The sequence below is a fragment of the Solea senegalensis genome, linkage group LG16 (assembly GCF_019176455.1).
Source record: "Solea senegalensis isolate Sse05_10M linkage group LG16, IFAPA_SoseM_1, whole genome shotgun sequence".
Lineage (NCBI taxonomy): Eukaryota > Metazoa > Chordata > Actinopteri > Pleuronectiformes > Soleidae > Solea > Solea senegalensis.
This window is the reverse complement of record NC_058036.1, coordinates 4,483,526-5,567,154: the sequence shown is the minus strand read 5'-3', so window position 1 is coordinate 5,567,154 and position 1,083,629 is coordinate 4,483,526. Positions and strand designations below refer to the sequence as shown.

At 42.1% G+C, this 1,083,629-nt stretch overlaps 63 protein-coding genes and 8 long non-coding RNA genes across 117 annotated transcripts in view; 36 read left to right on the top strand and 35 right to left on the bottom strand.

The window, feature by feature from the left end:
- Positions 1–20,148, bottom strand: part of tmem260 (transmembrane protein 260) — a 27,587-nt gene extending 7,439 nt beyond the window's left edge. Inside the window, exons 1-8 of one of the 2 annotated variants that reach the window (XM_044048031.1) lie at positions 19,717–20,148; positions 12,799–12,830; positions 11,221–11,372; positions 3,061–3,238; positions 2,849–2,962; positions 2,266–2,445; positions 2,116–2,156; positions 732–818 (exon numbers count right to left, since the gene is read on the bottom strand). In XM_044048031.1, coding sequence (XP_043903966.1) covers positions 732–818; positions 2,116–2,156; positions 2,266–2,445; positions 2,849–2,962; positions 3,061–3,238; positions 11,221–11,321 — 701 coding nt within the window. In that variant the 5' untranslated portion in view covers positions 11,322–11,372; positions 12,799–12,830; positions 19,717–20,148. Of the gene's footprint in view, positions 1–731; positions 819–2,115; positions 2,157–2,265; positions 2,446–2,848; positions 2,963–3,060; positions 3,239–11,220; positions 11,373–12,798; positions 12,831–16,601; positions 17,330–19,716 lie in introns of those variants that run through there. The other variant, XM_044048030.1, reaches the window with a different exon arrangement.
- Positions 20,149–25,736: 5,588 nt separating this feature from the next.
- Positions 25,737–36,976, bottom strand: peli2 (pellino E3 ubiquitin protein ligase family member 2). The gene is made up of 6 exons (XM_044047994.1): positions 36,647–36,976; positions 31,683–31,812; positions 28,988–29,089; positions 28,363–28,560; positions 28,070–28,258; positions 25,737–27,394 (listed from the first exon to the last, which is right to left on the bottom strand). Exons 1-6 carry the CDS (start codon positions 36,721–36,723, stop codon positions 26,816–26,818), a joined length of 1,275 nt encoding a protein of 424 aa, XP_043903929.1. The 5' UTR covers positions 36,724–36,976; the 3' UTR covers positions 25,737–26,815.
- Positions 36,977–40,058: 3,082 nt separating this feature from the next.
- ktn1 (kinectin 1) lies at positions 40,059–57,829 on the bottom strand. 3 transcript variants are annotated; one of them, XM_044047362.1, is made up of 36 exons: positions 57,679–57,828; positions 52,592–53,301; positions 52,228–52,386; positions 52,006–52,122; positions 51,758–51,888; positions 51,548–51,652; positions 51,278–51,418; positions 51,038–51,144; positions 50,686–50,830; positions 49,905–50,001; positions 49,617–49,801; positions 49,407–49,496; positions 49,279–49,316; positions 49,095–49,185; positions 48,718–48,786; positions 48,580–48,617; positions 48,377–48,467; positions 48,157–48,225; positions 48,034–48,071; positions 47,051–47,141; positions 46,829–46,941; positions 46,646–46,742; positions 46,481–46,521; positions 46,305–46,395; positions 45,524–45,610; positions 44,003–44,092; positions 43,818–43,895; positions 43,638–43,727; positions 43,454–43,546; positions 43,293–43,367; positions 43,121–43,204; positions 42,657–42,740; positions 41,620–41,703; positions 41,429–41,524; positions 41,211–41,321; positions 40,059–41,085 (listed from the first exon to the last, which is right to left on the bottom strand). In XM_044047362.1, the coding sequence occupies exons 2-36, from the start codon at positions 53,298–53,300 to the stop codon at positions 41,056–41,058; spliced, it is 3,855 nt and encodes a 1,284-aa protein (XP_043903297.1). In that variant the 5' UTR covers position 53,301; positions 57,679–57,828; the 3' UTR covers positions 40,059–41,055. The 3 variants fall into 3 exon arrangements, with proteins under 3 accessions (XP_043903297.1, XP_043903298.1, XP_043903299.1); XM_044047363.1 differs by lacking the exon at positions 42,657–42,740 and having other exon boundaries at positions 57,679–57,829; XM_044047364.1 differs by lacking the exon at positions 45,524–45,610.
- A 368-nt stretch (positions 57,830–58,197) lies between these two features.
- msh4 (mutS homolog 4) lies at positions 58,198–65,036 on the bottom strand. Its single transcript, XM_044047752.1, has 20 exons — positions 64,765–65,036; positions 64,366–64,539; positions 64,119–64,282; positions 63,917–64,027; positions 63,658–63,773; positions 63,396–63,569; positions 63,137–63,309; positions 62,962–63,029; positions 62,736–62,810; positions 62,578–62,642; positions 62,325–62,494; positions 62,062–62,198; positions 61,791–61,894; positions 61,177–61,301; positions 60,230–60,430; positions 60,030–60,148; positions 59,819–59,947; positions 58,981–59,155; positions 58,802–58,890; positions 58,198–58,656 (listed from the first exon to the last, which is right to left on the bottom strand). Exons 1-20 carry the CDS (start codon positions 64,973–64,975, stop codon positions 58,462–58,464), a joined length of 2,775 nt encoding a protein of 924 aa, XP_043903687.1. The 5' UTR covers positions 64,976–65,036; the 3' UTR covers positions 58,198–58,461.
- A 1,547-nt stretch (positions 65,037–66,583) lies between these two features.
- vcpkmt (valosin containing protein lysine (K) methyltransferase) lies at positions 66,584–68,002 on the top strand. 2 transcript variants are annotated; one of them, XM_044047777.1, is made up of 5 exons: positions 66,584–66,860; positions 67,172–67,285; positions 67,383–67,455; positions 67,552–67,671; positions 67,771–68,002. In XM_044047777.1, the coding sequence occupies exons 1-5, from the start codon at positions 66,604–66,606 to the stop codon at positions 67,861–67,863; spliced, it is 657 nt and encodes a 218-aa protein (XP_043903712.1). In that variant the 5' UTR covers positions 66,584–66,603; the 3' UTR covers positions 67,864–68,002. The 2 variants fall into 2 exon arrangements, with proteins under 2 accessions (XP_043903712.1, XP_043903711.1); XM_044047776.1 differs by having other exon boundaries at positions 67,759–68,002.
- A 7,619-nt stretch (positions 68,003–75,621) lies between these two features.
- Positions 75,622–78,280, bottom strand: LOC122782658 (ADP-ribosylation factor 6). The gene is made up of 2 exons (XM_044047093.1): positions 78,117–78,280; positions 75,622–77,875 (listed from the first exon to the last, which is right to left on the bottom strand). Exon 2 carries the CDS (start codon positions 77,190–77,192, stop codon positions 76,665–76,667), a length of 528 nt encoding a protein of 175 aa, XP_043903028.1. The 5' UTR covers positions 77,193–77,875; positions 78,117–78,280; the 3' UTR covers positions 75,622–76,664.
- Positions 78,281–78,813: 533 nt separating this feature from the next.
- LOC122782659 lies at positions 78,814–79,544 on the bottom strand. The gene is made up of 2 exons (XR_006361944.1): positions 79,480–79,544; positions 78,814–79,024 (listed from the first exon to the last, which is right to left on the bottom strand). It is a non-coding gene; the product is annotated as an uncharacterized LOC122782659 (long non-coding RNA).
- On the top strand, positions 79,426–96,253 carry aspg (asparaginase homolog (S. cerevisiae)). 4 transcript variants are annotated; one of them, XM_044047089.1, is made up of 18 exons: positions 79,426–79,983; positions 82,046–82,172; positions 86,020–86,131; positions 86,239–86,364; positions 86,441–86,524; positions 86,857–86,983; positions 87,071–87,183; positions 89,234–89,419; positions 89,516–89,629; positions 89,983–90,102; positions 90,248–90,343; positions 90,856–91,019; positions 92,807–92,893; positions 93,304–93,403; positions 93,502–93,567; positions 93,728–93,775; positions 94,210–94,265; positions 95,141–96,253. In XM_044047089.1, the coding sequence occupies exons 1-18, from the start codon at positions 79,737–79,739 to the stop codon at positions 95,151–95,153; spliced, it is 1,986 nt and encodes a 661-aa protein (XP_043903024.1). In that variant the 5' UTR covers positions 79,426–79,736; the 3' UTR covers positions 95,154–96,253. The 4 variants fall into 4 exon arrangements, with proteins under 4 accessions (XP_043903024.1, XP_043903026.1, XP_043903025.1 ...); XM_044047091.1 differs by lacking the exon at positions 93,728–93,775; XM_044047090.1 differs by lacking the exon at positions 94,210–94,265.
- Positions 96,254–96,828: 575 nt separating this feature from the next.
- Positions 96,829–97,525, top strand: LOC122783284. The gene is made up of 2 exons (XR_006362022.1): positions 96,829–96,883; positions 97,077–97,525. It is a non-coding gene; the product is annotated as an uncharacterized LOC122783284 (long non-coding RNA).
- A 4,538-nt stretch (positions 97,526–102,063) lies between these two features.
- Positions 102,064–170,778, top strand: kif26ab (kinesin family member 26Ab). Of its 4 annotated transcripts, none has more exons than XM_044047543.1 (16): positions 102,064–102,477; positions 104,237–104,455; positions 130,705–131,181; positions 137,318–137,526; positions 154,207–154,390; positions 157,078–157,290; positions 158,169–158,262; positions 158,884–159,146; positions 159,977–160,160; positions 160,680–160,839; positions 161,902–162,064; positions 162,912–166,164; positions 166,853–167,046; positions 168,422–168,445; positions 168,545–168,695; positions 168,776–170,778. In XM_044047543.1, the coding sequence occupies exons 1-16, from the start codon at positions 102,343–102,345 to the stop codon at positions 168,955–168,957; spliced, it is 6,105 nt and encodes a 2,034-aa protein (XP_043903478.1). In that variant the 5' UTR covers positions 102,064–102,342; the 3' UTR covers positions 168,958–170,778. The 4 variants fall into 4 exon arrangements, with proteins under 4 accessions (XP_043903478.1, XP_043903479.1, XP_043903480.1 ...); XM_044047544.1 differs by lacking the exon at positions 102,064–102,477 and adding an exon at positions 103,688–103,996; XM_044047545.1 differs by lacking the exons at positions 102,064–102,477; positions 104,237–104,455 and adding an exon at positions 118,139–118,156.
- Positions 170,779–199,856: 29,078 nt separating this feature from the next.
- On the top strand, positions 199,857–294,328 carry lg16h14orf180 (linkage group 16 C14orf180 homolog). Of its 3 annotated transcripts, XM_044047637.1 has the most exons (15): positions 199,857–200,253; positions 200,459–200,524; positions 201,253–201,370; positions 274,487–274,573; positions 279,956–280,086; positions 282,376–282,951; positions 283,641–283,671; positions 286,835–286,921; positions 288,528–288,648; positions 290,226–290,256; positions 290,355–290,463; positions 292,093–292,256; positions 292,387–292,519; positions 293,058–293,084; positions 293,432–294,328. In XM_044047637.1, the coding sequence occupies exons 6-15, from the start codon at positions 282,799–282,801 to the stop codon at positions 293,635–293,637; spliced, it is 1,062 nt and encodes a 353-aa protein (XP_043903572.1). In that variant the 5' UTR covers positions 199,857–200,253; positions 200,459–200,524; positions 201,253–201,370; positions 274,487–274,573; positions 279,956–280,086; positions 282,376–282,798; the 3' UTR covers positions 293,638–294,328. The 3 variants fall into 3 exon arrangements, with proteins under 3 accessions (XP_043903572.1, XP_043903574.1, XP_043903573.1); XM_044047639.1 differs by lacking the exon at positions 293,058–293,084 and having other exon boundaries at positions 199,931–200,253; XM_044047638.1 differs by lacking the exons at positions 199,857–200,253; positions 200,459–200,524; positions 201,253–201,370; positions 274,487–274,573 and adding an exon at positions 277,601–277,629.
- Positions 294,329–295,472: 1,144 nt separating this feature from the next.
- Positions 295,473–297,105, bottom strand: LOC122783009 (transmembrane protein 179). The gene is made up of 4 exons (XM_044047640.1): positions 296,724–297,105; positions 296,264–296,401; positions 296,078–296,156; positions 295,473–295,994 (listed from the first exon to the last, which is right to left on the bottom strand). The coding sequence occupies exons 1-4, from the start codon at positions 297,023–297,025 to the stop codon at positions 295,821–295,823; spliced, it is 693 nt and encodes a 230-aa protein (XP_043903575.1). The 5' UTR covers positions 297,026–297,105; the 3' UTR covers positions 295,473–295,820.
- A 5,714-nt stretch (positions 297,106–302,819) lies between these two features.
- On the top strand, positions 302,820–308,449 carry LOC122782514 (photoreceptor outer segment membrane glycoprotein 2-like). Its single transcript, XM_044046857.1, has 4 exons — positions 302,820–304,692; positions 304,952–305,768; positions 306,278–306,524; positions 307,087–308,449. Exons 2-4 carry the CDS (start codon positions 305,188–305,190, stop codon positions 307,357–307,359), a joined length of 1,101 nt encoding a protein of 366 aa, XP_043902792.1. The 5' UTR covers positions 302,820–304,692; positions 304,952–305,187; the 3' UTR covers positions 307,360–308,449.
- A 54-nt stretch (positions 308,450–308,503) lies between these two features.
- ubr1 (ubiquitin protein ligase E3 component n-recognin 1) lies at positions 308,504–324,329 on the bottom strand. Of its 2 annotated transcripts, none has more exons than XM_044046848.1 (47): positions 324,277–324,329; positions 321,676–321,935; positions 320,815–320,893; positions 320,347–320,457; positions 319,232–319,359; positions 319,002–319,140; positions 318,842–318,913; positions 318,631–318,754; positions 318,422–318,523; positions 318,242–318,330; positions 318,059–318,157; positions 317,816–317,973; positions 317,628–317,727; positions 317,406–317,534; positions 316,921–317,101; positions 316,765–316,817; positions 316,569–316,679; positions 316,397–316,462; positions 316,206–316,307; positions 316,051–316,114; positions 315,838–315,962; positions 315,667–315,719; positions 315,325–315,427; positions 315,195–315,243; positions 314,947–315,101; positions 314,767–314,866; positions 314,573–314,676; positions 314,382–314,462; positions 313,976–314,160; positions 313,684–313,892; positions 313,486–313,585; positions 313,228–313,380; positions 313,059–313,159; positions 312,862–312,946; positions 312,616–312,764; positions 312,483–312,538; positions 312,302–312,398; positions 312,102–312,169; positions 311,878–312,025; positions 311,679–311,766; positions 311,463–311,599; positions 311,256–311,364; positions 311,120–311,176; positions 310,816–310,893; positions 310,543–310,713; positions 310,361–310,462; positions 308,504–309,700 (listed from the first exon to the last, which is right to left on the bottom strand). In XM_044046848.1, exons 1-47 carry the CDS (start codon positions 324,319–324,321, stop codon positions 309,559–309,561), a joined length of 5,217 nt encoding a protein of 1,738 aa, XP_043902783.1. In that variant the 5' UTR covers positions 324,322–324,329; the 3' UTR covers positions 308,504–309,558. The 2 variants fall into 2 exon arrangements, with proteins under 2 accessions (XP_043902783.1, XP_043902784.1); XM_044046849.1 differs by having other exon boundaries at positions 318,851–318,913.
- A 21-nt stretch (positions 324,330–324,350) lies between these two features.
- Positions 324,351–331,122, top strand: atxn3 (ataxin 3). Its single transcript, XM_044046858.1, has 11 exons — positions 324,351–325,855; positions 327,346–327,510; positions 327,595–327,639; positions 327,735–327,820; positions 327,930–327,996; positions 328,081–328,168; positions 328,248–328,377; positions 328,519–328,682; positions 328,852–328,996; positions 329,090–329,154; positions 329,260–331,122. The coding sequence occupies exons 1-11, from the start codon at positions 325,832–325,834 to the stop codon at positions 329,310–329,312; spliced, it is 1,032 nt and encodes a 343-aa protein (XP_043902793.1). The 5' UTR covers positions 324,351–325,831; the 3' UTR covers positions 329,313–331,122.
- A 269-nt stretch (positions 331,123–331,391) lies between these two features.
- Positions 331,392–333,490, top strand: serpina10b (serpin peptidase inhibitor, clade A (alpha-1 antiproteinase, antitrypsin), member 10b). Its single transcript, XM_044046854.1, has 5 exons — positions 331,392–331,455; positions 331,640–332,262; positions 332,334–332,607; positions 332,764–332,911; positions 332,999–333,490. The coding sequence occupies exons 2-5, from the start codon at positions 331,662–331,664 to the stop codon at positions 333,188–333,190; spliced, it is 1,215 nt and encodes a 404-aa protein (XP_043902789.1). The 5' UTR covers positions 331,392–331,455; positions 331,640–331,661; the 3' UTR covers positions 333,191–333,490.
- A 318-nt stretch (positions 333,491–333,808) lies between these two features.
- On the top strand, positions 333,809–338,276 carry ddx24 (DEAD (Asp-Glu-Ala-Asp) box helicase 24). The gene is made up of 9 exons (XM_044047751.1): positions 333,809–333,911; positions 334,111–334,976; positions 335,099–335,551; positions 335,642–335,795; positions 336,427–336,939; positions 337,147–337,222; positions 337,471–337,659; positions 337,750–337,879; positions 337,990–338,276. Exons 2-9 carry the CDS (start codon positions 334,115–334,117, stop codon positions 338,274–338,276), a joined length of 2,664 nt encoding a protein of 887 aa, XP_043903686.1. The 5' UTR covers positions 333,809–333,911; positions 334,111–334,114.
- A 175-nt stretch (positions 338,277–338,451) lies between these two features.
- Positions 338,452–340,974, bottom strand: LOC122782517 (ubiquitin thioesterase OTUB2-like). The gene is made up of 6 exons (XM_044046860.1): positions 340,293–340,974; positions 340,137–340,217; positions 339,938–340,056; positions 339,526–339,610; positions 338,847–339,038; positions 338,452–338,728 (listed from the first exon to the last, which is right to left on the bottom strand). The coding sequence occupies exons 2-6, from the start codon at positions 340,215–340,217 to the stop codon at positions 338,522–338,524; spliced, it is 684 nt and encodes a 227-aa protein (XP_043902795.1). The 5' UTR covers positions 340,293–340,974; the 3' UTR covers positions 338,452–338,521.
- A 28-nt stretch (positions 340,975–341,002) lies between these two features.
- Positions 341,003–344,646, bottom strand: si:ch1073-416d2.4 (coiled-coil domain-containing protein 42 homolog). Its single transcript, XM_044046856.1, has 9 exons — positions 344,334–344,646; positions 344,176–344,221; positions 343,319–343,495; positions 343,070–343,227; positions 342,850–342,932; positions 342,607–342,779; positions 342,405–342,515; positions 341,616–341,732; positions 341,003–341,533 (listed from the first exon to the last, which is right to left on the bottom strand). The coding sequence occupies exons 1-9, from the start codon at positions 344,438–344,440 to the stop codon at positions 341,348–341,350; spliced, it is 1,158 nt and encodes a 385-aa protein (XP_043902791.1). The 5' UTR covers positions 344,441–344,646; the 3' UTR covers positions 341,003–341,347.
- LOC122782511 (ankyrin repeat and SOCS box protein 2-like) lies at positions 341,510–361,105 on the top strand. 4 transcript variants are annotated; one of them, XM_044046852.1, is made up of 11 exons: positions 341,510–341,567; positions 345,495–345,582; positions 345,947–346,069; positions 346,887–347,130; positions 349,687–349,856; positions 350,452–350,607; positions 350,698–350,943; positions 351,020–351,191; positions 351,272–351,857; positions 351,943–352,096; positions 352,216–352,617. In XM_044046852.1, the coding sequence occupies exons 4-11, from the start codon at positions 347,018–347,020 to the stop codon at positions 352,344–352,346; spliced, it is 1,728 nt and encodes a 575-aa protein (XP_043902787.1). In that variant the 5' UTR covers positions 341,510–341,567; positions 345,495–345,582; positions 345,947–346,069; positions 346,887–347,017; the 3' UTR covers positions 352,347–352,617. The 4 variants fall into 4 exon arrangements, with proteins under 4 accessions (XP_043902787.1, XP_043902786.1, XP_043902785.1 ...); XM_044046851.1 differs by lacking the exons at positions 341,510–341,567; positions 345,495–345,582; positions 345,947–346,069; positions 346,887–347,130 and adding exons at positions 349,100–349,510; positions 361,046–361,105 and having other exon boundaries at positions 352,216–352,353; XM_044046850.1 differs by lacking the exons at positions 341,510–341,567; positions 345,495–345,582; positions 345,947–346,069; positions 346,887–347,130 and adding an exon at positions 349,101–349,510.
- On the bottom strand, positions 352,566–354,055 carry LOC122782516 (protein FAM181A-like). Its single transcript, XM_044046859.1, has 2 exons — positions 353,987–354,055; positions 352,566–353,864 (listed from the first exon to the last, which is right to left on the bottom strand). The coding sequence occupies exon 2, from the start codon at positions 353,806–353,808 to the stop codon at positions 353,026–353,028; it is 783 nt and encodes a 260-aa protein (XP_043902794.1). The 5' UTR covers positions 353,809–353,864; positions 353,987–354,055; the 3' UTR covers positions 352,566–353,025.
- On the top strand, positions 358,403–368,635 carry prima1 (proline rich membrane anchor 1). Its single transcript, XM_044047750.1, has 5 exons — positions 358,403–358,417; positions 359,477–359,545; positions 361,046–361,187; positions 363,350–363,482; positions 368,536–368,635. Exons 1-5 carry the CDS (start codon positions 358,403–358,405, stop codon positions 368,633–368,635), a joined length of 459 nt encoding a protein of 152 aa, XP_043903685.1.
- A 6,887-nt stretch (positions 368,636–375,522) lies between these two features.
- Positions 375,523–407,752, bottom strand: LOC122782766 (protein unc-79 homolog). 7 transcript variants are annotated; one of them, XM_044047273.1, is made up of 51 exons: positions 407,501–407,752; positions 405,153–405,273; positions 401,682–401,995; positions 400,773–400,943; positions 400,415–400,510; positions 400,260–400,315; positions 399,023–399,152; positions 398,827–398,891; positions 397,737–397,825; positions 397,030–397,070; positions 396,798–396,826; positions 395,373–395,602; positions 395,064–395,235; positions 394,709–394,939; positions 394,270–394,460; positions 393,916–394,039; positions 392,941–393,081; positions 391,427–391,642; positions 391,017–391,244; positions 390,719–390,860; positions 390,491–390,570; positions 390,257–390,405; positions 390,003–390,160; positions 388,287–388,468; positions 387,474–387,675; positions 387,196–387,378; positions 386,689–386,757; positions 386,065–386,402; positions 385,799–385,981; positions 385,554–385,716; positions 385,058–385,207; positions 383,685–384,956; positions 383,010–383,111; positions 382,522–382,638; positions 382,278–382,380; positions 381,878–382,018; positions 381,700–381,738; positions 381,456–381,568; positions 381,254–381,339; positions 380,686–380,859; positions 380,395–380,463; positions 380,191–380,301; positions 377,809–377,913; positions 377,635–377,712; positions 377,420–377,509; positions 377,165–377,340; positions 376,796–376,979; positions 376,508–376,711; positions 376,354–376,431; positions 376,221–376,262; positions 375,523–376,117 (listed from the first exon to the last, which is right to left on the bottom strand). In XM_044047273.1, the coding sequence occupies exons 1-51, from the start codon at positions 407,520–407,522 to the stop codon at positions 375,929–375,931; spliced, it is 8,139 nt and encodes a 2,712-aa protein (XP_043903208.1). In that variant the 5' UTR covers positions 407,523–407,752; the 3' UTR covers positions 375,523–375,928. The 7 variants fall into 7 exon arrangements, with proteins under 7 accessions (XP_043903208.1, XP_043903210.1, XP_043903209.1 ...); XM_044047275.1 differs by having other exon boundaries at positions 386,065–386,354; XM_044047274.1 differs by having other exon boundaries at positions 396,798–396,823.
- Positions 391,176–392,752, top strand: LOC122782768. Its single transcript, XR_006361971.1, has 2 exons — positions 391,176–391,344; positions 392,698–392,752. It is a non-coding gene; the product is annotated as an uncharacterized LOC122782768 (long non-coding RNA).
- Positions 407,753–413,551: 5,799 nt separating the features above from the next.
- On the top strand, positions 413,552–435,250 carry btbd7 (BTB (POZ) domain containing 7). Of its 3 annotated transcripts, XM_044047125.1 has the most exons (12): positions 413,552–413,790; positions 413,946–414,042; positions 419,684–419,911; positions 422,281–423,423; positions 428,092–428,300; positions 428,669–428,744; positions 429,186–429,346; positions 429,453–429,596; positions 430,066–430,255; positions 430,453–430,631; positions 430,873–431,277; positions 431,411–435,250. In XM_044047125.1, the coding sequence occupies exons 3-12, from the start codon at positions 419,830–419,832 to the stop codon at positions 432,185–432,187; spliced, it is 3,366 nt and encodes a 1,121-aa protein (XP_043903060.1). In that variant the 5' UTR covers positions 413,552–413,790; positions 413,946–414,042; positions 419,684–419,829; the 3' UTR covers positions 432,188–435,250. The 3 variants fall into 3 exon arrangements, with proteins under 3 accessions (XP_043903060.1, XP_043903058.1, XP_043903059.1); XM_044047123.1 differs by lacking the exon at positions 413,946–414,042 and having other exon boundaries at positions 413,552–413,914; XM_044047124.1 differs by lacking the exon at positions 413,552–413,790 and having other exon boundaries at positions 413,923–414,042.
- Positions 435,251–435,267: 17 nt separating this feature from the next.
- Positions 435,268–442,900, bottom strand: LOC122782679 (putative E3 ubiquitin-protein ligase UBR7). 3 transcript variants are annotated; one of them, XM_044047128.1, is made up of 13 exons: positions 442,827–442,866; positions 440,328–441,127; positions 439,461–439,581; positions 438,657–438,790; positions 438,509–438,569; positions 438,307–438,402; positions 438,160–438,213; positions 437,952–438,057; positions 437,533–437,669; positions 436,447–436,656; positions 436,168–436,324; positions 435,976–436,037; positions 435,268–435,880 (listed from the first exon to the last, which is right to left on the bottom strand). In XM_044047128.1, exons 3-13 carry the CDS (start codon positions 439,578–439,580, stop codon positions 435,797–435,799), a joined length of 1,221 nt encoding a protein of 406 aa, XP_043903063.1. In that variant the 5' UTR covers position 439,581; positions 440,328–441,127; positions 442,827–442,866; the 3' UTR covers positions 435,268–435,796. The 3 variants fall into 3 exon arrangements, with proteins under 3 accessions (XP_043903063.1, XP_043903061.1, XP_043903062.1); XM_044047126.1 differs by lacking the exon at positions 440,328–441,127 and having other exon boundaries at positions 442,827–442,900; XM_044047127.1 differs by lacking the exon at positions 442,827–442,866 and having other exon boundaries at positions 440,328–441,349.
- An 11,710-nt stretch (positions 442,901–454,610) lies between these two features.
- On the top strand, positions 454,611–455,501 carry LOC122783318. Its single transcript, XR_006362031.1, has 2 exons — positions 454,611–454,686; positions 455,223–455,501. It is a non-coding gene; the product is annotated as an uncharacterized LOC122783318 (long non-coding RNA).
- Positions 455,502–456,930: 1,429 nt separating this feature from the next.
- itpk1b (inositol-tetrakisphosphate 1-kinase b) lies at positions 456,931–482,832 on the top strand. Its single transcript, XM_044047095.1, has 11 exons — positions 456,931–457,172; positions 457,621–457,772; positions 462,338–462,362; positions 468,645–468,770; positions 472,710–472,827; positions 477,363–477,461; positions 477,893–477,933; positions 478,204–478,369; positions 479,336–479,403; positions 479,479–479,641; positions 480,470–482,832. Exons 2-11 carry the CDS (start codon positions 457,678–457,680, stop codon positions 480,790–480,792), a joined length of 1,224 nt encoding a protein of 407 aa, XP_043903030.1. The 5' UTR covers positions 456,931–457,172; positions 457,621–457,677; the 3' UTR covers positions 480,793–482,832.
- A 386-nt stretch (positions 482,833–483,218) lies between these two features.
- plk4 (polo-like kinase 4 (Drosophila)) lies at positions 483,219–489,642 on the bottom strand. Its single transcript, XM_044047094.1, has 15 exons — positions 489,442–489,642; positions 488,046–488,141; positions 487,654–487,749; positions 487,269–487,383; positions 486,189–487,158; positions 486,032–486,096; positions 485,570–485,886; positions 485,371–485,475; positions 484,984–485,086; positions 484,740–484,889; positions 484,420–484,648; positions 484,225–484,327; positions 483,979–484,116; positions 483,777–483,883; positions 483,219–483,633 (listed from the first exon to the last, which is right to left on the bottom strand). The coding sequence occupies exons 1-15, from the start codon at positions 489,469–489,471 to the stop codon at positions 483,522–483,524; spliced, it is 2,736 nt and encodes a 911-aa protein (XP_043903029.1). The 5' UTR covers positions 489,472–489,642; the 3' UTR covers positions 483,219–483,521.
- Positions 489,643–490,208: 566 nt separating this feature from the next.
- Positions 490,209–497,580, bottom strand: hspa4l (heat shock protein 4 like). Its single transcript, XM_044047985.1, has 19 exons — positions 497,147–497,580; positions 495,719–495,776; positions 495,489–495,629; positions 495,296–495,418; positions 495,112–495,211; positions 494,885–495,018; positions 494,561–494,805; positions 494,408–494,484; positions 494,002–494,153; positions 493,785–493,894; positions 493,494–493,627; positions 492,862–493,058; positions 492,637–492,711; positions 492,401–492,544; positions 491,937–492,062; positions 491,736–491,843; positions 491,473–491,592; positions 491,209–491,370; positions 490,209–491,123 (listed from the first exon to the last, which is right to left on the bottom strand). Exons 1-19 carry the CDS (start codon positions 497,251–497,253, stop codon positions 490,947–490,949), a joined length of 2,490 nt encoding a protein of 829 aa, XP_043903920.1. The 5' UTR covers positions 497,254–497,580; the 3' UTR covers positions 490,209–490,946.
- Positions 497,581–499,125: 1,545 nt separating this feature from the next.
- chmp3 (charged multivesicular body protein 3) lies at positions 499,126–502,720 on the top strand. Its single transcript, XM_044047263.1, has 6 exons — positions 499,126–499,280; positions 500,902–500,962; positions 501,175–501,354; positions 501,472–501,593; positions 501,676–501,790; positions 501,937–502,720. Exons 1-6 carry the CDS (start codon positions 499,236–499,238, stop codon positions 502,074–502,076), a joined length of 663 nt encoding a protein of 220 aa, XP_043903198.1. The 5' UTR covers positions 499,126–499,235; the 3' UTR covers positions 502,077–502,720.
- Positions 502,721–504,421: 1,701 nt separating this feature from the next.
- Positions 504,422–514,355, top strand: reep1 (receptor accessory protein 1). Of its 4 annotated transcripts, none has more exons than XM_044047259.1 (8): positions 504,422–504,640; positions 505,215–505,328; positions 507,076–507,148; positions 507,243–507,319; positions 507,405–507,525; positions 507,854–507,967; positions 508,406–508,598; positions 510,892–512,074. In XM_044047259.1, exons 2-8 carry the CDS (start codon positions 505,297–505,299, stop codon positions 511,212–511,214), a joined length of 933 nt encoding a protein of 310 aa, XP_043903194.1. In that variant the 5' UTR covers positions 504,422–504,640; positions 505,215–505,296; the 3' UTR covers positions 511,215–512,074. The 4 variants fall into 4 exon arrangements, with proteins under 4 accessions (XP_043903194.1, XP_043903193.1, XP_043903196.1 ...); XM_044047258.1 differs by having other exon boundaries at positions 505,123–505,328; XM_044047261.1 differs by adding an exon at positions 512,081–514,355 and having other exon boundaries at positions 504,424–505,328; positions 510,892–511,148.
- Positions 514,356–514,541: 186 nt separating this feature from the next.
- mrpl35 (mitochondrial ribosomal protein L35) lies at positions 514,542–516,829 on the bottom strand. The gene is made up of 4 exons (XM_044047262.1): positions 516,746–516,829; positions 516,393–516,564; positions 514,909–515,053; positions 514,542–514,808 (listed from the first exon to the last, which is right to left on the bottom strand). Exons 1-4 carry the CDS (start codon positions 516,774–516,776, stop codon positions 514,620–514,622), a joined length of 537 nt encoding a protein of 178 aa, XP_043903197.1. The 5' UTR covers positions 516,777–516,829; the 3' UTR covers positions 514,542–514,619.
- Positions 516,830–518,881: 2,052 nt separating this feature from the next.
- si:dkey-21a6.5 (laminin subunit gamma-3) lies at positions 518,882–526,001 on the bottom strand. The gene is made up of 9 exons (XM_044046936.1): positions 525,810–526,001; positions 523,456–523,632; positions 521,569–521,707; positions 521,404–521,492; positions 521,246–521,309; positions 520,672–520,760; positions 520,434–520,546; positions 520,195–520,351; positions 518,882–519,543 (listed from the first exon to the last, which is right to left on the bottom strand). The coding sequence occupies exons 1-9, from the start codon at positions 525,868–525,870 to the stop codon at positions 519,386–519,388; spliced, it is 1,047 nt and encodes a 348-aa protein (XP_043902871.1). The 5' UTR covers positions 525,871–526,001; the 3' UTR covers positions 518,882–519,385.
- Positions 526,002–526,866: 865 nt separating this feature from the next.
- cfap99 (cilia and flagella associated protein 99) lies at positions 526,867–533,094 on the bottom strand. Its single transcript, XM_044046735.1, has 15 exons — positions 532,387–533,094; positions 531,876–532,020; positions 531,687–531,781; positions 531,490–531,596; positions 531,236–531,413; positions 531,057–531,137; positions 530,557–530,625; positions 530,389–530,472; positions 530,216–530,304; positions 529,296–529,500; positions 529,014–529,155; positions 528,381–528,532; positions 528,097–528,302; positions 527,823–528,003; positions 526,867–527,313 (listed from the first exon to the last, which is right to left on the bottom strand). The coding sequence occupies exons 1-15, from the start codon at positions 532,582–532,584 to the stop codon at positions 527,245–527,247; spliced, it is 2,001 nt and encodes a 666-aa protein (XP_043902670.1). The 5' UTR covers positions 532,585–533,094; the 3' UTR covers positions 526,867–527,244.
- Positions 533,095–533,877: 783 nt separating this feature from the next.
- On the top strand, positions 533,878–557,123 carry zfyve28 (zinc finger, FYVE domain containing 28). 2 transcript variants are annotated; one of them, XM_044047732.1, is made up of 14 exons: positions 533,878–534,269; positions 546,206–546,346; positions 549,304–549,441; positions 549,627–549,829; positions 549,977–550,066; positions 550,186–550,275; positions 550,362–550,463; positions 550,553–552,091; positions 552,325–552,420; positions 552,879–553,036; positions 553,586–553,702; positions 554,144–554,245; positions 554,353–554,456; positions 555,304–557,123. In XM_044047732.1, exons 1-14 carry the CDS (start codon positions 534,234–534,236, stop codon positions 555,433–555,435), a joined length of 3,048 nt encoding a protein of 1,015 aa, XP_043903667.1. In that variant the 5' UTR covers positions 533,878–534,233; the 3' UTR covers positions 555,436–557,123. The 2 variants fall into 2 exon arrangements, with proteins under 2 accessions (XP_043903667.1, XP_043903668.1); XM_044047733.1 differs by lacking the exon at positions 552,325–552,420.
- A 1,259-nt stretch (positions 557,124–558,382) lies between these two features.
- On the top strand, positions 558,383–586,933 carry LOC122783076 (fibroblast growth factor receptor-like 1). Its single transcript, XM_044047723.1, has 7 exons — positions 558,383–559,396; positions 560,874–560,969; positions 576,803–577,075; positions 582,379–582,453; positions 582,759–583,043; positions 584,097–584,450; positions 585,514–586,933. The coding sequence occupies exons 2-7, from the start codon at positions 560,885–560,887 to the stop codon at positions 585,963–585,965; spliced, it is 1,524 nt and encodes a 507-aa protein (XP_043903658.1). The 5' UTR covers positions 558,383–559,396; positions 560,874–560,884; the 3' UTR covers positions 585,966–586,933.
- Positions 586,934–587,736: 803 nt separating this feature from the next.
- On the bottom strand, positions 587,737–593,195 carry tacc3 (transforming, acidic coiled-coil containing protein 3). The gene is made up of 15 exons (XM_044047722.1): positions 593,088–593,195; positions 591,760–591,925; positions 591,502–591,652; positions 590,428–591,412; positions 590,194–590,336; positions 589,702–589,760; positions 589,496–589,626; positions 589,309–589,393; positions 589,098–589,223; positions 588,806–588,873; positions 588,687–588,730; positions 588,430–588,590; positions 588,227–588,333; positions 588,027–588,147; positions 587,737–587,930 (listed from the first exon to the last, which is right to left on the bottom strand). Exons 2-15 carry the CDS (start codon positions 591,922–591,924, stop codon positions 587,865–587,867), a joined length of 2,412 nt encoding a protein of 803 aa, XP_043903657.1. The 5' UTR covers position 591,925; positions 593,088–593,195; the 3' UTR covers positions 587,737–587,864.
- Positions 593,196–593,794: 599 nt separating this feature from the next.
- On the top strand, positions 593,795–603,910 carry kif15 (kinesin family member 15). The gene is made up of 35 exons (XM_044048216.1): positions 593,795–593,919; positions 594,062–594,092; positions 594,889–595,075; positions 595,202–595,278; positions 595,393–595,430; positions 595,538–595,635; positions 595,738–595,917; positions 596,070–596,279; positions 596,376–596,501; positions 596,906–597,028; positions 597,132–597,279; positions 597,377–597,468; positions 597,559–597,768; positions 597,935–598,112; positions 598,197–598,338; positions 598,769–598,910; positions 599,008–599,175; positions 599,250–599,378; positions 599,470–599,575; positions 599,660–599,825; positions 599,911–600,061; positions 600,214–600,299; positions 600,397–600,475; positions 600,558–600,644; positions 600,732–600,827; positions 600,941–601,063; positions 601,145–601,291; positions 601,374–601,469; positions 601,561–601,725; positions 601,929–602,029; positions 602,135–602,201; positions 602,294–602,331; positions 602,426–602,558; positions 603,217–603,348; positions 603,440–603,910. The coding sequence occupies exons 1-35, from the start codon at positions 593,901–593,903 to the stop codon at positions 603,512–603,514; spliced, it is 4,146 nt and encodes a 1,381-aa protein (XP_043904151.1). The 5' UTR covers positions 593,795–593,900; the 3' UTR covers positions 603,515–603,910.
- A 190-nt stretch (positions 603,911–604,100) lies between these two features.
- Positions 604,101–622,056, top strand: tdrd9 (tudor domain containing 9). Its single transcript, XM_044048217.1, has 35 exons — positions 604,101–604,365; positions 608,134–608,216; positions 608,621–608,688; positions 609,074–609,295; positions 609,788–609,910; positions 610,143–610,223; positions 610,299–610,463; positions 611,073–611,176; positions 611,572–611,691; positions 611,763–611,847; positions 611,926–611,983; positions 612,094–612,198; positions 612,277–612,374; positions 612,477–612,608; positions 612,802–612,964; positions 613,106–613,169; positions 613,454–613,517; positions 613,604–613,648; positions 614,016–614,069; positions 614,325–614,441; positions 615,215–615,322; positions 615,439–615,539; positions 615,646–615,816; positions 616,486–616,594; positions 616,660–616,875; positions 617,317–617,406; positions 617,490–617,747; positions 617,843–618,010; positions 618,096–618,169; positions 618,610–618,719; positions 619,419–619,515; positions 619,620–619,758; positions 620,228–620,346; positions 620,828–620,900; positions 621,303–622,056. Exons 1-35 carry the CDS (start codon positions 604,241–604,243, stop codon positions 621,399–621,401), a joined length of 4,008 nt encoding a protein of 1,335 aa, XP_043904152.1. The 5' UTR covers positions 604,101–604,240; the 3' UTR covers positions 621,402–622,056.
- Positions 604,943–607,526, bottom strand: rd3l (RD3 like). 3 transcript variants are annotated; one of them, XM_044048221.1, is made up of 4 exons: positions 607,212–607,526; positions 606,255–606,595; positions 605,422–605,691; positions 604,943–605,102 (listed from the first exon to the last, which is right to left on the bottom strand). In XM_044048221.1, the coding sequence occupies exons 2-4, from the start codon at positions 606,566–606,568 to the stop codon at positions 605,003–605,005; spliced, it is 684 nt and encodes a 227-aa protein (XP_043904156.1). In that variant the 5' UTR covers positions 606,569–606,595; positions 607,212–607,526; the 3' UTR covers positions 604,943–605,002. The 3 variants fall into 3 exon arrangements, with proteins under 3 accessions (XP_043904156.1, XP_043904158.1, XP_043904157.1); XM_044048223.1 differs by having other exon boundaries at positions 604,943–605,691; XM_044048222.1 differs by lacking the exon at positions 607,212–607,526 and having other exon boundaries at positions 606,255–606,897.
- A 250-nt stretch (positions 622,057–622,306) lies between the features above and the next one.
- rtn1a (reticulon 1a) lies at positions 622,307–645,705 on the bottom strand. Of its 3 annotated transcripts, XM_044048218.1 has the most exons (9): positions 645,182–645,705; positions 633,827–634,561; positions 632,997–633,680; positions 625,174–625,381; positions 624,949–625,087; positions 624,787–624,856; positions 624,456–624,502; positions 624,293–624,351; positions 622,307–623,182 (listed from the first exon to the last, which is right to left on the bottom strand). In XM_044048218.1, the coding sequence occupies exons 1-9, from the start codon at positions 645,405–645,407 to the stop codon at positions 623,140–623,142; spliced, it is 2,211 nt and encodes a 736-aa protein (XP_043904153.1). In that variant the 5' UTR covers positions 645,408–645,705; the 3' UTR covers positions 622,307–623,139. The 3 variants fall into 3 exon arrangements, with proteins under 3 accessions (XP_043904153.1, XP_043904154.1, XP_043904155.1); XM_044048219.1 differs by lacking the exons at positions 632,997–633,680; positions 633,827–634,561; positions 645,182–645,705 and adding an exon at positions 629,469–629,778; XM_044048220.1 differs by lacking the exons at positions 632,997–633,680; positions 633,827–634,561; positions 645,182–645,705 and adding an exon at positions 626,987–627,048.
- Positions 645,706–646,636: 931 nt separating this feature from the next.
- Positions 646,637–667,555, top strand: lrrc9 (leucine rich repeat containing 9). 2 transcript variants are annotated; one of them, XM_044046844.1, is made up of 33 exons: positions 646,637–646,779; positions 646,921–647,054; positions 647,146–647,364; positions 648,190–648,330; positions 648,450–648,513; positions 648,609–648,679; positions 649,887–650,069; positions 650,491–650,646; positions 650,719–650,921; positions 651,000–651,131; positions 652,165–652,341; positions 652,422–652,539; positions 652,677–652,812; positions 652,896–653,036; positions 653,109–653,227; positions 654,129–654,299; positions 654,385–654,504; positions 654,606–654,797; positions 654,915–655,037; positions 655,662–655,802; positions 655,986–656,163; positions 656,259–656,482; positions 656,604–656,726; positions 656,815–656,945; positions 657,293–657,401; positions 657,902–658,041; positions 659,247–659,383; positions 659,840–660,057; positions 661,295–661,363; positions 662,170–662,295; positions 665,339–665,525; positions 665,605–665,767; positions 665,866–667,555. In XM_044046844.1, the coding sequence occupies exons 2-33, from the start codon at positions 646,989–646,991 to the stop codon at positions 665,897–665,899; spliced, it is 4,512 nt and encodes a 1,503-aa protein (XP_043902779.1). In that variant the 5' UTR covers positions 646,637–646,779; positions 646,921–646,988; the 3' UTR covers positions 665,900–667,555. The 2 variants fall into 2 exon arrangements, with proteins under 2 accessions (XP_043902779.1, XP_043902778.1); XM_044046843.1 differs by having other exon boundaries at positions 652,419–652,539.
- Positions 667,556–670,247: 2,692 nt separating this feature from the next.
- pcnx4 (pecanex 4) lies at positions 670,248–679,676 on the top strand. The gene is made up of 11 exons (XM_044047995.1): positions 670,248–670,423; positions 671,781–672,555; positions 672,666–672,845; positions 673,285–673,838; positions 673,933–674,033; positions 674,237–674,359; positions 674,876–675,236; positions 676,431–676,534; positions 676,616–677,721; positions 677,829–678,015; positions 678,727–679,676. The coding sequence occupies exons 2-11, from the start codon at positions 671,858–671,860 to the stop codon at positions 678,976–678,978; spliced, it is 3,666 nt and encodes a 1,221-aa protein (XP_043903930.1). The 5' UTR covers positions 670,248–670,423; positions 671,781–671,857; the 3' UTR covers positions 678,979–679,676.
- Positions 679,677–679,801: 125 nt separating this feature from the next.
- dhrs7 (dehydrogenase/reductase (SDR family) member 7) lies at positions 679,802–683,194 on the bottom strand. The gene is made up of 7 exons (XM_044048000.1): positions 682,956–683,194; positions 682,338–682,490; positions 682,042–682,148; positions 681,413–681,652; positions 681,191–681,313; positions 680,893–681,108; positions 679,802–679,912 (listed from the first exon to the last, which is right to left on the bottom strand). Exons 1-7 carry the CDS (start codon positions 683,083–683,085, stop codon positions 679,871–679,873), a joined length of 1,011 nt encoding a protein of 336 aa, XP_043903935.1. The 5' UTR covers positions 683,086–683,194; the 3' UTR covers positions 679,802–679,870.
- A 939-nt stretch (positions 683,195–684,133) lies between these two features.
- ppm1aa (protein phosphatase, Mg2+/Mn2+ dependent, 1Aa) lies at positions 684,134–702,901 on the top strand. 3 transcript variants are annotated; one of them, XM_044047996.1, is made up of 6 exons: positions 684,134–684,519; positions 685,431–686,284; positions 686,388–686,505; positions 687,023–687,134; positions 687,255–687,312; positions 701,570–702,901. In XM_044047996.1, the coding sequence occupies exons 2-6, from the start codon at positions 685,448–685,450 to the stop codon at positions 701,603–701,605; spliced, it is 1,161 nt and encodes a 386-aa protein (XP_043903931.1). In that variant the 5' UTR covers positions 684,134–684,519; positions 685,431–685,447; the 3' UTR covers positions 701,606–702,901. The 3 variants fall into 3 exon arrangements, with proteins under 3 accessions (XP_043903931.1, XP_043903934.1, XP_043903933.1); XM_044047999.1 differs by lacking the exon at positions 701,570–702,901 and adding an exon at positions 688,806–690,727; XM_044047998.1 differs by lacking the exon at positions 701,570–702,901 and adding an exon at positions 690,734–692,466 and having other exon boundaries at positions 684,135–684,519.
- LOC122783281 lies at positions 686,655–689,971 on the bottom strand. Its single transcript, XR_006362021.1, has 3 exons — positions 689,925–689,971; positions 686,833–686,915; positions 686,655–686,718 (listed from the first exon to the last, which is right to left on the bottom strand). It is a non-coding gene; the product is annotated as an uncharacterized LOC122783281 (long non-coding RNA).
- Positions 702,902–725,378: 22,477 nt separating the features above from the next.
- Positions 725,379–727,779, top strand: LOC122783485 (homeobox protein SIX6). Its single transcript, XM_044048319.1, has 2 exons — positions 725,379–726,010; positions 726,919–727,779. The coding sequence occupies exons 1-2, from the start codon at positions 725,439–725,441 to the stop codon at positions 727,082–727,084; spliced, it is 738 nt and encodes a 245-aa protein (XP_043904254.1). The 5' UTR covers positions 725,379–725,438; the 3' UTR covers positions 727,085–727,779.
- A 21,061-nt stretch (positions 727,780–748,840) lies between these two features.
- On the bottom strand, positions 748,841–751,209 carry LOC122782409 (homeobox protein six1b). Its single transcript, XM_044046722.1, has 2 exons — positions 750,352–751,209; positions 748,841–749,709 (listed from the first exon to the last, which is right to left on the bottom strand). Exons 1-2 carry the CDS (start codon positions 750,909–750,911, stop codon positions 749,415–749,417), a joined length of 855 nt encoding a protein of 284 aa, XP_043902657.1. The 5' UTR covers positions 750,912–751,209; the 3' UTR covers positions 748,841–749,414.
- Positions 751,210–757,848: 6,639 nt separating this feature from the next.
- six4a (SIX homeobox 4a) lies at positions 757,849–762,542 on the bottom strand. The gene is made up of 3 exons (XM_044046815.1): positions 761,692–762,542; positions 759,468–760,153; positions 757,849–758,564 (listed from the first exon to the last, which is right to left on the bottom strand). The coding sequence occupies exons 1-3, from the start codon at positions 762,423–762,425 to the stop codon at positions 757,957–757,959; spliced, it is 2,028 nt and encodes a 675-aa protein (XP_043902750.1). The 5' UTR covers positions 762,426–762,542; the 3' UTR covers positions 757,849–757,956.
- Position 762,543: 1 nt separating this feature from the next.
- mnat1 (MNAT1 component of CDK activating kinase) lies at positions 762,544–794,181 on the top strand. The gene is made up of 9 exons (XM_044046818.1): positions 762,544–762,725; positions 764,867–764,957; positions 770,865–771,017; positions 771,410–771,483; positions 772,070–772,173; positions 772,253–772,393; positions 773,729–773,860; positions 781,031–781,152; positions 793,895–794,181. Exons 2-9 carry the CDS (start codon positions 764,869–764,871, stop codon positions 794,013–794,015), a joined length of 936 nt encoding a protein of 311 aa, XP_043902753.1. The 5' UTR covers positions 762,544–762,725; positions 764,867–764,868; the 3' UTR covers positions 794,016–794,181.
- Positions 794,182–797,278, bottom strand: trmt5 (tRNA methyltransferase 5). The gene is made up of 5 exons (XM_044046816.1): positions 797,208–797,278; positions 796,475–797,064; positions 795,303–795,427; positions 794,532–795,177; positions 794,182–794,426 (listed from the first exon to the last, which is right to left on the bottom strand). The coding sequence occupies exons 1-5, from the start codon at positions 797,213–797,215 to the stop codon at positions 794,365–794,367; spliced, it is 1,431 nt and encodes a 476-aa protein (XP_043902751.1). The 5' UTR covers positions 797,216–797,278; the 3' UTR covers positions 794,182–794,364.
- A 37-nt stretch (positions 797,279–797,315) lies between these two features.
- Positions 797,316–808,353, top strand: slc38a6 (solute carrier family 38 member 6). The gene is made up of 16 exons (XM_044046817.1): positions 797,316–797,620; positions 799,776–799,906; positions 800,025–800,098; positions 800,758–800,810; positions 800,899–800,938; positions 802,859–802,937; positions 804,619–804,704; positions 804,789–804,847; positions 804,953–805,024; positions 805,399–805,455; positions 805,739–805,818; positions 805,908–806,008; positions 806,098–806,222; positions 806,423–806,567; positions 806,736–806,830; positions 806,923–808,353. The coding sequence occupies exons 1-16, from the start codon at positions 797,528–797,530 to the stop codon at positions 806,995–806,997; spliced, it is 1,365 nt and encodes a 454-aa protein (XP_043902752.1). The 5' UTR covers positions 797,316–797,527; the 3' UTR covers positions 806,998–808,353.
- A 7,891-nt stretch (positions 808,354–816,244) lies between these two features.
- Positions 816,245–842,004, top strand: prkcha (protein kinase C, eta, a). The gene is made up of 14 exons (XM_044047641.1): positions 816,245–817,070; positions 823,301–823,364; positions 825,284–825,437; positions 825,526–825,560; positions 825,646–825,734; positions 827,553–827,682; positions 827,772–827,905; positions 827,995–828,120; positions 828,758–828,931; positions 831,679–831,833; positions 836,765–836,903; positions 838,333–838,521; positions 841,267–841,413; positions 841,495–842,004. The coding sequence occupies exons 1-14, from the start codon at positions 816,723–816,725 to the stop codon at positions 841,642–841,644; spliced, it is 2,034 nt and encodes a 677-aa protein (XP_043903576.1). The 5' UTR covers positions 816,245–816,722; the 3' UTR covers positions 841,645–842,004.
- Positions 842,005–846,732: 4,728 nt separating this feature from the next.
- Positions 846,733–860,303, top strand: hif1aa (hypoxia inducible factor 1 subunit alpha a). 2 transcript variants are annotated; one of them, XM_044047097.1, is made up of 15 exons: positions 846,733–847,030; positions 852,618–852,808; positions 853,132–853,283; positions 854,327–854,411; positions 855,179–855,288; positions 856,022–856,221; positions 856,423–856,529; positions 856,639–856,786; positions 856,898–857,250; positions 857,347–857,546; positions 857,627–857,749; positions 857,846–858,075; positions 858,165–858,264; positions 858,361–858,469; positions 859,104–860,303. In XM_044047097.1, the coding sequence occupies exons 1-15, from the start codon at positions 846,999–847,001 to the stop codon at positions 859,265–859,267; spliced, it is 2,304 nt and encodes a 767-aa protein (XP_043903032.1). In that variant the 5' UTR covers positions 846,733–846,998; the 3' UTR covers positions 859,268–860,303. The 2 variants fall into 2 exon arrangements, with proteins under 2 accessions (XP_043903032.1, XP_043903031.1); XM_044047096.1 differs by having other exon boundaries at positions 846,734–847,030; positions 857,843–858,075.
- Positions 860,304–860,450: 147 nt separating this feature from the next.
- On the bottom strand, positions 860,451–863,825 carry LOC122782664 (serine protease HTRA2, mitochondrial-like). The gene is made up of 8 exons (XM_044047098.1): positions 863,101–863,825; positions 862,201–862,405; positions 861,826–862,020; positions 861,645–861,677; positions 861,260–861,368; positions 861,087–861,156; positions 860,883–860,978; positions 860,451–860,791 (listed from the first exon to the last, which is right to left on the bottom strand). Exons 1-8 carry the CDS (start codon positions 863,562–863,564, stop codon positions 860,626–860,628), a joined length of 1,338 nt encoding a protein of 445 aa, XP_043903033.1. The 5' UTR covers positions 863,565–863,825; the 3' UTR covers positions 860,451–860,625.
- Positions 863,826–864,683: 858 nt separating this feature from the next.
- mis18bp1 (MIS18 binding protein 1) lies at positions 864,684–872,182 on the top strand. The gene is made up of 17 exons (XM_044046734.1): positions 864,684–865,617; positions 866,337–866,483; positions 866,581–866,879; positions 867,416–867,489; positions 867,586–867,707; positions 867,814–867,904; positions 867,999–868,117; positions 868,217–868,377; positions 868,460–868,529; positions 868,613–869,113; positions 869,304–869,610; positions 869,707–869,885; positions 870,008–870,147; positions 870,423–870,562; positions 870,642–870,729; positions 871,431–871,485; positions 871,680–872,182. Exons 1-17 carry the CDS (start codon positions 864,816–864,818, stop codon positions 871,778–871,780), a joined length of 3,396 nt encoding a protein of 1,131 aa, XP_043902669.1. The 5' UTR covers positions 864,684–864,815; the 3' UTR covers positions 871,781–872,182.
- Positions 872,183–872,550: 368 nt separating this feature from the next.
- On the top strand, positions 872,551–881,371 carry tpp1 (tripeptidyl peptidase I). The gene is made up of 13 exons (XM_044046742.1): positions 872,551–872,638; positions 872,983–873,060; positions 874,072–874,211; positions 874,300–874,450; positions 875,921–876,042; positions 876,488–876,657; positions 876,749–876,947; positions 877,934–878,122; positions 878,921–878,990; positions 879,488–879,608; positions 879,747–879,908; positions 880,829–880,954; positions 881,050–881,371. The coding sequence occupies exons 1-13, from the start codon at positions 872,628–872,630 to the stop codon at positions 881,188–881,190; spliced, it is 1,680 nt and encodes a 559-aa protein (XP_043902677.1). The 5' UTR covers positions 872,551–872,627; the 3' UTR covers positions 881,191–881,371.
- A 2,627-nt stretch (positions 881,372–883,998) lies between these two features.
- Positions 883,999–887,302, bottom strand: yy1a (YY1 transcription factor a). Its single transcript, XM_044047892.1, has 5 exons — positions 886,675–887,302; positions 885,680–885,830; positions 885,246–885,306; positions 884,932–885,090; positions 883,999–884,827 (listed from the first exon to the last, which is right to left on the bottom strand). Exons 1-5 carry the CDS (start codon positions 887,171–887,173, stop codon positions 884,645–884,647), a joined length of 1,053 nt encoding a protein of 350 aa, XP_043903827.1. The 5' UTR covers positions 887,174–887,302; the 3' UTR covers positions 883,999–884,644.
- A 33,923-nt stretch (positions 887,303–921,225) lies between these two features.
- LOC122783068 lies at positions 921,226–921,781 on the bottom strand. Its single transcript, XR_006362000.1, has 2 exons — positions 921,706–921,781; positions 921,226–921,618 (listed from the first exon to the last, which is right to left on the bottom strand). It is a non-coding gene; the product is annotated as an uncharacterized LOC122783068 (long non-coding RNA).
- Positions 921,782–933,987: 12,206 nt separating this feature from the next.
- On the top strand, positions 933,988–944,356 carry degs2 (delta(4)-desaturase, sphingolipid 2). Its single transcript, XM_044047716.1, has 5 exons — positions 933,988–934,017; positions 934,121–934,731; positions 936,801–936,998; positions 941,438–942,180; positions 943,289–944,356. Exons 3-5 carry the CDS (start codon positions 936,917–936,919, stop codon positions 943,430–943,432), a joined length of 969 nt encoding a protein of 322 aa, XP_043903651.1. The 5' UTR covers positions 933,988–934,017; positions 934,121–934,731; positions 936,801–936,916; the 3' UTR covers positions 943,433–944,356.
- A 1,489-nt stretch (positions 944,357–945,845) lies between these two features.
- On the bottom strand, positions 945,846–972,586 carry evla (Enah/Vasp-like a). Its single transcript, XM_044047715.1, is given in 17 exon segments — positions 945,846–946,498; positions 946,588–946,645; positions 946,723–946,780; positions 947,948–948,008; positions 948,092–948,131; positions 948,230–948,257; positions 948,470–948,585; positions 949,262–949,515; positions 950,019–950,388; positions 950,391–950,481; positions 950,483–950,829; positions 950,832–950,953; positions 951,778–951,839; positions 952,554–952,611; positions 959,626–959,806; positions 960,494–960,662; positions 972,231–972,586. Coding segments are annotated over 17 exon segments (2,142 nt in total). The 5' UTR covers positions 972,320–972,586; the 3' UTR covers positions 945,846–946,460.
- On the top strand, positions 954,788–955,543 carry LOC122783069. Its single transcript, XR_006362001.1, has 2 exons — positions 954,788–954,870; positions 955,034–955,543. It is a non-coding gene; the product is annotated as an uncharacterized LOC122783069 (long non-coding RNA).
- Positions 972,587–983,822: 11,236 nt separating the features above from the next.
- eml1 (EMAP like 1) lies at positions 983,823–1,024,412 on the bottom strand. 5 transcript variants are annotated; one of them, XM_044047235.1, is made up of 23 exons: positions 1,024,323–1,024,412; positions 1,002,439–1,002,621; positions 1,001,443–1,001,581; positions 999,413–999,541; positions 999,228–999,259; positions 997,103–997,129; positions 994,342–994,471; positions 993,496–993,645; positions 992,721–992,790; positions 992,436–992,546; positions 992,247–992,342; positions 991,449–991,583; positions 991,202–991,301; positions 990,598–990,749; positions 989,482–989,607; positions 988,215–988,346; positions 987,710–987,777; positions 987,498–987,586; positions 987,211–987,308; positions 986,907–986,994; positions 986,308–986,403; positions 986,086–986,216; positions 983,823–985,484 (listed from the first exon to the last, which is right to left on the bottom strand). In XM_044047235.1, the coding sequence occupies exons 1-23, from the start codon at positions 1,024,348–1,024,350 to the stop codon at positions 985,359–985,361; spliced, it is 2,436 nt and encodes an 811-aa protein (XP_043903170.1). In that variant the 5' UTR covers positions 1,024,351–1,024,412; the 3' UTR covers positions 983,823–985,358. The 5 variants fall into 5 exon arrangements, with proteins under 5 accessions (XP_043903170.1, XP_043903165.1, XP_043903166.1 ...); XM_044047230.1 differs by lacking the exon at positions 1,024,323–1,024,412 and adding an exon at positions 1,014,403–1,015,054; XM_044047231.1 differs by lacking the exon at positions 1,024,323–1,024,412 and adding an exon at positions 1,014,403–1,015,054 and having other exon boundaries at positions 999,228–999,256.
- Positions 1,024,413–1,036,476: 12,064 nt separating this feature from the next.
- Positions 1,036,477–1,046,558, bottom strand: pkdccb (protein kinase domain containing, cytoplasmic b). Its single transcript, XM_044046736.1, has 7 exons — positions 1,045,789–1,046,558; positions 1,044,691–1,044,822; positions 1,042,380–1,042,651; positions 1,042,024–1,042,103; positions 1,041,632–1,041,739; positions 1,037,485–1,037,661; positions 1,036,477–1,037,089 (listed from the first exon to the last, which is right to left on the bottom strand). The coding sequence occupies exons 1-7, from the start codon at positions 1,046,416–1,046,418 to the stop codon at positions 1,036,983–1,036,985; spliced, it is 1,506 nt and encodes a 501-aa protein (XP_043902671.1). The 5' UTR covers positions 1,046,419–1,046,558; the 3' UTR covers positions 1,036,477–1,036,982.
- A 4,959-nt stretch (positions 1,046,559–1,051,517) lies between these two features.
- disp2 (dispatched homolog 2 (Drosophila)) lies at positions 1,051,518–1,063,261 on the top strand. Of its 2 annotated transcripts, none has more exons than XM_044047572.1 (10): positions 1,051,518–1,051,753; positions 1,055,208–1,055,313; positions 1,055,438–1,055,694; positions 1,055,792–1,055,821; positions 1,055,898–1,056,021; positions 1,056,428–1,056,543; positions 1,057,966–1,058,072; positions 1,058,646–1,058,743; positions 1,058,924–1,059,082; positions 1,059,336–1,063,261. In XM_044047572.1, the coding sequence occupies exons 1-10, from the start codon at positions 1,051,656–1,051,658 to the stop codon at positions 1,062,663–1,062,665; spliced, it is 4,425 nt and encodes a 1,474-aa protein (XP_043903507.1). In that variant the 5' UTR covers positions 1,051,518–1,051,655; the 3' UTR covers positions 1,062,666–1,063,261. The 2 variants fall into 2 exon arrangements, with proteins under 2 accessions (XP_043903507.1, XP_043903506.1); XM_044047571.1 differs by having other exon boundaries at positions 1,055,172–1,055,313.
- LOC122782962 lies at positions 1,055,286–1,059,378 on the bottom strand. Its single transcript, XR_006361992.1, has 4 exons — positions 1,059,321–1,059,378; positions 1,057,955–1,058,102; positions 1,055,431–1,056,481; positions 1,055,286–1,055,353 (listed from the first exon to the last, which is right to left on the bottom strand). It is a non-coding gene; the product is annotated as an uncharacterized LOC122782962 (long non-coding RNA).
- On the bottom strand, positions 1,062,710–1,066,824 carry rpusd2 (RNA pseudouridine synthase domain containing 2). Its single transcript, XM_044047573.1, has 3 exons — positions 1,066,117–1,066,824; positions 1,065,072–1,065,368; positions 1,062,710–1,064,978 (listed from the first exon to the last, which is right to left on the bottom strand). Exons 1-3 carry the CDS (start codon positions 1,066,735–1,066,737, stop codon positions 1,064,160–1,064,162), a joined length of 1,737 nt encoding a protein of 578 aa, XP_043903508.1. The 5' UTR covers positions 1,066,738–1,066,824; the 3' UTR covers positions 1,062,710–1,064,159.
- Positions 1,066,825–1,067,805: 981 nt separating this feature from the next.
- Positions 1,067,806–1,071,257, bottom strand: pcmtl (l-isoaspartyl protein carboxyl methyltransferase, like). Of its 2 annotated transcripts, none has more exons than XM_044046827.1 (9): positions 1,071,160–1,071,257; positions 1,070,814–1,070,952; positions 1,069,730–1,069,834; positions 1,069,546–1,069,577; positions 1,069,325–1,069,429; positions 1,069,118–1,069,238; positions 1,068,941–1,069,026; positions 1,068,639–1,068,808; positions 1,067,806–1,068,463 (listed from the first exon to the last, which is right to left on the bottom strand). In XM_044046827.1, exons 2-9 carry the CDS (start codon positions 1,070,929–1,070,931, stop codon positions 1,068,427–1,068,429), a joined length of 774 nt encoding a protein of 257 aa, XP_043902762.1. In that variant the 5' UTR covers positions 1,070,932–1,070,952; positions 1,071,160–1,071,257; the 3' UTR covers positions 1,067,806–1,068,426. The 2 variants fall into 2 exon arrangements, with proteins under 2 accessions (XP_043902762.1, XP_043902763.1); XM_044046828.1 differs by having other exon boundaries at positions 1,068,279–1,068,499.
- A 682-nt stretch (positions 1,071,258–1,071,939) lies between these two features.
- ccdc32 (coiled-coil domain containing 32) lies at positions 1,071,940–1,074,183 on the top strand. 3 transcript variants are annotated; one of them, XM_044046836.1, is made up of 4 exons: positions 1,071,940–1,072,060; positions 1,072,349–1,072,587; positions 1,073,164–1,073,317; positions 1,073,409–1,074,183. In XM_044046836.1, exons 2-4 carry the CDS (start codon positions 1,072,350–1,072,352, stop codon positions 1,073,596–1,073,598), a joined length of 582 nt encoding a protein of 193 aa, XP_043902771.1. In that variant the 5' UTR covers positions 1,071,940–1,072,060; position 1,072,349; the 3' UTR covers positions 1,073,599–1,074,183. The 3 variants fall into 3 exon arrangements, with proteins under 3 accessions (XP_043902771.1, XP_043902770.1, XP_043902769.1); XM_044046835.1 differs by having other exon boundaries at positions 1,072,346–1,072,587; XM_044046834.1 differs by having other exon boundaries at positions 1,072,230–1,072,587.
- A 1,068-nt stretch (positions 1,074,184–1,075,251) lies between these two features.
- Positions 1,075,252–1,078,953, top strand: prlh2r (prolactin releasing hormone 2 receptor). The gene is made up of 3 exons (XM_044047920.1): positions 1,075,252–1,075,407; positions 1,076,526–1,077,442; positions 1,078,454–1,078,953. Exons 1-3 carry the CDS (start codon positions 1,075,254–1,075,256, stop codon positions 1,078,772–1,078,774), a joined length of 1,392 nt encoding a protein of 463 aa, XP_043903855.1. The 5' UTR covers positions 1,075,252–1,075,253; the 3' UTR covers positions 1,078,775–1,078,953.
- The last annotated feature ends 4,676 nt before the right edge of the window (positions 1,078,954–1,083,629 follow it).

The window sequence follows — 1,083,629 nt, the reverse complement described above, 5'->3', positions numbered from 1 at the left end:
GAAAACACATTATCCTCATGGTAAATAAAAAAAAAAAATAATAATAATAATTTTGTCAAGCCAGAGAAAATGTAATTTCCTGCCCACATTGATTTGATGCTTTTAATTGGCTGATCACAGATATACACTATCAAGCTTCCCATTTTATTTATTATTACAACAAAACGAGGGCACAAATATTTCAAAATGCAATATTTACTAAACAAGAATTTTGCATATTTCCTTTTTGCCATCCTATAAAATAAAAATGTGCATGAAGCCAAGTTTATCAACGTACACCCCAGGAGAGGGGGAGATGGGAAAATGGTCCGTGCCCTACAGAGCCTCAGGCCCCTTCACTCGACTTTTATCAGCTCCACCCAACAAACCCCAGCAACTACTGAAACAAATTACTGGATCACTTTGCCTCTCTGTTTTTAAACAGATACACACAAGCAGCAATTTATTTGTGTACACTAATATGTTTTTGAAAAATTCAAAATACAGATCAATCCCTCTTGATATGAATGCAGGGCTCAAGACAGCTTGACAGTTAGACTCTTTGCGGGTTTTTTTATTCCTTTTTACTAAAATCAGCATTTTGTCAATGGTTTTGTTCCCGTCTTTCACTCCAGGGGATTAGACTTCGAGTTGAAGTGGCTGCTGAGATGTGCGTGACAGAGTTTGGTGTTTTGCATGTTGATGTCTCTCTCTCTCTCTCTCGCGCTCTCTCTCTCTCTCTCTCATCCTACCTGTCCCACGTGGCGAGGAGAAGGCCTATTACTGCCAGCACCAAAACAGGAATGGACAAGTCCGCCAGGCAGTGGTTCATCTGGGCCCTTCACACACAAACACACATACGTCGTTTGATGGACACCAAAGAAAGGCTCAATTACCCTCCCTGCTACTAGAGTCAAGGACACCAATTATTACATGCCCTTCATCGCCTATCAAAATAAACTCCTTGGACTGCTTGTTACTCCTTTCAATCGAATTGACAGATACGAACGACTGTGTCATCCACCCCCCACTGCCCCTTCGCCTCGTCACAGCGCCTGTCAGTCACAGAGCGCCTGCTCAGAGAAGGGAGATAGTTTCCTCCCTCTTCCTTAATACCCATCTCTATTTGACAGCTTATTGAGTCTTTATATCTCCTGATGTACACTATGTGTGAATGTGCTCATGGGTGTCTATTTGTGAGTGTGTGTCAGCTTCCTCACTGGGTTTACGTCTCCAGTGCGATATGCCTGTCATGTTCGCCTCTCTTCACCATCTTGAAGGTGTGCTTGTCCATCAAGCAGCAGGGGTGATGGGAAGAAGTGGGTGTCTGACAGGGGCTGGTAACGGGGTCTTAAGACACGCGCGTGCACCCCCATCCCGTCAGCTGTAAAAAGATACCGGGAGCGGGATGTCTACATTGCTAGTGGTAGGGATGGAGGAAGTGGGGAGCAGGAGAGGGAATCGAATGGAGGAGGTTGAGGGTGGAGGGGGAGCTGGAGTAGAAAAATACAATTTCTCCAGCTCTATTGCAGTGTCTGTCATCACAGCTTGTCACGCTTAAAGACCAGAGCTGAGTGATCATTTCAAACTGCTGGAGAAACAGAACACAGCGATTTGGCCCTCTAAGCAGGTTCAGTTCTGCTTTGATGGGAGAGAGAGAGTTAAATGGGAAGAACAAAAGCTGCTGAGAAAAGAGAGAGAGACAGAGAGAGAGAGCGATGGGTTGCAGAAATGAGTAAGGCCTCTCTGAAGAATAATGTCTGTGTGTAAATCAATGTACATCACCAGAAGCAATGCAAAATGCGGCTTGGACCTCCATTTCTAGACTAGAAATATGTGAAAACTTTATGTGCCATAGATCAAATACACACATTGTGTACCGTCTCTTTCAGACTTTTTAATTGGGATAAATAAAAAAAATAAAAACACAACAAAGATTGAAAGGTGCCCTGATTTTGGTCAGATAGAGTGAGCACAAATGAATCATAAATAGTAAAAGTATCAGTCAAGAGTTGTGATTAATTAAGCATATACAGTATAGACTGAATAAGAGCAGTCAACCATTTATATTTACTGTATTTAACTGTTTCAAATTTGGTACAATAGCACTGTAAAAAAGCAGCCAAATCAACTTACTGTAGCATTATGGTCAAGTTCACAGAGCTGTCAGTCTTGGCCTGCGAACACAACAACACATACGCACGGAAAAGTTAAGCCAAACATTGGGACTCAAATAAACAAGAACACATACAGAGGCTATGTTTTAAGGCAGTAAGCAGCAAGTACCAGACTGAAGGTGCCATATTCAGCCCTCAGCAGGTGGGTCAGTAGTCCTGACAATGTGGTCTGATCTCCCCAGCTCCAGCGGGCTGTGTTGAGGTTGGAGGAGATGGGCAGGTAGATGTACGGCAGAAAGCCGGCAAGAAAACACACTCCAAGAGACACAAGGACACGAAAAGACAGCTCCTGTCAAGATCACATGGAACACAAGTTCTCAAACGTCTTAATTGTCTAGAAAATTCATTTTGATTTATGGTTGCATGAAGTATGATATTCGTCTGGACTGTAGATGTGTAGAACAAGTAAATAACTGGTTTGTTGTGGGCCTGCTCTCAACCCCCACACCCCCGCACAGGAAAAGTAGTTCTGTAACCACAGCTTGATCAATAAAGAAACTCCGAGAGGTTAAATAATGTTTTAATAATTTCCACTTACCAATACCTCTCTGCTGTTCTTTACTAGAATTTCTACTTCATTTGAAAAGCCAAAACAAATATGGTTTATAAATGTTATATCTATATACAAATCTTGAATTTTTAATTTTTAGAAAGTTTGTGTGAAATTTGGTTCTCGAGTCACTACATCTTACCTCGTGAGAGTAGAGTCGTTGAAAGACCCATGGAATGATGACAAGTACGTACACCACCAAGGTGTGCTGGTTACAGAGCCCCAACCCACAGCACAGCGCCCCCCAATGTGCAATCTGTCAAATGCAAGCAGACTTCAAGCTGAAACGGCCACCAAGACGTCAAATATTAGAGAAAGACGCGACTTCAGCGGGGCAGAGTTGTGTCGTGTTACCTTCTTCCTTTGCTCAGCGTTTTGGGCGCAGTGCAAACTGGCAATTAAGAAGAAGAGCAGACCAACAAAAAGGTTGTTGAGTGTAAAGACCTCTGCCACCATCGACCACTGCCAGCTCAGCCTGGACACAGCAAACAACCCTCCTGCCAGCACTGCTCCAGGGCCGGGACCTGCCAACCTGACAGAGAGGGAGGAGGAATTCAATTTTCATATGCAAGGAGTGTGCTTGCTTTTCCAAACAAACCTAGAAGTATCTGGAGCATCACATACTGTAAGCAAATTGAAGAATCAGACAGGGCTAGACACTGTCTGGTCAGCTTAAACGCCACCATCAAATGTTAACAGACAATATAAAAATACAAAAAATCTACCAAACCTGTAGAGGTAACATAACTCAAAGTGGGAATCTTTTTTTGTTGCTTATTATTAAAATAAAATTCAAACTTCACTCAGACTAATTTGAAGATGCATTATAATCTCTCTATGACCCAAGTTTGCTTCTCAGACAAGACCTTGAAAAAACATCCCAAGTAATTTGGAGAAATTCATGAATAATGAGAACTCTGGTTGATCTTGAGCAGAGCGGCACTGAAACCACCCTGGTAGAGATAGCATTTTATCCTCCGCTTCTTAAATATAATGTGTGCACAAAAGTTTTCCCTCTTCTGCTCTCCTGTACTGACTCCATCTCCTCTGCGGTAATTGAAGCAAACTTGGTATAATCTGTCATGCACTAAGACCCACCACTTACAAAATAGGAGACAGAGGAGGGGAGTGAGAGTGAGAGAGAGAGAGAGAGAGAGAGAGAGAGAGAGAGATAGAGAGAGAAGGGGGGGGTGACAAATGATGGTAGAAAAGGAAAAAGCAAAATAGTGTGAGAGTGTGTTACAGGGGTGAGACAGTGTGCGGGATGTATGAAATATAGAAAAAGGAAGAAAAAAGTTCAAGAGGAGAGAGGGTAAAAAAGAGAAAAGGGAAAAAAAAGGCAGCCCAGTCCCCAGCATGCTGGCTCTGAAATATGAGCAGCCTCGACAATTAGGGAAGTCAGGCAGTATGGCCCTTTGCACCATTGTGTGGAGTGGCTTAGAGTCCTCATCAGCCTATCAGCTAACTGACAGGCAGAGAGCTGCTCTATTCAGCACTGCAGATACAAGCTGCAGGCCAAACGGCTGCCAGGTCCCTTATGACCCCACAATCCCTTGCCGGTGACAGCTTCAAGCTCCATAGCAAATTAGGCGCTCTCACATTACAATCGCAGAAGACAGATTCCATTAACGGTATCTGAAATTGAGTAGAGAGCAGGCCTGTTATCAGACCTGACTCATAAGCACCGCCATTAATCACAAGGCATGATACCATTTATACATTTCCAGCTCTCTGCCTGCCGCTGTGATAGTCAGCCACAAAAGGCCTGATGAGACTTAGGCTAGGGGAACAATGGAGCTTTCTGAGGAAAGCGCGGTAAATCAGGAGAAAAAGGAGAGGGAGAGCGAAAGAAGGGTAGGGAGAAAAAAACTCTTGCTTGCTGACTACTTCCCCTTTTTTTCTTGGGTTTCTCTCTCCTGCTCCACTATTTTCCCTCTGTCTTCATTCAAAGGCAAGCTTGGAAGATGAGGATGTGCATGCGTGTGTGCGTGCGTGTGTGTGCGCACTTGGGGAGAGGGGCAAACTGTGTTGATGGGGAGTCTAAGAGTGGGTCTTAATAAGAGATAGCAGTGCCTTTCTCACTTCACCGCTCCAGGAATTAGTAATAACTTGAAGGAAGGATGAAGAAGGGTGCAGCAAGGAGGGGGGGGGGACTTTTGTTGAGGTGCAGAGACCCTCCACAACCTTAATTTTACCTCCCTGCATGACAATTAACCATAGCTCATGGACCTAGCAGGGGGGCTGGTTTAGGGGGAGCATAGGGTTCAGAACAGTCATGGGGGTCTGTCGTTAGGTTATTACACCAAGTCTGTTCCTGCCTTTGAAAGCCCCATCTGACAGCCAGGCAGCAGTCATCACATATTCAGACACTCACACACTACTGCTCTCCGACTTCTTTATTCTCCCTGAGTGTCTGACAAATCTCTCTGTTAGAGCTTGTGAGTCTGTAAGAGCCCAGTGGTGTGTACAGTACAGGCTCTAAATGACCTGTCGGTCTGCGCAGGACCACCTGAGTCCCAGTCAGCCGCTCAGCCTCTCCACAGCTCATTCTCCAAGCTGGCCGCTCCCCGGGCGCAGAGATAAAGCAGGGTACATTCAGACACCAGTGAAGCCATGTTCCCTGTTATCACTTCTCAATGCGGTGCAGGATGCTGCTATGTTGAAATGTTGTGGCTCAATGACAATGGCCCTGGTTAAGACATGGCAGGAGAATAACACCGCTGACAAGGAGTCTATTCGACTCTCAGCTGATCCATGCTGCCAAAATGTCTGCGTCATCACTTGGGTAATTAACTCAGTGACAAGCATTACTCATTAAATCTGGACCGAAGCATGCGTTTGAAAAAGTTATAATATACAATGATGATATAGAAAATTCTGAGCTCAGGGAAAGATCAAAAGGTAAAAAAATAAATAATTAAAAGACACGGATACTGGCTCTGGTGAGCGATGTCCCCTTCAAGGACACAACAAAAGCCGTGTATAATGAGTGAGTCAAAATGGGACCTGCCTCAATTACTCTCTCAGTTCTACAGAATGGGCCAGTGACGTGCCAGCAGTAGTCGCCTGTGCGACATAGCGGCACACAAAAATCCTACACTAGCACTTTGCACTGAATGATGCCTCACAATGGAGACGGCCAAGGGGGCCGCTGTCATACACCACCCAGGGGCACAGACAATACCACAGCTGTGCCATTGCAGATCATCGCCGCACTGTTCTCCGACTGAGTGGTGGTTTGGGGAAGCAGAGCTGGAAAAGAATCACACATTCCTAAAGAGGGTAGAGAGCCCAAGAGAGGAGGTGGCCTGCTCTGGCTGAGGCTTCAGTTTCCAGTTGGCCTCCACTGGTACCCCAGGGTTATCCTTTGGCCAAGACACCAGGCAGGGCACTTAGTAGCTATTATATGACAGTAGTCAGTGTTAAGTGATATCGAATATTCCACAAAAATAAGTGTAAAAAGCTAGTTAGCGTACAGATAGGGGCTGAGCAGCATTTTAGTATCGTTTATGGCGTTTCAGGGTCATGACAAGATCATACCATCGGGTTATAGTTTTTCAAAGCGGACACATCACCAAATGTACTCATTAAGTTCAGTTTATGTGAGGAACTATTGAGCCTGTGAGAATTAAAGGCTGTTTGAATGTAATGGAAAACCGACCCTGACAACACTATCATTGTGTGCTTGTATTTGGGGATGAAACATTTTAAGCCTGTGTAACAAAATGGAGGCACTAAGTAAGAGTTATTAAGCAGAGTGTTCAATGAAAGACACTACCGAAGTGTTTTAGAGTAAATGTAGGATTAAATATTATAAGGCCTTGAACCAAAACAGCAAACGAAAAGTCATGCTATCTTGGCATCTCCTGATTTCATTTTGTCTATCATTGTTTACCTTCTCCTGCAAGTGCTTTTCAATTACTCCCTTTAAAAGGAACTCGTAATTATGACCAACAAAACAATAGTAAATCATTTTTTATTTTATGTGTAGGAAGCACAACAGTGGAGCATAATTACTTGTACCCATTAATGTTTATATGTTATTTAGCATTTGCAATATTGTGAAGAATTTTATAATACTTATATTGCTTCTATATTATACAGCCATTTTATTACTGCAGATACACATATGTATATGTATATATATATATATATATATATATATATATATATATATATATATATATATATATACACACACACACACACACACACATATGTGTATATATATATATATACATATATATATATATATACACACATATACATATACACACACACAGCAAATTTCTTAGTTGTTAGTTAATGATTCATGTCATGAAATTATCTTCCAAAAGAATTAATGTCATCCCATCATGAATACTGAAGTAAGGAAAGTCGAAAATTTTGTTTTTGCAGGATTGACTGGGGCTAATCCTTTTTTCTAACCGACTTAAAAAAAGCGAGCTATACAGGCACTTCTCTCTTCTCTTTCCTGCCTCGTGCAGTAATGTTGAGGAGACTGTTTGCGCAGAGGGTAAATAAGAGACCCAGCTCTGCTGCTAAGACTCCCCTCCTCCAGGAGAGAGCTCCAGTGCTCCAAGTGCGTGTAAAATTAATCACCACAATTCTGCTCAAACAATGCAGCCACTGACATGACAATTTCTCCCAGAATGCCATCTTAATCTCCACCCAACACAAAAAAAAATTACAGGAAAAGAAAAAACTATTTTCAGAAATCCTGTGTTTATGCAATTCTCTGAATGCCATTTTTTTTTTATTGCTTCTTTTTCCAACAAATTCATTAGGCACACACCACTGATATATAAATGTTGCTGTATAGATTCCATTAACTAATTCTGGGTGAATTGTAATTGCCGAGTCTGATCTCTTCGTGCCTGGTGCCTTATTAAGACTGCCTGTGGTGGGAGAGGAATGTAATATTGACGTCCGAAGCAGACACAATCTTAGGCCCAGGGGCGGAAGGAATATTAAACCACTACTGTATTCTGCTGTCTTTCTAACTCCCCTCCTCCCTCCTCCTCTCTATCCCTATCCCGTAGCCAGTAATGAGGAAATAACATCTTCATTAAACATCTGTTTAACTGTATTAAAAGACAAGTCCTGAGGGAAACATTGGTCATGCTGAGGAAGGGGGGAGTAAAGGAGGTCTGTTGGACTACAAAGTGAAGGACGAGATACTGCAAAATTGGAACAAAAGGTCCAGAGATTGAGGCCTTTTAAAGAGACAAACCTAAAATTGTCTTCTGTGTTTGCAGAGGAAAACAGGAATAGGTGTGTTCAGTGTTGCCACTTGGAATAAAGATTATATCCCACCAGGGCAGTTTTGCCGCCTTCAGGGAAAAGTAAGAACATTATCCGACAAAACAACTCTATTCAGCTGCTTCGACAATAACACAATTCATATTCAAGATGACCAATAAAAGAAAACTCCCCCCCGCAGTCATACTCATGATCCCAACAAGATACACGCAACTCCATTCCTGTGGAAAAACAAACCACCTGATCAAGGAGGGAAAGTGCCATCAGTACCATATGGTGGAGGTCCTTATAAGGAGATGAAGACACAGCACAAGGCAGGGGATGGCATCACGCCCACTCCTCGGTCCACTGAGGTATCAGCTGTGCCACATGAGCCAGTTCTCAGTGTTAGGGGAGGCTCTCGCAGGTGTGCATTTGCTTTCAGTGGTCGCCAGACACATTTAAAGTGCTTGACAGACACGTGTGTAACAAAAAGTGCTGATGACTGAGGGATGCTGACGCGGTCTACTCTGATAGACATTAACGCGTCTGTTCCTGAATTCTCAGGATAAGAGCGGCAACGGAAGAGATATTCCTCTCAGGTAGCAGAGATTTCAGAACAGCTTTAGCAGATAAACTGTGAAATAAGAGAGAGCAGAATACCAAGCAGTCTGGATTATCCAGCTATGAAGGGTGCATTCCTCAACAGACTCTTGGCTGAGGCCTTCAGCATTCCATGGGCCAAATATTTCCTTTCTGTGAACATCCAAGTGCAAATCGATAGAAATTATCATTACGACCACCATCCTCAAAGGCCCGTCAGGCCGCGGTGTGGAAACATAATAAGACATGCAATTTGGCCATCAAACTGTATGATCAAACCAAGAGAAGTGTAATTGACAAATCAAAGGGAGGCTAAGTGCTACATTTAAACTTGCACAAGAGAGAGGTGGCTTCCAAGCCTATCAACTTACATTCCCCCACATTAAACACAGCAATCTGGCCGACTAATTTAAATTGAAACATCAAAGGCTTCCCATGTTGGGTGTATTCCAGATGAATTTCAAGGTCTACAATTTACTATTTGGAAGAAAACTGCCTTCAAGTACCCCTATTTTACTACATTTTGCTATCTGAATATAATTACACAAAGTGATGATTTGTTTGGGGGGGGGAGGGGGCGCTTCTGCTCAGCTGACACAAACCCAAAAATAAGTACTGTTAAAGTTTATGAGGGCCTCAAAAAGACAAAAACGAGACATTTAAGAATTAAAGTTTGTTGGGAAAACATAAAGCAAACTTGTGTAAAGCAAGGGTAGAGCAGGTGAGACTGGTTGTCAACTGGTCAGGTTTGGCATTTCATCTGACGGAAAGGCCTGGCCACAGAGTCCCTGCAGGTTTGTGGCAAAACATCCATGCCAATCTTCTCTGTATGGTCAAAGCACCCAATGCCCTCAGTGCCAGAAGTGAGAGGGAGGTCTTGACCATCCGGAACCCCACCCCCGACCTGTTTCCGTCTCCAGTAACCCCTCACCACTCAAAGTCTGCCAGCTGATCCGCAGCCACAAGCTCATCCCAAACTAGGTCCTAAACAGATAATGATTAAAGCATTTGATGCTTATTTTTTTATTTTATTTTTTAAAATTGAAAGCATAGCTTATATGACCATACTTAAAAGCTTATGTGGTATGACTGATGGGTAGTGAGGACTTCAGCCAGACCTCAACCTTTTGGGCTGAGTTGGAGGTCCTCATAATGACTTTTCACTTGAACATAATCCAAAATTAGATCTAAATCCCCAGAGATTACAAAAAAAATGCTACAGTTAACATGCACACCAGGAGCCTAATATCACCCAGACAGCATGAACCATTTTGGCCTCAAAATAAATGTCTGTATATGTCTGGCCAAGTGCTAAGTCCAATTCCCCATTGCAATGCAAACTTATCAAATGTATGAAGACTAGGAGGCAGTAGCCCAAAAATCCCCAATAAATTGCACCTTTGGTTCCTTTATTTTTATATTCTTACTCTTTTCCTCTTACCCATCTTGTCCGGGGCAGAATGGTTGCATCCAGCAGGACTTGTGTCACCTCTGACGAGAAGTAAGTCAGTAGAGCGTCCAAGACTGATGCAGTCTGGGCTTATTGCCAGTCCCGTGGGGAGTACTTCCTCCTCAGCCCCTGCCCTTCTCCATCACGGCTGACCCTGTACCCTAACCTACTCCGGACCACCTGCCACCAAGCACTGGCCAACACACAGGAAATAGGCTCAGGAATGAGCACAACTCCATTTTCATTAGCTTTTCCCTCATCATCACTTTTATCTTCCCCTTCCTCTTGCCTGTCCTGGTGTACAGACAGTGGAAATTACATCACAACAATTCCTACTCTGAAAGAGTAAATTAGACGTATATGACATGCTTGGAAATGCCCCAGTATGCATAAACACTGACAAAGAGGAAAAATGTTGACACTAAGCTGCCACCAACAATGCAATGTGGAAAATCACTACGATCAGCAAGTGGGTGATGTAAGGTAGTCCGACCAACCATGAAAGATAAACACATACACAAACTGGGAAAGGCTAAAATACTCCTTACATGATGGGGTCAGCAGCAGGCAAAACTGCAGAGTGGTAGGTGGCAATAAAGAGACTGAAAACTGTGTTTATAAGTGGACAGGGGAGATATGGTAAAGAGAGGGGATAGGGAGGAGTTAGTGATCCAGTTCCTCTAAGACCCAGGAGGCAAGAAGGGGGAGATTAGAAACCGTGCCGTGTCAGGATTGAGAGCATGCTGGGCAGTGGGGAAACAGGAGAACAGGGATATTGGGGTGGGTGCTGGAGGGTACAATAATTGTGATATACATACACACACACACGCATGCTCACACCGGGTGGCTGATGGGTAAACAGGCAGGGCAGGGTGGTAGAGGAGAGGAGGGCGGCTGGACCCTGCTCCTGAATACTGAACAGCGGATCAACTGCTAGGAAGTCAGGACCTAAAAATGCCTCTCTCTATCCCAGACAGCATCAAGATGCAGAAAGTCATTAAAGGGATGTTTAAAGACCCACCCCCAACCCTTAGATACACCCCTCAAATATGTATTGTACAGACAGATGTGTGCATTAGTGTGAGTTTGAGACATGAATCACGAATAAATGTTGTCTTAGAGAATGAATTTGTTCTTCATACATTCAGTCAAAAGGCTGGAAAGAAGCTCACAAATGCGAAAGTGTGTGTGTGTGTATTCTTATGTATTAATGGGCCTACCTGCAGACTGTAATGCAGAGGGTACCACAAGCCGCAGCCCCCAGTAAACTCCCCATCAGGTTGACACTGTGAGCTGGAGAGAGTGACGGCAGAAAAAACATGGCCAGGCGAGCTAATAGGGTAAAGAGAGGGTATCCTGGAGGATGAGCCACCTACAAACAGCGGACAAAAGGACATAAAGCAGGTAATGTTTCATTGAAGATGTACTTAAGTGGGCAGCAGACTTAAATGGTGAGGGTGCACATTGTCTTTGATAGCAGAATACAGAGCTGGGAAAGAATATTGAAGACTACTACTGAGCAAGACTGAAGCAAATTCTGATGGAAAGCTGTAAATATATGAGCTCTTCTGCCTCCTATAGATGCCAATAGTGATGCGCTGTAGAGCCACAGTAACAGAGACGACTGATACACGCATCCCGTCTTGCCTGACTGCGGTAATACCGGAGCACTCCTCTCACTCTCTTTCTCCCACTTCTTACTTCTTTCCTCTGGCCTCTTCCCAAGGACAGCGCAGCTCCCTAGAGTCCATGATAGAGCACGTGGTGCTCGCCAGCTCCAGCCCCCAAACCACCTCTGAGCTGCAGTCATCCTCGCCGGGGGGATCTCGGCAATCACAGCAATTAGCTGCTAAGTCTCCTCCACCCAGATAAGGGCTCAGTCATTAAACACAGACTCATTCCATGGCTCTGATAACACGAGCCATGCGGGCAGGGAAAAGGGACAGTTCTTCAAACGAACATGGAGCTGAACAGGTGAGAGGGCAACTACCACATCAGTCGCCCCGGATGCAGCAAGGCTCATCAGCTCGTTTGTTAGTTTGTTGGACAGTTCAGACACAGCATCACCAGAGTCTGACACAGGCACCGAGGGATTGAGATTGCAAAAAGACGACGTGGAGACCTAGCAGACAGTTTGGTGAATTAAGGCAACTCTACTAGAGGAACACAGGCATGTTGATGAGGGACTGTGTGGTCGACAGGAGTGGACAGATATGCAGTTGCAGTTGTAGGACAGCTGGGGGACAAACGCCACAGGAGGAAGGGGAAGCAGAACTCTTGGGATCAGAAGGGGGAACCGGCAGGCTGGGGCCTTGGGATGGCCTGCAAGGCCCTAGGGAAGCCTAAACGGCAGACAGATGGGCCACACGGACTGTAGCACTAACAGCAGGATTACTGGCATAGTGACACCGACACAGCCTCCCTAAAAGGATCACAGCGGCGTAATAAACTTTATTAAATAATAAAACTTATTATAACTGTTAACCCGATTTAGTTCATTCTTCGCGGCTTACACACACACAAAAAAGAGGGGTGGATATAATAAGCCTTGTACCATACATAAGGCAAAGCCTACAAAGCCATCGCCTTACCATTGACTTTAATTGGATTTGAAAAACGGGTTGCAAATTATAGCATTCTCTATTTGCAACTTAGTAAAATAAGTGCATAGAAAAGAAGGGGAAAAACCTGTGGACTGAAAGTAAATTAATCTGCTTTCTGCTCATGCTTAATTAAACTTCCTTAATGCTTATAAAAGTTAATGAGTGAATTGATTAAACAATACAGCTAATACTTACCCCCAGCTCACAAGCAGCGGTGATCAGCTCTCCTGTGGAAGAGAATAGAGGAGGAAATTAATGTAAACCCAATAATTATTATTAAGAGACAAGTCTGCTCCCAAAGTTTTCCCAAATCAAATACTTGCACTGGGGTTTTGCATTAATTTGCCAGGATCAAAACCTGCAAATCTTCCCAGTGTGACATTTCCTAAGCGGCACGCTCATTCTCCTCATCTCTCCCTTCTCCCCTGATGCCTCCCTCCCCTTTTCTAGCACACACACACACACACACACACACACACACACACATATACAAACACAGAGTCATACACACACACAAACCACTACATTCCCTCTCCAATGCTCTGTCACAAAAGACACGCATATGCTGAACTGAGAATAAGGCTTCCAGTCCCATCGTCCCCATGCATTGGGGTCCTTTCCCTTGCTCTTTCTTCTAGTGCTCTACATGCCCCTCTCCTGCTCCCACACTCCCAGTGTCTCAGTGTCTTGTTTAGTCCACTGGGCACAAACAGAACAGTGGTGGTGATGACACAGTCACAGAATGAGGTAAGCTGCAAAAATAAGAAGCCAGCTGCACAATTTCTTGACAAGCTCTGTGTGAGGCACGGCACAAAGTGAAACGACAAAACCCCGAAAAAGCTATTTTAGGAGGCTTTAATATATTTGGGAACAAACCCATTTGTGCCAGAGTATATCCAGAGCGTTTCAAATTACTCTGATTTCTCACCCAATGTTTTCCATCTCCCACTCATGAAAATTGAAATCTGGTTCAGATTAAATGGCAGTGATAAATCTTTAGATTCAAGAAAGCTCCCTCTACTGGTACTAGACGAACAATCTCCTCCTTCATCTCGAGCAACCAATGAAATTGTGGCTCACTCTATTACTATGGTGAGCAGCATATAAACTATGAAGTAGCTGGGGAAACTACACATAATCTGAGAAAAAGCTACATTTCTTCTTCTTTCTTCCTTTTTTTTATGAACTGATAAATAAATTGATTTTTTTTAACTGGCTCACAACTTATCAGACACTATCAACATTGGCTACATAATATTACAGGTTATTTCAAATCCAAGCAACTGTCAAGAGTTCTCCATATTCAAAATAAATTAAACATACATTTTGAGGAGTAAGAACTTGGGAGAGGCAGTAACAACTGTAAAAAGAACAATGGCTGGATTTCAGATGGCACTGGCTGCGTCATATAGTTTGCAACCTTGCAGATACAGTGATTTAGCATGGCTACATTTCCACTACACGGGGAGCACTAACTCTTATCAGTCTAATGGACCATGAAGTCAGAACTCCTCCACCTGCACAGCTTTAATGTTTTTTCACAGCTCCATTTCACCTGGCATGAGCCACCAGCTACCTGCCATCATTTTAAATCACACTCCCTCATCCTACATCAGTTTCTCAATTCCACTCTTTTTCCCCTCACTAGTGGCACAATTTCACTGCATTCAATGCTGAAACTCAAACTAAAATGGAGCCAAAACATCCATCTCAGAGCCACAGAGATGAAGTTCTGCAGCTCCTGTACTAAAAAAGCTAAATATTGACTCAACGGGGTAGCAGCACGGGTGCCAAGAGTCTTTGTGATAGTGGAGCATGGGCACCCACACCAGTCTTGCCATAATCCCCATCATTTCCACACTCCACATTCCTAGACAACAGCGTACCCGTGGGGCTGTGCTCAAGCCTCTCCAGGGCACATCACACCTAAAGAGATTAGGACACAGAGACGGAGACCTGGAGAATTCTGAAAGGTGTTCAGCTGGCACTATCAGAGCGGGCATCCTGCACCGTCCCTAAACACTGTGGAGAAGGGGCTGGCCATTTTTTCAAAGGCCCCACTCGCTAGACAGCAGCACAACCGGCAGAGCGACTCAGCGCTCCAATTGCTTGCTTGCTCCTCATTTCTGCTCACCCATATCTGGCCGAGCCTTTCATATGCTTTCATTCTGCAAATTTTGCATTCCCTTCCGCGGCATCTTGTGTGCCAGAGCAGTGCAAACCTAACAAGCACAGCCTTCATGCCCTCAAGTCCACATTTACAAGTTTGTAACCTTGCTATCACTTCTAAACAGTCTGTAATTGTGCATTGCCTTACTTCATAAAGTGCATTACAAGAATGTTGGGAAACACGTTGGCCTACCACACAGAAAGGTACTTTGAGCGAAATGCATTTGTGTCCACTGTGAAGCCTTGTTACATTATTTTGAAATAATAACAAGCTCAATAATTGTGTAAGTCAGGGACTTTGGTGTAGCCAGTAAAAAATAATTCCTATGTTCTTCCACTTATTAAAGAAGTAAAACAAAAGAACGTTTCAAGTAGATCTAGTATGTCTCTGATTTGGGTCAGTAAAATTACTCTCACATAATTACTAGTGCCTCAGAAGGTCATAGCCAGCTCTTATCTCCCATTTCCAGAACAAAAAGTAAGGAGTATTTAATATGCTATAGTCCACCCCTTGATGCTGAGTAGTAAGCTGTAGGTACCATTTTTCACATCTTTGGTAACCTTCCACTTCAGAGGCATCCACTCTTAAATAATCTGTAAAACTATATTCTTTTCCTAACAGAAACATCTGGTTTACATAAATTATATAAAATATATTATAGACCTCTTAGTTCCGACCTTGTGCAAGCAAAAACATAATAATTATTATTCACACTGTCTGTCTGACTGACTGTCGGGTGCCATCAACCTACATTGTTATGCCTGGTTCACACTGGATGCGTGGAGCGTGCATTGCTGCTGCCTTCCTTCATATTCTGTCTATTTTTAAGTTTTGGCATCTTGCCTGCTTTTACACACATTACGCATGCGGTTCCAAGCAAAAATAGACAGAGAAAATATCTGTTGAGAATGATCTTGACAATCTACCAGCAATATTCCATAAAGCACAGCAGCGACGCACACACCATGTACCCAGTGTGAACCAGAAAGACATTTTTCCAGAAATAATTTTCAAAATAAAATATGGATAGTCAGTGTGACATCAGCAAGGGAGTTGGTGGCAGTGAGTGGGCAAAGTTGAGATACTTAATATGAGCATGATGACTTATAATGCATCGTGAACACACAAAAAATATAGCCTGATACTTTAGCAGATCTGAAAGCTCATTATGAAGTTACTAGAGACCATCTAGTGAAAGCAGCAAACCTTGGAGGATTGCGCTGATTAACTGCCAGAACAACAAACAAAGAACAAAAGCAACTCTAAAACAGTTGTTGTTTTTTTCTCTGGTTGCACCATGATTGGAATCATTCAAACAAATGTACTTGAATCAAAGTAGTGGATATAACCTGTGTAGTGAGCATATAACTTTAAATGATAATATTAAATAATAATAATATTCTACCTTTATATAACCTCCTAAACTTTGAGAATTCTAAAAAAATTAAAACTGCCTCCCTAATGTATATAATCCTGTATATTGTTATTTCATTTGTCTCCATTAACTATAATAACCTTGCTGCCAGGGGACTGCAGATGGAAACTAGCTTTGTTTTTTGTTTTTTTGACTTAACAGACACATTCTAATCAGTAGAAGTTTTTCAGCTATATTCTATTTTTGTATATTTTTATTTATTCTATGTATATTGTGTGTCTTGCTGCTGATAGAATCTAATTTATCAGTTTGGGATAAATAAAGTAAAGTAAATCTATTCTATTCTATTCTTTGACATGATTGGCTGCTCGGTAACACAACAAAACCATGTGACCAGAGGTGAAGCAATGAGCATGTGAGCTAGTTAGCATGCTGTCTAGCAGTAGCACCAACCTGAGTCTCCACCGGGGACTGTCCTCTGGACGCAGGGCACATACAGAGCGGTGACACATGCCACTGTAGCGCCCGTCAGTATCCAGCTGGTCGTGTGCTCCGCGGACATTTTTTTTATTTACGAGTAAAACAAAAACAACTGCTACCTCACGTTGACGAACTAGCAAGCTAACGTTGCTAGCTTTCAAACAGTGTGGGCTTCAGACATTAGCCGGGGTTTAGAAACGAGATAGCAGCACAAAACGACGCCAGACTGTAGATTAAACTGGCTTAACGCGACAGTAAATGAAGACTATATTGCAATTTCACTGGTTCAGGCTTGACAGTAAGCTAAACTAACGCGCTCATTTCCGGTTAAATAGTAGCGAGATTCGCGCCAACAAGCTAATATCGCGATACTACCGAGAGCGCTGTTTCTCAAAGTTACATGGGAGTACTGCTGTCCCTCTTATTAAAATATACATTTACGCGATTTATAGCCAGTGAACGGCGACTGTTTTTAATCCTCTGACGACTTTTACTCCCACGAAAAACGTGCAGCCGCGGTGACTTCCATGTCCAGTTAGTGAGGAGTGAGCAGTTGCCACCCGCGGTAGAACGAAAAGAAGAGGAGCGAGTTGTTGTGATTTCATCACTTATGTTCTCATGACAGACTCCAGACACCTGATGTCAGGACACAACTGCTACTCTTTGAGTGAAATCAACGATAAATAAAATATATATATTTGTTTACACATTGTGTCTTTCGTTTTTTTTAAACAATATGGCCATGAAAATAATGATGTACCAAAATCTAGCATCAAAAACTATGATTATTATTATTATTATTATCATTATTATTATTATTATTATTATTATTATTATTATTATTATTATTATTATTATTAATAAAATACAAGTGCTGTTGTTTTGGTATGGAATGACGTATACTTAATAATTAAAACGTGTATGATGCAAAATGAATCTATTAATCGCAAAAAAAAAACAGAAATAATATATAAATAATAATGTGGACAACTGTAATTAAAACACCTAACAAGCTTATATATAAATATATATGTATATATATATATATATATATACATATATATATATATATACATGTATATAGAGTACATATATTTATATATATGTATATAATGTGATAATATCTAATTAATACTATTATAAAACATATTGCTAGCAAATATATTTAGTATAATATTCTGTCTATATTCCATCACTTCACTGGCAACTGTGCCTCCCCACAGTGCCGTGTTTAACCCTTTAATACCTAAGTCCGTCTGGACTTTTTTTTGTACCAGAGAATGTCCTGTAACTAAGTGCTTTTGGCCATTTTTACAGTATAACCTCCAATATCTGGCAGTTGCTTACGAATTTACTGCATGTTAAAATACTGTTTTAACAGTTTAAATGAAGAAAAACAAAAAGGTTTATTTAGAAAAGAACTGCAGGTGTACACGAATAACAGATTTTGCATGTTGAATACAGTGTATAGCATATTTACAATAGTCTCTCAATGTTTCGTTGTCTCTCAATGTGCAAAAACAGGCCAAAAAATGGAAAACTATGTACAGGTGTTCTTCCCACTCTCTCCTCTCTGGCAACAAAGACCCTGATTCACCGGGTCCCTGAAACAGAGCAAGTGAAATCTCCGTAATAACCACATGTTGACTCAGTTTTAAAGGGTAAAACAAAGAGGAGGTCAGTGGTGGGGCCACATGTATTGGGGGCACCAGTTTGACACCTCTCAAATACAGAAAGCAGTCAGCAAGCACAGACTAATGCAGCTGAATCATTTCCTTTGAGCAACAACCAACTTCCACAGAAAACATAATCAAAATTGTTGAGTTATGCTGCTCACAAATGCCGGCGAAAACGGAGCATCCTTGTGTCCTATACTCACCCGATAGATTACAAGTGAAACACAAGATACACGCGCTCATAAATGCGTCACACGTGTCCATATTTCACGGGTTGAAGGGTGACTGTAATAAAGAAATGGCCCTATTGAGCTGATAATAATCCCAGCCCACCATAAATGAGTCTGATCCCTCAGTAAATTGAGCCCTTGGTGAGGTGGAGTGGTGTCAGCACCTAGCCAACTCTCAGATGGCTCTCTAATCCTTGCTTCCCGCTCACCACCACCCTCACTGTCTAATCAGTCTTGAACACACACACACACACACACACACACACACACAAAGTGCACAAGTTTCCTCACATTCAGGCTCAGCCATCTCTTCAGTGTGATGTCACTGCTAATCCATGCTGGGTTATCCGCTGGGCTTCAATGCTGGCATATAGGGATGTGGGGTGGAGATGTAGTGGAATTTTTCAAAAGGTGGGGGTAATCAGGCACGTCATAAAGTATTCCCTCCCCAAAACTACCCCTACCATTATCCATTTTCCCGCCTCGCCACACAGAAACTCTTGCTCTCATACCAAACTGCTACAGCATGTGCTGGACTGTGAACAGGAACACATCCTCCAGCTCTGATAAGACAGATAAAAACACAGCTGAAGTCTTATTCACAGAGACCCGTGGCTCCTGTTTGAGGCACAGGGATCATTAGCGAAATCTGCTGGATTAAGCCACATCCTCCCAGGCTTCCCCTCTCTATCCCATGCATCCATTTTTTTATTGACAGCTTGTCCAAAAAGAGGAATTACCCACATGGCTGAGGCCCTCGTTCCATATGGCACCGGGCTATTAACAAACATTAGTTGACTGTAACAGCAGTGGTATTAAATTCATTATCTTTTCAGATTATGTGTGAGTTAGGTGTGTGTGTGTGTGTGTGTACTCACAATATGTGCCATTGTGTGTGTGATTAGAGAGTTCTAATGTTCCAGCTCTGGGGATTTGTAGCCTGTGATAAGAAAGGGCATTAACGGTTTTTGTGACGGTCCAACAGTACAGTTCCCCCTTTTTCCTCCCCCCCGACGTGAACAATGTACGTATTGTTTCACATTATTTGCTGATTTCCTGTTCAGAAACACAAACATATCCGTGCGTGATGTACAAGTGGCTTATGCGACCGAGTGAAATTCAATCTATTTGATTTTGTATTTTTTCCCCCTCTCTTATACCACATATCTGTTTTAATCTTACCTTAAGCATCCTTGAAATGAGGTGTAATCCACTTAAGCTCTTTTGAATCTGCTTCACAGCCATATTACGCCCGTTCATCTTTACCAAAAACATTTTTTTTCTCCCACTAAACAGTTGCCCGCCAACAGCGTCCACGAGCTGAAACTCACTATCTGTAAATGCTAAGAGATAAACGGTCTATTTTTATTTGTGAAGCGGTGATTGGTTGAATTGTAGTGGCATTAATTAGGGTTTAAACAACAAGTACTGTAATATGTAAATACGCAAGGCTGCATGTGTACGATACAGTAGACCAGGGGTGTCACACATAAGGCCCGCGGTCCAGAATTGGCCCATCAGAGGGTCCGATCCGACCTGCAGGATGAATTTGTTCAAATTTCGCATTAGATACCTTGGACTAGATGTTTGTGCCTTTATAGTTTGTAATGCACATGTGTAAATGGTAAATTAGGGCAAAATATTGTTAAATTTGCACTTATTTTTCTCAAGAAATTTTATGTTACTTCATACATTGAATGTAGAACAAAAGAATTCAGCGTTCTTGTTGTTTTTAGGTTATTATGCTATTATTTTACTAGTCCCGCCCACATGATCATAACATTGTAACCTATATAATATAATTTGACCCTTCATGATTAGGTCACTACTTTATATTGTGCAGAAATGCCACTTTGTCTTCGTACTGTAAAAAATATGAGGGATGGGAATCGGTATTGGTCCAATATCGGTCAAAATCACCAGATTGGATATTGGACAGAAAAAAATGTAAATTACAATCCAATCCAAAAAATCATATATGTCGCAAGCTTCACTATGCACAGACTGGAAACATGTAGATCTTTGAAATGACAAACATCTAAACTGGCGGCCCGGGGGCCACATGTGGCCCTCCAATCGATTACATGCGGCCCGCCCACCACATCTGCCACTGAGGTGATGTAATATATACAGAATATAAGACTATATGTATTTGCTTGCAATATTATTATTATTATTATTATAGTAATAAGACATTTGGTTGTAATCATTGCTTTATTAAATGTACTACACTCAACATAATTTACATATATTTAAGATGTTTTAATTACAGTTATCCTCATCATTATTTGCCAAGTTTTCTATTTATTTCTCCGTTTCTGTGCATCATAAATCTGTCTTTATTGTGAAGTATACATCATTTTATAACAAAACCAGCACTTTTTACTTTAATTCTGTCTAATGAACATTATAATGAATATCGTAAATTGCCCACCCACTACCAAATAGTTGTTTCTTTGCACTTTTTTTCTCTAGACCGGCCCCCTCTTGACCTGACTAGATGCTCATTGGCCCCCAGGTCATTTGAGTTTGACACCCCTGATCTACAGGGTAAAAAAAATAAATAAAAAAATAAAGCGAGGTTCATTAAAGATCAACAAAACAAGCCAATGTTCTAGTCTCTTCAATTAAATGTGCATGTGGTGAGGCTTTGGACCAGTGAGATTAATTCTCCTCTGTGAGCCTGTTCTCATTATGGGACTCAAACACACACAATAACAAGGCTGACTGATGTTCCTTTTGTAACATGTGACTATCTAAATGATTCCAAATAAGATAGATAAAGGCAAGGATAAAGCAAATCATAATCAGCCCCCTTATTTCTGCACAATGGAACAAAATGGTCTGTCGAGAACAAGGGACAACACACACACACACACATACACAGTGAGAGGCCTTGCTTTCCATCGCCTGCAGCCGCACACACCTCGTCGAGAGCAATTAAAACGAGAGGATTCAATTTTGTCAAACACCAGGAACCTGAGATAAATCTTCTATCTCATCATCCAGTGGAGGACGGCCCTTCGCCGCAGTGCTGTCATCTTTGTTGTGGCGTGTTTAAGGAGCAGCATGGCTGCGGACGACACCCTTCCTCCAAATGATGCTAATCCCCGTCATTTCAGCGTGAGAGCGGACGGGTGAGAGGGGTGAGTAAAATGTAGCCCGAGCAGGAGGAGGGAGAGGAAGACTGCACATCGCTGCATGGTCTCCATGTGGGAACAATCCACTTACTCAAACTGATAAAGATTTAATTAACACAAGACTGCAATTACTCCATAATTAAAGTAATTTGTCCCCTTGTTTGGATGAGTAGGCAACACGCCACATGTGCCCTCCATAAGAGAAGATGAGAGAACGAGGGCGTGACGGGTTCAAAGGGTTCAACTCTGCTCCACTTTGGTGTTTGAATTTAACGCTTTAAACTTATTTTCCCCGCCCTCATACATACCGCACGCTCTAATAATAATAAAATATTTGTATCCGCTCCTCTTCAGCCTGTGTTTTACTTGCCAACTCATTTGTTATTCATTCAGAAAGTAATAAACTGGAGTTTATGAAACTATAAATAGCCCTGATATAATCATAAGCCTCTTCAAACCGCATTGAATGTGTGATGTTGTAAACTGAGGAGCCACACGGTTGGTGCAGTGGTTAGCACTCTTGCCTGTGAAGCAGGAAAACATCGGGTTTGAGACCTGGTTTAGAACAAGGGTTTCCACCCACATTTGAAAAACACGCAGATTATGGGATTAGGTCAATTGGACATTGGACGGTTGTTTTGTCTCTATATGTGTCCCTGTGATGGACTGGCGATCTGTACCCCGCCTATCGCCCTATGTCAGCTGAGATTGGCACAGTGCAGGATAAAGCAGTAGAAATGGATGGCCGAGGTGTTTGACCTCCGACCTGTATAAAGTAAGGCGGAGCCAACGCGAGGCTGAATATTAGGCGGCGTGGATAATTAAAACAGCCGTGTCCAAACTGTGTCCCGATCGTGTGAGCTGTTGACGAGCAGAGCACTATCTGCCACTTACAGATGACGATGTGCATAATAATTTGCCTCAGTTGCACAACGTTGGATAATTGGGGTAAATATCACCTTGCCAGCCTGGGATAGCTTGGCGTGTGGCCCACAGCCACCTGTGGTACTTCACCAGGACGAACCAGTTAAATGCAGCCGCGTGTAGGTAGCGTTCACTATGTGGCAGCTGGGTCACAGTCAACTCCTGCACATTAGGGTCCAATATAATGGTTCCGCGATGCAACTGTATCCGTGTTTGTTTCATTCGGCAGACTGAAGCCAACAGTAGCTGAGTAAATATTGGATCACACAGCAACACAGCTTTTACGCTGTTGTTCTGCAGATAATTCTGGATTATTATTACACCCTTACAATTATGCAGATAACAGAAAATCTATGCTGGTAATTATTGAAAGTCTCACTCTCACCCAGGGTAAACAACAGTGTAATGGAGTTGCATTATGGGATGTAGTTTGTTTGTTTTTTTTGACTCAGGCCCTAAATTGAGGTATTTCTGCATCTGTGGAATTAAGTTTTGTGGCTTTGAAATACATGTTGTTTTTGGCTCACATGAGTGTAGCCCTATGAATGTTACTTTCTACACTGGTTCAAGATGGAGGGAAAAAAAAAGAAGAAGTATCATTGCACTTTATTTGCAAACCCTGCCATGCTTAAGGCAGGGGAGCCACTGAGCGAACTGGAAATTAGCATGCTGTCACCTTCAGTGTCTTTTCTGTCATTCAGAAAAACAGGCAAGTGTGCAGACACATGAACCCCATCTCACATCTACTGCAGAAATGTTAATTAGGAAGCGCGGCGTCCCACAGCTCCATTCCTCTCCAACGCCTAACTGACATGTTATGTATTTAAATCCCTTTCATGTGTCCTGATTATAGAGGAGATGAAGTCACGTGCGAGCCATGGAAAAAAAAAAGGCATCATCGTATACATTCTTATGCACGCGCGGGGGGGAGAAAAAATAAAAGCTAAAAACATTGCTCACAACTGTGCACATCTTTCAGGATTTAAATCTGAAATAATTCTTGGAACAGAGTAATTAATTTGACAAAAAAGGAAGTAGCTTAAAGAGTAAACATCCAATCTAAAATATATAGCCCACATACATTCCCTGATGAGCTAATTGCACATTTCCAGGCACATACACACAGAGATGTGCCAACTTACATCGCTCAACGTATGTTGATTAAAATTTATTTATTTATATTTGGGCCCTTTTTATGAATAAAAAGCCAACTTTAAATTTCTTTGCCCTGTGTTTCAGCTATTGGGTGCCTGCAGGCTCTGTGGTTTAGTTGCCATGGTGCCAACATCTGCATTGATGAGGAAGTAGTGCCCTCCTGTGGCTTTACATGGGAACTACGTCCAGCCCAGAAAACCAGGAACTGTGTTACCTCATGCAATCACTTCCTCTGGTAAATATGAAGAGGAAGTTGATAAGATTTCAGCATTTCAAATGTGAAGAAAGTGAACTTGAAGAAAATGATTTGTCCTTATCGCGAGAGAGATATTGTTTGATGGTGATGATCGACATTCGGAGATAGCAGGGGGCAGCGCTGAGCACGGAGAGTGATGAAACACGCGTGTAACTGTGTCTCAGCATAATATGCCGTGTTCTGTGAGAACCACAGCCATCTGCACTTCAAAAGGCAGAAGACTCACAGCAAATGCTCACAAGTGATGGATCGGAATCAAGAGACGACAACTCACTCGACCACATTTTTAAAAAATATTTTAATTCTTTGCACAGAAAAAAAAAAAAAAGGAGGCATATGGAGCATCAGTGCGTTCTATGGCTTGTGTACAGAGTTCCTGTCGGAGAATAAATCATAGAACAAGCCCTTGGGTGAACTGAGGGCCCCACCCATGTTTACCAAGGAGGAATGTTTGAGGCAGCTACTCTGCAGCTGTTACAGAACACAGTCTTAAGCAACGACGGGCACAGTGTTGGAGCTGGAAGTCTTAAAAAGGAATGCTACTGTACAGTAACGTGGCTTCGTACGTGACATCAAGCAACTTTGGAAATGTTCCGTGTCGTGAGTGAAGCAAAATGCGGCCGATACTATATTTAAGAATGCCGAGTTTGTTCCTCTTGGGGGAGAAACCAGAAAAAAAAACAATCCTTCAGTCCACTACTGCAGCTGAGATGTCGAGCCTTTAATCATGGTGGACTCTGTCCCTCAGCGATACCTCCAACGAAGAACACTGTAATGCTATAATAAGAAACGTGACAGTACTCAAAACTCAGACCTATTGCATTTGATAAACTAGAGTCAGGACTGACGCCTTTGACGATATATACGAGACATATGGGCACAGTGTGAAAAGCTTATGTCGCAGGATAATGCATAGATTTGTCCTCGAATTCTTTACGTCCAATTTATCTGCTACTTTGTTTTTTTTTGACAACTGGACTCATTCGTACACAAAGACGTGTATGATAATAATATCATTATTTCCATGGTGCGCGTAGGCCTCGACGGGAACACAGAACTGCCGACACTCGTGAACCGGAGCAGCAATTTGGGTTTAACGTCTTGCATGTGGAGAGAAAACAGGCTCTCCTTATATTTGGTATAATCTGTGAATGCTGCTGAGGCTGTGTTCAGGGTTTTAAGGGTGTTACAGGTCATTGGATCACACCTAGCATGAGATAAAGCTAAAGACAGTGATGTCTGACCTAGAGCTGAAACCATGAATCGATTATTAATCAACAACTATTTTGATAATGGATTCATCGCTTTAAAGCTGTATCATGATTAAATCAATATTTCTGATTGTTTAAGCTTCTTAAATGTGAATATTTTCTTCATTTCTTTGCTCCGGATAACAAAGAAATCATTAAATATCATTTTGGACATTTGAGAACATCATCATATCCAGGTTTGACGAACACACGATTTTCTGATATTTTATGGATCGATTTATCGAGAAAATAATCGACAGACTCGTCGATTATGAAAACAAGCGTTAGTTGCAGCTCTAGTCTGAACAAAGTACGTGTGGGGCGAGTACATAGCAAGCAAGCAGCCTTGCAAGCAGGCGTGATTATGTCCACTGGATGTTGCCAAACAGGCCTCACCTGTACTTTAAACAGTGCAGCCATTAAGAAAGCAAGTTGTATGACTGAAGCAGCACCAGTGAGGCGAGCCGACGTGTTTCAGTACATTCATTGTCAAACACTACTAGCTTGGTTTAATTCCTGTGTTCTCTCTCTTTTGAGTGGTGGGCAAGATCATAGAGACGGGATTGGGGGACGATTCAGATCATTTCAAATAAAAAGCTTGCGGGCACCCACATGGTCCACCCCACACACACATACACACAGTCACACATTCACTCAAACATTCTCGCAAATATTATTTACGCAGGAGAAAAATATATTAACATTTGCATTATGAAACAGTACAAGGGCCTCAGTGTAGTAAAATAGCTCTTCTGTCAAGATAAAAATGTGGCGAAGAATCCGGGCTGACGTTTCTTTACGTCCTCTGTGTGTGAAATTGCCTCCGTCTTTGTCTTCAACAAAATAGCTCTTATTCATGAAAAAATATGTCCACTGTTAAGAAAAATACCCCCTCTGACAGATTGTTCAGCAAACGGAAGCCACTCTTGGGGAGCTGCATGGTCTAGATTAAGGGTTAAGGCTGGGGGGGGGCGGTCATAGGGCAGCACTTAACATGTTTTTCCATTAAAATTAGACTCCAGATTTGTTCTGGTCTTGCATTCAGCCAACAGTCCAGCTGTCAGGCTTTGTAAAAACTTTGTCTCAGACCCTTCAGGAAGTAAACCCTTCCCCCGTTTTCTCTGTCAACTGGCCCATCTACCTCTGCTCGCTATGATCAGGTTCACTCACATTCAGGACAGTTAATTCCACCCTATTCCTGCTGCACACTGGTGGAAAACCTATTGTAGTTTCAAGAGCCCAGTGCTCGGGCCATTTTAAAAGCAGTCGTTTGGAAGGACAGCTGAAAACAGTATTTCAGTCCAGGGATCTGTGGTCCGACTTGCACCACATCTATGTATCCCACGGTGGCCACTGGCCACCCACAAGAGGCCATGAACAATGTGTAATGGCTCTGTGTTGTGCAGAATCCATAATATATTACCAGAGGTTTAGAAGACTTACTCCTTTCCACCGCTGGCTGACACGAACAAAAGAAAGCACAAAAGAATCGGAACAGTTTCACAGCATGGTGACATTCCCAATGTCATCGTCTCTGCTGAAGCAGCACCTTCAGCTCAGTCCACCGGGCCCTGGAAGATTAGCTTGGAGCAGCCCTGAGTGAGGCTGAGCTGTGAGGCGCAGAAGGGGCAGGCGGCGTGGAAAGCGTGGGTGCCGTGTGGCAGAGGGATGTCCGCCCAGTACTTCACAGATTTCTCTGAACACACGTGTCCACATGGCACAAACGCGTGCGTGGGTGCACCCGCGTCCACGTAGAAGGCCGGCTCACAGCCCAGCCACAGTGGCACATAGGGCCCCACCATGCGGCACATGGGACACTCTCGCTCCGGGTTGGCCTCCTGCTCTGAACGGTGGCCCCAGTTGTGGTACCCGTGCACGTGGCCACATGCCAAGTAGACCCAAGGCTGTTTTTCCTCCAGGGAGGAGAGGGCACGGGTGCGCTGCATGCTGGGGAAAGCCAGAGTGTTGAGACCGACCGGGCACTGGGGCCGTGCAGCGTTGATCTCCTGCCTGAGAGCCTCCAGGTGCTTTTGGGTGGGAGTGTGGAACAGGCCCTCTGCCGTACGCCACAGCAAAGTAGCTCCACAAAGATCCACCAGGGAGCCATCCTGCAGTATATTACTCTCATTGTCCACCTGCAGAGGGTGATGTAGCGGACACATTTAGTCTAGTTAATAAAAAATATTATTAATCGATAACTAAATTAATCAACAAATATTTGGATAATCGAATAATCGGTTTGAAGACTTTTTCTTGTGAATGTGAATATTTTCTTCATTACTTTGCTCTGGATAACAAAGAAATCATTAAAAGTCAATCATTTTGGTTTGTGGACAAAACAAGACATTTGAGAACGTCATCATTTCCAGGTTTGACAAACACCAATCCACATTTTTTAGGGTTTTCTGATATATCTGTCATGAAAATAATCATTAGTTGCACCTCTAATTGTGTCGTGAATGACTACGGTATGGCATCAGACATTAAGAAAACTGATAACAGGAGTAAAGCCGGTATATTCACTATTTAAATTTACAAAAACTTAAAAAAACTTTTAAAAAAGTGCGTAGAAATATGTGCAAGAACACAACATAACACAGACTACAAGTACAGCGACGTGTTTCCTTCTTTTGGTAACTATCTGGCAACCCATGAGTCTGGGGAGGATGGAGCAACACACAGCAGGACCCATGATAAACAGTAACATAATTACATATCTTAGATATAGCCCCTTTTACGGTATTTATACTAAATCACAGTGACACTTAAATCAGCTGTTTATGCGAGTGTGTACAATTGAAGACACTGACCAGTTTCCCTGGGGTCTGTGCAGAGCGGGTCTCTCTCAGTGTGTAAACATCTCCACAAACGGAGATCTCTCTCCATACGCCGGGCTTGGACTCTTCTGTGAATCCACCCCGGGGGTGCATGACCAGGACTCCATTTGTCGTCAGGCCGTCCATGTGACCATCTGGGTTTTTCCATTTCGCAGCTTTTTCCTGTAGGAAAAGCAGAAGGCGGTGACGCAAGCGGACGCAACTTGTGTTATCTGCATACAAGACAGAAAACAGCGGCGCACATACAGATTCTAACCAGTAATTACCCCAAGAAAGATGTTTTTTGAGGAGTCAAATCCAGCTGCATAGATGCGCGCGGTGAACGGGGGGTTACGCTCACAGACAACTCGGCAGGCGAAGCGGGAGATGGTGCTCTGCGTGATGGGAGTCTCCTCTCCCTCGTGGCCTCCTGCTACGGTGTCGGTCACCACAAAGTCTATGGGACTCTCTGTGGAACGCCCAATCTAAACACAAAACATCTATCATTATTATCAGTTATGTGGTTTCTCATGAACACTTGTCAATATTCTAGTATGAATGTGGACGCTTTAATTCCCTGCACATTGACCTCTAACCGGAGTATGCTAACAGGCAGTTAAAGCCTTAGGACATTTGAAAGAAGCTACAATGGAGGCCGTGTGTGTTGATTAATGACAAACACTGGGGTGCATACAAAGCTCTGTACAGCAACATGTTATAATATCAGTACATCTCTGAGGGGGAAATAAGTTTAATCTCATATTGACTGAAAGTCATACTTTTTTTATGTAATTCACATGTAACTGTGTATTGTTTATATTTCTAAGTGTTATGGGAAATGTGTGTGCCTATATTTGACAGGAATAGATAAAAAAAAAATAAAAAAAAAATGCAAATGCAGGGAGACCTTACCTGAAACATGTCTGTATCTTTATCATGGCTGTACTCCACCACGACCGTCTGGTTCCTGGACAGTGTGTAGGAGATGCTGTGTTGGCCTTTACAGTTCACAGCCTTCAAAAGAACAAACATACATATTACACACACAAACACACACACACCAAATGCATATCATTTCCACGACTCAAGTATTAGCGCACTCCTCTGGAGTGTTTTCTTGTTCTGCGTCATGGTGGAGTCAGGAGAAAACCTTTTGATGTCTTGGTGTGCGACTTTGACAAGCGGATGTGTCACAGGTTCAGAAACAGAAAACAGAAACTACTCAACCCAATGGGCCTTATGCAATCGCTGCATCACTGCCGACATTAAAGCAAAGATCAGGGAAAATCCAACTCGACTAAAGTGCGTGACACTCATTTGATGAGTCATCAACAACTCACAGTCATCCTAAGAGTCAACAATCTATATTAAGATATCTGTCTATATTTAATCATGTTAATCTTAAATTGTGCAAGAACAGCTAAGTTATACAACACAATATATAAGAACAGAACTATATTGTCACTGAACAGCTGTACAGTGAGACTCCTCTCAGTGGTACAAACCGAGAAATAGCAGGTAAAGAAGAAGTTGAAACTGTTTTCTGTTTTCTACAGCATAAGCAAAAACACCTCCTGTGACTTATTATGTTGTCTCTTAAAGAATATCATCTAAAGACAAACACTTTCTGGTAGAGTAAAGAAATTGTGTTAAGCCACACTCCCGTGCCAGTGACAATGAACAGCCCACTGGCCTCAGTTTACTCGAGTTCCTCTGCCACTTGAGCTGCACCAGCCACAGTTGTAAGAAAGTGTGGGTTAAAGCCACCAGGCCCGGCTCCTGTCACCACTTTTCCACATGTCACCCTCATCCCACTGTAATCTGGAAATTCCATTTCCAAAACACCAGCTGCCCCCTCCATCCTTTTGTCACGTGCGGAGGGAACGAGTGACAGAGAAAGTGGGTCACCGGCACTGCCACATTCTGCTGTAGCATCACAGACAGACAGTGACAAATGTCATCAGCACATCAGCACATCGTCTCAGCTGCACTGCAACATAACAAATGGTGCACGGTGCTGCACCTGTTCCAACAGCCAAAAGGAGCTGGTACACACGCTACCCACAGAACGATGCGTGTTTATGGGCTCCACGCCCCCCACAATGTCATACACACTCTCACTGAGCTGGAGAAGTAAAAATAAAATCACAACCATGAACCCACCATCCCCCAAAACAAAGCCAGTACAAAGAAAAATAAATCACATCCATAATTTGAGTAATTAAGATCAAGTGGGCAGATGAGAAAGCGGGGACGGGACTTGAAAAGGAAGTTGGCAGCGGCAACGTGGGAGCTCCTCATTATCAGCCATGAACACTAGGGTGTGCACAGACATGTGAGATTTCCCTCTCAGCTTCTTAGCCACAGAGTATTCACAATGAAGTTGTATAAGACTGCTCCAACGGGAGAATGTTTGGAGAGACTGCCGTAGAATGGGATATAAAAAGAAGGCTCTCCTCTCAAGGAATGGCTATTTTTGACCATGTGTACGGCTGGGAGAGGAACGCTAGCATACTGCTACCACGTCCTCCTCAGTTCACCCTCATAATCCCAGGCAGCAGCGTGACAGTTGAGGAAGAGAGGTGAAAAGAGAAGACGGTTACGGTGGTTAGCATCTTTGAACAACAGTCTGTTATTAACTGTGCAATGTTTACGCTTCAGCAGAGTTGTAATAAAGTGTCTGGACAAATAACCTGTAAAAGCCATGGGGACATTCCATTCTAACTATAATGAAGCAATGTAATGTAAAAAAAAAACAATCTCCAAGCAAATATCAGGAGTCAAGTTCCACAAGGTGAGAGTAACCTGAACCACAGGGCCTTGGCCAGCAAGCTAAACTCTCAACCGGTGCCTGAAACACTGGCCTCCTGGAGGTGCAGAGGTAAGCAAATCCTAATGCTTGTTTTGCAGTTTTGCATGAGAACCAAAGGCAGGAATGCATGAAGGCAGACATGTTGTACTGGATAGGGCAGTTTTAGCCAGGCACTGTGGTGCAAAGAAAGAGCAATGGGGCCCAGCTGGGATCTACAGTTATTGTACTGAAAATGTCAACATTAAGGTCTGCCAACAGCAATGCAAAGAGCCTTACTGCATTTTCCATACGCTCATGACATTATTACAAAGAATACATCATGGTGCTGTTTTGTTTTTCAAGATGTAAAACCAGACAGATAGTTTTTAATTCACATAGTTATCAAGATTACAAATTGCTCTCCATGTAAGGTCCAGTGTATAAGAGAAGTAGTGATTTTTAATGAGACTGCAGACTCTCATTAAGAGAGGACCCTTCATTTTCTAAGAAATTTGTTATAGGCTGCTGCAGAAACGCAGCCCAAGATGGTGGTTACCGTAAAGCAAAGCCCTTGACTTGACTATAAATAACTGGCGTGGGCTAAGGCTACAATAAACAAACTTTTTTTTAAGTGATTATACACTTATACCAACCCTTTTGTGGGTATATTCCTTTTTTCTTTCTTTCTTGGACCATTGAGAGTACTTATATTTATATAAAATATACTTTACATTAAAGAAAAAGAGAAATCTGTTAAATTCCCTCAATGAGAGTCTCTTCATTATATCAGACATTCAGTTTTGATCTGTTGCGTACCTTGCTGGCCTGGGGTGTGTTGAGGATGTGCACAGTGCTCGGCTTAACACCATTGGCTTTGGTCCTCCTGTATAGCGCAAATCTGCTTTTCCGTCTACCCCGATCTCCATTGGGCAGAGAGCCATTGTACCTGTCACAGAAGGGGGGGTGGGGAGGAAAGAAAGGACCACAAATCCACAGTTAACTTTATTTTTTAAGGAAAATGAAGACGGTTATCTTAAAAGATGCGTCGAAGGAGATTTACAGGTAAATGCCTTGTAATCATAAAATCAGTCAACACAGGGAATTCTAAACATTACTGCATTTTGAAAAGGAGCTTTGCCACACATTACATCACTGGCAGTCTAACGCACCCTATTAGCAATTTAAGTGTTACCTTGTGTAATGTCTCTAGTTACATAATGCGCTCTGGTGCTTATGATTTCGGTGAGCCAGCTTTGTGTAAACTGCAGCTGTTCTGCTGCTCTTTGTCCCGGGCAGGAACAGATTTTAAGATGCACATCGGGTCCCCCATCACTTTGGTTATGCATAGTCCGTGTGGAGAACTGTCTCACGGAGCGAACAGCACATTCTCCCTTAAATTATTTTTTTATGCCAATCCAGAAAGCTCCAAGATATCCTTTTCAAAGGCTCGGCACAATCAGAGAAGCATCTATGAATTGTTTACCCGGCTCCCTGCTAGATTCTAGTTTTTCCCCTTCAGTCTGCTGAGAGGCACCAAGCCTAGTCTGGTCCTTGTGAATGAAGCCGCCCCTTCCGGTAGAACTGGCCCTCTCCCCTTCCACCGGCTGGTTCCTCCAGCTGGGACGCCCCATGCTCTACTCTTATCCAACACACAGACCTTCTGTCATACACTAACATGAAACCACAGTGTGCTAAACAGACACTTAACGCAGCAGGAATAACTCTTTTGAAAGCCTGAACTTCTCATTGCAGTGCATTTCATGATGGGAATCGGCTATACTAACCTCTACTCGATCTGGTATTTCTATTCCTTGTTGTTACACAAATGGAACAAGAGTCTCCTCCTGCTCCTCCCTACATCCCTCCCAAGCTCGTCCACCTGTCCCATGTCTCCACACGGCTGGCCAGGCATCAAAACACATGGTCCCAGTCAGCACAGTGCAAAGCTGGCCTGTAGGACAAGCCACCCGCAGGGAGATGGAGAAGCTCTAGATGATACGCTGGACAGAACTCCAAATAATATACTGACAGCAGGAGGGAGGAAGATAACTTTTGCGTTGTTTTCTTTTAATGCAGATTATTGCCTTGTTGGAGAAAAAATAACTGTGGACCTCTAAGCAATGCAACCAGTATTCATTATTACTTTAAGGCTCACTATTCAGTCATCAAAGAAATTCTTGGACTGCTTGGACAGGGTCTTTAATCTGTAATGCTGCACTCCAAATAACTGACCACTTTCCATTTTTGACCTCCTGTACCAGAAAGACAGCAGATTTCCTCCAAATACTTAGGAGCAAGGCTCATTAAATTATGAAGCCAAGAGCACCTTCCATTTCTTATGCTAAGCTAACATGAGTGAGGAAGAGATATATGAAGTTGTTGCAATGCTCATTAGCATTATGTAAAGGGGAGAGTAGACTTCAATGGTCACAGAGGACGGTGAAGATCAAATTTGACTTAGATTTAAGCTACCACAGCCCCATCTATCTATCTGGCCTATTTTGACCTTGTGATACACAATTTAAACTCTCTTCTCTTGGGTGATGGCAAGAATAAAAGAGGCAACACATCTCAAAAACCAGTGCCAGCTTGTACTAAACGTTTCAAAGTTCCTTCCAAAGTTGATTTGTAAACTTCCTTTACTGAGTGTTTCTTGAGGGAGACGATCAATATCAATAGGCCCAGTCTCCCAGCTACAATGGACAGAGAAAGCTTAAGAGAGGCAAGGGCTGGATCCTGATCAATCCATCCTTTCATTTCCAAGATACCCACACAGACATCCCCCATCCCCCCACCCCCCTTCACTGCCCAGCACCAAACCAATCCATCCAGGCAGACAGACATGGGGGCAGCACATTACATACATATATTTTTCTTGTTCATGCAAGTCATTGGATTTAATTATTTTCATCACTATTTGTTAATGATGTTTGAGATGTGTAAATGAATGATGTCAGTTTGGTTATGCTCAATTAAAAAAAAAGAAAGAGAGAGAGAGTGAGATGGGGGCAGCCATGCAAGTAATAAGAGCCACCTCGGTCATGGCAACAAACCACTGAGGAAACTGCTGCTCAAACAAGCTTTGTTCCAAGCTGTTAGCTATCTTGTCTCCCATCAGTTTTATCAATGGGATGTGATGACATGGCAGCGATTATACACCCATCACATCTGATTCAAATATGTGCTTTAATGCCGAGAGAGAGAGAACACAAAAGCATCAGCTTTAAACATGCCACATGTTCAGCCCGGGGTAATGAGTAGTCAGCACTTTTCTGTCTTTCATAATAAGCAGTGAGTGTACGAGGATGGTTGGAGGGCAAGGGACAAAACCACATACTACTATGGTCTATGTATGATCTTCATAAGCATCCCGTTTCAAATGCATTCAACAAACACGAAAAAAAATTTCATCTGAAGATCTCATAACTTTCAAAGGAGTTTCAATTTCAACTGCAATCACTGATGACACGGCAGGTGTTTTTAATGATGTGTTGCAGCTGCTGCCTTTGACAGTTTATCAATAAAAACATGATGGTTTACAATAATAACTGGCAACGGTTTATTGAGCAGAAGGAGAAAACCACAATAGTGGGGAATTTTGGGAATAATTCTGAGTCTGACATAAACAAAGAAAAGGCCACACCGTGTTTACTTACAGGGTGAGACATGTAATGTCAATACATGTAGACTGCATTTTTGCTTTTTGTGTGCCGTTTGGTTGAAAGTGCCAATGGCCAAACTGCTGAAACCCTGCTGTAAATTCTAAAGTATATAAAACGTCCTGTACAGACTTAAGAGGTCAGTCTTAAGTCTAAAGAAGCCATGGAAACAAAAAATGTAACAACAGAGAATGATCAATTATGAATATGATTTTCTTTTGTGGTTAAAAACTCTTAGCCCTCACAACAAGCGATATGAAGTCATCGTTCTGACAAAAACTACAGTCAGTTTTTTTCTGATAGAAACAAGGACATCCAGAGATAAAAGAAACCCCACAAATAAATTATCCATAAGTGTCAGTTGAAACAGAAATCTCACCCACAAAGAGCTTTCTGTTGTATAGTGCCATCACTACTGCCAGACAATAAACAATATGTAATAAGTGAGAGCACAGACATCACAAAGTACTTGATGGGGGAAATTTTACATTAAACATTATATACAACGTCAAAAATAACTTCTAAGCAAACGTGTACTGTGCTGCAGGATTGATTTGACAGTCTTTATCAAACAATTTATAATGTAACTTATTACATTTGGTCTATAAACATATGATCACCGTGTTATGGGATGAATTTAAACGTTTGGTTTAACTTAATTAGCCAATAACTAGGGATGGGACGAGACCACTTTTTTGTGTCCAATACTCAAGTATTTCTACCTACTGTTATTAGTTTGATACAGTCATTTTAGACTGTATGCGACTGTATATGAACACATTTTGTGCTGAGTCATTTCAAAGACACAATTCTCCAACTGTGTAATGAATATTGTTCCTGCAAAAAGAGGAAATAAACAGCCCAAACATGACTCAAATAAAATGCTTTTCCAGATTTATTACATTTTTACAGCCTGTGCATGGTGAAGCATGTAGGTGCTTTGACATATAGGCTTTTGAATTGTATCGGATTTAACTTTTTTATATGTCCGATATTCAATCCAGTGATTTTGACCAGTATCGGACCAATACTGGCCAATATCGATCCCCATCCCTACCAATAACAGATTGACTGATTAAGAACAGGGACATTACACAATAATAAGCATTATCATCATCAAGAATTTTGACAATGGCTAATTTACACCTGTTGTCCTGAAGCAGGTTGATGGTACAGAATACAGAGGACAACCATGAAGAACAGGACAAACAGATAGAGGTTAACAAACCAGGAAATACGGACCATGGGTTTCAAAAGTCTTACGGTACCAAATTATTAAAGTGACTGGTGCTAGAGATAGATTTGTAAAATAGTCAAATTAATACTTTCATATAGTTTCAATAATTGTTATAGAATATTTAGTGTATCACATCATAAAAACATAATTTAAATGGATTTTTTTTTTTCCCAACACATCCCAAACACAGTAAGAGTCCATGTGACCAGCAGATTTAAGAAATCAGCTTTTTCATTTGGCAAAACAAAGACTGTGATTTCACCACAACATAGGTTATAGTTGTCATGGTGTGCAGATGTAAAGTCGCGTGTGCTGAGCTACAGGTAGTGTTAAAAAAGAATGGGAAGAAGCCGGGGGCTGGGGGAGGGGACCCTCACCACTTCCGAATTCCTCAAACTCCACCAATCCAACTTTCATGTGGGAGGTAGCGCCCCGGTCAGAGTTTGTGTTGAGTTATGAGGTTCATTTCAACCCATTTCACAAAGTTATCCTAAATGTTAAAATGGACAAATCTGTGTGCGTCGTAGCCACAGTGAGACTGTTGTTGGTAGGTCACGAAGCATCGCCATCAACTCGACAACACGAAAAAGTACGTAGTCCCGGAATGAGCCACGTGCATGCTTTGTGGAGTAACGTGAGCGAATTTCACACAACGTATATCTACTTAATAAAGCGGTGCGACGTTCTCTTTATATACGTGTACATTTTTGAATTCAGAAGTCGCAGTGGCGTGGCTAAGTTAGCTACGCGAGAGCCTTGTTGAGAAACTTCCTCACGATTCACACTTCGCTTTCCCGTCCACTGTGGATGGGGTGTCCACACGGTAAAAGCAAATACCCCCCCTGACAAAAAAAAAAACGCAATACCACAACGGTTGTACTTACCCCAACACCACGAGCTCCCCGTATTTCACTGGGTCTTTGGACGGGGCGCAGTGCTCCTCCTGGCTTGACGAAAACATGAGGCTTCGCTGTGTAACGTTAGCTTTACAGTGATAATAACAGCGGCTCAAAAAAGTCACAAGGAATTCCCTTCGAAAACACAACACGCTCTCATTTCAGAGCGCATATCCAACGACATTTGAATCTACGTCCTGGTTTAAAGAAACAAATGCCACTATTCTACTCGTAAACTGTGCTTCAACTCCTCAGTTATGACATGGCAAAACGTAACTTACTTGGCGGTTAACTCCGCTCTGAAGCACATACGAAAACAGCAAGGAGCAGGGCTGGAATGTACCATGTGCCCGTTCTTTACTTTCTGCGGGGGGTGCAGTGTCTTTCCGAGTCGAACATTAACATCCGTGTTTTGGACTAAATTGTTTTTTAATAGTCACATTAAGTCATTCTTAGTCATTTACGTTCTATATTGTGTGGGTGCTTTATTACTTAGTAAAGAAAACTAGCCGAAGTGCGAGTACAACTTTGCCTCCGCCTCACCTCTCGCAGTACATGGATCGCGCCTTGTGTTATGTAAACAAAGAGTACAATCTGGGAATTCTTAAAGGAATCATGCGTTTCCTGAAATGTTTTCAAAGCTTCCATTTACCAAATAATGGAACAATAACAACATTTGACAGTGGCATTCTCCCCAAAAACATACACGTACAAGGTAAAATCTCTGCTTCAGAAAATAGAAAAGCACACTTTTGTAAAGTTACACAGAAGGTGTGGCAGTAATGGTGGGAAACACATGGTGAAAATAACCACCCTTGTACATTTCCTGGCTGAGATAATTTGATGAGAGAAAGTATGGGGGAAAATGAGATTTGCTTATTTTGTTGGTGACTCCCTGAGCCCTTTTAAATGTTTTATTTGATTATGACTTCACTGCAGTTGCTCATGTTTTTCTTCTTTCCTTTTAGGATCAAGTTGTTTACATTATTTTATCGTTCATATGGTAGCATTACAATGTGAGAGAAAAACAATAGTATAATAAATACTATTAGTAATATATACTAATAGATAGTAATTATCTAACTGTTTCCTCTTGGAGTGACTTTCTAATGAAACCAAATGTCCACACCTTCTTAACTCCAAGTATCCCACATGTGCAGTTGTTCTCACGCCTTTCTGGTAAATGTGCCACTTCTCTGCTTTTGTCTGGCAGTCTCATCAACACTTTATTGCCTCTGTCTTGTTTTCACAGGAGTCTACATAGCTGGAGGTGCCCTCACCGACTCTGGCCCCTTCAGTGGTCCCGCTGCCTCTGCAATTACGGCCCTCTGTTTGAACTGGTGTTCAGTTTCAAAGTGCAATAAGACCTGACATAAAAACAAAAGGTGGTAGAGTCGCTGGGGCCCAGGGATGGACCGGCCTCCGTACTCATGTGTACCATAATGTAAACTCTGCAGGGCAATAAGTGGAAACACTGCTGATTTTTTCCCCTCCAAATAGCAACCAATATCACTCAGATTAATCCATGGCATTTGTTGGTCCTGCTCATAGATAGCGGCACATACTTGTCCATTAATAGTACAGAGGAATGAACTACAGCATCTTCAGCAGTTATGTAGACGGATTAAGCTGCATTAGGCCTTTAACTGCAGGCCCAGGGGCTGCCCTTAAAGGTGTGGGTATAATGAATATTTACGACTCTTTTGTGTCATTGTCCCTTTCCGCTTTGCTTTCATCCACTGGGCATTGTTTGTGGAAGTACTGCAGTCTTTTCTGTCTGTTTAACTCACCCTTCTGTATGCACATACATACACACACACACACACACACAGTGGAGTTGGGGGTGGGGATCAAAGACTTTCTAGCACATACCACACTGATGGAGAGCAGATGCAGGGAGTCGGCAGCTCTGTTGAAGTTGCGCTGAATCTAGTGTCAAGTCAGTTTTATTATATAAATTGCCAAATCAGAACTCACGTTATCTCAAGGCAGAGGTCTGTTTATCATATTATCTTCAGAGACCCAACACAGGAAAACGTTTGGCGACAGTGGCAAGAACAAAAACCCTCTTTTTAACAGGAAGAACCTTGAGCAGAACCAGCCTTTCACCAGTGGAGTTGCAAAATCAAGGAAAACATAGCACAGAACTAGTTCCTGTCACACAGAAATGTAACGTTATCATATGCTAGTAGTGATGGTAATATTAATGTAATTGTATTTGTAGTAATATTAACAATAACAATGTAATAGTATGAGTAACACATCTTAGTTTAGGTACCAAATGTCATGAGGGAAAAAGCCTGCAGAGTAAAACTATTGCAACAAGTTGAATTGTGCAGTTGAGGCACATGGTGTGAGCAATGGGGAAATAGGAAAGACAAAGCCTCCATTTACTTCCTCACTGCTCTTTGGTGAACTGAACACATCACACTATCTATGAAAGTCATGAGACTGTCCAGAAGTGTCTGACCAAGTGTAATGTCATGTCTTTGAAGATCCTCCTGCAACGAGTTGTTTGTAAACTGCTAGTTCATTACAGTTTGACTGTATATTAGTAATCAATCCCTTCACAGGAGGACATGTGTACATGCAGTACAACAGCCTCTGGCAGGCTGTGAAAGGCGCTCCCTGTGTGACCCAATGACAAATATGTCACAGACGCAGTGGCACCTGTTTTGTCGAGAGCTTTCCATGGAGGCAAAAGCTAGATCGCCAATCAGCTGACTGTAGCATGACAGTGTGGGAGAATGTGAAGAATGTGCTGATCCCATGTTGCTCGTGCCCCTGACCTGACACCCCCACCACCCCACATCCCCAACCAGCACAACAGTCCTGTTGTTTTTAAGACCTTTTAACATGCAAAAGATGAGAGCAAAAGCAAGTTAGTTTAATACTTGGTTTCAAGTGCCCACGTCAGACTGCTGTTCCCCCAAACATAACCAAGGAAGATGTTGCCCTTGATAAAATAAGCTTTGGATCACTCCAGTGATCAGTCGTTTTCACATTTGCTTTGTAATACTTTGTAAAACCTTAAATGGGAGTAGAGAACAGAGCATATTCTGGGTAATTAAACAAAGTCATAGTATTGTGGGACACTAGACATACCAAAAATACTCCATGATTTAAGGCAGTAGAGTGTGTTTCTTTATAGTCAAAATTATTTAAATGATGCCACGGCATGATCATCATATTTATATGTACAGGGAACAAATAAAATGTGCTGTGAACAACAATAAACCTGCCAGGAAAAGCTACACGAGCAGAAGCTTAGTCATTTCTCTGTGCACACTCTGGCATGAATCACATCAGTTTAATATTTTGGAATAAATCTGTGTGCTGCCCCACAGTGGTAGGAAAAAAGAAGTGCAGTGGAAGAAAAAGTCAACGCAGGACCATGGGAGATTTACCAAGCATCCCTTTTATTAACATCACCTGTTACAAAAAGAACAAAATCTTCAGTGTTAATGCACATAGTAATAACATAGTGAGTGTCGATTACAGATGATATGGGATGCATATTATAGTAGTTGAAGTCGGATTTAAAAACCTCTACACTGTTGCGCTGGACTTCTCTTTCCACAGCCAGGGCCCCACACTACAGTCATTATAGAACTGCAGTACAGATTGGACTACAGTTTGTCCATGCATCTCCACAGTTACAGTCATGTAGTGACCCATCTGATATGCCGAGACACCTACTGTTCTCCCACCCAATACTGAGCCAAACTATGCATGGAGCGATGGATTTATGAATGCATGATGATGCACAGGTTTTGAAGGTTTTTGATCAGTAGGCAAACAGATCAACAACTACATGTATTTCAGCAGGTCCTAACGGAACATTTTAACAAGACATATCTTTAAGTTAAAAAAAAAAAAAAGAAAAAAAGAAAAGAACTGAAAACCAAAGTTTAAGTCAAGCTGGAAATTTGTATCACTGTCGTCTTGAGACAAACAAAAACTACTGCAGGATTCAACAACGATTTCATTGAAAAATACAGGTTTTTTAAACAGGAATGATTGCCAAGCAGTCTTAATTATGCAGGATGTCATTTTAAGTTTAGAATAAAAATTAACTGGCTATGGTGCTGAAGAAGAGGAATGTGGTGGGAGAGGAGTAGTATGCGTTTTGGTACAGTGCCTGGAGTGTTTGGAAATAATCGTAAACTCTGCCTGCTCCCTTTCAGCCAACAGTAAGTCTGGGACCGGTTTGCCGTCCGCACTTCGACCAGAGACTGTTGAAGGCTGCCTACAGTACAGATGAATTGACAGAGGTTGGTTGGAGGAGGTGGCTGGGTGTGATCGTAGGGTGTAATGGTGGTAGTGATATGACCAAAGGTCAAAGGTGGTCGTTGAAGTGCAGTCAGAGTGGCTGCATGGAGTCTCTCCTCCTCTCACTATACCTTGGGTAGATCTTTGTCAGCCTTCTGGAATAAATCACAAATTGCAATGTTCATATTCCAAACTTGGACACAGGAGGTCAAATAACCTTTTGATACTATGATGTTGACTTATTGAGCAGTAAAGGCAGTAGGATGCTTTATGCTTTTACCCCTTCCTGTCCCTTGGCGAGTTTCTGGCTGACACCCTGTAGCAGCTGCTGCAGTTCTCTGACTGTTTGGTTCAGACCTGCAGTCATCTTCTCCTTCCTGTCAGTCTCCTCCTGTCAGACACATCATGGCTGTGTTAGAGCTCATTTCAAACACTTAATAATTATACATGTGAAGACAAAGCCACCACTACAGAACCCAAACTGCCCCAGATTCTCACACTCTGTGATGACAGGCTGCTATTCTCAATCAGGTCAGCAGTATTGTCCGTCACATTTGAGAGTTCCCCCTGAATCAGGTCAAGAGACTGTTGGGCCTGAGTAAAGAAACAGAACCATCCACTTATGAACAATTTCCCCTCGAGTTGGACCTATATCTGAAATTAAATCAAACAGAAATGATCTATCTTACCTTGTACAAATCGCCAGCCACGTTTTGCCTCTCGTGCTCGTCTGCCTCCAGCTTGGACAGAGTTGCACTGAGCTGGGTTTTCAGCTGGAATTAAAGCAGAAGGCTCAGCACAGGTTCTACAGTACATTATAGCTTCTTCACGACACTCATTCATCTTTGAGCCAATACTGCCTGCATTGAAAGTACAGATTCAATAGTTTTTCTTAGTCCCGTTTAGAACATTATCAAACCACATGTAGCACTGTGTAAAAGAGTGCAGGGGGCTGCATTGGTGTGGGCATGTTGCAACGGGTAACGGTGAGAAGATGATCATCCAGGAAGTCCAGTTTCAGTTGCACATTCATTTGTTTGACATTTTCAAAAGCCCTTAGGCATCGCATATGGTTCATGATATTTTAAAACAAGATTTTACAAGTCAATAAGTTCATCAATTATTGCAAGACAAACTATGTGGCCAAGTTACTCACCTAACAAATTAACCTACCGGGAATATACACGCGTGTACTTTGGCCAGTGACTCATAGCTGAACAATTGTTGAAGGTAACAATGAAATGAATGAGGAAAACTGACAGTGCTATTGTGGGCTCTGAATGCAGGCAAACATTGACAAATAATGACAACACAAAGACAGTGTCATGACAGCAAGACAAAGTCAATGAATGAGACAAATTACACCAACAAAGTACATGAGACAGCAGGAGGAAATAACAGCGTGGAGTATGTATGAGGAAGCAACAGGTGACTGATAAGCCATTTTGTTTGATGGCAGTGAGATAAAGCAGAGGGCCAGTGCAGAGCGAGAAGAGTTAGTCTTAGTATCAGTAAGGGTGAAGGTGAGTCATCATTCATAACTTCTGATGTTTGCGCCTTTAAAATGTCACGTTATTGGCTTCTCCAAGTGACTCAATGTTTACAGAGGATATAGATGATGACCCACAGAGAAGCCCATCCTGGGGCAGTCAGTGCAGAGCCACTGCTGAGTGAAATAAGGACAGGTCTAAAAGGAGCTCTCGCTCTAAAGGGAAACACGTCTTACCAAATCCAGCTCCTCATTCTGTCTCATAGCCTCTGTATATGAGCCATCAAGTCTGGTCTGCAATTCAGTCAACAGATCTTTGAGCTGAAATTAAGTTTAAGATGTGAGAGTCTGTGGGTGACACTGCTAATTCAAGTGTTTGAAGTAATCAGATCTGTTCAGGCCATGTGGCATCTCCTCAAAGTGAATTCTGTCAATACTCGGGAGAGCTGTGAAGTGACAAACTGCATCCCCAAATAAGTGGAGTAACCAAGTTATTATTAGAGCTCACTATGAAGCATACATTCTGTTCCTTCAATTCAACCATACTTAATGTTTGCGTTTTTGTGAACTGCATGAAACCCAAATAAAAACAAAAACACATGAATATGCAACCGACACATGACACCGCTCATGTGAATGAATGCTGTGACATGACTAAGGATAACAGGCCACAGAGTTGAACCAGTAAAGGTTTTGCTTACCTCTCTGACCTCTGTCACATAGGTGGCGCTCTCACGCTCTGCTCTCTCCAACTCGGACTCCAAATGCTGCTTTTCTCGTCTCAACTAAAGAGGAAAAACAAGGTCATTAAGCCAGAATGTACATCATACATTATAAATGTAATAAATGTACGAGAGGTTCAAGAAGACAAACATTTTCCAACTCTGCTCCATCACTTTCATTTAGTCTCTCAATCTCCTGCTCCAGAGCTGTGACTTTCTGGCTCATCTATTCAGAGGGAAAGAAGAATGACGACGCAGTGAAAAATGGCAATTACACATCACTTCAGTGCTGCTAAACCAGGAATTACGTACGTCTTTGAGCTCTCCCTGTGCCACCTCCAGCTTCACTCTCCAGCGAGACTCCTCCTGCTCCACACTGTTCTGCAGACGCTGCAGGATGCCCTCCTGTGGATGCAGCAGGAATGACAGCTCAGTATTGGCAAGCAACAGATACCACAGTGCAACCACGAGTGCAACACAAAAACCCTCAACTCACCGTCTCTGCCAAAACCTTCTTGTACGTCTCACAGTCTTTCTGTAAGATCTTTTGCGTTTCTTCGGCTTCTTTTAGCTTCTCAGCCAGTCCCTGGTAAGAGGATAGTATTTTGTTGATCCTCTTGAGTTTTAAAAACTTTTATGTTTATTATGCTCAAATTTATATTTGTTATTCAATTACCTCAGAGTCCCCTGATGCAGGGGTGGAGGGGTTCTCAGCTACTGCCCTTTCAAACCTGTGGAGCCACTCCTGGTGGTTCTACGAGGACATGAGAAGTAGAGACACGTCACCACAAAGCTAAAGCAGCGTGACGTGATTCAATAACTACTTGGGTGGAGTAGTTAATTATCTAATTCTATGCAAACCTGTTCAGTGGGCAGAGGCACGTGGGGCAGAAGTCTGTGCAGAACATCTCGACACTCAGCCTGAGTCACTGCCAGTGCTGCCTGGTTCTCCTGCAAGTCGACGGGAGGGGGAAAAAGGAGGATGCTCATAAAATACATATACATACAGATGGAGGGGATGGAACATTCGAATGGTCACATCAGTGCTTCTAAGACGAGGTACAGTTATGTGAGCAGATGTAACCACAACCTTGCCCTGCTTTGTAATAGACATCTTCTTCTGATTCTAATCTAAATAATCCGATCATTATTAGTTCATCCATCATGCTGCTCCAGTCAGTGTCACAGGAGAGATTAAGTTAGCTTTTTAATGTATAACTGCAGGGCACTGGGATAAACCCTGTCTTACTCCCTCATCCAATTAGCCAAAGCAAGCATCAGCATCTTTAGATAGGCCACACCTACACACAGAGTCTGCAAACGTCAGATTCAGAGAAAATCATGTCCAACAAGTGCAACAATCTGCTTTTCATGAAGCGGTACAAAGTAACTTAAAACCCTTCAATAAATAAAAGAGTAGCTATCACTTCTGCCACAATAGACCAACATCATGCACTGTCACTCTGAGGCCTGCAGGGAGAAGGTATGCCAGGCACTAGCCAGCTGGCACTCGCACCACTATTCACATTAACGTGCTGAGTCACAAGGCAGCTCAGGGAAGAGTGTGGAGCTGAATACAACCATGCAGCATGCACTGACAGTACACACACTGCCAAAGAAAACCCAGACTAAGCTCTGAGAAGATGATTTCTACTGTACTCAGGTGGCATTAGAGGTTCAGCATGTACCCTTCACTAATGTAGGGGGATGACAGCAAACATATACACACATAATTGCAACTATTAATAGAAGAGCTATCTAGCAACCTACACTGAGGGACCTGCAGATAAATGAAATGCACTAAGCGTTTGTTTGACATTTGGTTTCAGTTGTGAATACAGAGCATTGAGAAACGGAGGCGTTTGAAATTTGAAATGAAATCAAAAAGAAATTCACTACTTTCATTGAGTAATCAACTGGTGATTTTGACGAAATGAATGTCACAAAGCAGAATGGTTGCATCATGCTAGAGATGAGTCACATGACAGAAAGACAGGAAGCTGTAAAATGAATCTAATGAAATAATTTCAAGGTGACTGCACACTCATTTCCAAGCCATCCGCCTGTTCTCTGAGTAAGGACAAATCTTTTGTATATATATATAAAAAAAAAAAAAGTACCGTCTCAGATTCCCAATGGGATTCAGTTACTCACCACAAAGCCAATTAAAACTTTGAGGACAAAACAAAAAACTGGGGAGCGTATGGAGAGTGTGGTAAATGAGTATGCAGCTTTGCTATGGGTACACATAATGGTGGAAAATAAATTTCACGCAATCAATTATGACAAAAAAACAGTATTTAGGGGGGGGTGCGTCGGTTTGGAGCTAGAGTGAAGTGGACTGGGGGCAGGGGGGTGGGGTGGGGTGGGGTGGGGTCAGACCTTGACAGCTTTGCTGAGTTTTCCTTGTAGCATGGACTCGGTGGCTGACAGAGCTTCCATTGCACTCCAGTTTTTCTCCCGAAGCTCCTGTTTTGGTCAGTTCCAGAGAGATACTACTTTCAGTTCAGCCTCAGGGGAAAATGCATTCAGTGAGACTGGTAGAATAACAAAACAAATTGAATGCATTTCTCACAAAATGACTATATTTGGTTTTTCACCTGCACTCCAAACGCTATAAATAAGTGTGAGCAAATCACATCAAGAGTCCCAGTCTCACGCCTCATGCAAGGTACCCCTGACATGTATATTACCATGTTCTGTGAGCAGTTTCTCTTGGAATTAGGCTAAATCTGCCCACATAAAAGGTTTGCTAATATGCCCATCTCACAATTAAGGCAAGTTTCTAATGCTCTGAATCACCCACAAGCAAAGACGAGCTTGCTGAAACAGTCATGGCCAACGGCAAGTGTAACAGGAGTAGGCTGGAAGCCCTGTTACGCAACGCTCAGCCTTAAACAAACCAAATCAAAATAGACATTTGCACTGATGTGTGCAATCGTGTTGCGAAGAAATCATTCCATTTTGTATTAATGTCTGCTTTAAAAGAACATAAAGCCAAGGAAGTGAGACTAAGTGGTGGTGGACAACAACAGGGGGAGTATGGATGCAGGATACAGTGTATCGTGTTTTGGGGTACCACACAAGGGAGTGATGTCTTGAGGGCTAGACCAGTGCGATCATTAGTCTCATTCAGTTCAGGTGATCGCTGTACAAAACATACATTATTCTTTTTCCTATGGAGCTCCACGGAGTCCCTCAGCTCAGCCACCTCAGCTCGTAGATCCACCACCTGCTTCTCCTTCTCAGACAGCCTAAGAGGCAACATAGATATGTTATTAGGAGGCTTCTAAAAAACTGTTAACTGTTAATTACTATGATATATGGCATATTACTTACGCTGCAAGAAACTCTGGGTTTGGAACCACTGTGTGCGATTGCTTATTGAAGGAGGAGGAAATATATAAAAAAATTAAAATCAAATGTTCCATCTTAAAGATACAAATCCATTGGGGGGCAAATCTAATTTAAATAAACCCATGAAATGTGTCACTCTTCCCTAACCTGTTGTAGCACCTGCTCCATTTTCTCAGTCAACTCCTTAGTCCGTGCCTCCAACTCAGCCTGCAGCGTCTGGATCCCCTGGTCCTTCTCTGCAAGTCTGTAGGTGAAATTAGTTAATCAGAAGTCATCACTTGTAAGAGCTACACAGAAGCACTGCACGGGCGACCCGTTGTGTGCACTCACTGAGCCTGGAGTTCTTGAAGGCGAGAAGCAGAGCCGCTCAGCTCTTCTGACATCTCCTTCTGTCTCAGCTGCTCCACGTTCGCCTGCAGGGCGGCCAACTGCTGCTCCAGAGCCTGTGAGATAAACACGGCTTCAGACAAGAGACAACGCCAACAACTGAATGCCTGGTATGTGTGGTTTCCTGATATACTGTATTTTAACAAAAAAAAAAAAAGTCCACACCCCAACTGTCTCTTCTCTGGCAGAGATGCTGCCTTGTGCCGTCTGTAGACTCTCCTCCATTGACTTTAGCTTGACGTCTTTCTCCTGAATCCTACAATGAACCGAGAGACATTGATTCATTATACAGAACTGCCCAATCAGCTTATTTGCAATCATAATGATGGGACATGCATGGCTCATTGTGTATCCTCACTGTTAGATGGACACAGACTTCCCTCAATTACTAGACACTTGTGCAATTCCAGTGCCTGTTCTTTATCTGAACAACATACAGGTCAGCACTTAAAAGTGGTGCGTTTAATGGTCAAACAGACGGACAGCTCTTGCATTTCCTATCCAAACTAATGTGTGTCATTTACTACGATGGTTGCTGTGATAACCCACATACAGATCAGAGGACGGTCTCCATTTATTTGTTATATTTGGCTGTGTTTGGACGAGAAAAGCGAGCGATACCGGTAGAACCATTGGATTCAATTATGTGATTAACAGACAGGCATCACTTAATAATTGCGAGATTACTGTCATGAGTGTGTTTGGGGAGTCTTTCAGTGCCAAGAGGAATTAGTCTTGATTTGTTCACAATGTGGCTTCAAAACATGTAATTATGACTTGAATTAGGCACTTTTAATCCTGGCTGGTTGGCAAACCTGCTTCCACAGAAAGATTTTTCACTAGAAACTACACTGATAGTTATACACGTCTCTTTGTGTGTTATGGACAGTGACAGGTCAGAACAAACTGCAATAAAGCAACATTATGTCTAAATACGCTCATTCACCCACGAAGTTTTGAAACCTCTAATCCAAGAAGCTTCTTCAGTTTCCCAGCTTTCACAACTAAGGACACCTTTTGATGAAAGCTGAAACGTCTTCAAGAAATCTTGCTACGGACTTCTATGACCTTTGGACAATGTCATGATCCCCATATTGTATATATGTGATGTGTGTACATACAGTAATTGCCACCTTAAATGATCTTACTTGCTCTGGAGTTCCTCCACTATTGTCTGTGATGATGCCTGCAATCCGGGAAAATACAATTATACACAAATGAATACAGAATAAGGTGCAACACTCAGTATAATCCACTCTAATACAACTCACCTGTTCTGCCATCTTTCTCTTAAGTTCCTCTACTTCTTGTTTTATTGCCTCATTCTCTTGTCTTACAACCTGCATCAGGGAAATGATGACATTCGGCCATTAGGGATTGAGATTACAAGACAGGCGGCAAAATGCAGGGTCAAATGTATGCGAGGCAGCAGGTTTTCAGGATCTAGTATGAATCACTTGTCACATTTTGTAGCCAAGAGACAACAGATACCTTGAGCTCTTCCTCCTTGTTGGCCACTTCAATCAGCCCCTTCTCCAACAGGCCCTCTACAGTTTTCATGTTCTCTTCCTTTTCCCGCACACTGGATAGGAAGCATTGGTGTCATTATTTTTAACGAACATTTGAGTAACAAGCCTAACCAGTTGGTGTGTTTAAAACAAACAAAAAAAATCTATTTCAGATTTCACACACACCTCTTTTGGAACTGATCCAAAGCCAGCTGAGAGGCAGTCTGTAAGGGGAGTGTCAAAGTCAGAGAAAGAAGGTGTGTCAAAGAGAAGAACACGCAGGCAGCTTTTCAGAAAAAAAGAAACTTACGGTGCACTACTAACCTGATCTGAAATCTGTGCCTGCAGATTCTGAATCTCTGCCTTTAGTGACATGTTGTCATTGTGCAAAGCCTGCAGAGCAGAGAACACAGAGGGTCAACGTTTTTTTTTTAGGATATTGACAACACCAGAACTGATGAACTACACTCAATTCTGTCCAACATTTATAAAAGCACTGAACGAGTTGTATAAATTGTAAGATTGTAAGATGGCAGCTGTAAATGTTAATGAAAGCGTGTTTTTGTTTTGAAGGGCAGTGCAAATGGTTTCAATGCATATACCCTCACTGCACATGGAACGTTCACCAAATTCCTGCAGACAAATGTACCTAAGCAATGTTGACATTTGAAACTCTAGAACAAGCAATTTCATGACTATACCTGCATGTCAGATTCTCTACTGGCCCCACTGCTCCTCTCTGCATTCAGGGAATCCTCCAAACTTTTCCTCTGCAACTCCTTCTCAGATAATCTGGTTAGTGCAGGAAAGAGTAGAGAAAGCACATGAAAAAAATACAGTCGCTACATCTAAAAAAAAAAAAAAAGAAACACTTTTTCCTCTTACAGCTTCTGTAGCTCCTCAATATGGGAGACATGGGTGGCCTAAATGAGAAGGAAAGAAAAGATATTTCATGAGCCGACAAAAACTTTGTATTTCGACTTAAGATGGGTAAATGAGGTTGACCCACACACCTGTGAAGAGACTTGGGCTTGCATACTCTCATTCTGGACTTTGAGCGTCTCGTTGTGGACCTGAAGACCTTTGTTTTCATTCACAAGTTCCTTTAAAAATAAATGTTGTTGAATACAAGAAGTGAGTGTTGTACGAAAATGCACTTTAAGAATGTCAGTTTAAAATAGTTAGTGGCTGTATACAGTGTATACAGTGTTTTGGTGACTCACCTGAACCTGAACCTGCAGTGACTCGTCTGGCCGACTGTGCTGTGACATCTCCATCAGCTCCATCACTCTCTGCTCCAGTCGTTCCTTGGAGACCATGGCTTCTGTTAGGCTGCTGTGGAGGGTCTGCAACTCCTTGTTCTTGTTGTTCATCTCTGTCTCAGCTGCCAGAAGCTGGCTGTGGAGCTCTGCACCCATGGACATCAAGAAGCTGAATGAACCCCGATCCTTTATATAATTGAATTTGAATTCTTACGATAGAATTTCAAATGTCATCAAATGTTATAACACCTTGTTTAGAGGCCTGAAGCTTCTCTCTCTCAGCATTGACACTGTGGAGGAAGTTCTGCAGTTCTTCCCAGCGTCGCTTTGCATCCTGCAGTTGGGCCTTGGGGTTGAGATTAATATTCAATTTAATGACAGCTCTCACAACAGCACACAAGTGCCTATGACGTTTATGATTTGAAGGCAATTTAAACTGTAACCCTGAGGGATCTGAACCCACATTGGACTTGTTGAACTACTAAGATAAACAATGACACTATTCCGTTGTCTTCCCTTTCACTAGAAGCAATGTCAGGTGAATGATGGAATGGTGGAATCATCAGATCTCTACATCTTAATAATAATAATGATAATAATGATAATAATAATAATAATAATAATGTCATTCTATCTTCTATCAACATCTTCTGGACTTTGATTCTTCTCTTAGAATCTGATGATCTTTGCAGAGACCTGTCAATGTTGCAACTTCTATCATGGTTGTGAAAGGCAAGAAAGCCTGATCTGGGTGTCTAACAGGAAAGTGTTGTTTACCCACAGCACAAAGCCTCAAACATTCCTGCTTCCAAAGCCAACAGAATCTTCCAAGGTTCCATTTCCCATAACCCTCCCCAGGATTTCCACTATACCCTCCGCCCATTTCCCTGGTAAAACTGCCCCACCCACCAATCATACATAATGCTGTGCCATACACTCGGGTTTTAGTTCAGCTTGGTTCATTGTCGTCCGGACTGGGGAAACTGAAGCAGAGGCTAAACAAACACACAGTACATCTGGATTAGCGTACCTCCAGCTGGGACACATTCTGCTTGTAGCTGACCTCCAGTGACTTCCTCTGGTGCTCCTCTTGCTGCAGCTTGCTGTTGCCATCTGCCAACTCTTTCATCAGACCGGTGTATTCGGAACGTAGCTTGTTCAACTCAGCTGAATTCCTAACATGCAACACACACAAACACACAAATATTATAATAGAAACTATTGTGACAACATTTGATGGGGCTTTGTAGAGAGACGCTGTTGATGAATTAAAATACAATTAGGGTTTGTGATGTTACACTAGGAAGTCTGAAATAAAATACAAAGACAATGAGCTTAAATTGTAATGGACCACACAGTGAGACCAGTAGAGTTGCACTGACTTGCTTTCCATCTGGTTGGTGGCAGAGCTGACCGCGTCCCTCAGGATGCCGTTCTCCTGCTGCAGTCGATTGAGCTGGCTTTCCATCTGCTCCCTCATCTGCTGGAACTGCACAAACCATAGGATTAAGTCTCCATGCAGTCTTGAAGCAAACACCAAAGGGCCTGCTTAATCCGTTGATATGCAAAAAAGGCAAACAAACAAATTAGTCATAAATAAATAACTGAAATCAAACCCTCACCTTCATCTGCATGGCCTGGAGCTCCTGGTAGCTGCCCTGTGCCTTGCCCTGCATGCTCCCCAGTTCCTTCTCCATGGCTGCACGTTGCTCCCTCATCATGGCCTCCACCCTGCCCGTCTTTTGCTTCTCCACCTGAAGCTCCTGCAGCACAAAAGGTGTAAGACATACAACATGTTGCTTTAAACAAGAGAATGATCTTGAAGAAATAGCTTAAAAAAAAATTTTTTTAATGCAGCATCATTTTTTGTGGTAGAGCATGGGAATGTAGACCTGGCTGAGCTGTTTCACTTTGTCCTTGGCAATAGAGGCCTCCTCCTGAAGAGTTGTAAAGAGACGTTCTCTTTCCTGGGCAGCAGGATCAGGCCTGGCAGCAGACTGGTGATGAAAGGAAAAAAAATAAATAAGTGGCCATGATTCATTCAACTACAATTATCCTGTCTCCTGTCAAATGCAAATAGTGCTATTTCCTTAATCTCTCACCTTGTGCCAGGCATCCAACGCACTGGGACTCTTCTCTCGCAGGAGGGTCATCACACTGACAGCCTCAGCTTCCGTCAGAGCCAGGCTGGACAGACTAGACAGCAGTCCCTTCAGCTTCACCTCCGTGTTCTCTGTCAAACCACAAAAGCCAACAAGAGAGAGTTGAGCAGATTACTATGCAGCTGAACAGCAGGTATGCATGTTATAGTAAGAAGAGCCAAGTATCTGATCAGTTCTTTTCCTCTTACCCTTGTCAGTCACATTCTTCTGCTTCTTGCCAGACCCTTTAGCTGGTACATTGTCGTTCTGAGTAGCCTGGTGGTTGGCTGAGGCTGCTGTGTCAGCCACAACACGAGCTTCCTCTACTGCATTTGAGAAAAAAGTGACAAGTTGAGCAGTTGGTAAATATGCACATATTTTACAGAAACATACACAGAATTCAGAATGTGGGACCATTGTCTCATCATTACCAGGCTCTGTCTTTTGCTTTTTGGCAGAGTTCTTTTTCTTGCCAGCAGTAACACTTGGTGTTACACCATCCAAAACTTTGGTTTCAGTCACAACAGGAGCATCCTTTTTGACTGGTGCTGGAGCCTGCTCTACTTTCACTTCTGGCTGCCGGTCATCCACTGGAAAAGTGACAAGCAAGTGTGAGTGTACAGTCAGTGTGAGCCTGTTTGTCCCAAAACTATTCAGCATAAATCAAAACTATTGGGCTAAACCTATAAACCAGATTTTTCACCAGGCTAAACTCCCTCACAAATATTCACTGAATGTGACATCTCTTTCAAAAAATATGAATGTTTTCCAAATAAACACAGCATTCCGACTTACCAGTTTCTGCTTTTTGCTTCTTCTTGTCCTTTTTCTTCCCAGAGGTCTGGGGAGGTGTCTGAGCCTGAACAGGCGCTTGGGCAGGTTGGATCTGGACCTCAATTTGGGGAGAGGGTGGGCCTGACTGTTTGCTTGCAGCCAGAGGAGGCTCTGCTTTGCAGCTAACCAGCTTGGAGCCATTTACCTCTGGCTCCTCTGAGGGAGGAGCTGTAGCTGCAGCAGTGGCTGTAGCTGTGGCTGTAGCTGTAGCTGCGGCTGCTGCTGCAAGGCGGGCAGCCTTTTTATCCTTCTTCTTTCTCTCCCTCAGACCAGCAGGAGGCTCAGTTGACACCAGAACAGGCATATGAGTAGGTGTTGGTGGAGCAGGCTCTGGTATAATCACAGGTGCCGGTTCCTCCTCTACTTCTGGAGTGGAACTGTTGGCTCCATCAACAATATCAAAGTCCCGCAGATCCTCTTCTGACTCTCCTCCACCACCTCCACTGCCTCCACCACTGGTACTCTCCTTCTTCTTGCTCTTCTTCTTGTCATTCTTCTTACGGGTGTCTGGCTTGGACGGTGGTAGCTTGAGGTCGCGCTTCTGCCTTGCCAGAACCTCATCGTAGGATGTCTCCTTCATGAAGAGCCAGAAGAAGAGGAACATGAGGGCGATGACCAGAGAAGGGGCTAGAATGAGCAGGTACTGAGAGTCATAGATATCCACCGCCATTCTGAATAAAAGGAGGGGAAAAACAGCCATTTAACACACAGTCAATGCCAATAATAACTACTAGATCTAGATCTGACAAATGGTGTTTGCACATGAGAGAGAAGACTCTCATTTGACACCATGTCCTCATAGTGATATAAAAGAAAAAAATAACTGTAAAAGCTATGGACTTCACTCACTTAGCTTGAAGGGAACAAATTAGGTCAAAAACATCAGCAGGACACAACTAGGCTAAAAAGAACATGGCATACAGCCCCATATAGTCACTTTCCTCCTTTAGCCCAACAACGACGGCACTGTGGTATTCTAAAGTCATATCAGGATGATCTGCACAAGGTAAAAATACACCCACATGCAAGTGTCAACCACTGAGGGCCAACGCAGCTGCAATTCGGCCTGTGTCTACTTCAAGCTAAGGGGGTAAAAGAGGTTTTTCCACTATCTACAAAAATGTACAGTCAAAAAAAGAGGTCCAGAGAGTTTATCAATTTAGCACCTTGTATAAGATAGTTCATGTTCTTGTATCTTTGACCCATAACCAAGCAATTGTTTCAGAGTGAGAATGAACTGTGGGGAAAATCACTGCCAAAAAGTAGAAACAATTTAGCTCTAAATATGTCTTTCAGTTCACTGGTTGCCAATATAATTCCATACAAACCGTTAGCTTTATAAATCTGGAATGATTTCCATTTTACTTGGTACAAACAAGGCGGAACAAAATACCTACTATATAGTTTTTAAAATTTCGTGGCCAAGTAATCTGGTAGGGCAAACTAAATATTTTTTGCAGAATCAAAAATAGTTCACCAGGAAAGAATTTATTGCACATCTGTGCAAAAGCACACACATAAATAAACAAAATAAAATCACTGCCTTGTGAAATGGGGACAATTTAAACAGTGGATGATGAAAACAGCATTGTGTTGTTAACGGTACAGACTGGCAGCAGCAGCGAGTGCTGCACAGTCCAATCTAATACCCAAGAAACATGCCAATAGCAAAGGAGTCACTGTCGTAAAGCAGGCCTCTTTACTCATTTGTGTTAAGGAGATTACCCATGATAATACATTTAAGAATAACTTTCTATTGCAGGCTTCCTGAAGACTGAGTCTATTCTACTCCCACACACATTTTCCAGAAGACACAAACAATTTAATCAGCTAATTATAACATTCAATATTTGGCTTATTTTAAAGTCAAATATTGTTGTATTGTTATGTTTTAGTCTGAGCATAAACCAAAAGGTCAGACTTAGAACATTTTTGAAACAACTCTTTCTAGATAACATTTTCTGAGGAGCTTTGACCCTCGATAAAATACAGTACAGTGTAGAAGGAGAAATCTATGCCTCATACATTATGAACATGATGTTCTCGGGTGCATTCCTTGCATTCCTTTACACTCGATTGGCTGCAAATTATTCAGAAACAATGATAATTATATGAACTGTGAACACATAACTAGCCATTGCTTTCAGACACATGGTGAAAACATTATTTTTACTGTGACCTCATTAGAAGATGAGTCTTTCATATTATACAGCTTAATAAAACTCATTAACACATGCCTTTTCCCATTTTTCCAGAATAACTCTAAATATCTGGCAGTTAGTTACAATATACTGCATGTTTAAATAGTGTATTATCAATGTATTTTTAGTTGTGTAGTTGTACACGGACACCAGATTTAGCATGTTAAATTAGAACAGTATCAAACAACATTTGTTTTAGTCTTTGTCTCAATGTCCAAAAAACTATGTACAGTCGTTTCTCCAACACTCTCCGCTCTGGTGACAAAGATGCTGATATGCTTCCTGAAACAGTGCGAGTAACAGCACCGTGATAAATCACATGCTGTCTTTGACTGCAACTTCTCAGCTTCAAGAAACAGTTTTTTCCAAAAGCACAAACCATCGTGTAATTGCAGTAACGCAAAGTATGCTTGTACAAACATGTTGTCTGTGATATGCTTGCTGGTGAAGGGTTAAAATATCTAAGACCGTGAATGGGGCTTATGATGACTAGCAGGTAGAATGCACAAATTGCACAGGATGAAGACTTTTCTAACTTGCAGCGAACTTACGGAAATTCTTGTTACAGTTGGGGTGTTTTCAAGGAAAAGTCAACGTCAGACAATATGAAGCTGTGAAAAAACTCCTAAAGCAACGAGTGACTCTTGGCAAACAAGTATGGGTGGAGTGTCATAAATTGAAGCCTGCTTGCGTTCTTTCACTCTCTGTCCTCAGAGTTGAAGGTGTGCACGTTTCATTATGCAGTCTGACTGAGCCTTGTCCCAGCAGCAAAATGAGCCCAGAGGACAAAGATCTCTCGGGCTGTTGGCTCCCAAGAATCTCTAGACACTTGGCTCATCAGCCCTCCTGATTTGGCAGACGTGGACAAAGGGAACTCCTGATAATTATCAGACATAAAAATCTGCACATAACAGCACTTGAAAACTAGGCCAGGACATAAACGTTCACATCAAAAACAATGCATACAACATGTATGACAGCGACAGGCGTGTACCTGCAACAATTATTGAATTAATCGATTAGTCATCTATAATTTATACTATAATTATACTATATACTTTTATTATCTTCTCTCCGGGTTCTCTGGCTTCCTCCCACAGTCCAAAAACATGCAATGTGGGGATTAGGTAAATTGGACACTCTAAATTGACCATAGGAGTGAGTGTGAGAGTGAATGGTTGTTTGTCTCTAGTTGTGTGTGGCCCTGCGATGGACTGGCGAACTGTCCAGGGTGTACCCCGCCTATCGCCCGATGTAGCTGAGATTGGCACAGCACCCCCCGCGACCCTCTGGTGGAGGATAAAGCGGTTAGATGATGACTGACTGACTTTTATTATCTTTGTAAAAAGTAAACTATTCTGATATCTTCTCTCCTTCGACAGTTGATACGTTTGATTGTTTTTCTTCTGTGGTGTTATACAGCAGTTGGCATCTATAATGTTGCAGAATTTAAGTCACTTCAATTAAGACAACCTCTCCAGCAGCACCTTTTATCCCAGCGTTTAATGATGAACAACATTTATCAACTTAAGAATGAACAGTGAAACTCTTTTAATAAGATGATGCCTCAACCTTATCAACATGTGGGTAATAAACTAAGCAGATGATGGCAAAGTGCACAGCAGGGTTCAGGAAAGCTGGCACAAGAACATGAACATACTAAATCAAGTACAATCAGTACACTAGATAAGCACATATCTACATGTAAAATTCGAGGAAATGAGCAACAACAACAAGACTGATGGGGTGGACAATATGGCCAGCCCTTTCAAACGAGTCCACGTTGAGGATCGTTTTCATAAATGTTGAGATGATTGATGAAGACAGATTTTTTTTGTCTCGAGTGAAAGTTAAATAAACCACTAAATTGTACTTTTAAACATTTCACGGACATAAAAACAACATCATTCATTACAAGGAGTTATGGAGTAAATATCTCAACACAAGTAAAAGTAATCGCGATAAGAACTTTCAAACGAGTCCATAACAATGATAGTCTCCATACATGTTGGACAATTAAGAACAGAATGTTCCTCTTCAGTGAAAGTTATATAAACCTCCTTATTGTACTTTTCAACCTTTAAGACGCATTAAATACAAACAGCACAAATCTGAGATGTTGTATGTAGTTATCATTCAGCAACATATTGGTTATGTCAGATATTAGGCCTAGTAAAGACGACCAAACTCCTCAGCAGCTGGTCGCTTGCTTGTGGATACGGCATATGAAAGGAAAAGCTGATGTTCCTAGCTAGTAGCCTAGCTCCGGATTGACACGTTACAACCAAATCAACCACGAAAGAGGAGAGTCGCACGTCGACAGGGAGCTCGACTGGCAGAAAAACGTTTAGCCGTGGGGTCTCAATACTGCCGTGTGCATGTCCACGTGTAGTTTCTACCATAAAACGAGACAGGAAAATACTTTTAAGTTCTCAGCAGCTACTGCCACAGCACTATGAATGAGCTAGCTAACAGTACGGCTAGCTGAATAACGTGAGCCGGTGAATCCAAGTATTAATAGTGCAGAGTACGTCTTCAGTGGTTAAAGTGACAAGACAAATTTGTTCACTGCTACACCCGAGTTTGCTACTCTGCCACGAACTCCTAGGCCGTCGGGAGGCGTGGACATCTGATCTGCCCCCACGGGCCTCGTTTCGCTGGTGACCCAGCCTCCCTCTCTCCTAAAATCTCTGACCTGCTCCGCGGCTCCGTTCTTCTGTGTCAGTTCTGAGGGCCGTTCCCAGGCCTGGTTAACAAGCTTAGCTACGCTATGACCTGGACTGGCAGCTGTTGAATGAGGAACAAATACAATGTCGACGATATTCGTATCTAGGAAGCGAAATGTACCTGTATTTCAGAGTGTTGTTCCCGTGGCCAGTGGTGGTGAAATGACGATGTTCTGTGTGGACAGTGCCGGCAGCCTGACTGACTTCACGGGGCAGCTCCTGCCTGGCTTTCTTCTGAGCTACTCCTCGGTATCTGCCGTTTCTGGTTTGCGGGGGCGGGTCAACGGTAGACGGCCAGGGAACACTTGTTTTGTAGCTCGAGACACACCGAGCGGAGCCGTGCTGAATGATACAAGGTAATCCCGCCCCTTCGAGACGCCCTCGATGTATAAATCCCATAACAGACAAAACCAAGCGGAGGAGTGGTCGTTGCACTTCCCCAAAGTACTTACACACGTGAACAAGTAGAGATTTAATATTTCAATGAGGACATCAGTATCTGCGGTGTTATGAGCTAACTGCACCAATGTCTTTATATAGTTATATTGGTTAATAACAAACTGCTTATATTAGAATCACGAAATTAATCACTAATATCGCTCAAAAAGTATAACGGCAGTCGAAATATATATTCTCTTAAGAAAACCATGAATTACAAGATAGTAATAGTTATAAAATAAAACAATTGTAGATTATTATTTTTTGTGTAGATAATTTCTCTATCCCAGTTTTTGAACCATTACAATCTCCCTTGTTTTATTGAAATCCTGGGGAAAGATTTTAAAGAATTCCATTTAATATCGAATCAAGCCAGACCGTAAGCAGTGTGCTGAGTAATGGTAACCACGCAAGGATATTTAAGTGTATGTTTTTGTTTTTTTCTGTTTCGCACTGTGGGACTGAGTCAGTCAGTGGTGTCCATGGAGGCTGGCTGTCCTGCAGCCTGTAGCTCTGCCTCATACTGCTTCTTCAGGCCTTTCAGATACATACGCAGACTGTCTGGGTCTAGTTTGGAGTTCCTGGCAGCCTGCAGCAGGCGGGTAGCCAGGTGGTACACAGCTCTCTGCCTCTGGGTTTCAGGATCACTGCGATGTTTGGCCTGAAAGATTAATAAAAACACAACTCACACCATGTCCCTGATAAAATAGTATTATTTATTCTTTTAAATTAAAGCTTGTTTTACTGATGTGCAAAATGAATGTAAATAAAGGTGAACTGAAAAGAGTCATTTTTAAGAAGCACACCAAAAGCTGCTGGATAACATGAGATGCAATTATCTTTGCCTCTTGGATTAAACCTGAAGGAAGAGCGGTCATTTCTGCTGCTCTCAAACCTGAAAGGAAAACAAATTATATTAATTTCAACAGAATTGCAATAACAGAATTTACTGCAGGATTGCCCTTTGATTTCATCAACTCTGTACCATAGTGTCTCTCCTCAGAGCATCCTCTAGTGAGCAAGTATGTGTACACCACACATTCAGCACCAGTGCCACTACTGCGTGTGTGCTGCACCTCCATGTGCTGGTTCTCCACATTGGGATAAAGAGACTCCAATTGACACAGCTCCAGAAAGTGTGTGGCAAACAGGGTGAATGCCTACAAACAGCAACAAAACGGCACAAATCTTAAAGGTTAATTCATCATTACATGCACCATTCCTGTGTTTCTACTTCACTGTGGATTTAAGGTGGTATACCACACCAAATATCCATCCATCCATCCATTGTTTACCACTTTATTCTCCACCTGAGTGACTGTTTTTTTTAATTGAACCTTTATTTATACAGGTTATCGCATTGAGACACAGGGTCTCATTTTTGCAAGTAGTCTTCAGGTTTGCCAGCTAAACCAGAAGTAAAACTATATTAAATGACCACCAGGGGGCTATTTAGAAATTGGTAGGGGAAAGACTCAACTTCTCACTTGATTTGCAACATCAGTAAACTATTTCCTGAGAAGTGAATGCTTCAACACCTAGCTGCAGGTATTGTTCAGCAGAACATGGTGAGCGTTCCTGTTTAAAGGGAGATGGATGACAAAGCATGACAAATGTGAGTGAACTGACTGACAGCTGGTATTGTACAATGGGAGCCTAGTTCCAGTGAACTTTGGTTTTCAAAATGTCATGGCCCTGGCAACATTGTGCATCTCAATGCTTCAATGAGGGAATTCAGATTCTAATGGGTGATGTCACTTGATTATTCTGTAGTTTTAAACGGAGTAGTGGCTGCAAATTAATTCTAAGTGCATATACTGTACCTTGAGGCCGAGGAGGAACTCACAGACTGAGTGGCAGATACCAATACCCTCCTCAGCACTTGTACCACGACCCAGCTCATCTATGATGATCAGGGATCTGTCACTGACATTGTGGATTATGTAAGAGATCTTGAGAAAAGAAGTGTATCGTCAAAGTTAAGTTAATGTTTTAGCTCTTCAAGAATACAATTAAAGACGTAAACCATCATACCTCCTTCATTTCCAACATGAACGTGGAAGAGTTAGTTTCAAAGTCATCATCCACACCAATCCTGGTGAAAATCTGGTCAGCAACACGAAAGGAGGCGTAGTCAGCGGGGACAAAAGAGCCTGGAATGATGGTGTAAGGAGTTTTTACTTACACCTTTAATCATCATTGCATATCATGAAGCTGACAGGTTTGCTGCTGACCTATCTGAGCCATGATCTGACACAGTGCCACCTGTTTGAGGTAGGTGGATTTCCCACTCATGTTGGGTCCAGTGACGATGACAAAGTTGCTGCCCTCGGAGATGTAGCTGTTGTTCGATACAGGCTGCTGACCAGCAATTCGCTCAAGTATGGGGTGACGGCCCTGCTTGATTGCCAGTGTGTCTGTGAACTCTGGACGTACTGGCACACAGAAGCAAAATAGATTGATTTGTTAGGGTTTCTTTTCCATTCATTGGATTTCAGTGAAATAAATCTAGTGTACAGCTCAGACAATACACACTAAAAGTACAATACCTGATTTCACTTACTCATTCACTCATCTTCATCCGCTTTATCCTCCACATGAGGGTCGCGGGAGGGGCTTTCAGTTACATAATTAATTTGATTAATTGGCTGCCATTGACCGCTATAGACATCAATTCGGCCACTCCTCTGAAAATGGCTGGTAGCCAATGAGTTAACAGCAGCTGGTAGGTTTACTGAAAGTTGGGTCACAATACAATAGACATTTCTGAGATGAGTGTGCTGTGTTTCAATGGCGCAAACTCCTCTGCTAGGAAGATTTGTCTCAGTGAATGCAGTGCACACTTATGCAACAAGGGTAATCTGAGTACAAGCTGGCAGGGATGGAAAGGGGCAGGCATTCAGCACGCGTCTATGGAGAGATGCTTTCAGACAGCTGAGGGCCAGCACTCCCCACCCTCTTGGCTGATCGGCCTGATGCTGCCCACGGCCCACAAACACGTACACACAAGCAACCAGCAGAGCTGTCAGATCTGTAAAGCTCAATCTAGCTGTCAAGACGTATGATGTTTGTTGGGTGCTGCCTAATGTCCACACAGCACTCCCTCAACAGATCACACCTCAGGGTGAATTTGACACTTTGAGCGACCTGTTGACGGACAGAAACAGAGCGCGAGCCTTACCGTAGTCTGAGATGGTGCATGCGTTTGCAAGTGACAGCAACATGTCCAGCATGGACACAGCATCAGAGAGCTTGTAAAGGCAGTGGATGTGCTCATGGATGGTGCTCAGCAGTTGACATATCACCCTGCATGGAGAAGGATTACATGCTGCAGGTGATATACACTGGAGTGAAACGATAGCTGGCATAGAGCACCCTCTTGTGGATAAAAAAAGTGGAATTATTAAATAAATAAATAATATTTAAATTAATCTGAATCACTTTTCAATATGAGAATTGTAATATTTTCACAAGTGAGTTTATGATTCGATTCTCAGGATTTTTGTTAACCAACAAAATCATTGCGTTTTAATTAAGAAAAATGTTACTACAGTGAAATGGTAATCACAGCATTACATTCACATATGCTTTGAAAATGAATAGTCATATCCTTGGGAAAGGAGGTGGGAAATAATACCTCGCAAATAATTTATCAGACTAAACCAACGGATCAATTATTTAAAGAAACTCTGTTTTTCAAGCAGATAGGAAAATCTCTGGTGGAGCAGCAGTGTAATAAATTGCAAATAATTCATGACTGCGTGTTTGTAAGTCAGAGAATCATTATTTCCTCACACATAGGATATGTGAAAGATCTCCCTCAGTGCCTCATTGCAGCGATCGTTCATCTTCATCAGGTCAGCTGTGATGAAGCCATAGTTGTTCTTGTGCTTGGTTACCTGGGGTAGGAATTCAAACAGTGTTCATTACATAAAACAAAGTCTGTCATACCCTTGGATATTTACCTTTATTCTGTTTAAAGCTGATTTTTGAAATGTTGTATCTCTACTTATCTAAGACTTAAGATCAAATTCAGTCTTTCTGCATTAATCTGTGTGGAGCATACCTTGATGAACTCTGAGGGAAGTTTCCCTTCAGGCAAAACAAGGCCTTCAAGCTTCATCTGGATGAAGAAACCTCGGGCTGTGCTGAAGCTGGTTCGCATTGGAAAGCCATATTTCTCCCCCATTTGGTTGACCAGCCCTGTGCAATAATATGCCTTATAGCCTTGATAAGCCTTATATAAGCCTTTTTTTCTTTTTTCTTTTTATAAACACTGAAACACATTCATTAGATATCTCTCTATTAATTAATAACCAGACCAAACACCTGCAATGTCATCCACTATCTCGGTGTAAGCTCTGCGGGCAATGTCAAGGAACTCGTTAACATTAGGGCGCACAGCATAACACTTCTGGATGCGCATGTTCAGACTCCCCTTCAGGTAGGTCGTATCATCATTAATTATGGTCTTGATCTGCTCAAGGATCAGATCAAACCTGAAGTGGACACAAATAAACACTGTGAGGGCAAGAAGTCTATAGACATTTCAAAATATCTCATTAGGCTGAAGGCATAGTACCTGTTGTCTTCCAATGAGGTGCTGTAAGCTTTCAGTAGAGCTGTGCTGCAGTTCTTCAACACCACCTGTTCATCCGGTGTAATGCAATAGTTACTATTTTCATTATAACTGATGGATTAATGTTATGTACAGTATACACAGTATCCACAGACACAGACCCGTAACCTTGGCACCAGATCCAGAGTGTGTTTGAGCTGAATGACATGTGTGATCTTTGCTTCAGCCACCTGAACCTGTACAAATCCAGAAGCAATACTGAGCAATGCTCAGAAAAGAGAAAAACATGCGTGCACTTTGTGGCTGTTAGTTCAAACATTTAAAATACACATAGGAATTCACTTGTTCATGTTAGGACATTCAACTGCAAGTGTTTACTGTACATACTGTTTCCTGCTTTTGGACTTGGACGAGCACAGAGAGCAGCTGGTCAATGTCAAGGAAATGACCTATGGCTAAGGCACGCAAAAGAACAGATATTCAAAACATTTAGTCATGTGTTTATCACCAGTGTGCACGATAATTTAGATGTGAATGAAAACTGTTTGTACTTGTTCCTGACCATTTCTTAAACCAAAGAAGAGCTCTTCATCTTGCAATAACTCTTGCACAGCGTCAAGACGTATGTTAATGGTGTCCACGTCAACCAGAGGCTCCAGAATATTGGAGCGCAATCTTCTAGCACCACCAGGGGTTTTTGTGTGGTTAAGTACCCCTAAAAGAGAGTGGTCACTCCTGCAAACAAGCAGAGACAAGACAGAGGAAGAGTGAATGCATTTTTTTTTCTATACAGGCATTATAGAAAAAAATTACCTTTTTACCTGTGGTCTCTATTATTGACCACCAACTCTAAGTTAGTGGCGGATGCTGAGTCAATCATGGTCGTCTGTTCACTCCCTTTAAAGCTCACTTTTAAAGACTTGGCAGCATAGACAGAGTTCTGGATGAACTCCAAGTATTTTAGCAAAGCCGCTGCAGCTGCTAGGCAGTAATATCTGGGAAAAGTCATGACACAAGACCATTAAAAAAACGTATAATTCTACATTATACCATTTATATGCATTACTGTACTCAGTGGCATACTTTGCTTGCACTTCCATGAGGACAGTGCCAAATTCTGGTGCACACAGCTGCCGAATATACTCCAGTCCCTTTCTCTCATTAAAATACTTCCTTTGGATTGCAGTGAAAGCGACAGCCTGCCAAGAGAAAACAGGACATGCAAATATGACCTCACACTAACATTTAACATCGTCATATTACAGTATGTCAACACATAGGACACACGCAAACAGTAATTGCATGATGTGTTTTACTAATGACACTAATTCTGGAATGGTACCGGAAGGTTCTCAGTGATAAGGTTGAACAGTTTGGTCCCTTTTCCTTTTTCACTAGCTGTGTCTGGCATCAGTATTTCTAGTGGCACCAAGATGTGAAGCTTGGTTATGACCTTTAAGAGACACAAATGACTCTGGCATGAGTTTCCTATTATTTCGGAGTCATCTCTGGTTGCTGAGTGATTTATGTTAGCCATGGGTTACCTTGGCATAGGTCCCAGTGTCTGCAAACTGACAGAGCACAAGGTCTGGGCATTTCAGGTTGAGACTGGCCATGCCAATCTCTCCTCTGGCCAAACCACGGCCTTCAACTACTGCCACTATCACGGAGGCAGCCGAGGTTGCATTTGCAGAGGAGCTGCTTGTCACTGTGAATAATATAGAGTGAAATCTGAATAGGAAATTCTGTCACAGTCATTTTTACACAACACTGAATATATAATTTAAGTACCAGTGTGATCAGTCAGTGGTGTGTGTGCATAATGTATGCCTGTGGCCCCAGCAGACACTGGGGTCCTCCTGAATCTGGGTGTCCCTCCATGGCTGTGGAAGGAGGAGCTATCTGAAGTAGTTGTAAGGAGTATTGGATTCGTTCTCCCCGTCGTGATGCTGTGATGAAATTGACCTATGTCATCACAATATAAGGAGAGGGTCTCTGTCATTTATCATACTGTGCCCCACTGTGCCCAGAGTCAAGGTTTAGTCTCACAAATGTGTCCACATCATTGATTTATGAACCAGTAAAACAAATACAGATATTTAAGAGACATTTTAATGGCATTTTACTGTCTCTGACCTCTATGTGCATAGACTATAAGGTTAGAGTACAGGACACTGTTAGCTACCTCACCTGAGGTCATGCGGGGTAATGCGGGGCCATGGCCGGAGTTCGTACTGCTTTCGTCTGCACTTTGGTGGCAAAAATCTGAGGAGGTTGAGGGGGGACCGTACGAAGTAGTTTCGTTGAGTCCACTTCTGTCCACCGGGGAAGTCGCCAAAGTGTGTCCACATTTCGAGTAGTTTCCGCCGGTTGACACCTCCTCTGTGCTGCTATGAAACATTTAAAAAGACGATATAATGGAGGTACTTCACCACCACTCCTTCGTACATGTGTGGAACTCAGTGAACACGCAGTTTACGGACAGCTAGCTAGCTGGCAAAAACTGTCACCGGTGCCACTACGTTATAGGAACCGCGCGTGCGCACACAACTAACGGCTGACCATAGGTTCATTTGTGATACTAGTAGGGATGGGATGATACCACTTTTTTGTGTGTCCGATACCGATATCACAAACTTCAATATCTACCAATACCGATATTCAGATACAATCATTTCATACCATTTATGAACTATGAAGCTGTTCACAACACATTTATGCTGAGTCATTTCAAAGACATAATTCTCCAACTGCGTAACAAATATTTTTGTAATAAACACGATTCAGTTCAAATGCTTTTGCTGATTTGTATTTACATGTTTACAGTCTGTGTGTCGTGAAGCTTGCGGCATATATGATTTTTGGATTGTATGGGATTTTTACATTTTTCTCTGTCCATTGATTTATGGAGTATTCTAGTTCATGTAGAATTCGCTACCCTAAAGAAAGGTATTTTATGTTCCAATCTCCTCTGTTACTCTAAATTGAAATTACAATTTACACTTATTACAATTGGGGCCACACGGTGGTTTAGTGGTTAGCACTCTCGCCTTGCAGCGAGAAGACCCGGGTTCGAGCCCCGATTGGAACAAGGGCCTTTCTGCATGGAGTTTGCATGTTCTCCCCGTGTGTGTGTGTGGGTTCTCTCCGGGTTCTCCGGCTTCCTCCCACAGTCCAAAAACATGCAATGTGGGGATTAGGTAAATTGGACACTCTAAATTGACCGTAGGAGTGAGTGTGAGAGTGAATGGTTGTTTGTCTCTAGTTGTGTGTGGCCCCCTGCGATGGACTGGCGAACTGTCCAGGGTGTACCCCGCCTATCACCCGATGTAGCTGAGATTGGCACAGCACCCCCCGCGACCCTCTGGTGGAGGATAAAGCGGTTAGATGATGACTGACTGACTTATTACAATTAGTAAAATAAATATTAAGTCATGTAATGTCAGGCTTGAAGAAACAATGGCCTTCCTGTTTCTATCCCATTTAAACCTAGGTAACATTTTGAAATTCAGATTTACCAACATGACACAGAATACATTTTCATGATACTATACACAATACTATAAGCATACTGCATTACTCACTTATGCTTCCATGCTATGGAAGCTACCATGGGCTACCTCTATGGGCTACCTCATAAAAAATAAACTTAATCATTCTTAAAGGTACAGTGTGTAAACTGTATCAGCATTTATTGGTGAAGTTCCATGTTACAGCTGAATACTCATATCATAATCATAATCATCTCACCTCACTCTTCGTGATTTCTGCCAAATTAAAATAGTTTCATTTCAATTTTACACTCGGCAGCCTGGACTTTTGTAAAAAATAAAATATAATAATAATAATAACAATAATACAAAGGTATTTACAATTCAAACGTTGTATCACCATTTCTCTTGTGAAATTTTGTGTGTAATGTTTGTTTAATAAGTGCACCAACTTTCTTTTGTGATATGTAAGGCTCATGCTTTTATTCTGACAAACTCAAACCGGAAATGGTGTTATTTTGTTCCTGTCGCGACCAACATGGCGGCTGATATAGACAAGTGTAAATATTTCACAAGGGAAATCGAGAAAAACGACGGCTGTGCCTTAAAACTAAAGCAGTGCTACTTGGGAGACGTTGGCTGTGTGGTTTGGGACGCAGCTATCGTCCTGGCCAAATATTTAGAGACGAGACAATTTTATGATCCGCAAAGAGGTGTCAACGTCTGGGCCGGAAAGAGTGTGGTGGAGTTCGGAGCTGGGACAGGAGTTGTTGGTCTAATGGCAGCAACACTGGGGTGAGACTACGTGCTGTTTAAACTACATATTTACATCACCATCATGTTTCACTTTGGAGCGTTAGTCCCCCGCTTTGAATGTATTCTTGTACTGGTTAAGCGTAAGACAGAAATATCAAAAACAATACACTAATTTCCGTCTATTACAACGAGAAAGTAGTTTAAATGACCTTTATTCATTTTGAAACATTCATTCACCATGGCTACACGCCTGACTGTATTGAGTTGCTATCTTGTGACTGGCGTAGATATTTGCATCGGCAAGCGGTTCAACAGGTGTACCTAATATACCGGTGTCTTCATTCTCACAGAGCTCATGTAACTGTGACAGACCTGGAGGATTTGCAGCCCCTCCTGAGAATAAACATCCACGAAAACCAGGCACTTATCAGCAGTGGATCCATAACTGCCAAGGTACTGAAATGGTTTGTACTTGTGTTTCCTATTCCAAACTTCATGTTTGTCATCGCACTGTATGATGCACTCTAATGCTAACTGTTTTTATTTCATCCCTTCTTTAAGGGGTGAAGATGTGTCTGGGTTCTTGCCTCCCCCACGTTATATTCTTATGGCAGATTGCATCTATTATGAGCAGGTATTTCACTGGAGCTCCCATTATCCTGATCATAGTAAAGCAACAAAAAACAGAGTGTTGTGTTGTTATTGTGACTCATCTCTTCTTTCCTCTCAGTCAATTGTTCCCCTGGTGGAGAGCTTGAAGCTGCTCTCTGGACCAGAGACCTGTATTCTCTGCTGCTACGAGCAGCGCACTGAGGGTGTCAACCCAAAAGTGGAACAGCAGTTTTTTGAGGTGTGTGTTCTGTACTTGGAAACTTAAAAATTGTGGCATATTCAGCTTTGCCTTTTTGTAATTTTGGTCCGTTGTGTTAAATTCCAGTTGCTGCAACAGCACTTCAGCTGCAAGGAGATCCCGTCCATCGAACAAGACCCAGAATTCAGCAGTCCAGACATCCACATTCTGCACATACAAAAAAAAGGCTAAGTCTGTCTGGGGAAATTTGTGCAAACAGTAATTATTGCTCAGATGGTGAAAGAGAAAATGCATCTGTAACTGGATGGGTAGAATGTCTTGTCTATCTTTTTAAAATTAATAAATGTGTTTTGATATTTTGGTAAACAAAGACCTGGTTTGATTGTGATTGTGTATTGAGAAGGTACAGTACGTACCTTCTGGCACAGATATGACAGACTGTCATTTAATGATAGAGTGGTCACAGACAAATAGAAGAGTCAGAGCTGGTGTTTCTTAGTGTTTATGTGAATGTTTATGCTCAAAGATCAAGCCAGACTTTACACCTCCATACTTACAACCATCCATTTTCTACTTTAGGAGGAGCTGGAGTCAATAGAGTTGTCACAGGGTCAAAGGTGGGGTAGACCCTGAACAGGTCGCCTGTCCATCGCAGGGCTAACATATCGAGATGCAGAACCATTCACTCTCACATTCACAGTGTACTATTAACCTAAACCCTGATCCCCACACAGAAACAGGGATCCGAACTGGTAACCTTTATGCAGTGAGGCAATAGTGATAGCTACTGCATCACTGTGTCGCCCAAATGTAGTTATTATTTAGGTTATTACTTTAGTATAATATGTATAACAAATTTGAACATCTTTTGAGACGCCCTCAGACTCCTGTAGATTTCTGTCTGGGTGCTTTTCACAGGATTTTGTCTAATTGTGACATTGCCCATTTGAGGCAGTAGGGGGCAGTAGGTGATTAAAATAAAAAATAATAGAATTTATTTACTAATGTCTGTCCAAAAATAAAACTGCAGTTAGATTATTACTATGAGGGTCAGGCTGATTATTATTTTATATATAATTATTGGCCCATTAAACTTCACGTATTTGAGAGAAATGGAAGAATAAATTACGACTCCTATTCTCAATCCACATGTCCACACGTGTATCTTACTTATTAAAATCAAAGCTCACATTGTGTATGCCACCGTCGGTCCTCCATACGAGGGGAAATCCAACCCAAGCTCTTGGAAGATTAGCTGGAAGATTCTGGGTCTTTTTCAAGCATAAACCATGAAGTACGCCCCATACTCCCACAGGCATGCAGGGGCCCCTCACAGTCTTTCATGCTGCTCTCTGTTTACAGAATGGAGCTTGGGTATAATGAGCAGTGTGGCCTCCAATGCTCAGACCAAACAAAAATGTTAATATGCTGAAGCTGGTGAGGTGGGTGTAACACTGGAGGTGCCAGTGAAAATACTTGTTTAGAACAATAATGAAAACCAGGTTTTAATCATGCCTTTCACATAATAATACAACTGTCTCTCTGCAGGGATCCCTGAGTGCTAAGATAACTCTGGAACAACTTTGTTGATATAGTGCCTTGGATTTATGATTATCTGGTTTTTAATTCAACAGAAATCTGCATGTCTTTATCTGGTTTTCATATAACGTCAATGAACACGACATCCTTCATGCAGCAGCACGTCGGTGCTTTCCTGAACTGTTAACTCTCGTGAAAACGCAGCACTTCCTGCATCAATTAATAGTTTCAGCATTAACCAGTGTTCCATAAGTGGCTGAGAAATGTTGGATGGAGAAAGATTAAAGTGTGGCTCAGCTGAATCAGACTTCCGATGCTTGAATCCTTGTAGAGCTTGGTCAGTGATAATGTCTCCCACAAGAAGAGCAGAGTGAGATGAATTGGTGTTTTTAACAGACACTATAAATGCCGACAGCGGGTCATTTAAGATAATCGCTCCCTGTAGCCATACTGTGCCCTCTAAAGCCTGCCTGGGGCAGCTGGATGGTTAAGTTCCCCTTTTGCTTTGAGCAGAATATGTAGAGCTAATTAATTTGCCTCACAGCTGGTTTTAAGTCCAAGTCCCCCAGTAGGTGGGGCCAGGACCCAGAGGGGTTTAAGATTAGAGGGGTCGAGGTTGTCTCAACTATACTCCATATTTACATTCTATCCCCTTACAGCTCCACCAGCCAAATCCTCTGCAATCTATTTTCCAAGTCTCTGTGGTATTTTCTCCTCCTTAAACATTAACTGAAAATAATTGAAGTTTTGTAGTTATAGTCCTGTGGTTGTCTAATTAGGCTGGCACTACAGGGGAATACAGGGAGGCTCACAGCAAATGAGGACGGCCCACAGTGAAGCAGTGGCGTCGCCGCACTGTTTCAATACACATTATCCTGGATTCTGATGAGTTTAAACATTCACGACTTAACATATGTTGCACATTGACAACAGATGGTGTAATTAGTGAGAAAAAAGTCTTACCTGTGTGATAATAGGAGGTTTTCTCTGGGTTCTCTGGTTTCCTCCCACAGTTCAGAAGCATGCAGATTTGGGCATTAGGCAAACTGGACACTCTAAATCAGGCACTTTTATGTTTGACATTCTATTAAATCTTGTAACGAAAAACCATTATTGCGATATAATTGTGGAATATTGTGATGTCATTTTAAGCTTAGTTTTCGTCCACACAGATGGCCCCCAGGTCGTTTGAGTTTGAATTGACCGTATATGCGTGAGTGTGAGAGTGAATGTGGCCCATGTGATGGACTGGTGACCTGTCATAGGACATAGGGGGTGAAAGGGACCCTGTTGTGGAGGATAAAGCAGTAGAGGACAGATGGACGGTGATAATAGGAATGAAAAAAGTTCAGAAAGTAACACGACCTGGCCATTATTGTACGGATGGTTGACGGTTTATAAGAACACGAAACATAGTATAGTGAAAACCGTCTTTTCTTTTTTTTAATTTAACCTTTATTTAACCAGGGAAACTCCCATTGAGATTAAGAGCCTCTTTTTCAAGGGAGTCCCGGCCAAGAAATGCTCAAGCACATTATGAAAAACAAGTGCATGCAAGAACTCCCAGTTTGGATTTGAAAGCGTTCAATGACACTGACTCAGTTACTTTCCAGTCTTTCTGCAACATATTCCATGCAAAATGTGCAGAATGGACAAAAGCCATTTTACCCAGTTCAGTACGGGCATATGGAACAGAAAGAGTACAGAGCAGCACCTTAAGGTACAAATGTAGGTAGGCAGGTGTCCGAGTGTTGAGTATATATGAAAGCATACCAATGACTGATCCTTAGGGTGGCCAGAGCAGGCCATCCCACCCACAACTCGTAATAAACCTCAGGGATGCTTGGTAAACAATGTCAACCAGAAGCACTCATATATAAAAGATCTCCATAATCCCCCCCCAGATGAGCGGAGGAGTGTGTGACTCCAGTGTCCACTGCATCACAACCCAATGACACAGGCGATCCTTTGTGTCATCACCATCATCACGCCGCCTGGAGCCAAACGACACTGCACCAGATTGGAGCACTAATTTTCTCACTATTCGGGAGAGGCTCGAGAATAGGCCTCAAACTGGGCCAATTAAATTTAGAAAGAGTTGCGTGATCCTGCAAAAATGGCCCCACCCTCCCTCCAACACACACACACACCACATCCTCTTTCCACATACATGACAAACTGAGTGTACCACGTCAGGGACACAGAGGTGCATTCCAAAACAGCATGTGATTCATGTTTTTCATTTCTCTACTGCCGCTCACACTTAGCACACTAACAACATTGTGTTAATTGTACAGTCATTCTTAAGGTGTTACCTGGACTGTACTACGTGGTATTACTGTAATAGTATCTCCTCATTACTACACTATGACCATATTGTTAATGCTAATAAATGGCGGCACTCTTGTTCAGTGGACTTGATAGCAGGAGGTGGAGCCAAGCCTGACTTGACTGGATCCACTCTTATTCTCCCACTCACAGTGACCTCCCCACCCGCAGGGGGAACAGGAGGAGGGCGGGGATGCTATTAAGACAGCTGTGCTGCAGTAACGAGGGACACACACACACACATACCCAGCGCTGTGAGGAGATTGAGTGAACTTGCCCCCTTCTTCGATTACCCTTTATGAAATGACACGTTTCAGTGCGTGTGCTGAAGTCATTCATTAAGTAAGTAATAACATATGAGAATAAAACAACCCAGTGTGCGTGTCTAGGCTTATGGTCAGTGTGCCAGTCAGTGAGGGATCGTGGATTCATTTCCCCTGTGACACTGCAGTATTCCAGAGACCGGGTCAGGATCACAGATGGGTCGCTGGGGATTTTCCTGGAGTTGCCCAATAAGTTTGCAGAATTGTTTCCAGTTATGATTTATGTGTGCTGTGCTTAAAGTTCAGCTGTGAATCACTTACCAAATGCATCTCCTGGAAATGTCTGGTTAGCTGATTGAAAATAATATTAGGCGTTAGCACTGATTACGATATTATGCTCACATTTGCTTTTGTCATGATTTATAGTGAGAATAGTGAGAAGAGTGTATGAGTACAGCTTTTTCCTTAGTCATTATCTCTCAGTAGTCTAAATCTGGACTCTCTCTCTCTGTATGTGTGTGTGTGTGTGAGTGTACAGCACTTGACATGCAGCTGAGATTTCCTCCCAAGCCCAAGCCTAATCCAGACGCACACTGTGACTCCAAACACTGACTGTTCACTAATTACAGTGATCTCGTCAGATACCTGGATGGAGTCCATGAGGCCACTGATCTGTGTCCTGTATGAACAAGCCTCGGGCAAATCCAGTTGATTTTGTTTGGCTTCGGGAACAGATGCACTGATTCCCGTTCCTTTTGCAGCCAAGAGACTCGAGCTGCAGCATCAGCAATAACACCAGCCCCTCCCCTTTCCTTTCCTTTCCTTCACTGTACTTTTACTTACGTCTGATGCTGAGATGGTTATTATTACTCAGCCATGATGCTCTTTACACTGTGAGTTACAGCTGGGAAAACACATGGCATGTGAGACCTGGGTCACACGTTCACACTCGCACGGTTGTGTTAAACATCCTGCAATTCTCAAGTGGATCCATGTGGACAAGTATCAGGTTTTCATGTATATGGATATAGAAATCCTTTGACCTGAAGAAGCAAATGTGATCAACAGCCACTAAAACTTGCATGAGCACTTTGTACTGTATGTCCATTAAAACGTGCTGTAAACGTCTCACACTTCAATAATACGTCTGTGGTTCTTTGAATGTGTAACTCCACCACAGCAAGTGGCCTTCTGTTGCAGATATGAATGGAATGGAATTTGGACCAGTGCCCAGAGTGCACCTTCTGGACTTTGCAGCCTGCTCCACACTGCAGTGAAGCCAGTGTTAAAACAACTGCGGGCAAAACAAACTCCAGTCCCACCTTCGGTTTAGACAGACAAAAAAAGTGCACCTGTGCTTTTTTTACTGTGGCTTTTAAGGGACATAAATCTCAGCAGGAAACCTGAAACAACTTACAGCCACTTCCGTATCCATTTTGAGCTGAGCTCTGCGGGAGTTCATCATTAACAGATCACACGAGGAGGCCACTGAAGGTGCACATAACTTTACCAGAGGAAACAGACCACCACAGACAGGCAGACAGACCGGTTTCATAACCGTAACCAGGACTGTAAGCAGCCACTGTGCTGAGCCACTTGCTCAGAGTAGGTGTCGCTTCCTGACATCTAATAGACAAATAAACTCCTTTCACAACGGTGTTTGCCTACATGCACCTAAGTATCTGTGTCTACATACTGTACATCACAAATCCCACAGCAATTATCAAGCTGGGTGTGGCTGCCGAAGTGCAGGCCAACACTGGGCCACAGCGGTGACTGTATTTACAGCCCACAACGAGAAGTGCGTATTATACCTGCGCAAAATGTAACTGTGAAACTGCAGTGAAGAGGAAACGAAGACGAAGCGAGGAAGGCAAACCACACCCCTGAAAACCACCACGTTTGTAGGCATGTCAGGAGTGCAGCTGTAACTCACCCCAGTTAATCCTGAGCTGCTTCAAAGGTACAATTCTAAAAAGGCCCATTTTGAAATAATGTAAATATGCACAAAATGAAGTATAATTATGTTATTGTTTTATTTCTGCCAAATGAGGATAAGTCCATTTAAATTGTGCACACTGAAAATTTAAAATCTCACCCCCCCAGGCCTCAGTTTTAACATCACATGAGTAACAAATTAGAGGGTCTTTTTACTCAGCTTTCTCTCTATGACACAAAAACCTGTCTTGACCTCTCTCCTCAGGAAGTGTAAAGGATTCCAGGCGAACACAGAGGGAGTTGACAGGAGAGCAAGAGGGTCTCATCTTCACAGGCGAGAGGTCATGCTTACAGTTTCTGTCCTTGCCCCAGGGGGCTCGCTGTTACCAATTAAGCTGTGACGATCATATGGTTGTAATGGACTGCTGGGATCCGAAGCGGCCATTACAGGCCAATTAAACTACCATCAGTGTCAAACTGAGACCCTTGACCAAGCTCTCGCTTAGTGTGATGATTTACAAACACGCTGTGAAGCTTGGATACCCTCTCCAGTTGCAGCGTCCCTGGCAAGGTCGTTTTTCACTAAACGTCTCTCTTCTATCAGGAATGCATGAGGTGTGTGTGGGTTGTGAGAAACGTCGTGAAGCCGTGGAGTCCCATCCGTCGATGTCACCTGACCTGTCTGACGGAAACCTCTGCGGTGCTATAGAGCAAACAACCTGAGGCCTCTGCAGCAAACGCGCTCAGGCACCAGACTTTTTCCAACACACCAAATGCCACCGTGACTAAACGGCCCAAACATCTGTGGATGCGGCCACATTCATGCACAGCACAAGGATACAGTGTCTGGTTGCCAGTGCGCGCTGCAAATGATCTGCTGGCATGCTCCAGAGAGACAGGAAGTGCATGTCATTCTCGTAAAAAAAAAAAGAAAAAAGGGTTGAAGAGCTTTTTTCTGTTGGGGTGTAACACAGTGCGGTTCAGAATGCTCAATGGTAAAATACTACAACAACTGTGTAATAGTACTAACCTTTTGTAGCTCTAAACGCAGCAGTGGGGCCCCTTGTCACCATCACTTGTGTCTTTCTTAAAAGTGAAAACATTTGTTAATCAGGAAACGAAACACTGTATTCAGGTCAAACATATTTTACTATATTGAATAATAAGGCCCTCTAGAACCTTCCTTTTGTAACCCAAATGTGGTTGTAACAACTCACAAGAAATAGCTCTTCAGCCAATGAAAAAAGAAAAAAAGGTAACAAGGCAACACCCAAAGACATCACCCTCTATTTTGAGAAACAGCTGTTACTACACAAATATGACCGATACGTACTGTATATAACACATCTCTTCTGCATATTATCATGGATTTGACTTGTTTAAAACATGTGGGGATGTAAATCCAAATGCAATTGATAATTGATTCATTTTTACTGAACATAGAGGCTTCTTTATCTATATAAATCTCTCCTCACCAGCCCTGCAGTTGTCAAATTGAAAAGAACTGAGGGTTGTTTTTTAATGCCAATCACAATTAAAAGCAAACTCAGGAAGTAACAGCCAGCAGCTCAGCATCAGCGCAGCTATACAACCAACATGCAACATTCAATAAGAATTCTCAATTCAGCTGTATACATCTCTCCACTGCCCGTCAAAGTCTCATGCAAACTATGCCGCCCTGTTGTTGTTTCAGAAAGCCCAGCAGATGTACTTCCTGTTTTGTACATTTTCCTATTTACAGTCAAGGGAACCGAGAGAGGACATACACCCTTGACAAAGAATGTGTCCAACGGTAACTACGACCATGAAGAACTATAGTTCAATATTGCATCCCCTCCCATATATTAAGCTAAGCTACTTCCAAACAATACAACTTTCACCCAGAAAACTAAACCCTGGAAGAAACAAGAGACGTAACAAATTTAAAATCACTTTTTTAATAAGACATTACAATGACATTGTTCTGTACATGGTTCCCCCAGTCAAAATAGGAGTAAGAGCTGCAAACACAAGGTGTCTTTCAACATTTCACCAGCAAACAGCTCCCTCTGACTGCATAACAGATGGACTCTGATGTGGGGTGACTGTACTTTCGTACTCATGCTACAGATATAGGCTATCATATAATGTCCCCAATACTGAGACTAATCAACTGTGGTATCAGATTGAGAGAACTCAGAGCTGTATGACATTCCTTTGGAAAGACTGGGTCGACTTGACATGTGACCCAAAATTAAAAATGCATCGCAACAAGCATGTTTATGAGTTACTGGAGGCCTATTTGTTGAATATTCAGCACAATTAGGATTCAAGACATGACACAAAAGGTCAATCAGTTAACTATATAGCCCACATGAGGGGATTGGGAGTGGTAACAAAAGATGTCTGAAGTCATTTGCATTGGTAATAAGACTGGTGATAATGAAATCTAAGCAATGGTGTGGGTTTTTTTTTCCCTTGCTGCTGTCAATACCATTGAGAAGAAAGACTTTTCATCACATTACTGTATCCAAGTCTTTCCAAGGAGGCTACATGACATGAAAGATCGCACCTTGGAAGAAACATAAGATCCAAGTTCAACTACGACAGAGACTGAAGAACCTTGAAATAAGCTGTAGTTCAAGAAAGATAAAAACTTCAGCTTTGTTAGAAAAAATATACAAAACAGGAAAAAGGAATTAGGCAAAGGCGGTGAACTCTGTGGCTTTAGCATTTGAACCAATTTCTTTAGATATTCATCAAGCAAGCCCCAAACATAATGAATGTGATTTAAGCTTGCTACAAGAGTACAAGCAAAATTGAAGCCAGAAAACCCAGTTAAAGATAAATTAGTCACAGGGTAAAGGTATTAAAAATAAATGGGAAATGATCAACTTTTTTTTCTTAACCATACTCATTTTGAGAAGTTATTTGTTACTTGCAACTTTATTATAGTTTTGACCTAAAACAGTCAGCACTCAATCATTAAGATTTGTAGTTTGAGGTTAGCCATGTGAGGCCCTCATACAGTCCATCACCTGTAGTCGCACAGGAGGGCTGAACATACCAATTCCTATCTCTGATGCGGGTCAATCCCAGCTTCTCCTGGATCTCATGCGGCTTCATGGCATCAGGGAGGTCTTGCTTATTGGCGAATATCAAGATGATGGCATCCCTCATTTCCCGGTCATTAATGATGCGGTGAAGCTCCTGTCTCGCCTCGTCGATACGATCCCTGTCCGCGCAGTCGACCACGAAAATTAACCCTTGGGTGCCCGTGTAATAGTGTCGCCACAGAGGACGAATCTTATCCTGGCCCCCCACATCCCACACGTTGAACTTGACGTTTTTATAGGTGACAGTCTCCACGTTGAAGCCGACTGTGGGGATTGTGGTGACAGACTGTCCCAGTTTCAGTTTGTAAAGGATAGTTGTTTTCCCCGCAGCATCAAGTCCCAGCATTAATATTCTCATCTCCTTGTTCCCAAATATTTTTGAGAGCACTTTCCCCATTTTGAACCCTTGTGCATAAATATGTTTGCTCCTCAAGAGAAAAAAAAAGTGTCAGATATCGTGTCGATTGTTCACTGTAACTCTTGCTTCAGATTGGCAAATAGCCTTACTTGTGAGAACATAACTTGAGAGCAGGGCATATGTGTGTGGGGGGAAAAGTCAAAACTGCACACTCATGATTAAAACTGAACACTGGTCGACTTTAACGAGTAGAGAACCTGTGTGGGGGTGCAGTGACCTTTATGTTCAGAGTACTACAATGTTTTCAGAGCCAACACACAACATGGCAGTGTTAAACTAGGAGCATGGCAGCAGCTGTTGACTGCCTTTCATTGTGTTCGGTCAGATCCAGATGAAGCTGCGTTGACAAAACACCGGCCGTGCCGATTTCAAAAACTGCAGATAGCTACAGACACGCCGTTACACACACAGGGCCCGGAAAAAAGCCTCGCTGCTTGTAAAGTCCGTCTGCGTTTTTTTTGTGACTGGCGGTCCTCCTCACCGGGTGCGCCCTTGTTCTCCTCACCACCACCCGAGCAGAAAAGCAGCTGTCAGCGGTTATTCCGTTAAACGTCCCGCCGGTTAACTCCTGCCGCACTAGAGGAGACTACTTCAAGACCGACGAAAATCCTCAGTGACTCAGCAACACCTGTATCCAAACACGAAGTCCACTTCTTGTCCCCCTGAAAAGAGATTTTAGAGGGAGGGTCAGACATGCCAAATTAGCAAGCTACAGCTCATGGCTGCTAAAGACGGTTAGCGGGCTAACACGAGCTAGCTAGTTGCCTCAGAACGCTAGCTGGTAACACAGCTAGCGGTAGTTAGCGAATCATATGGAAACGTGAACATATAAGCGGCTATAGCTCAATGCTTATCTCACACACTCGCGAATTAGCAGCTTAGTGGAAATACAAGGGGGTTTACCTCCTATCTCCCCCTCCTGCCTCGACAAATGCACCAGCTCTCGTCTTTTCTCCTTTAAGTCGAGCTGGTCGCAGAGCTGCTACACCGGAAAGGTGTGGAGCTGCATTAATCGCCACTTCCTCCCGTCGACTTTATTCAGCCGCCGCCGCCGCTGCCGAGCACAACTCATTCACTGCTCTCTGCTCGCTCGGTGCTTATACTACACAAGTAAAAAAATCCACTCTTATTAAATACATGTCCATTTACAAGGTATATCTCATTTTAGTTCATCGTTGTGCACAACAGTAACTAGTATTGCTGTGTTAACAAATGCGTTATTATTACAAACTACACCCATTAACTTGTCCAGCAGGCTGTTTTTGATTTTTTAGCGATGGCATTTTAAGATTAGATATAAATATGCCTTTGCTATTATAACGCAATGTACGGGTTATGTTTCAGTATCTATTCTTGTCATCTGATAAGGCTAACGATTGGAGTGCTTATAAAGGGTAACATCGCCCTCTTGTGGCAGCTACCAGTTACTGAAACGCCATGATTCCCATTGATTTTTTTTCCATACCTTTTGTCCTTTTGTCTACTCCACAACATAATGTCTATGAGAAACTATTGCCTCTGTGAATTTATGAGCGTACACACATATAAATTGTAATCAATATATTTTCTTGTATTCTGGTAAAACCACTAAACGACACCATTCCTCAAAACTTATCTATTTGATTATTATATTATTACCTAAAAAAATATGACTCAGAAGGAAGTTGAATGCAAAGGAAAATGCAGAATGGAACAACATTGCCAGCCAGTCATGAGAAGCACTTACCAAAGGGGAACAGACAGTTCAGCCTGGGCAGGCAGACTGGAGCTTGTTGTCTCAGAGAGGGTTCTTCTACTTCCAGACCTCCATTCTTTGAGGTGAGGGACAAATATGCACATCATTTATTTCAGTAAAAGCTCCATGCCAGCATTTAATAGGGATGTTGGAAAGTCCCACAGTGACTTTTTGTGGTAAGACTGTTAATTGCATCTAAATGTGAAGTTGCGTTGGGCTGAGATAAACAGGCAATTCATCGTGCACTACATAATTAAAACCAAACAGATATCTATCTACCATGGGAAACATACATTTACATTGCCAAAGCGAGTGTAAATATAAAACTAATTTGTGTCATGGCAAAATGAAAACAATTACAATAAAATAATATATATAAAACGCTGTTGTTTTCAAGAGAAAATATAAATAAAGACCATGTACACAAGTACTATTTAAGGCCCCGCCCCACATAAGTGACGTTGAGGTGGTCGACGTCACAGTGGACACACACACGCACACACAGTGTCCATCAGCGTTTCAAGGACAAACCTGCTGTGAGAATGAGATGAGTCATATCAAAGTACAGCTTCGGCAACATGAAATCATAATAACAGGGTGGTTCCACCCCTCGTCTGCTCTCACTTCGTGATTACAATGGAAGCTGCTTCCCTGCACTTAAATCCGGAGAAAGAGCACCGTGTGTCAGGCAGCTGCTGCTGACGACGACAGCACCGGGGGAACGGCGCCATTCAATCCAACACTCAAGACGAATTAAGCGTCTTATTAGCGGCTAACTTCACTTCATCATGGCGGAGTCCAGTTTCAACAACCTGACTTCCCTTGCTCGGGCTTTGTCACAGCCCAAGCTGGAGCTCCCTGAACTCAATGAGGTGTCTCCTACGCGTCCAGGTGTCCAGGTGCACCGGAGGAGACTGCTCTCGAGCTGCAACTCGGTCGAGTCCACCAATGAGCCGCTGGTTTCACCGTCCGAAGAGGCGCGAGTCCTGGTCATCAACACCGGAGGAACCATCGGGATGACGATACATGATAACGGTAACTCTATGTCAGGGTGTGTGCGTGTGTCCTCTGTGGTCAGGTAAGGTGCTAGCCAGCACAGCGATATCAGGTTTCGTGTGTGTGTGTGTAAATAAGAAGTGTGTCACAACAACACGTGTGTGCTTCTTAAAATATCACGAGCTTATTCTGGTCCTACCGGCTGACGCTAGCAGGGTGACAACAATTAGCATGCTAATCGACAACACGTGTGTGTGTGTGTGTGTGTGTGTGTGTTTGTGAGAGTGGGCGCGCGTGTGTGTTTGCGTGAGATTGAACGGACTACAATGTAAACATGTCAGTAAAAATTAGAAAGCGCAGTATTAGCCCTGTTGTTCCACTTGCATATGTAAGTAGTAAAACAACATGATGCAATGTGCAGCAAGAATAAATAACTCCATGTTGACACGAGCCGGCTGTTGAGCAACATCTGCAGCATCCGTGCAAAAACAACATTCAAGGGTCCAGCGTCAGGTGCAGTTCAAGCGGGGACTCAAAAGCACATACATACATACAGGTTTCTGTGACGTCAGAGGACATTGCATTGACTTGCATTCATTCCCCGGAGACTTACCAAACTTTTTTTTTAACGAGGGCCAGGTTTGATCATGTGAGGCATGTGATCTGTATGTCACAGGTGGGTTTCAAACCTGAAACTCTGGTTTCAAATCACAACTCCTGACCAGAGGAGCTAACGTGGGTGAATACGTTATAAATCCAAAGTTGTGGGCTGTATAAAATCTGTCTGAGGGCCGTGATTGGACTTTGGACATGCCTGCTCTAACCTTAACCATAATTACTACTGGTCTAATCCTAAACCCTGACATTAACCTAACCCTGACCTCGGGCTAACATTTCTTTATCTTAAAATGTAGTCTTGACTCAAACAACCTGGGGGCCACTGAGTGTTTAGTTTGGTCAGTAGGGTCAGCCGGTCACTGAGGATGAATAACATAATAGTGAAAATATTGGCAGAGTAGTGCAGAGGCATGGGCTTCCGGGCCCCCTGTGTGCTTGGGCCCTGTGCAGTAATCTATCCTTAGCTGGTGAAGTCGGGGAAAAAAAAAGGTCAAACTTTTTGAGAAAAGGACATGGAAATAATATTTAATATGATATTTCACATAATTTCAAAATAAAAGTGCCTTGTTTTGATATGGAATGATAACTAGTTCACGGTGTAAACTTATTTAATATGCAAAAATGAATCCAGTAATAAAACACACACAGAAAAAATACACATACATAGTCCATGTATTGAATGACTACGTTGATTAATTTTTGCATAATAAATAAGTTTACACTGTGAACTATTTATCATCAAGAAAAACATTTCAAACATATAGCAAACTGTAAACTGAAGAGTTGTCAGCTGTCAACCTCAAATGTCACTTGCATTTGACTGTATTTGTCCTGATTCATACAAATAAATCCCCATGATCTTACTTTAAAATCTTGATTATACTCCTAAATGACTTGAGGCTGACACACACTCTTCATTTGTGTCTTAATTTGGTAACCTAAATTTGATCTGCTGGCCTGTTTGGACACGTCAGAGTGTCTCACACTGTTACAATAGTCAGATATTTCACACTCGGTGATAACTGAATGTCGTGAAATTGGGATTTTCCAAGGTCATACCTCGGCTATGTCACACATTTCATCAGTTGAGGGAGTCTCCGTGGATCGGCGTTTACATTGTGTGTAATAGCCTTGTGATTTCCTGCCCATTTCCCCATGTTGCTCTTGACAACACATGCCTACAATTCTCCCTTCTGTCTGTCAGGATATCTGGAGGCAGCTTCCCCCCGCTGTCTTCAATGCTCACACACGTGGTTGTCAGCTGCCACGAGTGAATGTCTACAGTAATAGTGAAATTCACGGTTTAAGAATGCTGTAACATGCCGTTTCTTACATGTACCACCAGGGGTCAGTATTAGACTGTTGTGTGGCGGTGTTATCATGGCCCCCTGTTTTTGCTGCGCTGTTCTGTTCTAAGTCGTTGAATTGTGACACAAATATCAACATAAACCCCCTTTTTTAATTGTTTTTTTTTTATTTTCAGTGCTCGCACCAAAAGCCAACGCGTTTGTGAAGAGTTTGCGGAAGCTGCCCATTCTCCACGATGAGGCATATGCTCAGCAGACCTGCCTGTATGACTACTATTCGTCTGAGAGCACGCTGGTCCTGCCGTAAGTCTATCACTCACAGTGCGCTCTTGTATGGTACGGTGTAAGGCATCATGTTTTAACTGTGTTGATTCTATTATAAATGCTTTAAAGCCCTTTGTTCTTAATTAAAGGCCTTTTTTTCCGTTTATTTACAAACATTCAAACCTAACCTGTCATATTTCCCATTTGCAATCGATTGATGCTGTCTATTAATACATCAACTGAAGTTATGTAGCCGCAAGGTCGTTACGTGATCACTGCTTATCGCGGTGGCGTATATCAAGTATTACTGGTTGCACCGATTAAACGGCAACGTTACTTGTCAGTGACGTTTTTAACTGCTATTCAATTGTGTGTTTTTATTATTTTTCTTCTTTATTGATAAAAAACAAATTATTGAGAAAGCCTAGGACGTTGACTGTGTATTATTTCAGGACTTAAAATGTAACCTTCATTGTAATGTTATTGTCACTGACAACTAATCCTTATTTTCAGAGGAGTTTAACAGATCATAGTCCTGCTGATACACTGTAGTGACTGAATGTGCAGACCACTGTAAATTGAATTAAATTACACACTTGTGTGTCGGTGGTGGAGATGAAATCTTATTAGAATTGACAGAGACCACAAATGATCGTCCTGATTATTGCTTTATACCCAAGAGTACAATCGATGTTGTGTGTGAGATTTCAGAGTGAAAGATCGACTTCGCTCACATGTCTGTGAACTGCTTTTATTGCTTTACAGGAAGTTGACGTCCGTTTCTGAACTTCAGTTCAATAGGTGCTGCTGCCATTGCACTGTGCTTGAGAATGGTTTGTGTGTCTGTTGTCCCCTTTTTTTTTTTAGTAGTGAATGTATGGGTGTGCTTGCATGACAGAAAATATGTGCGTTTTGGTAATAGGAGAAAATAGCAGGAAGGATAGAGGAGCACAGAGCTGAGAAGGAGGGGAGGGGGTAAATCAGCCGGGATAACCATGTGATTTTAGGGAAGTTTAGCTGGTAAAGAAAAAGCTGTATCTGCTGGTAAAGCGAGGTGGATCCGCTCTGTTGCATGTTTGATTTCACGTTGGCTTATTGTCTGGCCCATGTGCCGTGGAGCACTGAGAGTAGAGAGCCCCGTGACTGAGCTCCCAGCTGATCAACAGCCTCTGTGGAGTCTTCATTAGTGATAGTGGGGGGGGGGCGACTCTGTCTGAGACATACGCTCACTCACAAATTTCAGTACCCTCATCATGCAGACTGCTGCTGTGAACGGCGGCTGAGCAGCGGGGTGCCCCGGTTGTGTGGCGACGATAAGGAAAGCCATACAGCAGCTGTGTTAGTAGAATGGTTTCCCAGAACCTGGAAGTTGAGGTTTTTGCGAGCAGTTTGTGATGAGTAGAGAGAGTAGAGCTGGACACTTAAAGGGCTGTTTTACCCATTTTTTTTTCAAATCAAATGAAAAATACACTTCAAATCATTATGAGGCTGCTGGGTTTGTTTAATTCACATTCTATTACAGAGTTGGATTCAATTTATTCAGATCGATTGAAGGAAGTGACTTTGACGTCGACTTTTTGTCAATTTTATTATTTTTTTTCAATCCCAAATTCCTCTGTTGTTGTGGGAATGAGACGTGTATAGTATAGAATAGAATAGAATAGAATAGAATAGCATATTATTTATTTAAAATGATTAGTTGTTTGGTTCATAAAATGTTGAACCTTGAAATTCTGTCTTAACCAAGATTACATTTAAGAAGCTGCTTACAACCACAAACCAATTAACTCATTATCACAAGAGCTCTTGATTAATTTAGTAATTGACTAATGGATTCATTGTTTGCGACCCTAGTATTTATTTTAATAATGCTATCGATGCACTATATTGGACCTTTTTGCCAATATGCTGCTATATCAATATATCAAGAGTGCTTGGACTGATACCCGATACCGATCTATATATATGTGTATGTATAAGGAACATGGCAAGTACATAATTTAAGCTTATTCCAGGGCTACAAAAACCTAATATTTTTGCATTATAAACTTACATTAACATACGAAATGTAACACACTGGACGTTTTTCCTAACTAACAGAGTGTGGCTGCTTTCGTGCTCACACAACTGACTAATATTAAAGATGAACTAATCTGTTTTCATATGACGACGTAAGCCTGTTTTTAATGATGACTATTTTTTTGTTTTTGTTTTTAGACGTTCAGCACGTGTTGCTATTCACTCACCCTTTGTGTTTAGACAGTGTTAATAATATCAACTGGTATCATGTGCAAGTCTAATGGGCGTACTGTTGATGATATGCATTTGCCTATGTTGAATACTTCTAGGGAATGGGTTTATTGATTTATTGAAAAGCTTTATTCATGTGATGCGAAGAGGGAACGCCACAAGGTCGTTTGCCCCCTTCCTCCACGTCTTCCTCCGCGTCTTGAGTCCCTCTTCTACACTCACACACTCCATAATTATTCTTATTCTGTGATGCATCTTAGCACATACTATATAAATCTATACACCTTAGGGTACACTGCCGGATATATATGATTGGTCATTTGAATGGTGTTTTCTTGGGGGCACGTTAGCTTCAATAAAATCAACAGCATATGTTCTTGGGTTGTGTGTGGACGTAAAGCTAATTAGGAGCGCGTCTGTAGTAGAACCCCTAGTCGGGAGGACTGGTGTTTGCCTGCTCTTCCTTCTCCCTGCTGGTTCCAGGCTGCCGTATGGTAATGTGTGTGTGTGTGCGGGGGGTTGTTCCACCCTATTTCTTTAAAAGGGAGATTAAAAAAGAAAATCTTTCCATGGTTGTTAAGCCAGTCACACTGCTTCATTCAGGGTTGGCCAGCCCGAAGTGAACTCCTGTTAGAGGCCACATACTAAATATTAATATGACAGAGGCTCACTTCCTTGTGACTGGAAGCAAACTAACCTGAAATGACTCACCGAGTAAACCTCAACGCACATTAAATGGACTCTCTTGTGTCTGTTAACTTTACCTGTACACACGTTTATAAAGTGTCCATGTCTTATCTTATCTGTCTTATCATCTCAAATGTCCCTTTCGAACCAACACAAATTGTGGTGGTTTAAAATAGTAAAACAAAATTATAGCTTACGAAGTGCAGGTATAAAGTCGATGTTATATTTTAAGCCCAGGTTTGTACTGAGTCTTTTTCATAGTTTTATAATTTGTTTGATTGTGATGTTACTATTTGCAGCTCGGCCTGTGTCACAATTATTGTTCTAACTGCGACTACTTTGCATAATTGTGTTCATTAAACTTCATGTAAGCAGCTGGGTGAAGCAGAAATGCTGTATTTCCTTTTTTAAAATGCTCAATGATGTGTTGCTCATAATAAAATGACGGCATAAAATGAGATGAACATGAGACGGAAGCCAAATTGCGTCTTGCAATGTTTTGGGTTGCAATTAGCACACGGTTTCCAATTTGGTTGCGTTTTGTCGATTATTTGCATTTCTCTGAAATTGTAATCAGGGCCTGTGTAATGCCCCTCCCTTCTACACTCCCAAAAATGCCTGTGTGTGTGTGTGTGTGTGAGTGTGAGAGTGTGTGTATGAAACAGGTTTTGACACCCTGCTGCTGAGACACAAGGCCGGGCTTCATAGACACTTGTGTCACTTCATAAACTTAGCTTGTTACACCATTTCCCCTCTTTTAATCCTACTTCGTAGACTTAACCTGAACCAATTATTATTATTAACTCTTAACAGTGTCGCTGATAATACTTTGTTTAACCACATGTCCTGTGTGTGAACTGCATGTAGTTGCAATGACTAACATTACTAATATTTGTTTTGTTCTTTTACACAATAACCATACTCCTAAATAAACATCTCTCTTTTCCAGAATGTGTAAAGACTGTAAGAGAATAATCTACACTGTCTTAGAGTACAGCCCTTTGCTGGACTCCTCCAATATGACCCCAGATGACTGGGGTAGGATCGGGAAGGACATTGAGGTATTTTTGCTGCTGGACATTGATTGATAAACACTTGTGTCACACACACACACACACGGTGGAATAAAACAAAGCAACGTGGCGTTTGTGTCCTTGTCCGACTCCAGAAAAACTACCAAAACTATGACGGTTTCGTGATCCTTCACGGCACCGACACGATGGCGTACACGGCCTCCGCCCTGTCCTTCATGTGCGAGCATCTGGGCAAACCGATCGTCCTCACCGGCTCACAGGTAAAAAGAAAGTGTCTGCGGACTTTTGAGGAGGTGTACTGTCTTGTGTGAGATGACATACTTCATACGTCTTCAGGTGCCAATCTATGAGATGAGGAATGACGGCAGAGGCAACCTGTTGGGGGCGCTGCTGATTGCCGGACAGTTTGTCATACCTGAGGTGAGGGAATGGTTTAAGCACTCTTGTTTTCAAACACGCATGACACAAAGTTAAGATTTGGAAATGTGAGAGAGAGAATAAATGTGCTTTACTTTATTATTTTTTTAATCATTTCTTCACAATGAGATGAATTATTCATGATTACATTATTGAGGAAAAGGAGGAAATCTTGTGTTCTGAATTAAGGAAATGTAACACAGTGAGCCAATTTCCTTTGCATGCAAAGATGACAAAAGCCTCTAAAGGACGCGACTGTAGTGTTATCCACTATGTCTATAAGTGTTGATTAAGTGTGCGTCATCCTCAGAGAAGTCTATGTCTTTCCCCTTCAGGTGTGCCTGTATTTCTACAACAAACTCTACAGAGGCAATCGTGTGACCAAAGTGGACGCTGGGAGTTTTAATGCATTCTCCTCGCCTAACCTGCAACCGCTGGCCACTGCGGAAGTGGACATCACCAGTAAGACACGGCTGCACTGATCGTGTCTTCACGTTTCTCCATGGGTTTGTTTTTTTTTTGACGTGGTTTTCTCCGTCTCCGCCGCAGTCAACTGGGATACGGTGTGGCGGTCGAACACCACGGCGAAGTTTCAAGTCAGCACGGAGCTGAACCGGAATGTGGGCCTGATCAGGCTGTTCCCAGGAATAACTGCTGCCACCGTAAGTGTCAAGTAGGCATGTCCCGATACAACCTTTTCACTTCCGATACGGTATCGATATTGCAGCCTTGAGTATTGGCCGATATCGATCCGATACGATATCAGCACGGATCATACATACTTTAATTACTTATTTTGTAGGGTGGAGTGTTAGAATAGGCTTGATCAAGTGATATTACTTGATCCAGTAGGTTTGAGAAAAACCGACCCATTTATTATTAACCAATGGTTACATGTATTTTAACATTCAACATAAGAATATTTGATTTTTTTGCCATGTTAATTTCATTATTCGCTACTGGATAGAAGTGCTAGAGCGGAATGGACCGCTTGTGTCAGAGTGCTTCTACCGGAGATTTTAGGGGCAGTCTGACATAATCCGATACTCGTTTTTTGGCTGATAGCGGACTGATATCTGATATCAATATCAAACAAACATAAAATACCCACACCAACAACACACAAAAACACACCTTGTTTCTCAATATTGAACACATCATTCAATCATTTACTAGGTTGGTGAAAACCTACCCAGAGTCATGAGTTGGCAAACATGGAGTCAACAAGAAGCTGGTCGGAAGTGGGGCTCAATTTGACTTGACACTCAAAAAAATAACATCAGAATAACATCTGCCGGTCAGGTTTTGACAAAGGTTTTGTCCATAAATGAGGATTTTGTTGTTTCTCTCCATAAGAGCCAAAGCAGAATGATCAGATTGATTTAATATAGAATGAATCAAATAAATGTTGCCTCGTGGTACGCATGTCGACTCACACTCGATGGAGCCTGCAAATAAAAAACATACACAAATGACAAAGAGAAACACAGATTGACACAGTTTTTACACCATTTTCTGCATTTCATGGACCAAACATCTACTTGATCAAAAGAGATGAATCACTTACTCAAAGAAATATCATTTAGTTGCAGTCCTAGTGTGTGTGTGTGTGTGGAGAATGTTTTTAGTGGATGCTGCTTGTGAAAGAGATTTGAGGTTACTGTTGATTTTCCATGGGTGTGTTATTACACTAAACAGATGAACAGAACAGAAGATGAAGAAGTCTAAATTTGCCATTCAATTGTCTTTTATGTGTAAAGAGTACAGTTCAGCACCAAATGATATTAAGTCAACAAAGATAGACATAAATTAAAACTGCAATTATTTCAGCTTTGCATATTGTAATGACCTCGTTTTCCTCCTCAGCGTATTAAAACGTAATAAAGGAAATGTTCTTCAAAGGTAGCAGCCTGCTCAAAACTGCAATAAAACATAGTTAACTTTAATTTAATTGTGCTATTACCCATCTTCTGTTACTTTGCCAGTCATGTAAACCGCCATCAAAGCTCAGCCCAGAGAAAGATGAGACCGAGTTATGGGCCATGACCAATCACCCTGTAAAGAGGGAGGACTGGCACGGGTACTGTAACATTTATCTGCACCTCCCCCCCCCTGCAGCGGCTGCCAGGAGAAGGACTTTACTGTCTCAATCTGCTCCCGCTGCCCAGCTCGGCGATCAAGACTTCCTCGCAGCTTTTAACTGCCTTCGCGAGGCACTGTTTTGATTAGGCACCAGACTCTCGTGTCCCCACACGTCTCCCGTGTAGGAACGCTTCACTGGTAATCTGCGGCAACCACTTCTTGTCAAACTGCTTATCACATCAAAAAATACCGACTGAACCCGGCACTTTTAATGTCACCTTCCCCTCACATTTTATGGTAACTGCCGTGGTCTTGCCAAGTGACTTTATGCTTGCTAACACCTTCAGATTAATTGCTCTCCTTCCTGCCATCTCAGTCATCTGCCATGGCTAATGATGTGGTATAGGGCCTCCCCATTGCCAGCCAACCAGTGGCGAGGATACTGGTTGCGTAGATTGCGCCAGATGGGCTTTTTGGGAGCGTGGTCGGTTGCGTGCATTGGAGTGGAAGGAAAAAATAACATGGAATACTAATTTCTCAACTTGATTCTCCACCGCTAAAGCAGCAAGTTTAGCTTGCGATAAATTGTGGGCGTTTAAAACCTCAAACCTCAAAGTCATCCGCTTCCAGGTGAGGGCTTTCCTGCAGCCGCCCATGGAGGGCGTGGTCCTGGAGACCTACGGCAGCGGAAATGCCCCCGATAACCGCCCGGACCTGCTGGAGGAGCTGAAGAAGGCGACCGACTCCGGTGTCATCATCGTCAACTGCACGCAGTGTCTGCGGGGCACCGTGTGCACGAGTTACGCCACTGGCAAGGTAGCTCCTGTCGAACGTAGAGTCAAAAATGGAGAAGGCTGGCCCAGAAAATGAATAAAGTACTGACATCAGTCGCTCATTCCCATGACTTCTCAGGTGTTGATAGAGGCCGGGCTGGTAGCTGGTGGTGATATGACTCCAGAGGCCGCCCTGTCAAAGCTGTCCTACGTCTTGGCCAAGAAGGAGCTTGATCTGGAGGCCAAGAAGAAGGTCGGTGCCTTGTTTTACATCTAAGCATTTAGAAGACGCTTTTATCCAACGCGGCTGACATTAGAGGAATAAACTACAGGAATAAGAACAGTGCTGACAGAGGGTGAGAGTGCAGGGGAGGGGTAAGGTTCTTCTGGGTCTTCAAGAGCTTCTTGAAGATAGACAGGGACGCCCCTGTTCCTTGTAGCAGTTCATATCAGTCATATTCATATAATGATTATATTACAGGAATTAGGTCAGTCAATGTTTCATAAGTGTTTATTCTTCCTTGTTGTCATCTACTCGGTACATAGTTCAAACAAATATGTGGTACCTTTTTAGTAATTAAAAATGTGTGTGTGTGTTTTTTTAAGCTGATGAGTCAGAACCTGCGCGGCGAAATGAACGTCGACTTGGCAGGAGCCAAACTGTGTCTGAGCAACAGCCGCTTCATCCAGGTCATCGCCAAGTCTCTGAGCGTCAGCTGCAAGGAGGTGAGCGCAGCAGCAGCAGCTTTACGCTTAACTGCCGATAAAGCACCTAGCTTGTATTCAAATCCTGTAATCTTCATACATGTTAGACTGTTTTTGTTTAAATGCAGTTCAGCCTTTAAATGATTAAACTGTGCGTTGTCTACAGGAGCTTCAAGCCATTCGCGATGCTCTGACTCCTCCACTGGCATGTGCTGCTGCCAAGATTGGAGATGTAGAGGCTTTAGAGGCACTAAGAGAAATGGTGAGAAACACTGCAGTCCCACACACACACCTGTGCATGTTCTCGTCAAAAACTGAAATCAACACTGGCTTGAATAACACGTTCTCTTGTGCGTCACATTAATACGTTTCCACGGTCAGTCTCTCCAAAACTACATGGGTGTAAGGAAGCACACAGGTGCACAACCAAAAACATGAGGCCTGACTGGTAAGGCAGGCCCTGTCGCATGTGGTTGAACTGGTATTCTAAACACGGATGTAAACATTTTGTCTTTGAGGTTCTTTAACGCTTAGTTAGAATCCTGACAATAAAATGAAGCTTCTGTTGCATCTTGTCAATCAGTGTCAAGTGTGTGAAGTGTGGTGTAGAATGGTTTATTGTAAACTACACTGCGTGTGTGTGTGTGTGTGTTTATTGAACTAAAGGAACAGATTGTTGAAGCCAAAACTATCAGGTACTTTATTTAAATGTTGTTTTTTTTGCACTTGCTGTTAAAAACACACTCTAAAAGTTCGGTTTCTCTTTCTTTCCAGGGCACTAACTTGTGTCTCGGTGACTACGATGGACGCACGCCCCTTCACGTCGCGGCCTGCGAGGGCCACCTGAAGGTGGTGCAGTACCTTCTGCGTCACGGAGCCACAGTGTACGCTAAAGATCGCTTTGGGGATACGCCCCTATGCAATGCCGTACGCTTCAGGTAAACCTCGCCACATTCGAAACGATGAGGGCTGATGCCGCTCTTCTGGTTTTATCCGTCTACGGCGGCAGTAACGTCGTTTACGAGCTGCAAATGAGACATTTAAAAGAAGGGGGAGGGGGACAAAAAAAAAAATCCCTTTTTTGCCGTCAGCAACCATTGTTATTCTTCATAGTCCTTTTGAGTGTTTCTTGCAAAACATGGTGTTAATAGCTGCAATAGAGGACACTTCATTAAATGAGCTGCAAGGTAGAGAATCTGGCTCTACTGAAATGACGGGGAGGGAGCAGCAGCAGCTGCGGGGGGAGGGGGAGGCGGGGTGAAACCGGGAAAGCAACTCATAATGGAGTTTACAGGCCAGGCAACAAAGTAATTAGACTAATTATCATGTTACAATTTAGACGGTGTTTATTTATTTATTTTTTTTAGCAAAGTACATTTGAACAAAAAGCCATGTTTCTGCTATAGTGCCATGTGGAGCCCCGGGGTGAAAGCGTTGTAAGAGTTGTGCCGAATAGCTGTTTGTCCTATTTGAGCAGTCGGCTTAACTGCAAGTGTGGACTTGTTTCCCTTTGTGATGGAAGAGGGACGTCCTTCAGGAAACAGTTCACATACCTTCATATATATATATATATGTACATTATTTTAATTTCATACATAATTAATGAAATTAAAACCGAGTGAGAGAACTCGATGTTTGAGTCACTTCGAGGATGTTGGCATTTCTGGCACACCTTGAATGCCACCTACAACTCACTGACGACTGTCTGAGGTCCATATAAGGAGTGGCAGAGAGCAGCAGAGGGAAAAGAAGGGTTTAAAGAACAAATGAGGGGAGTGTCGTCTGAACCAGTCCTACCAGCCTGCTCCCAGTTTCACAGATGAGAGATACTGGCTTTTTAACTTATTTATTTTAATAGGTCTCTTTGACTGTAACTCTGCATGCCAACAAAGCGTCAGATTGACCTGTTGGTTTACTTTTTTATCGCAGAGCAAGCTCAGCTCTGATTTATAAACTCAGCACCTCAGTGGTCAGCACTTTGGGGCCCTTTGATTGTGTATTCCTGTCACCATGCACAAATGTCACTGCAGGTGACTCCTGTGTGGGGGCGGATCATTGTGGACGATAAGGAACTTGTTCCTACTTGCCAAACTCACCACTGAGTGTCAATTAAAGTGAAAACAACATCTTAGATATACTGTGTGTATATATATGTGTCTATCTTATACAGCATGTGTGTGTAATGCTCACCCAGGTATTGAATAACCCTGGCGTAATAGACGTAACATGAAATAGCAGGGTTCCACTCCAGGTTTAACAAAGCCAGTGTTGTGTTATTGTTCAAGTGTAAGGGAACGCTATACCCTGTGCAGTAGAACTCAGCGGTGTCAAAGTCATTGTAAGTCAGGGGCCACATACAGAGCAAGATGTCAAGAGGGCTGGACAAGTAAAATCACAGCATAATTAACATCTATATATATGTATATGTATATATGTGTGTGTGTGTATATGTATATGTATGTATATATATATATATATATATATATATATATATATATATATATATATATATATATATATATACACACATATATATCTATTATGGAATGGAGCTCAGCCATCATTCATTTGGTCATTTACACCTTTGCTTTTCCTACTCTGACATTTTTATCTTCTTAATCCCTCGTATCATGTGTCAGGAGCTGCCGCGACAGACGCTTGTCTATTGCCCGTCCGTTTCCGTGCTGCGATAATTAACATATAGCTGTGTGATAACTCAACGCAGGCACAAAGAAGTTGTGAAGCTGCTGCGACAGACCGGGGCCCACTTCTCCAGAGACAAGCTGGAGGAAGCAGGAACAGAGCTGTGCAGGTGAAACACACAAGAGGACACGTCTCGCAACGGCACACAAATACAGTTCCAAATATCTCGTTTGACCCATCCTACATAGCTGACAAAAGGGGTTCAACCAGTTGCCCCGCTTGTTGCACAAACTGTAGGAATGTTCCCAGGCAGCATAGTTTTGGGTTCTGCTCTGCATCTCCTGTGTCGCCAGTCGTACAACGACGCTGGCTGGCACACTTTTATTTATCTGCCTGAACCGTTCCAATTAACAGTTTCAGGAACACGCCTTATTTAAGGTACGAGCAGTACCACAATTACAATACAATCATCAGTCAATCTATAAAAGCTGTCCTTCACACAGTGTCTCTTTAATTTCAAAATTAAAAAAAAAAACACAAGCCTTCGCTGTCGTAACCCAGTCGTTCCCTGTGTGTCAGTCTTGCAGCCAGCAGTGACCTGGAGGGCCTGGAGATCTGGAGCCTTGCCGGTGCCGACCTGTATAAACCCGGCTACGACGGACAGACGGCAATCCAAGTGGTGTGTGCTATGGGGACGACGTGTTCCACATGAATAACCGCTTGAACTCGTTCATAATTAAAAAAAAACACTTATTGCTCGTGTACCTTCTGTTACAGGCTCAGGATTCTGGCAAAAAGGAAGTAGTGGCTTTTTTAGTTCAGATCATGAGCAGTAATTACAAGGTAACCGACCCCATTTCCTGACACTGTTGAGAGTAGTACGGTGTGTCTTCTTTGTCACATTTTCCTGCTCCTCACTAATATGCATGGACGTATTTCTCTCAGATTTTCTTCTCCGTCGTCGGTTGCCCCTCAGTAACATGTTTGTCTTGTTCAATTTCAGACAGTATTTGGGGAATTTAATTCATGTGATGATGATGATGATGATGAGGTAAACGAGATGCTGTGTGTTTGCATGCCCCCACCCCCCGGTTAGTGTTTGTCACGTAGTGAGCCCGTCCTCATGCACAGCGTGGTTCCCGTGGCTCGTCCTCCTCCGTCTTTGTGCACATCACCTGTTACCTTTGATCCATCCAACCCTATTCTGTGTAAACTGCCTGTTACGGTCTTTATTGTGTGTGTGCATCCAAGCATGAACTGCACACTGAATCGTCTTGAATCGTCATCCAGTTCATAATCAATACCCAGTAAAAAAAAATGCTTTAAAGGTGCAGTGTGTCAAATTTAGGGGAAATTGTTTTTAATTTGGGGAAATTGAAATAATTCAATTTTTTCTTTTTTAATATTATTGCACAATCACCTGATTGGATGAATTGTGTTTGCTCCAGAATTATATCTAGGATTTTACCATGTTTTTTATAATAGCCCACGACGGACAGTCTAGCATCGCCTCTTCAACAAACTTGGAAGAGACGAGTGAGGTGAGGGAAACTCGGCCACAACACTCAACGTCACCAGTAAATGTTGCCAACTTTTACACGCTGTACCTTTTTAAATGATACATTCTTCTTCATTTGTGTGTTTTTTTTGACCAAATGTCCTGTTGTGGAAGCTTTATACCGGGAACAGAGAGGTCGTTTACACAGATCGAGGACTTTGTCCCCCCCGTGTTTGCTCTACAAACGCAGGAAGACGAATCACAACCGATGACCAAGAGTTGTTTGTGTGTACACGTCATGTGAGGTTTTACTGAGATACAAGCCTAGTTTTCCCAAGTAAAACCTAATTTGTACTCACAAAGAGCTCTTGGTTGGAGCTTTTTAAGTTCTTACCGTTTTGTTTTAACCTCGGTACATTTAAGATTGATTCTAAGAGACTTTTAAATCATCTGTTAATCTCAAATGTCCTTTGTTTCAAAGCTTCATACACTGAAAGCTACATGGCTTTATTTTTGTACTGTTTTTAGAGTCAAAAAAAGGAAAGCGATTGATATTTGCATCCTTTGTTTTGTGAAGCAGACGATAGACGGATTGATAACCACTGTAAATGTAAAAGTACCTTCTGTATTTCTGTTTTTCATCAGATAGAATCTCATCACACATTTCATGCCTGCCCAAAAATGCTTATCGATGCTGAAGCAGCTGACCGTAGTCTGGGATGATGTAGAGGCTGCATGTGTATGCATTTGTCATAAGCTTGTCTTGTGGAGGGGGGTGGGTGTCTTCAATTGGGAAGATGCTTGTTTTGGGGGGGGACAGTGATTCAGCTTGCTCCTAGATGAGTTGTGGTCTCAAACAGAGCATCTCTCCAGTGCTGCTTCTTAATCAACAAAGGTTTCCTTTTGTGTCTGTGGCAGAACGGCGGAGTGATCGAGTTCACCGCCTCCCCATCGGGACCCTGAGCTGACGCCGTCTCAACCCGACAGCAGCCGTCCTCTGTTGGCGTCCACGTCCTCCCGCTGTCCTGCTGAACGTTAAAGAGATTCTTTTTATTTTTTAGAGTCTGCACAATTGTCTTCTAAAGAGCTGTCACGATTTAGTCTTTCCCTGAAAAACCCCCCAGCACTTTGAGTGCACATTGTCCAGGAAAGATAAAAAAAAAAGGAGAAAGTTTTGAGTGTGCGTTTGAATGTTTCATGTATAGACTTAATCAAACTCTTTATTACTATGTATGTATTGTTATTGCAGTGTTCTGCCAGGAAATAATAGTTAAGAGTCACTCGAGTTGTTTTGTCACAAAGACTGTAACGTCCCATTAGTTCTTCAAAGGAGAACTATGATCACGAAGTAGTTTTTTAATCAAAAAAACAAAATAAGGTTGAACAGAGTATGTTTATTTATTTACAGCAACATGTCCGCGACATCTGGAAGTACAGGGTTCACTCTCAGATTTTATTTTTGTGCTTATTTTTATAGCGATCGGATGCTGGAAATTGTCTAATGAGAATTAGGTTTCGACTTTTATCGTCAGGAATGTTATCCGACTGTGGCGTATTTACTCGAAAGTGTTCCTCTGCCCCTGAAGCACACATTTCCATTCTCTTCTGCTCAAGCAGGTTTTACGAAAACCTGCGATTGCCATACAGACTCATCCGGCCTGTTCCTCGTGCCGATTGTCGAGCTGGAGGAGTCTCGTCTCACTTTGAAATCTGAACGGAAAAAATTCAGTCTGTGGGAAGAAGAAACCGGCCAATATCTGTGTTCTGTTGTGTATTTTGTCTTCCAACATTTTGTAAACTTTGTGTGAAACAAGGCTGTGAAGCCAATCCACGTATTTCTTTTTGTGTCCATGCTTTAACTTTAATCTGAAAAGTGTTAACGTGTGACTTTCCGGTCCAAATACAATCACGATCACTTGAAATGTGATGTTTTCACCACTTTTTACTGTTTCACCTCTGTGTAAAAATTAAAGTGTGAGAAGGGTGTGTGCAGGTGTTTTTCCAACAGAAATAAATCTTTTTTTCTTTCGATTCAGTGTCACTTTTGACTCCTACTTTTACATGAAATCATCACAAAACACCATATTCCTTAATATGAATTGTTGCACGTCCACGTAATTGTTTAAATGATTTAAGAAGTAACCACTCATTGTGACTGGTTACAATTTGTGTTCTTAATAGTGTGTTTAACTGTGTGAATCTACTGCTGGCTATACAATAAAGTTCCCATTTAGGATTTTTCAAAAAGACTTTGAAAGGTGTTCCGATTTAATAATTAGATTCATCTTTGCTGCACTTTAAAAGACCTAAACTGCAGCCTGTGTGAGATTCTTCTGTCTTGACTGTGAGATAAACATAAGATTAAACCAGAAATTAAGAGAAATGGCAAAACATCTTTTGTCCACGTGACTTATCATCCAGCACAGGCAGGTATTTGCTGTCTCTGTCTTGAGGGCGGCTGCCCCATCGCTCTCCTCGCTGGAGGAACCCAGCTCGTCCGGTTAGACCAGCATGGGTCTCATTCCTGCCTGAATGAAAGGCTTGTATGAACCAAGCCCCGAAACACTATATAAAGAGCCGTGACAGCTACACTCAGTCAGTGTGAGCAGGGATGACACCGGGGAAACACTATGGAATGGAAAATGAAGTCACCTTCTCCAGGTGAGCACTCGGACGCAGGCCATCGTGGCTGTGGCCTCTGCTTGGTTTTTTTTCTGGACTCTAGATTCTGTTGCAAGTAAGATGTGCTGTGTTGTTGAAACCTGTAGAAATGATGTGTATGCGTACATGTGTCATGATCTCAGAATCTAATCCCAGCTTCTTCTGTTTTTTTCTCTCTGATTGATGGAAACAGCACTTTTAAAACGACAGACTTTTACCCCCGAAGATGAGTGTAGTCTCTCTGATTAAGTGGTTCTCAACAGTTCAACAGTTCTTAGAGAAAATTGTGAAATGTTTAGGACCACTTGACCAGCCAGACAAATGCTGCGGTTGGAAAATACGTCCTCGGAAGGCCGGACCTGGGGTGATCTTTACTACAACTGTGTGTGATTTCCTCTGCTATTCTTCTTCCTCTCTCACTGTGCCCCCTTGTGTTACACTGACAACTGCATTCCAGGCACCAGTGAGGTTGTAAAAATCACCAGGCTCCAGTAATTTCATTCTGCTGGCACACACAGAGATTTTTAACAGCCTCACTGATGCCGTAATGCCGTCTTTTTTTCATTCTTTCTTTTTTTTTCCCTCCACAGTTTTACTGTTGCTGCTATTCAGAGGTACTGATTAAAACAAGTCAATAAAGAACCATTTGTCTCTGTTGAGTCTGTGTGGGCTTTGGGGACGTCGAGTGTACGGGGATGGTTGCTGCTCAGAGGACTGAAAACATTTAACGTCCAGACCTTTAAACCAGTGGAGACCGGTGTGTAAATGATAACTAATCAAACACGGGTCGCCTATCGTTGCTTTTAACTTGATTTATGACAAATATTGGTGTCTTCTGTTGTCTGTAACATCAATTAAACCACTTACAAATCTAAATGTAGATACAGTTCAACTTAACCCTTAGTGTGAATAACACACAACTCCTTATATGGACATCCTGGGGGTGTGTGTTTATAGGTCACATAGTCAGGCTTTAAAAAAATGTGTTCTTGCGTGTTGCTGAGACAAAGTTATGATTCATTTTATAACGCATTTTTAGTAGTAGTGATATAACGTAGCAATAATTGTGCAGAAGTCACAAAATTAGACCGTTTTCCTTTTTATTTGTGTTCATAAAAACGAGCCATGTGAACACACAATTAAATCAGATTTTGAGTACTTTTTGCTCGGGTGTGTTTATATAGTTGGTGAAAATGACATAGAAAGTGAATCAGAAAAGGATATAAGACACTCTATACTGCGCATTCTTATAACCTCTGTATATGTAACGGAGTTAAGAAGTAGTGTGATTCCACTGGCCATAAAAAGACAAAACTCATCTCACAACACGGAAACTTGTTTGTCCTATGGTAATTAAATGCAGCACCCCTGTGGATTAGGGTCGTGCACCCCGGGGGGTAACGTCAGTCGGACTTCGCTGTTTCCCTGGTAGGTGAATGAACTATGAACTCCGCCATTGTTTCATATTAATTACGTTAATTTTAATACTAAGGCGTGGTTTAAGTTGTATTTTTTTTAAGCATATAGCTCCCGAACAGTCATAAGAAGTTGACAGTGTTTTCTTTTATTGTTGTTTACAATATGACTAGTGCTACATGTTGTTAGCTAACCTGCACTTAATTTTAATTTGACATTTTTCAGGCATGTATGTGTGTGTGAGAGAGGAACCGAGGACTGACTGTATTATTGACTGTACGATTAGTATGACAGGGAAGCTAAAGACTAAAGACTCAGTGCGGGACAACTAAAAAAAAGTGTCTTTTTTTCCCAAGGAATAGACTACTTTATATTGCATAAATGATTCATGAAAGCACTGAGGACCCATTATCCCCCCTCTCCCTTTTAGTCAGCCCCCTCCTCCCTTTCCCCCTTTGATCTCTATAATGTGCCAAGAACTATCAATATTTGCTAAACGTCTCCTCACAAAGCTCCGTCCATGCACGGGGACAGGCTGCCAAGGTCTCACAAGCATGGGATAAGACATAAGAGGAGCGTTAATGAGACGCCCTGAGCGATGTCCCTGTACGCGTACAAGGGCAGCAGATGTAGCAGCACGCTTGGTCCCAGGAGGATCGACGTCCTCCGAATTTCATCAGCGGCTGCAGGGGGAGACTCAACCCAGAACCTCCTCCAGTGGGGAGTGTTAGGTGACGTGGTAAATCATCTTTACTATGGATTGCAATCATTGGTCCACTGACAACCCCGGGCCTCCACCCTCCACCCTGTCTCAAAAAAAAAAGGTCTATCAAGTGTCTATCCTTCGGTGTATGAGTGAGATGGGAGGAGTGATTTGTGTGCTCCGTGAGGTGTTTGTGGGATTAGAAATAATTAATTCATGCTCAGAATATTTATCCCCTCTCTCTGCTCAGCCACCAGAACGCCATTGTTGCGTGAGAGCGTCGAAATCCCTGTGTTGTTTTCACCTCCGACGAGATAAACAAAAACATAACTTATCGCTGTGTTCCAAAGGCGAGTGATGTCTGACTGAACATGAATGTGACTCCAGATGAGTTGTTTTGACAGCCATCTGGAAGTGAAGCAGTGGACTAAAACAGCACTGCCACACGAGTGAAATGAAAATCAACCCTTTTACGTTGAATCTTCTCCACTCTTTGTTCAGCCAGAGGGCCATTTTATTGATTTCACCGACGGTCAGCTCGCTCCTCATTAACAGGAGCTACAGGTCAGTCTGTGGAAAACAGTTGTCTGCTGTGGATTTGGTGACAGAGTGACATGACTAACGTGTTTTCAGCTATTTAAACTTGACACTTATCATTTTTAAAGGGGCATCTGGCAAATATGTGTATCTTTATGAGGCAGGAAGCTTGACCCCTAGGAACTAATGGTCATAATAATTCATACTAGCTGCTGCTTAGATTTTGGTCATATAGTCGAGAGAGTATTTTTGGAGTATTTAACCCATAAGAGTTCTTTCTATCTATCTATCTATCTATCTATCTATCTATCCATCTTACTTACTTTTTTGCACCGTTCAAAGTCATTTGGATCTTTGTTTTGTGGTCACTGCGCTCCATGTTCGTTGGGTCACTTTTCAGTCACCGCTTGGGTGTTAGCAAGTTAGCAACATTGGTGTGTGTGTTCATTGGTTGACAACAGTGACAATTGTTTGTGTTATGGTTGATGCAGTCCACGTTGTATGTCAGTCACTCGTGAGTTACTGCTGTATTGTATGTATTGTGTGTAGTCTCTTCACAGATGAGTGGATTGGGTGCATTTCAGTAACTTTGTTGGATGGCTGGTGTCCATTTTGTGCTGTGGTAGTAGCAGTTCCCTTTTGTTGGCTTTTGTGAGTTACTATGGCGGCAACTTTGGTTTAACCCATTTGGTTTGGGACTGGTTTGTGAATCCACTTTGTGTGGGACTCTTGTTGAATCTCAAAATACTACATTTGACTTTGATTCATAGTGTTTTGGGTTACACTGTCTCATGGATATTGTTTCCAAAACGTGTCCACATCTGACATCATCACAAAACACTCAGCTGCTCAGCTTCATGAGAAACTGGTCCAGACTCATAAATTAAAAAAACTCAGCTGACAAAACACTGCTTCACACTAACGCTCCCACTGAAACACAGCAGCGCTCACATGTGTCTTCTGTTCTGTCCAGTCAGCTTATACATCAAACCATTAATGATTCCCTCAACCACAAACCACCACCCTCCTATAGGTCTCAACCAATCAATCTGTGGGATAATTAGCCTCCGCCTGCTCGAAATGCTGAACGCTCAATGAGTGGGAATTAGCACTCATGAGATGTTACTGAATCTCACTCATTTGCATCATTCTGCAGCAGCTACGCCGTACACTATCCAGTTGCTCATTTTGATATATCCTGCAATAAAGTATAATGAAATCAATCAAAATGACATCAGGTTTAATTCAATTTGAAAGGCCTGCTCATCAACAGAGTGAAAGTTAATGAAACATGGTGTCTCCCAGTGGCCAGTGTTTCCCTTTTTCAGAAGGGACCAGTGGCTGTGGAGGTAAAATTATATAGGGGAAAGGTCAAAGGCCAGGGAACCAGCAAGTTTTGATATAACTTGGGGACCGGAAACAACCACAACCCAATGTGTACACACTTTCTTGCCTGTTGTATGCATACAAATTAACCAAAGGCAGCAATATTCACACCTCTCTCCACTCTTCAGGTTCTTTCATTTGGAGGGTCAAATAATTCTGCTGCATCCTCAAAACATGAGCGCTCGCTTCATAAAAATAAGAGAGCGAAAAAACTCTCCCACTTTGATTTACGATGCCGTTCGTGACTCTCACACCCTTTGCCAAATCCCAAAAAGGCATTTTAGGGAGCAGGATCTCATATTTATGAATTTAAAAAAGTAACGTTACATTAGCAAATCTTGTACTTACTTACACATGTATTTATTTCAATGCACTCATGCAGATGTTTACTAATTACAAAATTTTTGCACACACACTAATTAGGAATACAGGTGCAGTGCGCAGCACCTACTGTATATGCACCCAGGGATTAGGTGCCCTTGCTCAGGGGCACCCCAACCCTTGGCCTGTCCCTGGATTGAACCAGCAACCTTCCAATTAAGAACCCACATAAAAAAAGACAGAAATAAATAAATATTTTTTTTTTTTAAAGATGACACACTCTTATGATCCATTTCACAAAAACACATTGTGACTGGAACACATTTGTGCAAAATACAGCATTTCTCACCAGTTTCCCCCGTCACAGTGAATTGTATTTCAAAAAATGTAAATAAACTGTTTCCATGTGATAAATGTTTCATTTTACGCATGATACAATATGTCATTTAAAACACGTACAAAGACACCTTAGCTGTGATGAGGTCATTACTGTGCACACTCCACGTGGGTGATAATGGTACATTGCAGGGGAAGCGGTAGTTACAGGGGTTATTGTTGTCATTGTGGTTTGTGTTGCGCTGTCTTCGTGTGGGGGCTGGCTGTCAAAGGTGCGCCAGCAAATCGGGTGGGAGTGCAGGTCATCACTGTCTGAAGGAGGGAGTGAGTGAGTGAGGGAGGCTGCGAGGGAGAGAGAGCGAGAGAGAGAGAAGAAGGCTGGAGAACAGAGAGCAGCAGATGCACAAGGTGCGCCTTCGGTCCCAGACCTGCAGCGGCAGCAGCAGCAGCAACGCTCACAGAGCAGGCATGACCTGGCCCAGGATGGTTTTAGAAAGTGTTTAAGAGGATGTAAAGCTCTTTACATGACGGACGGTGGATTGTATTTTTGCTTGATTGTCTCTTTGACTGCGCACGGAAACCTGAGAGGTCCTTTACGCACACGCGCCAGCCCCTGACCGTGCGCCACTGGATGTCCGGATTAAAAAACAGTGTGGATCTTTTCGGAGGGCATGAGAAATGTGAAATAGATGGATATACAAATCAAGTAGTTTTTTTTCTTGTGGCGTGGAATATTTTCTAAGCTACACTTCCAGCCCTCATGGCTTTGCCAAACTCACCGGGGTCTCCCGGAGCTGGAAAGCCCAATCCCGGCGTGATAGACCTGGGGACAATCATCGTTGACTCAGACATCATATTTGGATTTACAAGTCACCTACTGAAGAGAAAAACAAGGGTAAGGGTCGAGATTATTAAAGCACGTGTTATCACAAGAACCATAAATGGTCGCGCATCACTGTTGCGTCTTAAGTAAGCGGGAAAAAGCAATGTGCCAAATGGACACGACGCGCGTTTGTCGGCTCCTGTCCGGTGTAACGTGCAGAGACCTGATCAGCAGCAACATGTCCCTCTGTGATTATCTAAAACTTCACTTATCATCACTGCGTCTAATTCAACACGTCTGCTGCAGAAATCTCTTAACTTTTTAACATTTTATTTATTGTGCTGAGTTTTGATTTAAATTGAAAATCATTTTCTATTCACTCTTGCCAGTACAACTCCGTGGGTTTCTGCTGAATGTGTCATTTGAGGACAACAAATTAACAGCCCAATTGTGATGTATAGAACAACAACACATGTGTTCACTGTCGCTGACATCACCCGCATCAAATATTTAAAGTTTACCAATGAAATATTTAACCCGAGTGAAAACCCCCCACTCAGCCACTCTGACGGATGCTGCTCTGCGTTTGCGCCAGAGGATGGCGCCAGACTTCCATTGACAACACAGACGCAGCCCCTGTGAGAGGAGGAGCGGTAACATTTGCTGATGCGCTCTTTGCAACAAGAAACAACAGATATTTTGTGAAGATGATCCCTTAAAGATATGTAAAAAACAACAACATTGTGATTAACTCAAATATCATCCCAGTTGTCGGAGAATGTATATTGTTCTGAAATTGGTTTGGTCTTTATTGAGTTGTCTTATGGTCCTTTCTGATGGTGATGGTCACCCAAAGGTCTGTTCACCTTTTAACCCCAATGTAACCTCAGGTTTTGCAGCCAAACTTAAGAACTTTTACACCAGATTTAAATATTTTTACTTTTTTATTAATGTTAATGGAATTGTTCCAGCTATGATAACATTTGAGCCTTGGTTTTAATATAATTTATCTTCGTTTAAGCATCGTTTTGCCAAAGGGCATCAATGTTACATGTTATACAATGTCACTTTATGTACAGTATATGTTAATTTTTTGTCAAATAGTGTGGAATGAGATGATTTCTGTTGGAAGTGGGGATTTGTAGGATAAGGTATATTTTAAAACCCTTAAAAAATATTTTTATGTGCTATTAAACACTGATTCATTGCACAATAGAAGCTCTGAACCCTCATATAGTCAGGGACAGCTGTCCTCCCAGTCCCTTTAGTAACACCGCCTCCTCCTGCGCACCGCGCACTCCTCTCCTCCTGTAACCAGAACTCCTCCTGCGCACCGCGTAAACTTGGGGACAAACTCCGCAGTTGCCCTCGGTCATCAGGCACGGGTCGAACACAGTGTAACAGATGACTGGTAAGCTCCAGTCAAGGCTTCAGTCTAGCCGATGGCTCTACCTCACGTTTTCCACAAATTTTGAGTGCGGTGTTTCACGAAGACGTGCGCCTGGAGGTGCGACCTTAATCCGGGAGAATGAGCTCGTTCGGGCGCAATTCAGCTCCTGGTGGAAGGGACACTAGGAACCGCATGTTCACTGTAAGTTTCTTAACTACACATGGTTAAGTGTAAAAAGCCTGAATTGTTTCTACTCATGCTGCTTTTTCAACGTTGCCACTTACAAAATAAGCCGCAGTGTCTGCGGTGCGCGCTTGGGCAGGTGATCTGCGTTTAAACGGATCGTCAATTGGCACAAATAACACTTGTAGCACACTAACACGGTCATGTTCTTAAAAAAGCAACTTAATAACCAGACTTTTTTCTTTCGTTCTGCTGAAGGTGGAGGGATGTCCGAGTGGAGAATCTCCAGTAACCCCCAGGAAAAGGCTTCATTCTGTGGAGGACGCGCGCTGCAGCAACCGGCCTGCTCCCGAGGGCGCCGGGTCTGTCTCCATCTCCGAGTCGGAGGAGAAGGGAGGCTTTTGCCAACAATGTCACGAGAAAGTGTCCCAACTGAGGAAGCAAGCGCTGAAACTGGCTGACCAAAACTCACTGAAGGTTGGTGATGAGATTATTTTATCACTCTTTTACTTTCTAAAACAAATTCGTTTACAAGTGAATAAGTCACAGTCTCTGCTGTGAAGAGAAACTGCTGGAACATGTGCACCTGTCCTGTTCATCTGAAGTCCATCCACCTGATGGTTTCTCACCATTCAAGCTCTCATCATGCGCATGTTAAGTTCTTTATTGTTACAGTTGACCTCAAATAATGCCCTTGAATATGAAAATGGAAGCTTTTGAGACTTTGAAAGTGGCCCATTGTTTGTCCCAACAATGCTTATCTTTTTATTTTGCTGTTGGGTGGGTGTGTGTGTGTGTGTTGGGGAGGAGGAGGGATTGAGGGTTTTGTAGTGAGCAAGCTGTTCATGTTGGAGACTGATGAGGAAGTCAAGTCCCAGTCGACCTTCGCTGGGCATTGAAAGTGTTCCTGTACGGCTGCTCCCACAATTCCCACCGCTGTTAAATATAGGCCCATGCAGAGAGCACTGTTGTGGTGGGCTGGTTTTTTTTTTGCCCTCGGGTCGTTTTCTCCTTTGTTGTTGTTTTAAAGAGCCTCGATGTCAGATTGGATTACAGCTCTTCAAGGTTCACCCTAAATCCCACAGCACCTGACATTCATATACGGACAGGTATACAAGGGACACGCACCTGGTGTCTCTCTGTGTAGGACATCTGTATGTGTGGTCTAATGTCTGTCCTCAGCATATCAGATCTATATTCAGGTATCATGTAAGTCCATACCGTAAAAACACATTAAGCCTCCCATTAACTGCTATTATCTGCTATGGGAACTGACCTCCCCTTTTTAGTGTAGGACCCTCCAGCAGTTCTTTGTGGCCTTCTCCAGGTGCTCAGAGTTATAGAAAGAGATGAGTGCTGCCCCCCCCTCTATTTTGTACTTGTTGATGGCTAAATTGGGCTTTAATTTTGGGGTGACAAACAGTGATGGCAGGGTGCTGTTATTGTACCAGGGTTATGGTATGGGCTACTTCAGCTGAAGGACAATATACCCATTGTCTTTGCGAGTTTCAGCTGCTCACCTTTTGGGCTTCATATAGGATGCACGCCGTTATGGATGATTGTTTCCAAATTGCTTCCTTCCAGTAGGGGGGACTGAGGTCAACAGGGCGACTCAGGTGGCCAGCTGGTGTGTCTGGGACCACACTACCTGCAAGGGTTCAGTCAGTGTTGTGTCTGCAGTTGTCATGGGAAAAAATGAGAGCGAAGACTGTTTACCCGTGGCTGCACTCCCCTTTTTTTAGAGGAAGTCGGCTTGGCCTGCTTGGTCCCCAGACATCCCTCTCCCCCCCTCAACCAGCCAGTCGACTTATTGTTTGAATACTGTAGTAGTAGCGAGTCGATAAAATTCAAGGAAGGCCTTTTGAGTGTGCTTTCAGATGTGAAGCCTAATAGAGGGAAAGTTCACTGGCTACACAGTGGAGTCTCCCAGACAGCTTTTGTGTTTTCCTGTTTGGGTCTAAAGGAACCTACTTACACGATGTCCTGTTGTAGATTTAACCCACCACAGTGTGGCTCAGTACAGCTCTGTGTTCATTACATTACATTACATTAAATCCGAAGGACATTACAGTAAATCCGAAGGACTTCAATTGTTCAATCAACTTCAAATGTTCAGGACTTCAATTGAGAAATTATTTGGTTAAAATTCAATTTTCTTTTTTGTATGCATCCACATTCACTGGCAGTAATTAAAAAATGTTCATGCTTTCTCTCTTTTGTGTCTGCCTCACTTTAAGAGCAACATTGGAGTTTGACATTTGAAATCCCCACAAAGTATGTTGCCCTTCCCTCTCATGGTTTTCTAATTATAAATATTTTATGACATTTTTTTGAAGGATCAGCCGCAAAATAACTTTCCAATGAAACTATGTCCTTGAGCCTAACGTCACTAACTTTCAGCTGCTGAGGCGCAGTCATTCAGAGAGCAGGTCATTAAAATGCACTCTGCACTCTTGGTGTAATCAAGGGAATTTACATACTGAATTTGCATAGTTTAAAACTGTACAGTAGGAAATTGCTTTAGCGGTGAATAGCAGACCGTCTGGGCTCAATAACTGCAGACTGTGCTTATAGTGGCTGGACACAGTGGCGATGAGTTTTGATAAGGCATCTTCAAAGTAACCAGTTAGCGCCCAGCTGTAATCGGATCCTTTGTCAACACAGACGGACAGGGCATCACCTGGATTACATTCACACTCTCATCCCCTTTTTCACACCTCTGTAGAGTTCGGATTTCGGCCATTATGTGCTGATGAGATGAAAACAGTGTTGTTTGTGCTTCATGAAAAGATTATCACAGTGTCACTGACAAAAGTAGGTTACTAGGTTTGTAGAGAAAATGGCCTCATTGTTTTGTGACTTGGGCAAGGGCTGTAATTTGTCATCAGTGGCCAGACTGGAGCACTTTAGTGTTCATTTAGTCACTGTCTAGCAGGTGATGTTAATTGCATTTCAGTCAGACAACTCACGTTTGAATGTGAGACTGTTTATTGCACCAGAATACAAATGGTTGTGTTTGGTGTCCAGGAACAAACATCTTAAACCCCCCCGTGGAGCCTGCAGGTGGATGCTGGGGCTTAATGCATGACCACTGACACAGGGCAGCAGCAGCCGCTCTGATGAGCAGAGGGAGAGATAGTGAAATGTTGCAGCTTAACCCTCTTATGACCATCATGATAATCAGGCCGCCTGGATATATTTTGATTTTATGGCTGTAGAATTGTCAAAAAGTCTACAATTAGATAATGTTCACTTTCGATATCTGGCAGTTATTCAAGCGCCATCTAGGGTTGCGAACCGCTCCGTAAAATAAGGATCTGTTCCGTATTTGTAAGATAAAAGAAGTGTTCTGTATTGAATAGATTGCAAAAATATAATACAATTATTATGCTGTTTTTTAAACTCATATTTGGTTCATAGAAAGTCAAACAAAACAATGAAACTGCATCTTTTACTGTGAAAATGAAAGTGTGTAGTGCAGTGTATCAGGTACATTATTCCCTGAACCACGAAGGAGGTAACATTTCGTGGGAATGGCACCCAAAAAGACTGGATTATGTTAATGAAATATTCACGGAGGCCCATTGTTTTAGGTAAATACATTAGTTCAATGTCGTGATGAAAATTAAATGAGAGAATTGATATCACTTTTACCTCTTTACAGCAAATATGTAGCCGAGCTTTAACAGTGGATGAGGAAAACAGCTAGCATGCTAGGTAGCTATGGAAAAAAAAGTATTTTTAGCCTCAATTTAATTTCTATCAAAGGTAGTATAGCCTGTTTCAAAGAGCTATTGTCTTTTGTCAAGTGTAACACTGGCTCGTGCAAGCTGTATCTTTGTTTTATGCTACGTTAAGATAAGCTAGGCTAATGAACTACTCTCTTCTTGATTAGCATACTTAGCATTGTGTAAATCTGGACAAGGAAATGAAAACCTGTTCTTTCAGAATGACAGTGTTGCTTTCAAAAGGCGTAACTGCAAAGCTACGTTAGAACTTGGAAAGGTTTTAAAATGTCCTCAGTTTTTAAAGCTCTTGGTGATCTAGGGTTTGGTGTATTACAGAGTCTGCATGGTCAATGGTAAAGTCAGCCGTGTTAACACCTGCTCATAAAAGCTGAGGCTCATGAATACAAAAGCAGTGTTAGTCCTTGTGAGCACTATAGCACACTGACTGATTAACAGAGAATGTCCTGCAGGGCTGTGAGGGCCTGAAAATGTGGATTAAGTTGAGCTGTTGCAGCCAGATCTCACCTTTCTGATGACCTTTGCCCCTGGGAAATGGGAAAACTGGTCGCCACGGCGTTCAGGTAAAGTTACATCTCAGTTTTTTTTGTAGTATGTGAGCAAACTAATCATGAAAGCTAATCATGAAAACAGTGCACTGCTGATACACACGTGCACAATGTGTCCAAGCTTATTATGGATGATGTGAATGCGTGTGACTGTGAATGTGGCTGCGGGAATTAGTTTGTTGTACCATCAGGCCTTTTGCCAGTTTTTCGTGCTGAATACATAAATCAAAGGAGCAGTAATTTTCTCAAATGCTGCATTTGGATGCGTGTTTGATTTGTTTTTCTGCTTTGTTCCTCATTTGACCCTCGCTGCATTTGTCACTGCCTGTGTTTAAAGTAGTGTTTTATTTCACAAAGCCCCAAAGAAAGGAAATTAATCAACCCTAGATCAGGCAATTTATACTTCTAGGCTGAGTTTTTTTGTTTGTTTGTGTTGTTCTGTATGAAACAACACTAATATTTATAACAACTTATTTGTTACAGAAGAAACGGGGGAAAGGTTTTGGTTGTCATGGTCTTTTACCCAGCAGGAAAATGGCTTTGATGAATGATAACGGCACCATCCATGGATGAGTGTGTGCTTACATATCATTACATATCATTGGAGGACAAAATGGTCAAGCAGAGATGGGGAAGAAGTGGGTGCTTGTCAGTGCAAATCTACCTGGCTACTGTTTCTCGGGCCATTCGGAGGGTGTCCTACCTCTCCTTTGTTAACTGACCTCTAACCTTTCTGTCAGTTCTCCTTGCCTTGATGGTGGGTTAGGGTTTCATGGGGCCGACCTGGGCAGGAACAGGTGTACGCTGCCAGGTTCGCTGCAGGAGGGTGGACGACAGGACAGAGTGACGGGCAGGCGAATGAAGGGAAGCACAGAAAAGAGACTGTGTAAAAGAACCCTCTGGTTGTGAAACTTGAGCTGACGTAAAGTTAAAACAGTCCATGACCATATTATTCTATTCACCTCTAAGCACCTGAGCCCCTGAGGCTTTGTGTGATATGTGTGTGTTGCATGCCTGTGTGTCTGCTCAGCAGCGCGTGCACTCCAGAGAGGCTGGGAGGAGATGAGAGACGAGACGGGAGAATACAGGGAGACTCCAGGCTGAGCCGTCCCCTCGTCTCCTCCCTGCATGCAGTGTGACTTTTGCTTTATGGCATGTGGCTGTATTAAACCACGGAGCAATAATCTGGTGTCAAGTGGTGCAGAGACCACAGACATCAGTCATAGTGCTACCGCGCTGTACTGTATCTGCGAGCCTCAGCAGCGTGCAGCTGCTCACTGCCACTTTACCTCTTCGAGTCTTCACAGCTTCATTCAGTCACTCTTTCAGCAGCTGTCAGGCACATTTTGACGTGCCAAATTTATTTTGTATTTGCATCTCATTATGTTCTTTTACTATCAGATCTGGGTATTGAATTTCAAGTTTTTTTACATTAAGTCTTTGCTCCATGTAGCAAAGATTATTGAAAATAAAGCTGGCACTAAATGACATATTGAATTATAATCTTTTTTTTATTAAAGAGCTGGACATTTAGATCTCTTTTAGACTGATTGTGTTTAAATAACATGTCACATTTGAGACTTTTAGCAGTGTTTGTTAAATAAAAATGGGATTATAATAAAACATGGTCATATGTCTTGAAGGAACACATGCAAAAATATGTTGATATTGCCAAACTCGGATATCATACGGGCACTCATATGGCACACAGAAATCACTGGTGGATCGTTTTACTCTTCAAATTTGACTTGGAATAAGAGATTTTTTCCCTAATTTTCTTCAATGTCATTTCCAGCCTTTATATCCTTCTGTGAGCCGCACAGTGTAGCTACAGTCCTTTATATGCTGTCCTTGGAACAACAGCGTCAGCAGTTACAGTGTAAATAGTTTCTCACTCACTCACTACCGCCTCCAGGTTTTCACAGCTGGTCCTGCATTTCACGAAAGTTTCACTGGCCAAAAGACTTTTTTTCCCCCTCTAACCTTTTACAGGCGACTCTGTAACAATGGCCACATCTTCACAATGCTTGCTCCTGTTTAATTTTACATCTTTAATTTGGTGAGCTGCAAGTGAATTGACCCCAATTGCTGCCGCTCAGTCCGCTATTTATCGTAACTGTGAGGGTAAATTGCTATGAGACAGAGTGCAGGAAATGGGTTCAGGGTGCGCAGACGCGAGGGGCTGATAGAAACTGAGCTGCGAGAAGACCGATGCCCATGCATTTGTTGGCTTCCATTTTTTAAGGAGTGTGAGGAAAGACTGCAATTCCTTGCGTCCGCACTGCTCTTACGGCTGCACAGAGGCACGGACCCACAGTGGGCAAGATTAAACAGGAGCTCTCGGGCAAATGCAAGCACACACACCCCTGTGCATAAACAGGCACGTGCATACAGGTGAACTCATGCTTCACCCCGAACACATCCACACTTACACCTGAATGTGTCCTATTCTGGCCATCTGGTGCAGCTATGCACAACTGAAGTATAATGTACGTCTACAGAGAGCCACCCAGATGTTCCCTCAATTATCTGTCGTGTTGAGCCGAGCTTCTCAGAGCCGCTGAAACCTGGGTATTTATTCTGCCTCTGTCGTTCAAAGAGGTCTAATATACAAATCAGCCCACTGTCCATAATAACAGTGATTGAGTTGAGGTGTTCAGTCAAACAGTTAGACACCTTTGAGACCAAAGGCATCATTATGTTATACTGAGCTGATGTGAAAGTGAAGCTTTGGCCACACGTCACACTGAGTGTCTTTGTGGGCCTGAAGAAGCCACAACATTAGGATTTTAAAAAATGTAGACCTTTCATGAACAGTAATCACATCTTTATTTCCTCAAGCTTTTGGAAATATTCCACATTCAAGAGAAAGACGAGAAGATTGATACCAGACTGAGAAGTCTAAATGTGGAGTTGGAACTACAGTCAGCTCCTGACATGGATATGGAATTTCCATATCACTTATCTCAAACCAGGTTTGAGATGTTTTGAACACTTGTGATGGTTTATTATTGGTCTCATTTTAGTTAAGGGTCTCAATATGTGTGCAAAGTGTCCTAAGCTAACATTTTTCCTACCATAGTGGTGCTGCTGATACTCTCATCTACACCAACTCTTGGCAGGAGAGATCACTGATTTATTTCCCATGGCAGCTAGCATTGCATTGAGTTGAGTGTGAGTCATTATGAACTATAGTGAAATAGCATTGCCTGTTAAATCTCTCAAAACTGATGGTGTGGTTTTGTTAGATTAGAGGGCACTTTGTCAGAGCTCTTTGAAATATAGCACCAGGTAATGCTGAGATTTGGACAACACCTGTGTTCTTTAGCTGTTTTACCGCTTTTGTGTTTGAAGAGTGATTGCCATGCATGTCTGAATGGGTTTGCTGCTGTTTGGCGAAGGATCACGGGTTACAATGAGCCAGACTGAAATGAAACAATGGATCTGCGGTTCGAGGCTGACAGGACCATGTGTTACGGCACAGCACAGGTCTGCAGAGCATGAGAACCGCACAACAAAGGCAGAAATGTCAGCATGCAAACAACATTAATACAACAAGAAATGCAACCAGAGCAAATGAATCAGTTTGACTTGTTAATTTAGACTGAGCTCTCTTTCTCTGGGCTTGGCTCCGTATGTCATTGTGAAGTGAGATGTGCATGATCCGAGCAGACTGCAGTTCATTATTGAATCTGATTCAGGGTGTTGGGGGGGAAAAACGTAATTGTTGAGATAAATTTTTCAAGATGCTAGGGGACGTCGCTGAGTTGGAGGTAATCTCCGACTGGCTTCATAAAACGTGTTCAATTGACAGCAGGCCTTGTGGTAGCAGACAAATCACCCGGCTTATAGCAATGTGCTGAAAGAGAATGCCAGCGCTGTGTATCTTTGCCAAGATGGATATGCAGACAGCAAACTCCGGGCTGTTTGGGCGTGGCTCCCTTGCTCATAGCAAACAGCAGATATGTAGAGTTCAGCTTGGACTTGACATTGTCTTGTTTGTTTTCCTTTTTGGCAGATGTAAACGGAGCTCGTACCTCTCACCTGCCACTTCTGAACACTGCCAGTGTTTGGCTTCTTTGGCAATATTTACCCTCAGAGAGTGCATTCAGCTGGGCCCATATGTTAGACGAGCCTGTATATAAAATCTTTTATATTTACTATGAATAACTATTGTCACATTGCGAGGCGCTTTTGAGATTATGAGGTAAGGCTGAAATTCATGTTTCTTAATATAAGCAAGATGTTTCTGTACGTTGTGAAGTAATTCAATTTAATAGGTTAATGATTTATTGTTGTTTCACAAATAAATCTTCAAATCACTCTCACTCTTTTTATAGGACTGTAAATGCTGTCCACACGCTCTGACCAGACGTATATTTATACACGAGTGGCTAAATATGCTCTCCACTAGCTAATTGTTTATTCTGTCCATGTGTTGTTTGGTGCAGCTGGTCAGGGAGCGTACAGCGCGTATTAAAGCCATTTGTATTTCCTAAAATGTGTAACATTTGCAATATTGAACGAAGGGCAGGACACCAAGTCAAGGGTGAGTGCAGGTAAAAAAAAAATCCAACTGAAATGTAGCAGTGCAGGTTCAGAAAACAAAGGAATATATATAATAGAATATAAAAGAAACAAGGAACAGGTGTGTCTGATACAACACATGTGACGGCAATTGAACAAACAAGAAACTTCAGGAAGTTTAGGAGATCAAACACAAGACTGCGTTACAGTAAGTCCAAGAAAATACATAATACACAGGGATGGAATCACAAAATATGAGACCAATAAATGTAACTGAGACAAAAACAAAATCCAAACAATATCAAAACGTCACTTAGAAATTCTCTGTATATGCACAAGCAACTCTTTAAATGAAACAGTATTCAGTTGTAGTCTTTAATTCACTAAAATAAGACAAGTGATAGATACTTAATTAACAGTATTCCACTGTCGCAAGTGGTGAGAACTACTAAAACAGGTGTTACTGTCTTTTCTGCAATTACAAATTTATTATTTTCTTAAAACTGAAATCTGTCTGTTAGTCCCAGAGGAGTCTCTCGCGGGCCAACAGTCGTAAAACTGTGGTTGCGGTGCACAGCTGCTGTGCGAGTGCACTGCTGCTGTGCGAGTGCACTGCTGTGCTTTCATGTCATATTTCTATATATGTGTCTCTGGGTGACAGTATGCGTGCATCTCTGTGTGATTCTATTTGTGTTTGTGTTCTAGTATATGGATTGTGATGGGTTGTGTTGTGATTGGTAGATGGGTTGCGTTAACTCGTCTTACTGGGGCTCCCCAGCTGTGTGTTGGGCTATTTTTTATCGTCAGGAGCTCATTCAGATACGTATATAGTGCTCCATAAATCTTGGTGCAGTGAGAAAATGCCAGTCAAAGTTCACGCCGCTCATGTTCATTTCATGCTTGAGTGTCCAGCTCGGCGAGCGAGGATGAGTGTGTGTGTATTGATGATGTGTGAATGTGCGTGTAAGTACTGTAGGAAAAGAAAGAGATGAAGCACATTCCGAGTCCCTCCATCCTTTCTACTTTGCCGTAGAAGTCATCCATCTTTCTGAACTTAACTGCTACCAATTTATGATTGCATTATTATAGTCAGTGTTTTATCTTCATTCCAGCACACAGGCCTAGTGGTGGTCTGGTTAATGGAGAAGGTGATGGAGAAGGTGACTGGCCAGTGCCATTACTATGGTGGGCTGTGCTTGAGGGTGAATATAATGAAAATACAAGATCTCTTTAGCTCCGATTGTAGCCCTGCTGACATGTCATGTGCTCATATAAGGATCCAACGTGTCTGATTACACTACTAAACTACACTTCCTGTACAGTATACCGAAAAGTAAATACAGTATGTGAAATGTGCTCCTGCTGACACGGGGAGCTCAAGGAAAGAAGAGGAGAGTGTGTTTTTGTGCCCACCTTCCTTTGATTATTGAGTGATTTCACTTAGCAATTTGCCTGCTGACATTTCAAAGGAAATAGCAGCGCAATGCATTCTACAAAACTGCTGCGAAGTTGCTTTTATTACCATGGAAAAGTGTGTATCTGAATTTCTCTATAAGCGCAACACTGGAAAGGTCAACCTCAGCTGTATGGATTTTCATGATGGATTTTCAGCAGAAAAAGTCAATCACAACACGAGCAGCAGTGGTGCTTATCTATGACTGTTTTTTCCCCCCTCAACAAACTGGATTACTCTTATAACTTTTGTAATTTTTGGGCAAATGTTTGGTTAGCTTCCATAGCTTGTTTATTTTTCACTTTCCTATTGACTTCTGTGAAAACTTGGATGTGTTTCAATCCTATCTTCGCTGGAAAAGCTTATAAACCCTGACAGCTTCCCTTTTTATTTTTGTTACATCCCAGGATTTTTGTAGATTAGCAGATACGAGTGGGAGAGATGAAAACAGAACAGGCAGCGTAACCGCTTCAACTCACTTCCTGTGAAGAGTTGATAAAAATGGGTCTTGAACTTATACGGACAGCATGAAAATCCACCGTTATTTGAACAAATTGACATTAATGTCCACATCTGCACGCTTGCATTAAACACACATATGTTGGAGGTCACACAGGTGCTCATAATGACATTTATATTCAGATCAGCAGAAATTTGAAATTTGGACTTGTCATTACTCCCAGTGGACGAGGTAAACCTTCCCCTGTTTCTCGCTCATGAACCGTCTCCCATTAATAGATCCGTCCTTTATGCTTCCCCACTTGTTACTGCCGCTCTTTTTTATGATGTCACCCTCTCTTGCTGAAGAGCTCTGGGCTGTTTTATCTCCTTCATGTGTGTCGGGCACTTAAACTTAAACCTCTCTGTTTATGAGTCCCAAACTGCCTCTCCATCCTCTGCGTTTGCTCCTCCGTATCAGCTCAGCGTCGCCCTATAAAAGCTGAACCAACCTCGCTGTTCCGGGGGAACTTACTGTTGGGCCTCACAGTGCAGACCCCCAGCTAAGCGCCCGACTCCCATGCTGTGTGCGAGAAAGCCTGTGGGAGAGCGAGCGAGCGTGTGTGTGTGTATGTCTCGTTTGTGTCTTTGCTGCATTATCACTGAGGCTTTTTAGTTTTCTGTAATGTCAACACCAGTCTCTCTCACTCTAATTGCTACTGTCTGGCATAATTAACTGTGGTTAGATTGCCTTGACATTTCACTTTCATTTAGAGCAACTTTCAGTTTGTTGTTTTCTCAGGAATTGTCATCATGAGCGTAGTATGTTGTAGCGATCCGACTGCTCGGTGTTTGCCGCGGGCCGCTTGGCAGCAGTCCACGGGTGCTTCTCGCAGATTGTGGTCTTTGTTGTTTACTGCTCTAAATTTATGCATCAAACAAAAACATTGCTGGAATGCCTGTGAACGTGTCTGTGCAACACGACAACACAAAACAGCCTCAGATGCCCGCTGAGAAGGAGGGAAGCTCTCGGAGAGCACACCTGTGTCTTTGGCCTTGGTGAATTCCTGCATAGCTTTAGTGGATGCAACTGCTGTGTTCAGTCCTGTGGCCCTCTGCTATGTCCAGCTCACCCCCCTCCCAACGTCCCCTTAAGAACTCATACTTCAACAGCTATTGCAAGTCCAGACAGCCGCCAGCTGTAAAACAATTTTGTAATCAAGCTTAAATGTGTGGGTTTTATTTACGCACAATGTTTTATTGGTGATGACAGCTTTGGTTTGACGTTGGAGCAACACATTGGGTTCCAGGGGCGGCCGTAGACCTCTAGATGGAGTTCAGTTGTGCAGAAATAATTCACAGGATCAGGATACAGCCATACTGCTCTGTTTTAGTTTAAAAATGTTTAAACTTTGCTCGGGGTACGCCTGTCGTCCATAAAACAGAGAAGTTTGAAAACTTGATTTTGTTTGAAAAGCTCCTGAGCCTGGTATTGATTGGGCAAAAAACGTTTGGAAACGATGACGCAGGTTTACCCGTTTTCACTTCCTGATTGGTGGCTTTGAGCTGTCAGTTGATTGTCAGTTGTGAGAGATGAAAAAAACTCAGTTGAAACGCTTAATTTCTGTTTCAATTTTACCTCGTCTGAATGGTCATGTGGTATAAATTTTAGGTAGGGCTGAACGATTTTGAATAAATATCTAATTTCGATCATTTTGACAGGAATTGCAATTGTGATATGATTCACGATTCATTTCTCATTTTTATTCAAAAAACCTATTTAAAATGATTAGTGTGTTATATTTATGCTACATTCATTCTGTGGAATAAGATGTGTACAGGTCAAGACAATAATTAAGCTAAAATTATATTTTGACACGATTTGAAAATTGCAGTAGGCTGTATTGCAATTTTGACAAAATTGTTCAGCCCTATTTTTTGGCACATCAGAATGAATGTGAGATCCTTTTTTATCGGAAAATGCTGTTTTAAAATGAAAATGGACTAAAAATGAATGTCTCTCGATGTCCCTGACACCTCTTTCTGACCCAAAACACATTTCTGTAAAGGATTTCTTTCTTGCTATCCATGTCTTTATATGAGCATATCTGCACAATAATGTTTTCACCCCGCTCAACAGTCATGTCCACGTCCATGTAGCGAGACATTGACCCCTCCTCACCATTCTGTCCATCCGCTGACCTCTGAGCCTCCTATCGGGCCCACGCTGGGTGTTGATGCTTTCATCTCTTTGTGAGCGAGAGGCTGTTTTGGCTGCTGTGTCAAACGGAGGGGAGAAACTGGGGCACACTTGAACTCCCACAGAAGCACATTTGAACTGGATTTGAACTGTCCGACTTTATAGATGATTTATTTGAGTGTTTGTCCGTGTCTTTTTGTGCATTTTTTTCTCTGCCTCTTAAACACAGTCTCAGAAATGCTTGCAAATACATACAGGCGGCGTTGTTTTCAGTTTCTGTCTGATGTTGTTACCCTCACTAGAAGGCAATTCTCAAAGCGACTCTTGCTTGAGTTGTGGCGTTACAGAGGGTGCTGTAAAAAGCCCTACAGTAGCCTCCCTTCATCCCATGCTGGGTGTTTATGCTTTCATCTCTTTGTGTGAGAGAGGCTGTTTTGAACTGTAGTGTCCAATAGAGGGGTGAAATTGGGGCACACTTGAAAACCCAAAGAAGCACATTTGAACTAGATGACTGCTGTGTGTCTGATTTCTGTGTCTCTCCATCTCTTCTATTGCTTTTCTCTGCCTCCGAAACCCACTTATAAGCGTGTTTACTCACAACAAACCTGGCGTCTGTTTTTGCCTGAGCTTTGTTGCCACACCAGAGTGCAGTGAAGTGTTTCCTGCTCAAGTTGTTGAGTTATAGTGGGTGCTGTAAAAAAAACAAAACTCTACAGTAGCCATTGAAAGTCATGGTGGCGCTGTGGGGATGGAGAGCTTGAGGCTCGAACAATGCTTAATTAGCTCATAAACAAAGGCCAGTGGGGGAATCACAGAGGGCAATCAAAGTGTCCCATTCCTTTGAGCTTCTCTCACCATCAACAAAGCCTCTCTAATAGCCCCCGTCACTCCACTTGTTGTGTCTCACCGCAGTGTGCTTCCTGACGACATAAAAGGCTCACATTCCAAAAAAAGGGCCTCGAACGAGAGACTCTACCCCGTCCACACCTCCCTTGGCCTTCAAAGTGACCCCTCCTCCCTCAAAATAGATATTGACATTGCTCCTCCGTTCACCTCCACCATCTCTGTTTGGGTCCCCATGGTGACCACCGCTGCTTTCATCTCTTCCCATTTAGCCTTGTGTCCGTGACTTTCATGGTCTATTTTATTGCACTCCTTTGTGTGGCGCTGTGCTGGCACGCTGCTGGGAGCCTGTGAGGATATGCTCGTCACACAGAAGACGGTGCCAGGAGCTGGAGATGTTGTTCAAGTCTGGCACGAAGACAGGTGTGTATGCAACGCTGTATGCGAGAGTGTGTCAGGTGGTACACAGAGTGTATGCCAGCGTGACACCGTGGCCTGATGTGTGTGTTTGTACTGGACAGTTGGTGTGTTTTTTTTTTTAAAACGTTTGGACATGAGGCCCTCTAAAGAAAACAGACATCCTTTGCCACATGAAGGCAGCCCGGCAACAGGTCGGAGGCAATCTCTGCTTGTTTGCACGACTGTGTTATCATCTCCTGTTTCCTGTCAAAACAGGAAAAGACAGGGGCGAAAATGGAGGCTAGGAAAGTGCTGCCTTCATGTGTGTTGGCTGGAGGTCCAGCTCCGCCTGATAGGGACCCTCCCAGCCAGGAAAAACAGGGCCGTTTAGGGCGTAACCCACAGCGGGATTCTGCATGGTGTTATTTTTATCACTTTCACAAAGCACAGCAAGGGATGCTTTTCCCAGCTGTTGACACAGCTCTGGGTCATTTTTGTCTCCAAAACAGTGCAGCAGAAGAGAGTGGGAGACGTTCCATCTGCTTGCATCCCATTGGCTGGCAGCGTCACATGACTGTAGTCTCTGTTTAGGAAGGGAAATCCTTTTGACATTTTGTTAATCATGAAAGTGAGACACTTCTTTTCTTTGGATGATCTCTCGACCTCCATCACAATACCTTTTCCGTCAGGCTGGAGTTGTCATGTGCTTTTATCTATCCATCACACTTAGTTAATTCACACACACACACACACACACACACACACACACACACACACACACACAGACAGACAGACATGGTAAATGCTCTTTTATGGTGGTGCAATTTGTGAGTACATTCCAGACAGTAGTCAGCTATCAGCGTGGTTCAGGTGGTGGATTCCTGCTGATGGCACGGCAGGTAAAAGCCCCAGCATCTGCTGTGATATGGCTAAATGAGAGGGCACGGAGAGGCACGCTGCACAAACAGCTGATTACTGAGTCAGCTAATTGTTGACTGGGTGAAAAATGTCTGGTCAGGCTCAGTGAGTTACTCTATAAAACTGAGCGTTGCTTCTGTGGAATTCCAGGAGTTTGATAGGCACTCGCACAAGGAAGATATTGTGTTACGATTGTGCCAAGCGCAGAAGCAGCCATTCAGTGAACACTGTAACGTTTACTTAAACTGAGATTTGATTATCACTGAACATAAGAGCAGAGACAGGTAAATATCAGCAATAGCCCTGCCAGCACGTAACGCTGAACTGGCAGCAGTGGCTCATTCCTTTATCCGTGACCCAGATTAAGATGTAGCGCGTGGGGGCGATGTCATCAGAGGAGAGGTCAGAGTTCATTTGTCTTTTCTGACAGAATTTCAGGTGGTGTTCCAGTGCTGTGGCAGAAGGCCACACTGATGCTGACCTCCATGAGTTGCGCAATTAGTTACCCTTTGACCCCGCGGTCCCACAATCAACATTGAGCGTGGTACGGGGCATGCTTCTGCATCCCCAGACCCTCTTAGATATCGTTCTATGTATGTATGCGTGTGTGTGTGGGGCTTGAAAAAAACACCCACATCTTGGTTCAGATGAGCACAACAAAGACAACTGGAGCATGCATGTAAATGTACACTCCCCAGCTTAACGATGGCGTATATGTGACTGCTTCCCATTGTGCACTCATAAATATATAAAAGATCCATTTATTCTGCATCAGTCTGCTGTAGACTGCACAGCTCTTGACTCCTTTAGTGAATATTGCTGTTTAACTGCTCTTTAATGTGTGTTTCTCATGCTCTTAAGTGCAGCTGAAGCACATCGCTGACGGATTAAGCAGACATACAGAGTCAGATGAATGCAATCATATCCTTGAGCCAAAAGTGAAAACACCCAATCAAGCGTTTTAGTTTCACTTTATTTGACACGTTCTGTCTTTGCCTTGGCTCCGACAATGGAATTCAGCTGTGAAATGTGCGGCTTCCTTCACTTTCCCTCACGAAATGCACGCCTCTCTCCGACTCAGCGCTGCCGGAGCTCTGCCATGTTGTGGCATTTCATACGAGCAGACTGTGGGACCGAGTCAAATGTGGGATGACGTACCCTTGTAAAGAACCCCAGACAGACACGGATCCTCAGCTGAGTATATTGATTGTTGATTACACAACTGCAGCATGGTCTGATCACTCTATGTTTCGAGGTGGTCGAGGTGGACTGCCCAAAGACCTAAATATGTAAAAGCTTTCACACCTCTCTCTATTGATGTCTTGTGTACAAATCACTGGAAGTGGTTGAAAACAAAGCGAAAATAAATAATGTTTAGGTGCAAAGCTCTATGCACACATTATACATTAATATAGAGCTGGGAATTGAGATTTGATTGCACGTAGTTAATTAAGATGTATTTCATGGAGCCAATAACTTGTGACTGGATCACATATAAGTCAGTGGTTTGCTACAGCTGTTGTCTCCATGACCAGATTTTATAATGACACACGATAATACCTGTCACTATTGTAGCAGGTGAAAAGACAATATACTGTATACACGCAGTAAAAGTGAATTTTATTTTGGTCAAAACAATCAAGCTTTTTAGCTCAACCTGTGTTTATCACTTCATTCAAATATTAAGTGAAATTGTTGGAGGAGCTTTGTGTCGAGTGCCCCGAGGCCACCGCGCCATTGTTCCTGAAAGACAAAGTGGTGAAATGTGCATGTGAGAAAATGTTGATAAGCATAAGCATTTTCCAGGACAGTGAATGAAAATCCTCAGACTCAGTAAGTGGATTATCATGCGCTATTCTCCACCAAGACAGAAGTTCAGCTTCCTTCCTTATCTGACTGAGATTCAACTGAATGTGTCTAGACATTTCAATTAGCAAGAAAAAAAAAATAACCAACATATTGTGGATACTGGTTATCTCTGTGTGATTGTCTTTCAGTAGGCTCATCTGCTTTCAATGTGTACTTCTCATAAACAGACAACTGTTTTCCATTAATGCAACGCTCCCTTGCTAAAAGCCCTAGGTTGATGTTTAAATGTCTATTATTAGTGATAATTGTGTTCTCTGAGAAGTCATTGGCATGGTAATGACATTTTTCATGATAAATTAGTACCACCCCCCCTTCCCCACTCTTTTCTCTCTGCTGTACCTACACGAGGCTGCTGCACCGGCCTGATTCCTCCACTCGCAACTCTGCCGCTCCATTGTTCTGTCGACACGCAGCAGCTTTGTGCGACACAAAGCGTGTCACTCTCGGAGATAATGCTCTGCAGACTGGGAAGTGGATGGGACAGGCAGACTCCGCTCAGCTCACATCTGCTCGGGATGATTTGTGCTGCAGCCTGTGAACATACTATGGAAGTCAAAATGGGGGGGGGAGCTAACCTTTAGCTTGCTCTATAGTCCCTGAAGTTTTGTGATGCTAATCATGTAGCCTGTTGCTCACATATCCACCATGGCACCTGATATGTGACATCTGCCGAATGCAAAAGTGCCGTGCTCAATAACCACTTACTGTGTCTCATTATGCACCTTCTCCTCACTCGCACTCTAAACCTATAGAGTCACTGCAGAAAAAGAGAAAGAGAGAGACTCCAGCTGCAACAAAAAAAACCCAGAAAACTTGAATATTTATCTATATGGCAGCTCGCCAGTATAATTACTGCACTGTTCATTTGAAGGGAAAAGTGGAGAGAATAATTGCTGTAGGATACTTGATATTTCCTCTTGTCATCACTTTCCTACCACTTTATTTTTTATGACTGGGAGTCTTTTTTGCACTAGCACGTGTCCAGCATGAACTATTGACCGACAATCACAAAATGAGGCAAATATGGTCCTTGTAGGGCCATATATTAAAGGTCAAGTGTGTCATAATGTGGGAGGGTGTTTGGCATATGTGTTTGTATATGTGTAATTGCTTTAAAATAAAATGTATTTTGCAGCCTCAGAATAAGACCTTTTTATGTGCCTTGGCGAAGGGCTGAGCTTAATGGAGTTTCTCCAGCAGCCCGTATAGACGAACCAGTCACAGTGTGGCTTTTGTGTTTTGAAGTGGAAGCCTGCTACACAAACTGAGAAGAATGACACCCTTTTTGGTATGTGATTGCCACTGTAGTTCCCTAACATGCTTGGGAAAAGGGAGGGAGGGGAAAGCAAAGGAGTCCTTTGTTTGTTCCAATCTGCAATATTACCATTAGGTGTCACACACTGGACTTTATAAAGCTGCAGCGCAGCAGCAATGCATCACAAACAGTTTACGCGCTGATCTAAAAATGATGATTTCTAATCATGTTGTAGATGTATAGACTGAGATTATTTTCCTACTCGTTGATCTAGGGGATGGTGATGCCACATGCAATTACCTCTGTTTGAGCTTGAGTAACTTCCTCTTTGTTAATTAAAAAAACATGTGTACACATGCATGTCACACTTTGCCTTCCATGTAGGCTGAGGGAGTCCTGCGATGGAGAATAGCTGCAGCAGTTTGTTTTCTCTGTAAATAAAGTGCAGGGAACATGGAGTCTCTCAGTCAAAAGGGGAAAAAAAATCCTCCCTCAGAATTAAGTACACTGAATGCAGTGCTCTCAGTGTGACAGTTCAGACAGAAGAGAAGCAGGTGGCTGAAATCACTGAGCATAGGCCAAAAAAAGGGTTTGAATACCAGTAAAGTAGTGACTATTGTATCAGGAGTTGCTGCTCTGCTGTGAGTGTTTAAAGTGGGCTCTTGGACAAAAATAGATCTCTCAACAAGCTTCAGTGGATAGTCAGAGATACCGAATACTGTTCAACTTCACTTTAATGAGGACTGCAAATGGATGGAACAGAGTGGACATTTTAATTCTGACCTCACATGCCTAGTTTTAGCGTCCACGTGTACATGATTATATTATTATTTTTTTGCAAATTAACAGATTCAGATAAAATGACCTAATAGTCTCTTTTCATTGGGTCTCTCCTCCTTCCACTCAACCTTTTCTTCCCACCTTCTGTCCTTGTTTCCACCTGCACTTTAACAGCAATACCTACCTGCCTCCTGCCTCTCCATCTTGCCTGTTGAATTTTTCATTATGCACTCACTTTTGGTTTGTTTCCACAGTGAAGTTTGGGGAAGAGAAACTACCTTGAGAGCATCCCACAGCCAGAAATCAGCCTTTCTAATTAGGAGGTGCACAGTCGCTGGCACAAGTGTACATAAACTGCATCCCTAGTGAGGACAGCATAGCATGCAGCCCCACTGCTGCCTGACTTGCTCCGAAACAGCCATAGGCAGAGAAGTGGAAAATATTTTAAGAGCAGGAAAATAAGTTCCGTCCCTTGAGTTTATCCAGCACTGAACATGACTTCTAACTAATGAGAAAACTTTGGAGGGATGGCGCATTGTTTCATCTCTCAAGTTGGTGACCTATTGAGATAAAGCAATGATTAGTCTCCACCTGATTCTTAATGAAGATGTATCTCTGGCATTAAGAGCTGAAATCTCTCAGTATCTTACTGGTCAGTCCAGCCTGGACCTCCGATGAAAGCCGATGAAAGATTGACTAATCTGGGACTGAGAGTGTGAGAGACTGCTTTTGGTCCACACAGGAGAGCGAGAGAGAGAGAGATGTTGGAAAGAAGGGGCTAGAGGGATAGTAAAGTCTGTCCTAACAGTTTGAATTTGGCTTGTTTTCTTTATGTGTGTGAGTGAACAGGAAAAGGTAATTAACTGGCCAACTGGTGAAAAGCTGGAGTGATGGATGGGTGGGGTGTAAAGAGACATCCACACACGCACACACGTCTGTGCAGCTATTCTTCTCTGGCCACTGCATTGACTTCCATTATTTGGACAACCTAAACAAACCGATATCCTATACCTTCCACAATTCAAATCTTAGCCCTACACTTAACCAGTTCCCTAGAAATGAGGTTTTGCCTCTTTAGGACCAGGTTTTGGTCTCCACTGGTTTGTTAAATTTTTTTGTTAAAACGTAACACTTGTGTCTCTGTGCCTGTAGTAAGAGAAGCACTCGTACACACATGAATGGGGGAGGACCATACGGAGTGGTGACACATCATTATGTGAGGTCATTAATGCTTTCAGGTCTGACAGAGACTCACGAGTGGTAACATCTGACTGTCTGTCTGTTTAACCCGAGGGTCAGCAAGATCTATGGCCTTTTTTTTAAACTTTTAATGGACAGTGACATCTGTTTTTATGGATGACACGAGAAGCTGTAGGCTGCAGCGTTGCCTGCAGTGAGTTACAAGTGTCACAGTGCTTGTGAGCTCAAAACAGAGATGTGCCACAGCAGATGTTATCATGAAAAGTGTCAGAATTGTATTTTGAAGTAAATCCTGATTGCAGGTCTGTTGCTCCCTGTAATCTTTCATCAGTGGATGTGTCACGGTGATATTCCGGACAGGTGGTGCTGTCATGTGTTGAGAGGTAAGGCCTATTTGCACTTTCTGTCTGCGGTTCACAGAGGAAAGGGCTAAATCACACAAGGGCAGACACATGGACATCTGTCTCTGCGAGCTCCTTGTTACCAGATGCTTGATGCAAGGAGACTGGGCTGCTCACATAAGGGAATACTGATGCACTACTTTCAACAAGGTAATCGTCTGTTTGATCAAAATACAGGGAAGTTTGTTTGCAGCGATGTACTGTTGACATTGTAAGTAAGCAATTTATCTACAAGATAGTTACAGGAGTCATAATGTTGTCTTATCTCTCTGGGGAACAATGTTGATTTTCCAAGTCAATTAAATAGAAGGGCCAGGTTTAATTGGTCATTTTTTTGGTGATGCCCTAATTTTTGAGGTGGTGGTCGGCTGAAAATATAAGAAATCATAGGAGAGTCAGCGACTGAGGAGCAGTGAAACAGCAGCCCAGGAAAATCAGGAGCAGAATTTATTTTGTAACTGCGTCTCTCTCTCAAAGTTTAAACTCCGATAATTGTACAAGAGTCTATATGTAGACGAAATGTCAGACAAAAAGCAAAAATTTCACATTAGTACTTCTGGAGAAAGCACAGCACGAACTCTCGCCATTAGTCAAAGCGCGACAGATGAAAATGAAAAGCCATGTTTTTTTCACACACCCAAAGGAAAATAAATGAATTCATTACTGTAGCGGTGTGTGCTTTGAGTCAGTGAACATATTATCCGCTAGGTAATGACAGTGTGCATGTGTGTTACTGCAGATACTGTTGCTTTGTTTGCTGAAAGTCCTTCGTAAGGGTTTGTTTAATCTTGTCAAGTCAGTAGACTGGGGCAGACATCTGTTTGATGTAATTTGGTGCGCTGTCCTGTTATGTGTTCTACCAAATTTGTTCCCACAGAGTTAAACAGCATGCTCGTGTGACATCCTGAGTCTTTGTCTTGTGCGCCTCAGAGCAGGCAGTGGTTAAATTTAATGGTCTGTATCCAAGATCTGCTGCAGCACTAAAAGCTCCACCTGATATCTAATCAGAGCCACAGGCCTTCCGGCTCTTCGCTCCTTCAGGGGATCTGAGTCTGCTGTCTCTGACTCACTCTCCATGTCAGCGAGGTGGAGTTGGTGGGAGTTGTAGAGAAGGAGCAGGAGGCAGAGGGGGGGATTACACTGCTGGGTGTGTTGCTTTTATCCTGGGAATGTAATGTGCCTTAATGCCCTGTGCTCACCCAGGGAAAGGCCAGCAGCTGTGCTCGCTTTTCTCTAACTTGGCTGTCAAAGTGTGTCGGGGCTACCTGTGGGAAAGCAGGCCTGCTGGAAGCTCTCGTCCTCACCCCGGGATCTGGACTGGGCTCCTGTGGTTTAATGGGGGGCCAATCCCCTTGAGACTTAAGAAGACGGTGTGTGGTTAGGGTCAACACTGTCTCAGGCCAAGTAAACATAGATGGCTCCTTAAAGTGAAGCAGAGGAAGGTTGGAAGGTCAGTTGAAAGGAGTTAAAAGGGCATTGGGTTTAGCATCTGCTGTGTGGTCTTCAATTTTTACAAGAAACACGGTCATAGGAAGTACTCAAGAGTGGTCTATGTGTAAACAGGACTGTCGCTGGTGTGAACAAAGTTTAGAGAGGACAGATATGAAGCAGCGTGGTGGTGTGCTGGCTCATTTTGAGGAATGTTTCCATGCTGGTAGAATAATAAAAGAAAAACCCTGCGAGAGGAAGGCAAGGAAGGAAGACTGACTGAGGAAATTAATCTTAAAGTCAACTTTCAGGAGTTCAACTGGCTTGTGCTTCAATTTACTGAGCAGTTAGGCTGAACGGAGAGCATTGAGGAATAGTCAAGGTTTTATTGCGGCAATGCCATGTGTGGACTGATTCTGGGCAAATTGCACAATGACGGATGTTAGAAATAAGAGAGTGCAGGAGAATGCCACGGAGGACTGGCAGCTGTAAAACAGTTCAGATATGTAGCTAAAAAGCTGCAGGCTACAACTTTTTCATTTTATTTCTGCTCATCATGGATGCACATTGATACAACGTTGCTTCATTCCTCTTTCTGCCACAGCTGCAGTGGGTCATGTGGAGCTTTTATGTCTGGGAAATATCAGTTGGGCTGAGCGTGAATAGAAAATATGGTTTCCCAGAGTATTTTACTTTCAATGGAGCGTGCCTAAAAGTCTCTCGGCTATAGCGAGGGGCCTCATGCATTTCAAATCACAATGACCTTACCCTGATTTATATCCAGCCTGCTGCTCCAGATCAGAGGTGCACCAGAAGCTGAATGTGGAAATATTCAGATGGTAGTTTCACTTTGTATGGATAGAGAGGCGGATTATTGACGAGATGAGATGAATGACATATGATTTGCAGGGAAAATCCAATGTACGATTTTGCCCGCTTCGGTTTACACCCAAGGATTCATGGGGGAGAAATCATGCTCAGCTTCCTCCCTGTCCCCTCATCCATAAGTGGTTACGGCTGAGCTTGTTTCCATCAGCCTCTGGGCATGTGCTGTCTGTGATGACACTCTCCATCAAGCCAAAGAGACAGTCCGTTAGCTGGGTGACTCTCTCCTGCTGCTGCTGCCCTGGTTTTCATCACAGTTAGTGCGAGGGACATAGACAAACTTAGGTCTCTGAGGGCAGAGAAGGGCTCATTCCACAGGCTTTCTCTCCCCAGTGTGCTGGCAGTGCAGACCTCCTTTCCATAATAAGGGCACAGCACCTGACTACATTTTGTCCCTAGAGTTTAATAAAGATCACCGCTGACAGGCAGTAAACCAATTCCACCACCCACCAGCCGGCAGGCAAGGGCCGCAACCCCGGCCAACCTCCTCCCACCTCTCTCTTTCTCTCTCTATCTGTCCTCTTATCCTCCCTTGTGCAGTTTGATTTCCTCTATAAAAGAAGAGACCTCAGGTTGAAAACCAAAACCATCTCCCACTTGTTCAGAACAATAGTCGAGCAGTCAGAGCCATGAAGTAGCTCCTTGCCACCTCTCGGCCAATGGGGATGCTTTGAGCATTTCAATTGTGTCGATGCCCCGGATTGCATTCTTCTCTGCAGCAGTCCGACTCTTCACACCCACTTGCACCCGTCAGTAGTAGATCATACGGATAATAAAAGAAACAATATGGCTTCCAGGCTGGGTGCACTCAAGCATCATATGTTTCATGTTTTTTTTCCACTCTGTGCTTATGCACAAGCTCTCAAACAGTTAGTTCACACGTGATGGCGCCGACGTAAGCGAGTTAGCCGTTTAATGGCGACTTTTCGGCTTTATTGTGCCAAATGTATTCATTTTATATCCAAACCTGCACTCTCCGAGCGATGTGCGAAATGTCTACTAATCCTAATGTCCCCCTTTTGCTTCTCCAACTTTTATGTACTGATGTATTCTGTGGCCTTTCATTTCATCCTATCTCCATCACTCTCCCTTCCCAAGCGCAACACTGCCATCATCCTCATCATCACTTCTATCATCTTCATAATCCCAGTGGCCGTGGACCTTTATTCCCTCCACTGGGCGTAAAGCTTACAGACAGTTTTACAGGAGAAGCCCGCTCCCTAACCTCCAGAATGCTAACTGAATAGCAGATGGGCTCAGCTTTGTGTGTCTTTTTATTAGCTCTCCTAAATCAACACCTAACAATGCATGCAGAGAGAGAAGGGAATTGATTTCCTCCGTCTACCAGTGCCCTGAGGTGGGTAAGAGATGGTCAGAGGGTAAAGGGTGATGGGTGATGGAAGGGCAGAGTTGACTGGTTATGACTTTGCTTTAATTTCCTGTCTAGGAAGCGTGCACATGAATCCAGACCAGACAGTATACATAAAATATCAGCCAGCTGTGTTTTTCTCCAGCTCTCCCCATTTCACGGCAATTTGTCATAGACTGTTTCGTCTTATTTCAGCGGAACTGTCCCATCTTGTGCATAAATATCCTGCTGCTGAATAACTGGAGAGACAGTTCTCATGTCAGGCTCAAGCGGGATTAGATATTATTCTTAAAAGCTCTATCATATTTCCATTTTAAGCTTCTTACATTTCAATTCTGATTCGGATAAATACTCCAGCATCAACATACACTTGATGCTGTGCTGCTCCTGAGCTACCATTAGCTCAGTCATCAGTCCATTACAGTTCTCATTCCCAGTGAGATTTATGGGATTTTCGAGGGTCTCAGTTGTGCCTGCATCCTGTCTGTGCCTGACCATGTGTAAAGTAAGTAGCCAGGGCTGTAAAACATTTACCAGAACCACTCAGTTAACATCAGACCAGGGCAGTCACACTCCAATGCATGATTGTCCTTTACGTAAAGTGAGGATATGGAGATTATGCATATCCCTCAGGGGAACATTGAGTGTAATTCAGTAGATGCAGCTTTTGTCCATTAATGGGAATAACAAAGAAGTACAGCACTGACCATCTCCATTTCTCACGCTTCCTTTGTCCTCCAGTTAAGTAAAAGTAGTTAATCAAATCAAAATCTCTTTCTCCTCAAATATATCAACAACGTCATCACATCCGTCCGACGCAAAGAAAAAGAAGGAAGGACTCGAACCTTCTGCTGGAGCATGAGTTTAAGAATCCCATGCAGCGTCAAAAGACGAGGTATAAATCAAGCTTTAGAGTCCCTCGACCTGCCTCTAAGCTCTCTGGGTTTAGCTGTATTAAGTGGCGTTGCATTAGTGCAGTGGGTTGTTGTTTCCCCGCCGCTTCACTCCTGATCACCTCAGAGGTTCTACAGAGCAAAGGCCTCATAAACATTTATGTATGGACTGTGGGCGCCCGTCTTAGGCCACAACTCCACTGGGCAGGAGCCCAGCGCCCCTTAATGCCTCTTAAGTGACTGTCTTGTCTGAGAGTTTGTGTGTGTTTGATTGTTTGTTTGTTTCCCCAAAAAACAGACGGATGTGTTTTACTCTTGCTTCGGATTTAAATCAGAAAACTTCACTGATAGCTACGAGTCCGCATGGATTCCTATGGTTATTTTTCCATTTGATGGCTCGTGATATGTTTTCATGCTGAGACACTTATCTTATGTAAATTGTATAGCTGTAGGCACCAGAGCCCCCTCAGCTGTTGTTTTCTCCAGCCCCTTTCTCCCAAGCAGTGATGGACACCCCAGGGGGTCTTCTATGAGACGAAGTAAAAGGACAAAACTCTACTGGACGTCGTCTTGAAAAGCAGCAACTAGCTGGTCTTTTTTATTCCTAAAGCTTCACAGAATAAATGAAATACACATTTTCTTTGTTATTCTGTGAAGAATGCCTCTGTGGGATCTTCAACTAATCCCTCGGAGCCATATTTCTGAGTTGTCTCCTCACATTTTGGCTTGTTTGTTGCCCAGTAGATGCTGTGAAATGAGCACATGCCTAATTAACCCGGATCGACAGTCTTAAGTTGCATGCAGGCAAAGCATGTTGGTCTAAACAAACAACCACCCTGAAAAAGGGAAGTGGTTAAGTCGGAGTGTGAGGGTCCCAGAGGACTGCCAGAGACCACACTGGTAGCGGGCCACTGACGCACATGGAAAATGTGAACAACACACAGGAAATCATTTCAAAAGAACAGACACTGAGGTATGCTTGGGAGATGAACATGGTACACATGTTACGTGCGTGTGTGGTAGGGCTGTCAATTTTCCAGAAATCAGGTTTGAACAAATATCATGTTATTCCTATTCTTATGTTTGGATATTCCCCACCACCTGCCAGCACACACGCAAACGTGATATTTATTATTTCACTTGGCGTTAGTCACCGCGGGTTAATCACGTGTTGCACTGCCTGTCTGTGGAGCCTCTTCTACCGCTTCACTCAGGTGGGGGCTAAACAGCTAACTCAAACTTCTTCCACATGTTGCTTTTTAGATGCTTTGGTGTCAGACAGATGTGTTTGCTTGTGTCCCCGGTTCTGAGAACAATATCCATTCTTATGTTTCTGATGGATTCAAAGAGGATCTAAGACCAAGTTGCCCTCACTGTACCCTCTGCTGGACCAAGTGTTACTGCCTTCACTACAGGCTTCTAAGCTGTATATTTTGAACTGGAATGGGTTTTCAAGGTTTTCAGTTTGAACCCCCACCTCCCACATCTACATTTCTAATAAAAAGTGATGGTCCTAGTGTGTGGCAATAATGTATATGGAGTTTAATGCTCTCTCTTTTTTTGTTTCTCTGCAGGACCCGGCATATGCAACTTTTTTATTTGAGCAGCTTCAGACACCCGGGAGCCATGAAGCTGGTGTCAGCTGTTGCCAAGTGTGTTCTACGCCTCTGAACCAACTGAGGCAGGAGGCCTTGCAGACGCTCCATGCGCCCGTCCTCGCCTTCAGCTCAGACATGGCAGCACAGCCCACGAGATCCTTGCTACCGCAGCCGTCCAGATTTTCCGCGTCATCCTCGGCCGTCCATGCAAAACAACTGTCCAAAGGCCAAAGCATCACCCATGGTGTCCTGCCCTTGGGTGAGCGACACAGGGTGCCAGGTTGGTCACAAAGCCCCGCAATCTCTTCAGTGCCCAAGACCAGTGTCCAGGTGACGGTGGCAGGAGGGCAGCTCACTGGATCCCTGAACTCTGTCACCATCCAGGCACAGCAGTACCTCGAGGGCATGTGGAGCATCTCCAGGGTCAACAACTTCATCCCTCAGCCCAAACCGGTAACTTTGATGTGTCCATTTTCAGTTGCACGTGTATTACATTTTTACTCGCACACAAAGGAACAGCAACAAATCTCCACCGTTCAAATGGCAGGTTTGTCTTCATCTCCAGAATTATCAATCGGACGTTGATTAAATTCTCGACTGCTTATGCGCCAAATTCAGACGAACCCTCAAATATGTCAAGATATGATATTGCTTTTCAGTGAAGACTGTAAAGTCTGTGCAGGAATAGGAGAGGACTTCAATTGTACTCTTCTAACACCTATTCTATTTTAGATAAATCTAATCAGACTAAAAGACTCTGCTCCAAATCTTCAAACCATCTCCAAACATCCTTCAGGGGCTGATGTGATATTGGCGTAAATTTATTCAGGAAATCAAAGACTATACTTTTTAGTTTCATAAATCATACTCCCAAATATATATATATTTTTATTCTTTCAAAATATATGCACATGATAAAAGACTGTAGAATCCATCCAATTATTCTCTCTGACCAATTTTAAATCGAGGTGTTGGATATCTCTTTACTTAAGGAAGAAGATATAATAAAAGGAATGGAAATCATATAAAATGAAATAAGCATCCTCTCATAGATTCCAGTACCACCTGGTAAGCTGCAAACGCTACTTTAAGAGGATTAGTTATTTGAGATGAATAATTACAAGGACAAAGAGAAGAATTTGAGAGAGAACTGGAAGTAATGCGAAATGCTCAGTGACCTCATTCAGACCTGGTATGACCGTTCGTCCTCAGTGAACCCAGTCAAGGCCAGATCACGCTAAGTTCAGGTCTGAACTGTCCCAATGTGTCCTGAATGTGTCCTCAGATTCGATCACAGAAAGCGTCACATTCCTGAGCGTCATGAACAGAGACTCAGTTGACAACTGTCATCAGCGCTCGTACGTAATGTTGGAGGACCGACGTTAAATCCAGGTCAGAACGGGGCCAATACTCATTTGACAGTAGCTGGAGCTTGCGCTTACATTTCCACAGGATTTGGTTAATATTTGGTTGAAGAAGAAGAAGAAGAGTGAATCAGCATAAATCAGCTTGAAGTGAGGGCATAGCATCTTTTTTGGACAGACCGTGTTTGCAGTTCTTATCAGGTCAACTCTTGTCACTACAAATGTTACATTTTTAGACCTTTAGAAAAGCTGAAGCCCTGCAGAGAGTTTTTGAGTCAGAACTCTGCAGGAGTGCTGACCCCTCATTCCTCAGTAGTCAAGGAGCCTGAGTGATTTGAGGTCAGAGGTCATCGCAACACTAATCTGGTGACCTCCTCCTCAAGGGCATTTCAAATGACCACCCCACAGCACCACCATAACTCTTCTCTCATGTTGGATAAGCATTAGTTTGTGTGCTTTGTTTGATGTCGAAGAGACCTGGAGAGGTCCCAAGTTTTGCCCTTGGTGTCATGTGAGCTAATGATTAGTCATGCTGTACTTTATTTATGACTTTGGACAGTTTAATTGCACATTTATGCAGTGTTTTTTTTTTTAACAGTAAATGTTTGACAGTCATTTTATTTTTAGAGTTGGGCAATAATTCAATAACAGAATATATTGCAATCATTTTCTTCAATATTATTATATTATAACAGAACTTCATTATATATTGATATCATGCTTTGTGCAAACACATTTATGAAACATAACACATAATTGCTATGAATGTTTTGTCCTCAGGTGTTTGCCCATTCTATCGCAGTAATTATTGATACTTATTGACACTTTCTTTCCCCCAGTCCTGTCTCAGATTGTACAGAAAAACATTGGAAAACCAAGGCACTCTTGTTAAAAAAAGCCTTTATAATGCATGGCAACATTTAAAAACAATGTTGTGCCAAACTTAGGTCTTTATAAGGCTGAGAAAGCAGAAGTGAGGTGCAAACAGGATCTGTATAGACCAAAGACGGGAAGTGACTCATAACAAAGGGCAATTTAAAAGAACACATGTTGTTAATGATGAAACACAACCAAGCGACAAGCCAATAAATTTTTTTTTTTGATATTGAGTAACAAGAATTTCCCCCAAAATACAAAATGAAATCACAAAAATGTCTTCCTTTAACCCTGTGGTGTCTTTCTACAGTGATGTGAATATCTGGTTTCAGACCTGCCTGACAGACAGACAGACAGACAGACAGACAGACAGACAGACAGACAGACACAGTGTTGAGACTAAACAGCCTGCGTTAACATCATCCAGTTCTTGCACTGTAATATTTCCCATCCGTTGCATTAGCTGTACATTTTGTCACCGCTGTTCTAACAGTGTTGATCCCTGCAGTCTGCTGTGTTTGTCCGTCCTTTCTCTGTGAAAATTGAAGACAGATTTTTACTCCTCCCTTTAATGTCAACAACTGCCTGTAGAGATGGTTTATGGGAGGCCATCAAAAGCTTTTAACTGCGTGTACGCAATCTAGGGCAAATCAAACAGCCTGGCACAGAAGGGAGCGGCTGACTTGTGTTCTCCATCTATGTGTCTAAAAGCAATTAGTGGCCCTTGGAGCTGGGATGAGTTGCTCAATGGCACACAGCTGAGGCGAGGGCCCGCCTTGGCCAGTGAGAAATGTCCCTTCAGGACACGGATCTACAAACACAGTAGAGACTGACTTTATTTTCTCAGGCTTATGTCTTTCATTAAAACCGTATCATTCCAAATGACAAAAGCCGAGCCCAGCTCGTGAGGACAGGGAGTCGCTCTGTGCCAAAAGGCACACGTTTTAATTCATGTATCCCTCATGGTTTCTTTGTGGGGAAAAGCATGCAGTGTTGTTCAGAAAGATAAGCTTTGAACTCTCTGTGTAAACTAGAAATCCGTCAGAGTGTGTCAACCAGGCAGCCTGCAGCGCTCCCACACGCAGCCCCATTATATAGGGCACCTTGAATCTACCATTTGGGAAAAGGCTCTGGGTAACATCTGGAATGATGTTTGTGGTCACTGGAATTGAAAATCCCTCTCTGTAATTGGCCAACACTATTTAACAAAAGTCTCAGAAACCTGATGGGGAAGTCCAGCTTTTATAAACTGCTGTTTTTTTTTTTATATTCTCACTATTAAAAAAAAAAAAAGGCAGCCTGTGGCCAAGTGGAAAGGGAACTTGGCTTGTAACTGGAAGATTAATAAAGTTTTAGATTTAGATTAAAGACCTTGAAACATGTTATAGTGAGTGTTCTTCTGCTATTCAAAACATAAAATTGATCCACCCAAATTTGTAGCTTTCGCTCCATGAAGTCCCCAACTGCATTAACCATTAATCTACAAAGACCAAGTGCCGTTAACACATGAGAGTTTCCGTTATTGGCCGGCTCATTTCAGGCTACTGTGCTCCGCTCCTTTGCCACCAAAGGGAAGCCCAGCAGATGATTTTGGCTGCTGATGCTTTGATGCAGCTGGCCTTGTGTGGCTGCCGGCCACACAATGTGACGATGATCAGAGAATAAAACACTGCAGGAAGGAAAGGGAAGGACAATGCTCACTCGTGCCAAATTTGGAAACAATTAAGAAAAAGTGCAATTATGTCTTACATTCGCTGAAAGAAAGCGGATGACTTTCTGTCAAGAGAGCTTAACACGAACACACATCACGTTAGATTTGAGTACAATTTGAAGTCTCTCCTCACCTCACTTGGTTTCTGTTGGCTACAGAGGCCAGTCAAGCCTGACAGGCAGATTAACACTAGGCCTATTTCACCTCAGCAGTAATCGACTGTTGACCACGGGGATCAAAGGTCACCAGGGAATCCTGGAGGGGGTGGGGTTAAGGGGGGTCAACTGATAAGATGGTCACCCACTCTGTTCTCTTCAGACTTCACAGGAGCAGGAATAACTATCCCAATCTCTTTCTCTCCTTCCACTTTTTGCTCAGATCGCTCTCTCCTGCCTTTTCTTTATGGTGCTGAACCAAGGCGAAGGGATCAGGGAGTACTGGGGTTAAAGGATGGATGGCAAGCTCATTACTGGCTCTCAGTGCAAATGGCTGAGCACACATGGCTCCACTGACACGGCCTAATTACCTGACCGGGGGATAGATTGTACATTTCAGCCAGAATCAGGGCCAGTGCAGGTCCAAGGCTGCAGAGAGCAGCTTGGCTAAGGGGCTTGAATCCCCTGTCTTAATAGCAAGGGAATACACTTTGATAGGCACTGTGATGAGCTCAAGTGTGTGTGTGTGTGTGTGTTTATGGGCTTGTCTGAGAGTCTGTAGTTGAATCATCCTGAGAATAAAAAGCAGCCCCACCTGTGACCAGCTGTCCCTTTACCCCCAGAAAATCTGCTGCCACTCCAATTTAAAACACTCCACATGCTCAGTGACAGATCTGATGAGTGGTATGCGTCAACTTTCTGTACAACAGTGTGTCGGGTGCACTCGTCTCTCATGCCAGAGTGTAATGGCTCCACTTTCCTGGCATGTGCCACTTTCCTAACCTGTCACCCACACCTGCATGGTGTGAGGCTTTCTGCTCTGGCAGCTGCATGAAGGTCTGTACTTGGCTCGTTTCATTTTGCAGCCACGTTTGCCACGGTGTTCTTCTAAAGTCATAACTTCACACACAACGGCCTGACATCTGACTTAGCCTCCATGATGAAGTCTCTGGAGAGCAAAACCAGACCTCTGAAGCAAGAATGTCGATTCCTAACTCTGATAACAAGCTCAAAAGGGTAAAAAAGAAAAAATTCATGACATGCGCTCACAGTGCCGGGTCGTCTGTTTGACAAAAGGTCAGTGAAGCCTTTTCTGGGGAAAAACTTAAATTACAGTGCCTAAAATTGAACATAGCAACACACTGTTACTACAAGTAAAGCTAACAGTGCACTGCAGCGTGCCGCAGAGCTATAGCCTAGTCTCTCATGTGAATGTCAGAATGTAAGTGTGCTCTCACATCCTGATATATAGCATTGGCATGACAGGCTCAGCGTATAAATAGTCCAGCTGTCAGCCTGTGTGGACAAATGGCAGATAGTAGAAGATGGTAAGAGGGTAAAGGATGTTATTTTAGTTACCGTACATGAATCTGGGGCAAACACTGAGGTGGTAAATATGCAGAAGACCCGCGCTGCCTTTATAATGCAAATAATACACGAGTCAAATGGAAGTGAGTCTGCAACGCTGTGTGCTCAATCCAAGAATGTTGCTGATTGTACAACGTTTCAGTGTTATGAATGTTTTTTTTTTTTAGAAAACCCCCTCTGACCTTTATTTATTTATGAAGCTGAAAACCCACAGTGCTGGTTCTTGTCAGCTGCTATTGATCACTGTCCTGCAGGATAAACCGGCGGCTCCGGTGGGGATTAACCTTTTGTCGATGTGGTGACTCCAGCTAAAGTGTAGTCTCAGAGTTGGCTTTTGGCTCAGATAATTAGTGTTCTGCACTGCCCGTGCTGGACTATAAACAATCGGTAATGCACTGCAGCCTCCTTGGCTCCACCTCAGCTCTGATACTCAGTGTCCAGCAAGCTCATCAGGAACAGAGCGTTTAATATAGTGTGTGAATGTCCTTGAATGTTTTTCTGGATGGTGCATGCTCAAAAACTGTCATTATCACATGCACATAACTGTGTCACCTGCATTTAACAAAAGTGGTTTACCCAGCTTTGCTGTGACATTTTAATTACCAAGCATCCAGATCAGGGTGTACCCATACAATCACAACACAGATACCTCATAAACATTTTAGCTATGCAACAAATCTCTTTCATATGATTGTTGTTTGTCTGTTCTCCCTTTGGTCGCGTGATAGTTAGATATTGTGACACTCATTCCTTATGAGTAAACTGCCAAATTAGCCATGGAGGTATATGTATAATCGAGAGCAGAGTGAAGTCAATGGCTACAGATTTAATTGCTAATTAAATGTGGGTTATCACTTAATTACAGTAGGCCATAACCAGATCAAGCTCAAGAGTGTTGCCAGAATCAATAAATGGTGCAGCAATCCTCACTGTTCTGCTGGGAGCTCTCTGCTGTGGATATTGCTGACTCCCACTAACAGGAGCTGGCTGCAGCAGCTGCCCGTCCATCTGTGGCAGTGGGGAAGTAAATGGAGTGGAAGGAAGGTGGGTCGGAGTGATAAAACCTGTAAGTGTTGGCTGTGGTTGGTCTTATCTCTGTATCTGTGTGTCAACAGGCCCAGGGTTTGATGGGGGATGCGGACAGGCTCATCACAGCCTCAGAGGCCCCATTCACCACCATGACCACCAGGACCAGCATCAGCAGCAGCACCCTGACGCCCTGCCGACTGGGGAGCGCCATCCAAGCGGGACTCCCGGTACCCGTCACCTGTACCTCCACCTCCCCCACTCCCACCTCATCTGCAGCAGCCTCCTTTTTCATTAGGTAAGCAAGTCACACCACATCGCCAAAGCTGTTGTGCTGTTAAATGAAGTGTTTGTGTGTGAGCTTGCGTGCACACACACCTGCATGCTTTCACTTGAGTACAGCACACGCAGATACCTGGAGAGGAGATATGTACAGACACGCCTTCAAATGTCTGCTCAAGGTTCACGGTGTTAACATCCATGTGGGACACTTATACCATGGAGGTGTTGTTCTTACCATGGTTGAATTATACTGTAGCATGCCTTGCGATACACATTATCATAGGACTAAATGAACCTTTAGTTACAGGCACCAGTGCCCATGAATGGAAAATAAAAGTACATAACACAATGAGAGTCTCATAAGGGGTTTAGGTTAAAGCAGAGGTATTTCATGTTGTAGTTATTTTGCCCTTGTTTTGCTTCTTTAACTTCAAACGCCAGCCTCCGACAGCTGCGTATTTGCTGCTCCTGCAGCTGCAGTGTAGGTGAAACCATTTTGTCCTGGTGTTTTGTGTTTCTCAGGACGAGGGAGGCTTTTTCAGCACTGCGTGGTGTTGTTGTTGCCCTGGAGAATACTTCAGCCTCTCCAGGCGGGTGGATGGCTGGTGCAATGAGCTATATTGTCATTGATAGATTCCCTGGCAGGCTGGACAGTGCATACATTCCCTGTCTCTTCTCTCCAAGGAGTGCTATGCCATAATGAATGTTGGCGAAAGAGGAGATGACTGAGAATGATGCATGGGGCCATTGAATCTCTGCACCACAGGAGGTGAAAGAACTTGTGGAGTGTGACAGGCAACCCATGGTGGATCAGTGTGGAGCTTAGGGTTTTTTTTTCTCCAAGCACCCCCCAAATGGAGTTGGTCCTGCCAGCTTTTCACAAGGTCAGAATATATGACTGGGACGTCTCCTTTGGCTTCGGGGACTTTTCACTAAGTATGCAACATCCTGTGCATCTTGCTTCCTGTCGCAAGAGCAGCAATCTGCTAGACAGGGTTTTAGTCCTGACTCTGATTTATTCATTCTCATGTTTTCTTTGGACCTGAGCTTGAAATGAGTCAGTCAGTGTGGGCTAATCCAGGGGAAAAACAGGGAGGTGAACTTGTTTTTTCCCTTGAAGCAGGTCCTGGTGGGGCAGAGGGTGTGTACGTGGAAGTACAATAAAGCGTTCCACCTTTAAATTCATCCTAAAGATTTTTTTGCGGCCAAGAATGTGGTGTTTTGCTTGGCCCGGAGAAACGCAAAGAGGACGAGCCAGCTTCACGCACTATTTGCAGATACGGAATGAGGTGGATGGTGGTGGTGGACGATTGATTTAAAGACACACCCAATCCCTAACTCTCTGCAGCTGTTGCCTGCAACAGAAATATCATGAGCCTCATCATTGCTTATCCTCCTCATCATCCTCATCCTCATACTGTTGTGTTGTTTGTTTCATTATTTTGTGTCTCACTGCTGATTGAAATATAATCCCCCCACAAATCAAAAAGAACCGAATCAATCAACAACATTTCCTTGTTTTCTTTCTGCTCCAGTTGAAAAGAGGAAATGATGAAATTAGTGCCCTTCATGTCTGATACTTGATTGAAAACTCTTATCTGATTAGTATTCCTTTTTGTTCTCGAAAGATACAATTAGTGGGATGCATGTATGAATCCTGAGAGCCCAGGATGTAGGAGCAGAATAACCAAATAGCAGTTTCTACCCCAGTGGAGTGGAGTAGGCTCCTTTGACACTTGTCTGACATTCACTTACACTGTTTCACTCTGAGATGAAATTTTACTTAGAATGCAATTAGCTTGAGTCTAGCTGCTCTTGCTAGTTTGCTGTAACGAATAGTGCCTCTCACAAAAGATCTGTTTTTTCATTGGAAAAATAAGTCAACCATTCAACCGGTGAGAGAGGCATTCAATTTTGTTTCATTTAAGATGTGTAGTGAGTTGTAAAGTAATCTTTATACAAATGTCGATTTGCGTACATAAGGTCGAAATCACACTTGTGAAGATTAAACCAGTGACTCTCTAAACTAATAATTATATGTTTAAAAGTTTTAATGATTTTTAAATCACTATTTTTACCCTCAGATTTGAGCATTCATTGAATACATTAATGTCTGTATGGTTTAAAAGAGCCAGTGTTTGGTAGCTCGAGGTGTGGTTTCAGATTGCAACCAACTGAATGTCTCTTCTCTCACCCCTCCCTCGTCAAAGAGACAGTATCCTCAAGTAATGATGCAAAAGACCCACTAACAAAACATGTCAGAATGTTAGACACATTCGGTCAGCAGCTCTGATCAACCTCGAAATCTGACCTCGAAATTTCGTTGTGCAATATCGGTCGTATCATGACAATAAAGATCATTTCACTATAGTGCCATTGTTTTGTTGTCAGCTCTGGGATAAGAAGGAACATGGAGGTGTAACATGGGATTGATGGTTTTAAAGTTTTAATACATTTGACATCTTTGCAACTTCAAATATGATGCTGATGTAATTTGTGTGGACTCATAATTAGTAGGAGCAAATGAGTCATTTGAGGGTGGTAGTTATTAATTTAAGTGAACAAATTATGTTGTATGAAGCAAATTAATATTTGGTTTTCCCAGAATCAGAATTGTTAATTTTGATAGCTGGTAGGCTGTGTGGATTAACGTTTTGAAAATTGCTTTTCATCTCTGAGTTGTTGCCTGTGGGAAGATTTTTCCCTCGGCTATCTTGGAAACTGTGAATTTCTTGTGATGTTCTCAGAAATTAGAGAATATCTTTCTTTCTTTTTCTTGTCTCCAGCTTCCTGTCTGTGGTAATTGTGGGAAGAAGGCTGAAACAAAGATGACCCCTGGGGTCAATCATGACTCATTGATAATTAGAGTGACTATACAGTCACAAGGAGACAGGAAGAGTCAAGGGTCACACTCTGGACTGGATGTTGTGTGTGAGGGTGTGTGCATGCATGTGTGCAGGTCATTAAGTGTGTATGTGTACGCCAGTGTATTACTGTGGGTGGGGCTAATGACTTTAGAGCCATGTGTTCAGCTGACTGGCACGTTAAGCACTGATTGCCTTGTGACCGAGCATATGATTAGTGTATTGACAGAGCGTTGTGTAATGAAACCAGACGAAGATCACAGCAGGGGCTGGACGCTGCGGCTAACTGCGGACCCCTCTGCCCATCTTTCTGTTCCATTAACACCCGCTGATTGTGATGGTGTGTTTATTACCTACCGGTACTGTAGGATTCGCGAGGAGTTGACTGCTCACTCTGCAGTCTTATTTTCTCAGTGTGCTCATTTCTGCACCAAAGCATAAGACATTTTCTATGGGCCAATTGTTGGTCCCTGATCTGTGGTTGTTTACAGCAGAGCGAGTCCATTTGTCGCTTTGCAGACTCACACATTAATATTGCTCAACAGACGGTTGAATTGCCCACTCACTCTACTGTACATGTGTGCAGAAGACCGTGGAGGCGCAAGAAGTTAGTCGAAAGCTTCTGGCACATTATGAACTTCAGAGGTGGCACGCAGGCTGGCAGACAGTCTGTTGCAGCGGGTAGGACGGACAGCTGTTTGCTGGAATGCGGCCCTGAAGGAGCATTAGGAGGAAGTGGTTTTATGGTCATTCATCGTCCGCTCTGCAGCTGCTGCCCAGGTGAGTGTAATGACTGTGATTGTGCAAAAGGAATCCTCCTGTAATTGTGGAAACGGGGCCCATTCAGCACAGGTCCTCCTGCAAAGTCCCTGCCTTTGTGTCAGCAACACTCACTCTGCCCTTTTTTTCCTCAGGCTGCACTGAGTAACCATAGAAACAAGTCATTAGCGTGTGGAAATTAAATGTGACTGATTTTTCTTTAAAACGTGGTGACTGGAAAACAGGATGTTGAAATAACCCTCTCTGGTCCACTGGACTATAATTTAGTCAGCGGCACTGACAAGCGTCTATCAATACTGAGTTGACTGTGTTGCAAAGTGGAAGCGCCACAGGATCACACGCAGCTGTGAGTAACATGTTGGAGCGCTCGCTGGAGTCCATTGTCAAAACGTGTGTACAGAACTGTGTGATTTGTTATGAAGTTTCCATGAGGAACTAATTCCATCATATTTGTTTGTCGAGGATGAGGATATGCCAGCATGTTGCTCCTGCATGGGGGAGGCACTGATCTGTTCTTTCATGATGGGGTGGTCTCTCCATGAAGAAAGAGAGAGAGAGAGAGAGAGAGAGAGAGAGAGAGAGAGAGAGAGACTGCAGGCAGCAGGACAGTGCTGTGTTTGGTTGACTGTGCTGTGATTGACAGAAGAGAGCCTTGCCACTGGCAAATAGGCAGGAGCAGTGGGGTCGACTGAGCACAGTGAATCTGGCCCACATGGCAGGGGGATGAAGATACAGAGAGGGACGTTTGCTGCCTGGGTCGAATGTGCTTGTAAATGTTGCCATTCAGACTGCGGTGTTTGTGCTGATGCTCACTTCTGACAGTGTCAGGAGCAGGAGGTCTGTGCCTGTGCACAACAATATTGGATTCACTGCCATGGGAGTCAGGTAATGCACATCTGATATTTGAGCTGCGGTGCGGATTGTAATTCATTTCTCTCGTTTCCTCTCTATCTTAGCTTCTGTCACTCTCTTTTTTTTCCCCACTACACTGTGTGGAATGTGCAGTTTTTGCTTAGTTGGAGTTGGGCCGTCTGCTCCCTGGAGGTGAGAGGGTAATGGTTTTGTTGTGAAGCCTCAGTGAGATGGATTCCTCCAACCAGGAGTATGAGGAGAATATATAGTACGGCGGGGAAACACTGCAGAAATTCTGGCTTCATTTTCAGGAAACGACCAAAGGGGAGCTGAAATGTTAATGCTGCCTGTATCTCCAAAGCCTGACAAGTCAGAGTGATTCATATCAATCTGTTGAATCCCCAGTAAACACATGCTCAGGGCAGCAACTGGTTCATCAGAAGCATTGAGTGGGTGGTAGTCAGGATGGTTGAGCTGCTCTGTGGTATTTGTCTTTGTTTACTGTTGGATTAAACACCAGCTGCTATTTCGCTGCCATAATCAGACTGATGGGACTAATGGCTGCCTCTGTGCAGTGGGGAACTCATGCAGCAGCCCCAGCTGAGGCCATGGAGGCAACACAGTCTGTAGATAAGCCCAGGTGTGATATCTATGCAAGGCCTGTCAGGCACCGTCAAGGCTGAGATGTTGATGGAGATCTGACCTGTCCTTGCAGCCTCAGGGATCCACAGCAGATAGATGCATTCCACTACCCTCCTGTACCTTTGCATCCACCCTGAGACAGCAATAGGCTGCCTTTCTTTGACTCATAATTCTATCTGAAAGACTGATTTAGTCTTTGCTGTATCAGAAATTGGCACAAAGCGGCAATGCTTAGACAGCAAGCAGTACAGTATGCTTCTAATATGCATGGAAAAGCTCTTTTTAGATGTGTTCAGCAGAATTTGCTGCTACTTATCTCACTGTGGTAAATTTAGTCTCTTTCTGGGTGTTGTGCCCACAGTACCACTAGGGGTGATGAGCCCTGTTGAGTTTAGAGTAACTTGAGCCTGTCGTAATGAATGACAAACAGCTCCAGTGACAAGGAAAAGACAAGCAGGGGGGTTTGACACTTCCTACATAATGTATAACCCATTCTCCTCTTCCCCCATTCCCCCAAATTAATCCCTGAGTCAGGAAGTCTGTCTGGCCCACTCACGTAGCCTACAGGGGGGCAGTGGAGAGTCGTCTGACAAACAAAGAGCTAAAGTGCTGACTCAAGCTTGTGTGCTCACCCTGGGTCCACGTTTGTTAAGCCCTGAGGGGAGAGGGGAAGGCTAGACTTCCCAGTCCTGACATATTCCTTTCACGCATGGAGAAATGAGAGGATGTGGATCACAGACCTCTCTCCTGTAGACTTGTTCCCTAACACAGTGCGGCCTTTTTTTCTTTTGCTATGCTGGCAGGAATGATCAGAAGAAGCCAAGTCTGAGTTGTACTGTTGCGTGTGGGCAGGAGAGGTTATAACCTCAGCATCAATCCCTTTCTAACTCTGTTTGGCTGCCCACGTTGCGCATTCCCCATTCGACAGTATAACGACTCGGAGTTCCCCACGGGGGCTCCATGATCAGTGCATTAATGTTTAGATATCATTCCAGACGCTGCAAATCCTCTCACCCCTAGCCTGTTGAATGGAATGGATGTTATACATCATGCCTGTGGGGGCCGAGGGATGCTATCTAAACCTCTTTAGTGCCCTTCATTGAAAGTCATGCAAATGGACTCCATTATCTTTATCATTACAACCATAGTGACTTCTGCTCTGTGGTTGTGGTGAAATATGAGTGAATTTGCAAATGGCTGGTGGCAGGGAATATGTGCTGAGGAATTTTATAGGCTATTGTGTGTGCACGTGCAGAATGGAGCCTGTGGCCTCTGCTCCCATGAGCTTTTATATCGAACAATTCAGGGAAACAAAGGTGGCTCCTGCTGGAGCTTCTCAGGCATCGCTGCTCCTCAGCCGTGGCCCTCTGTTCAACATGAATAACTAATAGCTGCCTAATCAGTGCTAGAAGGTTGATTTCCCCAAACACTATTGCTTTACTCTTTTTTTATTCTTAGAAACACTCACATAGATCATATTCCATATTCTGTTTATGAGTGCAGAGGGCCACGCTTTGTGCAAATTAAGTTCTGATTACCACTGAGGGTAAAGCCTTTGTCAGCAGGTGGTTCAATGTGCAGCTCATCACCCATAGCCCCGATATAGCTTATCACATCTCATCTTCTTTAGGAGTGATAAGATTGATGAAACAGGAAGTGATTCCATCAGCCTGTTTTAATCTGCATTAGCACATTTGCTGATGTTTGAACCAAATTCTACATCTAAGTGGAGTGTTAGGAAAGATTAAGAGAGTTTATGTGCAGGATATTGTGCCCTTGACTTCTTCTTGTCCAACTCCATATGAAACAAGCCAGCGCCCTGTGCAGGACACGTGAAAAACCGCTGTACCAAACTAAAAGGAGGATTTATCCTCTCTGTGTTTCTGCTTTCCCGCATGCACATTATTCTGAATAGAGCGGATTATAGTCTGTAATCGGTTCACGACCCAGCACGTGAAAGCCAGCTGCAGTGTGCTAAAAAATCCCATTATCCCCACACGCTTTATGTGGCCTTCGCGAGTGTTGCCGTGTGTGTTTCTGTGGTTGACTTTGTTTGTGTGTGATACAGGATAAACTGCTTAGCCTGAATAATGCCGTTAAAGTCACCAACATCTTAGTGGCTTGTTCCCAGGCTCATATTTCCCCATTAGTTTGGATCAGTATACGCTTTCTGTATACTACACATCCACAATGCTTTTATTGATTTGCCCGATCTAATTGATCACTACGTCCACTGCTCCTACATCTGCTATCGTGACCACCTCGTTGACGGTACAGCTCATTTCACCTGAATTGGACCCCCTGTAGATTGTGTCAGGTTGCCTATTGACTCAAATATAGATGAAAGATTATGAAACACGTGTTGGAACTCCCCTCCCCTCCTCGGTTCTGTCTCACTGGATGGCCGACTGATTAATCACACCCAAATGTTCCCACCAGCCTGCGGGCCTGCGTGTTGTGATAGCCTCTGTGTGAAGAAGTGCAAATAAATAATCGCTAGGTGTCTTAACATGGCAGCAAATGATTAATGAAGGATAGAAGTGGAGCAGAAGTATGTTGGCTGTCTTTCCCGCTGTCTGTCTATCCCTCCCACACTCTCAAGTTAGTCCTCATTCTCATTGGGTGTTGATTATATCTGATCAAGGATATAATGGCCCTTGTTTGTCTCTTGTATATCTAATAATCTGCCTCCACTGTGTGCTGAATCAATTTATGAGACAGGAAATGTCACTCAGCTGGCAATGAGTTGATGTAAAATGCCAAGACTTTTTCTTCTCAGAGCAGCCTGGGTGAGGTCTTGTGGGTGAAGCGGAGTTCAACATGTGTATCAAGAGTGTGAAGCTATTCCAGGTTCTCTGCAGCCTTGGAGAGGAAGCAAAGCAGAATACCTCGAGCAGTGTCTGCGGAGCCAAAGTGAAAATACACCAGAAGAGATGAAAGCAGCTGTTAATCTTTGTCAGCAATGCCAGAGGTGGGGAGGCTGCAGTCCGCAGAGGAGGGGAAAAACATGTCTTCATTATCATCTGTCACCCATCAGCTGAAAAAAGCAAATTTTCTTCCCATAGTTTTACTTGCTTACTTTTTGCTGTCTGAACCAATTTTGATGCAATAGCTGAGCATTTTCCCCACTCGCAGTAGTTTTCTGGAAACCCCTTGTTTACCACTTCAACTAAATTGCTCGAGATTTTCCCCATGATTTCCAATGCAGGTATTTTTCAGCTCTTTCCTCCAAGGGTCTTAAATTGGACCCTTCATCTCATTTACTGACAAATAGGTCCTGCAGAGCTGGAGCCCTGAGCTTTGTTTGTCCTAATGTTGGAGCTAGTTAGGGCCATATTAGCAAGAAGTGATCATGAATACTAAGAAGAACAATAAAGTCAACTGTAAATAGAACTATAGCCCCCAACTTTTACCCCAAATGCCCCTCCTTTTGTTTTCTTAAGCCCCTAAATTCCTTAAGCCCCTAACTTGGCAGGATTTCTTTGTGGTCTTTCACTGTGGGTGCGGGGAAGTCGCTGCGACTCAGACGATGTGTGTAGGGCGTCTGGAGCCGCAAAGCTTTATGGGTAGGGCCTTAAAACACAAAAACACCGGAAGGTGATTTAGCCACAAGAAGGGTTTGTCACACACTCTGTGGGTCGTTAGTGTTCCAGAAATATTCCCCCCCATCATTACGGTGGTTAACCTTGGCATAGACACAGAGCATCATATTTTCTTAAAGTCGGTCGGGAAGTGAGAAGTTTGTTGGCGTAAGTCTGTTCCTCCAAAGACACAATAGACAAAATCTGTTTAATATACAGCAGTTTCCTTGTTCAGCAGAGAAAAATAACCACAGGAGCTGCTTTTACCTCTGTTGATTAAAGCCAGGGCTTAAATCTACTGTTACTTACACTTACACTGCTTTAACAAAACAGGTTTTCTTGAATATTGATGAGATTTTCTTCCTTTTTTGCACTGCACCAACTGTTCCATTTATTTTTGGTCGACTGGGGATTCCCATCTTTGGGAATAAAGTAACTCCGAGCTTGCTGTGACAGAGCGCCAATGATCATTTTTTCCCCCTGTTTCTTTCTCAGGCAGAAAATGATTTACCTCCTCATGGACATTGCCTCTCTGGCTCTGAGCCAGAACCACTGATCGAAGCGACGGCTCAGCTGCACACCCTGCTGCTCCCTCTCTCACTGCCTCTTTCTCTTTATATCACCTGCACCTTCTTCACACCAAAATTTAGATTTTTTTTTTCCCTCCTATTCCATCTCAGTAATCTCAAATTTTTTTCTTTTATCACCATTCTCACCTCTACATTGCTTCCTCTTTGTTCCTCCTCTTTTTGATGATCCCCTGTTATTTCAGTGCCCAAATTGCTCATTTTCCACCTGAGAAGAGTCCTGAGGAGGAGTTAGTATGCATTTACAGAAAGCTGCATGTTTCTCTCTTGCGCTGACACATGACCTGTTGGAATCTACATTTTATGACATAAAAAGGGCATGTAACACCATTTTTGCCTGGAATATTCGCTTTTCCATGATTCACGCCATTTTCACAGGTGTTACATATATGCATGGAGCTACCTAATTTTCCAGGGATTGGTGCAGAGACGATGTGTGTGCAGCCTTGGGCTGTCAGCAGTCAGCGCACAAATGATGCCCCATTTGGTATTCTGTGTGTCCAAGGCCAGACACCTCCGGAACAAAAGGCTTGTTGAACACCTTGTTGGAACAAAGAGCTTTTATAAAAAAGGCCTTGGTTCAATGTGTTTGGAACGTGCCAAGGAAGATATTGCTCAGCTAACTGGACATCACATTCATTGCGGTCTGTTTCGCCGGGATCCGTTGATCTATTTCGGAGGAGTTATGGAAAGTGCACAAAGCCGAGCCTGGAGGTGTTTGGCCACTTCCTGCAAACTGCTGCTGTGTAAACTGACACGAGAGAGGAAGTCTACCTTCAGACTATCATTAAAACAGCCAAGCAGGGGGAAGCCGGCTGGCAACAAGTCGAAAGCTTCAGAGCTTTGAATTGATAAGATTCAGCTGACAGCTAGATAAGCCTCTTAGTTCTCACATCTTGTGGTGCACAAGGAGAAAAAGGAAAGATCTTCTGAAATAACTGAGATTTGGGATTTTGTTGAGGCGATAACTAGACAGCACCAAGGGAGAATGTCTGATGCTCCAGGTGGGAACTTATTAGTTTCCTTTGTGAAGTAAAAGTGCACATTTTTTGTTCCGATAAACATTTGTTGAACCACATTCCCATAGTCAGGATGTTTTGGCCTTGGGCATTAGGTGTTTTGAGTGATTTAGAATAAAGGAAAGGAAGGGAGAAAAACGAAATGGATGTTTATGCCAGTGGTCCCTTGATTGCAGGGAGACTTTGGAACGGAGACAGACTCATTACCTGACTAATCCTCAGCGCCACACAGGAGGCTTGGATCATCTTTGTCATGCATTTGACAGCATGTTCCTCTGTTATAGTCCCCATGTGACTAATACTGAGTCTCAGTCAGGTAACCTGAATCTAGTTATTCCATTGGTTATTTTAAGAGCTCACCCTCTGTGACCCCGTCAGCTTTTAGTGTTGGGGTAATGCATATATTTACACATGGAAGGCCATACATCTGGAGGATGCTGACACCCACAGCAAACAGTCTTCTCCGACCCACTGAGATACAGCCACAGCAGTTGCTTCTGAGAAGAAGGGTTTTATGGTGAGCAGGCGTTTGTCTCATACTTAATGATCAGCATCCTGACCTCGCCAGTAAATCTTGTTTGGGTGGGGCTTCTGGCTGCCAGGGCTGGTTGGCAGAGTATGATGACATCATCTCCTCCGCTCTATGAGTGTATGTGTTCACAGGCTGATGTCATGGGTGCTGAATCACCACTGAAGCTCAGCGGTGGCTGGGTCAGAACGTGAGCGACCTGGGAACACAGCCATCAGCACCGAAATGGAGATTTGTTTCAATTTGGCAAAGAGAAAATGAGGCAGTTATGTTGGAAACTGACCATTAGCCTGGTTCTCTGGCTTGAACCGATCTAAGTCTGTATTTCTGCCACATCATAGCTCAGTTAGAAGATTTATGTTATTCCCCCCCCACACCTTTGGGGCAGAGGGCTGTTTGATCGTGTCAAGGGCAGCCCATCAATAAGACACTGTGTACTGATTTTAACTCTGGGGAGGTTTCATATTGATTAGGTTTTGACTCAAAAACATAGCACCACACCTGATAGATCAACACACATTCAGCGAGATCAATCACATTCATCTGCTTCTATACCACTTTTTTGGCTCGACATTGTCTCCGGCGCACAAAATCCACGGCAACATCACAGTTTCATGCTCACACGTCCCCAGTAAGAAAAAATCACTCGGATGCTTTCACTTCTGAGCTCAGGGTGAATTCAGGATGTCTCCAGCGGCGAGCGCGCCTGACTCTTTGTGCAGAAGTCATTATCACTGCATGGTGTTGAGGACAGTCAGAGACCAGAATTCCCATCCTCATTCATGAAGAGCTATGCTGCCCTGCTAATCAGCAACAGTGTGAGTGTAGAACCACTGGGGGGGACAAAGCAGTCTGATATCAGACACAGTGATCTGACCCCTGTGTGAATGGACAGAGCACCTATATCTTGTCTACAGTGATAAAAAAAAAAAAAAAAGGAAATGTCAAAAGTAGTAAATGTGGCCAACGTGGTAATTATTCACAGGACGTGTCTACTTAAAAAGCTATATAGCTGGCCAAAAGAACAAAGATAAATGGTGACAAATAAGCTAATTGGTGAACCACCTAATGATTCTCTGGGGCAGAGGGGATTTATTTTCCTCTTCTTTTGTTAATTTTTACAAAGCTTGAAAAGAAGAGCCACACTGATAATTGACAATCAGGCTCATGTGAAGACCTGGAAGCATCCACCCTCACTGTCACCCCATCCATAGGTGAGGTTGAATTTCAGATGTCCTTTCTGGAAACAAAGACACCAGGAAACCTTTAATTTCTAACGGTCTTTGATTTTCCATCTGTCTTGCTTTGGCTCATTCATATATATTACAGTCATTATCTGTCTCTGAGGTCTGTTCATAAGTAGACAGTGATGGAGCTGAAAGGCTATCAGGACGCTGCCAACTGTGGCTGTTCCCCATTGTTGTGTCGTTTTGAAATAGACCACTTGAAACCATACTGAGGGAGGCAACAGTAGGCATAAGACTAATGATTGGCTGCGCCGTTAGGGTGACCAATGTCCACATTAGTATTGTCTCCGTCTCGCTGGCTATTGCCAGTCATGATTCAGATGGATTCTGTGTCAGAGAAACATGCAGTAAAGCCTCAGGAGATGGATCTTGCTCCTGAAAATAAGCTCACCTCAGGCGAATTAATTTAGACACACTGCAGAAAAGGTAAGCCTGGTGTGGCAATGAGGAAGATAAAGGTTATGTGATATATCAGACTGCTTTGTTACTATACTCTGCAGATAGATAGGCAGAGGTGGCTTTTATTTTTCTTTTATTTATTTTTATTTTTTTTACTCCAAATGAAATTCAGCAGAGTTCAGAGAACGTTCACTATGTCAGAAGGAGAGAGGCAAAGAGAGCATGGTGAGTGTGTGTGTGTGTGCTGAATGTACTTTCATCTGGCATGTCTCACACCGTCTATGTCTGCCGATATGTTGTAGGAGGCACTCTGCAGCCAAAACCGAAGCCTTTCAAACAACACTGGCTGGTCGGGGGCTGAGAGGGCTTACTGGTAAATTGGCAGTCCTGGGAATACAGGCTACTCTCACCCCAGTGTTCGCCCACTCACATGCTTTCATTCCCCTTTTTACCCTTGACCATTGACTGAGTGCACTCTGTCTCACTAGCCAGCATCAATCTGCCTTTCTGAGATGTCATTTGTTTATCGTCCACCCTCTGCCTCTCGCTCACTGTCTTTTACTTATTTATATATACATATATATATTTTTTTTTTCTTAATCTTTATTTGCTTTCTAACTAGCATCTCTCATTCAGGCAATCCATCTTTCTGCTCTTAAGTATATCTTCCCTTATCTGCACTTCACGCCTTATGATTAATAACGCTGTCGTTCATCTAGCTAATTACATCCTTCAACAAAGGCATAAAACACAAATGTGCCCAAGTGTGCACTCACTATCCAGACTAACGCAGCGGCTCACACATGCATGCACTGTAGGCATACTAACTAAATCTGTTTGAAGTGTGGGACCCTAAAAGAAGAGAGGGCTCCTGTATGCATTAAGTATTCATGTGACGTGTGGTGGGGTACCAATGTGTGTGTGCTGGGGTTTGTGTGTGTGTGTGTGTGCATTGAGAGAGAAAGAGAATACTTGCGAATTGCGCCGCGAGCAGCCAGCAATCGAGCGCCGACACCTCGTCTGGCAGGGAAAAGGGGCTGGGCTGAGGGAGGAAAGAAAGAGAGAGAGGCAGAGGAGGGAGTGTGTGTGAGAGACAGTGTATGTGTGCGTGTGTGAGGGAGGGAGAGAGAGTCAAGGAGAGAGAGAGAGTGAGAGAGAGAAACGCAGCAGGACAGCTGCCAGCATTTCACAGATAGCAGGAGAGGGACAGAGAGGCGGAACCAGAGTAGGAATTCACCTCATTCTCAGCCACCCAAGGAAAATTCTCCAGGCTAGCGAGGTGTGCTGATTCTCTCCCCCTCCTTCTGGCTGTGAGTAGTGGAGTGGACTCAGAGAAGGACCGGAGCATCAGGACCTGACACACCACAGTGGATTAACTGAGAGAGGGAAATCTGCGCGAGGTTTGGATGTGACAAACTCAGTTGGAGAGGAAGCTGTTGCTTGTTGATTTTTTTTTGCATCTCTGAGCTGATGATGAACTTTTGCTGGTGAAGAGACATGGGAAGAGTTAGGGGTGCTTCAGTGGCGCACGAACAGAGGAGGTTCCGTTTCTCATTCTGACCGCCTCACCTCCCAGCTCTCTGGACTACCTGAACCCCCCCCTCCCCTCAACTGTGATCCTACTGCTTTTCCTGCAGGATACTCACCTTCTCTGCCCACCTCCACCCTGCCCCACCTGGTGCTAGTTCCATTCGGTTACTATGACTCCCACTCCCCCTCCTCCCTGTCCTCCCTCCACCCCTCCTGCTTCTTACAAATCTCTGTGAAATCAAGTGGAACCTCAATGATTGTGATTGCGGCAAAAAGGACTCCAGTGCCCCAACAAGTGAGCAGCCCCGCCTCGCTGGGTTTTCGGGCAACTGTGCCGGTGCGTCTAATGGGCAAGTAATGGAGAACAGTGACAACACAGACATGGACCGCAAAGTTGAACTCCATCAGTTGTCTCTTTTTTGACTATGACCAGAAACTAGATAATGGATTGGAAAGAGCTGTAAGTACACCATTGCAGCATTTTCTTACTGGTGCATGTTCAGTCAAAAATGTGCTTTCAGTTTGTAAAATCATTACACGGAGCAAAAAGCAGAAAATGAGTATTTGTGCATACACGTAGACCAGATCCTCCTGAGCATTTAGACTAAATTGTGCAGGTAAACAGCTTCATTAGCATGAAGAAAGGGGTGTAAACAGGTGGACAAGCTGTTGTTGGAGAAATCCGAGCTTCTCCTCGCCGCCTATTTTCCCTTGACTGATCACATATTTGGGAGACACAGAGACAGACGAGAGGGTGGGTGGGAGGGAGGGAGGGAGGGAGAGAGAGAGAGAGAGTGACAAGCAATTAATTTCCCTGTGTACATGTGGTTGTGTTGAAAAAGCAATACCATCTTTCTTTTTTTTTCAACCTCACCTTCTGAAGAACACATGTGCACCATTGTGCAGCAAGAATTAAATCTCAAGGTTACAAGCACAGTTTTGGATGGTGAGCACTCCTTACTGGCCGAGACTAGTATAAATCACTACAGTAGTGCCTTGTGTCTCTGTTTGGTGTCTTATGGGGACTTCTGATCGGTCTAATTTATCTCTTTGTTGTAAAAAGGTACAGAGATGGAATGAGGTGAGAGAGTGGGAGTGAGAGACAGAGACAGGATACATCTATCTTACGTAAATGTGCCGTGGATACTGCTCATAAATGTACATACACACACATGGCTGCTCTCAGCCACGTGTGGTTTCCCCCTTTCTTTCCTCTCCATCTCACATTCAGCTCTTCCATCTAATTTTTCTCCCGTCACACGATCCGTCTCACATGCTATCACACATAGGCGGCTCCCTGGGGAGACCCTTCTCCTGTAGCCTTCTTGGATGCAATAATTATTCCATCAGTTGGCAGTGTGTTCCCTGATTGTGCTCTTGGGCTGTCGCTGCAGGGGGGGGCGTATGGCGGAGAGGGGACTGCTGAGGAGAGGAGGGGTTCAGGTTGTCACTCCAGGAAGCAGGGATGGGAGAGAAGGAGGAGGTGGAGGAGGTGGAGTTTTGGGTTGTAGCCCACCCATTCCTGTCCAGAGGAACCCAGTGCAGGACTAATGAGCTTGAACTGGCCTCTCAGGAAACTGCTAACCAGGACACAGATGGATCTGCTTTTGCTCTCTCTCTCTTTTTTACATGCTCTACTTATTTCCCATTTCCTTAAATTCCTTGCTCTGCAAATTTCAGATCTTTTAATCTCACACTCCAATTTTCTTTTACTATATACAGTATGTCCCCTTTTACCTTCATGTTGGCAGTCACCTCTGTGCCTTTCCTGCATTTCTCTGAAATCACACTGCTGGAGTGAATAATAAAAAAAGAAACTGAATGTCCTTGTAGTATTACTTTCTACCTCTGACCTTGAATTTCCAGCTGAGGTGCAGTGTTGGCTGATCCGGGGCGATGCCATACCTGGAGCCACTCTGCCTCTGGCTAGATTCCCTGCAGGCTGGGCAGACATATTGGTTCTGCCCTTTCAGTGGCAGGGGTTCAGACAGAAGGGAGTGTCTGTCTGACTCCATCGGTTCTGTGGCCAATCTCTGTATTCTCTGTGTTGTCACTTTTTAGATGTGAGGCTGGGCTGGCAGTGGATTGTAATTAGTATGCTGGATTCAGTTACAACAGAGGGATCTGTTAGAAGATACCATTAAATTAGAAGAAAGAGGTGGGTTTTCCAGCGTACCTCTTATCTGTCGGTGCTGACTCATGTGAAAGGTCAAACCTCCACACACATAGTGGATGCTTTGCTGTTACTAAACATGAGTGCATCCCAGAAGGCAGTGTTTCAGCAGCCTAAAGCATAAATGATATCCATGGCAGTCCTCTTTCTTCTTCAGTTTATGGATTTAAAAAGGTATGAGTAAGGAATGAATTGGGAGTTGGAAGAAAAAGCAAAATTAAAGTGCAAAATGTAGGGAGTGGTGGCATATTTTAGCTCTCCTGCTCTCATTGTTTGCTTTGGCTGACTAAAAAGAGCTCTATGACCTTTAGGTTGTCTTTTCAGTGTGTGTTCTGAAGGTGTTGCAGTGCACCCTTAAAAAGTCAAAGTACACAATTAAAACCAATGAGCTTTTCGGTCAAGGAAAATACAACCTGCTTGTATATGAACTGTCTGACTCGGTGGTTTTCAGAGTCTGACGTCAACCTCCTGTGTTTTTTTTTTTGTCTTCCAGGGCAGCTCAGAAGCTTAACCTGTCCTCAAAGCGGAAGAAGCACCAGCCCTCACTGCTTCACTCACAGGAGCCCTCCATCTACCCGACCAACTTCAGCGGCATCCTGCAGGTCTCCCCACCCCCCGCCCCGCCATGCCTGCTTCGAGCCGTGTCCAAAGTGAAAGAGAATCCAGGGATGGGAAAGGTGAGAGCAGACACGTGGCAGCACATATAATAACTGCCACTAAAGTACAGATAATGCATAGTAGATAATATACAGTCAGCTCCGTCTCCCCCCCCCACACAGACAGATATGAACAGACCCGTATTTGTAGGGGAGAATGCAGAGTGGCGGCACACTGGCCCAGAGGCAGCGTGTCGTCTGGTACAGGCTGCACAGATGCAGTCAGATAAGCCTGGTGGAATGTCATGAATTCACTTGATTTGTGAGACTCGCTTCCTCCGACTGAATCCAGAAAGATGTTAAAAAAACTATAGTTCTTCAAAACGCCGGTCACCGTAATGAGGCGGGATTTTTTAAATTCCATTTAAGGTAGCATGTGTGAAAGTCGGGCCGACCGCAATAGGGCAGTCATTTAACAAAGCTGTATTATACACAACACTCTTCCTTTGTGGTTTATTGGGTATTGTTTGTCGGAGCGGTCATCCTGTATTTATAAAGCAGAAGTCCCCTAACAAGATTAGAACCCACCTGGATAGGAAGTGCTTGGTTCTGTTGCCAGGTATCCAGACGGTTGAGATTTTCCGACATGCTGTTAATCTCCCATTGACTTCATTAAAAAAAATGGTTGTTAACAACCCTCCTCAAGCCCACACCTGCTAGTTACTTTGTAGCTTGTGTAAATCTGGATTTATAGTTGTCTTTCAAGCCAGAGTTTCAGGTTTTCTTTATTTTAAAGCAAAAACATCAGAGCGCTTTCTCGACTTTTCTTGCCCCCCGTCTCTCTCCCTTATGGAATTAAATTTGCAGTCATATCTCAGTAGCCTGCACGCGTTTAGCTTTTCCTGTGTCTGTTTCATATTAAGTCGTGTTATTAAATTCTATGCAACTTGGGTTAGTGTCTTGTTTCCATCAACTCATATGTGGGTCACTCTCACCTCTCCACGTTTGACCTAGAGCGAGTTCTCCAGGCGTGCTGTTGAGCGGAGGGAGGAATGCTAAGCCACGCTAATGGATTTTGTGGAGGGATCACGGGGACAGGAACACAGAGGCCATTAGCGCACAGTCTGAAGTGTGAAAAATACTGTAGCCAGTCTGCCACAGCCTCCAGTATCTGATCTCTGCCAGCATAAATAAAACTGAGACATATAGTAGTTTGCGTGGTAGCCTTTGTCTGGTACACACAGTCTCTGCAAATGTGGAAGCCCAGTTTAAATATCACAGCAAATGTAATTTACTCAGCATATGCACATGTCAGTCAGGATAACAGCCCCCCTGTGGAGTACAAAGAGAGTTTGCACTTGGCCTTAGGAATCCAAGATAAATTCATCCACTGAAAGAAAAGAATTTCCCGTGACATGTCTCAGAGTGTGGGGGGGTTGAGATCTGTAGCAATATTTATATACTAGTCAGAGGAAGAATAGACTTTTTGTGTTGGGGTTAAGACAGTAGACGGTCCCCAGCTGAACAAAACAGTCATCTGTCAAAAAGAGAAGGGAGTTAGCTGTATTTTAAGGTTTTCATTTCAATGCCCAAGGGGCATCGTAGGTACTTTTTCATAAGGCATTGAAATAGTTCAGGATTGAGTTCCCTATCACATACACGGTAGGATATAGAACCTGTTCTGTTTATCCAATGCTCGGTGTAACACTAAACACTTGGGGAGTTGACAGGAACTCTAAACACTGCTATACATATCCCATGAGCCCATTATGTCGACAGTCAGTTGCAGTTACAGTTTCCACTGTCAGGGCACTTGTGTACATATATCTGACCATCATATTGTAAAGTAATATAGAATTTTCAAGACATTCAAAATAAGGTCATTGTGAAAGGAAGTGTCATATAGACATAACCACAACCACACCTACACAAGCGCACACAGTGCTGCTGTTTGTGCGGGGATGCCATCACACTGTACACAACCGGCAGGCTGACTTCACTCCTGCAAACGCAGCAATGATTTCAGACATGAGCAGGCCTGTCAGAGATGTGCCCAATCAACACCTGGAGATATAAGCTGTTATCCTATTTGGGGCACCGCAATGCGGGCACGGTGTACTGAACCATGGCCTGCGGAATGTGTTAAGACTGCAAGCTCGCTGTTTGAATGTTAAGTTCCAGAATTCAACGGGGTAGGTTTAGGTAGTTGTAGTAAGAAGGAGGAAGAGTGAATACGTAGGATAAGACAAGGGAGCCATATGCTCCTGCGCTCCCATGCTGATGAGCTGCACCTGGTCCAAAGAAACAACCCACTGGAGGTATAATCCCGCAGCATGGTGCTTCCAACACTTTAATGTTCACCTATTTTCTACGATGACTCTCACTTTGCACTTAGCTGCCTCTCTGACATTGTTCGACAATGTGTTGACCCACTGAGTTCACCAGTTTCCATGGAAACCTACAATGTCCATCAACTCTGACACCGTGGACGTGATGCTAATGCATAATGCTGAGCCTTGCTCTCAGTTTGGATCCTAACCTATATTCAGTATACCCATGGTGCATTCCTCCTCTCTCCTCTGTTAGTGTTCTGAGGCGACAAGTGCAGAATGTTAATGCTTTTCCCCTCTGTGCTACACCTGAGCGTTTCTATTTCTACTCTTTTTTTTTTTTTTTGCTCACACTCCGTTTTCCACATTCATGATATGTTTTTTCCTCACCCTGCCGTTTTTAAACCTCCTGTTTATCCTGTGACTTTTAAAATCCAGGTGAAGGTGATGATGCGCATCTGTCCATCTCTGGAGGCCGTGGACTCCTCAGAGTCGCAGTCCTTTTTGAAAGTGGACAGTCGGAAGAAGCAGCTGACCCTGTACGACCCTGCATCCAGCCCACACTCCAGTTCCGGACACAGGAGGTCCGCCACTGTGGCCGTCCCAAAGATATTCGCCTTTGATGCCGTTTTCACCCAGGATGCCTCACAAGTAAGGGCCAGCATGTGTGTGTTTTGTGTGCTTGTTGTTTGTGAGTTCAGTCTCTCAAGGACAAACAGACATGTTTATGCTGGCAGGGGCGTGGCCAGAGGCTTAGAGAAAAATGCCTGTCTTAGGTCAGAGGGCATTTGTACCAGTGTGGGCCTAACAGCTGGGCTCTTTAAAGCCCCTGGGGAATGATTTGAATTTACTCCAGTTATATCTAACCTCTCCTTTCATAGAGCAGCTATATGTAACCTCAGCTCTCTGCAGCACACAGCAGGCATCAAAGGTCAGATATATGTTTATGTGGTGACTTAGTTGTGTCCTCACCACCGCTTTGAACAAACAGCATATTTTTGAAAATTTGGCAGACACTGCAAAATTCCTGTGCATTTCCCCATGGTGCAGTCATCAAGGGTGGAGAAGATGTTTCATCACTATGTGGTACAGTGTTTCTGAGGCTCTCAGATCTTCTATCATGCCACCTACTTGGAGCAAGCGTTTCCCTCTGTAATCTGCTGATGGCTTAAGGTGGAATGTTGCCGCTGCAGAGCTGAGGCCGCGGCTGCTAGATTGTACCGCTGGGACAGCACTGTTGGTGGCTAACAGTAACAGCAAGCTGCTCTGCTGTTAGAGGCCTTGTTTGCGGCATGATGTATGGGCGAGGGCCTCTCCTGCAGAAACCGCGCCCCAGAGGACCCATGCTGGAACTCACTGCAACACACACAAACATGCACAAACACACACAATCCAAGGTGATGAAAAAAAACGGAGAGCGTTAATGGGATTCCGTGTAACCAATTTTATAATCGCTCAATGCACCTGTTGTACATTATTCCTCGGACGAGGCTGTAAATTCGACTCTTGTCTCTGTGTGTTTTCCACAGGCTGAGGTGTGCTCGGGGACAGTCGCTGAGATCCTCCAGTCGGTGGTGAACGGTGCAGACGGCTGCATCTTCTGCTTTGGCCAAGTGAAGCTCGGTAAGCTCATCCACTGGCAAGAGATTAGAGGAGAGCCTTTGTTAGCCGGGGACAACTCACATCGCTCTTTGTTAGCTACACTTGATTTCCACAATTGGCTTAGCGGTGCACTTGGGTAAGTCAAGGAATGGGATATTGCAGTGGAGCAATGGGTAGTGATGTGGGAGTGAGGGATAAAGTGCTGCATCCAGGCTTCAGGGCTCAGTGTATAATTAAAATCCTAGTAATTGGCTTGACCAGTGTTCTTGGGCTGAAGGGCCTGCTCTCTTCATGCTGCAGTGTCCACGTGCTATAATTCTGCACAAAATGACTGCTCCTGGAAAGGGTCCTTTTATAAACGTTTGACATTTATTTGGCACGTACTTGATATTACCTCCAAACCACATCAGCCGTTATTAATTTTTTTTCCATCAGCAGTTGTTAAACACAATAACCCTTCACTGGGAAATATCCAATTTCAGCATCTATGCCTTTGTCAACATCCCGCCTCTTCCAAGCCACTTGATGAAAGAAGTAATTATTGTCTGAACGCCCTGTATAGTGTAGCCAGCATTAGCCGGCTCCCAGATTAAAAAGCAGTACTTCCATTTTCATCCCTTTCTATTTTTCACACATCCTCAGGCAAGACATACACCATGATTGGCAAAGACAGCTCCACTCAGAACCTCGGCATTGTGCCCTGTGCCATTTCCTGGCTCTTCAAGCTCATCAATGAGCGCAAGGAGAAGACGGGGACGCGCTTCTCTGTTCGAGTGTCTGCGGTGGAAATCTTCGGGAAAGACGAGGAGCTGAAAGACTTGCTGTCTGACGTGTCAACTGGCAGCCTGCAGGAGGGCCAGTCCCCGGGTATTCACCTGAGAGAGGATCCCATCTGTGGCACTCAGGTTAGAAGCATTCCACGTCTCCTTTATTCACTGATCCTATCACTGTCCCCCTGCAGGTTATAAAGTATTAGGCTGTCTCAGTATTGATTGTTCCTGTATATGATCTCCCACTTACTCTCCCAAAGATGTTTGACTTTGTCTTGTGTGTGTGCATGTGTGTTATTTTTCTCCCTGGACTCTCACTCTATCTTGCCTGCCTCTAAAATCCCTTCTTTATATTTCCATCAAAGCCATCTGAGGTATTGATGGCTTTTTTTCTTCCCTTCGTATTGACTCTCCTGTCCGCATCTATTACCAGTGTGTTAGTGCGAGTCCTCCACAGCACAATAGAAATATTGGGGGATGGTGGAAGACTGAAGGTTGGAAGGGACTCACACAGGTGTTGCTGACAGATGTTGTTTTGGGGAATCTTCACTATATGGACTCTGACTTCAAAGGCTCTGCTCTTCAGAGAAGCTCCTTCATGTACTTCCTCTCAGCAGCCATGCGTGGGCTTCCTTCATGATGTCTCCCGCCGTCTTTTTTTTTTTGCACCCCCTCCTCTCATTCTGTATCTCACCATCACCATCATCACATCCACGTTGAAGCAAGTGCCCTTGCCTCCTGCTGCACAATTACCTTACCTAATCCTCCTCCCTGTGTGCGCATATCTGCAGTTTTAATTGCCCCCGAGACCCAATCTAATGGGCAAGAAATGTGTGCTGAGGTCCAATTAGCTGGATCCCTTCTCATTCTCGTACCTTTTCACATCTAGCCTTTTTCTCAAGCCCTGTGTGGTCCCCTTTGCTCACCCTAACCCTGTCTTACTGTCTCTCCCCCCCCCTCTCCAGCTCCAGAATCAGAGTGAGCTGCGTGCCCCGACAGCAGAGAAGGCTGCCTTCTACCTGGATGCAGCCATCACCGCACGCAGCACCAGCAGGCCAAATGCAGACGAGGAAGACCGGCGCAACTCCCACATGCTGTTCACGCTGCACATTTACCAATATCGCATGGAGAAGAGTGGCAAGGGCGGAAGTTAGTAGTTGCATTACCATATCTACAACTCTCATCTAAGATTGCAATCACATATATAGTGTGAAGCACTATTATATTTCCCCTTTTCTATTATAGTTATGTAAAGTGAGCTGTCCTTCTTACTGATTGTGGCTTTTTGTGAGCTGGAGGACAAATAATTTCGTCGTAAGCGGTCCCTTATTTGCAATGTTTATGGATGACAACTCACTCTAACTGCTCTGTATTCATAAGTTGGTGGCGGTTACTATGTGGCTTCAGTGGAGCTTCCTTGTTAGCATGTCCTTGTTGCACACCTGGTGGGAGTTCATCACTCTGGCTGCAATTGAAATAGTTTCACTGTGGAAAGTTTACGCTCATAAATCAGACGGCTCTGACAGTCACCCGTCTTGTAGGCTTGAGCCGTGCCACTCCTGTCATTATGTCATCTTTGTGTGCCGTGCAAGGAACTGACTTCAAACAGGGAGTGTCTGTTCTTGTCTGCACTGTTCTCATCTGGTTCCTCTGCTGTTTTTGGCCCAGTGTCAGGCGGACGGAGCAGGCTGCATCTCATCGACCTGGGAAGTTGTGAAAAGGTTCTGAGTAAAAGCAGAGACGGAGGGGGAGGCTTGTGTCTATCTCTGAATGCACTGGGAAATGTTATCATGGCTTTAACAAATGGAGCAAAACACGTACCTTACAGGCAAGTAAACCATTTAACATTCTCTTTTCATTTTAGCTTCTGTGAAATAATTATTGTTCTCTTGTTCTTTGAGGGTTGCTGGTCTGATTTTATTGAGTTAGCCCCATATATAATACCTTTAACTGGTGTTTTTTATAGATTCTATATAGATTATCAGAAGACTTATATTTATGTAATTATAAAATTATATTGTAAACCCTCAGGTATGGAACGATTAATGACGTGTTGTGACGTTACATGTGCACATGTAATGCTGGACTCAACAATGCTGTGTTTAGGTCTGTTGCTTCTAGAGCTGAAAGGATTAATCGATTATTAATCGATTACTAAATGAATCGACAACTATTTTGATAATCGATTAATTGGTTTGAAGCTTTTTTCATGATTAAAACAAGATTTCCGATTGTTTAAGCTTCTTTAAATGTAAATATTTTCTTAAATTCTTTGCTCTGGATAAGAAATCAATAAAAGTCAACCATTTTGGTTCGTGGACAAAACATGACATTTGAGAACATCATCATGTCCAAGTTTGAGGAACACTGATCAACATTTTTTAAGGTTTTCTAATATTCTGAACACCAAATGATTAATTGAGAAAATTATCGACAGATTAATCGTTAGTTGCAGCTCTAGTTGCGTCGCATTTCTTGAATTCTGTGCAACAGAAATTGAAAAAAAAAAAGCTAAACTTTCCAAGTGGCAGTGCAAGCGCAGGTCAATCAAAATGCATTATGCAAACATGCCAACACAGGTGCCAGTCAGTTAAATCATGTTAAACTGTGTGGCTCGACCACTACACGGCTCAAATTGAGCATTTGGACAGGTTCTTCTCCCCATTGTGACAATTTTGTGTCAGACAAAGTGCACCCATCAATAGCTGCCTTCAGTGTCAGACCAACCCACCGTCAAAGCATTGATGCCACACATTTGTGTGAGTCCAGCTTGATTATCAGTTCAGACAATTCAAAAATGTCTCCCCCTGGACTCATATCAGCTACCTTTGTTGTCATTTTCAATTTGCATTGTGCTGTTTGCTAATGACGGTATGAATGCGTTCTTTAGGGACAGCAAACTGACAATGCTGTTGAGGGAATCCCTTGGCAACATAAACTGCAGAACCACCATGATCGCCCACATTTCTGACTCCCCTGCCAACTACACTGACTCGCTCACCACAATCCAGCTGGCGTCTCGAATCCACCGCATGAGAAAGAAGAAATCTAAGGTACGCCGATGAACCGAATGAGCTCTGATAAAAACACGTGCAGCTATAAACCCGACAAAAGAATAATGCACGGAAATAAAGTGAGGGTGCAAAGGTCGTTGATGCAGATGGTTAATTTCTGTAATTTACCATAGTGTTCAGTTACATGTTTGAATTTAAAGACCTCTAAATAATGGCTCATGCAAGAAGAACTGTGCTGCGTCTTACATTATGATAAAGATGATATGATAATGCAGTGAAACTGATGCCTAACATTATTTTTTAACGGTTGCTGTTATAGCATTTCCATTTCTAATATGCATGTGCAAGTTTTATTACATTCATCTTATTTCATGCAGTGACTGAACGCCTTTATATTTTTCCTGCTCCCATCGAGCAAATTAATCTGTGAATGCTTTTGCAGATGAAAGATTATTCGTGTGCTAACTCACGTTCTTCTCAGCTCTTCAACACATAATCATGTAATCAATACTAATGCCTAAGGAAGTGTGTAATGCATTCCCTCGGATTAGGGAAATATATGCTCCACATAATTAGCCAGAAGGACAGCATGTATTTTCTTCAGTATTGGTCCCTGGCATGATTACAATGCAGTCCACATATAGCAATTCATATGACAGACATTAATATCTGTCTGATTATCGATGTGCACTTTTAACCTTAAGATAAATATCGACTGGTCATTTCACGGCTCTATAACTCGTTTTAAAAAATGAAATTGTTAAGAAAAAATGTCCCTGTAAATTATAGCGGTTAACATTTGAATGGATTATTATATTAGTATTTTTAGCGGATAGAATCATCATCACTTAATGAGACTGAGGCCTTCTTTGACTATGCGTTGCAGTATGCATCCAGTTCATCCGGAGGGGAGAGTTCCTGTGAGGAAGGGAGGATCCGCCGGCCGCCACACCTCAGACCCTTCCATCCTCGGACAGTAGCGCTGGACCCTGAGCTGCCCTCCCTGCTAAGTGACCCAGACTACTCCTCCAGTAGTGAACAGTCCTGTGATACTGTCATTTATGTTGGGCCTGGTGGAACTGCAATCTCAGACAGAGAGCTCAGTGACAACGAAGGCCCGCCTGCCTTTGTACCCATCATCCCCTCTCTGAATAAGAAGAGGTCGGTAAGGGAAGGCCCTCTGGACAGAGACCAGTTTTTCAAATGCAACACATTTGCTGAGCTGCAGGAGAGGTTAGAGTGTATAGATGGCAGTGAAGAGCCCACTGCTTTTGTTGGAGAGGGCAAGCGAGGTCAGGCTAGTCCCAAGAGTGACAAATCAAAGGAGATCCAAGGCTGTGTTTCACCAAAAACTGTAGCAAATATGTCTTGCAGCCAAGAGGGCACCTCACCCAAGCAATCTCCAAAATCTGTCACCACGCCACCGTCCTGCAGTCCCAGCACTAAGTCTAAACTGGACAATGCCAAGATACAATGCATACTTGAAGAAAGCGCAACACCAGAGAGTGTCCAAAATGTATGCAGGACCAGTGCTGATGGTGAGAAGGCCTTGGCTCCTGAGAGCCAGGTTAGTACAAATACATTAGCAAACCCTTCAGTATCAAACTCTGAGCCCGTGGTACGGGAGAAGGTTTACTTCAACAAGAAAGCCCTGCCAAAGCCGGCCCCTCCGCCTTCGCAGCATGTAGATAATGAGGAAAGATCCAGCACCAGAATGCCACCTGTGGGAATGAGTCACCAAGCTGTGAAAAGAAGGGATCCCTGCACTTCCCCCTTGTTCAGAGTTCCAATGGAGGTGTGTCAGGTGCGCTCTACGTTGAGGGAGAGGTGTCTGGATCGGGACATCCTTAGAGCTACGGTTACCTTGCAGCAGCCCGTGGAGCTAAATGGAGAGGATGAACTGGTGTTCACCGTGGTGGAGGAGCTGTCTATTGACAGCCTCGTCGATACGGGCCGCCCCTCCAGCATTATCAGCTTCAACAGTGACTGCTCCCTTCAGGCTCTGGCCTCCGGCTCCCGACCTGTCAGCATCATTAGCAGCATTAATGATGAATTTGATGCCTACACATCAGCTGTAGGAGGAATGGAGGGGAACGTTGCCGTGGTCACACCCCACCAGGACGGAATGAAGGATTGTGTGGACAGCAGAGGTTCATCTATTAGCTCTTGGCTGAGCGAAGTTAGTGTCTGCACGTTGGAGAATGAAGGGGCTCATTCTAATGATGTCTTCCTTCCTCAGTCCAAACAGACGGGATCCGCGGCCACATTTTGCTTTGATTCCTTGGATATGTTCCATTGTGTATCTTCCCCTAGAGATGCCAAGAACTCCTTAAATGACAGTGGGTTTAGTTTTTCGGAACAAGACAGTGATAGTGCTGCCTCAAGCAAACTATCACTGACAAAGTGTCCCCCATCTCCGGAATCAGCCAAAGGCTCCCTCAAATTCACATCCAAAATAACAAAAACTCATTCCCTTAGTTCCTCACAACTTCCACAGACCCCCAACATAGTCAATTCCAGTCTTCCCAGGAAGATTAAACCTACCTCATCCATCTCTCATAGTAGTAGCAGTAGCAGCAGCAGCAGTAGGGAGCCTCCAAGACAAGAGACTAAACAGGAGGATCCATGGCAGCGCACTGACAACCACTCAGAACCTCAGTTTTCTGAATCCAGCAACACCAGCAGATTTGCCAGAAATCCCCCCAGTGGCATACCTTACAGCAAAACATCCAACAGCAGCAACAGTGTACCCCGTCCACCAAAGGTGCAGGGGTCTACCTCATCCCAGAGGGTGGTCGACGGCTGCGAGAAATCAGCCAGTAAGAATCCTCCCAGCAGAATGCCTCAGCTCAGACGAGGTGCCACCACCCTGGGAACAGTGCCGGTCATCCATTCCACCATAGACTACAAGGGGAGCCAAGATAGTATGACATCTACCACAAGCCTTAAATTCTCATCTCTGGGGAAAAACAACAAGGCCAACTCACAGAAAGCAAGTAACATCCCAAGACCTGGTTGCACCTCGCCTCCCCTCCCTCCAGTGAGAAAGTCCAGTCTTGATCATAAGACTAAGACCCTTTTGCCCCAAAGTGCCTTAAAGTCAGCATATGGGGAGACAGGAAGGGCCTCTGGGGTAAGGGCAGCCGTATCAGAGGAAGAGCTTGATGTGCGTCACATAGTCGACTCTGTCGGTAACAAAACCTCCAGCCTCAACATAGCCAAAGTTACCTCCAGTCTAAAGGCTAGAGGGCCGAGAGGAGAGGCTGGCCACCATTATGGCAGTCAGATGTCACTGGAAAGGTGTGAAAGTCTGTCCCTATCGGGTTCCAGGACTGCGCTCAGTCGGGAGAACAGTGGGACAAGTTTAGGTAGTAACAAATCCAACAAGTCCATTCCAAGATTTGGTGTTCCTAATTCATCCAGCTCTCCTATAGCCACCTGTTTGTCATCCCCAGGTGGAGGAAATACAAGCAAATCTGGACAGGTGAAAGCTTCCGTAAATCCCAGAGCAGTCGGAACAGTCAGCGGTAGTAAGGCACGTTCACTGTCAGCCAACAACGCAAAGGGCCTAAGCTCTTCCAACAAATCTTTGTCCGCTCCCATGACCAGAAACACCAACGCCAACCTCCCTCCGTCAGGACGGACATCGGCTCCTCGGACCCCTGCTGCGGTCAGTAATAAGCCAGGGAGAGGAACTATCATGGGCACAAAGCAGGCCATGAGGGCTGCCAACAGCCGCGTGAGCGAACTGGCAACGGGCAACGTATCAGGCAAACACCTGAGAGGTTCGGGCGATTCAGATAGCGGCAATGACAGCGGGGTGAACGCGAGTGACGACAAACCTCCCACAGCCATGCTGCCCTCCCCGTACAGCAAAATCACGGCACCCAGACGGCCTCAGCGCTACAGCAGCGGCCACGGCAGCGACAACAGCAGTGTCTTGAGCGGGGAGCTGCCGCCAGCGATGGGCCGCACGGCTCTCTTCTACCACAGCGGTGGCAGCAGTGGGTATGAAAGCATGATCCGTGACAGCGAAGCCACAGGAAGCGCTTCCTCCGCCCACGACTCCATGAGCGAGAGCGGCATGTCGTCTTCGGGCAGAATAAGAAGCTCCAAGTATCCCAAGAAGAGAGCAAATGGTAAGAGTGTACTATGGGTTTTGTGATTTTATAAACTGCAGTGCAGGTATAAATGCTATGCTCAAATATTAGGAATAGATCCCCCTGATAATAACAGGATATGCTGATGACTAGGAGATAAAGCTTCTTGTGAAACTATGCACATTGAGATTGTATTCGCAATCAATGAATGCTGTCTCCTAGGAAACTATCCATGCTGGGTTTCTTACTTCTATTCTTATTACATTCATGAATTTGTGTTTCATTGGGTTTTCTCTGTCCCTGAATCAGCAGTATAAATTATTCATACATATTTTATACGGGGAAAATAACAATGAATGTTTCAGACGAGACGACTTTGAACAGCGGTGATCAACTAAGATGAATTGAACATGAGCGGCAGTGGCTAGGTTAAGGTTGTTGGGTTTTTTTTTTTAAACTGTACGGCGTATATAACCATTTGAATTCATGTGTGTTCAACAGAACTTTTTGAATTTATTTGTGCAGTGAACATACAGAATGTTTACTCATGAATCCTTATAAATATGCAATTGCAAGTCTGTGTAAAGCCGTGCATTACTTTACATCTCAGAGTGAGACTCATACATATTTACTCAGAGAACCTGAGAAATAAATCGCGCCACTGTATGTCACGGAACGTAATTGGTGCCTTTTATGAATGTGTGCATCGTATGCGCGGCTTTTGTAGGTTTCCAGAGAAGACGGCTGATCCCGGCGCCGCTGCCTGACACCTCTTCCCTGGGGAAGAAGGCTGGCACAGCAGGTCAGTGGGTGGACCTGCCCCCTATGTCTGGACCACTGAAGGAGCCCTTTGAGATCAAGGTGTATGAGATCGATGACGTGGAAAGGCTTCAGAGGCGGCGTCATGAGGAAACCGCAGAGGTGAGCAGTAGGGATGAGCCGATACAATACTATATGGATCAAGATCACTGGCTTTAATATTGGACTGATAAAAATTCTATAAAAACTATGCACAGACTGTAAAAACATAAATAAGTCTTTGAAATAGCTGAAATTGCACAAGTCTAAAACGGGGGTCTCAAACTTGCGGCCCCCCAACCAATTTTTTGTGGCCCACCACTTTACAGTGAGATATTTCTGTATGTTTTTATTTATTGATAGATTAATTTTGTATCATAAATACGTTTATATTGTGAACTATTTATCGTTCCATATCAAAACAGACACTTTTATTTTGAAATTATGTGAAATATCATCATAAATATTACTATTGTGATGTCTTTTTCACAAAAAGTTTGACTTTTTTCCACTTGACCGGCCCCCTGCTGACCAAACTAGACACTCCGTGGCCCCTAGGTTGTTTGGGTTTGAGACCCCTGGTCTAAAATGACTGCATCAGACTGATATCGATGTCTGCAGATACTCGAGTGTGTGATATCAGAAGCTTGTATCGTGCTATCCCGCGTGACTTGTTTTACATGAGCTAATGTCTGGCCCGAGATTCTGTCAATCACGCCTGCCAGGTCGGCGCACTCGGTGTGTTTACACGTGTGACATTTGTGTCTTACACACGCTCAAGGCGTGCCACATTGACTTGTGTTGTGGGAACGTCTGAGCTCGTTCCTTCCCACTTTCTTTTTAAAGAACAAGACAGGAATAATACGTCTCAGATGTGTGACCCGCTGTCGCCTAAGAGGCAAATCCCAGAGTTAAAATGTCTGTATCTAATTCCCGGCGCTGGGTATTTTGACAGCGCTCCGCGGGAATGTCAATAGTTCGGGAGGCAATTACTGACGAGGGTTAATTAGTTTGGGTATGAGTGATGACTCGACTTACTGCTGCCGAGCGTGATGGTGATGTTGGGGGAGAGAGAGGAAGAATAAAAAAAGGAAGACGTATGAAAAAGACTGGTCAGGGAATGTGCGATAGATTCAGCGGCGCCCAGCACCCTCCCAAATCAACTCATCGCTGGCGCTCATTCCCAAATGCCTGATCGCTTTTTATAGCTGGCTCCTCTTCTGTGGATCATTAACTGCTCCCACAAGTTCAGTGCAGGCAGACAGGGATTTGTTAAGAGAAGATATTAAATCAACTGCATGGTGGTTAGATTAACTTTCAATTAGGGGAAGAAAGATCAGGCATCGATGCCTGAACACAAGTTAATTTATTGTCTCTGACTTTCTCAAAACTTTGAGAAATGCAGTTGGAATCTCATACTGAGAATATCTGCTGCTCATATAATAATCTGTCTTGTTTAACATTCTGACGTGTTTCTCTTCTCTATTCTTGTATTTAGCAATCATTCCAAGATGTTGACAAGGTGAGCCAATAGTTCTCTTTGAGAAATGGATTTTATTACACTTGTTGAATGACAACAATGGAAAGTGGCTGAAAGTGTTTGTCTTTCCTTGTCTGTCAGGGCCTGCTGTATTTCAACAGTAAGCTGAAAATACTGGAGAGAAGGCAACAGCAAGTGAGAGAACTGAGAGCAAAGCATGAGATGTTGATGGAGGAGCTGGAAGACACAAAGGCCAGGTTGATGATGGACCCCAGCAAGTGGAACGGAGAGTGTAAGTAATCCGTGACCTAAAATCCCGAATGTGTTTTGTGCCAAGTCATCTAACCACACTCTAATTTGACTCTATGACAGTTGAGGTGGACCAGAATTTGGATAAAGAATCTCTGGAGTACCTGGAGGCCCTGGCACAGGCCACAGAAGAGCTGGAATTCTGTGTCAACCTATGCAAGTCCCACGTCATGATGGTGACCTGCTTCGACATCAGCATGTCGACACCCGGCATACAGGAGGGCCTGCGTGAAGTGGAAGTCTGAGGACAAAAGGAAGTTGAGGCAGAGCTACGAGGAAGTGGGAAGGACGGTAAACAAGCGACGCTGTCGGCTAAGAGTTATCACTGGAGTGAAGAACAAACGGAGATGAGACGAGAGTGGATCCTGGCGTGAGAACAGAGAACATCTTTACCACCTACTACAGTGCCTCGTTATCCAGGACATAGTTTTAAAGACAAAGGAATAAAACGTGAGCACAAATGTTGTTGCCCTCATGGCAAGGCAGAGGCCATCACTTACTCAAGAGTCAGCAACATGTGGAAGTGCCTTTTTTATTGTTTTCTTTTGAGTCTTTATTTTTCATATGGTGCAGGTATCGTGAGCATACCCAAGCAAACCCTGAACATATTGCTTTTATGAAAAATATTTTATATTGCATTGTATAGTGTATTTATATGATTATGTGGTATGTACAAATATCTTTTTTGAGAGAAAAAAAAAAAAATAAAGATAAAAAAAAGGAACAAGCAATAAGCTAATGTTATTGCGCTCCCAGACTTTGCCTTTTCTCTTGTTTCAAACCTCAGTCAGCATTTTATCCATCTTCATTCAGCCTCTTGCGCCTTATGTTAAAAATCTCTGGTTCTGTAATTTTCTAGATTTTTCACACTGGACTATGTTATCTCAACCAACGACTGCATTTACTGTTGTCACTCATCACCTGCCTGCTGGTCTCTAAAAAAGCTTGCAGAGCTGAGTGAATGTTCTTTCACTCCAGTTGCCTTGATCAAAGTGGGTCTCAGTGCATGCTCTAAGGTAGAGCACCGGTTCCGCTGGCAGACAGAGGAAGATAGAAGGCTTATTCAAGCTGCGCCTGCCCGTGTTTATCTCACCGAAAATGAAAGATTAAGCCAAAACATATCAATCAAAGGGCCACTGTGATGGATAGTGAGCGATTATTCTTAGCTCAGCCATTCTCTCTGGTGCCTCACTATGTGGTGACGCAAGCCCGGGGCGCGGGGGGGGCGGGGCGCCCTCAGTCTTCTCGCGTAATGAATGGCTACGCTGATGCCAGTGCTCATCAGCGAGCGTCGTCACTGCAAGACAAAGGGGCACAGATGAGATAGCACAGGTCTACTGCTGCCAATCCTTGGCTCTATGCATTCCAGTACATTTACTGCAACTTACTCTTACAACCTCAATACTGACTGAAGGGAAACGACAACAACACAGTTTCAGTCACGTATGGCCCTAAGCAGAAGTTGAACAGTGTCCAAAACAATGACTGCATCATTTTTTATTGTCCAGTGAAATAAGAGCAAATGAGTGTGACACTGTTGATCAATCAATCACAATACAATGTGCTTGTTGCAAGTCAAACGGCTGATAAATAGAGAGCAAAGGTGATTGGTGAAATGATTGTCAAGAAAAAAACATACCGGCTTTGTTGTATTTTGGCGTGTTTGATTTCTATATCGATGAGAAAATTACGTTGTTTCCTTCTTTTCCAAGATGTACTCTCTCAGGCCCTCTCTGAAGATGCTGCATGAGATTTTGTAATCATTTTAAAGAATGATTTCTACTCCATTTTTACCATTATAGTTTTTTTTTTTAACAATAACTTTCAATGATGTGGGTTTAGGCTCATAATTTAAATAACTGTTACCAAACCAAGACCTTTTTTTCCACAAAAAGAAGAAGAAAAAAAACAATATGTAAGGTCATATTTCATATCAAAACCCATATTTTTGAATTGCTTTGCTTTTCTATGGGACTTTCAGACCCTATGTATAAATGTATGATAAGGCAGCTTGTGTTTTACTTTTTTTTTTTATTACCTGTGAATAAAATGGTTCTACAAACTGACGATTCTGTAGAGCTGAATGTTTTTTTTTCCCATTTACCTTTGTTTGTCTGTATGTTTGTGAGCAGCATAAACCAATTAACCTTCAGAGAGAAGCACAACATATGTATGTATAATAGTTATAGCGTAGCAATATATGTGAAATACAAGCACATTTTTAATTGGTAAATTAATTGCTGAGCTGTACCACTGCCACTTGATGTGCCAACTGTCTCATTTCACAATCTGTAGGTAGATGTTGAGGAAATAGCAGATGTAAATGTTGACTAATGCAGCTGCATACTAATTATAATGTATTTAAAATGTTTAGAATTTACATACAGTAGGTTGAATGGAAAAGTGGCAGAAACCTACGGAATGAGGCGAAATGGTTCGATCCTGTAATGAGCGTGACTGTTGCAGCAGGTGTCCCTAATCAACTATCAACGAATTTCCAAACAGAAAACGAAAAGTAGAGAGAAAAACGTCGACGGAATTTCGCCTAAAACTTCACAACAAACGGTAGGAATAGTCTGCAAAGAGTGGAAATGAACCTAGTCCATACTATATTGGCGTAGGGAACGTTTGCTCCCTCAACAGTGGTCTTTTAATGGTGGCGAAAGCAGTTTTGTGCGTGATATTTGAACTCGGCAAACCGAATACGTTCACTTTTAAGTAAAGGTTTATACAATTATACATGTTGCTAAAACAGATAACATAAGCAGAAAAAGATGTGTTAGCAAATCACATTGAGTGCTATTTAACAGCTACGTTGAATTTATGTGTCAAGATAGTGTAATGTCCCTGCTAAAAACAATCAAAATGGCTGCTAAATGAAACTCAACCATCATTAATTTTGTCTAACTTTTAAGTTGATTTATCTATTTATTACCGACCATGTTAACATCACATTAACAATATATCTTGTCAAATTACAAAGTAAATCGAATGTACGTGGGGAAAGTAGTTTAAATGTATAAAATCAGACACACACCTATGACACCTAAGTGCCTTGTTTTCCTTTAACAGAGCCAGACTCTTATTGCATTTTTATTCTAGCATCAAGGCAACTGGCAGGCTGCAAGGAAATATTCACATAATCTGACTAAATGAGTCCTTGGTTTGAATTGAAAATAAAGTCATTCAGTTTGGTAAAATAAAAAATAATTGTCAGTTGAAGACAATTCCACCAGTCTTATTAACCTTAGAGTTACTGCGGTATAAATTCAAAGCATCCCAAAAATTTAATTTTTAGGTCAGGGCTAATATTCAATTCCTTGAACCATGTCTGACAAGACATGAGTTTACTAAGTCTTTTTATTAAACTTTCAAAGCACAGATTTGGGACATGCTCATCGACGCATGTCTCTTGACATGTGAATCAACAATAGTAGTTATTAAATTGGCAGTTTTGTACATTTTTGTTCTGGCCTTCATTGGAAATTAGGGAAATGAGGAGGAGGATATGGGGGGGTGGAGGGGGGTCCAGGGTAATTACTCTCTCTGTCAGGAGGGCTCTGTGGTCAGTGTGATACATGAAATCCTGCTGAGAATTATACTGTATGTGTTTGGATTTGTTCAGCTAGAAAGCGAAACCTGCTGTGCAATAGCATCTTGCCTCCCTGCTAATTCTGTTTTGATCAAAAGCATAAGAGGTTAATTTGGCTGACTGCTAAGAGCAGCTGGTCACTGTGCATCAAATCAAATTCTCTGGGTGATTTTTGCTCAATGGCTCAGTGGTTTTTAGCATTCGCCGTATGGACAGTCCAGTGTACAGAAGTCAAATCTGCGGTGCTACTATGAATGTTAATATATGTATGTATAATCATATGATATGTCAAATTTAAAACAATGTGATTGTCTGTTGAAATAGGATGTATTGATTTGATGCAGCGAAAGTCTTCTGACAAATCTCTCTAAAGCCCTGTGCTCTCAGGAAGCTGCTGTGTGAGTGGAAACAGTTGGTCAGAGCTGCCGCAGACGTCTGATGGCTGCTCAACAGTCGGCCACATGCATCCCAGCCCACTCTGCCTCGGGGCTCTCATCATTAGTGGGGTCCTGGGTGTTGTGTGAGAATAGCAATGAGTTCACTGAAAAGTCAGGAGCTGCCGCCCCTCCCCTCCTTCACTCCAACCCATCGCTGACCCTCTGCGGAAATTCTCTTTATTCCTCTCAGGGAGACATTTCCTGTCCTTGTCACGTCTCTCGTGTTAGTGCCGTTCAAAGTGCATTCTCTCGTCAAACTGCAGTATAGTGTCGTTGGACACTGTTGGAGAAAGCCTCTCAAAAACCTTACAAACACTGCATCTGTTTTGTTTCTCTCTGGTAGTTTGTTACTTCAGTTGACCTTGCGTCCTCCAATTAGGCTGAATGTTGACCATGTTCAAAGGAAAAGAAGGCTGCATGAACCCTCCCTCCACCTCTGTTAGGCGGCGTGCATCTGCCCTGGGGCATTGTTAGTGGTAGCAGTTGCTCAGTTTTGGATTTACAACCCTACAGGCCAACAGCTTGGCTCGTCTTAACCATGCTTGCACTTTGAAGAAGACCTATAAACCTGACCAAATGCTGCCACTTATTCTAAGTAATTAAAACAAGCTGGCGTGCAGAAAAAGTCCTTAAATTATTAGAGACCGAGCGAGATGTAAGCCTCGCACTCGGACTGTGGTTGTGCTTCAAGGGGGTCATAACTATTGACATCCCCATCCCCAAAACAGATTGCTTGTGTGTGGGGAGGGTCCGCCAAGACGGAGCCGTCTTCAGTGCTTTCACCCGTATGTACTGTACTGCAAATTCCATACGGTTCCAACAATATGCCACAAAGCAGAGATAATGAAGTAACTACAGGCAATAAATCAAAATAAAGCAATCCATAATGTGAAGGAGAATGAATTAGCCTTTTAGAGAGACCTTTTAAAGGAGATCTGTCATTGAAGATTTAACCCTGTTTACGGTGGGTTATGTAGCAATGCATCATGGGCAAGAGAGCGTTGCCATTACGCGTTGAAATGATGTAGAGAGGATATAGGGCGCCGTTGTATTGCTGATTATTTACTGATGAGGTGCAGGACGTGGGTCAACAGTCTGTTGTGTGTTGATGTGTGAGCTGGCAAGGAAAGAAACACATCAGCGATGAAGATGATGCAGACTCCCACACAGTCTCTGATGGTGTCTGACAGTGAGTTGGCACCAGTGTCATCCTCTTAATTATGTAGTCTGAGAATGTAATGGTAAGCAGCACTGGTACAGGTCACAGCAGAGGTGGATGTTTCATACTTTTTATGTCATTTTCTCCATCATTGACCCCAGTTTATGATTCTGAATGCTACTTCCTGATGCAGTCATTGTTTAATAGTGTTTGTTGAGTACATGATGCACTGACCTTGTCAACGACTACCTTTCTTGACTGCTTGCGCTGACCTTGCGCTATCTGTGGTCTTGTAGTCCCGTGGTCCCCACTGCTTGTCGACAACCCCCGATTTGCATAAAGGCCTTGTTTAGATGCACTGGTTTAATATGCTCGTAGAATGCTGATGTAAAGAGTTAATGTGCAATGAATATTCATGAGTTTAAAAAAGGTTTGACACATTTGAGCAGAAAAAATATTTCGTCCTTAATGGCATCAAATGTTGCTGCACACTGTAGAGCCATTAATAACTTGGTTTTCAAATCTGTTGGTCTTTGGCTTTTTTAATGTGTGTTTTTAAGAGCTACACAATGCACTTAAAGAGGTCATTGGTCATAAAAAGAAATCTAAATAGTAACTCAATTTAATTTCAGAAAATCTCCTTGCTCATGTATTGCTGTTAATTGCACAGTGACACTGAACAACCAGCCATCCCATCAGGTTTGGCTCTTAAAGCAGATGGATGTGTGTGTGTGTGTGTGTGTGTTAAAGACATTTTTAAATGACTCTGTCTAAAGGCATTTCTTTATTGACACAGCCCTTTCCAACGCGGAAGTTTCAGTGGCCGTCAGACAAGCTCTTCGCTGGCTCCCGGCAGCAACCATCTGGTGGACAGCAGAACCGGACGACAGGGTGGCTCCTCACTCCACTGAGCCGACACATAGCCCAAGGACACAGGTGAAATCGTTATGTTGACAGGTCTTTCCTCTATTTACTTGAGATTGTTGTGCTCTGTGGGCATCAGGGGTCAAACTAGTGAAATACTTCTTAAGATATGTATTGTTAGAGGGGTGGCACTGTAACACCTAAATGCAAGTCAATGTGATGGCATCAAGTGTTTGGCATATCATTCTTGTTGTAATTACATTTAAATTTAATCTTTTCAGCATGGAGAAGACTCGTACTAAGTGATATTCCCCCTTTGGATGCTTTCCAAATGGTTTTTCAGACACCATTTAATTATAAAAGCGTGTACTTTGTGTAGCTTGACTGAAAATTTTGTTTGAATTCATGTGTGAGACACTTGCATCAGTAGATTGCAGGATATATATATAATACAAGATGATTCTTAAGCCCGGATGATCTCATTTTCATGTTCAACTTATGTACTTTCCATCCTCCTTTTTATGTAGGTAGATCAGTGTGTCTGAATTAAAGAACATTGCACTCCACATCCTTTCCTGTATTAAATGCAATTCATGAACTGCAAAGGCTGATGGGGTTTCAGGGCTACTGATAAGATGAATTGAATTTCCCTTCCATCGTGGATAGAGGAATTGTGCGGTTTCCTTCTTTTAACTAGGGAGAATCATTTGTTGCATCTTGGCTGAAGAGCATTTGATTTTCTTCAAAGCCTCCATTGCTTTCTCAGAAACCTTATACACGGGATGAAGAGGCGTGCCTCTCTGTGCAGAGTGACTTTTCAACTGTGCAAAACAGTGTTGTCTGAGGGTCTAATCTAATAATTTACCAGTATTTATTGTATTTTGACCCATTCTGTTTATAGTATTTACATGAGCTTAGTCCATTGCATTAGCAGTTTGTTTTTTATTCAGTTTGCGTGTTTTGTTTACCCCGTGTAGTAAATTATAATCAAACTGTCATACAGTCCTGTTCTAACCGTCAAGCTTTCATCTGATCCTCACTCACACCTTTTGATAATGTGTTGTTTTCATTTACACGTGGAGATGATGATGATTATAATAGTAAGGATTATTCTGCACACATCTTCAGTGCAGCAGTAAGGGGGCCTCTTCTTTGTCAACATTTTTGTTCCATTGTGTTGTCTCCTCAGACACATGGAGATGCGCTACAGTGCTGATGGCCGTGATGCCGTTTTTGTATTCCTTTTCTAGTCTCAGATTAGAGCTGAATTTGTGCAGGTTGCTGACAGGAGGCTGTCACGTGTGCTGTCTAAAGTGGAATATGCGAGTCAAGAGGTTAATTGCACACATTGCAGACCGTTCTTCCTTACTTCGCCATTCATACTGTAGCCAATCACATCGGAGACACCCGCTAATCAAACGTGCGCTGGCAGCTTTGTGCTGTAGCAACAGTTGCCGTGATGGCGGCTTGTCTGGCAGGGAGCGCACGTCCTGCTGTTTGCCTATTTGAGTTGCTTGGCAGGCTGGTGCAATCCCTCTCTTTTTGCTGCTTTTCATTCATAGCCAAAAATAAGGGGCAGAATAAATGTCCTCTGAATTACTGAAGGGCTGGATCATCCTTTGTGCTTCATTAAAGCCGGTAATCAGAAAACCATTTCTCAATGATACAAATAAACAATAGGGCAGTACACTTATTAAAGAGTATTTAGTTTTTCTAATACCTCAGAAAAAGCTGTGTATGGTGTATTAGTGTTAAAGCAGGGCAGATTATTATGTCATTAGATTAATTCTTAGAGATCGCATCCATAATGCATCCAGTGTGAACTGATTAATCATTATCAAAATGGATGGTGATTAATTTAGTAGTCAATTAATAACTGCTAAATCGATTATTCGTGGAAGCCCTACATGAAGTATCTCACTATTTAACGTCAGGTTGAGCAGGTGCCAGGAGAACAATGTTATCTATGAGCAAATTGTAAATGAATCACCTTGGAAAAAAAGCATCTGCAGAAACACTCACGATACACAACACAAAAAAAAAACATCAACAGACACCATTTTTTAAAAGCCCCTTTTACAAGAAGTTGCACATTTTGGAAAATGTCTTTAAAAATATTTTAAAAAATCGTCTTTACCTTGTACCTACAGCTACTGCACTAAAGGTAGAGACGTTAAATTGATCACACTGCGTTTGAGTGACAAACTTTGAAGTTGTGGTCTGCCTCCTCTCATGTGCTGACACTTCACAACACGGGCGCCCACGTTTGAAGCTCAAAATGTGTGGCTGCCACCAGTCGCTCCATGTCAGTCTTGTCGTCACTCTGTTGCCTGAACCCACAACTCAAGCTTTCATCTAGCTCACTTAGAAGTATGACCTATTCGACCTGTCGTAGACACGCGCATTTATTCATGTCACACCCTCACTGTAGGACCTCTCACCACTGTAGTAATGAGCACGGCTGCCGAAACCCTGTATGGACTGGATTTGGGTGACGGGGACCGGGATTATGAGCCAAGTCCATATCTCTCTGAAGTACCACACTGGAATCTTGTTCTAATGTGATGAATTACCTATTAGATGCATATGTGTATGGGAACGTCTTTGGATATCAGATGATTCATAGATGGCTCTTATTCTACAGGAGGGTTGTGCTAATTATGTTCCGTTTTATGACTATATTTCTCTGAGGAGCTGCATATGAAATATGGTTATGCGGATTCCCAAAGGTATTAAAATCCGAGACCTGTAATTACTCCCTTTTTATTATTGGTATCATTCTGTTTGGTAATCTGTCCAATAGCAAAAATGAAGCTTCAAATGCAAATTTCTTTGGGTTTTGTACAAGAAAGTAACTCGTCTTTTGTCGTAGTTGAAACTGAATAGGAATCCCACAAAGGATGGAACCAAACAAAATGTTCTGACGATGCTCAAACTCTTTTTGTTTCCTGATGAAGCAACAACACATTGTTCAGAAAAAAAACCCAGCAGTGAGATTATTTTTGGTGCCAATTTCCCCAAGGTAATGTTCATTGTGATTTTTAGTACGTTGTTCCATAGCAACCGTGATGAAATTGTTTTATTGATTTGCTCAGGAGGAAATTAGGCCCTCACCCAGAAGAATCCATGCATTTCATTCTGCGCTGCCTTTGCTGCCCAAGAACAACCTTCAGCAGATATTTCTTCCTCCTCTTTAATTACCTCTGGTTACCTGAATGGCGTGGCACATGGAGAGCTGCCCCCTTAATTAGCTGTCAGCTGTTTTAAGGCACAGCTCATTGATTAGGTCATGATCGCTAATAGGACATGAAATTGCTGCCTTCTCTATTGATATTGACGACAATGAATGGAGGTTTTAAATCTGTGCCAGTAAGTACCTGAATAGGCAAATGCATAATTAGTGTTTTATAGACATGGAGTTATGAACATTTTTACTGGACATCTTTTTTTCCCCCAATACCTTGTCCGAACAACTTTACAACTGCCTGTTCTGTAATGTATAAAATGTGTGATTCTAAGTAATTCATTTCTGTAAATTAAAACAATGTGGTGATAGGGGAATATCTGATTTGTTATCCCGTGCTGTTTTTAGTCTGGGATAATACACTTAATTCCTTTTTGGCCGGTCTGTTAGCATGAAATGCAGGTGGGTGATATCCTCCTAATTGGCTCAGTTGGCAGAGAAGATCATTCAGGCTTGATATCATGTCTTGTTTTCCAAAAGCAGTTACTCTAACTGCAGTGTTGCATATTTTAATCTGGCTTTGCATTTTGGAGAGACGTGCAGTGACTAAATTAAGAGAATGTTTGTAAGGCGTTTCTGCACATCGCCACTTCACTGCAGCATTCTGCCTGTGCCACAGTCTGTCTGTGTAATCCCATGTTGTGCTGCCTATCATCTCCGGAAAATAGATGATTAAAAGCCCCTCCATCCGTTTTTCTTTATGATATAAGAACACAAGGCACCCCAGTGTACACTTAACAAGATTGTCTGCACACAAAAATGTAATAAATATGCACGAGAAGGCAGTCCATCGTAATGATATTATAAAATTGAATGAATTTTCTTTGTTTTAACCTACTTTAGATTTTTTTTAAAATACCATTTCATGCCCATAGTCAATCGGTGGCCACTATGTGAGATTAGAGTTGGCTGTGGCACATTTAATATGCAAATCTCTGCATGTAGTATCTTTGTTTATTTGTAGTCATTGATCTTCTCTCTGGGAATGAGGACACGTCTGAACAGGTGGGTCCTTGCCTAAAGGTATTTCAAAGCAGGGCCTCTGCAGTTCCGTCATCCAGACTTTGTGCTCGAGACTTTTGGCGGACGTGTTGCGGTCCCTCCTCCTCCTCCTCCTCCTCGTCCTCCCTCCATCTCCACAGTTCCCCAAACACAGTTGTTCATGAATATGGATAGCAGGCAAGGCTCCCTGGCATCATTAACATGCCACAAGCCCATATAAATCACATCACCATAAAACCTCCAAATGCTCTGATAAAGTAGGTAACACGATAACTGGCAGGAGTCAAGAAGACAAACATTCTTGAGAAGAGAGACACTGTGGATTGTTAATTAATTCCACGTACTGGACCTTGATTGGGTCTTGTGCAGTTGCGTTAACACCCGCAGACGTCTCATGTGACAGCGCTGTATGCAGTTACACACAGACGCGGTTTATCTTGGCCGAAATGTTGACAGGCACTCCTGCACAGCTGCAGCAGACGCAAACCCTCAGAAGACTACAGCACGGTGGGGGGCTGTGACATCCTTTTACTTTGAAAAATGAGTGCACGTACCACTTTTTGGATGGCAGAGTTTGCAGCAACATTAATATAATGATCAGAAATAATAACCGGATTTAATGAAAATATAAAAGGAGGACGACGACAGTTGTTTGGCTTGCATGGATAGTTTCTAAATTTGATTTCCAAATAAATGATTGGATATAGTATATTTTTTTAATGGTGCTCCCACCTCTCTGTAACTCTTTGTGGAAATAATTCTAGGGTGAAATACATTTCGATGGCACAGTCAGCAGCTGGACTCTGCACTGAGGGCATTTTTACAATCTGTTGGCAGTGAGCCTCATCTCCTCTCATCCTCTCTGACACAGCCGTGCATAGCCGTGAAATGCACACAAATGCTTAGTGCCAATTGTTCACTGTAAAAAGATCTTCTAACCATCTGTAGTGTTTTTCGATGGGAACCTTTTATGACTTTGGCGTGCAATGCACGTGACTATGCCACGTTTATCCTCGGGCCATATTCAGACCTACTATTGTGTCAAAAAACACAGGCTCTCTGTCTTTCAAGGAGACTGTTGCATTGGTGAAGCAGGGCCGTTGCTTTGCCATCAAACATTCTCAGGGTTTTCCAGAAATAAGTTTTCCCACCACAGTGAAGCTTCATCCAACCTGAGTGGACAAAAAACTTTTTAGCATTGTACCAATCATAGCATTGTGTACCTTTTTTCTTTTTTTTAATGAAGGCCTTTAGGGGAGTTTTGTGACTTGACATCTGTCTCTCATAAGAGCTCAGTTGTAAAATGTTGCCGTAGGTTTGTATAAACTAATGCAAAGTATCTTGGCATCTGAACAGTGTTGGAGCAGCACTTCTTGGTTTATACTTTCTAATTGCTACCTGTAGCAGGACCGCCAAACAATGCAGCCCCTAGATTTAATGTTGATGCAGTGCCAGTAGAAACTGCAGTTTGTCCACGTGCACACTTCAAGGATACAGCTGTTTTTTAAACTTTGCATATAGGTTTGACCAAAATCACAGGTCAATCACTTTTCTCTTTTTTTTAATGAGACCCAATGTGGTGGCTTTGCCATAATTTGTTTTTCGTATGACAAAAAGGTCGCCACATACAAAAAAGGAGGTGTTTGTTTGTTTGTTTTTTGCCAGAGTGATTTGCCCACACCCCAAAACCACACATGAATATGGAGTAGCGGGGATTTGATGAGGCAGGCAACACTTCTTAGAGCAACTTCAGACGAGGTTCCTTGCGGGGGGTCTGGAGTAGATTCTTGAGGCACCACAATGCCAGCCTTCTCCACAAACCTGGCACTTTTGTCTTTGGAGAGAAGCCATGCAAAATTCATTCACTCTGCAAAATTCATTGGCAAAGGCAGAGGATGGATACATGTTTGAAGCGTGCTCTATGTGTAAGGAGACGGATTTGTGCATGTCCCATACGCTGCAACAGAAATATAACTCGAGACATAGCAGAAGCTGTTACTGCAGTGTTTCCTCAGCTTATACTCTTGCTTCTTGAAATAAATTGTTCTTAGTATGGGTGGGTGATATGGGCGTTTAGAAAATGATAATTAGAGGATATCCTTTTCAAAATTTGAATTCTTTAAATAATTATAAATTGTGCTGCATAAAAGCAAGAGAAAACTATTTCAAAGACTTAGTTGTGGGGGCGGGTGTCGCCATGCTTTCTCTCTATTAGCGTAATTATACGCGCGGCTAACCTGTATAGCAGCAAGGATGCTAGTGAGAGGTCCACTAGTGGTCATGTGACACTGAATCCTGCTCGCTGCTGCAGCAAGGAGAGCTTTGGTGCCTGTTTGATCGTTTTTTGTGAGGTAATTTAAATACTCAGTAATGTCAATTTCTATACCTTTAAAACAACAATATTATCTTAGATGATATACCTTGCCCACCTCCAGTTCTCAATTGTACAAGTAACAATTGAAATAGTGGTATTAAATCTCAGCACTGATGGATATTAAACCATTTTTGCACCATTTGAACCATTATTGTTGTGAATTTGTTTTTGGGCCCCGCCCACCACTTAGTGAAAGGATGTGCTGTCAATTTGCATACAATGATACAGCTCAGGTGTTAATGACAACCTTTTGTTGCTGACTGATAAGAGAGGCTGTGGTAATCATTCTGGTTTACTCAACACACAAAGTGTTGTTTATTTAAAACCCATGGGCCTGCAAGAAAATAAACCACCTTTTATTTAAAAACACTTTAGACTTGCATCTGTCTGAACAAACTAAGCAGTAACCATTGTGGCCTTTTTAAATGGCACACATCAGAGGGGGATATTAAATGTAGGAAAAGACTCAATTGTATTGCTGCACTGTAAAATGTATTCATCTTTTCCCCCCTTGTTATAATATGTTGCAATACAAACACCACCTTAGATATTTCTGTTGGCTTCATCACTGTAACGTAGCGATGATTTAAAAGCTCTTTTATGCTACATGGCTCCATCGAAAAGCAGCTGTCAAACCATTGTGATTCATGTTTTATTTTGATGCAGCAACTCTTGTCAGTTGAGTTCCATGTCTGATCAGGCTCTGATTTCCTCCCAGCAGATAATCCTCCGTTTAAAGCCACTGAAATCTGGGCAAATCTGCTGAAAACGATAGCCTGTAATTCACTTATGACAACTTTAGAGCAATACTCACCCACTTCATACACAATTGGATTACTGAACGCTGATATTAACCAAGTGATGTAATTACAACTACAGGTTGGGTGCTAAAGCAATTATCTGGCTGAGTGTATGTTCCCAAATCAGATTATGATGGTGAACTTCAACCCCTCTGGATTAAAGAAGACATAATTTATCCATAAAGAGCACAGCCACACCTTCATTTGACTTTGAATTTGTTTCCACATTTTAATATTAAAATATACATGAGACATTCTCGGAGACACATGTAATTCTCATTCACCAGTATTGTTGTAACTTTAGGGGATATATACAGTATGGTTGGGTCTGAAACTGGAAAAAAAAGACTTAATAAATTTAAATATTTTGTGTGTTTAGGTAAATAATCTGAAGTCCTCAGGAGTAGATTATTATTTCAATTAAGGGAGCAAAGACTGGTTTTGGAGCTGGCTGGTGGCCACTTGAACTCAGATCATTATTTTTGCCCTTGGTTAGGATTATGGAAAAGCTAATGCTAAGATATTCGGCAAGATGGAGTTGTGGTTAGAGGAGGTTTGACGATGGAATGACTCCTTAATGTAATTACACTCACTCAGGGGAGTGGAGGAGACAGAGGTGGGCTGATGTGACAGCCCCACACCTGAGCGCAGAGGAGTGTCAACAGACCTATCTCTCAGGGTTGAGTGTCATCCTCATGGCCCCAGGCCAGGCACAAGAGATTAAAACATGCTGGCTGCGGGGCCTGGAAGCGGTGCACCCAAACACAGGACACAGGAGCCGACATTAAAATACGACGGGGAAATGATGTATATTATATTCATTATTATTCCTGTGCTCTGCCTCGGCTTGAAGCGCATGCATGCTTAAAGACACGTTCTGCACTGAATCGGACTAAAACTGTGAATGTGAAGGTGTGTGTGATTGATGCACAGTGTTTTGCAAGACTTTGGGTAAAGCTTGCTATTTGTGCAGACTGATTTTTCAACATAGACAATCGTTTTTACTTTGTGACTTGCAATCACAGGATGGATTGCCCACTCTGGAGTTGGCACTCACTCATACAAAATAGAAGAGAAGGGGGAAATAAAGGCCCTTTGATGAAATGACTGAACCCAGCCCCCCACTCACACTCTTTCCCTCCCTCCCTCTTTTCCTTCCCTGCCCTGTGGAGTTAATCTGGCAAAGGAGGTAGCATCAGCCAATTTACACAAGCAGCAGCCGCAGCGTTTTTTTGCGCCTTGCCTTCTTTTGCTCACCATGCCTGTTTCTCCACCCCCCATCCACCTCTCTACCTCCCTGTTCTTTGTGCGCACATTTGTTTGCGTACGTTTGTGTGCACAGTGCATGTGTTTTTGCATAGAGTGGAAGACACCCTAACCCTTGAGGCAGGCGACACCTTAAATATGCTGTGTGGAGGAGGTGTCGCAGGACAGGTGTCACCACCCACCTCCGCCCATCCTCATGTGTCCACACTTATTGTGCAGTCTGTTGCCTGTGTTTTCCTTTGTTGTTTTACATTCTGTCGTTCTGGTAAGGCTTTTGTGTGAGTGCCTTTTTAAACAAAGGAAAGAAAACGGATTAAGTGATCTTGAATTAGCTCCACCCCTACCCCCGCATACCCACACATAGTCACATGTCAGATGAGCATCCCCTCTGGGCTCTTATATTTTTCAGAAAAGATGAGAAATTGAACAAAACATATTTTAATTACTAACAGGACTTGGATGGCGACAAAATAAATTGCTTGAATGATGCTGTGTTTTTTTTGTCCACGCCGAGGCAGGTGAACGTAGGCGTTAATCATCAGTGTTTACGCTGTCCGTCGCTGTGTCTAAATAACTACCTAAACGCAAACTGTGGTTTTTATTTTGTGGTGGTATTTGTCATTCGGGAGAGAGATGTTTGTTCTGCTTCCTGCTGTAATGTGTCCAATAAATCCTCTGGACACGCGGACTCTCTTGCTGTTTGGATGCAAATCTAAACATTGTAGCCCATCAATTTCTTGTCTCCACCAAGCTTGCCCAGATCAATTAAATCAAAGTCATCTCAGCCGGATGTTAATTATTTAATGAACGGCATCTGGATCTGGTGTGGCTGTGCATGCGTCCAACTTGTTATTATGGTGGGAACTAAGGAGATATGGGATGTTGCTCCCTCATATTTGTAAGCTAATGCCTCTTCTTAATACTCTTTGCACAGGGATTTGACTTCTGCAAACCCAGGAAACCTAGAGAAGATGTTAATTTCTAAATTAAATTTTCCTTCTGGCGTCCAAAGAATGTCAGTCCTTGTGCATATTTCTTTTCCTTTTTTATTCCCTGTAATTATGTTTGCGAGACACTTTATTTATTTATTTATTCTGTTCACTGTCAAAAGAATGTTAGTTATAATACAGCTGGATGTAGACGTTGCACCAGTTATTAGAAAATTGCAGTTTCCAATAAGCCAGTGCTCAGAGGTCTTTACACGTGATTTTGAAACTAGTCTCGTTCTGATTTACACACAATGATGCATCAGCACTTTGTGTGCCCTGGGTCAATATAAGTCTGCCATCACCTCGTGCAGCCTGTCAGAGCCAATAGACTGTCTGACATGACATGTCCCGGGCCAGTGATTGAATTACTGGCCATTTGTCTGTCTTGATTGTCTTGCTGTCATTCCAGTGTTAATGTGGGTGCTCTCTATTGTCCCATCATCAGATTCGATCAAGGAATAATAAAAGCCTTGAGCTGCAGTAGTTAAGTATTAGACATTTGTTGGTATTTAATAATACTTTGTACAGACAAATTCTACCAAGGAACTTGAATGTCTCTGCCTACCATGTTCTCTAACATTAAATGATGTCTATTTTATCATCACTATTTAAATCAATAGGCGACATTTATATATATATGTATGTAACATGTTTATGTTCATGTTTTCTGACTGCTGCACCACCGTTTCACTGAATCAGTGAATAGGAAATGGGCGTATGTAGTAATTACCATGGAGGAGTCGTGTGGACTGAATTACAATTAGTGTGAAAAAATAAATAGGCACTGGGGACATTAACTGTAAGAAAAGCTTTCAGAATAACTTCTACTTTTACAGTAAACTGGTATGTTGGCCCCAGACAAAAAAAAGAATAAAGCTTCATTTTTAAATGTGGACATTACAGTTGAAAACTCATTGTATGCACAATTGTATTTTGTATTCATACCAAATGAATACTTTTGTGTTAGGCGTTTCTGTTTTTGTATAAAAGGTAACTTTAATCTAATACCATACATTATCTTAATGGAATCTTGGCTATTTTCTCTCCGGCATGCTAGCAATTAAAGATTGAGTTGGTTTAATGGCCACATCTTCATTGGTGTTTAGGTAATTATGGTGGAAATATGCTTTGCCTGGACCATTGCTAGGTACATTTTCTGACTATGGTCCATGTGCTTTCCTCTTTGAATTGCACTTAGCGATACTTTTACAGTATTTATGTAGCACCTAGAAGTGTTTTATAATCAGAGAATACATGACAATCTCACTTTTTACAATACGGGACCTTTTAATAATTCAGACATGGTAGAATATGTATGCTTTTTTTTTTACCTCATTGTCGTCTACTTAAGATGCACAGACAGACTATTCAAATATTGATTTTATCTGCGACTCTGCTCGTGTTTTTACGCAGAGGATAGCAATTTATATATTTTTTTTTTTCCCCCGAAAGCGTGTGTGAAAGCTACATTCGTCTGTTCTTCGTCTAGTCCTGCTCCCGTGCTGTCTTATGCTTTGGTTCAGGAGTTGCATTCTATCCCACGTAGCATGATGCTATTTTTGTTGCATTCTGTAATAAAGGACATAAATTCCATCGTGCCAGATTAAGTAGCTCGCTAATCTGAACACAGTAACTGCCTTGCATGGGTACATTTTACTTACACAGCTTGTCAGGCTTAAGCAGGACTCAGTGGCACAACTTTAGAGGAACTCCTTGATGGCTGTAATTCACTAAATGCAGTTTTCAAAACCTCATAGTTCACCTTGCTCCCCTGATCTGGACCCGGCCTGGCACGTATTATTTAACGAGGAGATGAATGGCCGATTGGGCACTTCTCGTGTGTCATGGCATAAGTCATGATAAATAACAGGGGCAGACAGGACACAGGACAGTAAAGAGTAGAGATATCAACATCAACACAGGCTCAACCAACCGCAATGTAATCTTGCAAGTCATTAAATCACTGGCAGAGAAATATGAGTCCAAGGTTATTGAGCGCCGCTTGAGTGATGGTGACTCTGAGTGGTCCATGAGGCTCAAGTTGCTGCAGAAATTAGATTTAACACTGTCATTTCATAGACCTTACTGAATCAGAGGAAGGGAAAAACAGAGTTGTATATGTTGATGCGATGCTTGAGATGTTTAGTGCTTCATGTTGGGAGGAATTACAAACTGTAACTTTATCTGAAATTAATCAACATGGTAGTGGTAATATATTTTTTTTAACCCATAGTTCCTTACTGCTAAATCATGCAGGAAGAGAAAGGCAACAAAGGAAGGGCGAGGTGATAGTGACTGAGGATGTGAGGCAGTAAGATGTAGGAGGGGGGTACACAATCCAATATGTGATGGACCAGATGCCGTACCCTCAAGCGATGTATTTTACCCCAAACGGTACCTGTAAAAGCTCCATCTGTTGAAATGGGCCCTGGAATATGTCAGCACTAGCTGAAGGCTCTCTTTGCTTTGCTTGAGCTCGATGTCAGGCTCTTAGGATCACGTGCTGTCAGCTGTACCCCATGGCGGAGAGGGAGCGGGATGCTGCAATGGCAGTCTGACAGCAGGGCTGCGGAAGTCACAGCCTGCACTTAGAGCCCAAGAAGGGGGGGGCAGAGAGGGGGGAAAAGAGAGATCCTATCATAACATGGGACACCATGTAGTTGAATCTCAGTGTGGTGGAGAGGCTGCAAATCACCTCTTCTTCTGAATGTCACTGTCACAAGTTGCTGCCATATGCCTACAGCTGCAACGTTTGCACCCTTGCATGAAAATATAATGGTCTAAAAGTGACGGGACAGATGTGTCACCAGCTGATCTGTCCTCCAATGCAAGACAAAGCAACGTCAGAAGGTTCACAGATGGAGAGCCTGTACATGTTTGCATTGTTATTTTATTATTCAGTGTGGTTATGAGCTCAGAGTAGGCCAGAGAGGATGGGCCCTGCATAATTAAATCCCTGCTTGAACTTAAAAACATGTAATGTCCATACCAACATTTGTTTAAATTGTAAATGACCATGATGAGGTTGAAACAAAGTAATTTCTCTTTAGAGAAATGTTGTGGGTTGAACTGGTAATAATTGGATGAGCTGTGGTCCGATTGGTGTCATCCCACTGTGATCCAGAACTAAAGGCGTCTGTCCTCTGTCTGCACTAAGAGGACATTCATACCCCCATGAGCAAAGACTGCAATTGGTTTCATTTGCATATGTGGTCAACGTCTACATTTTACTTTAGTGCTGCGGAGTAAAGGTTTCGTTAAAAGTTTCATGAACCCTGCGTCTCATTAAAATGAATTTTCACACCTGCAGCAATTGTGATTCTGTATGTGTGTGTGTGTGTGTGTGTAAATTATCAATCCCCATAGCAGTAATCAATGGAGGAGAAGTATGCAGTAATTTAGTTAATTAAAAGCTGGGGGCATCAGACAAGACTGGGCGTTAGATCTCCATTTTCGAGGTGGCGTAATTATGTGCGATACTTTGTAAAATGGCTGATAGGGGTTTCCTGCCTGGGCAAGAGAACTCTGAATATTCATTAGGTATTGTTAAATGGTGTTTGTAGACACATTAGCACTTGGGGACATTTACCCTTGGTCTTCGTTTCTCATTTGTAGAATTATTGGTGCAAAGCAATTCCATGGGCCACCATGCTACATATAGTAGACAAAAGCACATCTCGTCAACATTTAAACAAAAAAAAAACATGAGATGCTTCACTTCCACACACACGCGCACACAAAACCATCAATAATAAGTAATTTGTTCAAGCTAAGTGGACTTGGCATGAAAGCCTGAATCAAATAGGAACATGGGTGAAGAATTTCCTCTAATTTTAAGTCATTTTGATGGGCTACCTGAGAATGATGGAACATATGGCAGACAATTCAGCTGTGTTTTGATAGTGTTCATAAACGGAGACCATTGCCATGCTTCATTTCAACCAAAGTGCACTTTGCTGAAGATAAATGCAGCATAGAAAGATGACAGGGTGTAAATTGGTTCATAATTGCATTCTTCAGGGAAAAACCTGTGCACAAATCTTATCCCATATGCACTTGCTGTGTTACACCTTCGTGCAAGTTATTTGCATTTGAGCAATTTTATGCAGATGCTTGTCTTTTTACCTACCAAACATCTTGTGGTTGAAAATGGTTTAGAAGTGGGGAAGAAACACATCTGCCTCTAATAGACATCAGCCACATGGTAATACTGGTCTGGTGTCATCCCACCTAGTTTTTCATTCGTTCATTTCTACATTGTCTACCGCTTTATAGTTGTGTAATTGGTTTAAAATATTGAACAAGCCTTTTACGTGTCCTTTAGCTAGTTGAGCAGAAGAGTCCTCTGTTTGATACGGTCTCCATCTCACCTTTAGATGTCACTAATTCTTACCTGTTGGACCTTTTTTTTAAAATAATAATCAGTTGTCTGGCAGCATTTCCAGTCCTTAATAAATCCCTGCAGTGAAGGATTAACTGAAAGCTCTAGTTTCTTCTGTTATCCAGTCAAACCTGCCTGTTTTCATTGGGATAAATTTGTCTTCATTTGTCAGGATACAATCTGAGATACAGAGTGGAACTGACTTGCACTGTTCTAATTAGGCCGTGATGGAAGTCATTAATCAGAATAATGATCTGATAATATAACTACACAGATAGCTCATTAAAAAAACATTTACATCAACAAGCGTTCAGATATGCACTGAAGGTGTTTGTGCCTGACAAAACAAACACCACTTTCAAAGTGTTCATTATTTTGTGTCGAGACAACTGATATCACTCGTAATATATTACTAATATCTCGATATTATCTAAATCAAATCATGCATATTAATTCTTACTTTTAATATTTTTTTTATCCATGTACTGCGTTGATTTTCTTTGGCAGTAATACAAGGGCAGCTGGACTGCAGCCATGTCTCCATGTCCTCGCTCCACCCTGCTGTGAAGTACTCGTCTCATGTCTATTCTTATCACATCTCTGTCCCGACTGTGCCTCCACTTCTGCTTGATGCTGGGCTTGACCCGCTCCTCCAATGAAGAGAGGTGGTGTGATTCGCATTGGTACAGTCCTAGGACAATGTTTTAATTAAAGGAGCTGCTCCAGAGGAGGGAGGTTCCAGGGGTGAGAGGTTGACCACCGGGTGAGAGACACCTGCCCCCACAGGCACATAGACAGATGGACAGCTTTGGGGGGGGCCTTTAATGCTAATTAATATGAGGATGAGTGTTTCATCAGTGACCTGAAGTATGGGACGGCCAGTTCTTATATAAAATAAGATGTTTTATTGCTATTGGAGACACATCATGGCAAAACTTCCAATTATTGACAGTATGGAGATACATTTTCAGAATGAAGCATTTCCAGAAGAGAGTCTGTAGCTTTCTGCAGAGGTTATTTAAAATGAAGGACATATTTTTGTCTGGAACTATGTGCGGGTGTTGATCAATACATATTTAGTATTTTCCGCAGCTGGGTTTTGGTTGTTTGATGTTGTGATGATGGAACCGGTCATGTGCAGCATTGTTGCTCAATGATGTGTTTTGAAAGTTGTGTCCCGATACAGGGGCTCCTTCTTTCCTTTCAAGGCCGTGTTTGAACAATCATCATTTGAATAATGGTCTTGTGTACTGTGTTTTTGCAGTATGTGAAGCTGTGGCTGTGCAGGCTGTGCAGGTGTGGACTTGTGTAGACCATGAACTCATGATGTCCCCTGCTAAATTGGGACACAGCAATAGTATATGGACACAGATGGAAGCCAATAGCACAGAGGAATTAGGTCATTTGTACATGCTTGTATGCAGAATCAATTAATTGTTATGTTCGGTCTTTTCATTGAAATTGCTTTCAGGGAATCTGGTGCGGTTAATCTAACCCTTGCTGTTACAACCAATTACGCAATTTATCTCCACTTTTAAATCGCTGCCTTGGATCTGTCTAGATTTAGCATAAGTATCCCCTTATTTCCATCTCAATCAAATACTAATATTGCATTTTTTTGCAAGGTAAAGGAGAATATTAATAATAATAATAGTGTGTTTCCTGTTTATGATGTAAAACATATATGGTGAGATTATCCTTTTGTTAATTCATGGGATCTTCAGATGAATAATAGATGTCCTTTGAGACCAGTGCCCTTGTGCCTACCCTTGTTATTAAGAGAATTCCAGATCATATCAGGGCAGCATGCTTCCTTTGGTGTCCTGCTGGAAACTCTTTTTCAAAACTGGCCACTATCACTATCTCGATCTATCATGTTGCCTTGATATTGCACATATCATACATCATCATATGTGATATTCTGTATTTTCTGCTCTTCTCTGCTTTAAAATGAGAATTTGACATATTCCTCACTGTGTTTTTGTCAGTCCTACATGTGACTTTGATAAAACATTGACTAAAAAGTGGCGTTGCTTTTCTGAAAGATGGAATTACTGATGTTTTTTTACTGATGTGATGAATCTTGAACATGATAAACATTTCACTAGTTAATTGTTTAAATTACAAAGAAAATGATTACTTTCCTTTGTCTGATCTGTGATTACATGCTTGGTGTTGGAATAACACACTCCTCATTACTGTTGGTTTTTTGTTTTTCTAAAAAATGGCAATAATTAAACATCTGCCATATTTCAGTCATTTCCACTTGTGGGTAAGAATGGCCCCAGGCAAATGGGAGGCTGTGCCCTATGCATCTCGGGTATGAGATCGTGAATAATAGAGAGATAATTATCTCCCTCAGCAACAGGGTTTCCAATAGGAATTAACATAAAATATTGTCAATATTAATGGGAGATCTAATGCAACTCAAATAATCATTTCAGGAGGGGATGAGAGTGGAGAACTGGAGGAAGGCTTGAACGTTGACCTCATTTAAAGAGAGCAAGGGGCAGAGGGTAGTGATTTTCATATGAAAAGGTGGAGTCATGCCTATTACTAATTCATCTGAAAGCCAGGTAATGCAGGTCAATGAGTGGGATCAAGTGATTACTCACCTGATGATTAACCAACTGTATTGCAATGTTATCATGTAATTTGTTGTGATCAGATTTCTGTGTTATTAATATATCAATCACTCACACACACACACACACACACAGGTCAAACAATTATTCTAACTATAAACCAACATAAATTACAAAGACCAGTTTTATAGAATAATCCATAACAATACCAGTGCTGGGTACAGCACTGGTATTGTTATGGATTATACAGAGGCTGAATGCTGTGATGTGTGGCTGCTGAGATCTGTGGTGGAAATTAACATCTGCTGGTGCCCCCACTGAATAAGTCAGACGTAGGGTCAAATTGTTCTTATTTGCGCTTCCTTTGAGAGAATGGTGCTGAAGTGTGGATGGCAGTCAAATGGCTCAGCAGCATACATTGGATATCTTTTGGTGGCGTGAGTTCTACGGAAGAGAAAACGAGGAGGCGTGCACAAAACTACATGTGTGTCGGGTAGTGCTGGCCAGGGGAAGACGAAAAGAGTTGCCTGTGTGCTTTAGGTATGGTCCTAAACCATTGCTTCTGTGTTGTCAGAACAGCCCATAACCTGGGCGATATTCCTGCTCGGCTGTGATGCCTTCACTGATGCTCGTAAAATCCACTCGCTCACTCTTGCTCTCCTCTCACAGCATGTACACTCCATACACAAGACTACATCCTTACTGTAATTTTCTTTCAACGTGCTTTTAACATCAACTGTTGAAAATGTCTAAACCAAAAGATCAAAATAAAAAGCAGCCATCAGATTAGTGTTTTAACCCAGTCAATCATCGCTGACAGAGCGGATCCTCAGTGAAAGAGAGTTCTGTGTAGCTCCCAGAGGCAGGAGCTCCAGAGTTGCGCGCTTGATATCAGTTCACCCCTTAATGAAGCTGCTGTAATCGCATTCATACAGGATGGTCGGCTCTCATTAGCCTCTCTGCTTGGTGAAATGCTTTGCAACTCTTTGATGTTGTGAAAGATTCTCACCGCTGTGTTCAGAACAAAGCATGTCTTCCTCTAAGATAAGGGAAGGAAGGTGTTTCCTTCTGTTGCACTGTGGATGTCAGGAATGTTTTTGTGCTGGGAAACCTTTGTTTTGCTTCCAGAGCAAATGAAAGGGAAAATACCCAGACTGTTATTGTAATATGTTCTAGGTCTAGGAAACCTCATTTCAAACGAGCACTTCTGCACTTTGTAGAGAAAAAAAGAAATGGTTGAAAGAAAGAAAATGTGTTGGCTGTCACGATCCCATGACGTGTACAGCTTGTTTTTCTCCCATTTGCTCAATTTCTGTTGCAAATACAAGGAATGGAATTCTATGCCAAGTCCAAAAGTGTAGGTGTGCTAATATTCAATGTGCAAATTATTATAATGCCACTGAGCACATGTACAAGGTAATGCAAGAGATGCATCTGGAGTATGCCGTCTGCCATTTAGCATCTGTTGACTTATTGATAAAGAAAAACAGAGACTTACGAGCCAACAAGCTGAAGCCCTGAAATGCAAACCTGAGGGCGATAACCCTGACTCCCTCTGATGATCCAAATCCAAAATAAGCCCTTTTAAGGACCTGCCTGTTAAAACCTTTCCAAGAGCTTGGCCTGGCTCCCTGTGGAGATCTTACGACCCATTTCAAGTCTACCAAGTGGGGGTAAATGGATGGATTGATGAGGAGATGGTTGCGCACACATGTTCCAAAGCACTTCACAAGGCAGTTTTCTGACATTTTTGAGGCATACCTGGCATTTGATAAGGCCCATTCCAAGGTTGTGTTTTAGACAGGATCTTGTTTTATGCACTTTGGCTCTTGCCGTCAAGGCTGCTGCCTGGAGATAACACAGAACTTGTCACAGAGCAATTGCAGAAAGGCTAAAAGATGGGGGAAGGAAATGGGAAAATGATTTTTGAGAAAATACGAGTAAAAGCAAGCAACACCTCTTCTTCTTGACTCATTTGAGGTTCTCTGGGGGGCTTTGGTCACACATGGGAGCATCCTTCATTGGCACTGATTAAACATTTTCCAACCCTCAGCAGAACAGCTACAGGGAACAATAGCAAACATGAAGGCTTCCCTTGAATTGTCTGCTTACCTTAAGGGCACTGTAAGTTTGTCAGCAATGTGCTGTTTACGCACTGTTTATGGGGGGAAAAAAAAAACAATTAAAAACAACAAGAAAATTAACAGGTTGCTTTGAAATGTATTATTAAATATTAGCATGCAGCGTTCTGCTTTAATAGCAAGCACAATCGTGCCAAATTTCACTGCCACGTAATATTGAAGTTTGAAGCTTTTGGTTTGGCGTCTACTGTTATTTGAGTCTTGGCCGATTTTATACAATCCGTCAATTTCATCATTTCCATAGACACTGGCCAACATCAATGAAAGCTTTTCAATGTCTAAAGGCCAGGTTTAGGAGAATCTGCAAAAGTTTTGTATCAGCTTTATATCCACAGGGAGCCAGTGTTTTGGTAGCCCTTAAACGCTCTCGGAGTGAATACATCTCAAAAACGTTACCCTTCCATTTTCGTGTATACGACCAGTATGTAACCTGTGTTTACGAAAAACTGCTTGAAGGAAAGTAACAAATATTATATGGGGAAAGTTCTGTTTCCGTGCGGATAAGGCCCAAATCTCCTGACAATTTTGAAACTGTTGGAAACTACTACTATCAATAATATAAATTACAAAAAAATATGCAAATCATATATGCATTAGCATAGATATATCTGTACTGCAGATGTCTGTAAGTGTAAATAAGGTGACTGTGTATTGGAGAGGCTGGCATCCCTTGATCTGATGTAAACCATGAGTAATGCCTGCTCCTTGCAACAGTAGTCGGGGATCAATGCTTTCTGGGTGGATCAACTGCCATTGAACAGACACACTAGTGCACACATTAGACCGTCATAATTATACCAAGAGAGTTCGACTCTCAGCTGAGGGAAATCAAGGTTTTAATTTAATTAAAGATAAGACTGCACACAAAGCACAAGTGTGCAGGTCTTTAGGTTTTACAAGCTGGTAGCCCAGTCCTGGCAGCTCTCGAGAGGAAAATAAAAGACTGACTGCACTACTGTTAACATGGAAATCTATGGGCTGTGCCGCAGAGTAAAGTTAGTGTCACCATTTCCCTCCGTTATTGTGTTCAATGGCAAAATAACTGTCTTTAAATGATCAGATGAACACAGTGATTAGGATTTAAAGCTAAACCATTGAATTATTTGTATCCCTTACATGTACCCCATACATCTATCATATCGCTGTGGCAAAACGGTCTCATTTAAAACGTTTCCCTCTTGCACTCAAAATGCACACACTCTGGAGGCAAAACGTAATATCCTCATCCTTTGGATTAATATCTGGATATTAATACTGGATATTTTTGTATCTTATCATTTATGCAGATTTGTTGTGACTTGTGTGGAGAAAAATGCAGCAACGGTTAGAAGAATGAGATGGTGAATTGCTGCGATGCTACTTAACCACACCTTTAGATGCAGCATGGAGCGCTGGATTTTACAGCTCTCTGTAGACAAGCACAGGCTATTGACATACTGCATGAGGCACCGCTGAATTCTGATTACAGCCACTTTGTGACACCTGGGGGACCGAGTACAATTTCTTTAAACCCATCATAAATATTCACAGCAACTTCATTGTGCATGCTGAAGTGGTATAAAGACCCACCAGCATCACACTTTTGTGGAATTTATGCTGCAGAACCGACTACATCAACGCCTCATGGACTTATGAGAAAGTCACAGGAACAGTTCGTCTCTGATCTTGGCATCAAACCCTTCCAGTCCAGTGTGCAGTTGTACCATCACACACTCGGCTCTGCCCTCTGCCTGCTGTTGAATTCCCAACACCAGCAGTCGGAAGGCAGAGCCGAGTTTGAGACGTCTGCCTTTTTCCACCATTGTGCCTCCTTCACAGTACCTCCCCTAGTCTTTTATTGACTATTCCACTAATTGCAGCCTGCATAAACAAAGCGTGGAGGAGACTTGGCAGTGTAAAATGCTCACATAATTAGTTTTGCAGGGGGGAGGACTGTGTCTGTGGACATTGATCTGATGGTTTGCTGTATTGAATGGTTGAGGGAGGAACTCCTGTGACGGTGACAGGTAGCCTGTCCCATGGATCACAGCCTCTTGTCAATACTTCTCCCTCTCTCCAGGGTTCTGCTGTGGACCATTTTGAAGAATGACACCAAGTTCCAATTGATTCAGGCACATACAAGGGAGGCACGTGTTGTAATTTAACATATTAGTCCACTGTTTTTCATTGCTTTTTCCATTCTATTGTGCTTTTCGGCAAGTTACATCATGTCTTCATTAGTTAAAACAGAACAGCTGTGGCCAACTGATCCTTATGGGTCGACAAGAGAAATTAAACTTAAGTAGAGTGGAATTTGCACAATTGAATATATATTATACAACATTTCTGCTTTAAAATACCTAAAACAACAACAATTTGTAGATTTTGTGTAGTAGTGAACTTATATTCACTCTTAGAAATCCATATTTATATTAAAAGTAATGGCCCGATTCATTTTGGTCACCTTTTAATGAAATGATTTCCCATGATCCCACATTGCGTCATCAAACTAGATCTTGTTATTTTGATTTATTGAGACCTTTAGAGGCAGCAATGACACACTGTGTTTAACTACAGGTGTCCTCTTGTGCAGTTGTGATGTAGTCATCAGTGTTATGTGACACACACCAGCAAACCCCGTTAACATGAGCCGGCAGGAGGCTTTATGCACCGACTTGTGCGAGCTGCAGCAGGAATTAAGATTATGATGATGTGAGTGTTGGGGTGCAGGTGCACCGTAAGCATGGGAGGTGACCTTGGCCATGGTGTGACCACAGAGAGGAGCCGGACCATCTGTCTTTGGCCATGAGGAGGTGACCCAGCATCATTGTTTAGTCTGAAGGGAAACACTGGGGTCACTGGGAAGGGCTAGACCTCCTGTGTGAGACCAGAATGTGGTATCTGAGGTTTATGATGATAAAGAGAATGAAGATGAAGACCAACAGTGCACAATAAATTATGCACTAATTTCTTTTAAATCCTCAAACAAGCTGCTACCTACTCTATTATTTTTGGGAGAATTCAGCATAAAAAATAAGAACTGCTCCGACTGCACCCATTTCTCTCGCGTGTTTCTATTCACCGTTTTTGTCTTCTGCCAATGAAATAGCCCGAGCCATAATTATTCTGTCATTTTGATGTGGCACCTCATAACCTTTAACCAATTTGTGAGGCATTTTATTGAAAGCAGTAAGAGGAGAAGTGATTTGAACATAATTTTCTCCCTGACTTGATTCAAAATGGGCTTTTATTCATCTTACAGGAATCTTTTCTATGCATCCACAGGTCTGTTCAAACCTTGAATGCTGGCGGGAAAACATTTGTGCTGCTGCACCTTGAGAGAGAATAGAGCCTCCGAAATGGAAAGCAAAAGAATTAACATTTTTAGAAACTTATCAAACTGCAGAATTAAAGAGTGAGCTATGCACTTTGCTAAACTAGAGTAACGATTAATTGCCAATTAACAGGGTTTATTTTAATGTTCACAATGTCTATGATGATCTGCTCTAGAGCTGAAACGATTAATCGATTACGAAATTAAACGCATTAAAGTAAGTATTTTGATAATTGATTAATCAGTTTTAAGCTATTTTCATGATAAAAACAAGATTTTCGATTGTTTAAGCTTCTCAAATGTGAATATTTTCTTCTTTTCTTTGCTCTGGATAACAAAGAAATCATTTTGGTTTGTAGACAAAACAAGACATTTGAGAACCTCATCATTTCCAGGTTTGTCGCACACCGATCAACATTTTTTAAGGTTTTATGATAATTTATGGACCAAACGATTAATCGAGAAAATAATCATTAGTTGCAGCTCTAATCTGCTCATGTTTAGCGTGTTAACTGTCATAGTTTAGTCTATTAGCATTCTCTAACTAGTAGTCGGGTTAGGGATTCTATAAATGACAGCCTGGATCATCCTGGTTAAAAAATGATCATTTTCAGGGGGACGTGAACATTTTCACCTAATGTTTTGGAAAACTGTTGCGTTTATACCACAGGTACCAACATGTTGGTAGTTCTGAAATCAGTAGAGAAATATAATGATCGCCTGAGTGATCATATTTCAGTCTGTACCAAAGATGCAGTGACAAACTTGCACTGCCATCCACATATCCCGCCAGTGTGCCTAAAATAATGAATGTTGATGAAATACGTGGGCTTCGATTATGAAACGCACCGCAGACATGATGTTTTGTCATTTTTACTTGACCTGTTTTTTTGCCCGTGTCCTCTTTAGTCTCTTGGGACGGAACTCAGGCCAAATGGATATATGTACCAGACAAAGATGTTGATGAAGCAGTCAGTCTGACGGGGACATGGCAGACATGCAATCAAAGTGTTAAATGACAGAAGGGCCACGGTGTCTGTCCTCTCAGTTTAATCACAACCTCATAGCTCAAGTTTTTTCCCTGCCATTTCAATCACACTCCCCATTTCCTTTCACACAAGACGTGACCCTCTGAGCTCGCCCCCCTCTCCTGTATATTCTTCACTCTGACATGTTTCACTTGTCACCTCATGCTCATTAGGCCGTTTCTAAGTAATAACACCGTTGCAGCAGCGTCTTTATACTCACAGGATTATTGACACATTAATGAGTATTTTTTTCTTAATGTTTCAAGTGCTTTATTTCAAATAGGACAATGGTGCAATTTTAAAAACTTGGGACATTTTAAAGCCTAATTAGGCAAAGGGCATAATTAGGCACGACATGTGTCGTGTTAATCTCACACAGTTTTAAAATGGCTGCAGCTTTCAACTCTCTGGACTTCCAGCTGGGTTTAGAATTCAAAGACACAGTTGCAACTCTGCAATAAAAAGCTAAGACACGGTGGTGCCTGTAGATGGGGGTTAGGGTATGTATTTCCAACTTTACCACGTGTTCTTATTTTTTTGCTTGTTCATTCTGATGAATGATCTGTTTATTTTTATGGAATTTGGTCATAAGAAAGGGATGAGGAAAGATTTTGGTCATTAATTAAGATTGTCTACATCATATAAGGCTTAATTTCTTTAGATAAGTACATGGTTAGTGACTGGTTCCTGTATTTTGCTGCATCTTTTGCACAGTATAGATTTTCCTTTTGCCATGCACCATGTTTACATTGCACTAGAACAGTAGAATTAGTTGCCTTGTAGGTGTGTGGCGCTGCTTTATTCAAGCCCACATGTTTCTGAAATGGTTAATTTCATGGTTGGCACAGTGCACCATCCCCCGCTATATTGAGTGAGGCCTGAGCCTATACAAATGCATAGATTTCTTAAATGGTGCACACCTGTGACATTCTCCTGACACTCTGAGTCCAGTATGTGTGAAATGATGTGTGGTGAATCCTGCTTCTTATTCTTTTAGCATGCCTTGCTCCCCTTTTGATTTCATAGGCTCCATTACTCTTCAATCTGGAGCGTGCTTGAAGGCAAAATGTATGTAGGGCTGCCACTATATTAGAGAATAAGATAGTTTGAGTGTTATATTTGAGTACATAGTGCCGTTGGTGGCTTAAACCCAAAAATGTGTTTATTTCATATAAAACATGTATTCATAATAACAGAAAAAACACCCTTATAGCAGTTGTGTGGTCTTGTTGGACAGGTTTATGACTGTATGATATATCTATCTATCTATCTATCAGTACCTGGAAAGTAGTTGTGTGAAAGCTGCACATAGTAAACCACACTGTTGCTATCAAATAAAATCTAAAGTGTCTCTTCTGTGACCCTTATGATGAGATCACAGATGGAGATTATTACAAAACACCCCGTGTCCTCTTAGACCCTAAGCTTGACTCTTGACTGGGATCATTGAACTTGACAGGATCCTGACCACATGATGGAGGATGGGACAAGGTTCACAGTGGCCCTGCCTTTTTAGTAAAGTGATTTTGATATGCGCCTCCATCAAACACTGACAAATGAAATGTGAGAAAGACACGCATTAATTAGAGTATTCAAATACATATCATTTAAATTGGCAAATACGACCAAGCAAAGCTTGTATTCACTAATGGATTACCTCCCTTATTTACATTGTGTGTTTGGATAAAAAGATTTAAACTACTGATGCCAAACACTAGCTAGCACAATATGAAACAGATGTCACCACAGATGGAGGATAAACGGCTGCATACATTTCTGTTGCAAGGCAGAACTGTCATTTGTAGCAGTAAGGGATTATTACAGTTGTGTTGAGCACACACTCCTGTGTGTTTTGTGGCCCTTTTTTTTATAATATCTGTGTTAGCAGACAGTATATGTACTGGCACCAGGAATAATCAGTTAGGGTACCAGGAGTAATCAGTGTACAGTATGTAAGGGTGCCGTTGTGAGTCATTCAGCTAAATTGCATGATTTTATTACAAACCTGGAGTTAATAATATCCTCGTTTTCTCAACAATTTTTCTTTTGAGAGTTCATGAGAGTTAATGAGTGAAATTATTTTATTTTTTTTAACCTTTTTGAATGATGTCTTACAACTGAAGTGTTCCCCTTTAACACTCTCTTCTCTGGCATACTGTAATGCTGGAAGTTTTGATTAAATGTCAGCACAGGTAAATTTCAATACTATCATTCCACCTCTGTATGTTTTATGCAGTGTTTGTGTTTTGTGTGCAGGCGGTGTGTGTGTGTGTGTGGAGTAGGCGAGACAATGTCTGGACCTGACACCTACTGGGAGATCAGACGGTGATTTACACTCTGGCAGGACACCTTCAGTCTTCATTATGGTGTGTTATGACATGTAATTGCTCTGTTTCTTTGTGTCTCAGCATTTTTCTTTTTGCACTGCACCTCCTCCCTGAAACCCTGCAATATTTATTCAGATTCTTTGGAGTCTTTTTTTTTTTTTTGTGTTCTGTGCTCCAAATGAATCTGCCCTAAACTGGTTTGCATGTTGTTTGTATGGTGGCTGTTATATGTGTGGTAGTATAGATGGAGGTACCCAAGGGGACACAGATGTACATCTTTACAACAAAATCCAGAGGCATCACTCCTATCGTAAGTGCAGCACACAAACTCTGTGGATATAAAAATCAAGATGGTGACTTTCAAAATTGCAGTACAGCAGTAATCCAGTTTGTCAATTTCCCTTTGATTTAGTTTTTATTATCATCATTATTATTATTATTATCGTTGTTATTATTATTGTTATTAAATGATTTGTAATACCTGTTTTTTATAGAGATGATCATTTTCAGTGGTTTATTATTTTGTAGTGTTTTTCACCTATTAATAGTCACACCTACGGTTTATCTTCTGCCTTCACTGTAAATGAAAACATGATGGTACATGAAAAATATCAAACGATGTCTTTTATGTTTCCAGTACCCAGTCAAATAGCACCCTTTTTTTATAAACCCTTTTTTTAATCCACATTTACCTGTACTGAAGGCTGTGCAGGCATTTGATCAAGGCCATCTTGAGTATTTTCTTCTTATTTTTTAAGAAGTGGATGAATTCTTGAGTTATGACCGAAAACGTGTTCAGTGAGGAGACAATGATCTTTGACCTTTTTTGATCAGCAAAATCTAATCCGTTCATCCTTGAGTCCAAGGTGTTCCTGAGATATTGTGTTCTCAAGAATTGGATGAAGAACTCGTAATGCCTCCAACCACAGCACATAAAAAGGCTTCAGCCTGTTAGTCAGTGTCAGACAGTCTGTGGCTTATAACTTTGTGATACATGCTTCTGAGTGTCCTGTCCTCTTTACTGGCCTCTCATCACAGAGCGTTGACTGAAAACAGAACCAGTGCTCAGCCTGAGGCCTGCGGTCTCCTCTGATTTGCTGACTGACTGTGGACATAGTAGACCGTTCAGTCCAGGATGGAGATGCTGCAGGAACAGGTAAACCAGGTTGCTGAGAGGCTTAGAGATGACACACTGCAGTTTTAATATTTTTGTTAAGCACTCAGGGTTTACAAACACCCATGCACAAGAATTTAAGTGAGCTGAAAATGTCATGTTGGCTTATGCAACTGTAACACGCTTCATAAGATCATAAAACTGCAAGGCTCTCTCCTCTAATTTTCAACTAAATGGATAAAATGGTGTCAGCATGTTACTACAAATCACTGGCGGGACTATAAACTAAAGCAGTTACTCCATGACAAGACAGCAAATCTTTTTTTCCCATCAAAAAAGATTTTATTTGAAATGCTGAAGCAATTGCAAAAAAGAAATCTGAAAATGAAGAAGGGATGGGAAAATATCAGGTAGTGTTTTCTGCTTTTCTGCAGGTACATCACTATTGACTATTTTGACTCATTTTATTGTAATCCAAAGCCTAGAAAATACAAATACTGCCCAGTTATCCACAGTAATATACACTACAGATTTCAGTGTTGTAGCAGGATTATTGGGTTGGTGTTCTGAAAGTTTGAGCTCAACATCTTAGCCTCTGTATCAGCAGGTATCAGCAGTAGCAGGTTGTCACATTGTGAAGTGATGTTTTGCTTTGTAATGATAATATTTCCTCTGCCTGGCTGATCTTGCTCAGGTTCAGATATGATATTTTGCCTCGTCTCTGTGCTTTGTCAGTTTTCTCAGTCATTTGGCTTTGCGTTAACCTCAGTGACCCATGGGGTCAGGTGTCACTTGATAGTCTGTGCTCCGATGAGAGAGGAGGGTGATAATGACAAACTGAATTACAGGACATCACAGGGTGTTAGATCTTGTCCGATCAGCTTGAGAGGTGTCAGTTAGCAATCCAGGTAGCACTGACGGCAGTTTGCTGAAAGACATTTTTCATACAACGTTTCACTGGAATTGGTTGTGACCTGTTTCAAATGAAAAGTGAAAATCTTGAATGGAAATCACTGTGAAATTCTCTGTACGCTAAGCCATTACTGAGTTGCATTACAGACCTGTGCCCCACGATTTATTGTCCAAGCACAGGAGATTATTTTCACTAAATTCCCTGCTCTATGCTACATGTTAAAGCACCTGTGTGGTTTCAGAAATCCCTCAAATACCTTTTCTTTAGTAGACCTGTTAGAAAGGGTTATATCGTTCCCTTGAGGCAGCAAACTTGGCGAGTTCACTCCTATCAGTCATTTTGCTTTTGACAATGTTGTGGGCTGAATCTAGCCCAGGGCGAATTTCAACCCCGTGCGCTGGCTCTACACGAGGCCACACAATTATCTGCAGCGTGATAGCACAACCTGACTTCAACACCTTCAGTGTCACCATATTGTGTGTTAGTGCAGGGTGGGAATGGAAAGCACCTCGTGGAAACCTCCCCTGAAGGCACAATGCGGCGGCAACGTTAGAGCTCAGCAGCTGGTGTATAGTGTAACGCAGCATAAGCTGTCAAGGTAGCATGAAATGCTGATAAGAGGTTTTCACACGCACATCATTTCATGTCGACTCATTTGCTTTCCATTTAGTGTCATTGTCAGCCAGAGCAGCATGCTGTTTTACCAAGCTGGTTATGAGCTCTGTATTAAGTGAATTTTTGTTCATCGTGGTGCGTGTTTATGTGGATTTTTGGAAGGATAACAGCGGCAGAATCGTTATTTAGTTCTGCAGCATCTGTGCTTTGAGAAACGCATTTGAATGGCGCTCACATGATTGAGTGACACCTGCTTGTCAGAGGGGTTCTGCAATTTCTGCACCCAGAGAAGGCAGTACTGCAACTGCATGTCAATCAGGCTGGAAGCCTTAATCCCCTCCACATACATGCAGTCACACACACATACGCTTGCTCTCCCGGAGTCTCTCCTCCAGAGTTTCTTTCAAGCAGAACTCCCATGCCCATCATAACATCCATTCATGCACTGATGAAGCTTGAAAACAGGCTGTAATTAAATTTTCTTTGAATTGAATACTGCAGATATCATGCTTTTTTTTTTTTTATCAGCTGTGTCGTCTTACCTTAACATGGATGCTATTTTCTGCTTACTCCAGCATAGATGCCAGTATTGATTTATCTTCTCCTGTTGAATAGGGTGTGTGTGTGTGTGTGTGTGTGTGTGTCGACAGCAGGAATTTGTTTTTCTCTTATATGCAGTAGCTGACATGCATACAAACACTGGTGTATCAATGAAAGGAATAGGAGGGGAAACAAGTGTATTCTCTGCTATTGATTTACATACAATGCAAGATGTGAAAAGGACCTTTGCCCATCCAGCCGTATGATGGTGTGTGGTGCTCTGCTGTGTGTGTGTGTGTAGGTGTACTTGCTGGAGGAGTAAAAGTGTGTGTCTGTGCTCACATGCGTCTGACTCATTTCTGTGTGCGTTTGTGTGAGACGCTTGGGAAAAAAAAAAGGGGTTTACGAACAACTGCATCAGCAGTACGAGCTCTGCCACGCACATACAAAGCACAAGCCCATTCTCCTGAGCGTCTCCTGTGATCTCTCTTTTCCCTGTCATGTCAAGACAGTAACGGGTGTCTTACCTTAGGCAAAAACACAGTTTAGCTGTCTTCCTCTTTATCTCGTTATTTATCTACTGCTCTAACACTCTGGAATGAGTCAGGAACATCGTAGTGAATTTGGTACCCATGCTGCTGTATGTCTACTCCTCCACTGTGCCAACCTTGTAGGTAGTGTATCTCTGGCACTGTAGTTTCATCGAGGGATTTACCGCACGGTGCTGCCTGCGTGGCTTGGGCACTTTCCCAGTAATACAACCATGCTGGGCAGGCTGGATGAACAGAAGGTCGGGACATGCCATAACACTTGGTAATATGGGCTGACAATTCAGGTAGTGCCAGGCACTGAGATCATATCAGGTGCCAGTATCAGGCCAGTAGCTGGTCCACATGGGTGTTTTTAGTGATTTATAATGAAGCGGCACAGTGTAAACCTTTACTGCAAATTGGATCTTGTGCATAATATCTGCAGCAGATGTGAGATTGCAATTGACTGTAAATTATATCGAAGGAGGTGATATTAACTTCAAAGTGAGTTGACAAGGAAACACGCTTGTGGATTATTTGTGACGATAGTTTGCAACTGAAGATAGTTTTGTTCTGTTTATACTTCACACACATGTCTCTGAAACATGTAGTTTGATTCTAAAGAGCCTTATTTTCTTGATCATATACAGTACTCAAAATGCATGTCAAGAACTGTATAACTAATCCTTGGGGCTGCAACATATGGGTAATCAATTAGGAGATAGTCTTGACAATCAAAGAAAAATAACATAACTCTGCTAAAGAACGGTGAATGCCCTGAATGGTTAAAGTTAATGATGCAATCACAACTCCTATATGTCTTAGTAGATGGTGACATAATGATGCGTAAACGCTCACTGTGAACAGGAGACAGCATGTGGCTGCAGATTCTTAAATGTAACATTAAATGTTTTCCATCCATGCATTCCTTTATAGAACTTAAGTAAAGGAAGTTGAAAGTGAGCCTCACACAACAAGTCGTGTCTATATACTCATAACAGTGGTATGAAACATGAATAAATAAGCCAAATTGTGATGGGGAGTCAATTGAAAGACAAATTATCACTTTAAGTCTGTATGTGTTTGTGTTGAATTCAGAGGACAACTGTCGGATTGATTGATCAATCTTATGAAAACAATTGGACAAATCAAATCATTTTTATATCAAAGCTCTCTTTTTCAAGCTTTTCTTTTGTCATTGTTTGCTGCTTACTTTCTTACTTACTAGTTTCTCTTTTATGATTTGGTCTGAAAACTTTCCCTCTAAAATTGGAAAACTACAATTATAGGCCATTTTTTTTTTAAACTTGCAAAGTAAAAACCTTGCGGAAAGTTGAAAATGTTGCTATAATTAGATCGCACGCAATCTGTGGAAACTATATGGGCAGACACTGTTGAAAGGGAACAGTGCATCTGTGTTAATTACCTTAAATGAGAAACAGGATGCTACTAGGGCATTAGCCTAATAATAACGTAAGCATGGTGAAGGCAAACACCACCTGGCAAATGTCACAGCCAAGTCAAGTAACAGAGGGGGGAGGGGGCCGTGTTTACACTGAATCAGCTGTAATTGTGTGTGATTGAGATATTACAGACTAATTGTGTCTACAGTCATGGGGATGTGCACTCCAGAGGAGCATTTAAGCAAGGCACAATATTTTTATTTTCTCAAGTGCTTGTTTGTTACTGGAATTATAACCCAACTGTCACGAAGAGGAAGTCCATTTAAATTGTATTCAGAAATCAAACTAATTACTCTAGGATTGACTTGACCAGGCGTGATTTATTTAATTTTTTTTTTTTTTTTTTCCACCTCCCCCCCATATCTTCCGTGAAGCAAGTCAATAAACAATCTGCATAACTTTACCGCATCAATATTTAATGTGCCAGCTAAAGGTCTGCTCTCCTATGGGTCACAGTCAGTCTGGGTTTGATGTTTACTACTTTGAAAAATTTGCCACAGACGCAAACAATCCCAAGGGGTTTTTACTTTGTGTGTGTGTTTGAGTGAGTGCATGCATAATGATGAGTGTTTATGTGTTTAATATTTTTATTGTACTTTTTCAAGTCCTTGTGTGTCTGTGGGCGTTTCTATACATCAGAGGAAGGGGCCTCAAAGCCCTCCCAAGCCAGTAGAAACGATCTGCTCCCCCAAATTGCTTACAGGCGGTCTATCAGTGGGGAAGGGGAAAAAATGGGGGTGAATTTTTAATGATGAAAACAAATGAGCCAACACAGGCATGCAATTAGGGGGGAAGTCATGGCTATGTGTCGTCTTTAGATGAGCAACATGATGGCCTCTTTACCCCTGGCGGGGGTAAAGCCGTGCCCCAGGAGAAGGCTCATTAGGACTGAGGAGGAGTGTATAGGAGGGGCTGAGCCCAGTCAACAGTGGGCGTGGAGCGAGGGGGCCACTGCCACTCGTGGAAGAAGAGGGGCTTGACTTAAGTCCTTTCACAACAAGGGCCATTCTGATTCTGCGGAAGACGTCGGCTTGTGAGGCGCACGTCGCACTGCTGTTAAATAATCGTGTCACACAAAGGACGGCTGCCATATGCGCTGAATTAGCGCCAGTGCAAAAATATTGCCCCATCAATGTGGCTAGTATAATGGAAGATTTTATACTCTCAATGTTTATCTTTTACCACATTAGGAAAAAATAATAGTGTTCATATTCTAATGATTGTCATAAAAAAGACATTATTTGAGCGAAAGTGATTGTAATATCTAAGTCGTTCAAATGACCCAACTCACCAATTATGCTTTATGAATTATAATTTGCTCTCCTCTTACTCACTGATAGTCATTCGATGATGCATCACATTAATGATCATCTGTCACAGATTATACATCTTTGGATTTGTTTGCATTTGAACTTCACAATGCAAACTCGGCATTGTTTGACAAAGAAAGGCCGGCGGCAACAGTACATCTAGACGCTTTATCTGATTGTTATTTTGTTACTATAAATATAAACTCAATCGAATCCCCTTTACAAAAGCCTTTGTTTGGTGGGTGCAGCAGCTTTTGGCCACACTGTGGGACTATAGTATATGTAGTGCACTCCAGGGTCTTTAACAGCTGGAAGAGTGCCACCAGATGGTTAAGAGCAGAAGTGATTTTCCTCTACTCCAACCTTCATCTCATTGTACCAAAAATAAAAAACAACCTGTCAAACAGAAAACGCACCAACTATTTTGATCACGGATGCAACCCTGAAAATGATTTTATTGTAACAACTCTTAACATGATTTTGTGTAGTGACGTTGTCATGAAGTCCTTCATTTGAAATCCTTCATTTGTTTAAGTGATATTAATACAGTAGTTTGGCTTAAGATCTCCCCATGGAAAACCAGATTTCCTCATGCTGCAGTCACGGTTTGTCAAAGTTTCTTTTTGAAAATGACCACCGTGCTTTTCCTCTCTGTTGATCAAAGGAACTTAACACCAGGCCGATTTGTTTTCGGTCTCCTGTTGAATTACCCCGCGCTGCCACATTCAACAGAATTTGCATACTGGGTATTAGCTTTGAAGCAAAACTGGGCTTCACACAGACAAATGCATACAGCTTTATTTAAGCGGCTAATTGAGAATCAAGTAAGCATTTCTAATCTGTTAAACAGAAAATTGTATTTCCTCAGCTAATTAATATTCTTAGTTAAGCTAAGTAAATATCCAAGCAGGATTGCACGCTAGTGAGTTTAGTGTGAAATAAGACTGACAGGAGTTCAGCACCCGCATTATCACACCACCCAAAGCCATGTGGAAAACAAAGCAATAAGAACCTGCCTGCATTTTTCAGCTTAAGTCTTTTGAATTTAGTGTTTAAAAATCATTTCCAGACTTCCAAACAACTCATGAAGACATCAAACAGAAGCCATAATTTACACTGTGAGCATGAAGGTAGTTATGCCATTCGACGTCAGAACCTCCTGCAATTTGCGGTATGCTCAGCATGATGGACGCGCCAAAGCTGCATTTTTCTCAGCGCAGTTCCATATTCAGCATTGGATAGAATCGTGAAACCATTCGTGGCTTTCTTTCCAAGGCCCTTGGCCACATTGTTCCCCTGCTTTGCACCGGTTACTATTGAATGCATCCACTGATTGCATCAGTGTCAGATTTAATAACTCAGTGTACATCTGTTGTGATCTTGAAGATGTTGTAATGATGAAATATATTAGATTGAAGGGCCCTTTTAAGAGTGATGTGTCAGCCAGTTTAACTGCTCAATAGTCTTTTCCTCTCTTTTTTTTGCTAATATCTTGGGGTGCACTCATTTCTTGACCTTGGACAAAATGGCCACCACCTCCTATCAATCATCAACTCAAGCAAGAACTGGAGAAAATGATGCGGCTAACAACATTATCACAGCACTTGGTCACATGTCATTGATTTGACAAAACGTCATCAGTCAGCAATGTCACTCACATTGTTCAGTGCTCCATTATAACAGGGATGGCATGCACACAGGACCGGATACTCAACTGGTCTCTGTGGTGGGATTTAAAACTAATGCCTTTTTATTTAAGACCAAAACTCCATGCACTGAAAAAGGATAAAAGAAAATAATAAAATCCAATACAACAAATGACCACAATAAACACATTTAATATGATCATTTTCTTCTGAAAATGCGTTACTTGGCTGCTGTTTTGGTTGCATTGTCAGTCGGACAGTAATTTAAGGTAATTCTTATAACTGGTTGATCAATGATGGTTGAGGGATAGTCTGTTCACGCAGATCTGTGGTTACACAAGTGTAACCGTTCCAATGAAACAGGTGTTGCAGGCAAAATAACCAAAATAATGGTCTAAAATCAATGTTGAACTTTAGTCTTTTGTAGCTCCAGAACTTCCTATAATACTTTATTCCCTTGCATAATGATATAAAAGCGGCCATTATATATCTGTATGACATCCGTGGGTTTCGAGTAGAGAAAAATAAAGAACAGCTAGTATATATGCTAAAAAAAAAGCCAACCAAAAGTGTCCATCGATATAAAAGATAACGGAGAGTGGTTTATCCTCGCTTTGCCCATGGTTACGTTAAACTGACATTTGATTTATAAAGCCTCAACTATTATTTCCATTAATCAATATATTTGGAAATGTAATATATTCTATATATCTTAATTGAAATGGAAACTTTCTTACTTTCTTTTTTTTCCTTTTTGTCAGATTGGCCTGTCCAAAAAAAAGAGAAAACCTTTTAATATTTTGATTGATTGTATCACAATTGTTGATCCACACTGGACCCCCAACCCCCCATGCTCCATCTTTGACACGAAGGCCACATAGCACTCCCATAGTGTCCCAGTGGACACACCTGTCCCCTCCAGGATACTGATGTCACACTATTCATCATCTCCTATTGAGAGCTGATGAGGGAATGGATCCACCTTACGAGGGTCTCCAGCGGTCGCTCCCCTGACAGCATTCCCGCCCCCTCCTCCCCCGCGCGGTCTCCCTGGGGAGGTTTCAATTAAAGCGCCTGAATGTTTGGGACATTTTAATCCCCCTTACCTCGTTTATCGTTGCACCCACACACGCGTGCACCGTGAGTGAAAGAGTGCGTCCATGGTTAAAACTCTCTCTCTCTGTTCAATTTGTGTGCACGTCGTCTGCATGGAGATTAGGCGCCCAGTACGTATGTATGGCTGTGTGTGTATTTACATGTGTGTACGTGTGTTGCTACATTGTTCTTTGACACCACAGTTACTGTATGGGCTGGTGGAAGCATGTAATTCATCTTGTAAAAAGAAAAAAAGGATCGCCCTCCTTTGTTATTAATGTTTGCTGTAATCTCTCAGCTTGACTTAGACAACCAATTCAAGGTAGCTGGGTTTGTAGAACTTTATTTTTTATACATTTGGAAAAGTCTACAAAAGAAAATGTAAATAACTGCAGAGCTCCGTCGACTGAAATGAATATTAGGAGGTGGTTTGGCAGCAAGATGAATGATTATGTTGCGCGCTTAGGAAAAGTCTTTGTTCATGCTGCTTTAGTACGTCATTTGGAGAAAGTAAGAGAGACAATATCAAGACGTCTGTGCTTTCGGTCCATTTCAGACGTCTTCTTGAGGTCATTAAATATTCATGGTATGATTGACGTGGTTGTTTGAGACAGAAAAATGACATGATGACCTTTAACAATCAAAATGAATATGCCCTATCATAATACTAACGTGCACTATGCTACTTTGGATCTCAGGAAAATTGACTAATGGTTTCACAGTGTGTGCACTTTGCTCCATATAACCACTCTGAGACACAGATCTTTGGCTGGAGATTTGCTGAGAAACCGCTTGTTAATGGACAATTGATTAGGGCTTAATGAGGGTATTGATTGAGGTGATCTAGAATGAAACTTTTTCATCCAGTTTTCGCAAGTCAAACAGAAACTGGCTCGTATCTGCAGGTCATGTGTTAAATGTTCATCATTAGTGTTCTTTTACCGCCTCACTCAAATTCCAGCCAACGCAAAAGGAGATCAGTGCTTAAGAAAATGAAGCTCAGCAAATTTGTCTCTTGTCATCTCCGTGTTTTGGTATGATGCTCATTAAAAACGATCTTGTCTACCCCCGTGCTGCCATTTTGGAAAAGTCCAATCATTTTTGAAGTAAGTGGTTGAGAAGCACAAATTTCCTCCACACTTCCTATATTTAATTTATTAAATACCACTACTTAAAGGGCTGTTTCGCCCATTTTTCACCTGGTCAAATGAAGGATAAACTTACAATTATTATGATGCTGCTGTGTCTGTTTGTTTAATTTGACCAAATTTTTATTATTTATATTATGTATTATTTATATTATGTATTTTGAAGGAAGTGACTGTGCCGTCGACTTTTCGTCAATTTTATTCCGGATATTCAGTCCCACTGTCAATTCAATTCCACTGTCTCATGATCAAATAACACATTTATCTCTGGAAATTAGTAAAAAAGTGGCTCTTTAATATATGCATTGTGATAATTTGCACTTTCAAATTTAGTGCAACGCACTCCAATCTAGTTTCCTCAAATGGGAACAGCTGCAGGTTGAAGTGATTCCATTTATTCAGATCACTGAAACCATATTGCACATTCTTTTCACCTGCGTCACCAAAGAGACGTTCATAAAGATGGATCATTTGTACTGTCTTACACTTGGTGACAAATGTTTCAATTTCATAATTCTCAGTAGTCTCGCACGCTTCTTTCCTACATATAAACCGATTTGACCTACTAACGGAGAACCGTCTCAAGACAATCTACATGTCTTTGGTAAAGGATGAGATGGCCCGGGAGTCAGAGAGAGGGGGGAGGAGATTCATCACTCATCAGACGCTGTTAGGGAAATTTAGGAGCTTAATTTTGTCGATCCAGGCAGTTGATACAGCCGGTGATTCAGCATTGTTATACCAGAGACTGATGTCTCCTCTGTAAGTGATGTGCAGACGGCCAGCAATTCCTCACGGAGAGGGATGGTCTCCTCTGCAGGAGTTAATGGTGTCATGGTGGCGGTTGATCATTCTTTTTTTTCTTTCTTTTTTTAATGGTACGCTTCCTGGATATATTTATATTTGTAAAAGAGGTTCAGATGGTATAAACAGTGAAGCGGTGTTCAAATAGGTTATTGATTAATTGATTTACAGGCTTGATTAATCTGTCTTGAGTTTTTATTATACAAGGGATTGAGCCATCTCATTTGTCTTTTGGATCATTCCATAATGAATATAATTGCTATTTGCAACCGTCAACTTTCATTAAGCTAGTTTCAGGTTTCTTTTTTATCTCTTTGTAAAATGAATACTCCCTTTTTGTAACCGTTTGTCCACCAAAGCAAGAAGCCTGACAGTGTGACTTACTATCAGGCTATTTTACATCATATTCCTATGATGTAGTGTTCATTTAAAAAAAACTGGCCAAGACTATATTATTTATTTGACTGAAACAAACTAAAAAAGATTTGACTAAGATTAGACTCAAATGCCCATACTCTAAGATGGCTAAAACATTGACTGTATATGAATAATGCAAAAAATCCCATTATATTCCTAAGGTTGACATCTGAATCTTCCCCTCAGATTGTCTTTGTTTACAAACCACATTGTAATCTAAGTGTTTTGCCTCACTCTGCCCTGAAAAGCATGTCCCTGTCATGCTGCACATAGCTGAACAATGACCTGGATGGACAATGTGACCTTTGTCTCCAGGTGAAAAGAAGAAAAGGTCTTCCTCACAAATCTGTTTTCATGTTGCCAAAGCCTGATACGATATGAACATAGTTGGTTGTCGCATTGCTCCTCTACTGTATCTGTGCCTATAGATCTCCATTTTAATAGGCTCATTACTGTGCAGCTGGTTCGGCGGCCTGCTTTGGTTCTGAATGGGCTGCAGTCTCCGCCAGTGGAGACAGCTGGCTGTTTAGTGTGTTTTCCAGAGATGTCAGAGGAATCCGTCTCTAATCCCCCGCTCCCCGCTGAGACCCCGTTCTTGGAGAAGCATCACACAGAAACATATGACGCCGCTGATAAAGAGGGACAATTCAGTTGAATTAAAAAAGGATCGCTTCATGTTATTAGCCGACTCTTTGTCAGGGTATTATGCCTGTCAATATGATACTTATTCAAAGATCGTTTTGACATTGACTGCATCTCTTGTCACCAGGGGTTTGTCTTGTGAACCAAGTGCAGCATTTCATGAAGAGGCGAGGATAGATGGTACATGGATTTAATAATTTATATTCCTCATCCCAGGTTGGGTGAAGTGTGTCATTCAGAGGTGTGAATTGAGTCTGATCTTGGGGGGATTGCAGTTGGATTTCCACGTGATTTGCCATGAAGCTGTTTCCGACACTGATTTCTACCACATATGCGTGCAGTGTGGTAGTCTGGCATTTATACTGGATCGTCGTGTGCAGTGTCTGCAAGAAATTGGCCATTGGTGACCTTTTGTTGTGCTGTGCTTAACTTTTCTACGTTATATTTGCAGAGAGATCAGATAAGCCAGTACAGTGAGGAAGTCTGGAAGCGCTGTGCTAATTGCTCTGTGGTTAGATAAGCATCTTGGAAAAGCAGACACGTGAATTATGAGCACACTCAGATTTTATTACCTGAAACTTTGAACACATGGCGGTCCAACCTGGGGAATAACTGTTTTATATTTTGCCTAAACAGAGCCCTGCCTCTTGCATAAAAACACACACACATACGCACAGAGAGAAACACATAAAAAGAGCCACACGCACACAAAGTGGGTGGTAGAGTAGGACTTTAACCTGGCGAGCAACAGCAACAATCGCTCTGGAAAAGGAAGAAGGAGATTCGTCAAGATGAGAGCAGGGATTTTTAATTCACCGGTAGACTTGTTGAAAAGGATGTAACAGGTTTGTTATTCCAAATAATGGGAAACAAATGCCATAAGCTTTTTATTGTGGAGTGCAAGGACTGTCGAGAAAACGGCTCACTCTACAACTCATGATGTTATAATACAAAAGCCCGCTCTTGGTTACAAATGTGGAATTCACAAAAACGGGGCATGAATGTCAAGTGTGGAAGTCGTGTAGGAGCGTATGCATTCATTTTACATCTAAAATGCCTTGTGCAGTTTGTATTAAAATGTAGAAATTTAATTCATATCGTTTTTTAGATATATCCCCCGTGTTTAAAAATGTAGCATCACAACATGAGAAGCCTTTTATTGCTGGTGCATCATAGAGATACGCACATATCAGGAGAATAAAATGGCCTGTGTGTTCAGAGGGGAGGCTCAGCAGAGTCTGATTGATTTGGCTGTAATAGTGACAACAAGCCTCCCCTGTGTTTCACTCCGCATAATTCTTTGATTAATGCTGTGCGTCCCAAAAACGCTCCACTGCAACATGAAATTGAATTAAATCACCTGGATACAATCTGTAATTGATTGGAAATGTCAAAGAAGAGGGGGACTGTCATTAATAACTCGAAAGAAGGGTTTCCAAAAAAAAAAGTGGATGAAGTGATTTCTTTTTATATTGAGTTTTATTTGCCCCATAATGCATTTCATCGATGGCATCAGGGTGTCACATGTGAAGCATCAGCACTGAAAATCATCGTACCTCTTCTCGTCTGTATTTCACCTTGACAGATGCCTGTTGTCACCACTCCCTGCAGACCCACGTCACACGTATGTTTCATTGTTGTTGGTTGTTGTGTACCGAATCAGAGGCCACAGATCACTAAAGCATTAAATGAAATCACTGTACTCCTCCACTTCACAGTGTACGACTGTGTTTTTAAATCAATACTGTAAATTATCGAAAGGCATTGGAAAGGGATATGGCAAATGATATTCATTGGAGGGAATCATGTTCCCCTGAGCTGTCAATAAAAGCTGCACATGTTCTCTTACTCCATCTCCTGGTGAGTCTATTGTAGATGGGAAATTCCTTCTTTGTCAGATTGTATTTTTCATGAATAACAATTACAGACTTTCATAATTCCTTTCATGTAAGAGCACTGCCTCAGTGATTGATCTCCTTAAATCTGCCTATTCGTACCGATCCTTCTCCCCGTGATAAGCTGACAATCTGCTGTAACACATAATACACCAGGAGCCTAAAGGTGTGTCTGTTCATCCTATTTCAAGCTCGGGAGAACGAGGGCACACAATTTCAGCAGTTATTTAATAACTGCAAGTGCAGTGAAGATGGGAGAGACACCTGCAGCTGCGCGGCACAATAAAGTAACATTATCAGTCGGATGCAAATCCAAACTTCAACAATGTATGAAAAGGTTGCATCAAAAACGCATACGATGTGAGTTTGAAAAGTGTATATCAGGTATTACACCCAGTTAACTGGTCTGCAAAGTGTGCTAATATTGTTCAGGTCATAGGATTTGGTTTTCTAATCTACTATGAAGTAACTGTGTAGCTTTTCACATGAATCTATATTTCCAATATCCTCACTCTATTATGTTGTGGAGCGGTGTTTTTTTGCATTTCCATTAGGAATAGTAATAACATAACCGGCCCTTCCCTTGGTGTACCACAGTAATGGTACAGTACGGGTGGATTGGGTGACAGAAAAGCTTTACTCCTTTTGTGATCAGCGTTTTTCATAGCTTGTTGAGACGGTTACAAAAACAAGCTGCCGGATGTCCTCTGTTGTTGTCTGTTGTGCCACGTTTGATGTCGTCGTCAGTGCACAGCGCACACCCCGCCTACCAAGTAATGGTACTGTTCTCAGTCGAAAAAGGCTTGTGTTCCAAACCGTACCGTACTATAACAGACTGTACTCACCTCACACCCTGGACATAAACTGTTCAAACTGCTGCCTTCAGGCCATCTCCAAAAAACATTGCACATACTGTGAAAGCAATAGCTTTTTATATTTACATCTTCTGTTAAAAAAAATAAATAAAAAAATCCCTTATTTGTGTGCACAAACCTGGCCAATACAGTTTTATTCTGATTGTGTACCATGATGGTAACACGGCTTTAATGTTTTAATGAGTAGATATTTATAAGTCAATGACGTTTACAATGACAAAATTGATTTGATTTAACCTATTATGGAGTTGGTTGACTAAAATAGCGCCAGCAGTTGTTTAAGTTTTCTGCCATCGTGGATAGCTTTCACCACAACAGCAGGTAAAAAAATTTGGGCAAATGTGGAATTTTCTGCATTTGCATAGCCTCATTATGAGGCTGTATCCATTATGTATGGCTGAGTGGAGCTCTGCTGACCCACCATTTTCAAGAAATTATGCAAGGTGGTAATCGGGTGCGATGCACTCTGGGGTAGGAAAGTACGCTGCCACTGACGTGACAGCCATGATTATTCTAGCTGTCAGTATTTCACACACATAAGTGAGCAGATGATGCCTCATGAGTAGTAGTAGTATCCTAATAGAGCCATCAATATCCACATCATTCAGTCCATCACACCTTGTTCCACTGCTTGTGTGTGTTGGTAAGAGATGAGATTATGAATAAATTGACAGAGTATGTGATTTCTGAGCTTTTTTTTCCTACAAAGCTCGTCTGTATCCAAATATATTTATTGTTTCACACAGTTGTGGTCATTAAGTGGGACGTGCTGTATATTTTGCACACTTTAAAAAAAAGTTGTTGTTGAAAAATAATGTTCAAAGAACATACTTTGGCTCCAGGAATTGCAGCGGACACAGGTCTGTGAATGCCGAGATCAATGAAGAGCCATCATCTCTTTTGTAAGATGCTTCTGTTCCTGTGTAGCTGAATTTAATTATGTAATCATCCCCTGCAGTGAGCACAGCCATCAAGAGGCACTTGCCAAATGGTACTTTACAATTTATTTACTCTCAATCATTACTTTTTCACACTCTTGCCTCCCTTTTCTCACTCTTTGTCCACTAACGTGTGCAAAAGGAGCTTATTTCTTGGCTTTTCACTGCTCCCATCTCGAGTAAATCTCGAGTCTGACAGTTTTTTTGTGTGCTTCTAATACATGTGAGTGTAGAGTCTATGGAGAGAGACAGTTCTGATGCCTATACCTCGCTGACCGACAGATGAGAAATTGAAAGTAGTTGAAAAGAATGGGAGACGTCTGTGTCATTCTTTTCTACACGCCTGCAGCCAAGTTCGGTTCAGGACACGGCAAAGAAAAGAGGGCAGAGAATTAAAAAAAGACAAATACTCACACACATGCTTTTGCTTGAAATGTGGCAGCGATGCGTGTTGTCATAGTTCGGGTAAGGCTACTCCCCACTGTTTAAAAGATTTGATTTAAGGATGCATTTGGCAGTTTGGGAAATATATTAGATAAGAATGTTGCTTTGCTTAAAGAAATCTGAGCAGAAGGTGCTTATCTATGTACAGAAGTATAGCCCAAGATGTGGTCTTACAAATAAACCTCTGCGCTAATAAAAGGTTTGACATTGTTTAACAAATGAATAATAAAGTGTCAGTTAGCTTACTCTAGAGGCACTGACAGGTGGATCTTATCACCACGACTCCATCAGAGAGCCATGTTATCCCTACTTCGTCCATACATTGTGTACATTCGCGGCCTTGTCACGTATTTATTGCGATCTTGTGTTACAAGATTAGTGTGCAAATGCAGTGTGTGCTTTTGCCTGAGGGAATTCATCTACAGCAAATCTGTTCCTAATTTAAAAGCATGTCCTCCTGATTGAGCTTGACAGACACCCCACATTGTTTATATCAAGAATTCTTTTTGAAGTTTATTAGCTTTTTAACTAGCTTTGTTTCTTTGATCCTTGTGGGAAAACAATATATCGTGTGACTTGTAAGGGCATTCTGGTGCTGCTTCGCCCAAGCTATTGTATGTTTTTGTTTATATTTAATTTAAATGCACAAAATGGGTTAAGACACTTCTGGAGTCCTCTCCATTCTTTCGTAGATTCGTAGATTTTTTTTATTTAGCCGCCCTATTCTGATGTGGTTTGAATGTGGAATTTATGTTGGAATGAGTTCCACGATTTTACCACTGACACAATGAGATGCAACCGTGCTCTAATAGCCTGCTTCATGTCTGTGTCGTTCCCAACAGTTAATCTGCAGCTGTGTCGCTAACAGTTTGCAACGGAGCTCAAAAATGTTTTGGACCGCCATCAATTGTCTTTCATTAATTCAAACATTTTTTCCCGAGTTTTGTTTTTCAGTTCTCCTGAAGGAACTGTTGTGAAACAGGGTGTGCCTTAGTATGAAGCTGGTGAACACATGGATTTACGAGATAAACACGGCCCTGCATGCAGATCATTTACTTACCTCATCAATTCAATGTTTCGGGGCTTATTCCAACAGGGGAAAGTCTAAATCACGACTCCAGGGCGTTCACTTTCATATCTCCACATGTTGAATCTTTGTTTTGCGTGAATAATTATGGCGTTTAAAGATTAGCATCAACAGTTGGCTCATGTCCAAATGAGCAGCCATGTTACTCCACCACTGTGTTCTTTGGTCTTAATGTCAAACAGGACATTTAAAGCCCCGTCGCAGCCCCCCTGCTGATTTCACACACCAAAGTCATTAGATTCAATTTGGTTTTGTAAATGATGCACTGGTACCGTGGCTTCCATTCAAGTCAGCCTGGGTTTTAATTACCGTTAATTACATTTTGCATAAAGCTTTTTCCGCAAATGGCTCCTGAAGCGCCTATAATATTTATACATGTAAATGAATGGTATGCTGATAAAGGATCATGAATTGGTGAGTGCTGAAAGAAAGGGTCTTTTTAAACAGCCGTCTGATAAGTGAAAGTCAAATGGAAAAAGAGCGACACTAAATATGTGACAAGAGTAAGATAATGTCTGCCTGCTTAGATGGTTACAAAGAGAAGAGTTGTTTTGGTTACATCTCATGAAATTTAAAATCTGAATTTGAGTGAAGTGTGTATGCCAAACATTCACAGACAGTGTGTGAAGTGCATTTTGCTAATATTATTTATTATTGTCGACCATGAACTGCTGTTTCATCGCCACCCTTTTGGCAAATAGCAGCATCAGTCTTCATGTTGTAAAGTGGAGACAATCCTGAGGATGTCTGTCACTAGCCAATCAGCACCCACTAATGGGAGATAGCCTTCACGCATGTTTTCATTGACCATGTGTCTATGCCAAATGCTGTAGTTAAAAGGTGACACTAAATAAAGTGGGCTCCACTAAGATAAACATGCCTGAAAACTCAAATCACATTTGATGGCAGTCATTAGCTTGGTTCGTTGGCCAAATACATCATGTTGTCACAATTTTGGCCCACAGACCCTATTAAATACCATTAGCGAGGAGCAATTGAAGCCAACAAATTAGACATGTCCTACACATTCTGCGTCAGTATTTTCAAAATGCTTACTTTGACATTGATTGTGAATTATGAGAACTGTATATCTTTAGCTTTTGGCAGTTATTCAGTGTGTATACAAGAAATAACGTGTACTTGAAATCGCACTCCTTGGACGAGGGACTGTGCTAACAGGTTTTACCCTCAGTACGTCCAAAAACTGACATTTTAAAATCATCTCAGTTTCACAGTCTTAACCACAATGTCTGACACTCATAACAGCCTCAGAGCTTCCTTGAAGTCAACCCCTCGCCCTATAGGTATGTGCTTGAACATCACTGACATGGCTCATGAACAGGACGGCTGTGACAGGGAGGGAGCCTCTGTGGACTTGATGTCACCCTGCGACCCTCTTTGGCCCCTGGTCCCATGTCAGTGTTTGTGATGCCATGGTGACAGCAACAGTCAGGGGAGGAGCCTGTGACCTTTGCTTAACTAATGGATCCTTCATCGTCCCCCGTGCTACTAGCATGAACCCTGTGTTTATTGCTCTTTATTTTAAATTAAATTCCCAGCAGTGCCCATCCATCATGGTCGCCAATGACCTTTACTGGAGGTGATGACTTGGCCTCCAAGAAGGCAGCGTGCAGGTTTAACACAGCTCACCACACCACCATGTTAAGTTTCATGTGAAGCATCTTACAAATAAATGTGAAATGTTCCGTTACCTTTGCATAACTAAATGTGCTTCACAGGATAAAACAAAGGCCCTCACTTAATTACCCATCACTCACTTTATAAAGCAGATAAAGCAACAGAGGAATGGAGCAGAATTTTGTGGGCATGTGCAAATGACGTGCTCTTAAAATTGCCATTTTTTTCCATCTTCATAGAATGGAAATGAATGCTGTAGTTGCAGCGTAGAGCTATTGCAAAGCACTGAATGACAGCTAATGGATTATTGTCACAGGTGTCTTTGTGAACCAAGTATGCATTATAATATTTATCATTCATAGCTGGCAACTGAACATGTTTTTGCCCCTTAAAAAAAACCTTTCTGCCATGTTATCCGTACACCCCTCACTGCAATACAACAAAACTAAGAAACTTTATTATAACTTTGCTAGTGAGATTTTATTATTGCAGATAAGGCCACCAGTAATGCCATCCAGACTTTTGGGGTTGTTAATTTAGAGGAATTAGATTAAATTATTTGTAGATTTCTGTAAACAGGTGAACCACATGTGTATCTTTTTGCCTTTGGAGTATTGTCCTAAATACCTGCTGCATTTTTAATTCTTTACTGAATTACTGAATTAGTTTTGCGTCAAATCTCTGACAGTGATGTGACAGTAGTTATGAGAATTGCACTTTATATGTATAGAATATTCCACAGGTATCAATTAACATCTTTGTTTGCATTGCATCTTTCATCACTTTTTGTATTTTTGGATAAGCAAACATATTTTTCTAAAGAAATAATTTTCATTTTGTAGCCTCTCTCTATATATATATTCTCTGTAGCACCATGCTTTAATGGCACCTCTTTTAGAAAAATGGATCTGGATGAAAATTGACAAATTACATTATACATTTGGAGTGGTTAAACGTTGGATTAGAGCTTGTAATTGTACCTGTGTGATGCAGAGATTTCATCTAAAGCCCACTTTACAGTGCCTTTTGGGGTGGTGGGATGTCATTAACTCTGTAAATGGAATATGGACAATGCAAAACAAGATAATGACTGAGACCAGTGTGCATTTAACCCAGTCACCAGCTCAGCTGTGGAGAGCAGTGTTTTTAAATAAAATCTCAGACATTGCTTAGAAATAAAATGCAATACAAATGGGAGCTGACTGCTTTGGTTTCTGATGAATTAGCTGCATGATGATAGAGAATTTTGCTTTAGTGCAAAAGCAACTCGAGGATGGAAGGTTGTTTTGATAATCTCATCTGACGTGTGGAACAGTCTTTGTGTGTGCAGTTAAGGGTGTTCATTGGAGCATGGCTTTTCGAGAAAGAAGCTGCAAAGCTCTTTACAGAGTTTGGGCCCTTCTGTCTGTCACATTTTACACAACCAGGAGAACAATGAGGCAACAAATCAATGTCCCAATCATCTGTACCATCAGGAGCTGAAATAATCACTACCTATTTCTGAACCCTGTCCAATCTGACTGACTGGGAACCTCTGGGAAATGGAGTTTTAGTGCATTATTTATCAGTCCTGGTTGTTAAAGGATATGCCATAGGGTTTTGTTGTTGACAGCAAAAATACCTGATGTCTAAAACTGGTAATCCATTACAATTATTTTCATTTGCGTGGACAGGGCCCTGCTATATAATATTACTGTCAACTAGCTCATAATGGTCAGTGACTATTTTTTTTAATAATTCAGCTGTTTGCAACACCACAACAGAAACCACAATCAGAATTGTCCACAGCTTGAAATCCTCACACAGTTTAAACCAAAAGCTGAACATCATAAATCTTACAAAAGGAAAGATGTTGTTTCAGGGCTGTTGTATTAGAGTAGATTAAATGTCTCAAAGTACAGCTAATACGTTGACAACTATAAGTGTAGTAGCAGCTGTAACTTATATAGAATAATGAGGCATTGTGTGTGTATAAAAGTCACTGTAAGTTGACTCTTGTTTTTGTCCATTTATGTGTTTCTACGATGGTTTTCATTCATTTCCTGTTCCTTTGTATGATGCAGTAAAATATGGCAAAATCCTTGTAACAGCGTTTTAAAATAGATCTGCTCACAGCAAACTATTCAGTAGATGTTTTTCATTGCCTAATGTGCCTTTTACTAGTGATTTGCTATTCATTTTAAGAGCATGTTCAAAATTGCCTCACGTTTACTATCACATAGGTCAGCGGCTCCAAGGTCAGATTTATTGTTGAAAATTGAAACTAATGAATATGCGAAACAGAGTAAAAAGGCTTCTGCTCTGTATGCCCTTTTATGAGCTCCAGCAACCCCAGATTTAATGAGGGTGAATACAAGGCTTTAATTCATTATTTAAAACTGACGTGTCCGCTTCATTCAGTTCTTGGTTACTACATTACTACTACATTCTGATATTTGAATTGATAATGATGGATTGTTATACAATGTTTTATATGTAAAGAATATCATAGAAAGCCGTAGTCTTAAGTTAAAAAACAGTTTAAAATGAGGAATATTTGATGTAATACAAAGACACACTGTGAGTAACTTCTTTAGAAGGAACTCTTGTCATGTCTGTTTGATATCTGTGTTGGGTCTGCTTGAAACTAAAAGGGATGCTGCTGACAAATTAAAATTCACTGGATATAAATATGATTCTTCAGACGTCTGTTGTCATAGTTGGTAATACAATGGTAAAAAGACATCAGAGCAAGTCTGATAAGCCAGCCACTGCCACAAAGATCCCCAAAGCCTATAGAGATAGGGCTGTCGCCCTCTTTTTTTGGCCTAATCTCCTCTACTGTGGAGCTGGCATGTCTGTGTGGATGAAATGGAGCGATAGCTGTCTGCTCTTATCAGGCAGAATTTGGTCCACTGGGAGAGATTTGGCTGCATTGGGAAATGGAAGCAGCACAGTGGAGCTGACCATAACTCTTCGTATGGTATACTCTGGTGACTCCCATGGCTCAAACAGCACAGCACAGTCCCTAGAACACACACACACACACACACACACACAGGCATATAAACACAAAGCCTATCACAAATAGTATACACAATCCCAAAGCTAGTCCTACTGGACTGTAAAGCAAGGTGGCCATGTGTGTTCTTTGTCCTTTGAGCTGTATCTTGCACCTCTATCGGCATTTGGCGCTGTCTTACTATAATGGACTTGCCTGGGATTTAAACGCCAGGTCAGCACCCTGTACCCGGACTCATCAGGATACAGGATATTGAAACAGATAAATGAAAAAGAGCTGAAGGATGGAGAGATGTGTAGGCTTGAGAATGTGTTAGAAACAAAGGTCCAAGCCTACAAATGCAATATTCCAGACGGACAGATGGAGATATATATATATATATATATATATATATATATATATATATATATATATATATATATATATATATATATATATATATATATATATATATACGTTGTCCTCTGACCAATTGGCTAAAGGAAAGGGAGAATGAGTGATCTTATCTGCTACACTGGATCTTCTATATTGTGTTGTTGCCAGAGCATGAAGAAGAGATTTCAAAATGTCTGGTTAAGCTGTAACATAGTTGAACAGATGGCATGTCAGGCTTATTGTTTCATCACAGAATAATGCACATTGTCATAGCCTGGGAAGAAAACAAATTCCCTATAACCATTAGATTTATTCAAGATTTATTCATCACACTGCTATAAACATCAGCTAATTATATCAAATAAATCCCTACACGGAGACTTGTGTCTGAAGTAATAAACTGCAGTAGAGGACCAGTTGTGATCCTTATTAAAACGAAAATATAAACAATCTTTATATTTAATCTTCATCATAATTGTCCATGGGACTTCAGCAATGACTACAGTCAACTTGATATAATTCATTTTAATTAGCTTAACTTTAACTTTTGAATCTCCATCTTTGTGTAGCTCCTGCCCTGCAGCAAACGAAGAGGAGTGTGTATGGAACACTGTTTCATAGGTCACAGGTAATGAATCCAAAAAGGTCAGATGGCATTCACGATATCTGTGTAGCATGCCTGCTTAGGCAAACACACTGCAGCTCGGCTATCGAAGGTCTCCGGCAATAACCCTTTTTGCCTTTTAACATTTTGTGTTGTGCCGTATAAACCTCACAAAAACACTTAAATGATGTTTTACCATGCTATACACTGAATAATTGCTGAAAAGCATAGATTGAGATGTCACATATTCCTCTGTTCTGTCTGTCCTATTGTTCTTGGTCTCAAGAATCTTTGTACTAAGCCTTATTATTATTATTATTACTACCCATACTCTGCAGCGCAGTGATCCTTCTGACAAAGGTCTTTTGGACTGGGTTAGTAAGATGACAAGGGTGCTGAATAATATGCACGCTGAGCATGTTTTCAGGAGAAACATTTGCACATATCTGATCTGGCGCGGCACCAAGCCAGAATCTCAGGACAGAGAGTAAATGGAGTAAGAAAAAAAAAAAAACAGAAGAGGAGATGCTCAAGAGGCCTGAGAGTTTCCCCTGGATCATCCTCTTTTATAATGACAGCAGGTATCTCTCTATTCCACGCTTGCTACCCTGGATGACCCTGTTGCTATATACAGTATATTAACTGTGAAGGGGATAAATACTCGCAGATGACTTAACCTCAGGTTTGATGTCTCATCTCTCCTGTACAAACAATGTGTTTTTGAGCCAGCCCTTCATTTAACCTCATTTACTCAATTTAATTTATTTCAGTAGTACCTCTTGTCGTGTCCTCCATCTCCTCTCTTTGTGGCCAACTGAACCCTGGAGTTCGCGGGGAATTAAGTGTTTATTCTGCTGCTCACGCCACAGAAATATCTTCCCCTACAGAGTCTTTAAAGCCAGAATTACATTCTGCTGCTGCACTTAGCTGTGGTATTGCTGCAAATAAATACAACATTTACTGTGGCGAAGGAATAAAAACTAATTATCTGTCAATATAATGTTTTCTAATTTACCTTAGGAGAGTCTTATTGTGTTAATATAACTGTGGACATATAAACATGTTTATGCACTGACACCAGGGGACGATACAGAGTGATGCATTATGTGTCTAAAAAAAGGTTATGTACATTATTCATATGTTTTCAATGTGTTGTTCTTTCTATTTTTTAGTCTTTTAAAAATATTGTGAAAAACACATTAATCGGACAGCATACATATATTTTCACTGCTTGTTTATCTCTTTCCTAAGTTTTTCAATTTAGGAGTGTTTTTTAGATAGTAAATAATGTGTACTAGACACAAAGTTGACTAGAAATCTACTCGCCACGGCATGGTTTAAGTAGCGTTTCCCACTAGCATATTACCTGGTACCACGTACTGTTTTTCGTACCTGCTCTCGCGGGGTTCCAAAAGCGTGCTGAGTAGGTACTATGCGATGATTGGTCAGACTGCCACTGGCCAGAGTGCCGGCACAGGAAGAGACGTCCGTTATAAACCCTGCCGCTGTAGTCTGTGGAGTAGGAGTCTGTGCTCCGGAAACGTCCGACACAGAAATGAAGCTGAACTGTAGATCAGTTAAAACTTCTTAACAATCCTAAAAACGTGGGTTAATCTCCAACAACTACCAGGAGTCTGGTGTGTTTATGGAAGGCACTGATGATCGTGACCGGCGAACGGCATGACGGACCCTGCCGCTGTGTTTCAGTCCAGTGACTGTGTCAGACGGAGTCTGTGCTCCGGTCATGGAGGAAGTACTGAACAAGTGTTTTTAATTGACTGATTGTAGTGATTTGATTCAGTTACACTGAAAACTGCTTTACAAGTCACTTGTTTGTGTGTCGCGTATAAAACTAAGTCACCGCAGTTTCACGCCGCCGTGCAGCGATGACTCCGCCGCATTGAGTAGGTACTTTTTTTCGTAGTGGAGAGGCAACCTAAACCGTGCCGAGGCAAGGCGAGCCGATGGGAATACTTGCAATTTGCAACAAAACCTTCGAAGAGGAAGCAAGCTTCTTACAACTGTAGTTAAAATTAAGTTTAGAATGATGTAGTAACATGAACGGAAGAATTGACAATCAGATTATCTGTCTTGTCACTAAATTCTGGGGTTGTGATATTGCTGAAGGAAACCGTACACATTATGACAATTGTCTGCAAAGATCATGCTGTGAATATTCTTTGAGAGACATCACTTTCGTCTCTGTCTTTTAGCTTTGCTTATTTTTCGTTGAACAAGCTCACCGATCCATCTGTTTAGTAATGATGCTGCATCTTACTCTCTGTCTCAGATTAAAATTAGCTCACTATGCAGTCATGTGTAAGAAGAAGCCAGACTGAATCAGTACACGACTGGGCTGTGCAGACACATTAACAATTCATTTAGCCAGATATTAGTTACAGTGTGCTTGGAATCATATATTTGAACTAGAGGATTTTAGGAAACCGTGATATCATATGATCAAAGACGATGTCTCGTATATCACCCAGCCTCAAAGGTTGCTCTGTAGCCACTGAAGTCAATGTTTTGGTTTTACAGAAATAACACGGGGTGAAACTGAACTCAAATACAACATGAGACATTCACGAGCAACCGCAGTGCTTTCTGTTTTCTAAAAAGGAGCCACATTACACGTCATATATCACCGATGTATTCTCGGCTCAAGGACTGCTTGACATTTGTAGATGTCACCCTGCAGTTTCACAAGTCTGCATGATGAACAAGACCATCAGCTGTTGCTTACTATTACACTGTTAGCTAGCGCTCGTGTTAACCAGGCTGCAGGGAGTACATGCTGCCACTAAGCAGTGGCAGTAATAATTGGGCAGGGATTTGTTCCTCACAGTCTGGGGCGTAAGGGTTGCCATTTATGCTAATAACCTGGGCAATTAGGCTGTGGAAATACAACTAAAAAGACCTAATCTTCATTAGCCGCACGGCCACCTCAGCAGCAGACATAAAGTCACAAACACAGTGACCTCGTAAGAAGCCCGGTGCTCCGAGGAACGAGCGCTTCTTCCGGGCCTGAAGTGTGTCTCTGAGCCGTGGGAGTGCTTCTCAACCCTTCCCTGAGATGTGAGGTCATGTGCCACTGCAGCCGCATAAATGATTGGCAACCCGATAAGAGATTCTGCAGACAGGACTGATCCTTTCTCGTGTCCTTGGGGTGTAATTAGTGGACGGGTCAGATAAGGCCTGGTGATGCACGCTGCACCAGTGCGGCACACATGACCCGTCATCTGCTGTGACCATAATGACGTGTGCTAGTAAAATAGTGCTGACAGGCAGCCGGCAATCATCATCACCATCACCACCGCCATGAGATGGTAATGGGGGCACAAGGTAGTTGAACTGATGCTGCTGGGGCTTTTATCTTCAGGGTCACTACCTAATCTGCAGATACACATTTCAAATCGACTGAGGCTTTCTTTTTAAGCCCCTTTGCTGCAAAACTGGGATCTAAAAGTAAAACACCCCTATACTCTGTCATTAATTGTTGCATTATGAGATGTTTTTATTCAGATTGAGTTGTTAATTCTTTGTGTGGTTTGGAAAAATAAAAACCCCAATGGGGATTGAAGGCTTGACAAAGCATGTGTGACCCCCGTCCCCCAGCTGGTGCTTGCATGGAGAGTAATTGGAAAGTGTTTATGTGCAGTTGACATTTAGGTATTTGAAAAAGGTTTTTCCATAATCCTACAGGGGAAGTGGTGACGCTCCTTTATTTGCTTGTGACATTTATGCACTGTGTGCCATAGTACTACGTGCTACGTGCTTGAAAACCTTAGTGACTATATTATGCGCTTACTACTTATACTGTGCTGATTTTAATTGCAGTTTGCTCATCCTCCCGCTGTTACAGTGAATATTTGTTGATGTGGGTGTTTCAGATTTTACTTTTAAGTCTGCTGGTACACAATATGTTCGAGTTTATATATAATTCATAACTTAGTAGTATCCCAAAAACCATTAGCATGTTGAGTTCTGCAGTTTGTATTCCATGACTCTGAGATTTCCATTAAACTTCTTCAGATTCCGAGGTGGGAGGAGGACATGATGGGATCATGAATATCAGGTTCAGAGAGAGGGCACGGGGCTTAAACCAGAGGCTGTTTCTCTGCAGCATGGAACCTCTTCATTTGAATACAGGACACGTCTTGTGCTGAACTTCTGCTCTCTGCGCCACCACAGATTGCACAGTGAGGGAGTCTGAGATGACAACACAATTATCAAAAGTACATTTTGAAGTCTGATTCACCTAAATGGAGCAGTACTAGTTTATAGGACACTCAGTTGTGTCCAGATTTAGTGTTGCTTGTTTAACAGTTGGGAAAAAAAAGTCGCTGTGCCAGGCTCACAGGTTTAAAAGGGTTGTAATCAATGAAACAATTGAGGGTGTGCTTTAGGCGCAACATGCAGTAAACAAGAGTCACTTTCATTACATTTAAAAGCCACGTGCACTTGCACTTTGGCAAATTGCTATTATAAATGTGGATTTGCCAGGAAGTAAGAGAGGGAATAATTTCACTTTGTGCACACACAAGACCATCTGTGTGCTGTGTGTGTGTAGGCTGCATATATAGGCATAGAGTATAAAACTACATCAGGTTTTTGTCAAAACAAGCACAGCTGCTCTCCAGTTCCTTCATAAAGCAACAGCTAACAACACACGTGACCGCGCTGCATGAGAGAATGACATCAGTGTTGGTGTAAAGCGTGCATTGTTCTTGGTGTGTGTCATTAGGTGCTCGGTGAAAGCTGTAAAAGTCTTCAGCTCTCCCGGTCTACATTTTAACTGACTGTCATCAGTGTGTAAATGGCATAACTGAGAATGTTCCAAGTCACAGAATCTCAGTCTCTCATGCTCGGTTATTAGTTATCTGCATTCTGTGCAAGACATTTTATTGTCCCTCTTTCTTGGGCTCTAAACACTAAAATGTTCAATAAATGGATTTATGAGACAACACACTGTACAACTGTCTCACACTTTAAAATCAGTCATTGTGTCTGCAGCTTTTCCTCCGCATCAGACAAAAGCAGCCGAACATAAAAACATTCTGTGTCTCAGCAGAGCAGCAGGGATGCTTGATCTATTTTGTGATGGCAAAATTCATTCCAGAGAAATGACTTAAATGTCCAGAAGAATGTGTGAATGCATTTTTTGCCTTTGTAATACTGACGTGACAGTGTATCAGTCATCATGTTGTGGAATTGGCCGGTTACCAAAAAAAGGGAAAGTGTTGGATGCACTTCTGGAAACAATATCTGCCAAGTTGTAAATCATAGTGCAAGATGATAAAAATCAAGCTTCTCTGTTTCATTACCGTGCATGCCCTCGAATAAATCTGTCTTAAAATAATCGCATTAAAACCCAATACGCCTTCACAGAAGTGCAGGAAGCCTCAACTTGAATTCAACCCTTTCCATTTTTAATCAGTGTTTATTTTTCTTTCTTCAAATTAAAACTCTTTCTTCTGTTGTTCAAAGGACGACAACTAGATTGTGACCATGAAGGAGCAGAACCGCGTTGCAAAACGTGCTCAGTGTTTTATATTTTATATGGTCTTGGTTTGCACTGGCAGCCTCGTGTCATCTCCAACCCCCACCCCCCTATCAGAGCGCAACAGCCAAGTTGCAGCACATAACAAAGAGCGATGATTACATAGCGATCCATAGCTATTACCCAAGAGGTGGAAAACATGAGGCGTTCTAAACAGCAGCCCTTCACTTCACCTCCACTGCTGTCTCTGCATTCTCCTGCTGCTGCCTGGGTTGTTCTTCCCAGAAACACTGACCGCTAATGATAGTGGAGCAACACCTGGGCATCCTGAATGACGCTGTGCACAATGTTGTCATGGGAAGGACTCTTCTGTGTTATAATGCAGATGAATGTGTTGGCAGATTCTTCCCAATCCCAAACCACAGTATCTTCCTCGGGCAGATGTCACACGGCGTTTGAGCTTCTTTCCAAATGACGACATAAACCTACCCCCAAAGAGGCTTTTAATATCCCACAGGGCTTAGTCCGATCAATACACTGCAACAACAGATTTAAAATTGATGTGTATGGAAATACAGTAAATATATCATTTTAGCAAAGTGTATTGACACTACTGTAAATTTGTGATCACCAGTGCTGTTGTTGTATGATGACTCATGGGCAGTTGGTCAGAAATCGCATCGATTAGACGCCGGCTCCAATTAAGGAGACGGCGTCCACGTAACAAATAGTGTGGGATGGATGGAAGCAAATTGTTTTATTGTTTGGAAACATCCACAATTTAGTTGTAAATTATTCTCAATTATTGACAGATTATTCTGTTTGTTTTCTCCCAGCTGATTTCCCTTGAGAGTTCAACAGTCTGCATGAGGGGAAAAATGCTGTGTCTATTCTATTTTGGCTGTGATGTGTTTTTATCAAACTGCAAACCAAATGTGGCTTCATCCAAGTGACAGCTGAAAGGCATACTTTTGTTATTCAATTATTCATACCAGAGCCAAATAACACATTTTTTTGTGTGAAAGAAAATTATAATTTGTGTCTTATTATAAAGTTGTGATTGTTATTAATCAGTGTTTTTCACAAGAAACTGCTTTGTTTAAATACTTCTTTTTTTTTTTAAGTTCAAATTTATTTGAATTATGCTTGTCTGCAGACAAATCAAATTTTTAATTTTCTTTTGAATTACTTGCTGTGGAATGACTAATTGATTCTCTGGTGCCAATTCTATTATTTTCCTCTTTGGAAACGAAAAGAAAATAAGGGCGTATGCATTCCGTGCAAGAACTGATGTAATCTATCGTGTCTCTTCAGCATCTCTTTTGTTAGATCTTTTAATATTGCCACATAACATACACAATAAAACGGCAACAATGATTTTATACACACAATGACTTCTAATCTGTCAGTTTTAACATTCTGAGCACTTACAGTTTGACGCGCTGCAGCAAAAAAACATAATAATTCCACACACTATGACGTCATAGGATCTGTGAACACATGCCAGGATGCTCTGTTGTCTAGAAATTGAATTCTAGCCGTGCTGTCAGATGACTTGGAATTGAAGACATTCAAGGGTCACAGGAACAGGAAATGGCCTCAATTGCCGAATAATGTCAGGTAAATGAGAAGTGGAGTGGACTGGCTGGAAAATGAGGCTGAGTTGCCTCAGCTGGACGCTACATTGGTTACAGAGAGTGGAAAAACAAGCAGCGCCGCTGCGCTGACTGACATTATGATTACAGTTTGCATTTAAGCACTTATTGGGATTCTTTAGTGGTTCCTCTGGGACACACATACGTCCACAGAAATACAGGTGTACAGTTCCTGTATGCATTACTTTACAATAGACAGCAGCTAATTCCCATATTACAAAACTCATTCATCTATTTCTTCCATTTTTACCTCTTTTAATCTTTATGTCGACAGACAATAACCATTCGTTTAATTTTGATTAAATTGATTTGGAATTCATTTAAATATATCAGCAATATTCAGCAACTTGTTTGTTCTGCTAATTCCAATTTTGTCATGTGATACACACAGCGGAGAATCAAATTAAACACTGATTATGCCAGGCAGGATTTTCAATAAATGGCTTGGAGCAACTGTAAACACTGCCATATTGTGGCTCAGTTGGAGAGTCTGTATGTTGTACTCTGTGTTTATCAATTCCTCTGAGGCACAGCGGTTTGCATAGTGGAGACACCCGCCTCTGATCAACCTATCCCAGATTAATCTAGGAGACATGATGTGCATCTCTGCATGCCACTTTGCCCTGCTGAAAACTTGATAAGGAATCCTCCCAATCAGAGTCGCTCAGGAATACTACAGTAATGAGTTTCTTCCAAGGACATTTGATTCCCGTTTTCCAGGTGGACGATGGATACGGTGAGAATGCAGTCCCTCAAGGCCCTCGGGCTGTATTCACCCCGCAGTATGATTTAAAAGGAGACTTGTGCCGAGTGGAAAGCCAGTAGAGTGGCTAATGGGAAGAGGTCCATTGAGACCAAAGTCTGAGATAAAGGGAGGAGGAAGGAAAAAATAGAAGATGGCAACAAAAAAAAAGAGCGAAGAGCAGGGAAAGTGCTTCCAACTCCCATATGACACACAGAATGAGCATCGATCAGTTTAAGTGTGCGTCAGTGTCCACTACTTCTGAGCAGAGAGTCTCACTAGTGACAAGTGTGAACATCAACTCGCCAAAATGAACCATGTGGGACTGCTCACATGACGGGTGGCAAGAAGTGGGCTGCTCTGCTGCTCGAAAGATGCCATGGTTAATACCATGTTAACCCCAATTCTAAATAGTTGCTAAATTATTGATAAAATCAGGGGAGGATTCGGCGACCGTGCAGCAGGTTAGGTAAGGTGCTGCTGATTGCAAAAGCCATCCATCACTGATGCTTGCCTCAGCTGTCATTAGCAGGGGGGTTGTGTCTGTTCTTGTCAGAGAGAGATGCTGGGAACAGGCCCTCCGAGGCCCATGGGTAAATCTGTCCATGCTCCTGATTCACTGGGCCATAAACGCAGCAGGGACTTTGATTACAGGGCCTGGGTTTGAGTGATCTGGGTTTGGGTTGGGCACAGGTTGGGGAGGGAAGTACCGTCAAGCCGTGAAAGGATCCTCTCATAGAGGGCACGTACAAACATCACACAAACTGTGGAAGAGAGAGGTGCTGCGTGATGGAACAGGACCTGAAGTTACAAGCTGCACAGGCAGTGACAACTTAACAAGATGGCACATTTGTAATTATCATTCATGACTATCATTATCTATTGCATGAGCTTGCTTTTCAAACAAACCATCACACTTTTCTCTATCCCAGCAGGTATTTTTATGTGGCATCGTTGTTTTTTTTGTTGTTTTTTTACAAGGGCATGGAGGGTTAAACTACACTGCTGATGAACTTGCTAACCTGTCACTGTACCAGAAGAAAATCTATAGTAGAATAGAAATTCATAAAAAAAAATTGTATTGTAAATTGCATTGTAGCAATTTAGCTATAATAACCCTCTTATGACCATCATGATATTCTGGCCGCCTGGATTTATTTAGACATTATGGCTGTAGAATTGTCAAAAAATTCAAAAAATGTGTCCCTTCTGTCCCTTTTTCCAAGATAATGTTCACTTTCGATATCTGGCAGTTATTCACCCATTAAGGAATTATGGTTCTGAGAAGCTGACTGGTGCTGATGAATCCTGTCTGTGATTGGGCTACCGTAATGACAAGTATACGGCCACAAAACTCTATTTCTCTGCTTTCCGGTATCCATCCATCCATCCATCTTCTACCGCTTTATCCTCCACATGAGGGTCACGGGGGGCCGTGCCAATCTCAGCTGACATAGGGCGAAAGGCGGGGTCAAACCCTGGACAGATCGCCAGTCCATAGTTTTTGAATTTTCTCTCTCAAATGGTTTGTAAATTGAGTTTGTAAAACCACTCAATCCTTTTATGAGGGATGTGTCTGGAGTAAAGATAAGTGACATAAACTGCAGATATACTGTGCATTATTGATACTGTGGCTCTTTACTGGAGCTTGTACACTTTTTCCCTTTCTGTCTGTTTTAACTTAATTGTTAATGAAAGGTAAAGCTTTCTGTAATGTAGTTATGTTTGTACACATCCAATATGATATCGTTCATCTTTCTGAAATTATATTTTGCCCATATGCGTAAATTCATCTAGGGATTTTAATAAAAAAAAAAAGTGAATGCATACTTGCGCTCAAATATTGTACACTCTTTATCACATATCACTGATAACAAAGATATGGTAGTATTGTTTTGTGGGCAGAAAGGACACATGTGAAAGTTAAGTGGTAAAGGCAGTCAGAAACCACATCATATATTGTAAGGCCACTGTACAGTGAGGGTACAAATTGAAAATCAATTTTTGGTTTATGGCCACTGAGTCGAGGAATCTCAAGGGGTTATAATATTCTCCAGCCTCATCTCTCACATGAAGCTATTTCAAACATTAGATAGGACTTTCAATTATCTATATAAACACAATTTTGCAGAGAAAAGTCTTTGTACTTTTGTTATGCTTATCCGCAGTGTTATTCTTTGTCAATCGATACTCACTATGATCTCAACATCTTAATTACAGTACATTTTTATTAACTGGCCCCAGCTCCCCATGACCCTCACGGAGGATAAATCCGTAGACAATTTTTAATCAACTCGGGCAAACGCACAAACGGCATACAAAACAGACAACCTTCACTTAAGGTAGAAAACAAAAATGTTTACTCCTCCAGCGCAGCAACAGCCTTTTCTCTAAATGATAATTCGATCGGCAGAATGTTGTGTGACACCTTGTTGTTGGAGATTCTTCTTTCTGTTCTAGAGGTTTGCCATCTCTCCACGCTGGCTTTGTTTGTATTGGACACGTGTAGCAGCGTCTTGCTGGACGGCAGCTGCAGAGCACTGTAATTGTCCTTGACAGACTGAGAGGGAGCTGCTCCAAGTGGTGGAGATCAGCCTTGAGCCTGGCCATGTCAATCATGCACCTCAATCCAACCCCTGAGATGGATCAGCCAGTGACACGGTCGGAATAAAGCGACTCTTCTGTAATGGCCTGTCGCCATAGCATTTTCTAGGTGACGGTACACATTTCTGAGACTGGCATTGCTCAGCTGTTGATGGGCAATTGATTGTTTGAGGCAATGCGACAGACTATTGGACGGATTGCAAATAAATTGCATACAGATGATACAGTTTTATCAGATATAGAATAAGAGCACCAGTTATTAACGCAGCAAACATGGTGAACACTGCAGTATCGTCATTGTGAGCATGGTAACAGGCTGTCATCCAAATTGGGCTCAATGTACTGCAGTCCCTAGTAGAGCTTTACAGAGCCACTAGCATATTGTCACAATATTTATGTGCCTTAGATTAGTAACTAATAAAAAATTGTGGTTTAAATGATGGAATCATAAAAAAAAAAAATGTCTAGAATAATTCCATTGATTCTCTCCTTTGCTTTACTACCATCGTGCTTTTTTACCACTTTATTATTTATCTCATAGGCGCATTGAGCCCACATGATGTTTTTACAGCACCATACATATAGCGGTGTGAGCCTCGGATATGGTGGCTTTATCTTCTTTAAGTGCCCATTTCTTTCTTTAGGATATCATTACTGGGGCAGAGGAGCAGGGAGCCATCAGTATGTCGCTGTAGGTGACCTTCCCTCCTCCTGACCTGATTGTTTGTTGACAGATCCTGTGTGAGGGGAGGAGTGAGCCGTGATAAGAGTCAGCGAGAGTGTTCAGGCACTGCAGATAGAGTGACCTGCCACTGAGAAACCAAGAGGGAGCTGAGAACCTTCCACTGACATGTGCTTCCTTTTTAATAATGTTTACAGAGATGTTTTCATCCAACAGAAACACTCCACCCTAACGACTGACTGTTCACTCTGCTATTACTGTCTTATCTTGAGCTACTGAGGATGTGATTTTGGGAAATTGCTGATGTGCGTGTCGGTACAATCAATCCTGCTTGTGCGCTGTTGACTATGGCACAGGTTAGAGGATTTAGTTAAACTTGTACTTCGACGGTGACGCACATCACTGAGTGGCACTGTCTGCTGTCAGCAGTGAGAGCTCTCAATATAATCCCCAGGCAGGAAGGAACATGCTGGTGAAATACAGTCTATAGGTGGAACATCCAAGAGCCATAAGGCCATTAAAACGTTCACAAACATTAACGCAAACGCTGCCAGACAAAATGACTGATTACCTGTGAGAGTATGATGTGAAAAGTCAATTCATCGCCCCTCTGTGCCCCAGCCTTTACATGCCGGCCCACATGCCTTAAATGCACCTCTCCCTGGGGTGTTCAAAATGCGTAATCATTCAAATACACCAGCGGTTGGCCTTTATTGTAATTTCTTAGTCATGTTGTTTGAAAATCGTGTGTGTGTCTTAGCTGTTGCCATTAGTCTCCCACGGCCACTCCTACACCATGTTCCTGAATCTGTTCCGGCATAAAATTGATTGTACTGGACCTAAAATCTGTGCTTAAATAAAGCTCGGAATGTGCCGTGGAAAGAGTGCCTGAGTTACAAAATACCTGAGTCTAGAAATGATGTAAAAGGATGCAGGATATGATGTTAAATGTTCTGAGCACAAAGTAAAACGGTGAAGCATTTCTGGCCTCAGTGCTCCAACAGTGTCTCTGTTAGTGCTCACATATACAGTAGGGTTGAGTCACTCTCCCAGTGGACTCGGTCTGGGCTTCATTTGGCTCGCTTTGTATTTATAACCTGTTTTCTCCCAGAAAACTAGCTGTCCTCAAACTGCCCTTCGATTCTGCAGAAACACTAGACTATTCCACAGTGCCATCACACAGCCAAACCCCAGAAATATCACATTCTTCTTTGTGAACTCTGTGACACTTGGAGCAGAAATCTAACAAGATGTCTGCACAGCACACTTTTGAATAATGAATGATAATGGGCAAATATGAGAAAGGTATCGCTCTTCTAAGTCCATTAGGTCATGCCAGACAATACCTTTTAGAGAAAACCACCAAATAACTTTTAAGGAAGTTAATTAAAAAACTTTTATTACAAGCAAATTAAATTGTATACTTCTACGACTATATGATATTCACTTGTAATTAACGAGGTTTTTAGGGAGACCAGGACATTTAGCCACATGTTGTTTCAGCTGTTGCAATTAAAATTTAAGTTTTAATTGTATTTAAGTAATTATAACCAAGCTGTCTAATGTGCTGTCCCAATCATTTCTGATGGTTTAACACGCGCGGCTGTCTGAATTGTCAGCGTTGCTGGTTTTAATGTCACCTCCACTGTGTTCTTCATTGTCTCATACTGTTGCAATGTAAAGTCACACTTCAACTTCATGTCCATATGGCGTCGCTCTCTGTGGTCGTTTGCCTAAAGCCCTTTGCCAGTGACCGTGTCAAACTGCCTATACTGCGGATCATGGGCCTTTGACAGCGGCAGAATAGATTGCATGCATTTATATTTCACAGAAAAACACATCAGCAGTCTGTTTCCTCAGGGTTTGGTTTGCCTGTCAGCGTCCTTCACAACTGCTGAAGAGGAAATGTGGCACACTTTCATCTGTCAACATGGACAAGAAGAATGCTGTTTCAGGTTTCAAGTGGAAGCGTACAGTAAATAAAGTCTGCAGGCCAGTGCTGCTGCTGCTGCTGCTGCTGCTGCTGCTGCTTCACTATAATGGATATTGAATGACTGAGAAACTGTTAAGAGTGCCTTAAATATCTGTCGAGTATGTGAATTATGGGCTTGACTTGAATCACAAATTTCTCTCTACACTTATTCAGAGGACCTGTTCAGAGAAGATGTGGCTTTTATCTGGGAGACGTCCCTCTGCATCTCCTCCCCCATGCATCCACTCTCTTGCAGCTTGACAGTGTAATCATGGACCAGGAGAGCATTTTATGGGGACTTCTTTAATAACCACCAGTACTGCTTGACCTCTGTGAGTCCCCCAAAGACACCACCCCCTCCAGCCATCCCCCACCTCAGCCTTGACTGTCCCCTCGCATCACCCTACTTCCTTTCTCCCCAACCATTCCCCCTGTAACCTCCACCCTCCTTTGCTGATATTATGCTCACATGCTCCAGTAATGTCTTGTAGGTCCAAAGGTCATGCCTGACCTGTCATGGAGGATTGGGCCTTAGACATAACATTGGTCTTTGGGGACCATCGTAAGGTGTGCCTGTCTCCCTGCCAGTCATTCCTCACTGCTGTTCACATGACGTACAGTACAAAGTGCTTGGACTTGTTACAGTTTTGCATTTGAAACTTAAGTTATCCGTCTAATTAAACATTATTTATTTTTATTTTTATTTTAAACCCAGACATTTCACCACTGACTGATATTATTAGTTTGATTGATTTCTTTTTAGAAAGGGGGGTTTAAGAGAACAGAGGCCCAGTAGGTGATGGAAACCTGCTGCATGGGGGATGTTTAGTAAAAAGGATCAATTACACTTTAGATTTAAGCTCAGGATCTCTCTAGTTGACCATTACTGTATATGACACACACATGTTGATTAATGTTGATTCATTTAATCAACATTTAGTCCTTAAATCATGTATATGTGGCTTGAAATATTACCTACATATCGCCTGTATATCACCTAAAAATATCAAAAGAGACATTTCTCAAGTAATTTTAGAGGTTGTTGTGCCTTCAAATCCTCTTTGAGATTTATTGTTTTTTATTATTATAACACAATTATGAGTGATGGTTGTTAGACGTTCTTCACAACACAGTTGGCCGTCTTCCGTTTGTTTAGCTTTGTCATACAGCTATGTTGCTATTGGCTACTCTAACCTAATCCATATGGCAACAAGACCCTCCCTGACAGCTTATTTTAACTGGAAATGTGTAAATATGATGAAGCCACTCACACTCAGAGAGCCATGTTGTGAGGACTTTAAAGAGAGGTGAATACAGTCATGCTGTTGACAGCTACTGAAGGCTTCCCTGCCTCTGACCCATGTGTCGGGTGAAATTGGCTCCCACTCCCCCGCAACCCACAGCAGACTGGTATATAATGCATACATGGATGAAAGATGGATAATAAATACTGTGTATATATATATATATATATCTTTGTTGTGCAATTGTAGCTGTCGGATGCAGTAGGATCTTTACTATAGAACCTTTACAGAAAGACCATGGATGTCCCTGTAGAGACTGAATTGCTGCTAATCAATACAGAGCGACAGACCCAGCTTGCTGTCAGTGTGGTCAGAGCCTGAGAACCTCAGCTGGCAAAGAGACGCTGGCTGTACACAGGATGCACGCTTGAATGTACATGTTCTCTTTGAATGTGATGTATGTCTCCATTTGTGTGTGTGTGTGTGTGTGTGTGCATGCATGTTTTTGTCGTAGGCCCCTGGTGATGGATAAGGATGTTTCTATTTCCTCTGGACCGTCCTGACAGTTCATCCATCCTTAAACAATTTGGCAGTACCCTCAGAGCCTGAGAAAGCTGGAAGAAAAGATGGGCTGCACAACTGACAGTAGCTTTAATGAAAGACTCATTGGAGGCTCCAGGCGAGGAGGAGGAGGAGAGTGGTTTCACTGTCCGGGATGGATGGAAGAATAACATGCTGTCAGGTATGGATGGCCATCGAAGCACGAGGTCAAAGTAAAAAAAAGAAAAAAAGAGCATAAAATAGGACAAAATAAAATAGGGCAATGTAATTACAGAGAGCGGGCTAATTTGAGGTTTTCTGCGGGTTTTCCGGCTTCCTCCCACAGTCCAAAAACATGCAATATGGGGATTAGGTAAGTTGGTCACAGTAAATTGACCGTAGGTGTGAATGTGAGAGTGAATGGTTGTTTGTGTCCTTTGTCAGCTGAGATATGCGCAGCACCTCCTGTGGATGATAAAGCGGGAGAAAAGAGTTTTTAGTTTGAATTCAAACAGCGGGAGAGAGTGGATGGTGGGAGTGAATTCCAGAGGGTGTCGTATGAAATAATCGGCAAAGAAAATACGACATGATTGAAGAGCTCCTTCAGTGACTATTATACTATTATAGAGGTGAATCTGATGCAGAAAGTAGTTGTAATAAGAGCTGTGTATTAGTTGAATTTAATAAGCTGAGAGGGAAATTCAGCCTCAAAGCTCTTACCCAGTTTCAGTGAGTTACAGTACCATATATGGAAGAGTAGCACCGTGTGTTTGGCACCACACTGGGCAGTTTGTGTACATACCAAATGAAACCAGTGGGGAAAAGCTTTGGGCTGATGTCAGCCATGGAGATTTATAGGGCAACGCGGCAGAGATGTCTTTGGTCTCTGTGTCAGTCCTGTAACTGCTACCTAACCTCTTTAATGCTGTCTGTGACAGATTGATGTGTTTAAGTCAGGTTAAAAGTCCATTCCAGTCCCCTCGGTGGTGCAACCAGACTTTAATCTTGAACCCCGCAGGACTGCTCATAATAAAGCTATTCCTGGGCCTGATGAACAAAGTTAGGAGACTTGCTCCACTGAGTCGAGGCTGGATGGATGGAACCCTGGCTCTGGTCCCACTCCTCAGATTACCCACCTGCTCTGATCACGGCCTGTGCACAGTTACATTAGCTGTCCCTCTCCACAAATGTATGTGAACGATGGAGCAGAGTCCCCGCGCACACACACCATACGTGCTGTTGTCATTTTGCTGTAAAGAACTGCTTTAGTTTTGTTGCCTCTCTCTCTTTTGAGTTGGGAGCAAGCAAAAAAAACAAAAGCAGGTAATAAAAGCAGCATTAGCTGGATATTTGGGCTATAGACCTGTTTTGGCACAACAAATCTTTTCATCACATTTGTCACAATAGGGCATCTAACCATTTTGGAGCAGCAACATTTCAGCGCTACTTTCCTGCACCTCAGCTTTATGCAGCAACTTTTGTCAATAAATCCTCTCTCATATTGAGCTGAGAGTTGGAGGCCAGGAGTGCTAGGCCTAGATAATGAAGACAGGGTCTCAGTCTGAATGCAAATTCCTCTGTGAGGTTTCTCCCACTGATATTGTTCCTTCTACTGTTTAAAGTATAAACCAGCTTTGTAAATCTGAATTAATGTCATTTAATTACCCTGACTCACAGATTTCTGTATGTGTTCTTATTTTGTTTTTATTTAAACACACTGTTGTGAGGACATTGTCGCAGGCCCTCAACAAATTTTGACGATTAAGACTTTGTGTTAATACAAGGGTTGGAATTGTATTTATGTTCGGTTCAGGAATGCAGCGGAGGTAAGAGAGTATGGTGTGAGGGAATTCACAACTATGGCATGCTGGGCAAAAAAAAAATCAATCAATACACTTGTGTTTTTATACCCGAGAACTGCTGTATCCTGCCTGTAATATTAGCAGTGTGAGATTCCCTCTGCCCCCCTGTCTGATCGAATCTAGCAGAAACCAATCCTGCAGTATCTTTGAGTTGAGATATAGATTTGTATTCATTGTATGTCCTCAGCATCCATATCCATGCAAGAAAAGTCCCAATCTCACCATAAGAGGAAATAGGATTATGTCTTAGCTGTTCAGAGTCTGTTTCTGCACACTGCCTCTCCCTTTTTCTTTTTCTTTTTTTTCTTACTGTGTGTCTAAGGAAGGTCACTTGAAGGAGGTTATCCCCACTCCCCTGTTTTCTCTCTCTTTTATCTGAGGGGCTTTGTGACCAGCCCTGGAGCCCATCCACTGATCAGCAAAGCAAGAGGCAGCAAACAAACCGGGAAGCTGAGGGGAGCAGCTTGATGCATGAGATTGCCGCCTTTTATCCCCCTGGTGTGAATAGCAAAATAAGTGCCCCACTATAAAGCACCTGGAGAGACTTAAAATATGTATGAGTATTGGTTTTGTAATATATTGTGCCAACTTACTTATAGGATATGACCAGCGATCCCCTCCCCAGTTGAAAGCAATAGTGTGTGAGGAACAGTCTCTGTATGTTCTTGCTGCATCTCTGGAGAGAAGTAGAAGCTGAAGATATATTTACATTCAGCAGTTTTCTTGTAGATTTATGCCTCTCCATCATTTGTTTGCATGCACTGCTGCAGTCCATGTCTGTGGATCGTCTCTGTCTGAGGAGCTCCACAGGGACAAGGCCGCCTGCCGAGGTGCCTGTTGTGGCTGTTTGACCGTGAGAGGGGATTGACTTCACAGCTTCCCACACTTGTTCGACTGTAAGCAACGTCTAAACCCTCCAGCATGTGAGCATTTAGGTAACTCTGAGGCAGCAATGTCATTGCCACGAGGTAGACATTGGTTGTTTTTGTCAATCTGGTGTCAGAGCCATTTGGTGATGATGATATGTGGCTCCACTCAGCCTCATGACTGATGGGGTTGTAAAAAAACCGAAATCACCTCCGCAGGGGTGAAAGTGTTGGCCCCTCAGAGTTATGCTACAGACGAACATTACCTTCCTCTCTATATAATGAGACATATTTAAAACAGCAATCATCCCCTCCTTTGAACTCTGGGTCACCGTGGAATCAATCCCGCAGGTGATTGAAAAGAAAGACCATATGTGTGTGAGACTGAGCGTATTAACCAAGGTCACACACGCTGCACATGCACGCAGTCTGCATGTGAAATTGATGTGCTCTCACTATTGCTGAGTGTGATTTAATCTTTGGCTTAGAATCACATTCAGACTCTAAATCATTGGTCCGGTCATTAAGTGAGCTGTGGGTCTTCTCTGAGCAGTTTCTTTCAATTGAATTAGAGTATTATTCTGGATAATTTGGCTTGGAGATCAGCTCTTCATACGAGCTACAGTGTCCATAATTGCTTTGGGATGAACAAGGACAAAAGACGATGGAGAGACAGACATTTATAAATGTCTGAAAGGCACTGCCTACATAATCATTGTATTTTTTCAGCATTCTGACTTCTTGCAAGGTTGCATTGCATGATTTTAATCAATATACACTACTAATCATTAAGTCATGTAGGTTTCTGCGTGTTCTTCTAGAGCTAATACACACATTTTGGTTAGAATTTGTGATTCCACTGGTTCCTAATGACTGTAATTGATTGCCTGATGTTGCTTCAATCATTGTGTGAAGCTATGATTTCTTTTTTCTTTGAATAAGCAGGTGATAAATAAGCCACTGATAATGCCTTTATGCTGTTTTCATGTAGATTTTCAACTTTTATAGACAAACTGAGGTTTGGACTAAGAATCAAGTCGGTCATTAATCAGCTTTTGACCCAGTATGCAATCTACATGTAATGAAACACTATAAATGACACTTTCGTACGTATGTTGTCGGGGCTTGTGTGTCCAGCACCAATCGCCCGGGTTGAGCTTGGTTGCAATTCGACTCGTTTGCAGTGTGTTTGGAATAAAAACGGTCCGGTGAAAACGTCATATGTCTCCAGAGCGCGTCTTGTTCAGAGGTGTCTGATGCAGCAGCAGTGCGTCTGCTTATCATCATCAGATACACTGTATACAGTATGGTGGTGTTTTCTTGGCGTAGCTTAGTTGCTCACTCAATGTGAAAATGTTTATATACTGAACACTGGTATATCACCATCCAGAGAACGGCAATAAATGCTGTTGCCAACACTCGCTGGTGGTAATCCATTTTCGATTACGGGACTCTGAGGGATTTCCTCCAAAGTCCAAATTTCCCACAAAATACTGTAGTTTTTACAAAACTGTTTATAAGCACGTAGCGGTGAGGCCATGTCAAGTCTAGAATTCAGTGTAAAAACAAATTGAACTAAGGTTAAATGCATCAGTGTAACATATTACTCCCTGAATTGGAATGAAATACAGGTTTGAAAGCACCCTAAAAAATGGGCTGAATAGATTTAACTCTCACTAGTGTATTTTACCCACTGTTACATACTAAGGAGAATTAAGAGCAATATTAACCCCCGGCATTAAACCCATTGGACAACAAGACAATAATACAAGTGTATTTAAAGTCTTGTAAAGGTGTTACCACATGGTGAGTTAATTAAACAAGAAGGAGATAAGGTCGGAGGCTGACGCGACTGATGTAAGCATGTTGTTGGCATTGTGGTGAGGGTCGCTGGATTTTCATTACACTGGTAAATGGAACGGTTTTACCACCGCTAATGCAGTCATCAAAATTCAGACAAACCACCCTCAGCAACTCAAGCTGAGCTGTGACTTAGTCACCGCTTAGTGCGTGTCTTACTCTCTGCTGGATAGGCAAGACTCGGTGTCACACATACTCACACACTAGATATATATACGCTATATGTATAGATATATATACTGTATATATCCACAGTGCTGGAGATAAATCCTTGCTGAGCTAGCAGACATCATGAAAAGGGAAAGCTATACTACTGTGATAATGAACTGACAAGACCCGCTCTGCTACTGCACTGCCATAAACTCCAGTGCCAATTTATGAGTGCAGAGTGACCAGTACACCTCCCCCTTCCCCAGATAACTACCACAGCCTTGCACATGACGACTGTAGAGTCGACGAACATGACAATGTCCTGTTGAAACAGTGTTGTTTGACAGCCGGGAGCGCAGAGGTCTGCCGACTGACAACTACACATACTGTATGTGAGCAAGCTGGCATCATCATCATCATCATCATCATCTGTTGACTCTGCTGTCAAGGCATCCTCACTGTGTTTCCCAGAAACGCTGCATATAAAATACTGTATATAGTATAAAATGATGGGATATTTAACATTCAGATAGATGAACTTACAGCCGCAGGACAACAATTTCAATTATTCAGGGGAATGTAATTACAAAGCTCACCATCCAGTCCTGTGCAGCGTTACTGTTTTGCCACAAGCAAAGATCATCCAGGGTCTGTTTTTTATTGATATTCTCATTTCTGCCCCGTCAGGGATTCCGGCAATTCTATACCACAGATCTGCTGAATGCAATTAGGCCAGTGCTTCCCAGGAGGAGCAGGTCACGCGGAGGACCTGGATAACAAGGCCACAGTGAATTAGTCATATGGTAAATAATACTCTTGTTGGATGGAAATCCCAATATTTCAAGATTTCAAGCCCTGAAGTCACAGATATTCAGGTGTAGGATGTGAAGGGTCTAACAAACATGTTGTGAATGTTATTGATTTAGGAATGGATTACTGGATTTCCAGCCTTTCTTGACCTGTTGTGTCTTTGGAAATTTGGTTTTCAGAATTTAACAGGGTTCGTATTTGCCTGCATCAGTATGAAATAAGTTGATACTATGAAATATTTTACAGCTGCCATGTCGGGGTTAAATTTAAACCAGTAGCTGAACAGTCTTATCTGAGCTTAGCATGAAACTGACATTGAAACCTGGATCTGTCCAAATGCTATGTACCTTTGATCCTTGAGGCTTTGGGCTAAGCTAAGTTAAGGTAAACAGCTCTAGTAGGATCTTATTTACCATATAAACATGAGACTGATAATTGTAAAAGGAAAAGGACTGATAAAAGTATTGTCAGTGGTCTTTGTCTACACAGACTTTTCTGTGTTTTCTGTTTTTTTAATGTCCCTGCACAAGAGTATCTTCCCTTCGTCCATTTATCCAGATAAAGTCATGTTGTGCAGCATTGCATGAAAATGTAATCTTACTTTTAAACCATCAGCGGATGCTCTGCTTGTTCCGGGATGTCATTAGTATACATGTTATTCAGGTAATTTGGGTGATAGACCTTGAGAGCCCAATACCCTAGAACAGAAAAGGCTTGTGTTTTAAAGGCAATAAAATCACTCCAATATGCAGCTTATGTCTGCACTCACCTTTCAGAAGCCCAGGCTACGCTTTCCATTTTGCGTGCGGTGGCAGTGGAGATGAAATACTGGCCCCAAGAAAGCCATTTGGTACCTAATTGAGCAATCCTATTACTTTTCTCTCCCTTTAGACTGTGACTTTCATTGCTTCAAAGTGATGGTTTGAAGCAGGTGCAAATGATTGTGTTACAGCAGGTGTGAGTATATGTGTGTTTAGGTAACTTTGTTGTGATAGCATGTGTCCATCTCTGTGCACGCTCATCCCCTCGCCTCACCTGAGCGACCTCAAATATTAAACTTTGATTGGGCTCTGAGATGAGCTACACTCACCCTCACCTCGTGTGTCGTTATGAAGGACCAATTCACTGTTTGTGGTCAGGAACGCAACTTGTGAACACAATCACAAAATCGTTTTGCGCTGATTTCTCATTTTTCATCACATTATTGAAATTGAAATTTTATTCTGAGGCTTTTTGTGTTTAAACATTTGTCTGTTTTTTTCATTCACATAGTCAAACACAACTAAGATCAAGAATGTTCACTGAAATGTAGGATTTTGGATAATTATACCAAACACTGGATATGTTACCTGTATTTGTGGAAAATACACTTGATAGTTTGAAGGTGTGCCATATACAATTTTTATATTATTACAGATCAAGGTATACTTCAGGTTATTGTGAAGAAAAGTTGGATCCAATGCTTTGCAAGTCTGTTAAATTGCAGTGCACTTGTCTTTCGTTGAGATTTTTACACATCAACCTAAAAGGTCAATTTTCTCAGTCTTTTGTCCACAGTTACAGTCACTGAAGAGATTGTGTGTAAAACATATTGTTTTAATTATCGTCTTGAGACAGTTGAAGATGTAAAAGCACTTAAAGTTTAATTTACCATGAGGAGAAACTGTTTTTTTCATTTTTTTTAAGATAACAAACCAAAAAATATAAATGTGTGCATAATATAATTTTATAGACCAGACAGACAAGAGATTTAGTTTGATTATTGAATCAAAATTGTATTTTATACGTGTGCAAATGAATAAATCCTGAGTAAAAGGCTGGAAAAAATTCAGCAAATTTATTTGGCAACCCATAAAAAATATCTCCCACTGATCCATCTGTGGGCCCTGACCTAGTCATGTTGTATCCTTAAGCACGTAGCATGTACAAGTCATTTTTGTGTGTCTGGGATTCTCAGAGTTAGAAGATGAGAAAAACGAAACATTCTCTGTAGAAACAAACCAACCAAATGCAAAAATATGGAGAAATTTTGCTCCGGTTGCTTAAGTGGTTTTAACAATTTGGCCAGAAAAACATCAGAGCACTAAAACAAACAACACTATTAGCATAGAGCATCTAACACCTCATGTAATCATCATCAACTTCTCAACTTTTCTCACTGCAGGAACTCAACAGTGTTTCTGTCATGCCTATATTTTAAAATACTTCTCATTACGTGTAGAAAATGTTAATACTTTATTTATATGGCAGTTAATATGTTCCGCGTAGTGCTCCAGTTCAATCAAGTGGATGTTACTTGTAATTCCCCCTGAAAATGTAAATGACTAGTGATTAGTTCAATATTTCTTCTCAGGATCATCATAATTAGTCCCTGACCAGAATCTTATTTCAATCTTTGCTGGTCTAAGATATGCACAGACATTCTCTTACAGATGATTAAATAATCTTCAATCAGCGTTTAACCAGTGGGGCTGTAATCTGGGAATTGGAAATTAAATCTCTCAGGGACACGTCTTTCCTTTGTTCAGTGATGTATACACATTGGCTTTTGTGCGCTGTATGTGCCAAAGTATTTTTTGCATGGCTACGTCCTTGTGTTTCCCTTTTGATCGGTTGTTAGCGTCTACTTTGTGGACATGCTGGTTGAGTAGATTAAACAAAATTTTAATGTGGTCTCATTGTTGTGAACTTGAGTTGCATATTAGCTTTTCATGTTGGGGGCGGGGACACTCTAAACCAGGGGTGTCAAACACACGGCCCGGGGCCCAGAACCGGCCCGCCAGAGGGTCCAATCCGGCCCAAAGGATGAATTTGTCCAAATGTCACACTATGATTACAATCTAAACGTAATGTCAAATGCAATATTTTTCACTTCCAGATACCTGCGACTAAATGTTTATGCCTTTTATAGATGATGTGTAAATAGTAAATTTAGGCATGATATTGTTGAAATTGCACTTATATTTCTCAAGAAATGTCATGTTTTGTAAAAATATCCCTCATTAAATGAAAAACAAAGGAGTTCTTGTTGGTCATAGGTTATTATGCTATTATTTTACTATTTTTATTGGTCTGGCCCACTGAAGATCAAATTGTGCTGTATGTGGCCCCTGAACAAAAATGAGTTTGACACCCCTGCTCTAAACCATGTTTATGCACATAGAAACATTCTATAACTGCGTGTAGAAGACAGGACATGGGAGTACTACACATGTATTTAAGAAATTTAGGGACAAAAATCTGACATAATTAGATTTTTTGTACATGAGCATGTTTCTGTAGATTGGTACTCTTCCAAGCCCAAGGATTGTGGCTGTGTAATGCCCCTGCAAGCAGGAGACCACATGACTAATGTGGCATTCTCATGCGTGCTCTGGTTTTATCTTTGTCTCCATAGGGGACCATCAGGGCTTTAGATGTGTGGTTATACTGCAGCTGCCCATGTCCACTCCTGCTCTGCCCCATGTTTAATATGACCAAATAAATCACTGTGAATGGAGAAAAAGTCTTTTTCCCCTTTTTGGAATAGCTGGTCACGTCAAGCTCACAGAACACCTCGCTGCATAATTCATCCGGCCTGATTAGGTTTAAATTTCCCAGTTTTATTTATTCTATTTGAATGTGAAGTTTCAGCAATGGTGGACTGTTCTGAATGGGAAAGCAGGTCTTTACTCATTTGACTGTGTGAATTCAGAACAATGCAGAGCCGCACTATGGAAGATTGCTTTCAGTCTCAATTTGTTTGAACTATATAAATGATTTTGACTCAGCTCATTTCCTTTGCCTGTGGCTGCTAATGTCTTGATCCATCTCAAGATGGCCTCCAACCCCTAATAACTCACCGTGCTACTGATGTATTAGCTCCCATTTGGTGATAGAGGAGAGACTGGATTCTTAGTGGAGTTCATCACCTCTCATCTGTGTGAAACATTAATGCTGTTTGCAACAGCAAGAATACCCCTCAGTCATTTCTAAGCTAACTCACTTCATTAAAGTCCAATTTGCCTTCTGGGTGATGACTGGGATTTATCATTGACAGTGAATCCATAGAAACGCGATGAAGAGTTGACTCTGCAAGCCACAGGTTAGGGTGTTGGGTCCCAGTTCTGGTTCCAGGAGACCCAGCAGAGCTCAGTTTTACCAGCTGCATACGACCCCGTGATACAATGAAAACTCTGACCGCACACCAAAAAATTCAATGGATCCACAAATGGTGCTGCACACACACTTAGCCAACCGTTATGGATGAAAGCCCAAATGGAACAGACCATTCAAGAGAGTCAGGGGGAATAAACCCGGTGGTCAAGCCCCATCACTGGTCATCATGTCGGTGGGCACCTAATTTGCAGTTAGGTCCAGTGAATCAGAGTATTTTGGTGCATCAATTACTTCAGTTACTTGTTCGCCGGCTGTAACTGCAGCAGAGGATGGGGGACGATGTTTATTCATGTGGTCACGCATTGCCGCCATTTCACCTGTGAGCATTGCTGCAGCTGAATATTTATCTCTGTGCATCCACCGGCTTCAATGATCTTTCAATATATGCAAAAACCTGCACCAAGACTTATTGCTTTGCTGAATCCCCAGCTCTGCTCTTACAGTATCACAACAACCACACTCCCTAGCGGTGCATATGCACTAGTCCTCCTGACAGGGACATGGTCAGATCTAAAGACTTTTAATAACTACAGTAACACAGAGACTTAGAATGACTGTTTTCATTTATTTTCAATGTGTAGCCTTAGGTAATTATAAATAATCCCCCTTGGAAAGATAACTGTTTTCTTTTTAGTGAATGAGGAGGAGCAGGAAAATCTATAGTACAGAAAGAAAAGACTGCTTTTAGCAGATAAACACGCCTGGAGTTCCCCCGCCCTGTCTGTCTGCATGTGGCCTCACGCTGGGAGTGATAATGGCTGGACATGGCCCTCTCTCTGGCAGCCAGCTGCTCTCCATCCTGAGCCAGGAATATGAAGGGGGCCAGGGGACAAAGGCAGGGTGTGTTGCTGTGCGGACAGCGGTCAATGGGCTGGTGCCGACAGCTGAGCTGGTCAGTGTGCAGAGACAGAACCCTGCATCGCCATCCATGCTTCACCGTCATGTAACCCGACCTAGTGCATTAAGAGGCACCGTTAAATACCACAGGGTTTGATTCCAGTTGCCAGCTAGAAACACGGAAGCTGTTTTTATGTGCAGTGTGAAGATAGAAATCTTTAATTTTGCAGCAACAGTAGATAATGCTGGCGGGAAGTCACTGATCAATTGCCTTCAATTTGTAGATGCAGTTAGTTAAAACTGAAGCAGATCATACATCCTCTTAAATTGTGAACTTAGTATGCAGCGCTCATTCCATTTCGCCCCCATGTGTCTACTACAACTCACATCTGTTGTTGATAATTGAAAGAAGACGTTTTTCCAGCAAACGTTTATTTTCATACGTTTTATTTTTCCTGTGAGCATGTGATGTGCATTTCCTGGGAGAGGCCAGTCTGGTTAAGGATCACTGCCGGGGGACCAGCTCTGCGCAGGTTGCCAGAAAACAACCTTTTCATCTCTTGCACAGTGAAGCAGCGCGGGTAGGCATGGAAAGCGGATCAAGAGCCAGGCAACAGCTAAGGTGACAGTGACAGAGACTCGCTCATATGAACACCGACACACAAACCTCCAGGAAGCCGAGCTTAGGGAGGTAACAGAGGGAATGAAGCAAGCACTCCGAAACAAGCGCACATACAATATCAGATATAATCAATGATCGTCTGTATGGTTTTGCAAAGAGAGGCAGATAGGGAAATTAGGAACGGGTGTATGTGGGAGAGCACCAGGGAAAATTGAGATGGTGCCAAGTTTAAGAAGGGATGAGGAGCTCCCACCAGATGTGAGAGCATTAATTACTCCTAATCAAAGACTGTGCCAGCCTGGTGACAGTGGCAAGCATGCAGGAGACACTCAAGGTCATTAGTGGCCCAAACACACACACGCGTACACACTCTGAGCCGTGAATGCCAACATGTGCGTGTTGTGTCTGCAGCGCTGTCCCATGAGCCTTTGAGAAAGCTCTCTGAAGATATTGTTTCAAACCGTGAAATTAACTTTAAATTTAGAGTAAACAGGTCCTGAAAAATCCATCATCCTTTCCCTGTGTCACAGCGTCGTAGCCGAAAACATCCCTCGGTGACCGCGCACTCATTTCCATTAATGTTGTTTCCACGATCCAGAAAAGAAAACAAATCGTAATTTGTTAACAAGCAAAATAAGTAGCACATTTAGCCGCTTAAGAGTTTTTGTCTCACTCTTTAAATGGTGATACGAGTCTGTAGTGCCAGTATTTTCCCGCAGCGCTAAGAGGATAACCGGTTGTTTGTTCCGGTTGGTGTCTGGTTAATGGTGATAAGGCAGAGAGAGCGTGTTGCACAGGTGTACCAGAGACTGCCAGACAAGGTGAAAAGGCTTCTAAGCCTGGGAACAAGCGGCATATTGTGCCACAGGTTGTAATCTGTCAATATTTTTGAAAAGCTAATTAACATTTTTCAAAGAATGTGCTGGGTTTTTCTTCCAACATTATGACGTTGTTGCACTGAACTGTAATTGACACGGTGATATTTTAAAACCTCACCCTTTGGGCCACTAGGGGGCAATAACAATCAAACACAACTAATTAATATGACCTCATGAAGTCATAGCTAACTGTTAAACAGCTGCTTATTTTCACATGACACACATGCAGGTCATCACTAATATTCATCCAGGTCATGTTTTTTGTGAACCTCAAACCTCAGATTTGCTAATTCTTAATTCCATTTTACATTATAGCAGTAATGGGGTACCCCTGAGCAAGGTACCCAACCCCCAATGCTCCCCGGGCGCCACTCAGTGTGGCAGCCCACTGCTCCTACTTGTAGGATGGGTCAAAAATGCAGAGGAATACTTTCCCTAAGGGGATTAATAAAAACTAACTTTAACTTTAATGTAACAGATCTGACGGACTGAGCTATGCATAAGCTTTTTTCGGTAGGCTTTTAATAAAGTTAATACTTTATACTGACTGTAAATACTCTATATGAAAGCCATTTAGTGTAGTCACTCAGTGTAAACTATGTTTACTATATAAGTCACCAACTTACCAACATCACCAAGGAGATGAACAGTCACCAACTGTTCATCTCCTGTAGTTCTTCATTAGAGTTTGCTTGTTTGTTAAGTTTTGCTGAACACACCACCTGCTGCATCTGGTAACAAGACAAAGCAATGAAAATGAATTACCACAGTAAAGCTCTGAGCCAAAACAATGAGATAAAAGATGCTAAAATTGCCACTGCAAGACATGGTTATATGATCCATTGATAATTGCTGCTATAAAGTGATTATTTTTGGTTGGCTGGTTGATTGGTAGTGGTATTTAACTGCAGTTGGCATCCATAATGTTATTGCCTTGTTCTGGATTCTTCTTTTTCAAAGTATTTGCACATAAATTCACATTTCATTTATTAAATAAAATGTGATAGATAGTGATGGCACCTGTTGTGGGCAATAATAGCATGGGTGCATACTTTCATGTTTATTTGATATAAAACAATATTAAAAAGTGGGAATATGCAAATCTTTGGTTTGATTGGTGTCTTACAATCACCTGCTCAGCTGAGCAGAAGCACAAATAGATGAAGAGTAGTGGTGACTGGAATCATTAGAGCCTCTCCTTACGCCTGCTCCCTGGGGGCCCCTCCGTATTATCAGGCTCTCTCGAGTGCTAAAAGTCCCGCGTAAGAGCTTGGAGGCACCTTTCGTAGGTAATGCTCCCTGCTGCAATTTAGTTTGCCAGTCAACTGTGGCATGTCCTGAGTGTTTCAGGAAATTACAGCAGTGCCGACGTGCGGGATGTGCGAGAGTTATGTATGACTGTGTGCCTTGAGAATAAGTATGTCTGTGATTGCGTGCATCACATGCAACACCTACAGGGACTGTAATGGCATATACAAATACATATACAGTACTTTAGTATGGAGCTGGGGCCCCTTGTGCAGCTGTAACCGCTTCTGCACTTCTTGTAAGACTTTCCACAAGATTTTAAAAGTGTTTCTATAGGAATTTGTGCCCATTCATTCTGTAGAGCATCTTAAGCAGTGTGGCACGCAACATATGGCAGCGAATCAGAATTCCTGCAGCATCTTAATGCAACTTTTCTTCATGTCCGTCCCTGAAATGTGACACTGTGCTGCACATGGGTGTGAATTTTAACCAGTTTACAGACCTTGCGATTGCACGGTGTAGTTTCACCTCTCATTGACCCTGCAGCTGCGAGCACTGAATCCCTTCAGTCACCTCAGTAAGGCTTGACTGAGTAAAGAAGGAGAGCTGTCTTTGATTGCTCAGCCCATGGATAACTCCTCAATATGGGATTACGCTCCAATGAATGAGTGCAGACACAATACCAGCAGCTCAGCTCTGAACTATACAACAGAGATTTAGCCGTAGAGCTGCAATGGAATATCTGCTGATCAAGTATTGATGGAGACCTGTGCTGCTCGCTGCCATTCATGCTTGTCTATTTTGCTTTAATCGAGGTTTCAAACGATAACTACTTAATGAGAATTCCTTTAAGATTTTAAATACTGACTGACAAGCATAAATTATCTGGTTTTACATTACACTCACTCCAGAGCCGTGTACAGCCAGGCAAAGGAACTGAGATTTTAAGTTAAAAAACGCAACCAATAAACCATCATCATCATTGCTATAACTAGGTAAGGTCAATCCTTAGCTGTGCATTAATTCGCAGCAAATGGTAGACGACGCCAATTTCCACTGACTGGTTGCACTAAATGGCTTTAATTACTTTATCTGCAGTCATTTGATATGATAGAATTGATACAAGCCATGAACTGTATCGTGGTATAAAATGTTTGCCTTATTCTGGTTTGATGAGTCAAAGTATGGATATGTTTGCATCATTTGGCTTTTTCTACAGAACAAACAAACAAACTAAGGCACAGACCCTTGTTTCTGACTTGTTATATGCTGAGTTCCAGTGGCTTCGGTCAGGGCTAAGACATAACCTCCCCATATGCAGCACCATAGGTAAAGAGTTTCTTTTGTTCCATCTGCTTTTGTTGCTCTTAATAAGCAGAAAGGTCATGCTGTTCTGCCCTGCTCCCCCCCCCCATTGACATATTTAACAGCAAGTGATATCCTGTATATTTTTTGTATTGTGAACATTGTGTATATATATATATATATATAGTTTGTTTCCCTTTGGCAACTTTGAAGTTTTTACCTACTTACTTACCCGGCCTACCTAATTATTGATCACCTTTATTTTCCTTTAAAACAAAAATAAAGTATTAACATTCTGAATTATTCAGAAATTAAGATCAGGGGTTCCCAAAATAATTCATGCCAGATGTTCCTTTTATTTATCTATAGCCTCTGGTAATGACACTTAAATTTCTGTTGTCTTCAGAATGAGTGTGAATGACACATGAAGCTGGTATGTGTCGAATATCCAAGGTCGGTCTTTTCATAATTGAAGAACGCTCATACAGTTTACAGTGTTGCTTCACGTCGTTCTTTCTCAGTTTCACTGAAGTTTGACGCAAGGTTGTTTAAAACACCGCTATATATTTGTTTTTTTGAACTTTTCCCAGAGCAGGATGACTTGATTATGTCATTTATAGCTGGATCAAGAATGAGAAAGTACCAGTGCTAAAGATTTGCAGGAAGACATTTTGGATATATTAAGTTGGTGTCTAACAAACATGTATGAACTTGTTTTTCTCAAGGGATTGGTGTGTGAATTCCATTTTACATGATGAGCCGCGTGTGTCATATTTCCAGTCGATTAGTATTTGTTTCGAACGCCGACAAACAAATCAGACTCTCTTACTGAGATTAGTGCCTGCCATAAACAGTTCACTGATTAGTTCAAGACGATGTGTGACAACATGTGTGCATGGTTTAAACCTCGGCTTTTCACCGTGCTTAATACAAATGTTTCCAGTTGTCATGTCTCAAAGTAGCTCATGACACCTTTGACAAAATGCTGAAATGTCACATGTCCCTGAGGTTGAATGGTGTCAAATTCCATCCGACAATGTTGCGCGCATTATAAAAGACTGAACTGTCGGCCTTTGTGTTAAGCTAAGCTGAACACTTCCCTTGCCTCTCTTTGTACTGAATGACAGTAAAGTGATATTTATTCTCACATCTACCTCTGAGTAAGACACACAAAATGAAAAGTGGAATACTGCCATTTAAATCATACAGTGACTATATTTTTTGCCAGGGTGATGTAGCTCATTTGATGTGATCCCTCAGATTGCCTTTGGTTACAACGATCAAACGCACAGGACTTGAAAGGACTTTGGAGAGGGTCCCTCCTTCTTTTCTCCTTCCTTTGACTTCTCCGTATCGCGCTCCCCTCTACCCATCTTTGTATCACATTGAAGTTTAGTTCACTGCAAGTTTATGACCCACCCTCCCCACTACTCCTTCATCTCGCAAACCTCTTCAGCAGATTTCAAAACCATTTTGTATCGGGAGTTTATCACTCACGAGATGCCCTTTAAGGAGAGAGGAGGAAGAAAAAAAGAGTCTCCATTAATTGTGCGTATAAAGAGTAATGAAGAGGTGCGGAGTTATCCTTCGAAGGTTGCCTCAATGATATAGAAAACTAACCAGTTTGCTTTTTGACTTTTAACATATCTCTTAGTTCAGGATACCCCAAATTGTGCATGATAAAATGCCTAATAGAACAACATCATTTCAAAAAGAGTGCATATATTTTTTTATCAGCATGTGGTCCAAAGACAGCCATAGTGAGGAAAATTACCTTTTTAAAGGACTATTTCTTTTCTGCCTTTTAATTTTTTCATTTTAAATCATTTACTGCATTTTGGAAATACATACTGTTTTTGTCGTCCAGATTAATTTCTCTCGCACCATCATGTGTGAATGTGTCTTATTCCTCATCATCACATAATTGATACGTAATTTAGATGAAGTCAAGGGAAACTAATTGCCTGTCATTCTGTTTGCTTAACACTCTTCTGATTCGAATCAACTGAGGCGGCGCAGAGCTAATGAAATTGTGGCATAACGAGGTGAAATATCACCTGACCAGCGCACATACCACCGAGAGCGTGATATTAAACATATCACGTCTGCGCCCTCCTCTCGCTGCCCTTCACTCTTGAAGACCCTTGATCGACTCTCAACAGGAGGCTCACAACGGTTCGATGTGTGCTCATGCAGCAGCGGTTTGGTTTGCCGACCGCTGCTTTGTTGTTTTCACAAATGAAACGACGACTAAATGAAAACCCACTCAGCCGCAATGCCATCTTAAATGCTTCTTTCAAAAGCAGTGTCACAAACCTGTAAAGAAAGGAAATGGTCGTCTGTTGTTGTTTTTGTTTTGTTGTTATTTGATCATGTCTCGAAATAGTATACAGACAGTTATTGCTCCTGATATGTACAGTATATTTTAAATTTGTGGGACCCGATGTCCTTTGTTTTCATAAATGTGCCCATAGCTCCCTAGACATAGATACTGATACAGAATGTGTTATCCTTGTGAAATTGAATTGCACTGGATATGAATTGGATATGAAGAAGCATCCCCTCATGAGCAGAGAATTTCAAAATAACAGTCAAAAGCACAGATTCCCCATTTGCTGCTGCTGCCTCTCCATTTAATTTCCAAGCAGTGGATCCAAAGAATTGATTCTCAGGTATCTGAGAAAAGATTTTCGTGACAGCATCGTTTCTCTCTCACCATATTTTTTAAATATACGTGTAGGTGTACAGCATACCAAATCAATTTGTGCTGTTGCTGCATGCTGCCCCTGAACCCCATTAAGCCACTGCAGCCGATGCAATGGCACTTGTAGGCTGTACACGAGCATCTCGTAATCAAGTTGTAGATATTAATGAGTGGAGGACGTCTTCATCTGTGATCCCCATTTTTGTAGAGCGTCAGCCTCCATCCATCGAACAATCCATCAGGTGGACTCAAAGTGGCTGTGCTGGTTAATGGCTGCTCGTTATTCATTCCCTCAGATTAACACGTAATTCCCTGTGCTGACACACACGCGCTACCCCATTTGTTTTAGATTAATATTGAAAATGCTACAGGTCAGGGTGATGTGTGGACTCCTGTTGTTGTGAATGAAGCAGCAGCAGCAGCAGGAGCAGAGCGGTACTCACAAGACGGCTGTCTCCACCCAGTGGCCACTCGGTGAACTGCAAATGATTGGACAAACCAAATGATGTACTCCTCTGGGTTATTTTCTCATCCCTCCCTTTGTCCTTTCCCTTGGCTGCGCCTGATGAACAGCATTCATCAAAGTCCCGTCCCCTTTGATCAGAGCAGCTCCACCGTGCCGTGTCATGCTACTGTAACTGTGAGCAATCTCTGTAAGCAACCCCACTCCTAAGTCTTCATGTTCATGCAAAACAAGAGTTTTTCTATATGCACAAGTAATTCCAAGACCGGCGTCCACTTGTATTGATACGTCTTCAGTGCGGAGCTTGTTACTGGGTGATGAACTGCGTCTGTGGGAAAATAGAGGCGACACATGACAAGGCCTTGAAAACAATTACAGTTGAATATAGCAGGGGTATATTCTTCCACATTTGTGAGGTTTCCATACTGTGTTTTCTGGGCATGGACGAACACTTAATGAGGCCTGCAGCATCAACCACCTCCAGCCTCTTCAAATGACTGTGCTGCTTCATCTAGTTGTCGGAGGAGGAGTGTGACAAATTGTGATGCCGTCCAGGAGCTCTGGACAGGTGCAGGAGGAGTCTCTCTTTCCTTTTTGGCTGAATAAATCGTTCAACCCGTTTAGCGGTTACCCTTCATTGAGCACTAACTTCAACCGTGATGTCTGACTGTGCTCCAGCGTACAAGCTCCACAGCCGCCATCAACTTTCATCAAGATGAAAAGAGGAAGCGATGAGGGCCTGCAGCTGGAGGTGTAGTGTGTGTGTGTGGCAGGAGGGAGGAGAGGGAGAGGGAGCAATCACTTGTCTGGCCGGACTCACTAATGAGGGTGGAGATACATTACAGTGAATTAAGACGACTTAATGAGGCAAGAAGGAAGTACTTGAGATTAGAGATGTGCTGGTATACCACTTAAACATGGTGAAGAGTTTGATAATGTATTCTATCACCAATTTCTAACACTGTCAATGCCATGATTATTAACCACGAGCAGATTTATTGTGATTAACCAAGAGGGGATGCCTGGAACTGAGGCAGAGCAGCGGCTCCAGCCATGAATGAAATTCGTCTTTGAAATTAGCAAATCCACTAAAGCACAACTTATTATAAAGTTTTCATACTCCGTGAAGTTTTATAGGTGCCCTGAAATCAGACTGTGTGGGAAAGAGCCAAAAGAGAAGAAAATGAAGTGTGCAGATTTTTTTAATCACTATCTTTCCTACAGTATATAACCACTTTAAACTTTGTCAGCATCACACAAACCTACAATAGTTGTACAATTATAGTTCTGTGTTGTACCCAGGAAATAGGGTACATCGTCCACATATACATGGATATATCTGTGTGCGCGTGTTTGAAGAACAGTGGCATCTCGATGCGTTTAATGACTCCATGCTCTTGTAAACCAGTATCCAAAGGGTAAAAGCATAAATCCTGCTCTTTTTTTTTTTCCTTTTTATTAGATTCCATCTGAACCACATTGAAGCTGACAGTATATCCAAGAACAACCTCAGGCTAGTCCCGTTAACAGCCCTGCCTTGTACTGTGATAGGCCAAGCCATTAAAATCATAAATAGAGAGGTTCTAATGAAATATCAATTAGGCTGTAAGAGAAGGCCAACGCTACATTTATGAGGACAGAGCTCATTAAGAGGACTACTGGCAAAGCTCTATGAGATCATTTTGTGATAATCCAATTAGTCCACAATGGATGTCTTCTGCTCAAGGAATCTTTGTTATTGGAGTAAAGTTTCACTGCACTGGGGATTAATAAATCTCAGAAGCTCTTAAAGATCAATTATGGTGTATAAATGGAGGCTGAAATCATAATTATTTCTTAATAATCATCGATTGTTAGCGAGCGATATCGCCCGCTCCTGTCGCGTGTATTATTCCGATGGACTTCCATGATTTCGGTTTCTTCTTTCACTTCTGTGTAGCTCATATTTGTCCATGCTTACTCTTGCCATGGGAGATGATTTTGATAGTGTTGACTCTGGGAATATAATCATCTCTGCAATTTTTGATATTTCAGCACTTGGCTGGGCAGACAATAAGCGAACATCTATTTTTAATCATCCTTGTTTTTTCCCCCTCGCTCGCTGACCTTCAGCCCGTGAAAATTCAACTCAATAATTCAGTATGCTCTGCATTTCCTCCTCTTCGCTACCAACACACATATTAACAGACACACACACGCGCACACATGAACACACATGATGGGTTCACGGCTGTGTGATATATGGATTGTGATTGTTGCTTGTGGGGAATGTGTTTTTCGTCTGACAGCTGACTTGTATATGCCCCTGCATTTTGTTTTCGATTACATTTACTTTCCTTTCCATGATTTTATCCTTTTTATCTCCCTAGGCTGGGGTGCTGGCTACCAGCAACTGTAAGCACATAAATCCCATTTCTCTTTTTTCCCAGTGCAAGGACTAGAGAGTTGATCTAATTGACTTGAATATGAAAACATGCATTGCATCTTTTGTCTTTACAGCGTTTTTTCTTACGCTATACACATCTAGGGCATTAGATGACACTCTTCAATTTATAATCACTGATTCATCATATTCACTTGAATATGATGCACCGCACACCAGAGACCTTTTCATCAGTTAACCCTTTAACACCCAAGCCTTTTTTTTTGCTTATTTTAAACATAAAAGTGCCTGAAAATGTCCTGTGAGTAAGTGCCTTTGCACATTTTTCATGAATAACTTTCAATATCTGGAAGCTATTTACAATTTACTGCATGTTAAAATAGTGTATTAACAATTTAAAATGAAGAAAACCACTTCATTTAAAGAAATCCACTGCAGTTGTTCATGAGCACCAGATTTTACGTGTTATATTTTAAAATTGATCAGTATAAAACATCTTTTTGTACTGCGCCGTCTTTGTCCATGTCTGATTTCTGTCTCATTGAACACCCGAGCGTCCCCGACCTCCAGAACACACAAGCGCAGCGATCTACCTCCACTTCCTGTTAATCTATCACCGACATCACTGTGACTCACCGTCATTTCATTTCATTTCAGAAAAAAAAACACTGAGATCACACACTGTCAATCCAATATGATTCATCCATGACATGCTGTCACGGGAATAATGACCGCAACCGCTGAGACAACAGTGTGTCTAAGGTTCCGTTTGGACACAAAAGAGTAGTATTGTGAGGGATGAATGTGGCGTTCTTCTTTGTTCTCTCAGTACGCTGATATAGAGTATTGTGATACTGCAGTAATGTCTGTGGATTTGCAGCCCCCCTGTGCCTGCCGTGCTTTCACATGTTTATACAAAGTGTTACATGAATCCACTAAAACAAAAGATTGAATTCAACACTTTGTTATTGTCTTCTGGAACTGCAAATCAAAACTCTCGAAGCAAGACGGCACCTTGTTACACGCATGCCTGTGCTGGGGTGAAACTTAATGAAAAGGTGTTTTGTACACAGCACACATTGGCAGCTGCTGAATGAAAATGAAGGCCGTTTTTTCGTAGTCTTTGGTGGAATATATTATCTGAATAAGCACGTTCGCAAAGACGCAGATGCATTCGTACGCCGCTAAAGTAAACTCCTGTGCTTTGAATGTGCATCTCGGAGGCAACTTTGTTGCATAATTGATGGTGTGGGATGAGCTTCCTGTTTGTGCAGGGGGTGGGGGGACTGAATCCTGGTGGTAGATTTACATTATGGTTGCTGTATTCAAAAATGCTCCCTCAGCAAACACGCCTGCCCGTGACTGGCACGTTGACTGCCACACCATCAGAAGTTTACTCTGACATAAAACTGTCACTTTCAGCCGTGTGTCTTTAAAAAGCTGACATTTAGTCAGCTATTGCTACTCGGGTATATTTATAAAATAATATCCCAGATAAAAATCTGTGTGGGGGTCTTGAACCTCTGAGTTCACAAGACTTGAATACCCATCTCTTGTGGTGTACCGGGCTTTTTAAAGGTCCATGAATATAAATTACAGCTTAGATGAAATTTACAGTCGTGGTCATGGTTCTAAAACTTCATGAAGAGCATGTCAGTGTCTTGCTTTTTATGTGGCGTATATTACCTTAAAGGTGGGATTTCCTTTGCTAGAGGGAAAAAAAATTGCCATTTCTTAATTAAACAACGAAATAAAAATCCAGGACTTGTTTTAACAAAGTTTGAACGTACAGCAGCCTGTATATGTTGCGTTAATCATATCTCTGATTAATACACTGAGTGTCTGGGTTTCTGTCGTCATTGTATATTCGCAGCTCAAGCCGTGACATTTAGAGACATCTTTGAAATTTACAGGACCAACCGTGAAACGCCAGCAGACATTTGTGGAAGCGAGAGGAGATTTGACAGTTCATTCTCCACAGTGATGGTGTGCAGAGGGTCCGTCGCCCTTATTTCCTCTCTCATCTGGATTCAGTCAATAACAATTTAAGCTCTATCAATAATTCCCTCTTGGCTTGAGATCACTTCTCATTAAAATCCATAGTGACAGAGAAAATATTTAAGGTGGAATTAGTTGGGGTTTTTTTTTGTTGTTGTAGGTTTCAGCCAGTGTTTGTTGGAATTGTGCTTGTAACCAGAGGTTTGCTGACCTGGCGGTGCCCCTGAGCAAGGCAACCGGTCGCCATTGCCTGGGTGCAGATAAGTGCTGCTCACTGCTCCTGTGCCCGGCTTGTGTGTGTTCACTACTGTTGTGTAATAAGGATGGGTTAAATAATTATTATACAGAGCTCAATAAATGTTTTAAGACACTCATTTAATCATTTGTGGACTTAAATCCTCCACAATATGTAAAAATGTGGCTTCACAGGCTAATATAAAAACAACATCACTTCAATCCCAATGCACTTTGTTACAATTTATGTTTGATGTACAAAAAAATACATATTTATATAGATTTATTTGCCAACAGTAACGGCCGTAGACTGGGTGTTATACTAGAAAGAAATGAGCCCCAAAGGAATAGTGACTCGTTGGTCGATGACATTGCTGATCTTCCTCCAGGAGGTTAGCCAGTCTGAAAGCATGAAAGCCCTCAGTCATCATCGTTGTGAGGTTCACTGCCGTACGCATCTACAGTAAGGGCTGCCAAATGAAATGGCTGAGACAATGTTATCTGAAATTGCACTTAGGCTCGGTGCATGAGAGTTCCCACTATCATGGGGTCGAGATGGGATTGACCCTGAGAGATACACCGAGCAGTAATTATGTGTCTTTATCAGGTCCAGGCAGCCCTGATGCTTTGAAAAAGTCATCTGGGCTATGTCCTTGTCATTGCTGGTAACACTGGTCCAGAAGTGCCATGCCAGCCCAGCTCTATGGCACTGCAACCACCACAATGTTTTTTTGGGGGGGGGTTTTGTAGACTGTCAGATCAATGATGCATAAGAGATGGCACAGTTTAATGATATTATAGGTTATACACTAGTTTATATAGCATGTTGTGTTGAAATATTTTTTCCATCCACAAAATATATCTATATATAAATATGCAGTATATATAGTTCTGTATAATTTATACTGTCAGATGTGCCTACATTTAAATTAAAATTTCCATGTGTTAGACATTGTTGGAAAGCTCAGAAACTACACTTTTGGAATCTGTAAATAACTAAAAATGCCTCTCAGGAGACTTGTTCCTGGTTATTCCAAGGCTGCGCACATATATATGTAGATGCCAAGTTGAATTGACATTTTAGTGCCCTTAATGTCATTTCTATAACATCCATCTATAACATCTGTAACTTTCCCACAGTACCAGTGGCCAAAAACACTTTTCCACAACAAAGTCACCTCACATCTTTTAAAATACCAATAGGAGTACTTTTTTTGAAGTGCATCTTAATAGAGCTTATGTCCGTCGCACACAGTCACTGACTGAACCACGTCTGAATGATATTCAGATCACTGAGGATTCGGCTTTGGCTCGTAGGGCAGAGGAAAGGAAAGGAAACTAGCGGTTGCAGCTCACTCTTGATGAGTTGAGCAGGATGTGTTGCTGGAAAAATGACATCATCCACAGTCCCTTGTGAATACACTGACACACATTCACACCATTTAAAATCAACAATAGATAAGAACAATGCAGAAGTGGTCCTGCACTAAAGCCTAGTTTTGCAAAGTATTTTGAATGTTCAACAAGAGTTCATGTATATGATTCTTTTCTGTTTTGCTGCAGATAATTTTTCCTCCTCATTATTTAACCTCATCAGGATCTGAGCAAAGACGACGCAACCTACTTAACGGTAAACAGTAGCTACTGAGAACAAACGGATCATCTGTTGATACCCAGACTGTGATGTCATGATAATGTGTCAAGATGTAAACTGTTTGAAATGCAGGAAGGAAACAAAGCCCTATTTAGTTCACGCTCATTCTCCATCACACGCCTCAAACCACATGGGTTTCATCTTGTGCATAGTAGCACTTCTCAAATTACTGATGGATTTGAAAAAAAGCACAACCATTCTCTTGGATAGATTAGTTGTGTAATAACCTCGCTTTACCCCCGAGTATCAGCTGAGTGCAAAGACACCATTGAGATCAACTTAAGCATGATTAGGCTATGAGCAGCCAGTCTTTTTCATAACTGGTTTGAGGGTCTCATTCCACTCCAGCTTGTCTTTGAGATAATGTCCTATTTAATTAGAAATTGGTGATATCACATTGTTTTTTAATGAGAAGAGCACTTTAGCATAGCACACGAGGCATCAGAGAATCATACACAAGAAGGATAATGGCTGCATGCAAGGGCTTCAGGGATTCAGATGAGATGCATTTTCAATCAACTGCTCTTTATTTCCTATTCGCCGTTATTCGCCGTTCTCAAAATGCTTTTGTCCGGAATGTCTTAACATGGGGAAAAAGGGAAAAGGAGCATTTTATGTGCGATTTTGTGCGGTGGACATATTAAACTCCCGGGTTTACTTTATTTCAGACCTGCTGTAATGTCTCTTCAATATTTTCTTTTGTCTTATGTGTACACACGTTTGTTCAGTCGATAATACTGTATCTCGCCCTTGTACAATCTCCTTTGTTCTGTCCAGGGCACATCAGCAGGGTGGGATCGAAATGCAAATGCATTTGTTGGCTTGGGGAAAACATGGAAAGAGAGCACTGAGCCATGAAAGCTGGTGGTGCAAGTTTTTAGCAGGCTTCGAATTCCTCTGCCAGCTTTGTGATTCGCTTAGGGGCTTTGACCTTTTACCGTGTCACCGCCATAAGAAATGTCTCTCATAGTGCAGGGGCCCATGCAAATTCCCCAAAAGAAAAATACCCAAACTATTTCAGTGTTTTCACCACCAGCGAAAAAAATGTGTGTGTCCAGCCCCTGGTTAAAGACCAGTAAACAAACTGTTAAGGGGGTGAAGTTAAAGGTTGGTATATGCATCTCTGACTGACGATGCATCTCAGTTAACAAGGTCATTTAATGACAAAGGTTAACGTATGATGTATTTGTGGAGCAAAGGCTAATTTATTATACAAATACCTTGCATGCACGCGCTGAGTATTCCAACTGTTGTGGCATAAACATTCAATCAATCTTTATTTATTTATTTACTGTATACGACACTTTCCATACAGATAAAGTTGGATTCCAGTTTGCAGGTCTTTTGCAAACCACTGCACCGTTACATTTCTAAGAATTTAATTAAGTGCAAAATGTGCTTTTTGACTTCACTTGGCAAGAATTAAGAGAACATGAGAAGATCAGAATATACTTCAAAAATATTAAAAACAACAAAATAAGTTATTTACTCATTTCTGGACCATATGGCTATTTCAGTAAAGTAATTGGATGCAGCTATAGTCGGCCCAAATGACACAACTGAACCTTTTTACCTGCAGATCTCACACAGTCAGTTTTACACTTGGCTATAATGTACCAGTTTAACAAATCTGATATAATATTATTATTATCATATATTATCATTGTGTTAGCGATGGAAAAAGCTATAAACTATAGCCCGAATACATACACACATGTCAGTCTTATCTGTCTTTATACCCAACATTAGGCAATATGGTAATTGAAATTGAACATTTCTGTATACAAGCAGAGCTGAAATCCACAAATTCCACACAAACAAAAAACGACTGTGCCATTTTCTCCTAATATTTTAAAGAAAAGCTTTTGCGATGAGAGCAGGAAAGCGTGTTATATTCTCATGACGTAGAAGTGATTTGTACTTGCAGGTGTGAGATACTGATGCTGTCGACATATTGATAAGAATCCTGTCAACGTGTCAGAATGGTTGCTGCTAATAGGAACTGTGCTATCATCTCCGTAGCGCCCCACAGGCTCTAAAACCTCAGTGACAGCATTGTGACTTGAATAAGAAATGTCCTTGTGAGGAGCGTGGCTCGAGCCATCAAACTGGGATCTCTTGTAGTCACAGGCAGGGGATGGATGAATCAGGGCAGCGGCCCCCTAGGTGCTGACAGATACCCTGCTTTGCCCCTCGCCGCATTCGTGTGATTTGTCACCTCACTGACACCATTGTGCCATCATTTAGCGATGGAACAAAGTATGATTGACATGTGTCCTGGACAAAGACACAACGGGTGAAAATGCAAGAGAATGAGTGAAAGTGAGAAGGGCCATAATCTCCCACAGTGCAATTCAACTGCAGACACGTGTGATCATGAATTTTATCCTTAAAAATAACATTTTAGAGGTTCAATGTGTAAGTATTAGTAACATCTAAAGGTGAGACTGCAGATTGTAGCAAAAAAAGCTATTTTTTTATTTATTTTAAAGTAATTATACACCTATTTAATCATACTTACACTATGTGTGGAATATTCCATTTCCCTCCAAACGACAACATACAGTACATTATCTCAAGGCACTGTACATAGTAAGGCAGAAACCTTACAATATTCTAGAGAGGAGAAACCCAACATTTCACACTATAGACATCAGCGGATGTGCAGTCATCTGCCTCGGCCAGTTGGGGTGAAAGGAAAAATGGGGGACACAGGAGAGGTGGGGGAAAATTTTAAAATTATATAGTATTATATAAAATAATACTATGATGACATTACCACTACTACTACTAATCATAATAATAACAATAATTGTGCAACTTTGTGCACTCTGACCCCATTAATACAGCCTGTTTCATCCTGTATGCAGCATTTATTGTAAATTTCTTATCTCTCTCACACACGAGTGATATCTTTGCTTCTAATCTAACCTATTAAACTGTTGAACTATCTCCTTAATGTTTTGGTTGTTTGCCGTCTTATTTTAACTTAATGTTCTCGTAAGTAGCCTGAGTGCTAGGCATTGTCTCCTCTGGTTTTGGCCTCTGCTCAGTAAAGTCCTTCTCCACTGGCCTGACACTACTGGCTCTGTTAAGATTAGATTTGAATTTATGAAGATTGCCTCACCTGGCACACTGCTGTAATCTATGCCGGTGTAGTAATTCACGTTTAGGCCCTCATTTCCAATGCGATCAAGAACGCCCATATTTCACCATGACAATGTAATCACAGGTCCACATTAAAAAGTCATTATTGTTTAAAATTGGGGGCCGGACTGAAAAAAAACACTGTCTATACCATAGCTGACTTCCCCATTCACACAGATGTTTACTCAAGAACAGAGGGCAGCGTGATTTAAGCACACGCTTACAACCTTATTGATCACACGGGGGGTTTGAACACACATACGCAGACACTCGGAGTAATATCATTGTCCACTGGACCCGCTTGTGCTTTTGTGCTGATTAGCTGGTAATCTGAGTAACAAGCTTTGATTCCTGCCGATTAACAGAGGGATAAGTGCACAACATGTTTGTTTCGATAGCGAAGACAAGCTATAATCCGTCTTCACTCCATTGCCCAGTGGTCTTAGAAGTGGAGTTTCTCATTCTGTTTTTCTGTGTTTAGCGCTGATAAAACCCCCACTTTTCTTAATGCTAGAGGTCGGGCTCTGTGGTTTATAAAGTAATGGATACAATTAAATAGACTCCCTTTTAAAACAGGCCTTTAGAGAAATTTATAGTTGTATTTTTGCAGTGGGTTGAGAGACAATTGCTTCATAATGGCCCTTGTTTTCCAGTTATTAACTCTTACTAAATGTTTTTCCTCTGAGTCCTGAATCCCATTCCATAACATTTTGAAGAGTAAAGCCTCTTTATCTTGATTTCATTGCATGGCAGAAGGAAGAGGGGAGTCATTTCTTCACTGTGAGCCGGGATAAGTCCTCAGGCAGAGTGTGATACACTTGACTGCTCTGTGCACAAGACTAGCTTTGATCCTGACCCTGGAGGTCCTCGTCCCTGACTCTCTTTCAGCAACAAGGTAAAATTAAAGAACAAAAAGAAACGGTGGGCTCATCTCATGTGATCTCGATATCATCTTTCATGTTTGGTAATCAAGCCTTGGGGAGATACTGTGATACTAGCACAGAATAACTAGCACCAAAGAAATGGGGATCAAAAGGTAGTTGTACATATATATATATATATATTTTTCTTTTTCTGCATTTGAATGCATTGTCTTACCTCACACTGACCTCATCAGGATGCATTCGTCGGTGAACCACTATTGACCTCAATCTCCACAGAGACTTTAATCAGCATGATTTCAGTAAGGATCAATAATGTTTTTTTCAGGTCTCACACTTTTCATTTTCACTTTTTTTCCCCTTCAAAAATCAATACGTTGCATGATGTTTTCTTCCGCTACCACTTCCCCACTGCCACACCAGTGTAGGACATAGGCTCCATTCAGCTTTACTCTTTCCCATCTAGGTGTCAAGTGAAGTGATTTCATCTTCTCTTTTGTGCAGGTTTTCCTTCCGCACAGAATATTAAACACGGCGCACGGAGCTTTATATTGCATGCAGAACATTCAAAGAGAAAAGTGGTGTATGAAGTCATCTCTCACACAGCCTTTGCCGCTCTTTGATTCATTTAAATCGGTTTAAACATAAAACCGTGTCTACTGGATTATAGATGTATTATTTCTGCAATGTGGTGCCCATGAAATGCATACCCAGCCCCAGATCAGTGGGGATCGCCCAGCCTTTGTTGGTGCTGAAGCTTTGTTTTCCTCTAGATTTATGATTGTTGTGGGGAGTTGGCAGGAGCTTGTGTGATTACTGCTTACACACTGATTTATACCTCACTTTTAATTATCTGAGGGGGTCTGCAGCTTGCCACTGCCAATACATCTCTTCTTTTGGGACCAAGCAGGAGGAAAGGAGCCATCTCTGGTTTCCATTCCACCCATTCTGTCAGACTCAGGCCTCCAATGGGGATCCACTGCGCTTCTGGCAGTGTCTGTCTTCGCCAGAGAAGACCAGACCGAGTTCTCTGACTTTCACATCCAGTGTGTGATCGGAAAGAGTCATGTAATTCTTAACGCACACTCCCCAATGGCCTATAAATCACATCTTTTGAGAGTCACACAAATAATTTATTTGAGCTTTTTTTTATGCAGTCCTGAACTGTGATAATATCAGGCATGTCTCATTTCTGCAACAGGCTAATGACTTTCTTTCCCTTAGTATTCACGGTTCATATTAAATGCGTAGGGCTTCGCCCACGACTGGGGCTGGTTGATCTCCTGCCCACGGATCTGTCATTTCTTTCCTCTGGGAGCTAGAGCTCCTGTGTAGGATTTGACAATTATATACTTTAGTGTAATATAGTTTAGGGTGCCATTTAGTCTTTGTAACAAGATGTCCATTATGGAATAAAAACATAAAACATAACAAGTATGCTAAATAATAAGCATTGTTCATTCAATTTGTTCCAGCAAATTAAATCCTCCTTAACTCTGTGACCTGAATATTTAATATGGATACATATGCTGGATTAAGATTAATGTTATGCATGTATGGTAAAACTGCTATCTCCTTCTTTAAACCACAATTATATTATTAGTTCTCCATAACTCTGTGAAGCCGCACTATGGTTTTATACCCATAACTTAACATGAATGGGTTATTGGCTTAATTGCAGACAAGGTTTGACCCTGTTTGAAAAGCAAACAGACCTAATCTAATTACCTTATGTCCACCTTGAATTTTGAATAGTGAAAATGGATGCTTTTTTTTTTAATAATTGAAGTAATGTATCTAATAATCATACAGTATAGCTTAACCTCTGCTTACAGGGGGGTGTCTTGGATTTAAGGAGGGTCAATTTCAAGCAGGACTGTTTTGTCTTTCCTAATTATATTTAATGTCTGTCATTAAACCATCCCTTGGGAGAGGGATTGAGTCCTCTGTCTGTTTGAGCCTCGTACCAGCAGCCTGTGGACTCCCCACTAATGCTCCCATAGGCCAATAGGCCTGCTGTGTGGTAACCCCTCCTACGAACAAGACATGACCACTTTTTCCCCATCATATCATGAGGTGAAAGTTTGTAAAGAAATCCAGATTTTTATCAATTTAATATGCAAGTCTCACAATCTGTCATGCAGTGTCATTCATTTTTAAGTCGTTCAGACTGAGGGGAGGATACGTGGATATGAGGATGGCACTGGTCAGAGTGAGTCGTGGATCTTTCAACGTCACGCACATCATCCACATGGACAGTTTCTCTCGATTCCATTTCTTTTTCTTTTCAGTACGCCTGTCTTGTCGCCTCAATCCACTTCAGTCTGATTCAAAATGTTATAGCTGTAAATCAATGATAGGCAGACCACCTGATTAGATTAGTGTGCAGGGCTCTGTTGTGTGAGCAGGTGTGGCATCGGAGGTTCTCTTGTGCACACCCTCCACATGGGGGATTGTAATGAGATTAGTTAAGCCTGCAGGACCTCATGCGAGATGTGGTGATCAGATTAGCAAGGACGACAGTGTAACTTTTAGAGGGCTGTGACTATGGAAACTCTCAACACACCAGTGAAGCTGATTTTTTTTTTTGCTTCTATCACAATGCACAAAGCCTATAAGCAGCGACCTTCATCTCATTTAACAGGTATCAGAGTTTCTGGCCCTCTATATCTTTAAAAGTGAGACTCGGTGTGCATATAGAGGTGTGTGGTGAAGGTAGTGGGCATGAGGGGATCGCTGTTGTCACATTGATAGATTAGTTCACTCATTGCTAGCTCCAGTGATTAGGTCAGCGGCACAAGAGACACCAAGACGTCTGCTGCGAAATGCTGATGCTGGAGTTACTTACAAAATATGAGCCACTGAATCAGTGTCAGGCAAAGCTCCACATGTTCACAAAGCTTCAGTGAACAATGTAACGCTCGCTCTTTAGAGATGTTGAGAGAACCGGGGAGGTTTGTTTAAACAGTGAAGTCACACAATTAAATTTAACCAGTTCTGTAGGACCATGTTTTGGTCATCACGCCACAAAAGGTACGAAAGAGGTGGCAAATACAAGTGCACACACACACACACGCTTCTTTTCTCTCTCTGTAAGTGAGAACAGTGAAACAAAGACACATGCACATCAGACCGCTCAGCTCTCACAGTGTGATTCTCTCTCACAATCGTGCAACTCCCCTCTTCTCAGTGCAGCCCACTTTCATTTGTTCAGTAGTGAATCCTCTGGCTGTTAAACTGAAGGATTGCTTGTTGCTTGTCAAGCTTTTATCTTTTGCTCTGATTCATTTTCATTTCCTACCGTGAAAGGGAGGATGCAGCGGCATCCCCTGCCATTATTTTGTCCAAGACGAGCCAATCTCACTGCGGAATCCGCAGACATATCATCTCCTTTGAGTCGTCCCTCTATTTCTCAGAGACATTGCAACATTACTGCTTCTAAAGGAGATGATTCCACTCGAATTTTATGGACTGTTCCAGTTAGAGTGATGAGTCAGGTGACCACATAGTAATGACGTCCATGAAACGCAAGCCACTGGGTTTAACAATTCATAAATGTGATTACAGACAAAAACTGTTCATTTCTGTCTTATTATGGCACCAGAAATTGCACCTCATTGTTTTCCATAATAACCTAATTTTCTTTTTCCTAAGTAGCTTGTCTTCTTCACTTAAAGGACGTTCTTCTTCACATGGCCATTTCCCGTCTTTGCTGTTTTATTCTTAATGAAAGAGCAACTGTGACTATTGGAGATGTCTAAATGTCTTATGAGACTCTCTGTCATTAGAAATATTTACTTTACTGCTCCCACTTGCATACTATGCACGTGAAGACTGCAACCTCCTATAGACCATACTATAGATCGAAATGTATTATTTGAGGCATTTCATTGCCATAATAAAAATAAATCATTTGCATTGTGCCTTGTAAAATGCAGCTCAGAGTGCTTAACCATTCGAAAATTAAAACGATAATGGAATATCGTGGGCGAACCCTCTTGAATCTTACAAATATTTCATTTCATGGATGCCATTTTGGCAAAAAACGGAGCCAATCACAAATGGGTGTTTTCACCTGGAGCGCAGGAGGTGGATTTAACACCATGATAAGTGAGAAGCAACGTCTAACGTCTTTTGTTTATACACGCGTCCACCGCTCTAGCCGCCAAAGAGCAGCTGTCTTTCGATTCGGCTGAGCTCCCCCGAGCAAAAGTCGTTAGACACCACGACAAGAAAGCCATCGATCCTCGAAAACTACAACAAGCGTGTTTGTTGACGACATTTCTGTCGCTCTGTACAGATCGTCTGGATCATTGGTTGTAAGTCTATCCAATTGTGTACAGAGGCGTTTGGATCTACGTCCGTTGGTCACGCCACTTGGAAGTGGGAGATGACTACACTCGTCTATCAAATGATATTACGGTTAGAAAGTATGTTTTGATTCTTAAAACAACCAATAAAAGGGGGGGAAAAAAAATACAGAATTTGAAAAGATGTTGGTTGCTGCATAGTCATCAGTCAAGCTCTCTATTCTCGTGCTGGTGTTTCCGTGCAGTCCATAACACCGTCGCAGACATTAACTCTCCCGGACAGAAAACAAAAGGATGTGGATGTAGTAGCGCCACCGCTGCAGAATCATAAAGATAAGAGCATGGGTGTTTCTTCTGCTGTCAAGCCATGTGCCACCGTGTTGGCTTTTGTCTGAACATAGACACACTCCTTTTAAATGGATGCCTTTTATGGGCCGTGTCACAGAGATATACACTTCTATTTCGTGTGATTGCTGTTGCCTGCTGGGCAGTTATCATGCTATTGTCACTGTTACATTGGTGGAACTAATGGACCTGATAGTGTGTTTGCCAAGCCCCATACATCTGAATACAATGCCAGTATGTGTAGGTTTATGTAGTTGTGACGTAGAGCTGCACGTGTTGAAGTGAAGTCATCTATGATGTATGAGGTATCGGAGAAAATAAAACCCTTTTCTTGAGTTTTGCAGAAATGCCTTGTATATTGTTTGCGATTGAATACTCGTAGATTTCAAGGACTCGCCCTGCATATTCAAAAGAAGACTTGTCTGCCCTCTGCTGCCTAGACAATAATTTGGAAATTAGAAATGCCACTGTAATGTACCTGATAGTATTCAGCACTATGTTCTCTAAAATGTCAGAAAATCCAATTAACCCAACAGGTGCAGCAGATGCAGCAGTGGGTGTATCGCAGTGTGTGTTTTTTCCTCTTGTCTTGTTTTGTCCTCCCTCAGAGACTCTAAAAGACTATATCTATAACTGAACACACTATTTAACTTATTTGCAATTAGATTTGTTTTGTTTGCACCATTTCTTCCTACCAGCATCTGTAGCTGCTGCTGGAGCCAATTACCCAAAAAGGTGCATAACACAAATGTGTGTGTGTGTGTGTCTGTGTGCTTGTGTGTGAGATCGTTCTCATCCTGGGGCTGCCATTCTCTGGGGAACTCCCAGGAAATTACACCTTGGTCTCACATCATTCCATCTTCCTGGAGCCTGTTGAGTTGCCCACTTCCTCACCCACTCCCCCGCTGCAGCTGACACACTTACTCTGCCACTATATAGCGCGCCGAAAATGTTACAGCAGCCCAGTTTTTGAAAAGCCATTTCATTTTTTTTTCCCCACTCTTGTCTGGGACTTGCAGTAATGGGTTCATCTCACTCCGCAAGGTTCCATCAGTAAGACACATTCAGACTGGCCTTCTGCGACCTCAGACAGGGGATGCTATTATGACAGGCCTAATGCCCTCCTCAACTGCACTGCCAAACTGCTTTTAGCCAGACTGAGCGCCGGGCTGTGCTATATATAAACACCATGAGGTTCTCCCTTCAATGCTTTCTTGGCTGAATTTTAATAATGACATCATTGCAAGTCTAAAGGCTGTCACACGTATAAAAGCCGACACTTCAATGATTTCTTAAAAGCAACAAAACTGAAACCATCTCCAGAAAGAGCTAAATGACAGAAGTCATTCAAGATTATACAAACTTAGACTCAAGATAGACTTGACATGGAGCTGTGTGATCATGTAAGGTACGGTGCAGCAGAATGGTATTAAGCCGATGGAAGCTGAGGATCAGGAGTGTAGATCATGTTTAACTGAGGACTGGTGCGGTTTCTTTTTTTTGCGTTTTAGGGTCTGTTCTCCGATAAAAGTTAATCAGGCAGGAGGCATGCAACAAAGACTTGAAAGATGAATAGTTGGCTTTGGTGAACCCTGTTCTGCCTCAGAGATGAATTCCTTCTCATGCTACAGCAACGCAGAAGAAATGAGACACTTGATACAAATTGTGCACGATGTTCCAATCCAGAAAGAAATTGTGTGTGTGTTTTTGTGTGTGTGTGTGTGTGTGACTAAATCTGTTGATGGAAGCTTTTGAGAGCTTGTTCCCACAGGAAACTGCATGTGCTCTGGTACAAAATTCAGTTGGACAGACTGTTCAACCATAACATGTTTGTTAAATAGTTTACTGTTGAACTCCCTGATGTGGTCTGACGACCTGTGCAGCGCAAAATCTCCGAGCTACAAACCAACAATGATCTCAAAGTGCAATCACCGTGAGTTTCCAAAGCCATGGGCATTTTATGGAAATGAAGTCCTTGCAAGAATGGAAGGTAGAGACTACCTTATGCATCATCTCAAATAACAATAAAAGTCAAGTAAATGTGTTTCATTGTTAATGAGTTCATACCTTCTTCTTCTTCAATATGGTCTGTATTGGACTTTCATGATAAGGTAGTGAAGCACTGAAATGACACCAGGAAGCAGCATGTGGCAAGAATACATCCTCCATAATAAAACCAATATTGCAAGATAATTATCATGGATTTTTACAATGTGCTCGCTGCATTTCTCCTGCAGGGGGAAACTGTCGAGTGTTTGCAGATGAATTTTTTTTTTTTTTATTAGCTCACAGTAAAACACTGCCTTACTGTTTTAGAAGTAATGCAATAGCCTAGCTTTATAGTCTCGGGAACCTGCAATAAAAAAATGAATGCATCACTGATTGCATACTAATGCAATGTGCAACATAATGCATACTGTGCAGTATGTTGGTTGATATTTTATATTTGAGATATAACGCATGTCTAGATGGGCTCACAGTTTTTATGATGACCTGTGACGGCATCAAATAATCCCTTGCTTTGTAAAAATAGACACCATATATATGCTAACAACTAACAAATGCAGATAAATTAAACTTGTGTTCTGTCATTTGAATGTGACTGAATATTTGATACATTTTCTTTCCACTTTTATCAAAGTGTCACATATGATTGTCTTCAGGACATAATACAGCGCATCATGACACGTATATACTGTATATACGAGCGTTATTCTTGTTGACTTTATTCATATGTGACTGGAGAGTGACGGCAATGATGTGAGCAACAGGGGGATTGAGACATTAAGGTTCCTGAGCTGCATTAAAACCCGAATTACTGCTATGCATCATTTTCAGCCGAATGAAAAAGACTTCTTATCCTGAGGAATGTCCCTAAAACGCATGTTAAGCCAACTACAGGGCAGTTGTGGCTATTTATTTGAACCTTTATAGCAGATACAAATCCACTGCCAGCTGTTTACAGCCAGTAACATGTTTCGCCTCAGTTGAATTTACTGCGGGGAAGGTAATGCTGTAGTAGTCCTAGTACATTTCACCTCAGTACTGCGTAACAGCAGTACTCTCCCACATTCACAGGAGCAGCAGTTAGATTCTTTGACTGCCCCTTTGCAGCCTGTCATAATGAGCCATGGTTGAGCAGGTGGGATTGTCCCACCATGAAGATGTATGCATTAGGAAACTGTAAATCCTCCACCGCCCTTCCATTTGTTTACGCCTCCTGTTTCCCGCCAAACAAACTACTAGATTTCCCATGAGGGCTCCCGGCCCCCACACAGCGTCCTCAGTGGACATGCTTTATGGGTGTCACAGAGATGAAAACAGTTAAAACGCCATTCTTAAAGAGGTGTGTTTGCACGGAGGGGCTGAGTGAGACTTAGATTCAGCTCCGTTATGTGCACAAAACAAAGGCCGTGCCGTAAATCAGCGTGTCGATCGTGCCCCTCATTCTTTTGAATAAAGGTTCCGATTCATTTCGTGTGACGAGCGATCGCACTGTAAAATGTATTTTAATCCATCTCCAGATTCATGCATCAAAACCGACAACAGAGAGAAGCAGACGGTGGAGCTACTGCATGGTGGGGACAGAAACCAGTACGCACAAAGAGCAGGTAGATATTTTACCTTTACACCATATAATCATGACTATTTATTGTCAAATTATGCCAAGAGTTGCCATCCCAGCTGGATTTTGTTAATTAAGTGCCCTGCGATGTCAGCACGAGCTTCTCATTTCAGTATTGTACGCCGATTTGATGACTCTTGCTCCTGGCCAAAAGTTACGAGTACCTCATCAGGTATCCAGAGGTTGTGCCTTGACAGGTGTTTATTTCAAGAGATGGTTTAACTGGAGCTGAATGTAATCTGAACCATGTGCAAATGTGTATGAGTCTGCACCTAATATTTAAGTTTTATGTCTCCATGCCAGAATGTTTTATTAGCATGGCGCCTCACAGACGAGTTGACATATTTCACTCGTGAAGGACGTGACCCTGGTTGTTTATTTCCCATGATGAAATTGTCCAGAGGTTGATGACTTTATAAATAAACAGTTCAGTAGCTGTTGGCTTCTGGTGACCGACGTCATTATTGTTGTGTAATCATCACCGTGCAGACATGGCTGCCTAGGTCTGGTCCTTTTCTATTGTAACACTTCAGAGAGGACTAAGAACACCGCCTCTGTTGTTTTCTCTCCCGTGGGAATTACACCATAAACAGTTAATCTGCATTGTCTTAAATTAAAGATATCAGGTATGATTTGGGGGCGTCATTGTCACCTCTTCCTGAAATCTGATCTACGCCCTCGTTCCCTCTCCTCAGGTAAAATATGATGCTGCTTAGGCTTCTCAATTTATCAGTTTTATATACAGTCCTGACTCAACAGCTACAAGGCACACATCAGAAATTCAAATACCTACCGTGACGAGAGGACGCATCACCAGGGCCTCACAAATCCAGTTACGCTTAGTAAGCAGACCTGGTCATGCAGAATGTAATGTCATTTACTGACAATTAATGGGCATTGTGTAGCCGCTGCTCTCTGTTAACACCAGAACAGCGGAAAACCGGGATGTAACAGAAGCAGGATGTCTGGCTGCAACTGCTTTCATTAGTGATTTTTTTTCTTTTTTCTTGTTCCTTCATAGATTTAGAAAATCCATTTTTACAGTGACATCAACATGCCATTATCATTATCTGAAAATGTTGTCATAAGTACATTAAATGTAGGGTTCAAGAGTGCACGGTGTGCAATAATTTAATTCCGTGAGTGTATATTATGTAAAATTATCAGTACCTGACTGTACCGCGGTCATAATGTAGACTACTGTCTTAATTAAGCACTATATGCTCTGTTTTCTACTTCACGCCACCTTGCCATGCTTTGTCAGCACAATTTACACCCTATGGATCCACTATGGACAATCCATAAAGTCTGCCCTGCTCATGCACGCACATCTGTTAGAAACGGTGTTGCAAAGGGACAAATTAAGGGCCAAGCAAACACAGATCTATAAACATATTATGTCCTGTTGTTAATGGAAATGTCATCAGCAGAAGTCTCACAGCTCTATTGAGCGATGAGCCAATTTTCCTGACTCTCTCTAAACCACTCGCATGTAAAACGACTGGAAAAGCGCGTACAGTAGAGCCGCCAGTTCACCGCCAAAATCAAAACGACCACATTTTCCAGCCAATTAATTTTAAAAGCCTCTCATTCCACTTTTGAATGAGCTAAGGTAAAAAAATAAATAAATAAAAAAGGAATGCGAGGGTAGAAAGTGGAGAGCGTCTCTTGGAGGATGAATAACGACACATAAACATTTACTCTGTGGAGTCGGTCCCTGCTGGACACACCGGCCTGCTCTGCTCTTCTGCAGTCATCCACCCCTCCACACGTAGATTGACCGTGACACTAACCAGAGCTGCTCCTGAGGAAGCAGCACCACTCAGTCATGCTCATGTCTGTGAATGTGGGAACGCCATGGCCTGTAATTGTATCATCTGCGTTTCTTTAAATCTCAGAGACTGTTAGTGTCAACACACGTTACAGCCTGTTAGAAGTCAGTCGAGGACTGATTTCATCCTTCCACAATCGCGAGAGACTGTACTCGTATGCCTCGATGAATACTGAGGGTATATTTAAATTAAAATTTGAATCAAAATTGAAAACTGCAGGCTCCAGAAAACCACATTCAACCCCAAAAAACACTCTCACACAATCAAGTGAAAAATTGTACACCCACAGCTTAAAGTGAAACGCTCTCACACATACAGGTGAGGTGTGAAAGCATTTCAGTGCTGTGTCAGTGCTGAAGCTGTGCATGTGCGGATGTCATTTTTCTGCTGTTTTTGTGAGGTTATAGGTTAAGCATATAGTTTGTGAATTATTTTTGCATTAATTTGTGTGTGATATGCAATATTGAGTGTATTTTATTGCAAATATTTTGACAGTATTGAGCTAAAGTATTAGTTAATGCAATGTTTGTGTCCATTTCCAATGATATAAAACAGAGAAAAAGAATTTGTCAAGTTATTTGTTTGTAAGTTATTATTCTTTTGAGATGCCGTCCACATTTCTCCTGTTGTTTGCACTTCTAATGAGAAAACAGCCAAAGTGTGATGTTAAGAACATAAGCAGCCTTTTCATCATACAAATTCAGTGCACATTTTAATGTGGTATCACACAGTTGTAGCCGTAGTAGTTTTTTGTGTGGCTCAGTTTTGACTCCTAGTAGAGAAAACTGATAACAGGTGAGGTTGCTGTGGTTCTGCTGTCTGAAGCTGCTCATTTGTCTTTGACTCATACTGAAGCAATAGCTGCTGCCCTTTTGTGTTGGAAGCGTCTCAACCTTATTATTTTCTCAGTCAGTCACCCTGAATGGGATTTCACCTCTGAAATGAAGTCGTTTAGGGCGAGTGACCCACAAACACACACACACACACACACCTGCATGAGTTACGCATGAAATGATGAGCAGCAACACGGCCTGTGAGGCCACTTTACTCACAGTTGACACGTGGTCCATTTCGAATGGACCACTTGACTAGACTGATAGCAGTTGGCATGGCAACCTCATGTAAGGTGACTGCCGTGTGGTCAAGACATTTGTATTTTGAGTTTTAACTGAGCACATTGTTAGCGAGACATCAGGACAGAGTAAATGTGGTGAGTTAAATTTCTCCCCTCCCTATTGAGAAATGGGAAAAAAACAAGAAGCCTGCTGATAATGATCGTGTGTGCATTGTGAGTGTAAAGTGGTGTCTATAAAAGGATGTGTTATGATACGAGGATACATTAGGATATCTCACTTCAGAATCAGCAATCAGCTGCTAGTGTCCTCCGCCATTATGGCTCATAAGAATTTAAAATGACCCAGCCAGAGGCAGGATCAGAGCAGAGAACAAGTGCGTTTAAATCTGTAATAGATCAGGGAGAATTGGAGAATGCGTAGTGAGCGGATGACGGTTCTATAACCAGCAGTTATGTCTGACTGGCTGTCACTGGTGACTTACGTTATTACTATATTATTATTACAGTAATTTAACAGTAAGAGGTCAATTAGGGCAGCCTGTAGCCAAGTGTAGAGGGAACTTGGCTTGTAACTGGAAGGTTGCCGGTTCAAGTCCCCACCAGTTCCAAAGGGCTGGGGTACCCCTGAGCAAAGTACCCAACCCCCATTGCTCCCCGGGCGCTACTCAATGTGGCAGCCCACTGCTCCTAATTCTAGGATGGGTGAAAATGCAGAGAATAATTTCCCTCAGGGGATTAATAAAGTATCTAAAATTAAAAAAAAAAATTCAGGCTTGAAGACAACAGATTCAGAGAGATTCTTAAAGGATATATAGAGTTTCTGCCTTAAATCTAAGGTCTTACAGTATATTAAGGTCCAGGCTTCAAGTGCATGCAGATCATCTATGTTGTGATTTGACATGATTTGATATATCAGCATCAATAAACCCAGACTAAATGCTCTAATGTTAATTTTTTGTCACATGGAGTTATCGACCTATCAACTGTGTCACATCTTAATCTATCTTGTTTCACGTGTGATTACTGGAAAGTGTAAGTAGTGAGTACAACTCATTGGACCTGATTTTGCACTGGTTTACTGAAACAAGTGTCTGAGAATGTTCATGTCCACGTGTTGTCCATTAGGGGGTGCCAGAGTGGAGTATAAGATTCTGAACCATCCATAGATGCTGCACATGTGGCCTACCCCATAATAAGCTATTCTTAATTAATTGAATTTAACACACTGTGAGAGACATTATTTGTCACAAACAAATCAAGGAGCTTCACATTTGCTGAGTGTGCATACTGCATGTGACCCTTTCACAATTAGATGACACTAAAACACTCCCGCAGCTGTAATTGTACAGAATCTATGGTGGCTGTAAGGTGTTTTAGTCTATAAATATATATCTATATATATATATATAGATATATAAATATATATATCGAAGAAAAATTGTTTATTTTTCCTGGAATGACAACCTATGGAATGCCAATGTTTAGAAATCATAAAGAGTCCGGGATAATGTATAGGTGTGTCATAGTATAAGCTGGGAGATTTGCATTCCTCTGTTTACTTGGACAGTGTTCAGTAAAAGTCACTGGGTCAGATAATTGAGTAAAAGGAGACAGATGGTGGCAGCATTTACTGCTGATTACATGGAGGTCATAAACTGCCTCTCAGTAGCTGCGGGTGTGAGGTCCAAGCGTATTAAACTGACAGAGCCTGAATCTTGGAGAAGGCTGCAGCTGCACCAGCAGGAGCGTGGATGGGCTTCAACTATAAACTATACAAACTTCAACTGCAATTCAAACTTAAGTAAGTCCAGTTTTACGTCTGTAGATGTGAGTGCTGTTCTCCATCAGTATACATGTATGTAGCTGCTGATCTCGATGGCGTTTTGTACCAAGCAGAATACTTGATTTTCTCCTCACATCATTGATGCAAGCGAGGGACAATCGCCGCCGTCACTCACACAGAGTGAAATGTTCCATACCAGACACCTCTAGGCCACAGGGGCACTGCATTGAGTGGCTGTATGTGCACGATGCAAGAAATATAAATAGTTTATGCTGATTTAGGGCTATGCGCAGTGTAGTGAGATTGCACGAGGACATGAGAGAGGCAATGTACCTCTGCAAAACTGCTGGACAATGCAAAATGCATCCTTCTAACAAATGCTTCTCTGAATCATCCACGATCCTAGAAATAAGTCAAGACGTGGCACATGCAAATATCCACAAACTATCAATATGCAGCTTTTCAGAATAAATGAAAAAACAACAACATTTATTTCAACCAGAAAGTTATTGTAATTATCAGTATGTTGTGATGTACTCACACCTTCTCATTGAAGAACACAATAAAACAAAAAAACAGTAATCCTAATTCAATAAAGTGGGGTTTACTGCATGATTAGCCAGCTGATGTTAGGTTTATATCTGTGAAATAACTGGTCTCCTTTGCATTCTGTTGTAGGTTCCATTCATTCCCATTAGTCTGGTGTATCGGCTTCCCTGAGAGTGGTGTCCGTGGACAGCGTTTACTGATCATACTGATGTACTTGTCTGCCAACTCCACAAGACGGGCAATCAATATTCCAACTAAAGGTAGATTTCCATTCTTAAACTGCAGACGATTGTACATCAGTCAGTATCTTTGTCAAAACGACGGCCACTATATGTGCATGAGGGTGTAAGCAAATGATCTATACAGCTGTGTCGCTCAAGCAAGTCCAATAAGTCCATCATATATATCTATAGTATAATATTAGATAAGAAAAGAGGACATTTAACATGCAAATCTTCACCTCAGCAAATATGATTTCCACACCATACACTTTGAATTTGTCTTATAGGAAAACAAACGTTTTACCAACCACATTAATAAATGTTAGCTCTAAGATCCTGGAAATAAGTGTATTGTTTTCATATCAATCCAATCCAACTTTATTTATAAAACAACAGCTGAAACAAAGTGCTGTATATCAGAGATAAATAAGACAAATAAAATATAAAAATGAACATAATAGAACAGTAAAATACTGTAGAAAGTATAGATACAACATAAATGAACAAGTCATACAATAACATAAAAAAAACATCTCATACTGGGTCGAAAGCCAAAGAGTAAAAATGGGTTTTAAGATATCAGATATGAAATGTCTTCCATGTAATAGTTGTTTTGCTATTATTTATTCATGTGTTTGTTGATTAGTTCTTTAATTCAATATGACCAAAACCAATTACTTACAAAGGTCATTTATATGTTTTATACTGTGTCTTCATTGGCCTCTAAATACTAGTGTTTTGTGTTGATGTAATATAGTTTTACATATCAAATTAGTCCAAAACACTCACTCATCCTATCACTGGTTGATTCCAAAATAGCTGAAACCTCAAAAAAAGAGTCAATTCACAGGTTATTAATCTTTTTGTAAGAGATTTTCATTTATGACAAAGAGAAAATGGCCTTTATCATTGGCACAGCACCCCCCGCGACCCTCATGTGGAGGATAAAGCGGTAGAAGATGGATTGAGGGGAAAATCCATTAAGAATTGAAAGTTTTGAGGGTCACCCCCCTGAGTCTTCTTGTGTGCATACTCTTCATCTCATCTTCAAAGCAGCAAACACATTCGTAAAAAATCACCCTCATAACCAAATGTGTCGAGTGCAGTTAATGTATTCCATATTGTCATAATGTCATCATATCAGATATCACATTAAGCTTCATTATGCAGTATGATGAACACAAGACTATGGTCTTGCATGAGTGGATTTCCCGCTGTCGCGTGGTTGTTGTCAGATGTTGTTAACATGAAGACGAGAACGTCCAGCGCCCGACTTCTCGCGGTTGACGCATGTCTGATCAGTCCGACTGGCCCGTAACGACGAGACGGAGCCCACTGTTCTTCAATTAAGACCTAAAACTGAGAATCAAGCCTTCGTCCTTCCACCTCAATCACATCAGTCTCACTCAACACCGTCGACGCCACAGTGAAAACGAGCACTATGACTTGTCAGTGCCCTTACCCCTGTGGGTGGAGGAGATAATGTGGCCTGCATCAGCATAATCAAGTCCCTCGGCTGCTCTAGACGCTGTTAGTCCAAAACGAGCACTGCTCACAGATCCCAGGGTCTGACCCGCCAGCCCCAAGTTTAATACTCCGGTCCTTCACTCACTGGTGCTCACAACCATTAAATTCCCATTTAGCTTAGCTAGGTGCGAGAGACATTAATGGAGACTGACTCTCCCCATTTGCTTTGTGTTGCCACATTCATTTCCTCCAGCTACTACACTTGTGTCCAAATGGAGCAAGGGGGGGGTGGGGGAGGAGCGCTGCTCTCAAAGTCAAGACGCATTCACCATGCTCTAGATCATCTGTGCTGTGGCCACATTTCCTCTTCTCCTCTGTTCTCCTCTCGCTTTCCTCAGGCTCACAATGGCCTCACATTAATGTTGATTAGCACAGTGTGAAGGGAAGAGCGCAAACATTCAGAGAGGGGCACTCCTTGCGAATAAATATTTGTTGGCTGTGTTTCCAAAAGTGTCCCATAATCACTGTGTTTTTACGTCAGCTGTCGGGTTTGTTTTTCAGAGAACGTGCAAAAGCCTGGTTTCTCAGTGCCGATGTAAAACATGCTCACACTTTGTTATTCTGCCTTTCTTGTTGGCACTTTCATCTGCTCATTTATAAATCATACATGGGGCAGCAGGACTTAACACAATGTACATGATTCACTGTTCTGTGAATAATAAAACATATGGGGAAAGCCTGGGCCGAAATGCTGGATGACATTTAAATTGTACCGCTCGTTTCATTGAATTGTACATAATAGAACATGTGCACACTATTTGCTTTTTAACATCAAAACATCTTTGCTGTTTCCTGTCCTAGGAGTGGAGAGAGATCTAATGTGTTAACACACTGTGGTGTATGTGAGCAAAGCAGGGATTGGTCCACAGCTCTGCCACTCACTCTGCCACACTCTCCGACTTCCTCTGTCCTCCTTTCCTGGTGCAGCCTGGGAGAAGGAGGGAGGGGAATGGATCTTTTCTGTGCGAGTCGCTGGAGCTCCCTCAGGCTGCTCCTCACCACCTGTCCTTGACTTAGAGTGCACATACGTGGCTGAGAGAAAGCCGGGCTGCTCACTGGTCCTCTGGCACCTTTTTCCCTGTGTTTATGTGACTGGCTGCCTTTTTTTTTTTACCTCTTTAAACCTGTCACTCCTCGTGAGGCTGTGTAAGAGGAAGAGGAGCGTCTGTCCTCAGCTGGTGGTGCTCTGATGGGAGGCAGTGCTGGTTCTGGCTGGGACTGGGGATGCTGAACAGGGGGAGGGAGGGCCTGTTTGAGCTGGGACAGCAGCTCCAGCAGCAGGGGGAGTACCAGGCCGCCCTGCACTGCTTCCTCAGCTGCCTGCTGGGACTGACCCATGTGCAGAGCTTCACCTCTCTGCCCAACTGTCTACACCAGGTGAGCCAGATGAGATATGAGTGTATATTCACACACTCACACCACCTATTATGTTTCCTGCTGCCTGTCTTTGTTTTGCACACGCACACCAACGTACATGCACACGTTCATTAGATATGTTATGATATGATATGTTTTTAGAGACATTTGCGTCCCTTTTCTTTTAGGGCATCGCACATGATCACACTCCTCAACACACAGGACGTGTCCAACCTTGATGTGTCGAACACCAATGTCAAATGCAAAAGCACGGTCCGTCCCGCGTCTCTGTGTTGACACTGTCTCAGTATAAACCTTAGATTTTTCCATATTGTTAAAACACTGTTGTTTGTCACTCTGTGTAGGCTGTGCTAAGGTCTCAGGATTAATGTTTTGTTGCTGTGTAGTCAGACCAAAGTCCCTGCAGATTACATACTGAGCTACTTTATGAGGACAATCCCTCAAAGACAACAACTTAAAATGTTCATAGTGTGTGTGTGTGTGTGTGTGTGTGTGTTGCCCAACATCAAAACATAACCTATATTCCAGAACGCAGTACCTTGTTTTATGATGTTGACCGGATGAATGTTTCTGCAAGTGGAGAAGAACTGTTTGTTTTGACAGCCCATGACATCTCTCTCACACACATATAAATCTGCTTTGAAACGATGCCTAATCATGACTCTTGGTCTTATTTTCTGCTTTTACAGATTGCAGAGCTCTTCATCACAGAAAAGAACTGTATCCTTTACTGTCACAATGAGGCCGGATCAGTCCCTGCTCACCAGCACGTCCGTCCATCGCACTTTCACTTTGGCGCAAACGTTAAATCTAAAACTAGAAATCAATATCCATGAGATGAATGCGTACAGGACAGTCATTTAAGCTGGGGTTTGCCAATTCTCTGCACAATGGAGGATGTAGACCCTTTATAGAACGCAGTGTAAACCAGGAGGGGTAAGTGGATGTCTTTTGACAAGTTCATAATAACACATTTGTCCCAGAATGCCACATGTTTTGTGTGTTGCTCAAGCTCTGTGTCTGTCTCTTAAGAGGATTTGTAGGCTCTTATCTCTGCACAACAGAGTGGGAGAGCACTAATTAACCTGCATCCGCACTGACTAGCCACTGGTGCATCACCAATTCACTGCCTCTCTAAACTAAAGCAGCACAGAGGTAATGGAGAGGTGTTACATTTCAGGATATATTACGTGCATGGCTCCTCTCCCCGTCACTGAGACACTCCAACACTTAACTTGTCAGCTCATGTTATCTACCAGAGCGAGGCTCATCACCTCACTGTCCATTTTCCAAAATAGGTCGATTTGTTGATCTGAGCTTCACCGAGAGTTGGCCCCTCTCAGCATCAACCGCTAGCTATTTAAGAGGGTCATCTACCATGACGGGGTTAAACCCTGTGGTGTACAGTCTAAAATCATCAATAGTGATGGTTTCATGTTTTGTCTAATGTGGCTTTTTATACATGCTAGCTTTGACTTGGCAGTGTAAGATCACAGCCATGTGATTGGCGTCACATGATCATTTGAAATCGGAAAGAAAAAGTTCATGCCGTTGTCAAATGAGTTGACACACGACTGTGTGTCTCTCACTGTAGTTCAGGTCTAGTGCCGCACACAGGAAGTCGTCTGCTCTGTCAAGGCAGACGAAGCCTGCAGCAACATTTACACACTAGTAAAGCGAGACGACTACAAACATGCTGAGGTTTGGCTGAAAACACAAAGAACCGCTGCACACAAAAGGTGTACAAAAGTCATTTCTATATTCTCCCCCTCCCAAAAAACCACTGATTGCCCCGTCCTTCCCCTGTGCTGCACACAAACACTTCCTCAGTCAGGTCTGATTGACAGAATCCATTTACAGATGAAGGACACAGCATAAAAATAATGTTACATCTTTTCTGTTCACAAAGACCAACATAAACGGTGACAGAAGTTACGCACTGCAGCTTTGAGACATTAAAGTAATCGAGACGCAAACAAAAGGGTTTTCACAGCCAGTGAGGATATACTTGTCTGTGAAGATTAATCATTACAGGAGAACAGTCTTTACAGAGTTGTCGTCTGGTGCTCTTGCACAATCAAATTGGCTCATTTTCCACGAAATGTTTTTCCAACATTCCCTTCAGTCTTTTCGAGGGAGGTTAGCATTTCTCATGAGCGTCATGAGAGCCGGAGCAGTGATGTTGTGCTCTTTGCCACGGTCCCCCTCCCTCGGGGGGGGGGGGAGAGGTGAAGGGTCATCGTGCTCAGACTGGGAGCAGGATGTTGGACCTTTGTTGCCGTCTCGCAGGAGTGTTTACAACCGCTGCATTTCAGAGTCTCATGCACGTCGCTTCTGGGTCTAACCAAAACCACGACTAGTAAACAAAGCCGAGTTTTTATACACAGAGCATCCTGATTTAAACTCGTGACAGTGGCTTCATTCCAGAGCCAAAAAACAACACTATGTGTTGTTGATAGTGACAGTGGTCTTGTCATGACTCGTACAGGTTTTTTCTATTATCAGTGCTGGCGGTATGAAGTGACCTTTATTCAGAGCCAACAGCTCTTCTAGTTGCTGAGTGTTCACTGATGCTTGTTTCTTGGAAAGTATACTGACCTGATTTTGTAGTATCACATTTAATATGTGCATACAAACCAAGTGAAGTTATAGCAATTGTAGCACTACTTCTGCTATAAATTCATATGTAGGATTAAGATTATTTCCGCGATAAATTATGCAGCACATGATGCCAGTGTTGATGTAATTGCTTCAAATTACAGTGGAGCGGAGGTTGTTTTTGTGTGTATGCGTATGTAGATGAGTGGAGTGTGTGTGGTTCCTGCTGGGGCATTATTGTGGTCCAGTGAGGCTAAGAATAGCAGGCAGATGTAGTGCTCTGACCTTTGACGAAGGCTGTTCTTAATCTTTACTCCCATATGGTCCAACTCACCTCCTCTCGTGCTGCCAGGTGACTCAGAGGAGCTGGGACACATTTAATGCATTTGTAATCGTCACCGGGATTCAGTTTGAAACGTCAGTACCACTTCTGCCTGTATTATACTCAACAATGATGTATTCTCAGGGATACCTTGTTAAAAAATGTTGGGTTTTCATAAAGTACAACAGGTCCAGTGCTGACATTAGTCACCATGTGACAAAATGACAGAAACCAGCTGCTGTGGTTTGCGGCTGTGAGCTTAACTGATCTAGAAGCATGGAAAACTATAGTTATTACCTATTTAGACAAGCTGAAAGTGTGTTTTGCAGGTAGCACAGAACATAATGTTATTCATACTGTTTCACACACGACAGATCTGGTGTTAAGTAGGACATTTTATCAGGAAGGGCTGCGTTTATTTTAAGCATTCTTCATCCCAATGGTCTTTACATTCACCTGACTTTAAATTCATCAATGGTGTCATTTTCCAGCGGGACCAACATTGCGTGTGCAGAATGCTTTTGACATCGCAAACAGGTCCTATTTTTAGGACGCTTTAAATAGACTTAAGTCTTTTCATGGAAACATTTTAATCTGCCACAATGGGGCTGTACAAAACATGAAAGCAAAAGATAAAAGCAGACATGAACGTGATAGGCCGGAGATGATTCTATCACGGAAACATTAGGCGTGTTGTGAGGTTTGGCGAACTCACCGTTCAGCTTCCACTGAAACACTTACAGCCACAAAAACAACAAAAACAACGACACACACACACACACACACACAGGTGACATCTACATTGCAAAATCCAGACCAACATCGTGCTTTGGATTACGACACTCTCTGTTTGCCCAGTGGTGTCACTGTCAAGAGTGTGAGCTGGGCAACGAGGCTGTTTTTGACATTAACAGCTGACTAATCCTGTTGACAATTGGGCCAATCCTTCACCCATTTAAACAGATGGGAAGGCCCTCCAGTTCATCCAGGCTGAAAAAATGTTCTATGAGGTGGCATTGATCGAGCTCACGGCTGTTCACGGAAGTACAGGCAAGTACTTCATCCACTTTGACTGTGCATGTTGTTGTTTTCCTTCAATTTGGTTTCATAGATAAACATATAATTTAGTTTAGTTTATTTATTTCATTTCATTCACAAATGTATACAAAAAAGTCTTGAGCAGAAAGAAGAATAATCTTCTTTACTCTGCCCCTTTATCCCAAGTAATCAATTTACATAAACATTTACAACAATATACACAAAATAAAACAAGTAAATAAGTTAGTCATAGCCACTCAATTTCCTGTTGAGACAAAAAAAGGGAAAAAACATCCATTTGTTAATATGCAAGTTATTCAAATGTAACACATTTCATTGTATTTCCTTAATTGAATGTTTAAATGTAATGTTTGATTCTTTGGTTTCTTTGTTCGGGTTGTTCCACAGATTGATTCACAGAAATGCAAAATTCCATCAGTTTAGTCCTGTATCTATTTTAAAGATCTCTGGTCCTTTTAAGTTCTAATTTACTTTGCTAAGGACCAGAATATCAGAAAATGATTTCACTTATTTGGTAAGCTAGTATATCAATGGTACCTGATTTTCTATGGAAATGATTACACAGGTCTCATTTGACTTTCTATAGATATGAAAACATGCATGATTCCTTATTATGTGGAATGTGTTTATTTAGTGAATTTCCTCTTGACCTGACATGTATGTGTCATATACACGTGTATGTCCTGCAACTACAAATCTGATCTTTTTAAGTCATTGAGCAGATATAAACTGAAGTCCGTCTTTGTTTACGATTTACCTGCTGGAGCTTTAAATGAGCATTCACAGCAAGGCCGCTCGTTCATCACCGACTTGCTGCCTCTGCGGCTTCAGACGTCTGTCTCTCCCCCTCTGTCTGCTGCTGAGGCAGCAGTGCAGTGTAGCGTGGGCACGCACGCAGCAGAGGTTGGGGACAGGCAAAGTAGAAGACAAATGGCCACACTTTGCACAATGTCATTAGGAGCTGTGTGTCACTATAGAATGCTGAGGCCCCTGATTCAGCACTCACTCAGATTGAATGCTGGACTTGTGCAGGGGCAGAGCTGGCTCTGTCGCTGCAGTTTGCAAGCTTCCGTTCTCTCCCAAGTGCATTTTCAAGAGCACCTTTCCCTCCATGTCTCCACTGACCGTGAACACAGTTGTCATCGTGTGGTTTCTGTAACGCAAACATATCTAATCCACTGATTTATTTGCACAGGCAGGCATGGGTTGCGATCAAAAAACCACCTTCCACCTCTTTTATTCAATGAATGGTGTATAGATTGAGCTCGGTTTGGACAGTGCATGCTCTGTGTTTGATGTTTGTTGCTGTGTGTGCGTGCCTGCATGTCTCTGTGTTCCAGTGGGCGTGGTGAGTGTGTGTGTTGTCTGACTCCCTTATCTTCTCCCTCCTGCCCTTATCTCTGCTTTCTCGTCTCCAGTCCTCAGTTGGCTCTACTCTGCTGTTCAGGCTTAAAGTCTACAGCAGTCCTGGACAGGCTTTTTGAGCTTTATTTCTTTCAAGCTGTAGTCAAGAGGAGGAAGGGATCGATTGATTGAGACTGAGTTCAGTTTTGCTGTTGGGCACAGTGTGATTCCATGCCCTGTGTTTGTATAACAGGGCCTCAGGAGGAGGCTACACTGGGCTCCGCAGGATGGACAACCCCAGAGGAGCTTTCGGAGCAGGCCTCCCAAGCGCAGCACCTGGAGCGGCTGGCTCAGCTCTGCATCATGAGCAAACAGTAGGTAAAACTGTGTTCTGCTGTAGCTTCTGTTGTGTCATTAAAAGGGTGATTACCTATGCTGTAGGCAAAACATTGGTGATGATGATAGTTACAGTCTAAAGTCTGTCAAAAAGCTGAATGATGATCTGTAATTATCTAATTGTTTCAGCTTCATTTGAACTTTCACCATTTCCCAGAACTGATGTAATTGTGTTCATGTGTCACAAAAGCAAAGAACATGTTGTTTGTTATCCGTTTATTACGCAAGCAACAGCTTTCTCCGTAGTGGCAGTGGTAACTAGCTCATTTGTTTATAAGGGAAAAAAACCCGTTGGCTTGTAATCAGGAAATAATTTAGTACGTAAATTTGAGAAAGATTTGTGTAACATTTAGTTTTTAGGAATGAATTATGTGTAAACTATGTGGAACTACAGCCAATGATGCTGCTATTCATCACAAAATGTTCATTTTTGGTAATAAAAAAAATGTAAACATATCTGTCTCCACTTGCACTTCAACATATTCACCTTCCTGGAATGGAAAATGTCCCAACTAGATAAAATCCAACTCCAGGTCCTTTGAACCAGAGTTGAATTTCTCCATAGATGTGGAGAAAGAGACACCACACTCTACGTGAGTGTCTCAGGAGGAACACCTTAACTGGATCTGCTGTCTCCTGTTGCAGGGGTACTTTGTTGGGCCATAGCATGCACCTATTTTAGGTTTCTTTGTTGTCATTGTTGGGATTGGGTCACTTAACCAGGTTGTGGGAGAGGGTGGTGGAGGGCAGAGGGTTTTATTATTGTGTGTGTGTTGGGGGGGGGGTTGATTTTTTTCTTTAAGATTTCATAAACTCACCTTCTAGACATTCTGGAGACAATAAAGGTTGTAGAAAAGCATAAACAGAAAAAAACTAAAACAATAAAATAACCCCTTCCACTCTGAGCTTCAGCCCTAGTTTTTATTTGCTGCAGACAGGAAGTGGTACGACTTCCTGAATCTTTCAATTATGTCTTAGGAAATCCTTTGCGCCGGTGAAGGGCTTTTCTGTATTTTCAGATCACATGTCCCATGAGAACCTCCCTGAAGGAGTGCAACCTGACACCTGGCCATTACTAATTGAAAGGAAGTGTGGCTTTGGAACAGCAAAGCTGACATCTGTCACACTAAACAGAGCTTGCTCTACATCAACAGACACACGTGACTGTGTGAGGGTGATAAATGTCGTTGTGTCTGGCGCCACAGGTCAGATATGTATGAGTGGAACAGCTGGCAAACTCTCAACAATCACGTTAACCTAGTTTAAGACTAAGCAGAGGAGTGATCGATGGACATGCGCGGGTAAACCGACCTGTGAGCACCATGCGCTCTGTAATTCACCCTGGACAGTAGACGGGGACAGTCGGTGCCGGCAGAAATCTCCACTGTATTTATGTTTTCAGATGGAAACAGAGTAAGCGGATGAATTAATCTGATAATTCAGTCATCCATCTTTAAAGAACTTTTGCTTTCAGGGAATAAATGGTTTTTACTGCAGCTCTACAAACAAAAGAAGTGGTTTAATGGTGCCTTGTTCCGTTTCATTTTCCTCTCAGGCCTCACCTTGCTCTGGAATACAGCGGTAAGGTATGTAAACGTCATCATTCTCCAGATTTTACTGCACTTGAAACATTTTATGACACTCCAGTGCGGGCTTGAAATTCACACAGCTCTGCATCTTACAGGCCACAAAGATCCACCAGAGGGCCTTTGGTAATGACCACCCAATTACTGCCCGGAGCCTCGAGCTCATGGCCACCGTCTATGCTGAGATTGGCAAGACTGAATATTCAGGTAGGAGCGAGAACAGCGAATACTGAATATGCCACTGACGGCTTCTAATTGAGAACTTTATCACGAGGGTAGAGATTATATACACAGATTTAAAGTCTAGTCTGTAAGAATTAGTGACACCTAATGGTGAGACTGTGCATCAGGGATCTACGGTGGCCCTCGCGTATTAGGAAAAAGGATATGGTCCTTCATTTGGGTAATAAGTCTCCTCTTTAAAAATGCACAGTGCTCTGGCTGCATCATGAGCAAACAGTAGGTACAATTGTGTCCTGCTGCAGCTTCTGTTGTGTAATTAAAAGGGCCATTACCTATGCTGTAGGCAAAACATTGGTGATGATCCGATTTATTTGTTCAGCTGCTTCAGTTAAAAAGTTAAATTATCCAATTTCTTTAAAGATCCACAGCGTAAGCAAGAGCATCAGGTAACTACGCTGGCCTTCGCATAACATAAAAGGATTTAAACACACCTTGTCCACTTTCTCTGCAATTGTCCTCTTCTCCTTCATTGATGTATGCGTCATGTTTACGTGGGCAAAGCCGTTCTTTGAGTAGCAAGCCCGCATCAAGCAAGGCTTATGCTAAGGCTACAAAAAACAGACGATTTTTTTTAAAAAGGTAAATTATTCACTTATAAAAACATACTTTTGGGTAATACATTTAAAATCTGCTAATAAACCGTCCTAAGTGTTACACACTGGACCTATGACATCACCGTCAAGTTATCACCAAAAAATGACTAAAGTATGACTATTTGCAGTCATGTAGGACACAGGAGCAAAAAGCTGATGTGGCTTTGAGGGCGGTGACCTGGTGTACAGTACATGTTTGCTTGTTTTGCATTAAGAGGGCGCACCACTGTGTCTGACTCTGAACTTTGCGTTTTTTATGGACACTGCTGTGTAAAGCAGTACAGAGAAAAGCAGCCTTGTTGTTGATTCAGCTTCCAGGGCGCAGTGGTGCAGAACACAGGCAGCTGCACGAAGACGGCCGTAGACGGCGTATGAAGACAAAGATTTACTTGTTGGTGGTGTGTGTTTTTTTTTTTTGGTGAAATGGTGAAAACGGGGAGTGTCACAGAGTGGTTGCCGTCGTTGCTGCAGATCGATGCATGAGACGTGACTTTACTTTGTTTTGTACACAGAGGAATCCTCTTTGAACCACAGAGGGAGGCGTGTTTACTGTTTTGGTCCCTGATATATCGTTCACGTTTACTTTGCCCACAAACAATGAGACTATTTGGAAATGTATTAAAATACAATGTCTTGTAATGATATAATTGATTTAACATTTGATTTAATCATTCAAGCAAGACACAGGTTTTCAATTTGTAGTGCATTTTCTACATTTTGTAGGAAAAGTGATAAATTACCTACATAATATGTATATGTGGTGAATATCTGAGCAGCTTTTTTGGTGCAAAGACATTTTTTTGACACTCTCTATATCAGCCTTTGTAACTTGAAGCTATCTGGCTCTGACAGAGTCAACACTGGTGTCTTCTCCCTCCATATTTGCATGTTTTATGTTTGTATGTTTAACTTCAACTCGCTCACTGTTTGTCTTTCGAGCGAGCTGCAGACTGTGTGAAAGTGTGAAAGTGTAACCGCGTGGCCATGGTCCTCTCACTAGACTCGCTGGGTCAGTGTGTGTCGGCACTGTCCAAGCGCTTCGCTGCTGCAGAGTCCATCAGAGACACTGTCAACTGTCTTCCTCATTCCCACTGGGAGAAACACTCGGAGGTCCGCCACAGAAAGGACACCCACCACCAACAGGAGGACACGCCAAAACCTAAGGTAAAGACAACAACAGCTGAGCAGTTACTAGCAGGACATTAGCGGCTCGTCTGAAATAAATACATAGATCTGTCCACTGTCTTTGCTGCTCTTAACATTTTCTTGTGACTCTACCGTGTGTAAAATGTAGGTAACCAACAGCAAAGTCCCCACCTCCATTCTCAAGAGGCCAAGCCTCAGCTGCGGGACAGACGCAGAGCTGAACCACAGACGGAGAAGCGAGCGGAGAGTTCGATTCAGAGAGCCAGAGACCACGGTACACGGTGAGGAAACATTCAAGCTGCTGCTCAGACACGGACCGTCAGATATGTTTGTACAAGCCGAGAAGAAACGCTGCCCTCGGGCGCTTCAGCAACTCAAACACAAACGAGTCCAGTGACTCAGAAGCATGTAAATGGGAATGCACTGATATGAAGGCAGCGTATTCATGTAGTTGTTATTGTTTAGGGCTTTTTCCACAAGGATAGTACCAGCCCATCTTTAATGGCATCCTCAACCCATATGTAGCAGAGCTGTATATCTACTTAACAGTGAGGAGGAAGGACAAAATATCAACAACATACCAACATTGCATCGTAAACCGTTTCCCTTTGGGGATTCTGTACTATTTAAAAATAATGGAATGCCTAGTGAGCAAGTGATTTACTCCTCCTCATTAATTATGCATGCAAATGAGGCACCATGAAGTCTGTTGCAGAGAGATAGTAGAGTGTGCGAGGGCACAGCAGCTGGAATGTAGCAGCTGTACATCGGTGTCAGCCTCTTGTTGACTGACCGGACTCTTCTCTGTCGGCTTCACAGAAATCCCTTACTGTGACTGCTTGGGTGGTAAGTCTATCTGGAAGTGTTCAGTCACCCTGTGCATTTGCATGAGAATATTAAAACACACTGCACTTTTTAATACTGCGTGTAATTAGGTGTGGAAACGCAGCAAGGAAATCGATTGAGGCTCAAGGTTTGGGTCCAAATTATGAGTTGAATCGCACTTTGGAGTCACTTTGTCGAGTTCTAATAACGTTTGGGACACAGAAAGCACTTGTTTGTGTGACAGGTCTCCGCTTCACTGCTTCAAATGACATCACGTCACAGTCTTCGCCTCTCGTCAGGTCTTACGTTCAGATCCTCATTCACAAATCAAACCTGTGAAAAAATCTGTGCTGTGTTCCTTTGTGCAGCCTATGAGACGACACCGTCCCGCCCTCACCTCGTCCTCTTCACTTGCCTCTTCCTGCTGATGTCATTCCTGGGCGTGGCCATGTACTGCACAGACCGCCGGCGTCCACAGCGAGCGTGCGAGGAGCTGGAGGCCGCGTTAGCCGTCTACCTGCTCCATATGAAACAGCTGCTGTGGGGCTGCTGGATATGGCTGACCATGCAGTGACAGAGACTGACCACAGGGGGAGACATGGAGCCTTCTTTCCTTGTTTCAACCTCCTCTTTCTTCCCTTACTTTGAAGGTGCCCAGGTCCACAAACACCTCAGCCATTTGACAAGGCTCTGAAAACTGTCTATGATAAAAAAGGAAAATGTATGATCCCAGACATATGTAGCTTCCACATCTTTTTTTGTATATAAATGCATTAAGGTGGCAAGTTTGCCACTCCCAACTTAATTTATAATGACATTTTGCACATGTGTAATGCTGTTGCTCACATATAATGCTCACGTAATCATCATAACAATGTGATTTCTTTTTTCTTTTCCAGGTCATATCACAGTCTATTGTTGTGGTTGAATGTTTCCATGGAATGCAAATATGTATTTGATTACGGTACATGTGTATATCGGATACTACACAGAGGTGAATGAGGTACATATGATCAATATACCTGGTCTATCACAGTATTCAGCCTTGTATGTGCACATAAATGAATGTAGAGAGGTTACAGAGTACAATGATGATGATGATGATGCGTGAGCAAGGAAACACAGGGCTTTGAATGTCTGACATATAAAAATACCTTCTGCTTTTTTTACACTTTACATCGTATGTTCATCTGTCAGTTGCACTGAGGAGAAACTCCACAGCACAACATTATATAATCAAAGAGAATATATTCAACCAGAATGAATGCTAATGCCTTTTGTCCAAGTTTCTCCTTAGATCTGCTTGATTCCCCTTTAACCTAAATGCTATTTATTCTTCTATACTGTATATCTGCATCTAAGAAAATGTCTAACTTTGAATTATTATAATATTTTTGTTAAAAAACAATTTTTTTTTTACCTGCTACATTTATATTTAAAACCCACGATATTCAGGTTTTGATTGCAATGTCGAAAAGTTCATCTCACGTGTACGGTTGGATGTGAATATTTGCATTTTAAAACTGATGGGTGCGTTCCTTATATGAAGCTCTTTACTCTTTTTGAGGCCAAACTGAAGCAGGACAGACTCGCAATACTGAGTGATATTGTTTGTATTGTTTATAAATGAAACGCAATTGAAAAATCGGCCACAGCCACACAAAACCTTTCGTAGGGATCAAAGGGCACAATGATGCACATCCCACAGACCTCTCGTTATGAGCAATAACACACACCGTTTCTGCTAAAATGTGTATATACGTATACCTGTATAAGGAACTCATAGGTAAAGTGTTTGCTTTCAGAGATCTCACATTTAAATGTCAAAGCAATATGAGGCTATTTATGCCTGTAGAAAGAAATCCTCTCATCATTGGCAATAAAACAATACTAAGTGTACTCATGTCCTGTATGTGCACGTTTAGCGCCGTCGCTGCATTTCACTACTGTCCAAACATTTACGGTCACTTTGGAAGAAGTGCCTTTTTACGGAGGGTTTTCTTAGTTCCTGCCGTTTTTATTTTTCAATTGCTTTGAATAAAACTGTCGTTGCCTATCAGTGTCCAGAAGGCCACTTGCTTTCTTCCTGTCACCTTCAAATAATGAGGCTACTTTGACACGTGCACTGAAACCCCTGAGCAGATGTGACCCACATGAGGGAGAGGGATGCGTGCAGGTACATTTGTGCACAGAGATGTAAAGTATATTGGTTTGTAGCATATAAAATGTAAGGCAAACAAGATTGAATTGTTTTTGCACCGGCTGCCTGGTACATTAATTTTCTGTACTGCAATTTGTCTTTTTTCTTTTTTTTTTCCCTCTTGTGTAACAGTTGATGGACACTGCAAACGCACACATCATTTCACTTTGCTGCAGCATGCAAGAGTTCAGGGCGCATCCTGCCAGAGGGAAGCTTTGAGGAGCACATTTATTGGCGTATAAAAGGAACAGGACTCCCCGTTACATCTAAAAACCAACCTATTATATTATAGTGTCATGCAGTATGTCCATGCAGGAGTTTCACAAAGACGACATGTTCCGCCAGCCATTCTGTCCAAGTCGTTAATACTCTGTTGCTAAATAGAAATGAGAATTTAGAAGAAGCATGGTTTCCATTAAATTCTTATAACACTTGTTCAATGGGAGCAGGAGCCAATTGATTCTGATTGTCTAAATACACCGGTGTTTGGATGACGGGCAGAGGACTGTACGCTTTGTGTGAATGACGGCATGTGTCTCTGCATTCTCTTGGTTTTTCTAGAGCAGGCCGGTCTTGAGGTCGGAGCTGCTGCGCGAGGAGCGGCCGAGCAGCAAGTCCCTCTCGTGGATCAGGCTGTCGAGCAGGTCCTCTTGTCTGTAGTTGTGGTAGACTTTCAGGAAGGCGATCACCGAGATGCCGAGCCAGGTGAGCCAGGCAGCCCACAGGCCAAACTGTGAGAGAGAGAGAGAGAGACAAACCTGTAAATACAGATTCACTGAGAATCACGCTTCACTGAATCGCATACTAAACCCACCTGAGCTATAGCAAACTGGTCATAAAAAGCAGAGTTGTCCAGGCCGAGCTCTAGATCCGTGTCCTGCAGGTCCTCGCAGCTGAAGACCAAACATTACACACAAACACAAAGACATTTATGAGAACCAGGGCGCTTGTAATGGTGACGTTCTCTGAAACGTTCCAGGCCACGTGTCGCTCTTTTTACCTGCTGGGCATGGTGCCGCTCTCGGTGACGGCGTCGCACCACAGGTTGAAACCCACGCTGACGATGGTGCTGGACAGGAAGACGGTGAACACCACCACAGAGCTGATCAGCAGGTTGAGGAAAGCGTTGAAGATGGAGCTGGGAGGGGAAAACTGTCTCATCTCTACTTAGCACTGACATCATTATTAATGTCCTGGAACGTGTAGGCACAGCACAATTGTATCTACCTTTCTGTGATGAATGGTGCAAGACATATGGAAATGCTGACACAGTCTGTTGTGACGTCACAAAATACCACAATCTACAGTGAGATCTTTACACAGCAAGGTGACAATAAGAGGTAGATTTGACAGGATGTTCATAAATGAAGCCCCTTTATAGTGAGCTGCTAAATGTGAGCGCTCTGGCCTGTGCTAGTGTGCTTAACACGGAGAGGTGGTGCTGCGATGAAGTGACTCACTCGTCGTGTCCTTTGCACAGGAAGAAGAGCAGCCTCCACGCCTGCACTGCGGACAGGATGAGGGACGCTATCCCGACAAAAGTGATGAAGCTGCAGGAGGACTCGGGTCCCCACTCCTCCACGATGAAGCGCTGCTTCGACACGGTGATGTTCTCGTTTTGCCACATACCGCGCGTGAAGAGCAGGCACTTCCCGCCGAAGTCCTCCGTGTTCTCCGACAGCGGCACCACGGCGATGAAGCCGAACACGAAGGCTAAAAAGTAAAGGATGCACTGGGCGAAAATTAAATTGTCTAGGGCCATTTTTGTTTCTTCGTTCTCCTGCCTCCCTCTTCAGCTCCCTGCGTCCTGGAGTAAGTGCGGCTGCGCAGTGGAGGCAGCGATGAGCGCAGGAGCAGCAGCATCCGCGCTCTGCTGCAAACTCATGAGCAGGCGGAGGCCTTCAGGAGAGCCAGGCTGTGGACACGTTCCTCCTCACTCATCAACAAACACATCATTAGGAAATAGTCCTTCTTAAATATTTCTAGCCATAGTTTAAGGTAATTTCATTAAATGGACATGTTTGTAATGCATTCTTTTATTCTAGAAAAGAAAATCAGCATTCCCGGCTAACAATTTTTGGTTCCCAGAACGTTCTGGGAATGTCACCTATTGCAGAACGTTTTCCTAATTTTCCTAACCTTTATAGAACATCCTCTAAAGGTTCCCAGAACGTTCCCCTAATGTTACTTTTATACAACCTTCATACAACATTACAATAGCCAATATGGCTAAATGAGAAATTAGAGAATTATTGTGAGAAATCAAATATAATAGCCATAAATACATACATATATACATGCTTTTACATTTAAGAAGTGGGGGTTTACTGCACAAAGATCAGCTCTGCCCACATAAACTTTCTGTAAACACACTGTTTACATTACTGTTTTTGAAAAGACTTGGAGAACAAACTAATCAACTGGTTTCAGCAGAGTGAAAGACTGGGGATCACACATTTAACGACTGAGTCATAGACTACATGTCTGTGAGAGGCAAAGTTTAAGTTTATTCTTTCATTATATGTCATTAACCTTGTTCTTTCTCCCCCTGGTCTGTCTTTCCTTCCTGCTCGCTCTCTCTCTCTCTCTCTCTCTGTCCTCATTTTGCAGGCTGCAGGATCCAGATCCAGTTTTGAGGCTGTTATTATCATTCAAAGTCGAGTTTTTGCCGTCTTCATCATCTGCTGCTATTTCCGTGTCCCACCTACTCTTTGTCATTGGCTGTTGGTAACGTGTTTGCAGTCAGTAATCAGTACACACTACATGATTGTGTCCAGAGTTGGATCTGAAAATTCAAACATGTTTGATTGACTGCGACTGAGGTCGGGTCTGGTATGTCACCCTCACGCGCTTGCCGATTTGACACTATCACTACCGGATTTCTGTTAGTGTGTGTCCCTAACTATTGCTGACTGGTGCAGACTCTGTCCATCTGTGAATCGTGGTTAAAATCGGGCAAAAAAAAAAAAATTGTGAAGTGTGTGCCCAGCTTAATTCTTACTCACCGGAAATTTGAAAAGAAACTGGATAATTAAGTCCCCGCGACCCTCATATGTAGGTTCTGCATCATGAGGACCAGGTTTTGGTCTCCATGAGGACTAACTGGTCCTGACAAAGTCAGTGTTTATGCTAAAAGGGTCCTAAATAAGTAACAGATCCAACCTAACCACAATACTCATCCTGCCTCTAACATCAGAAATGAGGTTCTGCCTCTTTAGGTAAGCTCCTCTTGCGGACTACAGGTCAGGACAAGGCCTGTGCTTATACCAGAGTAGGTTCTATACACACACACACACACACACACAGCATATACTCCCATATTAGAGTAATGGTTTGTTTATAGATGGTGACAGACCTTAAGGAAGGGCAGGTAGCTGTCACTGCCATTTGACATGCTTCACTGAGCCCATCTGTGAGCTGGCCAAGGTGCCTCACCACTACCACCTTAACCACCCTGCTTTTATATGCTGCCCATAGTGCCCTCCAGTGGGCACGGCACCTGCTGCTGCTGCTGCTGCTGCTGCTGCTGCTGCTGCTGCTGCTGCCGCCACATTACTGCATGCACTTACTGGAAGCGCTCGCCTTGAATCCCATTTACCTTGAGCTCATTGTCTCTCAGATTCAGGCGGTGGCTGCTGCAGCAGAATGTGAGCACTGAACGATGCTTCATTTAACCCAGAACAGAGAAGGTGTAGTAAGTGAACAGCTGCTTTAAAAAATGGTTTTAGGTCAGAGGATATTAATAATCCTGCTGTTTTCCTGGGACATATCCCTGCAACGTAATGACAAGAATTTATATGAATTCTTTCCAGGCATTAGACTGTTATTTGTATCCATCATATAAGCTGCAGTATTTTGCATCCTCTCCCTGGCACATGATTTATGGGTCATTTTACACCACTGTGCTCTGTGGGTTTCCATGATGTTATCAGCTCTCAGATTAGCTTGAGTTATTGTAGTACTGTGTGTGTGTCTGTGTGTGTGTGTGTGATGCATTATGGGGACTCGTATTCCTTATGGCACATGTTTGTATGGTTAGGATGAGGTTAGGGTTAGGCCAGTACTAGTTGTGGTTAAGGTTAGAGTGATTCTCCAGGGAATTAATGTAAGTCAATGTAATGTCAGCTAAAGTCATGGAAACCAGGCTGTCTGTCTGTCTGTCTGTGTGTGTGTGTGTGAGAGTGAGAGAGTGTGTGCGTGCGTGTTCCTGACCAAGAAGTTGACATTTATTCCATGCAACATCATTACCTATGTTTCATCGTGGCAGATTTTTTTTTAATACTTGGCCGTGTGATAAATCGTCCATCTTATAATTTCCTGTCATAAATCACCGTGTTGTTTCTGTTATGTCTCACATTGGTGGATAATTTAAATGCCTGTGAAATAGAAAAAAAAATAAAAATCAAAGTACAGAAAATCATCTGGTATCAGAGGTGCTGCCACGCCCGCAAGGTCACAGGGACAAACAGCCTAACGACTCCATCAGACGTTGCTTTTTACACAAACAGCAGATTACATGCTCGTCCACACACACACACACACGGCGAGAACTTCAAACCCCACTTTTAAATAATACAGCATGTGTGGGCTTGTGAACTGGCCACCCAGGGGAGACCCCGAGCAGAAGTGTGTCAAGCTGAAAAATGTGTTGAGTTATTCACCCCAAGAACAAGCCACAGTGGGAGGGAGGAAGGAGGACGCTAACCCAAATGCAGTCGCTAAGCCCTGAACAAATATGGGGAGCGATGGGCGGCTGAAAGCACTGGGAGGTCATCTAATTTTCATGAGATGCAATGGCAGCAAAACAAACATCCTTTTTCAAGAGCGGGGGAACCAGTGAAGAATTTAAAGTGCGGAATAATTTTCAAGGTTGTGCGTTTGGGCTACAAATGGACCAGCAGTCAAAATGACATAGTTATAACAAAGTACTTGTGTTCTAATCAGCAAAAACATTCAATTTCATTAATAATTCCTGAGATATTAAGTGTTTCGGACACGCACGGTGTTACAATGGAAGAACAAGGGTGTGGCAGGACAATGTCAGCGAGTGCTGACAGGATAATCTGACCAGATGATTGATGAGGAAGAAGAGGCGGACCACATCAAAGGGGGCAAAGTCTTTGTTGTGATCGTTCATTCATCCATTTTATACCACTTTATCCTCCGCTTGAGGGTCATGGGGCTGCTGGAGTCAATCCAGTCGTACACAGAGCAAAAGGCAGGGTGCACCTTGGACATCGCAGGGGTCAACGGAGGTCAATTTAGAGTGTCAAATTAACCTCTGCATGTTGAGATGACTTCATCCCTGTAGTATAACTAAATGGTAAATGAATCAGATATTCACAATCAAAGGAAATGTTCGTGTTATCTTTTCACGTAACGGACGCAACGTGCTCTCTTGACTCGCTTTTCCTTTCCTGGAATCGTGTTCTTCCGCCTTGTGAAGCTTTCCCCAAACACCGACCTGCAGGCTCCTCTTTGTCTGCCCGTGACACGAAACAACAGCAAAACAGACACAATTACAGCCTCTTTATTCTCGGCAGTGATGTGGAGGACCCGATGAAATATCCTGTACCCATTAATCTTTCCCCAGGGGGTGCAGGAGACTGGGAGCACTGGGCCAGCCACTGATTAAATGCTCCTAATAGAGGCCATTCATCTCCCCTTGAATTGTGAACGTCGAAACAAGCAACATCATCCGACGCTATATGTACTCGCTGTGCAAATATTGGTATTTTCATAAAGACAGAAATGTGTGCGATGTTTCATCCTTGTGATATCTTTTTAAGTGGGCTTGATCTCTTTGTGAGCGATGACTTTATTTCCATAACTGTGCCACAGTAATAATCAGCATAAACTATCATGCACGAGGTCGTTTGGGACGAGATCAAAATTCATTCTTTGCTCTAATAACTATGTTTAATATCCTGGTTTTACTATCATCCTGGAACTAAATGGATGATAGTTTTATCAGCAATTAAGGGTTTGTCTTAAACTCATTTCCACGCGTTCCTCGTTAATATCCCTCTATCTGCCAATTAAGCAAATCCCGCGCAGTGTCACTTCTGGCCTGAATGAACAATTAGAACACAACACTCAACAGTGCTGTGGAAACACACGCTAACTCTGAGTTTGCGGGATAATTCATGCAACAGCCGTCGCCGCAAACATCCACCGTACAACCAAACCTAGACGCACACTGTAAAATACTCGTGTAAAAGGCTCGTGGTACAGTCATCATAAATTAACATGGCTTAATTGTGTTTCACCTGCCAGGATCCATATGGTCCCCAATTGTGCACAAAATAATTAGGTGTCTGTGTCCCAATTAAACAATTATCTAATGAAAGCTCAGTAAAACAATTACCTGGTCACATCCTGGCAGTGACTACGATGCTTAGCAGTGTAATGTCCTGGTCAACGAGCATGAAAGCAGTAAAATTAGTGACTACGCTGTTGTCATGGCAAATAAAAAAATGTACACTCTGTGGGTGTTCTACGCACACGTGTGACTCCCCGTGTCAAGACACAATACAGCTGATTCAAACTCTGCCTCCATGCTGGTGAATGACATCACTGTGGGTGGAGATGTTAGCGGCAGTGATGATTATGCTGGAGGACAGGAGAACAAGGGATGAAGGGGAGTAAAGAGGGCACCTGCTGGGCTGTGATGAAGCAAAAATCCTCAAGGGACCAGGAATGAGATCATCCAAATCAGAGATGCTGTCAAGCGTCTGAACTGGGACAATAGTGACCCCTAGTGACCAGTGTGGATTTTATCCTCCTTTTGATGGAAACGCCACTGCTTCACGTTTGCCATCTGTTTTGTCTTCTTCTCGCCGTGACACAAGAGAACTGTGGAATCAACAAAATCAGTGCTTCCTCTTGAAATGAACTGTTCAAATGATCTACGACAGGAAACCATTCTTTTAATTTTATGCAACGCTGCCCCGGTGTTACACGCCTTTAACCCTTGTGACAAGGTTGGGGCATCAGTGTGGAGCAGTAGGCCGTCGCTCCCACAGGCCCAGTGGTGATCAGCACGACGTGGCAGATGGAGGCGGGTCTGCCTTGCAGTGGCAGAGCGTGTACACACCTCTCGTGGTAAATGTGGTGGAGGGAGGGAGAGCAGGTTGTTTAATGGATGACTGACTGCTGCGGCAAGGTTAAGGGAACTAATATCTGAGAATAGCAGCCTTTTAAGAGCCCAGAGTCTCTGACTGAAGGCTGCGAAGAACAGGGTAGATACTGAGTGAAGCCGGGATCAATTTAGCTGAGATTATGTCCCACTTGGTGAATTTCCTTTTCTTTGTGGTGCAGTCTGACTGGTTATTGTCATTAACCGTTTGTGTGAATGGTGAACAATTAAAACACAGTGCACAGCTCAGAGTCTGTGGCGCCACCTGGTGGTGTTAGCATTAGTTCAGGGCACTTGGTCAAGCCATCAGGGGAATCTGCTGTGTCTGTCAACGTTGTCTCTGCTTTGGTTTTCACTGTCAGTGACGAGAGAAGAGATCCTCTGCAGGCTCATGATGCTTTTACACACACACACACACACAGATGGACTTAGCGCTCAGATCTTCAGAGGAGTAAACCTGTTTGTGTGCCTCGTGTTGTTGTTGTTGTTGCTCGGGAACGAACACAAATAAAGAGGCGTTATCTCAAAGTCAAGCGTTGACAGAATGTCAGTCATTCTGCAGCAGGAACAATTAGAACACACGTTATGGATTAGCTGTCTGTGCTCTGTTTGCTCTTCTCCCACATCTGTGTGCGGTTCGATTTCCTCTCAGTGCACTGTCCCTGGAATAAAGAATATAAGGAAATGACCTGCTGAGTTCTCTGGGGTATTAAACATAAATCAGCATGTCGTCTTGTGATGGGGCTTTCTCACTTCCATTTACAGCCTTTACTGACTCGTGTGACAAAGTTCCTCTGGAGACAGACTTTTTCTGATTTCACCTCCTTATCACCTTATCTCTGGTGAGTTTGAAGTTCGAGATTGAGGGTGTGATGTTGAATATTGTCACTGCTTATGTCCCCACAAGTTGGTTGTCAGTTGGGAGACAAAAGGAGTTCTGAAGTAAGTGGTAGTGTAAGTGGGGATTGGAGGGGAGTCTGGAGGAAGGGGCCTGGACCTTTTGAATTCAAAATGTAGCTCCATCCCTACCTTTAAAGAGAGGAATGTTATCATTATGGTCTGCTGTGGCTGAGTCACTGTTCGTGATCGGTCATACATCAGTCATACGCGCCAACTCCAGAGGCTCGTTAGTGTCACCTGCAGACCATAATGGCCGCTGGAACAAGGACACTAAAGTGATCAACGGGAACATTATCTGGAACCTTGAAGTCATTATGATTATAATGACGGATCGGAATCAGTCATCCTGGCTGAAGTATGATACAGTCACTTGTCTTAAGGGTGCACACCTTCACGTGTCCACGATCAACTGGCAGGAAGTGTAAAACTTTGGCAGAAAGAGTTCAAAACGTTTAATGTTCAGTATGTTATAGACAGAAGAGAAGAGGCCATGCATGTGTGTGTGAGATACAGAGAGTGGATTTGCTGACTGGTCCGGTGGCTGCAGTAACGTTCCCCGCTTACACAAGCTACTTTGGCACGCGTTAATCCACTAATCTCACTCTCAGTTAACATTTCATTGGCTGATGTGTGCGTTGAAATTAATGTTGCTACCAGAATAGATTGAGAGCAGCAGGAGTGAGATGATCGCTGGAATTGAAAACTGACAAAGAGTGGATCGACCTCCCTGTGGAAGTGACCACATGAGCACCACATGCCAACCTATAGATGTTTAATGTAATTAATGCTCCACTTTACACTCATATATGAACGAGTAAGTCAATGATCTGCAGAGTCATTAGTAGGTGCAGCTCCACTTGCAGGAGTCGTCCAGTAGAGAGCAGTGCAGCGACAGATCATTTCTAATAAAATACTGCTTTTATTGTGTAAAGGAAAAAAAATAAATAAATACCCTATTTGCACAAGATGAACTTGTCTACGACGCTCTTTAAAACTCACAATATACAGTATAATCTCAGTCTAATCTGTCGTGTTGAGACAGTTGAGATTAACTATAACATATGCAGATACACGTACAGTATACTTTTACTTTTGACTTGAACGAAAACAAACACACTCAGTCCTTTCTGTGCCAAGACACTGTCAGATTTGCATAGGTGGCAGAAGGTGGGACCAAATCCCTCGCGGGGCCCAGGACTGATTAATGATTACAGGGGATTAGGAGGAGGGTCAGAACCTGGTTACTACAGTCTCACTCCGATGCTGCTGCTGCGGCTTCTTTCATACAAACTGTGTCACTACGGCCACATTGTTGTGTCGGAAACAGAGAAGCCCAGGACGTCAGCAAGAGGAGAACGCGACGAGGACCGGGAAATGACGTGAATGCTGAGGTAAGTGCAGCGGGCGATTTTTGTATGTATTGATATTATTCACATTTAAAAGTGTCCACTTTTTCTTATGTTTTATGATGGGCAACATCTTCCACACAGAAATATGATCATAAAAATGTATTTTTGATGCAATTCTACATCTTGATCTTTTCTGTGTTGTTTCCTCTTTACACACATTTGATGATACGTCTCTATATTGTATGCTGTGTCATAATAAAGCATATTTATTTGTCTCTCTCTCTCTCTCTCTCTGCCGTAGTCTCAAAGAGTTGCCAGCACCTATAATCAAACCAGTATGCCGAGTCCACATGATATTGATCATGACAACCAGGCTAAGCTGCTTATGAAAGAACCTGCGGTGAACTGTTCAACCAACCCCCCTCCCACTGATCTCCAACACCCCCTGGAGGATAACCTGTTCCTCTCCCTTCATCCACCTGTGTCCCACCCTTAATCCCCCTCCCCCCCCCACGTTGACTTTCAAGAAAAACAGAGATGGCGGTCTTGAGAGTGAAGTTCACCAAGACCAAGAGGGACAAGTTGGCCCAGGTGCTGTGGATCCTCAACTGGATCTCAGTGGTGACGGGAGCCATCCTCTTCAGTCTGGGGCTTTTCCTCAAGGTGGAGATCAACAAGCGAGTAGAGGTGATGGCTGAGAGGGACATCCAATACATGCCCAACATGCTCATCGCCGTGGGCCTCATCGCCTGTGCCATCAACTTCCTGGGTGGGAAGATCTGCTACGACTGCGTGGACAGCACCAAGTTCTTGCGCTGGAAGCTGATCATGCTCCCCTACATCATATGCACCTTCTTCTTCACCTTCTGCGTGCTGGTGGGCGCTCTGATGTGCTACAGCATGCGCGGGGAGCTGGAGGAGTCTCTGAACCTGGGCCTGACTGAGGCCATGAAGTTCTACAAGGACACAGACACGCCGGGCAGATGTTTCCTCAAGCGCACCGTGGACATCCTGCAGATAGAGTTCAAGTGCTGCGGCAACAGTGGCTACAGAGACTGGTTTCAAATGCAGTGGATCAGTAACCGCTACCTGGACATGTCTCAGAAAGAGGTGGTGGAGTAAGTACCAACTAAACCAAACTAGTGAGAAAAAATGACATTCACGATATATTTAATCATAAATAACTAAAACATTTCAGCATGAAACATGAACGACAATATAACCTTTTTGTGATAAGAGTCATTTTTCAAATTGAACTCATTAATAACATTAATATTCCATCAACATCACTAAAACACAGTGAATAAAACATGTTCTTAAAACTTTTATTTGCATTGCCTTTGTAAACGTAGAAAGAAAAGTTGAACTATTGTGACAGATGATCTTTGCCTTTTATTACCCACTGATGACACAATGTAATCATTTATTTAAAAGTTATCTCATGAAATGTAAATTTGGAGGGAAGTAAAAGTCAAATCCTCCTGAAGACAAAAAAGAAAATATATCGTCCATGATCATTTGCTGACATTCTCTCCTCCGTAGACCATTTCCACACTAGACCACGCTAACATCCCACACACTGCAGCTCACACACTCTTGACTTCTCCTCCTCCTCCTCCTCCTCCAGCCGATTAAGGAGTAACGTGGAGGGGAAGTACCTGATGGACGCCGCCCCCTTCAGCTGCTGCAACGTCAACTCCCCGCGGCCCTGCATCCAAAAGCAGATCACCAACAACTCTGCCCACTTCAACTACGAGCACCAGACGGAGGAGCTGAACCTGTGGATGAAAGGCTGTCGACAGGCGCTGCTGGAACACTACAACTACATCATGCAGTCCATCGGCCTCGCCGTCCTCATCACCTGGCTGTTTGAGGTCAGACAAGACAAGTGTCCTACCAACTATAAAAGGGGTCCAACAAAATGAACACATGAACACTACGTGAATATTTCAATCATGAAATGTTTTAAATGAAGCATAACAGTGAAAGAAGACCTGAGTTCAAGAGCATGGAGTTTGCATGTTCTCCTCGTGTGTGCGTGGGTTTCCTCCCACAGTTCAAAGGACATGCAGATTTGGTGATGAGGTAAATTGGACACTCTAAATTGACCGTGAGAGTGGATGGTTGTTTGTCTCTATGTGTCCCTGTGATGGACTGACGACCTGTCCATGACCCTGACCCTGCCTATCGCCCCCCTATGTCAGCTGAGATTGGCACCAGCGGCCCCTGCAACCCTCATGTGGAGGATGAAGTGGTTTCAAAAATAATAAAAGATTAAATATGCTGTTACAAGAATACAATAAGACTTTTAATATGAGAAAAAAAACCTTGTTGAAGAACAGTAACTCGAAGTCTTCTTAGTTGCTTCAGTCAAACAAAAACATCTGTCACACACATAAAGAGGATAGACACTACTCATTTTGTCTTCTGTTGCAGCTGTCAGTGCTGACAGGAGTCCGTTACCTTCAAACGTCCCTGGAAAACGTGCTGCGGCAGGGAGATCCCAACTCCGAGTCTGACGGCTGGCTGCTGGAAAACAGCTTCATTGAAACAGCGCGCATTAACCTGAACATCATCAAGAGTCTGGGCAAGAGTAACCAGATAGACGAAGCCAACAATGGAGACCCCAATATCAATGTCCCGTCCACTTCCAAAGCACACTACGGGCCAGACAATGTGCCACCAAAGCAGATGAGTGAATCCAGTTGATCTCACAGCTGGCACAGAAGCCTCAGTGTGTCAGTATAATGTTGCTCACTGAGGCTTACACAGACGACTAAAAATACATGCATACGTAAGCAGGCACAGCTGTTTGTGTGTGTGTGTGTGTGTGTTTTGCCTTTCTTAACTTTTTCCAAACACAAAACCATACATTCATACATTCTCGATACAACCGATCACCATAAATGTGCACATTTTACAATACATGTACACAACTGTACTGTAATCTGTTTACAAACGATATTTTACTGTTGCCTGTGTGCTGTCAATTGAAAACGCAATGTTTCATACAACCTTTTTTGTTGCAGCACTGGATTTCAAAATGAAGTTGCATTTAAGCTTGAATTAAAGAAAGAACTCAGAGAATGGAAGACGCCGCCAAGGTAAACTATTGAAAAGACAAATCTGGCCAGGTCACCACCAAAACCTGATCATTTCTACTATGGGTCATAACCTACATCCTGTAAGTAATGTTGTTCTTAGGCAGACAAATACTGGCAAACACCTCCTTGACGTAGTTAATTAATGATGTGGAGAAGTTTGAGCTGCCGTGTCTACAAACCTAGGGAGAGTTTATTATTATTTTATCTCAAGTTTCAAGCATTTCACATACACAAACAGAGCATGGGCTGATTTGGCCTCGAGTTAAATACAGTAGTTGGAGCTGGAAGATGTTTTGGATGATGGTGCCATCTTCATTATCTATTCTGTGCATTTCCATTAGCACATGGGCGGGGTTTAGTTGCAGTAGGTTAGCAAACAAAGGTCCACCAAGGGTAGAAAATGATATAATACACTGATAATAATTCATAAATGTAGTATTTTCAACATTTACACATAAAAACAGACACAGATCCATGAGTAACTGAGTCTATGGGCTGGTTGAGCCACCGTGTGCCTCAGCAATGATCTTATTTGTCCTGGCTTCAACATGCGTTCACCTTCATCCACTCTAATATCTTTTGTTTATTTGCTGATGGCTTTGTCTCACAGGAAAGAAAGAACATGAGGTTGCTTTATGTGATGTGAACAATTACACAATTTGTGAAATGGCCTCTGCTGCCTCATGTTTAATAAGCAACATGCCAAATTATGACAAAAACCTAATTCATATAAATAAATGTTAATGGTGGAAAGTGGCTCTTTCTTTTATTGAACGTGGACAAGACAAGACGCATTTCAGTGACAAACTTGGGGCCTTTTTACATTTCACATTTCACACGATGGAAACTTGACACCACTGCTCTGTAGATCGGCTCGTGTCTTTATTTACACAACCTGGAAGAATCATGTAATACTGGCTAACAACACAAAAAGCAAAACAAAAGGGCGCGTTCCCACGTTTCCAGCACAAAAAAAATAATATATATGAATTAGCAGAGAAAATATATCATATAAAACATGTTTTCAATAAACTGTGCACTTCTATTCCTTAAATAGAATATTGCAATAGTTCCTTTGACTAAACACACGGTGAAATGTGACCGATAATCTGAAAGGACTGTGTTTCCTTCAATAAGATTAAATCATGAGTAAATAGTCAGTTAATGATACTACAGTTTATTTGACTAAGACGGGTTTGGAGTTTTTTGTAAAGGGGTTTCTCGTGTTAGCAAATAGTATATTTTTGCACACCACTTATTCACTTATACTTAATAAGAAAATGCACTTATCGATATCAATATTTTACTTGGACCATCAATGAGCAGATGTGAATTGTCAGTCCTTTACATGTTCCCAAAATCAATATAACAATTCAATAATATATAACTTAGAACAAATAATAGCTAACAAAACAAGAGCGCACAGCATCGCTCATGACTGAAACAAACCAAAAACAAATGGTAATGTGTACTGGATGTTGTGTCTTTATTTGAATTTTGCTTCTTTGCAAATAAGATAACGCAAAAAGAAACTTAAAGTAAAACAAGGCGATTTGTGTTCGCAGATAAACCCATCGTCCTCCGTCATGCGCCCACTTTCTGACACTCCCACCTCTGGACTGCAGCAGGTCTTTTATTAGGGAGAGATTTGTAGGAGGGTTATTTGCTTATGTGTATACGTGACCTACGTGTGTGTGTGTGTGTGTGTGAGCCTCAGGTGCACTGAAGCAGATAGTGCTCAAAGGCTGTGCTCTGGTTTTTTGTTTTTTTCCCTCCCGCCCCCCCAACACGTGTGCAGCGATTATCACAACATCTGCCACTCGAAGGCAAACATCACATTGGTCACTTCCAGGCTGCGGGCGATTTCTTCCAGGATGCAATGCTGCTGCCACAGCTGGTTCAGCTTCCTGTAGCGCTCTGGGCACAGGTGCAAAGGATTGCCCCGTCTAGAAATTTAAACAGAGACGCATCATGGTTGAATATTTGTCCAAAAGAACATAAAATATGTTCCATAGACCACGTTTGTTGTTCACGAGCGTTGCTCACGCTCGGTCTCACACACTAAGATTAACCAATAGGTGTAGCAGTTACGTGTGTGGTTGCGTTTGTGCATGAACAGCGTGTAAACGCGCCTGCATGCATGTTTGGAACTGGGACTGCTGTCACAACACTAAAAGGTCACTGTTGTACACGGTTTACATACAGAACCTTGAAGTAACTTGTTTTTGTTCATTTATTTTCAAAAACAAGCAAAACCTGATTAGTGTTTTATCATTAAACATCGTTATTAACGGCTGGTTCCCTGAGGCATTCATGTTCTATGTGTTCATCCATAACAATTCCTCAATTCCCACCATGTAAAACCTTTATCTGAGTCGCCAGTTACTACACAAGATGAATATCCTCTTAATTTAATGAAGTAAAAAGTTAAATATTTAGAGATGTAGAATAAAACGGAAATATGGAACTGCAAATGTAACACATGTAACTGTCTGCAGGTCAAGTAGGAATTGACATCGTAGCAGCTTTTTATACCTATAGGGGGCAACATTGACATGGCTGCAATTGTAATTGGAAAAAGTAGGAAATAAACCAATAATTCTTACACAAGATTCGGGTCAGTCTCCCCGTAGTCGTCCAGGTAAGGAGCAGGATACGTGCTTACTCGAGTCTTACTAGCCATCAGAATAATCTCACACTCTCTTATCCTGTCAACGGAAAGGCTCACGTTAATTCACGCAAAAAAAAAAAATCTGTTTACTACAAAAACGCAGAATTGATGACCCACCGTAGGAACATTCCCACACCCGCACCACAGGTGGCAGCGTGTGCGGTGCACGCTCCCACGTCTTCCCCATCGAGCTGGCTGAAACAGCAGGAGCTCTGCGAGCACAGCATGGCCCCACAGAACAGACACAGCGTCGGGTGCTTCCTCTCGTCATCTGTGGACTTGGGACACCTGAGGGCAAAAAAAAGATAAGCGCAAAGACGACGACATAATATTTACACAGATTTCCCACCGAGAGATGTGAACAGAAGCGACTTCAGGTTTCCCACTTACCGAAAATGGCTGGCTTGATTGAGGAGAGCGCTGTAGTCGTCGGGAAGAACAATCAAACGATTCTTTGTCCTGGGATATCTGGAGAAAGGGATTATAGTTCAAATTAGTCATTTATATACTATTACTATACAAAAGGACAAACCAGCCCGAGCGTCACATTTTGAAGCTGGATCTTACTACGCAAAGGAGAATATTCTTTCTGATATGCAAAGGCCACTCCACAAGGTGGAGTTTCTTTATAATCTGCAGTTTTTACACACTGGACCATTAAAATCACAATTACTACAAGGAAGTGGAAGTCTACCTGACTGCCTGGACTTTGCCTTTCAGAGCTTTGGTTATAGCTGGACTCCCGCACCACCTAAGGAAGACAAGGCGCCGTCATAAAACAAAGTTCAGTGCTGGGATACATCAGCCTCGCCTCACAGCTGATCACCAACCTCTGCAGCAGGGGATTGACGGTTTCTCTGTGCTCCTGGAAGAGCTGGAACACATTGGAAGGCAGTGCCAGGTAACTGCATAGCGCCTCCATCTGTCCTTGGGCAGTAACTTCACAGACCAAAAGAAAAACCAAAAACATCGCCTTGAATGCACAAACCACAGCATGCACTAAAATGATGACGACACAGTCCTTTGACTTGACGTACCTGAAGTGCTAGAAAGCTCCTCTGGAGGACTGACTCCAGTAAGGCAGTTGAAGAAGAGAGCAGCACAGCGCAGGAACGGTGCAATTCCCCTCCTGACTCTTTCGGCCACAGAGCTGCCAGACACATCTGGAAGGAGCCTAACGATGAAAAGATGAAAAGGTCACACAAGCTGACGACAAACAAAAAAAAAATCATTCTTTATGGCGAATGATGTACCTTCCAGTGTGTTGCGACACCGTACTGTAGAGCTCTGCTGCTGCTCTCGCTTCCTCCATCTCCTCTCCACCCGCCGCTGGATTGAAATCTTAACAGGCATGAAATCTTTATTATTTACCATAATAATCATGTTCACGAAACAGAAGAAGTAGATAGTAGAAGTATTGTTAAACCACATTTTTTTCCCCCCAGTTTGTACCTGTAGAGGTCAGGAGGACCTGGATCACGTGTGCCATGGTGACCAGGTGTAAGATGTGCAGGTGGTTGTAGGCAGAGCTGACGGCAGACGGCTGTAAGTCCACAGCCTCCTCCTGGTACAGCGCAGGTATAGATAACACTAACCCCACCTAAGAAAACACACGCTCATTACTTTCTATTATTATGAGCCAAAATGTCGTTTGTTTTCTCCAGAAACTGAGTTACCAGAAGATGGAAAAAGTCCACTTCCAGAAGAGACGGGGTATTTTTTCTGCTCATGGTAGGTAGCAAGACTGAACAGAGAGACAACACAAGCAAATCAATTGTTATAACCAATTACTCCATGTCTATGATGTAAATAACAAAAGGAATATGTACGGATTGTCATGTATGAAGTGTTTAGTTTGCGTCGATTGACCACGTACCCCCCAGCATGTCTGTGAAGTGCCTTTGGATCACAGTCTGGGAGCTCTTTAGTCTCTGCGACGCTGAAAACTGAACGATTGCCTTCAGACCCGCGAGCTAAAATAGAGAATCATTTCACAAACGCGGTCATTTCTAACAAATATGTGATACGTGTCGACTTGTGAGCGCGTGGCATCAAACCTGTCTGTTTTGTAAGGACCCAAAGAGTGACTTGTCCTCTTCGTCCAAGATGTTTTCTGTGAAGACAAACGCAAGTTAGGATTAGGATTACAAAAAGACCAAAGAGACGGAAAGTTAAATTGCAAAGTCCTACCTATGGCCTGGATAGTGAAGGCACATGTATTCCACGCCATCAGGGGCACGCGAGGACACAGCTCATTGGGTGCCGTCTGCAATCCCACTCTGTGGACGATGGTGGCGCACACAACCAGCATCTCTGATATGCTGGCTGAGAACTTTCGCCTGAAGACGCCAAACAACAGACAACGAATCAAGTCAACAGTGCCACTGGAAACACACAGACTTGGTTAATACTTCAAAATCAGACGGTTTTACTCACGGCTCTTGTACTCCATAGCTGAGAATGGATCGGAAGTCTGGCTGGCCTTGTCCACACAGCCCCATTTCGCCATCAGCACTGGAATCTGTAGAGGACAGTGAGTGAAAACCATGATTTATCAGATCTCATTTGATGGTGCACTGAGGAATAGAACAGCTGAATAAACAGCATTTATCTTAACACTGCTGATCACCCACCATTGTCCTGAGTGACTGACTTGAGACCTCGAATCCTAGCAGAGAGGATCTGGATCCAGCGGGGCATGGTCAAATGCTGGCCAATTATCTCTGCGTTCTCACTACACGGAGGAAACAAGCATTTCAATAACTTCCACACCAACTGTTCACTTCAGACCAACGGACTTACTAGTTGAACATCAGTGGTTCCAGTGGGATGAGCGGGACGACAGTGTTGCACAGAGACTTGCACAGTGGACACAGGTACTCGCCGTTCTCCAGGTCAATGATCACTTCTGCATGGAGTCGATTTCTGGTTGTATTCTGGACGGCCTCAAAATATCTGTGCGTACATGAAGTAGAACACTTAACACTTTCTTTTACTGTAAACTCCGATGGAAAACAAACAAAACAGGAGTATTGTCGCAATACAATTTTATTTACTTACTTCTGCCAACATGTGGCATGCATGACGTGTCCACAGCTGCCAGTGTGAGTCCCCACGGCCAGTTCAGGAGGCATGAATAAAGGATATGATGCTCCTGGGCCTTCGAGTGATAAATAGAACACGCGAGTCAGATTTTTAACTCATAAACCTCCGTCTTTATCTCGTTAGGGGAGAAGTTTGTTGAGTTTGGTGACTGACCATCTGCTCGGTGGGTTGGTATCTTTCCTCTGCACTGCGTCAGCACTGTGGACCTCTGAACACATGCAGTCAGAACCATGGCCGGGCCCTGAGCCATCACTTCCTGTTCCTCCTGACACAGAATACAGGTCAGCACGTCTCTCTTTAACGGCGTGGACCCTCGTTGGGGCCCGATGGCGACACACATCTCCCGCTGCTCCATTGCGCAGCTAGAGGAATAAACACACCCAACACAAGTGTGACTTTTTTGTCGCCACCTAAATCAAGGTCATGTTGTAGAGGTTGTGCTCACCTTTCATCAGGAGTAACAGGCTCTCCTCCCTGTGTCACACTGTCTGGCATGTTGTCGTACAGCATCTTGTTTGACTCGATGAAGTTTTTCTGCATTGCTGACATTTGGGCCATTATCTTCTGGCGGTGGAGTTTGGCTGCTTCTGCCTTCCTTTTCCGCTCCGCTTTCTCCTTGTCCTGTACGCTCTGGAACAAATGAAAACAAGGTTGAGGATCAGATTTCCCAGAAAGAGGAAGACACACAATGAGGATTGCTCATGTTTCAGTGGGTTGTTAAATGAGTCAGACCAATGATTTTAATCAGTGGTCAAGTTGGCTTGTCGTTTATCTCTTTTTTTTTTTTTTTTTACAGGCAGCAACAAAAACATAAATGCGACATGAAATAAGAGCTTGTTGTTTTTGGCAACCTCTTCAGGCTTCGTCGTCTCCACACTCATGGACGCCGTTGGACTGGACTTCTCTCTAAGGCACTTGACAATCTCAAACATCTAGAAGACACACATTTAAGAAACAAAACGTGAGCATAGCTGAAGAAAAAAAACAAAACATGTCAGTCCAAACACCTGATGAATGTTTTCAGATGACAAAAATAGAAAACCTGTAGTAGCCATTTAGCCATGTCTTTCTGAGCTTCAAGGGAAGGAAGAGACTTAATTTTGGACAATAAGAGGAACACCGACTTTCCATGTTCTGAACCAACTCCTGGAAAAGAAAGAGTCAAGAGTCACAAAAATGTCACAAAAAATACATAAAAGACACACTTAAGAACCACGACAACTGGCTTTCACTCACTGCGAGCCTTGAGGCTGAAATCAAAGGTCACTTCCTCCACACTGTTGTCCTCGAGCTGTGTTTTCTCTTCAAGCAAGGCTTGACCGATTAGGTGCAGGGCCTGTGTGACAAAGGTTTATGTGTTTGTTACAAGAAGAAACAGGAAGACAGAACAATTGTAGAGTTGAATCCGACGCGTACCCTCTGAATCATGGCTTCTGTCCAGTGAGATGTCCGATCCTCTGCAACTCTCTGAAGGACGCGTCTCAGGACGTGTACGACGATGTCACAGCACAACAGACGCACTATGTTGGCGAAAGCTGGACAAAAGGCCGGAGGCAGTGGAGGACAGAGCGCTGAGAACGAAAAGATAGTAGGGAATATGTCAGTACAGCTGATGTAGAGGTCATGTACAGTAGAGAAGACTGTCATAGTTAAAAGTTACTCGCCTTTATCATTGCCCTCCTGACTCCTCCTCTTCCTCTGAGACTCTTCAGCCTACAACAAGTGAAAAATGAGAATGAACTGAGACCTTCTTTAGAGGGTTCATGGAAAAATAGTGATGGAACATCATGTTACCTTGCTATGCTGGGATCTTGAATAGTGATAGAAGAAAGGGTTGAACTCTACCAAGCGCTCTTTTTTTAGTTCATACAGTCCATGCCCCGATACTCCTGGTTTTCTAAAAACAGAAGAGGACACAGATTAATTGACGCAAAAAAAATCAACTTACTGCTGATGTTTCACAGTCTAACTTTTTCAATCCTGATGCGGTCTGATTATGTCGTCATAAATACTGGGTCTTTGTTTGGTCCGATTCTGCCTTGTTGAAGCACTCTTGAGACTTCCATTGTTTCAGACGTGCTTTCTAAATAAACCTCACGTGACCGGACATGAAACACATGAGCTGTTTTTACGTACTTGAAAGTGGCAACTTTGGAAATCACCGTCTCCAGGCCCGTTTCGTGGTTTTCCTACAAAGAAAACATTGTACATTAGTTTGCGTACACTCCTTTTTTCATAAAAACACACATGCTCACTGTAAAGTCTTTGATTTTGAGATACAGTATATCAGTGCATCATGATATTTACATTCTCTGGCAGGCCTTTGACCAGGCTACTATGAGCCATAGGTTCAATGCACAGCAAGTGGATAACCTCCCTCATGGTCACATCCTCTTTGGTCACATGACTGATCCCGGGGACGTAGCGCTCCCCTGGAAACAGAAAAGCAGTCACACACTACAGCGTGGTTCATATATAATCGAGTAAACCGTGTATGATTAGTAGAATGTGCCACCGCACCGACAATGACGATCAGCAGGTACAACATCTCTTCTGTCAGTCGATTCCAATGTAAGAGTTCATCCTGTGACGTAGTTTTCATGAAGTCACAAATTCGTTTTTTTTATTTGCATGAAAACATCGTTTTCCTGAGTGAATATTGCGATGTTGCTTACCTGGTCTTTGCTTGAACAACTTCCATTAAAATAATCAAAGAGCTCAAATCTCAACAAGATCAGCATGAGGAAATGGTTCGGGTCCATTGTGGAAGCAGCGATCTGCAAATGTTTTGCAGGAAAGGCTGTGACACGACACATAAACACTGTATAATGTGAGGGGTAAACTGTTAAGTCTGATTACCACCAACCTGAAGCATAAGGACGTCCTTGTCGTACATCTCTTCCCTGCATTTTACATCCTGGTAGTAGTAAACCTGCTCACATGAAACAAATTCACATACAATGTGTTGATTAAAGAACTGCTAACATTACTACTAACAGAACTATTAACTCTTTGTCCATCCGCAGAGTGCAGCATACCTGGCTGACCAACGAAAGCCCGTTTCTCCGCCACATTTCAGCCGAGACTTGAGCGGCCAGCACCACACAGCGCAGAGGATGTTCAGCCAGCTGGGTGAAGTCATACCTCTCCTGCAAAAGTGAGTGAAGAAATATCGCTCTCATGTGGCTGCAAAGCTAATTAAGCGTCTTCATCAAATACTGCCATGCCACTTACGGGATGATCCAGGTGTTCAATTACCCCCGTTCTGCACAGAAGTACATATAACCCTATGAATCAGAATATACAGGTTAGTGAGCTCATTGTTCACTGAAAAAATAAAAATAATAAGACAAATTAACGAGAGAGAGAATCAAACATTAGTTCTTGTACCGGCCAGTAACCTAGAGATGGGAAGATGTATGCTGACGGGCTCCTGAGATACTTTGTAAGGACGAACGTGGAGGATGTGCTTGCACATATAGTAGTCGTTGGCCTCTCGATGAAAGGGCTGGTTATTGCAGTGCATCAGGAATTTGTGGCATTCTTTAAATGTGAGGATCAAGATCTCATCCTGAAAAGGCAGATAAAACCAACAGCTATGAGAATTTTCCCCCACCTTTCACTTAAGATTCCTCTGTCTATGTTTTAAATAACAGAAAAAATGAAGTTTCAATTATTTGTTTACCAATCCAAAATGATATTAGTTATTACAGACATGAGCATATATGGCTCTAAATTAGTACATGTGGCACAGATTTGCTCTAATCATGATTTATATTGTGTTTATAGTTTGCCATCTAAAAAAAGTTGATTTTTAAAAAGTTTGGGGAAAACTGATTTGAATGTTTAATAAAACAAATTATACAGGAACTCACATCAGATGAACACCAGTCTTGAAACATAGCAATAATGTGGCGGAGCTGGATCTGAAGAGAAAAACCTGCTTCCCATTCTGGCTCTACAGCAATGTGTTGCCCAAACTGGCGCTTCACCTCCTCCATACCCTAATAAGGAAAGTAAAAGAAGGTTTGTTAAATTAGCTTTAAAAACAAAGAAGTAAATGTTCTAATATTACATGCTATGAAATCAAAAGTTACCTGCATGCATCTGAGCAGCCCAAGAAAGACTTTGAACCCTTCTAGGAACTCTCTCCGCAGTTCTTCAGTCCACGTTGATGGTTTGCTGATGAGAATGTATCTGAGAAAGAGAGAGAAAGAAGTTATAGCTTAAACACGGATCACAACACCTGAAGTGAACAAAAATGCTATACTGTCAGTATAATCACCTGAGATCATGGAAGATGAGCTGGATGCGTGAGAATTTCTCAGAGTTGTAGCCGAGGAAGAAGAAGCGATTATTGTCGTCCAGGTGTTCGCGCAGCAGTTCCATTATAGTGTCAATTACCACCTTAATGACGTTGCCGTCTTCGATCAGCTGTCTGGCCTAAAGACAAGATGGATGTCGAATGATGCTAAAGACGGTACAAAGACAACATGTCTTAATAAAGAAGTACAGAATGTTGACTTACCAGTGTGGGTACAGTGAAGATCTGTACAGACAGAGCAGTGATGGATACACTCCTCTCATGGTCATCCTTGATGAAATCCTTCTGCAGCTGCGTATAGTGCTGAAATGATAGAGATCATAAATATACTAACTCCAGTAAGGAAATCTTCCAATGTGTTTTATTTAGCTGTTTAGTTGTTTTTACCTTCGTAAACTCAATAGCAAATTGCTTTTTGAACTCAGTTTCCATTAGCATGCTACAGAAAATCAGGTCATGTACGATCTTGCGGGCTCCTGCAGGAAATAAGAACCGACACCATGTTTAAGTCAAAAACAAAAATGTGCTGAGATATACCTCACTGAACGAAAATCAATCCCTACTTGCCTTTGTACATCCTAGCGTCGTGCAGCATTAGTCTGCTGATGAGACAAGGCTGATCTCTGTCTGGCTTGAGTGCCACCTGACAGAAGGTCTGCCTGAGGCCAACTGCACAAGTAACACATAGGTTCCCAGTCACATGTCGTCCAAGTAAGTAAGCATAAGTGAGCAGTACAGAATAAATATGTGGGGTATGGTGAGAGCAATGGCAGCACCTGAGTAACCAATGATCTTTTGGAACCAGGAGCCAAGACGTAGGGCAAAAGTCTGATGAGCCATTACTGCTGCGTGAAGGATCTCCACACGCAGTGGCTGCAGGATGAGATTCTCTGAGTGGGACTGCAACACAGCAGTGACAGAGTTAGATTTTAACAATGATTAATGTGAAAACTTTGCCAATTCCTAAACAACATATAGAGACAGCACCATGTTTACCCTAATGAAGTCCTTTGCTTGCTGACAGGAACGAAGGGTTCCTCTCTTTACTGCACGCCGACCCTGTGCAACAGTTAAAGAGTAATTATGGAAATTGATTCAAATTCCCCTCCATATGATAAGGATAGTAAGTAACCACACAATACTGTACCTCCTTATCAATAAGTGCTGTGTGTGTCTGTGCTTCAGCCTGGTCACAGTTAACAGAACGCTGCAGGGTGTAGATGACATGGTCGTACGAGTGGTGCTCATCGTTGTACAGTACACAGTAGTATGCATTGTCTTTTACTCTGCATGGATGGAGAAACATAAAGGTTAATTAATGGTCAGAATGCTCTGCATATGCACTCGTGTATTTGCAAGGAATCTAACAGGCCATACTGAGGCAGGAGCTCATCTGGTAGGTCAAACTGTTCCTCCCACATCAAGAAATCTGTGAGGTACTGCAGTAGAACCCGGAACAGCTGCTCAGCACGCTCGCATAACTCTGGCTCCAACACACACTCGTCCTGTACAAAATGAAAAAAATCACACGGGCATCACATTGTTAAACACAGTATAGTGTAGTTGATGTGACGTTTTCAACTAAGTGACATTAATAGTCAACGTGGAGTGAAGTCTCTAAAACGTGAAACTCCTACAAACTGTATTCAAACTGAACTATCATTATTTCAATATTGTCTCAATGTTGCGTTAAATTCATCCTCGCAGAGGTGCCGCTAGTTTCCTGTCCAGTCGTACCAGTCGACCTGGTAACATTAATATAAAAATCTCCTGAGAGCAAACATTCCACATAGTAGCTAAGTATTTCAAACAAATGTCTGACATCTAACACGCAAACTAAACTAAACATACAGTGAGTCTGTGTGTTTACACCGCTCTGTGAGAACAAGCACTGTGGAATCTACCACAATCTAAACAACTGTGGGTGTGATAAGGCAGGATGGGTTTTCATGTTCAGTGTTGCCGTACTACTGTTGTCATGTGATCTGTCACAGCTTTTTAGGCCCAGGTTAAGATCTGGTGGAGGAAACACAAAGCAGCCTGGCACAGAGAGAGAGAGAGAGAGAGAGGCCAGCCACTGATGGCTTTGTTAAAAGACGCACCTGCTGTTTATGGAAAAAGGGACAGAGCATCAAGCCGTGTGTGTCCGTATAAAGACCCTGAATACAATCTTATCAGAAGACAGCCTAAACACTATGATTGGCAATGAAAGACCAAGTAGTAAATGAACAACAGATTAACCGTAATAAAAGCTGCTCTCAGAACGTTTCTGTTTTCCACCAACTTATTACGTCGTATCGATTCCTTTTCTTGATTTGTGCTGATGGACGCAGCGCTTTCCTTTCCCATTTACTGAGTCAAAGCCACAAGCAAAAGAGCAGCATCCACATCTGTGCCGGAGAAAACAAACAATCTGGGGTACACTGACACAAAATGTGACAAGTGCACCCCTCCCACCACAACACCCATTTCCGCTCTATTATGTAACTTACCGTTACCATAGCAGCGACTGCCCCTGGGTCATGTTTGGAGCAACAGGGGCCGATCTTCCAGGCTTCTATATCCCCACAGTCACAGAAGCCCCCGCCTGATGACGCGTGCATCTGGGAAAATAAACACATCAACTGTTCTGTCACTAACAGCAATTAAGTGAAAAAACTGTTTAAGCTGTGGGAAGACATTATTTTGGAAAATATGGTCCAACATGAAAGGCTTATAATAACTTGATGAATGATATGCTGTGTTTTTCCCAAAGCTTATGGGGCATTTAAGAGGCCCCATAAGCTTTTATTAAGTTGACATTATTGCACAAAGTGAATAAGAAGTGCTAGTAAAGAGAGAGGTACGGGTGCTTTAGTGTGTGAGTGCTCAGACAGAAATGTGAAATGTATGAACAGAATCCTGTGAGCGATTAGTTAAGATTTAATTTAAAATGTGTGAATACTTTTATTGATACCAACCTTGTAACGATGGGTTTTGTGCACACTATCCTGGAAACAATCCATGCACAGGACACAAGTGGGATCTATTGCACAATCCCTGCAACAAGAAGATGATTTGTTAATGTCAACAAAAATGTATTACGAATCCAAGTTACAGATCAATGGTATTTCCCTCAATGTAAACATTTAATCTAAAACTGATGAGCATTAAACCTGAATTGATTCACTGTCAGTGGCTGCACGTTATATAAATTATGGGACCTGATTTGCTTAAGACAGAAGGAAACAAACATTTGTCCTACACAACATTAATGCATGGGTATTTCAATTTCTTGACCTCATGCTGTATGTATGTAATTCAGTAGGTTTCATTCATTATCTGGGTGTGTTAGTGCAACTTTGAGAAATTAACTTAAATACTATTTTAGTCTGACTAACGTATTTACATGTATTTTAAGGTTGTTTTTGTCCGACTAACAAAATACTACATTTCCCACAGACTGCCCCATGCCATAACCTGAGAGTCTACTCATTAAATATTTATTTCTAACACTTAGCCTACACACTGTGGTGTTAGTGTAGCACTAAAGCCTATTGAGGTAATCCCAATAACAGTGCTAGCTAGCCATAGTACCGTTGTCAAATCATTGTTGTAGCTTTATAACTCTTCACATTTCACTGAGGGACTGAGCACATTGTTTATACATGCCAAATTTCAACAATAAACCAAAACGTTTTTTTAATCTTGTTATTAGTGCCTTCTTGGCCGTGCAACACAAGGGAAAGCTCTAGAGCATAGAGCTCTTCCCTGCTTTGCATTGCAAAGTAAGCATCTATCATTATTATTATTATTATTACTATTTGTTAATATGTGGGAACCTGCAGGAGTAGACAGTCTCTCCCTCTCTGAATACACGTCCACAGAGCTGGGAGGAGGTGTTGCCCTGCTCGAGTTTCTCCAGACCCTCCTGAGGGTCTTCTCCAAACAGGAAACACTCCAGAGGATAGAAGAGTCGGCGCTGCACGAGCTCCTCCTCCTCCTGAGGGCTGGACTCTTTCTTCTGACAGAAGATCTGTGGAACCTGGTCTTTCAGGTAGCAGAGCAGCGCTGCCCTGCTGTCTGCGGCCTCCAGCCATTCCTACAGAACAACATAGGCCAGTGTGAGTCATTGCCATTGCCATTATCCGTCTCTACTAACTGACTCATACACTCATGTATTACCTGCGATTCTCATAGAGATAACGGAAAGGCAGTTTTGAATTAAAAGTCACTGCAATTACATTCAAGTGTTGATTTTACTGCAGAAACAACCCAATAGCCATGTGCCAAGAACTATAAATACTGTAATTTGTTACCATCTAGATATTATGAAATCCAATATAAAAAGTATGACACAAGTTTTTCAAGAATGTTATTTGGTAACCATTTAAATCATGCTGAATAACAGACTACAAAGTGATCTTTGGTATGTTTTGGTCAGGATTCATTTAAAAAGGTGTGGCTGAGGACTGTTTACTAAACAGAGGTTGAACGAGTAAATCCGGGAAATACTTTGAGTGTCTCTTAACTATGTAGCTATTCCTACCTCCAGGTAAAATAACTCTATTTCTCAACAGACCACTGATGCATTTATTTTCACAACAATCAAAAATCACAAGACTTGAGCAGCATATAATAAATTGTTACAATACTTAAGAATGGTGGTCAAAGGATTATGCCATATTCATTTTTATTATAGTGCAATGCAGATGGACATGTAGTTTGTTTTGATTCATTTGTTTTTCATTATTTTATTTCACATTTAACATAAAAAAGATGTTAACGTAAGAGTTGTATTTCTTTTTTAAAAACAGCATCAATTAGTGCCATTAGTAAGTAACCGTGTCAAATCTGAAGCATGTCAATCCACCTGTTTAACAGACAAGCAAATAACAGTGGTGGTGGTAACAGATGGTTGCCGAGGTAACTCTCATAAAGTTCAAAGGAAGGTGCTTTATATGAACTACGCATATACAGTACATAGGGCCCCCAAACCACCAGGGGCCCCCAAAGCTGCATGTTCAGCCTCATCTGAGGAGAACTTAAATGACCTGCCTTCATTTGTAGCTTTCTCATGTGTTTAATAAACCAATTATGTGCTTTTAAAATTATTGTAGGATATAAAAAATATAAAAATAAGCTGCAATTATATGCGATGGATGGTGTTTTTGTGGTGTTTTTATTATTTATTTTATTTTTGTTTTGGGTTGTGAGAATTTGTGTTAGCTAAGAAAAACAACTCTCAATATCCATTTCATTTATTGACGTGTAGAGGATTGTTGTTTTCCTTGCATGATATTTTATTTAATCAGTTTAATGCTATATGGACTCCCCTGCTGCTCGTCTTTGACTGGCAGAAAACCAAAAAAAAGCAGACAAGAATGTGCAGTTTTGTCGCAGCTGTCACATTAGCTGTGCTCAGAGCCACCAAGTACCTTACGCATCGCATTTACACTTCTATTCAATCTGTCAACAATGTGTCTCTGACCACCTCCCGAAGTGGTTTCGTAGATCGGATTACAATCTGTCCTCGGGTGTATTTACACCTGTAGTTACAAGTGGTTTATAAGTGGTCAGCCACTGTCCAATAGCAATCAGATCACAGAAGGTACATTTTAAGGCCAGGTGTAAAGGGGGCTGTCAATAAACTACCAGCCCCCAAACAGCATCTTGCATCGGGCCCACTCGAAGCTAGAAACGGCCCTGGATTTACCTGACACCAACGCCTCTCGCAATTTTCGTCCTTACGCCGCCGAAGTCAGGATTGCACACACTTAGTAAACCACCTAATTAAGAGTACAGCTGGACATTATCCGATTAATAGACGTACAGACAGACATCCCTTGACTCAATAGAGATATAAACGACGTCAGAAAATATGAAGTGTTTCCCGAAAGGCTAAATGACAAAGTCTTCACATGTCTTTGTTTTGTTGACAACGTCTATCCTGTCCTCAACAATATCTGTCAATTCAGGGTTTATTGTACTGGTGCTAATTCGCTTCCCAAACAGTATATAATCTGATAAAAACAAGATCTGTTCCATTTCCACGGTGGTCTTTCACGGTGACACCAGTTTTGACCGACAGGCGATGCACGAGTTCGGACGTCCGAAAAGTCGATGCCAACGTGCTGACAATATTCAATCTCGTAGTCAACTCATGCTGAGGCGCTGTGGACATTCCCCCACTGCTTGGTCTACACAGATAAGTCCCGACTCCACAGACAGAAACACACTCGCTGTCCGTGGGCAAATTGACACTGTAGCCATTGCACAGTTAGCACGGTAGCTAACCACGACTGCTAGCTTGCTTGGTATAATCTCATTTTACTGCGCCATAGAATCGTATTCAACAAAACGAGTTGTGTGTTATACATCGGTGTTTAGAGCCAGACTCTCTATAAGTGCTGTCAAGTCAATTCGCTGTTTAAAACTCATACCTTGCTGAGGTCCAGTCCGTATGAGGATTTCTCACCCTCCGCCATGTTCCATTTGCCGGTGTCCTGTGTCTTCTGGTTGCCTCAGCAAAATGGTTACCTTGCGCGTGCACACGTCCTGTTCACAATCAGTCATGTGAGCGAATTTGTGAACACACACAGCACCCAGATAGCTCTTTTTATTTATTTTGTGGTTGGCATCCGTAATGTTGCACTACTGCATCATCATGTGTTTTGCGAAGTTTAGATTTATGAACATAAAAGGAATGTTCTTTGGTACTGTGGTGCTGAACTAACAGTAAAAATGTGTAAAAGTAGATTATGATCATCACATTACAATTAAGGATTTTCTGAAAGATTACTGTACATGTATATGCGAAGAGAATGACAGTACAGCTAAGAATTAAGATTTATAAACATCTGTGCATTGTCTGCAAAAGAGAAGTGTAAGTGCATATAGAGATACGCAATAACAACAATATCATGGAACGGTATTTAATTGAAATGATGAAATATAAAGCACTTATTGTCATTGTACAATACAACAAAACACTAAAAATAATTCACCAAAAACATATAACACATTAGAGGACTAATAATTATAATATAATAAATGGACATAAGACAGTGTATTTATGTAGCACCTCACTAACATGGTTACAATGTGTTTAACAACACGGAAGGGACAATCAAAACAGAAATAAATAAATCAATTCATAAAACCAGAGAAGAAAAAGAAGTTCGACATAAACGCATGTGAACTTGACGCGTGAACGCGCCAGGTACCCAGTTGGTATGGAAACCAAAAGGCGCATAACACCATGTAGAGGAGGTGTCGCTAGGAGACTGCTCCCCCTGTGACATCGGTTAAAAAAAGCGCTTGCGACACTTTTAGCTCAGAATTGCCAAACACATTAAAGTCTGCATTTGAGCCCCGAACGCTTGATCAAATCGTATACGTAGGTTTTGATGTTATTAACATCATACCTAGACGTTTTGTAAACAAAACAGTAGACACCCTCTCACTCGCCCTCTGGTGGTAGACTATGGGTGTGTTTTTTGTTTGTTTGTTTTTAAATGCTGATGACGGTAAATAAATCTAGCAAAAACAATATTTGTATGGGTAGTAGTTATACTGCTCTATTTGCACCACTGTGTAGTTTTGTCGGTAATAACGCTTGGGGTTGTTTATGTCTATTTCTTCTGTTCTTGTTCTTTTCTAATGGCGGTTGACAACCAGCGTATGACTGTCACCTACTGGACTGGAGTGTGGATGTGCCTATTTATTTATTTATTTCTCTGGCGTCTTTTACTCTACTGTCTCTAATGCAATAATACATGTTTTGCCTTCTTTAAGATAGTAACTATTTTCTTTCTTCTGTCTTTCTTATTGCAGTCGCTTTGTTTGACAGTTTCTCTTGTGTCGCTCAATGGAGATTTGAATGGTGACGGGAGCCCAGACGCTAGATGGCGCTGATCGAGTTCGTGCCCTCTTCTCCATGGTGATGAACGCAGCGGGGCTGGAGGTCAGAGTTGAACGTTTGACAGAAAGCCGAATATGGATTCCATATTTCACGAGAAAGTAAGTTTAAATGTTATACCTAGAGCATTTAATGTCGAGTTATTGGCCGCGTGTGTTCGAAAAGCACCGGAGCTTACGGCGGATAGTCGATCCTCGGTGGTGTGAAGCCGGTGTCATGAGCATTGTGGTGGTGTATATCAGTATTGTTATCCAGACAGCTAGAATGCTAATTGCACCTGCTAGTCACAGATTTCTTTTGAAAAAAAAAGTTTACTTTAGGCTCGTACGAAGCTTTTTAATCGTCAGCAGGATGTTAGTAATCGAGCTAGTAACCGAACTGGTTTGGCACAGCTCTCGTTTCTGTTTAAAAGAGTAAGCGAGACTAGTTAAGCGGGTTGTTTACGTGAGTTGATCTAGCTGTATGTAGCTCTTCAAGTGTGCGACTGTTGCCGTTGGTAAGACCTAACTAATCACAGCCAAACAAGCAGTCAAACTTCAAATACAATATAAAACAGTTTCTCAGGTAAAAACTCAAACATCGGCCACATACACACATATCAGTACTAATTCTACGTTCAATTTAAGGCCAGAATAGATCAAGAATTAAAAAATCTAAAAAAAAACAACCCCAAGGAAACGACACTATACTCGTCAGTTTGCAAATGAGGAAACACCAGAGTCAGCAATCCCACTTATAAATGGGCTGTAAAATAATAATAAGCAAAATTAAATAGATAAGTAAACAATAAAATATATCAGGATTGATAGAGACATAATGATGCTGTGTAAAAAAGCCAAGCCAATTGCTCTTGTGGTATTTGTTATGTGTGTAAATGTCAGGGTTCCTCATGATATGATACACAATACATGGTCCATGAAACCAATAATATCATGATATCTGTGATAATCAATTTGCATGACAATCGTATATAATAGAGTAACTGGCAGGGACTGTTTACTTTAGAGCCCCTTAATAATTTGTTAATGAAAATATCAATATTTGACCTGGCATTGAGGAAGGACAACAATATATCACCAAACCATATTTTGACCCACCCCTAGTATATGTACGCTTACCATTCACTTTATTAGCTACATTTGAAAATGATATAAGTGGCAGGGCTGGCACATTGTGTGGTCTCCTGCTACTGCTGTCCTTCTGCACTATGTTTCCACGTGCTGTGCCTTCAGAGATCGTCTTATGCATGCCTTGATTGTAGTTAACCAGTATGGTCATTCTTCTTTAACCTCTGGCATCAACCAGGCATTTACACATTTAAAGAACTGCTGTTCACTGGATATTTTCAGTGGCTGTTTGTGAAAATCCAAGGGGATCACCATTTTCTGTGTCATCATTGCAATGCAACCATGCCACAGTCGCTTAAATCCCCTAACCTCTCCATTCTGATGCTTGGTTTGAACTTCAGCAGGTTGACTTTATCATGTTGTAATGCATCAAGTTGCTGCTGTTAAGTTATTGGCGTTAATTGGCTGTTGAAAAGTTGTTCTTAAGTGCCAGTGAATGTATACAACTGTCCCTGTGTTTGCAGCAAGAGGGCTCTCTCTGCGCCCAGCACTGCCTCAACAACCTTCTGCAGGGTGAGTACTTCACTCCTGTGGATCTGTCCTCTATTGCTCATCAGCTTGATGAAGAGGAGAGGATGAGGATGGCAGAGGGAGGTATGGCCAGTGAGGAGTACAGGACCTTTTTACAGGTGAGGAACATGATGATGGAGTAGGATAATTCTTACATGCTGTTACACTGTTTCTAACTTCATGTTTTGTGGATGTGTTTGTAGCAACCATCTGGGAACATGGACGACAGTGGGTTCTTTTCAATACAAGTGAGTTTAGGACATTCACTTTTATTGCTTCTCAATATTTCTATACCCACTGATAGTACATGATGTCAATAACCTTGTAACCTTTAATCCCTTAGGTTATTAGCAACGCTTTAAGAGTGTGGGGCCTGGAACTCATTCTCTTCAATAGCCGGGAGTACCAGAGCTTGATGATAAATCCAATGTAAAGTTTCTTCCTGTACACCTTATTATATAATTTGTCTCATGGGTTAATTTGTAGTTGCATAGGTGCTTTACAATTTAAGTCTAATATTGATGGTCTTCTGTTTTAGAGATGAAAAAGCCTTCATTTGCAACTACAAGGAGCATTGGTTTACTATACGCAAACTTGGACAACAGGTATGTTGTATTTCTCTTTAAATACAATTTTTCATACAATTTGATTGACAAAAAAAGTTCAATTTAGTTTAATTTTCATTGCAGTGGTTTAACCTGAATTCATTGTTGACTGGACCAGAGCTGATATCAGACACCTATTTAGCCCTGTTCCTTGCACAGTTACAACAAGAAGGTACTGCAATATTGACTTTATTACATTATTTTTGAATGTTGAAGTGCAAAAAAAGACAGTAATATTGGTATTTGTGCAGGTTATTCCATATTTGTGATCAGAGGAAACCTTCCTGAGTGTGAAGCAGAGCAGATCCTTCGGATCATGAGAGTGCAGCAGCAGCAGCGGCCCAGGCTCATTGGAGAGGATGAGGCCCAGACAAGTGCTGGGTATGTAACTGTATGTGACTGCACAGTGTAGCTGTAATTTCAAGAAGAGCTATTTTTGTTTATTTTTAATTTTTTTTAAATATATTTCAGTAAAAGTAAAATTTAACTTACTTGCGGCAACTGCCTTGCATGTGTGAGCAGCAGGTCAGCAGCAGTAAACCAGGCAGAGATGAACTTCAGTGTGGAGGATGAGGTTGTGGATGAAGACGAAGAACTGAAGAGAGCTCTGGCACTCAGCAGACAAGACATAGATGTGGAGGATGAGGAGGCCGATCTACGCAGGGCCATACAGCTCAGCATGCAAGGTCATTCATTTAAAATGTACTTTCATCACTTTGTCCAGACTAATTGCTGCATTACTAAGGTTATATCTATTGTCCAGCGAGTAAGCCTGTTATTTATTTCACAATCTATTCCAAGTTCACGTTAATTAGTTGTAATAGCTCTTTTAAAGTTGGCTGTCTGTTTTTTTAGGAGCAGTAATGAGCAACAAGTCTTCAGAGACTGAAGTGGGACATAAGAAAGCAGGCAGCCAGGCAGCAGGAAGTTTTTCAGGAGGACAAAGTGAGACTCTTACAGCTGAGGAACTGCGGAAGAGAAGACAAGCCTACTTTGATCGGTAGGGTCAGCTGCATCCTCCTATTTAAAACAGTTGTGTTCACGATTTTGCATACCAAGTGAATTTGACTTGAATCCTTTGTGTTGACTTTAGGCAGCAACAACAAGCTCAGCCAAACACCCCTCAACAACCAGACACAAAATCAACAGATGGCTCAGGTAAACAAATCTGTTGTTTTTTTTATATAATTATTGTTCAGATTTTTAAAGTCTATTGGATAATGACATGGAAGCTGCTGACATGTGTTGTCCTTCCTTTACTAGGGTCTGTAGACACTGAATCTGAAAAGGACCAACAACCACAGCAGAGCCAGTGAAGTTGTGAAAGGTATACCTCTGTTGTTTACCAGCTGCCTGGATTGGCAACCCCACACAGGGGTAGCTTTGCTCCTTCCTCTAACCTTTTGCACGTGCGAACACAAGGACAGTCAGAAGGCTGACACGTTTCCCCCAATAAGTTCGCGACAGAGGCTACAGAGAAGAGAACAACAACAAAGTAAAGGCAGCGGTTAGTCTAATCTAACTCAGTAGGGTACTGCGGCTGGGCAAAGGGTGACCACAGAACTCATGATGCAGTTAATCCAAGTTTGCAATTGCCTTTGTACCATGGCGCCTTCTATTTCTATTGTATACTGTTTTTTATTCTAGTTTGTTCTCTGAAAGAAATGGAAAGGAAACTTGAGCATACAATACAGCGTGTGTTTTTGTGGTTGGCGTGAATGCATACAGAGATGGGTGGTGTGTAAAGCCCACGAGAGACCAATGTTCAGAACACAGATAAAAGGTTGATTTAGTAATGACAGAGCCCTCCTACTACCTTTCACAATTGGACTTGGATTTGTTGGACATTTATGATTCCAGTGTTCGTTCCAAAGAAATACCAGTGAGTGTGGTTTTGAAATCCTTTGTGCAATGTACTGAAACATCTTTCAGCCAGCAGCACTAATATGTGTGGGTCACTTACACTTATACATCACTCACTTGACACTTGAACAACTATGAGTGAATTCTTAGGGTATTGATACAACGGCGTGTTTCTGACGTTGTGGCTTCATTTAAGCCGTTCATTCGTTTACTTTTAAGCTTATGAGCAGTAATGATGACGTTTAGGATTGCACAGCTTACAAACAGGGTGTTTTTCCACTTTGGCTGGATAGGTAACAACATACAGTACATATATAGAGCTACTTGTTGAATCCAAGATACTTCTGACTGATATTTTTCACATCGTGTCTAGAATAAGTTGTCATGTCAAGGGGAACAAAGTCAAAAACTGTAAACACATTGAAACTGCACCTGATAAATAATGCATTAATTTTTTCCAGCACAGTATGATCACTTAAAACCAAAAACATGTGACGTAAGTAGCCTAAATTGTGATTTTATGCATAGTTTCTCTTCATCAGTATTTGTCATAAACAATATAGGGAATGCTTTTTAAATATTAAAATAATAATTTTACTGTGATGTCACAGTTCACATTGACAGTCCCTAAAAATGCGTCCTGTATTCAGATGTGTTCATTTGCACTGTGGTTATTATAGGAAGCCATTGTCTGATCGATCACCCTATGAAATAACAGTGAAATGTTCAAGACCAGAAAGACTGTCGTGTAACCTCGTAATTTATTTCAAATGCAAAGAATAAACCAAAACATCAAAAATGTGTCCCTTTGCAAACACTACGAAGAGGATTTAATTTCTTTAAGCTCTCCATTTTTCATCTACAAGTTTCTGTCTTAGCCTGAATGCATAGTTAGGTTTAAGGAATAAACTACATTACAGCACTTAAGCAGTTCAATTTGCTTACAATTGCAATGTCTTCTGAAACATTCAGCATGATATCTCTTCATACCTCCACAAAAGTACTGGATGTCACATTAAATTAGATTTTTTTTGTGTGCGTTGGATGACTATATTTTTTTTGTTTCCTTTTTTTATCCGTTAGCCTTTTTTTCTACACACTTGTCGAACAGTATAAAATGTTGTTGGTTAGGATTTATTTATCATGACATTGTTTTCACTTACAGCATTCTAACAATTACCAATTTCACATGTTACCATAGCAAATTCTTTCATTTTATGTTAGGTATTGTTCCAGCATTAAAGTGATATTCAGTCCTTCTAACGTTTGTCATGTTGATGATTTTTGATGGATTATAGTCAGAAAAAAAACAGGTAAAAATTATCAAATGAATTATGGTATCGGTAACATCCGAGGCTCTCCCTTGTTCATACATGTCAAAATGGCTGCTGTGCATTGGGCCCATCGGTGGCTCTCATGTGACATCACGTCTGGAAAAAAAAGGCCAAGAATGTTCAATAAACAGTTCTGACTCCATCAGGATCAACACAGCAGCCTGTATGTTGTAGTTAATGTATAACGCTCAGAGCACACTTGCACTTTGTCTCCCCAAATAACACATGGACCTTTCAGACACAGTCTTTTCAAAGCTGGATAGTAAGTATGGTAGTTAGTTAATTTTGGGAGAGTGAATTTAAATTGACAACTTTCTGTTTCATTTACTGTTTTTACTGTGATGTTTTGACGGTTGTATGTATTGGAAAACTACACTATGCAAAACATCATTTTGGTAAATTGGGCATTTTCACTTTTATTACAGCTGCATATTTTTGTGTTTCAGATTCTTCGCCCAGGCTGGAGTTATGGCATTGCATAAAATTATGGGCTTTACTTTAATTCTAACCCAAATGTGCTTTCTCATCCCTATTATCCAAGCACAGCTTCCAAGTGCCACTATCTCCGATCTTTCCTTCAAAAATATGGACTTTGCCATGAACCTTTACAGAAAAATATCCAGTTACCATGACAAGAACATCTTTTTCTCACCCCTGAGCATTTCTACCAGTTTCGCTGCTCTCTTAATGGCTTCTGATGGCGTCACCCACGAGGAATTACTCAAGGGTCTCAACCTGGAGCAGCTGGAGATTGCTAACCAGCCCGAACTTGTCCCAAAACTTTTCCAACTCCTTCACGAGAACATCACACGGAATGGATCGCTGACACTGGATCAAGCCATGGCCCTCTTTGTGCACCAGCAATTTGAGGTGGAAAAGGAATTTGAAAGCCAGATCAAGATGTTCTTCGATGCGGACATCAAACCTGTAGACTTTGCAGACACAAAAGCAAGTGTCCGCTTCATCAACAATTACGTCAAACAAAAGACTGAAGACAAAGTGATAGAGCTGATTTCTAGCCTGGATGATATGACTCAGCTCATGTTAATCAACACAATTTTCTTCCAGGGTAAGATGAATCACTCTTGTGTATTTTAGATCTTCAGAATAAAGAATAAAGAAGTATTCTATTTTTCACAGGAGGTTGGCAGATGCCTTTCAACCCCAATTTCACTGCGAGCGCCCCCTTCTACATTAACAACTACAACATTGTGGAAGTGCCGATGATGTTAAGAGAAGATAAGTTCTACACGATGGAAGATATTCCTCTCGGAGCCAAAGTGCTGAAGCTTCCATATAAGGAAGGTGTGTCCATGCTCATCCTGCTGCCCAACAAAGGCATGGACTACACTGTCGTTGATGATGAGATCACTGCCAGCAGGTTCCTCAGATGGATCAGTAAGCTGCAGAAAACGTAAGTGTGTGTGTGTGTGTGTGTGCATTTCACCTTCTACATCCTGTTGTGTTTTATTATTTTCCTCCAAGCATCTGCCAAAAACTGTGCATGTCATTATCAAACTCCTTACAGCAATAGATACTGTCTTCTTAACACGTTCAATCATGTTCTTAGCAAAATAGAAGTCGTCATGCCCAAATTTAAGATGGAGCAGTCGTATTCCCTGCACAAACTTCTACCAGATATGGGAATGGTCAGTGTCTTCAGTAATTCAGCCAATTTGACAAAGCTGAGTAAGGATGGAGGCATCAAAGTGTCAGAGGTTGGTTTTAATTTTACATACCTACATGTTTAGTAACGCCATACAGTGACATACAAAAGACGTGACTTTTGTCTCAAACGTAAACAGGTGCTGCACAAGGCTGTGATTGAGGTGGATGAGACTGGCACCACTGCAGCTGCCGCCACAACCATCGGCATCACTTCGTATTCCCTACCCAGGACCTTCACCATCAACAGGCCATTTTTCTTCTTCATTTATCACGAGGACACAAACTGTCTGCTGTTCATGGGCAGGGTGATTGACCCGACCAAAAATTAGCAGTTCATGAGTGCTTTCATGTGACATTATTGTGTTGATGTAGACGTCTTAAAGGCTTGATGGGTTGAAATGCTTGTTTTGGTCAGGTCTCTAAAATATACGTGATAAATATAATGTAAGACGACAGTTTTTTTGCAAACACACATACATACTGACGTGTGCAACTTTTTTTCATTTCATGAAGTCTGTTTGTTATTGATGAGTAAATTAATACATGACCGTGAGAGAAGTCTTGAATATACACATAAACGGGTTGCCAGTTTGTGAAAAATCTGTGAATAATAAACTAATATACTCAAATGCACTGTTGCACAGCCTTTGCCTTTTTCCACCCACTGCAGGGCACTGACTCATTTACCTCTGACCTTCTGGAATCAAAACTGTATTGATTCATTATGCCTGTGTTGGTGTTGCTCATGAATGAAATCATTTTGTTCTTTTAAAGTCCTGCATAAATTCTGGTTTATATATTATTCGTAACCATTTGTGCATTTGTGAGAAGGGTGTTGACAAACGGGTTATTAATCAATTTACTGTCCGTGTCGATTTAAAAAACGCCATCAGCGTGGTTGAACATGGATACCAGTGACCACTGTTCCTGCGCTCTCGACAAATAAAGTTTTTTCAAATCACGTGACTGACTCTGTCATGGCGGCGTCCTCGTGAAGTGCGTGGTTGCTGTCAGTCATATTTTACTGTTTGTTCGTCGCATAAACTCAAGGTAAGACGTTTATTTCCCCACGCAGTTGTTTGTAGGTGTTCTATGGTTATGTATAATGTTTAAAAGTTGCGCATAATTGTTCAAGGTTAACGTTTTTATCGCTAAATCAACCTGCATGATAGCTTCAGCAAACTGACACGCGAGCACGAGCGTTTAGAAAACCTTTTTTGTGTAACTCGGTCATTTTTGTGTGTTGTAGGAAAATGAAAACTAAAAACGTCAAACTCAATAACAGGCGCCCATCGTCCGGGCCGCAGAAACGGGCTAAACGCGGTATCAGCGTGAAAGGTAAATGGAAAGCTATCGAGCTCGACCCCGGTCTCTTCTCCGAGGAGGGCCTGGAGGGTCTGGTGTGTTTTGAAGAGCTCACAAATTACAAGTTGGTAGACGCTGATAAGGCTGCGAGCAATGCAACGAAAGAGCTAACGAAAAAGGAGGAGAGGAAAAAAAAGAAGACAAAGAAAAGGAAAGCGAGCGAGGAAGAACAGGCTGATGGGTGTCCTGTCGTGGAGAGCAAGGAGGGAGGGGAAACATCTGAACCCGCTAAGAAAAAGGCTAAAAAGAAGAAGAAAAAGAAGAAACAACCTGCAAAGGAAGGAGTCCAACAAGACACAATTTCTGCAGAAGTGACCGAGAAAGACGTGGCTGCTGAAGAGGAGGAAAGAGAAGGTGAACCAGCCAAAGATGACTCCAAACAAAAAGCCCTATCCAATGAAGCAAAGAAGATCAACAAAAAGCAGAAAAAGAAACAGAAGCAGCCGATAGAAAATGCTGCAGATGTGGAGCCTTCATTGGAACTTCAGGCTCTGGAAGAAGTGAAATCCTCTGAAGACAATGTGGCAGTCCCTCCTAAAAAGCTAAAGCAAATAAACAACTGGACAAATGCAGCACTCGCTAGTTCTGTCAAAAATACTGATGTGGGTGCATGGAAGGACCTGTTTGTTCCCTCCCCTGTGCTAAAGGCACTCAGCAACCTTGGATTTGGATCACCTACACCTGTCCAAGCCCTGGCATTACCTCCGGCTATCAGGGATCGTATGGATATACTGGGGGCAGCTGAAACAGGTAATATGATGCACTGCATCTATCACATCTGTGATCGATCAGACAATGGCTTCCTATAATAACCATTTTTTTGCCCTATAAATGAACTTAATATGAGATTAATGTGAGCATTGTCATTGCAGGGAGTGGTAAGACACTGGCTTTTGGCATTCCAATGATCCATACCATACTGGAGTGGAAAAAGGGCTCCGATAAACCTGTTGATGAGAAAAATGAATCGCCCACAATTGTGGAGAGTTTGTATTTACCAACTTTAAATTCTGAACTTACTGCTGAATCGATATCAGAAGAAGATGAGGAGGTCAACATTGAGGCTGTGGATCAAGGTGTCTCAGATGAAGACCAAGGTGCCTCGGATGAAGACAACAGTGAGGACGATGAGCATGAAGATGAGGATGAAAGACTTGGATGCGTTCAAGTAATCAATGATGCAGAATTTGACTTTGACGACGACGCTGCTGAAGAAAAACTTGCTGGTGGTCAAAATCAGCCTCTGCTTGGACTGGTCCTCACTCCCACCAGGGAGCTGGCTGTTCAGGTTAAACATCACATTGATGCTGTTGCAAAATTCACAGGTAAGTCATTCAGCCATGTTGGGTCAGGGGTCCTCATCCGCTTTGAATGTTGTGCATGTGAAGATACTCAGTGGAATTTCTGTACTGCAGATATCAAAACGGCGATAGTGGTGGGAGGAATGGCAGCAGAGAAACAGAGGAGGATGCTGAAGCACAGACCAGAGATTGTTATTGCTACTCCAGGACGTCTGTGGGACTTGATCAAGGAGAGGAATCCACATCTGCTCAACCTCAGGCAGCTCAGGTAAGTCACAGTCTCAATCTTTGTACTGTTCAATACAACGTGGAGAAATACATGAAATAAATAGGACCGTTAAAGCAGTTAAAGACTAACTGTGGGATAATTAATGACAATAGGCTTTAGGTGGCTGTGGGTTAAGTAGGTTGAACCAGTGTCCGTTATCAGTTGTTGATAATCTTTACAACACATTTTAAGTTGGTCATTTTCCAAGTTTAGGATAGACATTTTTGTCAAACGCTCTGTAATATCTGGCCCACTAATTGGCTCAAAGTAGTATATCAAAAATATCCATGAAATTGGCAAATAAATAAAAAAACAAACGGCAAAATGTTTCCTGAAAGCTAAACGGACACCACAGACGGTGATTGGTTTATTTTGACAACCTTGCAGAATTCAGCCAGATCTGAGTTAAAGTGTTTGTCCTCATTATTTGGGTTCTTGGTTTACTTTGTAGACTTGTTGATCACCTGTGTAGTTCTGGCAGTTCCCTTGGTTGTATTCACATTCATACAAAATATACAATGAAGTCAGGAGGAAACCTTACACTAAATATGTTATATTTGAAAAAGCAGTGTGAGGGATGGTCCAAAGATCAGGATTGTCACATTTACGTTGTGGGTTTGTTGCTCTGCAGGTGTCTGGTAATTGATGAAGCCGATCGCATGGTGGAAAGAGGCCACTTTGCAGAACTGGATAATCTGCTGGAGATGCTGAACACCGAGAACTTTAATCCCATGAGGCAAACATTTGTGTTCTCCGCCACACTGACCATGGCTCGCACCCTGCCCACTCGCCTCCTGCAGAAGAAGAAGAAACATCTCGACCAGAGGAGCAAACTGGAAATTCTCATGGAGAAAGTGGGGATCAAGACCAAACCCAAAATCATTGACCTGACCAGGAAGGAGGCCACAGTGGAGACACTGATGGAAACACAGCTCCACTGTCAGAAAGAGGAGAAGGACTTCTACCTTTATTACTTCTTGCTCCAGTACCCGGGGCGAACCATGGTATTTGCCAACAGCATAGACTGTATCAAGAGACTGAACTCACTGCTGGTTATTCTGGACTGCACTCCACTGCCTTTGCATGCCAACATGCACCAGACACAGCGCCTCAAAAACCTGGAGAGGTTTGCTGAGAGGGAGAGGTGAGTCACGTGTGTAATTGTGCAGTGTCGCTTGACTATACTTAGTTGAAGTTGTATACATTCTCCATAAAACACATTTCTAAGTTTCTGTTATTTGCTGCAACAGTGAGATAAAGCGCAGAAAGACGCACACTATTGTTTCTATTTCATATGCTGAGTTCCACCTTTAATCCTGCTCTTTATTTAACTATGTCACTTCATTTACAGGTGTGTTCTGCTGACTACTGATGTTGCTGCAAGAGGACTGGATATCCCCAATGTTCAGCATGTTATTCACTATCAGGTGAGGTTTTAAAACCTAAAATAAGTTTGAATTATTTTTGACTCAGTTGGTTCAGGTATGGGTATTAAGCGCTAAAAGCAACCCTACTGTTTATACAACACCAAGCCATAGTGTAGGATACTGTTAATGTCCTTCCAAAGTATGTTGTTTTTATTGTTTTAAAATGGAAAAATATCAATTGATTTGTTTAAAGATTAATCGTCCTAATTAATATATGATTGTATGTAATGTTCTCCTGTGTACTTCAGGTTCCAAGGACATCTGAGACTTATGTCCATCGAAGTGGCAGAACAGCGAGAGCTACCAAAGAGGGTCTCAGTTTTCTGCTGGTTGGCCCAGACGACCTGATTAACTTCAAAAAGATTTCCAATACTCTAGGGAAGGATGAGGAGCTTCCGACATTCCCCATAGAGAAGAAATGCATGGACGCAATCAAGGTGAGCTCCGCTGGCCGTAGGTTTTAATGTTATTTTAAAAGATTATATGTTTAATTAATTTTTTTACTGTCGAGTGTTTTCCGTCCACAGGAGCGAGTAAATTTGGCCAGAAAGATTGAAAAGATTGAGTTCCACAATAGCAGAGAGAAGCAGCACAACTCCTGGTTCAAAAAAGCAGCAGAAGCTTTAGAGGTGGACCTGGATGATGATGTTTTACTCGGTAAGAGCAACATAATCATACCATGTACAAAAAAAGCCTTTTAAGCACAAGTGAAATCTATTGTAAAATGTTCAAATTCAGACCGCTGATGATGCCATGTATGTTCACAGGCAGAGGAAGTGACGAGGACGCTGACAGACAGCAGCAAAGGATGGTAAAGGGCATGAAGATGCATTTGAAGCACTTGATCTCCCAGCCTGTGTTCAAGAATGCAATCAAGACTAAGTACCCCACTCAAATGGGGAAGCTCTCCCTGCCTCACATGCCCCGTGCAGGGATGGAAAGTGCCCTAACCAGGGTGTCGATGCAGCAGAAAAAACAGAAGTTAAAGAAAAATGTCCCAACACAGCAACAGAAAAAGAAACAGAAGAAGAAGCAGCAGCAGCAGCAGCAGTAGTGACATGGTATTGAAGAAAAGTATATTTTTAAAAAAGTCCATCTTTGACAAAAATGTAACTGCTCATCACAAAAATTGTAACTTTAAATCAAGTAGTTATTGAACAATGAGCAAAAACAATGTTGTGGAATCTCTGTACACCGATTTTATAAAAGAAAATCTGTTTTCACAAGAGTTTTAAAGCACAGCTGGGATTTATTCATCCAAAGTCCATATTCCTGAGTTGAGTCCCATTTCATCATTGGTTAGTGCTGAGGTCGTGGGTAGAGAATGTTGTAGTGTGCTTTTTGATAGAGGAGGTGCATGGAAGGTTCAGCTCCTTCTGGAATCACGTGGTGAGCCAACTGCTGTTCATCACTCTCCACAGAGACGACATGTATGCAAATGTCCAGGGCCTCTGACAGAGCCAGAATGTCCACGTGGTCACACTCCATCGCCATAGCTTCTACTTCCTGAATGAAGAGAAAACAGACGTGACCAAATGCGACCGCTGTATCTTTGGCACATGATTGATTTACCAAAAAGAAACTGTTTGTTTCTTTCACTAGATGGCAGCAACACTTAACTAACCTGGCGACAGTATGCGTGTAGACTGGGCGCCTCCACAAAGTTGCGGAAAAAGTCTGCATGGTTTTGTAAGTACGCTGAAGTGAGCAGCCTGAGATACTGCACCACGCTGTCAGAGGTGGTCTTCTCATTGAAGAGCCTGAGCAGCGTGTCTTCATGTTCATTCTCCTGGCACTGCTCGATCACGCTCACAACCTTCAGGAGCAAAACGAAATCAGAAATGGATGTTATTACTAATTTATATGAACATTAATATTCAAAAAATGTCACGTTCAGCTCTTTACATCTCATGTGACCCAGGGACTCCAAACCAATGGCAGATTCTATTACTAATGATGTTAATGCTTGTTATATTTCACATCAAAAGTTACTCTTGTGATCCACTGACCCTTAACGCCAAATGCCACGCACAGGACAAACTCAAATGTCAATGAAGCTGTTCAAAAAGAGTTTGAATTAACCTGTATATACATTTGAAAACAGAAAATGTGGATTTGTGCTATTTGTCTCGGGTGATAACGTTTTTGGGTTTGGAAATATTGTCTGTAGGTCATGATACCCAGAAATAATGCTGTTTTTAGTTTATACAGGAACTTATTGATGAACTCAAGAGAAAGTCCTGGATTCTGGAGTAAGGTGTTAAAACATTGGTGAGATTATTGCAGAAAAAGGAATTCTTTACTGTGTCCAGGTGGTGGTTGAAGGCGCTCTCATCAAATCCCGCAGACGACAGGACTTGGCCACTTTTAATTATTTTATCCTTGAATCTGAAATTGAAGGGAAAAAAAAGCAAAACAAACCTTTATTTACCCACATAGTAATTAATTCACATCCTAACAAAATAGTGACTCAACATTCTAAATTTAATAAAAAAAAATGAGAATTTTAGTTGACATTTTTCAAATGTCATCTATGAAGAGTTGGTGAGTCCATATTTTGAGGTTGTCACCATTTTTGGTATAATTAGTCTTTCTTGTTTCGATGACAATTCAAGATTGTGTCACTATTTTGAGATGGATATTGATATATGTGGTTAACCAGTGTAACATTCCTGTGTGACTTGTGTTTAAAGGGCAGTAATGATGGTGCCTGACCCCTGCAAAGCTCTGGTGTTGTGCAGGACTGTCTCCATGTGTGCGAAGCAGAAGGCTCTGTAGAAGCAATTCCCATCGCCGCGCACTGTCCTCACAGAGGAAAACTGGCTGCTTAAATCCTGACAAAGAACAGCAAAATGTGATTAAATCTGCTCGTTATACCCACAGTAAACCACACCAGCCCCGAAAACCAGCCTACTTTAAGCTTGACATCCGGGCTTTGGTCTGGAAACAGCGAGCAGATGTCCTCTCTCTCTGAGACAAAGCAGACATCCTCCATCTGTCCACAACAAACACGTTTTTACTCCTCAGCGAAAACAAGAAGAACAACTTTGAAAACAGGCCGACGACGTACCTTCACATTTCCACAGCTTGAAAGCACTGTAAGAAAACGTCATTAGAGTTGAGTATGCAACGCGACATGCGTCAACACGCCGTGAAGACGCAGTGTTTCACTTTTATTTCCATTTTCTGTAAACCGGATGTTTGCAAGTACCACGTGCTTCTGTTAAAGCGACAGTACACGATTGTCTTCGTTCCTTGTTTCCGACCAATATTGTTGAAAACGTCACAATAGTCGCAGTAGCAGTGGAATGTGAACCTGACCTAACTGGGAAACCTAAAAGTATTAGTTAATCCTTAGGAATGTAAATGACATACACAGACACGTGTTAAATGTTTAATTTTCATGGTTTGCCCCTGTAATTGTATGAACCTTACATAACCTGTTTTTACAGAATTGTCTCACAACAGCTGACCACGCAGTGAGGGCACTCAGATTCAATATATTTTTCGTGCAGATTTGGGGATTGGGCTTTCGCCCCTGTGTCAGCTGAGATTGGCTCCCTCATGTGGACGAAGAAGCAGAACAAAATGAAGATAATCCATTCATTATGACTAAAAGAAAAGCACGCGGTTGTGAGCACTTTATTTTGAAAATATTTATGAAAACTGAAGTGCAAAATTGCTTACATTTATTAGACCATCACCCAAAGCCACAGCTGCCCTAAATTAACATAATTGGTAATTATCAAAATAATTCATTTGATTTTCTGTAATGGTTAATACAGCTTAAATATACTTATTATATATAAAATGTCAAATTATAGTTGTTTACTTGTAATCCTGAACACTTTTCTGTTCAGGATTTAGTTTTAGTGATTGAATGTTATGCTTGATTAATTTTTGACTTCTCAGAGAAGACCCCCTGTGAGCCTGCTTTAATGTGGGTATAAAAAAAGGTGAATTGAGTTTTATTTGCCAAATAAATATCAAAACGTTTTTACTTTAAAACACTTAAAAATCTATGTTTTTTACCTTTTTATGACAGGTGGACTAATAAATGTGTTATCAAAGATGGGCTGTCAGACTCAACAACATTCTGTAAGTATACATTGTACAAGTTCTACATCAACCTATCGTCTCGCTCTTTCTACTGACTTTACTCGAGCTTTTTGTTAGTGTTTTGCCGCTAATGCTTTTCATTGATGTCCTCTCTCTTTTGTCCATTAAAGCTGTCCTGCTGGTCATCACGGACCCGGACTCCATCAGTCGTCTCGCTCTCCTCTCCGTGTCTGCCTTGTCCAGAATGTACTCCTGGAATCAAGACCTCTTGTTACTGGAACATCAGGTAAATGGCCAACGATAATAAAACAAAAGTAATCTGTGAGGAAACTACCTTCACCATGTCCATCATTGTCAGTACGTTCATGTTTTCCAGAGGTCCAAATGTTGGTAGATAACATTGCTCTGCAAGGTTGTTGATGGCCATAAGCAAGCTTCCCACTTCCTCGATCTGTAGACCATGCACATGTGACAGTATTTCAATCTGAAAGTTAGCCGAGGCTTATCTCACCTCATAATCTGGACAGCATACCTTCCAAGGTTATTCTAGTTGACAAAAACAAAAACTAAAAAAACATTTTTCTGAACTGAAATAAAAAGGAAAATTTGAGTTCAAATAAAAACTGACACCGAAATTGTGTTTTTATAAAACTAACTAAAATTGTAGCGAAAATGTGCTTAGTTTTTGTCTTGTAGATCCTTTTGGGTTCATATGAAGGTTTTATTTGCATTCATAATAAAATGTTTACAATTTGTTTTTGTTGACAATGTGGGACATAAGGCTATGCAAGTCAAACATAATATTTGTTATGTTGGTGAGGGTTATTTATTATTATTTATGGTATGTTCCTATGTGTCTTTCGTCTGTTTTTGCTTTTCACACTAACTTCCTTGTAGACTGTTATATTTGATTCAGAGATGTTTTTTCATCTGTCCTCATACATTTTTAAAATGGCATCATCAGGGTTTTTGTGTACTTATGACCTTTTCTTGCTCCTGGCAAATACTCATTATTACAAAAAACTGAAACTAACACTAAGAACTAACTAACTAACTCATTTTACAAACTTAATAGACTTAATTAAAACTAATGAAAATCCCCAACATATTATAATCTCAATACCTTCTCTCTGGACAGGCCTTGCACCATCAGTAGGTTCACCTCTGCCTGCTTGTTCTTCTCTTTGAGCATTTCTAACTCGCTCTGGAGTTCAGACAGTTCTTTGTTCACCATCTGCAACAGACATGCAAACACAGCAGCAGCAGCAGCAGCTCAAAGCATTGTCCGTTGGACTTTGTTGAGTGAAATATCTGAAATATCTGACCAGTTTCTTGACGCTGTGCTCCTGCTTCATGGTGTGCAGCCGTCGCTGGTCCTCCTCCACCTGCTCCTCCAGGTGCCCCAGGCGTTGCAGCAGCTCCCGGTTGGTGACGGACAGCGTTTCGTGACGTTGAATAATGGGCATAACCGTAGATTCAGAGCCATTATCGAAGTGAGCTGAAACGGATTGTGCAGTCATTGCCAGCGTGTGATTAAGTCAAATAAAAAGAGTCCATTTAAAACTTACTGTGAGGGAAGTACTCTAGTGTCTTCATCAGGTAGTCCTCGTAGATTTTATGTTTTGCCATTCTGTCTTTTAAAGCTTGCTGTCTGTGAATTAACATATAGTAATGCTGAAGTTAAAGTGACCTAACGTGACCCCACGTAAAGGCCCTGTACACCAGGTTCCACGATATGCGATGCACAGAAGTATAACAGGGCCTTTAGGCTTCGATTTACATTCTCACCTCGTTCGAAGTTGTTTCAGCTGTTCCGTCAGATCTTCGATCTCCCTCTGCTTCGAAATGTTCTGATCCCGCGCAGCTTCATACTTCGTCATCGCTCTCTGTCGCTTCATTTCATTTTCAGACACGAACCTCTCGAATTTCAGCGCTCTTTCTTTTGTCTGGGTCAACATACGAGGGCGTCAGTGTTGGGCCTCTTAACAGCGTTCACTGGAATCAAGTTTGGGAGCACACGTTAAACATTTGACTCACCTGCTGGTATTTTATCTCCAGTTCAGATTTCCTCTGAGTTAAATCAGCCACACAGTTCTTAAACTCCTGCCGTCTGAGCGCAAGAAGCTCGTCCACCTCCTCCAACTCTGCCTGTTTCTTCAAAACAAGGGTCTTTTGCAAAGTGTTCACTCCTGCCTCAAGGAGTCTGCTTGAAGTCTATAAACACACAGAAACTGAAACTACTTCACTCTGTCTATATATAATTAATATGAATGTTTACGTTGAACAAAAGATTTTTATACTTGACAATTAAAACACTTACGTACAAAATATGTTGCATTAATCCAGTAGAAAAGGTGAGCAGAGGTGGAAAGTAATGAATTACATTTACGTGCGTTGCTGTAATTGAGTAGGTTTTTTGTGTACTTTTTAAAGTTAGTAATTTTACGTTTAACCGTATATTTTACCTTTGCTGCGTTTAAAATCACATCCGTTACCTGAATTAAAAAAATGAATAAATCGTGCACAGAAACTTTGGCATTGTGAATTGATGCTAATTAAGGTCCCTGAGTGAGAAAGATTAAAGCATTTGTGACCTTTGACCCATTTTGACTGATACATTATGTGTTTACATATTTTATTTCATGTGACATTTGTGTCCCTTTGTCCTTTTTGCACGACACAAGAAAGAACCCCCAACCTTGTTAAAAAAAAGGTAACTTTTACTGTATATTTTAAACTACTTTTTTACTTGAACTACATTTTTAGACTACTTTTACTTGTACTTAAGTAAAATATGATCAAAATAGTGGTACTTTTACTTATATTTATTAATATACCTCTGAAGGTGAGACATACATGTCAGTATTGTTGCTTCCTGTTCATTAATGCCTCACCTCTGTTACAACTGGTATGTGATTGACATCTCTGTCCTGTTCCGGTCTGAGGAGACAAATTATTGTCAGTAACAAAGTCAAAAGTGAAATACTGTATATAAATGATATGCTCTCAGATTATATGAGATTACCTCAGCGTAAACTGTAGGCCTACCTACCTTGTTGTGTCCTCTGCCTGTGTCACAAACACGTTGCGTATTCTGTTGTGCACGTTGAGTTTCAGACGGGGGTCTTTGCTCTCTAAGAAAGGAGGAAATGAGGTCATGTTTTGTTTGTTTGTTGTTGTTGTTTTTGTGAAGTGAATGTCCTTGGATCCTGATGATTCCAAAAAAACAACAACGTTCGATTTCGACTTCCACGTTCGATCCAAGGTCTTTCCCGGATGTTTTCCTGGATTTGTGTGTCGGTTGCTTTGGTAACCAACGGGGGACTACGGAGAATGCGCCGGAATCGTTTCCCCGTTGTCATGGCAACCCCCGAGGTGGCGGTTCCGCGTTGCCGAGTGAATGAGCGGCATAGAAATGAGATCGTTAAGACCGAGTATACAGAGGAGAGCACTCACTCCGTCCCGATTACTGAGAACCAAATGAACAATGAAGCATTGTTGAAATCCTGCAAGTGTGCAGACTTATACTTGACTATAACTGTATATTATACAGCTACACATTACTGCTAATGTTAATATTGTCTTCATTCGTCCCTCTCTGAGGGTCAGAGGTGATGAAGATAATGGTGATAATTGTTAAAAGAGTACCACTATTTTAATAACATTTTTACTTAATTACAAGTAAAAGTACTGGTCTAAAAATGTACTCAAAAAATAAGTAGCTTGTTTCAAAATCAGAGTAAAAGTTACTTGGTTACTTAGGTTCTTTCTTGTGTCGTGCAAAAAGGACAAGGGGACACAAATCTCACGTGAATTGTTTTTAATTAAAGGCAAACCTTTACAAAATAAAACGGATGTGATTTAAAACAATTTAAAAGTACAGTAACTTAAAAAAAAGGGCTTTAAGAGGTACAAGTACACAAAGAACCTACTCAATTACAGTAACGTGAGTGTGTAATGTAATTCATTACTTTCCACATCTTCTTCTCTTTCCACTCCTTGTAAATGTGATGTTTTGTCTGTGATCTGCTGACGTTTTTCTCATTTTCCTCCTGTACATAAGGAATATATAATTAAAATTGGCTTGACTTGACCAGCAAGGTATATTACTTTACTTTACTTTATTCAAAATTTATAAAAGTGGAGTAAAAACTGTTAACGTGCATAAAAAAATACTTAATAAGTTTAAATTATGTGATTTCATGTGTTTCAGCTTTGTTTCAGGTTTGCATCGTGTTAGCCTGTTGAACCATGGTTGGTTTCCCCACTGGTGGTGATGTCCCAAAATGATGAGATGTGATGTAAGTACTGAGAAATTTTCCCTTTTTACTGAAAACACTAGCAATTTAAAAACATTAAGTTTACAAACCTTTTTCTTAACATACATTTGTACATTTATACTGGAAAGTTCAGCTTTAACTTATTATATAACTGTAAATTGTCTGCTGTAAAAATATTACCAAGTGGACTCAAAGTATGAGTCATCTTTCATGACATCGTCAAATAACCAAACATGTCTTAAGTAAACAAAAAGGAACAACTCTTGACAAATATGGCAACAGCCCCGGGGTTACAGTCCACCTGTAAATAGAAATGCAGAAGGACGAGTCCAGTTCAAATGCAAGAAGACATTTTTTTTTTTTTCTCCCACAAACACTTTTGAAGAAGTGATTGTGAAACGAGTGAGCTGTCACTGTTGTGGTGATCTGAAAAGCACACGTTTGCACTTCATCGTGACAGAGGAACATCAGACCCTGTGGTCCAGTGGATCAGCAACTTTGTCACAAGGTGAGTTTAAAGCTGTACTGAGTAACTTTTGAAACGTGCCTTACATTCAAACATTGTCAAATGACATGACTCTCTGTCAGTGTGTTTATGTGCATGTTAAAAGTCTGATTGTAGTCAAACTAAGACAAAATTTCAGTTTTCTTAATGTCATGTAAACACGTTAGTCCGACTAAACTTGAGCTAGTCTTAGTCTGACTAACATACCTGGATAATGCAATTCATAGTCCGATTACTCCTTAGACTTCTGGGCATGCACCAAAATTTCCTTAGTCCAACTATGGCTGTAGCCAGATTAAACTGTGAGTGTTCCTCAGTATAGCTGTGTCTGTGGTGACACAGTGTGATGACTTTTACAATAGTTTCTTGAGACAGCAGTGAACTTTAGCCTATGGAATTATCCCAGGTTCTCTGAAACATAAGTGACAATTTTTTGAGACTACAGTATGTGTGTGTGCATTTAAACTTTGTTTAAAAAGTCATACTAAAGATAGCGTGACAAATAAACTGTAACCCCAGTTCTGTGTTATTGTCATGCCAACGTTCTGCTGCTTAAATCTCTGCAACACATCACCTCACTTCAGTGTTGCCTCCGGAGCAGCAAAGTCAAGTTGAAGCAAACAGAGTTGAACATGCCCTTAAAAGGCATCTCTCCCCGTAGCCTTAGCTGCTGCTCTCTGGTGTCTGCTGGTGCAGATTTGAGCTCTTTCAGATTGATCTTTAATTCATGCTGTATGTGTGTATTATACAGCAGATACGTTATCTTCTCATGTTTCTCTATCTGGGGCTTTACAAAATCAAATCTGACCCTGTTTCTCAGTCCCTGCCAGTATTGTTCCGACTTTGGCTGGACTTCTGATTACTGGACAATTCGGCCTAATCCCTGGACTGTGACAGCAGATCACTGCTGGATGTGGGGTCCTCGGAGTGGACGGCAAATCTTCTTCTGTGATGCTCGCTCTTGGGAGACCCAGGTCTCTTTACCAGAGACTGAACAGTGATATGAAAGACGGACTCTGCTCGCTGAGTCTCCACAATCCGGCCGCAGCAGTGAACTTCTTCAGGTGAGATGAAAAGTTTTTATGAAGCGCCTGTTGTATTACGTTACATGACATAATGCACATGATTTGTTTAACATGTAAATGCACTTGTATGTTGATGTGATGTATAATTTATTCTTAAATTGTATATGGTGCTGATTAATGCTTAATTCATCATCAACAGAACCTGAAAACACAAAACATTTGAGTTGTGTATTTGCTGAATTTGATTTTATCTTGTATATTTTCCTTCAAGTAATGAATTTATTTCTAAAACTTAAAAATTTCACACTTCGTCACTGCTTGTAACTGTAGGTGGCGTCATTGAGCCGTACCGGTCAAAACTACTGCTATTATTTCTTTATTTCCAGTAAACTGTTGGTGAATGATCGGCTCACTGTGAATGTGAAGTTACACGGCAGCTTTAAGTCCTAAGTTTCTAAAATGTCAGACAAATGAAGCTTGTGGGCTGTGACCCACAGGTCGTGAACTTAATTAAGTGTGTCACTGTGCCCATGTGACTTTGCAGACACTAGATAATGTCTGATTATCCGCCTTAAAGAGACAGTGACGTTCTCTTCTGCAGCCATTCGGTGCAAATGATGCAAGAAAATGAAAATATCAATTCACTACTGCCCTGAAAAGCATTCATTTTGAAGCCCTGAAAGAAAATGATTCCCTTAAAGTCATAGTCCACTTTATTTATTTATTATTTTATTATTGTTTTGGGTTGTGAGAATCTGTGTTGCTGTGAGAGCTTGAGTGGTGTTCTTGCTTTGTTTATTGACGTATAGAGTGTTGTCGTTATCGGTTTATCTTGCTTGAGTGGCTCAACTTAAGATATTTAATATTAATTTGAGTGGTTACCATGTACCAAACTTCTCACAGTCCTGAACCCCTTCAGACATTTGACCTAAAGCCATGTACCCCCTACTCCTCCTCTACTCACCAAACTCTTCTGGAAATTGAAATTGACTGTATGTTTATTTATATGCCAATTTCAAAATGTAATCAGGCTGTTTGCAAATCTTATTTTTGTTTGTTTTATTCTTTGCAATACCCCCTACATCACTTTGCGTTTGGGAATCACTGGTGAACTAATCGGCCCCTGATCATTAGGGGGCCCCAACAGTGTGTGGAGACAAAAACCCCCCCAACATTTTAACATATTTGTAAGAAACATGTCTCGTTTTTTATAATTGTGAAATGTTCCCCCAACCACAAGGGGGGGTTGTATTTATGTATTCATGTAAAAACAATACCTACCAGCAGGCAGTAGTGCCACAATACAGGACGCTGGATGCTGTGTTCACACCGGACGCGGCGTGACAACTTTACACACAAAGTCACGTGTACAGACGCAATACTCGTGTCGGAGTTCCCGAATTTGACGGTGAAACTCGTCATTTTGTGTCCGGCTCTGTGTGGTGTTGTGAAACCACACAAGACGATGGTTTCTTCTCTGCAGACGTTTCCACAACAGAGAGTACAACAATGCTTTGGTTGATGGTGGAAAGAAATGCCCTTACTTCTGTTTAAAATTCGGCGACTTTCGGCCAAGCATCACATCACAAAATGATCCCAAAATGACAAACGGCGTTCGGTGTGAACACAGCGTGAGTTGCTACATTACAATATTAATGAAATCTAGCTATCTTTATATATATATTTAGATTTTAAGATTTGCTCATTTAGTGCACATTTGCACATCAAAGTTTTCAAAAACAAAAGTCACTAATCAGGCCACTTTTGTGATTTTACTGCCCTCTAGGGTTGAAAAATAGTGACACTGGTTTTGTCTAAATAAGCCAGCTGTCATTAATGTAATTTACAGTGTTACATTTGTAGCAGAGGCTACTGTGTGTGTGTGTGTGTGTGTTGGGGGGGGGTCAAATTCAGCTTAGGGCCACATAAAGGCTAGAAACGGCCTTGAGTCAAAGTAATTTGCTGCGTTCCAGTCTTTGTTTATTGTTTTTCTTTGACAGTAAACTCATTCTAATACAACTCCTCTTTAAAAGTAGAGGGTTTTAACAAGCAGCGGTTGAATTGAAGGCGTTGCGTGCCGCGACAGTCATATCTCCACGGTTCAGCCTTATCTCTGCGTGTCCGACTCTCATGACATATATGGATAAAGCCGTCACTCTGTCCCAAAATAATCTGAGCAGCACAGCTGAGCCGCCGCGCGGCTCCAACCACCGCCACTAACACCACCGTCACCGCCGCGCTGCGTGGACACAAACACCGCCGTGATATATCTGCCACCGGCAATAATGACCAAATTCTGCTATTCCGAATACTTAAATCAGTTCCGTAATGCTGGAGGTAAATGTGATGAGGTTCTGCCGCGACGGCGAGCAGAGACACGGCGTGGAGACAGTCACAGAGACGTAACGTCACAGCCACAGTGAGTCTTTGTTGTGTACGTGTATGTGTGTGTGACCTACATATAAAAAAGAATTATGGTTTTTTTTATTATTATTTTAAAAAAAAAACACCACACACATCCGTGAAGTACTGCTGCTGCATTCTGTCTTGAATTACTGCACTTGATAACATTTTTATGTGTCTGCCTTTAAAAAGGGAGGATGACCCGGTGGTCTCAGCCATCAGGAGAGGAGATGAGGAGGCTGTAAATGACCTGGCCAAGTCTGCTCCTCACAGTCTGCTGAGGGAGAACAAAGATGGATGGATACCTTTGCATGACGCCGCCTACTGTGGCCTGACCGCCTGCTTGAACACTCTGCTGAGCGGTAATGACTGAGCCTTTATCACCGCAGACATTTGCACATGGAGCTCAATTCATGCAAGTCTCAGGACACTGAGGCTGAAAGTGGGGACAAGCTAAATGGGACTCAGCCATCATTAATTTGATTGTTTACACCTGTGCTTTTCCTGTCATTGGGTCTAGGGCTGAACAATTAATCAGAATTTTATCGACATCGCAATATTTTTACATTAATTATTTGCACAACTCTCACACAGTAACCATTTTAAATGTGTGTGTTTTTTTCAAATGAAAATGAAAATAATTATGTTCCTTGAATTCCTGTCAAAATAATCACAATTAGATAATTAGCCCTGATTGGGTCTCAAATAAAATTCTAACTGTTCTGTTTTCACAGGAAAAGCACAGGTGTTACTGATTATATTAACGATGGTTAATTATCTTCTCAAACTGAAGAAGCTAAATGGAACTCAGCCATCATTCCTGTGAGTTTTCCTGTCAAAATGGCTGCCGTGCAAAGGTCAAAATAAGAAAATTGATATAACTACAGAGTTACACGTTCTTAAATTGCTCAAATACACTGGTTTGTGTGTGTGTGTGTGTGTGTGTGTTTTCTCCAGTCCATCCAGGCTCAGTAGACAAGCGTACTTTACAGGAGCAGACAGCCTTGCTGCTCGCTGTGTCTTGTGAACATTTGTCATGTGTGCGACGCCTGCTGGAGGCCGGCGCTGACCCCGACATCAGCAACAAGAACAAAGAAACCCCTTTGTACAAAGGTACAGCTGTGAAACCAATTAAGCAACAACACGGTCGTGCATCAGCCATTATTTTTGGGGGAAACAATAACCTGGTCTGTGTCTCCGTAGCCTGTGAGTTGGAGAACGTGGACGCGGTGAGTGTCCTCCTTTCATATGGTGCCACTGTGAACCAGCGATGTGGACAGGGCTGGACAGCTCTCCATGAGGCCGTGTTGAAAAACAACACAGAGATCTGTGAGATGCTTCTAAGAGCCGGGGCTACAATCAATCCGCCAAACACCTTCAGCATCACACCGCTCACTGTAGCAGCTCAGCACGGACACATGAGGGCACTGTGTTACCTGATTGGGAAAGGTACCTTTTTTTTCCACTTTTCCTGTCCTAATGTGTTTTACTCTTTTGATGCCATGTAGAGAATGTTTCTCTGCAGGTGCAGATGTGAACATGCAGACATGTGACGGTATCACGGCCTTGCACGAGGCCAGTAAAAATGGCCACAAGGACATCGTAGCAGTGCTGTTGACGAAAAATGCAGACGCCAACAAACCCACCAGCTCAGGACTGCTGCCTCTGCACGTCGCTGCCCAGCACGGACACCACGAGTAAGCCCAATTACTTAACGGGAAAACATTGTCTGTTTAACGTGAGTTGTTGCCATTAACGTCGTAAACTCTGCGCGCAGGATTGTGTCCCTGCTTGTCTCGGTTACGAGTCGAGCCAGGCTGCGACACTGTTGGGTCAGCCCCCTGCACCTGGCAGCAGAGCACAACAGACACACTGTGGCAGCTGTGCTGCTGAAGACAGGTGCAGATGTAAACGGCACACTGGCCCCCTGTCACTCCGTCCGGTATGCTGACCGACGCGCGACAGCCCTTTACTTTGCCGTCGCCAGCCGCAGCACCAGGACAGCAGAGGTGCTGCTGAACGCCGGCGCCAGTGTCAGCCTGGACCCAGTGAGTCCTCTGCTCATGGCTGTGAGACACGGGTGCGCCTCGACCGTGTCTCTCCTGCTGCAGAGGGGGGCTGATGTCAACGCCACAGTCCCGTCTGTTAGTACGACGTTCCCTGCTGTCGTTGCACTCTGCACAGACAATCTGCCTTTACTCAAATGCCTTCTGGACCATGGCTGTGATGCCTCCTCCTGCTTTACCTGCACACATGGCAACGCCCCTCACCCAGCGCCTGGAGAACCAAACACAGGACATGTTTTGCAGAATGACAACACGCTTTCTTTGAACTGCTGTGAGACGACAGAGAGAGCGAGACAGGTGTGAAGAATAAACAAACGTTCACAATAGCTAGAACTTGTATTCTCTTTGTAAGTGATCAGACTTTTTTGGATTTTCTCCTCAGTTCTGCGAGTGGATCTCATCCCCAGCTCTGTGTGGAAAGGCAGGGCCGATCATAGAGCTGCTACTGGAGCACGTCGCCCATGTTCAGCTGTGCAGCAGGATCACTGAGCTGCTGGACGGCCGGGAAGAATGGCGCGCCATTAAGAGGAAGTCGTGTGAGTTATGCAAACATGTCTCTGACACTTCCTCACACCTGCAGACAGACGAGAGTGTTGCAATGTGGTGTTTCAAGAGACGCGGATGACGACATTTGTCTTCTCTTTTTGTTTTATAGTGTTGCCTCGTCCACTGCTGCACCTCTGTAGATTAGGGATTAGGACCCAAATGGGGAGAGACGGACTGAAATGTCTCACAAGTCTACCTCTGCCAGACAGGATGATTCGATACCTGAGCCTGGCTGACTGACATTAAGGTGAACGTGGAGCAATACGGCATCACAGATGTGGCTAAATTTATCTTTTTGTGATTTATTGTTTGATACCTTGAATCTTTTCATGGTCCCCTCAAAGCATTCTCTATGTATAAAATATTTATTTCTTATGTCATATCTTTATTCGTTTCTCTTTTCAAAGAGGCCTTCAGTGAAAGGTAAAAAAAAAAAAAATTATATTAATACCCAAGGGATTTGTTGAGGGAGTTGAATCATTTATTTAAAAATAAAAGCAACCGTTTCAAATGTGCCTATCAAACATGACTTTGACAAACAAACTAAACCAAAACAATTTATGTCCCACATTCTATTCTCAGAGTTTGAAAGAGGAAACTAAAACAGGATGCTCTCATTCATTTGCATGGCTTCTTCCTACCTTAAAAAGAACAGTCAATGCCTGTCGAAACCTAAACGTAGAAACATTTGGACTTACTGTCAGTGAGCAGACACTGGCACTGACGTCAGTCTGAAAAGTGAAAGTGATTAAGTTCTTCGGCAAGTGCAATTTAGTCCTGTAGACTTAAGCAAATAACGCATAAATGAAGCATTCCAATAAGTGCTTGAGGAAGTGTTGAGATGCTGAAAGAGGAAGAGGAGGATGTTGTGTGTCAGTCATATTTACACGTGTCTGTGTTCATGTGGCGGCTTCACACATTAAATGAATCCAAACACACTGAAGATGGGTGACTGCACGGTGGGCTTGGTCGGTATGGGTTTGACCACCACGTGCGTGTGGATTTTCTGCCCATAAGGAAGCTCCGGTCCTTCTGTCTCAGTCCCTGATGCCTTGCTCCACAGTCCCAGTGGCGGATGTGGGACAACAATGTGACTGTGGAGGACCTGGTGTCCGTGGTACTGGAAGGGACAGCAGCCGCACACGCTCACACAGTGGTGAGAGGTCAGATCCAGTTTAAACGTGTCTTTGTCCGCAGAGATGCGCCGGCTGGACGCAGACAGTGCGGCCTTTGCGTCGTCCCCACTGCTCCTTTTCCTCTTTTCGTTCTCACCTCCCTCAGATGTCCCCGCAGGAGCCTTTTTCAGTCCTAAATGTGAGCGCTCCCGCTTGGACGGGGTCAACTTGGGTTCCTCCCAGAATGAGGCTGGGAGCTGGCGTTTCCTCATCGGCACCTGGTCCACTGCGCTCTCAACGTTCTCCACATCTTGCGCGTCCGAGACGGCCTTTTCTGCGACCTTGCCGTGTTGGTGTGCAGTCCCCGCGGGTCTGCCGCATCCGTACTCCGCAGGCCTGTGGTGCGCGTGGCATCTCGGCACCCTGGAGTATCTCTGAGAGAAGCGTTTCAGTTGTTTCTGCAGATATTTCCTGTGATCCACTGAGCGTCTGCACGGAGCGGACTTGTCCAGCGCCGCCTTGATGTCACTGGACGCCAGATTCACAAAATTCAGCAGCGTTTTGACCTCACAGTCTGCATTTGCCATTTTGTCAAGAACTCAAATCAGTCCATGTTAGAGTTTGTACTTTGGCATTAAATCATCTGAAGGGAAATAAAAAAAAAAACCGTGTTAGACGGTGCGTAATTGTGCGCGGTAGGAGTTGCGCGTTCAAATCTAAATGGAAATGGATGCACCTGTTCCACAGTAATAACCATTTACTCACCACTTGCGGATGAACTGAGACTTTGACGCAGCAGTCCGAGCACAGACTTCTCTCCAGGCTGCAGTTGGAGCACTCCAACATGTTGAATGAATATAAACTCCTTGTAGTTATGGTGCTTTCCTTGAACCAATCAGCGACCCCAGGCTCCTCACAATGCACCCCAATCAGCCTAAAAAGCGCCCCGGTATCGAATTCTTCACCATTGCAAATTGTTGTCATGGAGATGTGTTAAAAGCCGCTGAGTGGATGCGATATTTCTCCTACACGGTGATTTCTGTGGCGTGGCCAAATATTTATTTAATCCTGAGTGGGAATGAATTCTGCGGGAATATGCTGGCTGATTTTACTCTGGCACTGTTAAAGTTTCTTCTTCTTCTTTTTTTTTTTTACATATATACTCATCATTCCCTCCCCAAGAGTGATGTCAGCTGTAGGACTCGGTCGGTGAGGGGGGGGGATCTAAAGACTGCATAACCATGGAAAGGGGCTTGAGCGCTCAAGAATCTTGTCTTTCTGTTTGCCCCCTCAATCGAGCGACACAAAGGCTGAATTACTCATTCAAACCTCGCGGGACAAAGGGAAAGGAGCTGGATAGCACTCCTGCATTTGTAGTCAAACATTTAGAGACTTAAATCGAGTCGTCATGAAGGAGAAAGAGTCGGACAAAGCCCATAGAATTGCCATCAGCAAACATTTTCCTGTGTCATATTATGGGGTCTCCATGGCTCCCTCTGGCCCGCGGACAATAGCACAAGTTTGCACACTCGAATACTGTCACCCTGCCAACGGCAACAAGGGCCCAAAACAGGACAATCCCCAGAGAAAGCACGGGCTCCGCGGGGAAGGTTGCAATAGAGGAGGAAAAAGAGGGGTGGAGTTGTGAAATGCTAATTGAGCTTCATCCCCTTATTGAAGTGGAAAGAGAGAGAGAGAGAGAGAGTACTACCTATCCCTGTCCCATTGAAGCGCAGCGTCACTGGAATGAGACGTGAGGAAGCTGATGTGTGTGTCTGGTCAATAACACCTCGGGCCTGTGTGCACTCTGTGCTGCCATCAAAACACAGCATGCGTAATGAATCACTCCTGTGCCAGGACACTCACTTTATATAGATAGATATGAAATCATGATGAGTCTGCATGAACGCCGCAGGCCATTTGTTCAGAGTGAAGGGCAGACTTCATGATTGATTGCCTCATTCACTCAGTTTGGGGTTGTCTGAGGAGAGTCCTGCCAGTCTATATGTGCCCGGCTGCTCTATCTTTTAAGGCCGTGCATCACTCTTGTTCTGGAGAGGCAAAGGAACCCCATTGTCCTCCCCTCTTCTTCTTCCCTTCACCTCTCTGTTCAGCTGAAAAGGCCAATTAACAATGGGGCTCTCCCTCCCCTGGCCTGTCACCCCACTCCCCGAGCTTTTGAAGTGAGGGAGAATGAGAGCGGGAGAAAGGGAGACGCATAAAGGCATCCATAAATCCCACACTGTGTTGCTGTTCTTGTACCAGAACAGGTGGACGGCATGGTTGTCAGTCATTGCTCAGATAACGTGGTGTGTCGAGGCTCTGGAAAAAACAATCAATCAACTGACAAAAAATATACACCTGCACTTTAATCCTGCACTGACTGTTGCACATGTGCACCAAAAGCATGCATACAGCACTTAAACCAAACTGCAGCTACAAAGTGTTGAGTGTTATAAAGTGATTTTACACTGCGCTGAACCCAAATCATCCCCTACTTTGTTTACATACTGTAAAATAAATCTATTCACAGGCCCTCTGGAGCTCTGTGTAGTATAAATATTGAAATCTGACTCTGTCTCTTCTGCCTCCTTTGGAGATGCTGCCAGTGATACTTCCATTAGTGGAACTTTCTGTAGCAAGAATAGGCTTCTTTTTTTTCCTCCCCTGTCCCTGTATCACATCTTTGTTCGTAAATAGCAACAACAAGATAAGATGATACTGAATTGATGCCCAGGAGGGGCATCCAGTTGTTACGGCACCTCACGAAGCAGACCAGACAAAGATTTACAAGAGCGATAAAGGAGAGCAGGAGAGCTGGACACCCAACCATACATCAAAATTAGATAAATATAGGGTGGTGCAGATCCATAGCAGAACTAGCAGAGCATCAGCATTTATACTTCACTTACAACACAAGTGCTAGTTTTTATTTCACTGCACTTTAGAAACAAACAAATACATACTAAAAATAAAAAAGCAGTGTTAAAAATTCAAGTGATTCCCACATCTACATGTACATATTTGAGATTGTAAACTATTACTGGGTGCACGCAAAAGGCAATATTAAAACTGTATATTTTATCTGCATAACACATTTTACTATAGTTGCTGGACGATGTATGTCTGTGTGTGGTAATGAATATGCGAGCAGTTATTTGTACACTCAGTACATCACAATTAGGTGTAATAATCATTCATCGTCAGTGGATTTCATTAACATTGTCATATAGATGTTAATTCATTGGCACTTAATGGAATAATGTCATCATCCGTAACTGTTAATTCATCATCGGGTGAGGCTGCTGAGTGAATGAGACACTTTTCCTGCATCAATCATCTTCCCTGCAAACAGAAAGGATGATATCGTGTGATATCAAGTATATGGTGCACAAATGTCACCACAGTTTTTTAGTGCAAATGGTTCATTTTATGTCTGTGTTTAATGAAATGATTCAGTTGAAAGTTGGTCTTGTGTGAGATAGTCGAGCAAACCTGGCATCATAAAATAAAACTCTTTTACAGCAGCCATTTTCATCATGAAATAGTCTGTGAGTTTAAGAGAGAATCATAGAACAGAGGCATTTTAATATTGCATGCACTCTCCTGTATTTTCTGATTGTATTATGGTCGATAAAACATGATATAAACATCCAATTTTAGACTTTTTACAGACAATTTGGACAGGAGACGGTTACAGATGTTTTTCTTCTATTCTCTTAACTTTAAGATTGAATCGTGACAAACAAACATCTAAAGTTTAAAATCAGTTAAAGTGAATCATAGGGAAAAGTGTGTCCATTTGCTCCCATCATCTAAATGCCATGTGCTGCCTTGTCCACTAGATGGCAATCTACCTCCACTGTGATATATAGAAAAAAAAACAACAGCTGGCCTGTTACAATAAAGAAGAAATCCAAATAAAGATAATTGCAGATGGGTTAATGTTTCTCTGAACATTTATATTCTTCATTTGATTGAGTGTTTTTTTAAATCCCTATTTGATTTTATGTAAGTAATAAATGATCAGTTTGCTGAGATGCTGTTGATTAGTCTTGGCAGGGCTCGTAACACTTTGACTGGCCACGGTAATTTTATTAAGAGCCTCTGTTATCTGAGTTTAAAAGGGCCGTGATGTATGTTGCGGCAGATTGCCGGTCGTTTGGAATGAGTTGAGGCAGCAGGAAGTAACCTGGAGGATGTAGTGCTTTTCCTCTTGTCAGATAATCGATACTGGGACAGACTGTAGGAGAGGATGGATGAGCTGAACTGCTGGGCGCACCATATGCCAAAGCCAGGCTTGTTGTACTTCAAAAACTCGTAAAAAAAAAAAAAAATCTCTGCATTGTATGAGCAAATGCAGTTGAACAGCAGCTGTGGATTTTCCACTCTAAAAGTCACCCACAGCTCTTGTGCATGAGCTCACCCCATTACTGCCTGTGAAGAGCTTTTTGATGGGCAAGAGATGTGATAAACGCTCAGCCGCAACAAAGGGCTGTGGGGCTACATTCTGAATCCATTGATCTTAATCCAAAGTTGTTTGAATAGTTGCCTTAGATGCGATTTGTGTTATTTGGAATCACTGTGCTGCAACGCAATTGGCTGTCACTACTCCTGTTTAATCCAAAAGTCAAGTGTGTACAACAAATATGGATTTATGAAACGCACAGAAGCGAGAAAGGCTCGTGTAGTGAAAAAGAAAGGTGTCAGGTTTAAGTGTTTACCCCCCGAGTGAAGGCCTCTGTGTTGCTTACCTATCGTGGCTATTATTTGACCAAAGATGAACCAACAAAAAAGGCAATTACTGTGTTCTGAGCCTGAAGACAATGTGTGGACAACGTGTCCTGTTACATCCAGTCAACAGTCGCAGAGCGCAGTGGAAAGCAAAGCCAATCTGAGAAGTGAGAAAATTGTATTGCATTGAATTCCAGCTCCAATCAACTAACTTTCAGCACTGAGGCCACATAAGTGTTTTCAGGTGCACTGCTGCTCGTCCAAATGTGTCTCGGTGTTCATCGTCAGTGACAGTTTCTCTCCGAATCTCAGAATGTCACATTGCTGTGAGCTGTGGGGTCATTTCATAACCAACAGCATTATTGTTATTATTATTATTATTGTTATTATTATTATTATGCAACCCTTGTTGCAGTAGTGCGACTCTTTGCACTCTGGCCCACTATCATGTCTATTATTCAGGTATACGAGAGTACAAGTTTAACAATAAATGTCTTTGTTACTGAGCATTAGCAGTAAATGCCAGGTCACATCAAGACCGAAGCCTGTAGTTTGGGTCACTGGACTGAAGAGAGGTCTGAATCCACTGTAGCAGACACACAGAGAATCAGACATTGGTGTACGGCTGTGTTTTCAGTCGGTAGGCATATCTCTCTCTCTCTCTCTCTCTCTCGCTCTACCTGACTCGTCATCCATAATGTGGACTCGCCTCCACGCATCGTGGGCTATACACTTATCCACTCACTAGACCCCAACATACATAAACAAGTAAACAAAAAGCGAAAGCTTATCTGACTCCTTCATATAAGCACATCCCACATCATCGTCAGTTTTCGTCTTTTAGCAGAAATCTCTGACAGAACCCGGCTCAAAGATGTGTGGCAAATTTGCCTCGACCGGTTGGGGTGAAAGGAAAAATGGGGGACAGAGGAGAGGTGGGGGAGGGACAGAAGAAAGATCATATAACAATTGTATCGAGTTATATGTTTAGACAGGACAGTTGAGCATAATAATAATGGTGATGATATGTATGATAATAATAGCCTTCAAACTGGATCTGGATCCTGCAGCCTGCAAGATGAGGACACAGAGCGAGAGAAGAAAGGAAGGAAAGACACAAACTAGGGAGAGAACAAACAAGGTTATGTTGTGGGGACCTAAATCTGTTTACACAGTCACATTATGGGTACCTGTCTTTCTTATGGGGACAAAAAAATCAAGTCCCCATAATGTAAATTTTAGCATTTTAAGGTTTTATGTACATGTTTTAAAGTTAGGCTGAGGTCAGGGTTAGGTTTGGGCCAGTAGTAGTTATGGTGAAGCTTAGAGCAAGTCTACAGGAAATTAATGTAAGTCAATGCAATGTCCTCTGAAGTCATGGAAACCAGTGTGTGTGTGTGTGGAGATGTAGAAGAGGGAGAGGAGGAGGAGGGAGTACTTTTTGAGTAGCGGAGGGTGAAATTGTTGGAGCACTCTCTCTCTCCCTCTCTCTCCCTCTCTCTCTTTCTCTCCCTCTCTCAGGATGAGCTGGTGCTGATGCGAGCGCTGCATCCAGAGTGTGCGGTGGTGCTGATGGTGGTGATGGTGATGGTGATGCTCCGCTGTGTTCTGGCACAGAGAGACGGGAAGGAAGCATCAGTTTAAGCCTCGGCTCAGCTCATGCTCTCCGGACTCGCCCAAACACAGACAGAGCTCAGCCGAGATAAGTTGAGGAGGATGTGTGGTCCCGCTGAGAAGAATCCTGCCGCGCGTTATTCCTGAGCATCTCGCTTCCCTCCATCTCTCTCCCTCTCTCTCTCCCCATCACTATCTCTCCCCCTTCTCTCGCTCTCGCTCGCGCCTCTCTGTTCGGTTTTTTACTTCAACTTGTATGTCTTGAGAGTGAGTGGCCCATTTGCACTCATGCTCGCAGCCGAGGAGGGATGTAAGGTCCGGGCCATCCACCGCCCTCACATTGCGCGGAGCAGCGGCGAGATTCAGGTCGCCACATCTGAGAGTCAGTGAAAAACTACTTTGGAGATGTGAATGGTCGAGATCGGCTCCTCGCTGCACCGGCTCGCCTGTCCTATGCTCTCGACAACGGGATTTCCAGAGGAAAAAAATGATTGTGGCGTAAAGTGTTTGTGGAGACGCCTGTCACAGAAGCGGACAGGGTGGATGGTTATTTCCCAGACACTTCAAGCCTATGTCTACTGCATTCATTTGTTGGAAACGCTGCCTAGTATCTTCGAGAACAGAGGAATGCTGGTCCGAGATCTAATGCCATTTACTTTAAGTTGTTGGCCTTTTTTCTTCGGTCACTGCCTTCTCTCTGTGTTTTTACTCTCGTGCCAGGTAAGGATCATGCTCAGGCGCGCCGCTGCTCAGTTTTACGCATGAGATGCGTGTGTTACTGGAGTTTGATTGACTGAGTGGTGGAGCTCACTGCTATTTCCCTGTGCTGTAATTACCTGTTTACATGAGATGTTGCCCACCAGGACACATGTGTTTAGTCAACACTGACAGGCATGACACACGAGGACACCCACAGTCACTCATCCCCTGTGTGTAGTAGCCATCTGTGTTTTTGGTGATAACAATATTGCGTGTTCCCAGCAGGATCCCTGCAGCAGGCATATGTTTGTGATGACTAGTCTAACCTCTGCCCCCTGTGCTGCCCACAGATAGTGGTGAGCTGCTGTTCACACTCACACAGTGTTGCCAGGGTTCATGTGTAATGTGATCTGCTTGAGTTTCCAAGTCCACCCACGCACGCACGCACGCACGCAGGCACGCACTCCTCGGGGCAGCCTGCTGCCCACTCTGTCGGTGGGTGGTTTCTTGCAGGGAGCCATAGACGTGCTGCATGTACTGCACACACACACACACACACACAGCAGTGACAACAGCACAGGAGCCGAGATGTGCAGAGAAGCCACAGAGGACGTCCACAGTGCCAAATGAGAGGCTGCTGAGTGTTGAAGGGTCTCCATTTGTGCTGCACAGTCAGTGTTGTGCTGATGGTACTTATGGGTAATGCACTGAAGGACAGAGCGCCTCGTTTATTTCAACGTGTCTCTCTCTCTCTCTTTCTCTCTGTCTCACCATAAGGGAGAACTCCAGAGGTCATGCTCGCGGACTGTGGCGGAGAAAGTTAGTGAACAATGCCAGCTGGCATGCCACTGTCGAAGATACCCTCCTCTCCCTCCACCTCCGCCTCCGCCGCCGCCTCCACGGCTACTGGGCGCCACAGGTAAGACACTCCCAGGTTTCACACCTGTCATGTCACCAAATCCGAGTCTGGTCTGTTTGCCCCTCGCTCTGCTCTCACCTCCACTGTTGCATTTCGTTCCCAGCCAGGCACAGAGTGTCAAGCAGCTGTCTCGTCTGAAGAAGAAGTTTTTCTTTTTATGCTCAGGTGGAAAGATTTCAGCCTCTTGGGATTTAGTGTGCGAGTGCCCATGCATGGCCACAGTTTTCTGTGTGTGTGTGATGGAGCCAGCAGGATGTTGACAGCTGAACACAGGACTGATTTATTCCGGGTCTGACCTTGGGGAGTACCCAGCTGCCTGTAAAATCCGTGCCTGCTGGGCTGCCAAGCTCCGTGGCTCAGTGGTAGGGTCCCAGAGGAACCCTGATTAAAACACAGATGAATCAATTAAATTAGCTTTAATATGATAGAGGTACGGGCCTAATGAAGCGTCCCAGTAGTTCCAGTATGAGATTGAGGTGTGTGTACTCTCTGTTGTGCATAAATCCAGTGGCCTGTTGCAGCGCTGGTAAATCCACCGACAGATCGGCGGACATATTTCACGAGCCTGCTTGGCAAAAGTTAAAATGATTTGTACGTCGTCTCGAGCACCTTAATGAACAGTGCACTGAAGTATGGGACAGGCATTGCTGATGATGCAGCAGGCCGTTCGGAGCCATTACTGTGACTCCTTTCGAATCACTCACCCAGAGCCCTTAAATATTATGAATAGGGAGGAGCACTTCATCATCAAGTCTCAACAGAGAGCAGAGGAAAGGTTTCAATCAATCGGGTCCAATGATTTCTCTTCTTCTTCTTCTTCTTTCTGTCTGGTCAGTTTAGACCGACTCACCATGTGAGCTAACGATGAATCAAGAGTTATACAGACTCTTTTGTGACTGTTGTCAAGGTCACTGTATAAACGCTGCCAGGACCATCTGTAAACTGTCGTGGGGGCGGGGGGTTGTGTAAGAGGAACTCACCAAAAAGCAGTGTGTCATGATACATATGATAAGCACATGCACAGAGCTGTGAGCAGAGGGTGGGAACACGATGAATAATTCACTTCAATTTAGTTTTCAATTCAATCTGTGCCGGCACATAATTATCTTAATATCCCCTCAGCAGCCCCAATTTGCAGAATAGTCCGAGCCGCAATATTTGCTTTAAACTGTAGTCTTTAAAATGTGATGAATATGCAAAACTTGGAAAAAAAAAAAACTGGGACAATGGGCTGAGATGTTATCTATCTCGCTCAAAGTATGGGGGTAAAAAAAAAAGAAGAAGGAGAAACTGGCAGAGTAAAGTGAGCGTCTGTGAGCTAAAAATGGTGCTTTCAGAGGAGTATATTCTTTTTCACAAGGAGAAGCACTGACTGAATTCAATCTCACAAAAAAAATGCAGGATTAAAAATGGAAGTTTGGCTGAGAGGGGCTTTGGGATTCAAAGTGACTTATGGTGTGGTGGTGGAGAAATGGAGAAATGTCCTATTTTGTAGCTATGGTGTCTATAAACCATTTCATTCATTCATAACAAAATAACACTACATGCAGGACAAACACGGTGTATTTCCTCCGGAGCATAACACTGGAACTAATCTGCATTGGGAGCTGGATAGATCGATGTGCACATGACTAAACTGATTTAGAGATGTGCGACAGCGTCAAACACCGCAGAAAGAGAGGAGGGAGGCGAGTTCTGCAATTACAGACGCACACATTTGCTGATGATGTCAGACAACATTCCCGGTGAGTGGCCTAATGCAGAAAGAGCAGGAGGTCCTGAGATGAGTTCCCTTCTCACCTCATTTTCCTGCCTGGTTGCAGGTGAATTCACTGTTTCATAAAGCGACCGAATCACGACTCTTGAGGCTTCACAGTTGGAGTTTTGAAGGATGACGCCCGTTCTTTTATACGGTTATTTTTTGACGATATGTGATATGATTGTCATTGTTCTTCTCTTCATTCGACAAAACACATTTAAAAGGATTACTGTGTGATGTTTGTGCAGATCTGTTAGTCTTTAGTCTGTAGACTAAGACGTGCATAGGGCAAGACTATAATTAGAGAGATTGAGATTAGCAATGTTATCACAGTACATATTTGATTTACTGATGTTAATTAATTCTCTGCCTCTGTATCCTGTCTCTCCTCTGTCTCTTTTAGTGGCAGAGCCCATGGTGCCCTTGTTGAGGCCCTGGTGGATGGAGCTGGACTTTATAGTGCTCGGGACGGTTGGCTGTGCCTCCGTGGTTTTCCTCCTCTCAGCCATCATCATCTGCTACAAGGCCATCAAGAGGTTGGATGTCACTTCTTTTCCTTTTTCCCCTTCCCCTCCTCTTTTCACGTTGGATTGTCAGAGTAGCGCGGGGGGGGCAACGGTGATGTCATCGCCCCGCTGGGTCACACTGAGGTCAGAGGTTAGATAATGGAGTGGGTTGTAAATGTCACAGAGGAAGAATCACACCGAAACATCCGATACGTGAAAATTAATTTATTGGAGATGCGGGACAACCTGAGGTAGCGTTTCTGTGCTTTTTTAAAATTTGCATAAGTGTTTAAAGCTTCCGAGAACGGCTGCTAGATTCATGGACATGAAAGCACGAGTCGAGTAGAGGATTCCCAAGATGCTGCTATTGCAGCGGGGTCTGTTTCCTCCATTTGGCTTATTAGCGAAATGGCTGCGTGAGGTTTTGCCTGCAGCAGAACCCAGACCCAATTCTCTGTGTGACATTCAGACAGCAGCATGTCACACACACACACACACACGCACGCTCTTCCACATCGTAGCATTTATACATGCATCACCCTGACATATTTACACACACGGCAAAGCGTGGCATAAACACGGAGTCTCACACATTCACGTGAGAACCAACTTTGTGTCGCATCTTATCATTTTTATGGCACGATATTAAGCTCCGGTGCCAGTTATGGCTCTCCTCAGCAGAACCATGTTTCCCCTTGCTTTAAACAACAAATAGGCAAAGTCAGGCAGCGGAAGTAATGGGTAGTTGGCTCAGGAATTCATTATGGCAACTCTCCAGCCCCCTGTGTAGCCAAGGGGCACCTTTTTAATGCAGCAGTGGTAGGAAAGTGTTGTTGCAATATAAGCTCTAGCCCCAAACCCAAGTCATTATTTATGAATTAATTTGCGCAGTCATTCAGTCACAGGCTACATCTTTTATACATGCGAGCGGGTCGTGTCCTGAAGCTCTGTGGGCTCGAGACTGCAGACTCTGTGCCACGCCGAGCTGCCCGCTTCTCTGAATGAGAGGGGGAAATAACACACAGGTCGCAGCTAGACTGGCCTCATTACACATTCATTAGTCAGCAGCACAGCGCATCCAGGGATAAATGTGATTCCTTTAGCCACGGCTGCTCTAACCGGCCAATGTTGTTCCTGAGAGGGAGGTAGAGGAAACAACGCGGCGAAAAAAGGGCAGATAAAATGTCTCCCAAAACAAGCAAAGGCAGTAATTGAGCATCTTGGTCAATAATAATGTGAGAGAGGGTTTGTTAGTGAGAATAACAGCCAGTTATATATAGCCCTTCCAGCCCCTCAGTGCTCTGGGCTTTCCCAATGAAAATCAGCTGGCCCAGGGCCAAAGCCTGAGCAGCACAGACAGCAGAGGAGCTGGCTCTGCAGGTCCCAGCCCTCCTGGACTTTTGTTATTTTTTTATAATCTTTGTCTGCCAGTCATCTGTCAGAAGCAAAGGGGGCTGGAAAGAAGGAAAAAAACACCCCCATACAATTCTATTCAGCGTCCGAAGAGGATTCGGATGCGAAGCACGCAATGATCCAAGAAGCCAAAACAAACAAACCAAGTGAGCAATGAAGCTTGGTGCTATTCCCAATCACTGACCGCTGTGGGAGGCTTGTCCAAAATGGGTAATACCATATATGACATGGTTCTGTCTGAGGATGATACCCAAAATACTCAAAAGGAGAATACTTGTCAGACAAAATGGTTTCATATCCAATATTTACTGATACGTTACATTATCTCCTCAGTCACCAGCAGTGTCAGAACCAGTGACAGATTTGTACAGTCTCTTATTTATTTATTTTTAAATTGTTATTGTGATTTCCAGATGGCTGGAGTAATTGTAAACCGCTCAACACATGTCCCAATTTCTCCATGACACGTTCCCCAAACTTCAAACAGCAGCGAGCACTGTGATTGCACAGCGGCGTGATGAAATATTCATCCGACCTGTGAAGTCCTGTGTTGCCACCTGCCATGTGTCAACAGCATGGCATCTATTATTGAACATCTGGGTAGAGGTCGGTTTTGAGGGGGGGCCCCCAGCGCTCTTGCCCTGTGCGGTGGCTCCAAGCGACATGCTCGGTCTGAGCGGAGATTACATCCCGGGAGAAATAAACAGGACCGGAGCGACCTTCCAGCAGGCTGTACATCACCAGTGTCGAGTGGCGCGGCGTGAAATAGTGGCCTGTCGCAAATATTCAAAAGTGAAATCACCAGTGAGCACAATATCGACCACGCTCACTTCGTTCTGAGTCGGAGAATTCCCAGACAGGCTGTAAACAGTACCATCTGCTCCACGGTCCCACAGAGTAAACTTTGGTATATCCTAACTCCCCGAGCTGCAGATGCATTAGCTGATCATGGATGGTTTCCTTTCCAGAGGTTTTCCCCAGGTCACATGGGGACACATCTGTGTTACATAGTGTCCCGGACTATAAGATCCACCCAAGCAGAGGACGTCTCAGTCACGGCCTTGTGTTTTGTTTGGAACTAAACCCTTTCATTAGCATCACCTCCATCAGCCTTTAACCGCGATAAAGTAAATGTATAATGTACAATATTCATTCTTCTTCTACATGAGGGTCGCAGGGGGTGCTGGTGCCAATCCCAAAAGGCAAAAGGCGGGGTACAGCCTGCACATCACAGGCCAACATAGAGATAAACGACCATCCACTCTCACACCTGCGGTCAATTTAGCCTGTCCAATTTTCCTAATTCCCAAATCTGCATGTTTTTGGATGGCGGGAGCAAACCTGGAGATTTGTCAGAATAATTGATGCTCAGCAGGTGTGATGTGTATTGTGTTCGTTTTCTTCCTGTTAGAAAATCAAAAGTCAATGTGTTAAAATTTAACATTTTTTAATTATTATTATTTGTTTTCTCTGGCGATATGTTCCAGCCATACTTGGTTTTCCCAAGTATGTCACCACCCGATGCATACTTAAAATGGGCAGAGAGAGAACACGAGGTATGAGAACCTTAAACCGTGACTTGGGAATTGGAACAGTACTTAGTAACGTCAAAATCCCTTAGTTCCACTCCAGTCACATACGCTGGTATACACAGTCGAACAGTATTTCTGATTTTCCTCCAAGTACCACCAGAGAAAGCTTGCGTACCACTGGTGGTACATGTGCCACAGGTTGAGAAGTGTAAAGTAAAGTCTTAATACAGGAGATTAATGTCAGTTATCAGGTTTTTTAAGTCTTAAACTGATCGACAGGCATTGTTTGGTTTGGTTCTTTGTGTCAGACGTCACGTTCATGACTCTAAATAAAATAACCGTGCTGTACCGAGGTGAGTCGTGCCAGGACCATGTAGTGGAAAAAGCGCCATTATTTACTTGTTTTATTCATAGGAGTTTTTCCATCTTTTAAAAAATGACATACTCTCATGAAGGAGTTATAACATGTCCAAACACAGCCTCAACAAATTCTAAACACGGCTAAGTTCACAGACGCGGAGACATGGTCATTTGACCCTATAAGGATTCCTTCTGTGCACGATGCCGTTCATCAGAGTTGGACTTGCCAGTCGAGGCTTTGAGTGGGTCGGAGAGGAGACACTGAGCTAAGATGTCGCTCAAGGGTCCTCCTCTGTGCCAGTGGAGGCACTGTACGGTGTTGACTGACTGGGACAATGACTGTACTAACTGTATTCAGATCTGTCTCTGCGTTACATAAGCCAGAGCAGGGGAGAGCAGCTAAGGGTGCAGGAGCCACAGTACACTGGGCAAATATAATAACCACAAATGCACCGCGGAGCGCATGAAAAGGGTGGCATTGAATGATAGCGCTCGTCACAGGCCAGTGGCGGCGGGAGGATCGTGTGTTTGCGGCTTTATCTTTGCACCAGAAAGTAGAGTACTACAGCACAAGCAGTGTTGAGGTTACGTATCGACGTTATTCCCAGGCTGCTTTTGAGAGCCACACATTTACTCATTACTTAGTGGGCAGATTGCATCTACCAGTCACAGTAGGTAATTGCCTTATCCCCCCGTGATGCAAAGCATCCGTCCCTCCTGTCTCCTTGCAAAAGTGACCTTTGAACACTGAGCTTATTAGAAAGGATTGTTGAGACCAGCGTAACCGTCCACAACGGCCCGAGAAATCAAATCAGTCCAAAGGTTAATAGTTTAGAATCTCTGTTTAATGACATGGACTTTTAGCTGGGATATGACATCAAATCTCTCCTGACAACAAACTTATCCTCAAGTCAAGTTAACTTTATTTCTAGAGCACATTTAAAAAGGTTGACCAAAGTGCTTTACAGATTTAAAGGCACGGCAGCGTAAAAGGTATAAAACATAAAATCAGATTTAGTTTCCATGGGTAACTCGTTCCAAAGTTTAAGGCCCTGGTTTACTTCCGCAGACGTGCTGAAGTATCGCAGACTCTGGTATACTCACGTGTCAGAGTTCTGTAGTATCTGCCTTCACCATCGGGTGGCGGTACAAGTCTGCAGCTCTGCAGCCTAATACTCCACCTACCGGTGCATGCGTTGTCCAAAATCTGTGCGTCGATTACGCAAATCATGTCATGTGCATACGGAAGTATACCAGGGTCTAGCCAGATCGACCCGGGTTTTCAGTCGAGATTTTGGCACTAAAATCTAAAAGCAAACCTGTTATTAGACCTCAGAGCAAGGAAAAAGAAGATCCGAGAGGTATGATGGCACCAAACCGTTAAGAGCTTTAAAAACCAACAATTACATTTTAAAATCAATCCTAAAACAGTGGAGAGGGCGCAACACAGGTGTGACGTGGTCTCTCTTCTTTTTTCCTGTTAAAAGGCAAAGCGGGAATCGCCGGACAGATGACAGAGTTACAATAATCCAGCCGAGATGTTCTAAAAGCATGGATCAGTGTCTCTAAGACCTTGCGAAGGAGATAGGCCTTCACCTTGGCGATGAGCCGTAGTTGAAAAAGCTTGACTTAATGATGGACGAGATTTGTTTGTTTGTAAGCCAAGAAAGAAAAGGCCAGAGGTGACCAAACACTATCCATGACTTCTGTTTTATTTCCATGTTGAAGGTGAAGAAAGTTGAATTAAGTTCTGACTCTATGACAATGTTTATTTGCAGGAAACCACTGCGAAAAGAAGAGAACGGTACGAGTCGCGGGGAATATGCCATGAGCATCCGTAACAAGAAGGCCATGGGAACAAACAACACTGTGGTATAGACTTGTTTTCAGGTAGATGCAGAACGTGACATCACACAACGGCCATCTCTCACCTTACCCCAAATACCTTCTCACACCCAGAATGCAACGGGGGTTTGTTTCTTTTCAACCCAAGGTATTCAGGTACCTTCCTTCTTTGTTTGGCATGTGGCCGGGGACTAAAGACACCTATCAGCTCAAGAGGAGCTGTAAAAGACGGAAGGGGGGAGGGAGGGGAGGCTGAAAGGACGGAGAGAAAGAGCTACGCACCCTCGCGGTGTCCAGAGTGGCACAGCGGGCTGAACATTATGCTCTGAGTAACAGCAAGTGTTGCTAACAGGCTGGTTGGCTGCTGGCTGGAGAGGGACTGTCTGCCAGTCTGCCGCAGATCCAGACCTCGCACACTGTTGACATCTGCAATGGAGCAACAGACAATACTGCAGCTCTGCTGTCACATGGGGGGCCCGACAGGACAGCACCTCACACACACACACACACACACACACAGAAACACATACACTAAATAATGTGCATGCAGTTTTTAAACAGAGAATGCAACATTTTTTTATATTCCAATCCTCGCACTGTTCCATCTTTTTGTTCTCCATCTCTGACGCCGATGTCGTGCGAGAGGCATGACGTTACTGTCGCTCCCTGATCCGAGATGTGGATTCATCTGACTATGCAATTTAATGAAATCCATATTTAGAAAAAGGAAAAAAAAAGAAAAAGGGATCAAAAGGAGCAACAACTTCTAATGGGACATTCTGGTTATTTTTTACCATGCCAAAAATATCCACTCAAGACTCATTGTAATACACGTCAGTCGTCCGTCTATTTATTTCTGCTCTACTTTATTTCCTAATCTTCTACATTTGAATTTTATTTTTCTACTTAAAACGGAATAAAACTGTCTCGTAAGTTACTCGCATCTTGAAGAATCTTGAACATCTTGATGAATCCACTGTGTGTTTCTTTCTTTCTTTCTTCTTCTTCTTTTTTCTTTTAAGTGAATAATTTATAAACCATGTGAATCATTTGTGGTGCTCCGCTGCTTTAAGCCTGCTGTCGGTTTGTCGAGACGCTGATGCAGAAAACACGTTTTGTCATCAGTTGTTGTGTCTCTGGGGTGTTTAATATGCTCTTCTCTGTTTCCCCGAGACTTCAGCTAAAACGTAAAAACGGGGTTTTAATGATGTACTATGTTTAAAAAAAAAAAACTTTGTTTCTGTGCTGCATCATATGCTCGTCCCCCCCCCGTCTTTGGTTAGTTATGTCAAAGCGAGCCCCCTAAAAAACATGTTAAACCTGCTTTCACACGTCACCTGGTTCATTTTTTTGTCGTTTCTGAGTCTTTGGGGGTGAGTTAGACGCCTTCAGCTGTGTTTTGTGGATTGGATTTTTACAATCTTCTCTTTTCTTTTTTCTTTTTCCTCTTCTGTCTGTCAAGAAGGACTTAGCCCAGGGGACATGAGCCCAGTGTTGACCTTGTGTGACGGGTGAGAGACAGGAGACTTAGCCAATTGCCAGAGATCAGGTTGCACAGAGGATGGCCTCAGTAGAGATGTGTGTGTGTGTGTGTGTGTGTGTGTATGTGTCGGTATACATTTTCTTAGTTCTTTAGCACTTTTTCTGGCATAAACACTGACCTTGTCAGGACCAGTAGTCCTCATTGAGACCAAAACCTGGTTTGAACACTAATTTCTGAAGAAATGATTAAGTTTAGGTTAAATGTAGGGTTGGAGATCCTGGAAAAACAGTTAAGGAATACTTCACCGATTAGCATTTAGCTTTGTATTTACGAGAATAGGGCTAGTATTTTTGTAAAATTGTGCTTCCCAAACTCAGTTTCCCCTGAGTCGAGAAATATCTTCATTCTTTTTTTTGTTACGTGCCCACCAGTGACACTTGGTCTTGAAACTGCTGCGCTAATTCCGTACTTTTTAGACCCACTCGTAGGGGGACGGGACCTCATTCCCAGAATGTAAACAGCGTCCACCACCTTTGCTAACTGCTAACAGTTACACTAACAGGATCAAGTGTCACTGGTGGGCACATAACAAAGAAAAGAATGAAGATATTTCTAATGTAAACAGCGTCCGCCATCTTTGCTAACTGCTAACAGTTACGCTAACAGGACCAAGTGTCACTGGTGGCCACGTAACAAAGAAAAGAATGAAGATATTTTTCAACTCAGGGGAAACTGAGGTTGGGAAGCACAATTTTTTCAAAAATACAACCCCTGTTCTAGTAATACAAAGCTAAATGCTAATCCAACACGTGTTGTTGGCACCTTTTCTGCCGTACCGTTGCTGCAACTGTCTCATTGGATTTAGCAAGCTAGCATAAGCTCAGGCGTTGTATTCTGAGCAGGATTAGCGGAGGGGTAGAAGTGGCAGATGGCAGATGGCAGTTTGATTGATGCGTCACGATCCAATTCATTAATTCGAGTTGTTCATTATGATTTGGATGGTGTTTTCACTGGCCTGTCTGCTCCACAGGTGATTTCATTTTTTTTTATTTCTGTGACAATGCATTAATTCATTTGTTACAACCGGGTGTGAAGAGAATTTTACTGTTAAAAAAAAATGAAATGCTCCAAAACATAATCTCTCACCCCACCTTTAAGGTTAGCATTTGGCATTAGCTGCATTGTAGTTCATTTCTGGGACGTCGCTTTGTTTAGGCTGTCCAAATGGAATGGAATACACTGCAGTGTCCTCAGAAGACGAGCTGTGTCTTGTGTGTGTGAGACTCAGCGCTGTCACTGGTATCCTCCACATCCCTGCTGGAAAAACACAACTGAGCTGAAATGGAGCATCACTCAATGCTGCTGTGCTTTTTTTACATAAAATCTGTGTGTCTCTAAGCTTGCGCGTGCGTGCGTGCGTGCATATTTGCGTGTGCATTCGGTTATGTGTGTCTCTGACTGTCTGTGTGTCTGTCTGTCTGTCTGTGAGTGTGCATGCAGATGAGTGTACTCAGTGAGAGTGGGCTGCACTCTGTGGCTGTCAGTTAGGTATAAGAAATTTGGAGGAAAAAACAACAACAACAACAACAACCACACGCTTGCATCTGAACATGCACAAGTATTAGCTATTAACAGTATACACCCATACCCCCGCCCCGCCATGTACCTATCTGAGAGAAATGAAGGATGCATGAATGTAAATATTGATATTTAAATATCTGCCTTCTGACTGTTAATTCATGTACAGTGTAACGGAACATAATGTTTATACATAGCGACACTTAAACAAAAATGTGCTACCATTTAGAGTCAATGTCAATGTTGTCATGTTGATGGAGGAAGCCATTCATGTATATATGGCAATCAATAGTACACACACAATTTATGCATTATACCAAACAGATAGAGAGATGTGTATACGTTGTTTTCATTGCTGGAGTTTTTCAGTTGTAAATAAAACTGTACATAATAACTGACTTACAGTCTGTTGTGTCTAAGGAGGTGCTGCTAATGGATGTTGTTATATCTATATTTGTGACATCATCAGATTGCCGGCCACTGATTGGTCAGAGAGTGTCGTCACTGACCAATTGTAGATCAGTTAAAGAGGCTTAAAAATCCTGAACATGTGCGTTAATCTTCCTTAGTAAGGAAATGTCTCTCTGGTTTAGCGACAGCACCGCTAAAAGCCGTGCTGAAAGCGGACCCGACGTGCACCATGCGCATGGCACAATTTGCAAGACGCGTGCAAAGAGCGCACTGGGTGAACTGAACTTCCGCCCCACCAGTAGGTGGAGCATCAGTCCCACTCACCAAGCAGAAAAACCATTTCAACCCCAGAGGAAGTAGTCATCCAAGGATATACAGTAATCATCCAAGCCTCAACCTGGCAACCCTTGAACCGACTGACACCCACACTCCCCTGCCCGACGGACCTTTCAGCTGATGAGCCGCTCAAACCAGGCGCGTCCGAGGGAGCTGCGGCATCGTTCTCTTCTTCTTTGGTAGAAATGCGTCCTGTTCCCTGCGCCCAGACTGGTACCGCCACCCGATGGTGAAGTCAGATACTACAGGACCCTGCGCCGCACCTTTTTGATTCAGTACATTGAACACAACTGCTTTGCTCGTCACTCGTTTGCGCGTTTGCGTCGCGTATAAAACGACGTCACGGCAGTTTTGTGCAGCCGTGCTATTGCGACCCCAAACCGAGTAGAATCGAGCCAAGTAGTGCTTGAACTGCGTAACGGAAAAGCGCCATGACTTATATTTATTGTGTCCACCGTGTCCGCTCTGTGCTGTGTTGTGTTGTCTTGTTGTCTTGGGCAGAGCTGAACTGGACGTGTCTCCCAGGCCTCCCGCTATGGAGGGGGAGGACATTTGTCTCACGCACTGCATCTTTAATGAACTATGATTACCAAGCTAATTGTACTTCACGTGACGTAATGGTGCAAACAAGACCACTTCACCACGTCAACATATTGTGCCACAGTGGGGCCCAATCAATAATTATGAAAAAAAAGCTTGTGGTAAAGAGGTTGTACTGTTAGATGTGACCCAGTTCAAGATGACAAATGTGTGCATACTGTAACCTTTCTGACCATTTTTAACCACCAGTTTCGTTGTTTTGAATAGGTCAGGTAACGATTTTCAAGGGATGTGTTTGATTACATAGAAGAAGATGCGAAGGTCCCTAGAAGGTTTATGCAGGTTGCAAACCAGTTGCAGGTGACAGGGATCTCTCACAGGTAAATATTGCACCTGGTTTGATTCTTTAGATTCCACTTCCAGTTCAGTTAAAGTTATTGATTATTCCTTCACGTAAATGTTAGAAATTTAATATATTTCTCTTATGTTTTCCAATTTTTTTTAATTCTCTCTATGTTTACGTTGTGGAAAAGAGTGTAGCTCCTCATAGAAGTGTGTTGTGTGGGTTGTCTCTGTGGAGGAAAGGGAAATGATGCTCTCCAACCTTTTAAATTTGGATTGTCGTACCCGTTCTAACCTCTCGTTGCATGTCTAAAAAAGTGTCAGCTAATGTATTTGGCAATCCAAAAGAAATTCGTCTTCATTTCTATATTATTTTGCACATTACACATTAACTGTGGTTAATGACGTGAAACAAACAAGGGGGGGGACAAACCTGTACTTTGACGAGCTGAAGCAGAGGAGCAGTGAAGAGGAATGTCAGTGAATTATAATGTGAGTGAGGGACAATTGTCCACTTTTCCCTCCCCCTGGTTCAGATACCATGCACTTGATGTTGATGCCGATGGACACTCGGAGCAATTTAAACATTCATGCATTTTCCAGCCAGGGTGCAGAGGATTTCGCTGTAATAAAAGCGATGTGACAGCAATGCTTCGGCGGGGTGGGAGTGAGGGTGGAGGGGAGGGGGTGGGGGGTCTGTCTGATGGTATCGCCACGCAGCCAAATGGACACTGATGCACAGATTCTTCAAAGATTCTGCAGCCTGTGTGACTCTCTCAGTTTGCTCTGTAACCGACAACTGTCACCAATACACACACCTGGTGATAATACGTGTGTGTGTGTGTGTGTGTGTGTGTGTGAGAGCTTGCACAGTCACAGTCCTTTGAAAGCTGACCTTCACAATTCTTAAGGACCCACTCACACCCTCTCTGCCTGAGAGGCCTTTGGTCAGTGTTAATTACCCCCCCCAGTACCTCCAGCTGCCTACTCATCAGGCCAGCTCTTCCATATGGTCCTCCAGGAGGCAGTAGGCAGGGGGCGGGAACAGTGCTGGATACCTGTGGGACGCTGATTACATAAGCTGCTGCTAATGAGGGAGAGGGAGAGGAAAGAGGAGTCGTTTCAAAAAAGAGGGCTGCGAGTTCAAACGATCACAACAGCGGCTGGCGGTGACTTGCACACGTGCGGGGGTCACATGCGCGTGCACACCTGCAATACAGCATCACTTTAGCGAACCCTTTAGAGGCACACACACAGCGGGAGAGGAGTTCCTTGATGAGCCAAGACGAGAGGTTGATGAGAGGAGGCACTGCAGCCTGATTCAGCTGGCTCTGGGTCATCGGAGAGTGTGTTCATTAGCCACATTGTGTGATATTATAATAGTGAGTCATTTGGCGCACACCTCTCAACAACCTCTCACACACACGCACGCACACACGGACTGAAAGGCAATTTTGGAGGGGAGAAAGAAATACATGCAATTTGTGCTTATTTCTGTCTAATAAGCCAATTTTCGTCCTGCAGAACACATTTATTTCATCAGATTTAATTCATGTTAGAGCTTGATAATGAAACCCTCGCAGAAGTGAGGATCAAAACAGAGATTAATGTGCTGTTCGGCTCTCGGGCCCTGCTGTCATGTCATCTGTTATTCTCAGACGAGAGCATCGCGGTAATGTGGTTAGACCTCACAACAATACTTAATCACAACAAACCACATTAGGTCAAAGGTAATCGTGTTTGCTCGGTATATGCGTGGGCCAATCTGTTTCGCTGCTGCCAATGAAGTGGGCTGGAGAAGAGGGTGGAGGTGGTGGGGCTTTCCACTTTGGGGGCAGGGAGGGGGGCCCACAACCAAAATAGTCTTGTTTACCTCCAGTGTCTGGCTCCACCTTATCGAGTTAAAAAGCTGCTGCTGCAACTCAGACTGGTCTCTGATCGATTTGAGCTCTGATGGCGAGAGGCAGCATGACTGACAGCCTGACAAGGATCTCAGGCCAGAGCTGGATAAATGCATGTCGAGTTATTTTCCCGGTTCAGTTTCTCGTCCGGAAGAGTTTCAAAAAAAAAAAGAAAAGAAAAGAAAAAAGATTTTATCACTCTGCCATCTGCAGTGGAGTAAACTAGACATTTTCCCACACCTGGTGGTGAGGACATTAAAGGGCAGTAAATGTCACATTTGAATATTTTTTTTGAAAGGCGTCGACAATTCACATGAAATGACTCAACATTTAGAAAAAGAAAACTCATACTTTTATTATCCTGTTTGCAGCCGAGTCGTTTAAAAAGTTACAGCGCTCAAACACAGTCATTTGCTTTCACGCTCTCACTATTACGGACGTGGGTCTATAGAAATTCTCGTGGTCATTGACGGACTCGGTTATAGGCACCTGATACATTTATCAAACACAAGCCTACCACACCTTTCATCATCAGCTCCAGCGCTAGTTCTTTACAATAGCATAGATTTGCTGTACATATAGAGATATTATACTAAAAAGGTGCAGAATGATTCAGTCCATTTGAATCCCACACAGCATCAGTTTATGTAAGAGTCCTTTTTTTTTCTTCCCTTCTTCTCCTTCTGGGGCGGAACTTTCAGCCAGAGCAGATACGCGGTTGAGAGAGCCGCACGATCACATGGGGTAGAACTGCGAGGCGGCCTCCGACGACTGGATCTCCACCTGAGCCATCTTGAACTGGGTGCACTGCAGCCATTTGCGGAGAGCGAACGGAGGAGCTCCGGATGCTTGACCCTGGAGACACTGGTGGTTTACCCTGTTCTGGATGGCCTGGAGACGCAACTGCAGCCCCGCTGACAAATGCTAATGAAGGACGGAGGGAACAATGGTTGACAACGTCTTAGTTGGAGAGCAAAGGTCAAATAGTTGGCAAACAAAAAAAGGGCAGAAAACACATGGGTCTTACCTTAAGGTTTGACTGAATCATGGGCAGCCACATAGGAATTAACTAAAAACACACAGAGAAGTTGTGTTAGATTAATTGTCACGTTGATCAAATGCAAGTAGGATCCAAAACAAATGCTCCGTCTATAGCAGACCTTGACAAATATGGTTGAGTTGCACTCCTGCAGGGCTTCCATCAGACTGATGACGTGAAGACACACCATCTCCACCATCTGACACAAGACGATCAAAATTATAGACATTTATTTGCTGAAATTGAGCATTTTAGAACTAAGACGGAGCACTCACCACTTTATTGTGCGCCATGAGCTGCAGGATGCTCGGTGTAACCCGACTCCAGAACTCTAGACCGGTGAGGATGGCGCTGGAGGAAAACTCTGTCTGGTTCTGGTTCTGCAGTGACGGCGCAGCAGCTGCCTGCTCGCAGTAAATGGTCCACAGCTGGGCGAACATGAAGGCGTGGAACAAAGAGCACATGTGCAACACGGACGTCTGCAGGGAGACCAAGACCAAAACCAGAGAGGTCAGTGGATCACGCTCATGCATTATTAGACGAGAGTGTTTAAATTGCAGCACCTTTGACTGTTCTGGAAAACCAATGAGTATAACAATGAGATGATCTGCAATGTGGGAGCCAGCATCGAGAGGGATGGGCATGCAGGAGGTGGAGCCCTGGTGCAGGGCACAGTGTGTCAGGGAGCCCAGCAGTAGCCAGGAAAGCTGACGGATGTGGGACACGCACTCGATGAATTCTTTTGGCCTGCGGAAAGAAAAATTCACACTTTAATTTCTCAGCTCTCTTACTTATCTTACTTATAAATAGCACTATTTGGGAATCCAATAAGAAATCACAATTTAAGAGAGTTAAGAAACAGGGCGTGTCACTTCTATCAACGGACAGTATATCAAGTGCGTGACTGCACACATCTGTGCGCTCGTTCTCACCCTTGTTGCATGGTGGACGGTGGGTGATAAAGCCAGGGAAGATAACGCACCACAGCTTTGTTATCGCGGTGGTTCCCTTTACTGATCTCCATGGCGGCGACTTGTGCCAAACCCACTTTCAGGTTCCCCCCAAAAGTGTCTTCATGCAGCGGCTGACAGCAAGCCTTCATATGGCTCTGGATAAAAGATAACGTTGAAAAGTAGTGAGACAAAAACAGATGTAGTGCATGTTGTCGCATCCGCATGAAGACTTACTTTAAGTTTGGTTAGCGTGTGCATGTCTGCAATGAAGTCCAGGAGCTCGCTTATGTATTGCCTCATGCATTCCATTGCTGCAGTTGTGCACTATGGAGAACAAAGGCAGTTTATGCTTTAGGAGGAATCACACTGGGTTCCGTCTTTATTTCCCTGCTGTTTTATAAGGCTGATTTTGATAATATAATCCGTGCACAGAGCGACTAAAGTCTCACCCCCTGCAGCGTCGAGATCATGTGCTTTTGGATGATGGTTGATTCCGCGAGCCGTGTACCAATATCTGCACAAACAAACTGACACGGCCCACAACACAGGTTTAGGTTTAATGCAGAGAGAGAGAGAGAGGGGTTTTATTTGTACTACACTGTGACATATAAAAGTGTTTTTACCTGGACCAGCAGTAGCAAGTTTGTGTCAGGCAGAGGAGACTTGAACTTGAGAGCTTGCAGAAGCTCTAACACCACAATGCGGGACATGTAGAACTTATCTCTCTCCTGGATGCGAGGAGATAGAGAGTGGTGTAAATGTACTGATGCAGCAAGACTGCCTTTTTCTATTATCACTCTCCCTTACTCATGCTGCGAGGAGAGCACAAACTCAGTAGCCTGAATAGAGGGGGAAGGACAGGCAGCCAGGAGGGAGGGAGCGAGGGAGGGAGGGAGGGGAAGCATGGAGACAGAGAATAGACAGAGAATAGTGAAGCTGAGGAGTAGATTTAGGCCAGTCCAGATCTCTTCTCCCAGAGTCCCAGGCAGCTCAGATGAGGCTGTCAGGCTGCCTTCTCCCTCCCTGAGGACAGGCTGCTCTCTTTGTTCATCCCTTCCACACAAAGCCCAGCTGCCTGTTTACAAACCACACTGTCATCTTCTGGCTTCCACTTTGCCCGTCTCTTTCTCTATGCAGTCATGTTTTCTTATGTTATGCAGAGGCACATGCTCCTCTGCAGAGCCGCTCCTGACATTTGGCACAGTGTGGCTTGTTATTGTGCCTACCTGTAACGCGGCACTCTCATAATTAAAAGTTAATGGAGCGTGTCCGTTTGGTAAAGAGCAAATCATAGGCCGCTCTTAAGTCTCATTTGTGCAGTGCTGCTGTGACAAATGGTGTATGGTGTGTGGCAAACTTCTGTGTCGAAAAGCCCGACTCTGTGTCCTTAAAAGAAACGGAGAATTAACTGAAGTGGCTGCAAAAGAATCCTCCCTGTGCGTCACAGAAACCTCACCTCGCCATAGAACCAGTGCACATGACGGGCTCCAAAAGCAATTGCTCTTCGTGACTCTGGGTTTAGAAAAGCAGATATTATACGGCAAGAAATTAAAGAGGGTGTAGAAAATCAATACTGCAGGAGACATAAAGCATGCGGCGTTGACAGTGGTGGGAGCACTGAGGATCCATCTGGCCAAACAGTGCAGACAGCGCTGGCTCCATCTCTGTCTGAGGCAGCCACTCTGAAACACACCATACATCCTCGCCCTTGCACGCCAACTAATCATGTTAATCAATACTGGCTGATTGCCTACTTAATCATCCGTGACACATGGGCACATTTCTGGCTGACGAGAGAGTCAGCGAAGTCGGTGTAGCGCCCAAAGAGTGATGACCGGGGAGGCCGGCAAACAACAGCTCGACATTTTTAAACACCGCAGTTTAAAAGGTCTGACTCCTCTAAGACTACATTAATAGCAGATGTCTGTCAACGCACGTTTCCTTTCTCGCCGACATATTAAACTCAACACTATACGTATGAGCCAGGAGGCTGCCGACAATACAGGACATGAGGACAACATGTCCACAAGGGTCAAGAGGGGGCATAAGAAAAAAAAACCAAAAAAAAACCAACTGTTTCATAGTCGGTTTGGCAAAATGAGCTTAAAATTATATTTAATAGTTTCTCGTGATATCACAGTTAAGATATTCATGATGATATTTCACAGAATTACAAATTAAGAGCACTTGTTGTGATATGGATTGATGTGCACTTCATAATAAAAGCAAGTCAAAAACAGAGAAATACATCTAAAATGAAGTCAATAATAACGCTGACAACTATAATTAAAACACCAGCCAAGCTTACATATATACATATATGTATATATATATGTGTAATTGAATGTTGAATGTAATATATGTAATAATGCTAATATTGCTAATGGTATAAAGTAACAACCAAATGTCTAATTGTTACTATTCTAAAAAAAATATTGCTAACAAATGTATTTAGTATTATAATTAGAGCTGCGACTAAATATTATTTTCATAATCGATTACTCTGTTACTTATTTTCTTGATTAATCGATCAATCGTTTGGTCCGTAAAATATCAGAAAACCTTCAAAAATGTTGATCGGTGTTCGTCAAACCTGGAAAGTGATGGTGTTGACGAAATGATTCACTTTTAATGATTTCTTTCTTGTCCAGAGCAAAGAAATTATTATATATTCACATTTAAGAAGCTGAAACAATCAGAAATCTTGTTTTAATCCTAAAAAAAAGCTTCAAACCAATGAACCAATTATCATAATAGTTGCTGATCAATTTAGTGATCAATTACTAATCGATTAATTGATTCATTGTTTCGGCTCTAATTATAATCTGTCGTTATTCTATCACCTCAGCAACACGCGCTGTGTTTACAATTAATTTCATTATATCATGAGATTAAGTTGTGGGCCAATTTAAACACTGTTGGAAACAAACAATGACTTCTATTATAATGTCATCTACAAGTTTGTGCCTATTGTCACTTTGAACAAAAAAAGACAGAGAGAGTACCTTGTTGAAGGCTTTGTAACACAGGCCACATAGTTCTACGAGGTAGGAGAGGCTGAACGTGCCATACTGAATGACAAAACTCAGCAACTTGGAGAAGGGCTCCAGCAGACTCTGCAGAATGGAAGAACGGCGAAGGTTAGATATTAAAGAGTCATGGATTTGGACAAATGAGTGCGTAAAAAAAAACCCCTCCCCTTGGCTTACCCGGGTTGCATTTGTGGTCGGGATTTTCAGCAGACAAATGATAATCCTCAAACTGGAATCCATGGGGCACTAATGAAATATACACATTGTCTGCAGTGAAAAATCGACGCAAATTTGACCTCAATGGTTAAAAAAAAAGAAAGAAGCGTCAGAATCAAATCAATCACAATTTTAAGAGTCTGTCCTATCACACCTGACAAGGGCACAGCTTGGTGCTTTTTTTCTCTCCATCCATAATCACATTAAACCATATCAGAGCATGACTGAGCGAAGGGAAGAGTCAATATCTACCTTCAGAGGCAGCACAGAGGGTAGTTTTGTGAGGAAGGTCTGGAACTGGTTGCAAATGGTTGTCCACAGGTTGCTCGGGGAGTCCATGGGGAGAGCCTCCATGAAGGTGGCAATGTTGTCAAGGCAGTGAAGCATTGTGCCCCCTGCTGGCAGACTCTTCTTGTTGTTCAAACCCTGGAGGGCACAGAGGCATCAACTGTAACAGGCTTATATAATGAAAATTCTATGAGCGGAGATATTTCCATTAAAGTGATCATTCAGCCCTGATCAACCACAGTGCTCTTGAGGAGAGACGGGTCGGGGGGGGGTTGGGGGATTTAGGACACTCAAGCACAGATGATTTGCTTGGATGGGCTCATGCGTGCCTTTCTGTCAGTTATTTAGCTTTACAATAACCATAAACTTGTACAGTGTTGTGGGGCAAGGCAGGTTTTCTTGCATGCTCTGGTGGTTTGTTGTTTTAGATGGGCTTATGCTCCCCATGTAGCAGGAGCCGCAAAAGCTTTGGCAAGAGCTCCTCCTGCTGGTTAAAGGACTCAACGCAGCTATAGATAAAGGAAAAGCCTACCTCGAGCAGCATGTTGAGGGCAGCGACCGAGCTCAGCTCATTGAAATCGATCAGGGAAGATGCGAGTGTTCTCAGGAAACTTCCATCTGGCCAAAAAAGAAAGAAAAAGGCAGTATGTCAGGTGCGAACCTTTGGAATTTGTCTAATGATTACGTAAAGAAGTAAAGCGCAGAGTCCAGGTATACTGAAAAGAGTTTCAGACCTTTGATGTTGCTCTGGAAGAGTTGGGGCAAGATGCCATTGGGGGCCAGCTGGTGGAACATGCAGCGCAGGAACTGCTTGGCTACACCTGCTACATTCCCTGGGATCAACATGCTGCAACACATCACAGGGCAAACGTCTGACTTGGACAGGCAGGCACTCTTCACATGAATTATTCATCGCATCTACGCACAAGCACAGCGAATGTCTGCGAGCACCGGTGTGACGGTTCTAATGTCTCATACCTCTCAGCTTGTCCAGAGAAATTGGCACTGGACACCAACCTGTTAAAAAAAAATAGCAACGCATGAGGACGCTGCGACAAATCATTAATAAGCTCTGCGGGTGAGTTATGAAACTTCATTTAACGGCAAATTGCTGTGTAGATGGGAATTGCAGGTTGGGAACTGTTGGGCCACATACCTGCCCACAGACTGCATGATGTCGAGGAGCATCGGAGCGGCCAAGTCAGGGCTGAGGTGGACGAACATGGACAGAACGACCACGGCGAGGCCAAGAGTCTCCTCGTCATACTCCTCCAGCACGGCCGCACAGTCTCGACACCTGGAGGCGGAGACATAAAGATAAGTACTTTCACTGCAAGTATATTATGTACAAACTAGGCACATTACACACAATAGTTATTTTGGGCGTGGATTCTGGGATGTGTTTCATCTTCTTGTAGACAAATTCCCTGTGATATTTCCAGGATATTGCATAGATGTACATTGGGGCTGTTAGTTATATGTAATGTTATGTAATGTTCTACACCTCAAAAACGGCCTGTTAAAGTAACATCACGGCTACTGACAGAGTCGTTCACCTGTCCGACATCGTAGTGGGCTGCTCGTCGATGAACTCTTCAGGTGCAGGAACGAACATGCTCACTGTGCTGGGGGCAGAGAGCAGACTGGTTTTTGTTGGACCTGCAGAAGAAGAAGAAGATCATTAAAGAAGGTAGGTGAATGTGCATTTCTTGCAATTCTTTGCTTGCTAGCTTGTTGATTTTGTTGTTATTTTCCTGCAGTTTTTCATGGAAATAAAGGTACTAGTCTAAAGCACTGGACCTGTTTCCCAGGTGCAGATGTTGTGCGGTGCGCTGGACTGATGCTCCAGCTGTCTCTTCATGAGCTGGCTCATGGTCAGCGCTCCCAGAGAGCCTCGCTTCACCTGGCGGTACTGAGCTGCAGGTCAGACACAGAAAACAACACCTATAACTATACTCATCCCAACAACAAGTCTGCGTATGGTCACATGGAAATAGGGAGGACACTCAGACGAAAGGAGATGGCCGGGTGTTTACTGTCTTCTGAGGAACTAAATCATTGTAAAACTGATAAAATAAATAATTAATTAATGATTAGGTGATTGTTCTTATAGGTTTTATTGGTTGTGTTAATGTCAGTAATGATGTCATTATTTAAAATCTCCAGCTCTGATATACTGTAGATGAGATTGCACACAAGTGATGTATGAAAAGTTAACCTTCCGTACGGCAACCACAGTTCGACTGAGGTTCGTGAAGAGATTATGTAACAAAGCATTTGCATCCTACTTGACACTGAAGAGCGGTGGCTTGTTTCAGGAATAGCAGCTTCGAGCGTTGGGGCTGAGGCAGACTCTCGTGGCTTTTCCAATGTTGACAGAACTTTGTGATCTGCAAGGCAACACGGGCGAATGATGGGAAGGGCATCGGCATCAGAATATATGCCACTGTATGCCAGTTTATATCCAATAATAATCAGCACTAGTGTCTCAGAAATGTCTGCCAGCAAGGATTTACTTATTTATGGAGTCTGTTTAGTGCTAATTTAATGATTTAATCTCGCTTCCTTTTTATGTTTTGTATTTGTTTAATGGGCAAAAGTGAACACATAGATAGAAAACACGGCACAGGACGACGTAACTGACACATGTGGTAATTGCAACCGCATTGACATTTCAGTGCAAATTCATTAATCCAGACAGCCATGCATTTATTTGGAGGGAGGAAATCTAAAATCAGACACTTTAAGTCCGCATAAATATTTAACAGTGTTATTATTATAATAGCACTGAATCGAGTTGAGAAGTCTTTTTAAATATATACTGTCTGGTAACTGTGATGTAAACTATAAAATTAGATAAACACTCGTCAAAGACTGTCTTATTGTGTCTTATTTTAACTAACTGAGACACAAAATGAGTAGTGGTCACTTAAACGGGGGTCTAATCCGTCTTTTCCGCTTACCGGTTTCTGTGTTCTGCTCACCACCGAGCTTGTCGAACATGTTGAAGGTGATGTCCAGGTATTCCCTCTGGATGGCGCTGACGGCTATCTTCCTCTGCTTCCGTTGTCGGGGAACAATCTGTATCTTGAACTCGGCCTCGTCGTTGTCATCTGCGTTGTCGCCTTTGGGGTCGCTGTCCGCGTCGTCGCCCATGTCGTCGTCCTCTTCGTCGTCGCCGTACTCCTCTTCGTCGTTGCTGTTGTTACTCTTGCTTTTCTCTGGCGAGGAAAGAGGCTCTGCCTTGTCCTCTGGGATGTCCAAGAAGACGGTCCTCCCAGACGGACTGGTCCCGGGTCCCATCCCGATCTTCACCTCTTCGGGGGCCACAGATGTTTCATCCACTGAGGTGTCCGGGACATGTGGGGTCTTCCTCAGCAGGTCTCTTTTCTGCTTCAGGGTCATGGGGCTTTCATGGCAGACGTATTCCAGTCGGTCAGGAAGATCCAAAGAGGCGCTGGGAGTCACGGTGGTTGGCTTTCTTTCCAAAGGTGTTTGAACTGAGCTTCTCTCTGTGGTCTTTCTGTCACTGGAGCAGTCCTCCACACTCACCTGAACCATTGGAGACAATTGTAGGGTGTGACTGCTCGCAGGGGAAGCAGAGATCTTTGGACTCCCATTGAACTTGGAGCTTAGGATAGTGTTTAGGTCAAATTCTTCATCGCTCTCGACAATCCTCAAAGGAGGTAATGGTTCAAACACCAAGGAGTCACTGTCAGACATGGAGAGCAGCGAGTGTTTCTCTGGAATCGAAGTGCAGTCAGAAGAGAGGTCAATGAGGTCTTGGTCTTCTTTACCCTGAGCTGATCCCACTGACGAGCTCTGGTCCAACTTGTCCTCAAAGGTCTCCATGCAGCTGAGGCGCACCTCGGGGATGACAGGTTTCAAGATGTCAGAGTGGCCACCCCGAGAGCCTCGTCGGTCTATGGGATCATTGGCTTCCACGCGCACTGAGGAGCCGTCTGAAGATCCTTTGCCATGACGCCTGCTGTGGGACGCGGCCGACGATGGCGGCAGGACCACGGGAGGCACCTGCATGTCGCAGCGGTCAATGCATGACTTGCGTCTGTGCTCATCCAGGTTGAAGAGGATGGAGTCTGTGTTGGAGATGTCCAGAGACTTCTGCTTGTGCATGGCCTGCAGCCGCTTCTTCCTGGTGCTCTCCTCTCGAACACAGTGCAGTATGCTGTCTTGAAGGGCACTGGCTTCACGGTACTCTGACAGCTCAATTTCACCTGATAAAAATAATTAAAAAAAGTTTTTCTCAGCGAAGAAAACAGGACTTCTTCAATCACACATTTAATTTAGTTGACCCAGAATAAACTATGCGTCTTACTTTTTTTGGCATTTAGCTCCACTGGCTGGTACTTCACAGACTTGCTGCCGCCGATCCTCTTTAAGCGAGCAAAGAAGGTCTGGGACTCCTTGTTAGCAGCGCCAGTCGGTGTGTCATGGACGTCCGACTCATCGAAAACACTGTCCTCTTCTAAAACGGACAAATATAGAGAGGGTCAACTTCAGCGCTGCAGTATTGACCCTGTCATCTATGTGATGCATAGATATGGAGTGCATTCCTGTAACCGGGGCAGTCCTGCAGTGCTACAGTCACCTGTTTTAAATTGAAATACTGGCTGCACTAATTAGTATTTTTACAGTTTGTGTCAACATAACACAGCTCATTGCACTTTGACACCTGCGTTGCCAGAAGGGAAGTCAAATACAGGAACTGCTAAGCAATGGAGTTTGTTAACACTCTCTCTCAAAATCTATTGCCTCATCACTTCAATGTCTCAATTACAGTTATTATAAAATCAAAAACCTTTGTACGTCACCTTTTTCCTTCTCACTGTAGCGGCTCATGTTGGAGTTGTCGCTGTAGAGGGGTCCGGCTGTGGCGTGGGGGCGACAGCTGTGATACTGGGCGTTGAGCGTGTTGATCGTGATGTGGATTAAATGGAGGACCACTTTGCTGCCGTCCATGTCACGGTACGGGTACTGTGGATGGCGGCGACATTTCGGATGTATTCAAGTCACAATAATCTGTATGTAATCACATCTAAATTCTACTGACACGTACCTTATACAGGATAACTAGCAAAGCCTTGAGCCACATCTGTCTGATGTGTGGTTTTAGCGCCCAGAGAGAGCACCGAGGTGGCTGCTGGAAATAGTGTCTGAGCTGGGGGCATGTGCAGTACTTCAACACCTGGACCACCAGAGGGAGCAGCTGCTTTCCTAAACCGATGTTATAGTCCATCACCTGGATGAAGAAGCATTCTTTAAAATAGCACCAGCAAATCTCCAACAACACAGAACATCAAAGTGGGCTTTTATTTCAGTTACCTGTGCAATTCCAGCAATGAAGGCGTTGAAGCAGGTGGAGGTGCGCATCTTCTGAGGTGCAATCATGAAGCAGCCTTCCTGTTGGTCATAGCCCAGCAGCACGTACAAGTGCCGCTTCACGGTATTGAAAGCCTTGGCACTGCCGAGGTCAGCCTCGGCGCTGCTCTTGTCTTTGGCCATGAATTTCATGAGCACCATAATCAGCTGGTGGACGGTCTGGTGGTCGATGCCGGCGTCCTCGGGAAGCAGGTCTTTGATGATGGAGTCGTCCTCGGGAGACGGGGTCTGGCCTACGAGAGAGCCTGAAGCGTCAGGGTTAAAGTGAGGGTGGAAGCGTGCTGCACACGGGTGAGAGGGATGGGACGAGGTTAGGATGCAGGAGCAGGGGGGTAACAGCAAAGAGGTGAACTCTTTTTGTTAATTTCTCTGTCTGCAATGCACATGTAAACAGGGTAAACAAAACATGACAAGGTCTTTTTGTTCATTTTCATCTTCCATGTCGAGTAAGGGATGAAAAAACATTGACTGCTGTTGCTTTTTCCGTGTTTCACGTTAGATTTTCATATATATTTAATTCAAGTAAATCGTAATACTGTATGTTTTCAGATTTGGATTGTCATTTACCTGGCAGGACTCTGTCTATCATATCTCCCAGTGTCGGGGCAGACTGCTCTTGTCTCGTAAGCCTTAGAGCTAAAAACCACATATGAAGAACACAATTTAGGAGAATGCACAGGGGGAGGTTGCACATCAACACATGCACACGGAGAAACAAGAAATCTCTCTAGATAGTCTTTATAGAGAGAGATCCTTCCTTGTAAAACCAAGTATCAAGCAAAGTGAGCGCCACATATCACCAAATGAGTAGAGAAACATGAGGAAAATGGGACCAGACTGTAGTCAAATGGTATTTGTGAATAATAAGATTTCTTTCACCCACTGAGGAGAGAAAAAGTGTAAAAATATCAGTACAGTTTTAATTTGCAGGTATAATGTCATTTTTGAAAGGAAAGAAAGTTTGATGGTTTATAACGTGTCTTAAGCTATTTGCAAACACTGTTTGACTACGGACGGTATGAAAGTGACAAATGTTAAGATTCAAAAGCTGACTGACTGATCTGTGCTACTCACGAATTCGGTTGCTCACTGACTCGGGGAATGAAAAGGCCCGTTTAAACTCAGCAGGGCCTCCCCTCACGCTGTCACGCAGCGAACGCACGCTCTTCTGCTGATTTCTGGCAAACCGGGCGCGTCGTATCTTCCACATCGCCGCGTCGCTCAGGTTGGCTACGTTGGTTCGTACGGCTGTGATGGCTACAAGAGGAGAGGTTACAAACAAACGTGATGTACGTGATGTTTTTGTGACAAGAAGTGTAAATCTGAAGGGAGACAATAAAGATTCTTCTCACTTGTGGGGAAGGGGAACTCCTTGTTGCAGTCCAGGTGCAGCTGGGCCTCCAGGGACAAGGTTTCAAAGCGGTTGACAAAAAACTCCCAGCTAAGAGCAGGGACGTCTTTCTTCAGGAAGTGCAGCAGCAGGAGTTTGCTGAGAATGATCGGTCGATCCCTCACAACGGTGTCGAACTGGAAGTCCAGGCACAGACACAGGCCCTGGAAAATACACAGCACTTTTCAACTAACAAGGAATAAAGCACACACAAAAGAATTGTGAACTAATGAAAGTGCTTTAATTTAATTTAATTTAATTTAATTTAATTTAATTTAATTTAATTTAATTTAATTTAATTTAATTTAACAGCAACACCATTCTGTGTTTCTCGTCACTTATCTGACAAAACGTATGCAAGAAGTTTATAAACTTCTTTTTAAATTCTGTTTATTTAATTTTCACACTCACATTCACTTTTGTTCCAGGGCATGTAGGCAAGTGTATGCTTGATTTATGTTAAGGTTTACTAATAAAATTCACAGACATAGCTAAACAAGTATGACGTAAATGCATATACATGCAAATGCATATACTGTAGATATATTCCTTCATTACTCCTTTTTCACCATAAACTTTCCAAATGGTAACTTTTGTAGCACAGGGACACATGCACCAATGAGATTTAATAATAATGACTTGTAATAATTCATGTGGAAAAGTTTGTAGCCTCTCAATGTTTGAGCTTTCCTGGATGATAATAATAATCAAAAACACATTTTTTGTTCTTTGTTCTTTGTGCTGTGTGACGGTGTGACTGTGTGACGCAGGGCACCTGCAGGGCTGGCCTCTTTATGGTGTCCAGGAGCAGCCTCGCCCGGGTGGCCACGGCCGGGTTGACGTCCTCCACAGACGCCAGGAAGCAGCAGAAAGCGTGAGCCAGGGAATATTTCAGCAAGTGGTTTTTCGTCACCGCGCCAATGTCCAGGAACCGACACAGCACAGCCACCTTCTCAACTGGGAACACAGACAGATTACACAGTAAGCTAAATCATATATCGTTATTTCATATCACAGAAGTCATTATTTGTCTGTATCAACATATTTGTCCTTACGTTGTGCAAGGGTGAATTATTATTATATAAATTATTATAGGAATTGAATGATGATAATACTTAATTCAATTCCGAACCCGTTGAAATTGCATGTACCACTCCAGTGTGTGTAAGTGAATGGTGTGTAGTGTGACGTTGTGTTTACATCACATTACACACAATGATCCAAATCCCCCAATGTGTGAAAAAAATAAGAATGCATTCACTCCTTTAAAAAAAAAGAGTTCTTCCTATAAACGCCAATTAAAACCTAAACAAAATGTGACGCTTTATTCTGAAATCCATAACCTCTCACCCTTGTTGTGTTGATTGGTAGCGCCTCGTGTTGACCATTAGGTGGCAGTGTGGGAGTGATAAGACATGCCAGAGCAGAGAGCCTCAGGAATACAAATGTTTCCATGTAAATTTGTCCTTTGCAACAAAGCGAATAACCGGGTACATGAACACAATTAATGTTTATATGCTCATGTTCATGATATAGATGGACAGCTTTTTTCTGGCAGTCTATATTTTATAAAGTGGACAGATAAAACAACTGAATGTATCTTATTCTCTCAAGTATTTATTTACACAATAGTCTAATAATTGTGCTCTTTCTTAGAAATATTCATCATTGTATGCTTGGGTCCACCGTTAATCCATTCCACTCTGCAGTTCACCTATATCTATACAAGGAGTCAGAGGACCTGTCCTCTGCCTCTGTCTCAAGGTCATAAACCTCCTCTCTGCCAATCACAAGGCGAGAATAACCTGATTAATCCCACAGTGCCCCTTTTGCTGCTGGTTTGAGCCATATGGTAACCATGACAACGGACGGGGCGATGTGAGCAAGCAGTAGTTTATGTAATGCGCTGCATAAATGGTTCCTCTCATGATTCATTCACCACAATTCGACCGGCACTCACAAATCACATCACTGGAGCTAAAAATAAGACTATTTTAAGATAATGTAGTCACACCAAGATGAGCTTGATGCTGTGTTTACACCTAAATATGAGGCTAGATAGACTCAGCCACTCAATTATTTTATTACTCCAGTGTATGTAGCCCATCTGCTTAGAGGCTGAAGGCGTCTCCTGCATATCATAGTTGTAATTGTTGGGAGCCACTTTCCCCCCTTCAATAATTTCAAACTCGTCCATTCTCACCTGACTTCTGGCATTAATAAAGCATTTTGGTTCAAAGGAAGTACTTCTCACTATATATATTATCTTTTTGGATCATTCTAGGTTAACTCTAGAGAAGGTTGTGTAGGAAAATCCCAGTAGATGAGCAGTTTCTGAAATACTTAAAGGAATACTTCACAGATTTGCATTTAGCTTTGTATTACTAGGTAGTATTTTTGAGTTTTAACAAGCATCAGGTACAGGTGTGAATGTACAGGTCATGGTCATGACGGTATATAGGTTTTGCGTATGACATTCTCCGTCTCTCACCTGCTTCGAAGCGTATCTTCCAGTCTTTGCTGTTAAAATTTGAGTTGATGTGGTTCCAGAAGATGTCAGCGCCATGAGACAGGGAGAGGGCATGCAGGAGCAGAGGCACGGCCAGAGAGGCCAACTGGCAAAACTCCGACTTCAGCATGGACCAAAGACTGAAACACACATGCCACAAATGAACATCAATAAGCAGATATTTCCATCCACTTTCATCCTCTTCTGTAACAGAGCGGAAACATATGAGAACACACCAAGGAATGAGCATCTTTTCCTGGATGTACGCCAAAAACTGATGGTGATCCTTGCAGGCGAGGTACAAACACTCTCCGTGGAGACACAGGGTCTTCAGACAGTTCAGCATGTTGAACAAGATGTCAGGCTCTTCAAACTTGGACATTTCCTGGATTTAAAGGAGATATCGACATGGTGAAGCATTCTTGAGTCGCTCCGTCCTGCCTGTGCTGTCAGTCACTGAACACATGTACCTGCAAGATGGTGTATATCAGCTTCAGCGACACGGGGAGCTGGTGGTAGGAGAATTTCTTATCAGAGTTGTTCTTCATGGCTGGAAGGAAAAGACAAGACTTTATACTGAAACATGTCATATTACAGCAGAGGATGAGACTGTCTGTAGAGTTATTATGGTATATAGTCAAAAGGGTCAATCTTAGATGGCGCTAGGTTTGATGTTCGTGTATAGGACTGACACATACGTGCATCATCAGGAGAGTTGACAGTCGTGTTGTCAATGTGCGCGTCACTTGGGTTGTCCCCTTCCTCACTTTCATTTTCGGTCCCGATGGAGAAGTTTGACTGAGGCAGAAGCAAAGTTTCCTCCAAACTATCAGTGGGTTCCTGCAGAGGAAACGAAACACCCCCGTCATGTTTCCACATCAGTGGTGACTCACCCGGCCACGATATTCACTTACATAATTCTTCTCAAAATCAAAAGGTATGAGCATGGTTTATGCTTTTCTGTCGTCAACAATTCATTCATGCTGTGTGTCTCACCACCAGGCGTATCTCTTCCTGGGGGGTCAGCCTCTCCAGGAGCTCACAGGCAAGCTGGTAGCACAGGATGCTGGACTGGCACAGGCTGCACTCCAGGGCTTTCTCGTCCTTCTGGCAGGTGTGTGAGCCCCCCCACGGGGCCTGAAAGACATTGTTGATAATGCCGACAATATCCTTTCCCAGGCCGCTGTCTAGACCAAGCATCACACCGTCGTCCTGGAGCTCCATCTGGGACAGCATCGGGAGACGACAGGGGACAAAAAAAGTGGGACATGGTGTGCCATTATAAATGTCCCACGTGTCTTTGTGCTGTGTCACTTTCCGTCATGTGAGTAAAGCACATATTTGGCTTATTAAAGTACACACATTTGGCATTTTGGTGACATCATACATACAAATAGTTCAGTCACCTGCTTCAGAATGAGGTCAAACATGAGGATGAAGCAGCCGAGGTTCATGTCGTCATCATCGCAGTCCAGATCCAGGGCACAGTGGCCGGTGGCGTGACCCAAGTTTTTAAAGGGGCTGCAGCGCAGGGGGCTGCGGAACGGGCTCCTGAAGGGACTGGGGAACGGGCTGAGGGTGTTGTGCTGCCCGCGGCGTCCTGGATCCGACACCACACTCACCTAAAGGCAAACAGCACATGTACAAAGTAAAACATATCGTATTTCATATGAAACCTGAAGCAGTTATGCTTTCTGATAGTTTTCCCCCATTAGAGCCATAAATATTGACACAGGACGACTTTTATATATAATTTCAGAGATAAATCTAATCCTTATCCTAAACGGGCCACAAATAATATTCAAAAGTCTATTAAAAACTGTTAAGTCATGAGTTGACTGTTTATTTTCTTTATTTTTTGGGTACATTTAGACTAGTTAGATTAGATTTTTGTAGCATAGAAGGGCGTATCAGGGGGCGGGTGTGGCAACCCAGGTTCCTGGCATGCAGGTAGAGAGAGACAGGCTAATGAGGAGAGTCAGAACACCTGAGGAGGCTTTTCTCAGGAGGATCTCTTGGGCAGGTGAGGTCCTATTTTAGGACTAGAGAATCAAACAGGAGAGAGTTGTGTGTCAATGCTTTGGTAACAAGTGCAGTTAGATTTGGTGGCTCTATCTCGTCCGTCTGGGAACGTTTGTTCATTTACTTTTCATGTGAATTATGTCTGTGAATCGAGGGGATTACCACCTATTGAAATTATGGTTTAGACTGGATTGGCAATGTGATGAGATTGTGTGGCGTTGTTCATTTGAGTTGGGAAAATATTCTGCGATCTAGTGTTTGCTTGAGTTGGAGTGGTTGGTATAACAATTAATAATTTGATTTGTATCTGATTTGATAAATTTTCTTTGTTTATAAATATGTATAATATATGTAATAAGTAAAAGCGAGCAAGGTAGCTCCATTTAATGCACTACATATACTAAATATTAAAAGGTAATTAAATGTAATTTGTTAAGAAATAGATCCTATTGCTTATCATAATGGGAAATTATATTAATATACTTAATATCTAATCTTCTTATATAATATTTGACATAACACGCAATGGATTGCTAAAATTAGCGTGATTAATACATATTTCACCCCACTGGTGGTAACGATGGGAGATTTTGGCGCGATTATGCTGAATGCAATAATTTATTTGATTTACTAACTTCATTTTGTTTCTTTCCAGGTTGTCAACCTATACCTACTGTATTCAATGATGCCAATAAACGGATGAAATTGTATGGAGTTGGTCGGCGTCCTCTGTTGCCCTCTATTCCTGGTCGAGTTCACACCGGCATTGATGTGAAGACCAGAATAAACCCGACAACAACTATTCAGGTAATCATTTTGTTTTTGGAATATACAGTTTCTGGATAAATTGTGGAGAAAACTGTTGAGAAATGGTACTGAGCATTGCAGTCCCCCTCACCCTGCGAGCCCCCGTGTTGCCAGTTAGATCTGAGGTATGAGCCTTCCTCTGATTGGCCAGCTCCTTCAAAGAGTTCACGCCATCGGAGAACATCCCGATCAGAAGCTGAAGCGGCACCACGATGTCCAGCTCTGACAACACCTTCATCCAGACAGAACACACACAGCATCAGGTCACCACAACCAACAAAAACAGTATAGTTATATTCATTATAGGAACTGAGGTTTAATAATATGCTGGACCTAAATACCTATATACTAGATATTTGAATAGCAATGGACTTTTCAAGAAATATGGTCCCACTTTTTGTTGACAAATATGATTTTTAAGGACACCCAACTCATTTATAATGATTGACCCATAAATATAAACTTACCTTACTTTTAAATTACCTGCACACCACAGAGAAACACCGTGTGAAAACAAACATGTCGCCTCAAACTATGCGCCGCCTCCCAGTCTGATATGAATGTGACCCATTTACTGAGGGTACGTTAAGGGTACTCGATTTAACCCATTGGTGACATAAAACTTGAAATAGATCCATGTATACAGGGCAGCAAGCTGTGGTTGCATATGCGATGGAAGGAGAGTTCGCTCCTGTCTCCCTCAGTGTCATTCAGCGATCCAGATCCATATTAGCAGGGCTTCACACTCTGTGACAGCCTGTTCAATTCACACTCGCTGTGGACAGAACCACAGGATGTGAACTAGACCTGCGATGATGTGTGTGTTCTTGTACGGTTACCTTTTTAGGGCCTTTTTAGGACCTTTGCCAGAAATACTGACCTTATCACCTTATCAGGACCAGTGGTCCTCATCTCTGAGTATCTGGTTAAGTTTAGGGCTAACATTTGAATTGTGATTGGGTTAAAGTTCAGGGGAAGGCTTTGGGTTATAGGCTGTCCAAAAGAATGGAAGCCAATGAGAGAAAGGGAAGATGCGTGAACCTGTGCGTGCGTATGTGTGTCTTACATGCAGCCACAGCAAAGCCTGCTCTTGCACAGACGCTGGGTAGCCAGAAAATCTGCAGCTGATGAAGCCAAACATCTCCTCCATGGAGAAAGGCAGAGGGCACAGCTCAATATCAAACATTTTGCTGTAGTGAGAAAGAAAATGTAAAATAACTGTTAAAAAATGAAGGAAAACAAGAGGTTGCATAAATCTATGTCAAAATCTTACATATTATGTGTTCTTGAATGTGCCAGTTAATGAAATTAGCACATGTACTTTTAACAGACACAAAAACATGACCTTGTTAATGAGAATATGTGAGGTTAAAGGAACAGCAACTCGGCTATGCAAAGAGAAAGGAACAAGTGGACGTACCTGAGCACTTCTCTAAACTCTTTGAGCTGGTGGTCAGGCACCTCGGTGCGGATGGCCTCCAGCCACTCCGGCATAAAGCACTCCCATAGTGGCTGGCTGATGACATTGTAAGGTATCAGACACAGGATGCGGTTCAGGCCCTCTTTCAACTGGGTCACCGTGCTACATGACTTGTCCCAGTAGCCTCCTACCTGGAGGGAAGTCCAATCATTTTTTATTAAACGTCAGTTGTCAGTGAGATCCTGACATTGTTATTTTTCTTATAGCTGGTTAAAATGGTTAAAATGTGCTATATCTAAGATAAACATGTGCTAGGAGGCACAATGCACCATGATTTACTACATTTTTATTGTACTTTATTCGCAATGATGGTCATGCTGACCCTTTACTAGCACTGTGCACGTCCTCAACCACATAATGTATGATTAATCACCCTTACCCTGGCAAATTCAGCAGGTTTGGGCAGCAGACACATGACCATGACATCGAAGCGCACTTCGCACACCGTCTTTAGCCACTTGGTGACAAATTGGGGCTTTAGCTTTTCCACCAGGCTCCCAACCTCATCATCCATCATATAGGCAGTGGAGTGAAACCACTGAAAGACCATGCTGACAAGCCGGGCCAGACTCTCCGTAGGCGTGTTCTCATTGGGGGTACACAGGCTTACCTGCACACATGTCAGAGTAATCTGTATAGCAAGCGTGATAACAATCCACGTGCTGTACACGTTCTCATCGCAGCCCTCTCTGTTATTGAAAGACACAGTTGCATTACAGCCTGTGATTACACACCAGGAACCAGATGCCAAACTGACTGAGGAGTCGCTGGTCGTGCTGGTCGTCCTCCTTGTTGTCAAACTCGATGTTGTCCAGAGAATGGTGGGAGGTGGACAAGCCCATCTGACGACGCTTGTTCATCTCAAACTCTCGCTGTTCGGCGTGAATTTCTGCCTCTTTGAGAAGACTTTGTGGACATAGGGAGGGCGAGAAGAGACAGTGAAAGAGCAGGAAGGACATGACACCACATTAATGATATAAATCTTCATGTGGATTATGTTTTTCACGACACGCAGTACATCAGTGTAAACACTGTGAATGTACCTTATAACAGCTTCCACAGTGCAAACCAGCTCCTCCGCACCGCACTCCCGCGTGTTGATAGGAGGGGGCGAGGTCTGGTACAGATGGGTCTCCGCCGCAGCCCCCACCTCGCTGCTGTGGTGGTTGACATGGCAACGCTTGCAGTAGCGGACAGGCCGGTTGCCATGGCGCCCACAGCAGCCAGCTGAGAAGCAGGTGACCACAGCCCTCCTAACATGAGAGCTACAGTTCTACAGTGCAAAGCCAAGAAAGAGGAGAGGAGGAGGAGGAGGAGGAGGAGGAAGAAGAAGAAGAAGAAGAAGAAGAAGAAGAAGGAGGAGAAGAGATCCTTTTAATTTCTATTTTTGGCAGCAGGCAACAGTAAATCAGCCAGTAATGATGAGCCTCTAAAAATAAACATATCTCCAGGTCTCACAAACCAGCGAACTGCTCTTACACTTTATTATTTCCCTCTGCTGTGTATCCTTGCTCAGCAAAGTTGATCTTTGTACATCTGCAGCAACACAAATGTCTTTATGTGTCCCAATGGTGTCTCAGGTTTCTAAAAATAAATAGCACGGCACTAGGGGAGCATCCTAATCTGATCAGCCTCTAATCTCATGCCATTAGAGGGATGCAGTGCACCCTATCAAATTAAGATATCTGTCCTCTGATGGTCAGTTCTGATTCTCTTATCCAGCTTTCGACAACAAAAAAAAACCTTTTCAGCTGTTACTGGTGATGTTGTTGCTTAAAGTGTCTTCTATCTTTAGTGCTGTGGCATATTTATAAATAGCTTTCCTTAGATAAAGACCAGCGTCTCCCGGTTATGACAGATCTGCCGTAAAAAAAAAAAAACCCATGTGAGCATTTAAAGAGCTCTCAGGAACAGGTGGATCAATGTCTGATAAGAAAGGAAGCTGTTAAATAATAACCAGCATAGTGGCCAGCTGTTGCCCCTGACAACATCAGTCAACTGCTCGGCCTGACGGGAATACCTGAGATAATCTCAGCCTCAGTTTTCCACGTGTGTCTCTGGAAACCATTAGGAGGCCGTTGTGCCCTTGGCAGTGCATTCATCAACAATAGACTAACATCACACACGCCCAGTAGCTTCGTTTCAGTCAATGTGGCCTTTATCAAGCCACTTCAGTAATTATAACTCCTTACCTTGCGATGGATCACAGATAAAACTAGTTTTTACCAAATTCCAGAATGAATTCAATTTGTTTGTTTCTGTTTTCATTGATTAGTAACATGTCCTGTTTAATTTAATCAGCAATGACAACATAATGTCTGCAAAGGTTATATTGTTCTAAGTAAAGAGAAACACTGGTAAAGGTGTAGCGTCATATCATGCAGTAACGGGGAAAAGTCACATTTAAGACGAGCAAATGAGAGAATATGCAGTGACATTACTATAAAGTTGCATTTTAAACATCTTACCTTCTTCTGACAAATGGCTGATATCTCTGCTGTACAAGAAATAACAAACATGTTCAATTTGAACAGGATAAATCTGCTTTTCATGTCAATGTATCACATTGTGGCACCAAAAACATCCTTCTTTAGTTTACTTTGGGTGCAGATTATATTCTAGATAGTCTATATCTGTGGGAGCAGGACAGATTGAAACAAATTGTCATACTCAAAGACTTTTTTGTTTGTGTTTGCTCACCTTGAGGAAGGAGTACATCTACAAGCCATTCAGCATGGTCTCTGAAAAGGTGAAAGAGGAAATCTATAAACAATGCTTTATTCACAGTCCCCTTTAAAACATATGTATACTGTAGGTCGATCTGTGGACACGCTGCGCCGCACTTCAGAGGAATGCAACTCTGTGCTTCTGTGAGGAAATAGTTTGTTTTGCTGTTGTTGCTGGTATTACTTCCTGATCGTCCCGCTTCATTTAGCTGTTCCTGCACTCGTTCGTCTGTGTGGCTGCGGCCGCGTGTGGTCTTCAAATTCCTGATGTCCCACCAACACTCCACACCCCTTATCAAGACCCAAATCAAACGAAATGTTTTGAGCCACCTCTCTGCTCAGTGTTTTCCTGACCTTACTATTCTAACTAAATCTAAAAAAAATGTACTCCATCAGATCATCCACCTGCCTAGCCATAACCTGCTTTTGTGTTCTGTACCATTAACTCGAATCCTAAATGTTACACACTGGAGGAAAGAGAAACAATTGCCTGTGTGGTTTTGTGATGATGAACTCATTATCTGAGCAAGGGTTTTACGTAACCATGGCGATGTGTTTCCCTTGGGTTAAAGAGAGCAATAATGAGGCACGCAGTGGGTGATGTATGTTTGGAATGACATCTTATTCAAGGAGGAGGGAAGAGGATCTGTCGGTTGGAGAAAATGAGTGAAACATACATACCCTGCTATCCTCTGGCTGCACTCCTCACATATATAAAGAGGGGGGGGCTTGTCTCCCAGGGCAACAGATAAAGTAGGATCTATACACATCTGCGAAATAATACAGGATTTAAAAGTTAAACCTATGCACATTAATGTTTTATTTTTGTCAGTCCTAATCATTTGAGGACCTTTGTCATTTCTATAAAGTCTCTAATTGGGTATGTCACTTTAATTGTCACTCACTGACCCTCCCTCACTTTCCCAAAATGAATATTAGAAGACCATCCCCTTAGCAAAAAGAAAATAATGCCAAGTCTACTATATTTGTATTTTTTTATGAATTAAATGCAGTTCCTTAGAGTACATTTCCATGTGCCACTGTCTGTCTCATGCTGTGGTACCGTTGTGTATATTAAGATATTGCCAAAGAAATCATATAATACCAACACTGTGTGGATGGCTGCGTGCATATGTTACACTCCACTCTTTTGCAACCTGTGCCTGGCCCTGCGTTAAACTCCGATGCTCATGGCCTCAATGGTCAGATGGTGCACTGTAATTTAGTGTGCTCACTTGATGCCACCCTATCCTCAAGGGCTGTGCGGGGTCAGTACTTCCAATTACGCCCCCCCTCCCCCTTTACCCCCTCCACGCTCTCGGTAATTGAAATCAGGCTCCTGTCCGTGCACCAGCTCATACTCTATTTGTCAGTTTTGAGTACAGTTGAGTAAAGGCAGACAGAGCAGATAAAGTGAAGCAGCAGCAGCAGCAGGAGCAGACATAGTGTAACGTAGCACTGGCGCTGATATCATTACCCCGTTCGCACAGCTGCCAGGGGCATGGACTGATTTATTTACCGAGGGGCTCAGGAAAGCAAAAACGCCATCTCGCATGGTTGAACTTGGCAAGGCAATCTGGCACATGCTTCATGCATTCCCAATGAGGTGTTCCAGGGAGACAGTGCACTCTGCTAATCTATCCTCTTTAAGTAGCAAGGTATTGTGAGCATAAAGAAATGAGGGATCTGTTTTATGCATCCAACAACCATAAATGTACCAGTGTTGTTTAAAAGGCTTCATTTCTGTGCATATTTTTAAGACTGAATTCACCTTGACAGCAGGTTTATTGATTGCATTGTGGCATTCGATATGTTGACAGTGGATGGGATTCCAGGCTGATCCAGGAAGAGAAGCAGAAAATGGTTGGTAGGGGAGGAGAAAACGGGAGAGAAATGGGAGATAAATTAGATCTGTGGTCAGTTCAAGGACAGATAAAGCAGCAGATGTGACATTAAGAGAATCTGACCAGTGTACTGCAGCCCTCTGTATTCACTGATGGCTCCTGGAGGCTTCAGGTTGGGCCAGTAATGAAATAGCATTTGCACAGCGGGGGGTTTTACTTGGGATGGTCCATATGATATGACATAAAGAAGGTCCTGCATACAAAGTACACATCAACAGCAATTATTGTGCAGTGCAAATGATCGGAGACGATAATTAAACATTACCAAATGGAAATCAATATTTCCATTTGGAAAATATTAAAAATGAATATTAAAAATGTCATAACATTATGGGAAAAACGTTGTACAATTACGAGAATAAAGTCATATTATTATGCACAGAATGCAGAGGTAACTAGTGGTAGCCACCAGCCATGATTTCCTCCAAGTCTATGTGATTCTTTCTTTTGAAACAGACTCAGTTTCTTGCACAGTCTTTTCAAAGTCCTGATGCTAATGATAATGTGGTGCTTATGTGTCAAAAGACCTAGTATTTCCTTATTTGTGAAGCCCAAAGCAAAACATAACTTTACAAAATGCTCCACGTTGCTCCTCTTGACACAGGTTGCAGCTGATCATCTGATTTAATAATATTACAACTATGTTCTCATAAAATTATGACTTTATTCACAACAGATTAAAAACAACATGTCTTTAGTGTGGCCCTAATACTGCATCGTAAAAAACAAAACAAAGAAATAAATCTGAGGCTAGCACTAGCTAACTGTTAGCTATACAAAAGGCTGGCTTAAATTCTTTAAAAAAATCATCTGATATTATAATAATTACAACTGTGTTCTCATAAGATTACGCCATTATTCTCATAAGTTTATGACTTTATTCATAACAGATTAAAAACAAAATGTCTTAAGTGTGGCTCTAATACTTCATCGTAAAAAACAAAACAAAGAAATAAATATGAAGCTAGCACTAGCTAACCGTTAGCTATACAAAAGGCTAGTCTAACTTCTTTAAAAAATGTAGTTTTAGAGAAAGTTAAGTGCTTTTTTTCCTCACAAATTAAATAGAATGTTTTTACTACATTTTATTTTCACTCTTGAACAAAACTAGTTTAGCTTTTTTGTTGTTTGTTTCTACTGTTTCTGCCAGGCTAACACTGTAGCTTTATACCTAGCTGCCATAACTATTCTTATGCAGGGTCAATGGGAGCTATACAACATTCGGTAAAGAGTCATTACCTTCAGGCAATTCACTAAATTAAAAGCATTTTTTTTCACTAGATATCTAGAAAAGAAATACCTTCCACACTTCCTGTTTGTGCTTCATCAGACACTCCAGCAATTGACAGTGATATACTAAAAAAGAAGTAGAGACCAATATACTGTAAGTAGAGTGCCATTATACAACATTTCCATGTAGATCACATTTACATGCTTCCAAACTTGGTGGTTTACCTGGATTTGATGTGTACTGCATTGCAATCATTAGCATGGAGGAGGCAGAAAAATTCACATAAGCTGGAACACCACCATCTCTTCTAGTGGAGCCCACTACAGACGAGCAAGGAAGAAAAAGAACCAAACATCACCAACACTTTCCATTTTCCATTCTCTTCAAAATGGTTATGATATTGAAGCATTGGTTTATAATCCAGAGAGTGCACGGGTGGCTTTGAAAGCTTAAGTGCCTAGAAGCTGCAATTTCATGGTGTTTTGTTCATTTATCTAGACATATCACAGATTATAGGTTGGGTTTCATTGTTGCAGGAGGGGATAGTGTTGTGTTAATTATCTTGTGATAGATCGTACTTACATATCGCCATAGGAAGGAAAGATGTGCTCAGGTACTCGATGATGTCTTTGTGCAGGAAAGGGGGGAAAGTGGCTAAAGTGGAGATCATTGTATAGGGCAGAGTGCTGAGAATATCATCACTGAGAAAGGGCAGGAGGCAAGTTGTTGTATAAAATATGGACTGTCCCAGATCTGATGAGAAAGGAAAAAGGGAAAAAAGACAAGAGATATACAGACACTCATTCAATAAACATACAAAACTACATACAGTATTCACATACTGTATGCAGCCACATGGTGCAACGTAAACATTCAGTCATTTAACAGTTCAAACAGTGGAGGAAAAAAAAAGAGAACATCTGGACTTTGAGCTTCGGGTGTGGGCAGAGAGCTTTCTTTAAAAGCCAATGAACTAAAGTTTGCCCTTAGGAAAAGCAGAGCAATCTAGTCAAGGAGATGGGTTTCATGCTTTCGAGCTTTTTTTAACAGTGGTAAAATATTCATGAAAAATAAGAGCACAGACTGTGATGTAGACATCAGCTCGTGGAAAACAGTGTGGAAATTCTCAAACGGTACTTCTAAATGCATCAAAAACAAATTACATTTAGCTGTATGCAAGTTTCATTGAACTTATATATTTGCACATGACAACATAAGTGAAACATTTCTCCCACTTTACATAACGAACATGCATTCAAGTATGATACACAGAAGAAAAGGCCTATGTCTGGTGTATCCAATGGCTTATGAACGATTAAGTTGACAGGATCCAGCGTGCTCCCAATCACCCCATGCATCCCTCAAGATCCTCAGCGGGACTTCTCTCTCTTCCCGTTACAAAAGAGGCCAAAAAAGCAGCAGTGGCTTCATGCAGGCCAGACGGCTCTGGGATGATGATGACAAACAGTGGTGCACTGGGCCTTGACTCACCATGCTGACCGTGCTGCAGCAGGGGCACCAGGTCAAGCAGGGTCACGAGGGTCACATAGAGGCCCTGATAGTCCAGAGAGGGGTACTCTGAGAGCTGCGCGTCCCGACTCTGCTGCCCCTGCCCCCCGCGGTCTGATGGGGCATCGCGCAGAACGCTGTAAAGGAGGGAGCGAGTAACTGTAGGGTTGATGGAACTGACTTGTGGTCTTAGAGATGGGGTGAGTGGGAATGGCACAGGAAAAAGACACATGGTCATGGGCACGGCCAAATTGGAAGCTTCCTGGTTCTCCTTCCTGCCTGTGCGGGACAGAATGCTGCTCCGGGGCGGGAGGGGAGGGAGGGAGGGGAGGGTAGGGGAGGGGAACAAGGGAAAAAAAGAGACAACAAAGACACAAAAAAACAGCACATTACATTGAAATGGCACTACAGAGACAGCGTAAATAGAAAAAAACAAACCCAGATAAACCCCACATAGGATGCAGTGTCTCACTATTTGACTCTATCACTGAAGGCACAGGCAATTTGTCCCTGCTTTGTCTGTTCAGAGTGACTTTAATTCACTTTATTAACGTTTTGTCTGTCTTTGCACTTGGACAAAAAAATAAAAACATGAGCACAAACTGATATGATCACTGCATCTCATGCGTATCTGGTGACAAGGAGCAAAAATATAAAAAATGGCATGTTTTCAGTGGCAACCCCATACTTCTCCAAAAAGGGACAGTGCAAGTGACTGTCCCTCAATGGCTGCCGTTGTCCAATCAGTGAGGTGGCTACCGTGCACATGGGCCAATGAGCCACGCCCTTTTGTTGTTGTTGTTGTTGTTGTTGTTTTTTCAAAAAAGAAATTTCCTTGTCTTTGGTGGGGCTGTCAAGGATGGGAGTGACACCAAATTGGTTTGGGAAAATACAGAGGTGACACTTTTGAAACATGCTTCAGCCAGTAATAAACATGTGTGTGAGGTTAGATCAAATGCTCCTTGGTCACAGCACATGTTTATTGCACCAGAGAAATAATGTCCGTATGCGTACATTATGATACTGTACCAGTATCATCAGGAGAAATAATGAGATCCAACAGGCATATGGATTCAGGTTTCTAAAATAAATGTAACGACTAATCTACGGTAGAGGAGGAAACTATAATGACAAAGGAATAGGTTGTATCAGGGGAGATGACTGGTAGCATTATGTTTGTGAGCTAATGCAAGATGGACAATTGTGTTTGCTGTCCCTTGGGGGGAGGGTGGTGGACATAATCAATTTTAAGAAAGGGGGGAAAACAAAAGCAAAAACTAGTTGGGTTGAGTGTGGAGTGTCTAGGGAGAAGGAGGGGGGAGGGGTGGCCAGAGAGCATTGCTCTTTTTTTTACTGCACTTTATTAAATATCTAACTGTTCTAACAAAGCAATTGATTGGGATTTATCACGAGAGCCCAGATCATTAATGTTGATTTTCCTTTTTTTTAAATCGCTATTATCGTTGTTGTTATTGTTATTATAAGAAAGGTCACTCAAAAAATAGAGTTAGAACATTATTGGCAAGTGAGAAAGGGGATTTCATCAATAAATATTTTAACATGACATTAGACGCATAATGTTGAGTTTCTATGTCAACAGCAGAATGTAACATTTTCTGTCTCATCCCCTCAAAGTTATACTCTGCAAGATTTAAGTCAGTGCCGATTGGTTCATAAAGCTGCGTTGCTACGTTGCGGCGTGCGCTCAAACAGGACTGTTAGACAACAACAGACCGTATCTCAGAGTATGACTTTTTCACTGCCCATATCTCATATAGAAAACATCATTAATTTGAACAATGAACATAGACAGTACACAGAAACGCTCACACGCATGTACACACATATGTGCACACGTACACACACACACATTCGCACAAACGAAACGACACGGAAAATTACATATACGACACATAAAACACATGTAGAAATGCACTGATACAGACATGTGACATACATTGACTGCCAGCGCCTGCGCTGTCAACACAGCATCACTGACTATGTGAGTGTCATTAATTCATACAGTAACACAATCAGACTCATAGAAGAAACACTTTTTCACGTTCGTGTGTGTGTGTGTGTGTGTGGTGTATACATAAAAATATGTCTATATCTGAAACAACGGCTAAACAATGCGGGATTATTCCTGCTCTCTAAAGGTTATTCTCATGAGTGATACACTTTGGCATCAAGTCAGTGAGACTCACTTCAACTTGGAGAATTATGACACAGCTATGCCTTTAAGGAGGCCTGTCTGTAAATATTCACTGTTTTCTGTTCTATAATTAGTATATGAACTTAACAAAACCCTCCTTTGGCTATTTCCCCTTTTCCTTTCCAGGAACATGCCACATGCCTGCTCTAGATATTTAAGCCTCTCTCACTCCTACATTCCCGCTCTCCTTCAGCTTTTTTACATTTTCTCTTTTTCACTATTTCCTCACCCTGGGCTTCAGAAAGCACAGGTGTGCGGGTAAACCAGACGATCTCTGATAGTGGACAGAATGATTTCTGCATATCAGAGGCTCTGCTGTGGGAAAATCCAAAAGTGCGAACACCATGGCACCATGGTGAGTGATCGCATGGCGCTGCCTCTGAGAAACAAACTCGTCAAACTCGAGTTGCCACACATTCCCACAGTTGCAGCTCCAGACATGCTTCGCGTAAAACATGCGAGTGGCCACGTTTAAAGCCGGATTTACGGTGGCTGCTGGTGTGGGACAGCCCTCCAGCTGAGCACAATGTTTCCAGCGACTCTGTGAACATCACTCAGCAAAGGAATAATCCTTATGGGGCAGAAGAATATAAAGAGTAGAACCGAGGCTGGCTAACAGTCTCAAATAGATTACACCCACCAATCTGTTCATATTGACAAAAGTGGGGCAAATTCACTCTTCAGTAATCCCACCCTTTATGTAAATTAGCTAATAACTTAATGCAGTTGGATTATTTTGTAGGAAGAAAATCAACCACATGACATATAAGCATGTCCTATCTCTATTTTTATATGCATAGAAGCCTGGAAATGAAAAAGGGAAATGACACATAATGAGATTAGATGCGTTCAAAATGGCTGCCTACTTGGCCAGTGTTTGAGGAGGAAATAACATGTTGTTCCTTCCTCGGGAGCAGCATGAACCTGCAACTGCAGAGCTGAAGGACCTGCCCCCCCTGCTGGAAAAGACACAATAGCCCACCCCCCCACTGGAAGAACTCCTCTAACAGGCCGCCATGGAATCAATAAGCATCACAACCCTGTTACTTCATAACTGCTACAGCCTCAAATCAGAACAGGCGAGGCCTAAACACGCACTTGGTCCTAACTTCCTCCTTACATACTGTCATCTGTTACTGTGTACTGTGAGTAAAACTCTCCTGATCGTGACGGAAGCTAAATATCAAACATTCTGCAATCTGTTACTTCACCTGTTGGCTCCAGAGCAGGGTACTTACCTGAGCAGGGTTTGGGAAAAGTATTTCAGTGTGTTTGCAATGTCTGTTCCCGAGGGCACAGGGTAAATATTGTGTTGCACACGGTTGTGATACTCTTGCAAGTATCGTATCTTAGAGGCAACTGGACAAAATAAAGAGCAGAGTAACAGGCAAATCAACACCAGTAGTCAGACTTTCATGGTTAGGAAAAAATAAGGCAAATATTTGAACATGCACAATAACACTGTGTGTCTCAGATCAATGTCTGACACCCAGCAGCATGCAACACGAACGCTCCAATCATCAGTTAAATAAAGACTCTGTGTTCCCATGGCTCTCTGGCCATCACCAGATGACCTTTTTGGTATCGCAGTGAGGTCACATCAAGCCCTAGAGGAGCCAGTAACCTATTGCTTACAGAAACAGGCTCGTGCACAAAAGGTTGCTAGTGTAAGTCCCAAGACGAGCTGGGAAAATGTGGTCACGGGTGAATACAGGAAAGGCCTTCACAAAATGTCACCAAGAGACATTTTCAGCAATCAGTTGCTGCATGTTGAACTGCTTTCTCATAGGTATAAATGTGTTATTTGTTATTTTTGCCTGGTTAAACAGGAGCTCAATTAAGTTAGAGTGGGTGATCGCTGACCCATTTTCTCTTGTTGTTGAGCTTCCTCGCCGACCTGTAAATAACAAACAACCACAATAAAAATAACAGCTGCCGACTTTGGGCAAATGTGGTCTAAGAAGACGATGCTGTCGGGCATCAAGGATTGAATTTTGATTCCATTTTCTTGGGATGTAGGTTATAGTCCGGGGATACATTTTTAGATTTTGGTGGTGATGTGGATACAAATGAGTGTACTGATATATCAAGAACTGAATGGCCTTGGCGGAGGTTTGTGCTCTCTAAGGACCAGGTCTAAGCGAAACTGGATTTGATGCTCTTTACCACCACAATGCAGCAGGAATTGTTTGGACTACTATTAGCTGTTGACATACAGTAAAATTGCATAACTGTATGATTACCATGCTATCGAATTTTACAAAATGCTCTCTTGTGACACTTGTGAGACATGGCAAGTTCACTTGGGGGCTCCTTTGTGGTTACGGGGGTCCCCTTAGTTCTGCTAAGAACACTCAAGAGGTAGAGGTCACCAACAGAGGCCATATAGACGGTCACCTAGGGCGCCATCGACTGGAAGGGCTATTTATGTATATATGAATACAAATCCGCCTTACTTACTTTATGAACACAGCTAAAAATATAATCATAGTTAAGACAGAATAAAGAGTGTATGGACGTCCAGATGTGTCAACTTTAAACCAAAATGTAACAGTGTTTGGTTTATCTTGCCGTTTTCTGCATTGCTTCTTACTTTTATTACCATTTACTATTATTATTTTCCAAATTCCGAACACTAGATTGCACTGTAAACGTCATTGTTTACAGTGCATGTACTATGTAATGTTTTGTTTGTTTGTTTGTTTGTGAGGAATTACTTGGGAAGGTGGGCCTCAAATCCCAATGTGTCTGGAGCACCAACAATGCATAGGCCCGGCCCTGGTCACCCAATACATATACAACAAATGTATAGGAGACATAGAGGTAACAGGAGCCAATTTGTCTTTTTACATGACAACACATTAGTTATTTTCTCATTGTTGCTATAACTAAATGATCAAACGCAAGTTTTGCCCACTATATGTTTTGTTTTGTGTGATTTAAGCGAGCAAAACGTGTTTTATTATGTAGTGATGGGGGAAAGGAAGGGAGGGCTGGTTTCCACCTGTTCAACAACAAACCGGTGGGAATGAGGGGGATCTCATCATCGGCAGCCTTAGCCACAATATTATTCATTGTAACATATAAAACCTTACATACAGTATTATTCTGTAAAAAAAACAAAAATCATCTTTTTAGGTCGACCTTGGCAACAGCCAATACAACACCACCCCCTTCTTCTAAGCAGCCACGTCAATCAATCAAATAAAGAAATGCAGACATAAGAAATTGGAGCATCCAGTAAGGCGACGTGTGAGAACGTGTTTTCCTCTATAACACGTAGTAGACGCGTAAATGGAGACATACGGTGCGTTTCCCCCCGTGTTTCAGTGACTGACTGAGCCTCCAGACCTCTGCAGTGAGAGAGGAGGACGTGTTGCAACCTGCCTTGGCAACCGCGGTTTCATCACCAAGGACAGCTCCCTTCATTTCACGCGTTTTCTCCCGTTTAAAAAACACAAATAAAAAACAAACGAAAAATCTCATTTCCAGTTTCCAAAACAACCAAAAACACCCCCGTGATGAGACACTGAAAACACCCCACACACACACACGCAGATATTCACACACAAAGCCGTATACTCACACTGCTCTGCCTTCGTGGACATCTTGCAGACTCTTGTGGAAACATAAAACCCAAGACTGTCAGTTGTTTTGAATGTTTCGTCTTCTTCTTCTTTAATTCCCCCTTCTCCGGCGTTGCGTTTCCCTCAGTCGTGAAAAAGTGAATAATGTCCACGCAGCTCAGGCTCGGTTTGAATGTACCACTCACCCAGCGCTGTAGGTTTATACACTAGGTGGCTTTTTTCCAGCGGTGGTTGCGGTGGTGGTGGTGCGGTCCTTTCCCCCTTCCAGCTTTTAGCGGAATTAAAAACCAGGAGCTATTTATATGAGTGTGTTATTTTTCTTTTTTTTCTTTTTTTTTACATATTTTTATTCGTTTTGGTGGCGGAGAGGAGTGATTGTGTAAATCTCCCACAACATACCTTTCCAAATGGACTGATCCGGCTTTGGGAAAATTGTCATTCAACAATTCCAACAAGCTCATGAATGTCATCTGCTGATGGCTGGTTAAAGAAGCCAAAAATATACCTCATTATTTTCATTATGTTTTGGTTTTGGAGGCAGAAAATGAAGGGGTGAACGTGCAACAGATGGTTGTCACGTTGCCATGACAATGAATTGAGGGGAAATGATGTGTTTGTTTGTGAAATGTATGTCTTTTGGTTATTTGATAACAAGCTGTGAATGTTTAAACTAATATGAAAGCTCCATGATACCACACTAATCAAACTCACAATGACTTAGTAACTTCTAGTCTAGTCAGGAGGGAAAACAAATGAACTGTTTACTGATTAGAAATGAAAAAATAATCTTGATAATCCATCACGATGTTGCAAATAAAGACATTTAAAAAGTTAGAATTGCGGTTAGAATTGCAAAGATTGTTTTCCTTTCTTTCTTCCTTTTTTTACATTTGGCCACAATCCTCTTCCGTAACAGTAAACTGTAAAAAATGTAAATTAAAATCAGCAAAAGCATTTTAGCCGAGTCATGTTTGGGCTGTTTATTTCTTCTTTTTTTTGGGGGGGGAATGATATTTGTTACACAGTCATGTCTTTGAAATGACTCAGCACAAATGTGTTAACATCTTCATAGTTCGTAAATGGTGTCAAATGACCCTAACACACACTAATATTGGTATCAGTCGACACTCGAGTTTGTGATATTGATATCGGATACAAAATAGTGGTATCGTTCCATCCCTAATTATTACTATTATAAACTATTGTTCACTATTGGTCAGTTTGGGCCAATTTTCATCATAATTTTTATGCGACTGGGGGCCCGCATGTGGTCCACGGGCTGTGAGTTTGAGACCCCTGCTCTTAAGAGTATCTACTTAGGCATGCTTAAGGCCAACACTTTCCTAAGATGTCATATCATCATAGATTTATTTTTGCATCATGAACATGCCATCCATGTCAAAACAAGTACTTTTACTTTGAAATTCTATGAAATATCATGATGAATATCTTTATTGTGATATCATGAGGGAATAATGTTAATAGTGTTCATAATTTTAACTTATTTTTCTCTAGACTGGCCTGCTCCAGACTAGATGACCCCTTGACCCCAGGTCATTAGGATTTCAAAAAATTAAGTATTTTGTGAATTTATTTGTTTGTGAAATGTTGTTTGGTTTTGTGGAATGCCGTAGTGCGATGACCTTCAGGGCCACTGTACTTTTATCGCCCTAAGGCTAAAGAGTCAACGCTGATTAATGAGCCACATTTATTTAGTCTGCTTTAATGTCACGTTCTTGACACCTTGCCTTGTTTCCTCGCTGCAGAACTGGAGCAGTGCGAGACCTTTTGCTGGATTCTGTCCATCACATCTCTACCTACATCCATATTCACTTCATTTCTGTTCTGCCTGTTGTTGCTCGTGAAGCATTAAACAACCATTTTAGTGAAATCCACCAACAAATTATTAGATATTTGCCTGGAAATAAAACATCACACACTAGATATTACATTCAGATCTTTACACAAAAAGATTTTACTTCCCCTTTATGTTTTACATAATGGTTTCAAATGTGTACAATATTGCAGGTGTTCTATATAGAAAGTGACATTGCGTCGTGAGTTGACTGAACGCAGAGGTCACCGCTGCGTAGTTGGTCTCCTCCGGTACTCTGGAAGATGATACATGATCCATCCAGCCGGGGCCAGGAGAGACAGAGCAATCACACACATGGCAAAGACGGATTGCTGTAAGAATGTCAGACAGAACATATACAGACACAGGTTTTATTAACAGACATTTACAGTACAGCATTATATCCCCCAACCTCTACTATCAGCAGCAACAGGTAGAATCGGGGTATGTTTATGTTTTTTTTCCAACTGCCATAAACCTGCTGAACTCTGTCATGACCTTACAATGTGCAATAATCATCTGTGCTGGTTACTAGCTATGATTATTACATTTTTAGTTCTTAACCCTTAGTGCTGCCGGTGCACCCATGGTAAATTGCTGTGGGAATAATACACAACTCCTAATATGGGCATCCTGGGCGTGGGTGTGTGTTTACAGGTCACATATTCAGGCTTTAAAAAATGCGTTGGTTTTTTTTCGCCTTCTCTTTCGTTGTTGAGTCAAAGTTATGACTCACTTTACAGTATAACGCTTTTTTTTTAGTCGTGATATAAAGTTGCAACAATTGTGCAGAAGTCACAAAATAGACTTAAAGTGAACTGTGACAAATTCAGTCCGATTTCAAACATTTTGAGCGCTTTTTGCACAGGTGTGAAAAAAGATATAAGACATTCTATAGTGCATATTCTTGTAGCTACTGTATATACTGTAAGTTTTAACAAAAAAATGGTTCTAAGGGTTAATTTTGAGCTTTTTATTGTGCTGTTTGGGCTTTATTATCATATTTGTTTTTGTTCTTTTGTGCATTGGGATTTGAAATGCGCCTCCCAACAATTTAGTTTTGATATTTAATTTAGTTTAGTTTGGTCACAGGTGTATTCACAAATAAATGCAGATGCTTTTGTGTTGACACATATGAAACACATTCTTATAAATTAAAAAAGCAGCATTCTGCACATAAAGAGATGGGGGCTCAAGCTTGAGCTTATTTTGCCTAAACTCTTGTTATAATCAAACCAAGACAATGCATTTTTCAAACACAATATTACTCTGTCTTCATATATGAAGTTCTAAATGCTGTTTCTTAAGAACATTGTTATATTTGTTCTACAGTGACAATAAAGTGCTTGAATCGTCCTCAGGTGATATATAGGCAGCAGCCCCCCATTTATATTTTACTCCGATGATAGTCCCTCAGTCCCTCTGCGCTCTGGTATCTGGTCTAAGCTCGGTAAAAGCCCCAGCACACATCCCAGAGGACAGATCAACAGATTTATAGTGGCATAAACACTGTCCGCTGTGTTTCAGTTCCATCGCGGGATCCCTTTTTCAGAAAGCCACTGCTTCTTACTAACTTATGGATAAGAAATGAATAAAACATCGCTCCCATTCTGCAAGCTGAGGGACATGGTGCGCTTCAGTTCCTCACATTAGAGGCGATAAAGTGAAGTATCACCGAGCTTTCAAGAATGGCTCCTGTCATTTTCCTAAGTAGAATCTATTTAGATGCAATCGCTCAGCACTACAGAAGTAATTGCATGCTCCCCGACACCAATTAGGCAAAGTGCATGCCTGCTTATTAAACTTCTACAGTACAACTACTGACAAACACAATCAGTCCTACCGCAGGCCCGATCTCTTCCTTAGGTGGCTTGCTGCAGATCATTGACCTGTGACCCTGCTGAATGGCTCTCAACAACATGGACCTGGTCAGTGCTGGTGCCTGAAGAACAGAGAACATCCTTCTTCTCAGTTCAGGTCGCAGATACACTCTTAAGTGAATCTTTCTGTGGGATATGAAGAGAAAATCACTTCTTTCATCTGATTTCCATCACTTCTCAGGGGAGGAGTTGCTTCCATGGGCCAAAGACGCTCATGTAAACAGTCATCAGGACAAATTAAATGAATAAATGAATCTAACCCTGGTGAGACAATCAGACAACAATCTAAATTCTTTTCTTCATCTGCATTTCTGAGTTTCTTGCATAATATTTTCATTTTGAAAAATCAGGTTCATGCATCAGCTCTTACAGAAAGAGAAAATTCACATTTTTTGTTTAATAGTGGATATTTAAACAACTAAAACAGCGTCAGCATTTTATTTCCCTGGGCGAATTCAAAACTCTACTGACAAACTGTTCTTAAAGTGGACTGAAATGATTTAATGACATCTTAGGTGATTGTATGTTTTTATTCTGCTTGCAGGGCTTCCTGGTAAAATAAATAAATTGTTAAATAAATAAAGGAAATAAAGCACTGAAACATGTATGCAGAGAGCTGAGATGAAAGTATACGATTTTTTTAGGGAGGGTTTAGATAGAGAGCACAAACCCCTCAAAAACACCCATTTAAAGCCCTTAAATTGAACATCCCACACAAACAAAAATAGCTGCTTAAGCTACTTTAGTGCATAATTTCAAGAAGCTGATGAAGTTGTATCAGTTAAATTTTATTAGATGTTGTTGCATATTATGATACATATTTAAAAAAATGCAGTGCATATATACATGTATTTTTTTCTTAAAAAGGGGGTTTACTATACTGCATGCAGACTGCACTGCATGCAGTATAGTAAAAGGTTACATTTCATTAGATGTATAGTGTCGCCCTCAACAGGAGGCCAGAAGAACATCAACTGGGGAGCAACCACATTTTTTATTCCTTCAAGATTAAACCATCTGATTCCTGGTAGATGTCTAGTTGGTAGTTAGTTTGTGTTCATCTGCTGCACTGTACTGTTTGAACTGCTATAATACAGGCTCGATATATCTTTTATGATATAAGAATTTCCTAAAAATGATGTTGACATCAGTGATCTCTGTGGAAAATGTGATCTTTTATTAGGGAATCATGTTTTATAGTTCTATAATAGACATAATTTAACTTTTTACTAAATAAATCTCAGCTGTGCAGTGTTTTCTGCCTGCATAGTCAAGATGAAATAGCTGACATTCTCACCCAAATAGCAACACGTACTTTCTGCGCACTGCGCCTAACACGTCGCTAGAGGGCACTAGGATGTGCATTATTGCACAATCTGGGTCTTCTTAATGACGGGCCTCTCTTGACCAGTCGGCGCAAAGCCGTTGAAAGCCTGTCAAGTTAACCAAAATAAAGGAATTACTGTCATTTCACTTCCTAATTAAAGGCGTACCAGAGACCCAGAGAGATTTTACTATAGGTATTGTTTTTGTTTTAATTTTATTTGCAAATGCATGTTTTCCCCTAACAACTTTCAATGAAAATGCAGCACATTATATCAGTGCATCGTATACAGCCAGGATCGTGCATAAGGGTGAAGAGAAAAGATTTTTCTTTTTCTTTTCTTTCTTTTTTTTTTTGCTGATACATTCAGCCACTTTTCTTGTTTTCCCCCTCATCTGGTAAAATATACATTTTAGATTATGGCAATGGATACACAAAATGCCCCAAACAACACTTTAGATTCATAGAGATTAATGAGGATATAGGAAATTTGCCTATATATCGGAAGAGCTTCAGGTGATAATATAGATATCTTTCCTTTTCCCCAACAGCAAAGGTCATTTAGTCTCTTCTGTGGTGAAATCAACAATATTTTTCACTCTCATGTCACAGCAGATGTGGATAGTAAAACATCTTCATTGTGCAAAATAATAGGCATAAAAAAATAGCTGTAGGGAGCTTTCTCAGTCAACTATTTTAGTCATTATTAACATACATGAAAACAATTTATAATAGATATATTAATGAAAATATGTTGGTGGTTTTTAATCAAGTAAACAAAGTCGGCTAATGCTGATGATTATAAAAAAATGCCCCTGTTAATTGACGACTAATCAGACTTTTAAAGGTGTGATACACAGTATTTCATAAAGAAACATTCGTTTTTCATTCCATTAATTTTAGTGTGTGAGCTGAAAACTTGGCACTACTACTAAAGGGCCCTTATTTTGAAGGTCCTGGCCGGATGTGGCATTTCTCAATCTGGCTAGCTTGCAGTGGGGTAGCGCTGGGATAGGCCATAACAACCACCCAGCCAGGCGTTGTGCTACTATGAGGGAAATACCGAACCGAACCGAGAGTAGAAAAACGGTTCTTGTCTAGGTTTTATTCGAGCTAAATGCTGAAAATCCGGCGGAAAGTCGTGTAAGTGCGACCGCACGCGCCGTGTTCGGGTTCGGATGTGGACGTTGACGTCGAGCCGTGCGTAATGAGGAGAGTTGGAAAAAGAAGGTGTTGAGCTGCATTTTTTTTCTCCCTCTCTCCCTCTCTCTTTCTGTCAGAGACAACTTGGGTCTGAGTGCTGACTACACTGCGAGGCGACGCGGAGAGAACCGAAGACTCCCAACACTTTCTGGTAAATATATTTCGCCACTCGCTTTCAACAGTTGCATCGCATCCTGCTCCGAGAAAATTGCTCTTTCCGAGGGTTAAAGTCAAAGCGACACAGCGGCAGCAGCAGCAGCAACAGCAGCAGCAGCAGCGGTAGGTAGTAGCCTAGTACCCTAGCCTCTCAGGATATGCTACTAATTACAGGGCTGTACTGAACAGGACTCCTCTTGCTAGGCTGCAGCGAAAAATATATAGACAGTATTTCTCGTTTTTTTCAGCCGAGACGAACAGCCCACTCGGTTTTTGTTCTGATAAGCACTTTTAACCCGGGTTTTATGCCACTGAGCAGCGATAGTATAGCCCACCAGTCCAGAAGCCCGAAGACCTAACAATAGCTCCGCGTTAACGGTAGGCTAACAAAGCCAGAGCAAATGATTGCTTTCTGCTCAGTTTTGTCCACTTATGTCTTGTTTCTTGGGGCAGGTCGCTGGAAAAAGTTGAGTTTGGCTGTGCATATTCACTTTGTGGACCAAGCCAACATGTTGCTGTTGTATCTTTTGTCAAATAGTTGTGGATTGGATATGCAATTGCAACACATTTGACATCTTACCTGTTGTAGAATGGTTTATAAGTTTAATCAAAGTCATACAATTTCAAATGTCAATTCATATCTTATATGAAGTAGGGCTGCAATGATTATATGAAATAACCTGTTCATCGGTTTGAATGTGGTTATTTATTTAATGCAAAGAACTTCAGATTTCAGGTTCTTAAATTTAAATAACTTCCTCTCTATGACAGTAGAGTACTGTCTTTGTTTTTGAATAAAACATTAGAGGACTTAAACATGTTGAGGTTTGGGAAATAACATTTTTGGAAGCAGCAACTGATTCATTTATAAAAAAAAACAAGGGGATTTGACATTCTGCCTTGTTTATAGCCCACTTTACTATACGCCTAACTAGTCCAGATAACGTTTTTTGTTTGACTGTCCAAGGAGTTTCCCTTGTCATTTACATCATTGTTGATATCGCCATCTGCTTACGTGGTAAGGAGCCATATGCACCGTGTGATAATCCTGCAGTAATCTCAAATTCTGGTCGGACTCCATAATCCTATGTGTTTCTTTCTCCGTTGGTTTTGAACGGCTGTGCGTTGTGCCTCAGTATTAATGCTTCTTTATTTACCAGGTTAAGTATTTGTGTTAGGGCTGCAGGGACATATAATGACATGTTGTTATTATTGGTGTTACATGCTCGCACGTCTATGACTGGCATGAAAGTACGTGAGTTTGCAAGTACTTGCCACAGAGTAACTAAATGAGTTGGACTTTGGCCTGAATGCTGTTTACCCTGGCCAGCTGGATGGGGAACTCAACAAGGAGCATTGACAGCCCATTTAAAATAAGCACTCATTGTTTCCTGAGTTGACATTCATTCTCTGGCGATTGACTGCCAGGTCGTGTTTGTGAAGTCATTAGTGTGTGCACACACTTAACATTTCTTTATTGATAAGATGGCCATGTTTAGAACTGGTTTGCAAACAGTCCCAATGAATGCCATTCATCCATGCAGTCTGTGTCACTTAAGGTATCATGATATTTTTACTCAGGGATTTGGAATATGGATGCATTTAAGCCTATTAAACAATGCATTAGTCACTGTTTTGTCTACGATGACCTCCAGAGCAAAAATCGTCATTGTTGGTTGACACAGGCTAATCCAGAGGCTGCCCACCATGAGTCATCATTGTGGGTACTTCTGTCTCTGTCATTTCAGTTGCTGTTTTCTAGCCTTTTCCAATTCCTGTTTTTTCCTGTAGTTTCTGTTGTTGATAAATGATCCAGTGTTATGATTCACTGTCATACTGATTGACCTGGTTTGCACTGAAAACACTGAAGGGGTAAACGGTCTGCTCTCCCTTCTGAATGTTATTCTCGTCAGCTATCATTTAAGATAAATTATGGAGTTATTATTTTTGGGCAGTCATTTGTTTTTCACCTGCAGTCCACTTGCACATCTTACTGAGGCATTTGTGTAGACACATCGATAGCGTAGAGGTCACTGTGTTAGAAAGTCCTGGTTTGTGCTCGCCACTGCACTGCTTATTATGACCCTTTTAGAGCGCCTCTGATCGTATCAAATATCCAAAGAGTCGAACAGTCTATAATTACTGTCTGAAGCTGTATTTCTGGCCAGCTTGGTTCGCAAAGCACTTAATGTCCATCTCTCCCCACAGGTCATTGAACAGATTTTGTGACTGTAAAATATGTTTTAGGTTTATCTTGTTTATTAGTTACTATATACAGCAATTATAGCAAAGTACTTGCTGACACCATTTTTGACCGTCTTGCATCTTTCTTTTTCATCCTATGCGAGTCAAGAAAATAAATTGCCGCTGCTTCTTCTGGGATTAGTTTGACAGGATTTCATGAGATATTAAAATGCCACTAATGGACTAATAAAAAAACTCAGATGAGCACTTTATTTTGAAGCTTTGACGCATAACAATAATTTGGTAGCGTCTTTGTTACTTTAGACAGACAACTGCTTATTGGGATACACAGTATTTCATTGCGTCTTCAGTTGCTGTACTTTCATTAAGGCCTGACTGTGAAATTTGCATAGTGATCGGCTCATCTACAGAAGATTAGGTCATTGACTCTGTGTCTGTCAAAAGGTGAAGTGGTGATTTCATCATTCCATTCATAGGACTCACAGTACGACCAAAGGAGAGCACAGCATCTATGTTTCTTTGCACCAATATAGAAAAGCAATGGGCACAGTAATATTTATAAACTGTCATTGAATAATCGGAAATGCAAGAAATGAGAAATTCTGAATTACTTGCTCCACTGCCCAAGTAAATCTTCACATCACTTTTGATTGTTGAAGTCTTTTCATGCCACCCTGGCCTCATTACGTCTTTCACTTTGATTCAGAATGTTGACTTTGTGCCTTTTTATTGGCCGAGCTTTGGTTTTGGGGAAGGACTCGTAAAATTCAAAGTGAAATAATGAGAACATCTTTCTGGAATTTGGGGTTGCTGACAGAAATAGAGACCCATATACCTTCCTCTTTCCTTTTCTCTCACCATGATGAGGAAACCCACATAAATGATTGATAAAGTGCCCTGACTCCCATTTGAATAATACATTGGTCCTGTTCATGTGCCATTGTCAAGCATTTGTTTTGTAGTGTAATGTTCTATGGCAGGTTGAGGTTCTGTCTTTTATACCTCTTTAAATGGCTAATTTTGATAAGATGAAATAAACCAGACCTCCGAGGTGAGGTGGGCCGTTTGAAAGCATGCGCATGTTTGTGAGTGTATGTGTGTGCAGAGAGAGAGAGAGGGAGGGAGATCTAGGTGGGGGCAGGGAGCGTCTCCTGTCACCTCTCATTAGAGACGAATAGTCCAGCTCGGTCAGCGTCTGCCTTCCCCAGTTTGTGGCACTGCCCTTCTCTGCTCCCAGTCTGAGCACAACAGAGCCTCTCACTGTTTCAGTCTAAACTGCAAAGAAGTATCATAATGCTCAGCATCAAAGAGATTATGGCAGATATGCTTCCTATTGACCGGTGAGAGTCGGGTCTCAAGGAAATAGCTGTCTTAAATTATGCTGTGCTGCAGTTAAATTTGGTTCACTCGTTTCAATGACTTAAAGACAGTCGGGGAGTCAGCATATTGGTTCAATTGATGTGTCGGTTGCTTTGTTTTATTCTGCTGCTGCTGTATTCCTTTGAGGACCCCCTACTCCTCCATACACTGTTGTAAACAAGACATAATATACAGTACAGTATCTCATGGGTTTCTTCCTCGATCCTAAATATTCAAATCTAATTTCTAATTTTGTCCAAATGAATTCCCTGTGTTATTTTTTTTTGAAGCAGTCTAATGAAATAAACATCAACTAACTTTCTCCAGTGTGACGCTGCTTTGTGGCTGTTTGTGTGTGTGTATGGAGTGAAAGGCTGTGGTTTTCACTGAACCCATGGGAGACTTTGGAGTTCTGCTCTACAGGGGCAGACACAATGATTTATTGGTATGGTAGATGGGGAAAAACTACCCTGAGATAAAACAGATCTCCCATCACGCTCCATTTCTCTGTCTGGTTTTGCACAGAAAAGAGAAGAAATGTATACGTTCCAGAGCAATTGCATCCCCAAGTGTCTTAAAATGGCATATTTATGCAATTCTGCCAGAGATTTAAGTGGCATAGAATTATAAAAGCTGTATATCTAGAAATTCTCAAAATGAAATTGATCTTTAATCTACTTGATGAAGTTGGATATATTTTAGTTGGTTATGACTAGTCCGATAGCTTGGCGGTATACGGTACCTAGTTAAGGAGGTGCCCTGGTTTCTAGTAGCTTGTAGCCTGTGACAAATTGACTATACGAACGAAGGAGGAAAATTACCATATGGACCACGTTTGTAGTAGCAAGGGTAGCTCAGTATGAGTGAGTTGAGTAAAGGTTGTGGGTTAAATTCCCGCCTCCACTCGTCTACCTGTTAATGCGTCCTTGGGCAAAAGAAGACGCGTTGTTTCTGTAAGCTGTGCTAAAAGTGCATGAATTAACAGCTACGTTAATAATCAAATATTTTGTCCTCTAGTATTAATGGTGGTAGGCAAAATGGAGTAGTTCTCCATCATGCTTCATGTACTGTACTAAACTGTTACAGGATATTGCAAGTTTAAACTCAATATGCCACTTTCACAGTAGATATTTTGAGCCACAGGAAAGCAGAGGAGTTATTAATAACATTAATAACGCCTCTGTTTTGTTTAAGTGTGCGTGTGCCGCATGACGGTATAACTGTGTGCCAGCTTGCACAACACTGAAACCCTGGAACTGAAATGGCTAAATATAATGTTATGGCCTATGAAGAGAATGTTAAACAGCAAAATAACACACCAGGAATATGTTTCCAGTGAGCTAATATATGACAAATCAGAGCACTTCATCACATGAATGCAAAAATCCAGTGTTGCCAGGATTAGATGTCCTGCTCACTGCAACACTGACCACAATGACCCATAACCATTAAAAGGGAAATCTACTGCCTTATGTCAACACATTCATATCTTCTCACTTTGCCGTATTTCTCACCTTTTGTGGCAGATAGTGCATATAGCATTTAAATGTGAACTGAAGACACAACAGTCCTTCATAGTTCAATCTGTCTGTACCAGCTTGAAATAAACAGATGTTGCTCAAAAAAACACTTGGAGATAAACTTTAATTGTAATTTAATTTGAAGCTGCTTGGCCTGAATTGGTCTGCCCTTAGTCAATGAGCTGTCACAAAAATTACAGTATAATTACACTGATTAGATATGCTTTGCATACATATTCTCTATCGAAAATGGACAGGATTGGCACAAGCAGAGTGTTTTGTGCCTCTGTACAAACATCAGTTTACATCTGCATTAGATTTATTGTTAACTGCCAGTCAGAGTTTCCTTAGGGCTGAGCAGCGAAAGTCTTAGATTCTAGATAAGAGACTGGAAACGCAGTCTTCTAATTAAGACTATCTTTCTTTTATTCTTAACATCTTTTTAGTATTTCAGTCCTGTAAATTTGCTGAGATGGCAATGATTCATGTTTGCTCTGATGTGGCTGACACATTGGAATGGATTGTAATAGATGTCCTTCGCTTCTTTAACATTGATGCCCACAGCCATTTGTTATCTGTGACAGAGTCCAAGTTGTCCATACGCATTGTGTTGTAATACCAGTGAGATGTTTCTGGCATTAACATGGTCTTCCTCTTCTCTTTCATATTCCTTCTCTTAGGCATGGCAGGCTGGGCCTGGGGCTCTAACGATGCCTCAGTGGACCCGTGCCTGACCCACCATTGAAGACAAAGAGGACTACGCTGTCTGAGCAGAATGACTCAGCAAGAGGGGGGACCCCCAGATAGCAAGTGAAGAGAAGTGAGGATGGGTGCCAATGGATCTAGCTATCCACACTCATGTTCCCCACGCACTGGGGGGAATGCACAGGCCCAGCAGACATTTATAGGTATGTATTTATCGCTAATATAAGACAATGTGATTCGTTTGGTCAGTCATTCCTGATATCTGTTAGCATGTTATAAAATATCTGTGATCAGCCTGAAAAATGATTTCCCCACTGTGTTCTGAAATTAAGGGTGCGTTCACACCAGCCTTGATTAGAGTGGTCAAATCAAACCGTGTGTTGACCCCATTACCACAGTTTGTTAATGTGAACTCCGAGACCTCTAATGCGAACCAAGAAACCAGACTCTGGTCTCAGACCTGTTGCAAATTAACTGTTGAGTGGTTCTTCATGGGTGTGAATTCTACTGGAAGCATAGTATTTACGGCTACAGCCTCGGGGTCTTCATCTACATTAGTCAATAAGAAGAAAGGAGAACTGGGAATAGAGCCGCTGATAGAAGGAAATGAGAATGGCATGTCCAGCCTCTGTGTCTGGCAGGTCCCAAGTCTTCCTCCTCTCCCGGTAAACTAGCACAAAATGCCAGGGGGCCCCCAACATGCTAACAATTCTCAGCCGCGGGCAGTCGAAGTCAACACCTGTGGCTCTGGATTCTCCTGCCAATGCTCCATGATGTAGAAATGCCTGCAGATCGGACCAATAACTGAGCAGTAGTTCTGATCACATTCCTTTTGTTTACAATTTATAGTGTGTTTGAGATTTGCCTAGTATGTGAACATGAACCGAACCAGCTGAAAAATGACAAAGCGGACTATTGGGTGTGAACACACCCCAAGTGTCTATAACTACCATCCTTATGAACTCAGTTTGGCATGATACTGCCTTACTATTAACATATAATAGGGGTCTAGCATGGCCAGAAATCACACTTAAAATCAAATTAATCTGCTTTCATGATAGCTAATGCTGCAAGAGGGAGATATTTTTTGTGCATGAGAGCCCTTAAACTGGGTAATTGACTCAAACAAGTAACTCAAGTCACTGCTGTATGGATTTTATGAAGTGTAATGAGAGCACATAATGCTAAGTAACCATTATGGGTGGATATCCAAAATCATATTACTGTATTACTTTTCTGTAAACTAGTGTAACAACTACAGAATATCAGATCCTAACAGCGCTGCAATGTTAGCGACACTACAAAAGACCTTTTGTTTGACCTTTGATTGTTTGGCCTGTACAGCTGCTTTGAACATTTTGTACCCACTTACACTGGGGAAACAGTCTGGCATAATCAGCTTGTGCTTGAGTGTTGCTTGTGCTACATACACTGTATGCATTATGTTATACATAATGCATGTCATATCGTTATGTATTGTTTTTGATTGGTTGTTGTGGATCAAAGACTATCACTCTGTTAGGAAAGATGCTACAGGACATGTTTTTTTTCTGTAATCTTCCTGCTTTACAGTCATTAAATGCCTTTCTACAGCCCCCACTGCCAAAGGGGTTTTTGATACTGCATCGTAGGTCGACTCAAATAAATCCGCTCTTAAAAAAAATGTCAATTTCAGTTTTTTAAAACTTTGGTGTGAGGTTTTAATGTATTAGCCCCTGACACCCCTGGCGATTGCTGTGTGCTGAGGTTGCTTGGTTCAGCTATCCTAAGCCACAGATGATTCACAGTGTTCGAATAATTACTATTTGGGTCACACTGATGGATGCTGAGAAAATAGCACTGAGGATCTCCTTGGCAGAACCCCCTTTGACGTATGAATCCTGTCTGTTCGGCCAAAGATAGCTGAGATTCAGTGTAATTTGTGGAACCCAAGTATGTGAATGGACTGAAGTTCACTGAGAAGTGCTAAACAGGACAAAGTCCTTTATGAGCTAATTGGCACTCTGTGACCCAAAACAAAACAAAGGGCTTATATTTTTTTCTGCTTTTGGACTAGATCCAGATGCAGAGCCAGATCCAATGTGTTCTTGGCCTGACAGAGCTGCCATACCACAGGGGTGCCAAAGACGGATTTTGTTCCTTGTAGTCTGGCCTCAAGAGTGAGATGGTGTTAGAGCTATGAAGTTTCATGTCTCATCAGATGACCAGGTTTAAAATGAAATATCTGGAAACAGATATACGTAGATTATTTTCACTGTTTTATAGGCCTTATTTTCAGCAAAAACATGAGAGTAGTCATCCGCCGTTATTTGTGAGATGTTTTTTTAGAAGCAATGTTATGAGTGCAGTTGGTTTACGTGAAAGGCTTTAATAGAAATGTGAAATAAAATGGGAATGTGGATGCTAAGTGTGGTACAAAGTTTTATCCTCCTACAAGCGGCAAGGAAACGAGTACCAGAAGTGCCACAAATAAGCAGGAAGTCTGACCCTTGGTTACTTCCCCTTTTAAAAATAAGGTTGATACGGCAACTACAAATGTTGAAAGGCTAACTTGCATGTGTTTTCATTTCAGGGACCTCATCCTATTCTCAGCATGGGTATGGCTGGGAATCGAAGCTGTATAGCCTGGAGCATGGCCACGAGCGGCCCGCAGATAGGAAGAAGAAGAGCCTTGGTCTAGCAACCCTCAAACGGAGGTTCATCAAAAGGAGGAAGTCCAGCCGCTCAGCAGATCATGCTCGGCAAATGCGGGAACTTTTGTCAGGATGGGACGTTCGTGACTCAAACGCCCTGGTGGAGGAGTATGAGGGCACAGCAGCCCTCAAGGAGCTGAGCTTCCAGGCCAGCTTGGCACGCGCTGAAGCTCCCAGCTTGCAGCGGGATCTTGCCGCCCTCTACCAGCACAAGTACTGCACAGATGTCGATCTCATCTTCCAAGGAACTTGCTTCCCAGCTCACCGGGCTATTTTGGCTGCCCGCTGCCCCTTTTTCAAGACTCTGCTCTCCTCATCCCCTGGATATGGAGCAGAGGTTCTCATGGATGTTGAGACAGCTGGAATTGATGTACCCATGTTCTCTGCCCTGCTTCACTATTTGTACACTGGGGAGTTTGGGGTGGGTGGGGCAGAGGATACCAGGCTCCAGAATGTGGATGTACTGGTGCAGCTCAGTGAGGAGTTTGGTACGCCCAACTCCCTGGAGGCAGATATGAAGGGCTTGTTTGACTACATGTCTTATTATGATGCTCTGCTCAGCTTCTCCTCGGACTCAGAGATGGTGGAGAGTTGTAATGAGAGAGTGGCTGTCGCTGCAGCACCAACAGGGGGCTCAGCAGGCAATGTTGGGCCCATGACCCCAGATGAGGACCTCAGGGCACACAAGGCAATCCTCTCAGCGCGTTCCCCTTTCTTTAGAAACCTTTTGCAGAGACGTATACGCACAGGAGAGGAAATGACTGAGCGTACATTGCAGACACCCACCCGCATAGTGCTGGATGAGTCCATCATTCCACGGAAATATATACAGGTTATTCTCCACTGCATGTACACAGACGTGGTGGAGCTTGGGTTGGTGCTGCGGGGTAGCCCCTCGGCAAGCAGTCTTGGTGAGGTACAAGCCCTGGTGTCAGGAGGGCGTGGGGCCAGCACGCGCACAGAGGAGGCCATGGAGCTCTACCATATCGCTCTGTTCCTGGAGTTTAGCATGCTGGCTCAAGGTAAGTAATAATCACACACAAACACGGTTGAGCAGCACATGAAAAGTCATTTTAGGTATCACTTTAGGTGGTTACAGCGTCTACACTTGATTGAGAGTATGTGTGGGCGACATGACCTTTGCTGTGAAGTGTGTAAAAATTGGTAACATCTAATAGTGAAACAGCAAGTTGTCACAAACTGAGAACTCCTCCACTCACCCCTCCCTTTTGTTTTCTTAGGGAGTTATGGTGGCCTTCACATACCAGAAAGTATGTTGTTCTGTTTTGCCTTAGTAAGCTTCTGCCTCAAAACCTGAAATGCTCACTCTGGCTACTTTGAACATTTGGAAAACATGGTGTCACAAGATGGGGGCCTCCGTAAAAACGCCATTATGGGTAGCATATTCGATTTCTGCCAAGAAAATATACTGGTTCACCTCAGATGTTGGCTGTTAAAGATGATGCTTTGCATAACTTTTGTCATTTAAGTTGTGAAAGTAACAATTATTTGGACAGTAAATGATTCAATATGTTTTGATGTTTGTTTACCAGCTCTAATTTGGTAGCACAGTCCAGCAATATGAGGTTTAATAATTTAATTTAATTGACTTAATTTGAAATTTCAAAGTTAATTTCTTGGTCCCTGCTGTCATATTTACAGTGTCTGTTTCCATGGTACGATAATGTGTTTAAATGGCTGGCAGGATCTTTGTGATTTCAAACCTTGCAAGATTCTGATCTGTTCTAATCTCTCTAACGTTTTTTAAAATGATACTATGCATATGTTAGCATATAGGCTGTTGTTAGCAGCTTGGCTGAGTAATGGTTGCTAGAGCTGTGGCTGCCACTAGCAGATTGGTACAGGCTGCAGGGTTTGTTTGTGTCTCCAGGGCACACAGCTTAATGTCTGATACATGCAGTGCATCAGAGCCTTTGTCAACACTTCCTCACTGATCATCTGTTTAGTCCCTGGTCTGTCTTTACTCGGATGACACTGGCTTTTTGCCACTGGCACTGTTTCTGAATGGCCCCAGTAACATACCAAACGTCACAAGCATTGTCTGACATGAGCCAGTGCTCACCTTGTCACTCTCACCTCGTCCAGAGTAGCGTGTCTTAAATGCTGTCCAGTTTCCTACACACCTCACAAAGTTCCCATTTGAATCAAAATAACCTTTGCAATATGCAGTGCATGAAGCAGCCTATTTCGAGTACACATGTGAAGTCCTCTCTGTCCCTTTTGTCCCCTTCCCCTTGCCTGGACTGTGGATCCAGGGAGAGGTTGTATGACAGCGATCCCATAACCATCTTGAATGTCATTAGAACCATGCAGAAGATAATTAGTTTGTCAAATATTCAAGTGGTGATATGAGATGCATTATATTATTTATACACTGCCTTGTGCCTGTGTAATGAAATCAAAACAGTTAAATCATCATTTTGAAAGCCAAGTTACAATGCCATTAAACTTATTATTTAACTTCCCCTATGGTTGTTTTGTTGTATCAGAATCTTGACTGAATTGACTGTTATTCTCAGTAATTCTCCGGTGAAATTGCTTTCACCAGTGGCTGAAAGGCTTTTGTTACTCCCGTTATCCATACAAGGCGTGTATTACTAAATTATGAAAATTTTCAGTGAATAAAAGATACCATAAGATGTTTGTGATGTTCACAACATCTATTTATTTAAATGCTTAGTTCAGGTTAAAATAACTAAAAACTATTGCACATGCATTTATATTATCCTTAGCATTTACAACAATGATTTAAACTTTAATTACCCAGTACATTTTATTTAGTGTCCTGTTATTATGCTGTCCACAATGGGGCAAGAAGATATTGTTCTTAAAATAAAAACTCTAGACACTAAACATCATGTCACATAGTGCACCAATTAGTCAAATTAAGAAGCGCTTAAAGCACTGATTATATTTATTCACTATACAAGAAAAAATCACTAAGCAGCAGACCTTTAAAAATTGTAACAATAAAGTAATGTATGTGGATATTTAAGCCTGGAAATTATGACAAAACTTATCTTGTCGAGAAATAAATGTTGTGATGGCACAAAATTTGTTCCGGGCAACTGCTGAATTGTTGTATTGATTCCAGCACCTTAATAAGACCTGTGTGGCGACCTGAATAGCCCTGTACATTAACAATGTGCACACAGCTGGTTTTACACGACCATCAACCCCCAAGCGGTGGTGTCACTCTTAGGGTCAGTCTGGAAGCTTAAGCTTGCCAGCAAGCAAATGGTGTCATCCCGACACACCATCACCTCGTCTTCCCTCCCATCCCCCCCTTTCAACAAACCCCTACTGGAGGGTATTTTTATCCCCTCTCCTCCCTCTCCCACTGTGTTGCACAGCTCTTCACAGTTCCCATGAAACCTCATTGTGGAATGCGGTGAGATGGTTGAGGTTGGCCTGATGTCAGTTTTATCCAAGTCCGTTCTTTGTCTATTCTGTAACTTCCTGTTATTATTACCCCCTTTTTGAGATATCCCTTCCACTTTTGTTATGTTATTCTTTTATTATGATTCTTACACACTACAGAACATCAAATAATTCTGATTATGAAACATCAAGTTTGTGTAAGTCCATCCCACCATTGGGGGACCTTGGCAGCTGAGAAGGTTTATGTTTGGGGTTTGACGAGGAGGAAGCTCTCTCATCTGACACTCTGACTTACCTCTTTCACACTCTGCCCACTGGCTGTGTGAAGTTTCAGCCCAGGAACGTTTTTACAGAGCAGTCATGCTCTCTGTCAGTCCTCCTTATTAATTCTCAATGTGTGTATCCCTTTATGACTCCATCTCACTCAAATGGAAACCAATATTAAAAGCCTTATTAATTTTTCAAGTGCATCACGGCAACAAAAACCAGTTGGTGTGGTTTCAGTGTGTGCACCGTAGCATCATCTTTGTGTGCCCACTGGCAGAGCAGTGTTTCCAGTGCCTATCTTGTGTTTGGAGTAAGGTGACCGAAAGCTTAGTCTATGAATGATCATCAAACGTAATTTTCATCCACAGGTTTGTTTATAAGCCGTTGAGTGCAGTAGATGTTTAAGTGGCTCTGGAGACTGTACCCTGTAAACACAGAGCTCCAAATAAGAACAGCAAGTTAAGATGCATCTGTTCTCTAAAGTTAGACTAGTGTAGTGCTGGCTTTTGCTCTTCCCAGTCTGCTATGCTCCAGTCAATGTGGTGTACCTACTGTGGAGAGCATTAGAGGTGAATTAGTAATGGGTATAATGATCATTCAGATATCCAGCTCATAATGAAGGTGTTGCATTCTAGGACTGGTTGTGGCTATGAATTCTGATGGGCTAATATAAAGTCAAGCTGTTCTCTTTCATGTGTCACTGGTTTGGAATAGAAAAGGGCTCGTCCTTGTGCATGTATTGTCTGTTTTTTTTGGTTTTTTTTTAAAAAGGGCAAACAGTTGGAAGCTAGCTAGAGCACTCTCTCTAAGACAGACAGCACAGGGAAGAGCAGTGGAGATGGAGGCACAGATGTTGCAAATCCATTCCCTCTTCTAGTCTGTTTATAGCAGATAAAAAAGCCAAAGTGCCTGGGTCCACATTTTAAATTGGTCTGTCATCTTAATGCTGCACAATTTCCATCCATCTTGTAAAACACTGTGAGCGTCAGCTATACATTTTCCTAGCTTATATATTTGTACATGTCTGAATGTGAATGTGCGTGTACGTTATAGCTCACATTTCATGTTAAAAATGTGTTAGTTGTGCTTAAAGACGGATAGGAAGTCTCATATTCAAAGGCAAAAGCATCTCTGGAGTCATAGCTCTCAAGTCTGGTTTCCAATATCCCAGAAAGGATGTTCAAAGTGGTGGTTAGAAGTGAGGGGGGGGGGCACCGGGACGCTTAGTTCTTCTAGTTGAAGATAAGAGATTCCCACAGGAGTGTTGCTGCTGGCCCAACTAAGGGCTGATGGACAGGATGGCCTGGAATGAGGAAGTCGGCAAGCTTGTGTTTCATTTCGAAACAGCTTTGGCCAGACGTCAGTCAGTCTGGCGTTATCTCCATGGATGTCCATTTAGGACTGAACATCATTGATCAGACAGAGACAAAGAATAAAAGCCATTGAAGGGGAGGTTGTTTTCGACATCCTGATAGCCAGCCACTTTTATGTTAATCTGAGTGGATGTGAATGAATCAGTGAATTAGAATCCTAAGAGTGCTCGTGCACAGCCAAAGGAGATTTCTGTGGCTTCTTTTGATTCACGCACGCATGTGTACATATTTACAAAGTGTGCGTGGATGTGTTTCCCCAGGCTGTTGTGTGAACGTATCAAGGTTAAGAGGAGGCAGCTTGTGACTGAAACACATCAAGGTATCAAAGGCATTTCTGTGGGTTGGTGTGTTGCAGAGTTAAACCGCTGCCTGCTGTTCTGGTATGTGCTCTCATTTAGGAAATGCAGTATGGAGGATGTGGGGCCAGTAGAATTAGACTCCCTGGGTCAATGAATACAAGTCAAAACTACTGATGATCTTGCTGAAGAATGGCCTCTTATATTCCAACATTTATTTAAATAAATGAATATCAACTGTTTTATTTTCTTTTTTCAAGTGTTACACTGAGGGCTTTTACATTTGGGCTTGTTTTTGGAATTAGAGTGTCAGGATGTGAATCATCTTTGTCTTTTTCACTGACTCCTTCAGGCTGTGAGGACATTGTTGTGGAAAGCTTGGCTCTGGACTCACTCGTCCCCATCTTGAAGTGGAGCTCCCAGCCGTATGGCTCCAAGTGGGTCCACCGGCAGGCCATGCACTTCCTCTGCGAAGAGTTCAGTCAGGTGGTCTCTTCCGATGTTCTCTATGAGCTTAGTAAAGACCACCTTCTCAGCGCAATTCAGTCCGACTACCTGCAGGTAAGGAAGCAGAACATGACTTGTTCATCTCTTGCCACCCTATTACGTTGAAATTCTTTTTTAGTTCTTGTGAGTCGGGTTGAACAATTCCCTGAAGAAACATGCCTTCAAAGCCAGAGTCCTAATGAAATCTGTGCTGTCATCTGCTCTGCCAACCTACTTGAACATCAGAGCAGATGGTTGAGGGGAAATATTGTTACCCAACTACTCAAACAAATCAACCGGGCTTTAGCTATGCAGCAGAACATATTGTGTTTTCACCTTAGCCTCATTTAACAGCTTCCCAGTTTTGTCCTTGACGATGCCTAACCTTTCCTGTATCTTGCTTTTTGTCTGTCTCTTTCCCTGTACCTTGCTCTCATTCACAGGCGAGTGAACAGGACATTCTCAAGTATGTTGTTAAGTGGGGCGAGCAGCAGCTTATTAAGAGGATGGCAGACAGGGGTAAGATAATACACTCTATAATTACCCTCTGAGCAGCCCCCCTAATGACTCTGAGGAAATTACCCACTCATCAGAGCCTCCAAAATACACTTAAAACCATTACAAATAGGAGCTAAACTTTAACCTACAAATAAAGTCAGCAGAAGTGGCTCCATATTTGATGTTATGCCTTAACCAAGTAAGCGACTGTAATCTATAGGGTGGCTGGTCAAGGGTATTTGTCATTTGAGTAATCTAGTAGCAACCTGCAAAACACACAGAAGACAAAATGATATCCATCCACAATTTGCAAAATTGAACCGCAACTCCATGGACAATGAAAAATAGCCTGCAGGTTCACTTCAGAGCCTTGAAAGCATAAGCATAGTTGCATAAATAGGTGAGGTGATACGCATTCTATTAAAAAGCTACTAATGGCTTTTCTTGTCCTCATTTACCCAGAGCCCAACCTGTTGAGCGGCACAGCTCATAGTGTAAACAAAAGGGGTGTGAAAAGAAGAGACCTGGATGTGGAGGAGCTAAAAGAGATCCTGTCTCCCCTCCTGCCCTTCATCCGAACTGAGCACATCTTACCCTCCAGCAGTGACGTCCTCGCTGACGCGGTCAGTACTAATCTGTGGGGTTTTTTTCAGCTGAAATGTGCTCCTCTCGTCATTTTGACCCGATTTAAGCAGATCATTGATCCACAATCTTTCGCTCTGTTCACAGCTTAAAAGGGGTTTGATAAGCACCCCTCCCTCAGACATGCTGCCCACAGCTGAGGGAGGAAAAGCCAATTCCTGGTTACGGCAAAAGAACGCCGGTATATATGTGCGTCCCCGCCTGTTCTCTCCTTATGTAGAGGAAGCTAAGGTAAGGCTCATTCACAGTGATAAATTGAGCTTCCAGACTGTGCAGAAAGTAGGGTATTATTTGTCCCATATATCATCAAAGAGAGTCGAGGGTCTGTAAGGGGACAGGCTCATTAGTTAGAGTCTTGGGAAAACCTGTGGACCTGTTCACAGCTCAGATGTGCTACAAAAACCGTCTATGTCCAATTGTTGCGATCCATATGCACCATTTTTGTCGTAGTTGGTTCTTTCATCTTGAAGGAATTTGATTTTATGTCCATTTGCACACTTTCCTAATAACATAAGCTCTTCCTAGTGCCATGAATATTTATGAACATATCCACAGACCAGGCGGCGTCATTACTAGATTAAGCGTCAGTCAAGTGGAACTCATTTACCAACATTTTCCATGTCCTTGAGTTGTATATAGGACATTTACTTATTTTAGAATTGTTGTTCTCACATGCCCTCTTCTGTCTCTATGTCCTCAGGCTGTACTTGATGAAATGATGGTGGAGCAGACAGACCTGGTGCGTTTGCGGTTAGTACGCATGTCCAACGTCCCAGACACACTATACATGGTCAACAACGCCGTGCCTCAATGCTGTCACATGATCAACCACCAGCAAATGGCAGGGAGCTCAACAACGGCTCCATCAGTGGTGGCCAATGAAATCCCAGGTAAGAGAATTGTTGAGCTACGGACAATGCTAACACAAATGTGCTCATGTCAGCAAAAGAATTCTGAAACATGACGCGGCTCTGTGGCCAATTCTGAGCCCCCAGGGTGGCCCAAAATAATATTCTGAATCAATAAGGTACTGTATCAGCTAACATCAAATAAGAAAGAATGTAATTGCGTTGTTTGTGTCTTTCAGTGCCTCAGCTTTCTGTGGTGAAAGAGATGATCCGAAGGCTGCAGGAGCTGAGACACACAGAGCAAGTCCAGAGAGCGTATGCCCTTAACTGTGGGGAAGGAGCCACCGTCAGCTATGAGCTGCAGCTGCGGGTGCTGAGGGAGTTTGGTCTGGCAGACGGAGCCACAGAGTTACTGCAGGTTAGCAGGATGTGGAGAACCCATCCCTGGGGATTGGAGGGGAATGAGATTGTCTGTCCTGGCATACTAACAGGGAGGGTGAGGCTGAGGACACACAGACCTCAGGAATTCGCCAGACACAGGCCTTAAACAAACCCAGGCAGTTAAATCTTTATAAAAATCTTAAAATAGGGATTTCTTTGTCAGCTTCACAATGGATATACAATAGATCCCTCAAGTGTTGATGTTTTTGTCTCTTCAGAACCCGTACAAGTTTTTCCCTGATGAACGGTTTGGAGACGAGAGTCCAATTCTGGCTCTGCGCCAGGTGGGTCGTTGTCGGGTAAACAGCAGCCCAGCCATGGATAGCATGTTCTCAGAGCTGGAAGGGATAGCTGGCTTCCACCCACCCCTGCCTCCCCCACCTCCCCCCTATTACCCCCCTGCCACACCCAGCCATACACAGCTCAAGGGTGCTTGGCGTCCTCGCGTGCCCATGCCGACCCCCACCCGTTCCTTCTCCTATCCCTGCAACCGCACCCTGATCCAGCGCCATGCAGCTGCCAAGCATGGCAGCTCAGAGTACTCCTCTGTGCCCAGGCCCCAGCCCCCAGACTGCACCAACCCACAGGCCATGGGCCGAGCTTTGCTTTCAGACCAGCAAGCGGTGAGTGTGTATGCAACTTCCTCAAGCCCTTGTCCTGCTTTTCTTTGTTTAAATCCCGCTTCATCGTTTATGCCTTGGAACATCCGCAGATCAGTTGTCAGGTAACCTCACATATTTGTACTATCTGTTGCAGATGAGCATGGAACCTGTTATGAGGGAGTTCATGCCTGATATTGCACTAGGTGTCTCAGTCATGTCTCTGAGGGAGCAGCACATGGTAGAGATGGACAGAGACGGCCCACACAGCCCCATGGGCCCCTCGGGCCACCATCTGCCTCACGGGCCCTGTCCCTCTGCCCGCCTCAGCCACGGCCATGGTCCTGGACATGGTCACTCTTGCAAGAGACATGCTCCTGAACCCAAGCTGGAGGCTCAAGCCGAGTTTCCTGACCTCTACGACTTCTCCTGTCGACCTGCAACCCCGACGTCCGCTCACCCTTTACCCTCCTTTGTGGGACCGGACCTCTACAGCCACAGCTGCACCTCCTCCAGTTCCTATCCAACCTCTTACATTTCAGACTCTCAGTCCCAAGGCCACATGCAAGGGCGGACTGCTCCAGACCCACTACGACTGGATGTCCTTAGTATGACCTCACAGAGGCACGATGGAGTCCTTGCCAGTCCTTCTGGGGCCCAGCCTCGGATGGCGCACGTCCCGAGAGGGCGATCGAATGAGACAGACCTGACTCATGGCCTGGGTCATCTGCGGTCTCCCAGTGGTAACATGGACAGTTATGAGGAGAGGCACATTGGACCTAGAGATGCCCCAGAGGAGATGGTTCTTGCTGGAGAATCGTCAGGTCCATCTCCCCTCCAGCAACCTCACAGGAACAGTGTCAGTGAGGAGATTGCCAGAGACCGCAGGTCACCCAGCAAGCCTGACTACCCTTATAAGAAATCAGCACTTTAACCCCTGTTGAGGGCCTGGGGTTGAATTAAGAAAAGGGAAAAAAAGTGATGTGTGGCTGTCTGTCATAATGGACGGTTCAGCGCTAAATGTGTGTCTGTGTATTCAGTATGTGTGTTTGACAGGAGCAGGGAAAGGGTAGTCGATGGTTGCTATTTATAGGGTCCGTTCTTTTGTCCTACCTCTATCACACCGTGCCATCCATCACACAGTCACAGTATAGAAAGAGTAAAGGTCTTTGCACACCAGACGCAATGTTTTGAACGTGTAGGTCAGTGCGAGCTTTGCACATTGGCGCAATTCACTGATCGGAATGCGTGTTGTTGATGTTGTTGAATATATACACACGAGACTAGACGAGACTGTTTTTAGACAGACAGTACCTTCCTCAAATCCTTTAACCGTCTGTTAGCACATCTTAAAGTCTGTCCTGAAGCGGTGACGTGGTAAAGTTTAAGCTCTCGTCTCTTCTTCGTCATTGGCTTTTTATCCTGTAACGTTACTGAGCACTAGTTCGTCCTCGCTACACGCTGACACCACCCGTTTGTTTCCATGATGAAATGTATTTTAATCACATCACCCTAGATGTGAATATAGAGGGTGATCTTGAAATTCACCTCCAAATTATTCTCAATTTTGTGCTTTTTCTTTGTGTTGCTGTTGATGTGCAAAGGCCTTGAGAGCTGACAGTTGTCTGTCGATGCTTGTAAATGATCTCTGTCAGCCTGCCAGTCGATTCCCGGGGTCTTAAAAGAGCTGTTTTTAAGACGCCGGGATCGACTGGTCTCTTGAGTTTGACTGCAAAGAAGGGTCAGCTCTGTGCTGTGTGAATTTTGCATGATGAGGTCAAACCACACAAGATGTAGCTCGGTTATGAACCGGTGGTTGAACAAAGACTGTCTGTATTCATTAGCTTTGCTGGGCTCGTGATCATGTTCAGGACAGAATGGGGAGACGGCTGGATGGGAATCTCAATTTACACTCGCAAACAATGGCACACAGGCTGGGACAAGAGGATTGTGATGAAATGATATGTAAATACATCAGGCTGTACTCTTTCCTCCCATGACTTGTATTTCCATTTCTTCCTGTAGCTCGCCTATAGCAACACACACCTGACTAAGTTTCCCCTACTGGCCATGGTTCTGCAGTGCTGATGAGTAACGGGCCAAGGCTTGGTCACACAATGCAGGAATTGGATCCGACAGGAAGTAGGTCATCGGAGCTCGTCATTGTCCGGTAACCCAGTCTGATAATTGTGTCGGGCTTCAGCTATCACGGCCTCGCCGTGTTTAGCTTGGAGGCAGGAGCCTGGTGTTTATTTGGAGAAAAGGGAGGGTGCAGGAGGATCGTGGACAAGTCTATTACTGCGATACAGTTGACAGTATAAGGGTGCCATCGTTGTTGGTTTTGCAGCTGGAGTCGGTGTGTGCGCTAACTTTAATATACACAGGTGTTTAGACAATCTCAGTACTGTACACTCCCATGTTTAGTCAGGTCTGTTTGTGTATATATCGGAGAGTCTGAGATAATCACATGTCTTTAGCACAGAGTGGTGGTCGGTGTGAAGAGCTCCCTCCTGTTCCTTTTTTAACCCAATAGCATCAAGTAATCAAATCTAAAGCCTTAATCAGTGCTTGGAATATTCAGTTTATCTACATTTCTTCAATTTAGTATGATGTCATTGTATCGCACCGCCCTGTTAATAGCTTATTTGACAGTTCTGTCCACTACAGATTTGTTCACAGCAGTTGATCTGGGCAGCAGAGGTAGATTTCATTTCACTTCATTTCACTCATATATATATATACACATATATATATATTTAGAACGTATAGATGCACCATTTCACCACCTCCCATGAGGAGATTGTGGTCCACCGTATTCAGTGTTGATACTGTCAAATATACCGTTAAAGAGCCCCAGTGGCTGTAGCGCCCCGACCCTGTAAGTACGTACATAAAAGCCTGTTACAGCCAGCAGCTGGCACACAACCTCACGTATGCGCATCGTTGCACTGTAGGAGCCACCTGTTAATTAGCAGAAGGGGAAAAAAGAACAAATGAGTTTCAAACAAAAGAAAATCTCGTATTGAAGAGAAGTTGGCGATTGCAGGCTCATATCTCCAATGGAAAAAATGTATATAATGAATTGAGCTCCACTTGTCTTGATGGATTTTTTTTTTTTTAAATGGTTTCTATCACATTTTAGTGGTTGTTTGAAGGTTTTGTGTTTTTACTGTAGTGGACAACACTGTGTACTCGTCTTTATCATGAAATCTCACTAAGAATGTGTGGTATATAGCAAACAAAAAAGATTGTGTCTCCGAAATCTATTTTGTTCTTCAATGTTCCGCATTTAGAGCAGTCTGTTCAATATTGTAGGTGGTGTGGATTAAAATGTTTGTAGTAGAGATGTCCCCGTCCCGTCCCCCCCAACCACCACGAACACCACCTTTTTTTTCCCCCTTAACTTTATAAGTGACAGGATCTGGGGATAGTAGCTCTCTGCTTAGCAGTGATGAAGTTGCCAAGCAGAAAAATAATTTTCCATCTACATTGCTTCATGGGGAAAAAATGCAAAACTCTCGATTCCTCCCCATGTTCATGTTGGGTAGCCGTTTTATTTTCCAGGACAGTGTTCCATTGGATTAAAGTCCTTGTTTTGCTTTTTTTGCTGTAGAAAAGTCAGTGCCTTCCCCCGCCTGTGGCTGGGCTTTTATTGGAGAAGTGACTTTGATGTCTATGCAAGCTCTTTTCTACCAGCTTACCAGCCTGCATCAAATAGTTCTTTGAAATCTCATGTAGCTCGTTTTGTGTACAGTGTTATTTAGCACCTTTGGAAACTGAACCATCTTCAATGTGTGATTGCTTGTGTTGAATCCTAACAGGTACATTGTTACTTGTATCATAGAAAAACGATGTTTGTAGATTGATATTAAGTTCCATTTAGTTTCACTGAATCTATTTTTCTACTGTCACCTCAAAAATGGTGCATAGCAGTGGTCAACTTGGGCATCCTTAAAAAAATAAATAAAATAAACTGGTTTGATATTAAGGAAATTCACGCGATCTCATTTTGGGTAGTTTGTGCACTGCAGATGTGGTAACTTTATTAGGAATTATGAGTTCACAACACACAAAATTAAGCTCCCATCGTTTTTACAATCAAGTCTGTCAACCGTCGGAAAACATTCAATGTAAACACACACACTGGTGTATATATACACATACAGTAAATATCCCAGTCAAAATGGCTGAACATGTTCACAAAAATGAACAGTGTCATAGCAAGACTATTTAAAGCATATTGCAGAAACAACATTGCTTTAGTTCCTAAAGATATATCGATGCACATTTTCATCATAAACAAGTTTAAGGCATCACCGTTCATGGACCTCAAAAACCTGCAACAAAACTCAAAATCCTTACCCTCCAGTAAAGAGAGCTAGAAGTATCTTTTTTTTTTTTCCAGTTCCCTTTGTGCTAATTATTCAAGTTCAAGAAGTTGCAGCAAAAAGCCCCCTGTTCTAAGAGTCATCTTGCATATGGCACATTCATTTGTAAGCACCACATGAACCTTGCATATGATGGCAGCAGCGTGGCCTCCCCGTTACTGGTACCCAGCATTCATTCTGCTTCTTTTTCTGGCGCGCAGTTCCTCGAAGAACTGATGGACCGCTTCATATGTGATTGTCTGATAGAAACGGGGAAGAAGTGAGAAAAAATGTTTTTAAAAAAGAGAAAAGAAGTTAATACTGTATACATCAAGATAGAATCCGCATTTCTAACCTTTCCTTCAGCAGCACACTGATCAATGAGGGCATAAATTGAAGTTGTCAGCTCGTTGAAACCTGTGGGAAGAACATGTGATTAATTAGTCTTTATCAAATCTCAATAATCTCCCCCTTTTTAAATTTCGTGTCATATGATTACATCCCAGTGGCGACGCTGACCTCACATCTCCCCCCCCCGCGCGCTCACCGTAAATGATCTCCAGCTGCTGCACGCGGTCCATGGAGCTCATCAGTGCCACGAGTGGGTGCTGCCCAAATGGCTCTTCCAAACCTTTATTCTCGTAGGCCAGAATGGTGTCGGACTGATCCATAAGAAACTGCACCTCGGCGGCCACGTACGTCCTCTGTGCACAAAAAAATACTCCCCATAGATAATCTTACACTGAGCAGGGTCAATGTGGAAAACAAACACAGGCGAGTGACATTGTGGTGACCTTTGCCAAAGCCTAGATTACTCGTAACCCACCTTGCAGTTTGTGCAGGTGCAAAGCTCAGAGCGCCAGCTGTAAGGCCAGAACACTGCTCCCTGTCTTGGCCTCTTAAGTCCCTGGACCTGGAGCTCCTTTAGCCTGCAGGCCACACTCTTGCTCACGGCCTTCGCGGCGGCGGCGCCGGCGGCGCCACCCGTCATTTGCTCGTGGGTCCGTTTACAAGGTGAACTCCGGTCCGCCACTTCCTGTTGATGTTAATGAGACGGCGGACAGAGAGTGAGTTACTGTGTTATCCTGGCAGCGGGGACAGACAATAACAACCGGCGTCTCGGGCAGCACAGTGCAGACTCATCTGGGGAAGTCTCAGGGGGCGACAGAGACAGTGAAGTGATTGGGGCGACGAAAATCACCAGTTTACAGTAATCTGTCCTGTGAAGCCCGGCCAATAGCTGTGCGCAGAGCAAGAGAAGCAGTGCCTCTTGGGTCATTCCTCGTCTAATTGCTCAGACTCGAGAGGAGGGGAGGGCACAATAACATGAGCTGGAGGCTTCTCTGTGGCCCGTGAGCTCATCTTTACACTCCAGCCCCACCTAGTGGCAGACAATTGGCAGTAAAAACACAGCCGCAAATCATTGCAGTTATCAGGATCAACTTTATTGGCCAAGTTTGACATCTTGATCTCGTCTTAGATCATGTGACCACATTTCTCTCTTGAGACCCAAATTATTAAACGCCACCGCTTCGCTACTTGATTTATATAATTTAAAATGACATAAATGAATTGTTAAATGCCGATGTAATGTCCTAAGACTGAACTCTCTCTTCCTCGAGGAAAACGCTGATGAGTGCTGAATGAGAATGATCTCCCTTAAATATATAATATGTGTTTATAGTATGTGTGGCCATCGGCTATGTGCTATTTGTAACACTGACTTCTTCATTACTGAATTTAAGCTTTATAAAAATCCTCTGTGAGCTCAGTTTAACTCTTTATGTTTTTTTTTCCCCTCTCATTATGGCAAACGCTCCATGCGGACATATCTCTTCACGACTGACCACACACGTTTTCCCGTATGTAAAGTAATGGTAAGTGCGTGTCCCTCTGAAGCACCGGTTCTCACCTCCCGCTTTGCATCACTGGTTGACGGTTCCTCATCCGCACTCTGACTGCACTCATGGGCTTCTTCCGTTTCACCCTGTTCCTCCTCCTCCACCTCCACCTCCTTCTCTGGACGACTGACGCTGATAACTGGTGGCACTGGAGGGAAAGAAGTAGAATTTATTTTTCTCTAAATTGTATTAGACAATATAAAAACAAGACTATAGCTCCCCTATATACAATACACTTTCCTGATGTTATAAGTTAACTTTTCAGTGCATTGTGTTCGCGTTCAATAGAACTTTATTTTGAAAACCAGAAATAGGACTGCTTGGTTTGGACCGTTTAAGGGGAATGAGAGAATATCGGCGCACTTTCATATTTAGGAGTGGCTAAATTTGACCACAGAAAGCCAAATGACAGCACAGGAGAGTCAGTTACCTGCAAAGTGAGCAGCGTATGTCCATAAGGAGGGAGTCCTGTTCATGCACGCCTCACACACCATCTCTTGCAGCTCCTCAGGTTCCACTACAGGGCAGCCCAGGTGCTGCAGAAGACAAAAGGGACTGGAGTTCAAATGTGAATCACAAAGAAGGAAGTGCTTTTTTCTTTTCTTTTTTATCTTTGCGATAATCTGCCATGTGCTCACCCTGCTATGAAACCAGTCCTCACAGATGACACACTGGATCATTTCGTCATCCTCCTGTCGGATAATGCGCACACGCAGATGAGACAACGTAAACAAACAAAACAAATGGAATTGTATGCATGAGAAATATGTGACTCAAAGCTATACCCGGTCGTCTACGTCTGGGTACGGCCGGTCACACGTGCAGTAGAGGCCCCTGAAGTTGTGACTGTAGTGATTTCTGGCGTTTTCGGCGTCTTTGGCCTGTGAAGACAACAGGAGGAATGACTCTGACAACAGACGGCGCAGTGTGTACGCGCTGCGTGACTCATATTCAGCTCGAGGCTACGAAAGCAGTCGGAGGACTCACAGTTGTCAGCTGGCACTGGAAATCCCCAAACTTGCTATTTCCACAGTCACAGCGAAAGTTTCTACACAAGGAGACAGAAAACAGAGACTTCAGCGACTCATTTGTGTTATCGTCAGTACAACATGGAGAGTTCCGCATCCTTAAATACCTTTTCGTATACAGTTCAAAAATATCGTGTCCGTCGTGGCATTTATTGGCACAGGCCAGACAAATCCCAGCAGGCTCTGCTGCACTGGGAGTGCAAGTGTTGCAGGCAAACACGGCCTGTCTCTTCACATAACCCTGCAACGACAAAACGAATACACTCAATTTGAATTATTCATTGAAAGTGAAAGTGGACGGTTGCTTGTCTGTAGCCCTGTGATGTACTGACAAACTGACCAGGGTGTACGCCGCCTTTTGCCCCATGTCAGCTGAGATTGACACTCTGTGACCCTCATGTGGAGGCTAAAGTGATAGAAGAGGAGTATCGATTGTGTCCTATAATGTTTTTCTCTTCTAATCGTTGATGACACGTGCCACGTACTGCTAAATCTGCTTTAATGGATCCATATCGTAAAAATATCCTCCTCAACGTTATTATTATTTACCACTATTGTCATTGGAGGGCAATATCAATCCAAAAGTACTATTTATTATCTTCATATTATGATTATGCATCAATGAAATATCAAATTTGATATTTATTGGTACAATTTTTTATGTGTATGTTGTTTTATGGGATTGCCCTTGTTTTTGTTCAAAGTTTTACAGAAATACTGCGGTGGTATGTAATTATATAATTTCACAACAGAAAGTAATAAGGGACATGTGTGTATCTATATAAAGATACATATATATGGGAAACATTGCCATAGATAAAAGTGCAGCACTTGTATTTGAGGTGAAACCAGGGTTGAATGGGTGAGGAAGGTGATGTGATGGTGGCGCAGTGCAGGGGGGTTCGTCTTACCCGGGAATAGGAGCAGTTTTGCGCGTCGCTTCCACTCAGAACACACAGAGCTCTCTCCATCTCCTCCTCGCTGACAACAACATCGTCGAGGACGCACGAGTCCGCTTTGTTTTCTGCCATTCTGGAGGACAAAAATGTTCAAAGAAAAACACAAAGAATCCGCAGCGAGGCAATGTTGACAAACCAGTGTGTCTGTGCCCGTGTTCCGGGCGGGAGTTTGCGCCAAGACCACGTGGCGGAAGTGACGCAGGGTCATTGAAATCGATCAACACAACAAGGAAGCTGCTGCACTTCAGGAGGTAGAGAATGTTTTATTTGAAGAAGACTGTTGTTGTCAATTCCTATAAAAATGGTGGCCTTAGCGCTCTGGATTTTCACACTTTAAATAAAATGTTCAAAATTAATTGGATAAAGCAACTTTTCAAAAAAACACACATCAATTTGGAATATTATACCTCAATATATATATTGTCCAGACTAGATGGCATTAGTTTTTTTTATTATGTGCAATTATAATATTGATTTTAAAAAATCCCTGTTAAAATGTCAGCGTTTAAGAAACAATAGAGGTTTTTCTCTTAACCTTATGTTAAAATACTTTAAATTATGTTTTTTAAACTATGGCAACATTAAAACTATTAATTATTGTTCAGAATGATCTATTGATTCATTTTGGGAACCATTATTCAGAAACTTTCAATGAGTAATGAGTTCATTGAAGGTTCTAATAATAAAAAAAAACAGCTTGAATTATTTACCACTCTTTATAACAACATTTTGTAACAATTGGAAGATAAGATAAACAGAAACTGATATCTGTGCTGTTAAATACAACATTTTTACAAAAGTAAGTGAAAACAAACAAACCTGTGCTGATGGTAGATGGTCCAGAGAAGAACTGTGCTCCCCACAGCCTCCAGCAGTGTCTGTGCTTTTGTTTACCTTTCTTTTGACTGGTTTGTTTTGTTCTGGTATTTCAAAACATGGTCATTTTTTTGAGTGTTCGGAATCGTCCTGTTTACTATTTATTGTATTTATATGGATAAACATTATACTTCACATGAGGGACATGAGTGAATGATTCAGAATGGTCTCATGTAATCAAATAACAAATATTGTCTAAATAATATAGGCCTGAAATCAAAATAATATAAAACTGAGGTTCTCAAATTTTGAACAGTGAGGTCTTATGAAAGAAATGTACTGTACAGTATACAGACATCTTCAAGAACTGATTCCCTGACTTTCTGCTATTCTATGGAAGCCTGTTATATACACTTGTGCTCATAAGTTTACATACCCTGGGAGAATTTATGATTTCTTGGCCATTGTTCAGAGAATATGAATGATAACACAAAAACCTTTCTTCTACTCATGGTTAATGGTTGGGTGAAGCTATTTATTGGCAAACAGCTGTGTTTACTCTTTTTAAATCAAAATGACAAAAGAAAGTACCCAAATGACCCTGATCAAAAGTTTACATACCTCAGTGACTTTGACCTGATAACATGCACAAAAGTTGACACAAACAGGTTTGAATGGCTAATCAAGGTTCCCATGCTCACCTGTGACCTGTTTGTTTGTAATTTGTGTGTGTGTGTATAAAAGGTCAGTGAGTTTCTGGGCTTCCGACAGACCGTTGCATCTTTCATGCATGTTTCTGGATTCTGAGTCATGGGGAACAGCAAAGGAATTGTCAAAGGATCTGCGAGAAAAGGTAATTGAACTGCATAAAACAGGAAAGGGGTATAAAAAGATATCCAAGGAATTGAGCAGTGTTCAAACGCTGATTAAGAAGTGGAAAAATGAGGGATTCTGTTGAAACCAAACCACGGTCAGATAGACCAGCAAACTGAACCAACTGCAGCTACAGTTAATTATCACTGTAGCTATCACGTTAATACATTATAGTATCACATTTATATAATTATCACGTTTATATAATTAACACGTTTATACAATATAGTATCACGTTTATATAATTATTACATTTATACAATATAGTATCACGTTTATATAATTATCACGTTTATACAATATAGTATCACGTTTATATAATTATCACGTTTATACAATATAGTATCATGTTTATATAATTATCACTTTTATATAATTATCACGTTTATACAATATAGTATCACGTTTATATAATTATCACGTTATATAATTATCACTTTTATATAATTATCACGTTTATACAATCTAGTATCACGTTTATATAATTATCATGTTTATACAATATAGTATCATGTTTATACAATTATCACGTTTATACAATATAGTATCAAGTTTATATAATTATCACATTTATACAATATAGTGTCACGTTTATTCAATATAGTATCACGTTTATATAATTATCATGTTTATATAATTATCACGTTTATACAATATAGTATCATGTTTATACAATTATCACGTTTATACAATATAGTATCAAGTTTATATAATTATCAGAATTTATACAATATAGTATCATGTTTATACAATATAGTATCACGTTTATATAATTATCACTTTTATATAATTATCACGTTTATACAATCTAGTATCACGTTTATATAATTATCATGTTTATACAATATAGTATCCGCTATATAATTATCACTTTTATATAATTATACAATTTATATACAATATAGTATCACGCTTATATACAATTATCCGCTTTATACAATATAGTATCACGTTTATATAATCATCAATTTATACAATATAGTATCAATTATATATAATTCATCACGTTTATACAATATAGTATCATGTTCATATAATGATCACGTTGATACAATATAGTATCACATTTATAAATATCACATTTATATAATTATCACGTTTATATAATTATCACATTTATACAATATAGTATCACGTTTATACGATATAGTATCACTTTTATATAATTATCACGTTTATACAATATAGTATCACGTTTATATAATTATCGCTTTTATATAATTATCACGTTTATACAATTTAGTATCACGTTTATACAATTATCACGTTTATACAATATAGTATCACATTTATATAATTATCATGTTTATATAATTATCACATTTATACAATATAGTCAGACAGACAGGAAAAGTGATTCAGAAGTTTCAAGAAACAAACAAAACAATACATTTTTGAAATTGTTCCATTACTTCTTCATGAAGAGGTTCAAAGAACAATCACTATTATCAGGGGCATCTAAGAAAAATGCAGGAATCTTGAAACTTTTTCTCAACAACAGTGAAAATAAAATACTGCAGACATTACTGGTTAATAAACCACACTTCATTGATTTCATGTAAACAAATAATGACTATTCATACAGTGTTCAATATCAACATTTGTTGGGTTTTTTTTATCCATTCTTACCCTTCCATCAGCTGGACCCTTCTCACAATTTCAGCTGCCATTTTTCTTTTATTTGTCCAGCGAGGACATGAACGTTGATTAATTACAAATGTGGAGCTGCTCCTGCACAAACACACACTGCTTTAAAGCCTTTATGTAGTTTCCGTGACTTGGTACATTCCACTCCTCCCCTCTGTGTCGATCTATTTGGAATGTTCCACTTCCTTTGTTGGAGGCGGAGCTTCTTCTGCGCAGAGACAGAAACAGCGAGAGGACGAGGAGCAGCGGGAACAAACATGTGGACAAACATGTGAACAAACGTGGTAACTGCAGTTTAAAATGATCCACACATTTCTTAGATTCTCTGTTGACGCTCTGTTCACACCTGCTGTTCACATCCGACCACAGGTGTTCAGGTTACACCTGCTAATGCTAACGTGACGTCACTGCTCCACAGCAAACACACGTGTGTTGTCAATGTGACAGTATGTCGTCAAAACTGTCCAAATATGAACTTTCCGAGTGTAGTATGTCCTCAAAAACGTTTAAATATAAATTGTCCACATATGTCAAAGAATGTCCTCAACACAAACTGTCAATAGACCATTAAAACTGTTCAGAATGAGTATCTAGTCTGGCCAGTAGGGGGCAGATTAAGTAAAAAAAACTGTTGAGGAGCAGTGGTTTAGTAGAATTTCAAAATAAAAGTGTCTGTGTTGATATGGATCAATATATAGTTGACAATAAAAAGGTTTTCCTGTGTTTTCCTCACATTTCTTCACTCATTTACTGCAGTGAGCACATTTGAACACTTTAAAGTGGACACTGCTTTGTCTCATCATGTCCTCTGACTGCAAACCTTCAAACAGCTGCCGTTAAAGGCACAGTTCATGTGTTTTCAAGTCATTCACAGTCCTCACTAAATACATCAGAATCCTCTGTTAAATATTGAGATTTTACAAATGTTTTCAGGATTTTTAAAGTCTTTGTAACTGATCTACAACTTTGTTTGGAGCAGGACCAGGACCAGGACCCAGGAGCCAAGAGCCAGGAGCCAGGACCAGGACCAGGAGGAGGACGAGGAGCAGCGGGGACAGGTGTGTGGTAACTGCTGCTTAAAAATGATCCGCACATTTCTTAGATGTTCTGTTGACGCTCTGTTCACACCTGCTGTTAACATCCGACCTGAGGGATCTGATCACAGGTGTTCAGATTACATCTGCTAATGCTAATGCTAATGTGACGTCACTGCTCCACATGTAAACACACACACCTTTCATTTCTTTCTTTATTAAAAGGAACAAAGAAACTGGAAAATGTTCAACATTTGTAATAAAACAAAAAACAATTCATCGATTATTAAAGTATTTGACAATTAATTTAGTAATGGTTTAATTGTGCAGTAATCGTTGCATGTCTACTTGTTTTATATTTTTTTAAATAATCATCAGAGACACCATGATGCGATTTATCTTGACATTTGCGATATACTGAGACAACAGCGCTCGTGAAAGTGAGCACTTGGCACCATCTAGTGGACTGAAATGTTCATTTATTTGGATAATTCTTAATGACGTTTATTTGTAACATCAGTAAAAAAAAAAAATACACAAAAAAAAAGAATACGCCATATTTCACTGTATTAGTTTTTCTACTAATAATTATCTCAAACAGCGTCACATCCTGTGTAACCGTAGCAACCACAACAACATTAGCTGGAAAAGTCGCACTATTGTATGGACGCAGTTTTACGTTGGAGACGCATCAGAGACTCGTCGCATTTACACTTGTGTTTAGCACATTTTCTGGAGCAAACCATCACTCTTTCACCTGTGATTTCATCCCCTCACACGGACGTTAACAGCACTTGTCAACAGAACCTCTGTTTAATGTGTTCACATCATTTTTACATTGTTAACAAGTGAGAACTGTGGACGAGTCAAAGTGGCAACATTCAGTCAATATATACACCATCAAATAATGACTCACATGTGTCTCACATTCATTCACATTGGAATTAAATACAGAAATGTCTCATTGTTAAATGTGTCATTCATTCATTCATTCAAATACTCAATTCATTTAATATGAAAACAACAACATACAGAATGACTTGACTATTGAATGAATGATGTCATGGTCCTGTGTTGCATCATCAATTGATTTGAGGTTGATTTTGACACAAAAAATCAATTCATCATGCAACACACGACCATGACATCATTCATTATGTAGTCAAATCATTCTATATGTTGTATTTACATCTAATGAACTTGGTATTTGAATGAATGAATGAATGACGCATTTAATAATGAGACATTTATGTATTTAATTCCAATGTGAATGAATGTGAGACACATGTGAGTCATTATTTAATGGTGTATTTATTGATTGAATGTTGCCACTTTGACTCGTCCACAGTTTTCACTTGTTAACAATGTAAAAATGAAGTGAACACGTTAATCACACAGAAGTCTCATTCATGTGCTCATCATTTTTTAAGCAGCAGTTACTGGACACCTGGACCCAACTGTGTGGTCAACAGTCCTGGGAGTGAACCCCTATCATTTTTTTGTGTGTCTTTATGGCTTTTTTTTGGCCAAAAATGTGAAATAAAATGGTATAACCCCCTGCTGTCATCTGTACCGGGGGCCGGGGGAGCACAGCCCAGCCCCAGCCCCCCACCACACAATCGCAGTGAGAGCGCGCAGTTTGGCCCCGGGGCCAAGTGTTCGGAGCATGCTGGATTTGAACCAGCCACAGCCGGACTGGCACAACCTTGCGGTTGCGAACCAACCCACCACGCCACAAACCCTTCTGCGCTTTGGGAAGGAGCTCCGGGCGTTTTTGAGTCCTCACTTTGGCTGTGGAACCTTAAATCTTGACCTATAAAGGAATTGAACCGTCAACATCAGGACTGAAAGGCTGCTCTCTAACCAGCTGAGCTAACTGTCCACGCTCTTCCTCAGGTTTTCTCACACCTATTCACTCTCTGTGTAGAATATTGGGCTTAAAAAGTTGCTTCATCTAAGATTTGAACCCCTGACCTCAGGAACTCCAGTCTTTGTCTGAACCACGTGAGCTATTTGTCCTCACACACTTCTTCTTCAACGTTGGACGACTTTCAATAACAGATGAGAACAAACATGACTTCAGAAAGACCTCAGACTGATGAAGTATTTAAGGATACATGTCCTCCAAAATGGGCCAAACAGTTGGTGTAGTGGTTAGTGCTCTTGCCTTAGAAACAAGAAGACCTGGGTTCGAGACCCAGTTGGAACAAGGATCTTTGTGGAGTTTTTCATGTTCTCCCCCCGTGTGAGAATGTGGCTTTTCTCCACATTCTCTGGCTTCCTCCCACCACTTTGTCGTGGGGACTGCTGTGCCAAGCTCAACTGTCATAGGGTCGTAGGCGGTGTTCACCCTGGACTGTTGGCCAGTCCAATCAAAACATGCAATACAGTCATGAGGTAAATTTCCACTTCAGGTAAGATTCGAACCCCTGACCATAGCAACGACAGTCCTTGTCTGAACCATGTGAGCTAGTTGTCCTTGTATGCTCTTTCATCCAATTTGGAAGTCTTTCAATAATAGAACTCATGACGTCACAGAACTCAGCCTTATGAAATATTTAACAACATCTGTCCCTCATCATGGTCAGCGTGGTTGGTGTAGTGGTTAGTGCTCTTGCCTTCGAAACAACAAGACCTCGGTTCAAGACCCGTATGGAACAAGCATCTTTCTGGAGTTTTTCATGTTCTCCCCATGTGTGCACGGCTTTTCTCCGGGTTGTCTGGCTTCCTCCCACAGTCCATCAATCGTCAACCACTTTGTCCTCCACTGGAAGGTCGTGGGGGTTGCTGTGTCAAGCTCAGCTGTCATGGGGTCATCGGCGGGGTTCACCCTGGACTGTTTGCCAGTCCATTCAAAACAAGCAATACAATAATGAGGTAGATATTAACTTCAGGTAAGATTCGAACCCCTGACCATAGGAACGCCAGTCCTTGTCCGAACCATGTGAGCTAGTTGTCCTTGCATGCTTTTTCATCCAATTTGGAAGCCTTTCAATAATAGCACTCATGACTTCAAAAAAACGTGAGACTGATGAAATATTTAAGAACGTCTGTCCCTCATCATGGACAGTATGGTTGGTGTAGTGGTTAGTCCTCTTGCCTTTGAAACAAGAAGACCTCGGTTCGAGACCCATGTGGAACGCGCATCTTCCTGGAGTTTTTCATGTTCTCCCCGTGTGTGCGCCGCTTTTCTACGGGTTCTCTGGCTTCCTCCCACAGTCCATCAATCATCTACCACTTTGTCCTCCACTGCAAGGTCGTGGGGGCTGCTGTGCCAAGCTCAGCTTTCATGGGGTCATCGGCGGGGTTCACCCTGGACTGTTTGCCACTCCATTCAAAACAAGCAATACAGTAAACATTCACTTCAGGTAAGATTCGAACCCCTGACCATAGGAACGACAGTCCTTGTCCGAAGCACGTGAGCTAGTTGTCCTTGTACGCTTTATTGTCCAATTTGGAAGTCTTTCAATAATAGAACCCATGACATCACAGACCTCAGCCTTATGAAATATTCAACAATGTCTGTCCCTCAACATGGACAGTGTGGTTGGTGTAGTGGTTAGTGCTCTTGCCTTTGAAACAAGAAGACCTCGGTTCGAGACCCATGTGGAACGAGCATCTTTCTGGAGTTTTTCATGTTCTCCCCGTGTGTGCACGGCTTTTCTCCGGGTTCTCTGGCTTCCTTCCACAGTCCATCAATCGTCTACCACTTTGTCCTCCACTGGAAGGTCGTGGGGGTTGCTGTGTCAAGCTCAGCTGTCATGCGGTCATCGGCGGGGTTCACCCTGGACTGTTTGCCAGTCCATTCAAAACAAGCAATACAGTAATGAGGTAAACATTCACTTCAGGTAAGATTCGAACCCCTGACCATAGGAACGCCAGTCCTTGTCCGAACCATGTGAGCTAGTTGTCCTTGTATGCTTTTTTACCCAATTTGGAAGCCTTTCAATAATAGCACTCATGACTTCAAAAAAACGTGAGACTGATGAAATATTTAAGAACGTCTGTCCCTCATCATGGACAGCGTGGTTGGTGTAGTGGTTAGTGCTCTTGACTTGGCAGGGAGAAGACTTGGGTTCGAGACCTGTTTGCAACACAGATCTTTCTGGAGTTTTTCATGTTCTCCCTCTGTGTGCGTGGATTTTCTCTCTACAGTCCAGGGTGAAGCCCGCCTATGACCCTATGACAGCTGAGCTTGGCACAGCAGCCCCCACGACCCTCCAGTGGAGGACAAAGTGGTAGATGATTGATGGACTGTGGGAGGAAGCCAGAGAACCCGGAGAAAAGCCGCGCACACGCGGAGAGAACATGGAAAACTCGAGAAAGAAGCTCGTTTCATATGGGTCTCGAACCGAGGTCTTCTTGTTTCAAAGGCAAGAGCACTAACCACTACACCAACCACACTGTCCACGTTGAGGGACAGACGTTGTTAAATATTTCATAAGGCTGAGGTCTATGACGTCATGAGTTCTATTATTGAAAGACTTCCAAATCGGATGAAAAAGCATACAAGGACAACTAGCTCACATGGTTCGGACAAGGACTGTTGTTCCTATGGTCAGGGGTTCGAATCTTACCTGAAGTGAATGTTCACTGTATTGCTTGTTTTGAATGGACTGGCAAACAGTCCAGGGTGAACCCCGCCAATGACCCCATGACAGCTGAGCTTGGCACAGCAGCCACCACGACCCTCCAGTGGAGGACAAAGTGGTAGACGATTGATGGACTGTGGGAGGAAGCCAGAGAACCCGAAGAAAACCTGCGCACACACGGAGAGAACATGAAAAACCTTGAGGAAGATGCTCGTTCCACATGGGTCTCGAACCGAGGTCTTACTGTTTCAAAGGCAAGAGCACTAACCACTACACCAACCATGCTGTCCATGATGAGGGACAGACGTTCTTAAATATTTCATCAGTCTCACATTTTTTTGAAGTCATGAGTGCTATTATTGAAAGGCTTCCAAATTGGATGAAAAAGCATACAAGGACAACTAGCTCACATGGCTCGGACAAGGACTGGCGTTCCTATGGTCAGGGGTTCGAATCTTACCTGAAGTGAATGTTTACCTCATTACTGTATTGCTTGTTTTGAATGGACTGGCAAACAGTCCGGGGTGAACCCCGCCGATGACCCCATGACAGCTGAGCTTGACACAGCAGCCCCCACGACCTTGCAGTGGAGGACAAAGTGGTTGACGATTGATGGACTGTGGGAGGAAGCCAGAGAACCCGGAGAAAAGCCGCGCACACATGGGGAGAACATGAAAAACTCCAGAAAGATGTTTGTTCCATACGGGTCTCGAACCGAGGTCTTCTTGTTTCAAAGGCAAGAGCACTAACCACTACACCAACCACGCTGCCCATGATGAGGGACAGATGTTCTTAAATATTTCATAAGGCTGAGTTCTGTGACGTCATGAGTTCTATTATTGAAAGACTTCCAAATTGGACGGAAGAGCATACAAGGACAACTAGCTCACATGGTTCAGACAAGGACTGTCGTTCCTATGGTCAGGGGTTCGAATCTTACCTGAAGTGGAAATTTACCTCATGACCATATTGCATGTTTTGATTGGACTGGCCAACAGTCCAGGGTGAACACCGCCTACGACACTATGACAGTTGAGCTTGGCACAGCAGCCCCCACGACAAAGTGGTGGGAGGAAGCCAGAGAATGTGGAGAAAAGCCACATTCTCACACGGGGGGAGAACATGAAAAACTCCACAAAGATCGTTGTTCCAACTGGGTCTCGAACCCAGGTCTTCTTGTTTCTAAGGCAAGAGCACTAACCACTACACCAACTGTTTGGCCCGTTTTGGAGGACATGTATCCTTAAATACTTCATCAGTCAGGTCTTTCTGAAGTCATGTTTGTGCTCATCTGTTATTGAAAGTCGTCCAACGTTGAAGAAGTAGTGTGTGAGGACAAATAGCTCACGTGGTTCAGACAAAGACTGGAGTTCCTGAGGTCAGGGGTTCAAATCTTAGATGAAGCAACTTTTTAAGCCCAATATTCTACACAGAGAGTGAATAGGTGTGAGAAAACCTGAGGTAGAGCGTGGACAGTTAGCTCAGCTGGTTAGAGAGCAGCCTTTCAGTCCTGATGTTGACGGTTCAATTCCTTTATAGGTCAAGGTTTAAGGTTCCACAGCCAAAGTGAGGACTCAAACACGCCCGGAGCTCCTTCCCAAAGCGCAGAAGGGTTTGTGGCGTGGTGGGTTGGTTCGCAACCGCAAGGTTGTGCCAGTCCGGCTGTGGCTGGTTCAAATCCAGCATGCTCCGAACACTTGGCCCCGGCGCCGGGGCCAAACTGCGTGCTCTCACTGCGATTGTGTGGTGGGGGGCTGGGGCTGGGGCTGGGCTGTGCTCCCCCGGCCCCCGGTACAGATGACAGCAGGGGGTTATACCATTTTATTTCACATTTTTGGCCAAAAAAAAGCTATAAAGACACACAAAAAAATGATAGGGGTTCACTCCCAGGACTGTTGACCACACAGTTGGGTCCAGGTGTCCAGTAACTGCTGCTTAAAAAATGATGAGCACATGAATGAGACTTCTGTGTGATTAACGTGTTCACTTCATTTTACATTGTTAACAAGTGAAAACTGTGGACGAGTCAAAGTGGCAACATTCAATCAATAAATACACCATTAAATAATGAATGTGTCTCACATTCATTCATTCACATTGGAATTAAATACATAAATGCCTCATTATTAAATGCGTCATTCATTCATTCATTCAAATACCAAGTTCATTTGATGTAAAAACAACATATAGAATGACTTGACTATATAATGAATGATGTCATGGTCGTGTGTTACATGATGAATTGATTTTTTGTGTCAAAATCAACATCAAATCAACAACAACAAATTCTATATGTTGTTGTTTTCACATTAAATGAATTGAGTATTTGAATGAATGAATGAATGACACATTTAACAATGAGACATTTCTGTATTTAATTCCAATGTGAATGAATGAATAAATGTGAGACACATGTGAGTCATTATTTGATGGTGTATATATTGACTGAATGTTGCCACTTTGACTCGTCCACAGTTCTCACTTGTTAACAATGTAAAAATGATGTGAACACATTAAACAGAGGCTCTGTTGACAAGTGCTGTTAACGTCCGTGTGAGGGGATGAAATCACAGGTGAAAGAGTGATGGTTTGCTCCAGAAAATGTGCTAAACACAAGTGTAAATGCGACGAGTCTCTGATGCGTCTCCAACGTAAAACTGCGTCCATACAATAGTGCGACTTTTCCAGCTAATGTTGTTGTGGTTGCTACGGTTACACACAGGATGTGACGCTGTTTGAGATAATTATTAGAAGAAAAACTAATACAGTGAAATATGGCGTATTCTTTTTTTTAGTGTATATTTTTTTTTAACTGACGTTACAAATAGACGTCATTAAGAATTAACTAAATAAATGAACATTTCAGTCCACTAGATGGTGCCAAGTGCTCACTTTCACGAGCGCTGTTGTCTCAGTATATCGCAAATATCACGATAAATCGCATCATGGTGTCTCTGATGATTATTTAAAAAAATATAAAACAAGTAGACATGCAACGATTACTGCATAATTAAACCATTACTAAATTAATTGTCAAATACTTTAATAATCGATGAATTGTTTTTTGTTTTATTACAAATGTTGAACATTTTCCGGTTTCTTTGTTCCTTTTAATAAAGAAAGAGAAATGAAAGGTGTGTGTGTTTACATGTGGAGCAGTGACGTCACATTAGCATTAGCATTAGCAGGTGTAATCTGAACACCTGTGATCAGATCCCTCAGGTCGGATGTTAACAGCAGGTGTGAACAGAGTGTCAACAGAACATCTAAGAAATGTGCGGATCATTTTTAAGCAGCAGTTACCACACACCTGTCCCCGCTGCTCCTCGTCCTCCTCCTGGTCCTGGTCCTGGCTCCTGGCTCCTGGTTCTGGTCCTGCTCCAAACAAAGTTGTAGATCAGTTACAAAGACTTTAAAAATCCTGAAAACATTTGTAAAATCTCAATATTTAACAGAGGATTCTGATGTATTTAGTGACGACTGTGAATGGAATCACTTGAAAACACATGAACTGTGCCTTTAACGGCAGCTGTTCGCAGGTCTGCAGTCAGAGGACATGATGAGACAAAGCAGTGTCCACTTTAAAGAGGACATATTATGCAAAATCAACTTTTTAACCATTTTAATACTTATATTTGGGACTCTGGAGGCCCTACCAGTAGCCAAAGTGTGGAAAAAGAATACTCAGTCATGTTTTCGTGGTCCCCCTTAGTGTAAGTATAGGCGACAAAACATTCGTTGTTGAATTCCCTGCGCTTATGACAGCAGCATGTGCATTTCACCACGAATGTTACCGCCCCACCAGTAAGTTTACTTCGAGAGCTCCACCTTAGCTCCACCTTGTCCCTGCGAGAGTGCAGGCGAGGGAGGAAGAGCGGTATTATGTCAATGCGGAGGGACAAGTGTGCTGTTGGTGGCTGCACAGTGGAGCACAGTGTTTTACACAAACTTCCAGCCTCAGAGGATTTTATATATGAAGCTAATGTGCCGGATAAAGTCAGCAAACGTGTGTTTGTGTGTTCGCACCACTTCACATCAGACTGCGGCCAGCGGTTGCCTTATTTAGTCAGGGGACGTATTTCACAGACGTACAAACACACACATTGTTGGCAATGACATGTACAATTGGAAAACAGCGGTGCTGCACTCTCTGTGGAAATCAGTTAAAAAGACATAGGGACAGCACCGCAGATCGCCAGCGGCGAGCTGCATAAACAGCTGCTGTGTGTGACTGATTGCCAGCTCCGGAGCATACAGTCACCGGTCTGCTCGCCGCGCCACGCTGGCGATCAGCGGTGGCGAGGTCTCCGGAGCACAGTCACTGGTCTGATACAGTAGCATACAGCAGCAGTTTATTCAGCCCACCGCGCGCCGCTGGTGATCAGCGGTGGCGATCAGCGGTGCTGTCCCAAGTGTTTTTAACTGATTTACAGTTGGGCACTGTTCGGCTCGATCCTTATGTAGGACGTCTCTTCCTGTGACAGCATGCTCGCTGTTTTCTGCGCACGCTGCCATGTTGATATTGTCAGAGAACTAGTGGAGGGAGGGGGAGAGAAATGGAGCTGAGTGAAAGCGTTCTGAAAGGGGCAGGTTTAGCAGGGTTATTGAACTGCTATGATGCTTCATCCTTATGGTATTTTGACCAAAGCATGTCACTGACATGTTCATTAGGACACCAGGGAACTATTTTAATGGGGGAAATAGGGAATAATATGTCCACTTTAAAGTGTTCAAATGTGCTCACTGCAGTAAATGAGTGAAGAAATGTGAGGAAAACACAGGAAAACCTTTTTATTGTCAACTATATATTGATCCATATCAACACAGACACTTTTATTTTGAAATTCTACTAAACCACTGCTCCTCAACAGTTTTTTTTACTTAATCTGCCCCCTACTGGCCAGACTAGATACTCATTCTAAACAGTTTATTGGTATAGTGACATTTTTTGTTGATGTACTATATTTGGACATTTTTGACAGTTTACTAATAATAAAGATATTTTTTTTAGGACATACTATACTAGGACACTTTTAGACAGTTCATAGTTTTTACGCAACTACAAATACATGAGTAACTTTTTGGATCTTTTTGTAATTTAAACGAAAGAACGTTACTTTTACGCCGTTCCATTTGGCTAAGTGATGGTCGTTACTTCATTCATCTATTTCTCTTCCTATTTTAAAGGCCGTATTTATTGTTTTATTTAGAATATTATTATTTAACATTTGAACATTGTTGTTTTATATTATGTTGTGTCTATTTTGTACTATTTGTGTTGCTCTGAATATTTCCAAAATAAATCCGGAGAAACTCAGTGCTTGAGTCGTCTTTCACACTTTTCATACTTTTTTACTCTTAGAGTACTTTTATTTTACTTCTACTTGAGTAATTATCATCTTACAGTAACAGTACTTTTACTTGAGTCATTTTTTTGGCTTCTCTACCCACCTCTGCATATTATACGAGGACATTTTGGACAGTTGTTGACAGTATGACGTCATACTACATAATGACATATTTGACACTAAGTCACTTTTTGAAAACATGTACGTGTGTTTACATGTGGAGCAGTGACGTCACACTAGCAGCAGCTAACCTGCTACTGGCCAGACTAGATACTCATTCTGAACAGTTTTAATGGTCTATTGACAGTTTATGTTAAGAACATTCTTTGACATATGTGGACAATTTATATTTAAACGTTTTTGAGGACATACTACACTCGGAAAGTTCATATTTGGACAGTTTTGACGACATACTGTCACATTGACAACACACGTGTGTTTGCTGTGGAGCAGTGACGTCACGTTAGCATTAGCAGGTGTAACCTGAACACCTGTGGTCGGATGTGAACAGCAGGTGTGAACAGAGCGTCAACAGAGAATCTAAGAAATGTGTGGATCATTTTAAACTGCAGTTACCACGTTTGTTCACATGTTTGTCCACATGTTTGTTCCCGCTGCTCCTCGTCCTCTCGCTGTTTCTGTCTCTGCGCAGAAGAAGCTCCGCCTCCAACAAAGGAAGTGGAACATTCCAAATAGATCGACACAGAGGGGAGGAGTGGAATGTACCAAGTCACGGAAACTTTTAAATCAGTGTGTGTTTGTGCAGGAGCAGCTCCACATTTGTAATTAATCAACGTTCATGTCCTCGCTGGACAAATAAAAGAAAAATGGCAGCTGAAATTGTGAGAAGGGTCCAGCTGAGGGAAGGGTAAGAATGGATGAAAAAAGCCCAACAAATGTTGATATTGAAGACTGTATGAATAGTCATTATTTGTTTACATGAAATCAATGAAGTGTGGTTTATTAACCAGTAATGTCTGCACGCTGCAATGATAGCGTTATATGTACAGGTTATACCATTGAGACAGGGCGTCTCATTTTCAACCAAGAAACGTATAAGATAAACTATATGCTCTTTATATATTAGTATTTATCTGTTTGTTTAATCGTTAAATGACTCTGAGAAGTTGCACACAGCTTTGCTAATTTGAAAACTCAGTTCTACAATTGTTAAGATAAAAGTTTTGATGATGAATAATATTTTTTCATGTTTAGAAATCACAGTCAACAGTGTTATTCGATTTGATTCATTTCAGTTAGCCTGCATATATTTTAGGACAGTGAAATGCAATCCAGGTCATTACTACTTGATTCTGGATTAAATATTTTTCCATGTTAAAAATAGGAAATACAGTTTCATTTTAAATGTTAACATTCTCTTATAGAGCAACACTACTTTTACAGATGGAGCCCTGAGCTGAGGAGATGCAACATTTGCCAAACAAAGGGGAGCTGCGCAAAGCTTGTGTCTCATGTGCAGGGACAGAGGACGGTGGTAAGTCCGTCTATATTGTCTAATATTTGTTCATCTCAATGCTGAAAGGCCTTCATTTCCCCATGAGCCTTACATGTTATGAAACATGCTGTTATTTCTGTCCTGACCATGGATAAGTGTGACCATCACACTGTTCAACTCATCCCTTTGAACATCAGACACTCACAATAAGTAAAGTAAACTAATGCTGAGCCATGTCATCTATGTGTGCTCTACTTTAGTCCATTTGTATTTGGGTATTTGGTCATTTGGGTACTTTCTTTTGTCATTTTGATTTAAAAAGAGTAAACACAGCTGTTTGCCAATAAATAGCTTCACCCAACCATTAACCATGAGTGGAAGAAAGGTTTTTGTGTTATCATTCATATTCTCTGAACAATGGCCAAGAAATCATAAATTCTCCCAGGGTATGTAAACTTATGAGCACAAGTGTATGTATACATATATCATAATTATGAGAAAGTATCTCATTATTCTAACAAATTATTTCATTATTCTAACAAAGTATCTCATTGTTATGGCAAAGTATCTAATTTTTATGAGATAGGAAGTCATTATAATGAGAAAGGTATATATATGTATATATAGATATTTATATATATATCTATATATACATACATACATATGTATACATATACTGTGTGTATATATAGATATGTATATATATATATATATATATATATATATATATATATATATATATATATATATATATATATATATATACAATATGTCTTTTGTGTCTTGTGCTGTTATAGTCACTTCTGTTTTTTTTTTAATTAAAAATTTAAAAGAATAAAGAATTCAAATGCATGTTACGCTGGTTTTCCAGTGGGTGGCGTCACTGTGCCAGTGTCTCCAGCGCCTGCTCCAGAATGTGTGCTCAGTGTTGCAGGGTAACAACACACCGCTCGTGGGCGCTCTCGTTATGTAAGCTGCTACGTGCCAAAAAAAACAACAAAAAAACATGAAAGATCACTTCATTGTGCAATAGACATTTGGTTTGTATGAAAACCTGCTCACCGAGCCACGTTTCGTCTTTAGGCTTCATGTGTGTTCTTGTGCTGAGTAAACACACAGTGAAACACACAATGAAGAAGTATCACACTGACTGAACTTTCCTGACTACTTTATTCATGACAGTAGGAAACAATGTCAGGTAAATGAACCAGAAAATTCACTATTGTCTCCGATAACAACAGTAACAACAACAATAATGTTTCATATGCATGATGATTGTAAAGCATCTTTCTATGCTTTACAATTTAAACTGAAATATTACCAGAAGTCACATTCATATCCCTCAGCACAGGTGTTTATATCTTATGTACTTTATTCTCATATTACAACGTTTTTCTCATAATTTTACGACTTTTTGAATAATGTTATGACTTTTTTTCTCATAATATTACGACTTTTAAATCATAAAGACAATAATAAGACAATAAATAGACAAGGACATAAAAATGTTCTTTGAAATAATGATGATTAATTGGTTTGGAAAAATCGATTAATTGACTGAACAACTGCAAATTGTTCGATAAGGAAATCGGGAACGCGCGTGAAATGACGAGAATGAGTGAGTCAGTCGTGGGGAGTGGTACTTTCCGAGGCGCCCTTGAAAGCAGCATCAGTCTCCGGGCTCCTGGGTGTGTGTGTGAGTGTGTCTGTGTGCAGTCACTTCAGCTCACAGACTGGGAGCGAAAACACCAGAAACCACAGTCCGCGTGCCTGTCAGCGAGACCCCGTGTTTGAAAACTTCTGCTCTTCCTCCAGCGCAAGGACAGAATGGGAAACTATCCGAGCTAGTTTCGTGAAGAGGACATACATTCAGAGGGGAACTGTGCTAAAACTACCAGGTTAGTTTAGCTCACCACACGCACACACACAGATGTATTCGCGGTCATGTCAGTTGTTGCTTCATCGTTTAGCCAAGTAGCCTGTGCGAGCCTCCATTTGTTAACTCGTGTTAACATTTTTGAAGTGAAACGAATCGGTTGAGTCAATACGCGGTTACCAGCCTTCAAGTGAGCTAGCTTACGTTTCCTATTTGCGTGCCACCGCTTAGCTAGGTAGACTGTCACTGCCCAGTTAGCCAGCTAACCTTAGTAGCTCGTGTTAGCAAAAGGGTTGTGTGTGTGTGTGTATGTGTTTTGGGAATAGGTGTAAAACATGAGGACATTAAGGTTTATAAGAGACAAGAACGCTGCATTTGAGTAATGTCAACATCGCACTCGAGTCTTGCCCCTGGTTGGCTGCTGTGAGACTCATGGTTTTTCACTCGGTGTCGTGTTTTCATGGGTCCAGGTTGAGCATTCGGTCCACACCATCTAAGTCCAGTGAAGGACCAGGAGCACAGTGGACATGCAGACCTTTCTTAAAGGCCGGAGAGTCGGCTACTGGCTCAGCGAGAAGAAGATGAAGAAGCTCAACTTTCAGGCCTTTGCTGATCTGTGCAGGTATGTGATCAAAATGAGTGTAAATCTAATTGTATTATTCATTTAATGTGATCCAAGTTAATCTCAATGTGCGCCACATCACTAGAATACAAGTATAAACACTATCTACTAACCAGGTTCACCTTGTTCACTACATCTAATCAGCACAATTCAAATTCCAGAAGTTGGCATGCAGACATGATCAAATTAATCTGGCGAAGTTCAAACCAAGCTAAATGCTACATTGGGTGCAACTTTTGACCTATTTAGCTGTTGTGACTGAGTTTACCTAATAAAGTGACCGTGTGTGTGTATATATTAATAATGCACCTACATATGAATATGAGGAAAAAGAAGTGCATCACACACCCATCCTAATAGACCCAGAGCAGCACACACAAATCACAGTTGTGGTACATATAATTTCCTCTGGCAGTTTGTTCCAGAGACTGGGGCTGTAATCACTTCATAGTTTGTTCTACTTGAAGCTCTTACTTACTTCTAGCTCTTATTTGTACCCAAATGTTTAAATGCACTTTTGTAAGTCGCTTTGGATAAAAGCGTCTGCTAAATGACATGTAATGATTGGGTGCACTCTTCAGATTTAGTTGGGATCATGGGTGCATCTAGGAGACCAGAGTCTAAAGATCTGAGGGTTTGTACACAGTGAGCCAGGCTTACATGTACAGTACAGACCACGGAGCAATACTTTGAAATAGTCTCTGTGTTTGACTTTAAGCCAGTGAAGACAGTATTGAAGTAATGATGTTCAGCTTTTCAGTTAGCCAGAACACCAAGAGCAAATCAGCTTGACATGCATCCACACAGTGGGCCTCAGTTATTAAAAATTCATGCCACAGAGAATTAAGAGGTGAGTTGTCAGAGAGTGACAAACAGGACTAATGATCGCCTCTCCTACTTTTATAGGAAATGGCCCTTTTGCAGTTTTCATTAGAGCTTTCTCTTTCACACAAGGTGTCAATTTCCCTGCTCATGTTTGTAAAGGTTATAATAAAATTACATCCGGTATAAACTTTGGCTGCTTTAATTACTTTATTTTTCGCTGTAATTTAAAGACATTTCATAAATGTATCAAGTTAAGGTGGCCAACGAACGCATCAAGCCCCGAGCGTGACTTCTGTTTTTTTTTGTAATGTCTCAAGTCAGTGCTTGTTGAGACGTGGTGCGAAGCGGGAATGTGTGTAGGTTGAACTGCTGATGGTGTTTTAAGGTTCTCTGTAACAGAACAGGCTGTTTAAACAGGTGTTATTATTATTCTGAAGCTCTAAACTTCATGGCAGGTTTGTGAAGAATGAAGAATAACAACATTTAAAGTGCTCTTATTCTATAGAGTTAATTTGTTAGTTGTTATTGTGAACATGTGTTGTCACATATCAGTCTTCTTGTCTCCAGATGCGAGATGACACATTTATCAACAAAAATGTATCTGCAAAAATTTCACTATGTCCTCATAAAGACAATAAAAAATTCTTGAATCTTGAATCTTGAACAAAACATACTTTAGAGCCATAACATGAGTTTGTTCAAGGGTGTGTTTCTACTGCAGAAAAGATTTTCTTTATGTGTGTTGGCTACTTCAGGATGAGTGAACTCTTCTTCAGATTTTCTACTGCCAGTTCCACCTCCTGTCTTTTAGACAGTGCCACTGTCTTCAAGCCATACATCATAGTTGACCTCACCACTATCTTGTAGACCCTGCTCTTCATCGACACTTGTCTTTACCCACTCCACCCTGCCTGCACTCTCTTCTTCATCTCTCTTCTTTCCATTGCTTTGGATGGTTGACCACAGGTATTTAAAATCATCCACTTTCCTTCCCCCTGAACCCACCTGTCACACTGTCCTCCTCATACATGACCTGCACCACCCTCTCTGTCACTCCTGACTTCCTCATACAATACCACAGTTCCTCTCTTGGCACCTGATTTCTCTTTCTCTAGATCCACTGATTCACTTTCTATACGTCCACAAAGACACAGTTCAACTCATTCTGGCCTACTCTATATTTCTCCATCAGCACTCTCAAAGCAAAAATGACATCTGTAGTACTCTTTCTTGACATGAACCCATACTGCTGCTCGCTGATCTTGACCTATTTCCTTAACTGAGCTTCAACAACTCTTTCCCATATCTTCATCTTCAGATTTCCTGAAAACAAAAATATGAATTAATCACAGCAGTTATTAGTCATTAGATCTAGCAAGAATACACCCGGATAGATCAGAAACATTTAGTGTGCATGGTGGCAATTTTCACCTTTTCCAAGAGAGTTGTTGCCTGATCAACCCTGCACTGATTACCACGCTGTAATCCACCAAACATGTAATAATCACACCACACATAATCCCTTCTCCTCCCAGAGCTCGACTGTGTTCAATATAAAAAACTTCAAGAAAGGGTGTGTGTGTGTGTGTGTGTCAGACGATTAGGACGATCGGATTACGATTATAACCTTTAGACAATCACAACAAATACAAGTACATGTCTCAAAGTGGATTACCTTGTCATGCACATGATCATTGCCACATGGTTGCATTTTCACTCACTTCTTTTGTTCTAGGCCTTTTTGATGTGTTTCCTCCTTTTAAGAGGAAGGAAAAGATGGAACTATGATAAACTCACATTTGGGGCTCTTCTTTAGCTCTAGCTATCAATTATTTGGTCTTAAGACACTGGTCTGTGTCAGTCCTTTGTAAAATGTCCAACGGCTTGCTGTTTGTGAATAGGGCCAAATCTTATCAAATACTGAGATAGGTTTTATTAGGGTCCTAGGGCGCAAAGTGCGAAGGACCCTGTAACTGAAGAAGAAATTAATAATTTTGGAAGTGCTTTCTGAGCAAGTCGCCTTGATGTTTAGTATACTGGCTAGGTGATCAAACATTAACCTTGTGCCAGTTGTAATATGGTCTGGACATTGACTGATCAGGTTTTCTCTCTGTTGTCATGTGGCATGGAGCTGACACTGCTTCACAGGCATGTCTTGTGCAGCTGGACTCTAAAGAAGGTGCCTGCTGGTCAGAGCAGCTGGGAGTTTGTGTCCCTTATGTAGCAATTTACAGTTTCCCCATTAAATAGACTAAACCTGATTTAGAAAAGTGCAACACCCTTGAAAATGGTCGGCCGTGGGCTACAGTGAGTGACAGGAAAATATTGTCATGGCAAGGCCACTGCTAACTAGGGCAACAGCACTGATTAGAGTTCCTTGAGGGACTGTTTGTTATCTTTCAACCAAACGATATGATTAATGGAGGAAGTTGGAGACTTTGATTATTTAAACAACTGTTCACATGCAAATAAGTCATTACATTGATTTTCTGTTTTTGGAAAGGTTGGCAACCCGTTAACAACCCAAACCGGTAAATCTGCTTCACCTGGTTGGCCTGCTTTACCTCTTACATGTTTTAACATAATCACAATAGTGTCTATCATTGTTACTGCTCTAAAAGTCTTTGCCACACCTAAAGTCAATCAGTTTGGGGTAATAAAAAAATAAGTAGTCATGCCATGTTTTTGGTCACACCTCCATGTCCTTGTGTCAAGCTCAGGCTGTGGGCTACCTCTGTGCTGGATCGTATCCTTCATCCCTTTTTTTTTGCTAGCTGAAAAACAATACAAGAGAGCAGGCGATTACCATGTCTGAGATGGGACGAAACCAAAGGCCTCATTGACACCACATGAAACACTCCAGCTGCAGTATTAAATATCCACATTGTTGTGAAGAGCTGAATGGCTGCACTGCTGTAACCATGGAGCTGTAACCTCAAAAACAACTGCCCACAACAGGCTGTGTTGGTGGTAGCGCTGGACTGATTTAGCTCTCATTGTGAATTGCCTCCAACTAGGAGATGGGTGTTTTGTCCATTCAAGTTTTACTTTTGTGGGTTTTTTTTTTCAAAGGACACTTGACAAGCTAGTTTAACCACAAATATGCTAATGCCCTCTCTTCTACTCTCTGTAAGGGTTCTTGTTTTTCTCTCAGTGGAGAAGTTTGTATTGATAAATACAGCAGCTTTTAAACATCATCTGTACCTCTGTAACACCTTTTGTAGAAAAGTTTTTCAAATACTGTGTTGTGTATATACACCTGTTAACAATGAGGTTCTTCATCTCAACAGCAAAATGCACAAGTGGTTCATTATGATATAATTGTCACCTTTCCCAACAACTGCACATTTGTCTGGGTCTGATGGTTGCCAAGCAACCACTTTTCATCTAAAGAAGAACATTTCTTTGCTGTCTTTGAAAAGCGCAATGTTCCCCATGTCTCAAGAGGGTTTTGGTATTTTGGCTGTCTTGCTATCAGACTCATTTATTGGATCATGATGGTATAATTTATTTTTGACAGGTTGTGTTAAGTGTGTAAATCAGTAGCCTGTGTTTTTTGGAGGTGTCTCAATACCAGCGATCTCATAGATAATACAGGGCTATTGAAATTCCACAAAATTGTATTCATTCCACATCAAAAAATGTTAATACTTCCAGTGTTTTGTAATATCTGCTTATGACCGATTAATGTCACATTAGGTTTGGTCAATTTAATGAGTTTTCCTTTTTTTCTGTTGCAGGAAACGAGGAATAGAAGTTGTTCAGGTAAGTGGACAACACATTTGATCTCATTTTAGTCTTTTATGGTTTATTGTTGGTTTTATTCAGATTTAGTGTCTTTTTGTAGAGTTCAATGTCAAAACCACACCATTCACAACATGTACATACATATTTCGCATTTGCAAAATTAGCTACAACAAGATTGCTGCTTCCTACAGTACATATCTTATGTAGCCACTTCACAGTCTTGGTAGTTTCATTTATTTTCCAAGCACCATCGGTCATAGTAAGACCAGACCAGATTATGGTCACTGTTGAGCTGTGATGCATCATCTTAACACGATATTTCTGCTTCCAGTCTAAGTAGTGCTAGCTCTGTTGAACCTCAAAGGAATTAACTTGTGTGTGTCTGTGTGCGTGTGCCCAGAGACATATTCTCCAGAATCAAAAAAATTGTATGGATACAAGCAGCTACATAACTTGTAATTATCATCATTTGAATGAGTCATGTGACTCAGTCAAAAGAATGGTCTGTCTCTGGTGAGTGAGCTCCACTTAAAGTTGGGTTGGGTGCTCATGCATGTTCAGGTAAATGCAGCCCTCAAGGAAGTGTAGCCTGCTGTCTTTATTAGAAGACATACAGCATTCTACACTCTGTAAGTAAACACAGCACGTACAGCCACATAGAGGAGCTCAGTGCTCAGAAGTACATATCAGTCAAAGTGGTTTCTGCAACTGAAGAGGAAAGTCTCCCAGCCTTTTCTCTATTTTAATGCGGTCTCTTGTCTTCAGGGGAGGTTCTTCTTCCCTTCACTTTGAGGTTATTATTTTCCTCTCCCTCCATTATCAGCACACCCAGAAAGAGCTCTGTCGTGGGAATGGGTCCCAAAGTAAGCACGGCTTTGTTTCCCACTGTACTCTCAGCCTCTCCTGGGAGAGAGAGCAGATCCTCACAGACCATCAGCTCGGGGTACCCAGGGAACCGTCCTTGAACAGTCCTCCAGCCAGACTACCTGTTGTACATTGAGTTCCTTGCATTCACCAGGACCTTTCTTAGAATTACACTGGTTGTCACTGCCAGCGGAGGAAAGCTCAGTTTACCCTGACACCCAGAGGTATTTTTCAGTTCACTCTGGTAATATGGTAGCTTGGGATGCACCCAATGCCAGTCAGTGCCCGTACTGTCATGACTGTATCACAAGCGAACATAATAGTAGCCTTTGTAATGGGTTGGCCTTGTTATCCATGTTTGTGTACAAAGCTGTCTTCTCCTATTGCACAAGTGGATTCTGTGCACAGCAACACTTTCCTACGAACAGTCATTTGGACTATTATGGTTTAAAAGCCATGGTCAGTATATTGTAATACCTCCTGTATGACCCATGGTTTGTTGTTCGGTTTTGTCCGATCATGCAAAATCCTCTAAACGGTACTTGTCCATTTGTGTTTTTTGAAGCTTGAAGGATGGGTGGCAGTTTTGCACTTGATTTATCTCTTCTGCTAACCTTGCCTCTGTGGTTTGACATACCAGCTGATCCTGATGATAACAACGTAACTGTGGCTATCCAATGATAAACTAGTCCAAGCCTTTTCATCTTGTAGAATTGATATTACGTATGTCCTTAACATTAAAATAAAAGTTAATGGACTTGACAGGGGTTTTGTTACTCTGCATGAACAGATTTTAACTATATCTGGCTGCCCGCAGGAGAACAGAAGGTTCTTTTGTTTGACTTCATGTGATTACATGTTTAGCCTTTAGCGACGTTTAACTCACGCCTTTTTGCAAGTACAGTTCATTATTACTCCCACCTATCCTCCAGTTTTTCCTCCTCTGATGTCTTTGTTCCCTCCTCAAAGTGATTTTGCACCACATTGTGCCGAACCTTAAGGCCTGAACTCATGAAAGCCACCCGCGCTATGCTCGGTATATTCACCGGACTTTATCACAGAGGTAGATAAAAATCAACTCGTCAGGCTCGGCCATGAGGATGGTAATATTCACTCCGAGAGAAAGATATGCTATCACATCAAATGGCGGTTGTTTGAGTGTGGTGTCCAGGCAAAGTTACTTAGTTACCACTTTTATAATGTGGTTAGTCTTTAGGCATCTCTAATTATTTCCTCCTTACAATTGTATCTCACCCACAAATGGAATCTTTGAAAGCTGACAAACAAGAAATTACCTTTCAAAGACTTTATCAATCCTCCTGTGCACCATGATTCAAAGACAGCTGGCTATCATTGGGACATAGCAGTTAGTCACCTACGATAAGGACCAAAAGAAATGCTGAGTTGTTGCAGACAAGATTGTGTTTATCAATGTATGATCATCAGTACATTTTCTCTGATTAATTTGACAGAACTGACCTCATTTGTAAGATAAGATGTGTTTGGCGCATGATGATGATAAATTAGATATTAAGCAGGTTGACGAAGACATCTTCACGGTTACTCTATCAACTCGGGCTCCTTTTCTCTGTTATGCTTTAAAGCATACATTTCGACTGAGAAACGATTTTCATACTATGAGTTTTATTGCACTCAACTAATATTATGATGATAAAAGTGGCAAAAACATTGTCTCACACACCACCAGTGAACAACAAATTCACAGTATAGAACAGGTCTTATTACTCTGAGGACTCCATGGATGCCGAGGAAACACTCATTAGCCTAATTAGCCCCCAGTTTGACTACATGTGTTTTTTTGACTGGAGATTCACCTTTGAGTTGATCCAGTCTAATGTTTTTTCCATAATTCATGTGAGGTGTGGGCAGCAGCCACATTATCTTAGAGACATATGTTTCTTTTAGACAAGGGTGTCGAGTGCCACACAGTTTACAAGATAAATCATTCATCACCTCTGTCTGCACTGTACACACAGTCTTGCACTGGTTTAGTCTGACTACAAAGCAAATCCAGGTGAGATTTTTATTGAACCATATAAAGGAAAAGCAGAGCCACGTAGACAAAAAAAAAACAACTGCTCCCAACAGCGGAACAGTGTTGAAAACTGAAATACACAATGAGCTTTGTCTTCACTGTTTGCTCAAAATCACCGATCTTGTTCTTAAATTTCCCAGGGGTGTGGCTTGGCTCGTGTGAAGCTGCATCAAAAGCTGAAACTATATTGCCTCTGACCTGCCCTGTCCCTCCAGGATCCAGCATGTTTTCTATCGTGTTCATCAGTGTCACGGCCCACTGCTAACTCTTGTGTATCCCCAGGGACACACAAAGACGTCAGCTGACATTTCTGCTTTTAGCATTTAGCAGGACATCAGTGACTTTACTGCTGGGTTTTTTGGATGAGCTCTAAAGCAGGGGTCATTGTAGACACACACGGAGTAGAGAGCCTCATCCCCTGTGATGCATCTTTGCCAGTGGGTGTTGACCCCCATGATGTAGTCCTGTTTTTGCTGAGGGGCCAGACTGTGGATGGGCCCTCTGTGTTGTGTAAGCAAGAGATTTAAAGCCTTGCCTCACCGGAGTACACAAAGTCCCATCCACCCAGCCCTGTTACGCTGTCATTGCTTGATCGACAGAAAACCAGAGCGACCGGCTCTGTTTTAGTGACTCGCTGCACCTGTCACCTTTGCTTCTCTCAGTATTTAGGTTGTTTAAACCCAGTAATAGTCTGTCCACAGGTGACAACTCATTATAAGTGTTGACTTTCCAACATAATGCTGTTATGGTCCATCATGTATGTGTTTAATGCCATATGCTCACGTGTCTCTGCGTGTGTGTGTGCGCGTGCGATCAAACACAACACTCCCCATAAACCTGCTGGACTGCTAGACAGACACCACAGCCTCTATTCAATCCAAGATGCTATCCTTCTAGTTTTTGCAAATATGTTTTGATTTTTACCAGTTGTTGTAATGCTGTAGTCCTCCTAAAATAACACTAGGATTATCTCTACTATTTCCATGATGTTCAGCAGGATTAAGCAGTTTTTAAAGTTATTATTTTACATTTTGACAGAAACGCGTTAGTATGAAGACTGAACAACAATCAAAGATGAAGAAGTCTCTCATTTTCCTGTGATTGAAAATGACTGTGCTTGCACTATAAACATAATGCATTATCCTGTATATTGAAATCTTGTTAAATTGCCATTAAAGACAATACTATTGCAATTATTAACACCCTCAGCTCTACTTTTACAAAAATATGTTGAAATAGAGTTACGTTTACCTTGAGTTACATATACCTAGACACTGAACCTTTTAGGCCTCATTGGCATTTATACATTTTTGCAGCTCGTGTTGTCATGTGGCTTTTGTGGGACCTGCTGCAACAAGCAAAAGAAATAGAGCATGGAGGAGAATGAATCCCCACGTCTTTAACCTAGGCAAAGAAAAAAAAAATGTTGCATTCATGTAGCATAATGAACTCTGAAGGGAATAGAGCTTTAACAGTACACTCTGTACGTCACACACTGTGTGAGCCTGCTAAATATTCTTGGGGGGCTAAACTAAAGTTTTTTTTGTGTGTCTTTAGTACGAATATATGTAGAGACTAAATCCAAATCAACTTACATTAAACAGGTAAACCGCTCTGTGTAAGTGACATTTTGGGGCAGGGCCAGATATACTCTAATTAGTCATCTATCTCTCAGACATCCCAGAATCATTAACTTGAATGTGGTGGGTCTGACTGCGGCCAACCCTAAACCAACTGAAACTCTGTGCAGTTTTACAGTTCTTGTATTGATCCACACCCATTTGAGTGAAGTGTATTGCGTAATGTATGAACAGCACAACGACAGTGGGTTTCCTCCCGGCTCTGGCTTATTTGAACAGGTGGTAAATACTGTCCTTTGTCTGTCATGACCCACCTGATCATGACAGACAAAAGACAGCTATCTGCTGATGAGCAAATGAGTTAGTGTAAAACTAACAATTCTCCGTATAGTGTTAATGTGTGTGCATTTATTTTATTCAAACCACCTCTTAAATTCAGTCTATTATTTTCATTTTACCCATGAAGTAGTCATGATGCACTGTTCAGTTATTTGTCAGTCTTGTTAGGTGTGGTAAAATAAAATATACATTTTCTAGCCAGAGATTTCTCAAGAGTTTGTCTCAAACTATATGTTTCACTCCCTCTTTGCCCTTTTCTGCAATTACAATGCCCAGCCTCATACTCTAGTCACACAATCCTTTTGGCATGCATACTTCTCATTACCGTAACTCCTAGACGTGAAGTGAAGTGAAACAAAATCTCCCCTCTGTCTCTTTTAATGTTCTTACTTGTATTTGTGTGAGCACAAATGCTGACCCACATAAGTGGTTCTACACTTGGAGAGCTGGCTGGGCGACTTGTAAACTTTCAGGCCAGTGCAGTCAGACTTAGGCTGTGGTAAACTTCAAATGACTACTAATGTAATGTTTTCTCAGAGGCTGTTGAATACGCTTAGTCAGAGGTCAGGCCTGTGAGAGATTGTTTGTAACATGCAGTGAAAGAGGTGACACCAGAAATAAACCCTTATGGTGTTGTAATTCAAAAGAAAAGCAACAGAATCTCTAACTGTGCCAAATTGTTGCAGTAAAGGGGGGAGCAAATGACTTAGTGTCGGTCTTTTTTTGCTCTCGAGACAACAAAGAGGCAAGGAAGAAATGTTTCTTTGAGCAGAAATATTATTAGATGGAGAAAATCCTGTTTTTTTTTATAGACTTCTATATAAATCTTTAGGGCACTGGCAGATATCTGTCCTAAGTAACACTGAAAAATAAAGAAATATCAACATTTTTGAGTACACTTCTCATTGTCCTCACTGCACGGTGCATGTACGAGTTCCATCTATCATTTAGCAGGGTGATATCTTGGGTAAATGTTTTTACCTTGCAAATAAGATTATTGATGGGAGTAAACAGTTGGTAAAACAGTAACAATCCACCCAAAGGTCACATGCAAAAATAGAAAGGGTTTGGCTTTGTTCACAGAATACAGGCATCAGTGGACAAAGGGGGTATAGACGGATAATAGAGAGACATTTGACTTATGCCTCCCTGACAAAAGTGATGATCACAATAGTTTGAATGCTGACATAGTGATTTATGTAATTGTTAATGAAAGATCAGTGAATCAGATTTATATTGAGTGTTTGCACTTTTGTATGACATTGATGAATCACAGCAGGTCTTTACATTGTTACTAAAAGCACTGCAGAAACCACCCATCACCTCTTAGAAATAAATGTTTTTCATGGATGATTGCTTAAGGTCTAACATTTATAAATGTCGTAACTCAATGCCTGAGTGTACAAAGGAACCTGTTTGCACTATAATTCTTGACCCATGGTGGTTCTCCTCTCTCCTTAGCTCGATCTCAGCCAGCCTCTGGAGGAGCAGGGTCCTTTGGACGTCATCATCCACAAACTGACTGACCTCATCCTAGAGGCTGACCAGAATGATTCACAGGCCGTGCTGCTCGTGCAAAGAGTACAGGTATACGCCTTAGTCTGCCATTGTATCTCCTGCATATTCAAACTTAGATGAGGAAGGTTCAGGAATGTGATTGCAACGTTTATGATGACCTCTAGCACACATGTGACCGCTTGATAAATTTGTTTTTCTTTGTCTTTGCCATTTTTCTCATTTTAAATCTTTGAATATTGAAGTTGCCTTTTGACCTCTTGAACAGTTTGTGCTAAACAACTGATAAATGTGTCTTTGTGTTGACCTTATTTTATTACACAATCGGTTTAATCTTGGCCTTCATATGGCCCTCATCAATAAATTCATTTTATCTTTCTGTTTAAAATGATTTCACATAGGAGCGGTTATTGAATTGTTTATTATTGATTGAAATTACAAAATTATTTATTATCTTAAAACTCTAGAACTGCTATAAGCATAAACATTGATGGAGTTGACATGCATATCTCAGTACAAGGAATCAGACAATGTGTTCAAACAATTGAATTGACTAGGCCACGACATCAGTAGCCATACTATATTTGATCATTTGAAAACATGAGTGCAGTCACTGAAACTTCTCACATGGTCAGCAGGTCAGAGCTCCAAATGTGGTACTGTGAGCACACTTCACAAAAGTGCTGTGGGTATGTGTGTGTTGGCTGTCTTTTTGTTAATCTGGCAGCGCTATGGATGGCGTGAAAACAATTTCACGCCATCATCTCTCTCTCTCTCCCTCCCTTTCCCTCCCTCTCTCTCTCTCTACTCGAATGACTCAGAGAAACTGCAATCATGGTCAGCATCACTCAATCCTGTCAACATGTTTGTAACCGCTCTATTAGCAAGGACAAACGGGATGTCGGCGTGAAGCAATCACTTATACCGAAGAACTTTGTCAATATTAACACATGGCTGAATACTGCACACACTTTAAAGGTAGACCTAGCTCATTTTAAATTAAATGTGCACACCTCTTTTGTAAAGCAACGTAACAAACAAAAAAAAAAAGAGTTAAGGTAAACCCGCTGGGTAAAGTGCAGTGGTTCGGCTCTTGTTTTTCTGTCCGTAGAATGATTTAAGTTGGATTATTTATGAGCTGTGGCTCAGTCCTGTCTGTACCACTTCAGTCATGGCTACTTACCCAAACACAGCTGTCATCTCTAGTAACATTTCCGATAGAAATGTAAGTGGTGGCTTTCTAATATCACATAGCTGTGATCACAAATAACCTTTTGTGTGGAGGAGGGAGAGAGCCTTCCTCTCCAAAATAGTTTTATATTTAAAACAAAATGTCAAGCTGGAATGCACTCTGGTGATTCAGTGACCTGAGCTGTGAGCCATGCGCACAATAGACATGAGACAAATGTAATTAGCATAGTTAGGATTATGGATGAAATAATCATAGATAATTAGTAATCTGTGATGGAGGTGGATATTTAATGAAGTAAATTGAATTGATGACCTTTGAATCACTTTATAAAGAGTTAATAGAAGTACATTTTACCTTGCTGCTAAAGTAGTGAATATTATGGCTCACTCATCTGGTTGTGCTTAGTGTAAAGTGATAAAATGTATTTTACACTTAAGCATTGATGCCTGTTTGTGTCATCACAGTCAAGGCTTCCAACCAGCGGCACACATCATCACCTCTACTGACCAAATTTACTGGGAAACCACATTTCCTTATAAATGCGGATATGCTCTGAAAAAATTGCAGATTTTGTGTCGCCTTAACACTCACAGTAACCTACGTCTGGCTCTTCTCCTCCCTTCAAGCCTGCTCATCTGTACTTAACTGAACTTCCTTTGAGATATAGAAAAGCAAGTGACAGTCTTTATCAGCAGTGTATTCCTCTACACTCCTGGAAGATTAGTTTGGATTTATTTTTTGGCGACAGCATGTTTGACTTATATAACAGCTCAGCTAGCTTTGATCAGCTTTGTCCATTAGATCCTTGCAAATCCAAAAGATGGGTCCTCCTTGTCAAGGCAAGGCATTTGTTTACATGCTGTGCGTGCATCAGTCTGTGTACTTTTTTTTCACCGTTGTATGTGTGTGTTTAGTTTCATGCAAACATTTATGACAGTGGAGCTGAGATGTTTTTCAGAGCTGGGATGTGAGCAGGCAGGCTGTTTGTGTAACGTGCAGACCAGCCAGTTTCACCTGAAACCGTTCCGAGTCTGTAAATATTGCTTAGAAGGAACAAAAACTCCACAGAGCAAAGATGGAATTGTGGAGAGCAGTGGAGGTCTTGTGCCGACAGAGTGATGAGAGGAGAAAGGAGGAGTCATGTGAAAGAGGAAACATCTGGCTGACACAACGGCCGGTCATACAGAGATGTAGCGATGTAACCTACACGGATCCACTGGCATCTCTTGCTCTCTCACATACACCCACATGTTAGTCCATCTTTGTGAGGACATTCATTGGCATAATCTTTGCTGGCCACTTGCACATCACCACTACATGTCTCACCCTCAACATCTCTTTGAATTTGTGAGGATCTGACAAAGTGTCCTCACACTCGAAATGTCTTCACGGCTTAACTTGGATCAAACTGGTCCACACAAAGATAGAGATATGTTTACAAATACACACAGCATGAGGTATGTTTGGGTGATTTCACATGGTGTGTTGCCTCAGTCTGTGGGTTTGACTTTTTGCACGCTCAGTAATACACTACAGTATGTTTCTGCCAGTTAGGACCTGATGAGACCTGTCTGGTCAGGCCTGTAATTATTGTCCGATTCGGTCACATCAATTGACAGTGAAACATAAAATAAGTAAGATAAGACTAAATTAAAAGTACTTCATGTATAATAAGGTATAAACATTTAATAAAAAGATGTGTAACAAGTAGAATATTAATATATGTATATGTGTGTATATATATATATATATGTGTGTATATACATATAAAAATAACTATTGACAGTAAATGCACCACATAGGGTATTGAAGCCATCTGAGGTGGATGTTTTCCTCCACATCAACTCAAAATAAAACTAAATATTTGGATTATGTAAACGGTTATCAGTTCAACAAGAGTTTATGAAGAACTATTAATGGCCATTAATGGTGAGTCAGAGTTTCTATTATAGTCATACGTGCTCGTACGCAATAACTCTTGAGGTGTGTGTTCATCATGGGGCTAATAGTTACTTCCTCCTGGATGTAATGATAACCTTTGTTATGATGGAGCAACTCCATCACTGACTGCAGGTAGCATGCGCACACACGCACACACACACACACACACACACACACACACACAGATACTTTTCCGCTCTCCCTCTCTTCCTACTTTCCCTTTGCCATAAATTAAGGGACAGTCAGAGTAGCTTTGGCTTACTCTTACTGTATCTGGCTCTGACAAATACAGAATAAGTGTTGGGTTCGGGACAAGTTAGGACAAAAATATTGGGTCAGGTTAGGTCAATGTTCTCTCAGGCTCAGTTGGGTTCAGAGGAAAAATGTAGCCTGAGCACCACTCTACTACACACACACACTAAAAAGTGTACAACTAATGTCCATTTCCATTATTGGTTACTCCAAGAGAGTAAGGAAATGTGTTAAGATAATAATAAAAAAAGTTTGTCATAGAAATATGCTCAATAATTTGTCAGTGTTTTCTTACACATCCTTTGGATTAATTAATGTTTCAGTCCTGCATACACACACACACAGGATTTACAACTGTTTGCATTGTAAGGTTTGCTTATCTGTCAACTGAATCGTGTTCCTCGATGCTCCTGAGCAGATGTTTCATTTTATACACCATGTTGATATCATGATGAATATCCTTGAATTTATGTGCCAAAAATGATGTCTACATTTCCATTTTTTTTTCCACCTGTTTTTCATCTCAGGTTTGGCTTGTGTAACATAAACGAACAAGCCATGTGAACATAATAACTTAAAAGTAAAAAGTAAAAAGATTTAAATGTCAGCATCTTTTTTTCTTTCAGGACTATATTGATGCCCACCCTGAGACCATTGTTCTTGACCCCCTGCCAGCAATCCGAACTCTGCTGGACCGCTGCAAGTCCTATCAGCTCATCCACAGGATAGAGGGCTGTATGCAAGGTAAGACGTTTACAAAACATGGGCCAGTAATACCACTATTTTTACAAGAGAATCATTTATATAAATGACAAATTTGGTTAAATCTCAACCACAAATTCAAATTAAACAATGAAACAGTGCCGAGGGAGTTACAAAATAGGAAGAAGGAAAGTGTGAACCGGCTCTGTAGCATCGTTTATTGATAGCATTAATTACCGTGGAAATAACCAGATTTAATAATTGTCCTTTTTGAGTCACCATTATGTCATAAGCAAGAACATCCAAATTCATTTGGCTGTGTAATTTTGCAATTTGACCAAGCCCTTTCTCTGTCAATAGAACAGTACACAGTGTCATGGGTTCCTATCAGGTAAACATTATTAGTGCCTATCTCTCTCTCTCTCTCTCCCCCCCTTCCAGTCCTTGTTATATTAAAGCGGAAGTTGTTTGAAATAATAAATTAATAAAATAATAAATGAAAAGAAAAAAACTCCGTAATTTCCATAGAGACAGCCTTCTACATTAGTTAATGTTATTAAGAGCAGTTGTGGTAACCGGAGGATCTCTCTTTCCTCTTCACCTCAAGAGAAGACACATGGGTAAAATATGACTCTCTCTCGCTCTCAATTGAATTACGTTAGTTGATGCTTCTGAGCAGATGTTTAATACTTGCCAGCAGAGAGCTATGCTTATAATCATAATTCAAGTGAGACAACTGATCTCTCTGTCTCATATCTACCTGTTGGAACCCAATATGGACCAGGCTTTGTGTATTTTGTCAGTGTTGGATCAGAACTGTCTGCTCTGTTTCCCTGTCATTGAATCAGTTATACAAATTAGCCAACATTGTCGTTTGGCTCCAGGCTGAAAAATGCAGTGACGACAGGAGCACATTTCTACCCACACACTGTAAACATACCTGTGACTCATCCATGTTTCCTTTTTCCCCCTTACATGGCAGGGAATGTAAACCTTTTAAGCAATACTTAACTGAGTGTCTATGATAGTGTGTGGGGTGTCAGAGCAATGGATCAGAGGAGTGTCAGCCTGTAGGCAGTGTCAGTGGTTTCTTAAAATAGGACCACAAAAAGACATCTTTTTGTCCAAACAGGCACGGTGGCTGTTACGCTACAAAGGGCATAAGCTGCATTTCTCTGTGTCATTAAGTGTATTTGGTTTGAAGACGAGGATGGCTCATTTACTGCATTTATTGGAAGCTTTTTTTTCTCTCCCCACTCTTCTTCCATTAATGCAAGTGCACTTAGCCCTGCATACCAAACCTCCTTGACAATTGCAGTCAGTTTAGACACAAGCGTAGAGTGTAAGCCATTATAATCCTTCACCATGCCACCATGATTATGGGAAAAACACCAAGGGTGAATGTTCCTTCTTCTGTCAGCAAAAAAAAAAAGAGTGACTGTAAGAAGCTGGTTACAGTCGGAATTAAAATTGAGGATAGTGTGACAATGTGGAAAATAAGTCTACCTTGCTTTCTTAGGCACAGGCACTTCCTCCTCCTTATCAGCAGAGGCCATGGAGTCCTGGAGCAGCTGCCAAGGCAACCCAGTACTAAAAGGCCACAGCCTGCCATGCCTCACAGTCTCCATGGCTCAGAATAGTGCTCAATTGGAGGAAGCACTTAAGGTGTGCTGGTGCATTCGATGAAGAAATAAATGTTATTTTATCAGTCGAGTGGTTCCTCAGTGTCACTCGGCCTCAGCCACACTACACTTTGTTCTTCTGCAATGAATTGTTTAAATTCTAAACTCGACGCACAAGAATTAGGTCGTCTTAATGTTTTCTTGAATAGAAAATGGCCAGACAAGGGCCACAGGACCACTAATGGATCAGTGTCACTGGTTCATAGTTCCGACTGGGTTTTGTGTGTCTTATGTGAGCAAGAGCAAGGTAAATGATACTGAGTGGACACTACTATGAGTTTTGACTGTTTTTATTTTGTCAAATCTTCTTGTGTCTTAAACTCACTCCTCAAAATGAAAGAATTCTCAATACAAACAAAAATCCTCGCGATCAAACTGAAACTCTCCTGCATTATGGTGATGACAAGTGGTCTGTGTTGAGGTCTCTTTACTAACCGTAATCCTCTCAGGGCATAGCTGTGCTTGGAGTTCAATTTAAAATATTGAAAATCCTGCAGACTTGCCTCGGAGGGATGCAGGAAGAGCAGTGAGAGAGAGGATGCTGGGGTTTCTAGGAAACAAGCTCTAAATAGCAACAGTCGAGTTCAGCCTTCCACCTAAACATCACAGTACTATATGAAGCTTAAAGCAAATTGGCTGTGTTGCACTTAATGCAGAGATAAAGACCGTTGTTGTTACAACACGCCTGGTGAGGCCTCTCTCGGGCACAGAAGTCAGTGGAGTGTATTTATTTGCATGGTTATGATGAAATACCAAGGACAGATGGTGGAATACAGCAAATGATCCAGTTTGTTAAAAGAAAAAGAGAAAGAGAAAAGGAGTGTAACTGGATAATGGCATTTAAAAAGCATTTCATCGCGGAGTCCCATAAACACTGCCCTCGGCACCGCCGGGTCTGCAAGCATGGAGTGTTTAGACAGAGCTAGAGATTCATCCTCCTTACACGTCCCTCCAGCCCGCTAATCCACGAAGCGTAGACTCAAGCCAAGCATGCACACTATCACAAACTTTGCCACACCATTCTCCATCTCTTTATTATAAACTTGGAGCTTGACATGTTTTCTGCTTGACAAGGTTTAGGCATTTTGATGGCTTTTGTTTGACAAAAATGAGTGCCGTCAGTCTCTGGGAACTCAGTGACGTAATGTTTTCCCTTCCAGACTCTTTTCTGAAGGATATTATGCGGCTATTCTTGGCCTAATAAAATAACATCAGCATGATGGACGTAGTGTAGTTGTAGCCCTGAGATGACTGATGTGTAACCGTCAAGGCTTACCGCTCCCAAAAATGGCTATTCCGGTGTTTGCTGAACAACCAAAGGTTACGGAGTACAGCCCAAGCGTCTGTCTGTGAAAGTGAGGAGCGATCTGTGCTTGTCTGTCACGTAAGAGCAAAAAAAAAATGGAAAAATTCAAACCATGTTAGATGTGTTTTGTTCTGCTTCAGTGGTGCAGAGTCGTTCTTGTTAGTAATAACAAGTTTTTCTAGTAGGAAAAGGTTTTGTACTCAAAGCTGGTCAAAGCTCATGTTCTGCTATGAGACTGTTAATAAAAACATAAAGATAGTAGATGGACTCGATTATGTGGGCTAACTGGGTTAAAAACAATTCTACATGACATGGTGAACTCAAGCCTCATAGGTGATAAGGTGATAGCTGACTCTTTGTGATAGTTGTCTCGTTGGATTTGTTTTGAGTTATTTGGCTATTTTCTCAATGTCAGTAGGTGAGTGCAATGAGGGCTCCCGGTTGGGTTGAGTGTGTTTTCATTTAAAAAGAGAAAAATGTGTCTGTAATAGAAAGTACTTGATTTCTACACCCTGAGTGTCCATCAGATACATCAAAACAACACATAGTAATGATAGGATACAGTCTAATTACAGTGTGACAGCATGCTTTGTTTGTTTGTGTGAGTTTTCCTGGAACCTTGTTGGCCTCGTGCTTCCCCACTCATTTTTTAACCCCCCCCTAAAAGTCATCGTGTGAGTCCAGGTCTGCACCATGTGGCCGTTGTGGGAGCAGTTGAAGTCTGTGGGGCCCCATGCACACCCAGCGTTTAGCACTCAGCAGTGGAGCTAATGTCGGCAAATTAGAATCTCCTGACCTCAGCACTAGCGGGGAGCAGAGAGCGTTGCCACTGCTGAGGCCCAGAGCAACAAAGGCCGGCATGTTTCTATTGTGTTTTTGTCATTAGCAGTTTGCCAGCTCTTGGTTTGGCTGCCTTGCTGATTTCCTGTGGTGATATCTCCAAGCTGCTCCCGTATCACCCCCCGGGTTCTATTGTACAGGGGAAATTGCAGAAGGCAGCACATTCATTTAGACGCGTCCTGAGCCCCGATACGGTGAAATATGACAGAGCTGCAGGATGTTTGTTAGTCTCAGTCTTATCGGAACTGACTGAGCTGCCGCTGCAGGATGTGATGTAAAAAGACAGTGTAAACACAAATGACGAGAAACGCGGTGGAGAAATGGTGTTCAGTCCGGGTTGTAATATGTCATAGAAGGTGTCTGTAGCCCTCGCAGTACTTTATTAAACGTGAAGCTGTCCTCACAGTGCTCGCTCCTCCACTGTGCTTCATGCGATGTATGTTCCGTGTCTTTGACAAGAGCACAGACAGGAAAGGGAGTGCATCAGTTGCAGTTTCTTTCTTTTTCCTAGATGGACATGAAGATTTCACTGACACTGAAGCTTTCATGGAAATGATTAACCAACATAAACTTGAAACATACAATTCAGTGAAACCACATGATCTTTTTTTTTGTTTTTATCAAGGTCACCCTTGACACATATTCTCTGTCATTGTTCTTACTGTTGAAGTTTTCAAGACCTCTCTCCATCGCAACTAATCAATCAAATCCCCTTTTTTTGTGTGTTCCTTTACTTTCCATTTTATTAGACAACAGGATTTGCTCTCCTCCATTCATGGTCCTGAACACCGAGTGCAGCCCAGATGTGCTGGAGCAGATCAGGAGACAAGGACTCACATTCCCCTTCAGTAAGTAATCTTTCATAATAGGTTGACCTTTAGGTGACCTTACAGATTGTTAGGTCTCATACAGAGCTGTTATACACTTAGACCAAACTACTCATTTTTGTTTTTGACCCACTAAAGACAGATACCACTTTTAAAGCTGGCAGTGTGTAAGAATTGGTGATATCTAATAGTGAGATTGTAACAGATGAAGGACTCCACCACAAAAGAGAGCTATGGTGACCTCTGTATACCAGAGGCTATAAAAATCTGTGGGGGGGGTTCAAGCAACTATACCCTTTTACAAATATACAGAACGTACAGGTAGTACATTCAGTGTCAGTGAAAGAAGTGGATAGAGATATTTTTACCTTTTTCCATGTCATTAGAACTTCCAGTTTGTCCACCTTGTTAATACTCTCTTTGTTTTCCCCACACCTTAATTTCCTCCTCAGTTTGCAAAACACGGGTGGCTCATGGCACTAACTCCCACGAGGTAAGAGGCCACGGGTCACTCACACCCTCCACCCTCCAGTTTACTTTGTGTAAGCAGTAACACTCCTGTCCTGTTACGGGATTGTCTTTTAACTCCAGTTCAAACAACCAAACCAGATAATGTGCTGCCGTGCCTCATGTCTCAGCTGGAGTCAATACCTGTCAGTCTGCCCGCATAGTCATCATTCCTCCTGACTCGCAGCGTCTAATTAAGTTAGGCTTTAACTAGCCTCGTGTCTCAGAATGAAGTTATGTGTCGTCCCGTCCACAGATGGCCATCATCTTCAGCGAAGAGGACCTGAAGGACGTGAAGCCCCCGTGTGTGATCCAGAGCTTCATCAACCACAACGCAGTGCTCTACAAGGTGTTTGTGGTGGGAGACTCCTACACTGTGGTGGAGAGACCTTCGCTGAAGAACTTCCCTGCTGGTCCAGCAGGTGAGGAGACAGACAGAGTGGCAGAGAGAAAGACGGGTAGGGAAGCTCAGGGACTGCCAACAGCCACACAGACTGGAGGACAAGGCTTCTCCAAATAACCCAATAAAATATCTAATAAAATCTCTTTATAGTCCCTGTGATGGGACCTATTCACCCTTGTAAGAGGTTGGTGTACGCTGTTGCGGGAAAAAAAAACAAGAGGTGTGCTCTTTTTCTCCCCATAAACATGTCGAGAGACTTTACCCGTGAGGTGGCATTAAGTACGGGCTTTCTGCTCACACGGGTATTTACATGCAAAAGAGTAAAGGTTCTCATGCAAAGCAGTCTTGCCCTCAGTGCAGTCGTCTACTCTGTTTATGGTGTGGAATTCTGAGTGGTACAACAGAGCGGCTTGGCGCGTGTCAAACACGTCGAGCAACATCTGTACATTGTTCTGTGTTGTTCTCCACAGCCTGCACTTTAGCGTTGTCCTGTTGGATGAGTGAGTGAGGCGATGGCGATTCTCCTCATGCACCTATCGGCATTAAAACGCTTGTGGTCCTCTAGCCAGAAAGCGAAAAGACTGCATCTGCCTAACTTCATTAGCGTGACCCTGTACGTGCTGGGGGGCATATTTATTTGGACAGCAATGGTATTTACTTGCTCCCCTCACACCCCAGCCCTCTCTGTCTCCCTATTACACGCTCCAGTGTTAATCATTGCAATGATAACAAAGAAAAACACACGTGGCAATAAATGAAGCCAACCATCACGTCACATTTATCACTTATTCAAAGAAAAGCAGTCGCCTGTTACTTTACACTGATACACTTAACTTTGGAACTACAGACAATAATTGAATGTGACCTACGGAGCGTTGCTGCCACCTACTGCCTGATATGGGAAACACAAAAAAGACAGTTGTTTAAGGAAAGCATGTGTATGTAAAGCTGTTAAAAAATACTGTTTCTCTCTCTTTGTTTACAGACAGGAAAGCCATTTTCTTCAACAGCCACAATGTGTCCAAGCCAGAGTCCTCCTCAGACTTGAACTCTGTACGTGCGACTTCAATCCCTCCACGATCTCACAGCGAGTTTGGTTGCTGATTCTAATTTTTAACCTTTTCTCAGAGAGAGAACGTGGAGGGAGTGTCTCAGCCACCCAGCGATGACGTCATCAGGGAGCTGTCCAGGTCTCTGCGGGAGGCGCTGGGCGTGTCACTGTTTGGCATCGACGTCATCATCAATAACCAGACGGGCCAACACGCCGTCATCGACATCAATGCATTCCCAGGTACGTGCAGCCTCTCCTCCCCCAAGAGTCCGTATAACCTGCTCATCAGGTGGGACACAGGCTCCAGTTTTCACTGCAAACTCGTCTGTGTTGACGTGTTTCTCAGGTGACTTCAGCTCCTGAAAACGGAGATGTGGTGATGTCACTTTCTTTTGTGCAGCCAGCTGTGTTTGCTCTGTAATCATGACCCAGCTTCACACCTGCCCTCAGGTCTTAGTGAGTGTGTTACCACAGAGAATCTCATTTTATGTTCATATTCAAGGGAGAGATTGTTTTTCAAAATGGTTGAACGAGGTTTGGGTTTTTACCTCGAAACATGTCTGGAACTAACTGGAGACATGGAGGCTCAAACTCACTGAAAACAGCAAGGAAACATGTATGAAAGAAAATTTAGCTTCATGACAAAATAGCTTCCTTATTAAGTGTCTTATATCTCAAGAATATGTGAGTAGTGAATGGGAAACTTCGGCCATCATTAATTAGCGAAAGTGGAAAGAGTATTTAAATGTTCTACTCAAGTAAATGTACTGGTACTCAAGTTAAAGTAAAAAAAGTAGCACGTTTGAAATGTACTCAGAGTAAAAGTTACTTAGTTGGGGTTCTTTCTTTTGTCTTGTAAAAAGGACAAGGGGACACAAATCTCACATGAGTTGTTTTTAATAAAAGGCAAACCTTTACAGATGAAAGTGCTGACAAAATAAAAGATGTAAACACATAATGTGTCAGTCCAAGTCCAAAAAAAACCACCAAAAGCCATTTTCTGTTCACAGTACAGTGGTAGTAGCAGCAGAATCCTCACAGTTTGTCTAAAATATGACATGTATCCAGGTTATGAGGGCGTTCCGGAGTTTTTCAATGACCTCCTGAACCACATCAGCAGCGTCCTCCAGAGCCACAACCCTGACTTCACCTCCACCGGCGAGCAGCCCAAAGCTCTGCCCGCGAACACCACGGTACCCAACAGCGCCATCCCGTCGGCCCCCGGCTGCTGCGGCATGCTGGGCAAAGACGCCGGCGGCAGCCCCTGGATTGTAGAGGGCGACGGAGGCCTGAAGGGCCCGCGTCAGAGACTGGGCTGCAACTCCGCCATGTCCCCCAACTTCCAGCAGCACTGTGTCTCTACGATAGCCACCAAGGCTTCCTCCCAGTGACTGTTCCCCTCTCTCCAGTTAATCCCCGAACAAAGAAGCGGCAGTGGTGACAATATTAATGAATAATAATCATAATAATTATGATGTTAATGACGATAATATATCTAATCAACAAAAACCTTTTCCTATATAGTTATTGAAAATGGTGGTGATTGGCTGTAAACCTTCTCTTTTTTTTCCTCTCCCTCTGCCTTTTTGTATTTTTTTGGTTTTGTCTAATGAGACTTAACAGTACTGTAATGTGAACTTTTTGCCTAATCGCTGATTTATGTTTCTTTCTGTAATTAATGCAAGGGTCCAGATGAGGTAGCTAAACGGGAATGGCCGAGTCAGGATGTGCCACTAAATGTGCAATGTATAGATCCCTTGTGTCTCACCGTATACACACGCAGGTACGATCACATTGCGACAGACCGTGCCAGTGATGTGTGTCTGAATTCTGGTCAATACCACTGACTCTTCTGCACAAAGTGAGGCTGAGAAGAGACGACTGGGCATTTGAACACTACAGATCCCCCCGGCTGCTTATGTGATGGTGGCCAACCGGCGTCAGGCGATGATTGATTGATTGATTGATTGATTGATTGATTGATAGACAGTGAAAGTGAATGACAAGGTAACTTCAGGCTTGTTAGATTCAACGAACAGTAAAACTGTTTCCCTTTCAGAGTGCCATCTAATTTACGTTGAGTAGGAAAGCACATTTTTAACAAAGGTTAAAAAAAAAAAAGACAGGAAGTGAATCTCCATAATCACGTGACCAAGTTATTTTTTTTTTAGATATATATATATAGAGAGAGAGAGAGAGAGAGAGGTCTTTGAGTGTTTTGGTGTATGTCGGGTGTTCATCAAACAAAACCTGGTTTTGTTTTGGAGTCCCAGCCTCAGTCTCCAGTGCAGGAAGGACGAGGATCACATTCCTTTCTATGTTTTGTGGCCGTTTTCCGAGAATTCCATGATTTTCTTCCAAATTCCAGTGGGATCCTGAGGTTCTCCCCTAACGTCTGGCTTTTTTTGTCTTCAGTGTTTTTGTCTGTAATGTGAGCAAACTACTCCCCTGAGACCCACTTGACCTATCAACAGACCTGCTGTCACTTTTTATCAAGTTGTTAGGAAATCAGTCATGTCGGTGAGGTCCAGGTAAATTGTCTTTGAGCGCGCTCCGAAATCGGGTGTCATCATTTTTGCTGTTGATTTCAAAAGATAAGAAAAAAAATGGGAGTTTGTTGAACTTAATTCTCAGTTGAAATGAAAGTCAAACAGCACTTATCAAGGGTCCGAGCACACAAATTGTGAAGGACCCTCTTGAAACTGCTCTGTTAATTATTATTATTATTATATTATTATTTTTTTTCTGAGATTTTATGGGGGGGGGAAATGTTTTATATAAATTAACTGAAAGCATGTGTTTCTGAACAAACAGTGGACATTTACTATGGAGGATGGTAAAATGATGAATCTGGTCGTCAGAGGGACAGAGGAACCTTGCGGTTGTTGCTGTTGTCTCTCTCTAGCATCTAGTGGGAACAACCACCAACCCTCAGTGCATGCAGTTTATTGCGTTCCCCCCGAGCCTGCGTCATCTTCTCTTGTCCCAGAGAGCGTCTCCGAGCAGTTTTCATTTCCTCACAGTATCAGTTTATCTGGCTGTTTCTCTCGCTTTTGCAACCACAAAAGATCACTGCGGCCATCTCACCAGCATCTCTCCGGGACAAAAGAAAACCAATGAGCTATCATATAGTTACACATCATGTTATGGGGTGACATGGTTTTTAATTCCATACACTAAAGGTGTATCCTGAAGGGAAAAAAAACAAAAGAATTCCACCATGTATTGCGACAGGCTCAGGGGGGAAAAGTTCCACATCCGTTTCTCCTCATCTAGGTGTTTCTTCACCCAGAAAAAAAGAGGGGGTGAAGTCGAGAATGCACTCCACTTCAAATTGGAAAGACTGGTATCGACGTACACCACTATACTGTGTCCTATCTCGTGTTCCTAACTGTGCTTCTATATTGGAAATAAATGGTAGTAATGGTTAATCCTTATTCTTGATTATTTCAACACAGACGTGTCATCCTAACCCCCTGGTTTCCTCCTGAATGTTTACTTCTTGGGTGTCTTGTACAGTACGTGTATATATGCCTCCGGCTTAAACCCGTACAGTATATTGTTTTGTATCGGTTCTGTAATTGAGAGAGATCCACAATTTGTGTGACCCTTTTTTAATTAAATGGCCAAACAAACAGGGCAAAATAAACATGTGAAACATCATCTGTCTCCATGTTGTATTTAGCGCTTTCTTAATTGATCCTTTGTAAGGAAAATGTTGATTTATAAATCTGCATTACCATGAAGTTGATCTAAATACTTTAATTTCCTTCTTCAAAAACAAAGTCCTTTTATGAAATGCAAAAGACTGCAATTCTTCACCCAGCCACTAGAGGTTTATTGCTTGAGCATTTATGAATGAGACATTTCATAGAAGTGGAGTCACCAAAAAAGACAGACGCACATAAACATTTTCAAGTAGGCCAATTGATTGTATACAAAATGGTTTCTTATTAAAATAAAAATATATATTCATAATCTTCATAGTCTTCTGTACAAGTAAAAAAAAAGAAAAAGACATGCAGATATTTACAAGGACGCCAGACAAAAGACGACAGTTTCTAATGCTATTTTCAGTTCTCTGCTGGGATTTTTTTTTTCTTTAAATGTCCACACAATGTTAGCGAAGTTGTCTGTGATGCGCTGTCGGGTTCGCCAACAGTCCGAGGATGGTCGAGAGACAGTGGAGCTTCTCCTTCACATGCTCCGGCAACTTCTCATTCTCTTTATACCTGTGGAGGAAGGCGGAGATGTTTCTGAGTTTCAGGCGGAGATGTCACAGCAAAAACTGAAGAGACTGAAGAGCAACAATCCTCCTCACTGTACGGTATTCTTACTTTTTATTCATTGTTTACACCTTTTTACGTTTTCATACCTGGTGATTTTTCCCTCAGGAGATGTGTAGGTGATGCACGAAACCCCCGCCTGGACCACCAGCTGAGAGCCGTCGTTGAACTGCACCCACACCTCCCCGCTGGTTAGCTGCACACACACACACACACCAATCTTTAAAACCACAAAGACAAAAACATCCTTGACGAGTGCGGGATGTCTAGTTTATTTAAATCACCGCATACCTGCGACGCCCATCCGACGTTGGGCACAAATATTGACTTGACCACTTTCCCCGCGCTTTGTACAAGGTCCTGTCGCAGGGGGGAACTTTTCTTACTCAAACTGGCGGTGGTAAAATCAGAGCCATCGTAGGAGATCATCTAAAAAAAAAAACATTTGAAACATTAAAGACTTAAAAATGTACAAAACTAACCTACTTCATTTAGATTAGTTTAATGTACACAGTCAGAAGTATGTGTGAGACTCACTGAAGGAGTGATCTGTGGAGGACGAGGAGGTGAAGCCGCATCAACAGCCGCCGGGTGCGGCGGCAGGGACGACAAGCACGGGGAGTCATGGTTTGTGGGTCGCCTGGGAGAGATTAATGGAAACAAAATAAAAACTTAGCCTCACAGAATTCAATTAGGCAAAACGTACGCCGAGCACGTGACTCTTCCTCTCACCTGCCAATGGTGATGGGGAAGAACGGGACGTTCTTGGTGCTCCGCTGCTCCTCTGCTGCGATGGCGACCTCTAGTGACAGACACATGCTGTGGCCCTCATCAGACAGCTCCACGTACAGCCGGCTCTCCGGGCTCAGGCCGCTCAGCCCCGCCTCCCCCTTCACCGTGTACGACTTCCCGCTCTTCTCCACCACTCGCACCAGCTCCGACGTCTTGTGGGTCTTTGCGCCTGCGCGAAACAACGTACACAAAAGCGTCAAGCGTCCGTCCGTCGACTCGGTGAGTCTCCCACATCGTTCTAACACACACAGTTAACTCACCGTCGTAAAAGCAAACCTCCAGGTCCGCGTTGGGAGAGTTCTCCATGAGCATGACCTTGGCATACTTGGTGTAAAGGGTCACTTTTGGAGTCTTGGACTTCACGAGCTGCACAAACTTGGAGGCATATTGGTATTTCTTCCAGTATTTTTCTGTGACAACAACAAAAAAGATAATTATTAAAATCATTTTGTATTTTCACAGTAGTTGGTGGTACTGGGGTGAGAGGAAAATCCTAAGAATAACCTGGAAGATCCTCATAGCTGCAAATGAGAATGTCCTCTGGAGGAGCAGGAGGACAGTCCAGGACGGGGAAACCCTTTCCATTGTTAGGCTGATATATCGTCACCTACAGGACATGATGAAAACACAGTTGACATAAGTATAACAATAACTAATACAGCTTTTCTTAGGTCAAGTCAAGCCCCTTCACTGCCTATTTTACAGTGTATACTCAAAGCAACTATTTCACGGTTTAAAAATACATAAAAACAACCACATTTGTGCTTCTGTAGGATAAAAAAATAATCCGATATGAAAACTACTCAGAAAGTCAAAGCATAGCTACAGTTTCAAGCATTTATTCCTTGTATTGCATTCGATTTTTACACACGTTACTCAGAGTGAGCTCACCATTGAACCATCACATGAAATCCGAAGGACTTCTTTGACTCTCTCTTGGCCACTGATGCATTTTAACAACTCCATGCAAACCTCGCCTGTGTCCAAGATGCTCACCTGTGTAAAGAAAAAGACATGACATGGAAATGCATGACACTAACAATTAACTCTACACAAAATAAAAGTAACAGATTAAAAAACATTTTCTTACAACTGCGTTTTTGGTCTTTTGTCTGATTGACTTCAGTCTGGACGCACACAGAGGTGGAATCACGTCTTTCAGGCTTTTCTTCTCCTTTTGTGTGCCTGAGGGAAGCTTGAACTCTCTGCCGTGAGGAGGCTGGAAATCCGCTCCGGCTTTGTTCTCCCTGTACGAGTCGGCGTTGGAGGGAAACTGGTGGTGCTGGTTGTGTTGTGGCATGCTGCGGCCCACGGGCTTCTCCGTCCAGGAGTTGTGGACCCCTAAAGGTCCTCTGCTGCTGCTACAGCTGCTGTGTGTGCTACTGTCTGCTGCTCTGTGTCCTGACCCTGAGAGGGAAAAGAAAATAGTTGCAAAGACTTTCTTTAACTTCTTTAGACGGTTTTGAATAGTTTATCAAGTTCAATCATCATTTTTAAACTCTCTCAGGTTTGAAATGGCAGCTGGACGATACTTATCAAACATTTTATTTACCGTCATTATTCAGCCAGTTAGTGACTCCCTCCAGGTTTTGAAATTGGGGGTTTGAATACCCAGAACTGAAAAACAAAAGCAGTAAAAATCTGTTAGTCTACATTTAAATGTGGGAGAAAAAAAAAAGGATAAACAGATAAATGGAGAGCTCACTTACTTTGCTGACTGTTTGACAGGAGGAGACGGGAGCCTTCCATGTTCTGAAAACGAGTGTTGAGTGGAGGGCATGGAGAAGACTGGTCTTCCTACACCAGTCAGTGCGTCTTCTGAGTGACACCTGCCCAGCTCGTGACCCGACCCGTGTCCCGACGCACAGGAACCGGAGCGTTCTGAAGAGTGAGCTCTCCTCAGGTATCGAGAATTGGGCTGCGCAGTCTCTCCGCCATGAGCCGCCCGGCTCCTACCCTCTCGGTGAAACCTGTCTTGCATTTGCCACTGATCTCCATCCTCATAACAGGCACTGGCAGGTTGGCGTTGAAGACCTGGGATGGGCGTCATGCGATTAGGGAGGGCGGGGCCAATCACGTGCCTGGCTCTCCTCTGGAGGCGGCTGCCACTGCTGGCTGAAGTGGAGGACGTACACGCTGTGGAGATGGTGGCGATGCCACTGTCCATGGATCCATCGTCCGCCAACACCAGGTCCTTGGTCCTGACCAGCAGGCTCTGGGTCATGAACGGGTGGTCGAGCACTGCGGAAAGACTGGGCCTGTGGGCAGGGTCCCTCTGAAGCAGCTGATGGATCAGGTCCTGAGCCTCTAAAGAAACATGAGTCGGCATCTCATATTCCCCAAGAACCACTTTGGACAGGGTGTGCTTGACTGTGTCCGTGTCAAATGGAGGGCGCCCCATCAGGAAGGCGTAGAACATGCACCCCAGGGACCACACATCTGATTCCAGGCCATGAGCGCTGCGAGTGGCCACCTCTGGGGAGATGTAGTTGGGCGTTCCACACATGGTGAAGTGCTTTTCATTCGGGAGTTTGAGCTGCGTCGCCAAGCCAAAGTCGCCGATCTTAATGTTCATGTTGCTGGTCAGCAAAAGGTTGGACAAGGTCAGATCTCGGTGCAGGATGCCGTGAGTATGTAGATACAGCATTCCTTTCACTATCTGATGCATGAAATGTCTCGCTGAGGAACAAAAACAAACAACAAAAGGTTTTAGAGACCGACGGACAAAATGAAAGATGGTTTTACTACAAATGTATTTAATTTTTTTCGTAAAAATTGTTCTGCCTGACCTTCATCCTCAGAGAACGATATCTTCCGCTCTTTGAGGTACCGAGTCATCTCTCCGTTGTGGCACATCTCCAACACAAGGTACACATAGTTGCTGTCCTCAAAGTAGTTGTACAGCTTAAATAAAGACATGGTATATTTAATGTGGGATTTAAAACTACAATATTGTGGTTAGTGGGACATATACAATTGCTGAGTAGTATCTACAGTAAACAAAGCAAAAGAACCACCTTTTCTTGTTAATCTTCAATCTGTGCATAATAAATAACCATGGCAACTTTGTGCACACCTGTGCACAGTAAACATGCTGGATTGAGTTCAGTTCTTAAAATTAGTTTTACTGTGTATTTTACAGTCTGCACTTTAAACATAGACATTTGTTGTCACCTCGAGAATTGAGGGATGTTTCAATCGGCAGTGAATCTCCACCTCGTTTGTCACTCGCTGGACCATGCCAGCTTTGTGCATTGCTTTCTTGTCAATCTGCAGATGGGTACAAAGGAGATAATTATACACCTGCTGCACATGAGATCAGCATGAAATATGGTCGTTCAGTTCAGCCGCCCGTTGGTTCAATCTGTTCCCCGCAAAGACGCCAAACCACCTCGTCTTCATTTGTGAGGAGACGAGGGACTATGATAATCCCATGGGAGGCAAATAAGGTGTAATAATCCAACAGTCCCAGTCCACACTGGTGTCTACATTACAGGTAAAGCATGCTACAATTAACTCTTATTGTTCACAAAAAACACAAAAAGGCAGTTGAAGGGGATTCTTACCGTTTTGATCGCAACTTCCAAACCAGTTTTCACTGATTTTGCACGATAAACACATGCAAAGGAGCCTTTGCCAAGGAGTGTGAGGACCTTAAAGTCCTGTGTAAAGAGACAGAAAAATAAAAAATTCAGCTGTACAAACATAGAAATATAATCCAAAGCAGACAGGATCTTTTAAAATACCTCTATCCTGTGCTCCTGATCAGAAAATAAAGCCCCCTCCTCATCTCTGCAGACTGGGATGTGATTTTTGATTGAAAAGTTTTGATAGAAATAGTGGACGAGTTGATCAAACGTTGTCCCTGTCGCCTGCGACATGCTGGGTGTACAGTTATAATGACGCAAACCAGGCTGCCACAGACCCCTGAACCCTACACAGGAGGACAAATCCTCCCACAACAAACGTTAACTGTCAAACAAACACCCCCAACACCTGACGCTGTCGTATGTCCAACCACAACCCTCAATTATCCCGGCTTTCCTCCCGCTAAACCACGGCCACTTGTAGCCGTTTCCAAGCAGCATGTTGGGGATTAACAACAGGCTGATGTGCTACCGAGACACAACACTGTTTATCCCGAGATTGAAGGGATAAGGTTACACACCCAGACACAACAACACTGGCCAAAAACACACAGCGATGACACGTATATCAATATGACTGCTAATAAGCCACAATGATGATAATATCTTTATAAATCGTAGCTTCAAGTTGTCACCATCCACAATATTAGTGTGTGTATTTTGATTTTTGGACAGGTGAAAGTGGACACGACTAGAGACGTCCACAAGACATTTGGTGGTAACTGATTCGGACATTAATCTACAAAATGTCCCATAATAGGACAATACTGGTGCAACATAGATACTAATTTTGATATTTTACTGTCCGTCTTAAATCTCAGCAGTCCAACACTAAACAGTGATCCATCCATCGCCTCATTACTCTTCATCTTATCACTCCGCCTCATAACATTACACACGTTTCCGGTCTCAACGAATAACCAGGACGCGCTTGTAAATGGATTTTAATTCGCCCAATTGTCCTGCAAATAAATCTAAATACACAGCTAATAATAACTAGTGCAAACACAATTCCTATCTTGCGTTAATAACAAATGTTTCAATGAAGACCGACCAATTTTCGAAACATGAAACGAGCTGTCGTGCAGGATAAGGTAGCGCTCGCGATATGAGCGATTTAAATGGCGTTTTGCTCCACGTTCGTGCATCTTCAAATGGTAAAAGTTAAATGACAATGCGGGGAAAAACACAATTTTACTGTGCGATTAATTTCTCCTTAATAAACTGGCCTTATCTCGTAATATTAACTTACAGCTCCGCTAGCTTACTAGTTTGAAGTTAGCATGTGGGCGTTAGCCCAACATAAACAACTCACCTCGATTTTATCTCCGATAGAAACACTCATGGTGTCTGTTTTTCTGCGCGCAGATTCATGCGGGAGTGTAATATTGCTCCTCGACCCGCAGTGGTCGGTGCGGGAGCCCTCAGAGGGCGAAGGATTGTTTTTGTTGCGTTCCCCTCCAAAACTTTGCCATTTCTTCCATTTTGAAAATATCCGCCCGTTACTCCCCTGCCTACGTCACGGCTGCAACGTCACATGACAACAACCACAACTCGCCACGCCCCCTTTAGTGTGCACAGACTGTTGGATTTACTCATGGGTGAATAAGAAAATAATAGTAATGTCATATAATATATACATCGACGATTTTACTGTGTAATACAGGTACAGAAAAAACTGTAAAATATTGTTTTGACATTTCATGTCGGACTAAGATATGTTTCATGTATTGTTTTTTTTTTTTTTAAGAAAACTACGGAAGAGGATTATGATTTTTTTGGAAACAAAATTAAAAAAAATTAAAAAGCCAGAATTGGGCCTAATCCTCCACCGTTGAAAACCCAACATTAAACACTTTTAAAATTAAATGAGACTTAAGCCTTTAATTTCCGTTTATTTTATTTTTAATGTACATTTCTCACTTTTACGGTCAGTCCTTACTATTTGTTTCCTTTCCTGTTGTTCTCTTTAAATGTTTTATTTTCATTAAAGCTGAATTAATTTTTTTTTATTATTGTAACAATAGCCTATGTAATTAATAATTTGATGTAGATTTAGTTCTTGAGGTCTGAACTGTAAAAGTAGGTTATGCCTTCATTCAAAAACAAAAGTCATGTGACCCACTGACTCTATACCTCATGCCCAGGAGGCATGAGGTATTTAGTCCTTCTATTAGGCCCTGAGCATGTGATCAAATAGTTCAGTGTAAACAAAAGTTGTCTCATAGATAAATGTAGTATTTTGGCATCTTTTAATTCTTTGACTTAAATATGAAAACAATGAAAACAAAGATTTGGCATATCAAACATAACCATTGCTAAATCTGGGAATGTTGGCGGCTTTGATTTACTAAAATAGTATTTACATTTTCTAAACATGGACAATACTTTCACACTCATTCAATGTAAATGTATATAATTTGCACTCAAACTAGTTCCAAAACAACAACTATTTGGACAGCACTTAAGTGAGACGATTTACTGCTGATTCTCGACCGCAAACACAGTGTACAGAAAAGAGTTTCACTTCCAGAATCAGTTTTATTAATCTATTGCATCATTCTTTAATTTATTTAAGTATTTCAAAACTTTGAGAGGTGAAAGCACACTAGTGTCACACATAAGGATGAAAGGGTGAAAACAAAACAAAAAAAAGTCTCAAAAGGTAAAGTCCAGTGAGGTGCATGAAAAACAAATCCACAAACGCAGCTGGTGAGGGCTGAGAAATGGTCCCAGGTGTCAATGTTTCTACTGCCTACACGATCAGTGGTGGTGGTAAATGCAGGGACGGTGGCAGAGTTTATGTCTCAGACACTGATCTTATTCCACATCCATCTCTCTTGTGCCAGGCTTTGTCTGCTGGCCTCCCTTTGCATCTCCCTTCCCATCTGCTTTCGGACCATTATGCGCTCCGATGTCTCGGTCATTGACTTCAGCTGGTTCCTCCACTGCGGGCTTAGGTCTGTTAATCACCGCGTTACATACGGCATCCAGTTCCTGGTGAGTGTTACGGGGGAAATGTAAGTACGCGAAAGATCTCATCATTTCTATTGAAACCCATTGATTGCAATCATTCACGTACCTGTATTTTGGCAATGACGTCTGCTACTCTAACCACAGGATCTTGAGTTATAGTGAGTTTGTTCTGTGCATTCATCTTGCTGTTCATCCAGCCCATGCTCTCGGTCACACACTTCTCCACAGAGCTAATTTCCTCTGCATTCAAATGGAGGTATCGCTCATCCTGTTAAGGGGGGGGGGGAGAATGATGACAACATACTAAGAACTGTCTAAAATAAAAACATATTTTCATTACAAGGCAGTATATTACAAAAAAAGTACTCACCTTCTGTCTATAGGAGTCTATAAACTTAATGTAGAGTTGCAGTTTCTTCCCCAGCTCCTCAAATGCCCTCGGCCTGTCCTCGTGCTCTCTGTGCCGATCTTGAATGGGTTGACCCAACCTCTGGAAACCAGTAGAGTTTTGATGACGGTTATTGTCACTTTAATAGACCCACAAGCAAACCTATGTTTTTGGCGTGAAAGTGTCCTTAGCCTCAGTATTTGTTCGAGCTTGTGTGCAAAATTTCATATGAAACTAAAAGTAACCTTGAGTGCATCGAGCTTCTCCTCATAGACGTGTTTGGGTTGGTCCTCCCCTTCCTCATACAGCCAGTTCTCTGTGTCCTCCAGCATCAGTGTCAACCGGTTACTGTCCTGTAATAAGGTGCCAAACACGGTACATTTATTCATCCTATATACTAGCACTGATTACATAAGGGTGACTCGTATAACTCGTATAACACTTACATCCTCCGTGATATACTTTTCATAGATCCCACAAAGTTTGTCGCGCAGGTCGTACACATATTCCTCCACGGCATTCTTAGCGTCGTTCAGCTCTTTCACCAGTTTGTCCTGTATAATCATCTGACGCTGTGAGAGGGAGGGGGAAAGGACACATGAACACAGAAAAGTCACGACGTCAGGGGTCAAAACAAAACACATGGTTACAATCACACCAGCGTACCAATCGCTAAACAGGTCATATAAGTAGAATTATCCATTTATTTATTTTAACTAATATGTGCCAAAATTAAAGTGAGAACTGTCATGAGATCACATTTTCATTCTGTTGCCTAAGATTTTTAGGCCAGTTACTATTCATGAAACAAAGTGTAGTGTAGAGCAAAATGCATTGTCCATTAAGTTAGTGGTCAGCATTTCGATTAGACCATGACTCAGCGTTTCCAAATACCAACAGAAGCACTTACTTCGTACTCCACAAAGTTGTTGAGAACGTCGCTGTCGAGCTGTCGAATGGTGCAGGCTGCGATGGGCAAATCAATACTTTTCACTTTGACTTTGGGCTTGCTCCCCCCGGCTGCTGGGTCCTGCTTTTCCCCAGAAGCACTGTCCTGTTCATCCAGAAAAGGCATGTACTGTCAACGCTGTCTGACAGACGCAGGGAATCACCGGACACTACTGTATTATGTTATTGTCAACTGACCTTACAGCCGGAGCTGTTTTCCTCACTCTGTTGATCCCCCTGGCTTTGGCCTTCCTGGTCCACCTGCATTTTGGTCTGAAAGACAACATATATTTAGCTCATTTTATGTAAACCAGGTTACTTGACTGTTGTAGTAAAAAGTATAAATTTGTGAATAATTAGATGTTAAAATGTGGAAGAGGATGATTGTCAGGGGTCGGACTGTCACAGCTGTGACAAATGTACCTGATCCTCTGCTCTGCCATCATTCTGCACCATCGGCTCACAGTCGATTTGCATGTCCTCTCCCTCTCCCTTCTGCTTCTCAATCAGAGACGCGCTCGACACGCTGAAGATGCCGTGGACGTTGACGCGCACTTTGACCTTGACTTTGGAACTGTCGCCGTCCGGTTGAGGAACCACATTATGTACTGAGAAACATCCTGGCGATGATGGAAAACCAAAATAAACAGATGTGATGACGGGACAACAGCATGTTCCCCACCAACAGACAGGCAGAGGGGCTGTTGATGGCAAATTACGAACTGAAACCCAACCTGAGCGTGCACACCCCTAACACACATATATATTCACACACACGAGCCATCTGTACTAAGTACACTAAGTACTGTCATGGATTTAGATCCCTGAGGGACTAAGCCACAACGGACCACCCAGAAAAACGCACACTTGCATAGGGTTAACTCTCAGGCTGATATTTGGAAGAATAAGAGGTCAGGGAAAGAGAAGAAAACACCACACATGCCAATTATCAGGAAACACAGTGGGCTTGGGAAGCACAAGACAGATATCATCATAATCAGTCACTAGCAGGTGTTTTTATCTTTCAAAAGGGCAGAAAAATAAGAAACCAGTACCAATCCTTTGATCAGGGTACGGGAGATTTGCAGGGCTGCTGTAGAAGGCTTCAAGGTCAAAGGGCTCCTTCTTGTGGAAGGTGATTACTTTGGAAAACGGAGCGATGTGGTTCTTACTGAACACCTCACACTCTCTGTAAGAAAAAAAAAACAACATAATGTGGCAAAAGAAAAAGCAAAGTCAGGCTGTGGAAGGTCCACATAATCAGCAAATACTGTATCTTCAAGCTGGCTGACCTAGTTTTTCTAAGTACAGGATTTATTACAGCATGAAAACACCTATGTCTTTACCCAAGTCCCTCCCCGTCCGTCGGTGACTTCCAGCGGAGAGTAATAGGAAAGGGAACCACATCGGTGATGGAGAACTCGCGCACCTTAAATGCTGGGGACAAAATTGCACACTGCACGCATGCAGTCAGCGCACACGTTACACAAATACACACGTATTTGTTACACTGCACTTGCAAAGAAGCGCTCATTAGCTGTTTGTGTCGAGGAGGAATCGTACCTGCAGGGCGCAGCCTCGCGCTACAGCTTCGTCTGCATTGAGCGTGGTGCTTATGTCTTTGCCAAAAAACTTGGCAATCCTCTCTTTGATGGCTGGCATTCGCGTCGCTCCTCCAACTACCTCTACTGCATATATGTCGTCTCGGCTCAGCTCTGCAACGCACAACACACGCCACAACATTCTTTAATTGCATATTCAGCCTGCCCCACACCAGAGGATAATGGGCCACATTTTGGATCGTCTAAATCTGTGTTTTCTCAGGATTAAAAACATCAAGAATTGGTCACAAAGTCCGTTGTGTCTGTGGTCTCCCACGTTTTTAAAATCATGTCAGATTTCAAAATCCTCTCGTGTGGAACGAGCTTTACTCATAAATTACAAATGTAAAGAAATCTGAGAAACGTACTTGATTGTTCAAGGACTGCTTTCAGTGGCATTTCTACCCTCATCAGGTATTGAGCGCATATGTCTTCAAAATGGGCCCTGTAGGTTACAAGTGAAGAAAATTAGCTGCAAAGTGACGACGCGGAAATTTAGAAGAGAACACTTTTCTTTGTACTTGTTCATCCTGCCGGAGACGTCGATGTCGTTCATGAGGCACTCTATGTTGAGCGGCAGGTCGGAGGAGTTGGCGCTCATGAGCTTCTTCAGCTTCTCGCACTCCTGCTGGAGCTGCAGCAGCGCTCTCGGCTTGTCCCTCACATTCAGCTTGTACTTGCCCTTAAACTCCTCGCAGAAGTAATCGACCAACGCCTCGTCAAAACAGCGCCCACCAAGGTAAGGGTCAAAGGCTGTGGCCAGGACCTGACAGACCAGACCAGATTACAGTTAAAGGTGGAGACAAAATGGATGGATTTAAGAGGGAAAATGTGGAGATGCTAACCTTGAGTTTGCCTTTGTTGAAGGCTGTGATTGAGACCTGGAGGGATGAATGTCCCATGTCCACAAACACCACATTTCTAGGACGTTCTTCCGGTGTAGGAAGGTCCTGTTTGTAGATCCCGTACGCCAAAGCCACTGTTCATTAAAGACAAACAAAAAGCATTAAAGTGCTAAAGTTTACGATTATGACACACTTCCTTTTTTTACGATTTAACCAAGAACACTGACCCGCAGTGGTATCATTGATTAGCCGCAAACAGTTCAGCCCCGCGATCTGAGTCGCATCAAACACCGAGCGTCTCTCCGCGTCGGTGAAGAAACTCGGTACCTATAACGCAGAGCACAAATCAGTGTTTCACTGAAGCCCCTTCGTTGAATAACGCTGACCCTCTTCCATCCTTTCGTCACTCACAGAGATGACACAGTCCACCACCGGCTTCTTCAGCGCGCTCTCGGACGTCTCCTTCAGCTTGGTGAGTAGCATCCCTGTGATCTGCTCCACGGTGAACACTTTGTCCTCATCCAGATAACGCACCTGAGAAATCGATCACGGTCAGAAACAGAAAGCAGCAAATACATAAACATGCTTCATGTTTGTGTGATACCTTAATCCCAGTGTTCCCATTGGCCAGTTTATGCAAGCTGTAAGGCAGTTTGGGTTTTTCCACTTGAACAAATGGGTCATCGAATGCTCTGCCATGGAACTTTTTGAATCCGTGGACTGTATTTTTGAAGTTTATTATAATCTGCGGGAGACAAAATACATTTTGTCGCTCTCATTCTCATTTCAATATGCAAGGTTGCTTTTATTACAGAAACGAGGCAAACTGCTTACTTGACTCTTTGCCGCATTTCCAATCATGCGGTTTTTGGAGGCCAGCGATACACAAGCCCTTGGTGGAAGACAAACACATGGGCAACATTAGGAAGGCTTACAACAGAAATAGTCCTGTAACAGAATGCAGTTTTCAAGCAGCACGAGTCTGAGGAAGAGGCACAAAAACTAGGGCAGTGACGTGGTTCAGTTCACCTCTCTGCTCCAAACATTCGCACAGGCTGCGAGGACACATTTCCCATGTCACAAAAATCATCCATCGTCTTGAGTGAGAAAATATCCCAATCAGAATCACACATTTCTCAGTAACGCAACATCGCGATAGGTAGATAGATCAACAATTAAACTAACAAATGAAGGCGTCCTAAAGTAAACAGCCCCTGCCAGTTTCACTCGTCGGGCGTCTTTACGTGTTAGACTTTATCCACTGAAATAAATAGAGAAATCCTGCACTTTTAACATTTCACATTGACCTTATATTGATTCGCAGAATCGTTGTATCGTGATATTATTGGTATCGCTGTCCATGTATCGCATTGTGAGATACCCTGTGATCCCCACCCGCTAATAGATAGATGTTTCTGTGCACTTAAATCTTACAATAAATACAACTGTTTACAACAGAAATGAAGCTGTTTACAGTGTAGTTTAAGCAAGTTTTATCCTATTATATTAATGTACTGATTGTGTTTTATCTTTATTATTATTTGACAATTGTGTGTAATGCAATTTAGCTTGTAGTTGTGATTATATATGCATTTATATGTTAGTGTGATATTTAATAATAAGTGTCGTTTAGTGTCATTTTAACGTGTTTGCTCATGTATATGTTATTATACTGTTTGTGTAAAAGCGAAACTAGACAAGAGTTGCAAACTAGCTATAAAGTCTGCGTACGGCAGAACGTCATTTGCATTAGCTGTATTGGAACTATGTTAACTGTGTTGTCCCTATTTAAATACAATTCTATTCTATTCTATTCTATTCTAATTACTTAAAAGAAAATGGCATTATTACATAATAATAACCACAGAGTGAGCCCTTTATATTTACTGGTTCTTTTACATGGAAGAGTGAGAGATACAGTTTTTAGCTGCAACGTGCAACTTCACCAATAGATGTCGCTAAAGTCTACGCACTGTACCTTCACAGAAACATCAACAATTAAAATTAAAACAACAGACAGTGAGCTATTGATCGTGTAATATTTGTGCTACGTTGCCTGAATTACACTTTGAGTCCAACTTTGACACGCAGGAGACATGTCAACTGAAAAGGTACATTTTGACCTACAGTGACCTGCTGCAGTGACGGTGAATAAAGCCGTAATTACAGGCCTCATCATCATCATCATCCCTGCGTAACAAACTCACAGACGGAACCACAAACACCGGTGCTGCTGGTGTGTCTGCCGGTGTTAATACTCACGGAGTGCATCTGTCACTGTATTCATTGGCAACGGTCTCGATGCCTCCGCTCCTGGCCACAGCGATGTAACAGTTTTGGAAACCCAGGTCAATGCCTACCACTGACATGACTGACTCGTTGAGCCGCTCGTTACTTCTCCTCCCCAAGTTCTTGCTCCGCGTCGACCGCACCTGACACCTACTGTATGAGGAGATATTTACACAAAGATGGCCGTGGACTCGGGGATGACACGTTAATTCTGTCTGTCTGTGTGTGTGTGTGTGTGTGTACGAGGCAGCGAGCTGAGAGTGCGCTGACTGACTGAATTACTAGCTGTTATGTAACTCGAGCTGTTTATAGCAAACTCATTCAGAGTAAATCCCCGGCAGCGGTGACGATGATGATGATGATGATGTCCGCCTCGAAGTTGCCCGAACGTCATCCAGCGGTTATGACAGACAGCGAGAGAGAGAGAGAGAGAGAGAGATGCTTCTTGGGCCCGCCCCCTCGAGTCTCTGATTGGCTCTCTCGCACACACTGGCCTTGCGTGATTGGTGCGGAAACGAATCAATACCAGAAGAATCTAGAACCCGCTGGAAAAGCAGCAGACCGTAGACTACGTCACGAACTGCACGAGCGTCACAGGTTGTACGTTCACTTTTGCCGTCAATTTACTCAAGAGACTATGGCAGCTGCTTTGTGAAATGACCAGTGAGGATATATGTTTATGTTTCATTTGTGTCTTGCAAGTCTTACAACATTTCAGATACTCACAGTGTCATATTCTAAGATCAAAAACTTCATAGCGAATGACATCACATTTTCCTTTAAGGTTTAGGCCAATTCCATTTAGATGAAATCCAGCAGCCTTACTTACTATTATATTATTTCATTATTTTATATATACTTTATGCAAACTGGATTATTTTGGTTCGATTATTGCAGCCTGGTATGTGCGAAAGATTAGCAGAAATATTTGTTTATATGCATTAGTTTTTTGGTTGTTTTTATTTTGCAATGTCATATTTCATCTCATGTTAACACACCAGAGCACAGAAGTGTGCTCATAAATAAAAAAATGAGGCTATCATTTTATTTTATTTCAAATTTTCTTTCTTTTGTTCAATATCAAACATTAATGCATGTTTTTCATAATTGCATAGAAAATTGTGATTGGAATGGGTTTCAATTAGCACATGTTTGTGCGTCAGTGTATTAGTGTGAGTATTTTAGTTAACTAAAAATATAAAATACATGAAAAGAAATTGAAAACATTCAAAATGCATAACTTGGCATTCATTTTTTTTACAATATGCATAAAAAAAAAGCCAAAAAACACAAAAATTGATCTAGGTGTGTTGAAGGGTATATGATAATAATTACAATAATATCTATTATATTATGAGAAGATGTGCATTAAGAATGATGAAGGATTAAGGAATGAGGAGATCTTTGCACTGCTCCTCATATTCACACAATGTATACTGAACCCCTGTATAAATTAAAATATTAAAATATAAAAAAGTAGTAGGTTACTGGTCTATCAGCTCTATCTTTATAGACCACAGCCACCACGTTTTCCTTGACATACAGGGCCAGTGCCGGACCAAACTTTATGGGGCCCAAAGCTGAATTCGATTTTTGCATCGTGGCCTTGCATTCACTGCTTATTATAGTATAGTATAGTATAGTATAGTATAGTATAGTATTAATGAAAGAAAGGCCCAATTATTATTATTTTGTTCACTCGTGTGTTGTTTAGATTGGATTACATTGTCATTTAAAAATTATAGTTACAACAATGAAAATACAATTGTTATGCATTTGACAAAATGTCTTGAAGATCATTTTCACATAATTAAATCTGGCCCTCTTATAAAACAGTTTGGACACCCCTGCTCTTGGCCCTTGGATGTACTTAGAGATCCTAACTTAAACACTTGCTTCCTTGCTGAGGAAACGAGGCGACTGGCTGATCCTACATGTTCGTCCTCAGCCTGAAGTTCAGGGCTTGACAGCAGAAACAGGAAGTGCTAGTAGTTGGACGAACAGAGCTAAACAGCCAGTTTCAGTCAGTTCGGTCACCTCGTCATTTAACTCCGTAGTCAGCATGGGGCTGTTCGGCAGAACACACGATAAACCACCAAAAGACCTGGTAAGTACCGACAGACAGCTGACGAGCGTGTCACCTTTGTCCGAAGTTAGAAAGAAAACAAGTGCCTTTAGCTAACCTTGCTAACATTAGCTCAGCTGTTGCTGCTTTTTACGAATCGATTAGCTGGCTAAATTGTAGATACATCAAATAGTATGACAGTCGTTGTACTACCCCTGCCGCGTGTAACGTGCCACGTTGGTCTCTACGCCTTATAAACCGATTTGTCTGTCGTACGTTAATGTGTTTACTGGGGGCGGGGGGGGGGGCTCGCTAGTTAGCATGAGCGCTAGCATACACAGGGTGTAAACAAACCCTGATTTTGTTCGCTCACGCTGACTCACCGGCCACTTTATTAGGTACATACAATACATTTACTAAAGGTGTGGCACCCGGTGTGGTCTTCTGTTGCTGTAGCCCATCTGCTTTAACCCTCATGCATCATTATTAATGGAAATGTTTGGACAAATTTGTCCTCTTGATGTGGCCATCTTTTTGGCTGTGTTAATGCACATGGAAGAACTTTTTCCATGGGCTCTCTCTTGACACATTTTTGGAATTTTGGAATTCATTTTTTTTTCTAATTAGTTCCAATAGAGCACTAGTAATTGACAAAAATATACACTTCAAAAACTGTCATAAAAACATTACTGATTAATATTTTTTTCTTATACAACTTCAGCACTGCTCAAATCTACCAAACATTCAGCCATTTTGGGGATTTTAACCATTTAAATGCCAGTTTGATTTCTTGATGTCACTGTTGTTATACATGAAAAAAACAACACACAAAACATTTGTAGTGTTATTTTCCATTACAAATGTTGTACAAATGTTGTACAAATGTAGGATTCTTTTAAAAATCAATGTTATTAAGTTCTTGTCTTTGATGACTTAATAGGTTGTTAATTTCTGATCCCAATGATGCATCAAAGTCAATATTAATGGATAGTCTTTGATGGCTAGACTTTGACACATCCAAGACTGAAAAAATCCCCCAGCCACCCAACATGTGTTGTTCTATGGAAAGTAACGCTACTTAAAATCCTCAAAATTATTGAATGTTTGGTAGTTTTAAACAGGGCTGAATTTGTGAGATTTGAGCAGAAAAAAAATCTTTTTTTTGCAAGTGGACATTTTTGTCATTTTGCCTAATGACGTAAAATAAATTGATGCCTGAGGGTTAAGGTCTGAAATGTAATAATTATATCTCTGTCATATGGAGCAAAGAAACCATAAAATATCCACACCGAAGAAGGTGAAAAATCTGATAATTTGTTTTAATTACACAAGAAATCACTTAAATGGATTGTGTTTATTACATTTAAATAAATGGTTGATTCATTTAACAATAGATTAGTTGTCGCAGCCCTGAACTCTAGAGATACTCAGATGAGTCTGTCTGGTACCAGCATCTATGATACGTTTCCATTCAGATTCTCTGGTTGAACTTCTTAGCTCTTAGTCCTGACCATGGTGACATGTGTAAATGCATTGAGTTGTTGCCAGCCATGTGATTTGCTGAATAAATATTTATAACGTGGCTATCGGGGTGGACAGTACACATTTTCACTGGTAAGGTCGCATCTACACAATACTGGAATAACATGGTGTGTCACTGCAGGTCCAAGAGTGGTCTTCGAAAATCAGGAAGGAAACAAGAGTGATTGACAGACAGATTCGAGGTAAGATACCATTGTCAGCATCCGACCACAACACAAAGCAACTTAAAATAGATAAAAACAGTGTCAATTAACTATTCGAAGTTGGAATTGGCTTAAGGTGAGAAGAAGATGGGCACTTTCTTCTCCTATTTGACCAGACAACTGCTCAATTATTGTATTTTGCTTCTAGAAGAAAGGCATTACACTGATAACGGCAACCCTCTTTGTTTCAGATATTCAAAGGGAAGAGGAAAAAGTTAAACGATCCATCAAAGATGCAGCTAAAAAGGGCCAGAAAGATGTGTGTGTTATCCTTGCCAAGGAGATGATTCAGTCAAAACGAGCCATCACAAAACTCTACGCTTCCAAAGCACACATGAACTCTGTGCTGCTCAGTATGAGGAATCAGCTTGGTGAGTTTTGGAGAGTACAGTAGCCAAGTAATTAGATAGGAGAATATTTTAATGTCATCAGCAATGAAGGAAATGTGTTTGCGTGTCAGTGATGGAGACGTACTTGTGCATTTCTAGCTGTACTGCGTGTAGCTGGGGCTCTGGAGAAGAGCACAGAGGTCATGAAAGCCATGCAGAACCTTGTCAAAGTCCCCGAAATCCAGGCCACGATGAGAGAACTGTCAAAGGAGATGATGAAGGTCCGCAGCAGCATCCAACATAAATAGATCCTATTCACACTCCAATTACTCCAAGAAATGTAACTCCACCTTTGTATTTCAGGCTGGCATCATTGAAGAAATGCTGGAAGACACGTTTGAGAGCATGGAAGACGGAGAAGAGATGGAGGAAGCAGCAGAGGCCGAAGTTGACAAGATCCTCTTTGAGATCACAGCAGGTAAAAGATTTGTCAAGGATCATCACATCTTTGTTTTAAAAATAAGGTTTTGGTATCTAAATTATTTAAGTGTTTGAATCTGAACCGCAGGTTACATGATGCTATAAATTAGTAATGCTCTGTCTTGACTGTGTCTGCTTTGTCAGGAGCTCTTGGCAAAGCACCAAGCAAAGTCAACGATGCCCTGCCTGAAGTGGAGCCTGCTGGAGCCACCGCAGCCTCAGATGAGGAGTCAGAGGAGGACATTGAAGAGATGCAGTCCAGATTGGCAGCTCTGAGGAGCTAAGGTGATCTGCTGTATTAATGTCAGATTGGTCACTCCATTAATGACGCAGTTAGAATTTCGGTGCAGGGTTTACACAGCTGTGCGTCTTCTGTGCTACAGACTACACTTATTTCATGTCATCATTTTGGATTAACTTTCATCTTTGAAAGTTTTGTTTTTTTTAAAAACATCATTTAGTCTCCTCAGCCAGAGGAAAAGGTGTTTTTGCTTTTTTCTTTCATCATCAGGGTGTAATCATTTGTTAAGTCTTTACTACCCAAAGTCAAATGGAAGGTTTAAGAAAGTGTACATAATGTAAAGTATGAAAAGCCTGCTGTGCCTACAGTGCTTCATCATATTCTTCTCCTGTCCTTAATGATGGAATGGTAATGGAGATACTTGGGTAATAATGATCCAAACAAATAATTGAAAAGCGGCTGTTGGTATTCACACACTGCACAGAGTAAATTATTATTCAGCAGTAGTTTCAATCCCGCAGTACAGCTGTTGGGTTTACCAGTGCTTGGCCTGTCTCATTTGAAACACTAAAGGAGATCGGTGCACATATCTTTTGATTGTTTATTTTCTGTACAGTCAAAATGTGTCTATTCTGTATTTGTTCAAACACAAGAAATACACAGATAAATGCACACGTACTGCCCTAACCCGTTCTTTGCTTTAACATTATTGAGTTCCTTCTCAGTGGGAAGATGCTGATGCAGAGGAAATGAAGACTTAGTGCCGAAGTGTATGTATCATGGAAGCGTCGTGTGTATACTTTATGTGAAAATGGGGGAGGAATAACAGAATAAACTTCTAAGAAAAGAATTTGCCAAAAAGAACACTGGTTTCTGCTCTCAGTATTCACCGCACTAACTCGCTCCACATTTTGTCATTACGTAAACATTAAATATTTGAGCTTTTTGGGAAATGGGAACTCAGCAAATCAGCAACTGCACCGCGTTGATAATCTAATGACATCTGTCAGGTAGATTAAACCATTTGCTCAGCAGAACTTAATTCAAAAGAGTAAGTAACTGAGGTGGCATCTTTTCATTATCCCAGAGTACCAATCTCGACTACAAGAATCATGGAAAACAAAAACAACAAGTAAATGAATGCAAGTGTGTGGGTCAAATCTAACATTCCCAAGCTCAATGTAAATGATGTGATTGGCCCAAACAAGCAAACTTCAGGAAACCCTTCCCTGTGCTTTACATTTGACAAAAGGATTCGATTTCCACTGGCCAGAGCCCAACCCTGCCCCAGCAGCCTTTGTTGTTCTGTAACAAAACCTTGCCCCTGTTTTCATGCTTTGGTATGTAGGCCAGAGGCTGGCACAGAAAAGGTACTGTTGCTGCTGTGGTGCAGGTGTACACAAGTAGAGCTGACCAGAAGCTGAGAATTTATAATGCCAGATTTCTCTTCACACCCTGGAGTGAGTTCAAGTTTTCCCAAATGAGTGACTTATCTCAGCGGATGACTTGAATTCACTCATGTAAATGTAGTGTTTATATTGAAGTCTTGCCCAAAATTAGCTGGGTTACTGCAGTTCCTGCAGTACATTATAAGTCACCAAATAAAAGTTAAGTTAAAGTTTTTCTTACACGCTGCACGAAACAAAGTAAAACCTTTTTAATAATAATCAAAATAGCTTCCAGGGCTGTATGTCACTGTTTTGCTACTCAATAAATTTGGGGCCAGTCGGACTCCTCCCTGATGGATAACAAGGTTGTTAAGGAAATCTAAAAACTAAAATTGTATATGAAGTGTATTTATTTTTTCTCTGCCTGCAATTTTAAAGGTTTTATTTGAGACGGCCTTTCATTCATTCATTCATAAGAAAAAGGTTTTTAATTTGTTTTTGTTTACAATTATGCAAGTTAAACACGGCATTTGTAGAGTTGGTTCATCTAAGTGAATCAAACCTCTCGTCTTTTATTGGGTTTTTAATGTTTTTCCCCAGATTAAGCTCCTGAGACTCCTGACTCACAAGCAATGTGATGTGTCTCATGAGATTTATTTATTATGTATGTTGTTATTTTCATGTCTTTAGTCTGTTGGCTGTTTGATTTTTACCTGGCACAGTAACGGCATCCAACAGCAGTATATTTAATACTATTGTTATATTTGCTTCAGCAATGGTTATTCATTTGTCCTAATATGTTTTTAAAATGGCATCTTTTGCTGGGTTTTTAATGACCCAATACTTCTTATGATGACCTTTTTGCATCTTGCACATGGAAAATGTACAAAAACATAAACTAAGATAAGTCAAGTTAAGATCAGATAGTCCTTTATTTGTACCGCAGTGGGGAAATTTACATTGTCACAGCAGCAAAGACAGTAAAGACAAAAAATAATAAACGTGCATTTCCAAGAAAGTACAATATAAAGATATTAACGATAGGGGAGACCAGGGACAGTTGTAACAGGGGACTGTTGTAACACCTTGAATTCCTCTAATCAGAAACAACTTAAGAGTGATGACACTCACTTTGCGCATGCTCAGTGAGTTCCTGCTAAAAAAAAGAGCCACATTTGAAACTTCCTGACGGTGTTCTCTAGAAAAGCTTGTTTTTGAGGTAAAAAAAAATACTTTCCTGTCTGGTGTACTTTTATGGATGCTGTTTTAAGATCAAATGTCTATGAATTCAAACAAGTTTTGTTAGAAAAAAAATATTATTAGCTAAAAATAGAAATGGCTAACAAGTGTCAAACTAGCAGTCAAGCTAGCTCACGTGACATGAAAACGTGGTTGGTGATACAACCGTCACAGTATCAACTGTGTATAATTAAACATGTTTAATTATATGTATAATTTATGTATAATTTATTGATTGTTTTTTACTTGATGTTAGGTGACCTTGAGTGCCATGAAAGGCTCCATCAAATAAAATGTATTGTTATTATTATTATTATTGCAAAAGGTGTTACAACTGTCCCTGGTCTCTCGTGCAATTCTAAAAAGTTAAAATAAGAATGTACATTATAAACGGCTTGCTATATACAGTATAAACAAGGATTGAACGTCGCACACTACAACGCTAAAACTAAACTTGAACAGTAGTGCAACACTGCCATCTAGAGGCGACAGACCGTAGTGCTCCGCTCGTCACGTTGCTGTTTGCCTGCTGTTGCTGTTGCGTCCGGACGCAGCCGTCGCCTGGACGCTCCTGCTCCTGTCATCTGGAGGAAACTCCTCCCCGCAGACAGCGCGTCCTGTCGCCTCTCCAGCGCAATGGTCTCCTGGATAATCTCTAGACTTGTGGTGTAAGTGGAATTCCTTTAATTATCATTATTATTATTATGTGTTGTTGTTGTTGTTGTTGTCATTTATGTGCATGTGTTCGGTGGAATAATGGTGAACGGTGGTGCTGGTTGATGCAGGTGCTCGACGCGCTCGGGCACAAGAAGCTGTGCGCTTTTATACAAGCCCCCCTCCCTGGATTTGGTGTAATGTGTGAGCCGCAGACGCAGGCGTCAGCCTCAGATGTCTTATTAATCTTTGACTCCACAACAGTGTGGATTCTTCGGGATTGTACTTTGCCGTTTACAAAGCACGAACGCTGAGCTGGGCCTGTGCAGCTTACACTAACAGCCAGCAGCAGCCTGGCACTCTGTGTGTTTATCAAGTCGCCTTTCCATATGACAGACAAAGGGCTGACGTGTTTTGGCTGAAAAATCCACGATCACGCATGAGGTGATGACAATATGAGTCAGCTCCAGAAATCAGAGGCGGTTTTTTTTATCTTTCAGAGAGGCTTAAATGTCACTGAGTGTCGAGGTGTCTGAACAACAGGAGCGGTCTGTTGATGTCCCAGATTGAAAAGGGGAAAAAAACAATAGGGATGGGTCAGCCTAGTCGGGTTACAAAGCAGGGACTTATTCATGTATTAATGCGTCCACAAATCTAAATGCAATTTGAACAATAACACTGCATTAATCAGAGTAGGTGACGGCTATTTTTAACCCTCCACAAAGTATGAATCAGCGCCATCGGGCTGAAGTGAACCAGCAGCAGGCCCAACCTCAAAATAGTGAGGCAAATACATTTAGATGACTGGATCTAGTTACATAAATCGTATCCTTTCTGAGCTCCAGATGATTTAACACGTGTTTTGTTGTTTTAATATTGGTTCATTTTAAGTGCAGTCTTTAAGATAAGGGGTGGCTCGCAGCTGATGTGGGTTTATCTTAAGTGTCCTCGTCTTTTCTGAACTCTTGGAGTGAGTGTGCACGGTGAGCTGGTCAGGCCTGAGCTGTGCAACATGATGTGGCTTCTGTAACACGATCGGGTCACACGCTCAGCTGTTGCTCGGCTGTGGCACTTCTGTGAGGACACAGGTGTGTGTCAACACAGGAATAGAAATGTGCAGATCGGGGGAGAAAACACACGTGTAGTCACGTGGGTTGAATTGGATTGGGTTGGAATGACTGTGGCCTTCGACCTGGATCTGACCGACCTTCTCTGGGTGTTTCGACCCTCAACTGTGACACCCTCCAGTTGGCAGGTCAGCAGTGGTGGCCATCAGTCCCGGGCCTCCAGAACCCGCTCGTCCCTTTTATGCCATATAGCCACCAAGAGGCTCTTTCTGCTGCCTTATGCTCGTCGCCTGATATCCCAAGTGTAGTAAGCACCGTCCACACAGACTACTCTGGGAGCCCTCTACACCCCACCTCAACTGGATACAGCCATGACGAGGTCTCGGTATCTAAGGCTCTTCCTCTCATGGGTCTCGCCACAGCCTCCTTCCCATGTGCAGCAGATGATTCACAGTCATGATTTATAACACTTGAAACTGTCTCAGGGCAAGAAGGTTGCTGGTTCGTGTCCCTCTTCTCCAGTTTCCTCCCACAGTCCAAAAACCTGCAGATTCTGGTCTATGTCACCTGGCACCAGTGCCCCCTCCCATGACTCTCATGTGGAGGATAAAGCGGTAGAAGATGGATGAATGAATGCTCATTTTAACTTTCTGCTGAACGTCAGGAGATTGACGGGTATCGTTTTGTCTTCTAGACTCGTCTTTGGTACACTATACCCTGCTTACTCATCTTATAAAGCTGTGAAATCGAAAGATGTGAAAGAATACGTGAGTATATTATTATTATACGTATATTTCTTCTGTAAATTTGCTACATGTGTCGCCGTGTGTTGGTCCTGTTAACAATCTTTCCCTGTCGCAGGTGAAATGGATGATGTACTGGATAATATTTGCCCTCTTCACAACTGTGGAAGTGTTCACAGATATGTTTCTTTGTTGGTAAGTGACCTTTACCACAGTTCACCTGCTGACTTTTATGGTTTTGTCACATAATACATTTTTAAGACATGTGGATCCGTTGCAGGCTTCCTTTCTACTATGAGCTGAAGATAGCTTTCGTGGTGTGGCTGTTGTCCCCTTACACTAAAGGCTCCAGTGTGCTCTACAGGAAGTTTGTTCATCCCACACTTTCCTCAAAAGAAAAGGTGAAACCCCTTCCTTTTTTTGTTGTAAATCAAGGAAAGGCTTAAGGGGAAAATATTCAACCTGGGCTAAGTTAAGTCTGCATGTGACTAATTGAATTTTTCTTTGCTTTGCTACAGTCCAGGGAACAGGGAACAACAGTGCTTTTGTGCTGATTCACTTCTCTACTCACATTTTGACCCTAAAAATTTTGACATTTTGACCCTAAAAAAAGTGTATATTATGCAATCAATCGATTCAAAATGCATTTGTCAACACGGCGGGCACACCAGAATACCTCCATTACTGCGAGAGGAAATATGCTCATGTGATTGTTTGCCCCCGTTTCAGGACATTGACGACTACATCTGTCAAGCCAAGGACAAAAGCTACGACACGCTGGTTCACTATGGGAGGAGAGGGCTGAATGTAGCGGCCACAGCTGCAGTCATGGCGGCATCAAAGGTATCGCAGACTCAGGACATTTGTTTCAGTCACCTTCTGTAGAGGGTCTTATAGAGGGTAAATAATGCCGCTCTTCCACGACACGGTCCTGCCTTCGCCCAGCTCAACTCTACATGACTATAATACCTCCTCAAAGTAGGCGGAGTCATCACCGCACGGCTGCATGAAATTATGTCATGCATAGTATCGTCTCAGCTCGCTTGGAACCTCACCAGAGCAGGTACTGTCGCTAATGGAAAAGCAAAATAACCGTGCTGTGCCGATGTGAGCCGAGTCGCGCCGGGACCGTGTTGTGGAAAAGTGGCATAATTAAAGAGTTTTAAGCCTGTAATTCTGTTTACTTCCTATACGATGTTGGATATTGGATATATAGTGAATGTAAATGTAAATGTTGACATTTAAATAAAAATGTGTGTGTTTTTTTTGTCCGCGTCTCAGGGCCAAGGAGTGCTTTCAGACAGACTGAGGAGTTTCAGCATGCAGGATCTGTCTTCCTTCCAGTCTGACACGGACAACGGCGACTCTGGCACGACACAGCCCGCAGCAGGAGCAGCAGGAGCAGCAGGAGCAGGAGCAGGACAGCATCGAACCAGATCTATGATGCGCAGCAAGTCAGAAAGCTACAACAAAGGTAAGGAGACTGAGCTGCTCCCATCACAAGAGCATACATAGACTAGACTTGTTTCATACATGAGACATTAACCTGACCCCCTCCCCCCCATCTATGAAAGCCATGTTTTATTGCGTTTATCATCTGATTAAAAGTGGAACACCGCCATGAGATGGATTATTGTTCCATAAGATCTGTTTTGTCTCGCCTGATGAAGGCTTAAGGCCAAAACATATCAGCATGTTTATTTTTAAAAGGTCAAACGACACAGAACATTTTGAACACGCTTAACAACGCCAAGGCCAGAAAAATAAATGACCGTTGGTATTATCATCTCTCAAAGCACAACCGTAATGGCTGCCAGAGCTTTTTAAACTTTTGCTCTGAGCCTTCATGAAAGTCATTTTAAAGACTTTTATTTTGTTGCCATGTTTCCGTCCATCCTATTTTTCAGTCTCTTTCCTACCAGAAAGCACCTGTACACAGAGCATGCGTCGCGGCGCAGTGAGTTGGTACAGACACGTCATTCTCACTTAGATTACTTAGTTGCATAATCCTGAAAGCTTTTCATGGAAATAGCGATCAATCATTGCCCACTGTTCTTTAAAAACCAACAAGCTAATGTGGTTTTATTACAACGTGTGCGGCGGTTGAGAACAATGTGAGATTCGTGTCACAGTGAGTTGATTTCAAAACAGTCGACCACTCAGTGTCGCTATCTTGTAAGAGCAGCGTCCGTTTGTTTTGCGTCAGACCAGATGATCATGTATACATCTGTCTTCCTGCTCATGCTTGTGTCAGCCGACATACCTATATTGTTCAGTACCTCTTGGTTCCCGAGTGGCCTCCTAACCTTATCCCCTGCTTTCCTGTTTGGAGACGACGAGGCCTCTAACTAACCATCCTGTGATAAAACTCACATGTTGCTGCGGGGACATGTTCCTCCTTTTACATCACGTGGACACAATTGTTGTTTGTCTCAGATAGATGATGATTGTATACTTTATATATATATATATATATATATATATATATATATATATATATATATATATGTGTATACTGTATATACAGTATATATGTGTGTATTTAAAGCTCAGTTAATCTGGAGATTACTTGCTGAATACAATGAATTCCATGTTTTAGTCTATCGTGTAATGCTTCCACACTTGGGTGTACAATATAGAAAAATATTGACAATAAAACTAGAAAAAGGTAAAATAGGTTAAAATAGAATGCACATTATAGATCTGTGGCTATTACCATCCAGCCTTTTGTTTCCTTTTGTAAAAAAGTAATCATTTCATTATTAAAGGGAGCTTCATAACATGAAAAAAAAAAAAAAATGTGTGCATTTTCTGGGGACTATTTTCAGATGTAGATTAATCAAGTGGCAACTGGTTGAAACATGATTCATGGGAACATGAACGCCCCCCTTACGAAGCCTCCAGAGTCAGGAGTGGGCCGCTGGAGTCATGTTGATGTTTAGAAACCCCTGAAGTTCAGAGGAGTGGCCTGCAGCCAGGCTCCCATTGTTATTGGATGACATCGCCTGTCAATCACACTGCTGTCCAGCCCACTCATATGTCCTTTCATTCTTTTGAGCATTCTATAATAAATAAATAAAGTGAGACATTTTCCCATAGACTTCCATTCAGTTTGGGGTTGTAGTTTTTTTTGCAGCCCCCTGGTGGCTATTCAGTGTCCTGTCACTTCCTGTCTGACTTTATTGGGGAAACGGGAAGACTGCCCATTTTTTTTCAATATAAAGTCTATGAGATTAATACAGTGTTGGACCTTAGACCTTATATAAAAGTGTTTCTAGTCTTCTGGAGGGCGACTCTGCAGATTTCAACAACATAATTGTTTAATTTAATGTCAGTGTTATAAACGTAGTTCCTGTTTAGAGGAAAATGGTCAATAAAGCACAGTGTGATTGACAGCTGGTATGATACAATGGCATGGCGTCAGCTTAAACATGGGTTCAGAGTTCAGATTCTTTGACCGGTGACCTCTTGTGTGGCCAGTTTTATCACAGTGAAGGAATGCTGCTCTTTGGTGTTTTGTCCATATTTAAACAAATAATCTGCTTTTTAACACATATTATGCGTTGGCTTTCTGCTGTTGCAATGCATTACATATAAAATGTATAAAATATATCGTGACTTGATATTTGGCCTCTTGCTTTAAACTTTCCTAATCCTCACTGACCAAAAGCTGCTGCTCTACCACAGCGATCAATTAAACAAAATCATCAGGATTGATTGTGCAGGCTGCTCATCCCTTCCACCGACCCTTTTCTCTCATGGTGCAGGACAGGATTTTGACATAGCTGAGTTTGAGGTGTTGGGGTTAGACCAGTGGGACTCCAAGGAGTCGCTGTCCCAGACCATTTCAGCCCCCGAGTCCGCACCAATTACGCCCTCTCTGACACCGCAGCCGAGCCCGCCGTCCGCGCCCTCTCCACCTCCCACTCCGCCGGTGACGGAGCGGTCCGGGGGGGCGGGGAAAGAGGGGCGGGCCACCATGAGCTCACCACAGCTCAGGCTGATTAAGAGGAAAGCTCCTGAGGTACACCGCCCTCTGCAGAGTGGCTGCACAGCTGCTGCCTTGATTCTAACTGGCCCCGCCCCCTGAGAGTGACGCATTTACGCACTGATTCTTTCATTCTTACGGCTGTGTGGCTAAATACATCCTCATGGACCGGCACTCGTGCAGATACGTCTGTGTGCTCACAGGGGGTATTTTCTGCACTCATGGAGCCGACTCACGCACTAACCGTGGTGGAGTTTTGTGTTTACGTGTGATTTTTGTAACGACTCACTTCTGACTCTACTGTCTTTTCTGACACGCACTGCTCATAACTTTTGAGGGTTTTGTTTGTGCTAAGTCACACCGTCAGTTCAACACATGCTTGAGCAACTGCATCCACAAACTCAAAACAACAACGCTTTTGCTCAGCACTGCACATGAATATTAATACATCCTTTGTGGCCTGAGGCTGAGCACTACAGCCAGGCTGTGGCAATCTGAAAGTATTGAGACATGTGTGGACAGACCCAGATTACACACTACTCAGTTTATGGACTACTTTATCCCATCACTAAATATTTACATATTTACAGTTCTTAATGTTCTCAGTATAACGTGACCGTTTCCATTACTGTCTTGGACTAAACTGCTGTTCTTCATCCTTATGTTTATTTAAAATCTGTATTTTGTATATTCTTTTTAAACTGATTTATGTGTTTAACTCTGCTTAGACTCTTCCCCCTGAGATTGAACCACACATTAGTTTTCCTCTTCAGTGATATCTGAAAACAATGTCTTTAATTCATTTGGAAGCAAATTATTTCTCGCTTTGAATATTATTTGTTTTAATCGGACATTTCTAGAGCTCATTGTGTTTGTTAACGGGAAATTGAATCACAGAATATTAATAACGTGTGCACACTTATTAGCTGACATCTCTCTTTCTCTCTGCCTTTCCTCCTCCCTCCCAGCCTCCTCTTAGGCCTCTCACGAGATCCAGGAGCGCTCTCTCTTCGAACAATGAAGCCATGTGAAACTGTCCTCAAACATAATCCAGCTGCCTTTGCTGCAAGAAGTAAAAAAAAGAAAAAAGAAAATACTGAATGGCCAAAAGCTACATGACTGAAGCAGCCTTGCTTTGGAATAAGGTATTACCAAAGTGACCTACGATGCCCCCTTCTCTCTCTCTATAGTAAACTGTATAGCGCGTGGCTCATGATAGAAGTCCATGAGGTTTTTGTGAGTGAATGAGCTCCATGCCGATAGACACTTTAAGTTTGTGGCTTACTGAATATGTATTTATGTACAGTTTGTGTGAACGTCGTTTCTCTGATTTGATCTTTTTTTTTTTATATATAATTCTATATATATATCAGGTTTGGGCCGGACAACTGCATGTGTCTCCCCGCTCATTGTTAGTCCACTGTTTGTCGAACAGAATGTGCTGTCACTGAGTCCTGCAGCTGGTGTTTGAGAATCACGTGGTCACGAGCCAAGGATCAAGAAATATTTTTCTTTCTTTTTTTTTTTTATTAGTAATATTACTTTCGGGGATGTTCTGCTGTAGCTGCATCTGGAGATCCGACAATTCTGCACTGAATCATTAAGAAATGAAGCCAATTTAGCCCAAAACAACAACAACAACAACAAAACAATTTAGTTAACCTCAATTTTAAAGCCTTACAGAAAAAGACTTCATGTCCTTGTTCTCATCCAAACAATCATGTTTGCACTGTGTTCAGAATATAAATTACTGGCTGATTAGCAATTTTAGCGTTATTATTATTATTTATTTCCTGTGGTGAATAAACATTTGTGTCATAGGTTATTTGCATAAGATAAGTGAACTTTATTTCTTGAGCAACAACCAAGGTGCTTTACAGATTTAAAGGCACAGCAACATAAAAGGTATAAAACATAAAATCAACGAAAAAAATACAAGTAAAACAGTAAAATAGTGAGATATTAAAATAGCAAAATTGTAAAAAACTACATACATGACTATATTTATCCTGAAGTGAAGGCTTAGGAGAGGTGGTGGGTCTTTGAAAGGGATTTCAAATGTTCAATGTGGGGGCAGATTTGATATCCAGATGTTTTCTGAGTGACGCCAAATGTTCCTGACAATCTTCTGGTCAGTTTCTTTTAAAGAAACACCTCGTCATTTGTTTTAAAGTAAAATAGGAACCTGTCCCTTTATGCTGTAGCAAAAAAATAAATGTGGGTTTGAAAAGAATCTATATTTACTTTATGTAATCATGGTCAGGTTTTTGTTTATTTCTATGGTTGCAATCACTGTGCAAAGTTCTGTTCACTGAGCGACGCTAAACCCAATGATCCTCTGGCTGCAGCAGGTTTACGAGCTTACATTGACGTTAATGTTGTATGATTCTGTTTTCATCTTGTACTTAATTACACTGAGCCCACGCCACAGACGCACTCGACACAAACTATAACTGTATCTGTTGTAAATGGTTTCAGTGGATTTGTGCGGTAGACTTTCCCATCCTTGTGTCTGTGTCATTTCAGGTGTGTTGAAGTTTGAAACAAAAAGCTTCTCAGGTACAGCCGTTCTGTTTACACGCCATACACTCTGTCGCCGCCGCCGTCGTCGTAGATGCACTATGTCTTTCTTTCTTTTTTTTGGACGGATAAAAGGAGAGGAAAAAAATGAAACATAACTGTATTTCAGCTTTTGTAGTATCCGTGTTAGTGTTGGAGATGATTTTCTTCCATTAAAACTCATGCAGAGTCAAACTGAAATATAAGGTAATTATGAGATTTGTACACGAAGCTCATCGTTGCATGTCTGTTCATTTGTATGAAAATTGAATTTCTTCAGTGTAAATCTGTTTGGCAAAAACATTTGCACAATCATCTTTGCCATTTTCAACAGGAAGAAAAGTGAAATGACAAAGTTGGCGACTCATACTTGCAAAAAAAAAAAAAGTCTTATCCACTCTGACTTCAATCATGAAGTGACACCTTAACTTAACTAAGTTTTCCTCAGCGGTTTTGTTCTGGCAGGCCAGAATGTCATTATATATGACTTATATTTAAACGTGACTGCGACATATAAACTAACAATGGCAGTGATGTGTGTGTGTGTTAAAGACAATGTATCCAAAACTGTTCACGATCAAATGTTTGTGGACGATGCCATTTTTTTTTTCTTGAATAAAAAACATGTTAAAAGAGAAAGAAAACTCCACATGTATCCCAAATAAAAGATGGTAATTTAAAAAACAAAACAAAAAACTGTATACGAAAGGACAGAAGTAGCAAGTTGTTGTTTTTTGTCAGAATATAAGACGACCGGAAGTTGAAGACCTAAATATTCCACTAAGCCAATAACGGAAAGAGGCTTTTAGCAAAAACTATGACCTCTGTTTTTTTGGTAAAACGTTTTAGTAAAAAAAAAGTACTGAAAAATCAGAGACATTTGACTTTATTGTGTATGTTACAGCAATACATTATATTCTAACAAAACAAGACGCCTGTTCTTTTAAATTAGACTTTGAGGTTGACCCGGTCGTGGTACTTCAGGTACGGATCATTGAGATACCAGTTTCTCCTCTTCCAATAAGAGGTTGTCATTTTATCCAAAAGCTTGCTCTGTGTTTTGTTACAGAACACAATCTCCCTCAGGCGCTTTTTCCTGGCAGGTTTCTTCTTCCACAGCTTCTTCTTGTACCCAGCCTATGTAACAAAACAAAGAAAAAAAAGAAAAACAAAACCAGATGTCAGACTGGTTGTAATATTCCAGTGATCGTAGCAGTTAACAGTCAAACAAACATACTTTGCGTCTGATCCAAAGTCCACAGTGCAGCCTCATGAACCTCTGCGTGACCGATTTTATGGATTTCCTTTTCCCCTTCCTCAGGCTGTAGTACGTCAGACTTCTGCACGACTGTGGAGTCAGACAGGGAACGAGAGCCGACACCCTGCAACAACAGACACGCCTTCTTTTTAAAAAGTACCCAAATATCCAAAACATCAGCACAGAATAGAGGTCAATTTAAAACACTGCTGTTAGAAGCTACTTCTCCTACACGTCTGCAGCAGAGTCTCCTGACACAGAAATTCTTCTACTAACGTTTTTAAAGTTAACCTAAATAAAACTAGATTAGGGCTAAAACTATTGGATTAATAATTGATTACCCAGTTTTTGGTGTTGTATAAAAAAAAAACAACTATTATACCTTTTTTGAGTGACAGAGTAACAATCTCACTATCAGGAGTTAAATAATAATGGAACTACTGGCCAGCCTGCCTGAAGAATTGATAGGTAGAACAAAGTATTAATATTTTTAATGCAGAATTAAACCCCATCATTTAGTCTTTTAACCCTGAGGGGCCCGGGGGAGAGGTCTCTGCCTCACGTGAAGGAGTTTAAGTATTTCAGGGTCTTGTTCAACGAGTGAGGGAAGGATGGAAAGGGGAGATCGATAGGCAGATCGGAGCAGCAGTCTGTTGTGGCTAAAGCCAGAAGCCGCAGCTTCTCGATTTCCCGGACGATCTACGTTCCAACCCTATCACCTATGGTCATCAGCTTTGGGATAATGACCGAAAGAACGACATCTTGATTGTGGCCGGGCTCAGCCTGAGAGATAGGATGAGGAGCTCGGACATCTGGGACAGAGAAGAAGGTATTTCGAACATGTTCTTTTGGGAGGAGACCTCAGGGCTGACCCAGGACACATTGGAGTGATTATATCTCTCAGCTGGCCTGGGAACACCTTGGGAACACCCAGAGGAGCAAGCAAAAGTGGTGACACGGATAAGTGTCACCACGACAACAACTTTTATGGAGTTCTATGGTGATTATATCAACCACTATATTATTAGAATTTCCCTTGCACTCTTAATTGTTTATTTAATTACTGTGTTTCATCTCCTGAACTGTTTCCATTTTAATGCTTGTAAATAAAAATAAAAGTGGCTGGATTATAATTTCAAAAGCCTGTTAATACAGCACTTTAATTGTATTTAAATCTGCTTTACTTACTCCTGATCACCTGTTTTGGCCTCAAGTTTTATTGGCATTTAATCTTTGTTTGTTTATTAATAACACTGCATTTGAGGTCACCTCATTTGCAGCCTGAAGAGATGGCGTTTTCTTCATGTTCTAGAATAGTCTTTTTGTATAGAATTCAATGGGTTTGTTATGTTTATAGATATGTCTGTGTGTGTGTGGTGCTTCATGTGTATAAGTGCTATACAAGTAAAAGACTGATTGACAGCAGTGACGATGTAGGCAGGGGTGTTTCTCTTGGTCTTTACCGTTGTAGGATGCTGCACCGCGGTGTCTGACACACTGCAGCCCGCAGAGGAGCGCGGACGGCGGCTGCGGCGGAGCTCCAGAGAGGAGGAGGAGAAGGCTGGAGGAGGCAGGAGAGCTGACGGAGCTGCGGTGTCCCCGCACGCAGAGCCGCAGAGAGCGGCCTGAGCAGCGCTGACACACGAAGGACAACACGAAGTGAGGGACATGCATCACATACAGCTCAGCTAAAGTCTTTATTTTACCTGAACAACATACGTGTTCGGTAAATTAAATTCAAAACTCTGAATTCATATTTACTGACGTAGAAGAGTGAAATATTACAGTATTAAAATGTCAAATTGTTGATACTCACGGGACAACCTTTTCGCCAGGGTGGCGGCCATGTTTCCCTATTGACCTAACTACGGCGGCCTGTAAGTACAATCTCTTTTCCTCGAATGGGTTTACTGGCAGCTTAGATGGGCAATACCGCCGCTTACTGGACTGGAGTATGAAAAGGAAATTAGACAAGGGATATTGAAAAACCCTCCAGTCAGAGGCATTTGATAATAATAATAAAATAATAATAATAATAATAATAATAATAATAATAATAATAGACCTTTGCTTTTTTTTAAACTTTATTTAATCAGGTGAAAGACCGATTGAGATTGATATCTCAAGGGTGACCTGGCCAAGAGGTCAGTAGCACCTGTCTTGTGTGTGTGTGTGTGTGTGAGAATTAACAGTTATAACTCCATAAGTAACTTGTTATAAAATTGTATAAAAAATGTATATCCGGTCGTACGCCACTTGGGTGAGTTTTTTTTGTTTCGTTTCTTGCTCCGCTCCAGTTTGGGAAAACTCACACCAGGGAAACGGCTCTTATTGTGTTAATTCCGGTTTTACGTCACTTCCGTTACTCTTTCGTTACATACCCGTCAGGCAAGTCTGTGGGGAATTGTGAGAAGGGTCTAGCTGCAGACCCGCAGACCACTCAACGAAACGCCCCTTCACTCAACGAAACGCCCCTTTACTCAACGAAACGCCCCTTCACACTACACGACACTCTGATTGGCTCTCAAGAGACTGCGTCTGAAACGTGATGACGTTTACGTTGACCGAGTATGAAGAGAGAACCCGAAAAAGTAACACGGGAAAAACACGGGAAAATGACGGAGGAAAAGGTAAGAATGGATAAAAAACACATTTTGATATTGAACACTGGATGAATAGTCATTATTTGTATCCATTAAATCAATTAAGTGCAGTTTATTAACCAGTAATGTCTGCATGCTGTAACGATAGCGATTGTAACAGCAAGCAAGACGCAGCGATTTTCTCCCTTTTTTTTCTTTTTTTCCTTTTTTTCTTTTATTTATATGTACAGGTTATAACATTGACAATATAACATTGTCTCATTTTCAACCAAGAAACGTGTAAGATAAACTATATGATCTCTATATATTAGTATTTATCTGTTTTTTAATCTTTAAATGACTCTGACAAGTTGCACACAGCTTTGCTCATTTGAAAACGTGTGACCTCAGTTCTACAATTGTTAAGATAAAAGAGTTGATGATGAATAATATTTTTCATGTTTAGAAATGAGAAGTTCTGTTGAATCACAGTCAACAGTGTCATTTGATTTGATTTATTTCAGTTAGCCTGCATATATTTTAGGACAGGGAAAGTCTTAAAGGCAAATGCAGTCCAGTGTATTACTACTTGATTCTGGATTGAAAATGTTCCCATGTTAAAAATACAAAATACAATTTTAATTTACATTTTCTCTTATAGAGCAACACTACGTTCAGTGAAGGAGCAGACACTGAGCTGAGGAGATGCGACTCGGACACTTATCAGTGTCTGATCTGCACAAAAAAGGGGAGTTGTCGCTTCAACGCCCTCTTGTGGCTGTTATTGTACATGCACTGTATTATCAGCACAGTACAATGTGTAACATTTATTGGCAAAACGTCAATATACTCCCATTACGTATGTTTTTATATGTGTATATTTGCGTTAAAATAAAAAATAAAAGAAGTTTGTATTCATAGCTCAAATATAAGTATTTTATTTGTGCCTTTAAATCGTTTTAATGTTTTTGTTTTGAAGTGGAAAACTGCTACAGAACAGGCTAAAATAACTCAAATATATTATCAGATAAATGGAAGTGATCCCACATGACTCTCACACTTGATTTGACCGCTGGACCACAGTAACATTACCAGGCTGAAGTGACTCATATTAGATTTTTTTCCATGATGTGAGTCAGATGGAATTTTTTATTTTATTTCTGGTCTGTTATTATCATCAAAACAGTTGGCAATCTAGTACTCGATTAATCATTGTAGTCCTAAACCAGGGGTCTGCATCTGCACGTACAGAGCCATTTTTTCTTTTTATAAGTTCAGAGAAACATTGAATGAATTTGAAAACTGAAAACAAACTTTGGTGTAATGAAATCAAAAATTATATGAAATAACTTTGGGCTCAACATTGTACCTCAATGCATTTATTTTTCTTTTAAAACATACAAATACAATAATTAAAAAAGCAGACGGAAAATGTTAAGCCAAGGTATCAGTAAGTAAAACTACAGACATTTACTTTTTAAAAACGTACACACACAAAAAAATGTTCAGTTTACACCTCACTGTCACGGAGGAACTACAAATCCACAACAACACGAGTGCAAAGTAAATCAATTATCTTCGTAAAAAAGAGAGAGAGGAATTCCCATGTCATTTTCACCATTCCAGAATACCTCCCATAATCCAATAACCTACCTTATCTCTGAGTAGAACAACTGATACAGTGTTAAACTACAAGAATTTACACGATAAAGAACTTCTGTGTACCACAAAAAAAAAAAAAAGCTGATGGATCGTCAAAGTGCTTAGACACGGTCCGAGGATTTTACCACATCTGCGTTTTCTTCCACGTCTTTAGAGAAGATCTGCCTTCAGTTTGTTGTACAACCACTCGCTTATTTCTAAACTCCTTCAGTTCACCAGCCGGCGTATACAGGCTCTGCGTCGCAGGGGATCCCGTAGTATCGACCTTGAGGTCGCTCTTTGCATAGCAACGGCGCTCGAGCTACAGTCAGCTCTCTGTCAGTGTCTCTCTGTCGACGCACGATCACTAGAATGATGAAGAGTAAGGCCACTGGAGGAGGAGGAAGAAGAGGAGGAGGAGAGGGAGAGGGGAAATAAACAAAGAAATTACAGGGAGTGATCGTGTACGCAAGGTCTAATCACACACACATGCATGATACTTATTTTGGTTGATTATATCTTATTTGTGAATATAATGTCTTTGCAGTGTAAGGACAGATGCATACTTTGTTTTCAAGTCAATATTTTAAAAAATGTTTCCATGATTAATAAACTAAATTAAAATGAAATCAGTGTCATGCATCGCTGACATAAGGACACACACGCAGTTATTAACTCTAACTCCTTCAAACCTCTTCTTAAAAGTCACTTTAATCACATTAAGGATTCACTGGGAAGTGGAATTTGCCTGTAGAAACAGGTTGTTTCCTTTTTATCAGTCTGGATTTAGGTAGAATATTATATAATATATATATAATTATGCAAATTCAGAGGGCTTTTATTTTGTAATGCCACATCGAATGGTCTGATATTTTGTGAGGGTCACCCTAAGGTGGTCTGCTATCAGTGAGAAGTGGAATTTGCTTGTGGAAATTGCACGCTCTTACCGTAATGTCTAGTATATATAGACATTGTAAAACAAAGTTTTGGAAACTGGATTATTGGTCAATCGAGGTGAGCGTGTCGCAGCGCTGCTACTTACCTCCACCTCCAATAACTAACAGAGCAATTGTGACCGGCGCCAGTTCACAAGTGTCCCCTGCTTTCCTGAAGAAGGTCTCCATGCAGTAACCTGGAGCCGAGCTGCCCTCTGGACAAAAGGCGTCGCTCGGACAAAGAACCGGGTTCACGTCGGGACTCTGAGAGAAACGGTTGAGTAGGCTAAACCTGGACTTGTCATAGACTTGTATGTGTGAGACTGTGGAGGAGTGCAGCACTCACAGGGCAGTAGTGATTCTCCGGGCAGACGTCGCAGCTTTCCTGACCCCAGTGGATCTGGAAGAAGCCGCTGCCGCAGATCTGACACATCGTTTGGTGCGGAGCTTTGTGCATGCCTGTCGAAACGAAAACATCACTGCTGTGATTCAGCGAAATGCACACGTGTAAAAAAAAAAAAATACATTTGCAAATCGCACAGCGATGATGCACCTTCAGGTTTGCGTGGTGGTGCGTGAACTACCTGGTCGGCACGGTGTGCAGTCTTTAGCGGACGTCTGCAGAGCCTCTGATCCTCCGGGACACACCTGGCAACGTGCACAACCAGTGGAGCTGTAACAGGGAGGAAGATGGAGTCTGATATATATATGCATAACAACTGTATGAGACCTGCACCATATCATTTTTTAACTGATCTTACAGATAAACATTACAATTCTTTTTGTGGATTAGCATAAATAAAGATCAGTTGACCTTTCAGTCCACTAGATGGTGCCACTAGAGCTGTTGTGTGACTATATCGCATAATTGCGATTTCACAAATACGCAGCATATCACAGTATCATAGATATAGATAAGATAGATAGTAGTTATAGTTAAGGTTATAGTTAAGTCTCCAGGAAAAGAATGTAAGTCAATTTAATGTCCTCTAAAGTCATGCAAACCAGACTCTGTGTGTGTGTGTGTGTGTGTCTACACTGGCAAACAAAAGCATGGGTTAAAAGCATGTGATGTTTTTTTGGATCAGTGATTATTGCAAACAGTCGAGATAGTGAGGAGTAAAGGTTTCACCCACACACTTCAAAACAACGTCTTACTTGCAGAAAGTGCCTCTGACACACGGCGCGCATGACGTGGAACTCAGCTGCGACGTGAAGAAACCTGAAAGCAACCGAGACAAAGCAAGCTTTTGATTGTATGACAGAAAAGAGTCTAATTATTTGACGACAGGCAAACTATTCTTACACACACACACCTGGTGAACAGCCTGCGCAGCTTTCAGCACCAGTGTTATTGTTGAAGGATCCAGCAGGACACGGATGACATAATGGACTCCCGGTGAAACTGTGTAGTAGAGGTATAAATGACGAGTAAAAATAGACAATAAAGTATCAGGAGAAGTGGAAAATACTACACTTACTTGGTGTAGGAACCCCGGCTGCAGGGCAGACACTGCTGCTGTCCAGCAAGTGGCTGATAGAAGCCTTTGGGACACGAGAGGCAGGCGCCAGGAAATAGACACAGCCCGGGGTCAGGGCAGCACGCACACAGCAGGGTGTCTACAGGAGGGACAGGGACATTTTTAACAATTTAAAATGAAGAAAAACACTGCAGTTGTGTTAAATGTTGAAATTTGGAACAGTGTGAAACATATTTACGATAACATTTGATTGAGTCTTTGTCTCTCAACGTGCAAAAACAGGCCGAAAAATGGAAACTATGAACGGGTGATCTTCCAACTCTCTCCTAAATTACCGTAATAACCAGAAAATAGTTCCGTTTTCCTCAGCCTCTCAGTCGGGGCAATGTCTCTGAGTGTTTTCCTGGCCCAGGCTGTAACAAATGTTGTCAAATGAGTTCACATGATGCTGATTAAGCCTCGACAACACTCCCCGTGAGTCTTAGAATAGCAATATTTAGATCTCATGTTGCCCCGGCAACGTTCCCGCACTGACTGCACAGGAAGTGATTCATTTTATGTCTGTCAGGACGGGACGGAGGTCACAGCTGGAGCACACACAGATACACTGTGATAGTTTTGTACGGTGGCCTGCAAGTGCAAACCTTTATTGACATGGTTGAAACCCAAAACAAATGAACAAAAGTTAAAACAAACTTACATTTTAAAAAAAAAAACAATGGTGTCATGTTGGTAACTGGTTTCATATTTTTGTAAATTTGTTTTTGGGATGATAGTTTGCCACTTCCAGGCCACCGTAGGTTAGGTAAATCATGGAAATCATGATACATAGAGTTTTCTGTTCATGACAACCAAACAAAACTCACCAAAAGTTATGCACTGTGGCTTTAAAGCCCTGTCATATGACATTTTTAGAGCTCGTCTTTTCCTTAAACACAGTCGTGACAGGCAGCTAATAACAAAAATAATGAGTTTAAGAGGCAGTCCACACGGAAAACAGGGTTTTTGGAACTGAAACGGTAGTTTTTGAAAGTGCCTGCCGGAGTGGGAAAATCTCAAAACGCCAGCCAAATGATTCACACTGATGCCAATTTTTAACATGTTTAAATGACACGTGGCATCAAAAACGCTGTAATCTTAGAACATTTGTAAAAAAAACAGCGCTCTGATGCCAATACGCTACTTTAGGAATGTGATGACGTCATATTCCCAGCTCTCTCTTGCGTGGTCAGTGATTGTCTTGTGTTTGGAAATCGTTTGACAGTGTTATCAACTACTTGTCAATGAAAAGGAGCTAAAGTCAGTCTGAATAGATGCTAGATATCCCTAGAACACGTCCTGTGTGTGCTCTCCACCCGTAATGATTACGGTTCGACCGAGCAAGCGAAGTTTGGTTCCCAGAACTGGGTTGAGAGAACGTTCCCTAACATTAATTTTTGCTTGCACATTTGGTTCCCAGAACGTTACTTTGTCACAACCTTTAGAGAACCTTCTCTGAAGATCTTCTTCTCTGTTTTTTTGATGTAGCGTTACAGCACGACTTACAGTCCTGGCACATGTTGTTTCCGTGCGGACGGAGATACGGCAACTTTTTTGAACAACAAAGAAAAAGACTGTTTACATTTCGTGCCGTTTCCGTGTGGATGTGGCCAGAGTCATTGAACAAAATGTTTCCATGATCAAACAAGGTTGTGACTGTCTGCAGCTCTGAACTGAGAGAGGGTCTGGGGCCTGGGCCTGAGAGAGGGTCTTGTTTCAGTCTGGTCCCTTTTGCCTGGGGCCCAGAAACAAAAAAAGGGCCCTAGAAATGCCTCCGTTAATAACCCAACCCCCACACACACACACACACACACATATAAAAGTCAGATGACATGCTCGTTGACTCACTGTTGTCGTATTGCGATCCCGGTGCACACGGCTGACAAGTGGTGGTGTTATATGCAAAGCAGCTCGGGGTCGTGCTGCTGAGAATCACGGGGGTGAGAGTGAGACTGGTCACATTCTCAATGAGCGCGGTGGTGTTCATCACAGCGGGGGGAAGTGTGGTCTGACTGCCCACCAGGCCTGGAAGAAGAGAGGTACACTGACAGTTAACAGTGTGTGACAGTGGACACACAGGTTTGTCATTGTCACACAACAAGCCTGACCCCACATGTGTCTATACCTCCATTTATGTATTAATATTTATTTCAGGTTAACAAATTAAAATCTTATAAACAAGTTCAAATGTATGTAACTAGTTTTCTTCTAATCAAGTAGGAGGGTGTCACTGGCAACCAGGTTGTTATAGTTAACGAAATGACAAAAACTAAAAACCACTTGAAAAATAAAAACTGGAACTGAATTGTGTGTTTATAAAACTAACTATAACTCACTAAAATTGTAGTTGAATGGTGCACATTTTGTACGTAAGGCTGTTATATTAGATTTAGGGCCCTTTTTAAAAGTGCATCTTTTGCTGGGTTTTTCTGACACAATCCCTCTAATGACCTTTTTGAATCTTGCACCCGGCAAAAAAAACTAAAACTGACAAAAAAATAAAAACTAGCAAACCCGCTCTAAAAACTCATTAAAACTCAATAGAAAATGACAAATCCCAAACTATTATAACCTTGTGGGTTCGGGTTACATGTATACGCTTTTAGGGAAGGCTCTTTATCCAAGTACGTGACCTGAAAACACAAGTCAATCTTGATATTAAAATGTTCTCCATGCTAAAAACCTTTATTGTCTTCCAATAGTTGTGCGTTTTAGACCAAGCCTCAAAACACATGACAGTGGTTTTGGCTCTGCAGACCCACAGCTCCTGCAGCATGAAGACTGACTCATGACCTGGGAAACCACTGAGTGTGTCTTTCTTCTTGAATGTATTATACCCAGATTATTACAGGGGAAATTTGATAGAATAGGGTAGTTCATTGTCGTTGGTGTGCCACCCTGAAGCTAAAAAACAAGTTATAACTGTAATAAAATAACTACATAGTATTACACATACTATATATACATATATGTATATATGGTTCACACCTGTTTCTCTGTGTTGTTGCAAAATCTTTAGGTCACGGCAAACAAATCTGAGGCAAAACATTATGCCAGTGGGAAGTGAAAGCAGCAGCGGGTACACACACACACACACACACACACACACACACACACACGTGTGAAGAACACAGCACACATTGTGGTCGTAATCACATTAGCCGTGTATTAAGTGCTTTCCTGAGTACGAGTCATCCTATTCACTAAATGTAATTAGTCAGAGAGAGAGAGAGAGGAGAGGGGTCATGTGATTTCACTGGGTTGGTTGGCAACATTTTACTTTTCGATCATGCATGTTGTCAAACTGACACTGAACCTGAATCACCCATAGACCCTCCCTGTCCTGTACGGGGATTAGATTATCTATTATATAATGTAGTACCAGAGGTGGAAAGTTATGAATTTGAGTAGGTTTTTGTCATTTTACATTTTTACTTAAGTGTGTTTTTATGGGAGTTACCGAGTAAAACAATGTAGGCCTGAATTTAATAAGAAGAAAATAAAAAAATAATAATAATAATAATTTTGCACGACACAAGATAGGACCCAAAAAAGAACATTTTAAACAAGCTCCTTTTTTTGTACTTTAACTTGAGGACATTTTTAGACCAGCACTTTTACTTGTTTTCGCCCCCAATTCACTTTCTGTTACAGAATCAGATTAAATTTGACCATTTTCTTTTTACTTTATTTGATTTTCTTCACGTCTTTTACTCATAAACACCGTAAGTAGGCGTAGGGCAGTGCAGGGCTTTTATGTTTTTTTGAAGGAAGTGACTTTGACTTGAACTTTTTCCAACCCAATCTTCCTTTGCTGTTGTGGGAATGAGACATGTATCTCAGACCCACTGTCTCATGATCAAATAACACATTTGTCTCTGGAAATTAGTAAAAATAAACTGTATTTTTTTGGTATTAAAATAGTGGTTATTTTACTTGAGTAGAATATTTCAGTACTTCTGTGTAGTACAATACAAACATGGTGATTAGTCATTTCCAAAAACACAAAAAGTTGAATTAAATATCCACTTGTTTTTAACCTTTTAACACTATATTTTATATTTTGTGTTGCATTTACACTTTGTTTTCAAAGCAAAAAAAAAGTAACAGGTAATGAATAATCTGCGGGTAATGAAAGCCTCTTATAATAATAATAATAATAATAAAGTGTGTGTGCAGTTATGGACGAGATAAGTCCTCACCTATGAAGCACGCGGCGGCGGCGGCGGCGATGACGGGCACAAGTTTATTGCTCCACTCCATCCTCCACGTTTGCTCGAGCCTGACAAACCAAACAGTGTCCGTCTACAGCAGCAGCATCTCATCCCTGACTCTTGTCTCTGTCACTGCAGTGGACGTCTGCGCGGCGCCGGGCTTGTTTCTTGCTGCTCCCATCAGTGTCATATGACAAAATACAACATCATGTGATTTTACTTTGGAGGAGAAAAAAAAAAAAAGCTGAGCTCTATGTCGTTACGCCGGACAGCCAGCAGGGGCGCAGCTGCTCCTTGTATAGTGGACACATCTATTGAAATTCAAAATTAATTTTTGTCTGTAAATAGAATAAAAAAACTTTTTTACACGTATAATATATAATTCACATGTAATAATTCTAAATACGTGTCTCTATATTCACAGGTAATGTAAATGTGACCCACATCTGTTTGATCAGTGACATGTTGTACAGTAACTTAGGTAAATAAGGAAATGACAACCACCTCCTCACTCTGGAGGAGGAGAAATTTCTAAATAAGTCACAAGCTAAAGGTTCCTGTTTCACTTACTGTAACACACACACACGCACACATGAGGACATCCATTTCCCGTAACCATAATTACTAGTGCCCGAACTCTGACCCTTAACCTTAACTTTAAATAATGTCTTCACCTTAGTCATTTACGTTATGAGGACCTGAGTTTTGTCCCCATAACATGACTGTGTAAACTGATATAGGTCCCCACAACATGAGGAATACTAAATACACACACACACAGGTTTGCACAGTTCATCTTCTTAGGACACAACAAAGCATCATCCCTCATCTTAACCACGACCAGTCAATGCCTAACCCTAACCTTAATTCACCTCATCATAATTCAAATCTTATCCAGTTTTTTTTTTTGTTTTTTTTAACCTCATTAGGACCAGGTTCTGGTTTCCATGAGGTCCTGACAAGAGTGTATACGCAGGAAAAGGTAGTAACACATGTACAGAGAGAGAGAGAGAGAGGAAATGGAAAAAGACAGATGTGCTACCAATGATATCAACGATGTATTTATTATTACAGTTATCATTTGATCACAGTTTCCACCATTTTTACACACACTGAGCACAGTTCCTTTGGTCTCATAGCTTTATATATATATATATATATGTATATATATATACTCAATCTGATTTTTGTTTATATATCTTATCAGAATGATGTGCAATGTTCATTCTGGTTGTAAAAAGATGGCGGGAAACTGTTATTTACTGTTAAAAACCATCTACAGTGAAATCACAAGAGCAGTATAACGTATGTATGTTTGTGCATAATATCACAGCCATTTCCATCACATTTAATATTTTTTGCAGAGGTCAAACCAGCCATTTCCAACACTTTCCAGCACACTTGTTCTGGAGCATCCTGTTTTCTAAGAAGCCTCCTGGATGTGACGCTCTAAACTCAGCTGCAGCTCCTTCCAGCTCTTCTTCGTGTTTGCCTGGTGAAACAGGAAATGGTGAGATGAATACAAGTATACGTCAATAACAATATTAATAATGATAATGATGTTTCCTGGGACTGAAATGTATAATGTATGAAGTATCTTACCAGAAAATGACTTTGGTACTTTTTTATAATATTACTTAAAGTATATTACATTCACTGTAATATAAAATGTGCTTAAGTTATAGAAGTAAAAGTATTAAAAAAAGTTAGGATTGAGTCATGATAGCTCGGTGGTAGGGCGAGAAGGTTGTGGGTTCAATTTCTGGCTCCGCTAGTATATGTGATGTCCTTGAGCAAGGCATTTAACCCCATGTTGCAGTGTGCGAATGAAAGCAGCTCATCAAGACTAGAAAAGCTCTATATAAATACAGACCATGACCAACTCTTCTTCTTCTGATTTTATTTGGTAGTAACGAGAAACAAAGATAGTGAGAGGAAATGTAGTAAAAGTTGTAAGAAATACAAATAACAAAGTATTTGTACTTTGTTACATTGAGGTACCTGTTGTACAGGAGTGCTTTTTGTGACGTGTCGAACGTTTGTGGCTTTGCTTCGGTCAATCTCTTTCAGTCGTTGCCGCTCCTGCCGCAACTCCTCGTGCTGCTTCCTGAGGGCCAAGATCTTGTCACTTGGCATGGTGTACTGCTTATGTCTGCTTTTCATGGCTTTCTCCTCCTCCCTCCTGCAACACGGCAGAACAATTTGATTATAATCTGTGGGGCATTTGTGCATTTTTGCATGTTGGTTCTTCTTCCTCTGGTGTCATTTTCCTAACCTGGCGACGGCAGCTTGTGCCATCGCTTTCCAGTAGAGGTCGTTGTTCTCCATGCGCTCCAAATGCAGCCGCTTCTTGGTCTCCTTCACCTCCAGAATTTGCCTCCGTTTCTCATGCACCTCCGCTTGCTGGATCACCTTCAGGCGGGAGAGTCGCTCCTTCAGCTCAGCCATGGACATCTCTGCCAGCAGCTGATGTCCTGCAGTCTGGCATGGATCGACAGTTTCAGTTTGAGAGACAGTATTAGAATACACGTGTGAAATGTCCTTTCCCGTTTGACTCACCTCCGTTTCATCAAAATAGTTTATTCTAATGTGAGGCATCGACTCCATGATGCGGATTTCGCGGATGATTTCGAATCTTCTGCTCATCTCGGCCTGTGCGTCCTCCAGTGCTTGTTGAAGGAGCTCTTGAGTTTGCCCCGAGACTTCTTTCACTGTGAGATTGGCATGAAACGACAAAGGAAATCATGATGCAGCTTTCTAATGCAGTGCTTGTTCTTTGTAAAACAGTACATTTGAAAATTCCTGGATAACAATAATAACTAGGAGTGCGCGCAGTTGGGCCAAGGTGGACGCCAAATTCAAAATGGCTGACTTCCTGTTGAGTCGAGGTCATGGTCCCAATGGAATTTTTTGGTCGTCTTGGGCTGAACCACGTTCCCACCTAATTTCGGGAAATTCGGCGCAACTAGGTTTCGGCCTGCTCCATAGGCATATGACCTGAGGGGTGGCACTAGCTACTGAGCCATTTTACGTTTTTTTTTTTTTTGCACATTATTTTAATTAGTTTAATTTAATTTTATTATTATAAAATTACCAGTAATTACCAGGAATTATTGAAATATTGTTTACAAGAGTGGGACGTATGTATGTATACATATGGACGGATGGCTGCAAAGAAATGAGAGGACATACCTATACTTTGTTTGAATTTCTGTATCTTCTCTTTGGCTGCTTTTGAGTTCTTGTGTCCCTCTGCCACTTGTTGCACTAAGTCTCTAATTTCCTTTTCCTCCTGCAGCCTCTTGTCCGCATATCTCCTCATCAGCTCGGCTGTCTAACAAAGCACAACAAAGCAAAGCCGTAACAAGAACACATTTTCCATGCATAATTGCAAATGACAGAGTCTACAGAGTCCACACATGCTGTGCTGTGAGACTTAATGCACGGTGTAATCCTCTGTAAATTTTCTCTCACCTCTTCTTTCTTCAGCTGAGCAGACTTCTGGTTACGCTCCATGACGAGCGCGCGGGCACGAACCGCCGCGTCGTAGCTGATGTGTCCCTCCAGACGCCTGCACTCGATCCTCTCCAGCTCCTCCTGCAGGTCCTTCTCACGCATCTCCTTCTGCCACTGGTAGAAAGTCGAGGCCTCGAGGGCCCCTTTGGCCAAATGCTCCAATCTGTGCCACGTAAACATAACATGTAAATATTTATTATATTTAAAATATATTAATATACGCGACAAACACAAACTAGTGACTTTTAAAGCAGTTATTTTCGATGTACTGAATCATTAGAATCAGTTCATTAAAAAGATTTATTCAGTACTTCTTGCATGACCGGAGCACAGACTCCGCCTGACAGTGCTGTCGCTGAATACACCAGACTCCTCTGTTGAATATTGAGATTTTAGACATTTCCTTGCTAAATGTTAGAGATAAGCGGGATTTTTAAGTCGTTTTAATTGATCTACATTTTGGAATTGTTCGGTTTGATTCTTGTGTCGGACGCCACGCTCATCCTCTTCCAGTGATGACACTGGACCAACCGCAGGCCGGCAGTCTGATGACGTCACACAAAAAAGTACCAGGTACCGGGTACTATCGCTAATGGAAAAACAAAAAAACAAACAAAAAACATGCCGTGCCGAGGCGAGTCAAGCCGCGCTGGGACCATGTTGTGGAAAAGCGCCATTTGACAGCAGCGTTACTTAAACACAGCAGCAGTAGTAACCAGTAAACAAGCCTAAAAAGCCTCACTTCCCCTCTCAGAAATGTCTTGACCAGAGCAAAAACAGAAAGCCAAGTTTAACTAAAACTCTCCCTCTTCCCCTCGTACACGTTGTGGGTGAATATTCAACTATCGTGTTTTTACAGCCCGTTATCGTTCTGTTACCTCTGCAGTTCCTTCTCCCTCAGACGGTTTCGTAGCGCCTCCTGCCTCAGTGCAGCCGCACTGTTGAGCTTGACAGGACAACTGCTGATCTAACGGCGTCAGAGAAGCACACGAGTTATAACGCGGTAGATGGAAAATAGAGCCTCTGAAGGCGTGAAATAGTCAGACCTCACCTTGGTACTGGGAGGAGGTCCCGAGGAGTAGAATTTGAACTTGTACTTTGAATTCAACTCCTCCTGAATCTGCGACATCACTTGCTGAAGAGAAGATGATGTGCAGCCGATCAGAATGTGGTGAAAATACAAGGTGAAAGCAACAGGTCACAGAAAAACAAGCCTCACCACGGTGCGTTCAGACTTCTGTGGATTTCCGACTCTGAACAGTTTCATGTTCGCCTCGTGCATCAGCTCCTTTGGTAAAAGACACATTGACAGGAATGTACAATGAGGTTGTTACTGATAAAATACATCAAATTGGCACATAAAATATGTTGTTATTAACATTGGATATATTGTTTTGATTATAAATTTGAATGTTTTAACTGCTGGATAATATACCAGATGTTGATTTCCTCTGTTAAACCTAAGTGCTCATGCTCATTTCATATATTTTTGTTCATAAAAACGATCCAAGCGAACTTTGAACTGTGACATAATTCCAAACTTCATAAATTCAATCAGATTTAATTTTTTTTTAGTACTTTTTGCTCAGGTGTGTTTATATAGTTGGTGAAATTACTGATAGGTCGTGCTGGAAAAAAAAGGATATAAGACACTCCATACTGAAAAAAGCAGCCTTAATACTCTAAATAGGGTTTTTAAAGGGTTTTTAAATTGTGTACCTCAGTTCTTTGATGGTTCTTTTGTTTCATCTCCTCTATGATTCTCGCCTCCTTTGGGGCCTGGTATGTGCTCTGTGGAACCTTAAAGAAAAAGAAAGAAGGATTCTCTGCATTATGACCCTGTTCTACATCCCGCCCTAAAGGATATAGTGTAGGTTAAAACAGTAATGTAAACTAACCGGTTTGCTCTTTTCCTGCAGTGGGATGAGTTCGGGCATCGGTAGAGGTCGTGGTTTTGGTTTGGTGAGGGAGAACTCCTGGGGCTTGGTGATTTTGACTGGAGGTTTTTTGGCCTGACTCATACAAGACATTCGGACCGCGAGGTGGTCCACGAGGATTTCAATATCAGGGTGCCATCTAAAGGACAAATAGACATTTGTCTTAACATGAAATGTGACAGTCTGAGGAGGAATGTCTCTGTTTTCTGTCTTACTTCAGCAGAGGACCAATCCAGTGTTTCTCCACGTAGCTGGCGTCGTAGATTTTGTTCCACTCCTCTTGGATCCACGTGGTGAGGTTTGTGGAGAAGAAATGCAGGAACTACAACAACAGGGACACGGCGGAGCTCCGATTGATGTTCGTTTTACAACACCGATGACATTGATGTGCATGTGTTCGAACGTCACTTACCGTGTACATCTTCCTGGCGTCCAGAGATTTGATGATGTCGCTAAAGCGCTGAAATCCAATGTCGTTCAGGACAAACGTGGTGAGGTAACAGATCACTAGAGATAATTGAAATAGGAGGGATGTAAGTGTTGTTTTAACTCAGTTTGAAAAAATCGAACTTTTTTTTGGTTCATTCACTGACTGACTGACCCACAAACTGGCTGCGATCACGTCTGTTTATCCATGTGAAATTCTGGCTGTAGAAGACGTCGACAACGGCGTCCAGTACCTTTTTGTACTCGGTACATCCGACGATTAAATCGAGTATGAACGTCTTATCCTGAGCATCCTCGTTCTGCAACAAATAACACACGTTTACGTGTTGTATACATCTCTCACATAAACTATAAGTCACTTTTTTCCTTTCTGTTTTGCTGTTTTACGGCCACAAAACCCAACAGTTTTTGTTTTACAGTTTTCTTAATGTCATGTAAGCACGTTTGTCCGACTAAAATCGAGCTAGTCTTAGTCGGACTAACATACCTGGACAATGTGATTCATAGTCCAATTACTCCTGCATTTACACGCTTAATCGGACTGGAGTTGGACTTTGCGTTCTGTTTCACTTAATGAAAATTTCATTTATATTATCGTTAGTTTTCGTTCACTATGATAACCTTGGTGTGAAGGGATAAAACAATGAAATTATAACATGACCTACCTGCAGGTCTTCTGAGGCATTTTTAATGAAGTCATCCAAACCCTGTTTGCCAGTGTTGAACTTATCAAGCAACGCGATGGCCGTCTTGACAAGTGATTGTTGTTGTTCTTGATGTTTTAAGGCAGCAGACATCCATAATGTAGCACTACTCCTCTCCTTCGCCTCTTCTTCTCCACCGGACACATACCTCAGTGTCATTTTATGACATATAAACAATCAGTTTCTAAGAAAAATCTTATGTTTTGTTGAATTGTTTTAGTCTTTTACAGCAGTTGCATTACTGCCCTCCTTCTGGACTCTTAGCCTTCTCTTTCCTTTGCCTCCTCTTCTTCTTCTCCTTCCTTTCGTTCCAAATTCTCCTTCAAAATGTTCTTCCACCCATTTGTTCCTTTTCCCTGTCCCTGTTTTTCAATAAAGTTGTGTCATTCAACCATCCATCCACACCGACTTTGATGTTTGGTGATGACAGAATTTAAGAGCGATTCACTAACAGCTTGTTTTCGAGCTCGACGCCGTTGCCATGTTCATACGTTGCTAGGCAACACAATGGTGGTAAACAGAAATGTATCGCAGCCCAAAAACACCTATTTTAACTCTTCACAAGTGCAGCAACGTCAACAACAGTGGATTCTATTTGTTTCCTGTTGTTGTCATCGTGCTGTTTTAATGAAACACTTTAGAAAAACATTAGTGGTTTGAAATGAACACCGATCCTTTGTTTTGTTGCGCCCCTACCCCCAACAAAAAATGATGACGTATCACATCATAATGTCTGCGCGAGCCAAACGCTGCGTTCAATGCCGTCGGAAGCGCTGCAACGCTAAACGCTGCATGTAAACAAATTTGTTTTGTTGCCAATATCATTTTGAGTGCACTTTACAAGTGAATGGTAATTTAAAGAATAAGCATTTACCTTAAACTTTGTACAAAACCATGACAAACTTGGATTATCACAATGTAATAAATTATTGGTTGTTTATTAGGCTCTAAGTCTTATTATACATTTATACATTTTATAAGCATACATATATCAGATAGATAGATAGACACGCAAGGATACCAGGGTCCTCGATATGTGACAAGTAAGTATCCTGCAGGCTTAAGTCCTCACTTTTTTAACACTTTTATTTAAGTACATTTTATATCAGAAAATTACTTTTGAAACTTAAGTACAGCAAATGTCATAAACTTGTAAGACTTTTACTAAAGTAATGTTATAAAAAAATGACTTCAACCTCTACCAAACTCATTTTCTGGTAAGATACTTTTACTCAAGTATCACCTTTTAGGCACTTTATACAAAGTGTATACACTTTCTGTTCACTAAATATTACACACTGGATCTTTAAGGGTCTGTTTTGTGGGATTTCTGATGGAAAAGCGGTTGGACGCACAGTAATTTTAAGCCGCACGTGAAGGCATCACTGCCTGGGAAAATGGGAGGTGAATGTTTTGTCAACGTGACTGTCATCGAGTGAACGCTCCGGGGGAAGAGAAAAGCCGAGCCTTCGCTCCTCCTCCACTTTACATCGTCGGGACCTGGGGAAGTGTCCGGACGGGGGAGACAGTCAGTCAGCCGAGCCCAGGATTCTGGGGGGGAAAGATGGGAATAAAAGTCACAGTGTTCGTACTTCTCCTCTGTGCAGTGCTTCCACACATGTACCGTAACGTCCAGGACAAGTCGTCGCATTGTGTGTTTTGTCCGTTTCTCTGTAGTGGAAGCCCGCAGCCGCCGCAGCAGCAGCAGCGCGAGCTAGCTTAGCAGACACCCGCTGGCAGTGCCAGACACACAGGTACAGGAGGAGAGGAGGAGGGGGTCGCTGACAAAGAAAGGTGGCGAGGGAACGATGAACCGCTTCCGAAAGTGGCTCTACAAGCCCAAGGTAAGTTACCTTGGATTGACGCGGACTCTAAGTCATTTTTTGATATAGAGCTTTGATTAGAGCTAACACTAAGAGCCAGTGAATGTGGCTGCTAGCCTGGTTAGTTCACACACTGGCACACATCTGCTAATGTTAGCCTGGGTACCTGATGTTACTGTACCAGACAACAGCAGCAGCAGCAGCCGCCTCAGCCTCTTTGTTGTTGTTGATGCTTTTGTTTGCAATCTGGGCCAACAATGGTACAGCTCCATTCATACATACTGATGTATGCTGACAGACACCCTGCTCTCCTCAGATGACATTCATTCATTTTAAATAAGTGCTTTGTTTCAGAATTGCAGCATAATAATAATAATTATGATAATAATAATATTACTGTTGTTTCTAACAATAGCGGTAGCAACAACAAGCAATTCATTAGATTATTCGCTAACAATTTATAACCACAGTATTCTAAATTAATATATATGTTTTATTTAAATGTTTAATGTTGTTTTTTACTTGGCTGAGTCAAAAAAATGTTTTGGTAGAACTCTTTTGCCACTTTTTTAAGCGGTTTGAAGAACACCGTTATCAAGGAGTACATTTGGAGTTACAGTAGCATTGTAGCAGCAGACTCACAGCATTATGAACATCTATTTAAATATGAGTTGTGGAATAATTAGAAATATTATATTTATATTTATTTTGTTTCATTCTTGAAAATAATATTATAAAACAATATAAACAAAAAAAATCCAAAACAAGAATGAAAAGGAGCAGTAAGAAGATAAATCTTGTATGAACTTACACAAAACCTGTTAAAAAAGAAGAAAATTATAAAACAAAATAAACTAGTAAGGCTGATATAAAAAGCGACACTATTTTAATCATCCTTCTAAAAATACTAATTGGTTCATCCGTGTTCAATTAACAATGTCTTAATAACATAAATAATAAAAGCATAGTTTTAGCTTGTTAAGTGTGTTTGGACAAATGTAAATGTAGCATTCTGTCTAAAGCTGAACAATTCGTCGCAATTTTATCAATAAAATCACAATACGGCCTGCTGCAATTTTTAAGTCGCAATATTTCTTAAAGCCAAAATGTGTCTGCAAAATAATTGCAATTACATATTTATTAAAAAATCTGTCATCATTGGTGAATCTGTTTGATTTTTGTCTGACTAATAGAGTCCATAGAACAAGTCAGTTAAAATTAGCAAAGGTTGCCAAGTCAGAATCATTTTAAAAGTTTGGTATTTTAATAAAATAAAATAAACCACCGCGACAAATACCCGATTGAAGTACTCACTCATTGTGCAGTGAAACGACTGTTACACTGTTGCAGTATTGGAGGAAAGGTTGTTTAATGCCGCCGAAACACATCTAATCAGATGCTGTCCAGGCTCACTTGGCAACGTCATCACTTTTGGAGTGAGAGCTTGTTGGGGATGTTCTGTAATTTTTTGAAATCAGGCTCACACAGTGAGGGAACCGGGCTGACACAGCAGAGGACGTATTGAAGGCTCAGTGGCCTTGTTAAATGAACATTTAATATGTGTCATCCGCATCACTTTTTAGGATGACTGACTGCCAATGTTTTTTCTTCGGGGAGTCCACTCTTGTTAACTTGTTGGTTTTAGGGAGAGCAATTGTAAGCGACTGCATACGTAAACAGAACTGTATAAAGCAGGTTGTAAATGATCGATATGCAGTAATTTATTTGTGCTGCATCATCACAAGGCATCAGCGTTTTTGTAGTCATACAGTATATAAATAAAGAGTCACAGGTTTCCTGGCCATTATGGATTGAGAAACTGTTATCGGGTTTGCATCTGGAATAGTCTGAGCTGTGGAGTTTGTAAATTTAATTACGGGTTTGCAGTCTATATGAGTTCCTCACCCTGTCTGTTATCCATGCTTTACAGGAAGTTTGCTATTCACAGGGAGAATTGTTGGAGCAAATATTCCATTTAAAGCACTCCACAAAATGATGCACACCACTTACACTACACTGCACTCTAATGTGTCCTCTTATGGAGGATTGAAAGAAAGTGGTTATTATTAGTAACAAACATTAATTTTGGATTCTTCAGACTTGAAGGTGTCAGGGATGATACTGAGCTGGATCACTGGACAGGATCTCATCCATCCATCCATTTTCTACCGCTTTATCCTCCAAGGCTGTGCCAATCTCAGCTGACATAGGGCGATAGGTGGGGTACACCCTGGGCAGATCGCCAGTTCATCACAGCGACACATATAAAGACAAACAACCATTCACTCTCACACTCATCCCCATATTGCATGTTTTTGGACTGTGGGAGGAAACGGGTGAACCCGGAGAAAACCCATGCACACATGGTGAGAACATGCAAACTCAAAGCAGAAGGGCCCTTGTTCTGACCGGGTCATGAACTCTGGTCTTCTTCCTGCAAAGGCAAGAGCACGAGCCACTACAGATTTGATCCAGAAACCTTAAATAAACCTTAAAAATTATGTGACCGCCTCACTAAATCCGTGTGTTCATCATGCCACATTTCGGTTCGGTACAGTTTGGAATGGTAAAGCCCACGGTCAGGCTCTCGTTTTCGACTGAGAACAGTACCCTTTGCCGGTATCAGCAAGATACGTAGTGTGATGTTGTACCGGTGCATGACAATGAACATCAGGATTGAACATGACACAACAGACAACAACACAACGGTTGCTTGGTTTGTGGCTGTTTGTCCGCGATTTAGACTGCGGGCGGCGAAGAAACACCGGTTGCAAGACAGTGACGCTTTTCTGTCGCCCAATCAGCTGACTGTCATGGCCCTAGCTCCACCCATACTGTACCATATCATTACTCTGGTGCCTCAAAAAAAATGGAACCGTTGAGGCTGGTTATTTTGGTGCTATTCCTAAAGGAAATGCAAAAAAATGCTCTACCACTCGGTTGAAACGCGCCATAAGCGCAGGCGGCATGCTGAAACTAGAGACCTGTGCCACTACTGTCCTATGACCAGAACATGCTATCATACTGATGGAGCGTTAGGCTTTTCAAAATGATTTATCACAGCTAGGGGCTGAACGCATCTGTACAAATGTGTTATTAACGGCTAATCTCGCGTATAAGAGGTAACTGACACAGAAAGTGTTGGATCCTTTAAGTATATTGACATCATAGCTGACCTTGCTTCGAAATTCGAAAAAATTGTTGTACGTCTCCAGAGCAGTGGTTTATAGAAACTGAGGAAACGGTTCCACAGACGGCCTTATAAAGAAGTTATGGACTGTGGTGCAGTCAGTGTTTTGATTCTTGGCATAGTAAATAGAAGTGTTTTACTCTATATATATTTGAGTGATGGCAGGCAGCTGAGTTGCCGTATCAACTATAATTGGAGTTTTTGCAACTGTAGTGTAAAACAGGGCTTAGTTGAAATGCATCTGATTATATATTATCCTCCCTCTCTTCACCACACACACGCACCTGCGTCATTCCCCTTTTACTCTGTTAGACCGCGTTTGCCGTCTCAGCATTTTTGTGGTCCGTTGTTGGGGTTTGGCCCAACCGTTGGGGGTTCACCAGAGTATTGTTGTGTTCATGAATGACTACTGGCGCTGAGCTATTACATCAGTGCATTTTCTGCCAAATCACGGCCATGGCAGGAATCAACAGAATTACACACGAGTCTGTGGGATTTAAATGGCCCGTTCTGTGTCAGAGGAGTGACGAGAAGAGTGCCGAAAGCCGAGGTAATTGTCACAAATCAGTACGAAAAGAAGCGGTAATGGACGGATTCATGCTCCTGTTACTGAGAAGCAGCTCAGATAGCCAACAGTTTTACTTTTGTACGAAGAGAAATCATTTCTGTGATTGAAATAGGTGCCCAAACTGCATGTTTCGGCATTCACTGTTGAACACAGCGTGAGGGCATTGTCATTTTGCATCAGCAGTAAGCTGTTTATTGTTGAACTATGTTCTCCACGAGATAGAAGGGTGATGAATCAGCATGTTCCCTTGACTGAAGCAAACCTATTCATATTTCCAGAGCTGCTCTTTACCAACACAGATAAGTCCCTGTGAGGAGGACTTTCTTTTGCCCCTGCTACACAGGGTGTTTGCTCTGTGCAGGACATGATAATATACCCGTATATTCAGCCCGGCACTTGATTGTCCTGGTCTTCCATAAGGCTGGAATGGTAGCAGAGGTTTACTCATTAACAGTAAGGAACCTAACATTAGTTTGAGCGGTTTCACATTCCTTTTAGTCCTTCATCTGGTTTATCCAGTTTTATTTGTTGATGTTAATATTTATTTTACCTTTCAATTATAAAGGGAAAAGATTTAGATGGATAAAGAAGTAATGGGAGAAGTAGAGAAGTATTGCCAGACAAAGACGAGACCTGGCTCAGGTTTCTCAGCCGCCGTAATGGCCACCATGCACTCGCCTCTCATTCGTCAGCTGCAAACTTACTGAGTGACGGATGGCAAGAGAGGGAGATGTCAGGAGGCTAAACCTGTGTTCCGTTGTGGCTGTTGTTCCATCAGGCATTCAGGAACTGACCTTCAGCTCCACACCAACTCATCCGTCAGTGTGATGGGCTCACAGCTCACATCAGGCTGCATGCTCTTGCCTCCATCAACAGTACAGGATGCTTCTAATTTGTCTTTTATTTCCACCTCCCCCCTGCCGGACAGTTGAGTGCGTGGGTACCCGATACTTTCCTCACTCCTCCTTATCAAAATGTCAGATATCACTGTGTGTGTGTAACAATGTAGGCTGTTGGCAAGTGTAAGAACATACGTAACGCTGATGCCTTATTACTCCGATAAGGTCATCCAACATTTGATAGTTCACTTGTGAAGCGAGGGAACGAAATACATCTCGACACCACAAAGCAATTATTTCCGGGCTTTGAAATGCCGCCTCGTCGACCACTTTTCAATATTTTTCCCTCAATTTTCAAATTCCAGCTCAACATTTATGCACTTTATTGTAATATTTGTGCATGTTTAGTTTTTGTAAACAATGTTTAACACAAGGCAAAAAGAAAAGTTTTCATTAGAGCACCCCTGTTTTTAATGGGAAAAACAGGTTGTTCACTAACTGGTGAATTAGCTGGGATTTTCCTCAGTAGTGATGGAGGGACAGACAAACAGGGAACTTGTTGAATTATTAAATTATGAAATTATTACTGGTTACTACTTTTGCAGAGAATGGCTGGTGTAGATCTTGTTGATTTATCACTGCTCTGACTTGTTTGTGTGTGCCGCTAACGCGCAAGAAGAAGAACCCGGAGAAAGTGGAACGATTTGGTGCTTGTCTTTGCAGAGTGGACTCACACTGAGTTGATGGACGAGCAAACTGCTGAGCAGCAGCCAGTGTGGCTTCAAATTTAGCCCCTTTGCTGGAGATCTTTGGGGAAGTCCCATTCTGCTTACCCACCAGCCATGGGATAATTGATTTGGTGTCAGCTGCCTGGATTTAGAGAAGCTGACCTGAGTGCAGATTGAAACAGGCTGGGTGATTGAAGGCCTTTTAAAATTCATTGCAGGATTGGGGGATCAGGGTCCGCTGTCCGAGATGTGGGAAAGCGATGATTAAAGGGAAGTAGCTGCGGGAGAAGAGTTATATATAAAGGTACCATACAGGCTACGCTCATTTTTTACACCTCATTATTTATTGGTGATAATCGCTATCCACTTCGATCAAAGGCCTTTTTCTAATTCCACTCTTAGTTGTCACTGACGATATACATCACGCGTGGATCCAAGGGACTCCTTTGTCTATACTAGTGTTCAAGGAAGAGCGAGCAAATGAAATGCCACCTTCCTGCTCTCAGGAGAATGGCAGAAGTAGGAGCTGTCATTTTAGGATTAGATTTGGCCGTGGTTACAGTTGGCAGGACATATGATAAAAGCATATCACTCGGTTGCAGCACTCGACAGGTGTGTTAGTTCTGTGGTGTCAGTGCGTTTTTAAATGGTGACCATTACTTGCGGGTAAAATGACACTGATGATGATGATAGTTTTCTTCTTCTGAGACAAATTAAGCTTCGTCATTGTGGTGCAGAGATGCAAACACATTTCTTCAGTATTTTGTTTCTACATATGTTATTTAGTTAGTTTAGCCTTTATTTTGCTTCTTCCCTGTTAGATGGAGATGCCACTTTCATGTGCCATTTCACTCCACAAGCTTGTAGAATCTTGACAGACCGCAATCTGAAAAGCATGTTTAATCGCAAGCGTACTGTGGCTAACCACAGCTGCCATTGTCTTATTTGGGGCAGCCCATTTTTCGCCATTCGTTGTCGCCGCATCAATGTGACATCATGCTGCGCAACCATCGGGCACAGCCCTCACCCCCGCCCACCCCATGATTTCTTTATTATCCAGAGCAAAGAAATGAAGAAAATACTCGCATTTAAGAAACTTAAACAATCAGAAATCTTGTTTTAATCATGAAAAAAAGCTTCAAACTGATAAATTGATGATCAAAATGATAGTCGATTCATTTAATAATCGATTAATAATCAATTAATTGTTTCAGCTGTAGACTGAAACAAGACTTTACCGTACCATGATAGAAACGCGGCACAATTGCACTGAGAATCATGTGGAATTGTGCTCAGTCACTACAGTGGTTATGAGATGTCGGGCGAAACTGCATGGAGGGATCATGGCAATGCATATAAGTTGGGTTGAGTTGAATTTTTTTCTTCAGTATGTCTGATAAATGTTATGCATGGGTTGTATTTTCCGGTGTTTTTGTGTAAAGATGATGGCCTCCGCCCAACCCTAACCCTAACCCAGAACAACATTGGGTAAATCCAAAAGTTGCCCTAACCTCCGTCACTTAAGTGTAACAGCCATTGCTGGATCTCAAGCAGGTGATTTATTGCATAAGAACGTCCTGGCAGTTGGTTTGAAGAGAGGTGTGCCCCCCCCCAAGTCTCAGAGAAGGGACAAGCACACAGATGATGCCATATGTCCAGATGTGCAGACCACTCTGAATGAACTGAGTCAGTGGACTTAGTTAAGTCTAGTCTGCAATGGAACCAGTCAGACTTGTTAAAACCATTATTTTGTTGTGTCTGTGTGTATTTGAATGCAGTGCAAGCTAGAATGCAGTCAGATGTGATCACAGGAGCCGATGTATTCTAACACACGCGTATCTTTCGACAGATGCACCAGGTTTGAGCTAGGCACATGATTGCTGAGAGTAATTTAACGGCACAGCCATTTAACAGAAACCCCAACACCCTAAAGTGTTTCCAGAGCGTTTTTAAAAGTGTTGTTGTTTCTGCCTGATCCCATCAATAACAGGGTTGAGGAGAGAAAAGTCCTGATGCAAGCTGCGCATGAAACAAATGACTCGACACAAGTCAACCTGCTCGAGCTCAGCACAGCACAGCATTGAAAGATTATGCTTTAATTCTGCCAACTTAATATCAATAGTGGTTGAGGAAGAAGTTTCCTTGTTTGTTACCAAAATGATTGGCTCGCTCTTGCTCGGGCTTTTATGCTGAGTCCTGAATAATGAATGAGGTGATGAACTGTATCCGGCAGCTTTTCGGTCAGTCTGCCAACTGACTGGATGAAGCAGAGTGAACTGGTTCCCCCAACAATATTTGCCTCTGATCATTGGAAGGCAGCCAGCAGGCAGCAAATTGAGCCTGGAATAGAGTATAGAGGGCAGGGGCAAGGTTTCTCATAAGTCCCTTAAGTGGGTGTGCACTCATGCTATGGACGCTGGTGAAGAATTAGCCCGGCAGCGTCTATCACCTGCACAGACTGAATACTCCAGAATAAGCAGCTCAATGAGATATATGCCTGAGAAAATGAAAATGTTGATTGTCCAGCAGTAGGCGACTCCTTTTCAGCACGGTTCGTATATTGACAGAACAGAATTGTCCCTTCAGTCATTGTGAAATGATGTGACTGAGGTGGCTTAACAGTAATTGCCACTCTGTGTGAACATATAGGAGCTTAATAGTCCGAAATGATAGTTTTCTGACCGCAGCGGATCGAGACTTTAAGTTATCCGAGAGAGAGGTCACCCAGGACAACTGACAGCAGGAGAGCGGTGCACCACAGGAGACGAGAGCTGAATCTGCTGAATCATTTCCTCACTTGTGCGACGTAGAGCTGTCATTGGTGAAAATGACACAAGACGAGGAGTCAGACCTTCAGACGTTCACACGTTTACAGTCTATTACTGACTCATAGCATATAACTTGGTAAATGTTGCCCGCTGGAAGCTGGGAGCCTTGCCGTCTTGCTTTATGACTTGTAAAGGGCCTCCTCTCTCACAGACTGCTGCCATATTGCGATCCTTGTTACCGAAGATATCAGCTGGGCTTAATTTGATTGTATTGTACTTAAAGTGATAGTTCAGGACAGTCAACCGCAATGAAAATGTGGCTTCCAGCGGTGACACAAGGGATTTTAGCCACTTAACAAAACACACAATGATTAAAACCTGCACCTGCTTAAGTCCACAATATTTTAAGATGAAGTCTGCCACTTAATCTCATTGTTAGACAGCCGTGGGCCGTGTTTTCATTATAACATGATATTAAGTGGTGGTGGTGGCGGTGGGGTGCATATGGCCCGCAGGCTGCCAATCTGACGCCTCTGCTTTAAAGTGTGTGTAGAGCAAATGTGGTCGTTTTCAGGAACATTTTGTAGACTTAAGTAGATTTTATTAGATTATATTATTAATGAGCCATACTCTTTGCTTATTATTAATCAAGTTCATTTAGTGGTGACAATCTCCACTTAGTAAACAACATTGTAATTAGGTTATGTTTAAATGTTGGAACAGCTGTAACAACTCGGTGTGCCTGTGAGAAATGTGAGCGAGCATCTGTAATGAATGAAACCCATTCACCTGTTTGCTTTTCACCTCTGATTTCAGTTCCTCACACATTTTTTTTTCCCCTCCTTATCTATTAAAAGATCATCCCCTTGACAACCAAATATCTTGAGCAAGCAACCACTGCCTATCAAGAAGTAAATCATTGTGTCTTGAACATTGCCTTGCCTTTGAGTTTTGCCCGCTGATACAATCCTGCAGGAATGTTCCCTCTTGTGTAAGGAATGCAGCAGTAGGAGGCTGTAGGATGGCATCGGTCTCTAATGCTGCTTCTTTCGTCCTCTTGTCGCTGACGGTCTATACGCGACGGAAAAAGAATACCATCACTCTCTGTGCCGTGTTATGTCTTAACAAGAAAAGGGTATTTCACTGTCTCCCACTCCCACTTAATATCTGTGTCTTTGTCTTGTTGAGTAGGGATATTGTTTCATTCAGAATGTAGACGTTTAGATGACCTCATTGTCTCTTTATTTTATTTCCCATTAGCCTTACACATTAACCCAGTTAAATGTTTGTCCGTCATGGTATTATACCGTCTGTGGCTGTCTATTCCCAGTCTTCATACACCATTTCTGCTGTATATAGAGCATGTGAGTGACCTTGTTAAAAGACTGTGAAACATTTACTATGTCTGTCTGCTAATGGAGCTTCTGTGTAGCCTGACTTACCTGTGGTGCCTGGGTTTTTTGCGCATTGCTCTACCAATGTATTCATGGTGTTGAAATTCACACTGGTGAACAAAAAGTGCCGCGATATTATTGACTTTTCTGTGTGAGATCCAGACTGAGAAGACCTCGCCTCAGCACGGCATGGCTCGACTCTACGTTTGTGTGGTTTTCCATAACAATATAGTACCTCACCGACGTTGGGGAGGGGTCATTGCAGCGCGGCTGCATGAAACCGCCGTGACTTTGTTTAATGCGAGACCAATGCAAACTAGTGACTTGTAAAGCAGTTGTTTTCAGTGTACTGAATCATTCGAATCTGTGATTTAAAAAGATTTGTTCAGTACTTCCTGCATGACCCGAGCACAAACTCCATCTGCCTTCCTAAATACACCAGACTCCTCTGTTAAATATTGAGATTTTAGACATTTCCATGCTAAATTAACGCAAGTTTTACGGATTTTTGAGTCTTTTTAATTCATTTACAGTTCGGCATTGTTCGTTGTGATTCTTGTGTTGATGCTCTGACCAATCAGTGGCCAATCATTAGTCTGACGACGTCACACATTGTATCGCCTCGCTGGAGGAGGTACTTAAAAAAAGCACCAGGTACTATCACTAATGGAGAACCAAAAAAGCCGTTTCCGAGGCGATTCCAGCCATGCCATGCAGGTACCATGTAGTGGAAAAGCGGCAAAAATGAGGGATTTATGATTTATCAGGATCTATCTGTTCTGTCTTGGAAAAAAAAAGACTGCCTGTGAATCACTGAGCTGTAGCTTTGATTTAGCTGTGGGCAGAAGACCAACCTATCACACATTTAAAGGAACATACCAGCAATTATCACCCTACAACCTTATATTTTAAGTGTGATCCCCCTCTCCCTGTGATATACTGTGTTTCGTCCTCCAAATAACCTTCGACACTGAGAGTCGTTCTTTCCCCCCTCACAGAAATCATGCGACAACTATCCTCGGTTTTGTCTCAGCGTTGTCTCCTCACAGTTTGTTCCATTATTAATGAGAGGGAGAGTGAGGCAACAGCACCGTGTATTATATTCGGAGAGGGAAGGCAAGGGCCGACGGGGAGAGCTTCACACAACAGGAAGCACGGCAAACTTAAGGGAAAAGGTCCTGCGAGAGGCTTTCGGTAAATACAAACAAAAATATTTGACTTCATGAAAAGCACTTTCAGACATTAGATGCCTGCAGCAGAATGAGTCAGTATATCAGTGTAACTTGCCTCTTCCTCCAGTCTGCACAGTCATGCTGTCCCTATAATCTCCTGTACCGTCATTGGGTCCCTGTGGTTTGTGATGATGCATATTGGCATGTGGTAGCCATTTTTCAGAACCGTTAACATTTTAATAACAAGAACTCTTCACAGGACGAGTGTGTGTGTGTGTGTCTGTGTGTGTGTGTGTGTGTGTGTGTGTGTGTCTGTGCATGATCTGTTGGTGTCTTGATTCAACATTTGTTTCTTGATAATCCTATAAAATCTGTACTGGTCGAAAGCAGCAATTCAGATGATGAATTATTCTGTTTATATTTTCGTAGCCTCAGCATATCGTCTCTAACTTGTGTGTTGTGGCTGCACGTGCTTCAATCAGCAGTGCAGTGCTTTGCTGCGCTGTTTGCCTCACACTGACGGCAGCATGGTGCGAGATAATGACACAAATCCTCAACCAGGGTCAGACTTTCTAATTACACCCACTCTTCTGGGGAGCTTTTTCCCTGTATTAACCTCTGTTAAATAAAAGAATTCAGCAAATTGGAGTTGAATCTTTTGTTTATTTGGCCTATGAAATGGCCTAACATTTGTGTTTTAGCTCTGTCTGTCTTAGCTTAGGGTTCATGTCTCTGAAGCAGCAGGTGACTTATAGAACAACATGGGACGCTGTGCTGGCTACATGTACGACTCGAGTGGATGAAGTTGTGCTCATTTAAAATACGACACCTTGTAAACACCGTAGTGCTGTAGCGACACGGTGCTGTTAAAGCTGGGAGACTTGACTTGTCCAAACCTTTGAGCATCAAGCTGTGCAGTCTTTGGTCTGCAGCTGTCCATTCTTGACCCTGAACTTCCCTCACACACAGCTCCAAATACAACACACGCAAAGACGAGTTGGCCTCGTGGCCTGATGAAAAGAGATCTTTGTTGTGTTCCCAGAGATTTCATAAATGCATCATTTTCTTTTTCCACCACATAAGATCATCACAGCCTTACGGTCAAATAAAACATTTGATTTTGTCCCAGTCATTGTCTGATAACAGCGCAGTGAGTCTTTACACTCCTGGCTTGGCCTGTACGTTGACTTTTTGCTTTGATATTATGTTACATCCTCTATACATCTTTGTCTCTGCGTTGTTAATATTGTTCCTCAATGTCAAAAACAACACCCTTGTGTTTCCTTCTTTCTGTGTAGAGGACGGACCCTCAGCTCCTGGCCCAGTTCTACTACGCTGATGAAGAGCTGAACCAGGTGGCCACTGAACTGGACAGCCTTGACGGCAGGAAGGACCCTCAGCGATGCACCCTGCTGGTCAACCAGTTCCGATCATGTCAGGTCAGTGGGGAGAACCAAACTTGTTTAACGTTATCATCCAGACACGTCTGCCTTTCATGTAACTAAGAAAAACTTAAAAGCTGTAGAGCTCAACATTTAACTATAGGTGAATGTCTGTGCCATTGTAAAATGAGTTCATTTGTGTCTGTGGTGACATTCCTGTGCTGAGTAAAGTGTTTTATGTTATGACAGAGCAGACGAGGTGGGTGTTCAGTAGGGCTTCACAGTCGTATTTTCTTCCCTATCACGAGTCAATCACAGTTGCTGCTGTTCCCTGCACTATGCAGCTCCAACTGAGTTCCACTTGGCGGCCTTGCTTCTTTCTCTCTGTCACTGTGTGTCTGTGTGTGTTTGCGTGTTTGCGCGCGCATGCGCGTGTGTGTGTATATTCATAGGCCATAGTATATACCACGGGTGTCAAACTCATTTTTGTTCAGGGGCCACGTACAGCACAATTTGATCTCAAGGGGGCCAGACGAATACAAATAGTAAAATAATAGCATAATAACCTATGAACAACAAGAACCCCTTTGTTTTTTGTCCTTTGATTTACATTTACTGAAGGATCATTTTACAAAACATGAAATATCTTGAGAATTATAAGTGCAATTTCAACAATATCATGCCTAAATTTACTATTTAAGCAACACACTGGATCTATAAAGGCACAAACATTTAGTCACGGGTATCTGGAGCATTTGACATTACGTTTAGATTAGTGTGAAAGTTTAACAAATTCATCCGATTGGACCCTCTGGCGGGCCGGTTCTGGCCCCCGGGCCGTATGTTTGACACCCCTGGTATAGACCATACGGTCATAGAGACCGCATTGTTTTCTTAATTACTCAATAATCCATAAGGGGGCAATACTCACTCATTCATTTTAAATTGAGCATAAGTGAAATTCACGTAGATAACATGAATCCCCATCTTGTCTCTGAGCCAGGAATTCATATGTGTTAGTTTTAGATCATTTTCATTTCACACGGTCACCTTTGTTGACCTTTCTTTTATGACTGAAATCTTACTGAAAGATAGACACCTTGGCGGACGCAGGCGTGGCAATACGACTATTGCTTTACCAAACATTGTTTGGCCTGGATCTTGTGTCAAACAGTTCTTTTGATAAGGTGAGATAAGTGGACTTTGTTTTGAAGCCAGCCCGTGGACACACACACACACACACACACACTTAGCGCTGATAACAACAATGTGTCATGTGGGTCATTACATGAGAGCTGCTTCTTAAGACAGAGGTGTTTTAACTGTTGAAGTAACTCTACTTTTGGACAAGAATGTGTTCAAAGTCTTTTTTAAACTAACTATTGAGTGAAACACAAATGGAGAATCTCATGGTGGGTAAATGATGACGTATAGTGATACAAATGATAGTTTTAGCCTCGTATGAGGTCAGCGGAGGAGAGGAGCTTTTAAAGGTGATGCCGCGCATGAGTGATGGCTGCCTTGCTGCATCGTGCTGAGAGAGCTGGAGGTGGTCATTTGGCCCGTTGTGTCTTAGCCACCCCCACTGCTTTAGCTCTCAGGGGAGAGCCACTTAATAAGGTCATTGCTCAATCCCCGACTGTGCTGTCTCTTTTTCCTCAATACTTGTCTCTGTAAATCTGTCATGCTTTCTTTCTCTAATTATTCTTTTGCGCCCTTTTTTTTTAAAGTATATTACCCTGTTTTTCATCCATCCATTTTCTACCGCTTTATCCTCCACATGGGGGGTCGCGAGGTGTGCTGTGCCAATCTCAGCTGACATAGGGCGATATGCCAGTCTGTCACAGGGCCACATATAGAGACAACCATCCACTCTCACACTCACACTTAAGGTCAGTTTAGCGTTCCCAATTTACCTAATCCCATATTGTGTGTTTTTGGACTGTAGGAGGAAACAGGAGATCATCTGTTCAACATTATCATGTTGTCATGTTCGGGCGTCGGGGAAAACCTGGGCACAATATGAAAAGAAGTCTCTGATTCATCAATTCACAAGCTGCTGTAAATAAAAGTTTGAAAGCCAACTCTCGGTACTTAGATGCTCAAAGAGAAGTCGTTTCGGTGGCGTGCCTCCAGGACTCAAGGATTTTGGAGAACGGAATTGAGCAGCGTTGTATCGCACAGCCTTGAGGCCCCGAGAATAGAAGGCAAGTGCACTCGAGCCAAAATTTGCACTTGAAGCTGTCACGCAGCTATCATGGGCCTCTGTGGGGGACATTGCCTTTGTTACGGTGAGACAAGCATATGTGCTTGAGATGGACAGAGATAGAGACAAGAGACAGAACAAGGTACAGGGTCATAGATAGACAGAAAAGAGTGAATGAATGTCGGGTCTTTTGACGGACATGAGCATCACACCTCAGCTACTATCCCTAGATGAATGGAAACCAGCCATACCAAAGGTTATCACTGGTCTCCCCCACCGGGAGACGTTCACAGACAGCGGGGGGTGGCGATCAAGCTGGACCGAGACACATGCACAGCACACGGCCATGAGGACTCGACGGTTAAGCTCTGCCTCTCAAAGCTTTTTAATCTTTCTCCTCGGGGTGAGCAGAGAAAGACGCAGTGCTGTGCCTGACAAGATTACAGTGCACAGTGCGGCTATGGTTGAGTGAAAGGCTCATTGTAAGTCATTGTTATGGCTGCTGTACATGCCAGCAGCACATAAGTCTTCCTCAGCGCTTGCTGTGTGTGACACTGCATTTTCACTGCTGGAATTATGAGCTTTGGTTTTATATTTTTATTGAGCTTGCAAGGCCCACAATTGTCTAACGTACTTGTCCAATAATTTTCGTTCTGTGTCTAATCGGTGGTCTTTAAATGCTGCAATACAATGCACGTCTTCAATGACCTAAAACGTGCAGTTAATTACTTAAATCCACTCACGCGTGATTACCTCTCCGACTAGTTTGCTCAATGTCTTTTCCTGACACTCTTGTGCTCGTCTGCAGGACAGTGTGTTGAACATCATCAATCAGATCATGGATGAATGTATCTCCAACGACCGGGCCAACAGAGACTTCTGCGTCAAGTTCCCAGAGGAGATTCGTCATGACAACCTGGCAGGGCAGCTGTGGTTTGGGGCCGAGGTAGTGTATTCCCTCCAGCATCATTCTGAAGGAAAACAAAATCTTACACATGCATCAATGTACACGAAACCACTTTTACAACTGCGTTGTCTCTGCTGTAATTTTGCCATTTTGTCATTTTTTAATCTACTGTGTGAAAATGTATCACGTGTATATGTCGTGTGTTTGTGTGTGTGTGTGTGCAGTGTTTGGCCGCTGGCTCCATCATAATGAACAGGGAGATAGAGAGCATAGCCATGAGACCGCTGGCTAAGGATCTCACTCGTAGCCTGGAGGAGGTTCGGAACATCACCCGAGACCAGGCCCTGAGAGACCTCAACTTGTACACAGACCGCATGAAAGACGCACTGCGACATTTCGACAGCCTTTTTGCTGAGTTTGAGCTCAGGTAAATGAAGGCGCGGGCGATAATGGCAATTGCATCAACGAGATGAAAACCACGTTTGTCACTCGCTCAATTATTTTCGGTGCACAGTTTGCAAAAAAAGATGCTGCAATTGTCATTATGTTCCTCTTCCTGCTCTTCCTTTGCCAGTTATGTGTCAGCCATGGTGCCTGTGAAGTCTCCCAAAGAATACTATATACAGCAGGAGGTGATTGTGCTCTTCTGTGAGACCGTGGAGAGGTGAGTTAGACGGAGGCAGAAACGGATATAAATTTCATCTGGGTATTAAACCAGAATCCACACAGAGATAATGTGTTGTCTTCTTTTAATCATGTGTCTCCTTCTGTCTGTTGTCTCAGGGCCCTGAAACTGGGCTACCTCACGCAGGACATGATCGATGACTATGAACCTGCACTAATGTTTACAATTCCCAGACTAGCCATTGTGTGGTAAGTGTCTCCATTCCCCATTCTGCCTCTTCCTTTGTTTTCTGCTCTTTCCCACCCCGCTCACTGAATTTTAAACATATTTTTAGTGGGCTGGTTGTGTATTCAGAGGGGCCTCTCAACCTACACCGAAAATCAGAGGACATGTCTGAGCTCTTCCGACCTTTTCGCACTTTATTAAAGAAAATCAGGTACAACACAAGAGTATTAAACTTGACAAAGTTATTATTTTCTTTTTTGTTTTGCATGACGTTTAAGCTCCATTGTGATGCCTTTACAGAGATCTGCTGCAGACCTTGACTGAAGAGGAGCTGGTAACACTAGAGAGGAACCTGTGTATCTCTCAGGACTGGGAGTTGTCCACAGGCCAGGGGCTGGCTTCAAACGGTGCACCAGCACCAGTCCAAGAAAATCAGTCATCCTGCAGTCACGGTAATGACACTTCCAAGGGGGAGAGTGAGGGGGAGCAGGAGCATCTGGCTCTGTATGTCTGTCCCAGCCAGGAGGAGGAGCTGACGGAAGTGGAAAAGGGCTGGGAGGAGGTGGAGACTGAAAGGGGAGAGGAGGAGCAGGAACAGGGCCTGTTATGTGAGGAGGCAGAGGAGGCTGAGCTGGCGTGTTCCATGCAGTATGATGAGGAGGAACTTGAGCAGCTCAACATGATGGTGTACCTTGTAGGAGACGAGATGTCCACCCTGCTGTCGCCTCCTAGTCAGGGCCAGTCCCCAGCTCGCACTCCCAAAAGAGGAGAGGCAGGAGGCTCCAGTGGGGCTTCCAGCACTGATGCGTCTCCCCGCAGGCTTCTGGTGGGCCGGGGAAGGACACGTGTCAATGTAGAGGAGGAGGACAGGGTTTTCTTCATGGAGGACTTGGAAGCAGCAGGAGACAACATCACCAGCATCTCGAGAGAGGCATGTAGTTGTGTCGCGTCGCCTTTTAAAGCACCAGAGTCTGCTCCTGTTGTGCAACGGAAGCAGGGGCCACGACCAGACTCGGTCAGGAATGGCTGGTACACCGAGACCCCGTCAGAGCAGCCATGTCCTCAGCCACGTGGCCAGAACACGCTTTGTCATCATGCGAAGCTCCCGCCATGCACCGCCGGTCCGGGCTCCGAGCCTCTGCCTTACACTAACGGGTGGGAGATGGGTTTAGAGGGGACAGCTTCTGAAACGGCAGAGGTCATTGCCCATCGTATGGGCGGTATGAAGCTTTCTGCTACAGTCATCTTCAACCCGGGCTCCCCGAGCTTGACGGAGCTGGCCGTGGACAAGCTGTTGCTGCCGCGGCCCGCTCCCTCTGACATTGAGCCCTGTAGCCCCCTGGTGGCCACTCACTGCCTTCTTAACTCGTGTGTCTGCTGTGCGAGCTGCGAGGACGGCCATGACGACGCGATAACCACGGACACCACTGGTCTGGGCTTGGGCCTCGCTCTGGGGTTGGACAAACAATCCAAGGGAGCAGCCAACAGCACCGTCATCCAGTCCTCGGCTTGCCGATTGCCCCTGCGCGGTCACGAGCCGCACAGTAAGGGGGAGCTCGCCCAGGTGACTCCCCCGTCCTCCCGCAGCCCTGCAGATCCACTGGAAGAGGATTTTAACTCCCAGTTCTGTGAGAAGTGCCTGGTGTTGGCTCCGGGGCCCGGGCGTGCTGCACACGACTGTAGCTCCAGCAGAGATGAACAATCCCCGTGCAACCACCACCCGAGGACTGAGAAGAGGCAGCAGGCCAGTGGACTCCGACAGAGGGATAAGGAGATGGAGAAAGACAAGACAGGAAATAAGGAGAAGGACACCAAAGGGGACAGCAGGAGGAGCTCCAGGTGTGCTGGCATTTCTATATTTCCAATTCATTTGAACATATTTTTGGGTTTATGTTTCATTTCTGATGTATTAGCTCCCTACATCAACATAAAAATGATATGTTTACCATATTTCATCACACTTTTTAAAATTATTTTACAATTCGTGTTGCCTTAATTTGATACATCTATTGTTTTGTTTTTTAATTTGCCATTTTCATCATTTATTTGGGTGTTATTTATTTTTTTTTTAGTTTTCAGAACTCTCCCCTCAGCTCTGTGTCAGCTAGTGACTGTGACAGTGTGTCGGTCACCACATGTAGTCTGTCGAGCAGTGCTTATACTCCCAGGTAAATCATCCTCCTTAATAAATAAAGTGTCATGTGTTTGTGAGTGTCTCATCCTGCTCACACTCCGGTGATAGGTAATTACAATAAGACAAAATAGTCTTAACATGGAAGATGTTTTCAGCCGTTATTCCAGTCTTTGTTCAGGTTCACTTCTTTCCTAATGAGCCACAGTTTCCTAATGATGCTCAGTGTAAATGCAGTGTGCGATAACAGCACAAGTGGAGATAAAATAGAATCCATCCTCTCAGGTTTGTTTTCTTATCACAGTTTTCACACCACATTCTGCATCTGTCATTCAAACATTGACATTTTCTTTTGGTAAAATGTAATTTCAGTGTAATTTTGACCCTATCGGAGGATAAAGCCGAAGATGATGAATGTATAAATGAATACACTCGGCGTGTTAGTTGTGCGTGTATATTTGGTAAAGATGAAGTCACTTTTCTCACTTCCTCTAGCCCTGTGAGCAGCCTGACTCCCAGCTCATCGGACGACCTGGACCAGCAAGAGGTCCAGCTGGCTCTGGAAGGTGCCAAGTTGGCCGCCAGGAACAAGATCCGATCACGCTTCCACAGCAGCAGTGACCTCATCCACCGTCTCTTCGTTTGTATATCAGGTAAAAGCTCTCTCTCTCTCTCTCTCTGACAGGATACATTTTATATGGGGAGTAATGTAATTTAACCACAGGACATTAATATAACATTAATGGCCAGTTTGCACGGGATAAGAAATCTCAGTTAAACTACCATGCACCGCCGTCACCTCTTGTCGTCATGGGCGTACCAATGCGGCTTCTCAATGCAGACACACGTCAACATAGCGGCTCGATCCATGCTTGAAAATCCCCAGAAAACTTTGGACGGAATATTTACGCACACATTTGCTGGTCTATTCCCACGGGATTCATATTGCCTGGACTAATTTTTCCGGACCTTTTTACGCAAGGTGAAAGTCACCGTTTTAGTCTGGTAACGGGACTAAAATTACAGAGAAGCGCTGGTGATAATTACTTTACCTTCACCTCCTCATGTAAAACTAATCCCATCTGAATATGGCTGTGGTAACACTCTCTCCCTCTCTCTTTCTCCCCCCTTATTCTCTCTCTGTCACTCTCACTCTGTTGTCTCACTTTGCTGATTTCACATTGTGTGTGCGTGCGCTGCAGGTGTTGCTGATCAGCTGCAGACCAACTATGCGAGTGACCTCCGCAGCATCCTCAAGACCCTTTTTGAAGTCATGGCAACCAAATGTGAGGAGGGGGACGACGATAAGCAAAAGAAAGGTAAAGGACATTATTTTGATACCGTTTTGGAGCCAATCTGCTGATTGTAAAGGTTATTATTGATTATTTTAGTTCCTCATCTTTTTCACTTTGACGCTCGGTTTCACGCAGGTCGTCTTCTTGATCATGTCTACATGCCTGAATGTGATTGTCTAATTATATATTTGCATTGCAGCGGAACAAGTGCACCTTAAAAAGACGGCCGGTGAGTGTAGGTATCGGCTGAAGTAATGGATCCATGGTCGAGTGCTTCTCATTGACCCAGATGCTGCCTCATTAATTTACATGCCTGTTCGCTCAAAATAGGAAATTGTCTCACGAGGGGGGGGAAATAAAGTGTGAACCCACTCAAAATTCATTCAGTGAAATTGCTAAAAACATCACATGAAGTATTATTTATTGAAGCGCCACTTTGGTTTCTCGTCCCGTGGTGTCCTGCAGGTCCTGTTCTGCGGAGTGCGGTGCTGGAGGACTGTGCGCTCTGTCAGGAGACCATTTCTTCTTCAGAGCTGGCAGCCAAGGCACGTGAGGGCCAGTTTGAAGGTCAGCTAATCTGCAACCTACCACAGCATTAATGTGTAACCCACTTATTTTCCCCTGCTGATAGAAGCACGTTTGTTTCGCTGTGTTTTCTTGTTGGCTCCGTGTAGACCCTCCTGACTGGGTCCCTGATGAAGCCTGCAACTCCTGCATTGCCTGCAAGGCACCGTTCACTGTTATCCGCAGGAAGCATCACTGTAGGAGCTGTGGAAAGGTACGATCGCTGTCCTCCAAGGTTATAATAGTTTTTAGATTTTTCATTAGTTTTAGTTTTTATTTTGTTTTTGAAATTAGTTAGTTTTAAGAGTGGGTTTGCTAGTTTTTACTCGTTACTTTTTTGTAAATGCTTGGTTTTAGTTATGTTTTTTATTAGTTTTAGTGTTATTTTTTTGTAATATAACTAATTAAGTAAAGTATTGTGTCATCAAAACCCAGCAAAAGATACCATTTTAATAATGTATCAGGATAAATGAACAACCATCCCTGAATCAAATATAACAGTTTACTCGAAACATACTGCATGTGCATCATACTGCAGAGGTTGGATGCTAACAGACTAAAGACACACATGAACATAACATGAATAATAATAATAAATACCCCTCATGAGACACTTTACATTGTTTGTGAGCCAGGAGTCTCAGGAGCTCAATCTGAGGAAAAACATGAGCAAAATTAAAAAAACAAACAAACAATAAACCCAATAAAAGACTAAAGGTTTGATTCATGTCGATGAACCGCCTCAACCCAATTAACTACATAACAAATGTTCTGTTTAACTTGCACATTGTAAACGAAAACAAATCCAAAAAATATAAACACACTTAGTTTTGTAAACACACAATTCAGTTTCAGTTAGTTCACGTCTGTTAAACTTTTAAAAGTTTTTATTTTCATTTCAGTTCACGAAAATTTCTGTTAGTTTTCGTTAACGATAATAACCTTGCTCTCCTCCTGTCTGAGGAAGTCCAGTTGGCAGAAAACTTAACTGTAGTTGTTGTTGCTGAAAGAGACGACTCTGCGCTTACAAATGGTGAATAAAGACATTCATTTCCTTCCAGATTTTCTGCTCTCGTTGCTCCTCCCACTCTGCACCGCTGCCCCGATATGGCCAGGTGAAGCCCGTGCGGGTTTGCACACACTGCTACATGTTCCATGTCACGCCGTTCTATAGCGACAAGGCCGGCATCTGACCCTATGTCGTCACAGAAAGCTCTCCGTCCGGCACAACAAAGCTCATATGCAACAGACAGTTTCCACAGCTGTGCACAAAGCAAACGCCACACTACTCTGGTCTTCATTTACTCCTGATAAGGAAGACTTCAGAGTGATGCCGGCGCCTGAGTGGGAACCACAGGGATGATTTCTGTACCCAGCTAACACAAATCATTCACAAATGCCTGTGTGATTATAGAGTTGCAAAAAAAAAAAAAGAAGAAGAAGAAAGGAAATGAACAGGCAATAACACATTTTGAACTTTGGCATTGTGCAAGGAGTGTTCTGTAACGGTTTGCGACGCAAAATCGGAAACAAACTACTTTTTTTTTTCTGTTGCTTTAGGTGTAAATTAAAGGACTTGTGACATATTTTCTTATGCTTTAGCGAGCTTCCTACATTTGTGCCAGAGCTCCCTTGGGACTCGGATTACTCAAAAGAATGTAAGTCATGATAACCATGTAAATAAGGATAATTCTGGTAACAGCTACACTAAAATGTCTTCAGTAAATGGTTGCTATATATGGGAATTTGAAGCCAATTTTCAGGCCCAGTGAAGCAACCACTGAAAACCGATGCTTTTATATTGGGATTCCTTCATGTTTTAATGTCAATGAATGTGTAATTCTGTACCACTTTGACAAATGGGGTCTAGATTCCAACAGGACTGACTGTTCAGCTTTTGGTGGTAATGGGCTGTGCCCATTGCATTTACAGTTGCACCATGGCATGTTTAGTTTTTCCTTTGGACTCTGCTGCACACTTGATGGATAAAAGGGATTTCCTTTGTCATCACTATCAGGTCTTGAAGGCCCCCTAGTGGAGAGTTGACCTCTCTGCACTCAGTGCTGTAATCACCTCGATGCGAGCAACATGCTTTGAATCGTAGTCCTTCTCAGGGGCCGGCCTTCAGACTTCAGGCCAATTATTGCCCTAATGGTTTTCCCTTCCTCACACTTATTTATAGTGCAATATAACACCTAACTGCAGTGGCTCTGCACTCTTAAGAGGCAGTTGTTTTCTGTTTTAAATTGTAGTTCTTAGGCCATTTCTGGAGAGAAAAGCTGTGCGGATTTTTGTTTACACTAAATTATTCCTTTCTATCGTTGGTCTGAAACAGATGTTGGGTTCCCAGACCGACTTCCTTTTTGCTCTTCAATCTGCTTCCATTGCATTGATAAAAAAAAACAAAAACAAAGTATCTTCCATGCTGTCAATATATGACACTTGTTTCACGTGAATGGTCTTGAGACGAAACAGCGTCACTGTTTATATCACGTTATGTCCATTCTGCTCTGACTTAAAGCAGGCTTCTCAGGCAGTACATCATCAGAAACTACTGTTGGATAAAAGCTTATTTTCATCGAAGAACGTGCAAAATCACTTCTTTTATAAAGAACAAAAACAATGTATGAAGCTATGATTGCTTTTATGTGAGGGGAAAAAAAGAAGAAAACATGGAATCATTATCATAATTAAAGGGCAGGATATCCTATTATCATTGTTATTATTTCAGAGCTTGGTCTTATTTTGTAAAATTCCAGTACATTTCCATGAGCAGAGCTGTGTAAAAATATTCATCAAACAAATAATGTTATATAGTTTTAAATGCAATGTATATTGAAATAAATTACTTTTTCCTGATTAAAAAAAACCAAAAACATGATTTGATGTGCTTTTACAGCAGTACCCGAAGTACTGCTTGCAATATTTGTAATTTGCATAGTTGATTTCTAGAAACTAATTGGTATTTATCTCTAACATGGAGCATATTCTTGAATATTTACTGTAAATGTGAAAACTGCAACTGTTTTGTCAGACCTGAGTCGGCGGCGTGGGCCACACTCTGATGAGCAACACTCTGCTGAACTGAGTTTTGTGTGGGAGCCGGAGTGACACACTGCTACATTCAACATTTCCATATTGTTTAAGAGTCACAGCGATGTTTTTTTTTTTTTACTCCGAGGGGGTTAGTGAGTCTTACTCACCCATAAAAAGCTGTTAATCACGAGTTTCTAAAGTTTGAAGAACTATTACATAGTGGGTGGGAATGTGTTTTTATCCAGGTTGACGACGGCATACAGGACTGTTTCCTGCCTTAAAGGTCCATCCGTCTTCTACCGCTTTATCCTCCACATGTGGGTCGGGCACTGTGCCAATCTCAGCTGACATACGGGGAGAACATGCAAACTCCATGCAGAAAGGCCCTTGTTTTTTTTACGACTGGTTCGCAAACCCGGGCCTTCTTGCTGCAAGAGTGCTCACCGCTACACCAAACATGTGGCTCGACCTATAGATCCACTCGTTTTGATTTAGCAGAAATTGTAATTTAAAGTGTACAAATCACTATGTATGAATTGTTGGTTCTCATTAGCTCAGAATTAATTAACTTTTTGTATCAGGGTGGAGGCAGGTCCACAATAGACAAACTAGACAGGGGCACCCCAGCCATTGGGCTCTTCCCGGGATTTGAACCAGTGACTTTCCAGTTACGAGCCCCAATTCCTTAAAAAAAAAAAATGCAACTTTACTTTATAAATATTATATACTGTACCTTTTTTAAAAATGTTTCTAGTAAGGATGAATTGAAAATTTGCTGTGATTTCATTTTTCACAGCAGTCCACTAGGTGGCAGCACGTGCTTATGATGTCTTCACAGAGTGTCACGTCGGTGAAGTTTACCTTTATACTATAAAAAACATGTATTTCTATAGGCGGTCAGGAGCAATCTAGTCATTTTAAAGTCAGTGCATTGATATTTAATGCAGGGAGGTTTGAGTCTGTGATGTGAGTTTATAATAAGTTCATACAGGATGACAACGGTCGATATTCTTTTTTTTTAAATACTTGAATAATGTAGTACTGTAGTAACGGACTATATATATATATATATATATATATATATATATATATATATATATATAACAAACAAGGTGGGGGCAGTTAAGTCTAAATTTAATAATACAAGGTTGCAGGTAGCGCCCTCTATATGATAAAAGGAAGTCCCATTTCAAAGCTTGACCATCTGTCATCATCACCTTACATTGTATTTACACTCCCCAGCCATTATATTAGGTACACCTGTTTACTATCACGTCGCAGCAGCTCAATGCATTTATGAAGTTGTGGTCTATTAAAGATGACCTGAAGCATCAGAAGGGGAGAGAAATGTGATTTTAAGTTAAGAAAAGTAGTACTTTTCCCTCCGTGTTAAGGGTTAAACTTGCATCTCTGGACCTCGGACTAAAAAAAGTTTATATCTAGTGTATTTTGTGTGATACTGACCATGTGTCCGTCCACTGTTTTAGTCTTGAATACTCAAATTCTTTGTCATTTTTTTTCAACAGGTCAGCAGTAAATAGTCCAATAACCACTTTGTGGAATCGGAATATAATATTTTTTTTTATCATAACAGGAAGACTTTTACTTTAAAAAAAGTAATTTGACGGACAAATAGTAAAAACAGTGTTGTCCAGCAGCTGCTGTTGTCTCTGTCCTCACAGCGGACAGACAGACAGCGGCTCTGTGTGTGTGATTAAAGTTGGTGCGCGTGGGAGTGGAGCGCGTGCGACCTCCGTCCTCGGCCTCTGATTGGTCCACAGCTGTGTGTGAGAGAGAGAGACAGAGCGAGAGCGCTGCGCACTGGGAAAGTCACTCGATGGACACAACGGAGTACGACAGACTCAGCTCCACACACTCTCCCTCCTGTAACTTGTTGTCAGCGAAGTTGTCGGTTTTTTATCAGGCGGTTGAATTTGCTGTTCGGGCGCGTGCGCGCGCGCGTGTGTGTGTGTGTGTGTGTGTTGTAGATGTTGGTGAGCAGCAGCAGCAGCAGTCGACCACTGTCACTTTTGATTAATGGACTCAACACGGACTTCAGCTAAACGCGTTTCTGCCAAGAGGCTCAGACGAGGTTGACTTCATTCATTCGCTGTCCAGGTACGTGACAGTCATGAAACCCACTCCTTTTTAAAAACACTTTCAGTAAACTTTCTGTTTATTCCGCCTAAAGCTACACGTGAGAGACACACTAAGTTGGAGAAATGTGACAGCGAGAGAATAAAGTGAGGGGGGGGAGTTAGACAGTTGCATGTAAGAGTTAGCTTTGCTTTTTTTTTAGCTGTTTACATTTGAGTTCAACCAGCTTTGAGTCAGACTGGAGCCTGTAGCAGAGCTCACTTGACTGTTTATCCAATATAATTTCATTTTATGCTCATTAATATGTTGCATATTTACATTTAAACTGCTTTATTTTGGACGTTCACTTTCCTCAGTAGCAGTTAAAAAGGGTTCAGTATATATGGACGTGTATTAAAGGTAGACATATGAACTGTTTTGTTATAGATGGATAGATGATGTTTGAAAAGGAGTAGGCAGCAGTATAAAATTATCCGTACATATCCCCATTCCTATTAAACACAACTCAATTTATAGACTACATTATACCCTCAATAAATATTTAAATATTTACAGTATTCTAAACAGAGCTCTTAATGTTCTCAGTACAACACTATTTCCACTGTCTTCCTGATAAAAGCTGCTGTTCTTTATCCTTATATGTATTTAAAATATCTATTTTGTGTATTATTTTAAACTGATTAATGTTTTTACTCTGCTTTAATTGTTGATTAATCAGCCCGTCATTACCCCAGTTATTATCTTGTTAATTGGCCTATTACTTATTTATAAGTAACATGTACTAAGATTACACTTTTCTTTTCTCTCAGAAACTTGATCAATTTATTTTCATTCAAAAGTTTATTTGACAACGTGGTTATTATTACTTTTCTTTATTCAAAGTATTGACACTTTAAACTTTGTTCAAAGTGCACTACAGTGCCGACACAAAATTGGAGAGACTGTGAGAGTTTCTAAATGAATGGTTATTTAAATGAAGCAATTGTATGTATCACTTGTTATATTTTTTTAGATGGAGGGAAAAGCCTTTGAAAGATCCTTATCGGTCAACGTCTAATAGCTACGCTTTGTGCAAACATACTTTGAGACATAACACATATACAGTAATTGCTTTGAATGTTTTACCCCTGATGTGTGAAATGTTTCTCTGCTCAACAGAAAAGCATTTGTTCAGTTTCTTCAACTTGCCTTCAGGAGCAAAAAATCTATCTGTTTTTACTTACCTGACATTTAGCTATAGGCAGATTTGGAAATCTTCAATTGTGGTGATTTTGTTCAGCCCCAGTAACCATTTAAAAAGCAAGAAAACGTTTTACAGTGACAAGGAAATAGCTTTATAAACGCATGTGCAATCTTTTGACATGACTAAGTAATGTAAAGTTATTTTTTAGAACTTATGGATGTCTTGGCTTTCCCTTAAACCTCAAACATTACTCTCTGAGGACTCACTGGTATGTGTTATGTGTACAGTGTGTCACTGTGGCCGTGTGTCTTTCAGATTAAAGGAACATGAAGTTGTCTTTGGACAGCATGGACGTCCTGAAGATTGTGCTGTTCGTCTTCGAGGCTGCCCTACTGACAGATTGCGCGAGAGGTGAGAGCTGCTTCACACACTTTCCTCCTCCCTCATGTTTAAAACATGAAAGGTGACACCAGACTCATAGCTCATCATAAGTCACGTTGACTGCTTGGTTTCTTGTGAGCATGAAGAGAGCCTCAGTTGGCTCTTAATGGTTTCTCACCAAGAAGTAGACGGAAAACTAAAATGTAAAAAAAAAAATCTCTAAACAGAGCCCAAAATCAACACAGGGCAGGGGGAGCGAGAGAGAGCAGGACTGCCCCTACCAACAGTTTGTGTGCTTTTCAGTCTTGGCTGCGTATATATATATATATATATATGTGTGTGTGTGTGTGTTCACATTCAATTCCGCTAAACCAAACAAACATCATCCATCAGCTTCCCAGGGTGCAAGAACACAAGTTGGTGTAAGAGTCCAGCTCTCCCGCGGCTGGTCAAGGAAACTGCCTCATATCACTGCGTGTGTGTGTGTGTGTGTGTGTGTGTGTGTGTGTGTGTGTGTGCACACTCATGACCAAAACACTGAGAGTGGGAGACCTCAGCCTCTCCACAACTCACTGCACTGTTTGTTGTGCCAGCATCAATACTTTGCCTTTTTAAAGTCAACCTACAGTCCGCTTGTCAACAGGCTTTTGAGTAACTGTTGAGGCAATTTCTATGATTTCATCCGCCGCCATCCCGGGCTACTGCACCGTGTCTGATGCGATCCAGTAGCATGATTGCAAGATTGAGCCAAAAGTTGAAACTCTTAGACTTAAACGCAATAATCTGAAAGCCAAGTCTGAAAGCCAGTCTCAATTTCCCGGAAGGTCTTGCACTGGCAAAATACGCAGCCCTCCATAGCCTTCTGTTCATCAACATAGAAGTGAGGTGTCGGATAAGTAGAATTCCTCCATGTTGCTCTCAGGGCTTGAGGTAGAGCAGGTGATGGTGATGGGGATGGTGGGGTTGGTGGCAGTTTAGAGGCGGAGATTAGAGCAGCGGGTCTGTAGACAATGCCTCATTCACAGCATGGCAGTCGTGCCTTACCAAAAGTAAACAAGACGTGAAGGCTAAATGAGATTAGACTGGCAATTTTGTATGTTTACAGATTAACAGATGTCAGTGAAGGAGACAGCCAAAGGGGAATCTGATGGTATGTTGGAGAGCGGAGGTCCGATGGCTCTGAACTCACTCTGTGTCAGACTAAAAGGAAGAAGTTACAGACTGTTGGTAATAGTTTCACTGAGAATTGGTTGCAGATGCACAGACGGATAGACACATCACAGTTGTGTTGTTGGCAGTCGGTCTGAGTGAGATGATTCTGAATGATGCTTGACAACGTGTGAAGTGTACATACTGTATTCCACAGGCCTGTCAGCAGAAGCACAGCGATACTGTGTTGCAGTTCAAATGCAGTCGCTTTCGTCTGACACACTGTAAAATACAGTCAGGGGGGTTTTCACTCCAAATGTGTGCTTTTATAGCGAAACGAAGGCCAGCGAGGCTGTAAAATTGTGCCCGTAAAATTTAACAACGTATGATGACATCGCTTGACGAATGTAAATTCAATTTTAGAGGACACACCATCTTCGAATTAGGTGTTACTTAGTTGTACTTTATGTAAACAAATTCAGACAGAAAACAACATGTTTGGGTGAACCAATTTTAAGCCTGTTGCTGTCAATCATTAGGTGACATCTGACCCCGGACCCCCTGCGCTTGTACGACACACACGGCCCGCCCTCTCCCCACTCAAATTTGGCCAAGCAAGAATTATTTCTTAAGAGACCCCCACCCACCCACACCCGGAACCCCCGGCACTTCCTCCAAACCCAGTGACTTCTTTCCTCCCCCTCTGGTGCTCTGCCACCCCCAGCAGCTGAAGGAGGTGCTCAGTGATGTGTCCCAGCAGAGCCTCTAATGTGGTGACAGGCCTGGGGACCGCCGGGCTCCACTAACTGAGGAATGCAGCCGTCTGGACATATGGATCTGCAGAAATGCACCCTGGGAGAAACAGAGAGGCACCAGGTGTCCCTGTTACGCACCACAACTAGCAAACAATGATCTCTCTCTCACACACACACACTTAACAATTGTGTTTTGATGCGTGTTAATTAGAAGCATAAAATGCAGACATACAAGTGTACACAAGTACATTTACGTGTTCAAAAATCTGCTGTATCTTCAGCACAACACATGGTGCCATCTGGTGAAGTTTAGCGCATGCAAACCGCTCTGCAACCCTGTTTGGGAAAAAAAAAATGCATTTTATTGCAGTGTTACATCATAGTTTCATTACAAGAAGGTACTATGAGATAAATAGTATGCCAAGGGCTCTTAAAATCACAGGGCCTTTTGGCTCCTAGACAGGAATCCATTTCCTTCAACCTTAATGAGGCTAGTTTCTCACTAACCAAAGGCCCCAAAGTCCTCTTACCTTTTTTTTAATAGCTCCTGAATAGTAAGAAGGTGTTACAGGGGTGTTCTGGATTGTAGGCCAAGCTTATGAGTACTTGTGTGTGTGTGGGGGGGGGGCTGTGCTGAAGAAGGTCTGCTGTACTGTGGCACGACATGCTTTTTACATTCTTTGTTCACCTCACACTTTAATGCTTTATCTAGTCATTTTAAACACAATGACATTACTTTGTGTGTTATGTTGTGTTTTTTTTTCCAAGTCAGCAAACTCAAGGAAAGTCAATCGTCGCACAACTTGTACCTCAGCTCTAATCAGTGCAGCTATGCTAACACCTTCAGTCTTGTGTATCTATCCGACCGGACAACTAGCACCTTTCTTACTTGTCTCCTTTCTTCGTTTCCTCCCGTTTATCACCAGCGTAAAGTTGAAGGAAGTGAGTTAAGTTAATGTTCTGTCGTTAAAACAAGGCATGAGCTGACCTTTACTCCCACCCAAGCCTTTCTTGGCTGGATGTAGCCCCTATTTACAGAGTCTGGGTCCACTGGTGGAGAACAATGGACGGATTATTACATGCGGTTGTCCCCCAGGTTGAGCAGGGCAGCAGTAATTTATTTTAAACACTCTTCATCCCTTAGCGCTTGCAGCAGACTGGGGACCCGTTTTACTGAGGTGCTGCCATTTAGAGGTGCGTGAGAAGAAGTTACGAGACTGAATGAGCACTTTAATGCGCCTGAATATATGTGTGTGTGTGTGTTTTATTAAGCAGGCTGGAATTACCCTGAGAAAAGTCATGATAATGAGACATCTAAGGAGCACAGTGCAATTTGGAAAACCTCAGAGGTATACCAACCACAATTCTTGCTCCACCGCCTCCTTCTCCTTTAAACCAGGTGGAAATAATATTCTCCCTGCTACGATGCGTCTGTTTCGGTCACGGACATAATGTTACCACCACTACGACAATCAATGTTCCCCATCTATCAGCACATAGTGCTGACCCTGACAGTTCAGGAGGAAACATTCGCAGGGTGGAATGTGTCAGACTTCACCCCTCACAGGGGAAAGAAAAGAAAGGGCCGTAGCTGTGATAAGTAGTCATAATGGAGGTCAGTTGATGTTTGCTTTAGCAGGGTCATATAATCCCTGTGAGCAACACTCCCCTCATTGACTGACCTTAATGGCCACTTCAATTAGCATTCATGTGGAATTTCAACAAGGTATTGTCTGCTTTCACTATTTGTCACTGTCAGCTGTATGCTAATGCTCCGACCTACATGAGGGGAATTTAATTTTCTCCTGTTTTTAAAGAAAATCCCACTGACTCATATGTCTGTGTGTGTGTGTACAATGCTGATTAGTTTGTTTGGGCAGTTGGCTGCCGGGGTGTTTTCAGACCACACACTCTCTTCCTGCCGGCCGAATGGATTTGGGCTCCCGTTAAATAGAATTCCTTTTGCTCCTGTTAACTTTCACAAAACCCATGGCGTGGGTTTACAAAGTGCACATAAAGGTGTTGTTTTGTCACCATTCAGATATGAATCAAACCGTTTCTTCTCCCTGGTTTGACTTCTCTTGTTTAAGTGGACATGTTGATAAAGAGTTGTTGTTAATTGACAGCTGTTTGATGTTAAATAAGCATCTGGTGATACTTGACAGTTCAGACTCCACACTTCATGCTGCTGTGTTACACCCTTGGCCAGAAGGAGAGAGGACTAAGCGACTGGAAGCAAGCCTGTAGGAGGGGGTGAGGGTCCGCCTCTCTGGAACCTTACAAGTGACCTTACAATAACATTTAAGTCCCACAGTTGGATGTGTTTGTCTTGCGCAACCCCTTTTTCTTTGCCTCCTTCATTTCTCCAGTCCAGCGCTGCTCTCTCTTTTTCTGTTGAGGAGCCAAGTCAAGAGAGAGAGACCCACCTCCCTCCTCCTCCACCAGCCTTTCCTTTTGTGCTCCACAGCTGTCTGCTCAGTCACCTCTGAAAGCAAAATGATGAGATTCCTATTGCTCCGCTCTTTCACCCCTCAACAGGAGAGGCTGTTGTTTTTTTTGTTTCACTATAGTTTGTAACGTGTGGATTTACGGTTCAACGTACGAGTGTGCACTCAGCAGCAGGTTTCCCTTTGTTTCCTCCCTGCTTCTCCAGGTCTTTCCTGTACCACTTGGCTCCCTGTTGTGTCTCTTTTGCCCCCAGTGGCATGAACACAAACGCAGCGAAACATGTGCCACAACAATCTTTTGTTGTTTGCACAATTGCAAAGTATCCACTGTTTCTATAGCAAGTTGGCCCTCAGGATGTGGCTCAGACTGGGCAGGTTTGGACAAGTCCAACAGTTGTCATTGTGATGTTCGTGAATAAAAGGCTGATTTCAAGTGCAGAAATATTATCTGTCCCATCTTCTTGCACTGTATGTGCTTGTTTGCTGTACTTGCCACAGCCTGCTTGAGTCTGTGCCGCTGAAGTCTCACACTGACATATCAGAATACCATATCAGGCAGCAATGAGGTACCTGCTGCGTATAGTTTCAAGATATGTTTCCTCATCATCAAGTCTTTCATTGTTTTCCCTCTGTTTATGCTAAGAAAGCAGTTGGATGTTAGTCAACTTTGTAATACAAAAATAGACCTATTTTTCCAAATACCCCCTCCTCTCTCTTGGGGTTTCAAACACATACGCGCAATGGCTGGATAACATGCTCTGAATGAGGCCTCCTCTGCTTTTGACACACATGCCCCCTGTCCCTCCTCTCAGTTCACCTCCAATGAGCTTCTATGAGACCCCACATGGCTTAGTGGCTTCCACTTTGTTTTTCATTAGGGGCGACCCCAGAAATTCTTACTGTATTGTCCTCATTGACTGAAGTTATAAAGAGTCTGGTCTGGGCAATTGCTTGTCACAGAACCTCAAAATAGGAGTTTTCATTGCCAGCATACAGGCTGTCGTGATGGAATTTGTTTGCTCCCTTTTTTTGGCAGCAGCAGTCTCAAGGCATGAAGCAGAGGCGCGGATGCAAAGAGGCCCTGATTTTTCATTCAGGGGACCCATCACGTCTGTACCGAAAGGAAAAATGTGTCCCTGCTTTGACTTGGAGAGAGGAAAAACCAAAAAGTGTAATCGGTCATATTTTATAGCTGAGCTACTGCTATTCCAGACTGGAATTCTTCTGCATTATGCAGTGAAACTGATTTGATTTCCTTATGCACTGAGACTTGAGTTTGGACCTTGGATCAGCCCCCAGCCTTCACAGGCTTGGCAGACTGGAGGACTTCTCCATTCATACAGTGTCTAGGTTGACAAAAAGGCAAACTTGACTCTCAATATCAACAAGTTGACTCTGGAGATGACATACTGTGCTTGTTAAAAGTCCGATTTTAGTCGGACTAAGACAATAATTTGGTTTTCTTAATGTCATGTGAACTAGAATGCAGTCGGACTTGGCGTTCTGCACTTGGTGTTTTAGGCGTTTCTGATCAGATTTGTTTAGTGATTCAACATTTGGTCTTGCCTGAAATATCCCAAAAAGCATGTAGAAATGTATAGAGACATTCAGAAAAGATGTGTGTGATATTGGGATTTTTATTGTGGTGCCACCTTGATGTTGACTTGTGATATCTTGATCATCGGATGGATTGCCATGAACTTTGCTGCAGGTTGTTGTATGAACCCTATAGGTTTACTCTGAATGACTTTGGCCGTGCTCAGACCTGGTATTTGCACGTCTCAAGCGATCCAATCACAAGTGGACAGTTTTTAAGTACGTCAGCTCACACCTGACACCACTTGTCATTTCACTTGTGACCACTTACCCACTGTATTTGCAAATAAACATGTCTCTTTTTGTAAAGAACAAATTATTATAAGTAGAGCCTTGTTTCAAGCGAGTGGTGCAGCACAGTTCAGCTTGCCATGGTACTGTTTGGAATAGTACAACCTGATCTTACACAGTGTTTGCACCCTGGGGTGTGTGGGCAGCATACGTAACTTATGTAGCTATTTCAGATGCGTTAGCCGCAAATAGCATAACATAATACTAGTGCAACACAGTGTAGCTCACAAAGTAATTCCACAAAGAAGAAGAAGGTTACACAATAAACAAAGAGCAACTGTGGAGGACATCCAGCATCTATGTTGTTCCTTCTTGGCATGTGGTTTACCAAGCTTTGTTTGAGACTAGGTTGCAGGTTGTGTGCTGTTTTCCTCTACCAACAACGGACTGCAGTGTACGTACCTTCACCCTGCAGGAGCCAGACCACTGTGCTTGGCACCTCAACAAAAGGGTACCAAGAACTGGGATGTTATGGATCGGTTATTTTGGTACTCTGCTCAACGTTTGGAAATGTGAATGGGGTGACGTACTGTACTGAAACAAACTGTGCCACTTGTGTGAATGTTCTTAATTGCCTATTGTTTGTTTCAGACATTTATAGCAGTGGTAATTAAGGAGTTGCGGAAAATGTTTTTCTTGTCCAGTGGGACTTGTGGCATGAGAAACTGGAAAGACTTGTGCAGGGCTTACTTTCAACAGTTGGGTGTAGAGTACTGACAATATAGTGAATTTTGCACGTTATTTTACTTTCTTAGCGGATGATCTGGGAGATTTATTCTTGGCAGTGATTTAGTCGAAGCAGAATGTGATGTTAAAGGTGAGCACAGATTTAATGATTGATTGGAATTGTGAAAATGTCCTTCCTAAGGTCAGAGACTCTGAGTTTGCTCAGCGGGAACAGTTGTTGGGGCTCTTGTTTCTGAGAAAAACAGAAGGCTGGCTATCTTCGTGTTCAGGTACCTAAAGCCCCCAACCTGCTCCCCCACCTGCCCATTGAAGTAATTGTACCTTGACTGAAAAGTTGACAATATGGAGATTCAGTGGTGTAACAGCAGGTTATCTATTCTGGTCATCTGCCATCAGCTTTTATGCATGTCACCTTGATAAAAGGACTGTTGCACTTCTGTGTGGAGAGTTCACTAACAAAGAAAGAGACAGCTAGACTGGCAGACAGACAGGATAGAGGGCAGTGACCTCTGTGCAGGCGGGTAGTAAGGTGAACTGGGAAAGCACTGAACAAATTGTCACTGTGAAAGGGTGAGTACCACATTGTAATGACAGGCTCAACAGCTCCATGTTGACAGATTGATTTCAGACAATATTCCTGGATTGTCAAGAGGCCCCTTTGCTGTCAGTGAGAGCTTTGCCAGTTCCTCCACCCCTTGGCCTGTCTCGCCCTACTGCCCCCCCACCTTCTACCTCTGTCCCACCCGCCTTTCTATTTTCCTCACTCACCCGCCTGCTCCTCTCTGAATCACTCCATTCTGCCCAAACTCTCTTGCTACATCACAGTCTGTCATTGGTCAATCCTGAAAATACTGTGTTGACAAAGGCACTGGTGTAAAACCAGTTCCCAGTGTCATGGCGACTGGCCGATCCTTTGACTGTAGTTTCTGTAGGTTTCTTCAAGGGGCACTCAGCACCAATCTTCACCATCATTATCATCATCATCGTTGTCATGAGATGTGACCACAACACATACAGAGACACACTCACAGGTCTGTTGGTGACAGCATGTCTGTCATAAAATGACCACATTTACAGGCTCTTTGATGGTCTAATGTTATTCGTCTGTCAACATAACATCAGACCAACACTGAACAACTACGACTTGCCGTAATAAGGACATCTGTATCTCATTCAGCACCTTTAGACTGGACTCCCGACTGTGTCAGTTGTACACAATTAGCAGGTTGGAGTTGTTTTTTTTCCCCACTGTGGAATGCAGGAAGGTTGAAGGAGGAGGCATGCTGGGAGTGGTGGGATGCACCTCACTGTTGACAGATAGAGGCCATGAAACAACTACAACAGAGTTCTTTTCTGAGCCAACAGTGTAACAAAGTCAAAGTTGTAACAAGAACAAAGGCCGGCATCAAATCTTGTGTGTTATCTTTTTTTTTTTATTATTTAAGTTCTCATATGGCTGATTGAGAAGGAAATAAGTGTTGAAAATTTGAATTATGTGTCAAGTAATTGTACTGAAATTCACGAATCAAGTCAGTCAGTCATCATCTACCGCTTTATCCTCCACCAGAGGGTCGCGGGGGGGGTGCTGTGCCAATCTCAGTTACATCGGGCGATAGGCGGGGTACACCCTGGACAGTTCGCCAATCCAACGCAGGGCCACACACAACCATTCACTCTCACTCCTATGGTCAATTTAGAGTGTCCAATTCACCTAATCCCCACATTGCATGTTTTTGGACTGTGGGAGGAAGCCGGAGAACCCGGAGAGAACCCACACACACACGGGGAGAACATGCAAACTCCATGCAGAAAGGCCCTTGTTCCAACTGGGGCTCGAACCCGGGTCTTCTCACTGCAAGGTGAGAGTGCTAACCACTACACCACTGTGTGGCCCCACGTATCAGGTATCAAATCTATATATTAATTAATTTGATTAATTTAAAATCAAAACTATTAGTTATGTATGTATTATCATTGCTCATGGTCCTAGTTTACTATGACCAATGGGGTGTTATTCCAGAGTTTTTTCACAGTTTAATTTGAAGGCTTTTCACAACTTTTCAAACAAGCGACAGTGTGTATTTTGTCTGCCTCTGTTTGTGTTAGGGTGAACAGAAATGATGTAACACAATTTGAATGGCTCGTCCTTCCATCTGAAAATAGGCTCTGTCAACCAAAACTGCCAGACCTGACTGAGGCAACGTTTGTGTGTATATAAACAGCCCAATAAGCATTTATCTTGTCAAACTGCTATAAACAACCAGGGTTTTTTAACAGTAGAATTCACTTATGAAACTGTTTGTGTAATATGTTTAAATTCTCACACTCAAAACTTCTTAGTTTTCGCTGTGTTAAAAGCCTGTCTTGGTGTGGAAGACAGGTGCCCTAACATTTATCTTGGGCAGTTTAAACCTAAGCTAAAGTCATAGGGTTTAATCTTTCCTTCTCTTTCCTACCAGGGGTAGATAGGCCATAATAATGATGACATTTTGCTGTCTAAACTGGCTTCATCTGCGTGAGGCAGAGTAGAGAGTAAAAGACATGACACAGATGGTCCAGGGCAGTGGAACATGTGTAAGTATTCACACAACATCCTACTCGGTGCCAAGTGGGTTGGTCAATCTCCAAACGTAAGACAAGACAGTAATAAACAGGTGCTTGTTGGTGCCCGGCTCTGTGCTGCAGAGAGAAAAGTCTGTCTCGGTGTGTCATATTGCCGAGACTGAGCCCGGGCCAGGGAGTGGGGTGTGAGATTGTTGGGATTCCTGGTTACTGCCGCCTGGCCCACCTAATCCCTGTTCACTCCCCCATGCAGCCCTCCTCTCCTCATGAGCTGCGTGTTAAAGGAGGCCTCTCTGCCATCTTAGCCTCTGCTCCCCGCCACTCTCTAAATCAACTCTTCTCTCTTTCACCTTCATCCCACTTCTCCATCCTTGGCTTCAATCGCTCCTCTTCTGACCCCCCACCTCGCTCTCCCTCTGTCCCTGTCTGTCACTGTATCTGGCCTTTCTCTCTCCTCCCAGTCTTCGTCCTTTTGCCTCTTCTCTGATAAGTGGCCCTAAGCACACACTCAGGCCCTGTGTGCGCACCAGGCCTTAGCCTAATGGAGTGAGATAAAGTGACTAGAGTGCCACTCACTGTGTGCTCTTTGTGACTGGGCAAGACCAGTGAATTGTTGATTTTTAGCTTAATAGTTATTGTGAATAGTTGATTGTGAAATGACTGGTAAAAACAGATTTATACACGATTTGTTTTGATAGTGATTATTTACAGTAGCAGGGTGGTGTTTGATGACACTAGATAAATAACTTTGTCCATGTTCAGATACTACCCATAAGTATGTTTGTATAAATGAATAATTCTTTGGTTTTTGTAGCCTCAGATTAAGCTTTATATACAGTATATATATGTTCTTTGGGTAAGGGCCTTGCTTTACATAGGTTGCCATTTTGCGTCTTCATGTTTCTACAACAGCCCAGACGGAGCATGCTTTATGAAGCATCCTTTCTGGTATGTAAATGCAAAGGGAAAAGGTTAGGGTGAATGGAGTCCTTGCCTGTGTCTCACTCGACAGTTTTACCATTACAGTACATGGCACTTTAGAATTCTTCTTACACACTGGACCTTTAACTAAAAGCCTAAGAAACCGACTCCTGTAAAGTTGTCCAATTTCCGTGCTGTATTTGAGCAGGTAGCACGCAGGAAACGCAGGCTACGAGCTGTTCCACTGCAACTCGTATGAAGTATCCAGTAATAAGACAAAACAGCCACTCCATAAACATCATATGAAAGGCCTCCATTAATTCAGGTCAAAGACTTTCCATAAGGTAGACTCGATACTTTTCCGTGCTTGTAGAAGTCTGGAAAAGTACAGATGCCTGACCCTGAAGTAAAAGAGATCATTCACATGATCAGAGTATCAGTAAATAATACACTGTAGGATTTTTCTTTTTCTAGGAAAGTTAAGCCTGGAGCGGCCTGGATTGAGACTTGTATTGTAATGACCAGGATTTAGGACAAAAAGTACAATCGCTCCCCCGTTTATTGACAAATAATTACATATAACTGATTTATTGTGGGTGTAGCCTGGATTTTTGTTTCACTCATTGCTGATGATAGCAGGACCGAGATCATGCGCCCGCACACACATGCTCCTTTTCTCTGACAGAGGCAGCTGGGGCCGGGTGAAGGCAGTCAACTTTAATAAAATATAGCAGCTTAGAGTTCAAAGGCTCCACAGTAGGGGCCATTAAGGGTAGACCATGTGATGGAGATGTTTGCAGAAGCTTTATGACGCTGGAGTAATTTCTCTCTGTTTCTTTCCCCGTTTCTTTTGATGAGGGGTCAGCAGGAGCCTGTTGTTCCGGAGCCACTAGTGAAAGAGGCAGATGCGGATTCACTGTTAACAAGCTGCGCTGTTATTCCAGGGAGTCTGCTTCAATCAGATAGACCAGCGAGAGCATCTTATCCTCTTTTACCCCTTTAATTTTTGTTCCAGGCCCCTCCTGCTGTTTCTCTAGTCCCTCATGTCACCCAATAGCTCCTCCTGTACCATTCCCACCACCAAAGAAGTTGCTATTCAGCTCACATCAGATGGTAACGAAGAAAGAACCATTGTCCTGACTGGTCTCACCCCACTCCTATCTATTGATTGGAAAGGCGGGAGGAAAAATAGCAGGTATTGATTGCCTCATTGGGTGAAGTTGAAAAGCGTCTGAAAGGGTAAGAAAAGACGGCGTTCTTCACCCTCCGCTGCCCCGCTGCTGTCAGAACAGCCCCTACCACCACTCCACTCATATCCCATCCCTTTTCACCCTGTCACTACCCACCCCTCCTCTTCCTCACTTCACCGTGCCTCCTTTCTTGACTTGCCAAGGTGACTCTCCCCCCTTCTCTCGCTGTTTTACGCTGATCTTTATCTCTTCTTGTGAAATGTATAGCTGAGCGCAGCAGCAGGCTCAGAACAGAAGCTCTGGCCTTTCACACACTCCCTGAGCTGTAGTGTCGGCCTCACCTTTCGCCTTCACCAACTTCAACTTCTCTGGTCTCAAGTGAAGTCACAAACTCTGGATTTGGTTTCTAGCTTTCATGTTTTGTTTTGTTTCGCCTTTTGTTTTGTTTTTTTAACATTTCTTTTCTGCTCTCTTGTGTTCTTTGATCTCTAGCTTTTTTCCTCCAGCCCTTTTGAAGATTTGTATTGTGCATGTTCTCCTAAGATGCATGATGGAGTATTTCCCTGCAGCAGAAGCTCCATTAAACTTGTTGCTGTCTGCTCTTGTAAGGTCTACTGAACTAACACAGTGCTGCTGAGTAGGAGGAGGTATTCTCCAGCTTCTATCTGTCTCTCTGCTTCTTATCCTCTATATAAATACTGCATATTGAAGACACATTCACTTGGATCAGTGTTTATCTAAGCAATGAATCACTACAGTCTGGCAAAAGCCTTTTGATGTGCAAGAGTTTCTTGCGTTTGGCTGGAGATTAAGGCCTGATCCTTTTTAAAAGGAGATGTTTACACGTGTGTTTGAATTACTGTGTCCTGTATTGGGCAGACGGTGTTGCATGCATTGTCAAGTTAGTCTCATTGTAGTTGGTTAAGTTCCAGGTGTTCACTATTGGTGCTGCTGTCAGCAGCCAAGTCGGGCCTTTTATTGACATGTTTGCAAAGACTAAGACAACCCAAAGCGCTTTGAATGGGAGGAAAAATGCTTGTACACAATCATTACAAATCCACAGGTGTTTTATAAAAGAGAAAATAAATGAGGAAGGAGGTGCCAGCACATGTGATCATTGCTCAATCCTGGCAGCTTTTGTCGTCTTGTGTGCCCGTGTTGCCCTTTCATTTACATTCTGACTTTTCCGAACATATTCATTTCCACGGATGCCTGCGCGCTGGATCGGCACTTCACTACCTCGCTCACTGATTTGTAAAAATGGCTATATTTAGTCTGACTCTCAAGAATGCCTCTTATTGAATGTGCCCCTTTCTCTTAAAAATAATCCATCACCAAATTGAGCAAAGAAAAACAGAGCTAATTCTGTGAGTCGCCAGGCATCCTCCTCCTTTTCCTGTGCTATGAAAGATTCCATTCACACATGGAGCTGCACTATAATAAGTAGCGCTGTGCCACTGCGGCACTATGGGGAAGCCCATATGGGCTTATATACCATTTTCCATTCACAGAGCAGCTAACAATTCTAACAATTTGTGTAAACACCATGAAATGCTCAGCAGTTTGTCAAAAATCTGGCGGATTCCCATTCATCACAGCGCCTGTAAACCATAATGGTAAGTTCAGCAACCGCTGGAGAGCCTCCGAAGACTGGAGTTAACACAACAGAGAAAAGTGCGGCCACAGTACAAGAATGATGTGATTACATGTTGCGTTTTGCACGTCCTGAACTGTGCATCTCACAGTCAAACAGATAAGAAAATAATTCCCCTTTTCTCAACACTGGATTGACCACAGAAGGCCTCTGTGTGTTTTCAGCTTTCAACTGCAAGGTTAAGAGAACCTGTCCTTGAGAGAGGAAGTAGGAGGTGGAGGAGGAGAGTGCCTGTTGAAGGAAAGGATGGTGGTCATGCACACAGCACAAATACTTATTAAGTTATTCAGATGATGTCCTTGATTTCAGCACCTCTTCATGTCTTGTTTTTCAAAAGAACTTCAAAAGGGTTTTTTTGTTTTTCAGGAGCGGAGATGGAGGGAGGAAATCAGTCGTTACACATTCCTTGTGCTTGAAGCACCAGCCAAAGCTTTTTAGTTTATCAGGCCAGAAAGCTCAGGAGCCTAAGCATGAGCGTATAAGCCAAATTCAAGACTTTCATCAAAGTTAAAGGGACAGTTTGTTATTCTGGTGCTTTTATTTTTTATTTATTTTATTTGTTCACTTATTTGTCTGTTTGTGTGCTTATGTTTTTGGTGAATGGCAATTTAAAATGAGCGTAATACCCTTTCAATGGCCAAAACCAGCACATGGATAATTCAGGTTAATCAGGAAGCAGGGAAACCTTCAGTCTGGCCCGGTCAGTAAATCTGAGTTTTCTTTTTTACTTGTCTATCATTTTATTCAGCAGAAATTCCACAAAAAGACTTGTGCGTAGTGTATAATAATTGTCACTCCAGAGAAGTTTAGCAGATATTACCCGAACTCTTTATTTTTTCTGAGAAGTGTATACATTTTTACGAAATATTTTTTGTTTGACAGAAGCTGGAACCACGTTGGCTCAATGTGTTTTGACACTTTGCATCATCGCAACCTTTGACATGAATCAGGCCTTGTTTTGTATTTACGAGTCTCTCCATTAATCCAGAAGAAACATGCTGCCGAGTGGCTTGTGGGACCATAACTCAGAAACGATAACTGAAGCCCGTTTGTTCACGATTTGGCAGAAACATATTTGTGTTTTTACGCGGCAGTTTTAGTCTTTAAAGATCAACTCGGTCCATATGAGCCCCAGCAGCAGCAGCGAGCCAACGCTGTTACCGGCTTGTGGTCCTAAATCAGAGACTGCAGAGTAGAAACAGTGAGCCCCTCTGTTCTGCCTTCCTTTTAGAGAGAGGAGAGAGAAATGGGCCGTCTGACAACAGCCAAAAACACCGCAGTTGCGTTTTCTCCACAGACATAAACAATGACACTTCCAATTTCCTGTGCATGCTGTGGGCCAGGAAGGGCCATCCACAATGAGGAAGTAAAAACCCCAGCACAACATATGTGTGTGTGTGCGTGCACGCACACGTGCATTTTTACCTCTTTAGGACTTTTTCTGGCATAAAAACTGACCTTATCAGGACCAGTTAAGTTCTGTTTAGGGCTAAAATGTAGATTGTGGTTAGGGTTTGAATGGTTACAGTTAAGGTTAGGGTAACCCTAGGGTATACATATATATATGTATATTTATATATATATACATATATGTGTGTGTGTGCGTGGGTGTTGTTGGTGTTGAGGTCAGCAGTCTACATGTTTTTTTTTTTTCTACTACCACTGAGTTACATCTGTTAGCAATGTGATGGATTAAACAACCAGATGGGGTTACCTGTGTCACCTCCTCCACTGCGGCTTCATCAGTATAATGAACTTCTTGTTGTTTACCATATGTGTGAAATGCACCGGTGGAATGTGTGTGTTTGAGTTTGACCGTGCGTGTATGTGTGGGGAGAGGCCATGTGTACTTACCCTCCCCATTGTTTTTGCTGCTACCAGACCAGCCATTTGTTCTGAGGCACAGACCGTGCTCTGTGTACCTTTGACGGCCGTTGCAGCAGCTATAGGGTTTTGTTGCTTTTGTTTTCTCCCCCCCCCCTTTTTCCTCAGTCTCCTGTTTCTCTTCGATGTCGAGTCATCTCAGTGATTCGGGGTTCTGGGGGGTTAGTTTAAAGGCCCGGTGCTGTGTGAGCAGCGGCGCAGGCCTCCGAACACATCACACGGTGTTTCGACCCACTTCACTTCACCAGATCTGAGGGCGCAGACCTGAGCCAATTACGAGCAGGGAGAACAGGCTGCTGTCCATCTCACTGTGACCCGCCCCTCTCATTGCTTTGATCTTTCACACACTACGCTAAAAAACAGAGCCAGAACACTTTACCCTCTCTGTTTAAGCAGCGGCTGACAGGGCTTGACCAATTATTACAATCTGGTTTCAACATTTCTGGGTGATCAGACAAAAAGATGACAAATTACCTATTCTAATTCAATTTGTTTTTCAGCCTGTTTTTAGTCAGGAAAATCAGGGTTTAACTTTTGTGCTGATTTCAATACACTTTCCCAGAATATATAGGAACTATTATGGGATGGAAATTGCACTATGCAGATTCAACCGTACACCATGAGCTGCTTTTTCGAATGTCACATTGTATCTATGGGTCAAAAACCTCTTCAGGTTAATACTTTTCTCCCAAACAAATGAACCGTTATGGCGTATGTGTGTCTTCAGGACCTCCACGGGTGTCAGACAAGGTTGCTCACAGACAGTCGGCTCGCCTTGGGAGTGCCATTAAGCTACCATGTCCGGTGGAAGGAGATCCTCCACCCCTAATTATGTGGACCAAAGATGGGCGCAACATCCACAGTGGCTGGATCCGTTTCCGTATCCTTCGCATGGGCCTGAAGATCAAGGAGGTGGAGGCAGAGGACACGGGCACCTACATCTGCAAAGCTACCAACGGCTTTGGTAGCGTCAACGTCAACTTCACCCTCATCGTCATTGGTGAGTGCAGATGGACCTGTTTCTTTGTGGATTCTGAAGATGAGATCATTTGTTTTTGTGAAATGCTTCAGCTTAATTCAGAGTCATAAAATGTGAAATCACCTGCACTGCAACTCAAACACAGACACTGTGTTTGTGTGTGTTATTCAGGTCTGATTTGTACCGTCAGACCACAACATTAGCCTGCAGTCAAACATCTCACCATAGTTCAAATGTTAAAAGACAGCATCACTCTCAGAGGTCAAAGTCTTAAACAAGTGGATTTATGGAGATTTAGTGCTTGATCCTCTCATCTATTGTGTGTTACTGCACCTACCTCTCTCTGCCCAAAGTCAACAGCGGGATGGGATATTGTTTCATACTATTTCATCCTCTGTGACTCAACTGGATCTCCAGCTCTTCCTTTTCCTGAGGCTACACTCTGTGGAGGCTGGAGCTCCACGTCCCCACAGAAAGACGGTGCCGCTTGGTCGTCGGACACTGCTCCTGAATGGGGCCTTTGGAATGAATCACACTCGGCTGACTGTATAGCTCATTTGTGCTTGTGCATACAGTGCGTTTCCTCTGCACTAGAGCGGCGCATGATGAATGAGCAGAGCGGAGCGTGAAGGCTGTGTTTAGTCTAATTACTCTAAGATGCCTAATTAGGGCCAGAGTCTGCAGCCTCTCTCATCGGAGGAGGAGACACAGCCCGGTCTTGTGACAGCTGTGCTTCAGAGGAAGAGCCATAATCAGGCAGATGTGGAAAACACAGGGCACTTCAGAAAACAGCACCCGTTGTAATAAACCGGGCTCATGTGATGGGAATAGACGGGACTAAAGTTTATTTTTAGTCTCCCTCAATATGAAGTTGTCATTGAGTTCAAAGAGAGGGTGTCTGCTGATTGTGCTAAAATGAAAGGCTGGGGATTGAGGCAATGAGCCAAGTGTAATATCAAGGTTCATGCTACACTTGTGCTATATATTATCTAAGTCAGACATGGGTACGTGTGTCTGCATTGTACTTTAAAATAGAACATATTCGGGATCAATTATGTCATGAATAACCCAGCGCTGTCATTTTATTTTTGATGTTTTGATTCTGTGGATTCCGGTAATGAGTTTGCCCTCCAGATGCCGTCCAGATTCAAACTTAAAAGCAGCACAAATATACTGGCTGATTGGTTGTAAGCGAAAAATAGCTCGGGGATTTTGTGGGAGGGTTTTTGTGTTGTTAAGAAAATATAGATGCATGGCAGGGATGCAAGACTGGGAATAACATGGACTAAAAATGCATCTGCTTTTAAATTATCAGCTGTTCAACTTCAACGGATCTCTTCCTCTTTTTCTAAAAAGTGTCTTGAAGAAGAAAATATGAACTAAATATAAATGAAATAATGATTACGAGTATATTCTGGTGATTGTGAGTGCACTTACAGATATACACGGGCAATGGTTTGGAGCTCAGTTTTTTTAACACCATAATACCATAAAATTCCCATGAGGAAATCTCTGGTGGTGGTGTTGTTTTTTTTTATTTCAAATAAACCGTGTAAAAAAAAAAAAATAGAAGTTATTTTTGGCTGTGAGAAGAAGTTTGAATAAACATGACCAAATACAAATAAAGGGGGTGGTGTGGGGGGGGGTGGCTGAAAGTTTTCCTGAGCGCCTTGTTCTTTAAACATTTGAGACAGATTATTTTTTAAAATTAAGTATTTGTTTCTAATACTGAACATGCACATGGAATTTATTATTGGATTTAAATGTTGATTTAAAGCTGGGAGATAAAGAGGAATACTTGAGATAGATTCAGGCCAAACTACACACACACACACACACAGATAACTTTCTCCCTGCGGTGTGTTTACATGAGAGATGATTTTGTCTGGTGCGGCGTCTGTTGTAGTGCGACAGAGTGAGAATGAAGACTTAACTGAAAACACTTAGAGCTCTCAGGGAGATCTGCTCAACCTGACTGCAGGCGTCACTCTACTCTCATGCAGAATTTTTTTTTTTCTGGAAATCATTTCTTGGAAGCATATTTCTATGAGATTCCTATCACAAGTGTTTTTGCCCTGAATGGAGGTACATATAAAGTTCTCAGTCCTGATCTGGATTGTTTCATTTCCCTTTTGTCCTCTGGTGGTTGTGTGTGACTCTCCTCCCTCCTTCCTCTTTTATGCTCTCTTGTCCATCAGCCATTTGTTTACACGCATAATTGTGCGTTGCAGCCAAATAGTCCGCAATTATCATGAGCCACACTTTCCGTCAAGTTGGAATCGGCTAATTGTTCAGTTTAATAGAATGCAGTTAACCTGCTGAGAGCTGTGCTATGGTTGTCAAAAAAGATCAGAGGAGGGAGTTTATTTGTTTGAAACAAATGAGGGATAGCTCCCAGCACATCGTTATATACATACAGTATCCATCGTCACTCAGTTTGTTGTTTTTAATGGAACACAAAGTGAAAAAGTACAAGAAGCAAACGCTTTCATCGCTGGTCTGCGGTAAAGGGGGTCAACCAAATCCTGGCAGTGGAGTGCATAACGTTTTTCCAACATTGCACGGAACACAGCACAGAAAGCAGAAGAAAGACACTCAGATGAAGATGCAACACAAGCTTGAAGTGGGAGTGGTGGGGAGAGAGAGTGAGGGGTTTTTCAGGGTGATGTAAGGAGGAGGTGGGAGAGATAGCCCTCTTCCCATCTGCCAGTGGACAGCCTGTCCTCCCAGGAGCTATCTGAAGAATCTGGTCAGCCAGTGCAACATGGCGCCTCCTCAATCCCTCCAGCTGGTTGTTTGGGCCCTGTTTAGGGTGGTCTCCTGACAACTGGCCCCTTCAGCTCCCAGCACCACACCAGGATAGTCCAGTACAAGCAGCGGCTTCACGGTCCCCAGCTGCTCATGCTGCAGCAGACTGCACATTAACATTAACGTGGGATTGTCATATTAGCATTTACAGGGTCGGATTTTAATGTTTATGTCTGCACAGATATAACGGGGCTAATACAGGGGCTGGCAGGACTTGTTATTTCTACATGAAGATGTTGGCTCTCGCAGCACATTTTTCATTTTGCTCCTCTCCAGAGACTTTGTCAGGCCAGCAGTTGTATAAACTGCCTCGTGTGTGTGTGTGTGTGTGTGACTGATCACATGTGGTAGATGTTTGAGATTTTTTTGAGATGTTTGAGTGTGATGCAAGGCCACTACACATAACTTTCCCTGGACATTGCAGTGTCCCCAACAACATCTGGAGCTCATTGTGACCCCCAAATCTGCAGGGCTTTTTCCTGCGATGCAGCTGGCACAGGAGGCAAGTGGATAGTGGAGTGTGTAGTGACTTGTTTCCTGTGGCTGGATTTGTGAATGAAGTGGGAGGAGATGGCGTCAGACCCCTAAACACTGTGGCGAGACTATGAATGGACCCGAGTTATATGGAAGCAGGGCGGCTGCATTTTAAACAACTTGATAGTTTTTCTTGAATTATTTACTCGCATTAACATGCACTTGAATGCCAGCCCTTGTAATTGAATTTCCGTTTGCATAATGAACCTTTGATTTCATACAGTATGTAAAGTATAAAGAGCTTTTTGATCATTGATTGCATAATAAGTTGCAGATTTTACTCACTTCTCAGTACACAAGAGAACAGCCCTCACTATTTCAAGGCCTTCCAGCCTTTCTCTGTGTTTGTTGAGTATTTTGGTTGTCATCATATTGCAGCCATGAGATGTCTTAGCTCGCCCATGTCTGCAGCTTATAGTGAGATAACATCGTGTAAAGACAATAGTGGAGACAGAACTGATGTATAAAAGGTACCATTGTTCCCTAAAATCACCAACGAGCAGAGAGGAAATAGATTCAGAGGAGAGAGAGGAAAAAAAAAAAAGTCAAAAAGAAAACCCCGGCAGTGTGGGACCATGTTCTGTTTGGATTGGGAGGTTCAGGAACCAGGAGGAATGTTGAGAGCCCAAGTGAGCAACAGAGAAATATTTCTTCCAGTGGAGGCTGTTTTTTAAAGGAATGGGTTATTATAGTTGGCCAGTTAAACCCTTTCAAATAGCCATGACATCATGGCTGGGCTTGGTGCTGCAGGGGACAAACAATGGAGGGTTTGTACCCAGAGAACCCGAGAGAGCTGTGAGCGTTTCAGGGGTGGTGGGGGTGGGGGTGGGGACTCAAGGGAGGCAGAACGAGGGGGTTAGAAGTCACATCTGGTCTCTTTACCTGACCCAATCAAACCCTGAGAGGGAATCAACTGTGCCAAAATGCATCGAGAAAAATCCAATGCAAGGCCGAACACTGAGACACGGAAGGTAGCGAGCTGGCTGGTAGTTTTCCCCTCTTTGAGTCTTATTGAAACATACAGCTAACCTGGCCTTATTCTAACATATCTTTCCCGGGCTTGAAATGCTGAGCATAACTTACACAGCTGTATCTAACGCAGCAGTATTATATTAATCATTTAACAACAGCCCTTCTTCAGTAATCATCAGCTTAATGCCCCCCCACCCCCCACCCCCACAGAGTGGCACATATTGGCGAGGAACCCGATCTGCCCCGTTAATTCATCAATGCTGAACTCCAGCAGTTGATACGGATCACACACCGATTATTAAGTTTCACTCATTATATTTCCTCTAAGCCCCGTCTTAGCGCCGCTGCATGATGTCAGCCAATGACATAAACTCCACAGCTGTCTCCTGGAACTGGGCTTATGAAAACCGATCGTATTACTTCCAAATGCTGCAAGCATTTGGGAGCATGCAGCCGGTCCAGAGGAGCCTATCTCTAAATGCCAGATTTGTTCAAATGGAGCCGAGAACACTTTGCAAGCAAACTGCCTGGAGTTGAGCCGGCCGCCATAAAGAGCTGTGACCATTACACTGTCAAAAAATTAAAAACAGGATAGTAATGGAAAGTCAAAACAGGCTTTTAAGGTAGCCAGTGAACTAACTCGGAATATCTCTCTCTGGCATTGATCTTGCTCTATAATTTAAAAAATACATCTCCAGTTAAGTTATTTCAGAAACATGTGGCTCGTGATAAATTATGACTCTGAGCTGCTTCAGATGGAGTTACTCTGTTTGTGTACAAGGCGAACACTTTTTCTCGAGATAGACATGCATTTGACAGCTCAACAGAACGTGACGTGACTAAAGATAAATTATGGACGGTGCACAGTAAGACACAGAAGCTGTCAAAAGAAGAGTTTTCTACGGATTATTATAACGTGTGTAACTTTCTGTTTAAATGCAGAAATATCAGACATATGGTTTCTGTACTACTCTGACATTTCACCTCTTTGTTTTTTATCATTTTAACAGACGACGCCGGTTCTGATAAAACTGGACCTGGAGCAGAGTCTGAGCTGGGCGTCGATGGCTTGACAGACAAATTTGGTAAGCGCTTAATAACAATAATTTACCACAAATCCCATACACTTTTACTTCTAATTGCAAAGCATGTTGTTGTGTTTTTCTGCATTTCTAAGTGTTACTGTTGCTTGGTTGTGCAGAATGAGGTGCAAAGTCTGAATAGTGTTGATGTTAATGGTAATAAAAATGAATCAACTTAAATTTTCTACCATTTGATTTTGAAACCAGAGAGAAATCAATAGAAATCTGTTCAATAAAAATAAACCTTGAACTTTTAAACTGTAAGCTCATGATCACATAAATACTGAAATACTTCTCTCCCACCGAAGTACGTCCTCGCTTCACTCAGCCCGCTAAGATGAGGAAGAGGGTGATCGCTCGTCCCGTCGGCAGCTCAGTGCGGCTCAAATGCGCGGCCAGTGGAAACCCTCGGCCGGACATCGCGTGGCTGAAGGACGACAGGCCGCTGACGGGGCGCGAGGTCGGCGAGGGGCGTCAGAAAAAGTGGACGCTGAGTCTGAGGAACCTGGCGCCGGAGAACAGCGGCAGATACACCTGCAGGGTCTCCAATCGAGCTGGAGAAATCAATGCCACGTACAAAGTTGAGGTCATACGTGAGTATTCCACATACCGAACATGGTCACCTGGAAATACTAATGCAAGCGCGTGATACAAATGAATCTAAGTGACTCCGGCTGTTTGACATGCTCTTTTGTACATCGCTGCTTAATCACCATAATAGTTGGTCTGATTTCAGCCGAGGAAGAACCGTAACCGTGAAAAAAAAAACCTACCCTGGATTCGTATCCATGATGACTGTGCTCGTGTAATTATGTATATGAGAAGCATATTGAAGAACTGACTCCAGGCTGTGTTTGTGTGTGTGTAGTTGTGCTTGTATTTGTTACCTTTTTAGGACCTTTTCTGGCTTAAACACTGACTAGTAGTCCTTATGGAGACCAAAATGTGGTCCTAATGAGGTAGAAGCTCCTTTCTGAGGAACTGGTTAAGTTTAGGCTTTAGATTGAAATTGTTACACACTAACTGGTTAAGGAAAGGAAGTCAATGCAGTTGTGTCCTATGACCAACAGCTGCACAGATGTCGTTCTCTGTGTTGCAGTTTCTTTTGCACTTTTCTGGCACAAACACTGACCTTGTCACGACCAGTAGTCCTTTAGAGAACCGAAGCCCAGTCCTAATGAGGCATAACCTCATTTCTCAGGCTCTCTGGTTAATGTTAGGATTATGATTTGAATTGCTAAATTGTTAGGTTAATCGTTTAGTTGGGCTGTCTAAATGAATGGAAGTCAATGTAGTGTCTTTGCAAGAATGATTGTGCAAACATGTGTGTGTGTGTGACTGAGTGAGTATGAGAGAGAGAGAGAGGTAGGTTGTCCAACTCATAGACCCTTCACCCAATCTGGAGCTGATTAAGTCCCAGCTGTCTGCCAGACCCCATGAGAAATGCGTGCTGTACAACCAGGAGCAAAGAAAGAGAGGAAACTAATCACACATACTTCTTGTGTTACATGTGGTATTCCTCCTTCTCCGTCAATTATAAGTTCTAAGCCTGAGGCTAATAACGGTACAGACATCCTCTTAGACCTCTTCTCTCCAGGCTGTCATATCAGAAGATAAGTTTTCACTGTGTGTGTGTGTCTATGCAGAAAGGACAAACTCCAAGCCGGTTTTGACAGGCACCCACCCCGTCAACACGACAGTGGACTACGGGGGCACCACATCGTTCCAGTGCAAAGTGAGGAGTGACGTTAAGCCCGTGATTCAGTGGCTCAAGCGCTTGGAGACTAACGAGGAGAACCGCTACAACTCCACCATCGAGGTGGGGGACCACCGGTTTACGGTGCTGCCTACGGGTGAGGTGTGGTCGAGGCCCGACGGCTCCTACCTCAACAAGCTGCTTATCACGCGCGCCAAAGAGGAGGACGCCGGCATGTACATCTGCTTAGGCGCCAACACCATGGGCTACAGCTTCCGCAGCGCCTTCCTCACTGTGCTGCCAGGTGAGATTCACGTCGCTGCCACACCAGTCACACAGTCACACTGCGTAGCAGACAGACGATTCACATTAGTGCACAAAAAACAGACGGTGCTAGATGAGGACGACAGACGACAACAACGCGACGCTCAAAAGCGGCAATGCGCGTCGCTTCGTCAGCGCAACCGTGTCACTGTCGGCAGAGAGTTGCACAGACGGAGAGATTGCCTCAGGTCATGTGTTGTATATGAAACATGAGACTAAGCAGGACAGAGAGCGACAATCCCAAAACATAAATATTTTTAGAACCTGCGGATGAAACTCAATCATCTCAGTCCCTGCAGCTTGTCATGTTATGAACATGGAAGATTGAGCTCAAAATGGGTTTAACATTTAAAACATAGAGCATTTAGGCTGCTTTTTGTCCCCATTACTATGTTAAAATGTTAAAGAATATGCACTATTTAGTCAGGAGTATAAAGTTTTCAATTTTCACCATATATGAACACACCTGAGCAAAAAGTATGAAATATTTTTTTTTTTTAAATCATATTGAATTTGTGAAATATGGAAATCACACTGGCGTCACACTGGCGAACTGTCCAGGGTGTACCCCGCCTATCGCCCTATGTCAGCTGAGATTGGCACAGCACCCCCCGCGACCCTTGATGATGGATGGATGGATGGGTGGAAATACGTCACAGTTCAAAGTTCGCTTGGCTTGTTTTTATGAACAAAAATAAAAGAAAAACAATTTTTGTGATAATTATCGCTACTCCACTTAAAAAAAAGAAAGAAAACATGCTTTAAAATGAATCGTAACATTGACTCAACGACACATAAGAAGATGAAAAAATGCATTTTGTAAAGCCTGAAGATGTTACCGATAAACACACACCACCAGGGCGTCCATGTATTATTCCTGCTGCAATTTACAGAGACTAAGGGTTAAATGTTGAAACATCTTTGGTTGTTTTCTGAACTAAATAATTACATGAATCCATAATGAGGAAAGCCAGAGCTGATTTAAAAACATTCTAACTATTTTTGTGGTCCTTTCTCTTTTTTTGATTCCCTCCTTTTTGCAGACACAAAGCCACCCGTCCCACCCGTCTTCTCACCAGCCTCCAGCTCCCTGCCCTGGCCTGTCATCATTGGCATTCCCGCTGGAATCGTGTTCATCTTTGGCACAGTGCTGCTGTGGTTCTGCCAGAGCAGAAAACACTGTCCTCCTCCCAGCGCTCCCGCCACAGCAGCAGCAGCAGCAGCAGCACAGGTTCTGCAGAGCTCCCACCGGCTGCCGTATCGAGAGCGGGACAGAGGCTGCGTGGCTTCTTCTTCCTCGAGCCCGGAGAAAGACTGCGTGAGCTCCATGAACTATGAGGAGTACCTGGCACAGCAGCAGCTACTCCTCAACCAGGGAGGACCAACGATACCCCCTAAAATCTACCCCAAAATCTACACAGACATTCACACGCACACTCACTCTCATGTGGACGGGAAAGTGCACCAGCATCAACACATCCATTTTCAGTGTTAGCCTCAGTGCCGACTACTTTCCATTAACTGCTCCGGTATCTCGGAGGGAGTTTGCATTGTAGACAGAACAGCAGTGTCAAATACCTGGCATTACTCCTAATAATAATACTGATAATAATAATAATGATAATAATACAAAGGGACTCTGAAACAGTGGCCAGTGACACACCTTGTGTTCTTGAATCCTGTCTTCCATATACGGTGCTTTTTCACCGTCAGATCGTCTCACCACTAAAACCCATTAATCCTTGTTGTGCACATGAGACAAAAAAAAAAAAAAAAAAAGAGGACAAGGAGATCTTGAGCTTGTGAGTTGAACTGCGGCTGTTAAGACCGACTGGAAGGTCTACCTCCTGAGCAGCTGATTTTTTTATTTTATTTTTTGCATTTTTCTACTAGAAAACGGGAGGTTTTACCTTTCACGTCGTCAGCCGTTGGAGCGCAGGAGGTTTTTGTAAGTCCTGCGCGGTGATGAAGATAAATGGTACTCAAGATTTACAAAAGGGCTGGTTTTATGCTCCTACTCAGGTATTCCTTTTGTTATTGTTTAAGATGCATAATGTTTTGGATTGCTGACCACTATCCTTTATGTTACCATTCTCCACCCCTCACTTCTGCACCATGTTAAAGGTGACATGTTGATAGCCTGTCTGTGGCGTGCGAAAAAACACGCCTAAAGACTGCATTGGCACGGAAAGACCTGTGACTGTCATTCAGCCCCGTAGGTCGGCTCCCGTCACTCGTCAGTAGCATGTTGAGATGAACCAGCAGAGGATGAGTCTGCTGCTTTGACCGCCGCAGTATCAACCCCACAGTATATGAAGCTGTAGTCATTCATAATCAAAGTGAGTCATGAATATTTAATTTATTTTGCTAAAAAAAAAAATAAGTGTACCAAAAGTTTATTTTTCAAAGTAAGGCGTTTTACATATCTGTAATGTTATTAAAGTATACTGTTGTTGTATAGTGCATTTTGAGTACTTTTTAAAATCACATTTAGTTCCTTCTTGTATAATGTGCTCTGAACAACTCAGTCTAAAAACGTTTGATGGTTCGATTAAATAACTTGAAACCAAGTGCAAATCTCCGCCATCTTCTGGAGGACACCCATGGACGTCCTTTGAAAACAAAAGGCGTAAAAGTCCTTGTGGACATCTTCAGTGACAGTTCCCGTCCTGAAGAATTGGGTGCTGTGGAGGTTGTGGACCCAGACAGGTCAGCTTTCTTCTTTTTGTGCCAGGTGAAGTGTCTGCCGAGGGTGACACAGAGGGCAGCCAGCAGCGGGACAGAAGTTACCTGGGATGAATGACTGAATAGATTCAGCGGAGACACAAGAGCAGCCTCACAGTCCTTTTTAGATGAGTGATGGCCCCTGCAAGACTACACCCAAAGACCAGCATCTTTTCTCCATTTAAGTGAATCAACCCTCTCTGCATTCAACTCTGATCTAGGTAGGATTTCCTTTCACCATTTAGAAGCGTATTGTCCTGCTCTGGGAGTGATTTGACAGGAGCCTGCGTTTGCTCAGGAAAGAAGGGGAGCATTGTGTCGGACAAGCTCTTGTTCTGTTGGAAACGTTGCCGAATGAGGATGATCTGTGGCTCCAGACGGAGAGGCGAAGTGTATCGTGTGTTTAAAACGACGCAGAACAAAACATTTCATACTTCAGCCATGTTGGTACCACTTGTAACGCGTTCAATGCAATATTCAGTCAAGTTTCAAGTAATGCAACACTGCCCCCTAGTGCTGGAAGGACACCAGTCATGCAGGAGTTAAATCATCATCTTTATTAGCCTTTACAGTATTTTTAAGAACATTGAAAAAGACGAAATAGTGAACATGAACAGGACACAAACAAGGAAAAAAAGTAGTCAGGAATCAAGAGTATTTACAAACAAGCCTAAACTCTCTGGACTTTGGTGATAAGTTCATCACAAAGTTTGGTCAGCTCTTCGACCTCCTTTTCCTAAAGGAGAGAGAGAAAAATAAAGAAGAGACATTAGACTAGAGAATACTTCCATATTCAAGACTTTTACAGCTAAACACAAACATGCTCGCTCACCTTTTGGTCCAGACTCTTGTCTAGTGACTGCACCTTCAGCTGCTCCCTGCGCAGCTGGGCCTGTAGAGCCGAAACCTCAGCCTTGTACCTGGACTGTACCTCAGAGATTTCTCGGTTTGCGCTGAGGACGAACGATAGAATGAGTCGCCGCAGGTGCTGTAAATTTAAGTGTTAACGGGACAGAGTTCCGTCTTTCTTACCAGGCAATTTTCTCATCAGCGTGGGCTTTGAGGGTCTGGTAGCGCTGCTCCTCCTTTTGGATCCGAGTTATGCAGCTTTGAGCGCCGGCTTTCAGATTCTCTTCATTCTGGGGGGGGAAACAACAAACAGATTTAAAAAAAAACCACACAAGCCAAACTCACCACAGCTTTTGTGAAATCACAATATGCGCCAGGTGTCTAACCTTTTTGTAGCCCTCGATCATATCCTTGTACTTCTGCAGTCTTTTGAACAGCTCGGAGCACGATCTCTCCATGGAGTTCAGGTCACTGGCCACTTGCTCCTTCTCCAGCAGCGCCTCATCGAGCCTCATCTGTGCCATTCCTTTGTCCTTCTCCTGATCATCTAAAGAGCAACAACATTAAGAAATAACTTTTTAAGTACACATTCCCCTAAAGAAAAATGTAAATAAATAAACTTGTAAGTACATTTCCAACTTACCCTTCATTTTTGCCATCAGAAGCTCATATTCTGCCAGCCTCTTCCTGCAGAGAAAAACAAATGTTTTAAAAACATTTCATCACTTAAACTCCCCCCCCCAAAAAAAATGCACACCTCACCTCATTTCTTGACCGTCGTCGAGTAGATTTTTATACTTTGCACACCATCGTTCCTCGTTTTCCTTTCCCTGTTTGAGAGAATAAAGTAATATGTCATTATTGGTGGAAGTAAACGTTACAGACAATAAATATTTCTTCTGTTATCAAATAAAATGCTTAGGTCTGTAAAAAGTTAAAATGAGTTGAGCTTTTCAGATGTGAAAATACTCTAGTTTCTTTGTTCCTTTATGGCAGTAAACTAAATATCTTTGAGTATGTTGTCATTTTAAGCAGTTATCTGAGCAGGACGTACTTCTGCCTGGACTCTGGCGACGATTGCGTCCATGTCTTTCTGACTGTACTTCAGCACTTCAATAATGGAGTCTTCCGCGTTTGCTAGTTGTGGGAAAGTAGGGACGAGGTTCTTGAGGACTGGAGTCTGGAAGACAGTCACATAAGTCAGGTTAGGATGTGAAGCTACAGTGCGCCGGACTCACAGTCGCATTGGTTTAAGAGTGGCTTACTGGAGCTGCAGCGTCGATCAGTTTGAAATCATAGTCGTGTGGTCTCTGCGTTGCCTCTTTTTCTGTCGTCTGTGGAGCTTCAAGGCTGAAATAGAAATAAATTGGTCCAAGTGGTTACACATTGCCTACACATGTCCATCTAGTGGCAGCAGCAGCAAGTAAAAGTGAAAACATAAGTATGTTATACCGTGAGGAAAAGGCAGCAGGACGAGGGACGTGGGTCGGACCAGCAGCAGAAGCAGACTTCTTTGGACTCTCTCTGAGGAGCGGGTCGAATTTAAGATACAAGGATTGTTTCCTCAGCGCAGATTCCTTGAACTGTCGACAGAAATTTTTATTAGTATTTAAATAGCTTTAGGTCATACAATTAAATAATAAAAAGTAAGTACTCACATTGCTGGATCCAAACTGTTCAAGGTAGTCCATTTGTCCATCAAAATCACTGCCCATGACTAGAGACAAATATCTGAGGTTAACTTTAATAATGTTGGCTCTCAGTTCACTGTTTAAAAACTGTAAAACTCCAGGTTAAAAAACTCAAACATTTAGATGGGTTTCTTGGTGTGAAATATGAATATACTACCATAAGAAATTGTGTAGGTTTTTAAGTGAATAACTGGTTTAAAAAAAGGCTTTTACATGTACTTCAGTCCAAGGGCCTCGCTTTGTAGAGGCTGCCGAGTTTAAAAGCCGACAGAGTTTTTACATGCTTTGTTTGCAAAAGGCCACAGTAGTTTTATGATGCTTTTGGGGAGAGGGAGGCATGAGAGGTAGAGTCGTCCATTTGCTGCACTCTGTTAAAGCATTTGATGTCACTAATTCTTAAAACGATGAAAAAAAACAACAACACAACACTGAATGCAGTTGTGGCCAAAGATTACTTACAAACTGTTCCAGGAACAAAACTGTCAGTAAAATCAAACAGCGCAGCCTCCGACTTCTGCTCAGGTTGACACAATCCGGAAAGTTCGGGAAGACTCGGCACAGCTCCTATGTCATGATCGGGGGCAGCAAGTCTGGGTTCATCACTGCAAAAAAAATAAATAAATAAAGATTGAGAAAAATAAAGAACTGCTGTAAATAAACGCTTGGCATACGCAGAATAAAACAAACACATACCATGCTGGTGATACAGCTTCCTTCTCCATTTGCTCTGGAATGGCAGCTTCCATGCGCACGGGACTGGGTTTCTTGCTGCACTTGGGAGAATTGTCCATGCTTGCTTTCGTTCCAAATGGATTGAAGTCAGGTGCTGGATTTGCATCTTTAGATTTTGCACCCGGTGGCCTCTTGCCAAATTTCTTGGGCGGTCGCCTCTGTTTAACCTCACCTCCATCGTCGAAATTGAACTCGAGCTTGACTGGACCTTCCTTGACTGGGGCAACATCTGGCTGGGATTCGGCAGCTGGAGCCTTGGCTGTAGTCGTGGATATTGGCACCACTGTGGCTATTGGTTTCGCCTCGGGCTGAACAGGCAACTTTTGAGCCACCACGTCTGGGACGTGGACAGTATCTGCACGTTTAGCTTCCTGTATTTGTGGCTCCTCAACAAGTTCATTATTGTCTTGCAATTTTCTTTCAAGCGCGGGTGAATTCGGGATTTTTGGGCCACCAGATTGGAAAGGGTTAACTGAATCAAGGTTGTCAAAATCCAAGTTGTACAAGCCTTTGGCAGGCAGAGGGGCATCTTCCACAAAGCTGCCCGAAGCTTTGTCTCCATCGGCATTTGAAGTTGTCAGAGTGTGCTGTTCTACGTCAGGCGTGGCAGTGCGCGAGTCTTGCTCTTCAACGGTTGGGATGGCTACCACTGTGACCACGCTGCTCTCTGTGGAGCTGATGTTGGTGGAGTTGTCAACCAATGAGTTTTCCACAGATGCAGTGAAAGGAAGCGTCTCATCCAAGGCTGATTCCACGTTATTCTCTGGTCGTGTGTGCTGAGGCACACTCTGATCTGCAGGAGGGCTTTTAACAGTTGGTCTTGCAGGAGACAGAACCATCTTATTAGAGCACTGAAAAGGATTCATAGCGTCAAGGTTGTCAAAATCCAGTTGATAGCCTCCTTTGCTTTGTATTGGCATGTCGTCATCGGGAAAGGACGACACTTCTGTGGAAAAGGTTTAGGGGTTGTGAATTAATTTTTCAGCTTTAAAAAAAGAAAAAAGACATTCAAGTTGAATCATTTAAATAAGTTACCAGTGTCCTTCTGTGGCAAATCCCACGTTGTATCCAAATTTACAGGCTCCATTGCTTTGGTACACTCATCCACACTGGTCATCTTCATCAACTTACTTGGAGACACAATTCTCTTGGTCATGGGGTCTCTCCTCGGAGTCTGAAAACAAACCTGCACATGACAGATATAGAAGGAAAATTAATTACAATGTCCAGTCGTCCAAACAGATTTGTCAGTCTTTTTTCTCAATCACCTCAAAATATAAAGTGATTCAATACCTTCGACCCCTTTGGCACAGTCTTACTGGGCAGGTTCTCGGTCTGACGCAGGATCGAGGGCCTGCCAGTCGGCTGATCCAGGGCAAATATGTCGTTATTTAAGCTGCTGTGTTTTCCTCCAGGGCAGAACCCACGATTCTCATCATTCACTTCGACAGAACTCATCCTGTAAAAGCAGAGAGATGAACTGGGTTGACTCGACTGCGCTCGGAGGGAGGCGTCATCCTGAAAAGCTGCACACAGCTGATAAGACACGTTTGGTGGTGGATTTTTCTGACACGTGGGTAAATTATTATCTCCACACAAGTATGTGACGCACACACACACCAGAATCAGGACAAATGTGATTCCACCATTATTAACTTCTTATATAAGAGTAAAAGCGCATCATTTATATAGGACATATAAATACTGAACCATGATCACTTGAGTTTAAATTATTGTTGGCTTGTGTGAGCTTATTGCAAACACTGAGGTATAAGAAATCATTTTAGTGCAGCTTGACTGCAGCATAAAATACAAAATAACGTGAGTCAGAAACAATGCTGTTACACAGTCTCTCCACCAGGGAGCAGTGTCTTTAACTTGGGAGTTCACCTCTTGCTCACAGTGATCATTAGTTATGCTCAACATTCTTAAATGGTCACACACTGTCATGTGGTCCGTGAAGTCTCCAGAATAATCCATTAAATTATCATGAGATATACAATTTAGAATCTTTTTGCAAAAAGGGATTAGAATACACGAAAAAGTAAACACTACATTTTATTTTGTAAGAAGTGATCTTTGTGGACATAGCGAGACATCTGAGGTACACACACACGGTTTATACATAATCTGAACATTGTCAGGGACGACTCAAAACTGACTAGTCGACTGGGGCCAATTTCATATCTGTGACGTCATTTAGACTAGTACAAATGGCAGATTTATGGAACTGTAATTTTGACTAGTGACAATGACATAGCAGATATCGGTAGTAAATATCATGTCTAGCCCTTGGTTGTGTTTGCTCGGACGTGTGCAGCAGTTTATTAAAGACTAAAAGACTAGTAACTTTTCAGGAGAACTTGGTAACCAACAGAACTTTGACAATAAAGTCACACAAAAACGGTTCTCGGTTACTATACACTAATAGACGGCGAACGTTACGCGCAGTTACATTAGCATGCGCTATAATAGCCACGTAGCTGACAAGAGGATTAACGTTTGGACCCCGTAAAATTACGGAAAGCAATGGGAAAATCCGTTATCACGTTGACAAAATGACAGCATTGAATTTGCGAGGCGTAAACGAGAAAAATGATCACTCATTGCTCACCACCTACCTCAAACAAATTGGGACGCAGTTGGCAGAGAGTGTGGAGGAGCTACAAGTCTGGTCGAGGAGACGCGACCCTTTGACTCACTCTTGCCTCCTCTCCTCTGTTTTTCAGCCGTTTGGAATTTAAAAGTCTTGAAATGCGCCAATGAAATCGCGGGCAGCGTTCAAAGCAAACGCGCTTCCGCGTTGAGCGACAAATCACGTTGAAGAGTCGATATGCGGCTGCGCGCAAACTCCAAAGACGATACAAACAACAAGATAGTAAGCGCATTCAAAACAAAATGACGTCTATCCCGCATCAAAGGCTGAACCTTGTACCTTCTTGAATTTTTCTCCATTATGTTTCAAAATGTCTCCATAACTACAACATAGATTTCATATTCACAAATCCATGTTTTTTTTTTATATAAATATGTATTTTGTTTTCTTATGTCCCCCATGCTTATTTTTTGTATATATTTTTATTTTTATTTTAATCTCAGGTTTTGTTGTTGTCTTTGTCTGTTTGTTGATTTCATACTGTATAATCTTTTGGTCAATCTTTAATAAAATAAATAAATAAATAAATAAAATCCAAACTTGATTTGAGCCCGGAAACACATCTTTGACTTGACCTCGAGTCGTTGCCTTTTTGCTCCAGTAGATGTCGCTGTGTAACTCTACTCTGCGGTGTTTAAAAAAACAAAGAAGAAGAGTGCAGAGGCAGGATCTGCCCGCCAATTTTAAAGGATGTAAACAGACTCGTTCCTCTTCACGATCGAGCTGCTATGCAGGCAGCTAATTTCACCGCATAACAGCGAATATTTCTCTGTCAGACATGAATTTCAATGGAAAAGGTAGCGTATTAAACATGTTTCTAATACTACTGTCTTTTTATTTTGCTATTGGGAAACACATTTGCACTTTTTCAGCAGCGTAAACAATGCTAGTCTGTGTTGTTGGCTAAACACAGTTGTGTCGTGTTTTTTTATTTTACAGGATCCGGCGATTCAAGCCACCTCGCTGCCAGGTAATGTTTCTTTTTGAGGATATTCTGGGGGGCAGGGGGGGTTCTGGCACATAATGTGCTACGTTGCTAACGGTAACTTTACGACAAGGTGACGCTATAGTTTTATGTATGTTTTACGCATACAAATACGATACATATACAGAAAACTGTGATGTTGGGGAAAGAAACTGAAAGTTGCAGTTGCGGCTGAGGTACAGCAGTGATAATAATTTTATATTTATTTGGTCCTGGCTCTGGGGACACAGAGCAAACCTGACCCATATGAGAAAGTTATTGATCTTTTATATAAATAAAATGGATTTGACTTGAACATTGTTTTGCTGTAAATGGGGAGAGTAAAAGAATGTGCTGTAGTCCCATAAAAAGATCAACAACTTTCTAACTGTTACAGTTTCACATCAGTTGATATTGATAATTATGATAATTGAAGACTACGTTTTGCTCCTGAGTAAAATGAAAATAAACCAATTAATGAATGTGGTTTTAAACAAAGCCGATCTGCTTTGTAAATGTTGTCCTTATGTACTTAGAAATGTGTTGATCTAATGCCAAAGATAAGGGCAGTCTGACAACATGGTTAACTGCTTAACATATTGTCATTACTGGCTCCTGTGACTTTAAAATAAGATCAGAACACAATTTATCTGCTGTTCTTGTTAACACTGAAACAATCTGTATGTAATTTGTTTTCTGGTTATCTCCCTCTCCAAATAGGCAGTGAGCTGAACACTGTCATCTGCTGTTTTTTTATTTTTTTAGGTTTCAAATATTTTAATATTATTTTCTGTTTTTGCAGTGGTGACGGTGACTCCATCAAAGTTTTTGTGCGAGTGCGACCTCTGACCCAGGGCACCGGGCTGACCACAGATGGAGATCAGAGTCTGTGTCTCACAGTCACTTCCCCAAACACCATCCGTCTACTCTCAAAACCTGAGCCGAGAACCTTTACCTACGATTATGTTGCTGATATGGACACATCTCAGGTTGGTAGCATATAGTTATTCAACAACAACATACAGTCGTACAACATACAGCACAACTGACCTGGTCAAACCAGCTCAAATGATTAATAATCACCTGATTCTGGTTTATTTGTTATTCTTTGGCAGGACTCTGTTTTCGCCAGTGTGGCTAAGAATATAGTTGAATCTTGCATGAATGGGTACAATGGTACCATATTTGCCTAGTAAGTGGTCTTTGTTATTTTTTGCTGTATGAAATAAAGAAAAATATTTCATGACACAACCACTCAGTGGGGCTCCCATTACATTCTGTCATGACGTTCCTCTTGTTTCTGCAGTGGACAAACTGGCTCAGGGAAAACTTTCACCATGCTTGGTATGCATTCAGTATATTCATTTGTACATTAAGCACGATATACATTCTTTTACATGAAAACTGTAGATCAAATAAAGTGACACTGACTCTTCAATCTCTCAATCCAGGACCATCTGAGTTGGATAATTTCACAGACGAACTCCGGGGGGTTATTCCTCGAAGTTTTGAGTACCTGTTTTTTCTCATCAACCGAGAAGTGGAAAAGGTGAGCATGCGTCATGTCATGTCAAATAAGTGCTGTGCTTCTTTTCGATCTATTTTAATTAACTATTTTAATTTCTCTCTCCCTCTCTCTCTCTTTTGAAAGTCCCCCCAGTCCAAGAGTTTCCTTTGCAAATGTTCCTTTATTGAGATCTACAATGAACAGATTTATGATCTCCTGGACACAGCCTCAGCCAGTCTCTTCCTCAGGGAGAACATCAAGAAGGGCGTATTTGTTGAGGGAGCTGTGGAAAAGTTTGTCAACTCAGCTGCTGAAGCGTATCAGGTCAGTATCGCTTACCTGTTACATAGATGAAACACAGTTCCTATGCACGTTGTCTCTAACTTCACCATGTTAGAGTCTGAAGGTAAAAAAAAAAGTAATATTGAGCTGTAGAAAGTGTGTGGGTTTACACAGAACTTGTTGAAACTCCTTAGGTGCTGTCTATGGGCTGGCGTAACCGACGAGTGGCCTCCACCTCGATGAACCGCGAGTCTTCTCGATCTCATGCAGTGTTTACCATGACGTTGGAGTCCAAAGAGTGCATCAATTCAGTGGTGAACATCCGAACGTCTCAGCTGAACCTGGTGGATCTGGCAGGATCTGAGAGACAGAAAGACACACACACAGAAGGCTCCAGACTCAAGGTGATGCTTTATTCGTGTACACTTTCACACACAAGTGCTACGTGCTCAATTTCTGTCCCCGCTAACAGCTGTCGTCTGCACGGCATGTCTTTCCAGGAGGCGAGCAGTATCAATCGCTCTCTCATGTGCCTTGGTCAGGTGATCATGGCACTGGTGGACGTGTCCAATGGGAAGAACCGACACATCTGCTACAGGGATTCTAAACTCACCTTCTTGCTCAGGGTGATTATCATTATCTGTCATTGCAGAATACACTGACATGCATTTTATGTACAGTTGTGTTTTCTGAGGTTGTTCAAACTGTATAATTCAACTTCCCTTTCATTAAGACATTATATGTACAGTAGGTTTTTGATAACAAACTCTTGGAACAAATATTGATGGTTATGTGTGGTGCTGGGTCTTTAACCTATTTAATGAAGTTCATTGAACTAATGGTTTAATGGTCTAAAATCGTAAAATGAGTTTGGTTTGTCTGGAGATTTTTTTAGGCCATAATGCCCACCCCTAGCTATGTGTTTTGAATTGAATTTCAAATTTCTTCTTTCTTAAATTGTTTTTAGTATTAGATATATATAATATAATTTGTTGCCATAACAATTTTCTTTTTTTGTTTGTTTTTTCAGGACTCTCTTGGAGGAAATGCAAAGACTTTCATCATAGCCAATGTCCATCCTGGTTCGAAGTGTTTTGGTGAGACATTGTCGACCTTGCATTTTGCCCAGAGAGCAAAGCTGATCAAGAATAAGGTATTTGTCGTCAAAGAGCAACTTAAAAACTATAATTAAATTTGATAATTTTAATTTGTAATTTGAGAAGACTCTCAGAACACGCTTGTTTTGTTTTTATCAGGCCATCATCAACGAGGACACACAGGGAAATGTGAGGCAGTTACAGGCTGAGGTGAAGAAGCTCAAAGAGCAGCTCGCGCAGGCGCTCGTCTCTCAGGCAGTGGATTATGGGAAAGATGTAGCCCCAGGAGGACCTGAACTCACCATGGGTAACAAAACATCACAGCATAATTTAAGCAGATTTTTTTAAATAAAATCTTTCCATTTCTGTTTTAACAAATGTATATTGTCTTTTCTCTCACCAAGGCCAGTCCATGAATATTCAACATGACATGTCTTATAAGCCGAAGTTTATGGCAGCCGTTCGTTTGTGGAAGAAGCGAGAAGAGGAGAAGAGGGTATGGAAAATGTCTGATTGTCCGTTATATTTGTGTGGTTGAAGAAACACTGATGCTGTTGAACTCACAGTTGTGTTTGACTCCACTCAGATTCTGCTTCATAAGGTGGCTCAGCTGGAGGAGGCTTGGGCACAAAAAGACAAGTTCATTCATTCCAGCCGAATGATTGTCAGGTTCAAAGAAGACCACATCTCTCGCCTGGAGTCAAAATTGAAGGCAGCACCAAACCTGTGGACAGACAAAGAGGCCCAGGGTCTGATTGACCAACTGAAAGAAGAAATTAAGATCTTGAAAGACCAGGTAATTTTTTTCAAAAAAGTATGCTTTTTGTACACAGTCTGTGTAAAAAGTAGTAAAAAGGACCTTAGTTTAATAGGTTTCTTTAATGGTCTGATTCTCTCCTCTGTACATTTTCAATTCAAAAATCTTCTCTAGTTTAAATTCGTCAACCTTTTTTGTGTTCAAGGTCGAACATCACCCTAAAATGACTCGATATGCAGCCGAGAACTTCAGCCTCAGACAGGAGAACCGGCATCTGCGTTCTCTTGAATCTGTGGTGACGGCTGAAGAAGTTATGGCCGAAGTTGCTGCTGAACTGGAGTCGGTTTTCCAGGCAGCTCTGGAGTCCGAACCAGTCACAGGGAGTAAGAGAATTATAATGAGTGACAAGGTTAATTCAATTTAAAGAATTCTTCAACATCGGCGTAATCTCTGACGTTCCTCTACAGCTTTAGGGACCTCCTCAACCCTCGGGGCAGCAGATGGTGTTTCGGCAGCTACAATAGAGAAGCTGAAGGCTCAGCTGCTTCAGAAACAGTCTGACTGGATGGCTTCTCTTCAGGCCTTTGAGGAGTACAAAGAAGTCACCAAGTAAGGATTCAGATTCACTGGAGAGAGAGAGAGAGAGAGAGACTCTCTTAAAGCATATTGACATGGATATTATACAGAAAAGCATAGCAGATGTTTTGGAACAAACTTTTCTGAAAGGTTGAAATTCAAGCCAAGAACATTTGCCGTCCTTGAAATGCAATAAGGATAAAACAGAGTGTACTGTACAGACGCTGTGTATGTTTCATGGACAACCATTCTTGTCAATAACTTCTGTCCCTTTAGATAAACGGTGTAATAAGACTCCCCTGAAGTACATCATTATTATTATTAATATTATAACACAGCTATGCTGTTTACACCACTGATGTTCATGTAAAGGTGGATTTGTTTTTATCTGATGCCTTCATCGGTACATAAGGCACATGTTGCAGACGTCAATGTGGTTTTTGGGTGGTGCTGTGTGTTCCAGGAAACAGATGTCTCAGTTGGAGTCTGAAAAAAGATACCTGGACAAGTACAACAGGCATCTGGAAAACATTTTGGAAGCTACAAATGCTTACAAAAAACAGGAGGTCTCCGAGCTGAACAGAATTCACTATGAAACTATAAAGGTGAGGAGAGTTTCCAGGCAAACTATAAACACGTGGATTGAATTGTGTTCAAATTAGTTTTCTTTCTTTTTTTCTTCTTCACAAATATCTCGACCAGATTCTCACCACGCCCACAAAAGCGTACAACTTGCGCTCCCGCCTCGTACCTCTCTCCAGTCCAGAGCACCTGAATGAGACGAGCACCACAGCGGATGAGATTTGGGAGGAGCAACCTCCTTCAGACATGGCTGAGTTGGCGCTAACAGAGGAACTGCGCCAAGTGCAGGTAAAGCAGTGTGAATTACACTCGGATGTGTTTATCTCAATACACACCATTAACAGCTCCTACTGTTTCACCAGGACCAAACCAGTCGTGTTCAGTCTCAGTTGAACGACGAGGAACTCAAGAACAGCAAGCTGTTGCAGCAAATTGCCAGACTTGAAGAGCAGATTGCTGTGATGTCACAAGAGTCCGGCCAAAAGGATAAGGTGGATAATTTCCTTCCGTTTCTTATTTACAGTTTTGTCTCGCTGATGTTTGACGTTATGTCTCTGTAACTGCTTGCGACGTGTTTTGCAGCAACTTTCTGCTGAGAGAGCGAGCAGACACAAAGGTCAGCTGGAACTGCAACACACAATTGAAGAGCTGCAACGGAGCCTTCAGTCTGAGCAACAAGCTGCACAGGGTGAGTTACCGGTCTGACCTGTGTTGTTAAAGCGTATCCGGTTGGGACAAGAGTTCCACGGTGATGACACTCACTGTCCTTCAGTTCTGAGGAGCGAGATTCGCGATCTACGCGTGGTGCTGCAGTCGTCCGACAAGGAGCTGGCCACCATGAAGAGCCAGTTAAAAGACGACCAGAGCGAGCGGCAGAGAGAGATGAGCCAGCTCTCCAGCAGTCTGATCAGTACACAGCTCCAACTTGACAAAGTCCAGTAAGCACGAGTGTCACGCGTTCAGTGGGTGGTGTGAACTGTTGTCGTGTCAGACCTATCCACAGCGACCGTGTCTTTATTCCAGGCTGGAGTGGGAGCAGCTTCTGGAGCAGCATCGGACGCTTCAGGATTTGTTCGACCAGCTTCAAGCTGAGACCAAATTTGAGGCTGATCAGGCGAGACAGCAGCTGCAGGACAGGCAGCAGGACGTTGACCAACTTAAAGCACAGCTCAAGGTCAGTGGAATCATGAATCACTTGTCTTCATTTTCACTCCTAAAATGTAAGCTGTGAGGCCTGCATCATCCGACGGTTGTTTTTAGCCTGTCTGTATACTATATCTGTCCCTATCTCAATAATATTAATATTTTGACCGTCTTTCACTCCAGGAATTGAATAATTCTCTGCAAAACGAGCAAGAGCACACAAGCACCCTGGTCTCACAGCTGAGAGAAAACAAAGAAAGCACATCAAAGTGAGTTTTGCACATCAGTCTATCCGTTGATGTCCGGAGCGTTGTCTTTTCATTAAGTGGTTACATTAATATGAGTGACCTTGGTGTGTGCCCTTAGAGAACTCACCGAAACTATGGAGCAGAATGCAAAGCTCAGAAAACAGGTCTCGGACCTGACGGCGCAAAATCAACAACAGGCAAGTTTAAGCAACAGTTTACATATTTGAAAAGCAACTGGACGTTGGTAACTAACCTGGTTTTTATCATTTCTGTTTGAAGGAATCTAAGCTTGTCGATCTTGAGCAAAATCTGACATCCAGCAGTGAAATCATCAAAGGCTTGAAGCAAAAGACTGAACAGGATAAAGTAAGATTTAGTGACTGATTCTCTCCCATTTCTTATTTAGATAGTTTGAATGTAACGGTCATAAATGCCTCTTGTTTTGTTCTACAGGATGTTGTTCTAGATCTGATGAATCAAACCAGAGACCTGCGCAGTGAGCTGAACCACACCGCTACTCATCTGTCGGGAGAAATCAAAGATATCACAGTACGGTCCTTTTTCCTTGCTACCTTTCTCACCCGTTTCCTTCATTTTACCACATCAGACCAGATGCACAGATGATGTCTGACTGTTTTCAATTATGCCTTTTCATCTTCTAGGCCAAATACAACGATGTGTGCCTTGAAAGAGAAGATTTCAGGGAGCAAAATGTCAAGAAGCAGACAGAAATCTGTGACCTGAGAGAAACATTAGAGAGATGTGTGGCATCCAACAAGATAGAGGTACCTCTAGATTAACCACAGGTCAATTAATGTTATGACACGAGTAACTTAATGGATAATCCACGTTGTGTTGTAACGTAGGTTGAAGTGTTGCAGGAGGAGGTGACTTACGCAACCGAGGAGGTTGAGAGACTCACTAAGGTTTTAGATGAGCAGAACAGCCTCCTCCAAACATCTCAAGAGCAAGCAGCCCAGAAGGACGTCATGATCGAGAATCTGAAGCAGAAGGTGACATTTAACATTCTCAGTGCAGAGAAAACACACTGAATAAAAAATGAAATGTAGTTGATAAAGTCTTATTATATACCAGGTGCTACAACAGCAAGAGGTGGTAGAGAAAACTATCCGAAGTGGAAGTTTCAAACCCCTTGTTGAAGCAACCGTCACACCTAAATCCTTACCGAGGGTAAAAAATGCCTTTAAAATTCTCACATGACTTATTTTTTCATGTGACTGACGACATGTTTTAAGGTCAAATTTTTCCTCTGCTTGTAAAGACTCCTCGTACTCCAGGCAGCTTCAGCAGAGATCTGACCCAGGTCCTGGAGAACCAGGAGAAGGAACTGGAGAACCGACGCTCCTCCATGTTGTCCATGGAGATTATTTTGACAGAGCTGAATGCAGAGAGGGCGGCCAAGAACGACGAGATCCAAAGGCTGAAGGTAATTCTTATTTTTATGTCAACATTAAAGTGACCTATAGCCATTGATTGATTTTCAAAAATGTGGACTGCCGTTTCTGGAACACCTAATATTATGTTCAATAGACATATCAAAAGAATTTGGCATGTTTATTCAATTTTAATGATATAATCCGCTGTAAATTACACCAAAAACTATGTATAATCTGTACTGACTCACTGTAGGCGCAGCTTACCGAGAAGGAGATGGTTCGACTGGAAATCCAGGCCTTGCTTGACAAGTTTTATACCAAGGAGAGTCAGCTGCCGCAGAACGGAAATAACAGGTCGGGCTTTATCATCCCGTTCTTCATGTGCCTCACATGTGCATCAGATCTGCTGCTGCTGTTGATGACAATAGGAAAATAAACGTTATCTTGTCATTTCATCAGGGATGAGTTGACCGACGCCATTAAAGAGTCCATTCTTAAAGAGCTCCAGGAGGAGAGGACAGGAAAGGTCTGCATCCATTTCTATGCTTCATTCATTGTTTTGTTATTATTCGAATGAAAAGTTTATTCAATACATGTTTCTTTATTGTTGATTAACAGAGCATCATAATGCAGAAGCTGACTGATACTCAGAAAAGGTAAGTGTCCCCCATGAAGAGTAGATTAATTCATGTTTTTTAAATGGCCCATCGTTATTTCATCGTCCTCGGCTTTTGCTGTGTTGCTGATCAGGCTCCAGGCGCAGGATTCCATGTTGGCTCAGTCTCAGACCTGCGTTCAAGAGCTGACCACTGAGCTGAGGAACCGCTGTCTGGAGCTGAGAGAGCTGAACCAGAGGATACAGGACGAGGAGAAACTGCTCCAGGTCAGAGTGACACTGACAAGACACCCTTTCACTAGCACTGTGTGATTTAGCTCTCCAGTGCTACGTGCACAGTGACAGATAACGAGATTAGAAACTGAAAACGACGTAGGACGCTTGTCTTTTTTTTTTATATATATATATATATATGGTACAGTCTGTAGGTGGCAGTATAGGCTCTTGGGAGATGGTGGCTTAGATGTCAAAATGTAATCTTTGAATATTACTTGAAAACACAGTGATATTGACTCACTTCCACACTGGTTGAACATCATTTTACACATTGCAGATATTAGAAGGGTATGGAGTAATGAGTTGATTTTTAATACTGAGCAAAATGTCTCTTCATAAGTTGAGATAAAAACAGCCCCTGTGCATATTCATGTTCCCCTAAAGAAGTTAACAAAAACATTTTAAAGTAATGTAAGTGCCATAAAGTCAAAAAACAAACTGTAAAAGTGGGGATGTTCTTTTACAAATTCTGGTACATAAAACAAAATAAAATTAGGAATAAAGTCTGACAATTAATGGATTCAGTACTTTTATTTGAGCAGTAGTGTGACATTTAAACAATATAAAAGCAACGACTGAACCATATGACACAAAAGTTGACAAGCAATGACCAAACTAACATAATCATCATCTTAATATTATGTCACAGGAGAACGAGGTTCTTCGTAAGCAGAACGAAAAGCTGTCGGAGGAGAACGGCAAACTTGTCGGGCACAAGAACCACAAGCAGAAGATCGAATATCTGGTCAAGCTTAAAAAGGACAACACCAAACTTCAAGAGGTAATTGACGGTTCCACTGGTAAAGGATGTTTTTCGTGTTGCTGCACTTTGCATAAATCAATTTTGTGCATATCTTTTGTTGATTTTAAAGGAAAACGAAAAGCTTCGAACAGAGATGAGCCTGATGCGAGACAACAGTGGATTTCCGCTGCTGGAGATGACCTAAAATTCTTCATTCATATTAATTTTCATATTTTTCTCAGTGAAGGTGAACTTTTATCTTTCCTTGACAAAATGTTTTGGGTTTTAAAGATACTCTGATTTATGTATGCTTTTTACATGTGATGTATGTTCATATTATTACACATTTTACAAATTGTTTTTATTCCAGGTCCATCTTTTATTTTTAAATGGAAATTACAACAATCCTGAATAACATCTTAATGTGAAAACATGATCATTCTTTTTTGGGTGCTAACTCCTGATGCTGTGATAGTGATTGGTGGCTGATCGTGATTTGTATCCGCAGTATTGCGATATGATGTCTTATTTTTTTCTTCTTTCTTGTTTAGCATAATGTACTTTGAACATACTGTAATTAAAAATATTTGTCTACCTCTAATTGGCTTTTATTTGTTATATCATAGCTGATGGTAATTTTCCTGAACATTTATTCACTCATTGCTATAATTAGCGCAAATGTATGTAATATTATGACATATTCTTCTTAAATGTGACTAAAATTATGAAGGCAGTCAATTATTATTATTTTAATTTTTTTCAACCAAATAATTCAAAGACTGTCACTGTTCTGGTTCACCGCCAGGGGGCGAAATGGCGGAGTTCACCTTGGCTGACTGGCACGCGCTTTCAGTGTGAACAAGCTCGACGCTGAATACATGAACACATGCCGACTTTCCAGAAAATTCGACTGGATTGACAACTTCTCAACATGAAGAAAACGTTCACTGCTGACCAGATAGCGAACTGGTTCACTTCGGGGACCACGTTTACAAAAATCAACATCACAGAAAAAGCGGCAGAGAAAAACGTGGATGAGTCGGTGAAAGAGTCCAGGTGAAATGGCTAATCGCCTGCTAGCTTTATCTTAGCTGAGCACGCGCTCATTAGCTTTGCGGGGCTCGTTGCTACCATAAATGCTAAATTTTGAGAAATTAAATTAATTAGCTTTACTCACATGTTTTGACAAAGTGTTTTATGGCAGTACATGATTGTACCATGATTAACACGTTCCTGCTGGTTTGAAAAGCACATTTGTTTCAGCATTAATTAGAAATGAAAATGATGTTTTGGAATAGTTTATGACAAAACGACTAGGGACACAATTTGTGGAAACATCTCATTGCAATATTTGTGAGAGATAATTGCGTTTTGGTTTGTGACATAATTATTCACGTTCAAGTTTAAGTTCACTGTCTATGGAATTATATTTGTGTCAATAATTTGACGAAGCAAACAACACTTTAAGAAGCAAACAACACTTTTTAACGAGCTATTTAATCATACAAAATATTGTATTTTATTGTTTGAAAATACACTTGTTCTTTGAGGTAGCACAAAGAACAAATATATTTTTAAATAATAAAATACAATATTTTATATATATATATATATATATATATATATAATTCCATAACTGCCACAGTGTTACCACATGCTAGATGCTGGAATCCCAGCCTCAAAATATTAACTATTACACATTTGAATATCCTGACATTGTCACAAAAAAGTAAACATAGGAGGAGTTGTTGTTGAATGTCATTCTGTTTGTCGTTCTGATGGTGATTTGCTTGGATGTTTTTAGAAATAGCAGAAATGTAAAAGGCTATTCAGAGCTCATCTCCTAACTCTGATTTAACTAGTACACAATGTCCCACTTAATAAACAAACACAGAAGTCATGAATTTTAACAGGCACGCAAAAAATTCAATTCAATTAACTGTTTAGTTGCAAGCTTGGACTTATCTAAAACTAATACAGATATCCATTTTTCTTCTCAGAAGGAAATAACTGTTCTATCACAGTGTAGTGCTGTATGCTCTTTTAGGTCCAAGAGATATTGGATAGTAATATGAAAGGTCCCAGTCCCTTTTGATTGTGAATGAATTACTGTGCCACGTGGCCCGGTCCACATATCCAGAGATTGTTGGGATCTCTTCCCTCGAGTGATCTCCACAGTTGGCAACAATTGGTGTAACGAACCTCTGCTTCATTTTATAACGACTGGTCCAAGACTCCATTGACCGTAGCTGTTTTTGCTGCACTGAGATATTGTCCTGTTTGCCAGAGGGCATTTGGTTCAGGAAGTCTCTTAGCACCTGCTTAAAGGCCGACGTCAGCTCCCAGGGCCTTATGTTGTTTGTGGCAAGCACCTCGCGAAACCTGTGCAAGAATGCCACAAATATAGTTAAGTGAAAACCTTTTGAAATTATGCGTATTTGTGTCAACACAGTGTCTCTGTCCCAAAATTACAATTGGTAAACTGAATTTTATCCATCACAAGAATGAGATACCTGTGTGCTCTTCCAGCTATTGAGTCGTTTCTATTTTCAAGAACAATGTCATATTCATAATGTCATAAGCCCTACGTTGTGGAAATGGGATAACTAATGTCTTTAATGTTATTCTTTGTTAATGTGTTTCCATAAACACATTTCTATTGAGTGTTACAGGAAATAATCTCACATAACAACTCAAACACATTTTTTTTGTCAGTATAATTATTGCTAACTTAGTGTTAATGAGAGGTAACCCTAGCACATTCACACACTCCTTCGCTTGCCTTTGTGACAGTAACACATAAATGGCTTTGTTGGCAGCTTGCCCTGCCTCTTTTTCCTCTTGGGTCGCCTTTACTTTGCCTGCTGTCAGGCTTTGTGTTGATGCAGTAGCAAGTAGCCAGTGTTGATAGTATACTAATGTGAGGATCAATGTGGCATGTTCACCTGGAAAGGATGGTTGCCGTGTGAACAGGTGGAATCTGGGCACACAGGAATTCCAGTTGGTATAGGTCTGATGTTGGGATCAGGGTGTGTAGCCTAGGATACTTATGAAAACAGTGGAGACCCAGAGAGCTGTTGGCCAGCCTGTGCTCTTGTTCCAGTTCCCTCGCCATTTGCTCACGCTGCTCCACATGCCACAGGAGCTCTCTGATCAACATGCAGCTGGGAACAACAGCTGAGGTCTTGAAAGGTGACGCATCGTTGTGAGTCTGCACTTTTGTCTCGCGCGACCGTTTCATCCAGCTGAACAGGGACATGGCAGTAACTGTAGACAGTGGAGAAAACTGAAAAAGCAAGGAGGGTTTGTTATTCTGGGTCCTGAAGACACTGAAGCATTTGAATATATTGAAATGTGTATATATTGTGACAAACTGAGCAAGGGTAGAAAAGTAAATGAAAGAGAAATGTCAAAATAATGTTTGGGAAAGGCTATAGAGGTCAGTCAAATGGCAAAATCAAGGATTTTGTTGAACTGAAACCCATTCAGCACTGCAACTCACATTTCAGTAACGTTCTCTGTGTGATCAACCTCAGTCCAAAGTGTGTGCGTTTTGTTTGTCAGTTTATCTGTCACAGCACAAGTAAAGCTGACATAAGGTGGAAGGAATTTTATCTCATTGCTTGATTTTATTCAGTTCTTTCATCGTGTTTTTCTGAAACGATGGCTTGAACACAGCTCCTGCCTGTGATCTTCACATGAAACTTCCGAGCTGTTAGGATCGGAGGTCAGCTTCACCTAACAGAAACTGTGAGGTTGCAAGAATTGCTTCTCTGGTTTAGTTTCATTCCTGTTCCAAAAATAATCAGCACTTACACAACTGTCGACCCTCCATTGTGTGCATGTCCCACTTCATCAAACTAACATCCAGCAAATGACTGAAAGGAAATATTCGTACTTACAACTACAAGCACCCCGATGCTTTGATGAAGTGCTTAGAAATTGGACAAAGATGAGTTTGTCACCGTCTTCTGCTGTTTGTCAGTCGGTCCATGTAAACTTCCTTGTCTCAGTTGCTGTTCTTTTTGGTCCTCGGTTTCAGTTGCCATGAAAAGTCCATCACTTTTATGTCAAAAGCAGTGTTTCTACTCTTTTGAAGCAATGTTTCCTCCCTGTGTTGCAGTTATTGTCTCGTCCCTCTGCTGCCTCTTCTGTGTTCACTCCTCCGTGCAGTGTGCAGCTTTATTGTCAGGTCAGCAGCTTTGTAGCTTGCATGATATGTTTGCAGAGTGCAAGAGTTCATGCATGCGCACAGGCAGTGTATGGTGCATTTGAGGTCCTCTGTCAGAGTTTGTGCCGGCTACTCTGATAAAATCCGTCCCCCGCTAAGAGAAAGGGAGAAGCAGTCACAATTGGGTATTGCTCTTCAGGCTACAGTGCTGTGCGTCTGGCCGATTTGACCATAGGGAACGAACATTGATATGAGGCACAGACCCACCGTGAACTAACACTTAAGTAAACTTGTAATTATATAAACTCTGTTATACAATTTACAATTGTGGTTCCCTTTTGATACCGAGTATCATATCGCAATTGCGTTTCCTGTCAAAATAATCACATTTAGATATTTATTCAAAATCGTTCAGCCCTATTAAAGTATGTTAATAAATATCTTATCCCATATGAGCAGGATATAAATTGATTGCTGTTACATTGATTGATGTATCTTTGTATGGGGATGTAGAGAATAATGTTTGCCACACATTTTCTATTAAATCATTATTTATATTGTGCAAAATCACATATTTTTTCCCCTATCTGACAAATGTAGTTCTTACATTATTTCAGTTGGTTAATGGAGCCTCAAACATGACCTTTTTTCAGGCCGTCAGACATTCCTGTTGAGAACTGTCTGAAGAAACTGAACTTGAATGGAGGCAGGTTCCAAAAACCAGAACCTGCAGGAAGTGAGTATTAAACATTCTGTTGGATTCATTGTATATTTAAGGTTCACTGTGTAAGAATTAGTGGCATCTAATGGTGAGACTGCAGAGTGCAACACTCCATTTACCTCTCTCTGCCCCAAGCATGTCGCCCCCTTCATTTGTTTAGGCATTGGGCAAAGTCTCTGCTTTGAAACCCATGGCTGCATAGGAACCCAGTGACAATATGGCAACCTCTGTAAAGCAAGGGTCTTACCTAAAGAACATCAAAAAAACAACTTAACCTATATGGTACACTTATACAATATAGGTTATTTCATTTCTGCCAGTAAACCGTCCTCACAGTTACACACTGGACATTTAAATATTATTAGATAAAGACTACTGAATACATTATTTCTCATGTGTTTTTAATTTTGAATCCTCAGGTACTGCTGCTCCTCCACTCACCAGCTATGAGTACCCCAGCTTACCCATAACCAAACACAGGCAGCAGGTCTGTTTCACCCAACCTTCTCTGCACACTTTTTTTCCTTTTTGGTTGATTAAAAGGTTTTTGCTGAAATTGTCCCGGTGTCCTCAAGGCACTGGTACTTTGAAGCTTTTTGTTGTTTTTTCACGATGCACTTGATGCAGCAGCAGGACCGCATGTAAAATGAAATTCAGTGGGTTAGAAGTTCCTGTTATCTAACGCAGGGGCAAGGTTTATACTTTTAGAGATCATGCTGCTATTTAAGATGCACTTTGTTAATACACATTACGAAACTCCAGACTTAAGGTTAAAACCCATCTGCTCCGCTTTGTCTGTTCCAGAAGCATGTTGCAAATGGCTATATAGTTTCTTTCTTTTTTTTATTAACTCTCTCTGTGCTTACTTCCAGCTGATTTCCTTCATAGAGAACAACTCTGTAGTGATTATTCGAGGAGCCACAGGCAGCGGCAAGACCACTCAGCTGCCACAGTTCATTTTGGACCACTACAATGAGAAAAATGCCCCATGCAACATTGTGGTCACCCAACCACGTAAAATTGGGGCCACCAGTATTGCTCGGTGGGTGGCTGCACAGCGGAAGTGCACTCTGGGTAGTCTGGTGGGATATCAGGTCAGTGTCACATTTAGACAGAGTCTGATATGCATGGATCGTTAAATACAGATAGATCAATGTACATATTTATTTTCTTAATGTATGGGTTTAGCTTGGTATCCTATGTCATGAGGTTAACCCACACATTCGGCTTTGGCAAGTCATAAATGGAAAGCTGTTCATGCTCAGAGGACCGACACAGAATCACAAACAATTTTATTTTGGGTCAACAATATTTTCCCTCAAACCAACTAGTAATAGGCATATTTTTAGTTGGCCGGCATTGAGTTTGGGGCCCAAAGCCATAAGCTTACTGAAGGGAGCCACATGTGAGATGATAATTCTTAAAATCTGGAAGAAAAGCCTGGATTTGCTATTGGATAATAAACAATAGAAGGTTGTGGGGTTGTAACATACTTTAAAAGGAAACATAGATGGTGTAACACTGATTGGATCCATAGTTTCAAAATACAAAGTATATTTAAGTCTGTCTGAATATTTGTATTACAGGTTGGATTAGAGAAGATGGCTACTGAGCACACCCGTCTGATCTATATGACTACAGGAGTGCTGCTACAGAAGCTGGTTTCTGCCAAATGCCTCACAGAGTACTCCCACATCTTCATAGATGAGGTGCATTTTAAATGGACTTGTGCATGTCTGTTATCTCATCTTTAAAATAAATAAAACTACTCCAATCATGAATTTGTGAATAAGATGGACTCTATTTAAGCTGATGACTTTTTTAGCTTTATCCCTTTGTTATGCTCCTGCAGGAACATTGTCTAAACTGTGTTTCCTAACGTGTGATTCTTGACCACCAGGTCCATATTTGGCTGTATAACAATTCTACTTTTTCCCCAAGGTTCATGAGCGCACTAAGGAGATGGATTTTCTCTTACTGGTTTTGAGAAAACTCCTTCATTTCAACTCGCGTTTTGTCAAGGTAAGTGCTAGCTCAAAGTAAACGTTCTTCTATACACTTCAGTTGAACTTTCATCATTCTTTGTGCTTTCTTTAGATCATTCTCATGTCAGCCACCTGTAACTGCAAACAGTTTGCTGATTACTTTGCCACCCCGCTGCGTGGCACAATGAACCCAGCCTATGTGTTTGAAGTGGAGGGAGCACCGTATGCCATTGAGGAGTTTTATCTGGATGACCTTAACCACCTGTTTCCATACAGGGTAATGAGATGCTGATGTTGCTTGATGCTTTTGTATCTATTGCATGGCCAAACTTCTTATATCTATTGGTGCCATTATACAGTTCTAGTACGGCTTGGCTCGACTTCCATTTTTACCTGCACTGGCAAGGTCCCAAGTGAGCTGAGGCGATACTAAAATGTGACGTCAACAGACTGCTGGTCACTGATTGGCAGTGAGAAGTGGAAGAATCATGAGCGCGACGTCACACACAAGAGTCAAATTGAGCAATTCCAAACTGTAGATCCGTTAAAAAGACTTAAAAATACTGATAACATGCGTTTATCTCCATAATTTAGCGATCACAACCCAGTTAAGTGACCGTCAGACGGATTCTGCACTCCGCTCATGCAGGAAGTACTTAACTAATCTAATTAATTAACTGATTCTAATGATTCGGTACATTTCGCTGCTTTAGTTTGTGTGTGGCACATAATAAAAATAACGTCATAGCAGTTTCACGCAACCGTGCTACGACGCCCCCACACACGTTGAAGAAGTAGTATAGTAGTGGAAAACCGAATCGAGTCAAGTAGTGCTAGAACTGTATAATGTAAAAGCACCATATGTATCTATGTCCCTCTCCACCAGGCCTCATCTCTTAACCCAGACGACCCTTCTATCTCTTTTGAGATGTACAATCTTGCCATCAGTCTCATCCAGAGGTTTGACGAATTGGAGGGCAAGGAGTCCAGGTAAAGTCTTAATCCTAATCCGGTCATCTTCCACCGCGCAACACTTTTAAACGTGTCAAGCGACAAGAAAGTGTTTTTAGTCACTGGTCTTTCATGTCTAACACAAGTAGAACGTTCTTGTGTCCTGGACACCATCATGTTTTGTTTTGTCATGGGACGTGATTGATTGTCACCATTCTTGTTGGTCTCTTGTTTGGTTAAGATGACACGCTGATGTTGGTTTGCTACATACAGTTTTATCATCTTATTTAAGTCAATTCAAATTCAAACCACATTAGTATAAATGAGGTTTTGGGGTTTTGGCACACTTAAACAGAAAGCCAGACACACTGTGGTGCCCTGCTCGTGTAGTCATGATGTGAAATGCATTTGTGTGTGTGTGTGTGTGTGAGCAGAGACACTGATCAACAAAGTGGCATGACTTCACCAGAGAAAGGCAGCGTCCTGGTTTTCCTTCCTGGTATAAACGAGATAAGCTACATGCACGAGGCCTTGGCCAAGCTCGGCCACAAAAGGTGAGCCTTTGAGTTAAACTTCATGTCTGTTGCTATTGCCTTTTTATTGTGAATGGACTTCTTTTGTTCAGATTGCAGGTGTATCCTCTCCACTCTAGCGTGACTCTGGAGGAGCAGAATGGTGTGTTTCTGCCCCCTGTACCTGGATACCGGAAGGTAAAATCATTTTCCGACTGTCTTACTTGCATGTGTATTTACCTCCTACTGTACTGAAGATATTTTGTATCTTTACAGATCATCATTTCCACCAACATTGCAGAGAGTTCAGTGACTGTCCCAGATGTCAAATATGGTGATTTGTATTTCTCTCAGAGCTTGGTTTAATTTTTTGTTCTGGTGAGCAAAACATACGGTATTTTCTTGGATGTAATTTTATGTTTGTGCTTTCTTCAATCATCACAGTGATTGATTTTTGCTTGGCGCGCCACCTGGTCTGTGACCCGGATACAAATCATCAGTCTTTGCATCTCACCTGGGCATCAAAAACCAATTGCAACCAGCGAAGAGGTCACAAATGCACAGATTTGATCTGTAAAATGTTTCAGTTGTTTCAAAATGTTGTAACATATTTCTTTTCCCTGGCAGGTCGAGCAGGACGAGTGTCTAAGGGCTACTGTTACCGTCTTATCACCAAAGATTTTTGGAAGCAAAACATCCCAGACTACATGATACCTGACATGCTGGTAAAGGAAATGTTGTTTTTGTTTTGTTGTTTAAGCGATGTTACACTTTTACACCATGTCTTTCACTACTTATCAATGCCACACTGTTTTCTTTCCTCTCAGCTTGCCCCCTTGGCTGCTATCGTGCTGAAAGTGAAGTTGCTGGACATGGGAGATCCCCGATCCCTCCTCTCATGTGCCCTTTCACCTCCTGACCTTGATGACATTGTGAGAACTGTGCTCCAGCTCAAAGAGGTGAGTAAAGTCAAATGAACTTGAAACGAAGGTTGCTTAATGTCAAGCGGTGTTAATGTCAAGCGGTGTTTCCATCACTGACATTGAGCATGAAAACACATTCATAAACATGTTTTTACCGGTTGATGATCTTAAAAAAATGCTATATATTGATATACTGTAAAGCCCATTTCCCTCTTGTTTTTTCCTGTAGATGGGAGCACTGTCTGTGAAAAGTGGTGACACGACAGGGAATGAAGATGGAGAGCTGACTTTCTTGGGTCGGGTGCTGGCCCACTTGCCTGTGGACCTACACCTGGGAAAGATGATCGTCCTGGGCCACGTCTTTGGCTGTCTCGAAGAGTCCCTGATCATAGGTCTGTCTGGCATTTTAAGTACAACTGGAAAACACCTCGCGTATCACGTGTACAGTTGTACAGCTATAGATGTATAAATATGTTGTGACATGGAATGTGCATGTGTGCATTAGACGGTGTTGATTTTTGTGTTCTCTTCAGCTGCATCGTGCTCTCTGAAGAGCTTCTTTGCTATACCGTTCATGCAGCAGCTCGCTGGCCACAGGTGAGTCACATTCAGCGACTGCAATGATTCACAATCTGTGATGCTGTCGGTGTGCTTACTGTTTTTCCATAAAAAATGCCATCTAACACTGAAGTCCAGACTCTTCCATTCACTGTTTTATAGCTAATGACATACCTTGTCGTACACAAGATACTATTTATTTTAAGTGCCGTAATTTGTGTCCATGTACAAAAAAATAGCCCAAATCATTCTTTCAATGGCCATGTAGATGCCTACAAAATATTTCTTTCTTTGTGTGCACTGACTAAATCTTCTAATTCCAGGAGCAAATTGGCCTTCGCCCGTGGCACTAAAAGTGATTCCATAGCTTTTGTCAATGCCTTCAAGGTAATTTGTGTTCAAGTCAACAGGAATTTGTGGTGTTTTTGGCTAAATCAGCAGCGGTTTTCCTGTTGTCTCTCTCGCTCCCTTAGGCATGGCAGTCATCCAAAGCGACGGGAAAACTGAGACACCCAAAGGTGAACAGAACAAAAGACACAGCAGCAGACATTGGTCCATTGATAATTAACTGATAATTATATGTGCAAATGACATTCACTCATCGTCACAAACTAAGACAAATAGAATAAAACATGCCAACAAAAGTATATTTACTTAAATGAACGTTGAAATAAATAGGAAATGATAACCAGCTAGATGTACAAACCAATCTCCTGTTTGCAGGGTATCACTGGGATCAACTTACTGTCTGTAAAACAGTTAAACGCATAATACAATTGCTTTGAATATGATATTCAAACTGTTATCCCTTGAGACGTCATTGTTATCTTTAAATGATTTTTTTTAATACTGGTATTGATGTGATCAAAAACTGTTTCTTTTGAGGACGAGCTGGACTGGGGAAAAGAGAACTTCATTCAGATCAAGCGGATCAAGGAGGTACAGAGACAATTCAGACCAGCAGTGATTAACCGTATCATCATTCTTGCAGTAATTTGTCACCAGAAAAGATCGCATAGTAATTTTATTGAGTGATTGATAGTCTTGCTTATTATGCTATGTCTACAATGCAAATTTTTTTTCCTAACCTGAAACTTCAAGTTTCTCATAAGATCTAAAAGCAAATATTTAGACCATAATTCCAGATTGAGCGGTGTGTGTCTCAGTGTTCTTTAGCACTCACTCTCTTTCCAGGTTGCAGATCTGTACGAGGACCTGAAGAAACGCGTGTCCCAGTTCAACATGCATGTGCCAGACGGCAGTCAGCGATCAGACTACACCAGCGCAAACAGGCAAAAGTTCATTCTTCAGGTTAGACTCATTGCTTCTCTGTACGTGAATGTCATGGTTTTAGCGCAAGGCTCTCTGTAAGTAAACAATTCTTTTTCTGGGGCTGTGAGAATTTATAACGTATGATAAATTATGTTTTATATTTTAATTCCAGTTATTTAATATTAAATTATGGAATAAGACCAGTGAAAGCAAAGCTTCACAGTGAAGAATTCTGGTATTTAATTGAGTACAAAGGCATATTTAAAAGTGTATTTATGGTCATAATTTCATTCCATTTCAACAGGTGCATGACACACAGCAGATCATCGATGCATGAATTGCACACACATCCACTGTGTACGTTTGCCATGTAGTGGAAACTGCAAACACAGCAGTGTATCTACAGCAAATGACTTTTAAATCATCATGAACTAAGAAAAATACATCCATGTGCCAAAATGTACACCTGCAAACCTAAGTGGCTTCAGGAGGAAAGTTCTTCAAAATGATCAAATAAAACCTGAGTTATTTTGCAAGCTCACATTTACAGCTCTAGTCCTACCTCTGGTGATTTTAGACAAATTCAGAATGCTGTACCAACTATGTTAAGCCCTAGTGATGTATGTTGTTCACTGCCTGAAAAATCATAGAATGCCAAAACACTCATGTCCCCAATGAGTGTTTGTAAATGCCTAACAACAACTGTGCGTAATGTTTAAGTATCTCCCACATTATTAGTGCACGCATATTCAGGTGTACAGGTGTTCTCTTAAGCTTCACATTTGTTTTTCAAACACCTGTTTCTGATTTAGGTAGTGATTGCCGGCGCCTACTATCCCAACTACTTCGCATGGGGGGAAATAGATGAAGAAATGTCCTGCAAAGAATTCTATGGCCTCAACCCCAGAACAACAGTGATGGTATCACCCTGCTGTTTGAATGGGTTTTCTGACACTTAAATGTTACATAGCTACTGTGATTGTTCTTATTCTGAGGGATCTCGTGATAGTAACCTTTAATACTGTGCGCTGTCTAGTTGAGGAGCCTCCCTCCATACAGTTTTCTGTACTACAAGCAGCTGCAGTCTCTGTTCCGCCTGTGTGGGCAGGTCAAAACCATCGTCTTTGACAGCTCCAGGTAAATGGTGCAAATCAAAATGGCGCTTTATCGAAAATTCATTTTTAAATTAAAGACCATATATCTAAACACTAATTATTTTCTTTCCTTTCTGTGTGCACTTAAGAGCATATGTGGAGTTCTACGCGACATCTCAAGACTCGGGCGTTCTGCCTGAGGTGTCTCTTGCCCTCCTGCTGGCCCAGCAGAAACCTCGCTTGGAGCTTTCTGTTCACCCCATTGAGCTGATCGAGAAATGTCCAGGCACCAGAGGCTCAACTAACCTGAAATATGCAGGGTACTGTGCTATAGATACTTGTTAATTATATTTTAATAGTTTCTGTGCTATAATTGAACTTTAATTCTCTCTCCTGTAACATTTGAAAAAATGTCTTGACCAGAGAGAAAAACAAAAAAGAAGAGCCCGTTTGTGAGCGCTGAGTGCAACTCTTTGGAAAGTGGAGTTCCTGCACCACAGGCTGTTAGTCAGTGCCCCTGTACTGAGCCTTAATGTAATCTGACTACCTAGCACGATGCATTACTTTCCATAGTAATCACTCAGACTCACAGAAGGCCGGTTTTAGGCAGATACAAGCTCCAGGTGCAGTGACATTACACATTGTTAAATATCCAATGATAATACTTCTCACAGACTAGTCACTGATTATTTTCTCCTGTAACTGACATTTTGGTAATTTCATATTTTTCACTCTGATTGCAAAATGTTCCAAAATGTGTAAACAAGCCTGTATACAATATATATACTTGCATTTTGTATGATAGGTTCAAGGACAATCTTGGAATCTGTTGTCAGAATTAAACTTTCAAGTAAATATTAGCTTGTATTTGCCAGACAACTTAATAAAATATACAATACAGCATAATTACACTTGCGATATCTTGTGTATCTCCGTGTGAGGACATGTGCACATTAATAATCAGTTCTGTGTGTTCTGTTTCCATCCAGAGTGAAAGCAGACTTCCAGAACCAGACTGTCTGCCCAGGAGTGGGATTCAGCACTACTGATGCAGACAAGCTGCCCCCCAACCCCTTGTTTGTGGTCAGCATCACAGAGGTCAGTCCTGTACATTTACAGTCTTTTACGACATACTAAGGAGAAAGATTTTTTTGACTCTGCAGGTGGTGGAGGTGGGACATTTCTGGGGGTTCCAGGCAGATGAAGCCAGCTCAGAGAAGCAGCGCCATCTGACAGCTGAGATAAACAGACGCACACTGGATCCTCTAACGGTGTCACTCTACCCCAACCTGAGGTGTTTGGCTCCGTACTCCGAGAACAACGACCGGAGTCTGTACTATCGTGCCAAGATCCTGCACATCCGTGGCAGTACAGTGGAGGTGAATATCACTCACTCCTTGCAGTTCTTTGATCAAGCTGTTCTGCATCCATTTATTTATTTAACAATGACGGAGCTTCTCCCATATTGCTCATATTCCTTCTGAGTGTGTTTCAGGAAGCATATTTAAAACTATGGGTAGATTTGCAGCCGATGTTGACCCTAACCCTGAGTGAAGTCATTTTAATTCCGTCAAATGTTGAGAAAAATTCTCCTTAATCTAAAAATGCGGAGGGCCAGAGAACAGTATAGTTTAGAACACAAATTCAGAGAAGAGAAGAAGGGTTCCTACTGAAGATGTTTTGTTTCTTTTTTTTACTTCTGCTTCAGCACTGTTTATTGATGTATTGATGATCTCAGCTGTATTACCCTCCTGGTACTCAGTCTGGTAAACCTGGTGAAAACTGATGTACCACATAGTATGATTGCTCTCTCTCCTCAGGTCTTCTTCTTGGACTATGGCAACACAGAGGTGGTTGCCTGCAGCAGCCTCAGAGAGCTCCCATCCGATCTTCTGTCTCCGCCTTTCCTGGTGCCAAATACACACTTACTCCATTCCACTGTTACATTTTTGAGCAAATATTATCCCTCAAACTCTCTGCTAATGCTTCTCAGGCTCGTGAGTTTAAGGTTTGTGGAATGCGTCCTTCACCCCAGTCCATTATCCTGGGGAACCGGTGGAGTAGCCGAGCTCGTGATTTTTTCCAAACGTTGGTGAAAGGCACGTCGCATTTGGTGTCTCTGTACTCCATCCTCCACAACGTCATGCATGTTAAGCTGCTCATCAGCACCAACACAGCAAACACCAGCGTGGTAGACATCCTGGTGAAGGAAGGACATGCTGTGGAGGCCGAAGAGTGCTATGCTTCAAAGGTAAGGAAATTAAAGCGTTTAAGAAAAGGTTCTGTACAAATTATTTGTGTTGTTTTTTTTTTACATTCAATATGTGTTTCTGTGTTTTTTGACAGCAAAGTCATGAGGAGCTGATGTCTCTGTACAAGGACAAGGAAGCAGGCACATACGTCCCCCACATTGTCACCGACTTCTGTAAGAATCGCAACAAAGAGGCTCAGAACCTCATCGATGATCTGCTCACTCACTTCTCCAAGAGCGGCCAACCTGTTTCCAGGACAAAGGCAAGAGACACTGCAGATTCAAGATCAATTTCAGGTTTGTACTAAAAGATTTGGTAAATAAGGAGTTCCTTCTCTGATGCCATAGGTTCCCCTGAGTGGACCAAACAGTCCTCACGAGATAAAGTTTCACAGCTTGAGCCAACACCCCACCACCTACAAGTAAGCTTATGTGCACATTACTAATTAAGTATTTACTAGTTACTTTTGTTCAAAGATGTCAGAATTTGGATCTCTCATGCAACATAAAATTCAACTCTTTCAATTATTTATAGTAAAACTGAATATTAAATGTTTAATGAATGAAATGGACACTAGAATAAACTAACAGAAAACATTATACAGTAATCTTTACACTATTTTACTGTTGCTATGAGACAAGGCACGTATCAAATTGAATACATTATTGTAGATATGATCATTACTAAGTTTGTAATGGTAGAACAGATGCTGACATTGCAATCATTACTTATGCGGTGTTCCCGTCCCCTCATCAAAGAAAGGTGGAAAAAAATTGCCGTTAGTAACACAGTTATTCCCATCACTGATGTCCACCACTGATGCCATGTTACACATGTTTCTCTAAATGTTTTCTCATGCAGGCCTGTGTTGATAGACAAGTACAGCATCAACTCGCAGGCTCTGAATGAAAACCCCCACTACAAACATCAAAGGATGCTGGTGGCTGGGACTGTGTCAGTCAGCTCCACAGGTACCGATGACACAAATCTAACATGAGTATGAACTAGTGGGCAAGTTAAACAGCTTCAAACACTACAACCTCTCCGACTTGCCTCAGTGCTATGTGTTTTACACTTATTTAATTTTTTTAAATACATTTCTAGCTATTTTTACCTGTGTTTTGTAATTTCAGTGTTATTGTATAGCGCTTTGGGAAACTGTGTTGATTTAATATGTGCACGGTGCATGTAATATGTGTAATATGAGAGTAGTTGATGAATGTGGAAAATGAAACCCGGTGTGTTTCCTGTCCAGCACCAAACTGTGAAGTTGACAACTAATGGTGTGTTTGGTACGTTTTGTGCGTTTCCATTAGGAATAGTACCAAAATAACTGGCCCCAACTGTTCCATTTTTCAGAACTCTAATGTTGATATTGTTAATGTAATTGCATTTTTATACAAATTTGATCACATTTTAAATTTTAAGATGTTAAAAATATAACACATTTCTAGCCTGTAGCATTAAGAGGAGCTCATTGGCAGAAATTCAAGTGTATAATCATTCAAATTGTTTAATTTTGTTAGTCTTAGAATAAGTAATTTATTTGAACTTCAGGCAAACAATGTTGCACTAGCTGTTGTGGAGCATTTATTTTCTTTTTTAAAGCATCTTGTTTGAATTTATTTGTGCAGCTAAGTGTGTGTGTGTTATTTTTGGGTGTTTTGTAGGTTCTCACATTATTCTGAGAGATACCTCCCTCATGCCAGACATTCCTGGACTCCCTGCACTCCTTACCATGCTCTTCACTCCAATCATGGAGTTACGGTTAGTTAAAAAAAAGAAAACCTGACTTAACCAATGAACATGTTAAATAAATAAATAAATAAATAAATGAACAACGTAAAGATATTGGGAATATTTGTTTTTAGCATGAATGAGGAGAGGACCTGCTACACTGGTGCCCTCTGTGGGCTCGGCTGGGACAGTCAGACGTGTGAAGCCATCTTACCTGAACACGACATTGAACTCACCTTTGACGTCAAGTTGGACGTCGAGGACGTCACTGAGGTAACGGCCGTCACTAGAGGTGTAGTGTTGTGACGGTGAGCGTAACCAAAGATACATTTTCTTTGTCACTCATAGGCTACATCTTAAGGGCAAGATGTAGTCATGTGTTTCATATTAAACGTCGTTTAGCATGGTATGTACATAAAACTGCACATGCATGCTGCTGGAGCGCAGATGCTCGTGAGCAAAAACAGGAGATTTTAATTTTAAGGTAAAATATAATAAAACATTTCAAAGTTACACTCTAACTTTGAAATGTTTTATTATATTTATTATATATCTACCTTTTTGTTTAACAAATTCTCTACAACAGTACATTGAAGTAGTTATGTGTTTCTTCAATGTACTGGCTCTACAACCATGAAAAGGAAGAGATTGAGCAGTATTTTAATTACAAAATTCTGGAGAATTTTCTTTTCATAGAAACCAAGTGTATCGTACGTCATTTGTGTTTTGTTTTTTTTTATAGGTAAATGCTTTACGAGTGGCCGTCAACCGCCTGGTGTGTGATGGGCCCTGTGGAACTCTGCATCTGGGGCCGGACAGGATCAGCCAGCTGCAGGACGACTGTCGAGAGCATCTCATTAGGTTACACACACTTGCAAAAATCAGGATTCAGCATTCAGACTACTGTCTGTATCTCCTCTTCTCCCCACTTTGAAAGCTGAAGCTAAAATATCTGGCGTACAGACACTGCTCATGAGTCTGGCACAGACTCTAAGCGCTGTGATGCGCCTGCCTGATCATCAGTGGGTAACTCCCAGCTGAACACACATCAGCCCAGTATACAACCTCAATCCTAAGTATCATCTTTAGAAAAAAAAGGGTTTTTTCCCCATAGAATTATCTCTCTCTTTGGCCCATATCCCATCTGCTGACATGGAGGGGAGGGGTTATGGCCTAAACCAGCAGGCAGCCACTAGGGGGCGGTGATGATGCTTTGTTTTGTATTTTAGGGAAAGCTGTCATGTAGTGTATATTTCTTTAATCAGTGTATCGCTTAATGCAGCCATTAGCTCTAACGGTGTTTGTGCATTTGTTAATCATTGTGCTATTGTGTGTCATGTAGACTGTTCACCAAGTCGCCAGCAAGGCAAACAGTCGCTCCAGACTACTATGAGAAAAGCGGGAAATGGGACCAGGTATGTTACCCTGGCAACTTTTTCATCCATCTGCTTGTTTTCAAAGCGGCGCTGCAGCTTTTAAATGAAACCAATGTCCATTATATTCAAGCCATTGTCACATGAGTTCATACAATGTAAGCCACATGACCCTGTGTTTTGTTATTGCTAACGGCTATGCTAGTTAAGTGAGAGGGCAGCAAACTTTAGGTTGAGGAATTAACTCCGGTTCTCTGAAACACGAGCGAAATTGAGAGATTCTGAAATGAATGTTGAAAGAGAACCGTAGGAATGCAGATCTAAAGTTGTCCTGTCGGGAGTTTCGGGGTAAGTCTGATGTGTTTTTCAAAGACGTTACACACGTCTGGGCTTGAAGCACATTTATTTCTGTGTGTTTTTTAAGTTTGTCTACTGGTTCTGCAGGTGGATCCCTCTGTGAAGATGAATATGGAAGAGCCAGGAAGGAAAAAAATGAGCAGTGTTCTCTACCATCTTCATCCCGTCACTCTCCTCAGTGCCTAAAAGAATCAGGCTTGCGTTGAATATTCTCGATGGACCACATAACTGTGTGCAATTTGAGAGTAGTTCACGCGTGTGTAATATGGAAACCTCTATAGAGCATTTAGTTGTTGTTCAGCTCATTGTTTTGTTTCTAAACCTTATTGTTTTCCAATCTTTCCCGCAGCAGCAACTTTGTTCAGGAAAATAGTTGCAAATTTGTCTGAAGTGCTGAACTTGGAGGATAGCAGGCTGGAGACAAAGAAAAGTGGGTTTAAAATTAGGATTTGCTCTCAGGGGTCACCTGCAGTTGGTAAACTGAATCGTTTTGTATATTATGTTGCAGTAATATGACGACCTCCATGTCTCCAGACCAGACACCGTAACAAATGTAAAAGGATTTTATACAAATATGATCATGTTTTATTTTATTTTTTTTTTAAGAAAAACCAACCCCCTCCAAAAAAAGTGAATCTCAAAACAAATCCTACATTTTGTCGCTTTAATATTCCCGCCTATAACAGATTGTATGTGTATTTCAGTTGAATTGAACCTGTGTCTTATATTTAATATTTTATTGTTTTGTATGTTCTTTGCAGCAAAGCTGCTCAATGATTCATTCATGCTGTACGGCTTGTTATAGCATATATATAATTGCCATTAAAAATGGTTGTTTGCAGCAGAGGAGTCTCGTCGGTCACTCCTCATTCAAACATAGTCGTATTGTGACCCAAGAGTCAAGTTAAATTTGTCACGACAGTGCGTCTGTGCCAGAATTCTTCAGCTTGTATTTATAGCTCCTTCCACATCTTGTATCCACACTGTTATCACCTCTGATTTAGCATTCGAGTCGTGCACAGACTCATCGTCACCAAACCCCCCAAGTTGTCTTATGAAAGTGAACTCGACAGTAATGTGGTCTGAGGAGATGTTATACATCAAGGGACATTTATTTTTTTTCTCTTATTCCTGTAATTAAATACATAGTGTATGTGCAAATAGTTAAAGAGTCCAGGGTCTAAAGAACTACAGGGTATTTGAACATAGTACAAAGTTGGACAGTTAATTCAAACAAGCTAAATATCACCAGATACTCCTTGTCTTCATAGTAGTCATACAACAGTACCTAAAACATGAGTGTGTGTGTATTTTTCCTTATGGTTATACAAAAGCAATAACCCTACAATTACCACATCTAAGACGCATACTGTTAAATTATTATTTTTTTGCTTTAAAACACCAAAAGGAAAATCATTTTTGATATTTATATTGACATATACTGAGAAGCCCCAAGTACTGACTCAGAAACATGAAGCAGTATTCAACATTGGCAGCAAAGCATGTCTGTGGGCATTTAGCTTTTTTTGTGCCAAACCGTACAGTTTTGCGGTACGCACTGCAAAGCAAAGATGTAGCATCATTTAAAAACTGCACAAAAGATATCAAATATTATTTACCCAAGGCTCGACGGCATGCACTTCCATAATAAGCAACACAAAAAAAGTGAGTTACTCTTTTTTGTTTTTCAATTGTGTACTTGTCTACCTAGAAACAAGGTTATTGTATGTGTGATGTTGTGTGTTTTGTGTTAAGACTGCTATAGACAGAGTGTGAAGGCTTCTCCAGTGGATGCGTTTTTAGAGAAACACCAAGATGACACAGCACTACGCCCCACAGGTGACAACCAGGCCCTTCAACAGTGAGCGCGCTGCCTGACTCTGAGCTGAACTGGACTGTCAGCTTCACGGTGAGACAGACCGCTCTACTCCTCCTTCCTCTTAGCCCCGGGTATCTTTGCCTGGATCCTGTGCAGGACAAAGAAACGTTATTTTCACATGTGCAACTTGAGAGTTTACTGTCAAAAGATAGAAATAAGTATGCCAAGTGTATAACCGTTTATGAATTTGTTTTGTGTAGCCTTAGTATTAAACCTTTATGTACTTGAGGCCATGCTTTACAGATGCCTCCATCTTCTACCTCCAGACAAACCAGAGTGTTTTTTTTGAAGCAGAAGCTTACTACATAAACCAAAAACAATAAAGGAGTACACCGTAGTTCCCTGACAGATTAGGGTAAGGGAGCAACAAGCATAGACATTTAAATGTCACGTTAACTGCGTCAATGTCGCCACGTCTTTGGAGAGTAGTATTGAGAACAAGAAGGATGCCTAAAGCCTCTCCCAATGTTTTACTTCTGAGAAAACAGACCAGACAATCCAGTCACGACACACAATTTCGGGGATTTGTGATCTCACAGAAACTCATGTGTTTTAACGTGACTTCAGAACATAAACAGACAGTTAGTAGCTGTTTTGTGCAAAAAAACTCAGAATCAGCTTAGCCTGTACAAGTTACGATTCTAAACAAAAGTATGCAACATTCATTAGCTGGGTCAGCTCATTGGTTATTACGGGGTTCTGCAATCAATGTTCAGTTATAAATATCTGATCAGATGATCTGCTCAAATCAGCCTAAAATCCGGAGCACCCACCATCGGGACCGGAATCTGGCCAATTATCTGCTAGTGTGGGAGAGGCTTTAGTCTTATGCTGAAAATCTACTTGTATTGGTTGAATCCGGAACCAACAGCAAAGCCAGTTTGACTCCATAAACCAGTCACTAAATAAAATAGTTAAACCTTCTAAACTGAGCGACACCTGTAGCATGTTTTTTTGGTTGATTGAACCTGGCATACAAGGCAGCAAGGTAAAAACAGAAATGCTCTCACAGTAAAACCCTGTTCCACATATTTTTTAAGTTGCACACAGCTGTCCAAAGCAGAACAGTTTGACATTGAGGTCACTGGGCAGCTTCACAAGAGGTCAAGAGTTCATTTGCTTTGGTCAAGTGTGTCTTAGCAGTTTCCATGCTTATTTTTCACTTCCAAAAAGTGTAACAAAAATGACAAACACTCACTTTCCCACCACAGAGTTGACCTGGGTCCGTATTAATCCCACATACTGATCAATCTGTGCCTGAAGAAGGAAAAAAAAGAGAAGGACATGTAAATACATGTACACACCACATTTACCATAGTAGATTTTGAGGTTAGTGCTTTTGTGGTAGTTGTGACTCATACCTGATGTTTCTCATAGACCACAGGCATGGTGAACATGGAGACCACAGCTGTAGAGACACGGGAAGAGTAATGTTTAAAATATTTAAGTGGGAAAAATGTGGCCCTCAACCCCTGCACTTATCTATCTGTCATTTACAATACAACGTACAAAGTTTTGTTTCAGTTGTGAAGTAAACGTGTCGAATAAATAATGAATATAGTGGTTTTAGCCCCTCTCAATCACTCTCATGCTTTTATGTGCACTGTTTTCATCAAGTCTCCTGAGTGTTTTACACAACAAAAAGGTGTTTGGACATCGAACGGTGTAGATAAAAAGTCAGGATGACCTCACCTAGGATGAGCAGTGTCAGGCCGTTGAACAGCGCACCCACGTAGGTCAGCAGCCACATCAGAACAGCAAACTGTTAACGGACACAACATATTCCATCTCATACAGAGTTTGTGATCGATCAAATGTATGTGCAACTCATTGATGTGAGAACGTGAGGCAAACCTTCAAGGAATCGACCAGATCTTGCACGAGGAACAGCCTGCGAAGTTCCTTCATACAGGTGTTTGAGTACAGCAGGATTTTGTCAGCATATTTGCTAATCTGGTCCTGGGATAGAGCGATTTCAATCTCCAAGTAGGATCTATTAACCGGTGACAGAAACGGTCTTAGACTGATGCAAGACATCTGAATGTACAGCAACCACATTCATGGACCTGTTTCACTCACTTGAAAGGATGTCCCTCATCGGTCTTCTGCACAGCCTGCAGCACAGACTTGTAGATCCGGAAGCTGATGGTGGCAGAGAGGGCTGCCAGGGCTAAGTAGGCTCCGACGCTGACCACACTGAACTGGGTCAGGGAGAAGAGCAGCAGAAGCACGCTGCTGAACACAGCCCCTGACTGTTTCACATTCCTCCAGTAGAGCAGGTCAATCGCTGAGGGGGATCGAAGGACAGAACAGGATTAGGACCCCACCACCTGACTTCCCAGACATCCACGACCATTTCCTTTAAGAAGTAAATTAGAAGGTTGCTGCTGCTGCTGCTGCGGCGGCCTATACACCACATATTTGGGTCAAAACTGGAAGCTGTTCACAAGTCAAAATCCTCAGAGATCTGTGGCAGTCATGTGATCCTGCGTTAAACCAGCTTTTCTTTAGGTTAGATGTGGCTGTGGATCTGACTGTACCCAACTGAAGATTTTCTTTAATCACGTGTGTGTATATGTAGAGATTGAACTTTGCAGAAGATCATACTTGAATGAGGCCCACAGTCTGTGTTGCCTTATTGTGAGGCCTCATATTTACATCTGGTGTGTACTTAACCAAAGTAGCACCTGGTCTGGTCTCATACAAATGCAAACATGCTGCACATTCAAAAACAGGCATGTTACACTGACGCTACAGTATACAGGAGAGAATTAATGATTGACCCGTAGCTCTGTGAAGGCAGCAGCAGTTCATAGATAATGGTTCAATGTGACCTGGCGCGGACAAGCTGTTGTGTGGTCACTTGATGAGGGATGACGATGCATCAGTACAGAATCTGATTCCCCTGAATCACCTGCTGTACTTTGAAACATACAGCACCAACACACAGCACAGGTTGCTGCAGCATTTTCTGTCTCGTCTGACATTTACTCTTTGTCGTCTTTGTTTGGTCGAGTCTGAAATTCAAAGCCACTTACAATTTTAAACATGAATGATCAGCGACGATTACACCAGTGTACCGTTACAGCTCGGCCTTCTCCTCTGTCTGTGTCAGCCGGAAACGAGGGCCCGTTACCATGAGAACTGTTGGCTGCTTGTTTCACCTCTGCTGAACCAGCTGCACCACTGCAGCTCCACCAAGGTCCAGCCAGTCATCTGTTGCTGCCGACACCTCAAAGTCCTTCACGTCGTGAAGGGGGGCGAGCAGAAGCGGAGCCTTTATGTTAAGTTCTTTGCTCGTGAGGGAAAGAGAATCACTGCTCAAGTCTTTTGGATGACTTACTCTTCCACTCTGAGCTGTCCGCCTGCCCGCTTGCTCTAATTTTAGCTGTGGAGCTGTGAGCAGCATAGTGATGACGGCCATCTTTACCCTCCACTAAAAGGCATCTATGGATGCCAAAAAGACAGTCTAAACCTGGGAGGCCATAAAGGTTACTGTGCCTGAGTGAATCTTGCTCCACATTTACTGTTACGGTGAAAATAACATCTGTACTGTCTGTCTTTATTCTACCAACACCCAGTAGACGCTCTAATCAAAAACACACCACTCAATCAGAACAATATGCCTCAGCTGCTGTGCATGCACCATTCCCCACAGAAACAACTGCTCCTGCCAACACTGACAAACTGTTCATGTGGCCACTGGATTTGACTGGAGATGCTCTCACACACTTGCACAGTCGGACACCAGTAGCACATAAAACAGCAGTTACAGCACAAGACGCGTCGACACGACACACACGTGTTGACCTGCAACAGTGGCCGTGCTGCACGCGGTGCGTGGCGGCCCCCGAAAAGCTTTAGCAATAGTGCAGTAGAAGCATGTACTGACCTGCGGCTCCCATGGTTGAACAGGGAAAGAGGCAGCTGCTTTATCCACGGACAAAAGGAGAGCAGTGAAGGGGGAGTCCCCCTGCACAGGAGGGGAGGGGCCAAAACCACGCCAGCAAATCAGCATGGAAGACCGAGGGACGGGAGGAGGAGGGGGGTGGGGAGCGTCTGTGGGGTGCGGTTGCCAAAGAGCCACATTACAATCCAGCACACAAACGCTCTTTTTTTTCTCTCTCTCTCTCTGAGACCTGTTATACTCAGGCTGACACTAGACAGTCAAGCACAGAAGATTAATCCAGTGTATTTATTTTGTGAAAGGATTACATCATAATCCAGCAGCTGCAGATGATGTGAACATATATATTATATATAATATATATGTATGTGTGTATGTACACACATATATATGTATGTACACACATCTGTGGTTGTATTCTACTGCTCCCTGAAAAATGCTTTGGTGGCAAGGATCTGCCGAGCACCTGCCTGATGCAGTTACCATGGTTACCCTGCTCCATTTTCTCCCCACAGCTCACTGGGAGAGAAGGGATGCAAGGAGGAAAGGAGGGGCCCGAGAGGGGGGAGAGAGGGGGGGGGAGGGAGGGGCCGGGTGAACAGCTTCCCTTTGGGAACAGAGGGATTGAATTATTTTTATTTAGAATCTGGGGGAATCAGCAGCACGTAATGTGTGCCTGTGCACATGTGAAGATCAGCCACTCCCTTTATTGTGGAGCACAAAAGGGGCGATGGCAGGTTGAACATAAGACCTGTCAGTTATCGTAGAGGTCTTGGTTTAAAACAATAATACTGTGAATTTCATTAAAATACAGTATGACATCAAGGCCTGGTCATTAGAGTGATAACCTAATATTCTTATGCACCAGATATAGAAAACCTGTTAACTTTTTTGACAAAAGCTACATGCACAGCATCATGGATGACAGTTCTGTGTCATGTAAGATGTTTGATTCAGAGCGCAGAGCAAAAAGAAACCAGAGCAAACCATTTACACCAGTGACAATAATATGCCCCCCTCCCTACTTTTCTGTCATGAAACTAGTTTAGCCTGACCTAATTAAATCACTGAAGACATCCATGTGGCCTCAAAGACGCCATCAGCCAGGATGTGCAAACATGTGAAGGGAAATGTGCTACCCAGCAGTCTCACACAAACGTGTGTGTGTCCATGACAACCTTACAAAACACGGGTGTGTTAATGGTATCATTAAGACAACTGTTTTGACTTCTCTGTTACAGACAGATGCAGCTGAAGAATGAACATCTCCCAGATTTGAAGAACAGATACGTCTCAGGCAAAAGCAGGGGCTTCATACACATTCAACCACACCAGGTAATGTTTTCAACACCTCCCCTTTACTGTATATCACCTCATGAATTATGACTCTCTAAATGTCATTTAATCAGTAGCAACACGACTTTCTGAATTAGAAATCCGACTGGCAGCTGCCGTATGTGTCCCCTTGAATAAATGTGAATCAAAACAATGTCAAATCAAAACAAGCATGTCATGCCTTAAACTGTCGCAACAATGCCGATAATTCACGAGTCGTCCTGTGGCAGTGACTCAGCACTGTGGGTGTGAGGAGAATGACTAAACCAAAATAAAATGCCTATATCAGCTTCAGGGTGATGCACAAACTTTCAAGAATCATCCTGTCTCAGCTCCATCTGATGCCATTTTAGTTGAGCTATCGTATTACACAGGCTCAGACTCCAATTCAGTGGATAATGACGAATGAAAAATGTGACATTGTTCAATCTGTTCCAATTTTCTGCTGAGACGAATAAAGCACGAGTAGTGAAGAGGAAGGGACGCCATTTTCTCTTTTCTATGAACGCTCCATGCTATGGAAACAGATGGAGGATACTTTTCTTTTTTCTGGCCCAGTCTCTGCAAGGTGCCATGGCAGCCGAGGAGACTGAGGGACTGATGTAATCAGAATGGGTGTGGCCTGGTTTCCATGGAGAACGTCTGTCGGTACGGATGCTCCGGCCGCTTCGTTACACAGAACAGCCGAGCGTATGCCACATAACGACCGTCTGTGTCTGTCGCACGGCGGCAAAGAGGGGAGGGCGACAACAGTGAACACGCTTTGCTCCACATCCCGACAGACATATTAACGTGTACCCAAAATGGACGGCTCTTAGCAATGCTGCTCTGTTTTAAAGTTGTTGTTTTTTGGTTTTTTTTACAATCACAGCCACCACCACCAGCAGTAGCACACGCACACACACACACACACGCGCAGCAGAAAGGATCCTGTCATAAGGGCGTGTCTGTGTGAGGAGAGGTGACACCGACAAATGCAGTTATATAGCAAATGAAAAACGCACAATAACCACACACATTCAAGACTAGTTAATGTCTAAGCTACATGCAGAGACATGTAATCTACATGCAGAGGTAAGGGTTCATCTCTCACAGCAACAGCACTCAGACAATTGATGAGTAACATCAGTACCCTGGCCCTTCCAGCCGCTCCAGGAGCTTTCCTTCTTAGTCACGTCTGCCGTGGCCTGCATGCTGGTGATCAGTTATGTCCCTGCTCTCTCTGTCTCTCTCTCTGTGTCTGTCTGTCTTTCTCTTTGTGGTCGCCCTCCGTTTTCTTCTTTGTCTCCCTCTTCGGCAGCCGACGACTCAGTCACTCATCCCAGCAAGGCATGAATGGTCGGAAAGGGACGCGGGTGAGAGGCTGCGATGACAAGAGAGGGAGGAAAGGGAGGGAGGGAGGGATGGAGGAATGGTTTCCAAGGTGCTGCCAGCTCGCGGAGCACACAGACTGATGCTGGGGGAGCAGCGCTGGGTGGAACAGGAGCAGCAGGGAGACTGTATATATATATGCGTGTGTGTGTGTGTGTGTGTGCTAGGGGGGTGGGTGGGTTGTCAAATTGTAAACACCACACAGTTGCTGCTGCAGCAAACCATGCATACAATAATTAAGAACGTAGGGGGCTAAGAAGGCGGGTGTTTATATGTCGGGGGTTGAAGCCTTGATCTTGAAAGGGTAGAAGGTGCACAGGCTTTCACAATAAAAGCCCAGACAGAGGCTCACAACAAACATGTAATAGTGGATGGGAGTGGTGGGGGTGTTATCACACAGAGGCTTCGATGAGACACCAAAGCAGGTGGAGGCACTGTCACATACACACAAGGGAAATTACAGACGGTGCCCTAACGTTGTATATTAAGAATAATGTTCTTCACATACCAAGGTTTTGGAATGTTCGAGATAAGAGGACTAAAATATGTGGCTCACCACTTAATGACGTAATGAAATCATGACCCGTGGCCTCCTTCCTAAACACCGAGCAAGGTGACATAATCAATCCATCCTCAACTGACATAGGGCGATAGGCGGGGTCACACCCTGCCTGGACAGACCGCCAGTCCATCACAGGGCCCCATATAGAGACAGACAACCATTCACTGTCACTCCTACAGTCAATTCAGAGTGTCCAATTGAACTAATCCCCATATTGCATGTTTTTGGACTGTGGGAGGAAAAACCCACACCCCAACCGTGTGGCCCAGGTGACATAGTATTTCTATAACTAATAAATTTTATTATACTAAATATTCAACATTAAATGATGTATAAGCTTGTTTAGTGTTTTAATGACAGTTATCGTTTAATTAATCTGTGATTTAATTTTTTTTGTCATTTATTGATTCATATTGGATGATGAGTATGTATCACTAACTATACATCATTCAATATCAGAACAAACACCTTTACTTATATAAAAATATCCAATATAATGTTCCTCTTGACTGGCTCCTTGTCCAGACTGGATGCTCATTGGCTCATTTGAGTTTGAGACTCCGTTCTCTATTTAAACACTTATGACGCTACAGCTTTACTGTTCACCCATTCAACCCATCTATATACAGAGCTAGTCCTGTCTATCACACATAAATCTCATTCTCATACCCATTCACACACGTATACAGTGGCTGCCTGGAGCAACTTGGGGTTAGGTGGATTCAGACTATAGCTCAGTCAGGGATCGATGACCCACTGAACCTCTGCTGTCCGAAATCAGGTTTCCTAGTCAGTCCGTCTACTGTACATGTGAAAAAAATTCGTAAATAATAAATTAATTTATTCCTATAAGGATACACAGACAGATAGATAGATAGATAGATAGATAGATAGATAGATAGATAATAACTGGGGCCCATTTAGTTAATGTTTTCCTTTATTTGCCACATCGAACAGTGTTTTTCCTTCACAGACCAACAGGTACTTTCCAGCATGCCTTTCAGTGCTATAAACAGAGCAATATTTATATTTGATGTAATCTAGAACACCCACACTTAAAAATAAAAGCCCGATGCCATGTTTCACACCTCACGGGAAGCGACGGCTGTGTTTCCTGAAAGGTGACTTTAGCTCGATTCACTGAGACCAAATAATATGGCAAATATCCAATTCTTTATTTGTACAGAGTGTACGCGTTGGGGGCCAGAGATTCAAATAGCTGTTTCCACTATGATGGCAGATAATTGAATAGGCAAAGTGCTTGAGCCTTAATAATTCATAGCCAGTGAGACTGTGCTTTACAGCACAATGCTCCCCTGTTTAGAGCCGCCAAGATGTGTCCGTGCTTTATGATTCCCGCTGGAATGTATTTGTAAGGCAAATGAAGGTGACTGTAAAAAGAAAAAGGATGTTTACAAGCTAATTGAAAAAAAAAGAGGAAGAAACCGCACAGTCACTGTGGTGTCAGCACAGCGAAGAGCATAATTGCGTCACTTCAAAGCTGTGAGAATAATCTGTCCCCACCCCCCTGCAGACAGCCACACCTCACACCTTCTGCTCAGCAGAGACTCCACATGCTGAAATGCCAAAAAAACAACCCAAAAAAACCCTGATTCTATTAACACTATACTGTACAGGCACAGCCATCACTGTTGCTATGGCAACTGGTGTGGAAGTGTTCACAGATTGAACCTCTCAATGCCAAAGATGCACTGCGCCATCTAGTGTCGGAGAATAGACATACATGACCTGCTTTCTGGGCATTTCCAGAATCTTCTGACCCAGAGTGAACAAAACAAGGAGCCTTTTTCAACTAATATTAAATCAAACCAGCTTTATATACTGTAAAACTGACTTCTGTGTATCAGAAACATAATTTTCACATCATGTTCAACGTATCATCCGTAATCTTTGTCATATACAGGATGCTTTTGTGTCTGAAGGCCACACAGGAACCAGGGAATCACCCATTCAACATTCCTGAGTGGGAGTGTGCCCCAGTTCTGAAATCATGCGATTATATAAAAGGCACTATTTACAAGTTTAGAGAGAACAGGCATTAGAAGTCAACACAATTGTGATGACGGCATCAAATGTGCAGCTTAGGTAACATTAACTGGCTCTCTTGTCTTATATAAATCACAGAATGTTACATGATGTTGGAAGAAATGTCTACCATTAATATTTGAAATGTTACAGCTCGATGTGTTATCAATTAATATGGTATAGCTGTTAAGTTTCAGTTGTCATGCACTGCCATTGATGCTGCATTCATCTTTAACTCGCCATTTTGTTCTCAAACACACCACCAGGGGGAATCAGACACCAAGAAAGCCGGAGCAGACGCTTCCCACCCTCACAGAGTTAACGCCGCTCAGCAGTGGAACATCCCGACATCCCAACCTCGTCAACAACACAATGCAACAGCAGCACACCAGCCAGGTAAACACCAGGGAGTAAACAACCACAAAGCAGCATGTTAGTCATTTTAGAAGTGTGCTGTCAATCAAGAAAATGCACATGCAATTTCTGAGGCAGAAACACGTCATCTGCAGGGAGAACACTACCTGTTCCTCAAGATCACAGCACTGTTTCTGGAAAGCCACAACATGTGAGAGTGAAAAGATCACATATGTTTTGTGAAATCTCATATTTACATAAATATGTAGTAATTATATGTTTTTGGGCAGAGGAGAACTGTGTGTCTCTGGGATTTACAGAACCAACCTTTTTGTTTGACGCCTCCCACAAACATCAGTGCCGCAGGTTTGATGCCCGTGTCTCCTTTAACTTCAGGGTGCTTAAGCACGTCGTCAGGTTGGGGCTTCTCCACTCGCACCTCGGGGGGCACTGTGGCAGTGGGGGGCTTGGGCTTGCTGGGGCGCTCCTCCTCTGTCTTCGCTGGGGTCTTGACCTTTTCTGTGATCAGGGACTCTGCTGGCAGAGTGTCAGCGGTGCTGTGGGGAGGAACGGCGCTGGACAGCAGGGGAGAGGGAGGGCTGACTCCCGGTTTGGGGGCACTGAAGCCCTGCTCTTTCTTTGGGCTCTCCTCTGACGCAGACTCAATGAAGAGATCACTGTCGAGCTCGGCCTCTCGCTCCTCCCGTAGAATGCTGTAGGCTGTGGGCGGAGCGTGGTTGCCAGCCAGGCCCAAACCACCCTTGGTGACTGGAGGGTTGTCAAAAGGGTTGTTAGGCTGGTTGAAAGCACCCTTGCCCTTAGGTGGCTGGGCAAATGGGTTACTGGCAGCTTTGGGAGGCTCCTCAGACACCAGCTCAATCTCCGAATCTCCAGACTCTGCACTGCTGCCATTGTGCTCCCTGTTGGCAGCGTTGGTGCCTGGACTGCTGTTGGAAGCTGAGGACTTCACAGCGTCAGTCTTCATCACATCCTGGGACGGGAATTCTTTTTCTGCCCACGAAAATGGAGAGAAAATCACAACATCATAAAAACACAGCAGTTTTATGTTCATAAGCAGCAAAAATCCTTGTGGCTTAATAACATTTTAATGGTTATCTATCGTAACTGTCCTTGTCGTGTGTGTGTGCTGTGCCTACGTGTGGGCGAAGCATTGGGAGTGGACGCTGGGCTGTCGTCCTCTGGCTCTGACAGTGTGACAGTGGGAACCCCCTGCAAGCCCACACTCAGGACGTTTTCACGCTCCGCCGCGCTGGCTGGAGGAGGAAGCTGCGGCGGCTGCTGGGGCTCAGCTGGAGGATGAGACTCCGTCAAAGTTATCTTCACTGGACTGGCAGTTTGGGGGGTGCCACCCAGGTTTCGGTAGGAGCGGTAGTCTGACAGTTCTTCATCAGAAGGCTCCTCCACGTATGGGAAAGAGTGGGAGTCCAGTGCTGGACCGAGGTTCTCTTCTTCCTCTTCGTCTTCATCTTCCTCATCTCTTCCAGGGTACTTGTCCATGTAGCTTCCCAGCAGGTCACCACCGGGAGGGGTCGTCTCCACCAGACTGTGCAGAGGCACTTGGTGTTCATCGCGGCTCTCATCTCCATGGCTGATGTCCATGTAGTTGTACGACTCCGTCTTATCTGATCCCAGCAGAGACTTTGGCATGTAGTCAACCAGGTCAGAGGTCACCGTGGTGGTGGAACTGAAGCTGTAGGTGTTGCTGGAGTTGTTCAGGGCAGAGGAGCCGACAGAGGACTCGAACGGCTTCGAGTCTTCTGACAAGTACGAGACTTCCCGGCTCGATGTGAAAGTTTGATCAGACAGCAGGGAAGTGTACACGTCAACATCGTCGTTCATGGGCTTCCTGAACAGGCCAGACATGAGGTCATCTGCGAAGAGAGAAAGATGTTAAAGTTAGTGAGAATAGATGCACTCATTAAGGGACAAATGGCAACAGCCTGAGCCACACAGACAAATCAAATCAGCCTGAACCTGTGCGGTTTAATAAATAAAATGAATCCAGCTGAAATGAGGCTTAGCGGCTGCTGGGAAGAGGTGCAGTGTCACTGTGACAGTCACATTGTGTGCCTGGCTGTGCAGATCAGTGAGGCAGAAGTAACAGAGGGCTACTTGTACCCGCTTTTAAACAAAGAGAGATTGTTCTGACCCCCTACAAAAACACAGTGCCACAGCCAGAGTTTGTCCTCAATCAGGCCAGCAAAGAGCTGCCTGTGGGCTCATCTCTGCTCCGCAGCCACTAATCCTGCGAGTAATCATGAAAACAAACATGTGAGACGTTGAACGTGGAGAATACACTTTAACGTGCCGGTTAGCATCTAATCTCTCCAACTCCATCACAACCATTAACTGTCAATAACACAATTTTCTGTTTGCATGACGATGCATTTTGTTTGAGCTTAGTGACACATTAATGTACCAGTGTTTACTTTATTTCTTTTTCTGATGCCTGATCCAATCATTTTGACCCACGTCTCCCACTCTTTGGCCCTGCGTCTCCCAGGGCAGCGGTGGTGCTATAAATAGACCGGTCCCAGCTGCCGGGCTGTATAAACGGGGTGGAGATTTAAAATAGCGGCCTTAGGGTTAGCCACGGAGGATGCAGACCGACTGAACACCCAACACATCAGGACATCCTGTCCCTCTTGCTTCCTCTGACAGGCTCGGCTGCCCTTTTGCTTCTGCTGTTCTTCCTACTGCTGCCGCACACATTCAACAGCATCGTACTCTGGTGCAAGGGCAAAAATCACAGTACAAATATAGTCTCAGCAGGTCACCACCAGTGTCTGGACGTTGGGGTTTTTCTTCGTCCTTGCTCAGAAGCAAATGTTCTTGGCATGGATATCTTGTCCCCTTATCCACCGCCTTAGACCGTTATAGACTTTCAATAAACTACTCAGTTCAGTAGTGTGCAAAACAGACAGACAGGCCATTGAGCCCAGTTCAGCTCAATGACATGAATGCCCTTGATGAACCGCTAAACCACTGTATAATCCTCTTAGTCTACTATCATCGCACAGTTCCCATCAGCAGTCACCCTGGCAACACCATCATAATCTAACACACGCAGTGCAGATGTGGGAAGCACTCGGAGCCACTACAAACTGAACAGAGTTGATCTCTGTGTCAACACACACACACACACACACACACCCTCGGTCTCTGTCTGCCCACTCTACACAAAAACACAGTTCAGGCCATGTGCATAAATAATAAACATATAAACTGTTTGTTCTACTGTTCACACGGTGAAATTACGTGGCGTACAAATACATTTGCACGAAAGAAAATCGCATCCCATGTGCAGCGGCCTCTGGAGTCACCTCGTCTCTCGCTCCATCTTAATCCAATTTAGTTACACTTGTCACAGTCCATTCATTGTTCCCACTCTGCACTTTTTCATTCTCTCTGTCGCTGCTTCACTAGCCACGCCCACCTCATCAGGCAACTCAGCCCACCTGTGAACACACCTGCTCCTCATCACCAGCAATCAGCCCAGACTCCCACTCACTCCTTTTACCCCCCAGATTGCTCTTCGCCATGTATGACTTCCCAGCACTGGTTCCTTTCTGGTAAACGATTTCAGTTTTCTGTTCCTGACCATAAGTCCCGCCTTTGCTCGGCTTATTTATACCACTGTACTTTATACAGTATTGTATTTTAATGGTGTCCCTTGAAGAGATTCTCAGCATAATCATTACTCTAAATGGATCATAATTCACAAATTGTTCAATTGAAGACCCGAAACCAGCGATTTTGAGATCATTAACTCCTTAGGAAAATGTACTGTTTACTGATGACATTTTAAATCAAGTGAGAAGTAGAAGCTCATTTTCCCATAGACTAGTTTCGCTTTGCAACCAGCAGAGTCGCCCTCTGGTGGCTGTTCAAGATACTGTTATGTTAGCTTTAACTAGCAAAATAGAACACTGCCTGCTTTTCATTGGATCCATGATGCAGATCTTTTGCCCTACCTCTACTAAAATCTGTGTTTAACAGTCATTATTTGAAATAAGTGCATTATGTATCATATCATGAAGTTGTAAGAAATACTCAGCCCTAGTGCGTATGGCATCACTAACACTTTTAAGTGGTTGGGAAGCTTTTTTTTTTATCAGTACCAAATAAAGAACCTTTAGATACTTGTAAAAGTCAGTGGGCTCATGCCGAGGTCACTGTGATTCCACTGATGTGGTGCACTGTGGCACCCAGATGCTGGAAAAAGCAAACCCCACCAGGCTGAAGCAAACGCTCCGCTGCACTCGTATGAGATTGGATGTGACAACAAGAGGAATTCTCCACTCACACTTTGGCTTCAACAACTTCATCGTATCGCTGAAAATATGATGCGGTTACATAAATAAAGTCTGCACTGGAAAGGAGCAGCGCCTGCAATTGCCCTCAGTACAGACACAGTGTAGCTTTGAAACTAACACGGCATGACAGGTCTGTGCTGAGGCCTGAGCTCCTGATTACAGGGACAAAGACAAAAACATGTGAACACAGACAATGGCAAAAAAAAGTAAAAGCTGTTTTCAAAAGGGTTGCTCTTGTTTCTCAGTGTGCAGCAGGGCTTTTCCTCCTCAAACACACTCTGAGATCCACTGCAATTATTAAAAATGGAATAGAATGAACTATTTCTCTCAAAAAGCTTTGCTTCCTCATCTTTATGTCACAGTGTTTCCTTTGTGATTTCTTTGGAGTCCACAGTACACGCTTGACCTCCACCAAATCTCCTTAAATCTGTGATGCCAATAATTCCAATAAGATGAGCACTTGTTAAAATAAAGTACATGTACAGCTCAGTGACCGCACGCACTGTAACATCTTCGTCTGACCCTATGCGCTGTGGTGTTGCCTTTCAGGAGTCCTCTTTCGCTCCGTGACCTCGGGGGAAACCAATCCGTCAAGACGTGACTGTGCTCTCTTGTTTCAAAGTCATCTGTGCCTTTGACATAAATAATATGCTGCTGCTTTTCTTTTTAAAAAATAATTATCATTCGCTATCAATTCAACATGCAAATTCCCATTGGCACACTCTTTCAGTATAAAATAAATGGTATTGAATGAATATATCATTTGAGAGTATAACAGTTGTGCATATTGGGCTGTAACTGCTACTATCAGTAGTTGATGTGCTTTTATTTTGGCACAGATAATTAACCCTGATCAGTGAAATGTCTTTCTCTTGCAGATGTCGATGACTGTGATCAACATCCTTGGTAAGATGCACTTCTTTTCCTATTTCTCCTGTAAACTTGTATGACACAATTTCTCAGGATGATCCCTTTAGGTCATTTTAAACTTAGCGCAATGTTCTGTGATTTTCATGTACAGTGTCCTGAAATAAAAAGGTGTCCTTAAACTCCTTAAATCTTGCCTTAACTCAGATGGCTCCTGACTCCGCCCCCTTATTGGGATCCACATAACTAAATCGCTTTGTTTTTTTTTTTACTTTTTAAGCCTGGACACTCAATTTGGCCCTACAAACAACAACCAAATAGTTTTATTATACTATTATAGTATAATATGGCAATGTGCAGAAAAAAGTAAAAAAAAAAAAGTGCAGGTTATCCAGTGCAAACATTTACATAATATAGAAAAAATAAATGAACAAATTATCACGTGATTAAAAGATGTCAAATTATATGGATTAGATGAACCTATCTAGTCTAGCAGCATTTATACAGGTGGTGGCAGATGGATAGAGTGTTTCATTTACCCTGAAATATAATGTGTAAAGTATGTCAAAAGACACAAATGTCAATTTAAGTCAAATCATTTTCAGTATTTACTTTTCTCTACCTCTGTACAAGAAGAACTGAACCAATTTCACACAGAGGTGGTATATTATTAAATCAATATTTCATGTCTCTTACCTTTATCTGTCACAGTGTGAAGTCTTAATTGTCTCTGTATTTAAAAGCTCTGGCCTCTTTTTCGTTTAAATTTTCTTTGTTGTTACTGTGTCGATTACGATATCCTCGGTTCAACAAACGCATGAATGTGCGTCGCTAACAATCGCACTTTCATGTCGGTAAAGGCGGCGTCTGAGAGCTGAGCTACAGCGAAACTACGAGCAGGGGTCGATGGGAGGAATGGCTGTGCTGAAAGATGAACAACAACTGCACTGAGCTGCATTGATCATAGACAATTGCTCTAAGAATCATCAGCGTATCTACCATTCTTTAAAAAAAAAAAAAAGAATCACTGAAGGCTGACTGCACAAATGTTCCGGTGTCTTTTGTCAAACAAATCAATCTAAACAAGAAAGTTCATATATAAAAAGCTAATCTGTTCCCATTCTGATTGTGGTATGTGTATATATGTGTATGTGTATGTGTACATATGTGTGTATACATATATATATATATATATATATATATATATATATACACATATACATATATATATATGTATATATATATATATATATGTATATATATATATATATATATATATATATATATATATATATGTGTATATATATGTGTATATATATGTATATATATATATATATATGTATATATATGTATATATATATGCAGTGTACCTGTCTGCCACTGCATTGATCATCTTGCTTGGATAGAGCTTTACAATTGAGTGGAGAGGATGTGGATTGTGGAAGGATCCAGACAGGGTGTCTGGAAGCTGTCCACTACATGGTCCTCAAACTCGTACTGAACTAATCTAATTAATGAACTAATGATTCAGTACATCAGAAACAAGCTGCTGTACAAGTCACTAGTCAGTGTGTGTCGCGTATAACACAAAGTCACGGCAGTTTCACGTTGAGGAGGAACTATACTCTGATGGAAAAACCAACCAAACTGTGTGGAGAGAGTCGAGCCGTGCTGGACCATGTTGTGGAAAAGGCGGTTTAAGTTTTACTTTTTTTTTAAATGAAATGGATTGCTTTCTGACAGAATTTGGTTTCAACTCCTCTGGTTGCAAAAAAAACTCTATATACTCTTTTATAATGTCAGTAAATGTTAATCACGAGTTTCAGGTCTTCTTCAGTAGAAGGTGAAGTCAATCCGTCTTGTATTTTTGACCGTTTAATGTTTTAGTTTTATTCATAGAAATGAGCCAAGTGAACTGTGACGAATATCCGAATTGCACCAATTGTATACATTTTGAGAACTTTTTGCTCAGGTGTGTTTTTAGTTGCTGATAGGTTGTGCAGAAAAAAGGATATAAGACACTATATCTTACAGCTTTTAGTTTTTCTAGCTGTAGTTATTTACATAGTAATGGAAAAAAGCAGCCTAAATGCTCAGTGTTCTAAGGGTTAAAGACTATATACAGTGTCCAATTTCCAAGCAAAACTGATAATTACCAAAAAAGTTACTAGAAATAAGATGTTTTTTTTGCCATATTTTATTAACATATCGTTGCTGTGCTGTTGTGTAAAGTGTTAACAAAAATGGAGAGGCTGATTGTAAGTACATTTCCTGATAGCAGCTCTAATCCCAGGAGCAGTTTTGCAGTAGTCTGCTCGGGGATTACTTACTCCATATACCCTCACGCTACAGAGCTGCACTGTGGAAAGAAAATCGTTAAAAACCACGTATCGCATGTCATGTGCTTTTTCATATAAAGGGGGCTGCGCGAAACGATGATGTCATGACACGTTGATGGCGGTAACGCATTGTTATTGTCCACCGTGGTGGAGCCTTGAGGGCCCTGCAGTGACCTGTTCATTCTGTTTATTCTATGGCAGCGGCTAATTGGTCCTCAAGACTGAGCAAGACAAACAAGATGGTAACTCAGGTTCAAACCACCATGGAAAGCAGACACATTCAGTATTTATAAGATACACTGATATACACATCAGCACATCACCTGCAGACCAGGGTTATAGTAATTTTGGATTTTTCATTAGTTTTGACTTTGAGTTTTTAAAATCACATTGTTTGTGAGCCAGGAGTCTCAGGAGCTCAATCTGAGGAAATACGATACAATAAACCCAATAAAAGACGAGAGGTTTGATTCACTTAGATAAACCAACTCAACCCAATAAACTACATAACGAGTGTTATGTTTAACTTGCAGAGCCTTACGTCCCAACAAAAAACAGATTAAAACCACTTTATTTTGAATGAATGAAAATTCATTCTCAATTGTACTTTTCGTTATTTTGTTAGTATCCGTTAACCTCGCTGCTGCAGACCCCTGCAAAAAATATGAGCCGAGAGCGTCTTGGAAGGAAAGGACACTCCTTTGTGTTTCCAGTTTGTCCTTGGCAGGCTGACCATGTGAACTGCTCATCGCAGCATCGCCTCTTTCTCCATTAAGCCCACCCCCTCCACCTCCTCACCACCATTACCCCGTTTCCTCCCTCCGCTCTATTATCTTGCATCTTTATCATCATGTCTGAAAAGACCCCCCCTCCCCCCCCCGGGAAAAACAGGAGCTCTCATCAGCTAAAGGCACCAATGCACTGTGCTGCTTTTAAAGAGTCCAGCAGAGTCCACTAAGTGCTTTCTCTGTCTGAGAGTCATGGAACAGGCCCAGCCCCAACATATGCTGTGTCATCTCTGTCACTGATGATACGCTGAAATGTCTAATCCCCGCTCTCAGACACTGGACTGTAGGAGACAGCATTGCTCACATGAGGCTGATGCACTTTGACAGGATGTGATGATGTGACCGTTAGAAAAGGGCTATTCTGCCAAGCTGTGCTGTCAAACGAGAGCATGATGCAGCGTCCCTTTCTTGAAACCTCCACAGAGTGAGAACCCGGTGAACACAGAAGAGGGGCCCGACTGTCCTGTAGTGTGTGTGTGATCCGAGGCGAAGGTTCTGCGGTAACTTAATCCATCTGAAATCAGCATTACTGGGGTCCTGTGGGCAGATCGCTGTTGAGAACGAGATTCAGGACGGACACGGGTCGATTACTTAGAGAGGCAATCCGAGACATCTTGTGGAGATAGTTTTCCACAGTTCGTCCTCTTCTCTTAAAGATGCAGTGCTTCACCTTTGGTGATTTCATGTTTACAAGCATGTGGTCACGTTTGGTGAATTTCGACCACTCGCCACCAAACAGGAAGTGCCCTAGGATAATAACGCGTATACGTTATTATTGGTCTGTTACGAATAAAAGTGAAGACTGTTGAGTGAGGGAGACAGTGAGGTCAGGGAACTGCTGCTCTCCCCGATTGTGTGGGGGACACTTGCGTGGTGGACGCGAGGGCCCTATCATGACTGCGTGCACTCCTAGTTGTTATTCTTATTTTTCCGCCAATTGAGTTTTGACTGCTATCCCATGCCCCCAAAACTATAATAGTTTGTGAGGTATTAGTTTAAGAAGACTGTGTTTGTCTATTGTTTTGACTTAGATGAAAATCAGATCCCATTTTATGACCAATTTATGCAGAAATCCAGATCATTTCTCAGGGTTCACATACTTTTTCTTGCAACTGTATAAACCAGTAGCACAGGGGCGGGCGGAGGCGAGAAGTGTTTATCCTGTCAGACTGATGAACGACCAGGGTTTCTTTTTTCTTCATTGGAGCAAAATTTGTTTTTGTAACTTTACGTTGGCTCTTTTTTTTTTAAAGTCAATACTCTGTAGTCTCATCTATTTTGTCATAAAATTAATAATTTTCTGTGTGCAGTACAGGAATCTTGAGAGAGAGAGAGATAGAGAGAGAGAGTCAAGGGGAAGACATCATCTTTTCCAGGTTTGGGAAACACTAATCATCATTTTTCTATTTTTCAGACCAAAATATAAGCTCCATTTATTGCATTTCAAAGTTCTGCACTGCAGTTGTTTATTTTATGATCATCAGCCAGCAATAACCGAGAAGTGTGCGACAGAGGAGGGTTGCATGGAGAGACTGGGTTTGACACAGATGAGAGGAGACAATAACATGTCTGGTCATGAGGAAAATGTCCACTGTGGCTTGAGCGACGTGATGAGATCTGTACTGTTCCCCAACGAGAACTTTACTTCAGCGGTCGTCACGGCAATAAGAAACTTCCACACTGTATAACTCAAAGACTGATGTTGTCTTTTTTATATTTAGGACAAGCAAAATCAGAAAATGTCTGAGAAGCAAAGATGAAAGTAGGTGTTGCCCCCTGCCAGGCCCTTTTTTCTTTTTTTTTTAACATTATCCCATAAATTTTTCAGTGAATTCATGAATGAGAGCGCAGATGACTCTTGTTTTGCTCGCCAAGCGAAAGTGAGTCCTGTTTCTTCAGGATATAAAAATAGCAGCCTGAGCTGAGCTGAGCTGAGCTGAGGAGAGTGACGGAGACTGAGGTCTGCGTGGTGTTTCCACAAAAGCCACTCCAGCAGCCAGTAATGTAAAAATAAGAATGGGACTAAAACGGGACGCAGGGAGATGCCCAGTTACTCACTTCAGGACTCGCGACGTGTTGTCTGATTTTGTGAACTTTATGAATAATTGGTGTTTTCGGCCTCGTTGGTTTGTCGTTTTGTGAGCAACGTATTTCAAAATAGCGCATGGAGAATATATAACCCAAGTGAGAAACGATCAAAGCTTTTATGGACCGACGCCACAGGAAAGTGAGCACTGTTGGCAGAGGTTTGGACTCTCTGAGTGCTTTCTCTAGTTTAAATTATTTAAATCCAGGTTATGTAAACAAATAAGAACAGGCATTTTTAGGAGAATGTTGGACAATGTTGTTTTTTTTATGATTCTGTGAGGTTTTATGATTTATATTGTGTACATACAGCATATACTGAAATTTGCACATTTGATTATTGCTGACTGTTTGTCTGCAACCTTGTTGTACTTGTTTGTAACGGTGTAACTTCTGCCTGTCCAGGGCCAGGACTATAGGGTTGCAAAGGGGTGGAAAATGTCTAGGAAACTTTCCAGAAACTTTCCATGGAAACTCTGGACAAACCTCTGCGTTTAAGCTCCATCAGGTGCTTCATCTGTGTCTGTGTTTACAACATCGTTTGTTGTTATTAAACTGGGATTATTTATTTACAGGAAACTTTCCATTGAAACTTTACTTTGGGAAATTTGGGATAATTTAAAGAAACCGGGTCATATACCAAGATAAATTTAAACATTTTGTTTTGTCATAAGCAGACATTGATGCAAAAGGATACATGTTTTTGGTTTTTTTAGATTTACTTTGTAAGTAGAACCTTATGAATTCTTAATTCTTTCACTGAACAACAAAACCATGAATGTTGACTAGTACATTTCTTACAGCTCCCCCTTCTTCAAAATGGAAAATGAAAAAAAGTCTTGATTAAAAATGTAAAATGAGTGCAGCTTTCTTTGCCCTCCCCCCAAAAAAAGTCCCGTTCAATATGTCAAATAAATCTTCAACAGTCTGTATCTGTGTTATGGGCTCAGAAAAGTAGCTGAACTCTTTGTGCATGTGATGGTGGAGGGATGCACGCTGCATGTCGGGGGCGTGGCCCCAGTAGCCCTGCAGTAAGTGGTGTTTGTGCTCTGTCCCTGTGTTTGAGGAACAGCATATTATACTCGACTGTATTCATGTCAACTCTGATAGTTTTAGGCAAGATTCTGCTACAATGTTTGTTTGTTTTTTTTTTTGTTTGTAACTTTTATTTATTCCTGTTGTTTCCCATGGAAAGTTTCCAACTTTTTGCCTTTTGCAACTCTAGCCAAGGACACACTTGAAAAATACATTTTTAATCTCAATGTGTGTGAAAATATTGTTTTTTTATTGTTGGTTTTTACTCCAGATGTGTGAAATAATTCTGTGTTACTGGGGTGTTTTTGTGTTTAAATACCATACTTTCACAAGTTTCTTTAACTTTAACCAAAGAGCAGACTCTATAATTGACATGAAATGACATTTTTCATATTATCATAATTATAGAAAGATAGCTACTTTATTGATCCCCATGGGGGAAATTCACATTGTCCAGCAGACATGTAAATATAAAAAAACAGACCAGTGTAAAACAAAAAAATGGATAAATCGAATAAATAAATAAATATTGCTCTGTGAATTGCAACCTGCCCATTGTTTGGGTGTGTGTCGGGGGACAGATCAACAGCCACTGTGGGGACAAAAGATTTCCTGAACCTAACTGTCAATATCAACTGATTTGAAAATGTCATATCCATATCATCCAGCCCGTTTACAGGGGTTGACGTCTTTAACCTGGTTATATTTTCATTTAAACACTATTGTACAGCAGATTATGCAAGTGAGCCACACACAAGTAACTGAAGCCTCATCAGGCTGCCAAATGGACTAAATAACTGGAGGTCAGAGGTTAAACCTGTGATGATGAATCATCATCATTGTTGTTGTGACAACTTCCTATTATGTGAAGACACTGTTTTCATTTGAAACCACAAGTTTGCCTGTGCTTAAGCTCCATCAGGTGCTTCATCTGTGTCTGTGTTTATGTCAGGTTTTTGGTTGTTGTTAAGATGGGATTATTTATTTAACCCCACTGAGGCTCTCTCTCACACACACACCGGCACATACACAGAGTTATTTGCGACAAGTGCCCACTTTACCTGTGGATGCAGTTTCCATAGTAACGCCAGGCCTTTTCCCGTGTTCCTCCTGAAAAGGATGGAATTGTTGAGCCAGGTCTTCCGCCGCCGTCGCCGCCGCCTCGCGGCCCCGCGGCGCCTCGTTGAACCGGCTCGTTGTCGTGTTTCCAAACAGGCCGTTCCTCTCGTAGTCGTCGCCGAACCACTTCCCCTCCGAGGTGAGCTCCTCACCGGGCTGAGCGGACATGCTTTCCTCCCTCTGTTGTCGTCGGGACTAAATAAACAACACTAATATCTGCTGTTAAGCTTCGTCTCCTCCTCTTCCTCTGCCGCTGCTGCTGATGTCGTGCACCGGGGCTGGAGCGTCAGTGAACCGTTTGCGCAAAGATAAGCGACGGAGAGACGACAAACTACGCCGCGTCCTGATGGCGTCTGTCAGCCCGAGTGTTGCGTGCGAGGGTGAGGCGCTGCCGTGGGTGACGGGTCGGTGTGTGACTCGGAGCAGGAGAGGAGAGCTTTATTGTTTTAGTTCACTGCTTCCCGCGGTGACGTCATGGTGTCCGCTGTCACTTTATCCGTGGCAGAGAGTGCGCTTATGAAAGACGCTTCCTCAAATCCAGTCAAAATAAAGAGTGTTTGAGTGTGACACGCACGCTTATGTGCAGACAACGAACGAATTAACGCTATTTACACAACATCACTGTGATGACAGCAGTTACGTCGTGACAGAAAACCATGTGACCATTTTAAATGCAAAGATGTTATGCAGATATTTTAAGAATTGTTGGATTGTAATCCAAAGTACTTTCCCCCACCCACACGTGTAAATGAATCAATGGGCAAAATAACAATAAAATAAAACCAAAACAAAAAATGAATAAATATAGTTTATGGTCAAAATGGGATTTAAATTTGACTCAGTTAAAATGAAAGTTGACAATATTTATTTTTAACTTGGTAATAGATGTATTCAAGTAATAGATTGTTGGCTATATTTAAAAAGTATTAGTTAAGTTTTGACTGTACATTTGTCCAGTTAGAGATATCTTCAATATAATTAAAATGTCACAATTCAAATATGTCTGTTATATATATATGTATATATATATATATACATACACACACACATAAGTATATATACATATGTATATATATATTGTATATACATATATTTATATTTACATATAGACATTATGCAACTATCATACACATCAGAGTAATTAAACACAGCATCCAACCAATAAAAAAAACACATGATACAAGAATAAAACCATCTTTGTTTTAATTGTGCTTGACTAAAGCTATCATTTCAAGTGTGTGAGTTTTTAATGACGGCACAAGTTACTTTAGAATTTTAGCCTGTTCTAAAAAAAAAAAGAAGAAGAAATCTAGCAGTGTGGCGCCCTCTGGTGGCAGCTCAAAGTACCACCGAGGCAGCAAGCGTTTCAAGATGGCTCCTTAGCAACCAGACTCTCCTGCCTGGAAACACACAGGATGCCAAACATTGCTGAACTCAAACGGGACAAAGAGTTTGTGTCGGAGCAGAAGTCCACCGCTGTTTCTGTTCAATCGTGGATCCATGGAATGGGAACACAAGAATTTAATGGAACCTTTTTAACGTGAGTTTACACTTTAAGTGTCTTACTTTAGGTACAAGAATGAAAAGCTTAATAATTCTGTGACAACATTTTGTGTTTTGGCCTTAGTTATCAGTTAGACTCAGCTGTTTGATTTGATTCTTTTTCTTTTTTGGGCGACAGGTGCCACCTACTTCCTCAAAATCCTCTTTGTTGATTATAGCAGCAGGTCCAGTGTGTTTCAGCACAGAATGATACACAATGAGGAACAACAACAACATGAGGAGGGCGAGGAGGAGGAGGTGCTCACTGAACTCGTGAGTGTGGAACTGTATCCAAATGATGTCAAAACTATTACACATGCCTTATTTCATCCGCTGAGACTTTTTCCAACATTGTCCTCCACAGTGTCTTGTCAATGGAGTGTCTTATGAAAAACTTGCACAAGAAGGAGGCAACATCAGCTCCCTGGAGATCTTCTTCTCTGGTTTCCCACGCATGGTGGGCCTTTCTTTCTTCCCAAGACTCTGCCAGCTCACTATCGTCGGCCAGAGCATTAAACACATGGAAGGACTGGAGTGTTGTCCTCTGCTCAGTGAGCTGTGGGTCGTCCAGTGTCAGCTGACGGTGAGTGTGTTGACAAGCAATTTCACTTAAGTACAAGTAAAAGTACTGGGCAACAAATGTACTCAAGTTAAGTAAAACAAAATGTAACTTGTTTAAAATGTACTCGGAATAAAAGTTACTTTTTAACGGGGACACAAATCTCACATGAATTGTTTTTAATTAAACCTTTACAAATTAAAGTGCTGGTAAAATAAGATATGTAAACACATAACGTGTCTGTCAAAATGGGTCAAAGGTCACAAATGTCACTCACTCAGGGACCTTAGTGCCAATTCACCTGTCCTCATGATTCACCTGTCATCGTCATCCACCTGTCCCCATCATTCACCTGTCCTCGTCATTCACCTGTCCCCATCATTCACCTGTCCCTGTCATTCACCTGTCCCCATCATTCACCTGTCCTCGTTATTCACCTTTCCCGTCATTCACCTGTCCCTGTCATTCACCTGTCCTTGTCATTCACCTGTCCTCATCATTCACCTGTCCCCATCATTCACTGCCACAGTTAACTATACTCCAGTTATAAAAAAACTAAATCCAAGCATTTACCAAAAACAAAAACTAATAAAAACTAGCAAAACCACCCTAAAAACTAATTAAAATGACTCATTTTAAAAACAAAAAGTCAAAACTATTATAACCTTGGACCTGTCTAGGGTGTACACTGCCTTTTGACCTATGTCAGCTGAGATTAGGCAACCAAAAAGCAGTAGAAGATGAATGATGGATCATTTATGGTAGTAGAAAGAGTGTATATGACACTTCATGGAAGGAAATCCGTATCCTTCTTACATAATAAAATATTTTTTTCTCTTTTTATTGTAGGGAATATCTGGACTAGAGAACTGTGTGCAGCTCCAGAAACTCTACCTGTATGACAATCAAATCTGTGAAATCAACAACTTGGAGTCGCTGATCGACCTCGAAGTCCTGTGGCTCAACAACAACCGTATCAGACACATACAGGTGTGATTCCTTAACTTGTGTCAACATGCATTCACACACAGCTCCTCATACAGTATCACTCAGCAAATATGAGTTTTCATTATTGATCTGTTGTTATGTGTGTGTGTTGTTTTCTGAAGGGCATGAGCACACTTCACAATCTCAAAGAACTAAACCTCGCTGACAACTTGATTGAAAAGATTGGTAAGTTCAAAGCATCATGTCTTTTTTTTTTTTTGGTCTATGCCAATGTTTCCTTGTTATTCACTCACCAGTTTTTCTCTCTCTCTTCTCTTTAGGGCAGAGCCTTGATTCTAATGTTTGCCTTCAGGACCTTAATCTGTCCGGGAACAAGATCATCTCCTTCAAGGTAAAAAAAAAATACCCCCAAAGTACTCTTTTACTTTAAAATTTGTAAAATTTCTATTAAAATCCTTGGTGTGGAAGTTTTGCAATTTCTTGTGAAATTTTGGGGTCTTGGTCAGTTCACATTTTCAATAATTTTCCTTCAGCAGGCCGACTGCACGAGAACCTTCACTGGTTTATTGAGCAGCATAGTTTTTCTTTTTGTCCTTCCACACTGACTGATATACATCATCACCTGAACATATGTGGATCTTTGTCGCATACAAGGTCTTGAGTTACTTTTTATTAGTTTTAGGTTTTTGTAAATGCTTAGGTTTAGTTTAGTTTTCATTAGTTAGTTTTAGTTTTTTTCTGATATGGAGTATTTGCCAGGTGCAAGATTCAAAAATGTCATAATGAGTTAGTCGGAGCATAGGCCACGGATGACATTCCTTCAGATTCTAACATCGGTGCTTCTGTAACTAGTCTTTTTTCTAGGTAGGGTAGTTGGCCCTTATGAGGTCCATACTGCGTATTGTGTCATAAAAAACCAACAAAAAATGCCATTATTATAAGGAATAAATACACTTCATATGAACACAAAAGCTATGTATGAAATAAATTTACAAAGATGAAAACTAAGAACATTTTCACTACAATTCTAGTTAGTTTTCGTTTGTTTTATAAACACACAATTCAGTTTCAGTTAGGTATTGTTTTTTTTTAACTCAAGCTTTTTATTTTAATTTCATTATTTTTCGTTAACTTATATGTATAATGACCTTGGTATCTACCGATATTGATTTTAGTCCAATATAGCCATTTTTCTGTATAAATAATGGAAATCTAGTTTGAAACATGAATGCCAGCTAAATATAAAAACTCTGTTGATTTGTGTTGGAAGGAATGTGGCCACAAGAGGGACCTAAGACATATTCTATGGGCTTGACCACAGTACAAACTTTACAATTTATGAACAATATTTGTTACACAGTGGTATCGTCCCATCCCTAATAAAAATGCAACATTTACTGAGTCATTTACGAGGCACGTGTAAAGTAAGTGCAGCATTGGTTGCCAAATCATTGCACATGTGGCAACCTACAAAGAAAAGGCATATGTTATTTATGCTATATATCATATGTAATGTCCACTCCTGCTGGAAAAAGTTGCTTGCAGTGGACAGAAACCTTGCCCTCAGACTAACCCGTGCTCTTTGTTTCTGATGACAGGAGTTGACCCGGTTGACCTGCTTGCCCCATCTGAGAGCGCTGGCTTTACACGACACCGCGTCGACGCCAAACCCCGTGTGTCTCCTGTGTAACTACGCCACACATGTCCTGTACCACATGCCCGGCCTCCATCGGCTCGACGCGTATGACGTCTCGAGCCCGCAAGTAAAGGAGGCGGCTGAGGTACTGACAAATCTGAGCTCAAATCAGCCTCTTGATTTATTTATCGTGTTCCACAGCAGTTAAACTGAAGTTATGATGAAACACTCATTATGTTATTTGTCTTTTTCTTTGCTTAAATTCCTAATTTTTCTCTTCAAATCCCTTTTTTTTGCATTGTATTTTGTGAAATCTTACTGAGCATTTATGACAAGGTTCTTCATTTAAAAAAAAAAAGAAAAAACAGGGGTCTGCAACCTTTAGGATGAAAAGAGACGTTTTCTCCACCCACATAAAATTAATCTGGCCTTGCAAAACCAACTTGAACCTCAAAAATGAAGATAATAATGAGTATTATGAAATTTAAGCAGACCCCTGCTTAAACCCACATACAGCAGTTATTACTTGTTGCACGTCCACAATTTAATTTTTTTTATTGCCTCAGTCCACAGTGACGAAGAAAATGATGTACTACAACATGCGTGTGCGTACTGCTCGGAGGAATCTGGCGGAGACTCGCTTCAGTCTGACGGAGAGGAAGAAAGCGCTGCTCCAGTTACCTGAAGAAAGTATCAGAACGCTCAGTCATGCCCTCAAAAATGTACGTCGTCATTTAATAAAAGCATTTTGTGTGTATATCATCACAGTTGTTAACACTTCTCCACGTCTCCAGCTGGAACGTGAGCGCTCCAAGATGCTGGCGGGAGGAAAGAAGTCCAGCTGCAGGATGGTGGATGAACCCGGAGGAACGAGGCACACTGTGAAAGCTGCATCCGACACCGACGTCGGCTGTGATCCTGCCATGGAGCCCAAAATACTCCTCAAGATGGAAGCGCTGAGGGAGAGACTGACCGTATGGACCAGACGGCTGCATGAGTTAGTTTGTAAACCTGGATAAGTCACCCTATAGTTGTCTTGAGTATAATAGAATAATATTCCTTCTTTGCATTGTAGGATTGAAGCCTGTTATGAAGAAGAGGTTGCCCACGCCACAAACATGATGGACGATACAGTCCAGTTTCTTCTGATGGAGCTGGAAAGTGTTGGGAATATTCGTTTGGAGGAGGGCACCTCCACAGACGCTTGGTAATAAGAGTGCCTGCTTAGCACGTTCTTCTCCCAAGTTTCTTCTTCTTCTTCTTCTTTTTCCTAGTTTTGAGAAAACCCCCACACATCCGATATCAAAACGAGCTTTGCGTTTGATTGGGATGTTGTGCTATGACTTGTTTAAGCATTTCCACATACACATGAATGGAAAACAGTCTAAAAAATGATCACAATCCAGTTCTCTTTGGAGCCTCACGGTGTTGTCATGCCTTACCATAGAGACATAGTTGAAACTTTAAACAGGTCGCAAGACTTCAGACTTTTCTCACCTAAATCAAAGTTTTGATACCTATTACTGTTTTTAAACAATCACAGTTTAAGTTTTGTTCTTTTGTTTTTTTTGGACCTTTTCAGATTTTATAATGAGTGTGTATTGTGCCACGAGCTAAGGTCCATGAAAATATTCACAAAAAATCTCTAAACAAACTCTACCTACACAGACATTTTTTACATAAAAACGTTGCTATGGTTGTTGTCTAACCCTGTGTGTTGTTTTCATTTTTATATGACTTGCGTTTTTTTAAAAGTGCAGAGAGTTCTGGTCAAACCTCACATTGACTCCCATGTAAAAACTCAGCTGTGGAGCTTTAAAAAATGAAGACACGGGTGATTTTAACACTGTAATTTCTCTGTCAATTCACATTCGTTTCTCACAAATTTAAATGTGCAAGCTCCTGAAAGCCTCCTGGCGCTCACAAATCTGTATCATCAACCATTCTGGAAATATGACAAATTTAAAACATGTTGCTTTCTCTCTTTTTCACCTGTTTTTGACTGTAAGAAACAGGTGTTTGGAAGGGGGAGGGATCAGGCTTGTGCAACCAGCAACAATCAGGTTTTAAAGGGTCAATCCACCCAAATGTTAGTCCACTGAAGCAGCTACGATCAAAGTTTCACAGAGGAATTTTCTACTTATTTTCTATTATGATATGCACCTGTAGCCATTGTGTCATTTATTATTAAAAACACACTTTTATGAAACCCAGACATTTACCTGCTTTGTGCCCAACAGGTTTAATTCCTGTTGCGACCTCCTGGTCTCCCGCTTCGCTCCGTCAGACTACAGGGCTCATGGCGTCACTGGAATTAAGATCGACCGAGTCATCCGCGTCTTAAACAGCGCACTGAGGCTTCGCTTTGAGGACAGACTTCACAGCCTACTCAACGGCAATGACACTGTAAACCTACAGTAAGTAAACAAGGTGTTTTAACCGTCATGGCCCCACCGTTACGTTGATCTTGACGTCGTATCCCACTTACCTGAAGCAGGAATTACAGACGTCGGCTGGAGCACTTGTTCTACATCGCCGACCCTGAGAGAAACGTTGAGAAGGAAGAAATGTTGGCTATTCTGGAGGAAGGCTTCAAAACTGCAGAGCATTACGAGGTGTGTATTGTGCTGTAGTTCCAAAAAGTTCTCTTTCCACCTCTGCTTTGTCCCACAGATCATCAGTTATGGACTCTCCTACTGTAAATCTAAGGCCTTTCATGTCATGAATTTTAACCATGTTGACTTTGAATTAGGCCCTGGGAAAGGAGGGTGCCATCCCTTTATCGAACAGCCTCAATGTGACTGAACAGCCCAGAATTGATCACACTCTTCACCAGACGCGCCAACATAACTCGAAGCACGGTGTGGATTCGGTCCCTTTCAGACACGGTGGGTCACTTTTCCCCTCATCTTGCCTTGAAAGACTACTTTGTCTTTTTCCTTAAAAGCTGAAATGTTTTTTTTGCCTGTAGCTCAGATTTTTATTTCCAAAGTGTTTGTGGGACACAGCATGCCGATACGAGAGGGAGATCCAGTCGACAGAAGAAGCCACCCAACAGTCAGCTCGGTGTATCGCAACGTGGACGCCAAGAACAGAACTGCAAGGAGTGACGGTACGTGCGATATCACCAAGAAAATGATTCCTGTTTCAGTCAGTCGCTGAACGTTGTTTGTCTTTTATTCAGAGAGACCTCACTCCTCTAATCCTGGTCCCGAGTGCAGCCACAGGCAGAGACAGTGGTTTGTGTTTGATCGTGAACTCGTCTTGCCCGAGTATGTTGTGTATTTTCACTACGTCACAGAGGTAATCAACTGATATACATACTGTACATTATTGCTGAGTGTACTTGTGTCTTCTCCGATTATGTTTGTGTGCACACTGTATTTGACTGAAATTTAAAGTCAGGCCAAGTGGGAGCAATAACTACCAAAACTAAATCTAAGAGAGAAATACTACTTACTTTTCATTAAAACCTGTATTAATTATTAATTTGCAGATACATGTTGTACTAATAAACAACAATAGTCTAAACAGCCTGATACTTGAGTAAAAGTACAAGAAAATTACTTTGGTAGAAGTCACTTTTTTTAATATTGCTTAAGTAAAAGTCTTAGTATTGACATTTACTGTACTTTGATATGAAATGTACTTAAGTTTTAGAAGTAAAAGTATTGAAAAAGTAAGGAGTTAGGATTGCGCAATGGTGGCTCAGTGGTAGGGCAAGTTGCCTTTCATCTGGAAGGTTGTTTGTTCAATTCCTGGCTCTGCTAGTCTATATGTGTCCTTGAGCAAGACCCTTAACCCCATGTTGAAGTGTGTGAATGGGTGAAGCACAAAAACTATAGTGTAAAGCAGCTCATCAAGACTAGAAATGCTCTATATAATTACAGACCATAATACCAAGTCTTCTTCTTCTGGTTTTATTTGGTAAAACCAGAAGTCTGGGGTTCATGTACAACTACAGTGTTTTTTTTCTAAATAAATATGTTAATTCCTATTTTAACATACAGTAAACTGTAAATAACTGCCAGACATTGGAAGTTATTCTGGAAAAATGGGCAAAAGCACTGACTCACAGGCCATTTCTGGCCCTTTTATGGTTAAAATAAGCGAAAAAAAAGTCCAGACGGACATTTTGAGGCTTCGTTTCATTACAACACTGCTAATAAATGTACTTGAAACTTTTTGATTGCTGTTATTATAGAACCAAAAGCAAACCGTGTTCCATGGACAAGATGAAACCTTTAACAACGTCGTCCTGGACAAGGAAGTCCTCGGCATGGGACCAGTGCTGAAGGCACAGCCCAAGTTATTGAGCTTGGACGACAAAATTCTGCTCACTGTTGCCAGAGCCAACGTTCTGAGTCAGATCACTGTGAGTATTCTGGAGATTCACACGTTTAATCTAAGTTATTTCATAAAAAAACAATGAATAAAACCTTAATGTTGCGACTGTGCAGGTACTGAACCTTCATGGGAACAGTCTGAACAAGATAACGGAGATTTCCTGCTTGACGTCTCTGCGGCATCTCACCATCAGCTTCAACGAGTTCACGCGCCTCGATGACATTTCTCACATGGTAGGAGTGACGATACCGAGGTGTGCTCTAACAATGTAGAGGTAGAGGGACCGTACTTGAAGCAGACCCTTCATCGCTTTTCTCTCGTGCCAAAATCACAGCCCAACCTTGAGTTTTTGGACGCGAGCTTCAACCACCTGGTGACCCTGGAGGGTCTGAGGGGGCTGGGACAACTCAAACAGCTGGATGTGCGCTGGAACAAGTTGACCAAAGCCAGAGAGGACGCAGCGGTGCTGAGGAAACACGCGCCGACACTACTGAAGCTCGACACCAGATACAACCCCTGGAACAGAGTGCGTGCTGTCATCAAAATGATGTTAAAATCTACATTGAAACATTAGTTTTAATTCAAACATAGTCAATTCTGTAATGCGCTGCAATGCTCTGTAAGGCTGTTTCTGCCCTTTCAGCCGACTGCAGTCAGAATGACCATTCTGGGATGTTTAACACTCACACACCTGGATCAAGTGATGGTAACAGAGGAGGAGGCTGCTGATGCAGCTAACATGGCTGTAGGCTCCAAAATTTACCAGGTTATATACATATATATATATTTTTTTTACATATTTGATATAGAATAGAATGGAATAGATGGACTTTATTAATCCCAAACTGAGAAATTAGAGTGTAGAAGCAGTAAGACACACAATATTAAGGTATATGAAATTGTATGAACAAAACGTAAAGATGTAGTGTAACAGATAATAAATATGTAGTAAACTGTGAACAGAGATATGACATGTGGCAGAAACGACGGTTATAGGTATATTTGTTTTTACATATTTGATATAGATGCACTATTTTGTGTTTTCTTGTGGCTCGTCTGTGTTGAGAGGACACTGCATTCTTAGAAGTTCCCTACAAACTTGTGGTTACCTTTAGAGCTGTAACTAATGACTGTTTCCGTAATAGATTCATCTGTCGATGATTTGCTCAAGTCATCGTTTCAAAAATGTTGATCGGTGCTCGTCAAACCTGGAAATGTCTTTTTTTGTCCACAAACCAAAATGATTCACTTTTAATGATTTCTTTGTTCTCCAGAGCAAAGAAATGAAGGAAATACTCACATTTAAGAAGCGTAAACACTCGGAAGTCTTGTTTTAATCATGAAAAAAGCTTCAAACTGATGAATCGATTATCAAAATATTGAAATGCAGGCATCTCTCCTGGCTCACTCGCGCACCAGCGACAGTCGCCCTCGAAGTCTCCGCCTGCTGTCGACAGCTCAGCTCCTGCATCTTCTCGATCCAGCTCCCTGGGGACTCCGCCGAGAGCTGGAGCCAGACTGGACTGCAAAGGTGAGCTTCGTCGTCCACTCGGGTAAAGAGTCGACGTCACTCTCTCTTTCACATCCCGTATCAATGATTTTACCCACTTCCACCACTGCCATCTTGGTCCACGGCCTTGTCACTTCCCGTTTGGATTATTGCAGTTGTATGTAAGATTTATTTAATGATTGAAAAAAGATCACTTGTGACCAGATCACAGCGCTGAACCTCGACGGTCAGAGGATCTCCAAGCTCGTTCACCTGAATAAGCTGGTGAACCTGCGCTGGGCTTCCTTCAATGACAACGACATATGCAAAGTGGAAGGACTGGAGAGCTGTGTGAAGCTGGAGGAGCTTTCTCTGGACAACAACAGCATCAGCACACTCAGCGGTCAGTCACACTGTCCGACCGGAGCTAAACTAAACCAAACAAGAAAGCGTAGTTGCTTTGAATTCCCCGTCTATTTTCTGTCCCTGTGTCTTCAGGCCTGTCAAAACTGCACAACCTAAATAAACTGAGTTTGGATGGGAATCAACTCTCCAGTCTGGACGCCGCTTCAGTCCTCGATCATCTGCCGAACCTGTCCTTCCTGTCTGTGGAGAACAACTGTATCGGTTCCCTGCGTGGTGTCCAGAGGGTTCGCTCCCTCCTCGAACTCTACATCGGCAACAACCAGATTTCCACGTCTCGAGACGTCTTCTATCTTAAGGCAAGAAAACCTTTAAATACTGAATGTGCTTTTATTCCAGTTCACGAAAATCGAATACTTTTCGTGAACGATAATAACCTTGGTCCATATGCAACATCTTTTTCTTTTTTTTTTTTTTTAGGGTGTAACAAACCTCATCATTCTGGATCTTTATGGAAACCCTTTAGTGGAGAAATTAGAGAATTACCGGATCTACGTGGTCTTCCACCTGCCCTCGCTGAAAGCACTGGACGGGATCGCAGTCGTATGTGCCAATAACGACAGATTCCCTCGGATACTGAAGTTATGACGGTGAAATAATTACCTGTTTTTTTTTTTGTTTTTTTTTAAAGGAAATAACTGAGTGTGAAAGTGCGAAGGATATGTTTGGAGGAAGACTGACCTCTGACATGGTTGCAGAGAAGCTGGGTCACTCAGATTATACCGACATCACCTACCTCACCCTGCAGTCCTGCTCCATCAGGTAACCCAGTGTCATGTCACAAACTCGAGATGTCACAAACACAGCGCAATAAACAGAGTTTTTTATTCACTATTTCAACTGCTGTATAATGTTATATTCTGCTGTATGTTGTTATATTTATTTCATTTTATGTTATATTTATATTTTTCTATGCTATTTTAAAGGTATTTTTATACTATTTAGTCTATTTACACCTTTGTTATGTCATTGTTGTGATATAAACAATTTCCCACCCGGGCATCAATAAAGTATTTCTGATTCTTCGACATGCTTCCAGACATGAACATGATTTAGTGATTTTTCAGTGCTGAAACACTGTGAATTGTTCTTTTTTTCCCCCCTCACAGGAGCGTGGATCTGTCTCCGGCAGACCTGTTCAGAAACCTGCGCAGCGTCAACTTGGATCACAACAAACTCACCTCATTCTCAGGCCTCATTTATCTGCCCAACATCAAAGTACAATATTTTTTCCCCCTGCTTTAAATGCATTTCTGTCATGAATCTGTTTATTAAATGATCTAAACAAGTATCTTTAGGATCTATCTCTGAAGATAGAAGAAAGAATTAAATTGCATTTAATCAACCTTTTAATATTTAACATATTTAGGGTATAAACAAGGAAAATTAGTCAATAGTTATACTCACCACTCCAAATTGAAGCAAACACTAGATCCCAGAATATTTTCACAACTCAGATTAACAACTCTACACAATCATCACATTACCAATCCAGTCTAACCCATAATTCCAGTAGTTAGTAATCCCCTCCGTTTACAAACAGAATTCTCACGAAAAGCCAAATGATGAAGAATCATCCACACACTGACAAGATGCCACCAAATCTTACTGCACAGACCTGCATATCACACATGTTATTCAACTAATTTTACCCAAAATATAAAGACAATAAACAGTCTGGATGGATTTTTTTCCCCCTTGTGTTGTCACCTGTGCAGGCTCTGTGTCTGAACTACAACCACGTCGAGTCCATTCTGCCCCGGCAAAGAACTCAAGCTCATCTGACAAACAGACAGATGCTCTACAGCAAGGTTTCCTCCAGTGGTTACGGTCAGCAGTGCCCATCCAAAGGCAACAGGTAACACTTGACCTTATGTCAGTCATTTGTGTGTTTTTACTTTGAGACTACACCAAGGGTCTGCAAACTCTAGAATCAAAAGAGCCATTTTTAGACTGCTCTCCACTCAAATATAATTAATCAGGAGCCATGAAAAAAGGATGACATCATGTAATATGTTTTATATATAAATAACTTGTGTCATTTATGAAATTTAAGAAAAACTTTTGACATTTCATAGCTGATTTTACCTGTTAACAAAGGAAAACACATAGTGTTGGCATGTGAAGGCCTGCTTTGTAAAAATAATCCATTATTTGTGGAAAATTGATCATATAAAAAGTGAGTGACCCACTTTGAAATAAATAAAACAATGTTTGGATTTTATGTGGAGAAGTATGTAGATATAAATGATGAATTTCAGTGTTGGGAATGAATGGCTTTCCATATTTCAAACAAGTTTTTCAGGTGTGGGGAGGTTTTTAAATCACATTTGAGGTAAACATAGGATGTGACGCATATTTTTAGTAGCCCAAATATTAAAACGCGTATATTTCTCCCGTTGATCTCTCACTAAGAGGTGGAAGACAGAAATTGGATGAATGGAAACAATAAAATATGACTTCTCTTTCTGAGACTACAGGGAGCCACTGCAGAGCAGCTCAAGAGCCACATGTGGCTCCAGAGCCGCAGGTTGCAGACCCCTGAACTAGACCATTGTCATCAAGTGTTCACTTCAAATGAATCGGATGACTGTAACCATTAGGGGGCAGTACTGACCTGCCAAATAGATTGACTACCTTGATAGATTTTTGTTTCAATTATTGTCTGTAAAATATTAATAAATTATAATACTAATAACATTGACTTTTAGATGGTTTAAGACTTATATTTTAATATAAAATATTTTAAATACTTTAATTTTTAAACATATTATGCTAAAAACAAAATCAATATTTATACATTGCTTTGATTTTTTTGTTGTTGTTGTTGACTTTTTATCATATTTGATGATATTTTACGATGATGACACGTTGTCCTTGTGCCGGAGCCGGTGAATAGGCAGCGCTGTGACAGACATGCTTTTGTTTGGCCTGGCTGTGATTGCCTTTATGTGGTCTGCACCTGTGAGGTCTGACTGGTTAAATGAGGCAGCGGGAGGGAGAAAGAGATGTTCATTTAACCACAGAGCGATGACAAACTGCCTTTCTGTGGCTGTGTTTAAGGGAAACTGGGCCCACCGTCGGCCTGGAGCCGCTGATGGGCAGCCTGGAGGTGCTGCATTTGAGTCACAATAGCATCTCCAATATGGCCAATCTGCAGCTCAGCAGGCTCACCAATCTTAAAGCGCTCTTCCTTCAAGGTATGTATGGTTGACGTACAAATCCTGGCCACACAAAGCCCTTTTGCAAATGCAAGGGTATAGAACCTGTGAAAAGGCAAACACTGGGAGCAAAGTCTCCCATGGACCTAAGGCCAGATGGGTGATGAGCCTGAAAGAAAAGAGAAACTGACTTTCTTTTCTTCAGCGTTTGATGGGTTTTGATTTGGTGCGCTTTGTTAGTGTGATTTGTCCCAACAAGCCGACCTTACGTGTCCTTTCTTTATTTTACCGTTTTTAAACCCATTGAAGCCGCCTCTGTAATTTCAGTGCTTTTTGACACCAGAACAAACATAAATGCCAGGCAAATGTTTATCTAGCCTTCAATATTCTGCCCAATTATTATTATTTTTTTTTAAATATTCTCTCTTGAATTCACTGTGGTATATGTGAAATACTGTCTTTTTCTGTGATTTCATACGCTTTGCACTCTGCTAGGTAATGAGATCAGCCAGGTGGAAGGATTGGAGGGGCTTCACCAGCTCAGAGAGCTCGTGTTAGACAGGAACCGGATCAAAACTCTGTCTGAGAACTCTTTCGTGGCCCAGAATGACCTGTTAGAACTGCACTTAGCGGAGAATCGCATCCGGGAGCTCAACCACCTCAATTCTCTGACTGAGCTCCGCAAGCTGTTTCTTGGCATGAACAAGCTGCAGGTATTCTCTGCAGCTGCTGCTGCTGCTTCCTAACATGCTGGATGTGTGTATTCATTTTTGATCAAACTGTATTTGAGACTTTCAATTAAACTGCCTGAATGACTCTCAACACGGTGATTTTCTGAGGTGACCACCAAGGTTACAGTCGGCCTTTGTGTAGTTTTTGATTCAAAGTTTTGCTGATTGGTTCTTATGTAAAATGTGTGAATGTTTAAGAATGTATTTTATTCAACATGCAGCAGTATTACTTTTCCCTGCATTTGCAAAGTAAGACATGAAGTATAGTAATCATAAGTCATTACCACCCACTATGCCACACAAGGGGTAGCATTAAGGAGAATCAAGTTTGATTGAAGGTCAGGGACATGTGTATGAAGAAAGAAGGGGACAATCAGTACAACGTGTAATCAGCTTCTCAGTCTGCATCTCCATCTCACCCAGAGTGAGTGATTTGTTGCCAGTGCCCTCTTCCCTTTACCTCCTTAATGTTTTCATGCATTCAATTAAGAAATACATGAAATACAGCAATCATCGCGGCGCAGCGGTCGCCACAGTCGGGGGGTGCTTGAATTTCAGCCAAATCCAAGCACAACAAACCCCGGGATTGAGAGGGGAAAACAGTCCCACGCCATGTTGTGTGGCCACACTCTCTCATGAGATTAACATGCGTAATCTCTCCCATCAGCTGCTTCAATCCTGCCTCCACCGAAATTACGTATGGTTCAACCCGGATGCGTGTGTTTCCACTGCACATTAGTCTGCAAACAGTAGGAAAGAAAAGTTAAATGAGGCAGTAGCAGAGGTGGAAAGAGTACTGAAATATTCTACTCAAGTCAACGTACCACTGTTTAGATAACACTTTACTTACATACGAGTAAAAACTTACTTAGTTACTTTTTTAACAAGGTTTGGGTTCTTTCTTGTGTCATGTAAAAAGGACAAGGGGACACAAATCTCACATGAATTGTTTTTACTTAAAGGCAAACCTTTACAAATGAAAGTGTGGTTAAAATAAAATATGTAAACACACAATGTGTCAGTCAACATGGGTTAAAGGTCACAAATGTCACTGACTCTGGGACCTTATTTAGCGCCAATTCCTCATCATTCCCTGCCAAAGTTTCCAGTGCGTGATTTATTCTTACTTAAAACATAGTGAAGTACAACAGTAAAAGTAAAATTACAAATTGTATTTAATTACACAAAAAAACAAACTATATTCTTCTTTTTTTCGTAGGACATCGCCGAACTTGAAAAACTCGAGGTTCTTCCTTCTCTGCTGGAGCTTTCAGTTCTGGGCAATCCTGTAAGTAATATCACTGTTTACTCTGCATTAAAACACTGTAGACATAGTGTTAACAATATTATTGTGATTTGTGGTTGTCCATTGGTTACACAAGCTTATTTAACACACAATCCACTGTCGTGAACGCTCAAACTCAAAGAAATGAACTCACAGTGTCAGTATCTCACTGGCAAAAACTCAAAACCTTAACCCAGGGGAGTTCAGCCGGTCGAAATGAAGCAATTACATGATTGGCTGTCAAATCCAGTGACCAAATGGCAGAGCATCATCACCCATCTGGAGCTGGGTCATGCTCAGCTGTGGTGTAGCCTCTTTACTGGTCCGGCCCCATCCCCCGCTTCTCTTCCCAAAGGGCAGATTTAATCCTGCATTTCGGGGTCGAGATTACATGCCAACAGCAACTCTGGAGACAATGGGTCCCGCTGTTCTTGACTGCATGATATTGTTATTACTTCATCCATATTTCCCAGCCAAAATTCCTCTCCACTGGACATTAAATTGGCGCGCACTCAACTCGTAACTTAATCGTAGCAGCAGTCGCTGCATCCTGCAGGAACATACAGTTCTGTCACTGGACCGATCTGGATTTGTACTCTGGTCAGATGGGTAAGGAACTATCTGCTACTGTCAGCTGCGTCGCATAGCTTGCCCAGGAAGACGCTAACGATGTAAGAACACGCGTGGATATTTAAAGTGGATGTCACGAGCCGGCTTCATCCGGGCTACGGCGTTAAAAGTGTTGACTGCCATGTGAGATGAGTGTCATTTGTGACTCTTATGTAAGAATTGAATGTTTGTGCTCTCAGGTGGCCCGCAGTTCTCTCCACAGATTAGGAGTAGTGCTTCATCTGTCCCAGCTGCAGGTGCTGGATGGAGTGACGATCACTCTGGAGGAAAGGACGAGGGCGGAACTCGTCAGCGCTGATCCATCAGTAAGAAGTGTATACATGTGCACCCATTCACCCACATACTGTATGTCCATTTGTTAAAGATGACTTTCAGGGGTGATTTCCTCCCACTGTCTAAAAAACATGTAGATTTTGGGATCAATTGGACACTCTAAATTGGCAGTAGCTGTGAGAGTGGATGGTGGTTTGTCTCTATGTGGCCCTGTGATGGACTGGCGACCAGTCCAGGGTGAACCCCGCCTTTCACCCTATGTCAGCCGCGACCCTCACGTGGAGGATAATGCAGTAATGGAATGGATTGTCTAGTCAAAAGGTCTCGTTGAAATATTACTTACAAAGATTATAAAAACTGACACGTTTCTACAAACATGGAAGGCAGAATACTCTGCCAGTGAGTAGTGACCCAAGCTTAAGTATTGTGTGGGAATGAAGAGCCTCATCTTGCCTCTCTGCAATGTGGGAGCAAACAAAAAGATGTGACCTTGAGTCACAGGTGGAATCATGACACATGAATGTAGTAAATAACAAAGGTACCACAGCCGTGGCTCTACCACCACATACAGTTATGTTGATAATAACAGCAGTGTGTTTAAAAAGGTGAGTAAACCTCAAAATTCTTCAAATAAATTGTATTTTCATGAACACAAATGCATTGGGGACACTGCACATTCTATTTCAAAGGAGGAAAATTGGAAAAAGTAATTGAATTTGATAATATTTTACACAAAGTCAAGAAATATAATGTTCCAAAAAATAGCAGTGTTGACATCTCTCTTTACAAACTCAAAAATGTACTGTATAAACTAAGAGATGCTTGAAGATTCAACTTTCCTGAGAGTCATAAACTAATATTTAGTTGCATAACCACGGTTTCTGATAACTGCTTCACATCTGTGGTACATGGAGTCGACCGGTCAACAGGTATTGCAGCGCAGGACAATTGTACTATGTCCCACAATTCCTCTGCATTTCTTGGTTTTGCCTCATGAACAGCATTTTTTATGTCAGCCCACAAGTTTTCTATGGGATTAAGGTCCAGGGATTGTGCTGGCCACTCCATTACTTGAATACTGTTTGTCTGGAACCATGATTTTGCTCACTTGCTGGTGTGTTTGGGGTCATTGTCTCGTTGAAACACCCATTTCAAGGGCATTTCCTCTCCAGCGTACAGCAACATGACTTCTTCCAGTATTCTGATGTACTCAAACTGATTCATGATCCCTGGTATGCGATAAACAGGACCAACGCCATAGTACGAGAAACATCCCCATATCATGACGCTTGCACCACCATGCTTCACTCTCTTCACTGTGTACTGTGGCTTGAAGTCAGTGTTTGCAGGACGTCTGACAAACTGTCTGTGGCCCTTAGACCCAAAAAGAACAATCTTACTCTCATCAATCCACAAAATATTACGCCATTTCTTTTTAGGCCAGTCAATGTGTTCTTTGGCAAATTGTAACCGCTTCAGCACATGTATTTTTTTAACAATGGGGCTTCTTGCTGGTAGCTTGGCTTCACTTAGACGTCGTCTGATTGTTGCAGTACTCACAGGCAATCTTAGATCTTCTTTGGCTGAGCCTTTGCCATTTTGGTTATTCTCCAATCCGTTTGATATCATTTTTGCTGAACAGCCTATCATTTTCTGCACTTCTTTATAGGTTGTTCCCTCTTTTATTAATTTCTTAATCAAAGAACGATCTTCTTTTGAACAGTGTCTTGAACGACCCATTTTACTCTGTTTTTCAAGGACAAATGCACAGCCAGCATATGCAGCCTCAGTTGCCTTGATCCTTAAATATCGGCCACCTGTTTAACGCCTATTTTTTTGGTTTTCTATACCTTTACCAAACCTTCTAGAAACTTACTTGCGGTGTAGAAGTTGAAAATCTAACAAAAACAGTAATTTATCTTGCTAGTGACGTGGGACTGCTATTATTTTGAACACAACTGTATATACACACTAATCTGTGTTTTCCTATTGTCATCTATTCAGGATTTTTAAGAGATATAACACACTTACATAATTTTCACTCAGTCAAGCACAATTGTGTTTTCCTGACTTGCCCCCGCCAACTGCCTGAATCAAAAGGTGTCACTTGTAGCAAAGTTGTTATCATTTTGCAGGAAGTGCCTGCATTTCAATTATGACTGAATTACAAAAGGAACAAAAGTGCCTTGCCGCTGTATTGTAAACGCTCATAACAGCAGCAGCAGCAGCAGCCGTCGCCACAGAAGAAAAAGAGAGAAAAGCCTGGATCATACACTTTTTCAGTCTGACTGACCTGATGTTCATGTATGAGAGACCCAGGCAGTAATTCTTGTGCGGCTGCGAATTAAAAGCAGCCTAAGCCCGCTGGCATCATCCTGCTGATTAGATGAAATGTGCCCGGCCGATAACGCACCAGTGGATTTACCCCCTATTAGCCAGGTCAACATGACCCCCTCTGCTTGTTAATCGCAGATGGGGAAATGACAGAGCCAGAGATCAAGGGTTTTTTTCTCATTAAAAACACACACAGAGACCCCTCTTAATGGATTCTAAAGACGGTCATCTCAGTTGCCACCGTCGGTCTATGTCTGTGTTTGAATTTGAACATTGTTCTTGATGAGGAGTAATTGCTTTTCCCCCTGGAAGATGCTTATATACTGTACGTGGACCAAGTAGCAATCCAATCAATCAACAATCCCCTACCTGTAGTTTATACGAGGAGAGTTTTCAACACAAGAGATGTTTTTTTCTTCATTTACTCTTCACCAGTAACACAAGTACTGATATTTACACATCTTAACACATCTCACAAGTGTTCCCTTTACTGTGACACCCAAAGTATTCAAATATACGAGCGGTGTTCAGTATTTGAGCAGAGAACTACAAAAAAAAGGCTTAGGGTAGGGGAGTCAAACTTGACCAGAGGGCCAATGAGCGTTGTGTTTAAAAGAAGATAAAAGTTTTAATTATACCTTGATATTAAGTGATGTGTCACATCAGTTTGACACCTCGGGGTTAAATATATCTCATTGTGCATTCTCAGATGTTATGAGATGTTTAATATTTCTCCAACAGCTGTGTTGCCAGTGCTCCGGCGGCTCTCTCCCTCCCACTGAAATAAACCTGCCCGGACTGTTTCCTGCCATGCCCAGAAACGCCCCTCTCAGAGGAATGAACATAAGTGGACTGCAGAGCTACATGCATGGGCACGACGTCCTGTCGAGTAACACGGACGAGACCCCGTGTCATTACACATACAAGCGTGAGTACAAAACACATCCAATTTCACATGATGCTAAAACTCCAAATACATGTCCAACACCCTGTTTCCAATGTACCAGACAAGAAGCACAAGCAGAGTAACCCTGCGCGAAGTGGCCAGACTGATATTAACTTCAGATACATTAGAAGAACGGGGAACAACAACCTTCCAAGCACAGGTCACTTCTCCGATGGGAGCAGCAGAGCCGCTGTCACATATCACAGCCCGGAGCAAGAGAGCAGGTTATTTATTCATTTTACACACATCGTTATTATTATTATTATTATTACTTTACTTAAAAATGCGAGTGATGTGTTTAACTGTTATTGTGTTTTTCCAGATTACCAAACGGTGGTAAACCTCCGCCCGTGTAGCAGCCAGAGGAGACGAGGAGTAACGACATTCTCCCACTTAGCCATGACTTAGCCGTGTCGCGTTATCATTGTGATGGTGTTTTTATAGCATACAGGTGTTTTAAAACATCTCTGAGCATCTGCATACCGTTACTCTGTACAGTATTGTCAGTGAGGAAAACATCTGGACACATGGTATTTCAGATGCTTTATTCTTTGCCTTTGAGCGTGGCAGAAAATCATGTTCTTTACACTTCAACAACCTGTTAATAAATTTCCCATGCTGTTAGTTGAAAGTAAAGCCGCCTTTGGCCGGGAGGAAATTAGACTTCTACAAATCGCTTTCAAATGCATTTGGTTTCTATTTTCTATCCACGTAAGTGCATCATTAACCACGGTAATCTGAGGATGAGAGGTTTTGGCATCATTCTTACCACTATCCTCTCCTTGGACCCAAACCAGTCAAAAAAAAAACACCCACAGATGTAAGGGCGTGTGAGGCTGGCATGCTGCGTCCATCGGGTCATCCCCAACAAGTGGGATAATCCGGGTTTAGCACACCTCTCAGTGGACAATAATCTGCTGTCACCCAGATAAAGATGTAATCTTAAATGAGGTCCAAATGGATTTCAGAGACGGTCGGTTTCACTGTGTAAGCCTCTTTTCACAGAGCTCGCTGCAATTTTGACAGTAATGGGCCAAATTTTTGCGTGCTGTAACACTTCACTTGATATTTATGATGTTCTTTTTTGATAAAAAAGAAAAAAGAAAAAAGGCCTTTCTGGCCTTGAAATAGCTTTTCATTCTGGGGTTAAAATGTAAACGAAAAAGCAAATAATTTACCTTCCACCAAACTCAGTTTTAGTGAGTATTAATGTGACCACTAGGTGTCCTTGGAGCTCCATTAGCTTCTCCTTAAAGATGCTGCTACTCAGTCAATAAATTTACCTCCTGCCCTGTACTTGCAGGTCGCATTTTATCAGCTGAAGAGCGACACGCGTGTAGGCCGCAAATACGCGTTCCGCGTTTGCTGAACATGCGAGGGAACATGCGAGGGAAACAAAAAGTGCAAAGCTCTCCCCCAAACAGGCTCCTCTAATGCATGTACTTAACATCACTTAATTTGTGTTAATTCCCAGCACTAATCAGGGCTAATGACTGTGCAAGTGAGTGCACTGTCATTACTGCGCTCTGCCTGACATCAAATGGCAGCTGATGGACTCACACACACACTCAAAAAAAGCCAAAGAAACTAATGCACACATTTGGTGGCTCAGTGCAAATGCATTAGGTATTGTGCAGGATAATTACATGTGTTATAGTTATGTACAGGATGTGCAGTATATGGATATGTTCAGCGTATCATTTTTAATGCAAATGCATTTGCTGTGTGGTGGAAACCTGTAGTGAGCGTAGCACTTTATACAGTATGTCTCTCTTTGCATGTCTGTCAGTATTTTTAGCATTAAAATGACATTAGCATAAAGATTGTGAATTATTCATCAGTCCTGAGTGAACCCAGATGCACCGCTCCCTCTCTCTCTTTCTCTCTCTCTCCCTCGCTCTCCCTCTGCTCCGACCACATGGTTTGTAGCTGGTTTAATGGGATGGAATGTGACAGGTTATGTTTTTATCTGCCCTGATATGGAGCCGGGCTCGGGCAGAGAGAGAGAAAGAGAGAGAGGCAGCAGTGAGAGACAGATGGAGAGAGGGATGTTGGTCTCTGCACTTGTGTTTTGGATTCATAATTTGACATGTTTGTGCTTGGTTGTAAATCAGTTATAGATGATACCCAAGTCCATTCAACTCACATAAAGGTTTGCACAGCTATTCTTCTGAGGACACGATGCAGATGTGTTTATTAGGACAGCCTAACCTAACCCACAGCCGGTTCATGTCTTACCTTAACCCTAACCTTAACCACAGACCAAAGCTTAGCCATAAACTTGGACAGTTACTCAGAAATTGAGGTTTTGCCTCATTTGGACCACATTTGGGTCTCCACATGGACTACTGGTCTTGACAAGGTCAGTGTTTATGCCAGAAAATGTCTTTAAGAGGTAACGCATACAAGTACACACACACACATGCTCTGAATGGGGCTATTATTGCTGGTCCACTAACTCCCTACATTTGCTGTGTCTGTGCATTCAGAGCGCCATTAGTCCAGGACTCTGTGAATAATTGCTGAATGGACCATGTTTTCACTGCCATCTACTCAGGTTCCAGTGTTGGGGGTTGATGTAGGAGGTGAAGTGAGAGGGGCGAGGACACTGATTGATGTTTGATGCCGAGGATAACACTGCGTCCTGCTGCAGTGCTTATTTAAGCATTATGCACACGCATATCTGCTGCGTGAACCCTGTTACCCTGCACGCGCTGCACGTTTACCAGTTTGTATTAACTTAGAAGGAGCTTCAGTGGAGCTTACGATTACATCTTTACTTAATGTTTTTATTTTATTTTTATTTTTTTTAAATCCAATCTCTCACCATTTGCCTGCTATTGTGAAGGTTATCATCAAAATACAAATTATTGTGGTCACAAGGTGCACATTAATGCCCCAAGTTCATTTTTTTATTCAGCCCCGTAAATACATCCTCTGCTCAAAATCAATCTTGCCACGGTGCTCATCTCCAAATCAGTTACTGAGTTATCACTGTTGCTTGCCATTTTCCTTTAATTTGTTTCCTGTGAGGTTCCCTTGAGAAAAAATAAAAGAGCGAATGGAGAGAGTAAAAATACAGATAAAGGACTGTTGTGAGAGTGACAATTAGAATGAAAGGGAAAACGAAATTCACAGAAACGTTCAATCTTAACTGCTATTTATTTCTCCTTGCATGCGAGTTATCTCATTACTGAACCTGTGTGTCATTCATCACATTACTTTAAAGCGTGTCGGTTGGTTAAAATAGGAAAAAATAAAAGGTGATGTGATAACAAAAAAACCTCAAAACAGATTAATACTCAGCCAGTACACTTAACAGCCAGCGATTTTCAAAGAACTGTCAGACTGTCTGCATTTTTGGCCTTTTATTTTATATTCCATTTGTTTCTCTGTTAACGACTCTGACATCTTATTCCTCCTCAGATGGCTGATAATAAAAATGGAGCAGTTGTTTTTAAATAAGCGATGCTTTTGGGGCAAACGTGGAGCTATACATGTTGTCATGATGACTGACTGGCGTTTCCATTGTCATAATGTTATTGTTTTCTTTGTGTCGTCCACAAAGAGTAAAAACAACAATTTAATCTCCCTCGCTTGAGATTATTTTCTGTCATTGTGTTAATATTGTGGCCTTTTTTTTTAGTTGACCCCATCGTGATCCTCCCGTTGTGCTTGTCCTTTCAACATGTGCATGACATGTACATGATTAGCATTTACATGAAAACAACAATTTGGTGTGGAATATTAATATTAAAATTCCAGATTTTGAATAAGTGAATTCAGGATTTAAGGATACTGTGCCAAATAATGTTGATAAAGAAGGTAATATTTATATTACTTATTGTTATATTATACAGCAGTTTATAGCATTACATCAACTGGGTGTAAAATAATCAATATTTCAAGATTTTAAAATGCAATATACTGTCATGTTCTTATTTCTGCTGCTCACACAGAAAATTTATTTATATTTTGTTGTCAGGTATTTATTTAATGTAACACAAACCGCCTCCTTTGAGAAGCAACAAACCAGAGGTGGAAAAAGTACTGAAATATTCTACTCAAGTAAAAGTACCATTTTTTTAAATAACATTTTACTTAAGTACACTTAAAATCAGTGGTCTAAAAATGTACTTCAGTTAAAGTAAATAAAGTAGCTTGTTAAAAATGTACTCTGAGTTAAAGTTACTTAGTTACTTTTTTAACAAGGTTGGGGTTCTTGTGTCGTGCAAAGAGGACAAGGGAACACAAATCTCACATGAATTGCTTTTAATTAAAGGCAAACCATTACAAATTAAAGCACTGACAAAATAAAATACGTAAGCACAAAGTATTAGTCAACATGGGTCAAAGGTCACAGATGCTTCAACTTTCTTACTCACTCGGGCATTAATAAGTGCAAATTCACCTGTCCTTGTCCTCGTCAGTCACTGCCACAGTTTCCAGTGAGTGAATTTTATTTATTTATTTTAATTCAGGCCAACATTTATATGATACAAAAAACTATTACATTACAGTAACACGAGTAAATATAATTCATTACTTTACACCTCAAATATAGATTTGTCTTGTTCCCCAGTTAATGTGGTGTGTGTGTCTACTGTATTTGCTGAAGGGCGGGGTTGTGTGTGTTTTGGGCGGGGCTTATACGGCGCGTCCCAATCAGAGACCTCGCCCTCGTGTCCTCTCCACTCCTATTGGCTCAGATGTGTGCGTGTAATCATGCCGACGTTCCCTCTTGGCTTTCTAGCGGCTAGCTAGCTAGCAGCTGGGCTAATGTTAGTGCTGGCGATTTACGCTCGTTTTCCTCCAATACAACACAATATCACCAGATATTTCACAAAGCGCTTCTGCAATCGGACGCCGCGCTGATGACGGTAGGTTAATGTCACACATGTGACACCGAAGGTTGCCTTACACGCTGTGATTCCCCTGGTAGTAATAGCAAGCTAACGGGTATCGAAGCAGATCATAGTTGCTGGGGCACTGCTAGCTATCAATAACAGAGCTAGCTACAGCAGACAACAATTCCCGATTAGACGAGCATGTCTTTTGCTTATGTCCTTTAATTGTTTTATGAAATGAGACACGAAATGTCCCACTACTAGATTAGCCCAAATTAGCGCATGCACAAGCCGCTGCTTGCGTGTTTTGTTTTCATGGCAACTCAGTAGGTGTTGCTCCTGTCTTTATCTCTCTTTGTGCCACCCATTATTAACCGAGAGGAAATGCACTCAAGCTTTTGCTAATAAAATCTCCCAGATCTACGAAGTCTCGTTGAATATGCTCAGGCCTTTTTCACACGTATACGTTAATTTATATGTGTTTCCAATATACAATATAGAAATTACAGTCTTGTGCTCATCCTTTCCAAATAAAAACATTGTAAGAAAGGCACTTGACCACAGCCACTTTCAACATGTGTAAATAATAACATGCTTATATGATGAGCATTTATATGAAAACAACAATTTGGTGTGGCATATTAATATTCTGTGTCAGATTAATAATAAGTAGATTCAGGAATTAGAGATCAACTATTATCATCACATTATTATTATTCTAAAATGACTGTATATTCATTTATATATTTTAAAATATATATTGAATATTCAAATTAATTTTCTAAATGCTTCTTTTAGTACCATTGACTTGTGAGAAGCCTTACAATCTTCAACAACTACTGAATATACACTCATTTTAAGAACATCCATAATCTTTTCAGATTCATAGAGGTTAAATGGACAAATATCAATGAATGTAAGCATTTGGGCCACATTTTCTGAAAGCATATGAACACAGAAGAAACGGATAAACTCGTCAAACTAAGGTTACGAAAACATTTCTAATGTCACTAATGTAATGTAACAAAATATTGTGGTGTTAAAAAAGTGAGTTGCATTACTAAAAACTTCCTTGGGTTACTAAAATATGTTAGGATACTTTTCTGTGTGGACATTTAAAGTGATTATTGTACATTATGAGACTGACTGAAAATATGTAGGTTGTCCTTGTCCCTAGACTCTATGGTGGCAAGCTTCACAGCATTTTCATGTCACTTGCAAAGCTTTCAGTTAAGGAATAAGTTTTCAATAATGGAAATTCACTGCATTCAACCTATTGTGTTTTAATTGCAATGCACAATTATTGTCCCATCTATAAAAAAAACAAAACAAAACAACATTGTAATCTTCTTGTGTCTGTTGCCTAACTAAAGGTGTGTTTTTATTGCAGACAGCTTAACTGTGTCCGAGACGATGAATGGAAACCCTCCTTCGGCTGTGTGGAGATGACCATCCACCCCTTTGGGAATGGTCAGAATGGGGCCAGATGTGCCCCTTCTTAATGAATACAAGCAGGAGTTCTTCTGGAAGCGCTTCCCACAGACAGTGTTGGGCGGTCCGCGCTTCAAGTTGGGTTACTGTGCGCCACCATATGTCTATGTTAATCAGGCAGTCTTGTTCTTGGCGCCATGGCTTTTTGGAGGTATTGGTACTCTGCTCTGCCAGCTGCAGCTGCTTCAGGAGCTCCATGCTGCAGTGCTCTCTGGTGTGCTTATGTTCGGGGCTGCGGCGGGTGTCCAGGCCTTGGCGTTGTATGCTGCACGGAGCAGTAGCACAGTGGAAAGACTTGGTGCACCGAACATCCTGGTTGATGAGGAGGAAGTGGAATTCACCCACTGTGTCAGCCCAGAGACGGTGCGATTCATTGCCCCTGGGAAGAGGTTTGGAGTGAACGTGGTTCTGCATACAGTACTTGCCGGGGTACTCTGTGGCTTTGGAACATGGTATGTGTTCCTTGGCAGACTGACTGCTCTTTATGGCAGCATTGGTGTATCCGTCGTAGTCTTTGTCCTAAGTTGGGTGACACTGTGTATAGCGGAGTACTCCCTAATTGTAAATACGGCCACAGAGACGGCCACTTTCCAAGCACAGGACACATACGAGATCACCCCACTCACCCGGCCACTCTACATTTTTATTTTCATCGCTATTGACTTGGCTGACAGGTGAGAAAAAGCAAAAAAAGTTGTCTGATTGTCTAAGACTTCTTCCTAAAGAATACTGTTCTATTTTACATTTCCTTGCTGCCCTCTGGTTGAATCATTCTCTGGTTTAGGTTCTCTGACTCTGTCCCTGAGCTCCAACTGGCCAGCCAAGTTCTCCATGTGCTGTTCCTCTTCCTACCTCTACTGTGGGCGCTGGGTATCCTGCCTCCCTTGGATGCTCTGCTTCTCTGGGGCATGGAACAGGCTCTTGTGTTTGGCTTAGGAGGCTCACCCATGTCTAGCAACGTCAGGTATATAAAAAAAAAACCTCAAGCAAAATCTATTATACTGTTTTATAGGACGGAAGAATGAGCAGTAACAGGCAAATTATGTTTGTCTTAAATATTGGCATTGGTTGCATACATAATTTTACGGTATATACAGTGTATGTTCCCTTTTTTCATATTAAATTTATTTAAATACTGGCACTACTGTAAATTATATTTGTGCTAATTATTTCACATTGAAATTTAGCATATGAAGTCATAAATAGAATTTCACCTCAGGACATTTTGGTATGGCTGAATTATTGTAAAATACCTGTGCATCCTCACAGCATCAGTCTAATCCCAAATCCTGCTCATGTTAAGTGAGTAATCACTCCTGACTGTAATGGTCTAACTGAAGTGACAAGTGTGAAACTCGCGTGTGTATCATTAGCCCTGACTTGGTGTGTGTGCTATCCCACAGGCTGCTGTTGATGTTTGGTGTATCTGCCGGTGTAGCTGTGTGCAATTATTTCATCCCATCAACACTTGGTGTGGTTCTCTTCTCCATCTCTATGGGGTTTTTGCTGAGCCTGGACCTCAGCCAGGTCAGCACACTCTGCAGAGGTCCTACAGCAGCCTTTGGAGACCATGCATTTCGCACAGGGGGTGCACCACCACCACCACCACCACCACCTCCTCCCAGTTCTTTTGGTTGGAATCTGGGCTGCAGGGAGCTGCTGCTATATTTGAGCCTGCTACTGGTGGCAGTGGCAGAGGCGGGGCTGTTGCATCACTTCCTCGGTTCAGCTCAGTCTCAGAGCTTGGTTATAGGACCTCAGGCTCCTGTCAGCTACCTACTCCTCATACTTTTCTGCCTCTGCTGGGCTCTCAGAGAGATCCAGGGGGCCTATGTATTTGGTGGGGTGTTCCTCAATCCCCTGTACCCGAAAGGGATGTCCAGTGTACAGACTTTCAAGCAAAGGAATAGAGGATTGTACATAGCTGCAGCAATCAGAAGAGTCCTTCTTTATTTCGGTGAGCTTCATGCAATGGTCAAGTCCAGTATTATTATCTTTCTCTGATGTTATAATGCAATTGTGTTTAATCCTATGTGTGTTTCACCCCACAGTGTCTCCATTTGCAATGGTTGCTTTTTTGTCGATGGACAAATCTCTGCAGCTTCTCCACAGGGCTGCCCTCAGTGTGGGATTCACACGAGCCTTCAGAGTGGTATGTATATCCAGTCTTTAATATCAGTGGGAACAAAAAATGCTGATATCTAATGATAATTAAGATACTTTTAAAAGTATTTTTTTGTCCTTTAACAGAAAACTAAAATAAATGTGTCCTTGTGTATTCTTCGCATGAAATGTGCGTGCTTTTCACTCGCATTTTGTGCCCGTCATGCTCACCTCAGTGGTTGGTCCGTACAGGTGTGGCAGAGCTCAGAAGATGCTCTGCTTCAAATGGTGGTGGTGGTGCTGGTGCGGCTGGCAGCCGGAAACAACATGCTGCCGGGGTGGGACAACCTGGGAACTGGAGTTCAGCTTCTTCTGGTGAGATCTGCATGGATTTGCTTCTGCCATATGAATTACAACATACAGCCTCTGTAGTCTGCGCGGGCTAAAATCTGAGCCACAGTGCCTCGTCAAATGTACACTCCAGCTGTGAAAGGCACAATGACCTACTGTGGGGCTATGGGACATTTCATTTCTTAACTTTACTGTTTGTCTGCAAAATGTACACTGTGATGGGACTATTGTTTTCCAAAACTCAAATATGACACACCCTTTCCATATAGATCGCTGTTTGAATAAAATAGTAAATACATAGAACACCTATGTAATCATTTGCCTTAACAGTTCTTGTTGACTCTCAATATTTGTTGATTCAGCTATACTTATATTTATTACTGAAGGTTTTTTTCTTTTACAAAAAGTATAACTTTTAAAAAAAATTAATAAAAGTAGATAAATAATGAAGTTCTCAGTTCAATTTAAAACCAAACAAAAGACTAAGACCTGCTGGTGGTTCAGTAGATCAGCATGTTCACCTCTGTGATTCTGATTCAGGTGGGCCTGGCGATTGACAGAGTGACCCAGTTTCTGGCCAAACTGAAGTTCACCCTGACTGTCTTGGTGACGTCATGGACGGAGAAGAAGCAGCGCCGCCAGTCGGCTGGAACTCTCTTGGCTCTCAATGCGTCTATATGCCCGCTGCTTCTGGCAGTGGTGACCCTCTCTGCTCTGCTCTCTGCCCCACTGCTGCCCCTCTTCACCCTCCCCATCTTCCTGGTTGGGTTTCCCAGACCTCAGCGCAGTTGGCCGGGGCCTGTGGGTACGGCCTGTCCCTGCATAGACTCCATCTTCTACCAGCAGATGAGTGGAAGCCTGGCCTCTGCTCTGAGGACGGCCTTTGCAAGAGGGTCATTGGGTTAGTATTGCATGCTTGATAATCACCCCTGTATTTTGTGTTTTTACCTTAAATCTTCTCAGATGTTACAAGTAAGCAGTGCCAGACTATCTTACTATTCTATTGAGTATGTACAGCGACATTTGAATTGTTTTTAATGGGATTTAACCAGTAGCTGCCAGGTATAATTTATATGTAAAATAAAGTATGCTAACACTAAAGAGTTGTTGGGCTGTATTTAAAACAAACAAACAAAAAAATCCTGTATTTTGACATTTTGACACTGACCTATCCCGTGGTTCAAGTCAGTATGCTAATTAAAGAGCATCGAAGCATCATCTTGTAGGTCTTGATAGTAAGAGGAATGTTATTGCAGCTCTTCGGAGTTGCTGGCAGCATGAGCTCGCATGATCCAGTTGAGCTTCTGTGAAGTGACCCAAAAAAAAAAAGCACTGATCTGTATTCATTACATCCAAATGTTTCCACACCATTAACTGCATAATACTCTTCTGCTGCTATGGTTTTGTTCTATGCTCGATCGGGAGGGGGCAGGGGGAAAAAACAGTATTTATGAGGGGATATCATGTCTTAGTGATTTTCTTTATGTGGATAAGGTTTGGGGGGGCTATTGCTATGATGTATAATTCACAATAAGCACCTTAAGTCGATACTCGCAGTCTAACGGTAGTTCTTTGTGGTGTGCTTTTGCTTCGCTCACACTGGGCGGGCTGGGGAGCAGTGGCCAGGAAAAGAGTTTTCCTAGCGTGTCACTAACTATTATGTGGTAGCGGTTGCATCTATCTGGAGATGTCATTATGGGACATGACATTATCCTTGAGCCAAACAGGCACCTGTCAACTTAAAAAAAGCTGTCATTAGTCCACATTGAAAAAAAAAAAGTCAGTGAGGTTTTAGAGACGAATGGAAGGCTAAGGCCAAGAATCTTTAGATCTCTGTGCAGTCAGCCAGTCAAAATAGTATCATGACCTTCCTGTACTACTGCGATGTACACGTCGCCTCGCAGCTCATCCAGTAGCCATGTTTTCCACCTACTCAGCACAGCGACGCACTGCTGATGCTAAATGAAAAGGATGGGCACCAAGACATCCCTGTGCGTTGCATGATGTATATGTTGTGTGTTCCCTTATTCATTACATTTCTGGCATGTTGGAAACATGGATGATTTAATGAATTAAATTTACTTTCCCTTCGTAGGATCTTTAGCCCCCGGCTCTCATTTTCTCGGCCGCTTTCAGGACCGTATGGTTTGGATAATGATCCTGGAGAGAGGCTATGGCTATTGCACAGTCAACATAAAGGTGCGGGGTCTTTCTGATTTCCTGTTTTTGAGTCTCGTCAGCGGTGTACAAGACTACATAACGGGGTGTGTTTTGTTACAGGGTCTGGAGCTGCAGGAGACATCTTGTCACACGGTGGAGGCGCGGCGAGTGGATGAGGTGTTTGAGGCTGCCTTCGAGCGCCCCGAACATCTTGGCTTCACTCAGGGCTTTAACCTGCACTGGGGCAACGCCCTCACCCCTTGTGCTGCCCTTGCAGTTCGAGTCTACTCCGACGCTCGAAATGTGCTCTCTGGCATCATTGACTCCCATGACAACTTGAGGAAACTTCAGGATGATTTTCTCAAAGTCCTAGTCTGGTTGCTCATCCGATACTGTGTTCAGAGGCATAAAGGTTTCCTTTGGATTAGTGAAGACGGGCTCGGGGTTGGAGGCAGGAAGTCCCAGTCATCCCAGGTGGCTCAGACGACCTGCAACCCGCCGCCTGAGGCAGTAATTGTGGAATCCAACGTGTCGTCTCTCAGGTTTCGACAAGACAGCTCCAGCTTGACCTCCTTTGGGGATTGGTCAGATGAAGATGACTTATTTGGCCCTCAACCAGCCAGGCGGACAGTGGCATTAGTGACTGCAGAGGCCCAGCCTGGACACACAGTACTGCAGACAGGCGCCTCCCTGCCAGGCTCTGTGGAGATGGACAGTCTCTTTGAAAACATGGCTCTCTCTGCCTTGCAGCCTCTGCAGCCTCTTGGACTGCGCATTGGGATGCCAGCAGTAGATAATGGCAGAAGCACAGAGGTCTTCAGAGAGAGTCCCAACTCTGTTCCTCATCTGAACTTTAGTTGCCCTCAATCGGAGGTATTTAATCTACCAACGGGGTGGAGGACAGCACCGTTACTACCGTCCCGCCTGCTGCAGCTCAGGCCTTTGTTTCCCGAGGACTGGTTTCGGTTTACCTTAGGTCGCTTTGGGCCTGCTGTACAGGGCGAGACGTCAGAGGACATGTCCAAAGCCCTGAAGGAGGATGACGCGTTGAAAGAACTGCACGCTCAGGTTGCACTTTCCTGTCTCATCTCACTGGGGGCAGAGTCTGCCTTCACCAGTCCCAGTTACGTGTACAGGCTCTATTGTGGAGATGTACCATGGACAGAAGGACTCGAATGGCTCTCCTCAAGTAAAGAACTTTATCAGCTCTCTCTGCAAGCTTTCAGGTAAAATGTATTGTTTACACATTCTGTTCACCAGAACTTATTTACACTTTTGGAGGGGGGGGTTTATATTTAATTGAATTCTACCTCTATGCTTTTGTCTACTTCAGGTTCAGTTTCAAGCTGCTGTTTGATCAAGCGAGCCTAGGGCCCTTGGAGTCCCTTGAGGAATTGTTCAGCACCTTGGAGGAATATGAAAGGGACTGGTACATTGGCCTGGTGACAGAAAAAGGCTGGCATGACAGCGTCCTTAAGGAGAAACCCTTCCTGTTCTCTCTAGGGCACGACCTAGCTATGGTAATGAAACAGACAAGTCCTTGTCCACACTCCCTCTGAGCCGTGACACATAAAATCTAAAGTCATTTCTTCAGAACTTTACCCAATTAATGTTATTTAAGACGACTGTCCTTGTCCCACGATAAAAAGCACTTGCAGGGAATCTATTTATTACATTTAGTGTGTCGACCTCTGCTACTCTAAGTTGTTATATTCCCACTTTCAGCTGGTTAGCATTGGGAAGTCTGTGGTGTAGCTGCCAGCTACATTTGCATATATTTATATTTACTATTTGCATGTTGACCACCGTTCCATGAACTTAAAAATGTACAAATATCTGAGCTGCCATTAACTTGGTTTCCTCATGAGTTCAAAATGTGCAGACCTACAGTAGATTTTGCCACGTTTTCTCACTAAAAACCCTGTGTGTGGGAACTCACGGCATGAGTTGAGCACCTCGTTTTCATCCAAATTAACATTAAGACATGCAATTGTAATTTCGTGCCAATCACATTTGATTAAATGCAATTTTAGCCAGATTAGCATATTTATAGCATAGGGTTCAAGCACAAGGGGTTATTATTAATTATCAATATTTATTAAGATCATACTGTATATATTCTGGAACGCTCCATTGTAGAACTAATAAAGAATGAAACGATGATGCAACAATTCAAACATCGTGTTCACATAATGAGTAAAAGTGTACTTAGAGACTGTCCATGTCCACAGGGTACCTACACGGGGCGAGTCCTGTCCCTGCAGGAGCAGCTGGTGCAAGTGGGCCGTCTGAATGGTGAGGGGGTACGAGGCCAGTGGGCAAACCTTTCCTGGGAGCTCCTGTATGCTACTAATGACGACGAGGAGCGTTACAGCATCCAAGCTCATCCGTTCATGCTCAGAAACTTAACCGTTCAGGCGGCCGATCCCCCTTTAGGGTATCCCATCTACTCTTCCGCACCTCTTCACTTCCCCTGCCTCTGAGCTACTTTTGAAGAGGTACCGTGCCCCAGCAGCAAATTATCTTGCTTCCAAAGTCGGTGGTTATTGGGAAATTGACGTGGAACCTATTTCAAAATCAAGAGAAAACTTCAATCGGTTTTTTTGGAGTTTTACTTTTCTAATTCTAATTCAACCGATGTCGTTTTTCCCAACATTGACATTATGTTACGTCACGCTGTCCCATGGTACAGGTTCCAACATCTTGTTCACATGTTTTAACGACAGTGTGGACATTTTTTTCACTGGTCAGCACTTTCAAAAATAACATTGACCATTGATGGACCGCCCACCAAAGCACATAGGTTTTGTGATTTGTCTGTTAGTTGAGCATCGTGTTTATAAAGAAGTGGAATAGATTTGCCCACGCCCACCCACTAAAAGACTCCCACGGAATACCTCTGGTTTTATTGTATTTTTTTAGATTTCGTAATTATCAGGCTTCACAGAAAAAAAAAAAGGGACATGACTTTTAGTTTTGTTAAAGATATCGAGGATGTGCCTTGGGTAGGTCTTGCTGTACATGTGTGTTGTTTATTGCTATTGTATTGTTTACACTTCACTTGTTTACAATTTAGAATGAAGACTTCAATGAATATGTCCATTGTCACTTGTAAATATTGATATTTCTTTTTTATATGTGTAAATGTATATACTTATAATAAAATAGCTTGGCAGAGGCAGTCGTTTAGATTCATTTAAACAAACTTTTATCCATGAAGATTCAAATGAAACCTTCTCATCTGACATTGAAGTGCAAAAAAAAGACTTTAGAATAAAAGAATTAACCTAAAAGTGTGCATGGAAACAACATTTAAATACACATTTATTCATGAGGAATGCAATAAACCTGTCTCGTCTTGTCAGGGCGAGACTTTCAGGAGCGCTTGGCTTTAGTGAAGTATGTGGCGTCTGCGTCCTGTCAAAGAAAAAGTGAACCGTTAGCACTGCTGTTTTGACACCTGCGAATGAAATGACATGAAAATATGATCATTATTTAAACATTGTATTGTGGTCAACTGCAGTGTCCTAACTGTTTACGCTTTGTTAACCTGCAGAGACGCCTCACTGTGATGGGCTTTGTTTGACGTCTCCTTTTTGAGACAAAAACACAGACCCATGACTGGCCGGTTGGAAAATGACCTTTCTCCTTGGCCCTCAGCCATCACTGTTGAGCAGAAGCCACCAGACACAATCAGTCAGTCACTCAACACCACGGGGGGTGTAGTCGTGTTCACTGTCGCACCCTGGACACCGTCTCCTTATTTGAGTCGAGCAAGGTCAGGGACAGCTGATGCCCCCTAGCTGTTCAAAGACAGCTCTGCTTTGTGGCTGCCATATGTTCAAATACCTTCAGTGTGCTCACATGGTGAGACGACAGTTCAAGAGCGAGAGAGGTCGACCTTACACGGCTGCAGTTGCAAAACAGACACAATGATCCTGACGCATGTGAGCACTCGTTGGTATCTGTCTAATGTGGATCTTCTTATGCGACTTAAATCGAGTGCACATGCATCTTGAATTTAGGAAATTATTTCTCAGTGCAATGAATTGTTTATTTTTGGCGGATTATCTATCTTCAAAGGAAGGACAGTTCTTCAAAACCTCATTTTGACGGTCACTGGCTTGAAATGGGGGGGAACGGAGCCTCTTTTATTCCCTGAATCTCTGTCCTTGCGCCGCTTAAGTTTTGTGAGTATGGTGCAACTATAGCAGGAACCAACCCCAGCTGTGGGTTAGTTAAAAAGACCTCACGTTCCCAGGGAGAGTTCAGAGACTTCCTGCATTGCTACACCGAACCTTTCAGGAATAGCAAAAAACATTTTGATGGTCTTTGCTACTGTAAAACTGGAAATGTCTCCATGGTGAGACTAATAAAGGCGTTATTTGAATACCTACCAAACCAGTTCTGAAATTTTCCACCCTTCTCCTTCCCAACTTGCTTGTTAAGAACAAGGCAAATGTGGGCACATATTGCCAGGCGTAGTAAACAAAGAGGAAGGGCTGCTTTGCAATCCACATTTCCTTGACACCGTTGGCGATCCCCACCAGCATTAAACGCACACAGCGACTCGTTGCCATCTTATGTTCCTGGAGACCGGGTGCGTTTACAGGCTGGATGGATGGAAACAAACATCGAATTGGAACAAGCTCACGAAATTGATCCGTCATATGACACAATATAGCTTAAAAGTACCTTGTTTAACTCCTCTGTGAAGGCATTGTGGACAATCTGTGACTGCACAGGCCCCGGACACACTGTGCTGATGAGTATGTTTGGGTACTCGGTCAGTTCAATTCGGAGGGAATTAAAAAATCCCTAAAGGAAAACACGCGCAGTACGTTTATTCAATTACGTGGACATCTCACTCGTATAGATATTCATTTCACGTACTGAAATAAATCCACCGCTATTCACCTGGAGAGCGTGCTTACTGGCCGCGTATCCTGTACTCAGTGGCGCTCCAACGAGGCCCGCTATGCTGCTGACAGTCACAATGCTCCCACTTCCCCGCTGTGTCATGTAAGGCAGCACGTGCTTGGTGATGGATATCGTGCCCAGGACGTTGAGCTCCATCAAGGCCTGGTACACATCGAGACTGGTCTCCTCGAACAGAGAGCGCTGGCTCCGGCCACCGTTGTTAATTAGAACATCAATCTGAAAAACCCGAGACAAGGAGAGCAGTTTATGCGACTGGAAAACCAACTCAATCAATATGAAACAAGCTTTTATAATCAAAAGTAAAGCTGATGTCAGTGATGCCTTCTTTTGGCTAACTTAAGCCTCTATTTCTACTAAAATTAGTGAAGTATACCCAGGATATTGAAACTCTGCATCATCACAAACAGGAGCAAGAGCATTTGTGGAGCTCTGGCTCCTGATTGGATGAAGAAAAAAGGAAAGGTTTGTCAGATAGTAAAAACTAGAAGAGTGGTGTCACTGGCCAGCTGTCACAACAGAAACGTAAGCTTTGAGTTAGAAGTGTTCAAAATTCAACATCTAATAATACAAATTTATTTAGTTAGAAATGAGCAACGGATCCTCACATGTCCAAAATACTGGACAGCAGCTTTTGCCTTGTCGGCGTGCGATGTCCTCTGCAGCAAATCGAGAGGAAGGACAAGAATGTCTTCTTCCTTGAGGTTGGAGCGCTCTACAAAAATGAAAGATGAAATTAGCTTAGCTGGGCATGAATAAATAACACTATATGAAAGTGTGAAAATCATTAGGATGGTTCAATAAAATAGATCTACTGTCTCATTGTTCTACCTGCATCACACTGCAGTGTTACGTATTCTTGAATGTTAAGTGGGTCTTCTTTTTGTATTAATAGCTCTCTCACCTAAACAGCAGCGTTTCACCCGGTTCAGCTCGTCCTCACGCCGTGCAGACAGGACGAGACGTGATCCACACTTTGCCAGCTGGTAGGCCAGCTCCTCTCCAATACCACTGGAAGCTCCAGTGACCCACACCACCAGTCTTCTCAGCTTGGTCTCTGGTGAACACAAGTCACACAAATTCAACAATTCAAACGTTACAGTGCATCACTGTCACTGACCTCAGGTTAATGTCTGTAATGTCCATTTCCACAGAAAGTATTATTGCTGTCCATTGTTTCACGCGACACACATGTGAAACTTTTGTTTTCAGTTGTTGTCTAACGAGTATTTTCAAAATTGATGAATCTATTGATTATTATACTCAGTTTGTTGTTTGGTCCCGAACATGCTGAAAACTGTTGATCTATATTTCACCATTTCACCAATGCTTTGTTTTGTCCACAAACCAAACGTATTCAGTTTTAATAGTTTATTTGTTATGTGGAGCAAAGAAACCAGTGCATATGGAGGCCATTTAAGAAGCAGAAAAATCCATTATAAAAGGCTACATCACTGAAGTACACTACATGACATTATACACTGTCTGTGCTATGTGCTGTACTTATACATGTACAACTCACCTGGACTGTGTCCTGTCACACTGGACCACAACAGAGTCAAGTCTGCATCTGCGAAAATGAAACACAAACAGTGAACGAGTAAATAAAGTAGCGTGAAATACCACACAGCGGACAAACAACAGCAGTCCATACTATACTGCACAACAAGCTGCAAACACGAAACACGAAATACTGTGTGTACAACTGCAGAAGCGGAACGTCTTCGAGGAACGACAAGCTCAGTTGCTACTTATACGCAATAAATTGACGAATGCGACGTCACTTCCGCTCCAATATTTTCAAAATACAATCCATTCCATGGCTAGGTCACCCTTGGAAAAGAGATTTCGATCTCCATGTTTTTTTTTTGTTTGTTTGTTTTTTTATAACTTAGTTTAATAAATGTAAGTAAGAGATATTAATCATACATTAAACAAACAAACATTAAGAGTGCTAGAGTTTTTGCATTTTTCATTTTCAGCAGTTTAAAGGCATTGAAGAACAAAATAAATCCATTGTGTGGAAGCAATGAGTTTAAGTTAGAGATTTGTAAATGTACACATTTCCTAGGTTTAAAATGACAAGGCAGAAAAGCAAAAGTATAAGGAAGAGTCCATTAATGATAACAAGTGATCAGTAGAGTTTATTTATAACAAAACACAAAATTGGTATAGAAGTAAAGAGCCACCCATAGGCAGGGAGAGATACATTAACTTGAGGGCTTTAGCTGACATTGACTACTTCCAGACCAAAAGCAAAATAATACAATTATATTGTTACTAATAATTGTGACCCTTCCATAAAAAATTAAATATGCATGACCCATGGAATAATTACTGTCCCCTCTAGTTAGTGTTGCAAGCTCAAACAAATAAAAGATACGCTCTTCTGCCAGTAGAAGTAAAGTCCTGCACATTGTGACCTTATTCGCACTCATGACACATCCTACGTTTTCATTTTTTTTATTTTTACATACATTTATATTGAATTAGTTATGGTAAATCTGAATACCTTGCAAACATTGAGTACACTGTGAACAAACTCGGCCTAAACCAAGTATTTAAGCCCGTGTTGTTGTTGTTTATGTGTCCTCGGTGCAGCAGACTGTGAGCAGTCTCATCTCTTCAAGGATGATGTCATGTTTTCGAGTACGCAACCTGCAACATCCGGGTCTTTCTCCCAGTGCCTCTATGCTCCTTACAAGCTAATGTTAGCTAGCAAGCTGTCAACCTGTCAAGTGGAGAGGCTGGGACAAACGTTTCAGCTTCCCCCTGGCTTGGCCACTGAAAGCTCCGGCCCACCAATTTACACGAAAGTCCGCTAGGGTATACATTTTATGACACCAGCTGAGATAATGTAATGCAACGCAGTCGTACGAAAAGAGGGACCACCGCGCGTAGAGGATTTATATGCACCGAGGCTTGAGTAGCGATTGGGCATTACTAGATAACTGGCTAGCTAGCCTAGCTAACCCACCGCAACCCCCCGAGTTTCGTCGGCGTAGTCTCTCCGCTGTGAAGTTCGGGCTGTCAGTCCTGGTCACAGTCACACTTCAGTTTTCGCCGACCACTATTTTGGAAATTTGGTAAGTGATTGGAGTGTTTACTCTTGCGCCCGTGACTGTAAGGAAAGGTTGGGCAGTTAGCTACCATAGCTAAGTTAGCATGTAGCCACAGTACCTTAGCAAGGCCGAGGGCTCTACTTGCCTCAGTATTACGGCAGAGGGAGGCCTGTTAAAGTTAGCTCCGAGGGACAAGGGTCAAGGCCCGCATTTAGTCAAGGCTGTGTGTTTATTTGGGTTGTGGTTTGGACTATCCAAAGAGCTAACTTTTAGCGTTAATCAAACAGCAAAAAGCCGCCCTTTCTGACCAGGTACACGGTGTACATGAGCTCACCACAGCATCACAGTTGATGTAGGAAATGTCAGGTCTCTTGAATTTGTTTTTATCGGGTTACTGGTCAGAAGGTTGGCTAACGTTAGCTCTGCAGGCACATTACGATGGCTGTAACTATCACATCGACACTCAAAGTGACGAGGTGTTCTGCATTGCGAAGGTCAGAGAGATACTGACCAGAGGTGTATTCATTATTTGGTTAAATATCGGAATTCACGTCAGTGCATGTCGTGCAAAAGTCTATCCGCCAGTTGTTTGAGGGCGTTTTAATTTGATCCACACTAGCAGTTTCTAATATCTAGCAAATGTGTGGCCCTCTATTTTTAGACCATAGCAGGGGGCGAGAACTCTGCTCCAGTACGCTAATTATTTCTCTCAATTTGATGGAAGATCTGATGTGTTAAATTAACATTCAGAAGCTTTTCCCTCAGTAACTGTAGAATACATTTTGTATTATTATTGTTTTTGGTCAATCATACTAATAATGTGGTTTGAAACTGAATGTCGTTGCAGAGCTCTTAAATGTATTTACTGTATTCTAAAAAACAAAGTGGCTCCTAAATTCTCCAAGTAGATTAATGTGTCTTAATTTGCATTACAGGTTTTAAGAGGGACACAATGGGTGCATTTCTGGACAAACCAAAGATGGAAAAATATAATTCCCATGGTGAGGGTAACTACCTGAGATATGGGCTGAGCAGCATGCAGGGTTGGCGAGTAGAGATGGAAGACGCACACACAGCAGTAATTGGTCTGCCCCATGGTCTCGACCTCTGGTCCTTCTTTGCCGTTTACGATGGGCATGCTGGCTCTCAGGTGGCCAAGTATTGCTGTGAGCACCTGTTGGAGCACATCACCAGCAACTCAGACTTCCAGAGTGCTCTGCAGGAAGACCCCTCTGTGGAAAGCGTGAAGACTGGGATCCGCACAGGTTTTCTGCAGATCGATGAACACATGCGAACCATCTCCGAGAAGAAGCACGGTGTGGACCGCAGTGGCTCCACTGCAGTGGGCGTGATGATTGCACCAAGCCATATCTACTTTATCAACTGTGGCGACTCAAGGGGGCTCCTCAGTCGTGGTGGAGCTGTGCACTTCTTCACACAAGACCACAAACCCAGCAACCCCTTGGAGAAGGAAAGGATTCAGAACGCTGGTGGCTCAGTCATGATCCAGCGGGTAAATGGCTCCCTAGCTGTCTCTCGAGCTCTGGGAGACTTCGACTACAAGTGTGTGCATGGAAAAGGCCAGACGGAGCAGCTTGTTTCTCCTGAACCTGAAGTTTATGCAATAGAGAGATGTGAAGGGGAAGACGAATTCATTATACTAGCTTGTGATGGCATCTGGGATGTCATGGCCAATGAGGAACTGTGTGACTTTGTCAGATCGAGGCTAGAAGTGACAGATGATCTTGAAAGAGTCAGCAATGAAATTGTTGACACCTGCCTGTATAAGGTATACTTGTCCATCAAAACTACATTGGCATTTTGTTGTGCATGTGTCTGTTTTGGTTTCATGGTTAATTTACATTATGTCTTGGTTTGTTCTTTATCCCCAGGGAAGCCGGGACAATATGAGTGTTGTGCTAATCTGTTTTCCCGGAGCCCCAAAGGTATCACCAGAAGCGGTGAAACGGGAGGCTGAGCTGGATAAATATCTGGAAGCCAGAGTAGAAGGTAAGGCAGAAAAGTTTAGTCTTTCATTTTTCTTTCATAAAATCATGCTAGTAAAGTTGGCAAATGCTAAGATGGTGTCAATCAATTTAATTTGCAATCACAATGTAGACTATACAGCAAACAAGACACTTACCTTGAGTCACATGAGGATAATTTTTCTCCAGAAAATAATCTTTAGAAAAAAACATTGAGACAGGCCCATGATGAACAGCACTTCATAGATGTGGAAGAAATAAGCACAATGTCAGTCTAATTTGCTCTTTCTAGTACATCAGTAAAGTAGTGTTTTTATTTCAATGTGGTATTGCAGTGTTGACAAAGACAAACCTTGCTCATCTATTCTTCAGTGTAAACACAAGGAGGTTAAAATTGCTCTACAACACAGTTTTACACATAGAAGTGCCCATTTCCTGTAATGAAATTGCACAAAGATTCAATGGCTTTTTTTAAAAGACTCATTTTGATGCAAAAAAATGCAGCAATTTAAAATACTTTGTTTTGTTTCTTTGTACAACAGAGATCATCAAAAAGCAAGGGGATGAAGGTGTCCCAGATTTGGTCCATGTCATGCGAACATTAGCATCTGAGAGCATCCCTAATCTCCCTCCTGGAGGAGAGCTGGCAAGCAAGTGAGTGTTTAGTGTTGACAGCAACCCTTTCTTTGTACTGTTTAATAACTTTCAATTGCACACAAGATTTTTTATTTTCTGAAAACTGACGTGTAGTCTTATACCTTTTTCCCCCCTCAGACGAAGTGTTATTGAAGCAGTCTACAACAAACTCAACCCCTACCGAAGTGATGACACAGTGAGTACCTCAGCTCGCCTTTAATGGTCCGTAGGTTTGCTTTGCTTGAAATACGCATGCTTGTTCACATGTGACTGGCAAACATAAACTAATATTGTGCATGTCGGTACGTTTTAAACAAGATGGAACAAGTAAAAGAAGCTTTAGCCAAGTTATTTATTGATTAATTTATAAATAATTTATAAATTGCCCATCTAGGGCATCTGGTATTATAATCTTCTGCTAAGTAAGAATTTAACACAAGAAAAAAGACAAGCACAGTTTTTTGTAATACTATGACGGTCAGAAAATGGTCCAATCGTTTCTCTTTGCTATTCATTCTCATTTATTTAGTCATAAAACTTGCTTTCATTTTGACAAAGAGCACAAGTACTCTGCAGGTCCTGTGCTAAAAAGGCTTTGCCTCTTACCACATGAGCTGATTTCAGTAATTAGTGAAAGAGCTAATAACTTAAATTAACAATATCTGACATTTGTCTGGATAGAATAAAACCTGCATTCTCTTGCAGTTAAAGGAGCATTGCTCAACGGGATTTTGTGTACAAACAGGCCACAAAGATGGCGCCCTTGTCTACTCGGTTATATCGTCCTTTTAAATTTCCCTCAGAAAAGTTGACTGATTCACCCTATAATTGTGCGCATCTTATTTTGTCCTTGACCACGGAAAATTGGCAGTTTGTTTTAGTATTTCACATTTGTATGAAGATGAATTTTTTTGAATAACGTTTTGCATATTGAGTTATTTCAGAAATTAGGCTATTTTCAGAACGCTGTCAGGCCTCTTGACCTGTCTGTTTTAATGGGTGCTGGCAAAATACAAAAATGTGCTAAATTGAGCTTTTGTTTGCCAACAGCCTTCACAAAGCTTTTCATGAAAAAAAAAAAGTTTCCCAATTTTGATTCTAGATTAATTCCAAGTGGCTCATAGAAACTGAATACAGCATTTGCCACTATATTCAGATGAGTGTGTAGTAATTTGTACCACCTTTTAGCAGCATTCCTACTTTCCGGTCTCCTCGGATACTTCTGTGTCGTCTGGATATTGGTCAGTTTGCTTCAGAGTTACTCTCGTCTGGTCAAGCTGCAATGGTTCAAACTTAAATTTGATTTGAATTACTGCCATAATTCTCTATGAAGTTCAAATTTGCACTCTGCCCAAGGTACCACTGAACTATATTCTAAACCTTTACTGCAAGCTTTTTTTTTTGCATTAGAAGAGAGGCTGTACTGTTAAATAGCTGCTGTGAGTGAAGACTATTTGTAATATTAGACCACATTGTTAGGTGAATTATGCCAAAAGCGACTGTCAGGAAGAAAAAACTTGACAGCAATTTGAATTATGACTTAAAAACTTTGTGGTTTTCTCATCTCAGCTCTCTCTCACTCCTTATGAGTCTTTTAATCAAACAAGTGACAACGTGACATGCATATCTTTGTTTGGTTTTCTTCTTCACATATAATAAGTTCCTTTTTAATGATCATTTTAATCATAGGTCTGGATCTCACTCTGAGTTGTCCTTGGTACTGTGGTTCAACCTGTCCGTCTGGCCTGGCAGCTCAGTTAGTGATGCAGCCTTCTGTGCTGACGAAATTGTCTCGTGTCCTTCCCTGGAATTATCGGTCCAGCTAAAAAAATGCTGAATGTTTTTTGTAAAGGAGTGATCCAAAATGGTGATAACTAGAGCGACACGGTTGCTGCAATTCTAATATGATATGCCCTGCAGTTTTTGTATCAGCTGGCAATCTGTTTTTTTTTTTTTGTTGTAGTTTTTTTTAAAACAACTTGAGTGGCAATTCATTTTCATAAGAATTATAAATAAGATGTTTTTCTTGAGCAGAAAGAAAATCACTTTAGTTGTGCGCTAAATTATTATACACTAGTATTTTAGCGTAGAGGATAATTATGATATAGTTTGTAAAGCCTAAGTAAAATACTATTTTAGAAGGTTAAGAAAAGGGGTTATCATATGCATAATTTGTTGGCCCTAAAATAAAACTGTATTGATGTTCTGAAACGCATACCTCTTTGAGGCTAGTTTGTTTACTTTGCTGAAACTTTAATCTAATAATGACGCAGCAGATCATCTCAAAATGATAATGTGCCGTGCATAGTGAAATTAAGTGTACAGATGTGTACTCATTCAAGACCGAAGATTCCTAAAGTAATGTAGATTAAATTAATTATAAGAAAAATGGGTTAACTTCCTGAAAATTCTGTCCGCTCTGAGTCGGTTGCAACATCCAAATCCTTCCTCACATCTGCTGCTCTGTGTCTTTCATTGATATGTGGCAGTGTGCCCACATTTTAGCACCTGTCCGTCCATACTCGTGTGTATTAATGATTAGCAGTGGAACATCAGTTATTGTAAAATAGCATGGTACTTTACACTGGTTATGAGGATGTTGCCAGCCATATGTTTTAGCTCTTGACGTGTAATCATGTTATGTGTCATCATGTTATGATTCAAACCCGTAACCAAAATGTTTTTGTAATCATGGCAAATTTCATGGTGCCGTTTCAAACCACTTCCAGGAACTAAGTCACTTACAAATATGAAACCGTCCTGAACTTGTTTGCTTTATCATTTTATCGTCTATACTTTATGACTTACGTAATGCTGTTGTCGTCCTTGTCTGGTTGGTAGTTTGCCTTGGTCTGGTTTATGTCCACTGTCACACTTGGACCTCGGTCCACATAGATACTGTAGTTTTATAGATCTTAAGAGTAATTATTGAGACACAGAGATCTCCAGCTGATGCTTGTCATGAGTTTAAAAAGGTAAACATCAAACATACTTGCCCATATGAGTAATGATTAAAGCGGTACACGTTGATAATATCACTTATTAATTACATGTATTCATTTGCAAAGGGCTTTTCATGTCACAAGTTTATATTTGACTTGCCTCTTGAGCATTACATTCATGTTGCTAATGCTACAGTTGAACTTTGTACTGTTGCCTCAATGGAAACTAAAAAATGATTAGTCTTAACCCCTCTACAGCTCACTTCATTTGTGAGAAGTCATCGAAGGCGTAGACGACACCAAAATTAAAACAAATACTTATCTTTTCAAATATTTCAAATAAAAAAGCTTGTGCCAGAAGCTTCAGACACTCGTGCATGTTTAAAGAAACTATGTGGTAGCCTTCATAAATGGTAATTATATTTGACTGTGAGTCATTTATATCGCCGTGTTGTGTATTTGCCAAGTTAATTATAGTCCAGTTAATCTGAAATAGTGTCTACAATAACATCAGACACTGTCGATATATATAAATATCCACCGAAAAGAATTCCTGAATGATTTTTCTGTCCGTGTGTATTGCTCTTGCTTAAGCCTGTTCCAGCTCTTGATAGAGGTCTCGTGGATAACGAGTCAGAGTCTGAAGGGTTTTCCTTCCTCTCCTCTCTTATCAAGGACTCTGCGTCCACAGACGACATGTGGTAACACAACCTCCTACCACTAACACAGCATAGAGTTTACAAACCACCATCCTCTCAAGACCCACAGCAGCTCAGCTCAGCAGTCTGTCTCGCCGTCACTCTGAGCTTTTGGTTTCTAAGAAGGGAATATCATGGGAGGAGGAGGAAGAGGAGGAGGAGGAGGAAGAGGATTTGCATGCACACAAACCTGGAATAGTGCTGCACCAGTCCACTCTGGAGTTCAGGATCCTCACCATCTTGTCTCCCATATATGTTCACCCACTTAAAAATACTCTCCTTCTAAAGTAATCCATAACAAGTGAGTCCGCAAAGTTTTCTTTCTTTCCTTTTTTTTTTTTTTTTTTGTTTAATAATCAGCTTAAGTAGTAAGATTTTTTTTGTTTTGTTTTGTTGTTGCTGTAATTAATTTGATTCACATTTCCTTGTGTGTGTTTGTATATTTCTGTTTTTGTGAAGTGCAATTGTCCTGTACAAACGGCCTGTATTTAATGCAGCTTGATTTTAAGTTAAAAAATGAAAGAAATGAAAAAGAGAACCTTTTATGCACTATCTGCCTTCTCCTGCTCTTCTGGAATTCTAACAGATGTCTGTTCAGTGGATATTCTCGCTTGTCCTCCAGGCACAATGTCGCCGCGCTTTTACTTTTCCTTTATTCTTTTTTCAGTTAGTCTATGCTCCTTTAAAAAAAACAAAAAAAACAAACGGGTAAATTGTATAGTCGACAGCACAGTAAGCTCTATATCAATTTAAATCCTAATTTTTTTTTTTTTCCCCTGTGCTTTTTTTATTGTGTTTTATTTTTGTATGTGGCTTTCTGTACATGCTTAAATAATAATTGCAAAGTGTGAAGCGAAACATTTCCTTTCTTTTTTTAAAATTTCTCTAAGGCATCAGATAAAAACAAACAAACAAGAACCCTGTTGACATGTTTGTCTGTGCGGATGGATTCTTGCAAGCGTGCGTGGGTGCTTGTGTGTATGTATGTGCGCACGTGTGTTTCGTCTCGCAGCGTAAATGTACGTGCAACTCTAATTTAAGTTTGCTGAGGTGGTCGGGACAACAGATCAGGCTTGGAGTTTAAGGGAATGACCCCACTGCTCACCCATTGTCTGCCATTTATTATATATATATATATATATATATATATATATATTTTTTTTTTCACTCTGCCAGTGTTTTGTATCGATTTAAAGTTGTCTCTCACTACTTCTTACTCCACAAAACTTTGGTTAACAGAGTTTACATGCTGTTAAGCTATTTGAACAACGTTAAGCTATGTATCAGAACTATACTGTAACCCGAGATGACACAAGTAGTTAAATTTTATGGCTTACTAAGGTGTGTAGCTATTTAAGTCTTGACTATTGTACACATCTATTGTGTTTGTATTTTATTATCGCTTTCTAAACCTCCATTGTAACAGTACCAGTGCCCACAGTGGGTGCCATATGATTCACGATCACTTATTTCAGCTTTACGACAGCCTATGCCAAGTTTTATTTTTCCATGAGGTCCAGTTTTTGTATGTGGTACAAACGGAATTTTAGCTTCCGATGTGAACAGTTCTTAAACTGTTTTATTTTAGGTAGTTGAAAATGGGAGAACTATGGACAATATGTGGAAGTTCACACCGAGAACAAATCCTCTAACCTACCATGATTTCTCATGATTGTATAGCACTTTTCTTGTTCCCATCTGGTTTTGCTTTGCTTAAAAAAACACCACAACGCCACAGCACAATACAGTTTGCTGCTATAGTGTATGATCTGTGGGTTCTGTTTTTCAGTTAATCCCCGCCCCCATACCCCCCCCCTCCCCCTCCTGAAAAGATGACTCGTCAATGACTAAACCTGTATCTTAACACACAACCGTAGATAAATCTCTTGAAAAGAAAAGAAATTGTTTTATTTCAGATTTCTGATCCTTTTTTTTTTTGTTTTGTCTAAAATTGCATTGTTTCGAAATTTATGTATGTATATATTTTTGACTCAAAATTTCTAGTAATAAATCATGTCGCTTGAGTTAGATCTTTGCCATGGACAAAATGTGATTCTGGATGTGTCTTTGGTGTATTATAAGTTTAGTTTTTGTGTGAGAGTGTCCCCTCTCGGCAACTGAGGATTCAATTTTCATAACAATGATGTACTAAAATCAGTAACACTTGAGTTATCAAAATGACAATCCCGACATTTTCACTGCATTTAGGTTTGTGGTTGGTTGCAAATTAAAAAAAAAAAAAAAAAAAATTAAAAAAAACAAACTTAAGTTTTCACTCTAATATCCTTTTGTGACAAAGCTGCCAAAAAACACTTTGTACCTGCGAATTCTTTAAAGGACGTCGTTGTCGTTGGTCTTTAAAGTTACTCTGTGGTATTTCTGAGCACTGGTGGCGCTGTTGAGCACATGCTCAAGATCAAACTTACCAGACGTGGAGTCACACACACGCGATGCGTACTAAGGCCGCGTATCATTCGTTTTTCAAAATCAAATGAGAAATGGGGAAAAGAAAAATGGAATATGACTTTTTTTTCCCAATATTGTGCTCAAATGAAAAAGGAAAGAGAAAAAAAATGGATAACAAGCGTTTCCAGTTTTTTTTCGGGACAACGATCATAAAAGTGTCTGCAAATCAAAGTGCTGTAAAGTTTGACGACACTAGACTGTGTTATGGTGAAGTTATTGAATATTTTCTAAATATCTTTTTTCCGGTGTTGCACTTTGTAGACGGTCCCTGTGCTCCTGAGTCACTGATGACTGCACGTAGAGATCAACGTCGTTTCTCCAGGTCTTTTTCGTGAGAACAATGCTTTTGCTTGTTGTCCACGTTTCTACGATTCGAAATATGTCTCGCATGCGTTTCAACAATGTTTCGTTGAAATGTAATTGATCGCGGAATTGAATATCTTTCCAACTTTCACGTCAGATGGAAAAATCTAAATTGAACGAAACGGGAAACACTCGTTATCCGTTTTTTTTTCATTTTATTTTGAAAATCAAATTGCAGTTCGTTATCTGTTTTTTCCCCTGTATTTCATTTCCTTTCCTTTTGAAATGTCTGCAGGCGGTGTCGTGGCAAGAGGGCCAATGAACCAATAAAAATAAAACACTGAAAATGTTATAAGACGTTTGAATTTTGATGTTGGAAATTTGCTTCCACTGAACATTTCTACCCATGAATTTGCAAAAGAAATTTGCCGGCCGTTAACTTTTGATTTACTGTGTTGTATTTCTACCACGACATACTTCCCCACACTTGTGTATACACTCATGCTCATTTATGGAAAAGGAAACAAACAAAATCCCAGTTTATTTAGCGTTTGAGGAGAAAACATTTGAATGAATTTCATTTTGTGCTGCATTACCTGTGTTTGTTAAGTCTCTTATTCAAGCGTTCTCAGCACCCAGCGGTTTTGTTGCCCAACTGGTAGCTGTCGAAGACTCTTGAGAAACTTTTCAAGCGTCCCAAAGCCCGCCCCACGTCACTTCCCTGCGCAGTTCTATATATTTTGTCAGAGAAATTATATAAATACATTCATCCCCTTTTATTTATTTTTCTTTCAAAAACAAAAAATAGTTGTAGGTGGAATCGTCGTCGATACTGACAGTGGCTTGGTTGTGATTTGTCACGTCTGGGTGTTTCCTTTAAAAGAAAATCCAGCCCGTCGCCATCTTTGAAAAAAAATATTAACAAAAAAAAGAGAGGGAAAAGCCCCTGAGCATCTATTGTTTGACTTTTTTATGAACTGAAATACCTCATAACATTTATAGGAAGCATTTTCTTTTTCTCTTTGGTTTTCTGGTGCGATGTAGATCCAAACTCAGGTTCACTTTAGTTCCTCTGGTCCTAAACTAGAACCTGCGACGTGAACACTGGTCTGTTAAGGATGGGGAAGTGTCCGTGTACTTGTGTACAGTGTTTGACTGAGAAGGCTAATAATCCCATTTTAGGAACACTATTGGCCAAGAATCGACTAAAAAAATGCTCACGTGTGTGTGTAGTTGTGTGTTTTAGGTTTTTCGGGGGAAACGTGAAACGGGGAAAATAGTCGTGACTAAAATGATCGTATAGTCATATGCACTGATCGTCTGTATAATCAGCTTTTTGTTTTTTTTTTTTCTTTTCCCTTCCAGAATTGTTATTGTAGAGAAAAAAAAAGATGATAAAGCTATTTACAGAGTGACCATTGGTCGCCTGTATATTCTTGTACAGAGTACTACCTGGCTTCAATTTTAAGAGATTTAAAAAAAAAACAAAGCAAAACAAACAAAAAAAAAAATAACCGCTTGCGTCCTGTTGATGTACCTCGGTCGTTGGTATTTACTGTGTAACCCCCGAGCAGTGGCAGTTCATTTGTCTCCTTGCTGGGTGAACCTGAGCCTCACTTTGCTGATGTTTCTCAGCTCATAAATAAGCTCACCGATTTGCCTTACCCGATCTCATGTTGCCCCCCCCCTCACCCCTCACCCCGAAAGTACTAGTACAAGAGAACACTTTGAGTAATGGTGCGGACACTCGATGTTAGGTACATGAGCTACTAACTACTTTGTTCCTGGTCGTAACGTGGTACAACCTTTTTTCTTTTTTTTTTAAATCCCTCACATCTCCCGCTCCCTCCATGTTTTCCTGATCTTGAAAAAGCTTATTTAACACCCTCCCCCCTCCTCCCCTCCCTCTCCCCACTGCAGATGATGTCACCCTCTCGACAAGTGTTTTAACATGGTAACATCGTACAGTACACCCACTCGTCCACACGTCTGCTCTATTTATAATTACGTTCGAGAATAGCTTTAGAGTGCTGTAGATAAGTAATTGTCGGTGTTGATTCAAATGCTTCGGAGGCCTCCTGTGAGGGGTTTGACAAAAGTACATGAACTGTATATTTTGTATTATGTTCTCGTTCACAAGGAACGGCAAAACAAAAAAAGAAAAAAGAAAGAGAGAAACTGTTTAAAAAAAAGCTTTGTTCCCCTGAACTAAATTGTACTATTTGTGTTGTTGATTGAACAAATTGCATTCCTTGCTTGTGAATTGATGCATTTCTCTCTCTCTCTCTCTCTCTCTCTCTCTGCTCCGTACATTTTCTCCCCTTCTTTCCTTCCTTTCTTTCATTTTTTTTAGCCTTTGAAGTTTGAATAAAATTTCTAGTTTGCAGAATGTATTACTAAATAAATGGGTTGTCATCTTGTACCTCTCATTTCATCACTGTTTACCTGAAAAAAGAGTTAAAGAGAAGTGAATAAAGAACGCCGAATGATAATAATACTAATAATAATAATAATAATAATTGACAAGTTAAATGTCTTGGAGCCTGACCAACGCTGCGTTTATGGTGGTGAGTCCGATTTTGGCTTTGAATTACATTTTTAGTAACCTGGAGCAAACACTTGCTGTTTTTACCCCCCAGGTGAGTAATGAGAGATTAATTGAACAGTGTTTTTCATCACATGACTCCAGACACGGGTTCTTCTACTGTAGCTCAGCTCTGCGTATGTTTGCTTATAGGATTACATTTCTTTATGAGATAAAGCCTATTGATGAAGTGTCACTGATGTTCGGTCCAGTTTTACCTCTTGCAGTCAGTCAAAGTGCTAAGAGTCAAACACTTAATACAAATGTTTTATATACTCCTTTCCTCCTCCTGTATTTCACTGTACTTGACGCAGTATGATGCCTTAACCCTAAATTGCTGTGGGAATAATACACAACTCCTTATATGGACATCCCGGGTGTGTGTGCGTGTTTATAGGTCACATCTTCAGACTCTTATCTCTTGTGGAGTCAAACCTATGATTCGCTCTATGTCGCATATTGGCGATAGTTGTGCAGAAGTCACAAAATTGTTGATTATTTTTGTTCATCAAAACGAGCCAGGCGAACTTTGAACTGTGACTCATCTCCCAACTTTCACAAATTCAATCCGATTTTTAGCACTTTCGCCCCAGAGTTGTTTATATAATTGCTGAAAATGGAAAAAAAGGATATAAGACGCTCTGTTATACATTCTTATAGCCTCTGTATGTACGTTTTAACATAATCAGTAATGGGAAAAAAAGCAGCCTAAATACTCTGTGTCAGACGAGTATGAATATTCAGGACATGTGAAATGTGTGTTATTCGGAGCCGTTTGTTTGTATTGACATTATAGAGGGATGATCCTCGTGTTACACACGGAGTGTCAGCATGTGACTGGACGCTGAGTCAGTTAGGGAACGATAACCAGGGAGTTTCCTTTCATCGCTGCATGTTTTCAGCCCCCATGAATCCTCAGTGGTGTCGTTGACCTGTCTGGGTGTCATAGTCGACTTTGTCTCTTTGTGTTCTCTCTGTGTGTGTGTGTGTGTGTGCGTGCAAGGGGCTGCTGGGGAGTCACTGAGAGTGGGTCAGAGTGGTCCACGGCCACTGGGATTAGGAACTGTGGGAGGGATTACTTTAAATGTCAACATAATGTCATGAGCCGCGTTAGAAGGTCAAACGTTCAAACGCTGCTCAGTGGCGAGCGGTTAATAGATCAGGTGCAATTTGGATTATTGTGGCTCCTGCGATGAAACAGTTTTGTTTGTTTGTTTGTGGAGTATGAAAAAGGTAACTGAAGCCAGGTCAGGAGTTATTGTGCCGCTTGTTTTTCTTTCTGTTGACGCTGCCTAGTTTGACATCTCAGTGTAAGTTTCTTGTTCTATATGCTTATAATAATAATAATAATAATAACAATAATAATATGTGGTCAGTGATAAAACTATATCAAACAATCATCAGGCTGCCAGTTCACCAAAAGGGGGCAGTGTTGATGACACCAGCAGTGGCATTCTCCATTCATTATCACCCAGTTATTATGTAGACCATGACAGCTTTTAAAAGCATCAATCATTTTTTACTTTACTTTTAAAGTGTCAGATTATAATTTCCTGATGTAAGGAATAGACACAAGCAGCATGTGTATATTTATATGTGGCATCATAATAATAATAATGATAACGCCGTGGTATTTAGCACTTTTTGCACAATTTTTATTTTATTATTATATAAAATATATTGTTATATTATTTACATTATTTATTTATTTATTTGTAATAACATTTGATTTTTTTGTCTCAATGTCCAAAAATGGAGGCATCTAACTCTCCTCTGTTGACAAAGACGCTGATTCGCCGGCTTCCTGCGATACACTTGGTGTTAAAGGGTTAAGTCATCGCCATCTAATGCTTTATTTTTGGTCTACTCCTTGTATAATAGCCATATCTCTGCAGCTGACTTTAATTACAAATATTAAATAACTTTTAACTGTCAGGTTTTAAGTAAGTAAAGTGTATTTATGTAGTACTTTACATAGAAAGAATTCACATTAAAAAACAGTCAAAAATAAGGTTTACAAACATCAAAAATGTTTCCACTGCAACAAGAACGTTTTAAAATCTCAATTTAAAAGGAGCTTGTTTTGCACTCATTTGCACGCCTCGTCCTTTGAGCCATTTGCACGTCACAGCGCTGCACAGAATGTGACTCAGTTGACCACCTGTGCACTCTTAATGAATCACACTGCCCTCGCGTCCCTCCACATCCAGAAAAGTGCCCACGTCGGCAGAGGCCGCCATCATCATCATCATCATCATCGTCGTCAAACGGGGCCCCGGCTCGTCATCTGCCTGCCATTATTTAACGCATGTCACGCTCTGCTTCGCGTGGCAGAGGAACCCGTTTGAGCTCGACTAATGTGTCCATGCAGACACAGCAGTAAGAGGTGGGGGGGACGGGGACGGGGACGGCAGGACGCTCTCCACTCTGAGGTCACTGAGCTCCGCATTTGCTAATTTGGCTTGGAGTGCACCAGGGTGCTCTGTTTAAAGACAGAGGTCAATGCAATTTGATTAAACACGAGTGATTATGGACAAGACATTCCCTGGATTAGGATTTACAGCGTTTGCATTCTGCCCTTTTAAAGCGTCTCCCTCTCCGTTTCCTCTTCCTGTGAGCGTTCTCGTCGCCTGGGGTCACTTTGTCACTGAGAGCACAAGCTTTTCTCACTTGGCTGCAGAGATGCAGTGATTGGTGTGTACAAACAAGCATATCAAACAGGGATGATGACATATACACCCACCGCCATCCTCCTCCTCCTCCTCCTCTCTCACGCCTCGACTATGTCCTTCATGCTCACTCTGCTTCTGTCTCTCACTTATCCTCGGTGGCAGCGAGTGTCTCCTTCCCCTATATGAGGTGGGTTACACAAGCTGCTGCTCCGGGAATCCCAGGCCAGCTCATTATCCTGCACCCGTGAGACACAGCTCACTGTGATTTAGGACATGAAATGATGCAGGCTTGTTAAAGAGCCCCAGATACACTCATTAGCATCGGCACCTTTTGCTCGTTAAAGCCTCTATCAGCGCTCGCTTTCACCACCGCCACCATGTTGTGTCCGCTCATTCCTCCACACTGCCTAGAAGATTGTGGATTAATGTCAGCTCTGTAGCCGGCGGGTCAACACTGCTGTGGCTCAGATTCAGGATTGATTGATAAGTGGTGGCGGAAAGCTCCACTGGCTGCTATATTTCATTGTGTGTAAAGGGTAAAACTATGGAAGCATATTGCGTTCATTCATTTTTAACAAGGCTCACTTTTTACATGATTAAAAAAACCTGCCAAAAACCAAAGTGCTTGTAAAACAGATCCCAAAAAATCTAAAAACAGACCCTGACAATAAAAAAGATTCGAAAAAACAGACCCAAAAAAAAATCTTGTAAAAACAGCCCCTGAAAAAAGTCCCTCAAAAACAGACCCCCCCATAAAGATCATGTAAAAGCACACCCCAAAAAATTCTTGTTAAAACAGACCCCCAAAAATAGCCCTGTATATCTTGTAAAAACAGACACAAAAAGAAATCACGTAAAACAGACCCCAAAAGAATTACGTAAAAACAGACCCCGAAAAACAAATCTGCTAAAAAACAGACCCCAAAGAAATCACGTAAAAATCAAAAATCATGTAAAACAGACCCCAAAGAATTATGTAAAACAGACCAAAACAAATCTGCTAAAAACAGACCCCCAAAAAACAGACCCGTAAAACAGAAAAGTGAAAATCAATGCAAACAGACCCTAAAAACAAATCTGCTAAAAAACAGACCCCAAAGAAATCACGAAAACAGACCCCTAAAAAGAATTATTAAAACAGACCCTCGAAAAACAAATCTGCTAAAAACAGACCCCAAAGAAATCACGTAAAACAGACCCCAAAAGAATTACGTAAAAACAGACCCCAAAAAACAAATCACGTAAAAAACAGACCCAAGAACATCTCGTACAAAACAGACCCGAAAACAAATATTGTAATAACAGACCCGAAAAAATGTTTTCTCTGTAAAAAACAGAGCCTTTTTAAAAATTATTTTAGGCGAATTCAATTCCGCTTCTGTACAAAACAAACCACGTCTCAGAATAAGTGGCTGACTCACTGTGTGTCAAAGCTTCAGGGGACGGACAAAGATGTCTTAGTTCAGCAGAAGACAAATGGCTTTATTCACAAAATGGTTTAGGCTTTTTTTCTTTTTTTTTCAACATAATCATGATTGTCTGAAAGATCTGACCGTAAAAATGAAATATCTTAATTTAAAAAGTATCCTCCTTTTGACTCTGTTTTTACGTCAGGGTCTATGAATGTATTGTGCATTTTTTTTTTGTAATATCCTGCCGGCAAGCTTAGCAGATTTACTTTATTGTTCTGCAAAACTCTTAAAAGAAGTGACCACTGAGGTCCTCAGCAAAAGCATATGAATGCACGACTTGTATGTAATGAACTGGAATTCAGTTTAGCATCAAAAGCAGGTTTAATACACATAGACAGGGCCGGCTCTTGGCATAGGCGATATAGGCGGTCGCCTAGAGCGCCATCTGCTGAGGGGCGCCCCTCCAGCAAAAAAATTTAAAACAATGAAAATAAAAATGATTTTCTATTCCCAGTCGCCCTCATTTGTGTGTTCTCTCTTGAAAAGAGCATCAACGGTGAAGTGTCTAGGCAGGTGTCATTTGATGATAGATGCTTTTCCTGCAAGGAAGTCCAGACGTGTACAATTTTTGTTGAAGTGAAAGACACGCTGGAAAGAGTTACCTGAAAGTTTGTTGTTGTTGGTTGCTGTAATTCAATACTTGAAAGTTGTGATTTTTTGCTGTTTGCTGTTGTTGTTCAAATTAAACATGTGTGATTGTTCATTTGGCTGGTGTAATTCGTGTGTGTGTGTGGGGGGGGGCACCGGAGAGCAATCTCGCCTAGGGCACAAAATTAGGTAGAGCCGGCCCTGCACATAGATGTGCTTGTTTTCAGCATGCTCTCTTGTCTGTATTTCGATAGAAACCATCTGGGCCTCAGTCTCAGTGGGGCCTTCCAATAGGGTTCTAATTAGGGGTGGGAATCGATATCGGTCGGTATCGCTATCGGTCCGATACCGGTCAAAATCACTGGATCGGATGTAAAAACTGGATCAAAAATGTAGAATCCGCCACAATCCAAAAATCCCATATCGCATGCTTCACTCGCATTTTTGCTGAGTCATGTTTGTCTAAAATGACTGTATCGGCCTTCTGTAGGTATCGGTAGATCCTCGAGTTTTTGATATCAGTATCGGACACAAAAAAGTGGTAGCGTCCCATCCCTAGTTTTAATCATAACATCCAAAACATCACTTTCTGTCTTTTCTGTCATATCTCTTTACTACCATCTGGTAGCATGCTGCCCCGTACTGTCCCGCGCCTGCATGCTTTCACTTCCCTCCATCTGTATCCTTTCACTTCCCTTCATCTTCATCCTGCTCTTCTCCTTCCCCAGGACCCACAAATCCTCCTCTTCCGTGGTTTCAGCTAAAACAAGAACTAATCGGAGGATGCCGACCAACCGTTTGCCCCGTCATCATATTATCGTACCTTCTCTCCACCTCACTTCCAGATTGTACCCACTGAACTCCTCTTCATCATGTCTCTGGTCATTATAATGGTCATTACATTACACAGGGATGGGAACTGACTCAGTCCTCTATCGCGCAGCTTCATACATGCAAAATGATTACGGATGAGTTTGATCCCAGCAGCGTATACCTTTCTCTCTACCTTTATATTACAATTAAAAATTAGGATTGGAGATCCTGGAAAATTTAAAAGTCCAAGCCCCTTTCTTCAGACCTCCTTCCGAAGCTCCGCCTCCGGAGCACTTTTTCGGCATTGCGTCGTCGTTTAAACAACAAATACTCTCAAAAGATCGCAAAGACATTAAGTTAGAAACAGTGCTACCGTAGCATCACCGTAGCCAACAAAAACCCTTGCAAAGACAAAAGACACAATAACGCGCCCAATTAGAGTTTCAGAAACTGCCTTGGATCATCTGCCGTGTGCCTTGAGCTCAGGAACAGGCACTGGGGCGGTCTCAAAAACCTATTTTCAAGGACCAGTGTGTAAGAAATAGTGACATCTCATGTTGGCATCAGGGAACTACAGCAGTGTGGTCTTCTCATATCAGAAAAGATGTTGTTTGTTTGAGTTAAGCTTCTGCTTCAAAGAGCGTCGGAACACTCTCTGTGTGTTTGTGCCGCAAAGAAAAGGCTTATTCTAAGTTTTTATTGTAAAAGTATCATAAAAAATACGATACTCATTTCTGCCAGTAAAACCCTCCCACATTTAAAATCACCTTTGAATGAAACTGAACAATCAACACTGTTTCCAGCTCTCGTGCGTCATAACCGCTTAAAGCAGTCATATTTCCTCTGTGTTTTATTGTTTAAAAACCGTTGTTCTCTCCTCTGACCATGTGTCCACTGTTGGATGTCGTCATTGTAAGATCTTGTGTGGAGACTTTTGACTAGGGATGCACGATATTATCGGCAGATATTGGCTTTAAAATGTATTATCAGATATCGGCAAACACGCATGACCTCTGCAGTTTGGTGCGGGGAAAAACATGTAACATAACACTTTTGTCTGAAACGATTGTCTGGAATATTATGCTTTTTTTCTCGTAATATTGCAACTTTTTAAATATTAAGACTTTATTCTCATAATATTACAACTTTATTTCCATAATATTACGACTGTTACTTCATGATATTCTGACTTTTTCCTCGTAATATTAGAACTTTTTTAAAATTCCAGCGACAGATTTTTCATAAAATTTGGACTATTTTCTCTTAATATAATGAATTTTTACGACTTAATTTTCATATTACGACTTTCTTGTCTTACTTTGTGACTTTTTTCTCCTCATATTAAAGTCGTAAATCTTCAAATTACGACTTTATTCTCAGAATATTACAGCTTTATTCTCGTAATATTTCTACATTTTTCCCCTATTTTTTAATATTACGACTTTATTTTCATAATCTTAGAACTTCATTTTAATAATATTACAACATTATTCTTGTAATATTAACGACAGTTTTTCATAAGATTTTTACTTTTCTCTCCGAATATTATGACTTTATTCTCAGAATATTACAGCTTTATTCTCGTAATATTACTTTTCCTCCTTTTTTTTCATAATATGAAAATATATGTATAAAATATATATATGTAAAAACTTTTTTAATATTATGATTTATTCTTATAATATTAGGACTGTTTTCCCCGTAATATTCAGACTTTTTCCCGTGATATTATGAATTTTTTAATATTAAAACGTAATATTACTCCCTTTATTCTCTAATATTCCCCCTCTGTGCCCAAGCACCCCGTATATATATATTGGCACATCACATATCAACAAAAAGTCCAATATCGTGCTTCCCTACTCTTGACGTACCCGTGTAAACCTCTTCATTTATGAAACCACTGATGTTGCTCAGTGTTTCTTGGTCCATCGCACACTTCTGTCGTCACGCGCGACTGAAGAGTCTGTGCTAAATAACGGTGCAGAAACAAGTGACTGGTTCTGAGGCTGCAGCTGAACAACAAGTACGTATTATATCGTATTTCTATTCCTGCTGGGTAACACTTTATATTAGGAAACACATATTCACCATTAACTACGTGCTTACGAACATGCATATAAGTAGCATACTAGCCCTTTATTAGTAAAGATTAAGCACGTTTTAACACCTTATTTAGGGAAAAATCTTAATTCATGTCATAATATGTTTAGTCATTACTAATAAAGGGCTAGAATGCTACGTAATTATGTTCGTAAGCACGTAGTATGAATATGTGTTCCCTCATATAAAGTGTTATGACCACAGACCAGTTAACCAAAGTCGCCTCTGAATCAGCACTTGTGGATTGTCCATGTATGCTGTTTGTGTAAAGACCATGTTTGTGCCTCAAGGAATTCTTTGATGGGAACGTCTCCGCTGTCTGAGTGACAAACTGTTGTTCCATCCGTGCACACAAATAAAACCTTGAGCGCGTCGATCACTGCATTGTGCAGAGTGTAATTGTTTATTTTTTGTCCTCCTATGTGCCAAAGTTGCTAATTCCGACGCGGTGGCGTTTGCTTCCTTTAAGTGACACCGAGGAGGTGAAGAGTGTCTTCAGTCTCTTCATCTCTGTCATTATCCCCTTCTGTCTTTCTTCCTATACGCACACAAACACACACACTCATGCGCACAAATACTCTCATTCTCAAATAACACTATTCAATTTGTCAGGCACTGTATACACTGCCACAATGAAAGGGGTCAAGAACAGTCTCTGGAATCAATCCACATTTATGTCTCGCTGTGTACTAATAAACATGCGGCCTCGCACACCAGCTTTCTAATTTATTCTGATGACACGGAGACATGTACGTGAATCGACACGTTCACACAACCCACATTATACGACCATATAGTGTATGCTAGTGTTCACAAGTGTCAGGGCAACACCAGCTTTGTTGTTTTTTGACTTGTGCATTGGAACAATTTGATGGTCTTACATATATATATTTATATATGTATATATATATGTGTGTATATGTATGTATGTGTGTATGTATGTATGTATGTATGTATATGTGCATATATATGTGTGTATGTATATATGTATATATGTGTGTATGTATATATGTATATATATATATGTATATGTGTATGTATATGTGCATATATGTGTGTATGTATATGTATATATGTGTGTATGTATATGTGTATATGTATATATGTGTGTATGTATATATGTGTATATATATATATTTATGTATATGTGCATATGTGTATATATGTATGTATATATGTATGCATATGTGTGTATGTATATGTGCATATATGTTTGTATGTATATGTGTATATGTGTGTATGTATATGTATGTATGTATGTATGTGTGTATGTATATATGTATGTGTGTATATATGTATGTATATGTGCATATATGTATGTATATATGTGTATATGTATGTATGTATGTATATGTGTATATATGTATATCAATGACTTTATTGGAACACATTGAGAAAATCCAGGAGACATGTATGCATTCTTATCCCTTTAACACCTCAAAATGATGTCCGTCTGGACTTTTATTTGCTTATTTTAACCGCAAAAAGAGCCAGAAAATGTCCTGTGACAAAGTGTTTTTGCCCATTTTTCCAGAATACCTTTGCAATTTACTGGGTGTTAAAATACTGTATTAACAATTTAAAACAGAAAAGTATTACTTAGAAATTGAAAAAAACAATGTAGTTGTACATGAACCTCATATTTTCTGTGTCATACTTGAAATTTCAACAGTGTGAAACATATTTAAAGTAACATTTGTTTGAGTTTCTGTCTCAGTTTGCAAGAACAGGCCAATAAATGGAAACTTATGTGCAGGTGTTTTTCCAACTCTCTCCTATCTGGTGACTAAAATGCTGATTCACCAGCTTCCTGTGAATTGTGAGTGAAATTACCGTAATAACCACACGTTGGTCCTCTTATTTTGATTAAGGTAATGCGAAGTGCGCTTGCTGAAACGTGCCGTCTGCGATACACTCGGTGTTAAAGGGTTTTGAAGTCAAAACGCAATATCTCATTGTGATATATCCATGACGATATTTCAAAGTAAAGGTGCTCGTTCTGATATGGAATGAGGTGCACTTCACAATAAAAAAACAATTATGATGCAAAAGTAACAATGTAGACACTTATTTTTCATGTAGCTGAATGTTATATGTTACACATTTAATAATGTGGTAATTATGACGGAAAGTCTTATTATTACGGTTATAAAAACATTGCGAGTAAACATATTTTAGTATTATAGTCTGTCTGTATTCTCTCACCTCGCTGACAGCTGTGTTTAAAAGGTGGTGAGGTCGTGGGCCGCATGTAATCGATTGGCCAGTTTGACACCTGCTTTAACAGATCTGTGCCACATGCACTCCTTATATGGACATCCTGGGTGTGTGTGTTTATAGCTCACATCTTCAGGCTTTACAAATGCGTTTATATCGCATTCATTTATTTTTTTAATAATTGTGCAGAGGTCACAAAATAGACCGCTTTTCTTTTCTTTTTCTCCATAAAAACGAGCCGAGCGAACGTTGAACTGCGGCGCACGTCCACATTTCACAAATTCAATCCGATTTTAAAAGATTTTTAGTCCTTTTTTGCTCAGGTCGTGCAGAAAAAGAGGATGTAAGACACTCTTTATTGCACATTCTTATACGTTTTAACATAGCAATGGCGTGTAGAATTAACCCCGCATGGTTTTTATGTGGTGTGCAGCCAACAAATTCATCCCCCGTGCATTCAAGTCTGCGGCCACAAAGAAAGAACACACACACACACACACACACACACACACACACACACACACCCTCCTCACAGCAGCAGTCATTAAGCCATCTTGTGACTTTCCTGTCTATTTGTCAATGATTGCTCTAATTTGGCTCCAACTTCTTCTTCTTCTTCTTCTTCTTCTTCTTCTTCTTCTTTTTGTGAAAGGGTTCCCTCATTCATGACTCTCCAGTTGGGGAAGCTTCCATTTTGGGTCGCTGCCTCGGACGCACAAAGACACGTTATTGCCCATTTTGAGCCTTAAACACAAACACAATTCATCAACAGGTGTGGGAGGAAATGTGTGTGTGTGTGTGTGTGTGTGTGGGGTTAAAGGTCGGCGAACGCGGGAGAGAAGAGAAGGAAGCATTGATGTGTTTATCAGCATGCTTTAATTGATCTTTGTGTTTTAATAAATATGTGTAAACTGTCGCCAAGTCAGAAGCATATTTAAGTGACACATTATGGTCTGGAAAGTGTTTCAGGTGAAATGTTAATAGATACTTTGTGGGGGGGGATTTAAGTCGTAGGTGTGACTTGAATAGGGGAGGAGGATTAAAAAGGAAAGGCAGACGGAGCCATATTAGCGGTATGTTGATTTGTAAGGGTGGGATGCTTGGCCTTGCCATCAGCGATATTTTATGTATTTCCTTTTTTTTCCCTCGTCCCTCGATCCCCTTGAAGGATGTTTTATGTAAAATATGCTTTTTGTACCCTGAAAAGACATTTAATCAAGATTAACCTTGGTATTTTAGTAGCCAGTGGTCTAGCTTTGTGAGCTTTCATAATGGAAGACAATTAAGCACTACTTTCAGCGCAGAGGATCCACTCTTGTGCAGGAAATATTTATTTTTGGAACCTTTTTTTTTTTATATAGAGCATGTATGAGGGAGATTTTTGTTGAATAGCTCGACTTAAAGGTTGTTTGTTGATTTTCTTGCTCATTTAATAACTTTATATTCCAAAAAAACACAAAAAAAACCAAGCTACATTCAATCAAACGTCAATACAAGGCTTTAGTTACTGCGTTAAATAGTGTTTTTAAAGCGGAATAATCATAATGTGTGTATTTACGGTCAAAGTTTTAATATCTGGGTGAAAAAAAGAAACGTCCTCGGGTAAAATGATCTGTTTTTGTCCGGAATACTTCACCTTTTTGTTTTTTGAAATACTTTAATCAGTACTTGGAGCAGCCATTAGCCTGCTGGAGCTGTGACAGCAGGGGAGCACTGCTCTTGTCAATGTTCATTCATGGTTTTCAGAGCACGGCACCACTCGAGTGTCCTCACTTTGTCCGCCGAGAAAGTGCAGAGGAAAATAGTTTTCCTGGGTGGTCCGACTCATTAATACACTCCGCGCTTGTTGATTTACGGCTCACAGTTCAACTGCTGCTAATTAACGTGAAAACAGTTTTTCAAAGGGGGGAAGAAAAACTAGGAGGAGGAGGAAGATGAGGTGGTGGAGGAGGAGGAGGAGGAGGAGGAGGAGGAGGAGGAGGAGGAGACCTGTAAGTTTCCTCCTACCTCACAAAACTGACTCAGGATCAACCTGCTCTCCACATCAAGGTAGGACATCAGAAACTTATTAGAGACTCACAGACAGAGAAGAGGAGGAGGAGGAGGAGGAGGAGGAGAGTGGCAGCGTGGAGATGCTTGACCTCTAAAGAGATTCAACTATTCATTTATTTACATTTTACAGCACTGGCCCAGTGGGTAAAAAAAAAAAACTGAAGACAGGAAGCATAAATAAATTTGACATATACTAATAACTGACAACATTTAATAAAGAGAGTGTGTAAACTGTTTTTTTAACACTCTAAATTAGTCCTGACCGCGTTGGTAATACTAATAATAACTATAATAACAATAATAATGATAGTAATAATATAGGGTGTGGGTGGCTCAGTGGTTAAGACTGGTACCCCAGTGTGCAGAGACATCATGGTCACAAGTTCAATTCCACTCAATTCCCTTGTAAGTCACTTTGGATAAAAGCGCCTGCTAAATGACATGTAATGTAATAAAATGCATTTATTTGAGGCGTTGTTCAAAGAAATGGGCACGCCTACACGTGGGCGTGGCATGCTATTAGTCTCATGAAATAATTCCAAATTTGATTGAGAGTTGCTGTAAATAATCCATCGTCCACAGTCATTTTTAATTATCTCTCTATTTGATGACGAACGCCACCTCTTCAAAGATATTTGCTATGAAATGAGACACACCGTTGTCCTTATAGTTCATTATAAAACCGTATATTATAAAAACTCCTGTAAATTCAGTTCAATTCGTCTTTATTGATCAGATAAAGATGAGGCGCACATGTGCAGTAAAAAACAACATTAATATAATATAAGACAATATAGTCCGACCTTATTGAGACAGTCTGGTTGAATTCCAGATGTGACTAAAGCGTGCTTCTGCACATTTGTTTACAAAGCAGAAGCTTTCAAAAGTCAACAGTTAGACATTTCTGTCGCGGTGTTACGACAGCGGCGCCTGTAAAGTGTCGCTCGAGTGAGGTCCTCTTTGTGTTCGTGAAGGGATTCACGTTCTCTCCTCTTTTTTTTTTGGGTTGCTCTGCGTTCCATCCCCGCTAAATTTAGCAGCTGCCGGTGGAGGTCGTGCACTGTGGCACCCGCGCCCTGTGACCTTGTCAAAAGTAATCACCGTGGCAACGCAGGCCTATAGTTTTCCCCTCTCGTCTTAAGACTTAAGATAATCTCTTTAATTGGTGTCAGAGTTTGGGGTCCTTGTGCTGAAAGTCCTGCAAATACTTAAAGAGACAGACATTGTTGTGTGTGTGTGTGTGTGTGTGTGTGTGTGTGTGTGAGAGTGAGACAGGATCCCTTAACTTCTCTCTGACTCTTCAGACTCTTCAACCTTGTCCTCTTTACACCTGCTCAGGCTTTAATTCTCCACACGTTTGCACCTTGAGGAGAAGACATTTATCTCATCATCCTTCTCCAAATTAGGATTATAGGTTCTGCAGCAGACATTCATTCATAGTCACTTTTTTATTTGATACTGTTTAATTATTTGCTCTTTAAAAAAAACCCCAAAAAAACAGACAAATTGAAAGCTGCTTTTGTGATTTTCCCCGTAGCTCAAGGCGACTCCTTCAGATTGATGGTACTGTCTGGCCTTCATCCTGAAACAAAGTTACGACACTACGGTTAAAAAAAACCCTTTCATTAAACAAGCAGAGACATCATCAAACTTTGACGATTTAATCTCAAATCACTTCCAGCCCTGCTCGTCGTTTTTACTGTAATTCCCCAGTTTGAGTCGGCCTACATTATGCTAATACGGGATTTTACAGGATTGTTGCAGGTAATGTGAAAAAAAGAAAGTGCACCGACACCACGTCGGGCTGTAAATGCTCAAAACAGACGACCCCATTTGCTGATATTGCCTCTAAGTGTTTTTTTAAGCACTCCTTGTTGATTCAAATGCTATTATGTCCAGTATTTGCAGAAACCGCCCGTCAAATTGATCTTACGTGCATTTTATGTGCTAGAATGCATCAGATAATTCTCTTTGCCTGGTTTACCTATTAAGAATTAGTCATATACTTGTCGTGGTGACGTATATTATGAGTTGGATACCAATGAATGGGCTTTTCAGGATGTTCAACCTGCAGAATAAGGTGCTGTGGTTTGCTTGGGGTCAAATGATTTGACCTCGTGAAGGAGAGCTGCGAGAGAACACTTTAATATCTGTGAGCGGGGAGCGGCCTGCTTTCTCCTTCTCCTCTGTGACTCGCTTTGTGGAGAGGTTGGCGGAGGGTGATTGTACAAATGGTGGAAACGGGAACCAGACTTAATCCAATTAAGTCACTGGATAGTTGTGCAGCAGGGGTGACGCTCGCCTTGGCCGGCGTCGCCATTCTGATCGTCGCACTCCAAGAAGCGCGACGTTAGCGGTGTCAAATAAAGTGATACTCGTCGGCCATTTTTCTGCCGAACCTGAACTGTAAATCCTTTTTCCAGGATGTCACAGGACTTTAACTGTACATTTGACAATATTTGACATCATCATTATCACATCATACAATATCGCACTGTTGTGTTTTATTATGAAATGACTATCACAGGAAACTCTTAATCTCGCTTTAAGTGTGATTTTTTATTGTTTGAATATGGTATTTATACGAGAAAATACTGCACAGATACAGTAAAATGCAGCATTCAACAGGTAAATACACAGTAATATCTCATAACTGCTTTGTCACAGTACAAAACAGTATCTATACAATACAATGATTGTGAACTAGTCATTTATACTGTTATTACTGCGAATTTACTGTAAAATGCAGCATTATACGACATGACTGCTTAATTGTAGTAAAAACAGTATCTATACATGGAAAAATTGTGAAACATTCGTCATATAAACTGTAATTACTGTGACAAAATACAACATTTATACAGGTAAACACTGCTAAATCATAGTACTATATGGCTTAACTGCTAAGTCATAGTAAAAACAGGAAACTAATTGTGAAATAGTTGTAAATCATACTGTAGTTACTGTGACGTTACAGTAAAATACAGCATTTACACAGGTAATATGACATGATTGCTTAATCGTAGTAAAAAAAGTATCTAAACTGGAAAGAAATGTGGAATATTAGTCATATAAATTGTAATTGCTGTGACGAAATACAACATATACAGGTAAAAACTGCTAAAACATAGTACTAAATGGTTTAACTGCTAAGTCATAGTAAAAACAGTCTCTATACAGGGAAGAATTGTGAAATATTACACATATAAACTATAATTACTGTGAAGAAATACAGCATTTATACAGGTAGACACTGCTTAATCATGGTGCTATAAATGGCTTAACTGCTACCGTGAAAGTTCAGTATCTCAAATAGTTCATTCAACTCGTATCCAGTAACTTCTCTACTTACTGTGAATATATAAATCCAATATTTTACAGTGTGGAAACATTATTTAAAAAAAAAAGGCAATTCAACTGAATTTTCTCCACTAGATATTCAGCGGAATACTCCTTTACCACAGGAGTGCAGGGGCGGGCAGGGCAGGCGGATAAATGTAGAAAACAAACATTCATATAAAACGTGTGTGAATGTGTCCACTGAAGCACTTCTTTGGGTCTAAAACTCCTGCTATTGGTCTGTTCTTTTTGTAGCACCAAGAATGCTAACCTCCTGTGTGTGTGTGTGTGTGTGTGTGTGTGTGTGTGTGTGCGTCATTATCCTTGTTGAGAGAGAGAGAGAGAGAGAGAGAGAAAAACCCCCTCCTCATTCTAGCATACTCTCCCATCCTGTAATGAACAGACTCTGTATATTTATGTTTCCTCTCTCCCGGAGAACACTTGAAACACAAGAGGGGTTAAACTAAATAGTGGCGAGGTCTTTGGACCATTTTCAATATTTCCCCCCTCTGTGTCCCATAGGGTAAGTGAGGGGTTGTTCCTTTACAATAATCAGGTGACCAGGGGGAAAATAGCGTGGCCTTAACAAGCCCAAATTAAAAAAGAACATCATTTTCATTATGCAGTCAAACACAATTACAAGCAAATGTTTTCTCTGTGGAGCTGCCCGTGCTTTCAGCGTCTTTGTCCCCGGCTCCTTAGTGTGCGCAGAGAAAGGCCCCGGTGGTCAATGGGCAGCTGAGTGGCGTGTTCAGCGGAGGCCCACATCCTTAGCCCCCCAGCGCAGACGCTGTTTTGTTAGAAGAGCAGCCATACATTCTGAGCAGATTTGTCGAATTAGAGAGCGCAGCAGGAGACGGGGAAGGCGGCGGGGGTAAGTGATGGGGTGTACTTGTTGCTAGGTGACTGACACACAACTGCAGCATGCCAGTTTCCAGAGCTTGGCACTCCTTGTCTGTTTTTTTTTTTTGTGTTTTGTTTTCCTCCCTTATCACTCCCCTCCGCTCCCTGCTCCATCCCTCCCCGCTCCCCTTGTTGCTGAAGTGTAGACACTAAAATGAAGAGAAAACGGAACAAAAACAGGCCCAGACATTCTACAGTGCACCTCTAGCACCTACTTACAACCTAGTCATCAGCTTTTCAACTGTGTCGATACTTGGGGAAAAAAAAACTCCCTGCTCCAGTGTTGAGGCTTGTTGAGAAAAGGGAAAAAAATGCTTTTATGGGGGGGGGGAAGTAAATGCACCGGCGGGTTTAGCAAAATAAATACATGGTGGAGGACACGTAGAATTTCTACGAGCCACCGTCTCCCAGCAGGAGTTGATGCAGGGTGGTGTATTTGCTTCTTTTTTTGAACTCATTTTTATTCTAAAGTCCGATTTGTCGAGATTCCCCTGCGCAAACACTTGCCTCCTACGTCCTAAGTGTCTCGTCCATCTCTCCGGCCGCCAGACTTAGCACTCGGCCCACTTACCTTGTCCAACCGCGTCAAGGCACGTCAAGCATCTCGGAGCCTTTCACGGCGAGAGGAGAGGAATTTTTCTACAAGTACACGTGAAGTTTACATTTACCTGACACAGATGCTTCAGGTATTGTCATTTATAGTATATATATATATATATATATATGTATACTGTGTATACATTATATATATATGTGTATGTGGGTAGCACTTCTTGTCTTTGAGTGTATGAATGAAGAAACGAATGAAAGAAAGAAGTAGAAACCACAGAAGCTGCTGGTGCAACAATTGTGGAGAGGCATTGCCTGCACACTTTTGTCTCTGCCTGTCAGAAAATGTATTACCCTTTAAGAATTTGGACCCCTTTTATCCCCACACACACACACACACATATCCCATATTCCAATTCGGTTTCACATTAATTTCGAGCTCTGTCTGAAGGTCAAAACCAAATACACCCAAACCTGGAAAAAAAAAAAGAGAGAAGCCATTGTCGGTGTGTTTCTACACCTCGTGCCTCCCGATTCCTTTTCACCGAGGCAGCATCTTTCTTTCTTTGTGCTGCCGGGGGCTTATGAGACTATCAGGGCACAGGTGTGCCCCGAGGAAAATTCCCCTGCTCTCTCTAAAGCTGTATTATTCAGCACAAGGCCATGACAGTCAGTATTTCTAAAAGCATGTGGACGATTGTAAATGGTGACGCTGGAAACTGGCAGGAGCCCATTTACAAAAAAAAAAGAAAGAAGAAGACGACGACGACGGCGGAAGATACCGTATATACAATAACCGCGCTTTATTTGCCGCCAGGAACAAGATATAGATGAGCACATTTTAGTCATAATGAAAGAGTAATGTGCGTCTGACAAAGGAAAGAGCAGCGGTGATCAGCTCCAAACCTCACACACTTGTGTTGTAGCGGATTGGATTAGCAGCCAGCATCTATTTGGCCGGCGTCCACATGCAACTTCAAAAGCTAAGAATGGCATTAACCGTCTCTCAGCTTTTTCCTCAGCTGACGTGTCGCCCGCGTGCCAAAATATTTGGCAGGATGTTAATGGAAGTGGATGCTGATGAGGCCACAAACAACTCGTGTCACCTCCTTTACGCAATTATGGCTCTGATACCGTTCTCGCTCTTTCACAAGCGCGTCTGTTCTTTATTTGATGTCAGTGTGGGGTTTTCTCTTTTTCTTTTTTTTCTTGAACTTATTGAGAAATAAAATGTTAATTGCACCTACTAGACGATGCTTAGGCTTCATACCAAACATTTTCTCATCAACCAGGAAACACCACTAGTTGACAAGTCATCCCATATTTATATTCTGTTACAGTCATTTCTGCCTCTCTCCCTTCTCTTTTCCATCCTCATTCCTGATCTTACCTTTATTGTTGCTCTTTTCCCATTTTGAAATCATCCCACATTTAGTTTTTTCTATAAATTCTCACCTCACAGTGACACGTCGAGCCTCCGTCAACAAGGAAGTGCAGCCTGAGATCACGCCCTTGTCTTTCCTGCGTCATGACGTGTGACTTTGGCTCCATATCAAGAAGAAAACAAACGTGCTGCTGGCAAAAGCAGCCGTTTTAAAACCAAAACGTACCAACAAACAAATATTCTGCTCCCACAAAGAAGAGATGACATTACAGTATAGCAAGTTAATGGTAGTGTTGTAATCATTACATCATACGATATGATAATATGCACTGCGATATGATATGACGATACTATAAGATAAGACAATATACGATGAGAAACAATGCGATACGATACTATACGATGAGATACTATACGATACGATACTATACGATACGATACTATACGATGAGATACGATACTATAAGATGCAATACTATGCGATGAGATGCTATATGAAGAAATAGGATACTTTAACATGTGATACTTTATAATGAGATATGATACTATAAGATACGATACAATGAGATAAGATACGATATGATAAGATGCAATACAATACTGTATGATACTATAAGATAAGATACGATACGATAAGATAGTCCTTTAATTAGTCCCACAGCGTCACAGCAGCAAAGACAGTAAAGACCAAGGTAATACATAATAAGCATGCATAATAATAAATGATTAGCAATAAGGCTATAAAAAGATAAAACATTAGAATGTACGTTATAGACATTATTAAGTTACCAGACTATATACAATATTAGTTTGATATGTACAGTATAAGCAGGATTGAACATGAGATATTGTACATTGTGATTGCATCTTGATAATGAATTTTGACGACACTGATGGCAGCCTGTAGTTGGTTGGATGTGTTAGAAATAACATCATATTACTGTAACATTATAACCTTTTACCTTTTGCTAGTTTTGTGAATTATTAGTAGTAAGGATAGTACCTCTGTATTACAAAAATGATTATAGTACTATTACCATGTTGTTCTTGTGGTGAAAATATGTGAATATTAGTATGAGATTTCAGACCTATGACTGATTCTGATCATATCAGCTCATCCTGATGCATGACTCTGTTAGAAACTCCACTGCTGACTCTGGTATCTCATAGCTTGCTCATTTACACTGACCCAAATTCCCAGTATGTCTGTTAAGCAGCCTGATTTAATCTTCCCTGGCAGGAGCAGCCAGAACACCCCTCTACTTACCCTCCAAACATGCATTTTTAATCTGTATATTAAGATGTCACATAACAGTCTGAGCTCATCACCAGCGCCGCTGGCCTTCGCAGATATGGATTCAGTTCTGTTTAAAGTAGCATAATGCCGCCGCAGCTGCTGGCTGTTAGAGAGTAATCACTGAATGATGATGTGTAAAAACGTATTTTTCCTATATGAGAGCTATACCAAGGGCGACAGCTCGGCTGCAAATAGAATCCAATCTTGGTGTGTTTTTGGTGGGGGTGTGTGGGGGCGGCAGGATGTTACATTCAGTGGCAGAGAAGTGCGCGGAGGACAAGTGCAGAAATCATTCCACTCATCGTCTCAAGGTCTCTGAAATCTCCACACGGCCTCGCGCCTGTAGTGCAAGACTACCGATGCCACGCGGTGCACTGAGAGTGCGGCGCGCGGTTTAATATCTGAGTGACTCTCAGCCTGTCAGTCGTGGTTGGTGTCGCGGCATCAAGCACGGGGGGACCTGCTCGGTGACACTGGGTGGGCGGCGACTCGAGCGACGACGTGAATACATGCACGTTATACTTTCACTCTCGGCGTTCCATCGCCCTGCCACAGCCCTGTCTGTGCACCACACACACATTAATGCAACTATTTTTCTTGGGACACTGCATTAACTTCATTTGGACGAACCACTTTAGCCCCTTTTCCACTCCAGCGACTCACCTCGGCACTAGCGATAGCACCTGGTACTTGTTTTAGTGCCCGCTCTGGGTTAGAGGTTAGCAAGTCATAGTGCCACCTCATGATTGGTCATAGTGCCGCCACAGGAAGAGGCATGAGCGCGACGTCATGACGAACAATGCCGAACTGTAGATCAGTTAAAAAGACTTAACAATCCTAAAAATGTGGGTTAATCTCCAACAATTACCAGTGAAATGTCTAAAATCTCATCATTTAACAGTGGAGTCTGGTGTATTAAGCGACATGGCAGTTTCGTGCAGCCGTTCTGTGATGACTCCGCCCACGTTGAGGAGGAACTATATCGTAATGAAGACACAACCAAACCGCGTAGAGCCGAGACGAGCTAGGACCACGTAGTGGAAACACGGCTTATGTGTGTCGCTGTTATTTATTGTGTGTAATTTTGTGTGTTGCTGTGGTAGCAACTTTGGTTCGACCTGTTTGGTTTGTGGCTGTTTCACTCTCCTTTGTGTGTTACTGTTTTGTGTTAAAGCACAAACTTTGAGTTTGTCTTCTGTGATGTTTTTACCTCATGGTGGCAGTCACTTTAGCATTTTGGTTGTATCGAACATTTATTCAGGGCAGAAATGTTCTCATTTAAAGTTTTTAATATTGTTACTGGTGGTTTCTTGGGAGCTGGGAAGGGGGAGTCTCCTTATTTGTGTTGCGATCAGGTTTTCCTGACACAACCTAATGAAGGCGTCATCAAATCTTAGCCCTAAATTCAGCTATCTGCCTGGACAGGTTGGGGTGAAAGGACAAGAGGGAGGTGAGGTAGAGATAGAAGAGGGAGACCAGGAGCAGATATATCACAGTTGTGTCAGGACAACAAAAGCACTTCCTCTGAAATGAGGTTCTGTGTCTTTAGGACCACGCTTTGGTCTCCATGAGGACGAGGTCAGTGTTTATGCCAGAAAAATGTCCCAAAAGAGGCAACAAATACAACAACAGCAGCAGTAACACACACACACACACAGAGAAAAGCCTTGTCTGCCATCTCCTGTCAGAGGCATCACCCTGTAGGTCCAGTGATGAGCTTTGTGCACACTGACTCTGCTCGGGCAGCCCCGTCGTCTCCCGTCTCCATACCTACAGTAGAGCTGACTCCCCTCATCCTAATGAGCTCTGTCAGAATGGCATTTAACATAAGCCGTGGGTGAAGCACAGCTGACAGTCACCGAGAGTCAGGAAATCCGGGAAATCCCCCTTTTGTAGTGGTCAGTGTTCCATTTGCAATTTGACGGGCAGATTGTTTGAGTTTTGACCTGCGGAGCGCGGCACACGCCGGGTGCCCTTATTTCTCCTTTGTCTTGTTTTCGGCTGTAAAAAAAAAAGTGAAGATGATTCGAGTGGACGATGGATCGATGGACACCGTTGTCTGAGATTCAAGAGCTGTGCCACATTGTGTGTGAAGGCCGTTCTTGATGCAAATAAAAAAAATCCCACATTGAGGAAACAGTTGGGGAGGGGGGTCTACGGTATGTGGAGGGAAACTAAACTCTTTTTTCTTTTCTTTTTTTTTATCCTTATAGTGTAGGAGATTGTAATACAGAGATGAATGTACCACTTACTATAGAGTAATGCATGAGCTCAGGGTGAAGTCACTGTGCTATGAGGAGATGGTATGAATCATTCCCCGGAGCTAATGGACGCGATCCAGGCTTCTCCTCTGCTTTTCCCCCCCGTCCCTCAAATTGCCTGAGGATGTATACGGGTGTTTATTATGGGAATATAACAGGTTCAAAATATGAAATGAACCCAGCATACCGTGGACTAGGAAGCTTTTTTCACTCCGATATTAAATCACACACTTCCTTAAAAAAGACCATGTAAAGGTCACTATGGAAAACTCTGTGACAGTGCGGACAAAAGAGCAAAGTCTCTCACTAGAGGAGACATTTATTGACAGTCATCTGTGTGTGTGTGTGTGGGGGGGGGACTGGGAGAAGCAGTGGCTCTTAGACAATGTGAAGTGGAGGTGAGGCCCGGGCGGCGTGGCCGCAGCGCTGTGACCTGTGCCCTGAGTCACGCATCATGTCGCTCCCCGACGCCAGCGGACGCCCTGACTCTGATGAGTGTTGACTCCTGTCACCTTTAGGTGTCGTCAGGATCCTCTGACATGGCATGGGCTGGGGGTTTTTTTTTTCTGTCTCCTCCTCCTCCTCCATCTCCTCCTACTTCTTCTTCTTCTTCTTCTTCTTCTTCTTTTTGCTTTTCAGTCATAATCCAGACACCAGGAAACAGAAAAAGAGGTTTGCCCTTGTCACTCACCGAGTGAGTCGATAAGAGATCAGAGAGAAACCCCATATGTGAGGAAGAGCATTTCATCGTTTATTTTTCCATTACTATGTTAAAATAGTCTTTATCGACAAAAACAAAAGTAAAAAACTGTCTATTTTGTGACCTCTGCACCATTATTTCTACTTTATATCACAATTTAAAATGTATCATAACCTAGACTCAACAACGATAGAGAATCATTTGTGAAGCCTGAATATGTGACCTATTAACACACACACACACACACACACACACACAGGATGCCCATATAAGGAGTTGTGTATTATTCCCACGGCAATGCACAGATCTGTGCCGCGTGCGCACTAAGGGTTAAAACAATATTAAGGAACACATATTCACCATTAACTAAGTGCTTACTAGCCCTTTATTAGTGATTATTAAGCACGCATTAACATGTGGTGATAGAGGTAGAATAATGTTAATACGTGCTTAATAATTACTAATAAAGGGCTAGTACGCTACGTGCTATATGCATGTTAGTAAGCACCTAGTTAATGGTGAATATGTGTTCCTTAATATAAAGTGTGACCAGAATTTCATCAGAGGTCTTTTTTTTAGTTAAAATAACTGTTACTAATAAATTTGAGTAAACCAAAGGAGAAAAGTGACATTTAACACCACGCTAACAATGATTCCACGCTCACAGGCGCCACTGATCCCCTTCAGCTACTCCTTGACTACAACTACACCCAAAATCTGATGATAACTCGGTCGTTTCTCCCCTTTCAAAGGACTACAAAAATGGCAGCGCCGTGGATGGATTCCCGATGATATAAATGATTGTTTTCGTCTCGTCCAATATTCCAAAATGGGCCCCAGATTAAAGATTTGTAAACAGTCATTTTTGCACTTAAGGCAAATCACAATAGACGTAAACATTTCTGCGGGTATTGTGTATTATCACAGTGGCTCTTTCATTGGATTTGTTGAGCATCTGCTACATGGCTTGTTTTTTTTTGAACAGTTTCACATTCACCGCGGTACAATGCGGCTGAGGAGTGATTGCGAAGAATAACAATTTCACGTATGTTTTCGTGCGCGGACAAATCACTCACTGCTGTGTTCAATTTCAATTCCCGAGCCTGCCGTGCTGGAACTGCACTCGCGGAGGATTTACTGTCCACACAATCACAAGACAAGGCATTTTCCCTCCAACAGAGAAACGCCGCCTCGCACACACAATCACTTTGTTGTGCGAGTGCCTATAGGTGATGCATGCATTTGTTCATTTGTTCACAATTTTCTCCTCTCCGTCGCTGTGCTTCCTGCACAAACACTATAATATACAGCAGGTGGTGTGCGGCGTGCACTCTGCTTAGTTTCATTTAGCCCTTTATCTGGCCTGGAATTGACTGCATTCAAGGGTGGAATGGATGTAATAATTGCATACACTCTATAACTTACTCCCCCGTAAACGTTTTTCTCTCGCTTACATTTCACGACCAGCAAGGCGAGTGAAAACATGGAGATTCGGGGGAAACCTTGGGCATAGGATCTTGTTTTTTTTTTTTATGGTTGCACGACGACTGAATGGAGTTACATTTACAGGCGACGGATGCTTGATAAAGCCCGGCGTAATATAGAACCGCAGTGATATACACGCACAAAAGGAAGATTCTTAAGCTCAGGTGAAATGGCACTCCTTGCTTTTGTGCCGCCTCAGTCTCCTCATTATACGATGTAAAAAAACCATGTGAAGCCCTCTTGTGTGCTCTGCTTTGAGGTGGACATTATGGAATTACATATTCACTGCATCATGCTGGTGTAGATTGGCTTAGAGGGTATAATTTCTGACATCACGTGCACTGGTCATGCCTGACACACAAAAGCTTGGGGGGGAGGAGTGTGTGTGTCAGGGCAGGGCTGTGTGTGTGTAGGTGTGGCATAAATATGGACCTTGTCGGGACCAAAACTTGGTCCTAATGAGACAGGACCTGGTTAAGTTTCGGATCCAAGATTTGTTTTGTGGTTAGGTTCAGGTTAGGGTTAGATTAGCATTAGCTGCTTATGGTAAAGGTTAGCGATAACCAGAGGTGGACAGTAATGAATTACATTGACTCGCGTTACTGTCATTGAGTAGGTTATTTTTGGGTACTTTTTAAAGTCATTTCTTAAATTTGTAATTTTACTCTTACTGAAATATGTTTTCTATTTCAGTAATTCTATTTCAGTATTTCTATTTCAGAAGTTACGGAACTTTGCTACATTTTAAATCACATCCATTACTGAGAAAAACAAATTTAAAATTCAACTTTGGCTGTGAGTGATGAGGACTGGTGAACGAATGATGAGGACAGGTGAACGAACGATGAGGACAGGTGAACGAACGATGAGGACAGGTGAATGAATGATGAGGACAGGTGAATGCGATGACAGATGAATACGAGGACAGGTGAATGAATGATGAGGACAGGTGAATGGCGATGACAGATGAATGGCGAGGACAGGTGAATGAATGATGAGGACAGGTGAGCGATGAGGATGAATGAATGATGAGACAGGTGAATGGCGATGACAGATGAATGATGAGGACAGGTGAATGACGATGACAGATGAATGACGAGGACAGGTGAATGAATGATGAGGACAGGTGAATGATGAGAACAGGTGAATTGGCATTAATTAAGGTCCCGAGTGAGTGAGAAAGTTAAAGCATTTGTGACCTTTGATCCATTTTGACTGACACATTATGTTTACATATTTTATTTTGTCAGCACTTGTCAGCGATTTGTGTCCCCGTTAACAAGTAACTAAGTAACTTTTACATTTTAAACGAGCTACCTTTTTTTTAACTTTAACTTGAGGACATTTTTAGACCAGTACCTTTACTTGTACTTCAGTAAAATGTTATCAAAATAGTGGTACTCTTGGTGGAGTAGACTCTTTCAGTACTGTCAGTAAGGCCGTCCAAATGAATGGGAGTCAATTCAGTGTGTGTGTGTGCTGTGTATTGCATTGTATTCTCCAGTCTCCATGTCAGCTGTGGCTCGCTGGATTACACGCGCTGGGCAATGGGTCAGCTGATAAGAAGTCTTCTCTGTTACCACAAATCCACAGATTAAATGCAGCGTCAAGAGCCACTGCTTGCCCCCGAGGGCGAATGGGTCTGAAAATACCACTGGCAGAGAGAGCTTTGGCTTAACCCTTCTGTCGCCGTGGACGACGTGTGAGCGAAGTGACTCTTTAAGTCGTGCTGCATGAGCCTGGCCTTTAAATACGTGCAGGTCACCCAGGGTTTATGGCTGGTGTGACTGACATGATATCTTAATTGGAAAGTTAATCCCGTGCTGCAGGACAGCGACACTGACTCTTACTTGACTCCACTGGTGTAGAAGTCGACCAAACACTGAGGTCATGGCAGCGTGTAAACGTGCACTGTGATGTTTTTACCCCTGCCCACCCCAGGCAACGACCAGCACACATTTTTACACCGCGGCACTGTTGGCGTCAGAACAGGCTTAGAGTGAGAACCCTCTTTGTTTTGTACGCGTACATTTCAGAGGGATTTATGAATATGAAGAGCAGCAGCAGCGATGATGGGGGGAGGGAGGGGGAGGAAAGGTACTGTCGGTCTCTGCATGGGATAGTGGCAGCATGGCTGTTGGTGACAGACCCTTGTAGCGTCTCGTCTGCTCCACTGATCCCAGGGAATCTGGGTCATTTTCAGCCTGTTCACATGAAACCGTTCCCCCACTTCTTCCCTCCCTCCGCCCGGGGCGAGCTACAACCCTGCTACATGCTACACACACACTTATATATGTGTATATATATACATGAGCTTCTCCCCAACAGTCCAATAATTATTTATGATGGTGTTAAAATAACATATATACGTGCATCTGCATAAGGATATTAGTTTATAAATAATCGGATATGTATAGTATTTATTTATTTATGTATTAAAAAAGGCTTTAAGTCATTTATCATCCCTTGGAATTACCCCTCATTTATACATATGTATATATGTATATATATATATACATATGTATATATATATATATATATGTAAACTATGTAAGAAATATGACAGCTACTGTGCAATACTGCTAATTATATAACATATTTACTTGTAAATATTATGTTATTGTTTTCAATATGGTCTTGTTTTCATTTGTTGCCTTGCACATATTTCATAATATTTAATAGTATTTTGTCCCCCCCCCCTAATTTTATTTCTACTTTTCGACATATTTTGTGATTGTATGCTACTGGATTAAAAGGATTATATTATTTTAAAAATGATAAAACCTCACACTATAAACCCAAACTAAACCAACAACTCATTTATTTTAAGGTCACAGCTTGTGGGCTGGATTTATGGCTGTATTCCAACTGTAATCCAGGTTATTATTATTATTAATAATATAAATAATAATTAATATTATTATTGTTATTATTATTAAACAGCTCTTTATAAATACCCACATGTTTAAATAGAAACGTGCATCAGCAGCAGCAGCAGCAGCAACATACTCTGTGTTTGTCTGAGAGGAGACATGGCGGAGTGATCCATGAGACAAAAAAAGAAAAAGACGAAAGAGAAATAGAGAAAGTGTTTGAATGAGAGCCACTGTGTTGCTGTGATGATGGATGTGAATTGGTGTCAGGAGGCCTGTACTCTCGCGTCACCCTGCATGTGACAAAGGCCTGCGGACTCGAACATACACTTACACCACAGAACAGTATAGACGATACACTTAAGAGCACATGGAATATTTATCAGTGGAGATGAAGAGGGACAATCGAATATAATGCAAATGATCATTTTTGTTTTATTCCCTGCTCCAGATAAAAAAAATCAGTCAATAACATATATTAACTTTCTCTAAATGTGTAACGAATAAAAAAGGGCATCACATTTGGAATTATAGGAAATAAAAGTGTCCACATTACACTTATAAATCTTTAAGCACGTGTGCAGACGTGTGGCTTACAGGGCAGGGCATGTTATAGAGTCTACAATTGTTATTTAAGAGATCCAAAACACCTCCATGTTTTATTGATGCACACTTCCTAGAAGAAGGAGATGTGGGAGAAAAAAAAAGAATAAAAGTTAACCTGCTGTGCTTGTAAATTCCAGTCTGCAGAGGTGAAATATTTAACACGCAGCTAAATATTTCAGTGCAGCACCTTGTCTTTCGCCCTCTCACTTTACTGCCACTGTTTATCAATATTTACCAACATATGTAGCCAGAAATATCATCATGTCGTCACCAGTTTAATACAGACTTCTTCAAAAAAAATGATAATACAATCAAAACGAGATTGTCCTTAAAAATAAATAAATAAATAAATAAATAAATAAATAAATAAATATGAAGATGATGCAGTGGAAGCAGAGCAGCGAGAGAATGAGCAGCTTCCTGGGCAGAAGGCATTCATAACCCCGCATCAAGAGTCTATAATTCATGCACAAAGAGCCCGAGGGGGATTTAGAGAGAGAGACACAGAGAGAGAGAGAGAGAGACTGTGAAAATAATATCGGGCTTTTCCGTCAGAATGAACTTTACCACTGTATCCAGCCATGAAATAATCTGACCCGACACTTAAAACCATCTGCGCTATCTATCCTTCCTCTTATTTACCAAATCAGCCTGTGCACAAAACGGAGTGTGTCTGATACTAAAGCCGAGTAGCCTGGCAGTGCCACGGTAATCCTGCACACACACACACACACACACACACACGCGCGCGCGCGCGCGCACACACAAATATACAGTATATGAGGAATCTTCTTCTTCTCCTCCTCCTCCTGCAGCTGCAGCATCCATCTTCACCACAGCCTCCATCTCTGCTGTGCGCGCCCTGATGTAAATAAACTATACTGTAAATATACAGGCCACATGCACACGCACGCACGCACACACACACACCAACATCACCACACTGACTCCAGTTCACTCATTCATTCTTTAACAAAAAACACCAACAACATTTTTTTATTTTTTATTTATTTGGCACTTATATTTTTTTATCTATAGCCTCAAACCGGAACACAAATAATAATAATAATAATAATAATGAGTGTTTAGAGTAAATGTTATACAATTTTGTATTCATACCTTTTGATTGTGGCTATAAACTTATTGATTGGATTCAATATTAGACTTTTTTATTTTCCGTAAAATGTAATATGTACATATATATGTGTGTGTGTATATAGTGAGCTGTTATTTTCCTATATAAAGCGACGTGTGAAGAGGATGAGGACGTGTTGTGCTGCGTTTGGCACTTCACTGTTTACAAAGTGAAGAGTCTCTATTTCCCTTTAACACCGCCCGCCGCACAAAGACACGGCGCGTTCGGTGGCAGCGAAACGTTTGCACACTATGATGCACCAAAGGTCAAAATGTTTATATTATTTTATTATTATTATTTTATTTTTTTCCTTTTTTTTTTGGAGAAAGGGAGGTGCGCGCAGCTCCCTCTCTTTCCGCCCGATTGGCCGAACTTGACAGTGATTGACGTGCATCCATGGCAACCGAGCAGCCAATCTGCCAAGTCCAATAGGAAATCATCGGAGGGGGCTTGACTGTCTTTTTCCCCCCCTTCAAAAATACATCTCTGCTCCGGCTGCAATTCTTTCCTATACACCCTACCTTGAAAAATACACCGCGGCTCCGGCTTTAATAATTGTCTCGCATCTTCGCCTCTTTGCGGCCAAGTTTGCGGGAGGAGGAGGATGCGGTAAGCCGGAACAGCGCGCACGCAGCATCGTTCCTGCTCCACGGCGGCGCTTGGTGTTTGCGGCTGTTCAGCGGCTGGTCACACGCGTCTGGTAGGGTAACTTTGGAATCGCCTGGGTTTTTTGGGATAGGATTGCTTTGGCGCACGGGAAGAAGGAGAAGAAGGAGAAACGGAGGATTAGACACGGAGGAGAGGGAGAGAGGGAGAGAGAGAGAGAGAGAGTGAGAGAGGAGAAAGGAGGGGGAGAGAGGGGAACACAGGAGAAGCCTCCATGTTTCAGCTGCCCATCTTGAATTTCAGCCCCCAGCAGGTCGCCGGGGTCTGCGAGACCCTGGAGGAGAGCGGGGACGTGGAGCGGCTCGGTCGCTTCCTCTGGTCGCTGCCCGTGGCGCCAGCGGCCTGCGAGGTCCTCAACAAGAACGAGTCCGTACTGAGGGCTCGCGCCGTCGTCGCCTTCCACACGGGCAATTTCCGTGAACTCTACCACATCCTGGAGAACCACAAGTTCACCAAGGAGTCGCACACGAAGCTGCAGGCGCTGTGGCTCGAGGCGCACTACCAGGAGGCGGAGAAGCTGCGGGGACGCCCGCTGGGGCCCGTGGACAAATACAGGGTGCGCAAGAAGTTCCCTTTGCCCAGAACCATCTGGGATGGAGAGCAGAAGACGCACTGCTTCAAGGAGCGAACCCGGCACTTGTTAAGAGAATGGTACTTGCAGGATCCCTACCCGAATCCCAGTAAAAAGAGGGAGCTGGCTCAGGCCACTGGACTCACACCCACGCAAGTGGGGAACTGGTTCAAAAACCGCAGACAAAGAGACAGAGCAGCGGCTGCGAAGAACAGGTGAGCGTCTCTCTCTGCAAGCGCGCGCGTGTATGTGTGTGTGTGTGTGTGTGTGTGTCCGTCCTACAAATCGCTCGTGCCAGTGGATTATAGAAACAAACAAAAACACACGGACTTCTGATTTTACGCACATTCACAGAAAACAAACCACTGATGCCGCTGACAAATCGGAATTTATATGTATAAATTATATATACATAAGTTAAATTTAAATTTAACTTATGTATATACACATTTAAGTAGATAAATACATATTTGTACTTCACAAATGGGCCTTTGCTATTTCATGCATGCATACAATTTAGGTTAAGCTTCGTAGAGAAATCCTGTAAATGCCAATTACTCGTCCAGCCCCTCCGTTGAAAGGCCCCTTTGTGATGTGGGTCGAGGTCAAACTGCTTTATTGGTCACGTTTAAATGAGATAAAAGAAACCTATAATTTGCCACTATAGTGAATAAGCTATAGTTTAACCTGAGAACCAGCGTTTAGATGATAAATGTCCACTGGCCTTTTGTCTGCGTTGAGTTTTTGTAAATAAAACACAAGGTTATTGGGTAGTTTCAATCAAAAGCTCGTTTTTTTTGTTATTTAATTTTATGCGTTTTAAATGTAAACAATTTAAATGTACTCTTTTTGTTTCAGGATAGTATTATAATTTGCTTTTTTTATCATATTCTAACAGCATGAAAAAACACATTTCATATCACATTTCGGTGCTCGGTGTAAATGTGTAATTACGATTAAGATGCTATTTTGTTGTTAAATAAAATACAGACAATATTAATAATGCATGTATGATAATAATAAAATAACAGCACAAATATTATCTGCAATAATAATAATAATAATAGAAATGTAACATAATTGTGAAGCATTTGAACGCCACGTTGTCTTCGTCTCCTCGCAGGCTCCAGCAGCAGGTTCTCTCCGGCGGCTCGGTTCGCTCTCTGGCGGACGAGGACGGCACCGTGGACCGGCTCGGGAACTCGTCCAGTCCGGAGGCGAGTCTGTCCAGCAAGGCCGCCGCATCCGCCATCTCCATCACCTCCAGCGACAGTGAATGTGACATCTGACATTTGACGCGCGCACGTGCACCGCGTGCTGATTCCGCTGCTGATGATGCTGAGGATGAATTAGAGGGAGGGGAAAGAAAGACAATCTGACAAAAAGAAACAAGTCATATAGTGCCTGCATTGAGTAAACACACACACACACACACACACACACACACACACACACTGATAGTGACTGATGCCAAATCGTGGATCTGATGTGACTGTGCGTCCTGTTCCTTTTTAGGCCAACACACACTTTTTATTTTGCGTTTTACCCACGCGTGGATAACTGAACTTAAAATGGACGAAGCATATTTCACGGACTAATATTTAAAAACAACGCCCTGAGAAGAAAAAGGAAGAAAGGTTTAAAAAAAAAAAAGGAAAAAAAAAAGAAAAGAAAAGGGCACGTGAGCGCCTCATCTAAGCTCTTCTCTGTGGGTATTTCATGTTGAAAGAGAACTGTGATATTTTCCACTTTACTTTCAAAGTTTTATAAATAATGTTTATTTGCCTATTTAAAAAAAGAAGAAGGAGAAAGAAACAATCTGCTCTGTCTCTCTGGATTTCATATTCATTTGCTTGGTGTTTTTTAATACTTACCTTGTACACAGGTGGACCTGTTGAGCATGCGCGCTTTAGTGACAAACATGTGTGTCCGTAACGTCTCAAAAAAATCAATAAATAAATAAAAATAATTGTCCATGAAACGAGTTTAAATTTTTATCATTGTCGTGTGGAAAGAAGGAAAAAAAAACAACACTAATCGAGGAGTAATAATAATAATAATAATAATGATATATAAAAAAAATCATCTTGGTTGTTTTCATGCGCTGCAGTGCTGCGTTTTGTTTTTTTATGTTACACATAATTGGCCACAGCACGCTTGGCGTCCCCGTAACGCGGGGTGACAGCGAGAGGTCACGCAGAGGCCGAATCACAAACCGGATGATGTGCAGGGGAGAGATCACACAGATCACAACACGGCACATCCACGAAATGAGCTTTACATCATGTAAAGAAACGGGCAAGTGTCCATTTTCCCAAGACAGCAGCGGGCTCTGGTGCGTAATGGAGATGCGTAATGGCGCACAAGCTTCCTTTAAATCACATTTAAAATTAAAATAAAAAAAACACAGTCCATTTTTAGGTTTGTTATTGTTGCTTCATCAGTGAGAGATTTCATTTTAAATCAAAGTGACTTTAATGACCTACACAAACGGCAAATGATGCAAACAAGAGTTCAAAAAAATAGTTTTGCTTGATGGCTGTGGTTTATTTTAATTGACTGACATGGTTTCAATTATTTGGCGCAGGATTATCCCACCGCTACTGTTCACTATAATATTTCTGTTGACTATTTTTCTATATTCTTTTTTATAGTTTTTTGCAGCATCCTTCCATGTTTAAATACGGCATTATAGACTCTGTATCATTGAAAAATAATTGTACTGCAGCTAGCGATTATTTTCATAATCGATTAATCTGTCGAGTCCATGAAATGTCAAAAATTCGTACGATGATGATGATGATGTCTTGTTTTATCCACAAAACAATCATTTCTTTGTGATGTGGAGCAAAAAAAGAAAGAAACAAAAACAGAATGATTCAAATAATATAAATAAAACACTCACATCGATGAATCGCTGCAGTCCTATAATTCAGATTATTATCTGCTGGTCTTATATATAAGTAGACTTGATGTGTTAAGGAGGAGGCAACAAAAAAAAAAAGTGAGCAAACACAGACTAGACGCAGAACTTCAAGTTGAGCTTTAGGGGCAGACACCTGGTTTCCTTCCCATTTGTAATTAATTAGGCTACACTAACTTCTCCAGCACACAAAAGTCTTTGAGCTCCAGCAGCACAGACACAGAGGAAACAAGTGAAGGGAAATAAATTGGGTTGGGAGGCTTTTTACTTTTGCTGCCTCCCTCCTTTTCAGACGTGGGGGACAAAATGGCTGAATATTTCCGTTTTTCCTCATTGAAAACGAGGAGTGGATGAAAAAGTCTTTCTCGCAGTCAATAAGGTTGTCAAACTGGTCAGCAGTAATCAGTGCTAATGATGTTCTCTGTGCTCTCTGCTGGGACAAAAGGGGCCCCGCTGCTGTTTTGTGAAGGGAAGCGACCACAGCTAAAGAAAAGACTCCTCTCTCTCTCTCTCTCTGTGTGTGTGTGTGTGTGTGTGTGTGTGTGTGTCCCATTAACAGGATTTAATTACCAGTTGATTGTTTTTTGTGGCTCATCAGCGCAGACATTTCATGAAGGATTTCTCACAGATTTAGTTTTCAATTTGAATACTTTGTCTTGGTTTTTTTTAACCCCTTATTTCTGCAAACCTTGGTTAAGCATCATGATGATCGATAATGCTCAAAATGACTGGACTGGATGGAAAGAGTGGCCGTGACGTGAGTGAGGAATGCGCACGTCTGCTATATTATGTTGTGGAAATGGCTGCTTTTAAAGCATCGTCATAACAACACTGTACTGGGCTGATATCCTTATGTGTAGAAATCCAAGTGTATATCACACACACACACACACACACACGTTGTAACAGGTCAGTACTTGCTGTCAATCAAACAGTAGTTAAAGCATCAGTGTGGTTAAAAAGAGTCTCACTGTAAATCCAGTGTGTTACAGTAAAGCTGAAGGGCATGCTGCTGCTGCTGCTGCTGTTGTTGTTGCTGCTGCTGCTGCTGCTGTTGTTGCTGCTGCTGCTTCTTCCCTGACAAAATGCATCTGCATTGTGATTGAGTCTGTTACCATGGTTCATTGTGTGTGTGTGTGTGTGCAGACACTGACGAGCACAGTTCATATAGCAAATCCAGAGCAAGAGAAATGCACAAACTTCCTGCAGTTTCCTGCAGTCTATGGTGGAGAAAGTTACACGGTTACACGGCCACGCAGACACTCAGTGTCTCGACTCATCTGCCGATTAATTAGATACACAGGACACATAATAAAGTGTCAACGTGTTTTGTTTTTTCTTTTCAGAAATAGTGTCTCATAGTGTGTTACTTGATACCAGTGTGGTTTAGATGCTACTTTTTTGTGTCTGGTACCGATATCAGAAATGATCAGATATCACGAGTATCTACTAGTATCTACTGATACCAATATATCAAACTGGAGGATCTACTGATATAACAAACTTGAGTATCTATTTATACCGATATTAGTGCGCCACAGTCATTTGAGACCAGTTATGAACATATGAAGCTGTTAACAACACATTTGTGCCGAGTCATTTTTTCAAAAACATGACTCTCCAACTGTGTAACAATTATCGTTCTCCCCAAAAACAAGGAAATAAACAGTGTCGTTGCTGATTTGTATTTCCTTTTTTTTTTTAACAGTGTGTGCAGAGTGAAAGCATTACATTTTTATCCGTCAGATATCCAATCCCATGATTTTATGACCACTATCGGACCGATACTGGCCGATACCGATTCCCCAGTCAGGTCATTTTCCTCTGGCCTTTGCCATCAACAAGGTATTTTTCCACACTTACAATCTTACCATGTCCAGAGTGTGACCTCAGTGTGACCTTGGCCGCATCGACATGCCTGAAAGCATCTGCCTTGCATTAATGAGCCTTTGAAAAGGTGTACTTAATAAAGTGGCCGGGGAGCTGTTGAAGGGTTGAAGGACACGAGCTCCAGGAAGAATCCTCCGATTTCTCAACAATAGGTTCAGGTTGTCACAGGCTCGAAAAGCATACGGAAAAAAAAATACCCCTGGCAGCATCCACTTTACATATATGTATATATATATATATATATATATATATATATATATATATATATATATATATATATATATATATATATATATATATATATATATATATATATTTATACATATATATACATGTATATATTTATACATATATATTTGTTTCAAGCAGTAATAAAATTAAAAACACATTTAAATGAACTTGTTCAATCAGGGGAGTCAAACTCGCGGCCCACGGGCCCCATATGGCCCCCCCAGTGGACATCCTGTGGCCCTACACTTATTTTAATATATATATCTATATATGTATACATATCTATATATATAGATGTATATATATGATGAAAACTGGCCCAAACTCACAAACAGTGAACAACATTACTTCATTCAACATTTCATTTTAACTATAATTCTTCTTATTATTATTTATTATTATTTTTATTATTATTACAATATTCAAGCTTGTCTTGTGTTTAAAATACAATTGTCTACTGTGTTATTATTTTATTTCTGTATACTATTATATATATATGTATATATATATATATATATATATATATATATATATGTATATATATATGTATGTATCATTTTAATTTCTAATTACTAAAGAGTTTTAGTAATTTAGTATTTTTTTTCCTGTTTTCACTTGACCGGCTTCCCCTCTTGACCAGACTAGAAGTTCACTGGCCCCCAGGTCATTTTGAGTTTGACTCCCTGTGTTGAATAGTGTGTTAATGATGGTGCAGAGCAGAGGACTCTGTCTCACTGTCCATGACTGACTTCTTTTCTTTTAATATAAAACAAAGCTAAACATAATTCCTTTACAGATATTATGTTTCACTTGTTTTTTAACCATATTCCGTAGTCATCCTCCGGACTGAACATTATCACTTTTATAATTCTATTTAATCGCGCATTACACTCGTGTTTATTTGTCTCCACCAGCGCACTTTAGTGGAATACATGACTTCTTCTTATAGTTATACAAACAGGTTGTTTTTTTTGTTTTTTTTTTTAAAAAAAGGTGGTATTGAGGTGTTAATAATAATCGGCCTTCTTGTGCGTAAACAGAAAACATCTCTCAGCACAGACTCTCTCATGTGACCTTGAGAGTGAACGTGTTCAGTGTGGGCATGAGGTTGTATTGAACTGCATTACACTGTGAGCCTGTACCTAATAAAATGGCACACACTGACCGTGTGACTTCATGGTAACTCATGATATTACAATACAGTAACAACGTGTATAGTTTTTTTTCATAGTACATGTAATTTACTCCTTCACATTAAAATGACTCAGAATTGTAATATTTACCATATTGTGTTTAAATTCATCCTCTCTTATGTGCCACACATATTTTTCAATTCTTATTAACAGGCTATTACCTATAGAAATATGATATTGCCATAATAAAAAATATAAATATGTAAATATGTTACTGTACTGTAAGGTGTTATAATCTTGATTTGTAGTAGGGCTGATTCATGAATTGTAATTTGATCGTTTCTTACAGCCAAAATGTGTGTCAAATGACCATTTTAGATGAACTATTGTCCCGACCTACGCATAAAACATCTTTGTTTCTCACAGATCTGCACAAATATCACGCGGTCATCATTTTAAATGTGTTATTCACATGAAAACGCGATGATAATGACGTGCAAATTCACTCTGATATCGAGAATCTTGTCGGTCAAAAATAATCACAATTAGATATTTATTCAAAATGTATGAGTGAGTATCAAGTTTATTTTTTTTATGCTAAAATTTGAAAAATTCATTTATTCATTCATTCATAAACATGCTTTTTTTGTTGCGTATACTACTATCAAAAGCACAAACACTATTAATTTGAAATGTGCAATATCATGCTGCGTATTCCTTATCTAATTTCAGTCATTTTATTTTCAGTAACAATGCATCAGCTTGTAAAAGCTTTTATTCTGAAAGAGACACATGAGTGTGTCGAGTTTGTTTGCTTTTTTGTTTGCATTTTGATGCTAATAATGCTATAGTGTGAGTTAGTTATTTACAGGAAGTGGATGAATGCTAACAGGAATAATAACTGTGGGACCTGGTAGTATCAGACATCCACACTGTGTGTGTGTGTGTGTGTGTGTGTGTGTGTGTGTGTGAGCACAGTGACTCTAAAGTGGTTCGAGGTCACTCAGCAGGAGAAACATGTCCTTTTCTTCAGGCCCTTTGTCCGTCGCCTGTCTTCCCTTTTCAAACCCGACATCTCTCCAACGGAACAATTTTTCAACCCCAACTGCTTGTTGTTGTTTGAAAAGCTTGAACCAGAAACCCACAGCATGGCTGAACCTTTGATGCTTTCACCATTAAAAAATAGTTTTGTTCCGAGGGCCAAGGCCATGAATGTGTGTGCACAGAAAACCACATTCAAACAAGCTCTTACCTCCTCGTGTTTCCCAACCTTAGGAATAGATATATATATATATATATATATATATTTCTTTATTTTTATTTATTTATTATTTCAACGTTTTATTTGTGTGTGTCACATGTTGTTCGATGGGTTTCTCTTATAAAAGGAAATAAAGGAACAATCCCAAGTGTATGTAGCAGCACATTGGTCTGTCTCACTGTGCTGCACCTCCATCACGGTGAGCTCCGAGCAACAGAATGCATGCCGGTGACGCCCCCTGGTGGTGGTCTTATTCTCCTACATGCTCCGACATGGCTTTGCTCTCACATTCCTAAAACATGCAGTTTGAAGTCTCACTTGCAAAGAGTAGAATAAACGTTACACAAAAGAAAGAAGGAGCTAATTAAGATGTTGTCTATTAGCAGGCAATGTACCATTACTGTACTGTACATACATACATACATATGTGTGTGTACATGTATATGTACTGTATGGACATGTATATGTATGTATGTATATATACATACATATGTGTGTACATGTATATGTACTGTATGTACATGTATATGTATGTATGTATGTATATATACATACATATGTGTGTGTACATGTATATGTACTGTATGTATATGTATGTATGTATATATACACATACATATGTGTGTGTACATGTATATGTACTGTATGTACATGTATATGTATGTATGTATATGTATGTGTGTATACATACACACATACATATGTAAGTATGTATGTATAAATATATATACATACATATATGTATGTATATATGTATATGACATACACATATATACATATATGTGTATATGTCATATACATATATACATATATGTGTATATGTCATATACATACAAACAAACATACATATGTATGTGACATACATACTCTATATACATATATACATACATATACATACATACACATATATGCATGCATATAGTATATATACTTACATACATACATATACATGTATACATTTTATTTATATAGTGCTTTTCATGTACTCAAAGTCGCTTTACATTAAAAGCACAATAAGCTATTGAAATGAAATGTCTTTTAAATGCACTTTCATTAAGTTGTATCTCAGAGCATTGACTGCTTTTATAAAAAATCTATTACTAATTAATTGGTGTGCAATTAATTGTGGGAAATGTTGGCTCCACGCAACGTCTAGATCAAGAAAAAATACTGCAGGAGATTTTTCTTTTTCCCCCCTCGTGTGCTCACGCTGATTTAAAGCAGTGTGGTATTTATTCACACTCTCAGGCCATTTAAAGTCTCTGACTGCAGTGAGACTTCTTTTGTTATGATTCATTTTCTATCACATATTAAAAAAGAAAGCGGTGAATAGCGATTATTGTGCAGAAGTGAGGAGTGACAGACTTTGTTTTTCTCTTTTTGTGACGTTCTGTGATGTATTTCCAAATTTCACCTTTTTCTTTTCTAATTGTAGTAAATTTTGCTCAGATGGCTTTTCAGGGGTGTCAAACTGATGGCCCGCGGGCCACATGCGGCCCACCACTTAATATGATTTTATCATGAAAACATGGCCCACCACCTCCTCTTCGTCAGTGAGGTGATAGAATATAATACTAAATATCTTTGGTAGTGTTTTTATAGTAGTAACAATAAGACATTTCACACCTGTAATTATCGCTTTATTAAATGTATTACACTTAACGCTGTTTAATTACAGTTATCCACGTCAGTATTACCATCATTTCTGATTTATTTCTGTTTTTGTGCATCATTAATATGTTTTTATTGCGAAGTATACAAAAACAAGCACTTTTACTTTGAACTTCTGTCAAATATCATCATGAATATCTAATGTTTTCTTTGTGTTCTGTTAGATTTCAAATGACCTTGGGAGCCAATGAGCATCTAATCTGGTCAAGAGGGGGCCGAACCTGAGAAAAAAGGGGCGTGATATAAGATATTCATGATGATATTTGACAGAATTTCAAAGTAAAAGTGTTTGCTTTTGTATACTTCACACTAAAAAAACATATTAATGAAGCACAGAACCAGAAATAGATCAGACATTTAGTATATTTTTATTTATGTAGGTGATATTCTATCACCTCACAGAAGAAGAGGAGGTCATGGGCCGTGTTTTCATTATAAAACAACTGCATGTGGCCCTTGGGCCGCCAGTATAAGAGATCTTTCTGACAAAACAAAACCCATTTAATACATGTTGTAATTTCCACATGCTATGAATGAATGCATGAATGAATGGAACAGCGACCAAAAAAGAAAAATAGCATTCTGTGCTGCAGCATTTAAGGTTGATTACATTAATGGCCGTAGATAAGGGTCTACAAGTGGCTCGAGAACGCTCACAATTCAATAGGCTATTAGCTGCACACACAGCCTTCATCACTGCAACTTTCAAATCTACTTAAGTCCACTCATCGATCACACGCACACCAGCGCTCGTGCTTGTGTTCTGCCGCCTGCAACTTCATGGGCGAGTTCTTCAGCAGCGATTGATTGCTCCTGTTTGCGTCTGTTGTAAATCATCTTTCGTGACTCGCAGACGGATCCATCGATCGGCTCCGTCTCGCTCCGACCCTCGGCTCGTCCTCCCCCGCCCGTGGACCCGCCGCGCGACAGGATACAATGCAGACAATGTGAGGCAATTACAAAGGAGTCAGTCGATGCTCATATCAGCGCGCTGCCGTAAGCTGTAAGCGGCGTTTTGCTCTGACAGGCGATGGTTGGAAGGTGTGTGTGTGTGTGTGATGAAAATACGGTGCCTCTCCATTCACAACAAGGCAGCATAGTCTCTTCAAAAAAAAACAACCTTTAAATTCTGTGGCTTCAGCTTTGGAGATGAGTTCACAGCTATTGTTAGCTTTGATTCAGTTTCGATGTAGAACCCCCCCTGCTTCTTTCTTGTGCCAGGGACTCCAAAGACTCTTGACACACCCCTGGTGGGTGTTGCAGAGATTCTGGAGTCAGGGATGAGTTAAGATATAATGAGGCACACTATGTAATGGTGGGTGCCAGGGTTACACATGGGCCTTTGCTAATTTAAAGAAGGCCGGATCATAAGTTTTTCCTCTTACAGTGGGATTATATCCACATGTTGAAGTGGGTGGAGCCAATGGCAACCACAAGGGGGCTGTATTTCATTTCTTATGTTGTGCCTGAGGCTGACACGGCCCTGGGTCATGCTTTGTTATTTGAGGTCATCTGTCATCATACTCAGGTGTTGCTGAAAACATTTTAGCTGAGTCATTTTTCAGCTCTTTATTTTTCCTTTTTAGGGAGAACAATATTTGTTAGACAGTTGGAGAATTACTGTATGTCTTTGAAATGACTCGGCACAAATGTGTTGTTCACAGCTTCATACGTTCATAAATGGTCTCAAATAACAAACAAGTTTGTTATATCGGTATCAGTCAAGACTCAAGTTTGTGATATCGGTGTCAGTAGAGACTCGAGTTTGTTATATCGGTATCAGTCAAGACTCAAGTTTGTGATATCGGTGTCAGTAGAGACTCGAGTTTGTTATATCGGTATCAGTCAAGACTCAAGATGCTTGAGTTTGTTATCGGTATCAGTAGAGACTCAAGTTTGTGATATGCTGTGTATCGGTAGTAGATGCTCCAGTTTGTTATATCAGTAGATGCCAGTTTGTTATGTATATGCTCTAGTTTGTTATATCGGTATCAGTAGATCGAGTTTGTACGGTGACAGTTAGGGTATCAGTAGATGCTCGAGTTTGTTATATCGGTATCAGTAGATGCTCGAGTTTGTTATATTATCAGTAGAAATTAAGTTATATCAGTAGAGAGTTTTTTTAAGTAGAGACTCAAGTTTGTTATATAGATCAAGTTTGTTATATCGGTATCAAGACTCAAGTTTGTTATATGGTATTCAAGTTTCTTATATCGGGTATCAGTAAAGAAGTTTCTTATATATCAGTAGAGACTCAAATTATCAGTTGTTATATATTGTTTGTATCAGTAGAGATATATATCAGTAAAGACTCAAGTTTCTTATAGTATCAGTTTGTTATATCGGTATCAGTTCTTTACTATATCAATAAAGATCAAGGACTCAAGTTTGTTATATCGGTATCAGTAAAGACTCAAGTATCTTTGTTATATCGGTATCAGTAGAGGTTTGTATCAATAAAGACTCAAGTTTGTTATATCGGTATCAGTAGAGACTCAAGTTTGTTATATCGGTATCAATAAAGACTCAAGTTTGTTATATCGGTATCAGTAAAGACTCAAGTATATATCCGGTATCAGTAGAGACTCAAGTTTGTTATATCGGTATCAGACTCAAGTTTGTTATATCGGTATCAGTAAAGACTCAAGTTACTTATATCGGTATCAGTAGAGACTCAAGTTTGTTATATCGGTATCAGTAAAGACTCAAGTTTCTTATATCGGTATCAGTAGAGACTGACGTTTGTTATATCGGTATCAGTAGATGGTCGTGAGACTGGTATTGGGCACAAAAATGGGGGATCGTGCCATCCCTAGTATATATGCACACAATAAATGATGTCGAGATTAAAGACATAAGACATGAGATAAAGTCTCCAAAATCATTTAGTCAATAAGTGAATAAAGTTTATTTATATAGCACCTTTTACAAATATACAATCACAAATTCAATTCAATTCAATTCAAAGTGTTTATTGTCATATGCACAGTAAAGAAACACGTTTCCCTGTACAATGAAGTGCTTAACAATAAAATAAATACAATAAATATTAAAAGAGACATAAAAATACAATGGACAAAAAAACATAGACACAAAAACACACTGTTGTTGTCAGTGGATGCTGTACAGCGTTTAACCACAAGATGAAGACAGTGACCAAAGAAAAAGAAGAAGCTGCTTTAAACCAACACCACGTATTGTACACACGTATATTTATATCTTTATAACAACAAACCTGTGGCTGTTGATGGGAGGGTTTATTTTTAATAGATTTGCAGCACGGAACTGTGTATTAACTCATCTTCATCTGACTTTTTAAATAAGGTCATTTTCCCTTTTCTCTTTTGTATCCGTAGTACTCCCTCTTGGCCACAAGATGGCGCACATAAGTCATGAAAGTGAGCAAAAACCCTTCAGCTTCAGGCTCTGAGAGCTCAGTTCCTTTTTCAGTAGATTAGTAGATTAAAAACAAACTATGTATAATAAAAGGCCTGACACTAACTTAGTGCCTTTTAACCTTATTATTAAAATAAAAGCTTCTCTTTCAAGTCTTTTATTTTTCTATAAATTGTGATGTATGTTCACTCCTAGTCTAGTTAATCAAATGAATCAACATTTACAAGTGAAATAAAGAACATTTAATTAATATAACACTTTCCACAGATAAAAATCACAAAGCAAAGTACATAAAATAAAAAAAGACATAAAAACAAGATTGCAGACAGCAAACAAACAATTAAAACAATTCATAAAAAGGCAAGAACACAAGTTTACCCAAAAGCAATACACAACAAACAACACAAACGTCAAGTTTTGTCCCGCGTGTAAACAAGAGAACATGATTACTGAGCAGAGAGAGTGAATGTACATGTGTAAGAAAGTGTGAAAGCAGGACGAGTTCACTGGCCGGGATTTTAAAGGTCTATATTTAAAACTCTTTGGTCTCTGGTTTCTGCAGCTGTCGCCAAGTTTAAGTTCAGCACCTTAAGGCCTTTCCCACTCGTGCTCTCGGGTCAAACTGTCACTGTAAACCTGACAAACAGAGGGTGAGGGAAGCAGAACCTCTCGCCCTGTCTTTTACCGTCAGTGTTTTTTTTTTTAAAAATCAAATAAAAGTGTGTTTTCATTGGTTTGTTTCATAGGAGTTTGTTCTTTAAAACGCCTTGAAGTGTCACAGAACTAAAAACCTGGCTCATTAACTTCATCCTCCAACAACATCTACTCAACTCCATGTTCTGCATTTGATAGAAATCACTACATTTGAGCATTAATGTAATTTAAAGATTTGAACTGAGGCTTGTATACTGTAATTATCCAGTCACTGATCTGTATATCCAAGCAGTCCAAACAAGTTACTGAAAACAGTTTTATTTCTTTATTTATTTATAAAAAAACACAGGAAAACTGATGAATAACTAGAAAAAAAACAATGGCTTTGTCCAAGGTGCAGCAGTTATTAGCTGTAAAAATCATGTATTAAGTGCTTTTAAGCATCAGTTTTCCCTCTAAATCTATTGTTTGTACTTAAATATTTGAATCTCTAAAACATTACCATGGTGAGACAATGAGCTGTGGAGCTCAGAGACACATTTTTACATAATTAATGGGAGATTTGTTTTGGTCATTTGCTTCTCTTTCTTTAACTAGAGTGTTTGGCAGTACAGTACACGTCATCTTACTTCTTCTTCTTCTTCTCCTTCTTCTTCTTCTTCTTCTTCTTCGCTGTCTTCTTTGATGACCTCTGCACCAAACGTGGCTTTAATCAAGACGTTTTAAGTGCACGTGATTACAGCCGCTGCATGCACGATCACCGTGATCTCCACCATGTCAGCGTTCCTACTAATTTAGCACCTTCAGCCTGCACAATCATTCATTATGAAGACACATGCAGAAGCCAGTAGATCTGCGTGTCCTCAGCAAACCTCAGCTCGGAGTTCATTGTCCACTGAAGTCGCACTTACTGTTCAGTGGCAGTGCTGTGCATAATAACAGAGCTTAGCTGGGCATGCCAGAGCCGGTGGCACGTTGGTGCGGCAGTAACTCACAGAGAGCCGGGGTAATTACCACCCAGTCACTGACACCATGCCACAAATTCACCAGTCAACAGTGAGACGAGCAGTGGCCGGAGAGTGACACAGGTTTTCTATCTTTACCTCCTCTTATACGGCCATTATTTAATATCAAATAAGAATCTGGTATGTTCCATCTGTGTGTCTTCACTCTTGGGCACCACAAGCCCTCAATGAGGACGGAGCAGCTCATACTGCAGGGCCCCGGAATGGGAAGTTTATTTTGCTTGCTGCGTGCATATCTGGAGGGATGTGGGGCTCTGCTGTGCACTTCACAGACGGGTTCATCACTGCAGAGCCTCCCTCCTCCTCCTCCTCCTCCTCCTCCTCTTCCTGTTTCACTGTCTAAGGGAATGATTCCAGCTCATCCCTGCTCCAGAGTTTTAATTCCCCCACCCATTATACTTCTTCTCCTTTCTTCTCCCTCCTCCCTCTCGGTCTCAGCTCCTCTTTCTCCTTCACCACCAGTCCTGTATCATCTGCAGGCAAAAATAGGCCCAGCAGCTTTTCTCTGGGCCTTTGTCCCTGCTCAGGGAGATGTTTGGCACACAGAGGATCGTGTTACAACTTTCATTTCCTGAATGTTTTTCTTTCTTTTTTCTTTTTTTTTCTTCTCCTGCATGGAACCAAGACGGCTATTTTATCCTGCTCTGCACTGTGAAGCTGAAGGGTGAGGGGGAGCGAGATGGCAGCTCAGATTCGGGCCGCTGTCACTCCAGCGCTGGCAAACAAACGGAGTGAAAACTGCTCAGAGCTGCAGGGTCGTAGGTGGAAGAGTCGCTGGTGTGGTTTGGGCCACAGCGGGGGTATGGATCATGTGTGTGAAGAGAGAGAGTGGAGGGGGGGCCAGACTGGTTACTTGAGCTATTTGTGAGCCCCAGGATAGGTGAGGTGATGCCCCTCGGGAGTGTGAGGTAGATTTTATTATCCCATATCCCATACCACTTCCTCTTGTTGTGTCTGCCACTTCTGCCCCTCCCCGGCAACCCCTGTGAGTCTGGAGCAGTCATGTGTCTGAGTTTAGGTCCATGGATGTAGAGGACTGGACAACAAGCGTCCCCCATAATATGATTAAAAACCCATATAGTTCTATCTATAAGTGTAAATTGACAAACAAAAGATAAATCTGGTGTTTAGGATACTTTTTGTCCTCACGAATAGTTTTTAATTACTAATTTCTTTAAAGATTATTCATTTTCTTGGACTATTAGAAGAGCTGGAAATTAAAGCACTGATATTTTGATATTTTGAAGTAGAAAGCGACTCAAAATGAGCTCCAGTGCTAACATTCATGGTTAAACAGCAACAGAGTTTAGATCCATGGATCTGGATGTAGAGAGTGTCTTTATATCTAGTTATGGCTGCTGTTTGGCGTCATAATGAATTGTTTTCCACAAAAAAATAACAATATTAATGTGTATTTAAAAGATAAATCAGGTGTTTAGGACACGTCTACATAAATCACTCACAAATAAAGATTATTCCCTTGTTTAAAACGGCAGGTCTCTTCAGAGTAGCTGGAAATCAAGCACTTAGATTACTGACAGGAGAATATTTGTAGAAACCGACTCATAATAAGCTCCACGTTCATGGTTAAATGGGAACAGGTCATTATATCCAGTCATGGCTGCTGTTTGGCATCATTTATAACTGTAAATGAACTGATATTGGGAAAATAACATGTATTTAAAAGAGAAATCAAGTGTTTAGGATACTTTTGTTCCTTCAATCTTCCAAAAAAACCCTCATAAACAAGCATTTCTTTCAATTAAATTCACTTTTTTAAAACAGCTGGACTATTTTAAACTAACTGGAAATGAAGCACTTTGATTCCTGACAGGAGAATATTTGTAGAAACCGACTCAAAATAAGCTCCAGTGCCCACATTCATGGTTAAAAGGGAACAGACCGGTCAGCCATGCAGAGCAGCGGTGTGGCTGAGTGATGAGTCACGAGGCACAGGGGAATTAAAACACACCAGGCTTTAGACACGCTCATCCTTGACAGTAAGTCATCGACGCTGCGAATGACTCCAATAAAAGCCGCAGCACATTCAATACGAGGCAGTCATGCGGCCGCTAAATCATCCAAGGAAAAATGCCGTTTGGCAGCTTCATTTGCTTCGGTTTGAAACTTTCTGGGGAGCAAAAAAAAAGTCCAACTACAAATAGTGAGCCATAATATCACTTGCACTTGACGGTGCGTTGCATGTTTTTTCATAATTGCCCAAGAACATATGTTTTTTCTTTCTTTTTCCTGTTGCTTTTGCTTCTTTGTTCCCCATGCTGGTGACTGAATACCAGGACATTGTAAGATTAACGTGTCCTATAGGGGGCAGCACTGCTCAATCACAAACTCAGGTGATGACAAAATTTAAAACGTACATCAAGGTACTTCAAAAAAAAAAAGTACACAGCATTAGCTGTAACTATTTCAAATCACAAGTAAACGTGTTTGTGTAGGAAATCGAAATAATGACCCACAAACATCTCAAAGTGCCTTTAGCCCTATAATAATACACAACTCCTTATATGGACAACCTGGGGGCGTGTGTTTACAGGTCACATAGTCAGGCTTTAAAAAGTCAGGCTTCTTGTGTGTTGTTGGGACAAAGTTATGATTCAATTTATATCGCATGTTTTGGTATAGTGATATAAAGTAGCAATAATTGCGCCAAAGTTCACAAAATTCGACTTTTCTTTTTCATTCTTTCATAAAAACGAGCGTCTTATTCTATCCTATCTGTAAATACTGTATGTTTTAACTTTTTCATTCTTTCATAAAAACGAGCGTCTTATTCTATCCTATCTGTAAATACTGTATGTTTTAACATAGTGATGGGAAAAATGCTCTGAGTTCTAAGGATTAACAGAACACAAAAGAACTAACGCTGCCATCAAACCTGTCAGACGACTGTAGGGACATTTGAGGGACAGTGAAAAGTCTTTCTCTACTTGTTTTTCTCAGTGTCTCTGGTGGAAACCACAGCTTGGGCCACTAAGAAGTTGGTCATGGCTATAGGGAGACGTCTTACGCGACTCTGTTTGTTTTAATTTGACCTAAAAAAAATCAAAAAGTTAACATTTCCAAAGTCGGCGGAAAGGCCTCCCGAAACAATCCCAGACTGAAGTCACTTTCCTGATCAAAAAACATGACACTAATGCCACTATCACCTTTCCCTCCGAGCTCCAAAAATATAGATATCTGATTCTGAGCAACCAGAGCTGGGTTTTGACTCAGGAAGAGTCGGTTACATGAGCCTGTGCCTTCTGGCCACATTTCTTTTACACAAGTCCTTTTTCGTACACACACACACACACACACACACACACGTCTTATCTTGTCCCCCCCGTCTCCTCCTCTTGTAATGCATTAGAAATTTTCTCTCCTTTCATCAGGTAATGTATATGACGCTGTCCTTTATTTGACACAGAACATGCCATTTAACACCCTAATACTTATGCCTCTTGTCTGGCGAGTCTCCACCTCCTCCTCCTCCTCCTCCTCCTCCTCCTCCTCACGTCTGCACCCTAGGTCATGCATCACTCATCCGACTGCAAGAAAGAGATAAATATTTCTTTCAGCTCGCTCACGTATGAGCTTCCTGAGCAGCTTCCGTGTTTGGCTTCCGGCTCCTGCGTCCCATTTTTGAAACAACAACAACAAATAAATACTCTCTTTTAAATATAAATAAATGTTCCCGCGACGCTGATTAAGCCTCTCAGTGAGTTTGCACGACATTAGGATTAAAAACGAATTGTTGTGTGAGTCCGTCGAAACCAGATTAAAAAAAATAATAATAATAATAAATACAGGGAAACATATTTAATCTGACTGAAATTATACACCTAAGTTTGCCTGTGTGCTCTGCGCCTTAAATAATAGAAGAAATGACAAAGAGCAGAAGTGAACAGAAGAATAAGACAACTGTAATCCAGGCAGGCGTGAGTTCATGCACGAAATTGGATATATTATTTAAGTTAACCCTTTAACACCGAAGCCTCAAGATGTCCGTGTGGCCGTGTTTGCTCATTTTAACCATAAAAGGGCCAGAAAATGTAACTTTGCAGTTATTTACAATTTACTGCGTGTTAAAATACTGTGTTAACAATTTAAAACGAAGAACAACAAATAGTTTGGGACACGTGAACAGTATAAAACACATCCAAAATAGCATTTGTTTGAGTTTGTGTCTCAATGTCCAAAAACAGGCCAAAAAACAGTTTGCGGAGGTGTCAAACTGGTGGCCCGTGGGCCACGTGCGGGCCCCCCGAACAATTACACGTGGCCCACCGAATGGCCCACGACCTCACCTTCTTTTAAACACAGGAAGGTGAGAGGATAGAATATAATACTAAATATGTTTGCTAGCAACAGTAATAATAAGACATTCTGTCATAATCATCACATTATGATTTGTATCACATACAACATTCAGTTACATGCATAAATAAGCTTGTTTGGTCTTTTATTTACAGTTGTCCACGTTGTTGTTGACGTCATTTTAAACAAATGTTTCTGTTTTTGATGTTAATAGCTTCATTTTGCATCGTATATATATGCTTTTGTTGTGAAGTATACGCCATTCCGTATCAAAACTAGCACTTTTACTTTGATGTTTGGGGAAATGTCATCACGAATATCTCAATTTGCGATATCATGATGGAATATTGTGTTTTAATTTAGACTGGCGGTCCCCAACTTTTTTTTGCGCCACAAACCGGTTTCATGTAAACCAATATTTTCAGTACAGAAACAACTAAAAACAAAAAAACTCACCATCCCGCTGAATTGGTGGCAGCCCTGAGCTTGTTTCCCTCCCACGAGCTGGTCCCATCTGGGGGTCAAGTGTGTTACCTGTGTCCAATCCCGCTTCACAAAGATAGGACGTTGGAAATGGAAGCAAATTTAAAGACGTTTGGTTTTGGCTCTTTTTGCTTGTAAGCTACACTTTTGACGTAAAATAAAAGTTCTTTCAGACTCTGATAATCAATAAAATATTGTTGTCATTCAGTCTTCCCGTGGGCCCGGCACCAAATCACCCATGAACCAGTACCAGTCTGCGGCCCAGGGGTTAGGGACCGCTTGAGCAGACGCTCACTGGCCTCCACGTCATTTGAGTAAGAAGTGACAACACAAAGAAACGGCCTATTCTGCTGCTTTATACACACAAACGCTCCCTCCGTCAGGTCTACCTACGGTGCCCTGGTGGGGTCATAGTGGGTCAAACTATTTTACAAAACCAAACTTTTGTTTTGCGTTCCCTTGCAATAGTTTTCCCTCCTCCAAAGAATAAAATATCAATTTCAAAACACACACACACACACACAAAAAAAAACTTAGCGCAGCTTTAAATTCCGACATCTGCCAGTGCTGCCAGAGAAATGCTTTGTAAGTTTGACTTCTAATCATTTGTAGTTTCTCAGATACAGTCACAGCACACACACACACACACACACACACTGGCCTGCATCTGCCTCTGGGTATATAGCCAGGCAGGAACATTGTCAGATCCATGCATCATTGGTAAGAAAATCTCTCAACCCCAGCCTCCGCACCACCACCACCACCACCACCCCCACTCTTCTGAGGCAGACCTGAAAAGATCCTTTTGTCCCTCATCACCCGCCCGCCCCTCCTGTTTCTCCTCACACACACACACACCCCTCATACAGCTTGTGGTTATGGATACCTGGGACTGTCTCACACCCGCCTCCCATGTGGGGGTGAAGCTTCCTTCGGGCACCAGACCATGGAAAGATGTTTGAGATCGTGCCGCTCAACCAAACGCTCCTCGGCGTTTCATTTTCGAGGAACCATACGTTGACCCCCCTGGTGCCAGAGAAAACATTAGCCCAGGCAGAGGCAGTCGGCTCAGGCTCAGGCTCAGGCTCATGTGGGCTTCTCTCCATGTTTATTTGCACATGTTGAGGCCCTTCCTGCTGTTGATTTAGAGCCACTGCCACTTACACCTATGACAAATGAAATGCCCTTTTGATGACTCAGTCTCTGTTTGCCATCAGCAGCTGTTGCCACTGGCAACGGCCTACTGTTGGCTGACGTTTTCCTCCCTTCCAACCTTCATGTCATCCATAGGCCGCAGCTTACCTTACCTTACTTGCACCTTTACACACACATGCTGACGCAGCAGATAGATTTATTGACGCAGACTTTTCCGGAAAAGAGGGATTTGTGCACGATTACGGGCTTTGTCAAAGTTTTGGTGTCCTGAAGGTGACTTAGAGCTGCTTTAATCTCCGCTGAGTCCGAGGCCGTATGGAAATGTTGTCGTTGAGATTAGCAGGGATGACACGAGTCACTCTGGTGGCTCGGTGATCACCTGTTTGTTAATTTGTGAATATTTAGCCACGGACGTGTGCCAACAGCACGGCACGGCACACACCTGCTGTCTATCTGCTCTCTGCTGCTAGTAATAATGAGTTAGTGTTGTATCATTGTAGAAAACAGGGGATTTAATATCACTCATGTGTATTTTCAGTCAATCAAATTGTTCTACGCCAGGTCCAAATGAGTAAAATGTTCCTTTTATTTACTATTATACTACACATTTTTGGTTATAGGTCACATATTAAGTATCACAGACTTAAAAAATAACAACCATAAAAATCAATTTTCCTATTTGGGATCATACACTTTTCTGCTTAAGTTACAAAAGATTTTAGTTTAGTTTAGTTTAGTTTAATAAATGGGAAATTATAAGTATTGTGTCACATATAGAGTTTCACTGCACGGCCTCATATACGCAGGCCGCACATGTTTTTGAGTATTAAATTAAGTAATTGAGTAATATTTCGTAACTTTAATGAATTGTTTGTTCATTTCTCTAAACATCTACTTATTAAGTCATAAATATGTTTGTTATTAAAGAGAAAACTACATGAAAATAGTATTATTTTACAATACAATACTTACACTCATATTTCCCCCTTTTACTTAAACTCCATGGATATATTATAGTATGTACAGACAATTATCTTTACACACGTGATCAATTAAGACAAAAAAATTAAACAGTTTAGTAGCATATTCATGGCATAAAATGGCTTCACGTTGCCAGGCAACCACATTAAAGGCCTAATGCGTCTGTCAACAAGTACAAAAACACTCTTTTTCACTTTGTCCTTTTGCTGATGTAATAAATTGAAAGCAGGGTTGCGTGTGTGTGTGTGTGTGTGTGTGTGTGTGTGTGCCAGATCTTACTGTAATACACCTCCCAGAACTGCATGGTTCTCATGTATTAAGGCTCAAAATAAGGCTCAGTGACGAGAATCCTGCTGATGGAGGGAAGGTCTGCTGAGGACAAGCAACACACAGACGCACACACTCAGGCCTGTCACTCAAACACACAACCATGTGCAGAGTTGCAGGTGATAATAGATGTGCAGGCTGGATGTGCTCTATAGGTGTTTTTAGTCGACCTGTGGGGCTGAGAGAGAGACAGAGAGAGACAGGAGAGACAGAGAAAGGGAGACGAGAGGCCTCTGGGATGCAGTTCTCTACCTCAAGGTCCCTCCACTGAAGCCCGGGCACTGCTGCTGCTGCTGCTGCTGCTGCTGCTGCTGCTGCAGCCCCTGCAGCCCCTGCAATCTTCGCAATCAGGCAGTAATGCTAGCAGCAACTGTTTCAGATTATGCTCAGGAAATCCTCGGTGCTCTCTGCTCAAAACAATTTACCCTGACATGAGCCCAAAGAGAGTGTGGGGGGGAGGAGGAGGAGGAGGAGGAGGAGGGAGAGGAGGGGACAGGAGAGCTGTCCTCACACTCTGTACATCCAACTGTGTCTTTCAGTGCATCATTAATATTATTAATATTATTATTATTAGTAGTAGTAGTAGTAGTAATTAGTAGTGTTTGTATGTTGTTGTTTATCATATGAATAGATTCTAATCTAATCTAATCTGAACTCGTTTTCTAATACACTGTTTCCCAAGCTTTTTACATGTAAAATATTACAGATTATTGTCCATAATATAACTTTTTTTAACTGCCATGTATTTATACAATTTATATATATAATAAGAAAATATAAATCTCTAATTAAAATGTATTTGGGGACCTGTGTGACCCACAGATTGACCTCAGTCCCTGGGAATAATACTGTCAGATTATTTATATATATTATTTATTTATTTAAAAAAGCAAATATGTCATAATTGTTTAGTTTTTTTTTGTTCTGTTGCTGTCATCGGGACACGAACCGTTTCTTTTTCTGGATGTTTTGCTGATATTTAGTCCCGAAGAAAAAGCTCTGGTTGGAGTTTGAGTGCACGCGGTGGCTTTTTCCCATGGCCCGGAACCAACCAGAACAAACTCTCGGGGAGAGCAAAGAAAACACGGCAACAAAAAGCCAATGATCCGCAGCACTCGCTCTCAACAGAACAAAAAAAAAGAAAAGAAATGACGAGAGGAAAGAAAGTAAAACAAAAAACTCCTCAACCCAAACATGCATTATACAGCAGACATGATATTCAAAGCAGCCTCGTGTGTACACAACAGTCTCCTGACAGACAGCTGCTGATGTTGACTCACACTGGTATAATTAAATTTCCCCTTTGTGACTCTGTTTTTGAATGATATGTTCTAAATGACCATTGTTATTGTACATAAAAAAAAGAAAGAGAGATCTCCACCTCCACGAAGTCTCATAATATACGTGATTGAAATGTATCGCTGCGTTTAATTCAATTATTAGTTTCTTCATTTTTTAAAAAAACGCCATAAACATGCAGCCACAATAAGAAAATACAAATCTGCCATTTGAGGCCGTCGTCTATTTAACATTTAATAAATATGATAATAAATCTTTGCCTTTTTTTTTCCAAATACACAAATAACACAGAGACAAAATGTATTACTTTTGTTTTATTGGAAACTAATTAACCATGACTCTAATGAAAACGTTACCTCTTTAGTTTCCATCGCAGGAGTTTTCCTTCCTTTAATTCTTTTTTTTTAATTCTTCCTTATCTTAACAAAATATCATAAATTAAGCAAATGGGCAAGTCCAGTTAAGTGTTTCGTTGAGTTTCGACGTCGAGGAGGAAAAAAAAAAAAGAGGCGTTTGTGTGTGTGTGTGTGTGTGTGTGTGTGTGTGTGTGTGTGTGTGTGTGTGTGTGTGTGTAGGAGGTCACAAATCCTCCAGACAAGGGCGATATACAGGTTAAGCGCATATTAGGGATTTTTGTTCTAGAACCAAATTTAACGACAGACAAGTCAGTCTATATTATTATTATTATTATTATTATTATTATTATCATTATTATTATTATAAGGTAGGCTACAGTATAGTGTGATTTCATACATGGATTCAATCTGATACCAGTCTTTCTTTCGTTCTCTCCCCCACCCCTCGCACACCCAGCCCAGATTCTTTTTTTTGTTGTTGTTGTTGTTTTTGTAAAATAGAAACAATCTGGCAGCCTTAAGAGCCCAAATCCACAAGACTGGAGGTTAGGGGTCCCAACAAAGAGTCCTGCAGTTGGTGCGGGTGTCCGTGCATGCCGTGCACCGGCTGTGGGGGCCCCAGGCCGGACATGGGGTAAGCGGAGGCCCCGGGGTGGCTCATGTTACCCTGGAGCAAAAGCGCTGAGTTCTGGTCGGGGCTCTGCGGTGGAGAAAACTCGTCCTCCGAGCTGGACATGAGAGACTTTCCTCCGTCCAGCGGCGACAGCTGGTTCTGTTTGTTGCCGCCTGCGTTGTTGTTTTCACTGTTCTCTCTGGAAATGAAAACACGAGAGGGGAAATATTGTAAAATAAGAAAGAGACAATTGGGCCAACATACATGAGAGAAGATGCGGAAAACACACAACAGGCCTTGGCCTTGACCGAAACAGAAATAGTTAGTTTTTTGTGTGTTGTTGTGTATAAGACACAAACACACTGTGTCTCCACGTGTCATTTTAACATTTAACGTGAATCCCCAAAAAACGACACATTTTCTCCCAAACTGTCGCTTCACTGTTTTTTCTCTGAACTTTTTCTCTGATTTTTGATTTTTATAATTCAGCCGCAAACAGCTGCGACGCTTTCACCAGAAAGTGACATCATCACAGTTGTGATTTAAAACATTTACGTTTTAAAAAACATCAACAACAACAACAACAACACACTGCTGTGTTCAGATTCGGTCCCTGCGTTGTTGTCACTTCTGTGTCAATCTGCTCCATTCCTGCGCGTAAATGGCGCAGATTTCCAGTTAAAACTCCCTCCAGGTTTAACTGGATTTCGTTGCTGGAGAAATTGAGGTGCGAAATAAAAACATGTCAACATCCTTCTTTCTTTCTTTCTTTCTTTCTTTCTTTTTTTTTTTTTATACTGTGAACTAAAAGCAGCAGCGAGGCGGCGCCAGTCGAACGTACCTCTCCTTCGCCTCTGCGGCTCTGTCTCTCTGCCGTCTGTTTTTGAACCAGTTGCTGACCTGCGTCGTGGTCAGTCCTGTGGCCTCGGCCAGCTCTCTCTTTTCCCGCGGGGACGGGTAGGGGTTGTGCGTGTACCATTCTCTCAGGACTCCTCTGGACTTCTCCTTAAAGCAGTAGCTCGTCTCCTCGCCGTCCCATATCGTGCGGGGCAGCGGGAATTTCCTGCGCACCCGGTACTTCCCTACAGCTCCGAGCGGCCGACCGCGCAGCTTCTCCGCCTCCACGTAGTGCGCCTTCAGCCAGAGCTGCTGCAGCTTCGGGTGGTTGTGCGGAGAGAACTGGTGGCTCTCCAGGATCTTGTAGAGCTCCCTGAAGTTCCCCCGGTGGAAGGCCACCACAGCCTTGGCTTTTAGGACGCTCTCGTTCTTGTGGAGGTGATCGCAGGCGGGCAGAGACCACAGGAAGCGGCCGAGCCTCTCCAGGTTTCCTCCCTGCTGCAACACCTCACACACGCACGCCACTTGCTCCTGCGTAAACCCGAAGGACGGCAGTATAGACATGATGTCCGAGCTCACTCCTCCGCCCAAAACGTCGGTATCCACAATGAGAGCTGCCGTGTAGTCTTGTTATTATTACTTTTTGACGTAATTGCAATCCAGCGCAATCCTTATCCGCGCAGCGCAGGCCTATATCCTCTCCACTCCAGCCCCTGATGCGCGCAGCAGATTGGGATGTTGATTGTTGGGACAATTTGTTCCTGCTGGAGATATGTCAGGCTTAAAGGGAGCCTGTGCGTTTCGGTGATTGGCTCTCCGTCTTGCCCTGCACCCTGTACAGCAGAGCAGGACTGAGTTTGCAGCTCCGTTTCCTCCCCAGAGGCAGTGCGTCAGGGGCTGAAATAGGAGCGCCTCCACCTCCCGCCCCCACAGCCCCTCTCCTGCTCCAGCTGAGGGAGCAGAGCAGCACCTAAACACTAATCAATTATTACAGACCTCTTAAAAAGCCTTATTAACGTCTTCGGAATATACATCTTTTATCGTGATGCCCCATATATAGGCTCCCCCACGTGTGGGGGTTAAAAAACCGCACACTGCCTCGCCTTATACCTTATCAGTAATCACAGTCAGTGGAGGGTGAAGCCACAAGATTCGTGTTTGTGGAGGAAACTTTTGCCTCTTTCTTTCTTTTCTTTTTCCTTTTTTTTTTTTTTTTGTGGAACCTGAAAACTCCTCAGGACCAAACACACACACACACACACACACACACACACACGCAGTAAAACACTAATGACCAAAAAACAGAAAGTAACATCATAAATGTGTGTCAGTGGAGGTGTTTACTGTCACACACGCTGATTGTGGTCTCCACCCATGCGCCACCTCCTTAATTACATTCAGACTGTTTTCTTGCGTCCCCACCATCCATATATACATATAAAGTCTATATATATATATATATATATATATATAATTACCCGAAGCCGTTTACTTTATGAGGTGATATAATGTAAAAAAAAGGGACAGCAGTTTCTGTTTCGCGTCCTTTATGTGAGGAACCTGTGCTACAGTACCTGCCAAATGTGTTAAGGGCCAAAGACTACCAGTAGGAAACCAGCCACTTAAGTGTGTGTGTGCGTAAAATGTCACATCCAAACTCTCTCAAGGTCACAAATTCAGTATTTCCTATGAAAGACTTTGTTTTATTATTGTGTTTTTTTAAATAATTGATTGTGCCACAGATAAAAGTGTCCCCTCACTCTCTCGTGTTAGTGTGTGTGTGTGTGTGTGTGTGTTGCCTACATTTATATTTCAGGGATTAGACGGGCACCGCTGTGGCTCCAGGGTTTTCTGTGCAGTGAAACACTAAACCAATCCATTAGTAAATGAGTTCTCTGCGACACTGGCCCTGCGTGGCGCAGTTGTCGGTTCGGACCGTATAGATCACGTTTCTTCATCTGCAACAAAAGTCTGACACTCCAACTCGCTCTCGACGCGTCACATGAAAAATAAAGAAGACAAAGAAATGGAGCTCGAAAATGATATTAAACGTCGACTATTTGACGCTTTTAAGAAAGGTTAGATTAGTTTGCTGTAAAATAAAAAAAATAAAACCACTTTTTGTTTTTGTTTTTTTGTAGCCACCCCCAAATAACAAAACACAAACTATAATACTATTATAACAATTACATAGCAACATTAAATCATTTATATTATAAGTCTAAATAAATAAAATGTATTCACATGATTAATTAAGGCTTTGTTTATTTTACTAAAAATGTGTAAATCCAGTTGATTCTATACTGTAAATGGCGCTGAAATGTAAATGTGGCTGTGGACACTTTACATAATCTGAGATTACATGTAGATGTCATCAATCCATAGGCCCCTACACTTGGAACACACGCTTTAATTGAATCTAAATGTAATTGAATTGGAATTGAAATGTATTTTGGCGTTTCCTGGTGCAGGTTTCGGGGCTGTGAGTGTCAGCTGATGGACACTGTGAAGGCAGGGCCCTGCAGCCACATGCACACATGCACACATGCAGCTCCGGGTCTGTATTTGTGCGTAAAAACCTCAGTGCTTCAGTAAATGAGCTGTCTGATGAGCGGCTCTCGGGTTTCTCTAATATCTCTACCACATTGCGCCGCGCCTCCTCCTTTAACCCGAGCAGCCCGGGGGGCGAGATTATTTCAAGATGTGGACTCTCAGCCTCTGCCACGGCCAGAGCTGCTGCGGCTCCTCTTGTACTCCATGACAAGTAGTGCAAGGTAAAGCTATGACTCCTTACTCCTGTCTGTTTTTTTTTGTTTTTGTTTTTTTAAAATCATCATCACTAAACAGACTCCTACCCCCACCCCTCCCTCATCCAATATCATCATTAAAACCTGTAGCTCCTCCTGCATGTTCCAGATTATACTCACACACTCATTGAAATCTATTTCTATTCAAACTGGTTTAATGGGAGTCAGCAACTCACACATTGTGACACTCACATCAAAAAAAACAACTATATTAAAATGTAAGAGTGACTCCAGTGAGACTGACGGAAACACCAGAAGACACTTCATAAAAATGTCATCATCAAAAAAAACAAGACTGTTTTCTATCGAGGGTTTTATTACTATTATTTTATTTTTTTTAAAAAGGAAAAAAAAAGGAAAATATGGAAAGTGAAACGAGCGCTGGCTCACTGAGCAGATGGTTTTCACTCTGTCTCAAAAAATCCAAAAGTGCTATTTCAGCTGTATCGACTGGAACAAAGCCGATAGTGTCTAAATCAAGCGAGAAAAAAGAGTCTCCAAGGCGGGTTTATTTCCTCCTCTGAGCTGTTATTTTTCGTTCGGTGACCTTGGTGACATTGAAAGAAAAGTTGGAGAAGTCAAAAAAAACAAAAAAACAGGCATTTAAATGAGAAAAAGTAAAACACACCATATTGCAAGTGCTCTTTAATTTACCTTCACGTGCATAATTCATCCAATCAATACCTCGTCATCGCGTGTCTCTCTATAATGAAGTGTTTTACTGTGTGAAAAAAAACACACACACAGTGGTGGGAACAAGAAAAAGAAAAAAGCTGCTCCTTCTTCTCAAAACAAAACACAACTGTTGACATGAGTGAGTTAAATGAAATTGGAGCCGCAATTATCAGCTTAACAGAGTTTCCTGTCATGTTGGAAAATTAGACCTGGTACAAGTGCGCTGGGGTTACCCTCCATCCATCCATCCCACCCCCCCAATCACAATCATTACGCATTTCCTCAGAGGACCTGCTCCACAAATATGCAATTACGGCCTCGGCTTTTACAGTCGGGAAAACTCACATTTATACAGGGTTAGGGAAATTGTTATTATCAGAATTATGCTCATCATTAAGCTGCACACACAGGTGTGTGTGTGTGTAAATAAACAATTTACAGACAGACAACAACACAAACAGGGTGGTGATGCTCAGGCACACCGTGTGAGCCCGCTGGCCGACTGGAGGGGGCGCCATCGCAGTGTGATCCCGCACGTCCGAACGTGTCCTCCTGATGGGATCAGTTGTTATTTTTGCACATAAAGTTTTTGCAGTAAAGCAGCAGGTGTGTGTGTGTGTGTGTGTGTGTGTGTGTTCATATCAGGCCTCCTCCTCCTCCTCTGCTCTGGTTACAAAGTGCTGTTTTTTTCCCTCTCTGGGAAATACTGTGGCGTAACAATGATGCTGCTTCACAGCTGCTGCCACTGTGTGAGTGTGTTTGTGTGTCCATCACACTTTAAAAAAAAAGAAAGAAAAAAAGACCCATGTTTTTCTGTCCTTGAAGACCATGGACACAGTGATGAGTGGCGCGTCTTCCCAGTGGTGGGACATGTGCACATGCCTCTGTCCTTTGCCAGGCAACACATGAGGACACGACAAAAGCCCGACCAAGGAATGAAGATGTTTATTTCCTCGTAGTTGACAAACACCGTGTCTATTTTTCCACCGCCTGGTTTTGTGCCAGAGGAGACACGAGGAAGGAGTTGGGTCAGCAGTGGTGGGTCTGCAGGAGCAGCCTGGCACCCACTGACCCCTGCCCTCTCATTAGTGGGACGTGGAGCAGTGGAGTGCCGTTCTCCCCAGGTCATGTTACATATGGCTTGCAGTCTGCTCCGCAGCATTAAATGTCAGCTTTGAAAGCATCTGAAAGATCAGAGGTCAGTGTTTTTAATAAGGCCAGAGTTGTGGGGGAGTGTCCTCTTTTTTTTTTAATGCACACCCAAGTCTGTTTGACATAGTGAGGGAAAAAGAACTTTAAAATATAAGAATTCAACCGAGTCCCCCGTGATATTAAATATCCCTTATGAGGCGACAATTGTGCTCCTTTCTTGTCTAATTTATGGACACAATACTGAGGTGGAATTTTCTGTGGCCCCCTCCCCGTGAGACCCACGGGCCATGGGCTCCTGCTGCGAATGGGATATTGTTCTGGGCTCCAACAAAGCTGTTTTCACCCTCTTCAATATTACAGGAGGAGTTACCTGATACCTAACAATCAGCTAATCCACTGCCCATGGCGACGAGGTCACCTGTGCACAGGTAACTCAATCCACGGTTGCCTGCCTCTCCCTCTATTTCCCGCTAGTCTCTCCCATATTTTTTTTCTCCTTCTCCCCCCCCCCTCTCCCTGTGCCTCTACAGTGAGCACAGACAAACAGCCTCTGTTTATTTAGGTCATCAGTTAGATCACATACATCTCCTCCAGCCCCAGGATCTGCTGACAGGACACGACTCCTATAATCTACCACAGACATGTAAGTGAATAAAAGAAAAGAAATCCCCACACCACTCCCGTTCATCCACTTGTCAAACTTCCGTCTTATCTCTCTCGCGCTCTGTGCTCGATTGGTCGAGTGCCTGCTGTCTTGGGCGGAAATTCATGAATTCACAGAGAATCCGTTAAACCGCGAGAGGCGTTCAGGCTCTTTTCTTGGATGGAGGCCTGGTGTCTGTGAGTGACAGCGTTTCTTATTTATTCCTCACATGTTAAAGAAGGAAGGGAGGTCTTCATCCTTCACTCAGGGAGAAAGGGCCAACCACCACCACCACCACCACCACCACCACCACCCCCCACTCCCACCCAAAAAGAGCTTTACCTCTGGAAATCTCGTTGCTGTTTATTTGAATTACAAGGGCCGAGATGAGAAAAGGAGGCCTAATGAACTCCAGGTTGTTGGGCATGTGCAAACGATCACTGAAGGTTTTGTTGGGCATGTGCAAACGATCACTGAAGGTTTTCCAGAGAGCAGCACCAGGTTTGCAGGATTACTGCATGTACCCCCACACACACACACACACACACACACACACACACACACACACACACACAACAATCTACATCATGCATATTCTTCCTCTTCTCAATGTCACATCCCTAATATTGTGAGATTCATTTTAATTGCGAGACAGAATAATATACATATATATATATATATATATATAAGAAAAGGGCGTCTGTTTTTATGTTTTTATAAATATAAACTTTTATTGTAGTATGGAGATTTAGAAAAATACATTCACATAAATCCAGATAACAAACATATTCAAACTAAGATAAAAAAACAAACAAACAAACAAACAGAACAAAAGAAACAAAATGACCCCACTATTTGCCCATGACTTCCATTTTTGGTATATTACATTAAAGCACTGAGGAAACCCAGTCCTCAAAGGTGTCAGAACATGTGATGTGCATCTTGTGACTTTGACTGCAGCGTTGAAATGTGCTATGACGGTCGCGTACGACCGCGAGGAACCCCGGGATCCTGTCGTGAAAAGCACTGGACACACTTGACCAACGGGCTCTTACATTCTCTCTGGTCTTCCCTCGACCTCTGACGCACGCCCACCTGTGACCTACAGCTGAGCTTACGCGTTCACTATTATTTACAAAATAAAAGTCAAAGGCACTAATGTCCCAAATGTTATGACGCCATGCAAAGAGGAATTATCACAATCCCCCTCTGGTTTAAAAGTAGGACGATAAAAAAACAACAACCACATGTTTGTCCTCTTCTTAATGCTGTACCTTTGTTCGCTGTACCTTTTCAAAGCACACACCTGTAGATATTTGCATCGGGCTCCATAGAAAAATACGATTCACGAGCGCCGACGTTTCCGACGGACGCGTCAAAGTGAAACACGACAAGCTCTAGGGTCGTCACATGTACAGATATGACATTACGACGAGTTGCATCACTATAAGCGACGGACGACGCGTGGACTCGGTGAAAACCGGTTTGGGGGCGATGCTTGAACCACGTGCATTTGCTGTCGCTCCCGCGTCTCGACAAACCCTTCGACGTGAAGGCCGCTGGGAAACGTTGCATTGTCGTCACAGTAGTGCAAATGCCGGAACAGACCAATGCCATTGTGTAGTTTAAGTAGCGGAAAAGGCACATTCGTCTTCAATCGAGTCCCCACACTCGACAACACTCCCCCCGTTCACGAAATCGGTCAATTGAGAGGCAATTTGAAGGACTTACTGAAGGACACTTCCCCCTAAATCAGCAGCTTTTCAACCTTTAATTTATTTATCTGTGTGTGTTGTCCTTCAGTAAAGTCTCTCTACATCTAACTGATCATTTTCACCAAGGCTCTCTCTCTCTCCCTCCCTCCCCTCCCCTCCCCTCCCGCCCCCCAACTGAATGACCTTTTTGGTTCGAGCCAGATGACGCATTTGGTTTGGAGGAACATCCTGGTCACATGACCCGAGACATTCCAGCACCTGTTCCTGCGGATCAAATCCACTCAACAGGAAGTAGCAGGTGTTGTCTATAAAAATGCACATTAAAACGTGGCGCAGTCACTCACAGCGACTTCTTCGGTCCGCGAAGTGTTTCTTCTGGATAACAAGGCTTTAAAAACGTGTTTTTTTCTCAATTTCATGATGAATTGATAATGCCCGCCCACGGGGCTCCCCCTCTGACTAGAGTGCATCGTAAGAGTCAAATAAACACAAATAATTTAACATTTAAAGGAAATGAAAAAATAATAATAAAAAAAAAAACCCAACAACACACGCTCACACGAGGGTAAAAAGATTCACCATGTCACTGCTGGGGAGGACACAAGTTCTTCTTGAGGTCACAGGTCAGCCATGTCCTCGTCCATTTGCACTGTCTGTAGTTTGGCTAGCTCCTTGCCTTCCACAGCCTCCATCTCCCCACACATCGCCCGCACCATCTCATTCATGCTGCCTGAGCCGGAGCCGTCAACTTTGTTGTCTGAAAGGTTCATGAAGTTGCTGTTCATGCCGGGGCCCATCAGGTGCGAGGGCCCTCGGACCTCGTGGCCCCCGAGGTACTCCGCGGGCTGGAGGTGGTGGCTTCTTGCGTCCGTCTGGGCCATCAGCGGCGTGCTGATGGTGAGGGTGGTGTAGACCTCCGGCTCGGGGCTAGACGCGGCGACAGCGGAGACCTCCGTGGTCGAGGTTGGACCTCGGCTGGACGGAGCCTCTTCAGAGTTAGGAGTGGTGTAGCTGAGCTGACCATTGGGGTCCAAGTGAAGGCCGTGGTGATAGGAGGAGTAGACGCCTCCCTCCAGCGGCTCCTTCTTGATGGACGGCTGGCCGGCGTTGCTCAAGCTGTAGAGGACGGTGCTGTGGTGCAGAGACGTCATGGTCAGCTTGTCCTGCTGCTGGAAGGAGTCGTCGCTGGAGGAACTCACGGCGACGTTGTCCAGAGGTAAAGGACCTGCGGAAACGCGACGACAGAACAAAATATACATTAGCCGAAGAATGGCTGGGTCCTCCTCTAAAGTCCTGACTGCTGCTTGATGTTTTATTAAGAACAGGCCAGTTGTGTGACCCCGCGGTGCCCAAGAGAGTGTATGCACAGGCCTGCCAGAGCCAAACAGCAAGCTGCAGTTTGCTGTTTGTCCGTATAATTCATCCTGCTGTAGATTCCCTGCACTCTGTCAACATAAGTGCTGTAATGGCTTATTCGTGCGTTGCGTTCGTGCGCTCCGCGGCCTCTGATTGTCTGAAACATATTTTCCCACCTCCCTGCTCTGCACATGCAGAGTGCAGTGATGGTGAGTGATGGTGACTTCAGAACTTGTTTTTATTCATCTCGGGGGCTTTCAGAGGACCACCTCTTAAAGTATGTGTGTGTGTGTGTGTGTGTGTGTGTGTGGGGGCCCTTCCCCGTTTCTTCTGGTCTGTGTTATGTATAGCATCAGCCCTTTGGGCTACAGCCCAAACACAGACAAGCCAAGAATAAAGCAGTTTGGATTCATTTAGAGGACGTAGTAGAGATCTGTTGACAAACCACCGGGAAGTGCAGGCAGTGATGCACTGGATTGGTGCTAAAAACACAACAAGCTGAGAGATGTAAAGATATCTATAAACAAGACTCAGATGGTTTGTTTGAACGTTGGTGATCCTTACCGTGGCTTCTCATTTTTTGCCTTTTCTTGGTCTCACAGGTCGCATTCATGTCAAAAGATTACTTTAAGCTTGGCATTAGTCACTGTGCACTGGGTCAATAATACTGTTATAGATTACAATGTCATTGTTGCCCATCTGTACCTCATCAAGCAAACAAAAGTCCTCATGTGCCGAGTCGTGTTTCAGATGCGGCACGTCTTGTACCCACCTTGTTGTGAGATGGTCGAGGCAGATGACGCAGAGAGCTGCAAGGTTGGCAGACCGACATCGCTGTTGAGTAACGAGCCGCTGTCGCTGTCCGACACTCCACTGGGGACGTGGACCAGACTGTAGCCACCCAGCTGCAGCGCGCCTGACGGCGAGCTGAACGCCAGCACGGAGGAGCCTCCGTTCTGGGCAGCCATGGAGGAGTGAGTCCCCTCCAGCTTCACCTCCGCTCCATTCACACAGCCGGAGTAGGAGGTGTACTGCAGGCCGGAGTCCTCAGGAGAACTACCCAGTCCCTTCTCCTGCATCTGCATGTCCACCCCAGTGCCCCCCAGCAAAACCCCTCCAGACGACCTCAGGGGGTTGAAGGCCAAGGGCTGGATGCCCAAATTGAGCCCGTTGAACAGGATGTTCCCAGGCGTGTGGAGGTAAGACGAGCCACCGTTGTGAAACATGGTGGAGGAGGTGTTGCTTGTCACTAGACTTCCGTTGTAGAGGCCGCCGCTGTTGGATCCAGGGGGCATCTTGATGTCCCCAATCTGTTGGATGACCACCCCACTGTCCAGAGGCCCAGTTTGAATCCCATGGGGCATTAACCCATCCGAGGAGTTCGAGAGGGGCCGTGGTGACAGCTCCTCCTGGCCTTTACTAGACTCATCCTCTGTGCTGTGGTTTCCATCTGATTCACTGGGGAAAAGAGGCAGAACATTACAGATAAAGTGTTACGATAATTTGACCTTAAGCCATCATGGAATAGCATTGAAATGTGTTTCTTGACGAAAAATAAAACAGAGCTTTGTTTTTCACTTTCCTTGGGAGTTGCCATTTAAAAAGAACAATCCACATGGTGAAAGAGAATAAACGAGTATAACGCTGTTTATTTTCTTTCCACCCACATGTCATCTATAAACCCACCCAGGGCAGACATTTGTTGCTGTGTTTTTACACAACTTTGACGAGCATGCTGTGTTTGTGAATGTGAAAAGCCCTCTCTAACCTCATGGAGAGCCTGCACTGACAACAACCAATCCGGGCTCGACCGACCAACACCAACATCCGTGCAACCATTTGGCACAGTAAACTCTGGCGTGACAAAATGTCAGTGCTTGGCAGTGGCGCAGGACAAATGGCTGAAGGGATCAATCACTCTATTCTTGTAAATGTGAAATTAAAATGCCTGGAAGACAGTCTTTAACAACCAAATGGACACAGCCTATTATATTTTGTTTACTAAGGTCCCTTTAAAAAGACTGATTAAAACAGCTGCAAGGACACCCCAGGCCCCAGCAGGCACACTCACACGTCCAACCCCCCCAACACACACACACACACACACACACTCACACCTCCAAGGAGAAAAGACATAAAGCAAGACATTAGAACTGCAAGTGAGACGATTGAGTTTGTTCAAAAATATCCACAGGTTTTAAATAACACTTTCAGGAGAACTGTAAGATATTTGACTGTGTGTGTGTGTGTGTGTGTGTGTGTGTGAGACAGAGAGAGAGAGACAGAGAGAGAGAGAGTCAGAGGGGTCACCTCCACCAGGTGCGTCAGCTTTGTTCATACAGAGGGAAACATAAAAGGAGGTAATTCAGTGTGTTTAGTGTTTGTATGGAAGATTGTGGAGTAAAAACGCACGATCTGTTGTAGACTATGTCTGGGATCCTCTCTGTTCTGGCACAGAGAAAAACAAATGTGATGATGAAAGATATTTTATTTTATAGTGTGCGTAGGCATTAATATAAGGAATTAAAAATAACTTGTGTGTGTTGTTTCCAGTTCCACTTGTATGTGTGTGATTGTGCATTGGTCGCTTATAGTTTCCATGCCCCATAGCACCAACACACTTGAAACCGGATCTGAAAGGCAACAGCTTCATATTTCAAAACATTAAAAGCGTGCTCCTGCCCGTTTTTTTTTTTTGCTTCTTAATTATTATGAATAATCATATATTTTCCCATTGTCCTGTCCTGTAAGTGGCTGCGCGTACAGATTATACAATCCTCGGAGCACTGCAAGTCACTGACTTTGGCGTGAGTGGGTATGTAACCTACTGTGGATTGTCCCTCCACTCAACAACAAAATGCCTTCAAATAGTTCGTTAAAATAAGTCTCGGTGCATTTTAACGCGCCGCTTACGCACGGCGCACTCAGAGGAAGGTGCAAATAATTTGACCCATATTGAGAGTGTGATTGAACGGCTGCTCCTTCAGTGGCCTCACCTTTTTGATTGTGCCTCGGAAGGGTTTCTGTCTCTCTGTCTCCTGTTTTTGAACCAGTTGCTGACCTGGGTCAAGGAGAGTCCTGTAATCTTGGCGAGGTTTCTTTTCTCGGCAGGAGATGGGTACCTATTCTGATTATACAGATCCTTCAGCGCGTTCCGAGACCTCTCCTTGAAACAATACACAGTCTCCTCGCCGTCCCAGATAGTCCTGGGGAGAGGGTATTTTCTCCGGATCCGGTATTTGTCCACGGCGCCCAGTGGTCTCCCCCGCGCCTTCTCCGCCTCAGTGTATCGGGCCTTGTACCACAGATCCTGCAGAAAGGTGTGGTTGGACGGACTGAAGCTGTGGTTCTCCAGTATACTGTACAGCTCCTGGTACCGCGCCTGGTGGAAAGCGACCAGGGCTTGGGCTTTCAGGATGCTTTCGTTGCCGCGCAGCAGGTCACTCTGTGGCAGGGACCACAGGAACCTGGCCAGCCGGTCCACATTGCCTCCCTGCTGCAAAGCCTCGCAGACGCACGCCACTTGCTCCGGGGAGAAAGCCAGAGAGGAAGCGGCGCTCACCAACAGCTCCGTGCGCACCGCGTCCGCGCTGGGAGTCGCGCGCTCCATGGACAACTCCGCCGCGTCCAGCGCCACAAACTTGATGCACTCGCGCTCATCCAGCTCCTTCACATTTTCCCTCTTGATGTCATTTGCTGCTGTGACTTCTCCGGCAGAAGAAGAAGACATTTTTTTGTTCAAGCCTTCCCTGGTAAAGTCACTCCTCCCAGCTTGATCGGATTACCTCCTCGCCATGCGAGTGCGATCGGATATCTGACAGCAGCTGTAAGTAGATACCTCTCTCCCCTTTTCCTTCCAACGTGACTTTTACTCTGCGGGGACTGGGGCTGGAAGGAGACACACTGGGGTCTATCTGCAGGAGAGCCACGCCATTGGCCCGCCGGTGGACCCACAAGGGAGGAGCAAGCCGATTCAGACATGAGTGTTTGAAGTGACTTCCAGTATATTCCCGTACCTCACCTGTGCAAGGTGAGTGTTTTTTGGGATCGTGGGAACGGGATATCCTTGATCCTTGTTGTCTCTATATGGCAGGAGCCGCCTTTTCTGTATGTACAGAGTCAACGTACCACACCACCACCACCACCACCACCACAACCCAAATTCAAGGGGAAAATGTTGAGGAATTTAAATATTCCTTATTATCTAAATCTAAAAAAATATTTGGACTCACAATATTCATCAGACCTTAGAGTGGGACTGTATACTAGTCATACACAAATGCATTATGACCACAATAAACACTGTCTGGTCAACTCCCCCCTCCATAAACATGGAATAATAATGAGGAAAAGCTGTTCCCTGCGAATGCACATTTTCATTTTCAGACTGTCTAATAAGTGTATGTGTGGTGTGATATACTTCTGTCTCTCTCGGAGCTGGAAAAGCAGCTCCAAATATGACTTTCACCACTCACTCGTGACCACAAAGCCCAACCATCTGTTTAACATTAATAATAATGATGTTTTCAAATGTCACTCCACACAGCCCACGAAAGTGTGTGTTTGTGATGCAGGTTATATGGAGTCTGACTTTGCCTTTACGATTATTAATGTTGTTATTAAATCAATAGGCCTATAGAACACACATGCTTGGGCTTTTAGTATAGGCTCACACTGGATCACATTTGCTGGGTTGTAGAGTGTTTCTTATAAATAGATAGATCATAGAAAATAAACTACATTTAAAGTTAGTTTTTACTTTTTTGTTTTTTACTATAAAAGTCATTTCTTGATCATGTTAGATATCGACGACAGCTATCCATCATCGATTATTATCTTACAGTATAGCTACATGTATACTTTCAAATGTCAATTTTAATTATTATTTTGCTCAGAGTTCCATTTGATCAATGTTTTCCAAATGACTTTGTTTATTTTTGAGCTACTCACTTTGTTATTCACATTTTAATGATGTATAATCATTTGTAAACAAAACATAGTTATGGCCAAAATTGTAATGCCCGTTGTTTTTTTGTTTTTTGTTTTTAAAATATTGAGCTCATGATCATCCATGTCTAGTTATTATTCATTGGGTAAAAGGGTCACATATTTGAAGTAGTTGTGCTATATTCTGTATATTCTTCAATTCAGGGGGCGGGGCTAAACCTTTGAACTTTGGGATTTAGCTCTGCATTCGATCATGTAAGGAGTCATCATCATGAATGGGGTTATTATACACAGAGGAGACACTGAACAACCATTTTATACAAGCAGCTTATGCACTCTGTGACTCTTCCAGGGTATATATGTATATCTATACTGTAGGGTTGTGTTTGTACTGCCGTTTGACAACCGTTGCTGTCTCGCAGTGTTGTAAAGTACAAACTTTGTTACTGTACTTCAGTAAAAAATTCACATATCTGTACTTTACTTTGTTTTTTTGTATTTCTAGCAACTTTTACTTCATTACATTTCCTTTAACTATCTTACTTACTCGTTTCTATCAAATAAAATCAGAAGAAGAAGAGTTGGTAATGGTCTGTATTTATATAGATATTTTCCAGTCTTGATGATCTGTCATGCCCATTCACATGCTGCAACATGGGGTTAAGTGTCTGGCTCAAGGACACATATAGACTATCAGGGCCAGAAATTGAACACACAGCCTTTCAGTTGAAAGACAACTCACCTTACCTCTGAGCTACCATGGCTCATTCATAACTCACTTTTTTAATATTTTACTTCTAAAACCTAAGAACATTTTATATCAGAATATGATTATGTAAAATGACTTTATAAAGTAAATGTAAGATAAGATAAGATAGTCCTTTATTTGTCCCGCAGTGGGGAAAATTGCATATTTGCAAATGTCATATACTTTAAGACTTTTACTTAGTAATATTGTAAAAAAAAAGTGACTTCAACTTCTACCAAAGTCATATTCTAAGATACTTTTACATTTTACATTTTTTACATTTTACTCAAGTATCACCTTTTAGGAACTTTATACAAGACTTCTGTCCAAGGGGGAACACTGCTTATTTGGCGCAGCAGTTTCCTCTCGGACCTAATTGTTTGTAACGCAGCCGTTTTCTTTGACAGCAGAGCTGCTGCTGCTGCTGCTGCCTCTTGTTGTTGTTGAAGATTCTCTCCGGTGTTTCTCTCTGTCAGTCATGGACGACCAAGGCTGCCCGAGATGCAAAACAACCAAGTACAGGAATCCGTCGCTGAAGCTGATGGTGAACGTGTGCGGCCACACGCTGTGAGTACTATTTACACCTGACAGCTACTCAAGCTAATGTAGCATCGTGTAACGATTGTCTTCATTCTGTGCAAAAAAATACACCCACTATCACACGACACACACCAAGCACGCGGTTAAGTGGCATTTCAAAAGTATCCATGTCCCTTTTAAAGTTTGTAATTTTATCTCAAGTCGTGCGTCCAACATGTTTGTGCCACTTCTTTAGCCTTTAGCTACTAACGGCTTGTTAGCTCCTCATTGTGATGTTTTTTTGGCACATTATGCGGAAAAAAGCAACAAATTAACAAATTGTGCTGGGAAGTACATACGCCGATGAAGGCTGAATGAGGATACCTGCTCTAAATAAAATAACAATGGTCAACAACACTCATAATAACAATAAACAGCAACGTTTAAGATGTTATTCAACGTAATTACATAAAGATTCAATCAGGGCCATAGGTCTTTGTTCATTCGAGACCCTTTCAGATGTTAAATCAACGTAATGTAGACAATATCTACCAGATATCACTATTAGTAATGTGGAGAGTTTATTCCAAAGAGATTCCCCTCTGTATTTCAACATGTCCTTATCAAGAAAGGTCTGACAATATGGGACATGAATATCATCACTGTCTTGTATTATATGAGAGAAAGACCAATGAAAACTGAAATTCTGGGAAGCAGTGGACACATCTTGAGTTAAACAAACACATCTCTATATGAACACATTTAAAATGTGCACATTAAAAATGGCTGAACTTGATCTCTAAGCTAATAATTCTCAGAAATGTACGGTACACAAAAGAAGGATTGATTAGACTGTAATAAGAAGATAAAGTAGCGATGATTTAAATGGGCACATTGGTGTTAAATTGATCACATAAATTTGCCTTCAGGAAGATGATGCAGCTCTAACAGGCGTTGACGCTGTTGAATTGTGTGTTTATTCTCTGTCACATCATAGACAGTGCTGCAAGACAACTGTCAAACCTGCTTGATGTTGACATTTGTCATTGTTTGCACCAGGGTGACAAAGTGGGCCCCTACTAAGGATTATTTTCCTTATTTGTTAATGTGTCGCTTATTTTTCTCACGAACCGATGAATCGACTTTCAAAATAGTCAATTAATTTATTCATAATGATTAATGGTTAATAGGCAGATAGAAAAGTGGCACGTGTGAATAAAATACACAGGTGTTTAAGCAGCTTTACAGCTGTACATTAACATCTAATCTACAGGCATGTTGTGCAACATAGTGAGGCATAATATGGTTAGGTTTTACCATATTTTTTATCTTAGTTATAGGCAGAGACAGAAATCACACACAACCATATGCTTTTCTCATCCAAACCACTAGGAATGTATCTTAAATGTAACCACTTTCATCTTTGTACCTAAACTTAACCATCTTCAACTTACTTAACACCTGTGGTATTTCTATCAAATGTTTACTTCCATTGCCTTGATCTCCTAGTAAACTCACTAGACACTGGTCCTCACTAATCCTATGTCGTGGTTTGCTTGAGTTTTGTTTGTGGGTCACTGTCACGTCAGCGATGAAGAAAACTTGTTTGCGGAGCGTTTTCCAGTGTTCCACCTTGTCATCTGTTTGAAAACCCGGCCATGTGAATGTAGGGGACGTGTTCTCTCTCGGCACCGTGCAGCGACTGTGGTAGTCTGATGAGAGCATCTTATTTGACCCTGTCTGTTTATTGACCGAACCATCAGGAAGCAGCAGTGCTTTGTCATCAGGTCAGAGAGCTCATAACTCACTGCCTCCGTCTGGATGCAGGGGCTACATGCAGAAAATTAAAATGATTCTGCAATGAAGCAATTTGGGGAGATGTCCTAGCTCAGGTCACCTTGGAGCCAGTGTGACGCAGAATTTATGCACCGCTTGAAAACTGCTGTACTTTTAATCTGTATTAGTATTGTCATCGCTGATGTTATTCAGCTTGTTTGCAATAAGGCTTTACTGAAAGTGTTGATAGATCAAGAGACTTGTACTTTATCAAGAGTCATGTGTTTCAGTTTCACAGTGACTAATTCCACAGTTGTAGTCGACAAATCTTTTGAGAAAACTGTGAGCAAGAAAGGAGAAAAGAAAGAAAGACATTAAAAGTGCATGTATGCTTTATGGCATATAATACACATGCTCATCATCAGTACAAACAATGCACAAAAATGTAGAAATGTTACAGTGTGAAATGAGTAAGAATGACAAATTAAAGTCACATTAAAACCTCGACTGTGTTACAGGACTAGTATCACATTATGTTTTGGTGAAATCCTTAGAATAAAACAAATAAAAGCATCTGTTATACCTAACCCCCATTATTCTAACAACAAATTGTTCATTTGATGTGTGGCATCATTTGCTTATAACTTAATCGGCATATACTTGTCAGCAATTAAATTAATTATTTATATTAATTTATATTAATATTGTATTCTATTGCATTCTTTCTCCCTTCTCACAATAACTGTATACTAAGGTTGTAATGGTACACATTGCGGGGCAGTAGCAAGAATCTTTTTAAAGATTTTTCTCACCTTTTTTGAGACTTTTGTTGATAAATATTTAAAGTGGGAAGAAGTTTTCTTCAATTTTCTCAAAACTTCTGCAGTAGAATTGCTCGGAACTTTGACACGAGCAATGTCTGAATCGGCAGTACATATTTCTTCACCGAGTCAAATCATAACTGTATGAATAAATAGATAAAAACAATCTGTATTCAACACTGTCACCTTGAGCTGCAGCCCAATAGTTGGGTTCATTCATTTAAAAAGTGTTGACCAGGCTTCCTGCCTTGTCGATGCAATGCAGTATTGAGCTTCTCCACCTCGAGCACGCATCTAAATTTAAATCCCACAGCACATTTTGTATCCCTGTCACTGGGGGTGTTGTTATTTATTACCCCGCACAATGACACCAGGCACATGTCCCTTTGGCATTTGACGCTGGGCACACAGACAGGCACAAACAATGTTGGGGGTGGTCACATCGGGGTCTTTAGGATATACACTCTTCATTGAGTTGAAACTGGATATTTCTATGGTTCTTTGTTGTTTTATTTCCAGAAATAAAAGTCCCTCTCATCTACACCTACAATGCTTGGGTTGGTATAAAAGTTGTGTTTCTGTAATACAGACAACTTTGTATTCCAAATTTACATAAAAAAACACAGAGTTGGATGGATCAATACCATGATCATTACAGCAATTCATGGGGAATTACTGTAAAAGCACATGTATTTTAATATTCCAACTTGAGCATCTCCTCAAACTCTATTCTTAAAGCGACATTCTATTAAATACTCCAAATATGTATAATGTTTTCTTTTAAGATTACAAGCCTAAACTAGCTTGAGTATTTGCAGTCATATTCTTGGGCCTCAGCAATTTTTTTTTTACTATCTTGCTGCAGGTATTGGAGGTCATGGGGCATCACGGAGTGTCGGAGCATGTTTAAATATGACGGTGAACTCAGTCACAAGTACTGAAAAGATCCTGAGCTTTGTGACGTAAACGGGTGAATCCAGCTCTTGTCTGTACATAGTGATTTTCTTTCTGTTCAGTCCTGGAAAGGGAGGAGGTACACATACAGGCAGTGTCACCAAGCAGTGTTGGGGGAGCCCCATGGCTGAGCCAGGACCCTGTTTACCGTCCTCTTACCACCCCCTTCGCTGACCTGCTGACAGCTGCAGATAGGAGAGATAGGAGCCTGGAGCTCGGAGCAGGACAGGTGAGAGAGGGAGGAGTCGGGAGCACTCAGTCAGCAACAACAGCCCTGGGACACAAAGATGGAAAGAGTTCTGGCTATTCACATGAATGTCCTCTCTGCTGGCCATGTGGTACAGCCGAGCTTTGGAAAGAGATTGCCGATTTATGCCCCTCCCCGTTTGATAGCATATTGCAACAATAGTCGCACAATCGCAAAGCTGTCACTTGGGCAAGGCAAACTTCACAAGATGGCAAATTGACTCCATGTTCTCCTCCCTCCCTTTTAGACGTTCACCTCTTTGCTCTTGAATTACACAGGATTTCCCCCTACGGAGAGTTCTGTTGTGTGGTCCATTTATGGGGCAGGGGGCAAGCTACACCCCGCTCCTCATCCCATGTTGATGAATGGGCTCTTTGTGGGCCTGTGGAAACAAGCTGAATCCCTCTATCTACCTCCATATGGCCAGGCCTATACATCTCCTATAGCCTGGGGCCACAGTGAACATCTGCCGCTTCCAGGTTGCACTTGAGCAGTGGGCTCCACCAGTGAGGCTTTCGTTTTCACATTACTGCTTCATCTAAGCCATGCTGAGACTGACACGCTTGTAAACTAGCACCGCGCGATGCTTAATCTGTTTCAGTTCTACTGTATGAGTTTGACTTGTACTGCTGGTGTCAGACTTGGCAGGTTGCGCTTGTTTGACCCATATCTAAGACGCTACGCATAAACAGCCAAACTCCATGGCTCTGCACTTTCTCCTCCAACTGATGTGTTGTCTTGTTTGGTTTTGTTTTGAATCCTGCTGATGAAGTGAAAAGTCTCGCACAATGACTCTGTCATGAATATTATAATGGGCTCTACCTTGGGAGAGCTTTTTGAGCCTAGTTGTTTTACTTTTTAGGGGTGAGAAAAAAAAAGTGACTCGGCCCTATCATCGATGATAGATTGTGAAAAATCTGGCCTGAATTTTGCTACGTTTTATTACACAAAGTGACATTTGAGATCACGACAAGGAACCAGATGTTATCCATGTTGCGAAGGTGGTCGCGAGCAGGAAGGTGAAGTCCTGTGGAAATAAAGCTCCACAAGGACTTAATTAAAACGGTGTACTGTGCAAACGTTTATCCAAGCCCTCCACCCCATCAGGGGAGATTTAGGAACATTCCCATTGTTCTCATTGTCCACTCCTTACTTAGGAGTGAGTGATGGGTAAACACCTACCTGCATAAAAGTGTGATTGATGGCGAAGCTCTGGGTTGTGCCCCGCAGGTATTTCTGCTTGATGGTTACCATGGAGTTGATGTCATGATGGTGCTTTAAGCAAATCTTCCCACTCCAAACTGGACGTTTACCTTAAATAGCCCAACAGTGTCTGAGAGTTTCATGCTTTTTCGCTCTGTGGTGGAGAGGAGTTCACTAAACAGCAGAGAATTGGGATTCACGTTGGCTTTGTAGGAGGAACCGAAAGCCGCCTGAAAAACTCATCATGACTGTGCTTTATTTTGTCTTGGAAAGTAATCACGTCCATTACACAGATTTATAGTACATACTTTGATCAATGGCCGCGTAGATGTCCATGATATTTCATCACGTGGCTTAAAATGTGATGCTTCCTTTCGTTTAGGCTCCATGTCAGCCGGGAGCAATTTACGTTTATGTGTTTGAGAAATGTCAAACATTTCAGACAAAGTCTGAAGCACAAATTCACCGGAGTAAAGGAGACGCAAAACACTCCATGTGTCGATCTGTTGTTCTTCGCTTTTTCCAAATGACAGCAAGTTTTATTCAGTTTTCATAATGATAGGCTACACTGTGACTGACTGAGCTGGATTTTATCATGTTATGCAACGTGGCGGAATGACTGTGGTCGTTTGAAATAACAATAAAGCAAATGTTTTTTCCATGGCAGACAGACACTCCACTGATGGGGTGTCAGACTAATTTCCTCTTGTCTGAAAGTGGGAAACAGCCTCAACGACATTCCTGTCATAATCCACTCCAAGCCATTTTTGAGCACCGAGAGGAAATATTCGCATGTCCCATTATGACCCGCTGTGCCTGATAGTAACCTACAGCCATAAAAGAAACACACAAATTCACTTTACTGTGAGGAAAATTGTAGTTCAGCAGCCACGTACTGTACACTGAGGCCTGCTCGTACTGCTTTTAATTCGCTGTCTCTCTCCCCCGCGACAGATGCGAGAACTGCGTGGAGATGCTCTTCGTGCGCGGCTCGGGCAACTGCGTGCAGTGCGACACGCCCCTCAGGAAGTGCAACTTCCGCGTGCAGCTCTTCGAGGACCCGACTGTAGATAAGGAGGTGGAGATCCGCAAGAAGGTGCTGAAGATGTGAGTTGAGCGGGGGAACCTGGGAGGCCGAGGGGTGTGGCGCTGTGTGTTTATGTGTCATCTCATCCCCCCGCCCACTTCTTAAGCCACCTTTGTCTTTCTCATTACACTGTTTGTTTTGTAGACAATGACTCTCCCCATGGGGGGGCTGAAACGGGAAAGCTCTTTCCCTGCCAGGTTTTTACTTCGCAGCCCCTCCCCGCCCTCTCTCTCTCCCCCTCTCATCTGTTCTTTAATAGCCCCTTAATTGACATCTAATGTGGGCCTATTAGGCAGTATGCAGTCATGGTATTATAAAATGGTTGATTTAATGGAAGCTATTAATGTCGGTGCATATTTGCTTTCATCGGGTTTTTTTATTATTTGTATCATGAGTTCTCGTCTGTCTGCAGATACAACAAGAAGGATTTTGACTTCGCCAGCCTGAGAGAGTATAACGACTACCTGGAGCAAGTGGAGGACATAGGTAGAGGGGACGGATGCTTCTGAGAGTAATGATTTCTGCTAAGGCTGATGTTTTACTGGCGGCCATGTCCGCCAGAAGCATGGATCAGGGAGTATCTGCCAACGCAACTTTACTTTGCTGTATTAAGAGAGTCACAGTCACATATACGTGCCCATGCTTCTGTGTCCATTCCACGGTTCAGCATATGGATCGGTAGAGACCTGGTTCAGGCTTGTGGCTACTACAGAGATTTGTACCCCAATGAAATGGTTGGGGCTGGTTATTTTCTTTCGTACTATTCCAAATGGAACCGCAAAAAAAAAAACATGTATCGTACAGTACCAAAAACCAATCGTTCCACGATGGACTCTGGGCTTCAATAGTGAAGGATTTCCCCTCAAATGACATTTCCCCTTAGTAAATAACTGAAGATATTAAAACTTATGTCCAGAGAAAAAAGTAAACCATTCCAATGTTGCACCATTGGATAAAATCTACATATCTTGAACATCATTTTACACATTTACACACTTCCTAGTGTTTGGCCTTTTGATCATCGACACAACAGTGTCTCTTGGGTTAACTTTAACTTGTGTCTCCCATGTAGTGTATAACCTGACAAACAACGTTGATGTTGAGAACACCAAGCTGAGGATGGAGCAGTACCAGCGGGAGAACAGAGACCTGATCCAGAGGAATAAGGCTACACTTGTATGTACTGAGTGAATTTCTCCACATATCCTACTCTCTCTCTCTCTCTCTCCCTCTTGCTAACCTCTTCTATCCTCAGACCCGAGAGCAGGAAGAGCTGGAGGAGCTGCTCTTGATGGAGCAGCAGGGCAATGAGCAGAGGAGGCTGGAGCTGCTGCAGGAGGAGCAGAGGCAGTTGCAGACCAAGAGGAAGAACAAGCAGGCTCTGCTGGATGAACTGGTGAGAGACACACGCGCACACGTGTCCACATGATGACGAGTCCCACGATGCAACAGGACAAGCAAAGTGCAAGTCACTTTATGAAAAATGTCTAACACATAACATCACACACACACACACACACACACACACACACACACCCTCCAGCCTGAGGGTTGATGGCTGTAAGATCATTAAGAGCTTATTACCAGTCATTGTGCTACAGGCCACATTGTTCTCATTCTGTGATTCCAAAGCTCTTTGGTTCCATTGTGTTGAGCTGCAGGCTGTGGAAGTGATTGTTGCTGTCGAGTGGACTGCTGAAGGGCCATCACAGATAGCGGGCTAAGCTGTGTATTTGTTTGTTTAAGGCACAGGGCCTGTTGACTGTAGCCAGATGAGCTCAGTGCTCAGCGCTCACCCCCCCTGGGGAACTCCCCTGAGCTCTGACATCTGTACGCCTGTGTTACCAGAAAGCCCTCTGTCCTCATATGAGCGCACAAGCATATGCCAACACATATATTTAGATTGTTTCTGAGAGCAATGGCTAACTGATCAATTAGATACTTGATTTTTTCTCTTTTCAAATGTAAACACTGATTTTACTTCTTCTTTTTTTTTTTTGCAGGCATATTTTCCGTATAATTGATCACTTTGTGAATGATAAGTAGCATGAAAACCACCGTAGTGGCTCTTCTGTATAGTCCAATAAAAAAATGGATTATTTAAAAAATGCTAAGGAACCTCTAGACTGTCCTGCCATGCCTGTCTCCCCTATCAAATATGTCCTACTTCCTCAAAAAGAAAAAAAAAGAAAGAAAAACGTGTACAAACTCGTGTTCTTAGACCTCTGCGCTTGGCAATGCTCCACCGGAGAAAGTGAAATGTCCGACCTTGCATTTAATGGAGGTGAAGGCGGTGCGGTGCACTTGAAGCAGCGCCCCTCGCAGTGCCACAAGTTTTGCTAATATGCCTTGCATCGATAATGCGGCAGGTAGCCGGAAACCTTCAGTTATCCTGGTAGACGGGAGACGTCAGGGATGGAGGAGCTGGGGCTTGTGTTTCACCTCTTCTCAACATACAGCGGTAGATGTACGTGTGTCCGGTGTTTGTGCTGTGCAGAGACGTTCTTGATAAAGCACTTTGTTTCATATGCAACACGCATCTGATGTCCTGTGGCGCGTTCTCCTTCAAGAGCCAAAATGACTCTCCACCCCATAACGCAACTTTTCAAAGAGTCAAGTTGAATTGAATGAGATAGCGATAGCATCAGCGGTGTTTATTTTCCCGACTCGCCATATTTGTACATAAGACTAGCACTCCTAAACACAAACCTCACCTCGTTTGTTCCTGCAGGAGCAGTCTCAGGTTCCTGCCACCATCTTGCTGGCCAAACACAAGGTCCGCGCTGCCCAGCTGGAGACCCAGATTGAACAGCAGAAGCAGACGGTCAAACCTACGACTCTATTTTCTACTGGAATCCATTTGGTAAGTGCAACTTTTCGGGCGCATCAACTCTTGGGAGGCATAAAAATACAGCTTACCATGACAAGGCACTATGCACCTCAATCATTAAGCTACTACGTCGCCCAAAACCTCTTAACCTTAAAGGAATAGGAAGTCATTTTTTGTGTATTTAGTTTACATTACAAAGGATGATGCAAAACGTCACTCATTCGTACCTGGACTCTCTGCTGTTTGAGGTAAAAGCACAGCGAGCTCAGCGACACACGTCTCCACCTTGAAAAAGCTACGCGGAGTATAAATAACGAATGGCTGCCATGTTTACAGTGAGCACGTGCAGGTTGAGGGCACGTAACGCCATACTCCTCTTCAGGGGTGGTGGTGGTCAAGTGTTTTTTGAATCGTAAAGGTCAGAGTGTGTGTTTTTAACTTCAGTTCTAAATTAAGCTCCGTGTGGGAGCTCATTGACAAAAGAGTGGTGTTAACAGCCTAGACCTTCAAAGGATGAATATTGGTCCATCGGTGTTGCTTGTTTAGAGTGGAACCTGGCCTTTACCCTTTCAATCATGTCATCACATTTCCTCTGGGCTGAGCAGTGTGACCTACAGTGGGGGTTTGGGGCTCTGGTCACTCTGAGCTTGACGCTTTATTCTCACCGCGTCTGGAGAGACCTACTGTTTGGCTGTTGTTCAGGTTTGCAGGTCGTTTATTTTCATTTTACTGCGATGAGATAGGCTGTGTCATCACCCCCGCCCTCTCCGCAGCAACCCTCATGTGACACGGTTGTCTTCCCATACTCCAGTGGTGCGTGAGAGGGATATGTGTCGAGTACTCGCCTAGGCTGTAAGCAAGCGTGTGTGTTTTTGTATATTAAGGGAGCCAGTTTTTTTTTTTACTAGTGCTACTTTCTCTCAGTCGTGAACTGTAGCTATATTTATATGCAAAATGTCTTCATTCCGATTGGAATTTACCATTCGGTCATTTGCATGGGCCCAAAATGAAACAAACTGATTATGGTGCTGCACGTGTCTGCTTGTCCCCTCACTGTGCGCTATCTCTCTCATTTTCCACCTCTTCCACGTCCGTGACTTTAGTGTCCGTTCTTTTTTCTTTTTTTAGGAATGAAAATGCAGCAGTAGTAAAATGGAAATACGTAAAATTTGCAGTTTGGAACAGACACCAAACCAATCAGTTAATATGGATCTGGTAGACGATCAGCATATACTCAATTTTAGATGACATATTTTTATTTGATTACTTGTGCACATAGCTAGTAAGACTTAAATATTAATTTACTCTTAAAACTCCAAAAAGATGAAAACTGGCTTATCCACAAGCACTGAAGTGAAAGTATTCTGAATCACACCCCCTTCATATACATCATGAAGACGGAGTGAGAAACAGAGCTATTGTGTTGCTCTTGGCTTCTTTTGTGGCTGTTTTTTCGGACTCTTTCCCTCCCGTTTCTCTTCATCCTCCCTTCCCCAGGCTCCCGTTGGTGGAGCAGCGCTCTCACCATTGCATCTGCTGCGTTAGACCGACAGACTTCGGGAGTCGGGGGAGCGTGTGGGTTTGGATTTCCCTTCATCTCGGAGTCCAATGCGAATGACTCCTGTTTGACTTGGTGGGGTTTCAGCGCCGAGCGGTGGATTCCTGCAGGTCGCTGGAATTCGTTTATCTGCGAGGTTGCGGTCCCTCGTTCCAAACAGGGTTTCAGTTTTTCGAAGCAGGAATCGGGGGGAGGCAAATGTGAAACCACTAAAGCTGGGTCACATTTGTATTCTATCCCTTCATAATGCTGCTATGTGCTTCTCTTTTTAGCCAAAGTGGTTAGTCAATAAACCGATTGAATTCAACTAACAAAACTCCTGTATTAGTAATCTCCTATGAAGCACACATGAAGGAGAAACAGTTTAAAAGTGTCAGTGATGAATGCAGAGGACGTGTATTCATATCCTCTTGCTTTTTCACCTGAATACTTTAGTTGATGCTCAAGTTCATAAGTCACAACTTCAAATTCCCTGAGCCCCTCACCTCCCTACTGGCACCCTCTCTTTTACCACCACCACCAACAGATCCCCCACCAGCAGTTCAGCCAGCTGCTTCAGCCCAGGCCAAGGTGAGCCGTCACTGGCGGAATGGCATAATCTGCCTGTCTTTGAGCTGGCCGATGCGTGGAACGTGCGGATGCCAAACCGTCAGCTTCCCAGTGGCTCCAGTCCTCATTTAAAGCATGATCTAATGCTACATCTAGTTGTGTCATGTTGTTTTCTGGCAACGTGCAACGGGACATCGCAGCCACGCTGGCACTGCTCTCAGCCAGTGTGAAATTTTTCCGGGAGTGGGAGTTGGGGACTTCAAATATGATCCTTATTATTCTGGCTGTGTGTTAACATGCTGTCGAGTGGATGCTTGAGGAAGTTAGCCAATCATGAGGGAAAGTAGTCTCGGTCCAGGTGTGATATGGGGTGGGATGGGCCCGGTCTTGCCTCAGGAATGGTCTGAAATCACTCGCTATAATCCCCCACTTTGTAGTCAATCTATTGAACTACGTCACGCATATACCTGTGTGTGGGTGCGCGTGCACACACACACACACCCACCCACACACACATAGAAACGCACACTCCCCCAACCCGGTCTGAGTAAACATCCTTTGAAGAATAAAGTGTCTTTTTAAAATAGAGGTCCGACCAATATCAAAAGAGGCTCTCTGTGTGGGAGGGAGGAAACTGTTCTCTGTTTAAACAGGTTGTGTGTTGTTGTCTGACACACAAGACCAGTCCCAATGCTAAACACGATGACGAGAGTCATCATCCTTGGCACCTGCTCTGTCAAAACACAGATGTAGACGAGTCCGTCCGCATATGAAGAGTCTTCTTTAAGCGTCAAGTTAATAATTGTTTTGTCGGTACGTGGGAGCTTTGTTTATGCCGTGAAAGTCACGTCAAGGTAGGAATCGTCCTCAGCTGCTATATAGTGTCTCCATTCCTGAGAGCAGCTGACCGATGGTGAAACTCTCCACCTCGGGACAGCTTTCAGCGCCATCTTAAATGAGAGTTCCCAGGTTCCAACATTGCTGGAGCTTGATCCACTCCTCACCGGCGGCAGAGCAGCTGACATACCCGACAGGACCAGCACAAGTACCCAATGAAAGCAGGAGGCGCACACACACACACACACACACACACACACACACACACACACACACACACACACACATAAACAAAGTACAAGATACACATTCAGCCAAATGTGGGTGGAAAATGTATCCCTAAACATAGATGTGAAGTTACCTGAAATAACCCCGGGATTTCTCTGGCTTTGTGCCGCTCTACACTTAGACAGTGGAATTCGACAGCCATTGAAAGCACAAGTATACACACATCACACACGTTCAACCAGTGAGCTTGTTTGCTCAGGTCTGTTTTAGGTGGTTAAGTTGTCCTCTACAGTGACCTCTGCTCCATACTCGCCTGCGCGGGGCAAGCTCTGCTTTGCTTTTCTCTGGCAGACTGGCCTAACCTGTTTTTGCCTGGGAGCTTGTCACTATATACTCCCTGCAACTCCCACTCACTCAGTCCATAATATTCAGCGTTTCTCTTATCTACAGTCTTAAGAGAAAGAGTAAGGGACAGACGTGCGCGTCTTGTGTTAAAATTTCAACATCTGGAGCATGCTTTGACCAAAGATGGTTAGTTTTACGTGAAAGTGTCCGTAACCCTTGCCCTTTGGCCTTTCCTTTTTATTGGATTGCTGGCATGCGGGTTGATGTCTTCAAGAGGTTGTGGTATTGGGGTCAGCTCGGGTGGTATGAGCCCTGATTGGCACCAGCACATGTGGGCATTCACACCTCTGCCCCAGACCCGGGGCCCCATTTAAGTTGGCCTTTGCAACCTTTGCCCATGGGCAAGACTGCATAGCCCGGCCCAGCAGAAAAGAGTTGTCAGCTTTAGGGGCTTTGCGCTGGGCCAGCTGCCACTGGTCGGGGAGTTATATTTAAACTGGTGAGGAGAGAGAGGAGGCACTATGTGTGCAGCAGCTTTTACACTTGCTACTTGCTGCTCAGTGCCTGCGGGTAACCCAAAGCTCTTTATCCATACAGAAGCACTGGCAGAGCCAGGGCACATGTTGGGAGAGAAAGCTGAGGATGGGATGGCCCCTTATCCTCGATACCATGTTGATCAGTGTTTCCCGACCCATGGTTTTTCATCGACACCAGTCACGCGTGGTATTTACATCCGACAGTTCTGATCATCCTTGTCCTTTATTCAAATACACACTGATGTTATGATTTGTTTTGGTTGATTTAAAATGTCCGAAATTAAGAAGCACCTTTTTAGCAAACACACAAACAGCTCTCATTCTTGGCATGGTCGGTGCTGTGCCTTGGGCCAGAGCCTCTCATACCTTTTTTAAAAGTAATGTGAGTTTTATGAGATCCCCGTCCCGTAAAAGTCACATGAATGTCTTGCACATCGTCGTCTCTGATAGGCTAACCCTGTTGCTTTCCCAGACACGGCCGCAAACACCCACCAGCCCCAGCAGGCATAGATTGCTAAACAGTTTCCCGAGCCGGCACACCTGTCTCCTCCACCGACACAAGGATTGGCACCAGCGACTGCTTTATCTCCAGCTATTAAAATGACTCCACTCCTAGAAGTCAAAGGAGGTATTACTGGATCAGTAGAACTCTATCTAGATCTGAGGTAGATGTAGGAGGATCAGAAGAACAGAAGGAGGAGAACTCCCTCTGGCACAATGGTGATTTCCTGAATTCATCTTCCCCCTGTGGTTTTATTAAGATTAATGGGCCCCAGAGCTTCATTTTAGTGTCACAGGGGTATTATAACAGTCTTAAATACCAGTTATACACAAACTTGAAAGCATCATGAGGGCACTCATAGTTTTGCAAAGGTAGTATAGCAAGAGGGGCCTCAGTGATGTTTAAAGCAGATGTTTGTGTTGGCTTTTTCAGTGGTGTTGTTCCAGCATCTCCTAAGTCCTTAAGTCATTTCTGCTCCACTGTGCCTGGCCAGGGGTCCACACACTCTGTCACTCCCCCCCCCCCCCCGCGTTGCTTTTCTTTCACTGGAGCATTCGGAAAACAACATTCATGTGTCGTAATTCATACAGGCTCTTAATAGGATGTGATGAGTTCATGAGTGAAAGTTTCGGCAGTGTTGTAAGGTGAAGTGTAGGACAGAGCGGTTTGTGAGAGGACGTAGCCCCGTTTCAGAGGCGCGGCCAGACGGCTTCACTTTATTGCATAGTTTGAATTTATGGCGTGTCCTTATTTTTGCAATTTTAGTTTAAACGTACTCGCAAGACTTGGACATTTCCTTGCGTGCGCTTGAATTACGCTGTGTTTGTGCTGACATGTGTCGTAGTTCTCAAGGTGCCCTTGCAGAGGAACGTCTGTCTGTGTGAGAGCGTTGGCTCCGTCCTGTGTGTCACTTACAGTCCTGATTTACTGCCGTTAAGCTATCTGCAACTCCCAATTTGCCACTCTTCTTTTTACCTCTCCATCATCATAGACTGTGCTCCTCCTTCCTCCCTCTCCACCCCACTGTCCCTGCGCGTCTCTTTGATTTCTGCAGTAGGGGGAGTCAACTGTGCTGAAAGTCTGAAAGAAGATGGATGGAGAGGCTGAAAGAGAGGGAGAGTGGCTGAGTATGGGTTTCATTAGCCTTCAAGTGGGGCTCCACTGTGTTGGACTTGGTTGAATGGATGGGAGAGGATAGAGGATCAGTAGCACCTTGAGGTCAAAGGTTGCGTGAAAACCGTAGAGACGTGTGAGCTACTAAAATATTATTTGTCAGATGTTGCTTCTTCATTTTTAAAAGTCATCAAACAAACATTTTATTTTGATTACGTTAAAACGAAAATAAATGGCAAAAGAACAGTATTATTACATGTTATATTTTGGTTTGATAGCTTGATTCATGATTTCTTTGCTGGAAAACCCTCTTTCTTTGCTGTTAATGTACTCTCACTACCCCCACCTGCATGTACAAACCACTTCTAAATGCAACAGGTTCAGGCTCGTTCTGTTAAGGCAGCTGATAGTCATTATGGGAAACATGGTATATCTAGATTTGTACTGAAATACTGTAAAAGGGTTAGTTTTAGCCAATGAAATACCTGACATATTAGCTCATTCTTGATGATAATGTAATAAAATCCCATCCTGCTAATCGCTAAGTATTAATTTTTCTTTGTTTCTGTGACTGTGACCATCGTGTTGTGTTTGGCTTAAACAGGCAAGGTCCAGTGTATGTACGAGGGCAATCGGTCCGAGTCCACAAAGCACATGTTACTCATTTAGTTCAGTTTTCATCAGCTTCATTCTGTCTTTTGTTGTTTTCACTCCCAATTCTCCTTTCTTTGGTTTTATTGCTTATCTTTTTTTCTTTTCTTTTTATCCCCCTTTGTCTCTGAGCTCCCCTGTACTCGGTAAAATAGTCTGTGTTTGTTTAGACAGCGTCTTCTTAATTCCAGGTCTGTTTCATGACTGGCTCGTCTTCTGAGTGTTATTACTGGTAATGCTGGAGAAAACATTGTGGTCTGAAGCCGTGTGGAAATTCCCCTTGTGATGGCGGAGCCCCAAATTGAACAATTCTGCTGTGTCTTTCACAAGGACCACATTTCTCACTCCATCACAGTGGTCAAAGACATTAGGGAAGTCGCTTGGACTGAAATATCAACGTAAAATAATCATGTAGTGAAGTAGATTCACCTGTGTGTGAAGTTATGATGATTTTGTACATTCATCCGTTTCACTTTTGATCACGTGTACACTTGACTTCTCTTGTTAGCCAAACACCAAACCCCGTTTTGGATTTTTGTAAAGCTTAAGTTGATTTTTCCTTGTTTAGAATACCATCAACCATTGTTGTTGAGTTGCCAGCAGCCCGTTGACCACGACAAACATGCCCACTCATTGTTCCACCACTGGTGGTGGAAACATGGGTTGGAAAGTGAAAATGACAAAACGTGTATTCCCCAAAACCAGTCTTTCAAGTCCTGCAGCAGTGTGATTGGCGTTAGGCCTCTTCCAGGATGCTTTTCTGTTTGTGTCATCTGATTATGCCGTAGCCAGAGTTTCCATTGTTGTGCTGCATACTAAACACAGACAGTAAAGATCATTGTTCCCTGTTGAATGTTGTCTTTCTGTGGCCCTTTGTCTTTCAGCGTCAGACGGTGTCTCTCCTACCTGTGCCCAAGATAGAAGAAGTCCTGTACCACTACAAGCCTCTCCATGTTGAAACCTATGGACCCCCAGTGCCTGAGTTGGAGCAGCTGAGCAGAGTCGGGTACAAACTTATTATGTTTAACATTAGGACAGTTGTCGAGTTAAATGGCTGAGGAATTACCAATAACAGGTTCTTTATTTCCTTATAATTCCTGTGAAAGCTTCCTGGAAATAATTCCATTTTTTAAATGTCTGCGTAGCTTAAGTGTATTGTAGGGGTTTTTGATGTCGGGTTAGAGACTCTTCTCTGATTAACTGGGAGAGTGAGAGCAAATGAGACGGGAGGGAGGACGAGGAAGAGAGAGAAACAACCATCACCCTGCCACAAGTCGCCACAGTGCCTCTGTAGCAGCGTCCATTAACACACACAGGAAGTGCTTTCTCCGACAGGCCCTTTGGGCCAATCAATCCGCGACGCCATTGGTCCAGTCCTCACCGAATGTAAGCTATCCATCAGACAGCCCAGCGCCCAGTCGTCTGCACTGCAGCTGGCTGGCACTAAAAACCTGCCCACACACTGAGGTCAGCCTGTGTTTATTGGGTGATAGTAGCACAACGTGGGTCATATAATGTTTTTTTTTTTTAAGGTAAGAGCAGTGACTTGCAGCCACTGCTTCACACTAATCTTAATTTGGCAAAGATGTGCCCATGTGAACACGTTGTTTACATGCCTTGATGAGGATTCTCTCATTATCAGCTCATTGATATTGTGAACGGCATAAAAACAACCTTTTTACCTGGAAATGTGAAAGGTTTTCCTCAGTATAAGAGAATAACTGGCTCTTATTTACATTATGTATTCAGTGAAGTGCTGAGGTCCTACTTCTTTTGGCCAGGCTGATCAATATGCAGATGAAACACATCTCACAAGTTTTGCCGCATGCAGGAGCACAGAGGAGGAGGAGTGGGGGTGGGGGTGGGGGGTTTAGGGTGTCAGCAGTTCAGGGGTCTGGGAGGACCGACGCTGGAGAGGAACTGCTTTGCCACAGAGATAAATGAGGTTCAGTTCTGGAACACCCGTCCCACTGGTGCAGGCCACAGGCAGTGACACAGTCAGGCCCTGTTCACACAGACCACAACTCCCAAGATGCAGTGTGTTTTTAAGTATGAGCAAGGAATAGTGCACACTTGCACTCTCCACTCTCACAGCAGTTTTTTGTTTTTTTTGCCACAATGTAACTTGTGTGATGTAGTAAATATTCACGTGTGTGTGTGTGTGTGTGTGTGTGTGTGGAGGAGAGAGAGAGAGAGAGAGAGAATGCAGACAGTGTTGAGAAGGTGAAAAGTGAGTCCCCCGTGTAGAGCGTTTGACTACAGCTCCGGGTCCTATGACCTGTGAAGGGAATGTGCTCGCATGTGTGAGGGGATGTGGATTTGCCCGCGTATGAACGGGGTGAAAGGGACTAAAAATGGGGCAGGAACTTGTTTTAAAACAAGGCTGTTTGTCTTGGTCAAGGCCCACAGTGACAGCAAGCACCACTGGTGATTTGTCTTGAGCACAGCCTTCAAGTGAGACAAGCGAGTTGAGCTAATACACCCCTCCTCGGTGTCCCCCGGGGGCCTTAGGGTCTGGCCTCTTGCATGGGATGTCCAGTCAGCGCAGGACTCACTGGAGCCGTGCGTTTTATTTCAACGCGTCTTGAGTCTTTTTCTCCCTGTCCCTTTGCCCCCCAAAAACAAACCGCAGGAGTGCTGCGCGGCTGCCAGGAAAAAGAAGTTCCATGCCTCCTTTTGCTGTCTTTCTCTCTCTCTCTCTCTCCGTCAGCTGTACCTGAATAAATACGGTCTGAGCTGAGCGCTTTTATTAAAGACAGATGCCTCAATACTGGCGCAGAGTAAAGGCTGCATGTGCCAAATATGTCCATTCAACAACTCCCCCACACACACACATACAGTGCATATCAAATGCTCCTCCCCTGATGTGCATAGGTGCTTATGATTTACCACAGATGATAGGACCCTGACTGTGTGAGGTTTCTTTAATGGCTGCGTAGCGCTGTCCATCTCATTGACTGGCACGCACCCAGAGGCCGTGCGTGAGCCCTGAGAATTACGAGCAGACGATGAACGTAGCGCTGCAGCCCGTTCACCGAACGTCCCCGCCATTGCTCTGTTGCTTCTGAACAGTAAAAGCCTTCAATAAACAAAATCAAAGGAGAAGTAAATACTGCTTTGGAGACCGAAACAGAAACATATGAGGTTTATGTTGACATGGCTGTGACATGAATCCCAACACACACAGCAGCCAGAGACTGAAGCGGCAGCTGATTTAACCCCCCCCCACCCACCTCCTCTCGCCGACCATGTGCCTACTGATAGACATAACCTGAATGGAAGCATGTTATGCCTCCATTATTGTTCAAATAAGTCTGTTTATGTACTTGAGTTAATGTAAATACATGATCGCGACCTCAAAGAAAAACACTTTTTTTTCCATTTGCGTGTGTGTGTGTGTGTGTGTGTGTGTGTATACATGAGCATCTGGATGGAAGATTGTTCTCTACAAGAATAGTTTTTGAGCCGATGAAAGACCAACAGGGATCTTGGACCAGGACAAATCATACAGGGGGGGAATAGGGGAAAGAGAAACTGGCTGCAGAGCGTCGAAAATTTCGACTCAAACCTCAAGTGCTGACAACGAACGCTCGCCAGAATAGTTGTTTGTGTTGGCCCCGGTTGCCCTGAAATTAGCCCATCTCTCTCTGACAGAGCTTGCTCAACGCACTTCACCAAATGCCAGTGTGTATAATATTTTGAAATTCATCCTCCTGCCCCCATTCTTGCGTTGCTTTCTGTAATTTGTGGAAAAACTGAAGGCCCTCAGATGGGAGCGCTCGTCATGCGTCTGCCTCTTGTTGGTGTGGTGAAGGGGGAGCCGCTGCATGAGCGAGTGAGTGTTTAGTCTGGGGCTCGTCTCTCGGGGGACGCGCGAGGAAGTGGGTCGCACCTAAACAGACCAGTTGAAGGGTTAAAGTGATGGGTAGTTTGCTGTGACCATAATACCTGAACATGGAGGTCAAGCACTCGTTTCCATCCCTGGAACCTTCCCCCTAAGTCTTCATTTAAAGTGACTCAATCTTTTTATGGGCACAGTGCAAACACATGAACTCACAGAAGTAATACATAAATCACCTGTGCTCATACACACACACAGAGTAGCTATGTTTAACATGTACTTAAAGGACGCCTGCTCACTGTTCTGGTTGAGAGCCAAGGGTTAATGGGTCTCTGAGTGATGCTCTCCTCATATGCCTGTGTTCTTTAGCTTCCCTCGGCGTCCGAGTGTTTATGTGAATGGTGTGTGTCTGTTTGTTTGTTTGTTTTCTGTGTGTGTGTTGGCTTATACTGCATGTTAAGTGCTTTGGAGGAAGGGAGGCAGGGAGGCAGGGAGGGAGGGAGGGACATATCCAGAAGAGTCAGTGGTGCCATACAGCCTGTAGTTCCTGGCAGCTGCAGTTTTTTTGCTAACATCTCCCTGCCGTATTGGGCTGACTCCAGGTCTCAGCTCTCCGTCTTTCCAGCGCTGGCCGAGCTGGCCAAGAGCACTACCAGTGACCCTGGATTTGGCACTGGTCGTCGGCAGGATGACTAAACACGGTCTGTAGAGTACTCTTGAATCCATTTCTGCCATCACCAAATTAGAGAATATGCGGTTTAAATTGCATACAAATCATTCTTTCCCCTGCTTTCCCCCCCCCCGTCCTCTCTCACTCTGTGATGAAAGTGCAAGTCAGACATGTTATTTTTCTTTTTCACTCCGTGTGCAGGGAGCAACCAACCTGGAGGAATCTCTAGAAAATGTCCATGAATAGCTTTTCCATGTATCCCAGGTTCTCTGATCCCTGCAGGGCACAGATCCATCTGATGGCTCTGCAAGAGGGGAAGGTCAGGGGTCGCTGACCGCGGGGGACCCGGGGTGCAGCAGCGGAACGTCAAGAGTGCTCCGAGTGACGGGAGCAGAGTGATGGCACCTCAGAGAGATGGGTCTCGTATTCTGGGCTTCAAATAGTCATGCACTCTAACGCTCTCACACAAACATGGCTTTGATGCTTAAAGTTATGAGCTGGAGACTGAGGCGCCGGTTAGCATGACCTTAGATGAACTCCCTCAAGAGCGCCAACAGTCTTTGATCTTCTTGTACTTCTGTTAGATAATGTCTCAAGGCACATATTTAGCTTTTGTTTCGGCCAATTAAAATATCATGCAACGCTGCCAAATAGAGCCATTTATGGGAAACGGTTTATTTGGCTCGCGCACAACAATAGGGCTTTCCCTTAAATACTTTGGGTTTGCCACCATAGCCAAGACCTAAAGCTGAACTTGGTTCCTCAGATATCCGATATGCTCCATTCTTCAGTGTTACACACTGGTTGCGCGTGGCAGTGTCTTGTGTTACTGGAGCCAACGTGGCCAGTAACCGTAGACTTCAGCGCGGTGCTCGCCGGACCATTTTAAGTGTTTTCATAGCTTGGGTCTGAATTCTCGACTGCAGACGTGGGACTCATAGATTGGACATTTGCATAGCCAAAAGAGTGTGCAGTCAACATTAAGGTGCGGAGGCTTGAGTCCAGCTATTTGACTTGCAAAACCGTCTGTGTCAACAGGATGCGCCATCTTCACAGCGTATAGCCCCTGCCTTGTACTATAGGCGCTCGCTTTCCTCGTTACTAACTAGATCAGAAATAGAGTGGAGCGTGGCCGCTGTCCTCCTGCCCCCACCCAGGCCATTATCCCGTCAGTCTCAGTAAACAGACCATTAACGGACAGAGTTGGTGGAGGCCAGATCACTATTGTTTTCCCTACCATAGATCTGTGCAAATATTGATCCTCTCTCGAAGTACAAATCAAAATAAGCACAAACTGCACTCGACTCGAGGCTTTTTTACTTGTGGGTGAGTCATTTCTGACCCAAAGAAAGCGGGGCAGAAACGGGAGGAGCATTCCAGAGTGACAGAGCGGGAGGTACACCGTGTATTCTGGTCAACTGAAAACAGATCTGCCTTTCAGTGTTATTGTTTTTCCTCTGTGGGTCGTGCACCAGGCAGACCAGCAGTCTCCTTGTAAGTGAGTCACCAGCGGGCAGGGAACTCCGAGGACACCGGTCTCTTTGGCGAGTTTATTTGTGTCGCAGCCTAGAGGCGGCGGGGTCAACACCCGGCAAACGGTGAGGAGATGTGTCTCTTGACTATTTTAACATACACCGCTCTGTGTAGAGGTTTGCTGCCTTGAATCGCATGCTTAGATTTTCTCCTCATCCCTGGGGCCAAGGGCCTGTCAATGTATTGGGGGGGGATTAGTTAGCTCATTTTCCCTTCTTAAGAGCTGGGTAAAGAAAACAAACTCCCGTCATGTGGAGCTTGGCTGTATAGACCTGCCATGTACACCTCATGGAAGGAGGTACATCCTCACCAGGAAGTATGAATTATCACCCTCCCCCTTGCTGTACCTGTCTCAGTCTTTTTTGTCCCCACCCCCTTCCCCCCCCGTATATTTGTTTCCCATCTTTCTCGATGATTGAAATCTCCTTTGCCTCTCCCCGGTGCTCGAGGTGCATCAGTAACTGATACCTGTGTAGGCGAATCCCGCCCCTGGGAAAACTCCATTCTTCCTCTGTGTATCGGTGCTCTATTCCCAGAATGTTACATCCAAATGTCAAGGCTCTTTAGCTGTGTGTGTGTACGCTTGCATGGGTGTGCCTTGCGCCAGCAGCCATTCACTGGACAGCATATGTCTTTCCATTGTTTACGGCCCCATTTGGCTAACGACGACACTGATGTCATGTCATTATCCTCCCTCTCATTCCAGTCCGCCTCACTCCTCCTTCCTCTAAGCTCTCCAGGGGGGCAGAGTTATCAAGTGGCAGCTCAGGAGACGAAAGAAAGATGCTCTCTCTCTCTCTGTATCGAGTGGCTCACGTGGTGTGTGCTGCAGATAGGTGTGAAACCAGTGGCGGGGCCAGTCAACCAGCCTCTACTGCCCCCATCAGGCTAGAGAGAAGCGGCGCAGGGCCGAGACACACAAGTATGCTTTGAATGAGGAGTGACAGGTGTCTCTTAAAGCGAGACGTCGAAGAGTTTAGGCACAAGGAGCACAATAGACCTTTGTCACAGGCACGGAATCAACTCTCATCATTATCACAAATGCTGACAAGCCCGAGCGCAACTTATAGATCGCCAGTCGCGCCACGTGAGAATGTATTTCTATACCGTGTTAATGTCAAGTGTTGCTTCTGTTAACACTCTCAAAATGTCCCCCCCCCTCCCCCCCCTTTACTAAGTGTCAGTGATCCGCACCTCAGTGATACAGAGAGACAGACTCGGCCTTTGTCAGTGGCGACGATAAGACACGCGATAACAGATAAGGAGTCTGTCGGGCTTGTGAGGATGTGAGGTAACTGTACAGAGCTGCACAACTTGAGGTAATCTGGTGGATGGTGGGCAGGCTAATGGCTGAGGATCTCTCCCTCTCTCTCTCTCACTCACTCACTCACTCACACATGTCCCAGAGGAAGCGGTATTCAGTGGAAGAGTGTGACCCATGACCCGTGGTGAAGAAAGACGGCTGTTGACAGATATAGTATACCTGTGAGAGTCCTCTGTGTTTGCCTTGTCTGCAGGGGTTTTTGTTTCTGGGCCGCAGCTTGGACCAATTCACACACTCTCCGCGAGTAAAAACCTTCGGCTCCGTCGGTTTTCGGCGTTTGCGCCTGCACGCAGAACGACTCCGCTTGTAGATAAACATGTAGTCGTACACATGTGAGAGACACACACACACACGCGCGCACACACACACACACACACACGCGTGGGGGCAGAAGCACATAGCGCACATCCACACAATGCGCTCAGTGTGCTGTGTCTCTCACAGGGGTACATTTTCTCTCAGGGTAGAGTTTAGAAAAGGAGGGGCAGATGGGGCAGCAGGCCTGTGACTGAAACCGGATCTGCCTTAGGAATGCAGGGGGTGTTTTTGGAGGACTGGAGTCTGTGGTGGGGTGGGCTGGGGTTGGGGTAGAAAAGGGGTGACTTGAGGGGTAGGATGGGTGATTAGGGGTGACAGCTGAGTGCTGACCCCTCTATAATGACAAATCATCTGGCAGGTGTGTGCCTCCCCCAACTAACCCCCACCCACCCACCATCATTCCTCGGCCAGGAATCCTCCACCGCTGCTAAAGGAAGACTTCCGGACATTTCCTGTGTCATTCGTTGCAGCCCCGCGTTCCTTCAGACGCTGTTCAGATATCGCCTGTCCACGAGGTGTCTTCCCTTTGTGGATTCATCAGAACACACCGTTGTATCTCCTCAAATGTCTGGAAGTCGGTGAACCCCCTCCACTCTGAGTCATGAATCATGCTGACGACCAAAACGCCTCCGATTATTTACACTGTAGAAACGACTGACCCTGAGACTTTGTCGGGAAAAAAAATGAAGAGGCATCGCTTACATCCAGTTTCTCGTCTTTGAATTTGCCGTATGGTGAACATGACTGAGGAAGTCAAACCAGTTTTTTAAGGGCTGATTGTGATTGTGCCATTGTCTTGTACGTCAGCGCTGTGGTTTAGATGTTGATTAAGCGTCGGCTTGCTGAAAAAACCTCTGGGTTTTTTTTCCAACGCTCCTCTTAATCCAATTCCGTCCAACACGTGGAGTCTAGACAAGAGGCCCAAAACAATCTGCACCTCCATCTGATATCTACTTTTTTTTTTTTTCCCCTCCCGAGTTCCAGCCCTGCAGCTATTTCCCTCAAGAGGCCAAACATCCCTCCTATTCCACAGCAGCAGCAGCATCAGCAGCATCACCGATTCCAAACACAAAGAAGAGCCACACATTCTCAGCTGGAACTCACACGGAACCCGGTGGAACATTTCGCCACTTATCTTTTCACTTTGAATTAGAGACGGGGCTCTGCGGTGTTTTCCAAGCAGCGTGAGTGTGGGGGGTTATGCGCTCGCTGTTCCGTCAGGAAAATCTCTGACCGTTTATTAGCACGAGCAGGAGACATTGCCCAGGTATTAAGGTTTCCAGACTCAAGTGGAAAAATGCTGTTATTGCAGTGGTGTGGGTTTGATCCGGCTGCACACGAAAGCATGAGAGAGAGAGAGAGTAGAGTTTGAAAAATAACACAAGCACTTCATCTTGTACCGAGCGTTTGAGAATATAAACACACAGTTGATTCCAGTGGATTATTACGCTTATTCATTCCCATTGTTTATCACTACTTTGAGTGTGTACAGCAGTCTGACACACATCTCCATACTGCGTTATTCAGTCGTCTTCATCACCTGCACTCTTCTTTTCCCGCCCCCCCGCCCCCTTAAAGCGACATAATGGGCCAGTCCAAAGTGACCCATATTTACCCAATAATACGAGGCTTTGAAAAGACCCGTATCGAGTTGCAGCTAATGCTCCAGTGGGGCCTGGAGAGTGAAAGATGTTACCGGCTGAAATGGCTTGGGTTTCAGGGCCCTGCGAACAAAAGGCAGTCCAGTCCTTGGAGAGAAAAGGGAGAACGAGGGAACGGGGGAGACAGGGGTGGGAGAGCATGGAGAGTGTTAATGCACACAGTGAAACAGTAGCGTCAGAGGGTCTCGAAGCATCTGTTACAGGGCGGTACAGTGTGTGTGTGTGTCTGTATCTCAGTTTATGATTGAAGGCGGCGTAAAAGGGTCTGTTTTTGTAGGCGAGTGTACCAAAAACATCTTTTAATGCATTTCTTGTTGTTGCACGTCCTCCCGGTGTCAGTCCGCTTTTAATTTGTCAGCGTCGTCAAGTACAGTCATGCGAAGAGAGTCGAGTTCCGAACATGTATAAGCCGGCAAACGTATCGGGTCTTTACAGGAAGACGCGGATGCAGCAGCTGAGTTAATGGAGCAGAACTGAACTAACCTCGGGTGTTAGGGGTGAGGAAAGGGCAGACGGGGTTGGTTTAAGAGAAGGAGGGTATTTGATGATGATACCCAAAGGTGATTTCACCTCGTATCCTCCCTCTTTTTCTGCTTCCCACCCCTCCACCGACGCTCCTCACCCCCTTCCTCCCTCTCCTTCATGTTCTCTCTCTGCTCTCTTGCTCTCTCGCTCCCTCCTTAGGGGCAGGCAGGTATAAAGTTACACAGAGCTCTCAGCTTTCTTGGAAGGAATGACCACATGAGTAGCTTGGGGATTAGATTAGCAGGAAGAGCAGACTTAGCCGGGCTGTAAATAGCCCACTTTTTTCACCATTAAAAAGGCCCAGTACAACATAATCAATAGATAGCACTCATCTCATGCAGGAAGCCATACGAGAAGACCTCCCTCAAGTGCTCTGAAGGACAGGCTACAGCAGCTTGGACCTAATGAAGTTATTATTAATCACTGAGCCTCCTGTTTTGAACTTGTGTGTTGTTTCTCTAGTGGGTGATGAGTGGTCTTTGTGTGCGGGACCTGACTGACATCTCGCGCCGCTCATCTTCTCACTTTCACTGTCCGTTATAAAACTTGACAAGGTCATCCCCCGCATGTCCTATTCATGAAATACAGTGTTATTTTTTTATTTTTTTTATTTTAGGTTTTAAAAACATCAAAGCCGAAATAAGATACATTCAGTGAGCAGACTCACCAACACCTTTTTGTGCCTGGCCATCTCTCATACTTGCACACACACACACACACACACGAGCCTCAGCTCTCAGTCTGAGTCTCCCCACAGGTGTTGGGTTACTGTGTAAAGCAGTTTGAATGAGCACTGAAATCACAGAGGACTGTCTGTGCTCTTGATTTCCATTTCACTTTGATGTTTCCCTGGCTCACAGGAACAAGGGCCACGAAGCCAGACTCGTGTGAGGGCTTTAGACCTCTCTGCAAGGGCTATGATTTCTGCAGGGGGGGGGCAGTATTGAGGGGCAAAGCTACGTGTTGTCTCAGTTGTCGGAGGACTTTGCTTTATTAGGGTTGAGCAATGTTGCAAGAACCTGCACGAACATGTGAATTATTATTATTTTTTTTTCCGACTTATTAACTAGGAGGAAGGATTAAAGTGGCTGCCAGGTTAGAGACAAACAGTCCCAACTGTTCCATCGTGCCCCCAATGTAAAATAAACAGGAAGGTCTGGGGAATGCGCACACGAAATTCGGTACACATGTGTAGTGGGTCAGGATGAAGAAAAAATTACATTATGACCATGATCCAAACCCAACAGGAATTCCGCCATCTTGGGTTGATTGGCGATTTTTTGGCGATTTTGGCGAATTCGCAGCAATGGTATTTGAACTAACTCCTCCTAGAGTTTTCGTGCGATCACCTTCAAACTTGGTGAGGTCCCTGTGGACCAGTTGAGGAGCTCACGGTATCAAAAGTTTTTTCAAATGTCACATGGCGCGCGAGATAGGGGGCGGCAAAGTTCGTGATGATTCTGATGTTTCGCATCAGAAAAACAAAACTCTTATAACTTTGCGATGGAAGGTCCGATCCAAACCAAACTTGCTATGATTGATGATGGGCCATGGCTGAAGACGTCTATGAAAAAACGGTGAAGTTTGAAAACAGCGCCTCCTTGTGGTGAAAGAAAATACACCAAAAAAAAGTTTTTTTACGATTTCGGGAATAACTTTTACACAGATAATCGTACCGCACTCAACATTGGTGACAACAGTCAAAACACATGGTAGATGATGTGTGATCAATATGACGACGAATCGTTTAACGGTGTTGCCATGGCAACGACGCAAAGTCGGATTTTTGGGACAAAAAATCAAACTGCTACAACTTCGCGAATCCTGGTCCGATCTGAACCAAACTTGCTAGGATTGATGACAGTCCGGCCCTAAAGACGTCTATATGAAAATATTCAATTTCGAAAACAGCGCCCCCTGGTGACAGCAGACAGTATGACAGCTTGTATTTCAATTATCTCCTCCTAGAGCTTTTGTGCGATCACCTTCAAACTTGGTGAGATCAATGTGGACGAGTTGAGCATCAAAAGTTATCAAAAGCTTTTTAAAATATTGTATGGCGTACGAGATAGGGGGCGCCAAAGTTGGAGATAATAATAATTTTTCACAACAGACAATGAAACTCTTATAACTTTGCGACGGAAGGTCTGATCCCAACCAAACTTGCTATAGTTGATGATGGTTTGTTGCTGAAGACGACTGTGTTGCTGAAACGGTACATTTTGAAAACAGCGCCTCCTGGTGGTGGTAGAAAATTCTAAAAAAACAAACTGTTACAACTTTGCCAATCCTGGTCCGATCTGAACCAAACTTGCAAGGATTGATGACAGTCCGGCCCTGAACACGTCTATATGAAAATATTAATTTTCAAATACAGCGCCCCCTGGTGACAGCAGACAGAATTACATTTATAGTTTTTGATGCTGCTCCAACAGGGATTGTTGTATCCACTTGAAACTTAGTATGTGGGACCCCAGACCCTTCCTCAACATGTCCGTAAAAGGTCACCTCCCTACAGGAAGTGGAACGCCCGAAACAGGAAGTAAAGTCTTACATTGTCCGATTGACACGAAACTAGATATGTGAGTTACGGGACCTTCCCTGAACATGTTTACGGAGACGCCGTTGACCGAACAGGAAGTCGGCCATTTTAAACAGGAAGTGCCCTCTAACTTTGCAGTACATTGTCCGATCTGCACAAAACCTTATATGTGACACCAGCAACCTGTCCTGAGCATGTCTGTAAAAGGTCACCTCCCTACAGGAAGTGGAACGCCCGAAACAGGAAGTAAAGTCTTGCATTGTCCGATTGACACAAAACTAGATATGTGAGTTACGGGACCTTCCCTGAACATGTTTCCAGAGACGAACAGGAAGTTGGCCATTTTAAACAGGAAGTGCCTGCTAACTTTGCCGTACGTTGTCCAATTTGCATGAAACCTTATATGTCACACCAGGGACCTGTCCTGAGCATGTCTGCAAAAGATGACCTCCCAACAGGAAGTGGAATGCCCGAAACAGGAAGTCAACTCTAAGATTGTCCGATCTGCACAAAACTTGATATGTAAGACAAGGGAACTTCCCTGAACACGTTTACGGACGCGCATTTGACCGAACAGGAAGTCGGCCATTTTAAACAGGAAGTGCCCTATAACTTTGCCATACGTTGCCGATCCCCCCCGAAATTTGGATCGACATGTGCGGGGACGCCGCTGAAAATAACTAGTACTGAAAATAACTAGTACCGCGCGCGGTGAATGAACGGGTGAGAGCGCGAGGCGCGCGGGGAGCCGTGGCACACGGCGACTCGCGCGGGTCGGCTCGAACCCGTTCAGAACCGCGCGCGGTACTAGTTAGCTTTGTCGTCGGATGATGCAAGAAAGCTGCACCGAACATGTGAACAAACGGCCAATTTTTTTTTTCCGACGGCAGACAACTGAGGAGGAAGGATTAAAGTGGCTGCACAGGTTAGAGACAGAACAGTCCCAACTGTTCCATCTGTGCCCCCCAATGTGAAAATAAACACCGACTTTTGGCTTTTCATTAGAACCTGAAAAGGGGCTTTGGCAGGATACATCTGTAAGCACCTAAAAAATAAAAGACACTTATAATACTTTAATAGAGTTGTGTTGGGGAGGCTTTTAGGCACAAGGTGTTCCAGCGTTAATGCGCGTATGTCTCTACGTCGATCTCCTCAAAGAGCCAAGAGTGTTCCAGAGAGCCAGAAAAAACAACTTCAAGTGTGGATTTAATGAAGAATAAACGTCCCCTCGCAGGAACCACTTTTTGAAAGCAGCTCTCAGGCTGCCAGTCTGTCGCATTATTTACAAAATACCTCCCTCCTGTTACTGACCACGGCTCTCTGTGTGTTCTCAGGTATCTGAACCACGTGCGTGCCGCCATGCCTCAGGACACAGCTGGAGGATACACCTCGGCTTTGGCGTGTCATCGGGCCATTCAGGATGCTTTCAGCGGGCTGTTTCCTCTAAAAGGCTAACAGTAGCTACTAGGTAGAAACGTGACTGAACGGACTATAAATACTGCGCTGCTACGACTATGAAGAGCTGCTGTGGTGGGTAGACGTGTTTTTTTTGTTAATGTATATACGTTTTTATATTTTGTGTTAATTTTATATTGAAATAAACCACAGGTTGAAAACAGGATTTGTGTCATTTTACAGGTTTATTTAAAAATGAGTGAACAAAATGATATGATCAGAGGGTGATAAAGTATTTAACCAAGGTTTGCTTCTTGCCATAATTTCCGATGGCAAGATTAAACATCTGTAACTCGTGCGATATTCCTATATTTTTTTTAACGAAAGCTTCCAACTAAAATAGCACATGTTATGTTGAATCTGTGGTTTCTTCACACTTCTGTCTCTTTGGGACTGGTTCTCCTGAAGACTCTGTGGAGACACACAGAAAAACACAACATTTGAAGGTAAACAAAGGAGAATAACCACTGAGTTGTAAAATAAATATTTTCAAATTCAAATTAATCGAATCCTCACCTGTTTGTTCGCTGCTGCTGCTGCTGCCGAAGAGGACCTCTTTAGGGAGTGTAAATCTCACACACATCATGTCCTTGTTGGGCGCTACATTACGCACAAAATGCACAGAGCATCTGTTCTCCAGGGAGAATCCGAGGCTGTGCGACGCCCTCCTCACCACATCTGTCTCGGGGTCGTCGTCTTTCGAGAAGCCGTAGCAGTAGACTGTGGGTAGATGGTCATCACAGGGAGCCTGCTCCTGCAGGAGACCTCGAAATGCATCCAGAAACTCCAAAGCCAAGGCAGGCAAGTTCATCACCACGTGAACGCTGCCTTTTCCTTTCAACAGCGCAGGCAGCTCCTGCTTCACAGGTCCCTGGATGAAAGCCCTGCCGTCCAGGTTGAACGTCTGGACTTTGCTCTCCACCTTGTTGAGTTTGCGGTTGTGCTGCAGCCATCGGTGCGACTCCGGGTTGAGATCGTTGGCGAACACGGTGGCGCCCGAGCGCGCGGCGGGGATGGCGAAGGGTCCCACGCCGGCGAACACGTCGAAGACCGTGTCGCCGCGTTTGACGAGCTCCACCACGCGCTGGTGCTCGGTGCTCAGCCGGGAGTTCCAGTACACGCGGGAGAAATCGAACTCGTAAGTCACCCCGTTTTCTTTCACCTGCAACACACAGATCAACGACATGAGCATCAAAAAGTGTTCGAATTACATTAAATAATAACTGAGATGGGAAATGTGTGTACAAATAACATGAGATTATTTTTTTTATTTGTTCTATAACTTACTTTGGCCACCATGTTCTCCTCTCCGGCCAGCACCTCCATCTTAAAGTTGCGGTACGTTGAGTCAATTGTGTTTGTCTTATTGACCACACAGGTCACACTGGGGTTTTTGTCCATGATAACTTGACCTACAAAAAAGAAGCATCACACTTGTTGAGGCAAAGAGTTTGACTCCTTAAACCAGCTCTGCTTACTGTCTTTTTGACAGTGTCAGTGTCTCTAATCCACATATCGTCGCCGGCCTCACTAATGTCTTGTGTCTGATTTAAACGAATCCACTTATGCTTCTCATTGCATCTTCACAGTATCCATCACTCCTGACTTCCTCATAGAATACCACAGTTTCTATTAGCACCCGATCATAAGCTTTCTCTCAGTCCACAAAGACAAAGCACAACTCCTCCTCTATATTTCTCCATCAACACTCTCAAAGGAAAACATTGCATCTGTGGTATTCTTGCCGCAGCTCACTGATCTGCACTTCTCTTTCCCATGTCATCAAGGTGTGACTGATCAACTTTATACCTCTGTAATTAATACTGCAGTTCTGCACATCACCCTTGTTCTTGAAAATTGGCACTTCTTCTCCATTCCACAGGCATTTTCTCACTCTCCAGGATTGTGTCACACAATCTGATCAAAAAGTCCACTGCTCTCTCCAAGACGTCTCCACAGGTATGTCATCTGCACCAACCACCTTTCCGCTCATGTTCAATACAATGTATTGTTACTATTTTTTATTTTATCTCATTTCTATAACTTTTAAAAATGTATATTTTCATTTCTACACAAATGACTGAAGTTTAAACTCTTAAAAAAAACATTTTTCTATAAGTTAATTAAGATGTTATTGCGACCAAACGCAGGAGTATATTTTTTACTACAGTAAGTGAAGGCAACATTTTCAAGATAATAGCCAATTCCAGCTTTTATGATCTTAGTTGATAAATATGTTTGCCATAAATCAACTCATGACATCACAAGTTAAACATTTTCATCAACAGACTTCAGAAGAACGCGTTCGGTGGTCACTTTTTGGCACAAGCAGTTTCACAGACGATGAAAAAGGAATAGATTGCACATAACAGAACAAGGGTTTGATCAGTATGAGTGTCTGTCACTGTCACCTTCCAATGAGTGAGAATATCACCCATTATTAAACGTGTGCATCTCACCTATGAGGTTCTTGTATGGGAGCTGGTGTTCCCTCAGGTTCATGTGTGCGATGTGTCCCACCCGGCTGAACCCAGAGGTCACATCCTGGCCCTGAGGCAGCACAGCCTCCAGCACTTCTTCACTCTTCAGGTTGTCGTAGGTCAGCTGCAGCTCATGAGACACAAGCTCGTCATCAACGCCAAAAGCCCTCAGAGCCTCAGCTTCAGCCTCAGAGAAGGAGCTTTTTGAGGAAATTCTGTGAGGGTCCAACAGGAATAGACGAAAGTCCCCACTGTCTTCTGTATCTTGTACCACTCTGGACAATCCTGGGCGCTGAAGGGCGCACTTTTTCAGGCTCTTAATCACTTTGTTCAAGACACTGGTGGGCACCCGTAGAGCTGGGACAGAAATGCTTTGTGTGAAGGCCTCTTTGTCCAGCGAGGTCATACCTCGAACCCCTGGAGGCGGCTGGTAAAGTTTTGGCTCCATTATGGGCTTGAAAACAGAGTCAGGACAGACGGAGGCTGCAGAACACAGGCTCCGGCGCACAGCAGCAGCAGGTTTTAGGTTTCTCAGAGTGTGTGCAGATGATAAGACTCTGACGAGGAGCCTGAAATAGAAGCGGAAACGTGGAACAAACACATCTGAACTGCAAAGCAAACGTTAGCTTTAACACATAACTAACAACACGACGCTCAAAAAGTCACAACCATGCTCTAATTATCGATAAAAATTCACAATTTAAGCTCAGACCTTGACATCCTCCGTTTTCAACAGGCACGCTTGAATTGCGTCATCAGTGTTGGACCACATGTGATTGGTCAGAGGAGGGTACAGCTCATTCCTGATTGGACGCTCTTCTCTCTGACGTTCTCATGCGACGGAAGTGGGAGGCACGTGACGTGGTGGGCAGTCAACAACAACAACAGTGAGCAGCGAATGAGTTTTCCACAGTGGAGAGTGGATTAAACCGTGATTTGACGTGAAGTGGAGCAGCTGGAAGTGGCGACACGGAGCACCGAGTGTTCGTTTACTGTAGTTAGTTCACGGTGTTTAGTTTCCCCGTGTAGAAAATGAGTGTTAATAGAAATGGACACCCAGCTTCATACAGCGAGTACACCGCCGTGGACAGTGAAGACAGTGAAACTTCTCCTTTACTGTCAAATGTAAGTGTAAAAACGTCACTGTCTCTCGTGTTACAGTCAATTAATTGTGCTTCAGTCTGAGTTTATGGTGTTTGTATGTATTTATGTTACAATAGTTTCTCTCTGGTGTTCTTTCTCTTTGCTCAGTCAGCAATTTAAAGTTCACCTTAACGACGTCTACAGCATTTAATGGATTATTTTGTTCCCCACAGTCTCTATAACAACGACAATAGGAAAACTAAAACAAATGAATAGCAATTATAAGACATAAAGACATTAGTTCCATTGTTTAAAAAAATGTATACATACAATTCCTTAATAGTAGAGCACTTTACATTAGTAAACAAGTGTTAAAGTGCTAATGAAAGTGGGAAACGTAACTGGTCTGTAACAGCACTTGTCTGTCTTTAGAGGATCTTGGTTTTGAATGCACCAATGTCAATTATGTGTCATTTGTTTCCTCCACATTTAGGATAATTCCAGTTTCTCCAGCCTAGCACTTTAAAAAACCAAACAAAAAAAGTATTTTAAAAACACATGCTACTAGTATAATGACAGACGTGTATTGTTTAGTCAAGTGGGAAAAAAAAACACTTTCAAGTAGATATGTTCTGACTTTTACACCAGTTTACTCATCGTGATTATTATAGGATTAAATCGGTGGTTCTCGAGGGAGCGTTACAGAGTCTACCTTCTACACTTTTGTATGAACTCACCCAGTCTTACTTGTAGTTGTGCTTGTGCAACATAAACTCCTCATAAGACTGTTAACGTTAATATAGAAGACGTAACCTTATGTTCTTTTTCGTAAGTAGTTATTGTCTTATATCTGGTTGAAAGTGACAGTTTTTCTATGGGTGATGTATGTGTGAACTTTTCAATATTTGTCAATGGTTTGAAGTCTTCTGACATTTTGATGTTTAAGAGAGTTGATAAATCAGAATGAGAAAGACCAGAAGCAGAAAGATGTAGATTCATTTAGTAGTTTTGTAGGATTCATAATAATCACAATTTATAATATTTATCATTGTAATTATTAGTTAAAAGTCTCCGTGTCAGATAAACCCACTCACTTAATTAAACCAATCATGATAGTACTATCTGTGTTATGGGTAAACGCTGATTCACTCAGCATTGTGCTGGTCGGGTGAGCATGATGGGAAAAACCTGAGGCCCTCAGCAGGAATACAGTTCAATTATCACTTCTTATCTTTTCATTTTACTTTTTTGTGAAGAGGGACTTTGCACGTTTATGAACATCAACATATAGACATGAAAGATTATAGACATTGGCAAATTTATTTCAGTAGCCCCACAGGCAAGTTAATGGAATAAGACTAAAACCAGAAAAATATGTAAACATGACGATAACAACAAATAAGAAGAAGCAGACAGACTGTGTTCCAGTTAGTGGAGACGGGTGATGAAGAATATAAAATGCCATGTTCTGACTCAAACCAGGAAGTAGGGACCTCAAGATTCAGGTTTCAAGGTAATTAAGGGACCAAAATGTAAAATACGCATAGATTTTTAAAGCGTTTGAGATAAATTGCATGTTGTCGTCATTTTATTGCACTTGGGTTAGTGAATTGTACATTGCCCTCTCGTATAACATGACTGTGCTGTTGCATCTTTATTTTAAAAGCCACACTCTCAGTTTAACATTTGATTTGTTTTATTTTTATTTGTCTTTATTCATATGCTGCAGTCTGTCTATGTATGCATGCATCCTGGTGTCATAGTTTACTTCCAGTCTTTCAGTACTGTAGGCTCGGGGTGAATCAGATTCAGCAGCTCGCAGGTCAATTTTGAGCTTGTTGTGACACCGACACCAGAGTTGCTACTCATTCTCTCCAGGATATCCCCTATTAAAGAGGTCAGGCAGTTTGGGCAGCTCCCCTTATCCTGAGCTCAGGCAGCTGTCCCACACACAGCCAGCCGCTCAAATCCCAGCCCATCCATTCCCATTTCCATCCCCTGATCCTACATGCCACTGCAGTGTTGTTTTATGACATCCATCATCAGGACAGGCCAGTTGTTGTTAATACTGTCCACTAAAGCTCTTACAGAAATAATCCGATTTCTTCTGCTCTCCTTTATCTTCACACTCACTGTTTAACTTTGTTATCTTTCCACCATCTCTCCTTTCTTTTCTTTTTTCTTTTTACATTTGCAGACATCAGGACAGACCAGGGACAAAGGAGCTTCCTTCACGTCCTCCGTGTTTAACCTGATGAATGCCATCATGGGCAGTGGTATACTGGGTCTGGCTTATGCCATGGCAAGCACTGGTATATTTGGTTTCTGGTGAGAATGCACTCGTCACGCCTTCCACAACGTGGAGTGGTTTAAATATCAAGTCGCTTTCCAAATGTTTTGACATATTCAGCCACTGATCTCGCTCCAATCTACCTTTCATCACTAGTATTCTGTTGATACTGGTGTCCAGCCTGGCAGCGTACTCTGTCCACCTCCTCCTGAAGCTATGTGACCAAACAGGTGAGAGACTATCAATGGATACACAGTCTAACTTTAGATGAGCTTTGTCCATAAAGGTGTCAGCCAGATGTTTAAATCCACACCCTGAACCACCGCCCTTTCTTCACTCATGATTAACTCAGGGCTACATGCTTTGTCGTCTGTTTTAAGACCTACTGTATATTCCTCTCTTTTGTTTTTCCTCCTATTTGATTCAGGTGGCAGTAATGCTTGATAATGAGCCAAGACAGGAGATTAAAAGAGATTATAATGGAATGTGTGAACTACTAATCATCGTCCAGTTTCTGTTGAGAATGTGATGTTAGGCTAATCTCTTTCTATTCTTCTTAAATGGCTGATTATAGTACGGCTCATTAACTGCATTTACATGAATATCCAGATATGAACCTGATTATGGCAATAGTTTGATCAGATACTGCTACGTAAACATAATGTTATGATTGCCTTCACCACAATTAGCCTGTACTGTTAGTTACATTATTTAGACTTCTTAATCAGATTATAGTACCATATTGGAGGTTTTACAGCAAAGGACGTGGATTGAGTTGTGAGTTATAATCAGACTGAGCTCTGAAACATGTAAACAGGAATATGCATGGGATTTTAAATCAAGAGTGCGATTATTGGTGTAGTCATTGTCATTGACTCGACTCTCATAGGCATCAATTCATATGAAGATCTTGGAGGGAAAGCCTTGCAAAAACCAGGAAAGGTAAGTGTTGCCTTGTGGATGACAATGAAATTCATGCATGTGTATCTTTCACAAATACGCACACTCACCTTTTTGAAATTCTTCTCAGTTTCTCGTTGGCATCGCTATTCTCGTTCAAAATATGGGCGGTAAGTCTGCTTCAATTTTACACTTTGGACTGTGAGTGAGTGCTGTGAGCCCCAGTTCTTGTCAGTTCATTGTGGAGGTAGATAGTGCCTCCTACTGGAGATCTGAGTTTTACTACTCCCCGCTTCCTGTAAGGCCATTATCCCGGCTTCCCTGATAACCTTTGACTCTGTCGCTGCTGCCCTCACAGACCCCTCCCCTGGGCCTGAAACCTGACTTTGTGTCTAATTGATCAGTGATGGTAAAAACCTCTGAGTGTTGAGTAGCCTAATGGGACTCTTCCATTTATTCCCCCCCCCGTCCCCTCACTTCGCTCCACTGCCATCTCTATCTGTGCCTCGGCCACAAGCGGTGGAGGACGGAGGTGGGTAAGCTCCTCTGCAGTCATTAGTGGCGCGGCTGAGTGGATTATTGCCAGGCCCTCTGGTATGTTTGTGGTTTTCCCAGCATGGGGCAGTATGTGTGAGATTGTGAGAGCCGGCACTCCAGCACGCATCTGTCTACACCCCGTGCCTCTTTTATAAGAGTGCAATTAGTCTCACTCTGAGTAAACATTCATCTGCACTGCCAAAGGCTGATGGGCCAATTGACCTTAATTACTGACCGGCCCAGAGCTCTCACAGCCTACCTCTCCCTTCACTCATAATGAAATGAAAGTGGCTCTGGCTTCTGTTGAATACACACACACACTCACTGCTTTGTGACCACACACACAAGGTCTGCAGCAATTTTACATGAATGCTTATTATTAGAACATGTTTTCTTACCACTTGACCAATAATAATCCCTTTTCTTCACTCAAGGGCCTTTTTTTTTGTTTGTTTGTTTGTTTAGAGATGTAAGTATCATCCTTTCGGGGATTTCTCATAAAAGTGTTACTGAATTAAAGTTAACCATATGCCTGAAACTAAAGCACTGCATCGTGTGATCCCGGCCCTTGTGTCCATGTTTCCCATTTGTGTTGTTAAAAAGACGTTTAGTTTAGTCGCTGGATGAACTTTTGCAGTGAAACGTTTTGTCTGAAAATCGAAAGCAACTGTCGCCTCATTATAACCCATTATTGGCAGAGTTTGCTGCTCATAAACGTCATTGGGTATTCTCAGAGTGAGTGTCCTTGTGTCTGTGTGGGCTGAAGGACTGTTGGAGGAATTCTCTTCTATAAACAAATACAGGATCTAAGGGATTATGGGCTCGGCTTATTAAATGGCGAGCGCAAGACCTGCCCCAGGGGCAGTGAGGTCCCAGTTAACTCTGGCTATGCCTGGCTTCACAAATTTAAATCCCTTTACATTATCTCCCTTTATGAGTGACCACACACGGGAACTGAATCCCCTGTTTTGGAGCAAACATATCCTCTTTTCCCAGTGCAGTCTCCATCTTCCGTTTTCCCTTTTCCGTCTCATGTTTTTGGGGGCTTGATGTGACCTCGGCGCCTCCTCTCATTGGCTGCGCGAGTGTTCGGGAGGGGGGAAGTATGTTGGAACCCATCAAATTCAGATAATATCCTGTTTCCTAGTGAGGGCTGAGTAGGGTTAGAAATACCTGGATTAGCGTCAGAGATCATTATTGTTAGCATTCCTCCATCCTGGCTGCTGCTCCTGGTCTCCAGCAACTGGAAGAGCTGCATAATGTCTGTTCCTCTGTACCAAGGGCTTTGCTGATGATCCCTCAGAGCTGCCTGCCCCACCCATCTGCATTAGCTCAGAGCCGCGGTGCAACCCCTCCACCCTGCTTTCTATTTCCTTGTGGTGGACACACACCGTCCTCACACAGCAGCGTAGGATCGCCCGTAGCAGCACAATCACAAACACGGCAGTCGACTTGATTTATTAGATTGTGTGCAGTTTATATTTCTTTTTAAATGTGAAAAACACATGTGCTGAACCGCTCTTCTCCCTCTCTCTCTCTCTCCCCCTCCCCAGCAATGTCATCCTATCTGTTCATCTTGAAGTCAGAGCTTCCTGCGGCCGTGAGCAGCTTCCTGGGCCCAGACAACACAGAGTAGGTGTAAAGCTCCGTGAGCTCCATCACCAAGAAAAAATACCACATGTATGCTCCTCCTTTTTAAACGAGCCGCATTAAGATAACGAATGATGCCGTAGATCACGTTGGAGCCAAAGTTTACGCTTCTGCGCAAAGCTACACAAACTGGAATGAGCCGGGGGCAATAAGAATGTATGAATAATGTGGTGGAAGAAGATTTTTCATCGAACCGCGGCGCACTACGAACACGTGTGTCTGTGAGCAATTGAGGGGGGGAAACCTTGTGTTGTATAGCATGAAACATGCCCAGAGGAAATGTGTTTATGACACGGAGCCATTCATCACCCTTCAGCAGCAGACGCCCGTGTCTTTCATTGGCCTGCGAGGACGAGCCCTCCAAGCCAAGTCGCCGGCCAAGAATGTAACTATCACTTTATTATTGGCCACACTGGTTTAAGCGAGAGTTGTAGCCGCCTCTCGGCCCAATCCGTCAACATCTGACTCTTCCACACACACAGCTGCTTTGTATTAGTGCTCTCCTTTCACCCGAATCAGACTGATACAAGGGGATATCAGTTTTGCCATTCTAATTGCAGCTCACTGCTGAGGGGAAACACAACGTTGCTGTTAATGAGCAGATTTGGGATGTGAACTGAACAAACAAGTCAATTCCGTCAAACCTAAAACAAACGAGGTTGCCTGATATTAAAAAGCTTTTCTTTATTCTGACTCGTTCTGTTTAAGATTCTCCAATCGTGTTTAAGTTAACGTTCAAGGCCGCAGATGTGGACCGCTGTGGCTTTATGCTGATCTTGCCTCGTTGGCACTCGCGCTACGACCTTAACTGAGCTGCTTTTCCTGCGTCTTGTTATGCCGTGAAATGTTACACATTTCATGGGTCTTTTGGGTATCCTGTGCCTTTGCATTGAGCCTCAAGGCTTCTGAAAATGGACCCTAATGACGGTCGATGTTGGGGTTTCTTTTTGGTAAAAGCAGAGAAGGCTGGTTAGTGAAGCCGCGGGCGAACGCCTCGGCTAAACTTAGGCTGGAGTAGAAGCGATTGGACGGGAGAGAGAGTGGAAGGTCTCTCACCGAGAGCGGTGTAGACGCAGAGACGAATCCATCAGCGCCTATGGAAGCGCCACAGCTGTGAAACTGCCAAACAAGGGTCAGTGGGTGTTGATGTGGTCAGAGCAGGTGCTGCTGACTGTGGAAGCCCCATAAAGAGTTGTGGAGCCAGTCCCTCGTGACCCCCGCGCTGCAGTCCAACACACAGCAGCACCCTTCCCCACCCGACCCCAACCCCTGACTGAGCCAGCATGCCTTTCACATGTGTCACCTCCATCACTGCCCCTCCTCCTCCTCCTAGAGCTCCTCAATCCTGAGTAAACCGTCAAGGCTATCCCTGAGCTAAGGAAAATATTTTCCCTCTTCTGTAAAAATCCGGCAAGTGAAATGTGGTCTCATCTGACGTTTGCATGTGAATTACATAATTGTTATGGTTCGCAAGAGCTCAAGCCTCTTAATTCGTACCACATGACGAATCTGTCGCTCTTTATTTGAGCACAAAATGGAGACAAATTTCCAGAGCTCGTCCACTTTAAGGCACCAAAGATTCATCTCTGTCATCCCTGACATTTTCACATGCAGGGAGACAAAAGTTTTTTTAAATGATTTATGTCCTCTCTTTGTTTTCCAGAAACACCTGGTATGAAGATGGCCGAATGCTTCTGATCGTAGTCACAATCTGCGTTGTTTTACCGTTGTCAATATTGCCAAAAATTGGTAGGTGTATCAAACAGTGCGTCGGTTTGCTGCTCGGCCTGAAATCAAACGCTTGATTCTCACCAGACGTCTCTTACATCGCAGGCTTCCTCGGATACACCAGTAGCATCGCTTTCTTCTTCATGCTGTACTTCACAGTTGTGGTGAGTTCTTAATTGCCCCCCCCTCCCCTCCCTCCCCTCCTCCAAAAATGACATCTTTTTTCTTCACATCACCTCTTCTCCTCCACTGTGTCGTCTCGTTTCCAGGTTGTGGTCAAGAAGTGGTCCATCCCCTGCCCGCTGCCTCACAACGTGACTCTGCTTTCAGGAGCCTCCCAGGTGACAACCGTCCCCCACCCTGTTTCCTCCTGTGCTTATTCATAAGATTCCAATGTCACGGCCAAAGGATTAGAAGGGGGGAAAAACCCAGAGGATCGAGTTCCCTGATTGGGTCAGCTCCGGCTGATGAGGACCAGAGAAGCTCGTAGAGCACTGTTTAGGATGAATGGTGCCAGTCCTGAGGGGGAAGGAAGTCCGGGTGACCTTGTCTGAGCCTGGAAGTGAACTCTGACCTGTAGAAATGATGCAGTCCTGGCATCAGCTAATTGTTTTCATTTGGAATGGGTGGAATTCGGGCTGCACACTCTCGACAGAGGACGTCTCCTCGTCTCTTACAAATAACTCACTCCACTCTTCTCGCTTTGTTTCTCCAGGTATCAAATTCCACTGACTCAGAGTGTACGCCCAAACTCTTTGTCATCTCCAGCGAGGTATGTATATAAAAATGGTGGGTGTGCGGCGCGGTCCGCACCACTTATTTAAGGAAGAGTGGCTACACGTGTAAAAGGGACCTAAGTTCACGGCGCAGCTGGCCGTCACATGTGTGCTACACAGAAAAGCTCCCCATACACATGTGGTATGCACGTTCACACACGTCGGGGCCACTTGTTCAGACCCAGCTTGATGCCGCTTTGAGACCAGAATCCTCCGAATATTCCGGTTTTTCAGCTCGCACGTTCAAACCCCCCCACCTCTGTCCTCTGTGTGTCGCAGAGTGCCTACGCCATCCCCACCATGGCCTTCTCCTTTCTGTGCCACACCGCTATCCTGCCCATCTACTGTGAACTGGACCGGTCAGTTCATTTAATTATATACTTATATGTTTATATTATATCAAATTTGCTCTAATGACGTGCATTTAACATGTCCTTGTGCTTTTCAGGCCGACTAAGGCCCGGATGCAGAACATTACAAACGTCAGTATCGGCTTAAGCTTCCTGCTTTACCTAATTTCCGCGCTGTTTGGCTACCTCACCTTCTACGGTAAACCTGAATTAAAAAAAGACAGTGACTGTAGCTTCTCCTTAAAAACCCGTGTCCTCACTCTTTTGCCTGCTGCTTCCTGCTCACAGCTCAGGTGAACTCGGAGCTGTTGCTCGGCTACGACGCGTTCATGCCGCGGGATGTCATGGTGATGCTGGTCCGGCTGGCCATCCTCCTCTCCGTGTTGCTGACCGTACCTCTGATTCATTTCCCTGTAAGTAGAGCACCGCCGTCTCTATCTCTATATCCACTTATTTGTTATTTATAAAGCTGTGCTTTAGCAAATCTATCATTTTAAAGCTCTAAAATATAAATTTTTGGCTATTTTGAGATTGTTATGACCCAAATGTTCAGGGATATATGGATGGACGTGTGTCTTAAGATGAATTTGGTGTATTATTTTGTGTGCTCCAGGCCCGTAAGGCTGTGATCTTGCTGATCCGCGGAAGTCGTCCTTTCTCCTGGCCGATCCACATCATCACAACCCTAAGCATCCTGGGCGTGGTGCTGATCATGGCCATCTTTGTCCCCGATATCAGAAACGTGTTTGGAATAGTGGGTACGTATGATTCCCACAGCTGTTTCCAGTGAGCGTAAAAGCAGCCAAACATTCCACAGTTATTGATCACGCGGGCTGAAGTCACAGTATTTGCTCATATATTATGAATGATACAGCCCTGTATGTAGTCAGTGCAAGTCAAAGGCTTTTTTTTTTTTACTTCCTTAGGATCAACAACATCCACCTGCCTGATGTTTATTTTCCCGAGCATCTTCTACCTCAAGATTGGCACACAGACCCTCAGATCCTTTGACTCCGTCGGGGTAAACACACACGACACAGCTGCACAAATACACGCGCAGACTAAACCGTTTATATTTATTATCCGCAATGTTTTTTTGTTGTTTGTTTCCAGGCCATACTGTTGATCATCTTTGGAGTCATCATGGGAGTCGCCAGCCTCTCTTTCATCTTCATGACGTGGGTATAGAGCTCGTAACCCTCGGCCTCAAACTCAAGCACATGAGCAGAGGAAAGAGAACTGAGTACTGGAGAGTAAAAAAAAAGAAAAAAAAAAGGGAACTGTTTGCGACTTATCAGCATTACCTCAAGCAAAAATATCTATTGGACAAGTTGTTCTCGACAATAGACGAGTGTTTTTGTACTTTTGAACTCAAAGACATTAAGCAAACCAAGTGCACATGGACCAAAATAGACCAAAGGTGTTTTTTTTTATGATCTACTCACTAATTTTTACAGGTCTCACACCCGAGTCAGGTTACTCTTTTTGTTTTTAATCCGCCTGCACAAACTGTGGGTGAGGCTTTTGTCACTTTAAATTCACTCCGTGTCCGTCGTGTTTTGTCTATTTTCACCTTCTGACGACCGTCGTGTTGTTGTCTGTGGATGATCGTGCACCTCGTGTGTCAACCTGCCATGTCTTTTTTACACATTTTTGCACAACGTTATTACTAATTTACTTTCCCCCGAAATGTATCTGATGAAAATCATTTTATTGTTTTTGAATGTTTCTTTTATGCCTTCTAATTTTATCTTTTAATCAGTGTATTGATTTGCCACATCCAGAAGATATTAAGAGTATTAGGGCCACATGTGAAACAAGCTTTTGAAAGAAAGTTAAAAAAAATATATATATATATTATGAGATTAAAATCCTAATTTCTGAGATTAAAATCCTAATTTCTGAGATTTAAGATATAATTTCTGAGATTACAATCCTAATTTCTGAGATTAGTCAGAATTCTGAGATTAAAGTCGTAATTCTGAGATTCAAGTAAATTCAGAAAAAGAATTCTGGGATTAAACTCATAATTTCTGAGATTACAGTCATAATTTTGAGATTAAAGTCATAATTCAGAAAGTTGTAATTCTGAGATTAAAGTCAGAATTCTGAAAAAAAAATCTAGAAACTCATAATGCTGAGATTAAAGTCAGAATTCAGGAAAAACATTGAGAAAGTTGTAATTCTGAGATTAAAGTCAGATAAAAATCATAATTCAGGAAGTCAGAAAGCTGGAATTCTGAGGAAGTGAAGAAGTCATAACTCTGAAGAATACCGAGTTTCTGATTTTAATCTCAGAATTCAGACTTTATACTCACAATTCATGTCATTTTATTTTTTACTTTCTTTCAAATTGTTTTTTCTTACACGTGACACTCTTCCGTAGCCACACCGCTTAGAGTACAACTCTCAGGTTAAAATGGTTCTACGTATAAAAAAGTATTTGATACTATTTTGGTTCTACGTATAATATACTCCATGTTGCTATTATTATGTAAAAATAAAGAAATCATTCGAGTGGCATTAAATAAAAGGGTAATTGTTCTGCGCTGACATGTCAGTCTGCTTGTGGAAAGCTCATCGCTCCGTCATGTCACATTCATAACTGTGTGTTTGATTGACAGGCCCAGTATTGACATTGAGACCCACTCCTTAGTGTTGTCATGTGGGTTCGGCCTGTAGCTAATGAAAGGCACATGCTCGGTGCGTTTCCAATCACGATGTTGTTTAGATTGTCTTCATGCTGCCTCTGGAACCGATGTCCACCCAGCTGCTGCTTTCAATTTAGGGAATTAGGCAGAGCAGCCCCCTCCGTCCATCCAGAGAGAAGTGGCTGCCCACTCTTCACGCCCCGTAAAGGAGGTTCCCCGAACTCCAGGAAACATCACTGGCCTAGCCATAGCTCCAGCAGTGGATATATGGGGTATTTATAATATATTATTATACTACTTTTTTTGTGATATTTTATTTTTGTCAAAGGAGTAAGTGACTCAGTGCACAAGGCTATCGACAACTCGAGTACCGATACTGTCATTTTAGACCATTTACAGCTGTTAACATCACATTATTTGTGCCGAGTCAATTCTCACAAATATTAATTCTCCCCGAAAAAAAGAAACAAGCAGCACCAAACATGACTCGGCTAAAATGCTTTTGCTGATTTTTGTTATTTACATTTTTACAGCCTGTGCACAGTGAAGCATGCGATACACAATATCCGGACCAGTGATTTTGACCAGTATTGTACCGATACCGATACTGACCGATACCGAGACGACACGTCTGCGCAAGCGCACTTTGCATTACCGTAGTTACGCAACAGTTTGTGCTATTGGAAAAATTCCAACTGTTTCTGAAAGCTGAGAAGTTGCACGTCAAAGCCAATATGTGGTTATTACGGTAATTCCACTTATAATTTATACTATTTCAAATGTAACACTCAAAATCTGGTGTTTTTTTAAATACAACTTTTTGTTTTTCTTCATAATGCACTATTTTAACATGCAGTTCATTGTAAATAGCTGCCAGGTATTGAAAGTTATTCTGGAAAAATGGACAAAATCACAGGACGTTTTCTGGCCCTTTTATGGTTAAAATAAGCAAAAAAGAAAAAGTCCAGACGGACAAGGGTTAAAATTCAATTTATCCTACAAGGGATATTTACCATATTGTCTCATAATTTAAATAAATCTGTAAACTAAGGCTCTGCAATATGACCAAAAGTGTAATAATAACTATATTAAGGTTTCAAATCAAATAGTGTTTTAGTTTGGGGGGGGGGGTTTAAATATAACAATAAAACCAGCCAATCACAGTATACGTCTCAAACGGTGTCGGCACAATGCGTGAGCGTGGAAGATTCAAGCGTTTTATTTGTCGCATGCGTCGTTACACTCGTATAACGCACAGTGAAATGTAACCCTGAGTCCCTCTGAGACTGTAAACATCCAAGAATATAAAGAGAGATATAAAAGGAATATATATGTTATTTCTATACATATGTATGTATGTATGTATATATATACATGCTAGTAGCAAAAATCAAAACTGAAAGTGAGTTAAAGTGACAAATGATGCAGTTTTAGCAGCAGTAGTACTCAAAGTGACATCATGATATGTTACCTGGCCTAACGTGTTCTCGTGCTCCCCTGCAGTGCATCTTCCCCTCAGTTATCTCTATATGCAGCACAGGATTACCACCTAGTGTCAGACTGTGTTCACAGCACTCCATCCATTCCTCATCATTTCAGCTCACTGGCACTCCTCCCTCCCTCTCTCTCTCTCTCTCTCTCTCGGTTTATAAAAGCCCTAAACTATGGGACGAGATAACCAGATGCTCCAATTTTCTCCCACTTTCCGTCGTGTGTGTCTGAGAACACGCATGTTAGCGCGGAGCGAGGCTTGTGTTTTTATGGAGGACTCGCGGAGGCGGGAGTTCTTGGCGTGGCGTGGCGTGGGGGCCGGAGTGCTTTTGTTTAGTTAAACTCGCTCTGGGCCCACGTCCAGCAGTATGACAACACCATCTCCCAGGGTTAAAGGGTGGAAAGAGGCGGAGGAACGGTGGTGGGCTGAAATTGAAACCCTGTTGGCAGCCCCCGGGTTCTTGTATTGTTTTAAGAGGTGTTGGCCGTGTTCTTTGAAAATGATTTTTCTGTTGTTGGATTTCTGACGAACAGCTGGGTCTGATCTGATTGTCCACACTTTGACCTTTGACCTCATTTGAGTACCTTCTATCTTAATGGGTGGGTAGGCTACACAAGTGCTCCCTCAGGCTCTTGCACGATATTTAAAGGAATACTTCACCCATTTGCATTTAGCATTTGTATTACTAGAATAGGGGTAGTATTTTTTTTTAAATTGTTTCACTGTTTACGTGTCCGCCATCTTTGCTTGGGCACGTAACAAAGAAAAGAATGACGACCTTTCTCAACTCGGGGAAACTGAGGATGCTAAGTAATTTTTCAAAAATACTACCCCTATTCTGGTAATACAAAGCTAGTAAAAAAGTAAAAGTAAATTTTTTCTGATAGATAAAAAAATCCCTGCACCCCACTGCAGATGTCATTTAGTCTCTTCTGTAGTGGAATTAACATAATATTTTGCCTACTTATGTCATCGCAAATCTAGATATACATCTTTTTCATACAGTAACATAAATAAATGTATAATAATAATATTGTTAGATGGTGCCTGCATAGAAGTCTTTTTAGCCTCATGTTGTAGACACTCATAGCAGATCTTACCCATTTTATAGCCAATATCGTGCCGATAATATGATAATAACTTCCTGATTATACTGTGCCAATAATATCATGCTGATAATATTGTGCCAATAATATCATGCCGATAATATGATAATACCGTGCCAATAATAGGTGACATTGTTTCTGTTCATGAAGTCCAAACAGAAGCAGAATAATAACATCAACAACAGCAATAATAATAATAACACAATAATAATAATTGCTCTATAGAAATAGCTGATTGTAAATGAAATGATAAACAACAACCAGTTAAGTAGTTTATAAAAAACAGCTCGCCCTACCACTGAGCTACCACCCTACAGTTTATATCAGAAAATGACTCTTGATACTTAAGTACAGTAAATGTCATGTACTTCAAGATTTTTACTTAAGTAATATTATTTAAAAAAAAAGTGACTTTAACTTCCTTTAACTACCTAAGTCATTTTCTGGTAGGATGCTTTTACTCAAGTGTCCCCTTTTAGGTACTTTACACAAGACTGGTCGTCCCAGCTGACCCTGGACAGGTCGCCTGTCCATCACAGGGACACAACCATCCACACACACACACTCACACAGTTTAGAGTGTTTTTGGACTGTGGGAGGAAACTCCATGCAGAAAGGCCCTTGTCTGGTCTCTTGGGTTCCATCATCAGCATTAGTTTGAGTGCCTGAGTGCTGTCTTCACAGGTAGTGGACACGAGCGTCTGAGCCACATCTGCTTTCTGTTTACCCCCTCACAGCATTCCTCGCCGCGTCCAGGGTCTTTGCACAGCACGCGTGTTAATGGCGGTTGGCATGATGAGCGGTGGCTCGGTCAGTCACGGTGGTGCAACCGCGACTCGCCAAATGCCCGGTGTCATCCCTGATGAAGTGCTCTCCTCCTTCCCCTCTCTCGTCGTTTTCAATCGATTTCCATGCCCCATCAGTAAACATGGCCCCGCGTGTCACAGTGAGAGCATTCCTCGCTTTTTCATGGAGGACTCTTTATGAGGCAGCAGATGCTAAAGTCATTCAATTTATTCTTTTTACACTCACATCTCTTCAAGAGGAAGAGAGGAGAATAAGAACAACTCAACTATAAAACAAAAGACTGAAGTCCTCTCTCTGTAGGATTCCTTCTGTGAATCTACAGGTCGCTGTCTTGTGTTTGGACTCTCGGAAAGTGTCTGTGACTCAATGTAAAGAAAATAGACTCGACTCGCCAAGACATAACAAAAGAAAATTGGGGCGAGGACGACAGAGATTCCAGTCAAAGGTGAAATATGTGTTTTGCCAATAAACAATGTGGGATTCCTGATGTTATGTTTGGCAGATGATGAGCAGGGGTTGAAAGGTTGGAAAGGGTTCCTGATGGAGGTCCTGATGGAGGACCAGTGGTCAGCAGCACAGTATGGGGGTTCAGTCTGTGTTTTTTGGGATGGAGGGGGGGGGTTGAGCTTGTCTCTGTGATCCCATCAGCCCTCGGCTGAGCTCTTAATGCAACCCTGACGCCTCGCTGGCGCAGTGACCACGCTGCCTCACATCTGGAGCCGATTACACTGGAGGAGCTGTGACAGAATCCCCCTCCTCCACCTCCACTATCACCACCACTCCACTCTACATGCTCTGCTCTGACCATTCCCCCCACTTACACCTTCCTTCTTTTTTTTTTTGCCAAACCCACTTTCCTTTCCTTTTCCTTTCCTGTCTCCCTTCACCACAACCGTGTGTTGCGTGTTTCAAGTGGAACCACTTCACTTGTACCCGTAACTAGATTACTGGCACCCTTCGACAAACACGATAAAACGTGGAATAAAAACATGGGAAAAGTGAGTCAACAAAGGGCACGTTTGCTCCAGGCTTTACGTGAGCAACAATAAACAGACACCGGATCAATACTGGATGATGAGAAATGAATGTTGCAGCAAGAAAAACTATTAAAAACTACATAAACAAGTGGATATAATGTGCCGTGGCTGCTGGGACATCTGTGAACCTGTGTCCAGAGTGGATTACAAGTGGAATTTGTAAGGTTTTTTGCACACGCACGCACAGAGAATTTGACGTCTGGATTTATTACACACCAGTTCTTAGCCATTCCCAAGATTGAACCAGCAACCTTCCGTTTACTAGCCCAATTCCTTTCCTCTTGGCCATAGCCTGCTCTAGGAGGAGCTCAAATTCACCACATAGCGTCGACTCCATGATCTGATTCTCCCGTTTCCAACTTGTTGTTATTTAGGGAAAGAATCCTTGACCATGTGCCCATCCATCTTCTACGGCTTTATCCTCCACATGAGGGCAGGGGGCGCTGTGTCAATCTCAGCTGACAACCATTCACTGTCACATTCACAACATATGGTCAATTCAGAGTGTCCAGTTTGCCTAACCCCCCAAATCTCCAGTGTCTTTGTCGTCCTTGACCCAAAATCCATAAATCTTCAGTTTGTGCCAGACATTATTCAGTGTAATGTTACACACACAGTGCATTAAACTAGTGTCTGAAACTTTATGTCAAAGTATTTGACAGACAAGCGTCCAGTGTCCAGATGGACGGACTTCAGTGATGCAGTCCAAACAGTTTCGTTCTCTTAAATGAAACCCAACCTTTGGCACCGTCGAACGAGCACATTTTTATGTCTTTTCATTTACTTAATTGTGTCTTTTAGTTTATTATTCTGTGCAGCACTGTGGTCGTTTTAAAGGGCTTACTTTTTCTCTTAGCGTATGTGAATATATATATATATATGACATTTGGCCTTGGTATGACTTTAATTTATGCAGAATAGTTGTGTTTTCCTGTGGTACAGCACCGGCTGTAAACACCACTTGTGAATAAAGCATGTTTAGTACCACATCAACTTTTACAGGTGTGATTTATGGAGTGCCTTTGCCTCCACACAGGAGAGCCCTGGAATATGTGTGTGTGTGTGTGTGTGTGTGTGTGTGTGGAGTGGGGGTGGGGGTTTGGGTTCATGTGCTGCTGAGTGTATAGAATAGGTTTCTATACCTGAGGGCGTTTGGGCTCTTGTGATGGCGGGAGGAGGGAGGGGAGTTAGCCCAGTTTGGACCCGTGACTGATGGATGTAATTGAGTTTGTGGTTGTGGGGGGAGGTACAGTATATCGGCCCTGAAGGAGTTCTCTCACCGGGGTCAGAGGGATTGGGATTGGGCCATACTCTCCTTCTTCCCCCCGCTGCCCTGTTTGGCACCAATGTTATGGTTCATTAGCCGCAGCTATAGGGTGTACCTGGGCAGGCAGCCAGAGGATTAAGCTGTCCTGGGTTACATGGACATAAATTGGAGTGTAGACAGTGAAGTGAATGTGGAAACTCTACAGGTGGCTGAAATTAAGTCATATCAGTCCACTCTGAAATATGGGAGGCTTTTGGTCGCTGGCCTAGGTAATAAAACGTTGGCGTGTTGAGGAGATACATCAGATGAACTGTATGTATCCGTGCCCCCGTGTCTGTGTGTGTGTATGTACACACATACACACAAGTCCCGGTTGAGTGTCTGTTATGGACTCTGGAGTCCTGTCAGTTTCTCCCATGAGTGAGTGAGTCAAGGGATGAGCATAGGGAAGGAGGGAAGGAAGGAGGGATGCAGGGCCATTGACTTGATGGACAGACGGAGAAGTGGAGGAAAGACACAAAACAAATCATGCCCAAGCCGTAAATGTGTCAGCTCTGGCTCCAGGGCATGGAGAGATATAGAGATTTTTAAAGAGGTGGGAGAGAGAGAGAGAGGGAGAGAGAGAGAGAGAAGGAAAGCAGTCTTCTTCTGCCCTCTGCTGGACTGTCAAGCAAAGCGTGAGGTTAACTGAGGAGAAAACTCATCTTTCTTGCAATGTTTGTTGACGCGCACAAACACAACGCCCCCATTTCTGAGGTCCGTTTCCTTTTCTCACTCGCGTTCACTCTTTCACTTTAGAGAAAATGCGTGTATTTTAACCTGAAAGTAAGTTTAAAGCGGTTGATAACGGAGAGTGTTTCCTCTCCACTTTCCCCCGCGTGCATGCTTCACCGTCACGACCCTCTCTGCTCAGTAAGGTCATGTCTGAGAGGTTGTTTACAAGACGGTGTGTGTATTCCAGGGATGTGTAAGATCTGGGACCTGGACTCTTTATTTATTCCAGCTGGAGCAGAGAGATGTGGAGTGCTGACATTTGGCAGAGTGCAGGTCAGAGGTCAAGTCTAACACCAATAAAGTGGAGACTTTGATCGTGGCATTTATGGATGTAGCCGGCACGGCGCGCTCCGAGGGAGAGAGCGAGGAGAGGAAGAAAGGGAAAGGGGGAGTAAAGCCACAGCGTTTTGTCTCTGCTGTCAAAAGCAGAGGTTGTACACGCTTTTTGAATCGTCTTGTCTTTGATTCACGCGGTGCACTTTACTTTGGAGCCCCTTCATCATCGTCAGCGTATCACCTCTGCACTTCTCTTCCCTTCTCCATGTTGAAATTGTTATTCATTTTAAACTTCAAAACTACATTTCTTGACCCGGGTATTTCTCCTCCTGTTCACCAAAGGTCTGTGGATGGAGCTCTGCTGGTCACTCCCAGGTCAGATGTGTGAATGAGTGAAAAGTGTAGTGTAAAGCAGCTCATCAAAGCTCCATATAAATACAGACCATTACCAGCTCTTCTTCTTCTGATTTTATTTGGTAGTAACCGAAACCAAGATAGTGCAGTGGAGTAAAAATACACAATTTGTTTAGGAAATGTAGTAAAGGTTGATAGAACTATAAATAACAAAGTGCAGATATGTGACTTTTGTACATTACAACACTGAATGGAATTGGCACCAGCGCCCCCATGTGGAGGATAAAGCAGTCGACGTAAATCAATAAATCAGTCAGTCGGTGAGTGAGTGAGTCAGTCAGTCAGTTAGCAAGTCAGTCAGTCAGTCAGTTAGCCAGTCAGTTAGCAAGTCAGTTAGTAAGTCCAGTTAGCCAATCAGTCAGAGCAAGTCAATCAGTTAGTAAGTCAGTCAGTCAGTTAGCGATCAGTCGTCAGTTAGCAAAAGTCAGTCAGTCAGCAGCAAGTCAGTCCAGTTAGCAAGTCCAGTCCACCAGCCAGTCAGTCAGTCAGTTAGCAAGACAGTCAGTCAGTTAGCCAGTCAGTCAGTCAGTCAGTTAGCAACAGTCAGTCAGTTAGCCAGTGGTCAGTCAGTTAAGAGTCAGTCAGTTGGTGAGAGTGAGAGAGAAAGTCATGTAGTACACTATAGCAGCCGTTAGAGGGCGACAAAGTTTATGCAGTCAGCAGGAGACAGGTGCACATGATTAACACCTCCAGTGAACAGCGTGATGCATCATGGGTATTGTAGTAACAGACTGAACTACACTAGTCTGGGCCATGTGACACACTGTAGCGCGCGCGCGTGTGTGTGTGTGTGTGTGTGTGTGTGAGTGAGATCTTGTTATGCGGAACTTGTTTAGCGCTGCATGTCAGTGTTGTGGCTTCCTCCTGTTTACTGAAACTTCTTCAAACAGACTGACAGCAGCAGTGAGTGTCAGTGTCAGTGTGTGAGTGCAGCAGGAACAGGCTGTAAGTCAGGATGGATCCTTTAAGTCAGCGAGAGTTGACGCTAAATTAGTTGGGGGGCGCATGTTTGTATTTTTTTTTCCCTTTTTCATATTTATGTCATTGTTCTCCGGAGTGTGTTTGGCGCAGGACTGAGCGGAAGCCGACATGAAGTTTAACGGTTACATGAAGCTGCGGATCGGCGAGGCTGTGGACCTGAAGCCCACGACCTTCTCGCTCCGCCACAGCGTCATCTTCAACAAGGCGGCCCCGGCTCTGGACCCGTACATCGTGGTGAAGGTGGACGACTACAAGATCGGCCAGACCCACACCAAGCAGAAGACCAATGTGCCCACGTACAACGAGGAGTTCTGCCTCAACGTGACCGACGGCAGACACATCGAGCTGGCGGTGTTCCACGACACCCCGATCGGATACGACGACTTCGTGGCCAACTGCACCATCCTGTTTGAGGACCTCATCAAGACCTGCACCGGGGACGTGTTCGAGGGATGGGTGAGTGGACAGTGTCCCTGTGGAATCACCGTGTTGTGTCCAAACACTTTAAAGGTCCAGTTTGTAAAATATTGAACCATAAAAGGGGGTTAATTTTTCCCAGTTATTTTCAATTGACTGCATGTTAAAATAGTGTATTAACCATCTAAGATGAAGAAAAACAAAAAGTTTTGTTTAGAAAAATCACAGTAGTTGTACATGAACACAAGATGTTGCGTTAAATTTGAAATTTGAACAGTATAATGCAACTTTTAGTGTGAACAGAGCCATTTTTGTCCTCCTCTCCACCCAAATAAAATTAATCTGGAGCCACAAAAACCCATTCGACACATAAAATTAAGATAATGTCACATTTAGGTTTTATACTGATAAAATATAACAAAATAATGATAGTTCTGATAACACAGAATTATGTAGACATAGTCCTTCTATTTGTGGAAATAAATGAAATTTAAAGTAGCCCACTTTGAAATAAATAAATCAATATCTGGATACTTTTATTTATCACCTTGATCTCTAAGTAAGAGGTGTTCACTTTGAAAGAAGAAAGTGAAACCAAACGGTTTTTTTTATTCAAAGCTCCAGGGAGCCACTGCAGAAGAGCTGCAGAAGGTTGCAGACCCCCGCTCGAGGAGGTGGTATTTCCTGCTCGGGCCTGTTGCACCTCCTCCGGTGCACTTTGGGTCAGATGCAGGGTTTTCAGCCGGTGCCACCTTTCACTGATGTTATTCTGATAATAACAATAATAATAATAATAATAATAATAATAATAATATATATATATTTTTTTTTAAAAACAGTCACAAAGCAGATTTGGATGAGATATCCTGGGGGTGTGTTATGTCTTTTGTGGTCATCTGGATTCAGGATTTAGAACAAACAAACAAACAAACAAACAGAACAGTTGTGTATGGACACTGTGGGAAACTGAGCAGCCTTGGATCCACTTTTTAAAGATGACAAACTGTTCTATTGTCACTTCCGTGACACATAATATCATTTCAAATAGAACAGACCAGCCATTTCCACGAGATAGGTGTTTGATAATTGATTTGTATCTTAAGCAAAAGCTTGGAAACTCTTTATTTGTCCTGACCCAGTCACATTATCCTATCAAAGACCCAAAATCCAAACATGTTACATGAACAAAGTGGACAGGAACTTTTCCTGGCCTTGTCTTGTCACTTATTATGTCCAAAGTGATCATCCGATAATGTATTCTAGAACAAGTCAAACCTCATTCTACTTTTGAGGACTTGAAACACAACCCCGGCGTGCGGCGTCCAGCTCTGTACACATCTGAACATCCCACGTACGATGATGATGATGATGAGCACATATGCGGCGACGATGCCACTGTTGTTCCAGAAATAAACTGGGTTGATTAAGCAGAAAAAAGGGAACCAAGAGTCTTTCTAAAAATAGTGACATCTTGACTCGACAGCCCGGGGGTGTAGGGGAAGAAAAAAATGGACGTCATGAAAGCTCATATTAAATGACTTGTGTAACGTAATCATATATTTAGTCTCACTGTCTTCCAGTCATAAAGAATAACTGCCCGTTCTCACGGGGGTTTCCCCCCCCCTTTCTCTCGCTTACTTTGATCCCAGTCTGACTGTAAGCCACTGCAGGTGCTGCTGAACGTAACCTGAACCTGTCCAGGCCTGGAGCCGACTGAGGCAGTATCGACGACATACCACCACACTGTTATTAAACGCAGGGTTTTATTCTGCAGAAAGTCCCTGCCAATCACGGAGATTTATACTATAGTACAATAGTTTGACTCCTTCCCTAATAAGTAGACTACAAGGACTCAAGAGTAACTCGTAGACATTAAGTAAAAAAATCAGAAAAAAACATAAACTATTTTTAGGGGCTGACGAATTCATAGAAATTTTCAAATTGCAAGAGGCACAATTCATGTTAATGCCAGAATCTGTGTCAAAATATCATTTTAGATTCATTACCGTGTTTCACAGATCTGCACAAATATCACACAGTCGAGAATTTGAATAATTATGCCGCGAAATCATATCGCAATTGCTATTGTTTTCAGTCAAAATAATCGCAATGAATCGATATTTATTCAAAATCGTTCAGCGCCCTCCCTTTTTAGTTGAATGGGAGAATTTACGGTGATCAGAGGTCGAAAAAGATGAATTGTCTGTTTGGCGCCGCTGTTGCAACACGGTGCAACATGTTGGACTCTGCAGGAGAAGCCACAACACATGTAGACTGATGTTAGAGATTAAAAATGAAGATTAAAGAGCTCACGATAAGCAAATAAAACCAAAGTTCCAGGTGATTATACATTAACAGCCTACTCTGTTCAGAAATGAATAATTCCAGTCTTTTTCCAAGACGTTGACTGTTTGTAGTTTTATATTTGCGTGCCTACATTCTTGTTCAGATTGCACCTGTTGTTTTTAGCAGAAAAGTACATTTTAATAAGGGCATGAATGAATGAATGAATCATGGAGTGAATGAACAAATACACACTTTATGATGTTTTATTTTTGTGATCGTCACTTTTAAGAACCTGCACAAGCACCCTGACAAATGAACCCCCTGCACACACTGGGATTTTAATCGGAAATCCTAATTTTAAACGATTAAATTATTTTCTAACAGTCTGTTATGTCCATGTTCTTCCCTCCCCGCAGTAGATCGGTAACAGACGTGAGATTGTGCGCCATCGCGTTTAGAATCTGTTACACAAGAGACTCGAGACTCTTTGTTGTCGTCATGCAAACACTGCGACGTGCAGTGAATAAAGTTATATAAAAGCGCACAAAGTATGCGCACAACAGCAACGGAAAAAGAACAGTTGCATTTCACAACCATTAACATTAACTGTCACAAAGGCCCTGAGCTCTGTACGTGGAACTTTGTATTTTTAGAAGCAGCCGCCTGTGAGTGCAGTCGGCGTTTGTTAGTTTTTTTTAAAGACGAAGTTGTTATGTGCTCGATATGAACTGTGGAAGCTTCTTTTTTTTTTGTTCTCGGCTGCACAGAAGTGCTCGACTGGCTTGTTTCACATAAGGCACGCAAGCCTTCACACGCCCACACTGTCGGTTATCACACACTTTTCCCACCGTCCGATGACTGCTCAAGGGCTCACTGTTAAATACTCTCCCTCTGTCTTTTGGTTCTTATCTGGACGGCTGAGTTCCTCCTTTGTCCCCCTTCGTCCGTGCACACGGTGCAAAATGTCACACATCAAGCTGAACGTGGAGAATTTCAGCTCCACTTCTGTAGAACATGTTACTCAGAGACTGACATCATCCCTCTGAGACGTGGACCGCATGACATTTAGACACACTCAGTTTCCGTTGCCTCCCACCTGACACATATTTCACTCTTTAAACTAGTTCAAAAAAATCTAGTTGAAAGGTCTGAATACTTAGGTATGTGTGGCTGTTGTTTCTCTGGAGTCAAAGTAGGCTAGTGTTCATTTTTGTCACCCATTGTTTTTAAATTAGCCTTGTTTAAAGTACCTAAAAGGTGCTATTTGAGTAAAAGTACAAGTATCTTAACCAGAAAATGACTTTGATAGAAGTTGTTTGATAATATTACTTAAGTAAAAGTCTTAAAGTATATGACATTTACTGTACCAGTGACACTTCCTGTTAGCGTAACTGTTAGCAAAGATGGCGGACACTGTTTACATTCGTCCCCTTACGAGTGGGTCTAAAAAGTACGTAATTAGCGCTGCAGTCTCAAACCTCGGACCAAGGCTCGGACCAAGTGTCACTGGTGGGCACGTAACACAAAAAAAAGAATAAAGACATTTCTCGACTGAGGTTAGAAAGCACCATTTTTCAAAAATACTACCCCTATTCTAGTAATACAGAGCTAAATGCTAATCTGTGAAGTATTCCTTTAAGTACAGTAACTAAAGTATTTTACTTTTTTTTTGTCTCAAATATTGATTAAATGTCATAATAACCTACACTTGTTATTATTAGACATTCTTTGTGTGCGTTAGGGTTAGCGGAAATAAAAGTGCTGCACTGCTGAACTCATTTGGAATATTTTAAAAGGCGTAACAGCAGCATATCTGTTGACGCAAATAGAGATTCTATCACTTTTTTTTTATTTCATGCACAAAACATTTTAGCCTCGTCTTTTATCTTCAGCAATAATGCATAATGTCTTAGTCAGTGTTTTAGGACATTAGCGCAGTCTCATCTTAGTCATGAAAACAAAACAGGGTTAAATTTGGCTCCTGGGATGGCGGCTAAAGTTAAACATACAGTAAGTTCTATCCCCCAGATTCTGTTTGACTGTAAATGTGTTGCATATTTTGCTTGAAAACGAGATGCTCCATCTCAAGGAGGTTATTCTTAACAAGGTTTCATGTACAGCGCTCTAAAAAATAAAGGAAAAAGAAGCTTCCTCCTTTAATAAATGTTCTGCTTTTTTAAACACTAAACACTAAACCCAAATGTCCATTTCTATAGTTAATAGAGGTGAGTTTTGTAAGATAAGTGACTAAGCAGCAGTTGCATATCACTCGAAGAGAACTGGAAGTTCAATCCAGGGTGTCTGAGTTTCATTTTTCTGTTTCATGTTCATTTCTAAGGCTCACATTTGTTTATTTCTTTCAGCAATAGCTCAGTAGGCAAAACTAAAAAAGGAACTTCTTTTTTTACCCCCACTTAGTCGAACTGTATTTAACAGGAAACAGGGAATTCAGTTCCAGAGAATTAAGATAATCATAATTATTACACATTAATGAATTGAAATACCTGTAACACCAAATTGAATTGGCAACCAACTGTTGTGGGACACTCATGAATCATGAAAAAAGGACAGTTGTCCCCATTCTGTCAATGTTCCAACCTTTTTCAGTGAAAAACATCGTCTGAGTTTTTAATGCAAAAACCATGTGAAGTTGAACCAGTACCTCCTGCTCTGGACACGTCAGACATATTATAAGACATGTATCTGTACCTTGTGTCTCAGCCGAGTTGTCTTCTCATAGGTGAGACAAAAGAAAATTGTGCAAAAATACATTGCTGCTTTTTTAGTACTTTAAGATGAAATAATCCAGAGTGATGAGACGCATAGAGGAAGTTTTCGTTGGACAAGTCTGTCCCGTCTAGACTGCAGATGAGGATATGAGCAGGTAGCTGGGAGATACGTCTTTGACATGAAGTGAAAATGCTTAATTCATCGGAGGCTCATCGCTACTGTGAAGGTCTATCTCCCTCTCAGTCTTAAAGACACTGATCCATGCTTTCATAACATCTCGGCCCGGATTACTGTAACTCCAGCTGGTCCAACACTGTTGCTCCTCCCTCCACTGGCTTCCTCTTACCTCTCTGAACTACTTCTTCTTCACGTTTGAGCCCACAATTTACCCACAATGCCCTTCATTGTAGTCCACTTCCTGCATTCGGTTCACTTGAAGCGAAACCGAGAAATAAACCAGACTTACCGAGCAAACAGACTAGGGTTCGTTTAAGTACTGGTATGAATGCGCCATTAAAGACCCACTTCTTCTTTTTGGCCTTTACTTCAGTATAAAAATAGTCACCCTGGACACTTCTATGTGGTTTTTACCATTTTACAATTTTATTATGTCACTATTTTACTTGATTTTATGTTTTACCTTTTATGTTGCTGTGCCTTTAACTCTGTGTTGGTTGTTCTTTTAATTGTGTGCTAGAAATAAATAGTTGAAATCGACCAATGTGCCAAGTGAGTGGCGACATTTAAAGTGTCGTTGGTCACTCTTTTTGTGGCCACTGAATGTTTTCCAGACATGTATAGAAATACAGTTATTTCCACCAACAGTGAGCCGAGTTTCCACTTAGTGGTTTGTGCAGGAAGTGTGTGTGCCGGGCTGCCTGTCTGCGTCTGTGTGAAATAACGCTCCGCCTGTGTCCTCGAGTCTTCATCGCTCGCAGCTCAGCATCAGGACACCGTAACCACTGCAAACCAGCCCAACCGGCCTGACCTGCTCTGTCGTCTGTCTGACTCTACGTCCGAATTCCTGCAACATTACATTTGCCAAAAAATATGCAGTATACGCATCTGCTTCTCTGTGCGAAAAATGATGCTCGGAAGTCTGACGACATTGCACGTGCCTTCGTGTCAAACACAAGTGATCACTTTTTAGAGTCATTTACTGACTGTTTGATGTGTTAAGTTTGTGTGACTATATCAGCTTTGTCAATACGTATCTGCAGAGTTATAATAGTGTGTTGTCTCTGTCTCTGTAGATGGACTTGGAGCCAGAGGGCAAGATCTACGTCCTCATCACACTCACTGGATCCTTCACTGACGGTAAGGCTCTTATTGTACGTTTAAAGCGACGCCCTGTGTTGTTTCCTCGATGCATCACTGCCTTTATCCTTCACGCCTTCTTTAATAACACCTCTCATCATTAATGCCAATTGACTCAGTCGCCGGCACCTATTCTAGTATTTTCTCTTTCTGTTTCCAAATTTTAAGTGCACATTTAATTAAAGGTCATGGAGGCTGAAGTTTATGTCTCTGTACTGTCGGGTAACATTTGTGCCAAAGCAGTAGCTTTGCTCAAAGCGATGACACGTTCACCATCACAACATCATCGGGAAGCATCTGGGTCAAGAGTGTGACGTTTCTCACACGGGCTTTAAGCAGCTGGCCGATCACAAAGGACTGGGCCACTTAATATCGGAGTGGATTTTTCATTAGTTTTAGTTGTTACTTCGTTTTGGCTCTTTGTTTTTAAAATGAGTTTGTTTTTAGAGTGGGTTTGTGCAAGATTCAAAAAGGTCATAATAAGAATTGTGTCGTAAAAAGATGCCCATTTTAAAACTGCATTAGGAAACAAATGTAAGGCTATGCAAGTTAAACACAACATTTGCTATGTCGTTAATTGGGTTGAGTTGGTTCATCTAAGTCAGGGGTGTCCAAACTTTTTTTTTGAGGTGGGCCAGATTTGATAAAGTGAAGATTCACAAGGGCCCAATGGTCCCTTCAGACCTTTTTTTAACAGTTAAAGTTACATACAAATGCACTGTTTTATGATAATGTCATTTAATGTCACATGGAACCAAATCTAAGCCACGCAGGAGTGAATAATTGCACATCTGGAGTCAGATAACAGCACTATTATGCACATTTTTCTGGGTTTTTACAATACAATACTTATTATGACCTTTTTGCATCTTGTACCTGGCAAATACTCTATATTACAAAAACTAAAACTAAGCATTTACAAACAATACAAACTAATAAAAACTAGCAAACCCGCTCTAAAAACAAGTTAAACCAAAAAGTCAAAACTAAATAAAAACTAAAATAATTATAACCCATTATAACCTTGGTCAGCCTACTTCTATGCAATAAAATGCTTTGAATGCTCACTGTACATGTGTGAATATCGAGGTTTCTTCAGACATAGCGTGACTGCACACAGGACGTTTGGGCCGAGGGCAGGAAGTCATTTAAATATGATAAATGAGAGATGACCTTGCAGGTTTGTAAAGGGAGAAGTTATCAAGTTCCACATTTTTTATCAGTTTCCATCATGCCTGTCACCAAACAACTACAACACTAGATAATGCACCACAAACGCAAAGATCGTAGAAGGAATTAGGGCCCGTCCACACGGAGACGGTGTTTTAGTGGAACGTGAAGCGGTATTCACGTTTCCGTGTAGACGGCGAATAAGATACCATGACGTCATATTCCCAGCTGTCCCTCGTTGTCTTGTGTTTGCAGATTGTTTGACACGTCCTGTCTTTAGAGACACACGGGGGTGAAAAAGGTATTGAATCTTAAAATAAAGGAACACCCACAGCTCGTTCTTGTCTGTGTGTGTGTCTGACTCTCCGCCCGCAGTAAATACAGTTAGATCAGGGGCCTCAAACTCAAAGTGACCTGGGGGCCAGTGAACTTCTCATCTGGTCAGCACATTTTGATAAAAATTAACTGTTTAGTGGTTATAAATGATCAATTATGTCTTCATAATCCATCGTAATGTTGCTATTAGAAATATTTAGGATGATAGTCGCAACAAAAACAGGTATTTCTGATATTCAAATCTGTAATGTGAAAAATGTCTTGTTCTCTGTGTATTGGCGTAACGTCACAGCGCCACTTACAGTCCTGCCATATGCACTGCAGCGTTTGGAGTCGATGTTACCCGAAACGATGTCTTCTCAGTCTTTTGTAAGTTGCGTGTTAAAACCTCTGCCCCCGCCTTGTGTTGCCAGACGACGCTATAGTGAAAGAGAAGACGTACAAGCAGTTCACGAGGAAGCGGCAGGGAGCGGTGCGGCGGAAGATTCACCAGGTCAACGGACACAAATTCATGTCCACCTTCCTTCGCCAGCCCACCTTCTGTTTCCACTGCAAAGAGTTCATCTGGTGAGAGAGTTGGAACGTGGTGGAATCACCACCGCTTGTGCCTGTGCCTGTGCGCGTCTCTAAACTGTGTCTCTGTCTCTGTTGATAGGGGTGTTTTTGGAAAACAGGGTTATCAGTGTCAGGGTGAGTAGACTTCATCTGACTCTCTTGACACCTTTGGATCCAGTTACCTGAACACATCAGACAGTGACAGCGTTTGTCTTTCCAGTTTGCACCTGTGTGGTTCATAAGCGATGCCACCAGCACGTCGTGACCGTGTGTCCCCGCATGAAGAAGTCGGTGAAGGAGAAGGAGCAGGTAGCCGTAGTTAACACACTAGTATTGACACACGAACAAAGTCGCTCAAGTGTGGTGTGTCACTGGCATTTTGCACGTTTCATGTCACACAGGATGTGCAACACCAGACTAGTTACACAGCCCCCCCTCACAAACACCCACCCATCCCACACACACACACACACACTGTGACCGCTTACATTCATTTCCTGGAGACTTACTCTCACCTCAACCCTCTTATGACCATCGTGATATTCAGGCCGCCTGGATTTATTTTGAATTGTAAAAAAAAAATGAGTCCTTCTTGCCCCTTTTTTCCCAAGACAACTTCAGCTTTCAATATCTGGCAGTTATTCGACTGGAATTATTGTAATTAAAAAGCTGAGACATGTGACGCGCTGGTGAAATCACAAAGCTCCATTTCTCTGCTTTCCGGACGTTTTTTGAATTTCCTAGATATCAAAAAAGGTTCACCCCTAACCTTAACCTAACTCTGACCTCAGGCTAACTTTAAAACATGTCTTCACCTTTTACTTTATGAGGACTTGAGGACGTTATGAGGTCCCCACAACATAAGGAATACCAGTCACACACACACAGATTCTTGTACAGCGTTCTTGGTGAGGATCCTCATCGACATCGTGCATTCCCCCGGCCCCTGACCTTAAATGCCCAACCCTGACCCTTAACTTGAACCAGTCGTAAACCTGATTCTAGACCCCGAAACTTTACCCTTTAACATCTAAGCTTCAAAATGTCTGCCTTTTTTTTTTTTGCTTATTTTAAACATAGAAAATGTGCAGTTATTTACAAATGACTGCACGTGTTAAGAGAGTGTATTAACAGTTCTGTTCAAGTTAAGTAAAACGGAATAAGAGATCTTGCATTTTCATTTTGAAATTTGACCAGCATAAAACATACTTCCATTGGAATCTTTCGAGTATTTGCCTCATAATTTGATATTTGATTAGAAATTGGATGCCGATCTTTGTGTGTGTGTGTGGAAAGACACCGATTCCAGGGTTTCCTGCATCGGTGCGAGTGTAATTAAATCAATAAATAAATACATAAAAAGTGCATTTTTTCAGCTTTCAGAAACCGTTGGAATCTTTTAACGGTGTTAAAGGGTTTACACATGTTTTGGTATTATATTTGATATTCATAGAAGTACACACACACACACACACATTTCTAATAAACACCTGCGGTGATCAGCAAACTGTACAGGTTCCTCTTTTCTCTGTGGTGGTGGGCACTGAACTACAACAACTTTAGCTGTATTTTTCATTGCCCCCACACACACACACACAGACACACGGTTCTACAGTATGTACCCAAATAAAAACGTGAAATATCTAGCTCACTAGACTTAAAACTTATCTTTTTACTCGAGCCCTTTTTATTAGCATTTTTAAGTTATTTTAAAGTTAAAACAGGGTTTTAACCTCTGGACTCTATAGCCTCTTCCTCTTTTATTCCACCTTGTGTTTTATTTGCGTTTCAAATTGTATTTTCCTTGTATTGTGAAGCACTTTGAGCTGCCATCCTTGTATGAAAGGTGCTGCACAAATAAAGGTTTTTATTAATATAAACTTATATTATATTATATTATATTATATTATATTATATTATAAATAATTAATAAATAAATATATACATCCCTCCCCTGTTACTGCCAGAGTACTAAACATACTACTTTCAGTACTTTCATACTATTTGCAGTTTGTGGTTATTTGTGCTGTAGCTTCTCACAGAAGTGGTTGAACCTGTCGTTTGGTTCACAACGGGTTTTTTTGTCTCTCTCTCTCTTTCTCTCTGTCTCTCTCTCTCTCTCTGCAGCCCGTAACCCAAGGCTTCAGCATCAACGTCCCTCACAAGTTCAACATCCACAACTACAAGTCGCCCACTTTCTGTGACCACTGTGGTTCGCTGCTGTGGGGGATCGTCAGACAGGGCCTGCACTGTAAAAGTACGACCCGACAACTTTCAGATTGAAAATCGCACGCGCTGTCGCCGATGTCTCTCTGACGCGTGTCTGTGTCTGTCCCTCCCCGTCAGTCTGTAAAATGAACGTACACATCCGCTGCAAGGGCAACGTGGCGCCAAACTGCGGGGTCAACAGCGTGGAACTGGCCAATAAGCTCGCAGAGATGGGTCTGCAGGCCGGAGGACTCTCCAAACGCAACACACTGGTACGACACCGGTTTTGTTGACGTGTGAATTTCGTAAGTGAATCATGACGTTTAACTGTTTGTTTGTTTGTTTGTTTTTCCACCGACAGACCAAAAGTCAGATGAGGGCGCCCTCTGAACCGAGCGAGGGTATAGAGAGTCGGCAGCGGACTCCTCAGCTGGGCATTTCAGACTTCACCTTCCTGCAAGTGCTCGGCAAAGGGAGCTTTGGCAAGGTGGGAATAAACAAGATTTAATAATTAGTAGTTTCTTTAATTTTATTTTAAGAAATACAGTGTCTTGCTTCTTATTGACTTCACCGTTTGTTTTTATTGTTTTATAATTAGGGCCCGAGCGCGAACGCCACAGGCCAAAACAGCTCCAGGCATGAATTTGTGCCAGGAACCTATTGTTTTCCTTCAGATTATAATAATAATAATAATTATTATTATTATTATTATTATTTGGCCTTACAATCATTTTTGAAAGGTTTAACTTGCATAAAAACTCGGCACGGAGGTCAGGTCTGGTGAAAATGCGATATTGGCATAGTGCTCTGTAGCGCCCCCCTAAGTTGCAAACCGAGCCAAAATGAAGTTCCACCAAATTTCCCGAAACTTGGTGGGAAGATGTTATAACCCAAGACGAACAAAAAAGTCCATTGGAACCACGGCCTCAACTCAACAGGAGGTCGGCCATTTTATTGTTCGTTTACCCCTGCAGCTTATCGTTGTTGTTGTTGTTTTTTTAATTATATGTTCAAGTGCTTTGCAACTTGCTTTAAAAAGCATTATATAAAAAAAAAAAAAGGTGTTTTATACTTAATATTCTTCTTCTTCTGAGGTGGTGACAGTGAATAATTCTTTCCTGCAGGTGTTGCTGGCGAGGCTCGACTCCAAAGACCAAGTTTTTGCCATCAAGGTGTTGAAAAAGGACATCATTTTGCAGGACGATGACGTGGAATGTACCATGACGGAAAAGAGGGTGCTCTCACTGGCTCGCTTACACCCCTACCTCACGCAGCTGTACTGCTGCTTTCAGACGCCGGTCAGTACTGATAATTACAGATTTTGACGGTATGATTATTGTCTGAGGTCACGATTACAAAGCGTCTTTGCTATTTTTTTGACACGACCCTGAAGGTTATGCCGTGCCATTTTGGATAGGATCCCAAATAAATAGAAAATCAAAATTGAAATCACATGTAGAGGTGTGGCGCTGGAGACCTAACATATTTTTCATGGTGGCCACACAAGCTTTTTCCTCTTGTGGGTTTTGGGTTAGGTTTAGCAAATATTAAATGGACAGACCCTGAGAATGAAATATAACAGCTTCCTTGAAGGTTCTCTATTTAAAATATGTACAACAGCGACTGTTAGTGTTTGAAATGAAGCCATTTTTCCTTATTATCGTGGTCATTTTGCACCTTTTAACTTGTTTCTAACTGTTCATCGTCAAACGTTTGACCCTGACATCAGCGTCAGTTGGAACTCTTTTGCCTCGCGTGAGCTAAACGAAGCTGTTTGGTGGTGCAGCCTCACACTTCTGAAGCGTCTCAGAAATGTTCGCACATGTGTGTGTGTTTGCGTAAATAAGCGCCGTTTGATTTCAAGAGCAACCACACCACACCGCACAAGAGGCAGGTGTGAAAACCTGCACATCCGCCGTCTTTGTCGCCGTCTCTCTGACCTGCTGACAAACGATCCAGTCCAGAAGTGGTGAAGATGATGCCGCCATATCGTTTTATCTTTTAAAACACTCTCCGTTTCTTTAGGTATTGTGTGTACATATTTAGGTCGTATGGACCACCACGTCTTCACTGGGTTGCTGCTAATTACGTATAACTTCATAGTGGCCCAATCTGTGGTTCCACCAGAAATAAGTCTTTTATATTGTCTTTTTTTACATTCAGAACTTCTGTTTCTCGCTTTCTCATCTTCACTTGAGGAAATCACACAGAACTGTCACATAGCTAGTTCGGTAACTCTTTACAGCACAGTAATATCATCTTATTTTCATAGTAATAGCTTGGTAATAACAATGGAACATGTGTTTTTTACTTGTATTAATACGTTTGTGAGGATATTTTGTCTGTGCCACACAACTTTAAAGGGTTTTTTCAGGGTTAAGGCCTGGTTTTAGGGTTAGGTACTTTGTTGTGATGGTTAAGGTTAGGGTAAGGGGCTAGAGTCGGTCTATTCAAATGGCGCCACGTAACCTACTTCATAGTGGCCCAACCTGTGGTTCCACCAGAAATGACAAACACGATGAGGTTTGATGAGCAGTGTCGGTTCTTTTGTGTTCTATTAAAGGCACTTGTCCGTGGGTCGTATATGACGCGTGTTTGACTTATTTCAAACAGAAACAAATGCTAATATTGTGTCAGTTGAACCTGAACCTGTTTATTTTTAAATTTAAAACACTTATGGCTAATACTGTGCAAAGGACAGGCATGACCACAACAATTGTATAACAAGTTCTTTTATTCTTTTTTTTAATGGCTGCAGAAAATGTCTGGCCCAGCTGCTTTGAAAATGCAGCCTTAACTCCATAACTCCTCCGAATTAAGGTGCATTTAACACGTACACTCATTCATGAGGGTTGAAAATGGCTCCACGGTTGATACACTGTATGTCCACGTTGCTGTGAATAAACAGGTCAGCAGGTGGCAGTATTGGCCTCTCTCTCTCTCACATGCTCTGAGATGAGTGTGAGGAAGTGAGTCCACTCTTCCTGGTGCAAACCGGAGACTCTGCTAAGCCGCTTTCATTCGAAACATTCTCTAACCCACTTTACCTCCGATCAAAATAGACTCACAGGTACAAGGGGAAAAAGTGAATTAGTGACATTTGGTCCTCTCAGTCGTTCAAACCCTCACTCAGAGAACAGCTTTGCTCAACTTCCCGTTTTCTTGAGAAAGCACCTGATAAAGTGTAAATTGTGGTCATTCTAATATTAGAATGGAGACATTTTGAATATGCATAGGGTTTTCAGAAATGTGAGTGGGCATGGAAAGAGTGGAGGAGGAGGAGGAGGAGGAGGAGGAGGGGGTTTGTAGTTGTGGTTGCACGTGCAAGCAGAGTCTTCAGAGAATTCTCCTTCATCGCAGCAGCACTTTATCATCAGCGGGTCAATCTAGCATGAATTAAATCTAATCTTGCATAGTGAGACGCCTAGCTCATCATCTTGATGGAGGTTTGGAGAAAGTCAGATTAGGATCAGCTCAATTTGGGAATAGATTTTACATTCCGTAAAGGTTTATGGAATTCATTTGCATTTGAATTTTGGGCCTCAAATGTCACTAAGAAGCTCTTGTAAGTGTATATTTTGAAGACTGGACCACACACACACACACACACACACACAGCGAGCCTGTTCAGATACTCTCAGCTTTTAAAAAAAGAAAAAGAAAAAACAGATCTCGCTCTGGCAGAATCCACCACTGCAGAAACACTTCAGGGCGCTTTATGGACAGATTTATACATGACATTCTCCTGCACTGTTTTCCCCCTGGGGTCTAATTTTCTACACCATACTGTGTGTATCGACCAGAGCCTGTAATGAGAACCAAAGATTAATGGATTTCATCAGAGGGGTTTTTTTCTACCTCGCTGACTTTAAACTGTTGCACGGGAATCCATTAAAGAGACGTGTCAAAAATGAATGACCGGCAGTCAGGCATCGACCCTGCAGACGCACACGCGGTCACTGGTGCTTCTGTGTGAGGCTGGTGTGATTTATATGCACGTGTGTCAATATCGTTGCCATCATCCGCTCCTGTTTTTAAATTTCAGGACCGTCTCTTCTTCGTGATGGAATTTGTGAACGGAGGAGATCTGATGTTTCATATCCAGAAGTCCAGAAAGTTTGAGGAGGCCCGAGCACGTTTCTACACGGCTGAGATTACGTCTGCCCTCATGTTCCTGCACAGCAAAGGCATCATCTACAGGTGTGAAAACACACACACTTTAATTTTCTTATGTACATATATATTGTGTGTATATATATATATATATATATATATATATATCTATATATATATATATATATATATATATATGTATGGATGGATAGACAGAAAGAAAGAATATAATAGAAATAGAAAATATATATTATATATAGATCCTCTTCTATCCACCTGCACAATTCACTGCCACCAGACTCAAAACCCCAAATTGTGCTCCCATCCGGAGGAAAAAAAGACACGGCACATATGAGTGGGCATCAATGTGATTGACAGCTGTATCGTCCAATAATAGCCTGGCTGCAGGTGACATTTGTGAATCGGTGTGTCTTATATCCTTTTATATATATATATTTTTTCCATTTTCTACCAACTATATATGAACAAACCTGAGCGGAAAGTACAAAAAACATTCAAAAGTAAAATAAAAAAACGGTCTATGTTGTGACTAGCACCACTCCTCACTAATATATCACTTTGACTCATAAGAAGATGAACTGATTTGAACGTTTTTTTTGCTCATGATGATGATGCTGTTGTCACCTTGTGCAGGGAGTTTGGCGGCGGCAGAGCGGCGGGCTTCATGTGTTGATAAGGAAGGGCTGGCATCATGTGAGCTAACTGTAAATCCTGAGTTATATTTAGTGGCCCTTGTGTTCGGTGTCAGCCTGCAGCCCGTGGTATGACTTGTTACCCTCTTGTTAGGCCTCATGCAGTTTGCATGCTACAACTGAAATAACACGCCAAATAGCAGCGTACACATCAGGCCGGCGTGAGATGAACAGGTCCTCGCTCTGCTTCCTTATGCGGCAGCATCAATCCTCTCTGTGTTGCCTTTTACGAATGCCTCATCGACTACTTATCGGGCGAGGTTGTGCGTTGAGGCCGTTAATGGGATGGCTGTAATGTTTCCTGTTACTGCGGCATGGGCTTTTTATGGTAAATACAAATCTTTAAGAACCATTAGGGGAGAGTTGCGGTTTTTAGAATACAACGGAATAGAATAGAAACCTTTTATTGACGCTGTACGCTTAAATACAACAAAAACAGATTCACATTCTCACACCTGAACGCAATCATACGTAGAAGATAAAATGCAACTAATTTGTTATTTGAGGTTTATATAAATTAGCAGCATTGGTAATCATCAAATTCATTTTTTCTTTAATGGTTAATACACCAGTATGTGGACGCTCTTTAACCGAAATGTTATTTTTAATGCTAAAATTTAAGCATTATTGTTATTATACATTATTATTTCTTGATTTTAAGGTGTCAAATTATAGTTTTTTACTTGAACAACATTTAAAATATACATTTTTGGTTTTTAAAATGAGTTTTAAAGAAAGAAATATTTGTTTTCTGTGTGTATGTACACAGAATGTACATAAATATAAGTATTCTCGATGTGAAAGATTCAAAACATGATTACGGGCATTAATGCATGAATAGATTACCTTGATACAGTCTATTCATCATCATAGTTTGTTTTAATTTGTGTAGCATACAGCGCAGTCACAAATATAGAATAGATATTTGCATTTTTTCCACAAATTGCGACGTGTTGTGAGATCATTGAAAGGTTTCTCCTGGATTAACACCTGATACTCGGACCCACGTCTCTGTCCTAACAGCGACTCTGTGTCACACAATCCAGTGCAAAATCCTTATTGGTAATATGAGGCGTTTTGTTTTTTTGCGGTGGATTTGTGGCGTTTCCCGCTCCACTGTTTCCCCACACACACCACTGTGTTAACAAACACACCAGGAAATTCTTCAGCGTTTTTGCTCTATCACGCAAAATACCCACCAAAAAAAATGCTGAGTCATAAGAAATACAGTGGTATAACTGTACAGGGGCCATAAAGTAAGTGTCATTCCCCTTAAACAAAGGGTTGTGTAGTGCGTCAAAGTTTTTGTCAGCACTTCCTCTTCTCGTTCTTGGAAATTACAGTGTTGCAACTCAATCTTGGTGAATAACAACATTCGGCGTCCGACAATGTTTTAGTGCTAGCGTTGACCCGGCAACATGGGATTGACCTTATTTCCTCAGAAAGGTGGGTTCAAAGAGGTGCCACGGCGGAGTAGTGGCTCGCACTGGTGCCTCACAGCAACAAGGGTCACCGCTTAAACTTAGTTTTATAAACGCAGAATTCAGTTTGAGTTAGTTTTTATTGATATTTCAGTTAACGCAAATGTTTTTTCAGTTTTAGTTTTCGTCAACAATCAGAACCTCTGCGTGAGGTTAAACGGACACTCAGAATTGACCGTCGGTGTGAAATGTGAGAGGGCTGGTGGACCCCCGCCTTTCACCTCCTGTCACCTGGGATTGGCTCCAGCCTCCTCGTGACCCTCATGTGGAGGATAAATAGAAAAATGGGGGAGGTTCAAAAAGGAGTCCGAGGCCGATTCGATCTTCCGCGGCGATGAGGCGGCCAGACAAAGCGCTGAAGCTCTAGTTCCAGTGGATCATTTGCATAGTGATAAAGGACACTGTGTGACACGGTGTCACTGCTATCGTTAGGAGTTAAACACATTCACTGAACAATATGTGCACCAGTGAACTGACTGCTCCTGCATGTAGTTCTCCTGAGATTGTGTTCATGAAGCTCAAGCTTGGACCCTGTCAGTCTCTGAGAGACGATGAGCTCGCCATGAGTCAGTGTTGCGCAATCGGTTTACTGTAGAGAGAGGAGCAAACTGGATTAATCCAACCAAACTGGTGTTGCTTGACCATCTGGAAGTTTCTCTATTTGTCTACTTCTAATTTGAAGGAAATCACACAGGATCCTGTCACGTTGTCACATTAATTAGTTCAGTAAAACTTTTTCGGTACAGTAAAATCATCTTATTTTCATAGTAACAGCTTGGTAATAACAATGGATTGTGCATGTACTTGTATTTATATCTTTGTGGGATTCATGAAATGTACAATTCTGTCTTTGGGAGGACATTTTGACCTTTTTGTCTGGGCCACACAACTTAAAACCCCTTTTTTTCAGGCTTAAGACCTGGTTTCAGCATTTGGCACTTTGCTGCGATGGTTAAATTATAGCATAATAACCTATAAATACATTTAATGAAGTACATTTCTACAAAACACTGACATTTCTGGAGAGAAATGAGAGGAATTTCAAAGAATATTATGCCAAAGTTTGCCATTTACACATTTAGTCACAGGTGTCTGGAAGTGAAAAATCTAATATTTCACATTACGCTTAGAATTTAATCATAGGGTGAATTTTAACTTTATAATATGGTAATTGCAGATTCATACACATTTTCAGCTTTATAAAATCAGTTGGTGTTGCCGTAATATTACCTATCCATCACTGACTCATTACAGTGATATTGTAATACAGTTATCACGTTGTTACTGTCGTGTAAAGCGACACCATTTTGTTCTGTCTCGTCTTTCACCGTGTCATCTCTGTGCAAAATGACCTTAGCCTTAAGTCGGGTCACGTGATCACAGATTACAGCTCGAATCTGGGACTCACACTCGGCAGCTTTAATCTCTGTGTCAGATGACAAAGCATCAGCTGACCTGGACGCAGAGCAGGAGATATTTTGTCCAGCGCACATACACACAGGACGCCACTGACACTGATACTTTTCCCTTTTAAATCCAGTTCATGTGTTTCAGGCGTTCGTGTGATGGTAGATTAAAAAACTGGACACACAGGTCCAGCACATGCAAAACAAGAGCTCGACCGTTATCTGCTGTGTTAAGAGGTTTATTTACACTCGCCTCAGGGGGAGGAAAGGTAATACAAAGATAACATGGGCAGGGCTTCACACTTTTGGGCAGAAGAGTTTCAGTCCTCATGATGTAACTGTGGCCTTTTAACCTTTGTCCAGCACACACACATAAAACCAATAAGTCAATAAATATAAGTGATGTCAAAAGTAAAAGTCAACTTTATACAAAAACATTTACATTTAAAGGAATACACCAATTTGCATTTAGCTTTGTGTGTGTATGTAGAATAGTAATACAAATTATAGTGGTAGTATTTTTGAAAAATTGTGCTTCCCAACCTCAGTTTTGACCCTGAACAGGACTAAAGAGGGTGCACCTTATCTCACTCATTTTTGTTAGTATGTCGAACAAACTTTGTCACACACAAAAATCTATCATTCATTTTAGCTGATAAGTGAGTTTTATGTATATAGCACCAACTGGGCTTTTATAAATAAGAGTTCAAACATTGAAAAACCTGTGCGCTCAGCCCTTCTGTTACCAATCCTGTCGTCGCTGACAGGATTTGGCTCCTGGAAAATTCAAAAAACTATGGACTGGCGATGTGTCAAGGATGTACCCCGCCTTTCGCCCCAACGTCAGCTGAGACCCTCATGTGGAGGATAAAGCGGTAGAAGATGGATGGATGTATGGACACCTAAAAGCAGAGAAATAGAGCTTTGCACCCATATACTTGTCATTACGGTAGCCCCTCAGGTTTTCAGTGGAACGACCGTCCAATCACAGACAAGATACGTCAGGTTAAATAACTGATATTGAAAGTTATCTTGGGGAATAAGGCAAAAGCACTCACTCATTGAACACTGTTAAATTGGGTTAAATTGAATTTGTCCTCATGAACAAAAGCGAAACAACAAACAAAACAATAGCTTCCCTTTCCTGGAAATGGAATGAATATTGACGTTGCAGTACTTTTTCCCTTCTTCCAGCCTGAGTGGTCAGTGAATGCATCACACGTTTCCTGGCTGCTCGTGTCTCCTGCTGCCACACAAAACCTCCCCGTTTCCACAGAAGAGTGTTGCTTGTGTCTCACCACAAATGTCTACCTCTGGCAAACACACAACCACGACAAACTGACATTTTAGCAGCCGCTTGGCTCCAGTGGGATTATAGCCTTTGATTTGTTTGTCTTTCTGTGTGCTTTTCCTTTCAGGGATCTGAAACTGGACAATGTTCTTCTTGACAAAGACGGACACTGTAAACTGGCAGATTTCGGCATGTGCAAAGAGGGCATATTTGACGGTGTGGCCACGGGGACGTTTTGTGGAACCCCAGATTACATTGCCCCGGAGGTCAGTGTCTGCTCTCGAAATTGTGTTTTCCAAATCTGTAAAAAAGTGATAAATATGTTGATAAAGTCTCCGCTCATTAAAGGTTTTGTTTCTGACTACAAATTGAAGGAAGCCAGTTCATTATGGGTTTTCACAAATGAAAGACAAAACATTGTGTTTTCACAATGCATAAACTTTATATTGTTTTTCCACTACGTAGTACCGCCTCGCCTCGACTCGACTCTACACGGTTTGTTTGGTTTTCCATTACAATATAGTACCGCCTCAACGTGGGCGGAGTCGTCACGGCACGACTGCATGAAACTGCCGTGACTTCCTTTTATACGCGACACATGTAAAACAGTTGTTTTCAATGTACTGAATCATTAGAATCAGTTAATTAAAAAGATTAGTTCCTGCGCCTCGTTGCTCGTAATCGCCGACTTTCGGCAGTGCTGTCACTAAATACACCAGACTCCTCTGTTCAATGATGAGATTCTTGACATTTCCTTGCTAAATATTGAAGATGAACCCACGTTTTGTGGATTTTTAAGACTTTTTAACTGATCTACAGTTCGGCATTGTTCGCTTTGATTCTCGTGTCGGACGTTGCGCTCATGACTCTTCCTGTGACGACGCTCTGACCAATCAGTGGCCCAGCAATCTGGCGTCGTCACGCATAGTCACGGCTCAGTTCGCTTGGAACCTCGCCAGAGCTGGTATACCAGGTATTATCGCTCGTGGAAAAGCGAAATAACCGCGCCGAGTCGAGGCGAGTTGTGCTAGTGGAAAAGCGCCAAGAGTCTTCTCCATTGCAGCCGCCTCCCTCTGGAAATCACTGCCCCAACCCGTCTGTGACCTTGCTATTCTTGTTCTGACCTCTCCTCGTTCAAATCACTCCTCAAAACTCAGTCTCTTCAAGAATGCATTCAATATTTAATGTTTTTTAACTTATTTGTCATTGTCTTTTTCATTCCTATTAAAGCGACTGAGTTTATGAAAATATATTGTTATTATTACTTAGGTACAAATCCAAATCCAGCAAACATGTGGTTTCCTGTCACATATTTTCCCAGTGCCATCTTCTCTCTTTCTGTCACACCTCCTCCCTGAAAACAAACTCTGTGGTCACTGCAAACTCCCTCTTGAATAACTGGAAGGCCTGCACGGTCAACCTGTGACATTTCCTTTACAAGCGCTGATCCCTTCTCAGACCTGCAGGTTGACAGACGTGTTTTGATTTCCTAATGAGGGATCGAGGTGTGTGTGTGTGTGTGTGTTTGAGAGATTTCTCCCTGAGTGTGAAGTAATGAAAGGCTTCTTTGCTGCTTCAGGGGAAAATCACCATTCAAAGCGATCTGCTCACTGAGCCTCGTGGAGTGGTGTTGCAGGTTCTCAGTAAGACTCTCTTAATTTCACTGAAATGCTGTGACATGTCGCCCCCGCACAGATCCTGCAGGAGATGCTGTATGGCCCCTCTGTGGACTGGTGGGCTCTGGGCGTGCTCCTGTACGAGATGCTGTCGGGACACGCCCCCTTCGAGGCGGAAAACGAAGACGACCTCTTCGAATCCATCCTCAATGAAGAGATCGTCTATGCGCCCTGGCTCGGCACAGAAGCAGTGAATATACTCAAAGCTGTGAGTCTTTTTGTGTCCGGGGTTAGTTGTCTGTAACAAAAAGAATTAACGCTGAATACAATTGCATAAAGGTTGGATTAAAGCCAGAAGCTTTTGTCTTTTCGCCGGACACTTGCCCTCCTCACCCCTTTGTCCAGTACACTTAACAATTGCTGGAAGTGTTTGTAAATCCTTTTTCAGACCAAGCTAATCATAGAGGAAATTGATCTCTCCGGGTTGTGACCAGCGTTGTGTGCGAGCCATGATAGTGTCACACGAGCCTGTAGTAGGAGAGATGTAGAAAGGCACCAGAGGGTTAAAGCCGCTCTGATTTGCACCTCTTTGATCAGTGATAGCTGTTTGTTGCCCTTTAGTCTGACGGACACTTTTACTGCCAAGTGAGTGGCAGCTCTGCCGATCTCTGCCAGCTGTTTGGCCCTGATCTCTTACATAACTATTGTATATCAAGGCATGGCTGGCTGCCCAGCTGCAGCACGGGCTATAAATATGACACCTCCCCCCCGCCACTTCCTCCGCGACAGTATTTGCTCCCCATTCTTATCCTCGCTGTGATTGCAGCATGCTTGAAGAGCCACCGAACCAATCCTGTGCCGCTGTCGCCGGTGTCACATGCGGCGTAAAGATGAATTTCAGAGTGCATGGAGCACTGTAGGACTATTTATATTGAAGGTTAATCCATCGCATGGTACTCCGTGTTTCTGTAAACCAGCCCATGGAGTTCAGGTGTTACTGTATGTGGCTTGCTCTTCAGATATGGAGACGGTCGGTTAGTTAAATATATAAACTTGTATTCACTTGTTTTAGTGGTTTATGTTACGGCGCTGTCTGAATGGGGTGGATTCTGGTAATGAAAGGACAAAACAAACAGCGGTGTTTATTGTTATTGTTGAATTCACACCTTTGTTTGCAATGATTGGTCGTTTTTTCTTTGCGATTCCGACCATGGGCGGAGCTGAGGAAGCTGCCTGCTGATTGGCTACTGAGTACAAAATAATTTGTCAGAATGCAAAAGCAAAAGGGTCAGGGCAAACAAACTTCCGATCATTGCAAACAAAATGTGTATTTTCAAACAAATACAATAAAACATTTGTGTATTTTGATTTTGTGCGTCATTTTGTTTGCTCAATTCATAAAGTGTTGTTTTAAAACTAACTAAACTTTTCGCGAAAATGTGCTTAGTTTTCATCTTTTTAAATGTATTTCATACATAATACTTTTGGGTTCATATGAAGTGTATTGAATTTTTTTATAATAGTATTTTCATTCATAATAAAATGTTTTTCATTTGTTTTTGTTTACAATTTGGGAACGATAACATTGGTTGTTAACATGTAGTTAACTGGGTTGAGTTGGTTCATCCAAGTGAATCAAACCTCTAGTCTTTTATTGGGTTTATTGGGTTTTTTAATTTTTTTTAAGTTTGTTTATTTGTCCTCATACATTTTTAAAATGGCATCTTTTGCTGGGTTTTTATGACACACAATACTGGCACCTGGCAAATACTATTATAACCTCGCTTGAAACATCATATTTAGCAGTAAATAATTGCGAATGATTCTTCTCTGATTCCCGTCGTCTGCTGGTGTAATGGAAAACAGCCTGTTGCTGTAGAAGTGCTGACTCGACATGTTGAGGGAGGATGGCAGCTGTGGAAACATGGCGTCACATTCAGTCGAAGATGTTTTTTCTTCCTTTTTCTTTTTCTTTTTTTTGTCTCGGGCTTGAACTGATTGCTCCTTGCTGGTGTGGAATTAATTGTACTTCAGGGACCACACTTTTCGTTTAACGTGTTTTAACCTATTATCTGGCTTCCAGTCTTGTCATCAAAATCGGGGGCGAATCCCTGCAGGGACTCTGCATTAAGCCACAAACTGTTATGTTTCTTTGCCTCCATCTAAAAGAGCTGTGTTGCTGTGGTAATCTGTGTCGAGCAGGAATCTGAAGCTTCCAAACACTAGTGGTGTGTGAGGCTTACGTGATTTGTGAGTAAAAGGACTGAACAGTTTTTGGAGTGCATCCCGTCCTTGTGGTCGTTTCGTCCTCTTGTCTCTTGGCTTTTATTGACCGAGTGCTGTGTGGTTTTTTTATAGTGTTTGGAGCGCATATGGCACGGCATATTCATCTTGTGAGAGACTTTGGTTTAATGTTGCTGCTGTCACTATTAGGCTTGTTAATTTGTCGTGGCTGGAGTCTGAATGTCACCACAGGCCCTGAGGTGTGTGTGTGTGTGTGTGTGTGTGTGTGTGTGTGTGTGTGTGTGTGTGTGTGTGTGTGTGCAGACTCCTGGTGGTTTGTATGTCTTTTTTTAACCAGAGGCAAGTTGAAGGAAAGCTGTTTAATCTTGTGTTTTGTGTTGGCCTCTCCCATCGACTAAACTGAGAGAAGCAGGTGGAGTGGTTCTCTGTTCTTCACCGGGGAAGCAGAAAATCAAGTTATGCTTTGTTGGATCCATTTCAACTCTGACCCACTTACTCACTCTCTCTGGGAGGTGTCGAACAGTTGAGGGTGTGTTTGTTAGGGGGTGGGATTTCACTGGATGTCTCCTGGCCAGAGTCCAGTTTGGATTACTTCCTATTAAAAAAACAAAACACACATCCAGTCTGATCTAGTTGGTACATGTTATAATCGGATCCTGCTTTGTTTGTGTTGCTCTCACTTTTAATATTCGACTGTGCGTAAATACTGATTTAGTCATCAATCAGTGTCTGTGAATTCAACCGTTTTTTTTTTTTGGTGTTTTGACAGCTCTTGACCAAAAACCCGGCGCGCCGCCTGGGCTGCGTGCCCTCTGAGGGTGGCGAGGGCGCCGTGACCAGCCACGCTTTCTTTGCCGACATCGATTGGGAGAAACTGGACCGAAGGCAAATAGAGCCACCGTTCAAGCCCAGGATTGTAAGTGGCTTTGGACGTTCTTTCAGCTAATTAGATAAATAGATACTAAAAAATAAAACGGGTTTGATTCTTCTCTTCCAGAAAACGCCGCAGGACGTCAATAACTTTGACCCGGACTTCACGCAGGAAGAGCCAACCCTCACGCCCATCGACGACCCGATGATCCCTCAGATCAACCAGGAGGAGTTCTGCGACTTCTCCTTCACGTCGCCCGAGCTGCTCGACAGCTAAGAGACGCCGGGTCGACGCGCCCGCCGCTCACATTTTTCGGGGACTTGTGAATTTGCCAAAGACAGTTGCTGTACGGCATGTACGGAGACAGGAAGGTGCACTCAACAAGATCTGGAGCTATGCCCAAATAACTTTTAAGCACACCTTTAATAGCTGACGAACAGGCACATCACCAGCTTTGACATTTATTTTTAACAGCTCGACTGGGACACAACCATGCAAGTGTTTTTTTTTTTGTATTCGACATGTTGGTTTGTTGTAAATTTGTTTGTCTAAGTTGTACAGCATCGGAATTTTATTTTACAAACTTGCTCTCGTGCTGAGTTTGATGACAAATGAAAAAGCAGTTGTGGAGCATGACGGTTCGGTGTGTGCTTCATTTTTTTTAACAAAGAAAGAAAGAAAGAAAGAAAAAAAACGAGAAGCCAGTTTTAGACGGAGGTTCCCAGAAAAAGTGAAGTTGCCAGTTAAAAATCATGGAAGAAGTGAGAGAGCGGATGAAATAGTTTCTCAGTGATGTGAACCTATTCTGGAGATATACAAACAGACACACACACCAACACTCACTAGCTTGTCCGAGGCTTTTTCAACACATATGGCACTATATTGAACTCAACTAAAAGAAATACTTTAGTATTACTAAAATAGGGGTAGTATTTTTGAAAAATTGTGCTTCCCAACCTCAGTTTCCCTTGAGTTGAGAAATATCTTCATTCTTTTCTTTGTTACGTGCCCACCAGTGACACTTGGTCCTGTTAGCATAGCTGTTAGCAAAGATGGCGGACACTGTTTACATTCTGGGAATGCGGTCCTGTCCCCTTACGAGTGAGTCTAAAAAGTGCAGAATTGACGTTGGTTTCAAGCCTCGGACCAAGACTTGGACCAAGTGTCACTTGTGGGCACATAACAAGAAAATAGCACTTAAAAGCACAATTTTTCAAAAATACTACCCCTATTCTAGTAATCCAAAGCTAAATGCTAATCGGTGAAGTACCGGCTGGAACATAGGTCCTTTCTGTATAGAGTTTGTATGTTCTGTGTGTGTATGCATGGATTTCCTCCGGGTTCCTCCCACAGTCCAGAGACACGCAGATTGGGCGATTCGGTAAACCGGACACTCTATATTGACCGTAAGTGTGAGAGTGAATGGTGGTTTGTCTCTATGTGGCGCCGCGATGGACTGGTGACCCCGCATTTGACCCTATGTCACCTGGGATTGGTACAGCGACCCTCATGTGGAGGATAAAGCGGTAGTCGGTGGATGGATATTAGGTGATCGTTGACCAGTGTTAACACTTTGACAAATGAGTCCATTTAATTCAATTAGCCACACATGCTGAGGGTGATGCAAGATTTCCTCTGAACTCAGAGATATGTGGCGGTGAGTCATGGCTGCTGTGAAACACCCTGACGTTTTGAGATTTCACCACAGTGTAACGTGAACAGCAGACAGAATTGTTGGTCCAGTGTTCCATCCAAGAATCTAATGAGGACCGTCTGAAGGTCACTCGGGCCTGCTGCTCTCGTCTTACTCTTGCCCTCTGAGAGTCTTTGAAAGCATCCAGGTCCGTGGTCAGACCGCCTGGGTAATGCCCACTCCCGCGGGGCCATTTTTCAAATATGTAAATGTGGAAGAGTCGACCCTGAGAGCACACGAAAAGGAAAGTGTGGAGACAAAAAGAACATCAAACTTTAATCTCGCCGTACAATAGTAATGAGCTTATCGTGCTGCTCGTTTTCTTTTGAGAATAAACAGGAAACCTCACAGCGTCATTATTGCTTCCTTCGATAGACACAGGAAGACGTAGCGTGAGCGCGGTGCACTCTCGTGCTGCTGCTGACAAACTTTACAACCGTTTAAAAACATCGACAAAGAAAACAAGGGAAACTTGGAATTTGCCTTGTGCTTAACCTACTCAGACACGAACCACCCTGAGCTTCCACGACTGAGGCGGAGGCTTCCTGTTGGTTTGAGAAAGGAAGTCTTCTGGCTCCACATTACATCTGCTTATCTCCTCAGCCCCTGATCCTGGGGAGTATTGTGCGCCTACATAATGCTCATCGGTGGCCTGAAATACAAAAAAGACGTGTGTAATAATGTGAAACAGATACAGATGCTGTATGTTCACTGCAAAACCAAGAGCAAGGAACATTTTTGAGTCGGCTAATACTGCTCTCAAGTCTCTATTTCACCTCTATTTTTTTTAGACGAGCATTGGCTTAATAGGAATTTGAGAGCAACTAATCTACCCTAAGCTTTCCCTAGCGAACACGCTCTAGTGTTTCGATACAAAGAGCGGGATATTGCATTGAATGGATTTTTTGTTTAGCCATTATTGTGGCCGTGTTTGGCAGCTCTCCTTAGGTGATGCCTTGAATGAGAGGAGGGAGATTTAGGAGGCTCGTTTCAGCTTTCATTGCAGACTTTTACGGATCGCTGCCAGCAGTGTGTGTGTGTGTGCTGATTGAGTCAGTGTTTGACCCTCCTGCCTGTTTGATTGATATCCTAAAAGCAGCAGCAGCTAATGAAAAAGATGCTACGCAAAGACATGCCTCAGTCCTTACCGCAGGCGGCTGCTGTTGACTAAGGGAGTGAAATCCAAACAGACGACACATGGCCATTATTACAGTAACACAATTGTTGTGCATCTCATCGTTGACCTGTCAGAGATGTGGTAACAGGATTATGACACCGTGTGCTCATGCGGAATTTGCCAAACGACAGGTTGCTTCATCTCAAACCGCTCGCTCTTTTAAAGATGGCGGGCGAGGGCTCGGATTTAAAAACAAGTGCTGCCATAAACTTGCTCACCTCTCTGATGTAACAGAGATCACAGAGGAGGGTGTGGCGGGGCACCCGAAGACAACTTCCAGACATTCATAAAGTCTGTCTTGGTGACTAAATAAATAAACGCACAATGAGTAATGTTTGAAATTGCAGGTGTAAAGTCAAACTGCAGCACTGAGATGTAACGTAGCCTGACCTCATTAATGCAGATTTGGTGCAAAAGAACATCATTTGCAGTTTCCTAAACGGAGATGAGTCATGAATTTGATGAAAAGTAACTAAGCAACTCTTAGAACACTTTTCCATTACTATGTTAAAACGTACAGTATATACAGAGGCTATAAGAATGTGCACTATAGAGTGTCTTATATCCTTTTTTTCAGCTCAATCTGATGAAATTACATAAACATTTTTGTAATCGGGCTGAATTTGTGAAATTTTCATCACAGTTGAAGGGCTCGGTTTATGAACAAAAATAATGTGATTGTGATCTGATTTCTGGACAATTATTGCTACTCCCCTTTTTAAAAAACAAAAAAATCAAATGTGCAATATAAATGAATCATACCTTTAACCCAGCAACACATTAGAAGATGAGAAAAACACATTTTTAAAAGCCTGAAGATGTGACCTATAAACACACACCGACCAGGATGTCCTTATAAGGAGTTGTATATTGGCAATTTACCACAAATCTGTAATTCACACTGTACCAACAATTTAAATTCACATTATTAATGGTATAAATCAGGCCACAGATAGTATACTTACCAGTGCGCTGCAAAAATATTAACTTCACTTATGTTGGACTGATCAGTGTTTGTCTTTCTCATAGTTTTTTTTTTTTTCTTTTTCCAGTCTCACTCTGGTCTAAAGGCCTTAAAAAGTAAATTCCCAAATTATGCTTTACAAGCTCCGTCTGCTTGTGCGTTTTTTTGAACTCAAGCCGGGTCAAGAGTCTGCACTCACACTGAGGTGTTGTCCTGCTCGGCCAACGCTTCTGGGAAGTGACAACCAGTGCTCTGACAGCAAACATGTGCCAAGTGTGGGGCTAAACAGTATTGTAAGGCAGTGTGGCATACAGTAGGGAGGCGGTTGAATGAGCTCTGGGATATATTTTTCTTTCACAGGCAAGAGCTGACATGTCACAGGTGACATGAATACCAACAGTGGTGAGAGTGGAGGAGGAGTCTGAGCGGGCAGAAGTCTCCAAAGCAGTACAGGAAAATTACTAAACCCATCTGCAAGCCAGAGAAAGTGAGAGGTGGCGTGTAAGTGAAATGCCTCATCCTCACCAGTCTTATAGCATAATGCACCTAAAAAGTGATACTTTACATACTTTATACTTGTTGAAGGCACTTTTTTAAATAATATTACTTAAGAAAAAGTCTTAAAGTATATGCACTTAATTATCACCAGTTATTTTCTGATATAAAATGTACTTACATTTTAGAAGTAAAGGTGTCAGGATTAACCCATGGTGGCTTAGTGATAGGGCCCACTGTGGTGGGTTTTGTGGGTTCAAATCCTGGCTCTGCTATATGTCTATATGTGTCCTTGGCAAGACACTTAAAGGAATACTTCACCGATTTGCATTTAGCTTTGTATTATTAGAATGGGGTAGTATTTTTGAAATGAGGAGTCAACCACAATCTTTTAGGAAAAAAATTGCTTTTCTCAGGATTAGACATGGGATGATATAAAAAAAAATATCCCGACCAAAATAATTGCGATTCCTGATATTATTGCGATAACTGAAAAAGCATTTTTTTGTTCATTTAATAAGTTTTAGATTCTAGAAACACTGCAGATAGGAAAAATAATTAACTTAAAAATAAAGTCATAATAAAGTCATGAGGAAAGAAGCAGTGCCCCCTTGTGGCATGTTATCATCCGTGAACAGAAAAGTTAGTTTTAATGGTTAAATGTTATGTTTGGGTATAAAAAAGTGAATTCAGGTTATTATTTGCCATATAAATTTGAAAGATTTCTAAAATATTAAGAAATTAAAATTTAAGATAAAAGCTATTCAAATTCTGGTTTAAGATTAAAATTCCCCTTTGGTTGGCAATGGTTGGTCAGGTTTAAAATGTGGGTGGGATCCATATAAACAGTTGGGGAAAGACTGGTTTAGAAAATATAGTTAAATCTTGTAAGAGAATCTGCAATTTTGTTTTGCGACTACTCCAAAATAAAAGCCTTGTCCTGTGCGAATTATTGCTATGCGCGTGCCAGCTGGAAAAATAGGCATGTGACTGCGCGCGCTCCCGCGGCGCCGAGGGAGGAGCCACAGAGCCAGTGCAGCATTGTCTCGGCTCGCAAAGTATCGCGTCTCCAGCGTGGCACTGAATGTGAAGAAGACAAGAGGAGAAAACAGACGACACTGAACGGATAAAAGCTCGGTTTCTTTGACAAAATACACTCGCGGAGAACTCGTATGCGCATTGCTTAAGGATTTACGGAGTCACATCTGTGAGAAAACAGCGGCATTTTGGTTTATTTCTCGTCGGGCCCGGACACAGCGGATATCGAGATAGAGGCTCAACTCCGGCTCTTTCGTCCTGACATGGACACAGGAATTGTACCCGAAAAGAAAAGGTAACCCCAGCGCCAAGTTAATGCTACGTAGCACGCCATTTTGTGGTTAATGGGCTATCTGCTGTGCGCCGATAACATTATCGCTGTGACATTATGCGAGTTATCTCAAGGTTATCTGAGCGAGTTGGTTCGGTCAAAATGTTCGTTAGCGACGCAACTCCTTTAGCAAGCGACTAGCTTACTAGCTAGCTGACATGGTGCTCACCTAGAGCGATTAAGTGTTTCTTAAAGAAGCTGTCAAAATCGACTAAACACTGCAGGTGTGTGGTATCTCACAAATATGGTTTGTTTACCCCAATTCTAAAGTTAATGTTTTTGTTTTTTTTGTTTTTAATTGCTCAGCTTTCCGATACAATATATGCGGTATTTACAATTTCGTGTGGATCAATGTGTCAGTTATGCGCCCAATTAATAGTACATCATTTGTTTTGTACAGTTAATATACCAACCCTGACAGTGTTAAGAGTCCATGTGACTTCGGTGTGCGGTGTCAATTGAAATATTTAGGGTCCAGGGGAAGGCGGCCTTGGGTTGAATTACACCTTTTATTTATACGAATATACGAAAAGTCCATTGTTGGGTTTGATTAGAAAACCACTGCGTGTTTTTGTCTGCCACAGAGGATTGAAGTAAGAGTTTTCGAGAATCATCTGGACACAAAAATGAGCTACAGTTTTTAGTGGTAATGGTGCCTCATGTGTAGGGAACAGGCCAACTGTTTATTCACCTGGATTGTAGATATTAATTTCAATTGAGACAAATTGTGTAATCCAGGTTGCATTTAAAACTAGTTCTAATGATTTGATTGCTAATTTATATTGTGATGTGTTTTTTTTTAATATCCTAAAATGCTGTACCAAGATAACTCACTGACCAGCAGATACAAAGACAAAGTATTCAGGTCAAAATAGTTTTAAACACAAATGGCACACTAATGCACTTTAATTATAGTTTGAGGTGGATGATATTGACTGGGTGTTATTAATCCTGTCCTACAAAGGCTACTGTCTTTGACTCTAATCAATAGAGGATGATTTACCTACCTGCTGCCTAGACTTCACATCCAGCAGATTACTAGCTGATGTTTTGTGTCATTGACTGCACTTAATGTATAGGTATTTGATGAGATTTTACTAAAATAGTCTGAGTTTACCCCACCCTTACAGACCAGTCCTGGTTCAATTTAACTGACTGAAATTCAAATAGTTGGAAAAGATCACCCTGATAGTAACAGCAGTGTTGTGTATATACAGATTATATTATTGACAAATTAGGATCAGCAGAGTTGTAAAAACAGAGGGCCATTGTGATTCCACTAGTGTTAGCTCGGGGTAAAATAGTAATTAAATTATTTCACACAAGATTTTCACAGCAGTGGTCAATTGACGTCTATAGGAGTCAATGGCAGCCAATGAGTTAAACACTTTGGAACATGTAGGTAACATCCTGTTTGGTTTTAATGTTTTCACTTTTATCTCAGACGAAATCCAATGTTGTGGTCTAGTTGGATGTGGTTTCAGCAGATCTCTGTGAGGTGCCATGGTATTATTTCCTTCTCATCTCTTAATCACTAGGGCCTGACGTCAAAAGGAGTGGCCAAATGTGTGTAGCAATTCCCTGGCTGGAAAATTGCAGGTTGCTCTGAGACATTCAACTGCAATTACTCCTTATTTACAGACTAGTTGAAACTTGAGAATTTTGCTGGCAATATAGATCAATATAGAATATATTGTGTGTGTGTGTACATATCTTCATAAATTATCCATTGGAAATAATATAGACAAAAAAGTGAATGTGACCAATGGCTTATTTATGAATTATTTCTATAAGACTGTTAAATCATGTAGCAGTGGTCATCGTAATTATAGTCAAGGTTGCAAATTATATGACTGATTGATTATAAAGCAAGGATGTTTTCACTAGAAAGTAAAGGCTCTACATCCTGTCCGAAAGCGGCTTCTAAATGCAAAATCCAACATTAATTTTCTACATAATTAATAAATATATACACCATTCCACTCATAATGCAGAGTCTCTTAAACAATGCCTGGAAGGAAGTGTAATTTGCAGAAGTATCTGCAGTGTCTCCTCTCATCCTGAATTCTTCGCCATCTTCGTTGCATTGTTGTAATTCTTACTACACCGTTTTTCTTTTGTGCAGATTTTTGAATGTTTAATACGTACTACAGTATTTCCACATTTCTTTTCACTTATATGCATCAGATTCATGTATTGTTTGCCTTATTTAACTGACCTTGTCTTGTCATTGAATATGAAATAACTATGATTAGAAATATAGAAATGGTATGATTGTATGAAATAATGCAATTTCAGTATTATTATTTTATTTCTCAGACCCTGACAGTATCCTTCCTTTTTTGGAGAAAACATTCCTAAGGGGCATTTTGGCTCCAGAGTATTCCATCTCTACAAAATGTGTTCTGCAACAGAAAAACTGCCTTATTTTTTTTGTATCCGCTATTATAAGGATCCATATATAACCTTAAAAATGTTGCTCAGTTTCTCCAGGTCAGTTGTCTAAACACAGTATTCCACAGATGTAGTGGTAACCCACTCCTGTGCACTGCATGAAGTTAAATGTTTAACCAGTTGGAGATGATTTGTAAAGTTGTGTGACTCAAAGTAGCCTGACTTGTTGGTCTCTTTTTTTATGACTGGGGTTGTGGTACATGAGCCAATCAAATAAACAGCACAGGATGATGTAATATCACATTAGTTATGTTAGTGTAACTAATTTCCACTAGGCCATGGGGGTAGAAAGGGAACTTGGCTTGTGACTGGAGGGTTGCCGGTCATGGCATCTCTGAGCAAGGTACCTAATCCCCATTGATTTAGCTTTATTGGCCATTTTAATTTTTCCTCAGCCACAGGGCAGACTCCTGTTACAACCCCTGCATAATTGTGTGTGTGGGAGGCGTATGTAAAATCTCTGCCAAATCAATTATTTACATTGCTTAATTTTATTTATAATATTTATGTTTTTGACTTTTCAAACATTTGAGTACGTCTCAGTTTAAGTTAATGAACAGAACGCCAAATAATCTAACTAAAACTACCTTTCATCACCACAGACTTGCTGATATTGTCGTCACAGATCTCCAGCATATTTTCATTACATAACTATATATTATTTGTTGAGTTGCTGAATATGAAACCCTTACCCTAAACAGGAATATAAGACAGAGTGTACGCTAACGTTATTGACAGAAAAACATTTCTGTTGTGTAGTAGGTCAGCCCTGACTATATATTCGAGCAACTAGGACAAAACTGTCCACAGTGATTTTTCTTGTACACTGGTTTGTACTTAATCTCCAGTCGCCACATCAGTTCAAAAAATGTTTACATTCTAATACTGATTAAAACATTTAAATTAAACTTTAATTAAAACCTAAAATTCTTGATTCTTGTATGCAACGTACAGGACTGCTGGCCATGTATCTCCCTGTTATCTAATAGGCTTATGTAACCATGGCCTCACTGCCCGTCTTTGTTTTGACATCAACAGAACCATTTTTCACTGCATGGCATGTTTAATTTATACATGAAAGCAGTGAGGAAGCACGGTATTGAATAAAAGCAATTTATTATTCAGACACTGAAGACAACATAAAGGCACAAACAGACCTCGCCTTAGATAGCTTTGTAACATAATTGTAATTCAATATATATAGGACACTGGAAAGAGTTCATGCTTACATCACAAGTGTATATCCTTTGTGAGCTGGATGTTTTATGGCTGAGGTGTTGTTGTTTCTCACAGTTTGATTGTATCATGATACTTGGGCGGAGGTTCAATTTATATTGCAATGCTATAAATATTGCAATTTGATAGTATCAATAAGTGTGGCTTTATTTTCCTCCTTAAACCAGAATTCAATGATGCATTCCTTGAGAAAATAAGTAGTTTTTTAGCTTTGCCTATTCAGTGATAACTGAGTGTTGTGAGAACATAAAATGCTGAGCCAGAAGTAATGGAGCCTCTCAAAACAGGACAAAGCTGTCTTATCAAAACCCTGTATTCCAAATAGCGCTGGATAAACAGAACTTCCACTATTTTGTTGTGTTGTGATTCATTCATCTGCTTGTGAACGAATGGGGGCTATTAATGTGAACAGAATGTAGATGGAACAGAATCTAGGTTAAAACATGTTTATATGACAGCATGCAGATATACAGTGCTAAAAAAACCATTTTATTTGTATCTGCTGTTGTCACCCGGCTCATGTGGGTTAGGTTGGACTTCATTTTCTTGTTTGTGGGCTTCAAATAACAATATGGCCTTGGTCAGTGCTTAATCCACAATAGATCGATTCCACTTAGGTGTACATTTCAAAGCCAAGGGCCTTTTGAAGTGGCATTCATTGTGTTGTTGTGCAGCTTGAGTTTCCTCTAAAATACATTTTTAGGTTATAGAATAGTGGGACAGACAGAATGTTTTGTATAGATTTAACGTTCACATTGACTATTGTAATATTAGACATTGAACCTGATGATCCATATATATCTGCTGTAATTTAAAATCAAATCAAATCAGTGCTTTGTTTACAAGCTGGAGAGAACACGGGATTATTAAGAGAACAGTTTGGTCTGAGTAGAGTACTGTACATCATGGCCTGCACATGTTATTAACCAACATCAATGCAAAGCACGTTTTCAAGGTCATGAAGAAAATTGGTTTGAAGAATCCAATGATTGCAAGTATAAATATTTTGGTATAACATGGTGCATGTACAAGCATTTATGATGACAAAATAAAAGAGAATTAAATTTAATTCAATTCAAACTTAATTTAAGACTCAAATGATGGACCCATAGCAGATAAAAAATATATGAATAAAAGTAGATGGCTACAAAATTCCACGTGATCAGTTACAGTCAGATACAGGCTTTTTCGCCAGTATTTTTTATCCCAACGATCAGTTGCTAGATATTTTCACACTCATCCAGGTGATGCATAAAACTATACACCTATTTCCTCAGAAGTGGCTCACATGAAGGGACACCAGGCACCAAAACGTTAACTGGCACTCTGCCACCTGAAGCAGCCGCCTCACAAAACATCTTTGTCAGCCACCATGAGCTTCCTCGTACTGCTTTTCTTGGAACTGTACGAAAGATGTGTCGTGCACAGAATACATTTAAAAAATATTGATTTATCCTTGTAAAAGTGCCCGTAGTGTCTTACTGATGTCTGTTGTCCCTCCATGTTGGTGTGCATATTAGTGCCAGTGCTCTCATTCACATTCTGTACATGAGTTGAGCCAGGTTTGTAAATGTCACGAGTGTAATCTGTGTTGCGCTGTATCTTGAATTCATTTCCGTCCTTCCATTCAATCACTCTGAGGGGATGGACTCCATTTCTTTTGGTCACGGGCCAGTAAGATACTCTCATTTAGTCTATGTAAGTGCGCCTGGGGGGGGCACACTGCTGTGAGCGGACTCCAGCATCTGCAGCCATTTCCCCCAGTGATGGGCCATGGTCAGGAAGGAGGGATGTCAGCTTTTATAGTGGAAACAGAACCAGTTTATCTTAAGTCTGTAGCTGACCCATCTCTCTCCCGCAGAGTGACCTCGGAGCGGAGGAAGGAGAAGTCGAGGGATGCGGCGCGATGCCGCCGTGGGAAGGAGTCGGAGGTGTTCTACGAGCTGGCCCAGCAGCTGCCTCTGCCCCACAGCATCAGCTCCAGCCTGGACAAAGCCTCCATCATGAGGCTCGCCATCAGCTACCTGCGCATTAGGCAGCTGCTCAGCCCTGGTCAGTGTTTGTATTTGTTGTCCCTGAATTGGACAAAGTAGCATGGCATACATTTTTGTCTCTTAAGAATCAATGATAGTTGAAAAATGGTGTGCAGAGGAAGGAAAGAGTGGTTAAGATAAATACTTTGTCAGTTGCTGCAAGAAATTGACTCACATACTTAGAGTGGTTGATTTGTAGATAAACCTGTGAATGCAGTGTTTGTCTTTCCCTGCAAGATTGTCCTTTGGACGACAGAGGACTTTGACGACGTCCTGACACTGTCTTGTTTTTCCCTATCTTTCTCCATCTTCCTTCACTCCTCCCTCTGTCATATTCTCCAGATGAACCAGTGGCAGAAGAGGAGACAGAGCTGGACATGCAGCTCAACAGCTCCTACCTTAAGGCTCTGGATGGCTTCCTTATGGTGCTGTCTGAAGATGGAGATATCGTTTATCTCTCTGAGAATGTCAACAAATGCCTTGGGATGGCACAGGTTAGTCAGAGTTGAGCTTGTGTTTTGAGATAGTGAGTATTGTAGAGACCTTTTTAAGACAAAATAAATATGTATCTTGCAATGTTATTGCACAAAATATTAAATATTTTACCCTGTATACCCTACATGTACATGACATCTGAATATATTTACATAAATAGTCCAGATAACATACGCACACAGGCGTAGTAATTTGTTGATTATATTTAGATAATACTATTATTACTATCGACGTCAATGACTTCCAGTATCACTTTGAAACTCCAGCCTTAACCACAACTAAAGATGTGTCACCCTTGTTCACAAATGAAATATTCAAATCCTGGCAGGTTTAATCAGGTGTTTGTAAGCATAGATAAACAGTAAACAATAAGCATGACACCTTTTTTTTTATTCAAAGAAACAGTTGTTGTCACATGTCATTTCTCGCAGTAAGAAGGTCACCAGTTAGAAAGACCCTCGACCGAACCGATTTCAGTGTGGAGTTTACATGCACCTGTGGGTTCTCTCGTGGGTATTCTGGAAAAATTTGGTGATTAGGTAAATTGGACACTCTAAATTAAGTAAGTAAAACAGTAAGTGTGAGAGTGAATGGTTGTTTGTCTCTATGTTTGCCCTGTGATGGACTGGCGACCTGTCCAGGGTGCACCCCGCCTCTCACCCTTTGTCAGCTTTGATTGGCTCCAGCTCCCCGCGACCTTCATGTGAAGGGTAAAGTGGTGGACAATGAGTGAACCTACTAGTCACATGTCTACCCTGCAGTGTATAGGACACTGTTGATACAGTGTCCTATACACAAAGCAGTTAAAAAAAACTTTCTTTTTAATCAGGCTTTTAGCTGGACTAGGATTCTTATTGTTTCAATCTTTTTATTGTTTTTTGTTGAAACCTAAATCAGTGTTTTATATGTATCGCCGTGTGAAGCACTTTGTGAATCTATGAAAGTTTTTTTTTACAAATAAAATGTACTTACTTATATGCAAATTGCTTCACATGTATGTGGTAAGAGAATTAAGATTCTGTGCTCCCTCTGTTTGCTGTAGTTTGACCTGACTGGACACAGCGTGTTTGACTTCACACATCCCTGTGACCAGGAGGAGCTGCGAGAGATGCTCATCCACAGAACAGGTCGGACATGTTCCTTATTAACACTTGTACAACATGGAGGCGCACACACACACACACAAACGCTAATCTACAGGAAATCAAGTTTGTCGATCAAATGCTGGCCTGCTAGCTGGCTATAAACTGTGGAATGGATTTCCTGAACGTTCAGAAAATCCATTCCACTTTTGCCATTGATACTTGTGGAGACATTTCAGCAGACAACTTTAAAGCACAGACGGATCTGATCGGAAATCTCTACAGTTGGATCGGGACTTTCCGATCTGTGAATTACGTTTGTATCGGGATCCGATACTGGATCGGTTCGGCCCCATCCCTAGTCAGAACTACTTAAATATTGGAACAACATCACTAGTGCATGCACGGTTTTGCTTGCACACCACCATTTAGCCTTGCCTTGTGTCTGGATAGATGGGATAGAATTTAATTATAAAGTAATTTAGCTAAAGCTATCTACTTTCCATTGTAGATCCATTGAGGTCGCATTGCATTTTCTGCTGGCCACTACTTCCTGTTGTATATATCCTGCTGCAGCTGTAATGCAGTCATTTTTATCAGCATGCTAAATGTCTACACGGTATGCAAATGTTGAATATGGCAGTATGTAAATTTTGAGATGTAACAGTAAAATTCTGCGCAAAGACCAGTGAGCCACAACATGAAAAGCTTTGACTGCTTTCACTGTTGTGGCCGATCGGTGGGTGCCTGTCGAAATAGAGGATGTTTGCCATTTTTAAACGGTGGCTCTCTTCCTCCTCGTGTGGTTTCAGGCTCCAAGAAGAACAAGGAACCAAACACCGAGCGCAGCTTTTTCCTCCGCATGAAATGTACTCTGACAAGCAGGGGCCGCACTGTCAATGTCAAGTCGGCTACATGGAAGGTAAGTCTGACTGAACTCGCTGGGGAAATGTATTCTTAGCCTTGTATCAGATGTAACCTTTTCAGAAAACACATTCACCTTTCAACCAAACTACACGGATAAACCTACTTCCAGGAAGTGGGGCGTGTCAAATAATTTATTTATTTAAACTACATGTTAAAGACAACATAAGAATACAAGGAAATGTATAATACAAAATGTGTGCTACGTTGGACAATGGTCAGATTATTGGTAATCTTATACATCCACACTCCCATTTGGTGTAACTGTAGTCATTTTTATTGTACTATGATACTTGATACTGTGTCCCATTATCAAATGACCTTAATGAGTATCAATCATAACTTCAACTTTTTGTTTAACTTGCAGTATTATGTCACCCATGTTCACACACTTTTTGTATTACCATTAAAATGCTTTTCTGTATAATATATATATAGTATAGCTTATTTTCACTAAGTAGTTTCCTAAGTAGTTCTCTTTTCATTGCTATTGTCAGAGGTCACAAAAAGAAGAAAAAGAAGAATTAATCTGGTTCCTCCTCGTCATAATCTACATAAACTACATCCTTGACTGCTCCATTAATTAAAACTACTGCTAATTAGTTGTAGCTGTAAACATGTTCTAGGAAAGTGAAGTACAAAGCTATTTTTGAAAATAAGTATACTAATTTGTGAGGTAACCTTGGAAATGAAAATAAACGTGTTTGATTCCCTGTGTTATTTCTCCCCAGGTTCTCCACTGCTCTGGTCATGTTCGTGTGTATGAAACCCAGACTGAAAAGACCAACGAGAACACGGAGCCTCCCGTCCCCCACCTGGTTTTGATCTGTGACCCCATTCCCCACCCTTCCAACATCGAGGTCCCTCTGGACACCAAGACCTTCCTCAGCCGCCACACGATGGACATGAAGTTCACGTATTGTGATGAGAGGCGAGTTTGCTGGTTGAAGTGATTATTCTGTGCCTAAGAAGCTTACCGCCATTCAGCTTCTTAAATGTGATGTACTTTTCTATTATTATCACCGTTTTCATCAGCACAGTCTTACAGAGCCACCTAGTGTTCAGTGTAATTACTACAGGAACTTGATTTCTACATTTCTGTTAAAACATTTTATTTTTTTTGCTTGTCTAGGATCACTGAGCTCATGGGTTATGATCCAGAGGACTTACTGAATCGTTCCGTGTATGAGTACTATCATGCTCTGGACTCTGACCACCTTACTAAGACTCACCATAACCGTAAGTACAAGAGCCTTTAATGTCTCTATGAAAGCTTAAACTATTCCAGCTGTTACATTTTTACTTTTAAGCAAATATGAAACTCTAACTTCCCCCTTTTTACTTGTAGTGTTTGCAAAGGGCCAGGTGAGCACAGGACAGTACCGTATGTTGGCCAAGAGCGGAGGCTTTGTGTGGGTGGAAACTCAGGCCACTGTCATCTACAACAACAAGAACTCCCAACCACAGTGTGTTGTCTGCGTCAACTTTGTGCTCAGGTACTAAAGAGTCACTTTAGTCTCCTGATTCTTCCGTGCTGTAATAATGAAGTAGAGAAGTATGATTTTTATATTGGCTTAACTTTGCCGTGTCTTTGTCCTCTGCTACAGTGGCATCCAGGAGGAGAAAATGATCTTGTCACTGGAGCAGACTACAGATATGAAGCCTGTGAAGAAGGAGGAGCAGAAACAGGAACCGGTGCTGGAGCTGGAGGAAGAAGAGGCTGTTGTGGTGGACAGCAGCCTGCCTGACATGTCCCCAACCCTGCTGAAGGAGGAGGAGGACGAGGAGGACGAGGAGAAGGAGGACAACGTCCCTGAACTGGACGTGATCAAACTATTTACTCAGGCTGCAGAGACCAAGCCAAGCTTGTATGACCAGCTGAAAGGGGAGCCCGAGGCCCTCACCCTGCTGGCCCCGGCTGCTGGAGACACAATCATCTCCCTGGACTTCAGCTGCCCTGGTTTGTGATTTTTTAAAAAAAAATTTTGTTCACACTTAATCATCAAAGTTTCTATGTCAACATAAACCACTGTAACTCTCCTCTGTCCTTCGTCAGATTCAGAGATTCAGCTGCTGAGCGACGTCCCTCTCTACAACGGCGTAATGCTGCCCTCCCCGGGTGACAAACTGGCTCTGTCTCTTTCGCCCCTGCCATCCAGCGAGCCTCTCTGTCTCGCCGCCGCCTCTGATGAGTCAAAACCCAAGAGCTTTGCTCCAGCTCCATCCTCTGCAGCAGCCAGCCATAGCGCCACAGAGGTAAGACAGGGGTCACGATACAGAATACACTGAAAATGTGTTAAAGAGGGGAAGTAACCATTCACATATGCTCTCTGTAGACTGTCACTCCATTGGGCTTTTGTTTACCCATGGACTCCGATATGAGCTCAGACTTCAAACTTGACTTGGTGGAGAAGCTTTTTGCCATTGATACAGAGCCCAAGAGCCCATTTACCACACAGGTAATAACACCACGAGATACTGAGTTCTTTAATTGCACTGATTTAGTAAAAAATGTTCTCTGTCTGAATTTGACTTTTTTCCCTCCCCTCAAGGAGATGGAAGATTTGGACCTGGAGATGCTGGCTCCCTACATCCCCATGGATGACGACTTTCAGCTGCGCAGTCTGACCCCGGATGAGCCTCTGTCCCTCAAGAGTTCTCCGGTCCACATCACACAGGACGTCAGCAGCTATCCCAGCTCCCCATTCAGTTCACTGAGCAGTCGCACTGCTTCCCCATCTCCACCCGAGTCTGTGAACTCCCCTGCTACCAGCATTGCCAAAATGTAAAGTCTCCAAAAAGCTCTATACAGTATTACTCAATGTCATCACTTTTTTGTAGGCTTATAATATAATAATACCCTTTGTTCTGCAGAACCCCACATTTGGACAAAGAAGTCTCACTCAGGACTCTGGCTACTCAGAACATACAGCGCAAAAGAAAACTTTGTGACCTAAAAGAGATGACTGAACAGGTAAGTTCTTCTATCCAAACATGGTATTATTATGTAAAGTACACTGTTTCACGCGGATGTATGGAGAGTTTGAGCAAACGTGTCTGGTTTTTGCAGAGAAGTTTGCTTCATGAGCAACTGGACCAGGGCAAAAAGCTGAAAGCTGCCAATTTGGGATCAACCACCACCAACACCACCACCACCACCATACTCCTGCTGCCTTCAGGTAAATTAACTCGATCTGTGATCATCACTATTTTAATCTCTTTTTCTTTAGCCTTGTTATTGACTCAGTTCTTTGAAAAAAAATAACTTTGACCATGACCACTTCGTGCTGTGCTCACACCGGAAGTGACACAAATTTGTGATATTGACTGAGAGTGCAGCGACAAAATCGCACAAATCATGTCCTTTGCTCGAGTTGAAATAGTTCAACTTTTGCGGAAAATAGCGCTGACGCGGCTTACTTGCCAGCGGCCAGACTCCGCCCGGGGAAAGGTATTATTTTTGTGTGTGGACACTCGGAGCTGTACGGCACTTTCAGAGAAGAAACCGTCGTCCAGCGTGGTTTCACAACACGCCATACGGAGCCGGACACAACTTGGCGAGCTTCACCGTTAAATTTGCGAGCTCCATGGACGGACGAGAGCCGCTTACAGCGACGCGTTCGCATGACAAAACCTCACCAGGCGACGGTTTCTTCTCTGCAGAGAGTGCAACTAAGCTTTGGTTGACGGTGAAAAGAAACGTCCAAAATGATCAGCGAGCGACGTGACACGTCACCGTCGCTGCTAACTGAAAGCAAGTCAAGAGAAGAATCTAAATTCTGATATGTTTTCTCGTACTTATTTTTTTTTTAGATGTGGCGAGTCGTCTGCTCGGCACCACTTCAGAAGGCAGCGGTTCTCTTTTCTCCCTGCCACAGCTCACCCGCTACGACTGCGAGGTTAACGCCCCCGTGCAGGGCCGCCAGTACCTGCTGCAGGGGCAGGAGCTGCTGCGCGCACTGGACCATATTAACTGAGGCAATGCTTACTTTGCTTTACTGTTGGACAAGACTGGACACTACAGTTTCTCTCTCTCTCTCCATGACCCTTGCCCCTTCACTCCCCCTTATTTATGTGTATGAGTTTGATAATAGTTTGGCTGCCGTTTGTGCACATCATGTGATATCTGCAGCATTCCACAGTGACAAACACCTTAGCAGCGTCTGGGTTTTTTGTGCAAGGGATTCAGGCATGTTTTGTTTTTCCATGCTCTCTCTTCCCCGAGAGTCTGTCAGCACACAGCGCCTCGGTAGATGACCCTTTCCCAGCAGGTCAACGCGGAACCTGGCGCTACTGCCAGCAGTGTGTCCGTAAGCTTCAGTCGCACAATTTATATTTTCTTAAAGAAATAAAATATTACCAGCAATATATATTAAGTCTTTTTAAAGTAGTTTTAATGGGATTTGAACAATTTTATTTTTTCTTCCCATACATGTATGTTGTAGTACTTGTACTTACCAAGATGTCTCTAGTCTAAAAGTATGAAAATAATGTTTAAATGTTATTCTCATTTAATAGCGTTCAGTCTTTGGGATAAATACATTTAATTGTGTAGCAGCCCAGTACATGTCACTTTATTACTTTACTGTAAGTGTGTGTTACTGTACATATGCCAGGGATATTTTAATCTATTCAATATGGCTTCACCGCTTTGACTCGTACTCTAAAAAAGAAAGAGAGACCGATATCTCACGACTTGTTTGCTTCTCATGGAGGACATTTTTTCCCATTTCTCTCTCGACATGAAGCGACTTCATGTTTCTGATTTTTACTGCGTGGCATATTCAAAGCTGTTTGAAGAAAAAAAGAAAAGGAGAAAAAAAAGAAGTGGATTTGCTGCAATTCAGATTTTACATGTATGACTAATGTCATCGAAGTAGCATTGGTGAATTGTCGAACTTGTTTGCTCAGTTTAATGGTAGTCAGTTTAACAGCATCGCTCCATGCCACATTGTCTCACGCTTCTTGTTGCTGTCTAACATTAAATAGATTTAATAAAGTGCATTGTTTCCAGCTCTGATTAACTCCTTTTAACAAATGTTGTGTTTCAGTATGTAGAAACTCAAATTATGAAATGACCAGTCAACATTTTGTACATTGTACGGCAGCCTGGAAATAAATACTGGACTGTTAGAAGAATAGTCAATGACCTGATACAAATTGCAGAAACACCTTTTTTTTTAATTAAGGTAATAATGAATTCACAGCAGGTTTTTCCTTTGCAGTAATGACATATTTTACAAAGGTTTAAAGCACAGTGGGACACAATTCTTGCACCTGGTCACAAATTATACTTTTTCTTCCAATCGGAAGAACTGGTTCCAAAATATTTGTGTCACTCCGTGTACTCGGGAGTCATTTGCAGCCGAATCGACTCTTTCCCTCGCTGCACCACCATGGTGATTTTTTCACTGCTGTTAACAGCCTGGTAGATTTCCTCTGAAGTGTTCACCTCCACCCCGTTAATCTCCACCACAACATCTCCGGGTAACATTCCAGCTCTGAAACAATACGCGTGACGGCACAGGTTTAACCGCGTTATGTTCACTTCAATACCACCAAGTTTAAATACAGGACGCCTTTGCTGCTTACCGGTTGGCCGGCGAGCCCATGATGACTCTGTGAATCAGGATGCCATGTGTGACATCGGGGAACGACGGGTCCCTTAACTTTAGCTGGCCAATGATGCTGAAGCAAAGACAGAAATGTGGTTTCAAACCATAATTGCTGCAACACTCCGCTAACGGGCAGGTACTGACGTTTCACTGCAGGTGTCTGGGAATGTTAAGCGTTTACCTCGGCGTCAGTGTCAGCATCATGACACCGATGTATCGCTGCTTTGTCTCCGACCTGCCGAACCAGGCACCTTGGGAGAAGATTGAAAAAAAAAAACCATCCTTCACAAGGGAGAAACAAGGGACAGAAAGAGGGTGCTGTGAGTAGCTATTGATTTTTAAACGTGCTCTTACTCTTTTTTTTCGACGCTTTGTCGAGAAACACTCTCAGTCGGTCCGATGGAATAGCAAAGGAGATCCCTGCGGTGACCTTCATGGTGTTTATGCCGATGACTTCGCCGTCCTGATGAAAGACAGTCACACAAATACTATTTTATTTAAAACAAGGTTGTTTTAAGTATTATAGGGCTAAACAATTTGAGGAAAATACTGTTCTCACAAAGAACAACCAAAAAGGAAATGATAAAATGGCCTCATTTATAACCGATGTAACTACTGTAAATCAATTCACAGACAGAAAACACCCTGCTCATAAACATGACACACAATGCTGGTCAGACCAGGCTTCCTGACATTTGTATGTGATGATTAACACTGAACAACAAATCCTGTGACTCACCAAGTTTATTAAGGGACCTCCAGAATTTCCAAACTGCAAAACAAATCAGCCACATGTGACGTTAAGGGCCATGATGGAAGAATAAGTCACCGGGAGTCGCACCTTGCTTGCCCAATCATTTAGGAATATTCCTACTTCTTCAATTCAATGACACACATCGACCGAAACTACTCATACTCACGTCAATGGCTGCGTCCGTCTGTATGTAGTCCATGTTGGAGTTGGACAGGCCCAGCTCTTTACTGCCTCTCTGCACCGAGCTGATGATTCCGGACGTGATGGTGTTACGCAGCGCAAAGGGGCTTCCCATGGCGACCACAAACTCTCCCTGCCGGATGTCAGACGATTTACCGAGGGCGAGCGTCGGTAAAGGATTCTACTTGTGAGGGGGAGAGAGGAGTTCAACACAGTTCAACAGTATATCCTCACTTACTGCCATGACAGTTAAATCTCCAGTGTCTTTTAACTTCCTTTTCATTTGTCTGCTTTGCTTTGTAAGTGTAAACGTTTACTTTCAGCCCATTCAGTAGACACATCGTGCTAAGCTGTTGCCTACGTTTGCAGTGATTTTGATGGTGGCGATGTCGGCCACCGGATCGACGTCCAGCACGGAGGCGCTGTACGTCGCTCCGTTGTTGAGCTTCACGCGAACGCCTCTCTTGTTGGCCACGACATGGGCGTTCGTGACGATGAGACCGTCACTGCTGATAATGAAACCAGAGCCATTGGACACTGGGACTTCTCTACCTGAAAACGGGTGTCTGGAAAAACAGGAAAGGGCAGGTGATCTTACTCAGTCTTGGAGGAAAAACAAAATATAATACTTTGCATTATTTTACATCATCCACTTCCATGGCTTATGACAGAGACTATTTAATTATTTGACAGAAAACAACTGTCTATTATATGATTTAAATTTATTTCTAAGAAATACGTGAACTTTTTTGTGATACATTATTAAATGTTATTAATTTTGCTTAAAAAAATAGATGCTCACATTTCTGTGTCACCTAAACAAAGGTTGAATCTTTCACAACTAATCTGTGGACACTGTTTGTGTAACCGCAAACTATCCAGACTTTTGATAATTAAAAACTGAAATGATATCTTGATAAGCCATCATGATGTTGCGATTAAAAATACGTAGCATGCAAAATGAATCCGTAATAACAAAGGACAGAAATCAAGAATAACATGTCGACAATTGTTATTAAAACACTAGACACACTTACAGTATATACAATTAATTGTTGATTAGATAGAACTGTGTTTCACTGTTGGGCAGTTTGCCTCAGTTTTCATCATAATAAGTGAAGGGCCACAGGACATCGACTGGGGCACGGCATGTGACCCGCGGGCCGCGAGTTTGCAACCTCTGCTACAAGAACCTCAAGGCTAATAGAAAAACTTACTTAATTGTGTTTTATTATGTCAGCTGCATTTCAGCCAAACTCACCTTCCTAAGATCTCTATGTACACGACAGCCGGTGTGGACTTCTCCACCACATCCGCTATGAAGTTGTACTTATACCGGGGACTGTCGGGTTGAAATGGGGTGGCGCAGTGAGCCGAGGGCAGGACGCGCTCAAGAAACCGTCCAGTTAATGACACTCTTCTGTCGCTTTGTTTTTCGTCTTTGTGACGTGTGTCCAGAAGAAGCGCCGCACCACAGAGTCCCAGAGCCGCAGACACGGAGACGAGCAGGGGAGACCCGCTGCCGCCACCGCTGCTGCTCCTGTGCCCGCCTGGAGCTCCCGTCTCCAGGCTGCTGTCCGCTTCCACTCCGCTGTGGTCACACGGAGCAGCAGACGACCCCCGGCTGACTGTCCTCTCCGCCGCAGAGTAAAGACCACGACTTTGACGGCGACTGTTTGTCCTCAGCGCGGAGAGAAGACATCTATTGACAGCAGCTGCTGCCATGTTGCATCAGTTCTTCCTCTTCTTTGAGTCTGAGTCAGCGGCTCAGGAGTTTCCAGGCAGCCCGACAAAACTTTACACTTCACACACAAACACACTTACACATGTCACAAAAACGCTGACTTTAACATAAAACACACACAAACAATTGTAGATACACTTGTTTAACCCCTCTGTCATCTACTATAACCAAGAAGCTAGTCAATAACAAACCAAGGAACCAGTTACAGACATGCGCAGTTTCTTCTCCTCCTCCTTCTTCTTGGTTCTTAACGGCGGCTGGCCACCAACATTATGGGGCATTACCGCCACCTACTGACCCGGGGTGTGGGTCAGGCTCCTATCTCCCCTCCTAAATTTTCCAATTATCTAAATATGAATACTAATAATACTAATACAAAATAAATAAATAAATAATAATCACAATAATAATAATAATAATAATAATAAAAAAACTCCTTCTTTAGATTTTAAGGTGGGTTCAATCATGACTTCAGATGGTGCATAGCGCCATCCACTCTAAGTGTAATATTTAAACAAGAAGATCCCTCCCTATGGCCTTTTTTTGACACCAAAGTTTTGGATTTTTCCTTAGTTTGTATTTAATTTTGACTTTTGTTTTTAAAATAATTGGTATTATTGATGGAGTATTTGCCAAGTGCAAGATGCAAAAAGGTCAAAATAAGTATTGTGTCAATACCCAACAAAAGATGCCATTTAAAAAAATGGATAATGCACATTTTGCGCTTCAGTGTACTTTCTTGTAGACTGTTATATTCGATTCAGGAATGGTTGTTCATCTGTCCTAATACAAATTAAAAATGGCATCTTTTGCTGGGTTTATATTTCAAAAAACACCAACACTAAAACTAATAACAACGAAAATATAACAAAAAAAAAGAATAAATAAAATAGAAACTAGCAAACCCGCCCCTAAAACAAAAAAACAAAAAGTCAAAACTAAATAAAAACTAATGAAAAATCAAAAACTGTAATAACCTTGGTGTTCTTGAAGTGTTGTAATTCTGTTTGCTGACGGTGGAGGGCAGCATTTCAATTTATAACGTACACTCTGCTGGAAAAGAAGAAGAGGAGGAGGAAATTACGTTGTTGTTTTTCTAACTACGTCACAGGTTTTCAACCAAAGGCGGTAATGATAGGACATTTTGAATTTAGGGGACTGTGGCTAGCTGCTAGCAGCACAGGATACGGGTTTGTTGTGGTATGAGCTGCTAACTTCTCAAAGCTAACGCGATGGCTTCGTACAATCATTTATTAAAACACAATAAGCCTCGGCTTGAATCTCCAGCCAAGGTGTTCGCGAAGCTGAAATCCAGACTGCACAGCGAGGCGGCGTCCGCGAAGGATCCGCTGTTCACGGGCGACAAACATGGAGCAGAATTTCACTTGCCGAGGACGAGACAGAAGAGCTGCCGTGGAATGAACGACGAGGAAAGCCACAGGCGTGGGGGGACTTGTGCCAGAGAAGTGCAGACACTGACGCTCTCACCCATATCGACTCCTGAGAAAAAAACATGCTACCCTTTTTCAAACACCCACCCAGTAACTGGATCTGAACACGCCTTTATCTCGAGCACCGAACGCACGCCAAGAAAGAAAGCTTTCCTGGAGTCCACAGCCGTGTCTCAACCCCACAGAGAGCTGACCCACGTCGGGCCACGGCACAATTCAGACCTGGATGGATTGAACGTGTTCGGCAGAACTCCACGGAAACTGCTGCGCGTGGGAAGTGACAGTGAGAGGGGTGTGTTTGAGGAGGATCATCATGGTTCCCCGGACAAACTCCTGTCTCCATCCACAATCCTGTCCCCATCCACAATCTTGTCCCCATCCAAACTCCTGTCCCCATCCAAACTCCTGTCCCCAGTGAACCTGAGGTTTAGGAGGCGAACTAAGGAGCAGTATGACCTGAACGAAGTCAGCAACAGCAGCCGTGTAAAAGAGGTCAACAGTGAAGTCACGAGTCAGCAACAAGACATGATGACAGCCACTGCATGCCACAACATCCACAGCATGGCCGACCGGTCAGAAAAACGTGAGATTCTATTGAGATACTGCATGCGCTGTTACTTATTTTAGTTCAAATAACTGTAAAATACACATTGTGCAAATATCCTTAACGTAAAATCCTTTGTACCGTCTACTCGTGTACATAATGTTGTATATTTTCTACATAGAAACTATGTTGTCCCTGTGTCAAATCTACAGTTCAACACGCACTATATGCACCAGTCACTGTTTAAGTAGTAGTAATAATGATACAATAATACATTAATTCACATCGTATAACATGCATAAATACATGAATAATAATGTTGTTGTTTTTAAGAAACATGGGCGTAAAAACATCTACCAAAATGAAAAGCAGAGATTTTACAAACATGAACAAGAAAATGTCTAAATGTTACACACGGTTGACAATATGCCATTTTTTCCCATCTTAATGTTTAGTATTCTAAATTTTCCTTTCCTGGTGTTCGTAATTCATGCTTACCAATGGTTTTACTTTTTTAAAAACTAGCTTTATTGGCACTGACAAATATGTTGTTGCAAAAACATTTGACATGCCACTAATTATATCTATATTTGACATATACAGTTGTACATATTAATTAATGTAGGTAAGAAAGAACTGATTAGATTACTGGATTAACCCAGCAGAGGTTTACACTCTCTGACTGCTTTCTCTAGATTTATGGAAAGATTGTTGTCCAATATGTGTGTAAAAGTTACTGATTTAGCTCTTTTGAATAGGTTGCTTTGTTATGATGGACAATATCGCTGCAATGTCTCCAGCCAAGATGTTTGCCTTCATGAAGGAGCGGGAAAGTAAAATTAAAAGAGAGCAGCATCCGGACGTTTGCGTCGTCAGGAGTGGCACAAGGGAGCTCTTCAAAGATGGTGACTATCAAGCACGTTCCTGTCGTTGCTGCATGTATGCAAACGCTGTCCTTATCATAGATTTGTTTACGTTATTCCTTACACTTCCCCCCCACAGATAATGATTTACGTGAGGCCAGAGAGTTTCCTCTCCCCACACACTACGCTGTGGCTGAAATGGAGGAGACTCCCTCTAGAAATGCCCCAGAAAATGTGGCTGCTGTCAGCTGCTCCAGAGAAGAGTCAGCGGACGGCCCATCAGATTTTTCCGAGGACGTCCAAACCTACGCTGCCCCGCCACAGGCGGTTTTGCTCGAAGACTCGCTCATGCTCAAATCACCACAGATCTCCGTCCCCAAGAAACAGCCGGCTGTTTTCAAGCGCAACAAATGGTCCCAGCAAACCAACTTCCCAAATGTGAGTACAAACTGAGGTGACTACTACTAAAGAAATAAACTTAGAAGTTCAGTTGGACTTCACAATTGTATTTTTTTATCAATACCACCACCTCCCACAGTCCAAAAGCAATGCCGGTTTGGGGATTAGGCAAACTGGACACTCTAAATTGACCTTAAGTGTGGAGGATAAAGTGGTAGAAGATGGATGGATCGAGATCACCATTTTGGTCCATAAAATGTCAGAAAACGTCAAAAAAAATGTTCATCAGTGTTTGTCAAAACCTGGAAATGATGACGCTCTCAAAACGTTTCAGTTTAAACGATTTCTTTGTTATATGGAGCAATCCCAACAGTTTATGCTACGTTTAAGGACAGATATACAACATTTAGACTTTTCTCCCTCCATGAGTTTGTGTGTGAGTGTGTAGGGGCAGGGAGAAGAAACTAGAGCATACGCTGCAGGTTCTTAAATCAGATGACTGATCCATTTTCTACTGAACACTGCAGTTTTTGTTGTTGTTTTTAACCGACTTGTTTTTCCCCCCTCTTTGGCAGGACAGTGTCATTTATCTTAAAAACTGGTTCTTGAGGAAACATCATAAGGGCCTGTTTGTCGATGGAACCCACAGGTAAACGTTTGTTACTTTAGAATCCATGACTTCTTATTTGCTATCGCAATATGCACTTGTAAATGTATATATTTTAACCCTCACTTTTCCACCCAGGGAGGACAACATACCATGGAACAGTAACATCATCGTTGACAGGGTTTCTAACTCTGTGCTGAAGACCGTCTCCGGCACGATTTATATTCTGGTCGGCAAGATGACTTTGAGTGTTGACCCGGGTAAGTCGTTTGTGTGGATACAGCTTTTCTTTGCCTATATGCTGGAGTTCTATGCACGTGTCATTCACAACACTGCATCAACTGATATTATTTTTCTTGTCTGCAGTGTTTCCCAATTGGTTTTTGAAGCGGTTTGTCAGTGGTTTCCCTGCAAACTGGAAAGAGCTTTACGACAAGTTACTGTCAGAGTCAAGAGAGTATGAACACTTCTCTATCTGCACCTGCCCCTCTGCAAAATTATACTCTTATCAAGTAGTTCTTTAAAAAGATGTGTACTTTGTTTTGTTGTAGGGACGCCAGCAGAGCAACAAAGAGGACCAGTGACAGAAAAGCCACCAAAGCCAAAACACAACCCGAGGCTTCCTCCAGTGTCCCTGAGAAGCATCACAGACAGAAGCTTTTTAAGATGCGTAAGTTAAGAAAAGAATGTGCACCAGAATATTCAAAAACAACACATTCAGTCGCCTGTACTAAACTTAATTTCTTTGTTTTTCCCTCTTTCTCTGCAGCTAATTCCTTTCCGTCTGTCGTCTCCACTTCTGCTCGAGTGTCTCGGAGCGGTCGGGTAATAAAACCACCTCTGGAATATTGGAAAGGAGGGAGAGTCATGCTGGACGCACACATGAATGTTACAATCCATGAATGTTATGACACTTCAATCTGCCTCCCTGTAAGCACCTAATCTGTATTCATGGGCCTGTTCACGGGATATTTTCCAAAAAATACCAATTAGATCATCTTTAATCTCACAGGATGTCACGGAAAGAGTGTCTGCGAGCAAGTCACAGAAACCCGCCGGTGTGTTCGCGCCCCGCAGTGAAGGTAAAAATAACTGCTGCCGGTGTTTTTTGTGCTGTGAGATCAATTGTGAGTTTGCATGCAGCAAATCTGTCCTCTGTTTCCAGGCCAAAGGCAAAGTGACTCGGCCTGCAACGAAGCGCCAGTGCCACAGAGGAAGGTCAAGGCTCCACTTTGCAGGCCCAAGCGAGCCAAAGTTATCCCTGCAGAGAAACCCTCATCCGCTGTGGAGACAGATAGCAGCCCTGAAGAGTTCTCTGGAAGAACAACAAGGTCCAGTAAAAGGTCTCCAGTTTTGGAAAGAACACTGTATGTAGACACTGTCCCTCAAAAGCAAAGAGAACCTGAGAAGGCTAAAAGACGGACATTGAAAAAACAGATTAATGACACAAATAACCTTCCGGAGAGGAAGTCCAAACGGACTGTTCGAGCATCGGCAGAATCTCCCACTGTTACTGATACAACTTTACAGCCATGGACGTCGGATGACGAGTTTTCTGAGAAGAGGCAGAAGCAGGGGAGACGATACAACAGAAAGTCACAGCCCACGTCCCTGGGAAAGGCCAAGAAACCCAGAAAGGAAAAGGTTGAAGCGCCGCAAGATCCAGGTACAGACATGTTAGAGGTTTGGATTTATGTTGTATACAACATGTGGCTAACTTTGTGACACGTTGACTGAAGAAAAGCAAACCTATTTAATGCTTAGTATTTTAACACTGAGCCAAAATTTCCTGTTTTTAACCTATAGATGATCATCTTTATTATCAGACATTTGACAATCTGTGACTCTGTGTGTAGTTACAGGGAGAAGAGGCAACAGAAAGTCACAGCCGAACCGAATGTCTCCACCAAGTCAGACATCGGAGTCTTCCGAGGAGAGCGAGAACAGGGGAACCAGAAAACAAAAAACAAACAAAGGCAAACGGGTGCAAACACGCGCACAACAGAAACCGAGCAAATGCACTGAAATGTCACCACCGCCGGTGCCTTTGCCCAAGTGGACGGCGAGCAGCAAAACGCACAAGGCGAGTAAACACAGCACGTTTGTCCTGCCAGAGCGAGATGAAGACGAGTGGACCGAGGCCGAGCTCATGAAGCTACAAGAGTAAGTCTTTTATCCCTGCAGCATCAGAGACTCGTATGTCGGAACCGCGACCTCATGGCTTACCCGTGTATGTGTGCGCACGCATTCGTTTCCCAGAGCTGTGTCCTACTATCCCAAGCACGTGTCGGGTTATTGGGCCAAAGTGGCGCAGATGGTCGGAACGCGTTCAGCAGAGGAGTGCCACGGTCAGCACACGTCCCTGGGAAAATCACAGACTCCCGTGAAGAAGGTCAGGAAACCCAGAAAGGAAAAGGTGGAAGCACCGAAAGATCCAGGTACAGACATGGTACAGGTTTGCGTCTATGTTGTGGCGAAGAACCCAAATTTCTCTTTTCAACACAGATAAGATAACCATCGTGTTTATCCGACATTTGACAATCTATGACTCTGTGTGTAGTTACAGATCATCCTGTGATATCTGCCAAAGTGGGAACCTTGAAGAGGAAGCAGCAGGTGCGTCAGTTCCTGGAGGCCATGCCCAGAGACGACGTTGACGATGTTTTCAGCTCTGCGTACATGCAGCATAAACGCTTCGAGGTTTGTCTTCTTTCGGTTTTTGTGTTTTATTAAGGTGAATTCCATTATCCTGATAATCGGGAATGGGGAGAATTGTTGAATGTGGAGTGAATCTACGGGGAGAACATGCAAACGTAAATGACCATATCCTCTTAAGCCTTCTTGCTGCTGAGGCTTAAGAGTTTTATTATTAGTTTTCAATTTATTTATGGTCAAGAAAAACCAATGCCTAAACACTCTTCAACACTGTAAAGGATGTGGGACTTATTGTTGTCCTCGTGCGTCTTGATGCACAGATCCCCTCCATGTGTCCTAGTGAAGACAATTTCAGCGTGTCGGACATGGAGCCTCTGACCCCCATGACCAAGGTTTATCCCGAGGTGAAGACGCCGCGGTGTTTGCACATCACACCTGGCATGATGAGCTCCAAAGACAGGTGAGTGACGACGACCGCTGCCATCTCACCCGTAAGAGCCGTTGGAAAGGCAGTAACTAACCCCTCCCGTTTTTCAAAGGGACAACGACGACAAGTACGCCTATCAGCTCCAGAAAAGGACCAGAAAAAATCAGTTCAAGGTCTGCAAACCGACGCGTTCTTCAAAGGTAATGATTCGAGTGTGAGGTTCATGGTGTGTGCAAGCAAATCAACAGTACTTGTATAAAGTACCTAAAAGGTGATACTTGAGTAAAAGTACAAGTATGTTACCAGAAAATGACTTCTGTAGAAGTTGAAGTCACTTTTTTATAATATTACTTTAAAAAGTCTTAAAGTATATGACATTTACTGTACTTAAGTATCAAAAGTCATTTTCTGATATAAAATGAACTTAAGTTTTAGAAGTAAAAGTATTAAAAATGTGAGGGGTGAGGATTTAGTCATGGTAGCTCAGTGGTAGGGCGAGTTGTCTTTCAACTGGAAGGTTGTGAGTTCAATTCCTGGCTCTGCTAGTCTATGTGTGTCCTTGAGCAAGACGATTAAGTGCGTGAATGAGTGAGCAAGACATGTTAGTGCGTGAATGAGTGAATGACAAAACTGTAGAAAAGCTCTGTATCGGAGGTGTCAAACTGGCGGCTCGTGGGCCACATGTGGCCCGCCACTTAATATCATGTTACAAGCATTATTAAATGTTTTACATTCCACATCAAATGACATCTATAAGCTTGTGTAATGTTTTACTTACAGTTATCAATGTTCTCATTGACTTTACTTCAGATTTATTAATTAACAAAAACAAAGATAGTTTGGGGAAACGTACTGGAAATCACAAATCAGTGTCATTTTTTTGTGTCTGTGTTTCTTTCAGAGATTTACACCCATGCCATCAGTGAAGCGAGCAATGAAGAGATGTGGTAACACAGGTGGGTTTACAGCGTTCACACCTGCGTCATGTCGTCGATAGGATTTTAATCCATTTATGTCCCGTTCAGGAGTAACACCACAACAGTGCCCATGTAGCAAACATATTCCTTTCTCTAATTAAACATAAGCTGTTGCTGTATTTTAGTCTTGTTGCATAAAATGATCCCGTTCTTTGTTTTTTTATTCTCTCTAGAAAACGACACATTTGCCGTTTGGGAGATGTTCCCGGGAAATGACTTGGCCATGTCTGACAGCGAAGATGAAGAGGATTTTTACTTTGACACCGTGAACTGATCAGTCTGAACTGACCTGTCATAGCTTACAAAAAAAAGAGAAACATTCTGAAATCAATTATGCTTTGTTTTATTTGTCCAGTGTGAATAAGAAAACAGTCCTGCTCTCCTGTCCCTGGGGATTTACTGTATTTTAAAAATGAAAACTCTGGATGTGATCACTGTGTCAATATGTTGTTTCACGTTGTAGCACAGTCAGTTGTAACGATTCCTTTATTAAACGTTCTTTAAATTTGTTTTTATAGGGTTTATTTGTATTTCTTTATTTAGGTAGGGCAACAATTGTCCCGGTAAGTGGTAAATTACAACCCTTTTAAGCTTGTTTTTTTTTCAGACTTGAGAACTTTCTTGTTTGTGTCAGGAAGAAAAAACGAAATATGATCAAATAAACCATTTTATGTAACACCTTTGTTTTTCTCTTTAATCCTAATTTAATCTTTTTTGCACCGTTTGTAGCCCCTCCCACTTCCAATTTTTGACGCCCTTTCACCAAATTCACCCGTTTCACACGCAAAATTTCCACCAGGATGCGGTCACAAAAGTTCGGGAGTTGAAATTGAAGTGGAAGTTGAAACAGCCTTAAAATTTAAACTGAGATTAAAGTAAGAATTCTCACTTATTTTCCTCAAATTATTTTTTATTTTTCTTCGTGGCCCTAATACACTTCCGTAAATATGCAACGGTTAAATTTCACATACTACACCTTTAAGCCGGAGTCTTGTTGAACGTGGTCACGTGAGAGCGTGTCACATGACTGCCGCGTCCGCCCGTGCTGTGTGTGTGGGGACTAGTCCGCAGCAGCAGCAGCAGCAGAGTTGTCTGAACCAGCAGAGGACACGGTGGACACTATGGACACGCTGTGAGTGCTTTGTTTGTTTTAAATACGCACACATTTGTTGTCGTCGTGGACACACAGGTTAAAACAGAGTGGCCACGTGCTGTGAAGTGTTTTTAACGTGTTGTGTTTGTGTTTGTCACCGCTTTGTTGTTGACCTACACCAGTGTGTTGCTAACATGGCAGCAGGTTCAAAAGGCTGCTGTTAACAATGTTTCCCGAGTTGTTTTGCGCGGTTTTCACGTCACTTTATGTTCGAAATGTGTTCGTTCATACGGAGACTTTGTTCTTGAGAACAATGTGGGAATTAAAGACTTTTTTTTTTTTGAATGTTCCCACTTGACATGTTTGTGTTTTCTTCCTCACAGACTGACTCCGTCCATCCTGTTGTTGCTGTTCAGCACGTTTGTCTGGAGTGGATTCCTCGAATATGACCAAGACGTCTTGTGAGCAAACCTTTAAGACTCTTTAAGCGATTTGTCCACATCTTGTCTTTGTCTGTAGATCTGGATTGAAGCCACATCAAATCTGATTTACGTCTTTATGCAAAGGAGTTTCTAGGGTTTATTTTAAACTTGAGTAACATTTTTAGTAATCAGTATTGGCAGACTATTGTTGAACCTAGCAGCAAAGTGTTGTGTAAGTTGGTAAATAAATACCACTAAGTCGATTTAAAACTTAGAGCTTAGTTAAGATGAGATAAAAAAAATTACAGACAGTTTGCACTTACGACTGTTGATCATATTTTATCAGATGGATAATAATTTATGTATCAACCTACACATTTAAAACAAACCTTTATGTTTATGATGGACAAAAACGTATTTTCTTATTATATTTTGCGATAGTTTTGAATGTTCATACTGAACCCTGTCCTGTCTTAAATCATTGAAGGAACAACATCTGCCACATCAATATAAAAAATAAATAAATAATAGAGACAAATAGTGTAACCTTACTTGGATTATTTCCCCTTTTTTCTTGTTTTTCATAGCATTTATTGTTGCCATGCCAATATGAGCATAATAGACGGGGAGTGAAGCATGTTTGGCATATACTTTTATTACTATTTTTATTAATTTATTGTTAGGGTGACCAAATGACAGCACACAGTCAATATCCACAACGTGACAGTAAAAATACAATACAGTAAAATAAACATTACACACAATGACAGGACAATAGAAAATGGGGGAAGCATAATATTTTTTTCTGCATCCAATAAGTTATCTTCTCTACAGGCTCACAGCTGTTGTTTGTTGGTTTGTATTTCTGTTGTAAATGACATGGACTTTGTCGATATGTAAACTCGTCAAAAATCAAACTAAAAAACAAAAGTGCTGCACTAAAATGAGGCAAATGCTGGCAAACAACAGTTTGTATATTTGCTCCGGTTAATGTCTGGTTTTGGAGAGTTTACATAGAGGAAGAGTGACGTGAAAATTGTTTTTCTTCAGGATCCCAGACGACTGGACCCGTGCCGGTCGCGTCGATCCCTCTGAGGAGCTGGAGCTGACCTTTGCCCTGAAGCAGCAGAATGTCGACGTGCTGGAGGAGAAACTGCGACTGGTGTCAGACCCCGACTCTGCTCAATACGGTATGTGCGACATGTTTCGTTTCCCCACAGCCTCCGCTAAAACTTTCACTTCTGCTTGTGCGACAAAGGCCTGCTTTCTCTCCCACAGGTAAATATCTCAGCCTGGAGGAAGTGTCCTCCCTGGTGCGTCCGTCTGAAGTGACCCACAAAGCGGTGCGTCACTGGCTCCACAGTCATGGGATTACAAACTGCCGGAGTGTTTGCACTCGGGACTTTTTGCAGTGCACCATGACTGCAGAGTAAGCATTTTATTTTTTTATTTTCTGCTCCCATTTTCTTCTGCTTACAGTAAGTTTCCCTTGCTTTTGACACAGTTGCAACACAAGTGGTGCTGCAGTTTACTCACTGTGTGTAAATCCTGCATAGGCCACGCTCTTCTCATGCGTGGTAGTTCCTCTTTTCCGTGGTTAACGGTTATAATCAGAGTAACTTTAAACGACAAACTCAATCTCATGATCTAATCTTTACTCAGGGACCTGGAGTGGCTTTAACCTTATGTGTTTGTGTATGAAGTGGACAGCAGCAGGGTTATTTTAAGCAGCAACAAGGTTATGTTGTTAGTAGATGTGTGTCATGAGGATTATTTATTATTATTATTTATTATATAATATAATAAGTTATATTCATATTTGTCATTAGTCTGTTGGCTATTTGATTTTTACCTTTCACACTAACTGCGTCCAACCTTAGCAGAATGATGCTCATTTTCTTTTTAGGCTTTTATATTTCAATACTTATTATGACCTTTTTGCATCTTGCACTTGCAAATACTCCATAACACTAAAACTAATGAAAAATAAACTAAAACTAAGCATTTACAAAAGAACTCAAAACTAGCAAACCTGTTCCAAAAACTAAAAACTATAAACAAATAATGAAAAATCCAAAACTGTTATAACCTTGGCAGGCATGGGACGATTTTAAAGGTTTATTTCACAATTATCCGGACCAAAATAATTGTGATCACTGAAAAAAAAACCTTAGAACACAGAGCATTTAGGCTGCCTTTATTTCCTATTACTATGTTAAAATGAAGAATGAATGTGCAATATAATGTCTCATATTCTTTTTTTTTTCTAGCACAACCTATAGACAATCTGATGAAATGACGTTTTCTTTTTCATTTTCAACTATATAAACTCACCTGAGCAAAAAGTACTCAAAACGTTTAAAATTGGATTTGAATTTGTGAAATCTGGGAACCTGTCACAGTTCACATGGCTCGTTTTTAGGAGCAAAAAGGAAAGAAAAAGAGTGTATTTTGTGACTTCTGCACAATTAATACTAATCTTGTTTTATTTTATTTTTTTATTTTTTTAAAAAGCCTCAAGATGTGACCTATTAACACACCCCCAGGATGTCCATATAAGAATATATGGACATCCTGGGGGGGCAATTTACCATGGGCGTGTAATCTCTTAATCTAAACTTTACTCAGGGACTGGTTTTCACTCAAGAGCATTCATGTATTCACATGCATGAATATGGAGGAGTAGGCTTTTTTTTGATGAATGAATAAATGAATGAATGAATAATAATTCATGAGGAAAGATGCAGCACACAAGAACTGCTTGCTGGTGAGTTGGTGAGACAGGATTTTATCTTCTTTCAGGATTAACACGATAATAGAAATGTAAGTGCTTTTAATCCTAATCAGCGATAATATTGTAAATTGGAGTGGATCTGTGATTTTGTTTTTGTTTGCGTAGGGTTGCAGAGATGTTGCTTCCGGGAAGCAGGTTCCAACGTTACGTCAGAGACGGACGCACCATAGTGAGGTCTTCAGCGCCGTACTCGGTTCATGACGATATTCACCAGCACCTGGACTTCGGTGAGCATCGTTTGTTTGTCGCCTCTGTCTGACGATGATGGCCCGAGGAAGATCTTATTAGGTTTCGATCCAGACATGGATCCAGATTGAGGTTGATGTGGAGTGTCCCAATGGTAAGATCAAGGGAATTCAAAACATGCCAAGCTGAAAGGTGGTGTGGATTTTTGGTTCCAAAGACTGAAGTAGACTTAAGAGAACCTGTCATAGAAATCAAAGGTCCAGGGGTTGATATTGAAGGGCCAAAGGCTGGATTTGAAATGCCAACTTTTAACCTTAAAGGTCCTAAAACGGAGGCTCCAGATGTTGACGTGAACCTCAATAACTGGACCCTTTTTAAAGAAACAATAGTTAAATCATGGCAGATGTTTCCTCTCTGAGTCCTAGTTGTATATTTGGACGAGGACATGTTGTGGTAACCTCACTGTATACGTTTTTCTTTCCATAGTTGGAGGGCTTCACCGTCTCCCTCCCAAAGGACAGGACCAAGTGCGAAAGGACCCTGGAGGAGGAGGAGGAGTGCACATGGGAGTGACTCCTGCTGTCTTAAGGCAGCGCTATAACCTGACAAAAGCTGATGTGGGGACAAGTCAGAGCAACAGCCAGGCCGTAGCTCAGGTATGAACCTCATCAGCTCCTAATAATACAAATACAATCACTTGAGTATTTGTCGTCATGCAGACACATAACATGCTGTATTCTGTGTCAGTTCCTGGAGCAGTATTATCACCCTGCAGACCTGGTCGAGTTCATGATCATGTACGGCGGAAGCTTCCAGCATCGGTCTCAGGTGGATCGAGTGGTCGGCACCCAGGGGGGAGGACGGGCCGGTATCGAGGCCAGTCTGGACATTGAGTACATCATGAGCACGGGGGCAAACATCTCCACCTGGGTCTTCACCAATCCGGGTTTGTAGGAGAGAGGACACTCACTCTCCTGAGCACACGTTTCCTCAGCTGACGTCAACTGATCCTTTGTAGTTTCACAGTATTTTCACACCAATCTTTTAATCAGCCCTAATTAGTGTGAAATATAAATGTACAATTCATTTGCAGCCATCGATCACTCAATGTTTTGATCTCCTTCTTCTTATGGTTAAAATCTCATTACATGTTTATTTCTCTCTGTATTTATCACTCACTCACATAATACCCACACACACCCTCATAGACCTAATGTATTCCCTAGCCACTTACCCTTACCCTAACCTTAAGCATCACAACTAAGTGCCTAACCTTTACCCTAACCTTTACAAGTTCAGTAGCAGGTGGGCAATATGAGCGTAAAAGTGCTTGTTTTGATATGGAACGACAAATACTTTACCATACTGACGCATTTAAGGTGCAAAACAACTATGAATTTCAAAAACGGAGAAACAAATCTAAAATTAAGTTAATAACAACATGGACAACTGTAAATAAAAGACCAAACAGGCCTCGCTAGCACACTTATTTAGTATTAAATTGTGTTTAAACACATGATATTGAGTGGTGGGCCGCATGTAATCGATGGGGTGGGGCTACATATGGCCCGCAAGCCGCCAGTTGGACACTACTGTCTTAACGGCACTTATCTTGTTAGGACCGGTGGTCCTTGTCCTAATGAGGCAGAACCTCGTTTCTGAGGAACCGGTGAAATTTAGGACTAACATTTGAATTGTGGTTGAGGTCAGGGGTCGACGTTAACTGGTTAAGGTTTTGAACAGGTTGTTGTTGTTAAAAGTGAGTCCTTTAAAGCATAGCTGCATGAACCATGTGTGTGAGCAGGTCTAGTATTCATCCATATTCAGACCTAATGTTACTGGTAACTAAAGTAAAATATCAGAGCCAGTGTGTGTCTTACTGTCGTTATCACACACACTCACCCGCTCTCTCTCTCCTCTCTCTTCCCCCAGGCCGTCATGAGTCTCAGGAGCCTTTCCTTCAGTGGATGGTTCTTCTCAGCAACATGTCCGACCTGCCCTGGGTTCACACCATCAGTTATGGCGATGACGAAGACAGTCTGTCCACTGCCTACATGATGCGCATCAACACGGAGTTCATGAAGGCCGGCGTCAGAGGAATCTCTCTGCTCTTTGCTTCTGGTCAGTGGAAAATGTCTCCGACACAGGGACGACACATCCAATCCAACCCAACTTTATTTATAAAGCACATTTAAAACAGCAGACAAATATGTGACAACACCAACCAAAGCCACAGCTGCCCCAAATTGGTAATTATCTAAATATTTTTTTTTATATTTCTGTAAAGGTTAATACACCAGTATGTAGAAGCTCTTTAACCTAAATTAGAAAGACGAAAACGGAAGACGTCATAGACCAAGACAAACAAAAACGTCGACCGTAACCGTGGCCTCAACAGGAACAGGAAGTCGGCCATTTTTACAGATGTCAAATAATGGTTGTTTACTTCCTGATGAGAAACATTAGTTTTTTATTTAGTGGATTGTTCTGCTTGATTATTTTTCTGACTTCTCAGAGAAGAACTCTGTACATGTACAACGTTGTAATTTGTCTACAGCTCAGTCACTTTGAGCTTAGAAGCTAGATAGCTCGTTAGCTTGGCTAATTCCTGTTTACAGTGGCTCTGGCCTTTCTGCCAAGTTGTGGGGAAGTGAAATTTTCAAGTCTTTGAACGCACCGTCAGACAGAGAAGTAATTACACGGCCATAGTCTCTCATGGTTACACCTTTGTTCTGCTCTTTATTATCACCATATCATTATCTCGTGTTATTATCTCACACCCATGGTGGTGGCATGCTGACGTTTTTCTTTTTACAAACAGCACACAAACCCAGGTGTCTTTTATTGAGATATACTGCATGATTGTCCGTTACATCCTCTTTTTTTTAAATTATTTCTCTGATCTTGTTCCATGCTCAGGTGACAGCGGTGCGAGCTGCAGACATTTAGGAAAAGAAAACACCTTCAGGCCCAGTTTTCCAGCTTCCAGGTGTTTGTTTTGTATGTCATCAATTACAAAAACAAATGGATGTTACAGTTAGTCTTGTGTAAAGTACCTAAAATGTGATGAAAAGTACAAATATGTTACCAGAAAATGACTTTTGTAGAAGATGAAGTCACTTTTTTATAATATTACCTAAGGAAAAGTCTTAAAGTATATGACATTTACTTAAGATTTAGAAGTAAAAGTACTAAAAAAAGTGAAGAGGAGCCAGTGGTAGTCTTTCAACTGGATAAATATAGACCATAATACCAACTCTTCTTCTAATGATTTTATTTGGTAGTAATGAGTAACAAAGACATTCAGAAGAAATGTAGTGGAGTAAAAGTAAAAGTAGCTGGAAATACAAATGACAAAGTACAGATATGTACATTTTGGTATTTGTACTTCGTTACATCACAACATGTAAGGTGAAGGAGTAAACAGTAAAATGTTCAGGGGAAACCTCCAAACCAAAGATTGACTCTGTTCTGCTTCATGTTCAGCCCGTACGTCACCACAGTAGGAGGAACCTCGTTCAAAAATCCATTTAAGGTCACATACGAAGTCACTGATTACATCAGCGGAGGAGGATTTAGCAACGTCTTCAAGATGCCCGACTACCAGGTAATGATGACACGAGATGATCAGCTCTTTACAACTGAATACAAACTAAAATGAATGAAAAATCCCAACTATTATAACCTTTCTGTGTGTGTGTGTGCGCGTGCGCGTGCATGTGTGTGTGTGTGTGTGTGTCCACAGGTCGGTGCAGTGGAAAGTTATCTGAAGAGTGTGGCGGCGACTCTTCCTCCTCGCTCATACTTCAACAGCAGCGGCAGAGCTTATCCGGACATGGCTGCGCTGTCTGATAACTACTGGGTGGTCAGCAACAGGGTCCCTGTCCCTTGGGTGTCTGGGACATCGGTAAAGCATATTGGTCCTAATGAACACTCTTTAACCCTCTTATAACCATCATGATATTCAGTTCCGCCTGCATTTAGTTCAATTTTATGGCTGTAGAATTGTCAAAAAAGGTCAATGAGTGTGTGCTTCTACCCCTTCTTCCAAGATAACTTCAACTTTCTTTACTGTGAGCGACAACAGGATGGTAACAAACACTTTTTACTAGGGCTGAACAATTAATCGATTAATTGACAATTAATTCCCTGTTCTATCGTGAATCATATCGCAATTTCAGTCAAAAGAATCACAATTGGATATTTATGCAAAATCGTTTAGCCCTAATTTTTGCACTAATGGATCATGACTACGCATTGCCATTTGCTGTGCAACTGAAGAAATATTATGAGAATAAAGTTGTAATATTTCGAGAATAAAGTCGCAATCTTTCAGGAATAAAATCGTAATATTATGAGAAAAAAGTCGGAATCTTTCGAGAATAAAGTCAGAATCCTATGAGAATAGTCGTAATCTTTCTAGAATAAAGTCGGAATCTTTCGAGAATAAAGTCGGAGTCTTTCAGGAATAAAGTCGTAATATTATGAGAATAAAGACGTAATCCTTCGAGAATAAAGTCATAAACTTTGCAAGAATAAAGTTGTAATCCTATAAGAATAAAGTCATAATCTTTTGAGAATAAAGTCATAATTTTTCTAGGAATAAATTCATAATTATTATTCAAGGAAAATCTCCGATGATCAGCTGCAAACCTGTGTCAAGATGGAAACGCAGAGCATTTTGTGAAGTTACATTTTGACTTGGGCTTCACAAATACTTTTACTGCCTTCAAGGTTGTAAAAGTCAAATTCAAGTGCATGTAAATTGTTTAAATGTCTTTACATAACTTGATTACACGTCTTATCTGTTGTCGATTGGTCCCACAGGCTTCAACCCCTGTGGTCGGAGGCATTCTGTCGCTCATCAACGACCGTCGGCTGCTGAAGGGTTTGCCTGCTCTGGGCTTCCTCAACCCTCGCCTTTACAAGCTCAAGGGACAGGCTCTTTTTGACGTACGTCATGTTGTCACTCGACGTGTAAGAAGTGTCCGGGTTGTTGTGGGTTGTTTTAATTAAAAGTTGGAAACCTTTTGCGGTCTTCTGTGCAGGTGACTGAAGGCTGTCACCTGGGCTGCCTGGATGAGCAGGTTCAGGGGAAAGGTTTCTGTGCTGTGCCGTCGTGGGATCCTGTCACAGGCTGGGGGACACCCAACTACCCCGCACTGCTGGCGGCGCTGCAGGCTGAGTGAACACGGGCAAAGACTCCATGCGGGGTGTAACGAAGGGTTAATGCTGCCTATCTCTTTACATTGATGCTTCTTTTCTCTTTTTTTCTCCATTACAAGTTGAAAACAATTGACCGAATATATACAGTGGGTACGGAAAGTATTCAGACCCATTTACATTTTTCACTCTTTGTTTCATTGCAGCCATTTGCTAAAATCAAAAAAAGTTCATTTTATTTCTCATTAATGTACACTCAGCACCCCATCTTGGCAGAAAAAAACAGAAATGTTTGCAAATGTATTAAAAAAGAAAAAGTGAAATATCACATGGTCATAAGTATTCAGACCCTTTGCTCAGTATTGAGCCAGTCAAGAATAGTCACAGAGTTGTTCCGAAGCCACTCCTTGGTTATTTTAGCTGTGTGCTTGGGGTCATTGTCTTGTTGGAAGGTGAACCTTCGGTCCAGTCTGAGGTCCTTAGCACTCTAGAAGAGGTTTTCTTCCAGGATATCTCTGTACTTGGCCGCATTCATCTTTCCTTCAATTGCAACCAGTCGTCCTGTCCCTGCAGCTGAAAAACACCCCCATAGTGATGACGCTGCCACCACCATGTTTCACTGTTGGGATTCTATTGTGCAGGTGATGAGGTTTTCTCCACACATACCGCTTAGAATTAACGCCAAAAAGTTCAATCTTGGTCTCATCAGACCAGAGAATCTTATTTCTCATAGTCTGGGAGTCCTTCATGTGTTTTTTGGCAAACTCTCTGCAGGCTTTCATACGTCTTGCACTGAGGAGAGGCTTCCGTGGGGCCACTCTGCCATAAAGCCCCGACTGGTGGATGGCTGCAGTGATAGTTGACTTTGTGGAACTTTCTCCCGTCTCCCTACTGCATCTCTGGAGCTCAGCCACATCTGATCTTTGGTTCTTCTTTACCTCTCTCACCAAGGCTCTTCGCCCTCGATTGCTCAGTTTGGCTGGACGTCTTTCGTCTAAGGATTATGGAGGCCACTGTGTTCTTAGGGACCTTGAGTGCTGCAGAAATTCTTTTGTAACCTTAGCCTGATCTGTTCCTGGCCACAATTGATTCTCAAATGATTCTCATTTGCTCTGACATGCACTGTGAGCTGTAAGGTCTTATATAGACAGGTGTGTGCCTTTCCTAATCAAGTCCAATCAGTTTAATTAAACACAGCTGGACTCCAATGAAGGAGCAGAACCATCTCAAGGACGATCAGAAGAAATGGACTGACATGTGAGTTAAATATGAGTGTCACAGCAAAGGGTCTGAATACCATGTGATATTTCAGTTTTTCTTTTTTAGTAAATATTCAAAAATGTCTACATTTCTGTTTTTTTTCTGTCAAGATGGAGTGTACATTAATGAGAAATAAAATGAACTTTTTGGATTTTAGCAAATGGCCGCAATGAAACAAAGAGTGAACAATTGAAAGGGGTCTGAACACTTTCCGTACCCACTGTGAGTGGATGCAGTCTTGTGTGTAAACTCCCACCGTGAAGTTCCCCCCGCTTTGACCGGCGACCAAAGTTCAGAGGCATCACCTGCAAACAGGCCCTCATTGGTATGTGCTGTACTTTCTTACTAAATTGATTTTCATGTACTATTAACAAAGTCCCTCAAACGAGCAATTTACCAAAAATATCTGTACTTCACTTTTCAAACAGAAGGCTACATCCATTTATATATTCAGTCTGTGGTTGAAACGCTGTAGTCCAATCAGCAGCTGATTTATTTGACCAATTTAAGAATATGCAACTCCTTGCCATGGACATTTTTCAGGAAAATTGTGGATTGTTTTTTGTTTCCTGTATCTGCTGCTGAGTGCATTTAACTGACCCAGATTCCTGCAGGCAGATGTTCGCCCTAATCTCATGCTTTCAATTCCACTGGAGACAATGTTTGTATAATTCTGTACCGTTTGCTTTCACCAAACCTGTATAAATGAACACGTACACAACAATCGCCTTCTTAGATACCAGTTTTAGATCGAATCATATCTTACATGCCAGTTGAAGTGAGTTCACCACATGAGAAAAAGTGTGTTTGTTTGTTTAAGCTATGACAGAGACGGCCATAACTTGTAATACTGTCAGTTTTGCCATATTACTCTGCAGGGATAACCTTCAATTATGCCATTTAATAATAATTATAATATATATATATATATATATATATATAAAAAAACATTGATCTGTGATTATCAGGACTTTTTACAACCTTACTTTGGTTTGTTGCCGTTTGCTTTATAGCTACGTGCTAACCAAACTGCACTGCAATATGTGGGTTACAATGATTCAGCAGTTCTACCCACCAGCATTGTTGCACTTTTTTAATGTTTTAACCATGTAAAGGCCGGTGTGTTTACTTCTAGCTCAGGATTGTCCTGAGTCAAGTGTGTGAGAAGGCTAGAAAATCCAGACGCTGCAGTTTTTGTACCAGATGATTGAGAAAATGTTGAATAAATTGTCAAGGGTCAAAATGTCAAGTGGAAATGATTGAGATGTGTGTTTAAATTATCTCCCAGCTGTAAGATTTCACTATGCTGCTAAAATTGTTTTACAATACGATTAAAATGATCAAATATGTAATTTGCGGTACAATGAAATAAAAAAAAAATATCACACTTTCTCGTTCTGCTTTTCATTGACATTTATGGAGAAAAGGTAGTAAAAAGCCAGTTGCGTTTTGACATCGAGTGAAGTCGTTACAAGATTCATCTCAGATGTTTGACTGTTTATCTCAACGCAGCGTAATACTACGAATCTAATACGAGTTATAGTTTTACCTGGCAGAACAAATGAGACTTTGTATTGGTAGTGCAAGGGAAAAACATTTTAATCAGTGACGGCTATTGAAAATTACATTGCCTTTATCTACACAAATCTTCTGATATTGCATTGTACAAAACAAAAATATATGCAAAGATCACCCAATCTGCCCTTGAGACACACCCACACAAAGGGGGGAGGGGAGGGGGGAGTAAAACAAATAGGATGAACTACACACACACGTACAACAGAGCTCATGTCAAATAGTGTACAATATGCACACATAGGGAGAAGTACAAAATTGAAAAGGTGTCATTGCCAAGGAGCAATGCAAATTTGACTTGTTCTGCAAAAACCCGTTAGCTGGCTGTATTAAGGTATAAATATGTTTTTGCGGTGCAGATCCGTGAATTAACATCTTCACAAGAAGAAACCTTTCAACTGTTCCATCCAGGTAGCGTCAAAGTTGGGTTGGCGGCCTGAGGGAGTCAGGCTTCTCACAAGTTCCTGTGTTGTTCAAACCCCCTCCATGAATGTACATCAAAACATTTGAGAAAAGGCCGTTTTCTCTGTTTAAATCTGTATCTGGAGACCATGTGAACAGGACTTCCCGTTAAGCAGGCCACTGGGGCTTTTGTTTGTCGTGGAGCAGAAATGCATGTCAAGTCTTCGGCCTCGTTGGGCAGTCTCACTGGTTGTTTTTGGCTTTGGCGTGTGTGAGGATGTGAGACTTCAGGTTGGTCGACTGGGCAAACTTTTTGTTGCAGCCGTCAAAGGGGCACACGTACGGGCGATCTCCAGTGTGAATGCGCACGTGTGTGCGCAAGTTAAAGTCCAAAGAGAACCGCTTACCACAGCCCTCGAATGTGCACTGGAAACAAAAGAGAGACCCGGGTGAACACTTCTGTAACGTCTCAACAGATGGTTTCGTTATCACAGGAACACCCGTATAAATCTAAATGTTGAGGAACCCACCTGGAAAGGTTTCTCTCCTGTGTGTACAAGTTGATGCCTCTTCAGTTTAGAACTCTCCACGAAGGCTTTGCCACACTCTGCACAGACGTGCACGCGAGGCCCGTGGGTGTGCAAGTGCTTCCTCATTGCCGAGTTGTCCCTGAACATCTTGGTGCATCCCTTGGACGAGACGGTGAAACAAATCACTCCGAATGTGTCCACTTAACAGTGTTGTTTACAGAAATATTCTTCAGTTAAATGAGTAACTATGTTCAATCAATATTATAAAAACTACAAGCTCCTGTTTACATATTCCGTATTTAATGTACACTCACTTTGTGTGGACATGCTATCGTCCTAGGTGCGTCGTCTTCTTTTACTTTTTTTGGCTTCATTCTGCAGAAGAAGAGAACGTCAACACGTTGAAATGTTGTTTTGACTGTGTGAATACACTTGTACAAAAAGTCCAGCAGCAGCTTTGTTGTTTCTGTCAAATTTTGTTATCTTTGGCACTGGGTTGGAATGATGTGACTGAAGGCGTCATTAATTCGTTCATGTGTATGTAAAGCTCAAGCATGTCTTCAATAAACCTGGCATAATGGAACATGTCAACAGGAAATAGTAGGACAGACGGGTCATTACTAATAACATTAATCAGGGTTCCACTCCACTTCAAGTGTTCCAGTAATTTCTGTACGTGTTCCAATTAAGTGACATTATAGCATTTTTACAAGACCTTTGCACAGTACTTTACAGTGTAAAGGCTCACCGTGCAAACTCTGCCAGCTGTTTGGGGTCTGAGAGATCGATGCCAGGGATGCCTCCTGGAGGCAGCTTCTTCCCGGTCATGTACTCTGAATAATCTGGAGGTGAGTTCTCTCCTATGATTTGCTCCTCGTGATCTATGTCCTTCTTGTCATCTGGAGAAAAAAAAAGAAAAAGGTAGACACACTACTATCAGGAGAGTAGACACTCGGAGATAAACCTTCAAATCACATGACACACAGTTTGCTCCCGTCTCACAATGCAGTTCTGTTAATAATATACTGCACCTTGATAAATATGTGACGTCTCGCAAACACTAAACTGCATTTAGTCATTTACAATTCACAAAATGCACCTCTCAAATGTGACGTGTGAATATGTTAAAAAGAGTACAAACATTCCCACAATTAAACATTATTTACAAAATGTCAACAATTTAAAATATATATTAATTTAATGTATCCCATTTTGAACGTTACATTTAATTGTACACTTTGTCTACATTTAAATGTAAAAGTATCGACTTGGCTTTTGTTTATTGTGCTGATTTTACAGCAACATTAACGCCTGTGATGCGTTCAAAGCCACGGAAGTGTAAAGTGTGACGGGGCCCTGAAGGCACCACACACACACACACACACACACACACACACCCCTCCTCCTCCAGTGAAACTGAACTGCGCCACAGCGGCCTAGCGGAGCCAGCTGCACTCGCTCCCACACTCGCCGCCATCTTCGTCGGCCAAATAAACGCCATTTTTTCGGGCCGCCATACTTTCTAGACCAGGGAAATATGGCGGCGCCCATCAACACATAAAACATGGCTTCCCATAAAAACAAAAACATTACAAATGGTGTTCGCGTGACTCGGAGCGGGGAAAATGTGCCAACTTTAGCGGAAGACGAGGCCTCAGCACGGCCCCGTCACACGACACACACGCTGAGGACAAAGCGAAGGGCCAAGCTTGCAGGAATTCACCCCAGACTCTGATTACTTACCCGAAGCCCACATAGTGACCGAAAACTCGCCCTCCAAAGTCTTTATCTGGACCTGCTTCTGTTCCCACCGTCGGCCCATTTCCCCGGCACTCAGGTAGCTCTTTTTGCCCGCTTTCTTCCCAGTTCCAGGTTTTCTCATCCGGCCTGTAGACGAGCTTCTCCCGGCCACGGTAACCAGAGTCTGCTCGATATAGTCCTCCTCCACGGCGGGCACCGGTATAAGGATTTGGTCCTCGTAGCCGTCATCTGTGTGCAGTTCAGAGTCGTCCTCGCCCACGACCTCCTCTCTCGTCTGCACCAGAATCACCTCCTGGTGCGAGTGGATCGAGTGCGGATCGTCCGCGTCAAGCGGCTGTAAGGCGATCATAGGCTGGTGTTCGCCGTCTTCTCCAACGACTGTGGTCTCGATTGTTTCTACTTCAATTTCGTGCAGTTCCACGATCTCGGCTGGCATTTCGGTCCCGTCCGCCTCTATGTACAGGGTGTCCCCCGACGCCATGCTGTATTTTGTTGTATATTCTCCAACGTAAGTGCTATTTTTCTCCCCCAAACTCTTGCTTTCTCTTCTGTGTCTACTCTGGGCCAGTCTTCTTCCTCCTCCTCCTCCTCTCTCTCCGTCAACAACTCCACACAGTGTAGTCTCGTCGACACAATGCTCCAGTTATGAGGTCTCGCGCGATTTGAACCAAAACACTACATTTTAAAAATGCTGAATGCAAAGAGGCAACATAAGGACTCGATTTATGTCCCTTAAAACCCAAAGCAAAAGAAATTCTCTTCAAATTTGTTTTTAAAATATATCTTTTATTGAGTGCGATAGAGTATAAGGCCAAACAACAGAGGAAAAAATTTAAATATAACGTTGTAATATTATGAGAATGAAGTAATGTTCAAAGATTTGTTCTATTTGGTTTTTTTTTTTTTGCAAATTAAGACTGTAATATGTTAACCTTTTCATGAGGACTTTCTTTTTATTAAAGTAAATACAATAAAATGCTAAGAGTACAAACTGCTGTGAGATCTTCACCTGAGCCTTTTGTGTATACAACAAACATTTGTGACTGAATGTAAACACTAATTAACATCTCATGTTTTGAAATACATAACATTTTGTAATGCTAATAAAAGGCTTACTGTATAGGCAATAAACACTGTGGAGAAATTGTCAGAATTTGATTTGGTATGTCGTCCAAAATGTCTCAAAAACGTCATAGTATGTCGTCCAAAATGACTCAAAAACGTCATAGTATAGTATGTCGTCCAAAATGACTCTAAAACAGTCATAGTATAGTATGTCGCCCAAAATGACTCAAAACATCATAGTATATGTCAAAATGACTCAAAACATCATAGTATAGTATGTCGTCAAAATGACTCAAAAACGTCAGTATAGTATGTCGTCCAACATGAGACAAAAGTCATACAAAATCACTAAAAACGTCATAGTATAGTATGTCGGCCCAACATGAGACAAAAAGTCATAGTATAGTATAAAATGACCAAAACGTCATAGTATAGTATGTCGTCCAACATGAGACAAAAAAGTCATAGTATTGTATGTCGCCCAAAATCACTCAAAAACGCTATAGTATAGTAGTCCAACATGAGACAAAAGTCAGTATAGTATGGGCCCAACATGAGAGAAAAAGTCATAGTATAGTATGTCGTCCAACATGAGACAAAAAAGTCATAGTATAGTATGTCTTCCAAAATGACTCAAAAACATCATAGTATAGTATGTCGTCCAAAATGACTCTAAAACATCATAGTATAGTATGTCGTCAAAATGACTCAAAACGCCATAGTATAGTATGTCAGTCAAAATGACTCAAAACGCCATAGTATAGTATGTAGCCCAACATGAGACAAAAAGTCATAGTATAGTATGTCGCCCAACATGAGACAAAAGTCATAGTATAGTATGTAAAATCACAAAAATCATAGTATAGTATGTCGCCCAACATGAGACAAAAACGCCATAGTATAGTATGTCATTCAAAATGACAAAACATCATATATAGTATGTCGTCCAACATGACTCAAAAACATCATAGTATAGTATGTCGTCCAAAATCACTCTAAAACGTCATAGTATAGTATGTCGTCCAAAATGACTCAAAAACGCCATAGTATAGTATGTCGCCCATGAGACAAAAAGTCATAGTATTGTATGTCGTCCAAAATCACTCAAAAACGTCATAGTATAGTATGTCGTCCAACATGAGACAAAAAAGTCAGTATAGTATGTCCAGCAGCAGCTTTGTTGTTTCTGTCAAATTTTGTTATCTTTGGCACTGGGTTGGAATGATGTGACTGAAGGCGTCATTAATTCGTACATGTGTATGTAAAGCTCAAGCATGTCTTGAATAAACCTGGCATAATGGAACATGTCAACAGGAAATAGTAGGACAGACGGGTATTTACTAGTAACATTAATCAGGGTTCCACTCCACTTCAGGTGTTCCAGTAATTTCTGTACGTGTTCCAATTAAGTGACATTATAGCATTTTTACAAGACCTTTGCACAGTACTTTACAGTGTAAAGGCTCACCGTGCAAACTCTGCCAGCTGTTTGGGGTCTGAGAGATCGATGCCAGGGATGCCTCCTGGAGGCAGCTTCTTCCCGGTCATGTACTCTGAATAATCTGGAGGTGAGTTCTCTCCTATGATTTGCTCCTCGTGATCTATGTCCTTCTTGTCATCTGGAGAAAAAAAAAAAAAAAGGTAGACACACTACTATCAGGAGAGTAGACACTCGGAGATAAACCTTCAAATCACATGACACACAGTTTGCTCCCGTCTCACAATGCAGTTCTGTTAATAATATACTGCACCTTGATAAATATGTGACGTCTCGCAAACACTAAACTGCATTTAGTCATTTACAATTCACAAAATGCACCTCTCAAATGTGACGTGAATATGTTAAAAAGAGTACAAACATTCCAACAATTAAACATTATTTACAAAATGTCAACAATTTAAAATATATATATATATTTTAATTTAATATATAATTAAATTAAATGTTTTAGAGTGATGTCGTCCAAAATCACTCTAAAACATCATAGTATAGTATGTCGTCCAAAATGACTCGAAAACGTCATAGTATAGTATGTCGTCCAACATGAGACAAAAAAGTCATAGTATAGTATGTCGTCCAAAATCACTCAAAAACATCATGATGTTTTAGAGTGATTATGTTGTCCAAAATCACTCTAAAACATCATAGTATAGTATGTTGTCCAAAATGACTCAAAAACGTCATAGTATAGTATGTCGTCCAATATGAGACAAAAAAGTCATAGTATAGTAAAGTCATAGTATAGTATGTCGTCCAACATGAGACAAAGTCATAGTATAGTATGTCGTCCAAAATCACTCAAAAGACAAAAAAGTCATAGTATTGTATGTGGTCCAAAATCACTCAAAAACGATCATAGTATAGTATGTAGATCCAACATGAAGACAAAAAGTCAGTATAGTATGTGGAGTCAACATGAGACAAAAAGTCATAGTATATTATGTAGTCCAACATGAGACAAAAAAGTCATAGTATAGTATGTCTTCCAAAATGACTCAAAAACATCACAGTATAGTATGTAGATCAAATGACTCAAAAACATCATAGTATAGTAGTAATGACAAAAGTATAGTATAGTATGTGGGTCAAAATGACTCAAAAGCGTCATAGTATATGTATTAGTCAACATGAGACAAAAGTCATAGTATAGTATGTAAGTCCAACATGAGACAAAAAGTCATAGTATAGTATGTAGTCAAAATCACTCAAAAGCGTCATAGTATAGTATGTGTCCAACATGAGACAAAAAGCGTCTCATAGTATAGTATGTGGAGTCAAAATGACTCAAAAACATCATAGTATATAGTATAGTCCAAAATCACTCCTAAGCGTCATAGTATGGTATGTAGATCCAAAATGACTCAAAAGCGTCATAGTATATATGTGGAGTCAACATGAACAAAAAGTCATAGTATTGTATGTGTCCAAAATGACTCAAAAACATCATAGTATAGTATGTAGTCCAAAATCACTCTAAACATCATAGTATAGTATGTGCGTCCAAAGCGACTCATCATAGTATAGTAATAGTCCAACATGAGACAAAAAGTCATAGTATGGTATAGTCCAAAATCACTCCAAAACATCATGATGTTTTTAGAGTGATTATAATAGAATCAAAATCACTCTAAAACGTCATAGTATAGTATGTTGTCCAAAATTGGTCAAAAAGTCATAGTATAGTATGTCATCGAAAAAAGGTCCAAAACGTCATAGTATAGTATGTCGTCCAAAATCGGTCAAAAAAGTCATAGTATAGTATGTTATCCAAAATTGGTCAAAAACGTCATAGTATAGTATGTCGTCAAAAATGGGTCAAAAACATCATAGTATAGTATGTCGTCAAAAACGTCATAGTATAGTATGTCGTCCAAAATCACTCTAAAACATCATAGTATAGTATGTCGTCCAAAATGACTCAAAAACGTCATAGTATAGTATGTCGTCCAACATGAGACAAAAAAGTCATAGTATAGTATGTCGTCCAACATGAGACAAAAAAGTCATAGTATAGTCAGTCAGTCATCATGTAACGCTTTATCCTCCACCAGAGGGTCACGGGGGGTGCTGTGCCAATCTCAGCTACACTGTCCGGGGTACACCCTGGACAGTTCGCCAGTCCATCGCAGGGCCACACACAGATAGAGACAAACAACCATTCACTCTCACACTCACTCCTATGGTCAATTTAGAGTGTCCAATTTACCTAATCACAATTGTTCCAGCATGTCTCAAATGCAAATGTCAACAACTTCCAAAAGAGATCCATTTTGAGCTCAGAATGACACAGTACTATAGTAAACATACATGTTTGTTTCTGATGGTCTGCTGTGGTCCCTGCACAAGCTTTGCGTAGCTCCCCTTTGTTTGGCAAATGTTGCATCTCCTCAGCTCAGGGCTCCATCTGTAAAAGTAGTGTTGCTCTATAAGAGAATGTTAACATTTAAAATGAAATTGTATTTCCTATTTTTAACATGGAAAAATATTTAATCCAGAATCAAGTAGTAATGACCTGGATTACATTTCCCTGTCCTAAAATATATGCAGGCTAACTGAATCAAATCAAATAACACTGTTGACCGTGATTTCTAAACATGAAAAAATATTATTCATCATCAAAACTTTTATCTTAACAATTGTAGAACTGAGTTTTCAAATTAGCAAAGCTGTGTGCAACTTCTCAGAGTCATTTAACGATTAAACAAACAGATAAATACTAATATATAAAGAGCATATAGTTTATCTTATACGTTTCTTGGTTGAAAATGAGACGCCCTGTCTCAATGGTATAACCTGTACATATAACATTACTGGTTAATAAACCACACTTCATTGATTTCATGTAAACAAATAATGACTATTCATACAGTGTTCAATATCAACATTTGTTGTTTTTTTTTATCCATTCTTACCCTTCCCTCAGCTGGACCCTTCTCACAATTTCAGCTGCCATTTTTCTTTTATTTGTCCAGCGAGGACATGAACGTTGATTAATTACAAATGTGAAGCTGCTCCTGCACAAACACACACTGATTTAAAAGTTTCCGTGACCTGGTACATTCCACTCCTCCCCTCTGTGTCGATCTATTTGGAATGTTCCACTTCCTTTGTTGGAGGCGGAGCTTCTTCTGCGCAGAGACAGAAACAGCGAGAGGACGAGGAGCAGCAGGAACAAACATGTGGACAAACATGTGAACAAACGTGTGAACAAACGTGGTAACTGCAGTTTAAAATGATCCACACATTTCTTAGATTCTCTGTTGACGCTCTGTTCACACCTGCTGTTCACATCCGACCACAGGTGCTCAGGTTACACCTGCTAATGCTAACGTGACGTCACTGCTCCACAGCAAACACACGTGTGTTGTCAATGTGACAGTATGTCGTCAAAACTGTCCAAATATGAACTTTCCGAGTGCAGTATGTCCTCAAAAACGTTTAAATATAAATTGTCCACATATGTCAAAGAATGTCCTCAACACAAACTGTCAATAGACCATTAAAACTGTTCAGAATGAGTATCTAGTCTGGCCAGTAGCAGGTTAGCTGCTGCTAATGTGACGTCACTGCTCCACACGTAAACACACGTACATGTTTTAAAAAAGTGACTTAGTGTCAAATATGTCATTATGTAGTATGACGTCATACTGTCAACAACTGTCCAAAATGTCCTCGTATAATATGCAGAGGTGGGTAGAGAAGCCAAAAAAATGACTCAAGTAAAAGTACTGTTACTGTAAGATAATAATTACTCAGGTAGAAGTAAAATAAAAGTACCCTAAGAGTACAAAAGTATGAAAAGTGTGAAAAGACGACTCAAGTACTGAGTTTCTCAGTTTCTATTTTGTACACAAATAGTACAAAATAGACACAACATAATATAAAACAACAATGTTCAAATGTTAAATAATAATATTCTAAATAAAACAATAAATACGGCCTTTAAAATAGGAAGAGAAATAGATTGCGCATGTAATAAAAAAGTAACGACCGTCACTTAGCCAAATGGAATGGCGTAAAAGTAACGTTCTTTCGTTTAAATTACAAAAAGATCCAAAAAGTTACTCATTTATTTGTAGTTGCGTAAAAACTATGAACTGTCTAAAAGTGTCCGAGTATAGTATGTCCTAAAAAAAATATCTTTATTATTAGTAAACTGTCAAAAATGTCCAAATATAGTACATCAACAAAAAATGTCACTATACCAATAAACTGTTTAGAATGAGTATCTAGTCTGGCCAGTAGGGGGCAGATTAAGTAAAAAAAACTGTTGAGGAGCAGTGGTTTAGTAGAATTTCAAAATAAAAGTGGCTGTGTTGATATGGATCAATATATAGTTGACAATAAAAAGGTTTTCCTGTGTTTTCCTCACATTTCTTCACTCATTTACTGCAGTGAGCACATTTGAACACTTTAAAGTGGACACTGCTTTGTCTCATCATGTCCTCTGACTGCAAACCTTCAAACAGCTGCCGTTAAAGGCACAGTTCATGTGTTTTCAAGTCATTCACAGTCCTCACTAAATACATCAGAATCCTCTGTTAAATATTGAGATTTTACAAATGTTTTCAGGATTTTTAAAGTCTTTGTAACTGATCTACAACTTTGTTTGGAGCAGGACCAGGACCAGGACCAGGAGCCAGGAGCCAGGAGCCAGGAGCCAGGACCAGGAGGAGGACGAGGAGCAGCGAGGACAGGTGTGTGGAAACTGCTGCTTAAAAATGATCCGCACATTTCTTAGATGTTCTGTTGACGCTCTGTTCACACCTGCTGTTAACATCCGACCTGAGGGATCTGATCACAGGTGTTCAGATTACATCTGCTAATGCTAATGCTAATGTGACGTCACTGCTCCACATGTAAACACACACACCTTTCATTTCTCTTTCTTTATTAAAAGGAACAAAGAAACTGGAAAATGTTCAACATTTGTAATAAAACAAAAAAACAATTCATCGATTATTAAAGTATTTGACAATTAATTTAGTAATGGTTTAATTGTGCAGTAATCGTTGCATCTCTACTTGTTTTATATTTTTTTAAATAATCATCAGAGACACCATGATGCGTTTTATCGTGACATTTGCGATATACTGAGACAACAGCGCTTGTGAAAGTGAGCACTTGGCACCATCTAGTGGACTGAAATGTTCATTTATTTAGTTAATTCTTAATGACGTTTATTTGTAACATCAGTAAAAAAAAATAAAATACACTAAAAAAAAGAATACGCCATATTTCACTGTATTCGTTTTTCTACTAATAATTATCTTAAACAGCGTCACATCCTGTGTGTAACCGTAGCAACCACAACTACATTAGCTGGAAAAGTCGCACTATTGTATGGACGCAGTTTTACGTTGGAGACGCATCAGAGACTCGTCGCATTTACACTTGTGTTGAGCACATTTTCTGGAGCAAACCATCACTCTTTCACCTGTGATTTCATCCCCTCACACGGACGTTAACAGCACTTGTCAACAGAGCCTCTGTTTAATGTGTTCACATCATTTTTACATTGTTAACAAGTGAGAACTGTGGACGAGTCAAAGTGGCAACATTCAGTCAATATATACACCATCAAATAATGACTCACATTCATTCATTCATTCACATTGGAATTAAATACAGAAATGTCTCATTGTTAAATGTGTCATTCATTCATTCATTCAAATACTCAATTCATTTAATGTGAAAACAACAACATATAGAATGACTTGACTATTGAATGAATGATGTCATGGTCCTGTGTTGCATCATCAATTGATTTGAGGTTGATTTTGACACAAAAAAATCAATTCATCATGTAACACACGACCATGACATCATTCATTATATAGTCAAGTCATTCTATATGTTGTATTTACATCTAATGAACTTGGTATTTGAATGAATGAATGACGCATTTAATAATGAGACATTTATGTATTTGATTCCAATGTGAATGAATGAATGTGAGACACATGTGAGTCATTACTTAATGGTGTATTTATTGATTGAATGTTGCCACTTTGACTCGTCCACAGTTTTCACTTGTTAACAATGTAAAAATGAAGTGAACACGTTAATCACACAGAAGTCTCATTCATGTGCTCATCATTTTTTAAGCAGCAGTTACTGGACACCTGGACCCAACTCTGTGGTCAACAGTCCTGGGAGTGAACCCCTATCATTTTTTTGTGTGTTTTTTTTGTCTTTTTTTTGGCCAAAAAATGTGAAATAAAATGGTATAACCCCCTGCTGTCATCTGTACCGGGGGCCGGGGGAGCACAGCCCAGCCCCCCACCACACAATCGCAGTGAGAGCGCGCAGTTTGGCCCCGGCGCCGGGGCCAAGTGTTCGGAGCATGCTGGATTTGAACCAGCCACAGCCGGACTGGCACAACCTTGCGGTTGCGAACAAACCCACCACGCCACGAACCCTTCTGCGCTTTGGGAAGGAGCTCCGGGTGTTTTTGAGTCCTCACTTTGGCTGTGGAACCTTAAACCTTGACCTATAAAGGAATTGAACCGTCAACATCAGGACTGAAAGGCTGCTCTCTAACCAGCTGAGCTAACTGTCCACGCTCATCCTCAGGTTTTCTCACACCTATTCACTCTCTGTGTAGAATATTGGGCTTAAAAAGTTGCTTCATCTAAGATTTGAACCTCTGACCTCAGGAGCTCCAGTCTTTGTCTGAACCACGTGAGCTATTCGTCCTCACACACTTCTTCTTTAACGTTGGACGACTTTCAATAACAGATGAGCACAAACATGACTTCAGAAAGACCTCAGACTGATGAAGTATTTAAGGATACATGGCCTCCATAATGGGCCAAACAGTTGGTGTAGTGGTTAGTGCTCTTGCCTTTGAAACAAGAAGACCTCGGTTCGAGACCCATATGGAACGAGCATCTTTCTGGAGTTTTTCATGTTCTCCGCGTGTGTGCGCGGCTTTTCTCCAGGTTCTCTGGCTTCCTCCCACAGTCCATCAATCGTCAACCACTTTCTCCTCCACTGGAAGGTCGTGGGGGTTGCTGTGTCAAGCTCAGCTGTCATGGGTTCATCGGCGGAGTTCACCCTGGACTGTTTGCCAGTCAATTCAAAACAAGCAATACAGTAATGAGGTAAACATTCACTTCAGGTAAGATTCGAACCCCCGACCATAGGAACGCCAGTCCTTGTCCGAACCATGTGAGCTAGTTGTCCTTGTATACTTTTTCATCCAATTTGGAAGCCTTTCAATAATAGCACTCATGACTTCAAAAAAACGTGAGACTGATGAAATATTTAAGAACGTCTGTCCCTCAACATGGACAGCATGGTTGGTGTAGTGGTTAGTGCTCTTGCCTTTGAAACAATAAGACCTCGGTTCGAGACCCATGTGGAACGAGCATCTTCCTCGAGTTTTTCATGTTCTCCCCGTGTGTGCGCCGCTTTTCTCCGGGTTCTCTGGCTTCCTCCCACAGTCCATCAATCGTCTACCACTTTGTCCTCCACTGGAGGGTCGTGGGGGCTGCTGTGCCAAGCTCAGCTGTCATAGGGTCATTGGCGGGGTTCACCCTGGACTGTTTGCCAGTCCATTCAAAACAAGCAATACAGTAAACATTCACTTCAGGTAAGATTCGAACCCCTGACCATAGGAACGACAGCCCTTGTCCGAACCATGTGAGCTAGTTGTCCTTGTATGCTTTTTCGTCCAATTTGGAAGTCTTTCAATAATAGAACGCATGACGTCACAGACCTCAGCCTTATGAAATATTTAACAACGTCTGTACCTCAACATGGACAGCGTGGTTGGTGTAGCGGTTAGTGCTCTTACCTTTGAAACAAGAAGACCTCGGTTCAAGACCCATATGGAACGAGCATCTTTCTCGAGTTTTTCATGTTCTCCCCGTGTGTGCGCCGCTTTTCTCCGGGTTCTCTGGCTTCCTCCCACAGTCAATCAATCGTCAACCACTTTCTCCTCCACTGGAAGGTCGTGGGGGCTGCTGTGCCAAGCTCAGCTGTCATAGGGTCATAGACGGGCTTCACCCTGGACTGTAGAGAGAAAATCCACGCACACAGAGGGAGAACATGAAAAACTCCAGAAAGATCTGTGTTGCGAACAGGTCTCGAACCCAAGTCTTCTCCCTGCCAAGTCAAGAGCACTAACCACTACACCAACCACGCTGTCCATGATGAGGGACAGACGTTCTTAAATATTTGATCAGTCTCACGTTTTTTTGAAGTCATGAGTGCTATTATTGAAAGGCTTCCAAATTGGATTAAAAAGCATACAAGGACAACTAGCTCACATGGTTCGGACAAGGACTGGGGTTCCTATGGTCAGGGGTTCGAATCTTACCTGAAGTGAATGTTTACCTCATTACTGTATTGCTTGTTTTGAATGGACTGGCAAACAGTCCAGGGTGAACCCCGCCGATGACCCCATGACAGCTGAGCTTGACAGAGCAGCCCCCACGACCTTCCAGTGGAGGACAAAGTGGTTGACGATTGATGGACTGTGGGAGGAAGCCAGAGAACCCGGAGAAAAGCTGCGCACACACAGGGAGAACATGAAAAACTGCAGAAAGATGCTTGTTCCATATGGGTCTCGAACCAAGGTCTTCTTGTTTCAAAGGCAAGAGCACTAACCGCTACACCAACCACGCTGTCCATGTTGAGGGACAGACGTTGTTAAATATTTCATAAGGCTGAGGTCTGTGACGTCATGGGTTCTATTATTGAAAGACTTCCAAATTGGACAAAAAAAGCATACAAGGACAACTAGCTCACATGCTTGGGACAAGGGCTGTCGTTCCTATGGTCAGGGGTTCGAATCTTACCTGAAGTGAATGTTTACTGTATTGCTTGTTTTGAATGGACTGGCAAACAGTCCAGGGTGAACCCCGCCAATGACCCTATGACAGCTGAGCTTGGCACAGCAGCCCCCACGACCCTCCAGTGGAGGACAAAGTGGTAGATGATTGATGGACTGTGGGAGGAAGCCAGAGAACCCGGAGAAAAGCGGCGCACACACAGGGACAACATGAAAAACTCGAGGAAGATGCTCTTTCCACATGGGTCTCGAACCGAGGTCTTACTGTTTCAAAGGCAAGAGCACTAACCACTACACCAACCATGCTGTCCATGTTGAGGGACAGACGTTCTTAAATATTTCATCAGTCTCATGTTTTTTTGAAGTCATGAGTGCTATTATTGAAAGGCTTCCAAATTGGATGAAAAAGTATACAAGGACAACTAGCTCACATGGTTCGGCCAAGGACTGGCGTTCCTATGGTCGGGGGTTCGAATCTTACCTGAAGTGAATGTTTACCTCATTACTGTATTGCTTGTTTTGAATTGACTGGCAAACAGTCCAGGGTGAACCCCGCCGATGAACCCATGACAGCTGAGCTTGACACAGCAACCCCCACGACCTTCCAGTGGAGGACAAAGTGGTTGACGATTGATGGACTGTGGGAGGAAGCCAGAGAACCCGGAGAAAAGCCGCGCACACACGGGGAGAACATGAAAAACTCCAGAAAGATGCTCGTTCCATATGGGTCTCGAACCGAGGTCTTCTTGTTTCAAAGGCAAGAGCACTAACCACTACACCAACTGTTTGGCCCATTATGGAGGCCATGTATCCTTAAATACTTCATCAGTCTGAGGTCTTTCTGAAGTCATGTTTGTGCTCATCTGTTATTGAAAGTCGTCCAACGTTAAAGAAGAAGTGTGTGAGGACCAATAGCTCACGTGGTTCAGACAAAGACTGGAGCTCCTGAGGTCAGAGGTTCAAATCTTAGATGAAGCAACTTTTTAAGCCCAATATTCTACACAGAGAGTGAATAGGTGTGAGAAAACCTGAGGATGAGCGTGGACAGTTAGCTCAGCTGGTTAGAGAGCAGCCTTTCAGTCCTGATGTTGCCGGTTCAATTCCTTTATAGGTCAAGGTTTAAGGTTCCACAGCCAAAGTGAGGACTCAAAAACACCCGGAGCTCCTTCCCAAAGTGCAGAAGGGTTTGTGGCGTGGTGGGTTTGTTCGCAACCGCAAGGTTGTGCCAGTCCGGCTGTGGCTGGTTCAAATCCAGCATGCTCCGAACACTTGGCCCCGGCGCCGGGGCCAAACTGCGCGCTCTCACTGCGATTGTGTGGTGGGGGGCTGGGGCTGGGCTGTGCTCCCCCGGCCCCCGGTACAGATGACAGCAGGGGGTTATACCATTTTATTTCACATTTTTGGCCAAAAAAAAGCCATAAAGACACACAAAAAAATGATAGGGGTTCACTCCCAGGACTGTTGACCACACAGTTGGGTCCAGGTGTCCAGTAACTGCTGCTTAAAAAATGATGAGCACATGAATGAGACTTCTGTGTGATTAACGTGTTCACTTCATTTTTACATTGTTAACAAGTGAAAACTGTGGACCAGTCAAAGTGGCAACATTCAATCAATAAATACACCATTAAGTAATGACTCACATGTGTCTCACATTCATTCATTCACATTGGAATCAAATACATAAATGTCTCATTATTAAATGCGTCATTCATTCATTCAAATACCAAGTTCATTAGATGTAAATACAACATATAGAATGACTTGACTATATAATGAATGATGTCATGGTCGTGTGTTACATGATGAATTGATTTTTTTGTGTCAAAATCAACCTCAAATCAATTGATGATGCAACACAGGACCATGACATCATTCATTCAATAGTCAAGTCATTCTATATGTTGTTGTTTTCACATTAAATGAATTGAGTATTTGAATGAATGAATGAATGACACATTTAACAATGAGACATTTCTGTATTTAATTCCAATGTGAATGAATGTGAGACACATGTGAGTCATTATTTGATGGTGTATATATTGACTGAATGTTGCCACTTTGACTCGTCCACAGTTCTCACTTGTTAACAATGTAAAAATGATGTGAACACATTAAACAGAGGCTCTGTTGACAAGTGCTGTTAACGTCCGTTTGAGGGGATGAAATCACAGGTGAAAGAGTGATGGTTTGCTCCAGAAAATGTGCTAAATACAAGTGTAAATGCGACGAGTCTCTGATGCGTCTCCAACGTAAAACTGCGTCCATACAATAGTGCGACTTTTCCAGCTAATGTAGTTGTGGTTGCTACGGTTACACACAGGATGTGACGCTGTTTAAGATAATTATTAGTAGAAAAACGAATACAGTGAAATATGGCGTATTCTTTTTTTTTAGTGTATTTTTTTTTTTTACTGATGTTACAAATAAACATCATTAAGAATTATCCAAATAAATGAACATTTCAGTCCACTAGATGGTGCCAAGTGCTCACTTTCACGAGCGCTGTTGTCTCAGTATATCGCAAATGTCACGATAAAACGCATCATGGTGTCTCTGATGATTATTTAAAAAAATATAAAACAAGTAGAGATGCAACGATTACTGCACAATTAAACCATTACTAAATTAATTGTCAAATACTTTAATAATCGATGAATTGTTTTTTTGTTTTATTACAAATGTTGAACATTTTCCAGTTTCTTTGTTCCTTTTAATAAAGAAAGAGAAATGAAAGGTGTGTGTGTTTACATGTGGAGCAGTGACGTCACATTAGCATTAGCATTAGCAGATGTAATCTGAACACCTGTGATCAGATCCCTCAGGTCGGATGTTAACAGCAGGTGTGAACAGAGCGTCAACAGAACATCTAAGAAATGTGCGGATCATTTTTAAGCAGCAGTTACCACACACCTGTCCCCGCTGCTCCTCGTCCTCCTCCTGGTCCTGGCTCCTGGCTCCTGGCTCTTGGCTCCTGGGTCCTGGTCCTGGTCCTGCTCCAAACAAAGTTGTAGATCAGTTACAAAGACTTTAAAAATCCTGAAAACATTTGTAAAATCTCAATATTTAACAGAGGATTCTGATGTATTTAGTGAGGACTGTGAATGACTTGAAAACACATGAACTGTGCCTTTAACGGCAGCTGTTTGAAGGTTTGCAGTCAGAGGACATGATGAGACAAAGCAGTGTCCACTTTAAAGTGTTCAAATGAGCTCACTGCAGTAAATGAGTGAAGAAATGTGAGGAAAACACAGGAAAACCTTTTTATTGTCAACTATATATTGATCCATATCAACACAGACACTTTTATTTTGAAATTCTACTAAACCACTGCTCCTCAACAGTTTCTTTTACTTAATCTGCCCCCTACTGGCCAGACTAGATACTCATTCTGAACAGTTTTAATGGTCTATTGACAGTTTGTGTTGAGGACATTCTTTGACATATGTGGACAATTTATATTTAAACGTTTTTGAGGACATACTACACTCGGAAAGTTCATATTTGGACAGTTTTGACGACGTTACTGTCACATTGACAACACACGTGTGTTTGCTGCGGCGCAGTGACGTCACGTTAGCATTAGCAGGTGTAACCTGAACACCTGTGGTCGGAGGTGAACAGCAGGTGTGAACAGAGCGTCAACAGAGAATCTAAGAAATGTGTGGATCATTTTAAACTGCAGTTACCACGTTTGTTCACACGTTTGTCCACATGTTTGTTCCCGCTGCTCCTCGTCCTCTCGCTGTTTCTGTCTCTGCGTAGAAGAAGCTCCGCCTCCAACAAAGGAAGTGGAACATTCCAAATAGATCGACACAGAGGGGAGGAGTGGAATGTACCAAGTCACGGAAACTACATAAAGGCTTTTAAATCAGTGTGTGTTTGTGCAGGAGCAGCTCCACATTTGTAATTAATCAACGTTCATGTCCTCGCTGGACAAATAAAAGCAAAATGGCAGCTGACATTGTGAGAAGGGTCCAGCTGAGGGAAGGGTAAGAATGGATGAAAAAAAACCAACAAATGTTGATATTGAACACTGTATGAATAGTCATTATTTGTTTACATTAAATCAATGAAGTGTGGTTTATTAACCTGAGAAGAGGACATGAGTGCAGAGGAGGAGACATGAGAAGAGGACATGAGTGCAGAGGAGGAGCCCAGCTTTCTCAATACAGCTTTCTTGTCAGGTAGCTTAAGTCTTTTGAACTTTCTACAGAAGAAGATGTTGTTGTTGTGCCCACTATCACCACAGATACCACATACCTCATCAAGCTCTTCTTTCTTTGTGGTTTTTGTTGAAGCAATCTTCCTGTCATACGTCTTGTCTGAACGATCTGATTTCTCCATTTTCTCCACAGTTCTGAGCTGTTCGAGTCTCTCTAGTATTTCTTCTTGACTTTTCAGGAACTTCAAGAGCATGTCAAAGTGGTTGTCTGATGTGACATTGTTTCTGGGTTCAAACATGAACATCAACCAGTCTCTTTTAATAAAGTCAGGCAACTTACTTTCAATGGATTTAATTACCAGTGGGTTATTTATGGCTCCAGAGTTTCCTAACTCTGTGAGATCTGCTAAGGCCTTCTCCACTCACTGTATGAGGTTGATGACCTTTCTGGGCTGGTTCCCCTTCACATGTGGCATCTTCTCCAGCTCTTCAAGGATTTCCACAGTGATGGTTGACTTGTTGCCATATCTGTTTTCCAGGACTCTGAACATGTCATTGGCATTGGTGTAGGTTGAAAGCCTGAGGTCCTTTGAGATTCTGTCATCCACGCTCTCCAAAAGTAGAATTTTCTTAACTTCAGTTGATCCTCCACAGTGTCCACGGTGATTCCAGCGTCCTCTCCAGTGTCCACCGTGACTCCAGTGTCCTCTACAGTGTCCACCGTGACTCCAGCGTCCTCTCCAGTGTCCACCGTGACTCCAGCGTCCTCTCCAGTGTCCACACTGACTCCAGTGTCCTCTCCAGTGTCCACGGTGACTCCAGCGTCCTCGGTGACTCCACGTCCTCTCAGGTGTCCGTGACTCCAGCGTCCTCTCCGGTGTCCACCGTGACTCCAGCGTCTCCGGTATTACGGTGACTCCAGCGTCCTTTTCAGTATCGCGGTGACTCAGCGATCGCGCCAGTGTCCGCGGTGACTCCAGCGTCGCACCGTGCCAGCGGGGTGACTCAGTCCCTCTCCGGTGACCTGAAACCAGCGTCCTTTTCCAGTGTCCGCGGTGACTCCAGCGTCCTTTTCAATTAATCGCGCGCGTTGACTCCAGCGTCCTCTCCAGTGTCCGCGGTGACTCCAGCATCCTCTCAGTGTCCACGGTGAGCTCCAGCGTCCTCTCCAGTGTCCACACTGACTCCAGTGTCTCAGTGTCCGTGACTCCAGTGTCCTCTACAGTGTCCTCGGTAACTCAAGCGTCCTCTCCAGTGTCCACCCGTGACTCCAGTGTCCTCTACAGTGTCACCCATTGACTCCAGCGTCCTCTCCAGTGTCCGCGGTGATTCCAATCCTCTCGAGTGTCCACATTGACTCCAGCGTCCTCTCCAGTGTCCACCGTGTCTCCAGCGTCCTCTCCAGTGTCCACCGTGACTCCAGCGTCCTCTCCAGTGTATATAATTATCACGTTTATATAATTAGCACTTTATACAATATAGTATCACGTTTATACAATTATCACGTTTATACAATATAGAATCACGTTTATATAATTAACACGTTTATACAATATAGTATCACGTTTATATAATTATCACGTTTATACAATATAGTATCACATTTATATAATTATCACGTTGATACAATATAGTATCACATTTATATAATTATCACGTTTATATAATTATCATGTTGATACAATAAAGTATCCGTTTATATAATTATCACGTTTATACAATATAGTATCAAGTGCATATAATTTATCCGTTTATACAATATAATTATCCACTTTATACAATTATCGCATTTATACAATATAGTATCGCGTTTATATAATTATCAGGTGATCACGATATATAATCACGTTTATATAATTATCACGTTTATATAATTATCACGTTTATATAATTATCATGTTGATACAATATAGTATCACGTTTATATAATTATCACGTTTATACAATATAGTATCACATTTTTATAATTATCACATTTATATAATTATCATGTTGATACAATATAGTATCACGTTTATATAATTATCACGTTTATATAATTATCATGATTATATAATTATCACGTTGATACAATATAATTATCATTATATAATTATCGCGTTGATACAACATAGTATCACGTTTATATAATTATCGCGTTGATACAATATAGTATCACGTTTATACAATTATCACGTTTATACAATATAGTATCACGTTTATATGATCACTTTTATACAATATATTATCACGTTTATATAATTATCACGTTTATACAATATATTATCACGTTTATATAATTATCACGTTTATACAATATAGTATCACGTTTATATAATTATCACTTTGATACAATATAGTATCACGTTTATATGATCACTTTCATACAATATATTATCACGTTTATATAATTATCACGTTTATATGATAACGTGATACTGACCCCCAAAAAATTCCACTGTGAACACGCTTCTGTACAATGTAACGTTTTGAATCATTTCATTAATTTTTGCAAACTTCCAACATCATGGCAACCTGTATGTTATAAAAAGGTGTGTTTAATATAGGCCTACATTTATTGAACATGACATTTATTTGACATGTTATTCAACTGGACAGAACAACGATTAGAACTAATAATAAAGTTCTACTTGATCATGTTTTTAACCTAAAATCCAGTGCTGGCGTGGTCCAGCTGGTGGTGGACAGATGTTAAGTAGACGAGATCTGCTGAGTGCGTCATTAAGCAGATGTGACCTCTTTCCAGGAAGATATATGAAACATTGGTATCTGAATCAAACCCAGCCAGTTGGACATCAACAAAAGCACTGAAACCCTTGATTCTGCACAGGAAGTTGTAGAACTTTCAAATCCATGTCATGAATACAAGTAATGAATGATATGTGGTTTTTATTTGTATGCATAGCAGACAATTATCTATTTACATGTTTCTAAAAGTTGTGGGCTGACACAAAGTCCTCACTCTCTAAGGCTTTCCAGTTTGAGCCTCGCTTCCTTGGACATGTGGCACTGTGTTATCTCGCTGATGAGACAAAATAACGAAGTCATCAATGACACTCCCATACATTATGGGATGTAAACTGTTGTGAAAAGTGGATGAACAGTTTCCTAAATGATCAGTTCACCTCAGTTCCACATGTGTCCATGTCTTTGTCTTTGTCCAGGGAGATGAGAGTACAGCTGCACGGACATACATCAATGATTCAGATTTCAGATTGTGTTGGACAGTGAGTGTGTGTTAAAAGGAGACATATGCAGTCATATACAACATGTTGTCTACAAATCAGTGTCAGTGTCTGGTATCTCACCTCTGTATGATTGAAGCCACACGATCTGCACTCTTCTCATCTGTCTGTGGACTTTCAACCACTCCAGACAACAAGTGCATCACCTGGTCCACTTGGTCATCATCTTCAAAAAGAATGAAGACCCTGTCGTCCTTCTTGGTCCAGGGAGACACAATGTTGGCTCTGATGATTTTCTATAAATATATTATAGTTGTTTAGTTTGGTTATTCCTATATAAATAGACAAAGACCACACACACACAATGCCATGGTCACTCACCTTAAGGTTTTACAACATACCTTCATCCTGAGTAATGACATGAACTAACTCATCATCAAATCTTTAATCTTAACAATTGTAGAACTGAGTTTTCAAATTAGCAAAGCTGTGTGCAACTTCTCAGAGTCATTTAACGATTAAACAGATAAATACTAATATATAAAGAGCATATAGTTTATCTTATACGTTTCTTGGTTGAAAATGAGACGCCCTGTCTGGTTAATAAACCACACTTCATTGATTTAATGTATACAAATAATGACTATTCATACAGTGTTCAATATCAACATTTGTTGGGTTTTTTTATCCATTCTTACCCTTCCCTCAGCTGGACCCTTCTCACAATTTCAGCTGCCATTTTTCTTTTATTTGTCCAGCGAGGACATGAACGTTGATCAATTACAAATGAGGAGCTGCTCCTGCACAAACACACACTGATTTAAAAGCCTTTATGTAGTTTCCGTGACTTGGTACATTCCACTCCTCCCCTCTGTGTCGATCTATTTGGAATGTTCCACTTCCTTTGTTGGAGGCGGAGCTTCTTCTACGCAGAGACAGAAACAGCGAGAGGACGAGGAGCAGCGGGAACAAACATGTGGACAAACATGTGAACAAACGTGTGAACAAACGTGGTAACTGCAGTTTAAAATGATCCACACATTTCTTAGATTCTCTGTTGACGCTCTGTTCACACCTGCTGTTCACATCCGACCACAGGTGTTCAGGTTACACCTGCTAATGCTAACGTGACGTCACTGCGCCACAGCAAACACACGTGTGTTGTCAATGTGACAGTACGTCGTCAAAACTGTCCGAATATGAACTTTCCGAGTGTAGTATGTCCTCAAAAACGTTTAAATATAAATTGTCCACATATGTCAAAGAATGTCCTCAACACAAACTGTCAATAGACCATTAAAACTGTTGAGAATGAGTATCTAGTCTGGCCAGTAGCAGGTTAGCTGCTGCTAATGTGACGTCACTGCTCCACACGTAAACACACGTACATGTTTTAAAAAAGTGACTTCGTGTCAAATATGTCATTATGTAGTATGACGTCATACTGTCAACAACTGTCCAAAATGTCCTCGTATAATATGCAGAGGTGGGTAGAGAAGCCAAAAAAATGACTCAAGTAAAAGTACTGTTACTGTAAGATAATAATTACTCAGGTAGAAGTAAAATAAAAGTACTCTAAGAGTACAAAAGTATGAAAAGTGTGAAAAGACGACTCAAGCACTCAAGTACTGAGTTTCTCCGGATTTATTTTTGAAATATTCAGACCAACATAACTAGTACAAAATAGACACAACATAATATAAAACAACAATGTTCAAATGTTAAATAATAATATTCTAAATAAAACAATAAATACGGCCTTTAAAATAGGAAGAGAAATAGATTGCGCATGTAATAAAAAAAGATTTTAAAAAATGAAGTAACGACCGCCACTTAGCCAAATGGAACGGCGTAAAAGTAACGTTCTTTCTTCAAATATATACTCAAGAAAAAGTAAAAGTACGTTGCAATAAAACTACTCAAAAAAAAAATCCAAAAAGTTACTCATGTATTTGTAGTGGCGTAAAAAGTTAAACTATCAACTGTCTAAAAGTGTCCGAGTATAATATGTCCTAAAAAAGTATCATTATTAGTAAACTGTCAAAAATGTCCAAATATAGTACATCAACAAAAAATGTCACTATACCATTAAAACAGTTTAGAATGAGTATCTAGTCTGGCCAGTAGGGGGCAGATTAAGTAAAAAAAACTGTTGAGGAGCAGTGGTTTAGTAGAATTTCAAAATAAAAGTGTCCGTGTTGATATGGATCAATATATAGTTGACAATAAAAAGGTTTTCCTGTGTTTTCCTCACATTTCTTCACTCATTTACTGCAGTGAGCACATTTGAACACTTTAAAGTGGACATATTATACCCTATTTCCCCCATTAAAATAGTTCCCTGGTGTCCTAATGAACATGTCAGTGACATGCTTTGGTCAAAATACCATAAGGATGAAGCATCATAGCAGTTCAATAACCCTGCTAAACCCGCCCTTTTCAGAACGCTCGGTTTTCGTGCATGGTCCCTTTATATGCAAATGAGACCCAGGCAAACACACACCCACTTCTTCCAGGGGTGTCTGATTTGTCCTCTTTACAGCGCTCACTTGCTCAGCTCCATTTCTCTCCCCCTCCCTCCACTAGTTCTCTGACAATATCAACATGGCAGCGTGCGCAGGAAACAGCGAGTGTGCCGTCACAGGAAGAGACGTCCTACATAAGGATCGAGCCGAACAGTGCCCAACTGTAAATCAGTTAAAAACACTTGGGAGAGCACCGCTGATCGCCACCGCTGATCACCAGCGGCGCGCGGTGGGCTGAATAAACTGCCGCTGTATGCTACTGTATCAGACCAGTGACTGTGCTCCGGAGACCTCGCCACCGCTGATCGCCAGCGTGGTGCGGCGAGCAGACCGGTGACTGTATGCTCCGGAGCTGGCAATCAGTCACACACAGCAGCTGTTTATGCAGCTCGCCGCTGGCGATCTGCGGTGCTGTCCCTATGTCTTTTTAACTGATTTCCACAGAGAGTGCAGCACCGCTGTTTTCCAATTGTACATGTCATTGCCAACAATGTGTGTGTTTGTACGTCTGTGAAATACGTCCCCTGACTAAATAAGGCAACCGCTGGCCGCAGTCTGATGTGAAGTGGTGCGAACACACAAACACACGTTTGCTGACTTTATCCGGCACATTAGCTTCATATATAAAATCCTCTGAGGCTGGAAGTTTGTGTAAAACACTGTGCTCCACTGTGCAGCCACCAACAGCACACTTGTCCCTCCGCGTTGACATAATACCGCTCTTCCTCCCTCGCCTGCACTCTCGCAGGGACAAGGTGGAGCTAAGGTGGAGCTCTCGAAGTAAACTTACTGGTGGGGCGGTAACATTCGTGGTGAAATGCACATGCTGCTGTCTGTTAAATATTGAGATTTTACAAATGTTTTCAGGATTTTTAAAGTCTTTGTAACTGATCTATAACTTTGTTTGGAGCAGGACCAGAACCAGGAGCCAGGAGCCAGGAGCCAGGACCAGGACCTGGAGGAGGACGAGGAGCAGCGGGGACAGGTGTGTGGTAACTGCTGCTTAAAAATGATCCGCACATTTCTTAGATGTTCTGTTGACGCTCTGTTCACACCTGCTGTTAACATCCGACTTGAGGGATCTGATCACAGGTGTTCAGATTACACCTGCTAATGCTAATGCTAATGTGACGTCACTGCTCTACATGTAAACACACACACCTTTCATTTCTCTTTCTTTATTAAAAGGAACAAAGAAACCGGAAAATGTCCAACATTTGTAATAAAACAAAAAAAACATTCATCGATTATTAAAGTATTTGACAATTAATTTAGTAATGGTTTAATTGTGCAGTAATCGTTGCATCTCTACTTGTTTTATATTTTTTTAAATAATCATCTGAGACACCATGATGCGATTTATCGTGATATTTGCGATATACTGAGACAACAGCGCTCGTGAAAGTGAGCACTTGGCACCATCTAGTGGACTGAAATGTTAATTTATTTAGTTAATTCTTAATGACGTCTATTTGTAACGTCAGTTAAAAAAAAAAATACACTAAAAAAAACAATACGCCATATTTCACTATATTAGTTTTTCTACTAATAATTATCTCAAACAGCGTCACATCCTGTGTGTAACCGTAGCAACCACAACTACATTAGCTGGAAAAGTCGCACTATTGTATGGACGCAGTTTTACGTTGGAGACGCATCAGAGACTCGTCGCATTTACACTTGTGTTGAGCACATTTTCTGGAGCAAACCATCACTCTTTCACCTGTGATTTCATCCCCTCACACGGACGTTAACAGCACTTGTCAACAGAGCCTCTGTTTAATGTGTTCACATCATTTTTACATTGTTAACAAGTGAGAACTGTGGACGAGTCAAAGTGGCAACATTCAGTCAATATATACACCATCAAATAATGACTCACATGTGTCTCACATTCATTCATTCATTCACATTGGAATTAAATACAGAAATGTCTCATTGTTAAATGTGTCATTCATTCATTCATTCAAATACTCAATTCATTCAATGTGAAAACAACAACATATAGAATGACTTGACTATTGAATGAATGATGTCATGGTCCTGTGTTGCATCATCAATTGATTTGAGGTTGATTTTGACACAAAAATCAATTCATCATGTAACACACGACCATGACATCATTCATTATATAGTCAAGTCATTCTATATGTTGTATTTACATCTAATGAACTTGGTATTTGAATGAATGAATGACGCATTTAATAATGAGACATTTATGTATTTAATTCCAATGTGAATGAATGAATGTGAGACACATGTGAGTCATTACTTAATGGTGTATTTATTGATTGAATGTTGCCACTTTGACTCGTCCACAGTTTTCACTTGTTAACAATGTAAAAATGAAGTGAACACGTTAATCACACAGAAGTCTCATTCATGTGCTCATCATTTTTTAAGCAGCAGTTACTGGACACCTGGACCCAACTCTGTGGTCAACAGTCCTGGGAGTGAACCCCTATCATTTTTTTGTGTGTTTTTTTTGTCTTTTTTTTGGCCAAAAAAATGTGAAATAAAATGGTATAACCCCCTGCTGTCATCTGTACCGGGGGCCGGGGGAGCACAGCCCAGCCCCAGCCCCCCACCACACAATCGCAGTGAGAGCGCGCAGTTTGGCCCCGGCGCCGGGGCCAAGTGTTCGGAGCATGCTGGATTTGAACCAGCCACAGCCGGACTGGCACAACCTTGCGGTTGCGAACAAACCCACCACACCACGAACCCTTCTGCGCTTTGGGAAGGAGCTCCGGGTGTTTTTGAGTCCTCACTTTGGCTGTGGAACCTTAAACCTTGACCTATAAAGGAATTGAACCGTCAACATCAGGACTGAAAGGCTGCTCTCTAACCAGCTGAGCTAACTGTCCACGCTCTTCCTCAGGTTTTCTCACACCTATTCACTCTCTGTGTAGAATATTGGGCTTAAAAAGTTGCTTCATCTAAGTTTTGAACCTCTGACCTCAGGAACTCCTTTCTTTGTCTGAACCACGTGAGCTATTCGTCCTCACACACTTCTTCTTTAACGTTGGACGACTTTCAATAACAGATGAGCACAAACATGACTTCAGAAAGACCTCAGACTGATGAAGTATTTAAGGATACATGGCCTCCAAAATGGGCCAAACAGTTGGTGTAGTGGTTAGTGCTCTTGCCTTAGAAACAAGAAGACCTGGGTTCGAGACCCAGTTGGAACAAGGATCTTTGTGGAGTTTTTCATGTTCTCCCCCCCGTGTGAGAACGTGGCTTTTCTCCACATTGTCTGGCTTCCTCCCACCACTTTGTCGTGGGGGCTGCTGTGCCAAGCTCAACTGTCATAGGGTCGTAGGCGGTGTTCACCCTGGACTGTTGGCCAGTCCAATCAAAACATGCAATACGGTCATGAGGTAAATTTCCACTTCAGGTAAGATTCGAACCCCTGACCATAGGAACGCGATCCTTGTCTGAACAAGAGCTAGTTGTCCTTGTATGCTTTTTCATCCAATTTGGAAGTCTTTCAATAATAGAACTCATGACGTCACAGAACTCAGCCTTATGAAATATTTAACAACATCTGTCCATCATCATGGGCAGCGTGGTTGGTGTAGTGGTTAGTGCTCTTGCCTTCGAAACAAGAAGACCTCGGTTCAAGACCCGTATGGAACAAGCATCTTTCTGGAGTTTTTCATGTTCTCCCCGTGTGTGCACGGCTTTTCTCTGGGTTCTCTGGCTTCCTCCCACAGTCCATCAATCGTCAACCACTTTGTCCTCCACTGGAAGGTCGTGGGGGTTGCTGTGTCAAGCTCAGCTGTCATGGGGTCATCGGCGGGGTTCACCCTGGACTGTTGACCAGTCCATTCAAAACAAGCAATACAGTAATCAGGTAAACATTGACTTCAGGTAAGATTTGAACCCCTGACCATAGGAACGCCAGTCCTTGTCCGAACCATGTGAGCTAGTCATCCTTGTATGCTTTTTCATCCAATTTGGAAGCCTTTCAATAATAGCACTCATGACTTCAAAAAAACGTGAGACTGATGAAATATTTAAGAACGTCTGTCCCTCATCATGGACAGCATGGTTGGTGTAGTGGTTAGTCCTCTTGCCTTTGAAACAATAAGACCTCGGTTCGAGACCCATGTGGAACGAGCATCTTCCTCGAGTTTTTCGTGTGTGCGCCGCTTTTCTCCGGGTTCTCTGGCTTCCTCCCACAGTCCATCAATCATCTACCACTTTATCCTCCACTGGAGGGTCGTGGGGGCTGCTGTGCCAAGCTCAGCTGTCATAGGGTCATAGGCGGGCTTCACCCTGGACTGTAGAGAGAAAATCCACGCACACAGAGGGAGAACATGAAAAACTGCAGAAAGATCTGTGTTGCAAACAGGTCTCGAACCCAAGTCTTCTCCCTGCCAAGTCAAGAGGACTAACCACTACACCAACCACGCTGTCCATGATGAGGGACAGACTTTCTTAAATATTTCATCAGTCTCACGTTTTTTTGAAGTCATGAGTGCTATTATTGAAAGGCTTCCAAATTGGATTAAAAAGCATACAAGGATGACTAGCTCACATGGTTCGGACAAGGACTGGCGTTCCTATGGTCAGGGTTCGAATCTTACCTGAAGTGAATGTTTACCTCATTACTGTATTGCTTGTTTTGAATGGACTGGCAAATAGTCCAGGGTGAACCCCGCCGATGACCCCATGATAGCTGAGCTTGACAGAGCAGCCCCCACGACCTTCCAGTGGAGGACAAAGTGGTTGACGATTGATGGACTGTGGGAGGAAGCCAGAGAACCCGGAGAAAAGCCGCGCACACACGGGGAGAACATGAAAAACTCCGGAAAGATGCTCGTTCCATATGGGTCTTGAACCGAGGTCTTCTTGTTTCAAAGGTAAGAGCACTAACCGCTACACCAACCACGCTGTCCATGTTGAGGTACAGACGTTGTTAAATATTTCATAAGGCTGAGGTCTGTGACGTCATGCGTTCTATTATTGAAAGACTTCCAAATTGGACGAAAAAGCATACAAGGACAACTAGCTCACATGGTTCGGACAAGGGCTGTCGTTCCTATGGTCAGGGGTTCGAATCTTACCTGAAGTGAATGTTTACTGTATTGCTTGTTTTGAATGGATTGGCAAACAGGCCAGGGTGAACCCCGCCAATGACCCTATGACAGGTGAGCTTGGCACAGCAGCCCCCACGACCCTCCAGTGGAGGACAAAGTGGTAGACGATTGATGGACTGTGGGAGGAAGCCAGAGAACCCGAAGAAAAGCGGCGCACACACGGGGAGAACATGAAAAACTCGAGGAAGATGCTTGTTCCACATGGGTCTCGAACAGAGGTCTTATTGTTTCAAAGGCAAGAGCACTAACCACTACACCAACCATGCTGTCCATGTTGAGGGACAGACGTTCTTAAATATTTCATCAGTCTCACGTTTTTTTGAAGTCATGAGTGCTATTATTGAAAGGCTTCCAAATTGGATGAAATAGCATACAAGGATGACTTGCTCACATGGTTCGGACAAGGACTGGCGTTCCTATGGTCGGGGGTTCGAATCTTACCTGAAGTGAATGTTTACCTCATTACTGTATTGCTTGTTTTGAATGGACTGGCAAACAGTGCAGGGTGAACCCCGCCGATGAACCCATGACAGCTGAGCTTGACACAGCAACCCCCACGACCTTCCAGTGGAGGACAAAGTGGTTGACGATTGATGGACTGTGGGAGGAAGCCAGAGAACCCGGAGAAAAGCCGCGCACACACGGGGAGAACATGAAAAACTCCAGAAAGATGCTCGTTCCATATGGGTCTCGAACCGAGGTCTTCTTGTTTCAAAGGCAGGAGCACTAACCACTACACCAACTGTTTGGCCCATTATGGAGGCCATGTATCCTTAAATACTTCATCAGTCTGAGGTCTTTCTGAAGTCATGTTTGTGCTCATCTGTTATTGAAAGTCGTCCAACGTTAAAGAAGAAGAGGACGAATAGCTCACGTGGTTCAGACAAAGACTGGAGCTCCTGAGGTCAGAGGTTCAAATCTTAGATGAAGCAACTTTTTAAGCCCAATATTCTACACAGAGAGTGAATAGGTGTGAGAAAACCTGAGGAAGAGCGTGGACAGTTAGCTCAGCTGGTTAGAGAGCAGCCTTTCAGTCCTGATGTTGACGGTTCAATTCCTTTATAGGTCAAGGTTTAAGGTTCCACAGCCAAAGTGAGGACTCAAAAACGCCCGGAGCTCCTTCCCAAAGCGCAGAAGGGTTCGTGGCGTGGTGGGTTGGTTCGCAACCGCAAGGTTGTGCCAGTCCGGCTGTGGCTGGTTCAAATCCAGCATGCTCCGAACACTTGGCCCCGGCGCCGGGGCCAAACTGCGCGCTCTCACTGCGATTGTGTGGTGGGGGGCTGGGGCTGGGCTGTGCTCCCCCGGCCCCCGGTACAGATGACAGCAGGGGGTTATACCATTTTATTTCACATTTTTTGGCCATAAAAAACACACAAAAAAAAATGATAGGGGTTCACTCCCAGGACTGTTGACCACAGAGTTGGGGCCAGGTGTCCAGTAACTGCTGCTTAAAAAATGATGAGCACATGAATGAGACTTCTGTGTGATTAACGTGTTCACTTCATTTTTACATTGTTAACAAGTGAAAACTGTGGACGAGTCAAAGTGGCAACATTCAATCAATAAATACACCATTAAGTAATGACTCACATGTGTCTCACATTCATTCATTCACATTGGAATTAAATACATAAATGTCTCATTATTAAATGCGTCATTCATTCATTCATTCAAATACCAAGTTCATTTGATGTAAATACAACATATAGAATGACTTGACTATATAATGAATGATGTCATGGTCGTGTGTTACATGATGAATTGATTTTTTGTGTCAAAATCAACCTCAAATCAATTGATGATGCAACACAGGACCATGACATCATTCATTCAATAGTCAAGTCATTCTATATGTTGTTGTTTTCACATTAAATGAATTGAGTATTTGAATGAATGAATGAATGACACATTTAACAATGAGACATTTCTGTATTTAATTCCAATGAATGAATGAATGTGAGACACATGTGAGTCATTATTTGATGGTGTATATATTGACTGAATGTTGCCACTTTGACTCGTCCACAGTTCTCACTTGTTAACAATGTAAAAATGATGTGAACACATTAAACAGAGGCTCTGTTGACAAGTGCTGTTAACGTCCGTTTGAGGGGATGAAATCACAGGTGAAAGAGTGATGGTTTGCTCCAGAAAATGTGCTAAACACAAGTGTAAATGCGACGAGTCTCTGATGCGTCTCCAACGTAAAACTGCGTCCATACAATAGTGCGACTTTTCCAGCTAATGTAGTTGTGGTTGCTACGGTTACACACAGGATGTGACGCTGTTTGAGATAATTATTAGTAGAAAAACGAATAGAGTGAAATATGGCGTATTCTTTTTTTTAGTGTATCTTTTTTTTTTACTGATGTTACAAATAAACGTCATTAAGAATTATCCAAATAAATGAACATTTCAGTCCACTAGATGGTGCCAAGTGCTCACTTTCACGAGCGCTGTTGTCTCAGTATATCGCAAATATCACGATAAATCGCATCATGGTGTCTCTGATGATTATTTAAAAAAATATAAAACAAGTAGAGATGCAACGATTACTGCACAATTAAACCATTACTAAATTAATTGTCAAATACTTTAATAATCGATGAATTGTTTTTTTGTTTTATTACAAATGTTGAACATTTTCCAGTTTCTTTGTTCCTTTTAATAAAGAAAGAAATGAAAGGTGTGTGTGTTTACATGTGGAGCAGTGACGTCGCATTAGCATTAGCATTAGCAGATGTAATCTGAACACCTGTGATCAGATCCCTCAGGTCGGATGTTAACAGCAGGTGTGAACAGAGCGTCAACAGAACATCTAAGAAATGTGCGGATCATTTTTAAGCAGCAGTTACCACACACCTGTCCCCGCTGCTCCTCGTCCTCCTCCTGGTCCTGGCTCCTGGCTCCTGGCTCTTGGCTCCTGGGTCCTGGTCCTGGTCCTGCTCCAAACAAAGTTGTAGATCAGTTACAAAGACTTTAAAAATCCTGAAAACATTTGTAAAATCTCAATATTTAACAGAGGATTCTGATGTATTTAGTGAGGACTGTGAATGACTTGAAAACACATGAACTGTGCCTTTAACGGCAGCTGTTTGAAGGTTTGCAGTCAGAGGACATGATGAGACAAAGCAGTGTCCACTTTAAAGTGTTCAAATGTGCTCACTGCAGTAAATGAGTGAAGAAATGTGAGGAAAACACAGGAAAACCTTTTTATTGTCAACTATATATTGATCCATATCAACACAGACACTTTTATTTTGAAATTCTACTAAACCACTGCTCCTCAACTGTTTTTTTTACTTAATCTGCCCCCTACTGGCCAGACTAGATACTCATTCTAAACAGTTTATTGGTATAGTGACATTTTTTGTTGATGTACTATATTTGGACATTTTTGACAGTTTACTAATAATAAAGATATTTTTTTTAGGACATACTATACTCGGACACTTTTAGACAGTTCATAGTTTTTACGCAACTACAAATACATGAGTAACTTTTTGGATCTTTTTGTAATTTAAACGAAAGAACGTTACTTTTACGCCATTCCATTTGGCTAAGTGACGGTCGTTACTTTTTTATTACATGCGCAATCTATTTCTCTTCCTATTTTAAAGGCCGTATTTATTGTTTTATTTAGAATATTATTATTTAACATTTGAACATTGTTGTTTTATATTATGTTGTGTCTATTTTGTACTATTTGTGTACAAAATAGAAACTGAGAAACTCAGTACTTGAGTCGTCTTTTCACACTTTTCATACTTTTGTACTCTTAGAGTACTTTTATTTTACTTCTACCTGAGTAATTATTATCTTACAGTAACAGTACTTTTACTTGAGTCATTTTTTTGGCTTCTCTACCCACCTCTGCATATTATACGAGGACATTTTGGACAGTTGTTGACAGTATGACGTCATACTACATAATGACATATTTGACACTAAGTCACTTTTTTAAAACATGTACGTGTGTTTACGTGTGGAGCAGTGACGTCACATTAGCAGCAGCTAACCTGCTACTGGCCAGACTAGATACTCATTCTGAACAGTTTTAATGGTCTATTGACAGTTTGTGTTGAGGACATTCTTTGACATATGTGGACAATTTATATTTAAACGTTTTTGAGGACATACTACACTCGGAAAGTTCATATTTGGACAGTTTTGACGACATACTGTCACATTGACAACACACGTGTGTTTGCTGTGGAGCAGTGACGTCACGTTAGCATTAGCAGGTGTAACCTGAACACCTGTGGTCGGATGTGAACAGCAGGTGTGAACAGAGCGTCAACAGAGAATCTAAGAAATGTGTGGATCATTTTAAACTGCAGTTACCACGTTTGTTCACATGTTTGTCCACATGTTTGTTCCCGCTGCTCCTCGTCCTCTCGCTGTTTCTGTCTCTGCGCAGAAGAAGCTCCGCCTCCAACAAAGGAAGTGGAACATTCCAAATAGATCGACACAGAGGGGAGGAGTGGAATGTACCAAGTCACGGAAACTACATAAAGGCTTTTAAATCAGTGTGTGTTTGTGCAGGAGCAGCTCCACATTTGTAATTAATCAACGTTCATGTCCTCGCTGGACAAATAAAAGAAAAATGGCAGCTGAAATTGTGAGAAGGGTCCAGCTGATGGAAGGGTAAGAATGGATGAAAAAAGCCCAACAAATGTTGATATTGAACACTGTATGAATAGTCATTATTTGTTTACATGAAATCAATGAAGTGTGGTTTATTAACCAGTCATGTCTGCACGCTGCAATGATAGCGTTATATGTACAGGTTATACCATTGAGACAGGGCGTCTCATTTTCAACCAAGAAACGTATAAGATAAACTATATGCTCTTTATATATTAGTATTTATCTGTTTGTTTAATCGTTAAATGACTCTGAGAAGTTGCACACAGCTTTGCTAATTTGAAAACTCAGTTCTACAATTGTTAAGATTAAAGATTTGATGATGAATAATATTTTTTCATGTTTAGAAATCACGGTCAACAGTGTTATTTGATTCATTTCAGTTAGCCTGCATATATTTTAGGACAGTGAAATGCAATCCAGGTCATTACTACTTGATTCTGGATTAAATATTTTTCCATGTTAAAAATAGGAAATACAATTTCATTTTAAATGTTAACATTCTCTTATAGAGCAACACTACTTTTACAGATGGAGCCCTGAGCTGAGGAGATGCCACATTTGCCAAACAAAGGGGAGCTACGCAAAGCTTGTGCAGGGACCACAGCAGACCATCAGAAACAAACATGTATGTTTACTATAGTACTGTGTCATTCTGAGCTCAAAATGGATCTCTTTTGGAAGTTGTTGACATTTGCATTTGAGACATGCTGGAACAATTGTGATTGTGATGATGGTCTACAGGTGCCAGAGGTGGTGAGTCTCAGCATTTCTTTCACACATCATCAAGCACACAGATCCGTCCTCTCTCAGTCAGACTTACTGTATGTGTGTGTCCATTTAGAGCAGTGATGTTACTGCGGTCAAACAAGAGGACACGTCTTCAAAGACAGGAAGTGCAAATGATCAGGGAAAGAAAATGTCTTATTCAAAGTACTTCATCACAAACAGCAACCATGTGAGTCCAGTTGTCTGTTCATGTCATTACTCAGGATGAAGGTATGTTGTAAAACCTTAAGGTGAGTGACCATGGCATTGTGTGTGTGTGGTCTTTGTCTATTTATATAGGAATAACCAAACTAAACACCTATAATTTATTTATAGAAAATCATCAGAGCCAACATTGTGTCTCCCTGGACCAAGAAGGACGACAGGGTCTTCATTCTTTTTGAAGATGATGACCAAGTGGACCAGGTGATGCACTTGTTGTCTGGAGTGGTTGAAAGTCCACAGACAGATGAGAAGAGTGCAGATCGTGTGGCTTCAATCATACAGAGGTGAGATACCAGACACTGACACTGATTTGTAGACAACATGTTGTATATGACTGCATATGTCTCCTTTTAACACACGCTCACTGTCCAACACAATCTGAAATCTGAATCATTGATGTATGTCCGTGCAGCTGTACTCTCATCTCCCTGGACAAAGACAAAGACATGGACACATGTGGAACTGAGGTGAACTGATCATTTAGGAAACTGTTCATCCACTTTTCACAACAGTTTACATCCCATAATGTATGGGAGTGTCATTGATGACTTCGTTATTTTGTCTCATCAGCGAGATAACACAGTGCCACATGTCCAAGGAAGCGAGGCTCAAACTGGAAAGCCTTAGAGAGTGAGGACTTTGTGTCAGCCCACAACTTTTAGAAACATGTAAATAGATAATTGTCTGCTATGCATACAAATAAAAACCACATATCATTCATTACTTGTATTCATGACATGGATTTGAAAGTTCTACAACTTCCTGTGCAGAAGCAAGGGTTTCAGTGCTTTTGTTGATGTCCAACTGGCTGGGTTTGATTCAGATACCAATGTTTCATATATCTTCCTGGAAAGAGGTCACATCTGCTTAATGACGCACTCAGCAGATCTCGTCTACTTAACATCTGTCCACCACCAGCTGGACCACGCCAGCACTGGATTTTAGGTTAAAAACATGATCAAGTAGAACTTTATTATTAGTTCTAATCGTTGTTCTGTCCAGTTGAATAACATGTCAAATAAATGTCATGTTCAATAAATGTAGGCCTATATTAAACACACCTTTTTATAACATACAGGTTGCCATGATGTTGGAAGTTTGCAAAAATTAATGAAATGATTCAAAACGTTACATTGTACAGAAGCGTGTTCACAGTGGAATTTTTTGCGGGTCAGTATCACGTTATCATATGAACGTGATAATTATATAAACGTGATACTATATTGTATAAATGTGATAATTATATAAACGTGATACTATATTGTATCAACGTGATAATTATATAAACGTGATACTATATTGTATCAACGTGATAATTATATAAACGTGATACTATATTGTATTGATAATTATATAAGCGTGATAATTATATAAACGTGATACTATATTGTATAAATGTGATAATTGTATAAACGTGATACTATATTGTATCAACGTGATAATTATATAAACGTGATACTATATTGTATCAACGTGATATTTATATAATCATGATAATTATATAAACGTGATAATTATATAAACGTGATACTATATTGTATAAAGTGCTAATTATATAAACGTGAAACTCACTGACCTTTTATACACACACACACTAATTACAAACAAACAGGTCACAGGTGAGCATGGGAACCTTGATTAGCCATTCAAACCTGTTTGTGTCAACTTTTGTGCATGTTATCAGGTCAAAGTCACTGAGGTATGTAAACTTTTGATCAGGGTCATTTGGGTACTTTCTTTTGTCATTTTGATTTAAAAAGAGTAAACACAGCTGTTTGCCAATAAATAGCTTCACCCAACCATTAACCATGAGTAGAAGAAAGGTTTTTGTGTTATCATTCATATTCTCTGAACAATGGCCAAGAAATCATAAATTCTCCCAGGGTATGTAAACTTATGAGCACAAGTGTAAGTCTGACTGAGAGAGGAAGGATCTGTGTGGCTGATGATGTGTGAAAGGAAATGTCCACAACTTCCAAAAGAGATCCATGTTGGACTCAGAATGACAACGTACTATAGTAAAGATACATGGCGCTGGAGTCACCGTGGACACTGGAGAGGACGCTGGAGTCACCGTGGACACTGGAGAGGACGCTGGAGTCACCGTGGACACTGGAGAGGACGCTGGAGTCACGGTCGACACTGGAGAGGACGCTGGAGTCACGGTGGACAATGTAGAGGTCACTGGAGTCACGGTGGACACTGGAGAGGACGCTGGAAGCACCGTGGACACTGTGGAGGATCAACTGAAGTTAAGAAAATTCTACTTTTGGAGAGCGTGGATGACAGAATCTCAAAGGACCTCAGGCTTTCAACCTACACCAATGCCAATGACATGTTCAGAGTCCTGGAAAACAGATATGGCAACAAGTCAACCATCACTGTGGAAATCCTTGAAGAGCTGGAGAAGATGCCACATGTGAAGGGGAACCAGCCCAGAAAGGTCATCAACCTCATACAGTGAGTGGAGAAGGCCTTAGCAGATCTCACAGAGTTAGGAAACTCTGGAGCCATAAATAACCCACTGGTAATTAAATCCATTGAAAGTAAGTTGCCTGACTTTATTAAAAGAGACTGGTTGATGTTCATGTTTGAACCCAGAAACAATGTCACATCAGACAACCACTTTGACATGCTCTTGAAGTTCCTGAAAAGTCAAGAAGAAATACTAGAGAGACTCGAACAGCTCAGAACTGTGGAGAAAATGGAGAAATCAGATCGTTCAGACAAGACGTATGACAGGAAGATTGCTTCAACAAAAACCACAAAGAAAGAAGAGCTTGATGAGGTATGTGGTATCTGTGGTGATAGTGGGCACAACAACAACATCTTCTTCTGTAGAAAGTTCAAAAGACTTAAGCTACCTGACAAGAAAGCTGTATTGAGAAAGCTGGGCTCCTCCTCTGCACTCATGTCCTCTTCTCAGGTTAATAAACCACACTTCATTGATTTAATGTATACAAATAATGACTATTCATACAGTGTTCAATATCAACATTTGTTGGTTTTTTTTTTATCCATTCTTACCCTTCCCTCAGCTGGACCCTTCTCACAATTTCAGCTGCCATTTTTCTTTTATTTGTCCAGCGAGGACATGAACGTTGATTAATTACAAATGTGGAGCTGCTCCTGCACAAACACACACTGATTTAAAAGCCTTTATGTAGTTTCCGTGACTTGGTACATTCCACTCCTCCCCTCTGTGTCGATCTATTTGGAATGTTCCACTTCCTTTGTTGGAGGCGGAGCTTCTTCTACGCAGAGACAGAAACAGCGAGAGGACGAGGCGCAGCGGGAACAAACATGTGGACAAACATGTGAACAAACGTGGTAACTGCAGTTTAAAATGATCCACACATTTCTTAGATTCTCTGTTGACGCTCTGTTCACACCTGCTGTTCACCTCCGACCACAGGTGTTCAGGTTACACCTGCTAATGCTAACGTGACGTCACTGCGCCGCAGCAAACACACGTGTGTTGTCAATGTGACAGTAACGTCGTCAAAACTGTCCAAATATGAACTTTCCGAGTGTAGTATGTCCTCAAAAACGTTTAAATATAAATTGTCCACATATGTCAAAGAATGTCCTCAACACAAACTGTCAATAGACCATTAAAACTGTTCAGAATGAGTATCTAGTCTGGCCAGTAGGGGGCAGATTAAGTAAAAGAAACTGTTGAGGAGCAGTGGTTTAGTAGAATTTCAAAATAAAAGTGTCTGTGTTGATATGGATCAATATATAGTTGACAATAAAAAGGTTTTCCTGTGTTTTCCTCACATTTCTTCACTCATTTACTGCAGTGAGCTCATTTGAACACTTTAAAGTGGACACTGCTTTGTCTCATCATGTCCTCTGACTGCAAACCTTCAAACAGCTGCCGTTAAAGGCACAGTTCATGTGTTTTCAAGTCATTCACAGTCCTCACTAAATACATCAGAATCCTCTGTTAAATATTGAGATTTTACAAATGTTTTCAGGATTTTTAAAGTCTTTGTAACTGATCTACAACTTTGTTTGGAGCAGGACCAGGACCAGGACCCAGGAGCCAAGAGCCAGGAGCCAGGAGCCAGGACCAGGAGGAGGACGAGGAGCAGCGGGGACAGGTGTGTGGTAACTGCTGCTTAAAAATGATCCGCACATTTCTTAGATGTTCTGTTGACGCTCTGTTCACACCTGCTGTTAACATCCGACCTGAGGGATCTGATCACAGGTGTTCAGATTACATCTGCTAATGCTAATGCTAATGTGACGTCACTGCTCCACATGTAAACACACACACCTTTCATTTCTCTTTCTTTATTAAAAGGAACAAAGAAACTGGAAAATGTTCAACATTTGTAATAAAACAAAAAAACAATTCATCGATTATTAAAGTATTTGACAATTAATTTAGTAATGGTTTAATTGTGCAGTAATCGTTGCATCTCTACTTGTTTTATATTTTTTTAAATAATCATCTGAGACACCATGATGCGTTTTATCGTGACATTTGCGATATACTGAGACAACAGCGCTCGTGAAAGTGAGCACTTGGCACCATCTAGTGGACTGAAATGTTCATTTATTTGGATAATTCTTAATGATGTTTATTTGTAACATCAGTAAAAAAAAAAAATACACTAAAAAAAAAGAATACGCCATATTTCACTGTATTCGTTTTTCTACTAATAATTATCTTAAACAGCGTCACATCCTGTGTGTAACCGTAGCAACCACAACTACATTAGCTGGAAAAGTCGCACTATTGTATGGACGCAGTTTTACGTTGGAGACGCATCAGAGACTCGTCGCATTTACACTTGTGTTTAGCACATTTTCTGGAGCAAACCATCACTCTTTCACCTGTGATTTCATCCCCTCAAACGGACGTTAACAGCACTTGTCAACAGAGCCTCTGTTTAATGTGTTCACATCATTTTTACATTGTTAACAAGTGAGAACTGTGGACGAGTCAAAGTGGCAACATTCAGTCAATATATACACCATCAAATAATGACTCACATGTGTCTCACATTCATTCATTCATTCACATTGGAATTAAATACCGAAATGTCTCATTGTTAAATGTGTCATTCATTCATTCATTCAAATACTCAATTCATTTAATGTGAAAACAACAACATATAGAATGACTTGACTATTGAATGAATGATGTCATGGTCCTGTGTTGCATCATCAATTGATTTGAGGTTGATTTTGACACAAAAAATCAATTCATCATGCAACGCACGACCATGACATCATTCATTATATAGTCAAGTCATTCTATATGTTGTTTTTACATCAAATGAACTTGGTATTTGAATGAATGAATGAATGACGCATTTAATAATGAGGCATTTATGTATTTAATTCCAATGTGAATGAATGAATGTGAGACACATGTGAGTCATTATTTAATGGTGTATTTATTGATTGAATGTTGCTACTTTGACTCGTCCACAGTTTTCACTTGTTAACAATGTAAAAATGAAGTGAACACGTTAATCACACAGAAGTCTCATTCATGTGCTCATCATTTTTTAAGCAGCAGTTACTGGACACCTGGACCCAACTGTGTGGTCAACAGTCCTGGGAGTGAACCCCTATCATTTTTTTGTGTGTCTTTATGGCTTTTTTTTGGCCAAAAATGTGAAATAAAATGGTATAACCCCCTGCTGTCATCTGTACCGGGGGCCGGGGGAGCACAGCCCAGCCCCAGCCCCCCACCACACAATCGCAGTGAGAGCGCGCAGTTTGGCCCCGGCGCCGGGGCCAAGTGTTCGGAGCATGCTGGATTTGAACCAGCCACAGCCGGACTGGCACAACCTTGCGGTTGCGAACCAACCCACCACGCCACGAACCCTTCTGCGCTTTGGGAAGGAGCTCCGGGTGTTTTTGAGTCCTCACTTTGGCTGTGGAACCTTAAACCTTGACCTATAAAGGAATTGAACCGGCAACATCAGGACTGAAAGGCTGCTCTCTAACCAGCTGAGCTAACTGTCCACGCTCATCCTCAGGTTTTCTCACACCTATTCACTCTCTGTGTAGAATATTGGGCTTAAAAAGTTGCTTCATCTAAGATTTGAACCTCTGACCTCAGGAGCTCCAGTCTTTGTCTGAACCACGTGAGCTATTGGTCCTCACACACTTCTTCTTTAACGTTGGACGACTTTCAATAACAGATGAGCACAAACATGACTTCAGAAAGACCTCAGACTGATGAAGTATTTAAGGATACATGGCCTCCATAATGGGCCAAACAGTTGGTGTAGTGGTTAGTGCTCTTGCCTTTGAAACAAGAAGACCTCGGTTCGAGACCCATATGGAACGAGCATCTTTCTGGAGTTTTTCATGTTCTCCCCGTGTGTGCGCGGCTTTTCTCCGGGTTCTCTGGCTTCCTCCCACAGTCCATCAATCGTCAACCACTTTGTCCTCCACTGGAAGGTCGTGGGGGTTGCTGTGTCAAGCTCAGCTGTCATGGGTTCATCGGCGGGGTTCACCCTGGACTGTTTGCCAGTCAATTCAAAACAAGCAATACAGTAATGAGGTAAACATTCACTTCAGGTAAGATTCGAACCCCCGACCATAGGAACGCCAGTCCTTGTCCGAACCATGTGAGCTAGTTGTCCTTGTATACTTTTTCATCCAATTTGGAAGCCTTTCAATAATAGCACTCATGACTTCAAAAAAACGTGAGACTGATGAAATATTTAAGAACGTCTGTCCCTCAACATGGACAGCATGGTTGGTGTAGTGGTTAGTGCTCTTGCCTTTGAAACAGTAAGACCTCGGTTCGAGACCCATGTGGAACGAGCATCTTCCTCGAGTTTTTCATGTTGTCCCCGTGTGTGCGCCGCTTTTCTCCGGGTTCTCTGGCTTCCTCCCACAGTCCATCAATCATCTACCACTTTGTCCTCCACTGGAGGGTCGTGGGGGCTGCTGTGCCAAGCTCAGCTGTCATAGGGTCATTGGCGGGGTTCACCCTGGACTGTTTGCCAGTCCATTCAAAACAAGCAATACAGTAAACATTCACTTCAGGTAAGATTCGAACCCCTGACCATAGGAACGACAGCCCTTGTCCCAAGCATGTGAGCTAGTTGTCCTTGTATGCTTTTTTTGTCCAATTTGGAAGTCTTTCAATAATAGAACCCATGACGTCACAGACCTCAGCCTTATGAAATATTTAACAACGTCTGTCCCTCAACATGGACAGCGTGGATGGTGTAGCGGTTAGTGCTCTTGCCTTTGAAACAAGAAGACCTTGGTTCGAGACCCATATGGAACAAGCATCTTTCTGCAGTTTTTCATGTTCTCCCTGTGTGTGCGCAGCTTTTCTCCGGGTTCTCTGGCTTCCTCCCACAGTCCATCAATCGTCAACCACTTTGTCCTCCACTGGAAGGTCGTGGGGGCTGCTCTGTCAAGCTCAGCTGTCATGGGGTCATCGGCGGGGTTCACCCTGGACTGTTTGCCAGTCCATTCAAAACAAGCAATACAGTAATAAGGTAAACATTCACTTCAGGTAAGATTCGAACCCCTGACCATAGGAACCCCAGTCCTTGTCCGAACCATGTGAGCTAGTTGTCCTTATATGCTTTTTAATCCAATTTGGAAGCCTTTCAATAATAGCACTCATGACTTCAAAAAAACGTGAGACTGATCAAATATTTAAGAACGTCTGTCCCTCATCATGGACAGCGTGGTTGGTGTAGTGGTTAGTGCTCTTGACTTGGCAGGGAGAAGACTTGGGTTCGAGACCTGTTCGCAACACAGATCTTTCTGGAGTTTTTCATGTTCTCCCTCTGTGTGCGTGGATTTTCTCTCTACAGTCCAGGGTGAAGCCCGTCTATGACCCTATGACAGCTGAGCTTGGCACAGCAGCCCCCACGACCTTCCAGTGGAGGAGAAAGTGGTTGACGATTGATGGACTGTGGGAGGAAGCCAGAGAACCCGGAGAAAAGCGGCGCACACACGGGGAGAACATGAAAAACTCGAGAAAGATGCTCGTTCCATATGGGTCTCGAACCGAGGTCTTATTGTTTCAAAGGCAAGAGCACTAACCACTACACCAACCACACTGTCCACGTTGAGGGACAGACGTTGTTAAATATTTCATAAGGCTGAGGTCTATGACGTCATGAGTTCTATTATTGAAAGACTTCCAAATCGGATGAAAAAGCATACAAGGACAACTAGCTCACATGGTTCGGACAAGGACTGTTGTTCCTATGGTCAGGGGTTCGAATCTTACCTGAAGTGAATGTTCACTGTATTGCTTGTTTTGAATGGACTGGCAAACAGTCCAGGGTGAACCCCGCCAATGACCCCATGACAGCTGAGCTTGGCACAGCAGCCACCACGACCCTCCAGTGGAGGACAAAGTGGTAGACGATTGATGGACTGTGGGAGGAAGCCAGAGAACCCGAAGAAAACCTGCGCACACACGGAGAGAACATGAAAAACCTTGAGGAAGATGCTCGTTCCACATGGGTCTCGAACCGAGGTCTTACTGTTTCAAAGGCAAGAGCACTAACCACTACACCAACCATGCTGTCCATGATGAGGGACAGACGTTCTTAAATATTTCATCAGTCTCACGTTTTTTTGAAGTCATGAGTGCTATTATTGAAAGGCTTCCAAATTGGATGAAAAAGTATACAAGGACAACTAGCTCACATGGTTCGGACAAGGACTGTCGTTCCTATGGTCGGGGGTTCGAATCTTACCTGAAGTGAATGTTTACCTCATTACTGTATTGCTTGTTTTGAATTGACTGGCAAACAGTCCAGGGTGAACCCCGCCGATGAACCCATGACAGCTGAGCTTGACACAGCAACCCCCACGACCTTCCAGTGGAGGACAAAGTGGTTGACGATTGATGGACTGTGGGAGGAAGCCAGAGAACCCGGAGAAAAGCCGCGCACACACGGGGAGAACATGAAAAACTCCAGAAAGATGCTCGTTCCATATGGGTCTCGAACCGAGGTCTTCTTGTTTGAAAGGCAAGAGCACTAACCACTACACCAACCACGCTGTCCACGTGGAGGGACAGACGTTGTTAAATATTTCATAAGGCTGAGGTCTGTGACGTCATGCGTTCTATTATTGAAAGACTTCCAAATTGGACGAAAAAGCATACAAGGACAACTAGCTCACATGGTTCGGACAAGGGCTGTCGTTCCTATGGTCAGGGGTTCGAATCTTACCTGAAGTGAATGTTTACTGTATTGCTTGTTTTGAATGGAGTGGCAAACAGTCCAGGGTGAACCCCGCCAATGACCCTATGACAGCTGAGCTTGGCACAGCAGCCCCCACGACCCTCCAGTGGAGGACAAAGTGGTAGACGATTGATGGACTGTGGGAGGAAGCCAGAGAACCCGGAGAAAAGCGGCGCACACACGGGGAGAACATGAAAAACTCGAGGAAGATGCTCGTTCCACATGGGTCTCGAACCGAGGTCTTATTGTTTCAAAGGCAAGAGCACTAACCACTACACCAACCATGCTGTCCATGTTGAGGGACAGACGTTCTTAAATATTTCATCAGTCTCACGTTTTTTTGAAGTCATGAGTGCTATTATTGAAAGGCTTCCAAATTGGACGAAAAAGCATACAAGGACAACTAGCTCACATGGTTCGGACAAGGACTGGCGTTCCTATGGTCGGGGGTTCGAATCTTACCTGAAGTGAATGTTTACCTCATTACTGTATTGCTTGTTTTGAATTGACTGGCAAACAGTCCAGGGTGAACCCCGCCGATGAACCCATGACAGCTGAGCTTGACACAGCAACCCCCACGACCTTCCAGTGGAGGACAAAGTGGTTGACGATTGATGGACTGTGGGAGGAAGCCAGAGAACCCGGAGAAAAGCCGCGCACACACGGGGAGAACATGAAAAACTCCAGAAAGATGCTCGTTCCATATGGGTCTCGAACCGAGGTCTTCTTGTTTCAAAGGCAAGAGCACTAACCACTACACCAACTGTTTGGCCCATTATGGAGGCCATGTATCCTTAAATACTTCATCAGTCTGAGGTCTTTCTGAAGTCATGTTTGTGCTCATCTGTTATTGAAAGTCGTCCAACGTTAAAGAAGAAGTGTGTGAGGACCAATAGCTCACGTGGTTCAGACAAAGACTGGAGCTCCTGAGGTCAGAGGTTCAAATCTTAGATGAAGCAACTTTTTAAGCCCAATATTCTACACAGAGAGTGAATAGGTGTGAGAAAACCTGAGGATGAGCGTGGACAGTTAGCTCAGCTGGTTAGAGAGCAGCCTTTCAGTCCTGATGTTGACGGTTCAATTCCTTTATAGGTCAAGGTTTAAGGTTCCACAGCCAAAGTGAGGACTCAAAAACGCCCGGAGCTCCTTCCCAAAGCGCAGAAGGGTTCGTGGTGTGGTGGGTTTGTTCGCAACCGCAAGGTTGTGCCAGTCCGGCTGTGGCTGGTTCAAATCCAGCATGCTCCGAACACTTGGCCCCGGCGCCGGGGCCAAACTGCGCGCTCTCACTGCGATTGTGTGGTGGGGGGCTGGGGCTGGGCTGTGCTCCCCCGGCCCCCGGTACAGATGACAGCAGGGGGTTATACCATTTTATTTCACATTTTTGGCCAAAAAAAAGACAAAAAAACACACACAAAAAAATGATAGGGGTTCACTCCCAGGACTGTTGACCACAGAGTTGGGTCCAGGTGTCCAGTAACTGCTGCTTAAAAAATGATGAGCACATGAATGAGACTTCTGTGTGATTAACGTGTTCACTTCATTTTTACATTGTTAACAAGTGAAAACTGTGGACGAGTCAAAGTGGCAACATTCAATCAATAAATACACCATTAAGTAATGACTCACATGTGTCTCACATTCATTCATTCACATTGGAATTAAATACATAAATGTCTCATTATTAAATGCGTCATTCATTCATTCAAATACCAAGTTCATTAGATGTAAATACAACATATAGAATGACTTGACTATATAATGAATGATGTCATGGTCGTGTGTTACATGATGAATTGATTTTTTGTGTCAAAATCAACCTCAAATCAATTGATGATGCAACACAGGACCATGACATCATTCATTCAATAGTCAAGTCATTCTATATGTTGTTGTTTTCACATTAAATGAATTGAGTATTTGAATGAATGAATGAATGACACATTTAACAATGAGACATTTCTGTATTTAATTCCAATGTGAATGAATGAATGAATGTGAGACACATGTGAGTCATTATTTGATGGTGTATATATTGACTGAATGTTGCCACTTTGACTCGTCCACAGTTTTCACTTGTTAACAATGTAAAAATGATGTGAACACATTAAACAGAGGCTCTGTTGACAAGTGCTGTTAACGTCCGTGTGAGGGGATGAAATCACAGGTGAAAGAGTGATGGTTTGCTCCAGAAAATGTGCTAAACACAAGTGTAAATGCGACGAGTCTCTGATGCGTCTCCAACGTAAAACTGCGTCCATACAATAGTGCGACTTTTCCAGCTAATGTAGTTGTGGTTGCTACGGTTACACACAGGATGTGACGCTGTTTGAGATAATTATTAGTAGAAAAACGAATAGAGTGAAATATGGCGTATTCTTTTTTTTAGTGTATTTTTTTTTTTACTGATGTTACAAATAAACGTCATTAAGAATTATCCAAATAAATGAACATTTCAGTCCACTAGATGGTGCCAAGTGCTCACTTTCACGAGCGCTGTTGTCTCAGTATATCGCAAATATCACGATAAATCGCATCATGGTGTCTCTGATGATTATTTAAAAAAATATAAAACAAGTAGAGATGCAACGATTACTGCACAATTAAACCATTACTAAATTAATTGTCAAATACTTTAATAATCGATGAATTGTTTTTTTGTTTTATTACAAATGTTGAACATTTTCCAATTTCTTTGTTCCTTTTAATAAAGAAAGAAATGAAAGGTGTGTGTGTTTACATGTGGAGCAGTGACGTCGCATTAGCATTAGCAGATGTAATCTGAACACCTGTGATCAGATCCCTCAGGTCGGATGTTAACAGCAGGTGTGAACAGAGCGTCAACAGAACATCTAAGAAATGTGCGGATCATTTTTAAGCAGCAGTTACCACACACCTGTCCCCGCTGCTCCTCGTCCTCCTCCTGGTCCTGGTCCTGGCTCCTGGCTCCTGGCTCCTGGGTCCTGGTCCTGGTCCTGCTCCAAACAAAGTTGTAGATCAGTTACAAAGACTTTAAAAATCCTGAAAACATTTGTAAAATCTCAATATTTAACAGAGGATTCTGATGTATTTAGTGAGGACTGTGAATGACTTGAAAACACATGAACTGTGCCTTTAACGGCAGCTGTTTGAACGTTTGCAGTCAGAGGACATGATGAGACAAAGCAGTGTCCACTAAGTGTTCAAATGTGCTCACTGCAGTAAATGAGTGAAGAAATGTGAGGAAAACACAGGAAAACCTTTTTATTGTCAACTATATATTGATCCATATCAACACAGACACTTTTATTTTGAAATTCTACTAAACCACTGCTCCTCAACTGTTTTTTTTACTTAATCTGCCCCCTACTGGCCAGACTAGATACTCATTCTAAACAGTTTATTGGTATAGTGACATTTTTTGTTGATGTACTATATTTGGACATTTTTGACAGTTTACTAATAATAAAGATATTTTTTTTAGGACATACTATACTCGGACACTTTTAGACAGTTCATAGTTTTTACGCAACTACAAATACATGAGTAACTTTTTGGATCTTTTTGTAATTTAAACGAAAGAACGTTACTTTTACGCCATTCCATTTGGCTAAGTAACGGTCGTTACTTTATTTTTTAAAATCTTTTTTATTACATGTGCAATCTATTTCTCTTCCTATTTTAAAGGCCGTATTTATTGTTTTATTTAGAATATTATTATTTAACATTTGAACATTGTTGTTTTATATTATGTTGTGTCTATTTTGTACTATTTGTGTACAAAATAGAAACTGAGAAACTCAGTACTTGAGTCGTCTTTTCACACTTTTCATACTTTTTTACTCTTAGGGTACTTTTATTTTACTTCTACCTGAGTAATTATTATCTTACAGTAACAGTACTTTTACTTGAGTCATTTTTTTGGCTTCTCTACCCACCTCTGCATATTATACGAGGACATTTTGGACAGTTGTTGACAGTATGACGTCATACTACATAATGACATATTTGACACTAAGTCACTTTTTTGAAAACATGTACGTGTGTTTACGTGTGGAGCAGTGACGTCACATTAGCAGCAGCTAACCTGCTACTGGCCAGACTAGATACTCATTCTGAACAGTTTTAATGGTCTATTGACAGTTTGTGTTGAGGACATTCTTTGACATATGTGGACAATTTATATTTAAACGTTTTTGAGGACATACTACACTCGGAAAGTTCATATTTGGACAGTTTTGACGACATACTGTCACATTGACAACACACGTGTGTTTGCTGTGGAGCAGTGACGTCACGTTAGCATTAGCAGGTGTAACCTGAACACCTGTGGTCGGATGTGAACAGCAGGTGTGAACAGAGCGTCAACAGAGAATCTAAGAAATGTGTGGATCATTTTAAACTGCAGTTACCACGTTTGTTCACATGTTTGTTCCCGCTGCTCCTCGTCCTCTCGCTGTTTCTGTCTCTGCGCAGAAGAAGCTCCGCCTCCAACAAAGGAAGTGGAACATTCCAAATAGATCGACACAGAGGGGAGGAGTGGAATGTACCAAGTCACGGAAACTACATAAAGGCTTTTAAATCAGTGTGTGTTTGTGCAGGAGCAGCTCCACATTTGTAATTAATCAACGTTCATGTCCTCGCTGGACAAATAAAAGAAAAATGCCAGCTGAAATTGTGAGAAGGGTCCAGCTGAGGGAAGGGTAAGAATGGATGAAAAAAACCCAACAAATGTTGATATTGAACACTGTATGAATAGTCATTATTTGTTTACATGAAATCAATGAAGTGTGGTTTATTAACCAGTCATGTCTGCACGCTGCAATGATAGCGTTATATGTACAGGTTATACCATTGAGACAGGGCGTCTCATTTTCAACCAAGAAACGTATAAGATAAACTATATGCTCTTTATATATTAGTATTTATCTGTTTGTTTAATCGTTAAATGACTCTGAGAAGTTGCACACAGCTTTGCTAATTTGAAAACTCAGTTCTACAATTGTTAAGATTAAAGATTTGATGATGAATAATATTTTTTCATGTTTAGAAATCACGGTCAACAGTGTTATTTGATTCATTTCAGTTAGCCTGCATATATTTTAGGACAGTGAAATGCAATCCAGGTCATTACTACTTGATTCTGGATTAAATATTTTTCCATGTTAAAAATAGGAAATACAATTTCATTTTAAATGTTAACATTCTCTTATAGAGCAACACTACTTTTACAGATGGAGCCCTGAGCTGAGGAGATGCAACATTTGCCAAACAAAGGGGAGCTACGCAAAGCTTGTGCAGGGACCACAGCAGACCATCAGAAACAAACATGTATGTTTACTATAGTACTGTGTCATTCTGAGTTCAACATGGATCTCTTTTGGAAGTTGTTGACATTTGCATTTGAGACATGCTGGAACAATTGTGATTGTGATGATGGTCTACAGGTGCCAGAGGTGGTGAGTCTCAGCATTTCTTTCACACATCATCAAGCACACAGATCCGTCCTCTCTCAGTCAGACTTACTGTATGTGTGTGTCCATTTAGAGCAGTGATGTTACTGCGGTCAAACAAGAGGACACGTCTTCAAAGACAGGAAGTGCAAATGATCAGGGAAAGAAAATGTCTTATTCAAAGTACTTCATCACAAACAGCAACCACGTGAGTCCAGTTGTCTGTTCATGTCATTACTCAGGATGAAGGTATGTTGTAAAACCTTAAGGTGAGTGACCATGGCATTGTGTGTGTGTGGTATTTGTCTATTTATATAGGAATAACCAAACTAAACAACTATAATATATTTATAGAAAATCATCAGAGCCAACATTGTGTCTCCCTGGACCAAGAAGGACGACAGGGTCTTCATTCTTTTTGAAGATGATGACCAAGTGGACCAGGTGATGCACTTGTTGTCTGGAGTGGTTGAAAGTCCACAGACAGATGAGAAGAGTGCAGATCGTGTGGCTTCAATCATACAGAGGTGAGATACCAGACACTGACACTGATTTGTAGACAACATGTTGTATATGACTGCATATGTCTCCTTTTAACACACGCTCACTGTCCAACACAATTTGAAATCTGAATCGTTGATGTATGTCCCTGCAGCTGTACTCTCATCTCCCTGGACAAAGACAAAGACATGGACACATGTGGAACTGAGGTGAACTGATCATTTAGGAAACTGTTCATCCACTTTTCACAACAGTTTACATCCCATAATGTATGTGAGTGTCATTAATGACTTCAATATTTTGTCTCATCAGCGAGATAAGTGAGAAGGGAGAAGAAAATGGTGAAAACTAAATGATGGAAACTATGAATGAAGGAATGGAAGCGATTCGCGCCGAGATGAGGGCGACGAGAGAGGAGTTCTTGACCGACTTCAAGGAGAAGCTGGAAGGGGTGACAGAGGAAGTCAAAAAGATCCAGGAGGAGAACGCAATAAAAGACAAGCTGCTGCGGGAGCTGGGGTACAAAATTGAGGCGATGGACCAGCTGGGAAGACTAAATGAGGTGATTGTGACTGGCCTCAAGATTAAGCGTCAGAGCTATGCAAGGGCGGCTGCGCCATCGGACGATCGGTCGCTGCAACCTGATGAATCAGAAATCAAATCTGTACAACAGAGAGGTGAATGGAGCTGTCGTGCTGAGATTCACCAACAGAAGTCATAAGACGGCACTGCTGAAGCAGGGCAGGAAGCTCAAAGGCTCAAACGTCTACATCAACGAGAATCTCACCAAAAAGAATGCTGACATCGCCAGAAAGGCACGTCAGCTGAAGAAAGGAGGCAAGATCCAACACACCTGGACGGCAAACTGCAGAATCTACATTAAAACAAATGGAGCTACACCAGAAGAAGTCAAAACAACTAAGGTACGGCTCACGAACACTCCATAACTACAGCACAGCAAAGGTCAAGGGTCACTACACACGACTAAAACGATGATGGAAATATTAGAGAGGATTGCTGAGCAAGAAAATGTGGAGCTGACTAAAAATCAACATGTGAACCACACCTTAACAGACCCAAATGAAATAATTGACCCGGATAACCATCTATACCTAAACGTGTCTGAGAAATGCCAGTACTACACTGAAGACCAATTCAACAAATGCATTGAGATGGATGGGAAATTGTCTTTCATTCACTTCAATAGCAGGACAGTCTATACACCAACTTCGACCACATTAAGGAACACCTACAACACTTAAAAAATGCTTTCAACATCATTACGGTGTCGGAAACGTGGATTAATGAGGATAAAGGCGCAGATTTTTACATTGACTTACTCAACCCGAAACGAAATACGATGATTGATGGCTTCATTAATATGATGTATACGATGGGCCTACAACCCCTCATTACACGTCCAAGCAGGTTCACGACACACAGTGCGACCCTAATTGATAATATTTTCACAAATATCATAGGGACAGGCATAACAAGAGGACTACTGATAAATGACATAAGCGACCACCTGCCAATCTTTACTATCTATGACTGGAAGCACACTGTGACACAGACACCGAATAGAAATATATATAGAAGGGTCAGGACTGAAAAAGGGATGCTTACACTGAAAAACGAACTAATATTTAACACGTTGTATAATAGACACTGTCCTGTAATGAAAAGACACACAAATCAGAAAAAGGAGGGGAAACCATGGTTAACAAAAACGTTGATAAATGCCTGCAAGAAGAAAAACACCCTGTACAGACAGTAACATGAGATTAAGGACAGAACATTCAGAAACGAGAACAACTAAAACAGCATCGTAAAGGACTGCAAAAAAGAATACTACAGTAATCTGCTGGTAGAAAACATGAGCTATACTAAAAAACTATGGGACATTCTAAATGATGTGATCAAAAACAAAAACACAAAACCTAGCTATCCTCTCTACTTCAAGGACAATAACACTAAGGAAGATAACAAAGAAATCATAGCAGAAAGATTTAATGAATGTTTCGTCAATGTTGGGCCAAACTTGGCAAAGGACATTCCTGACTCACTCCTTCACTGGGACCACTTTGATAAGGACAGAGACAGAAACCTAAGCACAATGTTTCTCACCCCAGTGAAGGACAGAGAGATTACACACCTGGTCAACAAATGTGTAGCAAAAACATCCACGGATGTTGACGACCTCGACATGAAGTTAATCAAGAAAGTAATAGTTGAAATCGTTTCACCCTTAACACACATCTGCAACCTGTCATTTCAAACTTCAAACTTTTCAAAAATTAATGAAATGATTCAAAACGTTACATTGTACAGAAGCGTGTTCACAGTGGAATTTTTTGGGGGTCAGTATCACGTTATCATATGAACGTGATAATTATATAAACGTGATAATATATTGTATGAAAGTGATCATATAAACGTGATACTATATTGTATCAAAGTGATAATTATATAAACGTGATACTATATTGTATAAACAGGATCATTATATAAATGCAATACTATATTGTATAAACGTGATAATTATATAAACATGACACTATATTGTATAAACGTAATAATTTTATAAAAGTATAGTATGTCTTCCAAAATCACTCAAAAACGCCATAGTATAGTATGTTGTCCAAAATGAGACAATGAAGTAAATCTCTGAATTTTTACTTTTTTCTCAAAATTATAATGTAGTATACATTAGTCTTAGTCGTGAAGTACAGTAATTCCAAAAAAACATACTTGTGTTAAAGTTTTAAAAAAAACATACTTGTGAAACATACTTTACTTTCCTGAGTTAGCTACAAAGTCACATCAGAGACACTCACCATTCATAACTTTTTTTAAATAAACACAATCACCTCAAGGGTTTGTGGATGAATGTAAAGTTGCAGTTGCAGAGCACACACACCTGAGACCTGCATACATTTGATCGGGTGCAGTTTTTGGACTTAATCCCTCCTTCCCTCCCGTCCTCCGCCAGCGGGGGGCGGGGTTACATCGCCACACCTTACACCTTCAACCTGTGCGAGTGGGTGTGGCCCCGATACTGCGAAGGTCTGATGACACATAACGCCAGATCCACGGAGAGGGACAGTCATGGGGAAGACAGGTGGACGAGGCGACTTTGAATGGGTCTACACGGACCAGCCTCACACTTCGAGAAGAAAAGAAATACTCGGTAAGAGCGTTGACACGGGATATTTAAAGTCTGTTGCCACGGTAACGTCTCTCCGCTCCGTGTGTGTGTGTGTATGTGTGTGATGAAGTAGAAGCGTGTGTTTCCCTCCCGCAGCCGGTTAAACCTGTTTACTACTAGCCACTGCCTAACGAGCCATCGGTCCACAACGGATGAAGTGTTAGCGCAGAAACTCATGTAAATAGAGTTTCTGCGCCAACACTTCATCTTATTATATCTTATTATACTAGCGGTACAAATACAAGTTCACCCCCCTGAAGTAAAATGTGAAAATTAAAGTTATTACAGTTCTAAATTACTGTGCAAATCAGTCTATATATCTGTATGAAAAAAAACAAGTTTTAATCAGCATCAGTGACATATATTGGGCATTACTTAAAAAATACATGTTAAAGGTGAATTTGCATGTTTTCATATCTAAAACTGATCTAAATAAGATCCAGTGTGCAACATTGCAACAGAGATGAATATACTATCTTCTGTAAGTGTATAACCTGCATTTGTAGCATGTGTAAAATGTGCTTTTTATTTGCACTGTGGAAGCTACTATTTTGTGTTGCCATAGCAAACCAGCCATTTAAATGTAAATCTTAATATTTAAATGAAGAGGAAAGACAGCCTGTTTGGATCGTAAATGCTTCCATAGTTCCCTTAAAGGGCTGTCTACACTTGGTCAAATGAAGAATAAACTTCAAAATCATTATGATGCTGCTGCGTTTGTTTAATTAGAACCAAATTTGACCAATTTAAATTCATTTTTCAGATCTTTTACTCAAAACGTGACAGAAATACGGTAAAGAGCAGTGCGGGGCTTTTATTTTCTTAAAAGGAAGTGACTTTGACGCCGACTTTTTTTGGTCACTTTTTCAATCCCAGCTTTGTTATGGGAATGTTATGAAAACACATTGTATCCCAGATGATCAAACAACACATTTATCTCTAAAAATTGTTTAGAAAAAGAAAAAGTTTTTGGGGAAAGGAAATCTGCAGTCCCACCACGAGATGTCATTAATTCCGACACAGTGGACAGAAAAAACAACAACTTTCCTAGTCAGCCACAACATTTGGCCACACTGTCACCTGTAATATTATTACTGTAGCGAATTGGCTTAGATCCCCCTATGGTTCTCAAACCGTGGCGCGTGTACCAGAAGTGGTACGCGAGCTTTCACTGGCGGTACTCCAAAAATGTTTACATCAAAGTTTGTGTGTTTCTGTCAAAATCAACCAACTTGATTGAGTGTATAGTAAAATGAAAAGAAATAACCAAAACTCCATCTTTATCAAACTTCACTGTACCAGTACCAGTTCTCTCGTTGTACTTGTGCGAAACCAGTCTTCCTGTCTGTCTTCCTGCCTGTCTGTCTGTCTGTCTGTCTGTCTTCTCCCCCCATCTTCTGACTTGCATTGATAGCAGGTGCAGCTGACAATGCCTCTGGGCTCACTAGGTAACGAGACGCATTCCCTACTCATGACACACACAGAAGTACAATGCTATCCATGAAGTGAGAAGAGAGGCTTTGTTAGAGTCGGGGTGAGAATGAGAAGAAGAGCCTTTATTTACAAAAACCACATGGGCTGTTTCGTAAACATGGGAGTTTACAGAAGAGGAAATGTATCCAAACTTCGCCATCTTTTTGTTTGATTCATGGTGATTTCAGTCCACGTATGTTTTGATTCTGCCGCTGTCCCGAGAGAGCTCCATGTTTTGACTCCGCCGTGAAAGAGGCGTCCAGAGGGAAATGGTGAGGGGTTGTTTGACACCTCCAAGCCTTTTAATTATTAAAACGAGCCAGCCAAAGGGGCGTGAATGTCAGAGGTCAATACTGGGAATATTATAAAGAATTTATGAATGGCTTGTTGTTGTCTGATGAGTCTGCAGGTGTAGACTTGGTTCTCAAGTTATAAACGTCTTATTGTTAAACAAGGGATGTTAGAATTTGATTGACAATTGTAACATGATAATTGTAAACTGAACTGGGTTTGGCTCCTTCCTTGTTAAAATATGAGGCTGAAACCTTTAATATGTCGCAGCAATTGAAATTAAATGAAATTAAATCCAGCAGTCCTGTATAAAGTACCTAAAATATGATACTTGAGTAAAAGTACAAGTAAACTTAACCAGAAAATGACTTTGGTAGAAGTTAGAAGTCACTTTTTTTAATCACGTAAAAGTCTTAAAGTATATGACATTTACTGTACTTAAGTATCAAAAGTAATTATCTGATTGAGCTATGGTGGCTCAGTGGTAGGGCAAGTTGTCCTTCAACTGGAAGGTTGTGGGTTAAATTCCTCGCTCTGCTAGTCTATATGCGAGCAAGACACTTAAACCCATGATGCGGCGCGTGAAACGTCTGATTTTATTTGGCAGTAACGAGTAACAGAGATAGTTCGAGGAAATGTAGTGGAGTAAAAGGACAAGTAGCTAGAAAAATAAATAAAGTAAAGTACGGATCTGTGAATGTTGTACTTTAAGTAATCCAGTGAAGGCCACAGTGCAGAATCTTCCGCTCTGTGGCTTTAAGCAGTTTAAACAATTTATTTTACGATGCCTGGTTACTGATTTATCTTCATGCCCTGTGACAATAACGCCAACACACTGAGAGAGCGCGTGACTATAAACATGACTAAAACTGGAACAAGGGCAGAAAAAAAGAAAAAAGAAGAGTCACTGCTGGTGGATTTCAAATATTACAGCAGATGAAACGATGTGTGCTGAGTTGTGGTTTTAAGGTGAGTAATGTAAGGGGAGCAGTAGGGAGTTTACCTCTCTTGGCTAAAGTTTAACTAGGTTTGATGAGTGGAGGAAAGAGCGACATGTGGCAGAGAAGCCGCTGAATGCAAGCCTCTGTTGTTTCTGGCCTTTCAGTTGTCAAGGTGAGCCTGATTTGCACAGATGAGATAATGGAAATGAGCTGACAGGAAAGGAGGAGACCAAATTTGCAAGTTTGTGATGCACACACTGCAAAAAAGATATATATTGAAGTGACTTTCACCACACCAAAGGACACTTAAAAAACAAAATTTAATTTCGAGAATATTTGATCCTTTTTCATGCATAGTGTTAAACATTTTTTTATTTTTTGTCCATCGCAAACAACGTTAACTGAAAAATACTCACACTAACACGCCTACGCACAAAAATGTCCTCATTGAAACTCACTTGAAAATCACTATTTTTGATGCACTGTGACAAAACTTGGCAATTTAAGGGTTAAAAACGTTAAAAAATGCATTAATGTTTGTTATGTATGACAACGACGGATGTTGGTTTGAAACAATAAATTAAAAAATATATACAATTTGTATAGCTTAATTTTTTTATGAGCACATCTTGGTGCACTAACGTGAGTATTTATGCTGAATACAAAAAATAAAAAAATAATGCATATAAACAAACGTTTTTGCTAATCGTTCACATATACCAGGCAAAAAAAACAACTTTTTGCAGATATCCGATATATAATATCCAATATACAGTATATAAAACATCTTCATTGTGCAAAATAAATAGGCATTGGAAAAAAAGAATTATAATAATAATAATAAAATAATAATTTTAGTCATTAGTTATATCTGCACATCTCAGTGTGTATGCAGACATCCCATAATACATTCTAAAGCCAATCATTTTCCTGAGAATATGTTGCATCCCTTGTATTTAACAGGGAGCCAGTGAAGCTGTTGAAGGTCTCGGGGTTATGTGATCTGTCCACGGCACGTAAAGGGCAGATTATATTTTAAAGGTCATTTGGAAAAAGAACAAAACAAAAAAAACCACAGCCCTCGTTGAGAATAACACGAGTTTCCTGTCCCTCAGCAAAACAACACCTCCGCCAATTAACAGTGGCTTTTGTCAGTGGGCTCTTCCCCGGAGAGCAGCTGGTATTTTACAGCATGCTTGATTGTGTTCTTTGGGATCCCCGGTAATTTATCACGGACCGTAGTGACACGAGACTGACCTGGTAAACAAGCTTCTCTGCAGTATTTATGACATACTTCCTTTAAAAAAAAGAAAAGAAATATAATCTAATATTTATATCCATCGTTTCCCCCTTTTCAACTTCCACTTTTTAACACTGGACCCTTTTTTTCGGAACCAATAAATATGTTTTATGTAAATCTATATACAATAAATTCACGTATCTACTAATTACTGTATCTTTGTTACGATCAAAAAAAATCAGAAGAAGAGTTGGTAATCCAATCCTAACTCCTCAATTTTTTAATACTTTTCCTCGGAAACCTGAGTACATTTTATATCAGAAAATAACTTTTGATACTCAAGTAATATTATAAAAAAGTGACTTCAACTTCAAGTAAAGTCATTTTCTGGTAAGATACTTATATACAAGAGCGTACAATCTCTGGCAATGTTGGCATCAACCCCCCTTTTTTTTTTTACCCACTTCTCTCCTCAGCCAAATACCCAGAGATCAAGTCCCTCATGGGTCCAGATCCCCAGTTGAAGTGGGTCGTATCAGGCATGGTCCTCACACAGCTCCTGGCCTGCTACCTGGTCCACGACCTCTCCTGGAAGTGGATCTTCTTCTGGGCGTATGCCTTCGGAGGCTGCATCAACCACTCGCTGACCCTGGCCATCCACGACATCTCTCACAACGTGGCGTTCGGAAACAAGCTGGCAAAGTGGAACCGCTGGTTCGCCATGTGGGCCAACGTGCCCATCGGACTGCCCTACTCCGCCTCTTTCAAGAAGTATCACATCGACCACCATCGGTATCTGGGCGGCGACCAGCTGGACGTCGACATCCCCACTGAGCTTGAGGGATGGTTCTTCTGCACGCCGGCCAGGAAGGTCCTGTGGCTCTTCCTTCAGCCCTTGTTTTATGCCCTGCGCCCCCTGGTGGTCAATCCTAAACCGCTGTGTCAGCTGGAGGTCCAGAACGCACTCGTTCAGCTGGTGGCAGATTTAATTATCTACCACCTGTGGGGGCTGAAGCCCATTGTTTACCTCATTGCAGGATCCATCCTGTGTATGGGACTGCATCCCATTTCTGGACATTTCATCGCCGAGCACTACATGTTCCTGAAGGGACACGAGACGTATTCGTACTACGGGCCGCTGAATCTGATCACCTTCAACGTCGGGTATCACATGGAGCACCACGACTTCCCCAGCATACCTGGCAGTAAACTACCTCAGGTGAGACGACGTGCGCTGTGTCATAAGTCAGGACTAATATTCCGTTAGGTAAACTCTAAACCTGAGCCATTTCCTTCTCACTGAGACAATGGATTGTCGGTCACAGTTCGAGAACGAGGGCAGTTACAACACTCGTTGTGACGTGACGGCAGATAAGCCTCTCTTGTCTTTGAGAATCTAAGAGCAAAAAAAGGGTCAGATGTCACATTTTTTCCTTCGATCAGCTGATCGAGAGACTAGATTATGAAGAGATTCACTGCTGCCTGTCCACACGAGCCTCTTTTGTCATGTGTTTTCATTATTTAGTATTTTGAATGACACCTATTGTGTCACATGAATTATTTAACTATCAAAATGAATGGATCTGAAAGTCAGTCTCGCTGCTTTTCAACAAAGCAGTGAAATGTTTGTTGTCCCATTTGTCTTTATGTGATTTTTTCTTGGTGTAAAGAGGTGTCTGAACACTGAGTTAGACCTGAAAGGAACTATTACTTAATTGTGCTTCCCAACCTCAGTTTCCAGTCCAAACAGGACCAGTGACGCTTGGTCCTGTTAGCCAAACTGTTAGCAAAGATGGCCGACACTGTTTACATCCTGGGAATGAGGTCCCATCCCCTACAAGTGACACTTGGTCCGAGACTTGAAACTGCAACGCTGATTCCCCACTCGTAGGGGGGTGGGACCTCATCCTCAGAATGTAAACAGTGTACGCCATCTTTGCTAAAAGTTATGCTAACAGGATAGTTAGATCCCGTTAGCATAACTGTTAGAAATTGTGCTCAGTTTCCCCTGAGTTACGTGACTCAGGGGAAATACTACCCCTATTCTAGTAATACAAAGCTAAATGCTAATCGGTGAAGTATTCCTTTAAGTCCGTCACTTTCCTGTTTTTTTAAAAAAGAGAGTGTCTAGTTTGCGTTGATGTTTACGCGTTCAAAGAGCACCAACCTTACTATTATAGCCTAAACTCATTAGTTTTAATTTAGTTTAGACTTTTTTGGTTTTAATTAGTTTTTTAAATTGAAAGTAGTTTTCACTTGCCATTCACAGCCGACATGTCCGCGCCCTCACTAATGCTCATTTGCCCCTTTTGCTCCGATGTCGGCAGGTGAAGAAGATCGCTGCAGAGTATTACGACTCGCTGCCTCAGCACACGTCCTGGATCCGGGTTCTGTGGGACTTTGTGTTCGACGACAGCATCGGCCCCTACGCCCGAATCAAGCGGAAGTACAGCCTAAACAAGCAGGGATAAATGTGACTGTGACTGATGATACAGGAATGTGAATTTCAGTTGTAAAAAAACCACAAAAAAACAAAAAACATTTGGACCAAATCAGTAATATTCTCTAGTTTATAGACGTTTTTGTTGTTGTTTCCCAGTGCATTGTTTTCACTGTATGTACTGTACATAGGTAATGGACGGTCTTAATTTGGTCCCTCTATGGACAATGTTTGTACAGCTATGGATTTCCTCGTCCCATTATTTATTCATGCATTAACGCTGTAAACACCTTGTAAAGAGGGAAGTGACATTAATAGCATAAATATTTATATAGTATTGAATTTGAACACCCGTGTTCCTTGCGAGACAAAGGTCGCGCGAGCACATTCTCAAGCAGATAAGGATTATCGAGCCGTCAGTTCCTCACCTGTCTGTAAACATTAGGCCTCTTAAGTTAAGGAGTTCACCACAAAGAGCTCCTCAGACCCCAGTGACCCACAATTTACCACCACGTAAAACAGCACACAAGTGGGAAAACAATCATTAAAAACTTACTTTTCAGTAAGAAGAGCTTTTGTTGTTGATGTTCTTCTTCTTCTTCTTCTTGATACCTCATTTGGCTTCCTGCAGACAATAGGAGAACAAAATGTCTGGCGTTTGTGAGACGGTTGAATGAACCCAGTGGTACACAATTTAAAAAAAAACCACCCGGGGACACACACACGGCTGCCTGAACTGTGCACAAGCACAAAAGTGTGAAAAAATCATCTAAGACATCTTAGGAAAGAAGTGGTGATCACAAAAGCAGAGCTTGTGTTTTTGTCCGTCCACTGTACAGACAATTTAAATAACCATCATGTGTTGTTTGTGTTTAAATGTTCAATGATATAAAAACCGACAAAGGATCTTTATAAGAGGATTTTACTATAAAGAAATGAGTTTGTGGTTGACTGATGTCGTCTCCTGTCTGATTTGTTTGGTACATGTTTCCTTTGTCCTCTCACCACAACACTTAATACCTTGGAAAAAAATCTTTTACGTGATGTGATGTGTGATGATCGGTGTTCACCAATGATCCCCTGGAGTCATAACCACAGCGTCGTTACGTTAAATTGCATCATTAGAAAGTGAGGATGAGTGAAGTGTAACTTAACCTCTACTTTTACATCATGTCCCAGTGCCTGTGGTGCAAGAGAAGAGACTGACTGTGAAATCCCAGTGTTTGAAAATGAATAACATCCAATGATGAGACGACAGCGGCTTTCATACGACGGAGTATTTCGTGAAGTGACATTTTGATTTATGCTTTGCTAATAAAGAAATACTTAATCTTTTTGGACTGGAGGAGGAAATGGCTTTTTTCTTTCTCTTCAGTTTGGCCGTCGTACTTCCACAAAAAGAACATTATTACTCCAATTCCTTTCACACCTGGACACCACTGAGTTGGATCGCTCCCGCGGCTTCTTCACAGCATCTGGGGAGGAGGACAGTAGCAATCTTAGAATGTATATCTTATAATGCATTACATAGTGTTTTATATATATAAATAGTATAAAAACCTGGTGTTTACCTGTTGAGTTCTGACCTGATCCCCGACCACTGGACAGCATCCACATAGCATTGTCTCCAACCTTAACAACGACCAGTAAACCCTAACCAAAGCTCAAGTTCAAAACATACAGACTTCCTCTGAAATGAGGTGCACACACACACACAGTGTAGTTTTCTGTTTGAATGAGTTTACTTCCAACGTTTTTTGTTTTTTTTTATATAATCAGAACGTAGTCGAGAGCGGACAGAGTGGATAGAATGCAACAACCGATATTCAACCAGACTCCCCCTGCAAAGACACATTTAACTACCATCATATCGACCTACCAGTCACTTTCTGCACATCCTCTCCTAGGTCACATTTCCATTATTGCCCGGGCAACAACCCCCTCCTTTATTTATTTATTTATGTTTTTTTTCATCTTTTTAAATCACATTGCTACCACATTGCTAGTATTATTAGGAGGGATCTTCATGGAAACAAACCACCGATAAATGTACCACCATTGTGTTTGTTTATTGTTTGTAAAACCAAAATAGAGACTAATTCATATTAGAGATGGTGGGGGGTTTCATACTCGGTGGGTTCACAAAGCATAGGATGACTAAACAGACACTACATCAACCAGGTGGCACATTTACAGTCGGGCTGTTTCATGAGCGATGACCCTCCCCCCCACGGGCAGTGAGAGCAGACAGATCTATCGCTATGTTCCTTTTTTACGCCTTGAATGAGGAAAAGAGGTAATTTCAGTGGGCTAACTGTCGTTCAACATAGGACACACAACACCGGTATGAACAAGGTACATTGTTTTTTTTGTTTTTTTTTTTTTAAATAATACGCCAGTGGAGGGCAGGTGAGTCTGCAGCACCGCGTTTGCCCCGTATTGTGCTTGTTGTCATCAAATAGTTAAGGGAAAAAAAAAACCCAAACGAAATAAAGAAATAAAACAGCATGACATAAATGGTGTGCAAGGTTTCCTTTTTTCCTTCTGTAATATTAAAATACTCATCGTCGCCAACAGCATCGTCGTCGTCACCACAGTTTTTTTTTAAATAATAATAATAATAATAATAATAATAATAAAACAGTAAAAACTTAGAAAACAAAAGTATTTTCTTCTTTAAGACTGAACAGAGAACAAAGAGCTGCAACACTGGGCTGACTGAGTCTATCGTAGGTGCACAGAGAGGAACACGACACCAAACTCGGCACAAACGTCTGTCCATCCCCTCGTTTTCTTATCCTCTGTTGAGTTCATCAGTCCGCTCGTCGCTCTTCTCCATCCGTCCCGTTTCTCTTTCCTCTTTCCTCTACCCTTTCCGCGTTTGCTGTCCGGCAGACTCAAATGTTGGCACAACATCTCTGCAACTTGCGTCGTCTCATATTGCGAGGTCACAGAAACATTGAGAGAACATTCCCTGGTCCTCGTGTCCGTGCGTCCGCATGTCCATCCTCCTCTAGCTCCTCCCCCTCGCTCTCCTCCGTGCCGTTGCTCGGGTGAGATTAGGACGTACTGATTCTGCCAATTTCTTGTCTGATGGCTGCAGGGGGAGAAGGCGGGCGTTACAGAGTCCTGCACTTTTCACATCAATGTGGTTTTTAAAGTGAAACATTTAAAACGTAATCTTACCATTAATTATTTCATCTTTCACCTTATGCAATTCACGTACAACTTCATCCAAGATTTCCTGCCAGAACAAAAAAAAAAATCATCTCAAATCAAACGGAGCACACGAGCAAAGACGGGGTGAAAAATGAGACCAACCTGTTTCATCCTGTCGAACTCTGTGTCTGATTCACTCGTGCTGCCGATAGGCCTCACTCTGCAACACAAACGCGACAATTATATCATTACAAAGTGAGTATAAGATGGTGAACTGTAACTTAACCCCTGGTTTTACTTGTTTTTTTGTTTGATTGAACCTTTATAACTTGAAATAGTTAGACAAATTAGTATTTCCGTGGAATTAACCTTTAAAACTCAGGTTGCACAAGCCCCTCCCCCTTCCAAACGCTTGTTTCTAACTGTCCACAACCGGTGAAAAACAGTGAAAGCGACATGTTTTAAAGTTGTCATATTTCAAGAACGGTTTAAGATAGAGATTAAATTTTTGGTTTGTGAGCGTCAGGAGGCTTTCAGGAGCTCACACGCTTGAATTTGTGAGAAACGGAAAAAAAACAAAACAGAGAAATGACAGTTTTAAAATCACCCTCGTCTTCATTTTTTTTAAAAACTCCAGAACTGAGTTTTAACATGGGAGTCAATGAGAGGTTTGACCAGAACTCTCTGTGCTTTTATGTGATTTTACGAAAAACCACAAGTCACATAAAAATGAAACAACACACAGGGTTAGACAACAACCATAGCAACGTTTTTATGTACACATTGTCTGTGTAGGTTGGGAATTGTGGTCAGGGGAAGAGTTTGTTTAGAGATTTTTGGGATTATTTTCATGGCGCAGTACATACTCATTATAAAATCTAAAAAAAAGTACAAAACTTAAAGTGTGATTGTTTAAAAACCGTAATAGGTATCAAACCTTTGATTTAGGTGAGAAAGGTCTCAAGCCTTGTGACCTGTTTAAAGTTTCAACCACGTCTCTATGTTAAAGTATGACGACGCTGTGACGCTCCAAAGTGGACTGGATTGAAATCATTTTTTCCCATTAATGTGTATGTGGAAATACCATTCCCAATCAAAACTGCATGGGACGAGTTTTAGCGTCAAAATCTGCCGTAGGACAAAGAAAAATTAGAAACGTGGAAGAATAACAATAAATGCTTGCTTTATAGCTGAGCAGGCACTCTAATGGGACTAAAATTGGAACAAACACCAACCACAATGGCTTTCACATACAAAAAAGAACGTAAAAGGCTTCTTCTAATGCTACGAAATGCTATTTTTAAAGCGATTCCACACTTATTGGTTGTGTTCTCATTTTCCACCGCTAAACTAATGTCAGAGGTTCCTTTAAATTCCCGTTTCACACCTGGACACCAGTGAGGACTTTTCTGCAGAGTTGGATCGCTCCCATGGCTTCTTCACAGCATCTAGTGAGGAGCACAGTAGCAATCTTAGAATGTATATCTTATGACGTGTTATATATTGTCTTGTATAAAAACCTGGCTTGTACCTGTTGAGTTCTGACCCGATCCCCGACCACCGGAGTCATCCTGGAAAGAGGAGTAAAAGATTGTGATCTTGTGTTCAGGCCTTCAGGGCTAATGTTGGAACTAGTCGCTTCACTGCACAATAAACAAACAAAACTTACTTCATCAGGTTTCTCTGACGCTTTCCGCCTGCGAGAGCACACGAGCGAACAGTGAGTTAACTATCACGCAGAGATCGCAGCGTCGACAGGACGCTTGAAAGTATTTTATCACAGGAGCAAATGTAAAGTTGGAGATCAATAAAAAACAGTAAAAACAAATGAATAATAATAACAGTTTGTTTATGTGTGTGTTTATGATGATTGTGAAAAAGGGAACGTGTACTTGTGTGTGTGTTTGACCTGCGAGCTAGTAAGGCATTCATCTCCTGCATCAGTCCCTCCCCACCACCACCACTGCCACCACTGGACCGGTTGGAGTCACTTTTGCCACTGGAGCCGGGCGGACTGCTTTCATCCTGGGGGGAACGTTATGAAAATGAGTTTAGGTTCATGACCCACAAAAATAAACTTCCCCACCACACGGTCCCAGCACGACTCCACTCTCCTCGGCACGGTGCGGTTATTCTGCTTTTCCATCAGCGATAGTACGCGCTCTGTCGAGGTTCCAAGCGCGCTGAGCCGATACTATGAGTGACGTCAACAGACCGTCGGCAGTTAAAAAGACTTAAAAGTAACTTAATTATCAGCATTTAGCAAAGGAAAGGTCTAAAATCTCAATATTTAACAGAGGAGTCTGGTGTATTTTGCTTATTTTAACCATAAAAGGGCCAAAAAATGTCTTTCAATATCTGGTAGTGATTCACAATTTACTGCATGTTAAAATGGTGTGAGAAAAAGAGACATTTTATTTAGAAAAAAACACAGTCATTTGATTTTAATTTTAACGGTATAAAACATATTTAAAACAACATTTTGTGACAATGTGCGAAAACCTAATAACCACGCATTTTTCAATTACGGAAACGCAAAGTGCGCAGAGGGTTAATTCACTGATTCTAATGATTCAGTACATTGAAAGTCACGGCAGTTTCCATGCAGCCGTGACTCCGCCCCAAAAACCAACCAAACTGCGTAGAGTCGAGCGAGGCGTGGCAGGACCATGTAGTGGAGAAGCGGCACAAGACTCCTTACCCTGTGTACTTTCCGTAGTTTGGCTCCAGCCAGCGCTGCGGCCAGTCCTGAGGGTTGGTGCTGGACTCCCGGCGGTCCCCCAGGAGGCCCCCCGCCGGTGGGCAGTGGAGGCGGCATGGGTGGGGGTACCGCCATCGGGGGTGGTGGACCCGGTGGCGGAGGCGGTGCTGGAGGCCCAGCGAGGGGAGCCGGGGCGACAGCCGGAGGCGGCGCCACAGAGAGCATGGCAGGGTGACCTGCAGAGACAGGAGGGCCTGGGAGGAGCAGAACCACAGGTCCATTAATGGCTGCGTCATATCGTTTGGATATTCCGGGAGATGATACACACACTCTCACCGTTTGACACCTGACAGCTGCTCAGTGCAACGACACGGCACTCGGGAAGGATTTCAAATGTTGGAAATTATAATAACCTGCAGATATCGTCCATGCGTAAAAGCAGTTCATAGACCCTTTTAATTTAATGTACACAGTAGGCTCTGCACACAACACACACAGGTTTTTAGTCTCATTGTCTCACACTATAGGATTCTGTGATCACTATGTACACAAACCTCATATTCCAGGGATAGAAATTCATTTGTTCAACACTCGTGTGGCTTCATGGGTTCATGTATTGTGTGCACAAGTCTGCAGAACATTAGAGACTCACCTTTCACACACACACACACACACACACGGAACATACACTATTACATATCATGTCGTGTCCCTCTTGTCGAGAGACCACCTCCTCCTCTCTCCTCCTCATACTTACTGCTGATGGCCACGGGGGCCTGCAGGGGAACGGGGGAGGGGGTCTTCTTGGGCGATCCCCCGTCAGAGAGTGCAGTGCAAGAGGGGGGCGAGGAGGAAGTGGTGATGGTGTGGGGCTGGGCCTGCTGCTGCTGATGCTGCTGCTGATGCTGCTGGTGGTGGTGGTACACCTGCTGCTGCTGATGAGGTGGCTGTTGCAGATGCTGCTGAGAGTGAAAGGTGGGTGGGTACTGGGGCTGGTGGTTGTGGTTGTGGTTGTGGGTGGGGCCGGGCGGTGGGAGCCTGGCGGAGGCTGGGGGCGGCCTCGCAGAGTGGGGAGTGAATGAGGAGAGTAGGAGGTCCGGCTGGCCGTTGGTCTGAGGGGTGGGGCGTGGTGCTGGGCGAACTGGTGAGGGGCGGCCATGGCGCCCTGGTCGTGGGGTGGGGGCTTCATCCTGGTGCTCGGGGGTGGGAGGGGTGAGCCACGGGAGAACGGGCTGCGGCGGCAAGCCCTGCTTCACCGTCACAGCCATCATGACGGGCGGGGAGGAGGCGGGGGGCAGCTGCGCGTACATTTGCTGCAAATGAGAGGCGGACCAGGTGCCATGTTTAGGGGGGAGCATGATTTCCTGTTGTTGTTGTTGTTGATGTAGAAGTAGGTGGCGAGCTGCTGTGGGAGGAGAAAGGGGGATATGACGGACCTGGCGGCCCTGCGTGATCACTCCTCCCTGGACGGGGGAAAAAGCTGAGGCGAGCGAGGTGGAGAGCTGTGAGGAGAGCTGGGCCTTGTCCCTAGCTGCCTCTCTCTCCTGAGAAGGAGAGGAGGAGGTGGAGGAGGGGGAGAGGAGGAGGCTGACCCACGTAGGGGTGGCAGTGTGCTAGCTCTGTACTGTCTGTACTCGGGGAGTGTCTGGGTGGAGGGAGGAGTGGAGACTTTATATTGGAGAGTGGAAACGACTGTGGCGGACAGAGAGAGAGAGAGAGAGAGAGAGAGAGAGAGAGAGAGAGAGAGAGAGAGAGAGAGAGGAGGAGATGCAGACGAGGAGGAGGACGAAGGAGGGCAACAAACAAAGGAGAACAGAAAAGAGAAAAACGTGAGAAGAATGAAAAGCAAACAACTGATAAAACCAAGCAAGTAAAAGATGAAAAAAATAAATAAATAAATCAGGAGCAGTCCCAGTAAGCAAATAAGAAAAATGTCATAAAAAATAACAAGCAGCAGAATGCAAACATGACTGAGCCATGACCGGAGAGCATATGGCGTCGTCCCCCCCCCCAGAGCGAGATGGCAGTGCAGCATGTTGCAGGGACGGGTGAGGAGAGGATGTTTAAGTCTCTGTGTGTATTTAGCGGGCAGACTTGAACATTTATACGTGTGTATGAGTCAAATAATAAACAGAACATATAAAGAGCATAAAGTAAAAGGCATACAGACTGGGGAGCGCCGGTCAAAAACTAAAAGGTGGGACACACTGACACAAACAACACTGGGGAAGCCAGGGTTTGAAAGCTGTGGGGATTATTAATGACGACATCACCGGTTTGCTTTGGCAACAAACCGTGTGCTTCGTCTGACCCGACACCTGCACCTTCCCTCGTTGAAAAAAACAAAACAAACAAAACCGGATCAAATATCCACGTATCCACACCGAGGGTTTGTTAAGTGTGCGTGTGTAGCTCGTAGGATCTGCTGCCTTCAACTCCAGACCGGCGTTTGTGTTTCAGGAGACGTGTGCGTGCGAGTGCGTTAGTGGGCGTGGGTGTGTTTGTTTAGGCCTCACCTGATCCCGACGTTCGCCGCTCCCTCTCCTTGTGCGCCTGCATCTGATGTTGCTCCATCATCCTATGAAATGCAATGATGTCGTGTTGCTCTTAAAGTCCAAGTGACCGTCGGTGTACAACGCCGCCATCACAACACACTGTGTTTGTAAAATCTGTACTTCTACTTCTTCTTCTACTCTACTCTCTCTTTCTTACGCGTTACTACCAAATAAAATCAGAAGAAGAAGAGTTGGTAATGGTCTGTGTTTTTATATAGGGCTTTTCTAGTCTTGCTGAGCTGCTTTACACTGCAGTTTTCACCCATTCACACACTTCAACATGTGGTTAAGTGTCTTGCTCAAGGACACATGGAGACGAGCAAAGCCAGGAATTGAACCCACAGCCTTATTACCTCACTTTTTTAATACTTTTACTTGTAAAATTTAAGTGCATTTTAGATCAGAAAATGACTTTTGATAGTTAAGTAAATGTCATATACTTTAAGACTTTTACTTAAAAATAATAAAAAATTTCGCAAAATTTTAACACGGCTTACTGTAATTTTCAAATCACAGGAGGCACAATATTTGTTAAAAAAATAAATCAAAAATAATTAGATATTTATCTCACTGTTCAGGCCTAATGGTGTGGTAATAAGGAGATAACATTACAGTAATATATCCCAGTAATTCACATACTGGGGATTCTGAATTATTCCTTACGACTTGTGTTTTAATATTAAGAGTACATGTGTCATATTAACTCATATAAAGTGAGGACAGTCGGGGGGTTATACCTCCGTTGAGCCTCATTTTCGTCCGAGGACGGCCCATTTTGGCGCTGAACGACTGGACCTGGAAGACAAAAGGATAAAAGGGGATAAATGAATTTAAATAAATCATTCACATAAATGCAAAACTCTAGTGGCTAACTCTTACAACTATAATGTGCGCCTTCTGCCTTGGACTGTGAACTTTAACTGAGGATCGTAAAGACCATTTATGAGGAGTCACACACAAGTGAGATAACACAGGGGTCGCAAACTAAAATGACCTAAATATGAGAAAAAGGCATCAAAATAATAACATTCATGATGATGTTTCACACAATTTCAAAATAAAAGAGTATATTACGATAAGGAACAATGAATAGTTCACAATGAAAACATATTTATGATGAATCCAGTTCCAACTTTATATAGAAAAACAACAACTGAAACATCAGTCCTGCACATCACTCTAGATGTTTTAACGTTTTATTTTTTAATTTGTTTTTGCTTGTAATATGGAGTATTTGCCAAGTGCAAGATTCAGAAAGTATAGAAATAATTATGATAATTGTTGTGTCATAAAATCCCAACAAAAGATGCCATTTTAACCCTTAGTGCTCACACAGGTGCACAGTAACCTCACAAACTCCTTATATTCTAAAACATAAATACACTTCATATGAACCCAAAAGGATTGATTTACAAAGACGAAAACAAAGCACATTTTCGCTACAATTTTAGTTTGTTTTATTAAGTTTCATTTAGTTTTTTTAAAACTCTAGTTTTTATTTTAATCTCAGTTTACAGAATTGTTTTTTCAACTGTAGTTTTTGTTATTTCATTAACTATAATAACGTTGCATAAGACCTAATAGACCTTAAGACGAACAATACAACGGACGACAAAAGAATAAAATACTGCAGAAAGTATAAAAACAACACTAAGTAAATGAGTAAAAATGGGTTTTAAGATAAGATAAGATACTCTCTGTTTCCTCTCCTCGCCGCTGGTCTTTCTTCAACCTCTCTCCTCTTCAGTTCTTTCATTTCTGTGCCGCAGTCTTCTTACATAATCCCTCCATCACTCACAGAATTCAGTTTCCCTGTTTTTATTCCCCCCAGGTTTTTTGTTTTCTACTTTACTTTCATCCCTCTCTCAATCTACCTTTGTCCAAAACACGCAACTCTTGTTTACTACATACTGTAACTTACAATAAGGAGCTGCTGCTGATTCAGCATTTGTTGTTTCTACTTGTGTGTGTGTGTGTTGTCTCTTTGTCACTGCGTTTGTTATGTACCCGTCTTTCCCGTTTCCCAGTCTCCCATATTTTCAGAACAGGCCTAAACAAGAAAAACCTGTTTTATTAACCCCTCATTTTTATTAGTCCTTGTGCTACATTTTAATCCATGCACAATACAAAATAATCTAAATAATCTCATATACAGTGCTTAAGCCACAACTTCCCTAAATTAACAGCACTGGTAATTATCAAAAACATTGTTTTATGTTTCTGTAAATAGTTAATATACCAGTATGTAGAAGCTCTTTGACTGAAATGATAGTTTTACAAAAAAATAGTACATTTCTTGATTAAGATGTCAAATTATAGTTATTTACTTGCCTTCCTTAATATAAAAACGTGTTTTTGTGGTTGAATGATTCATTTCTGACCCAAATGTGGCTCATTTGCCAAATAAACAACAATAACATTAAAGTTTTTGAAATGGCTCTAGAAATATTGTGTTTCTAATGGACAGGCGGCCCTGTAAAAACAGTAATAAACAGAATCTGCTGTCAATGTGGGAAGTGCACACAATGGCCAGGCGCGTCGTGCGAGTTGCTGTGACTTTTGCCCCACAGTGCAAACAATCTGTTTATAAAGTCATTTGTTCAACATGTTGCCAGCCACAGGAATCTCGAGTGCAAACCACAGCAGGGAAAAAAGAGTCTGAGAGAGGGTGGGGACGGAACAGAAACACTGAGGAAGAGATCCAGCAAACATGAAGAGGCTCGTAATAAAAATAAAACAATTAAAAAGTTAGTTCATCTTCAAGTTCTGGGGTCAAACTGCCAAAAAAAATAATAACTGAAATTCTCAAGGAAAAGATCAAGAAAGATCCGCGTAAAACGACGCTTGAAAGTTGTATTTTATAATAATATTGATAACTTCCTGTGAGCTTTTAATTTGGTAATGAAACCTGGTGTTTCGGGCTTTTGTTTTGAAGTACTTCCTGTCAATCAACAGCCATTGACGTATTAGACACGGAGGAAGGTAAAACCCGTGTTTGGTGACCTGCAGCGCTCCTGAGGCTGTAATTTAGCACCTGGCTGGAATGGGAACAAGGTATTTGTTTTGTTTGACATGCTTTATGCACCTTACATGTTAATAATGAATAGCAAAGGAGTGTCTGTGCTTTGTTTAAGCCACAGCATCATTAGCATTGAGAGAAAGTGAAGCTCATTTTTCCTGTAAGTGCACTTTTAAGTTAAATGTTTCTTTGTTTTAGACTCGGAGAGCAGAAGCATTAAAACAGTTTTCAGCCAGGACGTCACAATACCAACACCAGGAATTAGATATTCTAACTTTTGCACCGGACCAGAAACTCGTGTTTTATGTGGAAATAAACATTTGGGCCAAGTTGTCCCTAACTAATGTGTTTTGGGCAGCTTTGTTGTTTTTGTTTAATGTAAAATTGGTCTTACAAAGTCTTACATTTAACTTGCTTTAAGCAGTAGGAACCCTGGGTAAGGATGATTGGTTCCTGAACATTTGGTCCCCCTTTCTGGACTATTTGCCAGAGGACCGAGGGAATTTGCTTAGGAAGAGTAGAACTAAGTACTTTTCTGAGTAAACAACCCTCCTCACAGTGTCAATAACCTATTTGACTTATTTATTTAACCTCTTTGTTTGTTCCTACTCACTACCTGTGTAGTTCTGTCTGATGTGGGTTGGTATTGTGTTGTATGTGTCATTGTTCTCTGTGTAAACTCAATAAAAAGGGTTTAAAAAAACACAAGGTGTGTGTAGTGAGTCATAAAATCCCATCAACAAAACATGACTCATCAGTGCGGGCTGGATTTAAAGCACGTCAACACCTGGTGAAATAATCGACCGTCTCAGTTTAGCACTTGACTTGTTGTTGACCAACTACAGAAGCCTCCGCCCCCCCCTCCAGTGATGGGAGTTTTTAGCGCCTCATTCTGGGGCGGCTATTAACGGGGGAGCGTCAGGCAGGCAGCACTTATCACATATCAGCGGAATACCAGTCTTTAAACTTCAGCACCCACGCTGACTCTTCCACAGCACAGCGCCCATGAGTGATATTTCCGTTCACTCCGTCTGGGGGGCATGCGGGTCAGGGCGGTGGGGCGGGGCCAGCGCGAGGCCAAGCTGCACTTTGAAACACACAGTGAGCACTGGAAGAGAGCGTCCACATTTTAACTGCACTGTTTTAGCAGAGACTGACTCAAGTCCTGTTCTGCATTTTATGAGGGTGAGATGTCATTGTCTACTCAAGTGTTTAGTTATTTTTATTCATATTTATCATATATATTATTATGTTCAATACACCTGTACAGCACTTTAATCAACTGCTGCTTTTTTAAATGTGCTTTATAAATAAAATTGGATTGGTATGCTACTGTGGAGTATTAGGGCCAAAGAAAAGAGACGTAACATTATGAGAATAAAGTCGTAATATTATGAGAATAAAGTTGTAATATTATGAGAATAAAGTTGTAATATTATGAGAATAAAGTCGTAATATTACGAGAATAAAGTTGTAATATTATGAGAATAAAGTCGTAATATTACAAGAATAAAGTTGTAATATTATGAGAATAAAGTGAGAATAAAGTTGTAATATTATGAGAATAAAGTAAGTAATATTACAAGAATAAAGTCGTAATATTACAAGAATAAAGTCGTAATATTATGATAATAAAGTCGTAATATTATGAGAATAAAGTCGTAATATGGGAATAAAGTCGTAATATTATGGGAATAAAGTTGAAATATGAGAATAAAGTCGTAATATTATGATAATAAAGTCGTAATATTATGATAATAAAGTTGTAATATTATGAAAATAAAGTTGTAATATTATGGGAATAAAGTTGAAATATTATGAGAATAAAGTCGTAATATTATGAGAATAAAGTCGTAATATTATGAGAATAAAGTCGTAATATTACAAAATAAAGTTGTAATATTATGAGGAAAAAGTCGTAATATTATGAGAATAAAGTCATAATATTATGGGAATAAAGCCATAACATTACAGGTTTCACTGAATTTCACATGAAGCGAAACCTGGATGATTCCTCCTGAAGTTCCTTCATATTTTTGTTATTTTCTTATGTACACAGAGGACTTTATTTATCCCGTCTGCAGCCCTGACTTGTTTGCGTCCACATCTAAAAAGGTGATTACTGTCATCAGGCAGCGAATGAATGAGCTTGCTGATAACGACACTGATTCATTCTGCCACTGCTGACCTGGCTTTGTGGACTTTCCCTCGCTCCCTGACTCTCCCTGGTGAACTCACGATGCGTGGTAATAATTTGCTGCACTCTAAACATTTAGAGGGTTAAGAAAAATACTGTAGTAATAAATACTTTGCTTGAGGTTGAGGTAGATGGGGGAATTGCTTTGTTATTACCGTGTCCACGTATTCAAAACATCACTGCTCTGGATTCTTTGATTGCAGCAGTTGCTAATCAGAAGTGACTCACACATACAGTGTTTTATCCGATTAGATTTCACGGACGCATGTACATGTTTGAAATTCGTGGTCCCACAGTTAACATGATGCAGGGCTTTCGGCTGTTGCCATGGTGAAGGGCAAAGAAGGACGGGAAGCTCCGGGGACGAGAGAGGGCCTGATCAGACTTGTAAGCTGCATCTCAGGAGGCTGTTAGGGATGTGAGCATATGTGTGTGTGTGAGCTCGCTTAATGTAATATCAGTTATTCCTCCCTGTCGTTCTGTGCAGACTGATGCTAACATACACACATGTGCCTCTTTGAAAGACACAGATCAACGCAATCTGACCTCCTCCTCTCCGCTAAACGGAAGGGCGGAGACACATTTACACAGGTTGTAAACATATTTATATACTAACGATTTGCAATTTGTGAAACACTTTTTACGAATCCCGAAAACAAATGTAGAAAAGCCACAGTCGCTGAGGGAGAGTCACCGGAAGTGATGGAGTGAGAGGTTTTGCTTTCAGTGTGGACGGTCCCTAGAATCTTTGGACCGGACGGAAGAACCAAGGGCACCGGGAACGCCTTAACAGCTGGATAAGAATATTTGTGTCTTTTCTTTAGTTGAAATGTTTGCTACCTCCATGTGCTGCTGGGAAGTTGGTAGTAAACCATTTTTTCCAAAATGATCCAGTTGTAATGATTTCTTTGTTAAACGCAGCATGTTTTTAATTATTAAAACAGTATTTCTTCTTCTTTTGTTTTCTAATCAGTTACCAACCTGCAGATTTAGTTTTCATATAACAGTGTCATTATTTGCAATATCTTATATTCAGCTTAGTTAGATATTTAGTGAAAAAAAGATCTATTTAACTGATTTGTTAATTTACTAATTTACTCATTATTTTAGCATAGTTATTTTCTTTCTTTTTTTTTTACTTAAAAAAGGACCAAAGCTCTCCTTCCCTCCATTTGCCATGCAGCCTGTTACTACGGAACAAAAGGCTTTTTCCTCTGCAGCGCAACACTTACTGAGAAGGATGACGGTGGAAGACACTCGCCTGAGGACACCAGGCGAAATCTCTGGAGTCAGCATCGTGAGAAACTCTCCTAAAGTATCCAGCGTGTCGCCAGCGATGTTTCCAAACCCTGTTTACTGCACCGCCCCGACAAAACAAGCCGTACTTTCTATATGAAATCGCATAAATAGGTGAAATGCCCGGGCTTGACCCCCCAAAAAAGTTGGGTTGCCATGCGAGGACAAGAGGTTACGACATTAAGGCTGCTAACGGGATATTTTAGCCACCGGGAGGAGAGTCACAAGGAAGGGATGGGGTGACAGCGCCGTTAAATGCTCAGATATTCTCACACTCAACTTATAAGTAGCTCGTAACCAGAGCTGCTGCTCAGAAGTTACTTAGTAAACTTAAAAGTAGACGTTACGTTCACTTTGAAAGCCCTGGATGAAAGTATAAATTGCACAAAACTCTAAAAATCTACAAGTTATTATGTTTTACTTTGAAAAGCTTAGAGTCAGATACGCTTCAAATGCTACAAAATCCTCATACAACGTGCATTTGTTCACAGCCTCGAGCGAGACCTTCTGAACACACAAAACAAATCTTTAAATAAATGGAACACGGCAAATATCCAGCCGGCAACCAGACACACACTCACTGCTACTGTTTGGCTGAGTGTCCACAGTGCAGTTGTAGTGCACGATATTAACCAGCAGAGGGGAGTACAGCTCAGATAAGTAGTCACTCTGATTGAACTGAAGCTCATTAATGTGGACGCACTGTGCAATCAACAGTTGAGGCTGTTTTATATCGTCTGCTTAAAGTTTGTAATGTCTATGTAGTGTTTTCCATCCTGATGAAGTGGACATATTACTCATATACATGACAACTGTGATATGACATGATACTGTGAAACAAAAGCGGGTCTTAAAAACTCAAGCTGACCGCTTCTAAACACTTCCATCCCCCCGTTTCTCGGCAGAGACGAACCGTTAAACGTGACTCACTGAAACATTCAGAGAATGTCTCAGAATAACCGCGTGGGGCCTGAGAGGGAGTCGAGTGTAAATCAGGACATCATTGCTTCAGAAGTTTAATAAAAACTAACTAACTAACTAACTAACTAACTAACTAACTAACTAACTAACTAAGACAGCCACCCATCCACTTTCTACAGCTGTATCCTCCATACGAGGGTTGCGCAACCATCCACTCACACCTACGGTCAATTTGAGAGCGTCTACTTGACCTAAACTCCAAATCTGCATGTTTTCAGACTGTGGGAGGAAACCCACGCACACACGGGGAGAAACATAAGCGTAAACATAGCGTCAAGATGCAAAAAAAACAAAAAAAACAAACCTAAGTCTTTACCTCCACTGTCAGGCGAGCTGAGGACATTGAGGGCAAAGAGCATGGCGTTGGAGAAGGTGGTGGCCTCCTCCTTACTGGCAAAGTTCAGCCCGTAGACCTGGCGAGCGTCGCGCCACTGGTGGAAGGTCGGGGTGGCCTGGTTGTACTTCAGGCCCTTCACTATGGAGTAGTTGATCACCACCTTTAATGGGGCGGGGGGGGGGAAATAATGATAAATAATTTATTACAATTTAATGTGCATTTGACTCTTGAGAAAGACAACTTTTGATGAGGTGCTTCACTCTTGTTTATCATCAGCTGACATTGTAGTAAACATCTAAACATGTCGTAAGTGATGTCCCGTCTAAACTTGTAACTTGAAACAACTGTTATATATATATCCGCTCTTCTGTCTCTACCTCCCATCCCTCTTTCATTTTCTGCCCCCCCCCCCATTTTTGCTTTCAACCCAACCGGTCGAGGCAGATTACCGCACATTTTTGAGTCAAACTAAATCCTTAACCGACGAGGTAGAAACAAAACTGCACTGATAAAAACCAAAAAAAGGCATGAAAGAAAATACCAGGGTGTAAATAAAATCACAGTTATGATAAGGACACTTTCAAAACAAATATGGACGCCTCACATTTAGTGTAATTTAACACCAAACTCTATGGATATGGTGTTGTAAGGCAAGGCAAGTTTATTTATATTATTTCAGTGTTTTACAATAAAAGCTGAATCATTTTTGCTGTGACATTTGAGTACATCATCACTTTCCAGATAAAAACACCGATCGACAATTAATCGAGAAAATAATCCACAGATTAACTGATTAGGAAAATAATTCCTAATTATTTTAATCCTCACTCCCACACTAGTGTCTCACCTGCTGGTCCTGCAGTTTGACGCCCACCACTCTGAAGGTGTTGTTGGCAGTGTTGTGGTAGATGTTGATGCGACTGAAGCCCTGCTGCCCGGGCTTGATGGGCACCCACTTCTTACTGGCGTCATCGTAGACCATCACAGAGGCCCGCGCCTGGCAGATACTCTGTTCACTGGACACGGAGGGAAGCAAAACAACTGGTTAGAGGGAATTTACAAGGGAATAAACAAGAAAGTCAATGACTATATCTATTAAAAACAGTTCCAAAATGCAGTTTTTAAGTCAAACTATCCAAACCTACATGGCCATATGTGAAAAAGTAATTGCCCCCCTTCTAAAATCATATAGTAACTGTGGTTAATCCCATTTTTTGGAAGCCGAGTACAGTTTCACAAGCCACACCCAGACCTGATTACTGCCAGACCTGTTTAATCAAGAGATCACTTAAATAGAAGCTGTCAGACAGAGTGAAGTAGGTCAAAAGAACCCAAAAAGGGAAGACATCACGACAGCGCGGCCTAAAGGAAAGAAAAGAAGAAGATCTATCGGTCCGGAAAAGGTCACAAAGCCATTTCTAAAGCTTCTAAAGCCATTATTCACAAATGGAGAAAACATGGAACAGTGGGGAGCCGTCCCAGGAGTGGCCGGCCTGCAAGAATTACTGACGACTCGTCCAAGAGGTCACAAAAGAACCCAGAACAACATGTAAAAGAAGTGCAGGCCTCACTTCACCTCAGTTAAGGTCAGTGTTCATGACTCAACCATGAGAAAGACACTGGGCAGAAATGGCAGAGTTCCAAGGTGAAAACCACTGCCAGAAAACATCTGGATGATCCCAAAGTCAGAAACTGAAGGAGAATCAGTTTGTGACCTTAAGCTGAAGCGCACTCGAGTTCTGCAGCAGGACAATGATCCAAAACAGACGAGCAAGTCCAACCTCTGAATGTTGACCTTTTAAAAAGGCGGTTCATGCTCAGAAACCCTCCAACATGGCTGAATTAAAACAGCTCTGCAAAAAAGAGACAGACAAATTCCTCCACAGCGATGAGAAAGACTCATTGCCAGTCATCACAAACCATTAACGGTGGATATTTGGATTAGTTTTTTTTCATTAATAAATAAAATCATGACTTCAAAACTGCGTTTTGTATTTACTCGGGTTAAATACACAGCCTGTACACAGCCTGTACTATTTTTAGACCTGGTGCCGATTCCGCTGACGGACAAAAACGGAAAGCAACAACAAAATGTTTCCATCCGCCACAGAAGTTGAAATTTCAAAGTTCAACCTCATGTTTGAGGTTTTTTTTTAAAAAAAACAAAACAGAAAAATTCCAAAGAAAAAAAACTCCAGGGGAAAAAATAAGTTGTGCAACTGGAGAGAAACCAGGATCGAGAAGCTCTTATTATAGAGAAGCTCCGTGTTCTCGTCATGCTGTTAAATACGACGGTGGTCAATGTATTAAAAAGCAATGAAACGGAGTTGCTGTGTAATTATCTGGTGAGCTGAGGGGGTCACAGTGGAGCCACACCTTTCTGCAGTCATTACTACAAGTGACCACTTTAACATAAACACTCACATGCCTACAGACACACACACACACACACACATATTTACAAGACCTCAACCTAAAACTCAACCCTGGTAAAACTCCCCGACCCCTCCCTGCCTTTACTGTGGTGCAGCGGCATCATCATCATCATTATTATTATTATGGCACATCCAGACATGTGCACGGAGCATCCATGCAGAAGGGTGTGCGCTATGTGTCGGGTAATGACACACCGGGTTAAAAACCCCAAAAGCGTTTGATCGGGAAGTGTATCGCCAGCTGGAGAGCTCGCTCTGTGGCGAGCAAAAGGAAAGGCACACGGACGCACGCGGACGCGCAGCCGCCGAAGGGACACAGTCGGCGACTTCATCACATCACAGAGAGACGGCCCGTCAATAACAATTACAGACGTTTAACAAACATGTTGTACTGTGGGCGACTTCTCATCACTGGAAGTCCTAGAAAATTTAAAAATGGACTGGCGATCTGTCCAGGGTGTGACCCCGCCTTTCGCCCTATGTCAGCTGAGGTCGGCACAGCAACCCCCCGCGACCCTCATGTGGAGGATAAAGACGGATGGATGGAGAAATAGAGATTTGCGCCCTTATACTTGTCATTACGGTAGCCCTACGGACTACTTCGGAACAGCCGTCCAATCACAGACAAGTTTCACCAACACGTGCCGTTAGCTTCTCAGTACCGTAAATCGTAAACAGCCAGAAATCGAAAGGGGCAAAAGCACTCAAACCATTTCATGACGTCATCGTATTTGTTTGGAAAAGGGCCACACAGGGGTGCACGTGGCTAGCACTGTTGCCTCACTTATGGCACTTTTCCACCACATGATAAATCAAACTTAAAAATCGTGAAAACTTGCATTATTCTCCAACATTTAGCAAGGAAATCTTAATATTTAACAGAGGAGTCTGTTGTATTTAGTGACAGCACTGCTGACAGCCGGCAGTCACAAGCGATTATGCTGTATCTCAGTTCAGTGACTGTACTCATGGAGGAAGTACTGAACTAATCTTTTTAATTAACTGATTCTAATGATTCATGTAGTGGAAAAGCGGCTTAAGGTTAGCCAGGTTCACCTCTGGCTACACTGGCTTCCAGTACAGGTTATTTTAATTATCTATAAAAAGCACTCTAATGTTAACAATCATTTATCAAATCCTGTTTGTAACCTCTGATCCTCTCACAGACGCCTTTGAACTGTTCCAGGTTCTCCGGCTGAAGACAAAAGGCGACCAAGTGTTTGAAGTGCGACGGTGGAACTCCCTGCCACAGGAAACAGGCAGACTCAGTGACTTCCTGTACATCACGTTCACCTGTGTTTCTATTTTCAGATATAACACAGACCGACAAAAATGGAAAACAAAACTTTTGTAATAAATAAAAATAAAAATATCCAAAAAACATAAGAATATCAATAAAAATCCAAAAATGATTGTGTCACAGCCTCAAATGTTTGCTTCATTTAAGGATTTACAACTTTAAAACGGTGGTGACGATTTTAGCTGAGTCATGTTTAGGGCTGTTAATTTTTTATATTGACACAGTTGGAGAATTAGGTCTTTGAAATGACTCGGCACAAATGTGTTAACAGCTTCATACGTTCATAAATGGTCTAAAATACCTGTATGGGACTAAAAAAGTGGTATTGCCCCACCCCTAATAGTTATATTACTATTATTAAATTGTACATTCAGACTCTGGAGTGATGGTTTGATACATGACGCTGCCTCTGTGACAATCATCTGGGTCTGTGGTTTGTTTCCAAAAGGCCCTCAGGATGCTAGTAACATTCAAATGTCATCATGTGACCAACCCCCCTCCTCCTGACAACCTTTCCTCCAACATGCAGACACCTGAGACCAACCCCCCCACCTCCACCACCCCCATGGACTGCAGCAGCACATGATTCGGTCTCAGCCAGTTTCCTCTCACTCCATCATCTCAACGGCCTCAAATAACTCAGCAGAGATGAGGCGGCGGCAGCGGCGGCTTCGCTCCTCTGCTCCGTCGTCATCCTCTCCAATCAACTGCTTTTTGATAGAGAAGATTTAATAACGAGTGAGGCCAGCATGGCGACAGATGGATCGGCGGTGGTGCGGGCGCTGCGTCGGCCTGTCATGGTAAAATTGGGAGCTTTACCGGTCGACCTACGCTCCTACCCTCACCTATGGTCACGAGCTGTGGGTAGTGACTGAAAGAACAAGGTCACGAATATACAAGTGACGGGTGAGAAGCTTAAGTCATCTGGAAGGGGCATCGCGAGGAGCCAGATGAGGTGGCCACGCCTCCTGGACGCCTCCCTGGTGAGGTGTTCCGGGCATGTCCCACTGGGAGGAGGCCCCGGGAAAGACCCAGGACTCGCTGGCCCGGGAACGCCTCAGGATTCCCCCGGAAGAGATGGATGGAGTGCCCGGGGAGAGGGAAGTCTGGGCTTCTCTGCTCAAGCTGCTGCCCCCGTGACCCGACCTCGGAAAACCGGTAGAAAATGGATGGACGGACAGATGATTTAATAAAGTTGGTCTATGAAATACTTCCTCACGGGCCAAGGAAACTGTTGTGTTTTCAGTTCAATGTAATCATCATCATCATTATAGGAAAAGGAATTGTGCTCGTAACTGGGGGGTTGTCGGTTCAATCCCGGGAAGGACCAAAGGCAGGAGAGCCCCTGAGCAAGGAACCCATTATTTCTCTTTAAAACATCGTATTGCAATTTTGCACAAACGGTGCAACGTCATTAATCTCTGATTGACTGACAGATTGATCAAAATCCACATCACCCACATCAACGACCCTTTGTAATAAAGAGCTGTGTTGCTTTCACACAATATCCATCACTAATCCACAGCAATAACCCAGATTAATAGATAAAGCACAGCAAGTAAAAAGAGCATCGTGCCTGGATCCTGCAAGTGAAACGTTTTTCACAGTTAATATCCTCCGTCTCGAGTCCCACAGGAAGTTCAGAGTCAACAGGAAAGACGCTTGTCCTGAACACTTGCACATGTGGACGCTGCATTCCTCGAATACTCCAACCGAGATAGAACACTCGGGAGGACAGGGCGACGCATGAGAAGCTTTTATACAAATAATAATTAGACTCGTCGTGTTTCGTCCACCTTTACAAACAGATTCTCTAGTCACACAACAGAGTCTCACTGGGACCAGGGAGGGAGGGGACGAGGGAAGCGGCTGCATCTCAGTGATGGATCCTCTTACAAAAACAGGCCCTATTTCTGGATCAGTTTGGGCCAGTGAGGGATGTCGTACCTGAAACCTGTTGCTGACAGTTTCAATTCTCCTCGGCCAGGCAGAAATAAGGCGGGGCGTCTCGTCTCCTCCCTCTTTACGGCGCCACGTGTTGCTCAGTCTCCACGCGAGAATTGTTTCGATCAAGTGCTCCCGTTGCACGAACACTTCATCACAACTCATTTCATCCCGGGCAATAAAAATCCACCGTTTGGTTCATTTAAGGACTACGCGTCAATTAGCAACATTAAAATGACTTGACGATGATCATAGACAGAAAAAGCAAAACAAAAAGACCCAGATGTCAAACGGAAGCAGTTAACAGTATTGTTTTCTTCAGTTAGAGTCGTCGTATTGTGATATCACCGCTCACCGCTCCTAGTATCCAGCGGATCTAACACTAGGACACTAAGACTGGTGAGAGCAACACTACATCGACACACACCTGCATAAGAGCATCGATTATAGCCGCTCTAAGTAGATTTCTACAAGGTTGTGAGCGCTTGTACGTCCTGCAGCTGACTGCTCATTAGGCAGTTTTCCACTTTAGGCTGCTCCGGTCCTCTGGGGGGTTCCGACCTGCTGGTATTTTCCCCCTCTTATTTATTCCATATACCGTCTTTAAAAATGCATAAGCACTTTCCTACAGCCGGCTCATGAATAAAGAAGGAAATAGTGTACGATTCTCACACCACATGGACAGGCTAACAAAACATACCTGAAGCTCCATCGTTTAAATAACTTGTTTGCCATTTGCTGAGAACAGTGTACTCTGAATGTGAAGTACTCGTCTGGTTATTTCCAAGAAGAAAAAAAAAAGGTTGAGCTTGAGTCGACTTGGCCAGCAGCTCCCGTCTGAGCGTTTCCACCTTGTTTTTGCTGGACTAAGCAGTTTTCTCAGCGGAGCCAGAATAATATTCATCTCAACAAAAAAAAAGAAAAAAAGAAGGCACGAAGAGAGGGAAAGTCGAGATGAAAAACAAGAGCAGGGAGGACATGACGGCTCCTGCCACATAAGTAAGTGTCACAAAAGGAGGCCACGCTCCACATGGTGAGACATATGTGGCCTCCACCACCATAAATCCTATACATGCACTCTGGGACTGAGCGTCACGGCTGTGTTTTGTTCCTTCCAAAACCGGTAGCAGGAGGAAACGGCGCCTGAGAGTGATCCAGGTTGGTTCGGGGCCAAGTCGCAGGGCATTGTGGGTAAACGCAACCGAAACATGCGCGCGCTGAACCCGTTATCGCGGCTCCATGTTTTGCTCTTATGTGGCAGAAACAGAAGTTGCCCTGCATTAACCAACAGATGAGTGAGTTTCCTTGCAGCGCCGCCACAGGCGGGGAGGGGAATACGTTATTCAAAAAGGTGCGTTTTGTTTAGGGGTGGAAAAACGACCTCAGGTCAATTGTTTTTTGCGTTTCCATTAGGAATAGTAGTTGGGAGTAGAACCACACACTAAAGTCCATAAAGATAAGCGTCATTTATAACACGCAGGAGAGCTGCTGGTCTACTGCTGCCTTGTTTGTGTCGAGTGTGTGCCACTGGCGACGTGGCGAGGACGGCGTGCTCCGGTGACCTGCGACGCTCATGTGGAGGATAAAGCAGAAGCCGATAGATGGATGGATGGATGGTTCTCAGGCTTACGGGTTACTAAAGGCGCCCGTGTGCGCAGTGGATAAGAAATATGAGCGACAACAATAAAAAGAGGCACTAAAAGAGGGATTTCAAACACTAAAAGTCCCAAAATAACACAAAGGAACAAGTGGAAGAAGCAGATAAACTCCTGTGTGCCGTAAAATCTATCATTTTCTTAGCTTAGGGTGGACACTGTCATCATAAACTATCCCTGAGTTTAGGGTGGTAAGGCACCCGTGTACAGAGCTTCTATTATTGTGTGTTCATCGAGTCTTTCCACACAGCGGTGCATATTTTGATTCTGTAATTAAAACTAAAATTTAAAACATTTACACAGATTTACAATAAACCACACGTCTACTTAGTAGCATTTTGTGGGGAATTTAACAGCGTTATTTAAGATCTGAGAGATTACATGGCCACAGAAGTAAAGAAAACACGTGTTACATACTGTGTGTACAATAACTATTTCTCTAGAGTTAAAAGGAAGGATTCTCCTTCAAGAGGAACCCAGAGTTTAGGAGAAGCTGCATTTTTCTACACCCAGATAAACTTGGCTAATCGAAGGCTCTCATTTGTCTTTGGCACTGGTGTTCACTGAGAAACCAGACAGAGCAAACCTCCAGACTCCAGAACAAACACAATCTGTGTTGCTCCGCTCCACTGGCGACGACGCACTCAAATCGAATCAGTCACTTCACTCTTATTAACGGCCTCAAAGACAATCACCGCCTGTGCGACGACAGCCGAGCGTCAGGACAGACTTCTCGTGCAGCAGGAGCTGTAATCACTCCGTTTTATGACTCCCCACTCGGTGCTGGAGCTAAGAGGGACTTAGACGTCAGCGAGCGATTACACACCGATGCAGAGGACGTGCGGTGAGTAAGCAATTGCAGGAGACTACCGATATCTCAAATCCATACCAATATTAGTCCGATACGGGCCTTTTAGACCATTTATGAGCTATGACAAATATTGTTCTGCCAAAAAACAGCCCAAACATGACTCAGCTAAAATGCTTGTGCTGATTTGTTTTTTCATTTTCATTTTCACACGAGATTTTATTTACGAGAATAAAGTCGTACATTTTACGAGAATAAAGTAGTAATATTCTAACCTGTTGTTTTGGAAGAGGAGAGTTGGAAAAAATAAAAAAACAACACCACTTCCTGTTCCTGTTTCAAAGTAAAAGCTCTCTAGTGTTCCACGTCCTTTCCTAATCGAGAAATATGTGCAACTTCATACTGAAGAGTCCGGGCATAGAGATGTTCCGATACCATTTTTTTCCCTCCCGATACCGATTCCGATACTCGTGCTGTCGGTATTGGCCGATACAGAGTACCGATACCGATACCAATGTGTTAAAAAAAAATTCATACTATGCCTGCGTGTGATGATTAACATTGTGGTAAGGCCTTGTTCAGGTATTAAACCCTTTGTAAAACATGAATGAATACAGCAAATGGAAGCTATTTATTTTTATACTTATTTTTAAATAGAACAGTATAAAAAACAGTAGTGCAACAGCAACTTAAATAAATATAGGAATAATTATAAAAAACAAATTAAAGTGCAGCCATGGAGTGCAGGACTCCAGTACTTGCCGATACCGATACCAGCATTTTTGGCAGTATTGGAAGCTTTTCCGATACTGGAATCGGAATCGGAACAACTCTATCCGGGCATATAACTGCACATGTTAGGCAAACTCGATGTTAAATCGATTATGCGAGCAAGAGAGACGACTTTATTGTCCCAGAGAGACATTTGTCCTGGACAGCAGTGCCGCTGCAGGGGACGTTCAATTGAAAACAAAAAAAACAAAATAAAACAATGTTGAAACACATAATCATACATAATCTAACAAATGATTTCATTGTGCAACTGGGGTGTTGTCACAGTGCATTTGGTCTCCTTAGTGCAACAGTGTGTTATTAAAAAGGAATAAATCAAATCTTCTGAAAAACAAAACCAAGGGATCGTAACCAATAAATAGATCAGATAAAAAAGTATTGATGCCCTAAAAGCCTAAAGAATACAGAAGACTACCAAAAAAACAAATACACTTAGTTAAATTTAAATGTTTGCGTTAGTGCTGGAGGAGAGACGTGGACAGATAAGACAAGCGTCCATCAGACGACTGTGACATGAAAAAGTGCTGCAACTCGTTCTCAAAACAGGAGCAGAAGTCCATAATTACACGCCCACACCAAGTACATTATAGTGCCCATACTGTGTGTGTGTGTGTGTGTGTGTGCGTACACCCAAAATAACAGTCACGGATATTTTTAAGGAGGGGACACTCGGGGGGGAGAAAGAGGCTCACACAGAGATTGGTTACTGCGTATGGATTTAGTTAGATCTCTGTTATTATTATGGCCTCCATGAGGATTACAGCCTCCAGGGTTCACTGGGCATTTTGGGGCACAGCCTTTTGTGGGCGTGTATACATTTACGGTATGGACGCTTTGGGTGGGTGCGGGGGTCCGGGCTGACAGAGGGACCGACTGACTGACTGACTGGATTACAGGCTGCTCATTACCTCACTGCAGTCTTAAATCTAAATGAACCAGGACTTAACTCTCGTACAGGACCTCTAATCTGCTCCACGGGGGGGAAAGTACGCTTCGCGAGGCGACGCACGCCAACTTCTACTCACGTCAGAAACGGAGTGATCATTCTGTACGTGAGCAAACGTGTTTGGCACGTCACACTCGGTGCGTTCGCCGTATTGTTGCCAAAAGAAAAGGACACTGAGGTAACTGAAACTAAACAACGGCCAGATTACTCTTATTATCATTCAAGCCTCTGTCTGCACATGATAAAGTCCTCAATCACGTCGGAACATGACGGCACTGACAAATACACAGTAACTTTCTCTTGCGCCAACATCGGATGATGGATTTAGGTCGTTTTCACACCTTATAGTCCATGCTTTCACACTTTGGAACCTTTTGAAGAACGTAAGGCAAACAATGAACAAGAGAACTTGCTCATCTGTTGTTTTCTGTGAACATACGACACGTTCACGCTGCAACAACAGGGTTAGACATTTCTCCCGGCTATTGTTCCACATGAGCATATGTTTTGGCTGTGTTTACCCACAATGCCCTGCGTTGTAGTCCTTGCTTCCTGCATTTGGTTCCCTTGAAGCGAACCGAGACCTGGACCTGGACATCATAGCATGTAGCTACAGATTCCTGTCAAAATAAAAGCCTTGCATCTCCCTTCAAAATGCTCAGTTCCTGCAGATGCAAAGTTACTAAAATAATAATCAAATCAGATAACCTTAACTCTTCTCTGTAAAAGTGGCAAACTAACCCTTCAAGTTTAGTTTTTTTTTTACCTCCTCCAGTAAGAACTGACACTGCAGGTTTTTTTACCTGCTATTACTCAATCAAACAATGCAGCGTTGCACTTCCTTCTATAAAACAGCACCAAAGGCATATTTTTCCGACTACGGCGCCAAATTCTACACTTGTATTTGTTCCAATATGAATATGTATGAGACTTCCTTTGAGGGTTAACACAGAACACGGGCTTTCAAAGCCGCGATGACGAGGACTTTAAGCTTAATGGCATAAAAAACGTCTCCAACCTCTTCACTAATGCATCACAACAAGCCCACTATATGTGTGTATATATATAGTTTTCAGACTCTCATAATCTGACCCATCGTGTTGTCCGGATTATAATCACGGCACTACAGTGCACCACCACGTCTGCTCATGCATTAATACTATTTTTTTTCCTTAATAGTATTAATGTAAACCACATTAATGTGCTTACGCAAAAACGTCCCGGTTGTTTTATGAAAAGAGCTCAATCTAAAGCCGCGGTGCATGTGCGGCTCACACACAGAGCAGCAGCATGAGTGAATGGATGACCTACATTCTATTTTCCCCCTTGATGATGTGATTTGCATGTATTTGTTTTTACTGCAGTGCATATAAATGTATGCGTGTATGAATGGAGAGCGATCTCGGCTCAAGTGACGCCACAATCGCTCGTGTGTTGCACAGAGCTGCAGCTAACGATTATTTTCACCATCCAGGAAAATGTCAGAAAACGTTGATCGGTGTTTCGTCAAACGTGGAAATGATGATGATCTCAAATGTCGTGTTTTGGCCACAAAGTTTGGATGATTTCTTTGTCACATGGAGCAAAGAAACCAGGAAATATTCACAGCAGAAATCTTGGATTAATACTCAATTCATTCTTTTGTATTTTCAAACTGTGACTTTCAGAATAAAAGCCCAGATTTCTCACCCAGTAATGACATTCAAATGAAGTTGTGAGTTTTTCTTCTGTTTTTTAGCGTTGAAAATAAAAACAGCGACTTTGGAGTCTGAGTGTGATTATGTACTGAAGGTCAGATGCCAATGCAAAGATGTTACACATACGTACAAGTATATAGATCTCTCTCTCTCTCTCTCTCTCTCTGAGAAACGGCCAAGGACCCTTTAATTCACTCTACTCTGTCATAATACTCAGACAGGTGTACTTGTAAATAAAACACATTAAAATAGATAAACATATCGCAGTTAAAACAGAGAAATAAACAGGAACAGCTGTAATATTATTAGAGTGCCACGTCACCCAAAAAATAAACAGTTTTTTCTTACTAATTTCAGAGTGGATCTGAGACACATTCCCACCACAAAAAGAAAAATAAATAAATCTGACAAAAAGTCTAAATAAAAGCCCTACACTGCACTTTTATTAGTAAAAGATGTGAAAAACTTTGATCCAATTTAAAGAACAGGTCAAATTTAATCCCAATCTGTCATAGAACGTGATTTAAACAAACACAGCAGCGTCGTCATTGTTTCTAAGTTTACTCTCAGCCCTTTCATTTTGTCCGCCGCAATCCATGACCTCTCCATCTGAAGCGTTATTGTTTCTTGCATTCTTGAACAAAATAAATCCAAGACACAATTCTAAATTCCGGCTTTTAACAACAGCACGTCGAGGCCAGATTTAGATTACAGATTAGTATTTTAGCTCTGATTAAAAGAAAACACCCCAGCAGGGACAGCTTTGTCCGTCTGTGCTGTTGGAACACAACAGACCTTTCTTTGCACACAGTAATCAAACACTTTCTAGAGTTTCTAAAGTCTGAATTACAGCAATCTCTGCCAAAAAAAAAAACAGTAGTTTTTCCTCTCCCAGATTAGGTTTTTGCCTCTGACATTTCGCTCGTCTCTGACGTCACACGCGCGCGCGGGAACAATGATCAGAGTGATTTTAGAAGCACGGTGTCGAACAAAGTGTGAGTACAGACCTGGCAGCGATGTGGCTGTAAAACAATCCCGAGTCACTAACACTCTGGGGGAGGCAGTAACGCAGCACTTGGAGCCGGTGCACGTCCATTTTGGCACACGAGAGCGAGAGCAGCAGCAGCAGCAGTTTAGGACACACACTCCCTCTTGTTCTGCTCCATTACCTTCAAACAATAACTCCTTTAAAAAGTTCAAATGTAATCCTTCTGTTGTGAAATCAACAAAAACTGCGCCGTCAAAATTCTGGTTCTGCCGCGGACGCTGTGATGATGATCAACAAAGAGATGACTGACTGACGGACAGACGGGCAGAGATGAAGTCATTGACCAGCCTGTGTGTGTGTGTGTGTGTGTGTGTGTATCAGGGAACCTCTGTGCTATTGTCATAACCCCAGGGAGATTACCTCATATCCATCTCACCCATCCTCTAACACCAGTGTGTGTGTGTGTGTGTGATGGGGTGGAGGGTGTGGGGTCCCGGCTCCAGCCTGCTGTTGCCATAGCCACCCAGTATTAAGCAAAGGCAGAATTAACATCCAGCCAGTCCATCATGTGGTCAGCACCTATTGATTGATGTGAGGCGGCGTACAGAGGGTGAATGTACAGTGTCTGTGTGTGAAAGGACCATTAACGTCCAACCGAGTCATTGACGAACTAACACTCCAGTTTTTCAATCATTAAAATGTGAATATTTACGACGTTTCTTTGCGCCGTCTAACAAACGAAATCATTCAAACGCAGTGATTTCGGTTCCAACGCCGTCATTTCCGGGTTTTTGCAAACACTGGTGAACATTTTCCAACATTTTCTGTCGTCGACAGGTTCATTGATTATGAAAATAATCGTTTGAGTTGCCCCCGACAACTGGCGCACATCTAACCAATCAGAATGCATGTTGGGCATGTTTACAAATAAACAGGACCTTCCTGAAATCTACTCTATTGACTCTCATCTTTTTTTATTAAAGAAAATCATCACAGTAACGTTTCTTTTCTTCACTATAATTTAAATATTATATCAATATTTTACCGTCTTCCATTGTTTTTACTATTTATTTGGCATGTCTGTGTGCAACTATGTTGTCTTAAAAACAATTAAATGATCATGCTTTTAAGTATTTTTAACCGATTCTTTTTTTAACCATTATCCAATCAGTGGCCGGCCGTCAGCCGTCAGCTCAGAGCAGGCACTAAAAAAAAGTACCAGATACCAGGTACTATCGCTAATGGAAAAGCAAGAGGTGAGGCGAGTCGCGCTGGGACCATGTAGTGGAAAAGCGCCATTACTCTCCGCCCTTTCTGATCTTCACTCTCACAGCTGACCTCTTGTATCGCGCCGACAGTGGACATGAACGCCGCTGAGTCACAGCGCGGCTGGAGATCACTCGGCGTCAGTAAATGCTATTTGTGGTCGGTTAAGTACGGGTCGTGTTTGGTAAGTATTGATTAAACTCGAGCACCGGTCGGCGGCAGCACTTCTGAGGCGCCGCGCGCACGACTGCACTTCAGGACACTTGTGTGGCAGCACCGGCAAACGTCACCGAGCTCCATCTGTGACGGACGAGAAACTGCCTTCTCTCTAACGTTCATATAATCATTACTGACTATGGAAAAACGCTGCAGGGCAAGTGAGAACACCGAGCTTCTAACATGTGACAGTAAAACGTCACATGTCTCGTTACAGGTTCTAGACATGAATGCGTTCATTTATTAAATGATCTTACTGTTAAAAAAGGGTGAACAAACATACAGAAGTCTAAACTAGAGGAAATTTGTTCAAAATGTTTCTCTAACACAGGGGGGCGAGTGAACTTCTAGTCTGGTCAGGACGAGGCCAGGGGTCGCTCGAATGAGAAAAGTCAAACAGTTTGGGGAAAAATGAACCGTTTAGTAATTAAAAATTTAAATTACGTCTTGATAAGCCATCATGATGTTGCAGTTCAAACTATTTAGGATAATATTGTGCACCATTTTTAATGTACAAGTGTTTGTTTTGATAGATAATTCACAAAATGAATCTGTAAATAACAAAAACAGACTATTGTAATAAAAAAACTAGACACACTTTTTTTATATATATGTACATATATACACGTGTGCTTATATATATATATATATATATACACACATACATATATACACACACACATATATACATACATATACACACACATACATATATACACACATATGTATATACATATGTGTATATATACACATATGTATATACATACAATATATATATACATGTGTGTATATATATATAAATATATATATACATACACATATAAATATATATATACATACACATATAAATATATATATATATATATATATATACACATACATACATACACACACATACATGTACATACATACATATATACACATACATACATACATACATACATACATACACACACTTATATATAAGTCAAGGACCACAGGACCGCATGTGGTCCACGGGCCAAGTTTGAGACCCCTGCGCTAAGACATAAAGTACATATGCGTAGGACTGTTTGTTAGCCGCTATGCTCATAAATTAAATTCATGAAGTCGCGTTACCTTGAGACGGAGTGGGTTTTTTCCTCTGTGGTATGAACACCTTTATTTAAAAATAAAAAAATGACTTATTTCTCTCTATAAGTCTGTTGTGTCTGAATGTTTTTTTTTTGCTTTTCTCTCACAGAAAAAAACAATCACAACTACGCCAACTGACCTATTTCTCTTAGCTCCACAAATGACGTTGGTATAGTTTATAGTATACGGACTATATCACATCATCTTGTCTTTGACGTGCGATTGAGGAGTCATTGTCTTAATCTAAAGGGGATAATTCAGTGGCTGCACATCAACTGTAAACAACAACAACAATAATAATAATAAAAATGCGATTCATTTGGGGGAATAATAATAATAATAATAATAATAATAATAATCCTTCCAGTTTCAATAGGGTTCTTGCAACCTTGTTGCTCGAACCCTAATAAAAAACCTTGCTGAGTGTCATCAACATACTGACCCCCACGGTGACATCACTTATTCATTACATATTGCAATAGATGCCAGTTGGCCCTCAGGCTAATTGTCACATACAGTACACAGTGATGAGAGACACCCCCCACTTTGAAGCCACCCCTCCCCCACCACCTCCTCCCCCTCCTCCTCACAGCTCTACGCTCGTCTCCTGTCACTAATCCCTGATCCTTAAAGGGGAAACGCTGCTTCCTTTCGGCGCCGCGCTTACGTCACAGGACGCACGAGATTTGTCCACTTCGACACGTTTGATGGATCAAACAGATACAAGGTGGGATTAGAAAGTCAACACGTCTCGTCAATAACGGAGACGCCGACGCCAGAGGAGGTTCTCCTCCCGCTCACGCGCCGGACTTTAAAGATTACTCGAGTCCACGCGGTCGAGCGTAAACCTCTCGTGTCATCTCTATGTACTCGAGTGCCAACGAATCGCCGCATCCCATAATGTAATCTGGCAGGAGCGTATTATGCACAAAGCCCTCCCTCCCTCCCTCCCTTCCTTACTCCATCCTTCTATCATTTGGCTTTTGATAGTCCCACTCACTCTGCCTCTCAAGAGATTAACGCTCTCGATCCTTTTCTTCCCGTCTTTCTTTCTTTCTTTCTTTCTTTCTCACGGACAAGAGTCAGATGGGATCAATCTTTTGAACGAGTGAGAGCAGCTGAGCGGAGACCAAGACACACACACACACACACACAGAGAAAGAGGAACTCATTCCTTCTTTCCATGAACCAATGACAGATTGCTAAAGGGTAACCAATCAGGCCAACAGCTGGCTACAGAGAAAACATAGACAGACAAGAGAGAGTCAGCAACTCCTGGACGAGGCTCGTCTCTCCCATTTCCCCCTCAATGCATCTACAACATACAATCTACGTTACACAATAACAACGTGAGAAATACAGACTTTTTCAAGCAGATACAGACTGAAAGCTGAGCCACTCTTTACAGAGAGAGAGGAGCAACAGAATTACCACTTTTTATACAAACAAGTAACAAGCAGAGACGACTGAGAGTCAAGTTCCGCCTTACCCAAAATCGTCCAGGGAATACATGTCTCTGAAGCGGAGGACAGCGCCGTCCTCCCGCAAAGGAGGGATGAAGGGAGGAATAAAGATTATGGGGGAGAGGGGGAAGTGTCAGCCTGAGAGGAGAGAGCGACGCACATGCCGTCCAAACGCCGGAGGCCCCCTTTTTTTTTTGGTCCCCTCACTCGTTCACATCCTCGTGGAAATGTTCAAAGAGCCTACTACAGCAAACACAGCAGTAAGTCGGGGAGAGAGAGAGAGAGAGAGAGAGCGGGAGGAGAAGCGCGCGAGAGAGAGGGATGACGAGTGTTGTAAGAGTGAGGGAATGCAAGAGAGAAACACTCAGAGAGAGAGAGAGAGAGGGAGAGAACATGTGACCGGTGTAGACCAGTCCCCTTGCTCTCAGTGCTGTCTTTAAACCTCCCAAGAATCATGTCCACGGGAAATTACGTGGTCGCCTATACGGGGGAAACTGTTTACAGTCAGTAAAAGTCACCGGGGTGGAGCTTTAAACCAATTTGCAAACATCAAAACGTTATACACTCAGAGACTTCTTTTAAAAATCAGCCAAACTCCATAAACAAATTATTTTTCACTATTTTTAGCAACAAAGGCTTCATTCATTTCACGGTTACTCTGGGGCTTTATCAGAAAGATTTCCCACCGATGGATCATCTGGCTTAAGACGGTTAACCTTCTTTGCCACGGGGAGCAGAGACGTGGGGGAAACAAAGAGCAATCGAGTCCACGGAAAGATTAGGAGGCTTTGCGGGTTATAGGGCACGCCGCGGACCTGGGGTTAGAAATGGAGCCCCAGAGGTTATACACCGAGTGTATCGTCAGCGACAAGCGCTCTAAACGTTACCGTAACTAGGCGGCAGTTTGTGGTATCGGAAACATTTCAGCAGTTTCTGAAAGCTAAGATCGCGGTGCTTATTACGGTAATATCACTGACGCCGATGCAGGAAGCAGAGAGCAGCGAATTGTATCCAAAAATGCCCCGAAGACATTCCTTTCTGTAATAAAACCACTGCTGAGGTATGTAGTTTCCATTTTTGTTGGCCTGTTTTTGCACATTGGGAGACAAAAACTCAAGAAAATGTTATTGGAAAGATGTTTTCTACTGTTCACATTTTAAAACTGAAACGCCACATCTCTTATTCATGTACAACGTCAGGGTTTTCATCTAAATAAAAGACTTTAAAGTGTCAATACACTCTTCACACATGCATTAAATAGCAAATAACTGCCAGATATTAAAAGAGTTCTGGAAAAATGCACTGCAAAAGCACTCACAGGACATTTTCTGGCCCTTTTATTGAATTTGGTAAGTAAAACAATAGTGAGTTGACGCTGAGCGACAGAACGTAAATGTGTCAAAGTGGCGGGTGCAGCCGAGTGAAAGCCGAGAGTAAGTATGAGCGCCTCGCTGAGCTGTAAAAGCTTTTTTTTAGTTTTGTGTGTGGGGGTCATCTGATACGACCTGTTTGACCTCCATAAAGCCAAAGGGCGTAAAACACAGCTTAATGATCTAATCTCACATGACACAAAGCGCATGGTGTATGACGTACGCGATCTGCCAGAAAAGAATGAAGTGTGTGTGAATACAAAGAAATGATGGCCTTAGAGAAGGTACAGTAGTAAATAACGGTGCACGCAGTGAGGCAGTGGTTAGCACGGTTACCTTACAGCAAACAGACCCAGGTTCACATGTTCTGCTTGAACACAGGTTACATGTTAAAAATCTGATTTTATTCAGAGTACGACAGTAATTTGGTTTGTTGGACTACAATCAAGCTTAGTCGGACTAACGTACCTGGATAGTATGATTCATAGTCCGATTACTTCCTCGGTCTTTGACCCGGAAGTAGAATGAGAAAAGTATAAACTGCAGTACTGTTGCTGGGAATCATACAGTGGCAGCACAAATTATCTGTATACTCTGACTCGGCAAGTTGTCCGATTTCCTGTCTTAGTCAGACTATGACCTTAGCTCCATTAAACCCCTGGATTTACTTCCAAAGAATGCTCGTTCTTCTCCTGGACATGTAAGTAACTGGACTCATACGGTACATTACGCCTCCGTAACAACATCCCCACCTAGCATCAGGTGACAGTTCAGAGGAAGAAACTGGTCAACAAGGTAAAGGAAAACTTCCTGTTGTCGAAAAAATGAACCAAAAAAGCCAAGTTCAAATTAGACCCATACAAATAGACCCTTTTAAATGAACTGATTATAATAAAGCCGTGAAGTGAAGACTCCTCCCACGTTAAGGAGGTACTATTGTAATGGAAGCACAACCAAACCGTGTAAAGTGAGTCAAGCCGTGGCGAGCCGAGCTAGGACCATGTAGTGGAAAAGCAGTATTAGTCTGTTTTCACTGGTGTGTGGCTAGAATATGAATTAATGTTTACTGGAGTTAACCGTCACAATCATTTATACAACTGCAATGACTAATGTCACTCAAGTAGAGCACATTAGACCTTTAAGTGTTTATTCAAATCTATAATTAATCCATAATTAAACATCAAAAAAAATCATTTCTTCATTTACATAACCAAATTCTACTAAAGTGACTGCAGATCCGTGGTCGTCCCTCTGGATGACAAACACTGGGCTTTGATTACTCTGGAGGAAATCCTGCCCTCACTAGTGCAGCCAGTAATTTGCAGCGAAATCCAGGCTGAACTCTTACATTATCCCTGTCAATAAAAGCCCCGGAGGATTTGGGCACGTCGTTGGGAGTGGTGGCTCACGTGCAGCCGCGCTCTCTGATCGGCGCCAGCCTCCAGTGAAAATGCATAACTCAGCGGTTTTTTTAACCTTTCCGCTGGCTCCACGCGCTCATTCTACCTTCTCTTGCAATGACTCACCACGGTGAGTGCACACCTGACGCCGTGAAGGTTCTATTTCAAACCACTCTCCCTCTCTTCAGCAAACACTTTTGAGAACATAACTTACATTAATTTCCTTGAGATTTAAAGCTGCAGTAGCCAAGACTGTACCTTAACTTTTGGGATTGCCTCGCCTCGTCAGAGCAGCACGGACACACATTTTTTTTTCATTTGGTAACTGTATTTTGTGACCACACAATGTCATCCTGAAATTAATAAAAGTATTCCAATCTAATGATTCTGAATTAAATTCATCTGTAACCCGATTTAGGCGTCGATTTCTGTCAACAACACTGACTTCTCTTTGAACCCTCGCTCTCTCATCTGCTCTGCGACTGGTTAAAGACTCCAGTCTCCAGCAAAAGATTTAATTGTGAGCGCGTCAACAGAACCTGGACGAGGAGCAGAAGTGTCATTCACTCATTCATTATGACATGCTTAAAAGGTTATCATGGAATAATGTTAAATAAAAAACAAAAGAAAAAAAAAAAAACTCTTGTACCTGCAGTCCCCATAAGACTTGTTTTAAAGGAACCCTTCGCCAATTAGCATTTAGCTTTGTATTACTAGAATAGGAGTAGTGTTTTTGAAAAATTGTGCTTCTAAACCTCAATATCCACTGATTAGAGAAATATCTTCATTCTTTTCTGTTACGTGCCCACCAGTGACACTTGGTCCTGTTAGCGTAACTGTTAGCAAAGATGGCGGACACTGTTTACATTAGAAATATCTTCATTCTTTTCTGTTACGTTTCCACCAGTGACACTTGGTCCTGTTAGCGTAACTGTTAGCAAAGATGGCGGACACTGTTTACATTAGAAATATCTTCATTCTTTTCTTTTTTACGTGCCCACCAGTGACACTTGGTCCTGTTAGCGTAACTGTTAGCAACGATGGCGGACACTGTTTACGTTGTGGGAATGAGGTCCCGTTCCCTACAGGTAGGTCTAAAAAGTGCGGAATTACTGTTGCAGTTTCAAGGCTCTGACCAAGTGTCACTGGTGGGCACGTAACAAAATAAAGAATGAAGATATTCCTTGATTCAGGGGAAACTGAGGTTGGGAAGCATGTTTTTTTAAAAAATACTACCCCTATTCTAGTCATACAAAGCTAAGTATTCCTTTAAGTGTGACATTTTTCCCCAAAGATAGTCTGGGCCACAATCACACCCAAGAGCAACGAGTAACCAGCCAAACAAATGATACAGACGATCCGTCAGATCCATCCATCTTCTACTGCTTTATCCTGGGGGCGCTGTGCCACTCTCAGCCTGGACAGATCGCCAGTCCATCACAGGGAAACATAGAGACAAACAACCATCCACTCTCACACCTCTACAGTCAATTTAGAGTGTCCAATTAACCTAATCCCATATATCATGTTTTTGGACCGTGGGAGGAAACCAGAGAAACTGGAGAAAACCCCCACACATACACACGCAAGACCTTGTTTTGACCGGGCCGCGAACCCAGGTCTTCTTGCTGCAAAGGAGCACAAGAGTGCGAACCACTACACCAACCGTGTGACCCCCCAACCCCCCCCCAGCAACATATCCTGACTAGAAATAACCACACTCACATCTATAGCTCACAGGGCAATGCACATACATAAATGCATGCGCGGCCTTACGTAAACGCTGGCGAAAAGGAACCAGCCAAGCTGAACAAATTTGTCTCTTTGAATTCAACTCCATCGGCCGGGTCACCTTGTTGTTGTTGCTGCTTTTGTGGAGACTTGAAAGTTGCCTTTGGGCTTTGAGTTAAAGAACAGACAAGCACACGGGATGGGAGGCACACGCACGCATGCAGCACAGCGGTGCTTTCATCCAACGGCACTGGAAGATATTCATTTCACACGCCGACTTGTGTGTGAAATCGGAATAGTTTGCGTGCTAGCTTCACAGCAGCCTTTGCTTTGCGTTTTGCCACTCGTGATCTCTCCGTGTCTCCTTTTCCCCCCGTCCTCGTGTGAGTGCAGACACATCACACGAGGACGGCGTGCACACACACACACACACCCGCAGACAAACACAGGTAGCTACAGTCAAAGCAGACAAGAGTGCACTGTATCTCAGCGGAGCTGTCAGGATAAATCTGAAGCCATGAAATAGAGCGGCGCAGACACGGAGGAGTCAAACTACAGGCAGCAGGAGCAGGAAAATGTGTCATAAATAGAGCAGAACACAGAGACTCTGCTGCTCCTGTTGGAGGAGGAGGAGGAGGAGGTGGAGAAGAGCTGGGCCTCAGTGTCTGCATACCAGAGCGAGTAGGAAGAAGCTTAAAATACCGTCTATACGCTCAGATGCAGAACTGGGATCTAAACACGAGACACATTCTCTACATACAAACATGTGTGCGTCTGTCATGGAGTACGAGGCTGATGTAGGAGTGTGTGAGGAAGAGGAGGAGGAGGAAGGAAGGAAGGGAGGAGGGGAGGGCCGATAACCTGCCTGGCAACCACCAGAATAAACACCTCCTTCTCCTCCTGTGGTGGTCATAAGCACCGTCACTTATCCAGTCCCCCAAACACACACACACACACACACTCACTGCCAGCATATCTTCTTTTTTTGTGTTACCATCAGTGGTACAAATGACATGATGCTGCTGTTTCCATGACAACACGAGCCTGGATTAAATCACTGCATTCAGTACAATGGGTGGGTCCAGTCAGTGGTGATAGAAGGGGGGGGGGAATACACGAGAAGTGACTTTAAAAATAAAGATGTGTGTGTTTCAGTGATGTGAAGCGGGGCAGGCAGAGCTGAGGCCCGGTGGGTTTGTGGGTGGATGCTCCACATACTGTCCTCCTCACACAAGGACACAAATATAACCCGTGTGTCTCATGTGTCTCCACTACACGAGCAGATGCCGCGTATTGTGAAGGGATGAATGGGTAAAAAGAAGAAAGGGCCAGAGGCTGAGAGTCGGTGCGCATCTGTCATGACTGGCCGCCGCCGCCGCCGCCGCTTACCTCATTTTCTTCGCCTTTTTATTCCTCCGGAGCTGATGGTGGTGGCACCGGTGATGAGGCCGCCGGTGAGACGAAGAAGCACCAGTCCGCGTTTACCGCAGCACACACACACACAGAGAGAGAGGCACAGTCCGGGATGCTTCAGTGCTAATGTACACGCTGACAATGACTCGTGTTAAGCGCAAAGCCGAGCGGCGTCTCCACTCTTTGTGCTCCGTGTTCTGTGCTCTCCGCTCGCGCCGCTGCGGCTCCCGAAGTCCATGTCCAGCCGGTTGGGTTGTGCTCGCTTTAACACGGTGCACGGTGGTGGTGGTGGTGGTGGTCAGCCGCCGACTCCCTCGTGCCACTTCTCTTTCCCATCCGGAGTGTTTTGGTGAGGTGGTGGAGACAGATTTGAGGGGAAATGCTAAAGCGGCGTGCGACTGAAGAGGGGAGGGGAGGGGAGGGGGGAGTAGACTGGCTCAATGCTGCCCACCTGTGGTGAAGACGCTCACATGCAGCCTGCGGACGCCCACCACCAACCCCACCCACAGGTCACAGGCCTACTTGAGGCCTGGCGCCACAGGAAGTACGGAAGAGGATTAGGGCCAAGAATGTAAAAAGAAATATTTTAGAAAGAAAGTATTTTTTTTATTAAGGCGCTGTTTTACTACATTATTTGACTTTGATTGTAGTTTTTTTTAACACTATACACTATAATATGATTATTTATTATAGTTAATAATTTTTTGGGAGCTGTTTAATCATTGTTGCACTTTTGCAAAACTAGTTAAGTGTCAGGGTTAGAATAAAGTGTTATATTTTGTTACTTTTTATTCTGGCTGACAACAAGTGAGAATCAACACTTCAAGACCATTTAAGGGTAAAGCCAATGTAAGGGTAGGAACATGCCTGGGCCCCCACCCACATACGTGACCCACGGTATAGTTTGCACACTGGAAGTAACATAACATAACTGAGTTAAGCTGAAACCGGAGTTTCCCTCATCTCAGGGTTAACAAACTCAAGAGTTTTCACTAAACATACTTTCTGAAACGGGCCCCTGATGTTGCATTTACTGCTTGCTTAGGGCCCCATGAAGGCTTGGGCCGGCCCTGCTCACACACAACAAGGATGCTGGAACAGCTGATCTGTTGTAATCCCATTTGACCGCGTGTGTTGTGATTGCTCTTGTTTCAGAACTCAGGAATGTCTTAACTACGTATTATTGTTTATGCTCTGAAGCCCATATGACAATTAGGATTATTAATCTCAGTCTGATGTACTGTTTTGTAGTCCCACTGTGTGATGTGCTCTGCAGTTTCACCACTAGATGTCATATATAGGAAGGTTTATTGGCAGTAATTGAATAAACTACCTACACTTATGTTTGTGTAAGTGTAGGAGTGCTTTAAAGGTTTTTTTTGTAGTTTCAGAAAAGGCCTTTTGTGTGTACTTAAATTATACAAGCTTCTGTAGTTGCTTGATCCGTTAGGGAAAGGGAGAAGAGAGTGCAGGAGTACTAGACTAACCAGAGAATGATTAACCAACATTTGACTACAGTTTTTAAGTGAAATGCACATTAATTTGACTCAGTGTGAGTTTGTGCTGTGTATGTCCTGTGTTTTTGCTTCTCACTTTGTTTCGTTTGTTTTATTATTGTGCAGCACAAAAATAATATAAATGACACGTGTTAGGGACTTTTACTTCAATTTAAAATAACAAGTGACAGAAAAAACAAAACTAAAGATATGAGACACAGTGTGGATGAGAATTTAACGTGGCGTTTACTTTCAGTCAAATGTTAAGAGTCCAGGGATTTCCTTTTTTTATTTCCCCCTCCGCAGCCGCGAGGGATTAACGTCGAGACAAATCACGTTACGTTCACTCTGCAGACGCTCATCTGGAGTCCAACACAACACAGTGGCTCATATCGGCAGTCGCACTGAAATCTACTCGACCCCGAATTTACACATCACTCGAAAGTAACAAAAAAGATTCATGCAGCGTGTGAGTATTTCAGACAAGGAATGTGAGACGAGAGATGGGACCCAGTGGTCCACCGCGTGCGTGTATTTTAAGAAAAATGGCGTTTGTTTGCCACCTCAAGAGCCTTCAGTCCAATGGAGCACCTTGTTGCTCGGTGACCGATGGTGAGGACAGTTAACAGTGTAACGGTCTCATCTTTCTAACTTCATAAGCTGATCTGAAAAGGCTTCATGTCAATGAAAAAAATAACCCTGTTAAAAGATAGTTAACAGGGTTATAGTTAGATGAAAAATAGTTTCAAACATCTGCTTCAGGCTCTTTCTGTACGTGTGCACGTCGAGGAATGGTGGAAACAGGTGGAAACTGCTATTTGGCAGTGATTAATAAATAACAGACAAAGAGTCCTTTTTTTAAGACCAGGAAGCACAAATATTTGTGGAAATTGTTCAAATCCTAATTTTGGATGCACAGAATGTAGCTTTTTAATCATTTTAATAATTTCCCCCTTAGAAAAGAATAAATCAAATAATGGTTATCATCACATATGACATGTAGTGTTGCTGGGATGCATCAAGATCCACCAAATTGGTGGTTTTAATACACATTTAGCGAATGTGAGTTAAATCTAGGTTTTTTTTCCGTTTTGTCCGACGCGTCAGTGTTAGGCTCCTGCTTCACTGCCACATTCCTGAGTTGCTAAATACAAAATAAGAGAAAGTTTAACTAAGTTCTCTCTTTCCCGCACACAGTTTTTGCCCCGATGCTCTTTGATCTTCAGCTCGATGATATTCCGTCTTGGAAGAGTAATTGGTTAGTCTGTTATCCGCAGCAGGAGGAGTGCACGACATACTGCAACAACAGTGAAAGCTAGGTTGTACTAACGAAAGTCAGGGAGTCACAGCCTTTGGTTCTGTTTCGTGGAGTTTGATCCGTGTCGTTGGCGACTCTTGGGCTACAGTGCATGAGAGATAAACAACTTCTTTGTTTGTTTTTTTACATGTAGTGTAAACAAAGAAAAAAGAAAGATGAAATATTACACCTCTACAAACCACTTTGTCTGATTTGGGATGTGAGAGCAGATCTGGAAGATCCACCTCAGGACAACGACTTCCTCTTCTCTCAGTTCAGTCAGACCCACTTCATCTGAGTTAGTCTACGTTTGGTTTGGTTTGGGTTCAGTTAAGTGCAGTTCACTTTCATTTCAGCTGATGTGTCTCTGCGTCCTCCTCGCTCACACTATCCTCCACTGCATCACGCTCATGTCCTTCCCTCCTGTCGACACCAGGTAGCTGTCGTCGTGCAGGAAGGTGACGTTGGTCACGTGACTGCTGTGACCACTGTAGACATGGCTCGGAGCCTGGGAACGAAAAAAGAAACACTGAGAACCGGGATTTGGACCAGTGACCTTCTTGCTGTGAGGTAAAAGAGTGAGCCACTGCTCCGCCAAGTGACCCCAATTTAAGTGCTTTAAGATGAACTGCTGATCTGTTTTGATTCTCACGCCTTGTTGGAGGAGAATGACCTTGATTGGTTCAAAAATGACCGAAAAGCAACATGAACTAACCATTTTAGGATTGATTTTAAATTGTTATTATTGGGTTTTAACGCTCTTAACGGTTTGGCGAACTCTGAGGTCTAATAACAGGCTGCTTTTAGATTTTAGCCTTTTCTGTAGCTGCCCCTAATAAAGGACTATCTTAAAATTCTGCCTTCCACCATTGAACAATTTAAATCACTCTTAAACACCCACCTCTTCTCCTTGGCCGTCACTTCATGATAAAAATACTATTCACTATCACTATTTTACTTCTTTTTTTTTTTAATTAATTTGAAGTTTTATACCTTTTTTGAACCTTGGTTGATTTTGTGCTCTAGAAATAAAGTTGACTTGCCTCTGAATACACAGCACGTTGTATCTAGTTCTTACAGAAGACATAATATTGCACAGCACATCTCACCCTGAACTGAGAACACGGGTACGAGAACAGGTGGACCTTCCCAAAGTCGTCTCCAGTCACCAGGAGGCTCTTGTCACAGGAGCGACAGGCAGCGTTGATGTCGGTGCCGTCTGAGCCGTCGGGCCACAAGCCTGAGGAGGAGGCGGAGCGTCCGGGTTAGTTCATTTAAACATTAAAACGCGTGGGGAGAAGAGGGAGGAGGAGGAGGACGCCTTTGCTTACCAAACACATGGAAACCCAGAGTGCAGGTATAAGTGGCCCACTCGATATCTCTGGTGGCTTCCACGCTCACTACCTGTTTGCACACTGACGGGATCCCTGGGGACAAAGTTAAGAGGCGTGTTTCATAGTAGTGTCACTGAAAAATCCACAGTCAATGGATCATTAATAAATCATTATTTTAACCAGAAAAGGGCCAGAAAGATGTCCTGTGAGTAAGTGCTTTTGCCCATCTTCCCCAGAATAACTGTCAATATCTGGCAGTAGCTTGTGTTAAAATAGTGTTTTGAAGAAAAACAAAAGTTCTTTTTAGGAAAAAACACTGTATTTTGCATGTTAAATTTGGAATTTCAACAGTATAAAACATATTTAAAATAACATTTGTTTGAGTTTCTGTCTCAATGTCCAAAAACAGACCAAAAAAATGGAAACTATGTACAGGCGTTTTTCCAACTCCATCCTCACATTGATTCTCCGACTTCCTGCAACAGCGCGAGTGAAATTACCGTAATAACGAATGCAAAAGGTGCTTTAAATCCGTTACGCTTGGTGTTTTAATTACACATCGACATGAACAGGCTGTGACAGTGGGTCATACGTACAGTACAGGATCTCGTAGTCTCCTGAATTTGACACCAGATACTGGGAATCTACCGACCAGTCCAGGTGCGTGATGAAACTCGAGTGACCCTGTGATTGAACACAACAGGAACACCATTCAATCATTCAGCTCATTGTCATATATCATTATAAAGCCTTTCTATTAACACACATCAAGGACAAAGTGAGCAGCACCATATAAGGAGCTGAGGAGGGAACTCAATATACCGTCTATTTCGGGGGGCGGGGGACTAAAAATAAAGAAGCTGTGAATGTAGAGGGGGTAAATAAATTGCAGGTGCTCACCGAGCACTTCCCCACTCGACTGTACTTCCTCCCGTTTTCCGTCACCGCGTAGATATAGATGTAGTTGTCGTGGGAGCCGATGGCCAGGAAGTTACCGTCTAAACGGAAGGCAGGAAGGTTATTGGTAAACAAACGAATACTAACATGTAAATGGTTACAATGGCAAAAATGGCACAAAAAAAAGAGGAGAAGCTTTATTTTTGTACTTCTGAGAATTATCACACTCATTCTTTCAATATTATTGTGTGTTAATTATCACTGCAGTGAAATGTGTTGAGGCACCGTACCTGGGCTGTAGCACATGGCAGACAGCTGCTCGTTCCCGTCTGTGTGCATCGTCACTAAATCCTTGGAGTCTGTGTCCAGCACCAGCCACCTGCACAGTCATTTAATAACATTATAAATGTGCTTTTTGGCTGAAGCAGCCCCTGCAGAGCGATAACTCTTTTTAGCAATTGAAAAGCCACTGAGTGCTTTTCTAGATGACGGGGACCTGTACCTGCCAGTCTGGGTTCCTATGGCAACCACGGCTCCGGTTGGATGGAAGCCGGCTGATTGGGCGGCATCCTGTCAGAACCACAAAAAAAGTACGGAAAATTGATGTTTAATGGCAATAACATTAGGAAAAAAAATCACATGGAAAGTTGCTGAAAAGTCCCAAGATCATCTAAGCATCCAATCCACAAAGGACTAGGTCTACATAATTCTGTGTTTTATTTTTTCTCCACTTTATTTTAAGAGGTTGGGTACAAACAGCAATGAAATGCCAACAGTTTTCTTTTTGTAGTTCTTAAATTCTGCAAATGACTGCTTTTTTATATATATGTATAGTGTATCTGTATAGAAACATTATTTTGTGGGTCAAATACTCATTTGTGTGGAGAGGGGGCGACAAAAGCGGCTCTTTTCATCCTAAAGGTTGCAGACCCCTGCACTAGCGGTGGCATTTATATTTGTAATTCTCATTACTGACCCCCAGAGGGCAGCGTTGACTAACAATGTACCTCCAAGTTCTTAGTCCAGATGTGCTGATGGGTGCTCGAGTGCCACAGGCTGACCTGCCTGTCGTGTCCGCAGGTGAGGAACTGAGGCTTGCAGGGATGAACTGCTAGACCCCACAGCTCGTCAGTGTGACCCTGGACAGAGGAGGAGAGATGTTTATTTCAATATTTAATACCCTTCCTCTGCTGCATCATCATCACAAACTAAAGTTAGTTAAAGTTAGTTTTTTATTAATCCCCTTAGGGAAAGTATTCCTCTGCATTTTGACCCATCCTAGAATTAGGAGCAGTGGGCTGCCACACTGAGTGGCGCCCGGGGAGCATTGGGGGTTGGGTACCTTGCTCAGGGGTACCCCAGCCCTTTTTGGCCGGGTGGGGATTTGAACCGGCGACCCTCCGGTTACAAGTCAAGTTCCCTTTCCCCTTGGCCACAGGCTGCCAAACTATAAAATGTCTGCTTTACCAGTTTGCTTTGTCCAGTGTTATTAGAAACAGTAAATAACCTTAAGTATCATCGTAGCAGAGATGTAAAGAGGAACGTAGTCAGATAACATAACTGGTAATTGATTTAAAGGTTATTTAATTCCCTCCATCCATTCATTTTCTACCGCTTTATCCTCCACATGAGAGACATAGAGACAAACCACCATCCACTCACATCTACAGTCAATTCGCCTAATCCACAAATCTGCATGTTTTTGGACAGTGGGAGGAAACTGGCAAACGCGCAGAAAGTTATTTTATTTAAAGGTAAGTCTGATTAGAAAACAGAAATCCACACAAAAAGGCCAATCCGGGATTTGGACCGATGACCTTCTTGCTGTGAGGTAAAAGTGCGAGCCACGATTCCGCCATGTGTCCCAATTTACATGACTATGAATGGTGAAATGGTTGTTGATGGCAGACAGTCTGATATTTTTAGAAGATTAATAAATTATAAATTGTTTTTATAATGAGAGCTGAAACGATTAATCGATGATCAAATTAATCGACAACTATTTTGATAATCGATTAATCGGGTTGAAGGTTTTTTCATGATTAAAACAGGATTTCCTATTGTTTCAGCTTCTTCAATGTGAGTATTTTCTTCATTTCTTTGCTCTGGATAACAAAGAAATCAAAAGTGTTCAACACTGACATTTTATGGACAAAACGATTCACTGAGAAAATAATCGACAGATTAATCGATTATGAGAATAATCGTTCTTCGCAGCTCTATTAATAATACAGAGAAAATTATAGCACGCTGTTACCTGACTGTTGGACCGACCTGTGTAATGGGCATGAATTCTCCGTCCAGGTTTCCTTGCAAGACAAAGTTCTTGGTGGTTCCGATGAGCATCGTCTCCCCTCGGCCCTCTGCGATGGTCCTGATGGGACCAAACAACTCGGGTACCTGTGCGAACAATATGGTATTAAATAAGACATGAATGAACCACAAATCTCACTGAGTGTGCAAACCCGTGTGTCCCTCTGTAATATTTATTTATTATTTACGATACAATGCGATGGTCAGACTGTAAAGTCTTCTGCCTCAGACAGGACTGTAATCTCCGGCTAATATTAGAGACCAAGCTCTACTTTAACCCTTAGAACACAGAGCGTTTAGCCTGCTTTGTACCATTACTATGTTAAAACGTATACACAGAGGCGCTAAGAACGTGCAATATAGAGTCGTTTCAGCACAACCTGTAGGTAATTTGATGAAAAAGTGCAAAAGAGTCCTCAAAATGTTTTATATTGAATTGAATTTGGGCTTGTTTTTATGAACAAAAATCAAATACAAAACGGTCTAATTTGGTGACTTTTGCACAATTATCTCTGCTTTATAGCACTACTAAAAATGCGATATAAAAGAATCAACACTTTGACTCAACAGCACATAAGAAGAAGGAAAAACACAGTTTAATATGCAGCTTTACATTTGAATTGAATTGCCTGTTTTTGTTTTGAGGCTAACACCATGCTAACAAGGATTCCATGCACACAGATGCCGCTGATCCCCTTCAGCAACTCCTTGACTACAAATACACCAAAAATGTGACGACGATTCAGTAGCTTCTCCCTTTTCAAAGGACTACAACAATGGCTGCACCGCGGGTGGATTAACGACGACATTTAATGACTGTGTTTTCGCCTAGTCCGGCATTCCACAAAAGGTCTTGTTTTGTGAGTATTAGGGTCTTAACTTTGAGCAACAGTTAAAAAACACACACATTTGTTTTGTTTTTAGTATGTTTTTATAGCAGATGAATACAATTGTAGTTTTTTCTCAATCGGGCTTAAACAGTTCAAACATGTGCGATTTGTACAGTACAATAAAGTTATCATTATTTTTCATTTTATTTAACATTTGTAACTTTGAACTTTGAAGTCTTTCCCTCACCTCCACTGTCTGTATCTGTTGGTAAGCGCTGTCCCAGGAAACAAGCCTGCGGTCTTTCCCCCCGGACAGCAGCGTGCCGTTCCTCAGCATGCACAGAGCAAAGATGCTGCCCTCATGAGCTCCTTGGATGACGTGGCTGATGCGATTAGTGCCTGCGTGACAGAGATGGAAAGGAGATGGATTCAGCTGGACACAAAGGTCAGCGACTTGAAGACGACAAGATAAAAAAAAAAAGGATCGAGTCAGGACAGTTACAGCAGGTGCAGTCCCGAGTCTTTGAATTTGAATTCACGACAGTCCCATTTTTCCCAGTATTTCTCTCCTTTCTCCTTTTGACGTTTTATACAATTATACCATGGTATTACTGTAAAATTATCAGATCATTGTCACATTATTATTAAAGAATCATATATAATCATGTCATACATCATAAAATATCATAGATTGTCATTAAATGTTATTACTATAGCACCACCATGTTGTTACTGCACTAAAACATATTTTTTAACAATTAAAAGACCTTGTACACTCTGTTTTCTCTGTTACAGATACAGCATCAGTGACTTCATGTGTGTACAGTGTGTACAGTGAGTACAGTGTGTACCTTTTCCCCACACCACAATGTTCCCACTGGAGTCTCCAGTTATAGCATCTCCACTTTCCGCAAAGGTCACACACAGCACAAACTTGGGCTTCTCCTGTTTCTGTAAGAGCAGAACATACACGTTTATATACATATATATATGTATATATATATATATATATACATATACATATACGTATATATATATACACATATATATGTTGACTGGAAATCTTATATTATATTAAGTTATTGCTTTATGACCGACCTCGAACAGCCCCTGCTTTTTGACCAGACTGCCTTTGTCCAGGCTCCAGAAACAGAGATGTGACTTCCCGCAGGTGACGATGACGTTACTGTCCGTCGGGTGAAACTCTGCAGCGAACACCGACTCGTTGGAACACTTGAACCAATAAAAAACACATTAAATAAGAAATGAGTTCAGCTCACAAAGTGAAACAGGTTGAAATAGACTTTAGTCAAGTCAACTTTATTTCTAGAGCACATTTAAAAAAACAACCAGAGTTAAAGGCACAGCAACATAAAAGGTATAAAACATAAAATCAATAGAAATCGAAGTAAAAAAGCAACATAATAAAATCATAAAATGGTAAAAACTACATAGAAGTCTCGGGTTGACTATTTTTGTGAAAAAGCCCGGTTATTAGAGCTCAGATCTCAGGATGGCGAGTGAAGGAGAAGAAGATCCGAGATGAAAGATGGTGCCAAACCATTAAGAGCTTTAAAAACCTTCTGTATGTTTCGTATCTGTACGTGTTTATCGTGATACAAATGAGATGTTTCATGGCTCTACTGCAGCTTATACGTCATCTCCTTCTACTTCAGGGTCAAAGAATGAGGAGGAGATTTTGGTGCATGTGCAGAACGCCAAGTCCGACTCCAGTCCGACTAAGCGTATACATACAGGAGTAATCAGACTATGAATCGCATTATCAATGTGCGTTAGTCCGACTAAGACAAGCTCAAACAAACACGACATTAAGAACACCAAATTACTGTCTTAGTTTGACTAAAATCTGACAAGTAAACACACATGCAATCGTACCTTGACCTCGGCTTGTCGGTCCTCTCGCTGCCAGTCCCAAACAGAGAGCACGTGATCGTTGGAGTCGTCGACCACACACAGCGTGTTTCCTCCATTCTAACACACAACAAAAACAACACAGAATGCTCAACATAACGAGGGTCCAGGACCCGAGACGCTGTGTCAAAATCAGCTTTAAATTCTCCTTACCGACTTGGAGAAAGACAGGCAGATCAGGCCTCGGTCAAAGAAGCCCGAGCCCAGAATATGGAGGGTGTTGAGGCTGACTGAGTCCCACACACGGACATGAGGAGCCAGATGCTGGAAACATATACACACAGCACCAGCACAGATGCAGCATCAGTATGATTTATAAGTCAGTGTTTCTCTTCATCACTCTGTTTATTTAGCAGAACTGTCTGAACTACGACTACAGTAATAACTCACGCGCTGCAAACTGATGAAGTGAGAAAACGTCTGAGAGACTTCACTTACTTTCCCATCTGAAGAGGTGCCCGCCACTTGCCCGGTTGCTATGGTGATCTTGTCAGGGTGGACGGCCAGGCTAATGAAGAGAAGGTCATGAAAGCATTAAAACAAAGACCTTTTTGAAACATGACAAAAGGGAGCATTTGAATAAAGATGAGCCGTGTGTTTGTAGCACATAAAAGGCAGCGCTGGGCGAAAATGATATTCACTGAAGCTGGATAAGAACCACTTTGAGATAAAATCACCGTCCTCTACATCACGGTGGTGTCGCTACACTCGCAGAATGTGTGAAGCCGTAACACTTTGTCTTCAGACGAGACGCAATCTGCCGTTGGTCCGTGCTCTGATCTGGAATGTGCTGATTACTCACTTGAACTTTCGCTAACCTCAGAGTGTAAACACACAAGTGAGCGCTCTTTACAGTTACTCTGCTGGAGTAACACTGAGCAGATGAAGCTCTCTCATCGGGCTTCTTGTGTGCAAGGTTAGTATAGTTAACGAATAATGAAAAACCTCTTTGTTAACTGAAATAAAAATAAAAACGATCACTTACCGAAACTGAAACTGAATTGTGTGTTTATAAAACTAAACTAAAACTAACTCAAAAAGTAAAAACTGAATAAAAACTAAAACTAATGAAATATCCATAACTATTATAACCATGCTTGCGTGTGTGTATAGTTATTGAATACAAGGACATCTGTGAATAACCTGGGGATTTGTAGAAATATCCCCGTCTACTGTATGTACATCAAAGCAGCTCTCGAGGCGCGCGTCTCACCATTTGATGTCGTCCGTGTGTCCAGTGTAGTGTCTCTGCAGCTGCTCGTCCACATTGAACAGGACGACCACCGAGGCGATGAAATACACAGTTTCTCCCGTGGGCAGCAGGTAAAGGTTGGAGCGACAGTCTCGACCTCGGTAACCATAGCTGGAGATTAACAAGGGTCAAGGAAGCTGGAACAGTCGGCGATAGAGAATGAATCAACAACTACTGTATTTTGATAAACAATTGAATGTTTTTAATGCAATATTAGTGGCTATTTTAATGTACTATAGCTAGGCAGGCAGGCAGATAGATAGATAGATAGGTATAAGCAGGTAGGTAGCTGGGTGGGTAGGTAGATAGAAAGGTGGGTAGGCAGGTAGGTAGGTAGGTATAAGTAGATAGATAGGTACAGCAGCAGCGTATTTTGACCCATATTTAACTCTCTACCCTTGAAAATCCTTCCAATAATCCCCATTCAACATACAAAGTAAATGTGACCTTACAATTCTATTTGTGTATTTGTGTGTATACTTTCCACCTCAGATTTGTATCATTTCTTTGTTATTTCCAGCTTTTTTTTCCTTCCAAGTTAACAAACACAAGGTTCTCCGAGTCTCCATGCAGGTTTTCACAGCTGCTGTTTCTGCAGCGATGTCACATTTATATATTTGATCTATTTGTTCAAGCTTTAAAAAACAACAAAATACTAAGGTCACATTATAATTAGTCATTTCAGTAGGTTCTTTTTAAATAATAGATTTAATCATTTAAGTTGTTAAATTGTCACCTGAGTTTGAGACCCCCCCTGCTTTATAGGCAAAAAAAAACCCCACAACAAAAATACAGGAAAAAGGATACACCCAGTCCAGCTTGAGTTTGTTGCCGGGCAGCTCGGCTCTGGCCTCCAGGCAGTAGCCTTCCACTTGGTCTTTGGGCATGAACATGGTGACGGGACGACCCTTCAAATACATTTTCACATAACCTTCCTCTGGAAAAGGCAAAACAAAAAGATCAGTGAATTGAATTAACATGTGAAAGAATACATACACAGTAACACCGTTATACAATGTGGGAATAATGGTGACTATGACAATGTGTGATAGGATGAGAAGAAACGACATGATGTCATGTGATGTGACAAAAACTCAAAATAAACACACAAACAATGACAGAATTTGCTTTTTAACGGACTTTATTAGTCACTTCAAACACATCGTGATGACAACAAAGACTCACTTTGTTAAAAACAACTCAAATTCAACGTCACAGCAAAGGTTAACCAACATAAAATGCACACACAAGCAGAGCAGTGGAAATGTTATGAAAATAAAAACAGATCCAAGCTTAGAAAAATAGGAGATAATGAAAATCTCTCATATAGTTCAAACATGCTAACACTGCAAAACAAACCATGCAGAAGACATGATGTGAATCAAAACAAATTGAACCACTTCTCCTTTTTTTTCCAAAGCTCATTAAAAGAGGACGACGCTACGAAACCTCTGATCTCTGTGAAAGTGTGAACAACACTGCTTATAATGGTGCAGATGAAACATAAGACTCTCCACACTGATATTCTCGCTACACCTGACTCAGCACATTATATATCGCTCATTTAACATCGTCTAGTAACAGATCTGGAAGTACTGGCTGGGAGATTTAATGGGGCTGCGGTAGCTGGGCGTGTCGAGAGGAGAATACGACGATAAACTCCCCGACTTCCTCAGCTGGAGGCTTAAACCCGGGCTCTTTCTGACCGGTGGTACCCTGGCGGTGCCACCCGTTCTGACCACGCCCACCTTACTGCTGTCTGGCGTTTGTTTGGGTCTGACGGCGGTAACAGCCACAGCTGCGCGGCCGCCGCCGCCGCTGTTTCCCGTCAGACCGGCAGGGCGGCCGAGGTGAATCTGTACTGTGACTACGACGCAGGTGGAGAAAAGAGCAGACGTTGGAGAGGGAGTGGTGAGGGTGGTCAGGGCCAGGGGTGAGGGGTCAAGAAATGGAGGAAGTTGGTGGAATACATTAGACGGATGCTTTATTTTCTGTCATATTTAGATAAATAAAATCATGAATGTGGCAGGGACAACCAGTCAAAGGGAAACTAGAGGGTAGGGGATATTATTATTAATAATGTTTCTTATCATCATCATACAGAGGGCTCACTGGGATCTAATAATAGAGGAGGTGTTTAAAGTGAAATTGATTAAAGGGCAATAGTAATGAATTACATTTACTCGTGTTACTGTAATTGAGGTTTTTTTTTGTATGTACTTAAAAAAAATTGGGAAAAAAAGTAATTACTTTTACTTAAGTAGTTTTTTTTATGTTTTGAATCACATCGATTACTGAGTAACGGCTCCCAGTACAAATTGGTGAGACGAACCTATTGTTATCCTTCACATTACTATTATTATTCTGTGTCATTGCGGCCAAACTCTTGAAACTTTGCACTGAGGTCAGGTCTGGTGAGAATGCGATATTGGCAAAGTGCTGGGACCTGTGTTGTGCACCAGGGCCCTATATCGCCCCCCCAAGGCGAAACGTGGATGTAGCAAGCCAAGATTAAGTTGATCCGAATTTCAAAAAACTTGGTGAGAACTTGTAATGGCCCAAGACGAATAAAAAAGTACATTGGGACCACGGCCTTAAATCAACAGGAAGTCGGCCATTTGGAATTTGGCGTCCATCTTGGCGATTTGCACGTTTCGTAAATGAACAAACTCGTTTGAGTGCATTTATCGTACCTGTATTATGGGTTGTATGGACTGTGGACAGCCTGTAGCCCGGCCATCCTGACCTCAGAACTGATTTGCTTTTAAAAAGTGATGCATTTCTGCACTTTATCTTTGTGTATGTTCTTGTAGTGTTTTTAATCAGTTGTGGTATTTGTGTAGTGTTCAATCTTGTGGAAAAACTTAAAAAATAAAGCAGCATACCACTGGCTAAAAAAAGAGGCTAATAAAGAGTTGATTATTCTCAACGATCCTTTATCACGACTAAGTAAACGGCAAAACTGCCAAGTATTTATTTTGCAGCTCGGTGAACACTTTGTTGACGGGACTGCACACAAATACACAACGCTTGCGGCAGCGTGAGAAAACTACAAACAATCAAATTAAACAGACCCTCCTCCCAAAAGAGGGATTGAATGTGTTTGTAATGCAAATGTTTGTTTTCACGGGCAGGAAGAGTAATAAAGAGCAGTGGCAAAGGTACTTGATCTGTGCTGCAGTGAGGAGTCTTAGGTGCGTGTAGGCAAAAGTGAGGCCGTGAGCAAAAAGACACACGCGTGTGGTGAAGCAGCAGCTTCAAGTTTCACTGCAAAAACACTGCAATCAGCGTTCAGTGGAGGTTAGGGTGCCGTTTGTGTGTGTGTGTGTGTTAGTGGATTCAGTCGTCAAACAATTGTAAAGGGAGGATAACGCACACACACTTTGTCTGCCCCCATCTGAACAGCTCTCTGATCTTTGGAAAACCACACAAGTGGTAAAAATATTTTTTTAAAGAAATAACAAACCAAAAAATTAACACAGAGAGCTGTGGAGCCCGGGGGAGCAGGGGGCATTAGAGGAGTGGTGTTTGGGGTGTGGTGGTGGTGTTGGTGGTGGGGACAACCTACCTTTGCAGTGGGTCACACGTCGCATCCCTTGTAAAGGTCACAGAGAGAGACATACAAGCACCAGGTGAGGGTGAGGTGGCTGCTCTGTCCTAACATGAGTTCACCTGTTTTCACTGGCGTCTCTGGACTTAACGCTCTTTGAGAATTGACGCACGTTCAACGCAAGTGAGTAAATTATCATTTTAACATCGTCCATCGAAAACTAACAAAATAACATTACCGTTAACTGAAATAAAAATAAAAACTAGAGTTAAAACGATAACTAACTAAAACTGTAGCAAAAATGTGCTTCCTTTTCGTCTTTGTACATTTTATTTCATACAAATGTGTTTATTTTTGCTCTGCCAGCAATTTTGAAAGGTTTTACTTGAGACACACCTTTTTGACAAATACTCCATTTTACAAAACAACTAAAACTTAACACTAAAACTAATAATAACCAAACTAAAATTAGCAAACCCGCACTAAAAACTAATTAAAACCATCTAATTTTAAAAACAAAAATAAGAATAGAATAAGAATAAGAATAAAGACTTATGTGCAGTGGGTCAGTAAATTGTGTCTAAGAGCGTGACGGAAGGAAGCAGGAGCCAGGTGTGTGAACCAAATCAACAACAGCAGTTGAATTGAACAAAAAAAATCAATAGAAGGCCGGAGATGGAAATTACGATCAATACTCGTCTCATATTCTGTGCCACTGACGTGTTCATGTGTTTCCTAGTTTTGGTGGAAAGAGAAAACCGTGTAGGTGGCGCTTCATTGGTTCTGGTTCTTAAAACCAGTTTATTGGCTGTATCTTTTGTTTTCTTAATGAGAAGCTGAACAAAAAAAGAAGATGGACTAACAGAGACATTAGCAGTAACGCTTTATGAACGTTGAAGACAATAATGTAACTTTACACTCGATATCGACACTAGACAAAGGGATTTGTGAATAAATGTCAGCGTCCTAAATCAGTTTCAGTTTCACATGTAATCACGTGTAGAGACAAAATCCCTATTCAACAAACTACAATAGCTACATAATCCACAGACGTTCTGTTTTTCAGTCCGGCTTTAGAACAAGGATTTGAAAGGAGATTTGGAAAGTTAAGATATTAAGAAATTAAGATCACTTAGGTTACTTGTGTTTTTATAATATTGTGTTTTATTTATCTCTGATGTACAGCACTTTGTTTCAGCTGGTTTTTAAAGTGCTTTATAAATAAAGTTGGATTCATTTTGCATCATACATGTTTATATTGTGAACTACTATTCCATACTAAAACATACACTTTTATTTAATAATAAATGTGAAATATCATAATAAATGTTATTATTTTTGCCCTCTACTGGCTATCAGTGACCCCCAGAGTTTGAGACCCTGTGTCTATGGTCTAAATCAGGGCTATTCAATTACAAACTCAGCTGGGCCACATTTTCAAACCAAATTTAAAATTTAAAACCAGCAAAAATGTATGAAAGGCCTATAAAAATGGCATAAAAATAATAAAAGAACTGCACATGAACAGAATCTGAGGTAGTAGGAGTAAATATTTTTGCACGCTCTGTCTTTTTGCACCTCAAAGTACATTAAAACAAAAATGTGCACTGTAGTAGCTGTCACGGTTCTTTCCTCTTTAAGATTTTAAATAAATGAGTTTGTCATATTTAACCCAGGTGCAACTCAAAGTGCATAAAATGTAAAAAGGAATATTTGAGGGACAGTGAAAAGTGTTTGTCTACTTTTTGCTCAGTGTTTCTGGTGGGACCACTAAGAGGTTGCTTTTGGGCCACATGTGGCCCACGTGCCGCCATTTGAACAGACTGGGTCTAAATAGTCACTATAATAGAAAAATGGTTTCCTTTTTTTTTTTAATTGAACTGAGAGAAACAAAACTGTGTTATAGAGAGAGTGAAAAGACAAGAAAATGGAGGAAAAAAATGGGTGTGAAGACGGATGAAATCATCATGATTGAGATGAAGTGGTGACTTGTTAATCGTGCAAAGGATGATATGATACTCAGACAACCCTTCAAAACACTTTCTCCTGACACAGAGAACAACTGAGCATGTGGTGAGTGATGGCTCTGGTTCATATTGTATCAAACTATAATAGAGCCGTAGAAAAAGCCTCTGGTTCTTACCTGCATTAAACACTGGGTCCCTCTGTTTGCTGCTGCAAAGTAAGCGAGTAAACAGACAGCTGTCAATCAGCTTTCCTCTCAGGAGAAACCATAATCTACTGTACACGACTGATATCAAAGTGTTTCATGAAAAGAAATGTGTTTTCCAAGCATCACATGTGAATATCTCGTTATTTCCTTGTTACCTGTCGCTTCTTTTGCCGCTGGAGTTGCTCCCCGTGGATCCGGCGCGAGTTCTGTTGACCTTGGAGTCGCCCGAATCTTTCCGCGTAAGAGTTCCCACGTGTTCGTTAGAGTTGGCTCTCCTCACGGTGCTGTGGCGAGAGAGAAGATGGGGAGAACCAGAAGAAAAAAAACATTTTCATCCAAGAATTAGCTCCTGAACACACACACAGGGAAGATGTGTTTATTTGATGATGCAGTTAAGACATTTTTGAGAGCAGTTGGTGAGGGGTGAGGCGAGTCGGGCTGGTATCGTGTAGTGGAAAAGCGCCTTTTCTTTAGTTTCAGAGCTGTTCATAGTTGTGCATCTGTCCTCGCAGTTATACTCTACGGCGTGAGTGCAGAGCTGCATATTGATGGCGCAGACACTCTGCCTATTCACAACAATGAAAAGGCTCCATCAGCAGTCCAATGGCCGGTCGGCACAGTCACCTAATCCACCCTATGGGAGAAAAGTCTATTCAAATCCTAAAACTGGCCAGCAGGCCTTGATCCCCTCTGGAGAGGCTGCACGTTTGTTTCGGCAAAGAGCAGAACAGAATAAAGAGAGTGACAGACTGCTGTTTGCCGCGTTGTACCGCGAGGAATCAGAGTAATTGGGCCACAGGGTGTTAGGAGAGGCTGCTGTGTGTTTGCCAAACCAGCACTGATGGGATTGGGACTAATCTGCAGTCTAGATTAATCGCAGATACAGACACAAACCAAAGATTTAAACAACATTAACTGAAATTAACATGAGCGGTGAAATGAGCAATGTGCACATTTTCATGTCGTTTGGTGACTGATGATGATGATGATGATGGTTAACGTCGTGCATCGTAACTGTGATGGTGTTATATATATATCGTGACCGGTCACGTGTAACACGTGACGCTCTCACCTGAGGGGCCGATAGAGAATTCTGGACAGAGCGGACAAACTGGACATCACGCAGTGGATGGACGGGGACATGACAGTTGAAAGGACATGTTATCAGTGAGGGGACAATACATCAATACATGAGAGTTGACATGCAGGACAGGAAAGACAGATGGCCCAGTATGTGAGGAGAAAATGACACAAAAGTCACTCACACATTTAAAGGATCAAATCTAAACCAAAAGAAATGTAAATGTAAATATGGCTATTTTATATTTGTATCTGGTTCTTATATTTTTTTATTCTTATAAAAAAGCACACTGAAACACAGAACCAACACCTCGGGGGAGTTAACATGTGTTTGGACTACTGTGCTGATCCCTCGCTGTCTGCTGAGCTTCATATAATTATGATAATATCGTACAGAGATGGGGGAAAAAGGCTATTATTCACCTCACAGAACAGCCTGATAACATGTGCTGACAGACATGCAAACGAGACTGTGCAAAGAATACTGTTTCTCTGCTAATTAGCCATGTTTAAGAATCCAGAAATGTGATGATTAATGGCTTAAACTATGTAAAATGGCTTTCTACCAGAGGTATTAAAATATTCTACTCAAGTAAAAGTACCACTATTTTACCAACATTTTACTACAAGTAAAAGTACTGGTCTAATAATGTCCTCAAGTGAAAGTAAAAAAAAAAAAGTAGCTTGTATAAAATGTACTATAAAAAAGGTTGGGGTTCAAGGGGACACAAATCTCACATGAATTGTTTTTAATTAAAGGCAAACCTTTACAAATTAAAGTGCTGAAAAATATGTAAACACAAATCAAAATGGGTCAAAGGTCACAAATGCTTAAACTTTCTCACTCACTCAGGGACCTTAATTCACACCAATTCACCTGTCCTCATCTTTCACCTGTCCTCTGTCCTCATCGTTCACCTGTCCTCATCAACGTAATATTACAAATTTTAAAAATGACTTAAAAGTACACAAAAAACCTACCCTCAATTACAGTAACAAGTAAATATAATTCCTTACTTTTCACCTCTGCTTTCGACAAATGAAATGTCTGGAATGGAAACTCTAATTAATGTCTGACGGTTCAGATCTGTTTTAGTCTCCTTACCTCCTGTTGGCCGTGTTGCTGGTGTCCTTTCTGGACCCAGATCCAGACGGGGACGGCAGCGTGCCACTGCCTTTCTTTGGTAGGACGGTCCCGTTGTTCACTGTGGGCCGTAATGGCAGGGTGGCGATCATTGGCCTGGCTGTGAGAAAAAAAAAGTGCGACAGCAGGGACACTTATTAGTGGACTGTAGTGTCCTTAAAGAAATCAAATTGAAAACATTTTATTATGAATAGAAATAAAACCTTTCAAAATTGTCGGCAGTGAAAAGATAAATGCACTTCATATGAACCCAAAAGGACATAGACACACAATTTATTTTCAGTTAGTTATCGTTTTATTTTTTTAAACTCCAGTTTTTATCTTTATTTCAGTTAGCCAAAATGTTCAACGTTCAATTTTAGTTTTTCGATATTTCGTTAGTTTTAGTTAACTATAATAACCTTGTCAGGCTGCCCAGAGTAACAGATCCAAGCTGGAGCTTCATCTGCAGTGATAAATATTTAATAGACACTGTTTTTCACACACACACACATTTTGCTTTGTTATCTCTCATGTAGTAATTACACAGCAGGGGCAAAGCGAGGTTGTAATTTTGTTAGCACATTAAAGAAGATGAATGTGTGTGTGTGTGTGTGTGTCTGTGTCATGTTAAACACATCACTGTGCTTCAGTAGAGCTGAGCAGCTGCTGGCTGCAGCTCCACTGAAGAGGAGAGAACAATAAAGGGGAGCACTTCTGAGCCTGAACCATCATCGCCCTCATCAGCTCCCAGATCAAACTGTAACCGCATCCACTCCACTGCAGCAGCTCACAGTCATAATCTGTTCACGTTTCATCCATCAAACGCACATTTGTGGACATAAAACTCTGAATACGGTGCAATGATTTCACACGCCGGCATCATCGGGCCTTGAGGGGGGAAGATACAAACGGAAAGAAACACCTGAGCTTCAAAACACGTGCCGTATCGTTAGGTGAAAACGCAGCTTGCGTTACCTTTGGTCGGTCCTCTGCGTGACCCCATGGCCTGCTGCTCCTCAGACTGGTTGAGCCTGCGGACCACGTCGGCCAGAGCGGACTTCAGCAGCTGAATCTCGTCCTCCTGCATCTGGACCCTCTGCTCCAGGGAGGCGATGCGGTCGGTCACCTCCATACTGCTGGCCGCTGACGCACTGTCATCTGTGGGAACACGTAGAGCTGGTGTCAAGAGTGCTACGAGGGTTTCCAACTTCCTGAGCAAATCTGTCATTTTACTTTCATGGTTCTGCACTGACTTGATGATGAAAAACAAGGAATAAAGTGTTCGATAAAGGACGCATGTTTTATCTTTGAGACACGGAACATATCCTGATTTGACAGACACTTGGTGGCCATATTAGAAAGGTAGTGCCGTGTAGGTTACGACCTTTATTTATAGCAGGGTGAGTTTCTAATAGAATGGTGGTCTGCTTTTATGTGCATCTGCATAACTAGAGTCTCCACTCTCGAAAGGACATTTAAGTAAAATAAGAGAAACTGTTTTAAATATTTGGAAAATACTGTACAATTCTTTTCTTTCTTGATATTTTAATTAGCAAACAAAATGTCAAGATTGTGCCTTTTTTTTCCCCCTTCAGAAAAATACACAGAACAAAGCTGAGACTGGAATAATACCCAGACTAACTTTCATCCCATCATACATTCAGACTCTTTGTGAAAGACTTCTTTTCTGCTAAACCACATCATCATTCATGACCTTGTTAATAACATCCGTCCATCTGGTCTTTGAGCTCAAAATTAACTTAACACAATATTTTCACCTCTCCACCTGGCGCCCTGACGGAGGCCAAGCCCCCGTCCACTGGGGTCCACTTCATTAACGATAACACACATGTTTGGACGCACACACTCTCAGACACACATGCGGGGCTTTCCTCCATTAAGGCTTTGATGCCACAGCAGTTTGATGAAATATTAATGTGAATCACTGCTGTGTTTTTCCCCTGCAGACTTGTAATAAAGGCCTGATGCATTATGCATTAGAGAGCAGACATGTGGTGATGAGACGGAGTGAATCTATCTGCCTTCACCCCAGACTGTCTTTAACGTCACTGAAATCAGGGGAAGCTCTCGACTTTGGTAAATAACATTCTCAAAACCATCAAGTTCAAGCCGTGACTCAAACAACTGAACTGAATTTCAGACAAGCTGGTAAAAACAAAGTGGTGATGAGCGCCTGACGCTTTTAGATAAACAGAAACTGCTCAGGGGAAATCACGACATTCCTGAACAGAGCCCATCCTCAAACATTTGCATAAATATATATATATATATATATATATATATATTTCATGAGATTTGTGGCATTTTTAAGAATGAAATGCAGCTGCAATAGTACACAAGACATACACAATCGCTATAATCATCAAATTTTCCTCATCTGCAAATATTAACATTTTCCCCCTAAAACTACATACATATATACAGAAATGTATATAACTATATATATATGTAACGTACATATTGCGACTTTATTTTCGTGGTATTACGACCTTTATGACTTAATTCTCATAAGATTACAACTTTAGTCTCCGAAGAATACGACTTTATTCTTATATTACAACTTTATTCTCATAATATTACGACTTTATACAAGAAAGATAAAGAAAATCTGTCAGTTTGGCCCTAAAACTCCACCATAATAACAATATAATGAAAGAAACAAAAATGACAAAATTGCTGAGAAAAAAATACAGTTATGATTCCAATTTTAGCTCTAAAATCATGGATTTGTTGTTAGTCTGTGTTGATACAAATATGCCCCGCCCCCTGCTTCACAACACATATTCAGAAGTGTATAATCCCATAAGGTCCAGCAAAGTAATTTTCATTTCATTGGCAGAACAAAAAGCCTGAAAAGCAATTTCACAAATGAGTTTTATGAGTGGACAAAGTCCATGAGGGAGCAAAGTCGTCGAGCCCATTAACTGACTTATGAACAGTTTTAGTCAGAGAGCCAGAGAGCCGGACACGCACACACTCCAGTGCCAAGTTTTGTTTTGCTTTTGTCAGTCTTAGACTTATTACTGCTGCAGTTTTGCATCCACATCAAAACTGCCGGACAATCTGTAAAATAGCGAGTAAGCACTCAAAGTAAGTTAATCGTGGTGGATTTCTATTATTGTGTTAATCGTGAACGAGAAAGAAAAAGAATCCTGTTCTGTCTGAGACTTCCAGACCCATGAGTCCACAGCTTTACACTATATACTGGTTGCCGTGGTACAATTGTACAAAAACATCAGCAGAGAATTGTGTAGTATGGTTTCACCAGGTGTGACAGGCTGCGATGTAATGATTGCACTATACGCTCCTCTGAGTATCCCACAATGAAACCTCCATTCTGCAGACAAGAAGTCAAACGACAAGTACAGGTGCACAGAAGCACAATAACAAATAAGTCTGCATCGATTTATATGCTCATATGTTCACTTATTTCCACACAAAAGAAATCTCGTCTTGTTTCTGAAGGCAAACACTAATATTACTCGTTCATCTAAAATAAGATAAATCAAGAAAGAATATACAACTTGATCTGAATAACTTTCTGCTCACCTGAGAAACTCTTTTTGAAGAAAACCTTGTTCATATTCACATTTCACAGTGTGTGACACACACAGAGTGAATATGCAGAGATAAAGCTTCTATTGTCTATGCAGCATCTGCTGTTGGTCTGCTCCCAAGTACAATGACTGGCTGTCACGGATGTGACTCCCCAGCTGTGCACTAACATCTACACTCCCCCTGAATAAACCTCTGGGTGTGAGTCAACCCCCCGATAACACGTTAAAAAGGTAGGACAGAAATGATGGGTTTTTTTTGTACAGAAATAGAGGTGGGTGTCGTCATATTACGTGACCTGGGGTTCAGGTCCTATGTTTTCTGTCCAGACAGGCAAGTATCAGTGATATAACAATCTCCATTTGACAATAAATCCATCACCACATGCTCCCCGTCTCTCTTGTGTCCCCACAAAAGTAGATCTTCACAAACACCAATCTCCGCCAGCGCCACTGCGATGTCAGCCGGCTGCTTAAATTACCTCATTTCTGTCGGTCTTCATCAGCGACTGCCTGACTTTCTTCTTCAGTCCTTGTTTCATTATCTGGTCAATATGTGGCTGAGTCACAAAATCCTAGATGCATCTGAGCCCATCCGTCTGCTCAGCCTAATGGATTTTGACAACACTGCTCCCTATTACCATCCTCTGCAAGGCAATGTCATTCCCTCAGCACCACTTCTCTGCTTTAGTGCTTTAGTCCATCACTTCAGCCAGAGACTGAGGAAAGGGCAAACAAAAAACCAGGCAACCCTTCTCTAAAATAACATCTGCTGTTGATATCAGTATAATTTTTTTTATCAACAATCTCTGCTGCTGTTTGTATAAATGACACTGTCGTTCTATAAACATGTCATCTCTGATTCAGAACTGTTTACTGTCTAAACTTACCCACTTACGACCTCAAACCAATACTGTACCGTGATGGAAACACTGCTTCAGTGGGATTGCGTCCACTACATGTTGTTCTGCAGTGTCTTTAATAGAAACTTAATTCAAACTTCGTTAATACATTATTCAGTCCATTCACAGTTTCCAAAATATTCAACTTTTTTAAAGACAATTCCTCACTCAAATTAATTGAAATACACTTCACTTACTCTTCAAAACATTCACAAAAAGTGGGACTTTCATGCCTCAATTCAGTTTCTCTTTCATTTCATGAACTTAACAAATTTTGAAATAAAATTTGTAAAAAGAGTGGAGAGAGGTTGTTCAACAACAAACATTAACTCCTCTTTAGCCATTTTAATGCTATTTCAGACAATCTCTACTGGAGTGCTAAACGTGTATATATTAGTAAACAACACTTTAATATGGGAATATTGCAATAAAATGTGTAAGACAAAACAGTTTATTGATTAATTGTGACTATAAACCAATTGTAATAACTCCAAATGATATGTTTCCTTGTAAAAGGGTTAAAAACTGTAAAAAATAAATCACACACGGGAGGATGCTAATGAAGTGATGCTACTAGCATAACATTCACATTTCACATGGAACGCTATAAAGTACAAACTGAGATTAAAAACTACTCAAAATGCACACAATACCAAACAAAACATATACCGACCTTGTACCCTCGTCAGCCAGGTGCTAAAACAAACCACCAAAAGTGCTAAAGACGCCGTTTGCAGCCTTAATTGGCGCTACATTACTCTCGTTTTTCCTACATCCGGTATCTTTACCCTTTCAAAATAAAAGCATCGCTTTTGAACAGATGACCTACCACAATGAAAGCAAGACAACATTTAGGTCATCACACAATGTGACCAACAAAGTGTCATGCAGCTTCTGCGCTGTACTTTCCGGGGGAAATATGGCAACCGCGTCCCTGCAGTGTTTTCTGTCGGGATTGCAGAACCCATTCTCAGAGTCATTTACTGTACCCGTCATTAATAATGAACACTGGAGGGTGGACACGTGCTCTGACTCGTCGCATTCATTCAGCAGCAAAATATCAATACACTGATGGGACTAAAAATAGTCCAGTGGAGACATGGAGGGACCACATTTTGAGCAATGCACAAGCTCATGTTTAAAATATCCTCTGCAGCAGATTCTCTCTGATCTGCTGAGCTCTAAGACTTTTTTTTTAGCTGACTCACTCCCTCGCTCAGTACACTATGGCACATTTATACACACCTATGTGAGGATTTATGCTGCACAGAATATACAGAATATATGATGAATAAAGGAAGAAACCAGATGTCTCACTCTGGTGCCACATGATTTTCTTTGCACTGCATTGTGGTGCAGAGGAGCCAAACAGTGAAGGTGAACTGACTTGATGGCAAGTTTCGCCTGCCAGGTTTAGCCACACCATAATGACAGGGGTATGGAAAAAAACCCAAAACCAGATCAAAGCACTGCAGTAAACGTCCTGTCACAACATTGTGACAGTGATTCCTGTTTTTTTCCACAAACAGGAATTGCTAATATCACATCTTCAAAGAGAGAGAGTCCCCTGCTCAGCAGCACCAACTGTTTGTACATTTCAGAGCGTGCACTCAGCCAGGTGCTGCGCCGCCACGGTGCCTGCTCAGCTGCTGCAAACCGTGTTTCCTCCAGGAACAACGACTTATTAAACGACCTGACTTCAGTCTGTTGCTGGCCTCACTAATGCAAATATAGAACTAATCATAACCAGGTGACAAACAGGTTTTGACAAGAAGTGGACGACAGCAAAGCTGATATTACGCAGAACACGAGAGAGGAAACGTGGAGCTATGAAGAAACAGTCTGACTGAATGTCAGAATATTGAGGAAATGGTGCTGCTTTTCCACTACATGGTCCCGCCTCGCCTCGCCTCGCTGGTTGGTTTTCCATCACACTATAGTACCTCCTCAACGTGGGCGGAGTTATGACTTCGTTTCACACACACAAACTAGGTACTAGTGACTTGTAAAGCAGTTATTTTCAATGTACTGAATCATTAGAATCAGTTCATTAAAAGACAAGTTCAGTACTTCCTGCATGACTGGAGCACAGACTCCTCTGTTAAATATTGAGATTTTAGACTTTAGACTAGAGATTAATGCACGTTTTCAGGATTTTTAAGTCTTTTTAACTGATCTACACTTCGGCATTGTGCCGTGCCGGGGCGAGGCGGACCATGTCGAGGAAAAGATGTTAAAGAGAAAAAACATTCTACTCCAAATATCGTCAGTCTCATGCGTCACACGCTCACACAGGTGTATTAGATGATCAGTGAGTGGCCAGATTAGAGATTACGAGCTGCCGTCATGGCTCCTGCTGGACTGGTGCTTAAGTGCTTGGTCATGGACAGACGCGGCTCAGAGAAAGGGAAAAGCCGCCATACACACAACCTGAGTGGAGATTTAAGAGGAGAGGAACAGTCAAAAGAGGACAAATCCCAACGGGCGGAGCTTGTTGTTGTTGTTGTTGTGTCAAAACAAGAAATGTTACAAGACTGACAGAGGGATTAAAAGATGGAGAATGAGTGAGTGTCAACACGGGCTATAAAGAGCATGAGTGTGTGTTTATGGGTCAAAGAGAGCAGAGTGATGAAAGGTCAAACGACCCCCAGTAGAGATACTAGCAGCATGTTAAACCACTCCTTCCTCCCATCAGTTACATCCTTCCTGCGGTCACACTCGGGTCATCTTGATGCTCTCAGTATCACACACACACACACACACACACACACAGATGCTGGAGCCAATGACGTCTGGATTTGATCTGACTCATTTGTATCGGATGATGCAACGCTCACATCTGTATTTTTGTCGTCTTCCTCTGGGACTGTGCGCAAACGCTTAGGGAAAAGCGCCATCAGGCCAAACGCTATGCTTATTTACACCAATATACCGACACCCTGCTTCAGCGGAGTGTTAAAGAGGAAGTGTTCTCGGGGTGACCGAGGGATTATGCTGGATATGTGGAGAAGATCTTGCACAATGCTATGAAATCCCTATTCTCAGGGGGTTTGAGCTCAGCAGCTGCCTCCTGAATGTACTCTCTCTCTCTCTCTCTCTCTCTCTCTCACCCTCATTAATCCACAGTTGCACTAATTCCTAAAACAAGGTTAACCACTACATAAGGCAATTTCAAAGAAATTGCAGTGGATCGAATGCGCGAGCCAAAGCGACGCTGCGTTGCAGGCGTGAAGCAAGTTTTATGAATGGATTGAAATGGTCACAAATTTAAAAGGCATTAAAGTAGTATCTTTGTGTCTTAGGGTATAGTTTTTTCCATGTAGTGGAAGTTGTGGGGAGCACAAGCGCAACAATTGCCCCAGTTAAAGTGCTTTTACTGGTTTTTATTCCCATTTGTACAGTCTGTGCATAGTGAAGCATGTGATAAATATGGGACTTTGGTATTGTATCTGATTCGCTGATTTTGACCGATACCGTGTTATCATGCAGTTATCGTCATCCTACATCCTGTCACGGCAGCACATTTGAAAGTTATCTATTAACATGTGACGCGTGACTTTACAGTATGTGTATTTTTTTATTGCTGTGACTCTTAGGGAAGAAAGAGAGTCACTAGATCATGCTTGGCAGTGGCTCCTCCAGGCTCTGACACAAGCCTCTTTTTCTCACTCTGAACCTTCCTCACATAAAACAGGCCTTTGTGCCTCAGTAACAAACAGCCAGGAAGGAACAGGAGGCGGGACACTTGTTCCATCCACTGCTTGTGTGTGTGTGTGTTGTTCCATCCAGTGACACTGTTATGGGAAACCAAATTTCCACTCCTGTGCGAGAATGGGCCTGGTCGAGACTGAACATGGGCCAGACATATATCAGCCACCTGGAGCCGAGAGAGCGAGCGGCGGCTCTGCTGGACGCTGACGAGATGATGACGGAACATGACTGAAGAGGATATTAAAAGCTGATTCAGTGTGTAACGAGGTTTTCACCAGCGGTGTCAACTCTATCCTCCAACACTGCTGTGTAATGTTCACTTCATTTCAGGAGTTACCGTGTAATGATTTACTTTTAGGTGTGACACACGTGAAAACACACCTGAGCTGCCTCATTATATGTGCGCTGCTCATGTGGTAGCAGGGCTTGGATTACAATCCAATCCAACTTTCTTTCTAAAGCACTTTTAAAAACAACAAAACAACAACAAAAAAGATAGAAGACAGAAAAAGCTCCACTGTCGTGCCACCGTAACAAAATGTTCTCTAAAAAAGAGAATTAATGACAAATAACCGCCAGAATGAGGCAAAACAAACAAAAAAAACAACAACAAACAAATGCACTGAACACAGAACTACTACAAATAGATCCATCCATCTTCTACTGCTTTATCCTCCACATGAGGGTCGCGGGGGGTGATAGGTGGCGGGGTCACACAACCATCTACTCACCCTCTCACACTGTCAATTTAGAGTGTCCCATTTACCTAATCCCCAAATCTGCATGTTTTTTGGGGATTAGGTAAATTGGACTCTCTAAATTGTGTATAACTGTGTCTTTGGGTCTTTCGGAAAACGTGGTAGAAGATGAATGAATGAATATATGAATGAATGAAGACCAAAGCTTCAATGTCACACAAAAACAACAACCACAAAGCGACACGCCAACAGAGATTTCCCGTCACTAAAACTGACAGACTTGACACAAGCGGGTGAAAACAAACCACTCCTCTCTGTCCGACATGATGTTAATAGGATGCACATGAGATTCCACGCAAACGGAAACACTGTTATCTCGCCGTCGACGGCACGGAGAAGCTGCACTGACACGCACAGCACCAGGAAACAAGCAGAGACTAAAAATAAAAGCATCTCTTTGGGACTTCTCCTGACTCTGCTGAACACATTTTTGTGTTACCATGCAGAGTTGGACGCCTCCTACGTTGCACCCAAGCACGAGAGTCTGTTAACGGCTTTCATTTTTGCACAATAGTTATAACTTTTACTCTGAGTACATTTCAAACAAGCTACTTTTTAAAAAAAAACTCTTGATATGAAATGATCTGTAACAGAATTGTGGTCATTGCGTTGCTCTATAGTCATGTCAGGGGAGCAGATGCCGTACAACGCTTTGCTATCAGTCTGCTCATTGACCTTTGCATTTAACTGGCAGCGATGACATTATACGACAGATACCGTATCGCATGTATGACTTGCCCTTCACCGGGATCTGAGGAGGAAGCTTCACGAGCACGTCACATTAACATCAGACTGTTATAATGGTTTAAGTGGCATCGACTGGCTCCAAGGGCTCCATTAGACCACACTCACCCCTGTGGCCTGGAGCCTTTTATACTACAGTGCTATAACTGTACAGCGCTACTATGTGGTGACACTGAGTCTGTGTGAGTGTTACGGTTATTATAGTAAACGAAAACTACAACAACGATAACTAACTGAAACTAACTCAAAACCCTATAATCCAGTGTCCAGAGACGCACAATCATTCACTCACTCACTCACACATTCACACCTATGGGCATTAAAGTGTTTTTGTTGCTCTAATAGAAGTTACAGATGATTAAGGGCAGCACCATTTCCTAATATTCCCCACTTTCAGCACTTGACTGACAACTTTTTATGAGGCGTTGACATTTAAGGTGAAAGAAAAGAGGAGCCATGTCAAATTGTAGTGTCTCTTCCGGTTCAGATAGTTCCAAAATTGAAGTATTTATTCCTTCTATTCCGTAAACTGTAAAAAGTTCCATTTAATCAAAGTCGAAGCAATTATTCAGTCAAAAATATGACATAATAAACCATTAAACACGGTCAAAAAACTGTATACTTCTCCTCATTAACCTGAGGTTTATCACCTTTGCCATAAGTGGAGGGAGGTTCCAAAAACAAAAAAACAACAAAAATGACTCTTAAAAAACCCAAATTCATAAATATAAGAGAGTAAACAAAAGATTTATGTTTTGCAGAACGTCTACTTTAAATAAAAACATAAGATAAGAGCATCTTCCTGCTCCCTAGTCATCCCGTCTTGGTTGCTTTGCTTTGTAACGTGAGCAAGATGTACGTTAATCCTAATCCCTCTACACGTGCTGTCACCGTACAAGGTTTGGAGTTAGATCCACAGCCAAGGAAAGAGAGGAAGCCGGATCACGTCACCTCACCTCTACATCAAAAAACCAGAGAGAACGTCTTTGTTTCTCACAGTCATTATTTCTGTATTGTTATTCAAATGAAAATGAGAATAATTCTGTAAAAAATGACCATTCCAACTCATCAATTTCAGTCAAAAATAATCCCAATTTTATGATAGTGATATGAAATCATTCAAACAACACATTTACAGACATTGTTCTAACTGATTTGCAGAGATTTTTTAAAGGATTGCTTCAGATTTTTACACTTTATTTGACTTGTATGTTGTGTTTTAGCAAGTTTTATCATATTTTACTGTGCTGACTATGTTCTATATTTATATTTTTACATTTGACTGCAATTTTAGCATGTAGTTCTGTGTCTTAGTGTTGTTTTAACACGATTGATCGTGTATATGTTATTGTACTGTTCATGTTGAGTTGCAAACTAGCACATCAGTTGCATTAATATGTATTGGAACTATGTTAACTGTATTGTCCCTATTTAAATAAAATTATACTCTGTTCTACCCATGTGTTTTGGGAAAAATCGACTTATCATCAATGCTATACTGAGGTCGGAGATGCAAAACTACAAAAATACATAAATAGTGTCTGCCTTTTGAGAGTTAGCTTCCATGAAGCATTGCTGTTGTGTTATAAATGACTTAAAAATGTAACAAAAAAAAAAACACATCATATTAAACTTACTGATTCTCAAATGATGGACAAATTGAAGCAGATCAACAAAACTGGGAAGAACACTGAGAAAAGCTTTTTGAAGTCTCGCTTAACGTGACCTCACGACATTTGAAGTCATTTCCTTTAACAACAACAACAACAACAATCTTGTTACCGGGAGCACAAGCACAAACTAACTCGATGACACCTGTCCTGTCCTCCAGACCCGGACCATTCCAAATGTGATTTACCGCAAAAACACAGCTTCTCTTAGAGGATCCACTTCCTTCATCGACTGCTCATCATTGACTTTCATTTATATAAATAAAGTGGATTGGATTGGGTTTATTTCAAAGTAAAAGAGGGTTTTTACTTTGAACAACTTAATTGTTGTTTTTGGGTTCAGAGTTTTAAAGGTGGATTCCTCTGGCGCTTCTATTAATGGAGGCGGCTACACCTGTTTTTCAGGTCAATCCAAGCGGCCCGCGTCAGTCAGGTGCGATCACTATCACACCTGACGTCAACGTGTCTATGCCCTTATTCCTGTTTTCCCGACACTGACCATCACATATTAAAAGTCACTTATTTGGACTTAACAATGGGAGCAGGTACAGTGACGGCAGGTTTCAGTCTAGGACGACCTAGATTGTTCGACGTCTGCGCGTCTCCTGCTCCTGTGAGTGATGTAAATTTAATGAGAGAAACCCACGAGGGACAAAAAGCCTTTCAACCAGATTCACCATGCGAGCGATTATGGGAAAGCATCGCAAAAGCCCGCAGAAGGAGTTCCACGTCCTCAATTTTCGTCACACGCCCCGGACAGATCGCCAGTCCATCACAGGGACACATATTGAGACAAACAACCACTCACACAGATGCAGATGTGGGGATGAGGTCAATCGGACACTCTAAATTGCTTGTGAGAGTGAATGTTTCTTTGTCAGCTGGGATTGACCCGATTGACCCCAGCCCCTGACCTTTGAGGATAAAGTGGTAGAAGACGGCTGAATGGATCAGTTTAAAGAAAATAATGCGTGTTTCTGCACAAAAATGTTACATAAGCTCATTTGTTTTCTCTCCAACAAGAAGAAACTCTGAAGCTGATTGGAAACAGTTCCTCAACTGAGGTCATAGTGATGTGTCATGCTGCTTTCTGCTCATCCCTGAGTCACTCTCTCCCACCCAGAATCACACCAGCACTGCTCAAGTGTTCTCTCCCCTTCTCCTGCCAGCGAACAAGTTTCATCAGAGCGACTCGTGGATCGTGGAGGTTTCTGTTTTGGTCGATCGCAATCGGACGACGCCGAGGACAGAAATATACTCATCATAACATTCCCTTCATCACACAGGAAGCAGGACAGAGGCTGCTCCTCTCCTCTTGTTTATCAGCGCTCTGCGTCTGTGCCTGTCCTACACTGTTGACATTAACCTGGAACTCTATATACAAACTTCATTTTTAAATCCTGCTTTTCCTTCCTGTAAAATCTGCAGCACTTTAGCCAGGTTTAAACAGGATATATACACACACATATACATATATATAAGAGGAAAAAAGTGATGCATAAACAGCATGAACCTTGAGGGCACATGTCTGCTTTGGTGTCAGCTGATGTCATGTCAGGGGAGGATTAGTAAGCTTTACCGTTGCAGAACTGAAGCAGTGAGGAGGTGTCATACAGGCTGCTGTAGCTGGAGAAGCCGTCCTCCATTCTGTGTCCTCTCTGTTGTCCACCACTCCTTTAATCTCCTCTCTCTCTCTCTCCCTCTCTATCTGTGTGTTTCTCTCTGTGGTGACTCCCCTCTCGGTTAGTTTATCCTTCACTTGGCGTCCAGGACTCTCCCTCCATTCACTCCGCGCGGGTCAGGCTCCCTGGGTGAGTCACCATGGCAACCCATTCACTCGGATTATGTCACGTGAACGTAACGTACACTTCTTCTCCTCTTCACCAAAATAAAAGTCCTTGTAGTCCTTGAACTACAGCAGAGAGACACTTCCTGATGAGGAACGACCGCGCCGACAGAGAGTTGAGAGGCTGCTCCTGAACTTGTCCTCTCCTCCCTCTCTCCTCTCTCCTCCTCCTCTCGTCCTCTCGTCCTCCCTTCTTGTGTCTTCAGCAGAGGAAACTGTGTATCGTAAGCTCTCTCTGAACACCAGCATTAGCAGCATTAGCAGCAGCAGAGAGGAAAGAAAACACAGCTTAAAGAGGACTGGAGCGAAGAGCGCGCGCAGGCAGACTGTGGCGAAGGCTGTTTACTGTGTGTGTGTGTGTGTGTGTGTGTGTTTATGTGTATTATGGGCTGTAAGTGTGTGTGTGTGAGAGAGAGAGATAACGCTCAGGACAGCCCAGCTTTCCCCTGTCACACACACTGCGAACAAGTCACAGCACAGTGGGTGGGGCCTGTTAGATAGCCCCTCCTACTTTGGGTTAGTATGAGAGAGAGAGAGAGATTATAATAGTTTCAGTTTTTATTTAGTTGTACCTTTTTGTTTTCAAAATGAGTTCGTTTCATCTGTTTTGAAGAGTTTTAGTTTAGTTTAAGTACCACTATTTTGATCAAATTTTACTAACTGATTTTTTACGGCACATTTTAAAAAAGTGCTACACAGAATGACATCAAATAACAAAATAAAATCAGTAAAAAGCATTTAAACAACATTAAAGAACTTTACAGAGCATAGTAAAAACACATAAGAGGCAAAGCAAACAAACAAAAACAATGGGAGTCCAACTCCACCTGTGTTAAATGCCATGGAGTAAAAGTACTGGTCTAAAAATGTCCTCAAGTTAAAGTAGAAAAAAAAGAAGCTTGTTTAAAACATACTCAGAGTAAAAGTCACTTAGTTGGGGTTCTTTCTTGTGTCGTGCAAAAAGGACAAGGGGACACAAATCTCACATGAATTGTTTTTAAATTGCCGACAAAATAAAATATGTAAACACATAATGTATCAGTCAAAATGGGTCAAAGGTCACAAATGCTTCAACTTTCTCACGCACTCAGGGACCTTAATTAACGGAAATTCACCTGTCCTCATCATTCACCTGTCCTCATCATTCATTACCAAAGGTTTCCAGTGCCTTAGTTTATTTATTTTTAATTCAGGCCAATGTTTTTTTTACTTAATTACGGATTTGATGTACAAAGTGGAGAAGTACAGTACTGCCAAAACATGCTAACTAAAAGTAAAATTACACATTTTAAGTAGTAGTACAAGTACACAAAAAACCTACTCAATCACAGTAATGAGAGTAAATGTAATTCATTACTTTCCACCTAATAAAGACATGTATTAGTACAGACATGGATTACTAGAATAGGGGTAGTGCCCACCAGTGACACTGAGGTTGGGTAGCACAATTTTTCAAAAGTGTGACCCCTATTCTAGTAATACAAAGCTAAAAGCAAATTGGTGAAGTATTCCTTTAACCATCACAACAAAAACAGGCACTACTGACACTAACCTAAACCCAACTCTAACCGTAACCCTAAAACCAGGTCTTAACCCCCAACGGTCCCTTTAAAGATGTGAGGACTAGCAAAATCAACAACACGCACAAATGGAATATAGAAATATAGAAATGAGGTTCTGCCTCATTAGGACCAGGCTTTAGTCCCCATCAGGACCACTGGCTCCTGTATCATGTCCTGAAGGAGTCACACAGGGATAACACAACAACAACAACACACCGGACGTCACATCTTTCCCCGCTGCCGCCCATCAAACAGAACCAGAGGATCGTCACTGAGTCTAAACGGGATTATCACACTGTGGTCTGTCCGGGTCTGTCTGTCTTATCTGTCCCACTGCAGACTGCGCACACACCGGGGGGGGATCCTCATAACAAGGGCATGAGGAGGGGAGAGAGAGTACATGAGAGACTATAGGGGATTGCTGGAAGAGAGGAATAAAAATGGGATAGAGGGGGAGGGTGACGGAGGAGGAGGAAGAGAAAAGGGCTTGAGGAGGGTGAGGGGTGAAAGTGAGCAAGGCTGGGAGTTTATCTGTAGTGGGGGTAACCTGTAAACTGCACGCTTCTTTGCTGCGACTGCTGTTCTACATGTGTAGGAAGCCCCTTTGCATTATTTATCATTCAAGCTTGTAGGGATAAAAAATAATAAGGCTAAAAAGAAGAAGAGTCTGTGGCCTACATTCACGCACCCCCACCACCACCATCCTTCCTTCCTAGATCACAAGATGGAGCTGAGAGAATCATACAAAGGCGACAAGAAGACATGTGGCAGTGGGAGAGACAATGGAATACAGCAAGATTTGAAATTGAATTAAAGCAAGTGACCTTTTTAACAGAGGCTTGGTTCAAGGCGGATTCACTGGCTGCACAATAACTTCTCGCCACACACCGGATTGGCCAAGTCTGCATGGGATTATGTAAGAAAACAAAGGTGTTTGTTTCTTTGTGATGATAACGCCGCTCTAAAATGTCAACGTTCACAACTCCAAAACACCCGTAACTACCACGACAGGAATTCCATGCCGCTTCTATAGCCCCACACGGCAACCACAGAGTAAAACATCCTCTGTGTTTTGTTTTAGGAAAGCACGCCGTGTTTTGTCTGTGGGGTTCAGATTACAGTTAAATCTAATGCTCTGGGGCAGATTTGGAGTTTAGATTATGGACAGGTCTGGTTTTTGTATGTGTCTCTCTGAGCATATGCTCACATGAGAGAGAGAGAGAAGAGGCGGAGAAATCTGGGCTGCATCCCAACATAAATTCACCCCCTCACCACCTCATTGAAAACCCCACCTACAACCTAAAGGGGTGGCAGGTGGTGGAACTGCTGCTGCTGCTCCACCCCTCCTCGTTCCACACCTCATTGTCCCAGAGTTCAACTCAAGGCAGCAGTGGATTTTTGTTTCTCTACAGTATCTCACTAAAAAACATCTTCAGCTCAAGATCACTCTAACAAGTCTTGGCATCAGATCTCCTTTGGTTTCTCACCCCGACTCTGTTTTTACAGCTTTTGTTTTCGTGCGCCTCTACAAGGCTGTGTTCAAACTGAGTGGGTTGTTTCTTTTATTTAGGGCCGAAACTGCTGACTTTCCTTTTATTCACACACACGATCAGTCATTCAGTCTGTCAGCGCGCCAGGATTATGTACACAATCAAATCCAGAGCTGAGGAGGAAACAAGGTCAATCCTCCGAATGATCCAGCCACCATCTGCGGTGCCTGTCCTGGTTATTGGGCTGCTTTGTGCTTTACACCCAAGGCTTTATATTTGGGACAGAAACACCAATTTAAACTTGACAATATAGTAGCACGATTGTAAGTCACACTGATATCACTGGGTTTGTTCATTTTTCAATAGAGTGAATGTCAGTGAAAGTGTTTGCAAAGTACAGCAAAGGTCACAAAAAAGGGAGTGGGAGCCAATGAAAGAGCAGTATGATTACACTGAAACAAGAGTTACTTGTTTATTTCCCTAGTGATGATGTCCACATGGTGGAAAAGAGTCTAACAACAGTCTTATCATTGCCAACTCTTTGTGTTACAGTGTGAGCGACCATGACACACTGAACACGGCCTGATATTAAAGGAGTACTTCACCAATTCACTAATATAGCTTTGTATTACTAGAATAGGGGTAGTATTTTTGAAAAATTGTGCTTCCCAACCTCAGTTTCCCCTGAGTCGAGAAATAATTCCCCACTCTAGACCCACTTGTAACCTCATTCCCAGAATGTAAACAGTGTCCGCCATCTTTGCTAACAGTTATGCTAACAGGAGGACCCAGTGTCACTGGTGGGCATGTAACAAAAGAAAAGAATGAAGATATTTCTAATGTAAACAGTGTCCCCATCTTGCTACCAGTTATGCCAATATAGTGTCACGGGCATGTAACAAAAAGAAAGAATGAAGATATTTCTAAAGTGTCAGTGTCCATCTTTGCTACGAAGTTATGCCAACAGGACCTAGTGTCACTGTGTACGTAACAAAGAAAAGAACGGCTATTTAAATGTAAACAGTAGTCCTTTATCTAACAGTTATGCTAAGAAGTGGAGGTTCATGTCACTGTGGCAATATAACAAAAGAAATGAATGAAGTATATTTAAATGTAAAATGTGTCCAATTATCTGCTAACAGTTAATTAACAGGACTAAGTGTCACTTGCTTACAACAAAGAAATGAATGAAGATATTTCTAATGTAAACAGTGTCCGCCATCTTTGCTAACAGTTACACTAACAGGACCAAGTGTCACTGGTGGGCACGTAACAAAAGAAAAGAATGAAGATATTTCTTGACGCAGGGGAAGCTGAGGTTGGGAAGCATAATTTTTCAAAAATACTACCCCTATTCTAGTCAATGAAAGCTGTATTATTGTTGTTGTATTTCTGTTAAGATTTAAATAGTAATTTAGTTCAGAACCTTTGAAAATAAGTATGTTTTAGTGTTGAATGCTAATTAGTATTCAACACTTAGCTTGGCAACAATTGGCATGCTAATGTTACCATTTAGCCCATAGCTTTGCATTAATGTAGCCTAGGCCAGTGTTTTCCCAACCCTGGTCCTCGGGGACTCCTCTCCACCATGAACCAGAGTCCCCTGTTAGATATTGACATTTTAGAAATTTCCGTGCTAAATGTTGGAGATTAACGCACATTTTCAGGATTTTTAAGTCTTTTGTAACTGACCTACAGTTCGACTGTCCGAGTCCGGCATATTTGGCGACAGCACTGCTGAAAGCCGTCGATCGTGAGCCGTAACCTGCAATTTTCTTCACAGAAAGAAAATTAGAGGTGTAAATTAATCAAATAAATGACGCTTGAGTTACTTTCATGCTGGCTCACAATCACACGGTCCTGATTTACAGGAACTGAAAAGAGCTTTTGTTCATGTTCGCAGTAACTCATGCCCTTCCTCCTTCAACGTGTCAAATTATCTGCACAGAATAAAAAGCCCATGGTCATGTGTATTAATACTTCATTATTGCCATCTGCGCCACTGAAAAAAACCTACTTCTGAAACTGAATATTTCAGTGTGTGGAACACACACACAGGTGACTAATCTACAGCTCAGATTAGATTATGTAGCTGTTTTATGTATCACTGCACAGGAACATGGCCTCGGGATTAAAGCAAATGGCAGCTACACACACACACACACACACACACACACACAGACTCTGCAGTGCACTGCTGTATAAGCTACAGCACAAGCAGCTGCAGTGATGTCAGATGATGCTGATGTTATGATTCAGGGGAAAAACTGGGTCACCAGCAAATGTTGATTTTTAATTTCAGTTTGGATCCATTTGCCGTGTCATGGAAGATAAACGACAGTATGTTGATCTGTGGTGTCAGATCAACACATCCTAATATCCCAGGTGGTGTTTTTCGACGGACGCTGAGTCAAAGACAGATTAAAAGGGGCGAGTCAGTGAAGACATGTGAGCGTGGAAGTCGAGAATCAGCTTTTGGTCTGCAAATAGCTCATAATCCTGAGGCTGTAGAGCAGCAGAGCAGCGTTACGTGTCTCACTCCACCTCGTCCTCTCTGTTAGAGAGAGACAGAATACTGAAATACAAGTGTCATGGTTTGGGGGATCTATAAATCTTGATGGATTGCATAGTTTTAAAGGTATTCCTCATACTCGGCAGCCGAATTTAAGTTTTCACTCAAAAACTAAAGTAATTCAGCATTTCTATGCACAGACTTTTGCGCTAAACTAAGTAAATTTACAGTTTTTCATTTCTTCCTTTTGTCATTTGGCTTGAACTGAATGTTAAAGGGACAGTTCAAGTGTTCTGAAGTGCGGTTGCTACTTGCTTTTTGCGTATTTTCACCATAAAAGGGCCAGAAAATGTCAATATCTGGCAGTTATTTACAATTTACTGCATGTTCAAATACTGTATTACCAATTTAAAATGAAGAAAACCAAAGTTTTATTTAGAAAAAACACTGTAGATAGATATTCAATTTCAACTTTCAACAGTATGAGTCTTTGTATTCATTTCCCCACACCAAAGTCCACAGAGAAAATCAGTGATTTTAACATCACAGGAGTCATCGATCCACTGCTGCCTCGACTCTGTGTATGAAATCCTCCGTTTAGAATGACTGCAGTGACATAAAGTGACCACACGAGGCAGCAGCAGACCAGCAGCTCCAGCTAAAATCACTGATTTTCTTCATGGACTTTGGTGTGGGCGAGTGAGCGGTTCCCAAACTTCAGTTTCCCGTTGGAAAAGTCTGTCTAACAGTGAGATAAAGACGTGAACAAGCCAAGTTTGCCCAAACTATCCCTGTAAGTACTTTACTACACATGCAGCCATTATGTAAATCTGGCAAACATGAGTTAAAACTCTTAAGGGAATTCCTTAAAAAGGCTGAACACATGAGATCAACTGCAGAATATGACACAGAGTCAACTCCCTTATTTCAAGCAGCGTTTCAGCCATAATGTGCTTCATAAATTCATAAAGATTAAATATTTTATTGGCTGTGTCTCTGTTAAGATTGTACAGGAGGGAAAAATGTCTCTCATCTTTCCTGTAATGGAGGGGGGGAAATGGAAGAGGAGGGCTCCTTCTCCGAGTGGGCAGACACAAAATAGATATTGCCCATGTGTGGAGAACAGGATTAGCTCTTCCATCGAGCACACACACACACTCTGAATACGCGGTCAGCCGAGAGGAAAAAGCGCCTGACGGTTTCACAGCACACAGAGCATCATGATAGCACATCAGAGCCGTGTCAGAGTTGACCTCCTGACCTCGCTGCCTTCACGTTTAGCGATGCCACAGAAGTGCGGATGAAAAGTTACCCTGCACCTCATCTATATGTTAATGAGGCGTAACGTGGACACGCGACAGGCGAATGTGACTGCTGTCACAGAGCAGAGAACGTCACTTTTGCAGGTCACGTTATTTGCTAATCTGAGGACAGGGATCCATGAATCCTGAACCTGGACAACCAAGAACTCTGCTCTCTGCTCGTCCTCTCTCTCTGTGCCCAAACGTGAACTCTAACCCACATCTGCACACAGCACTCTTTCACTCACTTTTCATGCACCATAAGTCACGACATAAAACTCTAACGTCCCTATTGTCCACGGTACTTTATCTCATAAAATAGAGGTTTTAATAACGTCAATTGGAGTCAACAATACCACATTCCTTTCTTTATAAGACTACTTACTCAAAGGCTTAAGGCCAACAATTAACTATAATCCTGCATAATCATAATAATCATTTAAATCAGGGCCATACGATGACAAACACAAATGTAAGAAAGGCCTGTAAAAACGTTGCACAAAAATAATAAGAGAAAGACGCGTACGTGAACAGAATCTGAGGCAGTAGAAGTCAAATTTAGCTCACTCTGACCAAAAAAGGCATAAAAACTAAAAGAAATGTGCACTGTCGTAAATGAGTTTGTCATGTTGAGCCACAATATTAGCAACAGCATCAGTTTATGATCATCATTTCATCTCTCACTCACACACACACAGCAGACAGAGCTGCATCTCCTCCATAATCACATGTCATCTTCTGCACTTTCTTGCCTCATCTCCATCCGTATCCTCCTCCCCACCCATTGTCAAAGCTCTTCCTTTGCTCATGACCGCCATTGAAAAGCGTGCTACTACTGCCACCAGCAGGACAGTTGTTGAACTGCAACAGGTTATTTTATCTCTCCAGCCACAAAATCAGTGCTAGGATTCAAATTGTATACAGAAATATTCCAAAAACGTGTTTAAAACAAACATACAAAAATGTTATTGTTATTTATTTGGCAAATAAGAAGTCAGAAAATAATCAAGCATAACATTCAACCACTAAAACAAATTTTTCTGTTCATGAATGCAAGTAAATAACTATAATTTGACGTCTTAATTGAGAAATAATAATGTAAAACACGGTTTTAACCTGTCGACTCGGGGCTTTCCCTATTTTATTCCACCCTGTGTTGTGTTTTACTGTTGTATTTGCTTTTATTGTGAAACACTTTGAGCTGCAAGCGAGGAAACAAACAGCCCCAAACATGACTCATCAAAATAATCAAAAATGCTTTTGATGATTTTTTGATTACATTTTTTTACAGTCTGTGCACAGTGAAGCATGCGAGATATAGGATATTTGGATCAGTATCGGACTTTACATTTTTATCTGTGTCCAATATCCAGTGATGTTGACCAATATCAGACTGATACTGATGCTGACCGATACCAATATCGATACCGATTCCATCTCCAACTCTAACTCCCTGAATCTGAAGGTATTAAGTTGAATTTCAAAAGTTTACTTATATTATATTCTAGAACAGGGGTGTCAAACATACGACCCACGGGCCAGAACTGGCCCACAGGGGTGTCTGATCCGGCCTGCAGGATGAATTTGATAAAAAATATTCACCCTACGCCTAGAATCCAATCTATATTCTATATTTTTGACTTCCATATATACTTGCGACTAAACACTTTATAGATCTACTGCGATCTTTGGGTTGTAATGCGCATACGGTTGTTGAAATTGCACGTATTTTTCTCAAGACATGTCATGTTTTTGTAAAACAATACTTCAATGAATGTAGAAAAAATAGGAGTTCTTGCTGTTATTGTACTGGTCTGTGACTCTGAGTCATCATGGACAACCTCCTTGTAACTTCAGTGGCCCTCACTGTTAGGGCCAACAATCAGACACAAAGTATGAAAGTAAACCGTGTAATCCTCCACGACCCTCATGTGGCGGATAAAGCGGTAGAAGATGAATGGATGGATGGATGGATGGATGGATAATGAAGGTGTGGTCAGAGGAGGGTTCAGATGCTTATCAGTGCGAGGCTGCGTCACATGTGAGCGGCGACATCAAAACAAACCGCTCTACATCATGTGAGTCATGTGTAATTATACTTAAGGGGGGGAAGCATGCACGGCTTGAGTCGGAGAGGAAACTGGAGAAAAAAACACCCCAGACGAGATTAAGGAGAGAGAGAATTAAACACGAGTGAAAGCACAAAACCACAGGAGGAGGAGAAGGAGGAGGGACTCTATTTATAACTGATTGTTTCTGATGGTCTGTCAGTCAGCCAGAATTAATGCCTTTTGCCGTTCTATCAGCTTAGCTGCTGCACTTCAGGGAAATGAGCCTCCACTTAATGCTTTGTCACACGCACCTGCACACACAAACACAATAGCGCTGGTGTATACACAAACTTCCCTCACAGGAGCTGTGGGAGTGTAGTGGAATGATGTAGGCTACACTCTCTCTGCCCTACTTTCTCTCTCTCCTCCCTTTTTTCATTCTCAACAGATTGTCTGTTTTCAAACTTCAACACAGTCATCATAAAATATATTCAATGAAACCCCCCGCCCAACTCCACCATTTCCATATAAGGGCCCGAAACTGCAGCAGCTCCACTTTGCAGCTGAATGCTTGCTGGGTGAGTCTAAAACAGGAAGGAGCAGGAAACTACTACCTCGAGTTAGGGTTACCTCCTATTTATAAGGGGTTACCCAGGTAACCCTAACTCCCCGCCCCCCCAAACATAAATCCATATGCACATGTGGACACAAATGCAAGAGTTTGTGTGTTGTCTTACCCAGTGGAAGCCCCTCAAAGTCAGACATGGTCACTGCAGGGACTGAAGAGGACCAGGACAGTGTCTTCTTCCGTCAGTGGAGTCTCTCCGTTTTTATGACACTGTTTTTAGCCTCTTAGCTGTTATAGTCTCTCTCTGTTTAACTCTCCTACACTATCCTCTATGTCTCCTTTCCCCTTCCTCTTCCCTCTCCCCCTCTGCACAGTGTGACCACCAGTGGCCGGTGGACGTGCCAATCAAACATTACACGTCACGATTGGATACTAAATTTGTAACTAACAGTCTTCCCTTGGGATTCTATTTCCCTCAGCAGGCCCTTTTGGATATTACTTCACAGGCTTTTTTCCAGATTTATCTTTAACACACCTCAGTGTTTAAACCGAACAATGAAAAGTAATAATAATTTTATTTATAGTAACGACAAGGCAACACTAAAGATAAAAAATATGACAAAAACGTCACAATTCCTCAATCATCAAGGCCACAGAAGAGTCTTTATTTCCACTGGCCGTACATCCAGGTTATATTTCCATCCCACAAATATCCAAGCCTCTCTCAGATCAACAACACGTGAAGGTATTCCTTTGATGTTCTGAGTTGACGATTTTAACGGTAACACAGCGGTCAAAGAAACCGAACCTAGCACAGCTTCTAACACACGTTACCCTAGGAATGACCTAATCAGAGCTACTTTCTAACATGAACTATCATCTATCATAGCTATCAAAGGCATCAAAGGTCCACTGTGCCCTTCATGTAATAACATCAAAGGTCCACTGTCCCCTTCATCTAAAACATCAAAGATCCATGATACCAGATATCTTTCCCCTTAAGAAAATCTACTTAGGTGTGTTTAACATTTAGGCAGACCCTTAATAACTCCTTATGTGGACTTCCTGAGTGTGTGTGTGTCTATAGGTCACATATTAAGGCTGCTTATGTGTTATTGCGTCAAAGTTATGACTCATTTTATATCACATTTTTTTGGTATATTGATATAAAGTAGCAACATTTGTGCAGAAGTCACAAAATAGACCAGTTTTCTTTTGTTTTTGTTCATAAAAACGAACCAAGTGAACTTTGAAGTGTGACATATTTTCAAATGTCTTCAAATGTTTATATAGTTGGTATAGTTGGTAAAAATGATTATTAGGTTGTGCTGGGGAAAAAAAGCTATAATACGCTCTATATTCTTGTATCCTCTGTATATACTGTACATTTTAACATATGTAAAAAAAAAAAAGTAGCCTAAATGCTCTGTGTTCTCAGGGTTAAGTCCAAAGGTTAACTCCTTTAACTCTTCACATGTGATCCTGCATAAATTCCTGGCTCCTCCACCGCTGTTATCCTGAAGAAACAACACGAGGAGGCCTGAGGCCACACTTTCCTCTTACGGTGCAAAGTCACCATGAAATGACCTGCATCAAAGTTGTTCTCTAGCGTACAGCATTTCCTTCTTATCCACTTGAGCCTGTAAGAGAAAACACAGGAAGTTAGAGTTCACTTCGAAAGACAGGTAGGCCCAAAACCTGGCACTGTATCCAAAAAAAGATCCTGGTTTAGTTTGGTAGTAGTAGCTTTTAGTACCTGTAAGGGGCGCTGGTGTCTCATTGATGAATGCTCCTCATGTGGTGTCATGTGCACCGAGAAATTACCAGGCTCAAGTAACTCATGGAGTTCTGACAGCTATACTTAATCTGGGCGTTGTGTTTTTATTTCCTATAAATAAGACACGACGAGCGGCGCCGTGTGAACCCCTCAGACAGATATTAAAGCCAAGCAGAGCAGCAGTGATGAAGTTCTCCCACAGCAGAGGCACAAGACAGAGGAAAAAGTCGAAACCATGACAAGGAAAAGCAGGAAAATGTGTTTGTCTGGCTCTTCAGGACTCCGCCCGGGTCACTGGTCCACTCGAGTGCACACATGTTCCCCCGGAGCAGCTTTGATTCAAGTCGACGCCTGACCTTTTCCACACACACACACACACACACTCGCTCTTCTTGAATTACTTTTCAGCTTACTCAGCTGACCCTTTGTGGCTCGACTGAGAGGATTATGATGAGGCCAGGATGCAAGCATGTGACCAAAGTGGGGGTCAGACGGTAGACATGTCCAGCAAGGACCGGTGTCACAGAGGTTAGGGTTTTAGTGTTCTGGGAGAGGGGAGGGGGACCAGGGTTATCTGGAGGTTTCGTCCTGCTCCATTATCTGCTCTCCTGTCACACATGTTCCCAAAACTTAACACAGCACCCTCAGGCTTTACACCCATGATCAGCTTTGCTGTTTGATCTCCAGCTCTTGTTTGCAGAAGAGCTTGAAGGAAACCCCCGCCCCCCCCTTTTGCAAACGTAACCTAAACCTTCACCCCCACCAAAGACCTCTTGACCCCCCTCCTCTCCCCGTTCTGGCAAGCAGAACGCAGAGCAACCACCACTGTGACTGTGTCTTTACACACACGAGTGAGCACACGCAATTAGTTCAGATGAGGTAATAGCTGCATTCACTCCCGCGTCCAGAAAACTGAGCCATTTATTCTTTTATTACATTGTAAAGTGGTTTAATATGAAGTTTCAGGCTCGAGTTTAGACGAACAAAGAAAAAAACTAGGGTATGAGGAGACGTCGGGCAGGAAATCTGAAAATAAACGCTCAGTGTAGGAACCTGGTTATTGCAAAAAAGTACTGTAAAACAAGATTGCTATTATCCAATGCAACTTAATGAAGTAAAATACATAATACACAATATCTACTGAAAAAACAGGAAAACTGACGTATATTTGCTGGTGCCTTGGTTCAATAAAGTAGTAAAAACATAAAAATAATATCATTTCAGTATTAGGTTGATAAGACGCTGACGGCAGATCAAGCTAAAGAAAATAAGAGTCATTAAAGGGTCAGATTTTTAGAGAATGTCCAAAGATAAATATGTTATTTAATAATGAGACAGTGGAGAAAATAAAAAACCCTGTACATTGCTCTTTATGGAGTAAAAGATCTGAACAAAAATGAAATAAAAGTAAATAAATAATAAAAATAATATCATTACTTATATAATATAAGTACTGTATATATAATACATATATATGTATATATATATACATAACAAAATGGGTGAAACAGCCCTTTAAAATTGAGTCGTGAATGTTGAACAGAATATAAAACAATTAAAAAACAGAATGTTGTTTGTAGGACATGCTTGGGAACTTGTATAGTGTATTATTTGGATGATGAACCAGAAATTTGTACATAAATAAATAAATAAAAATGTTAGGATCCTGTAAACAAAATAAAAACGCATCAGCACCGAAACAAAACCTTGTGGATTCCCACACTTAATTCTGTAGCTGATAGTTTGATCAATTCCACGTATCAAAGTCGGACTCTTAAACCGTCGTTTATGGTCTGCCGTGCCCCGACCTCCTTTGAAAAGGCTGTTTCATAATAACGTCAGAGGAGTTACAAATACATAATTGCACACTCGCAACCAGACGCAGAGCGGAACATGTGTAATTTCCCTTTTCAAAGCGAGTGCGGTGAGCTTTTCATGTGGCGTCAGTGTCTGTGTACGGTTCTCATGAGCAGCCTCTGTAAAATGATGCATGTTCATGTTTTCCTTCTTCGACATCTCGTTATTTTTTTCTCGTTAGTTTCATCTTCATCGGCTTGAATGCATGTAAGAAAATAGGTATGTTATTTAGGATAATTAGCCAATTAGCCACTTTATATGGTGTTTGATCTTGACTTGTCGACTCTGCACACAGATTTATAGATAAGTGTTTTTCTTATTAAGGGTAGATTCATTCATTTAAAGCGCTTTACAATTATACTATTATAATAAATCAGTTGACAAAATATCCTTTCTTTAAATCCTTTTTAATGACTGACTTGTGATTTTATTATGATGAAACATGATGTTTTTTAAATACACTGACAAATTAATTAAAAAAGTTAATCTCCCCACTCTCCATATGTCAGTAATTATTCTCTAACTAACTAACAGATTACATTTTAACACTTAAAGTTTTTCCCACTTGGCAAAATGAAGAGTAAATTTCAAGCAATTATAACGCTGCTGTGTTCACATTCTATTACAGAATTATATTTGTCCCGTTTATTTTTTTCATTTTTATTTATTTTATTTTTCAGATCTTTTACTCATAAAACTTGTTATAATTGACAGAAAGCAGTGTAGGGAAACTTTATGTCGGGTCAACTTTTTGTCAGTTTAAAACCCAGAGTTTTAAATATGTTTTATGCTTTTATGTTTATGTTTATGTTTTTATGCAAAATCTGGTTTTCATTTTCAACTACAGCGTTTTTCTCAATAAAAGTTTGTTTCTTCCTTTTAAATTGTTAATACACTGTTTTAACGTGCAGTAAATTGTAAATAACTGCCAGATATTGAAAGTTATTGTGGAAAAATGGGCAAAAGTACTTACTCACAGGACATTTTCTGTCTCTTTAATGGTTAAAATAAGAAAAAAAAAAAAGAGTCCAGACAGACTGAGGCTTAGCTGTTAACTGTCTGATGATCAAATAACATTTATCTTTGAAAATTAGTAAAAAAAAAAGGTATATTTTTTGGGGTGAAGTGGCCCTTTAAGTTTCAGGACAAACTCATTACCTGTGATAATATGCTCCTGTCACACCACGACCCAAAGTAAAATAAGCCGTGTGTGCTGAGAGCTGACAGACAGTTTAATTAATAATACGAGTTGAGGAGCCTCGAGGCTGCTTTAAGAGCTCTATGTTAATGATTCTCCTATGGCAGCGGCGGTTGTATATGCAGGTACTAATGAACTCTTAATAGTGTTAAATCTAACAGCCTCTCAATGATTCCACTAACTGTTTTATAGCCGTGTGGGCAGAACCCCCTAATTGGGGACTTGCGGCAGAGAGCTGCAGTTCACAGCTCTTCACAGGTTTAACAACCTGCTGCACAATGCGAGGGCGAGACAAGTGCTGCAACTGCAATTCATTTGTTCCAAGGTAAACCTCTATTGTTAGTGAAAGAAGAGAGAAAGGCATCCAAGGAGGAGCTCTTTTTAAATTTTTACAGACTTCCAGAGACGATCGACTGGAAAACGCGAGTGATTACAATTTAATGTGAAAAAAAAACTCCACAACGTATACACGTGTTTGTGTGTTTTGAATAATTGGTTAAGTGTTTCCAATAAAATGAAATAAAAGGCCTGGATGCACAGGTTCATTTCATTTAATTTGCGTGTAATCCTGTGACTCAGGGGCGGGGGGGGGGGGGGGAAGATGTAGATCTGTGATAGAAGATTAACTGGAGAGGAGGAGGAGGGAGGAAGCTTTCCTCTGCCTGGGGGGGCAACAGTTCCCCCCACTGAGAAACGGCCGAGGTGTGACAGAGAGGATTCCAAAGCATGCAACAAAAGGCAGGCACTTTGATTCCAGCACACACAGTCTGGTTTTCATGACTTCAGAGGACATTACATTGACATTAACATCTAACTGGACCCATAATCATAACCATACAACATGTCTTCACCTTAAAATGCAATCATTTTTGGTTTTGACCCTTCAAGGAAGACAAGTCCCCATAATGTGAGTGTAAACACACGTCGGTCCCCACAACATGAGTGCACACACACACACACACACACACACACAGGTTTATGCAGCTATTCTTCTAAACCATAACCAGTACCGTCCTACTCATCCGCTATAAAAACGTAGTAAAACAAACCAAATGTGTTGTTTTTTTTTAACTGTTGCTCAAAGTTAAGGCGCGAATACTCGCAAAACAAGTCATAAACATGTAATCAAGTGCAAAAATGAATGTTTAGAAATGGCTTTTCATCTTTCTTGGGCTCTTTTTGGAACATTGGACTAGACAAAAACAGCCACTTTTGTAGTCCATTGAAAGGGGAGAGGCTACTGAATTATCATCACATTTTGGTATATTTGTAGTCAAGGAGTTGCTAAAGGGGATCAATGGCATCTGTGTGCATGGTGTTAGCATGGAGTTAGCCTCTGTAAAAAACAAAAACAAAACAAAAACAGACAAGGACAGAAATTCCCCCAATGTCCCTAGATGTCCTTAGACACCAAGAACATGCATGAACCCTAATATTGCGGAGCAGGTCTTCATTTACTGTGGGTATGTCTTAACAGGCTAACCTTAACCTAACCACAATTGAAATCTGAGCTAAACCAGTGTCTCAGAAATCATAGGTCGTGCGTCATGAGGACCAGGTTCTGGTCTCCATTTGGGACTACTGCTCCTGACAAACACACCTGGTCAGTGTTTATGCAAGAACAAGTCCTTAATAGATAACAAATACAAACACACACACTAACCACAGTCCCTGATCCTGAGCAGTCCTGCCCTAAGGTCTCGGCCAGTTGAAAGACAGGGGTGGGGGGGTGGGGGGGCGACTGCAGATGCTTCACAGCAGTCGTGGCTGTGACTTGGAAAGAATATGGAGGCTGTGGAAAACTGGTAGGGTTGGAGTTCTCTGTTGGATGGGAACAATTTAACAGCAGTGGCCTAGGCCTAAATTAAAGGAAGGGTAAGATTTTTTTGGGTACTTGTTCGATTGACAACGTGATGATGGACAAAACAACAAATACGATAAATAAAATGTTCACAAAGACATAAAGCTAACCTACCGGTCCAGTAGAAACGGAGCCACCTTGCAGTCCTTTCATACCGGTCTTGGATTGATCTGCATCAGCCTTTTTCTTGGCAGTAGCTTTCCCGAAAAAACGTCTTTCGCTGTTGGCAGTAAAGTGCCAACAACAAAAGACTGTCTCGTTGGATTTAGCAAGCTAGCATAAGCTCTTCTGAGCATGTGCAATTAGCACACAAACAGGGGTACGCACATAGGGGGGAGGTAGGGGCAGATGATGCATCACGATTTACACACCTGTCCACTCCACAGGTGACTGACATTGTTCATTTTTCTGACAACCCAGCTAGCATGTCCTTGTGGGCCCCATAAGGGTCATATTCGGGCAGACATTATGGGTCTTGAGTGGGTTTGTCCGTGGTTTCCATTGGGGCCCTACTTGTGCTTGCCCAGCTCAACCCATGTCCACTTCCAGACTACCTGGGTACTAAGTCCCATGTGTTTTCAGTAACATGGGACCAACGTAAGAAGCCCACGCGAACACGAGTCGGGCCACCATGGAAACCAAGGACAAACCCGCTTGGGACCCATATTGTCAGCCCGAGTATCACCTTTATTAAGGCCACATGGACATGCTAGCTGGGAATGCATTCATTAATTGGTTACAAATGGGTTGGGAAGAGGATTTTAAGCAATACAATAAAAAGAAAACGATCTCCCACCCTAACTTTAATAGTGGCTTGAGAGAGAGAAAGGGCAGTGGCAGCAGCAGAGGTGAATGGGTGAGGTGAAAGGAGGTTCCAGATGGGTGGACTGGTGAGGGGGGTTGGGGGTGTTCAAAGAAAAAGCCAGTCTGCTGCTGTGATGTAGCAGGAGGGAATGCAGGCAGCAGAGGAACATGTGGGGATCATAATGAAACCCCAAGTAAGCACAGACATTCTGACTGTGAACATACAGCTTTATTCCCCGTGATCTTATATAGGGCGTATTTTGCAGCACTGCAGTAAACTGTTGTGCCAGGTAACGACGCAGTGGGTCCGCGGAAATGTCACTTGATACAATGCTGAGCCGTGCACACCTTTCATGATGCCTCTGTGGCTTTAGTGGTAGGCATAAACCTTATGACTGGGGTTAACTTCAGGGCTTTTAAAACATGATCCAGCCTCCACCACACACACACACACACACACACACAGACAACCCCCCCTCTCCTTCACAGCAGACAGACAGAAATGAAAACCTTTACACACACACACACACACACTTACTTGCTCTCTGCTTCAGGGCCTGCTAAAGCCATTATGACTCTGTAAGAGATAGGATCGGCTCCTGGCAGACAGACAAATAGTTAGTTAGACAGTTAGATATACAGACAGTGACCTGCACACTAAGAGAGCTCTGTGCTCGGGACGGGCCCGGCTAAATGTCTGGCTACTCTTCAGAGCCTCTCAGGTGTGACTGACCGGTCTCCTGTGTGCGGCGGCCAAGACGGCAGACACAGGCGCACAGAGGTGTTTCTGTGAGCCCGGAGTCGAGGAGAGTGAATATCTGCTCTATCTCTCTCTCCCCCCGTCACAGGCCGCGTACGCTGCAGAGAGCAAAGTCAAACACAAGCCAGATCTTCTTTCCCCTCGCAGAACTATGCAGGCTTTCACCGAGTTAATGCATAGTTTTCGTCGGGAGCCAAGGTCAGACGTATTTGCCAGAGACCCGCCTGACACAGCTGGGGTTTCTAAACCTTCTATGACTAACTCTGGTCATGAATCAAGACCGCGGCGGAGGCACGTACGCGTACTGTCCATGCATCATTATGTGGCACAAACATTACATTACAGTGAGTGTTAACTCCACTGAAGGGGCCCTAACGCCGCCCCCCCCCCCGCCCCCACCCGTCCCTGCACATACTCACACACGTATTTGAGCAAACACACACACACACACGCAGAGTGAACTCGTCTCTAAAATTGCTGATGGCTTGTTTTCATGAACATATATTATTTCCAGATGGAGGTCATGAATAAAACCCGACGGAAACAAGTCGGGGGTGAAACTGGAGACTTAAAAAAAACAGAAATGGTGGCGTATGGAGCCGAGTAAAAAAAACAAACCCCCCACTCCATATCCCTGAACCTTTTGAAAAAACAAAACAAAACCCCCACAACTTGTCAATTACACGGTTAAAACAGAAGAACACTGTAACCAGCCACGAGTGCAGTAATACCACATGATTTTAAATATTTGACTATGACATGAAACGAAAAAAAGGGGGTGTGTGGGGGGGGGCTCAGAGCAGCTCTACCTTCGCATCATTCCCAGCTCCACTTAAATAAACAAAGTCAGGAAAAGAAAGGGAATACTTTCAAAAACTCTGCCGTGAGGACCCTCGTCTGGAACGACCGCCGAACTCCCCAGACGCGTTTTCAGACTCCGGTCGATCCATCCATCACCGCTCTACTCTGTGTTTTCGAGGCATTTGGATGTATGAAGACAGAAAAAAAACAAAAAACGTGCAAGCTTCACATGAAGCCAGAACATCCATTAGCTCCTGCCAAGACTCGACAGTCAGACGCCAGACGCTGATGTGGAGGCGGATGAAAAACAGCTGGAAGTTTTAATAAATCAAAAGCTTATCACTGCAAAGAAATTCAATGGGTGTGGACCAGTTTGGTTTTTTTTTTGTTTGTTTGTTTTTTTTAATCAATGTGAAGACGCAGAGGTTACGTGTGCGTGGGCCGGCTCAGTGGAGCACAGGTTGCTTTTCTCCAGAAAACAAATTCAATGGAATGTCAATCTCGAGTGTAAAAGTGATCACCCAACGTTTACGTGAACATTTAAACATGATTTACGTGTGATAAATGGCGTCTAGCAACAGCTGTGGGATTTTTTTCCCCCCAAAGTGAAATGGCGCTCAAACTGGGCGTTAGATTCCTATTCCAGATTACCACCACATCCAAATCACATCAAAAATCTAATCCCTTGGGGCCATGACCTGCATTCCCCGGCATATTTGCTGCTCAGAAACATGGTAAAAAAAAACAAAAAATCTCAATCTCCTTTTGTAAAAAAAAAAGAGGCAAATATGCACATTTCTGAAAAAATTAAATAAAAAATGTTATGTTAAGGGGGTGACCCCTCCCCCCCCCTCCCACACACACATAGGCATGCACACACCTCGTCAGACTCGCTGTGTTGGTCGAGTGAGCAGGTTTTGTGTGTTTTTTTTTTATCTAATCTGACTCAGACTCTCTAATCTCCAGAATCAGACTCTAATCAGCCGGCTTTGTCCAGACAAAAAGGGGCCAACGTGAACCTAAGAGGACCCCGAGGCCTCATCACTGTCGCCGCCGTAAAAGTGTAATTTGTGGACGGAACGTGTTCTTTCAAGTCAGTGCTACGGCTGAACGGTGAAGGAATCAAAACCAAACATTTGATTGGAATCTAGCTTTTTACATTTTGTTTTGGCTTTATCTCACCAGGAGCTGGATGTTATGCAACATAAATAATGATGTTTTAAATGACTAAAGCAATCTGTGCTGGGGAGGGGAGGGACAATCAGAGATTCTGTGGCCGATGAATCTTCATCCAACAAGTCCTGACCTTACAGTTCCTTTACATCACTTCGCCACCCTGCAGTCCTGTTATTATCTCGACCTCACCAGGTTCCTCGTGGCAGGCACAGATGGCAAGTCCATTCGTGTGCAAACCACAGATTGAGCTCCGATTGTCCCGATGACTGCCTTTGTCCTACAGTAACACCGCCTCCCTCCCCATGAGAATAGGGGGCCAAGTGAGTAAGCTAATTCACATGTATTAATTAAGGCCCATAATGAGCCCAGCGTGACGCGGCATTTGAATGCATTCCTCTGGTATTGTGCAAACTCTGCGGAGCTCCACAGGTTTGCAGTGTCACCCGCTGAGAGGAGCCACGGATTGTTGATGTGGGGGCACGCGATTAGATAAAAGGACTTAAACACACACAGAAACAGGTCAGTGTACACAAGTTTCACCACCCCCGTCCCGCGCCCACACACACACACACACACACAGGTGGGGTTGCAAATTTCCAAGTTGGAATTTAGCGGAATTAATGGAAATAAACTGGAAAAATTTAGGTTGGGCACATAAATATAGTTGCAAAAAAATAAAAATTGTTTAATCTTGCTAAAACAATCAGATGTGATGTGAATACAGTTGAATATAATATGCTACAGCATACTGCAAAAAATGCTACATGGGGTATGCTACAGCATATAGCACACATATATAAATGCCTCTAAAAAAACAAGTAAATATAAGCGCTATTAAGGGGAAATTACCTGAAAAAAAGCCTTAATAAGAAAATAAGTCCAAAAAAATACACTGGATTTAAGTGAATTACACTACACGTCATTTTTTGCAGTGTATTCCTCATTCACAACCACAGTGATTGCTAGAACAATTAAAGCTACTTTTCCCGAGCCCACAACACACATTTGAGGTAGATGATATTTCATCTATGGTGTTAAAGTTTAACAAACAACTATTAAATCAAAATGTACAGCTAGCTTACTGGTAAACCACATATGCTAAATGTAAGCTAGCTAGCACCATTTCGTTAAAGAAGCTAGCTTATCATGGTGCTAGCTACACTGTTTCTTCTGCCTCCTGCGACACGGTTTTATATAAACACACAAGATTTCTTACATCAGTTGTAAAATGTTTTGAAGACCTTTCCAGCATTTTTTTACGTCATCTTCTAATCGCGTTTTTTTTTTTGCATCATTTCGCAGCAATGTCTGCTTGTGACGAAACAAAAGGTGTATATTTATGTCGGTATATGACTCAGTTTCTTTAAATTATCCCAAATTTCCAGTTGATTCTCATTAATTCCCATAATTCCTGTTTCACATTTGGAATATTTCCATAATTCCCAAACTTAAGTTTCCACCCCAGGTGCTAATTAGAGCTGAAACAATTACTCGATTAATCTTACTTCAATTATTTCGATAATCAATTAATTCTTTTTTTCATGATTAAAACAACTAATAAATTAAAAGTGAATTATTTTGGTTTGCGGACAAAACAAGACACTCAACAACATCATTTCCGGGTTCGACAAACACTGATTTCTGTTTTCTCGAGAAGATAAGCGACAGATGAATCGATGATGAAAACCATCGTTCGTTGCAGCCCTCGTGCTCAGGAGTTCTAAAATAAAAATGTGAGCGACCAAAAGTAGAAACAATAGATTTATATCATTACAAATGGAAAAACTGTACAGTTACAATTAGTGAAGTATAAAAAAACACTGAAGTGAATTATTTTTCATTGAAAATAAAAGGTTTCACCCACAAGGTGCACGTTAAGCTATAAATGCACAATCATGTAAGAACATTTACATTTCATTTGATGGTATAATCATTTATGAACTAAAGCACTATTAACTATGGAGTTTACAAAAGTGTGTCAAACAGACTCTGGAATGGTTTCAGTCACGTGTGCGCGTCCTTGTTGACGTATAAATGCTTACATGCTTGTTGCCAGCTCGTACCACAGTGCGGCTAAGGCAGGAAAAAAACGGCCGCAACCTCAGCGCATTAACATCAAAGTGTATTTCTATAAGAGCTTGTTTTCTTTCCTCGTCCTCGGGCTTCAAACGCTGAGCTCCGGTGGCTGTTCTCATTACCTCTTTGGCTTAAAAAGTCCAAGTACATGGAGGAAAAACCAACACACATGGCAAATAAAGACAAGGTAGAAGAAAAAAAATACATGTCAAGGGCACAAGGCTCTCCCTGCATAATTGTACCTGAAGGGAAATCCCTTTAAATAGTAGTTGGCAGAGCTGGCAGGCACATCAAACAGTCAGTGAGCAGAAGCCCTATAAATACATCACATTCACTTGCCTCACTTCAAACGTCTCCTCCTCCTCCTCGTCCTCCTCGTCCTCCTCCTGTGAACCCGCAGAGCCGGGCTGCGTTCGAGGACGACACTATTGCTCATCTTAAGCGCAAAGACTTCAAGGTTCTTAGCTTCACATTCCCCCGACTGCACAGCCCTCCCTCCCCCCGCCCCGGTTCCTCGCGTCACACGGGCGACGCTTCGGGAGCGTTGGTTTTCTTCACGTACACCTCTGATGTCCCGTCAGGCACCAGGTGACTGAAGCTGCTCCTGAAAGAAGCCAGGAGGCGTCCTGTAACACACACACACACACACACACACAACAAAAGTTAAACCATGTTTAACACTTTGGCAACATCACTTAAATAACATGTTCGGACTGGACTCCCTTAATCACTTAAGTATGTTTAAAGGCTTCATCGCCGGGTTTAAAAACTTAAGTTTACTCAGCAGTCCCAGTCATGTGACTTCACTGACACATAATTATTATTATTATGATTATAGGAATAAAGTATCATTAAAGCTGACTCGGTGGAAACCTCCCGCTCACTTTAACAGATGTTGTTTATCTTGAATTCTCTACGTCGACTCTGAGATGTTAGACGTTTCCTTTGCTTTATGTTGGAAATGAACACGTGTTTTCAGACACGACAGCCGAGTGGCGTATTATTTTGCGGCTCTACCAACCCGTCCACGTCGTGTGTCCCGTCAGAGTGAAGCTGTTGCACTGAGAGTGGGAGTTACAGATGTACGCGGCCTCTCGGGCGCTGGAGACCGACAGCACGCAGCCCTGCTGGCTGTACGACGGCCAGCAGCGGTACTCGGCGTTCCCGGACGTCCCCATTCCTCGGATCACGTTGTAGTCTAAGCACAGGAAGAGGGAGGGAAACACAGTTTAATACAGAATTAAAGACTCGACAGACAAGACCTGCTCAGTTTAACCATAAAAGAACCAGAGAATGTCCTGTGAGGAAGTGCTTTTGTGCATTTTTCCAGAATAACTCCCAATATCTGGCAGTTATTTACAATTGACTTCATGTTAAAATACCGTTTTAACAATTTAAACTGAAGAAAAACAAAGGGGTTTGTTTAGAAAGTGTGACATTTGCAATTGGAACAGTATGAAACACGTTCACGTGAACATTTTTTGAGTTTGTCTCTCAGAAGTACAAAAACGCAGGTTTCTCCAGCTTCCTGAAAACAGCACAAACCGTCACATGACTGCCGTAGCGCTAGAGTGCGCTTGTGCCAGCGCGTCGGTGTTTAATTACACTTGAACTTTGCAAATTAAAAAAAAAATCTCCACTATTTACATGTTTTGTCTCAACGAAATTTAACCGAGGCCCAAGAATATTACTTTCACATGAGCAAAAGACAACATACACATACAAAAAAATAAGGGTTTGTTTATAAAGCAATAACTATGTTAACATCTACTCTGGTCTACGTTATCCCTCCGTTTGACACTAGCTTTAGTCTCTGGTGCCCAACATTTGTGTTCATTCATCATTAGAACTCTCTCAGTCAGACTCCTGTTGCATCGGCTCGTAAATCATCTGCTACACATTAGCCATGAGAAAGCAGCGCGCACACGCGCACACACACACACACACATGCAGGGATGCACAAAAGCCTGGTCTGTGAGTTCGTATGGAGGAGGCACTCTGTTACAAATTGTGAACCCTCCTAAATGGCAGGGGCTAGTGTGTGTGTGTAGGAGTATTGTTGGGAGGAGACGCACACGAGGATCTACACTCCCGAGTCTGAGCAGCGTAGAGGATCCTTCTCCTGGGAGAGAGAGACGAACGAGGCCTGTTGAGGAGACAGAGAGCGGCTGCTGTCCTGGAGTGTTTGTGGAGACAGAGACGCGTACTGTAAATAGAGGATGTCTATGTGCAATCAGTCCAGTACGTGTGTGTCCAAATAATAAAGTATTTATATTCAGGGGAGTACACGGGATTTAAATAAGTGAACTTTTCTTTTTTAAAAACAAAAGAACTAAAGAAAAACCTCCCTGAGCTAAGAGTCTTGACTAGATTATTTGATCAAATCACGGATGATCTCAGCTGTGGAAAAGTTTCCTCCACATGTCCAATGAATCTCCATCTGTCAGCAATTTCAAATTAAAAGTGGGGACGAGATCAGCATCTTTTTTTTTCCCTTCTTCTTCTTCTCGCACACGCCGCCGCTCTTTGAGCTGCGTTGCCATTTGGCTTCTGGCTTTATATTTTGTGTGTTTGGCTGCGATTCTGAGTTTGTTTATTAGCCCACGTGGGTTTTTAAGATATAATTGCATGAACTTTTCATTTGATTTTCTCTAGCAACAGTTTTTTTTTTGTTTGTTTTTTAACATTTGGGCACATCGGCTTCTTGTTCTCAGAGTTAGAAGAGAAGCTACTGCCACTCATTATATTAAATTAAATCAAATCAAATTAAATTTGCAGCTACGGTTCGACCGGAGGCCTGATTGAACAGCTCAGTTCTCCAATAAAGGCCGCGTCTAGACGGAAAACGCCGAACGTAAACAATCTTTTTTTTTCGCACGCCGCAGTGCACATGCCAGGACTGCGAGTGGCGCTGTAACGTTAGACGAAAAACAGAGAAGAAAGACGCGGGGACGCGTTACAGAATGAACAGAGCCAGAGGAGAAGTTGGAAAGACATTTTTCTTTCGACTTATCTACCGACTTCCTGTCATAAACCGTAATACTTTTTTACGAGAAGAAAATGCACAATTCTGTATTTACTGCTGCTTCTTCACTTAAACCCTAAGGTTCCGCCGTTCCCTCCCACAGAGACATGTGACCTGAGACCTGAGACATTATGAGCACCACAGATGTGGACAGAAAGTGTCTTAAATGATCCGAACGGCAGATTTTCTTATAGCACGCGGTGTCTCGCGCTTCGTTGCTCTGATTGGTTGCAGCTTTATCCACTTTGCTCTGAAACGGCTAATAACGACCTTCGGGACTAAACAACGCGCTGATTACTGAAGACCTTGAGACCAAACTTCATCTAAATGAAACCTCTTCACCTCTGAAGTAGAGCGTTTAGAGGAGAGTCTGTTTTTAACGTTTGGACGAGTCCAGTGTGGCCGTTTCTTTCCTTTAAGCGAGCTTTAGTCATTTTTTTTTATACTTTATGCGAGTGGGTATTTTATTTTAACAACTGTTGGCAGGAAAGCGAATCAGTCTGCGAGCATTAAATGATGAATAAAGTTAAAAAAAGGTGAAATGAAAGTATTATGTCCTGGACTGTTTTGGCCGGTAACAGAATGTTCCTCCAGTCTTGTCGTTGACCTGTAAAACCCTAAATAAACGATCGAACATGTTCTTTTTTTCAAATTCTGGACCGAGCCAAGCACGAATAATTATATTAACTGGCAACTTCCAGCTGCAGGAGGTTTTTTCTCCCCGAGACAAACTGTGTACGTGTCATCTCGTTCACTTTCGACAGAAAGTGAATGAATGAATATTTCCAAAAGTCAAACTCTGAGCTCAGCTCGACTTGGTGACGCTCAGACTAAACACAAACTGGGACCGGGGTTTGTGCTCGACTTCTGTTTCAACAAACCCCCCCACAAAAAAATGACAAATGAAAATACACACACGTCACATCACACATTCACACTCAGTAGCAGCAGCAGCAGCAGCAGCAGGGGTGGCTCATGGCACTGACTTGGGAAACTAAAACATTCTCTCTCTCTCTCTCTCTCTCGACGTCAGCCTCGGCTCGCCCAGGCCTCCTTACCCTCAATCTGTGATTAAATTCACAAAGCGCTGCTACATAAACAGTCCTGCATCTGGGGGACGGAAAAATCTCACCGCAGGAACGCAGGGCCAGTCAGTCTGTTATTAATATTTCATGTGGCAGGAGGGGGCCGGAGGAAGGGAGGAGGGGGGCAGTTAGGGAGGGAGGGAGGGAGGGAACGTTTAGCGGCTGAAACTGAAGCATTTTCTATCGTAAGGAATTAGAATTCAAAATACACAAATTGCAAATAAAATACGGATTTAATCATTCAAAAATGTTGTATTAAAATTTGTTTGAAAATACACTTTTTGTTCAGAATCAGAATTTTGTTTGCTCCGACTTTTCGTTTTTCCGATTTGCTCTTTGCACCGTTGTTTTTTTTGTTTGCGATTCTGACCATGGGCGGGCCTTAGGAAGCTGCCTGCTGATTGGCTACTGAGTTTTGGAGCAACCAGGAAGTAGTCAAGTATTCCCCCTCCGTCTACAGTTTAACTAACATTCCGATTATTTGGTCGGAGTTCCAGGCGGACAGCGGCACCAAAACCCGCTAGCCAATCGGCGGGCAGCTTCCTAAGGCCCGCCCATGTTCGGAAAGTGAGGGAGCGCTAATTTAAAAAGAGTGAACTCCCGATCATAGCAAACAAAAAGTGTATTTTCAAACAAATAAAACACAAACACTGTTATTTCCGAATTCGGTCGTTTCGCTTCTTAAAAAGTGTCGTTTGAAAATATCCACACAAATCCAATCCTTCTTTTTTAAATCAACCTAAACAGGAGGAGCTCGATTTATTTAATTGCAACTCTTGTTTTGTTAAGCGACTGTGGTTCGCGAGCCCGAGACATGCAGGATTAATCCCACTTTGTTGGTCTTGTCCATTCATTCCAGCTGCCTAATAAACCTGTCAAAACAGTCTGAGAGGGAGAAACACACCCCGCCTCCTTCCCCTCCCTTTTTTTTTTTTCTTAAAGATACATAATGGAAGATGGAGTCGGCTTTCAGTGATTAAAAAAACAGTATTTGGAGTACATGAGGGCCCACTGTACTTCATATAAAAAAAAAAAAAAGGAATTCCATCAGCTCTTACCTCGGATTATTGATGGAGGCAGGTTGTCCAGGTGCAGGCCAGACTTGTAAAGGAGGAGGATGTGTTCAAAGGCCTCCAGTGTCTGATTGATGTCAGCTTTCAGCTCCCCTAGACGCACACACACACACACAATGCACCGAGTCAACTCACCACAGGCGTAAAGTCATCCAGTATCGGTGATTTATCCTCCTACAACGACTGACGCTACTGTCTAACCCCCGCTGTGTGATCTCGACAGATAACAACATGTTTTTATTAGTGTTTCTAAAAAATCTCATTAAAAAAAAAAAACCACTTAATTACACGACTCCCGATAACGGAGTGATTTACTTTCCTTTCCCCCGCCGGGAGTTAAGTGGCCTCGTCATGTCACGACGGGCGTCCCCACTCACCTGTGGAGTTCATGATGTGGTCTACCAGGTGTGTGAGGCCGGGCGGAGCCTGGTGAGGCAGCAGGTAGGTGAAGAAATACCTGCGGCGAACACAGAGACAAGCTCACTGAGACGGGCGGAGAAAACAAGGCGAGCCCCGTCGGAGCACGACTTGTCTCGCGTCGGTGTTAAAACAAACACTTCATAAAGCTGTCAAAAAAACCCTTAAAGGGGAGATGCTACTTTTTTTTCCCCCTCAACAGGAACTACTAATTTCTTTCACACATCTCCACTTAAATGCACATTTTCAGCCGCGTGTGACAGCTCAAAGGCTATATTTAAGCAATTATACATATCACCACTGTCACTTCTCTCACCTGTAGGCGTTGTAGATGTTCCTCTTCTCGTTCAGGCCCTCGCAGACTCCGCGGGCCGAGCAGGGGAGGGTGAAGTTCCTGTGCGGGAACTGCAGCGTGCAGTCGGCTACGCCGCGGCACGCCGTCTCCTCGGCGCTGGCGTCGTCCAGGTCGGTGAGCTTGAGCTCGCCGGCCACGGTGACAAACTGCCGCGGCTGGAAGTCCAGCAGGGCCACGGAGCCCAGAGGGGACTGGGAGAGGAAGTGCAGGAGCCGCGCCAGGTCCAGACAAACCTGGCAGGAAAAGGGGGGACACAAAACCGGATCAGTTGGACTGATGATGATAAAAACACCGTCAGACCCTTTAATTTAAGCCTCAAAATGTCCATCTGGATGTTTTTTTTGGCTTATTTTAACCATAAATGGCGTATTTTTCCAGGATAACTTTAAAACTGCATGTTAAAATACGGTTTTGAGAATTTAAAGTGACGAAAAACAAAACGTTTTAATTAAAACAACAAATAAGTTTTTGTATAACAGTAGAATAACATTTGTTTGAGTTTTTGTCTCATGCTGCAAGGGGTTAAATTGTTTGCGTTGGCCATTTTTGCCTTTGTGAATTCTTTCCTATTTCATTTTTGTCATCTTAGACTTCATTTTCCATAAATCATTTGAAAAATGTTTTTCTTTGTTGGAAATGTTCAAAGTCATAAAACCGATGCTCATTTCCTTAAAAGACTCATTTCTAAATGAAAATAAATTATTCTTCTGGTTCCTTTCATGTCTTTTTTCCCCTTGAACAATATAAATGAGTTTCATAATAAAAAAAACTTGCTTGTAAACCAGTTCACCGACCACATTCCCTCGGCCTGTTTTTATAGCGCCCTTTAAATCCTATTATAAAAGCAGCAACGGGAGAGAATAAGTAGGCCACTAAAGGCAAAAATAAAGGCATTAGCCACGCACTGACGGAGCATGAAATGATCCGGTCCCCTCGCTGCAAACATAGCTGCAGCGTTAGGTCATGCCGCGAGTCTCCTGGACGTCACTACGGTGGGACCCGGGCGCCGTAGCAGCGGGGTTGGCTGAAACCAAACACCCCTGGATTACTGTAGCCTGCGCAGATGCAGCGTAGCTGAAAGGGGGGCTGAGAGGCTCGGGGCGGGGGCCCGTGGTGATGACACACTCACTGTGACGTTCCTTTTCCGCTAAATCCACAAAACAAAACAACGTGCACGCTCTGGTCTGTGTGTGTGTGTTGCCGCTCCACGTCCCCACTTACATACTTGGATCCCTGCAGTGTAAATCCAGCCTCTGTTGACTCCCACTGTGAGCATACCTGGGATGGGGGTTGTGTGTGTGTGTGTGTGTGTGTGTGTGTGTGTGTGTGTGTGAGACACATGACATTCCTAGCCTCCAGTGGATTAACTCCAGGACCCATCTCCATTTCAATCCCAGCCTGATCAAATACTCTTGAGGGACAGATGTCAGACCTTCCAGGAGTTTCAAATGTCCATCTTCAGCAGCGCAGATAAAGGCAAGTGGGGCGATATGCACTTGTAACTTCAGCTCATGTGTCACTAAAGGGGGGGGAACTTAATTTGAAACGATTAAATCGTCTTTTAACAAAAGGCCAGAGATGTTCAGGGGCTGACGCAGAGAGAACTGCTGCCTCCGCTAAATCCTGTCATTTGCAGCTACTGATATTAGTCCGTAACAGTGGTTTTAAAACAGACGAATGTCTATAAATAAAGAAATAAAGTATGTGATTTGTTTTGATTGTATCAGATTTTTACATATTTATCTGTGTCCGATATCCAATCCAGGGGATTTTGACCAGTATCGGACCAATACTGGTTACTCCACGTGACCGTCCACTCACACACCTACGGTCACAATTCAGAGAGTCCAATTTGCCTAATCCCCCAATCTGCATGTCTTTGGACTGTGGGAGGAAACCGGAAAACCCGGAGAAGACCCACGTACACACGGGGAAGGCCCTCGTTCCAACCGACCCGTACTCCTGCAGACGCAGACGGTAAGAACAACTCTCTGGCTGGCAGAGTTCTTTTGGAAAGCCCAGGAAGTGATTCCGTCAGAAGTGGAAAAAAAGCTGGATTCAAAATGAATGAGCGGCGGAACGTCTCCGACTAAACTCGAGCCAGTCCAGTTGTTCTCTCTACTCTCGTGGACGACGTCCAACTCCCTAATCTTTCAACCTTTTCTCTTTTTTTTGGTTGTGCCAGGAGGAGCAGCACGGACTTCCACGTGCATGATGAGCAACATGTGTGCGGGAGTGTGTGTGGATGTGAGTAGAAGGAAACGTGGCTTACCCTGAATCTGTCCTCCCAGGGGCTCTGGAGCAACTGGATCATCTGTAGTGGATTCCCCTGCTCCAGAATGACTGCGACTCTCCCCCTCTCTCCTCCCTGGCCTCTTGCATTTCCTGCACAGTGACCCTTGAGCTGTGGAGTGGAGAGAGGAGAGGAACGGTCATTAAAAGAAGAAGAAGAAGAATAAAAAAGGAAATGTGTTTTTAACTCTATGATAATTACACGTTGTGTGTGTGTGTGTGGGGGGGGAAAGTGAGAGGACGTGATGTTCTGCCAGCCCTCACTTAGCTCAAGACTTGTGACAATAAAAATCACATTACGGCTAACCGGGGAATGCGGTGCGCTTGAATAGGGCCGTTGGACACGCAGTGCTGTCACGCGTGTCCGCTGGATGCCCATCTGTTGACTTCCAAACTGGTTTCTAAATTGGGCCGTAACGACTTGAGTGAGCGAACGCCGGAGGGTTTCAGATGCAACCGTGGATAGCAGAGAGTACAGAGGCACATTGTCAGCTCCTGCCAAAACTGGACCCAAAAGGTCAGGACGGGGTCACTGAATTTAATTTAATTACATGGGAAAGTACCGCAGAGCCGAGCGAGGCCTTTCTATCACTTCACTTTACTGAGACAAAGGAAAATATGAGCAGCATGGATTATGGAAAACATTAGTAATAGTGTTTCCAGAGGTAAGACGAGGGCAGTCGTCGCTGATGGATCCTCAAACTCTGTCGTCAAATACACTCTGGTGGACTAACTTTATATTTTTAATCATAAATAAAAGACATTTTTTGGAGGTTATGTTTATGTAATCCAGGGTTTAGAAGAAAAGACATTCAAATTCAAAGTTTGCTGATTTAAATGTTCACATCTGCGTCCTGTTTAAAAAAAGGGATTTTATTTGACTTTATTACAACACCAGCTCAATGCCAGAGTCAGACTGACTTACTAAACGCTTATCAAAATCGCGATACTTGTAGAATTGCAAAAATCACGATACAAATAAAATCGGCACCGTAATATCGCATTAAATTCAAATCATGGCTCATAAATCACATGGTTTACAGAGGGGGAAACAAAGAGGGGGGGACGGACACTTCACCTTTATGACATTTGGATGCCGCAGCCTCTGCAACAGCACGATTTCTTTCTGCAGCTTGTAGGACACGAGCTCCCTGCAGCCCGGCGCGTCTTTAAAGTCCTCCACGCACTTCCCCATGTCTATCCCCTGCTCGTTGACGAGTTTCAGGGCCACGGGTTGACCTCCGGCCAGATTGACTTTCACCACCAGCTTGGTGTATCCAGAGCCGAGGATCTCCACCGCCTGCATGTCCACCAGAGAATCACAGCCCATTCCATCCAAGTGCGCTTCCCTGGAGCCGTGCGTGATCTCGTCCCACAGATTATAATCCACATCAAGTTGTGGGGAAAGTAGAGTCCCAACTGATGGCGCGTTGTCCTCGTCCTCGTTATTATTATTAATATTCTTGTTCGATTTTTTCTCATGAAGTAAAAGCAGCGGAATGATCTCTTTGCGCCTCTCGTTGATTTGGTGAATCAACGCCCCGCGGAGCAGCGACAGCTCCTCGTCATCAGCAGCGGCAACAGTCGCGTTGGAAAAGTGCGATGTTCTGGCTCCGAACTGCTGCACGCTGCTGATCAACAGTGACACGAGGATCGAGAGAACCACGAACGCCAGCAGCGCAGCCGCGCGTAAAGAGTTGGCCATCATCGTGGCACAGCTGCCGCCGCCGCCGCCGCTGCAGAAAACGCGCACGGCCGCAGGCTCCGACCACCGCTGACTCCAAGTGGAAGAACTCCTCCAGACTTCAGTGCACAAGAAGAAGAAGAAGAAGCAGCAGCAGCAGCAGCAGCAGCAGCAGCGGAGCTCCTTGTTTCCACCTCCCAGGCAACTCCCTCTAGAGGTGTGTCCTGCGCGCTCGTAACTTTACACCCGCCGCGCGGCTTAGCAGGAGAGCTCGACCTCATGTTGTCACTCACTCCGCGCGCTGAAACGCCTCCCGCAGCTGGTCCAAGGATCTAAATCAATTACGCCGACTGATAATAATCCAATTAAGCGCTTTTATTTCAAACAAAGAGAAACACACTTTTTTTTTAAATTTGATTTTAAATGTGTGTAAAAAAAAATCTTAAATATTTCGTTGATTCATTTAGATTATAAAACAACTGAACAGCTGTCTTTTTTTTTTTTTTTACAGATTGAGGGGAAATCTGCTGCCACCTGCACTATCTGCCCAACAGGTGGCAGCAAAGGTCCTTTCAGTTTCTCCCAGTGCAACATCAATGCCTCCCTTTGTTGCCAGCTGTCTGCTTGTGAGCAGCATAACTCGGGACAGATGTTGGTGAACATTTGTGGGGATGTAGGTTATGGCCCTGACGTGAGGTACAGGGTGGTTAGTAGTGGTTAGCACTGTTGCCTCACAGCAAGAAGGTGCTGGGTTTGATTCCCGGTTAGGGAAATTCTGGGACCTTTCTGCGTCTGCGTGAGGTTTCCCCCCTCATCAAATCAATCTGACCTCGACATTTTATTGTGCAATTTCGGTTGTACAATGACATTAAAGCGGGACCAACAAAGCATACATGATTGGATTTTGATGTAAAACAGAGTGGCCTTTGGCAGAGGCTTGTGCTTTCTCTAGCTTCTTCAAGGCCCAGAGTGTGTGACTTAGTGACATCTAGTGGTGAGACTGCAGATTGCAACAAGCGCCCTTCCATTTCCCAAGCACATCAGGGAAATACGCTGTACAAGATGGAAAAGCCTTGTCTAAAGTAGATTAAAAAGCGTGATCCTTTAACACCGAGCATATCGCAGGCGACACATTTGCGTGAGTGCACTTTGCGTTCAAGTAGTTGCACGGCGGTTTGTGCTATTGGAACAATTCCAAAGGAAGCTGAGAAAGTTGCCACGTCAAAGCCAGCGTGTGGTTATTACGGTAATTTCACTCGTGCTGTTGCAGGAAGACGGTGAATCAGCGTCTTTGTCACCAGAGAGGACAGAGTTGGAAAAACGCCTGTATACATTACAGATTGTTTGGACTGTTTTTGGACATTAAAATTTAACACACAAAATCAGGTGTTCATGTTTTTTCTCAATAAAGCTATTCATTTCATTGTTAATACACTATTTTGACATGCAGAAAATGGACACACAGGACATTTTCTGGCCCTTTTATGGTTAAAATAAGCAAAAAAAAGTCCCTTAGGAGTTAAGGGGTTAATCAAAAAATTTCAGGGAGGAGATTCCAGGGATTTGGGATCTCACAGAAACTCACAATTTAGCGTGACTTCAGAATATAAACAGGCATCGAGGCAGACTGTCGTCAGTTAATAGCTGTTGAGGGAATCAACTCTATATGGGTATTAGGGAAAAAATTTTTTCTAAAAGATGAATATATAACAATTTATAAGAAAAACACATTTATTTTGAGCGTTTAGGGTAACGGTTAGTTAACCCTAACCCGCTGCTGATTGGTCCAATGGCGCGGCATAGCTTAACCTCGCTGATTGGCTGAGAGAAGACTTTTATCCCAGGTGCCATTTTGGATAGCCACGGAAGTTGCCGTTTATAGTCACTTTCCCGATAAAGGGTTAATACTTACAATTTGAAATCGTGAAGACTAATTTGGTCAGATAATCTCTTCAAATCATCAGCCCTAAAATCGTAAGCGGCCACGATGGTTGGATCTTCAGATGTATAGGATTCACAGAAACACTTTACTGTTGTCCCGGGTTTCCACACTGCAGTGCACGGCGTTGTGTGTGTGTGTGTGTGTGTGTGTGTGTGTGTGTGTGTGTGTGTGTGTGTGTGTGTGTGTGTGTGGTACCACTGAATCTCACAGACGTGTAGGCAGCGCTGAGGCTGTAATGAAGCGTTTCCCAGAAATCTGCCACAGGAAATTACCATGGCTGTCGCCTCAGCACCAGCCAGAAGCCAAACTCCCCTCTCCCCTCGCTCTTCAGCCTCTCATTATGTGTGTGTGTGTGTGAGTTAATCAGTGCCTGAAGTAAAGCAAGGCATGAGCCGTGTCAGCTGCAGCACAGGCTGCTCACAAAACGACATGCCAGCCATCACAGCAGCCGCTATGTGAGCACAACCTGAGTGTGAGGTCTTATCACGTTTACTTTTCACATCATGACCCATTAGAGGTCCAGCGTGTATGTATTACAGATAAAATAACCACAGAATGAGCCTTTTATATATTTATATCAGGAGTCAGCTCGATAGAGGCCAATATTTTATTAGCACACAACGGGTTTAAAAACTAAACAGCACTCTTACCTTTGCAGCAAGAAGACCTGGGTTTGTGAGCCGGTCGGAACAAGGGTCTTTCAGCAAGGAGTTTGCATGTTCTCCCCGTGTGTGCGTGGGGTTCCTCCAGGTTCTCCGGTTTCCTCTCACAGTCTAAAAACATGCAGATTTGGGGATTAGGTCAATTGGACATTGACAGTAGGTGAGTGTGAGAGTGGATGGTTGTTTGTCTCGGTGATTGGCGCCAGTGCCAGTGCCCCCCCTTCCCCCCCGAGCAGTAGAAAATGGACGAATGGACAAACTAAACAAACTTTGGGGTTTTGATGCTAACTGAAGGCGACACATGTTCTTTAACACACTTCGTCGAGAAGAGTGAGGTGAGGGACGTTCAACAGCAATGTAAAGCTTCGTCAATAACAGTTTTTCCAACTTGCCTTGGCACATTTTATTTTGCTTTTCCCATTAGCGATAGTGCCTGGTACTTTTTTAAGTACTTTAGTTAAAAAGGAAACTAACTCTGGCCATATTGAGGAGGTACTATAATGTGACGGAAAACCCACCAAAGTGTGCTGAGGTGAGTCGAGGCTGGACCATGCCTTTACGATGCAAATATGAAGCAACACTGTTACCTCTACATCTCCACTGTCTTTGCCTCTTATTTAAACCCAGAAATAAAACTTTGAGCCCTCCTACAAAATTTTCTTTCAATAAATCACCCCCTTTTTTTCCCCAACATAGTCCCTCAGAGAGAAGGGCCCAGCGCCATGATTCATATTTATAACCAGAGCCAGACCAGCGGTCGCCTCATTAGCAACGGATCACATGGGTCTGCATCACACTCTCCCCTTTCTTCTAAGCTGCATGGCCTTGCCTTGCTCTCTTCTTCCACTTAATAAAGAGCTCAAAGTTCTGTCCTTACTTTTTTTCTCCCATTTTTCCTCCTTACTTTGTTGCGCAACATCTTCACCCACTAAAACTGTTTTTGTTGTGAGCCATATAAGATTTATTTGGCCATTAGATAACAGTATAAATCTGAATAAATAAAAAAAAAAAGAAGGGGGGAAGCATATCATTATAATAAAATGCTGTAAATTCTCTCATGTTGTTTTCCTTTTGTGCAGTCCACATCTTGCAGCTCAAAGCATGAAAACAGATTTGTGAGTGTCTTTATGGGCAAAGAATGGCAACAAATCAAAGAGGGTTTTGAGACGCGGCATGAGAGGATTTATGTTTTCTGCTTACTTCTTATAAATGAACTCCAGCTGCAACATTGACACGTAGACACTGCATAAAGAAAACACTAACTTATTATTTTATTATAAACCTACCTATACATGTATACCTACCTACATACACTGACCTATAGCTACCTAGCTAGCTACCCGACTACACCTACTTAGCCTACCTATACATATATATATACATACCTAGTTTAATGGTTGATTAATAAAATTGACCAAAATAGTCCGTCAAACAAAATCACAAACCTTTAAATTTTCATTTTATCATGTTTTTTGGTTGTTTTTTTAAAATACGCTTTTTTTCAGACCTGAGGAGGACATTGCTGAGTAAAAGCTGGGTTGCCAGGTAGTGAAAACTTCTAGTTAGTGTTTGGCTTTTCAGTTTTGGTTGTGCAGTAGTAATATCAGTTAACCATTAACAGGTGTTGGTGACTTCCTAATACACTACCAGTAAGTAAGTAAGTAAGTAAGTAAGTAAGTAAGTAAGTAAGGCAACTGCCTTTTGTGGAGCAGTATATGTAATTGTAAGGACGTAAATTATGGAATTAAAGCAGAGTTAAAAACATAAATCAGTTAAAAGAAATATACAAAATAAATATAAGGATGAAGAACAGCAGTTTAATTCAAGAATATGATGTGTGGAAATGGTTGTGTTTAAAGCCATAAACATACTCTTGTGTTGTACTGAGAACACGGAGAACATTATATAAAATACTGTAAATGTGTAAATATTTATACATTACTTTAATCTCAATCATAATTCTGACTTTAATCTCAAATTCTGACTTTGATTACAGAATTATGACTTTAATCTCAAATTCTGACTTTAATTTTAGAATTCCGATATTCAGAATTCTGACTTTAATCTCAGAATTCTTACTATAATCTCAAATTCTGACTTTAAATTTAGAATTCCGATTTTAATATCAGAATTCTGACTTTAATCTCAATCAGAATTCTGACTAATTTCAAATTCTGACCATAATTTCAAATTCTGACTTTAATTTCAGATTTCTGACTTGTTTTTTTTCTTTCAATTTGTATTTACATGTGGCCCTAATACCTCCTTTTCCGTTCATGAGCGTGTCGTTTTCACAATAATGTGCAGTCTCTGTTTTGTGCGCGTATAAAACAGGGTAAGACAGATCGCGTGAGCAGCAGACACTGGTGCTCAGTCTCCGCCGCTCGCATCTCCAGCACCGCGGCCGGTTGGACAGCGACCGCGCAGCGTCCGCAGCATCACCGCGGCTCCGCCAATCATAGCGCAGCTCGGGGCAGATTAACCCAAACAGCTCCGGTCGGATCTGAGGTGTGTGTGTGTGGAGCAGCAGCGTCAGAAAACAAGCTCGCACCTCTGATCCTCGTGGACCCGAGATGTGAGAGTGTTTTGTTTAAATTCAACAAATAACAGGAGAGGAATTCTCGATCGTCTCTGTTACAGAGCGAAGCAGGAGGAGGATGGATGCTTGCTCAGTGAGAGGAGAGAGCACGGACGCGATAGTGATGGATGATTCTCCCTCAGATGAGAGGGGGGAGATTCAGGAGGCTTCGCAAAGGTGGGCTTTTCCCTTTTCTTTTATTTTGTGTCCCTTTGTTTTATTTTCCCAACATTGATTTGACACTTTGTAATTTGATTATTGGAGTAAAAAAAACAACAACTGACAGGTGTGTTTTTTTTTACTATGATTTGGTTTGATTGTGAGTACATGCACACACGCACACACACACACACAGTCCAGCGGTGTCTCTGTCTCTGCTGTGGACAATAGGACAATGAGTAGGACATGAGCTGTTGTTATTAGGGTTGCAAAAGGGGTGAAATGTTTCTGGTAAATTTCCAGAAAATATCAATGGGATTGGGAACCATAATTCGGGAATGGACATATATGAGCTGTTGTATAGGGTTGCAAAGTTTCTGGTAAATTTCTGGTAAATTTCCAGAAGAACTTCAATTGGTGGATTTGGGAAAAATTCCAAATTGGAAACTTTCCATTAATGGGAATTTGCAACCCTAGTTGGGTTTTTTAACCATAAACTTGAAAAAGAGCAATGGACATACATGAGCTGTTGGGGTTGCAATGTTTCTGTTGAATTTGCAGAAACTTTCCATGTGATAGTAATTGGTGGATTTGGGAAAAATTCCAATTTGGAAACTTTCCATTTATGGGAATTTGTGCAATCCTAGTTGAGTTTTTTAACCATAATCTTAATAAAAAAATAAAAATAGAACAATAGACACACATGAGCTGTTATTAGGGTTGCAAACAAACTGGAAACTTTCCATTGGAATCATTGGAATTTATGCAACCCTAGTAGTTATTTTACCATTAACCCATTGCAATTATTTCCAGCATGACATTAATTCCTGTGTCTGCAGCACAAATTAAATGATGCATGGCATTTTGTTGATAACCGACCTCCCAGAACGATCATTTTTGGGTAAACTATCCAGCGGTGCATCATTAACTGAGGCAGAGTTTGCAGCGCCTGGATGAATTTATCAACTCATAAAGACGATTTTATGCCCTCATTCGTACCTTTGACAGATTTACAGCTTTGCAGTTAAGCGGCGGCGGCACAAGTGACAGCAGTAACACGTGCATAATCTGTCTCACACTCACACTTTTCCGTTGACTCAACTCAGTGCAGTGTCACCGGCCTTCTGCCTTTGGTCACGCCGCCTCTCTTGGTCACCGCTGTCACTCACTCCACACAGCAGACCTGCATGATGGGGAAAAAACCATGAATCATCAAATGGTCACGAGGCTTCAAACATGAAAGAGCTGAGGTCTGCCGCTCCCTCAGATCAGCGACACAACACATTTGTGTCTCTGTGAGGATGAGCGTGAGTGCTTTTGTCTGCTTCCTTTGATTATACCTGCAGGCTGCAGAACCAGATCTGGGGAGGTTTTTTAAGGACAGGAACAGTCTGTTCTCCTGCACACAGACTGATCCATTCCTGCTTTTTTTTACTGTATGTTGCATGATTGGCAGCAGGGGAGATGTTTGAGGGCATTTACCACTACTATTACAAGTACATTATTACTACTAATACTACTATTAGTTTAACTGTATATTTAAGAATAAGTCACATCAACTACAGAACTATGGTGGCCCTTGCATACCAGAAAGGATGCAGTTCTTTTGTTGTTTGCACGAGAGATTCTACTTATACACACACGGCTGTATAAAGTGGTGGCGGCCGTAAAGCAAGGCTTTTGCTTTGAAAATATTATTAAATTATTTTAAAGTGATTATAGCCTTATAGGAACAAAGTCATGGGGCAGCATATTCTCCCTTTTGACCTCTAATGAAGACTATTCATTCACAGAGTGCTGCTATAAATACATTTTTTTTAACATTCCATACGCTCAAATGGCAGTTAATGATTAGATTGAGTCTAATACAGTAAGTCTAACACGGTTTATGCAATAAAAGCCACACATTTTCACTGAAACTGTTGGTCACGGGAGATCAGAAAGTTGCAGTTTGTGCTGATATTAAAAGGTTAAGCCAGAGACGTGGAGTTCGCCTGAAACCACGAGGACATCAGTGCATGCTTTCCACGGGCAGAGAAACTCAGTGACACGTCCTCGCGATTTATTTTTGTATTCGGAGACTGAATTATTGAATTATTGATGAGTCCAACATAAACTCGGCTCTGTGAAAAACAGCCAAAGAAGGAATATTAGACTTCAACGTCCTCCTGCTGTAAGGAAACTGCCAGGCCTTGGTTAAGTGACAATTTACTCTGAATTAAGCTTTGGAACATCCATGTTTGATATTGTTTTACAGTATTTTTAGTCACCCCAGCTTCTAAGTAGGCTAAAATAAATGACAGACACTCGTCTTGTGACTAAGAGCTGCTGAGGACATGGTGAGCTATTTATTATTTAGACCCCGTTACAGATTTATTGTGACAAAACACTGTGTGAGGTCATTGAGGCTCTGTTGACTTACTTGCTCCGTTCCTATGGTGACGAGACAGGAAGTGCAGTTGCGTCTGCTGTGGAAAAACAAGCACGTGGTAGACGACACACACCTCCTGACCTTCACTGAGACAAGTGGAGCATCACTTTACAGGGTAACGGGCTTTAAAAGTAACATAGAATCACATTCATGGACAATTATTACTCTTTTCTCGATTAATCGAGTAATCGTTTGGTCCCTAAAATGTCAGAAAATGCTGATCAGTGTTTGTCAAACCGGGAATGGATGATATTCTCAAATGTCTCATCTTGTTGTCTTGTCCAAAGACCAAAAATTATTCTTTTCTTTGTTATATGGAGCAAAGAAAACCAGAAAATGTTCATATTTAAGAAGCTGGAAAATCAAAAATACTTACTTTGATTCCTTAAAAACACTCAGACTGATTAATTGATTATCAAAATAGTTCTAGGAGTATTTCAGAAACTGCTGATCTTCTGGGATGTTCACACAACACGACCATCCCAAGCGTTTACAGGGAAAGGATGAAACATTCAGTGGGTGTCTCAGTTCTCTGGGCGAAAAAGACCATCACTGCCATGCACAGCCACGAAGCAGAAGAGAGTATATACCTGTGTTTACCTAATAAAATGGCTACCGAGTATATATACAATATGAGAAAGGGATACAGACACAGAAGAAGCCGAAAACCATGAATATAGTCCAGAGGCTCCAGTGCAGAGTAGGAGAAAGTGATGATTGTGCCTGATTTTCATAAACTCAAATCACTGCAGAGTTGGCAGCAGAGGTTTTTGTTTTTATTTTTATTTATTCCCTAGTAAGACAAAGAAAGTTCTGTGGTTCTGAAAGGCAGGAAACAGCATAAGAATTGTGGCTGTGTTTCAGGTTTAAATCTGAAAAGCTTGAAACATTCAGAGACCTAATTCTTGAGTTGTGTTTTTTTGTTGTTGACTTAATAATGATGCTGTGCAAACCCAAATAAAAAAAAAACCACCCCCTGTCTTCTTACTCCTCTTCTCCCCTCAGTGACATACCAGCCGTTTCTCTGTGTCCTCCTGACAGCTTGTGTTCCGCCGAGGCTCCACTGACAGTCATCCAGTCTGGGGGGGAGCTATGTGACAGCTGCAGCAGCCTCGGCAGACCATCTTCCTCCTGCCAGCTATATCAAGTACGGCGGAACACTGACAGCGTGTTGCTTTGGGGGTAGTCTGATGAAAAAAGTAGAAATGCACAAGATATAACAAGCAGTAAGAATTCAATATTCCATATTCTCTTTTCCGCTCACCCTGCAGGGTCCTCGCATAGTCGGCGCCTACGACTCTCCTCAGCACCAGAGCTGCCCCCACTGCAGCCATCACAGGCCGGTCAGACCAAACACGACGGGTCCCCGCGTGGAAGGAGGAGGAGGAGGCGTGGCGGTGAAAATGGACCACGGCTGCAGCTCCGCCCGTCAGACGTCGTGCCACGGCGCCGTGAGGTGCCACTGGCTGCACGGGTCACACGAGAGCGGCACACAGAAGGCAACGCAGCGGCATGTGGTGACAGTAAGGTCCGTTTAAAGTACCAGAGAGGTGGCGACGTGAATGTAATGATAATAAACTAAAAAAAAATGTTTGATTCATTAACTTTAACTGCTGCATTTGCAGGGATGGAGGACTTAACTGCATCCTTAGAAAGTAAGTACTGGAAATGTGTTTTTCACTTTAAAACTCAAATATGTCACAGCTAATCTGTGGTTTTTCTATTCGGCAGTTACTCCCGGATGATAGTGGACTACCCATTAGCGGTGTTGGTGGGTTGTGCCCTGCTGCTGCTGGGATGCTCCGTGGCAGGACTGTTCATTGGTCCACTGCCCGACTTCTCTGACCCACTGCTGGTGAATAACACACAATAATAATAATAATAATAAAAAAAAAACCATCACACAGTATTATCTGAATGCCCACAAGTCCTTTATAGAATCATTGCAATCTTCCCTCCACCACATCTTGAGGCTAAATCCTCCCTCGCCACCTCAGGCTGAGTGTTAATTACTGTTTCCCGAGTGACTCATGAACTTGTCCATTTACCGATTCAATGAACCGCCGTCATCGTAATTAAATACATCTCCTCACCTTTGAAATTAGACAGATAATGCGGCTCACAACAATGAGTCACCTTTGTATCAGATTTGCATAAGAAGAGAATATAATCCGGGGGAAGAGAAAACACTCACTGGCCACTGTGAAGAGCATTGATGCGCACCAGTGTGTCTTCGGCTTTGATGTGTACTGTATTTTCAGGGTTTCGAGCCTCGGGGAACATACATCGGAGTTCGTCAGTCCAGCTTGTCCAAGCTGCAGGAGAACACAGGCCTGGGCAAAACTCTGTCTCTTCTACCACAGCAGCTCAGTAAAAGGTCAGCAGTGGTTTAGACTCACCAGTACAAACACACACTGTAGTTTACAACGGAGTATAATGCCGCTTTTCCACTACATGGTTCCGGCGCGACTCGCCTTGGCACGGCACGGTTATTTTTGCTTTTCCATTAGCGATAGTACCTAGTACTTTTTTTTAGTACCTGTTCTGGCGAGGTTCCAAGCGAGCTGAGCTGACACTATGTGTGTGGGGGGTGGAGTGGCTCAGTGGTTAAGACCAGTACCCTGTGCGCGAAAGACATCATAGTCGCAATGGTCGCAAGTTCGATTCCACCCCTGGCTGATTGTACTCAATTCAATTGTAAGTCGCTTTGGATAAAAGCGTCTGCTAAATGACATGTAATGTAATGTAATGTAATGTGTGACATCATCAAACTGCCAGCCACTGATTTGTTTAGAGTGTCGTTACAGGACGAGTCGTGATCAAGTTGTCCGACAAAAGGAATCAAAGCGAACAATGCCGAACTGTAGACCAGTTAAAAAGACATAACAATCCTGAAAACGTGCGTTAATCTCCAACATTTAGCATGGAAATGTCTAAAATGTCAATATCTAACAAAGGAGTCTGGTGTATTTAGCGACAGCACTGCTGAAGGCCGCTGTATTTCAGTTCAGTGAACTGACTCTAATGATTCATTACATCGAAAATAACTGCTTTACAAGTCATTAATTTGTCGCGTGTAAAACAAGGTCACGGCAGTTTCATGCAGCCGTGCTGCGCTGACTCCGCCCACGTTGAGGCGGTACTATATTGTAATGGAAAACCAAACAAACGCGTACAGAGTCGAGCCGTACCAATGCAAGGCAGTACTATGTAGTGGAAAAGTTAGTATTTTTTAAATTAGTATGTGCATAGTGTTCTCTAACTATTACAAATAACTTTTACATGTGTCAATTAATAATAGATATATAAAGATAAAAAAAAAAGAGTTTAAAATGAATGATTAGAATTAATGTGATCAACGACAGGGTTTGCAGAGAGAAATAACCCTTTCTTTACCAAATAAGCGTATTTGTAAACTTGTAAACATTCTGTTTGTGAATCTCAGTAAGGACTCTTTGCCGACATGTTCACCTCTACGGTATAGCAACACAATCGCTAATAATCTGACAATGACAGTGTTACCCAATCACAGATGATTCTAAGCTAAGATTATTGTCTTTTTTTTGGCACCTAAATTTGAGCAAGCTCACTGGGCTTCTTCTCTGAGAAGTCAGGAATGAGCCAAGTGACACTTGGTCCCGTTAGCATAACTGTTTACATTCTGGGGATGAGGTCACTAAAAAGTGTCACTGGTGGGCACGTAACAAAAGAAAGAAGGAAGATATTTCTCGACTCTAGTATTACAAAGCTAAATGCAAATTGGTGAAGTATTCCTTCATGTGTTTTACCTGTGTTGCAGTTTTGGGGCCGTCGTAAGCGGCGACAGCAGTGGTGATGCCACACGTCGCATCAAGAGGATGCTGGCCAGAGACTCGTCCCCTGACACCTTCCTGTGTGATGATCCAGGTGGAATAAATCCTCCAAACGTGCGCCAAACTGAAACAAAGAAAATAGCACTTTATTGTAGACGTGTTACCCGTTTAAGAACAGTCCTGTGCAGTGAATGAAATGGAAATACGATGAGTGCCAATTATACATGTGTGGAAACAAAACAATCCAGCTTGTTAGGAAGGGATGAGCACGACTGGCAACACAAAAACAATAACAACTAACTGGTTGGGTTCATATTCAACAGTGAGATCACAATAAGAAGTGAATAAGAGCTTTTAGTGTGGCTTCAAAGAGAATAGTTTCTCCTCAGGCGGATTATCACAGATTTTCTTACTTTGAAATCAAGATCAAAGTTGACTTCTGTTAGCCTCGTAAACCACAGGCGGCTCCCCGGACGCATTTATTAGCAACTCTGAACCTTGATGTTTTCATTATATGATGCGTAGTTTGTACTCGGCACAGTCAGGAGGATATAACACACAGTAAACGTTACTCATGATTAACAGTTTGGCCATCCCCACGAGCTGATGAGTCACTGCCGGTCATCTTGTTACTGTATGTTGAATCCATCTGTCCGTCTCCACGCAGGCGAACATTTGGCGCAGCTCGTGTTCCGCTCGGAGAACTCAGCCAGCCTCTGGAGCCTGAAGGCCATCCACGCCATGTGTGAGATGGAGCAATCTAGGGTTCGCTCTCATCTAACCAGCTCTTCATCTCACATTTTTGTCTCGTTCTTCATCCCTTTAGTTATCCTCTTTTGTCAAACCCCTACTTTCATTTTCTGTCATATTAAAAAAAAACATTGCATTTAAGATTCCAAACTGGGCATGCTTTCAAAAAAAAGGTCTTTCTCTCATCTGACTCAGATTCGCTCCCAGGCTCAGTTCCAGGAGCTGTGTCAGCAGCATGTGAGGGTGGAGGCCGAGGGGACGCCCAGAAGCAGCTGCTGCCCGAGCTGGTCTCTGGGGAATTACTTGGCTGTTCTCGCTAATGCGTCCTGCTGCCTCAGCCTCACCTCCCACCAGGTACAGTCTCACTCAAACAAATGACCATATAAATTTGAATATTTGTAATTTCCCCCCTTGGAAATCTCAACAAAATGAGCTTAAATTACAATAAGATTGTGTTCATCGTTTTATTTTGTATTACGAGCCCCAATTTAATCAGTTCTTGGCGTCGGGCCCTGACAGATGATGCCAATCAGAGTCACTGAACTCATCTTTCATAATTTCATAATAGTGTCTGAATTGTGTTTGATTTTACCTCTTTTCATACTAGGTCTCCGAGTCTCTGAACCTCCTCAGGAAGTGTGCTTTGTACTATCACGAGGGACATCTGACAGACGACTGCGTCAACAGACCTCAGCGCGGCGCCTGCTCTTCCGTGCCGCCCTGCTGCAAGCAATCCCGCGTGGTGTTCCAGATCCTGCACTTCCTGGTGGATAAAGACTTCCTCGGCCCACAGACGGTTGAATACCAAATCCCGACTCTTAAGTACAGCCTCCTGTTCTTACCTGTGAACAAAGGGGAGCACATGATGGCGATATACATGAACAGTTTTGAAGGCAGGGCGCTGACGTACAATAACACGACGATCACCGGCATGGACTTTGGAATCAAGGAGTCACTGTTCAAGCATTACCTTGCAAGAGATTCAGTCTATCCCATCTTAGCTGTCGTTTGTCTTCTTTTCACTATGGCTCTGTATCTCCACTCTCTTTTCATAGTGGCATTATCTTTGATAGCAATCACAGGTTCCCTCCTGACCTCTTATTTCTTCTACAAAGTCGTATTTCGCCTCACTTTTTTCCCGCTGGTCAACCTCACTGCAGCACTGATTCTTGTGGGAAACTGCTCCCATCAGGTTTTCATCTTTGCCGATTTGTGGATTCTGCAGCTATCCCAAAAGCCCCCTGCCTCCCTGGAGAAGAGAGTGCACAGAGCTGTGCAGGAAGTGGGCTATTTGATTTTAGCATCCGGGCTGACTTCCAGTGCAGCGTTTTTCTCCGGCTATCTCAGCAGCATCACAGCAATCAGATGTTTCTCTGTTTATCTTGGAAGTGCCTCTTTGATCAGCTCGCTCGTAGCGCTAGTGTGGCTGCCTTGCTCTTTTGTCTTGCGAGAGCACTACACGGAGACGTCCTCGGCATCCATGGCAGTGCAGGGATGGAGGCCATGCTGCTCCAAAAATGCAGGCGGCTTCTGGGAAACAAGCTCACGCAAAAGATGCCTCTTCACACTTGGCCAGAAGTTGAGAGAATTAAGACGAGGGCTGACTGACACTTCAAATTTGCTATTTCTGAAAATCGCACCATGCGGAGTGGTGAAGTTCCGGTACATCTGGGTGTGCTGGTTCGCAGTGCTCGCTGCTGGGGGGACATACATGTCCTGCATCGACCCAGGCATGAAGCTTCCCACCTTGGAAAGCAAGGTCGGCCAGCTCTTCCGCTCGAGTCACCCGTTCGAGAGATACGACGCTGAATATCGCCACATGTTTAAGTTTGAGAGGCAGAGACATGGCGAGGATAAGGCCGTGACATTGACGCTTGTGTGGGGGATCAAAGCGACGGATAACGGGGATCACTTTAACCCTAAGAGCAATGGCTCTTTGGTGCTCGACCCATACTTCAACATGAGCCGACCAGATGCTCAGATCTGGTTAAGGGACCTGTGCGGAAGAGTCCAGAACCAGAGCTTTTATTCCCCTCCTTCAACCGAGGACAGAAATGTTATGACAGACAATGTCTGCCTCATCGAGCAGCTAATACACTGGGTGTCCGTCAGACGGTGCTCAGAGAGTGATGGCGCCCTTCACTTCTGTTGTAATGACATCCCTTTCCCCTACCCGCCCAGCGTTTTTGAGAACTGCCTCAGTATGATGCTGGCAGAGAAGCATGCCGAGGGCCATCTGGCCCACAGTGGAGGCCTGTATTTCCAGCCAGATGGCAGGATAGCTGCCCTCGTGTTGGCATTCAAAACCACATACCTCTACAGCTTCAACTATAGCAGAACCAGCGCTCTGTACAAAGAAATCCTGACATGGTTTAACTTAGAAAAATCTGGCGCACCTCAAGGCCTGGAGAACGTGTGGTTCATCAGTCAGCTGTCTCTGTTTGATCTACAGCAGTCTTTAAGTTCAGAGACTCTGGTAGTAGCTGGCTTCTCGGTAGCCGTCACGTTTGCTTTGCTTCTTCTTACCACCTGGAATATCCCTCTGAGTATTTATGGAACTGTCGCTGTAGGAGGCAGCGTGTTTGTCACAGTTGGCCTCCTGGTTCTTCTTGAATGGCAGCTGAGCGGCATGGAGGCTCTGTTTATATCATCAGCCGCGGGACTGTCTGTTGACTTTGTTGCCGACTATTGCATATCATACAGCTTGGCTCCTCATTCAGACAAAATTGGAAAAGTAGCACACTCCACTAAACGGATGGGGCGTCCAGTAGCAATCATTTCGGGAGCATTTTTTTCCATGGGGATCATCATGTTGCCTGCAACAGCGTTACTATTCAGAAAACTGGGGATTTTCCTGTTTCTGGTGAAGTGCGTAGCCTGTGGTTTTTCGACCTTCTTTTTTCAGTCCCTGTGTTGCTTTTTTGGCCCACAAAAAAACTGCGGCACGATTGCGCTGCCGTGTTTCTCAGAGGAGACCGACGGTGTGCTGTCTTCATGCTCGGCAGCAGAACCTGGCTCCTCCCCAGCAGCGAACGGGGCTTTTGGCCGATCTAGAGTGAGGAGGAGTTACGAGAAGGAGTCAGGCGGCTATCTCTACCCCGACCACCAACGTCAGCAAAGACTGAAGCAAACCAGAGGAAGATGCGGTGACAGGGGACCGGAGCAGTATGAGCTGCAGCCACTGGCTTACCGGCTCAGCGACAGCTTCGAGAACAGCACCTGCACCAGTAAACTGTCCAACCGGCCGTCGGTGCTCTCTGACGAGATTGAATATTGCGGGAAAGATACTGGTGCAAGCAGCATGGATGGCGAGATGGACGAGATGTGCAGCCGCCAACACAAGATCTGCCAGTCGCCACCAGCCCTACAGACCTCGTCTCCTTACAGAGAAAACACCCTGCGGCCTGGAGGACTGGGACAGGAGGACCTTGCTAAGGACAAGCTGCTGTGTAAGACATGCAGAGTTCAGTCTGGGGTGACAGACTGGGGCAATACTTCATTCTCCTCATCTTCTAGCATACAGGACACAATAATCAGCAACACATTGGAGACAACTGACCAGCCATCTCTCTGTCAAGAGGAACAAACCTTTGAGGAGTGCCTTCACCACCACTCCAAGAAGGGATGCCTCTCCTTCCAGTCCCAGAGTTCCTTCGAGGGTCTGGAGGATTCCTGTGAAACGTGCCTCAGTGACATTGAGCCAGGACCTTCAACCATGCTACAAGAAGGAGAAGGAGGAGAGGATGTTCAGTTACAACCAGGATACCTCAACGGGAAGAGAGACACGCTTCGCCTCTCGCTGATTGAAACTGTTTACGAGACGTCTAATAAAGGGCGTACCAGTCAGACTGAGGAGGTGGTCATTATACCCAACAGCAAGCCAGACTTACCAGATGTTTGGATCAAGAGAGACGGAAAACGAGAGGATACATGTTAAGCAAACAATGTGCGTTAAATGGAAAATCTAGTAGCCCATAGGAATTACGAAAGGAGCGTACAGTTTTAATTTTGTATCAACACTCAAGGGAAATATAAGCCAACTGCAAGTGTAACATGTGACAGGTCTGTTACAGATGAGGTCAAAGCATGAGCAAAAAGGTCCAAGTCAAAGCATGAAGTGTTCAACCCTGCATTTGCAGAAAATCAAAAAGACAAAGCTTTCCGTTATGTCACAGTTTGACAGTTCTGCACAGTTTGCTGCTGCAGAACAACTTGTGCCTGGAAAAAAACATCTGTACGCACACGCAGTCCAGTTGTGTGCATCTGCCGCTGGCCTTTCTTCATGCGACGACGAACCTAAACGAGCCATACACAAAGCAATTATCAATATCAACGATACCTGTGAGAAAAGATTCATTCTGTGTACAGACTGTGCAAGAATTGCCATCACATCTACAGTAGCAAACACTTACAGTTAGCCGTCTTTACAATTTTATGACAATAATATGTACAGATCATCTTTTGTTACCGTGGTCTAGTTATGTAATGTTTCAACGGTCAAATACATTAAAGATTTACTGCTGTTTGTTTCAATGTCAGTGCCAAAAGGTCGTATTTACTTCATTATGTACCAGTTCTAAAAGGCTGTACTGTCATTAAACACTGTTGACAGAGCGTAACCTTCGTAAAGAGGAGGGGGGGAGCTTTCTAGTGCAGTAGTTGTACCATTACTTACAACTACTGCTTCAATAGTGAATACCTTGCTGCTGCTGTACTGCTCCGAGAAACTCTATCGGATAATTAGCGATTATATGAGAACATCTTTGTCTTCGTCCCGTCCCATAGCGAAAACATCACATTACACAAGTCTCAAATTCCATTAGTATAACAGTATAGTAACGAATTAGCGTTTTATTCAACAGGGTTCTATGAGCCGATTAGGCTCCAACAATGTATGCCATATGTGCAAAAGGTGCATTTATAGAAAACAACAGATGTTGGAGGTGCAGTGTTATTCCAGGAGCCTTAATATATCAAATGTGCATGGAGAAGGATTAATTTCAAGCTGTTTCATAAATGATGTTTGCTTTTGACAGCTGGTAATTCTTCATTGGTCCTTTACTTTGAAAATCAATATGGTACAACAATCTGCCTTCGAAACAAATGAAATTCATCAACGCTAAGAGGGTTGTCACCACTGTCATTTGTGTTCATGTTTCACAAAGTCGGAATAAAGAAAAAGAAAAACGTTTATTTTCCTGCATAGTGGCTTTTAATGGATTTGAGTACCACGCATAACAGGCTTCAAAGGTGGAAATTAAATTAAAACTATATGCTTGGCATTAAAACGGCAAAATGAGAAAAATAGTTCAACAAAATATTTTTGTGTCAAGCATTAATTAAAAAAAATACCTATTTTTAAAGGTTTAATAAAATCAGAAGCCATCAGAGGGGAAAAGGGTTGAAAGTCATCAGCAGTGAGGTTATTTTTTTAATCATCTTCAACCCAGTCTTCTCTGGCCCAGTCGGGCCGTCGTGTGGAATATTCAAAGTCAGGTCCTTTGTAGCGTAAAGCATGGAGATACATGATGAGCTCCTTCTCAGTGGGATCTGGTCGTACCAGCTTGCATTCGCTACACAGGTGGTCACTAGTATCGGCAGAATCAGTCGTGTCTTTTTGACTTCCATTTGATTCGATCGGTACATGGCTCTTAGGTTCCTTGAGCGAGGTGCCGTTGTCGTTTTGGTCTCTGCAGACCCGACTCGCCTCATTTACTGTCGCACTGCTTGGGCTACAATCTGTCAACACCGACGTTGGATGACCTTGACTACTAAGGTTGCCAGGTTCAGACGTACAGTCTGATTTGTCTGTTTCCACAGATGACCTCTTTTTCTCCGCCTTCTGCCCAACCCCATCATCTGGAATGTCCAGAAGGTGGAGACTTTCCTGAGACTGATGTTCCTCCAGCAGAGCCTGGAGCAGCTCCTCGTCACTTTTCCCCATCATTCCCCCCTTGCCCCTGTGAGGACCCCATGCTGAGGATCCATAGATGGGGTCATTGAGGATGGGGAAGCCCAGGTACTGGAGGTGGACTCTGATCTGGTGTGTGCGGCCAGTAAGGGGTAAACAGCGGACAACGCTCGTCTTTCCATTGAAGCTAAGCCTCTGGAAGACTGTTCGGCACTCCTTTCCCTTTGGGTCAACCCGACACAGGCCGATTTTAAAAGAAACGACCAGGATGGGTTCCTCACAGATCACTTCATCTTCTGGAAACTCCCCCTCCACTCGGCACACATACTCTTTTTCAAGCTAAGAAAAAAGATTCAATATTTAAAAATCATAATATTTCGATAATTAAAAATGACCTCATCACCTTGAAAGTGAGTACTAGATGGAACGCACCTGTCTGTCTCTCACCAACTGGTCCAGTTTCTTTGACGTCTCCAATGTCCTGGCAAACAGCAGCACACCAGAGGTGAGTCTGTCCAGTCTGTGGACAGTATGGAGTCCAGAAATGCCTTGTTCTTTCCCCAGGATGAAAATGACTGTGTTGTGACGAAAGCGACCACAGGGGTGGACTGGGATGGAGGCAGGCTTGTCGACCACGAGCACTTCACCATCATCAACCAGAACCTCCAGGGGTCTGCCGACCACAGGCGGCTCGTGGCGGTGCACGGTGTTTCTCAAGAGGTCGTTATTCTGTGGAGGGCAGGGACAGATTAGAAACTACTGGACTAACTGCCAGCATGTGAACCTTTTAATTTGCATTCAAAAAGATTAGTTTTTCAGCATCAGGTCAGTGTCTAAGACACAGATGTTATGTTATGGGTTGCACTTGTCTGTGTGTGAGCAGCATCACTCAAAAAGAATATAATTTTTAACAATATTTGTGTGGTAAATCAGAGACCTTGGTGGAATTTAGTTCTTTCTCTCGTTAATATTCAATCTTTAATGGATGCCACCGTCTCACTTCACTAGCCCAATGTTGCCTCCATGTGTCTTTACATAAACAAAATAACTTCCCGTGTACTGTGGAGGAGCAGTATTTTGTAACTGATGCCATGTGTGATGGGGAGCCAGTGGAGCTGCTGTAGGAAGGGTGCGATGTGACGGATGGAGGGGGTTTACGAGATGATACAGAGTTCTGAGCCAGGATTTTTGAGGGAGACCAGACAGAAATGAGTTACAATAATCCAAAGTGAAAACTGACAAGACTGTGGACCAGGTTGGCAGTGGTGTGGGAAGTGAGACAGGGGTGGAGACAGTTAATATTACAGAGGTGGAAGTAGGCGGACAGGGTGAGATTATTGATATGTGTTTTGAAAGAGTGCTGTCGAGGATGATTAGGATTAGTGTGTATATTGTGCCTTTATGTGTATAAAAGGTGATACATACAAATTAAGCTTGCTTTAATGTGAAGTGTCAGATGTGTGGTGTTGTTTCTGACCCTGAGCACCACTGACAGGTCCTCCACTGGTGTGTCGTTGAGCCGAATGCGACCCTCTTTGGCAGCCTGCTTATAATACTCCACAGACTCGGCTCTGAACTCGCTCTCGAACACGTCCAGGAGACTCTTGCCAACCCACCGACCCTTGCAGTAGGTTTTGAAGTCAAAGTAATATGAACGGACTTTGCGGAGACCACCCTCGAAATAGTAGGACGTTTCTTTGAAGTGTTCCTGGTTGAAGCTGACACCGGGATTTCGTTTCTGCGGAGGGGGGACGTATCTCTCTCCCGGACAGTGCTTCTTCCCCCCCGCTCCTCTCCGCCTCTTACCTCGGCCACTTGACTCAGCTCCACCCGAATCCTCGCTTTTACGTTTGCCGGTATCTGTTGCCTCGTTAACGGCGATTCCCTGCGTGTTCGCCGGGGTGTTCGCCTCCTCCTCCACGGGTGTGGGTGTGTGTGGAGCAGTAGCTGCCTGCTCCATGGTCGAGCTGCTCTTCGGACGATTCACAAACGCCGGAACGTTGTGAGATAAAACACCGCCTTGTGCTCTACAAACAACTTTAGTCTGCGTCACGAACAGAGAACTACACTTTCTTAAACCTCCAAAACTCACGTGCATCGCTTTTGCTGCTTTGCAGCCGGAGGACCTTCTCAGAGACGCGCGTTGATGACGTCAACGAGTAGCCCAGTTACATGCCTAAATAGATTTGGTCATTAACTATTATAGCAGACTGGTTTTTGGAATAACTACACTGTGCAGCTTAAAATAAATGAGATTCGGAGACGTGCAGAACACCAGCAATTCGACACAGTGGACCAACGTTTTGCCCCAACACACCTTTTTACTCTGGCCTTCAAAATAAGAGCCCTTGACTTCGACCACAACAACTTCCGGTCCATGTTCACAACAAACATCCACTCATAAATAAATCCACTTCAAAATAATGAATGATATTTACCCTTCCAGCGAATTTATAAAATTAAGATGTGGCTTTGAGGTTAACTAATGTATTTTCTGTAATTCGTTTTGTGCTCTCATACTTGACTGGAAACACGTTATGGAATAGCTAAATAGAAAATACCACACTGTTACTACTATAAATCATAACCCATGATATTGTTGGTGTAATAATAGAGAAGACAAAATCAGACCTAATGATTCATGTTATGCTTATTTTAGTCAAATCTTTGCATGCTTTTATAATGAAATCAAAATGTGCCAAAGACCTTTATTTTTCATTACTAAAGAATAACCTCACAAACAGTAGTACTTTTATTCTTTTTGTTGCACTTTTTTATATACAGTTTATGTCTTTAATTAACAGTATTTTAAAATGTATTTATTATATTTTGTTTCCATATTCTTTGTTTATCTCAAAATGTTCGAGAAGTTTAAATAAATAAAAAAGTGAAGAGTGTATTTTTTAAAAAAAAACTGGAATTATGGGGAATTTTGCTTTATGTTTTACGTGGGACTAAGATTAAGTTACAAAAAGGTTTATTGGGAGGTTTTCTTCTTGTCTCATATGGAAAGTTTGGTTTTCATTAAAGTAAATTAGATTCCACTTTACAAATTATTTTGAATCCAGTGAACACATACCTTCTATTTTGTCTGTTTATCCTGATTCAATCCTCCAGTTCAGTTTCACACACACACACAGTCAAAAAAGGAAATTGACTTGAGTGATACAATATCAATTAAGTTTTTTATTAAGAATTCTAACCCTTCACACAATTGTAATATTTATGCAGTTCTAAAAAAAACAAAGTGCCTCAACTGATCAATATTAAGCAACACGGCTTCTCTGTTGCCATAGTGACAATGTCAACAAAACATTCATACAGTATAAGAAGAAGTTTCTAAACCACAAAATAAAAATAAAAATTAGTACTTTTTGTGGATTCTTATTAAAGTCTCTCAGCTTGTATTTAGGTTTATTTGCATTCATACAAAAATTCCCCCATAAGATTACACACAATTTACCAACTTCTTAAGCTGCAGTTACAATTTTGCCATCTTTACTGACCATAAACAATATTAATATTAATTTAAATCTTTGACAACCATTTTTTTCGGTCCTTCACATATTGTATACTCATCAGTCTGTATAGGTGAACTGACTTCATGTATTCTGGTAGAAAGTTCATTAGTCCAGTGGAGGGTCACTAACTCTTTTACCTCTTTCATGGAAGACAATCAGAGCAGGTAGGTCATATACCTCGTACTTCCAGCATGTTGCCAAGTGACAGCGCAGCAGGACAGGTGGCTGTTCATTCTGGAGCTCAGCTGTGAAACCCACGAGGAGACTCATGGGGCCTCAGAGACACAGCACCAACGCCATCTCCTGCAGGGGCAACCACACTGCAGTCAGAGCTCACCTCTGAGGAGAGAAGGAAGGATAGCATGGATGCCATCATGAGGGCGGATGTTATAGAAGTGTGTGATAGTAGTAACACATGCAGGTTTTTATCAGGACATGCTTTTAAAATGAAAAGGTCAGAGGTGTTTTTGTGCAATACCCGGGCCACTGACGCCTCTTGTCGGTCAGGGGGACGTAAATAACTCCCATCAAAGCTTTCTTCAAGAAGGTCCCATCAGTTTGCCGTTCATACTGCTCTAATACCTGACTTCCACCATCAGGGCCCACTGGAAGAACCAGGCGCCCGCCTGGCTTCAGCTGCTCCAGGAGCTGCAACAGAGACACAAAATTAAAATATAAAACAATTAAAAAGCATGTAATCCACACGTGTCAGAAATCAGCCTTCGTCTTAATCTCGTTTATTCTTTTCTATCTTTTGAGATCCATATTATGTGTCCTCACAGCGCTGGGGACGGTAGCTGCAGCTGCACCAACATGAATTGCATCATACGGCGCTCCTTCTGGGAAGCCGAGCCTTCCGTCTCCCACTGAGGACAAATATAAGAATTGTTGTTTTTTTTTTAAGTGCCGTGTCACTGTGCAATTTAAAGTTTATTGCCTGAACATTGCTAGACTCACCTACAAGTCTGATGCGTCCAGAGGTGAGCAGATCAGGGTCGTCTGCTCTCACGTTTTTAATTGACATTTGAACGAGTTCGTCGATGTGGTCAATGCCGACCACTCTACCGCTGGGTCCCGTCTGCACACAAACAGGGAAAATGAAGGGGTTGCAATGTCCTGTGTAAAATCACGTAAGGAAATATTACATTTTTATATAGAACTTACCATTCTTGCAAAGCAGGCAGTGAGGTATCCACTCCCTGAACCCACATCTAGAGCCGACGCTCCTTCCGTTAGTTTCTCACTTAACAGCTCTAAAGCATGAGCGTGCTGTCAAAACAAGCCCGCGAGGAAACATTTAATGATTTAAGGACGTACTTAAGCGAACGACATAGCCTCACTAACCATATAATATCTCAAATTTCATCTCCGATTTTATTACTCACCATGTGTGGCGCGCTGATTGTCGCCCTGTAGCCTGTGATTAGAACCATCATAACACAGTCATAGCGTGCATCTGTGCTCGTTAAAGAGCTATTACTTTGCAGCGTCATGTATTAACGTAGACATCCATTGGCATACTTATAAGCATGCGTGTTTTTGTGTTTATGAAGTGACTGAAATGAATACCTATGGACTGCGGAGAGTCTGTGTAAGGATAGTCTCGAGAGTAGAGCGCTCTGTCTGTGGCCAGCATGGCATCAAACACTCTGTCGTTGCGGATTACACCATGATCTGAATGAGAAGAGAAAAGGAAATGTATTGCGTTATGTTGTTATTCTGTCCTACTTGTTGTTTGTTTGCCTGCCCAGGGACTGCAGATGTGAATTAGTTATCAGCCAACTATAGAACAACTGTTAAAATGTGTGCGTTGTACCTGTTAAATAAACAATAAACCAGTTTCCCAGTGTTCCAACACACCTGATTCAAATAAGTGGCTCATTATCAGGCTTCTGCAGTGCTTGCTGATTAGCTGACCATTTGAATCAGGTGTGTTGGAGCAGGGAAGCATCTAGAACATACAGTGCAGTGGGTCCCCAGGACCAGTATTGGGAAACACTGCCTTACACTAGTGGTCTCAAATAACCCGGGGGCCCGGAGTGACTAGTGAGCACAAGACACTGAAAAAAATTATATTTATAATGATATTTCACACGATTTAAAATAAAAGTGTGTGTGTTGGATATGCAAAGATAAATAGTTCACAATATAAATGTGTTTATGATGAAAAATGAATACATTAATAAAATAAACCATAAAGAAATAAAAAATATTAAGTGCCTGACACTGTTTTGAAAAGAAATCACTTTGGTTGCAGTGGTAGAAGGTCATTGGGCAACAACATCTAAACAAGGTTTAGTCAGCATTGTGTAAACTATTTATATAGCATTAGTTCTTTTGGCACACACACACACAACCTCTGCGTTTAACCCACTCTTTTTTACACCAGTAGCAAATACTCACAGACCAGGTGCAGGAGCAGTGGACAGCACTTCTGTGCAGGAAACAATGGGGGGTGTTGTGCCTTGCTCAGGGGCACCCCAGCTATTGACCCATTATTGGATTTGAACCAGCAACCCCCAAGTTACAAGTCCAATTCCTTTCTTCTTGGCCATGTGCCATCATAATTTGACATTGGTTCGAATACAAGGGCATTTGTTTAAATGTCTAAATGTTATATACACTAACCCACGTGATGATTTCAGTCACTTACCCCTCAGTCTGCTGATGAGCTCTGGATGTGTTTTGCCACTGGACATCCATGCCATGGTCCGGGACAGCAGCACACCCATGGGTACTGCCACTACTACCAGACGTAACGCGACTAGCATCTCCTCATAACCCGGGTCTACCTGCAGAGACACGAACGTCAAGATCTGGGTCACGAACTGCAACGTCACGTTTACTACAAGTTCCTCTGTAGTGCAACACAATGCGTGTCTGACAGAGTCAAGAACATTCTGGACTAGTTAGCCTGTGAGCTTTTAGCGGTTTCGAACAGAAATGAAGAGGTAACGTTCGACAGTACTTATGAATAAGACGTCATGGAGATTGTTTACCTTCGCCAGCACTCCTTGCTTCCTTCACTCTGAGGCAAACTTCACTGCGGTCAACTGGCAGCCTACATGAGTGCAAACTGTCAAGCTAACCTACGCAAAAAAAGATTGCTCATTTATTTAAGGTGTTACGGTACGGGTGCTTGCGGCGGACAAAAAGGACACAAAAGTGGCTATTAAACAAAATTTCAGTTTATCCATAAAAGTAATGATATGTTGATTTATTGCTGAAAGTTAGTTAAAAGTTATGAAGTTGTTAAATCACAGTCTGTAATCAATTTAACTGGAAAGTTAGATGCATTTTCATTAATAACACAGTTTGCTATTGTAAAATAATCATCAAAGACAGTTTTTTTTTTACAAAGCAATGAGTACAGATTACCTTAATACGGTGGCCCTGAGGTGCAAATCACCAACACAAATAGATAAAAAACAACATTAACCTATTTGTGTTTGTGATTTGTACCTTAATGTGTGATTTTGTTTAATAAATAAAAAATCAGCGAGAGACAGCAGCGTTTTCTAACATTCAGATAAGGTGACAAACCATTTTACTGTTGATAAACTGAGAAATTAATAAAGGGGGCGGGGGGATCAGCAATCACTGGTATCGTAACACGTCAAATAACTGCGCACATACTTTCTACCGTAGGTTGACTTGCTTCCTGTTGACGCACAGCATCTGACCAATCACACGCCGACTCTCTAACGAGAGCCCGTCAGAGCCAATCACATCACAGAGCAGCTTGACTTTGTCCAATCACATGCACCCAAAACAAGGAAATGGGCTGTCGCTGTTTGTCAAAGCCTGTATGTGGATGATGGACGCAGTTAGCTCGTGAGCTAGTCTTCAAATTCACTGAAAGGTGGCCATAAAAATATTTAAACGTGGACTTTCGCTGAGGTAAGATTATGTAAACAGGGCCGTTTATCTGGTTTTCAATGCTAGTGAGATGTATATGTAATTTACTGTGATGTAAATGCACATATTAGCCCAGACGGTATGTTAGTCGCCTAAGCTAAAGTATGTTGATATTGAAGCTATTTTCAGTGTTTTTTCTTCACACTTTTAGGTCTTAGGTCTTTGGTTTGTACGTGTGAAGGTGTTGCTGAAATAGTCAGAACACACACGAAACCAGGTCAATAAAAGCTGGTTCTGGAAACTGATGTTTGACATGCGTGACTGCAGCAGAATGACCGACGACTTTGAGAGACAGGATGCCCGCTCCAGCGGGGAGCTCTGGACCGAGATCTGCTCCAGTCTGCCCGAGGCTGCTCCGGAGAACAACACCGCGTTCAGAGACTCGTTCCAGCCGACAGAACAAGTGGAAGTGGTGGTCAGTGGTCACAATAACGGCACAGACATCAGTTCTTCCAGTGCCAATAAGTGGGAGCCCATGGAGGACTCTGAGATCTACATAGCCGGTTTAGGTATGATCCTGCTTCTCTTTGTTCATAACTACACCTAGTTTTAATCAAGAAGAGTTTATTTAGATTCTTCAAATTGCACAATATACAATCAACCAATCAATGTTTATTGATTGATTGGACTTCACAATATCTGCAAGGTCCTCAAAGTGCTTCACATAAAAATTAAGAATAACAAAAAAGAACACTCAAATTAGCAGGAGTGAAATACAACATAACACCAGTAAACTGAGCATCAATAAAAGTATAAATTGTCAATGGATTGAGTTGCTGATTAGATATTGGTGTTATCAAGCAGTTAAACAAGTGTATCTAATACATTGGTGGGTAAGTGTACTGTTACACATCCACCTACACAACAATGCCCCACGTAACACAAATCCAAAAATACAACACACACCGATCAAAAACGAACAAACAAACAACAAGCTCAGAAATAAGTATACCCTTTTATATTAGCATAGTAACTTCATCAGTTTAGCATCTGAGGTTGTTGTCAGTGAACCAAGTTGTAGTCTATGAATTTTTCTTCATGTGACTTGTTAAAAACTTGCACTGCCGTCGCATGTTTTGCTGCAGAGAACCGTCTGAAGAAGTTAAAAGGCCAGACCAGTGACGTCACGTCCAGGGACATGTTGCGCTCATTGTCTCAGGCTAAAAAAGAATGCTGGGATAGATTCCTGCACGATGCCCAGACCTCGGAACTTTTTCAAGGAGGAGACATGGATGACAGGTAGGAGATGAAAAGTGCCTTATGAAAAGTATTCTCAAGTCTTCTTTTGATTGAACACCCTTGGCTTGTTTGTGTACCTCTGTATTCTCAGTGCCCTGGAACATTTCAAGAGGTGGTTGATACCTGAGAAGGTGGCCATCAGTGCAGAGGAGCTGGAATATCTACTGAGGCCATCCCAGAATAAAGACCTATTGGAACCAAACCAGTCACAAAATGAAGAGGACACAGACGGAGAGAAACAGGACCCCGAGGACCAGGACACTCACAGTCCTGAGAAATAGGTGTGTGTTAAAAAGACTGAAGGACTCATTTTAAGTGGATTCAGTATGTGTGAGTTTGTAGCCTCTGCATCCATTCTGACTTGTGTTCTATCTTATTCCTGTTGTGGCCAAAGCTTTTGTTATCAGCGGTGAAAGAAGGTAATTACGGCCCCTTTTTTTTTTTTTTGGTTTCCCCAGCAACCGAGTGTTACACACAAGTCATCCCTTCAACCACAAATCTAAATGTAAGGGTTTGAATGTCGACTTTTCTTTTGTCTTCCTAATTTCAGAATTAGCATCTCGTCTGTGTTGTGATTCATAATTAATTAGTTAATCAGATTTACAAGATATGGCACAAGCAATGAATATTTTAGAGAGGCGTTGTTTTGTGTCACCTGAAGTAGTGTAATCCTGAATATATTGTACCATACTGTGTAACATCGTTTATTTTTCACATGTAGATTTCCAAAAAAAATGTTTTAACCCAGTTGCAATAAAAACAACTATTCTATGTTCACTGTTATGTTTGGTTAAATAGCAGAGGCTCTTTGTGCTTCGTTAGGTTCAAGTTCAGATTTGCACAATAAAACGGGTAACTGGTTTTAATCTTTGTATGTCAAAGTTATTTTGGGAAAACAAGTTCAAAATGAGCCGTCATCATCATAGAGATGATTTGAAATGGGAAGAGTGACGGTTTAAGCCTGGATGTTAAAATTGAATACACTTCTCATTTATGCTAAATTATTATCATCAAAGGGCACGGGAAGGGGTTAGAGGCTGAGGAATGATTTAAATGAACGAGTGAATGAGGGCCCTCAGGTATTGAAGGACTAACATGTAGCGGAATGGAAGAACGAGTGGAAGATTCCTTCTTTGTGTTGTACCTCTCTTAACTGTATTATCATTAGGGGGCAGCAAAGAAGCACATTTTATTCATTCATTTACTCTACGTTACGGGACATTCGGTGGCTCTGTTTTCACTTTGGGGGGGGGGGTGCTATAGAGCCCCCACTATACCAAAATCAAATTTTCGCCAGTCGCCACTTTTGAGTGTGTTTTAATGCACGTTAACCCCCTGGAAATTGACCACAATAACATGGAATAATAATAACAATCTGAAGAGAAACAAAAAGACAACAAACAAAGCTTTACCTGGGACAATGCTAAGGGATGACAGGAAAACACACCAGCAAATGGATGGATGTACATGGTTAGCTGTTAATGCTAAAAATTGTGTCTCACATATAGGCTCTTTAAACGGACATGACACTGTATTGTTCCTACAGTGACCACAGACATTTGCCTTGTTATCCAGTCCATGCACATTTCCGTGACCTCCGCACTAATCCGCTGCTAATACATCTTTACTCGGGGTCGCCGAGACTCACAATTTTTAAATTAGGCTCAGGGTGGATGAATATGTATGTGTAAGCACTGGCGGCCAAAGAAAATGTGTCAGTGTCACTATAAACCCGACTACATACAAAAACCATCAAACGGGGGCAAGCGCCTTTATAAATTCACCATTTATACGAACCAGAGGGTCACTACAGTTCCCCGAAGGAACATTATGGGAGATTATAATGACAGTTCACAGAGGGGGGGGTGATGCTGAGTGAAATGTCAGAGCAGAGCAGACCATTTCAGTCAAACCACACTGGGAGTGACTCACGCACATGGAGAGAGAGAGAGGGAGGAGAGGGAGGGAGAGATGGAGCGAGAGCACATATCATTCTTCTGAAGTGCCCTGCATTGGAGAAGTGAGGCAGCACAGACGTGGGACTTGCCGCAGACACAAAGGGACACAAGCGACTGACAGCTCTCGCAGAGGTACAGTTTATTCTACTTTCATCTCATCTGGCAACAAGTGCTTATGAGAGAATTACCCAACGACTGCTGATAAACGAGGCAACGAGCTGAATTTGTCCATTTTTTGGATTATTTTGAATGAAAAAAACTAAAATGTAAATTGTCATCCTCATCATTATTGTGAATTATTGTGAATATTGAATAGAAAAGTCATTCAAATGTGCTTGTTTTTTGATCCAGATGGGAAATATAGAGCTTTTCCCCAACTTGTGCAACACCTCATTGTCTCATCTCATGTACATATTCCTTATTGCAGCTAAATCATTGATATCCGTGAAGCTGCGTCAGTTTATGCAGAAAGAATGGAAAAGAACCAAAGATTTAACGGATTGAAAACTGTTAACAAACCAGTGCAGTGGAGCAAAAAAAAAAAGAAACAATAAAGGGACAAAAAAACCCACCTCTCCTCTCCTTATCGGCGCCCACGTTACATATTCATCAAACTGGACCTAAGTGTGTCAATGATTCAACGGTAAAGATCTGGAGAGGCAGAGAATAATAAAGGGTGATAAGTGTGTGAGAGAGTGAAGGGACAGATGGATGAATGTGTTCCCGACATAGGGTTTTATTGACCGTCGGGTGCAAAGATGGTCACTAATTAGTCTTCAAGTCTTCGTCTTCCATCCTCATGTTCCTCGTTGGATATAATCAGCAGCAGCAAGAAGAAATAGTTGAGTGAATGATTGCGAGCAGTGGTGATGGGGACTTAAAGGGCCACTTCACCCATAACATATATGGATTAATGTGTTATTCGATCACCAGACAGGGGATCTGAGGTGCACGTCTCGTTCCCACGGCGACAGAGGAAGTTGGGATTGAAAGGAAGAAAAAATGTCGTGAAAGTCACTTCCTTCAAAAAGAATAAAAGCCCTTCGCTGTGTTTCGGTCCATTACGATGAGAATTTTAAATGAGAATAACAGAAAGAAAACGGGTCAAATTTCATCCAACTCTGTATTAGAATGTGAATTAAACATAATGATTTTAAGTCTATTCTTCACTTGACCAAGTGAGGGGGGAAAAATGGGTGAAACAGCCCTTTAATTATGATATAATGAGCCTAAATTGTTCTTTACTCCAGCCTCTGCAGAGATGGACTGGGACAATCCGCTGAACCAATCCAGTGTGAACTCTTCTTCACCTGTGTCCACTTCCTCCTCCTTCTCCTCCTTCTCCTCCTCCTCCTCCTGCTGCAACGCCACAAGCCCTCTCTTTTCAAAGTCCCTGTCCTCGGCGCCTTCCTTCTCCGGCCTGGACCTCCTGCACGAGCTGAAGCTCCTCTTCATCCCTCTCTACTCCGCCGTGGTCCTCGTGGCCTTCTCCGGCAACCTCCTCCTGCTCTTCCTCATGTGGCGCGACAAGAAGAGACACACCACCACCAACTTCCTCATCAGCAACCTGGCGCTCGTCGACCTGGTCATGTGCGTCTTCTGCGTCCCCCTGACGGCGTCCTACGCCTTTGACAAGCGCGGGTGGATATTTGGACCGCACATGTGCCACTTTGTCAGCGTCATGCAGTCGGCGGCCGTCTACGCCGCAGTCCTGTCCCTCATGGCCATTGCGGTCGACCGCTACGTGGTCGTGGCTTATCCCATCCGCAAAAGGGCGGGTTGCCTGTTCTGCTGGGGTCTGGTCGCCCTAATCTGGCTGTCCTCTCTAGCTTTATCCACTCCCACGGCGCTGCACGTCGTCCACCTGGACCTGCGGGCCGCGGGCCTGCAGATGGCCGTGTGCGAGGAGTTCTGGGACGGCCAGGAGCGAGGTCGCCTCGTCTACTCCTGCTTCATTCTCTTCTTCTCCTACTGTGTGCCACTGGCAGCCGTCTCCATCTCCTACTGCGCCATATCCTACCAGCTGAAGCAGAGGACCAGGTTTGGACTGACAGCGTGTCCGGAGCTGAGATCTGCACGGGCTGCCTGGAGCAAACGGAGGAAGAGGACCTTCTACCTGCTGCTGGTGTCCGTCCTCTGTTTCGCCTTTTCATGGCTCCCATTGCAGGTAGACTGAACGTTTCGTAGCTAACACATCGCAGGAACTGCTGACGTTTTTCCACTACATGGTACCGCCTCGCCTCGGCACGGTTCGCTTGGTTTTCCATGACATTATAGTACCTCCTCAACGTGGGCGGGGTCATCACAGCGCGTGACTTTGTGTACGAGCCACACACAAAAGCAGTGACCGTTGACTTGTAAAGCGGTTGTTTTCGATGTATTGAATCATTAGAATCACTCACTGAACTGAAATGCAGCGGCAGGGTTTGTGATGCGGCTCATGGTCTGCCGGCTTAAATACACCAGACTCCTCTTAAATTAAGTTAAGATTTTAGACGTTTCCTTTGCTAAATGTTGGAGTTTAACGCACGTTTTCAGGACTTTTAAGTCTTTTTAATTGATCTACAGTTGGGCATCGTTCGGTTTGATTCATGACTCTTCCTGTTGACCAATCAGGGGCCGGCAGTCTGACGACGTCACGCATAGAGTCGGCTCGGCTCGCTTGGAACCTTGCCAGAGCAGGCACTAAAATAGGTACCAGGTGATATCGCTAATGGAAAAGCAAAGTAACCGTGCCGTGCCGAGGCGAGACGAGACGAGTCGCGCTGGTGGAAAAGCGCCGTTACATGAGAAGATTGATACCACCCGTCTCGAGTTAAATGTCCAGGGTGTAACTTTTTAGGAGAGGTTAAAGAGCTCCGGCAGCGGACGTCACGCAATCCCATCATGCAACACAGAACCAAAACAAGGCCATATTGGCAGGAAATGTTCATCTTTTTAGCATAATTTAACTGTGGAATATGCGGGAAAACATCTTCATCTTCAATAATCAAATGATTCGATGACTTCGGACTTGCTTGAGACTCTAAGTTGAGACTTTATGTGTGATTTACTTACTATTTTATCATCTTTTTATCAAAGACCACATAATCTGTGAATTAAATGACTTAGTATACTGGATAACTAACAGCATCAGGAGCTGTTTTAAACTGAATTATAAGCTGTACTTTCTTTGCAGGTGGTGAACCTGATCCGCGACCTGGACACGGACTTCTCCATTTTGGGCAAGAACTACATCAACGTGATCCAGGTGTCCAGTCACCTGTTCGCCATGAGCTCCACCTGCTACAACCCTTTCATTTACGCCTCGCTGCACAACAAGGTCTTGTCCTACCTGTGTCACGGCTTCCTGTCCCGCTGGAGAGGACAGGGGAAGGACCAGGGTCGAGGGTCCAGCATTGTGAAAATGTCCAAGGTGACACGTCTGCACACGTCCACCGCCACGGCGGATTTACCCGGTGCTGCGAGTAACACTGTTCCTGAAGAGGACTATGCTTAAAATGTGTTTTCAGAGGAAGATACGGGTCATTTTACAGCTATTGTGAGCTTAAACGTGTATTCTGAGCAGTTGTGTTGCTCCGGTGTGAGCATTTACAACAACAACACTTCTTCAAATGATTGAATATGTCCATATGTTTGTATTTTTGGGCTGTTTATGACCTTTAAGCCAGAGTTAAATGTGCTTTTTGTATTTATTTTCATTCACTTTGACTGTGTATGTATTTAAATCAGCTTTATTTATGATAAATGAGTCTGTGATAATGAATGAATCATGTGTTACCGTCTCACTTTGGACATTTTAAGACGGGAATAGAGTAAAAGGGCGTCCGTTCCAAGGTTATAATAGTATAATATTAGTTTTGACTGTTTGTTTTTAAAGTAAGTTAGCTTTAATTCCTTTCTATCTTTTGTAAATGCTTAGTTTTACTTCAGTTTTTTTGTAATATGGGGTATTTGCCGGGTGCAAGATGTATTGTGTCATAAACAAAACAAAAACAAATTGAATGCATTTTATCAATGAATGAATGACTGAATGAATTAATTTAAAAGGCTGTTTTTAATTTTGTTTTGTTTTTGATGGTTTTCGTTCACTATTTTTACTTCATATAAAATAGCTATAGCTAATAAAGCACAACATAAGGAGGTATGCATAGCTATTATAGTGGAGATAAATGTGCTCTGCAGTGAGTATATATCCTTACCCATAATGCACAGGTGACGATTGAGGCTATGAAGAGAAAAAAGGATACCGGGGTTGTATAAAATGGAGTTAGGACACCAAAGAGTTGAAATGAAATCTCTTCATGTGAGATCTTTTGAAATGGTATCATTAAGATAATCAGGACAACGAGACGCTGGCGCTCAAGGAGAAAGAGAGAACGACCATTAACGTGCAATTATATCAATTCAGTGACGGGGGATTATTTGATCTGCATGAGGAAGATGTAAACGTGTCTTTTTCTTTAGTTCACTTAGCTCACGCCTTTGTGGGACGTCAAGTACAACAAGAGCATAAAACAATAGAATTCTGAAGAGAATATGGTGCTTATTTGTTTCCACTGGCTTTGTGTTTAATTTGCAGGATGAATACAAAGGAGCATTTGCTCTTCTGTACGTCTGAGTAAGCGTTTTCCTTTTAACCCTTAGAGCTCACTGGTGAATTACTGGGAATACTACACACTAAACTCCTTATATGGACATCCTGGGGGTGTGTTTATAAGTCACAGGCTTTTTTAAAAAACTGTGAGTGGTGATAATTGGACCGAAGACACAAAAATACACGGTATTTCTTTTATTTTTGTTCATAAAAACGAGTCAAGGCGACTTCCGACTGGGACGCATTTTCAAATGACACGAATTCAATCCCATTTTGAAGAATGTGAGTACTTTTTGCTCAGGTGTGTTTATGCAGGTGGTAAAATGGGAAGAAAAAAATCACACTGCCTATAGATTGTGCTGAAAAAAAAGGATATAAGACACTCGAGAGAACATCCAGTACTGAAGCCTTCAAATGCTCAAAACGACCGTCTTTTTTAGCATCATTTAAATGTGGAATATGCAGGAAATCATCTTCATCTTCTGTATTAAAAATAAAATAATTAAAAAAAATCACATTGCCTATGAAAAGGATATGAGACGCTCTATATCGTAGAACTGCAACTAACAATTAGTCGATTATTTTCACGATTAATCGAGTGAAAAAAAACCTGTTGATCTGTTTGTCAAACCTGGAAACGACGGCGTTTCTCCCAAAAATGATTCAGTTTGTACCGATTTCGTTGTTACGTGGTGCAAAGCAACGACGGAAGGATTCACATTCACAGAGACGCGGAAACAATCAGAAATCTTGTTTTGAATTCATATGATATATATGTATAATATATGAATATAGATATAAGGAATAATTATAGCCCTTTCCTAGTCCTTTAACCTCACCTTAACCCTGAAAAAGCCCTTTAAAGTCCTCACAAAGATAGAAATACAAGTATGTACACACACACGGCAAATCTAATTTCAGTCAATTTCGACACCTCAGCACACTGTTCTCACACATGGAGACAGCAGTGACGTCCACAGTCGTCGCGTCAGAGAGGGTTCGTGCTTCTGGATGAGAAAAATCGACGTTTTCAAAGAGAAAATCGATGATATTTAGCTTTAATTAACACGACTCCACCTGAAGGTCGTGGCTTTGATTCTCCGAGTGACAGAAAATGTGTGTGAATGGCACAACTGTCGTGTGAAGCAGCTCCGAGTGGCTCATCACCACCAGACAAAAACATCCTAGAAATACAAACCATTTCCAATTTCGCCGTTTATCCAACTACATTTGGCTTCCTGTTGAAACTCTCATTTCATTTTCACAGGGGAAAAGATTAAATGTTACACTTAAACTGGCCGAGCTCGGTCAAGAAAAACGGATGAACAAGAGACGGGAACGGGAATAAAGTGACAAAAACGCAATTACGGGGATTTCGTTTCAGATTTTTTACGGCACGTATAAAAGAATGATCTCTGACAATCGTTATTTTTGAAAGGGTGGAAGTGGGAGGAGTGCCAGAGATGCGGTCCTGGAGGAGAGCGGCGAGTATTGAGGGGTCGTTATTGGTGAGGGTTTGAAAAAGGAGATTAATGTAGATCAACACTGGACGACCGTACACTGTAGAAAAATGTCCGTAGATTTTACAGTGAAAAACTGTCAAACCATGACAGAAAAAGACCGTAAACTTAAAAAGAGTTTATTACAGTTTTTTGTAAAGAATACTTTTCCTTACTGTTATACTTATTAAACCATTGTGTTAATTATGTAAAAATACCATAATATTTATAAGAGCCAAAACGTCTGGCAACCACAGCTGCCAGTTTTTACCGTAAAAACAAGGTTGTTAAATAAAGTAGTATTTTATGTTAATAAATGCTGTTTTATTTCATGGAGAAATCCTTTACTTAAATGGTATTTTATCGTTAAATATATGGCAAAACATTGTTACTTTCAATTAAAAACAATGTTATTTAAATGGTAGAATGAGGAAAAACTTTTACTCGACGTAGAAAGATAAAAGAGAGGGAAACCACATTTACTCTTGTTTCCAGTGTGTCAATTATTGAGGAGCACGGTGGGCCAATTGTGGGCCCGCGGGCCTTGAGTTTGACACACGCACATTAAGGGACAGGATATGGAAACAGTGTGGGTGAAAAATGGCTTAGTCTTTTCTGTACACACGACCGTTCCTGTCTATTTATTAGCTTCCTTTAATTGTATTACGGTATTTTACAGACACACACACACACACACACACACTGAATTCACCTGCTCACGCCGCCTGATTCAGGCCTCATACATATTCACCTGAGCGTTGATTATCGGAGTCAGACGTCGTCTCCTCGGGTCATACAAGACGGAATCTTTAATCACTTGAGGTGGAGAAGGGCTGAATGAAATAGAAAAGCACACACACACACACACAGACTTTTGATTGATGTAGATAATGCATCGTTTCCTGTTGTGTCCATGACAACTTAAGGCAAACAAATCATTCTCAGGAGTTTCATTAAAGACAGTGACAGAGAAGAGGAGGGTGAATAAACAATCAGGTGCATCGTGTGTTTGTAATGTAACTAAGTACAGATACTTTGTTACTGTACTCAAGTACAAAATTCACATATCTGTACTTTTCTTTATTTATACTTCTAGTGACTTTTACTTCACTACATTTCCTCTAACTATCTTTGTTCCTCGTTACGACCAAATAAAATCTTCTCTAGCGTCTTGCTCAAGGACACATATATAGATGAGCAGAGCCAGGAATTGGACCCACAACCTTCCAGTTGAAAGACAACTCGCCCTACCACTGAGCCACTTTTAATACATCTACTTCTCAAACTTAAGTACATTTTAGATCAGAAAATGACTTTTGATACTTAAGTACAGCAAATGTCATATACTTAAGTAATTATTTAAGTAATGTTATAAAAAAAAGGGACTTCCACTTCTACTTAAGTCATTTTCTGGTACTTTTCAATGTCTAAGCTCATAAACCCACACAGAGCTGGGATCCCTGTATTTGATCAATTCCTGTCAAAGTGTGCCACCGTGTGGACAATTGCCAGTACTACAGCTGTCAACCTGGTTTATAAAATAAAGTAATAAAATAAAGACGTTGTTTTCAGACATGTGACGAGATGTAAATGTAAATGTGTTGTCTTTGTAAAAACATGTTTAAAATAAACTTTTCTATAATATATATATCCATATACTATAAGGCACATGTATGTGTGACTGTGGGGGAAAAATGTCTCTCCTTACATTTAAACAAAACTCATTTAAGAACACAAGAAAAATAGAAAACTAAAGTGTGGATCATGTAAACATAGAAAGAGAAAATGGAAATATTAAATTAAATTATATTAAATTTCTTGGCATAATCCTTGAGCACAAAATCTGTTGGAAAACACACATTAAATACTGTATGTCGGAGGGAAGTCGGCACGGAGCGTCATCGACCTGGGGAAAACAAGGCATATTCTCAATCAGAAAGCACCATATACATTATATTGTTCATTATGTTTCACAATATTTGAGTTACATATTATATATATATATATACATATAGTTTAATCCAGGACGGTGATGGGAATAGCCTATAAATTGAGTTGTGTGTAATAGTAATAGTCTGCCTACTCGAACATGTTTAATCCATGTAATATCAGGCACATGTAAGTGTATGACCAGGTCAAATCTGGCGTGGATTGGGATGACGATGACCCAGATTTTGGTGTCGGCATTTACTAAGAAGAAGGTGAACGTGTAGGATTTGAAACACTGAATGAAATTTCTCACACACACACGTGCAAAC

Coding starts and splice junctions, on each gene's coding strand:
- prkcha (XM_044047641.1), top strand. CDS start 816,723: ATGAAGTTTAACGGTTACATGAAGCTGCGGATCGGCGAGGCTGTGGAC. Junction 817,071..823,300: donor GGGACGTGTTCGAGGGATGG/GTGAGTGGACAG, acceptor CTGTCTCTGTAG/ATGGACTTGGAGCCAGAGGG. Junction 828,121..828,757: donor GCAAAGGGAGCTTTGGCAAG/GTGGGAATAAAC, acceptor TCTTTCCTGCAG/GTGTTGCTGGCGAGGCTCGA.
- yy1a (XM_044047892.1), bottom strand. CDS start 887,173: ATGGCGTCGGGGGACACCCTGTACATAGAGGCGGACGGGACCGAAATG. Junction 885,831..886,674: donor GGTCACTATGTGGGCTTCGG/GTAAGTAATCAG, acceptor TTTTTTCTCCAG/ATGACAAGAAGGACATAGAT. Junction 885,307..885,679: donor CAGCTGGCAGAGTTTGCACG/GTGAGCCTTTAC, acceptor CTTCTTCTGCAG/AATGAAGCCAAAAAAAGTAA.
- ddx24 (XM_044047751.1), top strand. CDS start 334,115: ATGAAAACTAAAAACGTCAAACTCAATAACAGGCGCCCATCGTCCGGG. Junction 337,223..337,470: donor AGCATGTTATTCACTATCAG/GTGAGGTTTTAA, acceptor TGTGTACTTCAG/GTTCCAAGGACATCTGAGAC. Junction 337,880..337,989: donor GGATGATGATGTTTTACTCG/GTAAGAGCAACA, acceptor GTATGTTCACAG/GCAGAGGAAGTGACGAGGAC.
- peli2 (XM_044047994.1), bottom strand. CDS start 36,723: ATGTTTTCGTCAAGCCAGGAGGAGCACTGCGCCCCGTCCAAAGACCCA. Junction 31,813..36,646: donor GGGGAGCTCGTGGTGTTGGG/GTAAGTACAACC, acceptor CTTCTGTGACAG/GTACAATGGCTCTCTGCCCA. Junction 27,395..28,069: donor CACAGACCCCAGGGAAACTG/GTCAGTGTCTTC, acceptor CACCCTCTGCAG/GTGGACAATGAGAGTAATAT.
- LOC122782664 (XM_044047098.1), bottom strand. CDS start 863,564: ATGGCAGCAGCTGCTGTCAATAGATGTCTTCTCTCCGCGCTGAGGACA. Junction 862,021..862,200: donor CCATCAAAATCACTGCAAAC/GTAGGCAACAGC, acceptor CCTCACAAGTAG/AATCCTTTACCGACGCTCGC. Junction 860,979..861,086: donor ATGCTGACACTGACGCCGAG/GTAAACGCTTAA, acceptor TCTTTGCTTCAG/CATCATTGGCCAGCTAAAGT.
- itpk1b (XM_044047095.1), top strand. CDS start 457,678: ATGCAGACCTTTCTTAAAGGCCGGAGAGTCGGCTACTGGCTCAGCGAG. Junction 457,773..462,337: donor GCCTTTGCTGATCTGTGCAG/GTATGTGATCAA, acceptor TTTCTGTTGCAG/GAAACGAGGAATAGAAGTTG. Junction 477,934..478,203: donor ATGGCACTAACTCCCACGAG/GTAAGAGGCCAC, acceptor TCCCGTCCACAG/ATGGCCATCATCTTCAGCGA.
- ubr1 (XM_044046848.1), bottom strand. CDS start 324,321: ATGGCGGAGGGTGAGAAATCCTCATACGGACTGGACCTCAGCAAG. Junction 316,818..316,920: donor CATCTCTAGGTTACTGGCCG/GTACAAGAACTA, acceptor TCTGATTCATAG/GGTTATATGTACTTCTGTGC. Junction 315,244..315,324: donor CAAGATCCCAGCATAGCAAG/GTAACATGATGT, acceptor CACTTGTTGTAG/GCTGAAGAGTCTCAGAGGAA.
- hif1aa (XM_044047096.1), top strand. CDS start 846,999: ATGGACACAGGAATTGTACCCGAAAAGAAAAG. Junction 852,809..853,131: donor TAGGCAGCTGCTCAGCCCTG/GTCAGTGTTTGT, acceptor CATATTCTCCAG/ATGAACCAGTGGCAGAAGAG. Junction 856,222..856,422: donor TTCACGTATTGTGATGAGAG/GCGAGTTTGCTG, acceptor TTGCTTGTCTAG/GATCACTGAGCTCATGGGTT.
- ccdc32 (XM_044046834.1), top strand. CDS start 1,072,323: ATGTTTGACATGCGTGACTGCAGCAGAATGACCGACGACTTTGAGAGA. Junction 1,072,588..1,073,163: donor GATCTACATAGCCGGTTTAG/GTATGATCCTGC, acceptor GTTTTGCTGCAG/AGAACCGTCTGAAGAAGTTA. Junction 1,073,318..1,073,408: donor GGAGGAGACATGGATGACAG/GTAGGAGATGAA, acceptor CTGTATTCTCAG/TGCCCTGGAACATTTCAAGA.
- aspg (XM_044047089.1), top strand. CDS start 79,737: ATGGCGGAGTCCAGTTTCAACAACCTGACTTCCCTTGCTCGGGCTTTG. Junction 91,020..92,806: donor TGCAATGCCGTACGCTTCAG/GTAAACCTCGCC, acceptor AACTCAACGCAG/GCACAAAGAAGTTGTGAAGC. Junction 93,404..93,501: donor GACAGACGGCAATCCAAGTG/GTGTGTGCTATG, acceptor CTTCTGTTACAG/GCTCAGGATTCTGGCAAAAA.
- prlh2r (XM_044047920.1), top strand. CDS start 1,075,254: ATGGAGAGAGAGAGAGGGAGGAGAGGGAGGGAGAGATGGAGCGAGAGC. Junction 1,075,408..1,076,525: donor GACTGACAGCTCTCGCAGAG/GTACAGTTTATT, acceptor TCTTTACTCCAG/CCTCTGCAGAGATGGACTGG. Junction 1,077,443..1,078,453: donor TTTCATGGCTCCCATTGCAG/GTAGACTGAACG, acceptor CTTTCTTTGCAG/GTGGTGAACCTGATCCGCGA.
- LOC122782679 (XM_044047126.1), bottom strand. CDS start 442,867: ATGGCAGCTGAAATTGTGAGAAGGGTCCAGCTGATGGAAGG. Junction 438,791..439,460: donor AAAACTGCTCCTATTCCCGG/GTAAGACGAACC, acceptor TTGTCGTTGCAG/GGTTATGTGAAGAGACAGGC. Junction 436,038..436,167: donor GCAGCTGGAGATCATTTACG/GTGAGCGCGCGG, acceptor TTCTTCCCACAG/GTTTCAACGAGCTGACAACT.
- mis18bp1 (XM_044046734.1), top strand. CDS start 864,816: ATGGCTTCGTACAATCATTTATTAAAACACAATAAGCCTCGGCTTGAA. Junction 866,880..867,415: donor AGCAAACCAACTTCCCAAAT/GTGAGTACAAAC, acceptor CCTCTTTGGCAG/GACAGTGTCATTTATCTTAA. Junction 870,730..871,430: donor AACCGACGCGTTCTTCAAAG/GTAATGATTCGA, acceptor TGTTTCTTTCAG/AGATTTACACCCATGCCATC.
- tpp1 (XM_044046742.1), top strand. Junction 876,658..876,748: donor ACAGCCAGGCCGTAGCTCAG/GTATGAACCTCA, acceptor ATTCTGTGTCAG/TTCCTGGAGCAGTATTATCA. Junction 876,948..877,933: donor CTGGGTCTTCACCAATCCGG/GTTTGTAGGAGA, acceptor CTCTTCCCCCAG/GCCGTCATGAGTCTCAGGAG.
- cfap99 (XM_044046735.1), bottom strand. CDS start 532,584: ATGACACTGAGGTATGTGTCCGGTGGAGAAGAAGAGGCGAAGGAGAGG. Junction 532,021..532,386: donor ATGCCTCAGAAGACCTGCAG/GTAGGTCATGTT, acceptor TATTTGTTGCAG/AACGAGGATGCTCAGGATAA. Junction 530,305..530,388: donor GACCTCCTCCCAGTACCAAG/GTGAGGTCTGAC, acceptor TGACGCCGTTAG/ATCAGCAGTTGTCCTGTCAA.
- rpusd2 (XM_044047573.1), bottom strand. CDS start 1,066,737: ATGCACGTGAGTTTTGGAGGTTTAAGAAAGTGTAGTTCTCTGTTCGTG. Junction 1,065,369..1,066,116: donor ACCTGTCAGTGGTGCTCAGG/GTCAGAAACAAC, acceptor TGCCCTCCACAG/AATAACGACCTCTTGAGAAA. Junction 1,064,979..1,065,071: donor AGTTGGTGAGAGACAGACAG/GTGCGTTCCATC, acceptor CTTTTTTCTTAG/CTTGAAAAAGAGTATGTGTG.
- chmp3 (XM_044047263.1), top strand. CDS start 499,236: ATGGGGCTGTTCGGCAGAACACACGATAAACCACCAAAAGACCTG. Junction 501,355..501,471: donor CAGTATGAGGAATCAGCTTG/GTGAGTTTTGGA, acceptor GTGCATTTCTAG/CTGTACTGCGTGTAGCTGGG. Junction 501,594..501,675: donor TGTCAAAGGAGATGATGAAG/GTCCGCAGCAGC, acceptor TTTGTATTTCAG/GCTGGCATCATTGAAGAAAT.
- LOC122782511 (XM_044046851.1), top strand. CDS start 349,377: ATGACCAAATTCTGCTATTCCGAATACTTAAATCAGTTCCGTAATGCT. Junction 349,511..349,686: donor GACGTAACGTCACAGCCACA/GTGAGTCTTTGT, acceptor GCCTTTAAAAAG/GGAGGATGACCCGGTGGTCT. Junction 351,192..351,271: donor GCCCAGCACGGACACCACGA/GTAAGCCCAATT, acceptor CTCTGCGCGCAG/GATTGTGTCCCTGCTTGTCT.
- LOC122782517 (XM_044046860.1), bottom strand. CDS start 340,217: ATGGAGGATGTCTGCTTTGTCTCAGAGAGAGAGGACATCTGCTCGCTG. Junction 340,057..340,136: donor GCCCGGATGTCAAGCTTAAA/GTAGGCTGGTTT, acceptor GTTCTTTGTCAG/GATTTAAGCAGCCAGTTTTC. Junction 339,039..339,525: donor TCAACCACCACCTGGACACA/GTAAAGAATTCC, acceptor TTGCTCCTGAAG/GTTGTGAGCGTGATCGAGCA.
- disp2 (XM_044047571.1), top strand. CDS start 1,051,656: ATGGATGCTTGCTCAGTGAGAGGAGAGAGCACGGACGCGATAGTGATG. Junction 1,055,314..1,055,437: donor CCTCCTGCCAGCTATATCAA/GTACGGCGGAAC, acceptor CTCACCCTGCAG/GGTCCTCGCATAGTCGGCGC. Junction 1,056,544..1,057,965: donor CCACAGCAGCTCAGTAAAAG/GTCAGCAGTGGT, acceptor CCTGTGTTGCAG/TTTTGGGGCCGTCGTAAGCG.
- plk4 (XM_044047094.1), bottom strand. CDS start 489,471: ATGAGTGTTTCTATCGGAGATAAAATCGAG. Junction 487,159..487,268: donor ATCGTTCTCTGAGGATGAAG/GTCAGGCAGAAC, acceptor TTTGTTCCTCAG/CGAGACATTTCATGCATCAG. Junction 483,884..483,978: donor ACGTCGGATGGGCGTCGCAG/GTATGCGGTGAT, acceptor GTGTGTGTGCAG/CTAACCAGCGGGGAGGTGTG.
- lrrc9 (XM_044046843.1), top strand. CDS start 646,989: ATGATACACAATGAGGAACAACAACAACATGAGGAGGGCGAGGAGGAG. Junction 652,342..652,418: donor AATGACACTGTAAACCTACA/GTAAGTAAACAA, acceptor ACTTACCTGAAG/CAGGAATTACAGACGTCGGC. Junction 654,798..654,914: donor GATACAACCCCTGGAACAGA/GTGCGTGCTGTC, acceptor CTGCCCTTTCAG/CCGACTGCAGTCAGAATGAC.
- LOC122782514 (XM_044046857.1), top strand. CDS start 305,188: ATGGCGGTCTTGAGAGTGAAGTTCACCAAGACCAAGAGGGACAAGTTG. Junction 305,769..306,277: donor TCTCAGAAAGAGGTGGTGGA/GTAAGTACCAAC, acceptor CTCCTCCTCCAG/CCGATTAAGGAGTAACGTGG. Junction 306,525..307,086: donor TCATCACCTGGCTGTTTGAG/GTCAGACAAGAC, acceptor CTTCTGTTGCAG/CTGTCAGTGCTGACAGGAGT.
- ktn1 (XM_044047362.1), bottom strand. CDS start 53,300: ATGGCGGTGGATATCTATGACTCTCAGTACCTGCTCATTCTAGCCCCT. Junction 43,728..43,817: donor CTGCATCAGGGGACTCTGAG/GTAATTGAATAA, acceptor TCCTCTTACCAG/GGACTGGCTGAGAAGCTAAA. Junction 41,086..41,210: donor TCGCCAAGGGACAGGAAGGG/GTAAAAGCATAA, acceptor GATTTATTCCAG/AAGGCTGACAAAGATCTACC.
- btbd7 (XM_044047125.1), top strand. CDS start 419,830: ATGGGTGCCAATGGATCTAGCTATCCACACTCATGTTCCCCACGCACT. Junction 428,301..428,668: donor TTCAGTCCGACTACCTGCAG/GTAAGGAAGCAG, acceptor TCTCATTCACAG/GCGAGTGAACAGGACATTCT. Junction 430,632..430,872: donor GAGCCACAGAGTTACTGCAG/GTTAGCAGGATG, acceptor TTGTCTCTTCAG/AACCCGTACAAGTTTTTCCC.
- atxn3 (XM_044046858.1), top strand. CDS start 325,832: ATGGATTCCATATTTCACGAGAAA. Junction 325,856..327,345: donor ATTCCATATTTCACGAGAAA/GTAAGTTTAAAT, acceptor CTGTGTTTGCAG/CAAGAGGGCTCTCTCTGCGC. Junction 327,511..327,594: donor AGTACAGGACCTTTTTACAG/GTGAGGAACATG, acceptor ATGTGTTTGTAG/CAACCATCTGGGAACATGGA.
- LOC122783009 (XM_044047640.1), bottom strand. CDS start 297,025: ATGGCCCTAGACAATTTAATTTTCGCCCAGTGCATCCTTTACTTTTTA. Junction 296,402..296,723: donor CTGTGCAAAGGACACGACGA/GTGAGTCACTTC, acceptor TTCCCCTCCCAG/CTCCATCTTCAACGCTTTCC. Junction 296,157..296,263: donor AGCGGCACCATGCCCAGCAG/GTAAAAAGAGCG, acceptor TTTGGTCTTCAG/CTGCGAGGACCTGCAGGACA.
- pcmtl (XM_044046827.1), bottom strand. CDS start 1,070,931: ATGCTAGTCGCGTTACGTCTGGTAGTAGTGGCAGTACCCATGGGTGTG. Junction 1,069,835..1,070,813: donor GCTCATCAGCAGACTGAGGG/GTAAGTGACTGA, acceptor CTTCTCATTCAG/ATCATGGTGTAATCCGCAAC. Junction 1,069,027..1,069,117: donor TGGACGCATCAGACTTGTAG/GTGAGTCTAGCA, acceptor ATTTGTCCTCAG/TGGGAGACGGAAGGCTCGGC.
- LOC122783485 (XM_044048319.1), top strand. CDS start 725,439: ATGTTTCAGCTGCCCATCTTGAATTTCAGCCCCCAGCAGGTCGCCGGG. Junction 726,011..726,918: donor GCAGCGGCTGCGAAGAACAG/GTGAGCGTCTCT, acceptor GTCTCCTCGCAG/GCTCCAGCAGCAGGTTCTCT.
- mnat1 (XM_044046818.1), top strand. CDS start 764,869: ATGGACGACCAAGGCTGCCCGAGATGCAAAACAACCAAGTACAGGAAT. Junction 764,958..770,864: donor AACGTGTGCGGCCACACGCT/GTGAGTACTATT, acceptor CCCCCGCGACAG/ATGCGAGAACTGCGTGGAGA. Junction 781,153..793,894: donor GAGCAGCTGAGCAGAGTCGG/GTACAAACTTAT, acceptor GTGTGTTCTCAG/GTATCTGAACCACGTGCGTG.
- LOC122783076 (XM_044047723.1), top strand. CDS start 560,885: ATGAAGTTGTCTTTGGACAGCATGGACGTCCTGAAGATTGTGCTGTTC. Junction 560,970..576,802: donor ACTGACAGATTGCGCGAGAG/GTGAGAGCTGCT, acceptor GTGTGTCTTCAG/GACCTCCACGGGTGTCAGAC. Junction 584,451..585,513: donor CTTCCTCACTGTGCTGCCAG/GTGAGATTCACG, acceptor TCCTTTTTGCAG/ACACAAAGCCACCCGTCCCA.
- six4a (XM_044046815.1), bottom strand. CDS start 762,425: ATGTCTTCTTCTTCTGCCGGAGAAGTCACAGCAGCAAATGACATCAAG. Junction 760,154..761,691: donor TCCGAGGCACAATCAAAAAG/GTGAGGCCACTG, acceptor TCTTTTCCCCAG/TGAATCAGATGGAAACCACA. Junction 758,565..759,467: donor CTCGACCATCTCACAACAAG/GTGGGTACAAGA, acceptor GCGTTTCCGCAG/GTCCTTTACCTCTGGACAAC.
- rd3l (XM_044048221.1), bottom strand. CDS start 606,568: ATGTCCCTGTTCAGCTGGATGAAACGGTCGCGCGAGACAAAAGTGCAG. Junction 605,692..606,254: donor ACGGCAACCATCCTTTCCAG/GTGAACATGCCA, acceptor ATTCTTGCACAG/GTTTCGCGAGGTGCTTGCCA. Junction 605,103..605,421: donor GTGGACCGGGCCACGTGGCA/CAGTAATTCATT, acceptor TCTAAAAACATC/CAAGCAAATCACCATCAGAA.
- LOC122782516 (XM_044046859.1), bottom strand. CDS start 353,808: ATGGCAAATGCAGACTGTGAGGTCAAAACGCTGCTGAATTTTGTGAAT.
- LOC122782766 (XM_044047273.1), bottom strand. CDS start 407,522: ATGTCCACGAAGGCAGAGCAGT. Junction 387,379..387,473: donor GGAGTTCCCCTTCCCCACAA/GTGAGAAGAATC, acceptor CTCCTCTTGTAG/CCATCACAGCCGTACGAACC. Junction 380,860..381,253: donor CCCTCAACATGCTGCTCGAG/GTAGGCTTTTCC, acceptor TGTGCCCTCCAG/GGTTTGAACAACAAGAAGAG.
- rtn1a (XM_044048218.1), bottom strand. CDS start 645,407: ATGTCCGCTCAGCCCGGTGAGGAGCTCACCTCGGAGGGGAAGTGGTTC. Junction 624,503..624,786: donor CCTGACACTGCTCATCCTAG/GTGAGGTCATCC, acceptor GTGTCTCTACAG/CTGTGGTCTCCATGTTCACC. Junction 624,352..624,455: donor TGGTCTATGAGAAACATCAG/GTATGAGTCACA, acceptor TTCCTTCTTCAG/GCACAGATTGATCAGTATGT.
- tdrd9 (XM_044048217.1), top strand. CDS start 604,241: ATGAAGAAAACGTTCACTGCTGACCAGATAGCGAACTGGTTCACTTCG. Junction 611,984..612,093: donor TGTCCCAGATGTCAAATATG/GTGATTTGTATT, acceptor CAATCATCACAG/TGATTGATTTTTGCTTGGCG. Junction 617,407..617,489: donor TTCTGTCTCCGCCTTTCCTG/GTGCCAAATACA, acceptor AATGCTTCTCAG/GCTCGTGAGTTTAAGGTTTG.
- ppm1aa (XM_044047996.1), top strand. CDS start 685,448: ATGGGTGCATTTCTGGACAAACCAAAGATGGAAAAATATAATTCCCAT. Junction 686,506..687,022: donor TCTGGAAGCCAGAGTAGAAG/GTAAGGCAGAAA, acceptor TTTGTACAACAG/AGATCATCAAAAAGCAAGGG. Junction 687,313..701,569: donor CCTACCGAAGTGATGACACA/GTGAGTACCTCA, acceptor CTCCTTCCCCAG/GACCCACAAATCCTCCTCTT.
- serpina10b (XM_044046854.1), top strand. CDS start 331,662: ATGGCATTGCATAAAATTATGGGCTTTACTTTAATTCTAACCCAAATG. Junction 332,263..332,333: donor CAACACAATTTTCTTCCAGG/GTAAGATGAATC, acceptor TATTTTTCACAG/GAGGTTGGCAGATGCCTTTC. Junction 332,912..332,998: donor GAGGCATCAAAGTGTCAGAG/GTTGGTTTTAAT, acceptor AAACGTAAACAG/GTGCTGCACAAGGCTGTGAT.
- reep1 (XM_044047259.1), top strand. CDS start 505,297: ATGGTCTCCTGGATAATCTCTAGACTTGTGGT. Junction 507,149..507,242: donor CGAAAGATGTGAAAGAATAC/GTGAGTATATTA, acceptor TCCCTGTCGCAG/GTGAAATGGATGATGTACTG. Junction 508,599..510,891: donor GTCAGAAAGCTACAACAAAG/GTAAGGAGACTG, acceptor CTCATGGTGCAG/GACAGGATTTTGACATAGCT.
- tacc3 (XM_044047722.1), bottom strand. CDS start 591,924: ATGAGTTCTGTCGAAGTGAATGATGAGAATCGTGGGTTCTGCCCTGGA. Junction 589,394..589,495: donor CCTGCTGCCTTTTCCTCACG/GTATAACATACT, acceptor TTTCTATTTCAG/CCTTGAAGCTCCACAGACGA. Junction 589,224..589,308: donor TGATCGACGCTGCAGCTCCA/GTAAGCCACTCT, acceptor ACTGTCTTCCAG/ACTCCAGTCCTCAAGAACCT.
- kif26ab (XM_044047543.1), top strand. CDS start 102,343: ATGGCTTTGCCAAACTCACCGGGGTCTCCCGGAGCTGGAAAGCCCAAT. Junction 137,527..154,206: donor GCAGCCTCCTTTTTCATTAG/GTAAGCAAGTCA, acceptor TTTGTCTTCCAG/GGCAGCTCAGAAGCTTAACC. Junction 166,165..166,852: donor TCCCAAGAAGAGAGCAAATG/GTAAGAGTGTAC, acceptor CGGCTTTTGTAG/GTTTCCAGAGAAGACGGCTG.
- degs2 (XM_044047716.1), top strand. CDS start 936,917: ATGGGGAAGACAGGTGGACGAGGCGACTTTGAATGGGTCTACACGGAC. Junction 936,999..941,437: donor GAGAAGAAAAGAAATACTCG/GTAAGAGCGTTG, acceptor TTCTCTCCTCAG/CCAAATACCCAGAGATCAAG. Junction 942,181..943,288: donor CTGGCAGTAAACTACCTCAG/GTGAGACGACGT, acceptor CGATGTCGGCAG/GTGAAGAAGATCGCTGCAGA.
- pkdccb (XM_044046736.1), bottom strand. CDS start 1,046,418: ATGATGGCCAACTCTTTACGCGCGGCTGCGCTGCTGGCGTTCGTGGTT. Junction 1,041,740..1,042,023: donor CCACATCATGAACTCCACAG/GTGAGTGGGGAC, acceptor GTGTGCGTCTAG/GGGAGCTGAAAGCTGACATC. Junction 1,037,662..1,041,631: donor GCCTCCATCAATAATCCGAG/GTAAGAGCTGAT, acceptor TCCTGTGCTTAG/ACTACAACGTGATCCGAGGA.
- slc38a6 (XM_044046817.1), top strand. CDS start 797,528: ATGAGTGTTAATAGAAATGGACACCCAGCTTCATACAGCGAGTACACC. Junction 800,099..800,757: donor GAAGCTATGTGACCAAACAG/GTGAGAGACTAT, acceptor CGACTCTCATAG/GCATCAATTCATATGAAGAT. Junction 806,568..806,735: donor AAACGTGTTTGGAATAGTGG/GTACGTATGATT, acceptor TTACTTCCTTAG/GATCAACAACATCCACCTGC.
- zfyve28 (XM_044047732.1), top strand. CDS start 534,234: ATGAACCGCTTCCGAAAGTGGCTCTACAAGCCCAAG. Junction 550,067..550,185: donor TTCTGTGAGACCGTGGAGAG/GTGAGTTAGACG, acceptor CTGTTGTCTCAG/GGCCCTGAAACTGGGCTACC. Junction 550,276..550,361: donor CCCAGACTAGCCATTGTGTG/GTAAGTGTCTCC, acceptor ACATATTTTTAG/TGGGCTGGTTGTGTATTCAG.
- vcpkmt (XM_044047776.1), top strand. CDS start 66,604: ATGGCGGCTGATATAGACAAGTGTAAATATTTCACAAGGGAAATCGAG. Junction 67,286..67,382: donor ACTGCCAAGGTACTGAAATG/GTTTGTACTTGT, acceptor CCCTTCTTTAAG/GGGTGAAGATGTGTCTGGGT. Junction 67,672..67,758: donor TGGAACAGCAGTTTTTTGAG/GTGTGTGTTCTG, acceptor GTTAAATTCCAG/TTGCTGCAACAGCACTTCAG.
- trmt5 (XM_044046816.1), bottom strand. Junction 795,428..796,474: donor CCCATACAAGAACCTCATAG/GTGAGATGCACA, acceptor TCTTTTTTGTAG/GTCAAGTTATCATGGACAAA. Junction 794,427..794,531: donor CAGCAGCAGCGAACAAACAG/GTGAGGATTCGA, acceptor GTGTCTCCACAG/AGTCTTCAGGAGAACCAGTC.
- si:ch1073-416d2.4 (XM_044046856.1), bottom strand. CDS start 344,440: ATGACCTCATTTCCTCCTTTCTTAGAGAGCAAAGACCCCCGTCTGAAA. Junction 343,228..343,318: donor TGGAGATAAAATACCAGCAG/GTGAGTCAAATG, acceptor ATGTTGACCCAG/ACAAAAGAAAGAGCGCTGAA. Junction 341,733..342,404: donor AAGGCCTGTCCAGAGAGAAG/GTATTGAGATTA, acceptor CATGGTCTACAG/ATCGAGGAAGTGGGAAGCTT.
- LOC122782658 (XM_044047093.1), bottom strand. CDS start 77,192: ATGGGGAAAGTGCTCTCAAAAATATTTGGGAACAAGGAGATGAGAATA.
- hspa4l (XM_044047985.1), bottom strand. CDS start 497,253: ATGTCAGTGGTAGGCATTGACCTGGGTTTCCAAAACTGTTACATCGCT. Junction 492,063..492,400: donor ACAACTTTGTGGAGTACGAA/GTAAGTGCTTCT, acceptor TCCCTCTCACAG/CGTCAGATGATTATACAGGA. Junction 491,844..491,936: donor AAAAGTATATCACGGAGGAT/GTAAGTGTTATA, acceptor ACCTTATTACAG/GACAGTAACCGGTTGACACT.
- msh4 (XM_044047752.1), bottom strand. CDS start 64,975: ATGTTTCATAGCAGCACAGAGGAGGTGTCAACCGGCGGAAACTACTCG. Junction 63,030..63,136: donor CTTCTTTGGTTTAAGAAATG/GTCAGGAACAAG, acceptor TGCGTGCCTTAG/CCATAGGTCATTTCCTTGAC. Junction 61,895..62,061: donor TTCCCTCAGAGTTCATCAAG/GTATGCTCCACA, acceptor TTCCTACCCCAG/GTAACCAAGCACAAGAACAA.
- dhrs7 (XM_044048000.1), bottom strand. CDS start 683,085: ATGGACTGCTGTTGTTTGTCCGCTGTGTGGTATTTCACGCTACTTTAT. Junction 681,314..681,412: donor CCAGTAAGCACGCTCTCCAG/GTGAATAGCGGT, acceptor GTTTTCCTTTAG/GGATTTTTTAATTCCCTCCG. Junction 681,109..681,190: donor TCACAGAGGAGTTAAACAAG/GTACTTTTAAGC, acceptor CCATCCATCCAG/CCTGTAAACGCACCCGGTCT.
- pcnx4 (XM_044047995.1), top strand. CDS start 671,858: ATGGTCAGAATGGGGCCAGATGTGCCCCTTCTTAATGAATACAAGCAG. Junction 677,722..677,828: donor CTCTCTCTGCAAGCTTTCAG/GTAAAATGTATT, acceptor TGTCTACTTCAG/GTTCAGTTTCAAGCTGCTGT. Junction 678,016..678,726: donor TAGGGCACGACCTAGCTATG/GTAATGAAACAG, acceptor CCATGTCCACAG/GGTACCTACACGGGGCGAGT.
- eml1 (XM_044047230.1), bottom strand. CDS start 1,014,469: ATGGAGGACGGCTTCTCCAGCTACAGCAGCCTGTATGACACCTCCTCA. Junction 999,542..1,001,442: donor AGCAACACGGCCAACAGGAG/GTAAGGAGACTA, acceptor CTCTCGCCACAG/CACCGTGAGGAGAGCCAACT. Junction 987,309..987,497: donor TGCCATGTGCTACAGCCCAG/GTACGGTGCCTC, acceptor CCTTCCGTTTAG/ACGGTAACTTCCTGGCCATC.
- mrpl35 (XM_044047262.1), bottom strand. CDS start 516,776: ATGGCCGCCACCCTGGCGAAAAGGTTGTCCC. Junction 516,565..516,745: donor CCTGGCGAAAAGGTTGTCCC/GTGAGTATCAAC, acceptor TTCGTGTGTCAG/CGCTGCTCAGGCCGCTCTCT. Junction 515,054..516,392: donor CGGTGCAGCATCCTACAACG/GTAAAGACCAAG, acceptor CTGTTGTTGCAG/GGTGTCGGCTCTCGTTCCCT.
- lg16h14orf180 (XM_044047637.1), top strand. CDS start 282,799: ATGCTGAACAGGGGGAGGGAGGGCCTGTTTGAGCTGGGACAGCAGCTC. Junction 283,672..286,834: donor CTTCATCACAGAAAAGAACT/GTATCCTTTACT, acceptor CCATTTAAACAG/ATGGGAAGGCCCTCCAGTTC. Junction 290,464..292,092: donor TGGCAAGACTGAATATTCAG/GTAGGAGCGAGA, acceptor TCCTCTCACTAG/ACTCGCTGGGTCAGTGTGTG.
- si:dkey-21a6.5 (XM_044046936.1), bottom strand. CDS start 525,870: ATGGAGTGGAGCAATAAACTTGTGCCCGTCATCGCCGCCGCCGCCGCC. Junction 521,708..523,455: donor GGGATCGCAATACGACAACA/GTGAGTCAACGA, acceptor TCCCTCCTGTAG/ACACCCTGCTGTGTGCGTGC. Junction 520,352..520,433: donor CGGAGAATCACTACTGCCCT/GTGAGTGCTGCA, acceptor CGTTTCTCTCAG/AGTCCCGACGTGAACCCGGT.
- prima1 (XM_044047750.1), top strand. Junction 361,188..363,349: donor ACGGCTACTGGGCGCCACAG/GTAAGACACTCC, acceptor TGTCTCTTTTAG/TGGCAGAGCCCATGGTGCCC. Junction 363,483..368,535: donor TGCTACAAGGCCATCAAGAG/GTTGGATGTCAC, acceptor GTTTATTTGCAG/GAAACCACTGCGAAAAGAAG.
- kif15 (XM_044048216.1), top strand. Junction 595,076..595,201: donor CTGATATGGACACATCTCAG/GTTGGTAGCATA, acceptor ATTCTTTGGCAG/GACTCTGTTTTCGCCAGTGT. Junction 599,379..599,469: donor AGTCCGGCCAAAAGGATAAG/GTGGATAATTTC, acceptor CGTGTTTTGCAG/CAACTTTCTGCTGAGAGAGC.
- LOC122782409 (XM_044046722.1), bottom strand. CDS start 750,911: ATGTCTATACTGCCGTCCTTCGGGTTTACGCAGGAGCAAGTGGCGTGC. Junction 749,710..750,351: donor GCCGCAGAGGCGAAGGAGAG/GTACGTTCGACT, acceptor TTTCATTTCCAG/AGAGAACAGTGAAAACAACA.